We start from the raw sequence: 1,153,433 nt of genomic DNA on the forward strand, positions 1-1,153,433 counted from the left end.
TAAAAAGCTCTTGCTGTGGGCGTGCTACACACGTGTGGGAACCAATGTTATGAGCCATGTTGTCAGCCAATAGCCCTCAACACCCGGTAACCATGGTAACTGAAGTATAGCTGGCATATCAGAGATCCTGGGTACCAGCAACCTTGGGCACTCTTAGTCAACTCGAGTACAAACAGCATTAGACAGCATGCATCATCCAAAAGAGGCCTTGAGTGACATTTGCACAAGGAGAAACTGCCTTACATTCTGCAAGTTTTTCTGAACCCCTCATGGATTGCCCAGGCCCCCACCTCCGAGGCCAAACTCCACCACATCAAGGACGAGCGTGCCAGCCAGCAGCCACTTAACCCCCCCCTCAATGGCCTCGCCACTGCCTGGCCCGGCATCTAGCACAATGGAACAGTCCTCCATTGCATATCCCCATATCTCGCCTTTGGTATTTGTTATGGAAAAATCTGGTCTTTCTCACCCTCTGGTGGAGGCCGAAAAGTGGAAGATTATGGGGCTTACACAGATGAAGACTAGCTTGTTCATGCTGAAATAGCAGACGCAGACGTCTTTCAAGATCTGTAAGCTGATAAACATTTTTCACTACTGCACAGAGAAGGCATGAAATCATAGAAACCCTGCAGTACAGAGAGAGGCCATTCAGCCCATCGAGTCTGCACCGACCACAATCCCACCCAGGACCTACACCCATATCCCAACATGTTTTGCCAACTAATCCCTCTAACCTACACATCTCAGGACACTAAGGGACAATTTAAGCATGGCCAAACCACACATCCTTGGACTGTGGGAGGAAACCGGAGCACTCGGAGGAAACCCACGCAGACACGAGGAGAATGTGCAAACTCCACACAGACAGTGACCCAAGCTGGGAATCGAACTCAGGTCCCTGGAGCTGTGAAGCAGCAGTGCCAACCACTGTGCTACCGTGCTGCCCTTTTAAAACTTTAATTTGAACATTTTAACTTCCGCACAATTTAACGTCCAAACAATGAAACTTGAATCTGAACATTTTAACTTTCACATGCACAGTGGATTGTTGTAGAATTAACAGAATATAACTGCTGCAATGCTCTGGCTGATTGCTTCATTCACCTCGTACAGCTGAACATGATGTGAAATAGCACTGAGAACATCTTCCACCAACGCTATTTAAAGGGATTAGCTGCTGACACATCCCTTCTGGCTGATGCTAAGATTCTACAAGCGATTGGCGTTTTCCACAATTACTTCAATTTGGAAAACTTTACAGGTGTTGGAGGATTTTCAATGGCTTCTGCACAAACCTACAGCTCTGTGTTAGTGAGTTTTTTGGCAGGCAGGAGGGTGATGACAACTCACTGAGCACCTTCATGATGAGGCTCTGGTGCAAACTTATCTGACTCCTACTTGAGCTCTGCATGCATGCTGGCAACTGGGCCCACGCCTGTGTAGTGGGTGAAGGATCAGTGAACCCCCAAATGGTGCCCTGGGACTTTTGTTTCATCGCCTCCATGATTATGTTTAAACTGAATGAATTATGATCACTATCACCAAAATGCTCCCCACTGTCATTCTCTCTACCTGCCCAGCTTTATTTCCTAAAATTAAGTTCACAACTGCACCCTCTCTTGTTGAACTTGCTACAGACAGGCCAAAAAATGTTCTCCTGAATGCACCTTAAAAATTCTGCTCCCTCCATTCCTAAAACTATCCCGGTTAACATTGGGATAGATAAAATTCCCTACTCTCTTATTTCCTTGTTCCTGTTTCAGACTGTAAAGGACCTACATTTGTCTTCACTCATCTTTTTTTCATATACTTATGGAAGGCTTTACAATATGCTTTTATGTTACTTGTAACTTCACTCTCTATTTTTCTCCTCTTAACCAATATCTTTGACCTCCTTTGCTCAATTCTGAACTTGTTCTAGCAACTTTAAACAACCTCTTTTGGATCTAATGCTCTCCTTAATTTCTTTTGTAAGCCATAGTTGGACCACTTTTTTTTTGTATATTTGCACCAGTAAGGAATGTATAACTGTTGCAACGCATTCATTTGTTCCTTAAATTTTAGCTAGATGAGGGAAATAGATAGCTACTCTGTAACTTTGTTTCTGAATAATAGAATCTATGCATTACTTTATATGGCGTTAGTTTTTACAGATAGAAAGCTTCCCATCTGGATGTATCACAGCTTGGTATGGCTCCTGCTCTGTCCAAAACTGCAAGAAATGACAAAGGGTCATGATTGAAGCCCAGTCCATCACACAAACCAGCCTCCCATCCATTGACTCTGTCTACACTTCCCACTGCCTTGGAAAAGCAGCCAACATAATCAAGGACCCCAAACGTTCTCTCTTCCACCTTCTTCCATCAGGAAATGGACACAAAAGTCTGAGGTCACGTACCAACAGACTCAAGGACAACTTCTTCCCTGCTGCCATCAGACTTTTGAATGGACCTACCTTATATTAAGTTGATCTTTCTCTAAATCCTAGCTATGACTGTAACATTACATTCTGCCCTCTCTCGTTTCCTTCTCTATGGACGGTATGCTTTGTCTGTATAGCACAGAAGAAAAAATACTTTTCACTGTATGATAACATATGTGATAATAATAAATCAGAATCAAAAAAGAACAAGTTAATATTTAGTGAATGCAGTCTCATGGTTTTAGAGCTTAAATATCCCGAAAATCTACATACTTTTGATGATTTATGCACATTTACATCTATGTCTCTCCGGATGGGATTTTCCAGCCTCGACTGACAGTCAAAGGGAAAGCCAATGCCCCGCAGAATAGAGTGTCAGGCTAAAAAAAAAAATCGGAATCTTGGATTGGCATCAAGACAATAGGGATTCACCTGACCTGTGCCCCTGGCCCCGAGCAGGTCCCTGTCCATAGCAAGTGGCAGTCCCATGTTGATGCAAACCTGTTCATTTGAATGTAATTAGTGGGTTTGACATCCCGATCACTAATCACCCTCTCTGCGGCCAGCCCTCCTGAGGGGAATGGCACCAGGCAGGTTTTGGTGTTGCCAATCACAAGCAGAGACAAGCTGAGCCCCAAGAGTCCAGATGAGTAACACTAACCTGAAAGAAAAGAGGAGCATGCTCCCTTCCACCACACAAACCTTCACTTAAACCCCCAACACCACGCAGTCACGAGGGTGACCCAGTCCTCACTGTGCACTCAGCCTCTCTTCTCCATTAACCCCCACCCTGCCACACCAGACCCTCCCCCCCTCAGTCCACATTCCCATTCAGGCTTGGCAATGCCAACAGTGCACTGTCCCGGCACCCTGGCACTGATACCCTGACCTGGCACCTTGGACCCCAAAGGGATTTAAGGTCCAGTGGCCCCCCTGCTGCTGCCAGGCTACACAGGAAAGGTCCCTCAAGAGCCCCTGGGGAGGGAGGGTTTGGTTTGGGGGTAAGGGATTGGCCTCACTACTTACCCCCCTAGGATGGGGGTATCATGGCTGGACTGCTCCTTCTAGCCCTGCCAAATCTGTAGGTCACCCCTGGCATGGTGATTACACAGTAAGAAGTCTCACAACACCAGGTTAAAGCCCAACAGGTTTATTCGGTAGCACAAGCCACTAGCTTTCGGAGCACTGCTCCTTCATCAGATAAGTGGGAGCTCTGTTCACAAACAGGGCAAATAAAGACACAAACTCAATTTACCAACTAATGGTTGGAATGTGAGCCTTTACAGGTAACCAAGTCTTCAAGGTACAGACAATGTGAGTGGAGAGAGGGTTAAGCACAGGATAAAGGGATGTGAATTGTCTCCAGGCAGGACAGTGAGCGAGATTTTGAGTAGCAGTGACCACGACACCACACCAGGGTGTGAGTGTGGTCAGTATCAGGGCGACTGCGGGGAAGGCTTCCTTTGGTCATGGAGTGGGGAGGGGGCGGGGGGCTTGATCAGGAGCGTGCATTTAGACTTCAGGCTGGCGAGACATCAGCAGCAGGGAAGAAAAAAGCCCTTAAGCGGTGAATAATTGGTAAGACAAGGGCCCGAATTGGACTATAGAATGAGATTGCACAGCAGCACTCCCATCACTGATATTATACCTGTGGTGATGGGAAGGTGAGAGAGAAAGCCACCTTCTCAACCAATTTGTCAACTTTTGCCTGCCACGTTCCAAAAGAGAAATGTATAAACTTTTGACCATTACTCCAGTTAAGGATTGGCTAACATTCTATAAAAAAGTTATTAAAACCTTCATTACGCCTCTATTTAAGCAGGATCTTATATCAACCACCATCTCAATCTACCCTGATAGCTCCAACAATTTGTATGCGTTTACACCCAGGTCTTCCTGCATCTCTATTAGAATTGTTTACACCTTATTTTAAGTTGACAGAAAGAGTCACAATTCATCCTTGAAAACAAAGCAAAGTGCAGATTTTAAAAAGTGACAATACCTTTACTGGGCTCAACATAAGTACATTTTGGCTCCTTGCCATTTGAATTTTTTCACAAACAATTAAAACAGCATCAAAGCAGAATGGATAGAATCAGTGTCCTATCCAGAAACCTGAATAAGGGGATTTTGTCTGCAATGGCTATAGCTTTTTTTCTAATTTGATTTTTGCTGATATACGCTGTTGAATCGATTAGAATAACAAAAGTATTCCCTACAGTGGCGTTTCGATCCAGCGTATAAATACCCAGCTGTGTGAAACAGTGCAAAGTGCAGGTAGTTGTCTAACTGACTGTGTCGCTCAAAATGGGCAAGGTAAGGTGACTCTCTTGTTTTTCACATTTACTAATAATGTTTCATAGAATATATATTACATTTATGAAACTATTGATTTAATTAATCCCATTTTAATTCCCCGCAGATTATCTTTTACGAGGACAGGAACTTCCAGGGTCGGCACTATGAGTGCAGCACTGACTGCCCCGACCTGTCCCCTTACTTCAGTCGCTGTAACTCTGTCCGCGTGGAGAGTGACTGGTGGGTGCTGTATGAGAAACCCAATTACATGGGATACCAGTATGTTCTGAGCAGGGGAGAATATCCTGACTACCAGCGCTGGATGGGATTCAATGACTGTGTCAGGTCATGTCGCACCTACCCACACGTGAGTAATAAATACATATTAACGATCAGTTTCCAATCATTTACTGATATGTCTTATATTTGTTGTAAGCCATTTAAATACCATGGCTACCAGAGCAGATCAGAACCTATGAATTCTGTCGTGAGTAATTTACCTCCTGGTTCCAAAAGTTTGTCCATCAAATTCAGGAGTTTAATGGAATACTCTCCACTTGCCTGGATGAGTGCTGCTCTAACAGCACCTAAGAACCATTCAGGACAAAGCAGCCACCTTGATTGGCACCCCATTCCCACCTTAACATCGATTTTCTCCACCACCAATGCACAGTGGCAGCAGTGTGTACAATCCATCAGATGTATTGCAGTACCTCACCTTCAGCAACCGTTTCCAAAACCTCCCCCTCTTCCACCTAGAAGGATAAGTACAACAGGTGCCTTGGAACATCACCATCTGTAAGTTCACTGCCCAACCACACAGCATTCTGATGTGAAACTATATTGTCTTTCCTTCACTGTCACTGGGTCAACATCCTGGAACTCCCTATCCGTGCCATAGACGTCCCTACACCATAGGGGCTGCGATGGTTCAGGAAGATGGTTAACCCCTCCATCTTCTCAAGGGTAATTAGGGATGGACAATACATGCAAGACTTACCCCTCATCACATGAATGAATCAATTAAAAAGGTCATCATTAATGTCCTGCAGTTTTGACTAATTGTGTAATTTTAAAAAACTAATTGGAATTGTTTCGTTCTTTTTCTGTCATTCATAGTAAATCAGTTTTTTTAGTTGTTCATTGTGCCATTTAGCAATAAGGTTAAAATACAACATGTGGTAGCTGGAATTAGAAATATGGAACTAAAAGGCTTGTCAATGCTACGTTGGCATATTTCTAAGTTACATACGTATACAGGAAAAATAATTTATAAATGTTGCGGAATCATTCGGTGAGCTCACATTGATATCTTTACCACCAGATAGATCCTACCAGAGCTCCTAGTAAATGTTGTGCTAACTCTGGTTTAGAGAGTTCCGCAGGTGAACTGTGCCTATGGATAGGCAGGACCACTATATTTTATGTTACGTGGCTTCGGTTCAAATGTTGACAAGGAATGTGAGCGTTGGAAAGCTGTTCAGACATGATGAATATCAAAATTAGGCCTCTGGTAACACATATATGCTTTATCCTGTTGTAAGCTCAGTCAAACCTATTTATTCCCCAGGAGATAGATTTGGATGCTTTCCTAGATGTCCCAGATAATGTGATGAAACTACAGAATATCAATTGTGACACTAGCCAATCTGGAATGGTCACTTTTTTCTGCCATGATCACTTATTTAGCCACAATTTTTAACCATATTCCTACAGTTACATGACAATTTTCACATGAATTAAGTGGCATCAAATTAATTCCTTCATTTTTCAATCTTTGTGTTTATTTTTTGAGGGGGGTATTAGTTATCTCCACATGAGATGTTCACATTGTAAAGGAACTGGCTTGTTGCTTCGGCACTTTCAAGAGAATATATTTTGTTTGATATTTTCTTTTGCCCAGTGCAACATGGCCAAAATGTTGCCACTGTTCATGCTGGCAGGATTTTCCCATCCCACCTGAGCGGACAGAGATTTGGCCGCCCATCAAATTGTCCGACTTTGCTGCAGTGGGAATGTAAACAGCACGGGGAGATTGCACTCCACATCTTTCTTTATAACTGAGTAAAGTAAGTTCCACGATGAATTTCCTTTCAATTTTGTCCAAAAACTTCCCAGTCTATCAGTATCTTTTTTGGTAGAAGGGCCAAGAACTAGCAGTAACAACTGAGCTGTAATTTTACTATTGATTTGTGCATAGTAGCATTGCGATTGACAAAATAATATATTCAAATGTCCTTGTATTTATTCTGTTAAAGTGTAAAGTTGTTGCTAATGGCATTTGCTGAACAGTAATCTATGCATAGAACCATAGAATTCCCACAGTGTTGAAGGAGGCCTTTCGGCCCATCAAGTCTGCACTGACTCTCTGAGTGAGCATCTCACCTCGGCCAACCATACCCTCCCCCCCATCTCCCTCCTGGCCTATCCCCATAACCCCACACATTTACCATGGCTAATCCATGTACCCTACACATCTTTAGGCAGTAAGGGGCAATTTTGCATGGCCAATCCACCTAACCTGCACATCTTTGGACCCATTTCCAAATCATTTTTAGCCTTCATTTTAATAAGTAGGTGTCAGAATAAATATTTCATGACGCCTGTTCTAAAAAGTACCAATCTTGGAATACTCCATCTACAAAACATATCATACATATATCTGCTGTAACATGAATGTTACATGTTCTTTATTCCAGTACCGAGGTGGAAACTACAGGATGAGGATTTACGAGAGGCCTGACTTTGGGGGACAGATGATGGAATTCATGGATGACTGTCCCTCTGTCTACGATCGTTTCCGTTACCGTGACATTCACTCCTGCCATGTGATGGACGGTTACTGGATCTTCTATGAACACCCCAGCTACAGAGGCCGACAGTACTTCCTGAGACCCGGAGAATACAGGAGATACAGTGACTGGGGTGCATCTTGTCCAACTATCGGATCTTTCAGACGCATGAGAGATTTCTAATTCCTTGTTGAAAAAGAATATTTTTTCATGCCGAAATATTCTGAAATGAAATAAAGGAGCTATTCGCAGAACAAATTTTCTTTGTATTGTGTTTCTGTGTCTCTGCTATATATGTTTTATGATCTTGAGATTATAGTAATCACTAAGAGAAAAGGTATAGAGGAAGTAATAATAGGTGTTTGTGAGAAAGGTAATACAATAATTATGATTGATTTAAATCCACATATAGATTGAACAATCAGATTGACAAAGGTAGATGGAATAATGAGTTCACAGAGTGTTTTCGGGAATAGTTTTTTTACAGCAGCATATTTTAGCACTATCCATAGAGAATGCTACCCTAGATCTGGTATTTTGCAAATAAAATGAGATTAATTAATGACCTCATAATGAAATGCCCCAGATAGCAATGATCATAATATGATTGAATGTCACATTCAGCTTGAAGGAGAGAGGAGTGGGTCTAAGACTAATGTTTGAAACTTAAATTATTGCAATCAGGAAAGCATGGAGACAGCTAACATAGAACTACCATAGAATTCCTGCTGTGCAGAAGGTGGTCATTTGGCCGATTGAATCTGCACTGCTTACCCAGCCATCCTCTCCAATTCTCCATTCCCTGTCTCGTCCTAGTGACACAGTAAGAAATCTCACAACACCAGGTTAAAGTCCAAAAGGTTTATTTGGTAGCAAATGCCACTAGCTCTTTACCAGGAGAGTCTCCGTCACCTGACAAAGGGGAAAAGCCCCGAAAGAGTTATGTCTTGAAGGGTGCAGTGGTAGACCTTTAAGGAGATATTTCAGAATGCTCAGAGAAGGTAGATTCCAGTCAGGAAGACTCAGAGGGAAGGTCACAACCATCTGTCATAACTAAGGAATTAAAAGATAATATCAAATTGAAAGTAAAAGTGTATAATTGGCAAAGACGAGTGGCAGCTCAGAAGAGTGGACAGAATATCAAGAGCAACAAAGAATAACTAAAACATTAATAATGTGAGAGAAATGAGAGGAGACAAAAGGAGCTAGCCAGGAATGTAAATACAGATTGTAAGAGTTTATACAGGCATTGTTAAGTACACCGCTGATGTTAGATGCTAGGGTTTTGAAAAGCTAAAAGGGCAACTTGGATCACTGGTTCTTAAGCGTGGTTTTGGCATTTGTCTTCACAATAGAGAAATGGTCAGAAGAGGGAAAGGGAGGCAGTAACTTAAAACAATTACAATCACCAAGGAAAGGGGACTAGTAAAATTGTTTGAAATAAGAACCGACAAATCCTCAGGTCCACATGGATTTCATCCTAAAGTCTTAAAAGAAGTGGCTGTTGTTGTAGTGGAGGTTTTAGTTTTCCAAAATACCCTCAATTTTGGCAATGTCCTATCAGATTAGAACCTTTCACACACCTGACGAAGGGACACCGTTTCCAAAAGCTTGTGGGATTACTATCAAATAAACTGATTGGACTCGAACCTGGTGTTGTGAGACTTCTTACTGTGTAACTGCAACAACACATCTCTGCTCCTGTAATCGAAACTTCTCGCAATGAGGGCCAACAGGCCAGCTGCACCTGAATACTTACCTTCAGTGACTGGTGCACAAGGACACCCAGGTCCCGCTGCACACTCCCCTCTCCCAATTTACAGCCATTCAGGTAGTTATCTCCTTCTTGTTTTTGCTTCCAAAGTGAGTAACCTCACATTTAGCCAAATTATACTGCATCTGCCATTGATTTGCCCACTCACCCAACTTATCCAGATCATTTTGAAGGAACTCTGCATTCTCATCACAGTTCACCATCCCACTCTACATGATATCATCTGCAAACTTTGAGATGTTACATTTTGTTCCCTCATCCAAATCATTAATATATATTGTGAATAGATGGGGTCCCAACACCAATCCCTGTGGCACCCCCACTAGTCACTGCCTGCCAATTTGAAAAGCACCCATTTATTGCTACTCCTTGTTTTCTCTCTGCCAACCAGTTTTCTATCCATTTCAATACATTTCCTCCAATCCCACGCGCTTTAACCTTGCACAATAATCTCTTATGTGGGACTTTGTACAGCTCAGAAGATACAATACTTCTCACTGTATAATAATCCATGTGACAAAGCTTTCTGAAAGTCCAAGTATACCACATGCTTCCCCTTGTTAATTCGACTAGTTACATCTTCAAAGAATTCCAACAGATTTGTCAAGCATGATTTCCCCTTTATAAATCCATGCTGACTCTGTCTCTCCCTGCTGCTGTTCTCTAAATACTCTGCTATGAAGTTCTTGATAACGGATTCGAGAATTTTCCCCACTTCCGATGTTAAGCTTCCTGGTCTATAATTCCCTGTTTTCTCTCTACCTCCCTTTTTGAATATTGGGGTGACATTAGCTACCCTCCAATCTGCAGGGACTGTTCCAGAGTCTATAGAATCCTGGAAGATGACCTCCAATACATCCACTACTTCTAGATCCACTTCCTTAAGTACTCTGGGATGTAGGTTTTCAGGCCCTGGAGATTTATCCACCTTCAATCCCATCAATTTTCCCAGCACCATTTCTCTATTAATATCTCTGGTTGTGCCACAGCTTGGTCCGACACCTGCTCTGTCTAAGACTGCAAGAAACTACATAGGGTCGTGAACGAAACCCAGTCCATCACTCAAACCAGCCTCCCATCCATTGACTCTGTCTATACTGCCAGTGCCTCAGGGGAGCAGCTAGTCTAATTAAGGTCTCTATGCAGCCCAGACATTCTCTCTTCCACCTTCTACCATTGGGAAAAAGATACAAAAGTCTAAGGACATGCACCAACCAACTCAAGAACAGCTCCTTCCCTACTCCTATCAAACTTTTGAATGGACCCACCTCACATTAAGTTGATCTTTTTCTACACCCTGGCTATGACTGTAACACAGCATTCTCTCCTCTCCTTCTCTATGTACGGTATGCTTTGTATAGCACAAAAGAAACAACACTTCTCAGTGCATGCGACAATAATAAATCAACTCAAATCACCCTGCCCCCTAATTGGTTCCTGGATCATGTGACCCTTACTCTGCTGATTGATTCTAAAAGGGACATTCACAGATAAGGTGGGCCTAATTCCACTGGAATTTGGAAAAATGAGGGATGATCTAATTGAAACGGAAAAGATCCTGATTGGAATTGAGAGTGGGTGCTGAAAGTGTCCCCTAATGGGGAGACTAGAATTTGGCAATGCAGTTTAAAGATAAAGGGATCTCCCATATAAGGAGGTGATGAGGAGATATATTTTCCTCTGAGGACCATGAAACTCTGTTTCCCAGAGAATGGTAGAGAAAGGGCCATTGAATATTTTTAAGGTAGAGTTAGGTAGATTCTTGATTAATAAGGGAGTCAAGTCTTTCGGGTTGAACCAAGCAACAAACTTAAATTACATTCGGACAAAGAAAAAGGGGGCAGCTCCCCAAAAGGAGGGGGAATGGCCCGAACAGAAACAAAAAGTACAAAGGAAACTTAACACACGTCAAATCAAAATGTGATTGTCGGGGTCTATAAGGCACCTCAAACAGGCTTCTAAGGATCAATATTACGTCAGGAAGATTGGGATAAACACTGCTTAAAACACAGAGCAAAATCCAAATAGCCTTTAGCTGAAACTTACTCCAGACACTAACATTCACCTTGTTATATACAAATGTGCTTTTTACTGGAATTAGTATGTCAGGACAAAGTTGTAAAAGATTATTTTTCATAAATCTTTCTTTCACTTTCTGTGCATTACCTATATTTTAAACATCCTTTTAAAAGATTCACAAAAGTATTAACCTATACAAAGATTGGCTGCTGCATCTACTGACCACAGCTAGACCAAAAAAAAGTGTGCAAATAAATGTGTAAATACTCACCTATCAGCAGTGCGTGTGACAGAATGTAACCAATGATAATATTGGATCTGTTATAGTGTGACCAATGGTAACAAGTTGTAAGGGTCAGCTGACCCAGTACACTGTGTAACCAATGACAAAATGATGTGATGGTCAGCTGACCAGCTGATTCAGTATAAATAAGGATCTGTTGCAAATTGGGGAGGGCTTGGAATGGTTCAGGGTGAGGTTGCAAGTATTGGAGTAATGAAATGTCTCATGAGGTCTTGGTGGTTAAAAGATAGGTGAAGAATACAGGGAAAGTTGAAAAAAGCTCAAATAGGGAGTTAGGAGGGCAAAAAAGTGCCATAAAATGTCCTTGGCGATAGGATTGAGGAGAATACTAAGGTATTTTACATTTATTAGGAGCAAGAGGGCAGCTACAGAAAGAGTTGTTCCACTTAAGGACAACAGAGGGAAATTGTGTAGAACCAAAGGAAATGGGTGAGATCCTTAATGAATACTTTGCATTGGTATTCACAAAGGAGAGGGACATGTTGATGGTGTCTTGGTGAAGTACGTAAACCTCTTAGAACATTGTTACAAGGGAGGAAAGGCTAGGTGAATTAAAAACTTCAAAGTAGTTAAAACCCCAGAGCCAGATTGCACTAATCCCACATTACTGAGGGAGACAAGAAGTAAAAGTTAAAGTTTGTTTATTAGTCACAAGTAAGGCTTACTTTAACACTGCAGTGAAGTTACTCTGAAATTCCCCTAGTCACCACACTCTGCTGCTGGTTTGGGTCAATGTACCTAACCAGCACAGCTTTCAGATTGTGGGAAGAAATTGGAGTAGCTGGAGGAAAGCCATGCTGACATGGGGAGAATGTGCAAACTTCACACCAACTGTGACCTAAGTTGGGAATTGAACCTGGGCCACTGGTGCTGTGAGGCAGTAGTGCTAACCACTGTGCTGGCCCAAAAGATGGTCATGTTGGGATGGCAGGCATGCTCCCAATGTTACCATCCCAACCAGGGCACAAGAAATTCTGAAACCTCACCCATGCAACTAGGAAAGAAAACCACTGAAGGAAGGCAGGAGACCTCGGGAACCAGGTCAGATAAGTTTAAAATAAAAGATCACAAAGCTGCATTGTCAGAAAAATGCATCTGGTTTGCCAAGGTCCATTAGGGAAGGAAATCTGCCATTCCTAAATGGCAGATTTCCTACATGTGACTCTAGATCCACAGCAATGTGATTGACCAGGGTTCACTTCTGGCCTAGGGTGACTGTTTGTGTAGAGTTTGCACATTCTCCCTGTATCTGGGTGTTTCCTCCCTCAGTCCAAAGGTGTGATTGGTCACTCAATTGCCCCTTTAGTTTCAGGAAAATTAGCAGGGTAAACACACGAGGTTACAGGGATCGGGCCTGGGTGGGATTGCTGTAAGTGCAGACTCAATGGGCCAAATGACCTCTTTCTGCACTGTAGGGATTCTATAGCTCTCAGCTGCCCTCTGAAATGGCCTAGCAAACCATTCAGTTCAGGGGCAACAATGGATGGGTAATAAATGTTGGCCAACCAGTGTCCCATGAATGAATTAAGAAAAATTCAGAAGGGAAAATCTCTCCAGCGAAATGGTTTGGGCCATGGGAGCTGTCTTCCTGCCTGCAGTCTCCTACCTGGGCTACTGGGCCTGAACTCCTGGGCAGTTGCTAGGTGCATTTAACTAGCAGCCTCACCACACAGTGATCTGTTGCCCACACTTGGCACAAAAAGCCTGTGGCACCATAAAGTGGCTCCTCATTGGGCTTTGAATGATGTCATTGTTTGGCCCTCTTCAAAAAGTTGAGCATCCTTTCTGCCTCCTGTTTCATTTTTGGAAAAACATCTGGAGTAAAACAAATAATTAATCGGAGGAAAACTAATTTGAATGAGGTGAGAATGGACTTGTCTGGAAAGGTGGAGTGAAAAGTTGCCAGCCAGAATTCTTGAAAAGGAGATGGTTCAAGGAGGATTGAGATATATTCCCAAGAGGTAAAAGGGGCAAACAAAGCCAGAGCGCTCTCCACAATGAAAGAGATATAGAGCATGCAGAAAGGAATGCACATGGCAGATCTTAAGTTTTTATAATGCGTGTGAGAATCAGGATTAATATAGAACATTCAGAAGGGAATGTGTAACGGAGCTAAGACTTCACAATAAATTTAGTTAAATATGTATACCTCATCATGGCTACTTCCTTGGATGGCATGGTGGCGCAGTGGTTAGCACTGCTGCCTCATGGCACCAGGGACCTGGGTTCAATTCTGGCCTCAGTTACACTCCGTTCGGAGTTTGCACATTCTCCCTGTGTCTGTGTGGCTTTCCTCCAAGTGCTCTGGTTTCCATCCCCCCTCCCCCCCGCAACACACAGTCCAAAGATGTGCGGTTAGGTGGATTGGCCATGCTAAGTTAACCCTAATGTCAGGGGATTAACAGGGTCAATAGGTGAGGTTATGGGAATAGGGCCTGGGTGGGATTGTTGTCAGTGCAGACTCGATGGGCTGAATGACCTCCTTCTGCAGGGATCCTATGATTCCACGATGTTTAAGTATATAAAAATGATCAAAGACCCTTTAAAATGAAGCTGTGACTTTTTTTTCAACCTTTTTTCTCTTTAGATAATTATCCAATTTCCTGTTGCAAGCTGTGTTTGGACCTGTATCCATGCCTGGCTGTGACTTTCAGATTATAGGAGCTAATTTAATCATATCAAAGCAATTTGTGCCTAGTTATCTCTGAAGAAGTGTGAACAGTCTTTGCATAAGCAGGCCTGACCACTGGAGTCTTCTAGTCTGCTAGGACAAAGGTCCCCTTGCAGCTTTCCTTTACAGCAGTTGGAACATGAGCAATCTCAGGAAACTAGTCAAAAGGAGTATGCGCCCTTTGTCAAAGTGGAGATGCGTGATTTATGCAATCTGTCCCCTTCCCTCACCCCTCCAGCTGGTGGAACTTGAAATATTGCCTTGTGGAACTGCAGAACTCAGTCTACCAACTTTCCATCTATCAAACAGCAGCACAGACCAAGAGCTCCCGTCCAGGTTTGAATACATCTCTACACACTACCACCACCATCACCCACCCCCATATATATTGTTTCCATAGGTGCTATCGCCTACAAGACTAATTCATCTCCACATTGCAAACTCATCACGGATGTCAACCTTACTGGAAGAGTGCGCTATCCAGCATCAATTTTCAGCCTACCATACTATGTAAAGAAATAACCCATGAGACCTTGATTCTGGATTCATGTGAAACAATAATTCTTTGCTGTACGATATTTACCTTGTAACCCTTTCTTTTTCTACCCTGATTTTATTACATTTGAATGCATGAGGGCTACATAGTGACAAACTCTTCCTGCATTTTAAATATATATAAATAAACTAACTCTCTGAGATTACTCTACTCTACCTCAAGTTTGCTGTGTTGTTATTAATAGAAATGGGATCGTACCAAAGCTGAGGGATTGAGAAATAAGTCACCATCTATAAAGGGGGGAAATCAAAGTCAGAATGCCTTTTTGGGTGATGAGAGGAGAAAAAATGTCTATTTATATTAAACCTCTTCCTCTCCATAATAAGTGGCAATGGCAACAAGAAAGCTCGGGGAAAGAATGATGAGTAACACAAAAGGACACCCAAAATTCTTCAATAAACATATAAATTATAAAAGGTATTAAGAAAAGATTTGGATTAACTGAGGGCCAATAAGGAGATCTCTACATGTAGATAGAGGGCTTGCCTGAAGGGTAAATTACTTCTTTGCATTTATTTTTATTAAGGGAAAAGATGTTGCTTACAGTTGGAAGTAATTGTGATCCTGGTTGTATTAAGATTTGATAAAGGGGAAATATTCGGAAGATTGGCTGTAAAATTCATTAGATTTGCTTACAATAATTCTGAGAATGCTGAAGCAGAACAGGAGATTATATATAATCTATATAAAGCTTTATAAAATCTTGGTTAGGCCATGTGTGGAGTTTTGCATGCAGTTCTGGTCAGCACACTATCAAAAAGATGCAGAAGCTTTGGAGAGAGTGCAAAGAAGGTTGATCAGGAGGTTGTCTGGTTTCAAGGGTGTTGGCTATGAGGAGAGGTTGAATAAACTAGGATTGTTTTCGCTCGAAAGGCTGAGGGGAGACCTGATTAGAGGTCGACAAAATTGAGAGGGTGGACAGTCAGAGGCTTTTTCCCAGGGTGAAAGCGTCAACTACAATGGGCTAGTTCAAGGTGAGAGGGGAAAGTTTAAGGGAAATGTGCAGCGGAAGTTTTCCACACAGAGAATGGTGGATGCCTGGAATGTGTTGCCAGAGGAGATGGTGGAAGCAGGCACATTAGCAACATTTAAGAGGCATCTTGATGGGTACATGATTAGAGAGGGAAGAAAGGGATATGGACCGAGTAAAGGCAGAAGGTCTTCTTTTTGGTTTGGGGCATTTTGATTGGCATAAGCTTGGAAGGCCAAAGGGCCCATTCCTGTGCTGTACCTTTCTTTGCTCCTTGTTCTTTGTTTAAGTACTGGTCATATTCTTCTAATCATCCTCAGATCCAAGGGTGGTGCCGGAGTATTGGAAATGCCGATTTTTGTTCAGAGAATTGGTAATAGGAGAATCAATTTAATCGTAATGATGGCACAGATTTTAGAACTGCTAATCTGGAAAACCATGAACTGTCACTCGATCCAGTGTAGAGAAATGAAGGAAAGGATTTTTTTTAGAGGCAAACTGCCATTAATCAAGTAAATCGAGGTTTTTGATGAGGTATAGAAAACGGGTTGATGAAGGCCATGAGATTGTTGCTATCCATATGGTCTCCCAACAGGCATTTGACAAAATGTCACATAACCAACTCTCTGGCAAAGTTGAAGCCCAAGGGATAGAAAGAACAATGGCAGCATGGTCACAGAGCTGGCTGAGTGATAGGAAACAAGAGTTGTTTCACAGACTGGAGAAAGGTACAGACCTGGATTTTCCTGGCCCACTGTGCTGTTCGGCCAATCCCCAGGCCCTTTGTGTTGCACAGAGTGCCAGAGATTCATGAAACTAAGTATGTCCAGAAAAACGGCAGGAAATTCTCCGTTTCCCATCCGTTGGACATTTAGTAGTTTTTCTGGGAGAATCCCAGCCGTAGTTTTGGGTTCCCAATAGATGGCTTTGGACTGATTGAAATAATAAATGGTCAAGACACAGGACAGATAATATTTAATGCAAAATTGTGCAAAGTGATAGATTTTGGTTGGAAGAATGAGGAAAGAAAATTTTAAATAATCAGTACAACTCTAAAGAAGATGCAAAATGGAGCAGCTCAGGGGTTTATGTGTGAAAATCATTGAGTTTGGTCAGGCAGGCTAAAAAAGGCCCAAGTGATTGGGAGCTTTATAGGGTGTAAATGAAATCAAGCTATGATGAATCTTTGGTTCAGCCTTATCTGGAGAATTGTGTTGCAGTTCTGGGCACCACACTTTGGGAAGAATGTAACAACTACAGAGAGGATGTAGAAAACATTTTATGAGAATGGCTTCAGGAATGACAGACACCAGTTACTTTGATAGATTGGAGAAACTCCTTGGAGAAGAGAAGGTTCAAAATCATGAAGGTCTAGACTGAGTGGAAAAAGAGAAACCATTTCTGTTGGTGAAAAGGCCCTGAGCAAACAACACACATTTAAGGTGTAAGAGTCAAAACCAGAATGAGAAAAAACATTTTTATATGGTTAAGATGTGGGACACATTGCCAAAGGGTACAGTGAAGACAGATTTCAAAAGTAAATTGGATAAACAAATAGGTTTCAGGACTTGAGGGAAAGAGTGGATCGTGGGATTAGGTAAATCACACTTACAGGGAGCTGGCATGTATTTGGTGGGCTGAATGCGTAAACACTCCATCAGTCTATGATTCTCCGATCTGAGCGTTTCCACACAGCAACAGCAGCATGGGAAAAGGTGCCACCTCAACAAAACCTTCACTGGCGTGCAAGATGCATTATTGACGATGAACGGAGATCCATTGGTGATATCATCCATTCCCCAGGAAGGATAATCAAATATTAAAGCCATGGTAACCTTTTGCAGGTTTGTTTTTTTATTAATTCATGGACATGGGTGTCACTGGCGGGCCAGCAGTTTTTGCCCATTTCTAGTAGCCATTTTTCTGAGGGCAGTTGAGAATCAATGACATTGCTGTGAATCTGGAGTCCCGTGTAGACCAGATCAGGTAAGGCCAGCAGATTTCCTTCCATAAAGGATGTTAGTGAGCCAGATGGGTTTTCCCAACAATTGACACTGCTTTCATAGCCTTCAGTAGATTCTTAACTCCAGAATCTTTTTTCCTCATTGAATTCAAATTCCACCACCTGTCTTGATGGGCTTTGAGTCTTGGTCCTCGGAGCATTAGCTGAATTTCTGGATTAATAGTCTGGCGATATCACCACCAGGCCATCACCTCCTCTGGTTGACTGGTTCTTGCTGAGAAATTGCAGATGTCGCTCCTGAAGGTGGCACAATTCAGTGGCCATTTCCTTGGTGAAGTACAATGACATCAGAGCCTGCTCCCAGCAAAGGTAAAGAACGAAAGATCATACAAATTGGAGGACGGCGCAAACCACGTGACCCATTCAGCCTGCTTCTCATTCAATATCATCATGAGGGCTGTACTGAGCTGTAATGTTCTACGGTAGATCTCCGTCTTCAGCTCCATTTTTTCTATCTGCTTCCCACATCCTCTAATTCCCTGAGAGACCAAAAACCCGTCTATCCCAGCTTCCAATGCACTGAAGGAAGGGGAATCCACAACCATCTTGGGTTGAGAATTCCAATGATTCAAATAATTTCTCCTCATCTGAAGTCTAAACAACTTTCAAGCTTTAATGAAATCATTCTTCAGAATTCCGGAGAATGTACTGTGAGGAGTCTGCACATTCTCCCCGTGTCCACGTGGGTGCTCCAGTTTCCTCCCATAGTCTGAAAGATGTGCATCGGCCATGCTAAATTCCCTGTGGACCCGAACAGGTACCGGAGTGTGGCAACTAGGGGATTTTCACAGTAACTTCATTGCAGTGTCAATGTAAGCCTACTTGTGACACTAACAAATTAACTTAATTTACTCAACCCCTCAACAGAGGACAATCCACTCATCCTGGAGTCAAATGACGAATGGCAGGTGGAGGTTAATTTAGACAAATGTGAGGTGATGCATTTTGGTAGATTGAACCAGGGCAGGACTTACTCAGTTAATGGTAGGGCGTTGGGGAGAGTTACAGAATAAAGAGATCTAGGGGTACAGGTTCATAGCTCCTTGAAAGTGGAGTCACAGGTGGACAGAGTGGTGAAGAAGGCATTCAGCATGCTTGGTTTCATTGATCAGAACATTGAATACAGGAGTTAGAACGTCTTGTTGAAGATGTACAAGACATTGGTAAGGCCACATTTGGAATAATGTGTGCAATTTTGGTTACCCTATTTTAGAAAGGGTATTATTAAACTAGAAAGAGTGCAGGAAAGATTTACTAGGATGCTACCGGGACTTGATGTATTGAGTTATAAGGAGAAGCTGGATAGACTGGGACTTTTTTTCTCTGGAGCGTAGGAGGCTGAGGGAGTGATCTTAGCAGTCGATTAAAATAATGAGGGGCACAGATCAGCTAGATAGTCATTATCTTTTCCCAAAGGTAGGGGAGTCTAAAACTAGAGGGCATAGGTTTAAAGTGAGACGGGGGAGATACAAAAGTGTCCAGAGGGGCAATTTACAGAGTGGTGAGTGCCTGGAACAAGCTGCCAGAGGTGGTAGTAGAGGCGGGTACAATTTTGCCTTTTGAAAAGTATTTAGATAGTTATATGGGTATGATGGGTATAGAGGGATATGGGTCAACTGCGGGCAATTGGGATTAGCTTAGTGGTTTTAAAAAAAAAGGGCAGCATGGACAATTTGGGCTGAAGAGCCTATTTCCATGCTGTAAATCTCTGACTCTATGGCCCTAGTGAACCTCCTCTCTACAACCTGTTTCAAAGGGGAGGTTGATCCTTGTGAATTAAGACTCAATCACTCAAAGATAAGTTACCTCCCTTCATAATCTGTTGAAGTGTGCGTGAGAAGGGATAATATCTGCTTCAGCAACTTTTAGTGGTCAAATCAAATAACTCCGAAAAAGCAAGTAACGCTTTATTCTTCTAAATAGCAATAAACAGGTTAACTAAACTATTAATAAACCAAATAAAACACTATTCTAATGGAATGCTGTTTAGATAATTATAATTCCTATTTATTAAGAAAAAAATAATTTTTAATCACACAATGCAATCAGGTGATATCTTCCAAATCCTCCTTCTTCATTTGCTGTCTTCTTTGCTGATTTTCTTCTGTCATCTGTTCTTCCTATGGTACCTTTTATGATTGAGGTGAGGCTTTCTTTTAAGACATAAATGTGGCTATTATACTGGTAGAGAACAGTTACTGTCTGTGTCTCTCTCTTTGTAATTGGGATCCCTTGTTGTCACTGGCAAGTGGTTTCCTGGAACTGGGAGCTGGTTTTATACCTCTGATGACATACCAAAACCCCAAAAATAGAATTGGTTTACAGGTTACCAAAACATCAAATTCAAATTTGATAGGCTGCTGCTATTCAAATACTTATTTCAAATTTAATGGTTAAAATTCAAAAACATGTTCTGATTCAAATGCCTGAAGCCTATTACCAAAGCAACCCTGTTATTTTTGCCTCTGATATATTGTTTCAATCTGGGCACTGTATACACCTGCTTCTCTTCAAAAAAACTATCTTTTTTTTAAACAGACAATGTGATTTTACAACTCGTAGCATTTTTAACAATTTTTAATAATCTTACAACTACTAACTTCACAAAATATCTCTAAAGTAAGTTAACCCTTTCTTAAATGTGGAGCCCAAAACTGCACATGTGATGCAAAACTCTGGATATGGTCTAATTAAAGCCTTGTACAAGACTTCTTTATTCCTGTACTCAAATCCCATTGTAAGAAAGGTTAGTGTGCTATTTGCCTCCCTAATAGCTTGCTGCATTTGCACTAACTTTCTGTGTTCCTTGTATCAGCACATCCAGTCTCTTTGAACATTTGACGCTGGTATGAGGAGTTCTCTCTGAAAACCCTAAGCAGGTACAACCTCCTTCTTTCTTCCTTGCGACCTACTTCTCTTCGCTGCAGCCTCCGTTCTATCTTCCTGCGACGCTGTGGCTCATGGAGAGTTTCATTGTAGTCCGCATGATGGTAACAGTTGCTGCTCCTATTAATGCCTCTCCTTTCAAACGTCCGTTGGCCCTTACATCTGACTGGCAGAACCACCATTAACCCCGACAATAATGCAATGCTTCCATTCACACTACAGCAAGAAGCAGAAAGTCAAAAACATCTCACTTGAAATAGGATTACTTTAAGTAGCAATGATAAGGGAGCTCCTTCTGTCAGGTCCTTATAATGACTCAAAGGCATCAATCATTCATCAGGGTTTGTACGAACAAATTGAGTTCATTTTTTTTAGGCTTAAAAAAATGTGAACATGGATTGAAAGCTCAAGATGTCAGAGCTGAATCCATTGTGTGTTGGTGTGGGGGGGGGGGGCGGGGTGCAGAGAGTTGCGTGTGGTGGGGTGGAGAGTTTTGTGTATGTGTGAGTGTTTGTGCTCTGTTGAAGTGCAAAAGTGAAACTAAAACTGGATTGTATTACACACCTCCTCTCCAGTGACGTCATGCTGCAATGCCTTGACGGCACAATACCTTGTCCAGCCAGATATATATTAATCTGTGTGCGTTGAAAAAGGCATCCCCATACATGGTAGGATTGGAAAAAGTAGGGTCTTTGTCAAATCAATGACAAATCAGAGATAAACGCCATCATCTGCTGGTTCTCCATACATCTGCTGCATGGACAGATGACCCCGTGTCGCACTTCAAATAACTGCAATCGTGGCCCCGTGTTAAAAATGTTCCTCACCTGGACCCTATAGTGCTGTAACTACCAATGCAATAAAGCCCAATATTGTAATTACAATACCTTTACTTGACTCAGCATGAATGCACTTTGGATTCCAGGCCTTTGAAATATCTACAGAACAATTAAAACGGCATCAAAGTGACAATACCTTTACTGGGCTCAACATAAGTACATTTTGGCTCCTTGCCATTTGAATTTTTTCACAAACAATTAAAACAGCATCAAAGCAGAATGGATAGAATCAGTGTCCTATCCAGAAACCTGAATAAGGGGATTTTGTCTGCAATGACTATAGCTTTTTTTCTAATTTGATTTTTGCTGATATACGCTGTTGAATCTATTAAAATAACAAAAGTATTCCCTACAGTGGCGTTTCGATCCAGCGTATAAATACCCAGCTGTGTGAAACAGTGCAACGTGCAGGTAGTTGTCTAACTGACTGTGTCGCTCAAAATGGGCAAGGTAAGGTGACTCTCAAGTTCCTAATGTAACGTTTCCTAAAATTGTTAAATTTACGAAACTCTTGACTTAATTAATCCCATTTTAATTCCCCACAGATTATCTTTTATGAGGACAGGAACTTCCAGGGACGGCACTATGAGTGCAGCAGTGACTGTCCCGACCTGTCCCCTTACTTCAGTCGCTGTAACTCCATCCGTGTTGAGGATGACTGGTGGGTGCTGTATGAGAAACCCAATTACATGGGATACCAGTATGTTCTGAGCAGGGGAGAATATCCTGACTACCAGCGCTGGATGGGATACAATGACTGTGTCAGGTCATGCCGTAGATTCCCTCACGTATGTATTAATTATCAGTTTCAAATGACTTTCTGATGTAATATATGTTAAAACCAACCAGTAATTTTATTATATGCAATTTATTCCCAGCCCCTTCATTAATAGTGTCATAATCTTTGATGATTGAATGATTGTTCTCCTCGTTCTCTTTTCCTGACAATAGAGACATATCCATATTTTAGTTATTCTGTTTCGTGTTGCTGCAACAATGGTGGCATAGTGATTAGCACTGCTGCCTTACAGCACCATAGACTCAGGACCACGTCCAGCCTCCGGTCACTGCCTGTGTGGAGTTTGCACTTTCTCCCCGTGTCTGCTTGGGTTTCCACCGGGTGCTCCAGTTTCCTCCCACAATCGGAAAGACGTGCTGGTTCGGTAAATTGGCCATGCTAAATTCTCCCTCAGTATCCCTGAACAGGCGCTGGAGTGTGGCGACTAGGGGATTTTCACAGTAACTTCACTACAGCGTAAGCCTACTTGTGACACTAATAAATAAACGTTAAACTTATTGGAAAGCTGTCCAGTGTTCATGACTTAGTCCAGATCCTCACAATAGTCTTCATCTTGTTGGGAACTTGACCATACCTGATCAATCTCCAAGTCTAGGGTTCAGCAGTTTCCCTTTCACCCCAAGATAGTCAGATGGAGGTGTTCATAGTCTTAAAGGGAGTAGCTATCTATCTGTTAGCACTTATTTCACTTTTGTACGTCTTTCTTCATAATGGAGAAACATCAGTTCCAAGGTGAAATTTGTGTCATTTCTAACCAATGCAAAGAACCAGCTGTAGCAAGAGCAATGGATTCTCATCAGTTTGTCTATACAAGGATGGAATAACATGTCGTGATCTGCATTATATTCCAATGTCTAGTGCTTCAGTTTTATAATATTATTTCTAAGAGCTTCACATTAATTAGAAATATTTAATAAATATTCAGTAATCAATTTCAGAATTGATTTTTACTCCCACCTTTGGAAATAGATGCATCCATACATATTCCATGTTCCTTATTCTAAAGAACTCTAATTCTGGAAGACTTGTCAACATATATACAAACATATATCCTGCTACATCATGAATGTTTTATGCTCTTTATTCCAGTACCGAGGTGGAAACTACAAAATAAGGATTTACGAGAGGCCTGACTTTGGGGGACAGATGATGGAATTCATGGATGACTGTCCCTCTGTCTACGATCGTTTCCGTTACCGTGACATTCACTCCTGCCAAGTGATAGACGGTTACTGGATCTTCTATGAACATCCCAACTACAGAGGCCGACAGTACTTCCTGAGACCCGGAGAATACAGGAGATACAGCGACTGGGGCGGCTACAACGCAACTGTCGGATCTTTCAGACGCATGAGGGATTTCTAATCGCTTGCCAAAAAATAGAGGTTTTCTCATGTTGAAATATTCTGAATTATAATAAAGTGACTATCAGCAGAACTGATTTTTGTTTGTATTATGTTATTTGTGTCTCCAGACATGATATAATATCAGTATTACAATAATTGAGAGAAAAGGATTTCCCATAAAATGAGAAAAAGATAATGCCGGGAAAGGGTGAAACAGTGGTGTGTCATTCTGACAGCTGTCCAGATAGTTAAAGAACAAAGAAAATTACAGCACAGGAACAGGTCCTTCAGCCCTCCAAGCCTGCACTGGTAATACTACCCGACAAAACTAAAACCCCTTATCCTTCCAGGGACCATATACCTCTATTCCCATCCTATTCATGTATTTGTCAAGATACCCCTTAAAAGTCACTATTGTCTCCACTTCCACTCCCTCCCCCGTCAGCGAGTTCCAGGCACCCACTATCTTTGGTGTAAAAAATCTGCTTTGTACATCTCCTTTAAACCTTACCCCTTGCACCTTAAACCTGTGCCCCCGAGTAGTGACTCTTCCATCCTGGGAAAAAGCTTCTGACTATTTACTCTGTCCATGCCTCTCATAATCTTGTAGACTTCTATCAGGTTGCTTCTGAACCTCTATCACTCCAGTGAGAAGAAACTAAGTTTCTCCAACCTTTCCTTATAGCTAATGCCCTCCACACCAAGCAAACATCCTGGTAAATCTTTTCTGTACCCTCTCCAAAGCCTCCACATCCTTCTAGTAGTGTGGCAACCAGAATTGAACACTATATTCCAAGTGCAGCCTAATTAAGGTTCTATAAAGCTGCAACATGACTTGCCAATTTTTGAACATAATGCCCCAGCTGATGAAGGCAGGCATGCCATATGCCTTCTTAACTACCTTCTCCACCTGCATTGGCACTTTCAGTGACCTGTGGACCTGTACACTCAGGTCCCTGTGCCTTTCAATACTTGTAAGGGTTCTGCCATTTACTATCTATTTCCTGTGTAAGTGTAACGCATTTCCTTTTCACAAACTTTGGAGTATAACGAAATGGGTCAAATTAACACATTTTAGAAATCGACAAACTAAACAATCAATGATTGGTGGAGGGGGGTGTGAGTAAAGCTCTAACTGATATATTTATACATATATTTACAATATCGCAATATCTTGGAAAGAGTGGCAACCACCAAGGAGAGTAACTATAGATCTATTTATTAACAAGAATAACTATTTACAGAGAGTGATAAAGATGCTATCGAATACTTTGACTCCAGTTTCTAGACAGGCTGGGGAAGTTCCATTCTCAGCACGCTTTAGCCTGATTACCCAAACTGGACACACAACTCATCCTTCAACAGGACTGATTACCACATCCCCCCACCTTCAAGTTCCTTATTAATGCAAAGTTAAACTATTCACAATATAAATTAATTCTTCAGCATCATCCATGATGAAGTCAGGCTGTCAGGGGATTTCCTCACCCCTTTGGATTGACACCAAAACCTCCTACCCTTCCGGGGACCATATCCGTCTATTCCCATCTATTCATGTATTTGTCAAGACACCCCTTAAAAGTCACTATCATACAGACTATTGTAGACTTCTAGGTTGAGAGAGCTCGATCTTTTCCCCTTAGAGAGAAGAAGGATGAGAGGTGACCTGATGGAGGTGTATATGATGAGAGGTATTGATCAGGTGGACTCTGAGGCTTTTCCCCAGGGTTGAAATGGCTGCCACAAGAGGACACAGGTTTAAGGTGCTGGGGAGTAGCTACAGAGGAGATGTCAGGGGTAAGTTTTTCACTCAGAGTGGTGAGTGAGTGGAATCGGCTGCCATTGGTGGTGGTGGAGGCAAAATCGTTAGTCTCTTTTAAGAGACTTCTGGATGAGTACATTAGACTTAATAGGATTGAGGGTTCTAGGTAAGCCTAGTAGATAGGGATATGTTCAGTGCAACTTGTGGGCCAAAGGGCCTGTTTGTGCTATAGTTTTTCTATGATTCTATGATATCTGCTTCCATTACGTCCCTCAGCAGAAAGTTCTACCCACGACCTTTGGTGTAAAAAATCTGCTTTCTACATCTCCTTTAAAGCTTGCCCCTCGCACCTTAGGCCTGTCCTCCCTAGCCACCATGGGGAAAAAGCTTCTGACTATCCACTCTGTCCATGCCCCTCCATAATCTTATAGACTTCTATCAGGTCTCCCCTCAACCTCCAGCTCAACAGGAGGTGCTCATGAGCAGGGGCAGATTTGGTTTCACTTGCAGAAATTGGACACCAATCTTGTAAAGGTACATCAGGATAGGTCACTTCTCCAGCTCCCGCAGGAACATATGTGATCCTTCCTCAGGCTGACTTATTTTCACGTTGCTTTCAATCACAATTTCCCAGGGGAATTTTCCTGTCCCGCTGACTCCGGGAATCGTGGCAGGAGAGCAGGGTGTGGACCATAGAAAGGTCCGTTTTCCTCAGGTGGGATTATCTGGTCTTGGGGCAAGCGTGGCAGGAGAATCCCCTTCATCCCTGGCGGGCATACTCAGAGTGGACTGCCCCACCGGTTCAAAACCACCATCTCTGGCAAACCCTGGGTGGCAAACCTTAACTTTTCCACTGTTGCCAAAGAAGACGTGGATTTTCCAGTTTTGGGGTGAGCGCGGCTGGAAAAACAGCCCTTCATCTCCAGCGGGCTGCTCAGAGCGGGCTGCCTCACCGCTTCTCTAATTGACTCCCTTCTTAAGTGATCTGGATGTTTCTTCAGTCTGTCACCCTGAACTTCAACTTCACACGATAACCAGGCCCCTCCTGGGCAATGGCATCACCTGGGACTCCACACTGACCCAATTTTTAGCATATATTGAATCATCCAATTCAAATGTTCTCTCCGGCTTTGTAGAATCATGTTTTTTTTTTACACACTCTGTTTGCTTGTACACTTCCTGCCAAATTTGGAAACACCAGGTCCAACCTGGCTCAACTATGCCTACCCATCAGCAACTGGGCAGGGGGTAGCCATGTGGGCACAGTTCTACAGGAAGTAAGAAAATTTGGTCTGTAGGATGCTGGTGGTTGCTATTTCATGGCTGTTGTGCTCGTTTGCACAGCCTTCTCAGCCAATCTATTTGAGGAGGGATGATACAGTGTTGTACGTATATGCCTAATGCCATTTGACATTATGAAAGGCTGGAACTCCTTGCTAGTAAATGCTGTTCCAAAAACAACACAGGAGGCAAAGGCTTGTCTTAACTTTTTCCTGTTGCCAAAGAAGTTGTGGATTTTATTTCATAGCTGCTTTGAGTGTGCACCAACTATATGTAGGAACATGGTGCCCATGAATGAGCCAACAAAAGCAACGTGGAGTCATATCCACAGCTGACCAAGCCACTGCCAGCAGTGCATTGAGGTTGCCGATGGTAAATGTTGTTGTACCTGACGTTAGTCGAGGTTTAACCATATTTTCTATATCTGTACCTAATTAGGGCCACCACATAAGACTGCGAACCAACGTTGGATATTCTGGGTTGGACACTGTATAGTTCCTTCAATAATAACTTCCTGCATGGTGTGGCGATGACCACCCTCGCTCCCCATAGAAGGACCACTCGTTATGTAGTCCCCCACTATCGGAAACATTATTCTTTCTGAATTTACCCTGTTAGAAGTTTCTGGATTAATAGTCTAGTGATGATGTCACTAGGTCGTCGCTTCCCCACATTCAAGTAAACAAATGCCTTGGGTAAATCTTGTAATAGGCTTTCCATTGTGCGTTAAAAGTTTGCACTAGCTGATGAGACTCTGGTAGCCTGCTGTACAGATATAGGCCCTTATGTGTGTCAATAGTGACAAGCTCCAGCTGCTGGTACGCATGTATCGTGTCTAACTTATGATGTGAAGAGGCCAGCGTTGGACTAGTGTGGGCACAGTAAGGAGTCTGACAATACCAGGTTAAAGTTCGACCAGTTTATTTGGAATTACAAGCTTTCAAAGGCTGCTCCTTCTTCAATGAGGTCAAAATCCAAACCTGTTGGACTTTAACCTGGTGTTATGAGACTTCTTACTATGTCTTACTTATTGCAGGTTAGACTTCCATCTAGTTTGGCTTGCAGGTCTTCTAATTTAGATACAGGATACCTGTCCAAATTTGCCGCCTGATTGACGATTTATTTATAGTCCCCACATATTCGGACAGTCTTATCTGGCTTCAGTACAGGCACAATGGGAGCTGCCCACTCCACAAATTGCACAGGTCTGAAAATGCCCAAATCTTTTAATCAGCTTCAGTTCAGTCTCCACCTTCTCATGCAATGAATAGGACACAGGTCTTGCTCTGTAAAATTTTGATGTAGTCTCTGGACACATGCTTATTTTGGCTCTGAAGCCTCTTGATTTGCCTAGTTCTTTTTGAAATACTTCCTGATAGCTCACGAGGGCATCATGTAGGTTCAATTCATTAATTTTGAACTTTTCTAGCCAATTGAATTTTACTTACTGATGGCAATCTCATGACAGCAATGTTAGCCCTTGACCCTCAAGTACAATTAAAGACAGACTGCTGTCTGTAACTGACAGGAGATGTTATTCCGATAATCCATAAAGCCTCTCCCATGTAGACATGCCAGCCTGGTTGCAGTGCTGTTTAATTTCAGGGACTTCCCTTCATATCAATAAGTTTGTTCTCCCGCTACTGAAGTTGAGGTTTCTGTGTTTACTTCCATTCTGAGTTCACAACCATTAACCATCAATATGATTGTGATGGAGCCACTTTGTCAACTTTAATATTATGCAGCTTGCGTACATCTGATCACACTTCAGAATTAATGCCTACTCTGTGCACTGGAGCTGGAATTTTTTTTTTTCTCTCTAGCACCAGGTAGGTCCTGTTTGGTTTTACACTTGTTTATTACTTGTTCCTTCCTGCTGTAGGTATAACACGCATGGCCTCCCTCAACCGATACTCCCCCGGGGGTGGGCTCGCCCACACCAAAATCATTCTGCACAGTTCTTGGTTTGGGGGCTGCGTGTCTGCACTCTCTCTTGTTCTGTACTTCTTTGGTCCATTAAGCTCTGCACCCACATCCCTGGCGCTGCTGCCATGAGTAGTTTCCCTCCAAACTTGGTGGACCTCTCCAGCTTGCCCACTTTGAACTTCCGTCACGTCTTTTTCTGCACTCTCCATTGCGAGCTGAATTTCCAATGCCTGCCTTAGGGTCATTTCTTTCTCTGCCAATAGTTTCTTCTGTATGATGGTATTATTCACCTCAAACACTAACCAGTCTCCCACCACCCTCCAGCTCCTTTGTTTATTTTGAGGAAACATTGAACTCAACCCTCAGAGTTAGGGTCGAATGGCTCAAGCTTCCCAAATGAGGCATTTTAAAAACTCATGGGGGTGGTGGTGGGGGGGCAATCTTACTAAAATAATTCTAAGTGCTGAACAAGTATGAAAATAGGAGCGAATTGCACACATTTTTGGGTGAACTCCTATAAGCTATTTTACAGCATTTAGAGAAAAACCTGATCTCAAACGTGATTCTCGCCAGTAGGGGGAGTGGACAGAGTTTACCCATGCTGCGGAGCTGGCTGCATACTGTTAGAGGGTGCTCTTGTACATGCTTCCTGATCTTCCAGTGCGCTGTGTACTGAGAGTGGGCTGTAGGATTTAGAAAAATAGAATCCTGCAGTGCAGAAGGAGGCCATTCGGCCCATCAAGTCCGCACTGACCACAATTCAACTCAACCCCTGAACCCCATGCATTTACGCTGCTAATCCTCCTGACACTAAGAGGCAATTGAGCATGGTCACGCCATCTAATATGCACATCTTTGGATTGTGGGAAGAACCGAAGTACCCGGAGGAAACCCACGCAGACACGGGGAGAATGTGCAAACTCCACACAGACAGTGACCCAAGCCAGGAATTGAACCCAGGTCCCTGGAGCTGTGGGACAGCAGTGCTAACTACTGTGCTACCGTGCTGCCCTATATGGGTTCTTATTTCGCTTATCATCTGACCTGTGGTTCAGGCAACTTCTTCCTTATTTTAAGGCTTGTGTGAGACATATTAATCTTACATTCATTTCTTTCTTACTTTGCAATCATTATCAAAGCGCGGAAACCAACGAAAATAACACAATAAGTGTTAATAAAACCTGTTCAATCTTTCTATCTTCTACAACAACCTTTTTTGTTATTTAGAAAGTGCCTTTAGAATCATAAGACTTTGTAAAACAATTTACAGAGTCATACCATAAGACACAAAGATAGAAATTTGGACATTTGACAAAACATTTGGTCAAAGCTTTAAACAAGTGTCTCAAAGGAGGAAACAGGGGAGGGGCGTTATGATTTTTAGGGTGGGAATTCCAGAGCTTAGTGCCTTTGCAGCTGAGGACTGGACTGAGGTTAAAATCGGGCATGCTCATGTGGCCAGAATTAAAGGAATGAAAGTATCTTGGACAGTTGTCAGGCTAGAGGAGATTACAGTGAAAGAGGGTGAAGGGAGAATGGAGGGGTTTGAAAATCAGGATAAGAATTTTGAAATTGAGGCATTGCTTAACTGGGAGCCAGTTTGGTTTTTTGAGATTTTTTTATGGCACTCGACTCATCGATCGACAGTTCCGACGCGCCACCATGAGAAACCACACCAACCTCCTCAAGAAACAAATATGGAACACAGGCAACAGAGTAACTTTCATCGTCCAGTACTTTCCCAAAGCTGAGAAGCTACAACATCATCTTCGGAGCCTTCTACATGTAATTGATAAAGACGAACATCTCGCCAAGGCCATCCCCACACCCCCACACCCCCACCACTTGCCTTCAAACAACTGCACAATCTCAAACAGACCATTGTCCGCAGCAAACTAAACCAGCCTTCAGGGGGACATAGACCACAACACCACACAACCCTGCCACAGCAACCTCTGCAAGACGTGCCGGATCATCGACACGGATCCTATCATCTTACGTGAGAATACCATCCACCAGGTACGCGGTACTTACTCTTGTGACTCAGCCAACATTGCCTACCTGATACACTGCAGGAAAGGATGTCCCAAGACCATGCAGATGCTACGACAACAGATGAAGGGACATTGCTTGACAATCACCGGGCAGAAGTGTTACCTTCCTGTGGGGGAACACTTCAGCAGTCAAAGGCATATTCAGCCTCTGATTTTTGGGTAAGCGTTCCCCAAGGCAGCCTTCAAGATACACGGCAATACAGATTAGCCAAGCAGAAACTGATAGCCAAGTTCTGTACACATGAGGACAGCCTCAACCGGGATCTTGGGTTCATGTCACACTATCTGTAACCATGATACAATTCACACCGCTTTAGCCTGTGCTTAACCCGCTTCCCACTTGCATTGTCTGCACCTGTAAAGATTACCAGTTAAGACTCGCATTCCAACTATTATCTTGTAATTGAGTCTGTGTCGATATATGCCCTGTTTGTGAGCCCAAATCTCCACTCACCTGATGAAGGGGCAGCGCTCGTGCTACCAAATAAACCTGTTGGATTTTAACCTGCTGTTGTGAAACTTTTTACTGATTTTTTTTCTTTGAGTTGAGGGGTGACGTGTGTCGAGAGCATGAGAACACAGCAGTCGGGTTTCAGATAGTCCCAACTTTCCAGAGGGAAGCATGTAGGATGCTGTCCACAAGTGTATCAAAATAATCAATTGAGAGAGAACGCCAGAATGGATGGAGGTTTCAGTAAAAGGTAGGTTTCAGCAGGGTGGGGTCAGGCAGTGTGACTGAGGTAGAAGTAGGTGATTTTATGATTGAGGGGTATGTGTTCAGAAGCTCAACTCAGACCCATATATGACACCGAGTCATCTTAGAAAGTTGCCAGGGAGAGGAATGGGATTAGTGGCAAGGAGACAGAGTATGGAGCAACTACTGAAGACAATGGCCTCAGTCTTTCCAATACATAATTGGAATTCTAATTAAACAATGGTTTTGTCTTCTGAGTTTCTTCTTAGCTTCAATCTCTCCATTGAAGAATCATCATTTCTACCCTTATTTGATAGTTATGAATATTGAAAGAAGTTTCTAACTGTAGCCTCATCAGAGGCGTATAAAACAATAAATAAACTGCTCCAACTTGTATTGAAATGCCTTTGAGAAGCATCCTGGAAAAGTTAATTTGCTTTACAACAGCATGTAATAAGAGGTCAAGATTCATATCCAAATCCACTTCCTTTACAACCTTTCTTTGTAGCCTGTCCTTCGTCAACTGTTTAAACCAAAAGCAACTCATTGGTCTTCAACATTCCAATGTGCATCAAAGTACTTTCTCTTTGAACCTTTTCTGTTGTTGTCACCCTCCATTCTTTACTGCCAAGCCAATTTTCAATCCAATTAGCTAAACAACCATTCATTCTATGAACCTTTATATTCTTATTGGGAAATCATCAAATGCCTTGTGGATGTTCAATAGTATTTCGTTCACTGGGTTGCCCTAACCTATCAATTGAATTAATTTTTCAGAGATTGCATTTTTTCTGTGAGGCATGATTTGTTGTACTAAATCATCGTCTGTAGTCTCCCTGCCTTTTCCCTATATCCCTACTGTCTTGTCCCCATAACCCTGCATGCTGTTTCTGTTCAAGTAATAATCTAGTGCCCTCTTGGATGCCTCAGTTGAAGTTGCCTCCATCACACTTCCATGCAGTATATTCCAAACTCGAACCACTAGCTGCTTGCAAAAGGTTTTTCTCACGTCATATTTACTTTGCAAATCCCCTTGAATCTATGCCCTTTTAATCTTGTTCCTTTTATGAGGAAATAGTTTCTTCCTATCTACTCGTCCAGCCCCCTCATGATTTTGAACATCTCTATCAAATCTCCTCTTAGTTTTCTTCTCTCCAAGGAGAATAGTCCAATCTCTCCAAGCTTTCTTCATAACCGAAGCTTCTCATCCCTGGGACCATTCTTGTAAACGTCTTCTATACTCTCTCCAATGCATTCACATCCTTCCTATAGTGTAGCACCCAGAACAATACACAATATTCCAGCTGAGGTCTATATGTATCTTGTACAAGTTTAGCATAACCTCTTTGCTCTTATACTCTATGTCCCTATTAAAGATCCCAGAATACTATTTCTTTTATTAACTGCGCTCTACCTACCTACCATCTTCATTGATCTACATACATACACACCCAATCCCTCTGCTCCTGCACCCCTTTAAGAACTTTACTCTTTTATCTTATATTGTCTCTCCATATTCTTCTTATCAAAATGCACCACCTCATACTTCTCTGCATTGATCTTCATCTGCCACCTGTCTGCCCACTTCATCAAATTGCCTTAGTCCATCTGAATTTCTACACTATCCTCTTCAAAGTTTACAATACCTCCAAGTTTTGTGTCAGCCACAAACTTTGATATTGTCTCCTGCACAGCAAGAAATAGATCATTAACAAATATCAGGAAAAGCAAGGGTCCCAAAATCGACCACTGGTGAACACCACTACAAACCTTCCATCAACCTGAAAAATATTCATTGACCATTTGGCTTCCTATAATTCAGCCAGTTTTGTATCCACATTGCTACTGTCTCTTTTATTCCATGAGCTAGAAATATTCTCACAAGTCTGCTATGTGGCACTGCCTTCTGAAAGTCCATATACATCACATCAACAGCATTAGCCTCATCGACCCTTTCTGTTACCTCCCCAACTTACCTTCTATTGAAGTCCATACCATCACCGATACCAGAGTTCATGTGATATCAAAGGGCCATGAGCGAAACCCAGTACATCACACAAATCAGTCTCCCATTCATTGACACTGTCTACACTTCAGAAAGACAGCCGGCATAGTCGAGGGCCCCACGCACCCCGGACGTTCTCTCTTCCACCTTCTTCCACCAGGAAAAAAGGTACAAAAGTCTGAAAACATTTACCAACTGACTCAAGGAATTGATATGGAAAACAGGAGGGCTGATTATTCCTTGATTCAAGCAGTAAGAACTTGTGCCAGGAGGGGGCTCATGAACAAAAGCAAGGGGGGCTCAAACACCAGTGATTATTGCTGCTCTCGGTTCCTGCTACCGCTCAGTAAACACAGTTTATAGATGTTGGGGTACAGGCACTTTGAGGGCACTTCAGGGCGATCTTTAGATGCTGGTTAGAGAAGTTGGAAACCAGTTTGCCACTGCCATCAGACTTTTGAATGGACTTACCTCACACTAAGTTGATCTTTCTCTACGCTCAGCTATGACTGTAATATTACATTCTGCGCTCTCTCTTTCCCTTCTCTATGAATAGTATGCTTTGTCCGTATAGAAACAGTGCTTTTCACTGTATACTGTTATATATGACAATAATATATCAAATCACAAACAATTCAAATTAAAAAATGCCTGAAGATATTAAATACACACAAGCTATGGTTCCTGACAACATCCCAGCTGTACTATTGAAGATTTGTGTTCCAGAACTTGCTGTCCCACCCAGCCAAGAACATAAGAAATAGGAGCAGGAGTAGGCCATCTAGCCCTTCGAGCCTGCCCCGCCATTCAATAAGATCACGGCTGATCTGAAGTGGATCAGTTCCACTTTCCCGCTTTCTCCCCATAACCCTTAATTCCCCTGTCTATCAGAAACCTATCTACCCGTGACTTAAATATATTTAGCAAGGTAGCCTCCACCACTTCAACGGGCAGAGAATTCCAGAGATTCACCACCCTTTGAGTGAAGAAGTTCCTCCTCAACTCTGATCTAAACTGCACCCCCCCCTTATCTTGAGGCTGTGTCCTCGAGTCCTGCTATCCTTTCTAAGCGGGAAGTTGTTCCAGTATGATTACAATCCTGGCAGCTGCTCGATAGTGTGGACGGTTGTTCCTCTCTGTACTGTTCACCAAAAACAGGAAAAATCTAACACAGACAATTATTAGCCCCATCAGGCTCCTGATTGTAGTTATCACTAACAGGGCAATTAAGTGGCACTGCATAGAAATCTGACAGTGCAGAAGGAGACCATTCAGCCCATCAAATCTGCACCGACAACAGTCCCACCCCAGGCCTGATCCCCACACATTTACCCTGCGAATCCCTCTGACCTACACATCCTGGAACACTAGAGTCAATTTTCGCACGGCCAATCAACCTAACACGTACATCTCTGGACAGTGGGAGGAAATTGGAGCACCCAGGCCAAACTCTCACAGACACAGGGAGAACATGCAAACTCCACACAGACAGTGACCCAAACCGGGAATCGAACCCAGGGACCTGGAGCTATGGGGTAGCAGTGCTAACCACTGTGCCACCGTGCTGCACCTCCCCCACTCAGCAATAACCTGTTCACTGTTGCTCAGTTAAGAACATAAGAACATAAGAAATAGGAGCAGGAGTAGGCCATCCAGCCCTTCGAGCCTGCCCCACCATTCAATAAGATCATGGCTGATCTGTCGTGGCTCAGTTCCACTTTCCCGCCCTCTCCCCATAACCCTTAATCCCCTCTCTTATCAAAAACCCATCAACCCGCTTCTTAAAAATATTTAGCGAGGCAGCCTCCACCACTTCAACGGGCAGAGAATTCCAGAGATTCACCACCCTTTGAGTGAAGAAGTTCCTCCTCAACTCCGTTCTAAACCGCCCACCCTTTATCTTGAGGCTGTGCCCCCTAGTCCTACTGTCTTTTTTGAGCGGGAAGAGTCTCTCCACCTCTATCCTATCCATCCCATTCATCATCTTATACGTCTCAATGAGATCTCCCCTCATTCTTCTAAACTCTAACGAGTACAAGCCTAGTTTATTCAGCCTCTCCTCATAGCTCAACCCCCTCAACTCCGGTATCAGTCTAGTAAACCTCCTCTGCACTCCCTCCAAGGCCAAAATATCTTTGCGCAGGTGCGGCGCCCAAAACTGCACACAGTACTCCAGCTGCGGCCTCACCAATGCCCTATACAGCTGCAGCAAGACCTCCCTACTTCTATATTCAATCCCCCTCGCTATGAAGGCCAGCATCCCATTCGCCTTCCTGACCACCTGCTGCACCTGCAAGCTGGGTTTTTGCGACTCATGCACAAGGACCCCGAGGTCCCTCTGCACCGTCGCCTGCTGCAGTTTTTCGCCACGTAAGTAATAGTCCTTCCTACCATTCTTCCTACCAAAGTGGACCACCTCACACTTGCCAACATTAAATTCCATTTGCCATTTCCTGGCCCATTCGCCCAGCCTATCTAGATCCTTCTGCAGACTCTCCACACCCTCCGCACAATTTGCCGTTCCCCCAATCTTGGTGTCATCAGCAAATTTCGACACCCTACACTCGGTTCCCTCCTCCAGATCATCTATATAAATGGTAAATAGCTGAGGCCCCAGCACCGACCCCGGGGCACCCCACTAGTCACAGTTAAGGTTCCAGAAAGGTTACTCGCTCCTGATGTCATCATAACCTTGATCCAATGCCTAGGAGACTGTCTCCAGTGGTTAATATGGAGTCAAAAATAATACAAAACCTCAGTCAAAAAACAAGCAATGGTGAGAGCTGAGGGGGATTTTCCAAGGGGGTTTGTCAGGACTTTATGGAAGTAGTTTCACATCCCAGTTTTGCTGATAAATGGTGCGTTGTCACAATGAAAATCACATGAAAAACGTAAGTGCCGATTCTGTCATTAATTTAAGCAGTAAGAACTTCTACCCAAAAGGGGTCTCATGAACAAAAGCAAAGAGGGCTCAGATTATTGCTGCTCTCGGTTCCTGCTACCGTTCAGTAAATCCAGGTCATAGATATTAGGGTACAGCCACTTTGAGCGCACTTCAAAGCGATGCTGGTTAGAGAAGTTGGAAACCAGTTTGGCACTGTTCGGTTAATGCCACTGTGGTTCCTATCAGCCTTGTTAGTCCAGTAATAATTTAGCATGATGCAGAGTAAAGTGGTCTCAGCAAGCAATACAAACCGATTAATAATATTCTTGTTCCTATACAAATTTAGTTTTGATAAGAAATATTGATAGAGTAGATACAAATTATTCCTGAATTGTAGCCATTTGGGAAGCATTGTTAATAACCATTAGTACCCAAAAAGGTACAAGATCTGGACAAGATGAAATTTTTAATATTTAGAAAGTTTCAGAAATATGAACCGATGTGAAAGTCGCCGGAAGTATTTTTCATAAATGATTTTAAAAGGAACTTTGTGCAGTAATAAACTAAAAGATTTATTGATTCACAAGATCTACGTACAATGAAGAGTTTAACAGCGCAACTGTACAGGTCGACTCCTAACAACCCCCAACTCCAGCTGAAGCCTTCCCGTCCCAGGAATGTTTCAGTTAAGTGTATTTAATAGTGTCACAAGTAGACTTACATTAACACAGCAATGAAGTTACTGTGAAAATCCTCTGGTCAACACAGCCTATTGAGTTGCACTGAGGGAGAATTTAGCATGGCCAATACACTTAACCAGCATGTCTTTTGGACTTTGAGAAGAAACCAGAGCACCCGGAGGAAACCCACATGGACATGGGGAGAATGTGAAGACTTTGCACAGACATTGACCCAAGTCAGGAATCGAACTGTGAGTCTGCAATGTTAACCACAATGCTGTCCTCTCCTTCCTGATTGACCAAGGTTGGCGTGCTCATGCTCCATTGTTCTTGTCTGGTCCAAAAAGGATCACCTCCTTAATGGGCCCACATTACCACATTTATGGATTACCTTTGATAAAACGCAAAGAAAAACATTTATCACGTAAGCAAGCAACAAAAGTCTTACAGAAGGGTCGTCAGGGAAGAACAGTTCATTACATTAGCTGGCCCAGAGACTTCCAAAACCTTGCGGAACATTGCAACTCTGTCAGGAGTTCTTTAGAAGCTGATGACGCTGGAATGGATGTGCTAACCATCTTGGGAGCTAGACCCTCGCCGGCCCCTTCCTCCGACTCAGCCACTGAAGCCAGAGGCTGCCTTAGCCCCACAAGCATTGGAATCTCTCGTTCAGGGCTGGTACTTACAAACTGGATGTGGGGCCCACTTGCATGTCTCCTGGAGCTGGCTCCCTTGAGTAAATGGTTGACATCCTTCTTTACTGGTTGGCCCTGTGCCTCCACCATGTATGAGACAAGCCCTGTCTTCTCCACAACTCTCTCTGGTACCCAGGCAAGTCTGCCACCAAATTACTTGCCAAAATGAGGTTGTCAACGTTCAAGGATCTGTCCCGTTTCTGAGTGTCACAATATTCTGCCTGAGAGGCTTTCCTAGCCTCCCGGACAAATTTGGGAACACTAAATCCAAACAGCTACACAGGAACTGATCCATTAGCAATTCTGCCCCAAGTGGTGGCATGAAGTGTAGTGTTGTAGGACAGTAAAAAACTCACCAATCATAATGGTAATAGCCTATCAGCTTGCCTCTTCATGGAAGCCTTGAATGGCTGCATGGCTCATTCCACCAACCCCTTTGAGGTTGGATGGTAGGCACAGACCTAACATGACAAATGCCACTACAGTTAATGAAATTCGTCAGCTCTGATTCCCATTCACACTTCCGGAAGACTTTGTGTGATGTCAGTGTATCTTTAAGGGATTTTTTTTTAAGTCATACTCTCTGCAGCTCACAGCCTTCGCTGATGGCATTGCTGCCAGCTGTCTGCAAGGAGTCCTTTTATTGTTCCTTAAATGGGGCTTGTTTATGTTCACTCTGGGATTAGTTTTATGGCCCTGTAACGTCATGTGTTCGGGACAGGTTTTTTTTCTCTTCCTGGGGAGTTAAAGGTTTTTTTTTCTCCGTTCGGCTGCAGTTTGAGTTTTAATTTTTAGAAGGGGCATCAAACTGAAAAGAAATGTCTCTCCTTCTCTACCTGGTTGTGGGAAAGCTTTCCTGGAGTCAAAGCTGCTGTTGGTGGCTTGACCAGAGTTTCTCTAGTGTTCTGAGAAGCTGTTCTGACTTCAAACAGTTCAAGACAATTGCAGATTTCAACTGAAGGATTCAACTCCAGTATCACGTGAGCATTAGTCTTTGCTGTGTTGAACCCGTTTAAAGAGTTTTTGACTATGGAAGGTTTTGGTTTGATTGGAACATCTTAGATATATTTGTTAATGGTTATACATTATTGTGGTGGTTTTGTTTTTGTTTGTAACTGATAAAAGTTATTGCTAATTTTCTTCCTATACATGTTAACTCTATTCTTAATAAAACTTTGTTTGATAAAAGCTCCCAAATGGATCATTTGAATCATACCTGAGGTGAAACATATCATGATTATCCCAGCCAAATTCAAATTGCAAAACTTATGATTCAGGCCGGCTTCATAAAACACTTTGGAGTTTCTGACCTGAACCATGGCATGTGGAGCTCAAAGATCTGCCTTAGTTTATCAATCATAGATGTAGCTGTGGGGGACATGACAAACTGAACACCTAGCCACTTGGAGTGGGCAACTTCTAGGATCAGGAACATGTGCCCCAAAAAAAGGCCCAGTGAAATTGACATCAAGCCACGACCATGGACAATCCGACCAGTCCCAGGGATGCATGTTCACTGATGGTGGTATCGCTTGCTTGGTCCAACAAGTTTCACACCGCCCAATCATATGTTCAATTTCTTTGTCAATGTCAGGCCAAAGCTTCTGGCCACTGCTTCAATTTTGCTCTGACCTGGATAGGCATCACGTAACATGTGGCGATTGCCCTGGGGGTAGTTTGATGACACGGCCCGCCCACAATAGCACTTCACTTCGCAGGTTATCCCTGTGTTGCAAATACGCCTTTATTTGCTCTGCTGTGTTGGAGTGCCATCTTCTTGACCTTCAACAGCAACCAGTTCCTATTCGTCCATGTCCTAATGTGGACTGTTGAAACAGGCAGTGTGTCCAAGAAATGCAGAGCCAATACTATCTCCTTGGGGACAGGGGTGACGATATGTCTGTGGCAGTGGGAGGCGGCTGAGTGCATTCACATTTGAGATCTGTGTTCCCGGTTTATGCTGCCAGAAGCAAGGCCCATCTCTGTACCTTAGCCGAGGCGATAGAGGGAACCGGCTCATCCTCCCGGAAAAGCCCCAGCAATGGTTTACCATCTGACATGAGGGTGAAATGCTAGCTGTTGATGTACTGGTGAAATTTCTTCACTGTAGAGATGATTGCCAGGCTTTCTTTGTCTATTTGTGAGTACTTTTTCTCAACACCTGAAGCAAAAGCATTTGGTCTCTCCTGTCATTCTCTGGGTTCGAACTGCTGCAAGTCAGTATCATAGAATTAAAGAATCCCTAGAATGCAGAACGGGGCCATTCGACCCATCGAGTCTGCACTGACGCACTGACAGAGCACCTTTCTCAGACCACACCCCATCTCCCTAACTCTCCCCTAACCTACACATCTTTGGACACAATGGGGCAATTTAGCATGGCCAACCCAGCTAACCTGTACATCTTTGGATTTGGACAGAAAATTGGAGCACCCACGCAGACATGGGAGAACATGCAAACTCTACGCAAGACTGATTCTTCTCGGACATGTCCTGAGAACATTCTCTTTAAAAGGGGAAAGCCCTATCCTTATATCACTTGGCCAGCTTAGGATACGTGTTCACATTTTTGTCCTTATCTTTGAGTCATAAGTTACCCCCACCATTTTAGCCTTGCATTACTGATTATAGATAGTTCACAGACTGGACTTTTCTCTTGCCTGGAGACACGTTCAATTGTTTCTGGAATAGTGCAGAGATTGAGATGCAGGAATAAAGCACACCCATTGGTTGCAGTGCTGACAACACGGCCAGCTTCATGCTGCCTGCTTATTTCAATAATTTCAGCATCCGGTTTTTTTTTTCATACTATACCTGCATCCCTAAGACCGGTTAATAAGATCCAACCCATCTGTGGTATGATGTCCTTCTGTTTGGTGAAGCTCGCTCCCAGTAAACACTCCTTCACAGTGCAAGGGAGCACTTGCTATTTCTCTCTCAAGTCAGTATCCCAATGCTGGGGAGGTCCCAGCTTGGCCAGTACATCTGATGGTGACCCAAAGCCTTCGGCATTGCTGCTCCATTCTGGTATCGGGAACGTCTCAGGGGCTTCAGGCTTCTCTGAAACATTCCCTTGCTCACAGCGCCAGTTGTGTTCTGTTTTGTTCTTTTAATGATCTGGGAGAATGTTAAATGAGACAAGGTGGAATTATAATCCCTAATCTATTATAATTGTCTATTGAAAAAGAGTAAATCATTTGGGGAAAAAAAATACAAGAATCAAGTCTCATGCCCGTCAGGAACCCAAGTGAGGACAGTGGGTCTGGAGTTCGAACGGTCTTGGCAACCTATGCGATCCGAGGTACCTGGTTCAAAGCCCCCACTGCCACTTCTACAGTGGGACATAAACAATCTTGGTGTGATGCTAGGAAAACCATACACAAAGACAACAGTAGCAGGTCAACTTGACCTGTGATTACAGTGATTCTACTGTACGACGCCGTAACATAACCGCAGCCCAAACTTTCATTCCCACAGCACGGATATTGCTAAGTTAGCTGACGAATATATTAACTCTTTACTTTTCATACAGACACACAGCCAGGAGAGAGTTGGGCAGGGTCAGGCAATTTCTTCCGGGACCAGAAAGGAAGGTGCTGAGGGTGGAAGTGACCTTTTGAAGGCCTAAGTATTTCCATTGTAACAAGGCGGGATATATTCAGGCAGATTGCTGGGAATGAAACAGGTGACCTATCGCAGTGATAGGAATGGTGGTCATGATAGATAGCACAAGAAAACAGAACTATTGTTAAAAATATAGCAGGTAAAATGTGTTCCTGAAGAATCTATGAGAAAGAGGGATATGGTTCAATTCTTCCTTGATTATTTGTAAATCGGATGTTCTGGATGTTTCGTTTCAAATGTTCTCTTACTCTAACAAAATGGATAAAACAACCAGAATTTTGAGGGAGCAGATTAATGGTGACTGATGATACAAATTGTATTCCAGATAGTTTTATGAAGTATTAAGGGATATTAATCAAATTTATTAACCCATTTATTTGTGCAAACTTAATTTAACAAGTGACTTGGTAAGCAGAGTTGTGGGAATTATTCCTGGATCATCTATTGAAGGGGTATATTTTTACTCTGGGGTGTGTTTAGCGGAGACAGTAATGGGGTGACAACAATGAGCAGCAGACGGCTGATCAAACTGATCTTAACCAACTCTTGAAAGCCACTATGATCAAAAGTGAGATGTTCGTTATAGGGAGCAAGCAAGTAAATGATAACCATCTTTCAGCTACGAAAGAGGGATTAGCCCATAAAGAAAAAGAGAATTGGTGAGAACAATTGGGAATTAGACACAGAAAGTGGACACTTGACTGAGGGCTTGAACTGTCCAAATGACCAAGTTGTAAAAGCAAACTAAACAAAGACCGATCTTCAGATAAAACTTGATGAAATTCAAGCATCATGGCTGGGATTCTTCCAAAAATATCCTGAGTGGCAAATCCAGCGTTTTTTTTTTCAGCAGGATTTTCAAAATGAATCTCCCCACGCTCCAGCGTCCTAGCCTGAATCTCGGCAAAAAATTAGGAAGTGGGACCTATTCCCGCTGGAGAGGCCGGCAGCATGGTGCTGAATGGGCCATTGCGCGTGTGCTGATCTGTCAGCGCTGAGATCAGCGCATGCGCAGTCGTCCTGTACTGTCAGTTTCCCGATCATTGACCAGCCCTGCCAGCCAGCAATGCTCGCCATATGAGCCTCTCTTTCCTGATCGCTGGCTTCCCAGGACAGCACCGACATCCCCTTCCCCCCCCCCCCCCATCACACAGTGGAGTAGCTCAATCTCCTGGCTCCCCCCCCCCACCCCATATCCCCGACTTCCACCCCGATGGCCAACCCCGATCGCTGTCCACACTCCCTCTGCCACTGCTCCCAGTTCAGAATGGCAACAGGATCCCCCACTGCCACCGATCTCCTTCCCACGGCCCCCTCCCCTTTCACCTCCTCTGGCCCTGCCCCCTTGGCATTGCCACTTTGCCCCTTGGGAAATGCCAGCGGCCAGGCTGGAACTGCTAAGATGGCAATGCCGAGGGGGCACCCCCCCTTATCTCCAACCTCTTGGGGAGCCACCATTTCCTCCCGGAGGCTTCAGTAATGGGCCTGGTAATAAGATTTAAATTTGAATTTAAATAAGACCATAAATTTGGAGATCAAACTAAGGAAGGATATAAAATCCTTTTGAGTGAATATAAGAAATATCTTAGCACCATCCTTGAAATGACTAAAATAGATTTTGAACAGAGAAGAACACACTTTAATGTACAAGAAATGCTATTTTGGCTTTGCTAAATCCAAATGAGAACTAGCCACGTTTCAGTTTGGAAAACAAGTTTAAAATTGGAATTATACCTTAAAGTTTATTTTTTATTCACAAGTAGGCTTATCATTGCAATGAAGTTACTGTGAAAATCCCTACACTCGGGCACCTGTTCGGGCACTCTGAGGGAGAATTTAGTGTGGCCAACGCACCTAACCTGCACACCTTTCAGACTGTGGGAGAAAACCGGAGCACCTGGAGGAAACCCAGGCAGACACAGGGAGAACATGCAGTCGCTGTATGGACAGTGACCCAAACTAGGAATCGAACTCGGATGCTTGGCGCTGTGAGGCAGCAGTGCCACTATGCTGCCCCTACAGATAATGAAAAGGACATTTGGGCTGTGGGCAAAATAGAAATGCTCATATTCCAAAAGTGAGAGAGGGAGTAGGAGCAACCATCAGCTCGTTCCATTCATGGAAGACTTTCTTGAAACTGCCTGTGTCACTTGTAATTTCCGTTTTGTGACTGGGTAGTCTGGCCTTGAAGGACTTCACCCATTATGCACTTGCAAGGTGTATCTGTCTGTGGTGGACATTGACTCAGTGTCCAACACTTTGCATTGATTAATGTCTCTTTCTTCAAAAGTAATGGGTTTCAATTGGTGGCTGGATTATCAGAAATGTCTCTGTCTTTATACAGCCCTGTGGGTGATTTGTCACCTTCACCTTGCAACGCGGCCCTCCATTGCTCCGTCTCACTTCAAATGGCAAAATCCCCACTCAGTTGAAAATCCTATTTCCAAAAGCAATGGGGCATTGCCTTGTGGGAGCAGTTTCCCATGTTGGAAATGATGGATCTCCAGCCAGCTTCCTTACCTGGGTCAGGAGCTGTCGGTGATGCAGTTGACTGCACGTTAACCTGTGCACATTTAAAAGAGGATTTTAATAGCTTTGCAGGCTCAGCAATGGCAGGACATATATCAATCAGCAGTACATCAGTGATGGGGCTCACGATCTATCTACTCTGCATACTTGCGTTACAAGCAAGGGGCGTCCATGCCATCACATTTCAGAAAATGGCAATCGCCACACAGCACCAGAACGGGCCAGGGCATTTTGTTTTTACCCCATGTGGCTCACATCGTGCCTCGGCTATCCGTGTTGATGAGCCCAATATCGCAGCGATAATATCTTTATTCGATTCAACATCAGTGCACTTTGCCTTCTAGGCCTTTGCATTTTTTCACAAACAATTAAAACAGCATCAAAGCAGAATGGATAGAATCAGTGTCCTATCCAGAAACCTGAATAAGGGGATTTTGTCTGCAATGACTATAGCTTATTTTCTAATTTGATTTTTGCTGATATACGCTGTTGAATCGATTAGAATAACAAAAGTATTCCCTACAGTGGCGTTTCAGTCCAGCGTATAAATACCCAGCTGTGTGAAACAGTGCAAGGTGCAGGTAGTTGTCTAACTGACTGTGTCGCTCAAAATGGGCAAGGTAAGGTGAACTTCCATATATTTCATCATTGTTAATATATTGTACAAAATACATCAAATTCAGGAAACTATCAATTCTATCATGTTCTTTCCCCACAGATTATCTTTTACGAGGACAGGAACTTCCAGGGTCGGCACTATGAGTGCAGCACTGACTGTCCCGACCTGTCCCCTTACTTCAGTCGCTGTAACTCTGTCCGCGTTGAGAGTGACTGGTGGGTGCTGTATGAGAAACCCAATTACATGGGATACCAGTATGTTCTGAGCAGGGGAGAATATCCTGACTACCAGCGCTGGATGGGGTTCAATGACTGCATCAGGTCATGTCGCTCCTATCCATGTGTAAGTTGTAATTACGTGTTAATTATCATTTTCGATTTGTTTTCTTTTATGATTTGTATTTGTTACTGTTATTTAATGCATTACATTTACAACCCTTTCGTTAATTGTGTAATAGTCTTTTATATTAACTGAGCCACAAGCATTCTCACTCTTTTACTGTTATTAGTGGCAAATTCATATTTTAGTTATTCCTTTTTTAAAATCTGTCCAGGGAGTGTCTGAAAGATAGTCCTTGATTTAAGTAGTTTGCTCGGTCATTTAAGAGTCAGCTACATTCTTGCGGGACTGCAACCATGTGTAGGCCACACCAGGTAGCGACGACAGATTTCTTTCCTGAAAAAGTATTAGTGAAGTAGATACATTTCCATGGCACCATGGCCATTAGACTTTTAATTCCCAATTTTTGTTGGGTTCAAATTGCAACATCTGCCACGGTGGGATTGGAACCCAAGACCCCAGAGCAATTACCCTGGCTCTCTGGATTACTAATCCAGCGACAATACCACTGCACTACCCCCCTCCCCTATTACTTTGCTCCATTTTCAAGAGTTTGAAAAAGATCGGCATACTGCAAGGAACAGCCCAAATTAGGAATATAATCCCTGTCTGTACCATAATGGCATGTTTCAGATTAGTCACCAATATGTGCCCAATAATTCTATTGTATAAAGGCTACGGAATCATTTATGTACTTCTCTGCCTGTTGGCAGATTTGACCAGACATCCAAGTAAAAATCACGTGAACATTTTTATGAGCAATACTGTGTGTGAGCGGTGCCTGAGTAAGCCTTCATTATATTGTTGAACTGACTGTTGTGGACAAAAAAGTCTGAGAACACACTAACTGACTCAAGAACAGCTTCTTCCCTGCTGTCATCAGACTTTTGAATGGCCCTATCACATATTAGGCTGATCTTTCTCTTCACCCTATCAGTAACTGCAATACTACATTTTGCACCCTCTCCTTCCCTTTGTACTCTATGTTTTTACTTTATAGCGTGCAAGAAACAATACTTTTCACTGTTTCCCAATACACATGACAATAATAAAATCAATCAATTTAATTCAATTCAAATGTTCATTGGGCCAGTGAGGCTGGAAGAACTGTTCAGTCGTGTCACTATCATCAGGACTGAACTATGCCGTACACTTTACCCTGCTGGGAACCGATCCAAACCTTCCAAGTGGAAGGATCAGCACTTTCCTCTAATCTTCATGATGATGATGGTCATGGTTTAAAGGAAGTAATTAGTTATTCCAACATGTGGGGCAGCTTATGTCGCCTCTTGTCTCCTTGTCTCCAATGAAATGAAGCCCAGTTTTGTATATCTTTTTCCATAATTGAGACACCTATGCTACATTCTCCTCGCTTTTCCCTGCAAGTTTCCCAGTCTCCATTTAGTAGATGGATGTAATCAGTACCACTAACAATCCAGATGTAATTTCAATAATGACCTGTGCACTTGCTGTGACTCACTATGTTCCACATATAAAATAGGAAAGATTAAAGAAAGTTGGCCCACATTCAGTAGAGTTTAGATGATTGAGAGGTGATCTATTTGAAGCGTACAAAATTCTTACAGGCTTACAAAGGGTAGATGCAAGGAGGGTGTTTCTCCTGGCTAAGGGGTTGGTCTCAAACCAGGGGACAGTCTCAGAATAAAGGGTCTGAGATGAGGAGAAATTTCTTCCCTCTGAGCATAGTGAAGCTTTGGGGTGTTCTCCCTCAGAGGCTGTGGGGGATCAGTCACTGAGTGTGTTCAAGATAGTTTAGCGAAGTTTGTTTATCTCAGTTGGATGGTCAGCTGGTAAGTGATGGCAACAGTGAGCATTCAATCCCCACATTTGCAGAGGTGTTCACAAAGACTTTGCTTCTTGCCTGAGGTGTGGTGATCCTCAGGTTAAAATCACCACCAGTCAACGCTTCCCCTCAGGGACTATGACAACTTTACCTTTCTGTTCAAGACAGAGATCGGTAGAGTTCTAGATTATTAAAGATATGTGGATAGTGCAGGAAAATAACATTGAGATGGAAGATCATCTATAACCCAACTGAATAGTGGAGCAGGTTTGAGACACAAGGGATTATGTTCCTGTATTAAAATGTCTTGTCTTTCATCTTTTTAGGTTATCAGCATTATTGCTAACGGCCTCACGGCAACTGGATACATTAAGTGAATTTATTTCTGGAGACTTTTAAACTACTGCCTTTGTCTATAGACAGATTTAGAATCATAGAATGGTTACAATAAGGAAGCCAGCCACTTGATGTTTCGGTCCAATGCCAGCTCCCTTCTACAGCAGTTTAGTGCATCCTTCTCCCCAGCCTTTGCTGGAGGCACTATTTTGTCCTTTCAAGTGCTAATCCATCTCATTTTCAAAAGCCATGTGTAAACATCCTTTCAGGCAATGCATTCTCAGTTGTAACTAATTGCTGGGAAGCATTTTCTTTTTCATCCTTCTTCTACGGTTCTTTTGAGGGTTTTCCACCCTCTCACTAAGGTATGCTGTCTGAAAATCTCAGGAGTTTCGAACGGCACTACAAAATCCCTCCTAACCTTCTTTCCTTCCAAGGAAAACCTCACTTTCTCCACGTAACTGAAGGGGATCATCCCTGAAGCAATCTCTGCTTCAGGGTGGTGAATCTCTGGAATTCCCTGCCCATGAAAGTGGTGGAGGCTACCTCGTTGAATATATTTAAGTCACAGGTAGATAGGTTTCTGATAGACAGGGGAATTAAGGGTTATGGGGAGAGGGCGGGAATGTGGAACTGATCCACTTCAGATCAGCCATGATCTTATTGAATGGCGGGGCAGGCTCGAAGGGCTAGATGGCCCACTCCTGCTCCTATTTCTTATGTTCTTAAGACCTTTCTTGCAGCCTCCCGAAAGCATCTTTCCAATAATGTCCAGAAGTGGACAGAGTTTTACCAGCCCGCAGGAACCAGAATGGGATGTTGAGAAGCTGCTGCAATTGTTGGGAGCCATTGTGACTCAACAGTTGGCACTACTGGGGAATGTTGGCGACAGCGGGCATTTGTAGAGGCAAAGGGACATTTCACCAGACTGTCGGCATTTTGCTGATGGTGGATCAACCCCTACAGTCACATGGAGGTCTCCTGTCACCCTGGCTGGATCGGTAACTCCGGTGGCACTTAATTAGCTGCTGCCCAGAAAATTGGGAGGGAGGTCCTGCTGGCCACACATGCGTGAGGACAGATCACTTCTCCAGCCGACAATCGGCAAAATTCTGCCCAATACACCGATGGAGGCCAGACAGATGTTTTATACAGGTCCATCAACAGTCTACTTTGCTTTTATACTATCACTGGGATTTTCCTGTCCCGCCAGCCACAGGAATCATAGTGAGTGGGGAGCTGGACCATGCAAAAGTGCCTTGACCATGGGTGGGATTTTCTGGCTTTGGGTGAGTGTTCCCAGAAAATTCTGCTCTATATCTCTATTCATACAGCCCAGATTCTAACACGTATTTTTCAAACTGCGCTGCCACATTCTGCAATTTATGGACATGCTTTCTCACCACCTCAACCCCGTTTAGAATTGTACACTTTATTGTATATTGTCACTCTTCATTCTTCCTAACAAAATGTGTCAACTTGCGCATCCCTGCATTAAATTCCCCGTGCCGCAGGTTCACCCTGTCCACCAGCCTGTCCATCTCGCCTTGAACTTTATCATCCTCACAGCTCCAAGTTCTGTGCCACCTGCACATTTCAAAGTTGTACATTGTGGACCTCTGTCAAATTCATTTTTATACATCCAGTAAAGCAGTGGTTCATGCTACAAGAACGGAAAATGCAGGAAAATCGCAGCAGGTCTGACAACATCGGAGGAGAAAGAATGGGGCCAACATTTTGAGTCTGGGTGACCATTCATCAGAGACCCAAGTCATCCAGGCTGGAAATGTTGGTTCTATTTTCTCTCCTCAGGTGCTGTCACTTATGCATTTCCGGCATTTTCAGTTCCTGTTTCGGATTCCAGCATCCACAATATTTGGCTTTGGTCTTAGTGGTTCACATTACTCATTCTAAAGTGCTTCAATCTTGGAATGCTCTTTAGTAGATACCGCACACATGCTTACTATTGTATATTTTTCTATATTTTCTTCTTAATTTTTTTATTACCGTACAGAGGATTTATACAAAGCGTATCACACACCCATTTGATGTAATTTCGATGCTATATGTTCTTTATTCCAGTACCGAGGTGGAAACTACAGGATGAGGATTTATGAGAGGCCTGACTTTGGGGGACAGATGATGGAATTCATGGATGACTGTCCCTCTGTCTACGATCGTTTCCGTTACCGTGACATTCACTCCTGCCATGTGATGGACGGTTACTGGATCTTCTATGAACATCCCAGCTACAGAGGCCGACAGTACTTCCTGAGACCCGGAGAATACAGGAGATACGGTGACTGGGGCGGCTGCAACGCAACTATCGGATCTTTCAGACGCATGAGAGATTTCTAGATTAGTAGTTGAAAACTAGTCTTCCTTATGTTGAAATATTCTGAAGCATAATAAAGGTGTTATCAGCAGAACTAATTTTTCTTTGGATTGAGTTATTTGTGCCTCTGTCACTCCAGATGTTTTATAATTTTGCAATTACAATGACTATTGAAAGATAAGTATCTCCCATAGGTTTGAAAATGAGAATGTACATAGCAACATAAGATTCCGCAATGTAATCTTTATTTAAGTCAGTGACTATTGTTCAGTTAGATGGTTCCCCACCATATATTATGCAGAAGAATCACACCTATAAAGATTGTGGGTTCCCTCCGGGTGCCCTGGTTTTCTCCCACAGACCAAAGATGTGTAGGTTGCGTGGATTGGCCATGTTAAATTGCCCCTTAGTATCCAAAGATTGTAAGTTAGGGGGATTAGTCCTGGTAGATTGAGGGGTTACAGGGATAGGGTGGGGGAGGAGGGCCTGTGTAAGATACTCTGTCAGAGTCAGTGTAGGCTCGATCGGCCAATTGGCCTCCTTCAGCACTGTAGGGATTCTATAATTATATAATTACATCACTGAACTAATAGGACCTGGTCCTTTCCAGGTGTAGTGTACTCTCCCCAACCACAACTTCCCATCTTGGTGAGGGTCTCAGCCTGTGCTCAGCTAATATCTATTTGTCAGTCTGCAGAGCAGGCAGATCCTGACATTAATCAAAATGCAGCACAAATTTGATGCCATTTTGGAGCTTAGTATTCCCAGCAACGTGCTCTCTCAACCTCACACAGCTCAACATGGGTGAAGACCCTCTATCTCCACCACTGGATCATACACTGGACTGAGGTTGTTCTGTGTCAATTAACCAGTCTGCTGTGTGGGGTTATATTTTAAAACTTTTTAAAGAAAAAAAGGGGCGGAACGGTAGCACAGTGGTTAGCACTGCTGCTTCACAGCTCCAGGGACCTGGGTTCGATTCCTGGCTCGGGTCACTGTCTGTACATTCTCCTCGTGTCTGCGTGGGTTTCCTCCGGTTTCCTCCCACGGTCCAAAGGTGTGTGAGTTATGTTGATTGGCCGTGCTATAATTGCCCCTTAGTGTCCTGGGATGTGTAGGTTAGAGGGTAAATGTGTAGGGATATGGGGATAGGGCCTGGGTGGGATTGTGGTTGGTGCAGACTCGATGGGCAGAAGGGCCTCTTTCTGCACTGTAGGGTTCTATATAAACCATTTTCTGGCTATTCATAGAGTCCCGACGGTGCAGAAGGCCTATTGAGTCTGTACTGACCACAATCCCACTCCAAGCCCTATCCCCTTAACCCCTCATACTTTTGGTGCTTTCCGAGTTGTTTCCAGGTAAAAGGTTCAGAAGGAGCAGATGCCAAAGGATTTCCTGCTGACTTCAACACTTCTGTTCAAGCCATTTATTTCCAGACATGGGTTCACTCAAAATGCATTCCCCTTTGAATACAGCACAACTGGGAGAATGGGAGAGGCCACACAGAGCAGGACAAGCTGTTGGGGAAGGGAGGAAGAGAGTGGAAACAGAAAACTCATCAGAAGGCCATCTGTATCCAGGATGTTCAGAGAAAAGCTCTCCTTCTTGAACCTTAGCAAGTATAATAACTCCAGGACTCAGGTATAAAGGAACAATGCTTTATTGCATAAAATAAAATAAAGCAAAACCACAAGTCTGTGGTGATTACAAACAGGGCCCAACCGGGGCAATACAATAATGGACCCACTCAGGGGCCTGCTTTATAAATGGCTCAATATACAAGTTTCACATGGTAAGGTAATTATCAATCACCAGGGAGCTCATATTCTACAAGTCCAACAAGGAGGTCAATCAGTGATTCCCTATGCAAATCCTGGGGATTATCTCAGTAAGGAACAGTGTGTGAGATGTCTGAATTTTAATAAATCGTGCCTGAAATCTGCCAACTGCTACAGCTACAACCTCAAAGTAGGACACAGATGGCATTACCAGTGGCTGTGAAGGTGACTGTGGCTATTGATATTCCTGGTGCTTTGCAGACTGATGCTGGAGATATTTGTAACTTCTCGTAGTTTAGCGTCCACTGTCACACTGATGCTCTCAAATCAAGGAGAGCTAACTAAATTTAATTTTCTCGTGCTGCGGATCAGCAGGCGAGGCAAGCTGGTGGCTTTGCTATGACTGCCCCATTCACTAAGTGCACGCACATTGCCTTATACCAGACTCTGTCTGTCAACTGCCTTTTAGCAAAAGGGATCCCATTCCCACGCTCCCAGCTGGTGTGCAACAGGCCAGCCCATTGCCGATACCTTGGGGACACTGAATCTCTCTTTCCGATCTTCATTTTTCCCTGATTTCTTTGTTCATCCGTAGGGTATTATTTGTGTTCAGTGTGTTCTTGGTTTATAGAACTCTTCAAATAACGAGGAGGTTTGATGAGATTACTCAGTGAAGACTGTTTGTTGTGATCAGTAAATGGTCAAGAAGGATAAAATCAACCAGAACAGGAGAGGTTTTTATTTTCAGAGTGCTGTTTGGTCTTTGTGAAAATGATTTCCGCATCCAATTCGAGCTCAAAAAATCAGGGCAATAATGGCACCAGCCTGGTGGCATAGCGGTTAGCACTGCTGCCTTATAGCACCAGGGACCCAGGTTCAATTCCAGCCTCAGGTGACTGTTTGTGTGGAGTTTGCATGTTCTCCCCGTGTCTGGGTGGGTTTCCTTCGGGCGCTCCAGTTGCCTCCCACAGTCTAAAGATGTATGGGTTGATTGGTCATGATAAATTGTTCCCTAGTAACCCAAGATGGGTAAATTAGGGGAAAGGTGCCAATTAAGGCCTCATGAACAAAAGCACTTTGGAATTAGATGGCGTACTTGTTGTTCCATTAGGTGTGTAGTATATTTACTGCTTTAAACACTTATTTACATTTAAGGATATCAGAGTCGGACGAATATGATAAGTACACAAAGATATTTATCCAAACAAACCCTTCCTTATAAAAGGAAAATAATTGCATTCTGTATCTTTTTGCAAGTTACTCCACGTCAGAAAGAAAATTATCATCATCTTATTACACAAAAATTATAATTTATCCCTTTAGAGGGAGGCGGTGGACTTTTTTTGTCACTGGAATAATAATCCAGTGTAACGCTCCGGGAACCTGGGTTCAAATCCTACTACAGCAGAAGGCGGAATTTGAATACAATAAAAATCAGGAATTAAAAGTCTAATGATGACCATGAAACCATTGTCGATTGCCGTTAAAAACCTTTCTGGTGCCTATTGTTGAGAGGGAAATCTGTTGTCCTTACCTAGCCTGGCCGACATCTGATCCCAGACCCACAGTGACCCTCAAGGGCACAGAGGGATGGGCAATAAATGCTGGGTCAGCCAGCGATGCCTAGATCCCATGGGAAAAAAACTTAAAAATACAAACTCTTAATAGAAAATTATTTTTGAACATTTTGAATGACAATTACAGATGTTTTAAAGTAGTCATGATATTTCTATACTGCTACTGTTTCCAGGTCAAAGGTCATCACACTTCAGCAGGTTTCTATGTGAATTTGGGTCACATGAACATCGCCAAGCTGTGTTGTTTAAAGGGGACACTTGTACATTCCTTTCCAGAATTCTCTGTTATGAATATACAAGATGGTTATCTTTTAAACTGTCTCATGTAATTCAAGATAGAGAAGAGTAACTTGGACTGGGGAATGTGACCTTCTACGCAATCTGTCTGAAGTCAAGCCCACGTGACTTCAGACTACATCTGCCTGGAGATAAACCGACACAACCTACTTGTTACGAAGACAAAAATTTCAATCAAAATGCATTGAAAATAAGTTGCAAGTTTTAACACATTAACAGAAAGGAAGGAAAGCGGGAATAGACTCACAGACTCATAGGGTCAGCAGGGTTAGGGAACAAGACCAGGCAGAAGGAAAGGATTCTTTTTGGTTTAATCCCCAAGAAGACTGCTGGGGGTGGGAATAGGTTCCCAGTTTGATGAAATGAAGAATGTAAAGAACTAAAGACAATGGGGGCCATTTGAATCTAAATGCTGAAATGCATAATTCAGGTCCAATGTGTAAACCCTGTTCTCAGGCTCCCCCATACACACCCAGCCTGAAAAATAATCGCGAATCTGAATTGTGCTGTGGGCGGGGTTTATCACATCCGAAACGCTGCTGCTCCAATCGGAACTGCGCATGTGCAGTAAAAAAAAAATTGAAAAATATTCCCATCATGTTTATTGACATGAACCCAAGATCCCAGTTGAGGCAGTCCTCGTGTGCAGAACTTGGCTATCAGTCTCTGCTCAGAGACTCTTGTGTTCATGTCACACTATCTGTAACCTCCATGACTTGCCTGGGTTTGCAATATCTCACTTACTGTCCTGTCTGGAGACAATACACATCTCTTTAACCTGTGCTTAATGCTATCTCCACTCACATTGTCTGTACCTTTAAGACTTGATTAGCTGTAAAGACTCACATTCTAATCAGTATTCTGTAAACAGAGTGTGTGTCTTTATATACCCTGCTTGTGATCAGAACTCCCTACTCACCTGACGAAGGGGCAGAGCCCTGAAAGCTAGTGGTGTTTGTCACCAAATAAACCTGTTGGACTTTACCCGGATGTTGTGAGACTTTTTACTGTGTTTACCCCAGTCCAACACTGGCATCTCCACATCATTCCTCCCACAGTCCAAAGGTGTGTAAATTTGGTGCATTGGCCGTGCTAAATTCTGTGTCAGTGGACCCAAACAGGCACTGGAGTATGGTGTCGAGGGGATTTTCACAGTAACTTCATTGCAGTGTTAGTGTAAGCTTACTTGTGACTAATAGATAAAGATATTATGAATGTTACAGTATAGGGGTGTTTCAACAGAATGAGGATTCCTGCCTGACTTTGGGGGACAGATGATGGAATTCATGGATGACTGTCCCTCTGTCTACGATCGTTTCCGTTACCGTGACATTCACTCCTGCCATGTGATGGACGGTTACTGGATCTTCTATGAACATCCCAACTACAGAGGCCGACAGTACTTCCTGAGACCCGGAGAATACAGGAGATACAGTGACTGGGGCGGCTACAACTCAACTATCGGATCTTTCAGACGCATGAAAGGTTTCTCTTTTTGTTGAAGTATGCGATCTAGTCAAAAGAAATTGATTTTGAACATTAATAAAATTCATGTCATCTGATTATTTTGACTTCTCGTTTCCTTTTTTACTTATCATACAAATCACGGAAAATTAGTCTTATATTTCCGCTCTATCAATCCTTTCATCCCATTAAAAATTCTATTATCAATATAATTTAAAAAAAAATGTTTGCTTATGATATTCCAGATACTTTTATACATCTCTCAATCATTAATGTTTCCATCTGTAAAATTTTTAATTCCCTTTTGAGATGAGATTCACTGGTCAGCCAGCATTTATTAGCCATTGCACTTGTTCAGAGGGCAGCTGAGACATTGCTGTGACTCTGGAGTCACATGTAGGCCAGACCAGGTAAGGATTTCAGATTTCCTTTCCCTAAAGGATGTAAGTGAACAAGATAGATTTTTGGGTGGGTAACACGGTGGCAAAGTGGTTAGCACTGCTGCCTCACAATGCCAGCGATCTGGACTCAATTCCCAGCTTGGGTTACTGTCTATGTGGAGCCGGCACATTCTCCCCATGTCTGCGTGGGTTCCCCCATGTTCCCTGGTTTCCTCCCCCAATCTCTTCCGCTTCTTGATCCCGGCTTCACGTGGCGGGCACTTTTAAGCTGTACTTTTTAGCAGCTTGAATAGGACACTGTAAATTTGGTTTCAACGTTCAAATTAAACCCAGTTAAACATTGAGATTTGACTGCACTTTCAACATGAGGCCAACAGAAGCAAGTATTGTCTGAAATCCCTCTCACATCTGTTGACCAGTTGGTATTTTCTGTTGAATTTAGGCAGGAGACTGATGGGGCATGTGCTTGGCAATGCCAGCCTGGCACCTTGGCACTGCCTGCTGGGCAGCTTGGCACTACCCACCAAGTGTGCCCTGAAGGGGGCAGGGCCTGGCTAGGGCGGGTAGCAAGGGGATTGATGGGGTGGAGGGAGGGGGGGTGGGTTCACTGCCATGCTGCAAAAGATCGGTGGAGGAGAGGGAGGGCGCGATCGGTCTCAGCAGTGGTGGGGGGGGAGGTGGATGTTGGGGGTTAGTGATGGTGGCATGACAGTGCAAGCTCTACACAGCCTGGAAAATTTGCCAATCAGCTGCGGGCAATAGCTGGAGGGATTCATTGAGGCTGGCTGCAGCAGCAGAAGCCTGACGTCTGTCTCTCTCTCTCCTCTCTTCTCTCTCAGGCCTCTGTTGCTGCAATTGCACATGCGCAGACACAGAGATCTACACGTGCACAATAGCACCCTCTACTGCTGGAGTTACTGACTGGCAAATGAAACCCTGCCCACTGCCTGTAGTGGCTGGAAATAGTCTAAATCCGTAAGATTCAGAGTAAAGACTCCAAAAACAGATCTGAAATTCTCCCCTCTTCATCATTAGCTGGACACTTAGAACCTCTCCTGGAAAATTGCCCCCAGGGGTCAGACAGCACATTTGGCCCTTAGGCCTATTGAAACCTTTAGCCGAACAATTAACTACCACTCAAGAACCTCATTCCACCTCTGCCTTTATTTTTTAGCCTGTGGGGGAAGGTGGGACACACTAAGAAGTCTCACAAAACACCAGGTTAGAGTCCAACCAGTTTATTTGATAGTAATCCCACAAGCTTTCGGAAACGGTGTTCCTTCATCAGGTGTGTGGAAGGTCCTGTGGGAAAGTGAGAGCAGGGCAAACAGCCCAGCAGCTCAGTGAACCCGCTCAGAAAGGACGTTCTCATATCTCAATAGCTGCCTGACTCACAACCAAACATCACCATGTATGTTTGGCTGAGAACACAGACAGCTTTAGCAATGCCAGAACGCCTGCTCTCCAGAGGAAACACTGTTTAATTAGCAACTCGGGTTCACTGATCACTGTGGGCAATTTTACATTGTTTGTTAACGTAGCTTTCGCAGTTTCATGCGTCTGTGATTGGCGTTTTATGAAACTTCAAAAGCCTAGATGACGGACACTTTTATTAGTTTGGATCTGGTCTTTATCCATCGGAGAGCGTTCTCAACGGATTACCTTTTTCTCAGAAGTTCTTTTCAGCGCATCTGACTCAACGCTGATTGATTCTAGAAATTGTAGGGTGGGTCAAAGGGCAATGAATTGCCAGAGTTTGACATGGGGGGGTTATGAGAGGACAGGGAGGGGATCCCAGAATCGGGATCCTTCTGCCATTTCCTGAGTCAGCCCAGCTGTGTGAAAATCCAGGCTGTTAACTGTGTTTCTCTCCACGAACGCTGCCTGACCTGTAGAGTATTACCAACCGCTGCAGTATTGTGCTTTTTGGTTGAATGTTACTTCATGTATGTCCACTAGTAAATCTCTGACATTCACTCACAGAGTGTTAGACTCAACTACCTTAATATAGTGAAAATGATGGGATATTTTATTTGGTTAAGAAGAAGAACCATAGAATTCCTACAATGCAGAAGGAGGCCATTTGGCTCATCCAGTCTGCACCAACTTTCCCCAAGCCCATCCCAATCCCTGTAACCCTAGGCTGCTTGAGTACGTACGATTCCAAAATTACGGCTGTAATCTTTTCTTTTACGGTTCTCTGTGGCACGGCACGGTGGAACAATGTTTAGCACTGCTGTCTCATAGCACCAGGGGACCAGATTCAATTCTGGCCTCAGCTGATTGTCCGTGTGGAGTTTGCACGTTCTCCGTCTGTCTGCACAGGTTTCCTCGGGTGCTCCGGTTTCCTTTCTCAGTCCAAAGATGTGTCAGTTAGGTTGATTGGCCACTCAAAAATGCATCTTAGTGTCCCAAGATGTGTAAGTTAGAAGCTTAATGGGGTAAATGCTTTGGGTAACTGGGAAGGGGTAGTCTTGTTAAGATGCTCTGGGGGAGAGTCGGTGCAGACTCGATGGGCCAAATGGCCACCTTCTGCATTATAGGGATTCTATGGTTCTCCTGATTTTCCATTTTGATTTCCCTCTGAACAAGTATAGTTTCATTATAGAATCGCAGGATCCCTCAGTACAGGAGAAGGCCATTCGGCCCATTGAGTCTGAATGGACCACAATCCCAGCCAGGCCCTATTCCCATAACAACACATAAAATATGTTATATATATATAAGAACATAAGAAATAGGAGCAGGAGTAGGCCATCTAGCCCTTCGAGCCTGCCCCACCATTCAATAAGATCATGGCTGATCTGTCGTGGCTCAGTTCCACTTTCCCGCTTTCTCCCCATAACCCTTAATTCCCCTATCAGAAACCTATCTACCCGCGTCTTAAATATATTTAGCGAGGTAGCCTCCACCACTTCAACGGGCAGAGAATTCCAGAGATTCACCACCCTTTGAGTGAAGAAGTTCCTCCTCAACTCCGATCTAAACTGCTCCCCCCTTATCTTGAGGCTGTGCCCTCGAGTCCTGCTATCCTTTCTAAGCGGGAAGAATCTCTCTACCTCGACCCTATCTATCCCCTTCATTATCTTATACGTCTCTATAAGATCCCCCCTCATCCTTCTAAGCTCCAACAAGCACAGACCCAGTCAATTTAGTCTCTCTTCATAGTCCAACCCCCTCATCTCCGGTATCAGCCTAGGGAACCTCCTCTGCACTCCCTCCAAGGCCAATATATCCTTGCGCAAGTGCAGTGACCAAAATATTCATCTATTTAAATGTTAAATGTTTGAGATTGGGTGAAATTAGAAATATCATGAAAGGTAATGAGAGTACTGGTGTTCTGTTTTTGGTTTTTGTCACAGATTGAGAAGCAATCACAACATTGTTCACATCCATTTTTGTACGGACTTCACAAAAAAAGCAGAACAAAGCAGAATCAAATGTTGCTGGTCACAGCTGGAATGTTTGCCAAACTCTTCATGCATTAAGCGTAGGCTTTGTACAGGGACACAATCATAAATTGCTGACAAAGACTTCAGTTCACAGGCTAAACAAATTATCCAGATGCAAAAAGGCATTTCTAATTGAACTTATAATTAGCTAAAACACGAGACAGTTACGTACTTAGATGACAAGGTGACCTTTTGGAAATTTGATGTGTGTAACACATGAATAGTGAGTCTGTAAATTTGCCAGAAGTCCAAGGCCGTTTTGTATTGATCGAATGTTAGATTGACCTTAATTTCAAACCTGAAACAGAATGCAAAATGGCAATTTGTAATTTGAAAAAATCAACGTGTAACAATTAATCATCAAATCAATAGTACTTCGTTCACATTTGTCAATACTCAGTCTGAAGACAAGGGCCAATGAACTAGTCTGCTAACTTAGCCTTTTGGAGCACGTTTGTCCAGAACATTTACTTTAATTAATGTTGCAGCTAAATGTGAAACCAAAGGAAAAGGTGAACATTTGCATAATTTAAATCGTACCAACAAATTTCTGCTGGAACGAGATCAGTTGAAAGGGAGAACGATTAGACAGTCTATTGATCTGTTTTGCAATATAAGCCGCAATTCTCCCAAAAGGGCTGAATTGGCAGGAAAACTGTTCTAGATCCTGACTGTTCGGTCAGTTTAGCTTCTCACCCGAATATCCCCACTCTGTGCAAAGCAGAACTCCCGGTCGTGAATATTGTTAAAAACCCAGGGGACGTTCGTGCCAGAGTTTGTCAGTTCCGGAATGCTGCACGTGCGCAGTGGCCCCGATCTGTCAGTCTCCCTGTTTGCTGGCCAGCCGGGGACCCCCACAATGCTGCCGCTCCAGCCACACCTCCCCCCACCCATGACCCGATCACAACCCTCACAACAATTCCTGGGCCAGCCCTGAACCCCCTGCCCCAGAGTGCTCCAATATCCAGTCCACCCCCTCCCCAGCAGTGGTGATCCTCCCTGGCAGACCCCACCACCACCCCCCCCCAACTCCCAGCAGGAGACAGGACAATCCCACCCCCCCCCACACCCCCCCCCCAATGCCCAGTGAGCAGTGCCAAGGTGGTCCCTGGGTATAGGCACATTGCCCCTGGGGCAATCCTGGGGGCACAGGCTCGCACTTCCAGGGTGCCCATGCCCAGGGAGCACCACCGCCCAACCCCTGGGGGCTCTGATTGCTCCCTCCTCATCCCAGAGGGGTCTCCCACTAGTTTCCCAAACGTGGGGAGCTACTCTTAGCCCTGCCTGAATTAAGTATTCCTGGCGGAGTGGGAGATTAATGGGGACTGGTACGTTCCTGATAATTACATTGAAAACATATTTAAAATACATTTTAAAAAGATTCAAATGACTCACCTGCCTTCCTGCCAGTTTCCAGTGTGGTCTGACCGGTGTCTGTTCGCTGGCTCTGGGAGAGAAATCCCGGATCAAAGTCAGCGACGTACATCTCCCACCGCAACCTGACAGAAACATTTGTGGGTCAGGATGGGAGAATCACGGCCATAGTTTCCCTATTTGCCCATTTAAAACATTGCCACAAATAGGAAGTAAATTTCACCTCTTTGTGCATTCCAATTACCTGTAAATATTGTGTGGATAATTGAGAAAAAGATTTAGAGATAGGATTAGGAAATTTTCTCGGAGATATCATGAAATTGTGTGACCTCCACGTAACATGTTTCATGCAATTTGACATCATGCCATTTAAATAGTATTAATTTAATGGCAATTGCCCTCAGCTGCAATCACTTTGCAACAATTTGATCTCAGATGCAATAATTTGTCATCATTTGATATCTTTTGTACCCAGAAGCAATCGCCTGCTGTAATTCTATTTCTAAGTTCACTGAGGCCTGATCAGTTAGCTATCAGAACCATGTTTGCGACGTCAAATCATCATTTCCAACTGTGATTATAGTCACCAATTCCAATGATAAAAAAAATGCGACCAAATACTCAGTCGGCGTTTCCTAGGTCCCAACCAATTATGTATACGATGTTTAAAATTGTAACCTCCAGCATCCTCATATAACATCACTTTCACGCCCCTCTCCCCTGCCATCACATCACCTATTGCCCTAACTAAACCCCTCTTATTCCCTTCTTTTCTCATTCCTCTTCCCATCTTTCCCTGCCCCTCTTTCTTCCTTCCACCCTTCCCCCATTGTTCCCCTCCCCTTTCTTTTCCCCTCTCCCCTCCACCTTTTCCCCTCTCCCCTCCACCTTTTCCCCTCTCCCCTCCTCCTTTTCCCTTCTCCCTCTCCTCCTTTTCCCCTCTCCCTCTCCTCCTTTTCCCCTCTCCCTCTCCTCCTTTTCCCCTCTCCCTCTCCTCCTTTTCCCCTCTCCCTCTCCTCCTTTTCCCCTCTCCCTCTCCTCCTTTTCCCCTCTCCCCTCCCTCTGTTGCCCCACTTCCTTCCTCCGTCAGGTTAGGAATGGGTTAACTGCAACTTTACAGTTTTTAGACCTAATTTGTATGTTAATTATTTAATAGTACTACCGGGATATATAAAGCCACCCCACCAATTAAAACCAGCCACCAACTGAATATCTCTGTACAGAAAGCTGGATGAAAATCTGAAGTTACATGTTTCTGGTCAGCCCTGTTGCAGATTTGAGGTGGGCATGGCTCCAATGAGCAATGATTTTTGAATTCAGGGGGTGTCATCAAGAGAGGTTGGGGACAGAGATACCACTGAGTGAGGTCAGTGAATCCCAAGGCCTAGAAGGTCAGTCAATTCCATGACCTGGAAGTTCAGTGAGTCCCGAGGTATACGATATGGAAACTGGTGGGAAGTGAGAGAGAAGAGTTTGTACATGGGTGGGGAGAGAAAAGGACAGATTTGCTGGCTGGAGGGAGGAGAGGAGACAATTTGGAGGTTGAACTGAGAACCAAAAGTGGAGATTAGCGGGAGAGAATTAATCATGAAGTACAAGAGAGGGGGAAGACCCTGATATTGGAGGTGGGGCAGAAGGATGGGAGAGTTTATATCCTGAGACTGGGGAGTGTTTGGACCCTGAGACTCAGGGGTAGCTGAGTGGAAGGTATAGACCCTGAATTTGATGGCTTTGAGTGTACTGTGTAGCTTTGAGCATTCTGGGTGGGTTTAGCCACACTGGAAGCTTTGATGTCAAATTACTTCCACATAAGAGCTTTGTTGTAATTGAGAGCATTCTGTACATCTCAAAGCTAACATGATGTTAAAATTTTCAGGTAGAAACACAACAGTGAATAAAATTAGCCAATGGTTCTCCTGTCCTTGAAGGAAAATGGCTAAAATATTCATGGGTTGGAGCTGGAATCCAGATGTAAACCTGCTTCACAAAACTTTCCAACCATTTGACAACAGATTAATTAGTTGTACCTTTAGCCAAACCACTTTGACTTTGTCTTTTCATTGGAACTCAGGGGCCCTCCATAAAATTGACTTAAATTAGTTAAAGCTTCCGTTATGAATACATTGGGTGAGACAATTGCCCTAACCTCGAGGTAAGCATTTTCCGTCTAACATTGGGTTCTCTCCTGTCATCTGATAAAGCCAGTAAGTTCATATTAAGACAGCATCCTCTGTACTCATGGCCTTCTGAAGACTGAAATGCATTCTATTCCTTGCTGCAACAGGGGAAATGTTCTCAAGCTACACTTACACGTGCACACTTTATGATGATGAGAGGCAACTGAAGACACAGACAGTAAATTGTAAAAACCAGCAGGATTCAAGGTGGACAGGGAGAGAATGAAGGTGAGGTGTTATTGGAGTGCATTTTTGCCTTGTTTTCCTCTTCCGCTTTATCAGACCAAGGGAGGATTTACAAAAGTCTACATGAAATCGAGGACATATACTCTAAAAAAAAAATGAACATAAATTTAGCATTTTCACCAGCTTTGTTGAATCTGCTTCTTAACAGGAAAGAGAACCAATGAACTGTTAAGACATAAATGACCAAAGATGTGCAGGTTTGGTTGATTAGCCATGCTGGCGAGACAATGGCCTGGTGATATTACCACTAAACTATTAATCCAGAACCCTCAGCGAATGTTCAAATCCCACCATGGCAGGTGGCAGAATTGGAATTCAATAAAAAAAGTCTGGAATTAAGAAGCTCTGATGGCTATAAAATCATTGTTGATTGTCAGAGAAACCCATCTGGTTCACTAATGTCCTTTAGGGAAGGAAATCTGCTGTCCTTACCCAGTCTGGCCTACATGTGACTCCAGAGCCACAGCAATGTGGTTGACTCTCGACTGCCCTCTGGACAATTAATTAGAGATAGGCAATAAGTCTTGGCCAACCAGCAACTCCCATGATCGAATAAAAAGTAAATTATCCCTTGGTGTCCCAAGTTGTGTAGATTGGGTGCGTTAGCCATGGTAAACCTGTAGGATTACAGGGATAGGGTGGGGGAGAGGACTTGGGTAAAAAAACACTGCCAGAGTCAGTACAGACTCGATGGACCAAATGACCTCTCCTGCACTGTGGGGATTCTATGATTTTATGACTGTTTCAACAGTAGATATGGAGAGAAAAATAAAACCAACTGGAGAAAGTATTAGTCAACATGTTCAAATCTATTACATTGTCAGCTAATTAAATGTATTGCAGTAAAAATGCATTGTCAGATGGAATATAACAGAGTGGGTTTTTATTTCTTTCATGGGAGATGGGCATTGTTGGCTGGGCCAGCATTTATTGCCCATCCCTCATTGCTCTTGCGGGTCCATTTACGAATCAACAACGTTACTGTGGATCTAAAGTTGTCGTCCAGACCAGGTGAAGATGGCCAATCTCCTTCCCAAAAGGGCATTGGTGAACCGGGTGTGTTTTTGTGATGATGTTTGCATTAGATTTTTAATTCCAGATTTTTACTCGATTCAAATCCCACCATTAGCCATGGTGGGATTTGAACCCAGGTCCCCAAAGCATTACTCAAAGATGTGCGGGTTCGGTTGGTTGGCTATGCCAGACCAACTCTCATGTTAGGGGATTAACAGGATAAATATAGAATCATAGAACGCTACAGTGCAGAAAGAGGCCCTTTGGCCCATCGAGTCTGCACTGAGCACAATCCCACCCAGGCCCTACCCCCATATCCCTACATATTATACCCATTAATCCCTCTAACCCATGCATCCCAGGATACTAAGGGACAATTTTTTAGCATGGCCAATCAACCTAACCCGCACGTCTTTGGACTGTGGGAGGAAACCGGAGCACCCGGAGGAAACCCATGCAGACACGAGGAGAATGTGCAAACTCCACACAGACAGTGACCCAAGCCAGGAATCGAACCTAGGCCCCTGGATCTATGAAGCACCAGTGCTAACCACTGTGCTACCGTGCCACCATAATGGAAATACCCCATATATTGGATGAGATTGTAGTTGGTAGAGACTTGGTGGGCTGAATGGCCTTGTTCTGCACTATAAGGATTCTATAATTCTACCCTCAGTCTTGGAGTGTTGGTCCAATAACAACACCATCATACCTCCACATAGGTTCAGCCTCACCCATTAGTTTGGTCTGCTTAGCCAAGCAATAGCTAGATGTTGCAGAATTTAAGTTGCTCACTATGAATATTCTCTACTCAACACTACACATATTGAAATGAAACCCTTTTAATATTTTTGTATCCTAAATATTCAGAAGAAGCAATGGAAACCATGTTTAAATGGTAACACTGTGGAAAATCTGCCAGATCTTTGTCTTCTCATTGATTGATGGAAGATTCGGTCTGGAGTATGCAAAGTTAAGCTTTTCTGGTGGGTTCCTAAATGAATTCTTAACAAAGGCACTCCACCTGCAGAGGGTGGCAGAGTGGTTAGTACTGCTGCTTCACAGGGAGAGAGATCCGGGTTCAATCCAGGTCACTGTCCGTGTGGAGTTTGCATGCTCTCCCTGTGTCTGTTAAAGGGGGATTAGCAGGGTAAATATGTAGGGTTATAGGGATTGTGGTCAGTGCAGACTTGATGGGCTGAATGGCCGCCTCCTTCTGCACTGAAGGGATTATATGATTTTAACTGGATGGCATATTAGCAAAGCAGCAATCAATCTTGATGGAATCAATTATTTTCTGACACAAATTGCACTAGTGCTGGTATACAAGATATATTTGAATAGTGTACATTGAAAGTAAAAGTTACATGTGTTAAACTGTGATCCCCGTATGAAGCTTTACAAGCGTTTAGGCTGAAATTAAATTGACAGAGGACAGCACTTCTTTAATACTGAACAAACATTTTGTGAACGGCCAGATTTTGCTGATATGCAAATTCGGGTCATCAAAATAACAAAGCATTAGATTACAGCGCATGATCTGGTTAGGTATATAAACCTGAAATTTCACACCCGTGTCATGTCCATCAGAGCCAGCTCTTTGGGTAGGAGTCCAAAATGGGAAAGGTAAGCTGGATATTAACTGTGAGGTTTAACAGCGAGTTGGTTTGTATCAGGGTTTTTTCCCGGTTTTAACGAACTAACTTTCCTCTTCTCGCTGCAGATCATTTTTTACGAGGCCAAGAACTTTCAGGGACAGTGCTACGAGTGCAGCACTGACTGCTCAGATCTGCACTCGTTCTTCAGCCGATGTAACTCTATCCGGGTGGAGAGTGGCTGCTGGGTGCTTTATGAGAAGCCCAATTACTCTGGATATCAATACATTCTGACCAGGGGAGAATATCCCGATTACCAGCACTGGAACGGATACAACGACAGTATTAAATCATGCCGTCTCATTCGCCACGTAAGTAAAACAAAATCGTGAGCCAGAGTTTTCAGAAGGCCCCCCCACTGATGTTTTACATGATTTCATTCAATTTGATTTATTATTGCCAGATTCAGTGAAAAGTATTGTTTCTTGCGCGCAATACAGACAAAGCATACTATTCGTAGAGAAGGAAAGGAAAGAGTGCAGAATGTAGCGTTACAGTCATAGCTGGGGTGTAGAGAAAGATCAACTTAATGCAGGTCAGCATGGTAGCACAGTGGTTAGCACTGCTGCTTCACAGCTCCAGGGTCCTGGGTTCGATTCCTGGCTCAGGTCACTGTCTGTGTGGAGTTTGCATGTTCTCCTTGTGCCTGTGTGGGTTTCCTCCCACAGTCCAAAGATGTGTGGGTTAGGTTGATTGGCCGTGCTAAGAAATTGCCCCTTAGTGTCCAGGGATGTGTAGGTTAGAGGGATCAGTGGGTATAATATGTGGGGGTAGGGCCTGGGTGGGATTGTGTTCAGTGCAGACTCGATGGGCCGAAGGGCCTCTTTCTGCACTGTAGGGTTTCTACGACCTACAAGGTCCATTCAAAAGTCTGATGGCAGCAGGGAAGATGTTAAATCAGTTAGAGATTGAATTAGAGCATTGTTTGAATGTTTGTAAGAGAGTTTTAAAACCATAGAACAAGAGTAAAAGTTAGAATTAGAGGGTAAGCTGGGAATAACTCAGAAGAAGTCACCACGCTCCCAGTGCCATCCTGGAATTCTACTTAAACACAAATCACCGTGGAATTATTACAGATCTGCATAAGATTTTACTGAATGTGCGTGACACTATGCTTTAGTAAGATTATAATTGATTTAAACATTGTCTAATTAAACAGGTTTCTATCCAGTAATGCTTTAACCTGCCCAGCCAGAGGCTGGAACATGAAACTTGCCACCACAGGGGAGAGTTGAAATGAGAAGCACAGATGAATTAAAGGAAAAGCTAGATGGAGAAAGGAGTTTAGGGCAAAGCAGATAGTGCTAGTGAGGAGTGGGTTGAGGCTCGTGTGGAACCGTGTAGAACATTTTGGACGAGGCTTGTTGCTGTCGTGTAAATTCTATGTCATTTTAAAAGATGTACTTGCCTTGGCATTTTCACCCATTGAGGCGGGATTTTCCGTCTGCGCTCTCCCTAAAACCTTTGTATGGTCAGCCTACATCATTGACTCCAATATAATTAAGCTTATATTGGGGTTTTATTCCAATTTTGAGCAAGTGTCTACATTATTGACAGCCGGCACCACTGTATTTATATAGAGCAGTCTTCCACCACCTCTCCACCCGTCCCACATCCCTCCCTCCCCGGTAGCGTGTTGTCTGGCCATGGAAATCAATAGCCATTGGCCGCAGATGGTACCACGCGTGACTGGCCTATCCCGCTATCAGGGGTCACCTTCCGCAGGACCAGAAGATCCCAGAAAAGGGTGGAAAATCCCACCCTAATAGTTAAGTAATAACTTCTATTACCAGTGGCGAAATACTCAATCCGCTATTTAGTTTACAAAATCAGCTACATGTTATTACAATCTAATCACTATTGTCCTGTGTCCAAAGACTTCACCCTACAGCTAATACAGGCCCAAGCCATGCCCTGACAGTGCCAGGGAGCAGTGTCAAGGATGTGCTGGGGATAGAGCCAGAGTGATGGTGAGGAGGGGAGAGGGAACATAAGAAGAACATGAGAAAAGCACAAGAGTGTTCCAGAGTCAACTCCTTTATGCAGGGGTGCTCTTTAAAACTGCGCCCCAAGCCTCGAGCTCCTAAGTTGCTGGCAGGGTGGACCAATCGGGGGCCAACCAGCCAGTGATACCACACAAGACTTGCCCCTTGATACTTTAATTCTAAGTCTTGCACTATACAGTGGAGAAAGCCACAGTGGCTGTCATCAACGCTGCTTTTCCTGTCTGCTATCGACCCTTGCTAATTTCCAGGAATCTCACCCTACGTGAAAACATATCCGTTCCAAATTTGCCCAATTTTCTGGATGAAGAACCTTGGTTCAGTGTTGCACAGGATTGGTGATGGCTTCTTATGAATGGCTAATTGTGCGGTTTAATCATCCACTGTACAAATTTCCCCCTGTCAACGTGACATTTTATCCCTACAAGTGAGTGAGATAAAAGAGTACCAAATAATTTTACAAAGTAATTAGTTTTACGTTTCACGTTTTCTACTCAAAAAGTGACAGTTCAAATGGATATTGGCTGGAATCCCCCCCACCTCAAGCTGTTCATGCCCCGCCATCGCTGCCAGTGAGAATTTGGCGCCCAGCCAAACTTCTATTCACTGCAGCGGGACTGGAAATCTCAGCAGCGGGTAGGGTCAGAGAATTCCCACTGCTGACTTTGTGTAATGGTGTAAAATAAGCGATAACAAATTGACCAATTTTCCCTCCCAATTTGCATCTGCATTGAAGTCAATAAATATAATCAGAAATGTAAAAATAAGAGGGCTTTTGATTCATGTTTCAGATGATTTCACGGAATCAAAATTATCCCAGTGAATTTTGACTATCTTAATCAGTGGCCTTGCTAACTTTTAAACTATGTAATAGATTTCATACAATTACATTTCATACTGAGGATAAAAAAATCAGTGTAATTTTCCATAACCAGGATGCAAGATAAATTAGGCAATGTAACAAAATGTGGGGATATAGAATGGAGTCACTGTTAAAGTTCTCCTAATTTTCTTTTCATTGAATCATAGAGTCCCTACAGTGCAAAAAGAGGCTATTCAGCCCATCAAGTCTGCACTGACAACAGCCCCATCCAAGCTCAATCCTTGTAACCCCATGTTTTTACCCTGCTAATCTCCCTGACACTAAGGGGCAATTTACCACAGCCTATCAACCTAACCTTCACATCCTTGAATGTGTGGGAGGAAGCCCACACAGGCACGGGGAGAATGTGGAGGAAACTCCACACAAACGGTGACCTGAGGCCAGAATTGAACCCTTGTTCCTGCAGCTGTGAGGTAATTGAAGGCAATTGCGACCCGTGGAGAATGTGCTGTTGATTCACCGGGCAGGATTATGTGGCCATTTCCTTAGGCGGGATCTTCCAGTCAGAGGCTTTAAAGTTTATTTATTAGTCTCACAAGTCAGCTGAGGATGCAAAACTGGGGAACTCGGACAGAAGCGGGACTGGAAAATCCCTCCGCCACCCAATGCTGGGCAGCTACTGCCAAACGCGTCATTGGAGGTTACTGAAAATCCCAGCCGCTAAACCAAATCTATCCATTACAATTGCCTTAAGCGAAAGGGTGCATATTGTATTTCTGTCATGTTGCCTAAAAGCAAATTAGCAAGAATTTAACTCCTTAAGATATTGGCAAATTATTAATTGTCATTTGCTCTGCTTTAAAACTGCAGGCAACGGGTGGTTTATACAAAATCAGAATCTACGAAAGAGCTGAGTTTGGTGGACAGATGGTGGAACTGACCGAGGATTGCCCATCTATTCACGATCGCTTCCCTTACCGCGAACTGCAATCCTGCCAAGTGCTGGATGGTGCTTGGGTCTTTTACGAACACCCTAACTACAGAGGGAGACAGTACCTGCTTGAGAAAGGAGAATACAGGCACTACACTGACTGGGGTGCAACCTTCCCCACGGTGGGATCTTGCCGTCGCATCATGGAGTTCTAGGATGTCCTGGCTTCCTTCTACCCCCCCCAGGATTGTATTTTAAAATCAAATAAAGTTTGAGAAGCAGCACATTTTGGTTTTTGAATCTTTTTCATATCGGACTGAGCGCACCTTACAAGCTTAAGCGTGGAATGTTAGCAGGGAAAGCTTAAAGCACAAGCTGACTGGTCTTTTGAAGCATTTACGTGTGAAAAAGCATAAGAAATAATCACTAAAATATTTGAATAAACCAAGGAACAATATTAACTGATGGAAACATGAAATCTAATTTATTCTAGGGTAAACTTCTTCTATTGATCAAGCAGATTTTAAAATTACCAACCCATGAAAAATTAGGAGGTAAAATGAAATCTTATTTGTTTTAAATCATTGAGAATTCAAAATTCAGATTTTTTTTTTAACTAAACATTTCCAATTGTAATGTCAACACTGACATTCATAAGACCATAAGATTGAGGAGCAGTATTAGGCTATTTGGCCCATCGAGTTCGCTCCACCATTCAGTCATGGCTGATATGTGTCTCAATCCTGCCTGTTCCCTGTAGCCTTTGACCCCCTTACCAATCAAACACCTTGCTATCTCTGCCTTAAATACACTCTCTGATTTGGCCTCCACTGACTTCTGTGGCTGTGAATTCCACAACTTTGCCACCCTCTGGCTGAAGAAATTCCTTCTCATCTCATTTCTGAAGAAGCCCGTTTACTCTGAGACTGTGCCCTCAGATTCCAGTCTCTTCTACCAATTGGATCATCTCCACTCAAATCCTAAGAATTCCCAAAGACAACTTATCATCCACTCGGTATACCTCCCATTGCAATCCTCTGGTTCACTTTTAAACATGGCTTCTCAGGTTAAAAGCAGAGCTTGTCTGTTGCATTGCACTGTTGAAAGTAACCCATCAATGTTTTGGAAGTCAGTACTTACACTGGTAAATTGTCAAGGACCATTGCATGCAGGAGCTAGTATCAATGATTCACCTGGGCATTGTACTTGCCTTTAAAGAAATGAGATTTTTTTATCCAACCTACTGGCCTTGGGTGACTGTGTGGAGTTTGCACATTCTCCCCATGTCTGTGTGAGTTTCCTTTGGGTGTTCCAGATTCCTCCCACACTCCAAAGATGTGTGTGTTAGGTGAATTGGCCATGCTGAATTTTCCCTTAGCATCTCAATATGTGAGGGTGGATTAGCCATGATAGAATGCCTGGTGTTATAGGGTCAGGTGGGGGTGGGGGGAGAATTAAGATGCTCTTTGGGAGATTTGGTGCAAGCTCGATGAGCCAAATTACCACCTCCCTTGTTGTAGATATTCTATGGTCCTTCATCTTAACTGATTTTCCCGTTGGAATATGTACATAAGAACATAAGAACATAAGAAATAGGAGCAGGAGTAGGCCATCTAGCCCTTCGAGCCTGCCCCGCCATTCAATAAGATCATGGCTGATCTGTCGTGGCTCAGTTCCACTTTCCCGCCCTCTCCCCATAACCCTTAATCCCCTCTCTTATCAAAAACCCATCAACCCGCGTCTTAAAAATATTTAGCGAGGCAGCCTCCACCACCTCAACGGGCAGAGAATTCCAGAGATTCACCACCCTTTGAGTGAAGAAGTTCCTCCTCAACTCCGTTCTAAACCGCCTCCCCTTTATCTTGAGGCTGTGCCCCCTAGTCCTACTGTCTTTTTTGAGCGGGAAGAGTCTCTCCACCTCTATCCTATCCATCCCATTCATCATCTTATACGTCTCAATGAGATCTCCCCTCATTCTTCTAAACTCTAACGAGTACAAGCCTAGTTTATTCAGCCTCTCCTCATAGCTCAATCCCCTCAACTCCGGCATCAGCCTAGTAAACCTCCTCTGCACTCCCTCCAAGGCCAAAATATCCTTGCGCAGGTGCGGCGCCCAAAACTGCACACAGTACTCCAGCTGCGGCCTCACCAATGTGTAGTTTCATTATAAAAGTGTTGTATATTTATCACTACATACCTTCAAAGATGTGCAGGTGAGGCAGATTGGCCATGCTAAATTGCCGCTTAGAATCAAAATGGTGAAATAGGACCCTAAGTGCTGGGCGGACTTGAAATTCGGAGAGTTTCAGATCTGACTTTTAGACTCATTCTGTGGGCACCCCCATGAGCACGCTGCCTGCAAAATTATCAGCGATTGTGAATCGCACTGCAGAAGCCTGTGGGCCCAAAATCCTACAGTTCAGATCGGCGCCTCCAACTGCGCATGTGCAGAAAAAAAGGATAGAATGTGGCTCCCCTGCCACATCTCTCCCGGGCTGGATGATGCCTTCTCCTGGACTCCAAAGACATTGCCCCACCCCACCCCCCACAATATTACTGACACCCTTTTCCCCCCACCTTCCTCTCCACCAATCTCAAACAGAATGGCAGCAGAGCAACCTCCCCCACCCCTCCCACCCCACCGATCTCAAGCAGAGAGCCGTCAGACACGAGGCACCTACCTCCTCAGCAACTGGAGCACCCAAATCAGATTTCTTTGGAGCATGTCTGTTTTGCACTGATGCTAGGTGACCTAACGCTTTGGTAAAGGGTTCGATTTACACTTGGAACACTGTCTGTGCGGTGTCTGCACATTCTCCCCATGTCAGCATGGGTTTCCTCCAGTTTCCTCCCACAGTCCAAAAGATGTGCTGGTTAGGGTGCATTGGCCATGCTAAATTCTCCCTCAGTGTACCCAAACAGGCACTGGAGTGTGGCAGCTGGGGGATTTTCACAGTAACTTCATTGCAGTGTTAATATCAGCTCACTTGTGACACTAATAAATAAACTTAAAAACTGAGTCCCATTATAGAATCCCTACAGCATAGAAGGAGGCCATTCATAAGAACATAAGAAATAGGAGCAGGAGTAGGCCATCCAGCCCTTCGAGCCTGCCCCGCCATTCAATAAGATCATGGCTGATCTGTCGTGGCTCAGTTCCACTTTCCCGCCCTCTCCCCATAACCCTTAATCCCCTCTCTTATCAAAAACCCATCAACCCGCTTCTTAAAAATATTTAGCGAGGCAGCCTCCACCACTTCAACGGGCAGAGAATTCCAGAGATTCACCACCCTTTGAGTGAAGAAGTTCCTCCTCAACTCCGTTCTAAACCGCCACCCCTTTATCTTGAGGCTGTGCCCCCTAGTCCCACTGTCTTTTTTGAGCGGGAAGAGTCTCTCCACCTCTATCCTATCCATCCCATTCATCATCTTATATGTCTCAATGAGATCTCCCCTCATTCTTCTAAACTCTAACGAGTACAAGCCTAGTTTATTCAGCCTCTCCTCATAGCTCAACCCCCTCAACTCCGGTATCAGCCTAGTAAACCTCCTCTGCACTCCCTCCAAGGCCAAAATATCTTTGTGCAGGTGTGGCGCCCAAAACTGCACACAGTACTCCAGCTGCGGCCTCACCAATGCCCTATACAGCTGCAGCAAGACCTCCCTACTTTTATATTCAATCCCCCTCGCTATGAAAGCCAGCATCCCATTCGCCTTCCTGACCACCTGCTGCACCTGCAAGCTGGGTTTTTGCGACTCATGCACAAGGACCCCGAGGTCCCTCTGCACCGTCGCCTGTTGCAGTTTTTCGCCCCGTAAGTAATAGTCCTTCCTACCATTATTCCTACCAAAGTGGACCACCTCACACTTGCCAACATTAAATTCCATTTGCCATTTCCTGGCCCATTCGCCCAGCCTATCTAGATCCTTCTGCAGACTCTCCACACCCTCCGCACAATTTGCCGTTCCCCCAATCTTGGTGTCATCAGCAAATTTCGACACCCTACACTCGGTTCCCTCCTCCAGATCATCTATATAAATGGTAAAAAGCTGAGGCCCCAGCACCGACCCCTGGGGCACTCCACTAGTCACCAACCGCCAATCCGAATAGCACCCATTGACCCCCACTCTCTGCCTCCTATTTGACAACCAATCCTCTATCCACGCTAACACCCTACCCCCAACTCCATGTCCCTTGACCTTCTGCAATAACCTCTTGTGAGGTACTTTGTCAAACGCCTCCTGAAAATCCAGAAAGACCACATCCACCGGCTCTCCTCTATCCACCGCCCTAGACACATCCTCACAGAACTCCAGTAAATTTGTCAGACACAACTTCCCTTTAATGAAACCGTGTTGCGTCTGCTCTATCAAGCAATTCCCTTCAAGATGCCTCGCAATTTCCTCCTTAATGATGGATTCTAACATTTTACCTACCACAGACGTTAAACTAACCGGCCTATAATTCCCCGCCTTTTGCCTGGCACCCTTCTTAAACAACGGCGTAACATTAGCCGTTTTCCAATCTTCCGGCACTTCCCGGAATCCAGCGACATCTGGAAAATAACCACCAAGGCATCCACTATAACCTCCGCCATTTCTTTCAGAACCCTCGGATGCATTCCATCCGGTCCTGGGGACTTGTCCACAATCAGCCCCTCCAGTCTGTCGAGCACCACCTCTCTAGTAACAGTAATGTCATTAAGACCCTCCAGTCCTACCACCTTTCCATCGCTAACACCCGGCAAATTATTCACGTCCTCCTCCGTGAAGACAGAAACAAAAAAGTTATTCAATACCTTAGCCATATCCCCATCCCCTACCACTAGGTCCCCTTTCTCATCCTCTAAAGGACCAACGTTCACCCTAGCCAGCCTCTTCCTTTTTATATATTTATAAAAACTCTTGCATTCAGCCCATCAAGTTGCACAGACTCACCCTTTTATCTTGCCCAGGCCCTATCCCCGTAACCTCACACATTTAACCCACGAATCCCCCTAACCTACACATCTTGGGACACTAAGGGGCAATGTAGCATGGCCAATCCGTCTAACCTGCAGATCTGTGGGAAGAAACAGGAGTACCCGAAGGAAACCCACACAGACACGGGGAGATTGTGCAAACTCCACACAGACAGTGACCCGAAGCCAGGAATTAAACCCGGGGTCTCTGACACAGTGAGAACATAAGAACATAAGAAATAGGAGCAGGAGTAGGCCAACTAGCCCTTCGAGCCTGCCCCGCCATTCAATAAGATCATGGCTGATCTGTCGTGGCTCAGTTCCACATTCCCGCCCTCTCCCCATAACCCTTAATCCCCTCTCTCATCAAAAACCCATCAACCCGCGTCTTAAAAATATTTAGCGAGGCAGCCTCCACCACTTCAACGGGCAGAGAATTCCAGAGATTCACCACCCTTTGAGTGAAGAAGTTTCTCCTCAACTCTGTTCTAAACCGCCCACCCTTTATCTTGAGGCTGTGCCCCCTAGTCCTACTATCCTTTCTGAGCGGGAAGAGTCTCTCCACCTCTATCCTATCCATCCCATTCATCATCTTATACGTCTCAATGAGATCGCCCCTCATTCTTCTAAACTCTAACGAGTACAAGCCTAATCTATTCAGCCTCTCCTCATAGCTCAACCCCCTCAACTCCGGCATCAGCCTAGTAAACCTCCTCTGCACTCCCTCCAAGGCCAAAATATCCTTGCGTAAGTACGGCGCCCAGTACTCCAGCTGCGGCCTCACCAATGCCCTATACAGCCACAGCAGTACTTATCCAAAGATTATGTGAAATAAAAGCTAGCTGGTCAAAGAGATTTCAGGTGCGATTTTATAGAACCTCTTTGGTATTTTAGTGACCATATTGTCGGACTGGTGTTCTCAATATAATGAGAAGTGTGTAACATCAATCTGTCCACTAGATGGTGAGATAACCATAATCATGCAGAGCATAATGCTTTGTATGGAAATGATCGGATAAGGCTGATAATCAGTCTTGGAAATCCTGGCTCGGATCCTCCAACTTCCGCAAGAAGTGCAACAGAATTCCTTGGAAATCCCAGTGTAACAACTCAGTGGGAATATTCCCTAGGAAGTTTCGGATCCTGACGGACATTTCCTCAGCTCAGCGGAGCCACCTGAGTTCAAGTCAGAGACTTTGGAGAGTTCTGAATTAGTTACTCGGGCAGTTACCCAGGAAAGGTTAGAAAATAAAAATTGACTGGGGAATGTTCCCAAAACACGGCAAAGGGGGGGATCTTAGCGAACAAATTTTAGCATGTGGGAAAACGAGGGAGCTTCAGGAAGGGAAGGAGAGGGCAGGGCCTAATCTCACCGTCAAGCCTACTCTCAGCTCAAAGGGCGACATTGCATATCTGCCCCAAACTCCCTGTGTAATGGGAGTGCCCCTGGCAACAGCCCTCCCACCGCACACACAGGCACGCCCACCCCCCCGAGGATATCAGCACCCCTCACAGGCATCGCCCTCCACTCATACTTGTCCCCCCTCACCACATCACCCCTGCAGGATCTCCCCCTGATCACCCCATCCTCCCAATCACTGCCCTTGCAGAGTTGCCGCCTCTCACTTATCTCCCCCAATCTTCACCCTTTCACTTTTGTCCCCTCTCACCCGATCTCCGATCACCACCCTTGATGACAGTGGAATTCTCCCCCCTCATCAGAACCCCAGCAAACTTCCCCTTGCCTGCCCCACATATTACAATAAAGCAGCGCCCAGTGAATCTCGATGGAGTGTCCTCAATGGGCGCGTTTCTCCCTTAACAAAGGAGAGCTCTTTAACGATGACATTTCCAGGGAGATGGCACCAAGCAGAACAATGGGTTGTAGTATTCCTTGACGATGTCCTTATAACGGGATAGACAGAGGCCAAGCATCTGGCAAACTAAGAGGTGTTCAAAAGGTTTCAGTGGTCCATCCTAAGTGCATCTTTCAAGCCACCGAGGTGGCCTACCTGAGGCATGTAGACGCACAAGGATCACACCCCATAGTAGATAGGGTCAAGGCAATAAAAGGGGAGCCATTCCCCCACAAGCATGACTGAATTTAAATTGTCATTGGGAATGGCAAACTATGATGGGCATTTTTTTTAACCGAACGTATTGATAATATTGTTCTCCTCGTATTTTCTGCTGAAGGAACATCATCATTTATCTTGCGAGGCTCCACCTTTGGAAACTTTCAACCGAATAAAGCAATTGTTGAGTTTCTCACCCTGTAAGTGCACTTTGACCCATCTAAAAAAAACTGGTATTGACCTGCGCTGCCTCTCCATATGGCGATGGTGTGGTGTTGTCCCATGAGATGGTCAACAGTTCGAAAAAGCCAAAAGGCCATGTGTGAAGAACCTACTCAGAGCCTGGAAAAGGCTAAATCGAGAAGCAAGAATTATCAATAGTCTTCCCATCAACAAGTTCCACCAGTACCTACACGGGAGATAATCGAATGTCGTGTCTGAACACAAACCATTCTTGGGCCTTTTCAAAGAGAACAAGGCTATCCTTCCAATCAACTTGGCAAGAATTCAGTCAAGGCTTTAGTTCTGTCCGCCTGTGAATATAATCTCAAACACTGACCTGGGACAGACAAAGCAAATATAAATACCCTTAGCCACCTACCCTTGCCAGGAAGTGTGACATGTACGCAGGTGCGGCAAAAAAATCCTCATGGCATTAATTTCTTTAGAAACGACGCCAGTCTGTGCGATGCCAGTAAGGAACTGGACCAATCAAAATCTACTTCAGTCCAAAATGAGAGATAAGATACTTACAGCGTGGGAAAATGAGGCAGTTTCCAAGAAAATTAGACCATTATTTACCCGTAAAAGTGATTCGAGTTGTCAGCTTGGCATCATTCTCTGGGGTGGGGTGGTGGTGGTGGGGCGGGGTTAAGGGTAATATATTGCTAAATATATTTAAGTCACGGGTAGATAGGTTTCTGATAGACAGGGGAATTAAGGGTTATGGGGAGCAGGCAGGAAAGTGGAACTGATCCACTTCAGATCAGCCATGATCTTATTGAATGGCGGGGCAGGCTCGAAGGGCTAGATGGCCTACTCCTGCTCCTATTTCTTATGTTCTTATGTAATCATTCCCATACCAGGCAGAGAGCCGCTACTAAATGAGCTGTGATCCTGTGCACCTAAATCTCTCTGTATGTGAATGCTTCTGAATGTTCTGCCATTTACAGTATACTTCCCTCCTGCATTAGATCTTCCAAAATGCATCACCTCACATTTGTCTGGGTCAAACTCCATCTGCAATTTCTCCACCCAATTTTCCAGCCTATCAATATCCTGCTGTATCCTTGAACAATCCTATAATATCTTTATCTATTAGTCACAAGTGAGCTCACATTAACACTGCAATGAAGTTACTGTGAAAATCCCCTCAACACCACACACTGGCGCCCGTTTGGGTACACTGACAGAGAATTTAGCATGGCCAATGCACCTAATTTACACACCTTTGGATTGTGGGAGGTGGGGGAATGTGGAGGGAAGGGGGTGGTATGGGGAGGGATATCTTGAGGGGGTCAGATATTTAGTCAGGGAGGGAGGAATTTGGGGATTGTGGGAATCAAGAGCACCGGGCTGGATTTAAGTGATAGGGACTCATCAGTGTGGGTCACATGGAGCTGTGGGGTCAAGGGGGAGTAGTCAGGGGAGGATGGTGGGGGTGAGTCAGGGCGACAGTTCTATAAGTCACCCAAGAGCTAGGCTGGGATACTTTTACCCACCACTTCCAGGTTACTATTTAAGTAAGTAAGCTGGAACTATTCAAAGTCACCAACTCTAACTCAAGAGTCAGACTCTTTTTTTGAGGGTCCCTGGGAGCATGGGAATTAAAGTTTAAACTTCCCAGGAAATCCCGATGAATTCAGTGAATCGGGACATCCCAGAATTCCTGAAGCACATCTTGGGGTCCAAGTCCAACATCCCAGAAACAGCAAGATCCGGATCAATGTTGACTTCTGTAGCTGGGATGTTGGTAGAAGATCCAGTAACCGTCCATCACTTGGCAGGAGTGAATGTCACGGTAACGGAAACGATCGTAGACAGAGGGACAGTCATCCATGAATTCCATCATCTGTCCCCCAAAGTCAGGCCTCTCGTAAATCCTCATCCTGTAGTTTCCACCTCGGTACTGCAATATTAAGAAATATGAAGTGATGTTTTTCCTTAATGCGAAGGTTAAATAATTTTAATCACGTGGAGTTTGCACATTCTCCTTGTGTCTGCGTGGGTTTCCTCCGGACGCTCCAGTTTCCTCCCACAGTCCAAAGATGTGCGGGTTAGGTTGATTGGCCATGCTAAGAAGTTGCCCCTTAGTGTCCTGAGATGTGTAGGTTAGAGGGATTAGTGGGTAAAATATGTAGGGATATGGGGGTAGGGCCTGGGTGGGATTGTTGTCAGTGCAGACTTGATGGGCTGAAGGGCCTCTATCTGCACTGCAGGGTTTCTATGATCTATTTCTATGATCTATGATCACGATATAATATTAGAAAGATATATATCAGATCTTTCGATGACTAAATGTCTTCCAGCTTTGCAAACAAGGACATCTTACTTCTCTGGATGCTTAATGGTGTGTCACAGGAGCATTCCAAATCAAATCAGTGCGTCTTAATGACTACTAGCCAGTGGTTCTGACATCTATTATTATGAAGCACTTTGACACGAATCAATTCCAGCCTCCTGGGCTACCTGGATCCATTCCAGTTCACCTACTGTCACAAAAGGTCTGTAGCAGACACCATCTCCCTGACCCTGCACTCAACCCTGGAACACCTTGATGACAAGGACACCTATGTCAGACTCCTATTTATTGACTACAGCTCAGCCTTCAACACCAATATTCCCACAAAACTCATCTCCAAACTCTGTGGCCTGACCCTCGGCACCTCCCTCTGCTACTGGATTCTGACCTTCCTAACCCACAGACCACAATCAGTAAGGATAGGCATCAACACATCCTCCACGATCACCCTCAGCACCAGTGTACCTCAACGCTGTGTTCTCAGCTCCCTACTATACTCCTTATACACCTATGACTGTGTGGCCAAATTCCCCTCCAATTCGATTTTCAGGTTTGCTGACGACACCACTGTAATGGGTCACATCTCAAACAATGATGAGACGGAATACAGGAATGCGATAGAGAATCTGGTGAACTGGTGCGGTGACGATAATCTCTCCCTCAGTGTCAACAAAATGAAGGAGATTGTTATCGGCTTCAGGAAGCGTAGTGGAGAAAATGCTCCTGTCTGCATCAACAGGAACAAAGTAGAAAGGATTGAGAGCTTCAAGTTTTTAGGTGTCTAGATCACAAACAACCTGTCCTGGTTCCCCATGCCAACATTATAGTAAAGAAAGCCCACCAACGTTGCTACTTTCTCAGAAGACTAAGAAAATTTGGCAGATCAGCTTTGACTCTCATCAACTTTTATAGATGCACAATAAAAAGTATTCTTTCTGGTTGTATTACAGCTTGGTATGGGCTCCTGCACTGTCCTAGACTTCAAGAGACTCAAAAGGCGACAAGTGTAGCCCAATCCATCACACAAACCAGCCTCCCATCCATTGACTCTGTCTATACTTCCCGCTGCATAGGCAAAACAGCCAGCAGAATTAAAGGCCCCACGCCCGTTGGACATTCTCTCTTCCACCTTCTTCCATCAGGAAAATGGTGCAAAAGTCTGGGATCACACACCAGCCGACACAAGAACAGCTTCTTCCCTGCTGCCATCAGATTTTTGAATAGATACCTTGCATGAAGTTGATCTTTCTCTGCATCCTAGCTATGACTGTAACATTACACTCTGCACTCTTGTTTCCTTCTCTATGAATGGTATGCTTTGCCTTTATAGTGCCCCAGAAACAATACTTTTCATTGTCTGCTGTTACATGTGACAAAAATAAATCAAACCAAATCAAAGGATGCTCCTTATTTTAAGTATTTAAGAAAAATTTTTTGAGAATGAATCTACAATTCAATCTAATTAATGCAATTGAAGCATTTGAGTAAGGAAGTTAGAAATATGGGTGACCTGGTGGCACAGTGGTTCGCACCGCTGCTTCACAACGCCTGGGACCCAGGTTCAATTCTGACATCGGGTGACTATCCGTACGGAGTTTGCACATTCTCCCCGTGTCTGCGTGAGTTTCCTTGGGTACTCTGATTTCCTCCTCCAGTCCAAAGATATGTGGGTTAGGTTATTTGGCCACGGTAAATTACCCCATAGCATCAGGGTAAATATGGGAGTAGGGCCTGGGTGGGATGGCTGTCGGTGCAGGCTCGATGGGCCAAATGGCCTCCTTCTGCAATTTAGAAATTCTAGAATTATTTAAATGAAATAAGTTCTCTCTGATGCTAATAATTTTAACTCCTTGTTGTCATCAATTGTTTGAATTTAAATAGTGTGTGGTAAAGTTAGGAATGGGTAGGTGCAACATGACCCAATGTTGTCATTGACTTCCATCGACACCAGATGGTCTCCCCTGGTCAGGATGTACTGGTACCCCTGTAATTAGGTCTCTCGTTCATCACCCACCAGTCACTCTCCACACGGGTGGAGTTACAACGACTGAACTGTAGTAAACACAATGATTGGTGACCACCAGTTAACTGCTTTATTACTATTTGCAGAGCGCTATAATAGATGTCTTCATTTCCAAACCCACAGGATCACTCTGACTGTAAAATACCACGCTCAGCCACGAGGATCCTCTGCTCGTTTCCCATTGGGTAATCTGGTCACATGATGCCTGCCCCTTGGTACTATATGAATTAAGGGGTCAAGTCATTCCAACACTCATAGTGCTGAGGGTCAGTTTAAAGTTGGATAGAGTCAATAAAAGCACTACTGTTTGGTGTGCAGAAACTGTGACTGCTTAGACACGATGTGGAGATGCTGGTGTCGGATTGGGGTAAACATGGTAAGATGTCTCACAACGCCAGGTTAAATAAATTGGTTGGACTTTAACCTGGTGTTGTGAGACCAGTAACACACCAGTAAACGCACTGTAGGAAAATCCTTATTAGATAAATCAATTGTTTCCAACATGGATTTCGCTCTGTAAAGGAGTGACATGCATGACTTTGAACTGTTGTTGCTCTTTTGTTTGTAACTTCTAGGCTTTTATTGAAAGAGAGTGATGCATTAAAGTGATTTACTACAACGATATTTCTGGAAGCCTCCAAACTGAGCAATAGCAACCTCAGCTGAAACAAACTAGAGCCCTTTTTCACTAAAGCTTTCCCTGTGGATGTAAAATGAACAACATGAGTGATGCAATGGCCACCATTTCTCCTCTTTTACTCACATTGACTCTTTCTTTCTCTCTCAATGAATTGAGATTTCAGTCTCCAGACTGTATAAAACGCCTGATTCTTTCCCCGAGTTACGCTCCACATTAACTGGCAAGGATTTGATGGTCCTGCAAAGGAGCAAATGGGTTTTGAAAACATTCACTATTGGATTAATTTAGAGTCAAATGTTCTATTAATTCCCACGGTTGGAGTTGGATGCACACGTTCTTTATTCTAAATATTTGGAGGGAGGAGGGTGAGGGGGGAGGACGCAAAGTTTTCATTTTGGACACAAATAATAAATTGTGTTGGTTTGGCTCAAACATAAGAACATAAGAAATAGGAGCAGGAGTAGGCCATCTAGCCCTTCGAGCCTGCCCCGCCATTCAATAAGATCATGGCTGATCTGTCGTGGCTCAGTTCCACATTCCTGCCCTCTCCCCATAACCCTTAATCCCCTCGCTTATCAAAAACCCATCAACCCGCGTCTTAAATATATTTAGCGAGGTAGCCTCCACCACTTCAACGGGCAGAGAATTCCAGAGATTCACCACCCTTTGAGTGAAGAAGTTCCTCCTCAACTCTGATCCAAACTGCACCCCCCCCTCCCTTATCTTGAGGTTGTGCCCTCTAGTCCTGCTGTCCTTTCTAAGCGGGAAGAATCTCTCTACCTCGACCCTATCCATCCCCTTCATTATCTTATACGCCTCTATAAGATCCCCCCTCATCCTTCTAAACTCCAACGAGTGCAGACCCGGTCTATTTAGTCTCTCTTCATAGGCCAACCCCCTCAACTCCAGTATCAGCCTAGTGAACCTCCTCTGCACTCCCTCCGAGGCCAATATATCCTTGTGCAAGTGCGGCGACCAAAACTGCACACAGTTCTCCAGCTGCGGCCTCACCAGTACCCTGTACAGTTGCAGCAAGACCTCCCTACTTTTATATTCAATCCCCCTCGCTATGAAGGCCAGCATCCCATTCGCCTTCCTGACCACCTGCTGCACCTGCAGGCTGGGTTTTTGCGACTCATGCACAAGGACTTCAAACATTCATATGCAGGATCACAAACATGCAATCTTCCATGATGCAGTGTGCTGGGGCAGCACAACTAAACATAATGACTTTTTGTCTACACTGGGTCAGTTTCTTAGTAAATTAAAGTATGTTTTGATATGGGAAAGTGATTAAAATGTGCTGACTCATGCCAGCAAACCTAGGGAAATGAATGCCATTGAAAAGGTTTACAAACCAGCACAATTGGCAGATTATCTCTGTTTTGACCTGGGTTCCAGGACATTGTAATGAGTGAGTCCTGATTTTGGCAGATTGAGTCATGAACCAGCGGAAACATCACTGAAAACACCATTGGCTTTAGTCGTAATGTGGTAATTCAGGCAAGTGCTAGTTTCCTGTCACCGACGTTATCTATTGTACATCAAAAGAGAGGGACGCACCCATGTCTTACAGTCAGGTAGTCTCCACCTTGAGGATTCCGGTCTGAGTAGAGTAACCAGATTAAATCCCCCCTCCCCTGCCTCCCCCCGTAAATGCTTTCCATTAGCAGAGCCTCCATTTAAAGCAGCTCGTACTCCACAAAGTCCATGGACCTGAAACTACAACAGATCCTGAATGAAGCCCAATCCATCACCAGCAAACCAGCCTCCCACCCATTCATTCTGTCTACACTTCCCGCTGCCTCGGCAAAGCAGACAGCATAATTAAGGACCCCACATACCCCGGACATTTTCTCCTCCACCTTCTTCCGTCGGGAAAAAGATACAAAAGTCTGAGGTCCCGTGCCAACCAACTCAAGAACAGCTTCTTCCCTGCTGCTGTCAGACTTTTGAATGGACCTACCTCACATTAAGTTGATCTTTCTCTACACCCTAGCTATGACCGCAACACTACATTCTGCACTCTCTTCTTTCCTTCTCTAGGAACAGTATGTTTTGTCTGTATAGCATGCATGAAACAATGCTTTTCTCTGTATACTAATACATGTGACAATAATAAACCAAATCAAAATACCCTGCGTCTTCATGGTCATCACAATGTATAACTTGCCCTGAATTTAAATTCCCCGATCTTTTGCTTTGGTTTGACTGAATCTACCCACGTTGCACAGAAATCTGACCTCAAAGTTAATAGAAGTAAACAAAACTCCCTCCCATCAACTCCCCCCTGCCCCCCCACACCAATCTTTTCATTTATTTCTAATTATTTAAAGTGAAGAATGTCACTCCGATACAATGAAAAATGTCCATTGATAGAAACGATTGGCTGGGCCCAGTTTTGGCAGCTTGCACCGTAACCAAGGGGCCTGAGGCCTAGATTCAGTGCAAAAGGAGGCCATTCAGCCCATCATGTCTGCACTGATAACAATCGTACCCCAAGCCCTTTCCTCACAATTGTTTACCTTGCTAATCCCTCTAACCTACACATCTTAGGGGCAATTTAACATGGCCAATGCACCTAATCTGCACATCTTTGGACTGTGGGAGGGAACCACAGCAGCCGGAGGAAACCCACACAGACACGGGGAGAATGTGCAAACTTCACGCAGAAAGTGACCCGAGGCAGGAATTGAATCCGGGTCCCTGGCGCTGTGAAGCAGTCACACTAACCACTGTGACACCATGCCTAAAGTTCCCTGCTCCGCCGTAACAAGTTCTCCTAACCTCTACATCGCACAACAATCTTAAGGATTCTGTGAACGAGACTGATTGCCAATTTAGTCAGCATTGCTTCGAACTGCAGTTAGTTTTCTGTTGCCACTCTGATCTGTATTCACACCCAAATCCAGAATGAATTGATGGTGCATTGGTCTCCTCTAGCACCTAATACAAGGTAGATAGTTAGATAACTAATTCACTGAAAAATTGTGACAATGCTACAAAGGAAACAGTAATCATAATTCACAACATTGCTATGGACGACCGTTAAAATAAGAATAAAAATAAAGTAGTAAAAAGATTACAAATAAGGAAAGTATTTTGTATTAAAGTGGGCTCTATTCTCAGTGTAAGTCCATTAAATGCTCAATTATTTACATTGTGACACCAATCATATTCTGTGTGGAACCCCTGACACCATGGCTTCGACAGGCCCCGAGTCCACCTCATCCAGAATAGGCATCAACACCACCCCCTCCACCATGCTGTCAGCACCAATCTGATCCATACCGATGGTCCAGCCCCAACTTGCTCCAAGGAATCTGAGTTGTTGTGATAACTTTTCCATGAAGAACCCAGAGCTATGGATTGCAATGGAAGAGGTTAAAATTTCCTTCCATCACATGGCTGGTGAGGAATCTCTCACACTTACTGCCTGCCGTTTAGTATAGGTTGGAGGGATTTGCAGATCGCACCTCCCTCAGCCATTGGGTCTGGAACGAGACTTAAACCCAAAATTTCAGATTCAGAAGCAGGAATGACATGGCTTCTTACGATTATTAATACATCACTGGAATCACAGGATCCCTACGGTGCAAAAGGGGGCCATTCATCCCATCGAGGCTGCAGGACCCTCCAGCAGAGCACCCTACCTAGGCTCATCCATGACCCTATCCCAGGGATCCCATGTATTGACTTCGCTAATCCCCTAACCTACATATCTATGAACATTAAGGGGCAATTTAACATGGCTGATCCAACTGTTCATCGTCGGACTGTGGGAGGAAACCGGAACATCTAGAAAAAACCCATGCAGACACGGGGGGAACTTACAAACTCCACACAGTCAGTGATCCAAGGCTGGAATCGAACCTGGGTCCCTGGTGTTGTGAGGCAGTAGTGCTAACCACTATGCCACCTTGCCATCCCTATAATGCTCCTACAGAGATAGAATTTACGATTTGTTTTGTCTGTGATGTCCACAAGGCATTCTAATACGTGGTGTGAAATCGTTTGCGCTATCACACAAAAACAGAAAATGCTGGAAAATCTCAGCAGGTCTGACAGCACCTGCGGAGAGAGAATAGAGCCAACGTTTCGAGTCTATGTGACCCTTCGTCAGAGTATCAGACCCTTCATCAGCTCTGACGAGGGGTCATCCAGACTTGAAACATTGGCTCTACTCTCTCTCCACAGATGCTGTCAGACCTGCTGAGATTTTCCAGCATTTTCTGTTTTTGTTTCAGATTCCAGCATCCGCAGTATCGTGCTTTTATTTTAGTTTCGCGCTGTGATCATCTGCCACTATGAAAGCTGAGTTATAGTTCAGATGGTTAAGGGACTGGAAGTTCTTTTGTCGGCTAATGGAGAGGACTTTCCATTCCTGCCCAAAATGGGCATCTGGAATTCATGCCTGAGGCTAATGAGCCTTTAAATGGTTAACTTGACCATCCTGCTTGCAGTGAGAAAATTTGCCATCTCTAAGTTTCAGCGGATATCCTGTTTTCCTGATCTTTTCCAGATGTGTCCAGAGTGTTTTCAATGACCTCCTGACTCATGTTCATAGAATCCTACAGTGCGGAAGGAGACCAATCTTCCGATTGAATCTGCGCCGAACACAACCCTACCCAGGCCCTATCCCCGTAACCCCATGGATTTACCCCAGCTAGTACCCTGGCACTAAAGGGCAATTTAGCATTTCCAAAGTAGGAGTCTGGGAGGAAACTGGAGCACCTGGAGGAAGCCCACGCAGACACGGGGAGAACATGCAAACTCCACACAGACGGTGACCCAAGCCGGGAATCGAACCCGGGTCGCCGGCGCTGTGGGGCAGTTGTTGCAATGAATTTTGCAGAGCCCTCTGGCTCTTGAACAGGTTAATGTTTTCAATGTACACACTTCCATGTCCTTGTACTTTCTAACAAAAATCCCTGCTTCCTGCCATCATCCTAAAGACCAGAAATTGTCTAGATATTTATTGATTTGTATGGGTTACACAGTAAGACACCAGAATTGTAACGGTAGATTGTAATGCTGGCCATTCACAGACCATGCCAGAACTTGTTGCCCTGCTGTTCCCAAACTAGTTTTAAAAAAAAGCTACCAGCCCCAAAGGAAGGGCTGTGAAGGTAATTGTTTTTCAATCAAAACTATTCATTTAAATTATGCCTTTCATGTAGAGAAATGGTGGACCCATGGTGCTTCATAGAAGAATATCAGACAAAAATGAATACCAAGCTAAAGGAGTTTTTAGTTTATTTATTAATGATACAAGTAAGGCTTACATTAACACTGCAATGAAGTTACTGTGCAAATCCCCTGGTCACCACACTCTGGCCCCTCTTTGGGTACACTGAGGGAGAATGTAGCATGGCCAATGCATCTAACCAGCACGTCTTTCAGACTGTGGGAGGAAACTGGAGCACCTGGAGGAAACCCACGCAGACACGGGGAGAACATGCAGACTCCACACAGATAGTGACTCAAGCCGGGATTGAACCCAGGACCCTGGCACTGTGAGGTAGCAGTGCTAAGCACTGTGCCACCGTGCTGTCCATAGATGGGAGCAGGCATAGCTAAAGGTTTGTTCAAAGAGGTGGATGTAGAGGAGACGTTTATAGGAGGAGAGGGTGGTACCACAACGGAGATGTGGGGGTGTTATGGTTCACTTTGGGGCTCTGAGATGCTGTGGCGATATGAACCTTTACGTACATATTGTCCTCTGGAGCTACAGATCGTGATGGTTCCAACCTTCATCCCATTACGCAGATAACAAGGGCCTGAATCTGTTACACGTTGGGCCTGTGCACTCAGCTGGCCTGGAAGTGGGCCCAAAATGTGCGGGCGGCCATGATTGGCCCCGGAGTGCGATCTGAAAGGCTGAGCGCTGTGGGGGGAAGGACGGGCACGGAGAGGAGAGCAAGCGGGCATTTCCAGCGGGCATTTCCAGCATGATCTCTGAAGGCTGATAGCAGTCACGGGGATCACAGTATTGTTCCAACGACATTTACACAAAAAGTTGCTGCAAATTCTCTCTGTCATATGGAACCAAGCAATTAGTTACACAAAAGCTCAACATTTTCTTTCAATTTATTTATTCCCGGACATTTTATTCTGGATTGAGAATGGTGAAAGAACTTGACCACTGCCTGGCTGATTGGCCCATGTGCCAAGTGTAAAAGTGCACAGTTCAGGTAAGATTAGATGGATTTATTTGCCCTTTCAATTTCCGGCAGGCGCACTTCTGATTCTCAGTTTAGAACATAGAACATTCCAGCGCAGTACAGGCCCTTCGGCCCTCGATGTTGCGCTGGCCAGTGGAACCAATCTAATGACCCTCTAACCTAAACGATTCCAATGTTATCCATATGCCCATCCACAGGCCATTTGAACACCCTTAAAGTTGGCGAGTCCAGTTTAGGAAGGGCATCGAGTTCAGTATAGACACCCACCATGATCAGATACCCTACACTTGTGCTGGGGATCAAAGAATGAACACAGGCTTGTCCCCGAGTTCAAGGGAAGACAGGATTTAAAATAAATCTTAAAAGAAATTCCGAACTGCATTTTTAGCATTTGTTTTCTTTGAGTCCCGCTGACTCAAGCAAAGTCTTTCACCGCTACAGGCCGCGTACGAGATCCTAGATAACGTTGGACAGGGTACGGTGACTTTCCCATTGAGCTGCTCCTTTGTGCCTGAGGAAGACAATTGCTCAGGAGGTTGTCAGTTTGAAAGCTATCACATCAGCTTTGAAGGGGATTCTGCTGCATCACCAGGCTTTTCACTACATCGCAGGTCAAAAGCAAGTGTATAAAAAGGACAGACAAATGCACGATTTGGCGTCATTGGCAACGAGCTATCCTCGTGGAGCAGCTGCAAAATGGGGAAGGTAAGCCTCATTTTCCAAACCATTGCGACTCACGGCAGGAATTTGGACATGGAAAAGGCACAACCAGCTGTCGCTGCAAAGTTTTTGTATTCGTTCATGGCACGTGGGTGTCGCTGGCTGGCCAGCATTGATTGCCCATCCTTGGTTGCCCTTGAGAAGGTGGCGGTGAGCCGTCATCTTGAAACGTTGACTTCTGTAGTGGGTTGAAGCAACTGAGCGGCTTCCTTAAACCAAATGAGAAAATGCTGGAAAATCTCAGCAGGTCTGGCAGCATCCGTAAGGAGAGAAAAGAGCTGACGTTTCGAGTCCAGGTGACCCTTTGTCAAAGCTAAGAGGCATCGAAAGTGGGAGATATTTATACTGCAGGGGGAGGGAATGAAAGATGAGGCCTAGCCACAGAAACAAGAGCAATGGCAGTCCACAGAGAGAATAGAAGGTGTGAATGCCCATATAGCAAGAAGCTGAGTGGTTTCCTTGGCCATTTCAGAGGGCGGCTGAGAGTCAGTCACATTCTGGAGTCACATGTAGGCCAGGTAAGGACACCAGACTTCCTATCCTAAAGGACACTCGTGAACCAGATGGGTTTTTCCGGCAATGTTTCATGGTCATCAGTAGATTCTTAATTCCAGATATTTTTTGAGAATTCCAATTCTGCCACCTGCTGTGGCAGGATTCGAACCCAGGACACAGAGCAAGTTTCTGGATTAATAGTATAATGATAATACCACAAGGCCATCGCCTCCCCACAAGTCCTCCTTATTAACATCTGGGGACTTGTGCCAGAAGGGGGCGATCAAAATGGGGAGAGCTGTCCCAAAGACAAGATAAACTGCAACCTGACGCAGAACTCAAGGAATTATAACATACAGTCAGTGCCTCAGACTCACTCATCACCATCCTCCGCTCTGTCCTAATCCATCATTGGGACTGAGGCATTAGGAGTGGCTGCACAGAGGGCCACAGCTGGCTCTGGAAATCCTCAACATTGAGTCTGGAAATCCTTAACATTCATTCTGGACACCATGGATCTTAGTGAGTCTAGGACAAACACGCGCAAATAACCCTCTTGTCCCTCCATTGAACATTACTTGTGTGGAAGTAAGGTTACAACAATTGTGAAAATTAAAGTTCCATAATTGTCAAAAAACACTCTGTCAGGTAATGGAAAATGGTTATTAGCCAAACAGTCAGGCCTTCAGTAAGACCAACTCTGACGTACGCAGGATTAGCGAGTGTATCTGAAACCTTTTTCCATAAACACTGCATTCCAGGCTAGGACAGCAGGATGAAAACAAGGAATAAATTACCATGGTGATTAACAAATAGCAAGATATGGGAACATATTATGCTAATGAAAAATTGGTTTTCTATCGGATAAGAAAGGGCAAAAGGCTCTGCTGCGATTGGTGGATATGTATGTCAATGGAAGATCTGAATATCTCTTGTTCCTGATTGGCTGTAATTGACTATACCTGCTGAGCTGTTTCTTTGTAAGCTCAGAACTGCTCCAGTCGTCCCATGTTGGCTGTGGAGAGTTCTCCTTGTGCACAAGTAATTAAAGATCTTGCATTGGATGCATGGTGTCCAGCATTGTTTGTGTATGGAGTCCTGTAGATTGCTGTTACTCAAGAGACCTCTAACACTTGGAAGGAACAATTAAGATAGCAAGCACACAGAATGTATTTAGGGCTAAGAACTTTTGTAATTTGGGCTACAAATGCACAGATGTCACAGCGGCTAGCACTGTGGCTTCATAGCATCTGGGACCCAAGTTCAATTCCAGCCTTGGGTGACTGTCTGTGTGGAGTTTGTACGTTCTCCCAGGGCTGCTTGGGTTTCCTCCCACACTCCAGAGATGTGCAGTTTAGGTGGACTGGCCTAGAATACTCTCCAGATGCCTGAGAAAGAGTGACTCCAACGATACCCAAGATGCTCTCCAAATTGATCACCTGACCCCATTAACCACTTTAAACATTCATCTGTCCAATATTGACACACTGGGGCCAATTATACCATCCCATCTGCCACAGAAATCGGAATGGCAAGGAGCAGACCATGGAAAGGTCCGTTGACCTTGGGCAGGATTTTCCACTTTCGGGATGAGCGAGGCTGGAAAATCTCACCCATTGTGTCTGCCTGCACAGCGTGCACTATCTAAAAGATGCTTTGCAACAACTCTCTTGGGGTCTTTGATGGCAACAACCCAACCTACGACCCTCTGTCTCCAAAAGAGACAAGGGCAGCGTCTACATGAAAGACAACCGACTCCAAGTTTCTCTCTGAGCCACGCACCATCTTTATTTTGAAATAAATCATTGTTGTTTTACCGTCACTGGGCCAGGATCCTGGAACCGTGTGCTCCCCAACACTACTGACCTCTGTAGTTATACATCCAGCACATAAAGTGTAGCGGATCGAGAAGATTGTTCACTACTACCTTCTCCAGGCAATGTGTTAGAAATGGTGGGCCTTGGCACTGATGCTCACATCCTGTGAATACATTTTTTTAAATTTGTGTTTTCATACAATGGGATAACTTCTCCACATTTCCTGTTGTAGATCATCTTCTACGAAGAAAGAAACTTCCAGGGTCGGTACTATGAGTGCTCGGGTGACTGTGCTGACCTGCATTCGTACTTCAGTCGCTGTAACTCCATCCGCGTGGAGAGTGGCTGGTGGGTGATGTACGAGAGACCCAATTACATGGGATACCAGTATGTTCTGAGCAGGGGAGATTATCCTGACTACCAGCGCTGGATGGGATTCAACGACTGCATCAGATCATGTCACATGTATACTTACGTAAGTTCCTACAGGTTGCGCATTTCAAATATCAAAGTATGTTTTTGTGGAAATGAGAGCAATGGGCAAGGATCGATAAAGCAATATTTGCTCCAATGTGCATCAGTACTCACATTACTGGCTGCTGAAGGCCCCTCAGTACCTTTTGTGCACTGTGATGAACATTGAACATAAGAACGTAAGAAATAGGAGCAGGAGTAGGTCATCTAGCCCTTCGAGCCTGCCCCGCCATTCAAAATAATTGTACCCAGGAGGATCGAAATGCAAGGTTCAATGGATCTCTTTGGTTAATGTGCAATAGAGCAGTGACCCGTGACATGCCTGGAATATGTGAAGAATGTGCCAGGTGTTGAAAGCCTATTTCAGGTGGTTGTTGGGAGGGAGGCCCAAGTTTCCTCTTAAAGAGGCCTCATCTTTCTAGCTAGTACCCACTGTAATTCCTCAATTCAAACCTTTGCAATGTTACATATGAAGAAGCAATATATAGGATGGTCAATTGGTGGCTATCCATGCAATAAATATCTTGATCTGCAATGCTGCTGATTCTGCCTAAGAGCATGCTGTGTACAATTGCACCATGCAGTTCGAAACTACCTTGTTTGCCCAAGACCCAGTGTAGTGTTTCCCCATGGATACAGCCAGCTGCAAGAGCTGGCCACACATTTCCCATGAGTGGCCATGTAGAACTCTACAACCAATACTTCTCCTCTCTCCTTGAAAAGAAAGGTGTTGTGCACTTGATGTGTGGCCATCGGTATCAACCCATGGCACCAATGCCCACTAACCCTGCGAGCCGCATCAGTCCCACCATCCCCCACAAGCTTTCATTAATGTAAATTCATTTCTGCACTCTCCAATATTTAGTCCCATCAAAATGAATGTTGCAGATACACAAAAATTTAATTTTGAACTATTATACTCACCTCAGTGGTGTGACGTAGGAATGTAGATTTATCTGCTCACTTGAACAATTGCTAAAGGAGGTGGTAGTGTAGTGGTATTGTCACTGGATTAGTAATCTCAGGACCTAATGTTATGCTTGAGGAACTGTGCTCAAATCCCACCATCGCAGATAGTGAAATTTGGATTTAATAAAAATCTGAAATTAAAAGTGTGAAACCATTGTAGATTGTCATTAAAAAACCCATCTGGTTCACTAATATCCTTTAGGGAGGAAAAGTTTCCATCCTTACCTGGTCTAGCTTACATATTGCACCAGATCCACAGCGATTTTATTGAGTTTGAAAATGGCAATCAGATAAATGCTGGCCCAAAGAATGCCACCCACATCCCCTGAACAACTCAATCAAAATGTTAAAAGGCAATCGCGTTGGTGTGGATTCAAGTTGCATATCGGCTGGACTGAGGGAGAATTACTTTTCCTTTTGGAAGCACAACAATCTGCCAGCTTTGTGAGTCATTAACTGATACCAGTATTTCATATCCAGACTTTTTTTTTAATGAATTCTAATTCTCAAATGGTCATGGTGGGATTTGAATCCACATTCTCTGAATTATTATTGCATAATCATTGTATTACCATACACCAATGGATCAGACAAGTTTATGCAACCTGACTTTATAATTTAATCCTTTAAATCCTAATACTGCATGTTGAACCCAGTATACGCTTCCCGAGATTTACTGACTGTATTCCAAATGGGATCGGACTAAGATTCTGTATAACTAAAATGTAACTTCCTCACCTTTGAATGGTAGCCTCCTTGAGATAAAGAAAAACATGAACTTTTTTGATTAAATCACATCTTATGCCCTAGCTTTTGGTAATGTATCACAGAAACCGAGAATCCCTACAGTGCAGAAGGAGGCCATTTGGCCCATCAAGCCTGCACTGACAATAATGCCACCCATCCCTGTAAACCTGCTAATACCCCTGACATTAAGGGGCAATTTAGTATGCTCTATTCCCATAACCCCACCTGTTACCCTAGCTAGTCACCTAGACATCAAAGGTCAATTTAGCATGGCCAATCAACCTAACCCGCACATCTTTGGATCCTGGGAGGAAACCGGAGCACCTGGAAGAAACCCACGCAGACACGGGGAGAATGTGCAAACTCCACACAGACAGGGATCTGAGGCCGGAATTGAACCCAGGAGCTTGGCACTGAGAGGCAGCAGTGCTAGTCACTGTACCACCATGCTGCCTCATGTATGTATATGGACACCTAACCATTTCTCCACTGTCCCTAGTTCATTATTATGAAGGAAATGTTCCAAGCTATCTTGCTTGGATCCAAAGCAGATGATCTCCCATTTTAAATGGCACAGCTTTGTCTATTCATTTAATTTCCCATTAGTCTCTGTAACTTTTTGCCCTCAGCCACTTTCCTGAGGAGTATTGCACTGATATTTTGGCACATGCAGTTTCTGATGAGGATCACCTTTTTTATTCATCCCTGGCTGGCATTTATTGCCCATCCCTAGTTGCCCAAGGAGAGTTGAAAATCAACCACATTGCTGTGCCTCTGGAGTCACATGTAGGCCAGACTGGGCAAGGATGGCAGATTTCCTTCCCCAAATGACATTAGTGAACCAGATGGGTTTTCCCGACAATTGACAATGGTTTCACGGCCATCAGTAGATTCTTAATTCCAGATTTTTAAAATTGAATTCAAATTCCACCAGCTGACATGCCCCAGAACATTAGTTGAGTTTTTATTTGATAGTTTAGCGATTAGACCACTTTTCCATCATCCCCCATATCGTTACGACTTCTTATTTCATCAGCTCTAGTATTTTTATCAATCTGAATGCTGAGATGTGCTTTTTTTCTTCCAATTCACAATAACAATCATTTAGATTTAAACTTATAATGAATCATTGCAGTTATTGCAGCTGCCGTTGACAATTGGAGCAAATACAATAGATGAGGATTGGGGTGTGGTGTTAATCTTCAAGTTATGGTAGGTTGGTAATACTGTTGCTGGGAGTTGGGCTCCGGTTATGGGGGCTTGACAACAGAAATGAAAATGAGAGTTTGTATCACAAGTGTTGGAGTAAAATCAAAATTAAAGGGATACGCGATAGTTACCAGACACAAAATGGACTCTGGGAAAAGACAATAAGATGTGCTAACTCAGGCACAGAATGCTCAACAAAGAGTTAAAATCTGTTAGTGTTTGCATTACTACAGGAAATAGATCCAACTTTGAGGCACCTTAGCTTGAGATAAAGCAAAACCAAAATAATGAGTTTCAGTAATAAGATCACTCATTGATGGGGGGCATACATGCATAAATGTATCTACTCTATGTATAACGATATGTTAACTCCAAATGTCCATACTTGTTTACTGTATGTATAACAATGCGTTAATTCCCAATGTCCGTACTTGTCTACTCTACGTATAATGATTGCCAATGGCTAATATCCATATTTATCCATTATTTGAAAATGTATAAAAGATGCCCAACTGCCATTTTAAAGATGAGAAAGTGACTGTGTGCACTGCAGAGAGTCCAGCACTTCTCCCAAAGCTTTGTTCGATAAAACTGCATGTTGAATCTTAGATCTGACTCTGAGTGGTGGGTTTCCCACAACAACAAGTCCTGATCCACAATATACTCTTCAAAATTACTCTGGCTGTTTCAATTTCTTGGCATTGTTTGTAAGTTGTGCATTAGATAATTAGTTTCCATTTTGTTTTATTAACACAGCCAGGAGGAGGCTCCTACAGGATGAGGATTTATGAGACGCCTGACTTTGGGGGACAGATGATGGAATTCATGGATGACTGTCCCTCTGTCTACGATCGTTTCCGTTACCGTGACATTCACTCCTGCCATGTGATGGACGGTTACTGGATCTTCTATGAACATCCCAACTACAGAGGCCGACAGTACTTCCTGAGACCCGGAGAATACAGGAGATACAGTGACTGGGGCGGCTACAGCTCAACTATTGGCTCATTCCGCCGCATCATGGATTTCTAAAACAAAATCAAGAGATCATTGAATAAAAATGGAAAGAATCTGCTTATAATATTTCCCTTTGTTTAATACCCATTTTAAGGTTGAGTAACAGACAAATAGATGATGATTTAGTGAAATTTTATGATATGAGAGTTAGAGGAACTGTACAATCCTCTTCCCAGATGGTGTTCCAAAAACGAGGCAAAAATATAATGGGGATAAATTTTCCTTTCTTCATAAAGATCTTGGGCAAGACTGACAAAATACACCTTGGAAGAAAAGACCAAGGCCACAAAATCTGTCCCGTTTCCCTATCACCCCTCTGCATTATTGCCACAGATGGCAATTTCTGCTGCATTGGACATGGGTCACATTGTTTGACCAGACTCTTTACGTCGGTATGTACCCTCGGCCACCACATATAGCTACACGAGCATCTTCATCTTTGTCATCCCAGGATGGGCACAATGTAACAATAACTTCCCAGCGGGAAAGAAAACCTACAGCTTTTCTTCCCATAATAATACGCCATCCGCATAACTCAACTCAACTCTTCCTTATCTGATTAACTCAGACCTGTTATTGTAAATACCAGCTGTGGACGACCATGTGCTTAACTCAAAATAACGTTACGTCTTTCTGGGTCCAAAACTTGATCTGTCGCGCCAACATGGACAATGTATGAAGAATGCTGAGGGCCAGAACAATTTTCCCTGGTAGAGGGGATATACTTTTGGATAGGAGAAGGCAGCTCAAGGCGTCTGTGTTTGATGTATGTGTGCCTGGCATTTGCAGAAAAGTATAATCATAAACTAGTGTTGGATTCTCACTGAAACTATGGGACGAATGGCCTTATCCTCCCTAAATAAGCCTAACAGGGGTATTTGGTCAGTAACTACTATGAAATGCCATCCATAAACATACTGATGGACCTTCTTCAATCCAAGGATGGCAGCTAGTCCCCCTCTTCTCAATTTGAAAGTAAGATTTTTCAGCATTGGTCAGAGTCGTCAAGGTGCAGGCAATAGGTCTTTCTGCACCATCTTCCATGTGATAAAACTGCTCCAATTCCACAAGGAGATGCATCGCAGGTTGGGATGGTCTCCTGTGAGGGGTCAAAATGAACTAAGGGACTGAGTGACCGCAATGCCAGTTTAACCAGTTCAAAGGTTCCTTTCTGATACTCTCCCCAATACCACCACTGGTGCTTCTTGAGCAGCGTGTATAAGGGTGCCAAGTCATAGATCCATAGAGGTTTACAGCATGGAAACAGGCCCTTTGGCCCAACTTGTTCGTGCTGTCCCTTTGTTTAACCACTAATCTAGTCTAATTGCCAGCATTTCGCCATATTCCTGTGTAGCCATCTTAACTATGTAACTCTCCAAACGCTTTTTAAAAGACAAAATTATACCTACTCCACTACTATCTCCAGCAGTTTGTTCCAGATACTCAGCATCCTCTGTGTGAAAAAATTGCCCTTCTGGATTCTTTTGTATCTCTCCCCTCGTGTTTTGGACTCCCATACCTTTGGGAAAAAATATTGACTATCTAGTTGATCTATGTCCCTCATCATTTATAGATCTCTATACAATCACCTACGCTCCAGAGAAAAATGTCCCAGTCTATCTAACCTCTCTTTATAACTCAAACCAAAAGGTCCCGGTAGCATCCTAGTAAATCTTTTCTAGTTTAATAATATCCTTTCTATAATAGGGTGACCAGTACTATGTGCAGTATTCCATTGGCCTTACCAATGTCTTGTACAACTTCAACAAGACATCCCAACTCCTGTATTCAATGTTCCTGTTGCAATCCTAGATTACCTTCTTCACTGTTCATCTTGGCGTCATCCGCAAACTTACTAATCATGCTTCCTAAATTCTCATCCAAATCATGAGTATAAATGAGAAATAACAGTGGACCCAACATTGATCCCTGAGGCACACCGCTGGTCACAGGCCGCCAGTTTGAAAAACAATCCTCTACAACCACCCTCTGTCTTCTGTCATCAAGCTAATGTTATATCCGTTTGGCTACCTCACCCTGGATGCCGTGAGATTTAACTTTATGCAACAACCTACCATGCAGTACCTTTTCAAAGGCCTTGTTAAAGTCCATGTAGACAACATCAACTGCACTGTGCTCAAGTACATTTTTGGTTACCCCTTCAAAACACTCAAACAAATTTGTGAGACTTGATTTTCCACTCACAAAGCCATGCTGACTGTCCCTAATCAGTACCAGCCTCTCTAAATGCCTGTAGATCCTATCTCTCGGAATACCTACCAATAATTTACCCACTACAGATGTGCGGCCGACTGGCCTGTAGTTCCCAGGCTTTTCCGTGCAGCCCTTTTTAAACAAAGGCACAACATTTGCCACTCTCCAATCTCAGGCACCTCACCTGTGGCTGTCGATGATTCAAATATCTCAGCTAGGGGACCCGCAAATTCCTCCCTAGCCTCCCACAATGTCCTGGGATACACTTCATCAGGTCCCAGGGATTTATCTACCTTGATGCGCTTTAAGACTTCCAGCACCACCTTCTCTGTAATATGTACACTTCAAGACATCACAAATTATCTCCCTAGATTCCCTAACATCCATGGCTTTCTCAATGGTAAATACTGATGAGAAATATTCATTTAGGATCTCACCCATCTCTTGTGAATCCACACATAGATTATTTTATTGATCCTAAAGAGGCCCTACTCTCTCCCTTGTTACTCCTTTGCTCTTCATGTATTTGTAGAATCTCTTTAGATTCTCCTTTGCCATATCTGCCAAAGCAACCTTGTACTCCCTTTTTGGCTTCCTGATTTCTCTCTTACCTCTACTCTTCCACCATCTATATTCTTCAAGGGATCTACTTGATCCCAGCTGCCTATGCATGTCTTGTGCCTCCTTCTTCTTCTTGACCAGGACCTCAATGTCCCATGTCATGCTGGGTTCCCTACTTTGACCAGCCTTGCCCTTCACTCTAAGGGGAATGTACTTACCTTGAACCTTGGTTAACACACTTTTAAAAGCTTCCCACTTACCAGAAATCCCTTTGCCTGCCAACAGACTCCCCCAATTAACTGTTGAAAGTTCCTGTCTGAAACCATCAAGATTGACCTTGCCCCAGTTTAGAATTTTAGTTTTTGGGCCAGACCTATCATTCTCCATCGCTACCTTAAAACTAATAGAATTATGGTCACTGGTCCCAAAGTGATCCCCTCACTAACACTTCTGTCACCTGCCCTTCCTTATTTCCCAAGAGGAGGTCAAGATTTGCCCCCTCTCTAGTCAGGCCATTCACATATGGAATGAAAAATTCCTCCATAGAAAGATTAGAAATAGATCTTCCATAATAATACACCATTCCTAATAACGGATTTCAATTCTGTCACATTTTGGGGGGGCCTGTGTTTCCTTAATTGTTTTTATCTTCTTTTCCATCAGGTGCTGTCCTTCTGCATCCCTTTGAACCTTAAATACGTAACTTCACGGGTCTAGCAGACAAAAGGCAGGGAATTATAGGCCGGTTAGTTTAACGTCTGTAGTTGGAAAAATGCTAGAATCTGTCATCAAAGAAGAAGTAGTGAGACACCTAGAAAAGAACAGTTTGATCGAGCAAACGCAGCATAGATTCGTTAAGGGGAAGTCGTATTTAACAAATTTATTGGATTTCTATGAGGAAGTGACTAGTGCGGTAGACGGAGGGGAACCGGTGGATGTGGTGTTTTTAGATTTCCAGAAGGCGTTTGATAAGGTGCCTCACAAAAGGTTGCTGCAGAAGGTTAGGGTGCACGGAGTTGGGGGTAAGGTGTTAGCATGGATTGAGGATTGGCTGTCTAATAGGGAGCAGAGATTCGGAATCAATGGGTGCTATTCTGGTTGGCAGTTGGTGACTAGTGGAGGCCTCAGAGGAGTTGCTCTTTGAGTACTTGGCCCATAAATTGTCTGTGTAGCAGTGAAGAAGCTAGACAGGAGAGATATAGGCCAGAATTCTCTGACCTCGCCTGTGGCTGGGATTCTCCGGTTCCGCTGCAGTGAATGGAGATGCGGCTAAACGCCAAATTCTCCATTCTTGCTGGCAGCGGCAGTGAGGTGAGCGAGTTTGGAACATTTCCACCCTAATCAAGACGGGGGAAGCTGAAAATGCCCATAGGAGGGAGCATTTTAAATAAAAACTTTTCAACCAGCTGTTGAGAGAGTGTTTTCAGTTGCACCGCACAACAGCCAATGAGAGATGAGCTTAGAATTCAGCAACGTTAATGTAAAGGTAAAATACTGCAGGTGCTGAAAATCTGAAATAAAAACAGAAAATAATGGAAAGCTTCAGTAGGTTTTCCAGCGTCTACGAGCGAGAAACAGAGTTAACAGGCACGAGGTAGAAAAATCGAGCTTGTACCCGGTTTCACGGCTCTCACTATCTTGCCAGTCCTGTTTTGCCGGCAAAATCAGCTTTGTGCCAAAGAAGGGTGTGAGACGGGTTTCAATGTTAGTAACATGTTTTAGATGCTTTTTTTTGAAGTAGGTTGGAACATATGTACTATACAAAGTTAGGGCTTATGGGATTGGATTTAACATGTGGATTGAGTATTGAACTCAATAGACACAAAACAAAGAGAGGGAATAGGTAGGATATTTTCAGGTTGGCAGGCTTGTGTTACACCACAAGGATCAGTGTTTGGGATTCAACTATTTGCAAAGTTTATCAATGGCTTAGCTGAAGGAACTGTGTGTAATGTATCCCAGTGTACTGATGATACCAAGTTAGGTATCTGTGAGAAGGATGCAACTTAGACAGGTTAAGTGACATTTTATTTATCCATTCAACAAGATGTGGACGTTGCTGGCTAGGTCTGCATTTATTGCCCATTCCTAATTGCCCTTGAAAAGGTAGTGATGAGTCACCTCTTGAATCGTGGTAGTTGATGGGTGATGTAGGTGATTTTGTTTTGGGAAGCATGAAAGGACTTTTTTTTTATTCATTCACAGAAGGTGGATGAATCGTTGGCTGGGCCAGTATTTATTGCCCATCCCTAACTGCCCTCCAGAGGGGTGTTTCAGAGCCAACCACACTGTTGTTGATCTGGAGTCAGATGTAGGCCGAGATTGGGTAAGGATGGCAGGTTTCCTTCCCTAAAGGGCGTTAGTGAACCAGATGTGTTTTTATGACAAACGATCATGGTTTCATGGTCATCATTAGACTTTTAAGTCCAATTTTTTAAATTGAATTCAAATTTCACCAGCTGGCATGGTGGGATTTGGACCCAGGACTTCAGAGCATTAGTCCAAATTATTCATTCCAGGTTAAGCAGCGTTTCACTTGCACCTCTTTCAATTTGGTGTATTGGATTTGCTGCTCCCAATGTGGTCTCCACTGTATCAGAGAGCTTTTTTAACACTGCAGTTTCATTTCAAATGTCTGGCCATACTGAGAAGGCTATACTGTTTGAAATGTTTTGCTTACATACAATTTCACACTTCAGTACCTTTAACTATCAGCTGGTTGACAGCTCCAGGCTATTTCCAGGCACCGGCTTTGTTTGTTTTTATTTCCCTTCATGCTTGATTAAATCTGAAGTGCTTCCTCTTTTCTAACCACAACGTATTTTAAAAAGACTTTTTCTTTGATCACAAGTGCCTCTGAAGCTGAAATAGCATGTCGGCACACTGGAGGTAGCTTTTAGCCAGAGATTGGTTCTACTTCACCCGCTGCCTTGGCAATGCTGCCTGCTATATATTTCACTGACATATTGGCAATGACAGTGTCGCAGTGACACCACACTGGCAGGGTATTAGTCCCAGGATGGCAGGGGTCATTGCCAGTGTGGCACTGTCAAGTATTGGAGCTTAAGTGGCAAGACTGAAAGGTGTCCAGAGTGGAGTGGGGCTTTGGTGAGCCCCTATCAGAGTGTCTCTCTTGTAGGGGGGTTGGGAGTGAGGCCTCTGACTGGATGGGAGGGGATGAGTGCCTCTGAGTCGGGACAGGGGGTCGGGTCACCCTCATGGCCTTGTGGTGTGTCTGTGAGGAGGGGTCTGGGTTGGGAGGAGACACCAATATATTTAGTGGTGAGGTAAGTTGCCCATTTGTTCAAAAAGTTTGGGGATGCTCCCTTGGTCTGTAGCAGTCACCATTTCCATTGGTGGGGGGTGGGATGGGGGCTTTACAGAGACTGCCCAGGCTCTCTGAAGCTAAAAACCAGGATGAGCAGTGAGTTTCCCATTGGAAATTTTCTTCCCAGCAACAGGTTGCTGAAACCCTCCCGGCTAACACTCCAGTTTTCCCACTGGTAGCAGCACTTGGTTCATATTCCAGTGAACTGTGGCCTCACCTCGCAAATAATTCATTTTAAGATGCAGAAACTTACTACACGAGACCTTAGCTGCTAAGCTGCTGCATCTTTCAAGCTCATTTGTTAGTTAAATGAAAAAAAATCTTTGAATTGCTGTCGCAGAGGTTATTTATTTATTAATGTCACTAGTAGGCTTACATTAACACTACAATGAAGTTCCTATGAAAATCCCCTAGTTGCCCCATTCCAGCACCTGTTTGGGTACACTGAGAGGGAATTTAGCACGGCCAATGCACCTTTACCAGCACGTCTTTCAGACTGTGGGAGGAATCCAGAGCACCCAAAAGCACAGACTCGGAGAGGACCTGCAAACTCCACACAGACAGTGACCCAAGCTGGGAATCGAACCTGGGTCCCTGGCGCTGTGAGCAGTGCTAATCACCGTGTCACCTGTAATGTAGTTTCCTCTTTCTTGGAGTAGAGTAAATGCTATTAAACTGGGCAATTAACTTTCTTATTGACTGTTATAAAAATGAGAACTGATTGTCTTCTATTTAATTAAATAATTCAAATGTTATTTTGATGAATCATTTAATGTCTCACTTGCGCTTATACAGTTGGTCCAATTTGATCCTACAACCCAGGGTAATAATTATCTTTATCAGTCATTTTAAGTAGCAATATCCAAGTTATGGATCGATAAGAAAATGTTCTCTGTTCAAACTGCATGGAATAAGTAGTGATGTAGATTTAAATATATTTTTGACTGCAAATCGATCATTAAGTTAATTATGTTTGCCTTATTAGAACATCAAGTTTCCCAGCATTGTCTTGAACTGAATCTTTCTTCTGTTAAAGGCCTTCATCAGATTTGTCACCTTATTCAAATGCATTCCTTCCTTTAAATGTGTAGCCAGCTTGTATTTAAAATTCTTATTCATATTACCCACTAATAAATGTTTTGACCCTTTTACCATGATAGATAACAGTCCCCAGCATAATTGACAAGTATCTTTTATTGCTACTGTCAGAAGTGAAGGAATCGGTGAGGTTTAACTTTCTGTCCACAATTCACTGCAACATTATCTAATGTTAAAGAAATCAGATACCACCGTCGCAATTTTCAATTGACTGATAATCAAAGTCATTCTCCGGATGTGCAGTTAAGGACCGGAATTCTCTGACCTCGCCCGGGGCTGGGATTTTTCAGTCCCGCCGCAGCGAACGGAGATTTGGCTAAATGCCAAATCCTACGCTCTCCCTGACAGCAGTAGTGAGCTGTGCGAGACTGGAGATTTCTGACCAAAGTATTTTGTGAAGTTAAAGTACAGCAGAATATGAGGATATATTATCAACACAGTGGAGTTACAGCTATAAAAAGAGAGAATAGTTAGTTTCAACGCGAAACCAATATTGAAAGTTATTGCAACACATTCTGCAGGGGTAATAAAATGGGCTTCATTTTTACAAAAACTCAATAATAACTTGATTGCATCTTAAATCAAAGATATTACTGCCTTTCTTTGTGCAGAATATCTTTCCAGAACAAAGTGAAAATCCAGTCGGCATTTCACAGGATTTAAATATATTTTGACATACATTTTAAGTTTTCATAAATATAAATAATTGCATTTTCTCGAATCATACCACCTCACAGCACTGAAGGGGGTATGTTAGACCAGCATGCAGTGACAGTTCTTTGACAGAATTATCCCACCGCTCCTACCCCACCACTCTTTTCCCATAGCCCTGCAATTGCTCCCCTTCCGGTACCCATTCAACTTCCTTTCGAAAGTTACAAACACACGAACAAGGAGCAGGAGTAGGTCCTTCTTCTCCTCGAGCCTGCTTTGCCATTTAATAAGATTGTGGCTGATCTGAAAGTAACATTAAACCTGCACCCTGCCTACCCAGTGGTACAGTGGGTAGCACGGCTGCCTCACAGTGGCAGGGACCCGGGTTGGCTCACTGTTTGTGTGGAGTCTGCATGTTCTCCCCATGTCTGCGTGGGTTTCCTCCGGGTGCTCTGGTTTCCTCCCACAGTCTGAAAGATGTGCATTGGCTTCCTAAATTCTCCCTCAGTGTACCCAAACAGGTGCTGGATTTTCATAATAATTTCATTGCAGTGTAACGTAAGCTGAATTGTGACACTAATAAATAAACTGTATCTCTCCCTTTCTTGCTAAGAATCTATCCACTTCAAAAATATTCCAAGGCTCTGCTTCTGCCATCATTTTAGGAAGAAAGTTTCCAAGACTCAATCCTCAGTGAGTAACATTTCACCTCATCTCCATTGCAAATAGGTGACCACGTATTTTTAACTGCTTTTAGACCAGAAGGAGCTTTTAACAGCTCCTGAAGACTCGGGTCCCTTACAACTATTTTTAAAAGGCTCCTGGAAATGCTTATCAGAACCTCCCACCATGTTCCTACATCAGTAAATGTTGCTGAGCTAATGGTAATAAATATTATCATTAAATCAGCATCCGCCACCCTTTCAGACAATGCATTCGATTAAATAGTGGTTTTAAAAGAACAGGTTTATGAAAGAATAGTGTTGCTGTGACACCAATCTGATATCCCTGCCTCCCACACCTTAGCTGTCAGTTTCAAACTCATAGGATGAGTTTCTCCGGCCTCCAAATTGTGTGTTCCCATCTATGGGAAGTGGCTGGTTGTTTGCTTATGGCGAGATTCTCTGTCAATGGAAATTCCCATGGCGAGGGTACACTGCTTGCTGGCGAGACCAGAGAATCTTGCTGGGTAAGAACGGCCAGACAATTCTAGCCATAGAATCAGAGAATCTTACAATGCAGGAGGAGGCCATTCAGTCCATCAAGCCTTCACCAACAACAATCCCAGCCTGCTTGTATTTACCCTGCTAATCCCTCTGACACTAATTTAGCATGGCCAGTTAGCCTAATGCTCACATCTTTGGACTGTGGGAGGAAACCGGAGCATCCGGGGGAAACCCATGCAGACATGGGGACAATGTGCAAACTCCACACGGACAGTGACCCAAAGCCAGAATTGAACCAGGGTCCCTGGCACTGTGAGGCAGCAGTGCTAAGCACTGTGCCACCACATTGCCAGGTCTACATTCTTTCCATTTTACCCAGTTACAAGGGAGTTGCAATTATAAGGAATCACAAAGTCCATTTGGAACAGATTGTTTAATTCAGATCAGGTCAAACGATCTGATACGTTTATATATTTTTACTCTGTATCAATGTGTGGAATCTTCCCGTCCCGCCCACCAAGCTATTTCATAGCAGGCAGGACATGGATATGCAAACGTCCATTGACCTCAGGCAGGGTTTTGGGGTTTTGGGGCGAGCGCAGCCTGAAAATCCCACCCAATGAGTATTTTTTTTCAGCTCACTGCAGCTTACTTGTATAGTACGGTAGCCACGTCCTTTGATTAAAACTATTTCTTGTACGTTATTTAAAAAATGCATTTGTGTTTTTGTTTCAACATCTGGTGGAAGAGCAACGAGATTGCAAACTCATACTTAGTTAGGTTCATGTTATGCACCAGCCATCCAGAGCAAATAAGGATTAATAAGACAGCTGCCTTTCCAGAATATCTGATGGAATTCAGCAATGATCGCTCATCCACTTAGCATTATTTCCACTGCGATGAGCTCCATTCCTGCCGCACAGAAGGTGTTTAGATCCTCTACAAACATCCCGAGAACCAAGGGGCATAGCCTCAAAATAAGGGGAAGCAGATTTAGGACTGAGTTGAGGAAGAATTTCTTCACACAAAGGGTCGTGAATCTGTGGAATCCCTACCCAGTGAAGCAGTTGAGGCTGCCTCATTGAATGTTTTTAAGGCAAGGATAGATAAATGTTTGAACAGTAAAGGAATTAAGGGTTATGGTGAGCAGGCGGGTAAGTGGAGCTGAGTCCACAGAACGATCAGCCATGATCTTATTGAATGGCGGGGCAGGCTCGAGGGGAGAGATGGCCTACTCCTGCTCTGAGTTCTTATGTTCTTATGTTTTTTTACTCTGGGACATTGTTCCAATGGCAATAAAGATCCTCTTAGCCTCACCCCTCAAAACCCCTCACTTCCCCCCCACACACCATCCAGGCTCTCTCCATGCCAACTCGTGCCACGTCATGCCCCCCTCACCCATACCCCATTCCTTCCATGCCAACCTGCATCCCCACCAACCCCATTTATGGCCCCAATGCAAACTTAGTGCCAACTCATGGACACTCCTGCCCACCACTCCCCGCCTGTACACCCTCCATACCAAGTATCCACAATGGGCAGATCTCAGAAGATTTGTTGAGATTAAAGAAAATAAGTGTCAAAGTATCAATACAAACTTCACTGTGATAAATAATACTATTATTGATAAAATAACAAGAATATCAATGCATTTGAATCTCTTCAAGAACTTAATCCTTTTGTTGTGCCCATAGCCCCATATCAAAGACAACTAATCCCTTTATAACCAGTTGGATCTGCCGCTCAAACTGTGAACTTATAAGATCATCCCCCCATCCCAACTATGATAATGATTGGTTGTAGAAGCAGTTAAGTTACATAATGTTGATCTTCAGTCTTAGCTTAACAAACATCTATTAAAATCGAAAGCAATGTATTTTTGAGGGGAGGGATGGTTGATGATGTAGTAACGATACCATTGGACTTGTAATACAAAAGTCCAGGCTAATGCTTTAGGAACACAGGCTCAAATCTATCACAGTAGCTGGTGGAATTTAAATTCCGAGAATACATCTGAAACGTAAAGCTCGTCTCGATAATGATGACCATGAAGCTATTGTTGTAAAATAATTCACCTGCTTCACGAACAACATTGTAGAAGGAAATCTGCCACCCCTACTTGGTTTGGCCAAAGTGTGACTCTAAACCCACAGCAATGTGGTTGACTCTTAACTGAAATCTTCAATGGCCTAGAACCTAGGGTGCAAAAAGAGGCCATTCAGCCCATGGCCAATCCACCCAACCTTCACATCTTTGGACTGCAGGAGAAAACCAAAGCACCAAGAGGAAACCCACGCAGACGTGGGGAGAACTTGCAAACAGTGACCCAAAACCATAATCAAACCCAGATCTCTGGCAATGTGAGGCAGCAGTGCTAACAACGCAGCCGCCATCCCACTCAAATCAGGGGCAATTGGCAAGGGTAACAAATGCCAGCAACACCCACATCCCATGCAAGAATAACAAAGATTGCATGCAAGCTGCTTTTGTTTTTAGAATTTAAAGAGCAGGAATTTTAAATGACTTGACATCTTGAAGTTCTGAAGATATCTACAGGTATCTACGTACATTCACATTTCCTCTTAACAATCTCAAAGCAGTATCTGGAGTACCTCCAAAAGGTTACCTGACGTTTGCAAAGAGCTCCCAAAGGATAGACCTTTTCATCAAATTCCTCAATCTCACAAATTGTGATTCAGAAATTGTGATGTCAAAAGGTTCTTCTGAGTCAAGGCACTGCAAAATATGTCACTGCCTCCGTGAATTATCAACAAGATAAACACACTCTCCAGTTCCTCCGTGCTGGGTCTGTGGTGAAGCGATAGCTGAGTGGGTGCCCTCCCTAGTTGGGAGCTGCAAACCGGGTGACAGGTGGCCACAACAGATAGCCGTCCCCAATATTGCCTATGAGGTCCTGGGGTCCTGCTTTGGGAGAGGCCAGGCTCCAAGGGAAGTGTGGGATTATCAGTCGTGGGGGGGTGGGGGGGTGGGGGAGTAGGGGAGGGCTACCCTGCATCATTTGAAGTCTTTGTCCATCTACCCACATATGGTCCAGATGATTCGGGTGGCAGTCAGAGTAGCAAATCCTGCTCACTCTAAACCATAGACAAGGGCACAGATATCAGCAGCTATCAATTTACTAGCCTATCTATACTTCCCTTTCCAATAAATTGAATTGCACTCAATATCCTAATTCCTTTTTTGCTCTTTAAATTCCGGTCTCTATCTTCTCATTGGCTTAATTCGATTTAGTTTGTTCCATAACATCTTTAAAACAGAAATAAAACCTTTCTATTTGACCCCAGGCAGTAACCTATTTTGATTGCTTGTTCTTTGTCTTAAACAGCATCATTTGAAGGTGGCTTGCTTACAGCACATTCTCCTATGTTAGAGTTTCTTAAATTCAGAAAACACTGTTGTGGGCTTTCAAATATCCATCAGTGCCTATCTTATTTTTAAACTTTGTTCCTACATCCATAGCAACTGTGTTTTTATTTTTTTTTTCCTCTCTTAGAATCCCTTTAATTGTCTACATTTAATCATTCTTGTTATCCATCAAATGAATCTCACCTTTAGTTCTGCCCTACCATGTTCTCCTATAACAGCTCTTTTATTACCCTGTTCATTTCCTCACATCTCATCTGTACATCACATACATGGTTCTCTCCTTCATTTATCCCACTGGGTTATTTCCCTCCCTCTGCGACTGGATCCTGGACTTCCTAACTCATAGACCACAATTAGTAAGGATAGGCAACAACACCTCCTCCACGATCATCCTCAACACTGGTGCCCCAGAAGGCTACTATACTCCTTATACATCTATACTCCTACTATACTCCTTATACACCTATGACTGTGTGGCCAAATTCCCCTCCAATTCGATTTTCAAGTTTGCTGATGACACCACTGTAATGGGTCGGATCTCAAACAATGACGAGACAGAGTACAGGAATGAGAGAGAGAATCTGGTGAACTGGTGCGGCAACAATAATCTCTCCTTCAATGTCAACAAAACGAAGGAGATTGTCATTGACTTCAGGAAGAGTAAAGGAGAACATGCCCCTGTCTACATCAATGGGGATAAAGTAGAAAGGGTTGAGAGGCAAAAGTTTTTAGCTGTCCAGATCATGAACAACCTGTCCTGGTGCCCCCATGCCGACACTATAGTTAATGCCTCCATTTTCTCAGGAGACTAAGGAAATTTGGCATGTCAGCTACGACTCTCACCAATTTTTACAGATGCACCATAGAAAGCGTTCTTTCTGGTTGTATCACAGCTTGGTATGGGCTCCTGCTCTACCCAAGACTGCAAGGAACTACAAAAGGTTGTGAATGTAGCCCAATCCATCACGCAAACTAGCCTCCTATCCATTGACTCTGTCTACACTTCCCACTGCCTCGGAAAAGCAGCCGGCATAATTAAGGACCCCACGCACCCCGGACATTCCCTCTTCCACCTTCTTCCATTGGGAAAAAAATACAAAAATCTGAGATCACGTACCAACAGACTCAAGAACGGCTTCTTCCCTGCTGCTGTCAGACTTTTGAATGGATTTACCTTGCATTAAGTTGATCTTTCTCAACTCTCTAGCTATGACTGTAACACTACATTCTCCACTCTCTCATTCCCTTCTCTATGAACGGTGTGCTTTATCTGTATAGTGCGCAAGAAACAGTTCTTTTCACTGTATGTTAATACACGTGACAATAATGAATCAAATCAAAATCAGTTTACTGGTAGGAGCCCACATTGCATCTGATACAGTTTTCAGTCTTTCCATATTCAAAATTTGCCCCAGGGTGAGCTCTGTGTTCAGAGCCACTTCTCCCAGTGTTGCAATCAGTTCACTAACTTTGAACCCCCACCCCACACAGTCCAATAGAATGCTGTCGGGTCACTATGTCATTCCCATCATTAGCGGACAGCCCAAAAGCCAGAGCTGTTGGTAAAACTTGTCCAGTGGTGGCGAGTGCAGTCTCACTAGATGCCCTCCCCCTTCTTATTAGATTTTGATTCAAGTTGATCAAAGAACAAAGAACAACACAGCACGGGAAACAGGCCCTTCGGCCCGACGAGCCCGCGCCGCCAACTCGACAATGTGTTTTTCCTCCTCCACCCTTGACCCATGTCTATGCTTATGGTACCCCCACTGGAAACCATTTCTAATATATTGAAAGTCTCCAAATAAATTCTCAAATGTTTTGAAGCTGTTGAAAATCTTGCTTTATTTGCAGTTACCCGACAAACAAGAACACAAAGATCCATCCTGCTCGAGATAGAATGGGGTAATTATTAATGTTCAGCACCATTTGCGACTCCGCAGTTCCTGTCTATCTTGCAGCAAGAACCTGCCCCGTATCCAGGCTTCAGCTAACAAGTGGCAAGTAACATTCATGCCACACAAATGCCAAGCAATGACCATTTCCAACAAGAGAGAATCGAACCATCGCTCCTTCACATTCAATGGTATTACCATTGCTGAATCCCCCCACTATCAACATTCTGGGGGGGGTTACCATTGACCAGAAACTAAACTGGACTAGCCATATAAATACTGTGGCTACCAGAGCAGGTCAGAGTAGGAATCCCGCAGTGAGTAACTCACCCCCTCTAACTCCCTGTCCACCATCTAAAAAGCACAAGTCAGGAGTGCAATGGAATATCCTCCACTTGCCTGGATGAGTGCAGCTCTGACAACGCTCAAGACGCTCGACACCATCCTGGACAAAACATCCTACTTGATTGCTATCCCTTCCACAAACATTCATTCCCTCCACCACCAACAAGTAGCGGTGGATGTGTTTACCAAACAGATACGCTGTCGGAAATCACCAAGTTTCCTGCAGCAACATCTTCCAAACCCATGACCAATACCGTCCAGGGCACAGGGAGCAGATACCTGGGAATACCACCACCTGGGTGTTCTCCTCCAAGTCACTCACCATCCTGACTTGGAAATATATTGCCATTCCTTCACCATCGCTGGCTCAAATCTTAAATCCCCTTCCAAACAGCGCTGTGGGTGTACCTACACCTCAGGGACAGCAGTGGTTCAAGAATCTCTACAGTGCAGAAGGAGGCCATTTGGCCCATCGTGTCTGCACTGATCACAATGCCACCGATTCTCGTACCCACATATATTTAGCACTGCTGCCTCACAGTGCCAGAGATCTGGGTTTGCTTCTGGCCTTCAGTGACTATCTCTGTGGAGTTAGTATGTTCTTCCTGTATCTGCATGTGTTTCCTTCGGGTGCTCCGGTTTCCTCCCATGGTCCAAAAGTGTGTCTCATGGAATCATAGAAACCTAGAATTTCTCCAGTGCAGAAGGAGGTGATTCGGCCCATCAAGCCAACACCAACAACAATCCTTATCCCTGTAACCCCATGTATGTACCCCACTAATCCTCCTGACACTAAGGGACAATTTAGCACGGCCAATCAACCTAACTTGCACATCTTTGGACTGTGGGAGAAAGCCAGTGTACACAGGGGAAACCCATGCAGACACGGGGAGAATGTGCAAACTTCACGCAGTTTCCTGTCAGGGCGGCATGGCCACAGCGCCAGGGTCCTGGGTTCGATTCCAAGCTCGGGTCACTGTCTGTGCGGAGTCTGCATGTTCTCCCCGTGTCTGTGTGGGTTTCCTCCGGGTCCTCTGGTTTCCTCCCACAGTCTGAAAGACGTGCTGGTTGGGGTGCATTGGCCGTGCTTAATTCTCCCTCAGTGTACCCGAACAGGCGCCGGAGTGTGGTGACTTGGGGATTTTCACAGTAACTTCTTTGTAGTGTTAATAGAAACATAGAAACATAGAACAGTACAGCACAGTACAGGCCCTTCAGCCCTCACTGTTGTGCCAAGCTATGTCCAATCCCAAGATCAAGCTATCCCACTCCCTATCATTCTGGTGTGCTCCATGTGCCTATCCAATAACCACTTGAAAGTTCCTAAAGTGTCCGACTCCACTATCACACCAGGCGGCCCATTCCACACCCCAACCACTCTCTGAGTGAAGAATCTACCTCGGACATCCCTCCTATACCTCCCACCATGAACCTTATAGTTATGCCCCCTAGTAACAGCTACATCCACCCGAGGAAATAGTCTCTGCATGTCCACTCTATCAATCCCTCTCATCATCTTATAAACTTCTATTAAGTCGCCTCTCATCCCCCTCTGCTCCAAAGAGAAAAGCCCCAGCTCCCTCAACCTTTCCTCATAAGACCTACCCTCCAAACCAGGCAGCATCCTGGTAAATCTCCTCCGCACTCTCTCCAATGCTTCCACATCCTTCTTATAGTGAGGTGACCAGAACTGAACACAATATTCCAAATGTGGTCTCACCAATGTCTGGTATAATTGCAGCATAACCTCATGGGTCTTAAACTCAAACCCCCTGTTAATAAACGCTAACACACTATAAGCCTTCTTCACAGCTCTATCCACTTGAGTGGCTCCACTTGAGTATCCACTTCAGTGGCTAATATAAACCTATTTGTGATACTAATAACTAAACTACAAAGTTACAGAGTAATAGCTTTGCCACCTTTGATGCTGAGCCAGCAAGTCTGGATCCAGGTCTGAAAAGCCAAAGGCCTCATTCTCAGAAGAACAGAATACCCACACTTATACCTGGTCCAAATGCTGCTTGGCACTTCCTGAAGAAACAGATCAGGACTTATGGTACTCACTCCCATCAGACTATAGGGTTGTGACGACCATGAATTGTGGACAGAAGAACAGCAAATCATTCTGGATGCTCAGAGAGGTGTTTGACTCACTCCGGGGCCTACTTCCAACTCTCTGACCAGGTGGACCAGTTACTAGGACATGATCAAGGACAACAGTGAAAGCTCCCCAGAGACTCAACCTGAGGATCAGGAATTGGCAGAGGGGGGTGGAGGAGTTTAAAAACAAAGGTCATTTCAATTGTTAAGAGACTGATTCATATTGTTGTTACGAAGACAATGGGGGAAGGTGCAGTGTGAGGGCTTAACATAATGAATGTGCTAATCCATAATGATGTTGGCATTGACGTCAGCTTAATGGGGTCACTTTAACTTAGTTTACTGTTAATGATGCAGAACAGCGCGGGTTCAAATCCCATACTGGCTGAGGTTATCCATGAAGGTCTCATATCGGGCAACACGCTGGCACTGTGGTTGCCTCACACTGCTGCCTCACAGCGCCAGGGACCCGGGTTCAATTCCCAGCTTGGGTCACTGCTTGTGTGGGGTTTGCATGTTCCTCCTCGTGTCTACATGAGTTTCCTCTGGGTGCTCCGGTTTCCTCCCACAGTTTGAAAGAGGTGCTGGTTAGTAGCATGTTAAATTAACCACGCTAAATTAACTCTCAGTGTATCCAAACATGCGCCAGAGTGTGGCAACTGGGGGGTTATCACAGTAACTTTATTGCAGTGTTAATGTAAGCTTCATAAAATGAAACTTTTTAAATCGTATAAAACACGGGGCCAGAATTGAACCTGCGTCCCTGGCACTGTGAGGAAGCAGCACTAACCGCTGTGCTACATTGGTTAGGTTAGGTGGATTAGCCATGGTAAATGAGCTTTGAATCTGCACCACATTGGGTAATATATTTACCAATTAAGTTTCCAAGGGTCTGGCTATGTATCTTCCTAATATTTAAGGATGGATTCCGTAAATGTACTAAAGTCAGTGATTATTTCTGCACAGCATCTTTGAAGATGTGATAAAACCCTCCTCATCGGCTTGAACAGACATCAGAGTGTCAGCTCTTACATTGCACTGGCATAAGAACAATGCAGACTATCCGTGCTTTCACATTGTGCTCCCCTTCGGACTGGCATGGATTGGAACATGCATGGTACAGTAGGCCGGGAATGTCAAACCAATTCATCCTTGTGGATCAATGGAACAGACTTATTTTTACAAGGAATCTGGAGGACTTTGATCACTGAAGCATCTCCAATCCCTTTTTCATGCAAAAGCTAATCTTTGTCAAACTACTTGAAGAGTTCCTTCACTGGTGAAATTCCTAATCACTCTGGAATCTTTTAATCGTCTTGTCTTATTTACTTCAAGCTCGGATTTGATGATAGAATTCTGTTGCGCTCAAACAAGCGTTTCCTCAGGGGTAATAAATCCATGCACGATCTCTGATAAAATGGGAGAGGGAAAAGGGATAAATATTCATATTATTTCAGCGAAGAAACATGTAAATGTTAGCATTTTCATACATCACAAATACACAACATACAATGCAAAACCAACAGACATAAACTATATCACTGACTCCAATATTACCCCACAGTTAGAATCATTCACTGCAGCATTGAATTAGAACATAGAACACTACAGCTCAAACAGGCCCCTCGGCCCACAAGTTGCGCTGATCATATCCATACCTATCATAACCCTCAATCTCGTTAAATCGCATGTACTCATCCAGAAGCCTCTTAAAAGACCCCAGCGAGCTCCACCACCACTGACGGCGGCCAATACCACTCACCCACCACCCTCTGAGTGAAAAACTTACCCCTGACATCTCCTTTGTTAATGTCAATTAATCTTTTTGCTGATGACACAAAGATAAGTGGAACAGCAAATTGTGCGGAGGGTGTAGAAAGTCTACAGAGGGATCTAGATAGGCTGAGCGAGTGGGCGAGGACCTGGCAGATGGAATACAATGTTGGCAAGTGTGAGGTTATCCACTTTGGTAGGAATAATAGCAGGAAGGACTACTACTTACAGGGCGAAAAGCTGCAGCATGCTACGGTGCAGAGGGACCTGGGGGTCCTTGTGCATGGGTCACAAAAACCCAGCCTGCAGGTGCAGCAGGTGGTCAGGAAGGCGAATGGGATGCTGGCCTTCATAGCGAGGGGGATTGAATATAAAAGCAGGGAGGTCTTGCTGCGGCTGTATAGGGCATTGGTGAGGCCGCAGCTGGAGTACTGTGTGCAGTTTTGGTCGCCGCACTTACGCAAGGATATTTTGGCCTTGGAGGGAGTGCAGAGGAGGTTTACTAGGCTGATACCGGAGTTGAGGGGGTTGAGCTATGAGGAGAGGCTGAATAGACTGGGCTTGTACTCGTTAGAGTTTAGAAGAATGAGGGGGGATCTTATTGAGACGTATAAGATAATGAAAGGGATGGATAGGGTAGAGGTGGAGAGGTTCTTCCCGCTCAGAAAGGACAGCAGGACTAGAGGGCACAGCCTCAAGATAAAGGGGGGGTGGTTTAGAACGGAGTTGAGGAGGAACTTCTTCACTCAAAGGGTGGTGAATCTCTGGAATTCTCTGCCCGTTGAAGTGGTGGAGGCTGCCTCGCTAAATATTTTTAAGACGCGGGTTGATGGGTTTTTGATAAGAGAGGGGATTAAGGGTTATGGGGAGAGGGCGGGAATGTGGAACTGAGCAGCGACAGATCAGCCATGATCTTATTGAATGGCGGGGCAGGCTCGAAGGGCTAGATGGCCTACTCCTGCTCCTATTTCTTACGTTCTCATGTTCAATTAATGCTATACCATTGGAGATACGATCCTTCAGATAAAGTTTTAAGCCAAACTCCTATCTAAAATTTCCACTGGACTCCATGGCATGAATCAAAAGCAAACAGGATGGTTCTCCTGGAATCCATTCCCCTTTTTGCTTCTTGGCATTAGGAGTGTATTGTTCACAATCCCTGCCTCCGCCTGTTAAAGGTTACATTTTTGAGTTTATTTCGGCTTATATTAACACCACAGTGAAGTTATTGTGCAAACCCCCTAGTCACTACACTCTGGCGCCAATCCGGGTACACTGAGGGAGAATTTCGCATGGCCAATGCACCCTAACCAGCACGTCTTTCAGACTATGGGAGGAAAGCAGAGCACCCGGGGGAAACCCACACAGACACGGGGAGAAGATTCTTAATTCCAGATTTTTTTATTGAATTCAAATGCCATCAGCTGCCATGGCAGGATTTGAACCCAGGTTCCTGGAACTTTATCTGGATTTCTGGATTAATAGTTGAGTGATAATACCACTAGGCCATTGCCTCCCATGTTGGCCACGCCAAATTGTCCATTAGTGTTAGGAAGACCAGCTCGGGTAAATGCATGGGGTTATGGGGATAGGGCTTGGGTGCGACCATGGTTGGTGCAGACTTGATGGGCCAAATGGCCTCCTGCTGCACTGTAGGATTCTATGAAATAACCGCACAGTGGTTCGGGGGGAGGGGGGGTGGTGGCGGTATGGGCGAGCTGGGGAGTGGGGCCGGTGCGGGCGAGCTGGGGAGTGGGGGGGGGGCGGTGGTGGGCGTTGCAGCAGCGAAAGGGCCACATGGATAGGGCCAGCAATCCTTTTACATCCTTGATGTGTTTGAATTTTTCTTTTATTATTTGACGAATGTTTTGGACCAATTTTACGACTTAGAATAATGAAGATCACATCATGGTGCCTTAAACCAATTCTAATCATCATTCATAGAATGATAGAATCCAGACGGTGTAGAAGGAAGCCATTCGGCCCATCAAGTCTGTACCGACAACAATCCCACCCAGGCCCTACCCCCATAACTCCACGGCATTTACCCTAGCTAATCCCCTGATACTAAGGGGAAATTTAGCATGGCCAATTTATCTAACCTGCGCATCTTTGCACTGAGGGAAGAAACCTGAACACTGGGAGGCAACCCACGCAGACACGGGGAGAACATGCAAATTCCACACAGATATTGACCCAAGCCGGGAATCGAACCTGGGTCCCTGGCGACATAAGGAAGCAGTGCTAACCACTGTGTTGCCCTCATATCTGCAAATTAAGGTCTCACTCACAGCTACAGAAGGCGAAATAAAGGAAAAGCAATTTTTTAATGGAACATTTCAAACACATTAAAAAACACAAAACTCACTTTGATGAGAATTTACAGCAAACCTTTTTATGCTGAGCGTTGATTCAATCATTTAATGATTGCAAAAAATCACCCAATGCTGCTGGTTTGGTGATTTATTTCTCTATCCGTCGTAACAAGTTCAAGATTTCAATTCCAAAATCTGAGGGGTGGATTTTGATATTGCAGCGGGGTGTAAAATGTGTGACTGGAAATCATTTTATAGCTTCCCTGAGAATTATTCCAATTTTATACCACTGCACAGTTAAAAGCTAGCATCGAAAACAACACTTCATGTTGACAATGGTGAAATATGTTAACTCTCAGGGAATATTTCAACATCTAATGAAAAAATTAAATGAATAACTAAGTGAGCAATTGCCAGCTTTTTTCAAGCCGCACCATGGAGATGCCTGTGGCATTGTCCACGGTTAGTTCATAGGTATATAAAATGATTTTAGTTTTTACTTCATTCTTAAAGTTACAAAGCCAAGGTGCAGAGTGGTCAAGACCAGTCATGAATCCATCTCCTTACTTGGTCCAAAAACCAATTCCAATTCAAATTGAATCCCAATTCGTGGTCCCTACAAAATCCAAGCTGACAAGAAAAGATTTTGCATCTGAGCTTGTGCGTGTTTTGACACTTGGGGTGGGATCTTTCGCCTGTGCTCGCCCCAAAACCGGAGAACCCCACCCACGGCCATTGGACCTATGCATGGTCCACTTCCCCCACATTCCCCTGCTCCCCCTCACCATCCTCTCTGATTCTTGTAGTGGGCAGCACAGGAGAATTCTCCCCTTGATCCTAACTGAAATGAAAGGATGGTAACTGTGTTGGGAACATTAGAAACTCATATTTTGGCTGGCCTCACAGTGCCAAGGTTCAATTTCAGCCTGGGGTAACTGTCTTTGTGGAGTCTGCACATTCTCCCTGTGTCTGCGTGGGTTTCCTTTGGGTGCCCCGGTTTTCTCCCACAGCCTGAAAGACGTGCTGGTTGGGTGCATTGGCCGTTCTAAATTCTCCTTCAGTGTACCCGAACAGGCGCCAGAGTGTGGCAACTAGGGGATTTTCACAGTAACTTCATTGCAGTGTTAAGGTAAGCCTACGTGTGACACTAATAAATAGACTAAACTACAGAGTCATCTAGTGGCCATCTCCTGGAACTATATCATTGGGAGAGTTGCAGCAAAATTGGATTTGGAAATTTTGGCCAGCAATTTGTAATGGTAAATCTCGATACAAAAATGTGACCAACAGGAAACAATCTTTGTGGGCAACCTTATTTACAAGATTGTTTCAAAAATTTTCAGAACAGATTTTGAAATGTTTTCTTTGGGAAAATCTGTCACGCGGATTTTCACCTTTTTTTTCACTGCGTATTCTTTTGTCCTTTGTCTGTCAAACATCTGTGCACTGCATATTTTCCAAAATGAGGTCTCAAAATGTTTTCAAACTCTTGTTTTATCGAAGCTTTCAACTCAACATAACGTAGTGCTTGGAGATTTTACAGAATTTGTGTATCTCACCAAGCAAAAACTATACCAATGAATGATTGGCACACAAAATCCCCACAGTGCAGATGAATGCCATTCGGCCCATCGAGTCTGCACCAACAACAATCCCACCCAGGCCCTATCCCCATCTCCCCACACATTTACTCCGCCAATCTCTCTAACCTACACATCCCGGGACACAAAGGGGCAATTCATCATTGCCAATCAACCTAACCCGCACACCTTTGGAGTGTGGGAGGAAACCGGAGCGCCCGGAGGAAACCCACGCAGACACGGGGAGAACATGCAAACTCTGCACAGACCCAAGCTGGGAATTGAACCCAGATCACTGGAGCCGTGAGGCAGCAGTGCTATCCACTGTGCCACTGCGCCACCCCATAACCTGCAAATTAGTCCAGGTTTTAGTGTTGGATTAAGTTACTCACTAGCAATTAAATACATGTCAGAACAGCAGCATCTATCTATATAACACCTTAGGGTGCTTCACAGAACACAACACTAGGTCACAGAAGGAGATACTGAGGCAGATGTCCAAATGCTTGGTCAAAGGTTCATATTATAAGGAGTGTCTTAAAAGTGGAAAATGAGATAGCAAGCCCATCTACCAGCTGCTTCTGTCACTCTCTTCCCTCCCTCTGTCCCACTGGGTCAAACTTTCAAAGCCCTCTCCTAGTGCCACATTTATATCTTTCTCTTGTTTCCCTCCAGCTCTCTCCAAGCTTATCTTGTCCATGAGGGGTGACGCGGTGGCACAGTGGTTAGCACTGCTGCCTCATAGCTCCAGGGACCCTGGTCCGATTCCAGCCTCAGGTCGCTGTCTGTGTGGAGTTTGCACATTCTCCCTGTGTCTGTGTGGGTTTCCTTCGGATGCTCTTGTTTCCTCCTGTAGTCCAAAGATGCAGGTGGCCATGCTAAATTGCCCCTTACTGTCCAAAGATATGTAGGTTAGGTGGATTAGCAGGGTAAATACATGGGGTTAAGAGGATAGGGCCTGGGTGGAATTGTTATCGGAGTGTCGGTGCAGACCCAATGGGCAGAATGGCCTCCTTCTGCACTGCAGGGATTCTCTGATTCCACGAGACCCCGTCCTGCTCTTATTTCAGCCAAATTACAGACTACCAATTTTTGTAATTAGGTAGCTATTTGACCGACATTGGTAATGGTTTCTCCTTAACTCTGTGGAAGTAGCAGGGTCAAATGAGATGGCAAATTGATGGGGGTGGCCCTGAGTATGGGCCAGAGTGCTTATCTGGAGAGAGAACTCAGGCAGGAGGAAACATAATGAATTAAGAGGGAGGTTGGAGTCACCTGGGATGAGACATCGCCGAAGCTTATTGGAACTAATTCCGATCCCTCAGAATATCAAAAGGCATTAGACTAACCTGTAAAATGAACTCCCATGATAATTCCAACTACTGTCTTCCAATTGCCAATCCAATCCTCTTCCCATACCTAATAGTGCTGTAAAGCAGACTTTTGCCTATTTCCAGAGCTAATAATTCCAGGAGCAGTTTGTCGCCAGAGGCTTATGTTTTGCAGGGGGAAAGAGATGTCAGCCACATTCTGTGTAGCTGACCATGAGTCTCCCTTATTCTTCCTGCTACTGTGTTTGGAAGGATATTTCAGGTTGACACTCAACCTATTGGCCACATTATGAATACACCTTTCTTGACCATCAGGTACTGAGGTGGAACGTCAGCCCCCTGCTTCTGGCTCAGAGGCAGGTGCACTACTCACTGTGTCAGAAGATCTCCTATTTCAATACAAGACAGTGGCTAATAAATCCAGTAAGCAATTCAGGAGAACCTGACTTATGCAGTGGAACTCTTGATCAAATGGAAAGTTTGCGGTGATTATGATCGATGCATCTAAGGAGGAAACTAAATATGTCCGTGAGGAAGAAATGATGTGGAGATGCCGGCGTTGGACTGGGGTAAACACAGTAAGAAGCCTCACAACACCAGGTTTAAGTCCGACACTGTTTCCGAAAGCTTGTGGGATTACTATCAAATTAACTGGTTGGACTCTAACCTAGTGTTGTGAGATTTCTTACCATGAGGAACAAAGCCATAGATGCATTTGTTGAAAGGGTAAGGTGAGATAAGGTAGACAGAGGCTTTGTATGGAGCTTACTCCGCAAGATAGTCTCATTCAGGAAGATTGCCTGGATCTGTACTAATTCTATAAAACACTCCATTTGTTGCTGCAAGTTGATTCATTGTGTAATATTACCAGAAGTCGTGACTGTACATTCCTTGCATTCATTTAAATTCCAAATATTCTGCTTTGATGGAAGAGTTCTGTTTTGAATGCTTCATTTAATCTTGTAAAACAAACGGCTTCTAATTACACCTAAGCTTAAGGATCCTCAGTATTTTATTTTCAGATATAAAAATATGGTGTGGGTTCGTGACTTGCCGTGGTACTTCTAGTGAACAAAGGCCTCATACGTGGCCTGTACTTTATGCATCAATAAATCAAATCGTTGCCAACAGACAGTTCAAGACACTTCACGGAAGAATCTGCTGACTTGGAATTCTTCAATGAAATAACAAAGGATGGATCTATAAAAAGCCATGATCTCCAACCTCTGGCACACAACTGGCAGTGTCATCAAAATGGTTAAGGTAACAATTATTTCCGTTCAGTGATATCTTGTTCTGTTAAAACTAATAATGCTCCAGACTAGCTATCTTATTTCTAACACCGCAGGTCATCTTTTACGAGGACAGGAACTTCCAGGGTCGGCACTATGAGTGCAGCAGTGACTGTCCCGACCTGTCCCCTTACTTTAGTCGCTGTAACTCCATCCGTGTGGAGAGTGACTGGTGGGTGGTGTACGAGAGACCCAATTACATGGGATACCAGTATGTTCTGACCGAGGGAGAATATCCTGACTACCAGCGCTGGATGGGATTCAATGACAATATCAAGTCATGTCGCACATATAGCTATGTAAGTGACCTGATGCGATTATCATTTTCAATTAGTTTCCAGCCTTACAGGTGAAGGTGCAGCATGTGGTCAGGAAGGTGAATGGGATGCTGGCCTTCATAGCGAGGGGGATTGAATATAAAAGCAGGGAGGTCTTGCTGCAGCTGTATAGGGCATTGGTGAGGCCGCAGCTGGAGTACTGTGTGCAGTTTTGGGCGCCGCACCTGCGCAAAGATATTTTGGCCTTGGAGGGAGTGCAGAGGAGGTTTACTAGGCTGATACCGGAGTTGAGGGGGTTGAGCTATGAGGAGAGGCTGAATAAACTAGGCTTGTACTCGTTAGAGTTTAGAAGAATGAGGGGAGATCTCATTGAGACGTATAAGATGATGAATGGGATGGATAGGATAGAGGTGGAGAGGCTCTTCCTGCTCAGAAAGGACAGTAGGACTAGGGGGCACAGCCTCAAGATAAAGGGGGGGCGGTTTAGAATGGAGTTGAGGAGGAACTTCTTCACTCAAAGGGTGGTGAATCTCTGGAATTCTCTGCCCGTTGAAGTGGTGGAGGCTACCTCGCTAAATATTTTTAAGACGCGGGTTGATGGGTTTTTGATAAGCGAGGGGATTAAGGGTTATGGGGAGAGGGCGGGAAAGTGGAACTGAGCCACGACAGATCAGCCATGATCTTATTGAATGGCGGGGCAGGCTCGAAGGGCTAGATGGCCTACTCCTGCTCCTATTTCTTATGTTCTTATAATGTTTAGTTGTTGTTCATATAGTTTCTATACTGACAAAGGTTAAATTTTAATCTATGTAATATGTAAGAAATGTACAGGTTTGTTAACTTCTCATCACTCATATGATGCTAAAAAACACAAGAGACACCGTCATACTTCACATGATCTCTTTGCAGACTCTAATGAACAGAGGAACAAGGAGAAATGTAGTCTAATTTTCTAAAATGTCATTTGCCTTATAAAACTTCAAATAAAGCTCAAATAAAGGAGTGGGGGGGGGAGGCAGGGTGGCAGAGTGGTTAGCACAGCTGCCTCACAGCACCAGAGACCTGGGTTCGATCCTAGCCTTGGGTGACTGTCCGTGTGGAGTTTGCATGTTCCTGCCGTGTCTACATGGGTTTCCTCTGGGAGCTCCAGCTTCCTCCCACAGTCCAAAGATGTGCAGGTTAAATTGCCCTTAGGTGTCTCAAGATGCCTAGATTAAAGAATGCCTAGATTAGCCATAGTAAATGTGTGAGATTAGAGCTGAGGAGATGACCTGAGTAAGGTACTCCTTCGAAGAGTTTATGCAGACTTGATGCGCCGAATGGTCTCTTCTGCACTGTAGAGATTCTATTCCATGAACCCACACAGACACAGGGAGAATGTACAAATCTACAGTCACCCAAGGCTGGAATCGAACCTGGGTCCTTGGCACAGTGAAGCAGCAGTGCTAACCACCAGGCTGCCCTTGATGGATTAAAGAATGAAAAACTGTTTTCAGTGCATGTGAATGGGTCAGCAAGCAGAGGACACAGATTTAAGATAATTAGCAAAGAAACCAGAAAGAAGATTAAGGAGAACATTTTAAGGAATTGTCACAACCTGGAATGTAACAACCAAACCACCTTCCTTTGTACCAGGCATGATTCCAACCAGCGGGGAGTTTGCCACATGATTTCCATGGCCTCTATTTTTGCTAACATTTCTTGATACCATACTTGATCAAATGTCACTCTCACCTCACCTCTAGAATCCAATTCTTTTGTCTATATTTGAGCCAATGGTGTAATAAGGTCAAGAGTTGAGTGGCCCTGGCAGAACCCAAACTGAGGGGATTATTGGTCATCAAGTATCGCTCTGACAGAGTTGTTGATAACTCCTTCCATCACTTTACCGATGACTGAGAGTAGACTGATGGGGCGCTAATTAACTGGGTTGGATTTGTCCTGCTTATTGTATACAGAAAATACCTGAGCAATTTTCCACATTGTTGGATAGATGCCAGGGTGGTAGCTAGGGGTGAAGCAAGTTCTGGAACACGAGTCTTCAGTAATATTGCCAAAATATTGTTTGGGCTCACTGCCAGTGCAGGATCCAGCTCCTTCAGCCATTTCTTGATGGCTGGAGGCTGGAGAAGGTGATGCAGGGATCCAGTGGAGGAGGTGAACTCTGGCGATTTGCCCTTACTTCAATGATGAGAGCTACTTTTTGGTGATCACCTTGTGTTGAAAGGGTACGTTTGTTTCAGGGATAATGAACTCCGGCAACTGTGGGTAACATTGATCGAAACCGAATAAGAAATGAAATGTTTTATCTCACAGGCTAGTGGGGCTTCATACAAAATAAAGATTCACGAGAGGCCTAACTTTGGGGGACAGATGATGGAATTCATGGATGACTGTCCCTCTGTCTACGATCGTTTCCGTTACCATGACATTCACTCCTGCCATGTGATGGACGGTTACTGGATCTTCTATGAACATCCCAACTACAGAGGCCGACAGTACTTCATGAGACCCGGAGAATACAGGAGATACAGTGACTGGGGCGCCATTGTGCCTACAGTTGGTTCCTTCCGTCGTATTGTGGAGATCTAAAGTTCAGCAGTGCCTTATAAGAAAATAAAAATAGTTTAAAAATCTTCCTGTCCAAGTGTTTGCTTATCAACGTCTTTTATGCTTGTATAGTATCCCGACGTTTTAAAAAGAATGGGGTTTCAAGAAATTTTAGGCGCTACTGGGCTTGGGACATTATTTACTTTAAAGTTTGGCTTTAAAAATAAACTTGGCTTTTCACTATTAATCATGGCTCAAATGTGAAAGAAAATTTTTGATTGAATAAAAATGTCTCCTCTTCCCCTTTTTGACATTTAGGATGGAATTTTCCCATCCCTCCCACCCACCCTGGGAATGGTAGCAGGCGGGACACAGACTATGCAAAGGTCCGTTGTCCTCGGGCAGGATTTTCCAGCCCTGCGGCGAACAGTGCTGGAAAATCATATTCTTAAGCTCACAAAATAATAAAAATTTAACCTCTTGTCGCAAAAAACTGGGCCGGAATTCTTCAACCTCATCTGTGGCTGGGATTCCCTGGTCCTACTGTAGTGAATGGAGATTTGACTGAGTGCCAAATTTTCCATTCTCGCTGATAGCGAGGCAGGGGTCTGACATTGGACAGTTTTGGCCCTAATATCCAAGGAGCAGTGGCACAGTGGGTTAGCCCTGCTGCCTCACAGCTCCGGGGACCCAAGTTTGATTCCCAATTCGAGTGACTGCTTGTATGGAGTTTGCCGATATCCCTGTATCTGCATGGGTTTCCTCCAGTATCTTCCCACAATACAAAGATGTGCGAGGTTAGGTTGAATGGCCATGAAGACTTGCCCCTGAATGTCAGGGGGATAAATATGTGGAGTAATGGGGATAGGACAGCACCTGGGTGGGATTATTGTCAGCACAGGTCAATGGGCCAAATGCCCTCCTCCTGCACTGTAAATTCTGTGACTCCAACATACTTCAACTGCATGAGACAAGATGGCAAACACAGCTTCTAGTTGCTAAAAATACACAGTACAAACAAGACCTTAGTGATCTCAGAACTTCATTGAGGCTCTAAAAATACTCCAAATTCACGGGAGAAGTCATAAATTTAAACTACTCAAAGTTAGAAGTCTCGCTGATCACATTATTTACATATACACTGTCAAAACGTAGCAGATTTTTATTTGAACTTACAGTGAGTTAAATCTGGAATCTATTAGTAACTGATGTCAGCATGGTATTTCAGTACTCCATGGGAAACAGCAGCACGCTGTGAAGGCTGCCAGGAATGTGAAAATACACAATTAAAAGAGAAAATTGAAGCATTCCGAGCCATTGCATTGACTACCCAGTATATTTCATCCACTAGAATGGTCACAAAAGGCGAGTTAAAAAAAAAATCAGAGGGAGTTCAAGGTAAAATAGAAAGGATGACGAGAATGGAATTTTATATTCCATTTCAAATGTGTGTGAAGGCAGTAGTAAATGACACTTTGCACATTTAAAACCCACCAACTGTTTTCCAGCAGCAAGGTTTGTTTGAAATTAAAATTTGTAAATTTCAAATATGGTTGCCCTCATTGGAATGGGCCACCGTCTAAATTTCATTTATTATTGTCACAAGTCGGCTTACGTTAACACTGCAATGAAGTTACTGTGAAAATCCCCTAGTCGCCACCTGCTCGGGTACACGGAGAGAGAATTTAGCGCGGCCAACGCACCTAACCAGACTGTGGGAGGAAACCCATGCAGACATGGGGAGAACGTGCAGACTTCACACAGTCGGTCACCCAAGCCGGGGATCGAACCCAGGCCCCTGGCGCTATGAGGCAGCAGTGCTAACCACCTTCCACATCAAGCAAAGAAGAGCCAGTGTTGTCAGGGAAGAATTTCTAAGTTCTCAATGACCTCTCTGAGTCACTGAAGTAAGACCCCATACTCCAATAAATATACGCTTCTGGGAACCTTGCTGTCACAGTATCCGGTACAGAATATTGGATTCTGGCATCAGAACTGACAGAGCAATTTACTGGTGTGATGTAATGGTTTCTCATCAACTGATCTCCAGTCATTTGCTCAAAATGATCTTCCCCATCAGTTCAAACTGCTTGCATTGCAGACAGCAATTGTAGGCTTGAGTCCTCATCTCTTCAATTAAATGACATTCAGTTCCTGGCTGGTGAAGTGCGATAGGATGGAAAGCTGTACAGAGTAATTACATGTTTAACTCTCCGTGCAGCTAACGAGTAAGTACCTTTCCCGGCTATATTCGGAATAATTTGAATTTTATGGATCCAAATAGAAGTACAAATGGGAAAAAAAAAATGAAAGGGTTCAGCTTTTCGTGATTCAGTGACGTTTTATCCATTCTTTCGACATTTCAATTATCTAGTCGCCAACACAATGAGAAAATTCTTGATACGTAGTGTTTGTGACTGAAGGATGTTTTTTTGAATATTCTTTTATCGATCTGACTCATTTCTGCGCTTGGAACCAGAGGCATAAACTTCCCTGTGGTCTTCAGTACCTGAATGTCAGGGTCAATGCAGGAGGGGGCTTAGAATCCATTGAATCTCGGCAGTGCCCAAGGAGGCCATTCGGCCCATTGAGTCTGCACTGACAACAATCCCACTTAAGCCATACCCCCATGACTCCATGTATTTACCCGGCTAATTCCCCCTGACACTAAGGATGGAATTTCCCACCCTTCCCACTGTAGGAATCGTAGCGGGCGAGGACGGACTGTGCAAAGGCGCGTTGACCTTGGGTAGGAATTTCCCGCCTTGGGGAGCGCACAGCTGGAAAATCCAGCCCAAAGGGTCAATTTAGCACTGTCAATCAACCTAACACACACATCTTGGGAGTGTGGGAGGAAACTGGAGGAGACCCATACAGACACAATATTTTTCACTGTAACTAATACACGTGATAATGAATCAAATCAAAAAAGTTTAGGCTGTGAAAGCTGTGGTTTCATCACCAGCCTTGCTTCTGTCATGGATCTCAGAAAAGGTTTGAATTGAGGAATGTAAGATCAATAAACCCTACTAACTACGCCCCATTGGGCAGACTTACAGCATCATTGGTGGCACAACTGTACCATTGGGCAACATTTTCCGGTATTTATTCTAAGCACTGGCTTTGGCACACAGCTACCCAGAGGGCATTCCTCGCCAGATTTATTTGTTATTCATTCATGGGACATGGCTGGCCAACACTTACTGCCCATCCCTGGCTGCCTGAGGCCAGTTGAGAGTTAATCACGCTGCTGTGGTTCTGGAATCACGTGTAGGCCAGACCAAGTAAGGATGGCAGATTTCCTTCCCTAAATGACATTGATGAACCAGATGGGTTTTTCTGACAATTGACAATTCTTTCATGGTCATCGGTAGATTCTTCATTCCACAGTTTTTATTCTTGAATTCAATTTCCACCAATTGCTGTGTTTGAGTTTCTGTTGAGTTTCTGGATTAGTAATCCAGCACTTCAAGAAAAACATGCTATGACCTGAGAGAGCTAGCAAACCCAGCTCCACAGAGATCGGGCCAACTTTTTTTAAGGACATTCCGATCCGCAAGAAAAAGAATCTTCCCCAACCCTCAGAGAAGGGAATACCCCTCATAGATAAGGGGAAACCTCCCACAGTGGAGCTCCCTAGAGGGATCCTCTTGCACTGTCCCCTGGCATGACTCACTCCCTGGCACTGCCCCCTATCTCCCTGGACCAGGGGGTTGTGCCAGTGTGCACGATAGTGCCCAGATAGGTCCCTCTCCTCCAGGGGGGTTGGGGGGGGGGGCGGGTTGGGGGAGAGGGATGCTGTTATGCCAACCTGTGCATCCCTGACAGGTTCCCTCTGCCTGGTTCCCGTTTTTGAATTGCAGTTGTGAACCCTGCCAACATGACTTCCTGCCAGCAAGAGTAGAATTCCCAATGCGGAGGCAACACACAGCAGGGAAGCCCTTTAGTCAGATTCCTAATTTATGGAAATTAGCTTCCAGGCCTAACTGGGCAGGAACCTCGTTATGTCACCAGCTAAGGGGCAGGGGAATCAGAATCGAGGTCGTGTCGCTGAGATCCTCATTTCAGCGGTCGCACAATATTTTGCTCTGGTATTATTGCCCACACCAACTCCAGCAGAAAATCCCAGCCATTGATTAAGTTGGAAATACCGACATCATTGGCAGTTCTGAAATCCAGATGCTCAGGGAACCACACATGCCGGTACTATTTCAAAAATACGACATTAATTTGCATACTTCCAACCCCCACAGCGATGGTCATTTTCTCATTGGGATAAAACAGGGACTTCCTCTCGGCTCCAGTTACCACTTTTTCTTTTCTGCGTTTTTCCTTTATTTTCTTCAGCACGTTTCCTGATATATTCCAAACTTTGGGTTTCATTGTTAAAGGATGCTTCTGGTTAACACTGCTGCTTCACAGCGCCTGGGATCCAGGTTCAATTCTGGCCTCGGGTGACTGTCTGTGTGGAGTCTGCCCGTTCTCCCAATGTCTACATGGGTTTCCTCCAATTTCCTCCCACGTTTCTGTGTTAAATTGTCCCTGAGTGTCAGGGGGATTAAATATGGTGGGGTTATGGAGATAAGGGTGGGATGTTGTGTTGGATAGTCAGTACAGATTTGATGGGCTGCAGTGTGGAGGATCTATGATTCTGTGATATATTAGTAACTTATTTAACTGAAAATGTTCTCACTAAAGAGAAACCACAGTGAGATCCTTGACAACTAAATTCATTGTGTTAAGAGCACACTGCCATCTGGTGTTTTATATATCTTGCACTGGAAAGGAAATTGGTTTTCAATCTGGGGAGCACTGATAAATTCATCACTTTCCAGCGCTTAAACTGTAATGGAACGTGAGCGCAGCATTAATAATTTTGTCACTCACATCCATAGTTTGGAGATGTTAATTTATAAAATTGACAATTTTCACAACCTCAGGATGTCCCAAAGTTTCTTTGAGCCAATGAAATATATTTGAAGTGTTAACACACTTGGCAGCAATTTGCACACAGCAAGATTCCACAAACAGCAACATGATCAGGACCAGGAAATTGATTCAAGTGACGTGGGTTGATAAACGATAGCCAGAATACCAGGAAAGCTCCCCTGCTCTGCTTTGAATAGTATCTAAATACAAAATTAAATTATAAAAATTAAAACTAAATTATTAACGTAAAAATTAAAATAATAAAAATTAAATTATAAAATTATATTAATGAAATATAAAATTGAAATATAATAATATTCACCAGCGAGATAGACTTGGACCCGGATCTTGACTATGAAGGAGAGCCTTTCCATCATGGCGAAAATCCCGGAAATGGCCCAAAATTTCTAAGTCCACCCATGAACCCAACATTTCTGATCTTCATGGCAGTGGGGCTGGATGGCGGGCTGGGGTTCATGGGGTCAGCTGGATATTTAAAGCCTGAAGTGGGATTTTGAAACCCAGAGCATAGAGATTATAACCGGAGAGCAGAAGTCTGAACTTGGTGGATTCTTACTCATAACCTTGGTACCTCTTTGGACAGGGTTCTGGGGCAACTTAGGGAGAGGTAAAGCACCCTTTGGTATTATCGAAAGTGAACATAATTATACACTTTTTTACGCACAGATTCATCAGAACTGTTGAGCTGTAAAATAATTATCTCTCCCTCAATGTCAGCAAAACGAACGAGATCATCATCGACTTCAGGAAGTGTAAAGGAGAACATGCCCCTGTCTACATCAATTGGGACAATGTAGAAAGGGTCGAGAGCTTCAAGTTTTTAGACGTCCAGATCATCAACCTGCCCTCCCATGCCGACACTATAGTTAAGAAAGTCCACCATTGCCTCCACTTTCTCAGAAGACTAAGGAAATTTAGCATTTTAGCTACAACTCTCATCAACAAATGCACCATAGGAAGCATTCTTTCTGGTTGTATCACAGCTTGGTATGGCTCCTGCTCTATTCAAGATCACAAGGAACTACAAAGGTCGCAAATGTAGCCCAACCCAACATGCAAACCAACCTTCCATCCATTGAGTCTGCCTACACTTCCCGCTGCCTTGGAAAAGCAGCCAGCATAATCAAGGACTCCATCACCCCCAACATTCTCTCTTCCACCTTCTTCCATCGGGAAAAAGATACAGAAGTGTGAGATCACATACCAATCAACTCAAGAACAGCTTCTTCCCTGCTGCTGTCAAACTTTTGAATGGACTTACCTTGCATTAAGTTGATCTTCCTCTGCACCCTCGCTATGACTGTAACACTACATTCTGAATTCTCTTGTTTCCTTCTCTATGAACGGTGTATTTTGTCTGCATAGAGTGCAAGGAACAAACTTTTCACTGTATATGAATACATGTAATGAATCAAATCAAATCAAAGGTGTCCAGATGTTCAGGGACTGTCCAACTGTCTAAGAGATGTCCATGCTGTCAAAGAACTGTTAAGGAGCTGACTCTGATGGGCAGCAGAGTGGCACAGTGGTTAGCACTGCCGCTTCACAGCTCCAGAGTCTGCACATTCTCCCTGTATCTGCCTGGGTTTCCTCAGGTGCTCTGCTTTCAAAGAACATAGAACAACACAGCACAGGAAACAGGCCCTTCGGCCCAACAAGCCCGCGCCGCCATTTTAACATTGTGAGTGCCCTCTCCTACCTATGACCTTTGTCTATGCCACAATAAAGGAACCACGGCCAGATTGAGGGACGACTAATTTAGGGACAATTTGTTAACACCAATACCCTCCCACTGTCTGAAAGGCGTGCTGGTTAGGTGCATTGGCCATGCTAAATTCTCCCTCAGTGTACCCAAACAGGAATGTGGTGGCTAGGGGACTTTCACAGTAACTTCATTGCAATGTTGATGGAAACCTACTTGTGACACTAATAAATGAACCTATACATGACTCTGGGTGGTATGGTGGCACAGTGGTTAGCACTGCTGCTTCACAGCACCAGGGACCCTGGTTCAATCCCGGCCTTGGGTCACTGTCTGGGTGGAGTTTGAACATTTTCCCATGCGTACTCCCGTTTCCTCCCATATTCCGAAGATGTGTAGATTGGGTAGATTGGCCAGGCTAATCTGCACTTTATGATCGGGGGATTAGTGGGATTATGGGGGTGGGGCTTGGGTGGGATTGTTGTTTGTGCAGCCTCGATGGGCCAAATGGCCTCCTACGGATTCTATGACTCTTCCTAGAGTCTAAGGTATGTCTTCAAAAAAGTTGATTGAGAATCTTGAACTTCTCAATCCATGTTGATTACCTTTTATGAATTTTAGTATTATATAAATAATTTTCAAGTTCCCTTCTGAGAATCAATTCTTTTAGATAACACTGATATAAGATTGGATAAATTTCCAGTGTATCTGCCCCCTCAACGCAGAAAATTAAGCAAACTTGCCACAAGTGTCACATGCTCACTTGGGTTGATGATTTCACTAAGGGACTGTGAAGTGTAACCTGTTAAAAGCTTGGCCCAACTCCATGGAAACTGTGAGGTGTTGGAGATACTTATCTCTGCAATGCAGGTCCTAAGACCATAAGAAATAGGAACAGGGTTAGGCCTCATAGCCTTTTGAGCTTGCTCTGCTATTCAATGAGATCATGGTTGACCTAACACTCACTAAGTCCACCTTCCTCCCTTATTGCCGTAACCCTTTATTTCCCCGACTGATGAAAAACCTTGGGAGTGCAGAACGTGAGCCTCTGACAGGAGGCACGCCATATCCTTTAGAGGCGCTCTGGAAAAACAGACAGCCCAGGGATGGAGTGGAGAACTCTGGAATCAGGTCCCGAAAGCCATTTTGAAATGACTCCTGAGTCAACCCGACTTGGTGAAAATCTAGGCCAATGCTTCAGGTCTCCAACTTTTCATCAAATGTAACCAATATTTGGGTGTAAATGGACAATGGCAAAATAAGCATATAACTAGGTGTAATTTGGGGTATAACTTTCCAACTACAAACTGGAAGAAATTATATCTGATGGTCCACAGTTTCTTGTATTTGATTTATCATTCTTCTTGAAAAAGGACATCCTGGTCCAGGTTTTTATCATGATGAAATGTATCTCCATTGCAGCAAAAATGACCAAAAATCATAAGTTCCACCCTCAAACACACTGCCTTTCATTGGGACTAGGCCGAAGGCATGTATCATGCGTGTTTGGTTCATGGAAGCTGCTAGCCCTTTAAATCATAAGCTGCCTCGACTAAAGTGGGATTTTGGCAGACAAGGGGTGTGAAACCTGAAGTCCACAGACTAGAACAGGCATAAGCGGGTCTGAATTTGCGGATTCATTTGGATAGCCAGGGTTTCTCTCTGGAGAAGTTTGGATATGGTCTCAGTCCCAGACCACCTTTAGGGGAAGTAAGTTGCCTTTGGAATTGTTAAACATAGACCTAAATGTGCGTAGTAAGTACATAAACACACTTAGGTTCATTTGAACTGTCAACAGGCTTTTCAAAATCAACTCCAAAAAATGTCTCAAGCACTGTCAAAAGGACCTGTCAAAAACGTCAAAGTATTCAAAATTCTGGCTCTTTTAAGTCTTTAAAAGTGTCAAGAGTGTTAAAAAATCTTTACTTGCTGCTCCATTCTGTCCGTTAACATATGCCTGAGGATTTCCATTACTGGATTGGTGCTGTATGATCGATTTCACAACCAAACATCATCACAGTTGGGGACAACCAATTTCACTGTTTGATTGACAACTACAAATGGTTAGAGATTCTCTGGTGTGGAATTATGAATTCCAATGACTGCTGTTATTAGGAATTGTACACCTCAGTGAAGTATTTCTTGTTATAAGGCTTCATTTAGTTGGGTGAATGTGAATGTATTTTTTTTAATTAATGGAAGCATTTTTTCCCAATATGGTGATGTTTGAAATGGAATTTAATATTCTATTTTATCTCATTTCTGCGTGGGTACTGCCGTATTCCCGTGGTGGATGTTATGTGAGTTGGCATGGTAGGTATAAAGTTTATGGGCGGGTACATGGGTTGGCATGAGTTGGCACTAAGTAAGCGTAGTGGACCATTGGGTTAGGTGGAGTGGCTTTGGTTGGCATGGGGTGAAGTTGGGATAGGTGGGGGGGGGGGGGGGGGGGGATCATGGGTTGACACAGAACGTGTGAAGAGCCATGGGGGTGGGGAACAAATTATCATGGAGGGTCTGAGGCGTTATGAAGAGGATGGGGTAATTGGGTTACGTGGGTTGACATGGATGGGCGCGGGGAGTGTGGGTGTATGGGAGTGGTTGAGGGCTGGGGCGATGTTTCACGTTTTAATCTTTACTTTTAAACTTTGGACACAGTGCTCAACCTCTGGGATCGGCCTTCCACCTAGCCCACCTCGGACACAGTATGGTGGAGTTCTCCACCATGATCCCCAGCCACCCCCAGCCCTGGACCAAAGCTCTGACATCCGGGCAGCCATTTTGAAAGGTCAGATTGACAGAGTCTCCGTGCACCCAACCTTGGAATGAAAATCTAGGCCTAGATTAACTTGTTCCAAACTATACGTAACTCCCCAACAATTCAACAGCTCCTGCAATATTTATTGTCGATGTGTTTTTCCTTGTTTTTTTTTTAGTGCACTCAGATAATTCCCACCAATCTGCAGGGATTTGTTTTTCTTAATATATTGATCTCTTTTAGCCTGTCTAAGATTACCCTCACTTACGCCCACATCAGTTGAGGTTATTATTACTTAAGGGACAGATTGTTCATGTTCATTTTTGCAAATGCTTGAAGGAAGTAATCATCCTTCATCTCAGCTCTATTTCCATATTTTATGTGTTTCCACCTGCGCTCTGATTGTCAAACTAACGCGAATGTTTCTCCGGGGGGATGTTTTTATTTGAGCCATTACAAAAGGGCAAGCTGTTTTGTGGGCCTTCACCCCGAGGCAGATTGAACATACCTGAACACTCGACGATCTCCTGCCGTCACTGCATCATCAGCAGCAGCTAAACAACACCAAGACGTGCGGCAAAATGAATATTTGAAACCCGATCTTAAAATAACTGGAGGTTATTTTCCTCCATTTCCGAATGGACACCTTTACAGCCTTCCAGACTGAACATTGAGCTCAACAACTTTCAAAACGTGAACTCTCCCCTCTCCCTCCCCCACCATTTTCATTTATTTTATTCATTTCTTCTTTCCATCCATTTTATCACCCTTCATTCTCCCTTCCGTTTTTTGCCACTTCTCCATTCTCACTCTCCACCTCCCCTCCCGTCACACCCCCTATTCTCTCTCCATAGACACTGTCAGATCTGATAAGATTTTCAGCCTTTCCTGTTTTTGCTGTATCAAAACAACTGTGTCTGGTTACCGGCTGATCTCTGACATCTTGCGGTTTTTACACTGTTTTATCCTGAGATTAGATCCGGCATCACTTATATTCCTCGTTCTATTCAGCGTTCAGGCCTCTGTAAATTGCATTTCATTCAGACTTATCTTCACTTGAGTGTATTTCAATTAATAGCATTTCAAGCAGGTTTCATACGCAGATGTACAAGCGCACTTGGCAGAACACTCCCAGAAGTGTACAGAAAATGCTGCCATCACCAGTATTTTTTCCAGGAGTTGTCAGATGTTAAATTGAATTTAAATTTTTGACTGCGCTAGCACCATAGGAACAGGGGTAGGCCATTCAGCCCATTGGGCTTGCTCTATCTTACAATATAATCATGACCAATCATCCACATCAATGCCTTTATCCCAACATCACACTTCCTGCTGCCTTGGAAAAGTGGCCAGCACCATCAAGGACCCCACGCACCCCAGAACTATCATCTTCCACCTCCTGCCATCAGGAAAAAAACAGATACAAAAGTTTGAGATCTTCGACCAACCCACTCAGCTTCTTCCTGCTGCCGTCAGACTTCTGAATGGACACACCTTGATCTTTCTCCACAACCTAGCTATGACTGTAACTCTGCAGCCTCTCCTTTCCTTCTCCCCTCTGTACTCAATGAATGGAAGGCTTTGTATAATGTACAAAAAACAATACTTTTCACTGTATACTGACAATGTCACAATAATAAATCAAATATCCCTTTATGTCACTGGAATTCAGAAGTCTCTTGAATTTAAGCATATGCGATGACTGAGTTCCCATAGCTCTCTGAGGAAGAGAATTCCAAAGGTTCATAATGCTCTAAGTTCTCTGTCCTAAGTGGCATGCCCCTTATTAAGAAATTTTATCTTCAGGTTCTAGACTCCCCAACCAGGGGTAACTTCTTACCTGCGTCTACTCCGTCTATTTCTTTAAGTATTTTGTAGATTTCAATGAGATCATCTTTCATTCCTCCAAACTCTAGAGAATACAAGCCCAGTTACTCCATTCTCTCTTCACAGGACCGTCTCACCAACAAATCTGGTGAACAAATCTCTACCCTGTGCCAGGTTGCCAGCATTTTCATAACTGCTCACCAATTTGCACGATGCTTTCTATGCAGTGACGTTGTGCCTCTGCTCTCCTTCTTTCATTCTGGAAGAATGGATTGCTGCATTGGACACTCGTTAGTTTTAAGTTTTTATCAATCAAATTTTAGCATTGTGTTTATAAGAATAGCAATCCTTTGAGATGACTTACGTTCTCTGATCATCCAAACACACTGGATGGGATAGATAAGGCTAGCTGGTCCATCTAGCTTGTCCCACACATAACTCAATCTCATTCAAGATGACGCTGGATACATCTTGTGACAATAACAAATCAACTCAATTCAAATCAAGTCCATTCTCTGTCATCAGGTTTGTGAAATGACTTTTGAATCTTATGTTGTAGCTGTTAATTCTCAGAGACTTTTGACTAGTTTGCTTACTCCAAGGTTTTACCCTGGTGCCCTTACTTGCAAGATGGACAAAGGACAAACATCAGTAAAGGTTCAACAAGTTTATTAATAATAACACTATTAATCCTTAAATTACCCACATAAAACAAGGGGATACCCCAGATTCAAGTCTACGACCCACAAAGGTGGTTTGGTTAAAACTGCAGGCTCGATTCTCTGAGTCCCTCTGGTCTGTCATCACGAAGGTGAGTCTCGATGGCAGCTTCTTAATATAGAACATAGAACACTACAGCACAAACAGGCCCTTTGGCCCACAAGTTGCACCGATCCTATCCCTATCTACCAGGCCTATCTATAACTCTCAACCTCATTAAATCCCATATACTCATCCAGAAGTCTCTTAAAAGACGCCAGCGAGTTCGCCTCTACCACCACCAACGGCAGCTGATTCCACTCACTCACCACCCTCTGGGTGAAAAACTTACCCCTGACATCTCCTCTGTACCTGCTCCCCAGCACCTTAAACCTGTGTCCTCTCGTAGCGACCATTTCAGCCCTGGGAAATAGCCCCTGAGAATCCACCCTATCTATTCCTCTCAACATTTTATAAACCTCTATCAGGTCGCCTCTCAACCTTCGTCTCTCCAGGGAGAAGAGACCGAGCTCCCTCAACCTATCCTCATAAGGCATGCCTCCCAATCCAGGCAACATCCTTGTAAACCTTCTCTGCACCCTCTCAATAGCTTCCACATCCTTCTTGTTGTGAGGCGACCAGAACTGTGCACAGTACTCCAAGTGGGGTCTGACAAGGGTCTTATCTTCTTCCTGCCTTCCCTCTCTGGTCAGTCTTCCGAATGGTCAAGGGTCGCCTCCTTCATCGAGTCTTCACTCCTGGTCTCTGAAAATGTGTCCCTTCATTCCCTGCCTGCTTGCCTTTCCAGAAACTTCTCTGGCTTCCGGCCAGTGAGGTCCCAGGACGCGAGTTCCAATAACCAGTGGGTTTCTTGATGTCTGCCTGACAGGACACCAGGGTTTCCACCCCCCCTGGCCCCGTGTCCATCTCCATGCTGTTGCTTGCATGTAACCTGTTATCAGAATAAGCCAACTGCAGAAACTCTCAGTGACAGAAAGTCTGGCCCAATCTGGGCTTCTAACAATAGGCTGGTGCATTTCAATGGGGTGCAATGATCCCCTGCTAAGTATCAGTAGGGTGCAGCGACCTTTGATGGGTGATTGATGAATCAGGCCTAGACATGTTTGTGTATTTGTACAACTGGCCCGAGGTTTGACTGTGTTTGATTTTTAATATGCCCAATTCTTTAATTTAGGATATCCAATTTTATCAGCGTTAGAACTAGGCCCTGTTTATATTACACTTAGAAGCACTCTCATGACACTATGCCTCTGAGAGATAAACAAGAATAGAGTTAGGCAGGAATCCAGTGTGTCACAATGAAAAGTTTAAATAAAATCCCATACCCTAAGGTGTCCCACTATTTTGGAATCTGCTATTCTGTGTGCCATTTTGCATAATGCGTAGAATTATAATAGCTTAAGAATGTAAGAATATAAACAGGAACAGGAACAGGTGTGGGCCATTCAGCCATTCAAAACTGTTCTGCTGTTGGTTAAGGCTGGTCATTTACTTCACATTCATTTTCCTGCATTAGTCCCTTACTCCATATTCCTCTTAAGTTTACTATTCATTAAATGGGGCCCTGGATTAAGGACGGCAAATTTTCAACAACTTTCTCTACCACTTTCTTTTTGGCTGACAGAGAACAGAGAATGTATGTTTCGTACATGTGTTTAGCATGGTTCCAAGGTAACGTTAAGACAGAATTGTTCACATTGGGGTGGCACGGTGATTAGCACTGCTGCCTCACAGCGCCAGAGACCTGGGTTCGATTCCTGGCTTGGGTCACTGTCTGTGTGGAGTTTGCACGTTCTCCCCGTGTCTGCGTGGGTTTCCTCCGGGTGCTCTGGTTTCCTCCCAGAGTCCGAAAGACGTGCTGGTTAGGTGCGTTGGCTATGCTAAACTTCTTTGCAAAATTAATGCAAGCCTTCTTGCGATGAATACATAAATTTTAACACAGATTTGGGAGACCATTATACCCTTCTTTTTTGACATCTGGATTATTTAACATGAGAAAATGAGTAGAAAGTTCAATCATTACTTAACTAAATAACCAAAGATCAGAAGGTGGGATGTACATCAGTCTTTTGCTTTACTTCAGATCTATCCTCTACTCTGGTAAAATATAATTGATGAATTGCTATTGTATTTAACATTGCCACAATATCCCGATTTCTTTTATTCGTGTCACTAGTAGACTTACATTAAACCTGCAATGACATTACTGTGAAATTCCCCTATTGTGCCTATTCACGTACACTAAGGGAGAATTTAGCACGGCCAATGCACTTAACCAGCACGTCTTTTAAACCAGAGCACCCAGAGGAAACCCACGCAGACATGGGGAGAATGTGCAGAGTCCACACAAACAGTGACCCAAGCCGGGAATCGAACTCGTGTTCGTGGTGCTGTGAGGCAGCAGTGCTAACCACTGTGCCTGCATCAACTTGCAAGCATGATTGCTGCCTGACTGAGAGTGGCTTTAATGAGATAAATTTATTGCAGATCGTTAATCTCGCCACTTGACCAAATAAATATGAGGGTGAGCCATTTGTTTTGCTCTTTTGCCCTAACTGTTTTAGAGGTTCGACATTGCTGAAGAACAAACGTCAGTTTCATATTCAGTTCCAATTCAGGAATGTAGCAAAAAGGAAATCAAAAGCAGCTGTCTACTTACTGTTGACGTCAATATCTATTGCTTATTCGTCAAAGCTAATATTAGCCATCCTTGTTTCCATCTGGAGAAAAACAAAGTCTTGATGCCAAATTACATTTGCAGACTTAATTTCCATGCTCCTAGTTCTTTATAAGTTTTGTTATCTAACCTTCTATCTATTAATAGCGTGCCTGTGAAAGTCACAAAAAAAAAGGCATGTCATAGTTCAGAATTAGTTCCGCATCTCGGACGAGGGAATGCAAATTACAAACAGATACTCAATATGTTTTAGCAAAAACCAATTACAACTTGGATAAAATCATGAGGTTGGAATTAATCTTAAGACTAGAAGGTGGAGTTAACATTAAAAAGTAATAGGGAGCTGAAAATAATTGTGGGGTTGCGCAAACTGATTGTGAAACAAACCAAGGTTCAAATTAAATTTGTTTACCTACCACTTTATACTTTGTCAAAAGCATGATCTCGAAATAAGCTTACACTTTTTCAATCTCCAGTGAGTCATGCTTCAGTTGAGAGAACACAATGATCATCAAAGAATTTTACATGATGGAATTGTGCTGTGTGTGACCTTGTTCACTGTGTGAATTAAAGGGGAATAATGTGTAAAATGCAGAAAGGTTGTCTCTTTCAATAATCAGTGCGAGTTTAGTACCTTAACAAATGTAGAATATAAATGAACAGGGCTAATTTTCATCCCTATTTACAACTATGAGTTAGCACCAGGGAGCCGGGTTCATTTCTGGCCTTGGGTGACTGTGCAGGCTGTGCATGTTCTTTCTGTGTCTGCGTGGGTTTCCTCCGGGTGCTCTGGTTTCTTCCCGTACATGTGCGGGCTAGGTGGGTTGACCGTGCTAAATTGTCCCATAGCGTCACGGGGAGCAGTGGGGTAAATAAGTGGCCTTACAGGGAATAGGGGTTGTTGTCAGTGTAGCCTTACTGGGCCAAATAACCTCCTTTCGCACAAAGAGGATTCTGATTCTTCTATGAATTTAGTGTTAAGAAGTCAGTCTTCCCCTGGTTTTGGGTAATTTCCTCTCAGGATTGAAACTTTTGATTCGGCCGAAAGCACGTGTGGGAATTGGGATGCACGATTATTCCATATTTGGCTGAGGTGGTACAGGCAGGACAAGACTATTGTCCTCCCTGCTTATCTCAATGACAATGTGAAGATGCCGGTGTTGGACTGGGGTAAACACAGTAAGGAGTCTCACAACACCAGGGTAAATTGACTCTAGTGTCAGGGGAATTAGCCGGGTAAACGGGCGGGGTTACGGGAAGTGGGCCTGGGAGGGATTGTGGTCGGTACAGACTCGATGGGTCAAATGGCCTCCTTCTGTACTGTAGGGATTCTATGATTCTTTGAAGGAATAAGTCTGTCCAGTGGAGCAGCAAGCCAGAGAGAGATTCCCAGGATATCAAATGCAGCGCTGCAGGCTGTCATCCAGGAATAAAAGAGGAAGAGTTTCTTTGTCGGAGGTCAGGAGGCCCTCCAGGCACACACCTTCCATCACTCAACACCTCTATAACTGGCACCAGTCATCCCACTTCACCTACCTTCACTCCAGGCTCCAGCGATGATCCTGCAATACCAGCAATGGCCACCACTCCCAGTGGTGCTGGAGGGCTGATGGTCAGCCAGCCACTCTTGGAGAAGCAGTATCTACCCTGAGCATATTGTGGAGCCTGACCCCAATGGGGTAAACTCCTGATTGCTGCTAGGTCAGGTCATGGGGGCATGGAATAGCCACAGAGGGTTTGCCACTGACCTTCCTGCCAGTGAATGGGCCTAGCACCACAAACATTAAATTCCATTCAGTGTCTTACTGAGGGTTGCGTTGGAAATACAGCAAAAAGACAGATGCTTAGACCCATCCATCTCATCCTTGTGTAAATGCTCCACCTAAGCTTTCTCCCATATTTCATCATTTAGCTTTATCTGATGATTGTCTATTTCCTTCCATGCTTATCCAACGCGTCCCACCACCCCTCAGAGAATCGATATGAATTGCTTCAAACGGAGCGTCTTAGTTATCAATATGTTTCATTATTTTATCAACCTCTATAAGGTCACTTCTCTGCTTTGTCTTTGTAAAGGTAGATAGTCCTAACCTGTTCATCCTCTCCTGATATCTATGTCCCTGGATTGTTGTTTTCATCTACTTTGTGCCCATTTAATCAACTCATTCTTCTTAATTTCTGTACATCCAGATGAAAGTGGATGTCATGGATCACCACTGCTTCCCCGAATGACATTGATAAGGAGCTATCACTGTGATCTTGGATAATGCAGAGTTCTCTGCAACTTTAGATCATCTGTTTCAACTAACTGGTAATAAATGAAGAGTTGGAGACAATAGCCACTCGGTTGGCTAAGAAATAGCCTTAGGATCCTTCTTCCACATGGAAAAATCTCATGTGAAGTGTATATATAAGTGTGACTTTAGTGTAGCTCGAAGAGATTCTTTTTGTAATCACACTCTCTGCAGCTCTCACACCTCAGCTGTTCTTTTATTGCTCCTTCAGTGGTTTAAATAGGGTTCGTTTATTTTTTACTCTGGGATGTTTTATGACCCTGCATTTTTAGGAGGAATATTAAAATTGCTGCGATTGCCTATTCGCTGTGTTACCTTTCAGTAATGTTTCCCAAAATATCGTGGCCAATTCTTGCCTCATATCATCGCAGTTACCTTTACTGGGATTCAGGGCCCTGGTCTCAGAATCACCTATATCACTGCCCACCTTGACAAAGAATTCCACCATATTATGGTCACTCATTACCAAGGGTTCTCTCACAACTAAATTGCCAACAAATCCTTCCTCATTGCTCAACACCCAGTCTAAGATGGCCTGCTCCCTTGTTGGTTCCTCACCATATTGCTCCAGAAAACCACCCTGCGTGCACTCCACAAATTCCTCCTCTGTTGCACTGTGACTAATTTGACTCTCCCAATCTATCTGCAGATTAAAGTCTCCCATAATCACAAATGTTCCTTCAATACATGAATCTCTGACTTCCTGTCTGATGCTTTTCCCAACATTACAACAATTGTTTGGTGGTCTGTATAGAACAGCCGTTAATGTTTTTTGCCCCTTATTGTTTCTTAACTCAACCCAAACAGATTCCACATCACCTATATTTATATCTTCCCTCAATTTCGTATCAATATCGTCTTTGATCAACAATGAACTCCACCATCTTCTCCTTTCTGTCTGTCCTTCCCAAACATTGAATAGCCTCAATGGTTAGTTCTCACCTTTGGTTACCATGGAGCCACATCTCAATAATGCCAACTTTCTAATACCTCTTTACATCTATCTGTGCAACTAATTCATCTAATTTCTTTTCAGTGCTCCAGGCATTTAGGTACAAAACCTTAAAGAGAGCACTTTTAACATTTTTTTTACCTTTCTTACTTTGTTTTCTTGGTCTTTATCAGACTCTGCTCTTGGTTTTCTCTGACCTGGGCCTTCACTCTGACCCGGGGCCTTCACACTGACCCAGGCCTTCACACTGACCTGGGGCCTTCACACTGACCTGGGGCCTTCACACTGACCCGGGGCCTTCACTCTGACCCGGGGCCTTCACTCTGACCCGGGGCCTTCACACTGACCCGGGGCCTTCACACTGACCCGGGGCCTTCACTCTGACCTGGGCCTTCACTCTGACCCGGGGCCTTCACACTGACCCGGGGCCTTCACTCTGACCTGGGCCTTCACACTGACCTGGGCCTTCACACTGACCTGGGCCTTCACTCTGACCTGGGCCTTCACATTGACCTGGGGCCTTCACTCTGACCTGGGCCTTCACACTGACCTGGGCCTTCACTCTGACCTGGGGCCTTCACTCTGACCTGGGCCTTCACACTGACCTGGCCCTTCACACTGACCTGGGGCCTTCACTCTGACCTGGGCCTTCACACTGACCTGGCCCTTCACACTGACCTGGGGCCTTCACTCTGACCTGGGGCCTTCACACTGACCTGGGCCTTCACACTGACCTGGGGCCTTCACTCTGACCTGGGCCTTCACACTGACCTGGGGCCTTCACTCTGACCTGGGCCTTCACTCTGACCCAGGGCCTTCACTCTGACCTGGGCCTTCACTCTGACCTGGGGCCTTCACTCTGACCTGGGGCCTTCACTCTGACCTGGGGCCTTCACTCTGACCTGGGCCTTCACACTGACCCAGAAGCCTGAGGATTGAGATTAGATTTGAAGTCTTAACTTCTCCATCAATGAAATAGCAGTGTAATGAAGCATACTTGGTGAGTCGTGCTCTCTAAGGGAAGGGATATAAGAGAGACAGAATGGAACTCTTTTGTACACTTTGTACAACTATTATAAGCACCAGTACTTCTTCACACAGGGTTTAGCTTTTTCATTTACACAGCAGTTCACTTGAATTCCAATCTGTAAAGCTTTCAGTTCACATCATAACCACAAAGGAGTGTTCCAAGAAAGTCAATTTAGTGATAGATCATGAGGGATGACACATTTGGAAATGAGTTGAGACACCAAAAATCATTTCACTTAGCACCTCTATTCTCAAAGCAAAGAGAGAGAGAGATTATTTCAACTAATTAATCCTGGAGCCGATTCAATGGAGGCGAACGAGAAGTGTGCTACATACAATCTCTTCCCTCATAAATTATTGTATTAAAAAGTACAAGTTAATACTGTTGTAAATTGAAAATAATTCAAAATGTCATGTAAGATGAATTATAATAATGTGTTTTTGTGCGTAGAGTTCATTTACTGATGGGTCTACATTTCTATGTTCTTTTAAAAAAAATGTCCAAGTATGAATGCTGTAACAGGATTTGAATTTGGAAGTACTGTACAATTAGTTTCCTTCTGATTATAACACTCCAGAAGGGTGGATAAAGTTTCCAGCAATTTGGTCTCTACACTTGCTGATACTCTGTTCTGATTCCTACCCCCTGTCACACTAGTTAAACTCATCTGAATCCCATTAGCAAACATTCCAACCAGGATATTGGTGGCCCTCCAGTTCAGGTGCAACCCTGTCTTCTCGTACAGGTCCCACCTTCCCTGGAAGATACCCCAGTGATCCACACATCTGAAGCCCTCACTCTTGCACCAGTTCTTTAGCCATGTGTTCGGCTGCTCTATCTCCCTGTTCCAAGCCTCGCTAGTACATGGCACAGTCCTGAGATTACTACCTAGAGGGTAGAAGATTTGCTTTTTAATCTACCTATCACCCTAAATTGCCATTGCAGAACCTCGCTAGTCTTTCTACCTACGTCACCCACCAGGAACATCTGGTCCCACCAAAGGTGAACCCCTGTGGTGGATTCCTGGCAACTGGATGGGCAAGCCAAGGAAAATGCTGTAAATATTGGCAGGACAGAGCATCCCTGTGGTGGGGTTACAGTAGACCATCCTGAGGAAGAGACGAGAGAAATCAGGGTGCCTCACTTTCCTCCACTTGTGTTGAAAACCAAACAATGACCACAAGCACTGATGACCCAATGATGGACAATAATCTGTCGGGGTCATTTTCAATTTCAGTGGCAGCACCATAAACTCTTTCCAATAGATTGGACACCTGTCTTACATCCAACTCCATCTTCCTTCCCACAGGAACCAAGTTGCTGGAAACTTTATCCATCCTTTTGGAGTGTTAGAAATAGGAGCAGGAGTGGGCCATTCAGCCGCTCCAGCTCACCCCACCATTCATACGATCATGGCTAATCTTCTACCTCAACCCCACCTTCCTACAACATCTCCTTGGATTTGATTCTATCCGAAATTCTATCACTCTCTGTCTTGAATACACTTCAGGGTCCACAGCTCTCTGAGGAGAATTTCAAAGGCTTTGCTACCTTTGAATGAAGACCCCTCATCCTTCTAAAACTCTAGGAAACATGGATCTATTTTAATCAAGCTCTCCCCATCAGACAATTTCCTCATCGTGTATGTGACTTTGTGGCTACAATTCTCTCCTAACTGCTGTTCACCCCTCTGCACTCCATTCAAGTGAACACTATACCAGACTTCTGCACCAAGTCCTGCACCCCTGTCGAAGTTAAAAGTGGCAACTCAGGAAGGATAGTCAACTGGGGGGCGAAGGCCCAGTGGTATTATTATTGGACTATTAATCCAAGAATTTAGTTAATGCTCTGGGGACCCAGGTTCAAATCCCACCAAAGCAATGTCGTGAAACCTTTGTCAACTGTCGGAAAAACCCATCTGGTTCACTAATGTCCTTTAGGGAAGGAAATCTGCCTTCCTTACCTGGTCTGACCTACATGTGTCTCCAGAGCCACAGCGATGTGGTTGACATTCAACTACCCTCTGAACAAGGGCAACTAACGGTGGACAATAAATGCTGGCCAGACAGCAATACCCATGTCCCATGACGAAAGAAAAGAAAAATTGTATGAATTGCCAGAGGGTTGTTAAAATCTTTACAGCCAGATGGCAGGATAATATAATTACTTCAGATGCGAGGGAGTAAGAAAATTGTAGCAAGTCTTTTTTCAAAACTAATTCACTTGTCAGTACTTTTCTGCTCTCATTTAGTTTTTCTCCATCTGTAAAAGTAAGCTCGGCAATACTTAGGGTGCAGTCAGTTCTTTCCTTTGGTTATCAAAGTATCTCTGTCCTGACTCTCTAATGTTGCTATCAGTGCTCTCCGCTACCCTTGAGAATGAGTCACTCATTCTTATTTGGATGTTGGACATCTCTGCTCCCCCTCCCTCCACACTACTCGGATTGCGCTGGGATATGTAGTCAAACATTTGTATTAAGTAGATTTTAGAAAATGGTTAAGCAGCTAAGTATGTGGGGGTGTATATTTGAAGGAAAATAATGGTAACTTGGAACCAGAGTGCAGAGAGGGGTGGTACTGTGGTTAGAACAAAGAACAACGAGCCCACACTGTGAACTGCTGCCTCACAGCGCCAGAGACTCAAGTTCAATTCCCAGCTTGGGTCACTTGCTATGCAGAGACTGCATGCTCTCCCCGTGTCTGCGTGGGTTTCCTCTGGGTGCTCTGGTTTCCTCCCACAGTCTGAAAGACATGCCGGTTAGGTGCATTGGCCGTGCTAAATTCTCTCTCACTGCACCCGAACAGGTGCTGGAGTTTGGCAACTAGTGGATTTTTCACAGTAACTTCATTGCAGTGTTAATGTAAGCCTACTTGTGACACTCATAAATAAACTTAACTTAAAGATAACAGATATGGGGAAAATAATGGGCTGACATTTTGCAGCCTTCTACGGTTGGGCTAGGTGGTGGAGGACACATAACATGGCAAAGGAAATCCTTTAGTCCTGCAACTTACAGCCGGACAACAACTAGTGTGGAATCGCTTCCCTAACTATGGGTGGTAATATAGACGTACTCATCCGACTTGGAGCCACGTAGTTGCCGGTCGTCCGGTATGGTACCCTGCTCGCAGCGCCAACTGTAGGAAGAAAATCAAACCAGTCGAGCCTTGGGGACGGTGTTGAACTTCAAGAAAAGTTTCTATTTCCACCTGCATGAAGGAGAGCTGGCCTGAAATCTCAGGTTTACTGTGAGTCCTTCCTGCTCCTGATAGATTGGTACACGTTAGTACACTCATTAACATCACATAGCATACATTACATTAGCATATTCATTCCTCGAGTTGGCTGCAAGATGGTTCTCCTAATCTCATTATGCAGACTGCATTGTTCAAAACAACTTAGTTAATCTGTTCTTGGATGTTTCCATTTACCCGATTATGATGGTAAAGCATTGTATTTGCCCAACCGCTTTGCACTGAAGTATTAATCGTTCCTCTCCCCCCACCCCACCCCTCGCCACCCCCCCTACCCTCTGCTGGATGATATTGTTTTACAGAAGGCCTTCCCTCGTCTGTATGGAGTCTGGCTGTCTCAATGCCAGTTCTCCCCATTGTCGTGATAATTCGGAATGATCTCCCGTACGTCAGAAGTTGTTAGCATGTGTTAATCAGTATCTGTCGGCAGGGCAGGCCTCTAGCTATCTGCATTAACCCTTTCCTTCCCTCTGGTGAGGCCTGGCTCTCTGGGCTTGCTCCATGTGTCATAGGGAAATTAAATAAAATATGAATGGACGTGTGAATTAAAATACAAAAGACATGATTCCCAATATTGTCCTACAACCTTCCCTTGCCAATAGCATTTCACTGTTCGTGGGGAGACCCAATAGGTGCACATTTCCCAGTGGGCTCAGGAACTTCCTTTCTGGATACTCCCCGGCCCACAGAGGCCATTCCCCTCACCAGGTTGCTGATATCCTCAGCCTCCCCCCCCCTCCCCCATCCAACCATTGCATCCTCCTCTTGTAGGTGCAGTCCCAGCCGTGGCCATCTCTCAAGGTGGCACTGTTAAGGCAGCTGGGATTCCGGTCTTCAATTGGTCAGCAATGCCTCTGGGCAGATAACCGTTTTTAATCTGGTCCCACAGCCCAGAGAGACGACATCACTCCCCACCCACCCCTTCAGACCCTTTGGCACCCACCGTAATAACAATATCCGTTCCAATCAGTCAGGAACAGCGTCCATTATTTTTTTTCAAGTGGTTAAATCCAAGCCTTCCAAAATTACATTGTGCCATAAATATTCTGGATAAAAGAGGATTGTGTTTGTACCAACTGCAGTTTGGCAGAATGAGCACTGAAAATTCCGTATCAGTTAAATCAAATAGAGATTTGGAGCCATAAATCTAGTTGCCTGCTGAAAAATTCATGAGATTATAGAATCCCTACCAGGAGGCCATTTGGCCCACTGAGCCCACATTGACAACAACCCCACCAGGTTCTAACCCATAGAACCCACATATTTACCCTGCTAATTCTTGCTGGCACGAAGGGGCAATTTAGCCCGGCCAATCAATCTAACCTGCACTTACTTGGAGCGTGGGAGGAAACCCAACACGGACACAGGGAGAATGTGCAGACAGTGTCAGACAGTCACCGGCAGTCACTCAAGGCCAGAATTGAACGCAGGTCTCTGGGAGCTGTGAGGTAGCAGTGCTAACTACTGTGCCATCATGCTGCTCAAAGTTGCCAACGTACACTGTCCAGCTAAAGAATTCAGTGATGCAGTGCTACATCTGATATCAAATGCTGTTTACTACTTCTTGTTGTCTTAGTGTCAGAGCTGAAACTTTATGTAGTTTGCTTACCTTTGCAGAATCATCCGTGACATTGCAAAGATTAATATTTGGCATTTTGTTCCCATGTCAAACTCTCACTTCAGCTGCTTGGGATTGAAGGATTCTTGCCGGGACCAAGCTATTATTAATGGCCTTTTCATTGTTGCCTAGAACATACAAGCCACGGTACTGTTCTTGGAATTAATTGGAGTGCTTCTGAAATCTGATGGTATCGATCAAGGCAAGATTGCAATATCACACCAAACAGTGAAGTATAATCAGAAATCCCAATCTGATTTATAGACCTTGTCCGGCAAGACTTCAGCTAGGATCTGATGCCAGGAGCAGCAGGATATCAGAGTGTAGGCCCAATTCACACTGACTGCGAGCACCAGGAAAGGGAAGTGTGAGGTCAGACAGAGAAAGCGGAGCAGTACCAGCGACTAAGGGTAGCGGAGGGAACAGGTGGAACCTTGGCAGTCCTGTCAAGGTAACTATAACGGTGCAAGCTGTATTGTATTTACATTGAGTTTTAGGAGATGCACTGAGCCCTTTGTATTAATATATTCACATATCCTGGGAAGTGTCACCACTGTTAGGTCATAAGTCGTTACCATGAGAAAGTGATGGAGGAGCCTTTGACTGGACACACCTTGTAAATAAAGCTCCATTAGTTTTCAAGCCTCTCTGTGCCCTAGTGTTAATTCTGTGATTGTGAAGGAAGTGAAAAGTTAACATATTTACCATCAACTCAGCGATATCCGTGCTCTGGGAACCAAAAGGATGTTTTGAACGCATTTGGTATCAAAACTCGGAATGTTGGCTCTACTCTCTTTCCGCACATAATCGTTCTCCTAAAGAAGAGGAATTGCAAACTAGAGGGCGTAGGTTTAAGGCAAGAGAGGAAAGATTTGAAAGGGACCTGAGGGGCAACTTCTTCAGGCAGAGAAGAGTGTGTTCAAGGAATGAGTTTCCAGAGGAAGTGGTCAAGGCAGGTCCAATAGCAACATTTCAAAAGCATTTGGATAAGTACATGGATGGGAAAGGATTGGGCCAAACGCAGGCAATTGGGGCTAGCTGGGAGGGCACAATGGTAGCATGGGCTGAATTGTGCGTATTGCCAGATGACTATGGCTGTAAGTCGCTCACCATCCTGAGATGGAAATACATCACTGCTCTGTCGCTGGGTCAAAATCCTGAATTTCTCTATCAGCTCTGTGGATGTCTGCACCACATGGACTGCAGCGATTCAAGAAAACAGCTCACCATCGCCTTCTCAAGGGCAATAAGGGATGGGAAATGAATGCTGACCTAGTCAATGAAGCCTAACTCCTCTGAATGAACAAGGAATACCCATATTCTTTCTATCTGCAAAGAGTAGGGCTCTACATACTATTCCAGTATTCACAAGTGCACTGGAATGCGAGCCCGCTGTCTATCTGAAATTGGTTGCCAGCGTAATGTTTCGAACACAGAGGATTATTTAGTAAATGCTGTCCATTCACAGAATCATGTCTAATGTTGAACATTTGTAAATTTTGCAAGCTTGGGCTGGTTGGGTATGATCTCTACCTTGCTCATTGCAAGCTGCAGAAATGACAAGTCTTTAGCACCCTGGCACTGAAATTCATATAGCACATTACTCATTGTGTGATCGGCACAATGTCTGTTTGGTTTGACATCAGCATCCTGTTAGGTGAGAACTACTCATATTGCTGCTGCATAGTAACAGCATGAAACTGTTAGCTTCACCCGTCGCTCAAATGCTTGAGATACTTTGACCAGTCTCGGGTCTGACTGGAGGCAGGATTTTCTGAGGCTCTAAGCGGCCTTTTTGGGGCCTACCACTCCAGGCACAAATGGAGGCAGGTTAATCCAGAGTGGGCAAATTATTCTCAAAAATTATCACCCTGAGGCTTCTAATGCAATGAGTGGCACATCTATATACAGTTAAATAATCTGACCACTTTAAACCCCTCCTACACTGTACACTCTCTCACTCACCCACTAATCCCCTTCACCCCCTCATTCTGCAGTTGTATTGTAGCTAAGAGCCCATAAACTCTACAAGTAAACAAACTGACTTCAGAGCTGCTATCTCATTATTTGTCTAAGTGAAAGCATGAAAGCAATGGAAAGATATTTAAGTCATCAGACATTGTTATGAGGCTAGGCTACATTTCCAATACCACACAATGAAGTCTACCAGTTTATCCATTTTAATGAACATTTTTAGTTTACCTGAAGACTTTCCCACATTTACAATGTTGATCTTTCACTTGGTAGCTTGCCGGTTTACAGTTTAGCCACATAATACGATCATGGCTGATCTCATCTCGGCCTCAACTCTACCTTCCTTGCCTGTTCTCCTTCAAAACTCACCTTCCTGAACACTCTCCTGCTTCACCTGTTACTCAAATTTCTTGAGATACTTTGGCCTGCCTGGAGTCAGGACTTTCTGCTGCTCCTGCTTTGAAGAGGGTGCAAAGAAGGTTCACCGGATGTTGCCTGGTCTGGAGGGTGACGGCTATGCAGTGAGGTTGAATAAACTAGAATTGTTTTTACTGGAAAGACAGAGGCTGAGGGGACACCTGATAGAGGCAGCAGCAGGGTGGATAACCAGGGGCTTTTTTCCCCCAAGGTGGAAGTGTCAATTACAAGGCAGCAGAGGTACAAGGTGAGAAGGGGAAAGTTTAAAGGAGATGTGAGGGGTAAGTTTTTCACACAGAGAGTGGTGGGTGCCTGGAACGTGCTGTCAGAGGAGGCGGTGGAAGTTGGCACATTAGCAACACTAAAGAGACATCTGGATGGGTTCATGAATAGAGAAGAAATGGAAGGATGCAGATCGATTACCCGACGTTGGTGAGACCACATTTGGAATATTGTGTTCAGTTCTGGTCACCTCACTATAAGAAGGATGTGGAAGCATTGGAGAGAGTGCAGAGGAGATTTACCAGGATGCTGCCTGGTTTGGAGGGTAGGTCTTATGAGGAAAGGTTGAGGGAGGCTGGGGCTTTTCTCTTTAGAACGGAGGAGGATGAGATGCGACTTAATAGAAGTTTATAAGATGATGAGAGGGATTGATAGAGTGGATGTGCAGAGACTATGTCCTTGGGTGGATGTAGCTGTTACTAGGGGGCATAACTATAAGGTTCATGGAGGGAGATATAGGAGGGATGTCTGAGGTAGGTTCTTCACTCAGAGAGTGGTTGGGGTGTGGAATGGACTGCCTGCTGTGATAGTGGAGTCGGACACTTTAGGAACTTTCAAGCGGTTATTGGATAGGGACGTGGAGCACACCAGAATGATAGAGAGTGGGATAGCTTGATCTTGGGATTGAACATTCAGCACAACATTGAGGGCCGAAGGGCCTGTACTGTGCTGTACTGTTCTACGTCCTATGATTAAGGGCAGAAGGTTTTTCTTTAGTTAAGGCAACATGGTTGGCTTGGAGAGCCAAAGGGTCAGTTCCTGTCCTGCACTTCCTTTTGTTCTATTTCACAATGAACTGTAAAGGGTGCACTTTCTTCATCATTAAAACACTTCCCGCCTTCAATCCCATCTCCATGCAGCTCGTGGAAAACCCAACAGCTGCTAAAGTCCGGCTACCTTCCTGAAAGTTAAGGAAGTTCTCAGAGATAGTCTCTCAATGAGCCCACTGTGCCGTTAATTGCCCCCCCAATAGGAGCAGATGCCAATTGCGGGCACAGCTCTCAGTAAACATTTTCTTTCCAACCTGTTTCCATTTGGTCGCACTTAGGACCATGAAAATCCAGCCTAATTTATTAGTTACTTGTTAAAATGAGAATAAAGACTGAATGGCTGAAATGATCACGGTACCATGGTACAGGAGGCCATTCAAGTGAGGTAGTAAAATGGAATGTGATTGTGGTAGAGGATAATATAGTCAAGGGGATAGATACTTTTTTCTGCAGCTATGACACAGTGTCCTGAATTATATGGTGACTGTCCTGTGTCCGGAGTAAGGGTATCTCCACACAGCTAGGAAAGTATGTCAAGTGGGTGGAGATGTTTTCCAGTTGCCATAGTTCATGTAGGAACCAGCAATATTGGTACAACTAGGAATGAGTTTCTGCTGAGGCAATTTGAGGAGCTGGGGTACAATTTATAAACACAGAAACTCAATGGTAATAATCTCTGGATTACAACCTGAGACATGTACCAATTGGCATTGCGTCAAAGAGATTAGAGAGTTGAATGCATGTCTGAAAGGATGGTGTTAGAGGCAGTGGTTTAAATTCTTTGAACATTAGCACCAGTTCTGGGGATGGAGGGAGCTGTCACATTGGGGCAGATTCTGCTGGGATCAGCATTCGGGCAAATCAACTACTGGGAGCTGTAGGTAAGATCAGAAAGTGGTAAGTATCGATAGAGATAAGAAATAATAAGAAAATTGCAGTATGAGTTGTTTATAGCACCTCTGAAATTAGCTATCTGTAGGACAAGTACAATCAAGAAATAAGAGGAGTTTGTAATAAGAATAATAGTCATCATCAGAGTGTGATAATGGCACTGATTGGTGATCACCAGGTTAACAACAACCAAACAACTCAAACTATGTACAGCTTGCTTCAATCTGCATCTTTTCCAAGGTTCTCTAAGGTTGACTCTGATGGTAAAAGCCAATGCTTGGCCCTGGGATCCATGCGCTCCCGCCCCATTGGGTGCTGGAGTCACATGACCCTCCAGGCACTCACCCCTTAAAGGACCTTGAATTTGGCTGAGATAAGCATGGTATGGTTCACCTCAGGTTTGATTCAAATGACCCACTAGGGAGCATTTATCAAACAAACTTTATTTAACAGTATAGTTAACATGTACGGAAAGAAAATTAGCAATTATGTTTATCAATTATAAACAAAACCGAAACAACCTAAATAATGTATAACTCTTAACAAATCTATTTAAGATGTTCCAATCAAAATCATAACTTCCTTTAGATAAAACCCTTTTCACAGGTTAACACATTAAGACTAATCTCCACGCAATACTGGAACTGAATCCTTTGATTGGTTCTCTTGAAAGACTCAGAACAGTTTGAAGTTAGAGCAGTTTCCCAGAACACCAGGGAGACTCTCTCATCAAGCCACCAACAGCAGATTGTCTACTCCAGGAAGGTTTTCAGCTAACAAGCAGAGTTTTCCAACACCCGAGAGGGAGAGAGAGAGAGAAACTGTTCTTTCCAGCTTAATGTCCCTTCTAAAATTAAAACCTGCAGCTGAGAACTGAAAATGAAAGAGCTCCTGTCACCTGACCTGAAACCAATCTTCCTCCTGACAGTGCAGGGTCATAACCGCATTGTTCAGTTGGAGCGGCAGATGGATGCAGACGTGGTGAAGAAGGCATTCAGCATGCTTGGTTTCATTGGTCAGAACATTGAATATAAGAGTTGGGACATCTTGTTGAAGTTGGACAAGACATTGGTAGGGCCACACTAGGAATACTGTGTATAGTTCTGGTCACCCTATTATAGAAAGGATATCATTAAACCAGAAAGAGTACAGCAGAGATTTACTAGGATGCTACTGGGACTTGATGGATTGAGTTGTAAGGAGAGGTTGGATAGACTGGGACTTTTTCTCTGGAGTGTAGCAGGCTGAGGGATGATCTTATAGAGGTCTATAAAATAATGAGGGGCACAGGTCAGCTAGATAGTCAATATCTTTTCCCCAAAGGTAGGGGGGTCTAAAACTAGAGGGCATAGGTTTAAGGTGAGGTACAAAACTGTCCAGAGGGACAATTTTTTCACACAGAGAGTGGTGAGTGTCGAGAACAAGCTGCCAGAGGTGTTTCCATGCTGTAAACCTTTTTGACTCTATGACTTTATAAATCTAATTCCCAAAGTAAAAAATAAGCCTCGTTTAAACCACTGAAGGAGCAATAAAAGGGCTCCTCATAGACAACCCGGTGCCACAATGAGAGCTGAGAGCTACAGAGGAGATGATTTCATAAAATTTCTTAGAAAGTTAAAGTTTATTTATTAGTCACAAGTTGGCTTACACCTACACTGCAAGTTACTGTGAAATCCCCTACTCGCCACACTCCGACGCCTGTTCAGGTCGACCGAGGGAGAATTTAGCATGGCCAGTCAACCCAACCCGCACATCTCTGGGCTGTAGGAGGAAACTGGAGCACCCGGAGGAAACCCACGCAGACTCAGGGAGAATGTGCAAACTCCATACAGACAGTGACCCAGGGCTGGAATCGAACCCTGGCACTGTGAGGCAGCAGCGCTAATCACCGTGCCATCGTGCTGTCTAATTCAATGGATATGGAGACCGGTTGGTGAATTGAGATCGAAGATTGGCCACCAGCAAACTCAGATACATTATGGAATAAACCTGCCCCTATTTTTTGTGTTCTAAACGTCTTACATTCTATCGGAAATGCAAGTTATTGTAAATGCAACATTTTTATTCTCCACGAGTGCAATCTGGCCTCCTGAATGTTTCCAGAATTTGTTGTAGTCATAAGCAAATTTTGGGCCCTGTTTTACCATTGTGTTGCACTTGTTTTTGGACTCAAAAACGTGGTAAAGTGGGGCGTGAGGCCATTAACGCGATCCGCGCCCGTGTCCACGCAGATGGCCACTTTAGCGAAACCCGGGAATGGCCACGACCCACTGTGTGCCCAGGACAGGCACAACGGTGATTTAAACGTATTTGCATTTCAATTGAATCAATGAACTGCCCGCCCAACTTTATCAGCACCTCCCCCCTTTACCATCACGCTCGCCAATCCGGAATCGCGCCGAAGTGGCCGTGAATCAGGCGTATCAGCTGCTGAAGAGCGAGTTCCGAGCTTCCAGCGGCTCCCTGACTCAGATCGGGGGTGGGGGACGGGAGGGGGGACGGGAGGGAGTTGGGTCAGTTCATTCTCTGGTTTTTGCGGGGAGGGGAGTGAAGCCGGATCGTTATCTGGTTTGGGGTGGGGGGGGGAGGAGGAGGTGGGTCACATGTACCTCCGGAGGTTGGGGGAGGTTGAATGAGGCCAGATTGTTCTCTGGTTGGGGGGTGGGGGGGTTGTGGGGGAGTGGGGGGGAGCGGATGGGGGGGAGGGACGGTGGGTGAGGCAAGGCTGGGTGGGGGGGGTGGTGGGGAGGAAGGAGGTGGGTCAGATGTACCCCCAGGGAGGGGGAGACCCAATCGCTCACTGATTGGGGTTGGTGGGGGGCAGATGGATCCCTGGTGGGGGAGTGGAGGGGGCAGGGGGGGGGCCCATTGCACTCTGTGGGTGATTAATGGGGGGGTAAGGGGGCAGGGGGTTGTGATCAGTCTGGGTAGTGGGGGGGGTGGATAAGGGGGACAGTGACGTGTGTGGGTAGTGGGGGGGGTGGATAAGGGGGACAGTGACGTGTGTGGGTAGTGGGGGGGGGGTGGATAAGGGGGACAGTGACGTGTGTGGGTAGTGGGGGGGGTGGATAAGGGGGACAGTGACGTGTGTGGGTAGTGGGGGGGGTGGATAAGGGGGACAGTGATGTGTGTGGGTAGTGGGGGGGGTGGATAAGGGGGACAGTGATGTGTGTGGGTAGTGGGGGGGTGGATAAGGGGGACAGTGATGTGTGTGTGTAGTGGGGGGGGTGGATAAGGGGGACAGTGACGTGTGTGTGTAGTGGGGGGGGTGGATAAGGGGGACAGTGACGTGTGTGTGTAGTGGGGGGGGGTGGATAAGGGGGACAGTGATGTGTGTGGGTAGTGGGGGGGGTGGATAAGGGGGACAGTGATGTGTGTGGGTAGTGGGGGGGTGGATAAGGGGGACAGTGACGTGCGTGGGTAGTGGGGGGGGTGGATAAGGGGGACAGTGATGTGTGTGGGTAGTGGGGGGGTGGATAAGGGGGACAGTGATGTGTGTGTGTAGTGGGGGGGGTGGATAAGGGGGACAGTGACGTGCGTGGGTAGTGGGGGGGGTGGATAAGGGGGACAGTGATGTGTGTGTGTAGTGGGGGGGGGTGGATAAGGGGGACAGTGATGTGTGTGTGTAGTGGGGGGGGGTGGATAAGGGGGACAGTGACGTGCGTGGGTAGTGGGGGGGGTGGATAAGGGGGACAGTGATGTGTGTGGGTAGTGGGGGGGGTGGATAAGGGGGACAGTGATGTGTGTGGGTAGTGGGGGGGGTGGATAAGGGGGACAGTGACGTGTGTGTGTAGTGGGGGGGGGTGGATAAGGGGGACAGTGATGTGTGTGGGTAGTGGGGGGGGTGGATAAGGGGGACAGTGATGTGTGTGTGTAGTGGGGGGGGGTGGATAAGGGGGACAGTGATGTGTGTGGGTAGTGGGGGGGGTGGATAAGGGGGACAGTGATGTGTGTGTGTAGTGGGGGGGGTGGATAAGGGGGACAGTGATGTGTGTGTGTAGTGGGGGGGGGTGGATAAGGGGGACAGTGATGTGTGTGGGTAGTGGGGGGGGTGGATAAGGGGGACAGTGATGTGTGTGTGTAGTGGGGGGGTGGATAAGGGGGACAGTGATGTGTGTGGGTAGTGGGGGGGGGGTGGATAAGGGGGACAGTGATGTGTGTGGGTAGTGGAGGGGGTGGATAAGGGGGACAGTGACGTGCGTGGGTAGTGGGGGGGGTGGATAAGGGGGACAGTGACGTGCGTGGGTAGTGGGGGGTGGATAAGGGGGACAGTGACGTGCGTGGGTAGTGGGGGGGGTGGATAAGGGGGACAGTGATGTGTGTGGGTAGTGGGGGGGGTGGATAAGGGGGACAGTGATGTGTGTGGGTAGTGGAGGAGGTGGATAAGGGGGACAGTGACGTGCGTGGGTAGTGGGGGGGGTGGATAAGGGGGACAGTGACGTGCGTGGGTAGTGGGGGGGGTGGATAAGGGGGACAGTGATGTGTGTGGGTAGTGGCGGGGGGTGGATAAGGGGGACAGTGATGTGCGTGGGTAGTCGGGGGGGGTGGATAAGGAGGACAGTGACGTGCGTGGGTAGTCGGGGGGGTGGATAAGGGGGACAGTGACGTGTGTGGGGGCGTCGCTCCCACTTTTCCCCCTTGGGGCTGCTTTCTCTGCTTTCTGTGGCCCGGGAGCGATCTGAGACGGGCGCGCTTTTTCAATATTCTTTTCTAACTGCGCGTGCGCAGCTCAGAGCTCCGATCATTTCGGGCGCACTAAGCCCCGCCCACAGCGCGAATGGGACCCCCGATTTTTTGGAGGCAACTGAAAGTAGATTTCCAGGTCAGATCTGAATTACACCCAGACTCAGCACTTTGAATGAAAATGGTAAAATCAGGCCCATCTGTATCTTTGAAACATTTTTTCAGATTTGTTCACTGCTTGTTAATGGTGCTGCTTACAGCAGTGAGCTTACTATCACAGCTTGAAAGCTATAAATAGCACACGGGTAACCACAAAACAGCCATTAAATCTAATGGATTGCAGCCTTTGGACAAAGGATCTGTGTGTGCATAAATTATAGCTTATTAAGAAAAAGCATGAGTATTCTCAGGCTGCCTTCCTTTATTATTGAAAAGGTTCAGCCCTGAGGGATTCTGCAGCTGTTTGATATGTCTGTGTCTGACACCTATTGATCTCTGTACCAGCATGATCCCATCATTAGCAGCCAGGACAGGCAGGGCAATTAAACCACCCAAACCCTCCGAGGACTGAGACATTCAATGGTGCACAGCTACAGAAATTCATGTTTTCAGCTGTAATATTATAAAAAAAACACAGCTCTGTTAATACGGCGCAACATTTTGAGAACCACATTGAACTTAACGTGAAAATGCTGGCGATATGTTACGAAGGAGACCATATCTACGTTGCTAAATTCTATTGTCAGTGATATTATTTTGAGGAAGGAATGTTTTCCCCAGTTGCTAATTTTAAAGCCATGAACTGAATTTTTTGCCCAAGTCCGAAGTCAGTTTTTAATTTTGCTGCTGTGTCCTGTGCTGCTTTCACCTGGATTTGTGTTTTTCTTTGCCCTAACCATCTTGTACTTTATCATAGAATCATAGAAAGGAGGCCCTTCAGCCCATCGAGTCTGCTCCGAACACAATCCTACCCAGGCCGTACCCCCCATATCCCTACATATTATACCCACTAATCCCTCTAACCTACACATCTCAGGACACTAAGGGGCAATTTCTTAGCATGGCCAATCAACCTAACCCGCACATCTTTGGACTGTGGGAGGAGGAAACCCACGCAGACACGAGGAGGATGTGCAAACTCCACACAGACCTTCCACATGCCTTTTAACCTTCCCCCAATCATTGCATAATCTTCTGTTTGCTTTGTACCTGTGCGTATGACATGCGCACACACACACACACACACACACACACACACACACACACACACACACACACACACACACACACACACACACACACACACACACACACACACACACACAGACACACACAACATATACATAACCACCATAAGCTATAGGAGCAGAAATAGGGGCAATTTGGCCCATAAAGTCTGCTCCGCCATTCAATCATGGGTTAAATATTTCCCAAACCCATTCTCCCGCCTTTTTCCTGCAACCTTTGAACCCCTTACCAATCAAGAACTTATCTATCTTTGTCTTAAATATAATCAATGAGCTGGTCTCCGCACCCTTTTGTGACAACGACTTCCATGCATTTACCACTCTCTGGTGGAAGAAATTTCTCTTCATCTTGGTTCTAAAAGGCCATCCCTTTACACTGAGGCTGTGCCCTATATCCAAGTCTCTCCTACTCATGGAAACACCATCCTCATGTCCACTCCATCCAGGTCTTTCAATTTTCTGTCAGTTTTAATGAGATCCCCCCCCTCATCCTTCTAAACTCGATCAAATACAGACCTAGAGTCCTCAAACGCCCCTCGTATGTCAAGTCTTTCATTCCCGGGATCATTCTCGTGAATGTCCTCTGGATTTTCTCTGGGGTCAGTGCATCCTTCCATAAGTATGGGGCCCAAAGTAGCTCAAAATGCTGTAAAACTGGTCTGAGCCCAGCCTTATAAAACCTGAGCGGAACACTCTTACTTTTGTACTCTAGGAAAGGAGAGGTTATGGAACAGGTTGCCGAGAATGGTACCAGGGAAACAGAAAGAGTAGAGATCCTCAAATTTCCTCCTTCTTTTCTGACATCACAATGGCGACTACACCTCAAAATTAGCAAAAAAGCAGTCTGGAGGTTGTGAAAGACACTATATATACATTCAAGTCTATTTTCTTTTAACAGAGAAGATTAAGGGGAATTGATGGCGTAATAGTCATTAGGGGAGTCAGCTAGGGGAGATAGCTCACCTGGCTGGTACGTGATGCAGAGTGACACCAACAGCACAGGGTTCAGCTCCCATATTTGCTGAGGTGACTCACGAAGGCCCCACTTTCCCAACCTTGTCCCTCATCTGAGGTGTGGTGGCCCACCAGCAGTCAGCAGGCAAGCTTTACCAGGATGCTACTGGGACTTGATAGTTATAAGGAGAGGCTGGATGGACTGGGACTCTTCCCTGGAGGGTAGGAGACTTCAGGGTGACCTTATAGAGGTCTAGAAAATAACGAGGGGCATAGATCAGTTAGATAGCTAACATCTTTTCCCAAAGGTAGGGGAGTCTAAAACTGGAAGGCATTAGTTTAAGGTGAGAGGGGAGAGATATAGAAATGTCCAGAGAGGCAGTTTTTTCACCCAGAGGGTGGTGAGTGTCTAGAAAAAGCTGCCAGAGGGAGTAGTAGAGGCGGGTACAATTTTGTCTTTTAAAAAGCGTTTAGACAGTTATATGGATAGAACGGGTCTAGAGGGATGTGGGCCAAATGCGGGCAATTGGGACTAGCTTAGGGTGGCAAGGGCAGGTTGGGCCAAAGGTCCTGTTTCCATGTTGTAAACCTCCACAACTCTATGAAATAATCCCACAGTCAAGCAGCAGGCATCTGATCTCGTTGCGGAGTGCCTTTTGTTTGCTGAGGGTCCTGATGATGGTGTTTATTAGTGCCCTAAGCAGCCTTTGCAGGCTGAAGCGATAGTAACTGCGCTCAGTCAACCCATGTTAAAGTGTTTGAATCACAGATTTTTATTTAGTTTGCAGTTGAGAGAGAGCGGTGAACTTAAGCAGAGTGTTTCGTAACTGGTGTTATAATGTCCAATCAAGAACAAAATCAGCTGCCTCGGTGAAATGCTTGGTCCCAGTGCATGTTCAGTTCTTTCGTTCTAGAGCAAGTATAATAATATTGTGATAAGCGCAAAATACTGTGGATACTGGAATCTGAAGAAGAACAGAAAATACTGGAAAATCTCCAAGTCTGACAGCATCTGTGGAGAGACAACAGGCACTCAGACTCGAAACCTTGGCTCTAGTCTTTCTCCACAGATGCTGACAGACCTGCTGAGATTTTCCAGCATTTTATATAATAATATTGTGTATGGATTTACTTTCTGAGCAATGAGGATGACTTGCTGCGGAATTGTTTTGTGTTTTTACGATTATTAGAGTGGCACAGTGATTAGCACTGCTGCTTCACAGCGCCAGGGCCTTGGGTTCAATTCCACCCTCAGGTCACTGTGTGGAGTTTGCACATTCTCTCCGTGTCTGCATGGGTTTCCTCCAGGTTGCTCCGGTTTCCTCTCACACTCTAAAGATGTGCAGTTTGGGTGGATTGGCCGTGCTAAATTGACCCTCGGCTTGTGTCTGTGTGTGTAGTAGGGCAAACCCAGGGAGTGTGTGCAGGAGAAGAATGTATGGAAAGGGTTAAATAGACAACACTCACTGCAGGCCGACTCATGACAAATTACAAATAACTACATCTCAGATAGCACTAAAACAGTCACACCCCAGGTGGGATCGCTCCCAGGTTACAGCAACAATCAAAGAATTGACATCACTTATCAAGGCTCCAAAAAGTCTAGAGGAACTATTGTGCCTCTGAAAAACTAATCAAGTATAAGAAGATAAGAAATAGGAGCAGGAGTAGGCCATCTAGCCCTTCGAGCCTGCCCCGCCATTCAATAAGATCATGGCTGATCTGAAGTGGATCAGTTCCACTTTCCCGCTTTCTCCCCATAACTCTTAATTCCCCTGTCTATCAGAGATCTATCTGCCCGTGACTTAAATATATTCAACGAGGTAGCCTCTTCAACGGGCAGAGAGGTTGGACTTAAACCTGGTGTTGTCAGACTCCATACTGAGGCTGCCTCTCACCCAGTTTCCACCTTCTGACAAGGAACGGCAACCACCCAGCTACTGTCTGAATAGTAACCCAGCACAGATGGCAGCCAGCACCTCCCCCCCCCCCAACCAGAGCAAGGCGTGGCCCGATATAGAGAGAGGTACCCAGACACGCCTCACAAAACCCCCACCACGATGGTAATAGCGACCCTCACCCTCAGTCCCAAGCTGCACTGCTCTGCATCCCCAACCTTCTCGCCTAATTCCCACCCGACTGTCAATTCACATTGTCCGCAACCCGCCCACTGAAATTCCAGTGGCAAGCCGGATGGGATAATTCCGGCCAATGATTTCCTGAAATTCCAGCATTTTCCGAAATAGGAGAAGGATTTGATGACGCCATTGGAGCTGGAATACAACGGCCTGGACTTTCAACAAGTTGGAATGAGTCAGGAACACTTTGAAAATGGCAGGGGGGGGGGGCCTTAGTCTGAGATTCCTGGCTATCATTCCTGGTTCCGGCAAGTTTTGTCAGTGCAGGTTAGGGTGTGAATACCCTTCCCTTACATCTCGCTCTTGCCCCTGATGGCTCCTTTGAAGGTGTGCAGTTCAAACCCCTCCCTTTGCAACTATTGTGGAGTTGAGTCACTTCCATAGTTCCACGTGGTTCCCAGCACTTCGAAGGAGGTATGAACTACTGGGGGTCCCTAGCCCCAAGTGGGGAAACCGAAAAAAAAAAGCCACCTGCTCCTCAAATTCTTTGATTGACAGGCTTTGAAATACAAAATAAATCTGTTCTTTCCATTTTGATAGTTGCAATGGTTTGTTGACAGCTTTTTTCAATTCATTCCTGGGCGTCTCTGGCCCATCCCTAGTTGCTCAAGGGCAGTTGAGAGTCAAGCTCATTGCTGTGGTTCTATAGTCATATGTAGGCCAAACCGGATAAGGATGGCAGATTTCTTTCCCTAAAGGACATTAGTGAACGAGATGAGTTTTTCTGACAATCGACAAAGGTTTAATGGTCATTAGCAGATTCTTAATCCCAGATGTTTTTTATTGAATTCCAATTCCATCTCCATCCAAGGCAGGATTTGAACCCAGGTCCCCAGAACTTTAATTCAGTTTCTGGATTCATAATACCGCCAGGCCTTTGCCTTCCCATTACAGACCTATTATGAAAGCTCGGCTGAGTTTTAAAAGCTTTGGAACCGCTTAGCCTTGTAGGAGGACAACATACATAATTTAGTTGGTTGGATCATTTATTTTTGATGTGTTTACTTCATGTTTGTTTTTACGACTGAACAACAACCTGAGGGGATTTCTATTTTTGCTCTGAGTCTGCAGGTATTTTCTGAGAATCAAATATTTGAATGACAGCTCGATTAGATTGTTACAAGTTTACAAATTTCTCTTCGTGTTCATTTCATTCTATTACATGGCTCCTGGCACCTGTACATAATGGATACTGGGTGACTGGCCATGCTGGATTCTGGGTAATTTGGGGGGGTTATCGGGGCTTTGAGGGTCTGGAGGATTTGAGGAGACTCGGGGGGGATGGGGAGAAATGGGACTATGAAAGAGACATGCGGATTTGAGGGTACATGATGACCTGAAGGGACACAAAGGGTGGGTGGAGAATGAAGGATGAAGGTCTGAGGTTTCAAAATTCAATGATATACTTGTTTTTTTAGTAAACAGAGTTGGTCATTCTAGCTTGCCAGCCTTGCCATCTACCCATCTCCATCTCGGGCCTACTTCTGCAGGCAACAGGCCAGATTATAAACTGTCCTGCCTCCCCAGAATAAAAACGCGGCGAGGCTGGGGGCATTTTCAAAAGGAGACATGTTTGCTAAGTCAGGATAGTTCCCGGCGCAACTTTGCCGCCTCCGCAGCAATCTGATTCCGAGGCTTTCAGGACCATCTTTCATAATTTGTAACAGATGTTAGAGGCTTTAGATTTCAGGGTGAAGGGTGACCACTTGGATTATGGGCCTGTTTGTGTGTAAAGCTACATCAAAATCACGCACATTCTGTTTGGTTTTAACAATAGACTAAACTTACTGGACAAGGCCATTGCTTATTCTGCAATATGGACGATGAGGCTGGAGAAGTAATAATAGGAAACAAAGCAATGGCAGAGGAACTGGATAGTTACTTTGCATCAGTGAAAGACACCAGTGGGAGGCCAGAGCTCCAGGAGAATCAGGGGGCACAGGAGAGTGTAGTGGTCATCACTAAGGAGAGGGCTCTGGGCAAACTGAAAGGTCTGAAGATGGATAAATCACCTGGACCGGATGAACTACGCCCTAGAGATCTAAAAAGATAGCTGCGAAATTGTGGAGGCATTGGGTCTTTCAGGAATCAGTGGAGGCAGGGAGGGTCCCAGAGAACTGGAGAATAGTGAATGTAGCACCATCGTTTGAGAAGGGAGGGAGGCAGCAAATGGGAAATTGTAGGCCAGTTAGCCAGATTTTGGTCATCGGCAAGATTTTAGAGTCTATTCTTAGAGATGAGATCGTGGAGTACTTGGAAGTGCATCTTAAAATAGGACTGAGTCAGCACTGCTTCGCCAAGGGGAGGTCATGTCTGATAAATCTGTTAGAGTTTTTTGAGGAAGGAACAAGGAAGTTAGATAAAGGAGAACTGGTGGACATGATTTATTTAGATTTCCAGAAGGCCTTTGACAAGGTGCTGCATAGGACACTGTTAAATAAATTAAGAGCCCATGGTGTTAAGGGTAAGTTTCTGGCATGGATAGAGGGTTGGCTGACTGGCAGAAGGCAGAGAGTGGTTTTCAGGATGGCAGCCGGTGACCAGTGGTGTGCCTCAGGGGTCAGTGCTGGGAACTCAACTTTTCACAATATACATTAACGATTTGGAAGAAGAAACTGAAGGCGCTGTTGCTAAATTTGCAGATGATACAAAAATATGTAGAGGAACAGGGAGTACTAAGGAAGCGGGGGGGCTGCAGAAGGATTTGGACAGGTTAGGGGAGCGGGCGAAGAAGTGGCAGATGGAATACAGTGTGGAAAAGTGTGAGGTTATGCACTTTGGAAGGAGGAATAGAGACACAGACCATTTTCTAAATGGGGAAATGTTTAGGAAATCAGAAACACAAAGGGTCTTGGGAATCCTTGTTCAAGATTCCTTTAAGGTTAACATGCATGTTCAGTCAGCAGTTAGGAAGGCAAATGCAATGTTAGCATTCATGTTGAGAGGGCTAGAATACAAGAGAAGGGATGTACTTCTGAGGCTGTATCAGGCTCTGGTAAAACCGCATTTGGAGAATTGTGAGCAGTTTTGGACCCTGTATCTAAGGAAGAATGTGCTGGCCTTGGAAAGGATCCAGAGGAGGTTCACAAGAATGATCCCTGGAATGAAGAGCTTGCTATATAAGGAACAGTTGCGCACTCTGTCTGTACTCGTTGGAGTTTAGAAGGATGAGAGAGGATCTTATTGAAACTTACAGGATACTATGAGGCCTGGATAGAGTGGTCATGGAGAGGATATTTCCACCAGTAGGAAAAACTAGAACCAGAGGGCACAACCTCAGGCTAAAAAGGTGGATGTGGTCTTTCTAGATTTTCAGAAGGCGTTTGACAAAGTGCCTCACAAGAGGTTATTGCAGAAGGTCGAGGGACATGGAGTTGGGGGTAGGGTGTTAGCGTGGATAGAGGATTGGTTGTCAAATAGGAGGCAGAGAGTGGGGGTCAACGGGTGCTATTCGGATTGGCGGATGGTGACTAGTGGAGTGCCCCAGGGGTCGGTGCTGGGGCCTCAGCTATTTACCATTTATATAGATGATCTGGAGGAGGGAACCGAGTGTATGGTGTCGAAATTTGCTGATGACACCAAGATTGGGGGAACGGCAAATTGTGCAGAGGGTGTGGAGAGTCTGCAGAAGGATCTAGATAGGCTGGGCGAATGGGCCAGGAACTGGCAAATGGAATTTAATGTTGGCAAGTGTGAGGTGGTCCACTTTGGTAGGAAGAATGGTAGGAAGGACTATTACTTACGGGGCGAAAAACTGCAGCAGGTGACGGTGCAGAGGGACCTCGGGGTCCTTGTGCATGAGTCGCAAAAACCCAGCTTGCAGGTGCAGCAGGTGGTCAGGAAGGCGAATGGGATGCTGGCCTTCATAGCGAGGGGGATTGAATATAAAAGTAGGGAGATCTTGCTGCAGCTGTATAGGGCATTGGTGAGGCCGCAGCTGGAGTACTGTGTGCAGTTTTGGGCGCCGCACCTGTGCAAAGATATTTTGGCCTTGGAGGGAGTGCAGAGGAGGTTTACTAGGCTGATACCGGAGTTGAGGGGGTTGAGCTATGAGGAGAGGCTGAATAAACTGGGCTTGTACTCGTTAGAGTTTAGAAGAATGAGGGGAGATCTCATTGAGACGTATAAGATGATGAATGGGATGGATAGGATAGAGGTGGAAAGACTCTTCCCGCTCAAAAAAGACAGTAGGACTAGGGGGCACAGCCTCAAGGTAAAAGGGGGGCGGTTTAGAACGGAGTTGAGGAGGAACTTCTTCACTCAAAGGGTGGTGAATCTCTGGAATTCTCTGCCCGTTGAAGTGGTGGAGGCTGCCTCGCTAAATATTTTTAAGACGCGGGTTGATGGGTTTTTGATAGGAGAGGGGATTAAGGGTTATGGGGAGAGGGCGGGAATGTGGAACTGAGCCACGACAGATCAGCCATGATCTTATTGAATGGCGGGGCAGGCTCGAAGGGCTGGATGGCCTACTCCTGCTCCTATTTCTTATGTTCTTATGTTCTTATTTAAAGGGACGATCCTTTAAAACAGAGATGAGGAGGAATTTCTTCAGCCAGGGAGTGGGGAATCTGTGGAACTCTTTGCCACAGAAGGCTGTGGGGGCCGGATCATTGAGTGTCTTTAAGACAGAGATAGATAGGTTCTTGATTGATAAGGGGATCAGGGGTTATGGGGAAAAGGCAGGAGAATGGGGCTGAGAAAAATTTCAGCCACGATTGAATGGCGGAGCAGACTCGATGGGCCGAGTGGCCTAATTCTGCCCCTATGTCTTATGGTTCTTAATTGACAACTGACAATTTGAAGAATGTCTGTCTGTTATGATGTTTATGCATTGCGTCTGGAATTTTAATCAAATCGTCAGAAAATAGGGAAACAACAACAGAACAGTTGTGAGAGCAGTATAAGCATGAAGCTGGCTCATTGACAGAATTCAGTGCAGAATTATAGTCAACACTCGAATCTGATTCTTCACTGTCTAGTGCTGAGGGAGCACTGTGCTGTTTGAGCTGCTGTCTTTCAGATGAGGTGTTAAACAGGTTGATACAAAAGGTTGACTGGAGTTATTTTAAAGAAGAGCTTTGAAGCTCTCATGGTGTCCTGGCCAATACTTATCCCTCAGCCAACATCATTTAATCATGTCACTTATTTCAGTGCGGACTCACTCCATTATTTGATGGCTGTATTTCCCGACATTGCCAAACCTGACCACTTTCGAAAGCTATTGACTGTGAAACATTTGAATGTCCTGATGGCGTGAGAAGCTCTACAGAGGAGTCAAACCATTTTCTTTATTCTGAGGTGAATTGCCGATGCTGGTTCCTACATGACTCACATTTAATTGGTTGTCCTGCACTCACTCATGTCATTTTCATTCTCAGCTCGGCTTAGTCGCGGAACTTTATTGATTAGTCTGATGCTGAGGTCTTCAGGTCGGACGAGGCTGATAGTTCAATCGCTCAGAGCAGCGTTGTAGCTCTCTGAATGTCTTTGTTAAACAGTGTGACTTGTCAGTTTTGTCTCCTACATTTATCATTATGGCTTCTTCCCCTCTGTATATGGTGTATTAAACCAAGTCGCTTATTTCGAAAACACCAAACTGAAGTTGTTCTGTGCCCTGTATCATACAACTGACAACTGATTTCTTTCCACACATTTAAATTCTGTTATGCTTCAATTAAAATGTCACTTGACCCGATGTGTTTGACAAGGAGTGGTTCTGTTCCATTTAAACATCAGCAACTCATTATTACTACATTGCCTGCAGCTTGTTTCAATTGCTCAACTGGCTGGAGACCTATTTTTATATAAAAGTTGTCCCATTTAGCTACTCTCCTTAGTTGATCTAAGAACTAGTGTATTTGGGAATTTTAAAGTTTCAATTGGTTGGAGGCGGGGGCTCTAAAAGAAATGCTTGCATTCATATCACACTGCTCATGACCTCAGGATACTCACCAACTTTTATAAATACACCATAGAAAGCATTATTTCTGGTTGTATCACAGCTCCTGCTCTGCCCAAGACCACAAGAAACTACAAAGGGTTATTAACATAGCCCAGTCCATCACGCAAACCAACCTCCCATCCATTGACTCTGTCTACACTTCCTGCTGCCTTGGCAAAGCAGCCAACATAATTTAGTAAATTAGAACAGAGTTCTAAATTAATTTAGAGCAGAGTTGAGGAGGAACTTCTTCACTCAAAGCGTGGTGAATCTCTGGGATTCTCTGCCCGTTGAAGTGGTGGAGGCTGCCTCGTTGAATATATTCACGGGTAGTTAGGTTTCTGATAGACAGGGGAATGAAGGGTTATGACGAGAAAGTGGGAAAGTGGAACTGATCCACTTCAGATCAGCCATGATCTTATTGAATGATGGGGCAGGCTCGAGGGGCTAGATGGCCTACTCCTGCTCCTATTTCTTATGTTCTTACAATTAAGAACCCCACACACCCCAGACATTCTCTCTTCCACTATCTTCCATTGGGAAAAAGATACAAAAGTCTGAGGTCACTGACTCAAGAACTGCTTCTTCCCAGTTGCTGTCAGACTTTTGAATGGTTTTACCATATATTAATCTGATCTTTCGCTACACCCTAGCTATGACACTATATTCTGCACTCTCTCCTTTCAATCTCCCCACCTCTCCCCACACCAGTATATAGAAGGTGGGGTGTAATCCTACAAACGAGTGACTGTTCTGTCTATAGTCCATCAGAATGGAGTGTTGTGATTACACAGAGTAAAATTTTGCACCAAATGTGCTCTGACAAGTTGCCTCACTGCAAATATATATACAGCTTTCTGCCACAAAATGGCTGGGGATTAAGAGACAACTGAGTAAATATTGAGTTCTAATTACAATTTTCCTGATATTTGCAGACAGACTAGATAACTCGAAACATTTTCTTTCCTTCTGTCTATTCAGTAATGGCACTGATTATCCAACATCCTAATTAACAGCAAATGCTTCTGTTTAATTTAAACAGCTACAGTGAAGGTAAGTTTTGATTTGATTTATTATTGTCACATGTATTAGTATACAGTGAAAAGTATTGTTTCTTGCACACTATACAGATAGAGCAGGCCATTCATAGAGAAGGAACTGAGAGAGTGCAGAATGTAGTGTTACAGTCACAGCTAGGGTGTAGAGAAAGATCAACTTAATATAAGGTGGGTCCATTCAAAAATCTGATGGCAGTGGGGAAGAAGCTGTTCTGCACGTGATGTCAGACTTTTGTATCTTTTTCCTGACAGAAGAAGGTGGAAGAGCGAATGTCCGGGATGCGTGAGGTCCTTGATTCTGCTGGCTGCTTTTCTGAAGCAGCAGGAAGTGTAGACAGAGTCAATGGGTGGGAGACTGGTTTGCACGATTGACTGGTCTTCATTCGTGACCCTTTGTAGTTTCCCGTTGTCTTGGACAGAGTAGTGGCCATACCAAACTGTAACACTACCAGAAAGAATGCTTTCTATGGTGCATCTGTAAAAGTTGTTGAGAGGATACGCTGTGAAGCTATGTGAAGCCCATCTGTCTTATTCTTCTCTCCTTCTCATAACCTTTCATGGTTTTGTACGTTTCCAGTTTGATTCATTGCTTGCTCAGTTATAAAACAGCAAGAATAACTCTTGATCTGACCATTACAATCACTGAAGTGAACACCCTAGCTTTTTATCTGCTTAGAGGAGAGTTTCATAGGGGACCATGATTGAACCTGTGCTGGCTGTCAGCAGGAATGGAAAGGAGGGTTCAAGATCCAGCGAAACCCAGAAGTCGTGAAACTTGCTGCGGATATGTTTCTTGGTTGACATTGATGCTCATGATTTTGAATGCAAATTGTTGATCTATTTGGAGAATTGGCTAGTTGGAAGGTAACATTCAGGTCTTTTAGTTGGGAGACTCATGGGGTGAGTTTTACAGGCCAGCATATTGTTTACACCCATCCATTGCAAAGCACCATTGCAAACCAAGCAACTTACAAAAACGCTGTCACACAGTGATAATACACTGCTCGTGGCCTGAACAAGCAGAGTGTGGAAATCCCCGTGCGAGGGTGTCCTATTCTCAAGCACTAGTGAAGAAGCAGGTGTAGGCCATTTAGTCCATTTGCTCTGGGGTGTTTCACTATGTTGCAATTTGCTGTTGTTGCAAAACTCATTCTTAACTTTAGGGGAATCATTACTGCTGGAACTCACCCAAGCTCCTTGGGCGTCATCTTCCAAACCCACTACCATCTGGAAAGGCAACAGATACCTGGGAACACCACCACCCAGAAGTTCCCCTCCAAGTCACTCACCATCCCGACTTGTAACTATATCACCGTTCCTTCACCGTGATCTGACAAAATCCTGGAACTCCTCCCCGAACAGCAATGTGGGTGTACCTACACCTCAGGGAGTGAAGTAATTCTGGAAGGCAGCTTGTCACTATTTCCCAATGGCAATTAGGGGTGGGCAATAAACTCCGGTCTCTGCAGAAAAACCTTACCTGTGTGTGTGTGCGTCAGTGCACATGCCCTGAGGAAGTATATCATATATGCATTCCTCCCATTCTGGACATTCTGGTAGACAGTTTTTCAATTATTTAAAGAGCAGGAGGTTTAAAACCTTGACTGTTTTACAGTTCCCTTTGGTAACTCATATTGACAGCCTCTCTTGCTTTCACTCTCATTATCTTGCTTTCTCACTCACTTGCCCTCACTCTTTCGATGGTTATCTATTGGTGCTATTTTCTGTTGTCTCCTAAGTTGCCAATTATTTGTGGAACCAGCCTGCTCCTTGTAGCCTTTTTTTACTTCATTAAGCTTTATGGTTTTGTTTTACTGATAAGATGAGGCGATATTTTAGGAGGGCACATTATTATTTGAATGGGTGTAAATTGAGAGAGGTGGATAGTCAGCTAGACTTTGGTGTGCTTGTGTATCAGTCACTGAAAGTAAGCACGCTAGTACTACAGATAGCAAGATCATAAGTGGTATATTGGTCTTCGTAGCAAGAGGATTTGAGTATCGAGATTGAGATGTTTTACTGCAATTGTATAGGACATTGGTGAGGCCACACCTGGAGTATTGTGTGCAGTTTTGATGTCCTTATCTGAGGAAGGATGTCCTTGTTATAGAGGAAGTATAGCAAAGATTTACCAGGCTGATTCCTGGGATGGCAGGTCTGTCTGATGAAGAGAGATTAAGTCAGTTAGCATTATATTCATAGGAGTTTAGAAGACTGAGAGGGGATCTCATAGAGACTTATAAGTTCTAACAGGATTAGGCAAGGCAGATTCAGCAAGAATGTTCCCAATGGCGGGGGAGTCCAGAACTAGGGGTCAGAGTTTGAGGATAAGGGGCGAAGACTGAGGTGAGGAGAAACTGAGGGTGGTGAATGTGTGGAATTCACTACCACAGAAAGTAGCTGAGGCCAAAACACAGAGTGATTTCCAGAAGAAATTAGATATAGCTCTAGGGCCAAAGGCATCAAGGGATACGAGGGGAAGGGGGATCAGAATATTGAATTTGATGATCAGCCATGATCATAATGAATATCAGAGTGGGCTTGAAGGGCCAAATGGTCTACTCTTGCTTCTAGTTTCTATGTTTTTATAACAGAGCATGTGATGTCCAGTTCTAATGATTAACATTGGATTGATCATCCCAAATACCTAACTAGCAATTAGATATATTAGGGATTCTCATTAAGGCAGGTACCACCCATACGTTTTGGTTATAATTCCTACAGTATAGAACGAGACCATTTGGCCCATCGAGCCTGCACCAACAGCAATCCCATTTACGCCTCTAACCCTGCGTATTTACCCTGCTAACCCCTGACATTAAGGGACAATTTAGTATGGCCAGTAAACCTAACGCAAGCATTTTTGGACTGTGGGAGGGAATCAAAACCCACGCAGACATGGGGAGAACGTGCAGGCTCCACACAGACAGTGACCCAAAGCCAGAATTGAACCCTGGTTCTGCGAGGCAGCAGTGCTAGCTACTGTGCCACCTTGCCACCCAATATGCCACCATGTGGCCCAGGAAACTATTTGCTAGTGTGTGTCTATGGAGTGGCTGCAATGCTTAGAACAATCAGAAGAATATGAAGTGGCACACAGCCTTAAACAGCAGAAATCACAAAGTTAATTCATACACAAAATCTATACAAGATATGCATAAAATCAGTGCCTAAAAATGTGTTAAACTTGAGGTGGCAAGATACATTTAAGTACAGCATGATAAATTCAATTAATAAATGTTTATAAGTAATAAAACTTAAAAGAACGGCTTGGTTACAAAACTGATAACAGAAATTTATCCATAAATTTGCAGAAACTAACCAAGCTATATTTTTGGAAGGAGAGTGACTGCTTTTGAAAGCACTACAAGTTAAAAGACTAAACTAATTCTTTGGACATAATACTGAAGGCTTGGAACCTCACAACTGTTTCTCTTCAGCCTTGAGTCTCAGTTGAATACAAACTGACACGTTTTAATTGTTAGGGAGTTTAACTATTCCATTTTTGGATATGATCAACCTTGACTGATTTCACAGCACTCGCTATGTAATTAAACCATAAAAGTGTAGCTTACACTGGCCAAGAGACATAACTTCCAAGCTCCCTAGAGTTAGTTTTGAGGTTGGGGGAGGGTTTGGTGTTCTACGAGGAGCATAATGAATGGCATGGCAGCCTTGAAGGGCCACTCTTGTACCTATTTTCTATGTTTCGATATTGGGGAAGGGATGGACTGGTGCTACTATTGCTAGACTGTTAACCCAGAAACTCAACTAATGTTCTGGGGACCTGGGTGTAAATCCCACCACGGCAGATGATGGAATTTGAATTCAATTCTAAAAAATCTGGAATTAAGTATCTATTGATGACCATGAACCTGATACTGTGGGACGACGTTGAGACCCAATAGTCTTCATTTTTGTACAGGATCCAAGCAGTCTGAGGTTTCAGCGAAATTTTCAAGCGCAGGTAAGTACACGCTAAGGTCTTGTAATTCCACTGGGTCATCGCTTTCCAACGCTTGTCAGGAATTATAGCTCATGGTGTAATTTGTTGTTTTAGTGAGGATGTGACTACAATCCATCATTTGTCAATGCCGCCCTGCGTTGATAACCATTAAACAGGGGACAGAATTCTCCCATTTTCAGGCAAAGTGCCCACACAAGAGAGAAAATAGGAGTATTTCCCCTCTCCGGTGCTGGGATTGTCTATGAGGAGGAATCCTGAATGATAAACCCATCCCTGGGAATCCGCCTGCCAGCCCCGCTGTCCTGAGATTGGGGCACCATATTTAGAGATCTCGAAGACAGGCCAACCAAACCCCAAGAAGTGAAATGGTCCCGTTTCCCTCCCCACCACCCCTTCCCCAACCCCCTCCCCCCACTGACTAGGGGAGCACCACAAACCCCTCCCCAAAGAGAGGCATCCTCCCCACCCCCCCCATCCACAACTAGCGGGTAACACCCCCCCACACACCATGTAGGGTGACCCAAACCAACCCCCTCTGCCCACTCAGAGCCCCCCCCCTCAACGCACTTCCCCCCCCCCCGACACCTAACTTAGCTCCCCCCCTCCCCTTCAAATCCCCACTCAAATCCCCCCTCCCTTATCCTCAGAGCCCCTGCTCAGGCCACTTTCCCCCTCAGGTGCCCACTCAGTCTCCCTTCCCTCACAGACACCCCCATTCACCCCCCTTATCCTCAATGCTCCTTTTAGGCCACCTTCCACCTCAGCACCCCCACCCCCCCACTCAGATCCCCTCTCCTTATCCTCAGACCCGAACCTAGGTCCCCTTCAGGCCACATACCTTGGCAGAGCCAATGATACACTGCCTTGTGGCACTGAAACCCTGGCACCTTGGCCCCAGAGAGGGCTCAAGGAGCTAGGTCCAGTGGCCATTTGCCCCTCTGCCACCTCCATGCCAAGGGGCTCCTTCATGGGTCCTGGAGGTTGTGTGGGCTCAGACTGGGGCAAAGGCTTGATGTCACCCCTCTCCCTCTGGATGAGGGTCTCATGGGTAGACTGCCCCCTTCTAGCCCTGGCAGACCTGGAGAATACCCCTGTCAGAATCACTTCAGGCTGCCCTGCGATCATTCCAGGCTGTGTAAATTCTGATTGGCCAGTCCACTTTAACCTCCAGATCCCCCAGTCACCTGGCAGGATTTTAAATCGTTGTAGCACACCATTCTGCAGCAGAGATTTTCTTTTCTCTGTCAGAAGCTGCAGATGTGAGCAGATTCCTTTGAAGTCCTCTGACAGAGAGGAGGTGTCAAGTTCACCTGAGGAGGGTTGGGGAGCAGAGCATCCAGCCATGCACAAATCCCCAATATATTCGCACAGCTTTGACTTGGTGCCCCTGAAACCTTTGAAACCCTCTCTATCCCATTAGAAAGCCTCATCTCTGTCAATTTCAAAGTGCGGTGCTTTGAAAGAGGCTTCCATTTTCAGCTTAATGGATTCATAATCAGTCTTGAGTGAGCTGTGTTTATTTACATTTCCCTTCACGCTTGAATGCACCTCAAGTACCTCCATTATTCCTAACCACAATGCTTACATAGACTCTAAGCCTGATTGACAGCTTTGCTTTTTTCAAAGGGAATAAGTGTTTTTTTGGAGGGTTTCTGCCTGATTTCTGCCAGGGCTGGAAGGAGCAGACCAGCCACAATCCAAATCCTGGGAGAGAAAGGTGAGAAACGAGTCGCAAAAACCCAGCCTACAGGTGCAGCAGGTGGTCAGGAAGGCGAATGGGATGTTGGCCTTTATAGCGAGGGGGATAGAATATAAAAGTAGGGAGGTCTTGCTGCAACTGTACAGGGCACTGGTGAGGCTGCAGCTGGAGTACTGTGTGCAGTTTTGGTCGCCGCACTTGCGCAGGGATATTTTGGCCTTGGAGGGAGTGCAGAGGAGGTTCTCTAGGCTGATACCGGAGATGAGGGGGTTGGACTGTGAAGAGAGACTGAATAGACTGGGTCTGCACTCGTTGGAGTTTAGAAGGATGAGGGGGGATCTTATAGAGACGTTTAAGATAATGAAGGGGATGGATAGGGTAGAGGTAGAGAGATTCTTCCCACTTAGAAAGGACAGCAGGACTAGAGGGCACAGCCTCAAGATAAGGGGGGGGCAGTTTAGATTGGAGTTGAGGAGGAACTTCTTCACTCAAAGGGTGGTGAATCTCTGGAATTCTCTGCCCGTTGAAGTGGTGGAGGCTGCCTTGCTAAATATATTTAAGTCACAGGTAGATAGGTTTTTGATAGACAGGGGAATTAAGGGGAGAAAGCGGGAAAGTGGAACTGATCCACTTCAGATCAGCCATGATCTTATTGAATGGCGGGGCAGGCTCGAGGGGCTAGATGGCCTACTCCTGCTCCTATTTCTTATGTTCTTATGTTAGATCAAGGCCTTGCCCCCAGTCTTGGCCCACACAACACCCAGGAACCTTGAGTGGTCCCTCCTCAGCAGTCTGGCAGTGATAGAGAGGCAAATGGCCACTGGACCAACCTCCTTGACTCATCCCGCTAGGGCCCAAGGCAACAGGCCAAGGTCTCAGTGCCAGGGTGCCAGGGGATAGTGCACATTTGGCACTGCCAAAGCATGTGGCCTAAAGGGAACCTGAGCAGGGGGTCCGAGTGGGGTCTGAGAGGGGAAGGGACTGAGTTTAGCTCTGAGGGGGCGATGGTGGCTGAGGGGTGTTTGGGTCGAGTCACCCTCGTGTCTGTGTAGTGTAGGGGAAGTGACCCCTTATTTGAGTGCTGCAGGGGAGGATGCAATGAGAGTTGGTGGTGATCTCCTGCACCCTCAGGGTTCAGCACACTAGGCCCAGGCTCGTGATGACCAGCGCCAAAGCCCATTGGGTGCAGGGTACATGGAAGGGGCTGGTGAATTGTATTACAATTAGTGGGTTTGCCGATTAATCAGATTGTCCCCCAATCTGGAAAGGAACCCAATCAAGGCCAGGGGATCAGGTGAATCCCAATAGTCCTCACATCCAATGGGAATCCCGATGTTAGCCCCAATGCCCAGTTAAACGGGCAAATAGGGATTTCTGCCTTCAGCGAACAGAGCTGATAAATCCCTCCAAGAATATAACATCTGATTAATTGATTAATATACTTTGGTTACTTCATCATCACACCTAACTAAACTAAGTTAAATTATGAAACGCGACCTTGCCTACTTGAGAGTTCCAAGTGACACCTTTGTCGGGCTGAAGGGCCTGGTTCCTGTGCGGTGCTGTTCTTTGTTCCTGTGCTGTACTGTCCTCTTACACTTTCAATGAGTTCACCTACTTTTTTAACACACATTCATGTCTACTTTTAACAATCCCAAAGTGTGTTTGACCTCTCCCAAAGGTGTGCCGGGTCCATATCCAGAAGGGAACTGCACCCTTGGTAAAACAGGAGAGCCTCCCACTGGCGCTGGCAGCTTCTGTTAGCTGGGATTCACCTGAAAGATGCTGCTGAGCTTATTTGGAGAAACCCCTCAGCTAGACCCGATGTTCCGAGAAAGGGCACCCCGATCTCTGCGCTCGGAAGGCCTCCTTCCCCCCAATAAAGAAATGGTGCCTCTCCCCCCACCCCCAACATTGATCAGGGAAGTAGCACCAAGCCCCTCAACCCAAGAGGGGCACCCTCCCCTCCACCCAGAAATAAACCGCCTGTAATGACTTCAATGAGGTTGGCTTCTTAGAACGTGAACCCCCTGATTGAGCTCTTTATTGCCCTCCCAATAAGGGAGTCTTTTCTGTGCATATAACTGGGAGTGTCAGGTCTGCTGGCATACCAGACGCTGACACTGAACCTGTAGCACTCTGTGATTTATAATAGAGCCTGTAAATAAAAGGGAAGGGAGGTGAACTCAAATTCTGGTGCTCATAGGTACCTATCAGATACACCCCTCCAAATCTGGATATGGAGTTGGACGATCCGGACCCTGTGCTGAAACATTGAAAGAGATCGATAGTCACTTGAATCATTGAGGTGCCTCAGACTTGTGTATGTGTGGGGGGGATGGTGTAGGGGGGATGGTGTGGGGGGGATGGTGTAGGGGGGATGGGAAATGTGTAATGACTTCAACAACAAAGTCAAATGCAGCAGGAAGTCAATTCCTTTGAAAAGAATAAAGATTTGGAATTATCGTCAGGTCAGAACTCTATGATTAGTCAATGACCGTAGTGCTTTGTCATTGGCTGCTGTGGTTTGGCTGTCCAGGAAGCCCTCCCCTACTCTTACCATCCGCCATATTGAAAAGCTTCACAGGCCGGCTACCAACCTGCCCGGCTACAATCAAAGCACAACTTCCGTGCTTTGATGTAGGACTCGAGTCTTTGACGCTGGGGTAGGGATGTTAGCGCTGCGCCACAAGGCCTCATCATAGATACGCTGGAATCTTGTAAAATTCAGGTGATACCACATGGGGAAGTTCGTTAAGGATGAGCAAGTGGAGATGTCAAGAGAGAGGAGCAGGGATTGAGAGGTCAGTCTAAACCCATTCCCAGTGTTCCTCACTGGGCCTGCAAACTAAAGCAAAAATTCTGCCTGAATGTAAGAATATTGATGCCTTTTTAAACAGCTTTTATTATTCATGAAAACAGAATGATGTGGAATGAGTCAGCCATCCTCAAAAACACTTGATTTTCCTCTTCTGGTTCTCTTTTCAAACCTGCCGATTAAACAGATGCTTCTGAAACACAGACTTTTATTACTGCAGGGTGTGCCACCAGGGAAATGGCTTAGGAATATCAGAGGTAACGCTCTGACGTGTAAAGTATATGAGAGCACCCACCCGTCAATACGTGAGCCGGAATTCTCCGGCCTCGCCCGGGGCAGGGATTCCCCGGTCTCACTGCAGCGAGTGGGGCTTTGGCTGAGCACCAAACTTCTCCGCTTTTGCTGGCAGCAGCAACAGGGTGAAAGATATGGGAAAATTCTCACCATGAAACGGCATATAGAGGGCAAATCAGACCCAGACAAACATGCCGACGGTGGGAATTTTACCAGCAAGGTGACTTGCAGCAGAGAATGAAAGTACAGTTTTATCAAGGGGGGGGGGGGGGGGCGACTGGAGCCGCTGAATAAAATTTTCGACTCAGCGGCAACCTTCTCGTGTTTGCCAAAATCCTGTTATTTTTCTGCTGCATTAGCAAGCAGTCAAGTCACATCTCAAGTAGAAGTATTACTTGTGACCTCGACCTGGCCCTCTTGCTTTCCAAAACCTACAAAAGCCTTGGAGTCATTCGTTTAAAGAAATCCCAGCCCTCAGCTTAGTCCTTTTATAGGAACACTATTCAGGAATCGGTCTAAAGTTCACCGGCTTTGAGCTGTGTCTGACTGGAACCGGCAGTTCCACAGATATGAGAATATGAGATTACTCGGGCCACAGAGCATTTCATTCCACTGTGCTTTGAACTCTCCCCAGCTTATTTTTGCCCTGAAGGGACGTAAACAATGACAGCTAAAACTTCAGCTCGGATCAATCCTTGGTTATTTTCACCCAGAGCAAAATCAATACAAATCCTATCTCGCTCAACACACACATTTGTAATCCACTGCAACCTATTCATACTCCCACAGCTTTCAGCATTTAGGCCCCACTGTTTATTTGCCTCGCCTCATCTGTGTTCTTACCCCTTTATTCTCCAGGTGCAAAGATGCGGGCAATGCTGCAATGATTTGGTGGCACAGTGGTTAGCCCCCTTGTCTCACAGCGCCAGGGATCTGGGCTCAATTCCAGATTTGGGTCACTGTCTGTTCGCCCCGAAACTGGAAATTCCTGCCTAAGGTCAACGGACATTTGCATGGTCCACCCCTCCCTTCCTCCCCCCCCGGCCCACAGGAGAACTATCCTCCCCGCCTCCTCCCCCCCCAAAACCCCCCACCCCCGTATCGTCTTGGGTTTCCTCCGAGTTTCCTCCAGGTTAGGTGGATTGGCCGTGCAAAATTGCCCCTTAATGTCCCAACTTGTGTAGTTTAGGTTAATTGGACTTAGTAAAGTATCCTTTATAGTCAGGGGATATAGGATGAATACATATGAATACAGGGAAGGGGCCTGGGTGGGATTGTCGTTGGTGCCGGCTAAATGACCTTCTTCTGCACTGTAGGGATTCTCTGATTCTACTTCCCATCTCTCATTGCCTTAAAAAGTGGTGACGGACTTTCTGCTTGACATACTGCAGCCTTATGATGCAGTATTTCTAGAATGTCAGGCAGGGATTGCCAAGATACAGTGTTGACTGAGAAAGGCTGTGAAAGAACAAATATATGGTCAAATCAAGATGGGGGTGATTTCAAAGAGCATCCATAACGTCAGTGGAAAAAGTCACGAGACCAAGCGGCAAGATGGGCCGTGTGTGGAAATTAAGTTACAACAACAAGGCAACTCTGTTAGCAAAGACGGAGAAAGGTTATTATCGGAAAATGTTGAACGTCAGTGGCTGCATATTCAGGAAAGAAACTAATCTTTGTGTCAATTTTATAAACTCTGCATTCCCAGCCTTGGCCACAGGATGAAACAAATACAAGTTACCATGACAAATATCAAGATATGGTGATTTGTTATGCTAATGAAGGAGACGGTATTCTATTGAATAAGGAAGAGCAAAAAGCTATGCTATAATTGGTGAACTATGTATGCAAATTAAGGATTAAAAAGTTGCTCACTTTTCATTTGCTGTTATTAAATATAATTGCTAAGTATCTATATGAATCAACAGAACATTATAATGAAATTCACAGTGTTTGTTCTCCTTGCTAGCAAGTAATAAAAGCTTGGAAAATTCAGTACCCACCGTGCATTGTCTCAACACTTGCTAAATTGCCCCTTAGTTTTCCAAAGTATATCACTGAAGTAAGTTAATGGTTTACTGCAATGAATGCTGTAGACAGTATATGATTGAAGAAGAGAGGTAAGACTGCCAATCAATTTTACTGGCTCGTGTATCTTCACCCATGCAAGCAAATGATGAATATTCTTCCTCATTCAGACTTGAGCCTTGCAGATGGTGGCGAGGATTCAGGTGGCGAACTATGTGTCCACGGTGCTCTTGTAGATAATTAATTTAGAACTGCATGTCCAACATCCCAAGTTTTGAGCCTCTATTCTCCACAATATTTCTTCAGATGTTGATTTCCTCACTCATTTCCCACATACCCCCACTTCAATCCTCTTGTCCTTCAATGAACACCGGCTGTCTCCAACATAGCAGCTCACATGGGCTGTAGTTGTACAGAATTATGTTGCTTATTCCCCGTAACACTTTGATGCCCAGTTTTGGACTGCTCAATCTGTCCTTGATCAGTTCCGGTCAGTGCCACAACGGAGCACTTTCTAAAATACAATCACAACTTCAGGCTACAAATTTGATGGTGTTCCAGTATTCCTGTGTGCCTTTGAGGCATCAGAACTTTCAGTAATAAGGCAGGAAGCACAACGATCATTATGATTTGGAAGGGCAGCGCCCCTTATATAGATACAAGTTACAAAAAAAGTGCCCAAGTCACAAACCTGGAACAGAAGTTCACTTGTTGCATTTGCAAATAAAGGGTCTCTCTTCTGCTTTGAGGGAGGCCTCCTGTGCAAACTTGTCTCATCTCTTCCTGACCCCACGTCAAACCATGAGTTTCTGCAATTTGGACTTCCCTTCTGATCACTATGTCAACCACAACTGACACCCCTTACAACTGGCGTTGCTTTCGAAGTCTCCAGCCTTCCGATCACATTCCCATCCCCTCCAACAATCAACCTGAGCATTGTCCAAAATTCAAAATGTCTTCATTTGAGTGAAAGTTGAAATGTTGTGCGTCACTGTTTATCTGCTCAGACCTTGAGGTCATTCCCTGGACACAGTTTACAGGCCAACATGGGTACATTTACAACACTTCATTTTCTCAAGGACTACATTTTGCTTACTCCTATCTACGTCATTGTGGATATGGATTGTGTTACCTCCGTATTCGACACAGTGGCAAACACCGCTGCCTCACAGTGCCAGGGACCTGGGTTTGATTCCCAGTTTGGGTCACTGTCTGTATGGAGTTTGCACATTCTCCCCATGCCTGCGTGGGTTTCCTCCAGGTGCTCTGGTTTCCTCTCACAGTCCGAAAGAGGTGCTGGTTAGGTGCATTGGGCGGCACGGTAGCACAGTGGTTAGCACTGCTGCTTCACAGCTCCAGGGTCCTGGGTTCGACCCCCAGTTCGGATCACTGTCTGTGTGGAGTTTGCATGTTCTCCTCGTGTCTGCGTGGGTTTCCTCCGGGTACTCCAGTTTCCTCCCACAGTCCAAAGATGTGCGGGTTAGGTTGATTGGCCATGCTAAGAAATGTGTCCAGGCATGCTTAGGTTAGAGGGATTAGTGGGTATAATATGTGGGGATATGGGGATAGGGCCTGGGTGGGATTGTGATCAGCACAGACTCGATGGGCCGAAGGGCGTCTTTCTGCACTGTAGGGTTCTATGATTCTATGATTGGCCATTCTAAATTCTTCCTCAGTGTACCCAAACAGGCGCCAGAGTGCGGCGACGAGAGAATTTCCACAATAACTTCATTGCAGTGTTAACATAAGCCTACTTGTGACACTGATAAATAAACTTTAAACTTTAGTCCAATGCTCTCTTAGCTGACCTTCCATTTCCCATCCTCTATAAACTTCAGGATTCTGTTTCCGAATCACATCAAATCCCATTCGCCCATCACCCTTGTGCTCGCTGACCTACAATGACCCCCGGTCAAGCAATGCCTCAAATTTCAAATTCTCAATTGCATTCAAGTCCAGTCAGTCCGTGGCCTCTCCCCTCCCATTCTCTGCAACTTCCACCAGCCTTGTGAGAGTTCAACGTCCCTCCCGTGCTGACCTGTGTACCTCAACTTTCTTCATTTCAGCCTTCAGCTGTCTTCTCCCTTTTGAGATACCCCTGTAAGTCTACCTCTCTGACCACCTGTGATTCAGAGAGCTTCTGCGTGCAAAATCAGGCATGATTTCCCGTCCTTCTGACCAATCGCTATCACGCCACCAAATCACGGAATCGGGGCAGGCGAGGTTCACAGAACGGCATTCTCCGTTGACCTCGGAGGGGACCCAACAAGCCTCGAGCCGTTCAAGGCCTTGGTCTCAAAAAGAGAAAATTTTGCCCAATGAATTTATCTTCTCCAGCCAATGAGATTTTTGAGTCTCTGTTGCAAAACATGACAAATATTAGGAAAGGCCCAAGATTTAGGCGATCTCCAATAATTGAAGCCAAGTTTTCGGAAGTGTCGCAAAAAGGCAACGTATACAGGATTACATTGGATACATGGTGCTAGAAAATGACCATCACAACCATCCACTTCCTTCTCTCTCAAATGCTTTTCACTTTCCCATTGTATACATCTGAAATATTCACTGCAACCTCTTCCTATGGCAACTCCCACAGTCTTGGTTGGTACAAATGTGTTTAACATACTGAAGAACTGTTCTGTTTCTCAATAAGGTAACTTGAGTAAAAAGAATTGAAAACAGAATAAAAATTCAGCCAAATCTGTGAATGCTAATTAAAGGAAATGCGCTTTATTAGTATTGGTTTCTGTTGTAGGCAAATACTGTAAGGGAATACTGTTTTAACCTGTTTTTAGAATTGTCATGTTACAGTGAAATTCTCTATAAGCAGCTGATTTAACTGAAAAATGGACCTTTGTAAGCATGTCACAGCAAAAAGGAAAATCTAATTTCTATTCCGTTCTGGATGTACAAAATAAGTTACAAGCAGTTGCTTGTGTTTTTATACACCTTCCGAACTAAGTGAGACTGCAACATTATCGATATAGTGTGGAATTGTATTCCAGTGGACAACAAAAGAACATTCACATCTTTGCTTTGATTGTCCGTGGAGACCATAAATATGAAAGGTCTGATTTGATTTATTATTGTCAAAGGTACTGGGGCAATAATAGTGAAAAGTATTGTTTTCTTGTGAGCTATTACAGACAAAACATACCATTCATAGAGTACATAGGAAGAAGGAAAGGAGAGAGTGCAGAATATAGTGTTGTAGTTACAGATAGAGTGAAGAGAAAGATCAGCTTAATATATGATAGGTCAAAAGCCTGATGGCAGCAGGGAAGAAGCTGTTACTGAGTTGGTTGGTACACATTTTCAGAATTTTGCACCTTTTTCCCGACGGAAGAAGGTGGTAGAGCAAGGTTATAAAATCCCGGCTTGCCTGTGTGAGTTTGACTGTTGGCCATCATTGTAAGGCTGAGTTATAAAAACGACAGTGCCAGTAACAGTCGAAAGTTGGCATCGTTACCGTAGTTACAAAACTGGCACAGCACTCGAATGTTTTTGAAAGCAAAATACTGTGGATGCTGGAATCTAAAACAAAACAGAAAATGCTGGAAGATCTCAGCGGATTTGACAGCATCTGTGGAGAGAGAATACAGCCAATGTTTCGAGTCTTCAACAGAGCTATAGACAAAGATTTGTCTCTGTTTTGTCTTTACAAAGAATTGTCTTTGACAGATTAAAGAAGGACCTTTATAACTTGAAACATTGGCTCTATTCTCTCTCTCCAGAGATACTGTCAGACCTGCTGAGATTTTCCAGCATTTTCTGTTCCTGATTCAAAAAGTTTTACCTGCTTGCGCTCTCCCATTTGAGTTAAGAACATAAGAAATAGGAGCAGGAGTCGGCCATCTAGCCCTTCGAGCCTGCCCCGCCATTCAATAAGATCATGGCTGATCTGAAGCGGATCAGTTCCACTTTCCCGCTTTCTCCCCATTGCAATCAACTTTGGTTATGTAGTAATTGCAAGGATTGTTCACCATCAGTTAGTATAATGAACCATAATGGTTTATTGACAAGCAGATAAATATACCGAGTACATTCTCAACGTTCACACTTCCACCTCGAGCCTCTACTCTGGTTGTAAAAGCCTGTGCTCTCCACCACGATCCTCACACTTGTTCCCCATTGGGTAATCAGTTCATATGACCCTCCCAATATGTGTCCCTTAAAGGAGCCAGCTACTACATCCCGCCCCCTTTCATCCCTTTAATATACAATATATAAATAACTAATAGAATTTCCAAAACAATAGCGATAATGAACATTTTAAACACAGTTTATGGGTTCTCCCCATAACACAGGGAGAAAGCATAAGAACATAAGAAATAGGAGCAGGAGTAGGCCATCTAGCCCTTCGAGCCTGCCCCGCCATTCAATAAGATCATGGCTGATCTGTCATGGCTCAGTTCCACATTCCCGCCCTCTCCCCATAACCATTAATCCCCTCGCTTATCAAAAACCCATCAACCCGTGTCTTAAAAATATTGAGCGAGGTAGCCTCCACCACTTCAACGGGCAGAGAATTCCAGAGATTCACCACCCTTTGAGTGAAGAAGTTCCTCCTCAGCTCTGTTCTAAACCGCCTCCCCTTTATCTTGAGGCTGTGCCCCCTAGTCCTGCTATCCTTTCTGAGCGGGAAGAGTCTCTCTACCTGATCCACTTCAGATCAGCCATGATCTTATTGAATGGCGGGGCAGGCTCGAAGGGTTAGATGGCCTCTTCCTGCTCCCGTTTCTTATGTTCTCATGTTTATCACTAGTACAATTCACCCAAATTAGAATGAAGTGCCCATGCCAGCGGGAAAGATAAAATTTTCACCATTGGTGCTGTCAGGAGGGATTTACCCATCTGACAGATACAAGTAAGCCCATGCTACAAGTCACGCCAGCCAAACCCACTGTTCATTTCTAAAAGGCATTCCCATCTCCACATTTGTGGACAGGTCCCCCTCTACCCCAAAAATTAAAATGGTGCTCCCCCTCCCCTCCCCACACACACTCACCAGGCAACACCACCAACCCCTCAACAAAGAATTGCATCCGCCCCTCCACCACTGAAATACCCCCCCATACTAACCAGGCATGAGGGTGAGCCAACCTGAACCCTCCTCATAACCCCCTCAGCCCCTGTAGTGGGGTAAATCAAGATGGCCAATGGCCGTCTTAACATTAAACAATACAAAACCCACAAGGAAGTTTTCTCTGCATAAAGACATTTATTCAAAGAAAAACAAGCAACTGCAAGGAGGTCACCAAAAGGGTTAAGTGGCTCTGAGATAAAGTGGCAGAATCTGTCTGATGAACCTGACGTATACAATTAAAAACAGATCAATTATAGCTTTTCTTATCAATCATTCTTGACTTACATTGTCTTAAAATCAATTCCATTCAGTATTCACACATCAATAATAATCCCTGACATTCACCTCAGCCAAGTGCGTTCTACCATCCAGTATAATGATATCTCATTCATCCATTAAATCCAGATACTAACTCCCATCTTGGCTGAAATCGCTTCCATGTTGCCTGGTTACCTTAGGCACTTATTACAGGGGTCCAAGTGGATGTTCCCACCAGATCATTGCCAAATTGGATAGATATGTGATCTTACATCCAGACACATCTTCATCCTAATTCTAGGCGATGAATATACCTATTCATAAATATTGCAACATGTGTTTCCACATAAGAAGCTTTCTGATATGAATTTTTCTAACTACAGAGTTCCCAGGCCTTTGGTTCTGAACTATTCTCCTTTGCCATCATCCCTTGCAGTATCCTGCCTTCCGCAGAAGTGAATAATTATTCTTTCAATACTTAAAATTCATTAAAATAACACTTTATAAGTTTTAAAATCCTAATTACTTGTTTAATTCTTTTACTGCATCCACATATGTGTAAACTATTCTTTCATTAGCTTGTTAACTTGTTTCAAGAATCATTTAACTCTTTACTGGTATTCTTGTCAATGCCATAATCTATTCTTCTTAAAGCTTATTAACTGGTTAGAAATCTCCCGCATCAATCTCCTCCGCCTCAGGCCTCCCCTCAGCTCACCATCCCCCTTCAGACTCGCCTCAGCTCCCCTGTCCCTTAGACGCCCAATCACACCTCCCTCTCCTTGAGACCCAACACCTCTCTCCCTTCAGAACCCCACTCAGAATTCTACACCTGCCCCCCTCCACCACACACCTTGGCAGTGCCAATGACATACTGCCTCCTGCCTACCTGGCCTGGGCCCTGGGGGGTGTCAAAGGAGTATGGCCATTTGCCCTTTACAATTATCAGGCTACAGTGGAAGGTCCCTCAAGGGTCCTGGAGTCTGGGTGGGCTCAGGCTGGGGGCAAGGGGTTGACCTCAGCACTTTCCACCAAGATGGGTGTCTCATGGCTAATTGCTCCTTCTAGTATTGGCAGACCCGATGATCGCCCCTGGCATTGTGATTCTACAGTAAGAAGTCTCACAACACCAGGTTAAAGTCCAATAGGTTTATTTGGCAGCCAACGCCATTAGCTTTCGGGGCTCTGCACGTTTGTCAGGTGAGTGGGGAGTTCTGATCACAAACAGGGCATATAAAGGCACACACAGTTTACAGAATACTAATTAGGAGGACAGGGATTGGGGGTTCCCATCTCCACAGTTTTACTTAGCCCCATTGTATTCACACAACTTTTATTCAAGGTCTCTGAGCTTTCCTAGAAAGCTGAAATCTTTGAAATTTCCCCATTTGCATTGAAAACCTTTGATTTTTTACAATTTCACAATATACTGCTTTGAAGTAGATTTTCATTCACAGCTTAATGGATTTCTATTCAGGCTCCAGTCAGCTCTGTTAATTGACCTTTCCCTTCATGCTTGAATGCATCTCAAGTGGCCCATCGTCCCTAACAGCAATGTTTACAAAGACTCTGAGCCTGATTGACTGTTGTAGTATTTCAAAGGGAATAAATGGTTTCGTGCCCTTTTTTTCAGATCTCCAGCCAGTTCAAGTCAATCTCCTGGAGTGAATCATGTAACATTACACTCAATCTTTGCCCAACACCACTATCAGCAGTAGCTGCGCCAACTGCAGTCTGTAACTCACAGGGATTGTAGTTGTTTCTACTCTCTTTATGGCCTCCCCATTACACATAGCTAGTCTGCTGCACTGTTCATCAGCTTCAGTAGTTGAACTCTTTCTTCAAGATACTGTCATGTCCTTTCACTCACAACAGTAGCTGACTCCCCATGTCTACTTCCACTTTCAATGGCTAGTCATTGTCTACCAACATTATTGTAATGGGGGCTACCTTGCCCATTTCCACATTGTTTAATAACATCACATTTCATTCTCCCGCTGGACAATTCTCCACATGATGTAGTTCAGTTGGATTATTAATTCTGCTTGTCCTGGTTTGGCCTTGCTTGCTTCTACATTCTGTGCCTTAAATTATCTTGTCTTTTGCAGCCCAAGCAAGCTGCTCCTCTAAATCTGGTCCTCTAAATCACTTCTGGTGAGTGGCTTCCCCACATCAAAAGCATTTTAGAACACAGAACATAGCACACTACAGCACAAACAGGCCTTTCGGCCCACAAGTTGCGCTGATCATATCCCTACTTACCAGGCCTATCGATAAGTTCCTCCTCAACTCCAATCTAAACTGCCCCCCCTTTTATCTTGAGGCTGTGCCCTCTAGTCCTGCTATCCTTTCTAAGCGGGAAGAATCTCTCTACCTCTACCCTATCCATCTCCTTCATTATCTGATACGTCTCTATAAGATCCCCCCTCATCCTTCTAAACTCCAACGAGTACAGACCCAGTCTATTTAGTCTCTCTTCATAGGCCAACCCCCTCATCTCCGGTATCAGCCTAGAGAACCTCCTCTGCACTCCCTCCAAGGCCAATATATCCTTGCGCAGGTGCGGCGACCAAAACTGCACACAGTTCTCCTCGAATTCTTCACTGCGAACAAAGTTGCTCTGATTTACCTCATCGCCAGTGTAGTACTGGCGAGAATTGGAGACCAGCAGTTAGTATAACAAACTATTTACAAGGAGATAAACATAGAGCGTACTTACACGATGTTAGCAATTATAACTCCAGGATCTACTCTGGCCGCGAAGGTCTGCGCTCTGTACCAAGACCCCCACGCTCATTGTCAAGTTGGCAATAGGTTCACATGACCCTCCCAACGCACGCCCCTTAAAGGGTCCAGCTACAATAAATTACTTTCCACAGAAGCTTTTAACTCTGCTGAAATTGATACACACCTTCTGGATAAGAAAAAGACAGTATTTGTCTCCTGAAGTACAAACATGGATTTTTCTGTTAGTGCTTTCACTGAAGATTGCACTGGCTTTCTTCTTCACCGCTCCATCAACCCGTTTGATTGAAGGTGTGATTTTCTTCCTTGCATCATTTTAAGGTTACCCTGTGTAGTTACCATGGCGCTGTTAAAGTCATCAATGCCATGGAAACAGTGTGCCTATGTGACGCACTGAATACTTTCCTCAAAGAGAGAAACGAGCGAGGAATGGATGGTTGTGAAAACACAGGCGATGAGAATTCACCACCCAAGTTTTAAATAGTTTTAGTCACTATTCGTATGATGGAAACAGAGAACAGAGGGGTTTGTATTTACATTAATTAGAAACAAAAATAGTTTGAAGATTTACACTGGAACAGATCCACTGGCAAGATATTTTTCCCATTCTGTGAACTGTATAAACAGCTGTTTGTGAAATGTGTGGCCAGTTTGAGAGTTTGAGAGTTGTTAGTTGGAATCTTGTGGAGGCGCCAGGGGTTTTGTGGCACAGGTCGTCAGCACAGCTGCCTCACAGTGCCAGCGACCCGGGTTTGATTCTCTGTTTGGGTCACTGTCTTTGCAGAGCCTGCATGTTCTCCCCGTGTCTTCGCGGGTTTCCCCGGGTGCTCCGGTTTCCTCCCACAGTCTGAAAGACGTACCAGTTAGGTGCGTGGTAAATTCTCTCCCAATGCACCCGAACAGGCACCGAGTGTGGCCACTCAAGGACTTCCACAGTAACTTCATTGCAGTGTTAATGTAAGCCCATTTGTGACACTAATAAACAAATGTTTAATTCAGGCTGGGCTGCCAGCCATCACCCTGTCTTTCCTCGAGGACCCAATGTATCCAGCGCCACCCAGGAAGTTGATAAGCCAGCAATAGGTTTTCCCCAAGATCAAGAACTCTGGGGACAGGATTCCCACCTGCTTAGACTGCTGGACAACCAGAGACGGGCAGCTCTATTGAATGGCAGTGCCACCGGGGACACCATGGCTGCTGCCAGTCCAATACTTGGCAGAGGCTCAGCATCATGGCAGGAACCCAGGCCGGAGGTGAGTGATGGTGGGAGCTGGTCACAGGGTGCGGGGGGGCTACAGGGTGGAGGAAGGAAGGTCAAGAACAAGAGTTGCCTCTCAGCTATTCTCCCCACACTCCTCCCCCCACCTTCCCGATGCAGAGTCTCTTGATCAAGTACTCAGTGCCTTTGAAGGGGAGAACGCAAGCAAACCCGACAGTATTTTAGAAACCCTACAGTGCACATGTAGGCCATTTGGCCCATTGAGCCTGCACCACCAACAATCCCATGCTATCCCCTTAACCCTGTATTTACCCTGACACCTCCCTCTGACAATAAAGGGCAACTTAGAATGGCCAATCCACATAACCTACACATCTTTAGAATGTGGGAAGAAACCAGAGCACCTTGAGGAAGGCACAGGGAGAACGTAAATGGTAAAAAATTGCAGCATGCTGCTGTGCAGAGGGACCTGGGTGTCCTTGTGCAGGAATCTCAAGGAGTTGGTTTGCAGGTGCAGCAGATAATTAAGGCAAATGGAATTTTGTCCTTCATTACTAGAGGGATGGAGTTTAAAAACAGTGAGGTTATTTTGCAGCTGTATAAGGTGCTGGTGAGGCCACACCTGGAGTTACTGTGTACAGTTTTGGTCTCCTTACTTGAGAAAGGATATACTGGCACTGGAGGGGGTGCAGAGGAGATTCACTAGGCTGATTCTGGAGTTGAGAGGGTTGGCTTATGAGGAGAGGCTGAGTAGACTGGGACTATACTCATTGGAATTCAGAAGAATGAGGGGAGATCTTATAGAAACATATAAGATTATGAAGGGAATGGATAAGATAGAAGCAGGGAAGTTGTTTCCACTGGTGGGTGAAACTAGAACTGGGGGGAATGGCCTCAAAATAAGGGGGAGCAGATTTAAGACTGAGTTGAGGAGGAACTTCTTCACACAAAGGGTTGTGAATCTGTGGAATTCCCTGCCCAGTGAAGCAGTTGAGGCTCCCTCATTGAATGTTTTTAAGGCAAGGATAGGTAAATTTTTGAACAGTAAAGAAATTGAGGGTTATGGTGAGCGGGTGAGCAAGTAGAGCTGAGTCCATAAAAGGATCAGCCGTGATCCAACTGAATGGCGGAGCAGGATCGAGGGGCCAGATGGTCGATTCCTGCTCCTAGTTCTTATGTTCTTACGTTGACTTGCAAGCTCCACACAGAGTCACCCAAGCATGGAATTAAACCCGAGTCCCTGACGCCATGAGGCACCAGTATTAACCACTGTGCCACCCAGACAGGGTCTGTTTGTCGTGCTCCCCAAATAAGGAGCATTCCCCCCCCTCCCCCCACTGTCTACTGCCCACCGCTGGGTTAGTGTGGGATGGGCACTTAAGTTACATAAGAAATAGGAGCAGGAGTAGGCCATCTAGCCCTTCGAGCCTGCCCCGCCATTCAATAAGATCATGGCTGATCTGTTGTGGCTCAGTTCCACTTTCCCGCCCTCTCCCCATAACCCTTAATCCCCTCTCTTATCAAAAACCCATCAACCCGCTTCTTAAAAATATTTAGCGAGGCAGCCTCCACCACTTCAACGGGCAGAGAATTCCAGAGATTCACCACCCTTTGAGTGAAGAAGTTCCTCCTCAACTCCGTTCTAAACCGCCTCCCCTTTATCTTGAGGCTGTGCCCCCTAGTCCTACTGTCTTTTTTGAGCGGGAAGAGTCTCTCCACCTCTATCCTATCCATCCCATTCATCATCTTATACGTCTCAATGAGATCTCCCCTCATTCTTCTAAACTCTAACGAGTACAAGCCTGGCTCTAAAATGCCTCAAGTGAGGCGGGTTGGCCATCCCCAGGCCTTCCTGTCCTGGGCTTTATCAGGGAGGCAGGAATCTGATGAGTCCCAAATCACCAAACTCACACCTGATTAAATGTTCCCCAGCATCAAACCTGCCAATGGATAGGACACATGATTGCATTTATTAACGACTTTATTTGTGTCTTTATCTTAACCAATCCCTGCAAGGTGAGGTGGGGTTTTTATGTGATGACGAAAGCAATGGAAAATCCTATTTGCCCTTAAAGTTGAAACAAGGCCATTTCCAAATGCAGAAACTATCAGAGAGTTGTGCAGAACATTTCCAATTATGCCCCACTAAAAGAAAGGAAGACACAAGAGCTTTCGACATGACTTATAATACTTTCCAACCAGACAGATTGCTGTGACTGTCTACCAATACTCCAGGGTCATTCTGGACAGTTAAGATAAGCCCCCTTGTTTCTCTTTTCTCCAATGCCAACCAGCTCCTTTTACTCAATCATTCTCAACCACAGTGACAAGTGTGAGGAGTTCAGGGATTTCTTTGTTGCTAATGTCAAAACCATCGTTTTGCTGGTTCCTCACTCCCTCTTGAACGCCACCACAAATCTACACCAACCCCCGCCCACAACGCTTCGCCTTACCGTAAAGTATCTCTGTATTTTCCCCAGCAATTCTCCTCATATTTTCTCAATTTGCCCGTGAAGAATGCCTCCTGCTCCTTTTCTGCATTCTCACTAATCTCCCCTTGTGCCCTCAGGTTAACTGATATTGTAAATGATGCCCACCCCGCTGCCATTGTCCCCCTCCAGTATCGAAAACAGCCAACGTCAAACCCTTCTTTGAAAACATCCCCTTTTTAATTTTTCACCCTTACAGACAACTATCATTTCTTCAATATTCCTTTCCTACCCAAACCTCAACATGTGTCATTTCCGCCCAAATTTGGACCTACTTCTCTCAAAATTTCCAACTTGAATCCCTTCAATTGAACGTCCATCTCTGCCACATCACCGAACTGGCCTTAACCAAATTCTACCTTTCCAAAGCTAACAATCTGGATCTGCAATGATAAGTTCCAAAGGATTTAGTTACTCTTCAGGGGTGGCACGGAAGTTAGCACTGCTGCCTGACAGCGCCAGGAACCCGGGTTCAATTCTAGCCTTCGAGTGACTGTCTGTGTGGAGTTTGCACATTCTCCCTGTGTCTGCGTGGGTTTCCTTTGGATGCTCCAGTTTCCTCCAAAGGTGTGCTGGTTAGGTGGATTGACCATGCTTAATTGCCCATTAGTGTAGGGGGAATTGGAGGGTAATTCTTTGGGGTTGGGTGATAGGCCCTGGGTGGGATTGTTGTCGATGAAATGACAAACATTCGAGGCTATGTACCAAGTGCTGGAAAGTGGGATTAGTGTAGATTTGTCAGTGTGGATTCAATGGGCCTCTTCTGAACTGGATCTGTGCAAAGACCCCCAACTGTTCACTTTATATATTAATAATTTAGAAGAGGGAACTGAATGTATTATCCAAAGGTCTGCAGACGATATAAAGTTGGGCGGGAGGGTGAGCTGTGAGGAGGATGCACAGATGCTTCAATGTGATTTGGACAGGCTTAGAGAGTAGACATGTGCAGTTTAATGTGGATAAATTACTTTCATAGTAATCATAGAAAGACAGATTATTACATGAATGAATGTAAATTGAGAGGTGGATGCTCAGTGAGACCATGGTGTCCTCATGCATCAGTCGCTAAAAGTAAGCAGACAGGTACAGCAGGCAGTAAAAGGGGCAAATATTATGTTGGCTTTCATAGTGAGTGGGATGTTTTACTGCAATTGTACAGGGCATTGATGAAGCCACACTTGGGAATGTTGTGTACAGTTTTGGTGTCCTTAACTGAGGAAGGATGTCCTTTCTATAGAGGGAGTGCAGCGAAGATTTACCAGGCCGATTCCTGGGATAGCAAGTCTGTTGCACGAGGAGAGACTAAGATGGTTGGGATTATATTCATTGGAGGGCCTACTCCTGCTTCTAGTTCTGTACCCATTTTGTCAGCTTAACTCAGATTTGGTGCAACTTCACCTTCCGTAATGAACAAACTGTATAGTTTCCTTCTGCAATAAACCTTCCAAATCACATCACCTCACATTTGTCCAGGTTAAATTCCATCTGCCATCTTTCAGCCCAGGTCTCCAGCTGATTTATATCCTGCTGTCTGCGCTGACAATCCTCCTCATTGTCATCTTATTGAATTGCAGTTACAACTGTGCTCAAACTATTTACTCTTGGGTGGAATATGCTGTATGCTGATCCACCAGAAGGAATTCTTCAGTTGTAGGCAATAAAATAAATCCAGGCTTACTCCAACTTATAAGTTAAAGAAAAAAGTTTAATAAAGAAACTTCATTACTCCAACACTTGAGGCCTCATCCTAGACGATTCTAAACTCTTCCCAACTGCCAACAGATCCTTATTTATACTGAGTCAGCTGGTCAGTTGACCATCATTTCGTCATAGGTTACATAGACTATTGGGTCAAATGATCCTTGCAGCTTGTTACCATTGGTCACATTACAACAGATTCAATATTACATTCTAACACTGCACACTCTCCTGCAGTTAAATGAACCCTTCTGTACGTCAAAGATTGAACCAAAGATTTTCAGCTCTTATCTGAATCGACAGACTCATTAACTCAGATTCTTCAACTGTTCCAATCATGGACAAGGGCTGCAGTTAGAGAACAGACTAGAGCACTGATGGATGACAACACAAATGAGATTATTCATTGAAAGCATTAATTTTTCCAAATCTCGGGGGCTTAAGCACATTTTTAAAAGTTGTTGAGCCCCCGGTGCTTTCTGATGAGGATTTTCCTGGCCACTTTTATTGACGTGATCAGCTTTGTGCTTGGGAAGGGTGCCAGGCTGATTTAACTATTTATAAGTCTATTGAAACCCAATTAGTGAGACCAGGATGCCCACTTAGCTTTCTGACCTCTCCAGTGGAGGTCCACACCGGAAAAAAATCACAGATGGTCCCCACCAACAAGGACCTGATGTGATGCCCCAGAGACAATTGAGGCACCCCAAGTGGTTGGGGGCCAGCCTGGCACTGCCCACTGGACACCAGGAAGTGCCAAGGGGTGAGGTTTGATGAGGCAAGGCCAACGGGGGTGGGGTGAGCCAAGAGAGGTCATTGGGAGGTGAGGGAAGGGGGACTCTGCATTGAGGGGTGGGGGCAGGTGGCGAGGCCACTGATCGGGGTCTCTTGTTACCATAAGAAACTTTTCAGTTATCTTGTGTTATGAAATTACTAGCACAGACTGTGTCCCAAACTTTCATAAATAATTTGCAGCTGTGTGACTGTGAAAGATTAGTTCTCACAAAAGCCACTTTGGTTAACATGGCACTTCAGATGCAGCCAATTTCTAATTCAACCCACAATTCCCAGCCGAGTTTTAAAGTGTGGTCATGTTAGCTTTAGAACTTAATTAGTTACATAGGCAGAAATACCTTAAAATGAAGCCTTTTAACTAAAGCAATCCATACGGTGGATCCCACAGAGCCATACTCGTCAGGAGCTTGCAAACATGGAGAATTCCCTCACTGTATATGTCCCCATTCAGTTCAGTATTTTCAATTGATACTGTCCAAAGCCCTTCTGTTTAAATGAAGCCAGGTTCAATTGGTGTGAAGACAGCACTTAAAACTGCTGAAAATACTTCTAATTGTAGACGTCTAGGATCTCACAGTAAATTAATCAAGGAGTTTGGATAATATAAGCACCAAGGAATAAAGCATGAGTAATTTATCAATGTCACCCCAATCTCAGGATTACACGCATTTTTCCAAAGCAGTTATTTTTAAAAGATCTAAAATTAACCTTGGGTCACAGCTGTGACTGAGTTATTGTCGAGGGTGGAGACTTGATCATGAATTTTAAAGTTTATTCATTGGTGTCACAAGTAGCTTACATTTACACTGCAATGAACTGTGAAAAATAGGGTCCTGTTCGCTGTGGCCATGAGCCTCATCAGGGCCAGCAGCACGGCCTGGGAGGGTCGCAATGGGCTTTGGCAACCAGTATGGAACTCATTTTTCCACTGGGCTGTAGGATTCATTCATTCCTCTAAACAGACCTTGGGGACAACACTCGGTTTGATTTCTAAAATAATAATTCACAGCAGCAGGAACCAGGGTTCAATTCTGGCCTTGGGTGACTCTCTGTGTGGAGTTTGCATGTTCTCCCCGTGTTGGCATGGGTATCCTCCACGTGCTTCAGTTTCCTCCCACACCCCAATGCTGTGCAGGTTAGGTGGATTGGCTAAATTGTCTCTTAGTATCCAAAAATGTATAGGTTAAGGGGATTAGTAGCATAAATGTTTGGAGTTGCAGAGATGGAGCAGGGATAGGCCTTGGTGGGATGTTCTGTCAGAGTGGGTACAGACTCAATGGGCCAAATGGCCTTCCTCTGTACTGCAGAGATTCTATTCTATCTATGATAGAATTTCTATTTATTTAAAAAATGCAAGCTAAAATGATTTCCAGCATAAAGCAAAACATTCATTCTGAATGATGTATTAATAATGGATTATTGATCTATTGTTTCAGAAAGAGCTTTCTTGAATATTTATTGAACTTTTGATGAATTCTTTGAGAAAGGTTAACTCTGGCCACCTTTTGCAGGCAAATGTTTTGGTGTTATAACTCCATAAGACCTAGGATAGAATTAGGCCACTCAGCCCATCTGCTCTGCCATTCAATCATGGCTGATATTTTTCTCATCCCCATTCTCCTGCCTTTTTCTCTTAACCCCTTATTAATCAAGCACCTATCTATCTCTGTCTTAAAGACACTCAATGATTTGACCTCCACAGCCTTCTGTGGCAAAGAGTTCCACAGATTCACCACTCTCTGGCTGAAGAAATCCCTCCTCATCTCTGTTTTAAAGGACCGTCCCTTTAGCCTGAGGTTGTGCCCTCTCTGGTTCTAGTTTCTCCTACTGGTGGAAACATCCTCTCCACATCCATTCTATCCAGACCTCATAGTATCCTGTAAGTTTCAATATCCTCCCTTATCCTCCTAAACTCCAACGAGTACAGACCCAGAATCCTCAACCGTTCCTCATACGACAAACTCTACATTCCAGGGATCATTCTTGTGAACCTCCTCTGGAACCTTTCGAAGGCCGGCACGTCCTTCCTTAGCTACAGGGCCCAAAACTGCTCCCAATACTCCGAATGGGGTCTGACCAGAGCCTTCTGCAGCCTCAGAAGTACATCCCTGCTCTTGTATTCTAGCCCTCTCGACATGAATGCTAACATTGCATTTGCCTTCCTAACTGCTGACTGAACATGCATGTTAACCTTAAGAGAATCTTGAACAAGGATTCCCAAGTCCCTTTGTGTTTCTGATTTCCTAAGCATTTTCCCATTTAGAAAATAGTCTGTGCCTCTATTCCTCCTTCCAATGTGCATAACCTCACACTTTTCCACATTGTATTCCATCTGCCCCTTCTTCGCCCGCTCCCCTAACCTGTCCAAGTCCTTCTGCAGCCCCCCCACCCCCTGCTTCCTCAATACTCCCTGTCCCTCTACAAATCTTTGTATCATCTGCAAACTTAGCAACAGTGTCTCCAGTTCCTTCTTCCAAATCGTTAATGTATATTGTGAAACGTTGTGGTCCCAAAACCAACCCCTAGTCACACCACTAGTCACTGGTTTACCTTTGCGATTTCGCAACTCTACCCACAGAGATTATATGCCTTCTGGCATCCCACTGGTGTCTTCCACTGATGCAAAGTAACTATCCAGTTCCTCTGCCATTGCTTTGTTTCCTATTATTACTTCTCCAGCCTCATTGTCCAGTGGCCCAATGTCTATTTTTGCCTCTCTCTTCCCTTTCATAAACTGAAAAAAACTCTTACTATCTTCTTTTATATTACGAGCTAGCTTACACTCATATTTCACCTTTAGGAGGTTTGCATGATGGACTGGGCTTTGTTCGCGACCCTTTGTAGTTTTTTGCAGTCTTGAGCAGAGCAGGAGCCATAGCAAGCTGTGATACGTCAGGAAAGGATGCTTTCTATGGTGCATCTATAAAATTTGCTGAGAGTCGTAGCAGACATGCTAAATTTCCTTCGCCTCCTGAGAAAGTAGAGGCATTGGTGAGCTTTCTTAACCACAGTGTTGGCAAGGAGGGACCAGGACAGGTTGTTGGTGATATGGACACCTAAAGACCATTACTTTTCTTGACCATTAGCATTTTGGAGTTAGTAATAATAAGCTCTTTTGATTTGAAGTAAAGAATAGCCTTTTGCATTTATGCATGTTAATTTTTCCAAACTAGAACTGAAAAAAATATTCAATGAGACAAAACCATTAAGCTGCATGCATCGTCAATAAGAGGAGTATAAATAACATATTAACTTACATCAGCATACATTAGATTTAGACAGGAATGTTGGCAGCATGAACAGTAAATTTGCAGATGACACAAAAATTGGTGATGTGGTAAATAACGAGGAGGAAAGCCTTAGATTACAGGGTGATACAGACTGGCTGGTCAAATGGGCAAAGCCGTGGCAAATGGAATTTAACCCTGAAAAGTGGGAGGTCATGCAATTCGGGAAGATTGCCCAATGCAAGGGAATACACAATGAATGCTAGGATGCTGGGCAGTCCAGAGGACCAGAAGCACTTTGGACTGCTTGTCCGTAGGTCCCTGAAGGCGGTAGGTTGATAATGTGCTTAAAAAAAGGCATATGGGATAATTGCCTTCATTATCTGAAACCTAGAATATAAGAGCAAGGAGGTTATGATTGAGCTGTATAAAATGCTCATTAAACCACAGCTACAGTTCAGAGTGCAGTTCTGGTTGCTGCGCTATAGGAAGAATGTGATTGCACTAGACAGGGTGCAGAGGACATTCACCAGGATGTTGCCTCGTCTGGAATATTTCAGTTGTGAAGAGAGGCTGGGGTTGTTTTCTTTAGGGCAGAGGAGGCTGAGGGGAGACCTGATTGAGATGGGGATTGAGATTGAGATTGAGATTGAGATTGAGGGGGATCAGTTTAGAACAGAGTTGAGGAAGAACTTCTTCTCTCAGAGGGTAGTGAATCTCAGGAATTCTCTGCCCATTGAAGTGGTGGAGGCTACCTTGTTTGTTTAAGTCACAGGTAGCTAGATTTCTGATAGACAGGGGAATTAAGGGTTATGGGGAGCAGGCGGGTAAGTGGAACTGATCCACTTCAGATCAGCCATGATCTTATTGAATGGCGGGGCAGGCTTGAGGGGCTAGACGACCTACTCCTGCTCCTATTTCTTATGTACAAAATAATGAAAGACACAGCTAGGGTGGACAGGAATAAATATTTCCCCTTAATAGAGGGGTCAATAACCAGGGGGTATGGGTTTAAGGTAAGGAGTGGGAGATTTAAGAGGGGATTTGAAGAAAGACATTTTTCACCCAGATGGTGTTGGGAATCTGGAACTCACAGAGGATGGTGGAGGCAGGAACGCTCACAACATTTCGGTGAGCACTTGAAACACTATAGCACACAAGGCTATGGACCAAGGGCTGGGAAATAGGGTTAGAATAGATAGGTGCCTCATGGCTGGCACAGACACGATGGGCAGAAGGACTTCTTTGTATACTACAAAACGACTCAAACAGCCCTTGCCACTGGTCTCACTGAATCTGATCTGCAGAATTTAGCCCCATGACTGACAATACAAAATAAAGAACGTGCCATGCTAACTGAGGGAGGAAGGAGAGATGCAGCAATGCAGTGATTATGGTCTGAAAACATGAGTTCAAATCCCGCCATTGGCGCTGGGAATTTTAAATTCAATTAGATATCTAAATTTGGAATAAAAAATCTCGTGTCGGAAACGGTGACCATGAAACTGCATAATTGTTGTAAATACCCATCAGGTTCATTAATGACCTTCGCAGAAGGTAATCTTACCCAGTTGTTGCCTTTCCTAGATTGTGTATGGCATGCAAACCCAAAGCAATGTGGTTGATTCTTAACTTTGAAAAGTTATAACAAGCCACTCAGTTGTATCCAAAGTGAAGTCCAACTCGGACTTCTACTCAGCACATGTGGAGTCTTCATCCACCCCTTCCAGTAAATGATATTGTATCCATTTGACCCCCCTGTTTTTGAGTTTTCCATGCAGCCTTACAATCATAGAGTCCCTACGTTGCAGAAGGAGTCCATTTGGCCCATCAAGTCTGCACTGACTTACTATAGAACCTCTTACCCAGCCCCATATCCACCACCACCCACCCCCAAACCTCACCCCCCCCACCTCATTCCGGTAACCCCAAGCATTTGCCTCACTAATCCCCCCCAGCTTACACACCTTAGGACACTAAGGGACAATTTAGCTTGGCCAATCCACCTAACCAGCACATCTTTGGACTGTGGGAGGAAACTGGAGTACGCAGAGGGAAATTCATGCAGACACAGGGAGAAAGTGCAAGCTCCACACAGACAGTGACCCAAGGCTGGAATTGAACCTGGAACCCTGGCGCTATGAGGCCGCAGTGCTAACCACATGGCTGCCCTTGCTGGGATCCAGCTTCCCTCCCCTCAGTTTCCCTCCACCATCCATTGTTTGTCATCCTCATCCACCTCCTTTCTCCTCTGCATGAGTCACACAGACACAGTCCTGTCCATATAAACACCATGGCACCAGGGGGAATGGAAACCCTTGTACATCCCAACCCCAGGCACTGTACAGAGCTGCGTCGGTGACACAGGAACATCCATGAGTCCAGCAGCATGGAGAATGAAGAATCACTCGGCATGAAGACAGAGGCATGAACTAGCCTGCCCCAGTACAGTAGTGAACAGCACATCAGGAGAAGCACAGTACAATGGCAGAAAGCTGTTACACTCACCCCAAAGTCTCTGGTGGACTGGGGACCACCTTGTACTCGCCACTCATTAGCAATCGGGTTTGACACGGGTGTAAATTCCCGTTGACGTGATCCCAGATTGAAAGTCCTGATGGGGTGCTGGCTGGCAGCTGTTTTAATGAGCATTCATGATATGCCAATGAACGCAAATGGTGTTTGTGTCACATGCCTGTGGGAAGAGACGATCGCTATTATACCACCATCAGCTTTGCAACAGGATTTTACACCGCTGGGTTTCCAACATTTTGGCTCCCAAACCATTGATTGGGAGAATTCCATCCTTGGTATATTTACCACTGTCCACCTCAACGTCTTTTACAAACCTCTCAAAGTCAGCTTATCCTCTTTGTGCAGTTGGGGATCTGGGCACAAATGACGCTATAAAGATGCACCTTCACAGATTTCACTAGTGGGCACAAGATGTCGTTAGTGATAAGAATTCTACTGAGGTCATGTGGCTGGAGCCAGCTCCTGAAATGTCCCCTTGCCTCAGAGGGCTGTGTGGAGTTTGCACGTTCTCCTCGTGTCTACGTGAGGGGTGGCCCAGTGGTTAGCACTGCTGCCTCATTGTGCCAGGGACCCGGGTTTGATTCCCGGCTTGGGTCACTATCTGTACAGAGTCCGCATGTCCCCCCCATGTCTGTACGGGTTTCCTTCTGGTGCTCCGGTTTCCTCCCACAGACCAAAAAAACATATTGGTTCAGTACACTGGCTAAATTCTTCCTCAGTGTATCCAAACAGGCACAGAACGTGGCGACATGGGGATTTTCACAATAACTTCATTGCAGTGTTAATGTAAGCCTACTTGTGACGCTAATAATTAACTAAATGTTTAAGCTTCCTCAAAGGCCCACAGATAGCTGCTTGAACGTGAAGTGGAGATTAATTCAATCTGTGGTGTGATGGGGTTTTGTGAATGGCTTCCAGGACTAAATGTTTTAAATTAGTACAAACAATTACAGAAACCTGTTTTGCACTGGATGTAATTTCCATTTAAAATTCCAAGATAATTCTTGGAAAATTTTAGAGAATTGCACAGGAAATCCCATTGCAACTGAACGTAAAGTGCAGGACGGTGTTTTAAAATTTTAAAGTCATTTTTTAATTTTAAATCCTGCGGGAAATACGCATAGGTGAAATTGTGAATGAGTTTTCCATAGACAAGTTCATCATTTTGTTCCCCTCCTCAATGGCAGGTCCAACCCACAGTATAATGAATTCCACCGAGGGTAGGGCAAGAGGCAGGTGCTAAATCCACCCCCAGCTGAAGCAGGGATTGAATTTCATTGCAATCCAGACAACCGAGCCCCAAAAGACCCCCCCCCGAAAGACCCCCCAGACAACAGAGCCAACTTGTTGTGGCAACCTACACTTTTGTTATGCTTTTTTACAGTTTAATTATTAGTGTCACAAGTAGGCTTACATTAGCACTGCAACGAAGTTGCACCTGACCAGCATGTCTTTCGGACTGTGGTAGGAAACCGGAGCAGCCAGAGGGAACCCATGCAGACATGGGGAGAATGTGTTGGTTAGGTGCATTGGCCTTGCTAAATTCTCCCTCAGTGTACCCGAACAGGTGCCAGAGTTTGGGGGATTTTCACAGTAACTTCATTGCAGTGTTAATGTAAGCCTACTCGTGACGCTAATAAATCAGTTTAATAAATTTAAAGTTAGAAGGTGTGACAACTGCATCTTGCCAACCTCTCAAGTTATATGTAGCTAATATTATAAAAGTTCCATTTTCTGCACTCAGCCTTTCGAACAGTTCTCTCGGTTATATTCTCTTCAATTCAGAACATTTTTTAGACCCACTCATATTCTCCATCGAGTACCTGACTGCTGCCATTGTCATTGCTGTTTCCAAGATACCCTCACAGTATAATCTTTTCTCTTCTTCATTTACTGTCCATGCCTAATTGCCCTTGAAGGGCAGTTGAGAATCAACCACTTTGTGGTAGCTCTGGAACCACATGTAGGTTAGACCAGGTAAGGACAGAGGGTTTCCTTCCCAAAGAACATTAGTGAACCAGATGGGTTTTTCTGAAAAATCAACAGTGGTTTTATGGTCATCAGTAGATTCTTAATTCTAGATTCCTCTTACTGAATTCAAACTTCACCATCTGCCATAGAGGGAATCGAACCCAGGTCTCCAGAGCATTAGCTGAGTTTCTGGATTGATGATAATACCATTAGGCCATTGCCTCCCTTATCCCTTTACCATCCTTTAGTCTCATATGTGATGCGTGTAGAAATCTAGTGCCACGGTCAGGAGTTTATTTTAATCTCATCACAGGCCTTTGTGTGAATTTCTGGGTACGTTGAAATCATTCATAAATGTTGATCATTAATCCCTTGTTTAGAATAAAACAGAGGCCCCAGTCTTCAACTGAAAAATCCATGTAACATGAAACAGCTAAATCCCACATTTTCAGTCATTCTCATTTCTCTGTGTTGGAGCTATTGGAAGTTTTGAAAGACTCACGGTGCCACAGAAGGATGACGTTGAATCAATAAAAATAAACATTGTTTCGTTTTACATGTACATCCTGCCGATGAGAGGAAGCGCACCACACCCCCGAGATCTGTTCATAATTTCAGTAAATTTCCCCAGACTGAAATAACTGATTCTCCCTTGCTTATGAGTAACTGGCACTATCAGAAGAACAGCAGAGCACAAGATAGTACTGATAGCATTCAGTTGAGGTGGCAGCTGGGTTATCTTCAAGTTTAGGTTTACTTATTAGTGTCACAAGCAGGCTTACATCAACACTGCAATGAAGTTACTGTGAAAATCCCCTAGTCGCCACACTCCAGCACCTCTTTGGGTGCACTGAGGGAGAATTTAGCACGGCTGATGCACCTAACCAGCATAGCTGTGGGAGGGAACCGGAGGAAATCCATGCAGACGGTGGGAGAATGTGCAGACTCCGCACAGATAGTGATCGAAGCCCAGGAGTCAGACCCGGGTCCCCGGCGATAGTGCTAACCACGACACCACCCCATGTTATCCAGTGTTAATCTCTCAAATGGTTTGACAATTGATTGCATGCTATAGCTGTGATTAAGAGGAGCTAAAACTAACTGGGGAAAATGTGAGGGCAGATATACATGAGGCAATTCCCATTCTCTCCTACTTGCTTCCATCGGGAAAAAGATGCAAAAATCTCAGATCACATACCAACTGGCTCAAAAACAACTTTTTCCCAGCTGCCATCAGACTTTTGAATGGACCGACTTATATTAAGCTGATCTTTCTCCATGCCCTAGCTATGACTGTAACATTACATTCTGCACCCTATTCTTTCCTTCACTATGTATTCTATGAATGGTATGTTTGGTCTGTATCGTGTATAAGAAACAATATTTTTCGCTGCATCTTAATACATGTGACAACAATAAATCAAACCAAAAAACTGCAATGGGAAGAAGCCATGTGGAAGGGAATAAAGGTCTACACTTATATTATACTGGCTTTTGTGAATAGACCCATGTTGAAGGCAGCTGACTTCAGTTTCTTCCTTTTCCAGATACCTGTTCTATCGATAAACAGCTAACCTGCTAGAGCAAGTGTGAGGGGTGGGGAGGATTCCAATTAAACCCAGGGTAAAATTTGTGAAAAGGGAAAATGAGCACCAGAAGAAATATATTTTGACTACGTTGAGTTATGTGTTTTTTTTTGTATTGGTGTTGGGGGAGCTCAATTTAATGTCATATTATCTGACAATAAATGTTGTCAATCACAAGAACACCTCTCTAATGAAATCCTTACAACAGATCTTTCTTTGTCTCCTTCAAGAACACATTTCAATTGCCCTTGTGAGGATTTAAGTGTTCAAATGTTCTAGCAAATTGATTAGTCTGAATCTGCAGGTTTATCCCTGGAGTTTTGACTTTGTTCCTGCACATCGCCCTAAGAACAGAGAATTGAACAACCTTCGAAAACGGGGTCTGATTAACCCAAGAATGTCTCAGTGAAACTTCTCACAAGTTAATTGTGAAACGTATTTCTCCATTACATTCAGCCCTCTTTTGTCTGGCTGAGAACACAGCAGGCATTTCACATCTCTACTGACTGACATTTCTCCAATTTTTTTTGAGCAGGGTGACACAATCTCCAAAATGTCATGAAGACTCAGTTTAATCTATTGGTGCAAATGGTACATTTCTAACACTGAATAACAATACTCCACAGGAGAAAGCTGTCTGTACTTGCAAAAATGGAAATAATCAATCATGTGTCTACCACAGGAGTTGGCAGATTTTACAGATGTTGACACTTTCGAGATAGTGTTGTACTGTAGCTTGGTTACTGATTGTTGTGTTGGCTCGATACACGCCAACGGGGTTATTTTGATATTAGACAAGATTGAAAAATGCGTGACATTGGCTCAGCTTCCTGGTAAACACCTCATCTGATCCTCATTTCCACTGACTTCAGAAGAAGCGAAAAAGTCAGGGGTGATGTTCAACAAGCGATCAGGAACTCATTGCATACTTTACAATATTGCCTAATATCAGAATTCCCCCAATGATTTTCCACTGCTGATAAGTCAACCTTGGTACGCAAACAGGAGATGACACAGATCTTAAATAACTGGGAAAGGAAGCAAAGGTGGCACGAGGGGAAGCTTTTTCATGCAATGAATGGTTGAAGTCTGGAATGTACTTCCTGACAGCATGGTGGAGTACTTCCTGCCCCAGTTTTAGCTCTCGCACATAGGTTTCAGGTTCGGAGATGATGGTGCTTTCAAAATGAGACCCAGGAGTTTAACGTGGCCAAAGCTTTAAAGCTGAACTCTCTGCAGGGATTCCCACTCAAAGTGCAACACTGCAAGCGCAAGTTGATGCCGGCTGAGTTATCCTCAGTCCTTTGCCAGTTTGTTATTGGACAAACACTACGGGAAATCACTCATCAACCAGCAGAATTGACAGGCAAACAGGCAAGAACAATGGAGTATGTAGAACTACGCAGCCAGTCAAATAAAGGGCTTGTCCTCAGTAGATCTCTTGGGCAATCTGCAGGCAACGTCATAATGTTGAGTGACAAATTGGCATGATGATGCATCTGATTAAACACACACTGCAAAACTCTTGACTTATTTTCAACAGCAGCACCTTATGCTCTGTTGTCACTGATTTGGCCAGAAGTATATCTTGAAGTAGTGAGTTACTGTGCCTTCAACGTTTGCAGGCCCACTGCTCCCTCCTTCCTCTGCAGGGCAATGGGGAGTCAGCACCAAGCAGGAGTTTGAGGCTGTGGGAGAAACATGCAGGTGGTGTGAGCTGGAAGGCGAGAGATTGCGGAGGCCAGAATTAATTACAGAGACATCCAATGCAGAGCAGGGGGTGACTGCGTTGCATTACATGGTGGGAATAAAATGTGGATAATAGAATTTGAGGTGGGATTGAACTGCCTCTTCTGTTGGTGAATGGCGTGGATTGTTGCAGAGGTGCTTGGATTTCTGTACCGGGGGATGTCTGAGTGAGTTTCCTTCAGGCGCTCCCGTTTCCTCCCACAGTGCAGGTTAGATTGATTGGCCATGATAAATTGCCCCTTAATATCAGGGGGATGAGGAGGGTAAATATGTGGGGTTATGCGGATAGGACAGGACAAGAGTGGGATTGTTGTTGGTGCAGGCTCGATGGGCCAAATGGCCTCCTTCTGCACAGTACATTCTATGATCTCTGATCTGTAAGTCAGTGGTGATTGGACCTATGGATCGTGATGTTTCCCATAACGTCCTATGCTGTACTTTTCTTTGTTCTTTATCTTTTGTCAGTCAATCAGCTACCCCTGTTGTTGCTTCCAGACTGTGAATAGAATCGTAGAATTCCTACAGTGCAGAAGAAGCCGTTCTGTACTGCAAGTCTTATCCCAGTCTGTCTCCTCCACCCCTAGCCCCATAACCCCATGCATTTACCATGGATAATCCATCTAACCTAGACATCACGAGACACTAAGGGGCAACTATGGCCAATCCACCCTACCTACACATGTTTAGGCTGTGGGAGGAAACCGGAGCATTCTGGTTTCCTCCCCCACCGATCTGAGTCACAGCGCCGTTGGAAACTCTGAAAGTGCCTCTTCAGCAGCTGGGGCGCCCGTTTCAGACTTTTATTCAGCAGGTCTATTTCGGCGCGATTCCAGATCAGTGAACATGATGGTCAAGGGAGAAATGCTGATAAAGTTGGGCGGGCAGTTCATTAATTCAACTGAAATGCAGGCAGATATATTTAACTCACCGTTGTGCCCGTTTCTGGTGCGAATCGGATCACCGCCATTCCTGGGTAAAGTGGCCATCTGCGCGGACGCAGGCGTGGATCGTGTTAACGGCCTCACACCCGACTTTACCACGTTCTCGGGCCCGGAAATGGGTGTGACACAATGGCGAAATAGGGCCCAATGTCAATAAAACAATGGAGATGGTCATTGACTTCAGGAAGCATAGTGGAGGACACGTTCCTGCCTACATCAATGGGGTCAAAGTGGAAATGGTCGCGAGCTTCAGGTTTTTAGGCGTCCAGATCACCAACAACCTATCCTGGTCCCTCCATGCCATAGTTAAGGAACCCCTCCACGTTCTCAGAAGAATAAGGAAATTTGGCATGTCCACCACCACTCTCACCAGCTTTTACAAATGCACCATAAAAAGCATTCTCTCTGGTGGTATCACAGTTCAGTAAGGCTCCTGTTCTGCCCAAGACGGCAAGGAACTACAAAGGATTGTGAACAAAGCCAGCCTCCCATCCATTAACTCTGTCTATAGTTCCTGTTGCCAGCATAATTAAGGACCCCACGCATCCTGGATATTCTCTCTTCCACCTTTTTCCATTGGGAAAAAGAAACAAAAATCTGAGGACGCGTACCGACTGACTCAAGAACAGCTTCTTTCCTGCTGCCATCAGACTTTTGAATGGACCTACCTCACATTAAGTTGGCCTTTCTCTACATCCTAATTATGACTGTAACACTGCATTCTGCACTCCCTCCTTTCCTTCTCTATGAACAGTATGCTTTGTCTGTACAGCGTGCAAGAATCAATACTTTTCACTGCATACTAATACATGTGACATTAATGAATCAAATCAAATCAAAATCAAATGATATTGGCAAAGTCTCCAAAAAGTTCAGAGTCATCACAATCTCTTCCAATGCTGGTAGAGTAAAGTATTAGTGTGGCCAATGAGGTTAAACCAAGGCTTTAATTGATGCAATCTTTTAAAGCCATCCCAGCCTTTTGGCGAAGGTGAATCGTTAGATCGAGCCCACGAGGTTGTGTAATGCCATATCCTGTCAGATTGGATCTTGTTTAGTCAAGTAAGTAGAGATATGTTCAGAGCAACTTGTGGGCCGAAGGGCCTGTTTGTGCTGTAGATTTTCTATGTTCTATGTTCTAAGCCCAAGATGGGATGCAATGGCTAGAATTTTACCACCTCGACCGCCCCATAATTGGGGCGGGTGAGACACACAGAACCAAACTCTCTGTTGGCCTCGGGTGGAATTTTACGAGCCTCACCCGAGCAAGATTGGAAAATCCCGGCAAACACCTTATCTTGTCAGCTTGGACCTGGCTTGTTCCTCATGTGGGGACCATGATTGGACTTAATTTGAATTGGCTGGGATTTTCCAGTGCCGCTGGAGGGGAATGGAGTTTCGGCTGGAACGCCAAATTCTCCGTTCTCACTTCCAACGGAAAGGCCACAGACGAGATCGGAGAATCCCGCCCACAGTCACAAAAAAAATCACCATATGGATTCTAGGAAGTCAGGTGAATCCTGCTTGGTTTCTGCGCAGACAGAGACCGGGAAGTTACTTCAAAAATGCAAACAGCTTTCCCAGGCACTATCTGACTATCCCTCACCATTTCAAGAGATTGAAAGGACAGTGACTGGAAGCCTCCTGCCCACACGAAGATACTTTTTCAATAAAGACTTGCCAGCCACTCAGCACCACTTTCACCTGTAGTATAAATTGTGATGATTGTTTGAAATTTGGCATTCTTGTGTTTGTCCTGATGAGTGCAAGATGAAAAAATTCAGCCACAGGTCCCTCCTTTCAGCAACAGACGGACTTTGGTTTCATAGAACAGAATCATAGAATCCCTACAGTGCAGAAGAGGCCATTCCACCCATTGGGTCTGTGCTGACTCTCTGACGGAGTATCTTACCCACACCTTCTCCCCAAAACCGCACACATTTACCAATCCACCTAACCCACTTATCTTTGACTGTGGGAAGAAACCCGAGCACCCAGAGGAAACCCACACAGACACGGGAAGAATGTGCAAACTCCACACGGACAGTGACCCAAGGCTGGAATTGAACTGGGGTTCCTGGAGTTGTGAGGCAGCAATGCTAACCACTGAGCCACCATGTCATTCTTATGGCTAGTAATCCTATGGTCTTTTTCTATAGCAGCAGTTATTCTGCAAACCTCCCAAGGCACAGCTCAGTTCAATGGAATTAGCAAAATTCATCTAAGCATTGATTATTATCCTATGCTATTAATGATCCATTTGAGAAGATATCGTAGCACAGCTGCTGAGTTGAGTTTATAAAAGTCTCATTAATATTCACAGCACGGTATCAAATTCCAATTTCTACTGAAGTCCTTCGGGTATGTACTGGCACAGTTATGGTGGACGTGGACCGATCTTTTGCATTGAGAAAAATGAAACGGCTTAAGAGAAAGATGAAGCAGAAAGCACTATTGGAGCCTCAATGTATTAGGGGGAGGCACTGGCAAATTATCACTGGACTAGCAATCCAAAGACCCAGGGTAATCATCTGGGGATCTGAATCCAAATCGAAATTTGAACTCAATAAAAAGTCTGGAATCAAAAGTTTAACGCTGACCGTGAAACCATTGTCGTAAAAACCCACACGGTTCGCTAATGTCCTGTAGGGAAGGAAATCTGCAGTCCTTATCTGGGTCTGGCCTACAGAGCCACAGCAATGTGGTTGACTTGTAAATGCCCTCTGAAATAGAGGGCAGTTGGGGATGGGCAATCAATGGTGGTCCAGCCAGCAAGGCTGTATAGAAAAGGAGGCAAATCAGAAAATAAACCTGTATGTCGGAGTCTACTGGCTCAGTTCAGCTCATCTAACCAGAGGAAAAGAAAAGTTCTACTCCACTCTCCATTCTCATAAACCTTTCTCAAATTATAAAGCAGATAAAGGTGTAACTGGTGACAATTTGATTCTGCAGTTGATTCCCCCACCCCCATTACCATGCTTACCCCTTTCTCCCCAACCTGTGCCTACACTAACAATAATGTTGCTATAACCATTATCCAGGCTGATCCCCGAACAAGTATTTGCAGACAACAATCGGTACAGATATTTTGGGAATTGGTAAACCTTGCACTTTTCTTGAAAGAAGCACTGAATTTTTGCTCCGTGCAATTTTGTTTAGATCAGTTAAGGATGTAGAACGTTCTCGGCATACTAACATGCTTTTTTTCCCCTCACTTTTTATATCTTTCTTTAACCTTGCAGCCCTGACTGCAGTGTTTATTTAGCCTGCTACTCATTCCGTCAGCCAGCTGTCAAGATCCCACCAAACATTGCCAGGTCGATTGTCTTCCAGCTTAACGTTGTGTCATTTGAACTTCATCGCTGCTTGGAAACTGGGAGGCAGCCACAGGGGTTTGCCAGAGGTGAGCTATTTATATAAATGTCCTCGATTGATAGCATTGTGACAGCTGTAACTGGGGAGATGGATGCACAGGGAAAGACAGGCAGGGCAGATGTGATGCACACGGTTCGAGTTCCAGTTCAGGTGTTCCTTGTTGCAGCAGCAGATGTTCGAATCTACACGAGTGATTTTATGATTGGTATCGTTGATTACGACTCTCAAACTTACATGGAGGGGAATTAAGGAGAAGCTTGAGTATACTCGGAGATTTTTTAAACTTTATTCATTAGTGTCACAAATAGGTTTACATTAACACTGCAGTGAAGTTACTGTGAAAAGCCCCTCGATCCGGGGGGAAGGAATCTTGGAAAGGAGGGAAAAAAATCATTTTGTTAAAATCTCAGTAAAACTGAAATTCCATTTTAAGTTATACAAGACCAGTTCACCCCGATACGCTTCATTTCCCAATTTGTTTTGATATTTCCATTTGAAAGTTACGTTTGCGGTGGGAAGGTGGAGTTCCTGCCCACTTTAACAACAGGACCCCATAATCTTTTTATTTTAATCGCTTCTCAGCTGGTCGCTGGCCAGGTTTCAAGGCTGGTGGGGAAAGTCTCCAGGACCCACTTCCGTTTTAAAGAGGGTGGAAAGTTAGTAAAGATCACTGGGATAAGACGGATGGGGATTGGTTAGGCCAATGGTCTGGAGGGAGGGGAGGATCACAGATTTTGGAACAGATAAATTACCAGTTGCACCAAAAGATTTGCTTCGTAGAACCAGAGAAAAGTTACGGCACAGAAGGAGGCCAGCCAGCCCATCTTGTCCATGTCAGCCCAAGGATGCCCAGGTGACCATGAAGGAGACCATGCCTTGTGCCTTCTTTATAACCTTGTCTACTTGAACTGCTGCCTTTAGGGACGTGTGAACTTTTTCATCAAGATCTCTCCTTTCATCCACTCATCTCGGTATATTCCCATTTATTGGTTATCCCCTATAACTGTTTGACCTCCCTAAATGTGGTACCTCACACTTCTCTATGTTAAAGTCCATCTGTCACTTTACCATTCCGCCAACCCATCCATATCATTTTGTAGATTACAACTATTCAGCATTCACTTCTCAGCCGACCTTTGTGTCACCTGCAAATTTTCCACGTTCGCATCCAAGCCGTTCATATATAAACACAAACAGCAAGAGTCCCAACACTGGACCCTGGGGAACACCACTACCAACAACTCTCCATTTGCAAGGGCATCCATCGAGCATTGGGGGTGCGGAGGAGATTTATCAGGGTACTGCCTGGGATGGAACATTTAAGTTATGAAGAGAGGTTGTGGAGGCTTGTGTTGTTTCGTTGGAGCAGAGAAGACAGACGGACAACCTGATCGAAGTGTACAAGATTATGAGAGACGCGGACAGAGTGGATAAGGAACGGTTACTCCCCTTAGTTGAAGGGTCACTCACAAGGGGACATTGGTTAATAGTGAGAGACAGGAGTTAGAACATAGAACACCACAGCACGAACAGGCCCTTCGGCCCACAAGTTACGCCGATCATATCCCTACCAACCAGGCCTATCTATAACCCTCAATCCCATGTACTCATCCAGAAATCTCTTAAAAGACGAGTTTGCCTCCACCACCACCAACGGCAGCCGATTCCACTCACTCACCACCCTCTACTCACCACCCTCTGAGTGTAAAACTTACCCCTGACGTCTCCTCTGTACCTGCTCCCCAGCACCTTAAACCTGTGTCCTCTCATAGCAACCATTTCAGCCCTGGGAAATAACCTCTGAGAATCTACTCTATCTCTCCCTCTCAACATCTTATAAACCAGGTAAAGGTTTAGGGGGGATGTGAGGAAAAGTATTTTTACGTAGAGGGTGGTGACAGCCTGGAATGCGCTGCCTGGGAGTGTGATAGAGGCAGTTTACCTCACATCCTTTAAAAAGTACCTGGATGCGTACTTGGCACATCGTAACATTCAGGGCTGTGGGCCAAGTGCTGACAGATGGGATTAGGTGGGGGTTCAGGTGTTTCTAATGTGTTGGTACAGGCTCTTGGCAAACATGCATTCTCTAAATCTCCAAGAGACCTATCCATTCAGCTCCTTTTGAACCAGAAACAAATTCTTCCAAGTATCTTGCGTCCTCACAGCAGTAGCTGCTTTGTTTCTCCACATACTAGTATCTGATTTGTCTCTGTCCCCGCTTTGTATCTCACAGAGCAGCTGTCGCTTCACTCTAAGTCACTACAAAAAGATGTAGGAACTGGCATTTGTTTTCAATAGGTTTTTGCTCAAGTCCCACTTGGATGGTCACCAGGACACATCCACCTGTCTCCAAGTGGGAGATTTTCCAGGATTCTCAAACTTACCTGATGTTGGAGGAGGCATTTTAATATATAAAGAACAAAGAGCAAGACAGCACGGGAAACAGGCCCTTCGGCCCAACGAGCCCGCGCCGCCATCTTAACATTGTGAGTGCCCTCCTCTACCCATGACCTTTGTCTACGCCTATTGGGGAAGATTGCGGGAAGAGTAATTTAGGGACAATTTGTTACACCAATCAGCCTAAGAGCACGTTTTTGGGGTGTGGGAGGAAACCGGAGCACCCGGAGAAAACCCACGCAAGCACGGGGAGAACGCGCAAACTCCCACAGACACCGGCCCAAATCCATGTATCTGCACAGCAAACAGTGATAGTCACTGAGCTGTCGTGTTGCCCGTCAGACGGTCCAGTTTAAGCGTACACTAACCACGTGAAGCATATAGTCATATTGTAAAGTCTAGCATTCATGGCAATTCACAAACAGGTAAGATGATGGGCTTCGAATTGTTACAGACAGGAGAGAGAGGCAAAATTGAACTTTGTTATTCTCTTTTTTAGAGAGGCGTGCGGGGAAAGTTTTTCACATGGGGGGTGGTGGGTGCCTGGAATGCATTGCCAGTGGAAACAGGTACATTAGCAACTTTCATGGCATATCTTGGCAGACACATGAACGGGAGGCAAATAGATATTTCACATGGGCAATAAGTAAGGATTCGGAATCGACGCAGGTTTAGTGGGCTAAAGGGCCTGTTCCTGTGTTGTATTATTCCTTGTTCTCATCATCTCTTGATTTGCAGAGGCATTTTTTGTTTGAAATAGAGGCTGAGGCTCTTATTCCAAACACTTTAGGTTTCTGTAGTCAAGTTTTAAAAGTAACTTACAGCAAACTTCCTGAAGATTAAATTGGAAGTTTCGTTTATTCACGCATTCAGACGTGGGGAATAATCATGACTTCACACACACACACACACACACACACACACACACACACACACACACACACACACACACACACACACACACACACACACACACACACACACACACACACACACACACACACACACGCCCTATCCCCATAATGCCTTGCGTTTACCCTAGCTTGTCCCCCTGACATTAAAGGGCAATTCATAAGAACATAAGAACATAAGAAATAGGAGCAGGAGTAGGCCATCTAGCCCTTCGAGCCTGCCCCGCCATTCAATAAGATCATGGCTGATCTGTTGTGGCTCAGTTCCACTTTCCCGCCCTCTCCCCATAACCCTTAATCCCCTCTCTTATCAAAAACCCATCAACCCGCTTCTTAAAAATATTTAGCGAGGCAGCCTCCACCACTTCAACGGGCAGAGAATTCCAGAGATTCACCACCCTTTGAGTGAAGAAGTTCCTCCTCAACTCCGTTCTAAACCGCCTCCCCTTTATCTTGAGGCTGTGCCCCCTAGTCCTACTGTCTTTTTTGAGCGGGAAGAGTCTCTCCACCTCTATCCTATCCATCCCATTCATCATCTTATACGTCTCAATGAGATCTCCCCTCATTCTTCTAAACTCTAACGAGTACAAGCCTAGTTTATTCAGCCTCTCCTCATAGCTCAATCCCCTCAACTCCGGTATCAGCCTAGTAAACCTCCTCTGCACTCCCTCCAGGGCCAAAATATCCTTGCGCAGGTGCGGCGCCCAAAACTGCACACAGTACTCCAGCTGCGGCCTCACCAATGCCCTATACAGCTGCAGCAAGACCTCCCTACTTTTATATTCAATCCCCCTCGCTATGAAGGCCAGCATCCCATTCGCCTTCCTGACCACCTGCTGCACCTGCAAGCTGGGTTTTTGCGACTCATGCACAAGGACCCTGAGGTCCCTCTGCACCGTCGCCTGCTGCAGTTTTTCGCCACGTAAGTAATAGTCCTTCCTACCATTCTTCCTACCAAAGTGGACCACCTCACACTTGCCAACATTAAATTCCATTTGCCATTTCCTGGCCCATTCGCCCAGCCTATCTAGATCCTTCTGCAGACTCTCCACACCCTCCGCACAATTTGCCTTTCCCCCAATCTTGGTGTCATCAGCAAATTTCGACACCCTGCACTCGGTTCCCTCCTCCAGATCATCTATGTAAATGGTAAATAGCTGAGGCCCCAGCACCGACCCCTGGGGCACCCCACTAGTCACCAACCGCCAATCCGAATAGCACCCATTGACCCCCACTCTCTGCCTCCTATTTGACAACCAATCCTCTATCCACGCTAACACCCTACCCCCAACTCCATGTCCCCTGACCTTCTGCAATAACCTCTTGTGAGGTACCTTGTCAAACGCCTTCTGAAAATCCAGAAAGACCACATCCACCGGCTCTCCTCTATCCACTGCCCTAGACACATCCTCATAGAACTCCAGTAAATTTGTCAGACACGACTTCCCTTTAATGAAACCGTGTTGCGTCCGCCCTATCAAGCAATTCCCTTCAAGATGCCTCGCAATTTCCTGCTTAATGACGGATTCTAACATTTTACCTACCACAGACGTTAAACTAACCGGCCTATAATTCCCCGCCTTTTGCCTGGCACCCTTCTTAAACAACGGCGTAACATTAGCCGTTTTCCAATCTTCCGGCACTTCCCCGGAATCCAGCGACGTCTGGAAAATAACCACCAAGGCATCCACTATCACCTCCGCCATTTCTTTCAGAACCCTCGGATGCATTCCATCCGGTCCTGGGGACTTGTCCACAATCAGCCCCTCCAGTCTGTCGAGCACCACCTCTCTAGTAACAGTAATGTCATTAAGACCCTCCATTCCTACCACCTTTCCATCGCTAACACCCAGCAAATTATTCACGTCCTCCTCCGTGAAGACAGAAACAAAAAAGTTATTCAAGACCTTAGCCATATTCCCATCCCCTACCACTAGCTCCCCTTTCTCATCCTCTAAAGGACCAACGTTCACCCTAGCCAGCCTCTTCCTTTTTATATATTTATAAAAACTCTTGCTATCCTTTTTTATATTAAGTGCTAGCCCAGCCTCATAGCTTCTCCTACCCTCCTTTATCAACTTCTTTGTCAATCTTTGTTGACATTTAAACCTTTCCCAATCCTCTTCTCGCCCACTACTCTTAGCTACTCTAAATTCCTCCGCTTTTAATTTAACACTTTCCTTCACCTCCTTCGTTATCCACGGCTTATTACCTCTCTTCCTACTTGGCCAATCCACCTAACCCGCACATCTTTGGAGTGTGGGAGGAAACCGGATCACGCGGAGGAAACCCATGCAGACACAGGGAGAATGTCTCCACACAAACTCCTTCTGCACTGTAAGATTCTGGGGGATAACATTGTAGTGAAATAAGGTTGATAATCAGGGGCTTGGCATGCAGTGGTCAATATCTTACAGAGAAATATGCTTCAAGGCGGGCTTGTTGCAGACTGCTTAGTCAACCTGGAATCCTGCCCTCAGATTGGAGATCCATCTGCAAACTGGCCTGCGTCTGAGTTCTTCATTACAAAGGGATTTGAAATGGTTGGAAAAGCCACTTGACCTCCTTCCTCCACAATGATTTCAAACAGGGATGGTTATCTGGTGTCTGGACCTGGGATTTTATATGAGGGCTTAGAGTGTCCTAGTCATTAGCTTCTGAAAGAGTCATTATCCATATCAATGATCTATTTCAGGTAGTTATTGTCTAAAGAATAGACCCTAAAGATCCACCAGAGGGGTAAGCTTCTAGAGATGTAAATGATGTCCATTTCCTTTCAATAGTTCCTGTTTGAAATGGACTTTGACAATTTCAGGTGTGAGATTCCACGAGCTACATGACAGGGTAAGACTCCCCTACAATCGATATAATGCCTTAAAATTCCAGACATCAGGTGACTTGTGGCAGCCATTGTTTGATTCAGCTCATTTAAAAATAGCTTTCTTTTAAATGAGCGAAGCAGAATAAAGTTTGATTCCCAAAGTTTATGATTTCTTTCCTGTCTGAATGACATGTCAAAAGCCACAATTTGATGTTGATAGATGACACAGCAAACAGTTTAGATGGAAGTGTAAAATTACAACGTGATAATCATAGGATAAGTAATTCAGCAAAACAATGGTAAACATAGACAAATGTGAATCATCCACTTTGGACGGAGCAAGGATAGAACAAGGTAGTGGCTAAATGGGGAATAGGCTAGAATCAGTGGAGGGCAACAGAGAGTTGGCTTTTCAGGTACATTGATCATTAACAGAAAGAGAAGATATGTCTGCTAATTGTGAAGGTTAAAGTTGAAGGAATCCAGGCAGTTTCTTTGTCGATATCCGAGATTGTTTCAAAAGTCACTGCAGGGTCAAATTGACTTTAGGTGGAGGTGCAAAGATAAAATAGCGAACCTATTTGAATTAAATCTGGAATTTTAATAAATGATTTTCTTTCTTAGAATCCCTACAGTACAGAAAGAGGCCATTCAGACTGCACCAACCACCCCCGTATATTTACCCACTAATCTCAGGACACTAAGGGCAATTTTTTTTAAGCATGGCCCGTCAACCGAACCCACACATCTTTAGACTGTGGGAGGAAACTGGACCACCCAGGAGGAAACCCACACAGACACATGGAGAATGTGCAAACTCCACACAGATAGTGACCCGAGCCGGGAATCGAGCCCAGGTCCCTGGAGCTGTGAAGCAGCAGTGCTAACCCACTGTGCTACTGCGCCACCCTAACTGATGCAGGCTATTTTCCAGCCATCTATTCAAATTATTCCCTGTGGACAGTGCAAACCATTCTGGAACCACAAATCATGTTATTAAACAGTGTTTGTCAACTAAACTGACCAGTTTATACCTGGGACAGGAAATTGAAGTCTCTTAGCATTATTCTTGGAAACATAATGATAATTCCTCTGGCCATTCATCAAATATATTCGGATGTAGAATAGCTTTCTCATAGATCCCAAAGTTAATATCATTTATGCATCCAAACATTTCTCTGACAAAGTTTTAAAAAATGATATTGCATGGATTTTAAAATTATTTGGTTTTTTTTGGTGGTGAACAAATGGAAGGGGAGGCAGTGGCTTAATGGTATTGTCACTGGACTAGTAATTCAGAGATCCAGGGTATTTCTCTGGGGACCCAGGTTTGAATCTCACCGCTGCATAAGGACACAAGAAATAGGAGCAGGAGTAGGCCATCTAGCCCTTCGAGCCTGCCCCGCCATTCAATAAGATCATGGCTGATCTGAAGTGGATCAGTTCCACTTTCCCACTTTTCTTCCCACTGCAGATGGTGAAAGTTTAATCCAATAAAAATTTGGAACTAAGAATCTAATGATTGCCAAGAAACCATTGTTGATTATTGAAAAAAAATATCTGGTTCACTAATGTCCTTTTGGGAAGGAAATCTGCTGGCCTATATGTGACTCCAGATCCACAGCAATGTAGTTGATTCTTAAATGTCCTCAGCATTGGGCAATAAATATTGATACAACCATTTTTCCATGTTACGCTTAGTTTCAGCATTGGACACAATCAAATACAACTTCTCATTTATGCTTGAACAACATACTTCAAGTCTAACTTTACAAGAACACTCCCTATTATCCTACTTTTGACATTTCTAGTTAACCACATTAGCCATCGCTATTGGCTTGGCTGATGAATTAAGGTTGCTTTATTTTGCAGTTATCCCCACCCACTGGCATCAAAACACTCAAACACATATCCCTTCAAATAAATCATAGGGGTCGTCAATATTCTAATCCGCCAAGACCTCGTGGGACAGGATCGGAAAGGCCAAAAGTGGGCACAGGGATTGAGAAGAAGGATTTACCTGTTGCCTTTTTATTTTGATACATACAAAACACGAACATGGATGGCACAGTGGTTAGTATTGCTGCCTCACAGCTCCAAGGACGGGGGTTCGATTCCCAGTTTGGGTCACTGTCTGTGTGGAGTTTGCACACTTTCCCCATGTTTGCGTGGGTTTCGTCCGGGTGCTCTGGTTTCCTCCGACAGGCCAAAGGTGTGCAAGTTAGGTGGATTGGCCATACTAAATTGTGCTTCAGTGGGGACTAGCTAGGGTAAATGCAGGGGGTTATGGGGATAGGGCCTGGGTGTGTTTGTGGGCAGTGCAGGTTTGATGGGCTGAATGGCCACCTTCTGCTCTGTAGGAAGTCTGACAGCATCTGTGGAGAGAGATGGGACCCTTCGTAGTCATCTAGGCTCAAAACATTGGCTCTATTCTCTCTCTATGGGTGCTGTCAGACCCGCTGAGATTTTCCAGCATACTTTGTTTCAGATTCCAGCATCTGCAGAACTTGGCTTTCAAATTTGGAGTTGCCTGCTTGCAGCCCAGGCTAAATGCACTGCTGAATGGCTGCACACCTCAATGAGGAGGCCCAAGTTGAAGCAAAGTCAGCGCTGTGTAAGAATGAGCCCGCACTGTGTAAAGCCAGCTTAAAGGGGAGGTACATTTTGGCCGCAACAGGCGCTGGACAAGAAGGGAAAACCAGTTCAGAGCTGGTTCAAGGCTGAACGGGCACAGATTTGGAGGAATTGGTATTGAGCTTCTCTCAGCTGGATATGATTGGAGACAACTGATTAACTGGGAATCCCCACTGGCCTCATCAGAAAGCCAGTGGGGATTCCCAGTTGCTGTGTTGGCACCAGCAGTTGGCATCACTTCCCTGCCAACTGCGACCAGAACCAGTTCACTCGCTGTCAATTTTACTAAAACTAGTAAAAACCCCTCTCTTTTCCCCTCAAACTTTCCCTCCGGCTCTCTCTGTCTCTTTTCCTCCCACCTCCACCCATCCCACTGTGTCTCCTCCCCCTACTGCAGTCACCACTCTCCCTCCTCCTCTGTCCTTTAACATTCATTATATATTGTCTCGTCCTGAGATTGGATAACTTCTCTTGATGAAAATCCATTAGAGGAGCAAGCTTCATGCCTTGTTTTATAAGTTTTTTTGTGCAGAAGTAAAATTGTAAGAGTGACCTGGGTGTCAATCAGTATTGATGTAAATGAATACATTTGTAATATTCCATTAAAAAAAAGATTATTTCATCATCTCAATCCTGGACTTTATCCTCTTTTTATTCCATTATTATCCAGGATTGGATTGGTGCTTGCACCCACCAAGTGTCTTGCAAATTTCTCTGGACTGTACAGACTGGCCAACCAGCTGCACAAACTTCTTATTCCCAACCAACACTCCTCCATAGTCACAGCAGCTGCCCCCTCTTCCTCCCTCGATCACAGCAATCCCCCTCTTTTTCCCTCGATCGCAGCAACTCCCCCTTTTTCCCGTTCTCACGGTAACTCACCCCCTCTACTGTATCAGTTCCCCCCTTACTCCCCAAATCACAGCGATTCTGCCCCCCACAATCGCAACAACTCTCCCTTTCCCCCAGGTGATAGAAACTGCCCCACTTCTCCCCGCCCACCAATTGTAGCAAGTCCTTCTTCTGCCAGTGAAACATTCATGAGACAGCATCAGAACTCAGACTGCGCTCCCAGAGTGTGGGAGAACCAGCGGCGGAGGTAGTGACATCAGCAGAGGCTGAAAGAACAGCAGAAGTAGTGGAGGTAGCACTAGTGGTGTAGGAGATGACAACATCAGTCGAGGAACTATAGAACCAAAAAACCCTACAGTGCAGAAAGTGGCCATTCAGCTCATCGAGTCTACATCAACCCTCCTATGGCCAAATGGACAATTGCTTGAGCAATCAGGCTCATGAAAAATTGGACCCTTTCAATTAATACAAATCAACTGCTTCTACAAGTAAGGCCTAATGGAATGTGGATGATACTGCCACAGGTCAAAAGCAACACATACCAGAGCTGTCTCACATATTGAACAGAGTACATGACCTGAACAATGGGGAAGTTATTATGAGCCAAATCCAGAACCCAGACTCCTTTCATAAGCTCAAACTTTACAATGGAAGAGTTGTTATGACCTGAAACCCATCAGGATGTATTCAGCCAGAAGACCTAGTGATTGTGCAATCCCGAGTTTCAGCCAGATTCCCTGCCGTTAATCATATCCTGAAAGGAGATATGTTCAGCGAGGATGACCTGGCTTCACTTCATAGGACGCTGTGACTCCTGCCCTGTCACCCCATTGTCTGAAAGCCAGAGAACATTCCAGAAGGGCTGGCAGAAGGGAGAGGATAAAAACAACCATTTTCAAGACAAACTCCAGCGAAGACTTCACCAAATCTACTATGACTTGGGAAGATACAAGAGGGCGTGCAAGATCCACCTTTCTGCTAAGAGGACCCTGAATTCATCTGTGTTGCCATGAGCTCAGTGAATTGAACCCAACAGTCCAATCGATTTTACCAGACTGGCTAGTATCTGTTTAATGGACAATTAGCCACGTTTGGGGAGAAGGTAACTTTAATTCATTGTGTAAGAATTATTTTTCTAACCTGTGAGTGTTTTTAACAAAGCTAAGTTCCAGCCACAGTCCCTTATCTGTCTCATAAAATAACAGTACTTGGGTAAACATGTTTTGTGTGATAAACTGGTGTAAATGTCTGTCTAGAGTATTTCACAGACAACAGTCTGAGAGAGCATTTTCTTCATCTGGTAGTAAGTATACTTCAGTAATGAAAAAAACTAACTTCATAAAGTAAATCAAACATAAAAGCTTAATAAAGAAACCAACACTTGGAACCACACAGGCTCTCCACAATTCCCATCTGCTTTCTATTTATTCTGAGTCAGCCAGTCAGCTGATCACCACAACATTTTGCCATTGGTTACATTCCCTACCGGGCCAACTGATCAGCTGACTCTCACGGCATGTCACCATTGGTTACATTATAACAGACTCCAGCGTTATCATTGGTTGCATTACAACACATCTCACCCCTGCCCTATCCCCTTGACCGCACAGATTTAACCTCACACCCTCCTAGCAGACAATGGTGAATCAACAGAGTTGAGGAGAAACCACTTCTCCCAATTCACTGTCCCGAAGGGTGCTGGATGCTGGGACACTGAGTAAATTTAAGGAGGAGTTAGACATTTTCAATTGGTAATGGGTTGAAGGGTTACGAGGCGGCACGGGAGCAACAGTGGTTAGCACTGCTGCTTCACAGCTCCAGGGTCCTGGGTTCGATTCCCGGCTCGGGTCACTGTCTGTGTGGAGTTTGCACATTCTCCTCGTGTCTGCGTGGGTTTCTGCCGGGGTGCTCCGGTTTCCTCCCACAGTCCAAAAAACGTGCGGGTTAGGTTGATTGGCCATGCGAAGAAATTGCCCCTTAGTGTCCAGGGATGCGTAGATTAGTGGGTATGATATGTGGGGATATGGGGGTAGGGCCTGGGTGGGATTGTGTTCGGTGCAGACTCGATGGGCCGAAGGGCCTCTTTCTGCACTGTAGGGTTCTATGGATAAAGCTGGAAAATGGGGAAGAGGAGCATTTCATCCATGATCGAATGGCAGAGTGGACTCGATAAGGTTGAATGATTTAACTCTGCTCCTATATCTTATGAACTTCCGACACAGGCTCTGGTAATGGTGGGGTTCTTCCAGGGTTGTCCAGGCAACACCTCAATGGTCGGCGTGTTAGAGTTCCATGAGCCAGCATGTTTATCATTATTTTCATGCTGCCCATATGCGGTTGGGTTGCACATCAGAGCCATGAGCCAGGAGATCAACAGATAGCTCTTGTTGTCAAGTAGCCACCCTCTGACTTCATGTGATGACTCAAATATTGATAGCACAGGAAACTGGTGAGGAATGAAAGCGTTCTGCCACGATAGCAAGCCTGAGTGATATTCTGAGCATGGTCACACATCAGCTACAGATTTAGAAATTGGAACATCGTGCAGTTGCGGTATATCTCACCTCTCAGGTGTGTCTGCTTCAGCTCGACACGGGAACTGTTGCTGGCAGGGCAGGACCATGCAAAGATCCGCTGACCTCGGACAGAATTTTAAGATCTTGGGGCCAGCGCAGCTGGAAAATCCCACGCATAGTGTCTGAAAAACCATACATGCGCAGTTGATGACATGCTGAAGCATGGAAAAGCTTATTACCCTCATAGAGTCAAATACACACTCTGTCTCTGTGCAGAGAGAAGGCAATAAACTTTCTTCTCTTGGCTAAGAAAGCATCAGTCACCCCCTTTGAGCAGTAATGGACAATGAACTGGGAAATGTTCCTGATGTCACCTGTTTCAATTTGGAATAAACCCAACACAATGACATTCATGACCACAGTCACCATCGTAGCCCCAGTGGTAGTGCCAGCCTCTTCCTGCTCTGAGCTGCAGTCTGCCCACAAGAGGGGGCAGATTTCGGTGACCACCTCCTTCATGAAATGGAAACAGAATCCCTACACTGCAGAAGGAGGCCATTCAGCCCATCGAGTCCGCGCCGACTCTCTAACAGACCATGTTAGCCAGGCCCTACCCCTGTAACCCCAAGTATTTACCCCACTAATCCCCCTAAGCCACATATCATGGGACACTAAAGGACAATTTAGCATGGCCACCTAACCTGCAAATCTTTGGCGTGCGGGAAACCCACAAAGGCGTGGGGAGGACATGCAAACTCCGCACAGATAATCACCTGTGGCTGGAATAGAATCATAGAACCCTACAGTGCAGAAAGAGGCCCCTCGGCCCATCGAGTCTACACCGAACACAATCCCACCCAGGCCCTACCCCCATATCCCTACATATTATACCCACTAATCCCTCTAACCTACGCATCCCTGGACACTAAGGGGCAATTTCTTGCATGGCCAATCAACCTAACCCACACATCTTTGGCCTGGAATTGAACCTGGGTCCCTGGCACTGTGAGGCAGCAGCGCTAATGTTGATGTACACATTATTCCTGGCTAGACTGAGGTTAGAGAAATGCCCCTGAAAATCCTTGGTGGACAAGGATTTCTGCTTCAAGCCCTCCCTCCCCCTCTCCATCCTTGTCTTCCTCCTCCCTCTGGGAACAGCTTGTCTTCCTTTTCTCAATCCTCTTGTCATTCAGCAAGTCAAAGGGCAAGGTATCCACAGGGATCTGACCAGAATCTTGCAGGCTCCACCACTTACAACACTGATCCTTGCAAATTTCATTCACTTTCAACTGCTCTTAAAATAAAACTCGCAGCTTCCATGCACTCAGATAAGCCCAAGTAAAAATCAGCAAACAATTCTATTTTTATTTATTACAAGTAGGATTACATTCACACTGCAATGAAGTTATTGTCAAAATCTCCTAGTCGCCACACTCCGGCACCTGCTCAGGTACACTGAGGGAGGATTTAGCACGGCCAATGCACCTAATCACCTTTCAGACTGTGGGAGGAAACTGGAGTGGTTGATTCCCCCAAAAAAGGCACTGTTAGGTGGAGGTGGGGATGGAGGTTCATTCACGCTGTTGGACAGGGATTCAGTCACGCATGTTCACAAGAGGGTGTTAGATGGGACAGCCGTGTCAAAAATGACACTGCTGCCATCGAGAACCTTCTAGAGCCACAACTCCTATAACCAAGCAGGACAAGGGCAGCAGGTACATAAGGAAACCAGCCCCTGAAAAATCCCCTCCATGCCACACACCATCCTAACCTGGAAATACATCACCATTCCTCACTGTTGCTGGGTCAAAATCCTGGAACTCCTTCTCTAACTGCACTATGGGTGTGCCCACACTATACGGACTGCACTGCTTCAAGTAGATGGTTCATCATCACCTTCACAAGGCCAGTTAGAGGTTGGCAATGAATGATGGCCTAGCCAGCAATGTCCACATCCCATGAGTGTGGAACTGATCCACTTCAGATCAGCCATGATCTCATTGAATGGTGGGGCAGGCTCGAAGGGCTAGCTGGCCTACTCCTGCTCCTATTTCTTATGTCCTTATGAAAGAATTTTTAAGAATTAACATAACACATTGGCTGACATCACAATCTCCCGAACATGTAAAGTTCCCATGCAGGCTCCTTACACCCACAATGACCTCGTCAAAATGACATCTAGTGTAGACCATACCGACAGTGTACACGTATAGTGTGAATGCCATTTTCATACCCAAATGTACACATTGTGTTGTAATTATGGGTGCTAATGGAAAAACCTTTCTGTCCCATATTCCCAAATAATACTGATGTCAGTCCATTCTTATAATCTAGTCCAGGATTAGCATCATTTTGTTTAAAATAGACAATGTTTGGAATCCCAATTACCCATGAGGAAAATTAAGCAACAAGATTCCATGGTTTTAAACAAACAAAACAAACTTTATTCTACAAAGTCAAAAAAATTGCAACATCAAACTCATACTCTAACGTTCAGGATTAACACGGGATAAACATGAACTTACAGCTTGAGTGCACATCACATGGCAGATGTGACCACAGCAGATCCCACAGATTTTTCATGAAGTCACCCAGATGTCAGTGACCACTGTGAGTCACACAATATTATTAAAATTCTGTCTCTTGCAGGAGAGATTTCCAACACTTCACTTTCAGAAATCCAGCATCTGAATTCCCTCAAAAGCCATTCTGTGCTTCAAGGATTTCTCACCTTCCCGGAGGTTCAATCTCTCTTCCTGAGATTGTGTTACATGGGATTCACAGAGCTGTATCCCGTCTCTAATTATTGGACACTTCCAGCTCTTTCTCAGACTGCTAGGTCCAACAAGTTGGTGCTGCCCTAGGTCTCTCCAAACTCCAGTCCTTAGCCTACACCAAGCTATTAATGACCCCCAGGCTTCCCTGAACTCTAACTGCTTGGCACAGATCCCAGAGAACTTCTGCCACCTTCTCAGCCCCCCAGGAGTCCTCTGAGCTCTAACTGCCTGGAGCCTATTTACAGCTCCCAGAAACTTCTCTATGAATAGCAAACCACACGAGGTCCAAACTGCAGCCAACACCACCCCTCCCACCGACCGCCCCCCACACCACCCCTCCCACACACCCCCATACACACATGGCACCACCCCCCCCCCCCATACCACTCCCCCACACCCTCCCTCCTCCGCCGCCCCACACACTGCCTAAACAAAATATCTCTGTGGGCTGCGCCTCTTTGTAAGCAGTGTAAGCATCACATTCCAAATCTCCCACAAATTAAGCCCACTTGCCCTCCTTTGGCTGCAACTCTTCTATTCTGACACTATTAAACAAATATAGGTTACCTTTTGAATTACCATTCTGTTACAAGTGTTCTTGCAATCTCCAGAGCCTCACATTTAAATGGCCTTACCTTCACAACCACAATCTTCCCAGAATTAAACGATACCTCTAAAATAGTAACAAGAAGGATGAACTGGACATTTGTCTCACTATTTACATATAAATATAGTGTGTTTGTATGGGCATAAAAATGTGCACATAGATGGGTGACACAGTGGTTAGCACTGCTGCCTCACAGCACCAGGGACCTGGGTTCAATTCCAACCTCGGGTCACTGTCTGTGTGAAGTTTGCACATTCTCCCCGTGTCTGTGTAGGTTTCCTCCGGGGTGCTCCAGTTTCCTCCCACGTTCCAAATATGCGCATGTTTGCTGGATTGACCATGATAAATTGTTCCTTAGTGTCCAAAGGTGTATAGGCAAGGGGAATTAGTGGGGTAAATATGTGGGGTTACGGGGATAGGGCTCTGTCGGAGAGTCAGGGCAGGCTCGATGTAGGGATTCTACGATGGGGGATGGTGGATTGCCATGTTTCAACTACCCTTGATCCAGGCGCAGGACACAAATCTTGACTATATTACAATAGATGGTTCGCAGATGCTTGTGGCAAAGTGGTCACACACTCCATTGCCTAACCACTGTACTGTTAATGCCACAGAAGTACAGACAAATGCAACCATTTTCATGGCCCTTATGAGCTGCCCATTTCTGACTTCTAAATACAAAGTCAGGATTTTATGGAACCAAGATTGTCTCCAACACAATTCAATGAGTTGTTCATCGTTACTGCGACACAGATATAAGTTTCACTGTGGGTTTCAGGATGTTGTAACATATGGCGTTGTATAACAGCAATGTTCGAACAACTTTGACCATGGAAGTGATTTGATGCTTGTTATTCGGTTGAAGAGATTTGAAGAATTCAGCCTTTCTCCAACACAAACACACTCACAAGGGTACTGTCTACGTGCAATCAACAGCCTGTGGGGGCAGATCACGTCGCAACATCCAAACGCTTAGCAAAAGAGAAGTCTCGGCAATTTGCACGTTACATGTAATTGAGGGTTACAAGGATAAATACAGATTCAGGTGGTCAAACAGTGGAAGCTAATGACCCTTACAATCCCCAAGTCATGGGGATATTATTTATAGAGAGCAACTGTAATGAGTCATCAAGAGCTGAGCTTAAATATTTATTTTTGTGCCTAAGAGGTGGTGGGGACAAGGGCTGGTCATGGAAAATGTTTTACCGAACCTCTCATCAGGAACATTAATGGGATGCTGGGGGATTGGAATCTTTAATTGAGAGCAGGTTACAGATGAACAGGGAGGGGGGGGGTGAAAGTCAAACTTTGATACAACTGAGAGCAAACCATTCAGTTGTATCAAAACATACAAAATAAGAATGAAACCAGAGAATCCATAGATTCCCTACGGTGTAGAAGGAGGGCTATTTGGCCCATTGAGTCTACACTGACTTTCCAAAAGAGCACCTCACCCACACCTGTTTCTCCCCCCCCACCGAGCTATTCCCATTTTCCTGTGCATTTATCATAGCTAGCTCACCTAACCTGCACATCTTTGGATTATAGCAAGAAACCCACACAGACACAGGGAGAGTGTGCAAACTCCGCACAGACAGTAACCTAAGGCCAGAATTGAACTCAATACAGCCTCGGGTGAATGTCTGTGTGGAGTTTGCACATTCTCCCCGTGTCTGCGTGGGTTTCCTCCTGATACTCCAGTTTCCCCCCACACTCCGGGTAAGGTGGACTGGCTTTAGTGTCAGGGAGCTTAGCAGGGTGTAACACGTGAGGTCACAGGGATAGGGCCTGGATGGGATTGTTGTTGGTGCAGACTCAATGGGTTGAATAGCTTCTTGCTGCACTGTAGGGATTCAATGAAAACTGACCTAACGTAACCAGGAACTTCCCCATCAAAAACCATCTTCAGATGCTAATGGACTATTCATGAAATTGTTACAAAATGTAAGAAGGCACAGATTTGGGAATGGATTTCATGGCAATCTTTATCACCAGTGTAATGTTTATTTTTTTTAAGAAACGTATATTTCAGTAATAAGAGCAGTGTCACCAGCCCCTTTCAATTTGAAAATATGGTTTCAAACTTTCAGCTGACTTTATTGTATTCTTTTCTCCCACCATTCAAAGATTTGTTTCTCCACTGCGATGTATTAAAATTGATTGTCGGTAAGCGCTGTATATTCATATATTCATGTATTCACCAGAATTGAGATCACAGGTTGCTAGTGCAGGAAACTGCTTGAGTGAAGGGACAGCGTTTAGTGAACACCACACTGTAAATAAAGCTCATTATTTTTAACCCTCTGTGTTTCCCAGCATCAATTTTCCAATGTTCAACATGGATCACCCACCCAAGTACGATGCCAAAGTTTTTACTCGTTGCTTTCCACCCTCAGCTCCCTGAGCAACTCCTCATCCGCGATGACTTTAAAATCCATCTTAATTCATTATGCTCTCTCTCCTCTGAGTTCACACCCTCCGCATTAACTCTCCAAAAGCCACCACATCCAACCTTATCCATCACATACTGGTATACAAAGTGTGGCACTGGTATACAAAGTGGGTGGCACGGTGGCACAGCAGTTAGCACTGTTGCCTCACCGCGCCAGGGACCCAGGTTCGATTCACAGCTCGAGTGACTGTCTGTATGGAGTCGGCACGTTCTCCCCATGTCTGCTTGGGTTTCCTCCCACAGTGCAAAACTCGTGCCGGTTAGCTGCATTGACCCGAACAGGTGCCAGAGTGTGGCGAACAGGGGATTTTCACAGTAACTTCACTGCAGTGTTAATGCAAGCCTACTTGATAAATAAACTTTTAAAACAAGTGCATCAGGGAGATCATGAAGATTGACCAATACCACACCATCCCTCAAGACTTCTCGTCAGTGACATTGGGATACCTCTCCTCAAGAAAGAAATGGCCACCAATTCTACACAGGCAACCAATCACCAGCAAGAACATGTATCAACCAATAACAAACACCTGACCAATCAACAGTCACATCCCACCCATACTCCCATCCTGAATTATATGTACCTCTTTCATGTATTCCAGTCTGGGTTCTTCTAGACAATGGGCAGTATATTCTGTGTGAAATATTGAGACCTCCCTGTTCTTCTAAAGAACTCTTTTAAGGTAATAAGAACATAAGAACATAAGAAATAGGAGCAGGAGTAGGCCATCTAGCCCTTCGAGCCTGCCCCGCCATTCAATAAGATCATGGCTGATCTGTTGTGGCTCAGTTCCACTTTCCCGCCCTCTCCCCATAACCCTTAATCCCCTCTCTTATCAAAAACCCATCAACCCGCTTCTTAAAAATATTTAGCGAGGCAGCCTCCACCACTTCAACGGGCAGAGAATTCCAGAGATTCACCACCCTTTGAGTGAAGAAGTTCCTCCTCAACTCCGTTCTAAACCGCCTCCCCTTTATCTTGAGGCTGTGCCCCCTAGTCCTACTGTCTTTTTTGAGCGGGAAGAGTCTCTCCACTTCTATCCTATCCATCCCATTCATCATCTTATACGTCTCAATGAGATCTCCCCTCATTCTTCTAAACTCTAACTTCTCCTTTCAGAGCAAGGTTTTTATGGTATAACTATAAAATTGTCCAACTTAATTATCTGCAACATCTTGCACATCTTTTGCAACTTTTGTCATTCCAGTTCATGTTATTATTCCATCTTACATTTTTTTTAAGTTTAAAGTTTCTTTATTAGCATCACAAGTAGGCTTACATTAACACTGCCTTGAAATTACTGTGAAAATCCCCTAGTCGCCACACCCCGGCACCTGTTAGGGTAACTGAGGGTGAATTTAGCATGGCCAATGCACCGAACCAGCGCGTCTTTTGGACTGTGGAAGGAAACTGGAGCACCTGGAGCCTAAACTCCATTCCCTGCAGCGGGACCAGTCGCAGCCGCCAGCGAGATTGGAGGATTCCAGCCAGGGTGCGAAATGATAGGAGTTATTTTCTGTTCTATTTAATCATGAGAGTTAATCTTGAGATATTTGCTTGTCTGTATCTGCACCAATCCTTTGTGTCAGCTTCAATGTTGAACCAGAAAGTCATGGCTTGTAGATTTTAAAAAGGTGTTCTGATAAATTAAACCTGTTTTAATTTAGCTGCGCACAGTGTAATCACTGCCGTTTTATCTCATTAATTTGACATATGTAATTATCAGGCAAATACTCAGACATTGAAGCAACACTTTTCAAAAGGTTATTGATTATAAGCAAATTTTAAACAGTGCAATCATAATCAATCTAAAAACTTACCAATCAATTACAGACTAATTAATCAACTTATTCAACGAAATAAAACTTATCAATTAATTAATAAAAGAAGAATCAATTAATAAAACTGGATCAGCATCATACTTTTAGATGGGTGATCAATCCCAGAGATGTGGACAACAACCCCAGCTCCTTACTCCAACAGAGAAATCATTGCTGCCTCCAAGAAACACCAGCACTCCTGGGATTTCTACTAGTAGGGTAACGCTCCTGTACTAACCACATTCTAACTCTGTGCTGTAAAGAAAACACACACTGTCCCTGAAGTTGAGGAGACGGAGTGCAGAAAGAGATAGAGAATCTGGTGACAATAATCTTTCTCTCAATATCAGTAAAACGAAGGAGGTAGTCATTGCTTTCAGGAAGCGTAGTGGAGGATATACCCTGTCTACGTCAATAGGGTCGAGGGCTTCAAGTTTCTAGGTGTCCAGATCACCAACAACCTGTCCTGGTCCCTCCATGCTGACGCTATAGTTAAGAAAGTCCACCAACATCTCTACTTTCTCAGGAGGCTAAGGAAACTTGGTATGTTGGCTATGACTCTCACCAACATTTACAGATGCACCATAGAAAGCGTGCTTTCTGATTGTATCACCGTTTGGTATGGCTCCTGTTCTGTCCAAGACTGCAAGAAATTACAAAGGGCTGTGAACGTAGCCTAGACCATTACGCAAACCAGCCTCCCATCCATCGATTCTGTCTACACTTCCCACTGCCTAGGAAAGCAGCCAGCATAATCAAGGACCCAATGCATCCCGGACATTCTCTCTTCCACCTTCTTCCATTGGGAAAAAGGTACAAAAGTCTGAGGTCATGTTGACGGATTTGGTGGTAAAGTTGGGCATGCAGTTCATTAAATCGAATTAAATGCGTGGTAATGCAAATCGGGTGTCGGTAAAGCCACGATCTGCTCAGATTCGGGTACAGGTCGCATTGAAGGCCCAATGCCCAAATTTACCACGATTTCGTGCCCGAAAACAGGTGCAAATCTTTGGTAAAATCAGGCCCTAAGGGGCAATTTAGCACCAACCTCACACATCTTTGGACTGTGAGAGAAAAGCCACACACAGACGGAGAGATTGGCCAACTCCACACAGACAGTGACCAAAGATAGGAATAGGACATAGGATCTGTGAAGCTGTGAGGCAGCAGTGCTAACCACTGTGTGCCATCGCACTGCCCTCATTTGTTATAGAGATGCTGATGAATTCTGTGTAGATGCAGAAATTTGCTCTTAATAGAATCATGGGCTGCAAACCGAATATCTAATAAAATGTCCGATTTGATTTTAGTTATACTGTGCCTGACTGCCAGTTTAAAATTCCCTTTGTTCCTGGAATTAAACCTCAGGGTATTTTAAATGCCAGGAAATTTGAATATAAATAGACATTAGCACAATGGGTGCACAATTAAGCACAATTTTCTACTTTCACAATCACAGGAAACTCCGACTACTGGTACTTATCTTGTGGCAGTCTTAGAATACTGCTTTGTTTCGTTAGCTTGTAACAATTGTAGATTCCCAGTTTATGGAGAGGATTTGGGCCCAGTCTCAATCTTTTGACAGGAATGCTACAAACCATGAGGGGTGGCACAGTGGTTAACACTGCTGCCTCACAGCACCATGGACCTGGGTTCAATTCCAGCTTCAGGTTATTGCCTGTGTGGAGTCTGCATGTCCTCCCCATGTCTGTGTGGGTTTCCTCCCACAGTCCAAAGATGCACAGGTTACATTGATTGACCATGTTCCCTTAGTGTTAATTGTAATCCAATTCACAGAGAGTTAGCCCAATTTTTTTCTAATTTCTTTGATCATTCTTCCTTTGCTTTTCTCCTACCTCCTTCATTTCCTTAAGCATCCATTATTTCACCACCGTTTTAGCTTCACACCCTCAGCCAGAACCATTTGGGTCCAGAAGCCAAAGAAACAGTGCATCCAATTTTACACTTCATCGAGTTTAGTTTATTTATTAGGGTCACAAGTAGGCTTACATTAACACTGCAGTGAAGTTACTGCGGAAATCCCCCAGTTGCCACACTCTGGCACCTGTTCGGGTACACTGAGGGAGAATTTAGCACGGCCAATGCACCCTAACCAGCACGACTTCTGCACTGTGGGAGGAAACTGGAGCACTCGGAGGAAACCCACACAGACGCGGAGAGAACGTGCAGACTCCACACAGACAGTGACCCAAGCCGGGAATTAAACCCTGGTCCCTGGCGCCGTGAGGCAGCAGTGTTACCAGTATGTTTAATGGTTGAAAATTCGATGAACTTTATATTGGGGTTTCTAGTCCAACCCGAACACACTGCCTTCTCAGGAGCTGGATTGGGTTAAAATCAGAGCTTTGTTGACTGAAGGTGCAAATCAGGCCTAACCACTAGGAGGTGCAAAAGAGTAACATTAATTTGGCTCCTCCAAATGCTGGCGTCAAGAACTTCAAATGCATTTGCAGCCAGAGACACAAGCAGTGAAGATGAAAAGAAAATAACCACCATAAAAGATTGAGGAAAATTGAGCAAGTATGCTGCACAAGCAAATGCTGCATCTGAATTTCCTGTATTTATGCCTATTTTCCAATCTCTGTCCAAATGCATCTCAGCTTCTTCTAACCAAGGGAGCAATTAAGTTGGTTCACAGAAGGTGTAATATCAAGCCCAGGATTTTAGGAGCTCCAGGGGGACAAACACTTACACGGAAGGCAACGGCCTAATCGTTTTACTGCTAGTCTATTAATCCCGAAACTCAGTTAATGTTCTTGGTGTGGTCTATATGTGAGTCCAGAGCCACAGCAATGTGGTTAGCTATCAGCTACCCTCTGAAATAGCCTAACAAGCCATTTGGTTCAAGGGCGGCTAGGGGATAAATGCTGGCCAGCCAGCGACGCCCATGTCCCAGGAATGAATAAATAAATTGGAAGAGCCTCTGGGAACGGGGTTGGGGTGTGACTGGGTCGGGAGAAGGGATAGAATATCAGAGCATGCAAGAAACCAGGAAGTAAGTTCAGAACATCTCTCAGTGGCTTCTTTCGCTCAACACCTCGTTATCATTTTATTGCTGGGTTTCCTGCCTTGCAGGAGGCAGTGGTGCTGTGGTCCTGTTATTAGACTAGTAATCCAGAGACCCAGGGTAATGCTGTGGGGACCCAGGTACAGTGTCTGTTAAGGCAACCTCTGCAAGATACAGCAGAGCTCAGAATAACCAGTATCTCTCCGATAAAATAAAAGATGAGGGAGACAGGAGTCTGGGAGCCACTGTCCAGTGGAGAAAATGAGGATTTACAAAGTGCCTAAAAAGGTGATAAGAATTGACTACTCTTCCACCTTGCCCCACAAGACCTGATACCAGAAGGCCAAATGGCAATTTGCATTTATATAGCGCCTTTAAATTATCCCAAAGTACTTCACAGCAACAGTGGGGAAAATAATGCGGTGGTGTATGGAGCGGCATTGGCACTGGACTAATAATCCAGATATCCAATTTAATGTTCTGGGGACGAGGGTTCAAATCCCACTACGACAGTTGGTGAAATCTGAATTCAATAAAAATCTAGAATTTAAAGTGATGACCATGAAACCGCTGTCGATCGTTATAAAAAGCCATCTGGATCACCTGGGGAGGTGATGGCAAAGTGATATTATCGCTAGACTATTAATCTAGAAACTCTGTGGACTCAAGTTCAAATCCTGCCAATAGCAGGTGGTGGAATTTGAATTCAATGACAGATATCTGGAATTAAGAATCTACTGATGACCATGAAACCATTGTTGGAAAAACCCATCTGGTTCACTAATGTCACTTAGGGAAGGAAATCTGCTGTCCTTACCCGGTCTGGCCTATATGTCACTCCAGAGCCACAGCAATGGGATAGATTCTCAACTGCCCTCCCTGGGCAACTAGGGATGGGCAAATAAATGCTGGCGAGCCAACAACACCCACATCCCCTGACCAATTTTTTTAAAAAATCAGCAGCATGATGCAATCTCAACTCCTACATTTAAAGGGACAGGCAAAGGAAGCAATTTACAGGAGTTTGGAGTTTGATCCTTCAGCAGATGAGCTCTCAGAATAATCCAGACCATTCAAAGATTGTACACTGTTTTGATGACTCATCATTTCATGTGTAGCAGGGACTGTCAGAGAGATATACCACGACACCTTCTCTCCTATGTACCCTATGATCGGTGTGTTTTGCGTGTATAGCGCACAAGTTTTTACTATATCCCAACACGTGTGATAATAATACATCAAATCGAATCCGTGCCAATGCCTCTGGATTCAGGAAGTGATTTAAAGTCCTAAATAGGTCATTCAATCATCGATCTTCTCTTTTACAGCTTGCAGGAGAAAACAAAAGCTGAGGCCCCCCATGTATTTTACAGCTAATTTGTGCAGAGAAAGAAAACAGGATCAGCAGGAGTTTCAGTCTTCCTGGCCACTGGAGTTGGGCATCTCTCAGTGATCTGATCACCCACATCACTCAGTCATGTTGACTTGGTTTCAACAGCAAGTGGAATATGACAATCTCTGTAACTTGCCACATGTTCTTATCTTCCCAGAACTATTTCATGCCACGTTTCTTCGCCAGGCCCTCCAAGTGTTCAACAGTCAGCTTAAAATTTATTTATTAGTGTCGCAAGTCAGCTTACATTAACACTGCAATGAAGTCACTGTGAAAATCCACTAGTCGCCACACTCCAGCACCAGTTCGGGTTACACTGAGGGAGAAATGAGCATGACCAATGCACCTAACCAACACGTCTTTTAAACTGTGGGAAGAAACCGGACCACCCAAAGGAAACTCACATAGACATGGGGAGAATGTACAAACTCCACACGGACAGTGACCCAAGCCATCCACTTGGACGTGGCTGCCAATCGATCTGAGGGTGAGGGGAAAGAGGGACAGGGGTCAGGAGAAGGAGACAGCAGAAGCCCCGGCAGTTCCGCAAACAGGAGTTATTTGATTAGTTGCCGGGCGTTACTTGCCGCTGATAGCTCTGGCTTCAAAAGGAGACGGTGCACCACCTGTGCCATTTGCTACAAGACCTAAGAACACAAGAACTATGAGCAGGAGGAGGCCATCTAGCCCCCCGAGTCTGCTCCGCCATTCAGTAAGATCATGGCTGATCTTTTCATGGACTCAGCTCCACTTACCCGCCCGCTCACCATAACCCTTAATTCCTTTACTGTTCCAAAATTTATCTATCCTTGCCTTAAAAACATTCAATGAGGTAACCTCAACTGCTTCACTGGGCAGAGAATTCTACAGATTCACAACCCTTTGTGTGAAGAAGTTCCTCCTCAACTCAGTCCTAAATCTGCTTCCCCTTATTTTGAGGCTTTACCCCATAGTTTTAGTTTCACCCACCAGTGGAAACAGCTTCCCTGCTTCTATCTTATCCATTCCCTTCATAATCTTATATGTTTCTATAAGATCTCCCCTCATTCTCTTGAATTCCTATGAGTATAGCCCCAGTCTACTCAGTCTCTCCTCGTACACCAACCCTCTCAACTCTGGAATCAACCTAGTGAATCTCCTCTGCACCCCCTCCAGTGCCAGTATATCCTTTCTCAAGTAAGGAAACCAAATCTGTACACAATACTCCAGGTGTGGCCTCACCAGCACCTTATACAGCTGTAACATAACCTCGCTGTTTTTAAACTCCATCCCTCTAGAAATGAAGGGCAAATTCCATTTGTCTTCTTAATTACCTGCTGCACCTACAAACCAACTCCTTGAGATTCCTGCACAAGGACACCCAGGTCCCTCTACACAGCAATTTTTTACCATTTAAATAATAGTCCACTTTGCTGTTATTTGTATCAAAATGGATGACCTCACATTTACCAACATTGTACTCCACAAGTACCTTCCTTTATTTCCTTAGATATCCATGGCTGATTATCTCTTTTTCTACAGTCCTTCCTTATCCCTGGTATATACTTTCGTTGAGCACTGTGAAAGATCGCCTTGAAAGTCCTTCACTGCTCCTCAATTGTCCCACCATAAAGTTTTTGGTCCCAGTCTAACTTAGCCAACGCCTCGTCCCTTTATATTCTACTTTGTTTAAGCGCAGGACACTGGGATTAGATTTTACCTTCTCACTCTCCATCTGTATTTTAAATTCAACCACACTGTGGGCGCTTCTTCCAAGAGGATCCCTAGCTGTGAGATCATCGGTTATTCCTGTCTCGTTTTGCAGGACCAGATCTAGGATAGCTTGCTCCCTTGTCAGTTCCATTGCATACTGTTCAAGGAAGCTATCGTGGATACATTCTATGAATTCCTCCTTAAGAGTGCTTTGACCAATTAACATGTAGATTAAATTCCCCATGATAAATGCTGTACATCTTTAGTGGCTGTACAGAGGTTGAGTTTTGGAACCTCCTCCCTTATATCTTCTGCTCTCTACCTCTTTAACACCTCTTTTCCTTTGATATGCTCCCTAAAACCTTCTCCGTGACAACCATTTTGATTACCTGCCCTATTCTTTCTCTATGTGACTTGGTTTCAATTTTATAAAATTTCCTTTTATTGTTTATTTGTTCCTTAAGGTGCCTTCCAAACACAAGTTGTTGTATTCGCAATTCTAGGTTGTCACTGCAGATTATCAGCCATGTGTTATCAGGGTACTAGGAAGAAACTGTGGTGTTCCAGAAGTGATAAAGAATTAAAAAAAAGGGAATTTTAGTTGTCAATAGTGGGTTCAGGAGCTTGGTTAAGATTGTTTAAGTTAGAAATGTGACCAAAACCTAAGTCTAATGCATCTGTTTCTGGATTTAACTCAGGTGTGTTTGGCTACATCCCCTCCAGAGATGCAGGGAGCTGATGATAATATAATTCAGGCAATTTCAAGGATAATTTCACCAGTATTTAACTTCAACATCACATGCACTTGGCTTCCTAAAAATTGCTATCGAAAGGAAGCAAGAAGATTGTGTTGCAGTAATGAGGCTAATTAAAGACATTAACAGGGACATTAATAAATGCTCAGTGTTCACACCTGCTTTCTTGCATCCCACAGTGAAAGTGTTTGTTGAGACTATTTATTTTGAGAAGCTAATTAGGGTTTGAATACTGCTCGCATTATGGCATCTCTCTTGGAAAATATACCCTTTATCGTTAATGTATTACTGCCGTCACCATTTTAACCTCATTAATGTTATATAGCGCATGGGTTTTTTCTATTGCAAATGCTTCAATCTTACACATATGTTTCCAGGTGCCACATTCCCTACAGTGTGGGATGAAATAGTGTAATTAAAGTGACTGCAGTAGAAATTTTGAATTCGGAACGTAATACTAATTAGCATTGCTGTCCCACAGCGCCAGGGACACAGGTTCAATTCAGGCCTTGGGTGACTGCCTGTATGTTCTCCCTGCGTCTGTGTGTGTTTCCTCCGGGTGCTCCGGTTTCCTCCCCCAGTCCAGAGATGTGCAGGTTGGGTGGATTGGCCATGTTAAATTGTTCCTTAACACATAATTTTCCTGTCCAACGCCGCAAGAATTGTAGCAGGCGGGACAAGACCTTATAACAGGACCTCGGGTGGGGTCTTCTGGTTTTGGTGCGAGTGTGACTGGAAAACCCTGCCCATTGTGTCAGGGGGATGAGCAGGGTAAATATGTAGGGTTATGGGGATAGGGCCTGAGTGGGGTTATTGTCAGTACAGGCTCGATGGGTCAAATGGCACTGTATGCTTCTAAGCACTGTACACCTCGATGATTCTAAGTTATAGCGATTCTCAAAAATGGAAAGAAAAATTCTCCCACAATTTTCTCCCCTAAACCGTTACACTGTGATAACCGTTTGCAGTTTTAATGTTGTCAGAGAGAAAGGTAAACCAGTGAAATGAAATTTTGTTGCAAAATTTGAAACGTCCGAGTTTCGATTTTATTTCCACTGTTCTAACGACTTGTTTTGGGTTTTAAAGCATAGCCACTCGTGGCAGTTGGTACGTTTGATAATCGGACAGCAGCAAGAGTTTAACTGGTGATATCAAACAAGTAGAAGGGCTAACAGGGATCACAAAGAGGCTTTGACCTTATTACTGAGCGCGTGTAAAAACAAAAATGGAATGAGAAAAACAGACAGCCACACGAACAGGAAACATTCCCAGAATAGCCCGTTGATTGACAGCTGCTGAAATATTAGGGGCAGCCACGTCTTTTTTTCATAAACACAGACTAAGGAGGAAATTTACATGGAGGAAGCATTTGCACCGTTCAAGCTGCCAACGCCCACACAACAACAAGCCTTAAGCCTCTCGCATACCAGCGAGGGAGCATTCAATCAATCAGTCAATTGGAAAAATCCTCTCAGGGATGCTGATGCCAGCAGTGTTATTATAGAATAAGTGGGAAAAGCAATGCCAAGAGATATGTATAATTTACACGGCTCAGAATTGAAGCAAGAAAAGACTCCCGATTCTCGAGAGCACATGTTGCGGTTTGTTATCTGTAAGTGTAATTGTTTTAAAACGTTTTAAACCACATGGATATGACAGTGAGATACGGCTTTTTATGAGGCAGTGGCAAACACGTGACAGGAAGTCTGCAACCATCTGTGAAATGGGTGTATTTTTGAAATCCACAGTTGCAAATGAGATGCAACTGCAGCGGGCAGACTTGCTGTTGAGCAATGCTGTGTCAAAAGAAACCCCAGTATCAGACTGCAAAATATTGTAATTAGAAGTGGTTTGAGCTCTGCAGTAGAAATTTTGAACTCGGAACATCAATACTAATCCCTGTTCAGTTTTCACTTTCATTCTGGCAAGTTGTAGCAGTTCTCAGAAATGGAAAGAACAATTCTACCATTTTTACCCACACAGCTATACACCCCGAAAGTTTTTAATATCACTGTTGGGCCTGAGAAATAGGATAAACCAAAGAGATGAAATTAACTTTTATTGCAAAATTTTAAGCATCCAAGCTTCGATTTTATTTCCACCATTCTAACAAAATGTTTTTTGGGTTGTGTGACAGTTGATCCATCTATCTTTAAAGTGAACATTTCAGCATTGAATTGTATGCCTCCACCATTTAGATGGACATTTTAATGGGCAGCGTAGCGGCACAGTGGTTAGCACTGTGGCCTCCCAGCTCCAGGGACTCGCGTTTAATTCTGGCCTTGGGTCACTGCCTGTGTGGAGTTTGCACATTCTCCCCGTGTCTGTGTGGAGTTTGCACACTCTCCCCGTGTCTGTGTGGAGTTTGCACATTCTCCCCGTGTCTGTGTGGGCTTTCTCCAGGTGCTGTGGTTTCCTCCCACACTCCAGAGATGTGCAGTTAGTTTATTGGCCATGCTAAATTTCTCCTTAGTGTCGGGGAATGAGCAGCATAAATGTATGGTGTTACAGGGATAGGTCCTAAGTGGGGTTGTTGTTGGTGAAGGCTGGATGGGCTGTACTGTAGGATTTCTATGACTCTATGTTATATGCTGCAGCTATTGCCATTTTTTGCTGAGGAGAATTGACTCTGACTGTGTGCAGAAGGACCATTCTTCCCACTGTTATTCATTAAAAAAAACAGCTATTTTATAAAATGCTAAATGCAAATTTTGACTTTGTGATAATGTCAAATGGGTGATAGTGAATTGGCAAATTGTCTCGCAGCTTTTGCGATTTTTATTTTCATAACCCTCAATAGAAATACAAATTTCAGGAGCAGTAAAATGGACTGATTCATTAGCATCACTTTTGTTGTATCTTGAAAAGTCAGAATAGGAGTTATACCGTTAAATGGGACACTGGCAATCGGTTCATTGTTCAACTTTGTGTGCAGGTTTATACATTTGCTCCACAAATCACTTCACAACATTTCATCCTGCAGTCATTAAAATAAACATCTCACAGCACACATTCCATTCCATCCATTGGACAATGTTCAACCAAGCAAGCTGACATGTAGGTGGGCAATCTCTTTTATTGTATTTATAATTGCTAAAGGCATTCTTCAATCTCATGGTGAAATCTTCCACAGGCTCACCTGGTTCATAGAACTTCTAAATAATTATAGTTCTAGACTCAAAGTATTAGAGTCTTGTTGAAAGTACTTCCCAGGTCACACTGTTGTCTAATACATTGTTCAATACAGTCCTGTAGTGCCACATTGAGTGATGTGGAATTCTCAATGCTTATGAAGACACGCATGGACATAAAGACTGGATTTAATGCAACCTGTCACAGTGAGAAACATGGTGGTCAGACCCATTTAAACATGAGAACGGCCCCCTTCAGAATCCTTACAGTGATAAAACATCTCGGGCAGAATTTTATGAGAATGATTTTAAGTGCCCAGCTAGTGTGATGTTTATCCTGCTCTTGATGTTTTCATCGAGTGTGAATTCCTCTGCTCCTCTCATCCACTCCAACTTGTCTCCTTCCAAACTTGCTGCACTTTGCCCTCTTAGGACCAACCCTGGCCTCGTCATCAAACCCGCCAACAAGGGCAGTGCTGTTGTTGTCTGGCGTATGGACCTGTACCTCGCAGAGACTGAGCGCCAACTCTTGGCCACCTCTTCCTACCTCTTCCTAGAGCACAACCCGACCGCCAAACATCAAGCCACTGTTTCCAGGACTGTCAATGACCTCATCTTTGGAGATCTTCCTTCCACAGCCTCCAACCTCATAGTGTCTCAACCCCAGACAGCCTGCTTCTATCTCCTTCCCAAAATCCATAAACCGGACCGGTCCAGTAGATCCATTGTGTCAGCCTGTTCCTGCCCCACTCAACTCATTTCCTCCTATATAGACTCCATTCTCTCACCTTCCCATCTACATCCGTGATTCCTCCGATTCCCTCTGCCATATCAACAACTTCCAGTTCCCCGGTGCAAAATGCCTCCCTCTCACCATGGATGTCCAATCACTCTACACCTCCATTCCCCACCAGGATGGCCTCAAAGCTTTTCGCTTCTTCCTCGAACAGAGGTTTGAACAATTCCCATCTGCCACCACTCTCCTCCGTCTGGCTGAACTGCTTCTCTCACTCAACAATTTCTCCTTTAACTCATCCCACTTCCTCCAAGTAAAACGTGTGGCTATGGGCACCCACTTGGGTCCCGGTTATGTCTGTCTCCTTACGGGTTACGTGGAGCGCCCCCTGTTCCAGTCCCCCTCCCACACTCTTTCATTGGTACATCAATGGCTATTTCGGTGCCACATCATGCGCTCGTCTGGACCTGAAAAAATGTATCAATTTTGTTCGCAATTTCCATCCCTTTATCACCTTCACATGGTCCTCCTCACTTCCCTTCTCTCTGTCTCCATTTCTGCTGATAAACTGTCCACTGGTATCCATTGCAAGCTCACCGACTGGGCTCTGACGAAAGTTCATCTAAACTGGAAATCTCTCCCCACAGATGCTGTCTGACCGGCTGGGATTTTCCAGCATTTTCTGTTTCCGTTTCAGATTCCAGCATCTGCAGTACATTGCTTTCATCTTACTGTTAAATTTCACGTGCGCTCGTTGACATAAATGAGCACTTAGTTTGATGGCGCTTTTATTGCCACCCATCAATGTTATTGTACGCCACAGCTGTGACTAATATGTGTCCGATTAGCTCCAACATGAAGGTAGTTACCACGAAACCCAGCTCATTGATGTCTGTGGGCGAGGGACCCTCAGCGCACTGTTACTGTGCAAATCAAGGTGCTCACCTCCTTCACTGACTACAGTGGGTAGAATGCAGCGGCAGCCACTGCCATTGTATCCTCAGAACCAGGGAGACGTTTGGTGTTTAGTGCTCCCTTACCCTCACCCAGACGTGGCCCCAGGTGCCAGTGTGCATGCGGAGCTCTGATAGGAGTCAGACTAGTTTGCGCCAGGCATCATCACAACGGCACATAGCGAGTCATCATCACCTTTCTGCTCACTAACACAGCACACTCTGGTGTGACAAATAGTGCAGGAAATTATAGGGGTACACAAGGGTGGGGAGGGGTGTTGGAACGCACCTCCGGCAACACAAGCCTCTAAGCTGCCAAACTCTGTGCTGGTCAGGGCCTCCCTCGCCACCTGACCCTTGCTGCCACCTGGGTGGCGTTTGTCGTCATCATCATCATCATCCTTCTCCTCCTCCTTTACGTCCTCCTGAGTGGCCTCCTCTCCAGCTTTACCCAGCTGGCCAGCCTCCATCCCTCCCCCCTTCCAAAAAAGGTCTCCTTGCCACTGCGCCAGGTTGTGTAGGGCACAGCGTACCACCACAATGGGCGACGATGGGCTGTATTGTAGGGCCCCACCACAGTAACCCAAGGGGTCCTATGTACTGTCCACGATTGACTGTCATGTGGGCCTCATTAGATTGGGTCTCCGCCTCAATCTCAGGCCTATGTGCAGGCATCATCAACCAAGTCCAAAGAGGCTATCCCATGTCCTCACGAGCCATCCCTCCATCCTGGACTCCTCCTCAAAGACCCCTGGGACATCTGAGCTCTCAATATAAAACAGTCATGTACGTTACTGGGGTGTCTGTCACCGATGTGCATGATGTACAGCTGATGGTCACACACCAATTGCACATTGGTGGAATGGAAGCCTTTTCTATTCATGAATCTTCCAGGGTTTTTCTCCGGGGCCTCGAGAGTGGGACGCGTGCAGTCTCTAGACCCCTGCGTGTTTGGCATCCCCAGGATGGCTGTGAATCATGCTGAGCCAGTCCTGGTCAAATATATATTGGTCAGGCCGGGCATACAGAACGTATGTGACCCCCCCACCCCCATCCACTTGTGGATGGATGATTGTGGATTGCCACAAAGCTCTCCACTAACCGTCTGGAGGGACCCAGGGGCATAAATGTTCAAGGCAGCTGTCACTTTCACAGCCACTGGGAGTGGGTGCTCCCCTATGCCCCAAGGTGCCAAGAGGTAGAGTTGGGCAAGTTAATGGGGCTAAAGATAGACAAGTCTCCTGGCCCTGATGGAATGCATCCCAGGGCACTAAAAGAGATGGCGGGGGGAAATAGAAAATGCACTAGTGGTAATTTACCAAAATTCGCTGGACTGTGGGGTGGTTCTCACAGATTGGAAAACAGCAAATGTGATGCCATTGTTTAAAACAGGAGGTAGACAAAAGGCAGGTAACTATAGGCCGGTTAGCTTAACTTCTGTAGTAGGGAAAATGCTTGAATCTATCATCAAGGAAGAAATCTGGAAATAAGTTGTCCCATTGGGAAGACGCAGCATGGGTTCATGAAGGGAAGGTCATGTTTAACTAATTTGGTGGAATTCTTTGAGAACATTACATGTGCAGTGGACAATGGGGAACCTGTGGATGTGGTGTACCTGGATTTCCAAAAGGCATTTGACAAGGCACCGCATCAAAGACTGCTACATAAGATCAAGTTGCACGGTGTTACAGGCAATGTATTAGCATGGATAGCGGATCGGTTAACTAACAGAAAGCAAAGAGTTGGGGTAAATGGGTGTTTTTCTGGTTGGCAATCAGTGACTAGTGGTGTGCCTCAGGGATCAGTGTTCGGACTGCAATTGTTTATGATTTACACAGATGATTTGGAGTTGGGGACCAAGTGTAGTGTGTCAAAATTCGCAGATGACACTAAGATGGGTGGAAGAGCAAAGTGTGCAGAGGATGCTGAGTGTCTGCAAAGGGATACAGATAGTCTATGAGAGTGGGCGAGGGTCTGGCAGATGGAGTACAATGTTAGTAAATGTGAGGCCATCCATTTTGGTAGGAATAACAGCAAAATGGACTATTATTTAAATGGTAAAAAAATGCAGCATGCTGCTGTGCAGAGGGACCTGGGTGTCCTTGTGCAAGAATCTCAAGGAGTTGGTTTGCAGGTGCAGCAGGTATTTAAGAAGGCAAATAGAATTTTGTCCTTCATTGCTAGAGGGATGGAGTTTAAAAACAGCAAGGTTATGTTACAACTGTATAAGGTGCTGGTGAGGCCACACCTGGAGCACTGTGTACAGTTTTGGTCTCCTTACTTGAGAAAGGATATACTGGCACTGGAGGGGGTGCAGAGGAGATTCACTAGGTCGATTCTGGAGTTGAGAGGGTTGGTTTATGAGGAGAGACTGAGTAGACTGGGGCTATACTCATTGGAATTCAGAAGAATTCCAAGATATATAAGATTATGAAGGGAATAGATAGGATAGAAGCAGGGAAGTTGTTTCCACTGGCGGGTGAAACTAGAATTAGGGGGCATAGCCTCAAAATAAGGGGAAGCAGATTTAAGACTGAGTTGAGGAGGAACTTCTTCACACAAAGGGTTGTGAATCTGTAGAATTCCCTGCCCAGTGAAGCGATTGAGGCTCCCTCATTGAATGTTTTTAAGGCAAGGATAGATAAATTTTTGAACATTACTGGGATTAAGGGAGCGAGCGGGTAAGTGGAGCTGAGTCCACAAAAAGATCGGCCATGATCTTATTGAATGGTGGAGCAGGCTCGAGGGGCCAGATGGCCGACTCCTGCTCCTAGTTCTTATCTTCTTATTATGTTCTGTTTAAGATCAGGTGATTCTAAAGTGCCAGCATTTAAGGATCACTGATATCTCTAGAGGATTGAAGGGTAGGTGGAGATTAAAGATAGGGAAAGGCAAGATCAGGGAGGGATTCGAAAATAAGGATGAGAATTTTTAAATTAGGCAAAGTAGGTCAGTGAGCTCAAGGGTGCTGGGTGAACAATAATTGGTGTGAATTAGGGTACAGGCGTGAGAACGGAATAATGGCACAGTGGTCAACATTGCTGTCTCTCAATTCCATGGACGCAGTTCAATTCTAGCCTTTAGTCACTGCCTTTGTGGATTCTGCATGTTCTTCCTGTGTCTGGTGAGTTTCCTCCCACAGTCCAAAGATATGCGGGTTAGATGGATTGGCCATGCTAAAATTGTCCTTTAGTGTCCAAAGGTTAGAGGGATTAGCCATGGTAAATGCACAGGATCACAGAAATATGGTGGGGAAGAGGGCCTGGGTAAGATACTCTATCAGAGAGTCAGTGTAGACTCAATGGGCCGAATGGCTTCTTCTGCACCGTAGAGATTTTATGATGCAAAATACCTATTCAATATATCTGCCATTTCCTCATTTACCATTGTGTGCAGGTTAGGTGGATGGGTCACGCCAAATTGTCCTTTAGTATCCCAAGATGTGCAGGTTAGGTGGGTTAGCCATGGGAAATGTATGGGGTTACTAGGGCACAGTAGAGGGAAGAGAGTCGATGCAAACTCAATGGGCCAAATGGTTTCTTCTGCACTGTGGGATTCTATGACTCTATGAACTTTTCTGGGAGGGGACAGAGCCTGGATGCATTAGAATAATCATGTCTGGACATTACTAAGGCGTGGATGTGGATTTCAGTAGCAAATCAGCGGAGGCAGGGAGGCAGCTGGGGGATCCCAATGATGAAAATAGGTTTTTTTTTAGTGATGGCCCTTATGTGCATATGGGGTTGGAAACTCATCTTTATCCAATATGATAGCAAGGTTGCAAACTGATTGGTTTAGCCTTAGACAGTTATCAGTTGTCAGGGAGAGGGGAGACTTGAACAGCTGGACAGTGAGATTTACAGCAGAGACCACAAATAATGGCTTTGGTCTGCCTAGTATTTAATTGGAGGAAATTTCTACTCTTCCAATACTGGATGTTGGGCAAGTGGTCTGACAATTTTCTTTTTATTAATTCATGGAATATTTGCATTTCTGGCTGGCCAGCATTTATTGCCTGGGGGTAGTTGAGAGTCAACTACATTGCTGTGGAACTGGAGTGACATGCGGGTCAGACCAGGTAAGGACAGTAGATTTCCTTCCCTAAAGGACGTTAGTGAACCAGATGGGTTTTCCCGACAATGATTTTACAGTCTTCAGTAGATTCTCAATTCTAGATTTTTTTTTATTGGATTCAAATTCCACCATCTGCCGGCACAGTAGCTGAGTTTCTGGATTAATTGATTCGAACCAGGACAGTAGCTGAGTTTCTGGATTACTAGTGTAGTATCAGGATCAAGGCAGGCGTGCATTGTCAATGTATATGTGAAAACTGACATGTTTCAGATGTTGCCGCAAGGCAGCGTGTGGATGAGAAACAGGAAGGGCCAGGAATAGATCCCTGCGGAAAGTACAGTGTGGGAGTAGGAAGCAACGTAAGTCATTTTCTGAGTCTTGAAGATTTTAGACTTTCAGTGCAACCTCACACCAACTTGGAAGTTGATAGACTTAGAAGTTGAAAGAAGATAGACGTGTCCATTGCTAACAACAGTATTTTTATTGAAGTGAAACCAATTGGAGAAAGTATTTGTTTTGCAAATAATATATTCCCGAGTGCTGAAGACACCTGCACTATTTTTAACACACGGCCATCAATTTAGTGTGACTCTATCAACACGGCAGAGAGAGATTAAGAAGTGTTTCCACTTTAGAGAGGAAGAGTTTCTTATTGATTGCAATTAACAGTTCTGTGGTTAGAAATAATGATACATCAGTAAGGAGATAATGAAAACTGAATGTAACTATCATAACAGCTCCGATGTGTCGCTTACATGGGACGCTGAACTGCGGAGAAATATTACTAAATATATATGCTAACACAGTCAGACAGGATTGTACAACAGGTTAGATACAGCCCAAAGGTGCATTATGTTACTTTATAGCCCCATTCATTTTCCACAGTGGAACCTCATTCTTCTCTTCTCTCACAGCCTGCATTCTTGATAATCTATAAGAATGTTCTTGTAAATTTGGGTTAAGTTAGGATAGCAGTGGGAGTCCAGGAGGGAAACAGTAACATTAGTGAGAAAAAGAACTCCAAAATTTATACCTCGTGAGACTTTTGTCATATTCTGGGGGCACTGCATAAGAAAAGTAGTTCAGAAAGCACAGGGTTCAAATTAAGTAATGATTGATCAAAATATTGAGTGAATCTTTGATTATCCACTAGTTTACATTATCTGTCAGTGAAGAATCCGTCACAATAATGGATATCTCCTCTCCACTCTCCCTTCTGCCCTCATCTTCAACAATAATTACAAGGGGTTCATGGTTTTCCAGGACACAAAGACTGAGATTCAATCCATTCCTTGGTATTTTTTATTTACATGCATTGTCTACATTACAGGACTATCCCCTTCCCCATATTAGCCCTGAATATCTGTTCAGGTACAAGATCAGAAACTACAAGATATGTTCTGAAGTTAGAAACCAACTATTTGTTATTTTTGGCATTAATGTGAAGATGTTTCACTCCAGATGTGATTTTCCTGGGAAACTTTTGTCAAAACAAACTTTATTTAACAACACTGTTTAATTATAATAAATGAGTTAGCTTAATGTTTAACATTTGAACAATATTTGAACATGATGAGATACAATTTTCAACTGCTAACCTATCTTCCAAATTTCCCTAGATACTAGAAAGTAGCAAATATAAGCCCTTTAATTCAAGAACGGATAGAGGCATAAAACAGGAAATTTAGGCCAATTAGTTGTAGGAAGAATCAATCATTTAAGAGCTTATTATCTGGGCACTTTGAAAAAACTCAGGGTAATTAGGAAGAGTTAGTTTAATGAAAGGGAAATTGTATTTAACCAATTAGACTTCTTTGTAGAAGTAACACGTGGATAGAAGGGAACCTTTAGATACTTGGAATTCCGGAAAACATGATAAGATGCCACACCAAAGGTTACCATGAAAACAAAAGCTTGTGGTGTAGGGGCTAAGACATTAGCCTGGATAGAAGATGGGCTGTCAGAAAGTAGAGAGAATACATAAATGGGTCTTTTATCAGGATGTGAGAAATTAGTCCCTTCAGGGTTTGTGATGGGGCCTCAACTTTTTATAATTGACATCAATGACTTGGATGAGGGGAGAAAAGGTGTGGTGCTATATTTGCAGATGGCACAACGGTTGGTAGAAAAATATATTATGAAGGTGACATAAGGAGTTTGCAAATGGATATCAATAGGTTAAGTGAATCAGCAAATATCTGGCAGATGGAGTACAATGTGGGAAAATGTGAGATTCTTCAATTTGGCAGAAGGAATTGAAAGAGCAGAGTATCACTTAAACTGGAAATGATTGCCAAATTCTGAGACAGACTGGGACCTTTTCTTTGGAGCGTAGGAGGCTGAGAGATGATCTTACAGAGGTCTATAAAATAATGAGGGGCACAGATCAGCTAGATTGTCAATATCTTTTCCCAAAGGAAGGGGAGTCTAAAACTAGAGGGCACAGGTTTAAGGTGAAAGGGGAGAGATACAAAAGTGTCCAGAGGGGTAATTTTTTTCGCAGAGACAGTGGTGAGTGTCTGGAACAAGCTGCCAGAGGTAGTAGTAGAGGCGGGTACAATTTTGTCCTTCAAAAAGCATTTAGACAGTTACATTGGTAAGGTGAATATAGAAGGATATTCGCCAAACGTGGGCAATGGGATTAGCTTAGGGGTTTAAAAAAAGGGCAGCATGGACAGGTTGGGCCGAAGTGCCTGTTTCCATGCTGTAAACCTCAATGGCTCTATGACTCTATCTCTATTAGTTCCAATTCAATCAATATTGCTCTTATAACCCCTCTTCAAAAGCAGTTAGCTAACATCACCAGCTTACCTGTTCTTACTTTTTAAATTTTAAATATACCCCTCATGAAAAACTCGATATAAAACACTTCTTAAAGGCACAGTATCATCACAACACATCTGTCTCTCCTGTCTACCCACATAAACTATCCAATCTCATCTTGCCTATGAGATTCACCTTCTGCTTCCTGGACTCTATTTCTTCTAGCCGGCCAGCCTGTTAGATTTCAAACCCACCCCAGGCAGGGCACAGAAGAGAACATTTACAATGAGTTCCTGCGGTTAAGTTTGCCAAGACCTCTATGTCCATAACCTTACAAGATTCCTCCATGCTCCCTTGCACCCTTTATCTCATCCCCATTATTATGTGAGCTCTAAAGGTTGTAACTATGACAATCTGATCTTTATTGTTTTTTTTGCTGTTGCCATGGTCTCCTATTCTATTCCCCGTCTCCTCCTCCACCTTCCAGCAGCCTGTCCTGTCTTGAGTATCCTAGGAACAAGATTTTTTTCTTATTGATTCATGGGACATAGGCATTGCTGGCTGGCCAGTATTTATTGCCCATCCCTAGTTGCCCTTGTTCAGAGGGCAATTGAGAGTCAAACATAATGCTGTGTCTCTGGAATCACACATAGGCCTGACTAGCTAATGTCCTTTCCTCTCCTAAAGGACATTAATGAACCAAATGGGTTTTTCTGACAATTGACAATGGTTTCATAGTCATCAGTAGATTCTTAGTTCCAGATTTCATTTTATTGAATTCAAATTCCACTATCTGCTGTGACATGATTCGAGCATTCTGTGTCCGCAGAACATTTATTGATTTTTTTTGGATTAATATTCGGCACGGTAGCACAGTGGGTTAGCACTGCTGCTTCACAGCTCCAGGGTCCTGGGTTCAATTCCCAACTCGGGTCACTGTCAGTGTGGAGTTTGCACATTCTCCTCGTGTCTGCGTGGGTTTCCTCTGGGCACTCCGGTTTCCTCCCACAGTCCAAAGATGTGTGGGTTAGGTTGATTGGCCATGCTAAGGAATTGCCCCTTAGTGTCCTGGGATGCGTAGGTTAGAGGGATTAGTGGGTATAATATGTAGGGATATGGGGTTAGGGCCTGGGTGGGATTGTGTTCGGTGCAGACTCGATGGGCTGAAGGGCCTCTTTCTGCACTGTAGGGTTCTATGATTCTATTCTAGTGATAATACCATTGCCTCCCCCTTGTCTTACCCTGTAAAAATGAATAATTACTAGGGAAATGTCAGGGAGAAATATGTTTACGCAGAAGCCTTGAAGTCATCAAAACTTCCTTCAGCACTTGTCGCACCACTCCCTGTAGATTTTTATCAGGTTGATTGACTATGGAAAGCACCAACATCTTGTAGAAATGCCTCGATGGACTGATCTATAAGGAATTGATGGCCCTTTTTAAGTAGTACTGATGATTGGCCCTTACTGCTGCTGATTATCTGTTCATCTGTGAAAGGGAGCAAATGACAACCCTGGCGCGCTGTCAACGTTACACACATATTGACATCATCATCTGCCTGCTCTTCATACTGCCAGCAAACACTCACTGCCCGAATGCTCTCATCAATAGAATATCTGGTGCGTCCCACCCTGCAGGGGAGCTCTCTCGTAGCATCCAAAAATTGGATACAGCCAATCTCTTTTCTTTTGATGTGCCCGATGTTTAAAATGGGAGGAACCTGTGGCTCCGCCAAAGCTGAGTGTTGGCCAAGCAGTCTGACAACACACAGAGAGTTCAAGGGAAGGGGATGAGAGTTAACAAGAAAGGACTGGGGTGAGGAAGAACTTCTTCATTCAGAGTGTCGTGAACCTGTGGAATTCTCTACCAAACTGGGGCCAGTTTGTTAGAGCTGTTCAAGAGGAGTCGGACCTTATGGCTAAAGGGATCAAGGGGAATGAAGAGAAAGCTGGAATGGGATACTGAAAGTGTATGATCAGCCATAATCATATTGAAAGGTGGTGCAGGTTTGATGGGTTGTATGGCCTCCTCTGCACCTATTTTCTATGCTTAAAGCTGGGTGTTTTGCAGTGTGTGTGTGACACACAACGCGCTGATGCATGGACAGCAAGGGAAAGACTGCTCCGGCTATGATCCCGGTGGGGTTTGAACGTTATGTGAGTGTGAGCACTGGGACATTTGGAGGTAACATGGCAAGACAGCAGGGAGCAGTACAAGGTGCTGATTCTGTGAACGCATTGACTGTGGAAAACACCAAGAACTTGTGGAAATGTATAAAACTCAGAAAATGCTGTTGTGTGAAAGTCTCATGTTTGACTTGCCTCCGGCTATGCCTTAGTTTGAGAATGCCTATTCCACTGGGACCAGAGGTGATTGTAGTGGGGGATTTGGGGCTATGGAATTTTTGAAAATGAGCAAGGCGGAATGTTAATACCATTTTCTTGCGTGGATTTGACGTCCTAATTAACGTAACACCATTGGCCTGAAATTTACTGTCCACCTAATCAGAGACGGGAATGTGGGGTTGCAAGAACAGATCCCCCCTGGGTGTTCATTCATGGGACATGGTTGTCACTGGCTGGTCAGCATTTATTGTCCATCCCTATTGCCCTTGGGAAGGTAGTGACGAGCTGCCTTCTTGAATAACTAAGTGGTTTGCTCGGCCATTCCTTAATTCCAGATTATTTTTATTGAATTCAAATTCCACCAACTGCCATACCAGGGCGGCACGGTGGCACACTGGTTAGCACTGCTGCCTCATGGTGCCAGGCTTCAATCCCGGCTTCAGATCATTGTCTGTGCAGAGTTTGCACATTCTCCCCATGTCTGCGTGGGTTTCCTCCCAGGTGCTCCAGTTTCCTCCCACAATCCAAAGATTACATTGATTGGCCATGCTAAATTGCCCCGGGTGTCACGGGATTAGCAAGGTAAATATGTGGGATTTAAGGGAATAGGCCTGGGTGGGATTGGGGTCAGTGCAGACTCAATGGGCTGAATGGCCTTCTTCTATGATTGCACAGGGCAGTTGAGAGTCACCCACATTGCTATGGCTCTGGAGACATGTAAGCCAGAAAAAGGAGTGATGGTAGATTTCCCTCCTTACATGGACGTTAGTGAACCAGAAGGGCTTTTCTGACAATCGCCAATGATTTCACAGTCATCAGTAGATCGTTAATTCCAGATTTTTTTTTATTGAATTCAAATTCCACCATCTGCCAATGGAGGGATTCGATCAGGGGTCCCCAGAACATGAGCTAACTTTTTGGATTAATAGTCTAGTGATAATACCACTAAGCCATCGCCTCTCCTGGGGACAGCTGGAAGGAATCAATATTAGATCTCTGGTGAGAAAAGAAGGGGATGTGAGTGGGGTGATGCATAGCAGAGGTGGGTTTGGCATCATCAGAAGCCCTCTACTGATTAACCACAGAAAATTACAGCTCAGAAACAGGTCTTTTGGCCCTTCTTGTCTGTGCCGAACCGTTTTTTGCCTAGTCCCACTGACCTACATTTGAACCATATCCCTCCACACCCCTCTCACCCACGAACCCATCCAAGATTTTCTTAAATGTTAAAAGTGAGCCCGCATTTACCACTTTATCCGGCAGCTCACTCCACACTCCCACACTCTCTGTGTGAAGAAGCCCCCCCTAATATTCCCTTTAAACTTTTCTCCTTTCACCCTTTACCCTCTGGTTTTTTTCTCCCCTAGCCTCAGTGGAAAAACCCTGCTTGCATTCACTCTATCCATACCCATCAAAATCTTATACACCTCTATCAAATCTCCCCTCATTCTTCTACGCTCCAGGGAATAAAGTCCTAACCTATTCAATCTCTCTCTGTAACTCAGCTTCTCAAGTCCCGGCAACATCCTTGTGAACCTTCTCTGCACTCTTTCAATCTTCTTTACATCCTTCCTGTAACTAGGTGACCAAAACGGTACACAATACTCTAAATTCTGCCTCACCAATGCCTTATACAACCTCACCATAACATTCCAACTTTTATACTCGATACCCCGGTTAATTCAGTGACCTGCGAACTTTCCTTCCCTTGGGCCTCTCTCCCCTGAGATTGCCCCCTGGTGACCCCCCCACTGCCGTTACCCTGCCCCACGGCTCAGGCAATTAGGCTTTGGCAGCTTCCTGTAGTTCCCGTTCTGTCCACGAAAGCGCTGTCGCTGCAGGGATTGGAGATCCACTGGTCAATCAGGTTCCAATGAAGCTGAGAAGCTGCCTCCCTCTCGGGGGGAGATACTGGAAGGATATTTCCCTGTGCTGGGCAGCCTGTAATTGGAGGTCCCACTCAGAATGAATGGGTCAGCTATTTAGCAAATAGCTTCACCGAAAGAATCACAATTCACCACCCCAGAGAGTGAGTCTTACGAACATCTGACAAAACATATTTGTTCTCAGCTCAATGTTTGCTCCTGATTTGTTTTCCCTACAATATTGTCAGAGTGCAGATATAATTAGTCACCACATTCTGTGTGCAGAGCTATAAATCTTTATTTTTAACACTGAAGGGCTGGCTTTTATTCAGGAAGCAGATGACAGGCCTAAAAACTGGGGACAAATCTGCTCTCAGTCTGCGCTTTAGGCCCATTGTGCAGCTGATGAGCTGCAGTGGGGGGCTCCTGTCCCTTTAAGGGGCAAAGCCCATTCCCAAGAGTTATGGGGCAATCAGAGGGCCACTAAGTCTTCTGTCTACGCACCGTCACCATGGTTCACTAAACTCGGTTCAGAAGCCACAAAGCGATGCTCTCAGGGTTGGTTGTGAAGGTGGGGGTGGGACGTTGCCATGGACGCAGCCATTTCCCTCTGGAGGCTCCACGGAGCCTGATCAGGAGAACTGCACCCCATCCCAAGGCCGCAGGGCAAAGAGTTCACCCCCACCTCTACCCCACCACCCCCTCAAGCTGCTGGTAAAATGTCAGCAGGAAGAGGCCCTTAATTGCCCGCTTAAGTTGCACGGTGGTGTCTGGGAGAGGCCGCCATCTCTGGTGAAATGTTATGGCGGTAGAAAGGCATCTAATACCATCCCCTCCCACCCCACTCCATCCCCGCTTCCCTCGCCGTTTTACAGCTCCCACCTTCCAGCCCATTCCCAGGGCCTAATGGAATCCAATGAGAGAAGCCTCAACACAGCAAAGACCTTTTGCCAAAAGGGTGAAAATGTTGATTATGGGGGGTGACTGGTTGACGGTGGAGAGTATACATCTTTATAACACTCTCCTGTCTCAGATCAGAATGTCATACGGTTTAAAAGCTCTTATTCCACCTATATAGTTAGTGGTGGTGTAGTGGTAGATTAAAAATCTCAGAGGCCCAGGTTAATACCCTGGGGACATGGGTTCAAATCTCACCCTGTCAACTGATGGGATTTAAATTTTGTTAATTAATAAAGCTAGTCTCAATAGATGTGCCATGGATCTATCATCGATTGTCATAAAAACTCAACGAGTTCAATACTCTATTAGCATTGTGGGCTTACCTATGATGTGGAGATGCCGGCGTTGGACTGGGGTAAACACAGTAAGAAGTCTCACAACGCCAGGTTAGAGTCCAACAGGTTTATTTGGTAGCAAACACCACTAGCTTTCAGAGTGCTGCCCCTTCATCAGGTGAGTGGGGAGTTCCATTCACAAACTTGTTTACAATTTACATACTGTTTAGTTTGTGAATAGAACTCCCACTCACCTGACGAAGGGGCAGCGCTGTGAAAGCTAGTGGCTTTTGCCACCAAATAAACCTGTTGGACTTTAACCTGGTGTTGTGAGACTTCTTACTGAGTTTACCTATGACACAGGGACTGCAGCAGTTCAAGTCATTCAAACTCATCACCACTTTTTTAAGGGTAATAAATGCTGTCTTTACTAGTTACCATCATGTCACGTGAAAGAATAACAAACATTAATCATGGCACCTGAAGTATTTGTGCAAAGAGGCATTTGCACCACTCAGGTGCCGAACAATGACCCCCTCCAACATGAGAAAATCTAACTCCCCTTCACCATCGCTGAATCCCCCACTGTCAATGTCCTGGGAGTTACCATTGACCAGAAGCTGAACTGGACCCAACTATACAAACACTGTGGGCTGCCAGAGCAGCTCAGAGGAGAGACTCTTCCCGCTCAGAAAGGACAGTAGGACTGGGGGGCACAGCCTCAAGATAAAGGGGGGGGGCGGTTTAGAACGGAGTTGAGGAGGAACTTCTTCACTCAAAGGGTGGTGAATCTCTGGAATTCTCTGCCCGTTGAAGTGGTGGAGGCTGCCTCGCTAAATATTTTTAAGACGCGGGTTGATGGGTTCTTGATAAGCGAGGGGATTAAGGGTTATGGGGAGAGGGCGGGAATGTGGAACTGAGCCACGACAGATCAGCCATGATCTTATTGAATGGTGGGGCAGGCTCGAAGGGCCAGATGGCCTACTCCTGCTCCTATTTCTTATGTTCTTATGTTCTAAGTCACTCAGCTCCCGGCTCCCTAAACTGTCCACCACCGACTGGCTATATGGGCTGCAACAGTTCAAGAAGCAGCTCACCACCACACTCTCAAGGGCAATTAAGGATGGACGATAAATGTCCGTCTCGCCAGTGACACCCACATCCCGAGAGTTACATTTTTTTAATGAACTTTTCAGCACTTTGGACAAAAACGTCCAGTAGAATCCCTGCATCACAATTCAATTAGATTTCAATGTGGAAATTGTACAGTACACTGTACTCCAGGTGTCGAGACTACTTTACACTGTACGCCTGGGGTTAGTGACTGTACTGTAACCTGTATTTCAGGTGTTGAGACTGTACTCCTGGAGTGGTGACTGTACGGTACATTGTACTCCAGGTGTCAAGAATGCTTTACACTGTACACCTAGCGTAGTGTCTGTACTGTAAACTGTATTTCAGGTGTCGCGACTGTACTCCTGGGGTGGTGACTGTACGGTACACTGTACTCCAGGTGTCAAGACTAGTGTACACTGTATGCTTGGTGTAGTGACTGTATGGTACACTGACTCCAGGTGTCGAGACTGTACTCCTGGGATAGTGACTGTACAGAACACTGTACTCCAGGTGTTGAGACTAGTGTACACTGTACGCTTGGTGTAGTGACTGTACTCTAAACTGTACTCCCAGCGTAGAGACTGTACTCCTGGAGTGGTGACTGTATGGTACACTGTACTCCAGGTGTCGAGACTACTTTACACTGTATGCCTAGCGTAGTGTCTGTACTGTAAACTGTATTTCAGGTGTCGCGACTGTACTCCTGGAGTGGTGACTGTACAGTACACTGTACTCCAGGTGTCGAGACTAGTGTACACTGTATGCTTGGTGTAGTGACTGTATGGTACACTGACTCCAGGTGTCGAGACTGTACTCCTGGGATAGTGACTGTACAGAACACTGTACTCCAGGTGTTGAGACTAGTGTACACTGTACGCTTGGTGTAGTGACTGTACTCTAAACTGTACTCCCAGCATAGAGACTGTACTCCTGGAGTGGTGACTGTATGGTACACTGTACTCCAGGTGTCGAGACTACTTTACACTGTACGCCTAGCATAGTGTCTGTACTGTAAACTGTATTTCAGGTGTCACGACTGTACTCCTGGAGTGGTGACTGTACCGTACACTGTACTCCAGGTGCCGAGACGAGTGTACATTGTACGCTTGGTGTAGTGACTGTACTGTAAACTGTATTTCAGGTGTTGAGACTGTACTTCTGGGGTGGCAACTGTACAGAACACTGTACTCCAGGTGTGGAGACTAGTGTACACTGTACGCTTGGTGTAGTGACCGCACTCTAAACTGTACTCCCAGTGTAGAGACTGTACTCCTGGGATGGTGCCTGTATTCTAAATTGTACTCCAGGTGTCAAGACTGTTCTATACATTGTACTCCTGGGATGGTGACGGTACTGTACGCTATGGCAGGACTTTATGGCCTCACTCATCCCAAAAATCCCACTGGAGGTCGATGGACCTTTCCATTGTCTGCCCCTCACCCACTTCGATTCCCATAGTGGGCGAGGCAGTAAAATTCTGCCCTATACTGCAGGAGGGGGGATTGTATTGTACTCTGTACACCTGGGGTGGAGACTGCGCACTGTACTCCAGAAGTGGAAACGACTGTACATTGTATTAAAGGTGTGGAGATCGTACTGCACACTGTGCTTCAGATGTGGTGACTATACAATGTACTCCTGGGGTGGAGACTGTATTGTATACTGTAACCCTGGGGTGGGAACCGTACTGTATACTACACTCCAATGGTGGAGATTTGTGGTCTGTACGCCAGGTATGGAGACTGCACTGTGCAGTGTGCCCATGGGGTGGAGACTGTACTGTACCCAAGACTCCAGGTTTGGAAACTATACACGGTACTCTCCAGGTGTGGAAACCATATGCTGTTCTCCAGGCATGATGACTGTATACTATGCTGCAGGTCTCAAGATTGTACTTACAGTATACTCCAGTTGTGGTGTACTGTACACTGTAATCCAGTTGTGGAGACTGTACACTGTACTTCAGGTGGTACACTCTACTTCAGGCAAGGTAATTGTATGCTGCACTCCATTTGTTCTCCGAATCTCTTGCTGCATCTGCATGTTAACTTTCTGTGATTCATATACAAGGACATCCAAGCCTCTGAATATAAACATTTCATTCGTATATAACCTACTTCTTTGATTCTCCAACCAAAGTTGATAACTTTCATTTCTCGTCATTCTACTCACACCCTTGCCATTTTGTGACCTTATTACAAGCTCTTGCAGCTTAGTCTCTAACCCCAGCAAATTCAGGTACATTCAAATTAGTCTCCTGATATAAATTGTTTGTACAAATGGTAACATTCTGAAGTACTAATCCTGACATCACCGCACTAGTAAACATTGCCAACCCGAGAATAACGGAAGAGTGAGAGAGGAAGGGAAAGAGAGGGTGGGATTTTGTGACCCCACTTGACCTGAGGCCGGAAAATCCTGCCCCAAATCAATGGAGATTTCCATCGTCCGCCCCTTTCCCGCTCCGATTCTGGCAAGAACGTCCAGGAAGTACAAAACAGGGAATGGAAGGGGATTATTGAATGAGAAATTCCTCTGTTCATATCAAATGTTTCAACATTCCAGTTAGCTGACCCTCTCAGCTTCTACCTACTGAATGTTTCCTGCGGAAATGATGGGATATCTTAGCGAAACGTGACAAATCTGATTGTTTTATAGCAGCGACAGGCCTCCAAACACTAATACAGTGGCTTGAGATTTCTTACAGTGTAGCTGCTCTATTCGATTCCCTCCTTCCATTGAATAATAGAATCTGTGTAGTGCAGAAGGAGGCCAACTTTCCAACAGACCATCCCACATCGGCCCCACTGATTTGCCCCACTGACCTCCCTAACATGTCCCCTCCTTCCCTTCCCACGTTGGAAATTTGTAGGATATTTCCCATCCCCTCACTGTCGCCGTTGGAAACAATAACTGTTCAGCTGCCCCGCTGGAGCCTAGTGTAAATATCGCGTCCTGAACCGTCCTGCCCCTGTCAAAATAAAACAGCATTCTTCCACACAAATTGACTTTGCCACACAACAGACCTTAACCGGGCTTCCCTTGAGTTAACACCATTGACGAGTCTATAAACAAAATGTGAAGAGTTAGCTGTACACGTAACGGGAGTGCACTGCGTTATACAATGACAAACATTCCTGGATTTTCAAGTGAAATTTAGTTTTCAGATGTGCAAAAGTTAAAGAAAAGTGAGTGACAGACATGGATATGTTTAGATGAAGACTCCCAGTTCTTCTCCTTTTTAGGACTTCTTTGAGTTGAATGTCATTTGGAGTGATGCATCTTAAGATTTGACTGCCATTCAGTTGGAATCTGCACTAATCTATTCACACACGTGCATATATGTATGTCATGTGTATACATACATATATATATATGTATCATCATATCATGTCTGCTCTGTCCCAAAGACAGGTCCTTGGCTCCTTATCTCCTGATGTTCCATCCCGAGCAGTTTTCTTTAAAGTCTTTGTCAGCGGCAGTTTCCTATCGCCTTCCCACACTCAGGGACACGGTGAGAAAATCAGTCTTGAATCTACCTAGTGTGGCGTGATGGCACAGTGGTGAGCACTGCTGCCTCAAGGCTGCAGGGATTTAGGTTTGATTCCCCGCTTGGGTAACTGTCTGTGTGGACCCTTCACATTCTCCTCGTGTCTGCGTGGGTTTTCTCCGGGCGCTCCGGTTTCCTCCCCAAGTCTGAAAGACATGCTGGTTAGGCGTATTAGCCATGTTAAATTGTCCCTCAGTGTACCGGACAAGGTGCCAGAGTGTGACAACTGGGGAATTTTCACAGTAACTTCATTGCAGTGTTACTGTAATCAATTTATTATTGTCACATATATGAGCATAGAGTGAAAAGATGTGTGGGTTAGGGTTGATTGGCCATGCTAAAATTGCCCCTTAGTGTCCTGAGACGCGTAGGTTAGCGGGTAAAATATGTAGGGATATGGGGGTAGAGCCTGGGTGGGATTGTGGGCAGTGCAGTCTCAATGGGCTGAATGGCCTCTTTCTGTACTGTAGGGTTCAATGATTTTATTGTTTCTTTCTCGCTATACAGACAAAGCATACTGTTCATAGAGAAGAAAGGAAAGAGTGCAGAATGTAGTCTTACATTCATATCTAGGGTATAGGAAAAGATCAACTTTGTACAAGGTAGGTCCATTCAAAAGTCTGTTGGCAGCAGGGAAGAAGCTGTTCTTGAGTTAGTTGGATTGTGACCTCAGACTTTTGTATCTTTTTCCCAACGGAAGAAGGTGGAAGAGAGAATGTCTGGGATGGTAGGGTCCTTAATTATGCTGTCTGCTTTTTCAAGGCAAAGGGAAGTGTAGACAGTCAACGGATGGGAGGCTGGTTTGCTAATGGACTAGGCTTCGTTCTCAGCCCTTTGTAGTTTCTTACAGACTTGGGCAGAGCAGGAGTCAGACCAAGCTGTGATACAACCAGAAAGAACGCTTTCTATGGTGCATCCGTAAAAGTTGGTGAGAGTCATAGCGGACATGCCTAATTTTCTCAGTCTTCTGAGAAAGTAGTGACGTTGGTGGGCTTTCTTAACGCTCGTGTCGGCATGGGGGGACCAGGACAATCTGGACACTGAAGAATTTGAAGCTCTTGACCATTTTACTCACATACGTTCCCATCCCCTGGCATATTAGTTTAAACCCTCCCTAACCCCTCTAGCAAACACTCCCCTAGGCCATCAGTCCCAGTCCTGCCCAGGCGTAACCCTTCTAATTTGTACAGGTCCCACCTCCCCGAGAACCGGTCCCAATGCCCCAGGAATAATGGTGTTGAAAGCTGAGCTGTAGTCAATAAATAGGAGTCTGACATAGGTGTCCTTGTTATCTGGGTGTTCCAGGGTTGAGTGCAGGGCCAGGGAGATGGTGGACCTGTTGCAGTAGGTGAATGGATCCAGATAATCTGGGATTCTGGAATTGATTCGTGCCATGACTAACCTTTCAAAGCACTTCATAATGATAAATGTCAGATCCACCGGATGATAGTTAATAGGCACGCTGCCTGGCTTTTCTGTGATACAAGGATGATGGTCATCTTCTTAAAGCAGATAAGGGCCTCAGATTGTTGTAAAGAGAGGTTGAAGATACCTGCGAATACCTCCGCCAGCTGATCCGCGCAGGATCCGAGTGCTCGTCCAGGTATCCCTTCTGGACCAGTCACTTTCCATAGGTTGACCTTTGAGAAAGCTGCGCTGACATCTACAATGGTGACCCCAGAGACAGGTTCATCCGAGGCTCCTGGGACGGAGGACATGCTCTCGCTGACCTCTTGCTCAAACGTAAGCCTACTCATGACTGATAAATACATTTCTATTTTACCTCAGCCGGAATGGGAATCGGACCTGCGCTGTTGATATTATTCTGAACTATATGGATATCTACATCAGAGGAAAGCTGTCTTTCAAACGTTACAAATCCAGTCAACATGTTTAAGACCAATTGCTGACTAACTGAAATCACCCTGACTTTGAACTCAAATTGCATCTGGCTTTGGGCGGACAGGTGATGGGTGGAATTCTATCCATTTTGCGACCCCCCCATCCCCTCCCCTGACCTCAGAATCTGCCTTGGGGGGTGGAGAGCATTAAAACCTGCCCACGGCAAATGTTCCAGTTGGTATTCAACAGGCGCGTATTCAGCCAAAGGAAATGACAAGGTGGGTTGTGTATGGGACTGGGCGATAACAGATATCAGGAAGACTGAGGCCATGGAGGGGTTTGATAGCAAGGACAATACTTTCTTTAATTCAAGGCATTACAAGCCCTGGAAGCTAATGAGCACAGTGGGTGTAATATGACAGGTAAGCGGTGATCAAACCTTATCTTTACAAAGTATGTTTTCATTTAAAATTTGGAAGGACGTTGTATTTTTTGATGATTTGGAAGTTGACCTGGATTTATTTTAAGAAAAGGTCAGGAATTCACTATTCAGCTAATAGACCTTTTAAGACACAATCTCTGGCTGTTTGCTTATTTCAACTGCAACTAATTGATGGGATGTAAAGCCAAAGCCCTGGTTCTTTACTGGAAATCATCTGACGGAGATGAGCTTCAGGTTTTATACTTGTTTCTTGAACTCCACTGGGGATGACCTGAGAAGGGGAAGCTGTCCAGCTCATACTCTCTTTGCCTTGCCTGAAATCAGTATCCAGCTCAGAATCCTCATCTCAGTCAAACATGCTTGTATTTAGAAAGCTGAGAGGCTGAGACAAGCTTTGATCCACTCTATTCTATTTCATGCTAAAGCTACGTTGGTGAGAATGAACAGACACTTAACGGATTCAGCAGCTTGTATTCACACGAGGGACTGCCAGATTGACAGCATCAAAACCCTGCGTGCTTTATCTGTATTAATTTACTCCAATTGCCCATCTCTGCAGAGACCCTATTTGTTTGTCCTTTGTGTGGGTGTGTGCTGGAGAATTTTAACAGGAACAGATAGTAACATTTCCTGATAAGAAATTGTGTCTCAACAGAACTTATTTTACAGAAGTTTTATTTTATAATAAATCAATTCTTCAGAGTTTATTGAAAGGAGTTTGGTTAAAGTCTCTTCTTTCAGCTCTAATAGCAGTGAAGGTAAATCATTGACCATTTTGGCTTTGGTACAAATGATTGAGCACAGCGGCACGGTGGCACAGTGGTTAGCACTGCTGCCTCACAGCGCCACGGACCCAGGTTCGACTCTGGCGTTGGGTCACTCTCTGTGTGGAGTTTGCACACTCTCCATGTGTCCATGTAGATCTCCTCTGGGTGATCTGGTTTTCTCCCACAGTCCAGAGGTGTGTAGGTTAGATGGATTGGCCATCTAAATTGATCTAAAAAGATGCGTAGGTTAGTGGGATTAGTTGGGTAAATACTTAGTGTTACACGAATAGGGTCTGGAAATAGTTGGGTAAATATTGGAGGTTATGGATAAAGGGCCTGGGTGGAAAGCTCTGTCAGAGAGTTGGTGCAGTCTCAATGGCCTCCGTCCACATTGTAGGGATTCTATGTTGAGCAGTGGGGCTGGAGAAATGGCACACTGCTCCCATCCTAGCAACAGCATTTGGTACACATTAGAACATGAACAGCAGGGTTCAGATGTTTACAGGTGGTGCAAGCTTAAAGGGAGCGGCACGGTGGCACAGTGGTTAGCACTGCTGCCTCACAGCACCAGGGACCTGGGTTCAATTCCAGCCTCGGGTCACTGTCTGTGTGGGGTCTGCTCATTCTCCCTGCGGGTTTGCTCCGGTTTCCTCCCACCCTCCAAAGATGTGCAGGTTAGACTGATTGGCCGAGCTAAATTGTCCCTTAGTGTCAGGGGGATTAACAAGGGTAAATCCATGAGCTTGTGAGGAAAAAGCCTTAGTGGGATTGTGGTCGGTGCAGACTCAATGGGCTGAAGGCCTTATTCTGCACTGTAGGGGTTCTATGATTCTATGTCAGCACATCATTAAAATAGTTGATTCAAGGCACAAAAAGAATGGGTGATACTTGTGGAACAATTAAGAAGTTAACGTCAGCAATGTTATGTAAGTAAACTGATGAACTCTTTGGCTTCTTTGTAAATGTTCCCTCAAAGCTTTCTTTTTGAGGATTAATGAATTCTTATTCCAAAACAATAGTTCATTTTAAGCCTTTAATCCTCTTTGAGAATCATTTCACTATCCTGGGTTATATATGACGCATTATAATTTCCTCTACAGCTTTCATTTGAATGTAATCGGTTTTATTTTCAAAACTCCTCAGATGTGATTCATTCCCGGATTATCCTCAAAATCTTCGTGTTTTAAAAAAAGACCTGAAAAGTTTCGAAATACCAATATTAAAAATCAAACCAAGGTTGAGACGTATTCAGTTAACAATGTACCAACTGAAAGTTGAATTTAAAGAGAAAGGAAGAAGTTTCTTAGAGCAGATAGTACAGAAATGGACTATTTTGACCCAATTAATCTGTTTTATTTCTATTATCGCTTGAAAATGAAGTTGGATAAAAACTTGATGAGGACGAGATTATAGGGCAATGGGGAAAGTGTAAGGGAGCAAGACTGATTAGGTAGCTCTTTCAAGAACTTAGTAAAGGCACGTTGGGTCGAATGGTTTGCCCTGTACTGTGTAATTCTACCATTCTACAAAACGAGCAAGTCATAGAGGGGGATCTCCCCAATAGCAAACTGTTTAAAATGTTTGAGGCAAGGTTTCCACAGAGCTGGGATGACTCTGCGAAGGGTGATGTAATGTGAGACTTCTGGACACATTTTTTGCTGCCAGTGAGAAGTGCCACGTTAGCGAGGTAACACACCGTTATCGTCTCTCAGTTCACTGTCCACTGTTGCACACGAGGCTCTGTCATATCATGCCTTGATATTGCAAGCCAATGATTTAAACTGATTCTATATTAATGGTGCAATATAGAATCATAGAATGCTACAGTGCACAAGGAGACCATTCGTCCCATTGAGTTTACACCGACCACAATCCCACCTAGGCTCCATCCCCATAACTCCGTGCATTTAGTCCTCCTGACACTAAGAGGCAATTTAGAATAGCCAATCCACTTAACCACACATCTTTGGACTGAGAGAGGAAACCAGAGCACCCGGAGGAAACACATGCAGATACGGGGAGAACGTGCAAACTCCACATAGTCAGTGACTCAAGCCAGGAATCGAACCAGGTCACTGGTCTACGAGGCAGCAGTGCTAACCATTGTGTCAGCATGCCACTGCTTTTCAAGTTTCATGTATTTTCAGGGGCACTAAATTGACAGTCACCAAAAATAAGATATTTGTGTCCATCCAGCAGCATTATATCTCTGTGATAATTCAGCAAAATATAAAGGTGTTCGTCAAACCTCCATGGGTTCAAGTCCCACTCATTCATTCAAAGGTGACTTCCCTAACAGTTCAGCACTCCCTCAGTCCTGTGCTGTATTGCACTGAAATATCTTCAAGGTCAGTGAATCCCAACCTGTGGTTTGGTACTGCAAGTAATCCATACTGCAAGAAAAAACATAATACGAGTACCTCCTATATATCATAATTGATATTACACTATTATTCGCAATGTAGTTTGCTTTATAATCATCTTTGTGAAATATAATCCACTATTATTCTTTGAGTAAGTAGTCTCACAGGTTATAGTCCAACAGGTTTATTTGGTAGCACGAGCTTTCGGAGTACTGCTCCTTCATCAGGTGAGTGCAGGATTTGTTTCACAAACAGGGCACATATAGAAACAAACTCAATTACAAGGGAATGGTTGGAATGTGAGTCTTTACAGGTAATCAAGTCTTTACAGGTACACACAATGTGAGTGGAGAGAGGGTGAAGCACAGGTTAAAGAGATGTGAATTGTCACAAGCCAGGACGGGTAGTGAGATTTTGCAAGCCCAGGCAAGTAGTGGGGGTTACAGATAGTGTGACATGAACCCAAGATCCCGGTTGAGGCCGTCCTCATGAGTGCGGAACTTGGCTATCAGTTTCTGCTCAGCAATTCTGCATTGTCATGTTCTTGAAGGCCACCTTGGAGAACGCTTACGCAAAGATCAGAGGCTGAATGCCCGTGACTGCTGAAGTGTTCCCCGACAGGAAGAGAACACTCTTGCCTAGTGATTGTCGAGCGGTGTTCATTCATCTGCTGTCGTAGTGTCTGCATGGTCTCGCCAATGTAGTATACCTTGGGACATCCTTTCCTGGAGTGTATCAACATTTGTCGAGCAGGAAGAGTAGGTACTGTATACCTGGTGGTTGGTGTTCTCACATGAGATTATTATATCTATGTCGATGATCTGGCTCGTTTTGCAGAGGTTGCTGTGGCAGTGTTATGTGGTGCTGTAGTCACCGTTCTCTTGAAGGCTGGGCAGTTTGCTGCATACAATGGTCTGAGGTTGTGTGATTGTTTGAAGGCAAGTAGGAGGTGTGGAGATGGCCTTGGCGAGATGTTCACCTTCATCGATGACATGTTGAAGGCTCCAGAGAAGATGTCGTAACTTCTCCATTCTGGGGAAATCCTGGACGATGAAGGATACTCTGTCCGCTTTGTCCCATAAAACAAAGAACAAAGAAAATTACAGCACAGGAACAGGCCCTTTGGCCCTCCGAGCCTGCACCGACCATACTTCCCAACTTGATTAAAACCCCCTACTCTTCCAGGAACCATATCCCTCTATTCCCATCTCATTCATGTACTTGTCAAGACACCTCTTAAAAGTCACTACCATATCTGCTTCCACTACACCCCCCCCGGCAACAAGTTGCAGGCACCCACCATTCCCCGTGGAAAAAATCTGCCTTGCACATCTCCTTCAAACCTTGCCCCTCGTACCTTTAAACCTGAGCCCCCTAGTAATTGAATTTTCCACGCTGGAAAAAAGCTTCTGACTATCCACTCTTGCCTCTCATAATCTTGTAGACTTATACCGGGTCTCCCCTCAACCTCCATTGCTCCAGTGAGAAAAAACCAAGTTTCTCCAACCTCTCCTCATAGCTAATGCCCTCCATATCAGGCAACATCCTGGTAAATCTTTTCTGTACCCTCTCCAAAAGCCTTCTGGTAGTGTGGCGACCAGAATTGAACACTGTATTCCAAGTGCAGCCTAACTAAGGTTCTATAAAGCCAATTTTTGAACTCAGTACCCCACCCGATGAAGGCAAGCATGCCATATGCCTTCTTGACTACTTTCTCCACCTGCATTGCCACTCTCAGTGACCTGTGTACCTGGACACCCACATCCCTTTGTCTATCAATACTCTTAAGGGTTCTGCCATTTACTGTATATTTCCTATCCGAATTGGACCTTTCAAAATGCATTATCTTGCATTTGTCCGGATTAAACTCCATCTGCCATCTCTCTGATCAAGTCTCCAACTGATCTATATCCTGCAGTATCCTCTGATGGTCCTCATCGCTATCCGCAAATCCACCAACCTTTGTGTAGTCTGCTAACTTACTAATCAATCCAGCTACATCTTCCTCCAAATCATTTATATATATTACAAACAGCAAAGGTCCCAGCACTGATCCCTGAGGAACGCCACTTGTCACAGCCCTCCATTCAGAAACACACCCTTCCACTGCTACCCTCTGTCTCCTTTGACCGAGCCAGTTTTGTATCCACCTTGCCAGCTCACCTCTGATCCCATGCGAGTTTACCTTCTGTACCAGTCTGCCATCAGGGGCCTTGTCAAAGGCCTGACTGATGTCCCCTCATCAATCATCTTCATCAGTTCCTCGAAAAACCTGATCAAGTTTGCTCCACACGACTTCCCCTTCACAGAACGTGTTTATCTTCTGAGGAGGTTGGTGCAGTTTTTCACTGTGGCACATTGGAGCTGTCGATCGATGAGTCAAGTGCCGTATCCTGTTCTTACGAGGGCATCTTTCAGCGTCTGTCAGTGTCAATTGCGATCCTCCTTATCTGTGGAAATGGACGGCTCGTCCATAGCGGATGGCATCCCCCACAATGATGTCAGCACTTCTCCGTACCGCAAGCCCACGGATAACTCCACAATGCTCCGCTTCTCCAGCTTCCACTCTAAACACGTGAAAGAAGCCATCGAGCTCTCTGTATACCCAGGATCTGCTCAGGTGAGGAGGATCACAACAGATACCTACAAGTGCTGAAACGCGCCCTCATAAGAGCAGGATATTCAACTCATCGATCGACAGTTCCGACATGTTAAGCGAAAAACCGCACCGACCTCCTCAGAAGACAAACACAGGACATGGCGGACAGAGTACCCTTCATCGTCCAGTACTTCCCCGGAGCGGAGAAGTTATGACATCTTCTCCAGAGCCTTCAATGTGTCATCGCTGAAGATGAACATCTCGCCAGGGCCATCCCCACACCCCCATTTCTTGCCTTCAAACAGCCACACAACCTCAAACAGACCATTGTTCGTAGCAAACTACCCAGCCTTCAGGAGAACAGTGACCACAACACCACACAACCCTGCCACAGCAACCTCTGCAGGACATGCCGGATCATCAGCACGGATACCATCATCTCGCATGAGAACACCAGGTACACGGCACATACTCTTGCGACTCGGCCAACGTTGTCTACCTGATACACTGCAGGAAAGGATGTCCCGAGGCATGGTACACTGGGGAGACCATGCAGACACTACGACAACGGATGAATGAACACCGCTCGACAATCACCAGGCAAGACTGTTCCCTTCCTGTTGGCGAACCCTTCAGCGGTCACGGGCATTCAGCCTCTGATCTTCAGATAAGCATTCTCCAAGGCGGCCTTCACGACATACAACAACATAGAGTTGCTGAGCAGAGACTGATAGCCAAATTCCACACACACGAGGATGGCCTCAACCGATATCCTGGGTTCATGTCACACTATCTGTAACCCCCGTGACTTGCCTGGGCTTGCAAAACCTCACTTACTGTCCTGTCTGGAGACAATACACATCTCTTTAACCTGTGCTTAACCCTTTCTCCACTCACATTCTCTGCACCTTTAAGACTTGATTAACTGTAAAGACTCGCATTCCAACCATTATTTTGTAACTGAGTCTGTGTCTATATATGCCCTGTTTGTGAAACAAATCCTGCACTCACCAGGTGAAGGAACCACCCCGAAAGCTCGTGCTACCAAATAAAACCTGTTGGACTATAACCTGGTGTTATGAGGCTGCTTACTGAGCCCGCCCCAGTCCAATGCTGGCAACTCCACATTATTATTCTTTGAAATAAAAGTGGCACAGTGGTTAGCACAGCTGCCTGATAGCACCAGGGACCCGAGTTCAATTCCTTGGGTCACTATATGGAGTCACTATCTGGAGCTTGGGTCACTTCTGGAGTCTGCACATTCTCCCCATATCTGCATGGGTTTCCTCCGGGTGCTCTGTTTTCTTCCCACAGTCCGAAAGACATGCTGGTTCGAGGCATTAGCCATGCTAAATTCCCACTCACTCTACCCAAACAGGCGCCAGAATGTGGCGGCTAGGGGATTTCGACAGTAACTTCATTGCAGCGTTAATGTGACACTAATAAATGAACTGTGTGGTGTTTTTACTTGATGCCAATTTGAACTGGCTCTTCTCTCTGCACATGCAACGGTTAAGAAACACAGGCTGGCGAAGTTAAAAATGGATTGATGGTTGCAACTTGGCAGACTTAAAGAGAAAAGAGACTGATGGTCAAAAGGACAGTTATCAGCAAATGAAATTCAGCAAAACAAAAGGAAATGAAGAAGGTGGAGAAAACAAAGCAGTAATTACTTAGAACTGGGATTTACTGATACTGAAAACAAACCGTTGCCATTATGTGTCATATGTTATGACGTTCTGTCGAATGAAAGCTTAAAGCTTGCTAATCTTTGCTGTCATTTTGAGACAGCAGTTAAGGGGAATAAGCATCCAAGCAAATTTTTTGAAAACAAGCTCAAAGAATTTCAGAGGACCAAGAAAATTACGGAACACACATGGGTGATGATGTTAAGGTGGTGGAGGCCTCTTATTGGGTAGCTCGGCTCCGAGCAAAGACAGGGAAGCAACACACAATTGCGGAGTTGGTATTGCTAAAGGGATGGTGGGTGTTGCTCTGGGAGAGAAGGACTGCAAGAAAATTAACATAATTTCATTGTCGATAACACGGTGCAACGCAAAATCGATGAGCTGACCCACAGCGCGAATGATCAACTAATAATGAGAATGCAAGCAAGTCAGTTTGATGCACTTCAACTGGATGAATCACTGGGCGTTGCGAACCTTGTAAAGTTGCACACCTCTGTTAGATATGAACACAGTGGATACATGAAGACTTCCTCTTTTGTGAATTGTCGCCCACACGCTCAACAGCAGAGTCTATTTTTGACCTGTTCAACACTTTCATCATGCAAGAGGGGATGGGTTGGCCAAAATGTGTAGGAGTTAGCACAGATGGGGCCTGTGCAATGTCAGGCCAACACAATGGGGTAGTCGCTTTGTGTGAGAGCACTAGCAACGTGCATTCACTGCTGCGTCCATAGGAGGAGTTAACTGCAAAGAAAATGCCTGCTGATCTCATGACCATTTTGGGAGAATGGGTTAAAACAGTTCATTTTATCCAGGCCCATCCATTAAATTTGTGAACATTTGCATCTCTATGTCACGACATCAATAGTGATTACCATCAACTAGTTCTGCCCTCCGAGGACCGCTGGCTCTCCTGTGGAAAGGTACTCGTATGTCTTTTTGAGTTGCACAACAAAGTGAGAACTTTTTTAGTTGACTCAAAGTTTGCACTCTAATGCTTTAGTGATTTTCAATGGACTTGCCAAATTGGCATAGATGGCAGCTGCTGTTGATCACTGTGTACAGTTCTGGTCATCCTCTTATAGAAAGGATATTATTAAATGAGACAAAGTGCAGAAAAAATTTACGAGGATGCTACTGGGATTTGATGGTTTGAGTTATAAGGAGACATCGGATTGACTAGGACTTTTCTCCCTTGGCGCATAGGAGTCTTAGGTTTTACGGATGTTTATACAATAATGAGGGGCATAGATGAGATAGATAGTCAACATCTTTTCCCAATAGTAGGGGAGTCTAAAACCAGAGGGTTTTAAGGTGAGAGGGGAGTGAAACAAAAAAGATCCAGAGGTTAACTGTTTCACACAGAGGGTGATGAGTGTCAGGAACAAGTTGCCAGAGGTAGTGGTACAGGTGGGTACAATTTTGTACTCTTTTAAAAAGCATTTAGACAGTTACATGGGTAAGATGGATATTGAGGGATATGAGCCAAACGTGGGCAATTGGGTATGCTTAGTAGTTAAAAATAAAGGCAGCATGGACAAGTTGGGCTAAAGAACCTGTTTCCATGCTGTAAACATCTATGATTCTATGACTTGAATGGTCTCAATAAAATTAAACTAACAAACGCAAACATTTTCTGTGCCTCCCCTGGCAGCTCAATAGTGAGGTAGACAACAAATTTGGCTAGACACATTGCTAGCAGCAGCCTGTGAGTATTGTCTTATTGAAGGAGGGGACATTACTGTGTGTAACTGATCTGTGCCCAAACCAACTGCATCAATCTAAATTGTTCTTGTTTGATCCTGGTGTGCTCGGTTTCAATTGGATGAATTGTTTACCAATGTGTTGCATTTGCAGCAGTTTATTGGGTCAATTCAAATATTGCCCAGTCCTTGAGCAAATTAGTCCGTTATTGAATTACCATCAGTGGTGACCGATATTGGGGGCTGCACAATGGCACAGAGGGTTAGCACTGCTGTCTCACCCCGCACCAGGGACGGGGGTTCGATTCCGACTTGGGTCACTGTCCGTGCAGAGTTTGTACATTCCCCCCATGCCTGCGTGGGTTTCCTCCGAATGCTCCGGTTTCCTCCCACGATCCAAAGACGTGCTGGTTTAAGTGGATTGGCCGTGCTAAATTCTCCCGCAGTGTACCCGAACAGACGCCAGAGTGTGGCAACTAGGGGATTTTCACAATAACTTCATCGCAGTGTTAATAAGAGCCTACTTGTGACACTAATAAATAAACTTCACTAAATATTTATAGCAGTCTCCATAAATGGTGGGCAATGCGTATTCACACTCACTTTTTTTGTCGAATCTGTTGGTATTTCAGATTCTCTTGATCCCATAATGAGTTCCTAAGCGATGGTTCCCCTGGCAGATCAGCTGGGTAAGTTGGCACCATGCCTCTTTCTACTCTGATAAGAGCAATTTGCCTAAAGCCATCTTTGATCAACTGCTCTTGTTTTTAACTTTCAGCATAAGTTGTACATTCCACAGCAAGAATGAAGCACACCGTGACTCGAACATCATTTAGGAGGCAGTTTAATTAATTAGGCAGCGTTCTGGAACTTATTTTCCACTGGACTGCACAGATATTTGTTTGATTTATAGGCTCATCACTGGGACAGGGAGTTGCGATGCAGGCAGCCTGCAAACCTAGCCCGCTAATCGATTATGATCCTGGTTTGCCGTCCAGTGCTAAATACACTGGTTAACGCCAATTAAAGCCAGCCTCCACCTCTTAAAGGGGAGATGCCACACGTGTTGGAAACGTTCTAAGAAGGAAAGGAACCTCAGAGTAGAGAGAGGGTTCCCAGATTCTCCCATGCGGCACTGGAGGCCTTCATTACAGGAAATGGGAAGGAGAAAAGATGTCATATTTACACAGAGGGTCCGCTTGGACAGACACCTCGACAGGAATGGGAGCAGATAGCCACAGAGGTCAGTGCAAGGAACTGGCTGCAGTGTCACAAAAAGTTCAATGACCGCTCTCAAGATCAGTGAATCCCCTTACCTGCTCAATAAGCTTCACACACTGCTCAGTGTCCCACACCCTCATCTCTCAGTCAATTTGTAATTTCTAGCAATCAGTACTCACTCTTAACACTCTTATATTCCATTTCCCTTTCATACATTTACCAGCCTCGCACCTCCACCTCCCAGATTCCACATGTTTGCAGCTATTGAGCTTTGATACACACATCTTGCGCACCTGCGCAAGGATATTTTGGCCCTGGAGGGAGTGCAGAGGAGGTTTACTGGGCTGATACCGGAGTTGAGGGGATTGAGCTATGAGGAGAGGCTGAATAAACTGGGCTTGTACTCGTTAGAGTTTAGAAGAATGAGGGGAGATCTCATTGAGACGTATAAGATGATGAATGGGATGGATAGGATAGAGGTGGAGAGACTCTTCCCGCTCAAAAAAGACAGTAGGACTAGGGGGCACAGCCTCAAGATAAAGGGGGGGCGGTTTAGAACGGAGTTGAGGAGGAACTTCTTCACTCAAAGGGTGGTGAATCTCTGGAATTCTCTGCCCGTTGAAGTGGTGGGGGCTGCCTCGCTAAATATTTTTAAGAAGCGGGTTGATGGGTTCTTGATAAGAGAGGGGATTAAGGGTTATGGGGAGAGGGCGGGAAAGTGGAACTGAGCCACAACAGATCAGCCATGATCTTATTGAATGGCGGGGCAGGCTCGAAGGGCTAGATGGCCTACTCCTGCTCCTATTTCTTATGTTCTTATGTTCTTATCTTCAGACAGATTGCAACACCTTCACTCTTCTGCTTCTCCTGCAAGACAAGGTGACACAAATCAAGAGCAACAGCAGAAAGCCCACAGCTCACAGGCACGGCTACATATCCTCACCCCTTTGAGGAGGCCGTGCTTTTTGAATGATTGGTGTAGAAAGCACTGACATCACTCAAAACATCCAGGATGACAATATCTTCCCGTCTACTTCTCAAATCCCATCTCACCCTCCTCCCATAACTGTGTATGGACAAGCTGCTGGTAGTGTGACCATGGACCCTGGTACACGAGTTGGGGGACGGGGTAGACTTTATCAAGACCAGGGGGAAGGATGGCACCTCTCCCAGAGAGCCAGCTCTCAGCCAGACTGCTGCAGATAGAGAGTCATAGAGGTCTACATCATAGAAACAGGCCCTTCGGCCCAACTTGTCCATGCTGCCCTTTTTTTTAAACCCCTAAGCTAATCCTAATTGTCCTCAATAGATGAGGACTTTGTTGGGACAGAGTATAGGACAAGATTAATAGGCATATGTGAGATCTTTGATACAAAGGCAGGCCTTCCAGAGACCCTATCTTCGCTGTCAAGGAGAGTACAGATACCTGGCGCCAACTTGGGACAGGGTTTCACGTACATCTTGAGGCCTATCCATCGCAGTGTAGAGATAGGGACCAACTCCATCAAAATACCTGTGAATCTGCCATGGTGTAATGTTTTACGGCTGATTTCACAGCTTCTATTGCAGCACAAGAAGAAAAGACCCAATGTCTCAATGGAGGCTTTGCTCAGACTGAGCTGGGTCCCGTGCAGTCTGTGCTGGGTCCCGCGCAGTCTGAGCTGGGTCCCGTGCAGTCTGAGCTGGGTCCCGTGCAGACCGAGCTGGGTCCCGTGCAGTCTGTGCTGGGTCCCGTGCAGACCGAGCTGGGTCCCGTTCAGTCTGAGCTGGGTCCCGTGCAGACCGAGCTGGGTCCCGTGCAGACCGAGCTGGGTCCCGTGCAGTCTGTGCTGGGTCCCGTGCAGTCTGAGCTGGGTCCCGTGCAGTCTGTGCTGGGTCCCGTGCAGACTGAGCTGGGTCCCGTGCAGACCGAGCTGGGTCCCGTGCAGACCGAGCTGGGTCCCGTGCAGTCTGTGCTGGGTCCCGTGCAGACTGAGCTGGGTCCCGTGCAGACTGAGCTGGGTCCCGTGCAGTCTGTGCTGGGTCCCGTGCAGACTGAGCTGGGTCCCGTGCAGACTGAGCTGGGTCCCGTGCAGACCGAGCTGGGTCCCGTGCAGTCTGTGCTGGGTCCCGTGCAGACTGAGCTGGGTCCCGTGCAGTCTGTGCTGGGTCCCGTGCAGTCTGTGCTGGGTCCCGTGCAGACTGAGCTGGGTCCCGTGCAGTCTGTGCAGGGTCCCGTGCAGTCTGTGCTGGGTCCCGTGCAGACTGAGCTGGGTCCCGTGCAGACCGAGCTGGGTCCCGTGCAGACTGAGCTGGGTCCCGTGCAGTCTGAGCTGGGTCCCGTGCAGTCTGAGCTGGGTCCCGTGCAGACCGAGCTGGGTCCCGTGCAGTCTGTGCTGGGTCCCGTGCAGACTGAGCTGGGTCCCGTGCAGACTGAGCTGGGTCCCGTGCAGACCGAGCTGGGTCCCGTGCAGTCTGAGCTGGGTCCCGTGCAGACCGAGCTGGGTCCCGTGCAGACCAAGCTGGGTCCCGTGCAGTCTGTGCTGGGTCCCGTGCAGACTGAGCTGGGTCCCGTGCAGACTGAGCTGGGTCCCGTGCAGACCGAGCTGGGTCCTGTGCAGTCTGAGCTGGGTCCCGTGCAGACCGAGCTGGGTCCCGTGCAGTCTGTGCTGGGTCCCGTGCAGACCGAGCTGGGTCCCGTGCAGTCTGAGCTGGGTCCCGTGCAGACCGAGCTGGGTCCCGTGCAGACCGAGCTGGGTCCCGTGCAGTCTGTGCTGGGTCCCGTGCAGTCTGAGCTGGGTCCCGTGCAGTCTGTGCTGGGTCCCGTGCAGACTGAGCTGGGTCCCGTGCAGACCGAGCTGGGTCCCGAGCAGACCGAGCTGGGTCCCGTGCAGTCTGTGCTGGGTCCCGTGCAGACTGAGCTGGGTCCCGTGCAGACTGAGCTGGGTCCCGTGCAGTCTGTGCTGGGTCCCGTGCAGACTGAGCTGGGTCCCGTGCAGACTGAGCTGGGTCCCGTGCAGACCGAGCTGGGTCCCGTGCAGTCTGTGCTGGGTCCCGTGCAGACTGAGCTGGGTCCCGTGCAGTCTGTGCTGGGTCCCGTGCAGTCTGTGCTGGGTCCCGTGCAGACTGAGCTGGGTCCCGTGCAGTCTGTGCAGGGTCCCGTGCAGTCTGTGCTGGGTCCCGTGCAGACTGAGCTGGGTCCCGTGCAGACCGAGCTGGGTCCCGTGCAGACTGAGCTGGGTCCCGTGCAGTCTGAGCTGGGTCCCGTGCAGTCTGAGCTGGGTCCCGTGCAGACCGAGCTGGGTCCCGTGCAGTCTGTGCTGGGTCCCGTGCAGACTGAGCTGGGTCCCGTGCAGACTGAGCTGGGTCCCGTGCAGACCGAGCTGGGTCCCGTGCAGTCTGAGCTGGGTCCCGTGCAGACCGAGCTGGGTCCCGTGCAGACCAAGCTGGGTCCCGTGCAGTCTGTGCTGGGTCCCGTGCAGACTGAGCTGGGTCCCGTGCAGACTGAGCTGGGTCCCGTGCAGACCGAGCTGGGTCCTGTGCAGTCTGAGCTGGGTCCCGTGCAGACCGAGCTGGGTCCCGTGCAGTCTGTGCTGGGTCCCGTGCAGACTGAGCTGGGTCCCGTGCAGACCGAGCTGGGTCCCGTGCGGTCTGTGCTGGGTCCCGTGCAGACCGAGCTGGGTCCCGTGCAGTCTGAGCTGGGTCCCGTGCAGTCTGAGCTGGGTCCCGTGCAGTCTGAGCTGGGTCCCGTGCAGTCTGTGCTGGGTCCCGTGCAGACTGAGCTGGGTCCCGTGCAGACCGAGCTGGGTCCCGTGCAGTCTGTGCTGGGTCCCGTGCAGACTGAGCTGGGTCCCGTGCAGACTGAGCTGGGTCCCGTGCAGTCTGAGCTGGGTCCCGTGCAGTCTGAGCTGGGTCCCGTGCAGTCTGAGCTGGGTCCCGTGCAGTCTGAGCTGGGTCCCGTGCAGTCTGTGCTGGGTCCCGTGCAGACTGAGCTGGGTCCCGTGCAGACCGAGCTGGGTCCCGTGCAGTCTGTGCTGGGTCCCGTGCAGACTGAGCTGGGTCCCGTGCAGACTGAGCTGGGTCCCGTGCAGACCGAGCTGGGTCCCGTGCAGTCTGAGCTGGGTCCCGTGCAGACCGAGCTGGGTCCCGTGCAGACCGAGCTGGGTCCCGTGCAGTCTGTGCTGGGTCCCGTGCAGACTGAGCTGGGTCCCGTGCAGACTGAGCTGGGTCCCGTGCAGACCGAGCTGGGTCCCGTGCAGTCTGAGCTGGGTCCCGTGCAGACCGAGCTGGGTCCCGTGCAGCCTGTGCTGGGTCCCATGCAGACCGAGCTGGGTCCCGTGCAGACCGAGCTGGGTCCCGTGCAGTCTGTGCTGGGTCCCGTGCAGACTGAGCTGGGTCCCGTGCAGTCTGTGCTGGGTCCCGTGCAGCCTGTGCTGGGTCCCATGCAGTCTGAGCTGGGTCCCGTGCAGACCGAGCTGGGTCCCGTGCAGTCTGTGCTGGGTCCCGTGCAGACTGAGCTGGGTCCCGTGCAGACTGAGCTGGGTCCCGTGCAGACCGAGCTGGGTCCCGTGCAGTCTGAGCTGGGTCCCGTGCAGACCGAGCTGGGTCCCGTGCAGACCAAGCTGGGTCCCGTGCAGTCTGTGCTGGGTCCCGTGCAGACTGAGCTGGGTCCCGTGCAGACTGAGCTGGGTCCCGTGCAGACCGAGCTGGGTCCTGTGCAGTCTGAGCTGGGTCCCGTGCAGACCGAGCTGGGTCCCGTGCAGTCTGTGCTGGGTCCCGTGCAGACTGAGCTGGGTCCCGTGCAGACCGAGCTGGGTCCCGTGCGGTCTGTGCTGGGTCCCGTGCAGACCGAGCTGGGTCCCGTGCAGTCTGAGCTGGGTCCCGTGCAGTCTGAGCTGGGTCCCATGCAGTCTGAGCTGGGTCCCGTGCAGTCTGTGCTGGGTCCCGTGCAGACTGAGCTGGGTCCCGTGCAGACCGAGCTGGGTCCCGTGCAGTCTGTGCTGGGTCCCGTGCAGACTGAGCTGGGTCCCGTGCAGACTGAGCTGGGTCCCGTGCAGTCTGAGCTGGGTCCCGTGCAGTCTGAGCTGGGTCCCGTGCAGTCTGAGCTGGGTCCCGTGCAGTCTGTGCTGGGTCCCGTGCAGACTGAGCTGGGTCCCGTGCAGACCGAGCTGGGTCCCGTGCAGTCTGTGCTGGGTCCCGTGCAGACTGAGCTGGGTCCCGTGCAGACTGAGCTGGGTCCCGTGCAGACCGAGCTGGGTCCCGTGCAGTCTGAGCTGGGTCCCGTGCAGACCGAGCTGGGTCCCGTGCAGACCGAGCTGGGTCCCGTGCAGTCTGTGCTGGGTCCCGTGCAGACTGAGCTGGGTCCCGTGCAGACTGAGCTGGGTCCCGTGCAGACCGAGCTGGGTCCCGTGCAGTCTGAGCTGGGTCCCGTGCAGACCGAGCTGGGTCCCGTGCAGTCTGTGCTGGGTCCCGTGCAGACTGAGCTGGGTCCCGTGCAGACCGAGCTGGGTCCCGTGCAGTCTGTGCTGGGTCCCATGCAGACCGAGCTGGGTCCCGTGCAGATGGAGCTGGGTCCTATGGGGCGCGTGCAGCAGTCCCACAGGTTGCCCTGGTTCACGGGCTCCCAAGGCCTCCTGCCCCTTTTGTGGTCTTGCAGAGACTGTGGACCATTTTTATAAAGGATACTTAAGAATACACGTCCTTTTTTAGTTATTTAGAAATCTTTTATCTTGTTTGCATTTGAGCCCCACTGATCTACAGGAGATGAGCTGGAAACCTGTTCCTGGCTTAGCCAGACTTACTATTAATAGGTCCAGACAGCAGGTGACTGAACGGGTTGTCCAGCCCAACAGTCTGCCCCACTACTGTGACACATTCACGGGCAGGTGTAACTGGACAGGGAGCATGAGGAGTCCATTAGCACCATCCAGGCCTTCCATGCTCATTGGGCCGTGCAGAGACTGGAATGTGTTACTGAACCTTTTAATTACCTTTTTGTTTGATGTTTTCATAGAGCAATAGAATCCCTACTGTGCAGCCCATCAAGCCTGCACCGACAACACCTGGCTCCATCCCCAGACCACACGCATTTACCCTACCAATCCCCCTGACACTAAGGGTCAATTTAGCATGACTAATCTATCAATTTTTGGAGCGCCGAAGGAAACTGGAGCACCTGGAGGAAACCCAAGCAGACACGGGGAGAATGTACAAACTCTGCACAGTCACCCAACCTGGGAATCGTAGCTGGGGTCCCTGGCGCTGTGAGGCACCAGTGCTATCCGCTGTGCCACCATGCCATCCACGGTGGCACCGTCTTCTTTATGCTTTGTTTTTGTTCTGGGCAGTACCCCCTAAAGGGCCTGCCCCTCTTGCCTTGTCCCTCAGTTTAACCAATCTAGTACAATTTTGTTTTGGTGAAAATAATGGCAGGGACTAGTGTGCGTACATCACGGCCGCAGCTTTACTTTGCATTCTGCAAATAAACTATGCCCCTTTTCCAGTTGAGTTCCCTGAGTTTTTACAATCTCGAAATCACACCCTTTCAAGTGCTAAAACGAAGCAGTGTGAAAATTGGCCCTCCTTGGAGACTCTCAGTTCCAGAATCAGGTCAGTTCTGACTTGAGAGATAAACTGAAAGTTTAGTTTCAGTTTAAAAAGTTAACATTGCAGAGTAAATGCAGCAATTCCTCACTTAATGTCATGATTGCATTCCTGAAAAGTGTGGCTTTAAATCGAGCAGTGGTGAGCGGATTAGATTTTCCCATAAAAATGTGTGTGGTAAACCTGATTTCAGTTCTTTTGGACATTTCTCACCAGGAAAAAGACACATTATAATTGAAAAATGGTACATCTGAATCACATTTCTAAATGGAATGACTTTTAAAGTTAGAACAGCTTGGGGCTGTGAACAGAATACAGGCACAAGGTGCTTGGGTAAAATCAGATTGGGAGAAAGGGAATTAAGGAAGAGATTTCAGAATATTCGAGACAGGGAGAGAAAACAATAGGGAAATTATATGTTAGTACCATAGAAACCCTACAGTGCAGAAAGAGGCCATTCAGCCCATCGAGTCTGCACCGAACACAATCCCACCCAGACCCTAACCCCCATATCATACCCATTAATCCCTCTAACCTCAGCTACCCAGGACACTAAGGGGCAATTTATTAGCACAGCCAATCAACCTAACCCGCACATCTTTGGACTGTGGGAGGAAACCGGAGTACCCGGAGAAAACCCACGCAGACACGAGGAGAACGTGTAAACGCCACACAGACAGTGACCCCAGCCAAGAATCGAACCCAGGACCCTGAATCTGTGAAGCAGCAGTGCTAACCACTGTGCTACTGTGCCACCCTTAGTGTCACAAGTAAGCTTACATTAACACTGCAACAAAGTTACTGTGAAAATTCCCTAGTTGCCACACTCTGGTTCCTGTTTGAGTTCACTAACGGAGAATTTAGCACAGACAATGCACCCTACAGCACATCTTTCAGACTTGTGAAGGGAAACTAGAGCACCCAGAGGAAACCCAAGCAGACACGGGGAGAACTTGCAGACTCTGCACAGACAGTGACTCAAGGCTGGAACTGAACTCGGGTCCCTGGCGCTGTGAGACAGCAGGGCTAACCGCTGTGCCACCCTGTATGCTGGGATGAAGGAGCAGCAGAATAACATTAGGAGAGAGAGCGAGAAGAAGAGGGAGAGAGAAAAGTCATGGGATGAATCATTCTTAATTAGAAACTACTGAAGTAGGAAAACAATTAGTAAGAGAAACAGAATTGAAGTTGTGATGAGATCATAGTCAGTTTGGAGGAGTTTTATTGTTGTGTTTGCTGCCTGTATCAGGCCCTCAGTCTATATTGGAGAATGTTACTTTTCCTTAGTTACAGACTGCATTAATATGCATTGTCGAATCAGTTATTCACTGATGGTAAATCATTATTTAAATACTGCCCTTTAAAATCCCTGTCACCATTGAATTCAATAAAGAGCGAGGTTGATTTCATCGATACGTTTAAACTCTCCTCATTATGGCTCTCTGGTTAATCAGGTAATCACAAATGTCACACAAAGAGGATACATGTTCCCTGTTGAATCAATGGTGTCCGTTCTCTCCAGAGGTGAAAGTAAGCAGGAGTGCTCTGTTATGGCATGCCAGTGAAAAGGTGGCTTCAAGTATCTGCTGTTAACTGGTCTGCACTGTTTGATTTTTGAGTCAGTTGTCCAGTAAAACCTCTAAATGGTGTGTGCATGTATGTGTGTGTATGTGTGCGTGTGCAGGTGCGATATGTTTCTCTTGCCCCTTCTGCTTGCATCTCACGATGAAGAGACAGCGATCAATTATAAATATTTCTCCTGAGTTACACTCATGTAACATGACACTATCGGTGAGAAAATTAAATTACCTTCACCCCTGGTTCTCTACAATGTTTTGGCTTCACCCTGTGTCTTCCCAACAAATTCTCTCGATTTTTAAAAAATATTTGATTTGATTTATTATTGTCCCATGTATTGGTATACAGTGAAAAGTATTGCTTCTTGTGTACCTGCAGACAAAGCATATCGTGCATAGAAAAGGAAAGAAAATGCAGAATGTAGTGTTACAGTCATAGCTTGAGTGTAGAGTTACAGTCATAGCTGGAAAGATCGACTTAATACAAGGTCGGTCCACTCAAAGGTCTGATGTCAGCAGGGAAGAAGGTGTTCTTGAGTCAGTTGGCATGTGACCTCAGACTTTTGTACCTTTTTCGCAATGGAAAAAGATGGAAGAGAGAATGTCCAGGGTGCATGGGGTCCTTGATTATGTTGGCTGCTTTTCTGAGGCAGCGGAAAGTGTATTGGTGCCTTCCCAAATTAATCTTCTCCCATTTGCTCAGTCATTAGCCAGGGACACCCCAGAAGTTGGCGGGGTGCTTGATCTCCATCAGGAATGCTTTGAGAACACCCAAAGGAGCATTTTCACTGTCCTCCTGGCCCCTGCCGTGACCAAGTTCCAAGTTGAACAGTTGTTTCTGGAGTCTGGTTTCAGGAATCTTGTGTTGGGCAAATGTCAACAGGTCCCACCCAGTGGAGCTGGTTTGGAATGATTAGCATCTCGATGCTGGGTATTCCGCAATGACATTGACAGAATCAATGTTCAGTGAAGAATCCCTGTTTACTTATAAATGGAAAGGGGATTAAAAAAAAGGAGTTTCCTAATAATATCAAAGGTATCCAAATTAAACTCTATCAGTGGGATTTTCCTGTCCCATCCTCAACTGGAATCGGAGCGGGGGTGGGAGGGGGGACACGAACCATGCACAAGTCTGTTGACCTCGGGGTTTGGGGGGGGGGTGGAATTTCTGGTTTTGGGGCAAGTGCAGCTGGAAAATCCCGACTGACAGGTTTATTGTTATTTTTGATGGACGTGGAAGGGTTGCACCCTGGGCAGCACAGTGGTTAGCACTGCTGCCCCAAAGCGCCAGGGACCCGGGTTCAATTCCTGCCTTGGGTGGCTGTCTGTGTGGAATTGCACATTCTCCCCATGTCTGCGTGGGTCTCCTCCACGTGCTCCGGTTTCCTCCTATAGTCCAAAAATGTGCGGGTTCGGTGGGTTTGGTCATGCTAAATTGCCCCTTAGTATCAGGGTGCTAGCTAGGGTAAATGCATGGGGGTTGTGGGCATAGGGCCTGGGTGGGATTGTGGCCAGTGCAGACTTGATGGGCTGAATGGCCTCCTTCTGCGCTGTAGGATTCTATGATTTTACAGCCTCGCTTAAACTGTAAAATCCCACCTGAGGTCAATGGGTCTTCCCGGTGTCCACCCCTCGCTTGCTTCGATTTCTGTGGTGGAGTGGGCAGCACGGTAGTACAGTGGTTAACACTGCTGTTTCACAGCTCCAGGGTCCTGGGTTCGATTCCTGGCTCGGGTCACTGTCTGTGTGGAGTTTGCACATTCTCCTTGTGTCTGTGTGGGTTTCCTCCAGGTACTCTGGTTACCTCCCACAGTCCAAAGATGTGTGGGTTAGGTTGATTGGCCATGCTAAGAACTTGCCCCTTAGTATCCAGGGATGCGTAGGTTAGAGGGATTAGTGGGTATAATATTAGGGATGTGGGGGTAGGACCTGGGTGGGATTGTGTCCGGTGCAGACTCTTTCTGCACTGTAGGGTTCTATGATTCTATGAAATCCAGTGCATATCTTTGTGCAATATTGTAAAGTAGGTTAATGGTCAACAGCCTGTTGTGAGTACAGTAGATAGAAAACGCGGGTACAACCAATGAGATTTATCCCATTGCCTTTGATTTTTAAAAAACAGGCTTTTAGAAAAATCAGTTCTCCAATCTTGGACTCAATGATCTTCCATTCATTTTAGATCAGGGATATTTGAGCAATGCACTGTCAACAGTAAGGACCATGAAGAGCTGCTTGTCGGAGTGGGTTGACCTTGAGCTTGACAGTTTCTGTTGAAGGATTAGAATTGTACGAGCAACTTTATTCTTCTGGAGGAGAACATCAGGAAGGTAAATGAAGAGCAATGTAAGATTGTGGTGGTTGTCCCTTTAAGGGCAGCACACAGATATGTATGGACGCAAATAGTAAAACAGCAAAAGTAACAGCAAGAATAAATTGTGGAAATAATATTTTCTTTAAAATGGTAAAAAAGAATATTATATTGTGGGTTAGATACTACACATAATAAAATAAATGTTCATATTGTGCTTTTGAAGAAGTCGATGATACTGATAATATTTTTCTGTAAATTAAAGAAACACTTTGTCAGTTTATCAGTTGAATCTCCAAACGACAGTTTACATACCATCTTCCAGGTAGTTGCATTGTACAACAGCAACCTACAGTGAAGGATGTGGATTTGACAGGAAATGGTATAACTTGACGATTCCTACGTGCGCTCTCCATCTACGCTTTGAGGTTAAATTGCTTTTTGGTATTGCAGGGGTTGGGGTGGGGGGAGATGGAAATCTCCCTATTCAAGTATTTCTTGTCACATCCCCCCAGATCACAAATTAATGCCGAACTTGGATGCCGACTGGAATTATGTAACCATAAATCTGGCTGTGTAATGCCAGATTCAGCTCGCGCAAAGAGACGACACTTACCTGCTTTTACAAGTGTGGGAGACTTGAATACAGCAGTTTAGCAGAATGTAGCAGTCTGGCAGTTTTGAATGTAAGACAGGAACACCCACAATATTTACTTTTGATGTTGTTTAGATAACGTTGCCTCCTCCAAATGTTACCAGGTTAATGTTCAAGTTTTATCCTTATTTCGAAGTCACTAGATTTCTAGTTTGATCATTCAGTCTCCTCACATGAACTATCTGCTCTGTCCCTCAGTGTGGGGTGAGCACAGAGCAACATGACTATTAAATGCAACTGTTAATTCCATCTTGTCCATTTCATGACCTTTGGCTCTATTGACATGTCAGTTACAACTCTCACAATTCCTACAGACGTACCATAGAAAGCATTCTTTCTGGTTGTATCACAGCTTTGTGTGGCTCCTGCTCTGTCCAAGATCACAAAAAACTACAAAGGATCGTAAACAAAGTCCAGTCCATCATACAAACCAGCCTCCCATCTATTAACTCAGTCCACACTTCCCACTGCCTTGGAAAAGCAGCCAGTATAAATCAAGGACCCCTCACACACCAGACATACTCTCTGCCACAGCTTCCTATTTTTTGCTGTCTGGTTCTGAAGCTGTCATCCCTTCCAATGTTTACTCAACACAATGTAACCAGCTGAGTTTGGAAATTATTTAGTTTCAGCAGAGGTGAAGTTGGGCACACGTAAAAAGTCTAAATTTAAGTTTATTTATCAGTGTCACAAGTAGACTTATATTAACACTGCAATGATGTTACTGTGAAAATCCCCTGGTTGCCACATTCTTGCACCTGTTCGGGTACATTGAAGAAGAATTTAGCTAATGCACCCAACCAGCATGTCTTTTGGAGTGTGGGAGGAAGCCAGAGCACCCGGAGGAAACCCACCCAGACACGGGAGAACCTGCAAACTCTGCAAAAACAGTCACCCAAGCCAAGAATTGAAGCCAGGCTTAGGCGCTGTGAGGCAGCGGTGCTAACTACTGTGCCACCAGCTTTACGCCAGGAGAATGGAGAAGGAATGTTTGCCCAAATATCTATTCATTGGCTGTAGCCATGTGAATTGTGTGTCAAAAAAGGTAGGTCATTTTCTCTGTGTATCTGGCACGATAAAGAAGACAATGTAGGGGTATCATAGACCAAAAAAATGCATTTCTTTACCTCATTTTATTTTTGCGCGTGAGACAAGAGAAAAAAATTGTAAATATTGAGCATTATAAAATGAGAAAAGATAAAGGAACAAAGGTTGCAGCAGAGAGAATTGCTTTCTCGTGTCCTGCCTTTGGGAGAGGTCATTGAAGACCATCTCCAGATATAAGAACATAAGAACATAAGAAATAGGAGCAGGAGTAGGCCATCTAGCCCTTCGAGCCTGCCCCGCCATTCAATAAGATCATGGCTGATCTGTTGTGGCTCAGTTCCACTTTCCCGCCCTCTCCCCATAACCCTTAATCCCCTCTCTTATCAAGAACCCATCAACCCGCTTCTTAAAAATATTTAGCGAGGCAGCCTCCACCACTTCAACGGGCAGAGAATTCCAGAGATTCACCACCCTTTGAGTGAAGAAGTTCCTCCTCAACTCCGTTCTAAACCGCCTCCCCTTTATCTTGAGGCTGTGCCCCCTAGTCCTACTGTCTTTTTTGAGCGGGAAGAGTCTCTCCACCTCTATCCTATCCATCCCATTCATCATCTTATACGTCTCAATGAGATCTCCCCTCATTCTTCTAAACTCTAACGAGTACAAGCCTAGTTTATTCAGCCTCTCCTCATAGCTCAATCCCCTCAACTCCGGTATCAGCCTAGTAAACCTCCTCTGCACTCCCTCCAGGGCCAAAATATCCTTGCGCAGGTGCGGCGCCCAAAACTGCACACAGTACTCCAGCTGCGGCCTCACCAATGCCCTATACAGCTGCAGCAAGACCTCCCTACTTTTATATTCAATCCCCCTCGCTATGAAGGCCAGCATCCCATTCGCCTTCCTGACCACCTGCTGCACCTGCAAGCTGGGTTTTTGCGACTCATGCACAAGGACCCCGAGGTCCCTCTGCACCGTCGCCTGCTGCAGTTTTTCGCCACGTAAGTAATAGTCCTTCCTACCATTCTTCCTACCAAAGTGGACCACCTCACACTTGCCAACATTAAATTCCATTTGCCATTTCCTGGCCCATTCGCCCAGCCTATCTAGATCCTTCTGCAGACTGTCCACACCCTCCGCACAATTTGCCTTTCCCCCAATCTTGGTGTCATCAGCAAATATATCAGGACTATTCAATTATTGAATGGACGTGCGCTTTATAGACTGTTAAGAATTGGTAGGATAAAAATGAGTGTGGGATTTAGCTAAGGGCCATTGACAGCAAGGCCGTTGCCTCAAATCAGTTTGCTTTAAATAGACGAGATGCTTCTGGAGGCCCAGCAGATGTCAGCAGCTCACCTCAAATATTGAAATGAGGTTCCAAGTCCAGGCCCAATTTCTCAGGCCTTCCAGTAGGGACAATTTCAACTTTGTATCTAAACTTGGGCCATTTTCCACCCATTTATCTGGTATTGGTCCACCTCAGAACTGAGGAAATCTTTCCCAATGACAGTGATGGATCAGAATATAATAATTAAGACTCACACTTGAATATGTTTATGTGGTAAAAATGAACTGTCATTGTTCCTGCTCTTCAAATTTCTAAGTGTCCAGATCACCAACACCCTGTCTTGGTCCCTCCATGCTTATACCAAAGTTAGGAAAGTCCACCAATAACTCTACTTTCTCAGGAGGCTAAGAAAATTAAACATGTCCACCATGACTCTCACCAACTTTTACAGATGCACCGTGCATGTATCACAGCTTGGTATGGCTCCTGCTCTGTCTAAGACTGCAAAAAACTACAACAAAGCCCAATCCATCACACAAACCAACCTCCCATCCATTGACTCCGTCTGCACTTCCCGCTGCCTTGGAAAAGCAGCCAGCATAATCAAGGACCCCATGCACCCAGGACATGTTCTCTTCCTTCATCGGGAAAGAGCCTGAGAACATGTACCATTTGACTCAAGAATAGTTTCTTTCCTGCTATAATTAGACTTTTGAATGGACATATTAAGCTGATCTTTCTCTACACCTTAGCTATGACTATAACACTGCATTCTGCACCCTCCCCTTGCCTTCTCCCCAATGAACTTTATGAATGGCATCTTTTGTCTGTATAGTGTGCAAGAAACAATATTTTTCACTTCATCCTGATACATGTGACAGTAATAAATTGAATCAAAAATTCTTTGATCTATTGTTCAAATTTTTGGGTGAAGAGTTGTCAACCTGGATCTCTCTGTGGTTGAATCCTTTGTGACACCCCAGTGGTGGATGGGGGATTGTAGGGTGGGCTCCGAACTGGACCACCCCGCCATCAACAAGGAACCTGGTACTGCCAGGGGTCAACATTTCTGTTGTGGCAGCTGAAGGGGTAGAGGGAGGAAAGGGAGTGAAAGAACCTTAAAGAGGATTAATAGAATTTAATATGAGATCCAAACGCTTTAGTATTTTGAGCCTAAAGCAATAGAGAGATGGACACTGCTAAACCTCTCCTGCTATTTTGTGAGGAGGGGGCCCACTGCTACTGGCTCAAGGACGATCATAGAACCCTACAGTGCAGAAAGAGGCCCTTCAGCCCATCAAGTCTGCACCAAACACAATCCCACCAGGCCCTACCCCCATATACTGTACCCACTAATCCCTCTAACCTATGCATCCCTGGACACTAAGGGGCAATTTCATAGTATGGTCAATCAAACTAACCCACACATGTTTGGACTGTGGGAGGGAACCAGAGCACCTGGAGGAAACCCACGCAGACACAAGGAGAACATGCAAACTCCATACAGACAGTGACCCGAGCCGAGAATTGAACCCAGGACCCTGGAGCTGTGAAGCAGCAGTGCTGACCACTGTGCTATTGTGCTGCCCATAGCTATCTCTTTATTAGTGGTCACTTGGAGAGTCAGTGGTGGTAGAATTTATATGAGTAAGGCAGAGATGATGACCAATACAGCAGGGATTGGAGGAGGGAATCAGAGTTTGGGCAGGTACATAGTTGTCCTTTCACCTCCTTTTTTGTCAACGGAAGAAGAATGCTCAGCCTTGATAAAGATAGAAACAGCTAAAGAGAATTGTGGTTGCGGGCTTGTCAAGCGTATACGTGTGTAATTTCAGCAGCAGGTCATCAGCTTTTGGTTTGAGGTGGGCTTTCCACCCTCGATGACAATGTGGTCCCAACTTTGAGTGTTGGCGGGCAATTGGATTGCCTCTCCTGACACAGTAGTGGCAGCATCAGTAGAGGCCACTGGTGCCCGGAGGAAGGAGGGCAGAGTCGATGAGCAGACTTTGAGATTATCCTGAACTCTCACTTGGACCTGCCAGATTGGAAGATCGAGAGAGCTGTAGGGCTAGGAGATGACAGGCCAAGGGAGGGGGAAGGCAGTGGAGGGGAACTCACACCATGGACAGGGGGCCCTGTGAAGGAGGCATCCCCCTTTTGCCTGGGCACTAGCCTGCTGGATGGGCACACAGCGTCAGCCTTCCTGAGAATGGGTATAATCCCAGTGGTGGCAAGAAGAGGTTCTTAAGTAACCACTTAATGGTCGCAATTGGCCCATGGGTGAGTGGGCCAGGTGGTGCCTCCTTCACCATCAGATGTTGGCACAATACCCCTACCATGGCATTCAATTTTACAGCTCCTTTCACCCTCTTCTTCGAAGGTGGGAAGAAAACCCCAGTCAAAATAATAAAGTCTTATCCTCGTTATATAGCCACAAGAGTAGAATTTTAAGCAATTTGACAAATTTGATTAGATCATGACAAGAAGAATGCCTGCAGTATGGCTCATGGTGAAAATATTTGTTTAATTGGTGCGTTGTTTCAGCGAGACAGTCAGTGAGGAACATATACCCATCACTGTCATGTTAAAGTCACAACCTCAGAATTAAATCAATCCCTTGAGTACTGCTTGTGTCTGGGCAGCTTTCAAATGATGTACCTGCTGTCACAATACATTCATCCTAAATCATTTCTCAGACTTCCTTCTTACAAAGGATTAAAGGATTAATCAGTGCCACGCAGCCAAATTTGGTTGGTGTGTCATGTGGTTAAGGGAATCAGAAACCCACTCTTCCAAACCGTGTTTATAATTTCCCTACGTTATTTTAGTTTATTCATTACTGTCACAAGTAGGCTTACATTAACACTGCGATGAAGTTGCTATGAAAATCCCCTATCGTACCTGAAGGAAATCAGTCATCTCACAGCCTCATTTAAGACTGAAAAAAATATAGAAAAGATTTCAAATGTTAAAAAAACAAATCGAGAGATGCTCTTTTCTCTCGTTCTTTGGAATGAGTGTCGCTGACTAGACCAGCATTTATTACCCATCCCTAATTGCCCCTCAGCCACCTTCCTGAACCATGTGTTGGGGGTACCTCCATAGTGCTGTTAAGGAGACCATACCATGATTTTTAGCCATCAACAGTGAAGGAATAGCAAACAGTCAGGATGGTATGTGTCTTGGAGAGGAACTTGCAGGTGATGGTGTTCCCAACCTTTTGCGTGACACCTTATCAAATGCCTTCTGGAAATGCAGATATACAACATTTACAGATTTTACAGATGCACCATAGAAAGCATTCTTTCCAGATGTATCACAGCTTGGTATGGCTCCTGCTCTATCCAAGACCGCAACAAACTATGAAGGGTCATGAATGAAGTCCAGTCCATCACGCAAACCAGCCTCCCATCCATTGAACCTGTCTACGTTTCTCACTGCCTCAGAAAAGCAGCCAGCATAATTCAGGACCTCACGCACCTCGGACATTCTTTCTCCCTTTCACCTTCTTCCTTTGGGAAAAAGATGCAAAAGTCTGAAGTCACGTACCAACCGACTCAAGAACAGCTCCTTCCCTGTTGTCGTCACACTTTTAAATGGACCTACCTTGCATTAAGTTGATCTTTCTCTATACTCTAGTTATGGCTGTAACACTACATTCTGCACTCTGTTCTTTCCTTCTCTATGAACGGTATGCTTTGCCTATATAGTGCGCAAGAAACAATATTTTTCACTGTACACCAATACATGTGACAATATTAAATCAAATCAAATTAAATCCACAGGATCCCCATTATCCACTCATTACATCTTCGAAAATTAGTCAAACATGATTTATCCTTCATATAACTCTGATGGATTATAGAACATAGAACATTACAGCGCAGAACAGGCCCTTCGGCCCACGATGTTGCGCCGACCATATGTTTTGACTTTCCAAATTTCCTATTATAACTTCCTTAATAATAGATTCTAACAATTTCCCAACAACAGATGTTAAACTAATTGGTCTATAGTTTCCTAATTTCTGCTTCCCTCCCTTTTTGAATAAGGATGTTATATTAACATTTTTCCAGTCCACAAGAATCTTTCCCGCATCCAGAGAACTTTGGAACATTATAACCAATGGATCCACTATCTCCACTGTCACTTCCTTCAAGTCCCTCGGATATAGGGGACTTGCCTATCTTCAATCACAATAGTTTGCTCAGAACTTTTTCTCTATTGTTCTCAGTCCCTTCCTTTCTATTACCTCTGCATTATCTATTTCTATTGAGGTGATGTTAATGTCCTCTACTGTAAAAACTGAAGCAAAATACTGATTTAGTGTCTCTGCCATTTCTGCGTTCCCCATTACTAACTCCCCAGTCTCATCCTCAAGAGTCCAACATTCACTTTAGCTACTCTCTTCCACTTTACATACTTATAGAAGCTTTTGCTTCATGCATTCAGACATAAAACCTTTGAGTTTGTGCTATTATCAAATCTCCCTACTCTTAGGTGATTTCTTGGTGCAATATGATGTGCACACTTACTGCCCTTTTATTTTTTGGCAACGATTAGCCTCATCCCTAACTTGCACTCCTGTCTTCTCCTTTCATTTTGATTTTTTTAAATTTCTCATGCACCTGAACCCTCCTCCCCACTGCTTAGTTTAAAGCTCTACACACAGCCCTAGTAATGCTGTTGGCCAGGAATCTGATTCAGGTCAAAACTGTCCCATTAGAACAATCCCCTCCTTCCCCATTACTGGTGCCAATGTCCCAAGAATTGAAACCTATTTCTCCCACACGAATCTTTGAGCCACGCATTTACCTCTTTAATCAGTTTGACTCTGTGCCATTAGCTTGTGTTTCAGGTAGTAATGATATGGAGTTGCCAGCGTTGGACTGGGGTAAGCACAGTTAGAAGTCTCACAACACCAGGTTAAAGTCCAACAGGTTTATTTGCTTGTGCTATCAAATAAATCTGTTGGACTTTAACCTGGTCTTGTGAGACTCCTATGACGCTAAAGTCGGAGGAGTTGTAGACAGCGAGGATGGATGTTACAGTTTGCAGAGGGACATAGATAAGCTGCAGAGCTGGGCTGAGAGGTGGCAAATGGAGTTTAATGTGGAAAGGTGTGAGGTGATTCACTTTGGAAGGAGTAACAAGGTTACAGAGTATTGGGCTAATGGAAAGACTCTTGGTAGTGTGGACGAGCAGAGAGATCTCAGTGTACATGTGCACAGATCCCTGAACGTTGGCACCCAAGTTGATAGGGTTGTTAAGAAGGCGTACGGTGTGTTAGCTTTTATTGGTGGAGGGATTGAATAGTTAAGCATACATGACACTTAGGAAGGAGGGGACGCTAGGAAAATGGAGAGGGATAACTCAGTTAACTAAAGGTAACATTATTACAATGACCTTAGTTCTGTGGAACAAGATGTAGTATCAGTTTGGTTAAAGATGAGAAATTGTAAAGATGAGTGGCAGGACTCTCTGATCCCGTTTCTTCCTGCCCCGCTGCCAGCGAGAATGGAGAATTTGGTGCTCAGCTAAAACTCCACTCACTGCAGGATCCCAGCTGCAGGTGAGGTCGGAAGTTTTCAACCAAGAAGTCACTTGTGGGGTTAGTATATCGGCCCCCACAACGGGAACCTAACCGTAGGACAGGATATACAGGAAGGAGTAAAGGGAGCCTGTGAGAAAGATTCAGTGACAATGGACAAATCACGTTGTCTAAGGTACCCTGGATGATGAGTTCATAGTGTTTTTGGAACAATTTCTCAGAACAACATGTTTTAGCATCAAACAGAGAGGCTATACCAGATGAGACAGGATTAATTGGTCATTTTATTGTGAAGCGACCCCTAAGTAATAGTGATCATAACATCATTACATATCACATTCAGTTTGAGGGAGAAAGGGTTGGATCCAAGACTAATGGTTTAAACTTAAGTAAGGGTAATTATTAGAGCATGAAGACAGAACTAACTAATATGAACCAGGAAATTAGGTTAAGCGATAGGGATGCAGTAACAAACAGTTCAACAAATATCTCAGAATACTCAGAAAAGATGCTAAGGAAGGATGTACCAGCGATGACTAACAAAAAAACTGAAAGATAGTATCAAATTGCAATATAATTCTGCAAAAATGAGTAGCAGGTAAGAAGATTGGACAACATATAAAGAACAGCAAAGTATTGCTATGAGATTAATAAGGAAGGAGAAATTGGAGTATGAGAGAAAACTTTGCTGGAATTATAGAAACAAAGTTTCCGCAGGTATTTAAAAAGAGAAAAAGTAAGTAAAGTGAGTGTTAAATGTTAAATAAGGAAATGCTGGATGAATTGAATAAATATTTTGCAACATAGAATCCCTGCTATACAGAAGAGGCCATTCAGCCCACTGATTCTGCACTGATTCTGACAGAGTATCTTATCTAGGCCCTCTCCCTCCCCGTATATCCATGGCCCCGTGTATTTACCATGGCTAATCCTTCTAACCTGGGTTACACTAAGGGGAATTTATCATGGCCAATCTACCCAACCTGCACACCTTTGGACTGTAGGAGGAAACCAAAGCACCCAGAAGAAACCCATGCAGACACAGGGAGAATGTGCAAACTCCACAGTGACCTGAGGCTGGAATTGAACCCAGCTAGATTTTCTGAAAGTGTACCCAAATAGGCGCAGGAATTTCAAATCCAAAAGTCCAATGTCATGTGAGCTGGGAGTGATATGTGACACAGGATAGTGCCAATTCAGCCACTTCAGGCGCCCACTGGGATGTGGGTGTTCATATATTTCTCCTTTGATTAATAAACCACGAGGAACACACATCAGCTGATGGTTTATTTTGTTGTTTGTGGGATTAAGCTAGACTGCACTTTACAAGTATTACAGCCTGGCTCACCGCGAGCGGTAGCTAGGGGAGAGTGCAGCAAGTACCCCCAACAAAATTCAAGGCTCACATGGGATCCAAGGCGGCATGATGGCGCAGTGGTTAGCTCTGCTGTCTCACAGCGCCGGGAACCCAGGTTCTAAAGCTGGCCACGGGTGACTGTCTGTGTGGAGTTTGCACATCCTCCCCGTGTTCGCGTGGGGTGCTCCGGTTTCCTCCCACAGTCCAAAGATGGGTGGGTTAGATTGATTTGCCCTTAGTGCCAGGGGGATTAGCAGGGATAAATGTGTGGGGGTTATAGGGAGAGGGCCTGAGTGGGATTGTTGTCGGTACAGACCTGATGGCCAAACAGCTTCCTTCTGCACTGTACAAATTCTACGATTATGTCATCAGCAGCAGTTCTGCAGAAAACAAATACAAATTTGCAAATTTTGTCCGACGTTTGGGTTTAATATCCCTTTGAAAAAGCACATCCATAGCGACAGAAAATACCTTTCGCCACTGGCATGCCAACACGTTGTGCCTGGAATGCTGTCAGTGATAGCCAGTGCCAAAACTATCAGGCTAAATATAGCCTTACAACTGTTTTGACAACTTGTTTGGTCCAGTACACTGTCTGTGTTGATTTGCCCCTCTGGCTGGATACTCCATAGGGAAGGAGTGTATCGTGTCCCTGATGATGTTAATTGCAAGCGCGTATCCTGCTCCCTTAGTCTAGCCCCATTCAACACAAAATCCACCACAGAAAACACGCCAGTGACTGAGCAACGCAGACAGAGGAAGTATAAAATATGAACCTACAGTTTGAGTAACTGTCTCCTGACCACGAACACCCACAGTATTTTTTCTGTTACATTAATTATCTCATCACATCCACCCACTGCCATACACCCAAAGGATCAGATGAATCTCACTTTGAAATCGATTTAATTTCAGTTTTTAAAAAATGGTTCTATTTGTACAGACCTTCCGTGACAACAAAGTTACTGTGAAAGTCCCCTAGTTGCCACGCTCTGGCGCCTATTCGGGTACGCTGATGGAAAATTTAGCGTGGCCAATGCACCTAACCTGCACGGATTGTGGGAGGAAACCGGAATAACTGGAGGGAACCCACACAGGCACTGGGAGAACATACAGACTCTGCACTGGCAGTGACCCTGGCCGGGAACTGAATCCAGGTCCCTTGTGCTGTGAGGGAGCGTTGCTAACCACTGTGTGACTCTGTAGCCCCATATAGACCCTTATCACAGCCAAATCTCTTACACCAAGTCATAAATTTAAAAAGCTTAATCCTGAAAACAGCAACAAGGGGAATCCTCAGATGAGATGTATTTCTGGTGGGTTATGATGTTGAAGGAGAAATATTTGACCAAACACCAAGTTACCTGCTTCACAAATAGTGCGACTGATTATTTTTCCTGTCTTTTAAATTCACCCTCAGTGTAACGATGGAGGTCTTGTGGCTCAGCGGGGAGCATCTTTGCTTCTGAGCCAGAGGTTTGAGTCCCATCCCAAGCTTTCTAGGCCAAGGAAGGTGCATTCATAACTCCGCCAATAGCTTCTCAACCTGCAGAGTCTCTCCAGCACATGCTAGGTGTCCCAGGAGAAACCCTCAGTATGGGAAGAGATAAAATCCGGATAGCTATTACACTGCAAAGGATGCAAAAAAAGATTTATAAGGATGTTACCGGATCAGGTAGGTTTGAATTATAAGGAGAGGCTGGGACATTTTTCCCTGGAAAGTAGGGGGATAAGGGGTGATTTTATAGAGCTTTAGAAAATCATGAGGGGCAGAGATAAGGTGAGGATCCAAGGACAGGGGGAGTCCAAAACTAGAGGGCATAGCTTTAAGTTGAGAGGGGAAGATTTAAAAGGGGCTTGAGGGGGTTTTTCAACACAGTAGGTGGTATGTGTATGGAATGTGCTGCCAGAGGACATTGTAGAGGTGGGTCCAATCACAACATTTAAAATACAGTTGGACAGGAACATGGGCGGGAAATGTTCAGAGAGGTATTGGCCAAACACAGGCAAATGGGATTAATTAAGTTTTGGAAATCTGGTCAGCATGGACAAGTCGGGCCAAAGGGCCTGTTTCTGCACTGTTATTTCTATGACTCTATTTTGCACCACTAGGTACAGGAAGAGATGCAACAACACCATGTATTGCGAGATTTAAGTGCACAGAATGCATTAATATTCTAATCATAATTTTTTATTCCACCAGCACTGAACCTATTACATATTCATTAAAAAAAAGCTTAGCTTGCAGAAAATGAACTTTTGACAATGGATGACAATTGTCGGACACTAGAAATCACAGAGGGTGAGATTTTCCAGCCCCTCCTTCCACTGGGATCTTCCATTCCCTATGAAAATTGTCCACCACAGCAGGTTCCCTGGCAGTGGGCCAGACCAGCCACACAACATAGCGTAGATATCCACGGGACTGGAAGATCCCACTGGCAAGCCAATGGCAAGCTGCCTGGTAAGATGCTACGGGGGAGCTGGAAAACAAGCCCTGAGAAACTGTGGAGAACTCACCCCGATCCAAACAGATCAAAGCCAGTCCGGCATTTGCCTTTTTCCAATTGTGGATTGGTTAATGTAAGCATTGAAACTGCTGCCAGCAATGGGATCTCTGATTAAAGAATCCGACTCTTCGAGTTGCAAGGGGTAATGCACTTTACCTTCAAGCCTCTAGAGGCTTTTCCTGCAGGCTCCAGCTCCATGACATAGGCCTTAGGCCACTCTCTCCTGCTCCTCTGCCTACACTTCAGTCACTTGCGTCTCACAAAGATTCTCTACCTCCAGCAGATTCTTCACTCCAGCCTCCGGCACATTGCAGATCAGCAGCACAATTAACTTCTCAGCACCAAAATCCAACTGTCTCACCTGCCGGTGGAAGTCCAGCCCAGATTGATGTAGATGCTCTTCTCCTTCAGAGCCAGTTTCCATTCCTCCAAAACTCACAACTATCAGACTCCCATGATCTTATTAAATGGTGAATGGGGCAAGTGGTTGTCATTCCAGGGTAGCAGAGGGGGGGGCTGCTAACCTCTGTACAGTATTTCCCCATGAATAAATATCTTTTATGTTCCTGAAACAGTCTGTGAACCTGCATCATTACACAAAATGTAATGAGGAAACAATACAAGATTGAGATGATCACTGCAGAAAGTTGTAGTATATAATAGATAGCCACTTTTAACTTGACACGTACAACTCACATTGTTTGAAAATTCCAGATACAAATCCTTCTGATCTTCTGGTAAACATTCTCCAAGGCGGCCTTCACGACACACGACAGCGCAGAGTCGCTGAACAGAGACTGATAGCCAAGTTCTGCACACATGAGGACAGTCTCAACAGGGATCTTGGGATCATGTCGCACTATCTGTAACCCCTGAGACTTGCCTGGGCTTGCAAAACCTCACTTACTGTACTGTCTGGAAACAATACACATCTCTTTAAGCTACGCTTAATCCTCTCTCCACTCACATTGTCTGCACCTTTAAGAATTGATTAGGTATAAAGACTCGCATTCTAATCAGTATTCTGTAAACTATGTGTGCCTTTAGATGCTCTGTTTGTGATCAGAACTCTCCACTCACCTGACGAAGGGGCAGAGCCCCGAAAGCTAGTGGTGTTTACTATCAAATAAACTTGTTGGACTTTAACCTGGTGTTGTGAGACTTCTTACAGCCTCTGATTGGCCAGGAGCTCTCTATGAGTAGGTCTTCCACCGCTGGGGCTCTTGATGCAGGGGGTAAGGCCACCATGTCTATTAAATGTCTGCTTGGCACATGCTGTGGGCCTTCTCAAAGAGGCTTCATGGATTCTTGCCAGCTCTCCATTTCAGGATCCGCCTGCACAAGGATCTTGCTCTTCAATGTCTGACACCGACCTGATCAGTTCTCCAAGGGTGGTGACTCGCCCAAGTTTCTGCCAGCTTCCCTGTTGAAAATGTATGTTTGACATCCACCAAATGTTTCCTTATAACATGCAGCTGAGATTAGCAATTTGACAGGCAAGAGAATGAAAGCAAAGGGCGGCTTAATTGACCTTTTAGTGTAATCTACACACAACCGTTTGCAACTAATGTTGACCGATATTCCAACAGTCAGTCCCAAAATGTTTCATTGGTTTGAATCCCGTTGTCACTTGGCTAAATAAATTGGTGATGCTGCTGTTGCATCTCTGAGTGACGTGGGAGAGTGTGAGCCTCACTGTAGTTCATTAAGCACTAATGTTACCTTCCCCCTGACTCAGATCCATAATGGAATTTTTTTATCTCCTTCCACTTCCTCGGGCATCTAAATTCGTTCCATTCACTCCAGAGGGAAGGGCAGTCGGAAAAGAGTGAGCAAGTATCAACATTGTGATCAGCTTACAGTAGCTACACATCTTGATGAGCAAGTCAGCCATTTAAATGTTGCTAACTCCCTTCGAAACATATGTGAACCTAGGTTTTGAGTGCTGGGCAATTCTGAAGCCTGAATGCATCCCCCAGGTTAAGAAATGAGCACATTTTGCCTCTGTACCCTCTGTTTACTTATGGATGGTGATGCATCCTTATTAGAATGAAAGTCACTGCCCCACTGGCACCGTGTATTGTTTCATTCAGAGTTGCGGGTGATGAATGTTCTGGCATCTCCAAGTATAACTGGCTGACACCTCCTATATTACAGAACTGCACTTGAAAGCTTGGGTTGAGTGGGCGGATAATGGAAATGTCAGCTACGGTTGTAAAGGATGTATAACATTGCCTTTGACACGCAGAACAGCTACAAGGCTCCAGCCCTTGCAAAGCAAGAAGCTCACGTTCCAATCTTGACCATTTTGAGCCTCTTGGTTCAGCAAACACGAATACAGTCTTAAAATGGGGATTTCGACAGGCTTAAGTGCAAGACGTATTAGAGCTTGTGATCGGCCCAAAGATGACTTCATGAACAATTTAACAGGCTCATGTAAATTTGAGCAGGCAGCTTCTAAGTGGCCGACTTTGATGGTTAAGTGTGGGTGTTGTAACATGAAACCAAGGTAGAAGAACGAGTAAGGGAGGTGTGAAAACTCTGCAAAGCCTTTATGAGCTGAATCCACGTCATCCAAAATTGCAGGCTTTGCAGCTGAGGTTCTCTCTGCCGACATTGGAAATCGCAGCCTGCCAGCGCGGCGAATCCAAATTTGATTTTGGAAAACGATGCGTTTATTTGTGTCCCCTTGGTCAATCTAGTCTTCAACATATTTTGCTGCACCTCAATGTTCCTGTAATGTTTCGCAAATATGTTTCATCTATTTGCAGAACTGGTTTTGCTTGTTGCAGGTAGGTTGGGATATTGACAGTCCCATCATTTTTTGGCAAGGTGCTGATAAGTCAAGGAAGGGACCACACACACACGGTGAAGAAATAGCAGGCTGGTTCCCGCATTAGTGGGCGAACTAGTGCTTGGTTGCTGAACAGGGTTGTTCACGGCACCACAGTCACCATGCATGCATCATCACTGCGATACCTCTTTCCCTTTCTATTCTATTTTAGGAGCCTTTGGCTACGCGTCCGACCATTGTTTGCACTTCTGAGTAATCACTTGGCACCAGCGGTGACAGCTGGTTGAAAAGAAGTTAATATTTCCTGGAGTTAGCGCTGCAATTGTGTTAAAAAAAAAGCAATGTGCAGTAAACAGGGGATAAAAAACAGGCAAGGTGAACTCAAGACCAAAGATATTTGAACAACAAATATAAATAACAGCGACATCAGGGGCCAAGTTGTAAATGAGACCCAGTCCATCACGCGAAACAGCCTCCCATCCCACCAGCGCTGCTAGCTCCTCAGGAGGTGAAGGAAATTCGATATTTCCACAACGACTCTCACCAATTTTAACGATAGAAACCATCTTTTCCACGTGCATCACAGCTTGGTGGGGCTCCTGCTCCGACCAAGACTGAAAGATACTCCAAAGGATTGGGAACGTAGCCCAGTCCAGCCTCCCACCCACTGACTTTGTCTACACCTCCTGCTGCCTTGGAAAAGCAGCCAGTGTAATCAAAGACTCAGACAACCCGGACATTCTCTCTTCTATCGTCTTCCGTCGGGAAAAAAGATACAACAGTCAGATCATGTATCATGAAAGACAACAGTGAGGCCAGCGCTTTGTGTCTGAATGACACCCACCAATGCCTCCACTTTCTCAGAAGACTAAGGAAATTTGGCTTGTCAGCTACGACACTCACCAACTTTTACAGATGCACCACAGAAAACATTCTTCCTGATTGTATCACAGCTTGGTATGGGCTCCTGCTCTGCCCAAGACCGCAAGGAACTACAAAGGGTCATGAATGTAGCCCAATCCATCACGCAAACCAGCCTCCCATCCATTGACTCTGTCTACACTTCCCGCTGCCTTGGAAAAGCAGCCAGCATAATTAAGGACCCCACACACCCCGGACATTCTCTCTTCCACCTTTTTCCGTCTGGAAAAAGATACAAAAAGTCTGAGGACACATTCCAAACGGCTCAAGGACAGCTTCTTCCCTGCTGCCATCAGACTTTTGAATGGGCCTGCCTCGCACTAAGTTGATCTTTCTCTACACCTCGTCTCGTTTACATCAAGCCCACGAGGTGCAGGTTGGGCTCAGGTAGCAATGCTTGAGAAAACTAATTGAATACCATGTCATCAGGTGAGTCCTGGAAGGAGTGGAGAAGAAAGATGATCAGGGGAGGGGATATCAGGAATGGTGGTGATAGAGACCGGAGCAGGAGAGCTGGGGGGGGACGAAAGGCAGTGACTGGGGAAAGGGAGTAATGGCCAACAGCGAGCTATGGTCTTAGTTTAGAACCAAGAGGAGCACATCTGTTTCTCCACGTTCCATTTTCAGCTCAGGCTTTGTAACATTGAAACCAAGATAGTGTCAGTCTGCTGCTGTCCCTTTGAGGACAATCGTTTGTCAATGGGCCTGACTTCTGTGGTGCCAACTACAACCGGAGCAAATTCTCTTGATAAAGCAGGCATCAAAAAGCCTTTGATCCTTATACAAACTCCACACCCTATGTGCAGAATGTGCCCACTCGCGCCACCTGCCATATTGGATGCGTAATATTCATGTTGCACCCTGTAAACTGGCACAGCCTCATTACATTGCTGGCTCACTGTCTTTCGCTCAGCACCGTGCCTCCCGTCACAATCAATTAATCTCATCATTACTGGAACATAATGCAAATAGTTATTCTTGTATTGTGAGAAGTGTTCCATGGAATCACAGAATCCCCACAGGGCAGAAGGAGGCCATTCGGTCCAACAAGTTTTCGGCGACTCTCCGGAAGAGCATCTTCCCCAGGCCCACCGCACGCCCACCTTACTCCATACATTGACCATAACCAATCCCCCCAACCAGCATCACGCTGACACAGTGGTTAGCACTGCTGCCTAACAGCACCAGGGGCCTGTGTTTCAATTCCAGCCTCAGGAAACTGTTGGTACATTTTCCCACGTCTGTGTGGGTTTCCCCTGGGTGCACCAGTTTCCTCCCACACTCCTAAGATGGCCATCCTGAATTGCCCCTTGGTGTCAGGAGGCTTAGCAGGGTAACCGCATGGGGGTTATGGGGATAGAGCCTGGCTGGGATTGTTGTTGGTTGCAGGCTTGATGGGCCAAATGGTCTCCTTCTGCCCTCCTTCTATGGTTCTTTTGTGGCACTAAGGGACAATTTAGCAATCCACCTAACCTTCACATCCTTGGACTTTGATTTTGCAAGTGTCTAACTTGTATCAATGGGAGAGTATTCAGTGAATGTGGAGAAAATCAAACCAATCCTTCCTGTTCATTTTATATTCAGAGTGTTGATTACCCGACCTGGAGATGTTTGATAACTGATAGTGCCACTGGTCCAAAATGTGTTTTTATTTTAAAAAATGTTCAAAAGCAAAATAAAACACAGTTGCCGATTGAACAAAACAGAATGGCAACGAAACTAAATGGAAGAGTGGGTGGCACGGTGGCGCAATGGTTAACACTGCTGCGTCACAGCACCAGGAACCTGGCTTCGATTCCCAGCTTGGGTCATTGTCACCGAACCCCATGTCAGCGTGGGTTTCCTCCGGGTGTCCCGCTTTCCTCTAAAAATATGGCTGACTGGCCCTGTTAAATTAACCCTAGTGTCAAGGGTGGGTTAGCAGAGATTGCAGGAATAGAGCCTGGGTGGGATTGTGGGCGGCACAGATTTGATGGGTCGAATGGCCTCCTTCAACACTGTAAGGATCCTATTAACCTGGAAAATGCAATCAAAAAGAGCCCTGTCGCAAGATTGCAAGGAAGTATAGAAGAAGCGACGAAGGATGTGTCAATAGTTTGAGGATGTCAAGTCATAGATTTCTATGTCTGGTCTGAGCATCCCCAGAATGGAAAATTCTGATTCACAGTGAAAGCCATTTCTTTTGCAAAACGTGTAATGTTTTGTTTCCACCAAGAGAAGAGAAGTCAGCGCGGAGAAACAGAAAGTACGGAGAAAGATTTCAGGTCCTGAACCATTTGGTGATGCGAATGAGATCCATCAGTGGAGGTTCAGCCAGGAATAAACAGCACTGAGGGGCCAATCCTGCAAATCGACAAGCAGCAGATCAGCTGTGCGGACGCCAAAAATACTTCCAAACTCAGCAGCCTGTGACCCGTGGCCTTGACAGATTCCCTGCTGGGATAGCAGGCTGAGTGACAAGCTTGGCGTCCGGTCAGGCAGGAAGAACTCCAGCTGTAGACGCATTCTGCGCCTCCTCCTCTCTTACTCTCCAAGCTCCAAGGTTGGGCCTGACCCCATCTGAGCAGAGAAAATGGTCAAAGCTCGCTGCTCCTTGTAATAATTTATCATAACATTGATAAACGTACAAACCTTTAAGTCAGATCATCTCTTAAAAATGTCAGGGCGCCTTTTTTTAGAAATTAAATCAGTGTGATAGGACAGAATGTTCCAGCACCCCAGGGAGCTAAGCATGTGGGGGTATTTAATTTGCATAAGACCAAAACACAATTTCCCAAAGCCACCTGAACTTTAGGAATTTTGTTCTCCGGACTTAAAAAGCAGGTCAAGCTTCCTGACGGACAATATTGGGAAGCCGTTTTGCATGTATCGGCACGTCACACGTCCTCATTAAAAGACCACATCGCTGCAATTAAGTTCCTCACCAGTAAAGAATTCTAATTCACTTTTACCACTGCATTTAAGTAGCATGCACTTGGTTAGCTTGACTTCTTCAATGACTTAGGGACGAATTGATGCTGCCTTCACTTTCTTGGGAACTGTTCCCAGCCTGACTCATTCTGGGCGCCTGTAAGATGGACTACTCATAGGCTGGATACAGAAGGCAGGCAGAGGGGAGATAGACTGGAGTGAAGGCTGGGGATGGAGATCAGCCGTAGGCCGGAGTGGAGGCTGGACATGGGAGGCAGGTGAAGTGGGGGGCAAGGGAGGGAGGCTGTCTTGGGTAGGGAAGAAGACTGCCTCAGCAGGGAGGTAATAGGGGAATGCGAAGGTTCAGTGGCATGGACTGGAGGGCAGTATTGATCTGGGGGGTCCTGTGGTTGGCTGGAGGAGTAGGTTCAAGTGCAGGTATGGTGGGAGAGAGATGGTCCTAGAGGACAGAGTCATTGCTGCTAATGATAGGGCACTGGGGAGTGAATCGAGGCTACTGGGCAGTGGAGGAAGAGAAACATTCACAATCAGAGTGCTGGGGGGAAGGGAGGGTGGGGGGGAGGTGCTGTGGGGTGTGGCACAATCCAGGAGTTTAGTCTTTATTTGGTAATTTTCCATACATTTTCCTGCCGAAATATTCAGCATCGTAGCCCCCAGTACTTGCAGCTTTTGTTCTACGATTCTATATCCTGCAGATAATTTTTCATTCACGCAGCAAAACATGGGCATTATGCAACGTTCTACAGCTTACTGTTTTATATTGTCTCAAAGGGTAAGCTGATGTAGATGGTAAGATATCTGTGAAGGTTACCAAGGGACATGGTGAAAAAAAATACACACATAAAATTGGATGATAAATTGGAGCTAATGGAAATGTAAAGAAAAGGGGGATAAATACGTCAATAAAGAGAAGAAGGTAGAGGAGTGCTGGATGGTCTGTCTTTTTATTTCCTTTTACTGCTTTTTATTGAGTCATAAGCTCACAAAATCATACAGCAGGCAATACACACTGATAGAGTACACCAAGTCTGTACTGATTCTTCACATTCTCCCATTCCACCACATTTTCCCTGCAACTCTGCAATTTTTGCTCCTGCAAAGAATTATCCAATCCCATTTGAAGGTTAGTGTTGAATCTGCATTTAGCACCTTTTAAGTCGTACATTCCAAATCCTTACAACCCATTGCTTAAAAAGCTTTTCCTCCGAGCATCTTTGGTTCACCTTCCACTTTTGCCCCCTGGGTATCAATTCTCCACCCATTATAAACATATAAACCGATTAAAATCCTAACAGGGTTAGACAGGGTAGATTCAGAAAGGAAGTTCCCGATGGTGGGGGGAGTCCAGAACTAGGGGTCATAGTTTGAGGATAAGGGGTAAACCTTATGGAACTGAGGTGAGGAGAATTTTTTATTCACCCAGAGGGTGGTGAACTGTGGAATTCACCACCGCAGTAAGCAATTGAGGCCAAAACATTGTCTGATAAGCCATGATCATAATGAATTTGATGATCAGCCATGATCATAATGAATGGCAGAGCAGGTTCAAAGGGCCAAATGGCCTCCTCCTCTATAGAATCATCAAATTACTTCAACACACCAAGAGACTATTTGGATCTGTACTAGCTCTATCCAAGACCAATCCAGGTAAACTCACCAACCAGCTCTTACATCTGCATTTGGAAACTATTTCTCCCTGTTTGCTCTTTCTGAACACTCTAGATTTTAGCGTCTCTATCAAATGTTCTTTTAGCCTTCTCAGCTCTAAGATCCGAGATCCTTGCTTCAGTTAGTTGATAAACACAAAAACTTTACCTTTAAATCAAATCATGTCTTTATTAGGAAGATGTTAAAAAAAAACTTAAATATTTATAACTGCTATAAGACTGATTCTCTTACACTGTATCACAAGTCAATGTTTCTATTCCCCGATGAGTCTACTATAACAAGTTTACAAACATAGATTTTAACGACTGATACTTATCTAATGGACCCATAAGGATGTCTCTACCCATTTGTGTTAGACAAACATGGAGAGGAGCCAAACTTCATCAAACTTAAAGCCTGAGATTTCCTCTTCTTCTTCTGTTCTTCAAATTCTGTTCTTCAAAACTGCAATATGTATCCTCTAAGCTTGGCTGAAAAACATGTCTTCCTACACATAAGGATTGATAATAGATATGCCATTCAAATTATTTGTTGCAGGTGGCCTGAACTTAGGGCTGTTGTCCTCAGCCTTGCTGACATCATTTCACACCTGGTTCCTGTCCATTTGATCAATTAGAATGAGCTTATTATCAGGGGTGTGCTGTTTCTACGCTGCTGATAGTCATGGCCAGTTTCTCCATTGAAAACAACCATTATCCAACATCCTGCTGACTTTATGACCCATCATAGAACCAAAGATATTTGTCGCAAGTAAACAGAACAGTCTCACAACCTGGAGTTAAAATCTTTTGTCCTACAGTTAGCCATGTTTCCCATCAGGCCTTGATAATGTCCTGTCTTTGCTTGGCCATTTTGAATTAAACTATAGCTCGTCAGCTACAGAACAAACCCAGTTTCTAAAGTCTATTGAGAGAACTGTAATCCCTCATCCTGGGAATGATTGTAGTAAATTTCTTCAGTAGTAAATCTCTACAAAATTGCGATATGTTTCCTAAAGTGTGCTGCTCGAAATTGGACGTAATACTCCAACTGGCGCTGAATTAGTATTTTAAAAAGGTTGAATACAACTTTCTAGATTTTGTATTCTATACTGCGATCAATAAAACCCAGGATCCTACCTACATTTCGCAAACCTTTCCTGCCAACTTTAAAATTTTGCTGGTTCTGTTCTTCTATCCATTTTAAAATTGCATCATTTGGTTGTGTTTTCCTAGTGAAATGTTTCAACTCACCTTTTCCTACGTTTAATCAGCATCATTCCATCCCACCAGCCTATTACTGTCTTACCAGCACAATGGCACAGTGCTTAGCACTGCTGCCTTATAACGTCTGCGACCCGGGTTCAATTCCTGCCTTGGGTCATCATCTGTGCAGAATCTGTATGTTCTCCCCGTGTCTGCATAGGTTTCCTTCAGGTGAACCAGTTTCCTCCCACAGCCCAAAGGACGTGCTGGTTAGGTGCATCCTAAATTCTCCCTCAGTGTGCCCAAACAGGTGCTTGAGTCTGCCGACTAGGGGATTTTCACAGTAACTTCATTGCAGTGTTAATGTAAGCCTACTTTTCTAAAGCAAAGTTTATTTATTAGTCACAAGTAAGGCTTACGTTAACATGGCTGCAATGAAGTTACTGTGAAATTCCCCTAGTCGTCACATTCCGGCGCCTGTTTGGGTCAATGCACCTAACCAGCATGTCTTTCAGAATGTGGGAGGAATCCGGAGCACCCGAGGAAACCCATGCAGATACAGGGAGAACATGCAAGCTCCACACAGACAGTGACCCAAGCCGGGAATCGAACCCGGGTCCCTAGCTCTGTGAGGCAGCGGTGCTAACCACTGTGCCATCATCTGTGCTGGCATTGACCAAACAGGCACTGAAGTGTGGCGACAAGGGGAATTTCACAGTAACTTCATTGCAATGTTAATGTAAGCCTTAATTGTGACTATTAAATAAACTTTACTTTAGAAAAGTAGGCTTACATTAACACGACAATGCAGTTATTATATAAACTTAAAACCTATTTATGATCTCTTGAAGTCAATTACTGCCTAATCCACTTCATCACACTTACAATTTGATTTAATCTGCAGATGTTTCCTGTCCTTCCAGTCCAAGTATTTCATGTGTATAAAAATACTGTGGCCCTGGTACTTAACCCTGGAAAACCTAGCTCCACACCTTCGTCCAGTCTAATAAAGCAGGCTGTTTCTATCCCTTTACCCACTTTATGACAATGCTGCTATTTCCCTTTAACTCTATGCATTCCTGTTTTGTTGTTTGGTTTATTATGGAATTATTTTATGAAACCCCATTCGAAAATCCATGTACAAAACTGCACTGCCCTTATCCACTCTCTCAGTTGCCTCATCAAAAAAACTCAATGAGTCAAACAAAATTTTTCCTTCATAAATGCAGCTGCGTCTCCTTTATTAATCCAAATGACTATCAGTTTTCTTCAGGATTATTGTTACTTTTGACATAACCAACACTAAACTGACTGGCACATAATTCTCAAGTTTTTTGCTCTCCCCCTTTTCCAATAAAGGTGCAACATCTGCAATCGTCCTTTGGAATCACCCCTCATAGTGGACAGGCTAAGCAAAACTATAGACAAAGTCACTGGGCATTTATACAAACATATCTGGATCAGCAGAGTTGGGGCTCAGACCTACAATTGGAGTCTTACCTAGTGTAATGACTTCAATCAGGCCATTGAGGTTGGCCTTTTGAAATATGAACTCCCTGATTAAGGAGTCAATTAATGGGTCAATCAGGGAGTCTTTTCCTTCCATTTAACTGGGAGTGTCAGTTTCTCTGTTAGCACAGTGTACTGCTGTGGGAATTGTAAATAAAGTGATTTTGGGGAAGGGCTTCTGCCTCTGAAAACTTATTACACTTTATCAGTGTATCCCTGCTGACAGGTTCCAGGATGTAGATTTTCCAGTCAGTTCCAAGAAAATTGAGTTCTACAATATCTACTTTTGTTTCTCAGCAACCCAGGCTGCTTCCGATAGTGAGCAAAGTACAGTAGATGCTGGGAATCTGAAACAAACACAGAGAATACTGGGAAAAACCCAGCAGTATCTGGAGGGGGTTAATGTTTCAAGTCTCTTTTGACTCTTCAGCTGAACTCATCATAGTGCACTTGCTGTCTAGGGTGGATGACTTTTCAACTTTAAGTACAGCCAGTTGTATCTCATCCATTAGCCCAACAAGCTTCTTATTATTGTGGTTTCAACAAAGTCTTCTTCCTTGGTGAACATCAGTGTAAAACATTCATTCAGTATCTGAACCATGCCTTCTGTTTCCCCATGTAGATAGGGAATTGAGCCCACCTCTCTTCTGACAGTCTTTTGGTCTCTTCAGTTACTTTACCCACTCTTCACATTATTTCATTTTTCTCTTGTTCGTTTGACTGCTTCCAGCTGTTTCCAGATGTAAATTTGCTCCCTATAGTCACAGTTGTTGTGCACTAGATACTTCTCCGAGGCACTTCAGTTTTGCCAATAAGTTTATTACATGGTTACTTTCTCAAGCCCCTTTTGAAAGTCCATGTACAAAACTGCACTGCCCTTATTACCCTGCTGCCCCATACAAAAAACTCAGTTAGTGAAACAAAATTTGTCCTGCGTAAATGTGTTCTGTCTCTTCTTTATAAGTCCACATAGTGCCTCCGTACCAACACTGTAGTTAAGAAAGTCCACCAACGTCTCTACTTTCTCAGGAGACGAAGCATGTCCACTACAACCCTCACCAATTTTAACAGATGCTCCATAGAAACTAACCTTTCTGAATATATCACAGCTTGGTATGGCTCCTACTCTGACCAAGACTGCAAGAAACTACAAAGGGTTGTGAATGTAGCCTAGTCCACCCCACAAACCAGCCTCCTATCCATTGACTCTGTCTACACTTCCTGCTGCCTTGGCAAAGCAACCATCATAATCAAGGACCCCACACACCACCTTCTCCAGTCGGGAAAAAGATACAAAAGTCTGAGGATACGTTCCAAATGACTCAAGAACAGCTTCTTCCCTGCAGATATCAGACTTTTGAATGGATCTCCCTTGCATTAACTTGACCTTTCTCTCCACTCTAGCTCTTATTGTAACATAATATTCTGCATATTCTCCTTTCACAGCACCAGACACCTGGGTTCGATCCCAGCCTTGAGTCACTCTGTCTGTGCAGAGTTTACACGTTCTACCCGTACCTGCGTGGGTTTCCTCTGGGTGCTTCTGTTTCCCCCGCCCACAGTCAAAAGGTGTGCAGAATAGGTGGATTGGCCATGCTCAATTGCCCCTCAGTGTCCCAAGATTAGATGGACTAGCCATGGTAAATGCATGGGGCTACAGGGATAGGGTGGGGGAGAGGATCTGGGTGAGATATTCCGTCAGAGTCAGTGCAGACTTGATGGGCCAAATGGCCTTTCCCGCACCATAGGGATTGTATGAAACATTTACATGAAAACAGTGCCAGTACCAGCATAAACTAAACCCTTAGCATTCTGTTTCAACAGAGTTGCATCCTTGCCAACCTCAGGACTGATGCCAAATCCCTCTGCTTGACAGATTTGTAATATTTTGTTTTTGTTGTAATGTGTTGCATGTTGTAAACCAATACACCTCTGTTTGATTTGAACATAAGAACATAAGAACATAAGAAATAGGAGCAGGAGTAGGCCATCCAGCCCTTCGAGCCTGCCCCGCCATTCAATAAGATCATGGCTGATCTGTTGTAGCTCAGTTCCACTTTCCCGCCCTCTCCCCATAACCCTTAATCCCCTCTCTTATCAAGAACCCATCAACCCGCTTCTTAAAAATATTTAGCGAGGCAGCCTCCACCACTTCAACGGGCAGAGAATTCCAGAGATTCACCACCCTTTGAGTGAAGAAGTTCCTCCTCAACTCCGTTCTAAACCGCCCCCCTTTTATCTTGAGGCTGTGCCCCCTAGTCCTACTGTCTTTTTTGAGCGGGAAGAGTCTCTCCACCTCTATCCTATCCATCCCATTCATCATCTTATACGTCTCAATGAGATCTCCCCTCATTCTTCTAAACTCTAACGAGTACAAGCCTAGTTTATTCAGCCTCTCCTCATAGCTCAATCCCCTCAACTCCGGTATCAGCCTAGTAAACCTCCTCTGCACTCCCTCCAGTGCCAAAATATCCTTGCGCAGGTGCGGCGCCCAAAACTGCACACAGTACTCCAGCTGCGGCCTCACCAATGCCCTATACAGCTGCAGCAAGACCTCCCTACTTTTATATTCAATCCCCCTCGCTATGAAGGCCAGCATCCCATTTGCCTTCCTGACCACCTGCTGCACCTGCAAGCTGGGTTTTTGCGACTCATGCACAAGGACCCCGAGGTCCCTCTGCACCGTCGCCTGCTGCAGTTTTTCGCCACGTAAGTAATAGTCCTTCCTACCATTCTTCCTACCAAAGTGGACCACCTCACACTTGCCAACATTAAATTCCATTTGCCATTTCCTGGCCCATTCGCCCAGCCTATCTAGATCCTTCTGCAGACTCTCCACACCCTCCGCACAATTTGCCGTTCCCCCAATCTTGGTGTCATCAGCAAATTTCGACACCCTGCACTCGGTTCCCTCCTCCAGATCATCTATATAAATGGTAAATAGCTGAGGCCCCAGCACCGACCCCTGGGGCACCCCACTAGTCACCAACCGCCAATCCGAATAGCACCCATTGACCCCCACTCTCTGCCTCCTATTTGACAACCAATCTTCTATCCACGCTAACACCCTACCCCCAACTCCATGTCCCCTGACCTTCTGCAATAACCTCTTGTGAGGTACCTTGTCAAACGCCTTCTGAAAATCCAGAAAGACCACATCCACCGGCTCTCCTCTATCCACTGCCCTAGACACATCCTCATAGAACTCCTCATAGAATTTGTCACGTGATGTGCAGTGATTTCATCAGAGGCATTTGGGGGATTTTCCCTCTCTTTCATCCTGAACTGTAAGAATCGTAGAATTCCCTGCAGCACAGAAAGAGGCCATTCGACCCATCGAGTCTGCACCGACCACAATCCTACCCAGGCCTTGTCCCCAATACCCCTACATCCTTATCCACTAATCCCCCTAACCGATGCATCCCAGGACACTAAGGGGCAATTTTAGCATGACCAATCAACCTAACCCACACATCTTTGGACTGTGGGAGGAAACCGGAGCACCCGGAGGAAACCCATGCAGACACGAGGAGAATGTGCAAACTCCACACAGACCGTGACCCGAACCAGGAATCGAACCCAGGTCCCTGGAGCTGTGAAGCAGCAGTGCTAACCCACTGTGCTACAGTGTCACCACAGTAAACAAATAACACTGACCTAATCAAGCTCCACACAGTGGCTAAGTAACACATGGTGTGGCAAACTTTTCACCCTTTTTAATCAAGTGAGCTGACCACATTAACAAAAGGATTTAAAGTACAAGGATGGCAATTTTATATTTGGGGCACTGGGGACCAATGTGGGTCAGCGAGGTCAGGAGGGAATGGTGGCAGGTCGTTCCAGCTGGCAAAATGAGTCGCTGGCAACGCATGGAGAGGATGAAATCAACGCAAAATGCCAATGTGTCAGAAACCCAACAAATTCCTACTCATATTGCACATTTCACTAGTGTGTGTTCGGAAGCCAACAGAAAGCTAACCTGCATTTGGCAGATCAGCCATTATAAAATGTAAAGAGACAGCTGGTTGAAGATTAAAGCCTCCATCCTAGAAGTAATTTGGTTTCCTGAGCTCTCTGAAAGCCACCAGTGAGATGGAAATGGTCTAGAGCTTCAGGTTTCTAGATCTCCAGATCACCAACAATTTGTTCTAGTCCCTTCATGCTGACAGTATGGTTAAGAAAGCTGACCAATGCCTCTACTTTGTTAGAAGGCTAAGGAAATTTGGCATGTTCACTAAGATTCTCACCAGCCTTTACAGATGCACCAGAGAAAGCATTCCTTCTGATTGTATCACAGCTTGGTATGGCTCCTGCTCCAACCAAGACCATGAGAACACCTATCTAATAAAGCTCAATGGTGGCATTGTGACACAGTGGTTAGCACTGCTGCCTCACAGCACTGGGTTTGATCCCTGGCTTCGGTCAATGTCTGTGTGGAGACCGTACATTCTCCCCATGTCTGCATGGGTTTCCTCCAACTACTCGGTTTCCTCTCACAATCAGAAAGACTTGCTGGTTAGGTGTATTGGCCAAGCTAAATTTTCCCTCAGTGCACCCGAACAGGCACCAAAGTGTGGCGACTAGGGTATTTTCACAGTAACTTAATTGCAGTGTTAATGTAAGTTTATTTGTGACAGTAATCAATAAAAAAATCTACAAAGGGTTGTGAACGTAACCCAGTCCATCATGCAAACCAGCCTCCCATTCATTAATTCCATCTATACTTCTCACTGCTTCGGAAAAGCGGCCGTCATAATCAAGGACTCGATGCACCCTGACATATTCTCTTCCACCTTCTCCTGTCAAGAAAAAGATACAAACGTCTGAGATCATGTACCAAATGATTCAAGAACAGCTTCTTCCCTGTTGCCATCACATTTTTGAATGGAACTACCATATATTAAGCTGATCTTTCTCTACACCCCAGCTATGACTGTAACACGATATTCTGCACCCTTGCCTTTCCTTCTCCTCTATGTACTCTATGAATGGAATGCATTGTCAGGGAACTGTCTTGATATGCAGACCATGTACTTAAAGATGTTCCAATGTTGCTTCCAATTATCCAAGTGTTCTTGCTCCCTGGATCCTTAATTAGAATATCATCCAGATAACATTGTACACCAGAGAGGCCACTTAAAATCTGATCCATCGATCTTTGCAACAAGGCAATATTTTACAATGAAAAATGCCTTATGAATAATGACAGTAAGCAATGGCTGCAATTCAGTGGCTACATTCATCTGTAAATATGCTTGTGAAACATCAATCATGCTGAATTTCTACCCACCTGATAACCTGGAAAGACATCTCCAATTAAAGGAAGTGGTCAGCACACAACACTGGATGAATGCCTGTTTTAAAATCACCATAAATATGAACTGAACCATCTGTTTTCATGACAGATTCAATGGGGGTAGCCCAGTCACTCATAACTGACTCTCACACACCAACGTTAACAAATCGCATTGATTCTTCTTCATCCTTGGGACGAATTTCATATGGTACCACTCTTGTTTTGAGACTTTTTTGGTTGATTCTTAAACTTTATCTTGAGTTTCACTTGAACTCCTTTCATTGAGCCAGGTGTCTCTTTGAAAACATGCTTGTATTTATTTAGAAGATGTTGTAAATTTGTTTTGAACCAACAAGTCTTGGCGGCATTCCAGTTAAGCTTTATCTTCTCCAACTGCGATCTCCCAGATAGAGCTTGGAAGTTTCCACCGAGATGAAACTCCACTGTTTGTCCAATTTCCATTGAACTTGATGTAACCTTTTGTTGACAAATCTTTTCCATGCATGTCCTCAAAATAATGTAAGCTTCTTTTAAAGGAAGATGCTTTTTGTTGGCATGCAGTCTCAGGAAGTAAAGGTACAGCAGCACCAGTGTTAACATCCATCCTAATAAACTGTCCACTTAACTTCAGAATCACCCATAATCTTTGTGATTCACCTTGTATGGATAAGATGTTGAGTCGGAACTCTTCATCATATTTCTGGACATTATTTTCTTCTCAGTCCTTTCTTCCATGTTGTAAATTCATTTAACGAATGTTCCTCTTCTTCAGGTCCCCAGATTCTTCTGAATATTCTTCTCAGGGGAAGATGCTTGAGCCCAACAAGCTTTTGCAGTGTGACCCATTTGACAATTCTTGCATTGACTATCCTTGATCTAACATTCACTCGCTGAATTACTTAGATTAAAACACCTATGACATGCTTGTTGCTGTTTTGACTTTTATGGGCAGTTCCCAACTTGTGGATCTTCATCTCGGCATCAAATTGTGAAGACCCTTTAGCAGCCAGTTCCATCAACACTGCAATTCCTACTGCTGTCTTTAAAGTCTTACTGTACCCATCCCCCAATCCAACACCAGCATCTCCATCTCATGTTTAGTAATCATGAGGTGGAGATGCTGGTGTTGGACTGGGGTGGGTACAGTAAGAAGACTCACAACACCAGGTTAAATTCCAACAGATTTATTTGGAATCATGAGCTTTTGGAGCATTGCTCCTTCATCAGCACTCCAAAAGCTCATGATTCCAAATAAACCTGTTGAAATTTAACCTGGTGTTGTGAGACTTCTTATCATGTTCAGTCAGCAATCTTCTTTGGATAGCCTCATTTCGGAAATCACAAACTAGACAATCTCAAAGAGTATCTTCTAATGACTCACCAAACTCACAATGTTGTGCCAGCCTTTTTAAAGGTTGCCACACACCGAACAATGCCTTTGCCTTTGCTTAGTTCTTTCGCTGGAATCTGAATTGCTCCACAATGATCAGGGGCTTTGGAGAGTAATGTTCTTCAAGGAACTTTGTCAAATCATCATAAGTTTTGGTTTTTTTGCCTTGCTGGATGATCTGAGTTCCAGAGCAAATTGAAGGTTCTACTTCCTATTGTGCTGAAAAAAGCTGGTACGAGCAGCTTGTGTACAAATTTATTCGCTTGCACCAAGTACTGAAAACACTTAACATTGGAACTCCATGATTCGTTTTATTTAATTAAAGCCTCTATGGATCATAACTAACCCGCCATTTCACTTGTAGGCTCAATACTGCTCAGTATATATATTTTACTGTCTTCCTAGTACTCCCCCTTTTACCCTGGAGACTTGATGTATTTTTCTTGTCTTAAATGACTCCAACCATACAGCAAAACATCCCTTCTGTTTAAATATGCCAGATACAGCCTAGAATTTCACTGTTCACTGATCAGGAAACTAACACCCTCTTTTAAAACCGCACAGAGATCCTTTTTCTTACTTGTTCGTCTTGGTACTGGCATTTCGACCTTTAATCCTGTCCTTGCTTCTCCCCAGCCTTCTAATATTTGGAGTGTGAGGACCCACAATGTTTTTTACTTAGGATCGTTTCGCCATGTTCTTGACTAAACAAAATCCCGTCCTCGTTGCCAACTTTTACTTTTGTAATGTCCTAACAATGTTAGGAGTTGTAGGTTTCAAATAAAACAAAAAGATATGGTTTGCACATGTAGGCAGCGGTCCTCCCATCGCGACCCACAACATTTCTGGTGGGTCGAGGTGGGAGATGCACATCACCAGCTTTGTACCAGGATGTGCGCACGCGCCAGGAACACACGCGCATCACCCAGAGCCGCCAAACAGTCGCCGGTCAGACCACACTGGAAACCGGCAGGAAGGTAGGTAATTCATTTGAATAGTTTTTAAATGTATTTTAAATATGTTTAGCAGGTCATTATCGGGAACTTTCAGGTCCCAATTGAATCTCCCACCCTGCCATTAGGGTTTAGAATGGCTCCCTATGTTCAGGGAACTAGCGGGAGACCCAGCCAGAATAATGAGGGGGTCAAATGGGGGGTTGGGTAGTGAGGGGGGTGCCCTGGGCATGGACATTCTGGCAGTGCCAGCCTGTGCCCCCGGCACTGCCCAAGAGGTAAAGTACCCATGCCCGGGGGCACCTTGGCACTGCCCACCAGGCATTGGGCAGTGCCATGGGGTGGGGCCTATTGTGGGCGGGGCCTATGGGCAATCCATGGGGTGGGGGTCCCATTGCCGGTCTGCAGACAGGATTGGCCTGGGATGGAGGGAGGGCAGTGATTGGGGCAGGGTGGGGGGGTGATCTGCTCAGGGGGAGGCCTGCCTCCTGGGAAAGGGCCTGACCCTGGGGCAGGGGCAGCAGGGAGGGTCTTCCGGGGTAAGGGAGGGTTGCGGGATTGCATCTGCTGAGGGGTGTGGGCTGTGCATTGAGGTGCTTCGCCCTGGGGGGAGTCAGGGTGGGGCCAGGGAGGGGCAGCACTGTGGGGGTCCCGGGCTGGCCAGCAAGTCTGGAGTCTGACAGATCGGGACCACTGTGTCTGCACAGAATAAGCCCCCCCCGCACCCCCTGGATTTTTAATGATATTCACAACTGGGACCTCTGCCGTGCAAAGAGTGCGGAGATTCAGATGAGAAGTTGAACTGACAGAACAGTCAAGATTTAGAACCGTTTTCCTGTCAATTCAGCACTTTTGGTCAAATCACAGACGTAGTTTCATGTTAACAACAATAGATTTATTCTAGGAGCTCTGTCCTGTACGGGGTACAAACTGAAACTAAAACAGCTTCCTGTGCAACACCCTAATAACATCACCATCAAGTCATGTGACCAGCTCCTAAAGCAATCATGCAACCTTTCTAAATAAAGAATAATACTCGTCAATCGATTCCAGTCCTAGGGAAATAATGGTTGCAATGTGTGAATTTGTGATAACTGAATGATTCTACAGCCTGAGCTCCCAGCGAAACGGCCATTCCAGCTCGGGAACTATAAATTGTAGAGCAGCTTTCAAAGTATCCACTGCGGTCTCAGTTGTTTCCCGCGGTCATTAGTTGGCAATTCAATCCCTCGAGCTTGCTTGGCAATTCAGCAGCACCATGGCTGATCTCATCTCAGCCTCAACTCCCCTTTCCTGCTGTTCTCTATAACCCTCCAGCCCATTACTAGTTAAAAATGTGTCTATCTCCTCCTGAACTTTTTTCAACGTCCCAGCATCGACTAGCATATTGAGGGCTGCAGTACAAGGTGACATAACTCTTTTGAGTAAGAGAGTTGGTGATAAGAAATGCTGCGGCGTTAATCGGTGAACTTACTCACACTCGCTTTTGAGGCTAAGTAAACCTCTGGAAGATAATGGTCAGTTACGCCAGGCACGCTTGACTGTGTTGACAAAGGTTAATCCTGCAAATGATTTGAAGAAAGGCTTGCTTCTGACGGAATGATCAATATCAGGCTCCCCGTCACATTAACGTTTAAAGGCCTATTGATTGGGCAGCATATGTTTGATTTAACAAATAGAAAAGGATCTTGGGGCGGGGGGGGTCTCACAGTTGCTAATTGGGAATCATGCAAATAATCACAATTTACCATCTGCTGACCTACGCTGCAGCACCACGGTGGGGAGAGGGGTGCGTGGTATCACTTGGTTTTGTTTGTATGGAAATTAGATGCAGATGTGGCTGAATGCCAACTTCCAGGAAGTAAGAAGTCTCACAACACCAGGTTTAAGTCTATTTATTTGATAGTGATCTTTCGGAAACAGTGTCCCTTCGTCAGGGTGTGTGGAACCTTGCGAAAGCTTGTGGGTTTACTATCAAATAAACCGGTTGGACTCGAACCTGGTGTTGTGAGACTTCTTACTGTGTTTACCCCAGTCCAACGCTGGCATCTCCGCATCATGACTTTCAGAAAAGCAGTGAATGACCGAAGCTCGCTGTTAGAAGAGTGGGACTGGCGTGTTGAATGAAGCAGCCGAGTGTATTTAATGCCTTTCAGGATGAACAAGAACAAAGAACAACACAGCACGGGAAACAGGCCCTTCGGCCCAACGAGCCCGCGCCGCCGTCCCATTGTCTCAGTGACCTATTCATGATTTTAGTCTACGCCTAATGTGCGAGGATCAGGGAGGTCCAATATAGGGACAATTTGTTACCCAATCAATCAGCCTAAAAGCACATCTTTGGGATGTGGGAGGAAACCGGAGCACCCGGAGGAAACCCACGCAACTTGAATTGGAACTTCAACACGACACAAAATGCTCAGGCACATTGACCATCTGTGCGCACACACACACGTGATTACAAGTCGCTGTACACGTCACAGGCCGGAATTCTCTGGCCGTCCTCGCCAGCAGGGTTCTCCGCTGGCTGCGCACCCTGGCCCGTGGGTTTCCCAGAGGCGTGTGGTGACAGCGGCGGGGGCAGAGAATGCCACAGCTGGCGAACAACGCCCCACCTCCCACTGACGGAAAACCCACGACCGGGAAGCTGGAGAGTTCAGCCGGGAATCTTCCTCACTCAACTCAACTTTCCCCTTTGTGTGAAGAAAGGTGTAATAGATGGAGGGCGAATCCGTGCACCTTTAGCTTTAAAGGTTTTATTGCTCACAGAGTATATACATACACGCACAAGAGGATAAGACTGGACTACAAGTGTGACTGCCGACACCCACTCCCCCTCCACCACTTCAGAGGCTACTACCCACCCCCCTACTCCCCCAAAAATCTGAAGCACTCCTGAAGAGAAACAAAGGACAACATTCATAGGCACATCGCAGGCTCTCCTACAAGAAAGCTCTGGAAAACTCTTCAAAGGTTCGAGCTGTCCAGGGCCTCCCTGGCTCGGTCAGAGCACGTCATGGCCTCCTGGCTCAGTCAGAGCACCTCACTTCAGTGGTCGGCCCATCTGCATTTAAAGGGCCAGACAAGACAGACGAGAAAGCTGGCTTATTAATCCCGAATCCAGTGGCTCTTCAGAAGCACCAGGCTCCATCGTCTCCTCACCCACTGGTCGCCCAGGCCCCACATTCTCCCCCGAGATTGGGCACCCTCAAGCTAACTGCAGGGATTGCCTGGGTAATCCCCTACGTAACCACTTACTGCCTCGGGTGGTTCCTGAAGCCTCGTACCTCCGCGACGTAGGAGACCGGTCCCATTCATCCCACTGTTTCACCAGCCAAGCCCGCTTCAAAGTTCCCAATCCAGATTGTATCCTCCACTTTAAACACACTGCTTTTCCTTGCTGCATCGTGATTGACATTCTGGGACACTTGCCGAGCCTCCACTCTCCCTGCCAAATATGGGGGGTGATTCTCCCATCCTGACCCGCTGGTTGTTTGGTGGATCGGGTCGGGAGAAAGGCACATGTGCTCCCTTTCATGGGATTCATACATACATTCCTGATGTACGTGCATCTCCCACCACTGGGGAGAGCAGGCACCATCGGGACCACATGGAAACCAGCGGGAAGACCAGGTAAGTACTTTAAATCTATTTTTATTGCAATTTAGATGTGGTTATCGGGTCCGACACTGAGCCTCCAGGCCTGATAGCATCTCCCACCCTGCCAGTCCAATTTCATTCTGCTGGGGTTTAGAATAGCTCCCCACTTTCAGGGAGCTAGCGAAAGATCCCGCTGGAGTGTATGTGGGCAATCGGGGGCCCCCAGGTGTTGGGTGGCAGGGGTGGTGTCCCAGAGCACTGCCCAAAGGGCAAAGTGCCCATTCCCGGGGAGCACCTCGGCACTGCCCACCGGGCATCAAGCAATGTTAAGGGGGGGGTGGGTCCTATTATGGGCAGGGAGAACAGCTGGGGGCGTCCCACTGCCGTCCTGCATAGGGATCTGTCGGGGTTGGAGGGAGACCAGCAATTGGGGCAGGCTGAGGGTGGGTTGGTCTGCCGGGAGGTGTCTGCCTCCTGGTGGGGTCTGCGATTTGGGGGGTGGGGGAGAGGTGTCTGCCAGAGTGGGGAGGTATCATCACTGGTGGGAGATGCTGGAGATCAGGGTGCTCTGCGGGAAGGGGGGTATCGGGGCTGGCCTCAGAATGGTGATCAGGCCGTGGTGTGGGGGGACAGCACTGTGGGGGTCCTGGGCTGCCCAGAAATCGAGCCGGCCAGCAAACTGCAGGCTGACAGGTCAGGCCACTGCGCACGAGCAGAGTGTCAGACTCCAGCGTGAATAGACCCCGTCCCCCGAGTTTTTAATGATATTCAGATTGTGATCTCCGCAGTGCACAGAATTCGAGTAATAAAACAATCGTGAATTACACCACTTCTCCCACCAATTCAGCACTTAGAATATTTTTGAGAGAATTGCCCCCATTGTATCCAATCTTAGAATCCCTACAGTGTAGAAAGAGGCCATTCGGCCCCCCAAGCCTGCACCAACAATCCCACCCAGGTCCTATCCCTGTGACCCCCATGTATTTATCCTGCTAATCCCCCTGATTATAAGTGGAAATTTAGCACAGCCAATCAATCTAACTCACACATCTTTGGACTGTGGGAGGAAACCAGAGCACCCGGACGAAACCCACGCAGACACGGGGAGAACATGCGAACTCCACACGGACAGTGGCCTGAGACTGGAACTGAACGCCGGGTCCTGGGCAGTGTGAGGCAGCGCTACGTCTCCACGCCGCCCCATGAATACAATTCTTAAGACTGGATTCCTGACATGGAACATTCATCAAAACTATTAAGAATATTGCAATCGTACTGAAGCCCCTCAGAGTGGAACATGCAGTATGGACACAAGTTAAATTTTATTGCACTTTCTGGGATTTTCAATCAGACATTTTTTGGAATGTACTTTTATAAATTTTATGGCTGGCATATACTTTTATGGAAAAACTCAGTTTTTCACTTATCTCTCCTTCCACAGTACCTATTATATATTTCCAGCTTAATATAGAAAGCAGAGTGAGTTGTTAGGAAACTATATGTTATGAAAGTGTAATAAATTGCATCTTTCAGATTTTTTAACTTTTTTACAGCATCACTGGCTCAATTAGTATTGGCTGGAGTTTGTTACAAATGTTTGGTGTTTGCATTGACATGCTGAGTTCTCCAATCTTTAAGGATGGAGATATTTGTAGGGCCTTCTCCTTCAATGAGTTGTTTAGGTGTCCACCACCATTCTCTCTGGGACACCCTGGTCCACTCCTCCAACACGCTCATCACCTCATCCCTTTCCCACCGCACCTTCCCATGCAATCGTGAAAGGTGCAACATGTGCCCTTTACTTCCTCCCTGCTCACCATCCCAGGGTCCAAACACCCCTTTCAGGTGAAGCAGCACTTTCCATGCACCTCCATTAACCTGGTCTATTGCATTTGCTGTCTACTCTACAACGGAGAGACTAAAACAGAGTGGGCGACCGCTTTGCTGGACACCATCAGTCCAATCGCAAGCAGGACCCAAATCTCCCTGTGGCTTACCATTTCAACACATCACCCTGCTCTCCTGTCCACATGTCCGTTCTTGGCTTTTTGTAATGTTTTAGCAAAACCCAACACAAACTGGAGGAACAGCACCCCATCTTCCGATTGGGCGCTTTACACCCTTCCAGGACTGAGCATTGAGTTCAACAACTTCAGAGCGTGAACTCTCCCCTCCACCTTCACCCCGTTTCCAACAAAATTTATTTTCAATTCTTCCATTGTTTCAGTTGTCAATTTTCAAATTCTCACTTTCCATCTTTCTTCCCTCACCACTGTCTCCCTCCCCCCGCATCTCCCTCCCACACCCCCCCGCCACACCCCCTCCACACACCCTCTCCCCCACCCCACTTGAACCATCTGTTACATGTTTCAGGTCATCCTTTGACATTCCGCTTACTTTCGTTCTGCCATTGACACCTTCTGACCCCTTAATGGCCGCCAGCAGCCTTGTTAGCCGCGATCCTCACCATTTACATTCCCTTTATCTTTTTGTCTGACCATCTTTGTCAATCCCTCCCATCTCCACCAACCGCTGGCTCTCTATCCAGCCCTCACTGCTCCACGCATCCCTTCCTCACTCATCCTATTCCCTATTGTCTTCAGCTCTGATGAAGAATCATCCTGATTTGAAAGATACAGCCCTTGGGACTAAAGAGCTCAAGGGATATGTGAGGAAGGGGGATCAGGATATTGGATTTGATGATCAGTCATGATCAAAATGAATGGCGGAGCAGGCTCGAGGGCCGGGTGGCTAATCCTGCTCCTAGTTTCTACCTTTCTGTTAGCTCTGATCTCTCTCCACCATTGCTCTCAGGTTCTTATTTTTCCCTTGCTTGGGTCCCTCTCTGGGACACCCAATATTGAGCTGACCTGGGGTCAGCAGGTTCATTGGAGTACGTTTATCTCCGGACAGATTGAATATTCTGATGTTGCAGCTGTGTAGACGTTGGTTAGGCCACATTTGGAATACTGCGTCCAGTTCTGGTCGCCACACTACCAGAAGGACGTGGAGGCTTTGCAGACAGTACAGAGAAGGTTTACCAGGAAGTTGCCTGGTATGGAGGGTCGTGGCTATGAGGAGAGATTGGGTAAACTGGGGTTGTTCTCCCTGGAAAGACGGAGAATGAGGGGAGACCTAATAGAGGTGTATAAAATTATGAAGGGCGTGGATAGGATGAACAGTGGGAAGCTTTTTTCCAGGTCGGAGGTGACAATCACAAGGGGTCACAGGTTCAAAGTGAGGGGGGGGAGGGGCGAGGTTTAACTCAGATATCAGAGGGACGTATTTTACACAGAGGGTGGGTGGGGGCCTGGAATGCGCTGCCAAGCAGGGTGGTGGAGGTGGACATGCTGGGATCATTTAAGACTTATCTGGATGGTCACATGAGCAGACTGGGAATGGAGGGATACAAACAAATAATCTAGTTGGACCAATGAGCAGCGCAGGCTTGGAGGGCCGAAGGGCCTGTTTCCTGTGCTGTACTGTTCCGTGTTCTTTGGGGGGGGTGGTCACTGAACTGAAATGTTATATCTGCACACTTGCTGCCCGACCTGACATAACATTTCCAACTATTTCTGTTTTCAGTTCAGATTTCCAATACCTGCAGTCTTTCGCAGGACAATGTGGCTTGTCTTTCACAATAGTTTTGGTTTCCCACCAGAGTCATTAGGCAGTTGGCCCATACATACAGTCAGCTGGCTACCTGCGGGATAAAAAAAAACCCTCCTTGAGATAGCCGTAGCTCAACTATCTGCAGAGGTGCTCTTTTTTAAATATATTCATTGGTGTTCTTGGATAGAACCGCTAACAGAGCTTTGTAATTTGTGTGATGAATAAAAAGAATTTCTGAGCATATGTGGTCTAATTTTATGTCAGAATACATCCCCTTGGTAGCATAGTGATTCTGCATATGCTAAATTTTGAGATAAATCTCCCACTTCTGGTTCACTTTCGTCAGCTTTTTGATAAGATAAAGCCATTGCCAAAATTATACACTGTTACCACTTGTAGAAGATGGAGCCCCACTTCAGAGCATTCTCACTATATCCAGGACTTGTTTAGCTAGCTGCAGAATGCAAGCAATCATCAGTTAATTCTGTCAAGCTCTGACAGGGGCAAGATGTCAAAGTCAGTATCCTAACTGCATATCAATCTCACACACACACAAATTAGGATTTCATTAAATCCTTCTTTGGAAATGTAAAGTGTACAGATGCTTGTGATAGACATACGTGATTAGACGGTAGCAAATTCTAAGTGGAAGCATAGCTTTTAATTTTAAGCCAGTAAAATGGATTGTTCTGGCGCGGCACGGTGGCACAGTGGTTGGCACTGCTGCCTCACAGCGCCAGGGACCCAAGGTTCAATTCCAGCCGTACTTCACTGTCTGTGTGGAGTCTGCACGTCCTCCCCGTGTCTGCGTGGGTTTCCTCCGGGTTCTCCAGTTTCTTCCCGCGCTCCAAAGATCATAGAATCCTACAATGCAGAAGGAGGCCATTTGGTCCATCAAGTCTGCACCCAGGCCCTATCCCTGTAACCCCATGCATTTAACCCAGCTTGTCCCCCGACACTAAGAGGCAATTTAGCATGGCCAGCCCACCGGACCCACACATCTTTGGAATGTGGGAGGAAACTGGAGAACCCAGAGGAAACCCACACAGATACAGGGAGAACGTGCAAACTCCACACAGACAGTAACACAGGCTGGGAATCGAACCTGAGTCCCTGGTGCTGTGAGGCAACAGTGCTAACCACTGTGCGTCCGTACTGCCCAAAAAAGGTGGGCAGGTTAGGTTGATCAGCCATGATAAATTGCCTCTTAGTGTCAGGGAGATTAGCAGGGTAAATATGTGGGGTTTTAGAGCATGGGTGGGATTGTTATCGATGCAGGCTCAATGAGCCAAAAGGCCTCCTTCTGCACTGTACTGATTCTATTAAATTCTTTGCATTATATCCTATTAACTGCTCAAGAAATCAATGAATTAAATAAGAATCAATGAACGAGAGGGAGTGACAGCCCCTGGCGGGACACTGTAACCAAAACAAAATATCAAAGGAAGTTCAAAAGCAAACTATCATTCCTGGTGCTGATGATGTGCCCCAGGTAGGGAATATGGAACACAGGGACACAGATTCAGGAGAACAATTTAATCATTTAGGACTGGGGTGAGGAGAAACCTCTTCACTCAATGGGCTGGGAATCTTTGGAATTCCCAACTCCTGAGGGTTGCGGAATATATCAATGGATATATTTAAGTCCGACACCAGTGGGTTTGATCTCGCAGGGAATCGAAAGATTCGGGGAGTGGATAGAGAAGTGGAGTTGAGGCAGGTCGGTTATGATTGTAATGGATGATGCAAGCTCAAGGCACTGTTTGACCTGCTCCTATTTCTCATGTTCTCCATTTACTCACAGTGACTGGGGAAAATCATTAATATTTATGAAACAAATATGTAAGCAAGAGTGGGATAAATGTCACAGTGCGACCATTCACAGTGATTAGCACTGCTGCCTCACAGCGCCAGGGACCTGGGTTCAATTCCTGGTTTGGGTCACTGTCTGTGCACAGTCTGCAAGTCCTCCCCGTATCTCCATGGGTTTCCTCCGGGAGCTCCGGTTTCCTCCCACAGTCCAAAAGATGTACAGATTAGGTGCATTAGCTAAATTCTCCCTCAGTGTACCCAAACAGGCACTGGAATGTGGCCACTTTGGCAGTGTTAATGTAACCCTACTGGCGATTGCTAACAAATAAACTTTAAACAGTCACTAGAAGTTGGGAGTTACCTGCAAATGTACAAATTAAAGGTAAAAGACAGTTCATGGAAACTTTTGGAATTCTATTTCCAATGTCTTTTTATTTTTGGTTGCTCTATTGTTCATGCATTTTTTTTCTCTGATTTTCTTTAGTCTAAATCTCATCACCACCTTTTTAAGGGACAATTGAGGATGAACAATAAATGCTTGTCTTGCCAGTAATGCTTACATGTTGAACTCCTTGGTGAAGGAGGCCAAAAGCCAATGTTTACTCAGTTTTAGATGATTCACAAAGCCAAACATGACCGAAGTATAGCTCGTAACTCCACAACCCACTGCCAGTGTCAATAAAAAATTTTTTATACTCTTTTGAAGTGAACAAACACTATAAAGGGACATGTTGTTGCAATTAAACCCAAAGCACCAGCGGACACTTACTCAATGAACATGTTGTTGCCAAGAGTGACGAAACTCTCCACGAGCCTGTGTCTCGGAAGGTCCCAGGTGCCCAGTTAGAAACTGTGTGCTCCCTCTCCAGGGACACCTGGGCATGAACGGAGTCAGAAGGGGAGGCAGGCAGTCAGCATGAATGACCTCCTCAACTGCCCATTACCTGGATCTGTTAACGGCCACCTAGGCCAAGCCTGGCAGCAGACCTACGAAGACATCCTCCCATCCGTCTGCACCCCCAGATGGACAAAGATCAGGAGCTTGGGGCTGAATTGGAGCCAAACATTGAGAAAGCACCTCAAATAATGCATAAGGGACTGCAGCCTCTGCTACTTATAGAGATTTGGAACATGTACCCCTCAAGGCTACAGATTGTGAATATTAATTTCTGTTTAGAAAGGGATTCTGTTAGTTGTATAAATTAAAGGTACATGTCTACATGGGGGGGGGGGGGGGGGGGGGAACAATCATTGAAACATGATTTTGTACAATTAAAGGGACCTCTCCTTTGGCCACTGGCCCAGGAATGTTATTTTAATTTGATGACTTCCCTTTGTTATTTTTGTTTTAGTTGCAGTACCCCTTTCAGAGGTTGTTAATGAGATAATCTGGTCGTTTCTTTTAGTTTGTGTAAAATAGTAGAAAGAGACTCTTATAACTCAATGTGTCGAGGTGGCTGAAGAATGAAACGTTCCCGTCCAAAAGGGATCGGCCCCAGGTCCCAAAAATCTTCCTGGAGAATTACAGCCATCTCACAGGAAATCCCTTCTGCGTGGAAGGGTTTCCTTTAATAGCTGCAGCGATGCACCCTCCACTTCCTTACCCTGGGCATGCTGAAGTGTTTAATCCTACCATCATGAGGTGGAACGAGCCCCCAGTGGGAGGTTGTCTATATGGGAGTCCTCCCTTTTCCATGGGGGGTTTGTTGTGGAGGGTGTTGCATGGAGCAGTCCCACTTAATAGGGGCTGAAGCTGGTTCATGGTCTTCCAGGTTGCACTCCCACTGGGGGCTCGTGCATTTTTGAATGAGCTCAACTCGATGGAATGCATTGCAGTTGCAAAACCTAAAGGTAATAGAGACACGGATAAGGGTGCCAGCTCCGGATTAGCCCAGGCAGTGGCACAGCCAGGCAATGGTATGAAGGGGTAAATAATGGCACGGAGATATGATTGCAAGTTCATCTCAGAGCCAAATAAGAGACCAATGTTGCAGATTGTCTGGTTCAGTCTCAGGCTATGACCAGGGAGAGGGACAAAGTAAAGAACAGAGATCAAAGAGAATGAATTTGGTCTCTGTAATACCTAACTGGAGGAAATCTCTGCTCTTTATGGATTCCACAAGGAATAGCTCATGTTGGCTTTTAAATTCTCAATTGATCCCATTAATAAAAGGAGTCAAATAAGAAGCAACATAATCTAAACTGTACAAATTTGACAGCAAGTATTGAGTTGATGTGCAGTTTACTTATTCTAAACGTGTTTATTTGACAGATGTGAGTAATAAAAACACACACATGAATGAAGATCTGTTTTGTTAACAGTGGCATGAAAAATATGGAATGTAACATGGTCTTTTTTCATCTGATCATCACTTTAGTGTCCTAAATCAAAGCTGGCAGTTGAAAGAACTCCTCAGAGGCTGATGTCCCTTCAGCAGATTCCCTTTATTTACAAACTCAATTCCACTTCTAAGACTGCTTCAGGTACAGAGTCAGAATCCAGAGTGTCAGCAGCCCTGACACTCCCAGTTTTATAGAGAGGTGAGACTCTTTGATTAGGCAGGCAATTATTCTCCAAGGGGCCAACCTCATGTGCCTCTTTGAAGTTATTAGAACAGAGGAATTCCAATTTAGCTACAACTAGAGTTTGCTTGTATATATAGAGAGAGAGTTTTTAACCTAGAAGATATTGTGGCGAATAATAATCCCATAAAGTACAAAAAAGATTTTCTTTGCAAGATGCCTGATGAACACTACCATCTTCATCTATCAGCACATTATCTGAAAGCAAGAACTCCCTTTTAGTTGACTTAAGAAACTCAAGAACTTCTCAGGCTCTGCCTTGGTAAGGCATCGGTTACAATGTAAGTGTAATTGTACAGGGTTAGGACTTAACCCTTTGTCTTTTCAGCGACAAATGAGCTGGAATTGGGTTGAGATTGGCCAAAGTCACATAATTTAATTTCTTTATAGATATCAACACGAGAAACTTTAATACTATTAGTCTCCAGTCAGTTGGTTGGATCCAAGCCCGGCTGATTCAAAGAGGTCATGGGTGCTTAAGCCTAGTGCACCACTCTCACAACCATTTTGTTACCAAACACAAATATATTTCAGATTTTAATCTCAATACCATAAGCATTTCTTTGAATGAGCCCTATCAGAGAATGACTCTCCCAGTAGCCGTTATATACCATGAATCAACACTGCCAACTTGCATTTAACTTGCTATTTCTTCATCAAAAAAGATTAAGACCGAGGCTGAATTCTTTCTGCTAAATTTTTTGAATCATTCTGAACCAGAGTTCTGAATAAAGCATCACGCAAACCAACCCCCCATTTCATTGACTTCCAGCTGCTTCAGAAAAGCAGCCAGTGTAATCAAGGACTCCACACACCCTGGACATTCTCCCTTCAAACTTCTTCCATCAGATAAAAGATATAAAAATTTGATGTCACGTTCCAACCAATTCAAGAACAACTTCTTCCCTCCTGCTATTAGACTTTTGAATGGACCTACCTTTTATTAAGCTGATCTTTCTCTACACCTGAGCTATGACTGTAACACCACCTTCTGCACCTTCTCCTTTCCTTCTCTATGAACGGTATTCTTTGTCTGGATAGCACGCAGGAAACAATACTTTTCACTTCACACCGATATGTGACATTAATGCATCAAATCAAATCAAATCAAAAAATCTCTCATTCTCTCATTTCATAAGTTAGTAAAAACCAGCGAGAGCTTGTTGTAGACAAGCTATGGAATAGAAAGCTCTTGATTTCTGTGTAATTTCAAATGAATCTCAGCTTTCTATGATTATCTATTAGTGATGTGTGTGTAACTATTTCTCTTACCAACCTGTTGAGTTGACATTGATCCAATGGATAAAACCTGAATTCAAGATGTGAAAAATATTGGGTCACCCAATTGATTAATGATGATACAGTGTTCGCCAGGACGACAAAGCTATACAGCCAGAGTACAGAGACGGGTATTAAGATTAATCCTCATAGAAAAGAAGGTGAGAAACTCACAATAAAAAAAATTCAAGGGAGGCCACATCAAAGTATATAAAATAATACATCTCAAGCTTTTCTTCAAACTAAGTCAGAAAAGAGAGAGCTGAACAACCCATCAATGGAAATTTAAAACATTATCAGAAAGAATTTCTTTACTCAAAGGCTGGAATTCATAGAATCCTCCAGTGTGGAAGGAGGCCATTTGGCCCATCTAGTCAGCACTGACAACAATCCCGCCCAGACCCTATTCCATAGCCCCATGCATTTACCCTTGTTAGTTTCCCTAACACTAACAAGGCCAATCAACATCTTTGGACTGTGGCAGGAAACTGGAGGACCCGAAGGAAAACCCATGCAGACACAAGGAGAACGTGCAAGCCCCACACAGACGGTGACCCAAACCGGGAATCGAACCCAGTGCTAACGACTGTGCCGCCACGCCACCCCAAGTCATTCATGCCCTGTCGCTGCTGCCAGCGAGAACGGAGAATTTTGGTGTTCAGCCAAATCTCCGTTCGCTGCAGCGGGGCTGGAGAATCCCCGCTGTGGGCGAGGTCAGAGAATCAGGCCCAAAGAGTACAAAAGAACAAAAACAAAGAAAATTACAACACAAGAACAGGCTCTTTGGCCCTCCAAGCCTGCACCGACTATGCTGAACTGAAACTCCCTACCCTTCCGGGTATCACACCCCTCTATTTCCATGGAGATCATATATTTGTCACTATCGTATCCGCAATATCACACTCAAAGTTCAGGTTCCTCTGCCAGGAAAAATGAATAAAAAAAACCTTTAGAGTCCGATTCTGAATTTGAAAGATTATAGAGTCCAAGAGCGATTAGATGAATTAATTTTTTTCCCATTCCTGAAATACTTTTCTTCCACGATTTACTATTTTTTATTTAAACCTATTAGCGTTTTAACATCCTTTCATTTGAGTATCATTTTGCCCGGAAATTAAAATCTACATCAAAAAAGGTCATTTATCATAGCACCTTAAGTTTATTCCCAAGTCTTGCATTACTGAATTCCGAATGTTGAAATGCTAATATGATAGCATGAATAATAATTTATCGGTTTGTCCCCTTAATCTCCTTTGTTAAACAAATTCATGTAATGAAATAATGGATAACATCAACGTTCGTGAAATAGAGCCAACGTAATTAGTACATAGTTCATTGTGACCTGCTAGTACATGTGCTGAGCCTTGTATAGTGATACTGATACTGACACTACAGTGTTAGTCCTAAAGCAATATTAGCACATAAGAACCAAGTCGGCCATTCAGCCCCTCAAGCTTGTTCTGCATTTAATTACCTTACGGTTAATTCATTATCATCCCCGTCTTTCATCCGAACATGCCCTTGAACTCCTTAAAAGTTGGAGAGGAAGTTGTTGCCTCCCTTAAGGCTCAGATGGAAAACAATGCATGGTTGGTGAAAGGTAAAATCATTAAAAACACAGGGTGTCTATTAGCAGCATGGAATTTACAGCTGAATGTTCCACCCAATATTGAATCATAGAAACCCCAGAGTCCAGAAGGAGGCCATTTGGCCCATCCAATCTGTACCGACAACAATCCTACCCAGACCCCATTCCCATAACCCTCATTTATCCTACTAATCCCCCCGACATTAGGGGCAATTTAGCACGGCTAATCCGCCTAACTCACACATCTTTGGACTGTGCGAGGAAACCGGAGCACCCAGAGGAAACCCACGCAGACACAGGGAGAGCTCCGCACGGACAGTAACTCAAGGCTGGAACTGATGCCGTGTCCTTGGTACTGTGAGGCAGCAGTGCTCACCACTGTGCCACCATGCCAAATTTCTTTCAGCTTTCTGTGATGTTACTTTTACAGTGTATGGGTCTCTTTGTTGCAACAATGTAATCATGAATAAGATAAACTCAGAGTGAGGTTCTCTGGGTCTGTTCGTCATATGCACAAATCCCATTATAGCTGCTAAATCTTGGAGTGGGAGACAGTCATGATGACCATGCTGGGAGCATGGAGATGAGTACAGCCATTAGATGGTAAGGGACATGTTTGGACTAGCTTGTATTTCAGGCAAGTTCACGTGTGTTCTCTATTTTCTTCCTTTTATCAATTTTTTGGTGACACTGATAAACTGTTATATTTTTTCACTATCTTTTTAGAAACTGGTAAACCGTTACATTTTCTTACTATCTTTTCTTACTAATCCTGTTTATATAAACGTTCATTTTCCTCTTTGTAATGTTTCCTGGTCCTTTTGTGGGAATGGAGGCAGTGAGCCGTAGTTCGTCTGATGGTTATTTGAGACAGTTTAATGAAAGGCTTGTTGTCTGTACATGCGACCCAAGTAGTCAGTGTCTGAACTACCAGATTGTTTTAGCAGATTAAAAATAGATATCTCAACGACGTCTCCTCCAGAATTACCGACTGCAAACTAAAACAGCCCATTATGAGCCCTAAAAAGGGGATGCCTTCATTAATGGAAGGATTTACATGCACACTGAATAGAGAACCGTTACTTTGCTTTAATCCCATGCACCGTTTGACACCACATCATCAGAGATATGTATCATGATAACAAGTACGTTAAGGACTCTTTTTTCTTATTTTAGATTTCCTGGAGAAATAACTGTCTGACTTCAGCTCCTTCCTGTTTGACTGCAGTCTTCATTGTAGCATTGGGCTAAACACAAAGACGAGAAAAACATTCTGGGAAAACTGCCAGAGAAAAATTGACACAAAGCAACGTTGTCCGTCATGTTTCCTTTCCTTTCTTTTCGGTGATTCAGTTGTTTGTGTTTTACCGAATATAATAAAGCACCAATTCTCAACTGGTCAATTGACTAAGTTCGATAGCTCACCAGAAACAACAACTATCGCAATTTGTTTCAAAGCTTCTCTCACTGGGGTACATTACTCCAATTCGGTATGCCACCTCAGATAACAATCCTTTACTAAATTAATTCTACAAAATTACTGATGCACAGTCACAGCCAGCAAGTAAACAATTTGTTGGTGACTGGAAAATTTTTTTTTACTCTTGGCACTTTAGTTGTTGTTGTACACTACAATAGTAGTGTTTCCGTGTAACTTCTGGTTTATTGTTTGTAAAGTTTACATCCAGTAGTAACGAGGAGCAGGAAAGACGCATCCTAGAGAATTAGATGTAATCTGAAACAAAACATCTTTCAAAAGTTTAATTTAAATGGGTAAGACATGACAGGAGAGTTCCAAGCTGCTCCTCTTGCTCCATGTGGGAGGCTGGGGACAGTTCCAATTCTCTGGGTCAGCATGCGTGCAGGAAATGTCTCCAGCTATAGCCCCTTGAGTTTTAGAGCTGGAACATCAGCTGGAGACACTGTGGAGCATCCGTGAGTCAGAGAGTATCGTGGCTAGCACGTATAGAGAGGTGGTCACACCGCAGGCTCAGACTCCGCAGGCAGGAAGGGAATGGGTGACCACCAGAGAGAGCAAAAGAGATAGGCAGGCAGTGCAGGAATCTCCTGTGTTTATACCCCTGCAAAACAGATGTACAGCTTTGGATACTGCTGAGGGGAATGACCTCTCTGGGCAAAGCAACAGCAGCCAAACTCGTTGCACCATGGTGGGTTCTGTTGCAGAGATGAGGGGTAAAAAGTGTGCCAGTGCAATAGTTACAGCGGATTCAATTGTAAGGGGAACAGACAGACATTTCTGTGGCCGCAAGCAAGATTCCAACATGGTATGTTGCCTCCCTGGTGCTAGGGTCAAGGTTGTCTTGGAGCGGCTGCAGGACATTCTGAAGGGGGCGGGCGAAGAGTCAGTGGTCGTAGTACACATTGTTACAAATGACATAGGTTAAAAAAAGGAAGGAGGTCCAAAAAGCAGAATACAGGGAGCTAGGAAGAAAGTTAAGAAATCAGACCTCAAAGTACTGATCTCAGGATTACTACCAGTGCCACGTGCTAATCAGAGTAGAAATGACAGGATATATCTGATAAATACATGGCTGAAGAGGTGGTGTCAGGGGGAGAGTTTCAGATTCCTGGGGCATTGGCACTGGTTCTAGGGGAGGTGAGACCTGTAGAAATTGGACAGGTTACACCTGGGCAGGACTGGGACTGATGTCCCGGGGGAGTGTTTGCTAGAGCGCTTGGGGAGGGTTTAAACTAATGTGCTAGGGGTTGGGAACCTATGTGAAGAGTCCGAGAAGGAGAGAGCAAGGACAAAGTGTGGGGAGAAGGTTCCAGCTATATCAAAGATCAGGAAAAAAGGTAAAAGAAAGGAGAACTCAGGAGATGTTATTAATGGAAGTGTTAGAATTCAAAGAGAAGCTACAAAACTAGCATTAGGGCACTTTATCTGAATGCTTGTCGTGTTCGAAACAAGGTAAATGAGTTGACAGCACAAATCATTGCGAATGAGTATGATTTGGTGGCTATTACAGAGACACGGTTGCAGGATGGTCATGACTGGGAGTTTAATATCCAGGGGTATCAAACTCTTCAGAGGGAGCCACAGGAAGGTGAGGGAGGTGGTGTAACTTTGATATTTAAGGATGATATCAGGGCGATAATGAGAGTTGATGTAGGTTCTATAGAAAAAAAGGTTGAATCCATTTGGGTGGAAATTAGAAATAATAAGGAGAAAAAGTCATTGATAGGCGTAGTCTATTGGCCACCAAATAATAACATCATGGTGGGGTGAGAAATACACAAATACTGATGCGTGTAAAACTGCAACAGCCATTACCATGGGGGATTTAATCTACATATCAATTGGTCAAACCAGGTCAGTCAAGGCAGCCTTGAGGAGGAGTTCAGAGGATGTATCCACGGTAGCTTCCTTGAACAGTATGTAATGGAACCTACGAGGGAACAAACTATCCTAGATCTGGTCCTGTGTAATGAGACAGGAATAATTAATGATCTTACAGTTAGGGATCCTCTTGGAAGGAGCTATCACAGTATGGTTGAACTTAAAATACAGATGGAGGGTGAGAGGGTAAAATCCAATCCCAGTGTCTTGTGTTTAAACAAAGGAGATTACAAAGGATTGAGGGAGGCGTTGGCTAAAGTAGACTGGGAGCAAAAACTTCATGGTGGGACAATGGAGGAACAGTGGAGGACTTTCGAAGTGATCTTTCACAGCGCTCAACCAAAGTATATACCAGTGATAAGGAAGGACTGTAGAAAAGGGGATAATCAGCCTTGGATATCTAAGGAAATAAATGGCAGGATTTGAATCCAAGTTCCTGGCAGTTGGCTCCCTTCCAATGTCTCGAACGATTTGCAAATGAAGGAAGGTTACAAAAAGGTGGCTTAAAATGTAGTGACTTATCCACATTGAGTTCTGTTGTGCTGTTCCAAACCAAAACCTTTCCTGTTGGTATTTTTAAGAATTATTCCACATTCTCTTGCAGTACACGTTTAAGGATTTAGAAAATATGTTTCCTTAGGTATTATCAGAAAAACCTTGGCCTTCCAGCATTGTGCTCCCACTACAGTTTCCACATTCTTTATCCTTTGTTTAGAATTGTCCATCCAACTTTTATCATAGGTGATAAGTGATGAAGTGATAAAGCTTCATTTTAGTTTGAGTCTATTTATCCGCAGAATCCCACCCTTCAATACAGCCCTTTTTTGCTTAAAGTACTAACTGGGTGGCATGGTAGGACAGCAGCTCATACTGCGGCCTCACAGCACCAGTGACTCAGGTTTGATTCTGACCTTGGGTGGCTGCCTGTGTGGAGTTTGCATGTTCTCACTGTGTCTGCGTGGGTTTCCTCTGGGTGCTCCAGCATTCTCCCACAGTCCAAAGATGTGTGGGTTAGGTGGATTAACCATACTAAACTGCCCAAGATGTGTACGTTAGGGGGATTAGCAGGGTAAATATATTGGGTTACAGGGATAAGGCAGGGAGTGAGCGTAGGTAAGATGTTCTTTCGGACAGTCCGTGCAGACCTGATGGCCAGAAAGCCTCCTTCAGTGCTGTAGGGATTCTGTAATTCTATTATATTGATTTTGTACTCCATGTATCACATATTTGGAGATCACTCACTTTGCAAACTTTGCAGAGGAGCTTTTTTTTTAATTCATTCTTAGGACATGGGCATCGGTGGCATTTATTGCCCATCCCTAGTCGCCCAAGGGCAATTGAGAGTCAATCATATTGCTGTGGCTCTGAAGTCCCATGCAGGCCAGGCTAGGTAAGGATGGCAGATTTCCTTCTTCAAAGGACATTAGTAAACCAGATTCATTTTTCCGACAATGGACAATGGTTTCATGGTCAGCAGTAGATTCTTGATTCCAAATATTTTTTATTGAATTCAAATCCCATCATCTGCCGTGGCAGAATTCGAACCCCGGTCCCCAAAACATTAGCTGAGTTTCTGGATTAATAGTCTAGTGACAGTACCACTAGGGTATCGCACCCCTGGCCAATATTACCTCCTTGAACCTTGCCCTCTTCTAACCCAGCACCATTATTTCTGAATCTTAATTATCATTTTCGATTCTCAAAAATAGTCTGTCTGTATTTCAGGAACAATTTTCTGATTGTTGTCCTGTTGTTGTCAGTTATTAGGCCCACTTCATTACTCAAAACTAAATCAAGCCAAACGTTAAGAGCATTGTAAAGAATATTCCAAACTTACTCTGGGGTTGTGCTTTCACTGACATTAACAAAGAACCATCAAAATACTGTCGATTGCTACTTTTGTTTGGAACTAGTCAAAGCTTGTGCCTTGTAATAAGTCTGAAGAGGCCCAACAAATGTAGGCTTAGAAATGTAGTTTTTTTACGCCTAGGATGTGCAGCACTGCTCTTCCAAAACTCATAAAACTCATCTGAGCTGCCATCATCCAAGGATCCACCATATTGCACACAGTTCAACAAACATAATGATGCTCAAACATAATGCAGCAAACTGCATCCGGATGGACATTTGGTACGCTGTAGCTCACCAGCCCAATGTAGATGGAGCCAGATTCCTGTGGGGGGGCACAGTGGCAGAGTGGTTAGCATCGCTGCCTCACAGTGCTAGCAGCCCGGGTTCAATTTCAGCTTTGAGTCACTGTCTGTGCGGAGTCTGCACATTCTCCCCGTGTCTGTGAGAGTTTCCTCCTGGTGCTCTAGTTTCCTCCCGCAGTCCAAAAGGTGTGCTGGTTAGGTGCACTGGCCGTACTAAATTCTCCCTCAGTGTACCCAAACAGGTGCCTGAGTGTGGCGACTAGGGGATTCTCACAGTAACTTCATTGCCGTGTTAATGTAAGCCTACTTGTAATAAATAAACTTTAAACTTTCAAAGCGGAGGAGGATTCAGGCTACAGCGGCAGGTGGAACAGTCCCTGAGGGAAGGGAGGAGAGTGCAAATGAAGCCACAGGTTAGGGAGCGATGCCCCAGGTTCTCCAATGTCCCCGGGTTTGTGTGGAGGAGAAAAGTTAGTATTCCTTAGGGAAACAGGCAGGCCTCAATGTACACCCTATGAAGGGAGTGGGAACAGGTGGTGAAGGAGATCAGTTCCCAGAGTTTGAGCCTGGAGATTTGGATACAGTGCTGGAAAAAATGTGATGATCTCATACAAGGGGTCACAGTCAGGAAATACATCTTCAGATGACATCTTCCACCTACTGTCCCATCAATCTCTCACGTTTACCATAGATCTGTAAATCGCCCAGTAGAATGAGTCCTGTTTTGCTCGGTGAGCTGCAAGGTCAAGATGGGAGGTTGTGCACCAAAGCAGCGTTTGTTGCTGAAGCACGTCACAATCTTCCCGTTCTGTAAGCTTACAAGACATGCACGGCACCCCCTTCCCCCAGCACATTCCAGACTGCCAGGAGCAATCTAGCTGACATGCCTGGAGTTCAAAGCCTTACATAAACTTCTACAAGTGGGATCCATGAAGAACAGAGCAGATACAAGTATTGAGAAAAATAGAGGACATAAGATTCCTTTGCCTTAACAAGGATATAGTAGCACTGGGGACAGTCCAAAGGAGATTCACCAGGCTAATTACTGGGATGAGGTGATTGTCTCTCAAGAGAGGCTAAATTGTCTTGCTGTCTGTATTCCTTGGAGTTTAGAAGAGTGAAGGCTTATGCAAATATATAAGTTCCTGAGAGGGCTTGACAGGGTAGATGGTGAGATGTTTTCACTAGTCTCAAATAAGGGGACATAGCTACAAGATAAAGGCCCAGTGGTTTAAAATGGCGTAGAAGTTTCTTCTTGCAGAGGGTGCTCTTTGGAATTCTCTGCCACACAAGGTTAGTGGAGACTGGGTCATTCAAAGTTTTGCAAGTGGGAGTGAATAAATATTTGGTAAATTGAGGGATAGAGGGGTTATGGTGAAATGGCACAGAAAAGGAAATATGGCCGGCGTAAATCAGTAAGAAGTCTGTCAGCACCAGGTTTAAGTCCAACCGATTTATTTGATAGTAAACTCACAAGCTTTCGAGGCCTCAAGATAAAGGGGAGGCGGTTTAGAACGGAGTTGAGGAGGAACTTCTTCACTCAAAGGGTGGTGAATCTCTGGAATTCTCTGCCCGTTGAAGTGGTGGAGGCTGCCTCGCTAAATATTTTTAAGACGCGGGTTGATGGGTTTTTGATAAGAGAAGGGATTAAGGGTTATGGGGAGAGGGCGGGAAAGTGGAACTGAGCCACGACAGATCAGCCATGATCTTATTGAATGGCGGGGCAGGCTCGAAGGGCTAGATGGCCTACTCCTGCTCCTATTTCTTATGTTTTTATGTTCTTATGTTTCCCTCTTCGTCAGGTGAGTGAAGAGTTCTCTTCGGCGTAAATCAGCCATGATCGTACTGAATGGCTGGGCAGACCTGAAGGGATTGGTGGCCACTCTTGCTCCTATTTCTTGTGTAATGTGTGTGGCAGAATAAAAATAAATGCTTTTGCAAACATTTTACAACAAACAAAGATGTGATCGCCTTTCCTTTTCTATATACGGTATGCTTTTTCTGTGTAGTGCGCAAGAAATACTTTTCACTGTACACCAATACAGGTGACAATAATAAATCAGATCAAAAGCACTATAAAAATAGAAACTATTCAACATGCCTATTAATCACAATATTTTATCTTCTGAATATTTAATATTTGGAGATGCAGCAATTTTAATATTCCTTATTTCCCATTGTAGTGGCCCCAAAATTATATTTCTTTGCGCTACTAATAATTGTTCCAAATGATATATGTCAATTATCTGCAATTTCCCAAATAATATTTACAATACACCTTTAGATATAAATGAGCAGGATTAATGTTGACAGAATAGCAGTCGATTAATCCTAATTGCCTCAAGAAAATAAACGTTAATGTTTTACAGTGATAGTGCTAAGTGCAGTTTGAAATGGGATTACTGTGCAGACATTGTCAGAATATAAATAGATTTTATAAAGCGATTGGATGCACCATTGACCTTAGTGTCGCTATCATCCTGCTGTGTTTGCCTTCATTATTCTTTCGTGGGTCAGAAAAGTATTACAAATTACCCTATTTCCCCATTACAATGCATTGGTTATATAAACACATTGTTTAAACACACTGCTTTATTCTAAACAAAATGTTGTACTAACCCATGAATTATATACAGTAAATAACGGTACGGTAGCACAGTGGTTAGCACCACTGCTTCACAGTGCCAGGACTCGGGTTCAACTTCATGACTTGGGTCACGATTTGTGTAGGAACTCTGCATGTCCTCCCCGTATCTGCGTGGGTTTCCTCCAGGTGCTCTGGTTTCCTCCCACAGTGCGCAAGACCTGCCAGTTAGGTGCATTGGCCAAGCTAAATTCTCCCACAGTGTACCTGAACAGGTGCCAGAGTGTGGTGAGTAGGGAATTTTCACACTAACTTCATTGCAGTGTTAATGTAAGCTCACTTGTGACATTAGTAAATGAACTTTGAACATCTAATTGATGTGCACTGATCCTAACCAACTGATGTCAGGGCCACATACAGACCAACGAGACAATTTTACAAAGAGGGCTTCAAATAGGCAGATGTAGAGGGTCTTAATGCCTTTGGGGGTCCAGAACATCTTTTTTACTTTACCACAATGAGCAGACATTCCCCATTAGATGCGAAGGTGCCATTTTGCCCCTACAAACTGAAAGCAGGTGGTGCAGTCAGATAGATCAACATACTGCCTTCAAGTTCAGCTCGGAATAATAGTGTCAACATCTAAAACACTTGCGTGAATTTCTTTTACTGACTTGCTGATGTTTCTAAGCCACGCAAGTTAATTAGCCGGATTTTCTGTCAGAACGGGAGAAAGGAACTTTGTACAAATGCATTAAATGCTCAGTGAAATTTGAAGGGTCATATTCCACCTCAATAACCATTTGTATTTATTTGTGTTTTGTACTTAAAGCTCAGCTAAATACAATGAAAATGCTCCAGCTGTCAATGAAAATGAGCGGCAAACCCATCAAAAATGTATTTGAAGTCATAATTAAATTCTGTAATCAGAAAATGTGGTCATGTACAATTGAACAATATACACAATATTCAGGTAGCATATGTAACACATATATACATATATATAAGTTTTATATATATATATATATATTCGGAACACATTGTTTAAGCTGCAAGGCCAAATACCCATGTACCCATGGTGGCACAGTGGTTAGCATTGCTGCCTCACAGCACCAGGGACCTGGGTTCAATTCTGTCCTCAGGTCACTGTCTATGAGGACTTTGCATGTTCCCCCCATGTCTGCATGGGGTTCCTCCGAGTGCTCCAGTTTATTCCCACACTCCAAAGATGTGTGGGTTAGGTGGATTGGCCATGGTAAATTGCCCCTTAGGGCCCGATCTTACCATTGCATCATGCCTGGTTTTGGGCGCGAAGACTTGGTAAAATCAGGTGTGAGGTGACTAACACGATCCACACCCACATCCACACAGATGCCCACCTTACCAACGTCCAAAAATGGGGGTGGGTAGGTGAGAGGGGAGAAGGAGGGAGGCTCGATCATTCTCTGACTTGGGGGGTGGGGTAGGGAGAAGGGAGATGGGTCAGATGTATCTCTAGTGCGGCAGGGGGAGGGGCGGCAGGATGGAGGCTTGACCACTCTCTGGGGGGAGGCCTGATCATCCTCTGGTGGGGGGGAGGGAAGAGGGGGGCCCAATCATTCTGTGGTGGGGGTAGGGAGGCCAGATGGATTTCTGGTGGGGGGAGGGGTGGGGTGGCAGGGGAGATCTGCAGGGGGGTGCAGGGAAGTGGGGCTAAGGATCGCGATTAGTCTGGGTAGCGGGAGGTGGGTGGATAAGGGGGACAGTGATGTTGTGGGGATAGGGCGATGTCAGTGGGGGCCAATCACTCCCGCTTTTCGCTCCCGAACCACTTTATCCCCTTTTTGAAGCCTGGGAGCGATGTGACAGGGTGCTTTTTCCAAATGTTTTTTCACTGCGCATGCGCAGTTCAAAGTTCTGATTGGAGCAGCAGCGTTTCGAGGACAATAAGCCCCAACCACAGCACTATTCGGACCCAGGATTAGTTTTTTCAGGCTAAGTGCATTTGGGGGCACCTGAGAACAGTTTCTCAAGTCGGATCTGAATTGTACCCAGATTCAGCACTTTGAATCAAAATGGTAAAATCAGACCCTTAGTGTCAGGGGACTAGCGGGGTAAATAAGGGGGATTATGAGAATAGGGGACTAGCGGGGTAAATAAGGGGGATTATGGGGATAGGGGACTAGCGGGGTAAATAAGAGGGATTATGAGGATAGGGGAATAGTAGGGTAAATAGGGGGGATTATGGGGATAGGGACTGGGTAAGATTGTAGTCGGTGCAGACTTGAAGGGCCAACTAGCTCCTTCTGCATTATAATGACTCTACGATTTATCCAGGCATTCATATATCTCTTAACAATTCAAACCAAACTTGATATGTTTCAGCGATAGAACAGCAGAAAGTATCCATTTCCCTTTTCCAAAACATCTATTTTTCAATTAAATAGAGAATTGAAATGTTTTCTGTTTGTTTATCAAATTCCTACAGACAATGTTATGCAGGGATTAGTTGGCTGTCAGATAGCAGGATATTATGCATTGCACTGAATAAAACACCAACGTAATGCACTTAAATTCCCAGCCCCCTGAATGTTGCCAAATCCACGAATTAATACACATTTTGTTCAGGAGCATATGTTTCTGAACAATCCACAAAACAACAGCAAACAGCGATGACTGCGTGTTCACAAAATTTGGCCCCAGTCTATTTGTGGTGTGACCTGAGTTCTTAAAATAGACTTGAGCAACCAAGCTTCAGCAGCTGGACCAGAATGTGAATGAGGTTTCTCTGATAATGCAAAATCTCCACCAGCTCACTGACACGGATGAAATAAGAATCCACAAAGGTGGGTGTTTGCAGACATTTGCATTTTAATAGAAATGCTGGCAAAAAAAAAACCATAGCCCATAAAATCCTTTTTGTCCCAAAAACAGATCGGACAATGGTGACAGCTTATTTTTTCTGAAGAATGCATTCTGTAACTTAAGCAGGAATATTTTATTTTTCTTTTATTCATTCAGGGCTTGTTCATTGTTGGCTAGGCCAGTATTTATCACCCGCCCCGAACAGAATAGCTTACGAGGCCATTTCGCAGGGCAGTTAAGAGTTATCCACATTACTGAGGTTCTGGAGTTACATGTAGGCCAGGCCAGTTAAGGATGGCAGATTTCCTTCCCTATGGCAATCGACGATGGCTTCATGATCAGCAGTAGATCCTTCATAGAACCCTACAGTGCAGAAAGAGGCCCTTCGGCCCATCGAGTCTGCACCAGCCACAATCCCACCCATATCCCCACATATTTTACTCACTAATCCCTCTAACCTACATATCTCAGGACACTAAGGGGCAATTTTAGCACGGCCAATCAACCTAATCCGCACATCTTTGGACTGTGGGAGGAAACCGGAGCACCCGGAGGAAACCCACGCAGACACGAGGAGAACGTGCAAACTCCAGACAGTGACCCAAGCCGGGAATTCTTAATTCCAGAACTTTATTGAATTCAAACTTGACTATCTGCCATGTAGGGATTCAAACCCAAGTCCCCAGAGCACTGCCTTGAGTCTCTAGATTACGAGTCCAGTGACAAATACCATTCCTCCACCGCCTCCCCAAATATCTATTGCAATGTACCATTACAATGAGTTATGTGAGTCAGTATTAGATTTTGTCTGATTAATGTCCAATGAAAGATCTTGGGACTTTATACCACATTGGTATATAATGCTATAAAATTCCATGTTGTTGTATAGTCCTATTGAAAGTCTTTTGGGGTGAATGTTGTGCAGTTAATAGATTGTTTGGCTTTCATATATTCATTATAGGTTTTCAGAATCAACTGATTTTGTTTCTTCTGTAAATCCTATTGATAGGGGCTGCATGGTGGCACATTAGTTAGAACTGCTAACTCACAGCGCCAGGGTCAATGTCACTGCTAACTCATAGTGTCCAGCCTCAGGTCAGCGTCTATGTGGAGTTTGCACTTTCTCCCCATGTGTGGGTTTCCTCCGGGTGCTCCAGTTTCCTCCCACAGTCCGAAGATGTGCAGGTCAGCTTGATTGACCATATTAAATTGACCCTAGTTTCAGGGAGACTAGCTAGGGTAAATGTGTGGGGTTACGGGAATAGGGCCTGGGTGGGATTGTGTTAGTGCAGACTTAATGGGCCAAATGGCCTTCTTCTGTACTCTAGGGATTCTATGATTCTATAAGTCTTCTCAGGCTAAGACGTGAAATATCCACAAACAATGGCTTCATTTTGAAAGTAACTTATTGGATGGCAAACACTCTGAGGCTGTGGGCCACAATATAAATGCAACTCCTTTATTCCTTTGGGGTGGAAAGTAACAAAAAAAGAGAGTAGCATCATTTTCAGGTAACCGGACGTTTATCTCTGTCATACTGGCTGTAATGAGGGCAGTGCAGTGGAACCGTGGTTAGCCCTGCTGCCTCGCAGCACCAGGGACCCAAGTTCAATTCCAGTCTTGGGTGACTGTCTGTGTGGAATTGGCACGTTCTCACTGTGTCTGCGTGGGTTTTCTCCGGGTGCTCTGGTTTCCCCCTACAGTCCGAAAGACATGCTTGTTGGGTGCATTGGTCATGCTAAGTTCTCCGTCAGCTTACCTGAACAAGCGCCAGAGTGTGGCGACTAGAAGATTTCCACAGTAACTTCATTGCAGTGTTAATGTAAACCTCCTTGTGACACTAGTAAATAAACTTTAAACGTTTGACGATTAGCTAACTTCTTCTGTTTTTAGGCAAATGAGACATTAGTGGTGATTTGCCAGTCTTATTGCTTTAGTGGAACTAGAATTTTAACTTGGAGCACAAGAGGTTTTCACATTCAGTTATTCAACGCTCCTCAAATTTTATGTCCAAATTTCATTACTAACATTGAGCTAAGACTAAAGGGGGCACTTGAGAAATAGAAGGTATTCCCATTGCGCTATTAAGCACTTGATCAGACAACCGAGGTTTTAATTAGAGGGCCCTATTTTGGGAGAAAATTGAAGTTAAATTCAATCACATAAATGTACAGTCTGCATGGTTTCCTTGGGGTGGACTGCTCCCAGGCTGCTATCTGTGTCATATTGTCTACTGATTTGAGCATATACAGGTGTTTCCCCTGTGACGCCCGAAGACATTGAATTGGCATCATGCTTTCATCACGCAACTCAATCGGTTGGTGTGATGCCAGGATTCTAAACTTTGACCACGCAGCTCCTGGCAACGCTTGCATTGTCCCTTCTTAAACAAGAAGCCTGAGGCAGCGAGTCACGTCCTGCATTATTTAATGGGCCAGCCAGCTTGATTACAAGTTTTAACTTCCTCCACTGCCAGGTGTCTGAAAGTACTCTGGGGTGATTTTCTGCAGGACAGCATCGCGGTAACGTCGCAGGGAGGGCAGACGAGTAAGTGACCCGTGCACACAAAGGTTGCAACAAGTATAGGGGTATCAGCGTCTGTGCCTCTGGGTCTACACTGCAGTGAGATAGAGCAGAGGCTACGGAGGGGGCAAACAGGTTAAATATGTGGGGTTACAGGGATAAGGTCTGTGTAAGAAGCTCTGTCAGACATTCGGTGCAGACTCAATGGGCCAAATGGCCTCATTCTGCTCTCCAATTCTATGACTTAAAACACTAAACACTAGGCCATCCTGTCCCAGAGATTTGTCAACTTTTAGTTCTGTAAATTTTCCCCAATACATTTCCTCTGCTGACATTAATCATCTTAATTTCCTGTCTTTTTATCCCCTAGATTATCTTCTATTCCTGGTAGGCAACTTGTGTCCTCTCCTGTGAAGATGAAAACACCTCTACCATTTTCAAAGCCCACTAAAATATCCCTGCAGACTTGTCACCCTGAGACAGAGATGTTATGAGGACAGAGATTGTGTGACAATTGAATGATCAGGAACACTGATGGATCTGTTAGTGTTGGGAATAGTTTCCGGCAGAGTCTGCTCTCGTCTCCGTGTCCTGCAATATTTCGATAGAAGGGGGATTCCAGCATCTCAGAGATGGAAGTGGGTTGTCCTCTGGTTCGGGAGGGGGATGGGAATTACTACTGGGAGGCAAGAGTGTGACAGGATCCAAGGTCTAAGAATTTTGACTGGTATTCGATTTGATTTGACTTATTATTGTTACATGTATTAACAAACAGTGAAATGTATTGTTTCTTGTGTGTTATACAGACACAACATACCTTTCATAGAGAAGGAAAGGAGAGAGTGCAGAATGTAGTCCTAAAGTCATAGCTCGGGTGTAAAGAAAGATCAATTTAGTACAAGGTAGATCCATTCAAAAGTCTGATGGCAGCGTGAGCTCAGACTTTTGTATCTTTTTCCCGATGGAAGAAAGAATGTCCTGGATACGTGGGGTCCTTAATTATCCTGGCTGCTTTGCCAAGGCTATGGGAAGTATAGACAGAGTCAATGGATGGGAGGCTGGTTTGACGAAGATAAGTTTTCCCTCCTCAAACTTCCTGACCTTTCAGCTGCCTTTCCCAATCTCTTCCTCTCCGTGGTTCCAATCTTTCCCATCTGATCATAGCCAGGGAATTGCTGACAGTGTCTTTTCTTGTGCTCTGGCACTGAACCTCCAAATGACCGCTAAGGATCTATCCTTGACCACCTTCTATTTTGCACGTACCTGCTGCCTCTCAGTGACATAGAAGATAGAAAACTACAGCGCAAACAGGCCCTTCGGCCCACAAGTTGCACTGATCATATCCCTACCTACTAGGCCTATCTATAACCCTCAATCCCATTAAATCCCATGTACTCATCCAAGACATGACCCGAAAGGCCAGCGTTAGTTTGCCTGTGCGTTGCTGAGAACACCCAGCTCTACCTCACCATCAGTTCCCTCCACTCCTCTACATCCAACATCGAGGACAAGATGAGCAAACATTTCCTACAATTAAATATTGGAAGGACTGAAACTACATTTTGTTCCCCACTCTTAGCTATCTATCCCATCCCTCTCCTTGGCAACAGTCTGAGATAAAGACACAAGTTCTCCAGCCAGTTTAATAAGGGGCTGGGGGTTAGCAGGGAGGGTGCCAGTCGGTGGGGGCAAGTGCAGTGGGAGCTAAAAAGCCAATTTCCCGTATATTGAGAAACAGTAAAGGAATCGATCCTTCCTGTCCAATCATAGAATCCTGACAGAGCAGAAGAAGGCCATTTGGCCCAACAAACCTGCACCAAAACAATCCCACCCATTCCCTATCCCTATAACCCTATATATTTGTGCTGCTAATCTCCCTGACACTAACGAGAGACTTCTCCCATCCCGCTTGCCACAGGAATCATTGATGGACCACGCAAAGGTCTGTTGGCCTCAGTTGGGATTTTCTGGGCGATTACAGCCGGAAAATCCCACTCCCAGGGGCAACTGAACATGATCAATCCACATAATCCGCACATCTTCGGAGTATTGGGAGGAAACCAGAGCACCCGGAGGAAACTCACGCAGACACGGGGAGAATGTGCAAACTCCACACAGACCGGAATCCACCCAAGGCAAGGATCGATCCCGGGTCCCAGGCACTGCGAGACAGCAGTGCTAACCATTGTGCCACTGTGTCATCCATGCCAGCTGTGTTTTTCGATGCCCATCCAGAACACTTCTGGGCTAACATAAGAACATAAGAAATAGGAGCAGGAGTAGGCCATCCAGCCCTTCGAGCCTGCCCCGCCATTCAATAACGTGGCATGCAAATGTCAGTAATTGGCTGAAGAAGGCCTGGGGCAGCTTGTGGGGGTCAGATTGAGGCCTCCAGCGAGCATGGACCCTGGAACGCCACAGGAGACAATGGCTGGATGGGATTGTGGTTGGTGCAGACTCGAAGGGCTGAGTGGCCTCCTTCTGCACTGTTGGGTTTCTATGAGTCCCAGCTGCAGGTGAGGTCAGAGAATCTGACCCAATGCATCCCTGCCAATCATTTCTCCCTCAGCTGTTGGAGATGCAGCGATTGCCAGGGAATGCAGGAGGGGCTGACGGCCACACTGGACCAACTGCAAGGCTGCTGGGAGGAATCCCAAAGCTTTCAGGTGGACCAGCTATTGACTGTCCTGCGTGCTTCCCAGGCCAACACTGCCAAGGGTGGCATCCGCAGTAGAAAGCCTCGGGGAGGGGATCCTCACCATGAGTGGCAGGCTCCAAGCAAATGGCTGAGTCACAACAGGCCACAGCTGAGGGACTGAACAGGCTGCTAGAGATTCTGTGGCCCACGGCTGAGAGGCTCGAGAGCTTGCAGGAGACCCAGTGGGACAGCTCTGAGACACAGCGGGCTACGACAGCAGCCATTGAGAACGTGGCCCAGTTGCAGAGGGTTGCAGAGGCTGAGGGGTTGTAGAGCATGGCCCAGTCTCAGAGGGAACTTGCCGTGGCCACTCAGAAGTGGCCCCCAGCTCAAGTAGCCATTGCAGAGGACTTGATCACCATGGGAAGGAGGTAGGTGGTCCTCCAAGACTGGTGGTGCCAGGTCTTCTGACTCCCTCCTTTCCTGACACCTGGGCACCTCAGAGGCAGCAGGATGTAGAGGATGTCATGGAAACATCGCAGACACCTGGAAGCAGGCCAAGTCCCTCAAGGTCCAGGGCCTCCAGAGGACGCCCGCCACGCATCACAGGCCACAGAGCGAGGTAGGCAGCTGGCCCCCTCCACCTCCGAGGTACATTCTGAGGAGTCACTGAGATATGATTATAGGCCACATAAGGTTAGGAAGTTATATTTGCACTGAGATGGCATGGGGGTGAAGGGCTAGAAAGATATTTTAGATAGTTATATTAGATATTAAAAAGATAGTTAGAAAGATATTTAACATTTTCTGTTCACAAGTTTTTATGTTAGAACATCTTATTTAAACACCCTTATTACAATTAAATCTTTTTTCACCCCCCACCTGTGACTAATTTGTCTCGAATCCTCTTCCATTGATGATCGCTGGGGGATGCTTCATGTTGATGTCAGTTGGGGAGGTCTCTCAATGCTGTGTCACTGAGAATTAGTTCCCCAGACCCCACAGGCAATTCCCTCCCCTCCCACACTCCACCCACCCCAGGGTTTCAGATCCCCTACCCATTACACAGCCATGTGCCCAGTCGCCAGCGTGCATGCCGATCTCAGGTAGGAGTCAGGCTGGCTTGCACCAGGGCATCATCAGAATGAGATCACAGGGCTGTATTGGAGAGCCCCGCCAGATCGGTCCAGGCACCGGGATTGCATGTTGGGGAGCCCAAGGCACCCTCTCCACTATTGTGCGGGTGGCTACATGGGTCTCATTATAGCGGCTCTCCGCTTCAGTCACAGGTCTCCACACAGAATCCTTGAAGATTCATCAACAGAAAGGGGTTCCACTCCCTGAATGTCCAACTGGTGTGTGACCATAATACGAACATTATGGGTGTCTGCGCAAGACAGCTTCATTGTCAAGGAGCTCGGACATCCTGGAGGCATCTGAGGAGGAGCCCAGGCTGTGGGGGTGGTTCAGGGTGATATGGGTTACCCGCAACCCAATGGTAAAATCAGGCCCAAGGGCTCCATTCTGGGAAAATCTTCAAGCTCCACATGTTCAGAGTGTGCAGAGGTGGTTATAAATTCTACTGAATGCTTCTGAGGTAAAAGTGGCTATTAAATCAGACTGAGACCCTGAAGTAAACCAGTGAAGAAGATATTTAAAAGAAACAAACAATAATTCAAGAGAGAAGTTAAGTCATTCTGTAGTGAAATATTCTTTTAAAAACGTTGTTTAAAGTTACTGTGCACAAAATTGGGTTTTGGTGTTGATGGGGACAGCTACACTTCCTACACCGCAGACAAAACCTCTTTTCCATTGACTTCGTGATAAAATAAAACAAAGTGAAGGGTAACATGGGCAGCCGTCTCACTATTGCCAAGTTGTGCCAGCACACAAGGGGTGCGATCTTACTGCTCATTCACACCATGTGCCCACTGCAGCGAAGAGATTGGCGAAAAACCAAATCTCCACTCGTTGCAGCCGGGTGGGAAAATCCAGACGGAAAATACCAGCAAGGACCTCCAATGAGTGAGTGAGGAATTTCAATATGAAAAATAAATGGAAGGTAAAATTGTTTGGCGATTCCTTCAGAGCGATTCAATTGAATCATCAACAGATTGTGACATTTGGGGTGGGATTTTCCAGCCGCGCTGGCCCCGAAACCGGAAAATCCCACCCGAGGTCAACGGACCTTTCCACGGTCCGCCCCTCACCCATTCCGATTCCCGTGACACGTGAGACAGTAAAATTCGCACAGCAGCATTGAGTGTGAAATGTTGACATAACAATTTATAATAGAAGAGGTCAACAGCAGAATGTGACTGAAACTCATGATAACGGGAAGATATGCAGACAGGAAGTGATTTCAATAAGATATAAATACTCACTATATCCCAATGGCATTTCTACAGTCGCTTTGTGTGTGCCTAATTTTAAATAAACAATGGCAAATTTATTGCCTTCTCTACAAGCCTTCGTCCCATTTCACAACCTGCATTTATATTCGTATTTCCTTTCCATGTAAAAGGAGTCCTCTTCTTAAGTTCCACATTGGAATCAAAACACTATTATGCTCATTCAAGTCCCATCTCATGTCAAATGCTGAGATTTACCTTGTGATGACTTTGAGAGAAACTCTATCAGTGAAATTATATCCACTGCCCAATGCATCAGGGCAGAGTGACCAAAATCCCTGTTTTCCTTTGTCATGCCAATTCCAGCTTCGGGTCACTGTCTGAGTGACCGGGGAGTTTGCACGTTCTCCCTGTGTCTGTTCGAGTTTCCTCCGGGTGCTCCAGTTTCCTCCCCACACTCCAAAGATATGCAGGTTGGGTGGAATGGCCATGCAAAATTGCCCTTTATTGGCCAAAGATGTGTAGGTTAGAGGGATTAATGAGGTAAATGTGTGGGGTTATGGGGATAGGGCTTTGGTAGGATGCTCTGTCAAAGATCCAGTGCGGATTCAATGGGCCAAATGGTTTCCTCCGCGTTGCAGATTCTATTCTTTGGAATCAATTTTCCAGTTGGCTGATATCAGTGCCTGGATTCAACTGGAAACATAACAGCTCATTTTAAAAAATCTCTTTCAGCAAATACATGTAGCGAGTTAAACAAAATCAATGACTTTGTAGATAGAAAGCTTAAAGTTTGTTTGCAAGAAAAATGTTCCCTGTGAACGCTATCGTAAAGCACTGTGTTTTGTGTGAAGGTTTAAAGACAAAGTTAAGGAGGGGAGTCCCAATTCTAGATGCTGTTTGCCTACAGAGTGACGGCCATTACTAATCCATTGATAGTAAATGAAAGATATTGGGTGGGAATTTCTATTTTCTTGTTTAAGTGCTGGCTCAGGAAGAGGAAAGCAGTGTGCAGCACACCAACCACATAGCCAGCTTTTCCTGCCATATATCTCAGTACACAACAAAATGCCGCTGGTGTGTCCCACTCGATCATGCTGCTGGGACAGGCTCAGCTGCCTCCACAGGCACAGGAGACCCCACCTCCCCCAGCTCCTCAGAGGAAGGCCTAGGGAGCAACGCTAGAGTGCAGAGGGAAATGCCACGGAGCCAGAGCAATGCCAGGGTGCCAGGGGAGATACCATGGTGCCAGGGGGAGTGCCAGCAAACAGCGCGAGGAGCAGTGCCAGGTTCCAGGATGTAATGCCAGGGAACAATGCCAGGTGGCAGTGCCGGGGGGAGCAATACCTTGGTACCAGGCTAGTGCCAGCAGACAGTGCCAGGGAAATACAAGGGTGTTGGAGGCAGATAGTGCCAGGAAAGTACCAGGGTGTGCCAGGGAACTGCCCCATTACCGTCTGTGCACGTTCCTCTCCCCTGGGGGCTGTACTTGTACGTGTGATTTCTTTCACCTCGTTCACGTTGCTCCAGATCTAGAATCATAGCATCCCTAAAGTACAGAAGAAGGCCATTTGGCCCTTTGAGTCTGTACCAACCACAATCCCACCCAGGCCCTATTCCCGTAACCCTCACGTATTTACGCTGCTAAACCCCTGACGCTAGGGTCGATTTAGTCTGGCCAATCAACCCAGCCCACAATCTTTGGGTTTGTAAGCCTTGCCAACATGACATCATGTCAGTAAGGGGGGGAAATCCCAGTGTGAGGGGCGATAGAGCAGGGAAACTGTGAATGAGATTGAAATGTATTTAAATGAGGTTCCCAAAATTTCTGGGTGGCAACCTCAGTGTGTCAGGGGTTGGAGACAATCACGTCATAAGATCTCGCTAGTGAGGTTCTCATTTTGGCCTCTCACCAGTTTCTGTGCCCATGTATCACAGCAAGGTTCCACAAACCAGATAATTACCAGATTACCTGCTTTAATAATGATACTCGAGGAATAAGTATGGCCCTGGATACAGGAGGGAAATCGGGTGCTCCCACCTGAGAGCAGGCGGTGCCTCACTTTAACACCTCATTCAAAAAAATAGCATGTTTGACACAGTAGCACATCCACAGTACTGCACTAGATTCTGAGCTCAAATCTCCAGAGTGGCATTTGAACTCACAACCTTCTGTTTCAGAGCCAAGACTGCTACATTACATCGTAGCCCAGAGGAGGGTGGAAATCAGCTTAGATAGAAAAAATGCACAGTGTAAATATAAGCCCTGCTTTAAACCTAGATACAAACTTAGATGGAAATAAGCTATGTAAAATATAGGAGGCATGGCAATGCATTTTGTCAATATTGCCTCCATAGCAACATATAAACCAACCATCTGATATTAGCCATGCTTGTCAAGAGAGGAGGAAAGTACAACTTAGTTTCTGAGGAAAAAATCCATTGTAATTGATTGAATTTGGATTCAAAAACATTTGCTTTTTTTTTCTGGCAATTCACTTATATTCTTCAAATTAAGAGCAAACACTAAAGATAGTCAAGTTTGGCTACTATTGTGGAATTAATCCTGATTTGACACTAAATTATTGTATCGATTTTCAAAATGATCTGAAACTTCTACAAAGTGTTTCACGTTGCTGAAAGTTGGTAATACATTCCCAAAACATTCTTGCTGTCACTTTTATTGCAAGGGTTATTTATTTTCAACTGGAATGATTCATTTGGTCCACGTTCTATTTATAGACTGCCATGGCAACTGACACACATGAACGATGAGTGTTCTCCATGATCAAAACACAAATAGCTATCTGTGGAAATAAGGCAATGCATATACTTAGAACATATTTGGGAGCGTAGAGTAATCAAATCTCTGAATCATTTGTGAAGGCCACAGAGACGTGAAGTGCTTCAAGCAAAATAAATGAAACCCCATATTATGTTCCAGAAAAGTTCCGAACAAAAACATTTGTTTTTAATTGGTAGGAGACGTGTTTCTTTTAGTAGTATCATGTCAGGTTTCCATAAAATTTGAATGTTTCCTTATTCAGTGGAATTGTTTTAGAGATGCAGAGATCCGAACCTTCCCAGTAATGAGTATTCAAGTGTCAGATTTAGCTTCGTTCCTTATAGGGCGGCGAGTGGTTAGCACTGCTGCCTCACGGGAACCGGGTTCAATTCCCAGCTCAGGTCACTGTCTGTGCAGAGTCTGCATGTTCGCTCCACATCTGCGTGGGTTTCCTCCGGGTGCTCCGGTTTCCTCCCGCAGTCCGAAAGGCATGCTGGGTAAGTGCATTGACCGTGCTAAATTGCCTCTTAGTGTCCAAAGTTGTGTAGGTTAGGGGGATTAGTGGGTAAATGCCTGGGGAAGGCAGTCGATGTGGGTGAGGATGCTCTGCCAGAGGATCAGCGCGGACGCAATGGGCTGAACGGCCTCCTTCTGCACTGAAGGGATTCTATAATTTTGAGCATATGCAAATATTAAAGATCTACTTGGCACAGTGAGTCGCTCTGCTCCCTGACAGCGCCAGGGCCCCAGGTTCAATTCCAGCCTCAGTCCGCATGTTCTCCCCGTGTCTGCATGGGTTTCCTCCCACTGTCCATGCAGGTTAGATGGATTGGCCATGGTAAATTGCCCCTTAGTGTCAGGAGGACTAGCATGGGGTTACAGGGATAGGACCTGGGTGGGACTGTTGTTGATGCAGGCTTGATGGGCTGAATGGCCTCCTATTAAACTGGAGGGATTCTATCTATCTATGTTTCATACCTTGGATCGACTTTAACCTATACAATGTCAGATGGAAAACAGACAGATCATCTATCCCTGGTATAGAATGATAAAGTAAATCTGATACAGAATTGCCTGTTTTCACAGTGGAAGATTTACTGCAGACTAGTTTTTGATCATGGTATGAAGTGTCACCTCATTTGTATTCGCCAGGTAGGTGAGCCCTCTTTATTTGCTTTCAGTACCATGTAATTACAGAAAATTGTCAACTGTGCAGCATTATCATGCTACACACAATCAAAAAGTAATTAGCATTTACTTCAGGCAACAGCAGCTATCAGACTTGCAATTCCTTAAACTCCAACCTGGTTCTGCACCTTAATGGACCATATATCATCTCTCAATGCTTTGGAGAAAATGTATCTCTTTGCTTTAATTGATTTGAGTATCGGAGAGGTAGATAAGAAACTCATTTTAATTTCTGACAGTAAGCGTGAATTTCTCACCTGCTGGTCAAAAGGCCACTATTTATCTGTGATGGTTCAAATGTGTCACTAGAAGTGTCCATGAATCACAATTTAAGCATTCAGCCAAACATCTCCAAACTAAGCTTTGTGTCAAATATCCATTTGACTCCATGCATCGCTATTAGCAAGTGTCAATTAATTCTGCCAGACATATCTTACGAGCTTTGCAATTGAGATTGAAACATAATTTATTTGTAGGCAGCATGAGTGAGTTGTAGTGACTGTCCCTTTAAGGGCAACACAACTGAAGAGAGTCACCTGGTTGGGGGACCAATTGGGACTCAGAGTGGGTAATAACCCCAGGAAGTGGACTGCTTTCTTGGGCAGAAGACATGTAGGGACTGGGCAGCTGTGTGGGGCTGCTGGCCTCTGTACAGTTTTTCTTACTAATAATTAATGAGATTCGTGAGTGCGCATCATTACATCTGGCGACGAGGATGGGATTATGATCATAGAATCCCCATAGAACCCCTACAGTGCAGAAAGAGGCCATCTTTCGCAGAGACTATTTCCTCCGGTGGATGTAGCTGTTACTAGAGGGCACAACTATAAGGTTCATGGTGGGAGATATAGGAGGGATGTCCGAGGTAGATTCTTCACGCAGAGAGTGGTTGGGGTGTGGAATGGACTGCCTGCAGTGATAGTGGAGTCGGACACTTTAGGAACTTTTAAGCGGTTATTGGATTGGCACATGGAGCACTCCAGAATTATAGGGAGGGGATAGCTTGATCTTGGGATTGGACATAGCTCAGCACAACATTGAGGGCCGAAGGGCCTGTACTGTGCTGTAATGTTCTATCTTCTATGTTCTGGCCCATCGAGCCTGCACCAAACACAATCCCACCCAACCCCTATCCCCATAGTCCCATGTATTTATGCTGCTAATCCCCCTGACGTTAAAGGGCAATTTACCATGGCCAATCAACCTAACCCGCACATCTTTGGACTCAAAGCACCCAAAGGAAACCCACGCAGATACGAGGAGAATGTGACCCAAGCCAGGAATCGAACCAAGGTACCAGACGCTGTGAGGCAGCAGTGCTAACCACTGTGCTACCTTCATGATGACACTGCCTCTGGCCCAACACCTTTGGCTATCCTGTTTTACTTGAAGTCTGAAGAAGAAAGTCTGACCAGAATACCTGTCCTTGTTCAAATAGATCCATTTGAGATATTGATGTTTTGCCAGACCCTGAGCAATATAGAGTCAGAAAACGTGGACATTTCCAAGCTGCATGGGCAACAGAGAGAACACAGCAAGATCCCAGGATTAGAATCCACAAGAAGGGATGGCCAATCCGCCTAAACCTGCATGTCTTCACTCTATCTTCAATGAACATCATCAAGGGAAGGCGATGTCCTTGTGGTATTATCCCTAGATTATTAATCCAGAAACTCAGCTAATGATCTGGGGACCTGGGTTCAAATCCCACCACGGCAGATGGTAGAATTTGAATTCAATTAAAATATCAAGAATTACAAATTTACTGATGACCGTGAAACCATTGCCGATTGTCGGGAAAAACCCATCTGGTTCATTAATGTTCTTTAAGGAAGGAAATCTGCCACCCTTACCTGGCCTGGCCTATGTGCGGCTCCAGAGCCACAGCAATGTGATTGACTCCTAAATGCCCTCAGGGATGGGCAATAAATGCTGTCCCAGTGACACCCACATCCCGTGAATGAATAAATCACTTCTACAAATAATAGCTGAAGTTGTAAGTGTAATACAAAATGATAAAGGATGATATCCAGCTGAATTTATATATTGTCATTCTCTATTATACTAATTAGAATGCATGGTAATCCAGTTACTTCATAGAATTGTAGAATCCCCACAGCTCAGAAGAGGTTATTTGACCCATCGAGTCTGTCCCACCTCTCTGACAATATCCTACCCAGGCTTCTCTCCTGCCTCATCCCTGTAACCCTACACACATTTCCCGTGGCTAATCCACCTAATTTACACACCTTGGGGCAATTTAGCAGTGCCATTCCACCTAATCTGTGCATTTTTGCACTGTGGGGAGAAACTGGAGCACCTGAAGGTAACCCACGCAGACAAGGGGAGAGTGTGCACACTCCACACTAAGTCACCCAAGGCTGGAATTGAACCCAGGTTCCTGAAGCTGTGAGGCAGCAGCGCTAACCACTGTGCCACCTTGTCACCGCACATACTTGATTCATATGTAAAACATACATTAACTTAATGTATTCCACATTGCAGCAGTCCTACAGGGAATGAGCATCTCAAAATATTGAATGTTCGGTTGTATGACTGATGTATTGATTTATTGGTAGAAGAATTCTCTGGTACACTTGAACATATATTTAGTACCTAAGGGCAGCTTAGACATAGGGGATGAAATGATGCAACGTGTAGTAAAGGGAACCCACTGACCCTCCCTGCTGTTCAGTTCACTGCTTCTGTTTGCTTGTGTCAAACATTAACTGCTGACCACAGATGAATGCAGGGCGATGGTGGGAGCTGACTACGTAGCAACAGAAAGTAACGTTGTGTATTATCTGGAAATCAATCAGCAACAAATTCTATCACGGTCCCTTGGAGATTTGACACAACATTAGATTGGGATTGTGCCAAAAGAACAGTGGAGCCAGAGCATTTAGAATACAACAGGATAACATTCATGCCATCTACGTATTTTGACAAAAGTGTGAGAGGTTTTCAAAAAGGATTAGCGCTGCTGCCTCACAGCGCCAGGGTCCCAAATTCCATTCCAGCCTTGGGTGACTGTCCGTGTGGAGTTTGCACATTCTCTCTACATCTGCGTGGGTGTCCTCTGGGTGCTCTGGTTTCCTCCCACACCCCAAAGGTGGATTGGCCATGCTAAATTGTCTCTGAGCGTCCAAAGGTGTATAGGTTAGGTGGATTAGCTATGGTAAATGTACCTGGGTAAAATGCACTTTGGAGGGTTGGTGCAGACTGGGTGGGCTGAATGGCCTCCTTCTGTCCTGTATGGGTTCTATGATTCTGTTTACACTCCATTTTGGTCTGGAATTTTGCTCCTCGATTGGGTAGTAGGAGTTCGCTGCACCCATCTTGAGAAAAGGTCCCTGAATGGCAGGATGTTCCCTCTCGTGGGTTTGGGCTTGGGGTGCAAGCCTTTCTCAACATTCTTCCCCTTCATTTACATTTCCTTTGTCCCATTACAGCCATCCCACCCTCATGGCATAAATCTCTTCTGATTTTCTTTGCTCTTAGCTCTGATGAAGGGCCATCCAGACTTGAAATGCTGGCTTTATTCTCTCTCAACAGATGCTGTCAGATTTTCCAGTGTTTTCTGTTTCTGTGCAGGGTGCGTTCAAGCTTGCCACCCTCAGAAACAAGTGGAGGTGCGGAGAGGAATGTGGCGTGGGGAACATGTTTCTGGTGAACTGTAAAAGGGCCAATCCGTAATGTTGCAAGCCTTAATATCAGCTTTTCAATCGATCACAACTTTATCCTTCAAGTAACCAGAACAAGTCACAGAGTTCTCTTAAACAGCTGTTTCAATCAAGCTACATAGCTCAGACCTGGAAAGTCACAACTCACAGTCTATAACAAGCCAGAGTGCAGTATTCAGAAACAAACAAGCAGTTATAGTTTCAAATTCGATTACAAGTAATTAGCATGTGCCGATAATAGTCTGGGAGTTATCTGTATCCACTCACATTCATTAATTACAATTACATCCTCTATAAAGTACAGTTTTTAAATCAAACGCAACCATCTTACATTTGCTTAATTCTAATATCAAATTGGCATGAGGTTTTTAATTATTATCTGTGTATTGTTCTTAACTATCTTTAAACCTCCCAGCTGTGTCTGAGTGTTAGAACACAAACCAACCTCTCCTTTCCAATCACCTGGCTTAATGACCAATCCCACACTCTAATATCTTCCTCCCTTTCCTATCTGTAGGTCAGGTGTCTGGAATTAGCTGCTTAAAAGAGTATTTATTAGTGTCATTGAGGGGGAATTTAGCATAGCCAATGCACCTAACCATCAAGTCTTTCAGACTGTGGGTGGAAACCAGAGCAACCGGAGAAAACCCACGCAGACACGGGGAGAATGTGTATTCTCCACACGGACAGTCACCCAAGGCTGGAATTGAACCCGAGTCCCTGGCACTGTGAGGCAGCAGCACTAATCTTTTTTGAAAACCTCTCTTACTCTTGTCAAAACACTTAGATGGCATGAATGTTATCCTACTGTATTCTAAACACTCTGGCTCTACTAGGCTTTTGTCACAATCCCACTCTAATGTTTTGTCGAGACAGACATGGGGGGAACATACAGACTCCGCACAGACAATGACCCAAGCCAGGAATGGAACTCGGGTCCCTGGTGCTGTGATTGCCAACCACTGTGCCAGCTGCCAGCGTGCCACCCTACACACTGATATGCCTGTCTCTGCAGTTAAACACTGCGCAGGCATTTGTGGTTTGTCTCTTTTAACCCTTTGACTGGACACAGTTCTTAATACGGCTAATCCATAATTATTATTATGCATATTATTTCCCCTCAGTAAGGAGTCCCTGTTGTGAGGCAGGATGTGGGTGAAAATGCTGCTGGTCCTAGGAGGAGACATCAATGAAAAGTCAGGTGAGCACTCCAAGTAATAACTGTCCGAATGCTCAGTAATACTGGAAAAGATGTGTGATTGAGAATATCTCCCTCCACACTCCATTCATTCACCAGAGGAGCCTCGCAATTCTCAAAATTAACACCCTTAGAATTCAAGCTTTATAACAGGAATAAACATTGTACTTTCAGAAGAAACTTCTAGATATTTGATTACACTGACAATCTTTCTTCTTTCTCCTCCAGTAGGGCAACAAGTACACAAAGATGAGTGTCATTCTTTCCCTCATTGTAGTGTTGCATTCACCACCACAGATTCTCTTCACAAGCACATCAGGAGATGTCCTGAACTCTGGGGATAAATTCCAATCAGCCATACCTCTTCCCTCCAGTAGAAAACACCTTTCGCAACATTAAAATGATCAAGGATCATTCACACAATCTGTCCAGGGGCGTGAGTTGATTAAATGACTTGCATTATCACCCACATCAGTGCACCCACACAGGAGAGAGGCTGTATTACGGAAAGGGCCACCCTCTGTTTTATCTTCCTGAATCGTGTTTTTCCTTCTGGCAGGCTTGCCTAGCCTCCACCTTCCCAGCCAAATTTGGGAATATCGTGTCCAGTCATGTTCTTGACCAACGCCACACCTGGAGTGATCCCTGTGCTCACGTTGGGGTGATATATGATGAAGAAAACTGGCTATGCACACATGAAGGAACCTGTTCATTTGATTTTTCATTAATGACCCGCTCTCTCAGCCCAGTTGATGCCAAGTGGTAAGGGGCTGGCCTCTCATGGCAAATTCCTTTGAGAAATTTTTGGAATCCTTCTGCTGTGAATGATGTACCATTGTCTGATGCCACCTCTTCTGGAGTTATATGGATGGTAAATATCTTCCTTAAATTGTCAATAGTGGCTGTTATGAACTTCACCAACACCTAATCATTGGAGTATGTGTCTACTAGTATCTGACATATATGACCCATAAATGGCCCAGTCAAATCTATGTGTAGCCTCACCCATAGTTGGCACGGCCACTCCAATGGATGCAAATTGACTGGTGGCAGTAAAGCCTGTTGAGTTTTGCAGCTGGGGCATTGACTAACCATCTTTCTATTTCCTTGTCAATGCCCAGCCACCATAACTCCTGGCTAGGACATTCATTCAACTTCAACCTGGATGAGAGTCTAGCAATTTTTGTAACGGGATTTATCTCCACTGGGATGGAATTATAACTCTTGATCCAACACCCCTCCACCCCACTGTAACACCCCGTCTTCACGGATTGTTTCCGATCTTCTACTTTGGGAGTGCAATGTTCAGTTTAAGACCACATCTGGAGTACTGAATTCAGCTCTGGGCACCGCATTCTCAGGAGAGATATATTTGCCCTGGGAGGCGTGTAGGATAAATTCAGCTGAACGATCCTGGGGATTAGATGGTTTAATTTACGAGCACACACAGGTAGGCAAAGATCGTGGGTGGCACAGTGGTTAGCACTGCTGCCTCATAACACCAGGGACCCGGGTTCGATTCCCAGCCTGGGTCACTAGCTGTGTGGAGTTTGCACCTTCTCCCCATGTCTGCATGGGTTTTCTGCCACAGTCCAAAAATATGCGGGTTGAGTTGATTGCCCATGCTAAATTGCCTCTCAGTGTGTCCTGGGATGTGTAGGTTAGAGGGATTAGCGGGTAAATGTTGTGGGGTTGCGGGGATAGGGCCTGGGGTGGTGGGATGGTTGTCAGTGCAGGCTCGTTGGGCTGAATGGCCTCCTTATGCACAGTAGGGGTTTTTATGGTTGCATTCCATAGGATATTGAAGCTTCAACAGTTGATCATGTTACACTGTTTAAAACTTAATCACAATAATACATTAGATTAGATAGAGAGAAATTACTCCTCTGAAAGAACTCAGAACAATAGACTTTTTTTTTAACTTGGAGTGAAACTGTTCAGTTAGCACGTTATCATATAAAATGGAGTGGAAATTTGGAAACCACCCACAAAAGAAAACAACTTTGAACATTTAGATAAATTAATGTTAGATTATTGTGGGATACGAAAGCAAGAGTTAGATTGTATTCAGATAGAGATCATCCACGGTCTAATGGAATAGGGGTACATGTTCATGGAGCTGAATGGACCACTCTTGTTTCTGTATTTCTATGTTTATGTAAGAATATGAAAGATGGGGCATTATATTTCAGATAATGATCAACCATGATTTAAATGAATGGTGGAATATGATTGAGAAGTCCTATTCTTGCTGTAACTACATCAAACTACTGAACATCATGAAAGGAGATAAGGAATGAAGAAAAGGACAGCACTGGAACAGACCCTTTGACCCACCAAATCTGTGCCAAAGATTCCCATCGTGACCATTACCCCCGTGTTCTGAACATTGCTCCCTGTTCCCCGGAATGTGATCACAGGGAAACTTGTTGTTATGGCCCAGTGCAGCAAATCATTGAACCTTAAGTGAAGCCTCAGGGTTTGCCAAAGACAACTTCATCAAGTTATGAACTGAGGGATCAGCTTGTGACACTGAGCCTCGCCCTCACAATGTGTACCACAGCGATATCAAACATCACAATACATTTGTAGACTGGCTACATTGGAGGCAGAAGGCTGCACACGGTTTAAGTGAAGGAAATGAAGCTGTCCTGACTGTTTGTAACTGGCTGCCCTGTCCTAGGACTCAATGTGGTGGCTGGTAAATCTCAATATGTTTATTCTGTGAAGGGGCCAGAAACAAATGATAATGTTACCAACCCCAGGACTCAGTGGGAAGGGTGCAGATATTATAAGCTTTTGTATCAACATAGATATCTTGTATTGTACTTTGTGAAAAACATTACAGACTCAGTAATACTGCTACATAGTAGGGTGGAGCAGTTATATTTATTGTCACGAGTAAATTTTCCATGTTGTTGCTCATACATACTCAGGTCATAGAGGTTTCCAGCACGGGAACAGGCCCTTAGACCCAACTTGTCCATGCCACCTTTTTTTTAAAACTGCGAAGCTAGTCCCAAATGCCCGCATTTGGCCCATATCCTCTATACCCATTTTACCCATGTAACTGTCTAAAATAAGTGCCTTAAGCCTGATCTCTTTGGTTAACCTACTGCATCATCAGGCACCTCCTCTCGGCCCCTGACTGACTGTCTCACTGCCAGTCTGTGAGATTAGCTCTCAAGCCCTGTTCATCTACTGATTTTCAGCTACTTAACACCATTAGCAGCACAGTGGTTAGCTCTGATGTCTCACAGCACCAGGGACTCAGGTTCAATTCTGGGCTTGGGTTACTGTCTGTGCGGAGTCTGCACATTCTCCCCGTGTCTGCATGGGTTTCCTCCGAGTGCTCCTGTTTCCTCCCATAGTCCGAAAGATGCGTAAGTTTGATGCATTGGCGATGCTAAATTGTCCCTTAGTCTCCCAAAACGTGTAGGTTAGGGGGATTAGTGGAGTAAATATGTGGGGCTATGGGGATAAGGCCTGAGTGGGATGCTCTGTTGGAGAGTCGATGCAGACTCGATGAGTCATATAGCCTCCTTCTGCACTGTAGGGATTCTGTCATCTTCCACAGCATTGCTCTTATTTATCAAACTAAGTAGCATGGTTTTGTGAAAGGTGGCACTGATTATCCTCACCATTCCTGCTTAAAGTTTATTTATTAGTCATAAGTAGGCTTACATTAACATTGCAGTGAAGTTACTATGAAAATCCCCTCGTCGTCACACTCCAGCGCCTGTTCGGGTGCACTGAGGGAGAATGTAACTTGGCCAATGCACCCAACCAGCACATCTTCTGGAGTGTGGGAGGAAACTGGAGCACCCGGGGGAAACCCACGCAGACACAGGGAGAATTGCACACTCTGCACAGATAGTGACCCAAGCCGGGAAGCGAACCTGGGTCCCTGGTGCTGTGACGCAGCAGTACTAACCACTGTGTCACCGTGCTGCAGGAAGAGAAAGCTGCAAAAGGACATTGAGAGACTCAGTGGGCAAAACTGAGTTCAATGCGGGCAAATGCAAGATAAATCAGAATATTTTCCAAACTGGAACAGATAAACAAGTGATTTTGCTTCGAGAAATAGAAGCACCTCATGGTTACTATCAACAAATAGAATCAGAGATGGAATTCAAGAATGTGAAGCCACAGAAAGCATGTAGCCCAGCTCATATCAGTGGAAAAATCGTTAAGGAATGAATTTGCTCATCAGTTTATCTCTGACTTTTCAGAAATCGTTTGACAAGCATTCTGTTCTCCATTGTTTGTATTGTCTTCCCAGTTACTAAGAAACCATGGCCCTTTAAACTATGCAATCATCAACCTGTTTCTCTTACATTGAGAGGCAGGAAGTGTGATGAATGCTTTGTGTTTCTTGATCCTCTTGATCAGTTGATACAAGTCAGTGGACACGCTGACACGCTGTTGATCCAACAGCACATGGATATATTAGACAGTGATGAAAAGCCTTAATGTTATCCTCCAGGGTAAGTGCGGATGTGTAGGAGATCTGAACAGTTTTGCTTTGTGAAGGGAGTATGATTTCCAATCGCTTTGTAAGTCAGCTCAGCCTTGACCGGCATTTCCCTGCAGCCAACTTTCACCGCAGCGCAGAGGCAGCTCCTGTTGCACCAACATGAACCTGAAACAAGAGGAGCCGCAACACCAACGCCGATAGCAGCAGCAGCAGAGACAGCCGCAGTAGCTGTATTCTCCTGTTACGTAGTGCTCTCCAGGACAGAGGGGTTGGACAATGAGATCTGGCCGGGGAGGAGGCCCGAAGCCACTTGTCTTTATCTTCATTTCACTTCACGCTTGAATGCATCTCAAATGCCCCATTGATCCTGACCACAAAGTTGACAGGGTCTAAGCCTGATTGACAGCCTGTGATTTCTTCAATATCAGTTGTGGTTTGCAAAGGAGGAGGTGGATTAGGTCGACCAGGGCTAGAAGGGGCAGGCCAGTCCCAAAACCCCCATCCTGGCAGGGAGTGGCAAGGATCAGAGAGTGGTGGGCTCAGGATCTTGGCCAGATCCTGAGCCCACCCAACTTCCAGGACTCTTAAGCGACACTTTCTCTGCCACCTGGGAGCAGCAGATGGCCACAAGACCTACTTTTGTGAGCCCCCCTCAGGGCCAGCGTGTAAGGACCAGACTGAAAGGGGGCAATGCACTGTTGACACTGACAAGGCACATGGCCTGAAAGGAGGCCGCAGGGACTGAGGGGAAAGGGGGCTGTGGGGGGAGTCTGAAGGGAAAGGGGGTTGTAGTGGGGGGTCTGAGAGGAAAACAGGGCTGAGAAGGGTCGGGTGGGATCACCCTCGTGCCTGTGTGGTATATGGGGGTGACCCATGATTTGAGAAGGATGCCCTTCTGAGGGGTTGGTGTTGCTCCTCTGGACCCTCAAGGTAACAATTATTGGGTTGCCACCCATCCTGGGTGAGCTGATCGGGGCTGGCAGGGTGAATTGGTTGAATCCCGAGAACCCTCACACCCATCGGGAATCTTGATTTTCAGCCGATCCCTCATTCAACGGGGCATTAGAATTCCCGCAAGCCACCTGGACAGGTGGAGAATCAGTCCCACATTATGAATAACATAAAAGCGGGTTTGTAAAAGTTTCTATAAATATATAGAAAGAAAAAGATTAGTGAAGACAAATGTAGGTCCCTTACAGTCCGATATGGAAGAATTTATGATAGAGATCAAGGAAATGGGCAGAGCAATTAAGCAAGTTCTTTAATTCTGTCTTCACAGAGGAAGATACAAGTAACTTTGCAGGAATCAAGGGTCTAAAGGAGGAATGGAAGGAAATTAGTATTGCTAGTAAAATAATGCTGAAAAAATTAATGGGATTGAAAGCCAATGAATCCCTAGGTCCTGATAATGTACATCCCAGGATACTATAGGAGGTGGCCATGGAAATAGTAAATGTGTTGGCTGTTATCTTCCAAAATTCTTTCGGTTCTGGAACTGTTCCAACAGATTGCAGGGTGGCAACTATAATAACCCCACTATCTAAAAAAGAGGGAGGCGGAATCAGGGAATTACAAAATGGAAAATGACAGATTATGTTTTGAGGAACCTACAACAGGGAAATCATGTTTGACAAACCAACTGGAGTTTTTTGAGGATGTAACTGGTAGAAAAAAATAAGGATGAACCAATGGATGTGGTGTATTCGGATTTTCAGATAATGACCCACATAAGATGTTAAGATGGGTTTGAGTATAGGAGCAAAGATATCTTGCTACAGCTGTACAGGGTCTTGGTGAGATCACACCTGGAGTTTTGTGCACACCTTTAGTCTCCTTATCTCAGAAAGGTTATACTTGCCATGGAGGAGGTCAGTGAAAGTTCACCAGACTGATTCCTGGGATGGCAGGAGAGATTGGATCAACCAGGCTGGTATTCACTGGAGTTCAGAAGATTGAAATGGGATCTCATTGGAACGTATAAAGTTCTGACAGGAATGGACAGACAAGGTGCAGGGATGACGTTTCTTCTGGTTGGGGAATCTAGATTGAGGGGTCAGAGTCTCAGGGAACAGATAGGCCACTTAGGACAAAAAAAGAGGAGAAAGCTCTTCACTCAGAGGGTGGTGACCCTGTGGAATTCTCTACCACAGAAGGTCGTAGAGACCCAGTCACTGAATATACTTAAGAAGGAAATGGATATATTTCTAGCCTCTAAAAGTGCCAAGGGACATGGAGAGAGTGTGAGAGCATGGCACTGAGATCGAGGATCAAGGTGAATGGTGAGGCAGGCTCGAAGGGCTGAATAGGGCCAACCCCTGCTCCTTTTCTCGATGAAATCAGCACCCACCTACCCTGCCTGAGCCCCGGCAAGAATAAGGACAGCCAGGAATGCAGCTGGATGTCAGGACCCAGGTCCCAGTCCTCATTTTGGAAGGTGCCCAGAGTCTCCCCAAATCCAAGGAAATCCAGGCCATTGTGTCAAACCGAGTAACTGAACCAGTGTTGGAACATTACTTACATATAGGTTGTCTCACTGCACCGTATTCCAGAGATAACTTATGCCCAGATTTGGCTTTAAGCAAGTTTCGCACGTGACAAAATTGTTTTGCATTGATACTAAACATATTAGTGTCAGGACACATTAGATCAAGGAGCTGTATTCATAAAGCAAGTAGTCAAGTTATCTGTTATTACGGTGGGCATTTAAGTCTTGAGAAAGTTAATTTCTTTTGCTGTTATAATTTAATGCAGCAGGTGGTCAGGAAGGCGAATGGGATGCTGGCCTTCATAGCGAGGGGGATTGAATATAAAAGTAGGGAGGTCTTGCTGCAGCTGTATAGGGCATTGGTGAGGCCACAGCTGGAGTACTGTGTGCAGTTTTGGGCGCCGCACCTGCGCAAAGATATTTTGGCCTTGGAGGGAGTGCAGAGGAGGTTTACTAGGCTGATACCGGAGTTGAGGGGGTTGAGCTATGAGGAGAGGCTGAATAAACTAGGCTTGTACTCGTTAGAGTTTAGAAGAATGAGAGGAGATCTCATTGAGACGTATAAGATGATGAATGGGATGGATAGGATAGAGGTGGAGAGGCTCTTCCCGCTCAGAAAAGACAGTAGGACTAGGGGGCACAGCCTCAAGATAAAAGGGGGGCGGTTTAGAACGGAGTTGAGGAGGAACTTCTTCACTCAAAGGGTGGTGAATCTCTGGAATTCTCTGCCCGTTGAAGTGGTGGAGGCTGCCTCGCTAAATATTTTTAAGACGCGGGTTGATGGGTTTTTGAAAAGCGAGGGGATTAAGGGTTATGGGGAGAGGGCGGGAAAGTGGAACTGAGCCACGACAGATCAGCCATGATCTTATTGAATGGCGGGGCAGGCTCGAAGGGCTGGATGGCCTACTCCTGCTCCTATTTCTTATGTTCTTATGTTCTTATGTACTTGTTTTGTTTTTTTCTCATTACCAGCTCCAGCAAATGACTGTTTGAACGCTGTCACCTGTCTACGTCTTAGTAATTAAAGTGAAACAGAATTAATGCATACATTGTACACAGTAATTGCTGCTTTCAAAGTGTGGAAGGAACTGATGTATTCGAATCATGCTATTTTTGCCAATAGCCCGCTGTGCAGCTTGGCAAATTGGTGAGTGAAGAATATTTTGTTGTCTGACTATGTAGTGGAGCTACGTTCTACAATGAAGCTCTCAGAGTTAATGTTATTCTTGTTGGTTACAAAGGACTCTCGCTGGGAAAAACAACGGGGTCAGGCAAACAGTGTTAATCATTTTCATTGTTCTAATATATAAATAGGATTGACAGTGAAGTGAGATCGTCTACGTCATGCTGCATCAGACTCCAGACACAATACAATTTTAGAGTTTACACACACAGGGAAAATTATAAATCTCTGCTGTACTCAGTTCTGGCATCCGCTGTCACGATTTGCAACAGCCAAGGTATTAGCAGCTCAATTCTGAGGAGATAGCAGTTGATCCCTGTAATTAACTTGATATTTGAAGCATATGTTTCTGCCATGTTATTTTCTAAGTACTCTGATCTTCCCCTGACACAATAGACGAACAAACTATATCTTCATGCAGCCCATATCAATGCTGCCCACGTACTGAAGAAATCGAGGGAGAGCAAAATTGAGATCCCAAATCAGGAAGTGCAGCAGGCTGGATTTCCTGACTTGTGCCATCAGTGTTTGAGTCTCGCTGACGACAAGAGGCCTCAGGCCAAGGATGGGGGGCCTCAGGCTGAGGTTGGGAGGCCTTAGGTTGAGGATGAGAGGCCTAAGGCTGAGAATGAGAGGTATTAAACTGAGGATTGTAGGCCTTAGGCTGAGGACAGGAGGCCTTAGGCCAAGGATGGGAGGCCTTAGACCGAGAATGGGGGGGGTCCTTAGGTTGACGAGGAGAGGCCTAAGGCTGAGGATGAGAGGTATTAAACAGAGGATGGTAGGCCTTAGGCTGATTACGGGAGGCCTGAGGATGGGAGGCCTTAGTCTCTGGGTAATAGTGACTATCAGGTATGAGACTGTGGGTATCAGGCCTCAAACTGAGTAGGGAAGCCTTATGCCTGACAAAGCAGGTTGACTTCTAAAGACCTGCAGATTTTAAAGGTAGCTGAACTTAACTTAAAAAAAAACTTATCATTTCCCTCTTTTTTTTAATCAGCAGGTTGTTAAGTTCTGATGAGTTTTTAAACTAGGTACTTTTGTTTTTAGTTGTTTGCCCAAGGTCCCTTCAATGATACCTGTGTTGGTGACTCTGGACCCTTGAATTTTCAAAGGTCAGAGGGAGAGGATGAGGAACAGAAAAGATGCCTGTGACCCTCTGCTTGCAACCAAACCCTCCCCACCCTCTCCGGCCCATCCCACAAGCTGCCGAGTGACGAGGCACAATTCACCTTGGCAGATATCAGTGGGGATTCTCTTCCTGAGGAAGGTTGCACCAGCGCGTCTCTGGCGATTTTAATAGACATTCGACTCAAAAGGTTCTCTAGAAGCATCCGATTAAACTACAACACACTTCATTTGATACAACATAAAGAGATGTTTGCCGGAATCATCAACAGCCTGACACCACACACCTGTCAAAGTGCCACCAACCAGGTTTACAAAACATGGAAATCTTTCCTGCCAGTGACAATGGGACGTTCTCAAGGACAGAGGCATCGAGGGAAATGATAAGGTTTTGTTTTAAGTTAAATTTAGCTACCTTTAAAATCCGCGGGTCTTTAGAGGTCAGTCTCCTTTGTCAGACATAAGGCTTCCTACTCAGTTTGAGGCCTGATACCCACAACCTCATACCTGATAGTCACTGTCTGATGCTATTATCTAGAGATGAAGGCCTCCCAACCTCAGCCTTAGGCCTCTCATCCATCTTGTGCCACCTCCTGCCAAGGACTTGTGGCTACAATGCAGCATAATGCATGCAGATGTGCGGCTCAGTGTGCGGTCTGGTGATATTTTCTCACCGGCATGCTTACAGTGCCATGAAGCAACGTGGAGAAAAACCTTGCAATTGCGAGCATCGTAGTTGGAGTCACTTTGATGTTAGCAATCATCCTTGGGCAAGACTGAGTATTGAGCTGATTCATCAATGTGTTCTTCACGGCATCAAAGGGGTTGTTTCTCTTCATAGAATCATAGCCCTGCAGTGCAGAGAGAGGGCATTCGGCCCACCGAGCCTGCACCAACAACAATCCCAGTCAGGTTCTATCCCCGTAACCCCACATATTTACTTCACTAATTCCCTTGAAACTAAGGATCAATTTAGCATGGCCACTCAACCTAATCTGCATATCTTTGGACCGTGGGAGGAAACCAGGGCACCCGAAGGAAACCCACGCAGATACGGGGAGAACATGCAAACTCCACCCGGGTCCCTGGCACTGAGGCAGCAGTGCTGGCCCACAATTCATTATTCCTTTTCTCCCTCAGCCCTGGAAATGCCTTCAGATGAGTAAAGACACTAATGGTCTCTCGGCATTTATTACGTTGTATCCCCCCTTTGTGACACTCCCTTTAATTGTCCCTGTCCCTTTAAATGGGATCTGTCTGTGTCCCCTCCCCTGCCACACAGCATTGTCCAATCATTTCCCAGTTTGATTTAAATACCCAATAACACATCACATTGAGAGTTCCGCAGAACCATTCACAAAAGCACATACACACTCACAGAAAAATATTATGAAATATATAAAAACATAGATGGAACAGCACAAATGTATCTAAAAATAGTTTCACAGCTGTGGGTGGTATGTTTTGATTTTACTTTGAGTATTGAAGGGAAACCTATCCCCCTCACACCCACAGCGTCCTTTGACAATTCGAAATTAAAATCATTGCCGCATTATCCTGAGTATAAAACGTACATCTAATTGTAGAATGTTATTGTGCCGATCATTTCTACTCAAAGCAGAGTTTTAGTCACCTGAAAAGGCATAATTATAGGATCCCAGTCACTTTCTATTAATTGGGCCTGCTTATTATGCGCTACTAATTGTGGTAGAATTATCAGGGCTTTTAATGTTGTAAACTATATATAAAACCTTTACCTTTTATAGATATTTTCCTTTCATTCATTCATGGGACATGGGGCGTTGTTGGCTGTCCGACATTTTATCGTCTATCTCTAGTTGCCCCTGTTCAGAGGGCAGTTGAGAGTCAACCACATTGAACATAAGAACATAAGAAATAGGAGCAGGAGTAGGCCATCTAGCCCTTTGAGCCTGCCCCGCCATTCAATAAGATCATGGCTGATCTGAAGTGGATCAGTTCCACATTCCCGCCCTCTCCCCATAACCCTTAATCCCCTCTCTTATCAAAAACCCATCAACCCGCGTCTTAAAAATATTTAGCGAGGCAGCCTCCACCACTTCAACGGGCAGAGAATTCCAGAGATTCACCACCCTTTGAGTGAAGAAGTTCCTCCTCAACTCCGTTCTAAACCTCCCCCCCTTTATCTTGAGGCTGTGCCCCCTAGTCCTACTGTCCTTTCTGAGCGGGAAGAGCCTCTCCACCTCTATCCTATCCATCCCATTCAACATCTTATACGTCTCAATGAGATCTCCCCTCATTCTTCTAAACTCTAACGAGTACAAGCCTAGTTTATTCAGCCTCTCCTCATAGCTCAACCCCCTCAACTCCGGTATCAGCCTAGTAAACCTCCTCTGCACTCCCACCAAGGTCAAAATATCCTTGCGTAAGTGCGGCGACCAAAACTGCACACAGTACTCCAGCTGCGGCCTCACCAGTGGTTGCTGTGGTTCTGGAGTCGCAGGTAGGACAGAATCAGATAAGGACAGCAGATTTCCTTCCTTAAAGGACATTAGTGAACCAAATGTGTTTTTCTGACAATTGACAATGGTTTAGAACACAGAACATAGAACACTACAGCACAAACAGGCCCTTCGGCCCACAAGTTGCACCGATCACATCCATACCTACCAGGCCATAGAACTATCTGTAACTCCCAATCCCATTAGATCCCATATACTCATCCGGAAGTCTTTTAAAAGACCCCAGTGTGTTCGCCTGTACCACCACCGACGGCAGCCGATTCCGCTCACTCACCACCTTCTGAGTGAAAAACTTACCCCTAACATCTCCTCTGTACCTGCTCCCCAGCACCTTAAACCTGTGTCCTCTCGTAGCGACCATTTCAGCCCTGGGAAATAGCCTCCGAGAATCCACCCTATCTATTCCTCTCAACATTTTATAAACATCACAATCATCAGTAGATTCTTAATTCCAGATTTTTTTTAATTCAAATTCCGCCATCTGCCAAGGCAGATCCCAGAACTGCTGATTCTTAATTTCAGATTTTTTTAGCTGAGTTTCTAGACTAATAGTCTAGCAGTAATACCACTAGGCCATAACTTTCCCTGGATACGTATAGGAAAGAGCAGCCAGTTCCAAAAGCTCGTGGCATTTGCTATAAATAAACCTGTTGGACTTTAACCTGGTGTTGTGAGACTTCTTACTGTGTTTACCCCAGTCCAACGCCGGCATCTCCACATCATCGCTGGCTGGCCAGCATTTATCGCCCATCCCTAGTTGTCCTTGAACTGAATGGCTTACTAGGCCATTTCAGGGGACAGTTGAGAATCGATCACATTTTAAAGTTTTTAAGTTGATTTATTAATGTCACAAGTAGACTTACATTAACACTGCAATGCAGTTACTGTGAAAACCCTCAAGTCGCCGCACTCTGGCATCTCTTTAGGTGATACTGAAGGAGAATTTAGCATAGCCAATGCATCTGACCAGCGCATCATTTGGATTGTGGGAGGAAACTGGAGCACCGGGGGGAGACCCTGCACAAAACGCAAGCCGGGAGTTGAACCCGGCTCCTTGGCACTGTGAGGCAGCAGTGCTAACCGCTGTACCACATTGCTGAGCTCTGGAGTCACATGAAGGCCATATCAGGTAAGGACAGCAGATTTCATTCTCTGAAGGACATAAGTGAAGCAAGCGGGGTTTTTCTGACAATTGACAATGGTTTTGCGGTCATCGGTAGATTCTTAATTTCAGATTTTTTTTTAAACTGAATTAAAATTCCACCACCTGCCACTGCGGGATTTGAATCCCGGTCCCCAGAGTTAGCCGATAATGCCACTGGGCCATCATCGTCCCTTGGAAATGTGAAATGTGATATGCATTGTGATACAGAATGGAGAGCAATAGGCATTCACCCAGCCCTTCTCCTCTGCTGCAGGTGCTGGCTCACGCCTGGAACTAACTCCAGGAATAATAGCTTCACCTAATTGGCATCAAGCAACCAATCTTAATATAAAAGCAGAGTACTGAGGATGCTGGAATCTGAAACAAAAACAGGAAATGCTGCAAGATCTCAATCTATGAATGCGGATTACAGGATCAAAGGCAGGGTCCTAAGGAAAGTGGAGGAACAGAGAGACCTTGGGGTTCATATCCACAGATTTCTGAAGGTTGCCACTCAAGTGGATAGAGCTGTGAAGAAGACTTACAGTGTGTTAGCGTTTATTAACAGAGGGTTTGAGTTTAAGAGCCGTGGGGTTATGCTGCAACTATACAGGACCTTGGTGAGACCACATTTGGAATATTGTGTGCAGTTCTGGTCACCTCACTATAAGAAGGATGTGGAAGCATTGGAGAGAGTGCAGAGGAGATTTACCAGGATGCTGCCTGGTTTGGAGGGTAGGTCATATGAGGAAAGGTTGGGGGAGCTGGGGCTTTTCTCTTTAGAATGGAGGAGGATGACAGGCAAGTTAATAGAAGTTGATAAGATGATGAGAGGGATTGATAGAGTGGACGTGCAGAGACTATTTCCTCGGGCAGATGTAGCTGTTACTAGGGGGCATAACTATAAGGTTCATAGTGGGAGATATAGGAGGGATGTCCGAGGTAGGTTCTTCACTCAGAGAGTGGTTGGGGTGTGGAATGGACTGTCTGCTGTGATAGTGGAGTCGGACACTTTAGGAACTTTCAAGCGGTTATTGGATAGGCACATGGAGCACACCGGAATGATAGGGAGAGGGATAGCTTGATACTGGGTTTGGACATAGCTCAGCACAACATCGAGGGCCAAAGGGCCTGTACTGTTCTGTGTTCACCCAAGGCCAGAATCAAAGCTGAGTCCCTGACACTGTGAGGCAGCAGTGCTAACCATTGTGCCACCATGAACCATCTTGTTCAGGGTCCACAGCTTCTCATGTATTCCACGCTCGTACTCTAAGCAGATTGCTCCAGGCTACTGAGGGAGGACTGAACCCTTTCCTGATGGTGACAATGCTCTTGTAGCCACTCCAAGTGTCGCAGTATGTGTCTCTTCATGAGATTGGCCAACGTCTCATGGCCGGAGGTTGCATCCACAGGACAATGTAAAGTTCATGACAGCGATAAACTTCTCTGTTCACAGTCCGAGAGCTCCCACTGACTCAGGGAACTCCACATATCTGCACCTGATGAGACAAATACTGTTTCCCAAAAGGTTACTCAGAGGTTCCATGGTCCTTCCCACTAGAACATCATTGTAATGTTCTGTGTACTGTGAGAGAGGCAGTACACAGATGTCTCTGACTCTGATGCCTCCTCGTGCATCCTGGTGAAGTTCAACTTCATCGCTGTGCTGTGGGGAGGGGTACTCCTCATCACTTGAGGACACTGTGGAGGTAAAAGCTTGTGGCTTTCCTGTGGGATCAGGGCCCTCCTCATTGGACACTCTGTGGCTCACGGAGAGCCCCCATGATAAGGATTCCCCCTGTGGAATCATGCCCACTGCCTTCATTACTGACAGACCCCCACTGCCGGGGGCCAGCCTAACAGGCCCCAGTGACTCCCAACGCCATTCAGCTGGGTTTCAGGGTGAAGTACATGATTAATCTTCAGGCTGAGTGCAGTCTCCACTTCTTGTGGTCATGAAGAGCTGTCAACCGTCCAGTCTTTGTCCTTAAAGGGATAGGAGCCCCGATGGCAGGCATCTGATTGCCTGAAGGACACAGAATTGGACCATGTTGCCCAGAAACAGCTGAGGCAGGGTTGCCCCAGGCTTTCTAGTCCACCATCGAGGACATTGGTTCCTGTATTAAATTCAGCTGATGGGAACACTCGCTAGTTTCCCTCTAAGCCACGCTCCATCTTGATTTGGAACGGTATCGTTGTTCATCCCTGTAACTGGGTCAAAAACCTGGAACATCTTTCCTAAAAACACTACAGGTCTATTTCTACCACATAGACTGCAGAATTCAGGAAGCACAGTGACACAGTGGTTAACGCTGCTGCCTCACAGCGCCAGGGACCTGGGTTTGATTCCCAGCTTGGGTCACAGTCTGAGCAGAGTCTGTGAGTTCTCCCTGTGTCTGTGTGAATTTGCTTTGGTTTTCTCTGAAAGACACGTTGGTTTGGCACATGGGTAAATTCTCCCTCGGTGTACCCGAACAGGCACCAGAGTGTGGCGACTAGGGGATTTTCACAGTAACTTCATTGCAGTGTTAATGTAAGCCTACTTAGAATCATAGAACCCTACAGTGCAGAGAGAGGCCCTTCGGCCCATCGAGTCTGCACCGAACACAATCCCACCCAGGCCCTACCCCCATATCCCTACATATTATACCCACTAATCCCTCTAACCTACACATCCCTGGACACACAGGGGCAATTTCTTAGCACGGCCAATCAACCTAACCCGCATATCTTTGGACTGTGGGAGGAAACCGGAGCACCCGGACGGAACCCACGCCTATGACAATACTTATTTATAACAATAAACTTTAGGTGTCTCATCATCATCTACTTAGTAACACAAAATAAGGTTTTAATCTCCAAGATTTAGATTATGGACATAACCAATATAAAATTGTAACGTGTGGCCCACTTGAAGCCCCAGTGGATTTTCATTCACTTATCCATTATCCTTAGGTCAGTCCCACCAAATGGAAACTGTTCAAATGGTATTCAGTAACGACACCTGAACGATAATAGTATTTGAACTTCACTTTTGAAATAGTGCTACTTGGATTTATAAAGTCTAATGGACAAATGAACTCCAATCCATAGGGACTCTGAATGGCATCATGTACTGTATCATGTACTGTAAAACTGGAGCAGGTTATGTCTGTAATCTGGACCTTTGAGATTAAAATACTGCATCAAGAGCATTTATGAGTATAACATTTCACCTAGCACTCTTGTGTTGAAATAAATTGTTCTTATGCAAGCAAATTTGCAATGGTGTGTTAATGTTTCTGTTGAAATGAATGCTGATAGACCTGAAGCCACATAATAAAGCGTTACCACATTTTCATTGTACGACACTATAAAATCCACATTTTATGTTATTGCATATTTCAGATATTCTGACTCACACTCAATCACAATCAAATGTAGTAATTTAGAAAGTTACACTACAAACCTATTGCAGTAGATTTGATCACACACAAATTTATTTAGTCTCAAACAAACTTCCTCCAGCCAATCCGATGACATGTAAATTTATTCATTCAGATTTATTCATGTTGGAATGGTAACCAAGCATACTAATCAAATTGATCCGAAATAAATTCCAGATAGTCTCAGCTGGAATTCCTCTAGTCATTTGAATCTCTTACGTCTAGGAGAATTCTTTAATTTTTAAAATGAAAATGAGATTTTTCAATGGCATGATTTGACTTGCATGCGAAATTGAGAAGCTCCCTGAATGTTTTTAACCTGAATTACCTACATTTATTTGTCAAAGCCTTGGTTAATTTGGACCTGAAGCTCTTTGTTTGATAACTATTGTATTCAGTTTGCCCTATCAGAAAGCACCCTGAGGTACCTCTCTATATTTCAATACTATCTAAATGCCAGTTGTTTTAAAACATGAACTTTTCTTTAGTGAGACATTTACTTAGTGATGTCTTTTAGTGACATTTTTTTAAGCGCCAAAATTACTTGCACTTGAAATTGTAAATACATCAAATTTACACGTATTAAAGCAGCAATATTTTTATTTACTGCTGACCCTCCATTTTCTGATCATTGAGACAGTTTAGTGGAATTTGGTTGGTTTAATGGGATTAATAGTGACCTGAAGGGGGAAGTACGCAATTTACGTTCAATTTTCTGCTTATAATCATAATTATGTCCAGCTTCAGATGACAGATTGAATATGTGATAGCAGCAGCACATTTTCAGTGAGAGAAACAAAATGAAAAGTAAGTTTCATTTCAAATGTTCTTTTTCAAAACGTAGCAAGGGTTCGATCATTTCCAACTTCACCGCTCAGGGTGGAACAATTTGTTCACCTCTTGTAGAACCCGTCTGATAGCTGGAATTGTTGGAAATGAAAATCGGGTGAATCGTAGAACCATACAGTGCAAAAGAGAGGCCCTTCAGCCCATCAAGGCTGCACCAACACATTAGGAATACCTGAACCTAATCCCAACTGCCATCACTTGGCCCATAGCCTTGAATGTTGTAACGTGTCAAGTGCTCGTCCAGGTACTTCTTGAGGTGTGTGAGACATCCCGCCTCCATCACCCTCCCAGGCCGCGCATTCCAGACTGGGAACACCGTCTGGGTAAAAAAAGAAGTTTCCTTACATCCCCCCCCCCGAACCTCCTGCCCCTCACCTTGAACCGATGTCACTTTGTGACTGACCCTTCAACTAAGGGGAACAGCTGCTACTTACGCACTCTGTCCATGGGACGGCACACTGGCACGGTGGTTAGCACTGCTCTCACAGCACCAGGGACCCAGCTCAACACAACAAAGTGTATTGTCTTGGGTACCCTCCGATCAACTCACCTCCCTTGACTCCCAGTCCTGAGCAACATCCCGCCCCCTCATGTAAGGGGGAGATTGCAACAAGGAAGCTCTTGGAGAAAGTTTATCTCAATCCAAGCTTGCCTCTATACAAGGACCCTACCAATCCACCTGCTGTTTGCTTCCCATTACACCAGCCTCTGTGGCTAAGACCACCGTGATGTGGAGATGCCAACGTTGGACTGGGGTAAGCACAATAAGAAGTCTCTCAACACCAGGTTAAAGTCCGACTGGTTTATTTGGTTTGGTATAATTCCCCAGAACACCCACTCACCTGATGAAGGAGCGGCGCTCTGAAAGCTAGTGGCTTGTGCTACCAAATAAACCTGGTGTTGTTAGAATTCTTAGTAAGGCTACTGTGCCAATGAATAACAGCAGATGCCTAATGGCAACATGTCACCATTGAAAACCACTTCCTCATCACAGGCCCCACAACCACCCACCCAGCTTCAACCTACCATGCCAACATTGGGCCTTTCTCAACCATCTCCACACTGGTCAAGGACTTTGTGCAGCAAATTGGCACCAGGGGGCCTTGTGGGGAACTCAGACCGAAGCTATGCTGCATCCCAATCAATGACACATATCATTGAAGACTTTCCCGTAACAGAGTTCAGCGGAGGGCTATCAGAGAGTTCTGTTTAACCACTGCGGAAGCTATTGCCTGGCTTGGTGATTACTGCACACCCTTAAAAAACTGCTCAAATGGTGAAGGTGACAATGGTCCTGTGCTTCCACACAACGTAAAAACACATTCAACAGGACTGCCTTTTACACGGGACTACAAAATGGGCAAGAATGTATCAGGTGCCCATTATACACCCCACCAAATTTTCTTTTTCATTGAAAGTGACAGAAAGAAATTAGGGCACTGGGGCTGTATAAATGGTGACAAATCCAGTACTTCCTATTTCCCCAGGTGAATCAAATGCCATTCATTGCCCGCATGGCCAATCATTTACCACCTATTTCTCTCAAAGCTAAGTGAACATCACCCCTTTTCGCTCCAGACCCAATTTAATATCATTCATCTTCCTTATAGCCAATCCAACGTCATTCATTTTCCTTACAGCCAACACAATAGCATGCATTTCTTCCAGGTCCAATCCAATAACAGCCTTCACACTTTGTCCAATCCAACGCCATCCATTTTCCTCATAGCCAATCTCAACCTCCCAGTTACCTCAAGCTAATCCAAAACCACACATTTTCCTCCAACTTTCATAAGTGGCTGATATATTAACTGTCTCAGATGGTGGTGTTTTGGCACCAGTAGAGATCTATGATTCTCAGAGCACCATGGCTTAGAGAACAGCCCTCCACCTTGACAATGGCCTTCTCAATGTTGAAGGAGTGGTGCGGACAGGTGTGTGGGATGTGGTAAAGGTGAACTAATCATTTTCAACACTGACTGGAAGTTTAGCTGGCACCAGATTTACTCAGTAATAAGAACATAAGAACATAAGAAATAGGAGCAGGAGTAGGCCATCCAGCCCTTCGAGCCTGCCCCGCCATTCAATAAGATCATGGCTGATCTGTTGTGGCTCAGTTCCACTTTCCCGCCCTCTCCCCATAACCCTTAATCCCCTCTCTTATCAAGAACCCATCAACCCGCTTCTTAAAAATATTTAGCGAGGCAGCCTCCACCACTTCAACGGGCAGAGAATTCCAGAGATTCACCACCCTTTGAGTGAAGAAGTTCCTCCTCAACTCCGTTCTAAACCGCCTCCCCTTTATCTTGAGGCTGTGCCCCCTAGTCCTACTGTCTTTTTTGAGCGGGAAGAGTCTCTCCACCTCTATCCTATCCATCCCATTCATCATCTTATACGTCTCAATGAGATCTCCCCTCATTCTTCTAAACTCTAACGAGTACAAGCCTAGTTTATTCAGCCTCTCCTCATAGCTCAATCCCCTCAACTCCGGTATCAGCCTAGTAAACCTCCTCTGCACTCCCTCCAGGGCCAAAATATCCTTGCGCAGGTGCGGCGCCCAAAACTGCACACAGTACTCCAGCTGCGGCCTCACCAGTGCCCTATACAGCTGCAGCAAGACCTCCCTACTTTTATATTCAATCCCCCTCGCTATGAAGGCCAGCATCCCATTCGCCTTCCTGACCACCTGCTGCACCTGCAAGCTGGGTTTTTGCGACTCATGCACAAGGACCCCGAGGTCCCTCTGCACCGTCGCCTGCTGCAGTTTTTCGCCACGTAAGTAATAGTCCTTCCTACCGTTATTCCTACCAAAGTGGACCACCTCGCACTTGCCAACATTAAATTCCATTTGCCATTTCCCGGCCCATTCGCCCAGCCTATCTAGATCCTTCTGCAGACTCTCCACACCCTCCGCACAATTTGCCTTTCCCCCAATCTTGGTGTCATCAGCAAATTTCGACACCCTGCACTCGGTTCCCTCCTCCAGAGTAATAAATTACTTTAACCTGCGTGGGATCGATGCACAGTCTGATCTCATTGTTGGCTTCACCAGCCTAGATACTGCAGTTTAATTGGTCAGAAATGATGGATTTGATGACACAGGTCTGGAATACATTCACCTCTGACTGTAGATTTGGCTGACATTAAGAAGGATTGGCTTCCTGTTTGTACCATGAAGGATTAACGAACATGCACACTATCCATCACACTGATCTTAACCATGTCAATAACCACCTGCCAGCCCTCAAAGAGCTCCTGCTTAGCTTGATTTAGAAACTTAGGCAGATTGCTACAGAAAACAATCTGACTTAAAAGCAACAAGCAAGCAAGAAGGCATACGGTGTCTTGGCGTTTATTGGTAGGGGGATTGAATTTAGGAGTCGCAGCGTCATGTTGCAACTGTACACAACTCTAGTGCGGCCGCACTTGGAGTACTGTGTGCAGTTCTGGTCCCCGCATTACAAGAAGGATGTGGAGGTGTTGGAGAGGGTGCAGAGGAGGTTTACTAGGATGTTGCCTGGTATGGAGGGGAGGTCCTATGAGGAGAGACTGAGGGATTTAGGGTTGTTTTCGTTGGAAAGAAGGCGGCTAAGAGGGGATCTTATTGAAACATATAAGATGATTAGAGGTTTAGATAGGGTGGATAGTGATAGCCTTTTTCCTCGGATGGAGAAAGCTAGCACGAGGGGGCATGGCTTTAAATTAAGGGGTGGTAGCTACAGGACGGATGTCAGGGGTAGGTTCTTTACCCAGCGGGTGGTGAGGGATTGGAATGCCCTGCCTGCTGCAGTTGTAAATGCGTCTAGTTTGGGGGCGTTTAAGAGATCCGTGGATAGGTTTATGGACGTAAAGGGATTGGTATAGGCTAGTGGGTCATTGTTTTTGTAACTGGTTGGCGCAACATCGTGGGCCGAAGGGCCTGTTCTGCGCTGTAATGTTCTATGTTCTATGTTCTATGTTCTATGTCATATTTGATCCAGTGGTGAATAACCAGCCAGGTCTTGTTAACAGTCGAAACGTACATGAATATTTAGCCTGGGTTTTGATGTCAATGGCTCAGAGGCAGCAGTTGCCATGGTCATTGGATGAATCAGTGCCTGAATTTTCCACAGTCTCCCCTTGGCAAGAGTTGTGATTTCCTTGAGAAAGGATTCCATCCTGGCATGGGCGAAGCCCAGCAGTATGGGCAGTGCCAACAGAAATGGGTAGCCCAATTTAGGCTTCCAATCACTGACTCAGCAAAACTGTACAAAGCAGGCTGCTGCAATAATAAGGAATGGGAAAATCGGATTGAGTGGACACAACTGATTTTACAAATTTAAAAACACAAGCATACTTTTATAAAATTTAAAATTTAAACAGGGTCACACAATGGTAAGCCCTGCTGCCTCACCACTCCGGGGACCCAGGTTAAATTCCAGCCTTGGGTGAACTCAGTATGGAGTTTGCACATTCTCCCCATGTCTGCGTGGGTTTCCTCTGGGCGCTTCAGTTTCCTCCCACTGTCCAAGTTAGATGAACTGGCCAAGCAACATTGCCCCTTACTGTCCCAAGGTGTGTAGATTACAGGGATTAGCCATAGTAAATGTGTGACATTGCAAGGATCGGGGAGTGGGGAAAGGGCCTCAGTAAGATACTCCGTCAGAAAGTCGGTGCAGACTCAATGGGCTGAATGGACTCTCCTGGACTATTTTATGATTCTATAAAGAGCAATAATTATGTTCAGATAAAATATTTTTAAAAAATGACATCTAAAAGATCTGAAGGTGACCCGAACAGGCACCAGACTGTGGCGACTAGGGGAATTTCACAGTAACTTCATTGCAGTGTTAATGTAAGTCCTACTTGTGACTAATAAATGAACTTTAATTTTAAATCATGCTTAAAATTTATAGATTTTACGTTTTGATATGAGTTATCAGACTTTCAAAAGGTTTCATGCTAAAAAAAAGCTTTCAATTTAACTTTTAAAATGTTGAGCGTATACTCATTAAGCATTCACAAATTGAGAAGAAGCTCATTATACCCAGAAATACTAATATATAATTTTAAAATGTAGTTATCTTATAATTAGTAGACAATAAGTCCAAATTGACACTGGCAGATCCCTGGCAGTAGTACTGGTTCACCATGGCTTTTGAATTTCTTTGGAAGCTCTGGAGTGTAGTAAAAGGGTCTGGCCCATAAAGGGTTAACGTGGGACTGAATGCAGTACCACCCATGCAATGATGGAAGTTAACACACGACTCACACCTGACAGAACATCTGACAGTGGTGAGGATAATACATGGAAGGGTTATCAGGATTCCAGACTGCCTGAACCTATGAGCTCAGAGATTGGAGGAGGGGAGATGGGGTAGTAGTAATGTTGTAAAACATTGGATAAACTGGAACAATTGGAAGTGGTTGAGAGTTTCAAATTTCTAGGTGTCCAGATCACTAACAACCTGTCCTGGCTTGCTCCATGCCGACGCTATGGTTAAGAAAGCCCACCAATGCCTCTACTTTCTCAGGAGGCTAAGGAAATTTGGCATGTCAGCTACGACTCTCCCCAATTTTTAACCGATGCACCATAGAAAGCAACCTTTCTGGTTGTATCACAGCTCGGTATGGCTCCTGCTTTGCCCAAGGCCGCAAGAAACTACAAAAGGTAGCCCAGTCCATAATACAAACCAGTCTCTCATCCGTTGACTCTATCTACACTTCCCACTGCCTCAGAAAAGCAGCCAGCATAATAAAGGACCCTACGCACCCTGGACATTCTCTCTTCCACCTTCTTCAATCGGGAAAAAGATAAAAAATTCTGAGGTCATGTACCAACCAACTCAAGAACAGTTTCTTCCCTGCTGCCAACAGACTTTTGAATGGACCTATCTTGCATTGAGTTGATCTTTCTCTACACCCTAACCATAACTGCAATGCTACATTCTGCACCTTGGCCCCCTTGTACTCTATTGTAATAACTCCATGGAGGCAAAAGTCCCATCACCAAGTTACTTTATTTACACCATACATCTGTACACAGCCAGCTCTCCAGTAGGGCTCATCAGACATGTCTTTTGACACCAACCAAATAAACGGACTCAAACTAACTTAGGGTCTTTTAGGTCAAACCAAGTAGACAGACTCAAACTAAATTAGGACAAAGTAAAAGAACACATGGTTCAGACCTAGGGGTCAATATTGTATTTGACAGAGCTGCCTGCAAAAGCAAGCATTGAAATAGCTCATAGCTTCAACTTTTACTGTACTTGTATATATAGATTCTAGTAATTAATGAATACATACTGTTGGACTGCCTAAGACTACAGATACCTTAATAAGACCTATCAAACCATGCCCAGCATCTTGTAATGTGGAGCCTGCCCGATATTCATGGTGGCAAACACTGAACACAACACCCTCACCGGCACCACAAAACCTGGACCAATAGAATCCTAAGTTCAATAGTATTTGAAAAGGAAAGACAACCAGCATTCTAAATATAGATAAGGCTGACTTCATTATGATGAGACAGAGACTGTCCGCAGTGACCTGGGAAAACAAGATGATAGGAGATCAGTGGGAGGTGTTCAAGTAATAGATTAAAGCACAGAATCAGTTTTTCCTACGAAAAGGGCATGAACTCCAGACAAACATGATCAGAGACAACAGAGGTAAACAGGGTCATAAACTGAAAAGATAAAGCATACAAAAATGTCAAGCTTTGCAAAGTTCCAGACAAAGGGGAAAGATGCAAAGAGTGGAAAAGGGTGTCAAAGCTGAAACTGCAAAGCTGCAGTAAGGCAATATGGAATATCCTGCTTTCAAAATCAACACAATTTTTTAAAATTACATTACCGGAAAGAGGATCATCTGGAGCAACGCGGACTCTGTGAAAACTGATACCAGTGACACTGTCATTGAATATGAGAAATGCTGGACATGCTGAATAGTGACTTTGCATCCGTATTTCTTTACAGGAGAGGTCGTCATTCCAGACATCCCAAGGAAATGAACATTGAGTCAAGATCAGGGATCCCCAAAGTAACAATAACAAAGAAAATAATGGCACCAAGGAGTGACAAATTCCGAGGGTTTTAAAGGAAGAAGGTGAGAATGTTGTAAATGCGCTGTCTATACGTTCTCTCGATTTGTAAACCATTCCCTTAAATCGAAAAAAATGTGCATCTCACTCCATTATTTAAGAAGGGTGAGAGAGTGAGAGAAGGGAATCATTGGCATGTTATAGAATAGAATCATAGAATCCCCATAGTGCAGAAAGAGGCCATTAGGCCCATCGAGTTTGGTGACTAGTGGGGTGCCCCAGGGGTCGGTGCTGGGGCCTCAGCTATTTACCATTTATATAGATGATCTGGAGGAGGGAACCGAGTGCAGGGTGTCGAAATTTGCTGATGACACCAAGATTGGGGGAAAGGCAAATTGTGCGGAGGGTGTGGAGAGTCTGCAGAAGGATCTAGATAGGCTGGGCGAATGGGCCAGGAAATGGCAAATGGAATTTAATGTTGGCAAGTGTGAGGTGGTCCACTTTGGTAGGAAGAATGGTAGGAAGGACTATTATTTACGTGGCGAAAAACTGCAGCAGGTGACGGTGCAGAGGGACCTCGGGGTCCTTGTGCATGAGTCGCAAAAACCCAGCTTGCAGGTGCAGCAGGTGGTCAGGAAGGCGAATGGGATGCTGGCCTTCATAGCGAGGGGGATTGAATATAAAAGTAGGGAGGTCTTGCTGCAGCTGTATAGGGCTTTGGTGAGGCCACAGCTGGAGTACTGTGTGCAGTTTTGGGCGCCGCACCTGCGCAAGGATATTTTGGCCCTGGAGGGAGTGCAGAGGAGGTTTACTAGGCTGATACCGGAGTTGAGGGGATTGAGCTATGAGGAGAGGCTGAATAAACTAGGCTTGTACTCGTTAGAGTTTAGAAGAATGAGGGGAGATCTCATTGAGACGTATAAGATGATGAATGGGATGGATAGGATAGAGGTGGAGAGACTCTTCCCGCTCAAAAAAGACAGTAGGACTAGGGGGCACAGCCTCAAGATAAAGGGGAGGCGGTTTAGAACGGAGTTGAGGAGGAACTTCTTCACTCAAAGGGTGGTGAATCTCTGGAATTCTCTGCCCGTTGAAGTGGTGGAGGCTGCCTCGCTAAATATTTTTAAGAAGCGGGTTGATGGGTTCTTGATAAGAGAGGGGATTAAGGGTTATGGGGAGAGGGCGGGAAAGTGGAACTGAGCCACGACAGATCAGCCATGATCTTATTGAATGGCGGGGCAGGCTCGAAGGGCTAGATGGCCTACTCCTGCTCCTATTTCTTATGTTCTTATGTTCTTATGAGCCTATACTGACAACAATCCCACCCAGGTTCTATCCCCATAACCCCATGTATTTACCCTGCTAATATCCCTGAGACTAAAGGGCAATTTAGCATTCAGCAATTGACCTAACTCACACATCTTTGGTGTGTGTGTGTGTGTGTGTGTGTGTGTGCGTGTGTGTGTGTGTGTGTGTGTGTGTGGGGTGGGGGTGGTGCAGTGGGAACCAGAGCACCCAGAGGGAGAACTTGTACACTCCACACAGACAGTCACCCAAGGCCAGTTTTTACACAGAGAGTAGTGCGTGCTTGGAACTTGTTGCCAGGGGAGGTAGTGGAAGTGGATACAGTAGTGACTTTTAAGGGGTGTCTTGACAAGTACATGGGAATAGAGGGATATGGTCCCCAGAAGGGTAGGGGGGGTTAGTTAAGTCAGGCAGCATGGTCGGTGCAGGCTTGGAGGGGCCGAAGGGCCTGTTCCTGGGCTGGAATTTTCTTTGTTCTTTGCCAGAATTGAACCCAGGTCCCTGATGCTGTCAGGCAACAGTGCTAACCACTACGCTGCCATGCCACTCTCGTAATGTCTGTTGTTGGGAAATTACTAAAGTATATAGTTTAGCATAGGGTGACTCAACATCATGACCAGGAAAGTCCACCTTGGATTTGCAATGACTTGACAAATCTGATCGAACCTTTTGAAAAGGCAGTTAACCTGTTTCTATGAATAGTATGTGCATGGATTTCCAGAAGGCATTTGATAAATTTCCTCTTTATCAGAGATACTGCTTCCTAAAGCAGAAGCCCATGGAATAGAAAGCAAATTATTGACCTGGTTAGGGAATTGGATGAGTGGCAGGAATCAGAATAGGACAGGGACCTTAACTGGTCAGATGCCACTGCAAGCTCACCTGCAAACCTTTGCCTGTTGCACTGTGTGCCTACCTCTGCCAACCTCCATCTGGAGTTACCTCATTACACACATCCTCTATCTCCTCAAAGGCCAAAGGAGACTGGATGAAAGGCAATGACCGCCTCCAAGGATACTAGCTTTGCACTGGCACTTCATTTAATTAAACTATCATGAGCCATCTCTTTGCTCCTTGCCCACATTGTCACAGCCTTGATTGTATGGATAACATATCGCTTCTGATGCTCATCATTGACCTTGGTCAGTCTCCTTGGTAAGTCATGTACGGGAGGGCAAGCAGATGCTGTATGTTCAATCATGTCACATGGCATTGAAAATACTAATCTTGGCACATACAATAAAAACTGACCTCTAAAACACCATCACATGCCTTGGAAAAGCAGCCAGCCTAATCAGGGCCCCACACAACCCGGACATTCTCTCTTCCACCTTCTTCCATTCAGAAAATAATACAAAAGTCTGAGGTCACATACCGACCGACTCAAGAACAGCTTCTTCCCTGATTGGACAAGCTTCGTTGCCACCATCACTGATCACTTTGAAAGGAGGCCATTTTGAAGTGAGGTAAGAAATGACTTCTGCTGTTAGGTTTCGACCAGCGAGCTAAATTAGAATGGTGCAGTGTTTCAAAGCTGGCCACTTCCTCCTGTTGCCTTGGAATATTCATTGAAAATGCTACAAAGTAAAAAACATCACATCATTGTCTGGCCTACGTGTGACCCCACGTTTCCTCACTTTCACATCCTTAAATACAAGGGATGAATGGATGTGGCTGACAACTGGTTTACCCACTCACTGCCAGATCTGGCCAGACTGTAGAAGTCGTTATGAGCCTTGCTACGTAAGAATGTGAGAACAGGAGTAGGCGATTTAGCCCCTCAAATCTTTTCCACCTTTCAATGGTAATTTGTAATCTATTCTTTAATAACCTTTGGCTAACAACAAAAAATTATCAACCTCAGTTCTAAAATCAACAATTGGTCAATCAATTTCCGTTTAGAACATAGAACACTACAGCACAAACAGGCCCTTCGGCCCACAAGTTGCGCCGATCATATCCGTACCTACCAGGCCTATCTATAACCCTCAATCCCATTAAATCCCATGTACTCATCCAGAAGTCTCTTAAAAGACCCCAGTGAGCTCACTTCTACCACCACCAACGGCAGCTGATTCCACTCACTCACCACCCTCTGAGTGAAAAACTTACCCCTGACATCTCCTCTGTACCTGCTCCCCAGCACCTTAAACCTGTGCCCTGGGAAATAGCTTCTGAAAATCCACCCTGGATTTTGTGGAAAAGAATTCCTAATTCCTACCATCCTTTGTCTATAAAAGTGCTTCTTATTTTCACTTACGCAACATCTTGCTCTATTCTTTAGGCTATGCCCTCTAGCCCTAGACTCCTTGAACAACACAAATAGTTTCTCTCAAAGTACTCTACTTCCCTTAAATATCTTGGTTTTCTTGCCTTCGTGAGCAGTTCACTATTCTAGAGAGGTCCAAGACATCAACAATAATCATGGCCTATTTTCTCCATGGTAGTCATGATGTGGAGATGCCGGCGTTGGACTGGGGTAAACACAGTAGGAAGTCTCACAACACCAGGTTAAAGTCCAACAGGTTTATTTGATAGTAAATGCCACAAGCTTTTGGAACACTGTTCCTTCATCAGGTGAATGGAGAGTTCTGGTCAGAAACAGGACATATAAAGGCACACACAGTTTACAGAATACTGATTAGAATGCGAGATGTTGCAAGTTCAGGCAAGTCATGTGGGTTACAGGTAGTGTGACAGCCTTCTGAAAGCTAGCGGCGTTTACTATCAAATAAACCTATTGGACTTTAACCTGGTGTTGTGAGACTTCTTACTCTATTTTCTCCACTCAGAATTATTTTCTTAAACCCTTCACCCATGTCTCCTCCACACTCATGTGTAGAGTTCCCATCCCGGCTCCTATATTGACTGACAAAGTTACCCATTCGCAATGATTGTGAAACTACCAGATTGTGGTAAAATCCATCAGTTCACTAACGTTCTTCAGGGGGAAAAGCCTGCTGCCCTTACCCCGTCTAGCCTACACGTGACTCCACACCCACGACAATGTGGCTGGCTCTTAACTCTCCTCTAAACTGGCCAAGCAACCATTCAGCTGCTCAAGGCAACGTGGGACAGGCAGTGAAAGCTGGCACTTCAAGATTGAAAAATAAGGAGCAAGAGGCAAAGAATATCGAGTACAATTCTCCCGTTTTGAGATTAAGTGCGATAGCAGTCGGTTCCGGTGACATCTGTCTCACCGACCAGAATGGTGAGATCCCGCACCAGATTCTGCTCTTGGATCTTCTCTAATTATGCACAATCAGATTCCCCGCTGACTCTCCTGGTGCACCAGAAGCTGATTGGTTTGCCCACTCTTAAATGACAGGTTCAAAAGTCCTGGCCTTTGAACATCAGTCCAGCACGTTCATTCACTCTCTCCAGCTCATCTGTCTTCACCAGAGCACGCAGGATGTCAGCAACCCAGAGGGGAAATGACTAGTAGTCTGAATCATAGAATCCCGACAGTGCAGAAGGAGGCCACTTGGCCCATCGACTCTGTACTGACCACAATCCCACCCAGGCCCTATTCCCATAACCCTCATTTACCTTATTAATCCTCCGGGTATTAAGGTCAATTTGAAGGAACCTAACCCACACATCTTTGGACTGTGGGAGGAAACCCAAGCACCCGGAGGAAACCCACACAGACGTAGGGAGAATACGCAGATTTCACACAGGCAATGACCCGAGGTCAAAATTGAACCTAGGTCCCTGGCAATGTGAGTGCTAACCACTGTGACACCCAGAGAAAAAGTCTGTTCCTCAATCCAACCACCCTCACCCCTACAAGCCCATCTCCTGCCCATGCCTCACTTGGACTTCTGCCCATTACCTCTGGCATCTTTGTCCATCCCCTTCCAGGATATGGTGCGGTATGCTTTTCAGCCCTCTGTTCGTGAGCTTTTCATGTTGGCTTGGAAATCAGAGGACCCGAAGGAAACCCACGCAGACACGGGGAGAACATGCAGACTCCGCACAGACAGTGACCCGAGCCAGGAATCGAACAATAACCTGCAATGGGAGAATTGCAATGCAATTTTAAGCTGGCGGGTTTCCGACTTTATGGCTTCTGGTGGATTCTCAGTGCCCGCCTGACACCAAAGACACCGCAAGCTGTTTGGGACAATACTGCTCAGAAATCCCGGTGTGGAAATATCTAGATGGGCAATACACCAAGAAGAAAGTTGTGTTGCAACCTATTGGCCATACTGTGACTATAGTAATTTTATTAAATTACCATTGGTAGAGGTAATCAAACCTGATATCCTAGTTTCAAGATGTTGCACTGAAACAGGTTGTATGTGAAATATTTTCCTTTCAACTTTACATTGATAGTTCGACTCTACCCTTTGCTTTGAATTACTGTTCCTATGGCAAAAAACTGACACGTAAGGGCACTGTGGGGACACGATTCACAGGTTTCAAGGATTTCCAGTCAATACAGCAGACATGTAATACGAGCTGTAAAACCTGCTGCTTAAGAGAGAGGCTTTTAAATGTTCACAAATCATCTCGAGATAAATTGCAGCATGGATTTGTGCATCGCGTTCAAACAAATAATTGAACACTCGTTTGAAAGCCTTTTCTGACAGGGTTAACTGCAAACATCTCTCCCCAGCATTAGATCAATTTTGTCAGCACTAACCTCAGGAGTCCTGCAATTGCAGTAAGGCTGACCTTGAGTGGTCACAGAGAAATGGATGTTATCCCGCAGGAAGCCAGTGACGTTTGCCAAAAGGCTGATTGCAGGTGAAAAGGGAATGAACGATAAAAAATAATCAGAAAAGTTTGAGTCTTATAGTTTGACAAAGGCAGCAGGTACTGGAGGATTTCATCAAATTGTGAGGCACAGAGAGGTTAAATTTGTCCTTACTGACAGCACTGCACTGAATGGGTTGATGGCGAATCAATGGCCTTGACTTTCTTTTCCACTGACGTCACACGGGTGTGGTGTCTGGGCTACCAATTTGCTGTGACGTTGTTCTGTAATACTGTCAAAGGCCATGTTCACCCCTAAAATGCTAAGATAGTGCTAACAGATTGATACAAAGTCAAACTAAAGAACAGAAGTGAAAACAGTGAAAAGATAGACTAGTTATTGAGAAGTACATCTTTACTGGCAGAAATAAGCGTTTAAAATAATCCAGCAAAGCAAAAACATGCAAAATGAAACAAAATACCATGAATACGTGTGCTTTTGAGGTGATGAGGTCAGCTTTGTGTGGTCAGGTTGTCATTTCCCATTCCTGGAATTTCTTACACCATTGTCTCAGTTCTAAGTACAGGCAGTGCTCGGACTTACGACACAATAAATCAAAACACCGGAACCTATTTTCCCACAGGAACAACGTTATAAATGTGGCATTGGTTCCTGATCCCCTATTTTCACAGAAAAGTAATGTTCCCTCTCTAGTGGCGATGACACCATGAAGGAGGTATGGCATCAGATGTTCCGTGGCTTCAAAGACAAAAACAATTTACAATGAGTGTTAAATAAACTTTTTGTAAAACAGGTATCTGACTCAGCATTGAGTCAAATAGTTTTAATCTGGAGCTTTTGTCATGTTAAAGCATGTAAGATCTTCTACATCTGAGAAACAATTTGCCATCAGACTTTTGAATGGACCTACCTTATATTAAGCTGATCTCCTTCTACGCCCCAGCTACCACTGTAACATTACATTCTGCACCCTCTCCTTTCCTTCTCTGCTGTGTACTCCATGAACAGTATACGTTGCGTGCAAGTAACAATACTTTTCATTGTATCCCAATACATGTGACAATAATAAACCAAATCAAAAAATCAATTTTCCCTTCCTGAAGTTGCAAAAGGCAGAACATAAAAGGACATAACAGTTGGTAAAGACCAACTGTTTGCTGGCTTAGCGTTGTAAAGCCGAAACAGGGTGTCAATTTATAAACATCCAGAGTGCGGTTTGTTGTAATCTGAGTGTCATACGGTCAAAGACTGCCTGTACACCCAAACTGAGGGCTGAGCACTTGCCCGTGAATCGGGAGCGCGGACATGGAAAAGTGGGCGAGGGGTGCAGGCGCTAACAGGGGTCAGGCCCTCCGAAGGAAGAAAGAGTCAAAGATGGCCACAAAGGTTGCTGGGTGATTAAAAGACATGCCTCGATGATCTCAGACTCTGTCCCAGTCATAATAACAATAAAACAAAAGAAAAGCCCTCCAGTCCTCATCCCTCAATTGACCCCAGTTGTTTATTTAAACATTGAGCCCTTGAGCTTTTGTCCCTCACAGTCCCCTCCCCTCACCTCCCATACATGGCAGCATATACCAATCTATGCCCTAAAACTCTCGCTATGCCCTCATCTGTACAACTTCAGGCTCCTCAGTCCCAACGGCATTTATAGCCCTGATATTAACTTAGTGCCATCTCATGCTATGACATGTCCCATACTCATCCCCCATGTCCCTGTGTAGTCACTACGCCAACTTTGTGCCATCTGATATAAAGTTTATTTATTAGTGTCACAAGTCGGCTTACATCAACACTGCAATGAAGTTACTGTGAAAATCCCCTGGTTGCCACACTCCGGCACCTGTTCGGGTACAATGAGGGAGAATTTAGCATGGCCAATGCGCCTAACCAGCACATCTTTCGAACTGTGGGAGGAAACCAGAGCACCCAGAGGAAACCCACACAGACACAGAGAGAAAGTGCAGACTCCGCACAGACAGTGACCCAAGCTGGGAATCGAACCCAAGTCCCTGGTGCTGACAGGGAACAGTGCTATCTACTACGTTACCATGCTACCCCCAAGTCAATGAAGCTTTGTATGGTCCACCTCTTGCCTACTACAATTCCCGTGATAGATGGGGTGTATCTTTCCCACTATGTTTTTAAAAAGTCTGTTTTTCAAAGTTCAGTTCAGATTGTAGATTAAAGAACTAGCAGGATAGGTTTTTTTGACTTTAACCAAGAAAGAGGTTAACATTATTATACTTAAACCACTCTAAGCAAAATAATAAAACATGCAGTGACCATTTCATACACACGTACGCAGATCACAGCATCGAGAAACATAGGTTGGTCAAACTGTGTACAGTCTGTAGTTTACTGATTCAGCTGATTTCAGACTAAATTCCATGGTTAGGATGTTTCTGGTCCAAGGGTGTAGATGACTGAGCTGGTTGTCCTTCAGTAGATTGTAATGCTGGTTTGGATTCTATTGGGAAATCTCTTCTGCAGCGTGGTGTGCCAGGATGATCAGTGTCAGCAAACAGAATTCGAAGCTTACTAGATGGGCTGGGAAGAGGTAGTTAGGAGGAATCCCGCTCGGGGCTTCTCCCTCAGCTGTTTGACTTTCATTTATGCTGAGAAGACACAGATTTAAAACAGGCAAAGGGTTAGTTTATCATGTGACCTGCCTTCATCAACTACCAGAACATTTAAAAAGATGGTGACTTGATTAGCTCATGCCTGAAAGCTGAGCCAGCCAGGGTCCAAGAAATTAGTTTAATGACCCATCATCAACAGTTGAATACCCTATGTGATTGCTACAGATGTCTTCCTAATGTGACATAAGATATGAGTCCTTCACACTCCCGAGATGTCACTGTTTTTGGTTGGTTTTGTAGACAGGTTGCCTCCATTTCAATGAAAGTAGAACATTTGATAATCTAAATTATGGTTAGTTACTCTGGACTGTGAGTTCAAATCATTTTAGTCACTGCGTTTTGAAAAACTCTGTTTTTCAAAGTTCATTTCAGTTTTCAAGAGGGTGGATTAAAAATCACTATTTGGCAGAAAGCGTACCTAAATGATACCTGCCTGATTCCTCCACCCACCCTTTACCATTGCACCCTCCATGACAACTCACCCTGTCTAGTACAGGCAGAACTCAGGACCCATTGGGTGATGAAAAAAACATAAAGTTCTTAGTGCCTATTGTAGATTTCATTACATCTTTATAAAAGCGGTAATATTAAAATTCCTTCAAATATTTAATCGTTTATAAAAACAAATATTTCCTTAAAATACTTAATCATACATAAAAACAAAAATTTCCTTCAAGTACTTACTCCCTGATAAAAACAGACATTTATAAGCATTGCCCCACATCAAAGAAAACTAATTTCTTTATAACTGTTTGGAGTTATCAGTTGAACTGAGTGAATTTACAGGATCCCACTGTGATAATGGTAAGCTGTGGAATCAGTTAAACAGCACTAATCCTATAATAATAATGCTTATGTCAACAAACAATGAAATAACAAGCTCTGAATTCTTTTGACTGCAGGTTGGTGTTCAAAGATTCAAAACACTTGGGGAGTCAAATGATTTGACTCATTGATAGTCTCACAGAACCTGTCCACTTTCTATACACATTCACATTTACTCTTAACAATGCAATATGGGTACCTGACTTCTCCCAAAGGAAATTGAACCTCTCCTGAAGGGGTACCTTGACTTTCAGAGTAACTCTGGCAGCTTTAGCCTTTCTTCTCAAATATTTAAAGCCTGCAAGATGTATTTGGAATATTCCAGCAATAAAAATTCCTTCTTTTTGAAGGCAGCTGCACTTTTACATGTTAAATATCTGTTAGGGTACAGGTCAGAAACTCCAAAGTATGTTGTGAAGCCTGACTGGACCGCAACAGTTTTTCTTTTTTGGCATTAGTGTGAGGATAGGTATTTCACTCCAGCTATGATTCTATTGACACACTTGGAAGCTTTTATTGAAATAAACTACATTTAACAATACAGTTTAACTATAACAAATAAATTAACTTAACTTTTACCAAATTGAAATGTTTAAATATGGAAAGGTACAATTCTTAACTACTAATCTATCTATATTTGTTGCAGTTCAAGTAATATTCTTCTTATAGACTTAAATTCCTCTTCAAAATAATTTAGCAAGGCACAGGCTTATGTGCTTGTACTTGGGCTGCCAATGCTCGAATCTCCAGAACACTTTTTGACTTGATTTACTATTGATACATGCATTAATATATAATGAAAAGTATTGTTTCTTGCGCGCTATACAGACAAAACATACCATTCATAGAGAAGGAAACAGGACAGTGCAAATGTAGTGTTCCAGTCATAGCCAGGATGTAGAGAAAGATGAACTTAATGCAAGGTAAGTCCATTCAAAAGTCTGACAGCAGCAGGGAAGAAGTTGTTTTTGTGTCGGTTGGTACGTGACTTTTGTATCGTCTTCCCAAAGGAAGAAGGTAAAGAGAGAATGTCTGGGTGCATGCTTAATTATGCTGGCTGCTTTGCTGAGACAGCGGGAAGTGTAGGCAGAGTCAATGGATGCGAGGCGTGATGGATTGGGCTACATTCACAACCTTTTGTAATTCCTTGTGGTCTTGGGCAGAGCAGGAGCCCGTACCAAGCTGCGGTATAACCAGAAAGAATGCTTTCTATGGTGCATCGGTAAACGTTGATGAGCGTTGTAGCTGACATGCCAAATTCCTTAGTCTTCTGAGAAAACAGAGGTGTTGGTGGGCTTTCTTATCAACATGGGGGGACCAGGACAGGTTTTTGGTGACCTGGAAACCTAAAAACCTGAAGCTCTCGACCCTTTCTACTTCATCCCCATTGATGTAGACAGGGGCATGTTCTCCTTTACACTTCCTTAAGTCGATGACAATCTCCTTCATTTTGTTGACATTGAGGAAGAGATGCCAGGCCATAAGAGGTTGCCGCACCAGTTCACCAGATTCTCTATCTCATTCCTGTACTCTGTCTCATTGTTGTTTGAAATCTTGTGGAGAGGGAGATAGAGGGAAATCTATTTCTCCTAGGAAGTCCCAAACAGCAGCTTCCAGAGAGAGAGAGAGAGATACACCTCTTGCTTCTTTCAGAACCTGACAGCAACTGCCTGCTTTTCCCTGTAAGGTTAGCTCCTCCCCTTAACTACATGACTGTCTCTGTCAATCAACCTCATCAAAACCTTACTTGAATCCCCAGGGGAAAAAAAAGCAAATAAACAAAAATACATCAACTCAGATTAAAACAAACACATCCCTTATTAAAATCCATCATTAGTCTGTATTCTCAGAAGGTGAGCAGTCTGGTACCCAGACAAATTGGCACCCCTTATAAGAAACATGAAAAAAAAATTTCTTAAAGATACAGTAGCATCACATATGGACTCAAAACATTACCTCTGTTTTCTCTCCCTAAAGATGCGGCCAGACCTGCTGAGATTTTCCAGTATTGTATACATTTTTACATGGATGCACAATTTAATTGCATTGTCCCTGTTCCTGGTTGTGGCTGTACCTGCAAGAAACGGTTCGGTACTGGCTGTGGTCTTTTGTCAAAATAACACACGTTTTGACTGTTCCTATATCTTTGCTTCGGTTGTGATCTTCTGCAACATTTGCAATAGTCCACCATCTGGCATTGTACAACCTTCTGCAATATACTCCCTAGGAGGTTGAAGGCTATCCCTGCCCTTCCTTGACTACCTGGTGGTACAACCGCTGTAAGGGATTCTATGATATTTTACTGATAGCATTGCTCTCAGTTGCGGGATGGATGTGCATGAGCCCCTCCCTGCATTTGGATGACCCTGCTGTCTAACAACCCCTGAAGTTCCGGACCTCCTTTCTCTGCATTCTCCAATGATAGAGTTACCTTCATGGCCTTCTTAAGATCAAAATTAGGTTCTGCCAATAATTTTGTTTGAACTGTCAACATTGTTAATTCCGCAGACCAGACTGTCTCGCAACATGTCATTCAAGGGTGGCCTGAATTCAGAGTACTCTTCCAATTTTCATAATCTGGTCAGAAATCTGGTGACTGATTCCCCAGGGGTTTGCCCTGCCGTGTTAAAGTGGTATGGCTGGGGTTGGGACCCCACATGCTGTCAAAAGGACAACTTTCTGCTTCTCATTCCCCTCAATATTGTTGGCCCGATAAAAGTAATGCATATGTTGTGCCTATTGGGCCCAGTTTTCAATGATTTCATCGTAGGCTTCAGGTTTACCAAAAAGAGGCATTTTTCTTACCGGAGGTTTAATTGTTTTGACAGTAAAGATGGTCCAGAAGAAAAAATTTGCTTTAGTCCTCATCGCCAATGTAATAATCTTACCAAGGCCAATCTTCCATCACCATCATCCTTAATCCACAATGTGCTCAAAGTACCACTCAGCAGCTGCAGTGTATATATCAGTCCCAAAGTCTTTCAACTGTTGGCCTGAATGGAGCCATCCCCGCTCTCACCCTTTTCTGGATATTCTTCTGACTAGTACAGGTTTGTCCCACCACACAAAAAGCAATTTAAAATGACAATAGATGAACTTTTTCCAGCAATGGTGGGCTTAGGCTTTAGCACACATGCTCTCTTATGGCCTACAAACTGAATAGTCTCACTCCATCCTCTCCAAGGTAGCTCTCCTTCCTCTATTCAAGAGGACTGTCTAGAGTCCATGCCAATAAGAGCTATACTTCTGTGAGTGTATTGTTATAAAAATGTGGTTCATATTACTTGACTATTTCCCATTATGCCTTAGAACACTGTGCCTTTAGCCAAGGTATATGCTTTTTCAATAACACACTTTTCAAAAATAAATGTTTGAATTCTCTAACTGTGATTATATGTGTTTCAATGCATTGAAATATATGTATAAGGCCATCTGTCATCATACAAACTCTCCAATTCCATCAGTCTGACAAATCAGATACTGCTTCTTTGAAAATTACATTCAAACGTGTGCTCTTGAATTTTAATTGGAAGTGAATAGTGTTCTGAGTAGAAATATGGTTCATGCAGCGAGATCTGTTATGGCTTATGCAGCGAGCCATAACAAGCAAGTTATAAAGTGCATTTTATGGGGGGAAAGAATGAAAGGGGAAGAATGACTTGCTCATACTACTGGAATCATATTTTCTCTGTCCATTATTTTTTATGGAGAAGTACACACAAAGGGAATGGAAGTAATGGACTTTATCGCAATTTTACTTACATTGCGTCAATGCTAAAATTTATTCACAGAAATTGCAGGAGATATAAATATTACTTGTGAAAGATTAGTAAGTCCTGAAAACCAGACTCTTGCTCAGTTGAGTGTTGAGGGGGGAATAGAAATGAAAAGTCAATCCTGTATTTAAACATACCAAGCTAATGTTGCCATAACTTTTAGAAAATTTAATCACAAACTTTAAATGTAATGGGGTTGTGTGCAGCATAAGATGTTTTATGAAAGTGAGATGCTTTCATTAGCTTTTGTTCCTTATCTTTGGGATTGGTTCTGTAAAATTGGAATCAATGGAGATAAAAGATCATGAGGGAGGTTTTTGATCTGTAAGGGAATCAAGAGATATGCACATAAGGTGAGAGAGGGAAAGTTCAAAGGAGATGTGAGGGGCAAGGTTTTTTTTTACCCAGGAAGTGGTAGGTGGTAATGTGCTGCCAGGGTTGGTGGTGCAGGCAGATACAATAGGGGCATTTAAGCAGATTTTAGATAAGCACATGAATATGCAAGGAATAGAGGGATATGGACCAAGGGCAGACAGGTGGGATTAGTTTAATTTGGCAACATGTTTGGCACAATATCGTGGGCTGAAGAGCCTGTTCCTGCACTGTACTGTTCTACGTCCCATTATTGGGGACCAGGAGGGGAAATGAAATTAATGCCACAATCAGATCAGCTGTGATCATGGGGTTCAACGGCCCACCCTCACTCCTAATCGAGGTTATCACCTGATACTATTGCCCATTTCACTCTGTCACATTACCTAAACATGGGAGATAGGATGGAAAATTGGGCATCAACTGGATCAATCAAAGCACAGAATTAGAACAGTGTGAGTTGTTCACTAACACATTGGGCAAATGTAGCCCAACTTGAGAACAGTACAACACAAAATGGGCCATGTTAACTCATGGTGTTATCAAAGGAAAACTCAACAGTATGACAGAAGCAAAATCTAACTTTCAATAAGCTGAGAGGAAAACTTTGTAAACATTGCAAGCATTTCTCTGTCCATTATTCCTAGTGACAAACCTAAGTCTAAATGGACGGTACTGCCATAATGCTCACACCAAACTTTCAAAGAGAAATGTACAATATCATTATATTCTTTCTTACGTATAAAAAACTATCAAAATTCTTTTCATTTCTAAACACAACTGGAAAACTCCTTTCTAGCCATATAAATGTAAGATGAAAAATCACAGCTTTGCAGTAAAAGATTACAAAACAGCAGGAGGTTTAGTTTTAAATTATCCTTATTAATAGATACAATAACCCATGATTTCTAGGGAGAAGTAGACAGCAATCTGGTCAGCGTCTGGAAGGGAAAGACAGTCTGGCATTGTAATATCATAGAATCATTGAATCCCTACAGTGCAGAAGGTGGCCATTTGGCCCATCGAGCCTGCATTGACAATAATCCCATCAAAGCCCTAACCCCACATATTTGCCCTGCTAATCCCCCTGACTCTACGCATGGCCACCAAGATAATTGCACGCCTTTGGACTGTGGGAGGAAACTGAAGCACCTGATGGAAACTCACGCAGACACTGGGGGGGAACGTGCAAACTCCACACAGACAGTGACCCGAGGCCAGAATTGAAGCCGGGTCCCTGGCGCTGTGAGGCAACAGTGCTAACCACTCTTTATGAGAACTTCCTTTCTGAATACTTCTGTCTAAATCAGCTCCTGTGTTTTAGTTAACTAATAAAAAATGAGTCATTTGTGAGATTCACTACCCAAATAGGTTATTCCATTATCCTAAATTTCTAGCTTTACCTTGGCCAGTCCATATCCCCACTTACATCATGAATTATAGTTGACTGGGAGAGTAAATGCACTACCTATGAGTAAAAATGAAGCCCTCTCCTCCGATGTTATTGGAAAGGGTTCTGTGTGTCTGCAGATGTGCTTATATGGAGAGGAGAATAAAGCTCTGGAAATAGGTTACCGAAATGTGGCTTGGTGACTGGTGATCATTACGTTATCACTGACTCCATTAGAAATCAAAGGTTTTCCGGAGAAAATGTCAATCTTTTCGAGTGCACAGTCCTTTCTAGGAATTCAGTGAACCACAGCCAAATAGAACTTTTTTTGCAGTCAATGCCAGCTCCAAAGAAAATATTATTGATGTAAATATATATTGTGGAAGAGAGGGAGAAAAGAAAAAGCTATGCCAGCAAGCTGAGCAGAGATTTATAACTTTAGCCACATTCTCTATGGTGACGGCTACAACCACCTTTCTCTAAAAAAACACATGGGTACATGGGTTATCCTCCGAGACTGTGAGCAATGTTGGGAAGAACCTGGATTTTTATTCATTATGCAAAAGCTTAATTTTTAGTTTCAAATAAAATGATCACATAAAACACCTACAGTTTAGCGAACTAATTCCTGTTTAACTTTGCGTACTGTGTAAAATTTATCCTGTTGAAGAGAGGAGGAATGCACCAACAGCTGACAGCGGGTGCATGCAGTGGTAAAAGTCCAAACCAATCAAACCATCCCTCCCTGGCATTGCTCACATAACATCTTCACAGTTCCAAGGATTTCCACTCATCTCCAATAGTTTTAGTTACATTAATAAATTCAACTTACGGCGTGTGTGCTTTGCAGGATATCTATGGGTTGGCATGGTGGCACAGTGGTCAGCGCTGCTGCCTCATTGCACCAGGTTCGATTCCCAGCTTGGGTCACTGTCTGTGAGGAGTCTGCACGTTCTCCCCATGTCTGCATGGGTTTCCTCCAGGTGCTCTGGATTCCTCCCTCAGTCGGAAAGATGTGCTAAATTGGCCATGCTACATTCTTCCTCAGTGAACCCGAACAGGTGCCGGAGTGTGGCAACTAGTGGATTTTCATTGCAATGTTAATGTAAACTTACTTGTGACATTAATAACCCTTGATGAATCTTGATTATTTAGAATGGCAAGCAATATGTTCTGCATTTGAAATAATACTTTGTGTGGCTCACACAAGATCAGTCATATATTAATCTGCAAAGCAAAAGATATTTGACATTTATTTGTTTAGCTTGTAAGTGTGAAGTGGCTGTCGCCGTTAAACCTTTTATTTCATCTTTATCTACAAATGAGAGTGAGCCTGTAGAAGTGAAGAACAGTGGGAAAGGTAAGGGGAGGAATGCAAAATGATTACACTATCATTTGGATAAGAGGGAAGCTCTAAATAGTTTAATTCTCACTAGAATCCATCCTCTAATCTGATAGAAGACTGAGTTTGAATAAGAATTATTTTAATTGCGCACTGTAAAATTCACTGTTTATATTAATTTTCTTCTGTTTTATAGTTTGTATCTATGCGGGAGTCATGCCAGACATTTATAAGTCAGATCATTTTATGTTTTGGTCGCCTGACAATATACCTATTTCCTATAAATATGTCTATTTGATGATTGTAATATGACTAACTCAAATAAAATCATTCAGAGTAAATAAAGGTTACTTTTAACAGCATTCAGCTAATGTTCGTGGATAATTGAGGTAATAAAAGGAATTGTGGAAAAAGCAAAGTAACCAATGTAGAAACACAATGAGAAGTACCTAATAAAATCAGTAATGGAAAATCCAAAGTACTCCATTCCCCCATGACATATATAAATGAAAATCACAAATTCTGGAAATGTAAATTTCAACGTGATATCCAGGCAATATATCGCAGATATAACCTAAAGGTTTGGTAGTACAGACAAAACTTAGAATCATAGAGTCATAGAGGATTATAGCATAGCAACAAGGCCCTTTGGCCCAACTTGTCCATGCCGTCCTGTTTTTACCATTAAGCTAGTCCCAATTGCCTGCATTTGGCCCATATCCCTCTATACCCATTTACCCATGTAACTGTCTAAATGTTTTTTAAAAGACAAAACTGTAGCCACCTCTACTACTATCTCTGGAAGCTTGTTCCAGACACTCACCACCCTCTGAGTGAAACAATTGCCCATCTGGACCCTTTTGTATCTCCCCCCTCTCACCTTAAACCCATGCCCTCTAGTTTTAGACTCTCCTTCTTTTGGGAAAAGATGTTGACTTATATACCTTATCTATGCCCTCATTATTTTGTAGCTCTCTATGAGATCATGTTTAAGCCTCCTACAGTCCAGGAAAAAAAGTCCCAGTCTATCCATCCTCTCCTTATAACTCTATCCCTAATTGCCCTCGAACTGAGTGTCTCACTTGGCCATTTCAGAGGGCAGTTGAGAGTCAACCACATTGCTGTGGCTCTGGAGTCATGTGTACGCCAGGGCAGGTAAAGAAGGCAGATTTCCCTCCCAATTGTAAAGGAATTACACAAAGGAAAAAGGGTCAGATCATCAGGAATTAATACAGGAATGTTCGGTTGAAGGATACAAAGCAAAACATATTTTGATGAAACAAAGCTACGTGTGGAACTGCACCCTTCACAACAATGTGAGTTAATTGATAAGAAATATACAGACCTAGAAACTGTACTCTATGGTTCTTCCCCATTACGTTAGCACACACAACATACCTCAATAATTAAAATGACAATCAGATGAAAGAAATCTAGAACTTACGTATCATTAACTTGCTGGACACATACCTGGGCTAAACAACCCTCACCATTCTGACTGTTATAACTTCCATCAGAATGCTTTGTTCAGGCCGGGTTTTAATGAAGGGCCAATGAGCTTTTCTTGTTTTAAAGTTTAAAGTTTATTTATTAGTGTCACAAGTAGGCTTACGTTAACACTGCAATTAAGTTACTGTGAAAATCCCCTAGTGGCCACACTCCGCCACCTGTTCGGGTACACTGAGGGAGAACTTACCATGCCCAATGCACCTAACCCACACTCCTTTCGGACTGTGGGAGGAAATCCGAGCACCCAGAGGAAATCCATGCAGACATGGGGAGAACATGTGTACTCTGCACAGAAATTGACACAAGCTGGAAATCGAACCTGGGTCCCTGGCGCTGAGGCAGCAATCTTAACCACTGTGCCTGTACAGTTGTTTATCAACTTACTATGCCTTTCCAACAATTTGCCCTTTAATAATAAGGAATAAAACTCGATGGACAATCAAGCAACAACCCAGGCACCCAACATTCAGTCCTTCGAATTACTTTTTCTAATGTGCTGAGCGTGACAGTTCCAGACTCAAAATTGCAATTTATTTCCCAACAAAAATGAAGAAATTATGTAGCAGTGTTTAATCCTTCGGCATAAACGCCATTATAAATCATTGCCTTGGAATGTATCTACACTGGTAAGTTCTGATATCACAAAATGAAATACAAAGCTAAAAGCAGCTTAGAAAGTTCGCAACAAAAGTACCAGGTTGTATTAGACGTAGCTCTTGGGGCTAACGGGATCAAGGGATATGGGGGGTGCAGAGGGGTCAGGATATTGAATTTGATCGTCAGCCATGATCAAAATGAATTGCAGAGTTTGAAGGGCAGAATGGCCTACCCCTGCTTCTGGTTTCTATATTTCCATGTATCCAATATTTCCAATTCAAGTGACATTTTTAAATAGCTTGATGTTTGGTGTTGTGTGGTGTGATGCAATTAGATTCTCTCAATTAGATTATTAGCCTACAATCACTTTCATGAAGCCATTAACTCACTTGTATTTTGAGGTAATTGAACAAATATACAAATCTGCTCGAACAAATTGTTGGATAGAATTGAATGTTCACCGGGTTTATTTCTAGTATAGGGTGGCCGTGCTGTGTTCGAATTGACTCAGAGGGCAGCACATTCTGGCTGTGTTTGCCCAAAGGCCGGAAATTCCCACCCGAGGTCTTGTCCATGTCCCATGGCGGCTCAGGAAAATTCCACCCAGAGTCCAAGTTATTGTGGTAACATGTACACGCATGTTATAGTCTGTAGCGATGCATAGTGATGTTGGAGGCTCCAATTTTCTTTCCATTACTTGGTTGACCAGGAACCTTTCCCATTCTTCCATTGAGGTGTGTTGGAAGGATTTGATAATCAACCTGTTTTGCAACATTATTAACACATTTTCCTTTACCATCAAGTCCTGGAGTGGAACTTGAAAATTACACCAAACCTGGACTTCAAATCTACAAAAACTAGCAACTTTTAACAGCCAAGAGCATTTATAAAAACAACAGCCTTAAAACCTCAAATAAATGTCTTCATAACTCCACTCACAATTTTCAGTTCCATTAACTACTCCTCAGATACTGAAGCAGTTCTTGTCCAAATGAAGCAAGGTCTGGACAATATCCAGGCGTGGGCTGACAAGTGCGAGGCAATGACATCCGCACAGTAGTCAGCACTATTGCCTCATAGCACCAGGGTCCAGGGTTCAATTCCTGCATTGGGTGGCTGTCTATGCGGAGTTTGCACATTTCCCCTGTGTCTACCTAGGTTTCCTCCAAAGATATGTATGTTAGATAGATTAGCCTTGCTAAATGTATGGGTCACAATGACAGAGTGGGGGAGATGGTTTGGTAAGATACTCTGCCAGATAGTTGATGGGCCAAATGGCCTCCTTCTGCACCCTAGGGTTTCTATGATCTCCAACAATCTCCAACCCATATCCTGACTATGGGCCAGATTTTTACTGAGCTGGGCTGACTCTGGAGACCTTCAAATGAAAGAATTGAAAAATGGCAGATGGGGGCTGAATTTGCAGCAGATCCCAATTTTTGGGGGTAAAAAATAATTTGCTGGTGGGGAGAAGAGAGCAGGGGGTGAATCACACTGGAGGGGAACCTAAACCCAACGAGCCATTTGAACTGAGTTTAAACTTTGTTTACTGTTCCGAGGCCCTTAACCTGCAGTGTAGGAACAATAATGGCCAAACTTGGACGCCACACCCCGCCCAGCGGCAGCATTTTAGACCGGAGGGAAGGAGCATGAAATTGAAGAATGGGATTCCCACAGGATTCCTGCCTGCCCCTTATGCTGAAGCAGGCAAGGCCTCTGACGAGAAGTCCTCCCTTGCCCCAACTGTGGCCCCTGAAACCATTTCATGCATTAACCTCAATTTTAAGGTTGGCGGGGAGATTGAACTTGGGCAGGGGGGTTGCCAAAAGTCAACATAGATCGTGAGAAGGAAGATTGGGGGGGGGGGTGCCTTTATCCTTCTGAAGTGGGACACCTCCTCTTAAGGTCCAGTAGCCACTGGATCTTCCCCTCCACCTGTCTCTTTCCAGAGACACAAATCCTCCCTCCATGCATATCACCCTTCCCGTCCACCAACCAGGCCTTCTCTACCCTCCCCTCTCTGGAACCCCTTGAGCTTACCTAAGCTTCATGAATGAAAGTTCTTTTCAGTACCACGTTTGTTGTGGGAGTTCTTTTAGGCTGTTCAAAGCTTATTTCATTTCATCTCATTTCATAGCTGTTGCTGTCTGCCCATAATGGGAACTTGGTGAGTAGTGATGGAGGTGGCCTGAGGCTTGAGGGGGCATGGGGGGGGCAGCGAGGTAGAAGGGGACATGGTATTGAGGTATGAAGGCTAGATGGTTTAACAGTCTTTTATACAACTGAGTTGCCAAAGTCCTAGATAACTGAAGCAGGCCTTCTTAACCAACCTTCCCGGGCACTTGCCCACCTCTGAACAACCTCTCTAGGTGCAGAGCCTGACCCCACTCTGCCTTTATCCTTCTGAAGTGGAATGAAAATATGGCAGGAGGTGGGCCATTCAATGGGGACAGGTCTGCCAAGTTGAGAAATTTCCCAATAGAACTTCCCACCTTGATAGCAAAAATCCAACCCAATGTCTCCCAGTTCGGCCACTGGAAACAACAACTCAGCATGTATCTTGTCCAGCCCCTTCAGAATCTTGTATGTTTCAATGAGATCCCCTCCGATTCATCTAAACTCCAGGGCATAAAACCTCAATCTACTCAACCTCTGAATGTAGGAAATCCCTTTTATTCCAGGAACCAGTCTAGTGAACCTGTGATGGACTGACTCCAAGCATATCTTTCCTTAGATTCGTAGACCAAACCTGCGCACAATATTCCATGTGTGGTCTCGCTAAAGTCCTGTACAATCAGAGCAAGACTTCTTATTCTTGTGCTCCAATTCCTTTGCAATAAAGGCCAATATGCCATTTGTCTTTAATCACTTGCTCATTTCATGTTTCTTGTACAGGATGCTTAAATTTCACTGAACATCAACGCGTAAAAGTTTCTCACAATTTAAAAAATATTCTGCTTTTGTACCCTTAACATCAGTGAATAATCTCATAGTTTTCTGTAATATATTCCATCTACTATGGTGTTCCCACTCATGTAACTGTCCATATCTCTTTGCAGTGTGTGTGGGTCCTCAAAGTTCATTGCCCCATCTAGTTTTGCATTGTCAGCAAACTTTAAGTACATTACTCATCTAAGTCATTAATATTGATTGTAAATAGACAAGACTCAAGCTCTGAAGCCTTGCAACATGCCATTAGTCATTGCCGCCAACTTGAACATTTTTCTGTTTATCCCTATATTGTTTTAACAAATTCTCTATCCATGAGTTCTAATCCTGGTGGTACAGTGGTTGGCACTGCTGCCTCACAGCGCCAGGGATCTGGGTTCAATTCCAGCCTCAGGTGACTGTGTGGAGTTTGCAATTTCTCTCCTGTGTCTGCTTCAGTTTCCTCTGGTGGTCTGGTTTCCACCCACTGTACAAAGGTATGCAGGTTAGATGGATTGACCATGCTAAATTGTCCCTTAGTGTCAAGGGGAAATACATGGGATTATGGGGAAAGAACCTAATATGCTACATTTACTGGACCCCTTTTACCTACCATGATAGTTACACCCTGAAAACACACCAATAAGTTGATCAGACTTGGTTTCCCTTTCATAAAACCATGTTACCGCTCCCGAACAAACAGAAGGACAGAGTCGCTGAGCAGAGACTGATAGCCAAGTTCCGCACACATGAGGACGGCCTCAGCTGGGATCTTAGGTTCATGTCGCACTATCTGTAACCCCCATGACTTGCCGGGGCTTGTAAAATCTCACTTACTGTCCTGTCTGGAGACAATACATACCCCTTTAATCTATGCTTGATGCTATCTCCACTCACATTGTCAGCATCTTTAAGACTTGAATAGCAGGTTAGCTGTAAAGACTCGCATTCTAATCAGTATTCTGTAAACTGTGTGTGACTTTATACGCCCTTCTCTGATCAGAACCTTCCACACACCTGACAAAGGAACAGCGTTTCTAAAAGCTCGTGGGATTACTATCAAATAAACTGGTTGGACTTTAACCTGGTGTTGACAGACTTCTTACTGTGAAGGACAGAGAACCAGAGGGCATCCGTTTATGGGAGTTGGCAAAAGAAGCAGTGGCAACATGAGACAATTATGTTCATGCAGTGAGTGCTGGCTTTCAAAGTAGAATTGGATTACCATCTGAAAAGAAAGCTCAGGGCTGGGCAGTAAAAACAGGGGAATGGAAAATGCTGAGTCCTCAACCTGGAAACACCAGGCCACTGACCTCAAACAAAAACAGAAAATGCTGGAAAATCTCAGCAGGTCTGACAACATCTGTGGGGAGAGAATAGAACTAATGTTTCAAGTCTAGATGACCCTTCGGGAGCTGATGGCTCTGACAAAGGGTCATCTAAACTCGAAACATTGGCTTTATTCTCTCCCCACAGATGCTATCGACCTGCTGAGATTTTCCAGCATTTTCCTTTTCCTTTGAACCATCAGGTCCAGAGGATTTGTCTGCTTTTAGTTCCATTAGCTTGTCTAGTAATCTTCCTCTACTGATGTATACTGTCATTGGTTTCTCGGTTATTACAGCTGCCTCACAGTGCGCAGGCCCCAAGTTCGACTCTGGTTTGGGTCACTATCTGTGCGGAGTTTACACATTCTCCCCATGTCTGTGTAGGTTTGCTTCAAGTGCTCTAATTTCCTCCCACAGTCCAAAGATGTGCAGGTTAGTTGGATTGGCCATGCTAAATTACTCCTTAGTGTCCAAAGATGTGTAGCTTAGGTGGATTAGCCATGGTAAATGCATGGGGTTACGTGGATAGGGCGGGGAGGAGGGGACTGTGAGGCAGCAGCGCTAACCACTGTGCCACCCACTAATGTTGGGGGTGGAGCCATAAAAGTTTAAAATGTATTTGCATATCTGGTACTCACCCTCATTCTTGACCCCACATCGCCCCTTGCTCGGAGGGAAAGGTTTAACAGGCTGACTCTTAGGACGGCAGATCTGTCATATGAGGAGAGATTGAGTCGGTTAAGATTACATTCATTGGGGTTTAGAAGACTGAGAGGGGACCTCATAGAAATTTGTAAAATTCTAACAGGATTAGGCAGGGTAGATTCAGAAAGAATGTTTCTGATGGTGGGGGAATCCAGAACGAGGGGTGTTATAGAATCATAGGATCTCCACAGTGCAGAAGGAGGTCATTTGACCCATTGGGCCCACAGCAACAACAATCCCACCCAGGCCCTATCCTCATAACCCCACACATTTACCCTGCTAATCACCCTGATACTGAGGGGCAATTTAGCATGGCCAATCCACCTAAACTGCACACCTTTGCACACAGTTTAAGGATAAGGGGTAAAGCTTTTAGGATTGAGGTGAAGAGAAACTTGTGTGGAACTCACTACCACAGAATGTAGTCAAAGCCAAAATGTTGTGTGATTTCAAGAAGAAGTTAGACATAGCTCTTGGGGCTAAAGGGATTTGGAGGCAAGGCAGGATGAGGATACTGAATTTAATGATCGGCCATGATCAAAATGAATGGTGGAACAGGCTTGGAGGGCTGAATAACCTACTCCTGCTTCTAAGTTCTGTGGGTTGAAAGAGCAGATTTTTGAGGTCCGAAATCTGACAGTATAACCCACACCCCCACAGTTGCCATACCGGTGGAGTAGGATTTAAGAGAAATGACTGTATAAAGTCAATGGTGTGCCATTATTTTATCAGGTATTCAGAATTTTTACTTAGAATTTTAGACGGGAAAACTTAATATCACATAAGGAATAGCAGTCATTTCAAATAAATTAAACAGCAGGAAGGGGGATACTGCTGTGAAATCACAAAACTCAGAGCTATTAGTCATAGAGTCTTACAGTGAAGCAAAGGTCTTTCAGCTCATCAAGTCTCCACCAAAAATAACCACTACTGGAGGTGCACTAATCCCATTTTCCTGCATTTGTCCCATATCCTTAAGTGTTATAAGACCATAAGATATAGGAGCAGAATTAGGCCATTCAGCCCATCAAGTCTGCTCCACCATTCAATCATGGTTGATATGATTCCCATCCCCATTCTCCTGCCATCTCCCTGTAACCCTTGATTCCCTTATTGATCGAGAACCTGTCTATCTTAAAGACACTCAATGACCTGGCCTCTACAGCCCTCTGTGGCAATGAATTCCACAGATTCACCACCCTCTGGCTGAAGAAATTCCTCCTCATTTCAGTCTTATAAGAGTGTTCCTTCACTCTGAGGTTGTGCCCTCAAGTTCTAGTCTCTCACACTTGTGGAAACATCCTCTCCATGTCCATTCTATCTAGGCGTCTCAATATTCTGTAAGTTTCATTTAGATCCTCCCTCATCCTTCTAAACTCCATCAAGTATAGCCTGAGACTCCTTAACTGCTCGTCATATGACAAATCCTGCATTCCCGGCATCATTCTTGTGAACGTCCTCTGGACTCTTTCCAAGGCCAGCACATTGTTCCTTAGGTATGTGGCCCAAAACTGCTCACAATACTCCAAATGGGGTCTGACCAGAGCCTTATACAGTCTCTACAGTACATTGCTATAATGTTTCAGTGCTCGTCCAAATATTTTTAAAGGTTATAAAGTTTATAATTTTACTTACAATATTCCACAATATTTTTCCAGGCCTTATCTACATTTCAGCATATAACTGAATATCATAGTTTTTAGTGAAATATGTCTCAGTGTTTTGCCATCATTAAAATACACATACAAATGTTAGTGTTGCTTTTCCAAAGAGTGCAATTATTAAAAGCAACTTTATTTTATGAATCTGTAAATCCTTTTGAATTGAAGTTATTATAAAGAATAAATACCGAGAAATTTTCTTTCTTCAAGAAAATCTACCTTGTCATTTATTTTTTAAATGCAACTCACTGGATGATCCATTTCCCCTGTTGTAATTTGGTTCTGTTTTGTACTTCAAGGCTTGCTGATATCGAAGTGCTGGTGGGCTATACCAAGTCATAGTTTTGTAATAAACAAGTGCTTTGCTGAGTTACAGCATTACGTCCTAATGCTGTCTGTCAAAATATTTCCCTGCTATCATTTCTGCAAGTTTTAAATTGGCTATCCAAAATCAATCATCCAAATTTATCAGCGACTCATCCAGAATTGTTCGCAAAATTGGAAACAAATTAAAATTTAAATTACATTTTTCATTCTGTATTGAAAGACTGGTTTTTGATCTCCAACTACAGGATTTGAAGTAGCCACAGAAGAAATATTACAAGACATGAAAGCACTTTGAAAGCATCATATGCCTGCTACTAAATAAAAGTCATGTTTGTTTTTCCTCCAAATTACTGTGTGGTACAAAGAGATCAATCTGAGTCTCTGGTACATTGAGATGAAGCAACTAGGTGTGCCTATATACTATATGTCCTCATCTTTACAGATTGCAATTGCAGACTTTAAAAGGGATTCGCACTGATATGGATTGGAATTTTCAATTCTATCAACAGGAAAGGAGAATTATATCATTTGCATCTGCAGCATTCTTAGAACATTTGACATTGAATAACCATCAAAAGATTTCCGCTGTGATTATGGCTTCCATAAATAATTAAGATGCAGCCTGCAATCAATTTAAAAATACTAGACTAAATGCTAGTTTACAAAAATATCAGGTAATACCGAGCTCATTTTGCAGCATGAGTACCACTTCCTCTGAGTGTTATAGTCCCGTTATTCTTTCGGGAAAAAGAAGAACCTGTCAGGAATCGGGATGCTTTATTCAGCAAATAAATAACTGGAAAACGTGTTATTTAAAACATAAGAAGTAGGAGCAGGAGTAGGCCATCTAGCCCTTCGAGGCTGCCCCCTCCCCCCACCACCATTCAATAAGATCATGGCTGATCTGAAGTGAATCAGTTCCACAATCAATTTATCAGCTTTATTTTTCACACACTTCCCTGGCCTGAATGGAGAAGGTTGAATAATTCTCCCATCAATTACATCCGGAGACCCCGTTGCTTAAAGTGACTGGGATTGATTTTATGAATAATTTCTGTTTGCTGTTGTTGCTGAACATTTTTTAAAATAGACCTTGTAAATATACTTTGTTTGATTTAATCTTTGCTGCTGTAAAATATATTGTTCGCCTGCATTGGCCTGGTGGTTGTAAGTCCTGTGTCACCTCCAGTTCATTGTCTGACATGAGTGTCAACAGTAACACTGAATTTGGTATAGGTGTGAAATTAAATATTTTAAATTTTAAAGTTTATGTATTAGTGTCACAAGTAAACTTACATTAACACCACAATATAATTACTGTGAAAATCCCCAGTTGCCACGCTCCGCGCTTGTTCAGGTACACTGAGGGAGAACTTAGCATGGCCAATGCACCCTAACCAGCACGCCTTTCAGACTGTGGGAGGAAACTAGAGCACCCAGAGGAAACCCACGCAGGCACAGGGAAAACGCGTGACCCAAGAGAGAGTGACCCAAGCTGGGTGTCAAAGCCAGGTCCCTTGTGCTATGAGGCTGCTAACCACTGTGCTGCCCATCTTTATTGAAGGTGAGATGTTCTTTTTTTTAACAAAATATATGGAAAATACATTTTTATTTATTTAAAGTATTACCTGCAACAATTTCTCCAATCCTCTAAGCATCAATTGTCATGAAAACACGCTTTATGTCAAAAAAAGATTTTTAGACCATCGGCTGAGACCTGAATTGAGCTTTTAAAAGAAGAGGCATTTTAAACCAAGATCAAAGGCGACATGAGCTCATTGCCAAAGATGGCTACCCTGTTTACATTACTATGAGTAACTTATTCCAATCCATTGGAATGGACACAGCACGTCTGTTAAACCTATCAATACCAATTGACTTAAGGATCAGGATCCACATCTCATGTCCTTTCAGAAGGGCATTAAGGCAATTGCCCACAAAGTATTCAACTGTTGGAGATGAACCATTAGAACATTGGGATCTTCACTAAGACATGATTTAATCAAGTTATCCTTGGAATGTACTGGCAATGATTTACCTGGTTCCCCTAGGCAGTTGGAGAAGGAAGGTTACATGACAACAGAACAGCGGAATGGTGGCACAGCGGTTAGCACTGCTGCCTCACAGCTCCAGGACACAGGTTCGATTCCTGGCTTGGTTCACTGTCTGCGTGGAGTCTACACATTCTCCCTGTGTCTGTGTAGGTTTCCGCCGGGTGCTCTGGTTTCCTCCCAAAGTCTAAAAGATGTGTTAGTTAGGTGTATTGGTCATGCTAAATTGTCCCTCAGTGTACCTGAACAGGTGCTGGAGTGTAGTAACTAGGGGATTTTCACAGTAACTTCATTGCAGTGATAATATCAACTCGCTTGTGACTAATAAATAAATAAAGAAGATAAGCAGCTGAGACACTTAGAGAGGTGGTCCAAGTTAGGAATCCTGTCTCACCTCTCTCCCTCTGACCAAACTGCAAGCTTCAAACTCTTTGTTGTCTGTGACCATCCAAGGATGCCCCAGCTGAAGAGGGACTTCTTAAAGGATTTTAACTACCATCGCTAGAGGAACAAGCAAATCAACCACCTACATCTTTAACTTGAAAGCATCCAGAACAGCAAAGTTGTAGAGCCACCTAATTCAACCTGAAGGCAACTGAGTCACCGAGCTGCATACTGTACATTCCTTCTATTTTTAATGAAGTACTCACTGAATTGGCAAGTATGTCCTTTTCAAAAACAAAAAAAAAATCTGTTGCAGTCAAATGGCAAGAGGGAAAAGAGGGGAGCCATTTGATCCCTTCTCACCTGGTCGTAACATAAAGTTGGGCATAGTTTCACAAACATTGGCCATTGCTCAACTAGAAATACGTTTATTAGAGTGGGAATCAGAAGTCTCTTGAGGAATTGTTTCCAAAAGTGGACAACAATCATCGGTGATATTAATTTAGAAAGTTCTTTTTCAAGACTATTTGTTTTTATCATGTTTGGATTTTAACTTCCATAAGATGCTACGAGAAAATGTCGGTAAAGAACCCCAAACTGAAATAGCTCTAGAATATCTCAAATCTACTGATGCCACACAAAGTGCTTGGCTGGTGGCATCTTAACTTTGGACAGTATCCAGCACCCCATTTTTAGTACAAAAACGAATTACTGCACATGATGGGAATCTCAAACTAAAAACAGAAAATATTCAGCAGCTCAGGCAGCACCTGTTAAAAGACAAACAGAATTGAAATTTCATTTCAATGATTTTCAGAATCATAAATCCTGTAAACTAAGCTTTTAAAGTTTATTTATTAGTGTCACAACTACATTCACATTAACACTGCAATGAAGTTTCTGTGAAAATCCACTGGTCGCCACACTCCAGCGCCTGTTCAGATACATTGAGGGAGAATTTAGCATGACCAATGCACCTGACCAGCATGTCTTTTGGACCATGGGAGGAAACTGGAGTACCTGGAGGACATCCGTGCAGACGTGGGGAGAATGTACAGACTCAGCACAGAGAGTTACCCAATCTGGGAATTGAACCTGGGTCCTGGAACTGTAAGGCAGCAGCACTAACCACTACGCCACCCTGCCATCCATCTTTATTGAAGATGAAATTTACAGAAGGCATAGTAAGTATCATGCCAAGCATCATGGTATACTTAGAAGCCAACCTATACCTTCTTTAGCAGTATAGTTTGACCTCTGAGTTTAAATGCATATGATGTGGACAAACTATAAATTTAGGATACTGTGAGCTCCTTTGAAATTAAGAATAATATTATACATTTGCAAGCATATACACCACACAACATATATATATATGCATGCAAACATGGAAAGTATTTCAATTTCTGCAATTTTCTGGGTTGGAGACTTCCAAAGGTTCACAAAATCCTTCGAGTGAAGAAATGTTTCTTCATCTCAAGCCTATGTCATCAGTCCCTTATCCTGAGGCTGTGCCCTGTCTCCTAGATTTCTCCAGCCAGCGGAAACAACCTTTTATTGTCTATCCTGTCACAGCCCCTCCAGAATATTATACATTTCAATAAGATCACCTCCTATTCTTCTAAATTCCAGAAAGAAATGGCCCAATTTACTCAGCCTCTCATCAAAGGACAATCTATCAATCCCAGGGAGCTAATTACCAATGTCAGTATTTCGTTCCTGAATATGGAAACCAAAATTATCCCTGTTCTCCAATGCAATCTGACCAAAGCCCTGTACAAGTGTAGCAAGTCTTCATTGTCCTTGTATTCCAATTCCCACACAATAGAGATCAATAGGTCACTTGATTTCCTAATTGGTAGTTGTATCTGCACACTATCTTTGTCAGTTGAGTCCCACTGACCATTAACATTTAAAGGTTTCACCACTTTTATAACAATTTCTTTTCTATTATTGTCAAAGTGAATAGCCTCGCACTTTCCCAAATAATATTCTGACTGTCACTTTATTACCCACCTCTATCTCTCTGCAGTCTCTTTGTGTCCTTCTCACAACTTACTTTTCCACCTAGCTTTGCATCATCAGCCAACGTGGATACATTACTCTTTGTCTTTTTATCTAGATCATTAATATAGATTGTAAATAGCGGAGGTTTCGTGACGAATCCTTATGGCATTCCACTGATCACAGCCTGCTAACTTGAATATGCCCCATTTATCCCCAGTCTTTGCTTTCAGGCTATTAATTAATCTTCATTTTATGTTAATATATTACCCCAAACTCCTTGAGACCTTATCTTGTTTATTAATCTTCAATGTGGCATATTATTGAATGCCTTTGGAAACCCATCTGTATTTTGTCTTCTGGTTCACTTTTATCTATTCCTACTGATTACATCCTCAGATAAACTCAATAAATTTTTTGAACATGATTTTGCATTCATAAAACCACACTGACTTTATTTAATCAAACAGTTTCATGTTAAGTGCATTGCTAACAATTCCTCAATAATAGATCCCAGCGTTTCCTGATGACTTGTGTTAAGTTAACTGAGGTTCTCTGCTTTTCTTTCTCTCCTTTCTTACAAGGCATTGTTACATTTTCTAATTTTCAATCTACTAGGATTATTCTAGAATCTAGGTATTTTGGAAAATCACACGAATGCTTCTATCTTTGCAGTTACCTTTTTTAGAACCTTAGCATATGAGCTGTCAGGCCTGGGGATTTGTCAGCTTTCAGTCCCTTAAATTTCTCTAATAATTTTTCCATAGAAACCATAGAATCCAAAAGTCTTAAGTCCTGCATCAACCGACTCAAGAACAGTTTCTTCACTGCTGCCGCCAGACTTTTGAATGGACCTACCTTGCGTGAAGTTGATCTTTCTTTACACTCTAGCTATGATTGTAGCACTACATTCTGCACCTCTCCTTTCCTTCTCCCCTATGTACTCTATGAATGGTATGCTTTGTCTGTCTAGCACAAGAAACAATACATCTCAATGTATACCTACGCACGTGACAAAAATAAATCAAATCAAAAAAATCATTGAGTCTGCACCGATTCGCCGAAACAGCATCTCACTCAGGCCCTCCCCTCTGCCCTATATCTGTAACCCTTCGCATTTCTCATGGCCATGCCACCTAACCTGCACATCTTTGGACTGTGGGAGGAAACTGAAGCACCCAGAGAAAACCCACGCAGACACTGGAAGGACATGCAAACCCCACAGAGACAGTCACCCAAGGCTGGAATTGAATCTGGGTCACTCGCACTGTGAGGCAGCAGCACCAACAACTGTGCCATTGTGCTGCCCTTTTCCTGATACTGAGTACCTAAAGTTCCTCACCCTTCTTAGCCCTTTGGCTATCCTCTCTCAGGTATGTAATCTGTCTCTTCCACAATGGAGAGAGACACAAGCTTCATGTTCAACATCTCTGCCATTTACTCATTCCCCATAATTTGTCCTGTCTCTGCTTTGAGGGTTATCTCAGCTATGCTCTTCCTTTTATATACACATGTATATCAAGCCTTAATTGTTAATTATTGTACAACTACAATGATACTTATACTTTGAAACAACAGCTTGCACAATGTGCATGAGTGACCCTGAATAACGCTCTTTCAAATCGATCTTCTGACCTTTCCACAAATAAATAGTGACACAAGATAGGGATTCAAACCAGTATGTTAGTGCCACATGCACGAGACATCAACATTAGAACATGCTGGAACTAAGTGGTACATGCCTCCTGTATTACCTTATAGGATGTTATTTAGCATTTCACCATCTATTAATGACATTTTAACAGCTCCAGGGACCTGGGTTCGATTCCCGGCTCAGGTCACTGTCCGTGTAGAATGTGCACATTCTCCTCGAGTCTGCGTGGGTTTCCTCTGGGTGCTCAGGTTTCCTCCCACAGTCCAAAGATGTGCAGGCTAAGTTGATTGGCCGTGCTAAATTAACCGTAGATGCACAGGTTAGAGGATTAGTGAGTAAAATGTGTATGGATATGGGGATAGGGCTTGGGTGGGATTGTGATCGGTGCAGATGCGATGGGCCGAATGGCTCCTTTCTACACTGTAGGGTTTCTATGATTCTATGATTTAAGTACAGGCATTCTTTGGCTGCCATTTTTCCCCACCCATTTGCGTCAGTGAGACAGATGATAGCATACACGTTTGATAAACTTAGTTGCCAGGAGGAAGAGTGACTTAGGACATCAAGTGCAAAGGGATTTTGTGCATTCAGCTAAAACGGAGGCAGGCTCCCAGTTGGTTACCTGATCCTCTAAAAGGCAATGCTTCAGACAATACAGCACTCCCTCCGTTGAGCAGTGAAATATTAAGATTTCAGGATATAATTTAGTCCTGGAGTGAGTCAGGGGGCAGTAGTACCAGTGAGTGTTTACACATGGGGAAATGGATGTGTCCGGTTGTCACATTCTCAATGCCAGTGAAACGCGGAGGAATCACTTGAATTAATTTGATAACCAATTAAACGAGGCGTTTTAGAATCATTTGTGAATGAGTAACTGGAAGGGACGGGATCAGGAGGGTAAGGAGTTAAATACAGAGTGGAAAGTTCTCTCTGGAATTACAAATGAAAAAAACTGTTGAATAACTAAGTGTGAGGGAGAGTTTTTGTACGATATGAATTTACGATGGTAACTGCAGTTAAGGAGGCACTTTAAAAGCAGTAAAACAAAATGTATGAGTTATATGTAGACTAATCGTAGGAACAACTCCCCAGCGGTCAAAGCGCTACTTCGTTCGTCGGTAAAATATAATTACTGTACATATTACCATATACATTGCATAGAGTTATTGTATTGTGTTTTTTTTAAAAAAATGCTTAGCCATCCTGTAACTATCTCCAGCCCACCACAATCCTCCCTGCGTGAAAAGAATTACATCAGATCAATGCACCGTGGCTATTGTAAATATGTTGACTTCAACTCTCTAAGTACCAAGATATGTTTTGCGGGTGCATATTTAAATTTCAGTCAACGTAATATTATTTATGGACACGCAGATGCAACGGTAACGTTTCTCGGAATTAAACTCGCCGTAATATTCTTAGTAGATACTTCTGCATAATTGCCAAGGCGAAAAGAACGCCTCTAAACTGTTTAGGAAGGTGGCCGTGAGCGTGGATGTCTGGACAGTTCGTGTTTCGCTTGTGTTGAGGTCGGCAGCGTTGAAACTCGCCCAGCCGCGAGTGCAACTCGCCAGCAAGTCCACCAGCTGTGAACATTATAAAGCTGTTCCTGATCGCTGCCCCAAAGTGTATTCTGGCACTTTAATCTTCACTTTACCGAGCTGCCTGCGGAAGTGTCAGAATGCAGCGCTGTATCCCTCCCTGGGAATGGGAAATCAAATGGAAATATGACTCTGTGTGTGTGTGTGTGTGGGGGGGGGGGGGGGGCGGCATCTTTCTCTTCTAAACTTTCCTGTTCCCCCCTACACGCTGGGAAAAAAAAATCTGCAGTCATCTCAGCTGGCATCATGTCCCAAAATATATCGTGTTTACATTGGGAATGAAGTCATAGCAACGAGGGCATCCTCATTTTTACTAGGTGGTCCTGTTTTTGTTTAAACATGATGTGGGTATGCCGGCGTTGGACTGGCGTAAACACAGTAAAAAGTCTGACAACACCAGGTTTTAGTCCAACCTATTTATTTGATAATATACTATATTATATTATATATAGTATATTATGTATACTATATATAATATGTTATATAGTATAATAATAATATAATAATTAATATACTATATACAATATATATTATATATTGTATAATAATTATATTATATATTATATATAGTATAATAATATAATAATTAATATACTATATAATATATAGTGTATATAGTATATTAATATACTATATTATATTATATATAGTATATTATCAAATAAATAGGTTGGACTAAAACCTGGTGTTGTCAGACTTTTTACTTTGTTTAAACAAGCAGTAAAACGGTGTCGAAAACGATGTTTTCCGAAGAATTTTTTTTCAAAGAGGAATGTTACTAAAGGTTAGGATTTTGGAGCAAGTGCGTTTCGGTATTGGGTTGACATTTGTTTGGGGGAGGGGGCTGTACACAGGCAACCTTAACAGCATCAGAAGTGTAAGGTGCAGGGTTTTTGCCCTGAAGTGGCAGAAGGCACTCAAGGTGCCCTCCCCACCTGTGTTGATATTTATTCCTGCTGTAATGGGGACTGGGATGTCTCAGCGGTTCTGAGCCCTAAATGGCCATAAAGTCACCAATTCTTTTCCAGCGCCCGCAGTGAGAGATGGCCAACAAATGTGCAAACTGCCCAGTCAGGAGCTGCTGTGTTAGTGTGTGTGTATGTGTGGATGAAACAATTCCCAGTGAAAAAGAGGGGATGCGCTGGTATATACACATATAGATATATAATGTGTGTATATTGTATATAAAATTCTTTAGACGGGAGCGTCGTGACGAACCCCAAGCCAGTGCAAACTTTCAACAACACAAATCTTAATCCCAAGTGATGGGTGGCTGTTTTGGGATCTTACTGTGCGCCAGTGACGCCGTAGTTTCGTTTCCATGGGACGGCGGTGGACAGCACATGTAATTGGGCTGCGGGTCCGCTTCAGACCCTGGGTGAACGCAGGCTCCTCATTACTTGGAAATTGTAGAGAAAGATCGTCTTCATGAACGCACCTAGCACGCATCTCCAGTGCTACAATCATAGCTAGGGTGCAGAGAAAGATCAGCTTCGTATATGATATGTCCATTAAGATGATCTTTCCCTACGTCCTAGCAGATTCTAACATTATATTCAGACTCTCTACAGAGCAAAAAGGAGGCCATTTGGCCCATCAAGCCTACAAGGACAATAATTCCACCCACGCCCTATCCCTGCAGCACCATGTATTTACCCTGCTAATCCCCCTGACATTAAGGGGCAATTTAACACAGCCAATCTATCTAACCCACACATCTATGGACTGTAGGGGGAATGACGAGGAGATGCCGGCATTGGACTGGGGTAAACAGAGTACATAAGAACATAAGAAATAGGAGCAGGAGTAGGCCATCTAGCCCTTCGAGCCTGCCCCGCCATTCAATAAGATCATGACTGATCTGTTGTGGCTCAGTTCCACTTTCCCGCCCTCTCCCCATAACCCTTAATCCCCTCTCTTATCAAGAACCCATCAACCCGCTTCTTAAAAATATTTAGCGAGGCAGCCTCCACCACTTCAACGGGCAGACACACAATCAGGGCATATAAAGACACAAATTCAATTTACAAAATAATGATTGGAATGCGAGTCTTTACAGGTAATCAAGTCTTAAAGGTACAGACAATGTGAGTGGAGACAGCATTAAGCACAGGATAAAGAGATGTGTATTGTCTCCAGCCAGGACAGTTAGTGAGATTTTGCAAGCCCAGGCAAGTGGTGGGGGTTACACTGCGATGTGAACCCAAGATCCCAGTTGAGGCCATTCTCATGTGTGCAGAACTTGGCTATCAGTCTCTGCTCAGCGACTGTGCGTTATCGTGTCGCGAAGGCCACCTTGGAGAACACTTAGCTGAAGATCAGAGGCTGAATGCCCGTGACCACTGAAGGAAGGGAAGGAAGGAATGCCCATGACCCCAACAGGAAGGGAACAGTCTTGCCTGGTGATTGTTGAGCGGTGTTCATTTATCCATTGTCGTAGTGTCTGCATGGTTCCCCCCAATGTACCACGACTCGGGACGTCCTTCCCTGCAGCATATCAGGTAGGCTGAGTTGCAAGTGTCTGTGTTGGTGGATGGTGTTCTCACGTGAGATGATAACATCCGTGTTAATGATCCGGCATGTCTTGCAGAGGTTGCTGTGGCAGGGTTGTGTGGTGCTGTGGTCACTGTTCTCCTGAAGACTGGGTAGTTTGCTGCCCACGATGGTCTGTTTGAAGTTGTGCGGTTGTTTGGAGGCAAGAAACGTGGGTGTGGAGATGGCCTTGGCAAAATGTTCGTCCTCATCAGTGACGTGTTGAAGGTTCCGGAGAAGATGTCGTAGTTTCTCTGCTCTGGGGAAGTACTGGAGGATGAAGGGTACTCTGTCCACTATGTCCCATGTTTGTCTTCTGTGGAGGCTGGTGCGGTTTTTTGCTGTAACATGGTCGGAACTGTCGATTGATGAATGGAACACCATATCCTGTTCTTATGAGGGCATCTTTCAGCGTCTGGAGGTGTCTGTTGCAATCCTTCTCATCTGAGCAGATCCTGTATGTGCGGAGGGCTTCTCCATAGGGGATGGCTTCTTTCACATGTTTAGGGTGGAAGCTGGAGAAGTGGAGCATCGTGAGGTTATCCGTGGGCTTGCGGTACAGTGAAGTGCTAAGTCGACCATCCTTGATGGAAATGCATGTGTCCAAGAATGCAACCAATTCCGGAGAATATTCTTTGGTGAGTCTGATGGTGGGATGGAACTTGTTTCAGTGATTGTTCACCATGTGTCTAAAGTAAGAAAATGTCATCGATGTATCTAGTGTATAGCATCGGTTGAAGGTCCTGTAGGGTGAAGAGGTCTTATTCGAACACATGAAGATGTTGGCATATTGGGATGAGATCATGGAGGGTCTCTGAAGGTCCGGATGAAAGGTCTTGATCAGTCTGTTGAGTTGATGGATGTGTTCTTTGGTCGGATCTGCGAGTAATTGTCTGTAGTGTTCCTCGTTGTTCAGTTGTCGGTACACTCTTTTGCAGTAATCCATTCTGTTCAGTATAACAATGGCCCCTCCTTTGTCTGTTGGTTTGATGACAATGTTGCGGTTGGTCTTGAGAGCATGGATGGTGCTGCGTCGTGCTTGGATGATGTTCGGGCTGCCTTGTGAGTGCGGCTGATGAATCTGGCATTGACACATCTCCCTAAGGCTTGGGCATACATGTCGAGTCGAAGGCAGCGGCCATCCGGAGAAGTCCAATTGGACTCTTTCCTCTTCGGTTGCTGCACCACGGAGATCCCTGTTGGCTGTTCCAGTTCATCGGCTGTCTCATTGTGTTCGCTGTTAGCCTCTTGGGTTTTTGGGGAAGAACTCCTGCAGCCTGATTCGCCTGATGAATACCTCTGTGTCCGCTGCAAAACTGTTGGCGTCTATTTTGGTGATGGGGCAGAAATTGAGCCCACGGCTGAGAATGTCAATTTCATCTGGTTGAAGTGTGTAGTCTGACAAGTTGACAATGGACTTCCCTGCGGTGGTGCTGTTTTCTACTGTGGTATCGGGGGAGGCTTGGTTGCTGCTGGTGGTGATGACAAGTTTCTCAAGTTTCCTGTTCTTGGTGTGCATGTCGGTGGTGTAGTTCCTTTGTCTCATCTGCTTGGCAGTGTTTCGCAGCTGGCCTGCGTCCTGAGCACAAGTTGAGAATATGGACTTTATCTTGGTTTCTAGGGTGCGGCGTTTGCTGTAGAGCTGGTGTATGAGGTGGTTGAGAAGTGTGAGAGAAGTGCAACGGCAAAGTCTCTCAGCTTTGTCTGTGTTATACGTTGATCTGAGTGGGTTTGGGATCTGTAGTCCTTTCAGTATCTTGTCTGCTTTCTTGCATCTTTGTAGAAACTTGATGTGTTGATATACGCGATCTTATTGGAGATCCTCTCCACTTGGAACCAACAGTTTGCGGTGTCAATGACAGCCATGATGTGGAGATGCTGGCGTTGGACTGGGGTAATCACAGTAAGAAGTCTCACAACACCAGGTTAAAGTCCAACAGGTTTATTTGGTAGCACAAGCTACTAGCTTTCGGAGTGCTGCCCCTTCATCAGATTTTTATATGCCCTGTTTGTGAACCGAACTCTCACTGACCTGAAGCAGTGCTCCGAAAACTAGTGATTTGTGCTACCAAATAAACCTGTTGGTCTTTAACCTGGTGTTGTGAGACTTCTTACTGTGCGAGGAAACCAGAGCAACTGGAGGAAACATGCAGACACAGGGAGAAAGTGCAAGCTCTACACTGACAGTGACCTGAGCTCGAATTGAACCCGGGTCCCTGGTGCTGCGAGGCAACAGTGCTAACCACTGTGCCACCATGCCACCCATGAACCTTGTATTTTCTCCTTCTCCCCTATGTACTCTATGAAAGGTATGTTTTGTCTGCAGAGCGCACAAGTGTCCCAGTACGTGACCACAATAAATCAAAGAATTGTCTCATTTGAGTATTTTGGGCAAAGCCAGTTGCATAGGGGAGGGAGGGGGCGAAGCGAGTTGTCTGCGGGAGGGGGAATGAGTGGGGGAAATAGAGTTGCGTGGGGGTTTGGCGGGGGGCAAAGAGAGTTGCCTAAGTGAGGTGGGTTGGGGGGCAAAAAGTTGCCTGGTGGAGAAAGCAAAGAGCTGCCTGGGGGCGGGGGCTGGGGGGAGGCAAAGAGAGCTGCCTGGGGGAGGGGGGGAAAGAGTGTTGCCTGGGGGAGGGGAAGGGGGGAAAGAAACTTATCAGGGGGAGGGGGGAAAGAGAGATGCCTGGAGAGGGGGAGAGGGGGAGAGGGGGAAACGAGTTATAAAAGCAAATTACTGCAAATGCTGGAATGTGAAACCAAAAGAGATAACGCTGGAAAATCTCAGCAGGTCTGGCAGCATCTGCAAGGAGAGAAAAGAGCTGATGTTTCGAGTCCAGATGACCCTTTGTCACAGCTAAAAGGTATCGGAGGTGGGAGGTATTTATACTGCAGGGTGAGGGAATGATAGATGAGTCCTAGCCATAGAAACCAGGAGAAAGGATTGCTAAAACCTGTCCACAGAGACAATAAATGGTGTGAATGGCCAAATGGCAGAGAAACTGTAAACTGTGACAGATGGAGATGCAGGGGGAAGGCCGGAGGGAGGAGGGGAGATGGGACAGAGGTAGAATGTAGAAAAGGGGAAGCAGGGGAGAAAAGATAAGAGAAGGAGGATGAAGTAAGGGGAAAGAGTGGAGGGGGCAAGAAAAATAAAGAAAGACAATAAAGAAATAAAAGTTAGAGAACAATAAGAATTAAATAAAATAGAATGAAAATAAAGGGGGCTGAGGTGGGGTTGAGCAAATCATCTGAAGTTGTTGAATTTGATGTTGAGAATGGAAGGCGATAAAGTGCCCAGCCGGAAGATGAGATGCTGTTCCTCCAGTTTGCGTTGAGCTTCACTGGAACATTGCAGCAGGCCAAGGGCAGACATGTGGGCATGAGAGCAGAATCATGTGTCAAAATGGCAAGCAACTGGAAGGTCAGGATCCTGACTGCACACAGACGGAAGGTGCTCACAAAACGATCACCAGTCTATGCTTGATCTCTCCGTTATAGAGGAGACCACATTGGAAGCAGCTGATGACCAAATTGAAAGAGATGCAAGTGAAACGCTGCTTAACCTGGAAATGAGTGTTTTGGACTTTGGATGATCAGCATAGAAGAAGTAAAGGGACAGGTGTTACACCATCTGTGATTGAATGGAAAGCTGCCACGAATGACAGGAGAGGTGTAGGGTATAGTGGAGGAGTGGACTAGGTTATTCCAGAGGTCTCTGTGGAATACTGACAGAGGGAGTGAAGAGATGATGTGTTTGGTGGTGCATCACGCTGGAGTTGGTGAAAATGGCAGAGGTTATGCTTTGCATGCAGCAGCTGGCGGGGTGAAATGAGAAGAAGGGGGATCTATCCTTGTTCTGGGAGGGACGAGAGGGGGTGAGGGTCGTGGCACGGGAGATGGACTGCACCCCATTGCGGGTCCTGTTGACAACTGTTGTTGGGAATCCATGGTTAAGGAAAAAGGAACACATATTAGAAGCACCACTTTGGACAGTGGCATCATTGGAACAAATGCGGCGGAGGTGAAGGAGCTGAGAGAAAGGGATGGAGTCCTTACAGGATGTAGGGTGTGAAGAGCTGTAGCCCAGGTCGCTGTGGGAGTCAGTGGGCTTATAATGGATATTGGTAGATAGTCTATCGTGGGAAATAAGGGACAAGAAAGGTCAAGGAAGGGAAGTGTCCGAGATGGACCTGGTGAAGATGATGGAGGGGTGGAAACTGGAAGCGAAGTTGATGAATTTTCCAAGATCTAGATGAAACCATGAAGCAGCACCAAAATAATCATCGATGTACCAGTAAAGGATTGTGGGAGGGGACCTGGGGGGAACAAGGAATGTTCCACATACCCCATAAAAAGACAAGCACAGCTTGGACCCATGTGGGTACCCACTGATTTGGAAAGAGTGGGATGAGTTCAAGGAGAAGTTGTTGACAGATAGAAGCAGTTCAGCCAGACGGAGGAGAGTGGTGGTGGATGGGAATTGTTCAGGCCTCTTTTCAAGAATGAAATGTGGGATGGAGGTGTAGAGAGATTGCACATCCAGGGTGATAGGAGGCAGTTAGGGCTGTCAAAATGATGCAGGGCATCAGAGGAATCCCAGATATTGGTGGGGAGGGAATGGACCAGGGGAGTGAGGATGGAGTCAAGATAAGAGGAAATAAGTTCAGTGGGGCAGGAGCATGTTGACACAATGGGCCTACCAGGATAGTCCTTTTTCTGGGTTTTGGGAAGTAGGTAGAAGCAGGTTGTCTGGGGTTGGAAGATTATGAGATTGGAAGCTGTGGGGGGAAGGCATCCGGAGGAAATAAGGTCAGTGATGGTGTTGGAGATAATGGCTTGAGGTTCAGTGGTGTGGTCATGGCCCAGGGGGAGGTAGGAGGAAGTATCACAGAATCACAGAAGCCCTACAGTACAGAAGAGGCCATTTGGCCCATCGAGGCTTGCAATCAACAATAATCCCACCACAGGCCCTATCCTCCCACAACCCCAAACTTTTACCCCACTACTCTAACCTACACAACCCGGAACACTAAGGAGGAACATAGCATGGCCAATGCTCCTAACTCACACATTTTTGGACTGGGGGGAAACCGGAGCACCCAGAGAAAACCTATGCAGACACGGGGAGAACGTGCAAACTCCACACAGACATTGGCCCAAGTCGGGAATTAAACCCAGGCCCCTGGGGTTGTGAGGCAGTAGCGCTAACCACTGTGCCGCCCTCGTTTCCGAGAGTTGGTGTCAGCCTCTGCAAGGTAGAGTCAATCAGCCAGATGATAACAGCACGGCCTTTGTCGGCAGCTTTGATTGACAACGTCAGGGTTGGACCTGAGGGAGCGAAGGGGAGAATGTTCAGAAAGAGAGAGGTTGGAATGGGTGAGGGGGGCAGAAAAAATTGAGATGACCAATGTCCCATCGACAGTTCCCAATGAAAAGATTGAGGGCAGGTAATTATCCCAGCAGGGGTGTCCAACGGGAGGCAGAATATTGGAGGCACGTGACAGGATCTATGGAATGGGGGGAGGACTCTTGCCCAAAGAAGTGGGCACGGAGATGAAGATGACGGAAGAAGAGTTCAACATCATGTCAAGGCCGGAATTCATTGAGGTGGGGACGTAAGGGTAGAAAGCTGAGTCCTTTGCCGAGAACAGCACACTCAGCCTGAGACAGGGGAAGGTCAGAGAGTATGGAGAACACACAGCAAGGGCTGGGGCTCGAGGAGATGGAGCTTGAGGGACTGGGACTGGTTGAGGGCCTGGGGTGGGCAGTGGTGTTGACAAGTTGTTGAAGCTTGCGTTCCTTTACATCTGCAACAAATAGGAAAACCTTTTTGTTAAGGTGTTGAATGGTGCGGAGGGTGGAATGAGACTGGGGACAGGGACAGCTTTGAGAGAGTGTAAGACCGTGTCGCTGGAGAGAGATGGTGAGTGTCTTCATGTAACGGCGCGTGGAACTGAGTGTGGCTTTCAGGGTGTGGCAAGGACAACAGTTCAAAGAATGTTGTATATCCTGAAGGTAGCTGTAATCCCGGAGGTTAGACGCGGGGTGAGATCTGAGTTCAAATCCACGTTGGGTATTCGGAGATGAAGACAGTCACTAAGGAAGGAAGTGTGGCTATGGAAGCAAGTCTCGGTAAATAATTTGCCCAACGCTAAGAGAAATGGAAAGGAGTGACGGGGGATTGGGCGGGGTGGGGGGGTGGGTGTGGTGGTGGATTGGGGGGGTAGATGGAGGGGAGGGGAGTAGTGGGGAGACATAACAGAAATCCTGTCGAAGAGAAAAGCAGTACTTCTTCAGGGTAAGCTGAAAGGAATTGCCTGGGGGAAGGGGAGTGGAGGGAAGAGAGTCGTTGGGGGAGGAGGAGGTGGAAAGAAAGTTACCTGGGGGAGTGGCGGGGGAGTGAGAGAGTTGCCTCGGGTATTGGGGGGGGTGAAGAGAGTTGCGTGGAGTGGGGGAAGAGAATTGCCTGGGAAAGGGGAGGGTGAGGTGGGTGGGGGAAAGAGTGTTGCCTGGAGAAGGGGAGGGTGAGGAAGGGGAGGGTGAAGGGGGAGGAGGACGGGGAGGGGGGAGGAGGACGGGGAGGGGAGGGGAGGGGAGGGGAGGGGGGAGAGGGGAGGGGAGGGGAGGGGGAGAGGGGAGGGGAGGGGAGGGGGGAGAGGGGAGGGGAGGGGGGGGAGGGGAGGGGAGGGGGGAGAAGGGAGGGGAGGGGAGGGGGGAGAGGGGAGGGGAGGGGAGGGGAGGGGAGGGGAGGAGAGGGGAGGGGAGGGGAGGGGAGGGGGGGAGAGGAGAGGGGAGGGGGGAGAGGAGAGGGGGAGAGGGGAGGGGGGGAGAGGGGAGGGGGGGAGAGGGGAGGGGGGGAGAGGGGAGGGGGGAGAGGGGAGGGGAGGGGAGGGGGGGAGAGGGGAGGGGAGGGGGGGAGAGGGGAGGGGAGGGGAGGGGGGGAGAGGGGAGGGGAGGGGAGGGGAGGGGGGAGAGGGGAGGGGAGGGGGGAGAGGGGAGGGGAGGGGGGAGAGGGGAGGGGAGGGGAGGGGGGGAGAGGGGAGGGGGGGGGAGAGGGGAGGGGGGGAGAGGGGAGGGGAGGGGAGAGGGGAGGGGAGTGGAGGGGGGAGGGGAGGGGAGGGGGGAGGGGAGAGGGAGAGGGGAGGGGGGAGAGGTGGGAGGTGGGAGGGGGAGAGGTGGGAGGGGGTGGGGGGGAGAGGGGGTGGGGGGGAGGGGTGGGAGGGGGGTGGGGGGGAGGGGTGGGAGGGGGGTGGGGGGGAGGGGTGGGAGGGGGGTGGGGGGGAGGGGTGGGGGGAGGAGAGGGGTGAGGACAGAGTGAGAAGGAGGGTGAGAGGGAGTGTAGGGATTGAGGAGGGGGTGGGGGTTGAGGAGGAGGGGGGACAGAGAGACGAGGCTGAAGAGGGTAGTGAAGAGGGGGAGGTGAAGGGAGGGTGAGAGTGTTGAGGGTGAGGAGGGAGCGGGAGGGAGGAGGTGGGACAGGGAGGGGGGGTAAATAACTCTGCTTTTATCTGTAGGGGATTGGAGTGGCCTGGATACCCCCCCCGGGGGGGTGGGGCGGGGGGTGGGGGGGGGTCAGGGTGCTCCGCTCCGCTCCGCCGGGCACAGAGACACAGGGAGCTGCGGGCGCGCCCCCAGCAGCAGCAGCAGCAGCAGCGGGAGGAGGCGCGCGGCCGGGCACGGGCACGCGCACCGTGAACAGAGCGCGCTCCCGACGCCAGTGCTCAGAAAACTCCTGGTCCTAAAAACAGCAGCAGCGGAGAATCTCCGGTGGAGGCTGCATTCAAATAAACACAGAGAGAGAGGGGGGACTGTCCCAGTCTCTCCATTCACTGCCGGCACAAGGTGAGTCCATAAGAATTCTTTCCTAAAATAAAGGGAGGATGAAGCAACGCCGCACTGGGTGGAAATCTTTGTAATGTTTTTTTAATCAGACCTTATTTTTATATATTTATATTGTGAGGGGCGGGTTGGAGTTTGTTTGTCTGAATTATTGCTTGTGTTTGGGTTTGGACAGAGAGAGACAGACAGAGAGACAGAGGGCTGCCTGGCGCCCTTTGCAAAGACATCGCCTGTACCTCGCCCCCGGCTTCACTGCCCCAGCCCCGGGGAGAACCCTTCAGTCCCCTGGCCAAGTCTCTCTCTCTCTCTCTCTGTGTCTCTCTGTCTGTTTTCCTCCTCCCTTCTCAACGCCCCAGAAAGTGAACCCCCACCCACCACCTCCTCCTTTGCCTCTCACATCCTGTTCTCACGTTAATCTCTCGTGTGTGTGTGTGTGTGTGTATATGTGTGTTGAATTTTCAGTCTTTTTATTCTTGCTTTCTTCCCCCCCCCCTCTCTTTTCCCTCCTTGCAAGTTGACAAGTCACAATGTGACAAGTTGTGTCAACTCCTCTAAAGGCAGCCAAAAGTTGCACATTGTGCAACAGTGTTACCCGCAGTTCTTGAGGAAACCGACGGGCAGAGGAGGGAGAAGGGCTTTCATAAGCTCAATGGGGTGTTTTCCTTCCTTCTAGAATTTTTTTATATTTAAAACAAACAAGATGAGTAGAGTGGACTTTGTCATGAAGGCAACTCGGTATGAAGCTTTTCTATGAAATGTTTGTAAACTGCTGGGTTCCTCAGCACCCAGAACATAAACAGTGGCTGACCCCATCAGCCTTACACAGCTCCTCGCTTCCTTGTGTTCAGTGTTGATAATTAGCAGTTTGGGAAATGTTATGTAACTCGGCAAATGTTGATGAATTGTTTCCATTTCGAAAGATGAGAGAGATGAAGCTTTTAAGTTTTTTAGTGTTGTAAAAGGTTTTGACTGTTTCAAAACCCAACTCTGTTGAATCGAATCAGATTAGGCCAGTTTGAACCAAAAGATGCCTTCCCGGCCCCCTTCCAGGTGATGGTTAATATTTGGACCCACCAGTTATTATCCCAGTCTGCTTATGTATGTAATGTGTAAAATTAGTTGTCCTATTAAGAACCTGAATTTTGGATTTAAAACTGAAATCTAGATTAACTTCCATAACATGTTCAAACCTGTTCTATTAGGTACCACCAGCTTAAACAAATGGGAATGATCAAATTACTGCCTGAAATAGATGTATTTCTGATGATGTAATATTGGCCTCTGGATTAACAATGGCCTTTTTTAGTATTCAAGCATAAGTCACGAAGATTGATAAGCATGAAGATGCAAAAAAACCCTCTTGTTTTGGCTGTAGTATTTCAAGAGTGAGACTGGAAAAATGAATGGTTGAAATCCGTGATAATCTTCAAAGTTTTGGTTCACAGAACTTTTATGTTTTTCTTTTTCATGGTGCTGATGAAGGTTAAAATTCATAATAGAAATCTCATGTTAGTCAGATGAAATTGATTTTTCCACTTACATTTTCATAGTTTGCATTGTTCAGATCTTATTTACCCTGCTACCAATAAAGTTCATTACATATGTTGGAGCACTTGCTTTTCAATATTCTGCTCAGTTTTTTCAGCAGTCCTTGTGATGAGCTGTCCAATTTGCATTACAAAATTTTTATTTTAGTTGGTTGCTTCCATTTTACACTCAGATCAGTACAGAGATGGACTTTTTATTTTGTGCTATGTTTAAAAACTAGCAGAAGCTTGTTTGATTTATGAGAAGTGTGACCTTTTGTTTAATAGTTTTTTGGCCACAGGCATTTAAATTGTCAGTTGAGTACTTCTCAGTAGCTAGTGGCCTCATATACAAAAGAATGTTTTATCTCGTGGCTTACAGTAATATTTTGTGATGTGCTTTTTATTCTTCTGGCTGTGTGGAAATGTGGGGATTTAAAAATTGCAGACTTGTATATCCATCTAGATGATCATGCACAGATATTTAAAGGCCTAATTATTAGCTGCTCCCATTCACGAGGCATGTATTAATGTTATTCATAACTTGGTATTAATAGGTACCCATCCCCGCAACTGAAATGAAACAATGGTAAAAATATGGGAAGAGATAAAGATCGTTAAGATTGTGCGTTGAATCCTTGCATCAGATAAAATGTTAACATTAAATTGTCTGATACTGAGAGACTAGCTTCGCATTTCCAGTTTTCAGTATTTTCAATTTTACTTCATATCTTTAGGAATCAATGTCTGGATAATTTGGCATTTTGCTGTTGGAGAAAAATCAGCCCCTAGTTGACAATCCTCATCTGCAGGCAAATTATAAGAACACTTTTTTGATATAGTAATTCAGACCTACTTTTTTTAAAAAAGAATTAGCACCACTATGCTTGGGTGAAACTAACTATTATTCACTGAAGTGTTTATTTATAAAATGCGTGCAATGTCTATTTTATCAAACATTTTGACGCTAATGTTTTCATTGCTTCACCTGATGGTTCAGCTGAATAAGACAGGGAATATCTAAATCATCATGATGAAGAATGCCCCATCTAGTCAGTGCCAAGTTGTCCAAATTTGCTTTGGTTGGCAGCAAAGACTAATCATGGGCTCTGAAACCAACCATTTAAAAATGGTAAAGTGCCTGAGTTGCTGCTCACTGTTCAGTGACCCCTGCAGGAAAATGCAATTTGGCCGTGAGGTGAAGCTGAGGTTGAGTTTGATTATGAAATGCTTAATGCCCAAGTAGGCTTGGGAATAGGCATTTGGGCAAGTGCTTTAACATTTCTGGAACCATATTGCATCGGTGTCAGGAGAACCATATTGCATCAGAGTTAGGAGGACAGGAAGGGAGAAAGCTAGCAGGCAAAAATCTCAAACCTTCACCCTCCTTATCTCATTCAGTTGCTCTGATTTGTGTTCTGAGACAAAATGAAGAGAGCAGTAACAATCCAATTCCCTCTGTCTTTTGTGCATGGAGAATAAAATCCAGCCAAAGTGCAGGACTGCCAGTTTGCTGTCAATTTTTAAAAAGGCACATTCCCTATGTCGGTATGACCTGCAATTTCAAAATACTGACTATAAATTCCTGTTACACATCTTGCTCCTCCAAACCTGTGCAATGAAAACTAATGTGAAATTTATATATTGCAATGCATTATTTGCCTGCTAACTAGAACAACTGCTATTCATTCAATGATTTGAATAATATCAGTAGATCTTGATTCAGCTCATATGCCGAGGGCACCTGGTAAAATCTGTTTCATCGTTTTTTTGCAAACATTGCGATTAGAAATTAAACACAACACTCTTGAGGGGAGAAAATAGAGCATGTAGTTTTCAAGTGGACTCAGTTTAGCAATATGAGGTCATGATGTTAGCGTATGTTGGTTACTGTATCTGTACATTTTCCTTTTTATACTTGAAAAACTTAGATTCTGTTCTCATGTTTTGATTTTTTGGCAGTATAGAACAAGATTTCACGACTAGAGGTTAATACATTTATAAATTATTGTGTCAGATAGTTTGGTAATGTCCCTATGAAGCACTTTGGAATCACATTGAAGGAACTATATAAACGTAAGTTTGTAAATGTAACCTAACCGTACAAGACACAATTTGATTTCCTGAACAAAGGTAGGTGCATTTGGCAAGTAGAAATTGATATTGTATTTAATATATTATGCTTAGCACTGCTGCCTCACAGCACTAGGGACCTGGGTTTGATTCCAGCCTTGGGTAACTATCTGTGTGAAATTTGCACATTTTCCCCATGTCTTCGTGGGTTTGCTTCAGGTGCTCCAGTTTCCTCCTGCAGTCCAAAGATGTGCAGATTCGGTGCATTGGCCATGGTGAATATACAACATTAAGGCGTAGTGTGGGGGAGAGGGTGTGTGTAAGACACTCTGTCAGGAAGTCAGTGCAGACTCTATGGCCAATGGTCTCCTGCCCTGTAAGGATTCTATGATTAAAGCAAATTTTTTTAAAAAATCACTTTTTTTATACCTAACTTCTTGATCTCCCCATAGCAAGTAATGTTTCCAGTTGAAAGACCTCCTGCTGATGGGTACATGAGTGGCCCAGGTGACATTCCTGTCTGCAAGGAATTGCTCAACCTTCAAATTGATAGTTCACCTTGAGTAAATGGTGTGCCCCATTGCAGGCCTCAACACCCAGTGGTGTAGCAGAATGGTGTTGCAGTACTCCAGGATGTCTTTGTCCTGTTATTATGTGACTCTGCCATATTAAAGATTTTTGGAAAAAAATGAAAGATCTGAAAAAAAATGACTTTAAGCTTATTAAGCTAACATATGTCGGTTATTTCAGAAAGAGGCGCGTGATAGAAACATACTTCCAGATATTTTCTTTATTCTTTTTGTGGTTTGACCTAAATCATGTAATGTTTGTGGTTGCCAGCAAGCTGAAGAGAAGTAGTAGTATTCATTTTTCCAGTTTTTAAATCTACAAGACAGTTTTGGGTTTATCCTTCTACCAAACACTTCACTCTTGCTAGATTACTCATCCTCCTTCAGGCGTTTGAGAATATGAAAAGTTCAAAGTACCAGCGTCCTTTATTTTTATTTATCAGCTTCAGGCAAGTGGCTCTTATTCTTTTACATGCTTTATGCATAGCTGTAGAGCCAATCTCACTTCAACATTTTATACAAATTGCAGAACCTGTCTTGCCATGACCTATCTTGTGAATCACAGAACTGGCATCACTCTGACCTGCTTATGCAATGCCACAGAAGAACGTCAGTTCAGAAACTAACAGGAAGGTTTACCTAACATCCAAATTCGGTGTTTCCTACCAAAGTGAGAGAGCAGAGAAACCAGATTTCATTTAGCATTTTGTTTCTTGCAACCAGGGAACTGTTGAAGTAGAATGCCAGAAAAGTTGATTCTATTAACGATTGTCACCCTTTGTTTCCAACCCATAGTTGGCCTATGTTAAATTAGATCTCCACATGACATTGTTAATAGGTTAAAGTACTGCATGCAACACAAATAAGCTTGTGCTGGGCTTTTGAGCCATTTTATAAAAACTCATTTATATTACAGCTTAAAATATAGAGCAGTAAAGTTGCCTTCAGTACTTGATAATGCTAAACTATTTGAGATTTAGTATTTAAATATTGAAGGTAAAATAAGTATACCCAGGATTCAGATCTATCTGCAAGAAGCGACTTCTCTTCCATTGTTTCCTTTCTTTAACGAGTAGCTTTCTGTGAGGTGCCCATGACTTGTAAGGCTCTTCTGATGAGTTTTGCCATCTCTTTTATAACAATTACCCTCAGTTCATTTTGCAATGCCATTTTAGTAAAAAGATGCTAATTTTCCAAATATTTTGAAATAATGGTCGTACAAATTCTAGGAAAAGTAATTAACACACTACTAAGGAATTAATGCTAGAAACGTATATGAAAAGGTCTATGCTAGAATTGAGTATTTTTTGTAAATTGGCCGCCTTGTTTTTTGATTACATTTTTCCCTTGACCTCTAATTATTTTCAGCAGCGATGCTTATACATTATTTTTGTTCATAATATTTAAAGTTAGTCAGTCCTTTATCGTTTTTTTTGTTCATTAAATATTTGGTGTTCTGCTTCGCAGAAGTAGGAAAATCTTGTACATTATTACTGTATTCCAGTTTGACTTTTTATCTGTTTGCACAGTTTCTGTGATATCACTGATTTGAGATGTTAGCATGGGAAAGTTGGCTAACATATAGTTGAAGTGAGAAGATGGTGAAAGCAATGTAACCGGATGACATTTAGACTGACTGATTCCATGACTCCTCTCGGCTGTTATAGTGATGTGGAGTGATGCCACTGCTGAATCATCATACTTCTAGAATGGTCAGTAGCATAGATTTATATTGCAGTAAAACAGTATAATTGACATAGTAGTCACTAGGAAAGATGGCTAAGTGCAAGGTCGGCACAGTGGTTAGCACTGCTGCCTCACAGCGCCAAGGACCTAGGTTCAATTCTAGACTTGAGCAACTGTCTCCTCCTCCTCGAAGAACGAACAAAGAACAAAGCACAGGAAACAGGCCCAGTGTCTGCCTGGGTTTCTTCTAGGTACACTGGATTTCTCCCACAGTCCAAAGCTGTGCAGGTTAGGTGGGTTAGCCATGGTAAATATGTGGGGTTGGTGCAGACTCAATGGCCTCTTTCTGCACTGTAGGAATTCTATGAAAACTGGAGAGTTTTGCGAGTGCATTTAAAAATGAGAAGAGGAGCAATCAAGAGGATCAGAGATGGAGTGTCTGAGAGTAAGTCTGAGACAGCTGAAACCTTTACTGTTGAACGAGGAGTGGCGGAAAGAAAGGCATGCACAGGAGGTTGGAATTGGCAGGATGAAGACTCTGAGGCTCAGAAGCAAAGCTATGTAAACAGAGACAAGGATTTTTAATTAATCGTCTTGGGTAACAGATCCAGTGAAGATCAGTAAGGATAGTGGTGATGGGCACACAGGACGTTGTTCAGGAAATGGAAAAGTTGGAGTTTGTGTAGATGTTGGAGGAGCCCTGGCAATAAGCAGGAAGCTTTTTTCAAGTACTGAGAATCTGATTTTTCTTTTATGCAAAAATATGATAAGTTTTTATTTTGTTTAAAAGCTATTTTCCCTGTACTTTGTTTATGGCCTGCAATAAAATAATTCCATTTAGAATGGAAATATTGATACTAGTCTAATACTCCTGGTATGATTGCCAGACCAAGATCAGGGAAATTGACAAATTGGATTTGTGACCCAAAATCTTGATTCGGGTGGTTCGACCTTCAAACACATGGAATATATTGAAAGGTTGAATGATATTTATGACTTTGTAGTACTGTAGGGTTTTTTTTTTCAGGCATGAAGTGGAACTGAAAAATGTCATTGGGATTTTTGAAATAACGTTGAGGGTGAGCAGGAAATGTCGAATATATTTCAGATGTGCGTCTGAAATCAAAATTGGACTAGATCACGTTGGAGAAACTAAAACCAGTTATCGAGTTTTGCCTAAACAATTGGGCTCACTCCGTGACTCGGGCGATTGTGAATCTGCAGAATTATCTGTTTCGGGAGTGTTGTGGATGCTTCACCATTGAGTATATTCTATACTGAGGTGAATAATGTTTTGATTTCGGGGAATTGAGTGATGTGGGAAGTGCAGTCAAGAGGAGCTGGTGGTGTAGTGGGTAATGTCACTGGACTATAAATCCAGAGGCCCAAACTTATTTTCTGGGGGAGCTGGTTCAAATCCCATTACAGCAGCAAGTGGAATTGAAATTCAATTCATAAAATCTGGAATTGCAGACTAGCCTCAGTAATGGTGATCATGAAACAGTCATCGAAAAATCTATTCTAAATGGTTCACTAATGCCCTTTTAGGGAAGGAGAACTACCTTCCTCACCATAACTGTTCCACGTGAGACTCCAGACCCACAGCAATGTTGTTGACAGCTAACTGCCCTCTGAAATGACCCAGCAAGCCACTCATTTAAGTGCTGTTTCGGATGGGTAACAAATGCAGACCTTGCCAGCGATGCCCGCATCCCATGAAAGAGTAAAAATGAAGTAGATCCACCATGATATTGAATAGCGGAGCAGGTGTGAGGGGTCAAATGGTTATCTGCGCTTCCGTTTCTCATGTTTTTAAAAATTCAGATACTTTTGCTCATTCTTTGCCAACACACTTATGATTTTACTGCGGGTATTAAATCAAATAAAATATTCCTCCTGCAACTCAATAGCCTTAGATGCAGAATACTAGCTAAATTGAGAGCGAGTGGAATTTAATGAGGCCCTGCAATACACAGAAAATGTTATGACAGCTTGCTTTCACCAGGGAAGTGCACATTTAAGATCGCGGGTGTTTTTTTTTAACAGAAGCACCGGTGATATATTTTGAGGCAAACAATTCAGATTGGATTGAGATAACATAAGTGCGTTGACATTTTTTCTTCTTGTACAGATGTGAATATTTGGTTGAATACACAAATATACTCAAACATCTATTTCACTTAAAGTAACCTTGTGAGTCAATGAAACATGACTGGTAGCCACAGATTAATTCAATATTTGTCTCTGCCCAATTTCTTTTATTTTTTTTGCAACACCCATTCCAAGCTAATTTGCTCTCATCAATAGTCATTTGAATTTATCATTACACTGTGCGTGATTTTCTGGATGAGTCATTGATTCCCTCCCTATTCTTGATATTGGTTAAAAATAATTAGAATATTTTTTGGTACAGAATATAAATAATGCAAAATATTATATTGTAAGACAGGGATCTCATGTTTGAAAAAGAAATATTTGGTGCCAAAATCACACTTATAATAGCACTTCAGGCCATTACATGTCAGGTTTCTAGAATACCAATCTCGGCATCTTCCCATTATGGAATCAAGTCATTTTGTAAATAAGCTCACTGTCCTAACCTTTGCCAATCTTCCTGACATCTTTGTAATCTGATTAAGATGTGCATTTGTCATAAATTGCCTTGTACGCAATCCTTTTCTTTGATCAAAAAGATGGAGAGTAATTTTTAGATATTACAAAGAGTAAAGCAGTTTTGAATTACTTCCAATCGTAGGAATTTGCAAAGAAAATTACACATTTTTGCTCATTCATGCCTATGTGCATTAGTTCATTTTCAGAGTTATTCTAACATACTTGCATATCACAAGCATCTAAAATTAATAAAAGGAATAGATTTGGGCTTGTTCATGAAGAATGAAGTATCTCCGTAGAGGGCATAGCAAAGTATAAGCATAAGATTTTCAGTTGTATTAAATGGGAGAATTTGCCTACTAAAGTAATGTTTAGTCAATTTTAATTTAGCTTTATTACAAGTAAAAGTATTGTAGAGTTGTCATGTGATCCTTTCAGTCAGTCACTGGAAGTTGTAATTTCTTTTTAATAACTTATTGATCTTGAAGGGCACTCTAACACTGTATACAATACTCAAAGTCTCACCTTTTGTTATACTTCACCCCATTATACCGAAGGCCAACATTTCACTTTCTGTACCTGCATGCTAACTTTGTGTGATACATGTACAAGGGCACACAGGTTGCTCTGCACTGCTGCATTCTGTAATGTTTGCCCATTTAAATAAAATTCTGATCTTCTATTCTTTCTGTCAAAGTGGACAGCCTCATATTTTCCTACATTACACTCTATCTGCCAAATCTATCTGTATCTCTTTACAGACTCACAATTTTCTTTCTGTAATATCTAATCTGAAATATGTCCTTTTGACTATGCAACACTCCACTTGTACTTCACCAAAATACCAGTCAGTGTGTTGAAGTCCTTGAAGTCCCTACTAGAGGAGGGTTACCAAACTGCCATTATCACTAGCTACACTACCGATTTTATGACCAGGCACTGTACAGTGCAAAATGTAACTGGCAAGATATGAACTGTATTATCAATTGTACTTTGCTGGACCAATGTGCAAGATTGTCGTATATGTTTATAATTTCTAGCTGTCACATTCCAACCTCTGTGAAGATATGTATCAGTAAATAAACTGCTACTATCAAAGCAAAATGGCTTAAAAGGCCACTTCTTTGTTTTTGACTGAGGAAAATACCTCCATTACTGAAGAGAAAAGGACAGACAAATTGGGAACTAGTTGGTTAAGTGACTGTTGAGGTTTAGTTTTAAGCACCTAAAAATTGCAGTTTGAGGAAGGAACAGCAGAGAAAGAAAGAACAAGAATGGAGGAACCAGGATACAATGAATTAGAGTACAGGTACCTGGAAACTTGGTCCTGTATTGGATACCACAAACCCTATTAGGCATTGCTGTCCATCACATCTGGGTTGCGCTGCAATCGTCCCCTGAGCTTTGAGTCTGGTCTCATTTATTCCATACTCGGATTAACAGCACTGAAGCTAGCCTGATCCCTTCTCTGGGACAGAAAAATCAGCCCAGCTTTAAATTTTAATTAGTTATTGTGTACTAAATATCTGTAGGACAAAGATCCACTACCAAGCTCCCCCCTCCACAAAGCGCGTCCCTTCTCCCGGTTATCACAACGAGTCCTTGGACAATGTGAACCACTTTCCATATCTTGGGAATCTGATGTCAACAAGGGCAGACATTGTCAATGAGGTTCAATGCTGCCTGTGTTGCCTGAGGAAGAGCGTATTTGAAGACCAGGACCTCAGACCTGGCAACAAACTCATGGTCTACAGAGCAGTAGTGTTATTCGCCCTCCTATACGGCTCAGACATGTGAACTATGTACAGCAGGTACTGCAAAACCCTCAACAAATATCACCAATGCTACATCTGCAAGATCCTGCAAATTGGCAGGATAGCTGCACCAATGTCAATATCCTCACTCAGATCAACATCCCCAGCATTGACCATGCTCCGTAAACTCCACTAGGCAGGAAACATCATCTGCATGTCTGGCACGAGACACTCAAAATAAACGCTCTGTCTGAGTTTCCACATGGCAAGTGAGCCCTAGGAGGGCAGAGCAAACACTTCAAGGATCTTTTTCAAAGCCTCCTTGGAAAAAGTGCAACGTTCCCACCAACACCTGGGAATCCCTGGCCCAAGACCACCTGAAATAGAGGAAAGACATCCAGAAAGGAGGTGAGCACCTCGAGTTTCATTGCCAAGAGCAAACTGAAGCCAAGTGTCAACAGTGAAAGGGGCAGACACCCCACCCGCCTGCTCCTCCAAACAATGATTGTTCTACTTATCACCTGTGGACTCCTCAGTTACCCGAGATTTCATATTTGCTGTGGAAGCAAGCCCTCTTCAATTCCAAATGACTGCCTGAAAGAGAATATTGAATTAAGTTTTTGTTTGAAACATCACGCGCTGTAGCACAGTGATTAGCACTGCTGCCTCACAGCGCCAGGGACCTGTGGAATTTACACATTCTCCTTGTGTCTGCGTGGGTGGAAGAAACGGGTCCTCAGGTTTCCCCCCACAACAAAGATGTGCAGGTTAGGTGGATTAGCCATGGTAACTGTGCAGGAGAACAGGGATAAGGTGGAAAGGAGGGCCTGGGTGGGATGCTCTTTTGGAGAGTTGGTGCAAATTGGATGGGCCGAATGGCCTCTTTGCACAGTTGGGATTTTGTGATTGTCTGTCAAATGAGTCTTAACGTTTTCTCTTTGTGATATGATTAAATACTTGTGCTGTTTCCCTTCACACTATTTAACAAGGTGTTTTAACAGACCTTCGAACATTGTGATAACCACTTGCATTTAACTTAGTAAAACGTTTCAAGACAAGTCACAGAAACGTTCGCAGGCAATATATGACGATGAACCACAAAGAAGATATTGGGGTTTTAAGCAGCATTTTAAAGATATGCAGACAGCTTTAGGGCAGGACTTCCAGAGCAAAGGAAACCTGGACCACATTAAAAAAAACAGAATTGAAGGAGCCCAGGGTTCTTCCAAGGTTGTAGCTCTGTAGGAGGTTAGAGATTGGGAGTGCCAAAACCATAGATTGGAACGCGAGGGTGAGATTCTTAACTTGAGGTATTGCTTGACTGTGAGCCAACATCAGTCAGTGAGATGAGGAATGATTGGGTCTTAGTGAATGTTAGGATACAGGCAGGAGTACTTTGTATAAGCTGAACTGTATGAAAGGTACAAGATGAAAGGTACAAATTGAGAGGCTGACCAGAAGAGTTTTACAATATTTAAGGCTGGAGGTAGAAAAAAAGATTCGAGGTTTGAGCAGTAGATGGGCTGAGATGAACCTAAGGATGAGTCATGGTGTGAACGTGATAACTGGTGATCTTATTGATGTAGCAGATCATAGATCCCTACGGTACTAAAGGAGGCCAGTCAGCCTATCGACAGCCAACAACAATCCCACCCTTGTAATCCCATGGAATTACCCTGCTAATCCCCTGACATCAAGAGTCAATTTAGCATGACCAATCAACCTAACCGGCAGGTATTTTGCAGTGTGGGAGGAAACCGGAGCACCCAGACACGGCATACAGGCACTGGGAGAACGTGCAACCTCCACGCACACAATCACCCGAAGCCAAAGTTGAACCCAGGTCCCTGGCGCTGTGAGGCAGCAGTGCTAACCACTGTGTCACCGTGCCACCCAGTTATGGAGTTGGAAGCTCACGCCAGTGTTAGATAGGATACTGAAGGTTTTATTAGTCTGATTCCGCCTCAGATGGTGGACAGGACAGCAGAGGCGATTTAGGGTTTGTGGGTTTGCTGTGTTCAGCTGCATTTTCACCCTTTGCGCATGCTGGCTCCCCCTACTTACTCTTCGCGCACACTCTGATCAATCTTCAGTGGCCTTGGCTTGGTTTGAGGCAGTCATGCATTTACATTCAAGGGGTCACTATCTAAACCATTTGTTATCTATCGCTGTATCATGTTCATAGTGAAAATGAATGCAAAACATAGCAGCCATATCCTACCTACCAATCCTCCACCATGCCAAATTTCTCAAAGGATCTATGAGGCTTTTCTGGCCACTAGCAAAGCTTAGAAAGTTTTATCTTGGGACTCTCAACTCCGTTGTGATTTTTTTTTCCCAATGCATTTTTGGCATTCAGTTGTGGTTTTGGTTAACGTCAGTTTTATCTGATGCCAACACTTGCAATCTTGCCAATGTTTTATGCGTCGTTAAAGTTTATTTCTGAGGCTACTTTCTGACTGCGTAAGTAACTTTATTTTTCTTCACTATGACTTTTTTCATTAGCCAGCATGCCCCAATCTCCATGTTTAAAACTTTGCCACTACCTGAAAATTTAATCCATTCCAACAGCAGCTACCGGGTTGTCTGAAGCAAAACTTTTCTCAACCAAATGAAATAAGATCTCGCAATGATTATTGCCTTGAACAGAAGGGTCTGTAGGACATGGAATGTTCCCAGCAGAAACAGTGTCAGGAATAGACTCCATTAAGTTTATTTATTAGGCTTACATTGACACTGCAATGAAGTTACTGTGAAAATCCCCTAGTCGCCACACTCCGGCATCTGTTCGGGTACACTGAGGGAGAGTTTAGCATAGCCAATCCACCTGACCAGGACATTTTTCGGATTGTGGGCGGAAACCGGAGCACCTGGAGGAAACCCACACAAACACGGGGAGGACGTGCAAACTCCACACAGACACTGACCCAAGCCAGGAATCGAACTTGAGTCCCTGGCGCCGTGAGACGGCACTGCTAGCTACCAAATCATACATTATATATTTATATCACTTGTACATTTCATATCTGAAAGTTTAAAAAATGGGAAATAGGACATGAATAGTTCTTTCTAAGAGCTGTGTGACGATGATGAGCATTTATATAGCTTCCATCCATGCTGTGAAATACCCCAGGACTACTGCCCCGATTATTTCTCCACAGATTGGGTAAGGAAGAAATTTTTGCCTGACCCGCCACTACCTTTCTCCTGCCACAGTATCTATTGAATAAGGTGACACACCCTAATTTCTGACACTTGCTATTATTTCAGAATATACATAGCTAATTTTAGGTATTGTGGTTACACTTAAAATAAGTGATTGATAAAACACCTGGGGTCGAAAGCAACTTCTATATTCCTAAATGACCCAAGTCTTGGCTCCTTATAAATTATTTATTAGCCTGGGAAACCTAAAGAGATTACAGCCACAGTGTTGAGATTCTATCATAGAGGCCATTATCTTGATTTGCTCCTGCTTGCGATAACACAAAGGAAGAAAGAGCCTTAATTGGAAAGCAGAATATTTGTTCTCTCAGAGGGAAGCCAGGCTCAAAGTGGACTGATTATTGGTCTTGCCTCATTGTTAAGGTGAAGGATTTATCTGCAGAATGTGCTTCTCTTTTTTTGTTGGTACACTTCTGTATGCCGTATCCAACTGCGATGGCAGCTGGAAGACTTGAAGACTTCCAGTAGCCAAATGCATCACAGTACCGGGGGGTACCTCCCCGAGTGGAGGCCACTGTCAGGGTTGGCTCACTCCTGAAGCAGACTCGATGTAAACTGGTCACCCACCTATATACTCTCTCTCCCCCACAGTCAGCGTTTTCCTACTGGGAATGGGAAGGGAGAAGGAGGGAGGGCTCAAGGGAATTAATCGATTGCAATTCTAGTTCCCAAGCCTGGGATTTTCAGGTGCGCATCTACAATTCCATCCCACGCACTTGACAGCACGAGTCCCAGTGGCTCTCTCTTATTCCAACTCCTGAACACTGGGCACCAACCACAGCAACATGCATGAGAGCTACAACTCCCATTAGACACTGCAGGCTGGGTCTCCCCTGATTGCACACTGCTGGTCCTCACTGCCGGGCACACAGCTCCACAAGTCGCACGGGTAATGTCATTCCAACCAGGAATTGTGTCTGGGGAAAAAACTGCTCCATGCTCTGTGATTGGCTCAGCGGATGATTGACATGTAAATTCTGGAAAAGATTTCAAAGTTGTTCTCTCCCTGATTGGCTGTGAGAGACTTGCTCATTGTTTTGGGGCCCTCTGTCATTTGGGGATCCCGTACCTAGGCATGTTGGGCTTCATTGTAAATCCACCGCTGCAGGACGGGGACGGAGTTTGGTGACTATGGAATGGAGTACGAGGCAGTATCCAAAGACTGGTCAACCCAATACTTAATTGCGGGAACTTTCTACTTGTCTGGTACTGGGCAAACAACATGAAAAGTCAAGCAGTGAGTGGTTGAAAGAGGTGGTGGTTAAATAGAACTGTGTATCACCAGCAAACTTGTGGAATGTGGGGCTGTGTTATCTGATGTTGATGCCATAGGATAGCATGTAATTGGAGAAAAGGAGGACAAGCAATTGAACCTCAGGGTCTGCAGAGATAATGGTGCAGGATTGAGAAAATAACCCATTGTTTTACTTGCAACCACAGTAGTCTGGGTTTTTCTATTTCCCACATCTTTAAACCAATCTAAATGAGTTAGTACACCCTGTAGGACTGAGTCGAAGCCAATTCATTTTCATATGTGATCCTAATGTCTGTCCTACGCAGCAAGGGGGAATATTTTCATCTCACCATTCTGACGTGAATTAAAAATCTCATCTCTAGCAGTGAAGGAGTCGCAAACCTGTTGCACGATGTAATTATTTTTTTTAAAAAGAAAACCTGTTGCTTTCCTTTTTTTTGTTCCTTTGACATCCTTCATTTGCCTTTCTGAACTTCATCCTTCTTCACCATTGCAAAAAGCTTTGCTTTTGACCTTGCCCTAAGCAAGGATAATTAAATCTTGCTTGCATGTTGCCAGGTAAGGTAAAGGAATTCTAAAGCATGTTACCCATAAGATCGTGATGAATAAAATGGTGTAGAGGTGGAGGAGAAAAAGAGATCCCTGTGGAGACATGTCCTCACAGCAACTCAAAGCAACCAAATGAGTCATAGCCAAATCTGTTGCAAATAGTCCACAAATTCTGTTGACTTTGGAAGGATGATGGCTGAGTGTGTTTTGCCCAAATACATCCTTTGAATATGCTCCACATGCACAATCTGATTTTAGTCAGACGCTGATGATTGGCAACTCCCGTCAGCCTAGCTCCTTAACGTATAAACACTTTCCAAGTAACACAAAAAGGAAATTACATTTTTATGGTACTTTCCAATTCCTTGTGAAGTCTCAGAAGTAGTTTGATATTCACGAAGCCTTTTTGAAGTGTTGCCACCGTTTTATCGGCAAGCAGCAATACCTCACAAATACCAGAATGATTTGTTTTGACGATGAAGAGGGTGAATGTTGGTCATGACATTGAGAACACTGTGCTGTCACTCAATTGGCACTACACTTGTTTGTGTCAAAAGACTGTGGGTTGATATTCCACTGTAGAGACGCTGAGCACAAAAGTCTTGGTTGACATTCCAGTGCAATGCTGACAAGTTGGAGGTACTGTCTTTTTGATGTGACATTAAACCTAGGGCTCCTCTAAAACGTCAGTCAAATGAAAGTATCCCAGGGAACTGTTACAAGGAAAAGTTTGAAAATTATTGCTGCTGTTTTGACTAGTTTCAATAGTCCCTCAGTCAACACTGCCAAAGCAGATTATCTGATCATTATCATCTTACTGTTTGTGGAGTCTTACAGCATGCAAATTAGATACAACAGGGCCAATCCTCCCAGCCCAGTGCACTGCTTTAGCTGGGAGACTCAAGCAGAGGATGTTTAGGGGACTCCCGATGTTTAAGGGACTCCCCATGTTTAGGAGGCTCCCCACCGGATGCTACGGCCCCCATGAGTTTCTGGCACTGGAGTTGTATAAATGATTAAAATAGAATTTGCATCTCATTAGCGGACCTGGGACTGAAGTCCCTGGGCCCGCCAGCCTCTCTTTCTCACTTCCCCTTCCTGCCAGAAGTGTTTCACTCCAGTGGGGTTTACAATAGCTTCCCACTTGTGGGGAGCTGGCAGCCTTACCCTGCTGGAGTGAGGGGGGGGGGGGGGGGGCGGGGGTGGCTATGGAGGTCCCCTCATGAGGTCAGAGGCACGGGGGTGCCCCTTGAATATTACCATCTTGGGAATGCCATCCTGGCTCACTGGCACTGCCCAAGGAGCAAAGTGACAATGCCCGAAGAGGCACTTCAGCACTGGGCATTGGGTAGTGCCGAGGGGATAGGACAAATTTGGGGGGGGGGGGGGGGGAGGTCTGGGGGAAAATGGCAGGAGATCAGTGAGGGTGAGTGGGTTCCGTTGCCACTCTGCACTTGGCAGTGACAGAGGGAGGGAGGCTAGCAATCTGGGCTGGACGTTGGGGTGGAGAGGAGCCAGCCTGCCAGTGGGGGTAATGGGGGGGCGGAGAAGTCAGGGGTGGGAATTTGGGGCTGCCTGGGAGGGAGTGATCAGGACTGCAGTGGGCGCAGTTGCTCAGTGGTCAAGGTTGGCCCTGATATGTCCAGTGGGCCAGTGATTTGAGCTGGCCAGCGATCGGGAGACTGGCAGTGTGGGCTGCTGCGCGTGCACTGATCTTGGCTATGACAGATCATCGCATGCGCAATGGCTCTCTCAGCACTATGCTGTTGGCCACTCCAGTTGGAATAGGCCCTGCTCACAGATCTTTTGTGAGATCCATGCTAGTGCACAGGATGTGGGAGATTCATTTTGAAAATCCCAGTGGGAAAAAACATCAGGATTTACTCCAGTTTTTTTGTAAATTTGACACTTAGAATTTTTTTGGAAGAATCCCACCCAACATTTCCTACACTGCACTCGTGACTATACTTCAGAAATATGTAATTAACTGTAACCTGCTTTAAGACATCCTGAAGTCATGAAAGGAAGGAGTTATATAAATGCTAATTTGCAAAAATTAGAATTTTTTCCCCCTTTGAATAGTTCATTAGGATCTTTAGGATGTACCTACGTAAGCAGCTGGGTATTAGCCTAGTGCCTCATCCTTCATCATTGTGAGCTCTGCCAAAGCCCCCTAAACTAGCACAGTGGTTAGCATTGCTGTTTCGCAATGGCAGGGACCTGGGTTCAATTCCTAGCTTGGGTCACTGTGCAGAGTCTGCACATTCTACCCGTGACTGCTTGGCTTTCCTCTGGATGCTCCAGTCTCCTCCCACAGTCTGAAAGACGTGCTGGCTCTAAGCGTTGCCCATGCTAAATTCTCCTTCAGTGCACCCGAAAAGGATTGCCAGAGTGTGGCGACTAGGGGATTTTCACAGAAACTTCATTGCAATGTTAATGTAAACCTACTTGTGACATTAATGATAAAGAACTATACATCCAGTCTTTCACCAAGTCCCAATCACCCAGCAGTCCTGTGCTTACTGATTTGCATTGGCATTCAGTTTAATAATGACTTAATTTTAAATGCATTTGCCATGTTCAGATTCCACTACGGTCTTTCTCCTTTCTTTCTCAGTAAACCCCAGTAGCCTCCAGCAAGAGAGTTCCTCCATCATGTGGCCTTTTGTGCATCTTTGACTTTCTTTGTCCCTCCATTGCTGGCTGCATTAATATCCCCTACTTTGCCTCATGTCTGTTTTCGCCAGATTCTGCTTCTGTGAAGTGTTTTGGGGCATTCAGGGAGCTATATAAATTCATGAAGCAGTAGGGAATGGGATGAAATTAAATGAAATGACTCATGTAGAGATAAGCCTGTGACAACATTTAATAGTCCTGAAAGCAGCTTTTGAACTGGTGTCTTTGATTCCATACACAATATATTTTGTTGATATGGTTGTCTCATTGTAATCTGTCTCTGTAAACAGTTTCACAAATTATAGTTACTGAATAGGTTTTAACTGCTCAGATGCTCCCAATTATTTAAAGAAATTAATACTTTGCTGCCAGTGACTCAAGATATTTGTGTAGATGTTCACTTTATGTCATAACGAGATTTTAACAAGTATCTGAATTTACGGGAAGTAAAATACAACTGTACCAAACACTCAGTTGTCCCAACTTTTAGCTACAGTTATTCTGTGTTGTGTTTCTAATTATAAAGTCTGTTTGATTGAAAAAGGGTGCATTTAAAATAGCCGCATGTGGAGGAAGAACACTGACCCAATTTTCCACTCTGCATACTTTCAATTCATGTTTTCAGCACCTAACATGAATGAAATGACAGAAAGAAACAAAATCTAAAAAATCCTGACCTAATAAGTTGTTGAATGTGATGTATTACTTCTCAGTAAGCAATGGAAAGAATCGCACGTTTTTTCAAGTTTTGAGACTTTTCTGTATCTAATGCCAGATTCGCGTAATATGGACTAACGAAGTGTGAACTCGAAATGGACATGTTTTCAAACTAAATGGAGCTGAGAGGTCAGGTGATCTTTCTTTCTCGCCAATACACATGTAATTACAAGAACCCCTGAGCTAATCTTGTCTGGACAAGTCTTGACAAATTCATGAAAGTGGAAATTATTTTTCTGAACATACCTTTGATAAGTAATTAAAATGTAATGAAAATGCAACCAAATGTGTTTAATGGCTGCCGTTCTCCAAATAATTAAAGAAAACAGTTTAAGAATACTGTTTGTAAATGAAGCCGCTACAGAGTTGAAAGGAGAATGAGTATGAAAAAGTTATGTTTTGTTACAATGACATGTGATTGGACAATATTAGGGCACAGTAAGAAGTCTCACAATACCAGATTAAAGACTTCTTACTGTGTTTACCCCAGTCCAACACCGGCATCTCCACAAAATGATATTAGGGCCCCAGTGTTTGACAAAGACCTACCTATCAGAAGCCGTTTGTGAGGACTGTGAAAAACATGTTCTGGTTACATAAACTAAGTTTCTGATGAGAAGATTTAATGGGGCACATTTTTTTTTTCCTGGAGACGGAAGAAGCATCTAGACCAGCAAAGGAACAAGACCTTGCCTAAGGAACCCCAGGAGGCAGAGGTTTGGGATGGTCTTGGACTTTCTGCCTGAAGAAATGGACCAGGATTTTGCTATGGGCTTTTGATTTATTATTGTCACATGTATTATCATGCAGTGAAAAGTATTGTTTCTTGCGCGCTATACAGACAAAACTTATTGTTCATAGAGAAGAAAACAAGAGTGTGCAAATGTGAGATAAACTTAATGCAAGATAAGTCCATTCAAAAGTCTGACAGCAGCAGGGAAAATGCTGTTCTTGAGTCGGGTGGTACGTGACCTCAGACTTTTGTATCTTGTTCCCGAAGGAAGAGGTGGAAGAGAGAATGTCTGGGGTGCATGGGGTCTTTAATTATGCTGGCTGCTTTGCCGAGGCAGCAGGAAGTGTAGACAGAGTCTATGGATGGGAGGCTGGATGCGTGATGGATTGGGCTACAGTCACGACCTTTTGTAGATCCTTGTGGTCTTAGCAGAGCAGGAGCCCATACCAAGCTGTGATACAACCAGAAAGAATGCTTCTATGGTGCATCAGTAAAAATTGGTGAGAGTTGTAGCTGACATGCCAAATTTCCTTAGTGTTCTGAGAAAGTAGAGGCATTGGTGAGCTTTCTTAACTATAGTGTCGGCATGAGGAGACCAGGACAAGTTGTTGGTGATCTGGACACCTAAAAATTTGAAACTCTCGACCTTTTCTACCTTGTCCCCATTGATGTAGACAGGGACATTTTTTCCTCTATGCTTCCTGAAGTCGATGACAATCTCCTTCATTTTGTTGACACTGAGGGAAGGATTATTGTTGCCACACAGTTCACCAGATTCTCTATCTCATTCCTGTACTCTGCCTTGTCATTGTTTGAGATCCGACCAACTACAGTGGTGTTGTCAGCAAACTTGAAAATCTGAATTGGAGGGGAACTTGGCTCACAATCTTGGGTGTGTAAGAATTACAGTAGGGGGCTGAGAACACGGCCTTCTGGGGCACTGGTGTTGAGGATGATCGTGGAGGAGGCGTTGTTGCCTATCCTTACTGATTGTGGTCTGTGAGGTAGGAAGTTCAGGATCCAGTCGCAGAGGAGAGTGCCAAGACCCAGGCCACGGAGCTTGAAGGTGAGTTTCATGGGAATAATAGTGTTGAAGGCTGAGCTGTAGTCAACAAATAGGTGTCTGACGTAGGTGTCCTTGTTATCTTGCAACTTGACTGGAGTGGAACAGGTGAAATCTGCCATTGCAAACAGTAACCTACAGGGAACCCATCTCCCTAAAACCTCAACTCTTCTTAAGTGCATTAGACAAAGGATTACAGACTTTCATTAATTCACCGGAGGGAAGGCACTCAACAAAGAACTTTCAAATTCTTAATAACTAAACGGGGTTTAAAGCAGAATCTTAAAAGAGAGGCTGAAAGGTTTGGGGAGGGATTTCCAGAAGCTATGACCAAGACAGCTGAAGACATTGCTTTGGAAGGGCAAAAAATTGTACTCACAATCTGTTCTCGAGTGTGTGATGGTAGGAGTGTGCAGCTCATTAATTGCAAAGTGTTCCAGAAAAATAAATTTGGCCCCCGCCTCTTGCTTTCTCTGTTTCTTCAAAGCAAAATGTAGTAGGCTAGGCAGACCCACCTGTCATAATTAGATGATGTGTTGAATGAGACTAGCATGCCACGGGATTAACTACTTCATTTCTGCTAAATTTGTTTTTTTTTTGCACCTAATATGGCATAGATACCTTGTTTTATTGTTACTACTGCACTATACTGTTCTGGTGAACACTAGTGCCTGAATTTATTTACAAGATTTGTAATTACATGGTAACACATGAGCAAATGAAACTAATAGCACAAGTACTTAAAATGTGCACAAACTGAAACACGTCCATGAGGGTTTAAATGGATCTGTGACAATACTGTGCCTGTATTAGTGTCACATTTTTTCTGAAGGGACTGTTTTGGACTTTAACTCTGAGTATGGTACCAATTGTTTCGAGTCAACAGCCCACCTGCTGATGCTGCGGCAGGTTAACTGCTCCTAATTATTGGAGTGTTTGTTTTATTCTGGGTTAATGCATTGTTGCCATTCTTAGAGTTGTTGTTCCCTGGGGTTTGAGAGCAGGGTTTGATTAGGGTGATGGACAAGTGGAAACTCGTGAATGGGCTTACAGAGAAAAAAAACAGGTGTTTTCAATTTGAATTTGGAAGGAGCTGCTGTTCTTTTCCCCTTTTCTCTTTCTCTTTCTCTCTCTCTCTCTCTCTCTCTCTCGGCGTTAAAAGGCTGGGAACTCCCATAAGCCTTTGTTTCTTGCTACCTGATTCTGAAGTGGAATTTACATCTATGGGGATATTGCTTAAATTGGAACTAATAGAAATAGTCAGCAGTTAAGAATTATATCATGTCATGTTTAAGTGTTTCATTTGGTAAAAATTATGCAAATTCATTTTGTTATGTTTAAACTGTGTTTTAGTAAAAGCTGCCTAGTGGGTGAATTGAATCAAACCTGGAACCTTATGCTCACATAGAATCATAGCAGTGCATAAGGAAGCCGTTTGGCCCATCAAGTCTGCACTTAACACAATTCCACCCAGGCCCTATCCCTATAACGCCGTGCATTTACCTTCGCTAGCCCCCGGGAGGAAACCGGAGCACCTGGACGAAGCCCACACAGACAAAGGGAGAATGTGCAAAGTCCACACAGACAGTGACCACACTAATCACGCCAATGCCAAAATCAAATAAAGTTGGTGCCTGGGCTAACTTCACAGTATACCTTGGGGTTTCTGATCTGATCCCTAACAGATTATCCTGAATGCATTCTAACAACGATCTGGTAATCAGCAAGACCTGTTGCTGATCAGATCTCTCAAATTTAATGATCCTAAGATCAAAGTTGAACCTGAATGTGACCTAATGTTGAGTAGTTGTTGTAGTGTCTTTATCCCAAACATTTTGGTTGCAGGTGCTAATCTTGAAACTTCCTTGACTTTCACTTCTTTGCCAAATAACCTACAATGGGGTACAACTTTGCAAATAATGACTTTGACTTTTCAGTTTTCCTGAGTGAAGAGGTAGACACACTGAAGTGAAAAGGTTTTATGAAAAAAGACCTTCTGAATGTCTGTTGGAAAGTGACTGGAGCTTACAAGTTAAAGAATCATTTTATTGTTGACAAATGATCAGTGATGTGATTAGGTTAAAGTTGAAAGGCTGGAACTTGACACATAACCTGACAGAGTTCCTCATGGTGGTGACCATCAGCTTTCCCCAGCAATAATACTAAACACCTTTTTAAATTAGCAAAACCTTTTCATCTGGGGAGGATGCAATAGTATTGTTAGAGATTGAAGGAAAATGACACACTAATTCTATCAGAGCTACAACCACACAACCTCTTTGTTCAATAAACAATGCATTACACACCCTGATGTGGCATGGATTGTTCAATTAGTTATTTGCTAAATGCCCTTCATTTCACAATGGTGCATTTATCAATTTATATTTAGTACTTTAAAAAATCCACAGTTGCTAAGAAACTCCCAAATAAACTAGGAAGATATACGAAAGAATGTTGACCGATTTTATAATAGAAGTCTTCAAAATTATGAAGGGTATTATTGACTGAATGAATGAGAGTGAAGTGTGTTCATTTGTTGATGGGTCAGTAACCAATGGACATCAATTTGAGAAAATTGGCAAAAGAACATTGAGGGATGAGGAATGTTTTTGTGCAGCAAGTTATGGAACTCACTGCCTGAAAGGGTGCTGCATGCAGGTTTAATAGTAATTTAAAAAAAGAGAATTGGATAGGTAATTAAAAAAGAAATGTGCATGGCTGTGAGGAAAGGGCAGGGAAGGAATTATTCGTGTAGCGTTTCCAAGAGATCCACTGCCGTATGCTTTTAAACCACATAATTTAATCCATGCGAGCTTCTTTGAATGGTCCAGGTTAATTGTGTGCCAAGTTGATATTTACCTTAAAAAAATTATCTCTGTAAATCCATAAATGCCACTTAGAAATGATATCATTTGCAAAATATTTCATGGAATTCTTGATTTAGGCTGCACTTTTCAAATCACATTTCTGTGATTAGGAGATAAATATCACAATTTTCTTCTATTTGATATTATCTCCCAGCATTTATACAATATAGAAACACTAAGCAGCAAGAGAAGGTATTCTGAGTACAGAGGAAAGGTTTCATGTTTTTGTACATTAAACTGCTACAGAAGACAAGTTTTATCACGATTAAAAAAGATACATGTTTGAAATGTCTGAGGATAAGAATTTGTGCAATGTTGAAGGCTGCTTCTTAAAGATGGTGTGGAGAGTACTTAAAGAGTACTTGCTTACAGGGTTTATATGTATTGTATGTCACATGGTTACTGTGTGTTAGGAAGCAGATTTCTAACCAATGTTGTTCAGAATAGTATGAACACAATAAGTAATGCTCAAGGATGGGAAGGTTGAATGAAAGCAGAAGTATGCAACACATAAGTGGCAAGTGAATAAACCTACCCTCTGGCGTACTGGCACTATTGCTGGATTATACTTGCCCATATTACGAAAGCAGACATGGGTCAGGAAGGCAGCATTATATCATGCTAGAACATAGAGAAACTTGCCTTGCTCATCGTTTGCATGTTGATTGAACAAGACTCGCACTGTTGAACTAAAAGTGCGTTTTTACATGACAGATTTCATTTCAAAACTAAAAGGTTAAAATTTCTGTACCAAGGTTGCTTTAGTCCATCCTACATCAAAGGGGAATCTTTTAAAGTTTAAGAGCTAGATTCAGTGCACTGGTGAACATATTTGTGTTAATCCTTTGTCTTGGGACTTGGACTGGCACACCATTCAGCTATGCAGAACCAGCCCACGCTGAGTTCAGCTGTACAGAAGGAGAAGAAGGAAGGAAGAGAGAGCATTAGTAAAGCGAATTGGAGGAAAGGAAGGACGTTTCTGTGGCCTCAAATGTAACTGCAGGATGGTGTATTGTCTTCCTGGTGCCAGGGTCAAGGATGTCACAGAGCTGCTGCAGGACGTTTTTATGGGGCGGGTGATTAGCCAGAGGCTGTCGTCCACACTGGTACTGAGATAGGAAGAGGGATGGGTTCCTACAATCAAATTTGGGGAGCTAGGTAGAAAATTAACAAGCAAGACCTCATGCAGTAATCTCCAGATTACTTCCAGTGCCAACGAGTACAGAAATAGAAGGATAAGGCAGATGAATGCATGGCTGGAAAGATGATGTGGAGTTAGGGCTTGTTGTGAGCAATTCTTTTAGGTGGCCTGATTAATTTGAAAACTGAATCCTTTCATCAAACATTTCATTTCATAAAGGCAAAAAAAATCTTTATTCAGTTCAATGAAATTCGTCAATTAAACTAGTTTTTATTAAAACATTGAAATGTTAGAATCAAAAACATCACAAATTAACAATATTTCAGACAAACATACAATTAAGACAAGTCTCATTTTGGCCAAAATGAGAGATCAGTGGTTCCACCTACACAGCTAATGTACTAGCAGGCTTTCCCAAAAGATCTCAGATTTCATGCTGAAGAGCAGAATGGTTATGGTTTTCGTTATCAGATTAATCAGCCCAGCGCTCAATTAAAAACAATTTCATTCAGTTTGTGTTCTAGCAATCGAACAATGGCACGTGTTTTAATCAAATCATACTTTGACGCTTTCAAATACTGGTCTGTCATTCGTCTGTCCGTTTTACAGGAGTTCTCTCCCAAAAATTGCTTCTTATGATTTAGCATTTCTCTAACCAACTTAAATGGGTTCTGTTGAAGGCAACTTTATCTATTAGACTTATTCTCCTCGCTTAGATATGCATTGGTAATTTACTTTGTTGCATTATTTGTGCTGCTATCTTTCATGAATACATCTTTCATCTTAATTGCATGTTTAAAAACATTTCTTTAGAGGCGTTATTGAAATGTTACTTGCATATTTTGTATTATTCTCAAGCCACATATTAAAACATCAGCTACAAATTATCTTCATGTTGGGTATTTGGAATTACTCAACTACAGAGCTTCAGATCCCTGAGACACTAGGACTAGTGCTGGGGAATTTAGCATCTGTACAAGTCGGATGGGTGGCACCTGAACAGAGCTGGTACAGGGTTCCTCGCAGGATCTTTTGCTAATGCTTTTGGGAGAGCTTTAACTTGAAAAGAGTTTGGAACCAGGAGGAATACCAGCATACGCAAAATACTGGAAGAGACAGATAGCATTACTTTAGAGTTGGTCGAACGGAATAAAGGAGAAAATAATGATAACTGAATCAGGGTTACTATATGTTTCTGTGAATACACAAAGTATAGTAGATAAGACTAGGGAATTAAAGGAGCAGATTTACATTGTGGAAATATGATATTGTGACAGTTACAGAGACCTGTCTCAAAGAAGGGCAGGGCTAGGTATGAAATATTCCTGGGTACAAACTGTTAAGAAAAAAATAGGCAAGGAGGAGTAGCAGCAGTGGTTAAGGAAAGTGTTGGAGAAAGAGAATGAATGACCCAATGGACTTGAGGACAGGTTCAATTTGGCTAGAGCTAAGGAACAAAAGAGTGCATTGTGGCACAGTGGTTAGCACTGCTGCCCCACAGCACCAGGGACCCAGGTTTGATTCTCGGTTTGGGTCATTGCCTGTGCAGAGTCTGCAAGTTTACCCCGTGTCGGTGTGTTTCCTCTGGGTGCTCCGGTTTCCTCCCACAGTCTAAAAGACATGCTGGTCCAGTGCGTTGGCCATGCTAAATTCTCCTTCGGCATATCCAAGCAAGCGCTAGAGTGTGGTGACTAGAAGATTTTTACAGTGACTTAATTGCAGTGTTAATGTAAGCCTACTTGTGACGCTAATAAATTAGCTAAAAAAAAAAATTGCTCACTGGACCCTATAGACCATCAACTAGTGAGAAGGATGTAGAAGAACAAATCTGCACGGTAATTAGAGAAATGGCAAACATTATAGAGTGATTATAATGGGGGACTTTAATTACCTAAATGTAGACAGGGACAATGGTAATGTAGTGGGCAGAGAGGGGTAAACATTGCTAGATTGTGTTCAAGAAAATTTTCTACAGCACTATGTGCCCAATCCAACAAGATGTGGATGTCAGACTTTTTACTGTGTTTACCCCAATCCAACAAGGCAGGATGCATTGTTGAACCTGATTCTTGAAAATGAGGTGAGGCCAAGTAAATCAAGTTTTCAGTGCAAAATCATTTCAGAAACAGTAACCAATGTATTGTAAGGTTTAGGTTGGTGATATAAAAGGTCAGTAAGCAACCCAGAGTAAGAATGACTAACTGGGAAACAGCCAATTCAGTGGGCCAGGACAGAGCTGGGCTGGGTAGACTGGAGCAAGAGGTTGGTAAGTAAAACTGGCTGAACAATGGCTAGTCTCAAAAATGAAATGGTTTGGGCACAATCAAGGCATATTCACTCAAAAGGGAAAAGTAGGGCAGATAAATCTAGAACTCCCTGGATGAACAAGGTGATGGAAATTAGGATGGAGAAGAAAAAGTGTGCTTATGACAGTGCCAGATAGAAAATACAATTGAGAACTAAGAGAAATACAGAAGGTTCAGAGAAGGGTAAAACCACATTAGAGAAGCAAGGAGTGACTGAGAGCCAACATAAAGGGGAAATCCTAAAGTCTGCTATAGGTTTATAAATAATAAAAAGTTGGTAAAAGGAAGAATAACATGTTTGTGGTAGTAAATGAATACTTTATCTTCACCACCGAGATAGATGCTACTCAGACCATGGAGACAGAAGAGGAAACTCTGTCACGAGAAGGGTTCAGAATTGGTAAGGAAAAAATATTGAATGAACTGTCTGTACTTAAAGTTAATCGTTCACCAGGACAAGATGAGATGCGTCCAAGGATATTGAAGGTATGATGATTGTAGTGCAATTGATAGGTAATAATAGGTAAGCCGAGTAGGTATGGATATCATCGGCGAACTTGTGGGCTAAAGGGCCTGTTTGTGCTGTAGTTTTTCTATGTTCTATGATTCATAGAATCCCTACAGTACAGAAAGAGGCCTTTCCATCCATCGAGTCTGCACCCAGTCTTCAAAAGAGCATCACACCAGGCTCTCTCTTCACCCTATCCCAAAAACCCTGCACATTTACCACGGCCAATAACCTAACCTTACATCTATGGACGGAAACACCCAGGAGAAACCCATGCTGACACAGGGAGAATGTGAAAACTCCACACACACATTCACCAAGGCTGGAATAGAACCTGGGTCCATGGTGCTGTGAGGCAGCAGTGCTAATCCCTGATTAGTTAGTGGATTCACTCCTGGAGACTTTTTTTAAATTCACTCGTGGAGCATGGGCGTTGCTGGCTGGCCAGCATTTATTGCCCACCCCTAGTTGCCCTTGTGATGGTGGTGAGCTGCCTTCTTGAATCACTGCAGTCCATGTTCTGTGGATTGACCCACAATGCCAATAGGGAGGGAATTCCAGGATTTTGACCCAGTGACTGTGAAGGAACGGTGATATATTTCCAAGTCAGGACAGTGAGTGGCTTGGAGGGGAACTTGCAAGTGGTAGTGTTCCCATATATCTGTTGCCCTTGCCCTTCTAGATGGGAGTAGTTGTGGGTTTGGAAGGTGCTGTCTAGGGATCTTTGGTGAATTGCTGCAGTGCATCTTCTAGATTGCGCTCAGTAGCAGCAGTGTGCACTGTGGTGGAGGGATTGAATGTTCATGGATGTGGTGCCAATCAAGCCAGCTGCTTTGCCCTGGATGGTGTCAAGCTTCTTGAGTGTTGTTGGAACTGCACCCATCCACACAAGTGGGGAGTATTCCATCACACTCCTGACTTGTGCCTTGTAGATGGTGGATAGGGTCTGGGGAGTCAGAAGGTGAGTTACTTGCCGCAGTATTCCTAGTTTCTAACCTGTTCTTGTAGCCACTGTGTTTATATGGTGAGTCCAGTTGAGTTTCTGGTCAATAGTAACCCCAAGCATGCTGACTGTGGGGGATTCAGTAATGATTACACCATTGAATGTCAAGGGGCGGTGGTTAGAGTGTCTCTTATTGGTGATGGTCATTGCCTGGCATCTGTGTGGCGTGAATGTTTGTCAGCCCAATATATATCCTATCCTCACATTTATGCCAAAAAGAAAAATTGTTGGGGTTCCATCTGGCTTCCTAATATATAACTTGGGGTTCTCGTCCAGCACCCTAACAATAATAGTAAGAGTGGCAATTGCAGAGGCTGTCCATAATTTTCCAGTCTTCTCTAGACTCATGAGATACCAGAGGACTGGAGAACTGCAAATGTTGCCTCCTTGTTTAAAAACAGTTGTAAGGTTAAACCCAGCAATTACAGACCAGCCAGTTTAACTTTAGTGGTGGAGAAGCTTCTCCAAACAATTATTCGGGACAGAATTAATAGTCACGTGAAAAAAACGTGGATTGATAAGGCAGAGCCAGCATGATTTCTAAAGGGGAAATCATGTTTACCTAACTTGGAGGGGTAACAGAAAGGGATGGTGAGGCTAATGCTGTTGATGTTATATATGGACTTTCAAAAGGCATTCAATACATTGCCACACAACAGACTTGTGAGAAAAATTGTAGCTCATGGAGGAAAAGTGACAATATCAACATGGATGCAAATTTGGCTTGAGTAATAGGAAGAAGAGAATAATGCCAATAGATACTATCTGGGTTGGAGGAAGGTTTGTAGTGGAGACAGTGGGGTCAATTCTGGCACCTTCATTGATCCTGATCAATATTGATGATCGAGATCTTGGTGTGCAGGGTGCAGATAATATGAAACTTGGAAGCATGGTAAACTGTGAGGAGAATAGCGTAGAGCTTCAAAAGGACCTAGACAAGGTGGTGGAGTGGCCAGATAGATGACAAATAAAGTTCAATGCAGGGAATTGTGAGACGATGCACTTTTATAGGAAGAACATGAAAGATGAAACAAAGGGTACGATTTTTATGGGTGTTTTTGTAGGATTTATACGATTTTTAAAGGAGCAGAAGAACCTGGGCCTATATGTGCATAAATCATTGAAGGTGGCAAGACTGTTCGAAAGAGGATTAATAAAGCATACAGTATCCTGGGCTTTGTTATTAGGGGCATGGCGTATAAGAACGAGGAAGTTATGTTGAACATATACAAGGAACTAGTTAGACCCCAGCTGGAATATTGTGTACAATTCTGGGCATCACACAATAGGAAGGATGTGAACACATTGGAGAGAGTGCAGAGGAGGACTACAAGAACGGTTGCAAGGATGAGAAGCTTCAGCTAGGGGGGTAGATTAGAGAGGTTAGGATTGCTCTCCTTGGAGCGAAAAAGGTGATTTGATAAAGATCTTCAAAATCATGAAGACAGAGTAGATAAGGAGGAATTGTTCCCACCCATAAAAAGCTCAAGAATGAGAGGGCACAGATTTAACTTGATTTGCAAAAGAAATGGATGGGATGTGAGTAATCAATTTTTTTCCACGCACTTGAGTGGTTTGGCTGTGGAATGCACTGCTTGGAAGGCAGGTTCAATTGGGGCATTCCAGAGGGCATTAGGTGAATGTGCAGAGGTATGGAGAAAAGGCAGAGGAATGGCACTAAGTTACAATGTTCACTTAAAGAGCTGGTGCAGATACAATGGCCTCTGGCGTCATAATAATTCTGTGATTCAGTAAGTCTGCAACATTTTGTTTGAGCAGGCTTATTTATGTTTGCAAGCAACTCTAGCCTGATGAGAATTTGAGTTGACGTATACAAATGAGCTGGAAAAAAAACTCACCCCTCTGCTGTTTAAATAATAAATTACTAGCTGCAGTAATTAAATATTTTAAAAATGGCATGCCTATCATACTAGTTTTATCACAGAGATGATAATCTCCCACCAATGCTGTGAATCAGATTACTGGTACACGCCCGACTCCAGGAATTTGTGCATACAATGAAGTGTGGAGCAGAATTTTCCATAAAATGGCGAAATGTCAGATTCTAACCGAAAAGTAGCAAGTTTCTCGACGGTCGGGTTGTCTCAGCAGATCTTCTGACATTGTAAAACAAAGTTGGAGGGCATAGTTTGTCATCACTCTGGTGGGGTAGGCCAGATGGGGCTGGCCTTCTCTCCATAGAGATCAGGTGTTACTTTTATTTAATTGATCCCCTCTCCCATGGCCATGGAGGACAACACCCCACTCCTGATCCCTCCACTCCAAACTTTGGGTTTCTCTCCCCCACCAAGGAAGTATTGGAAGCTCTCTTTTCCACTGCCTCTGCTCACACTGCCCTTCGCGCATACCCATCTTGTCCACCCCCTCCTCCCAGACATACGCAAAGGGAAATCACCCGTGGAGGAGTGTAATCCTCTGTCAGTGTCCACTTCAGCCCTGGTACTTGCAGGGTGTCAAAGGGCAAAGCCCAGCATAGGCCCTCAACTCGCAGGATGTCCAGACACCACCTCCTTACCCCCGGTGTGGCCCTTGCTACTGATTTCCATTCTCTGAAACCAGTGGTAAATCGCATGTGCTGGGGGGGACATTCCATGGGGCCCAATCTCAATGGAGTAGAGCTGTACATTCAAATTTAAATTGAATTAAATCCATGCCAATCAGGCTCATGCCCCTTCTTGGTGTGAATCTGATTACGTTGCCGGTGGGGAAGATCTCAAACTGAGGCGCAAATCCTGTTATGGCTCTCTGTTCTGACCCGCGATATTTCTGTCCAGTGTCAGTGCGTTTGAAGGCCCTGACTTTCTGAATGAGCCAACAACAACTCGAGGTTCATATATAATCTTTAACATACTAAAATGCCTCAAGATGTTTTACGCTAAAGTAATGCGGCAAAAGTTGACACTGAGCCAAAGAAGGAGATATTTAGAAGAGAATGACCTGAAGTTTTGAATGAAGTGTTAGGTTAGAAGGAGAATCTCAAATATGTGTGGAGATGGTAAAGAGAATTAGAGAGGGAATTCCAGAGCTTGAGTTCTAAAAGGTGAAAGACACGGCTGCTTGTGGTGAGGGTGCAGAATCGATGGGCTGAGTGGTCTCCTGCACAGTAAAGATTCTATGATTCTTTGCAATAAGCACAGCAGACCATAATTTTGGGAGCATAAAACTCTTGGAGGATTTTAGCATTCGAGAAAGTCATAGAAATATTAAGGGCATAAAGAATTCAAATACAAGTATAGAAATAGACCAAGAGTCAAAAGTACAGGGACAAAGGATGAGTGTTACATAGTGTTAAGCCAAATTACAGGAAACCGTTTTTTAATGTGTCGAAGTTTTTGGGAGATTAGAAGCCAGCCAGAAAGAATTATAACAGTCTACTTGGAAGTGACAAGAGCATGGACGAGCGGTTTGGCATTAGATGGGCTTGAGCAGGGGATTGATGTTGCAAAGGTGAAAGTTCTTTTTGCTTCAGAAATTCTGGATGTCAGAAGCACAGCTCAATATAGAACATTCCAGCGCAGTCCAGGCCCTTCGGCCCTCGATGTTGCACCGACCAGTGGAACCAATCTAATGACCCTCTAACCTAAACTATTCCTAATATATCTTGGATTCCTGATCTGGTCCATAACAAATTGGAGGCTCTTTGCAGGATTAAAATCCATTATTATTCCTTGTTTGGTTTAGGATTGTTAGGCTCAAAGACAGCGAGGGGTGAGTATTGGTGGGTTTTTTTTCCCAGTTATTGCATTTGATTTGCTTAAATAGGGAGTACCTTGAGGAATAATGGAGTCTTAAGCGGCTAAAAATTTCCTGGAGGTGGAAGAAGTCACTCGGATGGTCTACAAAAGGTGGTTGAAACAAAGCCAATAGGATGCTGAAGTTGCAAATGGTCTGGTTCAATCTCATTTTTTAAAATAATTGTTTTAAAAACTGTCTCAATAGGTTTGTAAAAAGTCTGACAACACCAGGTTTTAGTCCAACCTATTTATTTGATAACATACTCACAAGCTTTCGGGGTTAGCCCCTTCGTCAGGTGAATGGAGAGTTCTGGCCTCAGACAGAGCATATAAAGCACAGACAGTTTAGAGATTACTGATTAGAATGCGAATCCTTACACCTAACCTGCTGTTCAAGACCTGAAGTGGCTGATAATGTGAGTGGAAGGAGCACTGATCACAGTTTAAAGAGATGTGTATTGTCTCCAGACAGTATAGTGAGTTACACAAGGCAAACACACCTGGCCGTCCCATCGTATCGGGCAATGGAACTCTGTGTGAGAACCTCTCCGGCTACGTCGAGGGCATCCTGAAACCCATTGTACAAAGAACCCCCAGCTTTTGTCGCGACACTACGGACTTCCTACTGAAACTCAGCACACACGGAGCAGTTGAACCAGGGACACTCCTCGTCACAATGGATGTCTCAGCGCTCTACACCAACATCTCCCACAACGATGGCATTGCTGCGACTGCCTCAGTACTCAATGCTGACAACTGCCAGTTTCCAGATGCAATTTTACAACTCATCCGCTTTATCCTGGACCACAATGTCTTCACCTTCAACAACCAGTTTTTCATCCAGACACATGGAACAGCCATGGGGACCAAATTTGCACCTCAATATGCCAACATCTTCATGCACAGGTTTGAACAAGACTTCTTCACTGCACAGAATCTTCAACCAATGCTGTACACTAGATACATCGATGACATTTTCTTCCTTTGGCCTCATGGTGAACAATCACTGAAACAACTATATGATGATATCAACAAATTCCACCCCACCATCAGACTCACCATGGACTATTCCCCAGAATCAGTTGCATTCTTGGACACACGCATCTCCATTAAGGATGGTCACCTCAGCACCTCACTGTACCGCAAGCCCACAGACAATCTCACAATGCTCCACTTCTCCAGTTTCCACCCTAAACATGTTAAAGAAGCCATTCCCTATGGACAAGCCCTCTGTATACACAGGATTTGCTCAGATGAGGAGGATCGTGACAGACACCTCCAGACCCTGAAAGATGCCCTCATAAGAACAGGATATGGTGCTCGACTCATAGATCGGCAGTTCCGATGCGCCACAGCGAAAAACCGCACCGATCTCCTCAGAAGGCAAACACAGGACACAGTGGACAGAGTACCCTTCGTCGTCCAGTACTTCCCCGGAGCGGAGAAGCTACAACGTCTTCTCCGGAGTCTTCCACATATCATTGATGAAGACGAACATCTCGCCAGGGCTATCCCCACACCCCCACTTCTTGCTTTCAGACAACCACACAACCTCAAACAGACCATTGTTCGCAGCAAACTACCCAGCCTTCAGGAGAACAGTGACCACAATACCACACAACCCTGCCACAGCAACCTCTGCAAGACATGCCGGATCATCGACATGGATACCATCATCACACGTGAGAATACCATCCACCAGGTACATGGTAAATACTCTTGCAACTCGGCCAACATTGTCTACCTGATACGTTGCAAGAAAGGATGTCCAGAAGCATGGTACATTGGGGAGACCATGCAGACGCTACGACAACGGATGAATGAACATCGCTCGACAGTCACCAGGCAAGACTGTTCCCTTCCTGTTGGCGAACACTTCAGTGGTCACGGGCATTCAGCCTCTGACCTTCGGGTAAGCATTCTCCAAGGCGGCCTTCACGACACACGACAGCACAGAGTCGCTGAACAGAGACTGACAGCCAAGTTCCGCACACATAAGGACGGTCTCAACAGGGATCTTGGGTTCATGTCGCACTATCTGTAACCCCCGTGACTTGCCTGGGTTTGCAAAACCTCACTCACTATACTGTCTGGAGACAATACACATCTCTTTAAACTGTGATCAGTGCTCCTTCCACTCACATTATCAGCCACTTCAGGTCTTGAACAGCAGGTTAGGTGTAAGGATTCGCATTCTAATCAGTAATCTCTAAACTGTCTGTGCTTTATATGCTCTGTCTGAGGCCAGAACTCTCCATTCACCTGACGAAGGGGCTAACCCCGAAAGCTTGTGAGTATATTATCAAATAAATAGGTTGGACTAAAACCTGGTGTTGTCAGACTTTTTACTGTGTTTACGCCAGTCCAACGCCGGCATACCCACATCAATAGGTTTGTGACAGGGACTCAGATTCTGGCCACCATCAGCAAATAATTCGTGTGAAATTGGGCTGTGCAGTGTCTCTTTTGCTTTTGGTACAAAGGCTCAAAAATAAGGTCCGAAATGTGTGTGCAAACCTCTGACAGGAAGTACGCAGGCCTCGGTCTATTCAAGGGATTTGAGCACACCCACCATACAGAGCAGCCAACGTGACACAAGTATGTGTGCGGTGTAGGTTTGAAGCAACCCTGCATTTTCAAACTAAACACTCCAGCCAATGCCTCGTCTTAACCTCATACACCTGAGCACATGTTAACTGGGCTTGAGGATAACTCCCAGCATTGCTGTTTAAAGGGCTTCTGATGACTTTCAGTGCTGTTGCTGAATTATTTCTTCTGACTGCTGATGTAACTGTGCACTTTTGGATCTTTCCGATACTTGGCTAAAACTTTGAGTAATCTACTTGAGAGTTTTGCGGTTGGTTTGAAGTTTTTTTTCTGTCACTTAAAATATTGCAGTGAAGGATTTGCATGGGTGGTCTGGCAGGGTACATCGATCTGGTAGCAGGAGAAGGGAGAGATATCGTGCATCACAGGAAGAGTAGCTAGAAGAGTAGAAGGGAGCTCAGTAGGCAGCCATGTTTGCTGGGGGTGTTCAGGAAGTGAGTTGCTCAACTCAATTTCAGTGAAAACCAACGTGCGAGAAGTTCTTTTACTTCACTAAAGAAGTTGCGAATGAAATCAGTTAATTGTTGCAGCCGCAAGTGAAACTTTAATGCAGGGTAAAGACAGCACTGTTTGCGACTGTGACCCTTGACCTTGCGTGTCTGACCTTGCTTCAGGCTGTTGAAGGAGGCGTGAGCGCTGTTCTGCTGTGCGTACAGGGAGAAACACGTCCATCTCATTCCCCCTCACTAGAGCCGTGCAGACAGAGCGAACACGAGGTTTGCAGATTTGCATTGGATTGTAGGCTTCCCCGTGCACCAACATTGCCATCTTTTCACCTGAATCCTGCCACTTTCATTAACTAAAAATCTCACCACGTGAAGCAGTTGTGCACCTACAGGCAGTGTATCATCGTGCAGGAGAATGCACTTTACCCTATCCGCAGTCAATCCCTTCATTCTGAGACAGTGGTCTGTTCCACCTCTATTTAATCCACCGCGGGAAGTCACAGGCTGGCATCTGGGTGACCAGAGTTATTCTGTTCTATGAACATAGTTCATGATTCCAGTTAGTGTCACGTGACAGCGGGTCTACAATGAGAACCGTGCTGCCACAAGTAATATTAGCACATTACCCGTACTCTCTCACAACATCCTGGAGATATGCTGCAGTTGATAGCTGGATTAGTATCAAGATTTGCATCAACGTGATGACTAAGGGAATGCCTTTTGCTGCCATTTATCGAGCAAGAATCTGAGGAGCAGGAGCACAAAGAAGAGGAAGGGAGATTGCAACACAGACAACCCATTTCTGCCAGAACTCTGCATGATGAAATTAGTTACAAACAGTAGCCGTATCTTCAACCACTGTTTTCCCCATTCACCAGCAAAGCTTTTACTTTTTCCTTACCACTGATGACCTTGTCATCTTTCCAACAACCCCAACTGTAAGTGCACATTCAGATCTAATTTTACCCGTTAATTCACTGAATAATACATGGAATATTAAAATGCTCACTCTTGTGCATTATTTTTAATGTCCATCTTCAGTGAACCTTTGCCACTTCTGAAGTGACTCTAGGTTGGGCGTGGAAGACTGTTGAGTTTAAAAGTTTATTTATTATTATTGTCACAGGCTTACGTTAACACTGCAGTGAAGTTACTGTGAAAACCCCCTAGTCGCCACACGCTGGTGCCTGTACGAGTACACTGAATGGGAATGTAGCATGGTCAGTGCACCTAACTAGCGTGTCTTTCCGACTGTAGAGGGAAACCAGAGCACCTGGAAGACATGGGGAGAATGTGCAGACTTCGCACAGACAGTGACCCAAGCCAGGAATCGAACCCAGGTCCCTAGGTGATGTCTGTTTGAGGAAATTGCTGACGGCCTTTGAAGACAATTTTGAATAGCTCTGGGCCCAGAACGAGCAGGCATCGGATTATATCCTCTTGCCTTGGCTGGCAAACCGGCATCAAAGGCACTGATGGTGTGTGACAGCATTGGCAGCAAGAATACTGTTATCCCGAGAGAGAGAGAAAAATGGGTTTGTATTCCGTGGAACCCTTGTCACTCTCCTGGGGCAGCATCTCAGCAATTCTGCTGATATATAGAACGCAGCTTGATAAAGTGCTGTGATGGGCTGGAAGCCACGCTGATAGCATTCTGAGTTTCTACTATAAATGGAAGCTGTTCCTGATGCAATATAAGTTGCAGTATCAGTCATCAGACACTGTACCATACTGGGTCCCACGTTATTGCATTTGGAAGTGGTCACCCTTTCCATGTCAAGAATCCATGTCCCAAGATGGAACTGGTTCCTTGCTTCCTGACACTGTTACGAGATTTTGGCAGGGTTTCCAATCTACCAGGCATTTGGTTGTGTACATCTATCAGCATTATTCTGTAACCTAGCCCTTGAACGTCGTCATCATGAGAACAAGAAATACTAATAAAGCTCAACAGGTCTGGGAGCATCTGTAGAGAGAGCATATATTTTATCAAAGTCACCATCTGACTCTGGAGTGGAACTAAAGTGCAACCTTGTTCTCTGACAAGCCAGCATCCACACTCTGCTCCTTCCACCTTGGCTCCTGGTCACTTCTCAGTGTCTCGTCACATGCAGATACCACCTGTATCCCTAGCCTCTAAAGTATAAGTGATATCAGTTTCTGAGCATGCGGCTCTGAATGTAAGATTAAGTGACAGGACATAAGAACATAAGAAATAGGAGCAGGAGTAGGCCATCTAGCCATTCGAGCCTGCCCCGCCATTCAATAAGATCATGGCTGATCTGAAGTGGATCAGTTCCACTTTCCCGCCTTCTCCCCGTAACCCTTAATCCCCTTGCCTATCAAAAACCTATCTACCCGCGTCTTAAATATATTTAGCGAGGTAGCCTCCACCACTTCAACGGGCAGAGAATTCCAGAGATTCACTACCCTTTGAGTGAAGAAGTTCCTCCTCAACTCTGTTCTAAACCGTCCCCCCTTTATCTTGAGGCTGTGCCCTCTAGTCCTGTTGTCCTTCCTGAGCGGGAAGAGCCTCTCCACCTCTATCCTATCCATCCCATTCAACATCTTATACGTCTCAATGAGATCTCCCCTCATTCTTCTAAACTCTAATGAGTACAAGCCTAGTTTATTCAGCATCTCCTCATAGTTCAACCCCCTCAACTCCGGAATCAGCCTAGTAAACCTCCTCTGCACTCCCTCCAAGGCCAAAATATCCTTGCGTAAATGCGGCGATCAAAACTGCACACAGTACTCCAGCTGCGGCCTCACCAGTGCCCTGCACAGTTGCAGCAAGACCTCCCTACTTTTATATTCAATCCCCCTCGCTATGAAGGCCAGCATCCCATTCGCCTTCCTGACCACCTGCTGCACCTGCAGGCTGGGATTTTGCGACTCGTGCACAAGGCCCCCGAGGTCCCTCTGCACCGTTGCATGCTGCAGTTTTTCGCCACGTAAGTAATAGTCCTTCCTACCAAAGTGGACAAGTTCACAATTGCCAATATTAAATTCCATTTGCCAGTTCCTAGCCCATTCGCCCAGCCTATCTAGATCCTTCTGCAGACTTTCCACACCCTCCGCACCATTTGCCGTTCCACCAATCTTGGTGTCACCAGCAAATTTTGACACCATACACTCGGTTCCCTCCTCCAGATCATCTATATAAATGGTAAATAGCTGAGGCCCCAGCACTGGTCCCTGGGGCACTCCACTAGTCACCAACCGCCAATCTGAATAGCACCCATTGACCCCCACTCTCTGCCTCCTATTTGACAGCCAATCCTCTATCCACACTAACACCCTACCCCCAACTCCATGTCCCCTGACCTTCTGCAATAACCTCTTGTGCGGCACCTTATCAAATGCCTTCTGAAAATCAAGAAACACCACATCCACCGGCTTTCCTCTATCCACCGCCCTAGACACATCCTCATAGAACTCCAGTAAATTCGTCAGACACGACTTCCCCTTAACGAAACTGTGCTGCGTCTGCTCTACCAAACAATTCTCCTCAAGATGCCTCGCTATTTTCTCCTTGATCACGGATTCAAGCATTTTACCTACAACAGACGTTAAACTAACCGGCCTATAATTCCCTGCCTTTTGCCTGCTACCCTTCTTAAACAATGGCGTAACGTTAGCCGTTTTCCAATCTTCCAGCACTTCCCCAGAATCCAGTGAGGTTTGGAAGATAATCATCGAGGCATCCACTATCACCTCCGCTATTTCAGAACCCTTGGATGTATTCCATCCGGTCCTGGGGACTTGTCCACAATCAGTCCCTCCAGTCTGTCGAGCACTGCCTCTCTAGTAACAATAATGTCATTCAGGCCCTCCACTCCTACCATCTTTCCATCGCTAACACCCAGCAAATTATTCACGTCCTCCTCCGTGAAGACCAAAACAAAAAAGTTATTCGAGGCCTCAGCCATTTCCCCATCCCCACCACTAAGTCCCCCCTTTCATCCTCTAAGGGTCCAACGTTCACCCTAGTCAGCCTCTTCCTTTTTATATATTTATAAAAACTTTATAACAGACAGTATCTCTTCATGTTCGTCATCCCCTCTTCCCCTTCCTCTTTTGATTGGGAAGGTTCGTTTTTGGCTTTCTGAAAGGGACATTGGGCTGTATGGACAGGAGGGGAGGAAGTAAGAAGTGTGAACTTGCAGCATCTTTCAGTTTCTAAGTCAGAAGAGATTGGGGCATGAGGGGGAAATATTCTACGTGAAAGTGGATTAGGTATGCAGATAATATTCATCAATTTCCCTCAATCACTGCCAGTGGTCACAACATTCCTTTCCCGTGATGATCTACCTGGTATCCTCAGTTGGCATCACAGGTTGTCATCCTTCTCCAGTTCTGCCCTGAAGAAATAAGTCCTTGCGCTGTGATCTCCAGTGCACGATCTTGAAAATGTCCTTACAGTCCATCTTTCACCTTTTGAATCCTGAGGAGAGAATTGAGACCTGGGCGTGCTAGGTTGGGGAGAGTGGGATGGAGGCCGGGAACTGGAACATCACCACTAAAGGTTGAGCCGATCGGTGAGTATAGCTGCAGTGTTTATCTTTCTCCAAAGTTAACCAGTTGGCCTAAGCAGCTGAGAAATTAAATATTTTTAAATTTAAGCGTTAAGCAAAACATTCAGTTTTCCTGAATGTTTTGACATTCAACAGAAGGAAAGTGCGTAATCCGTGATTATTTCTGTTTATTTTATTTTAGCAATGTTTGGCAATAGTAGGAGGGCAGTAAGAGTAGTGGAAGATTTGATAGAACAGACAGGCATTTCTGCAGCTGAATGAATCGAGGATGATGCCATGGAACAGCTGCAGAACATCTTAAGGGTGGGCTGGGGTGAACAGTCAATAGTCTTGTCCACATCAGTGACAGTGACATAAAGAGCAGTCAGAATTTAGGAAGCTAGGTAGGAAATTAGCAAGGGCCTGAAAAATGATAATCTCCAGAATACACTCAGTACACTGCATGAGTACAGAAATAGGAAGGCAAAGCAATGTGTGGCTGGAAAGGTGGTGCATGAATGAGGGCTTTGGGACCCGTACTGGGGCAAAAGGTTGGAGAGTTCGCATCTAAACCAATCTGTGCCAGTTTCCTTGCAGGGTGATTAGCTTGTGCTACTGGGAGGATTTAAAGTAAGTTAGGTGAGTGGGAATCAGGAAGGAATATTAGAAAAGAATACCAAAGTGCACAAAAAATTGGGAGAGCCATATGTTACTATTTTATATTCTAGGCTATTAGTTGGGTGCAGAGTAAGGGGAAAAGTTATAAAAGTTTGAATTGAGATTACTATGCATTTTTGTGAATGTGGTGAGTGTGACATTTGAGATTGGTGAGTTACAGGTACAGATAGTCATGTTGAGGTAGGATACCGTGGCTATAAAGGAGACCTGTGACTTGAAATACTGGATGTTAAATATTTCTGGATGCAAGATGGGAAAGGGAGAAAAAGGGGAGGGATGGCAGTAAAGACTCAAGAATGTTTCATTGGAGGAAAAAGATGCCCCAGAGCAGTTGGGGATAAGATCTATTTGGCTAAAGCTAAGGGGAGGGAAAAAAAACAAGTTGCAATTACACATGAATATTGGAATTAGGAGGAGAAGTAAACCATTCAGCTCCTCGAGCCTGTTCCACTGTTTGTAAAGATGATGGCTTCAACTCTACTTTCTTGTCCACCCCCTTCACCCCTGGTCAGTTAAGAATCTAAATCAGCTTTAAAAATATTCGATGACCCTGCCTCCACTGTTTTTGGGTAAGACAATTCCACAGACTAACAGCTCTCAGAGAAAACAAAGTTCTCTTCATTCTCAGCTTTAAGTGTGAGACCACTTATTTTTAAACTGTGTCTCCGAATTTTTAGTCTTTCCCACATGGGGGGAATTTTTAGTCTTTCCCACATCCTCTGTGCAGCAACCCTGTCAAGTCCTCTCATCATTATCCTTTATATTTCAAAAGGATTACGACTCATTCTTCTAAACTGTAATGAATACAGGTCCAAACTGCCTAACCTTTCCTCATAAGGAAGCCATTTCATCCCAAAGATCAGTGGAGTGAATCTTAATGAACTGGTAAGTAAGAACATCAATATTGTGCAGGGTGTTCCTTGCTAGTCTGCACACGTACTCACTTCTTGTTTTTACAATCACTTCCTTGGTCCTCCTTAACTGGCTTCTAAATTGCTCCCAGTCTTCAGGTTTAGCACCTTTTCTGGTATCCATACAAGCCACTTCCTTTCCCCTATTGCAATCTTTAACTTATTTTGTTAACCGCAGTTGATTAACCTCTTCCTTTGGGTGTTTGTGCCTTGGAGGGATGTATATCTGTTATAGACAGTGTTGTCTTTCTTGAACTTGCCACTGCCTATTATCAAACATTTGGTGTATTTTCCCAAATCAACATAACCAACTTGCCCCTCATACCTTCATAATTTTCTTCAGATTTAAGAAGCGAAGAGGGACTGAGCTGCATATTGGCCATGTCAGGTTTTGTGAATAGGTTTCCTTCCCCGTACAATATTGGTGACCATTTATTTTTAGAATCCACAACAGCTTTTGTGCTCCCATTCGCAAATTGTATTTTCACAGCATGCTAGGATGGGGTTTGAGTTCAGGACCTTGGGCTGACAAGTAAACCAGCATTGACCAGGATTTTACAAGGTGGGGAATGTACGGTGCTCACAATTCATCAGACTTGCAACTGCTAACAAATATTTTTGGGTGCTTCTCAGCAGCAACTTTAATCATTGGGAGTCTAATGCAGCGTGAAGTGCTTTATAAAACTCAAACGCTCCATAATGCTAAATTGCCCTAAGTATCAGGGGAATTAGTAGGGTAAATATGTGGAGTTACGAGGATAAGGCCTGGGTGGGATTGTAGTCAGTGCAGACACGATGGGCCGAATGATCTCCTTCAGTATTGCAGGGATTTGATAATTCTATAAGCGATCTGAAGCCAGTGTGATTGGGACAAGCAAATCTGAATCTCAGTTGCATTGAAGAATCTTACTTACTGTGTGCAGTTTTGGTCGCCGCACTTGCGCAAGGATATTTTGGCCTTGGAGGGAGTGCAGAGGAGGTTCACTAGGCTGATACCGGAGATGAGGGGGTTGGCCTATGAAGAGAGACTAAATAGACTGGGTCTGTACTCGTTGGAGTTTAGAAGGATGAGGGGGGATCTTATAGAGACATATAAGATAATGAAAGGCATGGATAGGGTAGAGGTAGAGAGATTCTTCCCGCTTAGAAAGGATAGCAGGACTAGAGGGCACAGCCTCAAGATAAGGTGGGGGGGGGGTGCAGTTTAGATCAGAGTTGAGGAGGAACTTCTTCACTCAAAGGGTGGTGAATCTCTGGAATTCTCTGCCCGTTGAAGTGGTGGAGGCCACCTCGCTAAATATATTTAAGTCACAGGTAGATTGGTTTTTGACAGACAAGAGAATTAAGGGTTATGGGGAGAAAGCGGGAAAGTGGAACTGATCCACTATCAGATCAGCCATGATCTTATTGAATGGCGGGGCAGGCTCGAAGGGCTAGATGGTCTACTCCGGCTCCTATTTCTTATGTTTCTTAATCCAAGAAGTGTTGGTTAGAATAGTTAATTCTTGTAAAATCTGGTATAGATTGTAAAATAAAGATGTGGGAGAGATGAAGAAATGTGTAAAAAATATTTTAAGAAATTTTAACATTTGACAGAACAAGACTTCACACTTGTAAAAGTACCAGAGATGTTGTTCAGCAGCAATTAAGATATCACACCATGAAGTCACCTGTTCTTCAATGGATAGACCCTAATTTTGTCCCGATATGATTGGCAGCTATTTAAGGGGTAAACAACTTCACACTTCACGTCTTTTCTTCCTGGAAAGAAGTGCAAGATCGAGGTTCTAAAATATCTTGGGGAGCTTAAACCAAATTTCACCGTGAATTAAGAAAACTATCAAACGCAACACAAGATGATCTGAAGTGTTTTATAATTTAGACCCTGAATTGATCAATAATGAAGCAAAACAAAGAACAAAAGGAGACAAAGGGAAGAAACCGAAACATGGAAAAAGTGGTTTGGATAAAGATGCAAAAGATAGCACTGTGATGAATAAAAATAAATAGCATGAGATTTTTTTAAAATTTGTGGAGATGGGGGCCACAGAAATTTTAAAGAGAATGGAAACTGAGTGTTAATTTGGAATTTTGTTGAACAAAGAACAGCACAGGAAACAGGCCCTTTGGCCTTACAAGCCCGCACCGCCCATTTTAACACTCAGTGAGTGCCTTATTCAAATCTTTCGTCAATCGTCGACGATTTTTGTCTACCTCTAGTGGAACCCCACAATAAAGGGGGTGCAAATTTAGGGAATTATATGTACGCCAGATTAAGGGAGATCCAATTCAGGGACAATTTATTGACACCAATCAACCTAAAAAGCACGTTTTTGAGTTGTGGGAGGAAACCGGAGCACCCGGAGAAAACCCATGCAAGCACGGGGAGAATGTGCAAACTCCCACAGAGATTGATCCAAGCCGGAGATCCGACCCGGGTCCCTGTAACTGTACAGCAGACAGTGATAGTCACTGAGCTGTCGTGTTGCCCGTCAGTTGGTCCAGTTTAAGCGTACACTAGCAACGTGAAGCACTAGGCAACTCTCAAAGCAACATCCAAGAGCAGCCCTCGCACGACCCACCACGTGTATGCCCCTTGTTGTCCTCAGCAAGATTTGAATTTAAAAAGCAGAATACTGCAGATGCTGGAAATCTGAAATATAAACAGAAAATGCAAGAAATGCTCGGTAAGTCTGGGAGCATCTGTCTGTGACTTGGAGTTGATTGTTTTTCTCTCTGCATGTGCTTTCTGAACTGCAGAGTATTTACAGATTTTTCTATTTTTATTTCAACTTTAGAATAATTGAGGTACAGCTGGTCAGGCAGTACACCCGTTTGGCCCTTGGCATATCTCCTGTGCCTCATCGATTTGTGCAAGCTTGGGTTAGTTTTAGTCTGGATTTGACTTGATGCTTTTAGTTTGTGCAGGGTTTTGGCTGCCAATTGAGTGTCATTTTTTAAAATATTCCCATGAAATACATTTATGTGTCAACCATCCTTGGTCAGGTAAGGAAGAAATGTAGGAGCCTGTGTCTCTTCTCAATCTCTGAGGAATAAAACCAGGCTGTGGTGATGGGGTTATTCTATTGGATAAGAGAAGGTTATTTGATAGAGCTATTCAAAATCATGGGGGCTATGGACAGAAAAGATGGGGAGACATTGATCCCATTACTGGGAGGATCAAGAACTGGAGGACACTGATTTTCAGGTGATTGGCACCAGAAGTAACGGAGATACAAGGAAAAGCTTTTTTTGAAGTAATGATTGGTTAGGAGCTAGAATGCACTGCTCAAGAGGCCTGTGACCAGTTGTGTGCCTGAGGGATCAGTGCTGGGTCCACTGTTATTTGTCATTTTATATTAATGATTTGGATGAGCATATCTGAGCCATGGTTAGCAAGTTTGCAGATGACACCAAGATTGGTGGCATCGTGGACAGTGAAGAAAGTTATCTCTGGCTGCCACAGGATCTTGGTCAATAGAGCCAGTGGGCTGATGAATGGCAGATGGATTTATTTTAGATAAATGCAAAGCGATGTATTTTGGTAGATTGAACCAGGGCAGGACTCAGGGCGTTGGGGAGAGTTACAGAACAAAGAGATCTAGGGGTACGTGTTCATAGTTCCTTGAAAGTGGAGTCACAGATGGTGAAGAAGGCATTCAGCATGCTTGGTTTCATTGGTCAGAACACTGAATACAGGAGTTGGGACATCTTATTGAAGTTGTACAAGACATTGGAAAGGGCGCACTTGGAATACTGTGTGCAGTTCTGGTCACCCTATTATAGAAAGGCTATTATTAAACTAGAAAGAGTGCAGAAAATGTTTACTAGGATGCTACTGGGACTTGATGGATTGAGTTATAAGGAGAGGCTGGATAGACCAGGACATTTTTCTCTGGAGCATAGAAGGCTGAGATGTGATTTTATAGAGGTCTATAAAATAATGAGTGCGTAGATCAGCTAGATAGTCAATATCTTTTCCCAAAGATAGGGGAGTCTACAACCAGAGAGCACAAATTTAAGGTGAGAGGGGAGAGATACAAAAGTGTGTGAGGGGCAATTTTTTCACACAGAGGGTGTTGAGTGTTTGGAACAAGCTGCCAGAGGTAGTAGTAGAGACGGGTACAATTTTGTCTTTTAAAAAGCATTTAGGTAGTTACATGGGTACGATGAGTATAGAGGGATATGGGCCAAATGTGGACAATTGGGATTAGCTTAGGGGTTTAAAAAAAAGGGCGGCATGGACAAGTTGGGCCAAGGGCCTGTTTTCATGCTGTAAACCTCGATGACTCTCACAGTAGTGGAGGCAGATTCAATCATTGATTTCAAAAGTGAATTGGACTATTATCTGAAGGGAAAAAAATCACAGCAGTACAGGGGAAAAGGTAAGGGAATGGGACCATGTAAGTCAATTGCTTTGCAATGAGTCAACAACAACAAGACAAGATGAATGGTGTGTGCTGCCATTTTAGATCCTGTGTGGTATTTTTCGAAGTTTAACCATAATTTAAAAACATTCATTTCCCTCAAAATATCAGGATCTGCTTGTAGTATGTTAGCATCCTCTGCAGTCCTAATGTTTACACGTAACTTCCTACTGCTTGTAGACTTGCAGATCCTTTACTTCCAATACCTATATCTATGTCATTAATGAAGATTGGATTACAAATACCAATCTCTCTCGCAACCAGTTTCCAAGCAGATCCACATTCATTCACAACAGTTTCTGCAGCTGGCATTTACCTAAATTTCAGTCTACCGCAATCATCCTTGATTTAACAACACTTTGAGGTACACTGGGGTACCCTTGAGGTATGTTATCAAATGCTCTCTAAACGTCCAACAAAGCAATGTCTCCTGGGAACCCTCATCTACTAATGCATTTTAAAATGTGGAGCTCAATCCTTCCAGGCTAATGGAACAGCTTTGCACTCTGATGAATGATTAAAGCTATGGGATTGCCCCATACTTCTATTTCTTTAAGAGTTCCTTGGGTCAATATATTGGATTGTAACTGACAGACCTGGCAAAGGTCCAACAATCCTTTCCTGTTTTATTCTGAAGCAGAAGTAAACACAGTTAATTTGATCAAAAAGATTATCTTGTACTGCAAAAGTAAAACAGTGCGATTACCTTTTACAGACTTGGATAAATAAAATTAAAATTTGGAACATTTGTAACTGTCTTATCTAGATGCTCAAACTGATTCTCATTACTGTGGTAATAACTACTGTGAGACTGAACTGCTAAATCTCAAGCTGTTGTACGATTTTGAGTCGTAATGTGTTTTTAAAGATGCTGTGGATATCTACAATAAGATGGCCAAATGGAAGGTTTGTGACAATAATGTGTAACCTGGCGCGCTGTGAATATTCTGGGTTCAGTTTAGCACCAGTTGGCTGTATTGTGAAATCACTTGATTTTACAGCAGAAGTTCCAAAGGGTCAATTTCTAATGTTGCAGGTGGCATTCACAGTTGTCTTCAGTCTTTTTCATAGAATCCCTACAGTACAGAAGAGGCCATTCGGCTATCAAGTCTGTACTGATCACAACCCTACCCAGGATTACCCTAGGTAAGATTGTGGTCTGCACCACATTACACCATTGTGGTGTTAGATGCAATGCTACTAAATTAGAATGAATTGCCTATCCTTTTGTTGAGCGTAAATTCCTATTTCATGAAAGGTTTAAGAAAAAAGACAAAATATGACCTGGAGTTATCTATCAATGTATATGGTATTCGGACATCCCATTCTGTAGCAACTGATCAGGCTAGTTTGAAGCCCAAGATTGCATTAGTTGAATCCTTCATCGTGGAAACATGCTTCTGTAACTTAGAAGTTTTAAACGGTGATTATTAAATAAAAGTTAAAATATGTCTCGGAACTTTTCTATTTGGAGAAAACAAAGACCTGGATCTTATAGTCAGTGGTGATGCTGAGACAATCATTGTGTTGAGTTTGAATGTAATGGGCCACTGGCTGAACAACCTCTCCAAAAATTACCACACTGTACAGTAGAGAATATTGTAATAGGATAGTGGTGCCAGTTAACAAAAGAGCAATCAAGAAAACCAATTGGATACGTCCAGTTGTGATTTCTCATTGCCAATCCAGATTGAAGTTGTTTCTGAAAATGAACCTTTCATTTTTGTTTCTCAGCAGAATGAGCTGTTGAATTTTTGGAGTCATGTAAGTACCATTTGATGAAGTTTGGTGTTCTCCATGCACCCATTGAGCTGACAACTGCTTAGCACAGACAAACTTTCCTTTTTAATAATACTTTGGCACAACAGGCAAGTTGAAATACAACTTTTTCCTCAAGTAAAGGTGAGTTACTCAATGTACTAACAGAGCTTACAACCAACGTAATGTAATTAAACCATGAAAGGTTTGTCAGTATATACTGTTTAAACAATTTGACACAATTCAGTTGACAGCAGATGTTCACTTGATCTCATACTTAGGCTCGGATCTGTCTTGTTAAAGTCTTGAGAAGGTGTAATTTGTCTTTTTAAAAAACGTGTTTGCTGATGTAAAAACTTTCTCAAAACAATCTTCATTGCCTTGCTACGCAAGAGGAAAGTTTTGTCGGTGCTGTTGCCTGTTCAGTGTCCTCATTTTCATTAGCGTATTGCCATTAATGCATTTGTTAAAGCCTGCCTTTCAAAACTAATGTTTTCAAAATGTTCATTAGGGTGTTTCAAAAATATGGGATAATTTGGCAATTAAAACTGCTGGCAGCACATTATTCTTAGTTATTTAATTTTTCCATTTGGCAGCAGCAGTATGAATCATTTTCCACTCGGCTTTTCGTTCTCCAAACTCGTGGTCTGCAGCTGTGTCGTGGACTGGGAGTTGGAGCAGCGCTGACAACACTGGGAGCGCTGGTAGATACCCTTAGTTTGGTGTTGCTGAAATCAGTTAGAGTCTGAGCTAGTCTTCAACAGTCACACCTAAACTCCATACATGTTGCTGGCAACTAATGACCTGTATGGCTCCCGAGTTTTTTACTCATTCCCTCTTGGACTCTTTCTTTTAAAACCAAATTTCCAATGCATGCAAACAAGAAAATTTATTGATAAATTGGCATAGTGTTGTGATTGGATGAAAAACTAGAATATGCAATGAGGGATTTTCTACAGGTTTGATTTGAGAGCAGAATCACCAATAAAAAGTTTCCAGACTTTTCGTCCCTTTAAATTAAAGAACCGAATGAAATTTGATTAAAATAACATGCAGAGTTACGTGAGCAGACGGTTATAACACTGCACATTAAATCATATCTTTTGTTGCAGTTCAAAGAACTTTATTTATAAAGAAAAAAGACTATTGATTTTATAATTCTCTGCCAGAGTTTCTGGAATAAACAAGTTCAGGATTGTGTGCAAAGTGCATCTTACCATAGAATTACAGTGCAGAAGGAGGCCATTTGGCCCATCGAGCCTGCACTAACAAAAATCCCACCCAGGTCCTGTCCTATCCCTGACCCTCCTAATCCCCCTGACATTAAGGGGCAATTTATCATGGCCAAACCTAATCCACACATTTGGACAGTGGGAGGAAACCGGAGCACCTGGAGGAAATCCATGCAAGTACGGGGATATTGTGCAGACTCCATACAGACAAACACCTGGATCCCTGTCACTACGAGGCAGCGGTGCTAACCACTGTGTCGCCCCCCCAAAGTTTAAACTTCCCAAGTTGATTTTATTTTTAAGCAGACTTTCTTTAAAGCCAGCATTTGTTGTCCATCCCTAATTGCCATCAAGAAGGTGGTGGTACAGCCACCTTGTTTTGCTGCAGACTATTTACTGTAGATACACCTGCTGTGTTGGGCTGAGATTTTTACTGAATTGGCCTAAAGGGCATTTTGGGTTACATTGGGTGCATTGACCCGAACAGGCGCGGGAATGTGGCAACGAGGGAACTTTCACAGTAACTTCATTGCAATGTTAATGAAAGCCTTACTTGTGACTAATAAATAAATTTTATCTTTAAATTAAGTTTTCAGAGGATTCATCTGTAGAAAAATACAAGCTATGTGGGATGTAATTGAGGCAAATTGGTTGGCACTAATAGCCATCTCAAAATTGATGCCATCTCCTGAATTACAGATGGGGATTATCCACCTCCTTAAAACACGCACACTGATAATATTGAAGTGGTTCCCCTTCATTAAGTGTAGCATTAGTCATAGTTAATTAGTCCTAACAGTTGCCATGGTTCTCATCAGTCAAGGCAGATTCCTTGTCTAAGGTGGCCTCTCAGCTGATAGGGATTAAGAGTTCTTCTCGGCTACTATGCTCTCTTGCTGTACTGTGCCAATGGAGAATTTAATAATCACAGCGATAAAAGAGATTCCAAGCAAGTGGGCTGCTTCGTCTTTGAAAATGTGGAGTTATTTGTGTATTTTTGGAGTTGCACCTATGCAAGTAAGTGGGAAGTATTCCATTGCACTCCTGACTTGTATCTTGCTGAAGCTGGAAAGGCACTGAGGAATCAGGATGTGGATCACCTGTTGGTGTCTGCCCTGGTCTTGTAAGCACAGCATTTGTGGCTGATACAATTATTTCTGGTCAGTGGTGATCCTGATGTTCAGGGTGTGGGGAATATGATTGTGATAGTGCCGTTGAAGAGTTTGGTTCTCTCTTGTTGGGGATGATCCTGGCTGAGTATTTGAGAGTTGCAAATGTTACTTATTAGCCCAGCCTTGGATATTCTCAAATTTGCGCAGGCCCAGACTGTTCATTATTGGACAAGCTGCGAATGGAAATGAAACTGTGCAATCATCAGTGAGCAATACACATCTTCGACCCTGTGTTGGAGGGGAGGTTGTTTCTGAGGAGGTGTAAATGTTTGGGATGAGGTCATTGCCGTGATGCCCTGGGGCTGAGATGACGAGCGTCCAGCAGCCACAACTACCTTCCATTTTGTCCTTCTCCTGAGTGTCCAGCAGCAGAGATGCCTATTTTCAGCCAATTCGATTCACTCCACATGATATCAAAAAAAAGCAGTTGAAGGTATTGGATACTGCAAAAGCTATGGACCCTGACAATATTCTTACAGTAATACTAACGACGTGTACCCCCGAACTAGCTGCGCCTATACCCAAACTGTTCCAATATAACTACAAGACTGGCATCTCCCTGATAATGTGGAAAATGTCCGGGAGGGCAGCACAGTGGTAGCACTACTGCCTCGCAGTGCCAGGGACCTGGGTTTGATTCCTGGCTTGGGTCACTGTCTACGTGGAGTTTGTATGTTCTCCCCATGTCTGCGTGGGTTTCCTCCGGGTGCTCTGGTTTCTGAAAGATGTGCTGGTTAGGTGCATTGACCCAAATAGGCACCAGACTGTGGCGACTACAGGAATTTCCCAGTAACTTAATTGCAGTGTTAATGTAAGCCTTACTTGTGACAAATAAATAAACTTAAACTAGGTATGTCCTGTACACAAAAAGCAGGACATATCCAACCCGGCCATCAGTCTATTCTCTGTCATCAACAAAGTGAAGAAAGGGGTCATTGACAGTGCTATCAAACAGTGCTTGTTCAACAACAGCCTGCTCACAGACACTCAGTTTCCACCTGGGCCACTCTGCTTCTGCTCATTTATAGCCTTGGTTCAAACGTGGACAAAAGAAATGAACTCCACGTCGCAGTCTGAGTAAGTGCCCTTGACATCAAGGCAACATTTGACTGGTTGAGACTGATCGTTACTTTTAGAGGGGATTCTGACTTAGAGGCGCTCAGTCATAATCCCACAGATTGTAGCTTCGCTGGATTCTCAGCTGAGACTCAAAAAAAAACTGAAGTCAGGAGGAAAGCTGTCCTGTGGTTGGAGTCATATCCGGCACAAAGACAAATGATTTTGGTTGTTGGAGGCTAATCATCTCAGTGCCAGGACATCACTGCAAAAGTTCCTCAAAGCAGTATCTAAAGCCCAACCATCTTCGGTTGCTTCATCAATGACCTTTTTCTCTATCGTAAGGTCAGGAATGGGGATGTTTGCTGATGATTGTCCAGAGTCATTCAAAATTCCTCAGATACTGAATCAGCCCAAGTCCATATGCAGCAAGGCTGGGACTTAGTGACATTTGCACCACACAACTGCTAGATAATGACCATTTCCACCCAACTTGAGAGAATGTAACTATCTCCCCTTGATTTCAGAGGCACTAACATCATTGAATCCCTTTCTATCAACGTCCTGTGGTGGGGGGAGAAGGAGGAGGAGGAGGGGAGAGAGGAGGTGGGTGGTGGCTACTATTGAGAAATGAAATTGGGCTAGCCATGTAGATAAAAGGCCATGAGCAGAGGTGAGGAATTCTACAGCAGGCAATTCACCACCTGACTTCCCAAAGCTTCTTGGTCATCTACATGGAACATGTCACGAATGTGATAGAATACTCCCCACTTGCTTGAACAAATGCAAATTTAGCAATATTCGGAAATCCTATACCATCCCAGATCAAGCAGCCTGCTTGATTGGCACCTCTTCCTGTCGCATTAAACATTTGCCCTTCTACTACTAAGATACAGTGGCAGCAGTGTATCTGTAAGATGTACTGCAGCAATTCACTGAGGCTCTTTCAACAGCAGCTTCTCAACCTGTAACCTCTAACGTTTAGGATAAGTGTATGGGGCACCAACCTGCAAGTTTCCCTCTAGGCCATACACTATCCTGAGTTGGAATTGTATCACCGTTCCTTCACTGATAAAAATCCTGGAGCTCCCTACATAACAGCAACATAGATGTACCTACACCACATGGACTGCAGCAGTACAAAATGTTGATTCGTTACCAAGGGCAATTAGGGATGGATAATAAATGCTGGCTTGAACAGCATTGCCAACATCCCATGAATAACTGTACAAGAGAGTTAAAAATTATGAAACTCCTAAATGTGGCTACTAAGAGACATGGGTATATTTGGACAAGGAACACTTAAAACATTGGCAGGTAGGTACAGCAAGCAATTAGGAAAACAAGTTGCATGTTGCATTATTGCAAGAGATTGGAGAACAAGAATAAAGAAATCTTATTGCAGGCATACAATGCTTTGGTGAGACCACACTTGGAGTCCTCTTGGCAGTTTTGGCCTTTATCTAAGGAAGGCTGTACTTGCATTGAAGGCAAACGTTCACTAAATTTCTGTGGGTGTTCTATGATGAGAGGTAAAGTAAATTGAGTCTGTGTTCTTTGGAGTTCAGAAGGAAGAGGTAATCTGATTGGAAGTTCCAAGGTTTTGAAGGGCTTGGCCTGAGAGGTTGTTCTCCATGACTTAAGAATCTAGAGCATGGGAGCACAATCTCAGTCCAAAATGATTAACTCCTTACCCTGAGATAAAAAAAGTCTTCACCCCAGGATTGTGAACCTTTTGAATTGTCTACCCCAGAGGGTTATTGCCCAATAGTTGAATATGTTTAAGGCTGAGATTGACAGATATTTGCTCTGTCAGGCTTTTACGGGATATGGGCTGCAGAGGAAAAGTAGAGTTGTGATACGATCGTATTGAATGGTGGAGCAGGCTATAGCAACCATGTGATCTATTGCTGCTCCTATTCCTTGTGCATTCAAACATAGGTGTTGCTGGCTGGCCAGCATTTCTTGCCCATCCCTTGTTGTCCTTGAGAAGGTGGCCTTCTTGAAACACTGCAGTCCATGTTCTATGGGTTGACTCACAATTCTGTTAAGGAGGGAATTCCAGGATTTTGACACAGCGCCTGCAAAGGAAAAGCAATGTATTTCAAAGTCAGAATGGTCATTGGCTTCGAGGGGAACTCACAAGTGGTGGAATTCCCATTTGCTGCCCTTGTCCTTCTGGATGTGAGTGGTCGTGGGTTTGGAAGATGGTTGGGTGGCACGGTAGCACAGTGGTTAGCACTGCTGCTTCACAGCTGCAGGAACCTGGGTTCGATCCCTGGCTTGGGTCACTGTCTGTGTGAAGTTTGCACATTCCCCTCATGTCTGCGTGGGTTTCTTCCGAGTGCTCCAGTTTCCTCCCACCCAGTCCAAAGATGTGCGGGTTAGGTTGATTGACCGTGCTAAAATTGCCCCTTGGTGTCCTGAGATGCGTAGGTTAGAGGGATTAGTGGGTAAATATGTAGGGATATGGGGGTAGGGCCTGGGTGGGATTGTGATCGGCGCAGACTTGATGGGGCCAGATGGCTTCTTCCTGCACTGTAGGGTTTCTATGATTCTAGGTGCTGTCTCAGGATCTTTGGTGAATTTCTGCTGTGCATCTTGTAGATAATAGACACTGCTACTGAGTGTTGGCAGTGGATGGAGTGGATGTTTCGTGGCTATGGTGCCAATCAAGCATGCTGTTTTGTCTCGGATAATGTCAAGTTTCATAAGTGTTGTTGGAGCTGCACTCATCCAGGCAAGGTGGTAGACAGGCTTTGGGGAGAAATTATATTAAGCCAAGCGAGGGAGAAGTCGGAGATACGTGACTGTGAAACAGATAATGGAAAAGTGCAACTAACTTTTTGGAAGGAGAGTAATGCCCTGTAAATTTTATATAAGTCCTGCTTAAAAATGCACAGAATTAGAAAGCCAGCATGGATGGAGCCTGCAGTTGTTTTGGCCTTCTCTGTGTGCATGCAAATATAAATCACAGAAATTTCCAATTAATAAGTCTCGACTGACCAGATTTATTTTCTCTCCGAGAGGATGTTCTGGATACATGTGGTATGCGTCAATATTATCTCATATACATTGTAGATTTTTTAAAAAATACTTATTTTAGGGAAATTTTGGAGATAATGATTACTCTTTTTAACTTCAACCTGGACTGGTGGAAATTCATCTAATAGCCTGAGCTTCTTGGCCTTGGAGGGAGTGCAGAGGAGGTTTACTAGGCTGATGCCGGAGTTGAGGGGGTTGAGCTATGAGGAGAGGCTGAATAAACTAGGCTTGTACTCGTTTAGAAGAATGAGGGGAGATCTCATTGAGACGTATAAGATGATGAATGGGATGGATAGGATAGAGGTGGAGAGACTCTTCCCGCTCAGAAAGGACAGTAGGACTAGGGGGCACGGCCTCAAGATAAAGGGGGGGCAGTTTAGAACGGAGTTGAGGAGGACCTTCTTCACTCAAAGGGTGGTGAATCTCTGAAGTGGTGGAGGCTGCCTCGCTAAATATTTTTAAGACGCGGGTTGATGGGTTTTTGATAAGCGAGGGGATTAAGGGTTATGGGGAGAGGGCGGGAATGTGGAACTGAGCCACGACAGATCAGCCATGATCTTATTGAATGGCGGGGCAGGCTCGAAGGGCCAGATGGCCTACTCCTGCTCCTATTTCTTATGTTCTTATAAGCTATTCGTGGGATTAAACTCAAGAGGGGCAAAAGCCGTGCAATGTTATGTGATTTTCAAAAGTTAATGATAAAGTGTGAAAGCAAATTGCAACTGACAAAACCTATTGTGTAGACAATATGAAATTCAATAAATGGAGTGCTGTATCTATTTAATAGTTGTTCAGGTTTTGCGGTCAGCAGTGGAGGAAGGAAGTTTACCGTTCATCATGCTTGCAGCTGCCCACAGACTTTTTGTGGGCAATGAACAGCAGCTTTTGGCTTCTAGAAATCATTTTCATCTATGGCATGTGTGAAGAAAGCAAGCGACAGCATGGCACTCAACCAGATTGAAACATTTTCACCGAGACACAGTATAAATCAGGAATTATGTATCAGAATATTTAATTCATCGTAAAATCATGTACAGTGAGTGAGGGGGGAGAAAGATGGAAAGAAATCTAGGTTTTATTTTCATTAGATTACCCAACAATTAAATTCTGGAAATATAAGACACCACGCCTAAAAATTACATGTTCAATGCCAGAGAGTTTGTTCATAAGTTAATTAAGGCTTATCTTTTGTTTAAAAATTCTGTTGCCCACTAAAGACACCAAAAAATTTTCAGGCTGCTGTATTCAAGTTGGGGACTGTTAATTCATTGGTTTACATGGATCAGAATGCCTAGAGTCTTGGTGTGCTATTGTTGTAACCTGGCTAGTGGAGGAACAAAGTAAATTTTACACCCAACTTTCAATTTTGAGTTTTTAACAACACAGACTGGCCACTGCTGTTTGACTCCATAATAGCAGGATCTGTCGTTTCCCCTCGATGGAAGGCCCAGGGCAATGTTTTTAAGCGATTTTTGGTGCTTTTAAGTGGGCGGTTTAAGCACATTTCTCTTCTGCATGAATAAACGTGTAGTACTATTTGAACCTTACAGAGAATTACCACAAACTCAGTTCCCCAGCCACTGACTCCATCCTCCTTCCTGGCAACTGTCTCAGCCTGAGCTGGGCTGCTTGCAACCTTGGTGTTGTACTTGACCCTGATAATCTTCTGACCGTATACCTACACCATCAGTAGGAGCACCTTTTCCACCCTTGGAACAATGCTCAGTTCCACGTCTGCCTCAGCACATCTTCTTCAATCCTCATTCTTACCTTTGACACCTCCCTAATTGATAATGCTGGTCAGCCTCCCATTTTCCACCCTACGTAAGTATAACCTCACCCAAATCTCTGCTGTCTATGTTCTAACTCGCAGCAATTCCTATCATCCCTGTGCTCATTGACTTACATTTAGCTTGCAGTTGAGCAACACCTCAGTTTTGATATTCTTGTCCTTTTTTTTGTGTCCCCAAGTCCCTTGTTGGCCTGGTTCCTCCCTAGCTCTGTAATGTCGTCTGGCTTTAAGACACTCGGCAATTGATCCAATTTTGACTTTTTGAGTACCTTTAATCTTATTTTCTCCAGCACTGGCTGTTGTACCGTCGCCTGCAGAGATCGTAACTCTAGAATTTCCTACTAAAGTCTTTCTCTGCTTCTATCTCTCTGTTCTCCTTTTGAGACACTCTTTTTAAAATGTTCTACCTCTATGGCCTAGCTATTAATCATTTTCCTTAATGTTTCCCAATCTGGCTTTGTGCCCCATCTTTGTTTAAAAATGTTCCTTTGGAGTGCTTTGGGACATCTATTACAGTATTAAAGGTGCTATATAAATTCAAATTGTTTGAGCAATTGCAAAAAAATTGCTGCGATTCAACAGATGTGAAAAATTAGTCATATGCTGTTTGACATTCAGGTTGTTGCTTTATCACAATGACTATGTTTAAGCTTGCTGTTTGTCTCGTTATCCTCTCCACATCCACGCTGTCAAGAACCCCTCAGGATTTTACATGTTTTAACAAGTCATCTCTTACTCTCCTTACTTAAGCTCCAGTGGATACAAGTCAATCTTTTCTCACAAGGCAGTCCACCCGTTCCAGGCATTAGTCTGGTAGATCTCTGAATTGTTTCCAAGGCACTTACATCTTTAAAGTGACCATTATTAATCTCCAGCATCTAAGTTATGACAAAGTTAATGAACTGATGCATTAATTTTGTTCCTGGCTTCGCAGATACTACCTGACCTTCTGAATGTTTCAGCATTTTCTGTTTAATTTCAGATTTCCAGTATCTGGGAGAGCTGCTCCTCCAATCATAGGCTATTTCTTTCCTACGCTTGCTGCTGATAGGCTCAATTATACCTCACTTGTGAGTCATCAGCAGCAAGTGCAGGGGAGAACTATGATTGGAGGGAGCAGTGGGAATGTGAGTGGCCATGCATGAGTGGGAGGGCTGGGCAATGGGGTACCTTTTGTGTTCCCTCTCTACTCCTGACCAGCAATAAATCTCTAGATTTTTGCCTCTTTTAAAAGCTAATGTTAAATTATATTGATTCAGCGACATCCCCTTTTAACTTTTCAAAATTATCTTTAGCCACTTTATTTTTGGGTCACGTTGTGCAGCATAATGATCTTTTTGCTGACCTGTTTTGCAATAATAGGTTGACAAGTGCCGTCAACAAATTATACTTGATATGTGTGATGCCGTACCTCAATGAAATGTTTTTTGTGCAAGATCTGTTTCAATAGTCTGCTCTAACCATTGTAGTCTGTATTCGGCAGGCCTGTATTATTACTACAGCAGCATAATTGCTCCTGATTGCTGGAATGTTGGCTGCTATTCTGTTGTTTTAGTGTTCCCCTGGGCTTTTACTGAGTGGGGCTTGATTAGGTTTGTTGACAGAAAAATTCAGGTGACTGGGTGGAGCTAGGCTTTCGCCGAGAAATCAGTGATAATCTGCTGCTTGGGATCTTTAGAGAGAGGTAGTTTTCTCTCTGTTGCCTTCTCTCTCTGAAATCAGAGACAGGAATCTGTCAGAAAATAAGTATTTTTCTCTGTGATTCGGCTGTCTGGGATGGATCTTTCTCTGGAGGTGGTTGTACGAGAGTCAAAAGACAGGTGACTTTTTGTCTCTCATACAGCAACCTCCTTTGTCCAGAAGTATAAAAAGACTGGAAATCTAGCATCCACATGAGCATAAATGTTTTGAAGAAGGGATTTATGTCTGTGGGGTGCTGTTTAAGTTCGAACAATAGAGATGGATAGCTGTTAAGAATTATTCTTTGTCATGTTTAAATATTTTAATTGGTAAATGTTATGCTAATTATTTCTGTTGTATTCTAGCTGTTCTTAAGTAAAATTTATTTTGGTAAGAGCTTCCTAGTCAGTCACTTGAATCATCCCTGGAGAGAAATGCCTTATGCTCACCCGAATGCCAAAATCAAAAAAAAAGTTGGGGTTTGGGTTAACTCCATAATGTACCTTGGAGTTTCTGACTGGTCTCGAATATAGGTCTGAGGAATCTTCTTATATATCCTCTTTGTCTTAATGCAATAAAACGCTACTAATTGCCTGGTTAAAACCTTCCAGCTTTGTGCATATATGATCAAAACACGTTGGCCTCTCCAGAACGCGGGTATGTTTAGCGTGATAGCTTTTTGTGTAGAAATATATGGCAGCTGTTTTGGGGGGGTGGGGAGAAAAACATTTGTTGCTAGCTGATGCCTGTTGTTCCTTTTTTTTCACTTCAGATAATGTGGTGTTTAACGCTGTAAAGTTTTCCTTCTGTGTTGTGGCTTTAAGTTTAACGACAGGAATGGTGACTTATTGAGGATGTTGGTTCATTCTTTGAATTCTGCTACAGTGCGAGTCCAAATATCTTCGGTATCACACTGTCGGACCTTTGGAAGTCAGTATCCTGAAATGCGTGGCAGCCCTCACTTTAAACAGAAGTATTTAGGGGGGGGGAAAAAAAACTTTAAATTGTAACCACACAACCAATGAATGCAAGAGAATGCTTTAAACAAAGAGCTGCAGGTGTGCAACTCATTGGCAATGGGTTTCCTTGTGCCAAGTAGCCATGTTGGAAACTGAGGATGGGAGATTTATTTATATCAAATTACCAAAAGAACATCCAAGTTAAAACATTTCACAGTACAGCAGATAATGTTACTGTGTGACTGCATCACCTAATAAAGGCGTTTAATGGGAATGGAAAAAAGAGTCCCTGAAAACCAAAACATAGCAACCAAGAAAATCTCAAGATTTAACCCTTCTTTTTTCACTCCATCCTTAACGTTACAGAGCCTTGCTTCAAAAAACCAAATTCAAATTTCAAATGAATCCAATTCAAATTCCAATTGAAACCGATTCCAACTGAGTTCAATTCAAGGGACAAACAAGATCGAAGCTGACCGGATGAGGCATTTCGCCCCATCGTGGGCTTGAACTGATGCTTCATCTTAGTCAAAAAGCATTAGTTCTCGTTAAGGAGGAAATAGTAAGAATCTGGGAAGGATCAATGAACATGAAGCTAGAGTGAAAGTACAAGAGGGAACTGTGGCTGGATAATGCGGCAGATGCAGTTTTGAGGTGAGGGTCTGGAATGTTTTGGAATTATCAACTACAACATGGACTGCCCGTCCTACTTCAGCAAATAAAGAGAAAAAAATTAAGATTTAAATGAGATTAAAATGCGTTTTGGGAATGTGCAAATGAACTGAATGAGATGATTATTAAAGCTGAAAATCAAATCTCAAAAAATGTTTCCATGAAGTAATGTGCTTGAAGCATTTCCTATATCCAACAGATTTCATTCAACCCTGCACTTAATTACCTTCTTTCGTACAATGATTTTAATAATTTTAATCACATAAATATGAAACACACAATCAAATAATAAGAACATAAAAACTTAAGAAATAGGAGCAGGAGTAGGCCATCTAGCCCTTCGAGCCTGCCCCGCCATTCAATAAGATCATGGCTGATCTGAAGTGGATCAGTTCCACTTACCCGCCTGCTCCCCATAACCCTTATTTCCCTTATCGATTAGAAATCTATCTACCCATAACTTAAACATTCAAAGAGGTAGCCTCCACCACTTCAATGGGCAGAGAATTCCAGAGATTCACTACTGTCTGAGAGAAGAAGTTCCTCCTCAACTCTGTTCTACACTGACACCACCACTTCCCCTGCCCCCGCCATCTTATTTTGAGGCTGTGCCCTCTAGATCTGGTTTCCTTTCTAAGTGGAAAGAATCTCTCTATCTCTACCCTATCTAGCCCCTTCATTATCGTATATATTTCTATAAGATCACCCCTCAGCCTTCTAAACTCTAACGAGTACAGGCCCAATCTACTCAATAAATTCTCCACTATTATGCTCAAATTTGACAAATTTATTTTCACAACAAATTCACTTTATTTTGCTTTACTTGGTTTGCCTAGTTTAGATTCACCTTAACTTTTATCTCTTTATTTACCAGAAGTAGGGCGGGTTGCCCTGTTTTTGTAGATTTACTTTTGCAATTTTAGCTGTGTGATTTCTACTACATCCTCCAGTGTCGCGTTCAAAATCCTCCAAGATCAAAATCTACGTCCTACACCTATTTCCTCTGATCGTGAAATATTCAGAGCGTTAACAAACAGTGCTAGAGGCAATGTCTGCAGTGTCACTCCACACCTTCAGTATCCCTGTCTGCATTTTCACTATTTGCCCAAACATTAAGTTGGGTCATGTCGGTTCTTCCCTGAGTCAAAACGGATAGGTTCCTTGGTGATCTTGCTCACCTGTTAGATTTTCAAGAGGCGTTTTTACCTCATCGTTATAAGCATATCCAGTGGATCGGGTGGCGAGGGTACTCTACCATTGCGCAACAGATTGAAGATGGCCCTTTCTACTACTTTTGTTGTGCCATAATATTCGCATGCCTGTGAATAATTGTCAAGTTCGTATTCTGGATCTGACTCCATAATTATGATGAGGATCATAGACGGAAACTTCCTTAAAGGGCCTTGATCTTTGCAGTGTTGGTGTTCTTGCGTTCTGTTATTTTCTGTCAATTTTCTGCTTAGTTCTAATCTCCTCATCTTCCCCGGCACTGCCTGTTGCAGTCCCCTGCAACGTGTGTTCAGGATACAATTTACATGGAAGAAAAAAAAAACAAGTGAAATACGAAAGGAAGTCAAGGATTCATTACGTACTTTCTTGAATTGCACAGCTGAGGCTGATTAAGGCATCTGAGAGTTTGTACGTCGGTAGTGATGCAGTATAGGCAGGGCCTCGGGACCCTTTCCTAAGGGACTAAAGCCCCACTCCAGAAGGAGCGTTCAGGTGTCAACTCCCCTACGAAATGCCCCTTGGTCTAAGATATCATCCAACCAGAATTGGTTGGAATTAGCTCAAGGACTTTGGAGGAGTTTGCCAGCAGACAGACATTTTGCCTTTTTTTATATATAAATAGATTTGGCTGAAAGGGGATGTGATCATTGTGGGTAAATTTTTTTTTTGTATAAAATCAGTTCTATCATAACAGAAGTCATAAATCAATCAGCAAGTTGGGCGTTCATGTTTTGTTTCTTTCTGTTCATGCTGACGTATAAATTAAATGGTTTCAGTGTTTTAAGGGTTAAGATTTCTTCTCTAAATGTTGGAGTCACTGGAATAAAGGTTGATTGCATCTCTTCTAAGCATTATTCACATCCATTTGTAATCCAATATTTATGGAGGGGAGGGAGCAGACATAGGGCGCAATTTTTCAGCTCCATTGTGCTGGTTGAGTAGTGTAGCGGGAGATAAAAGATGGGAATCGTGCCTGGTGTCCAGCTGATTGTGCTCTTCCCCAGCCAGTTATATTGACTGCATGAGATTGATTTAACTATTTATAAGCCTATTTAAATCTGATTAGTGAGCCTGGAATGCAATCGTTTGTGCTCACTTAACTCTCCCACCTTGCTAGTGAGGATCACAGATGCTCCCCACCAATGGGAAAATTGACATGATGACCTTGCTGGTGGGACCACTAGCCTTCGAGGCACCCCCCCCAGGGGTTGGGGTGTTGGGGAAAGGGGGTTGGCAATGCTACAGGACACCAAGCGGGGTCTGACAGGGGCAGCACCAAGCAGGAGGAGAGTGTTCAGGGCTGCCGTTTGGGGCTCAGGGTTGCCAGTCAAGAGGCCAGTGATTTGGGCAGACGGTCTGTGGGTTGTTGACGATCACACGTGGATTGGTGGGGGTCGGGGGTCGGGGGGGTGGTATGTTTGGGGGTCTGTGGGGGTGGCCCATGATGGAGATAGGTGTCCCAGGGTGGGGGAGGTTGATACATCTTCCCTGGTGAACCTAGGTTCCCCCCTCCCTCCCAGTCCTCTAACGCCCTTCAGCCCAAGTCAGTGTTCAAGATGTGAGCATCATGACGAGGTTTGTATTTATTACTCATCAGTAATTGCTGTCATTTTGAACTGCTGCAAGCCAACTAGCGAGGGTTTACCTTTATTAAACCTTTACTTTGATTTACTTTACTGTGAAGTTTGTTTTTTATTGCTTGCTACTGGAGTATTCTTACTGTTGGATGAACAATTGCCTCCTGCGAGTTGAGTTTAGATTGGATTTGGCATTAAAATCAATATTATTAGAGAGAGAGAATCAGCAAGAGATAATGAAACAAAACTAACGGTCTAAATTTTATTTTTGGTTTTGTAATATATTTTCAGCCTCGAGTGACTGTGTGGGTTTCTTCCGGGTGCTTCTGGTTTCCTCCCAGACTCCAAAGATATGCAGGTTTGGTGGATTGGCCATGCTAAATTGGCCCTTGGTGTCCCAGGATGTGTGGATTAGTGGGGTAAATATGTGGGGTTACGGGGATGGAGCTTGAATGGGATCCTCTGTTGAAGCGTTGGTGCAGACTTGATGGGCTGAATGGCCTCATTGTGCACTGTAGAGATTCTCTGAGCCTACTTCAGACATCATCCTTAGAATAAAGCAGATAGTGTAGTGATTGTTAGTGTTATTGTGTGTGCTAAAATCCTGTTTAAATAATTACTGATCCTGATTTGCAGTTCAGTCGATCTTTCCAGATGGTAACTATTCACTGTGACGTTTGTTTGCAATATTTTTAAGTTAGAATGGATTAAAAAAAAAATCACAGTACATGGAATTTAAGCTAGCCGGATACATTACCGTATTTATTAACCAATGAAATAAAAATAAATGTGTGTTCACAACTATCTGTTATAATGAGAATTCAAGTTTATCCTTCAAACCAGAAACACCAAATGAATCTCTTTCAGTTCTGTTAGTTTCTTTGAAGAGCTTTGAAAATTATTCTCCAGTGGTCATTATAAATAAACATTTCCATCATCTCTATTATAAGGGCAACCGTAAGTCACAAATATTTTCCGGTCAACCTGATTTGTGAAGATTGTTATCGTACATGTCATAGCTGGCCACAGCACATCCGCTTTTTACACAATAGTGTGATCTCTAAACCAATGATTTCGTTGATTTGTCCTTCATACAGTTGACCACCAGAACACATTTTCATTCCGCGTTTGTGCTACACAATGTTGAATGAGGCTGCTTCCCATTTAGCTGTCCCTGAATCTTCTAACGCTTTGTTTTTGCGCATTCCACTCATCTATGTGCCTTGCATCCTTAGCTCTGGTCTCAACATGTAACCTTAAAGGAAACATACTTGACCACATTACCTAACACACAATAGTAATGTTTTGTAGCCACAACAATACGTGCGATTGAAGGTAATGATTGGAGCTGAGCAAATAGATGCATTTTAAGGGATGGGCTGCTAACAGAAACTAATAACTTGTGGGATGGTTACAATAGCTCAGTTGTATCAGCAACGCTCTTTGAGTTGTGTGGTTAGTGTCATTCGTTGTTTATTTTCCATTCATCAGCTCCCCAGAACTTTTATTTAGATTAGGACTTGGTGAACTTGTTGACTCTGGGATTATCTGAAGCACTACAGCATATCAAAATGTTTAGATGCATCTGACTGTTTCAGAGGGCGGGGAGATGTTACTGTTGCACCATGTGGCTGCTGGGTGGGGCGGGGGCGAACCGGTAAGGTCACGTGAGAGACGAGGAATCAGGTTCGCACCTGATTTCTCACCTCTCGCCATCTTACCAGCACTGGTGAAGTCAGCTTTGTGCCCATTTCTAACATGAGGCGGAATAAATTGTTTAAAACATATTTTGCACTGATTTAATGAGCCTGGGATGCTGTCATCCGATCTCCCTTGCCTCTGTGGCTTCACTGGAAGAAGTTTCTCTGCGGCGTGAATCACAGCTGGTCCCTAGCAATGTGGACCAGTTATGATGGCCTCCGCTAGTAGAACTGGAGGCTCTTGAGGCCCCCCTGGAAAGTTGGGGCCAGGGGGTTGCCCCTTAGGCAATGCCAGCCTGGAATTCCCATTTTCCTGCCTGTTCTGGACTTAGATTTTTGTTTTGGTCAGATGGACCCCTTGGTAACTGATCAAGTTTGTGGAGATTGGTGTCTGTGTTGGAAATTAGCTTCAGCAGTTTGAAAGTATATTGGCATTTTCAGCACTTCCACGCTGGTCATTTGGTAATACAGAACCTGAGTACTGCTGAAGAAAGGCACATGTCGAAGTCTTGGACTCATCAGGAAACTTTGCAAGGGTACCTGTGTGGGGGGGGGGGGGGAAATTGTCTGAGACGAGAATGCTGTTTTGGTTGGGATGTGGACTGTGATTGATTGAGGTGTTGCCATGGAGAATGCACCAGTTGCTGATAACTGACAGCTGCCAAGCATTATGTAAAATTTAAACCAGACAGCTTGACCCTGATTTTGTCAAGGCGTTGCCCTGGGGAATGAATCAACGAATAGCTGTAGCTGAAACAAGCACAATGTATGTACATGTTCTTTCTGTCTGCAAAGAACAGGGCCCTATGTGCTGATGTATGTAGCTTGCAAGGAACACACATGTGCAGCACAGTGAGTCCGACTGACAATCTTGAATTGGCTGTCAGCGTGTGAGAATTATTCAGCAAATGTCCAATCACGGAATCATAGTTAAGATTCGGTATTGTTTTTATGTTTTTCAAGCATAGGCTAGTTGGATATGATCTACACCTTGCCCGTTGTGAACAGCAGAAGGGATGTGCTGAATGATGCATACCTAACAATACACTGGCAATGAAATTCATGTACCACATTACTCATTTGTGTGATAGGCAGCATATCTTTTTGGCGTGACGACAGTGTCCTGCTCATGTCAAATAACCCTCATAGCAGCATTAAACAGCTAGCTTCACCTGTTGCTCAAATCTTTTAGATTCCTTGATGCTTGGAAGTTATCTGTCAGTCATCATAAACTGGCGCATTCTCCATGACAATTCCTCTACCAATCGGAGGCCGCTTGCCAACCAATCAGCATTCTCTTCTAATACAATATGAATTGTTCCTCAAACTTGTATTCTTGCCAACTGTCCTGATGAGCGCAACATGAAAATCTTCAACGTCTCTTTTTTGCAGCAATACACTTTCATGATATCTGATTTGTTATCTTCCAGAAAGCCACTTGAAGGATAGAACTGAAGCCAATTGCTACACACTTCTAAAAACTTTATTTTACAGAGATAGAATAGCAATCATGCACTTCCTGACCTAAGAAATGCCAGTTCAATCTGTATCTATTATAGGGACTCAGGTGAATCCTGAGTAAATGTCCATCTCTTCCATACAATTAACTACAATTAATCTACAATCAACAGATTCCTTTCTCTCTCTCTCTCTCTCCCTCTCTCTCTCTAAATAAAGAGTACATATGGTCAACCAGAATTTCAAAATGCAATCAGAAACCCCCCAGTATTCTGTACAGAACTTTACGCTGTGAGTCATCCTTTCCTTTACATTTGTGTTGCAGAAGGAAATGCAGTCAGATAGTTAATGACTTGCCTCCACAAGAACGAATGTTTCAGCAACCAAAGCACTCTTAATAACCACGGAAAATGCTGGAAAACCTCAACAGGTCTGACAGCATCTGTGGAGAGAAAATAGAGCCTTACTTTTCAAGCCTGGATGTTTCGAATCAACTCGTCAGAGTTGCCAGAACTGAGATTTTCCAGCATTTTCTGCTTTTGTTTCCGATTCCAACATCCATTTTACTTTTGATAACTCTTTTTTTTATTTCACTTTTATTCAAGCTAGAGGATAATATATTAATCGCAATTATTATTCAAGAGGCGGATTAGCTTCTGAAAGATTGCTAAAAGTTAGTGTTTTTTTTGTCCTTTGGGTCACCTATGGCTGGGAACATTGTACCTCTCCAGATTTAATTTGTTTGTTTTTATTTGCCCTTAAAACATGCGTGACGTTAGGGTGTTTATCGTAGAACTTAAACCACGTCAACAGTAGCATCAGGTCTATGAATGCACAACCAGTTTAACTGACCATTCAAGCTTTGCAATTATTTTGTGCCTCTGGAGTTATTTCATGATTAGAATGACACTCTCTGAATAACATTGTTTTTTTTAAAGTTGTTATTCCAAAAGTACTTGCTATCTAATCTATTATCTTTGAAAGCCCCACAAACCTGGCTTCCAAATTTAAATTCAGCTCTGATCTTATTAGTAATATATTTCTCATTTCACAGTGTCATCCCATAAGAAATCATCTTTTGCTTCATGGTACCAATAAAACTTTGTGGGGTTTGCGTTTAGCTGGAAAAAATCTATTTTCAGCAAAACAGATCTCACTTAAAATTCCACATTTTAGAAACATAATTTAGGTAATACACATATTTGTTGAAGCTTTTAATTTTCCTTCTGTGTTTACTGCCTCTTTTGGAGATTTCTGAAACACTTCATTCTGAAAGATATCACCTTGAATATTGATTAATCTATAGTTCTGTGGCAAAAAGAGTAAAAGAATTTTGAAGATTACTTTTTCAAGTATGGGAGAGTCCAATCTTAACATCTGCATCACACAATCACTCTTTAAACTCTGAAAAATTAGTCTAACTTTCACCTTACAAGTCCCATCTGTGAGGATTTTGTCTGCATGAATGCGCTTAGGTGACAAACTGGTTTCCCCTTATCTGGTCAGAAAAAAATCCAAACTCCAAATTCACTTTGTTTTGTCCCTTTCTTTAATAATTTATCTTCAAAGTTTATTGATGGTCACCAGAATCTCTGTGGCCTTTTTTTTAAGTGTGTAATCTATTAAAACGTGGTCTCTCTTTGCAGATTTATGTCTTACCTGGTTTACTACTTCAAGATCTCTTTGAACAATCAGAATCTCAGTGTGTGATCATTTTCTGATACAAGTGCCATTTCCAGATTTATCATCAAGAAAATAGAGGCTGGCACTTTGAGCCTGCTTTGTCAAATAAAATAACCATGCCTGGCCACCCCTCTCAATGCCATACTCCCGCGCTCTTACCTAAATGCCTTTAGAGTCCAGAAATCTATCTATTTCCTCCTCAAGTATATTCAGAAGCTTGGACATCACAGATTTCTGTGGTAGAGAATTCCACAGGTTCAACACTCTCTTGAATGAAGAGGTTCCTCCTCCTTTCAGTCATAAATGGCCTATTTCGTATCCTGAGACTGTGACACCCCTGAGGGAACAATATCCCTGCATCCAATCAGTCCAGCCCTATCAGAATTTTATACATTTCAATGAGATTTCCTCTCAGTCTTCTCATTTCCAGTCAATAGAGGCCAAATCAATCCAATCTCTCCTCACGTGACAATTCTGCTATCCCAGAAATCAGTCGGCAGAACCTTCACTGCTCTCCCTCCAGGACAAATATATCCTTTCTTAGGTAAGAAGACCAAAACTACATACACTATTTCAGGTGTAGCCTCACCATGGCCCTGGACAGTTCAGCTGTTGTAATATATCCTTGCTCCTTTAAGTTCTCTTGCAATGAAGGTCAAAATTCTAGATTGAGTGCCTGGGCCGATTAATTGCTGGGTGCCTTGGTCCCACACAAAGTAGCAGGACTACGAAAGGGTGGAGATCAAACACAATGGCTGAATTATGAAGGAGGGCAATGAGTTCAAGGTTGCAAATCAACGCAAGCTCCCTGGATGGGACCATAGGGATTGTACAGACATGAGACGAGTCTTAAAATGTTGGAAGGTTGAAATATCATGTCAAGGGCGCTATTGGGTAGCAATTACCCTTAGGAGGTGGGCCAAAGGCCTGGAAAACCCTTCTTATGTACAAAGGGGAGAACAATGATCCAGGCAGGTAGTGAGGACCCGAGTACCGATCGCCCATTGTCAAATTTAACCACTGGGCACGGATTGGTAATGTTCCCCATTAAGGGTATGGTTACCCTAGTTCCAGGGCATAGACATGTGGAGGTCCTAGTCCATTTAGGCAGACTGAGTCTGCCAGGCTTTATCAAGAGCAGTCATTGTTTGAGCTTATGCTCAAGAACGTAGTGCAGGGAACCGGACTGTGAAGGCGTGAGAAAAGGGATATACTGGCTCTGGCTGCAGGAGCACATGGGGCAGGAATGTCCACCGTTAACTCATCAGACACAGCCAGAATGCAGGAGGAGGTGACACGAATGAGAGAACAGTTGGCTTCAATAATGCACAACATGCACGAGGACAATATGGAGTCAGCCAAGGTAGAGAGGAAAGACACTGAGTTGTTGCAACATGGGATCGAGGCAACACGACCTTTTCAGGACACAACTAATGCTCTCATAGACAGACAGGAGACCTTTCAGAACTTACCCATAAGCTCCAAGTATGCTCAATGTCTATTGGCTTCACGGTGCAAGAAGTGCAGGCCAGCGTCTTACAGCTGGAGTGTCGTAGAATTGGGCCTCCAATGACCAATTAATGACCTGGATGAAGGCTGACCACCATGACCCACAGACTATGAGAGAATTGATATTAACTACGAGAGTGCCACTTCAGATGCAGAATAAACACTACTTGTAGTTATGATACCGCACATTCCCCACACAGAGGACAATAGCACATTTCTTATATTGCAAGTAAGGAATTTGGGACATTATGAACAGGGAGTGGAAGCCAAATTAAAGGATCCGCCCATGGAAGCAGCATAGATAAATAAGATTCTATGTATCCTGAACAAGGATAGATGCAAGACTAGCCATAATGGAAATTGGCTGTGCCCAGAGTACAAGATCAGAAACAGACTGAAGTGTGGGGATAACTGTACTCTGTCCTGATGCACCAAGAGCCGTATGGTAAATTATGCTGTTCTACAGGACGCTGTTTATCATGTTACGTCCTATAAACAGTATCAAAAAGGAAGAACGAGCTGCACCCTCCCGGGCCACAATGTGATTTGACCAATTTAATCGCGCCTCTAATGATTGGAGATCATGAGATTCTCCAAGAAGAGAAAGATGACCCAACAGCTGTGGGAATATGTGCAAAAGGAGTTAGCACAAATCCCTCACCTTAAGGTAAACTGGAATAAATTTAAAAATCAGACCCGTGACATTGAACATCTTCGGAAGGCAGAGACCGACTTAATTAAAAACACGAGGAGAACGATGCTAAGACACTTCAAAATCCAGGCCAATATAGGGAACTGGGGACCCATGGATTGGGATTATATCCATTGTAATAGTGATACTGCAATCGCTTGTATTATCGTTGCACCGTGCCAAATTAAATGTCGACTTAAAAGGTGGCAAGTAGACAGATGGCCCTTAGATAAAGAGAAGGTAGTACACTTGCTGCAGAATATTCCTTCTGAATTCAAGAATACTTACTTGAAAACGTCCATTTAGTGGTCTAATCTTGGGCTAGCCAAGGACCAAAAGGGGGGAAATTAAAATAATTTCAGATTAAAAGACTAACAGATCAGGTAGATTATATCAGGGTAGATTATATCAGAGTAAACTGTAGAGAAGTTACAAAGTGCCTGAAAAATGCTGTTTGCACAGGGGCACGTATAGCCACTGTTAGAGAAGAGTAAGAAGTCTCACAACACCAGGTTAAAATCCAACAAGATTTATTTGGAATCACAAACTTTTGGAATGCTGCTCCTTGCCCAGATGACTCATTCACCTGAGGCACTTGTCTCCATGAGTCTCTCTATTAGCTGAGCCGTAACTAAGAGAGGAAATCCTCCACCTGAAAGCCAGCATAACACATAGTCTTTGAAAATGCTCCTACAGTTGGCAAATCCTGCATAGTCTTCACAATATGAAGGAATCCTTCACCATGTATATGGAAAAGCAGTTAAAATTTGTTGTAACAATTCGTCTAATCACTTGACTAATTCACATTGTGCAGAACTGGTCATAGATTAGATAGGACGCAAAGTAATATAACTTGTGTGTACATTGGGCAGCCCATATGTACCCTCACTCGGTGAGAAAGAACATGTACACACAATGCATCTTTTCAGCTTAACAACAGAGCAAAGCCTTGACCAGAGTCAAGTGCTTGGTTTAAATTTCAAACAATGCTTAGCAGTTAATTGTCAGTCACATTCAACTGGTGCATTCTCTATGGCAATTCTCTCCCGATTAGAGTCCACTTGCCAACAAAGCATCACGCTCTACTCATTCAGTATAAAGTTGCTGTTTCCCCTGACATTGGTATTCTTTATGATTGTCCTGATGAGTGCAAGTTGAAATGCTTCAACAAAATGTATTTTTTCAGCATTACTCCAGTTTCCTACATTTTGTAGACATGGTTGTGTTTACAATAATATCATAATAGCAAAGACAAAAGGGTCATTGTAGACCACAAGTCACGATAAATGGATAGGGACTACACATCGAACACCGGCAAAGTTTCTGACTGATAATAGAGGGCAGTTTGCCAGTAACTAGTTAAAGACAGGTGTGAGAAAGTGGACATCTTGTGGCCATGAATACCGCAGCTGAGAATCCTTTCAGAAATAGAAGCTGTGGAACGATTCATTTGCTGATCAGTTTGACTATAAGTTGACAACCACCCTAGTATCGAGGTTCGTGCAAAGAATTCACTCCAGATGACTGGGAGGACGTAACCACTATGAAATAAGTCAGTGCTAAAATCCCAAATTGCTCTCTGTGTTGTGAGGTAGTTCTTTTGCTCTGGAAGGTGCTACAATTTGTTCTTTTTATTTCGTGTCTGAATGCTTTACAGCACGCAAGAAGACGGGCTTTCATTACGGCTGTGGTCTATTCAAAGAGATCTGGGTTAGTCCTGAGATTGGAGGGTGGCAAATGCAACCCCACTACTTAAGAAAAAGCAGAGGGCGAAAACAGGAAATTACAGCCCATTTTTCAGCCCAACTTCAGTAGCAGGGAAAATGCTAGAGTCTATTATAAAGAGTATAGTAACGGGCACCAAGAAAATATCAACAGGGTTAGACAGAGTCAACATGGATTTATGAAAGGGAAATCATGTTTTACAAATCTACTCGAGTTTTTTTTGAGGATATAACTAGTAGAATTGATAAAGATGAACCAGTGGATGTGGTGTGTTTGGATTTTCAGAAGGCTTTTGAAAAAGTCCCACCTAAGAGGTCAGTGTGCAAAACTAAAGCACAGGGGATTGAGGGCAATATATTGGCATAGATTGAAAATTGGTTAACGGGCAGGAAACAGAATAGGAAAAAGTGAGTCTTTTTTTTGGAGTGTCAAGCAATGACTATTGGGGTCCCCTCTGGGATCAGTGCTTGGGCCCCACTTATTCCTATTCTTGTCACTACATGCATGAATGATTTGGATGAAGGAACCAAATGTTGCATTTCCGAGTTTCCTGACGCCGCAGAACTTGGTCGGAGCATGAGAGGTGAGGAGGACGTTAAGAGGCTTCAAGGTGATTTAAGCAAGTTGAGTGGGCAAATACATGACAGATGCATATGATGGATGAATGTGAAGTTATCCACTTTGGTAGGAAAACAGAGTGACAGTGTGTTATTTAAACGGTGACTGACTGGGAAGTGCTGACATACAAAGGGACTTGGATGTTCTTGTACACCAAACATTAAAAACAAGCATGCATGCACAGCAAGCAGTTAAGGCAGAATTTAATTCTAGAATTATCCTTCCATTGCCAATTGTATCAGGAATATGTATTTGAACCTGAAGAGAGGTTTTGACCCAAGATCAATCCAGCGCAGGTTTTTTAGAATCACTTCAAATATCCCAAATTTTAATTAACTCAATAAATTAAGACTGTCACATTTTCACACATACTCCACATCCCTCCAGCCTATGCTCAAAATTTTCTCATTTAATTGCTTCCCATAAATTTGCCATAATAAACTAACACAGGCATGAGTTTTAGAGTGATTTAAAATCTAATCAGCTGTTTGTTGAAGTGGTTAACTTCCGTATAGACCCCAAATAAAACTTAGCATGAAATATAGAGATAGGCACAGCTCGTAAATTTTAACAAGCCACTTTCCACTTCCAGCTGCTTAAAGTGACAGAGCTCGAAATCTCTATCAAAATAAAAACATTTCGTAACCTCAAATGTAAATAAATCCTTAATTAACAAATTTGGAACAGAAGTGGTGAAATCTCTACCAGTTAAAAGCACAAGAGATAAAGCAAATTCCAATTTCTTCAGACTAAGACAAAGGATAGAAAACATGGTTCCCTCCAAGATTTAAATCCTTTCTTATCATAATTCGAAGCCGGGATTATTCAAAGTTCAAATTGTTTATTTCAAACTCCAATTTATGTACCTTGAATTTAAAATTTCAATTTACTTTCCAAAAATTGTGTTCAAAGTAATTTCTCACTCACTCAATATTATATATGTACGTATATAAGAACATAAGAACATAAGAAATAGGAGCAGGAGTAGGCCATCTGGCCCTTCGAGCCTGCCCCGCCATTCAATAAGGTCATGGCTGATCTGTCGTGGCTCAGTTCCACATTCCCGCCCTCTCCCCATAACCCTTAATCCCCTCTCTTATCAAAAACCCATCAACCCGCGTCTTAAAAATATTTAGCGAGGTAGCCTCCACCACTTCAACGGGCAGAGAATTCCAGAGATTCACCACCCTTTGAGTGAAGAAGTTCTTCCTCAACTCCATTCTAAACTGCCCCCCCTTTATCTTGAGCTGTGCCCCCTCGTCCTACTGTCCTTTCTGAGCGGGAAGAGATATATCCTATATCTCGTGAGAACAAATGTGGTCATCTATTATACTCAAGACAAGGAATTTCAAAAACTTCTCTTATTTCAATTAACATTTTCTCAGCCCCCTTGAAGTTAAGCCAAAGTGTATAGCATTGCATTTATTGCCCGCAGTAAATACTCTAATGCAACAACAATCATCTACATTCAACAAGCAACTAGACCACACAAAGTCACTGAAATACAAAAATACTCAAATTGTCAGCTCAACTTCAGGTCTTTTTGAATCAGATCTTTTTTTGCATCTTGCCAATTAATTCACAACATTTTTCTGTCCAGGTGAGAGACCATAGTTCCTTTCTCTCCCAATTCAGTAATATTACATTGCACACTAAATCCCACCCCCCCCCCCTCCCCACCCCCCCCCCCTCCCCACCCCATATTAAAAGCAAAGTGTCCCTTGGGATTCTTTGTGATGTTGGTGAGGGTTTGTGCTCCTCCGTACTCCACATGGTCTGTTTTTAGTCTGTCCCAACCACCAAGCTTTTTGGCTTCAGAAGATTTCAAATCATGTGCCCTTTCTATAATTTTCTTTATTAATTTGCTACGCTCAATGATTATTGTTTGTAATAAAATTGCCTTTAGGTCCCCCCTGGAAATCCTCTGTTTTCAGACCAGCTGTCATCAGTCTGTCGCATGGCTCTATTCCCTCATGTCTTTTCTTTCACTCAACATAATTTTCACTCGGGGCAGTGCAAAAGTCCATCTTTGTTTTCCCCCTCCCATTAAGCATGGCACTTCTAATTCTCCTTTTGCGCAGTGTTTTTCTTGCTTTACTAACCGGAACAATGCAAAAGTCAGTCTTTGCTCTTGCCCTTATTAAGCTCGGTGTATTTAGTCAGTAATACCTGAGTCCGCAGCTAGGGTCACTCAGCTTATGGTTCCGGCACCCTGATACGTGATTCCTCTAACTACTGGGTAGTAATCAAAATTGTACTCGCCCACATAGGACACGTACCCTGCCTCTGGAATCTGATGAATTATCCTACTCTTAGCATAAATCTGTAGGAGTGTTTTCAGAGACTATGTATTACACTTTCAGGTGGAGGATTTCCTGTCTTAATTACGACTCGGTTAAGAACATAAGAAATAGGAGCAGGAGTAGGCCATCTAGCCCTTCGAGCCTGCCCCACCATTCAATAAGATCATGGCTGATCTGTCGTGGCTCAGTTCCACATTCACACGTAGACTCGCAGAGACAAGTGCTACGGTGAAAGAAGTTTCTTTATTTTCCGAGCTTGGTCAATGTAAGAGGGAAAGCGATCTATTTTAAAATTGCATCACACTCAGTATTACAGTTATACAATTTTCCAAAGTCATTTGCCCACCCCATGCTCAACCCAGCTGGTTACGAACCAGTCATTATTAGCATAGGTCATTTACCTTGGCCAATAACATTTACCGTCTGACGGAATGGGACTACGTGATCAGTTTGTGGACTTTGAATGTTTTTCTCACTGTCTCCCAACACTTTCCAGACCCACTTATTCGGGGCAATGTGTATCCTATTCATTAGAACTGTCTGGTGCCCCTGGTGTGCCTTGGTTAGTGAATATCCTATTTATTAAGACTGTCTGGCTCTTGATAACAGTTGCTCTTCCCTTTGCTCATTAGTTGCATTGCTCTGAGGAACGTGGTTCTTTTTACTTAACTACATCCCATCATGGCTTCGAGTGTTGTGTCATTAACCAAGGTTTATGCTTTTAATACTGAATATATTTTCAAAAATGCATATCTGAATTCTCTAACAGTAGTTATATGTGCTCCTATGCAAACAGTATTTTTCAGGCAGTTTGTAACTTCTCCATTCTCTGTTCAGTCTGATCTGATCTATCCAAATCTGTTAGTCTTTTAATCCCAAGTTATTCTAAATTCCCTCTTACACCTATTGATGACAATGCTGTAACAATGTGCTCATCTGACACTGCTAGCCTGTTTACCAGTGTTCTACTTGAGGAATGATGTGGAGATGCCGGCGTTGGACTGGGGTAAACACAGTAAAAAGTCTGACAACACCAGGTTTAAGTCCGACTGATTTATTTGATAGTAAACTCACTAGCTTTTGGGGTTAGTCCCTTCATCAGGTGAATGTTGATCTGTAAAGGGTCCTTGGAAAAGTTTGTGATGTGTGTGGCATGCAAGATGTAGGAGGCTTTGGAACCATATGATATCACCGTTCACCTGACGAAGGGGGTAACCTCAAAAGCTAGTGAGTTTACTATCAAATAAATTGGTTGGACTTAAACCTGGTGTTGTCAGACTTTTTACTGCACTTGAGGAAGCCAGAGATATTTGTGCAGCAGCACTATACCATGCTGATCTAAACCCTTCACCATTCTCAATTCAGTATTCATTCAACTTGTGCATTTGAGTCCAGTTTCAATGAGATTATGTATGCCCAAATGTATGGTCTTGACGTGGGATTCCATTTAGCCCAGATTTTGCAAACATCTTGTTCCATTAGAAACGTGTCTTTGGTGGAATGAAGCACAACCTCCCGTCCCTTGCATATTTCCAATACTTGGATAGATTTGCTACATTTAAATCTGCATGCAATAATTTTCGTAGAATCATAAAATCCCTGTGGTGCAGAAAGAGACCACTTGGCCCATTGAGTGTGCACCGAATCTCTGAAAGAGCATCCCACCCAGGCCTTCCCCTCCACCCTATCCCCGTGACCCTGTGCATTTACCGTGACTAATCCACCTAACCTGTACACCTTTGAATATGGATGGGAAATGTAGCACGGCCAGTCCACCTAACCTGCACATCTTTGGGCTCTGGGAGGAAGCTGGAGACCTGCAGGTAACCCACATAGACAAGGGGAGAATGTGCAGACTCCACACAGGCAGTAACCCAAGGCCAGAATCGAACCCAGGTCCCTGGAGCTGTGAGGCAGCAGCACTAACCATTGTGCCACTCTTGCATTTCTCAATGGGCTCTATCCTGTGCTCCAAATTCACCTGTTGAAATGGAGCAGTCAGATTGACTCCCTTTCCTCAATGTATTAGCTGAGAAATCTGTTGAGGGCCTCCTGCTCCTCAGCTTCTCAACTGATAGGTGGTTGCAGGGACTGTGACCAAATAATAGCCAGGTCATACAGAACACGAATTCTAATATAAATCTCTGATCCACTTAGTCGAGTATGACAGGACGGCTCCAGAGTACTCATTCAGGGAGGGGAATGCCTTTCGGTTTAGGGAGATGGCAGCATTGACATGAGACATGCTTAAAGCAATGTGCTTGTTGTCAAGAACAGCTGGCACCAAAGGGAAGTCTGCAGTCTGAGGAAAGCTCTGCGCCCACTTTGCCTGCTGGCCTCTGGTGAGGGAATGAGATAAAGCCATCTCCCTTTTGATAGAGGGCCTCTGGAGCTCGCCTTCTTCAGCGTTGTGCTGCACCTTCAGGGATGTTGGTTAAAATTTCGAGCAGCAGCCTGGAAGCAACCAGATGTGTAAAAGCTCATAGCCAAGGTCACTTTGACAGTCACACGCACTTGCTGTTTTTGCCTTGCTTTTGAGGTTGCAGTTGACAGATTTCAATCACAATCTCTTAATGAAAAGAAAATGTTCATGCCTTAGTTGTTTCTGAAATTCAATCAAAATGTTGTGTGATTTCTATCAAAACATTGCAGCTCTTGTGGCTAAAAGGATCAAGGAATATGGGAGAAGGTGGGATCAGGATATTGAATCAGCCATAATCATCAGGGCAGAATGGCCTACTCCTGCTTCTATTTTCTATGTTTCAAGTAAGATAATTGTTGTGGCTTAGAAACAGCAGAGCCTCAGCAGGATGCATCATCTTGATCTGTAAAGGGTCCTTGGAAAAGGTTGTGATGTGTGTGGCATGCAAGATGTGGGAGGCTTTGGAACCGTATGACATCCAGGACAAGTCACACCTGGCATGAGGTTAGCTGTCCTTCAACAATAGGTGGCTGACTTGGAGCAACAACTCTCTTCACTGCGCACCATAGAAGAGGGAGGGAGGTTTCTGGAACCTCCCAGAGTGTGGTCACTCCACATTGTGACAGGCAGGCAAGGAGGAGTATAGGGAGGGCAGGAGAGTGGATAACCATTCGTCAAAAGGAAAAGAGACAACTGGTTCGGGAAACCCAGGACATTAATGCAGGTTGGTTAGCAAACTCGAATTGTTTGTGATTGATGGGTCCTTGGCCTTAAGGATTAGAAATAAGAGATAAGAAATAAATGGACACTTCTCAGTCTGGGAGTGAGATGACAGTGGTGTCCCCCAGGGACACTTGCTTTTAGATTTAGATATTGATATAAATGATGTATAGATGGGTGTTGAGGGCAAAATCTCTAAATTTGATAGTATGATCGGAAGAATAGTGATTTGTGAGGAGTTGAGTGACTTCAGTTGGACAAGTTGGCCAAACGGGAGATGAATTTCAATGCAGTGAAATGTGGGTTAATGCATTCTGGTAGAAGGAACATGGGGAGACAGTACAGACTCAATGGTACACCTTTTGAGGGGAGCAGTCTCGGGGTTCAAGTACATAATTCTCTGAAGATGGCCAGGCAAATTGAAGCTGTTGTTAAGGAGGATTATAGAGGATCCTCGGGTTTAGAAACAGAGGCATAGAATATAAAAGCAAGGAAGTGATGCTGCATATCTATAAGTCATTGGTCACACCAGATTTGGAGTATTATATTCAGTTCTGGGCACCTTATTTAGGAAGGATGTTAAAGCTGTAAAGCGGATGCAAAGGAGATTTACTGTAATGATACCAGAAATGTGGAATTTTAGATACAAGGAAAGAGTAGAAAAATTGGATTTCTTCTTGAAGCAGAGGTGATTAAGAGGCGACACAATCTTGACAGGGTAAAGGATATTCTGCTCCATTAGATGGTATGTCAGTGACAAGGAGTCATAATTTCAAGACAGCAAGCAGGAGAGCTAGGAGTGAAATGAAGAAAAACTTCTTTAAAGTTTAAGATTATTTATTACTGGCACAGGTAGGCTTACATTAACACTGCAATGAAGTGACTGTGAAAATCTCCTAGTCGCCACACTCGAGCCTGTTTGGGTACACCGAGGGAGAAATTAGCATGGCCAGTGCACCTAACAGCACGTCTCCCAAACTATGGGGGTGAGGGGTGGAGAAACGGGAACACCCGGAGGAAACCCACGCAGACATAAGGAGAACGTGCAAACTCTGCACAAACAGTGATCCAAACCGGGAATCCAATCCGGGTCCCTGATGCTATGAGACAGCGGTGCTGACCACTGTGTCACTCTGCTGCCTCAGAGAGTTGTTGGAATTTGGAATGTGCTGCCTGAGAGAGTGGTGGACACAGATTCCATAGGCAGTTTCAAAAGAGAGCTGGATACAGATGTGGAAGTGATGAACTTAGAGGGCTACAGAGATAGGGCTGGGGAACAGGGCTAACTGGGTAGCTCTTTCTGAACCGTGCAGACACAATGGACCGAATAGCCTCTGTGCTGTAAAAACTCTATAATTCTAAGCGAATTCCTCCTTGAACGTTCATAACAGATGAAGTTCTTGCCAAGAGTCTTTCTCTCTTTGTGCACTCCTTTCTCCTCCATCAGCTTCTCCTTTGCTGCATGGCCTCTGATCCCTCAATTGCAGGTGTGAGACCCACTGGACCACCCATGCCTGGAAACAACTCGTTTCTGCACAAACCTTTAAACCACCGATCAGCCAGACCACTTCCTGTAGAATATTGAAACATTAGGAATGCTCAACAAATTAATAGAGTTGCTTGAATTGAAAAAAGACAATTTGGCAATTCTCCTGTAAGTAATTAAACCCCTTATTTAGCACAGGTATGTTCAGCAGTGGGTGGTTGAGAGTCTCCCTGTGCATGGGTGTAGCAACTAACTTTATATCAGTTTCTTTTTAACTTTGTGGCGTGAGAAAATAATTATAGAGAAACGCTAGTTATCATGTGACTGTGGAACAAAGATGGAGAAATTAATTAAATGATGAGAAGGGGAAGAAAATTTGCTCACCGAGTAAAAAGTAAAGTTTGTAGTTGAACACTGTAAGCTGCCAGGGTGCAAGTCCTCCCGGTTTGAGGATAACATGCTGGAATCAGCCTTCCTGATCAACCTCCTGAATTTCCATTGTTTACACAGCAAGTCAAGAGGAACATTCCCCATTTGCCACAATGAAGGAAGCTTAAGCAACACTCAAGAAACTTGCCATCGTCCAAGGCAAAGCAACCCTCTTGATTGACATCCCACCCATCACCTTAAAAATTCAAGCAATGCGTCACTGGTACACAGAGGCAGCAGTGTGTACCATCTGTAAGATGTACTGCAGCAACTCATCAAAGCTTCTTCGATAGATCCTTCCAAACTTCAGATCTACTGCAGGCAGTCTTCAGGCTTTCGACACAGTTGGTTCCTGGAAACAACATCATAAGTTGAGCTGCCGTGAGTCGGAACCAATTTCTCCAATGGAACAATGTTAAAAATGGGGTTTGGTTCGATCAGCAGGGCAAGGCAGCATCTATTACCAGCAAATTATGACCTAATTTCTTGTAGGTTTTTAGATGTTTGTCCTGATGCATTCAGATTGTGCTGGTGGTCCACGGCTACTGCTCTCCATTGCAACCTTCCGGCCCAAAGTTATGACCTGGTGAATGAAGGGTGCAGGAGACCTGGTGTTTTGGCGAAAGGTTTCACAACTTGCCTGGGCTCATTCAAAATGACTCAAATTTATAAATCACAATTATAAAACATGGACTCGTTGTGGCATCAAACTCAAACTGATTGGTAAACAGGATATTCATTTTTAAATATTGTAAGTGATGTTTGCCATATCTCAAACAACATAAAGTCAAGGACTGTCTGTGTCTAGAAAAGCATGGGAGCACCACCTGCTCATTCGCCAAGCCCAAGTTACACATCAGACTGATCTGCAAATATCTAGAAAAGCACTTACCAACAGATTCAAGAACAGCTTCTTCTCTGCTGTCATCAGACTTTTGAATGGTCCTATCATATATTAAGCTGATCTTTCTCTTCACTCTAACTATAACTGTAACACGATATTCCGCACCCACTCCATTTCCTTTCCCCCATGTACTTCATGAAAAATATGTTTTGCCTGCGTAGCACGCAAGAACCAATGCTTTGCACTGTATCTCAGTACATGTGACAATAAATCAAATCAAATACATTACTGTTTCTTCAGCATTTTGGTGACTATTTACATCACAAGGTCTGTACAACCTCATGAAGGTAGCTCACTACCGCTTTCCTGGGGGGGGGGGAGGCAATTATGGATGGGCTATAAATCCTCGCTTCATCAGCTATATCCAAACCCAAGATCAAGATGACACCAAGATTGGTGGAGTAGTGGATGAGGTGGCGGGCTCTTGCAGGCTGCAAAGAGACATTGATAGGATGCAGAGCAGGGCCGAAAAGTGGCAGATGGAGTTTAACCCTGATAAGTGATTCATTTTGATACGACAAACTTGGATGCGGATTTCAGAGTCAACAGCAGGGTTCTGAGGAATGTGGAGGAACAGAGAGATCTTGGGGTTCATATCCACAGATCTCTGAAGGTTGCCACTCAAGTGGATAGAGCCATGAAGAAGGCTTATAGTGTATTAGTGTTTATTAACAGGGGGTTTGAGTTTAAGAGCCGTAGGGTTATGCTGCAACTATGCAGGACCTTGGTGAGACCACATTTGGAATATTGTGTGCATAACTACAAGGTTCATAGTGGGAGATAGCGGAGGGATGTCCGAGGTAGGCTCTTTCCTCAGAGAGTGGTTGGAGTGTGGAATGCAATGCCTGCTGTGATAGTGGAGTCGGACGCTTTAGGAACTTTCAAGCAGTTATTGGATAGGCACATGGAGCACACCAGAATGATAGAGAGTGGGATAGCTCGATCGTGGTTTTGGGCATAGTTCGGCCCAACGTCAAGGGCCTGTACTGTTCTATGTTCTATCCATATCCCTGAATTAATAAAAAAAAATTCATGAACAAAGCCAAAAATGATTACTAGTAATATATAGCGTATTGGGTAATCTGTATCTGAGCCCTACTCTGCTCTTTATTCTGAAACAATCAGGGAGAAAGTAACAACGAAGGTGCATTGAGTATAGGGCCAGATCCTGCTCACATCCTGTCTCAAGAGCCACCATAACATCTGTCCTTGAGACAGCTTGTCACACGTCGTTGGTTGACTGACCCACTGAACGATGTTCCCCTGAAAATTGCAACTGAATTAGAGCTTTAACGTACTTCCAAATGTTATGTTATTTTGAGTTGCTTTTATAATTTGTCATGACTCTTAAACAAACAAGCAAGCTTACCGCGCTACGCTTAGTGCGGTTACTGCTATGAGTGTTTTTGTAACGTATTGTGTATCACGGGATTCTTCGTAGAGTGCGACATACAGATCACCCAAGGCAATTTGGCCAGTGCACCTATGCAGATTAGTAATGTCAGGCTGCTACCGCAGAGGTAATTTGTATGTGTAACGACGTGGTTGTGTAAAGCGATGTTGCTACCAAAATGTACTGCTGGACTGGCCAGACAGCGAAATTTATCAGCTGAAAGACAGAACTTGTTCTAAAAATAAAAGATGTTAAACAAAATCACCCTGTGGGGTTGCAGATCTTAAGCTTGCTGTGCCTGTCTTATTTAATCTTGATTTTGCCATGATCTCCACGAGATCTGCTACATGCACGTCAGCAACCGAAGAGAATGACAAGCAGCTTATTGTCATTTTTTTTCCCCCCTTATTTCTCATTGAAAGGGTCCTTTTGTAAACCACTCCTTGCAGGAAAAGACTAAATATGTTTTAAAATGAGTAGAAGCATTTAACGTGGTGTTCAGCAACAGGAAGCAAAGCAGCATTAAAGTTCTCTATTCAGAATCATTTTATTTCAATTGGCCTTTTATCCACTTGAGGAAGAATGATTAATGGAATGTATAAAACCATTGTATAATATTGAATTATATTAAAACTAGGATTTGCTTTCATTAGTCACATCACTTAGTCTTTTCACTCATCTTCTACTGTGTTCCTTGTTTGCTTAGATCTGTGTGGTTAGTTTCCTGCCTCATGCCTATCGGTTAAATTGCAGTAAAATAATAGCAAAATATTGAAGGTGGTGAAAATCTGAAGCAAAGGAAAAGTGCTGGGAATACTCAGTAGTGTCTGTGGAGAGAGAAACAGAGTTACTGTTTCGAGCTGAATAGGACACTTGCACGGTAGAAGTCAGCAATGTTAGTTCTGTTTCTCTCTCCCGAGATGCTGCCAGACAGAACTGTTGAGTGTTTCCACCACTTTGTTTGTATTCGAGGTGCAGCCTTGGGCAAAGGGACAGGAGCGGGAGAAGTTTTTTTCTGCTGTAACTGGGAAGCTGATGGAGAAGAAGGGGCGGCACGGTAGCACAGTGGGTTAGCACTGCTGCTTCACAGCTCCAGGGTCCTGGGTTCGATTCCCGGCTCAGGTCACTGTCTGTGTGGAGTTTGCACGTTCTCCTCGTGTCTGCGTGGGTTTCCTCCGGGTGCTCCGGTTTCCTCCCACAGTCCAAAGATGTGCGGGTTAGATTGATTGGCCATGTTAAGAAATTGCCCCTTAGTATCCAGGGATGTGTAGGTTAGAGGGATTAGTGGGTATAATATCTAGGGATATGGGGGTAGGGCCTGGGTGGGATTGTGTTCAGTGCAGACTCGATGGGCTGAAGGGCCTCTTTCTGCACTGTAGGGATTCAATTCTATGAAATTTTAAGGTAATTAAATGTAGTTGTTGAATTGTGTGGGGGTAAACTGCAAGCTGTTGATTCATACCGATGAACTAACCACTTACTTTTATAACAGATTTTCATGAATGTACATGAGCGAAATCCATTACTAAAATTGGGAGTACTTGTTTATATATCCTTTAGCTTGTGCCTTTCCTTTCCCTATTCCATTGGAGTCAACAAAACAAAATCAGGGTATTTTGAATCACTGTTTAATTTCAAGACCTTTAGAAGAAGCATTGCTGAACACTAGGGATACAAAATGGAGCCAGCACGCACAAAATTAATTTAATTCTTACTTTAGAGTCTGCATTCTGATAATAGTTCTGTTAGATTTGATTAATCTGCACAGTGCACACAGAGATAAACTTGCAACTGTATTCACTCCTTTTCCAGGAGAAATTCTTATGACCATATTCATAATCCGTGGTGGGGGAAGCCAAGGAAATGGCCAACGTTATAATTACATCCTCCCAGATGTCATCAAACTAAAATGTTAACTCTTTCTAACGAGATATTGCCAGACCTGCTGACTATTCCCAGCATTTTCTGCTTTTATTTCCTCCTTGCTTTGTTCAGTCCTGTAAAGAATTTTGTTTTCCAATTTCCAGTTCTGTTGAAGTATTTACATCTAATGCACTACTCTCTCTTCTGGTGAGTAGCATTCTTGTTTTTTAATCAAAGAGAAGTAGGTGTTGAATTTAGATAATTGAAGGAAACGCTCACCACCACCTATTATTCCGAATTAAACCAGTCTTGGACTGCATTAGTTGGCATTAATAAAATATTGTGGAAGTTATTTCAATTTATGTTTATTTCTTTGTAAACTCATTGTAGCTTTTTTTTATGCTTTTGCAGATTTGGAAAAGAAAAGCTTGTACGATTCACCCTTCAAAAATATGAATGGATTTTGTTCGACAAATCTTGCTAATGAAATAATTAAACAGAGCATCTGAGCACAGCTGATCAGCAGAAGTTAAGAATAATTAACGAGCAACAAGAAAAGTGTGATTGCCTGATTTAAAAGCAGATGTAAACCACACCAGCAAGAGTAAACAAAACATCAGAGAAGTTCTCCTGTCCATTTTAAGAACGAAGGGGCCATGTCTTCCGCGATCGTATTTTTCTAGGAGCATTTTACTTTGTGAATTGTTGTACTATCTTCGTGCGTAACAATCTGGTCGCAGCAGATTTGTAGAAAATGAGTGATGGAATGTGGGTTATCCTAAGTCCAGCAGAGTTTGCTCAGCTGCAACAGTATACAGAGTGTAAGTATGATCTTGATTGTAGTACCACTAAAGCAATAATTATAATGAGTCTTATGACTCGAAAGGGAAATTGCAGATTGCAAAGTAGAAATGGAATGCGTGCATGTCGTAGTTATATTCTAATACTTCTGTGTCATACTGTTCTAGTTAATCTTCATGGTTGGTACTGCCTTAAATTTTCCTTTGTGACCTTTTCTTCCCCCAACATGATGTGAAATTTAAGACTTGTGTCTAAACTGGCCAGGTCCTCCAATTTTACTGTCCAGTGGTTTTCAGTGTCAATTCATAATCTGGAACTCCTAAAATTGGTCAATCCTTTCACGCTTACAAAAACATGGCATTAAGCTTTTCAACAAGCTAATAGCCATTTTAACCAAAAACAGACAACACTTGCATGAATCTAACTGTGGAACATGCTGCACTTGTATACGACCATGAAGAAATAATGAGTGAACTGAGAGAATCATATTCCCTTTTTATAAGAAGAAGGCAGAATGGCAAGAAAGCAAAGGAAACCTCTTTCTTTTTATGCTTATGTCAGAAAATGCATAGTTCGCCACCCTGTGCGGGGTTATTTTTGGCATCACTGTATAAAATGCACTTGAAGAGTCAGGTGCTGATTATTGCAAGATGTTCCAGACTTGAAACTGTTGAATGGTGCAACAGTATGCATCAAGTTGCATCTATAAAGACATTTTCCAGCACTTATTGGTCAACTTCTTAAAAATCTATTCATGGGACATGCAGGCCCACCAGCATCTATTGTCCATTCCTAGCTACCTTTGAATTTAGTGACTTGCCAAGCCATTTCAGAGGGCAGTAAAGAGTCAGCCACATTGCTGTGGCTCTGGAGTCATATGTAGGCCAAATCAGGTAAGGATGACAGATTTCCTTCCCTAAAGTACATTAGTGAAGCACCTGGATTTTTCCAACGATTGACAATGGTTTCATAGTATTCAGTGGATTCTTAATTCCAGACTATATTTTTAATTGAATTCAAATTCCACCATCTGCCGTGGAGGGATTTGAACCCAGTTCCCCAGAACATGAGCTGAATTTCTGGACTAATAGTCTAGCGATAATATCACTAGGCCATCGCCTCCCCTTGCTGATCAATATAGGGTACCAGCATTCTGGTGAGAGGTTCTACAGCTAAACAAACATATCACAGCCGAGATTGAATCGTAGCTTCATATTGAAGTCAACCCATTTGGTGTTTCTGGCTTTCTGCACATCCTCAACTTTCTTCATCCCACTAATACCCCCCTCCATGACCCCCTCTCTGCCCCTTTAAAATGTTCCTTAGATCCTACCTCTTTATCCAAGCTATTGGTCCCATTCTTTGGCTTATGCCAATCTTTTAGCCTGATTTACAAGCCTGCTGTGGTGATAATGCAAGTTGCTGTTGGTGTGTTTATATTTTTCACATATTGTTTCTAGTTATAATTGCTGAGACCAGTCTAGAACTAAAATATTTTCTGTATTCTGGCTAAAAATATCTGCAGACAAAAGAAACTTCTGGAGTTCTAAAGCCAGACAACATGACCCAGACAATTGAATCATTGATTCCTTCATTGGCTGCAGTATGTAGCCAATGACCCTAGGAAGAATTAAAAAGCTTTGCATTGTCAATTGAAAAGAACGTGACTACAGTATTTTAAGCTTCAAAGGAGTGATTGACTGGGTGGTGCAAGTCAACTTCACATCTATTTCCACACATTATGCATTGCTTTTGGTTATAAAACAACTGCATGTGTGCATATTTCTTTAAGGTTGTACAGCACTTCAGTTTCTGAATTCCAGAATCATAGAACCCTACTGTGCAGAAAGAGGCCCTTTGGCCCATCGAGTCTGCGCCAAACACAATCCCACCCAGGCCCTACCCCCATATCCCTACATATTATACCCACTAATCCCTCTAACCTACGCATCCCTGGACACTAAGGGGCAATTTCTTAGCATGGCCAATCAGCCTAACCTGCACATCTTTGGACTGTGGGAGGAAACAGGAGTACCCGGAGAAAACCCACGCAGGCACGAGGAGAATGTGCAAACTCCACACAGACAGTGACCCGAGCCGGGAATCGAACTCAGGACCCTGGAGCTGTGAAGCAGCAGTGCTAACCACAGTGCTTCTGAAGTTAGTCAAAACCGTGCTATTTGCATTGTGTAACACGGGTACAATTTGCGGAAAATCTATTGTAAAAATATTGGCGTAAAGAAAAGGCTATTTTACTTGCATTAAGTTAAATAACAGTTACAAATGTGATAGCTGAATGCAAATTTGGTTAAAATAGATGGGGGAAAAAAACCAACCACTCTACTGAAAGTTTATTTATTCACTTGGTCACTAGAATTCAGCTTCATTTCATCTGGAATTCTAATCTGAATGAGTTTCAGCTTCTTTTTGTCAGCTGTTAAGTAACATGCAGAAAAAAAGAAACTATTCAAAATCAGCACCCATCATTAAGCTGTTAATGGTTTGTGCTTTCATTGTGACTCTTTGTCAGAGATTTTGAAATGTGCTTCTTTGTTTGGAATGAATGAGCTGGAGTTTCTGAATTGTGCTGTGTGTATGTAGGGGATTCCAGCCTTATTTGTAATAATAAAATGGATTCTGTGTATCTGAAGACATATTGCAACTGACGTTATTTTCAGATAGCTCGGTAAAATTAAATTAGTGAAGTGAATAGTTGTCAAAGATCACACTTATATGTTAGGAGGAAGTGTGGGGGTGATTAGCAGATTAACGTTGGTATGCTTTGAATAGATGAAAGACCTGTAAAATGTCATTGTTAAGTAAGGCTCTAGGTGATGTTTTATGGTAATCAGTTCTCATCTAGAATTATTTTTAGTTTTTTTTTCAAAATATGCTGTTGATTTAAACAGAAAGAAAGTTTGCCAAGGATTCATTTATGTTTTAAATAATGTGAGTTTGTCTGAGTTGTGTATTTTTTGTACTCCTGTATGGAATGCCTGTTTCCATCAATGTGGCTCATTTCACACTTGCTACCTTTTCTGATACTGAATCTCCTAATTATATATGCCTGGATTGTTCTTGTTGAATTTTATAATTAACAATTCATTCATACCATGAGTAATTTTTCAAAATGTTTGTTTCATTTTGTGGAAGTTTACTGTATAGTTTGTAACACACACTCAAATTGATTACTGAATGCCATTATACAGTTCTGTGAAAAGCTTATTACTTTGGTATTTATCCAAGAGTTATTTTGCCTGTTTCATTACAAAAGGTTTCAGTGTCACTCACCATATTATACGTGCCTGCATTTTGAAATTCTGGTGAAACATGAAACAACCTTCAAACTCGGAATCTCTTCACCACACACTACATTAGTTGTTTCCTCTCTCTGCCATTTGGCCCAGATATCCTTAGCCAATGTCGGCCCTGAATTTCTTCAATCACCGACAGGCCTCAAACCTTGATGGCGCTCATAAAACATTCTATCAAAGATACATATAGAAATGCACAAGCCATCCAAAACCAGTGTTCTTGCTGCAGGAAATTTCTGCTGCCTATTCATGTTTTACATTATGATCACCCGATTTTCAGCAAATGTTCTGCCATCTCTTTTCTTGTTTCTTATTACTTCAGTTCCATTTTTTCACTCTGCAACTCCTAGGTTGAAGCATTGCTGAGAGTGAGACTCTGGGTTAACCTTGATTTTATTCTATCTTCCCCGTATTACAGATCAGATGACTGCTTCTTCTAAAGCTGCCTCATAATGCCTACAATATTGTGAAACCCATCCACCTCCCTCTCTGAAAACAAGCCATTCCAATTTCTTCACTGTCCCTTGCTCATCCACTGCTCTTTGACCCATCCATTCCATGTCGTCTTTCAAAATATCCACTCTCATGCAAATAAGGCATTCAACACCATATAAAGGAGTTCACTGATAAGCTCAGTCTTGTAGAAACTTGACTTTTAGATGTTGGACCTGGTTTCTACTTCACCTGGACGCCTTACTCCTCTGGCTAATTCTTCATTTATCACCTCATATTATAGCAATTTTACCATTTATATAGATGATCTGGAGGAGGGAACTGAGTGTAGGGTGTCGAAATTTGCTGATGACACCAAAATTGGTGGAAAGGCAAATTGTACGGAGGGTGGGGAGAGTCTGCAGAAGGATCTAGATAGGCTGGACGAATGGGCCAGGAAATGGCAAATGGAATTTAATGTTGGCAAGTGCGAGGTGGTCCACTTTGGTAGGAATAATGGTAGGAAGGATTATTACTTACGTGGAGAAAAACTGCAGCAGGCGACAGTGCAGAGGGACCTCGGGGTCCTTGTGCATGAGTCGCAAAAACCCAGCTTGCAGGTGCAGCAGGTGGTCAGGAAGGCGAATGGGATGCTGGCCTTCATCGCGAGGGGGATTGAATATAAAAGTAGGGAGGTCTTGCTGCAGCTGTATAGGGCATTGGTGAGGCCGCAGCTGGAGTACTGTGTGCAGTTTTGGGCGCTGTACTTACGCAAGGATATTTTGGCCTTGGAGGGAGTGTAGAGGAGGTTTACTAGGCTGATGCCGGAGTTGAGGGGGTTGAGCTATGAGGAGAGGCTGAATAAATTAGGCTTGTACTCGTTAGAGTTTAGAAGAATGAGGGGAGATCTCATTGAGACGTATAAGATGATGAATGGGATGGATAGGATAGAGGTGGAGAGACTCTTCCCGCTCAAAGGATAGTAGGACTAGGGGGCACAGCCTCAAGATAAAGGGGGGGGGGCGGTTTAGAACAGAGTTGAGGAGGAACTTCTTCACTCAAAGGGTGGTGAATCTCTGGAATTCTCTGCCCGTTGAAGTGGTGGAGGCTACCTCGCTAAATATTTTTAAGACGCGGGTTGATGGGTTTTTGATAAGAGAGGGGATTAAGGATTATGGGGAGAGGGCGGGAATGTGGAACTGAGCCACGACAGATCAGCCATGATCTTATTGAATGGCGGGGCAGGCTCAAAGGGCTAGATGGCCTACTCCTGCTCCTATTTCTTAAGTTCTTATGTTCAATTCACCCATTTCTCTACTTCTACTTGCGAGGTCCCTCGTGCATACTACCCCACAGATAGTAACATCTTACTGAAAATCCTTTTTATTTCCTTACTCAGCGCCAAACAGCAGTTTATCCTCAGGACTTGGTGGAATGTCAGGGAGCTCATGGATTTTGTTGGCTCAAAGGTTGAGGCTGTTTGCTTGGTTGTCTAAGTCACCCTCCAACTACAGACTACTTTTTACACCTCCCTATTAGTGCCAAGCCTTTACCAATTAATCTTGTGTGTGACTCACTTCCTGTGTGCACTGAACCCCTGAAACTTAGTATTTCCTTTAAAAAAAAAATTGAATCTATTTCATCAATCCTTATTGATCGTTGACCAATCCATGCTGGCTCTCTTCAATCAATAAAAAATTTCAAATCGTTCAGTCATCTGTTCTTAATTATAGATTCTAGTAATTTCCTGATAGCAGATATCAGGTTAACTTGTCTATAATTTTCTAGTTTAACCTCACATTTCTTAAATTGTGAAGTTGCCAGACAATTTTCCAATCTAAAGTAAAGCTTCTTGAATTGTAATAACTTTAGAAGGTAATAGTTAGGGTATCTGCAGTATTCTCACTGACTTCATAAGAACATAAGAAATAGGAGCAGGAGTAGGCCATCTAGCCCTTCAAGCCTGCCCCGCCATTCAATAAGATCATGGCTGATCTGAAGTGGATCAGTTCCACCTTCCCACCTTCTCCCCATAACCCTTAATTCCCTTGCCTATCAAAAACCTATCTACCCGCGTCTTAAATACATTTAGCGAGGCAGCCTCCACCACTTCAACGGGCAGAGAATTCCAGAGATTCACCACCCTTTGAGTGAAGAAGTTCCTCCTCAACTCCATTCTAAACCGCCCCCCCCTTTTATCTTGAGGCTGTGCCCCCTAGTCCTACTGTCCTTTCTGAGCGGGAAGAGTCTCTCCACCTCTATCCTATCCATCCCATTCATCATCTTATATGTCTCAATGAGATCTCCCCTCATTCTTCTAAACTCTAACGAGTACAAGCCTAGTTTATTCAGCCTCTCCTCATAGCTCAACCCCCTCAACTCCGGCATCAGTAAACCTCCTCTGCACTCCCTCCAAGGCCAAAATATCCTTGCGTAAGTGCGGCGACCAAAACTGCACACAGTACTCCAGCTGCAGCCTCACCAGTGCCCTGTACAGTTGCAGCAAGACTTCCTCAAAACTTCAGGTAGCCACTGGGCGAGGGGATCTGTTCGTCTTTGATGACATTATACTTGTATTAATTTTAGTGAGCCCATGGTCCCGATTACGTTTTTTTCTCTACTGTAAATGCTGCCACAAAGTAACAACTCATCATGTCCTCTTGTGGCAGTGTCACCACAGTCAGTTTTTCACATTGTTTCTAACTATCCTCTCTTTCCTAATTGTAAATATTTATTGTGCTGATTTTGACACCCCTTGCGTATTTTTCTTTACTAACGCTTGCTCATTGTCACGTGGAATTATAGGACGGTTACAGCGGAGAAAGAGGCCATTCAGGCCATTGTGTGTATGCTGGCTCTCTGCAGGAGAAGCTTGTGTAATCACATTTTCACCTTTATTCAATTCTTTTTGAAGGCCCTATTTGAATCCGCCTCCCTGCCTCTACTCTCAAGCAGTACTTTTCAGATCCTAACCTCTCACTGCATGAAAGAGCCTTTTTATCATGTTAATGTTGCTTCTTATGCCAATAACCTTAAATCTGTATTTTGGTTTTCATTCCTTCTACAAACAAGAATAGTTTGGCTTTATCTACTTTGTCCAGGATTTTGAACACCGCTATTGTTAAGTTGTTCTTTGTATTTCTTTGAGTTGCCAGTGTCTGTTCTTCTTCATGTTCTTTGTTACCCTTTACCTGCTCTGTTACCATGGCTGTTTTCAGCAAGTAAAGTCCTTGTCCTATTGTACTCTTCCCCGATTCCACCCATGCTCATCAATCTTCTCTTACTCCCTATTCCCCCTCTCAGTAAACATTATGTTCCTTGGCTTCATCTTATAAATCCTTCCACATCCTCGTCTTACACAACCCAACTCCACGACTTTATCCAGTTCTCCACTTTTTCAATTCATACCAGTTGGTATTATTTTCACTCCACGTTCGATGACAAAGACTTCTGTCGTCCGGCAAAAGGTTTTGGAGCAAATTCCTCTGCTTTGCTACCTCACTTCCCTCGTTCAACAGCCTCAAGATCTAACCTTGTTCTTGCCTTCACTCACCCATCCTAATATCCATCTTGACTACTGGCCATTCTAAAAGGCTTTGTAACATTACCTGTGTATCTTCCCCCATCTGTTGTCTAGTGGGTGGCACGGTAGCACAGTGATTAGCACTGCTGCTTCACAGCTCCAGGGACCTGAGTTCGATTCCCAGTTCGGGTCACCGTCTGTGTGGAGTTTGCACATTCTCCTTGTGTCTGCATGGGTTTCCTCCGGGTGCTCCGGTTTCCTCCCACAGTCCAAAGATGTGTGGGTTAGGTTGATTGGCCATGCTAAATTGACCCTTAGTGTCCTGAGATGTGTAGGTTAGAGGGATGTAGGGATATGGGGATAGGGCCTGGGTGGGATTGTGATCGGTGCAGACTCGATGGGCCAAATGGCCTCTCTCTGCACTGTAGGCTTTCTATGATGCTGTTGTTCACTTGGTAGAAAATATATTTTGGTGAGATGTCAATGAATAACCCGTTTTTTATTTAAACAAACCAGAAAACGCTAAAGACACACAGCGAGTGGACAAGTATTTCTTTTTCCACAGATGTTAACATTTCAGGGTGATGGCCTTTCATCAAAGCTTTTGATTTATATTTGCATTTTCATGATAAAGCCGTGCAAAATAGAATTCCATCAATATTTCAGTACCTCACTGACAGAATGCTGGATTCATCTGGCACATATATTAAACAAAGGTCTTTGAAATGGTGAACTGTTCATTAATGTTGTGTTTGATACATTGCTGTATGCACGTAGGTATGTATGCTTGGCTACACAACTTCTGAGGACTTCAAAAGTATTCAGTTGTACTTTAATATGCTTCTAAGGGTAGGAGAGGGGGTTTTTTTTTTACTTCTTTAGGTGAAAGGAATTCTATTCATCACCATAAATCATTGTAAAGCTTAGATACAGCACAGCAACAGGCCCTTCCAAGCTTGCACCAACCAAGCTGCCCGACTGAACTAAAACCCCCTACCCTTCCAGGGGCCATATCCCTCTGTTCCCATTGTATTCATGTACTTGCCAAGGCGCCCCTAAAACGTCACTATCGTACCTGCTTCTGTTACCTCCCCTGGCAGCGAGTTCCAGGCACTCACCACCCTCTGTATGAAAAAAACTTGCCTCGTATATCTCCTTTAAACTTTGCCCCTCACGCCTTAAACCTATGCCCCCTGGTAGTTGACTCTTCCATCTGGGGAAAAAAGCTTCTGACTATCCATCTTGTCCATTCCCCTCATAATCTTGTGGACTTCTATCAAACCATCCCTCAAATGCTTGTCATTCCAGTGAGAACAAACCAAGTTTCTCCAACCTCTCCTCATAGCTAATGCCCTCCATACCAGGCAACATCCTGGTAAATCTTTTCTGTACTCTCTCCAAAGCCTCCACATCCTTCTGGTAGTGTGGCGACCAGAATTGAACACTATATTCCAATACCTCGTTCAAATCTCCTCTGATCAAGGTGGAGGCTCTCTACAATCAGCATTAAGCGAGGAAGATAGGTATTATTTCTTCCGCATGTTCTTATAGTCTCACACTAGTCATGTTGAGATCAAAAAGGAGGAGGTATTGGTGTTCTCGGGAAACATTACGGTAGACAAGTCCCCAGGACCTGATGAGATATACCCCCAGAATACTGAGAGAGGCAAGAGAGGAAATTGCTGGGGCCTTGCAAGAAATCTTTGTATCCTCACTGGCTACAGGGGAGGTCCCAGAGGACTGGAGAATAGCCAATGTTGTTCCTTTGTTTAAGAAGGGTAGCAAGAATAATCCAGGTAATTACAGGCTAGTGAGCCTTACATCAGTGGTGGGGAAATTGTTGGAGAGGATTCTTCAATACAGACTTATTCCCACTTGGAAATAAGTGGACGTATTAACGGGAGGCAACATGGTTTTGTGAAGGAGAGGTCATGTCTTTCTAACTTGATCGAGTTTTTCGAGGAAGTAACAAAGATGATTGGTATGGCAGTGTATGTTGTCTACATGGACATCAGTGAGGCCTTTGACAAGGTCCCTTATGGCAGACTGGTGCAGAAGGTGAAGTCTCATGGGATCACAGGTTAGCTGGCAAGGTGGGTACAAAACTGGCTCGGTGAAAGAAATCATGATGTGGAGATGCCGGCGTTGGACTGGGGTGAAACAGAAAGAAATCCCACAACACCAGTTTAAAGTCCAAACAGGTTTATTTGTAGCAAAAAGTTTGGAAAGCTTGCAGCTTTTGCTACAAATCTGTTTGGACTTTAAACTGGTGTTGTGGGATTTCTTTCGGTCAAAGAAGACAGAGGGTAGCAGTGGAAGGGTGTGTTTCTGAATGGAGAGCTGTGACAAGAGTTCCTCAGGGATCAGTGCTGGGACCTTTTGCTGTTTGTAATATATGTAAGTGATTTGGAGGAAAATGTAAAAGGTTTGATTAGTAAGTTTGCAGACACCACAGGGTTGGTGGATTTGCAGATAGCGATGAGGATACAGCAGGATATAGATCAGTTGAGATGGCAGATGGAGTTTAATCCAGACAAATGTGAGGCAATGCATTTTGAAGATATAATACAGATAGGAAATAAACAGTAAATGGCAGAATCCCTAAGAGTATTGAAGGCAGAGGGATCTGTGTACACAGGTCACTAAAAGTGGCAACGCAGGTAGAGAAGGTAGTCAAGAAAGCATATGGCATATTTGCCTTCATCGGCTGAGGCACTGAGTTTAAAAATTGGCAAGTCATGTTGCAGCTTTATAGAATCCTAGTTTGGCCGCACTTGGAATTGCCGCCACACTATCAGAAGGATGTGGAGGCTTTGGAGAGGGTACAGAAAAGATTTACCAGGATGTTACCTGGAATGGAGGGCATTAGCTATGAGGAGAGGTTGGAGAAACTTGGTTTGTTCTCACTGGAACAAGGGAGGTTGACGGGTACCTGATAGAAGTCTACAAGAATACGAAGGACATGGACAGAGTGGATAGTCAGAAGTTTTTTCCCCCAGGTGGAAGAATCAATTAGGGGGCATAGATTTAAGGTGTGAGGGGCAAGGTTTAAAGGAGATGTACGAGGCAAGTTTTTAACACATAGGGTGGTGGATGCCTGGAACTTGCTGCCAAGGGAAGTGGTGGAAGCAGATACGATAGAGTGTTTTAAGGGGCATCTGGACAAATGCATGAATAGGATGGGACTAAAGGGATATGGTCCCCAGAAGGGTAGGGGATTTCAGTTATGTGGGCAGCATGGTTGGTGCAGGATTGGAGGGCCGAAGGGCCTGTTCCTGTGCTGTAATTTTCTCTGTTCTTTTCTTAGAACACAAGTTTTTTTTTCTGGAACAAGTATACGTTATGGGCACCGTAAGATTTGTGTGAGGCTACAGATATTCGATTGGCAGTGTTAACATAATGTGGAAATGCCAGTGTTGGACTGGGGGTAAACACAGCAAGAAGTCTCACAACACCAGGTTAAAGTCCAACAGGTTTATTTGGTAGTAAACACCACTAGCTTTCGGAGTGCTGTTCCTTCGTCTGGTGAGTGTTAACATAGACATAGCATAACATAGTGTTAACATAGACATTGCATTTAATATTGCACTGCATCAGTTTAATGACTTTGTTGCAATCTGAAAGTTTGCAGAACTGTAACGTCAGAATTCTCTTTAGCATTTATTCAATATTTGTTTAAATGCACTTTTAGTAAATACCTGAAAATCTTTTTTTTCCAACAGGACATTGTGGGTCCCTTTTATATAAAAAAAAGTTTTAATTTATTTTAAGCTTTGAGCAGTGTTATTTGTTCTTTACAGTATTACTTGTTTTGTTAGTGTTAATGGAATGAGTGCTAATTTCTGCTCACATGATTGTCCCCAAGTATAAATGGTACCATACATTAAGTATCTAGTTTTCTCTTCAGCGTGACAAGTGGGCAGTGTAGGATTGTATTATTCTTGCCCCATTGTAATTGGTGTAAACACAGTGGAGATAGAAATCGATGAGTGACTAATCCAGTTGATTCTTATAAAACGAATCAAAAATCAGTGACTTGGTAAATCCAGCACCAAATGTATATCACCAATCTCACTTAGACATTTTAGGAATGGAGAACTAGGGGCAGTAGGGCATCATAGAATTTTACAGGACAGAAGGAGGCCATTTAACCCATAAGTGTCTGCACCAGCTCCCAAAAGAGCTACCTAGCTAGTCCCATTCTCCAGCCCTATCTGTGTAGCCCTCTAAATTCATCACATTCAAATATGTATCCAGCTCTCTTTTAAAACCTCCTATGGAATCCGCCTCTACCACTCTCCCAGGCAGCGTTCTCCAAATCCCAATAACTCTCTGAACACATAAGTTTCTCCTCATCTTACTCCTAGCTCTTTTGCTGATCATCTTGGAATTATGACCCTTTGTTACTGATGTACCAACGAGTGGAAACAGAATATCCTTCTTTATCATGTCAATATTGTTCATAACTTTGGACATCTGAATAAGGTCACTTTTTAGTCTCCTCTGCTCCGAGGAGAATAAACCCAATTGCTCCAATCTTTCTTTGTACCTAAAATTTCTCATTCCTGATATCATTCTCGTAAATCTCCTTTGCACCTCTCTAGGGTTTTAACATCCTTCTTTAGAGAAGGTGCCCAGAACTGAATTCAATACTCCAAATGTGGCCTCACCTATGATTTGCAGAGGTGCAGCATCACTTCCTTGCTTTTATATTCTACTTTCTATTTCTAAACCCAAGGCTCCGTTAAGTCGTCTTAAAAACTGTTTCAATTTGCCTGGACACTTTCAAAGAATTATGCATTTGAACCCTGATGTCCCTCTGCTCCTGTACTCCCTCAAATTTGTACTACTGAATCTGTATTCCAGAATGCATTACTCCGCATTTTGCTGTATTGAAATTTATCTCAGCTGTGCGCTCAGTTGGCCAACTTGTCAGTGCCCCTCTGAAGTCACTCAACATCATTCTCACAATTCACTATTCTTCCTAGCTTAATATCATCTAATTTAGAGATTATACCCATCTCTAAATTGCTTGTATAAATCAGAAAAGACAAGGGTTCTAACACTGATCCCCGGGAACACTACTATCAACTTGTCTCCGGTCTGAGGAATGCCCATTGTTATGCTTCAGGTCAGAAAATCCATAGTGTTTTATGGAGCTCACCTGGAACATAAGTTTTTCACCTTGAATTTGGCTAGGATAAGCATGATTCCAATGACACACTACGGAGCTTTTACCAAACAAAGTTTATTTAGGAATATAGTTAACATGTATGGAAAGAAAATTAGCAATAACTTTTATCAATCACAAACAAAACCAAAACCACCTCAATAATGTATAATCCTTAAACAAATTTATCTAAGATGTTCCAATCAAACAAGAACTTCCTTAGACAAAACCCTTCCACAGGTTTAACACAGCAAAGGCTAATGCTGATGTGATACTGGAATTGTGTCCTTTGGTTGAATGCTGCAGTTCTGCTGATATACTCAGAACTGTTTGAAGTCAAAACAGCTTCCCAGAACAAGAGGGAGACTCTGGTCAAGTCACCAACAGCAGATTTTCTACTCCAGGAAGGTTTTCAGCCAACCAGTAGAATTTCCCAAAATCAGAGAGAAAGAGAGAGAGAGAGACACTTCTTTTCAGCTTGATATCCCTTCTAAAAACTAAAACCTGCAGCTCAGAACTGAAAATGAAAGAGCTCCTATCATCTGACCTGAAAACATTCTTCCTCCTGACAGTGCAAAGTCATAAAATTAATTCCCATAGCAAAAATAAACAACCTTCATTTAAACCACAGAAGGTGGAATAAAGGGACTCCTCATAAGCAGCAGTGACATCAGCTAAGGCGATGAACTATAGAGAACGTGATTTTTTTAAAAACTCTTAAAGGTACACTAACGTCTCACCATCTATACCTACTCTCTGTATCCTATCTCTTAGCCAACTTCTAGTCCATACTGCCAAAGACCCATCAATCCCAAACATTTCTAATTTGCTAACCAATCTGCCATGTGGCACTGCTTTCTGAAAGTCTACATATACAATATCCACGGCACGACCCTCATCCACTGCCTGTGTCACCTCATCAAATAACTCAAATTAAATTTATCAGACATAACCTGTCCTTGAGAAAGCCAAGTTGACTGTCTAGTATTAGCTTATTTTTTTCTAAGTGTATATTTATCTTGTATTATGGCCTCCATCAGATTTCCCATTAGTGTTGTCAAGCTGTAGTTTCCTGGGTTATCCCTTGCCCCAACTTAAACAATGGCATTATAAATTAGCGTTCCTCTAGTCCCCTGGGACTAATCTTGTGTTCAGAGAAGCTCTGCAATTTGCTCCCTTACTGCTCTTCAGCAATCTTGGATGCTCAATAATTATCAATTATATCAGTAATATAATTTGAGCAATTCTCAATACTGTTGTCTGTGAGAAAGAATCAGTTTCCAATCTAATAAGTTTCAACTATTTTACATGGTGGCTCTTTAATTCTGCAGACTTTCCCTTCGTCAGCTGCTGTAACCTCAGTGTGATCCCCTTGAGACCTTCCCACTGGGGGTTCTTCCAGTTTGCCCACAATGTTATGGCAAGAGACCAAGGGGAAGCTCTGGAATTACAGATGCCTCTGATTAAGAGTTAGACCTTAAGACATAGGAGCAGAATTAGACCACTCAGCCCATTGAGTCTGCTCAGCCATTCAATCATGGCTGATGTTTTTCTCATCCCCATTCTCCTGCCTTTTCACCATAACCCCTGATCCCCTTATTAATCAAGAACCTACCTATCTCTTGTCTTAAAGATGCTCAACAGATGTACCACTCTCTGGCTGAAGAAATTCCTCCTCATCTCTGTTTTAAAGGATCGTCCCTTTAGCCTGAGATTGTGCCCTCTGGTTCTAGTTTTTTCTACTAGTGGAAACATCCTCTCCACGTCCACTCTATCAGGCCTCATGGTGTCCTGTAAGTTTCAATAAGATCCCCCTTTAACCTTCTAAACTGCAACGAGTACAGGCCCAGAGTTTTCAACCGTTCTTCATGTGACAAGTTCTACCTTCCAGAGATCATTCTTGTGAGCCTCCTCTGCAGTTTTCCCAAGGCCAGTACGTCCTTCCTTAGATTTGGGGCCCCAAAACTGCTCACGGTGCTCCAAGTCGGATCTGAGCAGAGTCTTATACAGCCTCAGAAGTACATCCCTGTTGCCTTATTATTGTATTTACTTTATTCATTCACTGGATGTTGTTGGTGGAAAGGCCATTATTTATTATCCATTCCACATTTCCGTTTAGAAGGTAGTGAAGACCTGCCATTTTGAACCACCTGGTCTTGGTACACCCACAGTCCTGTAAGGAAGGTAATTCTACAGAACACAAACTGTGATAATGATAGAGCTCACTCTCGTTCAACGCACCTAATATGTCCCCAAGAAATGGTGTGTTAAATAAATGTGTTTTTTGATCTGGGCGAGACCCCTCGATTTGTCATCGTCCAGCTGGGGTACCCCCATATTGTTACAAAACCCGGTGAGCGGAAGGATGACTGACTGCGTCTTTATTCAACTCACCCTCTGCTGGTAGCAAAAAGGTTTAATCTAATAAAGCTCCCTTCAATCTGGTACTTTCTTCAAACCCAATAACTACATGTGAAATGGATTCAATTTACCCAGGCTTTCTTGAGTTAAAAGATAGAGTAAGTTTATTAACTATTAGAAAGGAACGGAGAAGAATGGTAAAACACATGCACGTACATATTTACCGATCAGAAGTGAGAATAGAGTGGAATATTAATTAAAGATAAATAAAAGGGTATATGGAACAAAATTACCATCCTTTACCTCTTTCTACCCTTCAATGTGCTCCTTAAAAACTAACGCTGACCAAGATTTTATTCATAATATCTCTTCCTTTGCCTGAGTTTTTCTCTGATTGTACCTTCCTGTGATGCTCTTTAGGATGTTTTGCTGTGTTAAAAATGCTATGCAGATGCAGGATGCTATTAACGTAGGCACGCTCAACTCGTTTCTTATAAACGACTGCATATTTTGTTTCTGCCAAAGATGACGGGGGTGGGGGGAGGGAACTAGATTTTTGGAATTGACTGAGGTGGCAAAACAGGTTCTTGGAGGCTACCTCCTCAATCTCACTGCTGAGAAAACTGCACTTGAATTATCTGCCCAAAAAAATGCACAATCCCTGAAAAATGGAACAACCAAACTCTCCTGCCCCCCCCCCACCCCCTCATCAAATCTGTTTGCCAAACTAGTTACCTTTAAAATCTGCTGTCTAGCTAACTAGCTTTGGGTGAATTTGTTCAATTTTTTTTTTCTTTCTCTCTGTTTTTCCAGTTTTGGTACCAAGGAACCATTTTTGTATGTCAGTTTATGTGCTTTAGATTAGTAACCCTTTCTTACCCATGTCTCCTAACACTACCACTGTAGTTGGAAGAGCTGCAGGAATGTATCCCTTTGGCAGGTAGCCTGTGTGAAGGCTGTGACCCAATCCCCCAAGGTGGATGCCGATATATCAATCACTTTAATGACTTAGAGACTTACTCAAGGCTTTTGCTGCTTCTGCATTTAACTTTGCTAAAATTATTGCTTCGCATTGGAAACATAGATTTAAAAATGGGCATCTCGCTAGGAGAAAGATGAGGATGTGGGAAAAAGGTTAAGTTTTAAGAGTCAGGCGTCACAAAAAGTATTTCTTCTCTACGTGTATATTCACATTGCTTCACAACACTTGAATTATGCTTCCCCTTAGGGTCTTTGTAGAAATATGTCAGCTTTTGGCTGAAAACCTGCAGCTTACTTCCACTCAGTGCTCTCTCTATCACTGAAAGTCAGTACTATCTTCAATTCCTTTGCAACTGTTTGTTCCAGGCTGTATCAGGTGGCCTTTCCCAGAAGGAAAAAAGCAGTAAAAGAGGGAAATAAAAATCCTGGTCTTGTATATTTTAACACTGAATCCCAGTAAAAGGGGGAAATAAGAATACTATTGCAACCTGTTTGTGTTGTTATCTAGAGGAAATACCATTGCATCAAGGAGGTCATTGATGTCCTTTTGCATAAAGGTTGCAGGATTCCTTGTCCATTAACATTTGACAGAAGCCAGAGAGAGGAAATTGTATCCAGTCCTACAAATTGGCATGATTCTCAGAGTGACAATTGAATATCACAATCCCCCAGACTTTTAAATAGGAATGCCTATAATTCTACACTAAGTCTTGACACAAATGTGCCAAGTGCCAGGAACAGTGCTTTGTCCACTAGCGCATGTGTGGATTCTCCCTCTGATAGCATCATGAGCGAGCACCTGTCATCTGGTGCCAGTACGGGCTTATTCATGAGATGTCCAGTGCGCAACTGGCCTAAGTTCTCATTGCTTCTTGCGTGCCACCCCTTTACTCAACCTCCATTATCCCTCGTTACTCCTTTTTCCCCCATTCCCCTGCAGGCTCAGAAGCTCCTGGCATTTTATTGCAGATTTCTACTGTGTGCCTGCAAGATTAATGTTCCTCAATTTGTCACACTTTCAAGACTCGAGCCCCTGAGATCTGACTCACCTGGTTTCACTCTGTTATGGATGGTCATTTTACTACGGCCACTGAACTCCTCCCAATCCCTTCCGAATCCCAGCTTTTCACGCTCACCGCTGCTCAGTGGATTGCAGTGGCAGCGAGTTGGGGTTGTGAGCGTGGCAGCAGATGCCTTAGTGAAAGGTTATCTGGCCTATCCTGCAAGGCACTGACTTTGTTGCGAAATACAGAAAAGCTTCTTTAGCTGTTTGCACACTGACATTCCCATGTTGACAAAATGCTTGCTTACTTTGAGTATTGCAATACTTTGAGAAAGCACCTATGTGTTAAAAGGATGAGCATTTTACAAGTTTTCCAAACCTTTTTAATCAAACAGAGGTTTTGTCCAATCTTTCTTTCATTCTATGGGCCCTCCTATCTGTCTGTCACAGTTTGTAGTGTCTCCCCCTCTCACACACTCAGTGAAGCATTTTAACGATGCTGCTTTTTAACTATAATTGTTTGCCAAGTCTTTTTTTGGCAGGAGGAAATTTAAGGACATGTGAGTGGATTGTGTAGTTTTTTTCATAAGAACACATTTGTCCTGTGATGGCGATTTGAAGGTGCGTTTGATATTTAGCAAAATGTCTAAGACTAGGAGCAGTTTATGTGACAGTTTTGAGTAAAGGAGCTCACAGAGTCATTCACGGCGCGGCAGGAGGCCAGTCAATCCATTGAGTGTTTGCTGGCTCTCTGCAAAGCAAATTGGTCAATCCCATTACCTATATAATTTCCTGTAGCCCTGAATGTTTATTCCTTCAAGTATCTTTTCCTTTTGAAATGATTGTTTCCGCTTCCACAACTGTTGTTCCATGTTTTTGTGTGTTCTGCCTTTACGTGGAAGGAAGTGCTCTTATCACAGCTGCTAAGCAGGAGAGAAGAATTTCTAATTCGTTCGTGAGGTTTTGTTGGCCAGACCAGCATTTATCCATCCCTAATTGTGCTTGAAAAGGTAGTGTTGAGGCACTGAAGTCCATGCGCTATCGGTATCCATGATGTGGATATGCTGGCGTTGGACTGGGGTAAACATAGTAAAAAGTCTGACAACGCCAGGTTTCAGTCCAACCGATTTATTTGATAGTAAACTCACTAGCTTTCGGGTTAGCCCCTTCGTCAGGTGAATGGAGAGTTCTGGCCTCAGACAGAGCATATAAAGCGCAGACAGTTTACAGATTACTGATTAGAATGCGAATCTTTACACCTAACCTGCTGTTCAAGTCTTAAAGTGGCTAACAATGTGAGTGGAAGGAGCACTGATCACAGTTTAAAGAGATGTGTATTGTCTCCAGACAGCACAGTAAGTGAGGTTTTGCAAACCCAGGCAAGTCACGGGGGTTACAGATAGTGCGACATGAACCCAAGATCCCTGTGGAGACCGTCCTCGTGTGTGGAACTTGGCTATCAGTCTCTGCTCAGCGACTCTGCGATGTCGTGTGTCGTGAAGGCCGCCTTGGAGAACGCTTACCCGAAGGTCAGAGGCTGAATGCCCGTGACCACTGAAGTGTTCGCCAACAGGAAGGGATTCCTGGTGATTGTCGAGCGATGTTCATTCATCCGTTGTCATAGCGTCTGCATGGTCTCCCCAATGTACACTTCAGTGGTCTTGTCAGACTTTTTACTATCGGTATTCCCCCATAGTGCTGTTAGAAAGGGTGTTTCAGGTTTTGACACAGCAGCAGTGAATACACAGCGATGTACTTCCAAGTTAGGGTGGTGTGTGGTTTGGAATCAAATTTGCAAGTGGTGGTGTGACCATTTGTCTGCTGCCTTTGCCCTTCAATGAAGTAAAGGTCATGGGTTTGGAAAGTGCTATTGAGCAAACTGCTGTAAAAGGAAAAAAACGATTCAAAATTTTCAAATCCCTGTAAAAATCAGGCTCACTTTAATAGCAGTGTCAGTGACAGCTTCCATCTTATTGTTGATGATTGAGTAGACTGACAGGGCATTAATTGGCCAGATTTGTCCTTATTTTGTGGGCATACCAAGTCAATTTTCCACGTCGTCAGCTCGATGCCGTATTGTAGTTGCATTGGAATATCTTGGTTAAGGACGCAGATCCTCTGCAACTGGATCCTAGACTTACTAACTCACAGACCACAATCAGAAAGAATAGGCAATAACTCCTCCTCTGTGATCATCCTCAACACCGGTGACCCACAAGACTGCGTCCCTCAACCCGTTACTATACTCTTTATACACCTGGGACTGTGTGGCCAAATTGCCCTCCAACTCAATTATCAAATTTGCTGATGAAACCTTGGAAGTGGGTCAGATCTCAAACAATGCTGAGACGGAGTACATGAAAGAGACAGGTGAACTGGTGCGGCGACAATAATCTCTCCCTCAATGTCAACAAAATGAATGAGATAGCCATTGGCTTCAGGAAGCATAGTGGAGGGAATGCCAGTGTCTACGTCAATGGGGATGAAGTAGAAATGGCTGGGTGCTCAGGCTTTTAAGTGTCCAGATCACCAAAAACTTGTTCTGGTCCCTCTATGCCAACAGTATAGATAAGAAAGCCCTCCAATGCCTCAACTTTCTCAGGAGGCTAAGGAAGTTTGGCATGTCCACTACGACTGCCTCAACTTTTACAGATGCACCAACTGACTCAAGAACAGCTTGTTCCCAGACTCTTGAATGGACCTACCTTTTATTAAGTTGGTCTTTCTGTACACCCTAGCTTTGACTGTAATACCAATTCTGCACTCTGTCCTTTCCTTCTCTATATACGGTATGCTTTGTCTGTATAGCACGCAAGAAGCACTTTTCACTGTATACTAATACATGTGATAATAAATTGGATCATTCTTGAGCATGTCTTTAGTGTTACATCCATGATGCTGTCAGGTCCCATAGCTATTGCTGTATTACTGCCTTCAGCCACTTTATATCATATTGAGTGAAACAAATTGGGTGTAGATTTGCATTTGCCAGGGATCTGAGATTCTCAGTAAGAAGCTGTGATGGCTCAACCACTTGGCATTTCACTGAAGATGAATCATAGAACCCTACAGTGCGAAAAGAGGCCCTTTGGCCCATCGGGTCTACACCGAACACAATCCCACCCAGGCCCTACCCCAATATCCCTACATGGTTGCAAATGTTTCAACATTGTCTTTTGCACTGATGTGCTGGGCTCCCCCATCATTTGAGGCTGTTTTTTTTTTTGGGAGCCACCTCCTCTGATTTATTTTCCACCACCATTCGCAGAGCTTGGCAGGACTGCAGAACTTTTATTTGATCCATTGGTTGTTGGATTGCTGAGCTGTATTTAATGTTGCTTCTGCTTTTAACATGCATGTTGACCTATGTTGTAGCTTCACCAGGTTGACATCACCATTTTAGCTATACCTTGGTGCTCCTGCACTTATAATTGAACCATGGTTGGTTCATGGCTTTATGGTAGTGGTAGTGTGAAGGATATGTTGGGAATTGGAGGTTGAATACAATCCTGCTGATGACTATCTACAATATCTGAAGGATGTTCAGATTTGAGCGACTAGATCTGTTCTTAGACGATTCCACTTAGCATGGTGGCAGTGTCCATGCACCTTGATGGAGCATGTCCTCACTCTGAAGGCCATACTTTACGTATAGAAGGACTGTGTGATGAATAGATGCATATGCAACAGGTAGATTGGTGAGGACTGAAGTTAAGTAGTGTTTTCCCTCGTGTTGGTTCTTTTGTCAAAGCTAGCCCCAGCTGGCAGATATACACTTAAGGATATGGCTAGCTTGGTCAGCTGAGATGCTTTGAGCATTGAGTCTCCACCACCCCCTCCCCCCTTGCCCAGGGTACATGCCGTACTCTTGTCAACCTCAGTGATTCTTCTGAGCTGTGTTCAATAGGAAGGAGCATTGATTTATCAGCTAAGGGAGGATGGTGGGTGACCTGCAGCAGGTTTCCTTGCTCATGTTTGACCTGATGTCCTGAGACTCTATGGGGTCCAGAGTCAAGATTGAGGATTCCCAGGGTTACTCCCTCCTGACTGGTGGATAGGACACATGATGTAGAGATGCTGGCATTGGACTGGGGTAAACACAGTAAGAAGTCTCACAACACCAGTTTATTTGATAGTAAACCCACAAGCTTTCAGAAACGGTGTGCTTTCGTCAGGTGTGTGGAAGGTTCTGATCAGAGAAGGGCATATAAAGACACACACAGTTTACAGAATACTGATTAGAATGCAAGTCTTTGCAGCTAACCTGCTATTCAAGTCTTAAAGATGCAGACAATGCTATTTCCACTCACATTGTCTGCATCTTTAAGACTTGAATAGCAGGTTAGCTGCAAAGACTTGCATTCTAATCAGTATTCTGTAAACTGTCTGTGACTTCATATGCCTTTCTCTGGTCAGAACCTTCCACACACCTGATGAAGGAACACTGTTTCTGAAAGCTTGTGGGATTACTATCAAATAAACTGATTGGACTCTAACCTGGTGTTGTGAGATTTCTTACTGTGGATAGGTCACACTCGGGGACAGTGACGGAGGAATGTGTGACATTTGGTGAATATGCCTATGTCAGACTGTAATTTGTCTCCTTTGTGAGCAGCTCACACAAATTTGACACAAATCCTCAGATGTTCCTGAGGTCAACTTTGTAGGTTCAACTAGGCAAGGTGTGCCTTTGTCATTTCAGGTGCTTAGGTCGATGCCACGTTGTTCTTCTGTTGTAGTTCTTTCTTTACTTTTTTCTCATGATTTGATACAACTGTAGTGGTTTGCTGGATTATTTCAGAGGGAAGTTCAGGACCAGCTATATTCCTGAGAGTTTGTAGCATGATGGGTGAAGAATGGCAGGTTTCCTCCACTGAAGGATGGGATTTTACAACAATCTGGAAGGTTTATTATTATTGCGACCAGCATTTTATTCCAAATGTTATTAATTTAAATTAAGTTCCCTCTGCTACCATTGTGGGATTTGAACTCTCTCACGCCTCTGCAACATTAGAATGGAACCATAAAATCCCTACAGTGCAGAAGGAGGCCATTTAGCCCATTGAGCCTGCACCAATAACAATCCCATCCAGGAGCTATCTCCATAACTCTACATATTTACCCAGCTAATCCCCCGACACTAAAAGACCATTTTAGCATGGCCAAGCAACCTAGCCCACACATCTTTGGACTGTGGGAGGAGCCCGGAGGAAACCCACACAGACACGGGGAGAACGGAAAAGCTCCACGCAGACAGTGACTCAAAGCTGGAATTAAACCTGGGTCTCTGGTGCTGTGAGGCAGCGGTGCGAATCACCGTGCCACCGTTCCTGCTCTCTAGCCCGCAACAACATTATCATCATGCTTTCCACCCTGGCCTTGTCTCCCTGCTGCCCTCCCCGGCGAAAACAAAAATATTTGGAATCAGAGTTGAGCATAAAGCCTTTAGGGGTGGATGTCGCAAGTGTGGAGCAGCAGGAAATTGGAGTTTCATGAATATGTAAACGGCATGCATATTGTTAATATAGCCATTAGTTCCTATCCTGCTGCTGTTTTCTGTTGAACATCTTTTGTGCTACTGAAGCTGTATAGTGCTGCCTCCAAAATCAAGAAGGATTGATTTTGACCCAGCAAAAATGCAAATGTGTCTGGCAACTGGCGACAACTTGTCAACTTCCACCTTCAACCTGAGTGTATTAGGCAGATCTGTTAAGAAAAATTGGTTGCCCTTAAAATATGATAATCACTCAATTAGAGAAGAGATAGTCTAACACTGCGTTAGACTAAGTTCCCAGGGCTTCCTGAAACCCAGCCGTTGAAAGTAAGATGAGAACTCAGCAACAGCTGAAGAGGCTGATTAAAACTCATGAAAATGCTGCAATGAATTCTCAGTATGCAAAATTACTTCCTTACCAATGAGTGTCAAATGAGTGCTTTTGCTGAGAGTTTACTTTCTACAGTTTGGAGGTTTACTGAATCAGATTAGGATGGGTAGTGTCTCGGTTGCCTCAGATTGGATCTTGGGTGAGGTGTGCAGCAGAGGAGGATGCAGCTAGAGAAAAGTGGAGCAATGCAACTTGCAGATAGGACAGGATGAACTGGCAGAGATTTGAGTTTTCTCGACGTGTTGAAACAGCAGTGCTTTAGGTGTTTCAATTTATGCCAGATATTGGCCAGTATGTGCAGCCTCCGAGATAGTGATCTATTCCAGTCATTGAAGCAGTCATAGAAACCCTATAGTACAGAAAGAGGCCATTCTGCCCATTGGGCCTGCACCAACCACAATCCCACCCAGGCCCTACTCCCATACCCCTACATGTTTTACCCAGTAATCCCTCTAACCTACACATCTCAGGACACCTAAGGGGCAATTTAGCATGGCCAATTAACCTAACCTGCACATCTTTGGACTGTGGGAGGGAACAGGAGCACCTGGAGGAAACCCACGCAGACATGAAGAGAACGTGCAAACTCCACACAGACAGTGGCCCAAGTTGGGAGTCAAAGCCAGGTCCCTGGAGCTGTGAAGCAGCAGTGCTAACCACTGTGCTACCGTGTCTTCTGGACTTGACTGTAAAAATGATCATTGTTCTCAATTATTTTGCCGCTGGATCACTGGAGAAATATTTGTTCCTATAAGCATAATGTAGGTGCTTATAGAAAAAAATGTTTTTCAGGACCAGCAATTATGCCAATGTTGCCCATGCTGATGGATCAGAACACAGATACTGGGGTTTGCCACTCTGGCTGGCTTTCCAGAGATGCTGGGTGTCATTGACTGAGTACAGGGGAAAATCAACCTCTCCAGAACAGCCAGCAATATTTGGCAAGTTAGGGGTTTCTATTCAATCAGTGTTGTGCTGGTGTTTAGTCAAAGAAAAATGTTACTGCAGATATTTGAGAGTTTCTTGGGTAGCTGTCATGATGCTTTCATCCTGTGGCAGGCCAAGCTTGTTGGTGTCTTTGGACCTGCAATCCAGCACAAGGCATGGCTACTGGGGAACGAGGGTTACCCACTTCCAACTTTGTTGATGGCACTCACCAGAAACCTGACAGCACTCCAGCGAATGTCATATAACCACCAGGTGTGTGTTCAAACAAGTTATGACATGCTGAAATGGCACTCCAGATCAGGGGGTGCCCTTTGATACGCACCGACTAGGGAGTCCAGATTGGTCGTGGTGCATTCTGCTCTGTAAAGATGTTATTATTTGGGAATCAGAGGTCCAGACTCATGCTCTGGAAACATGAGTTCAAGTCCAACCATGGCAGCTGGAGGGAATTTAAATTCAATCAATTAATAAATCTGGTATAAAAAGCTGGCCATTAGTGATGGTGATCATGAAACTTCCAGATCACTATAAAATCTCATCTGATCTGCTAATGTCCTTCAGGGAAGGAAATCCACTATCCTTGCCCATTCTGGCCCGCATGTAACCGTAGATCCATAACAATGTAGTTGACTCTTAATTGTTCTTTGAAATGGTCGAGCAATTCTCTACTATAGTGGTATTGAACTGCTACACATTGGTTAAGTAAGAATAAAACTGGGTGTACCACATCACACGAGCCTCAACACTAGAAATGACAAAGGCGTACCTTGCCTAATTGACTGTTAGGTTCTCCCCATTAGCATCTGGGGTCTTGTGTCAAAGACTAGTCAATAAACCCTGGCAGAGTCATTCTCATTGAATCATACCTAATGGTCAATGTCCCAGACTCCTCCATCACCATCCCTTTCTCTCCAGCAGAGCAAACCCAAATGGTATACAGTCAATAGGTGGTGGTTCTGAGAGTTCTCAGCATTGATTCTGAATGTCTTGACTTGAGGTCAAACATGGGCAAGGAAGCAGCCTACTGATTACTGCTTACCTCAGCTGATGAATCGTTGCTCTTCCATGTTGAACACCAGTTGGAAGGAACACTAGATAGCATATACTCTGGGTGAGGGACTTTTATTATCCGTTGCCAAGGATGGCCTGGTTCAACGCAAGGGAAATTCGTGCTTGACTGACTTTTCTCAAATCTACTCGGCCAAGATGATTCTATGAGCCTCGAACAACAGCGCAAATGATGAGCCTGAAGTATTTGCAGTCATCTTCAGCCTAGGTACTGAGTGGATGATCCATCTCAGTCTCTTCTGAAGTCACCAGCATCACAGATGTCAAGTTTCAGCCAACTTGATTCATGGTATGAAGAAACAGATGATGCACAAAACAAAAGCTAGAAGCGCTGCCAACATCGAGGAGAAAGTGGGTTCCCGGACACGCGTCCTTTGTTTGAATAGAGGGGAGTATGGTAGGATGAGAGAAGAATTGGCGAATGTGGACTGGGGGAGTGCGTTGGAAGGTAGGTCTGCTGAGGAGCAGTGGAGGATCTTTAAGGAGATCTTTCTTGGTGCTCAGCAGAAATTTATTCCGATGGTTAAAAAGGACAGTAGGAAGAGAGGTAATAAGCCGTGGATAACGAAGGAGGTGAAGGCAAGTGTTAAATTAAAAGCGGAGGAATTTAGAGTAGCTAAGAGTAGTGGGCGAGAAGAGGATTGGGAAAGGTTTAAATGTCAACAAAGATTGACAAAGAAGTTGATAAAGGAGGGTAGGAGAAGCTATGAGGCTGGGCTAGCATTTAATATAAAAAAGGATAGCAAGAGTTTTTATAAATATATAAAAAGGAAGAGGCTGGCTAGGGTGAACGTTGGTCCTTTAGAGGATGAGAAAGGGGAGCTAGTGGTAGGGGATGGGGATATGGCTAAGGTCTTGAATAACTTTTTTGTTTCTGTCTTCACGGAGGAGGACGTGAATAATTTGCCGGGTGTTAGCGATGGAAAGGTGGTAGGAATGGAGGGTCTTAATGACATTACTGTTACTAGAGAGGTGGTGCTCGACAGACTGGAGGGGCTGATTGTGGACAAGTCCCCAGGACCGGATGGAATGCATCCGAGGGTTCTGAAAGAAATGGCGGAGGTGATAGTGGATGCCTTGGTGGTTATTTTCCAGACGTCGCTGGATTCCGGGGAAGTGCCGGAAGATTGGAAAACGGCTAATGTTACGCCGTTGTTTAAGAAGGGTGCCAGGCAAAAGGCGGGGAATTATAGGCCGGTTAGTTTAACGTCTGTGGTAGGTAAAATGTTAGAATCCGTCATTAAGGAGGAAATTGCGAGGCATCTTGAAGGGAATTGCTTGATAGGGCGGACGCAACACGGTTTCATTAAAGGGAAGTCGTGTCTGACAAATTTACTGGAGTTCTATGAGGATGTGTCTAGGGCAGTGGATAGAGGAGAGCCGGTGGATGTGGTCTTTCTGGATTTTCAGAAGGCGTTTGACAAGGTACCTCACAAGAGGTTATTGCAGAAGGTCAGGGGACATGGAGTTGGGGGTAGGGTGTTAGCGTGGATAGAGGATTGGTTGTCAAATAGGAGGCAGAGAGTGGGGGTCAATGGGTGCTATTCGGATTGGCGGTTGGTGACTAGTGGGGTGCCCCAGGGGTCGGTGCTGGGGCCTCAGCTATTTACCATTTATATAGATGATCTGGAGGAGGGAACCGAGTGCAGGGTGTCGAAATTTGCTGATGACACCAAGATTGGGGGAAAGGCAAATTGTGTGGAGGGTGTGGAGAGTCTGCAGAAGGATCTAGATAGGCTGGGCGAATGGGCCAGGAAATGGCAAATGGAATTTAATGTTGGCAAGTGTGAGGTGGTCCACTTTGGTAGGAAGAATGGTAGGAAGGACTATTACTTACGTGGCGAAAAACTGCAGCAGGCGACGGTGCAGAGGGACCTCGGGGTCCTTGTGCATGAGTCGCAAAAACCCAGCTTGCAGGTGCAGCAGGTGGTCAGGAAGGCGAATGGGATGCTGGCCTTCATAGCGAGGGGGATTGAATATAAAAGTAGGGAGGTCTTGCTGCAGCTGTATAGGGCATTGGTGAGGCCGCAGCTGGAGTACTGTGTGCAGTTTTGGGCGCCGCACCTGCGCAAGGATATTTTGGCCTTGGAGGGAGTGCAGAGGAGGTTTACTAGGCTGATACCGGAGTTGAGGGGGTTGAGCTATGAGGAGAGGCTGAATAAACTAGGCTTGTACTCGTTAGAGTTTAGAAGAATGAGGGGAGATCTCATTGAGACGTATAAGATGATGAATGGGATGGATAGGATAGAGGTGGAGAGACTCTTCCCGCTCAAAAAAGACAGTAGGACTAGGGGGCACAGCCTCAAGATAAAGGGGAGGCGGTTTAGAACGGAGTTGAGGAGGAACTTCTTCACTCAAAGGGTGGTGAATCTCTGGAATTCTCTGCCCGTTGAAGTGGTGGAGGCTGCCTCGCTAAATATTTTTAAGAAGCGGGTTGATGGGTTCTTGATAAGAGAGGGGATTAAGGGTTATGGGGAGAGGGCGGGAAAGTGGAACTGAGCCACGACAGATCAGCCATGATCTTATTGAATGGCGGGGCAGCCTCGAAGGGCTGGATGGCCTACTCCTGCTCCTATTTCTTATGTTCTTATGTTCTTATCCCGTTTTGCAGAGTTGAATATTTGTGTTCCAGATCTAGCTGTGCCCCGCTATAATCAGCTACAGCATATGCATTTATCTGTCAATGTGAAAAATTGCACAAGTATGTCCTGTCTACAAAATGCACGGCAATCCAATCTGACTAATTAAAGCCCCAGTTTACTTTCAGTCATCAGTAAAGTGATGGATGATGTGGTCAGCAGTGTTGTCAAGTGACACTTACCAATAAGCTGCTTCCTGAAGGCTGAATTTGATCTAATATGCCCTCAAGGAGCCCTGGTAAAACTGAAGTCAATGGGAATTGGGATAGGGATGGTGGGAATTCTTACCTGGCAGAAAGGAAAATGACTGTGGTTGTTGGAGGTCAGTCATCTCATCCCTGGACATCACTGCAGGATTTTCTCAGGGTAGAATCCTAGGCCCAACCATCTTCAGTTGTTTCATCAATGATCTTCCTTCCATCATAAGATCAGAAGTGGAGATGTTTGCTGAAGATTGTAAAGTGTTCAATATTATTCACAACTCCTCACACAATTGAAACCTCCGTGTCAATGTACGGCAAGATCTGGACCTCCATTTATGCTTGGGCTGATGTATAACTAATGTTACTTGTCAGTTATGTGCCAGGCAACAACCTTTCCAACAAGAGAGAATCTAATTATTTCCACTTGACAATCATTGGCATTGCCATTGCTGAATCCCCTACCATCAACAACCTAGGTGTTACCACTGACCAGCAACATGACTGTAACATCCATACAGATGCTGTGTTCACAATAACTTGATCTCCACTTCCCAAAACCTGTCGATCATCATAACAGCAAAATACTGTGGATCCTGAAATCTGGAACAAAAACAAAAACAGCTGGAAAATTTCAGGAGGTCTGACGGCCACTTTCAAAGGAGAATAGAGCCAACGTTTTGAGTCAGGATTATGACTCCAAACATTATCTCTATTCTCTCTCCACAGGTGCTGTCAGACCTGCTCAGATTTTCCAGCATTTTCTGTCTTTGTTCCTGTCTAACATCATCCAGACTTCTGCCTTCCCATTGGAACAATTGCCCTTGCCTGGATGAGTAACATTCCAGCAACACTTGAGAAGCTCAATATCATCCAATGGAAAGTAGCCTATTCAATCAGCGCTGTCCATCATCACAAACATTAGCTCTCTCCACCGCTGGCAAACAATGTACCATTTTTAGGATGTACTGCAACAAGTCACCAACGGCACCTCCCAAATCCACCTCTTTGGTAAACAGCGGACACATTAGAACATTCCAAGCAACACGCTATCCTGATTTGGAAGTATATCACCATTCTATCACTGTCGCTGAGTTGTAGCCCTGGAACTCCCTCCTTTCTAATAGCCCTGTGGGTGTATTTACATCATGTGGACTGTAGTGGTAGAATATTTCTTAATGTGCGGCAACAAAAAAAAAGGAACAGGAGTAGGCCATTTGGAGTTTTTGAACCTGCTCTGAATACAATCATGGCTGATCCACTACCTCAACGCCATAATCCTGCAGTCCCCCATACCCCTTGACAACTGTAGAGTCTAGAACTCTATCTCATACCTTCCTTGAATTAAGTTCTGCAGTCTATTTCTCACCTGATTCCTTCCTAGTTTCCTTCTGTTTAGAATATTTCTTTAAATGTTGGGAGGTTGGGAAGTGTGGATGTCCAAAAGGACCTGGGTGTCATTGTTCATAAGTCATTGAAAGCTAACCTGATTAGGAAGGCAAATGGTATGTTGGCCTATGCTGTAAGAGAATTTGAGTACAGAGTAAAGAAATCTTGCAGCAATTGTTCAAAGCCTTGAATGAGACTGACGAGGTGTATTGCATACAGTTTTGGTCTCCTTGCATAAGGAAGCATGTACTTGCCGCAGAGAGAATGCAATGAAATTTTACCAGACTGATCTCTGGGATGACAGGATTGTCGCATGGGGAGAGATTGAAGATGCTGGGCATGTATTCTCCAGCATCCACAAGAAAGGGAGGGAATTTCATTGAAGCATACAAAATTCTTACAGGGCTCAAACAGGGTAGATGAGCAAGGATGATTCCCCTGGCCAGTGGGGTCTGTAGTCAGAAGACTAAGTCTATGGATATGAGGTAAGTTATTTAGTACTGAGCTAAGCAGAATTTCTTTCAGAGGGGTGATGAATCTTTGGAATTCACTACCTAGACAAAGATTGATTGGATTCCAGATATTAAAGGCATTGAGGGATAAGCGATAATGTGGGAAAATGACTTTGAAGCAGAAAATCAGGTATGATTGAGTTGAATGGTGGAGCGTTCTCGAGGGACCCAATGGTTTACTCCTGCTTCTGTTTCCTATGTGCCCATACTCCTATGCTCACCACCACTGCTCAGGGCCCACTAGGATCAGGCAATAAATGCTGGCAACACCACATCCTATCAATACGTTTTTCAATAAAATTGTAGCTCAATGACCCTCATCTCCAAATTCTGATGATCAGAGGCTTTAAAGTACCCCTGATCTCCCTCCCTCCTCTTCTATTTGTGGAGGATGACCATTGGTATTCTCTATCCCTAGTGTCTGATGCTGCGCTCACTGATAGAGGTAATGTATTTGGGTATGAGTGGCTATTGTGTGTCTGAATTCCAGTGAGCAAAGTCTTGTCAAACATGTGCTGGAGAGAGAGAACTACAGCTCACCATGGTGCCTGTCTCAAAGGTACAGGGTTTATAGCACACAACCTTAGACATCTTCCCATTATCTCAATGCTCAGCCTTGGATATGGCCTTCAGTTCCCATTCTCTGTTCGTCTCCTGTTCAGTAATGAACAGTTGTGAAAGCTGTTATCGTTGTAGCCTCTGGACTAGCCGCCTCTGGAACCGTCCTTGCCCAGGGATCCCAACATGCCTATAATGTTGGCTAAATTTCCCGTCATGCCGACAAAGCTATCATAAACACTCATATTTGCTTTTAAAGCTGTTAATGTTCACCTTAATATCAATCTTAATATCAAACTATTTCAGTTCCCTAACTTAAGTGACTCCCAGGGAGATGCATCAAATGTTATAAGGCTAAGGGTGAGTGATGATGATAGAGATGGATATGAATGTGAGGAGGTGCATGGAAAGAGAAGGTTGGATGCACTTGCATTGACAAGACAGAGTGAAGGGGTAGGGTGATGTGTACAGCGGGAGGTGGGCGAATGTGCAACATCATTCGCCTTTTCTAATCCTAATCTGAGAATGAGTGAGTGGAAACCCCTTCTGGGACCACCCATGGCCATGTCTTCTTTGTAGAAGTAGCAAACTTCTTCCCTTTGTTTTGGGAATTGTACCTGTGGCTCCTCACAGCCACCAGCAGCACGTTAGTGGCAGCATTATTGAAGTGGGATGCAGCCTTTGAGTGTCCTCAATCCATTAGTACACCTTGTCTTCTGCTACTTCCAACTCCAAACTTGTGACAATTCCATCCTTGATTCTCGCAACACTGCGGTTAAGATCACATCATGTGATTTCTACTCACGTCCACTGCTGTGCTGTTTGCGTGAATTCCAGCAGTAAAATAATAATGAGCTGGCTGTTCTTAAATGGTAGATGCATGGGACCTACTGGGTTTCTGAGATATTGGATTACCATGTGGTTGCCCCACCTGCTCTTGCGCTTTCCTTTCTCTCTCCCCCCCCATCCCCACCCTCGCCCCACAAACTCCCGGTGTGTACGTAAGTTAATATCGGGACCAGTAACTATTCTAGGTTTTCATAAATTCAATTCATTGGCTTGTAAAGATAGTAATGTTTAAGATACAGGATGTTCCAATACTTGTTATATTGAGAAGTAATGAGGGTGGGACCTTCTCAGAGTGTTTCGATAGGTTCCCAGATCAGTTCAAGGATCAGTGAACAGCAGTTTGCAGTCGGTCAATTTTGGGAGAGTTAGGAGCAGGGAAAATAAGCTCTGTGCAGCCATAACTGTTAATGTAAGCATTCTTATGACACTAAAATAAACTTTAAACTTTAATTTTTTCATGAAATTTCCTTTACAGATTCTTCAAAAAAACTGAAGGATGTGCTGGAGGAGTTTCATGGGGATGGAGTGCTATCCAAATATAACCCAGAGCAGGTAACAACTTCCACTCTTAAAGTTTTTATGTAGTTTAACCCATGCAGTTGTTTGCAGCACAGGTGGCACAGTAGCACAGTGGTTAGCACTGTTGCCTCACAGCACCATGGATCCAGGTTTGATTCCCGGCTTGGGTCACTGTCTGCAGCGTCTGCATGTTCTCCCTGTGTCCATGAGGGTTTCCCCTGGGTGCTCCGGTTTCTTCTCATAGTCCAAAAGACGTGCTGGTTAGGTGCAAGCTAAATTCTCTCGCCATGTACCCGAACAGGTATTGTGACCAGGGGACTTCTGCTGTAACTTCATTGCAGTTTTTACGTAAGCCTACTTGTGACGCAAATAAATAAACTTGAAAATCTTAGCTTTCAAAATAACTGTTTCCTGTGAAGTAAAACAAAATAGAAAGTTGAAGGTTTTGATTAGTTTGCAATGTCACCTTTGTGTGAACTTTATCCATCCGATATCTTGATTGTCTCAATGATGATCCTTTTCCAATAACAGCTGTGGAAGTATTATTTTTATTGCTTTGTTTTCTGTATTTTGTTGATTACACTTATCATTGCAATCTAAATTACCATTAAGAATAGGAGCAATCTTAAATTGCTAAGATTGCAATTGTTAATTTTGCCTTTCTTCAGTATGTACCTTACTTAATTAGTAACTTTAATGAACTAATAAAACTGTGCATTCCTTTTAGCAGAATAGAGTGAACTTGTAAAGATGAACAGCAGATTGTGATTTTGTTATACAATTTATCTAATAATTTTAACTAGAAAAGAATGTTTCATTTACCATAAGTAGGCATGGTTCCACTCTCAAGCCCATTTTCCAAATTCACAAGCGATGAATTCTCATTTTGGTTTAACAAAGTCCAAATGGTATTTTTTGTGCATTAACATCTCAGCTGTTTCAAGGTTGTCGTTAAGATACTTATGTTCACTCAAAATGGTTTTGTGTTCTTGCTTTGTTTGCTCTTTGAACATTTTGTGACTTTGTTGTTTCTTCCAGTCCCATTTCAAATGAACTCCTTTCAATCTTCTTTGAGGCCATCAATCACTTCCTCCCTCTGGAGTTTCATAGTTTGCTCTAACTCTTCAACCTTTTGTACAATTTATGAACTAAGTCCAGTTTTTGAGCAGGTTTTGAATGGTATTTAGAAACTGCCTGTATCCCAGCTGCTACATTTTGTGTAATTTAGTGACGAGCACTTTTAAATCAATGTCCCTGGTATCAAAAAGAGGAGGTGGTTTTTAAGTGATTCATGTTTGTATTATTGGATATTAGAAATAAGGTATAGATTTAAGTGAGTTTAATTTAGTGTTTCTAGTGTAGGAAAGGGTAAAAACTCCTAGTTAGATTCATGTTAAATAGGTGTTTTCATGTATGCAGGGGTTTTTGGTTTCAGTTCAAACTGAGTGTGTATTGTGTGCTAGAATTTATGACGTGAAAAGTAAACATGATCTTGGAGAAAGAATGAAATGTTGCTTAGCAACCAGATGCCACTTTAAGAGAGACAGACCTTGTGCTTGTGTTTTAGCTGAACTTTGGCAGATGGAGCTAGGAAGCCAGAGCGAGAACAGCTCTCTCAGCCCTGAGAGGAACAGAAGCAGGAAAAGGGAGCTGCAAAAGCAAACTGCCCAAAAAGAACACCAGAAACTAAATAACAGCTAGTTGGCAAAATTGGAGAATGAACATTAACATTACCTAAAGTTTAAAGTCTAAAAGGAGCAAAGAGAAACTGGATTTGAAACAGGGTACTTGCTCATTGAAGTTAAAGACAAAGCTGGAAACTAAAGCAATTGGTAAAGTTAGCTAGCGAGAAGCCAGGGACAATCCTGAAGCAATCATTGTATGTTTTCAAGAAGAAGTTAGATATAGATTTTGGGGCAAAGCAACCAAAGGGAATGGGGAGAAGGCAGAATCAGGCTGTTGAATTGGATGAACAGATATGATCATCATGAATGAATGAACAGGCTTGATGAGCTAAATGACCTATTCCTGCTCCTGTTTTCTGTGTTTCTATATATGGTTTATTGTCCTTACTTCCAGGCTTTGAAACAGTAGTATTCTGTTGGAGACTGAGTGCCTGAGTTTTGTGTGGAGGTTTGAATGTATATGGTAGTTTGAGGCACTGAAAGGAGAGTTGAAAAAACCTGGAGTTGGACCCTTGAGGCACAGTGACAGAGTGATAACACTGCTGCCTCTCAGTGCCAGGGAATCAGATTCGATTATGGCTTTGGGTGATTGTGTGAAGTTTGCATTTTTTTCCCTGTGTCGGTGTGGATTTCCTTTGGGTGCTCCGGTTCCCTCCCACAGACCCAAGATTTTCAGGTTCGGTGGATTGGCCACGATAAATGAGCAGGGCTATGGGAATAGGGTGGAGAAGTGGGCCTAGGCTGAGTGCTCTTTCAGAGGGTTGGGGCAGACTCGAAGGGCCAAACACCTCATTGCAGGAGGCCACGATTTCCATTAAGGCTCCAAATGTTTCATTTTGTTGCTAGTACTGAATAATGGATTTCAAGGCAAGGACACTGCTGGGTGCCCACTGCCTGACCAAAATCCCAACTCCCCGAGGGCTTCAGTGGCCTCTGAATCCCCTGGTATGGCCATCGCACCTCGTCTCCACTACTGATTCGAGCCCGTGTGCCATGGTCACCTGATGGGGGAACGGATGAATACCGATCTCGTTAATGAGATTGAAACCGAGTCAACCTCATGTTAATCATGATCTGGTTTGCGCCAGTAGAAAGGAGCTGGGACTTTTGCAAACTGTGCAGAGCACGATCTGATTTTTAGACCTATTTTCTAGGATCGGCACAATCTGTGCCAGGTGTGACGAGGTTTGAAAATCACCCCCTTCCCCTCCCCACAATGTCTTTGGAGCATTACTCAGGGTCCAAAAATTACTAGCACAGTAACATTGCCACTGTGGTTTTGCCCCCTACAATAGCCTCTGTTCTTGTTTAATTAGATCAACAAATAAACATGATCAAATTACTCGCTATTTAACTGATTCTTAATGAACAATCAATGCAGTCAGTGCTTTCGTTACTGTTCTGGTGTAAACATTTTCAGTTTGTAATTTTTTAAACAGAAATAGTTCATAGCTTCACAGCACCAGGGACCCAGGTTGGATTCTCAGCTTGAGTCGCTGTCTGTGTGGAGTTTGCATGTTCTCCCCATGTCTACATGGGTTTTCTTCCAGATGCTCCGGTTTCCTCCCACAGCCTGAAAGACGTGCTGGTTAGGTGCATTGACCCGAACAGGTGCCAGACTGTGGCAACTAGGGGAATTTCACAGTAACTTCATTGCAGTGTTAATGTGAGCCTTACTTGCGACTGATAAATAAACTTTATAACTTTCTTTTGCATTTTGAACTTGAATTTCCTTTTTAAATGAATGAAAGTAAATATAATCAGAACAAAAATCTTTCAGTAGGAATGTGTATTTGAGGGCAGAGGGAAATTTTGAAAAAAGATTAAAATATAGAGTAATTGAGTGCAGTGATGCTATAATACACTGAGGATCAGCAGGGCACATAGATTTCAATGCATTCACTGGATTGTAATGGAGGGTTTATTCATTGTGTGGATATGGGAATTGCCAGCAAAGCCAGCGTTTATTTCCCATCCCTAGCTACTCTAGAGAAGGTGGCGATGAACTAACTTTTTGAATTGCTGCAGCCCATGCTGTGAATGTATTCCCAGAGTGTTTTGTAGGGAGTCCTGGATTTTAACCCAGCAGCATGTGAACTTAGGAAGACCATTAATTCCTATGTACACGCCGCCCTTGTCCTGCTAGTTGATGGAGCTTACAAGTTTGAGATGTTGTCAAAGCAATCTTGGTGAGTTTTTGCCGTGCATCCTGTAGATAGTCCACACTGCTGATTATTGTATGGTGATGAGGGGAATGGGGAGTTGAAGATGATGGTTGTACAATAGAGTGTTTGGTCTGCTTTGTCCTGGATGTTGTCGAGCCTCTTGGGTATTGTTGCATCTATACACAAAGGAAAGTCGAGAGTAATATGTCACGCTCTGACTTTTGTGCTTTTTAGATGGTTGAGAAAGACGTTGAGATGAAGGAAGTGAGCTATTTGATGTAAAATACCTAGTCCCTGACCTGCTGTAGTAGCTGTAGCAGGTATATGATTGGCTCAATTGAGATTCTGGTCTGTGTTGACCGCCAGGATGTTGGTGGTTGTTTGTGTTCAGCTATGGCAATAGCATTTAATCTCCAAGGGAATTAGTTAGACTATCTCTTGTTGAAGATTGTGATGTGAATGCTGCATGCCATAATTGAGCATAAGCCTCAATGTTATCTGGTCTTTTTGCATGTGGGGAAGCACTGCTTTATTATCTGAAGAATTGCAAATGGAGCTGAACACTACAATCGCCAGTCAAGAGACTGACAGATGACCTGAACCTGGAAGAAACAGCAATGATGAAGCAGCTAAAGATGTTTGAGTCTAGGATGCTGCCTGAGGAACTCCTGCAGTAAGTTCCTGGGGCGCAAATAATTGACCAGCAACAAGCAAAACTCTCGCTTTTTGCTTGATATGATTTCAGCCGTTGGAGGGTTTCCACTTGGACTCCCATTAACTTTGGGTTTTACTGGGCTCCTTGTTGCAACCCCCAACACTTGGTCAAATACAGCCTTGATGTCAAGGACGTTTGTATTCATCGTACCTCTGGAATTCAGCAGCCATGTGGAACCAGCAATATTGCCTCGCTGAACTGAAAAGCTGCAGTCTGTTTTTTATCATCTGATTATCAGCCTGGCAGACAAAGAGCTCTGGCCCAGGTGGGACACCTGGCCCCATCTGTACAGCTTCTACTGGAGATTTTGTACCATCGCTGTGACTTAAGCTGCTCTCGAGCTCAGAAACCTATCGCACCTTTAGCTGATGACTTTTTCTGCACATGTTCTTGTCCAGGACATGAGAAGCATCCTGAGGTTCTCACACGGAATAAAATGCACATCCCCCTAAATACAGATACCGGGCCATACTTCTGTTTTTATATTATTCACTATATTAAGATAAATGTGCTTGAGGATTAATCAAATACTCATCACGTACTCACCAATCACTCCTTCCCTTCGGATGACATCATTTTATTCTATGGATAGGTTAACGTAAATGCTCATATTGACACTAAAATCTATGTCCCAGATTTTAATTTAATAAGAAAGTGTGAGGTTATCCACTTTGGCAGGAATAATAGTAGGAGGGATTACTATTTAAAGGGTGAAAAGCTGCAGCATGCTACGGTGCAGAGGGACCTGGGGGTCCTGGTGCATGAGTTGCAAAAACCCAGTCTGCAGGTGCAGCAGCTGATCAAGAAGGCGAATGGGATGCTGGCCTTTATAGCGAGGGGGATAGTATATAAAAGCAGGGAGGTCTTGCTGCAACTGTACAGGATACTGGTGAGGCCGCAGCTGGAGTACTGTGTGCAGTTTTGGTCGCCGCACTTGCGCAAGGATATTTTGGCCTTGGAGGGAGTGCAGAGGAGGTTCTCTAGGCTGATACCGGAGTTGAGGGGGTTGGACTATGAAGAGAGACTAAATAGACTGGGTCTGTACTCGATGGAGTTTAGAAGGATGATGGGGGATCTTATAGAGACGTATAAGATAATGAAGGGGATGGATAGGGTAGAGGTAGAGAGATTCTTCCCGCTCAGAAAGGACAGCAGGACTAGAGGGCACAGCCTCAAGATAAGGGGGGGGGGTAGTTTAGAACAGAGTTGAGGAGGAACTTCTTCACTCAAAGGGTGGTGAATCTCTGGAATTCTCTGCCCGTTGAAGTGGTGGAGGCTACCTCGCTAAATATATTTAAGTCACGGGTAGATAGGTTTTTGGTGGGCAAGGGGATTAAAGGTTATAGGGAGAGGGCGGGAAAGTGGAAATGAGCCACTTCAGATCAGCCATGATCTTATTGAATGGTGGGGCAGGCTTGAAGGGCTAGATGGCTACTCCTGCTCCTATTTCTTATGTTCTTATGTTATGAAAGAAGCCTTTAATGTTGCTTCCCATTTTTATTTAGTATTGGGCATAATTTTCCTAAAACTGATTTAACAATTGAACACTGATCATAATTATATTATAAATTATTACTACAAAAGAACATAAGAAATAGGAGCAGGAGTAGGCCATCTATTCTATATCACTGTTATCACTAAATTGTACAATGTAAAAAATAAGTTAAACTTTGTGTATTTTATCAGATTGGCTGACTTTGTACCACTCACTTGATTGAGCTTACTTTATCATCTGTTCAAATTAAGTCTGCAAGTGTCCTTGCTCTTTGACATCACTGTGTGTTAATTGTTCTCCTGTTACTCGGTTCACCAATGCACATGCAGCCTTGTCCCATATACCACTCTGCTTTTGATATTTCTCACTCTGATCGTTTTGCCCAGCTCTTGGCTACGTTCCTTAAGTTGCTGTACTTTATCCTCAGTCTTACCCACTTTGTGCGCCACTCTGAGCCTCACTCTCTCTATGACTGCTCCAGCTGAGCCAGAAACCTGACATTTTCAACTCATCACTATGACAATCCTTTGCCTTTCAGAAATACGTCTATCTCGTGGTTCTGGTGAGGAATATGTTTAAGAGAATACTCTGTTTAGTTGGTGCCAAGCTGTCTGCTCTAAGCAGCCCACATGCTGAGAATGTAGAAACATGCTTGATCCTAAATGTTAGGGTGTTTGCTTTAATCTAAGCTAATGCAGTTTTGTTTAATTTTGTGTTGTTCTGTGGAGTTTCCGGGTAGGGTTTAATTAGGTTAATTGACACAGGCTAAGTCATGTGCTAATAGTAGGAACAGCACTTAACAAGACAAACAGGCAGTTTCTGCTTGGATCCGCAAGGACCAAGAACTTTTTTCTTGCTCGCTCTCTCTCTCTGGAGACTGTAGTTTAGGATCTGCTGGAAAGTAGGTATCTCTCTCCAGTGTTTGGATTTTTGGAGGCTGGAGGACCAGCAGCCCTTATAGCAGCACTTTAGCCTGTTGTTTGCTAATTGATTTCAAAGCCGAGTTTAATCTATGAGGAGTATTGCAATAATGAGGAATAATTATTTGCTTAATTCTCGAATGCTTCACATAGTCAAATACTAATAGCTTCAAAGGCATGAGTTAAATTATGGTGCCTCCTACTATTTAGTATATTGAAATACAACTCTAGTGATGGAAGAGGATAACTTGTGCCACTTTGGTCATAGGCAAATCCTGAGCAATGAATGACTTGACAAAGAACCAGAGATGCAGCAAAAAGCATGAATCCATGAGGAATAATGTAACTAATAAAGATAGGTTCTTTTCATGTTTAAATAATTGAACTGGTAAAAGTTAAGCCAATCAATTTGTTACAGTTAAACTGTATTATTAAATCACATTTTTTCTTGATAAAAGCTTCCCAGTGAGTCAAAAGAATCACACCTGAAGTGAAACACCTTATAAGAACATAAGATACATAAGAACATAAGAAATAGGAGCAGGAGTAGGCCATCTAGCCCTTCGAGCCTGCCCCACCATTCAATAAGATCATGGCTGATCTGTCGTGTCTCAGTTCCGCATTCCCATCCTCTCCCCATAACCCTTAATCCCCTCGCTTATCAAAAACCCATCAACCCGCGACTTAAAACTATTTAGCGAGGCAGCCTCCACCACCTCAACGGGCAGAGAATTTCAGAGATTCACCACCCTTTGAGTGAAGAAGTTCCTCCTCAACTCCGTTCTAAATTGCCCCCCCTTTATCTTGAGGCTGTGCCCCCTAGTCCTACTGTCCTTTCTGAGCGGGAAGAGTCTCTCCACCTCTATCCTATCCATCCCATTCATCATCTTATACGTCTCAATGAGATCTCCCCTCATTCTTCTAAACTCTAACGAGTACAAGCCTAGTTTATTCAGCCTCTCCTCATAGCTCAACCTCCTCAACTCTGGTATCAGCCTAGTAAACCTCCTCTGCACTCCCTCCGAGGCCAAAATATCCTTGCGTAAGTGCAGCGACCAAAACTGCACACAGTACTCCAGCTGCGGCCTCACCAATGCCCGATACAGCCGCAGCAAGACCTCCCTACTTTTATATTCAATCCCCCTCGCTATGAAGGCCAGCATCCCATTCGCCTTCCTGACTACCTGCTGCACCTGCAAGCTGGGTTTTTGCGACTCGTGCACAAGGACCCTGAGGTCCCTCTGCACCGTCGCCTGCTGCAGTTTTTCGCCATGTAAGAAATAGTCCTTCCTACCATTATTCCTACCAAAGTGGACCACCTCACACTTGCCAACGTTAAATTCCATTTGCCATTTCCTGGCCCATTCACCCAGCCTATCTAGATCCTTCTGCAGACTCTCCACACCCTCCGCACAATTTGGTGTCATCAGCAAATTTTGACACCATACACTCGGTTCCCTCCTCCAGATCATCTATATAAATGGTAAAAAGCTGAAGCCCCAGCACCAACCCCTGGGGCACTCCACTAGTCACCAACCACCAATCCGAATAGCACCCATTAACCCCCACTCTCTGCCTCCTATTTGACAACCAATCCTCTATCCACGCTAACACCCTACCCCCAACTCCATGTCCCCTGACCTTCTGCAATAACCTCTTGTGAGGTACCTTGTCAAACGCCTTCTGAAAATCAAGAAAGACCACATCCACCGGCTCTCCTCTATCCACCGCCCTAGACACATCCTCATAGAACTCCAGTAAATTCGTCAGACACGACTTCCCCTTAACGAAACCGTGCTGCGTCTGCTCTATCAAGCAATTCCCATCAAGATGCTTCGCTATTTCCTCCTTGATGACGGATTCTAACATTTTACCCACAACAGACGTTAAACTAACCGGCCTATAATTCCCCGCCTTTTGCCTGGCACCCTTCTTAAACAATGGCGTAACATTAGCTGCTTCCCAATATCCTCGCACTGATGCTAAAATAAAAAAAGTAGTTGGAGTCCAGTCTAACTTCAAAATACACCTTGGAGTTTCTGATCTGGTCCCTAACGTCATATGTTGTGGAACGTGAATCAAAATTGTAATCACCTGGTTCCTGAAACAAGTGGCTAATCCACAACTTAACTTGCCTTCTGGGCTTAAAACTTCAAACTCGGTTCCAGTAATTTGTTATGGCCATTAACTCCTAGCTACAAGTATGATATAAAATATGTTTTTATTTGACAGAGGGGCTCTTTCATTCCGAAGTAACTAATTTCTGATTCTTTTTTTCTCTCTCATTACGCCAAGATGGAAAATTTGATACTGAAGCATAGACCTTTGACACTTGACACTCTTAAGTTGGGTCAGGCACAGAATAGAACACTCTCTTGCTTTGATCTTGTACTTAGCCTTGACGTCAGTAGAGAATTTCCCAGTGGACCAAAAGAAATCTTTCCGTTTTCCATAACAGCCTCTGCCAGTTTGAGCAGAATTATGGTAAGTTTTAGTGTGAGGTCCTGGTTTGAGGCTACCATCGTCATTTCACCTTGGGTCTTTAGTGCTATGAGGGTGGGGGGAGATGAGACTTGCTTCCTAGGGGCAAACATTGTTCATGGATATAGTTATTAAAATTCCCCTTTTGACATGAGATCAGAGAGGAAATTGCTTCATAGCTGATGATGCATTGACTGAGGCCATGTCAATTCATTCTGGCAGTGAGATGAAGAAAATGTTGCCTCAAGTGATCAGTGGCCAATGGGAATAGTTCATTGAGCTTCAGCGCTGGCAAACTCTTCATTTCAAAATTGCCCTGCTTGTTATAGGCTTCTTTCATTATTCCTATTTTATATCTGGATACTTTAATTTACATCTTTATCATGCTTTTTGCTGTGTCTCTGGGTCTTTGTCAAGTCATTCATTGCTCAGGATTTGCCTATGACCAAAGTGGCACAAGTTATCCCCTTCCATCATTGGAGTTGATATTTAATATATTAAATAGCAGAGTGTGCCATAATTTACCCCATGCCTTTGAATCCATTAGTGTTTGACTACGTGAAAGCAATTTCCAAGTTTTCGAGAATTAAACGAATAATATTTATGACAGTGTGTTTTTGTAGAATGTATTCTGCAATTTTGAGAACTGCTCTCAACAAAGGGAGGAAGACTGGTCTTGTTAATATTACGCTGATTATGTTTAAAAACTTAATAATTCTAGGCATAAAGGAATCCATAGAAGAGGGTACTTTCTAAATTCATAGAATCACTGCAGTGCAGAAGGAGCCCATTTGGACCAGTGAATCTCTACCAACTCTCTGAAAGAGCATTCTATGCAGGGCAACTGTCCTGTCTTATCTCCGTAACCCAATGTGTTTACAAAGAACTGTACAGCACAGGCCCCTCAGCCCACCAAGCCTGTGCCGATCACGTTGTCCTATCCAGACTAACCACCTGTATCCCTCTATTCCCTGCCTGTTCATGTGTCTATCCAGATAAGTCTTAAATGGCACCAACTTGTCTGCCTCAACCACCTCACTTGGCAGTGCATTCCAGGCCCCCAACACCCTCCTTGTAAAAAAAAAAAGAAGCCCCCCACACATCTCCACTGAAACTTTCCCCCTTTTATCTTGAACTTGCACCCCCTTTGTAATTGTCATTTTTGTCCTGGAATAAAGCTTCCAACTGTTCATCCTATCTATGCCCCTCATAATTTTATAAACTTCTATCATGTCGCCCCTCAGCATCCGTCTTTCTAACCCTAGTTTATTTAATCCCTCCTCAATGCTAATACACTCCATAGCAGGCAGCATCCAGGTAAACCTTTTCTGTATTTCTCCAAAGCCTCCACGTCCTTCTGGTAGTGTGGCAACCAGAATTGGACACAGTATTCCAAATGTGACCTAACCAACGTTTTATACAACGAACATAATTTGCCAGCTTTTATACTCAACGCTCCAGCCGATGAAGGCAAGTATGCCATATGGCTTCTTCACCACCTGTGCTGCCACTTTTAATGATCTTGTGATCTGTACTCCCAGACCTCTCTGTGTGTCTATGCGCCTGATGGTCCTGCCATCTATTTTGTAGCTCCCACCTGAATTGAATCTATCGAAATGCATCACCTCACATTTGTCCAGATTAAATTCCATCTGCTGTTTCTTAGCCCAATTTTCCAGCCTGTTAATATCCTGCTGCATACTCTGACAATCTTCAACACCATTCGCAAATCCAGCAATCTTAGTATCATCCGCAAACTTGCTAAATCAGACCAGCTACATTTTCTTCCGAGTCATTTATATACATTACAAACAGCAGAAGTCCCAGCACCGATCCCTGCGGGACATCACTAGTTACAGACCTCCATTTAGAAAAACACCCCTCCACCGCTACCCTCTGTCTTCTATTACCAGGGCTAATCTCCCTAACCATCACATCTTTGGACACTAAGGGGTCATTTAGGATGGCCGGTCCACCCAACTTGCACACATTTGGACTGTGGGAGGTAATCAGAACATCCAGAGGAAACCCACGCAGACGTGGGGAAAACATGATAGTCACCCAAGACCAGAATTGAACCCCGGACCCTGGCGCTGTGAGCAGAAGTGCTAACCACTGTACCCCCATGAGGCTAAGTGTTTTCCTGCTAATGTTTTCTGCATGATGTAGAAAGTATCTTCTGAAACTTTCAGAACAGAAAGAATAGCGTACTCCAGGGAACTCCATGGGTGGCACGGTAGCACAGTGGTTAGCACTGCTGCTTTGCAGCTCCAGGTTTGATTCCTGGCTCAGGTCACTGTCTGTGTGGAGTTTGCATGTTCTCCTCGTCTCTGCGTGGGTTTCCTCCGGGTACTCCTGTTCCCTCCCACAGTCCAAAGATGTGCAGGTTAGGTTGTTTGGCCATGCTGAGAAATTGCCCCTGAGTGTCCAGGGATGCGAAGGTTAGAGGGATTAGTGGGTAAGATATGGGGATAGGGCCTGGGTGGGATTGTGTTTGGTGCAGACTCAATGGGCTGAAGGGCCTCTTTCTGCACTGTAGGGTTCTATGGTTCTAACACCTACACCAAGAACCATATTTGCAAGCCTGTGATACAAACTACAGAAATGTGATGTCAATTTATAATTTTTAAGGCACTTCAGTTTTTATATAATTCTTGTTACTGATTGCGAGATAACTGTACTGCTGAGGTTTTACTGCGGATCAGATTGGGAGTTCTGGCTTTTATAGATCCTTCAGTTCCTTGTAATGTACCAAGTCTATTGAGCACAATTGAAGGGTGACATTTCCGTGTAGGAAATGCTGATTGTTGGAGATATTGTCATTCAGCTGAGACATTTAAAGGTGTTGGGTGGATGTAAACATTTCCGTAGCACTATTCAAAGATGAGCAGGGGATTTTTCCCCTATGTTCCTGTGAATATTTATCTCTCGGTAACACTCTGAAAGGGAAGATCTGGTACACTTATTATTGTTTGTGGGATCTTGCCCCCCACTAATTGGTTACCACAGAGGTGTTGCTTCAGAAGTATTTTACATCCTGAGGTTGCGAAAGGCATGGCATAAATAAATAATTGTCATTAATCAAAGCTGATCAGTATGGCAGGACAGGTGGTGTGTCCAGGCTGCAGCACGTGTCTGCTCCTGATTACTTGTGTAGCCCAGGGCTAGCAGCCGTGGCCTGAGGAGTTTCAACTCGATCGTGAAGCTGGAAGCTGAGCTGCAGAACACTGCGACACTCCAGGGAGGGTGAGAGTTACCTGAACGTTTTGTTTCAGGAGGCAGTCACGCCCGTTAGTACAGAATCTTCTGTTTTGGAAAGTGGTCAGGGACGGGAGGGTGTGACTACGGCTGAAGTTGGTAAGGGGACTGTGGTGACTGACTGTCCCTTTAAAGGCAACACAGGCCGTATGACCCTTACTCTGCTGTGTTGCCCTTAAGGCATCAAGCACCGCATCTGTACCTTTTAAGGGCAACCCAGAGGGCGGGAGTGCAGCCTCCGCAATTGTCCAACAGGCCGAAGATTTCAACTTCTTTGCATGAGAATGGGGGCTGCAGAGCGGATGAGCTGACTGACTATAGCACCGTGGTACACAGTGCCACTCAAGGGGAGGATCACAGAAGAATGTAGCGGTAATAGGGGACAATGTAGTGATGAGGATTGACACTGTCCTCTGTAGCCAAGGGACAGAGTCCAGACGGTTGTGTTGGATACCTGGTGCAAGAGTTCAGGACATCTGTTCCAGGCTGGAGAGGAATTTGCAGAGGAAGGGGGATGATTCCATTGTTGTAGTCCATGTAGATACCAACGACTTAGTTAAAGAAGAAAAATGGTTCTGCACGGAGAGTTTGAGCAACTAGGCACTAAATTAAAACATAACAACCAAGGTTAGAATCTCCTGGATTGTTACCTCAGCTGCATACCAACCTTTCTGTCATGTCAACCAAATTAAACACCAACAATGTCGAGTTGAATTGGATCATCCCTTACGCCCAGTAGTTTTGGAGTTGTACCAAAATTAATAATAATCCTGTAAAACTCAAAGGTGAACAAATTACAGTGTAATTGTTTGCCAGTAGAAGGAAACAAAGAAGATTAATACTCGCTGAGGGCACTTGCTCATGTCACAGGAGGTTCTGCTATATGCCTGTGAATATCTTGCTGTCTCCTGAGTGACGGAACTTTATGGAAATTACTTTGGTGGAAAATAAATGGAAGTCACGTTTCAGAAATGTAACTGTGCAAAATAGTGCTTTATCCATTCCGTTTTGGAGATGTCCACTGTTGATGCAGCTGTGAGGGAAAAATCCCAATTCAGTTCTGTTTTGCTTCTTTCTAACATTAATTCATACTATTTTAGAATAGGTTTCTGCAGTCTTGGGTTCAGATTCTCAGGCAATTATTGCAGTATACTGCTTTGTGTGGGATCTCCCACTTCTCCCACGGCCTGGCAAAATGACTTGACATGCTCCAACTGGTCTTCAGCAATAAATACTTATTTCTGTGTAATTTCATCAGCGTGGAAAGCATTTCTTTTCACAGTTGCCAATGTCCATTTAATTTTACATTATGGTTTTAACAACAGTAACCTGCATTCAAATAGCATCTTTTAAGATTGTGAAATCATCTTTAATTGCTTCCTGGCAGCCTCGTTAGCAATAATTTGGCTCTAAATCATTTACTAATTAGTCAAATAGGTAGGTTAAAGAGGACAAAGGGCAACAAGAAGGTGAGATGGAGAGGCATTGAGGTTTACGGAGGGAATTCTCGGCTTTTGGGTTTGAATATGTGGCCGCAATGGTGGAACAATGAAGATTAGGCAATTTTTTTCCTCTACTTATTTGGCCTTAATGGGGTGAGGGATTTCCTTGAAGAGTTGATGGTGAGGCACCATCTTCAGCCATTGCAGTCCATTTGGTGAAAGTACACTGTTAAGTAGGGAGTTCCAGGATTTTAGTTAGTGACAATGAAGAAATAGTGATACATTTCCAAGTCAGTGTGGTGTGTGACTTGAAAGGACATTGCAGGTGGTAAAAGTCGGTTCCGATTGCCTGCTGTCCTTGTTCTTTTAAGTGGCAGAGGTTGTGGATTTAAAAGGTGCTGTTCAAGAAAAACTTGGCAAGTTTCTGCAATGCATCTTTTAGATGCCTCGTGCGTCAGAGTGTGAGGGAGTGAACATCCATAATGGTGCGTGGGATGCCAGTCAAGCGAACTGAGTTATCCTGGATAGTGTTAAGTGTCTTTGAGAGTTTGGGAGCTGTGCTCGGAGAGGCACACTGAATTTATTCTCATTTAAGCCTTGTATGGGAGAGAAGCAGCAGAAACATGTGGGTCAGACATTTTCCAAGGAGATGGAGAAAGTGTGTAGAGTCCACGTGAATGAATTCTAGTGTTTGGCTCTCCAGGAATACTCTGAAGACAACTATTGATTTTGACATTGTGTATGACATGGAGCAGCGATACTGTAATGCTCAGAACAGGTTTTCTCCATTAAATGGAAGGCGGTGATAAGTGGCTCAGGCAGAAGTCAATCTCAAGGAGGTTATGACTGCCTGGTCAATATGAGAAGGTGCTCTAGCTTGACACACACGTGCATGCACCCAGCCCATGCGTACACACCACCCACGCACCCCCCAATCTAAGAATGAGTTCTCACCTGCCTTCTGCATGGTGAACTAAAGGAATTGGCTGGCTTTATTTCTGTTCTCTCTATTTCTCGTACACAGATTCTTGCAGACTCCCTTGTCTGTTTCAGGTTCAGTGATATCTTAGAAGAAACTCTGTGTTCCGTCGCTACAGCTTTCCCACCCCTTGTAAAGTCCATTTCTGTGGCAGTGTGAATCATATGGGTCTTGTATCCAGGTAAAAATGCTATCATTTAGACTCCCAACTCCATTCTATCTTGAAACTCAGCAGGCAGTTTGAAGTGTAACTGTTTGTAAAACCTGATGTTGCTAACGGCTATCTGTGAGACTAACAGTCCATCCACCATCAACATAGCTGCTCTTACAGCTGTGAATTCTTGCTCCTTCTCAAGCTGGATTCGGGCAGGTCACATGACCCCCACCCCCACTTTATTTTAACCTTAAATTTAACAAAATGTGCCAAAACTTTTAAACTTTGTACTTGTGGCATTGTAAACCATGAAGATGGAAACATTAAATTACAAAGATGTACTAATAAATTTAACAGCAGGGACAAAGCTGTGGCAAATATATTTTAATATGGGCAAACATGAGGTCATGTACTTTAGATCTAAAAAGTATAGAATGGTGTACCTTCTAAATGGTGAAGAGCTTGGAACAATGGATGCCCAAACTGACTAGTGTTCTATTTCCATGGATCATTTAAATATTATGGATAGATGCGAAGATAATAAACACAAATGGAATGCTAGCATTCAAATCCAGTGAACATAACATAAGAAATAGGAGCAGGAGTAGGCCATCTAGCCCCTCGAGCCTGCCCCACCATTCAATAACATCATGGCTGATCTGAAGTGGCTCAGTTCCACTTTCCCGCTTTCTCCCCATAACCCTTAACTCCCTTGCCTACCAAAAACCTATCTACCCGCGTCTTAAATATATTTAGCGAGGCAGCCTCCACCACTTCAACGGGCAGAGAATTCCAGAGATTCACCACCCTTTGAGTGAAGAAGTTCCTCCTCAACTCTGTTCTAAACTGCACCCCCCTTTATCTTGAGGCTGTGCCCTCTCGTCCTGCTGTCCTTTCTGAGCGGGAAGAACCTCTCCACCTCTATCCTATCCATCCCTTTCATCATCTTATACGTCTCAATAAGATCCCCCCTCATCCTTCTAAACTCTAACGAGTACAAGCCCAGTCTATTCAGCCTCTCTTCATAGCTCAACCCCCTCAACTCTGGTATCAGTGAACCAGAATGGAAGTGAATAGAAGTCATGTCACAATTATATGCAAAGCTCTGGTGAAGTAACACCTGGAGTACTGCACTCAGTACTGAGCAGCACACCTTAGGGAGGATATGTTGATCTTGGAGGGAGTGCCATCTGAATTTACCACAATGATACCTTAACCTCAAGGGTTAAATTATGAGCAGAGATTACACAATCCAGGTTTGTCACCTGGAATTTACAAATTGAAGGACTGATTTACAAGATGTTAGAGTAACAAACAGAGTAGGTAAAGAGAAACTGCTTCCAGTGGTTGAGGAATTATCAAGGAAACATTGCCCAGCCTGGAGCTGTACCTTTCAGGAGTTGAAATTAGGAAACATTTCTACAAGGCTGATAGAAGCTCTCTTCAGCAAATAGCAATTGATGCTCGAATAATTGTAATTCAAAGATTGATAGGTTTTTGATAACCAGAGATACTGAAGGATATGAGACCATAAAGCAGGTGTTTGGAGTTAAGTCACAGAGACAAGCCATAATCTTATTGAATGTTGGAACGAGCTCAAGGGTGCTAACTCCTCTTCCATATTTCCTATGTCCCCACTTGCTGTCAGGGGAGAGTGGCCTAAAGAGGAAGTGAAGTAGAGAAGTTGGTGTTATCTTTGCATTCCAGGATGATCCTGGAGTCAAGTGCAATTTTGACAGAGAAGGAAAGACACTTTGTGTGTTCTCGCCACTTCTGGTGATAAATAGCTACATGTGTTCAATCTGCACCCTTGACCTTAATTGAGCTGAACTGGGGAGCAACTGATGTGTGAGAGAGGGTAAGAGTTTTATTTGGGACAAGGGTATCAAAGACGGAGGCGATGGTATAACTGGGCAAATCAGTAACTACAGAAATGTTGTAGACCAAAAACCAGGCAGTGGGAAATTTGAATTGGCAGTAGTAAGAACGTGAGGGAAGTATGGAAGTAACTGGGAAAGGCACAGCAGTAACTGGATTTTAGAGGGGAACATCCATATGAATGGAAAGGGATAAAAGGAAGAGATCAGAGCTGGCCTTATCTGTTATTGACATGATGAGAGTAGAGAGGTCATGCATCTGGGTAGGGAAGTTCATAAGGAAGAAAGGATTGAGAGTGGACGGATGGTCAATGGGAGTTGAGATGTCATTCAGTTCAGGGACTGCGGGAGAATACAGTGAAAATACTTTGATGAGAAACTTGGCATTGTACCTGGGTGAGCAGTAGAGAATGAAGATTTTGAAGGAGAGGCAAAAGAGGTGGAAAAGAAGTGAGATGGTCAAAGGAAAAGATGGTGCCAGGGACGGAGGGGAATAGACAAAGCTGAGATTTGATCATTTGGGCTGCGGTGGGAATGGGGCCAGTGCTGGAAGGTGGAGTCAGGCAAGATTCCTTTATTAAGGGGAAGTTGCCATCGCCTGTGTGCAAGGTATCTGTCAAGGCCAAAGAAAGCAGTCATCTGCAATAAGCTGATGGATGATCAAGGGCTTTGTTCATAAGTAAATGGATATTTTGAAGGGGAAAAAAAAGAGGGGTGATTGATATCTGAAATACTAACCAAGTCTAGAGGGTCTGTGCTCTGAGGAACAAATGGGATAGGAAGGAAGTTTGTCATGATTTAGCCCTAGAGCATGCAGGTCAGAAAATATCATAGAAACATATCGTAGAATCCCTACCATGCAGAAGAAACCATTTGGCGCATCAAGTCTGCACCAACTCTCTGACAGAGCATCTTACCCTGCCCTGCTGTTCCACCCTATTCCCCCTAACTTCACGCATTTACCATGACTAATCTCTACTTCACACCTTGGGGCATTAAAGGGCAATTTAGCATGGCCAATCCACTAACCTACACATGTTTGCATGTTTGGTCTGTGGGAGGAAACCCATGCGAACACAGTGCGAATACGCACACTCGACACATACAGTAACCCGAGGCTGGAATTAACCCAGATCCCTGGAGCTGTGAGGTAGCAGTGCTAAACACTGTGCCAACCCCAAAGTAGAATGAGACAGTTAGAGGTACTGCTCATAAAGAGGCAACAAGAAGTAGCACGATGGGCCTTTTGGACGATACCTAAAAGAGTGGCACATGCGGAAGGTGTGGGCTTGAGATGGAAGCAGGTAAGTGGAATAGTGAATTGGTGTAGGGATTTTGGGGGTGGGCGAGTAGAGTATGTGAAAAGGAATAATGAAAGGAAGCATAATGATGGGAGGGGAGAGCCTAAGAAGAGTAAAGAGAAAACAGGAGGTAAAGGTCCAGAGGAGAAGCCAAAATGCACATGTGACTAGACTCAGCGGGTTAGCTTGGCAAAGATTAGGTTAGCTATCAGTTAAATTTTCCATTTTTCTGATTTAAATATTTTGTGGCCAAAATGATTACAAACTCTTCTGATCCTATCAACATTGGAATACATTACTATGAATATTGTATATTAAGTTAAACGAGGGGTAAGCACATCATTCTGGCGTAGAAGGAATAACTAGGGTACTGGACTGTAATGTCTTAACCATGTTAGGGACTGTGGGTTTAAAATAAAAATATATGGCTTGTACACATAGATACAAAATAACAGCCACAGATTCATGGTGGAAGATGTTGCCTGTACAGAGTAGAAAATGAAACTAAGCAGGAGCCTGTGAAACATTCCAGTGACGACATCATCAAATCACATGTCTGGCTCTTAAAGCAATCATGCAACCACTTAAATATATAACATGGACTGTAAAAGATAAAAGGGCAAGTGTTGCATCTTCTGTGTGCAGATTGGCTGACTTTTTTGCAGAGTATCTTCATTCAGTTGGCAAATGGCTTTGCATCACCTGTCATTTTAATTCTCCGTTCAATTTCTATTTTTGAGCTCTCTGAATTCTGCCTCCTACTATGTTCCAGTGAAACTTAATGTAAGCTTGAGGAGCAACGTTTCATCTCTCAATTAGGTGCTTTTCAGCGTTCCAGACTCAACATTGAGATCAACAATGTCAGAAGCTGTTTATCATGATTCTGTACTTCCAGTTCATGAGTCTGGACTCATCTTTTGAATTAACAAAGAACAACCCAGCGCGGGAAACAGGCCCTTCGGCCCAACGAGCCCACGCCGACATTTCAACAAAGCATTTTCCTACGCCTACCGTGCCCCGTGTGTATGTGAATGGTACCCCTAATGTAGCCAGATTCAGGGGAGAATAGTGTAGGGTCAATTTGGTACACCAATCAGCCTAAGAGCACATCCTTGGGGATGTGGGAGGAAACCGGAGCGCCCGGAGGAAACCCACGCAACCACAGGGAGAATGCGCAAACTCCCACAGACACAGGCCCAAATCCATGTATCTGCACAGCCAGCAGTGCTAGTCACTGAGCTGTTGTGGTGCCCGTCTGCTGGTCCAGGATTAAGCACACACAACGACACAAAGTACTAGGCCACTCTCAACCTCCAAGAGCAGCCCACGCACGACCCACCGTGTGCATGCCCCTCGTCTGACAACAAGGTGGACCGACACCTGTGGATTAAAAGAGACAAAACAAATTGTTACACTCCTCATTACCATATCCCTTTTTGTCCTGCACCACCATCCCTGTTGTCATTTAATCTTCCCTGTTTTACTGGCTATCACAGTTCTTCCACATTGTTCTCAATCATTCCCCACTGTGGCTGGCTCTGTACTAACTTAAAATCTGTCATATTTCTTTTTTTGGTTCTGACTAAACATTATTGACTTGAAATATTAATTCTTTTCAGTGATATTGTGACCAGCTGAGTCTTTCCTGCATTGTCTGTTTTCCTTCCACCTAACTTAACCACAAGTCACAAATGCCACCTGTTTTCCATCTCTCTCGACTGTTCACCTAACTCATTGTCATCACTCGTGGTAATTTCACGCTTTCGTCATCTGAAGAATGGATTTCCCTCATGGCTCTTTCACTGCTAAATACTTTCTGGGGTCAAACATATGGGGGGCGGGGGGGAGAGGCGATTCTCCCAGCCTGCTGTGCTGTTTTTGTAGCTGAATAAATTATGCTAATGGCTATTTACGTCAACCTTATATTTGATTAGCATGCCTGGGTCAGAAGTCTGCGCCTGCTACTGTCTCCCCGCTCTCTTCACCCCCCGCCACCTCCCCCCACCCCTCCCTCTCACCAGAAGCGTTTCACTCCAGTGGGGATTGGTATAGCTTCCCACTTGGTGACCTGACCCCACTGGAGTGGAGGAGGGTAATCAAGGCCCCTCAGAGGGTTGGGTGCTGGGGAGGGGTGCCCCCCCCCCCCCCCCCCCCCCCGGACATTGTCAGCCTGGGCTCCTGGCACTGCCCAAGGGGCAAAGTGCCAATGTCCAGGGGCATCTTGGCAATGCCTGCTGGGCATCGGGCAATGCCATGGGGGCATGACTAATGGGGGTGGGGCCATTTGGGGGTATGGCCTCTGGGGGGGTGATCAGTGGGGGTATGGGGGCCCCTTGGCACTCTGTACTCGGACTGAGCCTGGGCACACTTGGGGTATCAGTGATTGGGCCTTGGGGAGGGAGGTTGCATGGCCAGCGATGCAGGAGGCTGGCAGTACAGGCTACTGCGCATGTGCTGATCTCGGCACTGACAGATCAGCGCATGTGCAGTGGCCCACTCAGCACTATGCTACCAGCCCCTTCAGCAGGAATCGGTCCCATCCACAGAATCTTTGCGTGATTTGTGCTAGTGCACTCTTCAGTGCTCAGAGTGTGGGAGATTCATTTTGAAACTCTCTCTGGAAAAAAAAGCGGGATTTACTCTAGGTTTTAAGCAAATTCGACACTTTGAAATTTTTGGGGAGAATATTTGATATTGTTACTAGATTTAGAGCTCGTAAAACTGGATCTGAATGAAATGTCCTGATGAAAAATCATCAATCTGAAATACTAACCCTGTTCTCTCTCCACATATACCACCAGACCTGCTGAGGTTGTCCTGCGCTTTTGTATCAAATAACATTTGAATTGCTTCAGTATTCTCCACTTCAGTGGATTATTGTAGGAAAATTGTAAGGAATATAGAAAATATTTACTCTTATCTAGTGGCAGTCTGCCTTTATTTATGAAAATGTCTCCTATAAGAATATCCTTCGATACCAGTCTGCATCATTAGCCTAAGTGAAACCTGCATTCAGAGTGTTCAATAAAAAATATTTTATGAATCATTATTTATTCAGAGTGCTTCAGTAGCAGTCAGAAGGCTCCTGTTCTACATCACAATGGAGGAGTGATTTATTTGCAAAGTGCTATTTCTAACAACACTATACTGACAAAGAGTCAGCCAGACTCAAAACATTTGGCTCTATTCTCTCTCCACAGATGCTGTGAGACCTGCTGAGATTTTCCAACATTTTCTCTTTTTGTTTCAGACTCCAACATCGGCAGTAATTTGCTTTTAGTATTAAACTGACTACTGACCTCAGTTCATAGAAGAATGATAGAATCCCTACGGTGTAGAAGGAGGCCATTCAGCCCATCAAATCTGCATAGACCACCATCCCACCCATCCTCGTAAACCCACATATTTACCTGCTAATCCCCCGTCACTAAGGGACAATTTAGCATGGTCAATCAACCTAACCCACACATCTTTGGACTGTGGAAGGAACACAGTAAGAAGTCTCACAACACCAGGTTAAAGTCCAACGGGTTTATTTGGTAGCAAACGTCGCTAGCTTTGCTACCAAATAAACCTGCTGGACTGTAACCTGGTGTTGTGAGACTTCTTAGTGTGTTTACCCCAGTCCAACGCCAGCACCTCCACATCTGTGGAAGGAAGCATGGGGTGTGCAGGGGGCGGTCACACATTTTACTTCAATCTCATGCATTGATGTGAGTGCTGTGGATAGCCCCAGATTTCCAGCAGGCTGAAAGCCAAACTGGCGGCTGGGGTGGGAAGTGCTACTATCCACGTAAGGAAGGCGGAAAAGTAAACTCAAAAAATGGCTTTCCCCATCCACTATTCTGCACCTATTTACAGAGCCACAGTGAGATGTTAGAGATGATCATTCACCCCATTCTCAGTATGGGAACCCCAGGCACAGTGTCAGAAACTTGGAAAGTAATGGTTTGTGTGGGTGGAAATAGGTGGATAAAGTGCTCGTAATCAATGCAGCACAGCATTTTAAGCATTTAAGATATGGATCTTGAAAGACGAGTGACAGTAGGTAGTAGATTTTCAAGTTTAAAAGCCAGTGTTTGGTCATTCTTCTGTGCAGGAGAAGAGTGGGAAAATTAGCTGCTGCAAATTCAAAGCACATTTCGGAGACATCAATACCTGGGAATGGACTGCGCAAAGAGGAGATATTTTACACTGATGTAGCCATAAGTAAAAGTTTGATTACATTATTGCTTTGCATAACATTTTAAAAATATTATCAATAATAATAATAAATGTCAATGATTCCTCTATACTTACTATTTAATCAAAGTTTATTGTGATGCCGTGTACTCTGAAATTCATTGCTGTGTAAACTACTGAAATTTATCACGTTCTAAAAATGACTTGTCATGTCCTATTTTTTGAAATGATACTGTCATTAGTTCGATTCCTTGTTTGCAGCATTTGTTTAAAGCGGCAGGATTTTTCAAGTGCTTTTGATATTTCCGTTGTTCTCAGAAAGATCGAGGCACCTTTCACCCTCTGATAGCCTGACGCACTCAAATATCAATAACAAAGTATTGACCGGAGTTGAACAATACAGGGACAATGGAGAAAGTGCTCGAAACAGTCGGCTCAGTCAGAATCTGTAGAGAGAATAGCACTGGCTGTATAAATTTGATTTGAGTGGCACAGGCTTCCAAAGTTTTCTACTCCTGTTTCAGATCTCCGGCATCTGCTGTAGTTTTTGCCTTTCACTCAATAATTTGTTGACAGTTTTGCATATCAGACCTTTTGGGTTACGAGTCTGATTTATTAAGAATCAAAATTATATTGCAAAATACCAGCACAGAGGTTCACCAAATGCTCTGTCTGCCCTTTATTCTTCCATGGGATGTGGGTATCACTGGTAAAGCCAGCGTGTGTTGTCCATTCCTTGTTGCCTGTGGACTGAATGGCTTGCTAGGCCATTTCATAGGGTAATTAAGAGTCAGCCACATTGCTGTGGGTGTATATTCATACATAGGTCAGGCCAGGTAACGATGACAGATATCCTTCTCTAAAGGACATTAGTGACCCAGGTGGATTTTTACAACAATCGATAGTTATAGTTAGGATTAGCTTTATATTCCAGGCTTATTAATTGAATTTATATTCCACTAGCTGCCATGGTGGGATTTGAACCCATGTTCCAAGAGGGTCTCTGGATTACCAGTCCAGCGACGTTACCACCACACCACCATCTCCTCCAAAACACTGAAATAAAACAAGAAGACGAATGGGATGCTGGCCTTTATAGCGAGGGGGATAGAATATAAAAGCAGGGAGGTCTTGCTGCAACTGTACAGGGCACTGGTGAGGCCACAGCTGGAGTACTGTGTGTAGTTTTGGTCGCTGCACTTGCGTAAGGATATTTTGGCCTTGGAGGGAGTGCAGAGGAGGTTCACTAGGCTGATACCGGAGATGAGGGGATTAGACTATGAAGAGAGACTAAATAGACTGGGTCTGTACTCGTTGGAGTTTAGAAGGATGACGGGGGATCTTATTGAGATGTACAAGATAATGAAGGGGATAGATAGGGTAGAGGTAGAGAGATTCTTCCCACTCAGAAAAGACAACAGGACTAGAAGGCACAGCCTCAAGATAAGGGGGGGTGCAGTTTAGAACAGAGTTGAGAAGGAACTTCTTCACTCAAAGGGTGGTGAATCTCTGGAATTCTCTGCCCGTTGAAGTAGTGGAGGCTACCTCGCTAAATATATTTAAGACGCGGGTTGATAGGTTTCTGATAGACAGGGGAATTAAGGGTTATGGGGAGAAAGTGGGAAAGTGGAACTGAGCCACTTCAGATCAGCCATGATCTTATTGAATGGTGGGACAGGCTCAAAGGGCTAGATGGCCTACTCCTGCTCCTATTTCTTATGTTCTTAATAGGATCACTTATACATATAATTGAATCCAAATACAAATGAGGCCCTTATGTACTCGTTGTTATACCAGAGGCTTCACACAAGAACAGGGAAGACGTAATGATCAGAAATTCACCGTTGTTATAACAGAATGGGGGCGACATAGTGGTTAGCACTGCTGCGTCTCAGCGCCAGGGACCCAGGTTCAATTCCCAGCTTGAGTCACTGTCTGGGTGAAGTGTGCCGTTCTCCCTGTGTCTGCCTGGGTTTCTTCTGGGTGATCCAGTTTCCTCCCCACAGTCCGAGAGACCTGCTGGTTAGATGCATTGGCCATGCCAAATTCTCCCTCAGTGTACCCACTGGAGTGTGGTGAGTAAGGAATTTTCACAGTAACTTCATTGCAGCGTTAATGTAAGCCTACTTGTGACACTGACAAGAAAGAAAAAGACTTCTCAGGAGACAAAATATTGATTAGTAGATAGCTTGGTTCAACTGTCTGATTCCTATTTCATTTAAGTAGTGATTTTTTTTTATACCTCAGTTGATGTTAGAAATTAAAGCTATACATGGCGAGCTCCAAGCAATGCTCCCATGAATGTTGTGAAGAAAATTATGCAAACTATTCCCAAAGTTAAGGAGAAAGTTGAACAGGAATGTACCTTCCTTATTAAGTTTCTGTGCATCTCCAGGTATAAGCTGATCAAAACCTCTTGCTGCTTCTGTGATGATGCTGTGCTATTTATGTACTTTTGTTTAAGGGGATGCTTTAAAGTTCGGCTTTATGCTGCGGAAAGTCAGTGTGCCAGGAAAGAATACAGCTCAGATGCTGCGAGAGCAGGTTAATTACTTATTTTAGTCTTGTCGTGTTTACTTCGAGCCAGTGGACTTCTGTTCACAAAAAATGCCACTTGGGGTTTTTGAATAAAGGAATGGAATGTGGGCTTGTGATTAGATTGATTGACAGGGTCACTTGCAGTTTACGTCCCCACCCCATGCGGGCGTGAAGATCGTGCTGGATGATATATACACCACTCTGAACAGCCTTGAGACGAAACATCCCGAGTCCTTGTTCGTTGTAGCCGCAGACTTCAATCAGGCCAAGCTCAAGGGCGTACTAGCAGGTTACCACCAACATGTCTCCTGTTCCACAGAGGCCCAAACATCCTAGACCATTGCTACACAAATATCAAACATGCCCACCACTCTATTGCCCACCCACACTTCAGCAAATCAGACCTCAAGGCTGTGTTCCTGCTCCTGACTTGCAAGCAAAAACTGAAATGGGAGAATCCATCAAAGAAAGTTGTGCAATGTTGGTCTGAGGAATCGGATGATCTCCTATAGGGCTGTTTGGAACCAATGGACTGGTCAGTATTTAAAAACTCAGCTTGAATAAGTACGCCACTATGGTAACTGACTTCATTAGTAAGTGTGTAAAAGACTATGTGCCAAAGAAGCAAATCCATGTGTTCCCCAACTGGAAACCATGGATGAACAGGGATATCCACTGCTGGCTGGAGTCTAGATCTGAGGCGTCCAAGTCAGGCCTATAAAAGAAAGCCAGATATGACCTTAGGAGATCCACCAAAAATGCTAAAAGCCAGTACCGGACCAAGCTGGAGTCCCAGGCTCGTCTCACTGACCCCTGCCGACTGTGGCAAGGTCTACAAGACGTAACAGGATACAAAATGAAGGCATGTAAAATCACTGGCTCCGACGCACCCCTCCCTGATGAGCTCAGTGCAGTCTTCGCCCGTATTGAGCAAGAGGTCAGCGAGAGCTTGCCCTCCACCCTGGAAGTTGTATCTGGCGTCACCATCACAGATATCAGAACAGCTTTCTCGAAGGTCAATCCACGAAAAATGACCGGTCTGGATGGGGTACCCAGGCAGACACTCGGATCCTGCGCGGATCAGCTGGTGGGGGTATTCACAGATATCTTCAAACCCTCTTTACAACAGTCTGAGGTCTCTATCTGCTTCAAGAAGACAACCATCGTCCTGGTACCTAAAACAAAACTAAGCAGCGTGTTTTAATGACTATCGGCTGGTGGCTCTGACATCCATCATTATGAAGTGCTTCGAAAGGTTAGTCATGGCACGAATCAATTCCAGTCTCCCGGACTACCTGGATCCACTACAGTTTGCCTACCGCCGTAACAGGTCCACAGCAGATGCCATTTCCTTGGCGCTGCACTCAACCCTTGAACACCTCGATAACAAGGACACCTATGTCGGATTCCTATTTATTGACTACAGTTCAGCCTTCAACACCATTATTTCCACAAAACTCATCTGGACCTCGGCACTTCCCTCTGCAATTGGATCCTGAACTTCCTAACCCACAGACCACAATCAGTAAGGATCGGCAACAACACCTCCTCCACGATCATCCTCAACACCAGTGCCCCACAAGGCTGTGTTCTCAGCCCCCTACTACGCTCCATATACACGCGTGACCATGTGGCCAAATTCTCCAATTCGATTTTCAGGTTTGCTGACGAAACCACCATAATGGGTCAGATCTCAAACAATGACGAGACAGAGTACAGGAATGAGAGACAGAATCTGGTGAACTGGTGCGGCAGCAATAATTTCTCCCTCAATGTCAACAAAACAAAGGAGATTGTCATCGACTTAGGAAGCTGAAAGAGAACATGACCCTGTCTACATCAACTTGGACAAAGTAGAAACAGCTTCAAGTTTTTAGGCGTCCCGATCACCAACAACCTGTTCTGGTCCCCCCCCCCCCATGCCAACAATATAGTTAAGAAAGTCCACCCACGCCTCTACTTTCTCAGAAGGCTAAAGAAATTTGTCATGTCAGCTACAATGCTCACCAGCTTTTACAGATGCGTCATATAAAGTATTCCTTTTGATTGTATCACAGCTTGGTATGGCTCTTGCTTTGCCCAAGACTGCAAGGAATTACAAAAGATTGTGAATGTAGCTCAATCCATCACACAAACCAGCCTCCCATCCATTGACTGTGTCTACACTTCCTGCTGCCTCGGCAAAACAGCCAGCATAGTTAAGAGCCCCACGCACCCCAGACATTCTCTCTTCCATCTTCTTCAGTCAGGAAAAAGATACAAAAGTCGGAGATCACATTCCAACTGACTCAAAACAGCTTCTTCCCTGCTGCTTTCAGAGTTTTGAATGAACTTACCTTGCATTAAGTTGATCTTTCTGTATGCCCCAGCTATGACTGTAACACTACATTCTGCACTCTCTTGTTTCCTTCTCTATGAATGGTTTGTCTGTATAGCGTGCAAGAAACAATATTTTTCAGTGTATGTTAATACATGTGGCAATAAAGTCAAAGGGTCATGTGATAATGTGGTTAATGGAAGGGAACGGCTTTCAGTTCTGGTGGGCTTTGCTTAAGACAGAGGTCTATCAACTCTGAAACTCAAAACCTCTATGAAAGCTTCAAGATTGTCTGCACTCGTTATAGCAAGTATGCTTATACTTTCAATAACTGTATTTTAATTTAATTTTAAGTCTGTAAGAGATGTTGCTTATTTGGAACTGAAACAGTGATAACTTAGAAATTGGAGTTGTTTCCTTTCATTTTTAAATATTGTCCAATTGTTAATGGTTACGCTGTTTCATTTTGTTAGAGTTGTAGTTAAATTGTGTTATGAATAAAGCTTGTTTTGAAACGATCTCTAACTTGTCAGTGAAATTATTCCTAGAGTGAAGCATCCTTTCCTCACCTTTATGCCAAAATAAAGGAAGAGTTGTAGCTTAATTTATCTTAATAGTACCTTAGGGTTCAGGTCTTGGGCCCTAATGCTGCACAGGATTTCTATGGCTTTGCATCAGTTTGTATCCTTTTACTGTGACAGGGCAAAGTGAACCTAATAACAAATCGTGAATCAAATTTTGTTTTTGTATTTGTATGATAAAAGTATGTCTCGGGGCAGTGGATCAGGGTTGGCGGGAGGAGGATAGAAAGGATTTTTTCGGATTCAAATTGGCCTATTAATGGTATCGTAAAGACATGGTGAAACTGAGAACAAGGTTGGACATAAATGTTCCAGAGTAGTTAACAATCAAAAAGGCAGGCAGCATGGAAAATGAGGCCGAGGTGCCATGGTAATAAAAAATTATATAGGACCAGAGGGCCAGGACTTAGGATCAGTTTGGATGGAGATTAGGGCTAATGAGGGTCATAAAATGTGAGTGAGAGTAGATTATAAGCCTCTAACAGTAGCTATACCATGGACAGGATGTTAAATGAGAAATAATTGGAATTTTAGACAAAGGCATTTTAGTAATAATTGGACACGTTAACCTTCCTATAACATGGATCACTGGAGTTGCCTGAGGTGTTCTGGGAGTTGAATTTGTGGAATATTTTTGATGACAATTTCGTAGAGCAAATGTTGTAGAGCTAACTAGGGACAAAAGCTGTTTTATGTCTAGTATTGTGTAAATGAGACAAGGGTAATTAGTAATCACAGAATAAAAGATCCTCTGAGAGAAGAAATGTTCCTTGTACAAATTGAAGCCTGTATTAAGTTTCAGAACAAATTATCCAGTCCAATTTAGGAACCTTAAACAGAACCAATTATATAGGTGTGTGGGGAAAGCCATCCAAATTTGATTAGATAAATGAACTAATATCTGTGGTAAATAGACAGTGGTAAACATTTATTGCAATGATTAAAATTTTTCAATCAAAATACATTCCACCATAAAACACAACCTCTGCAAGTTACCTACAAGGGAAATCAAGGATAGTAATTAATTAAAGGAACTAGCTTATAATGTCGTGAAGAATGGTAGTAAGCCTGAGATGTGGGAGAGTTGTAGAAACCAGTAAAAGGTGACCCAAAATTTTAAAAATAGTATGAGAGTAAAACTAATGGCGAAAAACTGCAGCAGGCGACGGTGCAGAGGGACCTCGGGGTCCTTGTGCATGAGTCGCAAAAACCCAGCTTGCAGGTGCAGCAGGTGGTCAGGAAGGCGAATGGGATGCTGGCCTTCATAGCGAGGGGGATTGAATATAAAAGTAGGGAGGTCTTGCTGCAGCTGTATAGGGCATTGGTGAGGCCGCAGCTGGAGTACTGTGTGCAGTTTTGGGCGCCGCACCTGCGCAAGGATATTTTGGCCCTGGAGGGAGTGCAGAGGAGGTTTACTAGGCTGATACCGGAGTTGAGGGGATTGAGCTATGAGGAGAGGCTGAATAAACTAGGCTTGTACTCGTTAGAGTTTAGAAGAATGAGGGGAGATCTCATTGAGACGTATAAGATGATGAATGGGATGGATAGGATAGAGGTGGAGAGACTCTTCCCGCTCAAAAAAGACAGTAGGACTAGGGGGCACAGCCTCAAGATAAAGGGGAGGCGGTTTAGAACGGAGTTGAGGAGGAACTTCTTCACTCAAAGGGTGGTGAATCTCTGGAATTCTCTGCCCGTTGAAGTGGTGGAGGCTGCCTCGCTAAATATTTTTAAGAAGCGGGTTGATGGGTTCTTGATAAGAGAGGGGATTAAGGGTTATGGGGAGAGGGCGGGAAAGTGGAACTGAGCCACAACAGATCAGCCATGATCTTATTGAATGGCGGGGCAGGCTCGAAGGGCTAGATGGCCTACTCCTGCTCCTATTTCTTATGTTCTTATGTTCTTATGAAATTAAGAGTTCTTTGTCCCGATGCCCAAAGCACTCATGACAAAATAATGAAGTAGCAGCACAAGCAAAAATAAATAGATTATTAGAGCTTTTATAACTATATAAAAGAAGAGCAACTAAAAATGAGTGTTTGCTTGGAGGCAGAGTCAGGAGGAATAATAATGGGGAATGAGGAAATGGCAGAGATATTAACTATGCATTTTGTGTTCATCTTCACAGTAGTAGAGACAAATTGCATCCCAGAAATGAAGCGTAACCAAGGTTATAATAAGAGTGAGAAACTTGAATAAGTAATATTGCCTGGACACAGTAGGTAGGAGACAACTGGCGGACAGGTTGAGAATCAGATGGTACCCATTTAAGGCGAATGGCAAAAGAACCAAAGGTTACATGAGGAAAAGCTTTCTCGTGTAATGAGTGATTAGTATATGAAGGTCACTACCTGGAAGTTTGATGGAGCCAGGTTCAACTGTGGCATTCAAAAGGGAATTGGATAATTATCTGAAGGCGAAGAAAACCACAAGGGTTGCTGTGAAAGGTCAGGGGAGTAGAGAAGGAGATGGAGGGTGGAATGGCTTCATTTTGTGCTGTAACCATTTGATGATTCCATGTTATCAGCAAAGAAAAAGTATTTAAGAGGTGAATCATCAGGTCCTGAAGGCTTACATTTTGGAGTTCGAACAAAGAACAACACAGCACGGGAAACAGGCCCTTCGGCCCAACGAGCCCGCGCCGCCGTTTTAAAATTGAGTGCCCTCCCCTACCCATGCCCTTTGTCTACACCTATTGGGGAAGATTGAGGGAAGACTAATTTAGGGACAATTTGTTACACCAATCAGCCTAAGAGCACGTTTTTGGGGTGTGGGAGGAAACCGGAGCACCCAGAGAAAACCCACGCAAGCATGAGTAGAATGTGCAAACTCCCACAGACACCGGCCCAAATCCATGTATCTGCACAGCAAACAGTGATAGTCACTGAGCTGTCGTGTTGCCCGTCAGATGGTCCAGTTTAAGCGTACACTAACAATGTGAAGCTCTAGGCAACTCTCGAAGCAACATCCAAGAGCAGCCATCGCACGACCCACTGTGTGTATCCCCCTTGTTGGTCAACAAGGCGGTTCTAACAGAATTTGCTGTAGAGATGGCAATTTGCTTGTTACGAGTTAACTATGAAATTCCCTAATTTAAAATCAATCCTAGTGGATTGGATGTTAGCAAGTGTAACACCGCTGTTCAATGAAGCAAGTAAAAGCAAAGCAGGGACTGGCGGAACAGTTAGCCCGACATGGGTCATCAGGAAACATGGGAATCTATTATTAAGGAAGTTTTAATAATGCAGTTAGAAAATCATGGTGTGATTACAGGGCCAACTTGATTTTATGAAAGGAAAATCATTTGACAAATTAAATGGTGTTTTTGTTTCAGACTGAGATTGTTTTCTGGTCTGTCAGGGGTCCCTAGGCTATGAGGGAGCAGACTGGTTGAGGCAGAAGTTATAGTCATATGAATGACGGGGTAGGCTCAAGGCATTGTGTGCTCTATTCTGACTCTTTTTTTCTCGTGATCTTTCTAGCTGTTGCAGTGGACATGTTTGTTGCTTGATGTAGTACAAATTAAGGAAGGTTTGGTTCCTGGTAGAGAACTTCAGCCAGATAGGTGATGGGGGTGTCAGAGTTAAACATAATGGAATGCTCAATATCCCCGTCTCTGTCAAGTGACCTGTGCATAGACCTTGTAAGGAGAAAGATCAAAATTGAATTCAGTAGCCTTACAGCCGAAATTGCGTTTCTCGTCTCTTTTGAGACTCTTCTTTTGAATAATGGTCTTTTGAGGCAAAGTTTCTTTTTTTAAAGATGTGGATCTTTTGTGAAACGTTGAACTAATTATTAGGTGTTGCCTTAAAGGGACTATAATGCTGTTTAAAATTAATGGGCAGAACTTTCTGCTCACTTACATTGCAGTGGGACCAGAAAACTCCTCCAGCAAATGGAGATTTGGATGAGCGCCAAACTCTTTGTCCTCACTTGCTGCGATGGCAGGAAGCGAACAGTCATAAAATTCCAGCCAATGTGAGGGTAAAATTAGAACAAGTCAGAAGAGTCTTTTGGTTGCTGCAGTGTCAGCCCTGGCTCAGTTGATAGCTTGCTTGCTTTTGAGTGTGTAAGTTGCAGGCTCATGTGCTAAGACTTGAGCACAACAATCAAATTTGGCATAAGAACATAAGAAATAGGAACAGGAGTAGGCCATCTAGCCCTTCGAGCCTGCCCCGCCATTCAATAAGATCATGGCTGATCTGAAGTGGATCAGTTCCACTTTCCGCTTTCTCCCCATAACCTTTAATTCCCTTGTCTATCAGAAATCTATCTACCTGTGACTTAAATATATTCAATGAGGTAGCCTCCACCACTTCATTGGGCAGAGAATTCCAGAGATTCACCATTCCAATGTAGTGCTGAAGAAGTGCTACCCTTTCGAAGATGCTGTCCTTTGGATGAAATGTTAAAATGAGATGATATTTTTCCCTCAATCAGCATCACAAGAACCAGATTATCTGCTCATTATCACATTGTTGTTTGTGGGAGTTTGATGTGCTAAATTGGCTGCCACATTTCCTACATTACAAGCTCTGAGTGCACTTCAAAGATATTTCATTGACTGTAAAACATTTTTGGGCTCTGTGTCTTGGTGTAAATGCAAGTCCTTCTAATCTTTCATTTTCATTTTATGTGTACATGAAGAAAAGCAACAATGCATCAACTGAAGGCATTGCGTGTATAAACAAGATTTTTGCCAAATACTATTCGGGGTGAGAGTGTCCTTTGAAGAAACAAAGGGTGATGGATGCGCCATTTCTCATAAGTAAAACATAGTCCTCCTTTCCTCCCCTGGTCGGCACAAATCTGTGCGGGTACAATGAAATTAATTCTGGAAAAGAATCACTTCTTTCAGCAACTTCTATTATTTTGCAAATCTTTCTATTACTGTTCAATAACCTATTTCTTCCTTCATTTCTTTCTGTCTGTCCTTCAATTCACCCAACTCTGCAGAAGCAAGATATTCTAAATCAAGTAAGCCTGTTACTTTTATCTTCTCTGTTTGCTGCCTACATTTTACCTTTCACGTTGCATATAATCTCGCAACCTTTTTGTGAAGTTTTACAAAGATTTCAGTGCCATCAGTTTGAAACTATATTGGGAATTAGTCATTGAATCTGAAAGGCATGACGTCACCTGTAGTCCATATGCCTTCCTAACTCTTTAATCATTGATTTCAATTTCAGCCTTATGACAGCATGGCATATTTGAGATTAATGGATGATCAGTAGAACAGCTCCGTATTAGCTATTTTTTCAATTATGAACTGATGTTTTGATGCAATTTGTGCTGTTAACTCAATTGGACAAACAGAAATAACATTGAAGCCTTTACGTGGATTGACAACTGCAGAAACTCAGGACGTGAGGAAATTGTTAATGCAGGACTTGATTCCTACTCAAGCTGGAAAAAAAATGAATGGTGCATGCTTAAGAAATGCATTTATCTTGTGTTTCATTTGTTCAATATTGAAATAGGTTTGGATTTTGTTATATTGGCAGGGGCCTCGGACTGTGGGGCACTCCTACAGGAGACTGACCAGAATCAGCTACCCTTCAGGCACTCGCACAGTCCCCGTTGGGTTTTCCCCGTGATTGAGAATCCCCGCAGCAGTAGCAGTCCCACCCACCGAGGGCTTCCAGCCAGTCAAAGGCTGCCGGCTCTTCTTTGCCATCAGATAGGGTAATGGCTGCTGGAGGTAATACACCCACCAGAGTGCCAAGATCATCATTTGGGGGGGGGGCCAGAACAAAAGTGAGTAAAATTGGGATGGGGATCATGTTGAGCAGATGGTTAACCTTTAGCACTCCCTTACTCCACTGACCCCACCCCATTCCGGCAACTCGCCCCTCCCTTGATCAGGCCTGGAGTGTCTAATTACAAGGCAACCCCTCTCACCTCCACAGGCTAAAGGTCCATGGGTGTGGGAAAGAATAATATCCCCGTGTTCCTGTTCACCTTCTGACCTAATCAGAGGGAAGTTTTACCACAGCTGGGCATGGAATGCCTCCTGAGATTAGGTGGACCTGGCTGCCATTTACCCCACTGGGTTGAATCCAACCCATTAGGTGAGAGTTTCTGATCTCGTCAAAGGCTGATACCAGGTGCGAAAAGTGCCCTTGAGGCACCGATGGCAGTGGCGGGTTTTCTCTGTCGTGTAATGTGAGACTATGATGAAAAAGGCGGCAGGCAGGAGTTACGTGTTGTGTCACGGGCAGGTGGCCTCTGATCCGCCATACAATCAGCAAATCGAAAATCCAGGCTCCATATTCACAGGCCTCTTTGGCACACAGTAAGCACACCAGCAAATAAACTTCCCTCAGGAGCATCTCTCGTATCTGCCTGACATCCTCTGGCACCACCTCAGTGTCACCCTCTCCCGCCTCAGCGCTGCACTCAGCTCTGAACTCCCCTGGTAGTGCTGCTCACCTGGAGAGGTGATGACCTTGTGGCATTATCCCTATTGATCCAGAAACACTGTTAATTTTCTGGATCTGGGTTCGAATCCTACCCAGACAGATGGTTGAATTTGAATTCAATAAAAAAGTATCTGGAATTAACAATCTACTGATGACCATAAAACCATTGTCAGAGGGGATCGCGTCAGCTCAAAGGAGACAAGGCACTCTCTTCCCCACCACATTTCCTGCAGGCATTGCTGGCATCTGCAGTCTCATGGGCCAAGACCACCACCTCGCTCACCTCACTCACTTATCTACTTCTCCCCAAAGATTGTACTGTCCTTTCTTGTTGGGAGTTAGGAGTGTTAGAAATGACTTATGCGAAGAGGCAGGAAGGACCACATATGTGAAGGGCTAACTACGAGGCAAGGGTGCAAGAGTGAACAATAAGATGAGTGTGAGTGAGAAATTTGGCTTTCCTGTTGGGGATTTGAAGGAGTGCCTGAAGAGGAATGAATGGAGGTGTGTTGTTCAGAGGAGTGTCGTGCAGAAGAATGCTGGGACAGTCAGGATTATGGGCTTGGCATCTGAAACTGTTACAATGCTGACTTTCCTGGCCCTCTTGAGTTTGTTGGTCTTTTGAGGTACATTGTCTCCTGGTTGAAGGGACCACCATTTTGCTTCTGACTTCCTTGGCCTCTTCAATCCATGTCTGCTTGGTTGTAAAGACTGTACTCTTCCTCCCATCACTGGGGACACATCACCTTCCCACAGTTCCTCAGCCCCTGCACCAGGACCGTCAGGTAGGGGTGAGAAACCTGGGCAGTAACATCCTAGGTCTTCTCTCTGTTTCTCTGCTTGCTTTAATTTCATGAACCCCGGTCCAATTGAGCCATTCTAACACATGCTGGAACCCCTTTTATAAGAAATCCTTTTTTTGACAGACCTAATGTCATCCTGCCTACCCCCTCAGTTCCAGAGTTATATCTATCAATGAGTTCCGAATTGACTGCCACTAAAGTCTCCTGACCTGCTGTGCTAATAAAAACCAGCACAGCAGGATGGGAGAATCGCCCCCAGCAAATCTGAAAAATGAGAAAGAATGGGGTATGATTATTGAACATTTATGGAAAGTTTCTACTTGCTGTGATGTTGAAATCTATAAAGTTACTAAAGTATGAGGACATACTGGAATATGACTACAAGAAAACATTCTAATTGTATATGTTCTGCCATTCACACATTCTGATCACTTGATGGATGCTTTTAGCACCTTTCTTAGCTTTCATCATCGCCATTTACATTCTTTTTGCCCAATTACAGCCCACCACCCTCCTACCCTCGGAGTGTAAATCTTGTTTGATTTTCCTTCTCTTCAGCTGTAAGGTCACCCAGACTCAAAACATTGGCTCTATTCTCTCAAACCTGATGCATTTCTCCAGCATTTTCTGTTTTTGTTCCAGATTCCAGCATCCGCAGTATTTTGCTTTCATTTTGTATAGAATACTGGTGATGTCCCACTTAGAATATTTTGGTCCTTTTCTGAAATATTATAAATGGTTCAGGAGAGGGTCTCTTTTTTTTTAAGAAGTTTTAATTGGCACCAGGGAAAGGGATGGTGCACTTATTCCAGTTGAAGAAGAGAAGTGTGAAATATTAGATTCAGTAAGCATAATGAGAGAGATAGTAGTAGAGGGACTGACACCCTTGACGGTGGATAAGTCAGCAGGGCCAGATGGATTGTATCGCAGGATGTTGAAGGCAGCTGGGGAGGAAATAGTGGGTGCTTTCTTCCACACCTTACTACATGTGCAATCCTAAGGGATTGGTGGGTTAATGAACATTGTACCATTATTTAAAAAGTGTGTGAGGAATAGGCCAGAAAACTATAAACTGGTCAGTCTGACTTTGATGGACAAATGAGGATTAATTGTGAGAGATAGGATAAACTCACTGAGAAGGGCACAGACTGATCAGGGATAGTTAGCATGGTTTTGTCAAAGATAGACTGTGTCTTACTAATTTAGTCAGAGTTTTGAGAAAGTAACAAGAAATATTGATGTGGGTAGTGCGTCAGATGTTGTCTACATGGCTTTTAATTAGGCATTTGACAAGGTTCCACATGGCAGATTGGTCACAGAAGTAAAAGCCCGTGAGATACAGGGAAAGGTGACAAGTTGGATCTGAAATTGGCTCGTTGACAGGAAACAAAGATTGATACATATTTTTGCGAATGGAAAGCAGTTCCCAGTGATGTTTCACTGGGCTCAGTGTTGGGTTCCTTGCTGTTTGTGAAATATGTTAGTGATTTAGAATCAAATGTGGGAGGCATGATTGGGGAATTTGCACGCAGCACAAAAATTAGTCTTGTAGTTGATAGTGAAGAGGAGAGTTGTGAACTCCAAAATGATATCAATGTTTTAGTTGAATGGGTAGAGGTAGTGAGAGAGGTTGGGCATGCATGTCCACAGGTCCCTGAAGTTGGCAGGGCAGGTGGATATGATGATAAAGAAAGCACATGGAATGCTTTCCTTTATTAGATGAGGTGTAGAACACAAAAGCAGGGATTTAATAGTGGAGTTGAATAAAATGCTGGTTAGGCCAGAGTGTACAGTTATGGTTGCTGCATTATGAAGGACATAATTGCGCTGGAGAGAGAGAGAGAGCAGAGGAGATTTACAAGAATTTTGCCAGGGCTGGAAAATTACAACGATGAGGAAAGATTGGATAGGCTGGGGTTGTTCTCCTTGGAATTGAGGAAGCTGAGGGGTGACATGGTTGAGGTATGCAAGATTATGAGGGACTTGGATATTAACAGGGGTGTCCTGCTTTTTCCTAGAGAAGAGATCAATTAATAGATTTAAGGGGATTGGAAGGGACGTAAGAAAAAACATCTTCACCCAGATGAGGATGGGTGTTTGGAATTCACTGCCTGGTTTGATGGTGATGGCAGAAACCATCAACTCATTTAAAAGGTACCAGGATCTGCACCTGACATGCTGTAACCTGCTAGACTACAGTTGTTGGGAGGTTGGATTGGAATGGGCAGTTCATTTTATTGTCTTCTTCACCCTGCATAGACACGACGGGCTGAATGGCCTCTTTCTGCACTGTAACTCACACGGGCGGCATGGTAGCACAATGGTTAGCACTGCTGCCTTGCAGGGATCTGGGTTCGATTCCCAGCTTGAGTCACTGTCTGTGTGGAATCTGCATGTTCTCCCCATGTCTGCGTGTGTTTGCTCCCACAGTCCAAAAGACGTGCTGGTTCAGTGCATTGGCCATTCTAAATTCTCCCTCAGTGCACCCAAGCAGTGTGGTAACTAGGGGATTTTCACAGTAACTTAGTTGCTGTGTTAATGTAAGCCTACTTGTGACACTAATAAATAAACATATAATCATGTTCACTTTCTACCTGACCTTGCAATGGACAACCTGGGCTAGCCAATGGGCCACGTGAGTAGCCCTCCTTCACCCCGATGAGCAACACAGTTGAAATTAGGCTTGTTCAATAACCATCGGCCCATGAACAAGATTAAATGCATTTAATGCACACCAAATATATCGTAGCAAGTTATGGAAAAGGATGTGAGGCAACCTGTTTCTACTATCTCCCAGGCATCACATCACCACCCTCTGGGTAAGAAGGTTTCTCCTCACATCCCCCCCCCCCCTAAATCTTCCTCACCTTGAATCTATGTCCCATTGTGACTGACCCTTCAATCTGCTCCTTATCCACTCTGTCCATGTCCATGCCCTCCAAGCCTGCACTGACCATGCTGCCCAACTGAACTAAACCCTCCCTACCCTTCCGGGGGCCATATCCCTCTCTTCCCATCATATTCATGTATTTGTGTTTGTCATAGCAGACTAGCAGGGGGCAATTCTCCCAAGAGTGCCGAATTCGCGGGAAATCGCGATTGCTTTTTCAGTGAGAGTTCAGACTCGAATCTCCCACAGTCTGCGACCACTGCAGTGGTCACAATCGTGAATATCATTTGAATATCATTAAGAACTTGGGACCGAGGCCTATTCTCACCAGAGTCTGACAGTTCTGGGCCTCTGCGCATGTGCAGTGGCCCTGAACTGTCAGCTTGTACTTTGCTGTCCCGCTCAATCACTGGCCAGCCTGGGACCCCCCCCCCCCCCACCCCCCACAGTGCTGCCCCTCCAAACTACTCCCCCAAGGCCTGATTGTGGCCCCCACCAGCATTTCCCAGCCAGCGACCCCCCCCCCCCCACCCCCATCCCCCTCCACCCCTCCATCCCAGAGCACACCAATCTCCAGCCCCCCCTCCCCAGCAGTGACAATACCCCCCCCCCCACCCACCCTAGAAAATTCCAAATCTCACCGAAGGTTGACTCCCACCCCCCAGACCAGCCTCTACTGATCCCAATGGTAGAGTAGCAGCAGGACCTTCCCCCCCCGCCACCCCACCCCACCAATCACCCCTCAGCCCCACTCCCTCAGCACTGCCCCATGCCCATGGGCAGTGCTAGGGTGCCCCATTGCCTAGGAGGTACAGCTTTCACCATCACCTGACCTCCTGGAGGGGGTGGGTGCTCCGATTGCGCCCCACCCCCCCCTCAATCCAGTGGGGTCTTCCACTCGTTCCCTGGAAGAGGGGAGCTACTCTAGACCCCCGCTGGTTTGAATTTGTGCTGGCAGGGTGGGAGATGTTTTCGGGCCTAGAGACATCAGTCCCGGGTCTGATAATGACATTTAAACGACGTTAAAATAAGATCAAAATTACCTGCTGATCCAGTGTGGTCCCGACCGCACCAGATATCCAGCGCCGGGAGATGCACGCACATCGGGAACGCGCTCGCGATTCTCCCAGCCCCGACGCACTAAAACACTAGCACGTCTGAATGGGGGAATCTCCCCATGTTCTCCAATGGCCAGATCTTCCTTATGAAATGTAGTTCCCTTTGAGTTTGCTCTTTGTCGTCCACAGGGTCATTAGTAGATCTTCAGGGAAAGCAAGGCACAAGTGCAGAGGAGGTTTACTAGGCTGATGCCGGAGTTGAGGGGGTTGAGCTATGAGGAGAGGCTGAATAAACTAGGCTTGTACTCGTTAGAGTTTAGAAGAATGAGGGGAGATCTCATTGAGACGTATAAGATGATGAATGGGATGGATAGGATAGAGGCGGAAAGACTCTTCCCGCTCAGAAAGGACAGTAGGACTAGGGGGCACAGCCTCAAGATAAAGGGGGGGCGGTTTAGAACGGAGTTGAGGAGGAACTTCTTCACTCAAAGGGTGGTGAATCTCTGGAATTCTCTGCCCGTTGAAGTGGTGGAGGCTGCCTCGCTAAATATTTTTAAGACGCGGGTTGACGGGTTTTTGATAAGAGAGGGGATTAAGGGTTATGGGGAGAGGGCGGGAAAGTGGAACTGAGCAGTGACAGATCAGCCATGATCTTATTGAATGGCGGGGCAGGCCCGAAGGGCTGGATGGCCTACTCCTGCTCCTATTTCTTATGTTCTTATGTTTCTTCAGTACAGCTGGATTAGCTCATTTTACTGAGGTCAGAGACAGACGTGGCTTTAGTCATTTTGAAAAGGTCATTGTCCAGTTTTAAAGTTTTAGGGTATAGTTATATATCTGTTAAACTAGGTTTCGATTTTCATGGAAATTTATTTCTTGTTGATCACAATTTACTTGTTATAAGTCATACGTGTCTTAGCTTTCAACTTAACCTGTAAGTGGAATATAATCATGTTCACTTTCTACCTGGCCTTGCAATGGACAACCTGGGCTAGTTAATGGGCCACGTGAGTAGCCCTCCTTCACCCCAATGAGCAACACGGTTGAAATCAGGCTTGTTCAATAACCATCACCCCGTGAATAAGATTAGATGCATTTAATGCACACCAAATATATCGTAGCGAGTTATAGAAAATAATTCATTTTTTTATTAATAAAGCTATCGTCGACTTCAAATGGAAAAAGCAAAAGAAATATTTATGCTTTGAGTATGGAGTGCCTGCACAGCTCTCTCAGCCAGTATTGTGTGTAATCAGCATGTATCTCATTTCATTTGCCTGTGCTTTACATGCAAGTTGCTTTGAGAAAATAAATTACACGAACAGAAGGCAGTGGAACGTGGCAACCCTGTGTGTGGGCAACAATCAACAAAATGTTTCTTGACCTGGGTGGGCTGCATGTGGCCCATGGATTTGTCATCATGAAGCTTGATTTGTCATATTAAATATAAGTTCGCTCCATAAGGCGTGTAACTGAAATGGAAGTAACCTTCCAGGTTGGTTCTTGACATTTACTGATTAGTTGGTGTCAGCTGGAGTGGAGATGCTGTAAAATCAGTGTTTAATTGGACAGCGAGGCAAATTAAACTAGGTTTCCGCCTCCTCGTTATTATTCAGTCAACCTGAGTCGGAGCTGTGAGAGTGTGAACATCAGACAAAAGCAAGCTTCAGTTTTCAGACGTTAAAACGTTCGTTATTGATTTTCTAGAGTGTTATTGCCATTCATGAATTGTACCCCAGATGAGTCATAAACTTCAAGAGAAGAAACAAAAGCAAAGAAGTAATTTTAACAAAGTTATGCAGGAAGAGCTGTGCATGTACAGGTGTGGGGCATCGAATCTGGCAACCTCAGAACCGAATCCGCGCTGGATTTCAGATCTTGTCAAGTTTCACAGAATTGTTACAACGTTCAATGATTATCTTAATTCAATCAATGCACAAAAAAAAATCAACTGCATATGTTTCTTGGTATTCAAGTTTGAAGGAAGAATGCACAGTAGTGAAGAAATAACATTTGGGAAATATTAAACGGTAAGGTAAGTAAGGCTGATAGGTCAGAATGGGCAGATCAGGCCACACAGGGTCATGTGGGGTCAAAGGTCGTCAAGGTGCAGGGAAAGACCACACAAAGCTGATAAATAGACTGGCGTGTCGTGTAGCACCTGGTTTGAAATTCTACGTATTTAATACGCCTATAATTTGCTGCTTACAAAAATGTCTCCTTTTAGAACTACTTTAGTTTTTGGACTGCTCCAGTTGTCAGATAGTCAGATTTGAGACACTTTCCCTAGAAATACAAAAACACACACAAGATACAGAAGCAGGTGTAGGTCACCAGCTCCTTCAAGCCTGTCCCGCCATTCAATATGATCGTAGCTGATCTATGCCAGGTTCATTTCCTTTTCTGTGCCGTTTTCCCCATGGCCCTCTATTCCTCGATCTATCAAATATTTATCCACCTCCGCTTTGAACACTTATAATGATCTAGCCTCCACTACTCCTGTGGGGCAGAGAATTCCCTAGACTCACCACCCTCTGCGAGAAAAAAATTCTATGCACCTCAGCTTGTGTATCTTTGCTTTTCACAGATTTTAATTGCAAGTGGGTACATTTGAAGCTAACCTCAGATACTGGGATTAATCCAGGATTTCAACTAAAGTAAAAACCTACTTGAACTGCAATATTATTGGCTTTGATTTCACAGTGGTATGCGTTATAAAGGAGTATACTGCATTAGCAGCAAGCTAAATAAGTAGTCAGATGGAAAATAACATGAGAAAATATTGTTTTCCACTTCAGTAGGGAAAACAAATGTGGCATATTTCTTAAATGGTGAGATTGAGAAGTGTTGATGTCTGAGGGGACTTGAGTGCTCGAGTGTCTTTGCTCATGAATCACCTAAAGTTAACATGCAGGAACAGCAAGCAATTAGGAAGGCAAGTTTTACGTTGACCTTTATCCCTAGAGGATTTGAGTGCAGGAGTAAAAAAGTCTTGCTGCAATTGTAGAGAGCCTTGGAGAGATTGCATCTGGAACACTATATACAGCTTTGGTTTCCTTGCCAAAGGAAGGGTTTACTAGAGGGAGTGCAATGAAGGTTCATTAAATTAACTCCTGAGATGGCAGAATTGTCCTATGAGGAGCGATTGTGGAGACTGTGCCTATGTTCTTCAGAGTTTAGGTGATCATTTTGAAACATGCAGTCTTCTTACAGGACTTGATAGCTTAGTTGCAGGAAAGGCATTTCTCCTGGTTGTGGTAGTCTAGAATGAGGGGACACTCTCTCACAATAACAGGTAGGCCATTTAGGAATGAGATAAGGAGTAATGCCTTCACTCTCTAGAGGGTGGTGAATCTTTGGAACTCTCTTGCCCTGAGAGCTCAGTCATTGAGAATGTTCAAGACAGAAGTGATAGATTTCTAGATATTAAAGACATCAGGGGATATGGGGGAAGTGTAGGAAAATGGCTTTGAGGTTGAAGAACAGCCACAATCTAGTTGAAGAGTGGAGCAGGCTCAACGGGCTAAATGGCCTACTCCTGCTCCTATTTCCTATGTTCCTAGGTAATGTTAAAAAGGGGCTTAAAAATGCATTGAAAGATCGGGAGAATGATATAGACCACGATTCTCCGGCCTCTCTCTCTCTTAGGTAGAACATAGAATTTAGCCCATAGCATCTTAAGATTGTGCTGTTGTTTTCCAGTCTTGTACGTGATTTTTTTTAAAAAAAGCATATGTACAATTTTGAATGTATTCTTTGGAATGCTTCTAATTTGAAGTTTTGGAACATCATCGTATATTTTTAACTTCCAGATTCGGAGTGTTGCATGCATTTTATAAGCATTACTTTCAAATGTTAATGCTCATCACTGAGGGATTTATGATAGTTTATTTACGTTTTTGCATACAGTGCAGCTTCCCAATGGGCAATTTAAATCGATTACAGCAGGAAATTTGTATTAGAATAGTTCTATCATGTTAAAACGAATATCTGTACAGAGGTGTAATTAGCTAATGGACTCTTGTGACAATTAATGCTGCCTTATTACAAAGTGACTGACCAGAAGAATTACAATCAATGCCTGACCCATAGCTTTATTCATCATTTTCAGTACCTATTCCTTCTGTCATTTCTGTGTCATGCAAGTTTCAATTTGGAATGTATTTTGTCACTACTTACATCATTAATTTTATGATAATGACTACATTTCTCTCTTAAACGCATTGTAAATACAATTGTGGTTTCCTTTCATGCAAAAATATTGAGCATCACAGTAATTCAAGCCCCATGAGTATGAACGTTTACAATCAGGTTTTTTGATGTCCATTGCAACATCTGAATATTTAGTTGGAAGCAGCATGTGGACTAAAACGGATGCCAAAAACTTGTGGCACAGGAAAAGGATTTTTTAAAATTCATAATTTTCATTTGTTACTCAACTTGTAATTGTTTAGCTCCTAATATATATGAAACTTGGTAATACAGAGGTTGAGTATTGCTGGAAAAAGATTTTTTGTCAAAACCTTTTGTCTTGCACCCATCAAAACATTTCACAAGAATTCAAATCCAAGGGACGACAGATTTATACGGCATGAGAAGAAAGTGCTGATTGGTTGATTAGGGGAACCTGTGGTGGAGGCGTTGCTGTGGAGGAGGCAGCAGTTGCTGGTGACTGATAGTAAACTGCCAAGTGGTACACCCACAGCTGATACTGCTGAGCAAGGCAGACCCCAGAGTGAAGTCTTTCTTGCTGATCATAAACCAATTTTCAATAAGAAAATGAGGGGGTAGAGCTACTTTCCTCAAAAAGCATAGGACTCCTTTAGAATTCTAAAAATTAGAAGATTTATTTAAAAAAAACTTAAACTACAAGATAAAAGTTGTACAGTTTTTAAAAAAAAAATCTTAGAGCCACCCACTAAAAAAATGCTTGGTCAAAAGTAAACAGTTAAACCATCTTTTTGGCACTAACCTCGATTAGATTCTAATCACGATAATCCAAGAAATACTAAAATACAACAAAAGTGAAGGAATTGTTGTCACTTTAATAAAGGTACACCTCACAACTTCTTAGACATTTCCACCTTGATGGAGAATTCCAAAAGTAGGTTCAGAAGTAAACTGTTTCCTTAAACAAACTCTCCAGGCTTCACACTGAGTGGATGCCTCCAATTCAGAACTGAAAACTGAAGCTTCTCAGCATTTCACACAAAGGAACTTGTCTTCAAAGGTTCCCCCCACCCCCACCCCCCACTCCCACCCCCCACTCCACTGCAACTCAAAATCTTTTTCCCCTTTAACATCAATTTTCATTGTCCTTAAACACTCTTTTTTGAATTCAACTTCCCCAAATTTAATCTTGCATGTTTTTTTTTCTGTTTTGACTCTACTTTTGGGTCAATAAATTTAACATATCTTTAGTTTAATGTATTCATAGAACCCCTGTAAGATGCAAATATTTCTTGTCATCCCTCAACTCCCTTCTGAAACTTAACCGTTGAAGGAACAATTTCCTCGCTTATCTTTCAATGCAAATTTAGATCCAACTATTTACTTGTTAGTCTGAAGCAGTTGAGGCCCAAATGCCCAAGTTTGGGCTGACACTGGCAAGCAACATTGGCGCAACACAAGGGCCAATCAGTGACCATCTCGAACAGAGAGAATCTAGCCATCGCACTTTGATATTCAATGACGTTACCATTGCTGAATCCCCTATTATTAACATCCTGTGAGGTATCATTTACAAAAAAGCGAACTGAATTAGCCATATAAATGCTGTGGCTACAAGATCCACTCAGAGCTAGGAATCCTACAGCGCTTAACTCATCCCTTGACTATCCAAAGCCTATCCACCATCTACATGGCACAAGTCAGGAATGTGGTGGAATACGCTCCTCTTGCCTGGATGAGTGCAGCTGCAACATCATTCAGGAGATTAACACCATCCAAAACAAAGCAACCTGCTTGATTGGTACCACTTCCACAAACATTCACTCCCTCCAGCACTGACAAGCCACGGCAGCAGTGTGTGCCATCTGCAAAATGCACTGCAGGAACTAACCGGGGCTCCTTAAGCAGCGCTTTCCAATCCCAAGACCCCTGGAATCTGGAAGGACAAGGGCAGTGGACGCATGAGAATACCAGCAAATAAAAGTTCTCCTTCAGGCTACTCCCCATCCAGACTTGGAAAAGCATTGCTGTTCCTTCATTGCTGCTGGCTTAGAATCCTGCAACTCACTCCCAAGCAGCACTATGCATGTCCATACACCAGAGGGACTGCAGCAGTTCAAGAAGGCAGCTTACCACTATCTTCTTGATGGAAATTTGGTATGGATAATAAATGTTAGCCTAACTAGAGACACCCATAAGCCATAAATGAATTTAAAAGAAACACAAACTCACCATAACCTTTCATTACAAATCCACAAACCAAACACTTTTACACTTCCATCTTTTAGACTTAACAGACAGACTGTCTCTGGGAACCATCCCCCTGTTTAACTAAATTAACCCTGGTGTCTCACACACATACATATAGTTTTCTTAACTCAAAAATATAAAAATGTGCATGTCTCATCGCACAAGCAATGTTTAAAATTCTAACCAGGCATTTTGACTAATTGAGCTAGGCGTTGCCCTGAGGAACGGACCAGCAAATGGCTGTCATCTATTTTGTGCAGCTGAAACAGATGCAATGTGTGTGCCTGTTCTTTCTGTCCGCAATGAACCAGACCCAGTGTATCAGTACATGTAGCTTCCAGCATGTACAAATGCACCACATGCAAGCCCTACTGATTATCTTAAATTGGTTGTCAGGACAATTGTTAGTACCCCTGATTATTTAACAAATGTTGTCCAGTCACACATCTGATGATGAGCACTGTGTTTTGAATTTTGCGAGCACAGCTGGTTGGGTATGGCCTATATCTTGTTGTGAACAGCAGGAGGGACATGTTTTGATACGATCCACAATCTTTGAGAAGAGCCAAAGATGTAAAGAACATTGAACCTGTTTCAGGTAAACAGAATAACTGGCAGGCGTTCTCTGGTTCATACCTCAGGGCAATGCCATGACAAATCAAAGTTAGACTGCCTGGCTTAAATTTTTAAAAACGTTTAACAGCCGCCGTCAGCTGCTGCATTCTCCATGGCAATGTTTCCACCAATCAGAGTCCACTTGCCAACCAATCAACACTTTTTTTTCCTCATACAATATAACTTCCTTGTCTGCTTTGGATTTGTATTCTTGCAAAATGTCCTAACGAATGCAAGATGAAAAGGTTCAACAAAACTTTTTTCTTCAGCAATACATGCATATGTTGTTGAATAAATTGTTGGCATTATATGCTCTTTGTTTCAATCAATGTTTTCTTTGTCACCAGCCTATAGACTATGAAGGCTTCAAATTATTCATGAAGACATATCTGGAGGTGGAAATCCCAGAGGAGCTCTGTCAACACTTATTCATGTCTTTCAAAAGGAAGACGTGCCAAAATTCACCAGAATCCCAGAGGCAAGGCTCAAGCAATCCACAGTTTAATCTGTTGGGTAAGGATCAAGTTAATATGGTATCACTTTGACATTCAAATGGCTAGGTTTTGTTTTTCTGAAAAACAGGTTCCAACTGCTGTTCTCCCAAATAGAGTGATGTAGTTAGTGGTTTGCAGGAATATGGGAAACCTAATCCCTGCAAATGTAGCAAATGTTTTGGTTAATGACCCTATTGTTCTGTTTTTGGTCATGCTTTGACTCTAGGCAATACAGTGTGCTTTGCGAAACAAAGTTAATGTTTATTGGAAATGTTTAATTTGGCAACCCAAACTGCTGAGAATTTAATGATCTGCATATGTTCAGAAGGTAACTGATGATCAATGCAATTTGTCAATGCACCGGTACATGAAAAATTGTCATAGTGTGTAGAACTATCTCATAATGCTCACTACAGCATTCTGTCTCTCAAATGGTTACAGTAAAGGGTATTAGAGCCTGACCATCTGTGTTCTGGGCAGTTGTGTTCTGCCTTTATCCAAGGAGGAATCTCCTACAATTAAAGGAGACTATATCTAGAAAAACAACTAATGGCATGAATGAAGAATGGTTTTAATGGAAGGGCATTGTGATTTAACATTTCTAACACAAGTGTGGAATTATATTTGTTAGGGTCAGAGCACTTATTTGGCAGATCTCCCATTTGTTTGATGTTACCACATAAGAAAGATTGACCTCATTATTTCTGCACTGTGACTGTGACAATAATTTTATTTTGATTTATTATTTGGCTGCAAAGATGCCGTTTCAGACCATTTCTTTTTTCAGTCAACGAAATAAAAGTTGCTCGCGTTTACAAAATGCGTACTGTATTTGGGAGGATCAAAGGAAAAGGTCAGTGAAATGTTTGAAATTCGAAAAAAGAAAGAAAAAATAGTTTGACTCAGACCTGATGATGAAACAGTAAAATCAAAGTTAAACTGATAACAAATGACGGAAAGGAATGAATAAAAATAGATGGAGAAGAGGAAGGGAGAGAAAATGGAATGGGGGCAGTCACTTGGGATTTAATAGCTGCGTGGAGGACTCGGGTGGAAAAGGTAGTTTAAAGAACTGTTTGAAAACAAGTAAAAGGGAAGAGAGTAATTGTGCTCCAGGCACTACAAGTAAAGGAAAAACTAAAGAAGAACGGTAATTAAACTAAGAAAGAGAAACAAGAGCTGTATGAGTAAACATTAGGTCAGGAAGACAGGTTCAGGTGTTTAACCAGTTAACTCCCAGTTAAATTGGAATGTATTGCAGGCAGAAATTCAACTTGAAGTGTATGACATGGTGGCCAATACTGAGCCCTGGCTGCAGAATGGCCAGGGCTGGGACCTAATGGTTATAAAGTTAATAACAAAGAAAGGACAATTGGAGAGGAGGAGGAAACTTTGGTGATTAAGGATAGATCATATCCATGCAGATTTCAAGAGAGGATATAATTAGGGGTATGCAGGAAAATTAAAGAATAGGAAAACTTGTGGGAATTGGTGCATAGACCCTTTTGGAAGAAGCTGTGAAGTGAGAGCTTGCATACCAGCAGAAATTGAACAAACATAATGCAAAGGCAGAGTGATTTTAATGGGTAATTTTAACTTTCATATCGGACAAACTAGCCAACAATTGTCTTTTGAATTTCTTGAACATGTCTGAGAGAGTTTTCTGCAATAGTATGTTTAGCAATAGAACTAACAAGAGGGCGTGTCATATTAGACTGAGAAATGAGACAGATTTAGTTAACATCTTATTAGTGTTAGAATGTTTATCCAGTGGTTATCATTATACATTTTACTCACAACTCTGAGTGAAGAGGTTCTTCCTCAGCAGAATGGCTTGCCCCCTTATTGTTAGACTGTGACCTCTAGTTCTGGACGTCCACGACATCACGAACATTCTTCCAGCTTCTAACCAGCCCAGATCTATCAGGGTTTTATATGTTTCTATGAGATCCTCTCTTATGCTTCTAAATTCCAGTGAGTACAAGCCCAACGTTACTTTTGGTTACCGTATTAGCATACGTTTGAGTATAACAGTGGTACAGAACTATTAGGTTCAGGAGCTTATATTTGAGGAGCAATCTGCTAACTCAAAATAAGTTGGTAACGGGTTGTATCCATATGGGGAGTCACAGATGTTTGGCTTTAAAATGTTGAATTATCTACAGATGACAAGATGATTCATTAATGGAAGGATACATAAACATTTGAGGGTTGTTGGCAGCCAGTTAGTCAGCAGTCTCATTGGCCTGGAAGCTCAATTAACAAGATTCATCATATGTCATCTGTAATTCCACTGTGAAAGTCTTGCTTATTAATGAGAAATATCAACATAAATGAGTGGGTTAAAAACATGTATGCTTCAAAATGTGTCTAGCCTGCTGTTGAGCGTTGTCAGATTCATAGTTGCTGCGTGTTTAGGTAGCCGAGCCCCTCCGGTAAAATGGGTGGGGCCCTGAAGAAAGACAAAACAGCTTCCAAGATGGAGTGGGGTGAAAACAAAACTCATTCGATAAAATGACTGAAGTTCCTGATAATCAATGTACAATTTGCATGTGCATAAATAGTTGGTCAATCAGTTATGTTTTGTTAGTGATATGGATGACGTTGTAACTGCATTGCAAAAGCTGCTGGTACTCAGACACTTGTGGGGTGAAATTGATGATGCAAAATTGGCAAATAGTGAACTGACAGCCTTGTTCACACCAGTTCGGTTGTCTTTTCCGTTGTTTTTTTTTTACGAGTAATTGTTCATGATTTGTAGAAGATTCCTACCCTCAAAACACTTGATAATTCTTCTCCCTGCCTAGCCCTGCTCTCAGCACTGGTTGGTGCCTGGTTATTTTTCACCTTTTGAATCAGATTTGGGCATTTTATCACATTTAGACGTACCGTTTATGTTATGCTATTGTGTAAGTAACATCTGATCAGATATGTCTGATCAATATTTTAATAAAGCAATTATCCCTTTCTGACCTTATAAATCTGCTATGACAATCAACAATATTACATCTAACCAAATCTAGAATTGCCTAAGTTCTTTGTGTGGGAGCTTTCCTACAATGATAAATTATGGCTTTGTGCTTTATTTTCTCATCTTCTGATCTTCAAACTAATATTTTCTGAATTTGGCTGGGGGGCAAAAAAAGGTAAAATCACCTGTAGTCAATATGTACTTTATCAGGTTTTAAAAAAAGAAGACAAAATATGTGTAGTCTTAAAACTTCTTGGTCTTGGAAAGAAATACTTATCAGTAAACCTTGCAAAGCATAATGTAAAATTTGATGAGCATGATCGGCTCCATTCAGAGCATCTTGTCCCTATGGGTCCTGACAGCACAAGTTGGGGGAAGTTCAAGGAGTGTTCTATATTGATGCTGCCTTGCAGTCTGCAGCCAAAACAGTGTTCTCTGCACAAAAATCACTTTCTGTGTGTCGTGCCAGGTTTGCACTACGCTGAATTTAACTTCATATGTGATAACATAATGTGGGAGCATACTTTTAAAGGTTATATTGAGTTTAAAATTAGAGCTTGCTACATTTTAACGTGCTGTCTATAAAGAGATGGAAATAAGCAAGTCCTCATTTTAAGATGTCCCAAATTAGTTTGTTTTGTTTTAACATTGTTTTTGTTTTAGAAATGCTTTCCCCAATTTAAATCATGACTTTAGAGACATTTTGCATCATCAGCTTTCTCCTATCGTCGTCGCCAATCTTTATTGCTGCCTATCCTCATTGGTAATCGTTACTGGTTGCTTTTTTTATTCATTGGATATGGGTGTTGCGGAGTGGGCCAGCATTTGTTGCCCATCCCTAATTACCCTCAAACTGAGTGGCTTGTTAGACCATTTCGGAGGGCATTCAAGAGTCAATCACGTTTCTGTGGGCCTGGAGTCAAATGTAGACCATAACCGTTAAGGATGCAGATTATCTTTCCTAAAGGACATTAGTGAACCAGATCGGCAATGGTTTCGTGGTCATCATTCGACTTTTAATTCCAGATTTTTAGTGAATTCAAATGTCGCTATCTGCCGTGATGTGATTTGGGTCCCCAGAGCATTACCTGGGTCTCTGGATTATTAGACCACCCCCTCCATTTCATTGGTTCCTTTCCTGTAACATCGGGTCCTGTAACCCAACCTACGCCATTGCTAAGGAGACTGTTTTATTGTTTTCAAGGAAAGATCAATTTTTTTTTAAATCCTAGAGGCACCCAAAGCAGTTGTTTTCAAGCAGAAAGTTGGATTTAAATTTTCTTTAAATTTTGGAGGTTCAGGAGTGCCTGCTGTGGGTGAGAATCTTAAAGTACTTTTAAACATGAGCTGAAAATCCCCAGTAAGTGCTGATAGTTGTGTGTATAGCTGCAAAGGAAGCAAGAAAAGCCATCAGCCTGGCAATGAATCGTAGAACCCTACAGTGCAGAAAGAGGCCCTTCAGCCCATCGAGTCTGCACCGACCACAATCCCACCCAGGCCCTACCCCCATATCCCTACATATTATACCCACTAATCCCTCTAACCTATGCATCCCAAGACACTAAGGGACAATTTCTTAGCATGGCCAATCAACCTAACCCGCACATCTTTGGACTGTGGGAGGAAACCGGAGCACCCCAGAGGAAACCCACACAGGCACGAGGAGAATGTGCAAACTCCACACAGACAGTGATCCGAGCCGGGAATCGAACCCAGGTCCCTGGAGCTGTGAAGAAGAAGTGCTGACCACTGTGCCACTGTGCCGTCCCTGAAATTGGATGTTTTCAAACATCTTGAGGCTAGTGAGTGTTATCTAATTTGTATTTACACAGAATTCCGTTTTGATTTAAGTGATTAAAATTTAAATTTAATCAGAAAGATGCACGCATAGTGTGCAGTATTTGTATATTGTTTTTCTCAGGTGAGAATTGTCCAACATAACCTAACTCCAGCTTTAACATTGATTGTTGTGGGAACCCGTGATTTGCATTAGGTTTTTTCACTTAACGTGGCAACTCCAGGAACGCAACCACAACCTGGGTTCAAATCCCACCATGGCAAACGGTGAAAGTCAATTTCACTAAACACCCGGATTTGAAAGTCTTACTGATAACCATGGCCAATTGTGGTAAAATCCCATCTGGTTCACTGATGTCCTTTTAGGGAGGACCATCCTCGGTCTGGCTTGCATGTGACACTAGACCCATAGCAACGTGGTTGACTCTCAATTGTCCTCTAAAATTGACAAACCAGCATCACCCACATCCCGTAATTGAATTTAAAATAAATCTCAGTCTGCGGAAGGCACCCTCTCCACTGTTGACTGGAAGATCTGAGCCATTGTACGTAAGAACATAAGAAATAGGAGCAGGAGTAGGCCGTTGTATCTTAATCACCTGTCAAAGCATCAGCTGGGAGAAGGTATAGTCTCACCAAAGCCCTGTATAATTGCAACAAGACATCCCTGCTCCTGTACTTGAATCTTTTTGCTATGTGGACCAATATACCATTTGCTTTCTTTACTGCCTGCTGTACCTGCATGTTTACCTTCAGTGACTGGTATACAAGGATACCTGTGTCTAGCTGCACATTCCCCTCTCTCAATCTATAGCCATTCAGATAATAATCTGCCGCCTTGTTTCCGCTACCAAAGTGGATGACTTCATATTTATCCACATGGTACTGTGTCTGCCTTGCATTTGCCCACTCTCTCAACTTGTCCAAATAACACTGAAGCATCTCTGCATCCTCCTCACAGCTTACACTTCCAACCGCCGTGTCTCATCTGCAAATTTGTAGATAACATATTTAGCTCCTCCGTCAGGATGTATTGTGAACAGCTCGGGTCCCAGCACTAATCCCTGTGGGACCTGACTAGTCCCTGACTGCCATTAGGTTTCTTCCCAATCCTTGTTTCCTATTAGCCAACCAGTTTCTTTGCATCTTGGTGTTTCTCAGCTCCACCCATACAAATTTCACATCATTGGAGTTAAAATCCTTCCTCACAATTGTGTTAATTCCCTCTTTAACCAGCAATGCAATCGCGCCACCTTTTCCTTTTTATCTGTCCTTCCTAAACACTGGATGTACCTTGAGTTTGAATTGTGTGATTGACATGGCAATGGACCTTCCTGGAGTCTGCGTTTGTGAAAAAAAATAATACTCCTTGTTTAACTCCATGAAAATCTGCTGCTGATGACTTTTAAATTGGCCACCACTGACAGGGTTGGGGGGTGAAGGGGCTGTTGAGAATGCACGTCAAAACTACACTAATTGCAGACAGAAGAGAAGGCGAATTGGGTTTCAGTCTTTCTCTCTTCCCATGTCCATACTTTAGTTTAAATCTTTCGCAACGGCACTTGCAAACCACGCTGATAGCTTGGTCCAGGCTCTGCTTGGTTGCGAGCCATCTGGCCTGTACGTGTCCCATCTCCCCGCAGTGTCCCAGGAATCTAAAACCCTCCCTCCCGCACCATGCCTCCTGCTGTGTATTACCTGCACTATATTTGTATGGTTTATATATATATATTCACTAGAGTGTGGCACCAGGAGGAAATTGGAGGTGGCTACTTTTGAGGTCCTGCTTGTTAGTTTCTTTGTCAGCTCCCTGAAATCTGCCTCCAGAACCATATCCTCTTTCTACCAGTGTCGTTGGGATGGATATGGATTATGATCCCTGGATGGCACTGGCACTATTTCCCAGAGGGACCATCACTGTTTCTAATCATAGAACCCTACAGTGCAGAAAGAGGCCCCTCGGCCCATCGAGTCTGCACCAAACACAATCCCACCCAGGCCCTACCCCCATATCCCTACATATTATACCCACTAATCCCTCTAATTTACACATCCCTGGACACTAAGGGGCAATTTCTTAGCACGGCCAATCAACCTAACCCGCACATCTTTGGACTGTGGGAGGAAACCGGAGCACCCGGAGGAAACCCACGCAGACACGAGGAGCATGTGCAAACTCCACACAGACAGTGACCCGAGCCGGGAATCGAACCCAGGTCCCTGGAGCTGTGAAGCAGCAGTGCTAATCACTGTGCTACCGTGCCGTACCATGTTCGGAACTAATCTGGTACTCACCCCTTTCCTCTCTGTCCGCATATCTTTAAGCTGCAAGATGACCACGTCCAGAAGTGTGACATCCATGAAACTCTTAACCTCACGAGTGCACTGCAGTGACACCAGCTGCTGCCCAAGTTCCAAAACCCAGAGCTCAGTTTTCCCCAGCTGACCACACTATTTTCATGTGTGGTTGTTAGGGACACGAGAAAGATACTAGAGTTCCTGCTTTGAACAGACTGTGCACTCTATGGGTCCAAGATGTCCTATCTTGCCACTATTTATTGGACTGATAATTGAAATAAAATTAAGACCAGCAGCTCAACAATCAGCAACTTACCATATGCTGGCTTCACTTCATTCTGCAGAGTCTTAGCTTAAGTGTTTTTAACACAACTAACCACATAATTTGCTGAAAAATTCAGAGCCCTTTTTTATCCTATTCTTTGCTATTTAGACTTTACATTATCCCCTCTGAGTGATTTGAACTGGTTTTAATTATGATTAATTGTCAAAATGGCTATAAATTATTATACTGATTAATTTATCTAGTCTAACTTTATAGTTTAATTTATATTCATCCCACATGACATTTTGCCTGTTGCTGTGACTTTGTTAAATTATTCTTGTCTGGTTCAAACTCTGAATTTGATCACAGCGCATCTCCTCCCATGGGCTTGTCTCAGTCTGCTGTTCCTCTCCGGGGCTTCTTTTAATCTAATTTCCATTATCCTGCTACATTGAAATGAATCCATCTTTCCCTGCGCTTTGCTTGCCTTTCCTTGGGTCATCTGCAATCCTTGTCTTTCCTGTTCGAATTTCGGCTAAACCATTGCAGGCGTCATACCAATTTGGCAGGTTTGATTTGATTGATTATTGTCGCATGTATTGGGATGTAGTGAAAATTATTGTTTCCTGCAAGCTATACAGACGAAACATACCATTCATAAAGTACATGGGAGAGAAGGAAAGGGGAGGCTGCAGAATGTTCTGATACAAACATTTTCAGTTTTTCTTTTGGCACAGCAAGCATTTGATTACTCTTCTCAGTCTGAACAGTGTCTGACATGCTTCCTGACAGACACCTTGCTCTCAAGTTGTTCTTACCTCTGAATGAAAGAGGAAGGCATAATTGTTAGCTCATCAAAGTTACTTTGTTACTACAAGCAAGTTGATCCACCAATTACTCTTTCTTCACTGAATATTTTCAAGCATATTTATCCGCAAACTTTAACATTAACATTGGTAATGATTAAACACTACCTTTGTCAGTAAAATTTGGCCCAATTTTTAGCTATTGATGAGTAGACGAACGAAAGAAATTCCTTATCTGATGAACATTTGCTCACCAGGGACCCAAAATAGGTTGATAACTTCGGTGAGAGGATGCACAAATTTTGTTGTACCACATTGATTAAACGCACTCTGTACTTATTTGATTGGCTTTCAGTAAACAATTAATATTTTAATTCAAAATCATGCTATTGATGAGGTGAGATTTGCTGGGACAATTTCCCCTGAGGCAGAGGAGGTTAAGCGGAGATTTCAAGACTTTTGAAATAATGAAGAGTTGTATTAATCTGAATAGGGAAAGATGATTCCCTCTGGGGAATTGATGCAGAAGGATCATTAATTTATAAATGTCAGGAATAAGCAGAGAGGTTAGGAGATAATCCTTTACACAAAAAGGTTGTTGGAACATGGAATGCTTTGTCTGGGGGAGTGGGTGAGGCAGAAACCGTTATCTCCTTTGGGGGAAATTTGTCTAAAAATTTGAAAAGAAAGTTGTCAAGTTATGAGAAAGGAACAAGATAGTGAAATTTGGAAATGGTCAACATTAGATACAGTGAACCAAAGCTATAGACTTGCGTGGTTCTATGTGCATGAAAACATTTATTGATTTTAAATTCCATTTTTTATTGTTCCAACAACAGAAAATCTGGAAACATTCCGCTGATTTGGTAGCACCTATAGAGAGAGGGAAACAGAGCTAACATTTTCAGGTCCATGGTGTATTCATCAGAACCAAAAAAAGTTAGAAATGGTTAGAATTGTAAAGGTACATCTTGGAGTGTTGTGGGTCTGGAGGAGGTTGCAGCAATAGGAGGACGAGGCTATAGAGGGATTTTAAAATTCAGGTGTCGCTGAATAAGAACTAAAGTAGGTCAGCAAGCACAAGGGTTTTTGATGAACAGGGCTTGATGCAAGTTAGGGCAGCAAGAGTTTTGGATGACCTCAGGTTAATGGAGGGTTAAACAAGCTTGAGTAACCAGGAGTGCATTGGAAGAGTCAAGCCTAGAGATAACCAAAGGGATGGATGACTGTTTAAGGAGCAAGGAAGCTGAGGCATGAGTGGAGTTGGGCAATGTTACAGAGGTGAAAATAGGTAGTCTTAATACAGATATCTGGCTAGGAGCTCATCTCTGGTTAACGAGATTGCGAGCAGTCTGGATAGTTTCCAGGGGAAAGATGGAGTAGGTGGCTTGGGAACCAAAACTGTGGCGGGGACCAAAGACATAAGTTTTATTAATTCCAGTTAATTAATATTAGTTATTTATTTATCACAAGAATTAAAAGTCACCATAGAATCTTTAGTTGTGTAAGCTTTATGTTTGAAACCATTGTGGAAGTTTGCATTGTCTGCTGTGCTTTTTGATTTCATTAGGCTGACACATGATCTATTGCAACACTAAATATGCTTGGTGCAAGCACTATTGTTACCATCTTTTGTAGCAGTTTTCGTGACTAAAACTTTAGCTCAGCAAAAAGTATGCTGATGTAGACAGATTGAACCCAAGTTATCAGATTCTCTCTTTTGCATAATTTGCGAACTGGCCCACTTCATTGCATTTCTGTTCAACATACTACTTTACCGTGTAATCTCTGTCATCCATCTGTTGTATCTCTGCATCTTTAATTTAGAATTTATTCCCCTTCTCAGTTTAATATATACAGCTTTCTTTTTCACTGTAGATTAGCAGTTTGTTGGTTTCTCTCTCTCCAGTGCTCATGTCTGCCTACATTAGCTATTTGATTATGATTTGAATCTGTTGGTTACATAATTAAAGAACGTTTGATTACTTTCCCCATTCTTTCATCCTGTAAAGTCGGATGGCCATCAACTTCAGAAACAAAAAGTTAATGACATTAACGATGTGCAAAATCATTTGTTGCTTGGTTTATGCAGTATATATTCGTGTCAATAACAAAGGAGAAAATGTACAGCTGGGGTCTCTGGTAATAATTGGACCTGCTTCATCCTCTAATAAACATCTTGCACAGGTATCCCTTATGGAAAAATGAGCTAAAGGGAAAAAAACAAGGAAATCAGGCTGTGAATACAGCATTCTGATTGTGTGTCCCTGCAGACTAGATACAGAGGAATTCCCAGTTGGAGGATACAGGATCATGATGTTGGTGAGTGCTGGGGTGCAAGGTTGTGAATTTTTTCAGCCCTGCAGAAGGTCCCAAGATCTGCATGCATGCAGGAGGGGGGTCCTAGCATCTAATGTCTCAGATTCCCCGTGCTGCCAGATCCTGACCAGTCCCTTCACCCTGACCTTCATCCACCATTATCTGCTTGTGTCAGTTGCTGATGCCTGCTGTCTAATAGGCTTATGAGTGGGAGGATAACTGTGATAGCAGGAGTGAGAAATAAAATGGGATCAGGGTACGTGATGAAGAGGAGGTCTACAAGTTGGCGATATTTCTGGATTGGAGATGGAGGTTAGGAGAGGCTGGCAGTTTTTCTACTCCCCCATTCTGCCTCTCCTACGTCAGCTGTGATTCATTTGGTAATGTCCTCACCTTCCAAGTCAAAAGGTTGTGTGCACTTAAGCCCCACTGCAGGATTTGAGCACAGAAATCGAGGCTGAAACTCCAGTACAGTACTGAGGGAGTGCTGCACTGTCAGAGGCTTTTTTTGGATGAAACGTTAAACCGTGGCCTCATCTACCCTCTCAAATGGATGTAAGTAATCTCAGGGCATTATGTTGAAGGGGAACAGGGAAGTAAATGCAGTGTTCTAGCCAATATTTATTCCTGATCAATATCACAAGACAAATGACCTTGCTATTATTGCACAACTGTTTGTGGGAGTTTGCAGACTGCAAATTGGCTGCCATGTTTCCTACATTACAACTGAGGACATTTCAGAAGTACCTCATTAGATGATTGCTTAGGGATGTCCAGTAGTTGTGAAAAACACTATATAAATGCAAATCTTTTTTTCTCTTTTTATTTTTCCTCTCCCACTCCAACCTTCCCTTCTCATTTTTATTGCCCCAAGCATCATTGTCCTTTGTACCCCTCCACTCCAGTCTTCAAATTTTATGGCACAGTGGTTAGCGCTGCTGCCTCATGGTGCCAGGGTGCAGAGTTTGGTTCTTGGCTTGGGTCTGTGCAGAATCTGTGCCTTCTCCCCATGTCTGCGTGGGTTTCCTCCGGGTGCTCCGATTTCCTCCCACGGTCTGAAAGACGTGCTGGTTAGATGCATTGGCCATGCTAAATTCTCCCTCGATACCCAAACAGGTACCGGAGTGTAGGGGATTTACACAATAACTTAATTGCAGGGTTAATATAAGCCTACTTGTGACATTAATAGATAAACTTTAACATTAAACTTCAAATTTATCTTACAATTCCAAAGATAGCAGCAAACATTTCTGTTAATCATTGTGAGGATAACAATGCAGATCATGCAGTTGAAGTTGTGAAGTTCAATGTAGAGTGAACACCAATATTGAGTATGTGTGGACAGAGTAATAGTTAATGTAATAACAAATGTTGATTTCATACAAAAAAGAATCGTTATTGTAAAAACTGTTGTTTATCAAATCTCATTATTCCAAATTGAAGTAAAAGATAAATGACAGTAATGTGTCCCCGAAAAGAAATTGAAATATTGTTAATCAATAGAGAGAATTTCCACAGAATGATTAGAAATGTTTTAGCAGATAAGCTTTGGTACTGAAAGATAAAAGTCAGATTTGTGGCTTAAGCCTCTTCTAAAGGTCTGAACTTGGAGATGGCTTATATAACCACTAAATAAAGCCCTAATAATTGATATGGTTGCAATATTTCACAATATTTGAGATCCTGGCTCATTCTAAAAGGCACCTTAGTCATCTGTGATAAATCATTGTCCTGGTTATCATTGATTAGCAATCTGGAGATGCTAATTTGGGTAGAAAACATTTTTTTCATAAGGGATCCAGTCTACTTTAGATGTGACCTGATTGTCCACAATAACATAGGTTTCCTGGTTGGAAAATTAAAATTCAGATGAAGGTATGAAGGATGATTGTCTCTCAAGTAGTAGCCAAAGGATAGATATCATAGCAGAAGAAGAAAAGCTGATCGTCTGCTTCCATTCTGCCCCGATCAACACTTCACATGAACTTGATGTCTGACATTTCCAATATCTGCACCTCAAATGGATTCAGAATTTACAATGAACGAATATCTGAAATCTCTGCATACAGCTTTCTTCTATTAGCATCAGTTGAGATTAGGACAGGTTTATTCCATTAGAAAACCTGGGGGTGCTACTGCTTCCTAACCTGGCACATGTTTCTGGAAGAAGTCAGGTTAATGCAGTCAAATGTTGGCTCACCAAAATTTGGGGAAACCAGTAGTAAATTTTAACTCTTTCAGAAATGGTATCTGCATAGCTGGTCCAGTTATATTTCTTGTCCATGGTAACCTCCAGGATATTGATGATGGAGTATTCAGTGATAGTGGTGCCTTTGACTGTCAAGGGGAGATGGTTATATTCTCTCTTCCTGGAGGTGATCATTGCAAGCCACTTGTGTGGTGACATGACCACTCACCAGCCCAAGGTTGAGTGTTAACCTGGTTTTACTGCATCCAGCTACCGAAGCTGGAACTCTGAGGAGTTGTAAATGATCCTGAACTCTGTGTAATCATCAGAAAAAATCTTGTTTTGACCATTTGATGGAGAGAAGATCACTGATGAAGCAGCAGGGGATGCTTGTACTTTGGGCACTTCCTTGAGAAACTCCTGCAGTAATGCCCTGTGGCTGACCCACAACAATCCACACCGTCTTCCTTTGTACCAGGCATGACCCCAACCAGTGGAGAGTCTTTCCCGTGTTTCCTGCTGAATTCAGTAGATGTCACACTTCATTACATCAAGGCATTATCCAATGAACAGGAATTCTGCTTTTTTGTCTGTGTTTGGACCAGACCTGCGATGAGGTCTGGAGTTGAGCAATCTTGATGAAACTCAAACCAAGGTAACACAGCTGGTATAGCTAATGAATTTGATGGGAGCAAATGCAAATTTAAAAAAAAATGTTTTCTACCTTTCCATCGCTATTTAGAAATGAAGTAAAAGTTTTTGTTAGTTTCACATTTTATGATTGTTTTAAAAAGGATTAGAATTTATTATTAATAACGGTTGAAAGATTTCTTTAATAAAAGGATGTGAAACCATTACTGCATGATTCATTTCTAAATGCGGTTAATGTAATCCTAAAATCCAGATTTGTGGCTTTGTGCATAAGAAATCAATTTTTGTAGATCATATAAAACATGTTATAACTGTCATTGGAAATTTCATTAAAATAATAAAATTGGATGTGTCTTCAGTACATGTCCTACAAAATTGTTACAATGGAAATCTGTGGTTTCTGCTTGGGTAAGAAGAACATTCCATTTCAGCTAAAATGTTGTACTCCAAATTTTAGCTTGGGATGTAAGCATCGCTGGCAAAGGCCAACATTTATTGTCCATTCCTAATGCCCTCGAGAAGGTAATGGTGATGAACTGCCTTTTTAACTGCTGCAGTCCATATAGTGTAAGTGCTGTTAGGCAGGAGTTCGACCCAGCGATAGTGAGGAACAGTGTCATGGTTCCAAGTCAGAATTGTGTGCGTCTTGGAGGGAACTTGGGGGTGGTGGTGTTTCCACGTGCATGTTGTCCTTGATTTTCCAGATTGTAGAAGTTGCAGGTTTACATTGTGGTAGCGGTGTAAGCTATCTGCAAGATGCTTGATGAGTTATTGCAGTGCGTAGTGTACATCAAACACACTGCTGCCACCATGCACCAATGCTGGAGGGAGTGAATGTTTCGGGTGATGGATGGGGTTCCAGTTAGGGGGCTGTTTTGTCCTGGATGGTGTTGAGCTGCTTGAGTACAGTTGGAGCTATATGTTTTGGTTACACTCCTGACTTGTGCTTCGTAGATGTTGGACGGGCTTTTGGGCCCACGGAGGTGAGTCACTTGCTCCAGTATTCCCAGCCTCTTCCCTGTTCTTACAGCCACAGTATTTGTATAATTAGTCCAGTTGAGTTTATGGTCAGTGGTACCTCCCAGAATATTGTTGATGATGCTGTTCAATGTCAAGTGAAATTGGATAGACTTTTTCTTGTTCAAGATGGCCATTATTTGGCACTTTGCGTGGTGTGACGGTTACTTGCCAATCAATCCCAGCCTGAATGTGGTCTGGATCACGGACTGCTTCGGTAACCAGTTGTGGAGTGGTTAAATTTCTGGATGTGCAAGAGGCTAGAATGAGTGGGAGGAAGTAGACTCTCCACAAGAGGATCACCCAATATCACCTATATCAGATCTTCCATCAGCGTTCCCACTTAGCTGCACATGTGAACAGGCAAGCAGCAGCCTGGAAAGTCCTGCATTGACCTTGTTTCATGTTAAATACTACACAAGGAAATTTTAATGTGCACCTGGCAATAGTGTTGGTGTGGAAGGAGGTGATCCTTCCTGCTCAGCAGCATCGTGCCTCTCGCATCTGGCATGTGCACAGTAGCTGCATGTTGCAAAGGCAGAGACATACCTTTCAGCTGTAGTGCAGGAGTACTCGAAGCAAGCACAATAACCTAGCACAGATTGCCCAACCCTGTGGTGACAATTTTGGGCCCAATTTTGATGGAGCTTCCCGGCAAAATGCTGCCAGTGGGCATCTTTGCAGCAAACAAAAGTCTGATTCGACCAGAGATGCATTCAATTCAAAAATCTAAGCTAAGTTGCTGTAATAAGCTGTCATTGCTTAACATTGAGCTTTGTCAATGAACCAGGAGCATTGTCACATCTGTTTCTCATTTATGTCTCCTCCCATACAGCAGAATTCTCCTCCTCTTTGAATTCCACCTTCTTTTGAAGAAAACATGAATATTTTTGATGCCCGTAATGCTGGACAAACACATTCAGCAATGAACAAGTCCTAAATAAGATTTTCTCCCCCTTCCTGCCTTTTATTTAAGGTGAAGTAGTTTGGAAATGAATGGGCATCATCTTTGGACAATATTCATTCAGTTTGTAAAAAAAAAGGTAAAAATCATGTTCCCCACAGCACCGTTTATGTCATTGGTTTCCAAAATGTTGTCCATTGGGCTCTTGTTTTCTGTAAGAACTTGCAGTTTGGTTCTTGAAGCCCTGATTCTATCACTACATTGTACCTTTCTGTACCTAGTTTCCTGGGTTGTCCACTTTGGAAATTTGTGGGCCTGGAGATTGGAAAGTGCTATTCATCATGCAGTTGCCTCACTTATAGATAAGTATGAGTCTGAATATCCAGATTCGCTGATCTCAGCAGTTTGCGATTGTGAGAATTAATAAGATAATGGACTAACTCTTTTCAAATAAAATTGTACGTTGCTTTCTGCTCACAAGTAGATGTTCGACTAGCATAGGAGAAATCACAGCATTAGGAAAGTGCTGATTTCCTATGGAGTGGTGTTTCTGTAGCCTGTTGCATATGAGTTGAGGTGTTTCCCCCTATTTTGTACTTGTTGTCTCTAGAAGCTAGATTATCTGCAAAAATACTTGAATGACTTACCTCGCATTAAATTGATCTTTCTCTCCCAGCTAAGTCCCAGGGCCATATCCAAATAGATACCCCATCTCTCCAAAGGATCCCACAAAGGTTAGACCTGCTCCTAACAGATCTAATCTGCACATGACATGTTTGCTAACTGTTAGCATATTTGCTAATGAAAATTAGGTCTGACTGGAGAGAGCTACTGTGTTACATGGGTAGCTGCCACTGCAAAATGCACAAATCCTGACTCGGGCCGCTTTCTGCTCCCATGGAAACGGTGGGTGCCGTTTTCGGAATGGGAATTCATATTTCAATCTCTTCTGCTACTTTTGCAGTGGAAAGGCTCAACATCAACACTATCATCTAGAGGAGATGCTGCTTTTAGCTTTGCACATTTCAGCATAGCTATTATTAACACTGTGGAGGCATCTACAAACTCCTGTAAGAAGAAATGGTACCCTTTTATGGGAATCTAATATGTTGTTTAATAACATTTCCAGAAAAAGAGTGCTAAGACATCCAAAAAGTATTTTGAGTTTTATTGCTATCTTCTTGCTACTTTCAACTTTAGGCCTGTAAATGCATTATAATTATTTGACAAACTAAATGCTAAATTTAGCTTTCAAATCCCTGAAAGTGCATCTTTTATGGTAATGTTCAGTGTCTATGTGAACTGTTTAAAATGGTTGTATTTGACGTTGTTTAACATTCTAGGCTGAATTGTTTAACCTTTCAAACCTATGCCCTATTTTGATTTGAAGGCCTTAATTTGATCTCCATTTGAAATGTTTGAGATTCCAAAAGGAGAGATGAGATTGCACTGTTTGTAAATTAAAGACCAGGTATACTTGTGTGTTACAAATCCTACCTTGTGATTTTGAGATTAATGGGGCGAATTTTTCCCATTCCACCCAACGTGGGAATCATAGCAGGCGAGGGGGGACCATGGAAAAGTTTGTTGACCTCGGGCGGAATTTTCTGGTTTCGGATTGAGCGCAGCCAGAAAATCCCACCCCCTATGGTTTTTACCAAATATGTGGGGTTTTTGTTTTGTTTTTATTCCAATTCAATCAAATCAAGTCCAACTCAGAGTCTCAACAAGTTGAAACCTTCCCAATCCAAGCTGACAAGACAGGGCTACCTAATGACTTCATGCATGTCGATACTGCACTTGATCTTAGCCAACTGCACTTGATCTTAGCCAAAAGGCTGAGAAGCGATAGGGCACGTTGACCAGCACTATTGAATGAAAGTTAACAAACCGTTCTCTCTTCTGTTACTCGTCATTGTAACAGCAACTTGCTCAATATTTTGGCTAAGATCAAGTGTAGTATTGACATGCTGTGCTTGGTTGAAGTCATCCGGTTACATTTCACCTTCATTTGAAGCATTCTTTAATAGCCTTTTGGCTAAGGTGCAAATGAGATCAAGCCTTGGAGGAGGAGCTATGCCTACTCCAATCAGCTTGGATCATGTAGATCAAGCCCAAGGCAGGAGGCGAGAGCCCTGTCTTGTCAGCTTGGATCAGGAATGTCCCAACTTGTTGGGACTCTGAATTGGACTTGATTTTATTGAATTGGAATAAAAACAATTTTAAAAGTAACCATACCGTTTATCAGATTGTTATAATATTTCTATTAGTACAATGCTTGTGATTCAATCTGGTTTAAAAAAAAACTAATTGTCATAGCATAGCTTTTCATGTTTCATATTTTTTTTCTTTCAAAAAGAAATTGAAGTAATGATGATATTTAAAAGCTGCAACATTTTGTAATTAAATGAAATTGCTTTTAATTATTATTTGTTATAGAACCAAAAACTATAGATGCTGGCATCTCCTTCCAGACAGAAGTAGCATGTGCTCCTATTACAGGTACATGGTGTATCCTTCCTTCCTTTTGAACCTCACTGTTCTGTGACCTTTCACGCAGGCTGGCTAAGTTTTACAACTATGTAGTGGGCTGTATGCAGATGTGTAAATAGAACTAAATAACTCAGTTTGCAAGCTTGCGATCACCTTTCTGTGCACCATCATATAATGTATCATCTCTGATTATGATGGCCATTTCATTTTAAGTGATTCATATGTGATATCCTTGTTACTGGATAAGTAAACCATATGGGTGAATCTTACCAAAAATGCAGTTTCACACCACTCCAGCACCATGTTCCTCCTGAATCGTCCACCACGTAATGACTTAATTCCTGCAAGCACTGGGAAGCTCCATATAAGTGGCTCCCCAGCACATGTTCCACAGTTGAAAGGGCAGCTGAGAAACCAGCACTGTGCTTTTCAGAGGGGGATGTCACTAGGATGCTGGACGGCCGTCCAGCACGGTGACCATCCCTGCCTGGGATGCAGGGTCAGCCCTGATGAATGCAAGTGTTGATGTGGAGATGCCAGTGTTGGACTGGGGTAAACACAGTAAGAAGTCTCACAACTCCAGGTTAAAGTCCAACAGGTTTATTTGGTAGCAAAATCCACTAACTTTCGGAGCGCTGCTCCTTCATCAGATAAGTGGGAGTTCCGTTCACAAACAGGGCATATAAAGACACAAACTCAATTTACAAAATAATGGTTGGGATGCGAGGCTTTACAGGTAATCAAGTCTTAAAGGTACAGACAATGTGAGTGGAGAGAGCGTTAAGCACAGGTTAAAGAGATGGGTATTGTCTCCAGACAGGACAGTTAGTGAGATTTTGCAAGTCCAGGCAAGTCATGGGGGTTACAGATAGTGTGACATGAACCCAAGATCCCGGTTGAGGCGTCCTCATGCGTGCGGAACTTGGCTATCAATCTCTGCGCTGTCGTGTGTCGTGAAGGTCGCCTTGGAGAACGCTTACCCCAAGGTCAGAACAGAACTCCCACTTATCTGACGAAAGAGCAGCGCTCCAAAAGCTAGTGGCTTTTGCTACCAAATAAACCTGGTGGACTTTAACCTGGTGTTGTGAGACTTCTTATGAAGTCTTGTGAATGCAAGTGCAGCATAGAAGAAGACAGGTCAGAAGTGTCAGAAGATGAGTGATCATCTTCCCTTAGCCAGGGTAAGTGAACCACTCCCAGTATCCCACTGGACCCCCTCGTTGCCCCAATTCTTCTCGCAATCAGCCATCTTGGCTTTTGCCAACACCAGGTACTCCCCCACCCCCACAATCAGTAGGTTTCCCAGTAGTTCCCATGCCCCTCATACTCCAGCTCCCACCTGCCACACCTCATCACCATCTTAAATGTCAACACTCCCACCCACACTCTCCCTGTCTGTGTCATTGCAGGACAAACTCAACCACGACAGGCGTCAGTGGGAGATGTGTCACAGCTGTCACCCACGCCTGGCACCAGCCCAATAAGTAGACAAGCTTCTGGATCACTTCCTGGTGAGCACCTCATAGTTGAGGATCCACAGCAGGCGGAGGCAGGGAAGTCCCAGGGAATCAGCACTCAGAGGGATGCCGGAGCCCAGGACTCTGCTGAGTCCCTTACTGATGATGTGCCCCTCGGTCTGTTTGCCCCACAGCTGCTGGATCTTTAAAGGCAGAGTCACAAGTATCAGGAAGGGATGACAGCAGCCCTCCTCGGACTACAAGGCCAATTGGAGCAGTCCCATGGCCTTCCATCTGTGGAGATGTCGTCACCGAGGCCAACGCTGTGAGGCTGGCGTCTGCAGTGGAGACCTTGGTGCAAGACATGAACTCCTTGATAGGAGGTGTCCACGCCATGGTACAGGGCTTCAACTGCATGGTGCAGACAAACTGTCAGCATCAGATGACAGCGGGTCTTCAGGATTTCACTCCAGCGTAGGGACCCCCAGGAACCCGAAGGGATGAGGATCGGCAGGAGTACTACCCAGGACCCTCTAGAGTCTGGGCATCCCCAGCCTATCTTAATCACCCCCTCCACGTGGGCAACACAGTCTCCAGCCCCTCACGCTGTGAAGGACATCAGTCCAACATCTGTGCTGCCCAAAAGCAGACCTAGACCCTCGAGGTCCCAGCTCTCAGGGGGACACCCACCAAAGTCACCTCAGGCAAAAGGGTGTGGAAGTCAGTAGGCCACCTCGGTCTCAGCTATGGGTCTTGGGGAGAAGCCGAGATACAGTGGGAGGAAGATTATGAAGCAGCAGACACTTGGGCACAGGTGAATATAGGCACTATTGCAGTAAGGTCACAACTTTATCCTAAATGTTTATCAGTATATTTCACTTCATTCACCTATGGAGCCTCCACCTTGCCTGTTCCTGCCAACAAGTTTGGAGGAATGACCACGCTCACCCAGCATCTAATCCCTGTGAAGTGTGAGAATGGCAGTACCATGTCCCTCCCACCCTCTTGTCAGCCCCCGCAGAGGAAGGACCCTCCCTCAGCTGCAATGTGGACAGGAATCCAGGGAAGAGCGCATGGGAAGCGCTGCCTGGATAAGAGTCTTTAAAGCAAGGGTCGGCCTGACGTGAAGGGAGGGTAATCCCTGTAAATTACTCTCTTCCCAAGCCTCTCCCTGAAATGGTGATTCTGGGACCCCCATCCCTGGTCCCCCGTTTGAACCTGTCTGTGTCCCCTGAGTCGTCCCCAGCACCCCTTGTGCAATGCGCGCCGTCAAGGGTGCTGGTTGCCTGAGGTGCTCACCTTCGAAGGTAGGTGCCAGGTTCACGTTTATGTAAGTCTGTTGTAAATGGCCCCAATGTGATGTCACGCTGGCACCAGCCGAATATTCTGTGTGGGCTCAGTACCCAGACAGTGCTCGCTACTGACACGCTAACGTCTGCAAACGAGCTTTCTGCAGTCCTTTCTCGCCACTCCACCGGCTAAGGGCCAGGAAGATTGGAACTTGGAAACTTGCTGGCGTGATTGGCACCCTCTGGATTTTGAACACATGCCGCTAACACTGCAGATGGCGAATGCAGCTCAAAATCACCCGTGTGTCTATTGCTTACTGGACCTGAAACTGATCCAAATATCATTCATTGACATAAACACTGATGGTTGTGTAATGGTATCATGTCTTCCTGTTGGATGAGTAGAACCTCGAAGCAGGTGTCTAACCTTTCTCTCCTTACAGCATGATGATAGACTAAATGCAGTAAGTCTCACGATATGAAAAGTATTGCACGCTAGACTTGTTAAAATTCACAATAAAAAATGAATATGTTAACATCAGTGGGACTGTCAAAATCATAACTCTAACATAAATACGGTGTTAGCCAGAACGCTCGCCTTTCGTCAGAAGTTTGTGGATTCAAACCTCACTCGTGACTTGAGCTCACAAATCGACGCTGACCCTTCATTGCGGTATTTGAGGGTGTGCTGCACTATCAGTGGTGCCGTCTATCAGATGGGACATTAAATCGAGTTACAATCTGCCTTCTCAAGTGGGTGTAAAGTGGCACTATTTTGAAGTAGAATGGGGGGGAAGTATTGGTGACTATTATCTGGTCACTATCACAATGCTGTGTGGGGGAGATGGCTGTCTGCAGATTGGCTGCCGTGCTTCCTATCCTACACCAGTGACCACACTTCAAAAGTACTTCATTTCTTGTAAAACACTTTGGGATACCCAATGGTCATGAAAGACACCATATAAATGTAAATATTTTTTAAGAGCAGTTGTCCATTAAGAGAGATGAGGAAGCAGGTCCATGTGAACCTGTGAATTGGGAGCAGGAGGAGGCCACTCAGTCCTACAAGCCTATTCCGCTATTCAGGAAGATCATGGCTTATCCAATTGTAATCGTAACTCCGCGTTCCCATCAACCTCCAATAACCTTTCACCCCTTGCTTATTGCAAATCTATCTGGCACTGCCCTAAAATATTTAAAGGCACCACTTCCACCTCCCTTTTGTTCCAGAGACTCTCAACCCTCTGAGTGAAAACACTTCTTTTCATCTCTGTCTTAAGTGGGTGACCTGTTATTTTTAAACAGTGACCCCCAAGTTCTAGATTCTCCCACAAGAGTAAACATCCTCTCCATGCCCATTCTGTCAAGATCCCTCAGGATCCATGTTTCAATCAAGTCTCCTCTTAGCCTTAACTCCAATGGATACAAACCTAGCCCATTCAACCTTTCCTTATAAGACAATCTTTCATCCAGTAAGGTGCCTCTAAACTGCTTGCAATGCATTTACATCCTTCTTTATGTAAGGAGACTAATACTATACACAGTACCCCAGATATGGTTTCATTAGTGCCTTGGATAACTGAAACATAATCTCTCCTTTTATTTTCAGTTCCACCAACAGCAAATGGTAATATTCTATTAGCTTTGCTAATTACTTGCTAACCTGCATATTAATCTTCTGTGACTCATGCACTAGGATACCAAAATCCCTTTGCATCTCAGAGCTCTGCAATCTCTCACCATTTAGATAATGTTCTCTTTTATTCATCGAAATGGACAATTTCACATTTGCCCACATTATACTCCGTTTGCCAGGTGTTTGCCCACGCACAAAAGCTATCTATATGTAGCATCCTTATGTCCTCTTCACAACTTACTTTCCTACCTAGATTTGTGTCATCAGCAAATTTAACAACCATACCTCTGATCCCTTCATCCAAGTTGTTTATATAAGTGGGAAACAGTTGAGATCCCAACAAGGATTCCTGTGGGACACTACTTGTTACATCATGCCAGCCAAAAAATGACCCATTTCTGTCTATTCTATTTGCAGATAGCCCACTAATCCCCTAGTCAATATGTTACTCCTACACCATGGGCTCATATTTTCCACAATAACCTTTGATATGGCACCTTATCAAGTGCCTTCTCAATTCTAAGTACAGTACATCCACTGGTTTGCCTTTATCCTCAGCACCTGTTAATCCTTCAAAGAACGCACATAAATTAGCCCTGTCACAAAACCATGTTGACTCTGCTCGATTACCTTGAATTTATCTAAGTGCCCTGCTATAACGTATTTAATAATAGCTTCAAACATTTTCCCTATGACATTGAGGTGATTAAGATAATTTTGCAATGGCCAAATCAGCTACAGAATCTTTTCAAGAACTTTGCTACACTTCTATCTAATGGATTGAGCGATGCAGCCTTAGTTTTGGAAAAAATGTCAAATGAACCCATTGCACAAACTTTGGGAGGCAGAAATGTCCATCATTCTGATATCTATTTTTGTAACATTAAACAATGTTGCGGAGCGTTGCATTTTTTTTTCTCTCTGCAGCCCTCAGTCTCTGAACATCCTTCCTTAACTAGTAAGTTAGAACCATCTGGGCTGCATCCATTACCATGAACACCCTCAAAGCTGTCTTGTAATGACTTAGCTGAAGGTAAAATTCAGGGAGCCTTTCCTTAGTGTTGTGATCTCCTAGCAAACACTGAGATGAAATATGAGACTCCATCCGCACATATTTAAAAACTGATGTGAGTGCTTGATAATTCAGGAGCTTGAACCGGTAACTTTGGTTCGGGAAGAAGTGTTTCGTTATTTGCAGTTTTGGGCCACTATTTGATTTGCTGTGTTATTAAAATGACATTGCTGAATTGCTTTTTTGTGTGAAATATTTATGGCTTTGGAACATCAAATGAAATGCTGACTGCAGAAGGAGGTATTTAATTTAAATATAACACTCAAATCATTTTAGTTACCAAAAGAGATGCTGAGAATTTTGCAGATTTTGTTAGTTCAGTACACAGATGAGACCCTGAGCTCTGGCTGTCTGTTACTTTAATTCTCCACCTCACTCCCACTCTGACCTTTCTTCCACTCCCCAGTTCCCCTGGCTCTGGGCATGTTTAAAATCCGTTAACGTCGCTAACTTTTCCCAGTTCCGGGAAAGATCACTGGCCTGAAATGTTAACCTTGCTTCTCTTGCCACGGGCCCTGCTTGGTCTGCTGAATATTTTTGGCATTTTCTGTTGTTATTTCAGATCACCAGGCATCCACTTTTGCCTGTGTGAAGGTGGATGCCTGGTGAGGACGTGAGTGGGTTGAGTTGTGATGATGCTGCCCACGAGCTGTCAACACGCACAAGGTTCACACAGGGCGAAAGAAACAATTTGGGTAAGGTACAGGAGGATGTCTGTACCCCTGCGGGAGTCGGCAACTTCAGGCAATGAAATGTTAGAAGTGATTTATTTATTAAGTGTTAGTCTTTTAGGAATCTCCCCTCCCCCCCCCCCCCACCCAAATTCAACAGAATTCCCCAAACAGGTTTTCCCAGGAGCTATATGGTGGGACGGTAGAAGTCACGAGTGCATTTCTAGTGATTAAGCTATTTAGTTTCAGCCAAGCATGCTGCAAAATTAAAAACCTCCGGATGGTTGAGATTTTTCTTTCTTCATCGGTTTTGTACTAACCCTTGTTATCTTTGTAATAACACTGCAGGAATTAATGGCAAAAGTATTCTGAATGCCATGAGCAGACATACTCCGGATGGCAGGAATTCCCAGGTTAACCTCTGCGATCAGCAATTTCCCACCTTGGCTCCTGTCGCTGCAGCTGCTGCCGCCACCACAATTTGCTCTCCCGGTTCATCTCGGTCTTCCTCCCAAAAATCCACTGTTGGTGCTCACTCTGCTCATAACTCCTCTGGCTCCTCCAAGATTTCTTCTGCCTCAATGCTTAACTCCCAATCCCCAGGTAGTGGTTATATCTCATTTTCTCTCTCTCTCTCTCTCTCCTGTGTTTTTCAGCTGCTGTTAATGTTTGCGGGGAGGGACCCACTGTTCATTTATCTTTCCAGCTAAATCCTACTTCTGAGTACGCCGTGATTAATGATATTGGGCTGAGTTGATTTTTAATTGATGCTCTATCGTGCATGCTGCAGGAGACTGCTTAAGCACAAGTCAATGAAACCAGCATGAACAATCAGAAGCATTTTTACAGTCACAATTTATTTCCTGGGATCTTGATAATTGAAACTGTCACTGTCCTATTAGCTGCTACAGCCCTCTTTAACCTTTAAACTTTAAAACTGAAGTGCCTGAGTCATCGCAATGTCCGAGAGATAATCAGATTTCCATATTCTTCTTTATCCGTTGGCCTTTCAACACATTATTTCTGTTGTTGTATATTAATGAAATATTTTCATTACAATGAAAGCCTGTTTTTTGCTTTGATTGGTTGATCCTACCCTTTGGAAGTTAGGGCAATGTCCTTGGACAGTTTGACAATGTTGGCATGGGTCTGTAGGACTGTCAGTGTCTTCAGGGATCCTGCACTGGGGAGAAAAACGCTAAATACCACTGCTGCAAACTTTCCTAATTTTGAAACTATTCACTTCAAATTGTGGTGATTTATTTGATCCGTTATTCTTTTTCATTTCCCTGTACCTGATATGATTATAATAAAATGTTTGCCTTGTTACACTTCATAACTGTAGCATTATACAAGACAGCACTGTAACTTTACTAATCTCTAACTTGAGGGAAATAGTAGAGAATGTAAGCAAATCAAATTCAAGGAAAACAATCAAGATTGATTTGTTATTTCCAGAAATGGTGTGATGTGAAACTCAATTAAACAAATTGAATTTGGTGGAGAATTTTACATGCACCAAGAGCTGCACATTAGATTGAAAAGATGTTTTGAGACAGGGAAAGTGAAAATCGTGTTGGTAATGATATTGTCAATACAGGCAGCCTATAGAGAGTAAAAACAGGATATGCTGGAAATACTTATCTGGTCTGGCAGCATTTGTGGAGAGAAAAACAGAGTTAACATTTCATGTAGATGACCATTCTTTTGAACCAGCCTTCAGGGAGCTTATATTTCAGAGCTGTAATCAATGCCAATTCAATATCCCAGATTTTTTGGTTTAATGAAGTAAAATTTTGATTATAGGTATGTAACCTGAGCATACCGTTGCTTTTTAAGTTTAGCTGGTCGGCTTTTTGTTTTAACGTATACCTCAAAGGTTTGAGTCAGAGAGGCGCAGTTCACAAGGTAGTTCTGGGTGAAGTCAATTTTGATTCATCTGCCGAGAGAGATTTTACTGTCAACCAATTTTCTTACAAGATTTTAAGAAACGGGCTGGGGGAAGGGAGAGGGAGGGGACCACGGGGTGGGGAGCTGCATGGGGTAATGGGGATAGGGCCTGGGTGGGCGGTGCAGACTTGATGGGCCAAGTGACCTCCTTCTGCACTGTAGGATTCTATGATTCCGCTATTGTTATCTCTACCACTCTTATCTGGACATGTATTCCACATGCACTTCATTCATTTGTATGATGCAGAATTTCTTGATAACTGTCTTATGTGCAGCAACTTGTCTCCAGTTTGAATCTGTCTCTCCTTATTTCTGCTTCTGCGGTCTTAAAATGAATATTTCAGGTAAAACTTTTCAAATCCTGAACAATATCTAAACCTCAATAAAATCGCTTCTCTGAACATAAGAAATAGGAGCAGGAGTAGGCCATCTAGCCCTTCGAGCCTGCCCCGCCATTCAATAAGATCATGGCTGACCTGAAGTGGATCAGTTCCACTTTCCCGCTTTCTCCCCTTAATCCCCCTGTCTATCAAAAACCTATCTACCCGTGACTTAAATATATTTAGTGAGGTAGCCTCCACCACTTCAACGGGCAGAGAATTCCAGAGGTTCACCACCTTTTGAGTGAAGAAGTTCCTTCTCAACTCCGATCTAAACTGCCCCCCTTTATCTTGAGGCTGTGCCCTCTAGTCCTGCTATCCTTTCTAAGCGGGAAGAATCTCTCTACCTCTACCCTATCCATCCCCTTCATTATCTTATACGTCTCAATAAGATCCCCCCTCATCCTTCTAAACTCCAACGAGTGCAGACCCAGTCTAGTTAGTCTGTCTTCATAGTCCAACCCCCTTATCTCCGGTATCAGCCTAGTGAACCTCCTCTGCACTCCCTCCAAGGCCAATATATCCTTCCGCAAGTGCAGCGACCAAAACTGCACACAGTACTCCAGCTGCGGCCTCACCAGTGCCCTGTACAGTTGCAGCAAGACCTCCCTGCTTTTATATTCTATCCCCCTCGCTATAAAGGCCAGCATCCCATTCACCTTCTTGATCACCTGCTGCACCTGCAGACTGGGTTTTTGCACTCATGCACAAGGACCCCCAGGTCCCTCTGCACTGTATCATGCTGCAGCTTTTCGCCTTTTAAATAATAATCCCTCCTACTATTATTTCTGCCAAAGTGGATAACCTCACACTTGCTAACATTATACTCCATCTGCCAGGTCCTCGCCCACTCACTCAGCCTATCCAAATCCCTCTGCAGACTTTCCACACCCTCCACGCAATTTGCTTTTCCACTCATCTTCGTGTCATCAGCAAATTTCGTCACCCTACACTCAGCCCCCTCCTCCAGATCATCTACATAAATGGTAAATAGCTGAGGCCCCAGCACCGATCCCTGGGGCACTCCACTAGTTACCAACCACCAATCCGAATAGGACCCATTGATTCCAACTCACTGCTTCCTATTAGACAGACAATCCTCTATCCACGCTAACACCTGATGACTCAGTTTTAGCTTGAAAGGCTCAAATGTTTCTGTTCCTTTTTCATAACTCATGACTCAAAGGATGAGCTCATGGAATAAAAGAGACAGTAGCAATATGAATATAAAACCGGCTGAATAGTAGGAAGCAGGCTAGAACTAGGTTTGTACTGGTATTCCCCAGTGGTTGTTAACAGAACCATTGCTTTTCCTGATATATATCAGTGTTCTGGATCTTGGTGTGTAGATGACGCACAACTTGGAAGTTTTGTAAACTGTGAAGAGGACAGAATTCCAAAAGGATATGGGCACATTGGTGGAGTGGGCAGATAGATGGCGGATGAAGTTCAATGCGGAGAAGTATGGAGTGATGCATTTTGGTGGGAAGAACGCGGAGAGACAATATAAAATAAGGCGTAGATGTCTTAAAGGGGGTAAAGGAACAGAGAGACCTGGGTGTATATGTGCATATCCCAGTCAGAGGACTGGTGGAGAGAGCAGTTAATGAATCATATACTATTCCGGAATTTTATTAATCGGGGCATAGAGTACAAGAGGAAGGAGATTATGCTGAACTTACACAGAACACTAGTTTGATCATAGTTGGAATATTGGGCCCGATTTTACCAATCGGAGCCTAAGGGTCGGATCCGGGCGTAATACAGATCCGAGCCCGGAATCCTCTTTGCGGCACGCCCACACACTTTTAGCCGGCTCCGATCCAATTCGCGGTGTGGACAGGAGGGGCTTAGTGCTGCCAAAAAGATCAGAGCTCTGAATTGCACATGCGCAATTAGAAAAAAAAATCTGAAGCAGTGTGCCCGGGTGTGAAAGAGCAAAACAGAGAGAGCGGGGGGAGGATGGACTTGGGAGAATCTTGCTGACTAAAAATAATGTAGCATCTTCTTTGTGCTGCCTAATTATCTATGGGAAAGGTAATTAAACTACAGTGTCCTAGTGAGCAATTAGTGACCTGTATAATACATTTGTGATCTGTAACTGGATTGTTGATGTCCCTGTAGCCGTGAGCCAGGTGCTCAAAATGTTCAGCATCATTTGGCGAACTTGGAAGAACTGTCCCTGTGGTGGAACTTGGTTGGAAATAAGATTCAAGGAGGTTACTAAATCTGGGAAATCAACCATAGTGAAAAGAAGTTTGTATTGGCAACTCTTCTCTCACATTCCATGGCAGAAGTGCCCCTACTTACGAATGTGATTTGTATGGACATCGTTGGGTGCAGCTAATCTGCCTCTGGAGCAGCCTTGGATCCTTTCTTTCATCTTGTTTTCATCTGAACATTGCAGAAAATTAGAGAAATTCCCTTTGGGAGATAATGTCAAAATTATAATCGCAGGAACCAAAAACCTGATAGTCAAAAAATTTGGGAAAATATTTCAAAATATATACCCCCCCATATATATTGGAGGGGGGGTTGGTGGGGGGGGTGTGGTGGGGGGGGGGCCTGCCTCCCGGGGGGGTCTGATCAGGGGGTGGGGGAACGTCTGCGAAGGATGGTCGAGGAGCATGGGCTTCGGAATTTCCCCTGCAGAATAGGAATCAGCTTCGGATTTTTATTCTGCAGGTTGCTTACAGCGCGGATCCGGAACGGACTAGAAGAAGGTGAAGTGGGATTTTGTGGTGGAGTTGGGCGCGCGGTTCATTAGCATGCATTTAAATCATCGGGCCGCCCAATTCGGACGTGGGCCGAGCCCGCGCCCAAACCTGGTGTTGGTAAAGCCGCGATCTGCTCGTGTTTGGGTGCAGATCGTGGTAAAGGCCCGATGCCCGGCTTTACTGCGATTTGGGCGTGAATTTTTGGTAAAATTGGGCCCGTTGTGTACAGTGCTGGGCATCACTTTATAGGAGGAATTTGAATACGTTGGAGTGTAGAAGAGCGTTACAAGAACGATTCCAGGGATGAGAAACTTCAGTTATGAGGATAGAGATTGCAGAGGTCGGGACTGCTCTCCTTGGAGAGAAGTAAGCTAAGAGGAGAGTCGATAGCGGTGCCCAAACTCATGGGGGACCTGGACAGAGTAGATAGGGAGATACTATTCCAGCTCAGAAAAGGACCAAGAATGAGAGGGCACAGATTTAAAGTGATTTACAAAAGAAACAAATGTGATGTGAGAAACTTTTTCACACAGATGGTTTGGGCTTAGAATGCACTGCCTGGGATTATGGTGGAAGCAGGTTCAAATGAAGCATTCAAGAGGGCATCAGATGATTATTTGAATAGAAATAATGAGCAGGGCAATGGGGAAATGGCACAAAGTCATGATGCCCTTTTGGAGAGCCAGTGTGGACACAGTGAGCCAAATGGTCTCATTCTGCACAGCAACAATTCTGTGGTTACCCTGCTGTCCAGCATCTAAATACTTCTGTTTTTTGATGACCGGAATCAAAGTATTTGAGATTTCCGTCAGCTTCACCCTTAGCTATTTCAGCGGCATTCATACAGATGCATGTCATTTTTTTTCTACTCAAGTAGAGCACCTTACATTTGTCTGTGTAAAATTCAGTGTAAGAAGTCTCTCATCACCAGGTTAGAGTCCAACTGAATTCAGAAATTTACTGCAAAATTATCTGAATTTCAGCTAGTATCAATCAGAAAAGGCGATCTGCAAAGGTGTTGAAGAGATATAAAAGAACAACAATTGCAGGAGGGCAGATAACGGCACACTGAGTTTTGTGATGAGGAGATGCTGGCGTTGGACTAGGGTAAACACAGTGAGAAGTCTCTCATCACCAGGTTAGAGTCCAACCAGTTTATTTAGGATTCTAACCTGGTGTTGTGAGACTTCTCACTGTGTTTACCCCAGTCCAACGCCAGCATCTCCTCATCACAAAACTCAGTGTGCCGTTATCTGCCCTCCTGCAATTGTTGTTCTTTTATATCTCTTCAACACCTTTGCAGATCGCCTTTTCTGATTGATACTAGCTGAAATTCAGATAATTTTGCAGTAAATTTCTGAATTCAGGCCATGAATCCAAGTTCTTGATTGTTTACTGAATAATTGTACAGATACAAATTTACCTCTGGTGATCAATTTCATCAGATAAATGGACTTCTAGTTAGCTATGTCTGTGGTGTTGCCTTTTTTGAGTAAGGGTACCAACTGTTTCGAACCTCACGGTACATCTGTAGGATTCAAAGAACACCCTCATAATAATTGTCAGTCTCTCCTCTTCCCTCATCTGATTTAACATCCAGTATAACTATCATCTATCCCTTTGGTTTATTTCCTTTGAGCCTGAATAGGCTGCCTGAGATGTCTGGAACAAATCCATTGATTTTAATTGGGATATTTTTGGATGGGGAATGTTGCTCACGACTTTCTTCCTGAAAGTATTAGAATCGGAATGTTAACTATTCTGTTCTTATTGTTGGTTTTAAGGCTATCTGCTTTAATGGTTTTCACCTCTTGCTGCTCTTTTGCTGTAGTGGCACTCATAGATCATAGAACCCTACAGTGCAGAAAGAGGCCCTTCGGCCCATCGAGTCTGCACCGAACACAATCCCACCCAGGCCCTATCCCCATATCCCTACATATTATACCCACTAATCCCCTCTAACCTACACATCCCTGGACACTAAAGGGTGATTTCTTAGCATGGTCAATCAACCTAACCCACACATCTTTGGACTGTGGGAGGAAACCGGAGCACCCGGAGGAAACCCACGCAGACACGAGGAGAATGTGCAAACTCCACACAGACAGTGACCCGAGCCGGGAATCGAACACAAGACCCTGGAGCTGTGAAGCAGCGGTGCTGACCACTGTGCCACCGTGCTGCCCATTAATTTTATTTTGCTGCTTAATATCATGTTATGGTTTCTTCAAGTCTCTCCTGCCTTCCTAATTTTTTTATTTATATATTTCTATTCCTTTAACTCCTTTTCAACTGTAGGATTGATACAGTCATTTATCTTTTTTATCATACTCTTTAAGGTCACATTGGATTAACCTCTTCCTTTTTGCAATCATAGAGGTTTACAACGTGGAAACAGGCCCTTCAGCCCAACTTGTCCATGCCACTCTTTATTTTGAAAAAGCTAAACTATTCCCAATTGCCTGTGTTTGGCCCATATCCCTTTATACCCATCCTACCCATGTAACTGTCTAAATGCTTTTTAAAAGACAAGATTATCCTCATGCTAAGAGCCTTGAGGGAGATGTCTCTGAAGTTCTCAGGATGACTTTAGTTACTGCTTCATAATGGAAGTGGTTTCATCTGGCACCCAGGGGTGACTTTCAAGAATTGAAACATTTTGTTGCCTACTCTTTGCTTTAATTAAAATAATCAGACCTTTCCTTTGTTTATGCAGATATCATTAGGTGGAACTTTTAAAGAAGTACAGTAGCACAGTGGTTAGAACTGCTACTTCAGGGATCCGGGTTCAGTTGCAGCCTTGGGTGACTGTCTCTGCAGAGTTTGCACATTCTCTCTGCGTGGGTTGCCTCCGGGAACTCCGGTTTTCTCCCACAGTCCAAAGATGTGTAGGTTAGATGGATTGGCTATGAGAAAAGTGTGGGTTTGCGGGGATAGAGCTGGGAAAGGGTCTGGGTAAGATACTCTGTCAGAGACTCATGGAGATGTGATGGGCCAAATGGCCTCTTCTGCTCTGGAGGGATTCTATTCTATGATACTTTCTCCTGAAATACATCATGTGAATGCATACAACCAGAAGAGGAGCGGAGAGAAAAGATGCAGAGGAAAGGGAACTGATGGTTGAGGAGTGATCAAGGGCGAAAGACAACTGGATGAGGGGAGAGAGAAGCAGAAAAAGAAGTTGGAACACAGAAATAATCGAAAAGGATTATTTGGGATAATAGAAGAATGGGAACAATTAAATGGGGAAGGATGATTGAGCAAATGAATTTCCTCATATGGTCTCACATTTTTCTGTTTCTTTTAAAATTAATTATTTGGGCTTGGGTATCAGTGGCAAAGTGAGCACTGATCATCCACTCCAAGTTGCCTTTCGGAAGCTGAAGGTGGTCACCCTTCTATCTGAACCGTGTGGTGCCATGATGCTATTAGATAATGAGTTCCAGAAATTTGATCCAGCCATAATGAAGGAATACCTGTCCAAATTTAAATCGTATGTGGGTGGAGGAAAACCTGGGCGTGGAAGTCCTATGCATCCACTGCCCTTGTCTTTGTAGATAATGGAGGCTGCGTTTTGGGAGGGTCAAAAAAAATTCAAATTGCTGCATTGCATCCTAAAAGTAGGACAAACTATAACTGTGATACACCAGATGTACTGTACTATTTTTTCCCTGATCCAATCCTTTCCTGCATTCCAGACACATGACATTGAAAGACATGAGCTATCCTGTTAGACAGTGAATTTGTACTGGGGCAAATGTGGGAGACTTTGATTTGATGATTGCAGATGGCTGTACTCTGAATGAGTAATCTCACCTTTTCCCCTGGAGAAGTTTACAAGAACATCATTGTCAGAATCAGTGAACAATATATATTAATGCCAGAAGGAATGCATCAGTGGTGAAGGAAGAAACTATTTCATGCCCTGTGTCTTTGTCTTTTGGGTAACTGTTGGATTTAGTTTCAATCTGGAAGAGAAACTTAAATGATTCCACAATTTAAGTTCAGTATAGAAATCTAATGTGTGAACCACATAGCAGGTCATATTCCTTGCAATATAAAAACAAATGTTTTATTCTTATGGCCTGGTATCTACGTGCTTACTTTGCTGTTAGTATGTTGTGGCATTAAATATTTAAAAGAAAAACCCTTGCTTGAGATTTAATTGATAGTAGCTGATTGTGTCTGCATAGTTTCTTAACTTGGATTGGATTGTATTAAGCTTGATTGCATTGTATCGTTCAAGTTTGAAATGTCGACACAGGAACAAACTTGTATACTGCAAATGTTTAAACATTGGCATGCTTTAGGAGGCTTTTTCATTATTTTTGGACAGGTTTTCTAAATAAATTTGCAGCTATAATTTACTTCTGATTTTCTTTGCTAAAAAGAAATTCCTTGGCAAGGTCAGCGTAAACATTGGCAGTTCTGAATTCGTTATTAGTTATTAGCAAAATACATAAAAATACTCAACTTATATTTCAGAATGTAAAAGGGATGAAACTAGCCTGTTAGCAGGATGAAACAAGCTTGTAGTGAATCAGCAACTTGATTTTGTTTGTGCCTGATCTTGTTTCCACTGAAATTCATGGGGTAATAGTTCAAATGCTTCTTTTTTTTAGGCACTTGTTTCTAGTCTATCACTTTTAGTTGGTTTGAAGTTATAAATCTTGGCAATATTTTCCAACTAAAAAAAATAACTGACTGGGTGAGAAATGGCTGCCAATGCATTATCATGCTATTTCGCATTGCTACCATTGACCAATTTCACCTCTTGAGGTTCTTAGTTGAATTGTAATATTTATTGTTACCTGTGGTGACAAGGTAGGGAAATAAATCAGCCTTAATGGTTGAATTCAGAAACATTGTTAAGTTTATTTATTAGTCTCACAAGTAGGCTCACATTAGCTCTGCTCTGAAGTTACTGTGAAAATTCCCTAGTTGCCACACTCGGGTGCCTGTTCAGGTGTGCTGAGGGAGAACTTAGCATGGCCAATGCACCTAACCAGCACGTCTTTCAGACTGTGGGAGGAAACCAGAGCACCCAGAGGAAATCCACACAGACACAGGCAGTAACCCGAGCTGGGAATCAAACCCAGGTTCCTGGCGCTGTGAGGCAGCAGTGCTAACCACTGTACCATGTGCCACCCAGGTGGTTATATTTCCTTTCTGTAGGTCAGCCTTGTCATGTTTAGGTTTGGATTCGATTGATTTTTTCTGCTGGCTAAATTGAAGCATAAGTCTTGGATTGAGAAAAATCATATCATTAAATAACCAGTCTGGAAATGTATAATGGTAATAAAAGACAATGCCTCCCTCTGTGAGGATTTCAAATCAAACTGAATTCCACTTTACAAAGCTAAGATCACTGCAAGAATATCAAAAAGCACACGAGTTGAAATTTTTTTTCATTATCAAAGCCTTTGATGAAAATGTTGGAGCAATTATTTAGCTAAAGCATGCCACTTTAGAAGACCAAACGTGTTTCTGAAAAACCACTAATTTTATAATTAGTTTACTTTGATGTACAGGAAGAAAGTATTTCTTCTTAATAAGAAGCAGCATTTGTTGCCAGGTCACTAGTCTATCTCCAGCATCATTCCTCAGAGATTTCTGAAGATTGGGTTTTCACATCTGCCTGGTTACTTATCGATCACCCCCAGGCCCTGTCCACAATAGACCCTGCCCTGATGCCCAATGCACCAAGGTGCCCCCCTGGGCATCACTTCACCCCTTGGGCAGTATTTTGTGGCTAGCACTCCCAGTGTGCCCAGGCCCGGGGGGGGGCACCACTGCCCGGCCCGCCAGGGTGGGGGGGGGGGGGGGTCCCGAAAACCACCACCACCACCACCCCCCCCACACAACCTTCATTCCAGCTGAGTCTCCCGCTAGTTCCCTGAACACGAGGAGCTAGTCTGAACCCCACTGGAATAAAGTGCTCCTGGCGGGGTGGAAGATTCTACTGGGGCCTGAAAGGTGCCGATAAGTAACTAACAAACACATGTTAAATACATGCAGAAAAGATTTGAATCACTTGTCTCGCCTTCCCGCCAATTTCCAGCATGGGCTGGCCAGCGACTGTTCTACAGCTCCGGAAGGTGTACATTCCCGCGCGTGCAAATCCCTGCTCAAGGCAGGAGACGCTCATCTTCCACCGCAACACACTAGGAAAGTTGCGGGTCGCAATGGGAGAATCGCGGGTATAATTTCTTTGTTGAAACGTATAGTAATTAAAGACTAAACACTCCATGCAGTTCATTTTTATCATTATCCCATCTGATGGGATTTTCAAGATCTCCCCTGAAACATGATAGCTAATTCACATGTTCACCGCAGATTAAAACAATGTTGGCAAAATTGCAACATGCCATTTTAGCACGCTGTGGTATACCACCAATTGTGGTATTAAACAGAATATTCAGTAGTAATCTGTTGAACGTAGAATTTAGCTGATACAAGCCTAAGCTGCATTGCTTATTTCGTACCTGTGGTTTTTAAACATTATTCAATTCTCATCATTCATGAATAAATTCTGTTTAGAGCAACTTGCCATTTGTATGAGGTTTAATATTCAGTTCACATAGCCTAGTCCAATCTTGCAGTAGATTTTGCTGTACTGGCTGCATTTTATCATCGATTTTATGGGAGCGATTTTCCAGCCTCACCGTACCTGGCCCAGGTTACGGTAATCTGAGTAAATTGCGTGCAAGCCCAAAAACAGGTTTTATGCCCAGCGCCAAACGGTTTGCAATCGTCCGAATGCTGGCAGAAACCAGATCTCACCCAGAAGCCGAATTCTCCCAGCTCCCAGGATTTTCCAGACTTTGGGCGCAGCGTGATCCTGAGGAGAATCACTACTGGTGTCCACTCGCAGAAACCAGGTAGGCACTGCCAAGGGGATAGATAGCGCCTGAGAGGGGCTGGAGTCCGTGGAGGTCATGAAGGGGAGGCATGTCGGGGTCGGGGGGTGATCATGAAGTGAGAGCCAATGGGAAAGCCCCAATGCCACGTCATTCCAGACAGACTAGTGCGGATCGCTCCGGACTTTTCACCCTTCTGACATTTGGGCTGGAGTTTTACCGTCCCACCCACCATAGGAATGGGAGTGGGTGAGGGGCAGACCATGGAAAGGTCCATTGACCTCAGGTGGGATTTTACGGTTTTGGGACGAGTAAAATCCCACCCTTAGTCATTTTTTTGGGAAAATTCCACCCTATAATTGCTAAAATGATAGTAATTCCATTGTCTTTAAATATGTTGAACCACTGTGCATGTATGGGTGAACATGTGATGACAACAGTCTAACTGCATAACTGCTGGAATCTTGGAGGAAATGAGCTCCTTATCCTTTGACAAAACATCCTACTTAACTTACGGTTCTCTTGACCCGCAAGTTACAAGGACTCACTCAAAAGTTGTTATGCTTGGTGTTAGTTTATTTATACCCGCGATATCAGACTTACACAGGCACAGATTTGAAAGGATTACAAGAAAATGAAAATGTTTGAGGAAAATGATTACAGAATTAGCAAGTTGAGAAAAGCAGAGAAGGGATGATTTTAAAAAATGCTGCTTTTGTTACCGTGCTTCCAGCAAGTGTGTGTTTCACTCATCTCTAGGAGCAGAATGCTTAACTATGGCACTTCAAGCACAAAAGTACTTTGTCAATATCTAACTCAATACTGCTTTTAACTCTGCTCATTAAGCCTGAAGTGGCCGGTTCCTGTGATTGTAGATCCTTTGCCCAATAACCAGTCAGCTTTTCTCGTTGGGATTGCAATACCCTAACTGGCCTCTCGCTCCTTCAACAAAGATCTCCCATGTGTTTTCCAGGGGGTAGGTAGAGTTAGTTCCGCATATACTGCCATACCATTTTCTTTTCAAAGCACATTACCCAATTATGTTCTGTGACCTTTATTTAAACCATGATTTGTATCCACTCAGAAAGCTTTCTATCTCTTTGCTTTCTCCGATAATTTTCCATTATGTTAAATCCCATATGGTCAGTTTTCCAAGGAAAAGATGTTTGTATTTTCTGGAATATCGTACTTCACCCTACCTCATCTTGAGGCTTAAGTCTTCATAAAGTAAAATATCAATGTCTCGGGTTGGTCTATATTTTCTGTGTTGTTACCAGTGTGTATGGCCCATTTGTTTTGAACCTCTCGATTTAGTACGTTCAGCAAGTTTAATTTTAAAACCTTCATTAGCGTTTTCCCAAGGCATGCTGGTTGAATGTCAAACTTTAAATGATTCCTGTTTTAAATCATTGTCTCACGCCAGTGTGCACGGCCCAGTTTTCTAATCCTTTCGATGAAGCAGTTTGGTCAGTTCCATGGCACTATTTCAAAGAGGAGCCAGGCGAGTCTTGGCAAATTTTCATCCCTCAGTCAAAATGACTAAACCAGAGCATCTGTTCATTTACCAAATTGCAGTTTGTAGGAGCTTCCTGCACACAAATTGGCTGCTGAGTTTTCTACATTACAGCAGTGAATACAATTCAAAAGTACTTTTTGGTTGTGAAGTGTTTTGGAACGTTATGTGGTGGTGAAAGAAGCTATTCAACACATTTTCTCTGTTCGCACCTTGATTCTTTTACTGATTACTCTCTGTTCTCTCCATTGATGTACAACATGCACGTTGTATGCTGTGTTCAGAAAAACCCACACAACTTCTGCTTCCTTGCTTTGCTATTTAAAAATGTGCATCAGTCATCTTTTTTGTTTAAACGTCCACTAAAGCTCTATTTGTTGCTTAAGAATCACATTTCAAGGAAGCCAAATAGTTACCTTCTTTTAAAACCAATCGGCCAGATTTTGCTGAAAGGATAACAACATGTGAGCGAGGGACGCTGTTGTTAATGCGCAAATGACTCAGCAATCTGCAGTGTGAAAGAGTTGCCTTGTGAATTGTGAATCATCAAAGTTGCTGTTTTAGTTGCCTTGTTGCAGCATTAGCTTTATAAAAGCAACACTTGGTGCTTAACCTCCCTGTGATCTTCATGAAGTTGCAGCATCTGTACATTAATTAATCATTAAACTTGCCACGGATAGTTGAGCCTGGCAATTAACGGAATAAATGCCCTTTAAATGGCAGAATAATGGTTGACAACTGTCAATAAATTTTACAGGGGAGGTTAAGACTTACAAATGCCTCATTCCTTCAGTTTGTGAAATATTTTGGATTTTAATAAATCACATTTAACGCTTATTTATTTTTTCCTTATCTTTTATGTCTCTTAAACCATCTTTCTTCCCTTTTCTCTATTTCTTTCAGAGTCTAATAAGGGCAGCACAGTGGTTAGCACAGTGCCAGGGAATGGGGTGGAGTTTGCACATTTCTCCCTGTGTCTGCGTGGATTTCCTCTGGGTGCTCCGGTTTCTTCCCACAGTCCAAAGGTGTGCGGGTTAGGTGGATTGGCCATGCTAAATTGCCCCTTACTGTCAAAGGGACAAGTAGGGTAAAGTCAGGAGTTGCAGGGAAAGGGCCTGGGTGGGATTGTTATCAGTACAGGTTTGAATGGCCTCCTTCTGCACTATAGGGATTCTATGATGATTCTGTGATAATTTGGTATGGAGTTTGTCCACCCTAATTTACTCTTAATCCTTCCTCTGTTTATCTCTCAATCCTTAAACCTTATTCGTTACAGATCCTGTTTGCCCAGTTATTCACAAAGGCTCCTGACCCTGGTTGCCCTCCCTGTGCTGTAACCTGAGGGGAGGTGGTGGCATAGTGGTATTAGAACATAGAACATTACAGCGCAGAACAGGCCCTTCGGCCCACGATGTTGCACCAACCAGTTAAAAAAGCAATGACCCTCTAACCTAAACCAATCCCTTTCCATCCATAAACCTATCCACGGATCTCTTAAACGCCCCCAAACTAGGCGCATTTACAACTACAGCAGGCAGGGCATTCCAATCCCTCACCACCCTCTGGGTAAAGAACCTACCTCTGACATCCGTCCTATATCTACCACCCCTTAATTTAAAGCTATGCCCCCTCGTGCTAGCTTTCTCCATCCGAGGAAAAAGGCTATCACTGTCCACCCTATCTAAACCTCTAATCATCTTATATGTTTCAATAAGGTCCCCTCTTAGCCGCCTTCTTTCTAACGAAAACAACCCCAAATCCCTCAGTCTCTCCTCATAGGACCTTCCCTCCATACCAGGCAACATCCTGGTAAACCTCCTCTGCACCCTCTCCAATGCCTCCACATCCTTCCTATAATGTGGGGACCAGAACTGCACACAATACTCCAAGTGCGGACGCACCAGAGTTTTGTACAGTTGCAACATGACGTTGCGGCTCCTAAATTCAACCCCCCTACCAATAAACGTCAAGACACCGTATGCCTTCCTAACTACCTTATCTACTTGATTCCCAACTTTCAGGGATCTATCTACACATACACCTAGATCCCTCTGTTCATCAACACTATTCAGAGTCCCACCGTTAGCCCTATACTCTACACATCTGTTATTCCTGCCAAAGTGAATTACCTCACACTTTTCCGCATTAAACTCCATCTGCCACCTCTCGGCCCAGCTCTGCAACTTGTCCAAGTCTCTCTGTAAACTATGACACCCCTCTTCACTATCTACCACTCCTCCGACTTTGGTGTCATCAGCAAATTTACTGATCCACCCAACTATACCCCCATCCAGATCATTAATAAAAATTACAAACAGCAGTGGCCCCAAAACAGATCCCTGAGGCACACCACTTGTAACCGAACTCCATGACGAATACTTTCCATCAACCACCACCCTCTGTCTCCTATCTGCTAGCCAATTCCTGATCCAATTAACTAAATCACCCTCAATCCCATACATCTGCATTTTCTGCAGAAGCCTTCCATGGTGAACCTTATCAAACGCAAACGTTAATACTCTGCAATCTCTCCCCATTGAAGAAATATACTGCCTGTCTGTTTTTTCTGCAAAGTGGGTAACTTCACTCTCATTCATATTATATTCCATCTGCCACATTCTTGCCCATTCACTTGGTCTGTTCAAGTCCTCTTGCATCTTCTTCACAACTCACATTCTCATCTTGTTTTAACTCATCTGCAATATTGGAAATATTTTGTCTGAAATTTTCCAGCCCTTTCCATCGGCAGGTTTTCCAGTCCTGCCCATGGTGACCCCGTTCCCCTACAACAGCACAGAGTGCAGGGCACACAAAACCTGTAGATATCAGCGGCACCACAAGTTCCCAGCCAATAATGAGCCATCTTGCCACCAGAAAATACTGCATGGAGGGAGATCCCCCTGTTTGGTCCCACATTCGAAACATTGATGTAGATTGTGAACAGTTGGAGGTGAAGCACCAGTCCTGCCATCCCGAAAATGACCCTTTTATTCTAATCTCTGCCTTCTGTTTGTTAACCAATTATCTATGTGAGACCTGATCAAAAGCCTCCCGAAAACCCAAATATACCATATCCATTAGTCCTCCTGATCTATTCTAGAGACAACAGGTTTGTCAAACATAACTTTGCCCAATCATATCATTATTTTCCAAGTGTTTAATTAAGTGTTTAGAATAGATTCTAATAGCTGCCCTACTACAGACATCAAACTAACAGGTCAGTCATTCTCCATTCTCCCTCTCCCTTCCTTATTAAACAGTGGGGTTACATTTGCTACTGTCCAGTCTGCAGGAACCTTTCCAGAATCTATAGAATTCGGAAAGATAATCATCAATATGTCTACTATCTCTATAGTGACCTCCTTCTACACTCCAGGATGTCGCTCATCTGGTCCAGGGGATTTGTCAATCTTCAATCCAGTTAATTCTTCAACCATGACCTCTTCATTAATGCTAATTTCTTTCAGTTCCTTGTTTTCACAAGCCTCTTGGCTCTCCAGTATTTCTCGGAGATTTTTCAGTACCTTCGTCCAAGAGGACAGGCACACAGTAATTGCGTAGTTTCTCTGCCATTTTACTATTCTCTGATATAAAGTCTCCTGTTCTTGGCTGTGATGGATTTTATAGAGACATAGAGGTTTACAGCATGGAAACAGGCCCTTTGGCCCAACCTGTCCATGCTGCTTTTTCTTTTTTTAAAATCCCTAAGCTAATCCCAATTGCCCGCATTTGGCCCATATCCCTCTATACCCATCGTACCCATGTAACTGTCTAAATGCTTTTTAAAAGACAAAATTGTACCCGCCTCTACTACCACCTCTGGCAGCTTGTTCCAGACAGTCACCACCCTCTGTGTGAACAAATTGCCCCTCTGGACACTCTCTCCCCTCTCACCTTAAACTTATGCCCTCTAGTTTTAGACTGCCCTACCTTTGGGAAAAGATGTCGACTATCTAGCTGATCTGTGCCCCCTCATTATTTTATAGACCTCTATAAGATCACCCCTCAGCCTCCTACGCTCCAGGGAAAAAAGTCCCAGTCTACCCAGCCTCTCCTTATAACTCAATCCATCAAGTCCCAGTAGCATCCTAGTAAATCTTTTCTGCACTCTTTCTAGTTTAATAATATCCTTTCTATAATAGGGTGACCAGAATTACACACAGCATTCCAAGTGTGGCCTTATCAATGTCTTGTACAACCTCAACAAGATGTCCCAACTCCTATATTCAATGTTCTGACTGACGAAACCAAGTATACCGAATGCCTTCATCATCACTCTATTCATCTGTGACTTCACTTTCAAGAAGCTATGAACATGTACCCCTAGATCTCTTTGTTCTGAAACTCTCCCCAGTGCCCTATCATTAACTGAGGAAGTCCTGCCCTGGTTCAATCTACCAAAATGCTTCACCTCGTATTTGTCTAAATTAAACACCACCTGCCATTCGTCAGCCCACTGGCCCAATTGATCAAGAACCTGTTGCAGTCCATGATAACTTTCTTCACCAATCTTGGTGTCATCTGCAAACTTACTAACCATGCATCCTATATTCTCATCCAAATCATTAATATAAATGACAAATAACAGTGGACCCAGCACTGATTCCTGAGGCACACCGCTAGTCACAGCCCTCCAGTTTAATCTTGCAAATCTTTTCCTTTTACATAACTAAAGAGGATTCTACAGTTGGTGTCTCTCACTTGTTTGTATTCAGATTCTTGTTCCCCTTTATCACTTTCTTGGTCCTCCTTTGCTGGATTCTAAATTGCAAGTGTAGTTGTTGCTCGAAGGTGCAAACTATGTAGAGTGTCTCTGTAAGTTTAAGCTTGTCAGTATATAAAGAATATGTTGCAGTTTTATCCTTCACCCTCTGGCAATTTATAGCATGGTCTTTTTGCATGGAGTCATACAATCATTATGTAACAGTCTATCGAACCATGCAAGTTCTGTGGACAGCAATCAAGTCAGTCCCAATTACGTGTTCTGTCCTTGAAGTGTTATAAATATTTCCTCAAGTGCTCCATCCAATTTCTGTTTGAAGTGATTGATTCTCTGCTTTCGCTACCCTCATGAACATTGAGTCCTAGGTGATTACCACGCGCTATGTAGAAACACCCTTCTTCACATCTCTGCTTGCATCTTTTCCCCTCGAACCTGAAATCTGTACTGCTTGTCCCTGAACCATCTAAAACAATTTTTCTTTGTCTGCCTTATCGAAACTTATCATTATCCTGTACACTGCTAACAATCTCTTCTAAATCTCCTTTATTCCAAAGCGAACAGCCCAGCTTCTCCAACCTCACCTTGCAGCTAAAATCCCCTAATCCCTGGAACCATTCTGCTAAATCGCTTCTACATTTGTTGATTCTAAATCATAATGATCCAGAAAATTCCCCAAAAATCATTTTGGAAATTCACTGTTTTCCAGTAGAATTTTCTGCTTCTTCCATTCTATTTGAAAAATAAATACCTGCCCACAACGTTTGTGTTGCATGTTCTCCAGATCTCTGTATAGATAACTCAAATCAAAAGTCCCACATCGTAACTACATTCAATGCGTTTGTGTGGAATTAGCTTCAAGTCAATGGAAGTGAAAAAAAAATCCAAACAGGAACAAATCTTACCCGTTGTTTGTGGCTCATTGGGCATCTTGAATATTTTGTTGTTGACTTTCACTTCGTCTCTCCTGTGTTCGGGATCTGATAACTGTAAATCTTTACAGAGTTTTGTTAAGATCTGGGTGGGCTTCAGGCTGTCTCGCCAGGCATTGTAACCTGGTGATCCAGAGACACAGGGTAATGCTCTGGGAACCTGGGTTCGAACCCCACCACAGCGGGTGCTGAACTTTGCATTCAGTAAAAAATCTGGAATTAAAGGTCTAATGCTGACCGTGAAACCATTGTCAATTGTGGTAAAAATGCATCTGGTTCACTTCCTCACCCGATCTGACCCACACGTGACTCCAGATCCACAGCAAAACTCTTAAAAATGCCCTCAGGGATGGGCAATAAATGCTGGCCAAGCCAGCGACGTCCACATCCCATAAATTAATTTTTAAAAAATACATTTCCAGTAATTTTTTGAGCAGGAATTTTTAAACCCCTGACATGATGAGTGAGTCTGACTAATAGGGCACAAACATTGCGAGGTGCCATTAGTGCTGCAAAATCAGCCCCATTGCCCCATGAGTTTCTTGGTGTTTTGCCTCGTAGCTGAATTTTATTGCTAAATTATTAGACTTCCATGCTGGATGAGCAAAAATCTCCTTCAGTTAAATATTGGGAATACTGAAGGCGTTCACCCCCTGCTCTGAGCTCCCTGGCATTCTTTCCCCAGCAACAGTCTGAGATTAAGCCAGTCTGATCACAACCATGCACCATGTTTGACCCTGAGTTTAGCTTCTGTCCTTGTATCTACGTCATTGCTGAGACTACCTACTTCCACCTGCATAACATCCCCTAACTTTGTCTCGTTTCAGCTCTTCTGCTAATGAGATCCTCATTCGTGCACTTGTTGTCTCTGACTATTCCAAGGTGCTGAGGATAGTGCTGCATAGTCTCTCCTCCATAAATTTGAGATCGTCCAAAATCTGCTGCCCAGGTCTTAACTTGCCCCAAGAGCCTTTCACCTGTCGCCTCTGCGCCCACCGACCTACATCGACTGCTGGTCAAGCAATGTCTTTGATTTAAAAATTTTCATTGCCCGACCTTGCCCTTTACTCTCTGTATCTCCTGCAGCCACAATATCCTGAGATATCTCTGTTGCTCTAAGCCTGGACTCTTCAACTTCTCTGATTTTAATACTCCAGTATCGGTGGCTGTGCCTTCAGTTGCCTAGGTCTTAAGCTCCGGTACTTAGTTTGAAATCTGGTCTAAGTGGGGGGCTCTCTGCTAAGTATTTCTTAAGCTGTAATTAGAATCTGACTTCTGCTTTGAATACGCAGAAGAGACAGCAAGCTAGTTAAGATACCTAGTTAACAGAAACTGCCTGTCAGCGGCAGTTAATTGTTAATAAATGAGAAGTGGTTGCCGGAATAAGTGTTAATGATTCCAGCAGGAAGCTGACTTAGTTGTAATTTAGGTGTGAGTCAAATGCTGTCTATGTAAGTAGATGGTGTTTGCTGTCCTACAGAGGGAGCTGGCAATAGAGTGCCTTGTGAACAGTGTCAAGTTGGGAATTGGCGTAAATGGGAAATTGGTACAGAGGAGGAAGGTGGCGCTGCTGCTTTTTATTCTGTTTGCTATCTATTGCTAATGTGTGTTCTTTCTTTGCCTCCAATTCTAGGCGACTGTAGCTTTCTATTACTTCATTAAATTAGCAACTACTTAACTGAAGTAATCAGGTAACAAAGTTTAGACAGGCACGGCAGGGCAGTTAATGTGCCATGAGTGTGACATGTGGAAGTTGCTGGAATGCACTGCAATCTCAGTATAATCTGAGTTGTGTGCATCAGGGATAGGGAGAGTTTCCTGGGCACTTTGTTCTGGGAGGTAGTCACATCCCTTAGGTTAGGTAGAATTTTATAGCTGGTCACTGATCAGGCACATGAGGGTACTACTGAGAATCAGGCAGGTATTGATGCAGTATACAGTAATAGAACGGCCTTGACCCTTAACCTTGACCAAGAGGTATGAGAATATATGTGGGTGACAACATGGACCATGACACCATGGTGCATGCTGCCATTCATATGGGGGAACTTGGAATGAAAAGAAATCTGATGGTGATAGGAGACAGTGTTGTCATGGGATAAGTACTGTACTCTGCGTCCATGTCTGGGAGGTTGCTATATTAGCATGGATAAAGGATTGGCTGACGAACAAGAAAGAGAGTCAGAATAAATGTGTCGTTTTCAGGTTGGCAAACTGTAAATAATGGAGTACCCACAGGCGTCAGTGCTGAGGTCTCAACTATGTACAAGCCATATTAATGGCTTGGGTGGAGAGACCAATTGTAGCAAGTTGTGAGAGTCTGCAAAGGGATATAAATCGAGGGGGGAGTATTTTGGCAGATGGAGCATAATGAAGGAAAATATGAGGTTGCCCATTTTTTGTAGGAAGAATAGGAAAACAAAATATTATTTAAATGGAGAATTATAGAATGCTACAGTACAGAGGGATCTGGATGTCCCTATACATGAGTCACAAAAACATAGCATGCATGTACAGCAAGTAATTAAGAAAGCAGACAGAATGTGTATTGCAAGCAGTATGGAGTATCCATTTCTGATAACAATCTAATTCCCTTTTGACTGCTACAATTGAACCCGCCTTCACCACACTCCCGGGCAATACATCCCAAACCTTAGCTGCTCACGACATGAAAAAGGCTTCCTTCTATCACCTTTGCTTCTATTATCATTACTTTAAATTTTCACCCTCTTGTTCCCAATTCTTTCATGAGTGGGATATGTCAAAACCACTCATGATGTTAAGTACCTTTTACCAAATCCCCTCTCAGCTTTCTTTTCTCTGAAGAAAACGGATCTATTTTCTCCCATCTTCTCTTCATAACTGAAATTCTTCATCCCTGGAACCATTTCTCATGAATCTTTTCTACACTCTCCCTAATGCCTTCACATCCTTTCTAAACTGTGATGTCCCATGTCATACTTGCTTTAAAAGGCTTCTATGAAGTGCATTAGGACATTCTATACACTAAAGGTACTACATAAGTATAAGTTGCTGTAGTTAGTTTCATTGTGTAACTTAATGTTTTTTAATTTAAGTTGTTGCCCGATATGAGAGTTTAGAAATTATTTTCAGATGTTAGATGAAGATTGGTCTGAATTTAAGTTTTGATTGTTATATATATTGTTTTCAAAACCTCCATGACTTCACCTCTTACGACCTCTCCTCCCCACTCTCAACCCTCTGACATCTGCACTCATCAAATTCCAGCCTCTTAACCATCCCCAATTTTTAATTGCTCTATCAATGGTGGCTGTGCCTTCAAAATTCTTCAGTTCCTAAGCTCTGCTACTCCTTCCTTAGACCTCTCCACTTCTCTACCTTTCCAAGATGTTCTTCGAACCTACTCCTTTGACCAAACTGTAGCAACTCCCCTATATCTCCTTATGTGACTGTCTAATATTTGCTTATTAACACTTCTGTGAATTGCAATGGGATATTTTATTATGTTACAGATATTATATAAATATAAATTATTGTTGAAGAAATTATTCCAATCAAATAATTGAAGTAAGTTTTTTTTATTTAATTAGCTCACTTTGACACTAGGAAGGGAAGTACATTAAAAGCAGGAGCATCAACAATAAGTTGCATGCCTTAAACAGATAAATGCATCCCAGTGCTTCACAGAGACAGAAAAATGATTGCTGCATTAACAAAGTAGTTAATAAGAAATTTAACTTCAAAAAGGCAGAGGTTTTGAAGAAGGGAATTCCAGAGTGTAGTGCTTAGCCTTGTGAAAGAATGGTCATTGATGATGGGGAAAAGGTACTAGGGTCCGTGAGCAGAATGTTCCCAAGCCCCCATGGTGGGTTTGATGGTGGGAATGAGAGGGAGAATATGGCAGGAGGCCCAGAGATCAATTTCACACCAGCATGAATTTACAGCGGGATCTTCCACTGGTGCCCACCATGGAGAGTCAGAAACCCACCAGAGGCTGGCGTAAACCTCATTTTGATCACATTAATGGGATGCAGATGGAGGCCTCTCCTGATTACCCCACCCCCCCTTGCCTGATTGTCCATGATGTTGGTGGGTCAACATGCCAGGATCAAACACATTCGGAACAATGTGTCGTGCAGATTTTAGGACTCACTTGAAAAATATCTGGGGCGGCAGTTCAGGATGGAGGCCATCTGCAGCTTTGGACACCACAGCAGTGAGTCGAGGTGCATCTTCAGGTGCACCTTCCAGATTTAGCACCCTGGAGGACCTCCGGCCTCAGAATGTTCCAGGAGGTCCATCTTTATTCTCACACAGGCAAAACCTGGTTCTCAGAATGCTCCCAAAAACTTATCTTCATTTTCAGGAGGTCCGTCTTATTTCTTCAATACTGGGTCAGTGATGTTGGTTGCCTGTTCACTGTGGCACACTGGGACTGTGCACCTTCCAGACCTGCCCCAACTCTGAACACAGCGTCAGACATCTCGGTGCATTATTAATGAGTTCGAGGCTGGAAGATTTGGTATGTTTCCACGGTGGGAAACACTCCCATGTTCCCATCCTCCACCACCACCATTCTTAATCTCAAAATGGGAAAATTCCGCCCAGTTAAATAGAGGCTGAAAATTTCTCGTCTATAATTCCCGTGATGGGCAAGATAGAAAATTTGGCCGACCGTTTAGAGGTTCGTTGAGCTTGGGCTCAATTTCTGGTCTTGGGGCGCGCGTGACTAGAAAGTTCCACCCAGAGTGTTTGGGACTAGGACTGTAGAATGGAGGAGTTTGGAGATGAGAATGAGTGTGGCAGTGAGTGGGTTTAAACACATGAATCATAATTTTAAATTTGAGGTGTTAGGAAATTGACATCAGTACGTAAATGAGGATCAGTCTGATTAATGAATGGGACTTGTGTAGGATACGATTTTGGATGACCTGAATGATGGAAGGCCTGCAGGAGAGCATATAGGTAATTGAGTTTGAGGGTGACGAAAGGCATTGGTGCAGTTTCAGCAACGGATAGACTCAGATGAAAGGCAGATAATGTTATGGCGATGTAGGAGGTGTTTGTTGCCGTGTGGATGTGAGGTGGAAGCTCAGCTCTGAATCCAAAGGATGTCGGGATTGCAAGCAGTTTGGGTCAGACGGTTTGCGATCCCGATGCCCTTTACAGCCCCACACTGAGTTTCTGATTCCATTCAGAAAGAGCATGATGAATGAAAAGGATTAAAACAAACTGGTGATTTGTCCATGTGTCTGACAGAAGTAGGAATATGTATGTCAAAGACCCAGCTACTGCATTAAGGCTGCGATTATATAGTTGCAAACTAGGTGCATTGACATTCAAAGCTGATTTCAGGGACCATCTCCCATTTCATTCACTTGCAAATACAAAATTCATTTTGTTTCAATTGAATGTAAGTTAATACCCTGCTCAAATCAGACTCTTCCACAGGTTTCAAAAGTTATACCACAGACATTCTTCCATATTATTATACATTATAGTTCCAGTGTTTCCTTCTGCAACACCTTCCCCACCAGCCTACTGACACACACCCAATTTCCTCTCACTGTTTCTCTACCTCCCATGTAGGCAGATTGGAATCTGGCTCTTGATAATGGCTGACCTCTGGCCACTCAATGAAATAACTGTTGATCACTTGACGGTGGTTGCAGTTGTGGCCCTCGATCGAAAGAGTGTCACGCCTGACTCTGCTGCTGTGCACACTTGATTTTGACACACGTGTATTCCACGTGCTACATCAAATCTCCATTCACTGCAGCGAGACTTGAAAATCCCAGCAGTGGGTGAGATCGGAGTATCTGGCCTTATACATCTCAACGAATGCATGGCTTTCAACTAAACCTGATATGCCATCAGGGTATGGCCCAAGGAAGAACTGATTATTTTTGATGAAGATGTAGATCCTGATCCTGGAATTTTTTAAAAAGATCCGTTAACGTCAGGGTATCAATTGGCTTATTTCTCTTGATCCTATAAATATTTTAGAATGTTGTGGATTTTCTCAGCGGCTGTGGTGGAATTTGGCAAGGCTTTCAAAAACGGAGCAGAGTTTTCAGAGCAGGTTTCTGGATATGGATTTGCCTGAAACCTCCTCAATGAAATGGAAGTTTGTAATAAGATTCAATTTTACTTGGAGCACCAACTTCAGGGAAAGTTCTTAAGGAAAAGCTGCGCAGCTGTAATAACATTGCACTAACACAGTATGGTGCTCTTCAGTATACTCTTCACTTGTCTACTGTTGTTATCTAAACCAAATCTATTCGAGTGTGACACTTAAACTCTGTGTATTCCAGATAACCAAGTATTACGTATTCCTTCATCAGTGACTTTTCATTAAACACTTTCTTTCTGATAGGAAAATAACAGAGTAAAACAATCATTTTGTTTGTAATAGATCTGAATAGCAGACAGTGTTATATTCAGCAATGTAGTATTCATGTTGCCGATAAATACATTCCGGCTGTATTTTCATTGCAACGTTTTTTTTGTTGAAGATTTAGAAAAAGTATAAGAGTGTATTTGATCTTCACTAGTAGAGCAAAATTATAGAAAAGGAAGTCGAACATCAGTATAACAGGCTACTGACTAGCTATGAGTGTGTTCATGCTTTTGAAAATGCACTTTCTTAAATCTATCAATATTGCCAAGTCTGTGGTCATTGTGGATGAATATTGATGCCCATTGTTTGATTCTGCTATTCCCAGCAGGTCTTAATCTGCAGGGATGTTATTAAGAGTGAATTTCCAGCAGCCTGGTCTATTCCAGAAGTTGCATGCTTGCCAAAGGTGACTGTTGAGCTGGCGAAGGAGATAACTTGAATCTTTGTTAGTACTAAAGCACAACTCAGAAAAGTCTGTAGAAAGGGATGCTGCAGTTTTAATTAGGACCTGCAAACATTCATCCCCTCACCAGGTTTGCCTTTCATAAACATCTTAATTAAATCTCAGCGTGCTTGTTGGAAGTCATAGGTGTGTTACTGAAGTACCATCGCATCCGGACATAAGGAAGCAGGGGAGGCTTCGCTGAGTCACCACATCCCATCTGCCCAATTGTCAAGGTCACAGTACATTTATACAAGGTGGTCTTGGTCGTCCACCAAAAGTGACTTCTCTTGTCTTCGGCTTTTAGTTGAATTTGAAAGCACCTGCTGAATATCAGTCACGTCCTTAGTCAATTCAGGCAGAAGTGAATGATCAGGGAATCTAATTATCTCAATGGGAGAGGAGGGATGAAAGAGTCCCTGTGCGAAAACATGAATTATCTCCTTATCGTAAGTGCAATGAATGACAATCCCATGGGCAGCCTACTCATCAGAGTGGGGGGACTCGAATCTTCTGTAAAGTGTTTTGAAATAATTTCTAAGGTTTTGTGACGATCAGTTATGAGCGGTGATTAAAAGGTCTCCACCTCAGTTAAAGAAGATTTGGAGGGTAATGGCAATGTTTGCAGATTTGTTCTTAAATTACACAATGTGAATGAGGCTTTAGGAGTCACCAAATGCTGTGAAACCTTTCAGTGCCCTAACGTAAGAGAACAAGGTGCAGGTCATTTTACAGACATATACGTCCAGAGTTTGTCACCAATGCAGCATTTTAAAATGTGTGGTTTAAGCAATCAGTGTTCTAATCTTCTGTGGTACATAACACACACGCAGAGTTACGGGCAAGCTAAGTATGGTAAAGGGAATATGCTGTTCAGGAGAAGTGACGAATGCAAATAGGAATTTAAAAAGTTATTTCCCTCTTATTTTTATAAACAAGTTAAATTTATCAAAAATATAAGGCAAATGGAATTTGTGTACTTTAAAACAAGATTGCTAAATGAAGGAAGTTTGTATGCAGTGGAAAATGACAAAATAAAGCAAGATAGATTGTCTAAATGTTTCCATTAAAAATAAAACATGCTGCTGAGTGGGAATGTGCCAATGTATCTGTTTCAGCTTTGTATCAAATCTACATTTCCCACAATCAGTTAGCTTTACATCTTATGATGTAATTAAATATTGTTTTAAAATTGGTATATTTTGCCAAAAAAAATGTTGTTTTGATATTTTGATGATTCATTGACTCAGTGCTTTCTGCAGCATGTTAATAAGCTTTGCAGTTCAGAAAGTTACCAGACTTAACTCCTGGATCTTTTGATTAATTAAAATGCGCTCGATTAAGACCAAGATTATTGAACAGCTTGCAGGCTGTAAACTCGGTGCTTTCAGATATTATCAATCTTGCATCTCACTTTAGGCACTGATTTGTTCATTTCAGCCAATGGTATTTGGCATTGGTCTCAACATTCTTGAGGTTAGAGATTTAATCAACCAGGGTTCTACTGCCTTGTCCACTGATTCCTGCATTTGTGCCAACTGACAACTAGATAATGCTCAGTTGTGATGTCCCCCAAGAGTCTGGCATTCTACAAAGAATAAGGAATTTTATTTGTTACTTAGTAGATGCAAGTGTAGGCGGGATAGAGAAGCTAATGGATCATGAAATAAAAATACAACACTGACAGGAATTGATGCCACAGGCTAGCAAAGCCATAAGAAAAGCCAACCAGGACTTAAAAGTAAGGAAGTTGTCCTGAACATGTATCGAACCCTGGTTAGACCACAATTAGAGTACAGTGTGCAGTTCAGGTCTCTGTATTGTAAAAATAACATGGAGGCTGTAGAGAGGGTGGAGAGAACGTCTACTAGGATGATTTTTTTAATTCGTTCGTGGGACATGGGCTTCGCTGGCTGATCAGCACTTAGTGCCCGATGCCTCCTGTGAGTGAAGTTAGCTAACACTGTTGGTGGAATTACCCAAGGAATCAGGCAAACCAACAGTAGGTGTTTCCTTCTGAAGGAGAGGGAAAATTATAATGCAAAAAATAAAAGACCACTTTTGCTTCATTTTGTAACAGCCATCTTTGCAGTGGCTTTGATAAGAGCCTGAAAGCAAGGTTTGTTTCCTGTCCTGTTGGTAAAGCAGTGATAAACATAGAACGTAGAACACTACAGCACAAACAGGCCCTTCAGCCCACAAGTTGCGCCAATCACATCTATACCTACCAAGCCATAGAACTATCTGTAATTCCCAATCCCATTAGATCCCATATACTCATCCAGAAGTCTTTTAAAAGACCCCAGCGAGTTTGCCTCTACCACCACTGACGGCAGCCGATTCCACTCACTCACCACCCTCTGAGTGAAAAACTTACCCCTGACATCACCTCTATACTTGCTTCCCAGCACCTTAAATCTGTGTCCTCTCGTAGCGACCATTTCAGCCCTGGGAAATAGCCTCCGAGAATCCACCCTATCTATTCCTCTCAATATCTTATAAACCTCTATCAGGTCACCTCTCAACCTTCGTCTCTCCAGGGAGAAGAGACCGAGCTCCCTCAACCTATCTTCATAAGTCATGCCTCCCAATCCAGGCAACTTCCTTGTAAATCTCCTCTGCACCCTCTCAATAGCTTCCACATCCTTCCTGTAGTGAGGCGACCAGAACTGCGCACAGTACTCCAAGTGGGGTCTGACAAGGGTCTTATAAAGTTGCAGCATTACCTCCCGACTCCTAAACTCAGTCCCTCGATTAATGAAGGCCAGTACACCATACGCCTTCTTGACCACAAATCTTAGAAAACTGAAGAAGAATAATCATCAAAGCATTGAATGGTCAAAGCCATTCAGCCCATCATGCCTATGCCAGCTCACAGTACAAGCAAATTTGCTGGTCCCATTACCATGTTAGATTTGTAACTTTTTACTTCTAAAAGTAAAACTACATAAATCTATACAAAATATTTTGCAGTCTTCTTGACATGAAACTTTATAGTCATTTTCACCATCTGTGCTACCATATGAAACCCCTGCAGGTACTTTGTTTAATTTATTAATGGAGATTTTGTTGGGTACCCAGGATCTTCATTATTTGCAACAGTTAGCTGCTGGCTGAAGGGGTTCCTCACAAAACGCAAGGCTTATTATTCAGGAAACTACAAATGGAAAGTCTGCCTTCCCTGAGGTGGTCCGTCAGGAGAAAACTGTAATAATTCAACACAGTTTTCAAAGGCCACAAATTTCTCTCTGCTTCGGTACGTTAATAATAATGCAATGCCACAAACTGAATGTTAAATATTCACTTTAGAGAAAATCCCTGACACACAAGATGCATTTTAGCTTCAGCCTGCCTGTAAACAATGTGGCTGAAGGTACAGTGTGCAAAGCTGTATATACAAATCAGAGTTGTAAAGAATTTCAATTAATAAGAACGTAAGAAATAGGAGCAGGAGTCGGCCATCTAGCCCTTCGAGCCTGCCCCGCCATTCAATAAGATCATGGCTGATCTGAAGTGGATCTGTTCCACTTTCCTGCTCTCTCCCCATAACCCTTAATTCCCCTGTTTGTCAAAAACCTATCTACCCGTGACTTAAATATATTCAGCGAGGCAGCCTCCACCACTTCAACGGGCAGAGAATTCCAGAGATTCACCACCCTTTGAGTGAAGAAGTTCCACCTCAACTCCGATCTAAACTGCCCCCCCGCCTTTATCTTGAGGCTGTGCCCCCTAGTCCTACTGTCCTTTCTAAGCGGGAAAAATCTCACTACCTCTACCCTATCCATCCCCTTCATTATCTTAAACGTCTCTGAGATCCCCCCTCATCCTTCTAAACTCCAACGAGTACAGACCCAGTCTATCTAGTCTCTCTAATTAATGTTTCAATAAACTATTAAAATACTTATTTGGTAAATCTGAATTGAGTATGTATTAGTCGCTAAAATTTCAAATTTCTGTGCGGAAATATATAATGAAATGAAATAAGATGCAGAGAACAGGTTAATTTATTTCCATGGCATTTAACTACAGTTACATAATTTCAGATACTTCATTCCAAAGCACTGTGGTACTTAATCAAATAAGGCAATAAGTATATGAAAAATATCAATCATAATGTACATATTTGAATCATAAATAATGAAATTCTTGCAACTAGGAATGAGATAATCTTGGCAGTTCCTTATTTGATTGGGTAGTTAGCCTGTAAACTAAATGTTTCATAAAATAGTGATGTGATATGATGACATTACCTACACTTATTTGGTTGAAGTTAAGCCTCCTGCACAGATTATAAATTATGCTTTCATGTTGGAAATGAACAGTGTAAAACGGCAAAACTGTTAATAATTGAAAGTTTGGGTATAATGAATAGTACTTGTTTAAAGCAGGAATGAAAGACTTGAGAATTGATGAGTATCAGAGGTCTTTACGATTAAGTGTATCTCTCATTACCCTTAGTATACTTGGGAAATATTAGCATACTGGTCATCGGCTTGTTTGTTTTAAGCAATTAGTGTAAAATAGTGTTCTATATGGTAGCAGCTAATACAAAGTTGCAGTTATTGTCAGTGCCCCCAATAATGCTGTGACTGTAAGAACAGGGGGGGGACAACTTTTTTTTTGAGAAATGTAGGCAGAACGAGGGGAAAGCAAGGTTGATGAATAGAGATGGAATGGTTCTGGAGATTGTCAGGCAAGGAAAGGTGAAATTGATGCCAGGGCAAAAAGGAAAGGAAAGAAAAGATGGGTAGGAAACCAAAACACATGAGTTGAAGTAAAAGTAGACAACCAACGACTAGATGTAAAGAGAAATGGGTGAAGATAATATAAAAGTTTTTTTTGTCCCTTGAAAAGAGAAGCCAATACAGAGAAGCTTTCCTTTTAGTTGGTGCTGATACAGTTCATGTATTAGTTAGAAACTTCATCAAACACTCAGCAGATCAGTGCCTATGGAAAGAATTGACAAAGGAACATTCCTGCTCTCCTACTCTGAAGAAGGATATATAATCTGAAACATTTGTTTGTGTATTCAGCACAGATGTTGTACTCACCTGAGTGTTTGGTGTTTTATGATTTTGTTTCATATTTGGAACATCTGCCCTTTCTTTGTTTAAGTTTATTTATTAGTGTCACATGTCGGCTTACATTAACACTGCAATGAAGTTACTGAAAATCCCCTGGTCACCACCCTCCGGCACCTGATTGCAGAATGTGCCATAAGAAACAGCGCAGCCTCAAACCATTACAAATTTACCACCCAGGAGGATTGCTGTGACATTCGTGGTCTGCCTTGGCAGCTGGAATGTAGATTGAAAGCTATGGAGAAGCACATGTATTTCCACTTCAAACAGTACTCTGTTGCTATTGATCGGGGACCCAGTAAAACAGCAGTGTATATTATTTCATTTTGTTCACACAATTTCATTCTTTGTTGAAGTGGTTTCCCCAGGAAGCAGCTTTTCCGAAATACTAAATTAAAATATTGTGGATTCTGAAAGCTGAAATAAAAGTAGAAAATGCTGGAAATACTCAGCAGGTCAGGCAGCATCTTGGAGAGAGAAATAATGTTAACTGGATCAAATCTCCCAGTCTTCGTTTGGATTGCTGGAGACTCGACGTACAACTGATGGTGCACATTGGGACCTGAGGAAGTCCTGGCACGTGGACTAATGCGGGAATTAGCCAGGAATTTCACCTTCCAATGGGCAATTCCTCTAATCCATGGGAGCTCCCATTAATGTCTCCAACTCTCAGCTAGAGTTGGGGATTTCAGATGGTTTTGGGGCACTTGCCTGAATAGTTAGTTACACAGGAAATCTTAGATTAAGATCTCATGTAACACCTGGGTAACCGTACAACTGACCACTTCCCACCCGACCCCAATCACCTCCCCACTGTCATCTGACCTCACCTGACTGACCCGTCCTCCCATCCCCTGACAACAATCTGACTCGACTACCTTTCTGACCTGGCCATCTGACTAACCCCCTCCCCCCCCCCAGTGATCCGACTGCCCACTCAACCATCTCTTACACCAAGTCACCCACTCACCTGTTCATTCATCCACTTGTGCATTCACCCATTCGCTTGTCCATTCACTAACGTTAAAACTGAACCTTTAAACCTACCCTATGGCAGCTAGAGCTGTAAAAAGGATCTCCTTCCTGCCCTCCCCTGACTCCACTCCAACAACGTTCCCTGTGGAATGCTGCACTCCGCCTTTCTGTAAAAGCCGGAATGGGAACACTGTGGGGGGAAAAAAATGCACAACAGCGTTGAGTTGGGGGAAGTTGAGTGCAGAGGCAATCTGACCATCATTACCAGCGCTGGCAAGATTCGGGCTGTTGTTTCAGAGGTTCTGATAGGTCATTAATCTGGAACATCAACTCCATCACTGGAATTTTCCAGCTGCTCACATCCTGCCTGCGCTGCAAGTGGGGGCGGAGAATTTGGCGCTCAGCCAACTCTTCATTCACCGCAGCGGGACTGGAAAACCCCACCAGCATGAACGGCTGGAAAATTCTGCCCACTTTCTTCATGGATGACATCTGGCCTGCATTTTCAGTTTTTAGCTTAGAACTTATCTTAGAACGGGGTGGCTCAGTGGTTAGCGCAGCGCCAGGGACCCGGGGTTCGATTCCCGGCTCGGGTCACTGTCTGTGTGGAGTTTGCACGTTCTCCCTGTGTCGGCATGGGTTTCCTCCGGTTTTCTCCCACAGTCCAAAAATGTGCGGGTTAGGTTGATTGGCCGTGCTAAATCAAGCCTAGTGTCAGGGGGATTAATTAGCAGGGTAAATATGAGACTACAGGAATAGGGCCTGGGTGGGATTGTGGTCAGTGCAGACTCGATGGGCCGAATAACCTTCTTCTGCATTATAGATTCTATGAACTTGTACATTCTATTACCATCTGTAACAGCTTGGATTTATATAGCATCTATAACTTAGAAAACATCCTAAGGCACTTCTCTGAGGTAAACACAATGGTCTTTCAAGGAGGTGTATTTTGAAGATGGTTTGAAGAAGGAGGTGGGCTTTAGGGTAGGATTTTCACAGTATGGTGAAAGCATTGATGCAGATGGTGAGTAGAAGGTTTAGTGTGAATAGAGGTGCGGGATTGTTGGTTATAGGGCTGGAATAGTTAAGGAAAATAGAGAATGCTAGGGCCATTGCAGTATTTAAAAATATCAATGGGAATTTAAATTTGAACTTTTGAAGTAATGGGAGCCAGTACATATCAGCAAGGACAGGCAGTGCTTGGCAAGTGAGATTGTGGGCAGAACTTTTCCAAAATTTGTTAGAGTATCAGATTCAGATGGCAACTTGGAATCGGAATCTTGTGTTCATGTCGCACTATCTGTAAATCCCCCCCCCACAATGACTTGCCTGAACTTGCAACATCTCACTTACTGTCCTATCTGCAGACCATACACATCTCTTTAACCTGTGCTTAATGCTATCTCCACCCACATTGTCTGCACCTTTAAGACTTGATTAGCTGTAAAGACTCACATTCTAATCAGTATTCTGTAAACTGTGTGTGCCTTTATATGCCCTGTTTATGATCACAACTCCCCACTCACCTGACAAAGGAACAGCGTTCCGAAAGCTCGTGGCGTTTACTGCCAAATAAATGTGTTGGACTTTAACCTGGTGTTGTGAGGCTTCTTACTATGGTGGAAGAGGCAGGATATTTTAATATGTTGACCTACAGATATGATTGTTTTAAAACCAGTGGTCTTGTCTGCTTACAACCAGTTTATTGAATTTAAAGAGTGACCAGTGATGGGTTTATACAAGTTCATGGACTCAGTTCAGTATAGATACAGCTCGATATGTCTGCAGTAACGATGGGCACCAGATGCAAATGAATTCTCTTGTAGCCTTGTTACTTTGCCATTTACATTAGATTAGATGCTACATCTTGTAATCGGTGGTCCCAAAACAACTTGTCTAATCGGCTAGGAGCATTTTTCGTAAGTGACGGGATTCAGCATTATTAACACATGCACTACTGTGGCTGCAAAATACTTCTGGACCTGAAAACAGCCACAATGCATAATTAACCTTCACCTATTGCTTCCGATACAGTCATTATGCAAACTTTATGCCCCCTGCAGATTTCCATGACAGCTGCAGAGAACCAGCGTTGTATGTGCTGTTGAGTGGCAGCGTGCCTGAGCTGTAGCCTAGATTTGTTTGACGCAGGCACCACATAAAACTAGACTGCAATTCTTAAAGGGGAGATGCAATCTGGGCAGGATGGCTGCCAAAACCGATGGCAAAATAGAGTGTAAGCAAGAAGGACACTCAAAGGGTTCTCTGGACACCTCTGGGAGAAAAGTGCTCCTTCACTGACAGATATCTATCTGCTGACAGATATAGCTGAAAGATGGCACAGAATGTCAGGAGGACCGAGGATCTGGGTACATCACCACTTACAAAATCAATGATCTCGCGTGAATATCCACAACCAGCTGCCGTAGCCTCACACTCTACTGGATGCACCACCCCCATTCTACCAACAATGGCCAGAATTCTACAGTGTTCCGTAGAATTTGGTTGGTACAGTTTGATTGGTTACAAACCTGACCTGAACACAGTCAAATTTCGCAAGTTAATGTCTGATGTTTCTGGGAATTAATAAGCTTGTTCCTGAGACAAACCGTATGTTTGGGTCCCCGAGAACCTAATGGATAAAGTACTACACCCAGTAATAAACCGTGCAGAGTAGAAGGCCCCAGGTTTGATTCCCAGACTTTGCTGATTATGTTGGATCAGCACTTATCGCAGTGTAGCTGGTATCACCATCCCTGTTTTTGATTGGCGTCCAGTTTTTGCTGGAATATGTTAGGCAGACTTTCCGGGGCCGGCTTCCCTCCGGTGTCATGTATTGAGCTGAACTCAGCTGATACAAAGATTCATGAAAGACAGTATATAGTTAAAGACATTCTTTATTGACCAATAAGCATTGGGAGAGGCGACAGCCAGAAGATTCTCTCTGCCGTTACAGTACGTGTCAAGGACAGCATAAAAGCAAAAGAGAATGCATACAAAGTGGCGAGGATTAGTGAGAAGCCAGAGGTTTGGGAACCAAGCCGAGGACAACTGAAAGAGCAATGGGTGGGGGGGTGGAAGATGAAATATGAGTGTAAGCTAGCTAATAATATCAAAAAAGATAAGAGGTTTTTTTTTCAATTTATACAAGGTAAGAGAGAGGCAAAAATAGACACTGGGCCACTGGAAATGAGGCTGGAGGTGTAATAATAGGGAACAAAGAAATGGCAGAGGAAATGAATAGTTACTTTGCATCAGTCGTCACAGTGGAAGACACCAGTGGGATGCCAGAGCTCTAGGGGAATGAGGGAGCATAGGGGAGTGTAGTGGTCATCACTATGGAGAGGGCTTTGGGGAAACTGAAAGATCTGAAGGTGAATAAATCACCTGGACTAGACAGAATACACTCCAGGGTTCTAAAAGAGAGAGCTGAGGAAATTGTGGAGGCATTGGTGAGGATCTTTCAGGAATCGCTGGAGGCAGGGAGGGTACCAGAGAACTGGAAAGTAGCGAATGTAGACCGCTATTTAAGAAAGGAAGAAGGCATTAGACAGGAAAGTATAGATCAGTGAGTCTGACTTTGGTCATTGGCAAGATTTTAGAGTCCATTATTAAAGATGAGATCGCAGAGTACTTGGAAGTGCACGATAAAGTAGGACTGAGTCAGCATGGTTTTCTCAGGGGGATGTCATTTCTGACAAATCTGTTAGAGCTCTTTGAGGAGGCAACAAGGAAGTTAGGTAAGGGAGAACCAGTGGATGTGGTTCATTTAGATTTCCAAAAGGTACCGCATAGGAGACTGTTAAATAAGTTAAGAGCCCATGGTGTTATGAGTAAGATCCTGGTAAGGATAGAGAATTGGCTGACTGGCAGAAGGCAGAGTGTGGGGATAAAGGGGTCTTTTTCAGGATGGTAGCTGGTGATTATTGATGTGTCTCGGGCGGTGCTGGGACCTCAACGTTTCACAGTATACATTAATGATTTGGAAAAAGGAACTGAAGGCACTGTTACTAAGTTTGCAGATGATGCAAAGATAAGTAGAGGAACAGGTAGTATTGAGGAAGCAGGGGGCTGCAGAGGGACTTGGACAGGTTAGGAGAGTGGGCAAAGAAGTGGCAGATGAATGCAATGTGGAAAAGTGTGAGGTTATGCACTTTGGAAAGAGGAATGGAGGCACAGATCATTTTCTAAATGGGGAAATGCTGAGGAAATGCAAAGGACTTGGGAATCCTTGTTCAAGATTCTCTTAAGATAACGTGCAAGTTCAGTCGACAGTTAGGAAGGCAAATGCAATGATAACATTCATGTCAAGAGGGTTAGGACACAGGTCAGGGATGTACTCCTGAGGTTGTATAAGGCTCTGGTCACACCCCATTTGAAGTATTGTGAGCAGTTTTGTGTCCTACATCTAACGAACGATGTGCTGGCCTTGGAAAGGGCCCAGAGGAAGTTGACAAGAATGATCTCTGGAATGGAGAGCTTGTTGTATGAGGAACGGTTGAGGACTCTGGGTCTGAACTCATTGGAGTTAAAAAGGATGGGGGGGGAATCTTATTGAAACTTACAGGATACTGTGAGGCCTGGATAGAGTGGACGTGGAGAGGATGTTTCCACTAATAGGAGAAACAAGAACTACAGGGCACAATCTCAGGCTAAAGGGATGATCCTTTAAAACAGATGCCAAAGAATGGTGAATCTGTGGAACTCTTTGCCACAGAAGGCTGTGGAGGCCAAATCATTGAGTGTCTTTAAGACAGATAGATAGGTTCTTGATTAATGAGGATCAGGGATTATGGGGAAAAGGTAGGAGAATGGAGATGAGAAAAATATCAGCCATAATTGAGTGGTGGAGCAGACTCAATGGGCCGAGTGGCCTAATTCTGCTCTGTCTTATGGTCTTGTGTGTGAGACAGATATACCTTTTCGAAGGTTGGGCAGGAGAAACAAACCTGTCATCCAAACTGGATGATCCAATTACATTAATACACATAATTTCCCTTGGCCAATGGCATTCTACCTTCTAGCAGAATTGGGAATTCATTGGTCAACCGGACCCGGAAGTGCTCACCCACTATTGCCTAGCAACCTTACCTTCACAAATCCGGTAGGTTCAAGAATCGCCCTCATCACCTGCAAACCACGAGAATGGAGATAGATGGATTCTTTTCCCTGTATCTGCTAACTACCCCTTACCAGTAGAAGCTGAGTACATCTATTCAACGCAACCAGAAGCTAAATGCCTCTATTCATTTTAGAACTTTGGTAGTTTGCAGATCTCCTATTGATAATAGAGAATATATTCTATACCTTTCCAAAGAATGTGGCCTGTCTAGTTTTGCCCATTTCCCATTATGCTTTAGGACAGGCTGCATCTTGGCCAAAGCTTACAAGACATTTAAAAATACATTTTAAATCTACAATACTTATTCAAAGTTCTTTACCAATGATTATATGTGTCTGTGCAGACAATACTTTCACATGAGATCTACATGAGGCACTTTGCGATTCTATGTGGTGTATCTATATGGCACACTGTGATCCCTATTCTAAACTAGTCTACTTTGTTTTAATAGTCTTCAACATCCCAAGGGTTTCTGTACCCCCTTCTGCACAAATGTTGTGTAAGGCTAAGCTTTGGGCTCAGTTGTAATACCTGCCATTGTGAAATAGCCTGCTGATTAGGACCACTCTCCAGACTAGGCAAGGTGCTGGAGGACTGCCAGTGCCCGTTATCGCAGCGTAGCCTGGTCCTTGAGAAGAAACGGGGAATAAATTAAGGGAGGGAGAGGAGAAATAACAGCACAGTATCTAATCAAAATATTTAACTTGATTGAAAATGTTGAAACTAGACTGCTTCTCGCATCAGATTACGCAGATAAAATTTTCAGTAAACTGGGTGTAATAAATAATTGAGACGTGACATTCTGTGCGCTCAATCAATTTTCCTAATTAACTAGCTACGAAAATGGTGCTAAGCTGGAAGTTTCATACCATTGTAACGCTGCTGATATCAGAGAAATGTTCACAACGAGTTACTTTTTAATATAACCATGCTGTGGCTAAGAAGTGCTATTGCAGTTACTATTATCAGTCTTGTGCAGCTTTTGATTCTATGTTTCATTTACCGAGAGATGGATCTCTGTTCTTGAACTAAATCACAGGAGTGTTTAAAGTAAAGCTTTTCTCTGTGTTTGGATAAGCTTATTTTTGTGCCAGGTATGGTGTGACAAAACAACTGATGCCAGTGTGGAATGTGGCAGTGCAGAACCAGTGTGGCACAACTCGTACAGGCCACTAGAGCAATGGAAAAAAGCTGCACTCTTGTGCGTAATTGAAGAATGTCAAGGAACTTGTTAGACGTAGCTGAGAGAGCAATAGCAAAGGTCGTGGAGCCAGATGAAGAGGAAGTTATAGTATACACAATATTTGAAGCTTTGGAGGAAACAAAGACTGCAGGGACTGTTCTGATTTATGTGGAAGAGGCTGGGCAACTGCAACAGGCAACAAAGACCAAACCTTTAGGCTCAATGTGACAATGATCCCACTGCCAATATTTCCACTGAGTTAGAATAGTATCATTGATCTACTGTTGCATATTGAGGGGTGCAGAAATGTGAGTGTGCTCAAAGTAGTACATCATTATTTTTATTTATAAATTATTCCTCTTCACAAATCTTGCAATAACCAAGTTAATGGTTTTAAAAACAGCTGGAAGAAAGAGGAACATCTTTTCAAGTCCCTTAATTTGTAGATAACTTTGAAGTCTAGAGAATAACAATTGAAGGGATAGGTGCTGATGGCGGTGTTACACATTGGCACAGCTCAGGAATTAGCATTAGATGGCATTTATTGACTGAAATACGAAGCAGATCTGTTGAGGCAAACTTGAAATTTCACATCACATGACTCTCACTCATCTTCATGCATCTGGATCACTGGCACAAGGATTGGAGCATCTCTAGGCATGCAAATCAGAGCAACTTAACAATCTTAACAACTAAAAGTAAGTGTGGAACAAAGTGGAAGAGGAGTTTCATACAAATGTCAAAATTAGATTGAATAATCCATCTTTAAAATTGTTACATTGGATAATGTGAGTCAGAATGGCAACAGAGAGTAATTATTATACTTGGAGAGTCACTTTAATATTAAACTATTGTAAAAAATGATCCTTAACTTTCCTCTAATATAAGCAGTAGAGGATATTACTTCATAGAAGAGCTTAGAAGAGAAGTGAAGGAATGTGTACTATTGAAGCAGAAGAACTGAGGTGACTTCATTCTAATTGATATCAATTCAATTTCATCATACCATCAATCACAATTGCTCCTTATGGCAGTTTAAGAACTCTATTTACTGTGGAGGTAGTAATGAAGTAGTATTGTCACTGGACCAGTAACTCAAACACCCAGCATAATCCTCTGGGGACCTGGGTTCAAATCCCACCATGGGGATTGGTGAGAGTTGAAGGGAGGTGAGAAAACCCATTAGAGGAATGAAGAGAGATAATGAGAAAAGACTGACAGCCAGCATTAAAAGGGAAACCCAAAGTCTTCCACTGATACATAAATAGTCTCTCTTTGGCAGTCCCTCAGGGTTGGGGATGACTTGCTTCCACTCCAGGAGGGTGGATTCTACAGTGGATGAATAGTCCAATCCTGGAGCTGCAGAGTCTACACAGACTGCAGTTTCTGAGGTTTTGCACACTAAAGATCTCGCAACCATTATGAATGATCAGTTAATCTTTATTTATTGATGATAGTCAAAAGAAGAGTGTCTGGGAGAATTTCATGGTCATTATCAAATAGTGCTATTGGATCTTGTCCTCAGTTAAAGTGGACATTAGACATCAACTCACAGCATAGCACTTTTAACAATGCAGCACTCAGTGAACTGTTAGCTAAGGTTATGTATACAATTTTTGATTTATTATATTATAATATCAATTATACAATTGAATGATTTGATTGTAGTTTTTCACCCTTTCCTTCTCTATCCATAATGCATCTTTTTTGTAACGTGCTGAAGATGCTGTGATCCATTATAGTTTCATCACAATTCCTTCATCTAGAAATACCCTACAGCTTTCTCCATTGCTGGCAACATCTAATTGCATATTGTTTGAACAAGTGTGGTCTTGTCCTATTCCCACAGTTTTGCTGAATCTGTTTCCTTGTATGCAATTTTTATCTCAATCAAATATTGTATTACAGATGCTCCTATTGCTATATTGAATAATTTTATACCATCACCTCCCATATGCCTCATTTCCCATCCGAGAAGCTCTCTTGTTCACCTTCATGACTCAACCCGTTGATACTTGGGACCAATTTTATGACCATTCTCTGCCCTGACTCTACAATTTTTGCAATTGAAAAGATTTACCACTTTGCTAATTCATGAAAAATTATCAACAGCAATTAGTAAATACCCAGTTTTCTTTCTTTCTTCTCTTTACCCTGCAAAGTCGTGCTGATTAGTAGTATTATTATTATGAGTCTTGAACCCTTTGGAAAAGTATTATGATCCGTTAAAATTAACTCCTCAAAAAACTGCCGCGTTGTTTGCATAGCAAATTGAGCATAAGCGTTTAATTCCACAATATGAAGGGCTGTCTCTCAGCCTTCCCTTACTTCACTTATTGACAGTTCACTTCAAAGCTAAAGAGGTGCTGCATTGTCAGATGTGTTGAACTTTGGAAAGAAGGTTCTTGTAGCATACACCTGAACCATTAATAGCGCCTTAGTTTTCAAGCCTATGGAATTATGTTGCATGAAGTAACAGTTTCAAAATCATGAAAGAGCTGAACAGAGTAGATGGGGAGAAACTGTTCCACCTTGTAAAAGGATCAAGAACGAGAGGGTGTTAGAGTGATTTGTAGAAGAAGCAAATGCGAAAAAAAGCTTTTTCACACAATGAGTGGTTCGGGTCTGAAACGTACTGCCTGGAAGTGTGATGGAGACCGGTTCAATCGAAGCATTGTATACTTACTTGAATAGAAATAATGTGCATGGTATGGGGAAAAGACAACGGAATGGCACAAAGTCATGAAGTGCGTTTGGAGAGCAGATGCAAACAAGATGGGTCAAATGTTCTCCTGCACCACAACAACTCTGTGATTTTTGTGAAGGGCAGCACAGTGGCGTAGTGGTCAGCACTGCCGCCTCACAGCACCAGGGATCTGTGTTCAGTTCCAGCCTCAGGACACTGTCTGTGCGGTGTTTGTATGTTCTCCCCATGTCTGTGTGGATTTCCCACAGTCTAAAGATGTACAGGTTAGGTGGATTGACCATGCTAAATCGCGTCTCAGTGTCCCAAGATGTATAGGTTAGGGGGGATTAGTGGAGTAAATATTTCGGGATCATGGGGGTAGAATGGGGGTGGGCCCTGGCAGCTGCTCAGTCGGAGAGTTGATGTAGACTCGATGGGCCGAATAGCCTCCTTCTGCATGATTGAGATTCGATGGTAATTCTATGAATTTCACAGCTCTTAAAATTTCAACGAACCTTGTACTTTTTAGCGTAGTCCTTCCTTTTTGCTTTTTGTTTAATTTAGCTATCCCTTACTAATTTAGTATCTCCTAAAAATGTTACATCTTACTGCAGTGCTAATTTAGAAAATAATATTATTTTGATTAGTTACAATGAAGATACATATGAAATGATCTACCTGAGGCATAATTGAAAGTAGCCGGGCACAATATTAGTTAACCTTCACCACAACAATATTCGCTGGCATTCTGTACTGCAGTAAGAAGTCTCACGATACCAGGTTCAAGTCCAACAAGATTATTTGGTAGCAAAAGCCACCTATTGGATTTTGACTTAGTGTTGTGAGATTTCTTACTGTGTTTACCCCAGTTCAACGCCAGCATCTCCACATTCTGTAATGCTGCCAGTCCATTGGATTAAGACAAAGTGCAAGCAACTTTCCAGATGTAATTCTTCAGCATGCTGGAGAGATATCGCCTGGAGGCTAAAAATGTACATTTACCAGAAAAGAACCTGTCAAAAAATGTATTTGTTGTGTATTTGAATGAAAACATCCTTCGGTTTGAAGGTTAGAGCTGTAAGGGAATAAAAGACCAACATTCCAGTTGGCTGAACAGCAGATACTTGTCAATGAGTCACGTTCAACAGAGGAAATTATGGCTTGTTTCAGTTTTTCAGCAACCATCAATATCTGAGCAGAAAATTTCTGTGATGCTGTTTGAACCAAATCTATTTCAAAGCTGCGTAAGATTAAATAAAACAAAATGCCTAAAAAAACAGGGCCAAAAAAACTGAAAGGTAACAATGTGCTCTGTCAGCATGGTGCCAGGGAACTGAGTAAAGGCTGTTTGTTTAGTGTGTGTCTGGAGTACTAAAGAGTGGTCATTCTTAGCCGCTTGGAATGTCTGCAGCTTCTGGGGGGAAGGAACGTGTCAGATACCATTTTTTTTTAAAGATGAAATATTTTGTACTTTGCTTTCATTCAGTGCAGTATACAATTTAAGAAAATGGTAATGGGAAAACTATTCCACTGCAAAACCAAACCAGTTTACATAAAGAAAGAAAGAACCAACATTTGACAGCTTCAGGACAGCCTGAACGCAGTCACTGTTGTTATGCAGACACAGTAAGAAGTCTCACAACACCAGGTTTAAGTCCAACCGGTTTATTTGATAGTAATCCCACAAGCTTTCGGAAACGGTGTTCCTTCGTCAGGTGTGTGGAAGGCTCAGAATGGGTACAAGGTGTTCAGAAAAGATATGAAAGAGGAGTCTAACCATACCTCGTAAACTAAAGGAGAGAAAAGAAAAGGTGGAAAATGTGGCATTATTAGTTCAGGAGATCATTGCTATGCTGGAGAAAGAGAATGGCCCAGAGGGTTCAAGGACAGAAGTAATTTGGCTAGACCTAAGGAACAAAAGGGTGGGTGATCGTATTGCACGGTGTAGTTTATATAGCAGGAAGGGTGTAGAGAAACAAATCTGCAGGGAAATGACAGAGAGGTGAAAAAATATAGAGTCTTTACAATGGAGAACTTTAATTACCCAAATGTAGACCTGGATATAGTGGTAGTGGAAAGGGTGGAGAGAGGAGTATTCAGAAAACATTTTACTGCACTATGCACGCAATCCAACAAAGAAAGATGCACCATTGGACCTGGTTCTTGGAAATAAAGTGAACAAGTAGATCAGGTGTCAGTGGGGGTATATTTAGGAGACAGTGATCATTGTACCTTAAGGTTTAAGATGATGATAGAAAAAGACAATGGGCAATCCAGAATAAGAATAATGAATTGGGGAAGAACCAGCTTCAATGTGGCAAGAACAGAACTGGGCTGGAGAGACTGGAATAAAAAGTTGGCGAGAAAAACTGTAGCTGACCAATGAACTACCTTCAAAAATAAAGGGTTCGGACACAGTTGAGGTACATTTCCTCAAAAGCAAAAGGTAGGGCGAACAAATCCACAGTTTCCTAGATGAGAAAGGAGATAGAAATTAAGATAAAGAAGAAGAAATGTACTTATGACAGGTGTCAGGTAGAAAATGCAATTCAAACTGACAGGAATACAGGAGATTCATGCAGAGGTGAAAAAGCAGAGAGGGATTATAAGAAAAGACTGGCAGCTAATTTATGTCTTTTATAGGCAAATAAATAGTAAAAGGGTGGTAAAAGGAGGAGTAGGGCCAATTAAGGATCTAAAAGGGAATTTATATATGGAGGCAGGGACGTACCTGAGGTTTTAAATGAATATTTTGCAACTTTATCTTTGCCAAGATGGTAGATACTCTCCACGGTATCTCTCCACTGAGAACTAAACTCAGTCACCTAGGAGGGCTCAAAATTGATAAGGAGGAAGTGTCGAATAGAATGTGGTAACTTAAACTTGACAAAGCACCAGGACTGAATGAGATGCATCCAAGGATTTTAAAAGAGCTGAGAATGGAAATTGCAGGAGTGCTGACCATAATCTTCCAGGCTTCTCTAAACTCAGGAGAATTGCAAATGTTGCACCTTGTTCAAAAAATGTTGGATGGAAAAGTCCAGCAATTAGCGAGCAGCCAGTTTAATTTGCAACTGCTCAAGGTCTAAAAACAGACAAATAAAAAAATGTTCCTCTATGGACAAGGCATGTATCATAGAAATTGAATATGTGGCTAAATGCACATTTAATAAATAAATTACCAACAGCAAGGGATTGTCTGGCAAGTCAAACCCATTCTTTCCCCAATCCACGAGTGACTGTTTCATCGCATTTCATACCATTAATGTTAATTTATTCCTTGTGTTTCACAGGTACAAAATGCTTAGACAAGAAGACTAGTTCAGCACTTCGGAAGAGTCACAGCCCTCTGAAATCACCATCTCACATGCCGCAAGTGGTCTATCTAAAGGATATTGTCTGTTATTTGTCATTGCTGGAGCGAGGACGAGCTGAAGATAAGCTGGAGTGTAAGTAGCTGACTGCAGGTTTGACTGAAACAAGCCATCAGCAGATGCAATATTATGATTTCATTATGGAAACAACATTTTGGTAATTTTTCACAAGTTGCATCCATCTTGGAGCTTAAATGTAGCAAATCTATCCAAAAGGCTTCAAATAAAGGAGCACTGAATGCAACAGAAATGGGAGAAAGAGTTCAGGATGCTATCTGAAGATGTGGTGAGAGAGAGAGACTTTGAGGTATACACTTGAAGATGTGTTACGATCTGGTTAAAGACCAGTAACCTTTTTGTTTATAGTAAACAAAGTTTGAATTCCCAGTTACCCACACAGAGAATAAAGCCACAAGATTCCCTGGTCTGAAACCAGCAAAATAAACTTTACTTGAGCAGTGAAGTCAGAGAAGTGAAATCTTTAATATCTATTTTTGACACTAACATTGAGAATTAATATGAGGTAAATGTTAATTAACAGGCAAACTGTGGGCAAACACATCATACTGAACATTAAATGGTAGATGTGACCAACACAGATGCCACAGATTTCTCAGCGACTCACCCAGACATCAGTGATCACTGTGCGTCACACAGTTTCATTAAAACTCTATCTTCCTCATAACAGATTTCAATTCTTCATGTTCAAAGACCTGGACTCTTGAGTTCCCTTGAAAGCGGTTCCAACTCAACCTGTCTCATTGACTGCTCACCCCTGTTGGCTCAGTCTCTTCTCCTGAATCTGTGTTACCATGGAATTTATAAAGCCCTAATTACTGGCCCACTTTCAATTATTTCTCAGGTCATAGCTTCACTAAACTGTCACTGCCCCTGGGTTTCTCCAAACTCCTGTCTCCTAGCTGCACAGAGTTATAAATGGCTTTCATGGTGTCTCAGGAGTTCTAATCTCCTCTCAAATTTAGCTAGTGACCTTGTGCCACCTTCTCAGCTCCACAGGACTTCCCTCAGCCCTAACTGGCTGGAACCAGTTGACCTATGAACTGCAGTCAACAGCAGCTTCAATAGTTCCTGGCACCACTTCGAGTACTAATTGCCTGGAGCCTGCGAACAACAACACCCTTTCAGTATAACCTCTTGTCCTGCTGCAGAACACTCAGGTAAACTGAAACTGAAGAGCATTCTTGAGTACCACCCATCCCCATGACAAATGTAGTCTTTTAAGGTTGACAGAGGCCTTTGCAATCCAAAACATAGTTTTGGACTGCACTTCTTTGCAACTAGTGTCGACATCATATATCCAACTAGGGTAAGCCCACCTGCTGGTTAATGGATCTTAGCTTAGCTGTTAACTCCTTAACTCAACACGTCCTCAATCTTTTCTCAGTGTAATAGACTGCATTGAGACTGCTTTAGTTGCAATTGTCCCATTTTCTACATACCTTCCCAGAAATAAAAATTGCTTCGAAATTATCAACATGAGTATTATCATGAGCTAGACATTCATCACAGATGCAAGATCTAACAATGAAGGGATGATAAGTGCCGGGATATGAGAATTGCTGTCACTAATGGACGGAGGGGAATTGCACCATAATCCAATTCTAGATGACAACAGGGTAAAATGCTTACTGGGGATTTCTGGAACACATCCATAAATGGATCTGAAATCACTTAAGTGGGGATTGAACTCAGATCAGTTGTGCGCTGCTGTGGAAATAATGGAATGCCAGCAGTATTTTATAAGATGTTATTTTCAATTCTGTGTCTACATGTATGAATTTGCATCCGGTATGCTGCAAACAGCAATAGGTCTAATGTGTCTTCAAGTAATATGTGATTTGGCTCATGTATTGCTTTTGTTAAATAGCACGTGATCAAAAAGCACAGGGTGTTTCACTACCATTCAGAAAAATGGGCTAAATGTACAAATAAGGCACCAACCACATCCCATTAAAATTTAGAAAATATTTGGAAGTACCGGCAGTTTTCTGCTCCTCTTGTAACTTCCTTTTCTCCTCATCGCTGATCTTTTAGTCAGCAACGCCACATCCCGTTAAAGATTTTTTAAAAATGTCTTAAAAAATGAATTACTTAGGACAGATTCAAGGTATATTCCTACAGAGAGGAAAGATGGAGCTCCAAGAGATTAAGATTAAGTTGAAGAAGATTAAGTATGCTTTATGATAAATGTTAGGTGGATAATAATCAAGGACCAAGCTGAATATGGAAAGTTCAGAGGGGATTGAAAACACAAATAATAGAAACAAGGAGAGAATATGCAAAGAATCTGCAAGCTAACATCAAAAGGGATTCAAAAGTCTTCCATAGGAATGCAAATAGTAAAATGAAGGTAAAAGGAGGAATGAGGCTGATTAAAGACCAAAAGACAAATTACACATGGAGGCACGGGGGCCTATCCAAGGCATTAAATTAATACTTTACATTTGTCTTTACAAAGAACAAGACGCTACCCAAACCATTGTGAAAGAAGAGGTCCATCAGTCACTAATAGGGTTTGAATTTGATGAGGAAGAAGCATTTGATAGACTGTCTGTACTTAAAAGTTGATAAGGCACCTTATCAGTATAACCTCTTGTCCTGCTGCAGAACACTCAGGTAAACTGAAACTGAAGAACATTCTTGAGTACCACCCATCCCCATGACAAATGTAGTCTTTTAAGGTTGACAGAGGCCTTTGCAATCCAAAACATAGTTTTGGACTGCACTTCTTTGCAACTAGTGTCGACATCATATATCCAACTAGGGTAAGCCCACCTGCTGGTTAATGGATCTTAGCTTAGCTGTTAACTCCTTAACTCAACACATCCTCAATCTTTTCTCAGTGTAATAGACTGCATTGAGACTGCTTTAGTTGCAATTGTCCCATTTTCTACATATCTTCCCAGAAATAAAAATTGCTTCGAAATTATCAACATGAGTATTATCATGTTGATAATTTCAACATGATAATGTTGAAATTGCGATACATCCAGGCATACCGAGGGAATGGATGTATAGAAATTTCAGAGGTGTCGGCTAAAATTTGCCAATCTTGCTTAGACTGCAAGTAGGTGCTAGAGGACTGGAGAATTGCAGTATTATATCCCTGTTCCAAAAAGAGTGTAAAGATAAGCCTAGCAACTATAGGCTAATCAGCTTCACGTCAGTGCTGCGGAAGCTTCTAGAAATGATAATTCAGGGTAAAGTTAAAAGTCACTTGGGCAAATGTAGGTTGATTACAGAAAGCCAGCATGAATTTGTGAAGGGAAAATTCTATTGTCTAACTTGCTTGAATTTTTTGATGAGAGAACAAGAGTGTTGAGGGTAATGCTGTTGATGTTGTACACATGGACTTCTAAAAGGTATTCTATCAACAGATTTTTGAGAAATGTTAGGGCTTATGGAATAATAGGGATAGGAGCAGCATGGATAAAAAAATTAACTGATTGACAGGAAATAGTGTGTAATGGTTGTTGAATGCTTTTAGGGGTGGGAGATAATTGATAGTTGAGTTCCCCAGGGGTTAGTGTTAGGACCCTTGCTCTTCCTGACTCAATTATAAATGATCTAAATGTTGGTGTACAGGACACAATTTCAAAAACTGCAAAAGATACAAAACTTGGAGGCATGGTGAGCTATGAGGAGGATGTTCTAGAACTTCAGAGACCTTGGTGGGTGAAATGTGCAGACAAATGCAGAGAAGGATGGAATGATTCATTTTGGTAGAAAGAACACAAATAGACAATACTAAGTAAAGGGTGAAATTCTAAAAGGGGTGCAGAAGCAGAGGGATCTGGGAGTACATGTGAATAAATCATTGAAGATGACAGGACAGGTTAATACAGTCTTTATCAATAAGAGTCCAAAAGCAAGAAAGTTATTTTATATTTGTATAAAAATAGGTTCTGCCGCAAGTGGGGTGTTACATCCAGTTCTGGACATCATGCTTTAGGAAGGATGTGCTGGCATTAGAGAGTACGAAGAAAAGATTCACAGGATGGTTCCAGGGAATAAGGAAATTCAGTTAGATGTTTTAGAATTTGGGGCCATTTTCTCTGGAGAAGGGAAGGTTGATTTGATAGAGATATTCATGAGGGATCTGGACAGAGTATTTGAGGAGAAACTGTTCCACTTGGTAGAAAGATCAAGAACCGGAGACATGGATTTAGACAAAAGCAGCAATGGAGGAAACATGAGAAGAATATTTCTCACGTAGCAAATGGATCTCAAATGTGCTGCCTGAGAGTGTGGTGGAGGCAGGTTCAATCATGGTTTTTCCAAGAGGAAATTGGATTATTATCTGAAAAGGGAGAATGTGTAGGGCTACTGGAGGAAGGTGGGGAGCGGCAGTAGATGAATTGCTGTTGTGATGAGCAAGCACAGACAAGGTGAGCTGAATGGCTTCCTCCTGTGATGGATTGATTTTGAGAGTCTAAATGTAACTAGTAGTGGAACTAAATATTGCTGTCCCAAAAAGCCAAGTAAGAAGTTTCTCAACACCAGGTTTAAGTCCAACCAATTTATTTGATAGTAAACTCTCAAGCTTTTGGGGCTTGCCCCTTCGTCAGGTGAATGGAGAGTTCCGGCCTCAGTCAGAGCATATAACAGCACAGACAGTTTACCGATTACTGATTAGAAAGTGAGTCTTAACAGCTAACCTGCTATTCAAGTCTTAAAGATGCAGACAATGTGAGTGAAAAGAGCATTAGGCACAGGTTAAAGAGATGTGTATTGTCTCCAGACAGGACAGTAAGTGAGGTTTTGCAAACCCAGGCAAGTCATGGGGGTTACAGATAGTGCAACATGAACCCAAGATCCCTGTTGAGGCCGACCTCACGTGTGCGGAACTTGGCTATCGGTCTCTGCTCAGCGACTCTGCGCTGTCGTGTGTCGTGAAGGCCGCCTTGGAGAACTTGGAGACTCGCATTCTAATCAGTAATCTGTAAACTGTCTGTGCTGTTATATGCTCTGTCTGAGGCCAGAACTCTCCATTCACCTGATGAAGAGGCAAACCCCAAAAGCTTGTGAGTTTACTATCAAATAAATTGGTTGGACTTTAACCTGGTGTTGTCAGACTTCTTACTGTGTTTACCCCAGTCCAACACCGGCATCTCCACATCATGACTACTACCAAAAAGCCAACACAAACTTTGTGCACCGAATGGCCTTCCCTGCTGTACTATTCTATGGCTGCTTCAATATTGTCGTTGTTCTGTGCACTCATCTGGATAACACAGAAACCTTTCTGAAAGCAAATTATGAGCACTTGATCATAATAAAATAAAACATATAAAATAAAGTGCAAGCAGGGAGCACATTCCAGTTATCTGGTAGCCTTTTGTGAGCTTGGACTGTGATTACATAAGTCCTTGTTTTCAATGGACCATTGTTTAAATACAGCATAAATATAATCACCTTGGAGCACGACCAAATTAAAAAAGGCCACCCCACTGAGCTGGATTCAATCGGAATTCAAACTGTTATGATTTAAATCAAAGTAAATCGAACCCTGCAGTCCAAATGAAAAGTAATTTATGTTCCCCACTGTTAGCTGCATATGGCACTGTCTTTGTTTAAATTGGCAAAATGCTTGATCAATCTAGGGGCATGTGAGTGCTGATCTATATGTGTAAAGGCCTGATTTTTAATTAACTTGCTGCACCTTGTAGAGAAAGGGATGCTGCGCAGTCTTGAATGTCACCGCCACGGCTTCCTTCCTGATCCATTGTGCAAATAGCCACCCTCAAACTTATGAACAGGACTTTCTGCCCCACTCTATCATCTGGTTACTATCCCTGATTACGTGGGCAACTCATTAATCCCTTCAAATAAAATGGCGAAATGAAAACTTCACATCCTCTGTTTTGGTTTAGTTTTGATTTTATGACAGTTGTACTCTGGCGAATTTGGTTTGAAAGCCTCTGAGAGAGTGTTTTTGCGCAGGGATATCAGACGCTGGGCTATCGGAAGCACGTTTGCGAGTATTGAGTGTGTTCCATTTTGTGTTGCTCAATGCAGTTTAGTAGTATGACGAGGGCAATTGCAGTCCTTTTATTTTGGTTTGCAGGTGGAGTTGTGAGATGAGGCCCAGCTGTTATATATTGACTGTGTCTCAAGCTTATTGCTAACCTCTTCCACATAGCTTGAGTGAGTGCTGCTCTCCAGCAATGTCAGGTAGCCAGTATTTATTTAGCAGCTCACTGTAATTTTAACCAAAACCAACGTATGCGTAAGGATTCTAATGAAGTTTATTACTCTGCCCTGATTTTAATGCACCTTTACCTCAGACAGTGGCTAATTTTAAGTTTTGGCAGTGAGATAGAGAATGTGCACTTTTTTAAAATTTAAAGCTTACTTATTCGCGTCATAAGTAGACTTACATTAACACTGCTGCACCTGTTTGGTTGCACTGAGGGAGAATTTAGCATGGCCAAAGCACCCTACCAAGCATGACTTTTGGACTGTGAAAAGAAACCAGAGCACCCGGAGGAAACCCAGGCAGACACAGGGGGAATGTGCAGACTTCGCGCAGACAGTGACGCAAGCCAGAATCGAAACCAGGCCTCTGGTGCTATGAGACAGCAGTGTTAACCACTGTGTCGTACTTATGCTGCAGCTTTTTAATTAAATCAACTATAACTTGCGACTAGGTTGAGATTGACGGCAGCAATGAAAATAACATTTTCCACATGACCATTGATAACAAGGCTTAAGTGCTGATCTGTACGCTAATATCTTGTTCTGATAACAACAAGTCATCGATCTGAAACAAACACTGTTTCTCTCCACACGTGCTGTCGGAGTTGCTGAGTTTTTGCGACATTTTTTGAGTTCTTTTAGATTTCCACATCCACTGTGTTTTGCTTTTGAACTGATACCTAGCACTGATGTAGTCAGTGGGTATGACAAGAGTTGCCATTTCCGGCACGACTGAAACTTATTTGCCCTGCAACACACACTCTCGGAAGGAAAGACAAATGTAGCTAAAGATATACATTATAAAGAATAGACTGCTTCCAGTCCACACCCGTCTCTCTCAACTACATAAGGGCATGTCAGGGCGCATGCAATGTCTTGTTGTATTATTCATGGTTTTAATTTTACGTTACCCATTTTTAAAGTAGGTATTTGAGGATGGCTTTACCTTTTCATGTATGTGTAACTTCTAGTGGTTATGAACGAGACTCTATACAAATGTCTTTTCTTTAAAAACAGATGGTTTTGAAACATGTTTGCCATTTCTGCTTGTAAATGTATTTGAACACAAAAGATTAACACACCTTTTATGTGCGTGACCTTATTAAAGGCAGAACTGGTGCAGTGAAAGGAAATGAAAATGATTCATTGATCTAATTTGACGAAGTGTTAGAGTACTCAGTGTGGGATTATCATACTGTGATAAAAGAGAAAACAGGTTGTTGCGCAAGTTCAAGTTGTCATGGATTTAAAGCTGGTTTAAAGGGAAGTATTGGAAGTATTTTTAAACAAGACATTGGATCACTGACTTGGAAGTAAAGTAATTACAATGGCAGAAAATAGGAGCCCTACGATGTTCTGTGTGAATCTGTTTGCCTTTGGATGGATGTAGGGGCAGTTCGAAACGTTTGACCTTTCTGCAAAGCCAAACGTTAGACTGTTTTCCATCTTAATTTTATCCAGACTTTTTCTACAGGATGGTCTTTCCATCTTCCCTTTCTTCTTTCTTTCTGTCCCTCATCTCTACTTTCCTTTCTTTCATCCAACCCCACTCATGTGTTCACGTACCTAATGAAGCGTGGGCGGCACGGTAGCGCAGTGGTTAGCACTGCTGCTTCACAGCTCCAGGGTCCTGGGTTCGATTCCCGGCTCGGGTCACTGTCTGTGTGGAGTTTGCACATTCTCCTCGTGTCTGCGTGGGTTTCCTCCGGGTGCTCCTGTTTCCTCCCACAGTCCAAAGATGTGCGGGTTAGTTTGATTGGCCATGCTAAGAAATTGCCCTTTTGAGTTCACGGATGCGTAGGTTAGAAGGATTAGTGGGTATAATATGTAGGGATATGGGGGTAGGGCGTGGGTGGGATTGTGTTCAGTGCAGACTCGATGGGCCGAAGGGCCTCTTTCTGCACTGTAGGGTTCTACGATTCTATGAAGTAATTGTTTATTCTCGTGTCCTTTAAGCAGTAATTGCATTGTTCTCCAAATTGCACAGGATAAATAGAATTCCTCATTTGGGGCGATCGAAAAGTTATATGAAGAATTATTCATCTTTTTAAAAAATTCCACAACAACAACCTGAATTTATACAGTGCCTTTAATGTCACAAAATATCCCATGATACTTCACAGGAGCCTTATCAAGCAAAATTTGACAAAGACCTATGTCAGGAGATACAAGGAGAGGTGAACAAAAGCTTGATCAAGAGTAGGTTTGAAAGGGTGTCTTAGACAGAAAGAAGGGGGGGGGGGGAGGTGTGTAGAAAGGAAATTCCGGAGAGGCTTGGCAGCTGAAAACACAGCTGCCAGCAGCATCACAATAAAAATTGAAGATGTGAAATAGCCAGAATTGGAAGGCACGGATCCTGGATGATTGTGGGGCTTGGGAACATTACAAACTTAATCAAGACTGAGCCTAGGGAAGGATGTTCTCCAAGTTGGACATGAGGCGTGCCCATCTCCAGCTTGAATTGGACGAGTCCTCCTGGAAATATGTAACAATCAACATGCATAAGGGACTCTGAGACTACCCACTTGACTTTTGGGATCTCGCCAGCGTGCGCCACTTCCCAAAGAGTGATGGAGAATATTCTCCGAGGGGCACGCAAGTTAGCGGTATACTTAGATGATGTCTTGGTCAAGGAGCTTCAGAACAGGAATACTTGGCCAATTTAGAAGAAATCTTGCAGCAATTTTCCAAGGCTAGGTTTTGCTGGAAGAGGGAGAAATGCATTTTTCATAGAAACGTAGAACATTACAGCACAGTACAGTCCTTCCAGCCCTCGATGTTGTGCCGAGCTATGTTCAATCCCAAGATCAATCTATCCCCTCCCTATCATTCTGGAGTGCTTCATGTGCCTATCCAATAACCACTTGAAAGTTCCTAAAGTGTCCGACTCCACTATCACAGCAGGCAGTCCATTCCACTCTGAGTAAAGAATCTACCTCGGACATCCCTCCTATATCTCCCACCATGAACCTTATAGTTATGCCCCCGAGTAACAGCTACATCCACCCGAGGAAATAGTCTCTGCACATCCACTCTATCAATCTCTCTCATCATCTTATAAACCTCTATTAAGTCGCCTCTCATCCTCCTCCGCTCCAAAGAAAAAAGCCCCAGCTCCCTCAACCTTTCCTCATAAGACCTACCCTCCAAACCAGGCAGCATCCTGGTAAATCTCCCCTGCACTCTCTCCAATGCTTCCACATTTTCGAGCAGCTGAAGTAATTTTTTTTGGCTACTGAGTGGATGGCAAGGGGTTACATCCAGTAGAGAATAAGGTAAAGACCATCAACCAATGCTAGAAACACCACAGAGTTGAAATCCTTCTTTGACCTAGGAAACTATTATGGAAAATTTATCCCATACTTGGCCTCTGTGCTAGTCTCCCCTGCATGCCCTGCTACAAAAATACCAGCGATGGTCTTGGGAAGATCTGCAAGCAGAGTTAAACATCATTTCCTGTCATCCAACCTACTGCTCCATTTTGACCCTAAGAGAGAACTTCAATTGACTTGTGATGCTTCCCAATATGGAGTTGACCTGATTTGATTTATTATTGTCAATGTATCAGTGTACAATGAAAAGTATTGTAACTGATACAATGTATCAGATACATTGTATCAGATACATTGTATCAGTGTACAATGAGAAGTATTGCTTCTTAGGCATTATACAGACAAAGCATACTGTTCATAGAGAAGGAAATGAGACAGTGCAGAATGTAGTGTTACAGTCATAGCGATGGTGTAGAGAAAGATCAACTTAATGTGAGGTAGGTCCATTCAATAGTCTGTTGGCAGTAGGGAGGAAGCTGTTTTTGAGTGATTGGCACATGACTTCAGACTTTTATATCTTTTTCCTGACAGAAGAAGGTGGACAAGAGTATGTCCACAGTGCATGGGGTTCTTAATTATGCTGGCTGCTTTGCCGAGGCAGTGGGAAGTGTAGACAGAGTCAATGGATGGGAGACTGGTTTGCGTGTTGGATTGGGCTACATTCATGACCTTTGGTAGTTTCTTGCAGTCTTGGGCAGAGTAGGAGCCATACCAAGCTGTGAAACAACCAGAAAGAATGCTTTCTATGGTGTATCTATAAAAGTTGGTGAGAGTCGTAGCTGACATTCCAAATTTCCTTGGTCTTCTGAGAAAGTAGAGGCATTGGTGGGCTTTCTTAAATTTAGTGTCGGTGTGGGGGGACCAGGACATGTCTGGGTCTGGACACTTAAAAACATGAAGCTTTCGACCATTTCTACTTCATCCCCCATTGACGTAGACAGGGACATGTTCTCCACTACATTTCCTGAAGTCAGTGACAATCTCCTTCATTTTGTTGACATTGAGGGACATTGTCGTCGCACCAGTTCACCAGATTCTCTATCTCATTCCTGTATTCTGCCTCTTCATTGTTTGCGATCTGACCCACTACGGTGGTGTCATCAGCAAACTTGAAAATCAAATTGGAGGGGAATTTGGCCACACAATCATAGGTGTATAAGGAGTTTAGTAGGGGGTTGAGAACATAGCCTTGTGGGGCACTGGTGTTGAGGATGATTGTGGAGGAGATGTTGTTAGCCTATCCTTACTGATTGTGGCCTGTGGGTTAGGAAGTACAGATCCAGTTGCAGAGGGAGCTGCCTAGACCCAGGCCGCAGAGTTTGGAGATGAGTTTCGTGGGAATAGTGGTGTTGAAGGCCAAGCTGTAGTCAATAAATAGGAGTCTGACGTAGGTGTCTTTGTTACCGAGGTGTTCCAGGGTTGAGTGCAGGGCTAGGGAGATGGCGTCTGCTGTGGATCTGTTGTGGCGGTAGGCGAACTGTAGTGAAATTTGGGCAGTGGCTGTCACATCGCTGGAAAGATGGGATGGAAAATCCCATCGCATATTCCTCCAGGACCCTTTCGGAGACAGAGCAAAGATATCCTCAGATTGAGAAAGAACGGTTGACAGTTGTATTTGGTGTAAAAAAAATTCCATCAATATGTCTACAATAGATGCTTATTTTATAGTTGCTAACCATAAACCCTTATTGGGCCTTTTCAAAAAGAAGACAATACCCCCCCTACTTTTGCCTCCACTTAGATACACCACTAGAATATTGCCCTAGAACCCAGATAACTAATGCTGATGCATTGAGTCACCTCCAGTTGTCCACAAGCCTGACTTCTTTACCAGCATCAGGAGAGGTTGTGACGACTGAATTTTTTTGGAGACTTTGCCAGTGTCAGCAATGCAGATTATGGTCTGGACCCAGAAAGATCCAACCCTATTGGGGCGGCGTAGTGGCCGGTACAGCTGCCTCGCAGCGGCAGATACCCAGAGTAAATTCTGGCCTCGGGTCACTGTCTGTATAGAGTTTGCACATTCTCCCCGTGTCTGCGTGGGTTTCCTCCAGTTTCCTCCCACAGTCCAAAGACTGTGCAGACTAGGTGGATTGGCCATGCTAAATTGTCCCTTAGTGTCAGGGGGACTAGTGGGGTAAATGCATTAAGTTATGGGGATAGGGCCTGGGTGGGAGTGTGGTCGGTGCAGACTCAATGGGCCGAATGGCCCTCCTTCTGCACTGTAGGATTCTATGATCCTATTCTATGATTCTTATCTAAAATAAGGCACGTGATCCTACACGGTGGAGTGCAAGGACGACACTTTGAAGAAATGAAACCCTACCTTACTCAAAAAGCTGACTTTAGTGTTGAGGACAGGGATCCTGAGTAATTTTTCCACCCCCAGGACAATGTCCAATATTCACAGGACTACATAATGGCCACCTGGGGTATCGAAAATGAAAATGCTGGCCGGAGGTTACATCTGGTGGGGCCGGTTTTGACTCTGACATCACAGACTTGGTGAGGCGACGTGACTTGTGCCAGGAAAGTTAAGGACGCCCTCCCTCATCCTCTCTGTGCCCATGGAAGTGGTGTGGAAGGCCTTGGGTGTGTACATGTGGACTTTGTGGGGCCCTTTATGGGGTCCATGTTATTAATCATGGTGGACTTTCACTCCAGACGGTTGGAGGTCACTGCATGGGCTCCGTGTCTTCCCAGTATATGATCGAGAAATCACGTCTAAGCTTCAGTCCACACAGGATCTCAGAACTCCTGGTTTCCGAGAACGACATAAGAACATAAGAAATAGGAGCAGGAGTAGGCCATCTAGCCCTTCGAGCCTGCCCCGCCATTCAATAAGATCATGGCTGACCTGAAGTGGCTCAGTTCCACTTTCCCGCTTTCTCCCCATAACCCTTAATCCCCTTGCCTACCAAAAACCTATCTACCCGTGACTTAAATATATTTAGCGAGATAGCCTCCACCACTTCAACGGGCAAAGAATTCCAGAGATTCACCACCCTTTGAGTGGTCTTTACTAGCAGTAATTTCCAGAACTTTGTATTGTCCAGTAGTATCTGACACAACCAAACTCACCTGGACAGTCAACTGGACTGGCAGAATGGGTGGCACAAACCTTCAAAAGCAGTATGAAGAAGCAACCAGCCGCATCCGTGGAGACCACACTGGTATGATTTTTGGTTATAGGACCACACTGCACCCAACAGCAGGTGTTACTCCAGCAGAGCTGTGAATAGGATGGAGGCTTTGTACCAGGTTGAGCCTGCTATTCCCAAAATTGGTGGGGGTGATAGAATCCCAACAAGAGCATCAAAAAATAAATTATGATTCTGCAAGGGCGAAAAAAAACTTCCTCAACGGGTGATCTAGTTTACAGAGATAATTCAGGGATGGTCCTAATTGGATCCCTGAGATCATTATGGAAAAACCAGAATCAGTATCTTATAAAGTCAAAGTCCAAGGTAAAACCTTGATGATGCACTTGACCATCTCACAGCCAGAGTGTCCATGCCTAAGCAGGCTCCGCTCCTGGCCATGGAGGTAGCTGCTGCCAGTAACAGCCCTCTGCTCAAAGCTGATTCCGAGTTAGCCCCTCTAGATAGTGATGGGATGGACTCGGAGATGGAGACAGAAGAAGTAGGCCCCTAGGCTGAAGTAGAACCGGAGGAGGAACCCACATCTGTGATGCTTCCTCTGGAAATGAAGATCCCCTGTCAGGTTTACACTGTCTGACCCACAGCCCCATCTTCAACAGATGTCCAACCTGTCGCTAAATAACATAAAGGACTTGCTCGCAGTTGGGGTGCTGGGAGAGATTCAGACCAAAGCGGGGGAGGGATATTTTGATGGCCAGGGAGGATCATCGATAGATCTCTCCAGGGGCGATTCAAGTATGAGCTTCCTTATTGAACAGGTGCAGACTTGTCCAATAGGATGCATCCTTTTAAACCTGTTACTTTACTCGGACCAGTGTTGTGGGTCCCGAGGTGTATTTAACTGTGAGCCACGAGAGCAATCTCTTTCTTGGTATACATTAAAGGGTGCTTAGTGATGGGAAACTGACATTCGGTTGAATTACTACAATATGAAAAGTTCCCTCATGATAGCATTACTGTGGATTTCAGTTCAGTGTGAAAGGAGCTCTCCTGGCTATGTGACATAAATGGAACATTAAGAACAGGAGGATAAGATCAGGAAGGGTGAAGTGGGAGAAATCAGTGGGCGCCAAGGAACCCTCGTTAAGAAATTGGGAATTTGGCAATGAAAGCAAAATGTTGCAGATGCTGAAAATCTGAAATAAAGACAGAAAATGCCGGGAAAACTCAACAGGTCTCTCAACATGTGTGGTGGGAGAAACAGTTAACATTACAAGTTAGTATGACTGTTCTCGAGAGGTGAAGAGGAAGTTGACAGCTGACCATTGAACATGCAGAAAGAAAGTTGTGTTTCACAGTGACCCTGTATACTTACGTAACTTGTGCACTGCTGTGGACAGGAGAAAGAAGGTATGATTTTGACCTGTAACCACATTAAATGCACAAACCCACAACTGGTTGTACTCAACAAAATCATGAGATTTGTATAAAGTCACCACATTTTGATTGAGTTTTGCGAGGAAGTGACAAGGATGATTGATGAGGGTAGGGCAGTGGATGTTGTCTACGTGGACTTCAGTAAGGCCTTTGATAAGATCCCTCACAGCAGACTGGTGTAGAAGGTAAACTCGCATGGGATCAGAGGTGAGCTGGCAAGGTGGATACAAAACTGGCTCGGTCAAAGAGGGTAGCAGTGGAAGGGTGTGTTTCTGAATGGAGGGCTGTGACAAGTGGTGTTCTTCAGGGATCAGTGCTGGGACCTTTGCTCTTTGTAATATATATAAATGATTTGAAGGAAAATGTAACTGGATTGATTAGTAAGTTTGGGGACAACACAAAGGCTGGTGGATTTGCGGATAGCGATGAGGATACAGCAGGATATAGATCAGTTAGAGGCTTGGTCGGAGAGATGGCAGATGGAGTTTAACCTGGACAAATGTGAGGTAATACATTTTGGAAGGTTTAATACAGATAGGAAATATACAGCAAATGGCAGAGCCCCTAAGAGTATTGATAAGCAAAGGGATCTGGGTACACAGGTCACTGAAAGTGGCAATGCAGGTGGAGAAGACATGCTTGCCTTCATCGGCCAGGACACTGAGTTTAAAAATTGGCAAGTCATGTTGCAGCTTTATAGAACCTTAGTTAGGCAGCACTTGGAATAGAGTGTTCAATTCTGGTTGTCACACTACCAGAAGGATGGAGAGGCTTTGGAGAGAGTACAGAAAAGATTTACCAGGATATTGCCTGGTACGGAGGACATCAGCTGTGAGGAGAGGTTGGAGAAACTTGGTTTGTACTCATTAGAACAAGGGAGGTTGAGGGGTGATCTGATAAAAGTCTGCAAGATTATGAGAGGCATAGACAGAGTGGATAGTCAGAAGCTTTTTCCCAGGATAGAAGAGCCAATTACTAGGGGGCACAGGTTTATGGTGTGAGGGGTAAGGTTTGAAGGAGATATACGAGGCAGATTTTTTACACAGAGAGTAGTGAGTGCCTGGAACTCACTACCAGGGGAGGTAATGGAAGCAGATACGATAGTGACTTTTAAGAGGCGTCTTGACAAATAGATGAAAAGAATGGGAATAGGGGGATATGGTCCCTGGAAGGGTAGGTGGTTTTAGTTCTGTTGGGCAGCATGGTCGGTGCAGGCTTGGAGGGCTGAAGGGCCTGTTCCTTTGCTGTAATTTTCTTTGTTCTTTGTATCTACAGATTTTCAAATTAAAATCAATATGGTCTGCCAAAACGAGCGGACCAAAAGTTTTCAAATGCCTAGACGATGGCCAGAATTGTCCAGCCATTCACACCGGCGAGATTCTCTTGTCTCACCGGCAGCGCACCCCCCCCCCCACGTGTTTCCTGGCAGTGTGGGATGGCTTCAGTGGGAATCGTCATTGACAACAGCAGGATCAGAAGATCCCGCTGCCAGTAAACAGTAGGCCATCTCCCACCGCTGAGAGAAATGCTGAGGGGAGGCCAGACAATCTTACCCAGTGTGCTTGTATTTCTCTTGAGTTGCCAGTGTGTGCTGTTGCGCAGAAACAACCTATTGATTTGCCTGCACTGTTAGCACTATTGCCACTAGATAGAGCTCCAACACAACCATAACAGCTGGGCCAGATTTTGTTAAGGCAGAGCCTCTTTTGGGTTGTGCCATTCGTTACGTTTGCCCCTGAACCTGTCAGCCAAAAAAATAATAATTTCCTGCAATAGCCAAATGTGCAAACTGATTATGGTGCAGTGAGGGAGAGAGGGAACCTGAATAACAGGGCAACTTACAGAGCAATAGCTTAATCAGTCAGATTTAAAGATTGGGAAATAAACAGTGGGAGGACATGTTCCTGGAAGAAGAGTGAATTTAAGGGAGTGAATTCCGTGCTGAAACAGATAGAGAGAGGGAAGAGAGGAAGAAAAAGACAAAAATGAAAACAATATTTCTATCAAATCCCTTAAGTTCAAAACCAGGAGGAATAGTTGACAATAACTAGTTAATTGTCAGCTCCGGAGAGGTTGATTGCGAGCAAGTGACATTCTTGCACTACTAAAAAATCATTTCTTGAGATGCATAATTATATCGTTTGTACCTTTCACTTAATTAAAGCAGTTCAGTGACTTACAACGTGAGGGTGATTTTGAGTCCATGCTCACCATCCACGCAATTCTGGCGGGGCCTCAGATCTGCAAGTTGCAAATCTCGCCGGCGAGATCCTGACTTTGGATCTTCCCTGTCCCTCGGGCGTGAAGCTGCTCACGTGTATCTTGATAAGTCTTACTATCATTAACCTGCCCCCTTGCCAGATATTGACAGCCTCCACCATATACGAAGAGGTTTACAACAGGTTCACCTAGACGTGGACCTGTAGTGAGGTCTATCCAGGGACGTAATGGTAAGCATAGTCCCCAGGTGAGGGGGACGTGGCCAGTCAGTGATCTGGTAATGCCCCCCCTAGCGCTACCCTTTGGCACAGTGTCACTCTGGCAGTGCCAACCTGTGTCAGGGGGCAGTAAAAAGTCTGACAACACCAGGTTTTAGTCCAACCTATTTATTTGATAATATTCTCACAAGCTTTCGAGGGGTTACCCTCTTCGTCAGGTGAATGGAGAGTTCTGGCCTCAGACAGAGCATATAAAGCACAGACAGTTTAGAGATTACTGATTAAAATGCGAATCCTTACACCTAACCTGCTGTTCAAGACCTGAAGTGGCTGATAATGTGAGTGGTAGGAGCACTGATCACAGTTTAAACAGCAGGTTAGGTGTAAGGATTCGCATTTTAATCAGTAATCTCTAAACTGTCTGTGCTTTATATGCTCTGTCTGAGGCCAGAACTCTCCATTCACCTGACGAAGAGGGTAACCCCTCGAAAGCTTGTGAGAATATTATCAAATAAATAGGTTGGACTAAAACCTGGTGTTGTCAGACTTTTTACTGTGTTTACACCAGTCCAACGCCGGCATACCCACATCAGGGGGCAGTGCCAGAGGCAACGCCAGTCGGAGCCTCATTGGTGGGGTGTTGGAGGGAGTCATTCATATGTGAGGACATGGGAGCTGGTGATGCCAGTGCTGGCTGATGGAGGGTGAGGGGGAAGGGGGGCCAATGATCAGGTGGATGGGTGCTGGCATTGACGGTTTGGGGATGGTGGGAGGAGGGTCCCATGATTGGGGAGAGGGGGATGCCAGCATTGACTGTTGGGGGTGGTGGGGAAAAGGGGTGCAATGATCTGGATGTGAGAGGATGAGGGGGGTTGAATGTCTCCAACTGGGGGAGATGCAGGGAGTTTGAGTGCAGTATCTGAGTGTGGGGTGGGGGGGGGCGGGGTGGGGTGTTGGTGGGGAGGATTGGCAGGAGCCCGAGAACTCCCTGGTGGGCTCTGAGGGAGGTTTATTGCTGTTCTAATCAGGGTGCCCTTTAATGACAGTGCCACGATCTCAGTGTCGTTGAGTTTTGCCAGCACGTTGAGGCCCTGCCCCCTGGATGGTGGTGTGAAGCACGCCCCCTTGATTTTTTTAGGCAGCGTGTCATAAGATCTGGAGAGAGATTCAGCCAGTTTCTCAGCTCGGGAGAAACATGCCAGTTTTCTCACTAGGAACAAAACTACCGTTTTTTTGGCAAGCTTTTGCCCCATATGTCAATGATGAGATGAAGTTGAAGAAAAATGTTTGGCTTTTGACATTTATCCATGTACCTTAGGTGAGTAACAGTGGGTGTCATTAGTCTCATCATTTCTTTGACAGCGGATTGTTATTTGTTCGCAGTTTGCTTTAATGTCTAATATTTGCAAATATGTATCCCTTTACCACCCACTACTTTAACTACTGAAAGCTAAAGTAATCCAAAAATTTCAGTAAAATTGAATTATATAACTTTGGAAATGTTTTTATGTGCTGGAAAAATACACGCCTGAGCAACGCTTGCTGCTAACCGCAATGAAAGCTCTCCGTAAAGACCTTAATGTTCTCTTGTGGCATTGCCCTTTTCTTGTCCTCGGTTTGAACCTGATGTCAAGTCAAGGGGTTCTCCAGATGTTCAGCAACAATGAAGTCAGTGCTCAAAGCTGAGCATCCATGAGACCATCAGCAGTAGCAGAATTATATTTCTTCACAATCTGTAGCCTCATGGTCAGGCGTGGCCCTCTCATCATTAGCAAGCTAAAGGATCAAACCTGGTTCAACGAGCAGGAGATCACGCGAGGCCCAGGAATACCTGAAAACATGATGCCAAGCTGGTGAAACCACAATACAGCACTATACACGTGCAGGATTTGATTTGATTTATTATTGTTACATGTATTGGTACACAGTGAAAAGTATTGTTTTTTGCGTGCTGTACAGGCAAAACATACTGTTAATAAAGTACATAAGGGAGAAGGAAAGGAAAATATGCAGAATATGGTGTTACAGTCATAGCTAGGGTGTAGAGAAAAGTCACCTTAATATAAGGAGGTCCATTCAAAAGTCTGATGGCAGCAGGGAAGAAGCTGTTTTTGAGTCTGTTGGTAGGTGATCTCAGACTCCATCTTTTCCGTGATGGAAGGAGGTGGAATAGAGTATGTCCAGAGTGTGGAAGCAGTGTGTAATAGACAGAGCCAAGTGACCCCATATCGACCTGGTCAGATTAAAGCTCTACATGTAAGTAGTGGTGGGCAATTAAACAACCAATTGTAGGGGGGGAGGAGGATCTAGAAGCATCTTCATCCAAAATGGGGGAGCCCAGCATGTTACTGCAAAAGATAAGGTTGACGCATTTGCAATCGTTTTCAGCCAGAAGTGTCAAGTGAATGAGCCATCCCCACCTCAGCCTCCTCCTGAGACCCTCAGGAGAAGATTGTCAAATCAATTCACATTCCCTGATAAGAAATGGCAAAAGGTACTGGATGCAGCAGAACCATGGACCCCGAGAGCAATTCAGCTGCAGTGCTGAAGGACATGTACTCCAGGATTACCCATACCCTTAGTCAAGTTGTTCCAGTACAGCCACAACACTGGCATCTGCCCAACAATATAGGAAATTGCCTGGGATTGTTCGGTACACAAAAAACAAGATCAATCAGATCTGAACAATTGCCACTCAACAAAGTCATGGCAGGTGTCATTGGCAATGCTACCATGGTCACCAATAACCTGCTCACTAATGCTCAGTGCCACCGGATGCTCAGTTCCAGATCTCCTAACAACCTTGGCCTAAAACTAGACCCAAAGCTGAATTCCGAAGGTGATAAGGTGAGGGTGACTACCGTTGAAGTCAAGACAAAGAAAGATGGTTGTCTTTGGATGCGAATTATCTCAGCACTAAGAGATCATTGTAAGAGTTCATCAGAATAGTCTTCTAGGCCCAACCATCTTCAGTTGCTTTCAGATGTCTACCTTCCACCATAAGGTCAGAAATGATGACTTGCACGGATGATTTCAGGTTATCAGCCTGTGAATCTTTACAGTAAGCAGTAAGAGCGGGAGGCTTTCCTGGTCAGCCCTACTGCAGAAGCCAATGACAAACCACTGCAGCACTTTGTCAAGTATAATCATGGACCAATCCAATAGGTGTCCGTGATCACCAGCTTTCTCTCAGGGAATGGTGTCTGAAGGTGGAAGGGAAATTGTTGCAGGAGCTCAGAAAGAGCCTCGTGTATTTTTATTAAAGGATAGAGATGTTTCTGCTTGTGCATTTCAGAGCTTTGACTGAAAGTAATTTAATTTACATCTGCTCGGTTCGTGTGTGATTTTCAGCACTGAATCACTGAATACCGATTAGGAATGGGAGCCCGACACTCCCCACTGCCCTCACCTCATTATCTCGACTCAGATTTGAGAAGAATTATTCATCTACTGTGTATAGGCCACTTGCAACTTTGCTTCATGTTTGATTTCCAATATTTTAAGTTGCATTATTATTATAGTTACTCATTTGCAAAATGTAAGTCAGTGACTTCTTAATTAACCCTTTCCTCCAATAATACCAAAGAGTATTACACAGTGCAATCTCTTCGCTTGATCAGTGAGGAACTGGAGCTAGGATTTCAGGTTTAATCCTCGTGGCTCGGATCTTCTGGTCTTCAGATGGTCGGAGACTGGATGTGTACCCTCTCAGCGTACACGCTGATACCCCTCAAAAATTCCAACACAAATATTCCATGGGATGTTTGAACTTCTGATGGGCAATTTCTCCAGCTCCCTGGAACCCTCTGAGAAAGTCCCCAACTCTGAGTTAGAGTGGGAGAAGTTGGAGAGTTCTGACTGACTTACCTGGATAGTTACCCAGGAAATGTTAGACTGATAATCCCTACTCTAATTCCTGAGTAATCACTCGCATTGAACCCCATGCCACCCCCCTCCATGTCCCCAACCTGACCTCACTACCTGGCTCCCCTCTCGATCCCATCCTTCCCCCTGACTACCTCCAACTGCCGCCAACCTGAAATGATCTGATCTTGCCACCCTACCCAGCTATTACCCTGCCCTTCATCCACCTTACCCCCCCTTTCCCACCTTATCCACTTTCCTTAACCAACCTTCCCCTTTTACCTGCTGACTTCACCCACCCTGCTCCCTTTACCCATTTACCTTACCCGCATTACTTTTACCCATTTTTACTCACCAGAGTACCGCGGCTAGTTTAGTAAAAAGAGGGCCTGGCTTGTCTTTCCCTGAGAACCCGATGCAACAAAGAACCAGTTCCATTTCAGGTATGCTCTCCCTTTCTGGAGAAGCTGGGATCAGGAATCATCGCCAGAAACACACAACCTGGCATGGTGCAGCAAAGTAGGAGCAGACTAGCAATCCGGTGGTGATTGCCACTCATCTGAAAATTCGGGCCATTTTCCTTTCTCTCCTTAATGAAACTCTGCAATAAGATTTTCACACTGAGATTGTTAGCCATCAGTGTGATTGCAGAGTTGTTGTTCTTAATCAGGAAGTGCTCACAATTGCTTTTAAGGTTAAATGTTTTGCTCCGTAGCACATGGCAATTAGGTACCTGTCTATAGTTGTCAACATTGGTTTGAATAATAACGTCTGTTCAACAAAAGGTCTAATTTAATGTCTGCTGATTTTTCTATACTTGTTACCAGAAGCTAAGATTTACACTTTTGAGCTTAGCAATTAAATTAAAGTATTGCGGCTTGTTATCTTGAGTAAAATTAAATAGGAATGTTTCTTTATAGCCACGCGTGCAACTTATGGGACACTCTTTCAATCAACATCATTTTAATCTGGGAGTTCTGGATAAGGGTAGCTTTAATTCAAGGTTTGAGTTGCTTCATTGCAAATCAGTTATTATCTCCATTTGATTTTTTTTTTCAGAAAATGAATTTCCTGCATATATATCTAAAAGAATGGGTTATCCCTGCTATGAGAAACATAGGAATGTAAGAATTGATGTACAAAAAATAGACCAGGGTCCTTCTCGTTTCCCTTCTACAATCGTGGTGGTCATTTGATGCCATGATAATGGAGTTGTTGACCAATCTGTATTAATTAGTCTCAGACATGAGATGGAGAAAACACCAGTGGTGAAAATTTAGGTTAATCGTGGCTTCAAAGACATATTACCCTTACATCATGCTTCAAGTTACTCATGGATTGTTTCTCAAAATGTTGTTATATACATAAAATAAATCGATTAATTTGCCTTTGACGCATCATTGCTAACTGCTTCCATCGTCTCCCCAAGGAGTCTGTTCCATAGATTTACCATTCACTGCATGAAATGTTTCTATAGATTTGTTTTGAATTTGCTCCTGAAATAACCAGATCCAGTAACATACCATAGAGTCATAAAAGGAAGTGGATTTGAATAAGATACCCAAATGTGGTGCTGGAATCCCTCTTCCCCTAGTAACAAGTACTTTGAAATTGCAGTCCTAATGCAATTAAATTCCCAGATGTTGCCAGGCTACAAGAACTGTGCATTCTGAGGATATAACCCAGCAACCAGAAGATATTGCAAAATCCTGAGCTGATTTATGACATCTGAAGTTCAACATTGATAAATGTAAAAGTTTTGCAGATTGGAAGTAAGAACATGGGAACCCTGTAATTCATGGATGAAATAGAACTTACTGAGAGGGAAGTTGACAGAGTGACTAGGGTGTTCTTTGTGCCGATTAGACATAGAGCAACGAATCAATGTGGCAATAAGCAGAATGGACGGGATGAGTTATGACAAATATTTGCTGAACATATAAAGTGTCTTGGCCAGGCTACAATTGCAGCACTGCTTACAGAATTATTGTGATGTGAAGGAGCTGTCCGGATCCTGAGGACAATAAATATGCAACCAAAAAGATTGATCTATGAGGGCAATTTGATCATCTAGGGCTTTTCATCACCAGACAATCTTTAAGTCTTAAGGTTAATAACCCACAGGTTCATTGTTCGCCCATATATTTGGTGGCCAACAGGGCGATCAATCCTAAAATCTTCTTTGTTCCTAAGAAAAAATTCAGAGAGCAGCAGGAGAGAAGTATGTTGTTCAAACACAATTAAACTCCTTAAGCACGAAAACATTCTTAAAAGTCAACTTCACTTATCACTCTTGACCATTAAACGTCTCCGTTAATTGCTGTGGATCCAGTGGTGGCAATAGATACGTAGCCAAATATCCAGACTACATGCACTAAGGTGTAAGTCAGATAAGGAAGAAGTTTAAAAAAAAACTTTTTGGCCACAAAAAATAGCTAATTTCAATGCATATGATAATTAACAACTTTGAGAATGTGTGAACATTCATGATGGATATAAAAATGATGTTGCTTTTACAACTGCTAAACATTAGAAGTAGATGTAGCGAAATAGGTGAGTCTATAACACCTTTCAGAAATTTGTAATGGTCTGTGGATAAACGAAGTGTCAGTTTCGTTACTTGATGAAGAAATCTTGCAGCCTTCAAAAAGACTGAAACCAATTTGCACTGTATTTATAGTAAGAAGTCTCTCAACACCAGGTTAAAGTCCAACAGGTTAATTTGGTAGCAAATGCCACTAGCTTTCGACGTTTGCTACCAAATAAACCTTTAACCTGGTGTTGTGAGACTTCTCACTGTGTCTACCCCAGTCCAACACCGGCATCTCCACATCACTGTATTTATCCCCAGGGATACAGAAATAGAGGATGGAGTAGACATGATTTGATTTATTAGTCCACTCAAACGAGTGGTGTAATGTCTGTACTGTTTTAATTATATACTATCTGCAAATTAAACACTTTTGCAATAATTATTTTGATTTTTAACTATTTTTGCCTGCCATATGGAGTGTAGTTTGTTGCATCAGGGCAAACTTGCTGAACGTTTGAGGTGTTGCGTCATTGGACTACATTTCACTGGCAAAGGTTATCATTGTTAATTACATATGAACAAGGAGCGGGAGTAGGCCATTTAATAAGATCATGGTTGAATCTATATCCCGCCCATCCCCAATAATCTTTCACCCCCTTGCTTACGAAAAATCTATCCACCTTTTGAAAATATTCACTTCCACTAAGTTTTAAGAAGAGTGTTCCAAATAAATACTCATGACTATCTAAGCGAAAATAACTTGCCTAATCTCTGTTTTAAATGGGTGACCCCTTAGTTTTATACAGTGACCCCGAGTCCTAGATTCTCCCATAAAAAGAAGCATCATCTCCACTTCCATCCTATCAGAACTCCTCAGGATTTTGTGTGCTTCAGTCCAGTTGTCTCTTAGTCTTATAAAGTCTGGTGGATACAAGCCTAACCTGTCCAATCCACCCAGTGCAGATATTAGTCTGGTACATCTTCACTGAACTGTTTCCAATGTATGTACAACCTTCCTTAAGTAGGATGGCTAATAGTGTACACTATTGTAAATGTGGTCCCACTAATGCTGTTTACAACTGAGGCATATAACCTCCCTACTTCTGTATTCAATTTCCCTCACAATAAATGATTATTTTGAGTTTAGTTGTGTGCTGCAACAGTGACTTGGCCCTCCACTCTTGATTTACTAATGAATGAAAGAGGGCTCGCTTTGAAAGTCAGTACCTTCCTTCACAATGGACTGTTTGGGTTCCAGTCAACAGCTGAGACTTCAGATGTGTTTTCCAGTATGTTCAGTGGGGATGCTGCCTCCTGTCAATAAGATGGCACCAGGGGAAAAAAATACACAAGTGTTAGGACTACTACATGCTTACCACCAAACGTTTGTACAGTCCATGCAATTGAAGAATTATTGAAGTCATTGGCCCGACATTGTATCACCCCTGTTTTCGGGCGTGAAGACTTGGTAAAGTTGGGCGTGAGGCGATGAACGCGACCTGCACCCACGTCCACGCAGATGCCCACTTTATCAAGGCCCAAAAATGGCCACGATTCGAACCGCACCCGAAATGCATTTACATGCGTTTAATTTGAATTAATGAGCTGTCCGCCCAAATTTACCAAAGTCAGTCAAGGCTGGAATCGAACCCAGATCCTTGGCACTGCGTGGCAGCAGCGCTAACCACTGTGCTGCCTAATTTTAAAGCGTGTTTACAGATAAGATATTTTGTGAACTTTATCAATTTATTAACACGAAGGATTTAAGCGTGTCTTATTGAAGTACATTCCTGCATTCCCTGTATGTTAGCATTAAAGAAAAATGTTTGTAACCGTATTCAGGAAATCGCCAAATGTCTGCATTAACATTACACATAACATGACTATAAAAGTAGACGTGCATTATTGTGCACATTGACAATGGGTGATGGTTGACCAGGTGATAGTTCCAGGGAATATAGTCATAAGGTCAGAGATGTTTATAGCATGGAAACAGCCCAACTTGTCCATGCCGCTCAGTTTTTACCACTAATCGCCCACAGTTGGCCAATATCCCGTTATACCAATCTTACCTATGTAGCTGTCTAAATCCTTTTTAAAAGGCAATATTCAGCTCATAAAAATAATTAATATTTGAGGTTCGGTGTTGGAGTGTATCATTATTCACTTTCTAATATTTATTTTTTGACAGTTATGTTTCGACTCTATGACACAGATGGAAATGGTGTTCTGGACAGCTCAGTAAGTCTTTTTATTTAATAGTTTGCAGTCACGTTCCTTGAAACTCGTCTACCCAACTGAAATAATGCCTCTTACTTTTCAAAGTCCATGTATCACCTGAATGTTGCAGCAGAAGCATCAATAGTCATGAGCAATTTCATGGTTTCCGCACGGTTTTTCCTGCAGTAATTAAATATCGTAAGCTTCAATATTGTTTTAAAGAGAATGTACTTCCGAGGCTGTATAAGGCTCTGGTCAGACCGCATATGGAGTATAGTGAGCAGTTGTAGGCCCCATTATCTCATGAAGGATGGGCTGGCTTTGGAAAGGGTCCAGGGTAGGTTCACAAGAATGATCCCTGAAATGAAGGGCTTGTCGTATGAGGAACTGTTGAGGACTCTGGGTCTGTACTCGTTAGAGTTTAGAAGGATTGTGGGGGGGGGCGCGGTTGTTGTTATTGAAACTTGCAGGACACTGCGAGGCCCGGAGAGAGTGGACGTGGAGAGAATGTTTCCACTGGTAGGACAAACTAGAAACAGAGGGCACAACCTCAGGCTAAAGGTACGATCCTTTAAAACAGAGATGAGGAGAATTCCTCTCCACTCTCCTGACGAACAGTCAGAGACTCGAAAGCTAGTGGCTTTTTCTACCAAATAAACCTGTTGGACTTTAACCTGTTGTTGTGAGACCTCTTTCTGTGTTTACCCCAGTCCGACGCCGGCGTCTCCACATCAAAATTTCTTCAGCCAGAGAGTGGTGAATCTGTGGAACTCTTTGCCGCAGAAGGCTGTGGAGGCCGGGTCATTGAGTGTCTTTAAGACAGAGATAGATAGGTTCTTGATTAATAAGGGGATCAGGGGATATGGGGAAAAGGCAGGAGAATGGGGATGAGAAAAATATCAGCCATGATTGAATGGTGGAGCAGACTCGATGGGCCGAGTGGCCTAATTCTGCTCCTATTATCTTATGGTTTTATGTCCGTCCGACCCCCCCCCCACTCCCCATCCCTCTCATCCCACCCTGGGAACCTGTTAGGAGGCCACTGTGGTTTTTTTTGCGAGATGGTTGGCCCGTGTACTGGTTAAATCCTGGTGAGGGCTGGAAGTGGCTGTATGGTTGGCTGCTAGTCACAGTGTTGCTAATCCCACCATTTGATGCCTTCCAATGTGGATTTAAGAGGCCTCCGCCTCCCAGCCTGGGCTAGTAAAACAAAACCCACAGTGTCCTTGCAAGCAAAAGATAAATGGCCAGTTGCTTAACTTCTATGTTTCTTTTCACTTCAGGAATTAGACCGTATCATTAACCAAATGGTCCACGTAGCAGAATATCTGGAATGGGATGCCACTGAGCTCAGGCCGGTAAGTGTTGCATTGAAGCAGAATTGTTTTATTAAACAAGTGAAATTTTGACTGCAGCTCATGATAGTTTGATGGTATGAATATGCATCATTGTCAAATATTTAAAAACCATGTTTTATCCCGCTAACTAACCGCTCTGCAAACTTCGCATTATGTTTCTCAGAAATTGCATGCATATTTGTTATTTCTATTGGATTTATGCCTTTAATAGCCACTGGTAGTGTGCCCACAAATCAATAGGACAAAGTTAATTTAAAATGTCAGATACAACATGGTGCCACATGGCTCCTGTTTATTATAAAGTACGCTACTTACAAAGCAATTGTTTGGGAATTTAGTTGTTTCTGGCCTTTCGTTGTTTTTTTGGCCGCATTGCATTTATAATTTCACCAGAGCTCCTTCCACATCCACATTAATAAAGCTTTCTAAAATAATTGGAAAACAGTTACGAGAGAAAAAAAAATCAATGATTTCACATATTGTGTGGCCTAAATTATGTATTGCATGCATCGGTGTACAGTATGTAAATTGTATGCTGACGGTAAGTACAGTTATTTATAGTGGAAATTTCTTCACAAAGATCTATTTGGTTAGAGTTTGCAAGAAGCTATGCCCTCATTCTCATTGCTTTGATTTGATTTATTATTGTCACATGTATTGGAATGCAGTGAAAAGTATTGTATCTTGTGCCCTGTATAGACAAAGCATACTGTTCATAGAGTACATAGGGGAGCAGGAAAGGATAGGGTGCAAAATGTCATGTTACAGTCACAGGCAGGACAAAGATAAAGATCAGCTTAATATGTGACCTTTCCTTAAATTTCCCCTTGCACCCCCTCCCCAATTTCCCTCAATTTCACCGCTCTCCAATCCTCACTCAACTTCCACCCCACCCCACACTGTCATGACCTTCATTTCACGGGAAATGTGCACCGTGAAAACTCACATTATTTCCTCCTCCCTATCAAAAACTGACTTCTGACCTAACTGGTTCTGTGCTTTTAGACACATGCACTCTTCCGCCTGCTTCAAAACTTTAGTCATCCGCCTTTCCTCAGGAAGCTAACCTTCTACTGCCTCGGTCCACTCCTATTTCTACCCAGACTTTGCTTTTGCATTCCCGTGTAAAACACTGGATTGCTTCCTTTTCACCCAACTCTGCAGTCATCTCACCAGAGTTCCATCTTGTAATTAAGAATGAACTGCCTGAGAGAGATGGAGGCAGGCTCGATTGTGGCTTTCAGAAGGGAAATTAGATAAGCATCTAAACCTGAAGCTAAAAACAATTGCAGATGAAATGGGAGGGACGGGGGAGTGGGGCTATAGCTAAATGCTCTTGTAGAGAGCCAGCCTGGATCTACTCGGCCAAATGATTTGCTTCTGTACTGCAATCGTGGGTTTTGGAATTTTCTGATTCCAGGGCTAGAACAATATCTTTTAGCCCTGCCAAAGATGCTGCACATTCTCCATATCCTTGCTGTAGCTCATTCAAAGTCAGCATGGGTTTACGAAAGGGAAACTATGTTTGACAAATGTACCAGAATTCTTTGAAGATGTAACGAGTAGAGTTGACTAGGGAGGACCAGTAGATGTGGTTTATTTAGATTTTCAGCAGGTTTTTGACAAGGTCTCACACAGCAGATTACTACGTCAAATTAAAGCTCATGGGATTAAGGGTACTGTCTCAAGGTGGATGGAAAGCTGGTTAGCAAACAGGAAGCAAAGCGATGGAATAATTGGATATCTTTCTGATTGGCAGGCAGCAGCTAGTGCAGTGCCACAGGAATCTGTGCTAGGACTCAACTGTTCACACTGTAAATAAATGATTTGGAAGAGGGGACTGAATGTATAATCTCCAAATTTGCAGATGATACAAAGTTGGGTAGCAGGGTGAGCTGTGAGGAGGATGCAGAGATGTTTCAACATGATTTGGACAGGCTGAGTGAGTGGGCATCTGCATGACAGATGCAGTAAAATGTGGATAAGTGGGAGGTTATCCACTTCAGTAGCAAAAGTAGGAAGACAGATTATTATTTGTAAACTGAGAGAGGTGGATACCCAGCGAGACCTTGGTGTCCTTGTGCATCAGTCGCTGAAAGAAAACGTGCAGGTACAGCAGGCAGTAAAGAAGAAAAATGGCATGATGGCCTTAGTAGCGAGAGGATTCGAATACAGGAAAAGGGATGTTTTACTGCAATTAGAGAGGGCGTTGATGAGGTTATACCGGGAGTATTGTGTGCAGTTTTGATGCCCTTACCCAAGGAAGGATGTTCTTGCTATAGAGGGAATGAAGCGAAGATGTACCAGGCTGATTGCTGGGATGTCAGGGCTATCATGTTAGGAGAGGCTTTAGTCGGTTAAGTTTAGGATCATAGAACCATGGAATCCCTACAGTCAGAAGGAGGCCATTCGGCCCATTGAGCCTGCACTGACAACAATCCCACCCAGGCTTTATCCCTGGAGCCCCAAGTATTTAACCTGCTGATCACCCTGACACTAGGGCCAATTTAGCATTCCGTATCAACCTAACCCACACATCTTTGGACTGTGGGAGGAAACTGGAGCACCCAGAGGAAACACAAGCATCCACAGGAAGAACATGCAAACCCCACAGACAGTTATTCAGGTCCCTGGCGCTGTGAGGCAGCAGTGCTCGCCACTGAGACGCCATGATTATATTCACTGGAGTTTCAAAGAGGGAAAGGAAAGTTCATAGAAACTTATAAAATTCCTGCAGGATTAGACAGGGTGGATTCAGAAAGAACGTTCCCAATGGGAATACCCTGAACTAGGGTCATAGGTTAAGGATAAGGGGTAAACTTTTTAGGACTGAGGTGAGGAGAAATATCTTCACCCAGAGGATGGTGAATGTGTGGAATTCACTACCACAGAAAGGTTGAGGTTAAAATGTGGTCTGATTTCAAGAAATAATTAGATGTAGCTCTTGGGGCTGAAGGGGTCATGAGATATGGGAAGAAAGAACAGATCAGGATGTTGAATTTGATAATCAGCCGTAATCATAATGAGCGGTGGAGCAGGTTCAAAGGGCCAAATGGCCTCCTCCTATTTTCTATGTATGTTTCAGATTCAACTCAATTGTGTTCACTCTCAGCATCCTACCTGAAAGCTTAAAGCTCTATATCATATCCATTTGATTTTCACCCCCATTATTTTGCCTTCCATTTCTCTGATCCACATCTTCATCTCTGGTTTCCACTCCTCCTAATGTTCTCCGAGACTCCATCCTCCAAACACTAACTCATCTCAATTGCCACATCTCCATCATGTAGCACCCTAAATCTAGCTCACTTGTTCCTATTATCACTGACCGCCATTGGCATCCAATCCTCATTCTTGTATACGAATCTCTCCACAGCCCTTGTCCACTAACACCTCCCACTCCCCGCCCCTCCCACCCACTCCCCGCATCTTCAGTTCCTTCACTCTTATTTGTCAGCTCATGCCCTCTGTTTCTACATCTCAACTTCTTGTGCAACCCCTCTCATTTCCTTCACCCTTTGATGGTAGCATCTTCAGCTATCTCACCTTGCACCCTAGAATCCTTTTACCTCGTTGCCTCTCTCCCCTTCCCCAAAAGTCTTCACTAGATTTAAATCTGACCACTGTGCCTTTGGTCATCAAGCCCCTTTATCTGTGCCCACCAATTATTCACCTTTGATAAATATCTTGGAATGGTTATAGAAAGAGTTACATTAGCTTACCTTGTAACTTTTAATGAGAACAGTAAGTGCTTTAATGCTAATCTTTAGTATTTATTTCAAAGTGTGCAGAGTACATGTTTAAGGAAAGTCTCTTTGCATTAGGAGATTATATGTTCATTTGTTACACTGCAGATTCTAATGGAGATGATGGAGGAAATAGACTATGATCATGATGGTACAGTTACGCTGGAAGAGTGGATCAGAGGAGGAATAACGACCATTCCATTACTTGTCCTCCTTGGCATGGAGACAGTAAGTAGAGGGCTCTGAGCATTCATCAGTAAAACATTGTGTTATTTAGGAGTAGATTTTTAAACACACGTACCACTGATATGTCCGTGACAACTTGTGGTACTGGAGAATGACTTGATCTAACCATCTACTGAAGTTTTCGGTATAGTACAAGTAATTTTATTCTATCAGTGAGAATACTGCTAAAAACTAGTGATGTTTCTTGGCCATTTATATAACTGTGGTAAGTAATCCTCATTACGTTGAACACATGTCCCTCTCTGCCAAAATGCATCACCTCACACTTCTCTGTATTAAATTCCATTTGCCATGTGCCTCCCATTCTACTTATCAATGTCCAGCTGTAGCTGAGTGATATCAGCTGCCCTCTTCCCCAATGTTTGGTATCAGCAGCAAATGTTGAAATACCAATATCTACATAATTTACATATATAAGGCATGTGGGGTGGCACGGTGCAGCACCGCCACCTCGCCCCCCCCCCCCCCCCCACCCGGTCTGCCTCACAGCGATGCTTCACACTGCTCCTGGGAAGGGATTTACTAGAATGGTTTTAAGGATGGGGGATTTAGTTAGACCAAAAGCTGATCTTGTGCTGCTTAGAGCACAAAAGTAGATGGCACAGATTTAAGGTGTGATTGGCAAAAGAACCAAAGATGATGTGAAAAAAAATTGTCATGAAATACACGGTTAGAATTTGGAATTCACCACCCGATTGGGTGATGGAAATAGTTTAAATTCTAGTTTGCAGAAGGGAATTGGATAAATACTTGAAGGAGAAAATACAGCAGGAGTATGGTGATAAAGCAGAACAGTGGAACTAATTGGATTGCTTTTCAGAAGAGGCGACACAGACTCAGTGATGTGAATGGCCTCTTTCAGAGCTGTGCTATTGTATGATAGAGACAGGGAATAAGAAAAGGAAATATTTCAGTGAAGTTACTATTTGTTTTCATTGTGTACGCTTTCTTTCACTGCAGAATGTGAAAGATGATGGGCAACATGTTTGGCGATTAAAACACTTCAACAAGCCTGCATACTGCAACTTCTGTCTGAATATGCTGTTGGGTGTTAGAAAACAAGGTCTTTGCTGTTCTTGTAAGTAAATCCTCCACCTATCTTACTATTAAAGCACGGCATTCTTTCTGAGCATCTGCGTATGTTCAGTTTTGATATCTTGTAGAATACAGTTCACAAATTTGATTTCATATTTGCATGTGGCACAGTGGTTGGCATTCTTGCCCCACAGTGCTAGGGTTTGATTCCCAGCTTGGGTCACTGTCTGTGTGGAGTCTGCACATTCTGCTCATGTCTGCGTGGGTTTGCTCCGGGTGTTCCGGTTTTCTCTCTCAGTCCGAAAGACGTGCTGGTCAGGTGCATTGGCCGTACTAAACTCTCCCTCAATGTACCCAAACAGGCGCCAGATTGTGGCGACTGGGGGATTTTCACAGTAACTTCATTGCAGTGTTAATGTTAGCCTGCTTGTGACTAATAAATAAACTTTAACTTTATTTTCACGTTAAGCTAACTAAATTGCGATGATTGACTGTTTAATATTAATTGGTATGGAAATTTCACCAACATAAAACTGATGGAATCCTTTTTATACATTAGTCTGTGCATCTAAGTTAGCATGTGTTAAAGCTGTATTAACATAAGGCAATTTGGTGTGCTTGTGCTAATGCAATAGTTATCACATTATTGAAGTTAATAATTTGAGGAAATGAATGGTGTAGAGAAGAGAAGCATAACGCACAGGTTATCTGTTAATGGGACTTGTGCTTGTTAAGTGTCAGTAAGCACCGATTAAATAGTAAGGCAAAACACCCTGCAGAATATTACAGACAATAAATGGTTTTGTGCAATTGTATGGAATCTTGTGTGGCAAGCTGGGTCTAAAACTGGATGGAACCTGCCAAATTGTCCCATATATTTCATTCTAAATTTCAGCAGATCTTGGTTAGTTACATTTTTAGTGTGCTGTGCCATTCGCCACCCTGCCAGATAGTTTGACCTTCTCTGAAGCCACTTTACCTTTTAAAATTTGTTTCTAAAAAAGAAGTGTTGTGGTTTGAAAGATGCAGTCAAATGGCAGCAACGCTTTAGTGAGCTGGTTTTCCTTCCTGTGGAGTGAATCATATTATACCGGTCAGGCATTTGGAGCAACTTGGTGTGAATTTTAGTAAAGGGACTGCAAGAAACACAAAAAGATCAACTCTCCTGCACAGAAAGAACCTTGCTCTGCCAGAGACTGTGCCAAAATCTTGGTCCAAAGGTAGCTTTTAAGGTGCATCCCAATGGAAAAAAGAAAGGCAGAGAGATTTACAGAAGGAATTCCAGAGCTCAGATCCTCAGCAGCTGGGGACACAGATGCCAATGCTGGAGGGATTTGCAAACAATTGAAGAAGTGCAGAGATCTTGGAGGATTACAGTGTTGGAATTGGTTACAAAGGTAAGGAGAGGCCAGATCAGACAGGAATTTAGAAACAGTCATAAGAACTTTAAAAAGTGAAGCACTATGTGTATTAGTGAGCAGTGGCTGAAAAAGACAATGGAGTGAAAGGGGGCGCAGGTAGCAGAATTTTGAGTAAGTTTAAGGGTGGAAGATAGGAATTTGGCCAGGAGTGCATTGGGATAGCCAAGTCTAGAACAGCAAAGGCATGAATGAGTGCTTCAGTAACAGATGAGCTGAGGGAGGATTGGAGATGGATGAATTTAACCGTGATGGTTTTCGTGATGGGATGCAAGTGTGCTAGAACTCATTTCTGGGTCAAGTATGGCATCAGGGTTGCTAATTGTCTGGTGCAACTTTAAATGGTTGCCAGGGAGAGGAATGGAGTCAATGCTCAGGAACAGAAAAGAGCTGAAGACAATGACATTGGTGCTCTCAATATCCAGTCTGGAATATGGTCCTTTTTTGCATTGAATTTTGAAATCCTTGTGTTCTGTGCCCTGTGAATCAGGAACAATTGTGTGCCCATTGTATTTAAAAATAACCCACGTCAGACATGGAGAACCTGATACATTTTCAAATGGTGTCATCAAGGGCGAGCGTGTGGATAAGAAATGGATGGGACCAAGCATTGATTCTTGGTGGAATTCAAAGTTGACAGTGCAGGAGTGGAAAGAGAAGTAAAGCCGTTGCAAAGTGATTCTGGGACTATGACTTGGTAAATGAATGTAATCCTATCCAGTTGGACAATGGAAATGAGGTCCCCAGCTGCTGAGGACCTGAGCTCTGGAATTCCTTCTGTAAATCTCTCTGCCTTTCTTTTCTCCATTAGGATGTGCCTTAAAAGCTACCTTTGGACCAAGCTTTTGAGGAAGCTGGAGTGGTCAGTCATGTCAAAGGCAGGAGCTGTGAAGGATGTGGAGAGATAGTGTAACACTGTCCTGGTCTCACGGAATGTAATCTGTATCTTTGACAGGCATTGTCTGCCATTCTTCCTAGAAAAAAAAGAGATTTGTTTCTCTGTGGTTCATTGATTTCATGTAGTAAAGGGATTAATTTTAACTGTTAGTAAGGTTGCAACGTCCTCTCGTTTTAAATATGTACATTTGTCCAATCACAAGAATTTGGGGTTGATTTTTGAAGGCTTCAGTCCCAGGGTGGTTCTTTCACATGCAGGAACGTGAGTGAGATAAGCTGATGCAGAGAGTCAACCATCTCAATTTCGGGAAAATTAATAAAAAGCCACAAATCATTAGGCCGGCCACCATGTCCATTTCTCCACTTCAAACTCCCTTGATGTTTGGGCCTCTTAATAATATTTCACAGAAATTCAAAGGAGCTGCCTGGAAATCAGCAACAGAATTTCACAGGGCTAACCTCAAAATTTGGCATTTGAGCTGCTGCTGATTTATTTGGAGCTTGATTCAGAGAGACACATCTCACCGAACTGATTCGGGGGCAACTATACAGATACTGAGCTGCTTCCATCATCCTAGTGGAGACTTTGAATCAAGAGCAGAACTGCAGGGAGGCAGGGGTGACTAGGAGATGTGACAGAAAACTCCACTTAAATCATAGAATGTCCACAGCGCAGAAGGAGGCCATTCTGCCCATCGAGCCTGCACCGACCACGATCCAACCCAGGTCCCATTCCCGTAACCCCACACATCTACCCTGCTGGTCCCCCTCACACTAGGGTCAATTTAGCATGGCCAATCAACCTAACCCATTCTCCTTTGGACTGTGGGAGGCGATCCAGAGAAAACCCACGCAGACACGGGGAGTATGTGCAAACTCCATGCAGATAGCGACCCGAGGCCAAAATTTAACCCGGGCATCTGGCGCTTTGAGGCAGCAGTGCTAACCACTGTGTCACCGCACTGCTGTCAGTTCTTTACACTGGACTGCGCGTAGCAAAGTTGAAATAATTTAATTCCTTCAGTTTGGATAGGAAAGCCGATTGAACTCTGTGTCTGATTGAGAAAACTATTTTTGAAGTATGCCATCTGGCAGAATAAAAGCAGCAACCCAACACCACGGAGATAATATCATGACTGTTTCACATTTTAACACCACCCGACCCTTTCAGACATCTTCAAGAGACTTGACAAGGATCAGACAGTTTGCTTTGCACCTTCAGCATTATTGAAGTAACACATACCTTATTTCAACATAGCACATGAGAGTACCGAGGAGATTTTAAGAGCTGTCATCTTAAAGGTCATAAGAACATAAGAACATAAGAAATAGGAGCAGGAGTAGGCCATCTGGCCCTTCGAGCCTGCCCCGCCATTCAATAAGATCATGGCTGATCTGTCGTGGCTGATCTGTCGTGGCTCAGTTCCACTTTCCCGCCCTCTCCCCATAACCCTTAATCCCCTCTCTTATCAAAAACCCATCAACCCGCTTCTTAAAAATATTTAGCGAGGCAGCCTCCACCACTTCAACGGGCAGAGAATTCCAGAGATTCACCACCCTTTGAGTGAAGAAGTTCCTCCTCAACTCCGTTCTGAACCGCCCCCCCTTTATCTTGAGGCTGTGCCCCCTAGTCCTACTGTCTTTTTTGAGCGGGAAGAGTCTTTCCACCTCTATCCTATCCATCCCATTCATCATCTTATACGTCTCAATGAGATCTCCCCTCATTCTTCTAAACTCTAACGAGTACAAGCCTAGTTTATTCAGCCTCTCCTCATAGCTCAACCCCCTCAACTCCGGTATCAGCCTAGTAAACCTCCTCTGCACTCCCTCCAAGGCCAAAATATCCTTGCGCAGGTGCGGCGCCCAAAACTGCACACAGTACTCCAGCTGCGGCCTCACCAATGCCCTATACAGCTGCAGCAAGACCTCCCTACTTTTATATTCAATCCCCCTCGCTATGAAGGCCAGCATCCCATTCGCCTTCCTGACCACCTGCTGCACCTGCAGGCTGGGTTTTTGCGACTCATGCACAAGGACCCCGAGGTCCCTCTGCACCGTCGCCTGCTGCAGTTTTTCGCCCCGTAAGTAATAGTCCTTCCTACCATTCTTCCTACCAAAGTGGACCACCTCACACTTGCCAACATTAAATTCCATTTGCCATTTCCTGGCCCATTCGCCCAGCCTATCTAGATCCTTCTGCAGACTCTCCACACCCTCCGCACAATTTGCCTTTCCCCCAATCTTGGTGTCATCAGCAAATTTCGACACCCTACACTCGGTTCCCTCCTCCAGATCATCTATATAAATGGTAAATAGCTCATGGTAAATGGTATAAATGGTAAATAGGTCAAACGTTAAGCAAAGACACTGTTGTCTTTTAAAATGAATATAAAATATCTCACGGCAGTTTTGTTTTCTTTTTGACGAAGAGTTCTGTGTTTCAGATCAGTTGTTCCTTCACAGAGGTTAACAGTCATAGAGTCGTAGAGGTTTACAGCATGGAAACAGGCCCTTCGGCCCAACTTGTCCATGCCGTCTTTTTTTTAAACCCCTAAGCTAATTCCAATTGCCCGCATTTGGACCATATCCCTCTATACCCATTGTACCCATGTAACTATCTTAATGGTTTCTAAAAGACAAAATTGCCTCTACTCCATGTCTGGCAGCTTGTTCCAGACACTCACCACCCTCTGTGTGAAAAAGTTGCCCCTCTGGACACTTTTGTGTCTCTTCCCTCTCACCCTAAAGATATGCTCTCTAGTTTTAGACTCCCCTATCTTTGGGAAAAGACATTGACTATCTAGCTGATCTGTGTCCCTCATTATTTTATAAACCTCTGTAAGATCACCCTCAGCTTCCTACCCTCCAGAGAAAAAAAATCCCAGTCTATCCAGCCCCTCCTTATAACTCAAACTATGAAGTCCTATAGCATCCTAGTAAATCTTTTCTGCACTCTTTCTAATTTCATAATATCCTTTCTATAATAGGGTGACCAGAATTGCATACAATATTCCAAGTGTGGCCTTACCAATGTCTTGTACAACTTCAACAAGACGTCCCAACTCCTGTATTCAATGTTCTGACCAATGAAACCAAGCATGCCGAATGCCTTCTTCACCACTCTGTCCACCTGTGACTCCACTTTCAAGGAGCTATGAACATGTACCCCTAGATCTCTTTGTTCTGTAACTCTCCCTAGCGCCCTACCATTAACGGAGTAAGTCCTACCCTGTTTCAGTCTACCAAAATGCATAACCTCTCATTTGTCTAAATTAAACTCCATCTGCCATTCATCAACCCACTGGCCCAATTGACCAAGACCCTGCTATAATTGGAGATAACTTCACTGTCCACTGTGCCACCAATCTTAGTGTCATCTGCAGACTTACTAACCATGCCCCCTATATTCTCATCCAAATCATTAATATAAATGACAAATAACTGTGAGCCCAGCACTGATCCCTGAGGCTCACTGCTGGTCACAGACCTCCAGTTTGAAAAACAACTCTCTACAACCAACTTCTGGCTTCTGTCAAGAAGCCAATTTTGTATTCATTTAGACACATTATGCAACAACCTACCATGCGGCACCTTGTCAAAGGCCTTGCTAAAGTCCATGTAGACAACATCAACTGCACTGCCCTCATCTACCTTCTTGGTTCAAAAAACTCAATCAAATTTGTGAGACATGATTTTGCACTCACAAAGCCATGCTGACTGTCCCTAATCAGTCCCTGCATCTCTAAATGCCTGTAGATCCTGTCTCTCAAAATACCTTCCACCAATTTACCCACCACAGACGTGAGGCTCACTGGCCTGTAGTTCCCAGGCTTTTCCCTGCAGCCCTTTTTAAACAAAGGCACAACATTTACCATTCTCCAATCTTTCGGCACCTCACCCGTGACGATCGCTGATTCAAATATCTCAGCTAGGGGACCCGCAATTTCCTCCCTAGCCTCCCACAATGTCCTGGGATACACTTCATCAGGTCCCGGGGATATATTTATCTTGATGTGCTTTAAGACTTCCAGCACCTCCTTCTCCGTAATATGTACACCCCTCAAGACATCACTATTTATTTCCCCAAGTTCCCTAACATCCGTGCCTTTCTGAACAGTAAATACCGATGAGAAATATTCATTTAGGATCCCACCCATCTCTTGTGGATCCGCACTTAGATGACCTTGTTGATCGTTAAGAGGTCCTACTCTCTCCCTTGTTACTCTTTTGCCCTTTGTGTATTTGTAGAAGCTCTTTGGATTCTCCTTTGCCTTATCTGCCAAAACAATCTTGTGTCCCATTTTTGTCCTCCTGATTTCTCTCTTAACTCTGCTCCTACATTCCCTATACTCTTCATGGGATTCACTTGATCCCAGCTGCCTATACATGTCATGTGCCTCTCTTCTTCTTGACCAGGGCCTCAATATCCCGAGTTATCCAGGGTTCCCTACTTCTGCCAGCCTTGCCCTTTGCTCTCATTGTTTATGGGATCTTGCTCTACACATATTGGCTACAGCACTGACTGTGTTTCCAAACAAATTTATTGGCCGTGTAGCACAGTAACAAACTTGGATCTTTGGAAATTCTTTCTCGGATTCACCAGTCGCCCCCACCTTAAACTGTCTGGCTATTTGGTTTTCTTGGTAAAATATATCCTTAGACAAAGATATCCAAGTAACAAATATGCCACAGTACCACGCTATTAGCATTTTTGTTAATTTAACCACACTGGCTACAAGGTGCAGTCCAGAGGTGTGTGTTGATTGGCCATGCTAAATTGCCCCGTAGTGTTAGGGATTAGCAGGATAAATGTGTGGGGTTATGGCGTCAGGGCCTGGGTGGCTGCAGGCTTGATGGGCCGAATGGCTTCCTTCTGCAGTGTTGGGATTTGATGTTTCTGTGAAATCAGCCATGATCTTATTGAATGGTGGAGCACGCTGAATGGCCCATTCCTTCTCCTAAGTCCTATATTCCTATGTTACTCTTAAGGCTAGTTCTTGATCAATCGATTTAAGAACAGAAGAAATAGAAGCAGGAGTAGGCCATCTAGCCCTTCGAGCCTGCCCCGCCATTCAATAAGATCATGGCTGATCCACTTCAGATCAGCCCACTTTCCCGCTTTCTCCCCATAACCCTTAATTCCCTTGTCTATCAGAAATCTGTCTACCCGTGACTTAAATATATTTAGCGAGGCAACCTCCACCACTTCAACAGGCAGAGAATTCCAGAGATTCACCACTCTTTGAGTGAAGAAGTTCCTCCTCAACTCTGACCTAAACTGCACCCCCCCCCCTTACTTTGAGGCTGTGTCCTCTAGTTCTGCTATCCTTTCTAAGCAGGAAGAATCTCTCTACCTCCATTTCTTCTGGCTATTGCTGTGATTGTAGAAATATATTGTTAAATGTTACGCAGTGTTGCTGGAGAGAAATATGAAAGTGATCATGCAACTTTGTGAGCATTGCAGACTTTCCCCTGGTATCCTGTGCCATTGATCACGTAAAGGTCACTTTTCAAGTATCGGGTGTCTACTTTCAACTGTACCACGCTCCCTCAACATTTAGCTAACGTGTCCCCACTGATATGATAGCAGTGCTCATGATGTCTTCATTCTGTAATCCATCTGTAATCTGCACTGGAGTCATCAAGACAAAGGTGAGGGTGACTACTGACTGACGAGAGCTATCCTTTGGTAGGAAGACTCATGACTCTGATGCACAGCCCACGCTCAGGTGGGCGCTATGCCTGCTACAAAAACCAAGCAGCCACATGAGCTGTGAAAGAACAGATTGGTGATATGTGGAAACAACGCACCAGCTCCTTGAACTGCTCTGGGGAGCCTCTGCAATGCTTGTCAGAACATGCGTCATAATTGATGCACATTCTCGCATCGTTACCAACTGAGCAGCTGAGGAGATGGGAGAGGCAACCAACCCAGTGCTGTTCCAGTCAGATTGTCCATGAACAATGGCCAGGATTCTCCCAAAGAAAACAGGGCAGGAAAACAGGAGTATTTCCCACCCGTTTTTAGCGCACACGTACCAGACTCTGAGCAACACGTTGTGCCTTAGCCTGATTCCATTTGGGGATCAGGGCCTCCTCCCACCCAAGAAGCCAGTCACATAGTGCTGAGTGGGCCTGTGCGCGTGTGCTGATCTCCACATTGACAGATCGGCGCATGTGCAGTGGCCCCCCGCATCACCAGCCTCCGGATTGCTAGCTTCCGATCTCAGGCCTGGCCCACAATCCCCCGATTCTTTGTTCTTTGGGACACAGGTGGGTTAGCCTTGATAGGATAACGTCATTGGCGCAGGTTTGGTGGGCCAAAGGGCCTGTTCTTTGATTGCCAGCCTCCCTGACGTTCCCCCCGCCCACCCCACCTGAAGCCGGCCTACTGGACCACACGGGCTAGCCCAGAACTCTCCCTGCCCTCCACTCCACCCCAATGGCCAGCTGCAGGCACCCTCCTCCCTCCCTCTCCCACCAATCCCAATTGCAGAGTGCAATGGAAGCTGAGATATGGATCATTGTTACTGTGGGTCTGTAAGGGTTCTCATGGAGTTGGCCATTACTTCCACCCGCAAATGATGGTCTAACAGCTCCGCACAAAGCCCTGTGTCAAAGTTTTGTCAATTCCCTCAAAGCTCCGTGACATTGCACATATGCTTGCTGCAGGCTTGCCTGTGCATTATTTATCCCCAGCATCCACCTTCTGTAGACAGCTCCATCAAAGTCCTCAACTGCGCAGTCCCCTTGTGTGACCTTGTCCTCCCAGTGAGTGGGAACTCGTGCTACCTGCCTGCTGTCCATTCATGCACGGAGTCTCATGCTAGGGTTCAGCCTTTATGCCATCCTCTAAGTTGCCAACAATGTCAGTATCTCAGCTGATAGTTACAAACACGAGACCAGGGGTCAATGTTTCTTCTTCCCCACTATCTTCCTGCTCCTCCACTTCTTGCTTTTGCATTACTGCCTGACCAGGTTGCAGCTCCTGCCTATCTGAATGGGGAAAGGCACAAAGGAAGGATTGCTATGAGGGGAGTCTGGGGAAGTCACAGATAAATGTTCACGATCTGCAGCTTGTAAATCCAGAAGTGCTTGTGGGATAAAGGAGAGAGAGGGATGTGTAAGGAGGATTATGTTTGAGGGTACCTTCGAGTTCAATATTTTTAGCCCGGTTGTTGGCCACACTGGTGACTACCATCATCTCCATTGCGGTAAGGCCATTGTTGGATTTTGTCCCCATCGGTTAGTTCCTGCTGACTCTGGTTATGCACCAACCTGTCTTGCGAGTGAGAATGTCAGTTTGTGTGGTGTGATGTTTATGGATGACCTGTCTGTCTGGATTGAATAGTTGACAGTGTGTGCAAGCTGTGAAATGTGAAGGTGTGAAGCGTGCAGCAGTGCTGAATCAGCAAGGATAAAACAAAGCTGTAAATGTTGTGGATAAGTCATGATCAATGTTGTTAATTGAGTGATTGGGGATGTGTTGCATTGAGAAGTTTGTAAGGCTCATGATTCAGTTGGTGGGTTCTGGCATTGTAAGATGCATTCAACGATCAAGGATGTTGCCTGGATTGGGAGGCACGCCTTATGAGGTTAGGTTGAGGGAGCTCGGTCTTTTCTCCCTGGAGAGACGAAAGATGAGAGGTGAACCTGATAGAGGTTTATAAGATGTTGAGAGGTATTGATCAGGTGGATTCTCAGAGGCTATTTCCCAGGGCTGAAATGGTCACCACGAGAGGACACAGGTTTAAGGTGCTGGGGAGTAGGTACAGAGGAGATGTCAGCGGTAAGTTTTTCACTCAGAGGGTCGTGGGTGAGTGGAATCGGCTGCCGTCGGTGGTGGTGGAGGTGAATTTGTTGGGGTCTTTTGAGAGATTTCTGGATGAGTACATGGGATTTAATGGGATTGAGGGTTATAGGTAGGCCTGGTAGGTAGGGATATGATCAGCGCAGCTTGTGGGCCGAAGGGCCTGTTTGTTCTATGTTCTATCTGGACCGTTCTTATGAGCTACTTGCTTCACTGCATCTAGGTCCTCGGGACCTGCATCAGGAATTGACCACCACTGGTCCCATTGCTATTAAATAATGGATCACTAACGCTAGTTGTGTGCCGTGCAGTTTCAATGCCTGTTTGGTTTGGGTATTTCCAAAGCAATTGAGTGTTTTGTCTGGATGGTGATGCACTAAGACAGCGAGTGAGTGAGGGTATACAAGGTAAAACAGAGATTCTGCTGTAACTGCTAAACACCTAACAGAGCAAATAGTTTCACAATTTTATGTAGAGTTAACACACAAACATTTTTTGTTATTGATATTTCAAGGCACATGGATTATTTTATCTATCTAATCGTAGCTAAAGTGTCACCTGCAATGGATTTTCCTTCCACCCCAGATGTCCTTCAAGAATCTGTTCTCAAGCCTTTCGTATTTCTCATCTGCTTGCTGCTTCCTGGTGACTTCATACAAGTTAGTTTCACAAATGTTAGTTTTTACATCCCTGCTGATAACACCCAGCTCCACCTCACTATCACCCATCTTAATGTCTCTGCTATTGCTATAGTGATAGACCTCTTACTTGACATCTAGTATTGGATGAGCCAAAAGTTCCGTCAGTCAAATATCGCATTGAACTAAATGATTGTTTATAGTCCCTGCTCCAAACTCCGCTTCCTAGCTACCAAATCTATCCCCCTCACTGTTGACTGCTTGCATCAAATTGAACTATTCACAAGTTGGTCTATTCACAACTTTTGGTTGATCCTGAAAATGAGCTTCTGACCATAGATCCATAGCATCACCAAGACCATGGATTTCCACCTCCATAACATCGCCCAACTTCACCCTGCCTCGCATCTGAAACCTTCATTTCTGCTATTAACTTAAGAACATAAGAAATAGGAGCAGGAGTAGGCCATCCAGCCCTTCGAGCCTGCCCCACCATTCAATAAGATCATAGCTGATCTGTCGTGTCTCAGTTCCACATTCCCGCCCTCTTCCCATAACCCTTAATCCCCTCGCTTATCAAAAACCCATCAACCCGCGTCTTAAAAATATTTAGCGAGGCAGCCTCCACCACCTCAACGGGCAGAGAATTCCAGAGATTCACCACCCTTTAAGTGAAGAAGTTCTTCCTCAATTCCGTTCTAAACCGTCCCCCCTTTATCTTGAGGCTGTGCCCCCTAGTCCTACTGTCCTTTCTGAGCGGGAAGAGCCTCTCCACCTCTATCCTATCCATCCCATTCATCATCTTATATGTCTCAATGAGATCTCCCCTCATTCTTCTAAACTCTAACGAGTACAAGCCCAGTTTATTCAGCCTCTCCTCATAGCTCAACCCCCTCAACTCCGGCATCAGCCTAGTAAACCTCCTCTGCACTCCCTCCAAGGCCAAAATATCCTTGCGTAAGTACGGCGACCAAAACTGCACACAGTACTCCAGCTGCGGCCTCACCAATGCCCTATACAGCTGCAGCAAGACCTCCCTACTTTTATATTCAATCCCCCTCGCTATGAAGGCCAGCATCCCATTCGCCTTCCTGACCACCTGCTGCACCTGCAAGCTGGGTTTTTGCGACTCATGCACAAGGACCCCGAGGTCCCTCTGCACCATCACCTGCTGCAGTTTTTCGCCCCGTAAGTAATAGTCCTTCCTACCATTCTTCCTACCAAAGTGGACCACCTCACACTTGCCAACATTAAATTCCATTTGCCATTTCCTGGCCCATTCACCCAGCCTATCTAGATCCTTCTGCAGACTCTCCACACCCTCCGCGCAATTTGCCGTTCCCCCAATCTTGGTGTCATCAGCAAATTTCGACACCATACACTCGGTTCCCTCCTCCAGATCATCTATATAAATGGTAAATAGCTGAGGCCCCAGCACCGACCCCTGGGGCACTCCACTAGTCACCAACCGCCAATCCGAACAGCACCTTTTGTTCCCTTTAGACTTGACTCTTCCATCACATTCGTGGCTGGTCCTCACCTTCTATCATCAGTGAATTTGAGGTCATGCAAAACTCAGCTATCTGTGTCCTAACTCTCGCCAGCTATTGCTCCTGTGCTCCTTATGTACATTGGCTCTCAGTCAAGCAGTTTTTTGATTTAAAACTTTCATCTTTGTTTTTGTATCCCTCTGTGGCTTCTCCGTTCTCTTTCTCTATAATCTCCTCCATGATATCTGGTCCTCATTAATTCTGGTCTCTTGTGCATCCCTGGTTTAAATTGCTCCATAATTAGGGACAGTGCCTTCAGATGTCTAGGACCTAAGTAATGGAATTTCCTCCCTACAGCTTTCTGCCTCTCAAACGTCAATTCTCCAAACCCAGTGGCAGGAAGGTTCCTGTTCTGCTCATAACTTAGTGTTGCCATGAGACTCCGAGGAGGACATGGAAAATGCTTTAGAGATCTCCTCAAATCATCCCTGAAGAGGCCAAACATAACCAGCAACTCAAGGGAGACCCTAGCTTATGACCAACCAAAACAGAGATGGTTCATTCAGAATGGCAATGAACACATGGAGAGACTTCATCAGGAACAGAGCTGAAATCAAAGAATCAAATGGAAAGAGCAAACCTCCAAACCATCTATCTACCAACCCTTCAAGCACCACATGCAGATTGTGCATTGGACTCATTAGACATCTCAGGATCCATCATATCAGAGTGGAAACAAATCATGCTCGAACCCAAGGGACTTTATAAGAAGAAGATGGAGGAGGATCTCACTCAAAAATGTAACAATATATGAGACTTTTTTTTAGAGCACAAACCTCTGAAATATATCTGTAAACATCTCATTTGGGCCTCTTGCTCATCACAATTATAATTGTTCCACCATTAGAGACTGTGCTTTCAGTTGCCTAGGACCCAAGCTATGAAATTCCAAGCCCACACATGGGAAGCTTCCTCCTTGTTCCCAAATGCCAATTGAGAGCAGACCTACATCCTTAGAATTCCGAGTTTAATTAAAGCTGAGAGTTTACTGAACTAGTTATTGAAAGATTGATGGCATGAATCATGTTGATACAGCTCATACTTGTCAATTTGAAGTTGACTTTTGATCAACACAGTCTGAATCGTCAAAAATGTGAATGAAACAATTTTAGGTGACAGACATTTGGTGATTCATTCCTCAGGGCAATGCCATGACCAAAGTCCAACAGCCTGATTTAAATTTCAAACAATGCATAGCAGTTAACTGTTAAACACCATCAACTGGTGAATTTTCCATGGCAATGCCTCTACAGTCAGATTCCACTTGCCAACCAATCAACACTCTCTTCTCATTCAGCATAAATTTTTCCTCTGACGTTGATATTCTTGCGAGTTGTTCTGTTGAGTGCAAGACCAAAAGCTTTGACAAAAAAGTCTTCTTTTTCAGAAATGTTCAAGTTAACAAATAATTCAAATTAAGTAATTTCATATTAAACAGGGTAGACTGGCATCCTACAAACAAGAGAAATCCACATTTGTTACAAAAGAGTTATTTGACCTCCCTCTTTATTTTTCAGTTTGCAAGTACACAGTCCATGAGAGATGTGTTTCCAAAGAAATTGCATCATGCATCAGCACATATGTGAAATCCAAAAGGAATACTAATGTAAGTGCAATTTTGCTGATCGTTTGCAGTGCATACAGAAGGTAGATTTTGAACTTGTGAATACTGCAAGACTGAAAATGGAGCGTTCATTAATGTATTCAAATCTTGCTTGAAGCAAACTTTACAAACAAACAAGTTCGCTGTCTTAAGCAAACCATTCAATAACCAACCCAAACCCAATAATTGAGTGCGAATTTTTCAGAGATTTATCTGTAACATTTTTGTATTTGAGAAATTGGTTGTGCTGTTAAAGTAATTGTTGTTTAAATACGTTTAATGTAATTACCTAGGAAATACATATTGGGGCAGGTCATAGTCTAGACGATAATACTTGATCTTTGTGCCTTTAAAAGCCCTGTTGATGAATCAGAGACATCATTTGTGTTGTGTGATGAAAATATATCCCAACTAAAGATTTAACTCCTTTGATCTAGATTTTGTTAAAACATAGCACGCGGTCATCAAAATAGCCCAGAATTCCTGATCCCAGATGTGGCTAAGCTAGCCGCTGCTACAGCGAGGTTGGGGGGAGCGGGGTTGGTGGTGGTCGCGGTATTGGAACTTCCAGAAGCCAATTTACATTCAAACCCCAAACTTGAGGTTTGTCAGGATTGGCCGTGTTGGACCCCACGTTGACGGCATCCCCAGACCTGTTGGCTGTAAACTTGCGTTGTTTGCCCAGTGCTTGTCGTTAGTTGGTGCAGCCCCTTAAATTCAGAGGATTTAGTTCAGAGTGCTCCAGCACCCCGGCATATCTGAAACTGTTTACCTTCCAACCTCCAGCCCTGTTTATTCCTTCCTTCCCAACGTTGCTTACAATCGAACGTGGCTCGACACCATACCTCCCCACCCCAATGAACCTCCCCAACACTGCTCCTACCTCCCAACTCCACACACCGTTAAACCTCTTCCTGCACCACTGACACTGCTCGCCACCCACCCACCGCCCCCCCCCCCCCCCCCCCCCCAACAATATTGCCTGTCCCCAACACTTGTTCACCTTCCCCAAAATACCTCTCCTCCAATATCGGGGGGGGGGGCCGTTTTCAGTTCGTGGCATGAACGGGGACATTGGCATCCGTGGAACTCTGCCTCATGCATGGATTTCCAGAAGCGCCCGATTGCCGGATACAACCGGGAAGAGGACAGGAAGGTCCTAAGATCCTGGTATAAAAAGGGAGGCCCGTAATTTCAGATGTGGTCAGTGCTGTGTACTCCCGCTCTGCTGCTAACTGAATCCAGGCCAATGCAACTCTCACTGAACTCCAAAAGAACGTCACGAAAACTAAATGAATACCACATTACAAGATCGTTCCTTCCAGAAATAGAACTGCCATCAATTGTTCAAGAGGATAAATGTTAAGTTTTACATTTTGACCCCTGTCCTTCCCCAGTCCCACACAGACTGACCGGTGAGAAGTGTATAGGGCCTTTGAGCGTCTTGAGGTTTTAAAATTTAATTAAACACCACAAAAAAAAAGTGACTTTTCAAAGGTTGGTTATTCTGAGAATTATTTTATGATGAAATCGTTCTGAAAACAGTGCCCTCGTTTTTTTACCCATGTTAGTGAGATAACTTGTGAAATTAGATTATTCGAATTGGAAACTCTGGTGTGCCTGCCTTGTTATGCAAGAGCCCCTATTTGATTTGTACAACAGAGCTAATTATCTGGTTAAACTGCGTTACTGATCTAATTTTTTTTCCTCCCTATTTCTCTACCTTCTGTACAGGTTATGCAGCATGTTTGGGTGGAAGGGAACTCTCCAACCAAGTGTGACCGATGCCACAAAAGCATTAAATGTTACCAGGGCCTCACAGGTCTCCACTGTGTTTGGTGCCAAATCACTGTAAGTACAGAGAAAATTAGATGCAATTTTTTTTAAATGAACGTGCGAGGATTTTTTGAGAAAGCCCGGTCATATTTCATCAGCACTAGAGGGCAGGCTGGATTCGTGGCACAGTCAAATAATTATTGCCAATGGAAATATTACCCAGATATGCACAGTTTGGATCATGAAAAAAATGCGTTCTCTGTGAGTTCACCATATTCGCAAGATTTTTATTTCAGGTTCTTTTGCGTTTTGTACAAAGTCCAGATGATGTTTCGTTTTATTATTTTGTGTTTCATTAGGGGCGGCACGGTAGCACAGTGGGTTAGCACTGCTGCTTCACAGCTCCAGGGACCTGGGTTCGATCCCCAGCTCGGGTCACTGTCTGTGTGGAGTTTGCACGTTCTCCTCGTGTCTGCGTGGGGTTTCCTCCGGGGTGCTTCGGTTTCCTACCACAGTCCAAAGATGTGCGGGTTAGGTTGATTGCCCATGCTAAAATTGCTCCTTAGTGTACTAGGACGCTTAGGTTAGCGGGATTAGTGGGTAAAATATGTAGGGATATAGGGGGATAGGGCCTTGGTGGGATTGTGGTCAGTGCAGACTCGATGGGCCGAAGGGCCTCTTTCTGCACTGTAAGGTTCTATGATTTTAAAATGAAGGGAGAGGAGCAAAGTAGGTGAATCCGTGCATTCAGTTAAGACGACAACTGATGAGATGTGGAAAATAAAGCAGATATTTAAACCATTGATGTGTATCATGTTAAAATTAGCTTATTTGGTGTTGGTGTCGTGATGTTCGTGGAGGGGAAAACAATGCCATTTCAGTGCACAACTCTTCCTTGTGTTGCTAATTTTATCCTAAACGCTGTCTCACTTGACCTTTTGATTTACGTTTTCCTTGGTGCTGCCATTATGATACTTGCACTGCAAAAGTAATGATTCATCTGCAGGGCCGACTTCCGTGACATGTTACTGCCAGATTTTTTTTTTTTACAAAAGCATAGTAATGGAAAGAGGGGTTCTTAAAAGGAGAAAATAAATTTCCATCTCCCTCATTGACAAGTCCTCAAAGTAGTATTTTACTCAAATTAAATTAAATTTCCAAAGTAGAGATCGCAGCTGCACAAGTCCAGGTTACTGCAGCAAAACCTGGCTAGGGATGGGAACTGAGCTACTATTACATGCTCTAGCACAGTATTTCTGAGGTCAACTATTTCACTCTAATTAATGTCCCTGCCAACGTCATTAGCTCAAAACAATCCTAGTTATGTGGGAATGAACATCATGTCCAAACTGCTATTTTCAGTGTTATTAATATATTGGCTTGAGGCGTTTGCCTAGATTTCTGGATTTAAAACTCTACTCAGGCAAGAAAAGCTATTACAATTCCATATTTTCCCAGTTCTGATCAAGGGTCATGACCTGGAACAGGGGCAGGCTTGTAATAAAACACAGGGCCTTGACCAGTGGAGGAGCCCCGTGCCGGCCGATGTCTGTGGGCGCCAATCGGAGCCTGAAGACACTCTGCATTTGAACCTATCAGCAGGCAATGCAGAGTGACATGAGACTTTGGCCGAGTCCCCTTACACCAGGAAAACGCTGGAGAAAACGTTGAGTGATTAGGAAGACGAGAGGCAGCAGTCAAGGCGAAGATCTCCTGTGTTTTCTGAAGTAACTACTTTGTGTGTTGGTGGAAAAAAGCCACGAGGAAGGGTGGTAGTGAGCCAGCCAGCAAGTTTGGATTCGGAAGCAAGCCATTAATGGGGGAGCAGGGGTGACCCAACATCCAGGCCAGGGTTGAGGAAGGCAGAGCAGGCCACAGGCCACAGTCAGCACTAAAGCAAGGTTGTCGAGGTAAGGTGCCACTGGGGATGACAAATGGGCAAAAAAAAAATGGTGGTGAGTGAGCCAGCCCGCAGTAGGGACTCGGGGTATCCACCATCGAGCTACAAGGGGCGACTTGACCCACAGGGCTGAGAGCAAAACAGGGACTGCACTTTCAGAAAATTCATTTTCATTAAAACTAGGAAAGATCAGTTAATATGAAATGACGCTATCAATCTGACAATGAAATCACTTTCAAAGGGGAAGGAGAAAATCATCATTGAAACTGTCAGTGTTATTTGTGACGTAATAATGGTGCAATTGTAGATTAGAAGTGAACCTCTGAAGAAAACAATTCGTTCTGCGTGCTTTTCGACAGAAGTTTGGGTGAGAATGCTAAAAGCCACTGCGGTGAGAAATAAATACTGGGAGGACATAGTCTCTTCAAAACAAATCTTTTTGAAGCTGAAGTGAGATGGTTCATTCATTTCATGGATAATAATGCTTCCAGATCACTAGCTGATTTGTACAGATGCTTTGCAGGCAACCTTCCCAAATGTGGAAACCATTCTGAAAATATTTTTTAAAAACTTGAGACAGATGACTCCAATGAATGTTCTTTTTCTGTATTGAGCAGAGTTTAAAAAATGTTTGCAAAGTACAATGAATTAGGAACATCTGACAAGTTCAGCAATATTAATGATTGAAAGTGCATCTCTACAACAAGATTTTATCTACAGTGATATTAATAATTTTGTAAAGAAGAAGTGCAGAAAAAACTATCTAATTTGCCATGCAAACAAGGGATGAAGCAAGAAAATCTTTAAAAGATCTTTCCTTCTTCCATATTCTCTTGTTTAAATTCTGTTTTTCATAATGGGCCATTGCAGGCCTGATTATGATGGCCACAGATGATCATGTGGTGACCACATCACTCCCAAGTCTTTCCTTCAGAGAGACTCTTCCGAACAAAAAAATGAAATCCTGCAAACAGAGACGCAATATTGGACTTGGTCTGACTGGACACTCTAGTCACGTGTCCAAATCGCGCTGAAGCATCTCTGCATCCGCCACATGCAGAGCTCATGCTCCCACCCAACTTTGTATCATCTGCAAATTTGGAGATAAAACATTTAGTTCCATTGTCCAAATCATTAATATATAATGTGAACAGTGGGGTTCAGACCCCTGCGGTACTCTACTAGTCACTGCCTGCCAACTGAAAAAAGACCCATTTATTCCAGCTGTTTGCTTACAGTCTGCGAGCCAGCTTTCTATCCATCTCAATGAATACATGTAATCCCTTGTGTTTTACCTTTATATGGTAATCTGCTACGTGAGACCTTGTCGTAAGCCTGCAGAAAGTCTAAATAAACCGCATTCACAGGTTCTCCCTGGTCAACTCTATTAATTACATCCTCAAAGAATTCTGGCATAATTTATCATTGCCTTTTCCTATATCCATGCTGACTTTGTCTGATTGTATCAATGCTTTCCAAATGCAATCCTTGATAATGGACTCTCACAACTTCCCTTCTACCAACGTAAGACTTATTGGTCTACAGTTCCCTGTTTTCTCTGTAGCTCCATTTTTGAATAGTGGATTTACATTAGTTACCCTACAATCGGTAGGAACTGTTCCAGAATCCAAAGAATTTTGGAAAAGGGCCACCAATGGATTTACTATTTCTAGGGCCACTTCCTTAAGTACTCTGGAATGAAGATCATCAGGCCCTGGAGATTTATCCACTTTCAATCCCAGTAATTTCCCCATTTCTCTACTAATATTGAGTTCCGTTTCATTGGAAATGGTCTCTGCTAGGCACTTGTGTGGCACAAATGCCAGTTCCCAATTATCCACCAATTATAACATTATCCAGGTCTTACAGCAAGCAAACACAGACTGCTTCGGTATCTGATGAGCTGTGAATACTACTGAACACTATGCAATCATCAATGCACATCCCACATCAGAGTGTTACTAATGAAGCAGCTGAAAACAGGCCCACGACATTATCTACAGTGATGTCTTGCAGTTAAGATGATTAACCTCCAACAACCACAACCAGCTTTCTTTGTGCTAAGTGTGATTCCAATCAGTAGGGAGTTCTCTCCCGAATTTGCTCTGGCTTCTTAATGCAATCCTTAATGCAATCCACTCAAATGTTATAAGAACATAAGAAATAGGAGCAGGAGTAGGCCATCTAGCCCTTCGAGCCTGCCCCGCCATTCAATAAGATCATGGCTGATCTGTCGTGGCTCAGTTCCACATTCCCGCCCTCTCCCCATAACCCTTAATCCCCTCGCCTATCAAAAACCTATCAACCCGCGTCTTAAAAATATTGAGCGAGGCAGCCTCCTCCACTTCAACGGGCAGAGAATTCCAGAGATTCATCACCCTTTGAGTGAAGAAGTTCCTCCTCAACTCTGTTCTAAACCGCCCCCCCTTTATCCTGAGGCTGTGCCCTCTAGTCCTACTGTCCTTTGAGTGGGAGGAGCCTCTCCACCTCTATTCTATCCATCCCATTCATCATCTTATACGTCTCAATGAGATCTCCCCTCATTCTTCTGAACTCTAACGAGTACAAGCCTAGTTTATTCAGCCTCTCCTCATAGTTCAACCCCCTCAACTCCGGAATCAGCCTAGTAAACCTCCTCTGCACTCCCTCCAAGGCCAAAATATCCTTGCGTAAGTGCGGCGACCAAAACTGCACACAGTACTCCAGCTGCGGCCTCACCAGTGCCCTATACAGCTGCAGTAAGACCTCCCTACTTTTATATTCAATCCCCCTCGCTATATTTATGTCAAGGGCAGTTATTCCCACCTGACTTCTCGAAATCAGTTCTCCTGTCCGTGTTTAGATAGGGTGGACAGTGAGAGCCTTTTACCTCGGATGGTGATGGCTAACACAGGGGGACATAGCTTTAAATTGAGGGGTGATAATTATAGGATGGATGTCACAGGTAGGTTCTTTACTCAGAGGGTAGTACAGGCGTGGAATGCCCTGCCTGGAGCAGTTGTGGACTCGACACCTTTAGGGGTGTTCAAATGGTCAGTAGATAGGCATGTGGATAATATTGGAATAGTTTAAGTTAAAGGGTCATTAGATTGGTTCTACTGGTCGGCGCAACATCGAGGGCCGAAGGGCCTGTACTGCGCTGTAATGTTCTATGTTTGGACCAAGGCTGTAATGTGGTCAGGAGCTGAGTGACCCTGCCGGAGCCCACACTGAGTGTCAGTAAGCAGGTAAATGCTGTGTAAGTGCTACTTGACAGAGCTATCAAACTGTCTCATCATTCTGCTGATTACTGAGAGTAGATAGGGTGGTGGTAATTGGTCAGGTTGTGTTTTGGTCAGTCTTGTGTTTTGTGGACAGGTTTACCTGAACAATTTGTCACCCTGGTGGGTAAAAGACAGTGCTGTAGCTCTACTGGAGCATCCTGGCTAGGAGAGCAGCTAATTCTGGAGCACGGGTCTTGGGGTACGACAGCTGGGATACTGTCAATTCCTCTGGTCTTTGCTCTGTCCAGAGCCTTCAGTCATTTTGTGGAATTCCCTGAAATAAATCGAACTGGCTGAAGGTTGGCATCTGTGATGCCGGGACTAAGGCTCAGCTGAAGGCTGTGATGAATCATCTATTCAGCACGTTTCATTGAAGATGAATCAGGTGATTCAGCTTTGTTCTTTAACACTGTTTGTGGACTTGGCCCACCGTTGAAGATACTCTGGGGCCTTATCCCCCTGTTAGTTTGTTAATAGTCAACCACTATTCATGACCTTGCAGCAGAGCTTTGATCTGAGCAGGCGGTTGGGGGTTGCTTTGCTTTGTGGAATGAATGCTGTTTCCTCGGTTTGTAAGCCTTTCAATGGTGCTACAGTGCAGCGTCTATGTGAGTAATATTTTCCACCAACATTGTGCTACCATCAGTCCAAAAAGACGTTCTCCCTACCACACAACTGAGCAATGTCGCGTATGAGTGTCAGTGCCAGTGTGATGTATAGGCTGTAGATCCCAGTAATTGGCAGATTGAATCAAGCAGTGTGCTCCTTCAGTTGTTCGTAATAGACAGAATACAAACCATACTCACCAGCCTATGCTCTCAAAACCCAAAACATTACATCTATTGTTAGATGTAATTTTGCATTTGCTAAGTAATCCTAAATACACTAATAGCTACACGAACGAGCAATTGAAGATAATCAAATCGAGCTTGCAATGTGGCTCATTTATGTTTGCTAGAAATTATATACATTTATATAAAGAGGTTTGTTTTCTGCAAACAAAAGGAATAAGTTCAAGACTTGCACATTCCCCAGGAGACTGGAGAGCCTTTGCTTTCTCCATGACTGGCCTTGGCTAATCAGAGTCTAATTGCCAACCAGCAAAGTATTAATTATTATGATTATTTGAAATTTGGCATTCTTGTGTTTGTCCTGAGAAATGCAAGATGAAAAGCCTGGGCAAATGTTTTTCTCTTTTTTCAGCAATGTTCAGGTTCTGTAATGCCAGGTGACTCTTTGGAATGTTTATTTTGTGGTGGCTTTTATTTTTTACGCTTTGGTCAAGTGGGCATTGTGACTAAAGCAAGGCAAAGTGTTGGTGTTGCGGTTACTGACATTGCACACTAATAGCAAAAGCCTCGTCTGTTGACCAAGGTCCTCCACTTCTTCATCTGTGGTCCTTTTACATGCGTGGGTCGCAATCCCACCCTCCTTTTCCTGACCACTCTAATAAGGTCTAACTCACTACCTGACATAAAGGAGGTGATTTTCCAACCTTGCCACACCTGGCGCAGATTGCGGCAATCTTGGAAAATAGCGTGTATGCCTAACAGCCTGGTGCCAAATGGTTTTCAGTTGTCCCAGCCCCTTTTACAACGGCACAAGCCAGCTCATGTCCAGGAAGCGCATGAGGCTGATTAGCATGAAATTGACTCGATTTCAATCTCATTAGCAAATATTGTCCCCTCTCCTGGAATGTTCCCACCTTTCCAGCGGGACATCACGTGGACATGAATCAGCACCTGCCTCCCCCATCACAGACCAGGATCAATGGCTACAGCGAGGAGGCCGTTGACGCCTCGAGTGATCAGCAGCATAGGTGGGCAATGCCAGTATGCCAGGGGCAGTCCAATGGGCCTGACTGGGGATGAGGTCTGACTTAGGGTTACAATGGAAAGGACCTGAGTGACGGCTACGGTGGAGAGCTCTGATGGTGGCGGGGGACTGTGTAGAGGTGGAGCAAGAAGGGGCCGTGGTGGGGAGGGCGTGTTGGAGGTCACATTGGGGTCATGTTGGGGGGGGTCAGGCAAGGGGACCCACCTGGAGGCCCCAATTCCCTGATGTTAGCAACCTGCACTGGGGAGGGGTTTGGGTAATATTGCCACTGATTGGGAGTCCCGATGCCTGTGGAGGGAAGGAAAGGATCACCGAGTGCACTGAGAGATTGGGGCACTCTCTTACGAATCAGCATCCTAGTGCCCTGAAGCTTGGCTCATTGACATGGTTAGCCTGCCACCCCCACCCCACCCCAGCCCACCCCAAGTAGCAGCACACAACTAATCACACACTCAAAAAGTGACTGAGTGTGGGACTATCACGGTGTGGAGTGTGCCTGTCAGACTGGCGCAGATCTCTCCTGTGTTCCTGCAGTTATAACACTTAGATTTTATTTGATAAAATTCTGCCCAAAGAGTTTAATTGCTTGGGACAAAATCTTCTGGGAAAAGTCTCCCTGATGCATTGCAATGTCTGCACTCTTAACTCCAGCTCAAAAAACTTTTAAACCAAAGTTGCTCGTATTACAGACACATATTGCAGATGTAGTTGCCTGGGATCACACTACTCTCCACAACATCCCACACACTTCATATGTGGAGCACTTCCTGCACCATCATCTCTATCTAATCTTGTTTTAGGTATTTAATTAAAGTTCTGAAATTAATCCATTTGGTTGATTTTAGACTAATTACTAGGAATACAAAACAGATCCTTCTTTCTCTGCATTGAATTTACACACTCAGCAAATTTTCCATTGTTAATTGTCTTACCAATTCTAAAAATTAACCCTCTTTTCAATTTGATCCATTTAGCATCTTACCAGAGAGTCCCACTCTTACCAAATCCTCAACTTCCCAACCTGTCCATGATTCAGTCTGCTAACATTGTGCTCAGTCCCTTAGAAGTAAGCATATTTCCACTCCCCATCACTCAAGAAATGTTGGTATTCGGGGTAATAATGCTTTACCTCATCAACCAGTGTCAACATCACTTAGTCCCAGGTAAATATATCAATTAAAGCAAAGCCAAATTTGGTCTGATTTTATCCTGCGGATTCCTGGTCACCCGAAGTCCACTCATATTGAACCTTTACTAAGAGAAGAGGGGGGCACATTGGTGGTTAGCATTGCTACCTCACAGCACCCCGGGACCCAGGTTCAATTCCAGTCTGTGTGGAGTTTGCACATTCTCCCCAGGTCTATGTGGGTTTCCTCTGGGCGCTCTGGTTTTCCTCTCACACTTCAAGGATGTGCGGGTCAGGTTGATTGGCCATGCTAAATTGCCCCTCAATGTCAGGGGGTTAACAAGGTTACAGGGGTTGGGCCTGGGTGGGATTATTGTCACTGCAGGGACCGATTGGCCTCTTTCTACATTCTGTGATTCCAAGACCTGTTAGTTTGTTCTCATTCTCAGGATGAAATGTATGGTGTGAAACCTATTTCAACGCTTAAGTTCCAAACTTGTTTTAGTGAATAATATATATTTGCATAAAATTAAAATGGGCAACGATGACACCTGGAGAAATGATCAGATCTTATTTTCTAATTCTTCAAAGCTTGGCTAAGGAGACACGTTCATTGTTCCTCCTCATAGCTAGTTCCTAATTTCAGACTGAGGTTTAGAAGGGGCGCTTCTCTATAGCGAGGGAGGAAAGTCAAGGGATTGGCTTAATGCCATGTGTCCATGAGCAGCTGGTTCATGAGAAACATTTTCAGAAACCATGGGGGGGAGGAAGGTCATCCAGTTACCATCTTTACAGGAGAATGAGGAGATTCAGAGAGGAGAAGAAAGGAGATTACATAAAGCTGAGCGGTGCAATGAAATGAAAAATCTCTTCAGCTCCAGAAGGATGCTTGAGAACATTTTGAGTGGGTGTTTTCATCAGTTGAGTGGGAGAGGGTTAAATATCAGCAGAAGCAGATCTGAGAGCTGCCTTGTAATTCGATTGAAGTCAAATAGATTCAGTTGTTTGTGCCAAGGGTGGCTCATGGAAACTGCAGTCACCAGAGCATTAATTATGCAGGATCTCGAGTTTGTTTGCTGTATTTGTGATCTTGGATATATCTCTTTGAAGTCTGCACCTACAGTAAACCCTTACTATATCCCAAGTGTGTTTGCTTTCTCTGAAACCCTGCTAGATATTATTTTTTAAAACGTTAAATTGTTGACACTAGTAACGCATAATACTTTCTGAATAAATTGCATTTTGTGACAATCGACATATGTGACTAATTTAAAGAAATCCTTTGTTGTGTCACAGTCTACATATGGTAAAATTTTAAATCCAGGAATAATTAAGCCAGCTCAGAATTCAGTTTCAATTAATTCCCCACTCTTTATTTTTAAATCTTTGAATTATAAAGAAAGCAGTTAAAGGCGTTGTTGCCATCATTGTTTAAATAAAAATAATTTTCAAGACTTTGGATGGATACATTTGAACATGGAAAAAGCAACAGTAAAGAAAAGGGAATCTTTCAATACATATATTTGGTTTTTTATGTGGGTCAAGTTACTCTCATTTTATAACATGATTCTATTTCAGCCCAATTTGCACAAAAAGAATTTATAGTCAACAGATCTTTCCCTTACTGTCACATACAGACCTGTAATTTTGGCAGAAGGTTTCACACTGTGGAAATGCAAACTTCTAAAGCAGACTCCAAATGCATTTCCTAAATTAATCCAGGGTTCAACCTGAAGGGTCAGATATCTCTGATGACCTTGGGTGGGATTTTCCTGACCGCGCTTGCCCCAAGACCGGAAAACCCATCCGAGGTCAATGGACCTTTGCGTGGTCCACCCCTGCACACTACGATTCCCCTGGCAGGTGGGACAGGAAAATTCTGCCCAGTGTACAGGATATTCTAGCCCCAGTTTTTCCAAAGCGTTGTCAAACCCGAGTCTCAATGTGGGCCAGAAAATTAGATGTATTCCAATTTCTGGGCACCCAATTTCCCAGGGGTGCTTTTTCACTGGTGGACACTGGCCTTATTTCTTTATTAAAATTGTGTTTCAAATGGCCCCTATGGAATTTTATGACTATATAATTGGTAATTCACAGTCATGGCCCGCTCACCCAGACTTCTTGTTGTTGGTAGAAGTTGTTGTTTATTGCTGCAGTTTGAATGGGAAGTTGCCGTATCCTTTAGTTGGTTTTATTAGATAGTTACCACTTGATGTCCTTCGTTATTCTTGATTGCTGATGGTAGTTAAATCACACGGTACAGAGAGGTAAAGATGGGTGTTTCAAACACTTTGATAGGCATCATCCACTGAATCCAGTGACACGGGCCTCACTATAACCATTCTCATTTAGCTAATGGCCCACGAGGTGTCGAGGAAGAAAATCCACTCCCTTCCATTCCTTTCTGCTCAGTGGGTATCGATGACGAGACTCATGTTGGCACGTGCACTTAGTGCGTTTGATAAACTTTCGCCTCGTGAACTGCTGAGGCTGTGACGAATCTGTGAAAGGAGCTCCAGGGTGAAATTTTCCCAAAACGTGACAAAGGATGGGATTTACCAATGCTATAAAATCCTGCCCGAGATAAACAGACCTTTGTATGATCCGCTACCTCCACCCGCTATGATTCCCACGGTGGGCGGGCTGGGGGAAGTTCCCCCAAAGTGTCATTTTGGGCAAGAAAACCATGAATCAGATCGCAATCGCCCCACATTTGGTCATTTTTGGGAGAGTGGTGAGTTTTAGAACGTAGAACATTACAGCTCAGTACAGGCCCTGCGGCCGACCAGTGGAACCAATCTAATGACCCTCTAACCTAAACTATTCCAATGTTATCCATATGCCTATCCAATGACCATTTGAACGCCCTTAAAGTTGGCGAGTCCACAACTGCTGCAGGCAGGGCATTCCACGACCTTACTACCCTCTGAGTAAAGAACCTACCTCTGACATCCGTCCTATAATTACCACCCCTTAATTTAAAGCTGTGTCCCCTCGTGTTAGCCATCACCATCCAAGGAAAAAGGCTCTCACTGTCCACCCTGTCTAACCCTCTGATCATCTTGTATGCCTCAAACCTTTTGCACCGGTTCCGAGGGGGACGGGGTCTAAACAAGCCGATACCGCAGCTTCACAAAGGTCGGGCGCCCCAGTCAATCTTTGAAATTGAGCCCCCATCGCTCGCCCCCCCCCCCCCCCCCCCCCCCCCCCCCCCACCAGACATCATCCCTCCACCCCCTCCTGGCACTGCCCTCGTTGAAGAGATGCTTCCCTCCGGCCCTAACGAACAAAGATCTCTGGCATCGGGGCATTGAATCCCACCTAACGTGCCCCCCTTCATGACCTCACTCCCTATGCCCCAGCCCCCTCAGGTTCCACCACCCTCATGGTGCAGCCGGTTCAGCTTCCACCCTCCCCGTGCTCTCACTCCCTTGGCACTGCTCCGGCACCCTGGCAGTACCAGGGTACTATCTGGCAGTACCAGGGTGAAATTTAGCACTGACGGCACCCCTGACGAAGGGTCACCCAGACGCAAAATGTTTGATTCTGATCTCGCCGCACAGATGCTGCCAAACCTGCTGAGATTTCCCAGCGTTTTCTGTTCTTGTGCTGGCTGATTGCCCACCGAGGGCGATGTCTAGCTGTATCCCCAACACCGAGGGATTCAGTGGCCTCCAAGACCCCCTGGTTTGGGCGGTCCAGTCCTGCTGGACTGTGAGGATTGTAGGGTTCCAGTGGTTCCTCGCTAATTGACCTGCATTTCCGGAATCTGTGACTGCTGTTGCTTTGTCAGGTTCTTGAGTGACGTAACACTCTGCCAGGAATCCTTGGGTCTTCTGGAACCAGCATGGCTTGCAGTCTTACAGAGAAGCCAGTGTGTCACTGTCAAGCAAGGACTGAGTGTTTCCTTCTGTATGACCCCACGTAATACCTGGATGTCACCCGGGACAGGACTCTCACTGTCTCAGCTCATCAACACTGGCCAAAAGGTGAAAAATCAGGGATGATCCTGATCGTGCGGATATGTAGCAGAACATTTCACACTGCAACTTTACTTGTTTACTGCAGGATATTATTCTGTCTTGTGTGATCCTGCAGCTAAACTCTGACAATGTCAGCGTGGGATCCTTTGTATGGTTTGGTCGAGTTAAAAGGCTTCATTTTAAGATATTTCTGCCTATGAAACTAATTGTGCTGTGCTTTGAAGCTAACTTCGCCACGTTGCAAAACTCAGCTGGGAATTCTGGGATGAGCTTAGAAATTGACTGCATTCTTTCAAGACACAATGTTAGCGGAAATGATGCTAAAGAAAGTTTTCATGGCCAAACAGCTGCCAACTGTTTATACAAGTTAGAGATTATGTGCGCCCAGTTCTTTCAGTAACACAGATAGGAATTCATATATTTTAGCAACATTTATTTGTTTGTTTTCTGTTTTGTCCAAAGTTTGGATCAAGTCAGTATTGGGTCCAGCTTCTGCCACTCTGCTTCATGCTCGCTCGCCCTCCCCCTCGCCCCTCCCACCCCTCCCCTATCACGTGCCTCCACCCCTCCCCCATCACATGTCCCCCTCCCTCCACCCAAGCCCCCCCCCCCCCCCCCCCCCCCGGCCTTGCACGCCCCCTCCCGTGCCCCTCCCTCCTCCCTTGCCACCCCCTCCCCCACCGGCCTTGCCCCCCCCCCCCCCCCCCGACTCCAGATTGGCTGAGGACATGGTGCAGAGCTTGCCCCCTCTGTAGCTCTGCTGCATCTTGCTGAACCGCAGTGTAGCCAATGTTGTTCCGTGCCTGTTGCAGCCTTCCTGTCCAAAGTCACCATCCAGTGTGGAAGCAGCACCACTCCCTGCCAAATCCAGGAACTTACCGCAATACCTCCAAAAACACTCCAAAGCACTTGTAGACATTCTGCGACGGTTCTTTAAAATTGCCACGCCTCCAATTTGTATGCATGGTTGTTTAAGTAACTCTAGTGCAGCACTGGTCTTGTAGCTGAACACTTAAAGATTGATCTGTGATTTCATGTCAAGACCAGCAATAGCCAAATTTGATTGATTCAGTGTCCTTACCTGAGCACAGTGCAGGAACTAGCCAGTGGAGCAAGGCATCTGACGAAAGCACAAGAAAATGTTATAGCCAGTAAACCCTTAGGGTCAACATCAGCAACTGGATATTAAAAGGTGTAATTCACATTGTTTTAGATTGGCAAGTGGAGAGGAGAATATTGATTTTTCCAAAGCATCTGAGAGTGTTTGTAGTTGGTGATTTTACTGCTTTAAGCTTCTACCTCATAAATAACTAACAAAAACTACCTTCTAAGCCAGTAGATCATCAACTTTTCTCAAACTGTGCAGCAACACTAGCTTTATAGTTTTATAACACTGGCTTTATATTTTCTGTCAAACTATAGATTACACTTGATATGTTTCCTGAGAACATAACTATTTACAAGAGTGGGAGATTTGTGTTTCAGAGCTTCCTTGAATTTTCAAGAATATGCTAGAAATTTGGAGAACAGTTACCATATGAAGAACCCCTTTATAAAATAAATGTATTTTTTGCCTTTTTTACATTTTCTCCCCTAATCTTGAATGTTAATTTTATATCGGTGTTAGTTGTCTTCAGGTAGTTTGTGTTCAGGTTAGTTTATATCGGTGTTAGTTGTGTTCAGGTGTTGGGCATTAACTGGGACTCATCAGTGCTCATATCAGAAAAGACCTGAGATTGGTCACACACAATATGTAATGTCTGTAAATAAAGCTTCTAATGATATATCTGACTATCTGAATGTAACAGGGTAGCAGAGAATCAAATAATAAAGTTTGGAAGCTATGTTTTTTTTACTGGAGGTGATAATGGAAAATAGTCCACAAAATAATCTTTGGGGGGCGTGGAGGGGGGAGGTTTAGCACTGCTGCTTCTCAGGGATCTGGGTTCCATTCCTGACTTGCATCACCATCCGTGCGGCGTCTGCACGTTCTCCCTATGTGTGTGGGTTTCCTCTGGGTCTCCGTTTTCCTCCCACAGTCTGAAACATGTGTTGGTTAGGGTGCATTGGCCATGCTAAATTCTCCCTCAGTGTACCCGAACAGGCGCCAGAGTGTGGCAGCTAGGGGATTTTCACATTAACTTCATTGCAGTGTAAATGTAAGCCTATCTGTGACATTAGTAAAAAAAAAACTTTTCAACTTTTAACCTTTTTAAAAAAAAACAGCAGGAAGCAAATTTGAATTGTGGTGGTACCGTTTCCCTTTGGTGTTCTGAAAGTTTGAATTTTATAACGAGTGGAAGAATGATGTTGCTAATTGGACATGGGTAAGCACTCTACTAAAAAGTAGTTGGCTTTGGTATTGTTGCTGCCTTCGGATGCCAATTAATTGAATAGTGATGAGGGTTTGGGTGCTCTAATGGAATTGCTTATTGGGTGTCTACAAGAAAGATGAATTATGAGGCCTGGTCAAAAAGTTGATAGGCTTCGGAAAACAGATGGTAATTCCATAAATCCAGGAACTTTAACAAATTGCACAAAACGCTGACAGTTTATTTTGGGGATCCCTGCCTCAGTGCCAGGGTTTCCAATGCTAGAGTGTGCTCAGGTTTCTCATACGGACAGACAAATGTTTCTAATTGTTGTTCAGTTCTAAGAGAACAACAGTCGGCTGGATCGGATGTCTGCAGCCTTGGAAAAATTCCTGCAAAAAAAGTCATTTATTTCAGCCTTCCTGCAACAAATGAGGCATTAAGCTGTGACACAAAGAATTGAGGTCTTGATGGTAGCCAGTGTTGTGAATATCTGGTTTATGATACAGATGTTATAGAATATAACTTTGTAGTTTGGAGGTTAATGTGTTAATTGCAAGATAAATGGAAAATCCTGATTAAGAAACCTGAAGAAAACGCAATTCAAGAAAGAGTTGATTACACTTAAAATGTTGAGGCCACGTTAATTTAAGAGCTGGAAAGGCAAGATCATAAAATGGCAGCTAAAGAACTAGAGACATGACATTTGGAATTATTTGAGTAAGGGATAAATTATTCATGCTATTTCCTAGAATTACAAAAAGACTTGGAATGGAAAAGTAGTTAATTTGCAATCTAGCTGGAAACGGGCCATGTATGTCAAATTGCAAATTGCAATGTATGGCAAATTGCGCGGAGGGTGTGTAGAGTCTGCAGAAGGATCTAGATAGGCTGGGCGAATGGGCCAGGAACTGGCAAATGGAATTTAATGTTGGCAAGTGCGAGGTGGTCCACTTTGGTAGGAATAATGGTAGGAAGGACTATTACTTACGTGGAGAAAAACTGCAGCAGGCGACGGTGCAGAGGGACCTCGGGGTCCTTGTGCATGAGTCGCAAAAACCCAGCTTGCAGGTGCAGCAGGTGGTCAGGAAGGCAAATGGGATGCTGGCCTTCATAGCGAGGGGGATGGAATATAAAAGTAGGGAGGTCTTGCTGCAGCTGTATAGGGCATTGGTGAGGCCGCAGCTGGAGTACTGTGTGCAGTTTTGGTTGCCGTACTTACGCAAGGATATTTTGGCCTTGGAGGGAGTGCAGAGGAGGTTTACTAGGCTGATACCGGAGTTGAGGGGGTTGCGCTATGAGGAGAGGCTGAATAAACTAGGCTTGTACTCGTTAGAGTTTAGAAGAATGAGGGGAGATCTCATTGAGACATATAAGATGATGAATGGGATGGATAGGATTGAGGTGGAGAGACTCTTCCCGCTCAGAAAGGACAGTAGGACTAGGGGGCACAGCCTCAAGATAAAGGGGGGGCAGTTTAGAACGGAGTTGAGGAGGAACTTCTTCACTCAAAGGGTGGTGAATCTCTGGAATTCTCTGCCCGTTGAAGTGGTGGAGGCTGCCTCGCTAAATATTTTTAAGACGCGGGTTGATGGGTTTTTGATAAGAGAGGGGATTAAGGGTTATGGGGAGAGGGCGGGAATGTGGAACTGAGCCACGACAGATCAGCCATGATCTTATTGAATGGCGGGGCAGGCTCGAAGGGCTAGATGGCCTACTCCTGCTCCTATTTCTTATGTTCTTATGTCACATTGCCATGGAGGTGGGTGGAGCCTAGTGAGATTCTTTGATTTGAGTTGTCTCTGAATTCTGTATAGCCAGCAGGTAGAGAGAAGCAGCTCGAGAGACTGTCAGCTCTGGGTATTCTATAGCTTGTCTCTCCTTGGAAATTGGGAGAGAAAGCCAGACCCACACCTTCTGTTCTTTGTGATAGTCCTTCTGATGTAGAAGCTACTACAATTAAGCATTCAAATGCTTTGAATAGAGGGGAACTAACTGTTACCAAGATTGCGTTAGGAGATGGCATTGATAGATCACTGAGATTAACAGATCTTCTGAGGCAAAGTTCGATTCAATTTTGATAAACTATGAAATAGAAAATTGTAGGGAATGAAATGACTCTGGAAGCCAACATGTTGTGATGGTTATGGTACTTTTCAAACTTTTAAGGTTCATTTCTCAGGCTTAAATGGAATTAATTATAAAATGTCGGACTTAGAGTGGCCTTATAGAAGTAAACCAGGCATCCTATATCTCAAACCTCATGATAGTTCCTCATAAAGATCTTGAGGAACAGAATGAGGTGGATTACAGACTGGATAGCGGTAATGCAAGTGATCACGACACACATGACAGGACTATCGCACGCTCAGAACAATATCCCACAGTGGGTGCATTGATGCTTTATGTTGCAGGGGCTGCAGTGAGAGTGGAAATGTAGCAATAATTTGATGTACCAGGGTAAACCATGATAAGTTTAAATTGTAGATAACCATTCAGGATGATGGCCAAGGAACGTCCATCGACCAACAGAATGGGATGAAAGAGTTAAAATGCCACAGTACAAGTCATGATAGTGGGTCCCAAAGTGATTCCTAGGTCAGAGAAGATTCACAACTTACAAAAGAAACCTCAGAGTTCAAGAGGGAGATCTCGCAGCGGTAATTCCTACAGGCATAAAAAGTTGTATTTATTACAATGAAATAACTCAGAACGGTCACTTACTGGAACTAATATTAGAAGTCAGCCTGATCGTGAAGTTTTGGTGGCTGCCAATAAACTTGAAGTTAAACTAACAAAAGAAGCAAAACAAAGGGTGCTAGATAATTGTAGAGAGATTGGAGTTCACTCTGTGGTACCAATCAAACGTCAACCAAACTCATCACCTTGGGGTGGGGTGGGGGGCGTGTTTTGTACTGGAAAGTTTCCCCATGCGAATAGGATGTATAAGGCTAAAGCAAGATTAGCAGCTAGGCATTTTGAAGAGTAACGGGATGGTACAGATGTTACAGTGGATTCCCCCACTGTTGGAAAAGTTATCTTAGCAATCAAACACAAAATATTATGAATGCTGGAAATCTGGAATGAAAACAGAAAATCTGGGATGCATTGATCTGGGAGCATCTATGTTGAAAGGTTAATGATTCAGGTCTGTGATCATTCATCTTTTTGACTGCTTGGTCACATATTCATGATCAGAAAATTGGTACAAAGTCTGCATTTTTGCAGAACAAACTTTTCCTTGAGAAGGTTTCCAAAACTGTCCAAAGAGACAGCAGGTGCAGAAGAAAAGCTATGGAAACTATATCAGTGCATCTATGGCTGGTCTGAAAGATGCTCAGTAAGAAGTCTCACAACACCAGCTTAAAGTCCAACTGGTTTATTTGGTAGCACAAGTCACAAGCTTTCGGAGCGCTGCTCCTTCATCGGGTGAGTGGGAGTTCTGTTCACAAACAGGGCATATACAGGCACAAACTCAATTTCCAAAATAATGGTTAGAATGTAATCAAATCTTAAAGATACAGACAATGTGAGTGGAGAGAGGGTTAAGCACAGGTTAAAGAGATGTATATTGTCTCCAGCCAGGACAGTTAGTGAGATTTTGCAAACCCAGGCAAGTCATAGGGATTACAGATCGTGTGACATGAACCCAAAATCCTGTAAGAAGTGGGGGTGTGGGGATGGCAAGATGTTCGTCTTCATTGATGACATGTTGAAGGCTCTGGAGAAGATGTCGTAGCTTCTCCAAGGCGACCTTCACAACACAAACAACTTGCCTTCAAACAACCGCACAACCTCAAACAGATGATTGTCCGCAGCAAACTACCCAACCTTCAGGAGAGCAGTAACCACGACACCACACAACCCTGCCACAGCAACCTCTGCAAGACTCGCATTCCAGCCATTATCTTGTAAATTGAGTTTGCTCTTTATATGCCCTGTTTGTGAACACAACTCCCACTCAGCTGATGAAGGAACAGAACTCTGAAAGCTAGTGGCTTGTGCTACCAAATAAATCTGTTGGACTTTAACCTGGTGTTGTGAGACTTCTTACTGTGCTTGCCCCAGTCCAACACTGGCATCTCCACATCCTGAAGGATGTGCTTTTTGGTGAGATATGCTTTGTTGAAACTCGACTAAAAAATAGATCTCTCAATGTTTTGTTGTTACCATCAGGTACTTCATGATGTGTGTTGATAATTTCTTATGGAGTATTAATGTGGAATTTGACACGCGTCGAGGAAAATTTAAAATTGGGAATTAGGCTCATAGGCTCTTAAATGTTTTGGTTTAGAAAAGCTAAGTGAGTCTGGTACACTTCTAATCAACAATCGAATTTAGAGAATATTGCTTTTATTCCAGTTAAATTTGTAGGTCATCACAGAGGAATGACTTTATATCTAAAAAAGAGACCATCCAAGTTGTAAAGCTTGATTGGCTAGTTGATCTGGTTGTGCATTCCGATTAGACCAGAAACTCGTTTTGTTTGTTGCTGTTCAGTACTTTGGAGACATACCCCACAGCAGAGGATATTTTAAGCATAAACAAAGGATTACAAAATTTAAATCTCAAAAAATGTCTTCTTAAGTTCCCCTATTTAGGTGACCCAAAGAACATGATTATAAATCATGATGCTTCACATGTTAATCTTCCTGATGAGTATTTTAATACAACTGGTTTCATTGGTATTTCTTCATGGTGAGGTTGAGAAATGCTGTCCGGTAGCTAAGAAAATCGAACAGGTTGTTAAAAGTACCCTGGCTACTGAAACACTGACTCTTGTGGAGACGTTGCATACAAAAGTTGTAGTGGTGGTCCTGAGAAATTATACCTGGTGAATGATACGTAGATAATTGTTCATCGTGGGATAATGTACACTCTATGGAAAGAACACTATCACCTGCAAGTTCCCCTCTAAGATTCACACCATCCTGATTTGGGCCTATATTGCTACCCTTTCACTGTTACTGGGTCAAAATCCTGGAACTCCCTTCCTAACAGTACTCTGGGTGTAGCTACACCACATGGACTTCAGCAGTTCAACATGGTGGCCGACACACACCTTCTCAGGGGCAATTAGGGATGACCAGAATTTGCTAGCCAGTGTCACTCACATCCCATGGAAGAATTTAAAAAAAAAAAGACCTCCAATTCCTTTCCATCACATAGCTGACCAGCAATTTCTCCCACTCTTACCACCTGCCACTGGTGTGTGTTGTTAGGATTTACACGTTGGTACACAACCTGCTCGGTTGCGTTATGACCACACCTTCCTTGCCCATCAAGTGCTGGAGTGGGACTGAACCGAGAGCTCCTTGCCCCAAGGCAGGGGGTATACCCACTCTGTCTCAAGATTACACCTCGCTTACCTACAAATAAACTCAACAGAGGCATTTCAGGAATGCAAATGTTATGTATTTCCAGTCCAATATATATCCATTCAGCACCACATCCTATTTCCAGTCCATGCTGCCCAAATTCGTACGATGTCATAAACATAATTTTATCTTCAAACCTCCCATGTTGCATCCTGTCATGCATCTTTTGAAAAGATACAGGTACAACACGTGGTGCATTTCCACAAGTAACTACAGACAGTATGCAAATTCTTTTCAAAGATACATCAGGGTTGTCTCCTGAAAGAATCCAGAATGAGGATACCTTCATTACCAAGCCACAAATTAAATCTAATCCGAATTTAATTTTTTTTATTTGTCTGTGGATTCTTCTTTTAATTTTTCAAGATATCCAATGTTTTCACTTTTCTCCTGGCCTTTTATTTTAATTTGTACTTCAGAGGGCAAGTGGGTTACATGCTCGCAGACCTCAGCTTGTTGGCCCTTGTCAATCAAGCCCTTAGGGTGCTGTCACTTCTTGTCTTTTTGCTTTGAGAATGTAATATTTTTGATAAAGCCTGCCGTGGGAATCATCGTGGTTGAGAGGGAAAATTCAGTGAACCACTTAAAGGTCCTTGGGCAGCAATTTCCAGTCTTGGGGCGTGCACGGCTGGAGAATCCCACCCATTGTTTTAATCATAATGGCTCAGAGCTTCCATTTCCTGAGGACCATATCCCAGAGCTACCCCAGAACTTACGCTGGAGGACTACCCGTCCCCACCAAAAATCCCCACACAAGGACTACATGACAACTGCCTAGAAGCTTAAACATCTGATAGGTAATTACCCTGCACTGGTGCACTGGATCCATCCAAAACTGAGATAGAAATTGAACACTTCAAATATCCCAACATTTTTAACTGAATTATTACCCAGGACAAGTTAGAAGAATACCAGCCCCACCACTGCTGCACACGCGCGCGCGCATGCACACACACACACACACACACACACACACACACACACACACACACACACGCACGCACGCACACACACACACACACAACCCAATTCTCACACATTTACCTTCTCCCTGGCTTCTCAAAGTGACTGGGACTTTTAAACTTGCTGCTTTACGCGACTAGTACCTTATCAAATGATTGTGGCTCCACTTCTCTCCCGGCCCCAATTACCCTATCCTGTCCTGGAAGAAATCTGGAGCTGCTGCGCTACACACTTCTCACAGGCCTAGGTCAGAAGTCCAGGTGAGAAATATATCGCCCCAGGGTGAGATGAGTAATAAAGAGCAAAGTGGCAATCCGATATGATGGCCACTCTGTGGAAGTCCTGTCTGGTCCCATTGTACAATCCTAGAACTTTGATTCTTGACATCATTTAATTATTTTAGAATCTATTTGGATTGTGTAACCCTCCATCGTCGATTGTTAAGGTCATCTTTACTTGTTAAGCATTTCTCGTTTGAGTTACTTATTGTTTGTTCTTTTTTGCAGCTTCACAACAAATGTGTCTCACATATCAAACCTGAATGTGATGGCGGCCAACTAAAAGACCACATATTACTACCCTCCTACATATGCCCTGTAGTCCTGGTAAGGCATCCAACAATTTATTTTCTTGTGCAAATCCTGAGATTTTAAATGTAATTTTGTATTTCTTTCCTCTAAATCTTTTAAACTTCCTCTGGTTTTTGAATTTCACTCTTAGCATTCTCAGAATGTTGATTTGAGAGAAAGATTCAAAAAAGAGTGGACCAATTCTTGATTCAGAAGGGAATAAAGGCATGCAGGTACATGCAAAAACGAGCAGTAGATAAAAAAAATTCTGTGAAAATGTTGAGAAACAGAACACATTGATCTTTTTTTCAATTCTGTCTTTAGTACTTCAAGTATTGTTAGAGGTAAATGATTAAATTAGCTGTCATTTCTTTTAAATAGGTTCCCAAGCTCTTCAAGTGTGTATATTTTGAGTTCAAGCACAGGTTGGGTGTTGTGAATATATATGAGTTGTTTCCTTGCCAAAATATTACTCTTAAAGTATAAATACTGGGAGCAGCTTTGAATATTTGGAACATTTCCCTTGGCCTGATTAAGCATGACATGAGTTTACAAATTAATCAAGTCTAGAGTGTTTTCATGACGAGATGCTCGAATAATAAATAAGGGGATTATGATCTGACATAGGAATTCAGCTCTTTCAATGGTTGGCTGAAGTGTAAGGACCGAGCCGTGAGTAAAGTGTTTAGAAAATGGAAATGAAAAGGTGAAGACATTGTGAAATGAATCCCATTTGAACTTGTTTGTTAAGTACCTGTTTGGGAACCGTAGGAATACAGAATTTCCTGGATTGTACTCAGGGAGGTCTAATTTTATGTTGTTTTCTGCTCCAATATTGATGACAGGAACTTGTGAAAAAATTTCATGTGTGTTTAATTTCCCTACACCATATCATTTATAATAAGCAGAGATATGGTGGGGGGGGAGGTGGATGGTTTCAGGCTCGCCACCTCCGATTGTGAATCACAATGGCCCAGAGAATTGGGAGTGAGTGGAAAAGAGAATCCGCTGTGACCCTCCCGGGCTGCGCTGCCGTCCCCATTGGATTCCCGTCCATAGTGGGCAGAAAGCTGATGCATATTCAAATCCACAAGTTTAAATACAATTAGTGAGCTTGCAGCCCAAATCAAATGGCTCTTGCTATTCACTTCCCCCCCCACCCCCCCACCGCCCCCCCCCACCTCACCTCCCCTCCCCAGCGGGATCTGCAGCGGGCAGCTTTTCGTACAGGTCCTTACAAGCGAGAACATTGCGTGTCGGACCCCGAGGATCAAGGAAACACCACCAGTCCCTCAGCAGTGAGAGACATCGTCCCCAATCCACACCACACAGGCATGAGTCCTATCCAATCCGACCCCCAGCTCAGGCCTCCCCAGCTCTCAGACCCCACGTTCCCCTCATTCAACCACCCTCAGGCCATGAGCCTTGGCCGTGTCGACAGTTCGCTGTCCATGGCACCCTGGCATTGATACCCTGGTGACTTGGATCCCAAGGGAGCTCAAGGAGGTAGTTCCAGAGCCATTTGCCCCACTGCTGCAGCCAAGCTGTAAATGAAAGGTTCTTCAAGGATCCTGGAGGTTGGGTAGGCTTAAGCTGGGGACAAGGGGTTGACCTCACCAGCCTCTGCCAGAATGAGGGTGCCGTAGCTGGACTGTCCCTCCAAGCCCTGGCAGACCTGAAGAGTTCCTCGGCTTGGTGATTTTCGGGCAGCGGCGTGGTCAACGTTTGCATTCCTGCCTGTCAGCTGTGAAAAGTCCGAATTGGCCACATCACCTGGTCACCAAGCAGGATTTTAAATCATTGCAGCACTCCATTCTGCACAGAGATTTCCCTTTCTTCTTGTCAGAAGCTGCGGGCGAGAGCAGGCCCCCTTGAAGTCCTCTGACAAAGAGGAGATCTCAATTTCACCTGGGGGAAGCTGCGGTGGCAGAAGGGGATGGTTCCAGTCTGCCCAGCTGTGCACTCAGCCCCAATGTACGCACACCGCTTTGATTTGAAGTTGCTGAGGCTTCCCAGCAAGCTGAAATCATTGAAACCCTTTCCATTGCACTTGAAGCTGTTGATCTGTGACAAGCTCAATGTGTAGTGTCTTGTAAAAGATTCAGTTCTCAACTTAATAGATTTCTATCATCTTCCAGCCACGTGTGTTTATTTTGATTTCCCTTTGTGATTAAATCCAGTTCAATTGCCCCATTGATCCTAACCACAATGTTGACAGAGTCTAATTCTGATTGACAGCCTGTGGTGTCGTTATAAACACAGGCGGCTGCCAGTTGATTGGGAAGAAGGATGCAGGGTGGACACCCTATAACATTCACGACTCCCTGTGATCAAGCTTGGGCCAAGAAGGGTAGTGGGGTGGCTTTCCATCCTGCTGGCAAATGGAGGCACTTCAGATTGAATACCAATGGTGTGCGGAGAAACGTAGCATCCAGGGAAGCCACCCAGCAAATCCTGTGGCCCACAAGGGCAGGGTGTAGATGTCCCTCATTGACAGGCCCCGTGTTGCTTGGAGGGGAGGTGCCCACTGAAAGGGGTACTAACCCCTTTGCGCATCTGGCAATCCCATCCCCATGACCTCCCGTACCTCATCTCTGTTGAGGGGTCCGTCACCAATCCCCTCAGCAGGACCAAGTCTGGGGCTGACTGCGGCCATCACTCTGTGGGGCTGATAATCATGGCGTGCGGCAGGCCTCTGATTGGCTGGCAGCTTTCAGGGGTGGTATTGTTAAGACCAGGTGAGGAGGAGTGAACATGCTCCCTATGTTCAACCTCTTCAGTTAGCCACTACCAAGGCTGCAGTTTCTTTTTCACAAGAATAAACCATTATCTGAATAGAAGCGTATTTAACTATGTAAGCTGTGAGCAATAAGGAGCCAATCAAACAAGGTTTTCCTGAGTCAAAGAAGGAACAACTTTATTAACCACAAAACCAGAAGACAAAAAATAATATCACACCCGTGGGAATCAGAAATAAGGGAAATTAGAGTCCAGTTGGGCAAAAGGTTTTTTAAAAGATGTATGGCTAAGTGTCCTTGGATTGTCCTTGACGTGTAGATTTTAAACCTTGCGGACAATTTATATTACTGATTTCAGTGATGCAGTCAGATGTAGAAAATGTTGCAATTGTTGTGAAATCTCTGTTCGCTGGTAGATTTCCAGTAAAGTCAGCTTCTGAACCAGTTAATACACTTGTTCCAAAAGAGAGAGCCCAGCTTTCCGCCGGTTTCCTCTACTGAAACTTTCTGTCCTGTTATACTTCATCCATTGTGTATTTCCAAGAAGCTTCAGGTGGATTTGTCTGTGACAACCATTGTTTCAATATCCAGCACATTTGTATTTTCATGTCTCTTTCTTAGAGAGTAATGAGTTTCAATGGGTCTCTGAAGTGTAGGAAATGTCTGTCCCTCCACAATCACCTGAGAGTCTCTTGTTTGTTTTTCACCTTCAATTTGGAAGTGACCTTTTAAGTAGTTTGTACAGAATGCAGTACAGAATCAGTATAAGATGTCCAGTCAGTTTAAAGTTTGAAGATTATATTTCCTAAATTAAAGAGGCAGAACTTCACAACAAGGTTTCCACCCTACTGAGGAGTTAACCAATTGGGAAGCCTGGTTGACAAGAGTCGCCATCGTACTCTAAAGAACAAAGAAAAGTACAGCACAGGAGAAGGCCTTTGACCTTCCAAGTCTGTGTTGATCAAGATGCCCAAGCTGAATTTTAAAAAACCTTCTGGCCTTACTTGGTCCGTATCTCTCTTCCCTTCCTATTCTTGTACCCGTCTGGGTGCCTCTTAAATGTTGCTAATGTGCCTGCTTCCACCACCTCCTCTGGCAGCGCGTTCCAGGCACCCACCACTCTCTGCGTGAAAAACTTTCCCCGCACATCTCGCTTAAACTTTCCCCCTTCTCACCTTGAACCTGCGCCCCCTTGTAATTGACACTTCCACCCTTGGAAAAAGCCTCCGACTGTCCACCCTGTCAGTGCCTAGCATTTTGTAGACCTCGATGAAGTTACCCCTCAGCCTCCATCTTTCGCTGGCTGGTGAGTGGACTGTTGTCCGCTGTCAGGATGCCTCACTCCTCGGGACATTTTCTTTCTGCTGTTTTCCTTCTTCTTCCTTTATTGCGCCCCGCAGGGATATTCCGAGCATAAATCCGCTCTTAGGCTACGGGTGTCGGAAAGTTTCCAGGATTTCCGGCTGGTAAAACCAACAAGATGTAGATACGCTGGAATCAGATTTGATTAATTGTTTGGGTTGGTTTTCTGTTTTAAAGGATAGACAGCCCAATCAGAAAAAGGCTGAAAATGATTCACCAACTACCACAAGTTCAGATGATAACAATCAGGCTTTTAAATACAACTCGACAACAGTAGATGGGCAAGGACTGCAGGTATGTTAAAAAGATCAATTTATCAGCAATTCCCATTTATTAACATGAAATGTAAAAGGATTGATGTGACCCCTGGAGAGGCTTGAAAATAGACAGCTTTGCCGCACCAATTTTTATATACCTACCTGTCTGACATCAAGAGGACTGAGCAAAGTGGATGGCATAATGGTTAGCACTGCTGCCTCACAGCACTAGGGACCCAGGTTCAATTCCAGCCCCAGGTGACTGTGTGTGTGTGTGTGTGTGTGTGTGTGTGTGTGTGTGTGTGTGTGTGTGTGTGTGTGTGTGTGTAGTTTGCGTGTTCTCCCCATGTCTGCATGGGTTTCCTCCAGGTGCTCCGATTTCCTTTCACTGTCCAAAGATGCGCAGGTTAGTTGGATTGGCCAGGCTAAATTGCCCCTTAGTGTCAGGGGGATTAGCAGGGTAAATATGTGGGGTTACAGGGGGTAGGACCTGGGTGGGATTGTTGTCGGTGCAGACTCGATAAGCCAAATGGCCTCCTTCTGCCCTATAGATTCTATGAAAGCTGACACGTGAGTAACATGCTAGCGGCTGAGGAAGGAATCTGCAGCAACCTTGAGGATGAATTGCTGTTGTGTTGTGCTGTTTGGTATAAACAACAGCAATAATATTTTGATATTGGGCTTGAAAGAGAGATGCAGAGGTTTTAAATTTAAGCAAGCCCAATTTTTCAGGGCTAAGAAATGAATTAACCTCTGGTTAACTGGGCTGAACTTGAGCAGAAATTCTGGGAAAGCTGTAAAAAGCAACGAAGGGAGCAAAAGAGATGGGAGCAAAACCCTGCAACGGATGTCAGAATCAACAGGAAAATGTTTCACTCATAAATTAAGAGAGTGCTATCAGGGCATATGGACCCATTAAAGACAGATTCAAGTCATACAGTAGGGTAAAGTTGCCACAGTTGCAGATGACCAAAGTCTAATGGTATTCAAGGGGGAGAGCTGACTGGCGATGATTTAACCTGAAGATTGCCAAACCTCAAGGCGAGGGGCACGGTTGAGAAGGCGGACCTTCATCAATAACCTCAGCCAGTAAGGGAATTGAACCCGCACTGTTGGCATCGCTCCACATCAGTAACCAGCTGTCCAGCCAACTGAGCTAAATTGGACACTCCACCTCCCACGCAACCGCCTCCCCCACCCAACCCCATCCCAGAGCTCACATCAGTGGAGGAGGCATTCAATTCTTATCTAATTAGCCTGTTTTTTATATTATAACATGGTGGAACCCACTATTCGTTCTCGGTTGTATAGTATAAAACTGCATAAAATGTACAAAAGTAACATATTAATTTTGAAGCTTTTCGTTAACCAACCATGGTTTAGAAGGATGTTTGTGCCAGAGGGGTAGTCTAATCTGTGTGGTACTGGTTTGAAGGATGTGCAAAAACAGCGGGACATGGGGGCACATATTCACAAACCTTTGAACTCAGCAGCGCAAACTGATAACACTGTTAAGGAAGCGTTCAGGATACTTGTCTTTGTAAATAGAGCGCTAAATCTACATGAACTGCTACTATTGTAAAACAGCTAAACAAGGCAGGCATTGTGTGCATTACATAATAAGAAGATGAACAACCAGTTTTTTTGGTAACTGGTTAAGGGCCAGAAAATTGGAGTTTTCTTCAAATAATTCATTATCTTCCACCCAAACGACCAAGGCAGGCAGTTTGATGTTCTGAAAAATGGCACCTCCAACAATGCAGTACACTAGCTCAGTAAAGGTTACATCCCGGACCGAGACGCAGAGGCACATTTTCTGATTGAGAGAAGAGAGATGCTGCTACAAGTCAAAATAGCAACAAACTTGTTGACAAAAGAAAAATACTGCGGATGCTGGAATCTGAAACAAAAACAGAAAATGCTAGAAAATCTCAACAGGTCTGATACCATCTGTGGGGAGAGAATAAAGCCAATGTTTCGAGTCTAGATGACCTTTCGTCAGAGACAGAGATCCATTGATGTGACCACAGTGAAGAGAATGAGCAATTTGTTCCACGACTGAAAGTTACATATAAGTATCAAAGTCGCAAGTAGATTTTGAACACATTGTATAAAGTGGAGAATGGACGTTTAAGTGGAACATGGATGGATAACTGCTGCAACGTTCTAATAGTTAGAATCTCTACTATTTACATAAGAAACCTCACACAAGTAGAACAAATCACTCAATATATTGCACCCCTTCATAGGCATCGTGCAATACTAGTAAAAATATAAAGAGATTTTAATGTCAAATATACCTTTTATTATACAACTGTAAGCAACAAGTTAACTACCCAATGTTCTGCTAACTTGTTGTAATTGAATTTTTAAAAATCAAACTCTCTATTGATTTGCTGTTGTGAATCACCCATTTGAAAGCCTCCTTGCATGCTAAAAATATTCGTTCGAAATATACATAGAACATGGAAAAAAAAACCTTTAAATATAAATGGCTCATGACATTTTTTTAGTAAACTGTTGTCACTGGTTTGTCAGCCTATATTTAATAACCATGTAATTATCCATGTGTACTGCGCTAACACGTTAAAAAACAAGTCAATGTTACTGCTCTGTTTAAAACCGTTAGATGAAATTTGTTGTTATTAGTCAGGGATTACTGTGGACCTCTTGCGTGGAAACATTGTTTATTCTCTGTACACAAATACATTGTACAGCCACCACAAGTGCATTTTCTCTTGAAAATATATATTAATACATGGCAATTTTTCAATTTTTTAATATAACTATTTGTTTTCATCTTTCTGGGATAGGAGGCTGATAGGAGTGCAAACTTTACCTCTTCGCAAGGGCAAAAAGCATATTGTCACTTTACATGAACCATTTTATTGAAAATATATTGCTATGGGAGTTAAATTTTATTTATGCCTAACACTAATCGATAATCCACCTCTCCAAACTTGTGAATAAGGTGATATGAGAAGTAAATGTAATTTTCATAGGGCCTGCGCCCCCTGTTCACAAATCCTTCTTTTTGTTTTCACAATTTTGGCCATGCCTTTCTGTCAACATTTACCATCGCCAACTGCAATGCCAATATTTTCTATTTGATTTAGCTCAAAAAGGTTACAAGAGAACAAAAGGTTGGATGAACTAGCTGGTCCCTTCCTGCCCCTTTCCATATTGTTGTTGAAGGCTGGTGTTAATGGGATTGAGGGTTATAGATAGGCCTGGTAGGTAGGGATATGATCAGTGCAACTTGTGGGCCGAAGGACCTGTTTGTGCTGTAGTGTTCTATGTTCTAAGGCTCTGGCCACTAGGTGGGTCCGTGGAGCGTGCTTCAGAAGTTCCTCTCAGGTTAGTCCCAGAGACAATGGGCCGAATGTACGTGAGGAAGAGGAAGGGGCTCAGGATGTGCCCTTTGGGGGCTGTGTGTTATGAAGAGCATTGTTGTGGCTATGATCAAACCGTTAAGAGCAAAGCCAAGAAAGTGTAGTATCACTGAGCTGAATAACAGAGAAGCTTGGGATTAGAACGGGGAGGTTCACTTGTCAAAAACGGTCACATACAACAAGGATGGATAATATACAGTTTTCACAGAGGATATTATTTGTGATGCTGGTTGGCGTTGGTTCAATGCTGTGCCAGAGGTGGGAGCAGAATGGAGTTGCAGAGAAGATGGGTACCGAGTTGGGGTGGTAGAGTTCAAGGTCTGAAGGATCAAGGGTGCTTTTGTTTTGAGGAGGAGGATGATAATGGGTATTTATCAGGGGACCACGTGAGACATTTACCATGTAACTACTGGCACGATAATCAGAAAGGGAAGTTGAGTGGTCAGCAGTTTACTGGAAATGGGATCATAGGAAGTACACGTGGTTCTCTGGGATAAGGTGGTCTCAAGAAAGGGATGAGGGAGAAATGAGGGAGAATCAAAAAAAGTCAGTGCAAGAAGTAGGGGGAAAATTGACCAAGGGATGGGAATCAGTAGAGGGAACTCAGTAGATGGCCTCAATCATCGTGGCAAAGAAGCCCAATTGCTTCTTCCATGTGGTCATGGGTTTGTGGAGAGAGGTTTAGAGAAGATTAATAGTGAAGACAAGAAGTCAGGATTTTGCCAGCTCTCCATAGAAGCAGTAGGTCATTCAAACCCTTAAGATTGTTCCAATAATTAGAGCAGAGCTGATGTGAATCTGAATATTGCTCTTAGCTATCCAGTGTACTGCACGCATAGGCTAGTACCGTGGTTAACTAGGTGTGTTTCAATCATTGTCCAGGTGACACTGTGGGCAGAATTTTACCATCCCACCCACCAAGGGAATCAGTGGGACACAGACCATACAGAGTTCCGTTGACCTCGGGTGGAATTTTCCAGTCTTGGGGCATTCATGGCTGGACAATCTTACCCTTTACCTTGAGTGTGTAAGCAATAGAATAGAAACCTGCCAGGTATCCTGTGCTTACTTCAATCTCCCCCCACCATTGTGTTGCTTTGACCAAATCTTAAACAGTTCTTTACCATAATCTCTTCTGCGGGAATCTTTATAATGCTGTCTGGAAGTTAACATGGACAACATCCAGGTACAGTCCTCTGTCCATCATGCTAGTGACTCCCTTGGAAATTCAACTAGCTTAATCAGATATGATCCACCTTTCCCAAATCTAAACTCCCTCTGATCAGCTCATACACATTCCGGTGCTGAGTCCCAGATGAAAGATTCCAGTCAATACCAGAACTGTCAGATCAATAGTTCCCTGAGTTCTGCCACCATCCCTTTTTAATTAATGGCAATTTTTCCAACAAAAGGCACAATTCCTGAATGTAGATAGTTTTAGAAAATGATGATGAACACAGTGGAAATTTTCCCATCTATCTCCTTTGGTAACAGTTGTTAGGACTCGAGGATCTGTCCATCTGGGTGGCACAGTGGTTAGCACAACTGCCTCACGGCACCGGAGACCTGGATTCGATTCCAGGCTTGGGTCACTTGCTGTGTGGGGTTTGCACGTTCTCCCTGTGTCTGTGTGGGTTTCCTCTGGGTGCTCTGGTTTCCTCCCACAGACCAAAAGACATGCTGGTTAGGTGCATTGACCGTGCTAAATTCTCCCTCAGTGTACCCGAACAGATACCAGAGCATGGCAACTAAGGGATTTTCACAGTAACTTCACTGTAGTATTAATGTACGTCTACTTGCGATACTAATAAATTAAAAAATTCTAGTGTCCTGTAAGTTTTCAATTCCCACATTTTAAAAACTGATATCAAATCCAATAAGCTCTGACTTTTTAGATTCCTTGGGATTTTGTGGTAATTTTATAAGTCTGCTCTTTGCTTGTAATCATAGCCAAATATCCTGAATGCTTTCTAATTAGCTTACCTCATTACCATGTTCATCTTAGGATAACAAACGTACTGTCCCAAGTAACTTAGAGAAAGGAATTATGTTTTATGAACTACAGGAGCAAATGTATTTAATAATTACCCAGGTTGCATAATGAAAATGCTGAATTAGCATAAATATGTTTTGCTACTTTTATTAATGTAATAAGTTTCCTTTCCAATTTCATCGAGAGAGAGAAGTTAGTGGCTATTGTGAAAATTTCACGACTTTCATCCATTCCTGTCACTTCATTGTATTTCCAAAAATGTAAGTGTGCTTTGAATGGTACAAAGCAAATTTCATACCTAGTGTTAAAGTCTACAGTTTGCCTTCTGTTCTGAACACTTCTAGTGTGGCTATTACACTAAAGGCTAATTATGTCTACAACTTAAATACTGAGTGGGTAAGAGGGGTTCCATTTCATGAAATATTGGCACCAGTACTGGACAGGAAATACTGTAACTATTCCTCTGGGATGAGCTCAACTCAAACGAGAGTGGGGCTGGTGTCCTATTGAATCACAGAATCCGTCCAGTGCAGAAGGAGGCCGTTCTGGGTGGGATTGTGGTCAGTGCAGACTCACCACATCGAGTCTGCACCGACCACAATCCCACCCGGGCTCTATTCCTGTACCGTCACATATTTACCCTAGTAATCCACCTGACACTAGAGTCAAATTTAGCATGGCCAGTCAATCTAACCCACACATCACACAGACACAGGAAGAACGTGCAAACTGCACAGATAGTGACCCGAGGTCGGAATCGAATCCAGGTCCCTGGCGCTGTGAGGCAGTGATGCTAGTCACTGTGAAAGCATCGCTTGAACAGTGAAAAGGGTAAGAAGGGTTATAGATAGAACTTTCATCTTATAGGGTGGAAGAAGGCGTCTGGTAAAAATTAAAGTGAGTCTGAAGACAAATGAGGCTAAAGGTTAGACCAGGATAAGGAACAAGGATAGCATGCAGTGCCACAGAACAAGTACAGATCTTAAAACTGATCTAGAAAAGGACTGTCAAAACAAAATAAAAGGAATAACTATTGATGACAAATTAAACTGCCTGCACAGCAATAGAAATAGCATCCAAGTGAAATGGAAAAGGTGGAAGCAATAATCTATATCAAGGGACCACGTGTAATAAGGATAACTGAGACATAGATAAATGTCATGATGTGCAGATGCCGGCATTAGACTGGGGCAAACACAGTAAGAAGTCTGACAACATCAGGTTTAATTCCAACCAATTTGTTTGATAGTAAGTTCACTAGCTTTCGAGGTTTCCCTCTCCGTCAAGTGAATGGAGAGTTCTGGCCTCAGACAGAGCATATAAAGCACAGACAGTTTACAGATTACTGGTTAGAATGCGAATCTTTACACCTAACTGTGATCAGTGCTCCTTCCACTCACATTGTTAGCCACTTTAAAACTTGAATAGCAGGTTAGGTGTAAAGATTTGCATCCTGAAGTCGGTGGACCTTTGCAGTGGTCTGCCCCTGTCTTCTATGATTCCCAGGACAAGAGAATTCCAGGCTTTAAGTGCTCCAAAATAAATTAGCGAGAAGAGGTAAAGAAAAGGTTATTGGGGTGCCAGTGTGACACAGTGGTTAGCACTGCTGCCTCACAGCGCCAGGGTTCGATTTCCAGCTTGGGCCACTGTCTGTGTGGAGTTTGCGCGTTCTCCTCGTGTCGGCATGAATTTCCTCCGGGTGCTCCGGTTTCCTCCGCGGTCCAAAGATTTTGTGGGTTAGGTGAATTGGCCATAATAAATTGTCCCTAAGTGTCATGGGGTCTAGCAGGGTAAATGCATGGGGTCATGGGGATAGGACCTGGGTGGGATTGTGGTCGGTGCAGACTTGATGGGCCGAATGGCTGCCTTCTGCACTGTTGGGATTCTATTCTATGGAATGGAGTATTTTTACAGCGTTTGCAGGACTCCTATTTTGCCCTGTGAGGGAAATGAACCAGAACAAGAAAGAGCAGGGGAAAATCTTGACAATAGCAATCACAACACCGTCATTTTGCGATAAACATTGAGAAAGACCTAATTATAGCCAAGGTTTTTAAAATTCAGGCAAAGCTGGTTTGTTAAGAGCGCGGATTCAGGGAAACTAAACTGAAAACATTCACTGACAAACCAAGAAATGCAGCATTTAAAACCTTGCCCAATAGATTCCAGGAGAAAAGTCCCAGTAAAAACAAAGACAAAGTAGCTGATAATGAAACACCCTGATTGAGTGAAGAAATAAGGGCTAAATTGAGAGCAAAGATAAAATATGTCGGGGGTAAAATGGAGAGGATAACGAAAGGTCATACAAAAATGTTGAAAAACAAGTCAACAAAGTAGTTTGGAAAGTTATGAAAAATTACAGAATCGAATTATCAAAGAATATTTAAAAATCTATATTAATATTCAGTTTTTGCCTCTCTGAACAGTTTTGGTCAGTTTAAGGGGCGTATTTGTTGGTGGGTTTATATGGCTCAGTGGATGCATGGATGGGAGCTCATGTTGCATCTGTGGGTGATATTGGCAGAGAACAAAAACAAGTGGATGACAAAGGGAGCCCAGTAACAGAATTATCCTGGCTGTAGAAACTGTTCCTGTGAGGGATGTAATTAGAATCACACAATCCCTACAGTGCAGAAAGAGGCCATTTGGCCCATCAAGCTACACCACCGACGACAAATCTTCCCTGGCCCTATCCCAGTAACCAAAATCAAAGGAGAAAATGCTGGAAAATCTCAGCAGGTTTGACAGCATCTGTAAGGAGAGAAAAGAGCTGACGTTTCGAGTCCCAGTGATCCTTTGTCAAGGTAGCTTTTACAAAGGGTCATCTGGACTTGGTATTATCAGCTCTTTTCTCTCCTTACAGACGCTGCCAGACCTGTTGAGATTTTCCAGCATTTTCTCTTTTGGTTTCAGATTCTAGCATCCACAGTAATTTGCTTTTAATCCCACATATTTACCCTGCTAGTCCCCTTGACACTAAAGGGGCAATTTACCATGGCTAATCAACCTAACTCGCACATCCTTGGACTGTGGAAGGAAATCGGAGCACCCGGAGGAAATTCACGCGGACATGGGGAGAACATGCGAACTCCACACAGTCACCCGAGACCAGAGTTGAACCTGGTCCCCTGGCGCTGTGAGGCAGCAGTGCCAACCACTGTGCTGCAATAGTATAGTATAGTGACGGGAGAGATGGGGATAAGATGGGGATGAAAATGAGGGCAGCACGGTAACACAATGGCTAGCACTGCTGCTTCACGGCGCCAGGCTCCCGGGTTCGATTCCGATCTCTGGGCCACTGTCTCTCTGGAATTTGCATGTTCTCCCCGTGTCTGCGTGGGTTTCCTCCAGATGCTTCAGTTTCCTCCCACATTCTGAAAGACGTGCTGGTTAGGATGCATTGGCCCGAACAGGCGCCGGACTACAGCAACTAGGGGAATTTCACAGTAACTTCATTGCAGTGTTAATGTAAGCCTTACGTGTGACTAATAAGTATACTTTTACAATGGGAGGAATAGAAACAAGTGATGGCATGGGCTATAAATATAGAAAATGAAACATCGAAAATAGGAGTGTGGGAGGCCATTCGGCCCTCCCAATATGAGGAATGGATGAGATGATGAAATTGAAGAAATATAACAAAATGATTGGGACAATTATTTGATGGAACTGATTATTTAGAAGTTATACTCTGATAAAAATGAAGACTCACTGGATTTGGATGAGAAAGTTTTAAAGAAGCTGTCAAGCAAGTTAAAAGAATACATTAGCAGTGATTCTGTGCAAGAGGAAGATGATCGTCTAAACCGTCCAGAGCTCGTACACAGTCCAACTCCAATGAGTGTGCCACCGTGAACACTTAGACTCAAGAGACAAACAGTTAGAATGGTGCCACGAGTCCCAAACAAAGGCATTGTCATGCAACAAAGATTGGTAGTTGTGAAGCTATTTTCTCCCTTGATAGATGCTGATATTGCAACAGGCAGATTTCACAAAGATAAGTGAATTTTAGAGGAGTGGACTGTTGTCTTATGCTGTGTATAAGATGTTGAGAGGTATTGATCGGGTAGATTCTCAGAGGCTATTTCCCAGGGCTGAAATGGCTGCCACGAGAGGACACAGGTTTAAGGTGCTGGGGAGTAGGTACAGAGGAGATGTCAGGGGTAAGTTTTTCACTCAGAGGACGGTGGATGCGTGGAATCAGCTGCCATCGGTGGTGGCGGAGGCGGATTCGATCGGATTTTTTAAGAGACTTTTGGATAAGTAGATGGGACTTAGAGAGTTATAGATAAGCCTAGTAGGAGCGATATGTTCGGCTCAACTTGTGGGCTGAAAGGCCTGTTTGTGCTGTAGTTTTTCTGTGTTCTAGCTGACTTTAAATCTGGGCACCTTGTAACCATTTAGTGGGGACAGCCTTAACTAATGTAGAGCAGGATTTCTGCCCTCAGGGACAGGATGTGTCCCCCTCTCCCCCATATAGAGCCAGTCAATCTGTTTGGCCAGCAATTCTGTAGTCTCAGCACTGCCAGAAGACATCAATAGCCCCTGCTGGGACTACAACACTCCCCATGAAGATGTGAAAATGTCGCCTGGAATGGGGGCCAGGATAGAGAAGCCAGGAAGTAGGGACAAAGTGGAAGGGAGGTGGGGGGGGGACATTATGCCTTGAGGAGGTATCCCCGATTTCAGGACCTCCTGAAAAAGAGGGTATCTCACTCTACACCCCAACTCTGTTCCTGCCCAACAGCATCAGCACTGTTACAGCTGTATGTCTACCCACTTTCCTTCCACCTTCCACCAAAAAATTGCCCCTTTACTGGCATTAGTTATACATTTAAAGGCCTCAACAGGCCTAAGGAAAGGCATATTGCCTGACACCTTACCCCACCCCCCCCTCCTCTTGTAATATGGGGACAGGTCACGGGTGCTTGAGAAAGCAGCAGATGACGACTCACTTTATTTTACGTGACACCCCCATCTTCAGATACACCAGCAATTGGCCATAAAACTCGTGCAAGTATTTATTCCTCAAATAGCATTGAACCCACCAGATGTAAACTTTCCTTTACAGCTCAGGGGAAAATGGTTCCCAATTAAGCTTTCATGTTCTATTACTGTAAGCAACTTACCAAATTTGGAAGTTATATTTCTAAGCCTGTTCTCCACATGGACAGCTTTCTGTAACTTTGAGAGGTTTTTATTCTGTTAAAGTAATTGGTGAGAGAATAGTTAGAAGCCCTGGAGACGATTCACTGGGGCTGCTGCAGGAATCACAATAACCCATTGAATTGGGCGTAGGCAAAACGAGATTCTCACCAAGCGTCAAACCCATTGCAAGTCTCCCAGTCCACTGCGTCAGCCCTCGATCAGGTTCCCAACCAAAGTAAGACAGAGCCTGATGGATAATCATAATTGGGCGTTTAAATGTCATTATCGAGCTGGAAGCCTGATAACTGTGCTCCTGTGATATAACCCCATCCCCAATGGGAGGTCCAGTGGCCAGGATTTGATAAACGTGGACCTGGCACCTTGGACTCCAAGGGGTGGCAAGGAGGGGGTCTGCTGGCACCAGGGGCTTCTGAGAGAGAGCAAGGACAATCTTTTTTTTTTGCAGAATGGAATGCTGCTGTGATTTTAAAGAATCCTAAGTATCCGAGGAGCATGGATATTAAAGTGACCAGGCCACTTCAACACAGGTTTCACAGCACCACAGATCAGAATGAACAGAAAGCTGCCTGAGTTCATCATGCCAAAAGTGATCTTCACCTTTCCCAGGGTATGAAGGGGAAGACCAGCCACGAGACTCCCATCTCCCCATCCAGTGGAGAGTCCCGAGGTCAACCCTTTCCCCTCAGCCTGAGCCCACCAGGTCTTTTTTGGAACCCTCCCTCTGCAGTTTGGAGCAACAGAAGGGAACATGAGCACTGATTTCCTTGCCTCCCCCTCCCCATCCCCTCACTCAGAGCCCAAGGCACCAGTCAGGATGTCCCCGCCAGCTATCCGCATTGGGGACAGTGCAGGTTTGGCACTGCCAATGGATAGGGCCTGAGGGCATTCCCGTGCTTTGTGCAGGGATCCCTCAGCACATCCCAACTGAGGAACCTGGAAGTTATGGGCCGGTGTTCTAGGTCAGTGACCTTTCAGCAGAATGCATAGCAAACTGGCTGCCAAACAGAGTAAAAGTAGTTAAATAGACAGGCAAAAGTTAGAAAGTGGTGTTCAGAAGGATTGGTTGTGGTGCCAAGTTGTTCACTTTTTTTGCACTAACAACTTGGACCCTAATCAAAAACACAGTTTGGAATGTTGTGCATTACTGTACACCTAATAAGGAGCATTGTTTTACTGCGAAAAAATGCAGAAAAACCTGAATGAATAAATGTAAACAGTGGGTATGCAAAATGAACTTCAGTAGAGATGAAGTTGGTAGGCAGAATAAGAACATCATGTACCCCTTGGTCTAGAGTTAGAGGCAGAGGGATCTGTGGATGCAGTTACACAAATCACTTAAATTAGTGAGCCAGGTTAAAAAGGACATAGTAAGGCAAACTGAGCAGCCAGGTTCATTTCTAGAGGAACGGAATATAAAGCTGATAAGTTACGTTCACCTTGCTGGTTAGACCGCACTTGGAGTACTTCGAGCAGTTCTGATATCTGTTTTACGACAAGGAGAAGATGTAAAATAGATTAACGAGTATGATGCTTTGAGGTGATACCCGTCAGAAAAGATTGAACAACCTGGTATCCTTTCGTGTGGAAAAGGGAAGACTGAGGAGTGACTTTTTTTTGGTCATCGATGGGTTCTGGATATTGTTGACAAAGAACAGCCTCCCTAAAGCCCTCAAGAAGGTGCTGGTGAGCTGCTGCCTTGAACTGCTGCAATCCAGGTGGTGCACTGAGGTCTGGAGCCAAATTATTCCAGCTGAGCATCACTGGGCAAATGATAGGTGAGTAAGTGCCATTTATTGGCAGTGCTGATGGTACCTTCTGCCACTTTGCTGATGGTTGAGAGTGGACTGATGGAACAGTGATTGGTCAGATTGGAGTTGCCCTGCCTTTATGGGCAGAACTTATTGGGCAATTTCCCACTTCATCAAGGGGATGTGAGTGTTGTAACGGAATTGGAACAAGTTGGCTGGGGACACAACTAATTCTGATCAAACCTTTTTATTATGAAAGGGTTGATAAGTCAAGGACTTGGGGAAGAGGAATAGGATAGAAATGCACTTTTTCCATTAGTAGAGGGGCCAATAACCACAGGGCATAGATTTTAAGGTAAGAGAGGAATTTGAGGCTAAAAGGGGAGTTAAGGAGAAACTTTTTCACCGAGTGTGGTGTCTGCGGCTAAGGCAGAAACTTATAATATTTAAGAGGTATTTAGATAATCACTTGCACTGCCGTAACTTCCAGGACTGTGGGCCAAGCGCTTGAAAATGGGATTAGCATAGTCAGATCTTCGTTGACCAGTGTGGACCTGAGAGGCCAAACGGTCTCCTTCTGTGCTGTAAAAGTCTGTGAATTGAGGAGGATATTTCCAGTTTTGGTGGAGACCAGAACTAAATCATAAACATAAAAGGGCTACTATAATAACCCAATAAGGAATTCAAGAGAAACCGTTTTATCCCAGAGAGTGTTTAGCATGCGAAATCCATTATCCAAGGAGTAACTGAGGCAACAAGAATAGATTCATTTCAAAGGAAGCTGAGGGAGAAAGTAATGGACGGACTGTTGAGGGGGTTGGATGAGGAAGGGTGAGAAGAGCTCATGTGGAGCATAAACAATGGATTGGATTTGTAGGATCAAATGACCTGTTTCTGTGCTGCCAATGCTGTTATGATTAGTTTTGATAAAATGTTATGTGGACTCGAAATGTCAGCTCTTTTCTCTCCTTACAGATGCTGCCAAATCTGCTGAGATTTTCCTGCGTTTTCTCTTTTGGTTTCAGATTTCAGCATCCGCAGTAATTTGCTTTTATGGTGTGCCCAGCTTTGATTTAAACCATTGTGGCATGGTGGCACAGTAGTTGGCACTGCTGCCTACAGCATCAGGGTCCCGGGTTCGATTCCAGCTTTTGGTGATTGTCTGTGTGGAGGTTGCATGTTCTCCCCGTATCTGTGTGGGTTTCTTCCGGGTGCTCCGGTTTCCTCCCCTGCTCCAAAGGTGTGCAGGTTAGGTGGATTGTCCATGGTCAATTGCCTCTTAGTGTCCGAGGGACGAGGGTAAATACATGGGGAAAGGGCCTGGGTGGGATTATTGTTGGTGCAGCCTCGATGAACCAAATGATCTCCTCCTGCACTGTAGAGATTTTATGATTCTATTCTCATGTTTAGTTCCCGTTATATTCTTTGTTGTTCAGTTTTACTATCCCAATATGAAGTTGTACGTTTATGGAAAATATTTCACAATTACCTCTGACAATTTGTGTACGCTATGCACGCATCAGTGTTGTTTTTAATGTGTTTTCAATCTTTAATTGCATTTACTTTCAATGGTTATGTTCACAGCATATGGTTATAGTTATGATCAAAGAGCAGAATATCTTCTATGACTCAGTGAGCACAAGCGATGAAGCCTCTATCCGGAGATGGTTAATCATAATAAAAGATTATTACTTTTGTAAATATGAATGTACCCAAAGTTAAATGGCACCCACTTGGCAAACTGATACAATGTGTGTTTGCTATCAGAACTTCTAATTTATTAGAACGTTTGTTTTACAGATTACATCAGTGCCTGGAACACATCCACTTCTTGTATTTGTGAATCCCAAAAGTGGTGGAAGGCAAGGAGAAAGGTAAGTGAGAACAATATCAGATCAGGAGAGGCCCTGATGAAACATTATTTGTTTGCGGTTCATAAGATCTGGAAACTCCAGTAAAGTTACATAAAGGAAAATCTCCTGACAGAAGAAAACTGCCTATCTCCGTGGAGAAATTTCCTCCATCCACTTGCATAATGCTGCTTTTGAAATTAATACACAGTTGAATGATCATCTGATCTTCTACTTTTGATACATATTAAACGCAAGAGATTGCAAAACAGAAGAAATAAATGACTTAACCTTTACAGCAACTTTGTAAGTGTGCAGTGTTATTCGAGGCAGTATTTCAACTTAGCTACAGGAAGCTGTCTCAAAATGATTTTTGATGAATACATAATGGTGCATGTTTTGCACCAAGAATAATGGTGAGGTTGTCAACATTAATCATGATCACCGAGAAAATTTTAAAAACTTTCAGAACCAGACATGTAAATTAAACGTGGAAGTCAAGTAGCTGCTGCCTTGTGTTACCTTGCTACACCAGAAACTTTCACAATAACTGTCTCAGCCTTGAAACATGGGCGACAATGTGAAGTTGGGGACCACTTAATTGCTGATAGCACACTCTGGCACTGAACTTTTACTTTTAGAAGCTTAGCGTCAAATCCCTTCAGATTTTAAAGAATTTGAACAAAAATAGGTTTTATTTTTCTTTTTTCCATTTGTCTCTCCTTTAATTCCATTTTTCCTTCACCTGTCTTTATTTCGCATGATTTGATATTGAATTAAATATTCTAAATTACACTTTTTGGTCTATATTTAACCGGTTTCATTAGAGGTTCATCCATCTGATTGCTTAAGTAGATATACAGTTGCTTGGTCTATGCGCAGGACCCCCAGATCCACTGTTGAGAGAGTCCTATGTGTGCTATTTTGGATTTCCAATTAGTGTAATTTCCAGTGCAAAATCCATAGACGTGGACAAGTATAGGTGTAATGAATCATTAAAGCCATTCGTTTGATAATGACTGCAAACTCCAGGCCTCAAATTCAGGTGCTGGTGCACTGATTTTCACCATAGTAGGAACAGGGCAGATGGAAAATTAAGCTGGGTGTAATCTGCCAGATTTCAGCAGTATTCGACCCTCCTTTGACACTTCCTGGATGAGTTTGACTCTTGCTGGATAGCTTTGACAGCTGGACAGTTCCTTCAGATTCCTGATTTTAATTGGTCCACAATTCAGCACCATTGAGATGGAGAGAGGGCAGGTATTGACGGTCTGTGGTCAGACTTTCAGGAGCTAAGGAGGAAGCTAATAAAAAAGGACATTAAAGGTGGTCATCTCTGGATACCTCCCAGTGTTGTGTGCTAATGAGAATAAAATTAGGAACATGGGGAGTATCAGTGTATGGCTTGAGGTGTAAGAGGGAGGACTTCTGCTTTGGGGACATTAGAACATATTTTGGACGATAAAGCACCTAGTCAAAAGGAAGAGCTGCATCTCGGATGGACTGGAATCAATGTCTTTATGGGGTGGTTCACCTCTGTGGCTGGAGAGGGAATTGAACTAAATTACAGGGGACTGGACACCTGCTTATAGAGTGGAACAGAGGAATAATATCCATTAATGAGTTCGATAGTACCAGGTACATAATACCCTCATTAGATAAGAGCAGACTAAGAAAATCTGGGAGGAGTACAAATACAGGCTTACATTGCATGGGTACAATTTAATACTTAGGTTGGAGGTAGTGAGTGAGGTGGAACATTTAATCAGAAGGGAGTGTGCAGGATGGGGATCTAATAGAGACCTCAATTCAATCTGGGACGCGAAGGTACCCTGCTGTCAATTGATGTTTTCAAGTGGGAAATTAATGGCCATTCACTCCTTATTCCACCATCACTGATATTCAGCCGGTCTCTGTTAGGACAATCAGCATGCAGGGAGCCTGAAAAGCAAACCCTTCCAGCATTATCCTGGGGGGTGCACGACAGGGAGCAGAAGGAGGAGGAGGCGGAGAGGAGAGTTTCTCTCTATTAGGTGTTCAGTGCTTGACGAGTTTTCCTGGTATCAGGAAGCACGTCCCGCCTTCACTCATCTGTGACCCTGGTCACAACAATCCTGGACCACTGTGGGTCCATGGTCCCCTGATGGTGCTGATGGCCTCTGACGAGCCGGCAGCTTTCAGAAGGTGCTGGATTTCAGTCCCCGCAGTGCTAATCGCCTGCTGCTGGCTACTCACGTGCTTGAAACGCAGTTAATTCAATGGGCCTTCACCAAAGGAGTGGGTGCAAGACTCTCTCCAGCTAGAAACCCCCATTAAATACCATCCCTTGTACGTAAACCAAAGTGTGGTGAACAAGGATGGTGAGGTACAAGCACAAATAAAAGTGTGAGAATATGATATTGTGGCAATAACGGAGAGATGGCTTAAAATCTGAATACTGGGCACTTAATATTCAAAGATATAAAGTGTACACAAAAGATAGAAGAGGAAAAAGAGGAAGTGGAATGACACTAATTAGGGAAAACATTGTACTGTTGGAAAGAGAGGATGTTCTTGAGGGGATTATACAAAAATCATTTGGTTTAAGTTGAGAAACAAAACGGGATGATCATGCTATTGGAGATAAAGGCCTCTAACTAGTGAGAGATGGAGCAACTAAGCTGGAAAATTTGGGGTATGCAAGAACTATAGAATAGTGATATTAGGACTTTAATTACCTAAATATCAAGTTGGATGATGTTAGATTAAATAGTTAAGGGAGATATTGTTGCGCAAAGCGTTATGTTCCTGCCTCTGAGCCAGAAGCTCTGGGTTCAAGTCCCACTCCAGCATTTGGTGAAAGAAGATGTCAGACCAGTGGAGTGTCATCTTCTAAATCCTTCCAACACAAGCCAATGGCAGGCAGTTAGAGTGAGGAGAATCCTGGTCAACCATGTGCTGGAAAGAAAATTGGAGCCTCTACTATCACTGTCCATAGCTCCAGGCTACAACATACATGTAAAAAAATGTATGTTACTGCAGCAACCCAGACTCTTTATAATTGGCAGGGGGGTGGTGAGGGGATGGTGCGCAGACTTAGAGGGATGGATGGACATTGTGGGTCAATCCCGAATTTTGCCAGAGGTAGGTCTGGGACCTGCCTCCTTGCCCTACCTGTGCTGGAGATTGTGGCATTGTGAATCAAACCTGCCTTCAGGCAGAAAACTGAAGAAGATGATTAAATGTAAAGGAGGGGGTGGAATTTCTGAGATGTATTGAGGAAAATATCTTTGATAAATGTGTTCCTGGTCCATTTAGGAAAGAGGAATTGCAGGATATAGTGCTGGGGAAATGAGATGGATGAAATGTCTATGCGAGAGCACTCGTGTAAGATTTGTATCAGAAGACTTTGATTAATGGAGACGAGAAATAAACTAAAACAGGACTTTTAATTGGAAGAGGGTTAATTTCAATGGGATGAGGGAGAATCTAGCCAGGGAAAAACAGAACCAAAATTCAACATGAAAATCTGTATCAGAAAAATGACCAACGCAGATGTGATGAGCTGAAGGGCCTTTCTCTGTGCTGTATACCTCTATGACTAAACAGGTTTGCAGGGCAATGTGATAGAAGTGTACAAGGTTATGACAGTGCTAGAGAAGGTAGTCAGTGGAAAGCTGTTCTCATTAGCTGACTAGGGGACACAGATCTAAAACTTTGGCAAGAGATGTAGTAAGGAAATGAAGAATTTTTTACTGCAGTGAGTGGTTATGACCTAGAAATTCCTTTAAAATTAGTGATTTCAATAGGCAAAGAAAAACTTGAAGGGCATTGGGGATCAACTGGGAAAATGTGACTGACTGGGTTGCTTTACAGAGAGCTGGCATGGATTTGATGGGTCAGTGGCCTCCTCCTGTGCCATTATAGCTCTGACATTGATGGCTGAGCCTTCATGGGCTGCACGCCCAACCTTATCGACACTTACCCCTTTACCACCACGTTCACCCATCCGGAATCAACGCGAAACAAACATGCTCTACAAAAGTCCCATTCAGGCACTCCAGTTAGTGAAGAGGGAGGTGCCGAGTGTCCGACAGCTCTCTGCCTGAGGTCAGTGGGGAGGAAGGCAGGGGGTCCGCTGCCTCTCTGCCTGAGGTCAGTGGGGAGGAAGGCAGGGGGTCCGCTGCCTCTCTGCCTGAGGTCAGTGGGGAGGAAGGCAGGGGGTCCGCTGCCTCTCTGCCTGAGGTCAGTGGGGAGGAAGGCAGGGGGTCCGCTGCCTCTCTGCCTGAGGTCAGTGGGGAGGAAGGCAGGGGGTCCGCTGCCTCTCTGCCTGAGGTCAGTGGGGAGGAAGGCAGGGGGTCCGCTGCCACTCTGCCTGAGATCAGTGGGGAGGAAGTGGGGGTCTGCTGCCACTCTGCCCGAGATCATTCGGGAGGAAGTGGGGGTCTGCTACCACTCTGCCTGAGATCAGTGGGGAGGAAGTGGGGGTCTGCTACCACTCTGCCTGAGATCAGTGGGGAGGAAGTGAGGGGCCCGCTGCCACTCTGCCTGAGATCAGTGGGGAGGAAGTGAGGGGCCCGCTGCCACTCTGCCTGAGGTCAGTGGGGAGGAAGTGGGGGTCTGCTACCACTCTGCCTGAGATCAGTGGGGAGGAAGTGGGGGTCTGCTGCCACTCTGCCTGAGATCAGTGGGGAGGAAGTGGGGGTCTGCTACCACTCTGCCTGAGATCAGTGGGGAGGAAGTGGGGGTTTGCTGTCACTCTGCCTGAGATCAGTGGGGAGGAAGTGGGGGTCTGCTACCACTCTGCCTGAGATCAGTGGGGAGGAAGTGGGGGTCTGCTACCACTCTGCCTGAGATCAGTGGGGAGGAAGTGGGGGTTTGCTGTCACTCTGCCTGAGATCAGTGGGGAGGAAGTGGGGGTCTGCTGTCACTCTGCCTGAGATCAGTGGGGAGGAAGTGGGGGTTTGCTGTCACTCTGCCTGAGATCAGTGGGGAGGAAGTGGGGGTCTGCTGTCACTCTGCCTGAGATCAGTGGGGAGGAAGTGAGGGGCCCGCTGTCACTCTGCCTGAGATCAGTGGGGAGGAAGTGGGGGTCTGCTGTCACTCTGCCTGAGGTCAGTGGGGAGGAAGTGGGGGTCCGCTGTCACTCTGCCTGAGGTCAGTGGGGAGGGAAGGGCCCCTGATCGGTCTGAGTAGCGGAGGGATGGAGGGATATGGGGGGTGGGGTCAGTAATGTTGTGGGGGTGGCCCTAAACTCTAGCCCTAAACTCTGGCATTCCCTACCTGAACCTCCCTGCCTCACTACCTCTGTCTCCTCCTTTAAGATGCTCCAGCATCTTTAACCCAGCTTTTGGGCATCTGCCCTAACATAGTGACAAATGTGGCTTAGTGTTTCTATGAGGTGTCTTGGGCTAAAGATACTATGGAAAAACAGTTGATGTTGTAAAAGCGAAAATGCTGGGCAAACTCAGCAGGTCTGGCAGTATCTGTACAAAGAGAAAACAGAGTTAACATTTCGGATCCTACTTTACCATTTTAATTCTAAGTGCTGGGCGGACTTGAAACTGGGAGTGTTTCAGATCCGACTTTTAGACCCATTCTCAGACACCCCCATACACACTTTGCCTGAAAAAATATCAGTGAGTCCAAATAGCGCTGCAGAAGCCTGTGGGCGGGGCTTAACGCACCCAAAATCCTACAGCTCCGATCGGCACCTCAGCACAGAAAGAAACCATAGAATAACACTCCCCTGCCACATCCACCCCGGACTGGACAATGTCTCCCCCTGGCCCCCACGGATATTGCTCCACCCCCACAACGTTACTGACCCCCCCACCCCCCAATATCCTCCATCCCTCCGCTACCCAGACCGATCAGGGGCCCTTCCCTCCCCACTGATCTCAGGCAGGGTGGTAGCAGACACCCCCACTTCCTCCCCACTGATCTCAGTTAGAGTGGCAGAAGACCCCCCCCCTTCCTCCTCACTGATCCCAGGCAGAGTGGCAGCGGACCCCTCACTTCCTCCCCACTGATCTCAGGCAGAGAGCTGTTGGGTACTCTGCACCCCCCCCTCCTCACTAACTGGAGCACCTGAATGGGACTTCTGTAGAGCATGCCTGATTCGCGTTGATTCCTGATGGGTGAACGTGGTGGTAAAGGGGTAAGTGTTGATAAGGTTGGATGTGCAGCCCATTAAGTCAATGTAAATATATTTAAATGGCCATCGCGCCTGTTTCAGGCGCAGTCCCGATTGCAGCCTTTGGTAAAGGGGGAATCGGTGCGGTAGTGTACACGGATCATGCCACTCTCCTCACACCCAACTTTACTAAGTTTCTGTGATTGAAAACATGTGCAACTTGACGGTAAAATCGGATTCTTCAAGTCCAACACTGACTCAAAGGCTGGAATTCTCCCATCCCATCCGCCACTGGAATTTTAACGGGCAGGGTTGGCGGACTGTGTAAAGGTCCATTGAGGTTGGCAGGAACCTCCGGTTTTCAGGCGAGCATCGCTGGAGAATTCTATCCAAAGTGTTTCTCGCTCCACAGAAGCTGCCAGACCTGTTGAGTTTTACCAGCATTTTCTGCCTTTATTTCAGATTTCCAGCGTCTGCCTTTATTTAACATTTGGCGTTGTACCTGGGTTGAAACGTATAGATTGCAGTACAGCTTGATTGCAAAATGCTTTGTCTTTTGAAAATTAAGAATAATTTCTGTAAAACCTTTTTTTTTGATAGAGTTCTCCGAAAATTTCAGTACCTCCTCAACCCACGACAAATTTATAATCTTGACAGGGGTGGACCTGTGCCAGGGTAAGTGTGTTACGCAATAATATTTTAAACAATGGATAATATTTGTGTTTTAATATATTTGTGTTGTGTTTTCTTTTATTCATGGGGGAAAACTACTAAGGAGATGTTCAGACCAACAGCACAATTGAAACTTTTCATCTGCTTCTGGTCAGCCAAGCCCACATAAATCTGTTCCCCTAGGTTATATGTCTTGGTATTGTCTAGTTTAATGTTTGGTATATGGAAGTTATGTATTCACGGGGTATTGACAGAATGCAGAAGCTGAACAGCCCCCGCATATTCTACCTTCTTCCTTCAGGAAAAAGATACAAAAGTCTGAGGTCACGTATCAACCAACACAAAAACAGCTTCTTCCCTGCTGCCATCAGGCTTTTGAATGGACTTACCTTATATTAAGTTGATCATCCTCAACACCCTAGCTATGACTGTATCACTACACTCTGCATTCTCTCGTTTCCTTCTCTATGAATGGTATGTTTTGTCCGTCTGGCGGGCAAGAAGAAAAACTCTTCACTGTGTGCTAACACGTGTGAAAATAATAAATCAAATCAAATCTTATTATTGAAATGATAGATGTTAACACTTTTGTGAGTTTGTCTAATGTTAAACTTAGAGGTGCGAGTATATTTACTGTTGGATTGGTGAGAATCAGGTAAACAATCTGGTGTGGCACTAAGGTGAAAGCAGAAGAAATGACATTGGTGACACTTTGCTATCACAGATAAATAGTTTGCTCATAGTTCAGCATATTTTCCTGATTTCCATGTTCATGATTTAACAACCATGTTACAATGTTTAATTAACCATAACCAAAACAATGGGATATTAAAACCAGTTGGACTTCAACAGCAATAATTTGACATTCGGGTTACATTGGAATCACCATAGCAGCAAAAAAAAATTAAAATGTTATCATTTAGTAACAGAGCATCCAATCCCCTCATGTTTAATATTCAATTTCTTTTTTAAATCTGGTCATCACCCTGGTACCTCTATTTGAAAATAAAGAATGCAAGATTTTAATATATCCATTTTGTCAGATATACCTATCACACATTTTGTTTCCCAATATAAAAATTGTAGAGCAAATTTACAATTGAGCAAAGCTGTGAGATTTGACGTTGGTCCATTTATAACAATATTTTGTTACAGATCTGAGTTTTTTTTTAAAAAAGTAAGCATTGGAAATGCTCAGCAAGTCGGGGACGCCACAGTGGCACTGCCTCACAGCGCCAGGGAGCCGGGTTCAATTCTGGCCTTGGATGAGTATCTTTGTGGAGTTTGCACGTTCTCCCATGTCTATATGGGTGTCCTCTGGAGCACCTGGAGGACATAGTAGACATGATGTGGAGATGCCGGCGTTGGACTGGGGTAAACACAGTAAGAAGTCTGACAACGCCAGGTTTAAGTCCAACCAGTTTATTTGATAGTAAACTCACAAGCTTTTGAGGTTTACCTCTTCGTCAGGTGAGGTCAGGCACCTGGAGGAAACAGCCCAAAGGTGTGCAGGTTAGGTGGATTGGCCATGCTAAATTGCCCCTTGTTGTCCCAAGGTGTATGTTAGATGGATTAGCCATGGGAGATGCGTGCGGTTACAGGGATAGGACGGGAGAGAAGGCCTGGGTAAGATGCTCTTTCCGAGAGTCGGTGCAGACTCAATGAGCTGAATGGCCTCTTCTGCACTGTAGGGTTCCTATGGTTCTAAGGTCGAGCAGCAACTATGGAGAATGAAGTTAATGGCCGGATTTTTATGCTTCCGACCATTTCAGAATTGAGGCAAAAGAGATGGAGGACGGGACCCAAATCCCTATTCCAATGTGTGGAATTTTAATGGTACCAGGATAAGAGTGTGCGTACCAAGCCCATACTCAACAATCCTGCCCCTGCCCACTCAATTGTGGAGATGGCCATTTTAGATATCCCTATTTTCATGGAGTCAGGCCTGTTTTATCAGGAGATGTGATTTGCAGAGCACCAGAAGGTCACAAACCACTGGGAATCACCAGTCCCAAGGGGGGGATCAAAATAATTCACTTTTTCTAGAATTCTTTCATTGACAGGCTTTGAAATACAGAACAATGTTCTTTCAGTTTCTGGGGTTAGATGTTTAATAGTTGTGGTTTACTGCAATAATTAATTATAGGGTTCTGACCCACAAAGGCAAGTAAACTATTATGTTGACCACCATTGTGTAAGTGTTAACATTCATTACAGTAAATTTCCCAATGGATAAATCAGAATGCATTCTAGACTGTAGAAAAATATACTTGGAAACTCACCCCATATTTTGGACAGCCTTTTAAATGTCCAACAATTGATAGGTTTGAAAAAAATGACCCTGCTCCTGAAAGTTTTTAAAACAAATTTAAGCACTTGAGACACCGCATCAATTCACAGGCAATTTACTTTGAAATGGAAATTAAACAGTAGTTGCAGATTTTAAGTGAAAGGCTATCTGATTTCAATGATTTCCACTGTGGATGTTTTGTTAGCATTTGTTCTGATAGCTATGAATGCTTGGCTGAATTTTACAAGTTAAGATTGACTCCTTTAAGAAGTTATTAAAGGATTATCGGTCTTTGGTATTGAAAGTGGATGTGTTTGTTTTTATAATGGATTAATCACTTGATGGAATTTACATTTTTTTCCAGAGGGTTTGATGGGTGAGAAGATTTTTTTTTCAGAATGAAGTATCTTTGAATATGGCAGCTCTATTAGATTGTTAGCAGTTTATTTTTTTAAAGATATCTTGAGGACTAACATTGTAGATACCGGGTGAGTGGTTATGGAAGATACATGGGGGATAGAAGATGGAGGGGGGGACCATGGGGGTTGCATGGGGTATTCAGGATATGGGGATGTCGCAGGGCGCATGATGATGCATGAAGAGTGGATGGGAGTGCAGAGGGAAAGAGTTTGAGGACCTTATGTCCCAGTCAACAGAAGCAGACATTCCAGCCCGCCTGTGTGACCATCCACTCACCTCTTACCATCTAGGACCCACCATGGAGGCAGCAGGCCCTAATCCAACCCACACCATCTCCCCAGATCAAAAAGCAGCAGGCAGAGGCCTGTTTGAAGGAGATGGGTCAGTCAGCTCGGGCAATTTCCTGACCTTACCTCCTCCTCCAAAATACAGCCCAATGTTGGCTTTGTACGCCTTGGAGTTCAGGGGAGTGAGTCATTATGATTAAAACATGTAAGATCCTTAGCGTGTTAGACAGGAATTTGTGAGGGTGTTTCCACTCATGGGAGAGTGGAGGACCAGAGGGCATAGTCGCAGAATAAGACGGATTTGAGGAAGATTTTTTTTCTCTCAAGAAGTGATGACTCTTTGGAATTCTTTACCCCAGGAAGCTACGAAGGCCGAGTCCTTGAACATTTTCAAGACTGAGATTGATAGGTTTTTAATCAGTAGGGAAATTAAGGGTTACAGAGAGAAGGCAGGAAAGTGAACTCAGTGGAAATCAGATTTGCCATAATCCTATTACATGGAGCAACCCAAAGGCCTGAATGGCCTACACCTGCTCCTATTTCTTGTAGTCTTCTGGTTTGAGTTGATAATCTTTCCAGCACAGGCACAGTGGGCCAAATGGCTGCCTGCTGTACTATTTCATGCTACGAATCTTGGAATATTTCAGCTGCATTGTTATGTTTTGGTTGTACTCTTGTTTCCATGGTTGTTTACCATGTAAATTTAACATAAATATCAGAATGTACAGTAACCAAATCTCACTGAATTACTTGTATGGTGTCCACTGAGGTGTGATATCAGGAAGCAACGTTTTTGCACAATGGGTAATGAAAATCTAGAATTTGATTCCTCCAAAGTGCTGTTAAGACAAGGTCATTAGATTAATAGTTTTTTGAGGTGTGAGACTGTTAAGGATTAGGGAATCAAAGCAGGTAGGTGACATTAAGTTGTAGATCAAATTCATAAATCCCATTCCTTTCAGGAACAAAATCTCCAGTGGACAAGTAATACAGCCATGGCTAGTGATGGGCTTAAGGATAATATTGGATTGAAAGAAGCTTACAATGTTGCCAAAAGTAATTTACCCCTGAAGATTGATGAAGTTTAACAAATAGCAAAGAATGACCAAGAAATTGATTGAGAAGGAGCAAATAGAATATGAGAGTAAACTAACAAAAACATTGAAACAGATAATCTGAGAGTTTTTGCGAATAAAAATGAAGATTAGTGAAAATAAACATGAATCCCTTAGATGGGGAATCAGAAAATGGCAGCGACTTCAAACAAGTACTTTGGGTCAGACTTTTGCATTGTCAGGCTTTCTCCAGAGACCCTTAGAGATGGCAAGTGGACCCAATTCTAAGATTCACACCCCCAGTCCCATTTCTGGCGATTTTTGCCAGCGAAGGTAATGGTTTGGGTACTGAGCCCGCACATTGTGCTCTCAACCTGTTTTTTTTTGGGGGGAGTGGGTTTTTCATGAACATTTCAACACATTATTATTGTATGAGTCGTTGGCTTGGTAAATGGTACAGACCTCATGAATGACATCTCATGTCCTCCCCCACAAAATTTCCATGGATTCCGGCCAGTTTCTTGAGGACTCATGATTCCTCAGAGAAGTCTCGATTTGTGAAGTTTAATGGGTAAGTTTAAAGGACATACCCATCCCTGCTTATACTCCATGCTACTCCCATACCCGCTCAAACACCTCATGTTCCATCTTATCCCCCATTCCCTTTCCATGGCTAGATGTCTGTTCCTTCAGATAGCCTCATTATGATTGCGTGGCTGTGTTCCCAGACTCACTGATGTAATCAGCTAAGTAGAGGATCTGATTATACATCTTGAAGGGAAGTTTTACCTTTGTTTGATTGACATCTTTGTAAGGATACAATAAGCTACCTTTTCTTTGTGGTGTTCCGATATCTGTGTATTTATTTGGACAAGATTAAGAGGACTGAAGTGGGAAAAATCTGCTATTAATCCTACAAATGGTTGTGTCTAATTAGCAATTTTACAAGGTTGTCGGAGCAATGGCCCGTTTTTAAAAAAAGGAGATTTTTTTGTGTGTATTTTTTAGGTTTCTTTCATGACCATTTCAAACATTTGCCTCTGTTATTATGTGGCTCATTGGTTCTGTACATAGTGCATATTGGGTAGGTTCCTGGGTAGGGCAGAGGTGGGCCTGGGTAAGATGCTTTGCCACAGTGTTGGTGCTGACTTAAAGGGCTGAATGGCCTCTTTCTGCACTGCAGGGATTCTGTGAGTCTGGTATTGTGAACTGAAGCCATTTATGATATGGTGTACATATATTTATATATATATAAAACTTAGGAAATTCATTACTATATTTTTTGACAAGTGTAGCACTTCTGTTAAGCAGACATGTTGCAATATATTTGAGACTGAAGCCAACCGTCACCTTGCCTCTGAAAACAAAGATCTGAAATCCGGCTCGGATAAATTAATAAATAAATAATTCAATAAACTCATGGCTGAGACTCTTTTCACTGGAGCGTAGGAGGCTTAGGCGTAATCTTATAAAGGTCTATAAAATAACAAGGGGCACAGATCAGCTGGATTGTCAATATCTTTTCCTAAAGGTAGGAGAGCCTAAAACTAGAGGGCATAGGTTTAAGGTGAGAGGGGAGAGATACAAAGGGGTCCAGAGGGACAGTTTTTTTCACGCAGAGCATGGTGAGTGTCTGGAACAAGCTACCTGAGATAGTAGTAAAGGTGGATACAATTTTGTCTTTTAAAAAGCATTTAGACAGTTACATGGGTAAGATGGGTATAGAGGGATATGGGCCAAATGCAGGCAATTGGGACGAGCTTAGGGGTTAAAAAGAGAGGTGGCATGGACAAGTTGGGCTGAAGGGTCTGTTTCCATGCTGTAAACCTCTTTGATTCTATGTGCAAGGACTCATCTGCTTGTGTTGGGGGAAGGCTGGGTGGGGAGAGATGGGGAGCAGACACTAATGGTGATGGGGGTGCCAGGGTTGATAGGTAGGCGATGGGGATGCCAGGGAATGATCAATGGGGGCAAGGATGGGGATACCAGTGATGATTGTTGGGGGTGGGTGGGGAAGGCAGTTTGAGAGGCACCAGGTACATCAATGATGCAGGGTGGGGGAGAATTTATTCTTATCTGTGATAGCCCTGTAAAAAGGGTGCCGCAATCTCTGTGAAGTATGTTTCCAGCTCTAAGAGCCCTCGTCCCACCAGTGACACCGTAAACAATGCCCACTCCTTTGATCAGGTGTTGAAGTGTCAAGATCTGGAGAGAAAATAGACCAGTGAAACTGGAGAACTTCATGCCAGTTTTCTCACCAGAACTGACACTTTGCCAAATTCACCCCCATAGCCGCTATTTTACTTGCAAGGCTTTAGGTCAAGGGCAATCTGGTTAGTTTAGTGAAAAGTGCTATTTTGTGTGTCATTTTGAAATGAATATTGGCGGCAACAATTTAGCAACAAAAGCTCGGCTTCCTTGGTCTATATCAAGGAAACTCTTAATCTTCCTCATTTTTGTTCTCTAGGCATTGCTGAACAAAAATAAGGCTGAACCAATATGAAACCTGTGAGGAGTCATCTTTGACCATCCATGAGGTCAATTTATTTTGCCAAATTATACTGGTTTTATGAGCAGAATCTTAAGTTGAAAGGTAAGGGAGAGATTGGGTACAGGAAGGGGGTTAAATCTCCCAGGAAAGGCAGCATGTCAGAAACCCAACATGATCAAGCTTCTACAGACATACTTGGGAAGCACCCATGAATCTGTAGTCTAAAAATGTTAAGAGCCAATTTATGCAGACTTTCACCAACATGAAACTGTTAAGAACATAAGAAATAGGAGCAGGAATAAGCCATTTGGCCTCTTGGTAATGTTCTGCCGTTCAATAAGATCATGGCTTATCTGATTGTGGCCTTGACTTCACTTCGCTGACTGACCCCTAACCTTTGACTCCTGTGAAGATCAAAAATCCAACTTAACTCAGTCCTGAATGTATTCCACTGGTCTCTGGGTGGAAAATTCCAAAGATTGGCAACCTTCTTGGAGAAGATATCCTTTCTGTCTTAAATAGGAGTTCCATTATTTTTAAACTGTACCTCTTAGTTCTAGATTTTCCGATGAAAGTAAACATCCCCACACCATTGTGACAATACTGTGCCTTTGAGAAAGGTATTTGAGTCATGTTCCTGTTCCAGGAACTATTGCAGTAGTTCTGTGCACTCGGAGCCATTCTGTATGTAACTCACCTCCTATATTGTTGTTGTAGCAGCATAATTGCTTTATCCGAACTAATGCTGTTCTTGGTATTTCCCTGGGATTTTGCAGAGTGGGGCTTGATTAGATTAATTGACAGGTAATGTCATATGACTGAACACAGCTAGACTTACCCAGAGAACCCAAGCTCAGTCTGCTTTTTTGGGAAAAGTGCCTGTCTTTTCCACTCATTGAAGTTGGAGACTGGCAAGTGATGAGTTTCGTTCTCAAGATTCTGCTATATGAGAGTGGATCTTACTTCAGAGTTGCTATTTTAGAAGCTGCAGAGGGATATGTATCCCTTTCTGCCTCTAAAGTCTGGAGACAGGGACCTGCCAGAGACTAGATTTATTTCTTTGACATGTTGCTATTTTGAGGGTATATTCTTCTCTGAACACTGTTGTGTGGATCTTTGTCCAAAAGTCAAACAGCTGGAAATCTAGCATCACATAAGCATCTTCGATTTCTATGCTAACTGGTTCTACAGAAGGGATTTATGCCTGTGGGGGAATATTGCTGAATTGGAACAATAGAGATAGCTAGCTGTTACGAATTATACTTCGTCATGTTTAAGTATTTTGATTGGTAAAAGCTTTGCTAGTTCTTTTTATTATGGTCTGTATTCCCAAATAAAGTTTTTTTTAATAAAAACCTGCTAGTGGGTCAATTACATCATACCTGGAGCGAGACACCTTATGCTCACCGATGCCAAAATCAAATGCAGAAGTTGGGATCTAGGCTACCCGCGCAATTTATCTTGGAGATTTTGGTCTGGTCCTTAACAACATCCTTCCTCTGAAGATCCCTCAGGATCGTACTTCTAAACTAAACCAAACCTGCTCAACCTTTCCTTATAAGACGACACCTTCATCCCAACCAAGTAAACCTTTTTTGAACTGCTCCAATTGCAAGTATATCCCTCCTTAAATAAGGAGAGCAAAACGGTATGCAATACTCTAGGTGTGGCCTTACCAGTGTCCTGTACAGTTGTAGTTAGACTTGCCCATTTTTCTACTCCATTCCCCTTGCATTAAGGCCAACATTCTATTTGCCTTCCTAATTACGTGCTATGCCTGCTCGATAACTTTGTGAGATTCAAGCACACAAGACCTTCTATTATGCAGCATTCTGCAGTCACTCCGTATTTAATTATTCTGCTTTCCTAGTCTTCCTTCAAAAGTGGACAATGTAACATTTTCCACATTACACTACATCTGCAAAATTTTTGCCCACCCACTTAACCTATGTACATCACTATCCAGATGCTTGTGCATGCCTCAGAACTTGTTTTGTATCATCAGGAAATCTGGTTACAATAAGATGTTCCTGATCACTTATAATGTGCACTTCACCTGTGACAGCCTAGCTATCTCCCTCAGAGACTCCACTGTGCTGTATGTATCTGAGCAGGTGAATGGTGTGCATGAGTCATGGTGATGATGCTTCCTCAGACAACACAACCTTACCTGAGGACTCCTCTGTCTACTCTCAAAATGATCATGTCAATAGGAAATGGAGTGAGTGATTTGTTGTGGGAAAAGTACTACATTCAGATCCTAACCTAAAGCTGTCCTTTGCTATTAAGAGATTTCTCAGTGCCACGGATAAAGTCATTGAGGTTTACAGCATGGAAACAGACCCTTAGGTCCAACTTGTCCAAGCTGCCCAGTTTTTACCACTAAGTTAGTCCCAATTGCCCACGTTTGGCCCATATCCCTCTATACCCATCTTACTCAGGTAACTGTCTAAATGCTTTTCAAAAGACAAAATTGTACCGGCCTCTACTACTACCTCTGGCAGCTCCTTCCAGACACTCACCACCCTCTGAGTGAAAAAAATTGCCCCTCTGATCCCTTTTGTATCTCTCCCCTCTCACCTTAAACCTCTAGTTTTAGACTCCCCTTCCATTGGAAAAAAATGTTGACTATCTACTTTATCTGTGCCCCTCATTATTTTGTAGACATCTATAACATCACCCCTTAGTCTTCTACACTCCAGGGCAAAAAGTCCCAGTCTATCCAGTCTCTCCTTATAAATCAAGCAGTCAAGTCCCAGTAGTAAATCTTTTCTGCACTCTTTCTAGTTTAATAATATCCTTTCTATAATAGGGTGACCAGAACTGTACACAGTATTCCAAGTGTGGCTTTACCAATGTCTTGTACAACTTCAACAAGACATCCCAGCTCCTGTATTCAGTATTCTGACCAATGAAACCAAGCATGCTGAATGCCTTCTTCACCACTCTGTCCATCTGTTTCTCCACTTTCAAGGAGCTATGAACCTGTACCCCTAGATCTCTTTGTTCTATAACTCTCCCCAATGCCCTGCCATTAATGCAGGATGCAGAAGATAACCTGGTTCCCCAAGTACCATTAACCTCTGTAATAACTCCGATTCACCAAATAGGTAAGCAACAACTGCAGTTTATATTTATATGCAAAATAATAGTGGTTTTGTAGCCTTGTGCTGCCAGTCAACTTCCAGGGTCAAATCTACTGGGCAAGCCTGGGCTTGTTAGAGTGATCCCTCGCCCTGGGCCATGTGATCCTCTCCACAGTTCGACCCTTCAAGGGGACAAGCACTCAACTAACAACTTCCTTCGGATGGCCTCATTATTTAACCCGCAGACTAACCTGTCTCTCAGCATATCGTTCTGAGTGGCTCCGAAGTTGGAGTGCACTGAGATCTGTCCCAGCTTAGTAATATAGGTTGCAGTGGTCTCCTCTGTGGCTCGTCCCATTGAATTAAACTTAAACCACTATAGGATGACTGAGGGCTTCACCAAATCAACTATCTCCGTGGATGATGTGGGATCGAGCACATTTGGGACTGTGAGCTGCAAATTAAATTGTAGGCCTGGGCCCCACACGTGCTTGGAGGACTGCCTTTCTCTTCCATTCCTCCTTTATTCCGTTAGCCTGAAAGTAATAGCCCAAATGCTGAATATGTTGTGTCTAATCCTCCACCAAGGCATCAAAGCGATCAGTCCATCTGAATAGGGGCATATCTGCAAGTACTTCTATGTTTCTGAACCTAGACTCAACTTCATTCGGGTTTTATACTCACGATTTTGAGACTACCATTTTTTTTATCCTCATCGCCAATATAATAACTCCAGTTTACCAGTTAGGTAAATGACAACTGTAACATTTATTTACATACAACTTGTGCTACCAGTCAGTTCCCAGAATCGAATCTGCTACGTACGCCCAGATGTGTGATTCTATGCCCTGATTGGTTACCTGGATCATGTAAACCTCTCTGCAGTTAATCCTTAAAGGGGACAAACACCACACACCTCCAAAACTGCACCTTGAGCTACACTTTAATGATGGCTTTATATTTGGAGAACAGACATTGACATCCTTTCTCTGGCAAGAGTGCAAACTCTTTACTTACATACCAGCCACAAGGTTGAGAAATGATGCCTTCTAGGTTGCCACTAGAGGCACTTTACATTCATGAGAAGTCTAACACCTGATGATACATCTATATCTTGTTCAGTTGATGAAAGTGTTGAAGGTCTTGCAAGTACAATATCTGTCACTTGTTTGATACAGATTTCCTTGTGTTGTGCATGATCCTGGAGTGGCTTAGAATGTTCTGGAGACATGTAGGTTGCATGCTATAGTAACTTTCGGTTCAGCAGTAACAGCTGCAGGTTAGCCCATAAAATGTGGTACAATGACAGCTTGAAATGCATAGAGAATGTAACTAAGGCAGGTCTCCTCTGACGTGCCAAGGTGCAAAAGGAGGAGGGAAACATAGAATCCCTACAGATGGGGCGGGGGGGGGACAACAGGCTCATCGAGCCGACACCAACAACAGTTCCACCCATGCCCTATCCTCGCAACTCCACATATTTACCCCCTGTTGGCTCCCTGACAATTAGGGGCAATCTAACATGGCCAATGTACCTGAGCCACGCATCTTTGGAGTTGGGAGGAAACCGGAGCACCCAGAGGAAACCCACACAGACAGGGGGAGAGCATGCGAACTCCACACAGTGACCCAAGGTCAGGATTGAACCCGGATACCTGGCACTGGGAGGCAGCAGTGCTAACCACTGTGCCACCGTTTTCCCCCCCCCCCCCCCCCCCCCCCCGAGCATGAGCAGAAAGTGGCGGGTGTCACTGAAACTGCATTTGGATTTGGTAATCACATGTGGACTTCACATCCTAATCTGGAGCATCCTGTGAGTTCAGAATTCGGTAACGAGCATTTGTTTCGTTTGTTGCAATTTATATGTCAAGCAATAATCAAAATGCAGAAGTAAAGCATTGGCAGCAAGAGCAAACCCACAAAAATGGCATAGATCCCAGCAAAAATAACTACTGGACCGAGTAAAATGCAGTAAACTTGTTCCGGAAATGAACAGAAGTCTCTAATGTTTAACAACTAACAGGATCTTTAAGAACGCTACCAAAATCAAAGATTTTCCAGTATGTGCAGTCATCTGGACATTCAATGTGCTGTGACAATCCATCATTCGCACATTTGGAATTGCAATAAGGGACCACATATGAAAAATTTCTCAGTGGTCATGAGAACAGTGGCATGAGGTCGTTTCTGTGCCAGGTAGGAATTGACTATGATTTGGGCTCAGTGCCGTGAACCTAATTCCCTGTGCAGCCAGGCACTGCTGGCAGTGCCTGGGAAAACTTGCTTCTATTTATTAACCTTCTCAGTTCCTCATTGTATTTGGTAATGGGCGATGTAATAAGAGAAGAATGTTAAAACAAAACCTTTCACAGGGAGCCAGGTAACTTTTAACCAAGCGAATTATCCAAAAGCACCTGGGGTTTGCTTTTTGAATCTAAGTGTGTGTCTTTTGATGTCCCAAACAAAATACTTGAACACTAGCCTTGAAGAGATAGGCCAGATTAGTAGCTGAACATTACAATCATTTCCGTAGCCAAATTACCCACAAACAGTGCCAAGGGAGATCAAGCTATGTAGCATTGCAGCTGACTAGGTTTGCCACTTTTATTCACTGATGCGTCAAATTGTGTACAGATTATATATCATTTATTAAAATGTTACTCTAAAGGTGGGTTTTCAAAATCTGCCAGGTGGATTTAGCACGTAGCCTTTATTTCAGGCATATGTACGTTCCAGGAATATCTAAACTGCTGAGATTCATCTCAAACTCCAATGTATGGTGTGACACAAATGCGCTGAAATTTTAACACAATTTTGACAACTAAGGTTGGTGATATTATAGTGACAGCTGAATGCTGAAGTTCTTTGGCGCAGATGTAACATGTTGAGATTGAATGTTGAGTCATTGGGAAAACGTTGTGGGGTGCGTCTCCCAGCCCACTGCACTGCTGGACTAGCGCAGTGGGCTGGGAGACATCAGGCGCAGTGGGCTTCCCGCTGGGCATCGAGGCCTCTAGGAGTCTCCACAACCAGGATTTCCAGCATAACCAGCCCTGCACTGGAAATAGGCGCTGAGCTGATTACAATACCAAAATCCCTTTCGCATTTGATTAGCGGGCCCAGGACTGAAGCCCGGGGAGGCCTGGGAGGCCAGCGATCGGGGAGTGGTGGCGGAGCTGGGGGCTGGTATTGGAAGACCAGCGATGGCTGGGGGCTGCTCGGTTTGCTGGTGATCGGGCTGGCCGGCAATGGGGAAACCGGTAATGTGGGGCCACCACTGCACTTGCACTGGTCTCCGAGCCGACAGATCGCAAGCCCACCCCCCCTGATTTTCAGAGTGAACCTGGCGGCACTCTATGATTCACGGACTGGCAGAGATTCGTTTTGGAAAGCGCGCTGTAAAAGAACAGCGGGATTTATTCCTTCACCCGCATGTTGGGGAGTTTAAAAGTTTTTGGGAGAATCCCAGCCTACGTATCGGTTATAGAACTATTATAGTGCTGCACACATGACTATGATTGCATGGCCGCTATGAATATTTCAATCATCTGCGTAACATCTTCTAACCAAACCTCAAGCACAATGCATCATTCAGCTGTAATTATTTGAAGCTCTTCTGGTTTTTCATAACTCAGCCTGCAAGGACCGAGATAAAAGGGAAAACAGATACAGAGGCCTTCACGGAATATGTTAAAGAGCCTTTGAACATCAACAATTCTTAAGACGTTGCTTGGGCCCTGCAGAGAGTAAAGAGTTTGCTTTAAATTGCTTTTCAATTGCCATTTCTCTCCAACAAATCAATTCCCACATTTCATCAGACTGATTTCTACAGAAAGCTTCAATGCTCCATAAAATCTGAACTTTAAGTCTGTTATTATTTATTAGTGTCACAAGTAGGCTTACATTAACACTGCAATGAAGTTACTGTGAAAATCTAGCGCCTGTTTGGGTACATTTAGGGAGAATTTAGCGTGGATAATGCATCTAACCAGCACATCTTGGAGGAAACCAGAGGAAACCCAGTCAGAGGTGGGAGAACATGCAGACTCCCGCATATACAGTGACCCAAACTGGGAATCAAACCCAGGTCCTTGTGCCCACTTTGATGAAGCCCTGAAGATATTTCCTTTTGTTGCCACCAGCTTGCATTTATATAGATCTTTTAACATGGGAAACCACCTTGAAGGACTTCACAGAGAGAGATAACTAAAATAGTCTACAAATTATGTTGATTGCAGTGTTAACCAAATGTTGGATTGAGATTCAACCAAGCAGAACTAATCTAAACTATTACTCTGCCAATTGTTGGAGCTGGCCTGCTACTGGCATTTTTGAAAAATAGAGATTTATAGATAATTGTATCATCGTGCTTTCAAAATCATTTTTCATGTTATGGATTATTGGCAGCATTCAGTGCTCTCGAGGTTTAAAAGTATGTTGTCATTTGCGTCTTTGTTTCAGGTTAAATACTTTTCGTGACATACCTGATTTCCGAATCCTAGCCTGTGGAGGAGATGGAACTGTAGGATGGATACTGGATTGTATTGGTATTTGCAATATTCAAAACATTATAGTAAATTGCAATTATATTTTTATCTTCTAAATTATATTTTAACCCAAACTTCTCTAACTTGTGTAAGAAAAAAGTACTTTTTTTTCTTAAGCATAATGCTGCATATTAAATTTTAAATATCGATCAGCCCATAATTTGATAGCCAGTGGATTGTAAAGACTGTGCAGCTCAGAATATGTAATAGTTTGAATAAAAGGAGCTGATAAACTTTTTTATCATTGAAGCCTAAATCTGTATTCAAGGCCCACACTCGTGTGATAATTGCTGATGAGTGGTTTATGATCTGAAACTTGTGGTGAACAGCAGTTTCTTTGTCTGTTTCCCCAGCTTTCCATTTACCTGAGCCTTACATACCTGTTGTCATTATTGCAGATAAAATCAACCTTGTAAAACACCCACCAGTAGCTGTGTTACCCTTGGGTACTGGAAACGATCTGGCTAGATGTCTAAGATGGGGAGGAGGTAAGAATGAAACATAGGGTCTCATTATTGAGGGCGATCTTGGCTTTGACTGTATAAATAAAAGCAGAAATGTTTTATTCCTACATCGTTTCTCTCTGGCTGTAGCAAATAATATGATTGAAGATTGTGCATTGCTGCTAAGAAAGAGGTGCTTTAGTTTTCCATATTTTATAAAAATCTACTGTTTTAAATAGTGATTCATGAGAGCGATTTTTTTTGTATTTTGTTGTGCGGCAATAGAAAACTTGCAAAATAAAACACACCTTAATTTGAAGATTGGCTGGAGCTGTGGATTAGCCTGAGATTCTACGGTCAGAATTTTCCCAAAAATGAATAAGAGGGTGATTTTTCCGACCTTGCTGCAGATTGTGCTGATCTCGGAAAATAGCGTGCCGGTGTAACAATCGGTTCCACGCCCGGCGCCAAACGGTTTGCAATCATCCCAGTCCCTTCCTAATGGGGCAAACCGGGTTGCGCACAGAAAAATCGCGAGATCGGTTAGCATATTTAAAGTAGTATTTAAATGGACGTAGCCCATTCGACACATGATTCTTCCAGCTCCGAGGAACTTTCAACCTTCCCGGACATCGGGGACCACCCCCCTCCCCCCCCCCAACTTCTTTCATTAAAGAGATGGTAACCCAGCAAAGGGTTCCTGCACTGGAGCCTCTCAATGGGTTCCCCTTCATAGCCAACTTCAGGAACCACCCATTCGTGGAACCACCCTCCACTTCATGCCCCACTTCACCTCCCTCTTGGCACTGCCCCTGACACCCTGGCAGTGTCAATTTAAATGGCTTATGAGCCCTTCCATTCCCGCCCCCCCCCCCCCCCAAAACCCCCCAACTGTCATGTCTGATCTCTGTTTTTGGAGACTAGTAATGACGCTTGCCAGGTTCTCGCTGCTCCCAATGAATCATATATACACATATAAGAAACCCTACAGTGCAGAAAGAGGCCCTTCGGCCCATCGAGTCTGCACTGAACAAAATCCCACCCAGGCCCTACCCCCATATCCCTAAATATTATACCCACTAATCCCTCTAACCTACGCATCCCTGGACACGAAGGGGCAATTTCTTAGCACGGCCAATCAACCCAACCCGCAGATCTTTGGACCGTGGGAGGAAACCGGAGCACCCCAGCGGAAACCCACGCAGACACGAGGAGAATGTGCAATCTCCACACAGACAGTGACCCGAGCCGGGAATCGAACCCAGGACCCTGGAGCTGTGAAGCAGCAGTGCTAACCCACTGTGCCGCCCAAATCCAGTGGTTTCCAATGGTTGGAAAATCCGAGCTGAGAGCAGGGAAGATGTGGTCTCGGATGGAACCTGCATGTTTAAATCCTCCGAGAGCAGTGGGCAGGAAGTTACCAACAAGTTTGGTGCCGGTGCAGAATGCTCTAAACCACTTGTGCGCACCTCTCTGGCCCCACTCCACTGTAACACGTTCTGCATCGGGCACGACACAGCCAGTAAATCCCAAACTATGAATGACTGTTGAGAGTTGAAGGGTGCATGCCTTACTCCTTTGGCTCTCTCACAGGAGTGTTTCCACCCACCCTCCTTTAATCTTCCTGAATCAGCGGCAATCTGCGACCCCAGAAACCCATCTCATCAAATTAACAAATTGGTTGGAGTGCACAAGCTGCTCACCGATGGAATTAATATCAGATCCAATTCTGAATTTTGGAACCACCTCCATTCAGTGTGCCTCTGACTGCTTACGTTGGGTTGGAAGATGGGTAGTGTTGACCCCAAAATAATATCTGTTCCACTAGAATCATAGAATCCTACAGTGCAGAAGGAGGCCATTCGGCCCATTGAGTCTGCACCGACAACAGTCCCACCCTATCCCCATAACCCCCATGCATTTACCCTTGCTAGTCCCCCTGACACTATGGGGCAATTTAGCATGGCCAATCCAGCTAACTAGACGCACTTGTTTGTCAGATCTGACTTTAGGCAATTATATCAGTGTTATCTCGTTACGCTGGGGTTATGCTGATTATAAAACAGTAAAAATCAAGTTCACTGGGCTGAGTTATTGGGCCGAATCTTCTGAGGAGGAGTGGCAAACGCTATTCTGCAACTTATCCTTTACACTAAAATGGAGCTCTGCATTTCAGTCCTGGACTTCCGAATGGAGAGTCTCCAGAATGAGAGATTCCTCATAATGCAGAATCACAGGGAATGGGAGAAGAGTTTAGGGGTGGGGGAGGGAAGTTGGTATATCATCTATCCCTCACACCCCCTTTTTACACCATCAGATGCCATATTATGGTAGGTTCTCATTCAATGACACACTGAAAAGATGTGGGACATTTAAAAGATTTTCAGCCTATTAGTGAGTGAGCACGGCAAGTGGGCAGGGTGATTAGGGAGAGTCTCAGCATCAAGGGGAATGGGGCAGAGTCAGGAAGTCAGAAGGTCAGAGGGGAGTTAGGAGTTTACAGGTTGGAGGAAGGCAAAGATTTGGTGGGTCGGCACAGGTTCAGGAGGTGTTGGGGTTGGTCGGAGGCTGGGGATAGGGGGTAAAATGATTGGGTAGGAAGAGATGAGAGGTGTTAGTTGTATAAGTATCCAGGAGTTAAACATGTTGGTCCAGATCCTCCAGTCTTCCCTGGAGGTAGCCTGGGAGATGTCTACCTCCAGGGTACAACTGCATGGGAATTGCCTGGAAAGTTTCAGCTTCTGTTAGCTGATTACCGTTCTTCTGGAACCCTCTGAAACTCTAACTTAAAATCAGATTCCACTGGTTCCAGCTGGCTCAGTAGAATAGATATCAAGGAAAAGTTATTTACCGAGTAAAATCATTTCTAACTCTTGGGTGACCCACTGGACTCCCATCTGACTACTCCACTGAATACCCAACTACCCCAGTCCCACCTGACTGCCACCCTCACATCTACCCAGTTCAACTGCCCCACCCATTCCCAATTACTCCATTACACCCCTGACCACCTGACTCTCCAACTGCCCCTCCCACCCGTTCCCGACCACCCAATGCGCGCATGACTACCTAACTCTGTTGCTCCCCACCCCACATCCTCAACTCTCTCACCCCCTACATTTCTCTCGCTGTGACCTCCCCCAACCCTCCCCCCAACCAACTCTCTCGCCCCCTCCAATGACTCTCTTGTCCTCCCCACCCTCTGACTCTCTCACTGTGCCCCCACACCGACTCTCTCATCCCAAGGGGTCCCGTAGCACTTCCTCCCCGATATGGCCAGTCTCTGCCCATCCGGAGACTGGAAGCCCTCAGCCATTATATCCTGTTTACATCAGTGGGTGAGATTTCCCGACCCTCCAGCTTCCCGGTGGAGGAAGGCAGCATGCTGTCTGGTCCCGCTGTTTTCAGTGGGAATTCCCATTGATGTCACCCCACTTTGCCAGGAACCCCATGGGTGGGGGTGCTCAGCTGAAGAGAATCCCACTGGTGTGAACGGCTGGAGAATTCTGGCTAGTGTGCTGAAGACATGTTCCAAAGTGAAGCTTGAAATGTAAATGGGATCATTTTATCAGTCCTAACTGTAATGGCATGTGCATGTCACTGAGAGTGTATACATTGACGGAGTTGCGGACTTTCATAATAGATTCTTAGCTTCACCTCTAGAGTGTTAATCTCATCGAAAGGATCACCCATTCATTAATTTACCAGACTTTCATTGTATTGAATTCACAGTCAGACTACCAACTAAAGAATAAGGCAAAGGTGTGGCCCATTGAACTAAACTCCTATTTGGTTATTCATCAAAATCCCATGGTACTATTTGAAAAAGAGCTTTTAATTCTTCCAACGTCTATCCTGCAAACAGCTTTTAAAAAAAAACTAGTCATATATCTCAACTGCTATTTATGGGACACTATTCATGGTATTTTTTTAATATTGGCTGCAAAGTTCATTGAATCATAGAATCCATGGAGGCCATTCAGCCCGACGAATCTGCACCAACCACAATCCCACCTAGGCCCTACTCCTGTAACCCACATATTTATCCTGCTAATCCCCCTAACACTAGGGTCAATTTAGCACGGCCAATCAACCAAACCTGCACATCTTTGAACTGTGGGAGGAAACCGGCGCACCCGGCAGAAACCCATGCAGAGATGGGGAGAATGTGCAAACTCCTTACAAAGAGTGACCTGAGGCCGGAATTGAACCGGGTCCCTGGTGCTGCGAGGCAGCAGTGCTAACCACTGTGCTGCCCCTAAGTTCACCTTCAAATCAACAGCAAGTACACTTCAAAGGTGATTTTAATGTGAAATGGTTCTTGAATGTCATGAGGATGTGACCAGGTGACAATGCATACAAATTGTTTGTTAATCTTCACTGCAGCGCTGAGGGAATGCTGCACGGATGGAGGTGCCGTCTTTCAAATCTGATGTTAAACTGAGATTCTATCTGTCCCTCAACTGAATTCCATTCCACTTCTTATGACCAGCAAGGCAGTTCTTCTGGTGCCCTGTTCAACATTTATTATTCAGCCAAGGTGACTAAAAACAGATTACCTGGCCATGATACCGTGACACAGAAGGGCATTGCTGTTTGCACGTGTGAAAAAAGGCTGTTGTACCCCCAAACATTGAAAAAAATAACTACACTTCATAAAGTACATCACTGGCTGCTAAAGGACTTCGGGGCATCCTGCGGTTGTGAAAGGCACTATAAATAAATAAACTTTGTGCAAATTCATAACCAGTCCAAAGTTCTGCTTTAGCAATCTGAAATGGCATTATTACTTCAGTTATGTAGAGTCAAAGATAAGTTTTAAGCTTGTGTTTCTTTATGCTTATAAAAGGATATGAAGGCGGAAACTTAATGAAAGTTCTCAAAGACATTGAGAACAGTATCGAGGTGATGCTGGACAGATGGAGTATAGAGGTGATACCAAGCAACAAAGATGAAAAAGGGGATCCAGTGCCGTACAGCATTGTTAACAACTATTTCTCTATAGGTGTGGTAAGTATCCAAAGGATGTTCTTGTCCTTTTATTTTCTACAAGTATCTAATGGATTTGCTAATTCTCGTCTGACTTCACCACATAATGACTGGGATTTTCCAGCCCCGTCATGACAGGACCTGCTATGGGAGTTCGACAGCCCAGCCAAAGATCCATTGACTTTCGGCAGATTTTGACAGCGGGTGAGGCTGGAAAATCCCACCCAACGTTTTTCATGGCCTTTTGTCAGTGTGCAAGATATTTGATTTTGGTGCAAATCACACACATTTCAGCCAATATATTTGACAAAGGTAAGCAAGTCATTCATGTGCCACCTTAGCTTCACTTCTCTCATCAGTCAGATGTGACCAATCATTTTCAGTTAGCTGATGATCCAAAAAGATAGAAACTACAACCAAAGAAAAAACAGCAACTAGAATTACCGTTAGATTTAATTAGAGGTTTAAGACAGTATGAGTTACAATTGCCTCATTCACTGTGCAGAGACCATAATATATCCTCACTATACTTTGACAAAGATATTGAAGTGTTTTGTTCTCTAATGTTCAAGAAAAAGACCCATTAAGAAAAGTGGTGTCTGGGTATTTCTGCCCATGCAGTATCATTGTAACTTCAGCACTTTTGAGCCCAAGTCAATGTGCCAAAGCAATGGCATTTCACTTGATATATCACTTTATTGAAGGAAACTTACCTTTCAGGATATTTTCCTCCAAGGATTTCAGGAAATCTAATCCCGTTCAGAGTCATTTCCATACACTAATACACAAGTGAGCCTAAGTCACCTCCAACAGTTGAGTGTCAGAGGTAAATTTCATTTTCATTGTTCACTGTCTATATTGACACTACCACAGAACAAAGAATATAAACATTCAGTGGGGTGCATTTGTGAAGCTAGAACCTTTGCACACAGTCATAGCGTTGAAATAGATTGATTTGAGGAAACCTCGAAATCCCAAAGCCAGGAAGTATGAGGTTTTTTCCACCCTTGCACCTTTTGCCTAACCTGATGCATGAAAAAACGTGGAAATATGAACAACTGTTAATGGATATAGATATACCATTCTGTCAGAAAAATCAGTTTGCCTAATTGTGTAATACTATTAAGGGTAATTTCCAGTGCATGGAAATGGATAGTTTTAGATGACTGTTTAGTTTAAATTAAAAAATCTAAGACTCAGGTTTCTCATGAGAGAAAATATTTTCATAGAAAATATGTTTTGGGTCTGCATGTTATATTTGTAGTAAAAAGTCTGACAACACCAGGTTTTAGTCCAACCTATTTATTTGATAATATACTCGCAAGCTTTCGGGGTTAGCCCCTTCGTCAGGTGAATGGAGAGGTGAATGGAGAACTCTCCATTCACCTGACGAAGGGGCTAACCCCGAAAGCTTGCGAGGATATTATCAAATAAATAGGTTGGACTAAAACCTGGTGTTGTCAGACTTTTTACTGTGTTTACGCCAGTCCAACGCTGGCATACCCACATCATGTTATATTTGTGTCAATGGAAAGTTTACAGGGCATTCGATCACTGTGATGGACTTTCTTCCCAAAAATGTATTTACACTTGATGTTACTCAATGCATATTATAGTTTGGCATATTTATAGGACACATGCCAGGTTGTAAGTGTTTTTTATTATCAACAAAAGCTTAGTCAACTGAGAAATCTACCTGGGCAGCTCCAGCCCCAAATTGAATATATCCTGCAGTGAGGGAAATAACATTAGTGGTTCGAGTAATTATAATCAATCCATTTATGTATGATTCTCATCTTGTTTTAGATTTATTAGAAGTGAATAGGATTGAGATCTAACACCGTGTAACTAAAATCTTGCAGGGTAAAATGGATTTTCTTTCGTGAGTTTTCATGATTTTTAATACGAAAAGGTTAAGTTCTGCTTTCATTGAAGAGATTTTACAATTGGCAGAGCTGTAACTTTGGAAAATATCAATGCTTTGTATTTAAAATGTTAATAGTAAATTGCTGCCTTTTATTTAGTTCAGGCATGTATTTTGCCCCAAACTGAGTTTTTTCGGTATACAGAGTCATAGTTTGGTAGCTCTATTCTGTGATGCCTTCAATATATAACCAATAAAACAAATGTGAATAGGGATTCAACATTTTCAGGAAATCGTATTCCAAGGACTTATGTCAATATCTTTGTCTGTTCCTTACCCATGAAACAAAATTCTCCTTTTAATTTTTCTAATTTCCGTTTCTTTATCTCTTTCCTAATGTCAGTAATTAAGGTTGAGAATAATTTCACGAATAGTAACAATCATCCAGTAACTTGCCAAGTGGACATTATTTATACATGTCCCATAACAGTTGATGTTAACAGGCAATTAAGTTGTGGGCCATGGCAAGTTCACACACATGTCCTTTCTTTTAGACAGAAAGCATTGAATTCATCTAATCGATTGGATTGAAGTACTGTGTCAAATCACATTCAAACAATCTTAAAAAAAAATCATTGGGTCGGATTTTCATTATGGAAGTGGGAATTGGAAGTCAGGAATTTTCTTGAAGTCACAATCTCATCTCCATCAGTGTCAGCCAGCAGGGTTTTCATCTGGTGGAGGAGGGGACAGCCTAGATTCTGACAGTGTGCTTGAGTGGAGTTAGATCTATGCTGAAGCACTAGGTCTTTGGAAAGCTCATAAATCTGTCTGTTTAAACAAATATCACTTAACTAGGCACTTGAAAACCATTATCCTCTCATAACACATGGTCATAAACCTATCAAAGTGAACATGCTCACGGTTCCCAAACAGCTATATAAATAAACCCTGCAGTGTTGAATCAGAGGTTTGAAAGGCAGTAACATTTCCCAGAACAGCTGTATAAACAAACCTAATACTTTAGTGCATGATCCATTTGTGTCTTTAAAGACAGCCAAAAGCTCAGACATTGGGGAAAGCCTTGAAGCAATCAAACGGATTGGGCTATGCTGTTCAATAGAGACCACGTGAAAGCTCAGTAATCTGTCAAAGTTCTCAAACAACCAAACAGATGGCTGGGTTGTTTTACAAAGAATGAGTGAAAGTCTTGTAAAACGTTTACACAGTTGGCTCCTGATCTCTCACTGGACTGTACTTTCCATATTGTACAATGCGAAATAACACTTTATTCAGTGGATTATCTATTCCAATGCACCCAAAGACTTTTCCACTTCTACAATGCTGTCTTTTTACCACTTGGAAACTTGACGGTTGTCTGACGTAACAGCCTGGCAACCACGACCTGGGAAACTGAAAATGAAATGATAGACACCAAAGTCCCAGAGGACCATGGGCTGCTTTCCCACTTTTTGGAAAGAGAGCTGACTGGTGGTGATCTAATCTAAGGGTCACTGCACCTCAGGAGGAGAGGCAAGATTGAACAGGCTGAATAAACTTAGCCGGTATGAAATTGAACCTGTGCTGCTGACGTCACTCTAACCTACGCACCAGCCATGCAGCCAACTGACCTAACTGGCCCCCTAAACCTGAAAATAGCTGGAGATGGGGAAAGAAGGCTAGGTTACCTTACTCTGGGTACCATTTTTCTTCTCCCTCCTGAAGCTATGCAGTCCCAATTTGGGACCACGCAATCCAACACATTATCTCCAGGGAAACAGCTGACATTTCTTAATAGCTGTCTCAGGGCTAAGTCGGGGGTATGTAACACCCATGTTTTAAATGTTATACATCAACCTAATGCTCGAAAATGTGGTATGAGATGCACGATCACACTTCTGACCAGAAATATGCCAAATGTCATCTTGCTAAGAGGGTTTGCATATGCATGCACCTGACAGCACAGCTGGGGACTTGCAGAGAATGCAGATTAATCAATGAGTGTGCCATCATATTCCAGACAACATCCTGCCTTAACCTCACACAACTAAACACAACATTTAATGGAATGAAGAAAAACCCCCTGTCTCCTTCCAGATCAACCAGTGCAACTTAAAGGTACTATGAACTGTACCTATGAATTAATTGCTGGATTAATTTGTTTGGTGAATGTTGCAATGGTATCTTTCTTTGGAACATTCTTACATCTAAACTTTTAGGAGTGTAGAGAGATTGGTCCAGCTGGTGCCATAAACAACTTATTTCAGCACAAGTTGTTATTAGACGTGGATGATCTGGGAATTGAGCATTACTGGGAGAACGAAGAGAGTTTACACAAAATCACACACAAGCTGTTAGCAGACAGAGGAGGAGGGAGAAAAGGAGGCCCAAGGTCTTTAGGAAACAATTCCCTTATCTCAACTTTCAGTAAGAACTTTGTGATTTTTTTTGTGTTGCAAAAGCATTCATGATTGAAATCTACCAATGTCTGCAGCTGTGAAGCTGCTAGGAAGAAACGATAATATGAAGTAAGATACACTCAGAACCACAACTTCATGTGCGATTAAAATATGGATTTCTTTATTCCCTGTCTAGACCCCTCTGCTGGTGCATGTGCACGGTAGGCTTAAGTGGATGCTGTATACAAAGCACTTTTCAATGCACTACACCCTCTCCTTATTAAATCAGAGGCATAGTGTCTCAATGGTTTGTTTCCAAAAGTGTAAAGAAAAATCTTAGACATGATGCAAACAATCAACTTCACCAGAAACGCAATTACATATTCTTTCCTGTTGATTCAACAGCACATTTGGTTACGTACGATGCACAATAAGATGACAGATTTGTTTGTCAACTGAAAATAGTTTGCTTTGTAACCAAATTGCTCAAGTATATTGGATGCCTTCTGTCATGAGGTAAATATCATCTGACAACTCTTAATCTGAGATGTTGATGTCAGAATTGGATGTAAATGGTGTTTTCAGTGCTTTGAGCAAAGACATTTCATGTGATGATTTGCGAACTCATGCTTGATCTTTTGTGTTGGGCACAACAAATAGCTGGATGTCATAAGGTGTTGTTTGCATTCCAACACGATCAGTACATTTCACAAGTACTTTATCTCCTGGCTTTAAGCAGTGTTGTTCTGAATTGCATATTTTGCTCTGCATTGACTCTCATTCTATCCTTCTGTTCTCAATCACATTAACACACTCGTTGATCATTAATTCTGTGGGTTAGCTCAGGAAGACGCATGTACAGAGGTGTTTAACAATGAGTGTAGCTGTAGACTTCCCTGTAGTCAATTGATGAGTCACTCTATAATTGCAAATAAATGATACAGGTCTTACTTCCATGACTTGCTCTCAGGTGCGGCTGTGTGTAACATGTTTACCATGTGGTCAATTCCTGGGAACCCCTTTTCCAAAGGAGTTGTTTGGTTTTGACAATTCCCTTCATGGTGACCTTCATGTTTACAACACATTCTCTCAACGAATCCGGAATGACAGTTCAGTTGCCATGTAATACAAGTTCAGATGTGGTTGCAGCAATAAACATTGATAAAACATTGTAGTACGTGAGTGACTTGTTTGTAGATGCTCTCTTGATCAAAGCTTTCCAGTTTTGTGATTCCATATCCATCATACATTGTTTCAACATCTCATCTTATTTTTTCTTGCTTTGATGTCAACTAATTTTAATAACTTTAGTTTAGTTTAGGCTTAAGGTTAAGATGTTGACAACCTTTTCTTGATAACTATTAGGACTGGCTATCGGCAACAGATGTCATTAAAGATAGCTGGGTTGAGCTTGCCCGGCTGATACTCAACATGGAATTTGTACTCTTATGGTTTGAGTATCCCACACTCTATTTGAGTTGGGTAGTTTGGATTGTTGAACAAGCTTATTAGTGGTTTATGAACTGTTATTACTCAAACTCACTTCCATACAAAGAGAGATGGAAGTGTAAGATACCCGATGTGACTGAGAGTGCTTCTCTTTTTGCAAATTGCATTAACAATCTACTTGCCATCGCAAAGATTATTGACTGCCTTGTCTTTCTGCATGAAAACTGTGCCTAAGCCATTGGATTTACATCCACAGCTAGCTGGGTGGTTGTCTCAGGGTCAAAATAGGCATTTGTGCAATTTACAGACAGCAATTGTTTGATCTGTACATATGATTTAGTCCACTTCCACTTGGTGGTCTCGTCTGTCAGATCCTAGGGGTGCAGGTGACAAAGCAAAATCAGGAATGAAATGACTCCAGTATGTGATGAGTCATGGTAGACTCTGACCTTCCTATAGGATCAGCGATGTTTGTATTGGCTTCAGCCTTCTGTGGATCAGTGATATTGCTTCACTGCTAAACACATGACCAAAGAATCCAGCTCTGCTTTCGTTGAACAGGCACTTGTCTTTGTTTATGGTGAGGTTGCAAGATGTTGTAGATATGCATGGAAGTGTGTCTTGATCTCGGTTTCAGTGTGACTGTGGGGGAGATAATATCACTGATGTTCAGCATGGCTTCAAGTTGCTGAAGTATCTCAGCTGCTGAATTGCCTCCAAAGTTGAGTCTCTTGTTTCAGAAAAGTTTGATGCAAGTGGAAAATACTATAGGATACTTCCATTCTTCATCAAGTTCAATTTAATGGTGGCTCGCATTGAAGTCAAGCTAAGTTCTTAGCACCATTCACTTCCTCTATAATAGCATCAAGTGTCAGTGTCAAATATCTTTCTTGTTGTATGACTTGATGTGGTGGTCACACATCAACACAGATTCTAATCGCACTGGGTTTCATGACAACTTTTATGAGTGAGACTCAAGGGCTAGATTAATCCCCAACTTTCTCAATACTGTCAAGGTCAAGTGAAGACTGAAGTTCCTCTTGTCTGTTTTCTGAGGTGAAATGGTAATTATTGTTGCTGATGAATGACTGGGGGCACATTAGTGTCTAAATGCAGCTTGTATTAATACCTTTCAGTCTGCCAATCCCAGAGGAGCTGTCAGTTTAAGAATGTTGTTAGTAAGCATCAGACTTGTACATGTGACTACAATCATGTGTGTTGCTGTGTGAAAACTGCTGAGTCTTATATTCTCCGGGTATGACATGGAATACATTAATTCTAGTCTCTGAATGAGAATGGCCTTTCGAATGTCTCAATTTTCAGTGGTTTGTCGTGTTGCAGGGGAATATGTTCACGTTCTTTGTTTGCAAATGGGGCAGTCCTGAAGCTTATTGAACATCTTGTCGCCCATAACATGGACAAGTGTTCCTGTATCCATGAGAGCATCTACCTCCAGACATGTGACCGTCACATGTTGCTGAACACAAGAAAGAACACACACTTATGTTCAGGGTCATCTGCCTCTACACTGGCGATATTCTCTCCCCCTTTTGTTGCAGTATTGGTCATCGTCATGGAGTTCGCTGATGAGCAACAAGTATGAGCCAAATGGCAGAGTTTCCCACAAGCTTTACATTGTTTGCCTGCGGCAGGACATTCTGTCCGGTGTTGGTAAGCACCACCACAGTGGAAACATCCTTTGGACAAGTTGCAGTTCTGTTTAGGAGATAACTGCTCTTGTCTCTCCTGTGTGTTTCCTGGCATGTAGTGATAAACTGTGTTTACAGGATTTGAGCTTTGTGGTAATTACTTTTAGTTTTAACTTCAGTACCTCACTGGAGGTTGAGGGGTGACCTTATAGAAGTCTGCAAGATTATGAGGGGCATGGACAGAGTGGATAGTCAGAAGCTTTTTCCCAGGGTGGAAGAGTCAGTTACTAGGGAGGGGGGTTGGGGGATGGGGAGAGGTCAGGGGGCACAGGTTTAAGGTGCGAGGGGCAAGGTTTAAAGGAGAAGTACAAGGCAAGTTTTTTGTACACAGAGGACAGTGTGTGCCTGGAACTCACTACTGGGGGAGGTAGTGGAAGCAGATACGATAGTGACGTTTAAGGGACATCTTAACAAATATGTGAACTGGGTGGAAATGGAGGGATACGGTCCCCAGAAGGTTTTTTAGTTCAGTTGGACAGCATGGCCGGTGCAGGCTTGGGGGGCCAAAGGACCTGTTGCTGTGTTATAATTTTCTTTGTTCTCTGAACTCAAAGACAACAGCAACCTTGCTAATTCCAGCAACTCTGACAGCTCTCAGTCTTTGTGAAGTGCCTTTTGGCATAGCTGACTAGAGGGAGACAACCTTCAATTATTTGAGTTTTGATTTCCCATTCAACATGTTCAGCATTGTTGAAACCTTTTTTTTTTTGCTAGTTGCCTCATCTGCATGCAATATTTTCAATTGCCTCATTTGTTCCCTGCTTCATGTCAGAAAACATTTTGTATATTGTATTCTTCCCGGGCATGCAATAGGTTGTTAAGGCATTTTTTTTTGCCGGTCCTAGTTGTTTGCAACTTGCCCAGGCGCAAGTGTTTCAAATACATCTCTCCAATTCTTCACCAAGGTAGCAGAATAGGTAAAGACTTTTCTCTTGTCACCTGTGATTGCAAAACACGCTGTTGTAGCTTCAGATGTCACAGAGACTTGCGCCAATGTGGGTTTATAGAGGATGGCCCCAAATCCCCATCAAAAAGTGATAGATTGGACTTGAACATCACCCTGATCTGCAGTACAGCAATAGTGCGTGATCAAGGACCCAGGATCATGCTTCTTTCAAAGAACACCTCTCTGTAGTGATCCAAAATTAATTTTTGAATGGTTATTTTATCAAAATCAGCATGTGTTTACACTTCCTGTTGCTAATACCGAGCTGGAGTACCTCTTGGGTGTTTAACAACAGGCTACTGCTGCAATCTACTCCCTAAAACCCTAATTTAAAATGCTATCTCTAGAAACTAGACAAACACCTTCCAAAAGTTGCACACTTGAAAGCAAAGTTGCGTATTTTCAATCTTCTTTGTCACCATTGTAAAGTTCTTGGGAGGAAACCGTAAGATTCAGTAAGATCCTTTCATTCAGAATCTGAACATGCGAGAGGTGAGAATATGGATTCCTTTATTCTCCTTCTAGAATCCCTCTGCTGATAAATGTGAATCGTGACCTTAATTGGGGAAATGCACAGTGCAATTTTCAATACACCGCAGCAGCGAAAACTGCAATCACAGACCAAGGAACACGTTGCGTGTGGCTGTTATCTGACTGTAGCTTTTAACTTTTCTGCGCCTACCTTTTTTCAAGCTCTGCTGGAGATATAATTAAGATCTGACAGTTTGCAGTTCAGTGATGCATAATGGATATCACTGAGGCGCTCTGTGCACAGAGAAACAGCTGAATCTTATTCCCTCTTGCCAGAGGTGAGAAAGCAGTTTGAGCGCAAGAGTTTACAAGCAATGCAAACCCCTCCACTGCGTAGGGTGCCTGCATGTATCTTGCTTTGCATGTGCTTCATGTGGATTTATTCATCCTTACGGTCCAAAAGGGACTCCAATGCCTCGGTGTGAAACTGGTGTGTGACTACAGGCAGCACATCATGCAGGAATCATGGTATTCTGGCAATAGTCAAGAATCCTTCACTCCACAGCAGCCTTCAGTGTCACCCCTGTTTGACCCAAACCCTATCAGAAGTCAAAGCTTATCCTTTCATGGCATAACCTACGATGACCCAGTCTGGAAATCATGTGTATATGCACTGAAGGTTACATTGAGAGCCTTACTTCCACAAGCAACACCACGAAAATCACCATTGGTATTTTCTAATAATACTTCAACTGCCCACGCATTTTTGGAGGTGCCCTGTAAATCTTAGCTGAGCAGTATCACAATTTGTGAAAATATTCTGCGTATTCACTTTCGCGAGGTAATTATGAGGGGACAGTGCACTGCCATCACCTATCAGACTAGAAGCTAAGGAGAAGGAGGAAGGGAGGCTAAAACATAGACAGCACCTTTCTGCTGGGACTTTATAGAATTGAATAATTCATGAGCAATGCCAGTGACCCAAACACATTCGCTCAGTTTTTATCTTACCTTTCCTCCATCGTTGATTACATTCCCATCCTCTGAACAACACAAAAATAAAAACTACCAGAAAATATAGCCTCTAATTGAATTTAGAAAATTCAATCATTATGTACAATGACAAGTTAGAACCTGAGCTATCCTGAGACATTCTGTCTCCTCTCCACTTGAGCTCATTATCTCCAATGTAGATTTCTCTACCCTAACTTCTAAAATATATGCAGGGTTAGTCACAGAGCTAGTAGCCATGAATATAAGATTAAGTGACAATTTTTTTTCCATCTTCATCAAGTTCCTCCTCATTCCCCATCCAATTAATAATAAGGTTCCAGTTCTTGGGTATCTGAAATGAAAAGGAGGCAAGGATCCTTAGAAAACACCTTCCAAACCAATGACTATTTCCATCTAGAAGGACAAGGGCAGCAGATACATGGGAACACCATCGCCTGCACCTTCCCCTCCAAGCAACTTACCATCCTGATTTGGGAATATATCGCCATTCCTTCACAATCGCTGAGACAAAATCTGTCAACCCAACGCACTTGGACTGCAGCATTTCAAGAAGGCAGCTCACCACCACCTTCTCAAAGGCAACTCGACCAGCCAGCCAGCCATGCCCCATGTCCCACAATTGAATAAGAAAAGAATTGGGTTGTGGTGATGGGAGAGGAGAAAGGAGGAAGTGCCTGTATACACCCTCTGCAGCTTGTGAGGTGGAAGAGATCGTGGGATGAGGGAGAAGTGGGATGAGAGAAGGAGCATTAGGTACGCTGATATTCTCATCATTGATTCTTCCAGCTCTTGCAGCCTCTGATGGCCAGCACTGACTCCTCTATTGGGATTAAAACATGCATGCTGCTTGTTCTCCGCCTGTGTTTTCCTGCTGTTTCCTGTTATTCACCACTTTCTCTTACAGGAAAGAGGGAACTGTCTTCTGCAATATATTTGGGCTGATATCATTGTCATTGTTGCTGGTGTGTGTAAACTCCAAGTTGTGGATGAAGGTTGCAGCAGTGCTTTGTGTGTCTGAGGGTGAGGTAAAGGACATCAGTTGAAGGGTTGGGCACTGATTGTTAGTGAGTAATGGGAATGTGTTGAGTTAAGCAATATAAGCAGCTAGTGGTGCAGTTAGTAGGATATGCCATTTTGAAGGTGAGCTCACTCACCTTGACAATGCACGTCAGATAATTAAACTTGAAATGTTGGAAATACTTAAGTCAGGTATCATCTGTGGAGAGAAATTACATTTAATGTTTCAGGTTAATACCTTTCATTAGAACAACTACCTCGTGTGTATATGTGCTTGAAGCAACACTCCTGACATTGACATCCACTGCTATTTGTTCCCACTAACCGGAACACGTGTCTAAAGGATCTCCTACCCCTCTGTGGATATTGGATATCACACGTCCATCCCACCATTTCACCAAGACCACTTGTAAACATCATAGTGTTCATTCTGCCCCACATCCAGCCATTACTCAAAAGTGTCACTGTCCAAGTTCACTTTTCAATAATCTTGCATTACTTCTTCGAGCCACAGAGTACCTCCCCTCCCGTGTCTTTAAGTAACCCTAGCTCCTCAATATCAGGCCCCTGCTGATGTATGGAGCCAATGAATAGTGAGGATATGGCACTGGCTCTGCATAGAAATTGTTTGAACCAGCAGGCAGCACCAGTTTAACATACTGTGTGAATTAGTTGTGTAGTAACACAATCCCCACACCCGTTCTCACCAATTTTCCAGCCTAACTTCCACACATTCTAAAATGTTAATTTTGCAGTCATCTCTTGAAATCATATGCAAACACTTCAAAACTAAAGTATAAACTTATTGGAAATAGTAAAAATGTATTTATTCTACTACAGTAGACCTGATAGCTTATTGAAATAAAACCATTTATAATTGATGTATCCTATGGATTGCGCCGGTGTTTTTACAAACTCTACATTTATCCTTGGGGTCCAGGTCCGTAGGACTCTTAAATCGGCCTCGCAGGTGGAGGATGTGGTTAAGAAGGCGTATGGTGTACTGGCCTTCATCAATCGAGGGATTGAGTTTAGGAGTCGGGAGATAATGCTGCAGCTTTATAAGACCCTGGTCAGATCCCACTTGGAGTACCGTGCTCAGTTCTGATTGCCTCATTACAGGAAGGATGTGGAAGCTATTGAGAGGGTGCAGAGGAGATTTACAAGGATGTTGCCTGGATTGGGGAGCATGCCTTATGAGGATAGGTTGAGGGAGCTCGGTCTTTTCTCCTTGGAGAGACGAAGGACGAGGGGTGACCTGATAGAGGTTTATAAGATGTTGAGAGGTATAGATCGGGTGAATTCTCGGAGGCTTTTTCCCAGGGCTGAAATGGTTGCTATGAGAGGACAGAGGTTTAAGGTGCTGGGGAGTAGGTACAGAGGAGATGTCAGGGGTAAGTTTTTCACTCAGAGGCTGGTGAGTGAGTGGAATCAGCTGCCGTCGGTGGTGGTGGAGGCAAATTCGATCGGGTCTTTTAAGAGACTTCTGGATGAGTACATGGGACTTAATAGGATTGAGGGTTATAGTTAAGCCTAGTAGCTAAGGATATGATCAGTGCAACTTGTGGGCCAAAGGGCCTGTTTGTGCTGTAGTTTTTCTATGATTCTATGTTCTATTTATCTTGTTGTTTACAAAGTAACTTGGAGGTTTCTGTTTCTATCAGACTCTTGACTTCACTTTGATTTTTGCTTCAGGTTGATTAATGATGGATGAAAGGAACCTTTTGAAGTTGGTCTCCAATATTTCTTTCTAATAGCTCATTTCACTAATGAACTGCCAGCTTTAAAGGCTACTTCCTTTTGCTTGTCATTATGGTACTGGCAGATTACTTGATTTTGTATAGAGTTTTATCTGAACAATCCGAACTCTGCACCCACAACTATTTTATTTTTAAAAAGCATACTTCATTGCTGCCATACAACTATGTGAAAGTAAGAAAGGAACTTGCATTTATATTGCACCGTTCACATAACCAGAGCACTCACAACCAATGGACTGTTTTTGTTGAAGTTTACAAACAGCAACAAAACGTGTTTTGCGTGGTATAGATTGTGATTTAAATATTGATAATACGTAGAGCTGCTTTCCTGTTTTTGAATAATGCCGTGTTACTCACAACTAGAAGCAATGGTGGAAGAATCAATCCAGTCTGGTCTTTATGTTTAAGCAGGTTTATTGTAAGACATTTCCTCAGTACCACTAATCTAAAAGAAACTCTCGCCCCAAGGTGATCCAGCTGTCTCTCTTTCTAGGACAATCAATGTCACATGTTTAACTAGCAATTCCCTTAAGGTAATTGCCATGCACTGTGATTAATGGTACATTAACAGATTCCCCTCTTCAAATTAAAGCTTTAGAAAGAAAAAAAAATTAAAGAACGTTCTTTTTGAATTTAACCAAATAAATGATCCCATACTTCCACAACTATGAATCCTGTAATTCCTTTACCAAACGTACAATAGCGATTATAAGAACAGAAAATAGATTTCTTTTCATTCCATAATTATAACATAAGATGCCTCACTTCTAATGCATTTAGTAATTTTTTAGAGCCAGCACTTTTTTTTGTAAACAGTCCAATAGCTGGTGACTTGTTTCAACCCATTGTTTTTAAAAGGTTTCTCTTCTCTCTTGCATTAATTTTAGCTGGTTAGGTCTATTCTTAGCCTTTTCTCAGTTACTTTCATTGTTGGATGAACATTGTCCCAAAGAGATCAGTTGTCGACATAACACTCTGTGGGTAAGTTTTTCTGATATTGCCCCTTATTTCTGGCAATGTAATGAACAATCCCCATATCCCAGTGCTTCTATCAATGCCAGTATTTTCAGCAGCTAATGTGCTTTTTATGATTCTTTTGGTCTCCCAAGCCAAAGGGCAACACTTCTTTTCCAAGAATATGATAAACCCTGCTGTTCTAGAATACCCATCTGGGTGATTGGCATGTAGAGCATCACTAAACTCATATCCTGTGGCTCCACTCAGTGCTGGGAACCTGAGTGCACAGCTTTCCAAATGTTACATTTTTAGTGTCTTATTTGCTCTCAGTTACCAAGTTTCATCGAGGCACTTCGTTATAACACATTATAGCATCAGATCTACTCTGAATGCACAACACTTTAACTGCCCAGTCAAACTTCTCAGTTGTTCTGTTTCTTCCTTGGTGGCTGGATCCACTTTTTGTGAGGATCTAACCTGGGTTACAGGGACATGCTCGACATTTTCTAGATAAAACTGCTGATTCAGTTTCCTAACTCGTTTTGCTTAATGTCTAAACCTATATATTTAAAGGCCCCTGAAGCCTGACTTGCTACCTTGAATTCCGTTTTTGCCTTCTGGATTACCCTTTGCTCAAATTCAACACAGGAAATCGTCAATGTGCATGATGAAAATTCCAGCTAGTTTCTCCTCAGGGTACCGGTAGAACATTGCGGGCTCCACCTCCAGCCAGGTGCAACCGTTTTCAATAGGACGGGCCTCAAGGAAAGATACCACACTCTTGATGCATCATTCACTCCATATACACACTTGTTCAACTTCCAACTTCCATAACTTCCCTCCTCCATCGCTAGCTCCTTTGAGCTGTTTCAAAAAACTTCTGTTTGAAACTTCTCCCTTTGTAAAAATGCAGCCTTTATGTCAAAAGATTTTCAAATCTTCACACTTTCCCCGCAGGAGGTGAGTCCACCCTGATATCCTGATTTCCCAATGTCCCTTCAAAGCCTTTGGCTCATTTTGGCTTTGTACGTGCCATCTGGGAGTATCTTTTCTCTACCGATCCATCAGTGAAATGGAGCTGGCTGTCAGGTGCTTAGAATACACTCCAAGTTCCTTCCAACTTTCTCACTCTTTCTGTTTGGTTTCCTGATCCCTGTGGTCTTACAGTGGAGGACCTCCCATTTGGAGGATATTAATGCGTCATCTCCAAATCTGAAGCTGGTGTTGCTTTCATAGACTGTGACCTTCCGCCGGTCTGTCTCATTGAGAGACCCCCACTTAGTAGTAAAACGAGTCCACACCACACACTGTTGAAGTGCAACCCCTGTTGAAAACTGCGCAGTTGAAGGAATTGGCCATCAATATGCTCATCATTGCGTTCAAATCTTAGTTACCAATGCAGTTCCATCGTGGCAATCAGCATCATCATTTTCAATCTCAGTTAAATCAGTCTCGTGAGTTCCTTTTAAAAACACAGTCCACATTTCCACTTCAGCTTTCCATTGCTTGGGCGGCACGGTGGTTAGCACTGCTGCTTCACAGCTCCAGGGTCCTGGGTTCGATTCCCGGCTCGGGTCACTGTCTGTGTGGAGTTTGCACATTCTCCTCGTGTCTGCGTGGGTTTCCTCCGGGTGCTCCGGTTTCCTCCCGCAGTCCAAAGATGTGCGGGTTAGGTTGATTGGCCATTGCTAAGAAATTGCCCCTTAGTGTCCTGGGATGCGTAGGTTAGAGGGATTAGTGGGTATAATATGTAGGGATATGGGGGTAGGGCCTGGGTGGGATTGTGTTCGGTGCAGACTCGATGGGCCGAAGGGCCTCTTTCTGCACTGTAGGGTTCTATGATTCAGAGGGCTGGTATGCTTCAGAAAAAATTGGCGGATAGTCAAAACTTGCAAATCCCTCTGCCGTTCTGCACTTTAATTTGCCAGCAACAGGAAACTTGTTTTCATAGAGACATAGAGGTTTACAGCACGGAAACAGGCCCTCAGCGCAACTTATCCATGCCACCCTTTTTTTTTAAAACCACTAATCTGGTCCCAATTGCCCATATTTGGCCCATAATCCTTTATACCCGTTTTACCCATGTAACTATCTAAATGCTTTTTAAAAGACAAAATTGTATCCACCTCTATTGCTACCCCTTACAACTTGTTCCAGACACTCACCACCCTCTGTGTGAAAAAATTGCCCCTCTGGACCCTTTTGTATCTTTCCCCTCTCATCTTAAACCTATGCCCTCTAGTTTTAGACTACCCTACCTTTGGGAAAAGGAGCAGAGGAACTTGTTTATAAATCATTTAAAAGTGGCAGAACAGGTTAAGAGAGTAGTTAAAGCACACTGTGTGCTGGGCTTTATTAAAATAGGCACAGAGAAGAAGTAAAGAAGTTGTGTTGCATTTACTTAAGTCACTAGTTTGGCTTCAACTAGAGTATTGCATCCAGTTCTGGATGCCACACTTCAGAATGGTTGAAAGGACTGGGAAGAGTGTAAGAGATTCACAAGAGTTGTTCCAGGAATGAGGAACTTCAGTTACGAAGATAGATTGGAGAGGTTAGGGCTACCTTCCTGAGAAAAAAGAAGGTTGAGGAGAGGTTTGATAGAGGAGCTCAAAATCATGAGTCTGGACACAGTAGATAGGGAGAAACTGTTTCCACTCTTGAAAGGATCAAGAACGGAGGGCACAGATTTTAAAGCAATTAGTGAAAGAAGCAAACATGATATGAGGATTTATTTTATGCAGTGAGAGGTTAGGGTTTGGAATAAATGTCTGAGTGTGTGTTGGAGGCAGTTTCAATTGAAGCATTCAAAACGGAATTAGATTTAACAGAAAAGAAAGAATGTGCAGAGTTATGGGCAGAAAGTGGGAGAATGGAATAAGGTGAGTTGCTCATTCAGAGAGCCAATGCAGACACGATGGGCCAAATGGCCTCCTTCTGCACTGTAACAGTTCTGTGATGTAAATAGAGACTACGTCAGAAACTCCCCTACCTTCAGTGCAATTCTCAAAAATAGCTTCTGCTTAATGGAGCAATTATTTTCATGTAATAAAATTAGGGGGAAGATAGCTCACCATTTATCAGTCATTGCTTTGCCCAGATCCACAAGCTTAGAATTTCCAATCGTTAATCTGACACTGACCTATTTATTTTCCATGAACTCTCCCAGCAACAATATAAGAATAGAAAAAGACACAAAATCTAAAATATAAAATTTGAAGGAAATATATATCAACCTTGGTATAAAACTAAATCAAAGTAAAAGGGACAAGAGTGTACTTGCTTTCTTCTACAGTCACTGGTTAATATATACTTAGAAAATTATTTTACAGCTATTTTATCTCAGTTGTTAATTTTATTATAACTTGTTTAAAAGTTAGGTTAAAACCTTGTATTATTATTTTGAGATTCAAGTTTTGCAATTGTCAACGTTGACTGCAAAATTTTAGTTAAATAAGAAATGTTTGTCAATTTTCTCCCTACATTTCCTGTCCAAAAGGGTTAGCTGTTTTTATATATCAAATAGTACAGTGTTTGTACCCTTGCCTGTGACTCACAAGGTTATATTTCAAACTCTGCTGTGGAATTTGAAAGAGCCATGTTGGAAATTCAGTGTCGTACAGAGGGAGTGCCCCAGGGGTCGGTGCTGGGGCCTCAGCTTTTTACCATTTATATAGATGATCTGGAGGAAGGAACCGAGTGTAGGGTGTCGAAATTTGCTGATGACACCAAGATTGGGGGAAAGGCAAATTGTGCGGAGGGTGTGGAGAGTCTGCAGAAGGCTCTAGATAGGCTGGGCGAATGGGCCAGGAAATGGCAAATGGAATTTAATGTTGGCAAGTGCGAGGTGGTCCACTTTGGTAGGAAGAATGGTAGGAAGGACTATTACTTACGGGGCGAAAAACTGCAGCAGGTTTCGGTGCAGAGGGACCTCGGGGTCCTTGTGCATGAGTCGCAAAAACCCAGCTTGCAAGTGCAGCAGGTGGTCAGGAAGGCGAATGGGATGCTGGCCTTCATAGCGAGGGGGATTGAATATAAAAGTAGGGAGGTCTTGCTGCAGCTGTATAGGGCATTGGTGAGGCCGCAGCTGGAGTACTGTGTGCAGTTTTGGGCGCCGCACCTACGCAAAGATATTTTGGCCTTGGAGGGAGTGCAGAGGAGGTTTACTAGGCTGATACCAGAGTTGAGGGTGTTGAGCTGTGAGGAGAGGCTGAATAAACTGGGCTTGTACTCGTTAGAGTTTAGAAGAATGAGGGGAGATCTCATTGAGACATATAAGATGATGAATGGGATGGATAGGATAGAGGTGGAGAGACTCTTCCCGCTCAGAAAGGACAGTAGGACTAGGGGGCACAGCCTCAAGATAAAAGGGGGGCGGTTTAGAACGGAGTTGAGGAGGAACTTCTTCACTCAAAGGGTGGTGAATCTCTGGAATTCTCTGCCCGTTGAAGTGGTGGAGGCTGCCTCGCTAAATATTTTTAAGACGCGGGTTGATGGGTTTTTGATAAGAGAGGGGATTAAGGGTTATGGGGAGAGGGCGGGAAAGTGGAACTGAGCAGCGACAGATCAGCCATGATCTTATTGAACGGCGGGGCAGGCTCGAAGGGCTAGATGGCCTACTCCTGCTCCTATTTCTTATGTTCTTATGAGTGCTGCAATGTCGGAAGTGCTGCCATTTAGACAAAACAAGGAAAAATGAGATCCCAAGGCACTATTTCATGAAATAAAACCAATACTCATCACTCGACCGAAACCATCAAACAGATTATCAGGCCTCTAATTTTATTTATTCTTTGATGTACCTTGCTGTGTATCCACAATAGTGACTAAACTATTAAAGTAATTCATTGGTTGTTAGACTTTTGGAATGCTTTTGGAAAGATGCTGTAAATGTAAATTTTTGTTTAATTTGTTGTCACTTTGGGCTGGACTTTTGAACAGATTGAAGGTGAGCGACGGTGAAAATTAGCCTTGTCAACCAATATGCCTGTTCCTCAGCTCCATCCCACCTCTAGGCCATTTTTGCAGAGGCAGAATCCAGGCTGGCCACCTACCCATTGATAAAGTTCAGCAACATGCTAATCAAAGCCAACTAAAGGAATTTTCCAGTTGGCCTCCAGGTTCGGTCACCAGCAGCAGTCAGTTTAGGTACCAGGAGGTGGGCACTCGGGCAGGCCTGATAGAACGCCCTTGATTGTTCTCCAATTCTGAGCGTCCGCCCATTTCTCTGAATTGGATAGTGAACCTGACTCCTGGCCTATTAGGGCGGCACTCCCTTGAAAATGCCAAAAAGTGACCCTCCCCACTTCACCCCAGGAGCGGGAAGGGCTTTTGTTTACCGCACTCGCAGAGTAAATCCAACCCCTTGTCTGAAACCTTGACTAGTAGTCTGTAACTCTTGACACTGATTGATGATCAGCTATTTGATTGGTGGAGGCTCCTGGTTGAGCCTAATTTCATCATCAACATTATCAGAAACTTGCAATCCCAGAAGGTTTGCAACACAAAAAGAGGCCACTTGGCCCATAATGTCTGCACTAGCCAAAAATGAAGCCATCCAGCCTAATTCTACTTTCCAGCATTTAGTCCTTAATCTTGCAGGTTACGGCACTTCAAGTACATATCCAGACACTTTTTTTAAATGAATTGAGGGTTGCTCCTTCACCCAACCTGTCAGGCAGTGATTTCCAGACCTCCATAACCACCTAGGTGAAATAACTTTTTCTCATCTCCCGCTAATCCTTCTAACAAACACTTGAAATGTATGCCTTAGTCATTGACCTCACTGCTGCAGTAAATAGACACTTCCCATCCACTCTGTCCAGGCCCCTCACAATTCTGCACATCTCAATCAGACCTCCCCACAGTCTTCCCTACTTCAAAGAGAACAACCCCAACCTATCCAATATTTCCACGTTGCTGCTATTTTCCAGTCCTGGCAACATTCTCGTGAGTCTTCTCTGTACCATCTCAAACACAGTTCCATCTTTTCTGAAATGAGGTAATCAGGAGAGCAAACCGCGCTCAAGATTTGGCCTAACTATTGGTGGGATCGGTGCTGGGGTCTCAACTGTTTACCATTTATATAGATGATCTGGAGGAGGGGGCTGAGTGTAGGGTAACAAAATTTGCTGATGACACGAAGATGGGTGGAAAAGCAAATTGCGCGGAAGGTGCGGAAAGTCTGCAGAGAGATCTGGATAGGCTGAGTGAGTGGGCGAGGACCTGGCAGATGGAGTATATTGTTAGCAAATGTGAGGTTATCCACTTCGGTAGAAATAATAGGAGGGATTACTATTTAAAGGGTGAAAAGCTGCAGCATGCTAAGGTGCAGAGGGACCTGGGGGTCCTTGTGCACAAATCGCAAAAACCCAGTCTGCAGGTGCAGCAGGTGGTCAAGAAGGCGAATGGAATGTTGGCCTTTATAGCGAGGGGGATAGAATATAAAAGTAGGGAGGTCTTGCTGCAACTGTACAGGGCACTGGTGAGGCCGCAACTGGAGTACTGTGTGCAGTTTTGGTCGCCGCATTTGCGGAAGGATATATTGGCCTTGGAGGGAGTGCAGAGGAGGTTCACTAGGCTGATACCGGAGATGAGGGGGTTAGCCTATGAAGAGAGATTAAATAGACTGGGTCTGTACTCGTTGGAGTTTAGAAGGATGAGGGGGGGATCTTCTAGAGACGTATAAGATAATGAAGGGGATAGATAGGGTAGAGGTAGAGAGATTCTTCCTGCTCAGAAAGGATAGCAGGACTAGAGGGCACAGCCTCAAGATAAGGGGGGTGCAGTTTAGATCGGAGTTGAGGAGGAACTTCTTCACTCAAAGGGTGGTGAATCTCTGGAATTCTCTGCCCGTTGAAGTGGTGGAGGCTGCCTCGCTGAATATATTTAAGTCACGGGTAGATAGGTTTCTGATAGACAGGGGAATTAAGGGTTGTGGGGAGAAAGTGGGAAAGTGGAACTGATCCACTTCAGATCAGCCATGATCTTATTGAATGGCGGGGCAGGCTCGGAGGGCTAGATGGCTACTCCTGCTCCTATTTCTTATGTTCACAGAGAGAATAAATGTGAATGGTCAAACGGCAGAGAAGCTAAAATGAAGATTGTGTGTGTGTGTGTGTGTGTGTGTGTGTTGGTTGGGGGGGGGGGGTGGATGGGACAGAATCTAATTTTAGAAAAGGAGAATCAAAGAGGGAGAAAAGGGTAAAGGGAGGGGTGTAAAATAGGGGAAAAGAGTGGGAATAAAAATGAAGAAAGACAAATAAAAGGTAGAGAAGAGTAAAAAATTAAATAAAATAGAATGTAAATAGAAGGGTCAAGGTGGGGTAGAGTAAATCATCTGAAGTTGTTGAATTCGATATTGATGCCGGAAGGCTGGAAAGTGCCTAGTCAGAAGATGTTGCTCTTCTAGGTTGCTTTGTCTAGATCCTCCACTTCCACACATGGATTACCTTTTGGGTCTTTTATGGGCACTACTCTTTCCTTCATTGGCTTTTTGATCTTAATGCATATATAAAACAATTTGTGTCCTCTTTGATTTTGCGAGCCAAAATCTTTTGTGCCCTCTCTTTGCTTTCCTAATTTCCTTTTTCATTTCAAACTTCATTTGGTTTTCTGTAATGCTGAGTTCTCAGGGTCTGGCAAGCTTTCCCTATCTTACCCAGCAAGATCCTTGACTTCCAGGGAAGGGGAAGCCCACATATGGCCATCCCACCCTTTTTCTTTGTGAGAAAATATTTACTCTGAACCCCTTTGAATGCCTCCCACTGCTCTGTCACCAATTTAATTTCAAGTATCTGTTTCCAATTCACTTTTGCTAAATCACTCCTTAGCTCAGTAAAATTCGCCTTGCCCCAATGTAGAATTCTTAACTTCTGTTTTATCTTTGTCCTTTTCTATAATTATGTTAAAACTAACTGATTTATGATCGCTACCATCAAAATGCTCCCCCACCATCATTCGTTCCACCTGCCCAGTTAAATTAACTAAAACTAAGTTTAGAACTGCATCCTTTTGTTGGACTTGTTATAAACTAGCCAAAAAAGGTTCTCCTGAATATACTTTTAGAATTCTATTCCCTTCATTCTTTTCACACTAAACTATCCAGATAATATTGGGGTAGCTAAAATCCCTTACCATTACTGCCCCTGTGCTGTTGCACGTCTCAGAGATTTGCCTGCATATTTGGTCTTCCCTCACCCTCTGACTGTTTTGGAGTTCCAATAGTGCTCTCCCAAATGTCCCATTTTCTTGCTCCCAAACTTAATCCGTATGGCCTTGGTTATTATCTTTCTAATGTATCATCCTTCCTCACAACCAATTTTTTCTCTAACTCAAATTGCCAATCCCCTTTCTTTTTATCCTTCTCTCTGTCTCATCTGAAAACCCTACAACCAAGAATGTTGACCTGCCATTCCTGTTCCCCTGTAAGCCATGTTTCGGGAATAGATGTGATATCATACTGCCACATTTCTATCTGTGCCCTCAGCTCATCTGCTTTATTTGCTATACTCCTTGCATAGTAAGTAGTCTCATAACATCATGTGAGTCGGGGGCAGTGCTCCAAAAGCTCGTGCTACCAAATAAACCTGTTGGACTTTAACCTGGTGTTGTGAGACTTCCTACTGTGCTTACCGTAGTCCAATACCAGCATCTGCATATCATTGTATTGAAGTATAGTACTGTCTTGAGCCCTGCCAAATTCTCTTTTTTATTTTCTATCTTTGGTTTCCTCTGCCTTCTATTACCATTTCTGATTTTGCCCAACCTGAGTCTTCCTTCCAGGACCGCAGCTCCTTGCCAATCTAGTTTAAACCCTCCCCATACTTCCACTTATATATCGCCTCTATACATTGGAACATGTCCCATGGTGCGTCAAAGAAGTATAATCTGACAAGAAATAGATGGCAGCGAGCTGAAGGAAATATTTAGAACAATGATCAAAAAGCTTGGTCAAAAACTGGATGTTAAGGAGAATAGGAGGCTGTGGGGATTTTGGCAGGGGATTGCATATTGTGGAGTTTAGATAGCTGAAGAGATGCTGATCTTAAGGGCGTGAGAAAAAGGGCATGCGGATAAAGGGAGAGTAGTCACAGGAGTTAAAGGGTTGAAGAAATTCACAGAGATAGAAAGGCACAAGATCATGAAGAGTTTTAAACACACGGATGAGAACTTGAAATTGGACATTTGAAGGAACCAGAAACCAACGTAGGGTAGCAAAGATTTATTGGAAAGACTTGCTGCAAGATAAGATCTGGGCAGTAGAGCTTAAGATCCGTTGAGATTCACGGAGAATGGGACACCAACCAGAAAAAAAACTGGATTGAGCAAGTCTGGGAATTAATTATCTGGAAGCTTTGGAGGTGGGTGTGGGTGGAATGCCCTTTGTCTTCCTGTCACCACAGTTCATCAGCAAGAGGGAAGGTGGAGGACTGCCCTCCCACCCAGAGGTAAATTGTGCCGCTTAGGTGGTCAATGAAGGACCTCCTCCCAATGCCATTGGCATTTTACCAGCAATGGATGGGCCCTTTTTTTTGAAGAAGAAGATGTTGATGATTTTGAAAGAGAGATGGCAGTTGAGTCATAGAGGTTTACAGCCTGGAAACAGGCCATTTGGCCCAATTTGTCCAGGCCACCCAGTTTTTAACCACTAAGCCAGTGCCAATTGGCCCATATCCCTCTATACCCATCTTACCCATGTAACTGTCTAAATGCTTTTTAAAACAAAATACTGTATTTACCTCTATTACTGCCTCTGACAGCTCGTTCTAGACATTTACCACCCTCTGAGTGAAAGAATTGCCCATCTGAGCACTTTTGTATCTCTTCCCTCTCATCTTAAACCTATGCCATCTAGTTTTAGACTCCTGTACCTTTGGGGAAAGATAGTGACTATCTACCTCATCTATGCTGCTCATTATTTCATAGGCCTCCATAATATCATCCCCTAAACCTTCCACACTCCCGGGGAAAAAGTCCCAGTTTATCCAGCCTCTGTTTATAACTCAAACCATCAAGTCCTGGTAGCATCCCAGTAAATATAGAGGATAGGGAACCACTTACAGTATTATCTAGCATAGGAGCCTCCAAGGGGAGTTTAGTAGCCAGCAATTTAATGGGAATGGGATCAAAGAAGTGCCCTTTGTGCATCTAGGTGGTGTTTGAGCAGGAAACTGGCCTCATTTTTTGTTCCCTTTCATAACCCAAAGGCTCTGAGGTTAATTAAGCACTGCTACTGAACCAGTGCTCTTCCTGAATGGCATGACTTAACTATTGACTGGTCAGCTCAGTGAACCATCAAGAAAGCTTCTGGAAGGGATAATTTTGGCAAAAACACTAAACATAGTTGCCTTTCACAAAACATCATTCTGCAAACTACATCTGACCCTTATACATGTATAAATGCGCCTGTTTTTTGTATGTGAGAGTGCAGCATTCCCATTTCCATCCACCCATCATGCTAGTCACTTTGTTCACTAATTACAAGATTGCAATTCATACCATTAGTTTTGTGCACTTCACTGAGAATGGCATTATAAAGGAAAGATATCAGTGCTTTAACTTGACTTCTCAGAAGAAGATCAGGGATAATTCTCGGCCATAATGCTCTAAATTGTGAAGAAAGATTAAATTTAATTTTTTTACTGAAGCAGAGAAGATTGAAAGAGTCCTGAATTTAACTTGAACATAAAGATTGAGGCCAAGATTCCCTGGGTTCATTCACACCAGCTGAGAATATTAATCTCAGGTGAATCGGGCGAGAGGGCGAATCAAGATACCCGCTGGGCATTGATCCCATAGCGGGCAAGAACCTGATCACAGATCATTTAAATTAATTGTATTTTAGTGGGCTTAAAGCCTGAAAGGGCTCCTGCATTTCTTCCCACCCCCAAAAGCTGGAAGTCCTGTGGGCACTGATTGGACATGATCCACAGAAGTGCAGACTTGGCACCATGGACTACGAGCAGGGGCAAGGAGAGAACTGCAACCTCCCACTGCCAAGCTGCAGAGGGAGGTTCCCTCCAGGGACATGGGGATTTGGCAGGGCTTGTGCTGGCAGGAAGATGTTAAGCTCAGGACTTCCCCCACCAGAGTGGTGGTCTAGTGATTGCACCCAGGAAAAAGTGATGTTTGCTCTCAGGATGGTTATTTCAGATACCATTCTGGTAAATATATTCATTATTATCTGAGTCCTTTATGACCTTTGAAGTGCCCTGGCCATATAGAGCACCGTGCCCTGGCCATATAGAGCACCATGCCCTCTGAACACCTGGAAACCTTCAAGATCACCACAGCACTCCATCCCACAGTAGGGATGGACCCTGGTAAATGTCTTAAACTTCTAATGTTAAATGATCTCTTCAAAGTACTTTTCTAGAAAGGACCTGTCAGGTTTACCAGGGTCACCCCCTTGCTCTCTTTCATAAGGCTGTTCTTTGAAGTGCTTTGATGGACAGCAGGCTGTCAGATTTACTGGGAAGACCCCCTTTTAACATTGAAAGAGCTGCACCTGCTGCCTGGCCTCTTTGGAGTGCTTTGATTAACAGCAGGGATTGAGTTCACCTTTTCACATTGAAAGAATAGCATCTGGTGTCTGGCTCCTTTGAAGTGCTCTGATTGACAGGTTGGATCACTTCCCCACTCGCCAGGATCTTGATTTTTTTTTCTCTCTCTCTCTTCACAATTGAATGCATCTCAAGTGCTGCCTTTGTTCCTAACCACAATGTTTATAATTGACAGGTTGGATCAATTACCCACCAGCCATGAGTTTTTGGTTCCTCTTTTCTAACCACAATGTTTACAAAGCACTTGGGGGAATCGCGTCACCCTCAGGACTGTGTGGTGTGAGGGAGGTGACCTGCCCTTTCAGTGGTTGGTTGGGGGTGGTAGTGATAGGCTGCCACTCTTTGCTAAGGGGTTAGGGGGTGTTCTCCTTGACAACGGAAGCCGCCATGTCTGTTGTGGGGTGGAGACGGGTCTGTCTCTCATTGCCCTTTTCTCTGTAAAGCCAGCATGAATGTTTTTAATTATTTAGATGGGGGAATCCCACACGACAGGGGCTGCCAACGCCACCAGGTAATGGATTTCATGCTGATGGGAGCACTGAGCATGCAGCTGGGTGAATCTTCCCCCTGAGAGAATATATGGAGAGTTCGTCCACGTTTAACTGCAGAGTTTAGACAAGTTGGTTGGATACATGATGATTAGGAATCAGGCCCCAGATCATTGTGGTAGTTGGAGACAGGGGAATACCCACTAGAAAACAATGATCCCTTGTTTATCGGGGTCGTGGAAATGGATCTTGTCATGGAATCACACACATTCGAGTTATGCACATTAGCGATTTGATATTTTTAAAATAATTCCATTTGGGAGAGGATGGGACAAATCTTGCAAATTGATTGGGTAACATTACAAGGTCTTTGGAAGAAACAAAGTTGATGGGCAGTGCTGTTATTCTTGTGAATGAGAATACATGGATTTGCAAACAGCCTGGTTCAGGCTGAAACTGCGTTCATGGAGAGTGCAGAATCACCGTACCTGAAGACAATGCTTTCCTTATATATGTTAACTTATTTTTGCTGAGGGTTTTTGATGAGCCATCAAAAAGGAGGATACACCTTTCCCTTGTCATTCTGAGTTTGATTTAGACCTATCTTTCAGAGGTGAAAGGGCACGATGCTACGAGCATTTCCAAGTAAGGAATTGTGTGCTTACAGGATGTTTGTTAATGAGGGTTATACAGATGATGATAGGATTGCTTTAGTGCTTGAGACATGGTGTTAATTATTGTGCAGCTGGTGCCCTGATCCAAATTTGAACTGACTGTGGAAGTAATTACATTTGTAAATTAGAAACCCATCAATTAATGTAACTTGAAACTTTGCATTTCATTGGTTTAATTTCAGAGTCATCAGAAACAAAATTTATGAGGCTGATTTTTCTTAAATATATTAACAACATCTGAGGATGCTCTCCTAAGATTTCAAACTTTGAAGACAGTGAAAACAATTCAGTTTAATTGCGATCTAGAATAACAGAGGATGCATTGAATTTGTTTATCAGGTTACGGAATTAATTCCAAAATGTTTTTATATGGTTTCACACCAATGTTCGGAAACGAGTTAAAGACAGTGATTCATATTTAAAGCACCCTGTTGTGTTGTACACAATGATCATTAGGCACAGAATGTTTAAGGACCATAGGCATCTCTCTCTCCAATTGGAGAGAAAGAGAGCAGTGGTGATGTAGCTTGAGAGGCAACGCTTCACATCAAGTGTGGAGCAAGATGAGAAGGCTTGCCTCCAGGAACTATCACAGCCAGTACCAGAATTGAACCCATGTTATCATGCGCCATATTCAAACCACCTAGCCAACTGAAGCTAACAAACCTTCCATTGTGTTGTAGGCAGAAAATTGCTTTCACAAAATGGACAAAGCACAAATCTGAGATCACTTAAAAACCAAAATGATCAGTCCAAAGGAATAATGTATTAGCAACGTAGTTGACTCTCAGTTACCTTCCAAGGGCAACTGGGGATGGGCAATAAATATTGGCCAGCCAGTGACACCCTTGTCCCATGAGTGGATTAAAAAAAAACGTATTAGCAAAGAGGTAGTCTATTAACTGTTTTCAATAATGCATTTTATAATGCTCCTGCATTTGTGTCTCTGTCAGTCCTGTATGCACCTTGTTTTCTTGCCAATGCTTGTCCCAATCTACTTTTCAATTTTAATTCTGTTGTCTTCCAGTCAGGTGGTTTTGACAGTCAAATTAAATATGGCACTTATTTCTAAAGGTGATGACTGAACTGATGTTGATAGTCTGGAAGAAATAAAACTAGCTCTCCTTCAATCCAATTCCAGATGATGTCTCACTAAAGATACATACAGTGCTCCCCAGTGAATAAAGATCTTGAAATGAAATACTGCTTTCTCTTAGTGTCAATTCTTGTTTCAGATGCTTTCAAGTCAGCCAAGGAAGTATTTTTACTCCTGTCCAGATAACACATTAATTCATCATTAAAATTGATGGTGTTTGAAACCATCACTTACCTTCATGCTGTTTCAGCCATTGATATGCCAGTCCTCCAACAGTTTGATTTATAATCACATACAAAGTGTTGGAAGCTCAGGGAAAATCATGCGATTGTCCTTTATGATTACAGTAATTGTAGTACTGAGGCACTGCTGGCTTTAACGTACAAGTGTTAGCTTTTGAAAAAGTTTACACACTAAGGAAGATATCAGTTTTGCTTATTATAATCTAGGTTAAGACCAATTTCTTCTTTGTTCTAAATATAATTAAAATTCAAGAAGATGGATTTCGTTGCTGAGTGTTAAACATGATTATTTAAGGCTCATAACAGTGGGATCGATTTGTTTCTGAGGTACCTTAGATGGGCAGTTGGTAAGGGAGCCCCATTGCACCCACCTGATGATATTGATAAGGGCCCTGATTGATCCTTTTTCTGAATCAGCTCATTTAGATACTGAAGATTTAAGGTCATTTATAAGAGCTGCAAGCACTTTTATCACCTTGCTAATATGCCATTTGGGTGAGCAGGAGATCCGGCAAGGCAAAGATTGAAGAGAGCCTGAAACAGCACTTTGATTTGATTTATTATTGTCACACGTATTGCTATAGGATGAAAAGTACTGTTTCGTGAATGCTATACAGACAAAGCATACCATTCATAAAGTACGTAGGGAAAAGGAAAGGAGAATGTATACAATGTAGTGTTACAGTCTTAGGGTGCAGAGCAAGATCAACTTGATATATGGTAGATCCATTCACATTTCCGGGGCAGAGAAGAAGCTGCTCCTGAGTCAGTTGGTATGTGATCTGACTTTTGTATCTTCTTCCTGTCCAGGGTGTGTGGAGGGTCCTTGATCATGCTGGTTGCTTTTCCGAGACGGCAGAAAATGTAGACTGAGTCAACGGTTGGGAGCCTGTTTTGCATCATGGACTGGGCTGTGTTCACAACCCTTTGTAGTTTCTTGCAGCCTTGGTCAGAGCAGGAGCCTCACCAGGCTGTGATATCCAGCAAGGATGCTTCCTGTGATGTGATGTTAGTACCTTTAAGAGTTTTTTTTTAATTCATGCTCACAGCCTTAGGTGATGTCATTGCTGGAAGAAGAAAAACTGTGTACAGGCCGGGTGACAGGGATTCATTTTCAGCTTCAGTTTGAAGTTGCAAGTTTGAGCTTTTGGGTTTTAGAAGGGACAGCAAGCTAAGAAAGGTTTTCCCTCTCTTTCTGTTGTTCTGAAAATTCTGTTGGTTTCCTGAAGGATGAAAACCTGCTGTTGTTGGGGCTGAACCAGAATCTCTCTGGCTTTTTGGGGAGCTCTCTTATCTTCACACTGTTCTGCGTCTCAAGAACATTTGACTGCAAAATTCAACTAATGGCCTCAACCCCATTGTCACATGAGCAGCAGACTTTGCTCCATTGAAACTGTTTAAAGGGTTTTGTCAGTGGCAAGGGCTTTGATTTGATTGGAACACATTAGATATCTTTGTGAAGGGTTATACATTATAGTGGTTGTTTTGTTTCTTGTTTGTAAATGATAAAAGTTCTTGCTAATTTTCTTACTTACATGTTGACTATATTCTTAAATAAACTTTGTGTGATAAAAGCTCCCTGGTGGGTCACTGGAGTCATACCTGAAGTGAAACATCTCACGCTTATCCTCGCCAAATTCAAGATATAAAACTTACGATTCAGGCAGGCTCCATAGAACACTTTGGAGTTTCTGACCTAAACCATAACAATGGTGCATGTGTAAAAATTGGTGAGAGTCATAGTGGACATGCCAAACTCCTTTAGCCTCCTAAGAAAGTAGAGGCATTGATCAGCTTCCTCAACTGTAGCATCGGCGTGGAGGGACCAGGACAGGTTGTTGGTGATCAGGACATGGTAGGGAAAGTTAAAGGGTACGTCATAGTAATGGTTTGAACTTCAGGGTGCCTTTAAGACTTAGAAGTTCCCAAAGTAATAAAGAAAAAGACATTTCCAGACGCAATTCCAACTTGAATAATTTATAAGGCCTTTAAAGAGCACTGTGAAAGGTTAATTCCCAACTATGGCTTGTGGACAGATTTCAGGTACAGTATCTCCCATTGACAGAAAAACAGTCGTAATGTCATAAGATCTTCAATCAATTTATTAATTAGGCCCCCATCCGTTTTGAGGAAGAACATTGGCCCATGTGAAAATCAGAGCTCACTGACAGATTTGCAATTCCCATATCACATTACCACACTGTTCACTTTGAGAAGTGGGCATGTAGCGCAGTGAATATCAGCTCCAGCTTTCCTGATCTAATTGATTTACTCCCAACTGTTTTTCCTAACAGGAGATTATGTGGCAATGACAATGCCTGTTTGTGGAACAAACTTGTCCTTTAATTGCAGAGCTGTTTCCTGGCATGATTTTGCAATTCTGATTCTGGGCGTGTGTGCGCTACAGAAACCTTCTCTCTGCGCCACAGTTTCTACAGTAGCCAAACAACAGAAGAAGAACTGTACGGGCACAAGCTAGAACATAGCGAGTTGTTTTAACGTCGTGACTTGTGGCTGTGTAGCTGGGCAGTGCATCATTCTCCATAGCTGGGAAAGGTCCATGCAGCCTGGTGAATATAAAAAGTGCTCAGACATAAACAGATGAGCTGAGCCATAAATTAGTTTTTAAACCATCAAAGGTCATCCATTTACCATTGCTGATTCCTGAAGAATTATGAACAAAATGTTAGTATTACCCGTCAAGTTGATTTTTCATTTTCTTAGTAGCCCACTAGGTTATATTTAATTTCTATTTAATTGGAGTTATAAGAACATAACATAAGAAATAGGAGCAGGAGTAGGCCATCCAGCCCTTCGAGCCTGCCCCGCCATTCAATAAGATCATGGCTGATCTGAAGTGGCTCAGTTTCACTTTCCCGCCCTCTCCCCATAACCCTTAATCTCCTTGCCTACCAAAAACCTATCTACCCGTGTCTTAAACATATTTAGCGAGGTAGCCTCCACCACTTCAACGGGCAGAGAATTCCAGAGATTCACCACCCTTTGAGGGAAGAAGTTCCTCCTCAACTCCGTCCTAAACTGCCCCCCCCCCCCCGCCCCCCTTACCTTGAGGCTGTGCCCTCTCGTCCTGCTGTCCTTTCTAAGCGGGAAGAATCTCTCTACCTCTACCCTATCCATCCCTTTCATTATCTTATACGTCTCTATAAGATCCCCCCTCATCCTTTAAACTCCAATGAGTACAGACCCAGTCTATTCAGTGTCTCTTCATAGTCCAACCCCCTCATCTCCAGAATTCATATTCATAGAATCCCTATAGTACAGAAGGAGGCCATTCGGCCCAGCAAACCTGCACTGACAACAATCCCACCCAGGCCCTCCCCGTAACCTCACACATTTACCCTCCTAATCCCCTGACACTAAGGGGCGATTTAGCATGACCAATCAGCCTAACCCACGCACCTTTGGAGTGTGGGAGGAAACCAGAGCACCCAGAGGAAACCCACACAGACACAGGGAGAATGTGCAAACTCCACACAGACAGTGACCCGAGGCTGGAATTGAACCTGGTTCCCTGCCGCTGTGAGGCAGCAATGCTTGAGATGCTAGTATTGAGATACTGTTAACGATATATTGTATGCATCCAAAAGTAGCATATGGTGTAAAGTAAGCTTTTGTTTATTAATAAAAGAATTTGCTCTGCTGGAGAAAGTGATGCTCAATTTAAGATGTGAATCTTGTAAAATGCTCTTGTATCCTCGCTGGAAAAATCCCAGAGTCCATAAAAGGAGCTTCAGTATCAGTGAAAATCCTTGGCAAAACTCTAAAGACAAAGTTCAAAAAGATAAACCGTATGTATTCTTAAAAATAGACAAGTTTAATAGTTTGGAAGAAAGTTCCAGCTTTAATACATTCTTCAGGGATTGAATAAAGAAGCCATTCAAGATATGCTTTTGATCTTTTCCTGCACTTTTTAATCCCTTAAGTGTGTTCAAGTTTGTAATATACTCCCAGATATCTTTTATTCTTTATAAAAAAATATATATGCTTAGCTGTCTTTTATTCTTTATAAAAGTATGTATGTTTAACCAGATTTGTAACTCTCCTCATAACTTAATGAGTACGTCCATTGAGCAGCTAAGCAGGCTTGGAAGACCCCAGGATTGAGTGCCAAGTTGACTGACTTCAGCTAGGGGTAACGCAGTCGGCCTCCACCTCATTGGAGAGAGGCAATCAGATACATTTGCTACACTGTGAAGGGATTGGAGTAGGCTTGACTATGATTCATTTCCAGCATCTCCAACTTTCCCACCTTCTCCCCCACCCCTACCCTGTCACTGCGGTTGCATGACCTCTGCTGATAGTTATTGTCCAGACTGTAAATTCACCGTCCTGTAAGTGAAATACTGCTGGATCATTGATGGGGCTTTGTGACGGATACAGGTGAGATTCCTTCCCACCATGTAGCACCTTTTTTTCTTTGGCCCCAAAGAGTCCCTAATCTTCACAAGACCCGACGGTCGATTTGAATTGGCTTGAAGGCGCTCCAGACCATTTGAACTGTTCCTTCCAGAATACGGACTGCTGGAAGAGAATGTGCAACGTATTACTAATGGAAACACATGTTGTGTGGGCCTCCGGGGGCGGCGGCCGGGGGGGGGGGGGGAGGGGGGGGGTAGCCAGATTGCTTGGCACTTCCTCACTTTCCCAATTCCATATGGGAAACCATTCAAACTGTCAGATATTATGCAGCTGTCTTACCCACACATATGCTGTTGAGAGAGTTGCATTTCCCCTTGGTAAGCTGGCATCTTCAAGAACTGCACTAACCCAGATGCAAGAAGACTTTCATTCTTTAAGCGGCAGACTTACCCGGGAGGCGCTGAGTGGCTTTCAGAGAAGGAACTGAAGGTCACTCACAGGGCTGAAGTTTAGCTCCAGGTTTGGGAGCCCAACAGCAGGGTCACTTGAGAATCCCAGCCTGGCGTTCCCTTGCAACCTGAAATCTGATTTGATTTTTGTAATGGCCAGCCAGTTAGTGGCCAAGTTGTGTGTAAGCTGTTCAGTGAAGAGCTGTGGGCATGCTCCTATCGGAGACCTCCCTCCACAGGGAGATCAGCAGCCCCACTGTGAGATAGGAGCTGACAGTGTGGCAAATAAGAAGAGAAGGAGGCAACTACCGAAGAAGTTGAAACTTAGCACAGTTACTATGGGAGGAGTATTGGCTGCAGCAGGGGGGGATGGCTTTGAAATGGTGCTGGAGTGCATCATACTGGTCTACTGGTGGAAGCCAAACTCCACCCATTGACCAGATTTGGCCAGCTGATGGGAAAATTTGTGTTGGCTTCAAAAATCGGCCTTCAAAGGCCCTTCACTTGTCTCAATAAGCTAACCACCACTGATGGGCCAGTAGCCATCATCACCCGCCCCACTGGCACCAAAGTAGCAAGGTCCAACATGGCCCAAAAGGAGGAACACACTGGCAACCCAGCCAGGTACAGGAAATTGGGCCGCACAGTGGCTAAGTGGCTAGCACTGCTGCCTCACAGCTCCTGAGATCCGGGTTCAATTCCACCCTCGGGTGACTGTCAGTGTGGAGTTTGCGCATCCTCCCCGTGTCAGCGTGGGATTCCTCTCGGTGCTCCGATTTCCCCCAGAGATGTGTAGTTTAAGTGGATTGACCATGCAAGATTACCCCTTAGTGCTCCGAGATGTGTAGATTAGATTGGATTAGCCATGCTAAACGTGTGGGATTACACGCTTTGGGCAGGGGATAAGGCCTAGGTAAGGTACTCTGTTGGAGCAACGATGCAGACTTGATGGGCCGAATGGCCTCTTCTGCACTGTAGGGATTTTATACGTCTATAATGCTATATTAAAAAAAAACTGCAGCCTTGCCTGACTCCTTCAGAAATCAACAGTTTAGTCTGTAGTCTTTGTGCCTCCTAGACTGATATTCAAAACTGTAGGAGTTGGGAACACAATTGAACATGTGAGACATAGGAGTAGGCCAGTTAATCTCTCAAGCCTTTCCCTCATTCAGTGAAATCAGAATTAATCTGTGACCTAACTCCATATGCCCATCTGCCTTGATACTTTGAGTTAACAATTTATCAATAAATATCAAATTCAAAATTAACGATTGATTGAATACTGACTACAGCTTGCAGAAGAAAGTTCCAAACTTTGACCACCTTTTCTGTTTCCTAATTCCACTTCTTGAAACTTAGTCCAAAGATGTGCAGGTTAGGTGGATTGGCCATGCTCAACTGCCCCTAAGTGTCCAAAGGATGATTTAGCAGGGTAAATACATGGGGTTACAGGGAAAAGGCCTGGGTAAGGTACTCTATCAGAGAGTTGGTACAGACTCAATGGGCCTAATGGCCTCCTTCTGCACTGTAGGGATTCTATGAGTCTATGAAGTTCCCCCATCCAGATTGCCCAACCAATGGAAATAATCCCTCCTTTTCTATCGCAACAGTACCCTTATAATTTGGAAAACCTTGATCAAAATCACCCCTTGATCTTTTAAAGTACAAGGAATTCAGTTCTGGTATGCTTCCTCGTAACTTAACCCTGGTAAGTCTGTGCTGCACTACAGGGATGACTCCTGCACTTTTGGCATTGCTGTACATCACTAACCAGCTGTCAGGCCGCATACACCTCCTTCCCCCCTCCCCTCAGCCACAGTCCCCAATCCCACCATGACCAGGAATCTCAGATCTAGGTCCATTTGCCGTGGGTTTGCCAATCCTCTTGGGATTGCTTGTGGTCCCTCAGTCCTAGTGCTGCTGGATCTGCTGCACTGCCAACCAATCAGATTGCTATAAGAACATAAGAAATAGGAGCAGGAGTAGGCCATCTAGCCCTTCGAGCCTGCCCCGCCATTCAATAAGATCATGGCTGATCTGAAGTGGATCAGTTCCACTTTCCCGCTTTCTCCCCGTAACCCTTAATTCCCCTGTCTATCAGAAACCTATTTACCCGTGACTTAAATATATTCAACGAGGTAGCCTCCACCACTTCAACGGGCAGAGAATTCCAGAGATTCACCACCCTTTGAGTGAAGAAGTTCCCCCCTCAACTCTGATATAAACTGCACCCCCCCCCCCCCCACCCCCAGCCCTTACCTTGAGGCTGTGCCCTCTAGTCCCGTTGCTGACAGCTCTCTAAGTGCGGGGCTTCCCTGAGAGGTGCAATGACTTCTTTAGGCCTGTCACCATCAGCGTCCTGTCGCGAGACAGCCCTTTAAAGTCAGTCATTCACAACCAACCTACGCCTAAAAAATTGAGATTGGGTGCCTCCTTGTGGGGCAGGTAGCGAACTGTGAGTGGAGTGGCACAGCTCAGACAGTAACTTTTGAATATTGCCATTGAACCACCCTGAAGTTGCTGTATCATTTAGGTATAAATAATGGCGAGGGCAGTTAGCCCCATGGTCATTCTGACAGCAAATTAGAAAAAAGGTTGATCATCTGATCTGAGTATGTTTGTGAGGGTGGAATAAGAGACTGTGTATGTGAGTCAGTCAGCTAATGGGTCCACATTGTAAATTAACATTTATAGCACCAACACAGTTCCTCAGAGAAGCATCAGTGTCTAGTCTCCAGATAGAGAAAATCATGATGCAACAAAGTGATTAACATGAGTCACTATACCTATGACATTCATGGAAGTAATTAAGATATTTTAATTAATTTAATCTTGATGTTATCCCATAAAAACATCCATAAGCCTGAAAGGTGGAAAGAAAAGTCAGATCTGTGCCAACAATAAACATTCCTGTCTAGTTATAACTACTGTTGTTTCTGGTTGTACTCATTTGCTGACAAGTTTTGCTTCCTCAGTTTCCCATTTCCAAAACTTTGCCAGCAAGTCTTTCTTCCCAAATCTGTGCCCATCAGTTCCACAGTTCCAGTGGATGGCTGAACCACAACAACCAAGTTCAATTCCGAATTAGCAAGGGAAGGATTGGCTAAAATTCCCAGTCAATATCCAGCGTCGCCTTGTAGGGTTCTTTCTTGCCGGACGGAGGACAGGACCAAGCTCAGCTTTGATGTCTCACTGAATCACAAGGGGGACTTGCACATGGTCAACTGGACAGCAGAAGGTGCCTGCGGGACTGCACGCAGTGGAGTCCATGAGTTCAGCAAAGAAGGGAAGAGAATCCCCAAAGGCAGTAACAGCAGGAGGAGGAAATAATTTGATACCTTTCTTTGCTTGTGTGGCAGTTGTAATCTTTGCTAAGTAGTTTCTTGCCTCACGTTTATTTATATTTAGGAACCAGCTGTTACTGCTGGAAAATTAATTACTTAAATCACAGGGTTACCTTTTAAAATACTTCATATGGCAGTGTTTTAATTTCTAGTGCACACGTTTGCTGTCAGTAACTTTTCCAGTGTGTTTACTCCACTCACAAGACAGCCAAATGATATAGCACCTGCTGCTTACTGGCCTATTTTCTATTTCGCAAAAGATCTCATTGACAATGAAGCAGCCTGTGTCCAACTGCAGCAGGGCCTGAGGAACAGCAGGCCACGGACTGACAAATGACATTCGCATTTAGAAATGTCAGATAATGGCCACTTTCAAGAAGGAAAAGTCCAGTCCCTCCTCTGATTTTCAGCAATATATTGCCATCACTGATCACCCCCAACATCCATGCCCTGGGCATTGCCATTGGCCAGAAGCTGAAGAGGTCCAGCTATATCAACGTTGTTAACACAGGCAGGACGGAGGCTGTGTATACTGTAGTGGGAGGCTCACTTCCAAAACCTTCAAAGCTTTTCCATCACCTGAGGGTCAGAAATTTATTATTTGATGAGGAATGCCTGCCTGGGCGGACGCAGCAAAATAACATTCAGGGAGTTTGATGCAATCCGCAACAGAGCAATCTGCTTAATCCTCAGTTGGTTTATTAGATGAAATATTCTATCTACCCCACCTCCCCCCCCCCCAGCAGCATATTGTGGCTGCAGTATGTGCAATCTACAGAATGCAGAACAGTAACTCACCAAGGTTGCTTCCACTGTTCATTTAATCTTTGAAAAGGGTTGTCATGGGAAAAACATCACCTCCAAGCTCATTTCTAAGTCGCACTTCATCCTCACTTGGACAGATAACATAGCTCTTCTATCATCAGTGAACATATATCCTGGAATGCTCAAACTAACGGCATCTTCAATAAAGGGAGTGCAATAGTTTAAAGAGAAGGCACACTCACTTCTTTGTGGCATGTCAACAATGCCCTCATCTTCAGAGGAAATATGTATTTTACAAATTGGTCTTTACTCATCAGATAGTCCTGATGTAGCTGTATATTTTTATTAATTTCAGGTTGGCTTAAAAGGTTAAATCTTGCACAATCGGGAACAAGTTACGTGACAGAAAATCAGTAGCGCTCACACTCTGAGGTACTGAGCCCCTCTGTGCCCATCTTGTTACCCAATGCTTGCATCCAATCTAGAGAAGCTTTTGGATGAGGATGCGTTTCTCTATTTTTTTCCCTTTCCCCCTTGCGTTCAGTTTTCCATGCACCAACTGTAGCTGAGATAGCAGCTGAAACCAAAGCCTTGTCTGTGTTGCTCATGAGCCCGGCTTCAGCTGTACGTGAAAGCCCTGTGACCACTTTCAGATCTTTGCTACCTGTAGTGGGCCCCGCATTTGACGCCAGTCTGTAGCAACGTAGTCTGAGCTTGGCAACGCAGGAGAGTGTAAGACCAAAAACAGCATGTAGCCATGTCACCAGACAGTGGTACTCCAGCGTGCTAGTGCATCACTTGGATTAAAACAATTTTCTGCAAGTTACTTCAAAAAGTAAATTCAAAGTAAATTGCCTTTGCAATTTTGCTTAATTTTTATTTTGTAATTGCTTTTCCCATTAAAATTTTGTTTGTATTTATCCATCTTGAAAAGATTGCGGTTTTCTTTGTCTTTTGTTTTCATTATCCTACTTACTCCTGGAGCAGAAAGTTTCCTCTCTCTACTTTATAAAGAAGGTTCTTTATCATTTTCATTGCACCGTACACGGAAAATAAATTTACTCCTTGCCAACAAAGTGGCTTTCCTTATGCAATCTTCAGACAGCAGGTAGACCCTTGAGCTTTGTCGGATGCTCTTGTAATGCAATAGACTTTTCCAGCAAAATGGACAAGCTAACAATGCAACAACAGCAATGTGGGATCAAATTAGATCAGAAACGGCGACTGCAGCTCAGTAGTTTATGAATGACATGTGAGTCATAAGGTTATGTTACCATCTTTAACTCCCTTCAGGCTGTCTATTTTTATTATGCCGAATGTATTTTAAATTTGGTTTTGCCCTTTTGTAAATTCCTTCGGATCCCAGTGAAGGTGGATTGTCAGTACATATTCCAATCCTTTGTGATGTAAGCAAAGGCACGTTATCAATCCCGAAACTGGCAGAAAGGATTACATATAGGAGGGAGATAGTAGTGAAATAAAGAATACTAATTCAATTGAGCAGAGCTGGAGGCTGAGATTCGATTTTTAACCTTACCGTCAGCTTTTGATCACCTATTTTTTTTTGTATACCTTTTGTTACTTATAATGTGCATCGCAAAATGGGAATGAGTTGGTGAAGAGGTGGTAAATATAGTCCTGAAGGATTGTGAGATCACGTGACAAATGTTCTTTCGTTCCCCAGCCTATCATAAAATAATAATTCTGCAATATGCCATTAATGTTCTTGGGCTACACCCTTGAATGTGTTACGTTGATACGGTTTTGTTTCCATTGTCATCTGTAATGTTTCCATTATTATACTTTGCAGTCACATTAATCATTTATTAAGAACCAAAAAGAAGTCTCTGTTTATTGTGTAACTATTTCAATTTATCTTCAGCACATTAAAAAGACTGAAACATCTTACCAAAAATCAGCAAGATACTTATTTGAATTATTGTAAATTCTTCATCCATTAAAGGAGGGAAAGTAAACGGCACAGTCACTGCCTTTTCAAAAGGCACTCCTTTTAAGCAGAATAAATCGATTCATTCTGCTTCTTTTTAATACATATTTTGCTTCTACATTTCTACAAAAGCAAATATTTCTTTTGGCTCTTTATTTATCACATCAGGCAAAATGTTTGCGTTCACCTTTTAAACTTAAGTGGGCTGTATCTAGATGTAAATACATCCAATGATCGTAACTCAGTGTCAAGTTGATCAATTCTGCTATTTAAACGTTGGGTTTATAATTTTAGGTTTGCCTTAAAAATACTAATCCTCAGTAGCGTTTTGCATGTCGATATCTATGAGATCATGCTGATTACATCTGGTGTAACAAAATTGCAGGAGTGGGACTAACCATAAATGTATGGTTGTTACATCTTGAACGATTCATTCATCTGAAAATAATTAGTGCTTGAGTCTTTTTTCTAAGTCTGGGCGCTGTCAGAGGAAGTATCAGTAACAGGAAGTTGGTTACAGAGTGGTTTATTTTTTTTCCAAAACTAAATTTAATTCTTAATTCTGCTTAATAATGCTGTAGTTCCAATTACACATTCCACGTTACCCAATATTGCGAAAGAAGTAATGGTCTGAATTTTTCGGCGCTTGGGACGGCGTGGAAAATGCCTGTCGTGCCGTCAAATAGATCGTGCTGACATGGGGGGGGGGGGGGGGGGGGGGTCGTTGTCCCAGTACCACATCACAATATTTCAGGAAACGGATGTGCCCATAGATGTGCGGGTTAGGTGGATTGGCTGTGGTAGATTGCCCCTTAGTGTCCAGAGATGTGAAGGTTAGATGGTTTAGCCATGGGGAAATGTATGGGGTCATGGGGATAGGGCGGAGGAGAAGATCTGGGTCAGATCCTCTGTCAAAAAGTTGGTGCAGACTCAATGGGCCTGAGTGGCCTCTTCTGCACTGCACAGATTTTATGATAGATAGTAAAAAAGGTGATGATAAAGAACCTAATTTTGGAACAAAACCAGGAGAATCAGCAAGTTGCAACAACTTAATAAGGAGTCTCTGGATGAATTAATGCAAGCAGCACCGAACCCAGTCGAACAACATCAGTGGGTGAAAAGGGGAACTTCACTCTTTTATTGGCTTAGTTTTCTTTGTATCCCAGCACTCAGCGTGTAACGAGATTTGAAAATTACTAGTGTCCCTTAATCCATAGTCCCAGAGGGACTTGGCTGGCCTTGCAAACTGCAATCACTGTAGACATTTAAAGCTTTAACCTAATGGACCAGTCCCAGGAATACTTTATAGCAGTTCCAGGGGGATTTAAGTGAAATTAAACTTCCCTGCGCAAGATCATTTTTAATGGATTCAATTGACATTTGGAAACGCATGAGCAGTGAATGAATATGTAAATTGTGAGGGAAGTCACATAACAAATGAGTATTAAATGTGATGCTCATTAGATGAAATGCCAATTGTCTTTCTTTTGCAATTAAACAGCATGTAAGGTTAAAAGACAAAAATAAAGGATAACGTAGAACTTTGTGTGTTTTTTTGAATTGCAGATTGGTGAAAATGAAATCTGAATTGTGATGAAGTGATTTGCATTACAGGAGGGGTTTTCACTGTATGCTAATACATGTGACAATAATAAACCAAATCAAAAACATGACACAAAACATACAACATCGGGTTGTAGAGTGCTAAAGCATTTCAGCTTTTCTATCAGTCACAAGGAAATACAAAGAGTTTTTTTTTATTTGATTTAATTCAAATGAAGTCAATCTGGGTAATTAACAGTCGCATGTAAAGCAGGTTCATATGCTTCCCATTACTTTTTGGTGTTCATGCAGTTCAGTTTTGAAAAGGTCATTATTATCCTGTCCAATTTCATCACACCACATCCATTCAAAGCCACATTCTTCACAGCTGTTGTGGGTGACAGGCAAGAGCAAATGTGAGCTAATGTTGCACACAATAGTTACTACCCTAAGGCATCGTTGCATGAATTTGACTAAAAGGTTATAAAAGGACATGGACAAAATCAGGCAGGCAGAGCTTAATGTGATGAAAGATGGCCTTTGGACAGAAGAATTTAAATCAAAATATTTTCTTCATGATCCCAAATGAGTAGCTAACTGAAGTTTTTAAAGTTTATTTACTAGTGTCACAAGTAGGCTTACATTAACACTGCAGTGAAGATACTGTGAAAATCCCCTACTCGCCACACTCTGGCCCCTGTTCGGGTACACTGAGGGAGAATTTAGCATGGCTAATGCACCTAACCAGCACGTCTTTCGGACTGTGGGAGAAAACTGAAGCGCCCAGAGGAAACCCACACAGACACGGGGAGCACATGCGGACTCCACACAGACAGTAACCCAAGTTGGGAATTGAACCCGGGTCCCCGGCATTGTGAGGCATTGAGCAGTGCTTAACCACTGTGCCACCGCGCTGCCCTTGCTGTGTTGGAGCAAAGGAATCTGGGTGCCATACACTGTGCTGATGAAATGTCCACAATGAAATAAAATTCCACAGTCATCTTCCTGTTGCTGTCCTGCCCCCAACTAACTAAGTTTGCTTTGAGATTGGTGGGGATGTGCAATTGCTACGAAGTGGATAGTAGAGTCATATTTATGATGAGGCTAGATGAGCATCTTGAGGGAGATGGGAATAGAAGGTTATGCTGAAGGAATTAGCTAAAGAAAATGTGGAGCTGGTACAAGTGGAGCATAAATCACATTCTGCTCAGGTTGGGCCGAGTCACCTGTTTTTATTCTGTGTGTTTTAAGTAATTGCATCTATGCACAATATCTTCTGACTCTGTCATGCAATGCTACAGCAAGAGCTTTTTTTTAATTTAAGTCAGTGAAATGCATAACTTGGACCAAAATGTATGAAGTATAAAATGAGGCACAGCCCAATTCTACATCACGTAACTGTATTGATTGTTGTCCTTTTTGTTTTTGCTTCTTGTACACTATTAAATTTTTGAAATCTTTTTTCTGCAGGATGCATCAATTGCTCATAGATTTCACGTAATGAGAGAAAAGCATCCAGAAAAATTCAACAGCAGGTAAGAGTTCTTTTTCTCTATTTTATTTCCAGAGAGACTGCTAACTGAGCAGCTGCAGTGACAGTAATAAACTTTCATTAGATGTTGAATATTGAGATAGTGTTTCTTCATTCCAATTCATAACTGAATACATGCGAAAATGTTGATTCAATACACTTTTGTTTGTTTCTGCTCGTTATCTGTCTGGCTTACATATAGTTTAAGAATAGTCATTTGGTAGTACAGAACCAGAGTATTGCTGAAAAAAGGGATATGTCGAAATTTTTTGTCTTGCACCCATCAGGACATACACAAGAATGCCAAATTTCAAAGGGAGCAACAATTTATACAGAATGAGAAAAGGGTTTTGATTGGTTTGCAAGTCAACTCAGGTCAAAGCGTTGCAATGGAGAGAGCACCTGGGCACTATTGTCTTCTATGCTTCTGTTCAGTTCAAAAAGGCGCATTGCCCGGACGTTTTGCTTTTGTCTGTAGAGAAAAGAGCCCCTGTATGGGACCATGTGTAGTTTCAAACAAACTGAGGCACATTGTGACCCAACTGAAGTTGGTTGTTCGCATAATTCTTAACGCAGTCAAGATTGTTCAGCAAGTGCTGTCCAATCATGGAATCACGCCTAACATTAGACATTAAGTTCTGAGTTTTGCAACCACAAGTTGATTGAGTTTGGTGAGTTCTCTGTCTATTCCTTCAGTGGTGTAGTTTAATAACTTATAATTATCATGTATTCTAGCATAGAATAAAAACAGAAATAGCAAGGCTTGAATTAATGACCTGTCAGCGATATAATAGGGTAAGAACCAAGTTGAGTGAACAATTAGATGGAATGAATTAATATTTATGAACTTTTATTCTGTCTGATTTTAAAATGGTGGTTGGGAAATTGTTTATTTGAGTGAAAAGTGATTAAAACAGATACTGTGGTGTTCCAGCAAAGATCTGTTTGAATGTTCTGCCACCTGATGAATATGAATGTATAATTCCAAGTTAGAGAAATAGTTAATGAACTGATCTTTTATTGGTTTATATTTTCATAACTGAACCAAAAGGGGCAATCCCTGGATCATTTTGGATCAGAAAAAAGTAGCTTATGATATAACTTGATAGTACTGCAGACCACCTAACAGACATGTTTAATTCTTGATATTTCACTTTTTCGACAGAAACATTCATCCATCTATTTTTAATGCATTAATTATTTTAACTTGTACATTTGCAAGCTGCTTAGCTGCATTTCATGGAGAAATGTGAGCCACATATCAAGCTGCAGCTAATACACCTGATAATTTGTTTGTATCTCAAGTTTCATATGTTTAAAAAATGGTTATTCCGTCCAATCCTGTAAAGCCACAAAGTTCAAACAGAAAAAGCCAGTAAATAAGAAATAGAAGTTGATCTACCGCCAATTTGCCTGGAGTTTGTGCGTTAGATTACTGTGATAATTTCAGCCAGGCTAATGACTAGAGTACGAAATACTTGATGAGTCCAACCCCTTAAAAGAGATATCTGGTGACTACTAATTGATGGTTAAATCAGGAAGTCACATGCCCCCTTTTACAGGCAGCATTTAGCAGGGGGCAACTGAACAGCTGGCTGCGTACAGGTGTATGGTGTTGATAAAGTAACTTGGTGATGGGGCTTTTGCCTCTGTGGAGTTATTACAGTGGCGACGAGGAAAAAGGAGTGACCTGAAGGAACTTGCCGAATCACTGCACAGATTGAAAGTAAGCCATTGTTGAGAAAACATGCCGCTTTGTGGGACATTGGACTCTTTTGACCTCGCAGTGAAGGACTGGGCCCAGTAAGTGGAAAGGATTAAGTATTTCTTCAGGGCAAACGACGTAATTTCAGATGAGAAGCAAAGGGTTATCCTGCTGACTGCATGTGGACCAGCAGCTTTCCCGATTATGCACAGTTTAACTTCCCCAGAGGCACCGAACACAAAGTTCTTCCAGGAGTTATCAAACTTAGTTCAAGAATATTCTGACCCTAAGCCATCCCTGATCCTGCGGAGGTACCATTTTTAGTCCACGTTTAGAAGAGCGGGGGAGTTGATCACCAGTTTCCTAACAAGGCTAAGATGTCTGGCGGAGGCTTGCGAATTCGGGGATACACTAAATGAGATGCTCTGGGACCAGTTGATGTGAGCAAATTTCTGGTATGACTATACAGAAACGCCTGTTGGTGGAGGCCCAGCTGGACTGTAAACCGGCATTACTGCTGGCCTTGTAGATAGAAAAAGCAGCAAGCAGAGCGCATGAGCTCCAAGGTATCCCAATGGAGGTAGAGGCCAACACCAGGGAGACTGGGTTAGAGAACTACCACTACAGGGCAGGCCACTACATAGCAGCCCTCCGGAAGGATTCGGATACAAGGGAGCCCAATAGAATCCACCTAGAAAAGGTCAGATTAAACCCAGAGTGACAGCAGTTCCTGTAGAGCCCCCGCCCAACACGACATTGTGATGGTTGCCAGTGTCAGGATGCACAGAGGAAAAGCAAGCCTCCTAAACCAACATGGCCAAAAAGAACACCTCGGCTGAGGGACAGGAAAATGCACCACCTGAAAACCGAGGTGACTTGGGAACAATTGGTTTCTAGTAGTTTGTTAAATACTTGAAACTTGAATTCTCTTCCCATCACCAGCAGCGAGTTTCCCATGTTTAGGCCCTTCCCACCGCTCACTAAACGCAGGACAGGGTTTCCCGCCAGCTGGAGTTGGACCCGCAGCCTCGGGGCCTTCCGCCATCTCGCTTGCTCCAACGAGCTCCAGTAAATTCTGCCCATTAACTCAACTACACTATCTCTCCGCAGGCATTACCTGATCAGCTGGGTATTTCCAGCATCTTCTATTTTTATTTCAAATTTCCAGCATTCGCAGTATTTGGCTTTTATTTTACTTTGCAACTCCTCAGTAGAAGTTCTCTTTAAACAGTGGGCAAAGGAATGTTATGCAAATACTTCATGGAGTTGCCCACTAACATTGTTGCAGCTGTATACAATGGTTCTAATTTAGTATCCCTGAACCTGGTTCCTAATGCCAACAAATCACATCCAGAAGTCAAAATGGATTCCACATCTCCAGATAATCCAAATAAGTTTTCTTTGTTGTTCTTTTTTATACTGATTGTTGAATTGAATTGAATTGGTTTTTTTACCTCTTTTCTCCTCTGTGTTCCAGTGTTTGTAAAGACGACATTTTCAGTCACTTCTGGTTGAGAGATGGATAAATCAATCCAGATTCTATGCAGCAACCATTCATAGAATCCCTGTACAGCCATTTGGCCCATCGAGTCTGCACTGACTCTCCAGCCGAGCATCTTACCCAAACCCTATCCCTGTTACTCCACGTATTTATACCGCTAGCCCCCCTAACCCACACATTTTAGGATACAAAGGGGCAATTTAGCATGGCCAATCCATCTAACCTGTACATCTTTGGAGTGTGGGAGGAAACCAGAGCACCCGGAGGAAACTCGTAGAGACACGGTGGAAATACGCAAACTCCACACAGACAGTGACCCAAGTCTGGATTCAAACCTTGGGTTTCTGGTACTGTGAGGCAGCAGCGCTAACCACCGTGCCACCCCTGTATGTATGTGGCAGTGATGATGTGGGTATGCCGGCGTTGGACTGGCGTAAACACAGTAAAAAGTCTGACAACACCAGGTTTTAGTCCAACCTATTTATTTGATAATATACTCACAAGCTTTCGAGGGGACTGCCTCTTCGTCACCTGACGAAGAGGCAGTCCCCTCGAAAGCTTGTGAGTATATTATCAAATAAATAGGTTGGACTAAAACCTGGTGTTGTCAGACTTTTTACTGTATGTGGCAGGACATTGGGTGAGAAGGGGATCGGGCGTTGTTTCTGCTGGTACTCAATCGCTGGGCTCACGGATGAAGTATGCAATCTGGTGGGAAACCAGGAGGATGAACTCACAGCAAGGGATCGACATTGCCAAGAGAGGAGAAAATTGATGGAAGGAAGGGGAAAAGGCCTGATTTGCTGAATGTCAACTCAGTGGAGTCAGGCCTACTTTGGTCATCTTTCAAAGAACCTCAATATAAAAGGATATTAATTAATTCCAGTGAGCTCTGCTGCTAACAAACTAAATGTTGTATCAGTTAGGTAGATATTCTTATGATAAATGGCATGGAAGCAGAAAAGCCATCTGCAGCAATGCCCAAGGTATGAGTATAATAATTGTTCCACCTATGCTGTATCAGAGAAATCATAAGAGACTTATTAAAAGACCCCTGGCTGCAAAACTTGGCTCCAAAAAATCAGTAGTTTTTCCACTATGTGGTAAGCAGTGCACTTTTCAACACAAACCTATAATAGAGATTTCAAACCTGGCCACTTCAGAAGTGGCTGCAGAGGAAAACAGGTTGTACTTTTTCAACCTACATAACTCAGCAGATGTATGAATGGCTTGAAATTGAGTTACTTTAAGCTTTTTTACATCTAGTGATTAATTTGCCAACTATTTAATAATGAGGCTTTCATCATTGTTTTCATTGAGCTGCGAAATATGCTGGAATTTGGCAGCTGTGTGTTTGACTCATACAGGAACCTAACATATAATGCTGATTTTTTTCTATGTGAAATGATCAACACTCCTCAAGCCTGTGCAACTCCAAATTCTGCACCGCAGATCAAAACTTGGCATTCAAATTCCTGCTTCAAAAAGCTGCAGCTGGGGAAATATCAAAGAAAATCCAGTTTTCTGTTCTGCTTTAATTAAACTCCAAACCATATTGCTTTGTTTTAAATGATGGGTTTTTTTTTCCATTCAGAGCTGTGTTTAGAATGGGGGTGTAGGATTTTTTTTTCATTTCACCAACCCACCTATGTTACGTTACAGGAGAAAAATATTTACTAGTTTATTATTTGGAAATGTAAGCTTCAAAGGTAAAAAGAAGGACCCCCACGGACATGGAACTACCCCCAAGCCCAAACCCCCCATCACAACGTCCCCTTCACGGACACAGATCTCTGACCGCCCCCAACATTCTCAACCACCCTCCAACTCAGAATTCCACTCCCCCATCACCTGATCCAGAAACCACCATGGAACTCCTAGCACCTCCCCCCCCATGGAATCCACCCTGGGAACTGTTCCCTTCATGGGCAATGCTGAGGACCAATGCCAGGGTACTGCCCGAGCAGAACTCTCCCCCCGTTCCTTGGGGCTGTACTCCCCTGTGCGGGGTCTGCTTGCGAAGTGGGCGCTGTAGGCGTGCAGTCCAGTATGGAGAGGCAATCGATCATAAACCTCTGATACACATATGTAAAGTTGGGGTCCCCGTTATGTCATTGGTGGTGAGTGGGGACAGTGGAGTTGGGAACATCCCCTCCCGCCTTCACTAAAGCCGTTTGGTGTCTACTGTCGAAAATGGCCGTGGAAAACCTCTCCCTTAGAGCATTGTGCTCAGTTCTGGCCTCCAAATTATACTGTCGAAGGTGCAGAAAATACTTACAAGGATGACAGCAGAACTAAGAGGTGTTAGCTATTAGAAAAGATTGAACAGGATAGGGCTCTTTACTTAAGGAGACAGGCTGACGGAGGCACTCAAAAGAACTGTTCCCAGAATGGAGTTGTTGAGGTGAATAGCCTTTAAGAGGAACCGTGAGACAAAAATGGATGGGAGCATATGCAGATGGGGTTAAATGAAGGAAGCTTTTGTGAAACATAAACACTGATAAACACCAGCTGGGCCTCATTTTCTGTGCTGTAAATTCTACACAATCTCTATTAAATTAGCAAGGACAGATATTCGATATGAGAGCTTGAAGGAAATTGCCTGTGTAGAAATAAGAGTGTAGAAGGAGAGCAGCCAAGAATACAGAAGTATGTGAACAATTTTCATGTGCATTTATGGATGCGATGGAAATATTAACTCGGGAATTATTTTTTTCGAAATCCCCACTAATTCAGTGAATAGAATTCACTACCTAACAAACTGAAGTCATTGATCAGCTTACACTTTCCCCTCGCCCTGTTTCCTTTACCTTTCCCGCCTCTCTTGCAGCCGTTGGCCTGTTACTGTTGTACAATTCCACAGGAACCAGTTGCCCCTCAGTACCTTTGGCAATTCGCTGTTATTTATATGTGTGAGTTGAAAATGAGCATCATTATGCATTTGTCTAATGGTGGGGATACCACGACCCTAAGACCATAAGAAATAAGAGCAGAATTAGGCCCCTTGGCCCATCGAGTCTGCTCCACCATTCAATCACGGCTGATATGTTCCTCAACCCCATTCTCCTGCCTTTTCCCCATAACCCCTGATCCCCTTATAACAACATAAGAAATAGGAGCAGGAGTAGACCATCTAGCCCTTCGAGCCTGCCCCGCCATTCAATAAGATCATGGCTGATCTGAAGTGGATCAGTTCCACTTTCCCGCCCTCTCCCCCTAACCCTTAATTCCCCTGTCTATCAGAGATCTATCTGCCCGTGACTTAAATATATTTAGCGAGGTAGCCTCCACCACTTCAACGGGCAGAGAATTCCAGAGATTCACCACCCTTTGAGTGAAGAAGTTCCTCCTCAACTCTGTTCTAAACCGCCCCCCTTTATCTTGAGGCTGTGCCCTCTAGTCCTGCTGTCCTTTCTGAGCGGGAAGAATCTCTCTACCTCTACCCTGTCCATCCCCTTCATTATCTTATACGTCTCTGTAAGATCCCCCCTCATCCTTCTAAACTCCAACGAGTACAGACCCAGTCTATTTAGTCTCTCTTCATAGTCCAACCCCCTCATCTCCGGTATCAGCCTAGAGAACCTCCTCTGCACTCCCTCCAAGGCCAATATATCCTTCCGCAAGTGCAGCGACCAAAACTGCACACAGTACTCCAGCTGCAGCCTCACCAGTGCCCTGTACAGTTGCAGCAAGACCTCCCTGCTTTTATATTCTATCCCCCTCGCTATAAAGGCCAGCATCCCATTCGCCTTCCTGATCACCTGCTGCACCTGCAGACTGGGTTTTTGCGACTCGTGCACAAGGACCCCCAGGTCCCTCTGCACCGTAGCATGCTGCAGCTTTTCACCCTTTAAATAATAATCCCTCCTACTATTATTCCTGCCAAAGTGGATAACCTCACACTTGCTAACGTTATACTCCATGTGCAACTATTATTTCTTGCAGATTGTGTTTAGTCTACAAGTTTGGACCTGTAATACCCACAAACGAGTTGCTTATTAATCAAGAACCTATCTATGTCTGTCTTAAAGACTAAATATGATTTCTTCACATCCATTGTTTACCAAGGGATGTGCCTCAAACTAGGTATTCACTTCATCAATAAGACCACTTATTTCCACCTCCATAACGTCACCCAGCTTCACCCATCTCAGCTTGGGCAGCACGGTGGCGCAGTGGTTAACACTGCTGCCTCACAGTGCCAGGGACCCGGGTTCGGTTCAATTATGACCTTGGATGACTGTGTGGAGTTTGCACGTTCTCCCCATGTCTGTGTGGGTTTCGTCCTGGTGTTCCTCCCACAGTCCACACTGTGGGTTAAGTTGGTCATGCAAAATTTTCCCTTAGTTTCGGGGGGATTAGCTGGGTAAATACAGGGCTGGGTGGGATTGTTGTCGGTGCAGGCTCGATGGGCTGAATGGCCGCCTTCTGCTTACGTATGGTATGCTACTTGTCTGCAGATGAAACCCTCATTCATGCCTTTGCTACCTATAGCCTAGACTATTCCTATGTACACCAGGCTGGCTTCCCACATTCCAGGCCAGCACAGTGGTTAGCACTGCAGTATCACAATGCCAGGGAGCAGGGTTCAGTTCTGGCCTTGGATGACTATCTCTGTGGAGTTTGTATGTTCTCCCTGTGTCTGCCTGGGTTTCCTCTGCATGCTCCTGTTTCCTTCCACAGTCTAAAGATGTGCAGGATGGATTTGCCATGCTCAATTGCCCCTTAGTGTCCTAAGATTTGCGTGGATAAGCCAAGCAAAATATGTGGGTCACAGGGATAGGGTGGGGATGAGATAAGATACTCAGACTTGGTGCAGATTTGATGGGACGAATGGCCTCTTTCTGCACTGTAAGGATTCTATTCTATGCCCATAAGCTCAAGATTATCCAAATCTCTTCTGCCTGTGTTTTAACTCTCACCAAGTGCTCACTGACCTATATTAGCTCTCAGTCAAACAATATCTTGATTCTAAAATTCTCATATTTGTTTTTAAATCCCTCTGTGACAACTCCTCTCCCTATCTCTGTATCTCCTTCAGCTTGCAAAATATTTCTGCTCATCTATTTCTAATTGTTACACATTCCTAATTTTAATCTCTCCACCATTGGTGGTCATGCCTTCTGTTGCCTAAGTCCTTAACTCTGGCAATACCTCTCTACATCTCTCGCTACCTTGAGACATTTTATTACAGTAAGGGTGCTATGTAAATGTACGGTCTTGTTCACATTTGTATGCTCCTGTCTCTGCCTAGTCAAGACCAGAAAGCTGGCTGACATTTCCCATCCCTAACCCATGGCGGGGAGCAGGGTTCAGTTCTGGCCTTGGATGACTATCTGTGTGGAGTTTGTATGTTCTCCCCGTGTCTGCCTGGGTTTCCTCTGCATGCTCCTGTTTCCTCCCACAGTCTAAAGACGTGCAGGATGGATTTGCCATGCTCAATTTCCCCTTAGTGTCCTAAGATTTGCGTAGATTAGCTGTGCAAAATGTGTGGGGTCACAGGGATAGGGTGGGGAAGAGATAAGATACTCAGAGTTGGTGCACATTTGATGGGACGAATGGCCTCTTTCTGCACTGTAAGGATTCTATTCTATGATTCTGTGCCCATAAGCTCAAGATTATCCAGTTGTAGAGCCCTATTGCTCCCCAGTTGAGATCAAATCTTAGGCCTTCCAAGCCTGTATATCACATCCAACCAGAGGGTAAAACTCACTTGAGACATCATTAATGTTTTGCTCATGTTTGATTGTCTTAAAGTCTGGCCAAAATATCCTCAGACGGTAGTGGGAAGTGCCAGTTACAACTCATATAACAGTAAAATGTCTTTTGGATCAGTGTCAAGTACAGTATTGCTTCTGAACAGGCAACTATTATTTCTTGCAGATTGTGTTTAGTCTACAAGTTTGGGCCTGTAATACCCACAAATAAGTTGCTTCCACTTAGGGATTCCAAGTTCCTGTTATACAATGTGCTACTCAGAATCTGTCCCCTGGCAATCTAAATTTACGTGTTCAGGCACTTGTGAACGTCTGCCATGTAGGTGGGTATTTTCGTTAGCTATTTGAGTGACTTCCTTTCAACTGCTGCACGTGGTTCTTCAACCTTTTTATATGTTGGTACGTACTGCAGCTATTTAAGGTTGTGACTCATCAGTAGCGCGCTTTGTACTGCACTCGTTAAAAAAACTTATTATTTTAACTTAAATCACTGACAGTATTATAATCGAAGATCCAATAGGTCTGTTTGGAATCAGGGCCAGAGAGAGTTTTTCTTTAAAAGCCTGGGTTGCGGAGATATGGCTTTATACAATGGATGGGGAAATATGTTTCCTCTGGCGGGGGAGAGCTGTTGACGAGTGGACACAGACTTAAGAAATTTGGGAAAACGCTACAGAGAGATGAGATTTTTTTTTATGCAGCATCTTATGATCTAGAAAGCACTGTCTGAAACGATCATGGCAGTGGATTCAATCATAGCTTTCAGAAGGCAAGGGGATGTATACATAAAAAAGAAAATGTTTGCAGGATAATGAGGAAATTGAGCCCAATTGGATAACTCTTTTGGAGAGCCAGCATGGACTCGATAAGCTGAATGGTCTCCTTTTGTGTTGCAGTTTAGAACTAAGTAGATCATTCAGTTCATACATGATTCAGGATGAGCCACTTTTAGCGTGTTTTTTTTTAATGCAAACGTTTTTTCCCCAGTTAACAGTTTTCAGTTAAGAATATTAGCCCAGATCTCCCGGTCTGCAGGCATACATTCCATGATTCAACCTGCAACGGGCAGTTCCTCTGCTCCTTGGGACCCTCCACTTAACTCCGGAGTCAAAGTTAGGGACTTCTCACAGTTCTGTGAGACTTACCCAGGAAATGTTTGTTAGAAAAATCCTAATCCAACTTCTGCGTATCTGACTCCCCTTCCCAAATCAGTCACACTGACTCCCTGACCCAACCAAACTACCTCTCCTGGCCATGCTACCTCCCCCACCAAATAACTTGACTATTGTCCCAACCTAACTGATCACTGACCCATTTGCCACCCTGCCCACCGGCGACTTCACCTATCTATCGCCTTACCTGTCGCCCTCCCCACTGCACCCGACCCAATTACTGACTGACTTCACCCACCCTGCCACTCTGCCCATTCGCTCATTGCCCATTCATCTACTCACTGCCATTCATCCATTAAACTTGTCTTACAGCAGCTCCTGCTGTAAAAAAGGGGATGTGGCTTGTCTTCCGCCTCGATGACCTGGACTCTTGTATTTAATTTTTTGGATTGGTACTGTTACACTTCCTTTTGATTAGAAAAGGCATTTGAATGCATCACTTTTGTTCTGCTAACATAGGCCATTTTCCCATTCAAAGGTGTACACTGTGAATTCATGACTATTGGTCATCCAATCCTTATCTTGGGTTCAACTTTATAGTGCATCTGGGTGACATGGTGGTACAGTGGTTAGCACTGCGGCCTCATAGCACCAGGGACGTGGGTTTGATTCCTGGCTTGGGCCGCTGTCTCTGTGGAGTCTGCATGTTTTCCCCATGTTTGCATAGGTTTCCTCTCGGTGCTCCGGTTTCCTCCCACAGTCTGAAAGACATGCGGGTTAGCTGCATTGGCCATGCTAAATTCTCCCTCAGTGTACCCAAACAGGCGACAGAGTGCGGTGACTAGGGGATTTTTCACAGTAATTTCATTGCAGTGTTAACGTAAGTCTACTTGTGACAATAAATAAATAAACTTAATGCAGTTATAGTGAATATACAAGTATATTTTACATTCGATGCATATTGTACACACTCTAAAGCACTCAGTGCCACATGCCTTATACACCATTTTGTCTACTGGTCTGGCAGAAAATGTTAGTGTCTCCTATTTAATAAATGGATTAAATTGGTGCAAGGCCCTGACATTGTAACCATCGAGCTTTTTCTAGAAAATATGGGCTTTTATTATGCATTGATGTCAACTCAAACTACCAATTAAACTGTTCATTTACAGTAATCTATCCACTAATGCACTCGGTTGATTTTATGGCATCCATCAGAAGCTTTTAGTAGTTTTCCCTATTCCAGGGAAAATAAGCCTTCGAATACAAACACCTTCCTTTGGGAATTGTGAGATGATCTCTTCTCCCGAAAGAGAGACGTGACTCAAAACGTTGCTCTGTTTTCAGGAAGGTGTGGATGCTGCATGAGGCAGGCCTGGCTTGCCAGCATCCAGAGTGAAGGCTCACACAAGCAGAAAGATTCCATGCAGCAGATACCGGAGCCTGGGAACTTTACCCAAGCGCGGAGGAAAAACTTCAAAATCAAATTGGAAGTGAGACAATTGTCAGGCAAGAGAAAGGAAAATATAATTGTAAACAGACTTGGGGGCCATCTGTAAACTAGACAGTCAGTAAAGAATTGCCCTACTGTGTAAAGGAAGTGCTTTGTAACATTAATTTTCAAAGGAAATTAAATAATACAAAATCTGGCATAATTCTGCTTTGCAAGTCTTCAACTATATTTGTTCAAGTAAAAATGGAACGATGAAGTGTGTTAGCTAAACCTGATGGTAGCACTCTTGCTCGGAATCAGAAGGTGCTGGTTTTCAGAGTCTTAACTCTTTAAGCTCAATGTTTGCTGGAGTGATGTGTCTCCCGTGTTTGTTCAGTTGGACTGTTTATCTCACTTCAACTAGAAACACTACTGCACTGCAAATTATTGAAAGTGCAAGCTGATGTGGGTGCCACGAGATCAACTGGGCATCGAGACCTTGATGAACGATGGCACCAACAATCCATCTCTCTTTAGCAAATATTATTTAAGGTTTGAAAAAGGCAAGAAAAAAGTTCAAAAAAATAATTTTACAATTTGTTTTTAACACTCCACAGTAGCACAGTGGTTAGCACTGCTGCTTCACAGCTCCAGGGTCCTGGGTTTGATTCTCGGCTCGGGTCACTGTCTGTGTGGAGTTTGCACATTCTCCTCGTGTCTGTGTGGGTTTCCTCCGGGTACTCCGGTTTCCTCCCACTGTCCAAAGATGTGCGGGTTAGGTTGATTGGCCATGCCAGATAATTGCCCCTTAGTGTCCAGGGTAGCGTAGGTTAGAGGGATTAGTGGGTATAGTATGTAGGGATATGGGTGTAGGGCCTGGGTGGGATTGTGTTTGGTGCAGACTCGATGGGCTGAAGGGCCTCTTTCTGCACTGTGGGTTCTATGATTCTATGATTTTCAATCATTCTATCAGTGAGGTTGACTGGCAGTGATTAACATTTATCGTATTGTTAAAAAAGGGTACTTGGACTTGAAATGACTTGACTTCCTGAGCAAGCTGGCTTTGCTAACAAAATGCCCGTGCCATTGATTCTTTTGCCCTCAATGAGGCGAAGAATAATAATAAAGATTATTTGGAAAAAAACGTGCCGAGTACTTTTTTGTGATAGATGTTTCTTCAGGGCTAACATTCTAGATTGCTTTTAGGAATCCCACATCTGGCCAGTATGAGCTAGGCAGAGAGCCAGAATCTTCTGACAAGTAAGAGCCAATCATCTAAGGTCACCATTTCTTTTAGATCCTTAACTCATTGAGAATGTTCCAATGTGTGGCAATGACTGTCAGCCCTTTGCTTCTTGAATGTCACTGGTCCACTTCACTTACATTCAGAAAATACTTCCACGATTTTGGAAAGTAGTTCAAATGGGTGTAAAGACCTTTGTAAAGTCCTGCCTGCAGAATTAATGCATGTTTTATTTCTTTCTGATTCTCGCCTACAGTCACTCTCCTAATCCTTGCTTCATTCATTTTTTCCCATCTTTTATCATTATTAAATTTTCTCTGAACTCTACTATGCTCACAGTTCCAACTTTGCACAAAATGTTAGCAACATTTTGCCTATTGAGAGTACCCTGAACATGTGTAGTTCTGTGTTTGAGCTGTCTCTTCCCTAACAGCTATTGGTGACATGATGGTTAGCTGGTTCATCTTTTTGATTTGATTTGATTTATTATTGTCACATGTATTGGGATACAATGAAAAGTATTGTCTCTCGCTCGTTATACAAACAAAGCATACCGCTCGGAGAGTACATAGGGGAAAAGGAAAGGAGAGGGTGCAGAATGTAGTGTTAGAGTCATAGCCACAGTCTACAGAAAGATCAGCTTAATGTATGGTAGGTTCATTCAAAAATACAATGGGTGCGTAATCTCAGACTTCTGTATCTTTTTCCTGACGAAGGAAGATGGAAGAGAGTATAAACGCAAAATACTTCAGACGCTGGAATCTGAAACAAAAGCAGAAAATGCTGAAAAATCTCAGCAGGTCTGACGGCATCTGTGGAGAGAGAATAGAGCCTAGGTTTTGGGTCTAGATCACCCTTTGTCATCTCTGATAACGCATAATAAGGCGGTACAATTAAGAAAGCTCCCTAACGCCTCTAATTTTTCAGAAGGTTAAGGAGACTTGGAATGTCCGCTGTGACCATCACCAATTTTTACAGATGCACCATAGAAAGGATCCTTTCTGGTTGTATCACAGCTCCTGGCTCCTGCTCTGACCAAGATCACAAGAAACTCCCAAGAGTTGTGAAAGTATCCCGGTTCATCGCACAAAGCAGCCTCCCATTCATTGACTCCGTCTACACTTCCCACTGCCTTGGAAAAGCAGCCGGCGTAATCGAGAACCCTACGCAACCCGGACATATTCCCTTCCATACAAAAACAGAAGAATGCTGGAAAATCTCAGCAGGTCTGACAGCAATCTGTGGAGAGAGAGTTATCCTGGTAGGCGAGTGGGGAAGCGCTATGATCACGGACAGGGAAACAGGCTAGTTCAGTAGGACCAGTGGGAAGCGCTCCTGCTTCTTCTGGCCTACAGAGAGTGCTCAAAAAGACTACTTCCACTCATTGGTCCTGGGTTCCCCCGGAGCCTGGGAAACAAGATAAAATTTGAGGCACGTGGGCCCATTAAAATACTTAAATGGGGAACTGCTTCTTGGGATAGGATTGGTTGCCCACCCTCCCAGAACCCCCCCCACCCCCATCTCATATCTCACCCACGTTAAATCTGCAAGTGGACAAGCTCAAGGTTGGTTGGATATTTAGATTTGAGATTTATAAATGGTTGTATCCCAACCCAACCCTGTTTTTCTCTTGGGGTGGAGCTAAAATTCTCCCCTTTATTCTTCTCTGTTTTCCTCTCTTCCAGGAGAGGAGACTCCAGTCTTTCAAAACGTTTGCTGAGTACCGTCTTTTCACTGCTTTCCGATTTATTTTATCTTTCTCGTGCTTTAGCGGTGATCTGCGCACTGTGGCTTGCTCCTTCACTTTTCCCCAGTGATAAAAAGAAGGATCAAACCCTCTTTCTGTAACCTGGCAATCTGCTTTGGTCCATGGGATGATGCAGTTGCTGGTTATGTAACAATAGCTTCGCCTCAAAATACAGATACTTATCACCAGCATTACTTTCAGATACTAAGTGGCATTCGGTCTTTAATTGGCAGCCCAGTTATTTACTTAAGTTCTTAAGGAATACAATTTGAACTGGTACAGTCTATTTTCTGATTTAACATTGGGGACAGGCTTTGCATATTTGGTTTTCAACAGATCTCATGTAAATTCTGAAAGACTGAAAAGACCTGTCCCTTTTTAGCTAATTATCTTTCATCTTCAAAGGCAAATTTACATGTCATTTAAAATTCAATCACTTGTTTTGAACATTTTGTTTGTAGTTCTAGGCAAAAGGCCCAGACAATCTTTCTGATGTTTTATTTATTAGAATTTTTTCCCCCCCTCTCTCTCTCTCTCTGTAAAAGCTTACCACAAAGAAAGCATTACCCATTCGCAGAGTGAAATAAAAACCAATCAGTCATCATCAGATATCCTTTTTTTTATTGCAGGAAATGTTACTTGACAAGTAAACTGCCTATGTTTACTTCACCACGTATGTCAAGAGACAGGTCAAATTGAGTGTGTAACTTCGATTTGAACAAGATGGTAGCTAGTTCTTAGCCTGTTCCACCACTACCTCATGCCTCAGCAGAGGGGTAATTTAAGCTGTAATGCCATCTGTTCTCAGCCATCTATGCATCATTACGTGTGTCATCAATAAGTTAAAAATGTTTCATAACTGCAGCCTGTGTTTTTTTTTCAAATAATGGACATACCAGTCACTGCAGTATCTCCTCTGTAACAGCTTCATCCATCTGGCTGGTAGTGAACACAGCAACTTGACAGTCAGGAGACTACAAAACAAGTACCCTGCCTGCTAACTTTGATATATACTCTTTGACGTTCAAAGGAAAAGTAAAAATAAATGTTGACTTTGTTTTAAATTATTTGCATTCCGAGTAAATACATCCTGCCACCTTCTGGCTACAGTTCCAGATTCCTAATGATACAAACAAATGCACCAAATGCAGGAATGTAGTTCAGTTCACAGCCACGGGGCAGGACTTTCCGGCCATTCCCACCAGCAGGTTGGTCTGGTTTCACCAAACCCTCAGCGGTGAGTGTGAACAAGGGGAAACCCCAATGTGTGAGTATTTGTTACCACGTTTGAAATAGTTTCACAAAGGATTTTTTGTGAGCCCAGCTTACTTCCCAGTTGTCAGATTTTTTTTTCCTTATTCTATTTCCTTCCGCTCTGTTTCCTCTGGGGCGGCACGGTGGTTAGCGCTGCTGCTTCACAGCTCCAGGGTCCTGGGTTCGATTCCCGGCTTGGGTCACTGTCTGTGTGCAGTTTGCACATTCTCCCCATGTCTGCGTGGGTTTCCTCCCACAGTCCAAAGATTAGCAGGTTAGGTTGATTGGCCGTGCTAAGAAATTGCCCCTTAGTGTCCAGGGATGGGTAGGTTAGAGGGATTAGTGGGTATAATATGTAGGGATATGGGGGTAGGACCTGAGTGGGATTGTGTTCAGTGCAGACTCGATGGGCTGAAGGGCCTCTTTCTGCACTGTAGGCTTCTATGGTTCTATCCCTGAATTGTTTTCTCAGCAAAGTTATTATTTCTTGATATGGCATTGTCCCACGTTTAATAATGCCCAACCAGTTAGTATCTGTACCAGTGGGAAGTGCAAAGGAAAGATGTGACAATGCATCCTCTGAGGCATGGACACTCTCTCCTACTCAGAGGCGGATAGAGAGGGTCACAGATGACAGAGCAGGCTGTTCCTCCAGAAAGCAAGAGAGCACAAAAAATTAGGTTCACATTATTCACGATGACGGTGGCACAGTGATTGGCACTGTTGCCTCACAGCTCCAAGGATCCAGGTTCGATTCCCGGCTTGTGTGGAGTTTGCACATTCTCCCCCTGTCTGTCTGGGTTTCTTCCAGGTGCCCCGGTTTCCTCCCGCAGTCCAAAGGTGTGCAGGTTAGGTTGGTTGATCGTGCTGAATTGACCCTTAATGTCCCGGGGCCTGTATGTTAGAGGGATTGGCAGGGTAAATAGGTGGGGTTTTGGGGATAGGGCCTGGGTGGGATTGTGGTCAGTGCAGACTCAATGGGCCGAATGGCCTCCTTCTGCCCTGTAGGGATTCTATGATTCCATGAATCCTCCTTTCCATCCCTCTGTGGCGCATGAATCCTTTCTGCCCAGTGGTATTCACCAAGCCCGAGGCCTCCTCACTTAATTCTCTCTGCGGTGAGCTGTCTATGCTTGCCTGGCCTCCCTGCTCTCCAGCCAACTCCACTGCCACCACCTCTGCTGGTGTGACTGTCTCTATTATTAGGCAATCTGAGTTTGCATCGTTAAGGACCATTTTGCCCTACAGACAGAAAGGGGGGAATGAATCTCATCTTGATGAACACCTAAGCCCTCTTTATCAGCACGCATCACTCTGACAGATAATGAGACCTCCCAGGTAACCAGTCCAATTCCAATCCTGATGTTACTTGTACAGTGGTGAACATATCAGCCTGCAACTTCTGGCCTCGGGGTGCTTCTTCTGCTGAGACTTGCACTGCATTCTGCTGGCAGGAAAGCATCAGTGAAATGTGGGGCCACACATTGCCTAGTCTGGGAAATCTTCCAGTGAAGTGTGAAAGCCAAGGTGATGCTCCTGGAGTCAGTGGCAGAGAAGAAGGAGGAAGTCAAGGTAATGCCCCTGGCGCGAACACCCTCCGTCACATCATTGGCTACGGTAGGGACTGGAGGCACGTCCGTATGCTGCTGAAAAATGATGCCCAGATCTCTGACCCGGTCAACTGACAATGAGTTCAGCAACCTAATGCATGTGTAATTGGCTGAGCCACGCACCTATGCATATTTTGTTGACAGACCGTGACGGTGATGCCTCAGGCAGCCAAAGAGCAATGCGGCAGAAGGTGGCTGGCAAAGGACATGGGACAGATTAAGGGAAAAGTGAGGGAAAGGGAAGGTAACACACCCGAAAGTAAACACCACCTGTTGCAAACCGCAAGGGACATATCAGTGAAATCCACGTGCCCACTGGTGAATCAAAGGGTTAAGCCCAGGTTTCAAATATCACCAAACCCGGCAGTTTATGTTCAGAACCCAGTGAAGACAAGGTGCGGGAGATGAATCTAGACGCCTTACACATAACTAAAAGCAGCTTACAGTACACAGTCACTCTAGAAACAAGATTTGTGAATATGCCCAAAATGAAACTATTAGACCCATGTGTTGCAAAGTGGCTGTTTGACGGACACTTATTGGCAGTACAAACAGGCAGTCAAGCAACAGGTCTCTTCAGAAACTTGTGGGTGCAACTCCTTCAACTGCAGAGGCAAACCTGAATCTCTGTTACCCCCAACAACTTAGAAGAAGTCACGTGTGCAGGAACATGCCCAGAGCACTACCACTAGATGTTAGTGAAAACCCAGACGTCCCCTAGACGAATAGGCAGGTGGTGGTACCAGGTTCTGAAACAATGCTTTCCTGAAGCCAGAACTCAGCACTAAATGAAATTCAGAGCACTTAATGCAAGGCTGTTTTAATGAACCCTGTTTACCACCTAAAGATTGCCCACATTGCAAAGACAAACAATGTTAGAGCTTTGTCCGGAGGTAACTCATTACTGAATCATCCCAGAAGAAAGTTAAACAGAGCATAGCTATAGCCATATAACATAGGAAATAGGAGCAGAGTGGGACATTCAGCTAGATCATGACTGATCTTCTACCTCAACACCATTTTCCCACACTAATCCATATCCATTGATGTGTTTAATACAGAGAAATTTAGTGACCTCTGCCTTGAGTATACTCAATGACTGAGCCTCCACATATCCCTGGCATAGAGAGTTCCAAAAATTCACCACCCTCTGAATGAAGAAATTCTTCATCATCTCAGCCCTCAATGGCCCACCTGTTATTATGAGATGTGCTCCCTGGTCCTCTGCTAATGTTGATTTGTGTGTGTTTGTGGATGGATGTGTCTGTCTGTGTTTTTATTATTTACAACTGTATAATGAATGGTCTTGTTGTTGTTTCTATTTTGCATGGTATGGAGGTGTAATTGTTACAGAGCCCCTCCTCTGAGACTAACACCTAACCACTCAAAGAGGAGGACCTCACCTTATAATCTGCAAAAGTGGGTGGGAAGTGGTCTGACCTGCACTTCAGCAACGTCTCGTGGTGAAATCAAAATAACTCCCTGACATTCTGTTTAAAGTCAGCTGGTAACAATTTATTTCTCTAACAGTGAGCAAGTTGACTAAACTATTAACAAACCGAATAAAACACAATTCTAATAGAATGCTGCTTAGATAAATACAAGTCCCACTTATTAACAAAAAAAAAGAGCTTTAGTCGCTCTCTAAATTACAACCAGGTTTGGTGTCTTCTGGAATATTTTGGACTTTCTCTGTTGATTCTTCTGTCTTCTTTCTTCTTTGCTATCTTCACTATTGAGATGAAGCTTTCTCGAAGGCTCTCTCTGCATACTGTCCAACTGCCTTCTTGTTTTATGTCTGCAATAACATATCCCTGTTCCCCATAATACGATTGGTCTCAGGTTGCCAGAATCATCAAATTTAAATCTAATAGGTTGCTGACATCCAAGTGCTTGATTGAAACTGATTGGTTGAATTCAGAAATATTCATGTTTGTTGTCTTGGCAACACTGCTGCCTGGCCCTTCGATACGAATGTTTAAGTCTGAATTCTGTGATGTTCTTAGATTTTTTTAACTTGCTAAGCACAAAAAACACCTTTTTACAGGGACCATGCAATACTTTCACCTCTTAACATTTTAAAAACATTTTAATAATTTTACAAACACCAAATTATACAATTATTCTACTTCACAGCATAATGAAGATGTATTTTATGCCAGATGATGATTTTTAATCCACTAGACTAGAAATGTAAATTGAACTTTTAAAAGCACAAACACTTTTTAAAATTAAGGGGATTTGAACTCAGTCAGGGTGGCTACCTAATTTGCATTACTGCACATTCCATATTCCAACCCTGCAAAATCCATCAAAGACAATAACCTCAGAGGAATATGAATTAATCCATTGGGACACTTTCAAATACTCAACTGTGTGGAGACAAGCCATCAAATTTGAACAGCAGGACCTTGTTAAGAGGGGGAGCCCCCAGATTAGACCCAGTCTAATCATGTTACAGTGGGAATATATGGATAATGTTTGAATTACTGATCAGTGGGAGAGAGCAGTCACATGACAGTCCGACCCATTGTATTTTCTATGTACATACTTTCTTAGCAGAACTAAACTTAAGCAACAGAGAGCTCTTTCCTCCTTCTACCTCTTTCTCTCTCTCTCTCTTTCTTATCACCCAACTCACAAGTTTTCCTGGGTCCTCTCTGCTATTGTTGAGTCACTCTCCAGGTACGGCAGGCAAGAGGTTTTAAGAAAAGAATTTAACTCTACAGCTGTTTCCAGAGAGCAAACAGAGGCAATATTTTGCAGCTTGATAGAACCTTCGTTAGGCCACACTTGGAATATAGTGTTCAATTCTGGCCACCACACTACCAGAAGGATGTGGAAGGTTTGGAGAGGGCACAGAAAAGATTTACCAGGATGTTTCCTGGTATGGAGGGCATTAGCTATGAGAAGATGTTGGAGAAACTTGGTTTGTTCTCACTGGGACAACGGAGGTGGAGGAGAGACCTGATAGAAAGCTACAAGATTATGAGGGGCATATTTTTCCCAGGGTGGAAGAGTCAATTATAAGGGGGCATAGGTTTAAGGGGCAAGGTTTAAAGGAGATGCACAAGGCAAGTTTTTTACACAGAGGGTGGTGGGTGCCTGGAACTCGCTGCTGGAGGAGGTAATGGAAGCAGAAACAATAGTGACTTTTAAGGGGCATCTTATCAAATACATGATTAGGATGGTAATGGTGGGAGATGATCCCCAGAAGGGTAGGGGGTTTTAGTTCAGTTGAGCAGTGTAGTCGGTACAGGCTTGAAGGGCCTGTTCCTGTGCTGTAATTGTATTTGTTCCAGATCATCCATCTGCAGTTTTAAACCATCTTGACATTCAATGCAAAAGATCACCAGATTCAGCCATTAGCCAGCTGTAAGTGCGTGCATATTTTATAATTTTGCTTAGGTTTGGGTATGATGGAGCTAACCTCTTTGTTAAACTCATGGAAACCTGCCCTTTTCATTCTTACATGATCACAGCACGATCTTTCTGTCAAAATCCTGTTCTGGGCAAAGGGGAGCTATTTATCGACTCCTCGCCAGGTTATAACAACACAAACATCCAAATCTGGAGCAGGAATAGGCCACTCAGCCTCTTAATGTTCCTCCTCCATTTGATAAGATCATGGCTGATCTGATTGTGGCCTTAATTCCATTTAGAATTACTCCCAGAGTCTTAGATGCTTGATGAACAAGGAAGTCAACCTAACAGCCTTAAAATATTCAATGACCCGGCCTCCATTTCTCTATGTGGAAGAGAATGCCCTCCGAGAGAAAAAGATTCTTATCTCTGTCTTACTGGGGGACCCCTTCTTTTTAAACTGTGTCCATAGTCCATAGTATTTCACAGTATCTAGTAACTTACCTTCTGCTATCTTCTTTCTCAGTTCATTTTACCCTCTCATCTATTATCGTTTTCAATCATTGTCATTTTTCCTGTTTTAGCTCTTCCAAAATTCAGTTGTTTTATGTATAAAAAGCAAAGCTGTTTTTCCCATGTCGCTGTTGGGGGCACCAACATTATATGTTGATATTCTAAAACATCTTCTGGTCACTGCCTCCCATCCAATTTCCTTTCCGTGCAATGAGGTTCACTCTACTTCACTTACCTCAAATTCACGTGATTGGCATCATCCAATGATTCTACTTCTATTTTCCGCTAGCAAATCCCTCAAAGAGCTCAATGGGTGGGATTTTCAGGTCCCATCCACGCTGAGACCAGAGATTCCTTTAAATGGTCAGTTACATTTTCCGTCCCGCCCATAATGATTCCTGCAATAGGTGGGATCCAAAAATTTACCCCAATAAGTTTAATTAGATATAACCATTCTGCAAAGGCATTATAAAAACAAATATTGCTAAGAACATACAGTGCCTCAGTCAGAATCTGTGGAGAGAATTGATGAGTATGTACCTTTTAATATTATGAAGACTGAGGATAAGGATTGGAGAAATGACTTTATGTTGATGGTTGTTGGGACATGGGATACTTTGAATGGAGTATAGTTATAGTTTGAGAGGCTGAGACCATTACATCTCTGAAAGGAAAAGTGGATAAGGTGTTTGAGGCAGATAAAAGTTTAAGAAAATGGGAAGAGAAGGGGAATTATTTATTTTGATTGGTCCAATAAGGAACCAACACTGGGCCAATTGGCCTGCTTATGTGTGCTAAATATTCCAGTCATTTTACTTCAATGTGTAGTGGGGTGCAAATAGAGAAGTTACACTCACCCCATCCTTTATCATGCAAGTAATACTTCTGTACTTCAAAGTAATAGAAAGTATTAATATCTTGTAATTTCAACCTGAAGTTTAGAATTATCTAAAACAACAACACAGTATTGTGGTTTATAAAAGAAAAATCATCAGATGTAGGAACAGAAGTAGGCCATTCAGCCCACTGAGTCTGTTCTGCTGTTCAATGAGATGATCTGCTGTGATAATCCTCAACTCCTGCCTTACCCTCATAATCCTTGATGCCCTTACTGATTAAAAATCTGTTTATCTCAGCCTTGAACATACTTAATGACCCAACCTCTACATCTCCCTGCGGTGAAGAACTCCACATATTCTCTACCCTCTGAGAGAAGAAATTTCTCCTCATCTCTGCCTTAAATGGGTGACCACTTACTCTGAGATCTTTTTCCCTCTGGTCCTAGACTCTCCCACAAGGGGAAACGAACCCTCAGCATTCATTCTCTCCACAACAGCAGAGTAATTTGCTGAGCATTGCTATTTTGATTTTGGTCTGTTTTAGATTTTCAACATCTGTAGTGTTTTCTTTTCATTACACTATGCAGAGTCTTCCTGATCCGTCTATATTTTTCACTCAGCTAACTGATTCGAAATTGACTGAGAAGATTCAAGGACTTTGCCATGACTGGAAATTCTCCAGCCTGCAGTCATTTTGTTTGGGTTTCCTTCCTCTTGTATGTAATGCAACACTTGATACGTTACAACCCTCTGGCACTGTTCCCGTTTGCATCTGCAAAATGAAATCTAGCAACACCCAACATTGGCCATCAATCCATCTTCCTCGGAAGGCAATCACAATTAGCTGAGGTATACAATTTCACTGCTCTCAAAGGTGTGCCATGCGATCTTTCTGAAAACAAATTAGTGCACAAAACCTTACATCACTGTCCTATCAAAAGCATTTTTGTTATCTTAACGCCACATCAGTGTCTGTTTGAATTCGCCCCTTGGATCGAGTCCATCCCATTGTCCGTCTGGACACTGGCCAAAGCAGACACAACATTTGCCTAATTACATGTCCTCTTTCGATTGCTATTAAACTAAAACCAACAGTTTCCTCTAGCAAACAGCCTAATGGGCAAAAGCTCCTCAAAGTGCAAGCAGTCTTCTGTAATGACTAGATGGTTCTGTGTTTGATTCCCAGTCCTTGCTCTGATAATTCTGAATTGAAATAGCATCCTAGTTTTAAAGTTTGGCACTTCTGTGACCCTATGTTATTAAAGAAGGAAAGAAATATCAACCAGGGTCTATGGATATCATAGAAAATTGATGACGTAGATGGAGATCATTATGCCCATTCCTATCCCTGATTGGTACGCAGTAGGCATGTGGATAATACTAAGCCTTAGCTATGATGCTTTCCAAAGTTGATTATTCTGCTTATATTCACTGTTTTGCTTTGCAGACCTCTTGTGTATGATACCTATTACATAGGATATACAGTGCAGTAACAGGCCATTCAGTCCAACCAATCCATAAGTGTTTATGGTCAAGCCTTTCCTGTATTTCCTCATCTAAATATATCTCAAGATGGCGTAGTGGTTAGCACTGCTGCCTCACAGTGCCAGGAACCCAGGTTCAATTCCAGCCTCTGGTCACTATCAGTGTGGAGTTTGCACATTCTCCCCGTGACTGCGTGGGTTTCCTCTGGATGCTCTGGTTTCCTCCCAAAGTCTAAAGTTGCGCGGGTTAGGTTGATTGACCGTGGTGTAAGAGGATTATCAGGGTAATAGGTGGGGTTATGGGAACAGGGCCTGGATGGGATTGCGGTTGGTGTAGGCTCTATGGGCCGAGCAGCTTCCCTCTGTATTGTAGGGATTCGATGACTGTGACAATCTATCCTCTTCTCCCTCATAAACCTGTACAGTATCCCCTTAAATATCTAAATACTATTAGTTTCAACCAGTCCTTATGGTAATGAGTTCCACATTCTCACCATGCTTTGGGTAAAGAAGCTTCTTCTGAATTTCCAATTGGATTTCTTGGTGACCAGCTTATTCTGATAGCCTCTAGCTGTGCTGTACATTCTCATTTAAAGACCTCTATTAGGTCACCACTCGACCTTCTTTCTCCAGGAGAAAGGAAGCCCAAAATAATCTTCTCTATGCCCTCTCCCATAACTAATTTACAATAAAGCTTAATACTTAGTTTTTTTTATAATGACCTTGTTCACATGTGGTATTTTTATACGGTGAGATCCCCTTGTCCTCTACTCCACCTAGATTTACACCTTTCAAGTAATGAGTGACCTCCCTATGGGCTTCCTCACCTCAACTGTGCTGAATTCCATTTGCCAATTAATGTCCATTCTCCAAGTTTATTGATATCCTCCTGTGCATTGCAATCCTTTGCCATATTGATTGTGTCATCAAATTGGTGTCATCCACAAATGTAGAAAGTGATTTTGATTCCAAATTCCAAATTGTGAATGTAAATTGTGTTCAGTTTGGTGGCAGAGCTGATTCTTGAGGAAGATCACTTTCTCACCTTCTGCCACTCTGGATACCCCTTATTTTCCCTGCTTTGCTGTCTACCTTGGACAGTTTGCACATCTCAGGAGCTTTAATGCTGTGTATTATAAGAATATGGGATGGTACTAGGAGAGAGAATGAGCCCTTTGGCAGAATTCAGCCTATATCTGTCAAAATGGTTTATCATTGTGAGAAACCATGTTAAATGGACACCAACTAATAAATGTTTATATATTTAAAATAGTTCACTTGCTAAAGGTTGTTATGGGTTCCTTTGAAGTAAATAAATAGTTTAATACTCTGTTTTGCACACTATGTTTAAAAAAATGTCATGGTTACTTCTCTTCACGTCACCATAGATCAGTGGGTGAAGGTCTTTTCACCATATTCTCCTATCACCTCAAGTTGTGCTTTCAAAACATTTAAGTCTCCTAATAGTTATATTGTTTTGCCTGAGAACAGCTGAGGATCTTACTGTTTGGATTTTTACCCTGACTCTTGCCATGGTTGTAGTGTTTGTTACTAAAGAACATAGATGAACCACGTGAATGGACAAATCTTGAGTGTTGGACAATTTAGTCTAAAACTCAAGAGCAGTGTGAGGTACCCTTTTCTACATTGTAGTGACATAACAATAAATGTCTTACTCCATCACAGCAGCTTTTCACTACATCAGGATTTTACAATCATGAACTTCATAAAATATTTTAATTTGAATCAGAATGTTTATTTTTCCTGTGCTTTGGTATAATAAAACATTTAAGATTCTCAATTCCAGGTGATGGCTCCAAAAGCCAACCGTCCTGTGAGATATCTCCATCTATCTATCTCTCTATCTCTCTCTCCCTGTATCTCCATCACTCTTTCTTTATGTCTAATCATCCAAACACACGTACATTACCTTATCGGATGGTGGTCCTCTGCAATGAGGTACTGCCAAGTTCCCAAATTCTAGCTCGTCTTCTGTGCAAATTTTTAGCAAATACTTATGGGAAAGATTTCAATTTTCAGTTTCACTTTTTCACTTCCGTGGAACGTTTGACAGTTTTACCATCTCTGTTGGTAAAGTTAAGGGTGGAATTTTACAGCCTCGCTCATCCCGAAACCATAACTACCCACCCGAGGTCAATAGGTCTTTCCGCTGTCCGGTCCTCGCCTGTTCCGATTCCCGTGATGGGCAGGGCAGTAAAATTCCAGCCTAAATGTCTACATTGTCCATCTCAGTATTAATGGTTCTATTTTAACTTCGTTTTTTTTCAGCCTTCTAAATAAAGATACGTGTAAATATATAATTTCAGTTACATCACATGTAGAATAATGATCTTTTAATGTAGAGAATAGGAAATAGCAACCAGTCTTGCTGAAGATATTTGTAACGTTGGGGTGTATGAATAGTAGCAAGCAGTAAGCTAATAGAAGAAAAATGTTGAACGTAAAGCTCCATAAAAGACAAAATATTATGTCCAGATTGAAGCACAAGCTCTTAGTGGATGGTTTCACGTTTCTGCCATTACACACTTAACCTCCAATGTAAAGTAATCTCAGAGGATGGTGCATTAAAGATGCATGTATGTAATTACAGCCTGTTATAGAGATCTGTCTCTGATATCCCTGGGAAGCTGTGCTGACTGTCCGATTTAGGTTCCCTGCTTGCTAACCACCTTCAGAACCAGAACTACCTTAAAGATGTAAAGTGCTTTTTGGATACAGTACAGCACATTAGTGCTTAAATGTTTCCTAACACTGGCCATGGATCAGAATGAGCTGATGGAACTAATTCTTCAAACTGCACAAAAACAATTATTTTGCAAAGCCTTTGTAATTGTGACAAATTCTGCTCTTGAGTAAATTATTCTGTGCCAAGTGTAAAAGCACAATCTTTATTACCTTTCAAATGAATTAAAAAGCTCCTCCGACCGCTGCCCCATTTCAAAGCAGGTGGCGCTTTTAGTTTGACTCCCTGTTCTTAGCAAGTATCTGGGACGCTGCCTAAGAAAGCGGTGAGGCACCCAGGCTGAATCTGAGGAGGAAGACCCCACTGAGTCTTCTGTCCATCCGGCAGCTAAGTGGACAGCAGGTGTTTCCCCTGACTGAGCACTGGAAAACCTCAAACCGCTGACCACTCCTCCACTTCACAATACCATGGAGGAGGCTGCGGCTCCTGCCCGACCAAAAAGCTGAGCTGGCTTTAAAAATTGCATCTGGTAAAGCCTGGCTTTAACTTCATTGATTACCCTGACCCTTTACTCATAGAATCCTGTAGTGCGGAAGGAGACCATTCGGCCCATCTGCACGAACCACAATCCCACCCAGGCCGTATCCCAGACGTTTACCCTAATTAGCGCCCCCCACCCCCACCCCTCCCCCCCCCCCCCCCCCCCCCGACACCAAGGGTCAATTTAACGTGGCCAATCCACCCAACGCGTACATCCTTGGACTGTGGGAGGAAACCCACACAGACACGGGGAGAATGTGCAACTCCATACAGGCTGTGACCCAAGCAGGGAATCGAACCTAAGTCGCTGGCGCTGTGGGGCAGCAGTGCTAACCACTGTGCCTCCCTGCTGCCCTAATCTATCCCGGCCTGGGTAAACCATTATGGCAGGTGCCAGCACACCCCCAAGTGCAATGGGCTAGCCTCGTCACCTGCAAGATGGTGGTTTCACCCCTACACTACCAATGCTTCCATCACTTTGGGTCCTCTATTCTCCTCAGTGTCGATTTTCCAAAAATTTCCATTGTAGCAATCGCTGTAAGCAGCTTCCCTTTAAGAGACAGCCTGCCCTTAAGAAAGAGCCGGCTGCCTGTAATTGTCGGATAACCTTGCCAGCACTAACTGCTGTAGGCAGAGCTAGCTGGCAGTACTGAAGAACAGGAGACGGGGGTGGACCAACTAGTGCCACAATCATTCAAATGAGATTGGTACACAAATTTTGCTTCTTACCCACCTCAATCTGAACAGGTTTAGGCAGGTCACAAATCACAGTCCCGGTGCCAAGAAGTCAGGGCGGATAAATTTCTATCCCTTTGTGCTATTGTCTCATCAAATGCTGTCAGAAAGTTTTGTACCTGTCCGAATACATAAACAGAAACGATTTGATAAAGCAAAGAAAATTCTGTTATACATAGAAAGGTAAAGAACATTTGTCGCATATTGTGTCACTGATTTGTTTTCAGAAGCAAGTAAATTGTCATTGGTTTGTTGGGCATCGGGACTGGTAAGGGAATAAAAAAAAAATCCCTACAGTGTAGACGGAGGCCATTCAGCCCATCAAGTCCCTGACAAAGCATCTTATCCAGGACCGCCCCCTCCCTATCCCCATAACCCACATATTTACCCCGCTATTGCTCATAGGTCATCTGCTCAGGTGGTAAAGGATGTGAATCACCTATCCCACCAGATTTGACTACATTGTCCAATTGGCCGCCCTCCTGTCTGCAGGTGCCACAGTTTCCTCTCAGCGCTCCCCTGCTTGTTGATATGGCTCAGATTGGGAAGCGAGCAGAAAAACAGCTCAAACATATGTTTCTCACCTTGATACGTTCAGCCTTCGTGCTCCAGACCACCTGTTTTTTTTTAGTACATACTTGTATAGCTGTAATGTAGAAATGCACACGCATTCATCCAGACAGATTAAGATCTTTGGGGCTCAGTGCTCATCCTCTTTCTTAAATTTTATTTTTTAAAACTCATGTTTAAAGCTGTGAATGAACATAAGAATATAATTTAGTTAATTAAATTGATCAATGTTTACGTCCATTTCTGAAGTGCTCTAATAGAACCATGTGTTAGTAGTCAGTTGCTAAGTAAGCACCCAGTTAAAAATTTATATTGACAATTCTCAATTATGAAAATTTATGAGTCTTTCTAATAGCTCTATCTGAACCTAACTAACCTTCAATTCGATTATCCGTCAAGGAAATACTGATAAAACTTCAGTCGATATTTGTTGTCCTGAATGTTTTATCTTGAAGAAATACTTTTAACATATTAATAATTATATTAATATAAATGAATAAGGCAAGTAGCATTCTCCAGAAGTTTCTGGGATATATTAACACTTTTTTCGCGTCAGTGTAACCTGTTTCAAGAGTTGATGCTTCATAGACAGATCAAGTCAGACCAATTGAAATGAACAGAGATGTGTTTATTAATTGGATTGGGATCCAATAATTACTCACTTGCGTTTTTGGATCATCAATATCCCATTGAAGAAAATTGTCTTCCATGAAGCATTTCATACAGTCCTGCTTATACAGCTGTTAGAAATAATATAGATTAGATGGGTTAGCAGCTATTACACTAAACAGATACCTAAGTGAAATCATTCCAGCAGTTTGTTTCTTTAACATTATAATGTGGTGTGGGCTGAGTAGAATTCCATAAGGCTCTACTGGAAATATCTCTGCTAGTCATTTGCATTAAGAACTCAGAGGAGGGTTTAAAGGGCACCATTCATAAATTCACCAATGATGCAAACATCTGTGCAGGAAATAGTCATTTAGGCAAATTAATTGGTTGCAGTCCAATGGATAAGTCTATGAATTCTTAGAACACTGTCGTTTGGAGTTTGGAAATCCCAGACTGGTTTAAATAATACAGGAATAACTAACCATTAATGGCAAAAAATCAAGAAAGAACTCTAAGGTTAATAGTTGATCACTCATTGAAGATGAATTAAAGAGGTGATTATAGAAGAGGCAAATAGTGTTTTGACTTACGTTGGTACAGTCATTAAATACAAAAAGATTATCATACTGAAAGTATGTAAAAAGAAATAAAGAATTTGGTTTTATATGGCTCCTTTCATGTCCACTTGAGAGAAAGTTGGGGCCTTGGTCTCATCTGAAAGAAGACATTCTCACAGCACCACACTGAAATATCACCAAGGTTATCTATCTGGTCAAGAAGAGCAGATAGATAAGTCTGAAGTGGAGCATAGTGCTATATCTTTTAAACAGAGCCAAAGGGTCTGTTCCTGTGCTGTACTGTTCTTTGTTCTTCTTTGTTCTTGTGACTCAAAGATGAGGGCACTACTGCTGAACCAGGGTTCACAATATAAGGCATGTCTGCTGTCGGATTATTGTGTTAATCCTTGATTTTACATGTGACGGAAGGATGTTGAAGCTCTGACGAAGTTGTAAAAGATGTAAGCACAATAATAATTAATCTTGAAACTTAAAGTCTTAGTACAGGCTCCAGGATACAGGCTTGTTTTCATTTCAAGAATTGCAGATTTAGCAGGAGGTATAAATGTAAATTTGTATAAACTATATAAATGTATAGTTTTTAAATAATGAAAGAACTGGACTGGCCTGGGTGGGATTATTTTTCAGAGCAGGGCATGGTGCTAAACCCCAGGTCATACACATAAAATCTACAGACAAAGTGTCAGCTTAGACATCAGGGAGTATATTTTACAGTTTCTGGAACATGCTGCTGAAATGTACAGTGATTAAGGGGATGCAGCAACCTTTCAAAAGGGAATTTATAGAGGATAAATTGCTCACTAATTCCAAGTGCGAGGTGTTATGAGCTACTATTGTCTTCCAGGGTTTTGTTTGCGTTAAAAAGGGAGAGTTAGTCTCCTTGAATCCCTCATTGAATTCCTCAATGAATCGGCTACAGTTTTTTTGCTTCTTTTTTTCTCTTTCTACGAAAGATTGAGTATTTCATTGATACATCAGGTTGCACGTTGCCTGAAGGTCTTTTCCATCCCTCTCTGCCTGTCCACAAGTGAGACTTGTCAAGCTGACCTTTAATAGTTCAAAATGTGCTACATTTGCAACACAACACATTTCCAACATCAACAGGTTTGACCAGGATGCAGGACAGTGCAGTGAGAGTGACAATTTGACCTGGAGGCAATACAACAAGGAAAGTTCTTTCTTTAAGGCCTGCGGAATCTGTTGGCGTTCTTAACAATGCTTGAAAAGGATTTTTAAGCGTTTGTATCAATTATAAAAGGATCAATTGTAATTTTTTTCAATAATAAGAAATACTGGTCCATGTAACCCAGCCAGCTTTGACATGCAAGTAGAGCTAATAGGAGGGAAGATACAAAGAAGCCATGTGGCTTGCAGACACAAAGGAGAGATGCAAGCAGAGGATCAGGAGGGCGGAAGCATAGATGCAGATACAAAGAGAAAACAGAGATGAAAAGAGAAACACGGAGAATTCCTTTGAGGAGCAGAAGTAAATCACTCTCAGGAGTTCTTGGAGGCAGCCTGCGAGCTGGCTAAAAAGATCCACAACCTGGAAAGCTACATGAATGCCTCAGAGACAGTAAAGAGCTAGGTGTTTTCCCAGAAGTGACCAAGCTGTCAACCAGATGTCTATTGGTCGGTTGATTGAAAAGCTGCACCTTCAGGACTGTCGTGCCCCAAGGGAGAGAGGGTTCGTAGAAAAGTGCCTTGCTGATGATAAACATATCTATGGAGACCTGAAGGTGAGAGCTGTCGTTGGATAGAACGTCTGAACTGCCTTGTGTGAATAAAGAACTGCATATAGTGGAACGGTCGAGCTACATAGTGCCACGTATTGGCAGGCAGTGATGTAAGGTGTATCTTTGTTGTATTAACTATTTAAAGTGAAATTTATTTTTCTATTTGAAGTTTCATTTACCTGTTAATTCATGTTTAATTTGACTCTGATTCATGTTGAGGCAAATGTTACAAAAAGTAAAATCTTGTTGCTGATTTCTCCATTTGGGGATCATATAGTAAATTTGCTTATGTTGGTTTACAGTCCCCACAGGGGATCGTAACAGATGTTACACTAGCAGCCAAAGCTGCCTCATGAGCAATCTAGGTCGAAACTGAACACCAGTATCACTTTACCAAGATGTAATCACAAGCCGGACAAATGAACTCTCATCCACATGCAGCATTTAAACCACGTTCGCCCAACTGTAATTAAGCTTTGCGGTTAAGCAGTGGCTATGAATATAGATAAGCAGTTGTTTTGTTTAGTATTAAGTATGTAAGACCTGTTTCATTTAAAATTTCCCAGCAGTTAAGTGGAGTGGTATTTCAGTTTTCAATTATAGTAATTACGCGGAAAAGCAAAACCTGAAAGAAAAATAGAATGTTCTGGAAGTTGGGCATCACCTGTGGAGAGAGAAGCAAGAGTTGACTAACATGAAACATTGGGCAGAATTTTCCAGCCATGCTCACCCCAGGATCGGGAATTCCAGCCCCAGGTTAACGGACCTCTGCTCATTGCAATTCCTGTGGCGAGATGGGAAAATTCTACCCATTAGTTCGCTTTCTCACTCCACAGGTACACCCTGAGCCTCTGAGTATACCAGGTTTTAGTCCAACCTATTTATTTGATAATATACTCGCAAGCTTTCGGGTTAGTCCATTCACCTGACGAAGGGGCTAACCCGAAAGCTTGCGAGTATATTATCAAATAAATAGGTTGGACTAAAACCTGGTGTTGTCAGACTTTTTACTGTGTTTACGCCAGTCCAACGCCGGCATACCCACATCATGACCTCTGAGTATTCCCATCTTCTCATAGCACACAAAGGTCTCGTTTAATAACCAACCACTTTGTCAGAGATGGTAAATTCTTTAATTGGAGTTTATGTCGGAAGAACACTTTTATTCTATTGGCGAACCTTTGAACGTGTGATGTTGCCAGATGCAGATTATTCAATCAGTGTGAAATTCAGCACTGACTGAAAAATAAATACTTGCACTTGTATAGCCTTGCTGATATGTCCCGAGGAACTCCACTGCAGAGCGGCTGTTGTGGACGAGGGTTTCAACAGAGCTGCATTGAAATCTGCTTGTCGCACAGCGCTGTGATTTGAGTCTGATAACAGGAAGTCTATTTTTGGGCCTGTGCTTTCTGCCAGTTTACTAATTCATCCCCATTCAAGATTCACCCAGACAGGGTTACTCTTTGCTCCTAGTGTAAACCTCAAGCCCACTTGCATCCCATTCTAAGACGTTTCTGGAATGTAAGGTCAGAAGTTATCCTGCTCTGAGTGGTGGGCTTGGAGGCAGAGATAGTGGGGGGTCTGTGTCAGGACTAATCTCTGGCACATCCTTGTCATTGGAGAAGCCCTGATGTGGAGGTGCTGGCGTTGGACGGGGGTAAACACAGTAAGAAGTCTCACAAAACACCAGGTTAGAGTCCAACCAGTTTATTTGATAGTAAATCCACAAGCTTTCGGAAACGGTGTCCCTTCGTCAAGTGTGTGAAACCTTCCACACACCTGATAAAGGAACGTCATTTCTGAAAGCTTGTGGGTTTACTATCAAATAAACTGGTTGGACTTTAACCTGGTGTTGTGAGACTTCTTATTGGGGAAGCACCCCCCCCCCCACACCCACACTGAGAGGCACACGGGGATACGGATCTAGCTGTCTGCTGAACAGAAACGAGCATCCAGTTTGGATGAAGAAGCCCCCAGTTCGGTCCCGTGGCAGCGGAGCGTTCCCCCACCACCCTGTGGCAGGCTGAGGGGTCACTGGCTCCACCATCAATGATGGGGCTATTAAACCAAAGGTCACGGCCCCAAGTGATGCCGTCGGAGCAGTTTTCCCCTGTAATCGGAAGGGCCTATTTGTTTGGCCTATCTAAAATGATGATTATTCTGCCTCTGAGGGGTATCTCCATTACGAGGCACCCTCAAGCTCCCTTACCTGCCTCAGGAGTGCTGACTTCACCCATAGTGCCAGAGTTGCTGGCCCCGTGGTTATGTTTGATATTAAGACCCCCACCACCTCCCCCCACCCCACCCCACCCACACCCACACACACACACACACACACACACACACACACACACACACACACACACACACACACACACAATTGGCCAGCCTAATTGGAGATGGCCAATCCAGAGGCTGCCACTAGAAAATAGCCCCCTCCCCCACCCTCCGGGCCTGACTCCGGGCCCAAGTGGACTCGGGACCACTTTTCGGTCCAGCATTAGATTTCTGGAGATCACAGGACAACCTTGCCCTGCATTGTCAGAAAGGACTCAATTCAAATGATCATCATTTAAATGTATTTTATGCAGTTGGGGCCTCACTGTTTTTAGCTGGCTTTAGTAAAGCTCGCCATCTCATTGGATCCTATTTACCATTTTAATTTCTTATCTGGTTGCTAGATTAACTCCAAGCGTGTGCTTGAAGTTAATGATTTGCCTTTGGTATACAAAAGGAATCAGAGGCTCCTGCGTCATTGTACATTAGCCTCATTCTACACCAGAGGCAGTGTATTCTGTTACTCATCATCTCGTGGAGTGGGTGTATGAAGATTAGTGTGATTCCTCAGAATCAGTTGTATTAAAATGATGCTCCTGGTTCCTCTTGTGCTTTGCTTCATTTGAATGAGTTGTCTCTATCTGTCATTGCTTTTGAAGCAGCAATGCTTATATTAGTGCTGCCTCAGTGATAACAATAACAGAGAATAGCAGCAAAATAAAGTGGCATTTCCAGATTTAGCTATTAGTGTGTGAATCCCCATTCACAACCTGAAGTGCAACTTAGCTGATTAAAAACACCGAGCTAAATGATCTCTACTCCCTCTCTTCATTGTCCTTGCTCTGTAACCCTGTAGCCGCTGGACCATAGGCTGCTCTCCCCTTTTGAGAGGTAGCTGACTGGTTGTGACTTAACCTGAGGGTCACGTTTGAGAAGACAGGGCAACGATGGACGGAAACAGCTCATTCAAATGAAGCAATGCGTAAGAGGAGCCAGGAGCATCATCTTAATATAACTGATCCTGAGGATTCACACTAATTTTCGTAACGCCCACTCCGAGAGATGGTGAGTAACCTCATCCTGTACGGGAGTTGAACACACACTGTTGGCATCGGTCCACCGCAAGAACCAGCCATCCAACCACACTTCAGAATCCAAATTGCTCCCTCTGATCCACCCATTGTTGTAGGGTCAGGGGATCCACTGGTGAAATTTTGAATGAAAAAATGTTGTTGCTTCTCAGATTTAACTGTCCGCTTCTGTTATCGTGAGTTTGTGAATGGGCTGTGTCAAACCGAGCTCTTCCTTACAGAAGGGAAACACCGTGGGTGCCGGAAATCTGAACTACAAAACAGTGGCCGGAATGTTACAGCCGTTCGCGCCGGCGGGATTTTCCCATCCCGCTGCAGTGAATGGAAGTTTGGCTGGCCGCCAAATTTTCCAACCTCGCTTCAGCGGAAGTGTTGCGGTAATACTGCGCCCAAGACGATGGGGACCGTCAGCAGATCTGGCGACATCTACGGAGAGAGAAAAACACAGTGTCCCGGGATGCGTAGGTTAGAGCCATTAGCAAAGTCAATGTGTGGGGTTACAGGGATAGGGCCTGGGTGGGGTTGTTGTTGTTGGTGCTGACTCAATGGGCTGAATGGCCTCCTTCTGAACTGCAGTGCCTCTATAGTTAATGTTTCGGGTCAGGGTTCTGCTGACGGGTGCTTGACCTGAAGTGTTAACTGTTTCTCATTTCATAGGAACTGGAAGGTCTGCTCAATATTCCAGCATTTTCTGTTCTGCTTTCTTATTCAGCTTTAGGTGTGGGACTCTTCATTTTCTAATTATTGCCATAGTCATCAAATGCATCTGATCACAACCTTGTGCAGAAGGATGCAACTTGCTCAAGGTCACAGGCTTGATCTTACTTTCGTTTTATTAGCAAGATGTGCAAACAGAGCTGAATACACATTTACAGTTAATTTTGACTCAGTTCCAATTTTAGATGTATGTCAAGGAAGTAGCCACTGAAAGGAGCTGAAAACCTGAAATTAGGGCCACCATTATGGAACGTGTGGTCTCAGGTTAAATAGGAGCCGGTTTATATTTTAACAGCTGGCTCCTATTTAAGCTAAGACCACACGGGGTGTGCGCACCCCGAAAGCTGGTGGTGTTTACTACCAAATAAACCTGTTGGACTTCAACCTGGTGCTGTGAGACTTCTTCCTATTTAATATACCAGGCCTGCAATTCAGCTAAGTGCATCGTGCCTTTAGCCAATCTCGTCTTCCAAAAAACCTGTTGTGTGTGTTAAAATTCAATCCCTTTGTATCCATTTTTAGAAATGACAGTGGATTGAGAATGTAGATGTGTCAGACAGGCTGCGAAATAATTACTCGAGGTAACTAGAAAATACACTGCTTTGGGGAAAAATACAAGTATTCAAAGTGTACAAGTCAGTGTGCCTGGATAGCACGCACCCGGGGCTATTGGTGGGAACTAGAGAGAAACAGCCAGAGACTCTGACAACAGTCGTTCATTCCTGAGATATCCAAATCGTACATGGCATCCGCTGTGAAAATGCCCCTTCCTACAGGAAGGGAAAGATGCACCAAGTACCAACAGACCAGTTAATCTAATATCCACCTTAGGCCAACACTTGCAGTTCATGGTTAGGGATAAAACTAGTCAGTATTTTCAGCCACATAGCGAAATTGGGGACAGTCATGACATGTTTGTTGATGGCACGTTGAATTATCAGGAAAGACGGAACCAATAAGGCTGCCTTTCTTTAGAAAAGAGAATTGACGGAGAGGTGACCTGTTGGAGGTCTTCAAAGGTGTGAGGAGGTTTGGTAAGGTAAATGCAGAGGGAACATTCCCATTTTGCATGTTAAATACAAAACCAAGCGTCATACTAATAAATATGATTGGGTTTTCGGGAGAAACGTCTTTACCCAGGGAATGGTGAGAGGTTGAAGTGTGTTACAATACAGCAGTGGTTGCCGACTGGTGTGATGTGACGGCCCCCCCCAGGTGCGCCATGATAAAAGATTCAAAGTGATTTAAAATTCTTGTGAATAAACCAAAACTGACCTTCGTCTTCAGCTTGGGGGTCAGCAACTCCAAATCCCAATGAAACTTGGGCCTTCCATGCGCGCACCAGTTGAGAAAGGGTCAAACAAGCGTGGTTTGGAGTTCACTGGAGGTGACTTGCCTGGTGGCTGAGCTCACAGGGAACTCGAAGAACCATCGCCAAACTCCTATTACTGCTGCAATGCAAAAACATTGTGAGAATAATCATAGAATCACAGCAGTGCAGAAGGAAGCCGTTTGGCCCCTTGAGTCTGCACCGACCATAATCCCATCTAGACCATATCCCCATAACCCCACCTATTTATCCTGACAGTGAGGGGTATTTTAGCATAGCCAATCAACCTAACCTGCACATCTTTGGAGTGTAAAGAGATATATAGGAACCATCATAGTCGTCAACAATTCAGAACTGAAATAATTAATTAGGGGAAAGCCAACTTCGATGCGATGAGAATGCATTTGAGTCGAGTGAGTTGGAATTAAATGTTGGCAGAAATGTTGGCAACTCGACAATGGTCTACCTTTTAAAGAAATAGTATTGCAGACAATGTCAAGGTGCCTCCCCTTGAAGGGGAAAGATAGGACAAATAAAGCCAGAGTGCCCTGGATGGTAAGAGGTGAAGGTGAAAAGGAGGAAGTGTGCATATGACAGATGTCAGGTTGTAAATACAATGGAGAATCAGGCTGGACATAGAACAACCAGAGGCAAAGTGAAGAAACTAATAAGAAAAACAAAGAAAGAGCATGAAAAGAGGCTGGCAGCTAACATATGAAGGTCTCCAATAAGCATATCAATAATATGTGGGTGATAAAGAATGAGTAGGGCTATTTATGTGTAGAGAAAAGTGGACTTACATGTGGAGACAGGAGAAGTAGTGCAGGTTCTAAACAAATATTTTGCATCTGTCCTCACAGAGGAAAAAGATGCTACCCAGGCCGAGGTGAAAGAGGAAGTAACTGATGCACTGAATAATTTACAATAGAGAAGGAGGAGGTGTTAGAAAGGCTGTCATCACTTAAAATTGGTAAAGTACTAGGACCAATGAGATGCATCCAAGGATAGTGAGAGAGGGGAAAGTGGAAATTACAAAGGCACTAGTGATGATCTTCCAATCTTCCTGAGACACAAGTGTGCCAGAGGACTAGAGAATTCAAAAAGGGCACAATGATGAAGCCAGCCACCACAGACCAGTTAGTTGATTTTAGCGGTAGGGAAACTTATGGAAACTATAGTTTGAGACAAAATACTCACTTCGAGAAGTGCTAGATAACTAAGGAAAGTTAGCACGGATTCAGTCAGGGAAAATTGTGTTTAAGTAAACTGCTGGCGTTTTGCTGGAGGTTCCCACTCAAGAGAGCATCAAGAACTGGAGGGCACAGATTCACAAAAATTGGCAAAAGGAGTATAAGTGATGTAAGGGAAATATTTTCACCAGAGGGTGGTTGGAGTCTGGAACAAACTTCCTGAGAGGGCAGTGGAAGTGGGTTCAATTGAGGTATTCAAAAGGGAATTGGAAAGAAAAAATGTGCAGTGTTATGGGGATAAGACAGGGGAATGAAACTAGGTAGAACGCTCTTTCAGAGAACCAGTGCAGAATCACTGGGCCAAATAGTCTCCTCCTGCATTGTAAAGATTCTGTGAAATGACTAGTGTTAGGTTTTATACTTCAGATGTAAATAAAGTACGGGAGAGATCCCATTGAAAAATGTGAAACCTATAGACTGTTATGCCTTAGCAGATTATGTTAAATTTATATTAATTTAGATAAAGCTATATATAAATGATGTTTAGCCTATGATTAAACTGATTGAATGAACTTGCGCAAATGTTATAATTGATCCATACTTGAATAGAGAGAAATTTACATTGAAGACCAAATATAGTATTCAGATATTTTTAGCTCAAACATAAGAGATTGCTCAAGAGCACAGATAAACCCTGACTTCCTTTCCATTGCTAGCTGTCTCTCTAACATCCCTCACCAGCCAAGGAGCTCAAGGATTTATTTGTCATTATGATCAAGACCATCCTTTTAGCTGCCTTAAGCTGTTTTCCCCACCAGGTCAAACCTTCTCTAGTCTAGCTTCTGCCCTAATCTGAAATCTGGATGTTACTTAATTTCTCTCCAATGCTGCCTTATGGCTACTTCAAGCTCAGCTTATATCCTGCTGCCTTGCCCACCCAACACCTCTTCCTGATCTCAAAAAACCCACTCTTAGCCAGTCTGTCCTTGCAAACTACTGTGCTGCCTCCAATCTCCCATATCTCTGCAAAGTTCTTGGGAGTGTTGCTTATCTTTCCCACGACTCCGTGCTTTAATGCTTATCGTATATCTCACTGGTTTATAGTCAAACATTGACAAAAAAAAATCAGGTTAACCTGTATTGGGAACATGGATGAGACTCCCATGAATTTTAAAATGCTAACCAGTCAAATGATGAGCAAAGTTGGAAAGAGAAAAAGTGTTCATGAAGACAACTGGCAATAAAAAGAGTAGATTTACTGTTGTGCTGCTGTGTCTGTCTGACAGGACAAAGCTTAAGGCAATGATAATGCTCAAGAGAAAAATCCTCCCAAAAGTAGTAGTCACCCACATTCACAATAAAAGATGGATCAATGAAGGTGACTGGAAAATATGGCTGGATTAGTTGGGACTTTCCGGCCAGGAGGATTAACATAAAGAAAAGCTTCTCACATAGGACACGTACAGATCGTACCTTATTGATGATGTTGTTGCTGAGGTTTGTTTGCTGATTTGCACTGATTCCTGGTTGTCTAACCAACCTTGGTTAAACATTGAATGTCTCTCTACATAAAATCCTTCAAAGATAGCATGAGGAAAAGTGGAATAACTGGATGATCAGAGGCGGAAAGACATTCTCCAAGTAAGGTTTGGTTTCTGATATTGGCCATGTTGTAGAGGTTTGGTATAAAATCAAAAAGGAAATTATCAACAAGTCATTCAAGAAAGAATCATAGAAACCCTACAGTGCAAAAAGAGGCCATTTGGCCCATTGAGTCTGCACCAACCACAATCCCACACAGGCCCTACCCCCATATCCACCCACTAATCCCTCTAATCCAATGCATCTCAGGACACTAAGGGGCAATTTTAGCATGGCCAATCAACCTAACCAGCACATCTTCAGACTTGTGGGATATTCAATGCACTTTCTGGCATAGAAGGTGATTATTTGTAGAATTATGCAGCCAAGGATCTATATGATGATACAGTTTAAGATGCAGTTCAAGAAGGTGGCTCACCACAAGTAGGGATAGGCAATAAATCGTGACCGAGCCAGCGGCGCTCACATCCCATGAATAAATGCATTTTTAAGAAGTAGTTTGGAACACATTATTTAGGTCTGAAAACAAGGAGGAGGGTGATTTTTATGGGTTTTAATACATGTCCAATGCATGCTCTGCTACCAAATAGTACCTTTTTCTGTAATTTGTCTATAAATTTGTATATGTGGCTTTTGTTTTTGATTAATTTGATAAATTTAAGTTTGGTGTCATCGTGCAGGTTATTATCTAGTAAGTAGAAATTCAACAGCGCTCCTTTTATATTACTTTTGGGGTGAGATTAGCAGAAACAGTCTCCAATCTGGCAACTTTACCACAATGAGAGGGAATGGAATTTAGCCACTTAGAAATATTACACATGTAAAGGCTGACCCCCTACTTTTTGGCTAAAAATGTAGTCTCAGAAACGCAACCTTTATTGGGAAGTATTGAAATGAAAGGCTGACATGTAAAGCATTACCTTAAGCTCTGGCCTCGCATCAAGTTGACTGTACCCACCCATTAGCACAGACTTATGAACCATGGCAAATATGAACGGTGTACACTATAATTCAGTATGTGTGCATATGTCTCGATAATGTGCTTGGCATGCAGTTATCTAAGAGGAGAAAACTGTGCACTGTGCTATTTATTCTAACTTTAGCTTTATTTTTCTGAACTAATTAATTCAGTATATTTTCATCTGAATTCTCATTATCTAAATTAACTCATTCAATGAGTTACCTCATTGAAGCACATTGCTTCTTAACATATCAGTGAACCATTGCTTATTAAGGCAGAGTTCAGTTTAAAATATAAATACTTATTGGTTACAGATCTTTATTTAGTTACTATACTCCTTATATATCTATGACTATGTGGCCAAATTCCCCTCAAACTCAATTTTCAAATTTGCTGACAACATCACCATAGTGGGTCAGATCTCCAACAATGACAAGACAGAGTACAGAAATGAAATAGAGAATCTGGTGAACTGGTGCGGCAACAATAATCTCTCCCTCAATATGAACAAAAAGGAGATTGTCATCGACTTCAGGAATCATAGTGGAGAACATGCCCCTGTCTACATCAACAAAGTAGAGATGGTCGAGAGCTTCAAGTTTTTAGATGTCCAGACCACCAACAACATGTCCCAGTACCCCCATGCCAGCACTATATTAAGAAAGCCCACCAATGTCTCTACTTTCTCAGAAGACTAAGGAAATTTGGCATGTCAGCTACAACTCTCACCAACTTTTACAGACGCACCACAGAAAGCATTCTTTCTGGTTATTTCACAGCTTGGTATGGGCTCCTGCTCTGCCCAAGACCGCAAGAAACTACAAAAGGTCATGAATGTAGCCCAAACCATCACACAAACCAGCCTCCCATCCATTGACTCTGTCTACACTTCCCGCTGTCTCGGCAAAGCAGCCAGCATAATTAAGGACCCCACGTACCCCGGACATTCTCTCTTCCACCACCTTCTGTCAGGAAAAAGATACAAAAGTCTGAGGTCACGTGCCAACCAATTCAAGAACAACTTCTTCTCTGCTGCCATCAGACTTTTGAATGGGCCTACCTCGCATTAAGTTGAACTTTCTCTACTCCCTAGCTATGACTGTAAGATCACATCCTGCACTCTGTTTCCTTCTCTATAAACGGCATGCTAAGAAACAATACTTTTCACTGTATAGTAACACATGTGACAATAATAAATCAAATCAAAACATACTCAGAACCAGGAATTATTATCTAGTGGGAATAGAAGACAGCAATCTGTTCCCACATTCTGCCAGAATGAGGTGCATATTGTTGATGCAAATTGATGTTCCTTTTCAGTACAACTCCAGGGAACTTCGAACTTTCATAGCTTTAGTCAACATGGTGATAGGAACATGGAAGCATTTAGTCCCTCAAATCTGTAGCTTCCGCTCACTGAGATCATGGCTGAATTATGACCAAAGTCCATTTATGTGCTCCATGCCCCTTAATGCCTTTTGTCTAACAGCCTATCATTCTTAGTTTTGAAATGAACAGCGTAGCTGGCATTAATTGCCTTTTGCAGACAAGCAGAGCAAACATCTATCATTGTGCATTGTCATCCCTGACTAGATGGCCAAATTTGTTGAGATCCAGTTTGGGACCAGTAACTTTTTTTTTAATGAGGTAGATGAAATTTGAAATCCCAGTTACTTACTAAGGGAATGAAACCACAAGATTCTGTGATTTTAAATGCACAGAAGAACCTTTATTATATAAAAGTCTACAGTCAACACTATCTTGTACTCTAACATCCAGAATTAAGGCAACCCTGAATTACTCAGCAAATTTGTGGTTGTACACACCACAAACCACCCATTATAGAATCATAGAGGTTTACAGCATGGAAACAGGCCCTTCGGCCCAACTTGTCAATGCCACCCTTTTTTTTAAGACCCCTAAACTAATCCCAGTTGCCTGCATTTGGCCCATATCCCTCTATACCCATTGTACCCATGTAACTATCTAAATGCTTTTTAAAAGACAAAATTGTACCCACCTCTACTACAACCTCTGGCAGCTTGTTCCAGACACTCACCACCCTCTGTGTGAAAAAACTGCCGCTTTGGACACTTTTGTATCTCTCCCCTCTCACCTTAAACCTATGCCCTCTAGTTTTAAGCTCCCCAAACTTTGGCAAAAGATATTGACTATCTCGCTGATCTGTGCCCCTCATTATTTTATAGATCTCTATAAGATCACCTCTCAGCCTCCTAAGCTTCAGAAGAAAAAGTCCCAGTCTATCCAGCCTCTCCTTATAAATCAATCCATCAAGTCCCAGTAGCATCCTAGTAAATCTTCTCTGCACTCTTTCTAGTTTAATAATATCCTCTCTATAATAGGGTGACCAGAATTGCACCCAAGTGTGGCCTTACCAATGTCTTGTACAACTTCAACAAGACATTCCAACTCCTGTATTCAACGTTTTGATCAATGAAACCAAGCATGCCAAATGCCCTCTTCACCACTCTGTCCACCTGTGACTCCACTTTCAAGGAGCTATGAGCATGTACCCCTCGATCACTGTTCTGTAACTCTCCCCAGTGCTCTACCATTAACTGAGTAAGTCCTGCCCTGGTTCAATCAACCAAAATGCATCATCTTGCCTCTGTCTAAATCAAACTCCATCTGCCATTCATCAGCCCACTGGCCCATTTGATCAAGATTCCATTGCAATCAGAGATAACATTCTTCACTGACCAATCTTAGTGTCATCTGCAAACTTACTAATCACGCCTCCTATATTCTCATCCAAATCATTAATATAAATGACAAATAACAAAAATGATAATAACAAATGACAGTGCCCAGCTCTGATCCCTGAGGCACACCACTGGTCACAGGCCTCCAGTTTGAAAAACAACTCTCTACAACCACCCTTTGGCTCCGGTCAAGGAGTCAATTTTGTATCCATTCACCCTGGATCCTGTGAGATTTAATCTTATACAACAACCTACCATGCGGTACCTTGTCAAAGGCCTTGCAAAAATCCACGTAGACAACATCAACTGCACTGCACTCATCTACCTTCTTCGTTACCCCTTCAAAAAAATCAGTCAAATTTGTGGGACATGATTTTTCACTCACAAAGCCATGCTGACTTTCCCTCATCAGTCCTTGCGTCTCTAAATGCCTGTAGATCCTGTCTTTCAAAATACCTTCCAACAATTTACCCACTACGGATGATGTGAGGCTCACTGGCCTGTAGTTCCCAGGCTTTTCTCTTTTAAACAAAGGCACAACATTTGCCACTCTCCAGTCTTTAGGCACCTCACCCGTGAATATCGATGGTTCAAATATCTCAGCTAGGGGACCTGAAATTTCCTCCCTAGCCTTCCACAATGTCCTGGGATACACTTCATCAGGTCCTGGGGATTTATCTACCTTGATGCGCTTTAAGACTTCCAGCACCTCTTTCTCTGTAATATGTACAATCCTCAAGACATCACTATTTATTTCCCCAAGTTCCCTAACATCCATGCTTTTCTCAATAGTAAATACTGATGAAAAATATTCATTTAGGATCTCACCCATCTCTTGTGGATCCGCACATGAATGATCTTGTTGAACCTTAAGAGGCCCCACTCTCTCCCTTGTTACTCTTTTGCAGACACAACCAAGACAGGTTCCTTGAATCTTCGCATCAACCCATCAAGCACTACCTTGTGTAGCCTATACACATTCCCATTGCATTTTGATTCTACCTATAAACTCTCCACTGCCTACTTACCTCTCTTTAGATCCTCTCCGGTAATTCAATTGACTTCATCCTCAAAGATAAAGGTGACATCTCCCACTCTGTATCTTTGCCCCATATCTTTCCTGTAGTCCACCTAACCTGATATATTTATTTCCAGTCCTGACCATCTTACGACCATTCGCAATGCCTACCATGGTTAAGTGTGGGCCTGTGGTTCATTCTCCAAGTCTGCATAAAGAATGCTCATTTCAGCCAGAGTCCAAACAAAGTTGTGTCACATGTTTGCCATTTCTCTCATCTGGTTTAGCTACATTGCATCTTTTAGTTTTCCTTTTACCTGCAGTAATTCCCAAACTGTGGGTTCTAAGACATTGGTTGTGTGCAGTGAGGGACCTAGAAATCAAAGAATAAATATAATTTAAATAATGCTGTTATCGCAGCAGTTATTTAAAATATTGCTGTTACTGCACAAGTTCATTTGAATAATGTTGTTACTGCGGTGGTTCCTGTCAGTTAGCCACATTCCATTTTAATCATGTCAAGATCCTACACCTCAACAGTCTCACATATATTTGGTTTTCTTGTCACTCTGGCCTGCACTTGGTGCTGCTTTTGCAAAAACCCAGGTTCACTCCCTGTCAACATCTTGCTCCTTGTTCAGAAGGCCAGGCCCCTTTACTCCATGCTCCCTGTTGAAAGGTCAGAGCCATATCCACATCCCAGAGTCTCCCCAAACTCCATAATTATGAACATCCCAATGAATCTCTACTTAACATGCTTTTTCTTTTATCTCTCCTCACAATAAAAGCCTTGCCATCATCTTATACAGAGAGGTCTAAGATCATAGAAGAATGACAGTGCTGAAGAGACCATTCAACCCATTGAGTCTGCACTGACTCTCTGACAGAATAACTTACACAAGCCCTCTCACCCACCCATCTCCATATTTCCTATACATCTTGGGACACTATGGGGCAATTTACCATGGCTAATCCATCTAACCAGCGCGTCTTTCAGACTGTGGAAATAAGCCGGAGCACCTGGAACAAACCCAAGGAGAACGTCCAACCTCCAAACAGACAGTCACCCAAGGCAGGAATCGAACCCTGGTCCCTGATGCCATGAGGCAGCAATGCTAACCGTTGTGCCACCACACCACCCCTAAAATTGAGTTCGTTCATGAATTTTATCAAAAATATTTCCAAATTTCAACAGGTGGTTTGATGTTCTGATAAGTTTGCAATAATTGGGCCTAGTCTGATTAAACTTTAGAACATCAAACTACCTGTTGAAATTCAGAAATATTTTTGATAAAATTCATGAATGAACTTTGGATTAGTACATGTTTGCAGGCTGATGCAATTGTAAATAATTTGACTGTATTTACTCACTTAGTATTGACTTCAGTCCTGGGCCTGCTAATGATATCCAAAAGAAATGGAGATGCGCATCTACGTAAGAGAACTGACGGCACTGAAATGCACGGAGTCCATGGCACCTAGCGGGGAGCCCACGAAATAGTGTCCACTCGAGTCTCCCAGCTCTGCACTGCTTCTGGGGCACAGCAGGATGGGAGAACCACCTCCTTTATCATTTCCTTCATGTAATTGACTGAAGGTCTTGAAAATATTCTTATGTACAACTGTATTGCTGAACATTATTATCAGTCCAGGCTTGCGTTGTTCCTTCCACAGACCTGTGTTTATGTGGGTGTTATTGATTAGACAGTTCTGTTTTTCTGTAGTTCTTCCAGTTTATCAAACTTTTGGCATATTTTTACTTTTGTTGTTGCAATTATATGTCAATGTTCAGCTCCCTGTCTGGGAATGTTGTCCTGCATTCCTCTATTTATTTCTCCCTCAATTTATTTTGTTTACTTTTATTGTGTTTCATCCACGCAATCTATGGCAGCAGCATCAGTCACTCCCTGTGGGCTATTTCAGCTGCTTAAGCACCTGATCTCTGGAATATTGATGGGAATTTAATGTGAGTCAGGCAGAAGGAGAATATAATTTTATGAATCTGGCTTTGCTCCAGAAGGGCACTTATCAATTATTCTCCCCCTGGCCTCCTCTCCACTAGTCTGTGAAACCTCACTTGAATTTGAAGCTCAGCCCAAATCCTTTTCCATGTAAAGACTTGTACTCTTATTCTCTCAGCCTTTGTTAAGCTCTGTTAGCTCCCTGTCAATGGCATGGCAAGGTCCCTTTTTATTTTTAAATCGTTCCATTGCACCCAATCTGAGCCATTTTCTACAATTATGTATCCCAGCCTATCTCTTCCACTCCCCTGACTCTGGATTACTACTGAAGGTTTGGTTGCAAGGCAGCAGATTTAAAACTGAGATGAGGAGGAACAACTACTTGCAGAGGCCGGTGAATTTGTAGAACGCGTTGCCCCATATGGGCAGCACCAGTGGGTTAGCGCTGCTGCCTCACATCTCCAGGGATCCAGGTTCACTTCCCAGCTCGGGTCACTGCCCATGTGGAGTCTTTCTGTGTCCACGTGAGTTTCCTCCGGGTGCTCCGGTTTCCTCCCCCAGTCTGAAGGACGTGCTGGTCAGATGCATTGGCCACGCGAGATTTACCCTCAATGTACCCGAACAGGGACAGGAGTGTGGCAACTACGGGATTTTCACAGTGACTTCATTGCAGTGTTAATGTAAGCCTACTTGTGACCAATAAATAAACCTTTAGTGCAGTGGAATATCAATCGTTGAATGATTTGAAGAGGGATATGGAGGATAAGGAGTTATGGGGAACAGGTGGGGAGGTGGACTTGAGACCAGGGAGAAGTCAGCTATGATCTGATTGAATGGCAAAGCAAGCTCAAAGGGCTGAGCTTCCTACTTCTGCTCCTAATTCCTATGTTCCTACGTTAAGACATTTGATGAATGAATACTCCAGACAATAAGGCCACCAGCAGAAGGAGGAATCCGGGAATAGTGTAAACAGGCAATGTTATTGAGTGGGAGGAAATGCACTTGTGATGAGCAGGATGTGAATGTAGAAACCTCAATATACAGATTACTAAGACTGCAGACCACTGGGTTCAGTCTGAGCAGCCAACTCCAGAAGTTGATGGGAGTCAGCGCCAGAGACAGACAGATGGTTGTTGGTCAGAGCCTGTAATGGCTTCAGTTTCTCCAGTGTTGGACTGTGGGACGTTGCAACTCATTTAAGATCTACTAGAGAGTGACCTAGCCTGGGAATCGAACCCAGGACCCTGGAGCTGTGAGACAGCAGTGCTAACCATTGTGCCATCTGACAGGCAGACTTCTCAATGAGCATAAAGCAAGCTGGATATCATGTGAATTACAGTAAATTATATGTATTACTTAACTCACTAGACCTCTATCATAAATTATTGGTGTGCTTATTTTCTTGTGAGTTTTTACTTTTATAACATTGCTCAGAACTCATTATCACCTGTGTGATATTTCCTCATTCTTAACATTATATGTGCATTGCAATGTTTTTAAAAGTTCCATTCTATGCAGTTTTTAAAGACTTGCCTCTTCAAAACACGTTTACTTAGAATCCCATCTCAATAAGACCACTACACTTTGGATGGTCAGTGAATCAGCAAACCTTGCCCCTGGTTCCATGTCCTTCTGGAATGTTCATTCATGAATTGGCCCTCGCTATATCCACAATTTGAATGTGATTTCATTGGCATCATAGTTTTGACTGAAACCTGATATACAGGTGTCCTTATTGAAGTCACCTGGCTATATTTTCTACCATCTTCCCCGCATTAACACATTGTGGCCCTTATCATCAAGAAAACACCTTGGATCTTCCTTCCTGCTCCTCTGTAAACTTCTAGTTGAGCGCCTCGCCTCGCCTCCCATCATTCTCTCCTTTAAAATCTTGAGATATTTTCTCTCAGCCTCTAGACAAAACAGTCGCTCATCCTCATCGACATCCATCCCCACCTCAGCAGCCCTCCCCCTCCCCACTGTGCCCACTGCCCTCCTTAAACATTTCTGGCCATATAAACGTTCCTCCTCATTTATACCTCCATCCCTTCATCCTTACTATTCCCACAGCTTCTCCTGGCCTCAGTCACGGACAAGGCCATTTCTGACCATTTCCTTATACCGTTCACCACTTCCTCCTGCAGCAGCCACTAGTAGAACGCTCTGAAGTTATGCACGACTGCACTTCGTATCTATAAACTGAAAACCTTTGATCCGCTGTTTACGACAACTCCAGCAGTACCATAGAAACATAGAAGATAGGAGGAGGCCACTCGGCCCTTCGGCCCTTCGACCCTACTCTGTCATTCATCACGATCATGGCTGATCATCCAACTCAATAGCCTAACCCTGCTTTTTCCCCGTAACCTTTGATCCCATTTGCCCCAAGTGCTCTATCCAGCCACCTCTTGGATACACTCATTGATGTGTTCAATATTCCCCATCTCTAATTGACGTTGTCTCAGCAGTTCCTCTACTCCCGTCCCAATTGTTGCCATGGGTACAACCCCATCTCCATTTCCTGAAATCAGAGAGCGCAGACTTTGAATGTATTTGGTGTACCAGTGGTTTAGCCATTCGTTAGCACATCTGGCTTGACCTTGCCAAGTGCAATTAGATCTGGCTGCCCTTTGCCATACTCGCCGACTACTTTAGGAGCTTGAGCAAAGCTTTTGCTCACGCCTCTTTCATTGCATCCACTTTTCTCTGTTGATATGGGATGTCCCAGATGTCTGTCTTACATTAGCGGTGCTACATAAATGCAAGTTGCAGTTTATAAAAATGTGCACGTTCTGAACTCACTTTAAAGTCTAAGTGTCCAATTTTTAAGTCTAAGCAACTGGATGGGTTTCAAACGAATATGAAATCTCACCCGAGTAGATCTTACCACATGCTCACCTATCATAGAATCCCTACTGTACAAAAGGAGGCAATTCGGCCCATCAGGTCTGCACCAACTCTCTGACAGAACATCTCACCCAGGTACTTGCCCGTAACCCCAGGTGTTTACCCTGCTAATCCTACTAATCTATACATCATGGGATACTAAAGGGGAAATTTAGCACGGCCAATCCACCTAACCCGCACATCTTTGGACAGTGGAAGGAAACCAGGGCACCTGGAGGAAACCCACGCAGACACTGGGAGAACGTATAAACTCCACCCAAGGTCAGAATTGAACCCAGGTTCCTGGCATTGTGAGGAAGCAGTGCTAGCCACCGCGCTGCCCTCATGAAAGAAATTGCTACTAGTGAGGGGAGTTTTTTTTCACAAATGTCTAAACAAATTCACCCTGGCAGGCAACAATGCCTTCCCGGCTAGAAGTCAGGCCCTAGACGACTGCAAGGGAACTCGGCAGCTCAGCGAGGAAAACCGGAGTTGCGTGTATAGGGTTAACTTGCTACCAGTAATCATTGTTCTATATCACAAGCGATGACTCACTCACTGCCCTTGGCAGGTTTCAATTTGGTGAATGACAACTGGGGGAGAGGAGGTCTTTGCGATTGCATTCTCCCTGCTGCTGAGATGACTATTGATAAAGTATTAGCCACTGCATTCATTTGTTACGATCATAATGATGAAACCTATGGGAAGATTTTTCAAATTAGGTCTGTTCAGTCATTTTACTCTCCAATTTTAAATAAAAGGCTCTGGTTCTTTGTATTATTTTCAGAATGAAGAACAAACTATGGTATTTTGAATTTGGAACCACAGAGACATTTTCTGCGACTTGCAAGAAGTTAAATGAATTTGTAGAAGTGGAGGTAAGTATCTCATTTTCTTGTTGCTACTAAGCTGGTTAAAGTTTAAAGAACTATGAAGCTTAGAAATCTGAGATAAAAACAGAGAATGTTGAACATGTAACAATATTGGTCAGCATCTGGAAAGAGGAAAATAAGATTATGTCTCCACTGTAGATTCTTCAAGCCGTTCTGAGGGTTTTTTAATATTCATTCATGAGACATGGCCATCATTTATTGTTCATTCCGAGTTGTCCATGGGCAGTTGAAAGTTAACCACATTTTTATGGCTCTGGGGGTCACATGTAGACCAGACCAGCTAAGGATAGCAGATTTCCTTCCCTAAAGGACAATAGTGAACCTGACGGGTTTTTGTGACAATTGACAAGATTTTCATAGTCATCAATTAGATTCTTAATTCCAGACAGTTTTTAATTGAATGCAAATTCCAGCATCGGCTGTGGCAGGATCCGAGCCTGGATCCCCAGAACATTAGCTGAGTTTCTGGATGAATAATTTAGTAAGAAGCCTCACCACACCAGGTTAAAAGTCCAACAGATTTATTTGGTAATAAACGCCACTAGCTTTCAGAGTGCCATTCCTTTGTCAGGTGAGTGGGGAGTTCCGATCACAAACAGGGCAAATAAAGACACACTCAGTTTACAGAATACTGATTAGAATGCAAGCCTTTGCACCTAATCAAGTCTTAAAGATGCAGATAATGTGAGTGGAGAGAGCATTAAGCATTGGTTAAAGAGATGTGTGTTGTCTCCAGACAGGACAGTAAGTGAGATGTTGCAAGCCCAGTCAAGTCATGGGGGTTACAAATAGTGCGACATGAACCCAAGATCCCAGTTGAAGCCATCCTCATGTGTGTGGAACTTGGCTATCAGTCTCTGCTCAGCAACTTTGCGCTGTCGTGTGTTGTGAAGACCGCCTTGGAGAACGCTTACCCAAAGATCAGAGGCCGAATGCCCGTGACCACTGAAGTGTTCGCCAACAGGGAGGGAAACAGTCTTGCCTGGTGATTGTCGAGCGATGTTCATTCATCTGTTGTTGTAACATCTGCATGGTCTCCCCAAAGTACCATGCCTCAGCACATCCTTTCCTGCAGTGTATCAGGTAGACAACGTTGGCCGGGTTGCAAGAGTGTGTGCTGTGTATCTGGTGGGTGGTATTCTCACTTAAGATGATAGCATCCGTGTTAATGACCCGGCATGTCTTGCAGAGGTTGCTGTGGCAGGGTTGTGTGGTGTTGTGGTCACTGTTCTCCTGAAGGCTGGGTAGTTTGCTGCGAACAATGGTCTGTTTGAGGTTGTGTGGTTGTTTGAAGGCAAGAAGTGGGGGTGTGGGGATGGCCCTGGCGAGATGTTCGTCTTCATCAATGACATGTTGAAGACTCCAGAGAAGATGTCGTAGCTTCTCCGCTCCGGGGAAGTACTGGACGACGAAGGGTACTCTGTCCACCGTGTCCCGTGTTTGTCTTCTGAGGAGGTCGGTGCGGTTTTTCGCTGTGGTGCGTCAGAACTGTCAATCGATGAATTGAGTGCCGTATCCTGTTCTCATGAGGGCATCTTTCAGCATCTGGAGGTGTCTGTTGCGATCCTCCTCATCTGAGCAGATCCTGTGTATACGGAGGGCTTGCCCATAGGGGATGGCTTCTTTAACATGTTTAGAGGGGAAGTGGGAGAAGTGGAGCATTGTGAGATTAGCTATGGGCTTGTGGTACAGTGAGGTGCTGAGGTGACCACCCTTGATGGAGGTGCGTGTGCCCAAGTATGCAACCGATTCCGGAGAGTAGTCCATGGTGAGTCTGATGGTGGGATGGAACTTGTTGATGTCATTGTATAGTTGTTTCAGTGATTGTTCACCATGAGTCCAAAGGAAGAAAATGTCATCGATGTATCTCGTGTATAGTATCAGTTGAAGGTCCTGTGTGGTGAAGAAGTCTTGCTCGAACCTGTGCATGAAGATGTTGGCATATTGAGGTGTGAATTTGGTCCCCATGGCTGTTCCGTGTGTCTGGATGAAGAATTGGTTGTTGAAGGTGAAGACATTGTGGTCCAGGATGAAGCGGATGAGTTGTAAAATTGCGTCTGGAAACTGGCAGTTGTCAACGTTGCATACTGAGGCAGTTGCAGCAATGCCATCGTTGTGGGAGATGTTGGTGTAGAGCGCTGAGGCATCCATTGTGACAAGGAGTGTCCCTGGTTCAACTGCTCCATGTGTACTGAGTTTCTGTAGGAAGTCCGTAGTGTCACGACAAAAGCTGGGGGTTCTTTGTACAATGGGTTTCAGGATGTCCTCGACGTAGCCGGACGATCTCGCACAGGATCCCATTGCCCGATACGATGGGACGGCCGGGTGTGTTTGCCTTGTGTATCTTTGGGAGGCAGTAGAGATCCGCAATGCAGGGAGTACGTGGGATGAGAGCAAAGAGGGTGGTCTGAAGGTCCGGATCAAAGGTCTTGATCAGAGTGTTGAGTTAATGGGCGTGTTCTTTGTTCGGATCTGCGGGTAACTGTCTGTTGTGTTCCTAGTTATTCAGTTGTTGGTTCTTCACCACACAGGACTTTCAACCGATGCTATATATTAGATACATTGATGACATTTTCTTCCTTTGGACTCATGGTGAACAATCACTGAAACAACTATACAATGACGTCAACAAGTTCCATCCCACCATCAGGCTCACCATGGACTACTGTCCGGAATCAGTTGCGTTCTTGGACACCTCCATCAAGGATGGTCACCTCAGCACTTCACTGTACTGCAAGCCCATGGATAACCTCACAATGCTCCACTTCTCCAGCTTCCCTCTAAACATGTTAAAGAAGCCATCCCCTACGAACAAGCCCTCCATATACACAGGATCTGCTAAGATGAGGAGGATCACAACAGACACCTCCAGACACTGCAAGATGCCCTCATAAGAACAGGATATGGCGCTCAACTCATCGATTGACAGTTCCGATGCGCCACGGCTAAAAACCGCACTGACCTCCTCAGAAGATAAACACGGGACACGGTGGACAGAGTACCCTTCGTCGTCCAGTACTTCCCCAGAGCGGAGAAGCTACGACATCTTCTCCGGAGTCTTCAACATGTCATTGATGAAGACGAACATCTCGCCAGGGCCATCCCCACACCCCCACTTCTTGCCTTCAAACAACTGCACAACCTCAATCAGACCATTGTCCGCAGCAAACTACCTAGCCTTCAGGAGAACAGTGACCACAACAACACACAACCCTGCCATAGCAACCTCTGCAAGACATGCCGGATCATCAACACAGATGCCATCATCTCATGAGAATACCATTCACCAGGTACATGGTACATACTCTTGCAACTCAGCCAACATTGTCTACTTGATACACTGCAGGAAAGGATGTCCCGAGACATGATACATTGGGGGGGACCATGCAGACGCTATGACAACGGAAGAATGAACACCGTTCAATAATCACCAGGCAAGAGTGTTCTCTTCCTGGTGGGGAACACTTCAGCAGTCACGGACGTTCAGCCCCTGATCTTTGGGTAAACGTTATTCAAGGCGGCCTTCTCGACCTATGACAGCACAGAGTTGCTGAGCAGAAACTGATAGCCAAGTTCCGCACACATGGGGACGGCCTCAACTGAGATCTTGGATTCATGTCACACTATCTGTAATCCTCATGACTTGCCTGGGCTTGCAAAATCTCACTTACTGTCCTGTCTGGAGATAATACAGATCTCTTTAACCTCACATTGTCTGCATCTTTAAGACTTGATTAGCTGTAAAGACTCGCATTTTAAACAGTATTCTGTAAATTAAATGTGTGCCTTTTATATGCCCTGTTTGTGATCAGAACTCCCCACTCACCTGACAAAGGAGCAGCGCACTGAAAGCTAGTGGCGTTTACTACCAAATAAACCTGTTGGACTTTAACCTGGTGTTGTGAGACTTCTTACTGTGTTTACCCCAGTCCAACGCTGGCATCTCCACAACATTAATAGTTTAACCCATGATACCACTCAGCTATCACCTCCCCAAGTCTGCATGGGTGGCATGGGGGCACAGTGGTTAGCACTGCTGCCTCACAGCACCAGGAACCCGGGTTGGGTCACAGTCTGTGCAGAGTCTGCACATTCTCCCCGTGTCTGCATGGGTTTCCTCCCACAAAATGCACGATGTGCTGGTTAGGCGCATTGGCCATGCTAAATTCTCCCTCAGTGTAACCAAACAGGCTCTCAGGTGTGGCGACTAGGGGATTTTCACACTAACTTCATTGCAGTGTATTAAGGTAAGCCTACTTGTGACTAATAAATAAACTTTACGTGAATCATGAATCTATTACAAATATTGGTGGGCTTGCCACGTATTTGACACATTTTCTGGACTAAGAAGTTAATGCACAATTTGTTGAAAACTTGGAAAAGCCGCAATAAGCAACCGCAGGGAAGTCATTCACGCTTTCTCACATTACTTTGCCTACATTGTAAATTTTTACTGAATAAAATTGTATACATTTGCTGAAAATATGATTCCCTGCCTCATGGGAATATCAATAATTCCAAGAAATTACTTCCAATTTCCTTCAGCCTAAAGTCATATTTCACCAGGCCTCTCCCCGTAATACGCACCAGCTGGCATCAGAACGAATACTCTAACCACAGCTGTACTCAGCAAATACTGACACTGTTCTCTCTAAGTACTCACTCCAGGGATACTGTGAGTGGTAGCATTACTACAAAGGTGTTAACTAGCCTCAAGGAATAAAAAAGAGCTTTATTTAAATTCCTGCTTGCTCAAGCAAACTCATTGAGTACAATTTCAATATAAGATTATTTCAATTATTTTCAGTTTCAATTATCTGTTATTTAGTAGTAAAAGATCGCAAAGAAAATCTTCCGTTTATTGAATCCAGCTGTTTAACCTGGTTATCAATTTTAAGAGAGCAATTTCCAGATTACTTAAACTAGCCAGGTTACGTTGCTTCACCAGTCCATACTTCACATCTTTTGTTCCCATGTGTTCAAATCCTGCTGTGAATTCATGATTTAATTTCCCAACGCTCCTACTTCTACCTGTTTCGCTTCACACGGTGTTCACAAGTAAATCTCACTACAAATTGCTGCCTGCTCTGGTGACCAGAACTTTTTCACTGTTCCGAACAGGAGTGATTTTCCAGAACTGCAACAGGTTTAGCAGGAGAAACCGTTGCCCTCTCTCAACTTCACACATCCACTTAGTCAAAGGCTCATATTGGCCACCATGACAAATGCTTACTGCAGCGAGGTAATTTCAATGAATTGACCCAATTCAGGGTTAATTGATTAAGGGAAATGTTTCTCAAAGGGGAGATATTGAAGGCTAGCTGAACGATTTCTGATTCCCTAGTCTGGCTTGTCCTTCATGGTGAGAACACAAGGCTCCACAACTTTGGATTTACAAGTTGAAACAGCAGCTTTGGGGTTTTACTCCTTCCCAGTATAAACATCTAGATGAAACTATTACAAGGAGTTACTGTATGTGGTGCAGGTCTGGCCCATTCCTCACTCCTGCACTGTGGCAATCATCTAGTGGTCAAAAATGGACTGTCTTCAAAGGGACATAATGTACAAACCTCCAGGGAAAAATATCGTCCTTATCCTGAAGGCCACCTTTGTGTGTAACTGCATCAAGCTGTGTATGAATCCGCAGCACGCAAACACCAAATGTCACTGTGTACTGAGGTTCTACCTGTGTTGTGAAGAATGCCACAGAACATTCCAAGTAGTTGGACCGTGCCACATCAGCTATCCCTCCTGGAAAGATGTATGGCCACAAGTCCATTGGGGAATGGTCTGTACATAGCATCCTAGAGGTCATATGGGAAAAGAAGATGGTGGATGCGGTCAGATAGTTCCCTGAGCAGACTGTCAAGGTCATTTGGCAGATTGCCTCATCACCAGAACTTTCACCAAGAGCTAGTTTGACTGGTCAAGAGAAAGGCCCTCCCTGTCAGATCCTTCCTACACACCCGGAGTTTCACCCATCTGCGCATCGCTCACAGAGGTAACTGTGGTGGAGAAGAGACCGTTTTCAACTGTTTTATGGAACGTGTTTTTGCAGAGAAACATAGGAGCAGGAAGAGGCGATGTGGCCCTTCGAGCCTGCTCCACCATTCATTAAGTTCATGGCTGATCATCCAACTCAGCAACCTAATCCTGCTTTTTCCCCCATAACCTTTAATCCGATTTGCCCCAAGTGCTATATCCAGCTGTCTTTTGAATGCAGTCAATGTTTTGACATCAACTACTTCCTGTGGGAATGAACTCCACAGGCTCACCACTCACTGGGTGAAGAAATGTCTCCTCATCTCCGTCCTAAATGGTCTACCCTGAATCCTCAGACTGTGACCCCTGGTCCTGGAGTCCCCCACCATTGGGAACATCCTCCCTGCATCTATCCTGTCTAAACCTGTTAGAATTTTATAAGTCTCTGAGGTTCCCCCACCCCGTGCCATTTGTCTAAACTCCAGCAAAAGCAATCCTAACCTAGTCAGTCTCTCCTCATACATCAGTCCTGCCATCCCTGGGATCAGCCTGGTAAACCTTCGCTGCACTCCCTCGAGAGCAAAAACATCCTTCCACAGAAAAGGAGACCAAAACTGCACACAAGACTTTAGATGTGGCCTCACCAGGACCCTGGATATTTGCAACAACACATCCTGCTCCTGTACTCAAAACCTCTCGCAATGAAGACCAACATCCCATTTGCCTTCTTTACTGCTTGCTGCACCTGCATGCTTATCTTCAGTGACCGGTGCACAAGGACACCAGGTCCCGCTGTGCACACTCTCCTCTCCCAATTTACAGCCATTCAGGCAGTAATCTCAAGAGAGATGAGATGGTTTTTTGTAGAGGTTCATCCCAAACAGCTCAGTGACGGAGGACTCTGTGCTCTACGGGCTGTCCCCAAAGATGCACTCCGACGGCAACGTCAACGCTGCTGAAGGGTCATCAGTTCGGTGAAAGACGCAAACTTGTTGGTCTTCCAGTGCAAGGAGTTGACCTCGACCAAGTGTTGCAGACTGGCACGTTCCAAAGTCCAGGACGATGTGTTGAGTGATGCACTAAAACTTGGAGCAGCTGCTGCAAGGGCGCAGTGGGGAAGGTCACTGTCAAAGACATTCCAGCCATAGTGAAGTGAGGGGAGGGGAATGGTACAGAACCCCCACTGGGCTGTGTGACTCACATTGAATGTAGACAGTGAACATTACATGTATCAGACTTGTGTTGAAGGTCACCAACAAAAACCTTTGCACAATTTGTGAAATGTCTGTAATATTTCTCTCACTATATTGAAGCATCCCAGAGTTCAACATGACCTGTGTAGAGAACCTGAATATTATTGCACTTTGTGCGATGGATATTTTGAAAGGTTTGTAATGTTCCAGGTATTTCATAAATACAGTACACTTTAAGAACTATTACAAGTGGGACAGTTTCACTTGTAGCAAGAAGAAAGAGTCATGCACTCAGCTGACGTTGCAATTACCTTTAACTCCATTGGTTTTTCAGTGGTGGGAAGGGAGATTAATTTAGCCAGGGTTCCCACTTTTGATCCCTGTCCCGCTGCTCAAAATTGCAGTGTTCAGGTGAGAACAGTAGCTGTCTTACTTCTGCCCCGAGATCCAATAGCTCTAAGCAAACATTGTCCAGATGAAAAATTACCCAAGGTGGCAAAGATTAAAAGTGTGCATAGCACCTGTAGAATTGCGATCCCACAGAGGTTATTGCCTGATGGTGAAGAGGAGAATAAATCAGAAAGTAAAAGGTGGTTATAGTGTCCAAACAATGTGATTCTTGTCAACTTCATCCTTCCCATCTGTAGCACACTTACCTTCTTCCTCCACCGTTGCAGACATTTGGAGGCACTGATTTCTATCCATTTGGCTGTAAACTGACTGAGAAAACTGTATTGTACAAATAGGGGTTTTAAAAAATTAACTCCTTTGGTGGCCCAGCCAATAAAAGCAACATGTATTTTAGCCTGAACCATGAGGCTGTAGTTGATCCCAAGTTCTGCTTCCCTGGTGTGTGCTCTGTCAACCAATTAATTTTCATGGTATTACTTTAGAAGGATCAGAGCACAAGCACATGCTCCAAAAACGGCTTCAGCTGCAGTGTGGCAGTTTGCTTTCGTCTCACCCAGACCTTGTTTCCATGACTGCCGTCATTGGTAGTCATGATGTGGAGATGCCGGCGTTGGACTGGGGCAAACACAGTAGGAAAGTCTCACAACTCCAGGTTAGAGTCCAACCAGTTTAAATTGCTTGGATTTTAACCTGGTGTTGTGAGACTTCTTACATAATTTGTAGTGGCAGGGAAAGAACGTTCAAGTGATTTCAATGCCAAATTTGGGGTATCCAGTGAAAGATATGAACCTCTGTGAAGCTTTATTTGAAATTGTGAAGCTTGTACCAGCACGTGGGCTAAGCTAAAAATAGATGCTCGTTGCTGCTTCCACATCGTGGAGTCTGATTAAAATCACCAGCTTTCGGAACCCAGCTGCTCCATCGGTGTGAGCAGTGCTCCGAAAGCTCGTGGTTCCAAAAAACTTGTTGGGCTTTAACCCGGTGTTGCGAGACTACTTAATGTGCCCACCCCAATCCAACGCCGGCATCTCCACGTCAAGGTTAAAAATGATAACTGGCTCTTCTCTGTTCTCTCCCCCACCTACCCCCCACCCCCACCACAACACATGCGTGCACGCACGCGCGCACACACCATACAAAGGCTTTACAAATACTTTCAATTTTTCATAAAGGTGGGGTTTTTTTTTTAATATAATCTTGTGTTTATCAAGGCAAGTGATGTAAATACTATTTCAGGTCGTCAGACAGGAAAAAAAAGCTCCCCTTGTTTTGTCCCAACAATGTTCTCCAGCCCCAACCTTAGAAGGAAGTTTCTTCCCACAGCAACCTGATGTTTTCCATTTCACGCACCAGCCGTACTCTCTGAGCTGTCTTACACCTGGCAACACCTGGAAGTCTTTCATCGCACAATTCAATATTCCTTTGGCAATATATTAGACATAGGGCCCGATTCTATCATAGCGTTGTGCCCATTTTGGGGTGCGAGAACTTGGTAGAGTCGGGCATGAGGTGAGGAGTGTTATCTGCGCCCGCCTCCATGCCGGTTCCTCCTTTACCCAAGGCACAAAAATGGCCTCGATCAGAACTTGCGTCTGAAACGGGCGCAACAGCCAATGCATTTGCATGCATGCATTCAAATTGACTTAATGGGCTACACGCCCAACGTTACCGGCACTTTCCCTCTTTACCACCGTGTTGGCCCATCTGGATTCAGCGTGGAAAAGACACGCTCCAGATAAGTCCGATTCAGGCACTCCATCAGTGAGGAGGTAAATGCCAAGCGTCCGATGACTCTCTGCTTGAGATCGGTCTGGAGTGTGGGGGAGGGGAACCCAGTCCGCTACCACCCTGCCTGAGATCAGTGGGGGGCGGGGGGGGGGGGGGGGGGGGGTCATAAGAACATAAGAAATAAGAGCAGGAGTAGGCCATCTAGCCCTTCGAGCCTGCCCCGCCATTCAATAAGATCATGGCTGATCTGTCATGGCTCAGTTCCACTTTCCCGCCCTCTCCCCATAACCCTTAATCCCCTCGCTTATCAAAAACCCATCAACCCGCGTCTTAAAAATATTTAGCGAGGCAGCCTCCACCACTTCAACGGGCAGAGAATTCCAGAGATTCACCACCCTTTGAGTGAAGAAGTTCCTCCTCAACTCCGTTCTAAACCGCCCCCCCTTTATCTTGAGGCTGTGCCCCCTAGTTCTACTGTCTTTTTTGAGCGGGAAGAGTCTCTCCACCTCTATCCTATCCATCCCATTCATCATCTTATACGTCTCAATGAGATCTCCCCTCATTCTTCTAAACTCTAACGAGTACAAGCCTAGTTTATTCAGCCTCTCCTCATAGCTCAATCCCCTCAACTCCGGTATCAGCCTAGTAAACCTCCTCTGCACTCCCTCCAAGGCCAAAATATCTTTGCGTAGGTGCGGCGCCCGAAACTGCACACGGTACTCCAGTTGCGGCCTCACTAGTGCCCTATACAGCCACAGCAAGACCTCCCTACTTTTATATTCAATCCCCCTCGCTATGAAGGCCAGCATCCCATTCGCCACTCTGCCTGAGATCAGTGGGGGGGGGGATGGCGGGTCCACTGCCACCCTGCCTGAGATCGGTGGGTGGGAGGGGCCTGCGATTGGTCTGGGGGGAGGGGGGGAGGGGGGGAACAAGGGGGTTAGTAACGTTGTGGGGGCAGGGCAATGTCTGTGGGGACCTGGGAGAGGCATTGTCCAGCCCGGGAGGGATATGGCGGAGATCAGCGTTTTATCATTACCTTTCCTGTGCGTGCGCAGTTGGAGGCTGCAGGATTTTGGGCGCGTTAGGCCCCCCCACCCCACCCACAGGCTTTTCCAGCACAACTCGGAAACGCTGATATTTTTGCGGAGTGCGTGCGGGGGTGCCTCAGAATGGGTCTAAAAGTTGGACCTGAAACACTCCCAGTTTCAAGTCCATGCAGCACTTAGGATCAAAATGGTAAAGAAAGGGCCCATAATCTCCAGGACTTCTGTTGAACAAAACATCTTTCCTTGTTTATATTGCATTGGTGAAACTCTGGCCATCAGATCACAAAATATCCCCAGTTGCATTTAAAACTGGTGATATCCACCATAAATTCAGTGTATTAGTTATATTTTAGGAAGAATTTTATTGTCGCATTTGTATATTTCTGTATTTGGTATGATGCTGAAATTTAATATGATCTGTTTTGTACTTTGGAGTTGACATTCTGACAGCTCTGATTGCCTCTGTATCAGGATCTAGGGACTTTCTGCTGTTAGATAGCAAATTGCACTCAAGAAAATACCCTTTATTCTCCGTGATCAATTTCATATTTCTATTTGTTTCAACGAACTGACAAACTGAAAGCACTCGGTTAGAATTTCAGCTAATTTGAAGATAAACATTTTTTACTAAATTCAATAATTTAATCTCCATTAGCTATATTTTTGATGGCATTGTGCACCAGAATTGCTACAGTTGGATTCACAAATCAAGCTTCATTCCAGCCTATTATGTGGACATCTATTCATGGTTTTTAACTGTGTAATAAACAACATATGCCAGCCAGTGCCAAGTCATCATAAATGTACTGCTCACAGCACAACCATTTAGCAAAAGCATTCCTAATGAATGACTTTCATCCATTCATCATACAGATCCATTTTGGGCAGCCTGCCAATTGCTGTAAAAATCTGTCATCTGTTTCCATTCCTGTCTCGATTCAAGACCGGACTAAAGCAGTGAAAAATAGTTTTTCCATTCCCTGTTGCTCCACATATGATTGCTTTGACCTCGATTGGAAGCAGCAGGAAAAAGCAACCTCCCCTGAATGGAAGCCAAGGGCTGTACAGAGTAAACACGTTCAGTGAAATGCGAGGCCTTTCTTTTTTTCAACTTGCTGAACAGGCCTTTTGCTACAATCTGACTCTGATTCCACTTAAAGATCGTTCTTTCCAAAAGGTAGTTGATTCCACCTTTAAAGAGGAACTGCAGTGGCAGCCTGCAAATTGAGGGCTACACGGATCTGACTGACTCTTATGAGTAATGAAGTGATTTGAGCTGCGAGGTGGGGGAGGGGCTTTCATTATTGATCATCATTCTTGGAAGAAATGGTTTTAATGGATCTCTTATTCACAAACTTGTAGGCCTAACATCCTTTTTTTTTTAAATTAGACTTCAGTTTAAGGGAAATACTCAGCTTATCTAACCTTCATGTCATGACGTTTCAGTCATGATCTCTGCCAGGGTAATGAGAAAAGAACTACAACTGACTTTGTATCCCAGGTTAGAGAGGAGAAGATCAGCTCATGTTGCCAGATGTAACCGCTATCTAGAAACCCACACTGGATGTGCTTGCGTGACCATCGGTTATCATGATCGGATTTGGCAGTGATCTCCCCTTAAATAATTTGCCGACACTCACTGTCTAGGCTCAAACAAGATAAACAATCACTTTGTCAGGGTATCAGTTGGTGATTTATGCGATGGAACTCGACCCTAGCAAGGAATCAATAACTGTGTGGGAGTGAGTTGGGAAACAATGCCATCGGATTTTGTGTCCATTTGCGTCCACTTTATTTGATACTGGCCTTTGTTTCTGCTGCCTTCCACTTTTGTTTATAACTTTTGTACATCCCATTACCAGTTTTGTTTTTTCCCCTATCTGAATTCCCCATTCCCTGAAGAGCTGGTTTAAACCCTCCTCAACAGTATTAACAAACCTGCCCATCCTACGTTAGTTGCCCTCCTACTATGTAACCCGTTCTCCTTTTACTAGTCCTAATGACCAAGAAATCTAAAGCTTTCCCTCCTGCACCATTTCTCCATTCGCTCAACTCTCTTATTTCTGTATTCACTAACATGTGGTACTCAGAGTAATCCCGAAACTACATCCTCAGAAGTTCTCCTTTTCAATCTCTTCCCTAAAATCTGGCTTCAGGACCTCACCTCTCTTTCTACCTGTGTCATTGGTACCAACGTGGACCATGACCTCTGGTTATTCACCAACTCGCACAGAAATATCTTGCTTTTGCTTTAATGACATCCCTGGCCCTGGCATTAGGGAAGCAACATACCATCCTGGAGTCACATCTGTACAGAAACATCTGTTCCCCTAACGTTGAACCTCCTCGCGCGAATGCTGTTCCTCTCTCCTTCCTCCTCACCTGTGCAGCTGAGCCACCCATGGTGCCACAAACTTGACTCTTGCTGCAATCCTCTGAAGAACTATCTAAAACGGGAAACCGGTTAGTGAGCCAGATAGAGTCAGGACTCTCGCGCTACCTGCCTGGTCCTCCTAGACAGTCTGGCAGTCACCCATTCCTTCTCTGCCTGCTCTCTATTAACCTAGGGTTGACCACATAAAAAAAAAAAATGCCCTAAGTATGTATTTCTCAGCTTCCCGGATACGCCGTGTTATCTCCAACCATCGCTGGAGGTTGGAAACCCAGAGCTCAAGTTTCTGCAGCTGGTGACACTTCCTGCACACGTGACAGTGATTGCTGTTTCAAAGGGGATCCAGGTCAATCAGTTCTGTTTGACTTTGCAACTGTAAAATCTGAGAAACAATCTAACATAACTCCTTTCCACTTTGACTTATGCTCATGTTTTCAAATAAGCCAATAATTGCTGAGAGATGCAATTAGTTAGTGTTAGACGCTGAAGCGATTATATATAAGTAGGCTGCCAAAATTCAGTTTCTCAAACATATCAAAGGAACTCCATAGAGCATGCTCGACTGTTGTCCTAGGTGCACATTTCTCTTTAAGATCAATTGCAGAATCCTTTTTGAAGAATATTCTATTGTGAATATGTTAATTGACATTGCTTGAGCATTCCTGTCACCTGCACAAGTGTTGGGCTTTGAAAATGTAAGACAGGAGATTGGAATGGTGCCAGGTTGAATTAATTATTTTGAAATCCTTATATTCTGGATTTTACTGCAGTTTCCAATCATAATGCGCATTGCAGATGGTTGGGCTGTGTAGGTGAGTTCCATACCTAACTCTCTTCTGTAACTTGGATAGCAATTTTCAGTTTGTTTATGTAGTCGTGGTAGACGTCCATTTTACACCATTTAACATTCAGGAGCTGAGCCCACACCCAACGATACTGGAGTAGTGGGCATCCACAGGGAAATGTGAGGAGTAACAGTTGTAATTGTTACACCGTGCTTGTGAGTAGAATAGATTCCAGCTCCCAAGACTAGAAGCAGTCAATCAATGTACTTTATTTACTTTATTTATTTTATTAGTGTCATAAGTAGGCTTACATCAACGCTGCAATGAAGTTGCTGTGAAAATCCCCTAGTCACCACACTCTGGTGCCCGCTCGGGAACACTGAGGGAGAATTTAGTATGGCTAATGCACCTATCCAGCACGTCTTTTGGACTGTGGGAGGAAACCAGAGCACCCGGAGGAAACCCACATAGACATGAGGGGGAACGTGTGACCCAAGCCGGGAATTGGCGCTGTGAGGCAGCAGTGCTAACCACTGTTTCTCGGTTTAACTACGCGTTAAAGGAATGTGTACATGTGCACTAATGATTCATCATCTTTTAACCTCAACATCAATTACTAACTTCAAGCATTAGAAAATGTTTAAGATACATTGTGGGTTGAGCAGCTTCTGGGAGATGCAGGCCAATGTTCATGTGACACCCCAGGTTTTGTTTTACTGACCTGACTCTCACTAGTCCTTCTCAAAACACAAGTATTCACTTGGCAGCCAACAGCCCCTCAATATTAAAGGCATGATGTAATGCGAACACTCCGGTGATACAGTACCCACAGTATAGTGCAGTAGATTAACCTGCTCCTGGAACTGTCCTGAGTGCTTGCAATCTTGGTCAGGATAGTTGTGAATGTGCTCCTTCATAACAGTTGCTTTAGAGTCCATCTTGGGCAAAGCAGAAGTGCATGGAGAATATTGTAGAATTTTGACTACCATGACTACTGACTACTCCAAAGATGTGTGGGTTAGGTTGATGGGCCATGCTAAATTACCCCTTAGTATCAGGAGATTAGCAGGGTAAATATGTGGGGTTCCGGGGATAGGCTCTGGGTGGGGTTGTTGTCAGTGCAGGTTCCAAGAGTCAGATGGCCGCCTTCTGCACTGCAGGGAGTTTGAGGCTTAATACTACCCAAATCCTCCTCAACACGCAAACAAATGACCAGCCAACAATCATATCCCACAAGTTCACCTTTGCTGCTGACATCTGTTGCGCCACCCAACTTTTATCTTTCTGCGCTGTGGACCAGACCTTTAATGAAGACGTTACAAAGTTGACGGAATTTGGGATTCTGTCCTCCCAGGGCGGCACGGTGGCATAGTGGTTAGCACTGCTGCCTCACAGCTCCAGAAAACTGGGTTCAACTCCCAACTTGGGTCACTGTCTGTGTGGAGTTTGCACGTTCTCCCCGTATCTGCGTGGGTTTCCTCTGGGTGCTCCGGTTTCCCCCCTCAGTCCAAGATATGCGGGTTAGATGCATTGGCCTTGCTAAATTGCCCCTTAGTGTTCCTGGGATGCATAGGTCAGAGGGATTAGCAGGGTAAATATGTAGGGTTCCAGGTATAGGGTCTGGGTGGGATTGTTTTCGGTGCAGGTTCAATGGGCCAAATGGCCTCCTTCTGTACTATAGGGATTCTGTGATCCGAAAAAAAACAGCAGCAAAGATCAAGGTCAGAAACAACCCGTGAACAAACTTCCATGGATCTACGTGGGACACTGCAGGCCACAACACTCTGGACAATCATTACTTGTCCAATCGTACTCCGCAACAGAGTATTGTGTATCTATCTGGCAAAGGTCAGCACACACACACACACACACACACACACACACACACACACACACACACATCTTGTTGTCACTCAACAGAATGCTACAAAGCACATCATACCTGGAACTCTCCACTCAGCGTTCCTCCCTGACTTGCTGTCCACACAAGCATCGCTACACCACACACCCTCCAACTGATGAGCTGGTCGAAACTATCGGTGCTGCACCTCACTTGTCACTCCCCCGTGAGCTGTCCAACTCACCTACTGCCTGCCTTCCATCTTGACGCCCCACATGAAGCTCTCTTCCAGAGCAAGTTCCACCAGCAGACGTCCTTCGGATCAATGAAAATACTCAGCAGCTCAGGTGGAGAGAGAAGCGGAGTTAATATTTAAGGCCACTAACCGATCTTCAGAAATGAAAGCTGTTTATTTAAAATAGTTCGGCCTGCATGCCCTCAATTCCATCCTGTGGGCTACCGTGTGATTATGGACATGGGCAGATGTGATAGTGACGGCTTTAGTTTTGCATTCGGATCCTGTTGCCTGGGGTTTCTGCAGGCAGGTGCTGTTGGGGATTCAGCTCATGAAATATGTTCTGCTTGTGGTTTGATTTACTGCACCTTGCTATGTTTATTTTTATTCATTCATTCATAAAATAGTCGGGGATTTAAGCACCACATATCTGGCGAATTACTCAAAGTTCAAAGGTGGAGGATACAAAGTGATGTTCTCTGTGTGTTTCGAGTACTGCATTTGGAAAAGATGGGAAACTCCCCGAAAGAGGTGAATGAGTGGCAGCATGGTGTGAGTGTGACAATATTGTAAAAAGTCTGACAACACCAGGTTTAAGTCCGACTGATTTATTTGATAGTACGCTCACTAGCTTTCGGGTTAGCCCCTTCGTCAGGTGAATGGAGAGTTCTGGCCTCAGACAGAGCATATAAAGCACAGACAGTTTACAGATTACTGATTAGAATGCGAGTCTTTACACCTAACCTGCTGTTCAAGTCCCAAAGTGGCCGACAATGTGTGTGGAAGGAGCACTGATCACAGGTTAAAGAGATGTGTATTGTCTCCAGACAGCACAGTGAGTGAGGTTTTGCAAACCCAGGCAAGTCACGGGGGTTACAGATAGTGCGACATGAACCCAAGATCCCTGTTGAGACCGTCCTCATGTGTGCGGAACTTGGCTATCAGTCTCTGTTCAGCGACTCTGCGCTGTCGTGTGTCGTGAAGGCCGCCTTGGAGAATGCTTACCTGAAGGTCAGAGGCTGAACGCCCGTGACAATATTACCATTGTAACTAACTGGAATCCCCCAGGGTAAAATGGACTGGGAAAGCAGAGCAGGGCTACACTTGAAGTAATTAAAGGGAACGGATTTGAGAGGAACATGAGGAGCAACAGAAGGTCAATTGAATTAGCTGGGCTGAGTTGGGAAAGAGTAAATTCCAGAGAACACTCAGTAGACGGCCACAAACTCACACTACAAAGAAACGCACACGCACCCAGGCCAGGAACGGACAAAATAAAAGCAAAATGTCGCTGATGCTGCAGATCTGAAATGAAAACCGAAAATGCTGGAAAATCTCAGCAATTCTGGCAGCATCTGTGGAGAGAGAGAGAACCGATTTAACTTTTCAAGTCCAATACGCCACTCCTTCAGACTTGCCATGTATCCCCGGGATGTGATATGGTGCGAATATCAGAACTGTGGTTTAACCAAAGCTCGGAAATAAACACAATACTCAGAGGTCTACAATGTTTTAAACATGAGTGGCTAGAAGAAGAGGTGGTTTATTGGGGACGCCTGGGAGATAAAGGAAGTTGCTTCTAAATGCAGTAGGAAGCTGCAAAATGAATCACTCTGCTTGGATAATTTTAACGCTTAAAAGAATTACAAAATAACACTTGGGCAATACTACAGGCCAGCGTAAGAAGGAGATAGATTTCTCTTGCACGGCAAATCTGAGAGACTGGAAGGTATTTTCAATATGTGCTGCAACCTTCAAAGATAGATGCACGTGAGCATCCATGTCCCTCCGTTCCTACACACTCTTTCAAACTATGAGTCTTCTTTCCATATCTTGGGAGCCTCCTCTCGATGAAGGCAAAAGTAGATGACAAAATATACCTGTGCCTCTAATGTGCCAGCTCAGCCTTTGGCTGACTAAGAGAAAGACTATTTGAGGACCAGTATCTCAAATCTAAGGCTAAGGTCATGGTCTACTGGGCAGCATTAATTCCCAAGTTCCTATGTGCTTCTAAGACTTGGACAACCTACAGCAGTCACCTTGAAGCACTGGAGAAGTCCCACTGGCAATGGCTTCACGTGATCCTCCACATCAGTGGGAGGAAAGGCAGTCCATCACTGATAGTCAGAATACATTTACACCCTTACTTGAATAAGGGTGTCAAGCGTTGTCATTTTCCTTTGGCATTTCCTACCTATTTAGGGAAAATTGGAAGATTTTGGCAAAATCTTCCACCATCTTCAACCCTAGCAGGCTGTGAAACAAACCATCTGGAGCAGGTGACTTATCTAATCAGTCTTTCCAGTATATCCTGCCTATTAATTATCACCCTTCCTCTACCATCTCTGTTTCTAATGGCATTTTTCTTATCCTCTTCCTTTGTAAAAACCAATACAATGTACTTATTAAGTATTCCAGCCTTGCCCTGCACCCTAAAGCATATATCACTCTCTTTGTCCCTAAGAGCACCCCCACACCTTACTATTTACATTCTGGTAGAAGATTTTTGGATTACCTTTTTTTTAATTTCCTTTCTATTCTCATATTCTCGCTTCACCAGTTTCATTTCAGCTTCACATCCCCTCTCATTTGGCCAATGTCTTGCTTGAAGAATTCACCTGACATGCATCATATTTTCTTGTGTTTTGTTTCAACATATGCTCCATCTTCCCGGTCATCCAAAATGTTCACTCTTAATGGAATCTGCTGCTGAAAGATTGCCCATTCTTACATTGCGTTTCTCATGACCATGTTTGATTCCAATTTATCTTCACCGGAGATCCTCATCCCATTGAAATTAGTCCTCTTCCAATCTAGAAGTTAATGGCCCCTTGCCATTATTAATCTAAACTTCATGATACGAAGATCGCTGTTCTCAAGTGTCACCCACAGCCACTTGGTCCATTTGGCACACCTCATTTCCCTGCATCAGATCTAGCAATATCTCCTTCTGGGTTGGACTGAGGACACACTGCTCGAGGAGGTTCTCCTGGAGACATTTCAGAAATTGCGTCCCCTCCTGTCACCATACTCTAACCCTATCCAAATTGATAACTGTACAATTAAAAGCCCCTTCAATAGTATCATTCTATAGTTCATGCACATCTCTGTGATTTCCCTGCAGATTTGCTCTTCTATCTCCCTCACTATTTGAACAACCAGCAGATTACTCTCAGTAGTAAGATCTTACCTTTCTTGCTTCATAACTCTAAAGAAATAGACGCTGTCCTTGCTCCCAAAAGCACAGCCTCTCTTTGCAAAATTGCAATGTCTTCCCTAGCAACCGCCAGCCCACTCTTTTCCTTCCCTATTTTTTTGAACACCTTGTATATTAAACACCCAATCCTAGAATCCCTGCAGTACAGAAGGCGGCCTTTTGGCCCCTTGAGTCTGTACTGACCACAATCTCATCCCGGCTCTATTCCCCCAACCCCACGTATTTACCCTGCTAATCCCCGTGACACTAAGTGGCAATTTGAATATAAAGAAATGGCAGAGGAAATGAATAGTTACTTTGCATCAGTCTCCACAGTGGAAGACAGTAGTGGGATGCCAGAGCTCCAGGGAGCGCAGGTGAGTGTAGTGACTGTCACTAAGGAGAAGGTTCTGGGGAAACTGAAAGGTCTGAAGGTGGATAAATCACCTGGACCGGATGGACTACACTCCACGATTCTAAAAGAGATAGTTGAGGAAATTGTGGAGACATTGTTGGTGATCTTTCAGGAATCACCAGAGGCAGGGAGGATCCCAGAAGGCTGGAAAGTAGCGAATGTAACACCACTGTTTAAAAAGAGAGGGAGGCAGCAGACAGGAAATTATAGGCCAGTTAGCCTGACTTCAGTCATTGGCAGGATTTTAGAGTCCATTATTAAAGATGAGATCACAGAGTACTTGGCAGTGCATGATAAAATGGGATGGAGTCAGCACGGCTTGGTCAAGGAGAGATTATGTCAGACAAATCTGTTAGAGCTCTTTGAGGAGGTAACAGGGAAGTTAGATAAAGGAGAACCAATGGATGTGATTTATTTAGATTTCCAAAAGGCCTTTGACAAGGTGCCGCAAAGGAAATTGTTAAATAACAGCCCATGGTGTTAAGGGTAAAATCCTGGCATGGATAGAGGGTTGGCTGACTGGCAGAAAGCAGAGAGTGGGGATAAAGGGGTCTTTTTCAGGATGGTAACCGGTGACTAGTGATGTGCCTCAGGGGTCGGTGCTGGGACCACAACTTTTAACAATATACATTAATGATTTGGAAGAAGGAACTGAAGGCACTGTTGTTAAGTTTGCAGATGATACAAAGGTATGTACACCATTAATCACTGAACAAGTCCTTTGTTGTCCATTTTCTAGCCTTTAAGTCTATAGAATTTATAGGCAGATGTATTTATCATTTTGCTAAAATGACAACAAAAGGCAAGTTATTCAGACATTTGTCTCTTTAAGGTTTCATGAGATCTGAGCATTGGTGGCAACTCTGCTAAGGTCAGCATTTGTTATCCAGCACTAATAACCATTGCGAAGATGGCTGTGAGCTGTATTTTGAATTGCTGCGGTCCAGCTAGTGTGGGTTGTGCTGTTGAGAGGCAAGTAACATTCGCGCCGCCCAAGTGCCAGGCGATAACCGTCTCCAACAAGCGAGAAGAAGAAGGATGAGATTCCCAAACCTGGACCACCTGAGAAGCCAAAGAGCACATGTAAGGAGCAGGGTAAGACAGAAAGGGCGAATGTTGTATCTTACGGAAAGTACAGAGGAATAGAAAAAGTACAGTGGAGAAAGGAAACTAGGAAAGTCAAAGCCAGTACAATGTAATTGAGGAGGAGTATGGAATATTGAGTGGAGTAAATGTAATGAGAGAGGAAATACTCAGGACTTTAGCATTTTCAAATCGGTAAGTCGCCAGATCCAGATGAAATGCATCTCAGGCTCTTTGGAAAAACAAGGCAGAAAATAGCAGCAATTCTGACCAACTTTTTCCAATCCTTTTTTATTACAGTTGTGGAACTGAAAGACGGCTAACAGTGCACTGTTGTTTAAAAAGAGAGAAGGGGAATGATCAAGTAACTGCTGGTCAGTCAGGCAAACCTCAGTGTTGTGTGGAGATCCAAAATAATGGAGTTGGTTGTAGTAAATTAAAGTAGGAAGCTGGGATCCAGGGTCAAGATCTTGTCACTCAAAGCAAAGGGCAATAAATTGAAAGAGAGACTTTCATACCTCTCTGACAAGAAGTGCTACTCATAATGTCGGCATAGGTGAGGTACGTACATCAGTATGTGGAAGGCTCCAGATGCAAGCTTGTATCTATCATTTTGTGATGTGCTGAAGACTCCCAATGCTCACCTCTCCCCACCCCCTCGCATTTTGCATCAGTAGTCCTTGGTTTAGCTGTATTCAGAACATCAGGTAAATAAAAGGCAGTGTGATTTGCGTTTGATTGATCAGTGAGAGTGCTTGATATTCTGCAGGCACAGCAGAACGTCTGTTTTGTGTGTAATCTTTGTCCAGCCACAAGCTTTTCAGCACCAAAGTAGCTCCAAATCCCTCTATCGCTTGCAATCATTGTCGTTTGTATTATGGGACGAGGTCATTCAAGTAGCAGGGATTAAAAAAAGGTCACCATCTGTGGCTGGACTCCAGAAACAGGCATGCAGTGAAAGCGAGGCCCAGGCTGGGTAGGAACAGTCTACAATCACCTGACTAATACCAGCTGAAGTAAACAGAACTTGTTTTATTTAAAGCAGTGAAAAGTATAATTACAGCACTCGTCACAATTCAGCCAGTAAGGGTTGGATGCAGAGTAATATTTAACAGAAGCACATCGCTGAAAACATATCAATTTGTAGAACTGTTCATAGAAAGCAAAGGGACATGAATCAGGATAGTTAACTAGCCTTTTCAGTCATGCGAGAAGGATCTCATTATTATTCCCGTGCTGATAGCATATTACAATGTTATAATCTTCCAAACGGCGGCACAGTGGTTAGCATAGCTGCCTCGTTGTGCCAGGCACCTAAATTCAATTCCAGCCTCGGGTGACTGCCTGTGTAGTGACTCAATGGGCTGAATGGCCTGTCGATACAGACTCAATGGGCTGAATGGCCTCCTTCTGCACTGTAGCGATTCTGTTCTATATTCAAAATGTTAGGCTCATCAGAACAATATTTCCAAACTGTGGCCCGGACCAAGTGATGAAACGGAGACCAGCGACCTTAGAGCAGCATTTTTACCGTACCTGCTGGAAGGTCAACAGGAAACTCTCCTCAATTTCTACATCCCCCACGATGCTGTTGAAACCCACAAATGTCAATTTCTGAACACCACTGGAAGTGCAGAGATCAGTTTATTTATGGTGCAGTTACCTGCCGCCAACAGCACCCAATCAGCGAGAAGGTGAGAGTCTTGCGTCACCGGACATTGTCTTCTACACGGTTGGCCGAGTTTTGAGGTGTGTGGAGACTCTGGTAGTACCTTTGCCAGGGTGAACTTGGGGGTGGGGTGGGGCAGGGGGAGCGTCAGGTGTGAGAGTTGGAGAAGAGAACGATTAATAATTGGGTGTATTGTGAACTAGGAGGAGCAGGGAGGAGAACACCAATGCGAGCTGAACATCTCGGGGAGAGTGCGCCAGTATTATGGTGCCGTTGTAATATGCTGAGATTTACTGAGAGCACCACTAAAACATGCTCCCGGTACACAAGAGGTTCTCTGTTAGAAATTAAGGTGAAGGAAGCAAAGATGTTGAATCAGTCCTGCGCAAGTGAGGAGTGTCATACAGTATTTGCAATTTAAGTAACAATGAGTGCGTGTAGCTTGGAGCTGCAGTCATCTCTTTCGTGCAGTCTCAAGTTTTGTTTTGAGGTCATGGCTGGTTTTCTAAGGTGGCCTGAATGGGGGGAAGCTAAGTATTTGTCAGGCAATGCTTTCAACCTGACAGCAAGCAGCATGTTACAAAATAAAGTTTTAAAAATGTGGAAATTGTTAGAATGGTTGTTTATATTAAGAGTAATAACTTAAAGGTTTGTTGTTTGGCCATTCTGCCAGACTTGCACGCTGGGAGAGAATTGTACAGAAAGAGTTCTGTTCAGTAAGTTGTCTGTGACTCGCATTTTCAGAGAGGTAGTTGAATTATTTCTGGTGGCTTTAGGTTTGAAACCACATGAGTCCAATCACCCAGTCATTCAAGTGGTAGTTTGTGCATCATTCCACACATTGTGAGGAGTGCTTACTCCAGTACGTAAATCTTGACGTCTAACCCAAACCACTCAGCTACATGAGATGAATTGAATCGCAGTGAAAATAAAGGCAGCGTTGACATATAAAGTGATGAGGTGTGGGTTTGTGCTTGTAATTCCATTCACATCGAGTGTTGTGATGTCCCAGCAGTGAGGGAGGAATAGTCTCTTTCTGTTTAGTTTAGTTTACTTATTAATGTAACAAGTAGGCTTACATTAACAGTGCAATGAAGTTACTATGAAAATCCCCTAGTCGCCACACTCCAGTGCCTATTCGGGTACATTGAGGGCGAATTTAGCATGGCCAATGCACCTAACCAGCACATCTTTCGGATTGTGGGAGAAAACCGGAGGAAGCCCACACAGACACGGAGAGAATACGCAGACTCTGCACAGACAGTGACCAAAGCCAGAAACCGAACCTAGCGCTGTGAGGCAGCAGTGCTAACCACTCTGCTTTCAGTGGTGTAACTGGTAGATTTTAAATAATTATTCCTAGAGTTGCCTAATCAGCAGAATGGTAGGTTTGTCCTTGGGAGATAACGAGAGGTAGGCAACAAACATAATTCCAGCTAGCTGCAATCTAGTTTAGTTCATTCTTCTGATGACTCAGAGAATTAGTCCAATGACTTGCAGAGCCATGGAGACCACATTAACTAACCTCAGCAAACTCTCTGGTGAACAGCTGCTATTGCTCTTGAACGGGGAATGAAAATTCTGTGAAGATACCCACTTCTGATTCTTGTTCAGGGGTGCCTGCTGGAAGTGCGTATGTGTGGGTGATAAAATGATGCGGAGATTCTGGCGTTGGACTGGGGTAAACACGGTAAGAAGTCTCACAACACCAGGTTAAAGTCCAACAGGTTTATTTTGTAGTAAACGCCACTAGCTTTTGGAACACTGTTCCTTCGTCAGATGAGCGGAGAGTTCTGATCACAAACAGGCCATCTCAAGGCACACACAGTTTACAGAATACTGATTAGAATGTGAGTCTTTGCAGCTAATCTGCTATTCAAATCTTAAAGGTGCTGACAATGTGAGCGGAGATAGCATTAAGCACAGGTTAAAGAGATGTGTATTGTCTCCAGACAGGACAGTAAGTGAGATGTTGCGAGTTCAGGCAAGTCATCGGGGGGGTGGGTTACAGATAGTGCAACATGAGGCCATCCTCATGTGTATGGAACTTGGCTATCAGTCTCTGCTGAGCGACTCTGCGCTGTCGTATGTCGTGAAGGCCGCCTTGGAGAACATTTGCTGGAAGATCAGAGTTCGAATGCCCATAACCGCTGAAGTGTTCGCCAACAGGAAGGGAACAGTCTTGCCTGGTGATTGTCGAGCCGTGTTCATTCATCCGTTGTCATGGTGTCTGCATGGTCTCCCCCAATGTACCATGCCTCGGAACATCCTTTCCTGCAGCGTGTCAGGTAGACAACGTTGGCCGAGTTGCAAAGGTATGCCCTGCTTGCAATCAGAACTCTCCACTCACCTGACAAAGGAACAGCGTTCCGAAAGCCAGTGGCGTTTACTGCCAAATAAACCTATTGGACTTTAACCTGGTGTTGTGAGACTTTTTACTGTGATTAAATGAGCCCAGGATTGAGCTGAGCAGTGGTACGGACCACTGTTGAAAGACCTGCAGACAATTACTTTCCGCATTCAGATAGGAGAACTAGCCATGAGCAAGGGTTGTCCGAGGGCAACCCATGCCTGTGGACTGACCCAATTGACTGACAGAGAATCCAATTGAGGACAGAGAAAACATCTTGGGATCTTGAGGACTGCATTCTGTTTGTGTTGCATCTGCTCGTACTTTTCATACTTTACTGCTTTGTGTTAGCAGGTGGTTGAGCATGGTGACAGACTGATGAGTTTATTGGTACTGAGTAACCTAGGCACAACAGGTGTCAATAGCCTAGACCCTAATTCCGCTCCATTTCAACTGTGATTCTTTTGCTGTATATAGTTCAACGCGCTTGCAATCTTCAAAACGCTACTCGCTATTGGATTATTTCACAGTATGCGCAAAATAAAATCTGATCAGATTATTTAGATTAGATGAAGTTCCTTGTGGTTTTAAAAAAAAAAGCAATTTATTTGCAGATAATATTGCAACAGACTTTTTTTTTATAAATGCAAACTAAGCATCAAATATTGCACTGAAGGATTTAAAGAAGTTAAGAATCGTTCTTTATAAAGAATATTCTTTGAATTAATTAATTAAGCTAGTACAAATAACACAGTAGAGTTAAACTCAAGAATGAATGAGCTGTCAATCTGATATTTGAAGAATGCCACAGAGATATGACAGTAGTGCAAAGCAGGTATATGGAACAGATGACCTTTTAGAAATTTAGTCAAATGGAGCAAGGCATTTAGGTTTACGTTATTCCTTTCAAATTTTGGTGCAAAATCAACAAGAGATTGATTTTCCATCACACTATTGAGCTTTGTGCCATGAATTCTAACTTTGCTTGCCACTGAACTCTGCCATTTTGTGGTCATGGCAGTGCATGTGAACAGAGGCTGATTAAACAGTCACACCGCTGCTAAAAATATCCTGGGTTATTTACTGTTTCTCATGGTTTATCCCCAGCCTGACCTCTGATTCCAGCTCCGTTTACCCAGCCCTCTCTCTTGGATGGAGGCTTATCTGAATCTTTCGACTTACGATTGACAAATGATGTTTACACCAGGATTTCGGGCAAGGACGCGCACCAAGTCCAGAAACCTTTGTTAATATAAAATACCCTGCTGCAGCTTAATGTTCATTCAAATGCAAACTTCATACGTACTCTTTTACAATCATAATATGCCCATAATTTTGAGACTATGACGCACTTAAATTTCCCACAGCAGCTTTCCCACATCTCTTCATCCATTTTACACAGTAAGGTAATGCTTTTGAATTGAGTTTATAATCTACTTTGGTTTTTCCTTACTTTTTAATAAGAAAACTGGCATTAAGACACTAAAAACAGCAATGTAGTAGACCTATAGCTATTATACTACATAGTGGTGCACTATACCATCTCATAATTGTCAGATATTCAATTATTTTCTTTTCTCATCCCCACCATCTTCCTCGTGTATTTTTTTAATGGATGTGGCACAGGCAGCACCCCTCATTGCCCTTGAACTGTGTGGCTTACGAGGCCATTTCAGAAAGTATTTAAAAGTGAAACACATTGCTGTGGACCTGGAGTCATATGTAGGCTGGACCAGGTAAGGATGGCAGATTTCTTTCCCAAAAAGCCGCCAGTAAATCAAGTGGGTTTTTATAACCATCAAGCATAGATGTCATGGTCTACGTTACTGAGATGAGGTTTATATTCAAGGTTTATTATTTAAATGTAAATTCCGTCACCGCCATGATGGAATTTGAACCTGTGTCTCTCGGGTATGTGCCCACAGCTCTGGATTTTAAGTTTTTTTCACAGTACGTGAGCATCACTGCCCTAGGCCAGCATTTGTTGCCAATCCCTAATAGCCCTTGAGAAAGCGATGGTGAACTACCTTCTTGAACCACAACATGTGGTGCAGGTATGCACGGTGCTGTTAGGAATGAACTTCTAGGATTTGGACCCAGTGACTGAGAAGGAATAGTGATATATTTACAAGTCAGGATTGTGGGTCACTTGGGAGGGAACTTACAAGTGATACTCTTCTCGTGCATCTGTTGCCCTGGTCCTTTTAGGTGATAGAAGGTGCTTTTGAAGACCCTTGTTGCGTTGCTGCACTGCATCTTGTAGATGGTGCACACTACTGGCACTATTGAGGGAATCTAACCAAAAAATGGCAGCGTGTTGTTACCGGTGAGAAGACTGGCATGTTTCTCTCCAGAGAAACCAGTCTTTATCTTTCCAGATCTGAATGACACTCTGCCAAAAAAATCAATGAGACGTGTTCCACACCGTCATACGGTGGGGGCTGGGCCTAAACACACCGGCAAAACCCGGCTGGCTGCACAGTGGTTGGTGCATCATCTTCCTCCCCCAGCCCACCATGGAGGTCTCATGGCCCACCTCCCCATCCCTGAACTGGCACTTCTCTATCCCCCAGGATGGTGGGTGATTTGGAGGAAAATCTCCAGGAAGTGGCATTCCTATATTCCTGCTGCCATGGACTGTCGTGGTTGTGAGTTTGGAAATGCCTCTGCTCATCAGTGGTAGAAGGAGTGAATGTTTGTGGATGTGGTGCCAATCAAGTGGGCTGTTTTGTTCTAGATGCTGTTAAGCTTGTTGTTAAAGCTGCACTTATCCAGGCAAATGGAGAGTATTGCATCCCACTCCTGATTTGTGTATTGTAGATGGTGGACAGGCTTTTGGGAGTTACTTGCCACAGGATTCCTACCTTCTGACTTGCTCTTATAGCCACAGCGTTTATATGTATAGTCCAGTCTAGTTTCTGGTCGGTGGTAACCCCCGAATGTTGGTAGTGGGTTATTCAGTGATAGTACTATCATTGAGTGTCAGTGATCATTGGTTAGATTCTCTCTTGTTGGAGATGACCATTGCCTGGCACTTGTGTGGTGTCAATGTTACTTCCAGTTGTCAGCCCAAGCCTTGGTATTGTCCAGGTCTTTCTGCACTTGGACATGGACTGCTTCAGTAAATGAGGAATCGCAAATGGTGCTGAATGTGTGCAATTATCCATGAACATTCACACTCCTGACCTTATGATGAAGAGAATATCATTAACGAAACAGCCTAAAATGGCTGGATCATGAACATCACCCTGAGGAACTCCTGCAGTGATATCCTAGGAGTGAGATGATTGACGTCTAACAAGTGCAGGCACCTTCCTTTTGTGCTGGTATTACTCCTACCAATAGAGACTATTTTCCTTCTGATTCCCATCATTATTCCTGGATACTAGTCCAGTAGCACTAACACTACTTCACTGCCTCCCTGCTAAATCCCTGCCCATTGTTTTTCTCTCCTTTCCTGCCTTGATTCCTAATTTGGTTATTAGTGCTAGACATTCTCTAATGTCTTATCTAGTGGCTCATGTATATGTTTGAACTTTTACAATAATTTTGATTGTGGGTCAGCACAATTAGCCCAATTCTGTCTCGATCTAACAAACACAAGGACGATTTCTTGATACCGTACAACAGCTGGAACCTCAGTGCGTTTCCTTTTCCTAACCCAGACCTGAGACAGGTTCCAGTAGCTCTGGATTTGAATCCAACTCAGGACTTGATGGCCCAGGAAAGATGATTTCATAATGTGATCAAACAGATTGAACATCAACCTGCAAATCCTTCCAACGCAAGCCGAAGGCAGGCGGTCAGAGCGGGAGAGATTCCTGGGTCAGCGTATGATGGAAGGAAAGTTGGAGGTTCTATCATTACTGTGCATAACTCCAGGCTACAACATGCGTGTGAAAGGTCCATGTAGGCACACAACTTGGACCCCCTGAGTGAACTGGAGCACACCACCAACCCAAGATTATTGTAGGCCTCTTCAACACCAATCTTGGTTTGAATTTGGAGTTTAAAGTTTTCTGGTCTATAGCATCCAACTACTCACTGAGATCTATAATCCAGTGAAGAAATTTTCTCCACTTAACTCATTTTGCAAACTTAATATGAGAATCTCCTCTCTATGCATTACACATTTTTGCCATAGTAGATATTCCTGTATGGCAGCCATCATCTCATAACTGTTATGAACCTTATTGTCACCAAGTGCCCATTTGCACTGCGTGGCAGCACATAGAAGCAGGAAACCAGAATTTTTTTTTATATCTTTCCTACCCATCTGGCTGCTTTTTATATTACAGACTGGATCTGGGGAGGGTGACTCTCCTGCATTTGCCAGAAGATAGGGTTGATGAGCAATGCACAAAGGGGCAATGTCACTCTGATGTCTTGTGGTATCGCCCCCCGGTGAGTATACTGCTGCTACAGAAATAGCATTCTCAATGGCTCCTGGATAGAGGCAGCTTCTTCTAAAAACACAGTAAATTTATCTTCATTGGTGACTAGATGCTGCAGCTCAGTTACAGCTTCAACAGCAATTAACACACTTAGTGCGGACCATAACTGAAAGCATTGTATGGCACAGTACTGAGTCATTGTGCAGTATGTTCTATCAGACTAAAATAAAATATTGCATGTATTTCTGGAACAATGCCCTCATTAATTTATGCCAGTGTAAGGTCATTAAAGTTTCCTATTTTTGTACAAGAAAGATAGAAAACCAATGTAGAATTCCTGCAGTCCAGAAGGAGGCCACTCGGCCCATTGGGTCTGCACCAGCCCTCTGTTAGAGGAGCTTACCGAGGCCCTCCCCCACCCTATCCACACATTTACCCTGGCTGATCTATCACCTACACATCTTGGGATACTAAGAGGCAATTTAGCATGGTCAATCTCGACTGGCGCATCTTTGAGCTGCGGAAGAAACCGGAGCACTGGGAGGAAACCCACGCAGTAACGGGGAGAACGTGCAAACTCCACACAGACGGTGACCCGAGGCTGGAATTGAACTCTGGTCCCTGGCACTGTGAGGCAGGAGTGCTAACCCACTGTGCTGATTAGATTCTCGTATCCTTAGTTCAGAAAATCTGTTAGGAAACTAGTTGAATTCAGATTTCACATATGATGTGCAAACTATTGCCCAAGACCAAGCCATAAGAAGTTATACCACAATATGGATAGTTACATACGTTTCCTGCCAGTTTTTATTCCTTTTCCTTTTATGGTGGTGACTCATGCTGAGGTGCAGGCTCTCATCTGCTACGTTAGAACACCATAGAAATGCTAATCACGGAGGAACTAGAGAAAATTGACGTACTGGTAATGTAAGAGATACTGAGTTCGGGGCCAAGGTTCATTGTGGGTGGGAAGTACAGACATTGAGGGGGAGGTTGAGTTTTTTTTTACACTGTACACTGTGCCTATCTAATGCTGTCAATTGGGCTGGAATTCCATGAATCCTGTTGGATCGAAGAGCGAAATGCCGGTTGGGGTGAGGAGGGGTTGGGGGGTGGGGGGAGGGTGCATGGATCGTGACGTGGGAGGCACTATTTGAAATGCCCAATGGAGCAGTTGAGCTTGTTGAAGAGGGACTTGTATCACATTTCCATTCCTCTGAAATGGGATTTAAATGTTAACTTGCAAATTGCAGGGAGGTGGTGGGGTAATGGTACCGTCACTAGACTAGCATTCCTGAGATCGAGGGCAAGATCTGGGGACCCAAGTTCGAATCCCACCACGACAGATGGTGAAATTTGATTTCAATAAAAATCTGGGATTAAAAATTCAGTTGATGGATCATGAAACTGTTTTCAAGTGTCATTAGAAAAAAAACATTTGGTTCACAAATGTCCTTTGGGGAAGGTCTAGCCTACATGTGACTCCCAACAACCTCCTCTGCCTGCCTCAAACCTGGAGGGCTCCAGCACAAGTGCTTTCTCCATAGCAACGGGTACTGGAGGCAGACCAGTCACTGACAGAGGTACTGAGGGCAGCCCAGTGGTTAGCACTGCTGCTTCACAGCTCCAGGATCCTGGCTTCAATTCCTGGCTCAGGTCACTGTCTGTGTGGAGATTGCACATTCTTGTCATGTCTGCGTGGGTTTCCTCCGGGTGCTCCGGTTTCCTTCCACAGTCCAAAGATGTGCAGATTAGGTTGATTTGGCCATGCTAAAATCGACCCTTAGTGTCCTGAGAAGTGTAGGTTAGAGGGATTAGCGGGTAAAATATGTAGGGATATGGGGGGTAGGGCCTAGGTGGGATTATGGTCGGTGCAGACTCGATGGGCCAAATGGCCTCTTCCTGTACTGTAGGGTTTCTTTGTTTTATGATCGAGTGCCTGTCCTGAGAAGAACCCCCAGATGCTGCAGGAGACAATAGCATCTCCCTATCAACTGGAATTGGAGGAATACCTGGAGAGTTTAGGCCCAGCTCTCCCTGCATAGAGTTCAAGGCCATTGCAGTAGATGGCAGAGCTGTGCACAGAACAGCAGCCAGAGTGTGATTGTTGGATCTGGCTTTCAATGAGCCTCTACATGGTGAAAGCCCAGACACCCAACACAGAGCAGAGCTCCAACTCCTGTGTCATCCTCACAAGGCTGATCATAGCGTTTGGCTCTCCCCTGTCTGCCAGACGCAACTCCAACAGGACAACACAAACAATTGGTGTAAAGACCATCCCAATCACTCTTCCTATTCATGTCTGATCCGCACTTTCTGCCTAGCCATGGACACTGAGCTCAAGGCATCGCGCTGTATTCCAATCTCACCATCCACACCAGCTCAGCTACCCTCCTCTACAACCAGCTTCAGAGCCTTGTAGAAATCTGGACTCCAGAGCAAGAAAATACCTGTTAAAGAATAACTGTATTGGCAAAACCTGCAATCACTAATTCAAAATGCAATCTCACAAAGTTTATTGGGCGATAAAGATTGATACGTATTATTTCACCAGCCGTGTCATGGAACAATACACAAGTTCAGTACCTGTGGGCCTGTCTTCCCCAAGGATCCCAGGACACCGGGAGTCTTTTCTTGGTTCCTTGATCCTCATATCTTGCTTCACGATGTCCTGAGATTTCAAGTTTGCCATTTTAACTCTAGCGTACGCACAAATCTCTTTACTGCTTGAAGGGTTCAATCAATTTGTCAATTAACCCTTCTCCCCCCGAAACCCCTCCCTCCATACTCTCTCCTCCTTAAACACTCTCCCCCCAACACTCTTTCCCCCCCCCCAAACCCCTTCCCCCGTCAAACCCCTTCCCCACATACCCTCTCCCTACACCGACCCTCTCACTACCCCGAGCCTCTCCTATCCCAACCCTCATCCCCACGACCCCCTCACCTAACCCCCTCAGGGGCATAGGGTCGGGGGCCCCTCACCCCGACCCCCTCGCCCTCTGCCCCCCTCGCTACGACATCTTCTCCAGAGCCTTCAACATATCATTGATGAAGACGAACATCTTGCCAAGGCCATCCCCACACCCCCACTTCTTGCCTTCAAACAACCGCACAACCTCAAACAGACCATTGTTCGCAGCAAACTACCCAGCCTTCAGGAGAACAGTGACCACGACACCACCCAACCCTGCCACAGCAACCTCTGCAAGACATGCCGGATCATTGACGTGGATGACGTTATCACATGCGAGAAAACCATCCACCAGGTACACGGTACTCACTCTTGCAACTCGGCCAATGTTATCTACCTGATACGCTGCAGGAAAGGATGTCCTGAGGCCTGGTTCATTGGGGAGGGCATGGAGATGCTACGACAGCGGATAAATGAACACCGCTCGACAATCACCAGGCAAGAGCATTCCCTTCCTGTTGGCGAACACTTCAGCAGTAACCTGAAGATTACCTGACCTTCGGGTAATTGTTCTCCAAGGTGGCCTTCATGACTTGACAGCGCAGAGTCGCTCAGCAGAGACTGATAGCCAAGTTCCGCACACATGAGGATGGCCTCAACCGGGATCTTGGGTTCATGACACTCTATCTGTAACCACCATGACTTGCCTGAGCTTGCAAAATCTCACTAACTGTCCTGTCTGGAGACAATACACATCTCCCTGACCTGTGTTTAATGCTGTCTCCACTCATATTGTCTGTATCTTTGAGACTTCATTACCTGTAAAGACTCACATTCCAACCATTATTTTGTAAATTGAGTTTGTGTCTTTATATGCCTTGTTTGTGAATAGAACTCCCACTCACCTGACGAAGGAGCATGAGGCGCTCCGAAAGCTCGTGGCCTTTGTTACCAGATAAACCTGTTAGACTTTAACCTGGTGTTGTGTGACTTCGTACCCTTGTCTAAATCAACGGAGATCAAGTAGAAATGTTCGAGAGCTTCAAGTTTCTAGATGTCCAGGTCACTAATAACTTGTCCTGGTCCGAGCACATCGATGCTATAGTTAAGAAAGCCCACCAATGCCTCTACTTTCACAGGAGACTAAGGAAATTTGGCAAGTCTGCTACAATTCTCACCAATATTTACAGATGTATCATAGAAAGCATTCTTTCTGGTTACATCACAGTTTGTTATGGTTCCTGCTCTGACCAAGGCTGCAAGAAATTACAATGGGTCATGAACGAAATCCAGTCCATCATGCAAGCCAGTCTCCCAACCATTAACTCCATCTACACTTCCCGCTGCCTTGGAAAAGCAGCCAGCATAATCAAGGACCCCATGCACCCAGGACATGTTCTCTTCCACCTTCTTGTGTTGGGAAAAAGACACAAAAGTCTGAGGCTGTGTACCAAACGACTCAAGAACAGCTTCTTCCTTGCTGCTGTCGTTCTTTTGAATGGCATTCCCACGGTACTACTTTGCATTAAGCTGATCCTACTCTACACCCTAGCTATGACAATGACACTTCATTCTGCACCATCTCCTTTCCTTCTCAATGAACGCTATGCTTTGTCTGGATAGCGCACAAGAAACAATGCCTTTTACTGTATACATGTGACAATAGTAAATCAAATCAGAAAAGGGGTGAGCTTAGAGAACTCAACCAGCCTGTAATTCAGCACAGTTCTGAGGCTTCACAAGGCTGCATTGGCTGGGTAATCTTACAGGCAGTGGCCCCACCCACCAAACAGGACAACAGGGTGTAAAACAAAACCAACATAGATACCAGGACGTTCCAACGGAGGGGCGCCTGGGATGTTGTTTCCAATGCAGTTAAACAGGACATTTCAAGTGTTTCTGCAAGTCAAACAATTTTAGTCAAAGTGAACACTAAGTACTTATGAAATGCATTCCATCCAGAAATAGAAAGCCAAGAGAAAGGCAAAACTACATAGTTCCTACGAGAAGTTGACATTCTTAATCCAGACTATTGGTTAGTTACACTTCAAGGCTTCGATACTATTTTTAAAATTGATACTGGAGCTTTTTAAATCCAAGCTGGGCATCCAGCATTTATTGTGCATCTCTAATTGCCCTGGTTCAGAGGGTATTTAAGAGCCAACTACATTGCGGTGAGTCTGGAGTCACATTCAAGGACAGCAGATTTCCTCCCCTCAAGTATATCAGTTAACCAGATGGGTTTTTATAGCAATGGATTCAATAGACTTATCATTCCAGATTTATTTTTCTTCATTTCAAACTCCACCATCTGCCATGGTGGGATTCGAATCAGAGCGTTACCCTGGGTCTCTGGGTTACCAGTCCGATGATAACACCAATAAGCTACCACCTCCCCAGTTAAGGATTGTTATTAGAATTTGCGGATGAGCTCAGCTGGTTTCAGCCAATGGCACTTCATCATTCAGTCATCAAAATACAAGATCCAGGCAGCATAGACCTTTCAGTCAAAGGCAGGATTATTGCTCCTTTTCATTACAAGGGTTAACAGATTGTCTATTTTCTATGTTCTATAATCAACATACATCCTTGTTGAGTAGTGATGTTGGCATACTCCTAGGAATCTCAGGAAAACAAAAGGATTATGTTTATCATTTGGATGACTCACTGTCATTTGTAGAACAAGCTTCAACCTTTTACTTAGAACCAGTGGCAAGTCAGCCGGTAGAAGCTGAGAACATTTCTACACTCAGCGGCTAGTCTCTTTCTTTCACAGAAACACCATGTACTAGACAGTGCGGCACGGTGGCACGGCAGTTAGCACTGCTGCCTCCCAGTGTCAGGAACCCGGGTTCAACTCTGGACTCGGGTGACTGTCTGTGTGGAGTTTGCACGTGCTCCCTGTGTCTGCATGGGTTTCCTCCAGGTGTCCCAGTTTCCTCCCACAGTCCAAAGATGTGCGGGTTAGGTGGATTGACCATGCTAAATTGCCCCTTAGAGTCAGGGGAACTCGCTAGGGCGAATACGTGGGCTTGGGTGGGATTGTGGTCGGAGCAGACTTGATGGGCTGAATGGCCTCCTTCTGTGCTGTAAGGATTCTATGGTATCTATGACTCTTTGATATTTATGAGAGACTCTGAGCAATGATTGGAGTAATTAACCTCTCAGTTCTTCATGAAGTAAGGCCAGAGGTGGCCGATGCGGAAGATACTGCAGCAGACGGTGATTGTCCACGTGGAGACCTGCTGGATCTGCATTGGCTCTTCTAGAAATCGATGAAGCAGAATTCTTCGCTGTATTGAGTGACCTGGTTGGGGGTTGAGATCTGAGAGGATGATTAACCTTTCCAATCGACAGATGCACCGTATCATCTCCCTGCTCTCTTTTTAGAGGAATCGGCCATGTTTCTAGCGACTGAGCAGCATTCCATGGGAGGAGAGTCTAAAACTAGAGGGCATAGCTTTCAGGTGAGAGGGGAGAAATACAAGATAGTCCAGAGGGGCAATTTTTTCACACAGGGAGTGGTGAGTGTCTGGAACAAGTTGCCAGAGACAATAGTACAGGCAGGTACAATTTTGTTTTCTAAAAAGCATTTAGACAGTTACATGGGTAAGTTTGGTATTGGTATAGAGGAATGTGGGCCAAACACAGTCAATTGGGACTAGGTTAATGGTAAAAACTGAGCCTAATGTCAGTTTCCACGCTGTAAACCTCTATGACGCTATGAGATCTAAGTTACAACGAATCTACCAATGTATTGTCTGTCTCCTATTGTCCATGTAGACTAGCACAGAGAATGCCTTGCCAGAGTCCTTGGAGAATCACACTGCTAAGAAGCTGATACCTTCTGTAGTGAGAGGCAATTGTGACCCTGTTAGGAAGTTTTAAGGGATTTATGTGTATATTGTAAACATTAGCAATAAGATATAGTGTTAAGTTGGTTTAATTTAATATTTCTATGCCAGGATGGGTAAAACCTACAGTTAGATTCATATTGGTTGAAGATATTTATATGTGTGGGAGTTGGTTAAGTTCCAACTGTGTTTGTATTATGCTTAGAGAGGGCTACAACGTGAAGAAAATTTAAAAAAGCATAAACATGTGAGTGTCACTTAACAAATGGAGGTCATTTTAAGGAAAAAAATGGTTTATAAATTTTAGCTGGATATATTACCGTTGGAAATAGGACACTGGGGAATGAACTTCCCTCAACTTTGCCAGGAAAAGCTGGACAAGACAAGGGAATTGCAAAGATGCAGCCTTCCTAAGGAGCAGCCCAGATAACGAGGGGCTTGGACAGAAAGAACCACAGAATGATAAATCGTAGAATCTCTACAGTACAGAAGGAGGCCGACCGAGATTGCACTGACTCTCTGAAACAGCATCTCACCAAGGCCCACCACCCTGGAACCCCGCACATTTACCATGACTAATCCACCTAACCTACACATTGCCCGGACACTGAGGGGCAATTCAATGATTAAGACGACTAAAGTTGAGTGATAAAGACAAAGATATTGTTCCGTTGAATTCAGGGAAGGATAAACAAAGTGTTCTGAGCTAAAGAGGCAATAGCAGTAACTAGATTTAAAGTGGGACAGCAGACTTAGATGCCATTTTAATGCAGTCTTGGAATTAAGAGTTGAAGTAATTGTGAACAGTTTATGCAGCAGTCAAGACAAATAAATCCTAAGGGGGTTGGTGTAAATCCTGGACTGGAATTAGTGTTAAAAGTGGAGCAGAAGCGCTGTTTAAAAGAATCATTTGAAAAATGTGGACTGGAATTTGGAATATAAAACATAAATGGGAAGCGTTATTATGAACAAAGATTTTAAAACATGTTTTTGGGAGTGGAGTTGAGAAATTCTCGTGTAACAATCATCTGGGGGAATTCTGAGGAGAAATCCATACAGATGATATCTTGAGGTTCAGAGTCTAGAGTGTATTTGACCACAGTCATCTTGTATGTTTATAGGGACATTGTGTTACAAAGACCATTGTAGTTTAAGAGATACTTCATAATCTGTGTTAATCTTAAACACTGTGTATTTGTTAAAGCAAGGAGTATTATAATCCAAGTTTTTCATGATTAATAAATGTTTTTTCTTGTTGTTAAAACTAATCAGCGAACCTGAGGTTCTATTCCTTTACATTGCATGAAAAAAAATTACAGTCTTTTGAGCCAGAGTTCTTTTCTGGGATTTTCTCATCTAGTTATAACACTAATTGGGATTGTAACACGACCATACTTCAGTTCCAGTTGGAAGTCCTCTTCCCTCCAGAGCTGAAGGTCAGGACAGAAGCTACAATAGAATCTCTGGTACTCCGGACACTGTAGACTCCTGTGCAGCAGTTTTGTCCCTGAGTTAATTGACTTACAGGAACTTTGTTTCATTATAGAGGATGAGGCTGACTTGTCTCCGTGTCTCAGCAATTGTTTACAGTGTCCAGAATAGAGCAGCCTCACGCAGGCTCACTTACAGAATTTAACAGTTCTCCCAAAGTATCACTGCCAACTTGGATAGGCATGTGTTCCTGCATCCAGGAGCATATCTCTCTTTGTGTCTGGGCAGTGAATGCATTGATTCATTAATGTTGCAAAATATGTTCCCTCATAGGAATTCCCAATATGACTACTGCTGACCAGCCAGATCCCAAGACCACTAGTTTTAAACTAATGACATTTACCACCATGCCTTTTGGTAACTTTGCTTGGCTAAAGTGAACAATACATTTAAAATATCAGGACATATGTTTTAAAATCATAACTACCTGTTTTGATTTACTTAAATGTAAACTGTTTGTATCGGCTTGTCTAATAATCATATTTAACTCCTTACTGATCCCTTTTCTCTGAAAGACTGCGTTCTGCCAATGAATCTTGTTAGCTGGTTAGGAATCCTCTTCTCCAAGGAGGAAACCCACACAGGGGTGGGTGAACATGCAAACTCCGCACAGACAGTGACTCAAGGCTGGAATTGAACCTAAGTCCCTGGATCTGTGCGGCCCAATTATGGGACCTTACTATCTGCTGGATGCCTGCATAAGGTTAACTGAATTCAGAGCAGACAGGGCAGTCTATGTCTATTCTTTAATTTAACTAGCATTGCCAAATTCTCATGTATGTCATTACCTTGTTGCTAATTGGAATTAGAAGGTTGTAGGCTTTCTGATTGTTTTACAGTGCTTGTAAAACATTGAGAAAGAACTGATGCTGAGCCTCAATTCTATTCCAAACTGTAATGAGTTAATTTTTTTGTCAATTATGCAAACTCCACACAGACAGTGACCCGAGGCCGGAATTGAACCTGGGTCCCTGGCGCCGTGAGTGCTGCTGACCAGTGTGCCACCATGCTGCCAGATTGGTGAACCCCAGCTGCAGGACACCCAAACCTCGCAGCAAGTTTTGTGACACTAATAGTGTTCTTTTGGTTGTTCTCTGAGCAGGAGTGTTTTTGACAGTGGAAGGTAGACGTTGCTCATTTTGTTACATTATCACCGTACCTTCCGCCAGACATTTGGGAATAGCATTAGGGCAAATTCCGAACGGTAGCCAGGTGTTTCCCCAGAGGAACTGATAGGAATAGCCAGAGGTTGAGTTATCCTGAACATGTCCTGGCAACCAGACTGACATTCCCAGAGGGCCAGGAAGGCCTATTTAAAATCCTTTTAGCTGAGATTTGGAAGATTGCCAAAAAATAATATACTAATGAAAAGACTTTTTTTTTAAAGCCTTTTTGATAGCTTGCAGTTCATTTTTTTTAATTCAACGAATTACTGAAACATTGTACTGTAGCGTTGTTCAGACATGCCCACATTCTCACACCACACATTTAATTGGCTGTCTCTTTGCCAACAACAACTGCATGGATTGTAGCAGGTTCGATTGGTTCAAAGCTTGCCAGGCATCTTGTTAAACCTTTTCCATCTGCTGATGGTAGCGCAATAGATAGATTTTGTTGAGACTCAATAAATCTTATCATAGAAGACCAGCCAGGAGGAAATGTATTTGAACTGGAACTGAGTACAACTGATGTTGTGCAATTCTCTACAATACAAAAGTGGAATCAAAGAGTGTGCCATTCTCTCTTCATTGGTCCAAGGAAGAAGTAATTCAATGCAGAAATGATACAGTTGGGAGACCTACCAATACAAAGGTCTCCAAATCTTCCACTAGGTTCTGGTAAGTCAGGCAAAATTGTACAACAAGTTTCCTGCTATGACATTCTTATTACAATCAGATCCCTCCATTACACAGCACCGCCTGGGATAACTAGATACTTCAGCCAATTGGATTCGCTCCACATGATAAAACAAATGGCTAAAGGCAGTGGAGACTGCAACCACTGCAGTCCTGGCAACATCCCAGCCATAGTACTGAAGACTTGTGCTCCAGATCTAGCTGTACCCCTAGCCAAGATGTTCCAGAACAATTACATCTACCCAGCAATGTGGAAAATTGCCCAAGTTCAAGTCCAAAGCTGTGCAAGTTAGGTTGATTGGCCATGCCAGGAGATTAGCCAGGTAAATGTGTGGGATTATGGGAATACGGCCTAGGTGGGATTGTGGTCTGTACAGACTCATGAACTGAATGGCCTCCTGCACTGTAGGGATTCTTAGTATGTGCTGTTCACAAAAACCAGGACAAATCCATTCCAACCAAATCAGCCTCCTCTCGATCACCAGCAAAGTGATGGAAGTTGTCATTGACGTTGCTATTGAGCACGGACACTCAGCAATGACCTACATATTGATGCTAAGTTTGAGTTCTACCGAGGACACTCTAAACCGCCTTCATCCAAATATGGACAATAGAGCTGAACTGAAGGGGTGCAAGTGAATGCCCTTGACATCAAGGCAATGTTTGACCAGACTTGACATCGAGAAGCCCAAGTAAATCTGGAGTCAATGAGATTTGTAGGCAAAATTCTCCACTGGTTCATGTCATACTTAGCACAAAGGAAGTTGTTGGAGGCTAAACATATGATCCCACACATTGCGGCAGGAGTTCTTTGGGATAGTGTCCTAGGTTGAACCATCTTCAGCTGCTTCCTTCCATTTTATAAGGTCAGAAGCGAGGATGTTCGCTGATGATTGCACAACGTTCACTGCTATTTGCAATCCGGGCCAATAATCAGCTAAAACCTGGACAACAGTTCAGGCCTGCACTGATAAGTGACGAGCAACATTCACACACACACGTGTCAACAAGAAAGAAATTAGCCATCTTCCTTTGACATTCAACAGCAATACCATCGCTGAATCCTTCACTATCGAAAACTTGGAGGTTACCATTGGCCAGGAACTGAACTGGACTAGCCAGATAAATAATGTGGCTACAAGAGCAGTTCAGACACTAGGAATTCTGAATGTGGAAATGCCCGCTTTGGACTTGGGTGGGCACAGTAAAGAGTCTCACAACACCAGGTTAAAGTCCAACAGATTTATTTGGTAGCACAAGCTTTCGGAGTGCTGCTCCTTCATCAGGAATTCTGAAGTGTGTAACTCACCTTCTGATTCCCCAAAGCCTGTCCTTCACCAACAGTGCACAAGTTAAGAGTGTGATGGGATACTCTCCACTTGCCTGTATGAGTGCAGCTCCTATAGTTGGGCACCATTCAAGAAAACACTGCCTGCTTAATCAGCATTCCATCCAGCTTAAGCATTCACTCCCTCCACCACCGACACACAGGGGCAGCATTATGTGACAAATACAAAATGCACTGCATCAATTCACCAAGGCTCGTTTGATAACGCCTTCAAAACTCTCAACCTCTACCATCTAGAAGGAGAAGGGCAGCTGATCGGAACACCACTTCCTGCAAGTTTTCCCCCAGTCTGCACACCATCCTGACTTGGAACGATATCACTGTGCAGGATCAAAATCCTGGAACTCCTTTCCCTGTAGCACTCTGGGTCTAACGGCACGACATGGACTGCAGCGGTTCAAGAGGATTGTTCACCCACTGCCTTCTCAAGAATAAATGTTGGCCTTGTTAGTGACACCCACATCCTAAGGTAGAAGAGAATGAAACAAATCTTGCGAAAAATAAATGGAGAGTGATACACAAGCACTTTCCTTAACCCAGACATTTAAAATCAGCCAATATGGAAGCGACTGAAGTAAAATAACTCTTTTGGTTGTAACAGTAATAATTTTTTGGTGCTAATTGTATGAAATTCTTGGTTATTTCATAGGATAGAATTTCAAAGTCATCATTCAACATGCAGTGTGTTTTTCCAAACATTCCTTTATTAATTTTACACAGAGAACAAACAGTAGGTCACCACTGTAATACATCTCATCCAAGTATTGGAATGTTAATGTCAGACATTCTCTCGAGAATACTAACCCTCTCACACACATGCACCTTATCCACCATCAAAAATTCATTGAAAACAGAAAGGATAAAACCAGACAAAATCCTAACTCATGAACATCAAATACTGATGCACAATCAACACTTCCATCATATTTTACAAACAACAATCCATGAACTCTTGAACGTTAAAATCAAACCCGCTCCTTATCTTAGTAGTTCCATTAATTTATCCATTGTGTACTTGAGCTTTGTTGACCATGTTTAATCACAGTTCGAATGATGTGGGAGTATTGTATGTGGCATAGAATCCCTACAGTGCAGAAGGAGCCCATTCGGCCCATCAACTCTGCACCAACCATAACCCCACTCATGTCCTATCCCCATAAACCCATGCATTTACCCTAGCTAGTCCTCCTAACACTAAGGGGCAATGTAGCACGGCCAATCCACCTAACCACATGTCTTTGGACTGTGGAGGAAACTGGGGCACTCAGAGGAAACCCATGCAGGCACAGAGAATGTGAAAATTCTTGCACAGTGACCCAAACCAGGAATTGAACCCGGAATCCTAGCGCTGTGAGGCAACAGTGCTAACCACAGTGCCACCGTGTCAACATGGGTTAAGAAGAGGGAAAATAAACACCTGATTCCTGGTTGCACTTCAATGTCCTCTTGCCTTAAGTGTATGATGTGGACTTCAGATGTAAATAGGATTGGCTATGATATCGCCTGTGAGGCTCGAACATGATTGTTGCCTTCTTAAGCTAAACAGTATAATTTTCAGTTTTCTGTACAGTATTGCCTTATTGTACTGTGTGGAGGACCTTTTACTTTCATTCTTTTGTCCGTACCTGAAGGACAATCCACAGATGCCACCTGTTCCCATCAGTTTGTCATCAGGTGCTGATCTCCACAGGGGTTTCAATCTCTGGATGGAATTATGGTTGATCTTATGCAAATGCTTTGAGCGGAAAGGGAGCAAAAGAGAGTCTTCAATTTTGGTCACATTTGCTCTGTGAAGGGCCAAATGAACGTTGAGTCTTGTTCTTGATTAAAGTTCGGTGCTTAACCTAGTTTCAATTTATATCCCGTTTAGAATTTGGGAAACCTTAAGAGGTGAAATTGGTCTGTGCTAACTTTGCTGGAGTAAACAGGCTGCCAGTTTGTTGTCAATCATTTTCCACAGTGGCCTGAGAGAGATTTTATTTGCACCTCCGCCTCAATGTTACGCAGGGCAGCACGGTAGCACAGTGGTTAGCGCTACTACTTCACAGCTCCAGGGTCCTGGGTTCGATTCCCGGCTCGGGTCACTGTCTGTGTGGAGTTTGCACATTCTCCTTGTGTCTGCGTGGGTTTCTTCCGGGTGCTCCGGTTTCCTCCCACAGTCCAAAGATGTGCGGGTTAGGTTGATTGGCCGTGCTAAGAAATTGCCCCTTAGTGTCCTGGGATGCGGAGGTTAGAGGGGTTAGTGGGTATAGTATGTAGGGATATGGGGGTAGGGCCTGGGTGGGATTGTGGTCGGTGCGGACTCGATGGGCCGAAGGGCCTCCTTCTGCACTGTAGTGTTCTATGATCTAAGACCTGTGAATGTCAAAAAGCTTGTGACATCCCACTCCATGGTCAGTCAGTTGATTCCAGTTAGCTAGGGGTTCTACAGTCGGTCAAAGCACCCATAATTTAAGGACTTTTATGAGCAGCACGGTGACACAGTGGTTAGCACTGCAGTCTCATAGCTCCAGGGACCTGGGTTCAATTCCAGCCTCAGGTGACTGTGTGGAGTTTGCACATCCTCCTCTTATCTGTGTGGGTTTCTTCCGAGTGCTCCAGTTTCCTCCCACACTCCAAAAGATGTGCAGATTAGGTGGATTAGCTAAGGTAAATGCATGGGATTACAGGGATATGGAGGGGGGGTCAGGGCCTGGGTATGATACACTTGTCAGAGAGTCAGTGCAGACTTGATGGGCCGAATGGCCTCTTCTGCACGGTAGGGATTCTATAAGTAAAGTCAGGCTACCTATCTCACATGAGTAGTTCCTATTTGAATTGGTCTTGATTTGCATAGCACAAGGACAGAGTTTTGTTTTGTAGCCAGTGCTTTTTATTCATGTGAATAATTTCCTGGGCAAGATACTGGGTGGAATCGTGCCTGTGGAATCACATATCAGAATGTCTGTGCCTCTAAGGGAGATACAAAAGAGAGCAGAATTGGATTCACACATCTTGGTAATAACACAAATTTTAATGATAAAAGTCTTCAGGAACGAAGGAGACCTTATTGTTGAACAAGTGGCTCTTCCACAATGTAGGGTGTTAAATGGTGCTAGCTCTGAATTGTAAAATTTATGCTGGATGATTACAAATTTAGTATGTTGAAAAAAAGAGGGAAATCCTATCTCAGTTGGGTTGGCGTATTACATTTCAATGGTCCTTCTTAGCTGGAAACCCTGCGTGGTAGCAGGGAACCACCTGTAAAACCGTTGGCCACAAAATTTTCTCCCAAATCTCTCAGATTACAAGACCTACTGAAAATAAAATTCAGACCTGCAGTGAAGTCAAAGACGGCTTGTTGTAGCTTCAATAATGAACGATTTATTATTAATATATTGTGTACGCAAGACAAGGGTCTGACAGAGCTAATACACAAGTCTACTCTTCTCCTTCCTGACTCCAACTGAGGTTCCTCCCCGTCCCGGGACGCGCATCCTTGCTCCCAGTTGGTTCGGCTTCCCGTGCAGCCTCTCCTGAGGGTCCATCCTGATCACATGGCCCTCAAAGCATTGCCCTTTGAAAGGGCCTCATTACCACAGGACATAATTTGTAAACTTTGGTCTGAGGTAATATTGTGGTGAAAATTAATCTCCTTTGAATATTGTTTATTAAATACTAACTTTGAAAATTAGGAAAACCTTTCTTATAGCATCCATTACCAATTTCATGGAATTGAGAAGATTTATTCTGAGGGCCATAGATATGGCCTATTGCTCCATTTATTTATATATAATTGAATTGAAGATTTTTTAATTATTTGCCCTCGTGTTTAAATTATTGTTCCTATTTTATTAACTTCCTATTATTTGCATTTATTATCAATCCTAGTCTGAGGAGGAAAGTAGAGGCAACCTGATCTCAGGTATCTGTTTCTGCCACGTTGGAAACGTGGGTTACGAAAAATGGCCCAAATTGTTTATCCTGTCACTTTTCCGTTCTTCTTTTGAGGCACATTCCAGACGTCTGGTCTCTCTGAATTGTACTTTAGTTTAGGAAATCAGCTGAAGATGGTATTGCTACCAATCAGCTGCATCTTTCAAAGGTGATGACCTTAAAACTGTTTGGATTCATTCGAATTATATTTAGATCAAAAGAGCCTAACATTTTTTCTTTGTGGATGAAAGCCAAATGGTTGACATAAAGTAAGAATTGTGCAAGTGTTCCTTTAGTCCAGCCAAGGCCAATTGGTTGATGATCAGTGGTATGGCAGAGTGTATTCTGTGCCTCCCTTTGGTCTTTGGAAGATTGGGTTAAGCAGTTTAGCATGATGCATTATGATTTATATCTTCCAGTGTGATGGTATTGTCCTTGATCTAAGTAACACGTCACTGGAAGGAATTGCAATCCTCAACATTCCTAGCATGCATGGAGGCTCCAACCTTTGGGGTGAGACGAAGAAGCGAAGGAACTATAACCGGATGAGTAAAAAAGTCCCAGAGAAACTCTTTTCAACAACAGTGACAGACGTGAAGGAGCTGAAGTTCTGTGTACAAGGTAGGAAATTCATGTTGTGTGCCGTTTAACTCATGGGCTTGCATTGGTGGCTCTGCCACCAGTTCATCTTCAAAAGTGCTGTGAAACATTTTAACTGTATAACTGTTGTAATTAACATGTGAGAAAAGCATGTCGCAAGCAGCAGATCATTTGCGAGCCCATTCAGATATTCAATGTCAACAGGTTCCATGAAACCCATTCAAAATATAATTCAAACATGTATAACGGCAATTTGTTTGCAGTCCGCTATTGGACTTCCAATTTGTTCATTTTTTGTTCAAGTATCTGACGTTCAACCCTGAAACAGCTCTTGAATCCCCTCCTCCTAAGCTCTGGAACCCCCTCTCTTAGCCTCTCTGCCTCTCTAATTTGCTCACCTCCTTTAATACACTTCTTAAAACCTTCCTCATTAACTAGGTTTTTCATCATCGTCCCTAATATCCCCTGATTTGGTTCTACTTCATGTTTTATTTTATAATGGCATTGTGAAGCTCTTTGGGGCATTTCATTACATACGAACATTCGGAATAGGGGTAGAGATAGGCCATTCAGCCCCTTGAGTCTGTTCCACCATTCACTAAGATGGCCATTGATCTGTTTGTGTTTCGAGTTCCACATTCCTATCTATCTCTGGTAACCTTTAGTTCCTTGGCCTAACAAAAATCCACCTACTTTCACCTCCCACCCCTCCACCTCCACCTCCTTCTAAGGCAAAGAGTTGCACAACCCTCTGAGAGAGAAAAAAACTTCTCATCTCTGTCCTAAAGGGATGACCCTTAATTTTGAAACAGTGCCACCTACTTCTGGATTCACCCACAAGAGGAAACATCTTTTCTACGTTGAGACTGTCGAGACTGTTCAGGATCTTATCTATTTCAGTTAAGCCACCCCTCACTCTTCTAAACTCCAGTGGACACAAACCCAGTCTTTACAACCTTTCCTCGTAATACAGCCCACTCATTCCAGGCATCAATCTAGCAAACCTCCTTTTGAACAATCTCCAACGTATCTACATCCTTCCTTAAAAAAGAGGACCAAACCTGCACACAATATTCAAAACATGATCTCACCATTTCCCCTGGTACATGAAGGATAACATCCTCAGTTTTATGTTCGACTCCTCTGGTAATTAAGGATAGCATTCCATTAGCTTTCTTAATTACTTGCTGTACCTGCATTCCAACTTTTTGAGTCATGCACAAGAACACTTCGATCCTCAGAATTTTTTTTTGAACTTTATTCCAATCCAATCCAATCAAATTACATCTAATTCAGAATCCCAACAAGTTGGGACATTCCTGATCCAAGCTGACAAGACAGGGCTCTCGCGTCCTGTTTTGGGCTCGATCTACATGATCCAAGCTGATTGGAGTAGGTGTAGCTCCTCCTCTAAGGCGTGGTCTCATTTGCATCTTAGCCAAAAGGCTGAGATGCCGCTTTTAAAAATTGCTTCAAGTGAAGCTGAAATGTACCTAATGACTTCAACCAAGCGCAGCATGTCAATACTACACTTGATCTTAGCCAAAAGGCGAGGATCCTCAGAATACTGCAGGTGTTGTCTGCTGAAGTAACGCTCTGTTTTTTATTCTTTCTGTCAAAGTGAATAACTTCACATTTTCCCACATTACCCTCCATCTGCCAGATTGTTGCCCACTCAACCTATCGATATCCATCTGCAACCTCATTACACCCTATTCGCAGCATACTTTCCTACCGACCTTTGCATCACCTGCAAGTTTAGCTACCACACCTTCACTCCCCTCACCTAAGTCATTGATGTAAATTGCTAAAAGTTGAGCCCCAGCCTGCCAATCAGAAAAAGACCCATTTATGCATGCTCTGTGTTTTCTGCCAGCCAGCTAAACTTCTATCCGAGCTAATATGTTACCCCGCTACGCCATGAGCTTGTATTTCCCACAATAACTTTTAATGTGGAAAACATGCTCTTTTTTATTATTTTGTAATTTTTATTACATTACTGTGTTATATAAATACAAGTTGTTGTCAAAGGCTGGTGCACTGCAGTGCTGGCAACGAAGGAAAAACCAAAGCAAAGTATGATTCTCACAGTAAGCAAGTAAATATACTATATGCTGTGCCTGATGTCAGCATTTCTTTATTTTCTTTCCTAATCTTCCTAGTTATGAAATGCTAATCAAACATTAATGGAAATTTGCTTCCACTCAGGGAGATCCTGAATGCCAGTAATTAAGATAACGAGACATTTTCTATCTATCTAACTATATAGAAACTAGGGACAGGTGCAGCGCCTGCTTCACTATTCAATATGACCATGACTGATACTCTATCTCAATGCCATTAAAATCTAAACATTCATCCATCTCTTTCTTGAGTATACTCAGTGACTTGCCCTCCACTTCCTTCTCTGCTACAGAATTCTATAGATTCACCATCTTTGAGTGAAGAAATTTTTCCACATCCCAGTCCTAAATGGACTATCCTGTATCCTGAGATTGTGTCCCTTGGTTCTGGATTTCCCAGCCCGGGAAAACGCCCTCCCTGCATCCATTCTGTCCAACCCTGTTACAATTTTATACGTTTCAATCAGACCTCCTCACATTCTTCTAAATTCCAGTGAATACAGGCCCAGTCAAACTAACCGGTCAAGCCACTTCACCCTGCACATTACACATTAATAATTAATATATAGACGGTAGAAATCATTATTAGCTGTTGAGCATTTTTGTTGTGCTTCTGTTCTATGATTCACTGATCGCGATTGCTCAGATGGACCATGAGTGTACAGTGGCACAGTGGTTAACACTGCTGCCTCACAGTACCAGGGACCCCCGGATTGGATCACTATCTGTGCAGAGACTGCACATTCTCCCCATGCCCGTGTGGGTTTCCTCCGGGTGTTCCAGCTTCCTCCCACAGTCTAGAAGACATGCTGGTTAAGGCGCATTGGCCATGCTAAATTCTCCCTCAGTGTACTCGAAGAGGTGCCGGAGTGTGACGACTAGGGAATTTTCACAATAACTTCATTGCTCTGTTAATGCAAATGTTTAATGGTCAATAGTTATCCCTCAATCAACATCACAAAACAAGAGATTACCTGTCATTGTCACAGTGAGAGCTTCCTGTGCGAACTTAGCTGCCAGTTTTCCTATGTTACAACAGTGACTACACTTCAAGAAGTACTTCATTGGCTGGAAAGCCCTGTTGGACGTATGATGGTGGTGGAAAGCACCATATAAATGGAGATCTTTTGACAGCATGTTTACAGAGAAACCATCTCCTTTGGTGAGGAATCCAGGGCAAGAAACCAACCTTAAAATTACAGCTGGGCATTTTCAAATGAAATCAGGAATGGACTGGATTCTACTCTCTTCGGGGGGTGGGGTTGACCCCCCCCCACAAGCTGTCTCTGAAATTTTGGGCCCGGTTTTACCATCGCTTTGCTCCCGTTTTCAGACGTGAAAACTTGGTAAAAATCCAGCGTGAGGCAAACAGCGCAATCCGCTGCCTCTCTGCCTGAGATCGGGGAGGGGAAAGGGGGCCGCGATCGGGGTCTGGGTGGCAGAGGGGTTGGGAGGATAAGGGGGTCAATAATGTTGTGTGGGGGGGGGGCAATGTCTGTGGGGCCGGGGGGGAGGGAGGCATTATCCAGCCTGGGAGGGATGCGGCTGGGGAGCGGCATTCTGTCATTCCTCTTCTGTGCGTGGAGGTGCCGATCGGAGCTGCAGGGTTTCAGGCACATCTAGCCCCGCTCACAGGTTTGTGCCGCGCGAATCGGACTCGCTGATATTTGCAGGCAAACTGCGCATGGGGGTGCCTGAGAATGGGTCTAAAAGTCGGATCTGAAACACTCCCAGTTTCAAGTCTGCCCAGCACTTAGAATCCAAATGGTGAAATAGGACCCTTTCCGTAGGGGCAGAGGAGGCGTTGGTAGCCTGATCGCCTTTGTACCTGTTGAGGTCCTTAGGTAGCCGGTCAATGGTCACCTACTGACCTCATCCTATCCCACTGGTATTTTACCTGTGGTGGGTACAGGCCCACTCCATGCAGGAAGCCCGGCAGCTTTGGCTGCACAGGAAAGTATCAACTAAGGGGAAGGGGGGGGACCTTCTTTGTGGATGACCTTGGCCCATTGGAGGCTCGGCTCTCCTCTCCTGGCCAGTCCTCCTCTTTAACCCTCTCCCAGCCTCTTGAACCCATCCCTCCATCACCCCCTTTGCTGAGGCTCCCAGCCGCAGACTTCCCTGAGCTCCTCGAGGTGGACGACTGCTTGTAGCCCCAGCAGTGGGCGTTGCTGATGGCTGGCGCTGCTGAAGTGAGAAAGCTGTCGGCCATCCAACTGGCTGGCACATCTCTAAAGCAGGTCTTCCTCCCTCCTGAGAAAGCGCCAGAAGTGTCAGTCTTGAAGTGATTTAACACGGCTCACAGCTTGAGCTCGCTGTAGGATAGCGGTCGGGATAATGGACAGTTCCCGCCATCCCTACCTCTCCCTGAATTTATAGCCCGGGAATGGGAACCATAGCATCCAGTAAAATCCAGCCAAGTGTGTGAAAATCTGAAACTTCTTGTCCCCTAAAGGCAGTTGGTGCTGACGGATTAATTCACGATCAGGAAGGATATTGAGGAGTATGGAACAAAGATAAATGGGGTTGAATTACACAGTCAAGATATAATTAAATAGCAGAGCAGGAGCTGAACGATCTACTCCCATGCCTACGTTACAATGCTGACACATACAAAGTCTAGCTTTTGCTGAAAAACTCTTAAGTATAGTCAGTTTGTCTAGTATATACACTGCCTGGCTTGTGACTCTGAGTGTTAATCCACAATACTGTGATGTGTTTTGGAGCATACCATCATCTCCCACAGGTTCTCTTTTGGGACAGGGAACTTTGTGCAAGGACCAGTGTAATACCGTATAGTGAACGTCATTTTGATGTCACCACGGAGTTACAAAGAGCTGCCTCAATTGTCCATCTCTAGGAGCTAATCTTGTGGATTTTGGGTGCAAATAGTAAATGACTCAACATGGTCCCCACTTGGACCCTCATGTTCCATTCTGCCCACGAGTTCTTGGTTGCGATACTGGAAGGAATTCGGTTCTTGAAGCGCTGTATTCGTCGTGAGTCGGTGCCTCCAGCAAGTAGTAGGCAACAGGGAAAGCACAGGGTGGTGATGGGGAGGAACTCTGTTCCGTAGTTTATGGCATCCAAATGCTTTGATGTATTGCGATCCTGTAACAGACTCGCACTTCCTATTGAAGTGACCACATCTCTTAAAATCTGAGTGCTGCATTTATACAGAGTTTGGTTACATTTTGATCTGACATTACAGTAACTTGTGTTTCGTTAACAGCCTTCAGTATCAAAAAAACGTTGCAAAAAGCTGTGCAGAAGTGTAATCTTAAAATGGATGCCAAGTCAAAGAGCTGTGTTAACAGCTACATTCTGAGGTTGTGGATGTTATGCATCAAACTTCCCAGGGCTAGATGTAATTCGTTGTCACCTGAACACAGTGTAAATCCTCCCATACTAAGAATTGCCGCACTTGGTGTAGTCTTTCACCATGTGTGCCAGAGGTCACGAAGCCAAACATTTATTGCAGTTGAACCTTTGAAGTGGTATTCGATCTACTGCAAAAGTCATTGACAAGTGCGAATAATAGGAAATGCCCTCATGCGTTTTCCTTTATTCTCCATCAGAACTTTTGTACTTCGTCACATGTTGTGTTTCCTGTGTGGTGCCATTTGTTAAATTCAGAGCAATAACAGAGGAGCAGGCAAGATGTTGCTGCACGTCAAAGGCAGAGAGTCTACTGGGCTCAGTGGCATTGATTACACTGGTAGCCGAGGACTGATTTTCATGCAGATTTCGGAAAACAGCTGTGCTGTTCACTTTTAAAATTTGTATCGGGGGATGGAATAACACTTTTTCTGGGGGTTTATGTTTTATTGATGCGAGGATTCCACTCCCAGCGTGGTCCATTGCATCCTGCTGAAAAAGCATTTGTTTGTGCATACAAAGGTAGGCAGTAATGGCCAAAAGGCATAGTCCTTTTCAATACTATCCGCTGGGAGATGAAGGATGGGTGTGTAGCAAGGTGAAGAAATCTGAAGCATTACTACTTTATGATCAGAAAAATTTTAAATGTTTGCATCAAATATTAAATGGAATGGGTTATTTGATATAAAGTAGAGCTCTCTCCTTTCCTCCAGTATTCCACTCTTCTCTCCAAATCCTCACAGAATTAGAAAGGACGTTTGAATGAAGACGGTTCTTTTCTACTCACTTTATCTCATCCTCTCACGACTTCAGTCCTATTCTCGTCCCATTACAGCATCTAACTCCTTTTAATTGGGCCCAGTGTTCTGGCTTTAAGCAATCTTCATGTCAATCAGTGGAGGCTGTTGATCTTGCTCTGTTCAATTAGATAAATATTTCCTCAGATTTAACCTAAATTTAACTTCAGAATCCTGAACTTGTGGCCTAGCACCTATGAAGGTATTCTTTTAGCTTTATGTTCTCCGTCTTGTGTTGTTCAAAGACGCCCACTGTCAAATATCCCAATTCAATGTTAAGGAGCCCTAACTTATGACGTCAACCCTCATTGCTCTTCTCAGCCTTGTTACTTCACTGTGCATTGCCCAGAAAGTCTGCAAGGCTGTGTTACGTTGGGGATGACAAAAATTCTAAGCAGCATTCCAATGTGTCCGGAGCAGGATAATACACAAGAGAGTCATTCCTGGGGCTTTAAACTGGACAGATTGGTCAATATTGTTCAGCTGCCAAACCCACCATCAGTGCCTCAATCACCACTCCCCGTCACTCCTGCTACCCCTTTACTGTCAACCCTGCCATAACCATTATTTCCCCCTACATCTCCTTTGTGCCACTTGGTCACCACCATTATCCTTCACTCCGAAAACAACATCATTCACCTCCTGGCTGCTGTTCCTTTCACAACTTTCCACAACACTGATACTACTTCCCCAGCACCACTCATTCCAGTCACAGTAAATACCATCTACCATCACTGCCTCCGTCCCTTCACCCAAAGACATTATTCCCCAACTCCACTGCATGGTCTCTGCTTCCTCCATTACTGTCAATGCAATACCTCCTTACCATTCAGAGCTCTTTCTATTCAATACATAGTTATAATCAATTTCAATTAATTCTGCAATATTTTTGGTTCAAAGCCATTTTTACTAATGCTAAATTTCTCCATTCCTGGCAGCATCCAAATAAATTACCTCTGTACCCTCTCCAGCTCAATCAGATCCTCCTCTTAGAGTGTAATGTTATAGTCACCACCTTAAGGTCCCTTGGTACACCTCTTAGTTTCCTATCAATAATTGGATGCTCCTTGCTTTGTTTGCCCACCCCAAATGCATCATCTCACCATTCTCAGTCCATGAATTCCATTGGGCACCTTTCTGTCCACCTGACCACCCTATTGATATATTCCTACAGTCTACAGCTTTCTTCAGCACTTTCAAACACACGCCCAACTTTTGTATCATCTGAAAATTTCTTCATTATTCCCCCTATTAATGCCGGATCGTTTATATAAACAACAAAACGCAGGAAACCTTATTCTGCGCTCCGCAGAACCGCACAGGAAACAGCCTTCTGATCATATATTATTAATTGCACTACGCTTCCTGCCACTGTTCCAACTTTGGGCCTAACTTGCTGCCTTCCCTTGAATCCCATGATCTGTTACTTCTCTGACCAGTCTGTCAAGATGGACCTTGTAGATTCCATTAAATGTACCACATCATTGACCCTCTCTTGTTGCCTCCTTAGCGTCAAATTATGTTTGATAACACTCCTGTGGAACCAGCTTGAGATTACTATGTCTGATGCATTATATAAATGCAAGTTCTTCTTCTTATGTACATGATGGATCTGCCATTTAAAATGGGACAACTTGCCCTAGTAACTGATAGAGTAGTTTTTGGGTAAGTTAAACTGTTAAATGGTTGGTTTACTTGGCATGGTGGTTAGTTTAATTGTGCCGGGCAGTTAGACTGAGGTGGAAAATAATACTATGAATTTAAAGATTATCTGCAAAATAGTAAGTGTTAAGATTGCTTTCACTCTTCCAGTCACTGGTTAGTTTGGTATCTACAATATGGATAGGATTTTAATGGTGGCAAGCAAGAATCAGCGTCCAACGTGCAGCCAACAACTCTTGAAATCCCACTGCCGTTTAATGCTTACTCGGGCACTGATTGGCAGTGAGTGGGACTTCCGAATGCCCGGAGAAGGGAGTCGCACCTTTGAGCTGGCCAGGCACGGTGCAGCAGTGGTCAGAAGCGTGCTGCGGTGCCCTGACCGGAACCAGTCCCGGCACGTACGAGATGCCAAGTCCCGCGGGCAGGAGGGTAAGGGACGCCCGGAAGGGAGGGAGGGCAGGGCGGGGGGGTGGAGCTGGTCCTGGAGCGCCAATGCCCTGAGGGGGAGGACGGGACCTTGTGAGCCACACCCTCCTTTCTGCTCGCTCCCGCCAGCCTGAAGATCGAGGCTGGGCAGGGTAAGGCCCTTAGGCGGCCACTTAATAAGTGAATGGACAGGTTGCCTGCGCAAGGCCACAGTGCGTCCAAGTGTGAAATTGCATCTGGGTTGGGCGGGCAGGTTTCTGGCAGATTTGCCATCCGTTTAATTTTACTCTCACCCGCTTTATAGGGAGCAGTAATTCCAGCTCTGTCTTACTCTGATCTATCTACTTGTTCATCTGTCACCCAACACATTTTCACGATTGTAAAAACCTAAATGAATTCGATTTGATTTATTATTGTCACATGTATTAACACACAGTGAAAAGTATTGTTTCTTGCCCGCTCTACGGACAAAACATACCGTTCATAGAGAAGGAAGGGAGAGAGTGCAGAGTGTAGTGTTGCAGTCATAGCTAGGGTGTAGAGAAAGATCGACTTAATGCAAGGTAGGTCCATTCAAAAGTCTGAGAGCAGCAGCAGCAGCAGGGAAGAAGCTGTTCTTGAGTCGTTTGGTACATGACCTCAGACTTTTGTATTTTTTTTCCCGAAGGAAGAAGGTGGGGGTGTGGAGTGAGCTGCCAGATGAAGTGGTGAAAGCGGGCTCACTTTTAACATTTAAGAAAAACTTGGACAGGTACGTGGATGAGAGGGGTGTGGAGGGATATGGTCCAGGTGCGGATCAGTGGGACTAGGCAGAAAAATGGTTTGGCTTTTTTCAGCCAAAAGGCCTGTTTGTGTGCTGTAATCTTCTACGGTTCTAACCTTTCGAAGCATTTCATAATGATGGAATGATGAATGCTGTTGTTATGAAGTTCTCTCCCAACTTAGAGAAAAGTTTTAGAGAGAAAGATTCATTGTCCTGGTTTCACTATCAGAAACATTCTCCAGATGTCGGAGTTAATGGTGGTACAGTTAACACTGCCAGGAGTTCAGACTTACCTATGAGAGTAATTCCAAATGCACGTTGAAGAATTCAGACAGGAGCGCAATCTTAGCACCTACTCCTCTGTATCTACCTGGAATAAGGAGTTAGAAACAATGCAAAAACATATTAACCCTTTGCTTTGTTCACTCATCCACTGATTCTCAGGACTCCCACATCAACAACAGTGACTTTGTCGAGGGACCAGTTATTGCAATCTGTGGAGCGATCATTTTTTTCCGTTAGGATACACTTGCTTTGGTAGAAACAAAGGAAGAACGTACTATAGAGCAAGAGGTACTATAACAATTAGACAATTCTGCTAATTTGACATGCAATAATACATTGAAAGTAGACTACAGCAGTAGTTCAGAACCATGTAATCAGCAAAGATGTGTGTATGTAGACTGGTAAGTGCCAGTAACTTATAAGAAGCTTTCAACTTTAATCAGGAAGTCACTTCCCTAAGGGTCATCAAACTAATAAAATGTAGCAACTCATAATAGATTTCCCATCACATACCCCAATCACAGGCTATAAATCCTTTCATTATGAAGAGAGCACAGTAATGGAATGTGATGATGAACTAATATGATAGCTATTCACCAAAAACATGCTGAATGAAACTGCCGATTCCATTCACAAAGGTAGTTTGCAGCTGAGATATCCAGACAGAGAGTTAGCAGACAAAAAATTCCTGTCTCATCCGGGAGGCAACAAAGATGCAGCAGTTGACATCAGTGTCTTGCACTACGAAGGAGAAGAATCCAGGGGTGATTTAATTTATTTCCGTTATTAGTGATCCCTGTTAGTAAGTATATATGCACGTTTGGGATAGAAATGTGTGTTTGTAGATAATACCATTGAATAGAATCCTAGAATCCGAACAGTGCCGGAGGAGGCCATTCAGCCCATTGAACATGCACTAGCAACAATCCTACCAAGGCCCTATTCCCGTAACCCCTTGTATTTACCCCACTAATCCCCCAACACTAAGGGGCAATTTTGCATGGCCAATTAATCAAACCCACACATCTTTGGAGTGTAGGAGGAAACCAGAGCACCCGGAGGAAACTCACATTGACACGGGGAGAACATGCAAACTCCATACAAGGCTGGAATTGAACCCGGGTCCCTGGTGCTGTGAGACAGCAGTGCTGACCACTGTGCCAGCCTCAAATGTCATCTGTAGGTGAATAGCCTACTAGTACCCACTGTCCAGAAAGGTGACTTAGATGAAGAATTAATTAACACACTTGGCACTGTACCTTAGCAGATAACACCATCATTAAGGAGTGCAAAGTGGGAAATTTGCAGTAATAGATAAAATAAACCACATACCCATATTCAGCACAATACTGCAACCCTCGCTGACTGAGATGTCAAGTCTCAAATCATATTAAGTTCTGTGTGCTGAAGGCAAGTATTAAGAGCAGATGCATTACGCCGGATTTTCATTTCCCAAAGGAGGTGTGAATCAGATCATCAAATAAAAAACTTCATTTTCTTTGCAGGAAAAACAATTTTCATTGTCTTCCTGACCTCACACCATTTTTTATCTGGCCTTTTGGTGGGTCAGGGACGCCTTGGATGCAAGAGTGTCAGGATCCCCAGTGTGAGGAGCACAGGAAAATTGCATTAGAACATAAGAAATAGGAGCAGGAGTAGGCCATCTAGCCCTTCGAGCCTGCCCCGCCATTCAATAAGATCATGGCTGATCTGAAGTGGATCAGTTCCACTTTCCCGCTTTCTCCCCATAACCCTTAATTCCCCTTGTCTGTCAGAAACCTATCTACCCGTGACTTAAATATATTCAACAGGGCAGCCTCCACCACTTCAATGGGCAGAGAATTCCAGAGATTCACCACCCTTTGAGTGAAGAAGTTCCTCCTCAACTCCGTTCTAAACTGCCCCACCCTTATTTTGAGGCAGTGCCCTCTAGTCCTGTCCTTTCTGAGTGGGAAGAATCTCTCTACCTCTACCCTATCTAGCCCCTTCATTATCTTGTAAGTCTCTATAAGATCCCCCCTCAGCCTTCTAAACTCCAACAAGTACAGACCCATTCCCTTCCACGCGCTATTCTTGTTTACTGGTGTGGGTTTTGTAAGTCCAACCCAATGACATCTTTTTGGAGAATTTGTAAACCTTGGAGAAAGCCTGACTGGGATAAATTTGAAAGGTAAATGTAGAAAGTTTTGGCTCCTTCGGATGTGTCACTATTAATGCTATGTTGTAATGTAGATGTATTTTTAATGCTATGATTCATCCAAGAGATTTGTCCTGCAAGCTATTGATCAGCATCATTTTAATTGCTGTCATGTTTTCAGGCATTAACAATGTAAAACAAAATGCCCCATTAGCCTCTGCTATCATATTTTGTACAGTGATTTAAATCCTCTGGGCACTCTGGCTGTTTAAAAAAATACCTGCTTTTGAAAGTTGAGAAAAATCTCTGCACCTACTCCCCTCCATTAATTGAAATTCTTTGACATGGAAATGGGACAATCATTCTAATTTGGAAGGCACAGTATAGAAGCCTTTGTTATGACAGCTGTAGCCATTAGGAATGCTTGCCTGCATTTCCAAAGCTGTTCATGGGTTCAGCTCAGCAGGTGGTTTGTTGATCCAAGAATAGTTGAAGCTTTTAAGAGGTTGTAATAACAGAATTTCCTTTGATGTGGTTTATTTGTTTAAGACCTTTTCTGCACTGGAATCTGGTATCAGTGATGATGTGTTTGAATTTAGGATTTTATTTATTAGATTATTAGAGATTTAATTTTCCCAGTGATTTTAAAATAATTTGTATTGCTATTGCATTGTTCCTGAAGATTGCTCAATGAGTGACAATAGAAGAATCATATTGGCATGGATGTTCCAAGGGAGCATGAGGTGGCAAGGTGCATTGGTAGGGATGTGAGTGTGAGGTGTAGAGGGTCTTTAAGTGGGCGTTAGACTGTTGTGCTAGAAAACTGGAGTGGGCCTTTTGACCAGGCCACCTCCATACCCACACTTGTCAATTACTCCATCACAGCTCACAAAATGTATTATGAACCAAAATCTTGTGTAATAAGACAAAAATCACTGGCAAAGTCACACATGGGTCAGATATGCATTTCAGAAGGTGCAAAAGGTGACCATAATCCTATCAGTTTTAAGATAACTACGGAGAATGATAGATCTGCCCCAAAAGTTAAAATTCTAAATTGAGGCAAGGCCAATTTTGATTGTATCAGGCAGGAACTTTCAAACGTTAATTGGGGGAGTCTGTGGAAAGACAAAGGGGTGTCTGGTAAGTGACAGGCTTTCAAAAGTGTGTTAACCAGCATTCAGGGTAAACACATTCCTATTTGAGTGAAGGGCAAGGCTGGAAGAAGTAGGGAATCCTGGATGACTCAGGATATTGAGGCCCTGGTCAAGAAGAAGAAAGAGGCACATGACATGCATAGGCATCTCTTGGAGAGTAGAGGGGATGTAAGAGTAAAGTTAAAAGAGAAATCAGGAGGGCAAAAAGGGGACACGAGATTGTTTTGGCAGATAAGGCAAAGGAGAATCCAAAGAGCTTCTACAAATACATGAAGGACAAAAGAGTAACAAGGGAGAGAGTAGGGACTCTTCAGGATCAACAAGGTTTCTTGTGTATAGACCCACAAGAGATGGGCGAGATCCTAAATGAATATTTCTCATCAGTATTTACTATTGAGAAAAGCACGGATGTTAGGGAACTTGAGAAAATAAATAGTGATGTCTTGCGGAGTGTATATATTACAGAGAAGGCGGTGCTGTAAGTCTTCAAGCGTATCAAAGTAGATAAATCCCCGGGACCTGATGAAGTGTATCCCAGGACATTATGGGAGACTAAGGAGGAAATTGCGGGTCCCCTAGCTGAGATATTTGAATCATCGATAGTCACAGGTGAGGTGCCTGAAGATTGGAGAGTGGCAAATGTTGTGTCTTTGTTTAAAAAGGGCTGCAGGGAAAAGCCTGGGAACTACAGGCCAGTGAGCCTCACGTCTGTGGTGGGTAAGTTGTTGGAAGGTATTTTGAGAGACAGGATGTACAGGCATTTAGAGACGCAAGGACTGATTAGGGACAGTCAGCATGGCTTTGTGAGTGGAAAACCATGTCTCTCAAATTTGATTGAATTTTTTGAAAGGGTAATCAAGAAGGTAGATGAGGGCAGTGCAGTTGATGTTGTCTACATGGACTTTAGCAAGGCCTTTGACAAGGTACCGCAAGGTAGGTTGTTGCATAAAGTATCTAAAGGGATACAAAATTGGCTTCTCGACAGAAGCCAGAGGCTGGTAGTAGAGAGTTGTTTTTCAAACTGGAGGCCTGTGACCAGTAGTGTGCCTCAGGGATCAGTGCTGGGCTCACTGTTATTTGTCATTTATATTAATGATTTGGCTGAGAATATAGGAGACAGTGAAGAAAGTTGTCTCCAATTGCAATGGGATCTTGATCAATTGGCCTGATGAATGGCACATGGAGTTTAATTTAGAGAAATGCGAGGTGATGAATTTTGGTAGATTGAACCAGAACAGGACTTACTCAGTTAATGGTAGGGCATTGGGAGAGTTACAGAACAAAGAGATCTAGGGGCACAGCTTCATAGCTCCTTGAAAGTGGAGTCACAGGTGGACAGAGTGGTGAAGACGGCATTCAGTATGTTTGGTTTCATTGGTCAGAACATTGAATACAGGATTTGGAATGTCTTATTGAAGTTATACAAGACATTGGTAAGGCCACATTTGGAATATTGAGTGCAATTTTGGATATCCTATTGTAGAAAGGATATTAGTAAATTAGAAAGAGTGCAGAAAAGATTTACTAGGATGCTACTGGGACTTGATGGATTGAGGCTAGATAGTCAATATCCTTTCCCAAAGGTAGGAGAGTCTAAAACTAGAGGGCATAGGTTTAAGGTGAGAGGGGAGAAGGTGTCCAGAGGGGCAATTTTTTCACACGGATGATGGTGAGTGTCTGCAACAAGCTGCCAGAGGTAGTAGTAGAGGTGGGTACAATTTTACCTTTTAAAAAGCATTGAGATAGATAGATGGGTATGATGGGTATAGAGGGATATGGGCCAAATGCGGGCAATTGGGATTAGCTTAAGGGTTTAAAAGAAAGGGTGGCATGGATAAGTTGGGCCGAAGGGCCTGTTTCCTGTGCTGTAAACCTCAGTGACTCTAAGGTGAAGGTCAGGTTTACCCAAGCCCCCACAAAAATCCAGGGCCTGGTTTCTTTTAATCAGTGAACAGATTTTCATTAAAGTTCCATCCATTGAAGCTGCTGTGAGACAGTTAAGAAGGAGAACGGTGGCACAGTGGTTAGCACTGTTGCTTCATAGCTCCAGGAACCTGGGTTTGATTCCTGGCTCAAGTCACCGTCTGTGTGGAGTTTGCACATTCTCCTCGTGTCTGCGTGGGGTTTTCTCCGGGTGCTCCGGTTTCCTCCCACAGTCCAAAGATGTGCAGGTTAGGCTGATTGGCCGTGCTAAAAATTGCCCCTTAGTGTCCTGGGATGAATAGGTTAGAGGGATTAGTGGGTAATTATGTAGGGATATGGGGGAAGGGCCTGGGTGGGATTGTGGTCGGTGCAGACTTGATGGGCTGAATGGCCTCTTTCTGTACTGGAGGGTTTCTATGATTCTATGAGAATAACTTCCTTGCTGCATCATCAGCTGCATGAGTAATTCTCATCCATTTACAGTCACACAAATACATTAGTGAGAATAGGCATCAGCAAGAAAGCCGTAATTATTGAAATTTATTGCTGCAATGTCAACCATTTATTATCTCATATAAGCACAGACTTGCAACTATGTGATCAGTGACTCCAGTGCGTTTCCAACTTGATAGCTTGTTTAGGAGCAAAATATTTATGGCCTTGTTTTAATACGGATTCAAAGATGGATTACTGACAGGAATCTGCACACTCCACATTTGAACAAAGTGGAAATGCACTAATGATGAATTAAGACTGAGGAATTTGGTATAACTAAAATAGCAACAAAACAACACACTTAGATTTGGTAAAATAGATGGTAAAATTCAACTAGAATTGTAGCCTAGAATATAACCCATACAGGTGAAGATTACAGTACTCAGTCCCATCTGCGATCATAGATATAGGCAGTATACCTAAATGAAGATGAAAACCAAGTCAAAGAGGGTTACGTTGGGTTGATTAGGTGTTTGAGTATTATTTGGTCCATTTCATGGTTTAGGCACACTTACTTGGCCTTTCTTTTGTGTGTGGGTGTGTGTTTGTTTGTGGGTGCGTGTGTGTGGTGGGAGGGCGGCGGGGGAGGTCGGTCGGTCGGTCAGTGAGTCAGCCGAATTACACAAGCCCGATGCACGTACACAGTTGTAAACTTTAACTTTGAATCAGCAGCTTGCCCTTGTGCTGACTCAGTGCATAAATTCCACTTGTCTGGTGCAGAATCCCTAATGTGTGAGGAGGTGACTAATCTCACACTTTGAAACTCTCATATTATCTCAAGTGTCCGAACTCTCAATCCATCTAATAAAAAAGTAACCATGACGTCACTGAATCCAATCTCTTTGAGATGATTATGTAAACACCATCCTTATTGGCCTTATGTAAATATAAGTGGTTCCTAATGTTGCAGGATCTGATCAAACATTTTGATAGAGGCATGATGATGCTTGCAAATAAAAGAATCTCCTCTGTTTATTTGGGGCCTGTTGATTTAATGGGTTCTTATGTGTCTTTTTAAGTAAGGAAGTGAAATAAATCAAACTTGCATATGTCTCCAATTATTATGCTGATATTTTTTTTCTTTGCGTCAGGCTCAAATTTCTTCATCTACTGTGTGTGTCTAAATGAAAACATTTCGGTGAAGTCAGACTGGCCAACATACAACCCTACTGCGGTTAGCAATGCACAAAGGCTTTGCTGAAAACCATTTTTTTTCATCCACTAAACTGCAGGCTGTTACATCCACAGCATGTATCAGCAGTACACAAATTCCCAATTGTGAATGTACGTTTCCAAATGTCTTCTGCACCATTGACATCTCATTATGATGTTAATGAGCAAAGCACTTCAACATGCCTGCAATTACCACAAAATGCACAAACAATGAAAAGGCCTTTGGCCTCCAAACTGATTAGCTAATTGCACTGAGTGAGATTGACAGTCACCGAAATGAAAATGGTTCCCACTTTCACCCAAGATCTGTGCTGTTACTGACTCTCACATATTGCTATACTGCTGACAGTGCAATTGGCCTTAGCATCTCTAGTTCAGACACCTGGGTTCTGATCACCATCCAGTAACCCCTTCTGACAGTAGCTAAGTGGAGGCTTTGTTTGGTTCGTACACCAGGAAATTGCCTTAAATGGCACAAAAATGGACTTGAATCCTCCTAAATGCTTCTGTCTGAATTTCTGCCCATGGACAACAGCACCTCAGGTTGAGTTGTAGAACACACTTGAGACAGTGTTTGAATTGTCTCCTGGTAATCACTGCAAGCTCCTCAGTTGCAAAAGAGAAGCCCAAGGTCCGCAATTTTTAAGAAAGGTTTGACTTCACTTTTCTGTGCTTTGATGTTAATTAAAACACAATCCATGGTGCTCAAGAGAAATGCTTCTTGCTACCCCTCATAGAAATATAGAACCCCTACAGTGCAGAAGGAGTGTGCACCAAATACAGTCCCACCCCTAACCCCATGTCTTTACTCGGCTAATTCCTCTGACATTGAGCATCGATTCTGCATGGCAAATCTTTGGACTGTGGGAGGAAACCGGAGCACCCGGAGGAAACCTGTGAAGACACAGGGAGAATATGCAAACTCCACACAGTTAGCTGAGGCCAGAATTGACCTACCTCCCCCCCTCCCAACCCCGCCATGCGCTCACACACACCACACACACACACACACACACACACACCACACACACACACACACTTCAAACTCTCCCCTCTTACTCTTACTCCTGACGTTTCTTGGGAGACTTGCTGGCTGCCTGTACTCCATTTTCCCGGTTTTAGTATAAAAATACAACTGAGTGAAACCGTAGTTGAAAATAATTTTCGATGCCTGTCCATGCACTAAAATGTTTCTTATACTCAGGGCAGTTACTCCACAACTTCTCAACTCTCTACACCCTCCTTGCTTTGCTTGGTTAATAGTAAAGCCTGGAGTCTGGAAATAACCTCTAATTTATCTAGTGATATTACCTGGATACTTGCTGGATGTGAAAAAGCAAAGAGCCAGAAGGCTACCTAGAAAACAAACCAAACTGTGGTTCCAAAGTGAGTTTCCTGCCTACAACTGGTGAAAAACACTTCTATATTAAGCTCCTATGATGTTGAGTCCAGTAGACTATTAGCGTCTCAATTACAAACCCTGCTTCTTGCAGAATTGACTGATCTCAGTGAGGGTGATGGTAGATATTCCACATCGGGCTTCACCATTTCATACTGGGTAAAATTCAGCCAGCTTCCCTATTGTCAACTAGCTATGTCTGTGACTTGGATTTCTATTTCTGAGAGTTTTAAGAGATTAATTTATAAGATGTTATCATGCCCAGTATTTATTGCCCATCCCTAATTTCCCTTGAGAAGGTGGTGGTGGTTAACTGCCTTCTTGAACCGCTGCAGTCCCTGTGATGTAGATAAAAGTCATGATGTGGAGATGCCGGCGTTGGACTGGGGTAAACACAGTAAGGAGTCTGGTGTAGTGTTAACCTGGTGTTGTGAGACTTCTTACTATGTAGGTAAAAGCACAGCGCTGTTATGGATGGGATTCCAGAATTTTGCCCCAGAGTGCGTGTGGGGGGATTTTTCAGCTCACCCGCCCCGGATGAATCTCTTCCAACTGGTGGGATTTTCCTCCCCCACCACCCTTTGCCAACTCTCCCGATATCCATCATGGACAGACCTCAGGAGCCGTGTTGAAATGAAATCAAATAAAGTTTTAAATATCTATGATAGCCTTCACTTTGCTTCAGTATATGAAATTAATTTTAAATTCAATATGATCCCTTTAAAACCAAAGGAAACTTGTCCCACATAGAGAAGACAACTAATTATTTAATACCTTAAGCTGTATCAAACTTAATCCCCAATTTGTTGGATTTGGAGTAATTATAAGTTGCTGGTCTGCGGTAGCAGCCCAAACATTAAGTATCTGGGATTACATAACTGATAAACCTCGGGTGTCAACAAACAGCTTTTGTAACTCCCAGACTACGTTTGTTTTTTTTCTCTCGCTAACGCAGACAACCTTTATTTCTTTAACAACATTGGGGGATTTAAGTAACTTCACAGATTGACTTTTCTTACCTCTCACTGACGCGGACAAGTTTCCTTTCCCTTTTTTAAAGGACTGTGAATTTAAATAATTTCATATCCTGACAGTCCCACAAACCCTCACCACACTTTAACAGCATTTATATCTACCCTAGAAATTTGTAATTCCCAGACGATGGCTTAAGGCCCTTACGATATGGGGTCTGGTTAAACTCAGCTCTGAGTTCAAATGGCCCTGTTGAGTTCATGTTTCTCTCATGGGAGCCAAACCCCACCCCCCCCACCTTGTCCCTATCGGCAAAAATGGGATCTGTCAGAATAGGGACAGGACTTCCAGGTCCAAATCCTCCCACTCTTTTGGAAGATCTTTGGAGTCTCCACAACCACACAAGGATCCAGCCCTGTGAACCAGTGTCATCGTCTGTCTTAATTTACAGTGATCTCATGCCAAAGCTCATGCACGAAAAATGACCACTGGAGTGAGGTTCTGAAAGTTGATTGACACTCTGGGAACCAAATCCCATGATGTGGAGATGCTGACGTTGGACTGGGGTAAGCACACTAAGAAGTCTCTCAACACCACGTTAAAGTCCAACAGATTTATTTGGCAGCACAAGCCACTGGCTTTCAGTTTTGTAAATTGAGTTTGTGTCTTTATATGCCCTGTTTGGGAACAGGATTCCCACTCACCTGATGAAGGGGCAGCGCTCCGAAAGCTAGTGGCTCGTGCTACCAAATAAGCCTGTTGGACTTTAATCTGGTGTTGTGAGACTTCTTACCAAATTGCAGGTGGAAATTAATGCCTACAGTGAGAATGAAGGAGAAAGTTGATGTCCTGGAGATTTGAAGGGCACTATATAAATGCAGATTCATTTTTTTTGTGGGAGCTGAGTCTGGATGACCCTTTGACAAAGCTTTGGCTCGAAACGTCAGCTCTTTTTCTCTCCTTACAGATGCTGCCAGACCTGCTGAGATTTTCCAGCATTTTCTCTTTTGGTTTCAGATTCCAGCATCCGCAGTAATTTACTTTTATCCAAAGTTGGCGAGAGCACAGATGAGGCACAAACATCTTTTTTCCCTCCTGTCTGCTGGGAAAATAAGAGGGTAGTTGGAGCGTCAGATGGCTGGAAATGCAATCTTTTTTCCTTTCAAAGTGATTCTGTGCAATAAACTGATGTGAGCAAGTTATTTGCTTTAAGCAAGATTTTATGCGAATGAAGTTATTAAAATAATGAGTGGTTTTATTAATCATGTTCAGGTTGTCATTTGGAGTGAATTCCACACCTGTATTTCAAAAAGGCTGTGTGACCTGAGGAGAGATTAGGATTTTCAGAATTTTCCTGTTTACACATCTATTGGAAATAGCAAGCCAGACCCTTAAGGACCAGGTGACAATCCATACAAAAGAATGCACAGAACACCCCCCAGGATACGCAGTGTGGTTTTCTCAGCTTTTTATTGTACATTTCAAACCTGTTAACTAACCAGCAGCCGCAAGCTTTAGCAAAGTCATTCAGCTCCCACAAAGGAAGAATTTGCATTTAGCAATCTCCAGGACATCGCATGTACTGGACAGACGATAAACATTTTAAAATGTAGGCCAATAGAACTCAGAGCCTTTGTGAAATGTCTACCAACTTTTAACAATACCAGAAACTGGACTAATCTCAGATTACCCATTCAAAAAGACCCCCTGGTCTCCTCTTACCTTTATCTAATTGTTTCTTAAATGATGCGAAGGTTTTTGCCTCAAGTACTTTACCCAAAGTTTAGTTCTATGTTAATCACTTATAATGTGAAGCACTTTCTAAAATCAGCCCTCAGTTCGTCCGTTATGCTAGCTTGTACCTGTCCACGTGTCTTACCTGGTTTACTTTGAAATAATTCTCCATATCTAACATTTCTATTTTGCTTATCTCCTATATAAGGGCCAGCACAGTGGTTAGCATTGCCACCTCACAGCGCCAGGGACCCAGGTTCAGTTCCGGCCTTGGGTGACTGTGTAGAGTTTGCATGTTCTCCTGTGTCTGCGTGGGTTTCCTCCACAGTCCAAAGATGTGCGGATTAAGTTGATTTGCTAAAAATTGACCCTTTGTGTCAGAGGGATTAGCAGGGTAAATATGGGGGTTATAGGGATAGGGCCTGGGTGGATCTAGTGCAGGTCAAATGGCCTCCTTTTGCACTGTACTGGTTCTATGATAAGGTCTCTCAGATGCATCTCTTCAAAGCTGAAAAGCTCAAGTTTCTCCAATCTTCCCTCATTCTTCACTTCATTCTTTAATTTGTCCTCACGAAGTAGGTAATGCTGCTGAGGCTAAATGTATTGCTCATTCCTCATTGTCCACAGGAGGTGGACCACTTCAACCACTGCTGTATTTCTAGTGATAGTGTTTTCACAGGGTGGTTAGATAAAGAATCCTAGAGTTTGAATCAGCAGTCGTCATGTCCAGTCAAGCGATGATTATTCTAAACTCCTGACTTGAGTTTGAGATGGGGAGAAGCATTGACGGGTGAGCTGTTCTTCATAGGATACCTCAATCTCTGACCTGCCGGTGAATTCTGCTCTCCTGAAAAGCATCCAGAGTTTGAATACCTCCTTTGCTGCTCAATGACCAGAGCTGGTGTTATCTGACCAGACCATTAGACAGTTTGACTTTCTCTGATTGTGAGCTACAGTTTTGGTTTACAGAGTTTAACCCTCTGTATGCTTTTCCAATTACTGTCCTATCACGTTGAGCATGATGTCTATTCCAAGCCTTGATCTCACATGGTTTCACCTTTAGTTTTTTCAACACTATTTCTGAAGGGCTTACGTTGTCCATTTTTCTTCCTGTATAAAGTAATCTGAATTTGGCTGTATTAAATATCATCTTACAAACTCTGACCCACTTACATATTCTGTCCAATTCATTTTGTCATTCCCAACCGCCTCGGATTCAGTTGCTCTCCAATCAACCTCACTTGGATATCTTCCGTAAATTAAACCAATTTGTATTGAATTCCAAATTGTACATTGGGAACAAATTGTACATTAGAAAGGTCGCGGGACTATTGACATGATTTTTGCTGTGCCCCCACTTCAGGAGAAGTGTCAGGAGCAGAATCGCGAGCTCTACACAATCTTTGTTGACCTCGCGAAAGCCTTCGATACTGTCAGCCGACAAGGCCTGTGGAAGATCATGTCAAAGTTCGGCTGCCCACCCCCCCCCCCCCGCCAAATTCATTCAGATGGTACACCAGTTCCATGATGGCCAGAGTACTGGATGGCGGAGAATCCTCTGAGGCATTCCCAGTCACCAGTGGCGTCAAACAGGGCTGTGTGCTCGCACCCACACTGTTCAGCATGATGTTTACTGCCATGCTGAATGATACCTTCCAGGACAGTGTTGCTGGAATCAGCTTCAAGTACAGAATGGATGGGAAACTCTTCAACCTGAGGAGACTTCAAGCTATTACCAAAGTGAAGGAGACTGTTCTGAGACACTTCCTCTTTGCCGATGACTGCGCCCTCTAAACTGGCTCAGAGCCAGAGACGCAAGTCAGTATGGACAAATCTTCCACGGCTTGTGACAACTTTGGATTCACCATCAACATAAAAAAGACTGAACTCATGCACCAACCTGTTCCTCAAGCACCGTACACAGAACCCATAATCACAGTCAAAGGGCAGAAACTACAGGCAGTGGACCAGTTCACTTGGCAACACCCTCTCCCAAGTAGTGACTATTGATACAGAAGTTAACTGCAGAATAGCAAAGGCAAGTTCTGCGTTCAGTAGACTGCGCTCCACTGTAAGGGAACATTGAGGAATCAGCCCAGCAACAAAACTGAAGGTCTACAGCGCCGTGGTACTCACTACCCTCCTGTATGCCTGTGAAACGTGGACTGTGTATCGAAGGCATGCAGACAGCTCAATCATTACCACATGACTTGTCTTCGCAGAATATTACGCATCAGGTGGCAAGACAAAGTACCAGACACTGAAGTTCTCTCTAGAGCAAGCCTACCATCAATCCACACACTGCTGATGAGAGCGCAGACCCCGTGGGCAGGTCATATCATCTGTATGTCAGACCAGCACATACCCAAGCAGCTCCTTTTTGGGGAACTCTCTGCTGGAAGACGCTCGCATGGAGGGTAGAAGAAACGTTACAAAGACACACTCAAGACCTCCCTGAAGTTGCTTAACATTGACACGGCCACCTGGGAAACGCTGGCACAAAACCGCCCTCCCTGGCACTGCCTCATCCACTGTCAAGCTTACGGATCAAGGTGCATTGCTGAAGCACAACTTAAGCGCAAGTTGTGTAAGTCCAGAGCCACCAGCGCAACAACTACAGCATCTACACGAGTCTGTCCAATATGTGCCAGGACATTCCATGCCCAAATTGGCCTGATCAGTCATCTTCGGACACACCACTACCAGTCTCAAAATGACTAACAGTATCGATGTCCTCATCGATGGACAAACAACTATACAGTGCTGCAGTCATTGTGCCAAAACTACTGTTTGAATTGGAGAGGGAAAAAGGACTGAAAAATAAATGAAATCTTAGAACTTCCTTAGGTTTCAAACACAAATCAGTGGCTGTGGCTTGCACCCATATAGCTGTGAATCTAGCAGCAGAAATTACTTCCTGCAAATTATGATTTTGTTTTATGAGGGATGTACATGGTTAGCAGCAAGTACAAATGAATTAAGATAATAAACAGGAAATTCAGATGAACATGTTCCTATAATGTGTTTGTCAGCACAGTAATACTTTTAAAATGTAATTTCAACCCTGGAGTAAGAAGGCATTTAGATTTAAGTCAACTTGAGATCTCCTAATTTAACTGACTTTATTTGACATTAACATTTGCCAATACAATTACCCTGCAAAACAAAACCTAATTTGTCCGTGTGGCAAAATTATTGGGTCATCGAGCTTTTTTCTTGTCGCAACATAACTAAAGTGGGATAGTCCTACTTCTCACATTTTATTCACTATTAAGAATATTCAGTCTTCATGGTTTTATTGTGAAGTATCAGTAATGCTCAATTGACGTACACTTTCATCTTATGAAAATGCTCCAGATTGTAACTAAGCTGCTCTAGCCTGGTAACCACTAGGCAACAGTGATCTGTGCATAATTTGGACTGACACAGAAGTCATGTAATGCGAGTGGAATCCTATTCTAATTGACCCACTTCTTTTTATGCCCTGGTTATCCTGCACTTCAAGAATTGTAGCAGGTCTGAAATCTAGGTCTGGGTGGACAGTATAGCCCGTACTGAGTTCCTCCTGAGCACTGCAAACTGGAACAAAAGTCAGCAGGCGGGATTTTCCAGCCACGCTCACCCCAAGGCCGGAGAACCCCACCTGAGATCAACGGACCTTTGCATGGTCCGTGTCCCTGCCCACTACGATTCCCGTGGCGGGGGGGATGGGAAAATTCCACCCAGCATTCTTTACTGAGATCTGTACAGCTTGGAATAGGTCATTCCTTTTACTCCTTTCCCAATTGTCGTCTTTTTCTTTTCCGTGCTTCTCCTTTTCTTTCAAAGTTTGAGATTCACATTGCAATTCGGACGTCCCGGTGCCAGTAGCTTTTCAACGCTTCACCCAAAGTGGCTATTGTTCATGCGTAGGCCTCGATAGTGTGTTGATGGTTTCTTACACAATGGGGTGTTATAACCAAGTTCAAACTTGTCCTCATGCTTCATCTACACGTTAGAGATCACTTGATTGAAAACAGCAGCATCTTTATTGGTCCTCCTGCTGACAGACCCACTCTGCAATAGAAACTGGGTAATTTCACCACACTGGAGACTAGATGCAGGAATACAGAGCTGCTTTATTCAAGTCGCTCCTTGTTGCTAACTGGGTGCCTGAAACTGACCTTTTTTCTCTGCCTCCTCCAAGACTTGAGCACCTCCTAACTACGTCATGACCACATTGGGACAACAGCAATAGCGTTACACCTTTAACATAGTAAAACATCCCGAGGTACTTGACACAAGTGTAATGCAACTAAACTGGACTACGAGCCACGTAAGGAGGTGTAGAGCCAGCTGACCAAACGTTTAGTCAGAGAGGCAGTTTCAAGGTGTGTTTAAGGGAAAAAGAAAGGTAATGGAGTTCACGCCAATCCCACAAAATAGTGTGTGAGCCTAAAAATTGGCTCCATGCTCAGCACCAAACAGATTGCAGTGGTCCCAGTCCCTTTATATTGAGGCAAACCAGATCTCACCCAGAAAGGACGCAAGAGTGATTAACACGACATTGACTCAGAGGGGAAGTGAACTCTGCAGGGGTGGTGATCGGGGAGGGAGGGGACTCTGTAGGGGTGGTGATCGGAGAGGGAGGGGACTCTGTAAGGGTGGTGATCGGAGAGGGAGGGGACTCTGTAAGGGTGGTGATCGGAGAGGGAGGGGACTCTGTAAGGGTGGTGATCGGAGAGGGAGGGGGCTCTGTAAGGGTGGTGATCGGAGAGGGAGGGGACTCTGTAGGGGTGGTGATCGGAGAGGGAGGGGACTCTGTAAGGGTGGTGATCGGAGAGGGAGGGGACTCTGTAGGGGTGGTGATCGGAGAGGGAGGGGACTCTGTAAGGGTGGTGATCGGAGAGGGAGGGGGCTCTGTAAGGGTGGTGATCGGAGAGGGAGGGGGCTCTGTAGGGGTGGTGATCGGAGAGGGAGGGGACTCTGTAGGGGTGGTGATCGGAGAGGGAGGGGACTCTGTAAGGGTGGTGATCGGAGAGGGAGGGGGCTCTGCAGGGGTGGTGAATGGGGTGGGGGGGTGGAGTGGCAATGTCTGTGGGAGGAGGGGGGGCTGCAACTTAGACCTGCATAGGGGGCGATAGGTGGGGGAAGGAGGTCCCAGTGTCTGTGGGATGGGTGGGGGACAAGTTCAGGCATCACCCCCACCCCACCCCCCTCACCAACACCACCCCCCCCCTCACCAACACCTCCCCCCCCTCACCAACACCTCCCCCCCCTCGCCAACACCTCCCCCCCCTCACCAACACCTCCCCCCCCTCACCAACACCTCCCCCCCCCTCATCAACACATCCCCCCCCCTCACCAACACCTCCCCCCCCTCACCAACACCTCCCCCCCCTCACCAACACCTCCCCCCCCTCACCAACACCCCCCCCCTCACCAACACCTCCCCCCCCCTCACCAACACCTCCCCCCCCCCTCACTAACACCTTCCCCCCTCACCAACACCTCCCCTACTGGTGAGAATAGCATCCTGACACTTCTTTTGCACTCAGTGACGTAAGATTGTGACTTGCAGCTCGCCTGAAAAACCAGCACGATTCTCACCTATATTTTCGCACATTTGGTGCTTAGAAAGCCCTGAATTTTTATTTTGGAAATTCCTCCCATTTTTCAGCACCAATTCAGTTTTTCCTTTCCCCTCTTGCAGTCCTGTCCTCGTTCAACATCGAGACGAGCCCAATTCCTGAAATACCGGCCAGAGTCGTAAATCCGGTCACATTTTTCTTTGCCTGAGTTCAGGTGCAGGGAGTAACGATAATGCTCTCCCAAAAGGCTGAGATAAAATAATTTAGCACAGACTGATGATCAAAGCTGGGATCTTCGTTGTGTATGTTTGATTTTATTGAAGGAAGAGTGGGAAATAAGGCAGACAAAACGATGAGATGATTTGACCTTTTCCCTCTCCAAGAGAAGTCTTAAAACAGATATATGTGATACAGTGGATTTGATTTGAATGATTTGAATTTGATTTGATGATTTGAATTTGATTTGAATCATTTGATGATTTGAATTTGAATGATTTGATGATTTGAATTTGATTTGAATGATTTGATGATTTAACGATTTGAATTTTCTTTTCTCCGCTCTATTTAACTTTACCCTGCTGAACCCGCTGCCTCATGTGGAATCCTCTCCTTGCCAAAGGAGAATTTCTTTGTACGTGAGGATGGAAATTGAACGTTGACGTATTATTTGATCATGGAATTGTTTGGCCTGGTGTAGTTCTTACGTAACATGCATATATTGCACCATTTCAGCAGCATCACTAGGTGATACCGCATGAGAAAGAACTCTCATATTTCCCCTTCCCAGTTGAGGAACATTGTCTTTTCAGCCTGAATAAATACATGAATTATTTATTCAGTGGGCGGAGCTAGGTTCAGCTGACTGAGGGCGGGGATGGGCTGGTTAAAGGTTAACGTTTGTTTATTAGTGTCACAAGTAGGCTTACATTAACACTGCAGTGAAGTTTCAGTGAAAATCCCCTCACTGCCACACCTCGGCGCTTGTTCGAGTACACTGAGGAAAAATTTAGCATGGCCAATGCACCAAACGTCTTTCAGACGGTGGGAGGAAACGGGAGTGTCTGGAGGAAACCCACGTAGACAGAGGGAAAACCATGCAAACTCCACAGACAGTGACCCAAAGCCAAAATTGAACCCAGGTCTTTGGAACTGTGAATAAATCTTAATCAGGAACCCAAGCTCTGTTAGTAACAGTAAGTTGAGGGAAAAAAGTGAAAATTAACAAGACTGTATGAGAAGTTTTACATACGGCCCTTTGGTACGCTCCTATCCTGCTCCACAAAATCAAAGTTCGAACATCCCTATCCCTGACTATTTGATTTGATTTATTATTGTCACATGTATTAGCATACAGTGAAAAGTACTGTTTCTTGCGCACTATGCAGACAAAACATACCATACTTAGAGAAGGAAATGAGAGAGTGCAGAATGTAATGTTACTGTCATAGCCAGGGTGTAGAGAAAGGTCAACTTAACGCGAGGTAAGGCCATTTGAAAGTCTGATGGCAGCAGGGAAGAAGCTGTTCTTTAGTTGGTTGGTATGTGATCTCAGACTTTTGTATCTTTTTCCCGATGGAAGAAGGTGGAAGAGAGAATGTCCAGAGTGTGTGCGGTCCTAGATTATGCTGGCTGCTTTTCCAAGGCAGCAGGAAGTGTGGACAATGGATGGGAGGCTGGTTTGTGAGATGGATTGGCTACATTCATGACCTTTTGTAGTTCCTTGCAGTCTTGGGCAGAGCAGGAGCCCATGCCAAGCTGAGATACAACCAGAAAGAATGCTTTCTATGGTGCATCTGTAAACGTTGGTGAGAGTTGTAGCTGACAGGCCAAATTTCCTTAGTCTCCTGTGGAAGTAGAGGTGTTGATGGGCTTTCCTAACTGTAGTGTCAGCCTGGAGGGACAAGATAGGTTGCTGGTGATCTGGACGCCTAAGAATCTGAAGCTCTCGACCATTTCTACTTTGTACCCATTGGAGTAGACAGGGACATGCCCTCCACCACGCTTCCTGAAGTTGATGACTTGTCTTCTTCATTTTGTTGACATTGAGGGAGAGATTATTGTCATCGCACCAGTTCAGCAGATTCTCTGTCTTTTTCCTGTACCGTGTCTTGTCATTGTTTGCAATCCGACCCATAACGGTGGTGTGTCATCAGCAAACTTGAAAATCGAGTTGATGGGGAATTTGGCTGCACAGTCAGGGGTCCTGGTGTAAGTTTGAACCTGCAGGCTTCTGAGTTAGATTGGATTGCAGCTACGTCAGATGAGCTGGCACGGTAAGAATATATTTAGATGCTGTTCACAGGATAAAATTGCAACTTAAGTTGATTATTTTCATAAATCAAAAAGACTGGATGAAAGAATTAAGTTCTGCCAATGTAAACCCACTTCTCTGTGTGTTTTGTCAGCACACATCTTTTGTGGCACTGTCTTGACCTCATTACATGTTAATTGCCTTTGCACTGATGTTTGAATGCAGAAAGGACAGTTGGTATGGTAACCAAAAGCTGAGAGTCTTGCCTGCCATATCAGGCCATATAACATCAGCCGACATCATTACTTTGTCTGACTCATCCAGCCTGATAGCTTGTTGCTGAACTTGGGAGAAGTCGGCAAGAAGAACATGTACGGCCTAAAGACAGATGCAGGTTCTGACAAAGCAGCTGAAAATATCTCTTTGTGGTATATTTTTAATAATCATCGCTGTGTCAGCTGACTAAAAGCTCTGCTACCTTTCACTTCGCAATTCCAGTGATGTGCTTTGTAATTTGCTTTAATAGTGTTTCCAGAAATAGAATATACGATTAAAATCTGATGTGTTTAATACCTGGAGGTAATTTTACCTAACCAACTAAAACTATACCACTTATACCATCACTGACTCCGACAGAGGGATTTGCATTTCAGATACTAGGCGCTGGTATTATGACACGTTCTCTCTTACACAATCTAAAATTGCGGTATCCTACAAAAGTCAATTTCAATATCCAGTGCCATCCTACTTCACAGAGGGGGCGGGGGGTTGGATTTCCCATCCCGCCTGCCATGGGAAACGTCACAGGTGAGGGGTGGACCATGCAAAGGTCCATTGACCATAGGTGGGATTTTCCAATTTTGGGCCGAGCGCGGCTGGAAAATTCCATCTCCGTTATCCCTTCGGGAAATGATGCTAGTGCTTAAGATATTTGGATTGAAACCTATTTTTGGGTAGTATTTTCACTGGGCGGGTCTTTCAATCTTTCGTCAATGGAGGTAATGAGATAATTCTGGAGAAGTGGTGTAAATCATTCAGTTTAACATCTCGTGTAGCAAGCATCAAACTTTGGTTTTCTCATTTCCCTGCCCTTGTAATGTATTGACATGGCCCACATAGATGGGTTTTTTTATTGCTGGCTTCAGCTCCACGCCATCACCGCATTCTCTTAGTGTGGAACTCACTGTATTGTTGGGCCACCATTCTCAAGAATAATACTAACAAAACACATTGCTCGCAGGTTCCCATCTTTCCTGCTCTCAAGAGACTTACTATGATTTCAACAGCCCTTGACTACCTTAACTAAGTGTCCTGTCTGTGAGAATCGATAAGGCTTTGGCCTGTGAGGATCATCAGAGCTTTACCCAATCCCTGTCTGGGTAAAATTCACTGAAGGAGTCGATGTAACCTTGGATTACATCCTTCAAAGAACCAAGAACAAAGAAAATTACAGCACAGGAACAGGCCCTTCAGCCCTCCAAGCCTGTACTGACCATGCTGCCTGACTTAACTCCCACCCCCTACGCTTCCGGGGACCATATCACCTCTATTCCCATCTCATTCAAGTACTTGTCAAAACACCCCTTAGAAGTCACTACCATATCCGCTTCCACCACCTCCCCCAGCAACGAGTTCCAGGCACCCAGCACTCTTGAAGTTTCCTTGAAGTTAATAAAAAGGAAGTAAACTGAATCCATGACAGGACCACTTAGTCAAGTGGAATGCATGTCATGTAACACGTGGGAAGTTGTGAATGCCACCGGAGTCCTAGAAGACCACATATGCAGGGAGTGTCACCAACTACAGAAACCTGAGCTCTGCGCTTTGGAGCTCAAGCAGTGGATGGAGTCACTGTGGCACAGAGCTACATATTCAGAGAGGTGGTCACACCACAGCGTTGGGGGCCTGGAGGCAGGAAGGGAATAGGTGACCTACTAGTGGAGTGCCCCAGGGGTCGGTGCTGGGGCCTCAGCTTTTTACCATTTATATAGATGATCTGGAGGAGGGAACCGAGTGTAGAGTGTCGAAATTTGCTGATGACACCAAGATTGGGGGAACGGCAAATTGTGCGGAGGGTGTGGAGAGTCTGCAGAAGGATCTAGATAGGCTGGGCGAATGGGCCAGGAAATGGCAAATGGAATTTAATGTTGGCAAGTGTGAGGTGGTCCACTTTGGTAGGAAAAATGGTAGGAAGGACTATTACTTACGAGGCGAAAAACTGCAGCAGGCGACGGTGCAGAGGGACCTCGGGGTCCTTGTGCATGAGTCGCAAAAACCCAGCTTGCAGGTGCAGCAGGTGGTCAGGAAGGCGAATGGGATGCTGGCCTTCATAGCGAAGGGGATTGAATATAAAAGTAGGGAGGTCTTGCTGCAGCTGTATAGGGCATTGGTGAGGCCGCAACTGGAGTACTGTGTGCATTTTTGGGCGCCGCACCTGCGCAAAGATATTTTGGCCTTGGAGGGAGTGCAGAGGAGGTTTACTAGGCTGATACCGGAGTTGAGGGGGTTGAGCTATGAGGAGAGGCTGAATAAACTGGGCTTGTGCTCGTTAGAGTTTAGAAGAATGAGAGGAGATCTCATTGAGACGTATAAGATGATGAATGGGATGGATAGGATAGAGGTGGAAAGACTCTTCCCGCTCAAAAAAGACAATAGGACTAGGGGGCACAGCCTCAAGATAAAAGGGGGGCGGTTTAGAACAGAGTTGAGGAGGAACTTCTTCACTCAAAGGGTGGTGAATCTCTGGAATTCTCTGCCCATTGAAGTGGTGGAGGCTGCCTCGCTAAATATTTTTAAGACACGGGTTGATGGGTTTTTGATAGGAGAGGGGATTAAGGGTTATGGGGAGAGGGCGGGAAAGTGGAACTGAGCAGCGACAGATCAGCCATGATCTTATTGAATGGCGGGGCAGGCTCGAAGGGCTGGACGGCCTACTCCTGCTCCTATTTCTTATGTTCTTATGTTCTTATGACCCAGGCAGTCCAAGAGAACCAGGCCAGTGCGGCAGTCCGGTCGGGTCCTGCTCACCAATCGGGTTTTCCATTTTGGATACCGGTGAAGTTGGTTTCTCGGAGGAGTACTGTCAGAACTAAGTTTGTGGATGGCTTAGCTGTACTGGAGGGGAGGAAGAATAAAGGAAAAGCAGATAGGAGATTCACCAGTTAGAGGAACAGACAGGTGTTTCTGTGGCCCTAGACATGACACCTGGCTGGTATGTTGCCTCCCTGGTTCCAGAATTAAGGATATATTGGAGCAGCAGCAGGACATTCTTTTGGGGAAGAGTGATCAGTCAGAGGTCATGGTCCACATTAGTACCACTGACTTAGGCAAGAAAGAGAATGGGTTCTAGAAGCAGATTGTAGGGATCCAGGACTTGTAAAGCAGTAATCTCAGGATGACACCTAGTCCCACATTGGAGTGAACATTAAATAGGAGAATTGAATGATTGGACATGTGGCAGAAAAGCTGGTGCAGGAGGAAGAGCATCAGGCTTCTGAGATGTTGGGACTGTTTCTGGGGAAAGTGAGACATGTACAAGTAGGACAGTCTACAGCTGAACAGGACTGAGATGAACAACCTTGCAGGGAGATTTGCTAGTGCTTTTGAGGGGGGGTTCAAACTAGATTGATAGCAGGACAGGAACCTGAGGGCATATTAAGAGCAGGGAATGAGAGATGAAAAATTAGTGGTGATTCTGAAAAACCAAAGAAGCATAGGATTAAAAAGTGTACAATACAGCGATGTGGCAATGTTAAGAGTTAAAATGCACAGAGTGTAGTAAATGAAGCTGATGATCTGAGGGCACAGATGGATAAATGGCAACATGATATCATCGCTATAACAGAAACCTAATTTAAAGAGGGGCAAAAATGGCAGCTCATCATCCCTGGATATAGAGTTTACAGGCAGGATATGGGCAAGGATGAAAAAGGTGGGGTTGTAGCATTATTGGTTAAAGAATCAAATACATCTGTGAAGTGAGATGATATACTAAATGTATCCTCAACTGAGGCTGTATGGGTTGAGCTCAGAAATAAAAAAGGGGCAGCCACAATGCTAGGAACATACTATAGACCCCCAAATAGTCAAAGAGTTTGAAGAGCAAATATGCAGGCAAATTTCTGACTGCAATAACAGTAGGGCAGTAATTGGTGGGGACTTCAACCACCCAAATATCAGTTGGGATATGAACAATGTGAAAGCTTCAGAGGCACAAAATTCTTGAACTGCACTCCAAAGAACTTTTCTAGCCACAAAGTCCAACAAGAGGGGTTGCAGTTCTGGATTTAGTCTTAGGAATTGAATCTGGGCAAGTGAATGAGGTAGCAGTGGGAGACCACTTTGGAATTAGTGACCATAACATATTTAGATTTAGCATCATTACGGAAGAAACATAGAAACTGGAAGCAGGAGTCGACCATGAGGTATTGGATGAGGTCTTACTTGAGAAAGGATATACCGGCACTGGAGCGGGTGCAGTGGAGATTCACTCAGTTGAGAGGGTTGGCTTATGAGGAGAGACTGAGTAGACTGGGGCTTGTACTCATTGGAATTCAGAAGAATGAGGGGAGATCTTAAAGAAACATATAAGATTATGAAGGGAATAGATTAGATAGAAGCAGGGAAGTTGTTTCCACTAACAAGTGAAGCTAGAACTAGGGATCATAGCCTCAAAATAAGGGGAAGCAGATTTAAGACTGAGTTGAGGAGGAAGTTCTTCACACAAAGGGTTGTGAATCTGTGGAATTCCCGGCCCAGTGAAGCAGTTGAGGCTCCCTCATTGAATGTTTTTAAAGCAAGGATAAATAAGTTTTTGAACAGTAAAGGAATTAAGGGTTATGGTGAGTGGGCGGGTAAGTGGAGCTGAGTCCACAAAAAGATCAGCTGTGATCTTACTGAATGGCAGAGCAGGCTCGAGGGGCCAGATGGCCTATTCCTGCTCCGAGTTCTTCTGTTCTTATATTCTTGTAACGTTTGCACAATCGATGTTCATTTACAGCAGAGATTTTCAATCTGGAAATTCACTCAGCAACATCTTGCTAGCAGTTGAATTGGCCTAATTGGGTAAGGCTTTTCAGAGAGAGACAGCTCTTCAGCTTTACTGAATTAAAGAAGATTGGACTGAGGACAATTTGTCCAATCCAAATTGTTGTCGAATAAAATCCAACTGTTCTTCAAACTATACACTTACATCTAAGTGGAGTCTCTTAAAACAAGATACAAAAAATACAAAGGATGCGATTTTCCCAAAAGAAAACTAAAATTGGCCATTCACGCCGGTGGGAATTTCTGTTCCCACTGCGGTGAGTGGAAATTTGGCTGAGCGCCAAATTCTCCGTCCTTCCTCACAGAGGTGGTGAAGCAGATAATTCTAATCTAAGTGTCATAACAGCGAGAAAACCAGAGTGACCTGTACTGGACCCAGTGACGTAGTACAGACTGCAGTCATCCCACACTCAGTTTGCCAATTCTGAGCAGGGTGGGGCTTAAACGCACCAGTGAGCCCAGCTGCAAACCCCTTGTAAAAGGGCGCCCTGATCTCTCAATGCACTGAGAGACCCCCCCACCTCTTCCCATTGGACACTGGGGCCCACCCACACTGACGGCATGTTTCACCACTGCCTCCCCGACATGGGTTGCCAGCATCGGGGCCCTCCCAGTGGTTCCCGACACACACCCCCACTTTATGACCACCAACATGCACCTCCGTAGCCCCCAGCTGCATAGACCCATGTCACAGGCTCCCCCCCCCACCTTCTCGGGCCTCGCCCGCTTGATACTGCCCCTCGCAGGGGCAGAGTATGGGAGACAGTGCAAGACGGGCAAAAGATTTGCTCGTACCTCCCTGCTGGAAGATAGCGGGATCTCAGTAACAGAATAGAATCCCCAACAGAAACTGGTTCCATCCTATTTTATGCTGCCCAATCCGTAGATCTAACAGACTTCCACCTTTGTCCAGCTAAAGCTTCAGGAGAAAACCAAATTACCGCGACGCTGGAATCTGAAACACAAACAGAAAATGCTGGAAAATCTAAGCAGGTTTGACAGCAAAATGTTGGCAAGCTCTGACGAAGGGTCACCCAGACTCGAAATGTTGGCTTGACTCTCTCTCCGCGCAGATGCTGTCAGACTCGCTGAAATTTTCCAGCATTTCCTGTTTCTGTTTAAAATTTCAGGACCTTCGTTTATAAAGATCAAAATATAAATTGATAATGAGGGGTAGGCAGTCGAATATATTCACAGTTCTGTTTGAGAGTGTCTGTAATTCAAATGGTCAGAATCCAAAGACCCAATCACGAATGTATTGATAAAAATGTAGACAGATTTTGCTTCCTTTTGCTCAGGAGTAACTGAGCCTCGCAAGAAAGCCTTTTGTCTGTTCCACCACTTGGTAAGATCATTACTGAGCGACGTAACTTAATATACCCAACTTCGCCTGATATTCCTTATTACCTATAATTAACAAAAACCTTGTTTTTGAAGCTCAAATTCCAATGTTGCTGTTGTGATTATTTGCATTTAACTCCTTGCGATAAAAGCTGTGACTATCCCATGAGCTCTCCTATAATTGTGACTTACTTGGCCTTGAAGGAACCTATCTTCAGTAAAGCTTGTTATCTGTCCGTGTGATCTCAATGGGGATGAGGTATTTGGGTTCAAGACCTCTTGTGTTCTGCTGGGCAATTTGAGTTATCCTTTTTCCTTTCATAAGCAGATGCAGAGTGACAGTGGCACAGTGGTTAGCACCGCTGCCTCTCAGCGCCGGGGACCCGGGTTCAATTCCCAGCTTGGGTAACTGTCAGTACGGGGTCTGCACATTCTCCCTGTGTCTGCGTGGGTTTCCTCTGAATGACGTGCTATTTGGATGCATTGGCCATGCTAAATTCTCCCTCAGTGTACCCTAACCGCTGCCAAAGTGTGGGGATTTTCACAGTAACTTCATTGCAGTGTTAATGTACACCTACTTCTGACACTAATAAATACACTTTTAAAAAAAAGTGATTGGCAAATAGAGTTAATCTGAGATGCATTTTAGTCACTTCTGTTTTCCCCAAGGGTAATCTGTAAGCTCCTCTATCTCTTGTTCTGCTATAGGTGATTTTCAATACCAATGACTTTAATTGAACAATCACAAAACACGAGTGTAATCAGTCATCTGTGCAGGGATATTCCAGCCTGTGCTAAGTAACATAGATGTACATTTTCCAAGCATCTCCCACCCTCGCTACTCACTGCCTCCACAATACATTTCCCTTCTAAAGTCGCCATTGAACATGCTGAGTCAAACAAGGTGCAACAGAGCCACGTGTAACGAGGAGCTGTGAATTTTAGGAAGTGCCCTAAAGAAAAGTTTGCAGATGTAAACTGCTTACCAAAAAGTTAATTTGCAAAAAGAAGACAAGTTAACAAGCCCCGATCCTTCCCCTTATGCACAATTCATGAAGCCTTTTGTAACAACTAACTGGATTGAGATATGCCTGGAAAGTAGAAGGGGCATTGCTCAAGTGCCAGCAATGAGGTTTAATGCTTTGCAATTTTCCAAAGTTGTAACAGCTTTCTTCAAAAAAAATGCTACGAAGATAACATACAAGTGAGCCACTCACCCAGAGGGTAGCAGGGAACTAGCTTAACACCCAACCTTAATGGAATCTAAAGAGACTTCTGGTCTTTCAGTCTGTAAATACAGGAAGTACGGGCCACACAAAAAAGGAAATAAGAGAGGAATAGCCAGTGTTTGAGAATAAGTTTAAAACCCAAAAGTCTTTTATAGACATGATAAAAGTAAAACGGCGGACAAATAAAGGGTGGGGTCAATTGAGGCAAACAAAAATCTTCTTAGATCAGAGGGCATGATTGAGGTACTAACTGAGTATTTTTCAGATGTTGCTGGTAAGGATATTGCCAATGATGGAGTAGAGAAATTGGATAGGATAAAAACAAATAAAGAGGAAATATTAAAATGATTAGAAAAGACACCTGGTCAGGATAGGACGCTTCCTATTCTCTGCTTTCTGTCTCTTAGCCTATTGTAGATCCACACTGTTCCTTGTATCCAGTGGGCTTTGCTTCAATTGTGCTAACAAGTCTTTAATGTGGTCCTTTATCAAAAGCTTTTTGAAAGTCTGCTTACACAATATCAACCACAGCAAGCTGATAAGGAAAGTAAGGTTGGAAACTCTGGAGGCCCTGGCAAAATTCTTTCATTCCTCCTCAGATATGAAGGTTGTGCCAGAGGCCTGGAGGATTGGAAATCCCTGTTCAAAAAAAGGGGAGAGGGGTAAACCCAGCAACTACAGATCCGTTACCCAAGCGCTGATGATGGTGAAACATTTAAAGATATTAATCTGGGACAAAATTAATTAGCATTTGGAAAAATATGCGAGTCAGCCCAAATGTGTTCCAAACAATCATGTTTAACTAACTTGGTTAAGTTATCTGATGAACTAACATAAGGGTTTGGTCAAGATAATGCAGTTGTGTGTGTAGACTTACAGAAAATAAAACATCATAGAGTAGAGTTGTTAGCAAAATTGAACCTTATGGTGAATATTTTAAAAAATCTCATCAGCTAACACTTTATACTACAAAAGTTTTAAAATAACCAGCAGAGTAAGAGATCTAGAGATAGCCACATGTATAACCACATGGGTTTTTGATAGGAGAGGGGATTAAGGGTTATGGGGAGAGGGCGGGAAAGTGGAACTGAGCAGCGACAGATCAGCCATGATCTTATTGAATGGCGGGGCAGGCTCGAAGGGCTGGATGGCCTACTCCTGCTCCTATTTCTTATGTTCTTATGTTCTTATAATACTGCATTTAGTTTTGTTTCTTTTTCATGACGAGTGAGAGAGTAAAAAGTTCAAAAAAGTACCGCAAGATTATTTCCCAGTTTAAAGAACTATAGTTAAAAACAGCAACAGAGATTGCTAGAAGTTTATAAAACAGTGAAAAGGCTGAATTACATAGAGTCATAGAGGTTTACAGCATGGAAACAGGCCCTTCAGCCCAACTTTTCCATACCACCCCTTCTTTAACCCCAAAGCAAGTCCCAATTGCCCACATTTGGCCCATATCCCTCTATACTCATTTTACCCATGTAACTGTCTAAACACTTTTTAAAAGACAAAATTGTACCTGCTTTTACTATTATCTGTGGCAGCTTGTTCCAGACACTTAACACCCTCTGTGTGAAAAAAATTACCCCTGTAGGCCCTTCTGCGTCTCTCCCCTCTCACCTTAAACCTATGCCCTCTAGTTTTAGACTCCCCTATCTTTGGGAAAAGATAATGACTATCTAGCTGTTCTGTGCCCCTCATTATTTTATGGACCTCTATCAGATTGCCCCTGAGCCCCCTGTGCTCCTGGGAAAAATGTCCCAGTCTATCCAGCCTCTCCTTATAACTCAAACCATCAAGTCCCGGTAGCATCCTAGTAAATCTTTTTTGCACTCTTTCGAGGTTAATAATATCCTTACAATAAAAGGGTGACCAGAACTGTGCACAGAATTCCAAGTGTGGCCTTACCAATGTCTTGTACATCTTTGACAAAACATCCCAACTTTTGTATTCAATGACTTAGAAACCCTACAGTACAGAAAAAAGCTATTCAGCCCGTCGAGTCTGCACCGACCACAATCCTACCCCCATATCCCTACATATTTACCCACTAATCTCTCTAACCTATGCAGTCTCAGGACACTGAGGGCAATTTTAGCATGGCCAATCAACCTAATCCGCACATCTTTAGACTGTGGGAGGAAACCAGGGCACCCGGAGGAAACCCACGCAGACATGAGGAGAATGTGCAAACTCCACACAGACAATGACCCAAGACGGGAATTGAACCCAGGTCCCTGGAGCTGTGAAGCAGCAATGCCAACCACTGTGCTACCGTGCCGCCCCAAATGTTCTGACCAATGAAAACCATGCATGCCAAATGCCTTCGCCACCACTCAGTCCACCTGTGGCTCCGCTTTCAAAGAGCTATGAACACGTACCCCTAGATTCCTTTGTTCTATAACTTTCCCCAACACCCTGCCATTAACTGAGTAAGTCCTGGCCTGGTTCCATCTACCAAAATGCATCAACTCACACTTACCTAAATTAAACTCCATCTGCCGTTCGTCAGCCCACTGACCCAATTGATCAAGATCCATTGCAATCCTAGAAACCCTCTTCACTGCCCATGTGCCACCAATCTTGTCATCATCTGCAAACTTACTAACCATGCCTCCTAAATTCTCATCCAAATCATTCATATAAATAACGAATAACAGTGGACCTAGCACTGATCCCTGAGGCTCACCACTGGTCACAGGCCTCTAGTTTGAAAATTAGATTATTTCACTTTAATTGTTTGGAAAGGACCAGGGGTCAGGCAGTTCAACCACGTGAGTGGAAATATGTGGCTGCGGTGGGAGGGTTGTGTGTTTTGGTCCATCTTGAGCGATTCTCTGGCCACAATGCGATTTGCAGCAGTTGTGTATGTAGACTTACAGAAGATAAAATGTCACATAATAGACTTGTTAGCAAAATTGAACCTATGGAATTAAAGGGACCGTGACAACTGGGTGACACAGTGGTTAGCACTGCTGCCTCACAGCGCCAGGGACCCGGGTTCAATCCTGGCCTTGGGTGACTGTCTGTGCGGAGATGTCTGTGATGAGATTTTCCCCAAGTCTGTGAGGGTTTCCTCCAGGTGCTCCGATTTCCTCCCACGTTCCAAAGATGTGTAGGTTAGGTCGATTGGCCATATTAAATTGCCCTTTAGTGTTAGGGGGTCTAGTGGGTTAATGCGTGGGGTTACAGGGATAGGACCTGATTGGAATTGTTGTCGGCGCACACCTGATGGGCTGAGTGGCCTCCTTTTGCACTGTAAGGATTGAATGAACTGGGATTGGCTGAGGGATGGGAAGCAGAGTAGTGATAAACGGCTGTTCTTCAGACTTGAGAGGAAAGAAAGAATCCTAGCATTTCAATAATGCTTTTCATACCTCAGATCATTCCAAATTACTTTACAGCTAATGAAATATTTCTGTTGTAATGTAAGAGGTGTGGCATTCAGTTTCCATACAGCAAGTTCCTAGAACAACGATGTGATAATCTGCTTTAGTGACGCTGAACGCTGACCGAGGGTGAAAAATGGCCAGAACACCGATGGTAACTCCGCCGTGTTTATCTTTTTAAAAATGTCACGAGACCTTCGATATCCACCTGAGAGAGGAGACAGAGCCCTCAGTTTAACATCTCATCCAAAAGACAGCATTCACATTGGTGTTGCATTGCATTGCTGGGAGGGTGGGGGAGGGGGGGAGGGGGGGAGTGGAGGGTGGGGGGGGTGGGGGAGGGGGGGAGTGGAGGGTGGGGGGGGTGGGGGAGGGGGGGAGTGGAGGGTGGGGGGGGTGGGGGAGGGGGGGAGTGGAGTGGGGGAGGGGGGGAGTGGAGGGTGGGGAGGGGGGGAGTGGAGGGTGGGGAGGGTGGGAGAGGGGAGGGGTGGGGGGTTGGGGGGAGTGGGGGGAGGGGAGGGGTGGGGGGGAGGGGTGGGGGGGAGGGGAGGGGTGGGGGGGAGGGGTGGGGGGGAGGGGAGGGTTGGGGGAGGAGTGGGGGGAGGGAGGGGAGGGTTGGGGGAGGAGTGGGGGGAGGGAGGGGAGGGTTGGGGGAGGAGTGGGGGGAGGGAGGGGAGGGGAGGGTTGGGGGAGGAGTGGGGGGAGGGAGGGGAGGGTTGGGGGGGAGGGGAGGGGGGGGAGTGGAGGGTGGGGGAGGGGGGGAGTGGAGGGTGGGGGAGGGGGGGAGTGGAGGGTGGGGGAGGGGGGGAGTGGAGGGGGGGAGTGGAGGGTTGGGAGGGTGGGGGAGGGGGGGAGTGGAGGGTGGGGGAGGGGGGGAGTGGAGGGTTGGGAGGGTGGGGGAGGGGGGGAGTGGAGGGTGGGGGAGGGGGGGAGTGGAGGGTTGGGAGGGTGGGGGAGTGGAGGGTGGGGGAGGGGGGGAGGGGGGGAGTGGAGGGTTGGGAGGGTGGGGGAGTGGAGGGTGGGGGAGGGGGGGAGTGGAGGGTGGGGGAGGGGGGGAGTGGAGGGGGGGAGTGGAGGGTGGGGGAGGGGGGGAGTGGAGGGGGGGAGTGGAGGGTGGGGGAGGGGGGAGTGGAGGGTTGGGAGGGTGGGGGAGGGGGGGAGTGGAGGGTTGGGAGGGTGGGGGAGGCGGGGGAGTGGAGGGTGGGGGAGTGGAGGGTTGGGAGGGTGGGGGAGGCGGGGGAGTGGAGGGTGGGGGAGTGGAGGGTTGGGAGGGTGGGAGGGAGCGTGGGGTGTTGGGGGGCGCTGGGGGATGTGGGAGGATAGGGATGATGGGGTGTAGGGAGGGTGGGGGAGAAGGTTGGGGCTTAGGGAGGGAGTGTGAGGTGGGGGGGGGGGTAGGGAGGGAGGGTGGGGAGTGTGAGGTGGGGGGGGTCAGGACGGTGGGGGAGTTGTTAAGTGAACATGATTTTCTGTTCAGTTACATTAATGGTGTGAATACTGTGTGCAGAGTGTACCTGAATCCCCGGTACTCACTCTGAATGGGTAAGCTGCCTCTCCTGAGCGCGACATTAGCAGAGTAACCTCCCCTCACCCAGCCCCTGTTCATTTTGTTTCTCCACAGTACGAGAGCAGCCTGATTTCTATCAGCTCGCTCTGTGTTCATAAAATTATATTGCTGAAGTTCAGCACATTCGGTGAACTGTTCCCCAAGAAAAACTCCTTCTCCGTGTATAATGATTTTTTTTACACTTCATTCCTCATTATACCATCGCCACCTCCAGCAGCATTGCATCCTGTTTTTCATTCATGAATTCTTGGCAAGTATCACTATCAGCTGTTTCTGTCCCAGGCAGAAGGGAGCTTGTTATGCCTCAGCTTATTACCACATATGGAATCGCGATCCTGCAAGGTGCCAACAGAGTTACAAGGTTTCATTATGCATTTCTAGCAGATAGTACAAAAGCTGTCTTCATGAGAATTTTCACTGAATTTTAAACACCACTCGCAATCTACTGTCAGCCGAGGGAGAAGGGATGTGGGAGAATTCGTCAGATTTTTGTTTAAAAGGAAACTGAGTTTACAGAGTTGGATTATCGAAGGGTACCGAGACAGGTAACTCAAGCAAGGAAACCCCACCCTCCAGGGTGAAACATACCCCAAACTTCTCGCTCAGGTGAGCAGGGGCAGGATGGAGTCAGCCCCATGAGTTCAGAAGCACAACGCAAGTCACCACAGGGGTGGGTGAAGCCCACCTCAGTCCTCTCAGACTTTGCCCCAGTTGTTTTAGAATTCATTCAGCCCTTTGGCCCTCACCCTGCATACCCCGCCCACCTGCATGGCCCCTCTCGCCCTGCATACCCCGCCCACCTCCATGGCCCCTCTCGCCCTCCATGTCAACTCAGTATCATTCTATTGCCCCCCCACCCATCCCCCATGGCCACCCATACTCTCCAAGCCAACTCACTGTGAATTCACTGTGTCGTGGGCAGACCTCAGGAGCAATGTTGAGATGAAAAAACATCTAAAAATTGGATAAAAGTCTCACTTCTACACTTTTGATAGTTATAGTGAAAAAATACCATTCATAAAACCCATTCATAGCTTTTAAATCTCTATTAAAAAAAACAAGGAAACTCCTATTCAGACCCCACATCAAAATCAGCTCATCTTTTAATAGATTCTTTAAATTGTCAATCAAACTGTGAAGTCAGAACCCAACTGCTGAGATAATTTAGCTTTTGAAACGCAATCAAGCATTCACTGTGGCATAATGATAACGAAAGACCTCTATTGCAACTGCATAACCAGATGCTACTTTATTTTCCAACCTGCTCTGTGAATCAAAACAGCCTGGCAATGGGTATCTTTTAACTCTCACTGACAGCTGCAACCTATTTTTTTTAAGAGTATAAAGAACAGGTTATTTAAAAATATTCAGACCGAAATGTTTATACAGATCACATCCACCTTCCCAAGAGTTTTTTTATGTTTACTCCATCAATTTGTGGATCCCGCAATGCAGGTTAAGGCCCTTGTAAAAGCCAAAAGAGTTCTGTTTAAACTTAGACTCAGCGCTGTGAATGACGCCCTACTCCTTTCCAAATTGGACACCTCAGGAATGAGGGTAAGACATCAGCATTGCTGCCATTTTTAAAGATCCACAGAGTCTACCCAAGTCCACAAAAATCCAACCGAAAGTCCCTTGAGAACTCATTGCTGCCTTAAGGCTAAGGCAGTTTACACAGATCCTATTGTGCCTCTTTGGCAGAGAGAGGTACAGGGTGTGTAATTAATTAGATATTAGCTATCTCTGTTTATAAATGCTTAAAATGTCTCTCGAAGCCCCACAGAATTTATTGAGCAAATAACAAAGATATATACATCAGAAAGGTCCCATCCTCAATCTTACACAGTTAGCTGACCTAATCCTGGGTGCTGGGTAGTAGCAGCGGCAAATGCCTGGTGTCCTGGATCAAGAAGGGACAAAACGGCCAGAGTTTGTTCTTCTGAAAGGAACCCAATGGTTTCCTTGCTACGAGTGTACGTTTCTGGGAATTGGAGGGGGACAAAATCAGGCTCAGTGGTAATGGTAAATAGGCTGCCAACACCTACTGTTAAATCTCTCATGTGAGTAATGACCATTTGGATAAAATATCAGCAGACAGTTGGCACCTGCGAAACCATCCCCACCAAGGATTCAACATCCTTCAGAGAAAGTGGGGGGGTAGAAAAAAATAAAGTTCGATTTTGTAAACTGTGTCCAAATCTAACAAATGCTCTTTTAAAAAGTTATGTATGCCATAAGAAATCAAAACATTTATTTTCTTCTTCCCCAAAGGAATATATAAAATAGTTATTTGCTTCCTGATTAACTAACACTTTTGGCAAACCCTGAATGAATGCCTTGTTTACATTCCCAAGTGAATCTCTGGTAATCTGTTTGCAACATCAGCCCAGATGGTTTTAACTTTAACCACAAAGTTACTGCAGCACTCAAGAAATGCACTATGATGTTGTGAAAGACCCTTGGGGTAATTGAGGCCTCTGTTACATCGTGGCACAGTAACAGTCCATAATATTTCTATCGATACATACTCTATAATGCATTGAGTCTAGGCTGGCATTTCAGAGGGTACTGAGGGAGCCTGGCATTGTGGTTAAATGCTGTATGCTCCCTTGATGATTTGTTGAATTTATTCAATGAATAACTGAATCATACAGATCGGTAATGGCATCACAGTAAACTTCAATGCTCTGGGTTAGGAAGGAAGAAGCCATTTCACAGAAATTGCTGCTCAGATAGAGGCCTTTCACCCCAGTTGGTCTATGCTGGTGTTTTGCTCCACCTCCTCCCATCCTGCCAGTAATATCACCAATTTTTTTTTTCCTTGTGTAGCTTCCCAATAAATGCATCTGTGCTATTTGTCTTAATTACCCCATGTTTTATTTTTGTTCATTCACAGCATGTGGGTTTGGCTGACAAGGGCAATATTTGTTGCCCACACATAATTGCCTTGAGAAGGTGGCAATGAGCCATCTCCTTGGATACAACTGGGTGACCTGCTAGGCCACTTTAGACAGTTAAGAGGGAGCGACAGTGCTGTGGATCTGGAGTCATTTTCTAGGCCAGAGCAGATAAGGGTGGCAGATTTCCTTCCTTAAGGGACATTAGTGGATCAGATGGGATTCTACAGCAATCCTGTCATTTCACGGTCACCATTCCTGATACTAGCTTTTAATTCCAGATCTATTGACTAACCAATTGCCCAAGTTGCCACATGGTGGGATAGGAACTCATGTTTCCTGAGCGTTTGCTGTGATTTGCGAGGCAAGTGTCATAACCATGATGGTCTCATCCCACCGTGAGACCATTTTGTCACCACTCCCTGGAAAAGGAAGTTTCTCCTGAATTCTGATTGGATTTATTAGTTATTTTTGACTCCTGTTTTAGATTCCCCCACAAGCAGGAACATTATGTCTGCAATCAGCCCACTCCTGAGTGGAATCAGAGACTCTCATATACCAAACCGCACATCCTTTGAATGAAACATTAAACCCAAGCCCTGTCTGACTGTTCAATCATATTTTATAATCTTATAATCCCAACAGTGCAGAAGATCAGCCCATCGAGTTTGCACCAATTCTCTTATTCCCCATAACTCGACGCATTTATCCCACTAATCCTCCTACCCTACTTATTTTTGGATACGAAGGGAGAATTTAGCATGGCCAACCCACTTGACCTAAACATTTTTGGACTGTGGGGAGGAAACCGAAACACCGAGAGGCAATCCACGCAAACACGAGGAGAACGTACAAGTTCTACACAGACTATCACCCAAGGCTGGAATCAAAGTCAGGTTCCAGGCACTGTGAGGCAGCAATGCTAACCACTGTGCCACTGTAAAGATCTCAGGGCATGATTTAAACAAGAGCAAAGAGTTATTTCAATGTCCTGGCCAGCATTCCTCCCTCAGCCATCACCAAAAGCTGTTCATTCATCTCATTCCCTATTTGTAGAATTTTACTGTGTGGAACTTGGCCGCTGTGTTTGTTTGTGCAACAGCGAATACATTGTGGATGCCCTTTTGTTACATGTCAGGTGCCTTAGAATGTCTTAAGGATATTATATAAATGTTAGTTCTTTCTTTAATAGAAATAGAATGTAACAAAAACAGCATGGTGCAGCACAGTGACACAGTGGTTAACACTGCTGCTTCACAGCGCCAGCGATCTGGATTTGATTCCCAGCTAGGGTCACTGTCTGTGTGGAGTTTACATGTTTTTCTAATGTCTGCATGGGTTTCATCCGGGTGCTCCACTTTCCTCCCTCAATCTGAAAGATGTGTGGTTAGGTGCGTTGGCCATTTCTCCCTCATTGTACCCGAACTGGAGTGTGGCGACTTAGGGATTTTCACAGTGACTTCATTGCAGTGTTAAGCCTACTTGTGACACTAATAAATAAACTTCATTTCCCCTTTCCCTACCCCAACCACATCTTTCAAATGTCATTTTATTCCCTCCTTTTAGGATTCTAGGCCAAGCATTTTTATTAACTATTCTAACGCACTGCAAGACCTCCCTCCTGCATTTTATTATCGACAAACTTAATCTCATTCAGGGGTCCCTGCGTCCTACCTTGTACCAAATCCTGTTCACCCAACACCCACTGACCTAGACTGACTCCAGTTAAGCAAACTTCAATTTTAAAATTTCCATCCTCGTTGTCAAATTCCCCCATGGTCTGCCCTGGCCCAATCTCTGTAATCTCCTCCAATCCTAAAATACTCCAAAATATGTGTGCTCCTTGAATTCGAGCCTCTTGACCTTCTCCTTTAATGAAGGAGCTTGGTAGAGGAGATGTTTCCACTTTTGGAGAATCCAGAACAAGAGAGCACAAATCAAAGATGATTTGCTTTATTATTGTCACATGTATTAGTATACAGTGAACAGTATTTTTTTTTTGCACACCATACCGACAAAACATACCGTTCATAGAGAAGGAAAAAAGAGAATGCAGAACGTAGTGTCACTAATAACTCTAATTGGAGAATGGATTCAAGGGAAACCTCTTTATTGCGAAGGTGGTGAAAATGTGTGACTCGGTTCCATATGAAGTGTTGGAGATGGATAATACGGATGCAATTACATGAGGGAGAGAAGAGTAGAAGGATTTGTTGATACAATGAGATGAAGAAAGCTGGAAAGTGACTCTCACGGAGCAGAAACACAAACATAAGCCTGTTGTCCTGAATGGCCAGTTTGCGTGCTGCAAATTCTGTGTAAACGTTGAACTGATAACCCAATTGTGTAAGGCAGAAATTGCAGCTTATTTTTCCTAGAACTTTAGCACAATTGACAATAGCATACTTGGAATTTAATTATCAGGAACTAACTTGTGTTCCTTAATGTAGATACGGAGAAGGTTTGTTGCTTCTTATTTAGCGCTGGTTGATGGGGACTGTTTGAATGGACGAGCCAGAGAGCAGCAGTTTTCCCAGAAAATGCCTTTGTATCTTGAGCATCTTTTATAAATAATCAATCACGTTTCGGTGAATCTTTTGGTATCTGACCTTGGCTTAAAAAAGCTTTTCAATGAATGCAACATTCACTGACTCCACCTCTCCACAGAGGGTGTGGGTCACAGTAGGACATGTATCTGCGATAGTTTCCGACTGGCCCTCGGAATCTACCTGAGGTTGGAAGGTGAAAGTTGCAGCTTTAGTTAAGCAGATCACAGGGTGTTTTGCTGTTGGAATTTGATGCAAGTGTAAAGTTCCTTGTCTTGTTTTTCCCTGACTACCAAAGCATTGAAAAGTCTGACAACACCAGGTTTTAGTCCAACCTATTTATTTGATAATATACTCGCAAGCTTTCGGGTTAGCCCCTTCGTCAGGTGAATGGACTAACCCGAAAGCTTGCGAGTATATTATCAAATAAATAGGTTGGACTAAAACCTGGTGTTGTCAGACTTTTCACTGTGTTTACTCCAGTCCAACGCCGGCATACCCACATCATACCAAAGCATTTCCATCCCTTGGCTGGACTTACAGCACATCTTTCATTAAACCAGGGCTAGGAGCCAGTGCCACTGTTTCACAGCAATGCGGTACTCTGCTACACCATTCTACCATCTATTAATGATCTGATTTGTCTGATGAAAAGTTTGAGATTGCAGCAAAGTTGTTCACTCCAGAAAATGTTACCTTCTGACGAGAGCAAAATACGGCAGAAATGGAAAAACCTTCTCCTTATCCTGGATTTTTTTTTGCTAACTATCGTAAGCCCAGTTGCCGACAAATCGTGGCCTCCCAAAATGACTTTTCTTTTACTTTCTAAACATTCCCTTTGGCTGGAATTTCTTGGCTTCTCACGCTGGTGGGATCTTCTGGTCCCACCAAAGCCAACAGATGTCTGAACGGCTCACCGCATCCGCTGCTAGGGAATCTGCTACGGCAGGACTGGAAAATCTCGGCCGGAATAGAGCCACAACATTAATAATCCCAGTGATGTTCCCTTCTGTACGAGTGCAATTGAACCTATGTCACATAATTCCATGACACCAGATGTCAGTGGTACAGTGCATTATGGTGCAAATGGTGCATTACTTTTATGCAGCAATATTATCCACAGAAATAAACCAGTGAACAAAATGTTACAGATCAGTAAAAGTATCCTGGTTTATATTTGAAGATTATATTTATACATTAATTATGAAACTGCTTCAAACAGGACAACAAGGTGGAAGCTGGAGTTGGAAGGTGTTTAATCGTCAGAAAATCACTCGGCTTGTACATATACCTGTGTAGGATTTCAGTTTGTCAGTCACTGGCTTCATAAACAGATGAGTTTATCTTTTACTTCTGTTGTAGATTTCAGTGATCAGCTGCTTGAGGTTGTTGGCCTTGAAGGTGCCATGGAGATGGGGCAGATTTACACTGGATTGAAAAGTGCCGGGAAACGCCTGGCTCAGTGTTCCTGTGTCACTATCAGGTAATTATTCAAATGTCCCCGTTTGCTCTTCCACAGCAAATTGTTCAGAGCCTAAACCATTACAGCTTTTACCTGACCCTTTTTATGCACACACAGACACACGCGCACACACATAGACACGCATACATACACACAGACATGCATGCACACACACAGACACACACTGTGCACACGCATGCACGCACACATGCACAAGCACACAGGTACCCATGCACAGACATGCATGCGCACACATGCACAGACACACATGCGCACATGCACAGACACGCAAATGCACGAATACAAACGCACAGACACATGCACGCATACACAGACACACAAATACAAACGCACAGACACGCATGCACGCGTACACAGACACACAAATGCACGAATACAAACGCACAGACACGCATGCACATAGACATACACACCACGTGCGCACACACACGCACATGCACACACAGACGCATGCAAACACACACACACTAGTCTGATGATTAGTCAGTCTGAAAACTGAGTATGACACAGAAATTCCCCTTCAAATACCGAGTTAACTGCATGTAATTATTTATAGAACAACCAAGCTGCTGCCTATGCAGATTGATGGGGAGCCTTGGATGCAGCCTCCTTCTACTGTAAGTGTTAATTCTACCTATTTCTGTGGCTGTGCTATTGTGTAACACAATATAAATACATCTACTCTCTCATGCCTGCTGCCACTGACTCACCTGTGTGTTGTTTAATGATTTGTTAAAAATATCACCTTTTTTAAAGAGTTTTTACTCCATTCTTAAAGTTGCAAAGCCAATGCTGAGAATGTACACGGCAGACCCAAATCCATCACCCTGCTTACTCCAAAAACCAAATCCAATTTGAGTCCAATTCATGGTCCCCATGAGAGAGAGAGACAAACAGCATCCAAGCTGACAAGCTAAAGCTTTGAGCTTGATCTTAGCCAAAAGATCAAGAAGCAATGATGTTAAAAGTAGCACCATAGGAAACACCATCTGCATTTTAAGGCAGGATTTTCTCTCAATGAGGGGGGTGGGCAGAGGGTAAGGAATGAAGAGAGCTCATCAATGTGGAGGAGTCCTCCAGCATTTCTAAATCTTAATTTAGAAGAGGGATCCTGCAGTCATGCACCATTTTCAGCTGGCAAGAGCAGTTGGCCTCTGTAGATTCTTATTGAATGACCATGGGTGGCATGGTGGCACAATGATTAGTACTGCTGCCTCACAGCGCCAGGGATCCGGGTTCGATTCCGGCCTTGGGTGACAGTCTGTGTGGAGTTTGCACATTCTCCCCATGTCTGTATGGGTTTCCTCTGGGTGACGTGATTTAGTAAAAACGATGGTTCATCTTAGTGTCAGGAACCACAACTTCCTGTTTTCTAAATTTTTTGTAAATGTTTTCATGGATGACCAATAACGGAAAGAGCCCGTGGGTAGGGGAATCTTCAAATCAGATAGGGGCGCAATCAGATGAAACTTCTTTTCTTTATTCATTCATGCCGCATGGGTATCGCTGGCTGGCCAGCATTTATCGCCCATTCTTAGTTGCCTGAGGACAGCTGAGAATCAATCAAATTTCTGTGGTTCTGGAGTCACTTGTAGGCCAGACCAGGAAAGGATGGCAGATTTCCTTCCCTAAAGGACATTCATGAATCAGATGGGGTTTTCCAACAATATACAATGGTTTCGTGGTTAGCATTAGATTCTTAACTCCAGATAGTTTTTATTGAATTCAAATTTCACCATCTGCTGTGGGGGGATTTGATTAAGTGGATTGGCCATGCTGAGTTGCCCCTTAGTGTCAGGGGGATTAGCAAGATAAATGCAGGGGATTATGGGGTTAGGGTCTGGGTGGGATGGATGTTGGGGCAGGCTTCTTTGACCGAGTGGCCTCTTTCTGCACCGTAGGGATTCTGTGATTTCCTTCCCTAAAAGACGTAAGTGACCAGATGGGTTTTTCTGACCATCTATAATGGTTTCATTGTCATCAGTAGATTCTTAATTCCAGATTTTTTTTTAATCGAATTCAAACTCCACCATCTGCTGTGGCAGGATTTGAACCCAGGTCCTGGTTGGGCTGAAGTTCTGGATTAATTAATTGCCTGGCGATAATAGCACTGGCCATCGCCTCCCCATAGTCAAGCTTGAACATACACAGCTCCTGGAAGCGTAACTTGTCAACCATGCTCACTGTCCCCTTCCCCCTCCCCCGCCCCCGCCTCCACCCCCACCCCACTCCACCCCACCCCATGAACGTTTGGGACTTTCTTTAGATGCATGGGAAATAAAATTCAATTTCGGCAAGTGCACAAAATGAGTGGTAGCAGGTCTGACACCCACTGCTGTCTGTTTGACTAAACCACAGAGGATAATTGTAATTAACATTCAGCAACAACCGTCGAAAAATTTGAAGCCAGATACTGCATTATTTTGAGTAGTGGTCACTTCTCGTTAACTATTTTTTGTCTTGTAAGTACCTGCCAAAAGAATTTTCTTTAAACATTTCGCTTCTTTGAAATAAGCAGTTGCATTTAATCCCCCGTTTTGGATCCCCGTCAGTCCTTGCAACCTGTTCCCAGGGCTTCTGCCAAATCTGGGTCTCGATCTGACCACAAGAACATGTGCAGGAGCAGCCCTGGAGCGTAGGGAAGCAGCTTACCATCTGCTCAGTGCCTCACCTCACTGGCACACTCAAGATTGGGAATTACCATGTGGTGGCATTAACCCATAACCCACCATTTCATGTGTGGCACATTGAGGAGACAGGCAGTACCACCACAGAGCTGCACGTGACCAGTGGAAAATGGTGTATCTGATGTGATTTGATTTATTATTGTCACATGTATTGGGACACAGTTTCTTGCACTGTACAGATAAAACATACCATTCATAGAGCACATAGGAGAGAAGGAAAAGAGAGGGTGCAGAATGTTACAGTCACAGCTAGGGTGTGGAGGAAGATCAGCTTCACATATAGTAGAGTGCTGACTGGTTGGCGCATTCAGAATTCCCAACATTGAGGCTGTTCAACCCTTCGAATCTGGACTGGTACATGTGAAACACCTGGCCTCCCACCTTGAGTGCTTAATTATTTACAGAAACAAACAGACTTAGATTTATAACCCCACATCGAAGATAGCTAATGCTTTAATAACCTCTTTAAGCAGCCAGTCAATCTGTGAATTTAGGACCCCAACTAAGATGATAATAGCTTGTGCAAAGCAACCAATCATTAATAATGATGTAGTGATAGCACTTGGGATAATGCCAACTGACAGCTTTTTAACCATTAAAACAGTTCTTTTCAACTATCGCTGACACAGGCAGCCTATTTTAATTTTTAAAGAACTGGTGATTTAAATAACTGACGGTTCCACAGATCTTATCCGCTCTTCAAAAGCATTTATGATTTTTTTTTTCTAAAATTGTAACTCCCGCACTGTGGGCGAAATCTCCAGCTGTGGTGAAAATGGTGAGTTTGAGTTAAGAACTGAGTTGAAATGGCCCAATTGGGTTCAGTTTTCCATCATGTATGTGTCTCACACTCTGCCCCCATTCTCCTGCTGATGAAAGTAGGGTCTGTTGGAAAGGGGTGGGATTTCTAAATAGCACCATTTTTAAAGATGAACAAATTCTCCATGAAGTTTTGTTTCTTTTACCTATGCTGCTGGCTGTTGACCCTTCTGCTGTTGGAAACAGCTTCTCTTTATTTAATTAAACTATACCCTTCAGGATTTTAAGCACAACTATCAAGTTTCCTTCTAATCTCTGCCCCACTAAATTGTATCACCTCATGCCTCCATCGAGTATTATCTACCATGCGATTACCCATTCCATTTGCATATATATATATATATATATACATCTTCTTGAAATCTGTGGGTGGGATTTGAACTCACTCTCGCTTTCACAGTGTTGAAAACAGGATCCCTTGCTATATTCCTCATGCCTCAATTGAAGGGATTGCTGCCTCACATGGAAGGGATACTTGGCCCTCTTGAACTACCATGGAATCAAATAGTGCAGAAGAGGCTGTTCTGCACTGACCCATGTGAAAGTCCTGGCCTCCCACCCAATCCAGTTTACCAGCACTTGGCCCATAGCCTTGATCGTTATGACATGTCAAGGGCTCATCCAGCTACTGTTTAAAGGATATGAGGCAACCCGCCACTACCATGCTCCCCAGGCAGCACATTCCAGACTGTCACCACCCTCAGGGTAAAAAAGGTTTTCCTCACATCCCCCTCCTGCCCCTCACCTTGAATTTGTGTTCCCTCGTGACTCCTTACCCATTCTGTCTATGCCCCTCGTAATCTTTGATCAGGTTGTCCCCTCAGACTTCTCTGCTCCAGTGAAAATAACCCAAGCGTTTCCAACCTCTCTTCATAATTTCAGTGTTCCATCCCAGGCAGCATCCTGACGAATCTCCTCTGCACTCCCTCCAGTGCAATCACATCCTTCCTATAATGGGGCAACCAGAACTGCACACAGTTCTCCAGCTGTGACCTCACCAAATTCCATACAACTCTAACATGACTTCCCTGCAGTTGTAATCTGTGTCTTGATCGATAAAGGCAAGTGTCCTATATGTGTTTTTCACCACCCTACTAATGTGCCCTTCCATCTTTAGAGATCTGTGGACAAATACGCCAAGGTCCCTCAGTTCCTCGGAACTTCCTGGTGTCATGCCATTCATTGAGTACTTTCTTGTCAAATGACTTCTTGCAAAGTGTTGGGGGAGGTGAATGCTCAGGTATTACTTCCCTTATGATCGTATGGGAGAGTCAGTTATAAATCAGGATAAGGGAAGAATGGACAAGGTATTGGAAAATGACCTGGCAAATAGAGGCTAGCGGGTTGGAAGGTGAGAGAAAAGGAACATTGTGACAAGCGGAGGTAGAAGGGATGAACTGAAAAATGTGTTGGATGTTATCATGGGTCCTTTAGACCACTGTGATGACTGAGGTCTTGACTGAAGAAGGAAAAAAGACATTTGTACATTCGAATCTAAATCATAAAATTGTAAGACCAAAATGCAAGGAGACAGAGAAAATGGGAAACATGGATGGAGTCCTTGAAGGAACGAGCCTGAGTAACTGGATGAAAGGCAGGCATTGCTGGCACCCATGCATTTGTATAAGAAGCAGAGAGCCCAAAGATCATCCTGGTGAGGAAGAACAATGTGGAGAGATTGGACTTGCATTTGGGAAAACAAGATGGTCAGAACTGGAGGAAGCAATGGAGGGCATCAGAGGAGTGCTAAATATAGGGGCACATGAAGGCTAAAAATAGAATGTGGGAGGAAGAAGTGTGGTTCAGTGGGATTGGAGCGTGCTGTCAGTCAGCCCTGTTTGTGTATCTTAGAGGAGAAACTCTGTGGGATTGGGGAACAATGATCTTGAAGACTATGGGATTGAGGATGTGAGGTCAGTAATAATCTACGAAATGATGGCACGGAGTTCAGTATCAGGGTCATGGTCCAGAGAAGAGAGAGAGGATCATTGACAGATTGGCATTCAGCTCGATTGTTTAAAGCTCCTTCCAACGTCATCACGTTAGTCAGCAGAGTTAATGATTTTTGAAAAAGGATGAAGTGAAGTCAGTCCCGCCAGTCCTAATAAATATATACAATTTCTATGCTTTTAGTTTGCAGAAATGTGCCTTCCTGATGAATAGGTTCCACCACAGTGATGTTATTAATGTTGCCCCTCAGTCCATCTCATCTGCACATTTACTACTTATACACAGAAGTCATAGAATCCCTACAGTACAGAAGGAGGCCATTCAGCCCATCGAGCCTGCACCAATAACTAACCCACCCAGGTCCTATCCCCGTAACCCCCGCATATTTACCCTGCTAGTCCCCTGACACTAATGGGTAATTTAGTATGGCCAATTCACTTCACCTGCATGCCTTTGGAGTGTGGGAGGAAACCAGAGCACCCCAAGGAAACCCACGCAGACAAGGGGAGAATGTGCAGACTTCACGCAGCCAGAGACCGGAATTGAACCCGGGTCCTTGGCGCTGTGAGGCAGCAGTTCCTACCCAAATTCAACTTGGAATGGAGAGGAATGGGGTTCAACTAAAACGAGGAAGGAACACATACTGCATAAATTGTAATGAATGAGTTTACTTCATCAGTGTGGCCTGTGTTTTAACCCAGTGTTTAACCTGTTAACAGTGGGACGTGAAAGTTAGCGCTGTTTAGTAAATACCGAGTTTAAGACTGATTCCTTTCCTTGTTATATTTTTCCAGATCAAAATTACACACAGAAACCAGGTACCCATGCTCCTGGGACCTCCAGCAAAGGCAAGTTTACTTTTCTGGAAAAAGAGAAATTGCAGCAGAGATTAAGCGTGCAGGAAAATGTTACAGCTGACAATTATGTCACAAGGAAGCCCGCTGGACAAATGGATTCTTCCTTTTTACTTAAGATTGTTCATTTTTACTCTGCATTTGTAGCACAGAGTCTTTGGACTCAAATACTGTATAATAGCAACACGTGATTTGGACTTGAATGAAGATAACTTTGTACTCTCTATTTTAAAATGGACAGATGAAGTGAAGCAGTGAGCTCTCTGAGAATGAACCGAATCAGCAAATACTTGGGTAAATGTCAGACCGAGACATTTCCATTTCCAAAGCTTTGTTCTTGTGTCTTCTTAGGAACAATGCAACAGAATCCTCAAAAAAAAAGTGGTGCAGTGCTTTGTGACGTGATCCAGATTCACCAGTGCTACAATAATAAAATGATCCACTCCAGTATCTCATTCAGACCATGCACATTGCCAATCAGTACAGCATTTGTTTCATGTAATCATCTCAGAACTGCAGGCAGTTCTGGGATAGCGAGAGGAGATTTGCATTTTGGGATTGTGAATAGTGTTCTGAAATTGTAAGCCATGTAGCTTACACCCTGATCAAATACCCCCCATAGTATCATGGTTTAAAAAAAAGAGAAAATCTAATGGTGAATCTTCTCTTATGCTGTGATACCACTGCATAGCTATAGGAAGTAACAGTAAAATATATTTAAATGGCTATATGTCGATATTCCTAATATTGGCAAAAACTGAGAAATCTATTAAGTAATATAGTTGTACTGACATTCAGAGGAAGCTGTGCTTAGAGGCCAGACCTGTGTGTGTGTGAGAGTGTGTGTGAGAGAGTGTGTGTGAGAGAGTGTGTGTGTGAATCATATACATGATTGCAGAACATCATTGGTATTCAAGTTAAACCTATGCATCAGCACTGGTTGTGTTTACGTGTAGACTATCATTTTTGATGTAGTACATTAGTGGCAAAGATAGGCTTGTGTGTTCTCTGTGTCAGTTTACAATCATCAGCCTTAACTATGTGTCTGGACATAAAAGGTGCAATAATTATTAAAAAAAAATATAGGTCTTAAATGGTAAAAGAAGCCAAATATATAGCACTTGTTTTATATTCTTTGTGTTTGCTCTACATGTGAAAGGTCCATGAATAGAGATGCCACTAAACACACTACTAGTATGGTGAGGAGGTCCATATCTATTTTGAATGTACTGTAAAGCTGTTAGAAGACATTTACTTTTGCTGTTTGGATAATTTAGAGTTTTCTTATCTGTATATTGTTCTGAGTTTGAAAGTTATGTAAAATAAAGTCTGCCTGTGTCATGTTCTCCCTTGTCAGTCGAATTGCTTTCAGCTGCTTGCTGGGTATTGTGTAGATCGGTTGTGTACCATGTTTGTGTGTAACCTGAAATGGATACTGTTTTAGAACAAATAAAAAAAAAGGCTGATTCTCGCTGAATGTCGTTATTGGATAGCCGGAATAATGCCTGGGGCTTGTGACGATACTGTGCCTTTAAGAAGAAATGTATTTTAACCACGTTCCTTTGCAGGATGTTTCTAGCAGGCCCTGGAAGTTGTTGGCATCGTTTTATCTGCAGCCAGTGTCTCTAATTACTGAAGCCATATAGTGGACACTGGGCTTACCTTTAATCTGGACTAATGCAGTGTCCTGGAGTTTTACAATCCTTTGGGGATTGCTGAGTGGAGATTAATTTGAGAATGATTGACAGGCCAGGTGATGCCTGGGGACAATTCTGTTTTCACAAAAAAGCCTAAGTATTTAGTTTTGATTTAGTTGTTGTTAAAACCTGGTGGAAACAGACAGAGTCTCTGTCTCGCTCTCTCTCACCCTCTCTCCAGAGGCTTTTTGGAAAGTTCCAGGACTGGGAAGCCTCAGAGAGTCAATCCAAAATTCAAAGGACCAATTCACAGCAAGTGTTAAAAAACTGAGAACCCAGTATCACGTGAGTATACTTGTTTTTTGTGCCAAGTATAGGTAAGGGTATGTGGGATGGCGTTTGTCCTGGAACAACATAGATAGCTAGCTGTTAAGATTTATATTGTGTCATGTTTAATTCTTGTAATTGGTAAATGTTATGCTAATTTATTTTTTATTGTACTTTAACTGTGTTCTTAAGTAAACTTTGTTTGATAGAAGCTTTCTGGTGGGTCACTTGAATCATACCTGGAGTGAAACACCTTCTGCTCGCCCATGCCAAAACGAAGTGTAAAACTTAGGGTCTAGGCTATCTTCATAAAACACCTTGGAGTGTCTGGCCTGGGTCTTAACAGGTTGCATCTGGAATTCAGGATGGAATCCACCAGCAGACCTCGACCCAGAGCACCACAGCAGTGGGTCAGGGGAACATCTACAGGTGGACTTTCCAGATTCAGTGCCCTGGAGGGTTTCCATCTTCCAGCCTCAAGAGTGCTCCTGGAATCCATTTCCAGGATGTCCACCTTCTTCCTTCAATACTGGGTCAGTGATGTTAGGCACTTATTCAATTTGGTACCCACACATAATGACGGACTATGTGCCATCCAGGCCTGTCCCACCACAGAATAGCGCGTACAACACCCAGGTGCATAATTAATGAGGCTGGGGCTGGACGATTTGGCATGTTTTCCAGCCAACTTCCACAGTGGAAAACTCTTCACATTCCAACCCCTGCCACAGGACTTTGTCTCAAAACAGAAGAATTGCAACCTTTGTGTTTGTCTTCACTGTAGGAAACAGAGAAAAAAAATCCCAAAAACACTTGTAAATCAAGATACGGAGTCATCAGGAGAAGGGTGCAGAGAAAATTACTGGAACTGAAAACTAAATCCCTCGGACTTGATCATTTGTATCCTAGAGTCTTCAGAGAAGTGGCTGCAGAGATAGTGGTTGCAAAATTCCCCAGATTTTGGAAAAGTTCCATCGGATTTGCAAAAAATGTAACCCCTCTCAATTCAAGAAAACAAGAAGACTACACCTTAATGTCTGTGATGGAAAAAATGCTAGCGTCTTTGACTAAAGAGGTTATAGCAAGACATTGAGGAAATGTTAATGCACATCGGGCAGAATCAACATGGTTTTTGTGAAAGGAAATTGAATTAGACTAATTTATTTAAAGTTCTTTGCGGTAGTAACAAGCAACATGGATAAAGGGGAACCTGGAGATGCGGGGTACTTGGATTTCTAAAAGGTTTTTGACAAGTTGCAGTATCAAAGGATGCTACACAAAATAAGAGCCCGTGGTGTTGGGGTAACATAAGAGCGTGGATAGAAGACTAGCGAGTTAAATGGGTCTTTTTTGGCTGTAATTGGTAGAGTGGCACAGAGATTAATTTTGGCAACTCAACTATTTACAATTTACAGCAATGATTTGGACAGAATGTGTGGTAGCTAAATGTTCTGTTGACACAAAGGTAGGAGAGTAGATTGTGAAGAGGGCATAAAGAGTTTGCAAAGGGTCAAAGATAGAGTAAGTGAGTGGGCAAAGATTTAGCAAATTGTGGGGAAATGTGAAATTGTCCATTTTGGCAGGAAGATTGAAAAATATTATTTAAATGGGGAGAGATTGCAGAGTTCTGTGACAGAGGGGGATCTGGGTGGCCTGGCCCATGAACCACAAAAGGTTGGTTTGAAGTGATTAGAAAAGCAAAGGGACTGTTGGTGTTTATTGCAAGGCAGATTGAGTGCAAAAGTCTTGTTACAGTTGTTCCAGGTGTTGGTGAGACCACATCAGAAAGCAGTTCAATGAAGCTTCAGGTGACCAACTCCAGGTTTGAAGGGGTTATGAGGACAGGTAGGACAGGTCGGGCCTGTGTCCATTGGAGATTAGAAGAATGAGAGGTGACCTTATTGACACATCCAAGATCCTGAGCGAATCGGACAGGGTGAATGCTGAGAGCTTGTTTCCCATGTGAGAGACTAGAATTAGGGGATGCGGTTCAAAAATGAGGGGTCTCTTTTTAAGATGGAGATGAGGAGAATTTTTTTTCTCTGAGAGTAGTCTTTGGAATTCTTTGTTCCTCAGAGAACATTGGAGGTAGCGTCACAGAATTTTTTTTTTCCAGCTGAGTTAGGTGGATTCTTGATCAACAAGGATTATAGCACAAAGACAAGGAAACTGAGATGAGGTCACTATCAGATTAGTGATGATTTTGTTAAAAGGCAGAGCAAGCTAAAGGCTCTGAATCACCTACACCTGCTCCTAATCAGTATGTCCATGTGAGTCTTCAAGTTTGTAACAATGCTTTAGCTTTGGTTTGTATGTTTTACAATGTATACTGACCAGTATTTGTCCGAATCCAAAGGCAAATTATATAACAGCATATCTCTTGGTGACTGCGTGCCACACTGTAATGGAAAATATTTATTCCAGTTTCCAGAAAAATAATATTTGCTTTGATTTTAGCAATATTCTTAATCTGCTATATTTGATAGTTACCAACAAAATTGAAACTGTGAACAAGCTTATTAACTCTCTCCCAGGAACTATTCAAAGTGGCCACATCAAGTGAGATTTCCCCCTCAATATGAACCTGTTCAAGACAAAGTCCCAGGAAAGGTGTTTGGGGACTTTCAAAGGACAGTTAAAAAGTCTGACAACACCAGGTTTAAGTCCAACCGATTTATTTGATAGTAAACTCACTAGCTTTCGAGGTTACCCTCTTCGGCAGGTGAATGGAGAGTTCTGGCCTCAGACAGAGCACATAAAGCACAGTTTACCCCAGTCCAACGCTGGCATATCCACATCAGAATTTCAAAGGTGCAGGGATGGGAAGTTCTTTGGAGGACATGAGGTGAAGTATGGACAGAAGTGGGAAAAAGGCAAAGTTTGCAGAGAATTTTGGTTTGGGGCAAAGAGGAAATTTGAAAGATGCAACTGAACACATGGGCTGGACTTTTACCGTCTCACAGAACGGAATTCTCTGTTGGTCTCAGGCAGGATTTTATGAGCCTTGCCCGAGTGAACTGAACTTCCAATTTTTTGCCAAACAGTACTTGTTTCAAAGATAACATAAGAACATGGAGCAGGAGTAGGCCATCTAGCCCTTCGAGCCTGCCCCGCCATTCAATAAGATCATGGCTGAGCTGTCATGGCTCAGTTCCACATTCCCGCCCTCTCCCCGTAACCCTTAATCCCTTCTCTTATCAAAAACCCATCAACCCGCGTCTTAAAAATATTTAGCGAGGCAGCCTCCACCACTTCAACGGGCAGAGAATTCCAGAGATTCACCACCCTTTGAGTGAAGAAGTTCCTCCTCAACTCCGTTCTAAACCGCCCCCCCCTTATCTTGAGGCTGTGCCCCCCTAGTCCTACTATCCTTTCTGAGCGGGAAGAGTCTCTCCACCTCTATCCTATCCATCCCATTCATCATCTTATATGTCTCAATGAGATCTCCCCTCATTCTTCTAAACTCTAACGAGTACAAGCCTAGTTTATTCAGCCTCTCCTCATAGCTCAACCCCCTCAACTCCAGCATCAGCCTAGTAAACCTCCTCTGCACTCCCTCCAAGGCCAAAATATCCTTGCGTAAGTTAACAAAAGAGCCAGTAACTAGACTCATTTGGATTTGCCATCATTTTAACCAGACATGTCTAAGCAACTTCATTTTTGTCTCTCCCCCCCACCCCGCCTGGCGACGAGAACCTGAACTTTGCAGTCAAGCAAGGAAGCTCACTTCTGATCTCAAAGAAGGCTGCCCACAAACATCCAACAATCTCTGGCAGGAACTTCCCCTCTCCCCACCACAGTTTAAATCAGGGAGGGTGCCAACAAGTAGATGGTGGTGGAGACGGCGGTCTAATAGTATTATTGCTTGACTAGTAATCCACAGTAAAGTTCCGGGGACCCAAGTTCAAACCCCACCATGGCATATGATGTCTTTTACGGATATAGGGCTAGGCCAGGCCATCAGCAGATTTGGAATTAAAAGGTTGAAACTTTTAAAAGCAAAGTATTGGGGACTGGGAGCCAATGTAAGTCAGCGAGCACAGGGGGTGATGGATGAGTGAACTTAGCGACAACCCTTCCTAAGGGGGCAGCACAGTGGTTAGCGCTGCTGCCTCACAGTGCCAGGGACCTGGGCTCAATTCAAGCCACAGGTCACTGTGTGATGTTTGTACATTCTCCCCGTGTCTGCTGGGTTTCCTCTGGGTGATCCGGTTTCCTCCCACACTCCAAAGGTGTGTAGGTTAGGTTGATTGGCCGTGCTAAACTTCCACCTGTTGTGAGGGGGTTTAAATATGTGGAGTTACGGGGATAGGCCCTGGGTGGGAGTGTTGTCGGTGCAGGCTTGATAGGCCAAATGACCCCCCCCTTCCGCAGTGTAGATTCTATGAGTCTAACCCAAAGGTTGTAGCATCAATACTGTCACCCAGCAGTGACCTGGAATTAAACCTGCGGTCGGATGTTCAGTTAGAGGCTGCTTTCACTGTCAGTGAGGGTCAGTGTGAATTCTTAGCTGGTCATCTAGTTCACAAAGAACTCTGTAGGCAGAGCCAAGAACAGCAATAATAATCAGCAATGTGAAGAAGCTTCAATATTAATCTTAGCTCAGCTTCTTTTAATCAAAACCACCAAAGACTTTATAATGATAACAAATAACACCTTTTATTTGTTCAAAGTTAGAAGTCTAAGGAATGAATAATTACTGTAACAAGTCAGATTCTGTTAACAGTAACCTTACATTAATGTTGACATTCTTCACTTACAGTGCTGTGATCCCAATACTAATCTCAACGCTATCAATAGAAATAAGGGTGTAATCCATTGAATAATAGATAAACACTGAAATGGGCAGTAAAACACACACTTATGTCAAGAAAAACCCAGTCACTGACTGAGATAAGGGAAATGTCTCTGTCCTGTCAGGATGCTTATAAATCTCCTCTCTGCACCCTTTCTAAAATGATTACATTGTTCCTGGATTGGAGTACTCTAGCTGTGGCCTAATGAGTGTTTTATTGAAATTCATTTGTCTCTTTCCTGCCTACTTCTCTGATTTCATTGATATCTTCCTTCATTGATATCTGAAGCTTCCTTCCTCGTTGTCAAACATGCAACCAATTTTTGTATCTTCTGCAATTTTCTTTAATCATGCCCCCTGTATTTAGGTTTAAACCATTGGTACGTACCATGTACAGCAAGGGACCTGGTACTGAGCCCTGTGGTGTCCCTCCAGTCACAGAAGTACCCCTTGACCGTTAGTCGTTGCTCTGCCCACTGAAGCAGTTTTGGATCTAACTTGCCATTCTATCTCCAACCCTATGCATTTTACTTTTCTGATTAGTCTGCCCTGTGAGACCTTGTCAAAAGCCTTGCTAAAATCCATGTAAACTACACTAAACAAGTTGTTGTCATTGACATTCCTTGTTACCTCCTCAAAAAAGTCAATCAAGTTAGAAACAACATTCCATGTTGTGGCGATACCAGCGTTGGACTGGGGTGGACATAGTAAGAAGTCTCACAACACCAGGTTAAAGGGTTTATTTGAGATCACGAGTTCACTAACCTCCACTCACCTAATGAAGAAACAGCACTCCAAAAGCTTGTGATTCCAAATAAACCTGTTTAACGTTAACCTGGTGTTGTGAGACTCCTTACCATATCCGTGTTGACTGTCCTTGATTAATCTGTGCCTTCTGTAAAAAGGAAGGAAGCGATAGCCCATGTAATGAAAAGTCAGTCAGCCTAATGTTGGTGGTGGGCAAATTATTGGGGAAAATTCTGGGGATCGGTATATTTAGAATCTACATGATACATCCTGGTCCTCAGATTTTTTTTTCCCCCCCATAATTTGTCCACCACCAAAATGAGGCTGACTGCCTTGCGATTACACGGGCTATCACTTTCTCCCTTTTTACATGATGGTACAACCTCAGCAGCCTGCCCGTTCACCAGCACCATACCTGTAACCAGAAAATCTTGAAAAATGAAGTTCAGAGCCTTCACTACTGCCCCACTTCTCTCAGCAACTTGAAACACATTTCATCTGGGCCTTGCTATTTATCTACTCTCAAGGATAGAAAGTAGGGGCAGGAGTAGACCATTCAGCCCTTTGAGCCTGCTCTGTCATTCATTACGATCATCCAACTCAGTAGCCTGATCTCCAACCCCCCGCCAACCAAATCCTTTGATCCCCCTTCACCCCAAGAAAACATACAATGTTTTGGCCTCAACTGCTTTCAGTGGTAACGAATTACATAGGCTCACAACTCTTTGGGTGAAGAAATGTCTCCCCATGTCAATCCTAAAAGTTTCACCCTGAATCCTCAGACATCTCCTATAGCAAGAACACCCTTCCTCAGACAAGGAGACAGAACTGCGCACAATATTCCAGGTGTGGCTTCACCAAGGTCCTGTATAACTGCAGCAACTTCTCCTTGCTCCTGTGCTCAAATTCACTCACAGTGAAGGCTAACATACTATCTGGCTTCTTTACTGCCTGCTGCACCTGCATGCTTAACTTTAGCAAATGGTGTACAAGGATACCAAGTCTCATTGCACACTCCCCTCTCTCAATCTATAGCCATTCCGATGATAAGCTGTCTTCCTGTTCTACCAAAATGGATAATCTCACATTTATTCACGTTATACTGTATCTGCCATGCATTTGCCCACTCACTTAGCTTGTCCAAATAATACCAAAGCATTTCTGTATCCTCCTCATAGCTCACCCTCCCACCCAGCTTTGTGTCATGTGCAATGTTTGGAGATATTGCATTTAGTTCTCTCATCCAAATCATTAACAGATATTGTGAGTAATGATAAACTCCTTAATATTTCTTCTCTCACAAAGGTTATTGCCTCCAATTTCCCTCCAACTCGATTTTCAAGTTTGCTGATGACACTACCATAGTGGGTTGGATCGCAGACAATGACGAGCTGGAGTACAGGAATGAGATAGAGAATCTGGTGAACTGGTGCAACAATAATAATAAAAATGAAGGAGATAGCCATCGACTTCAGGAAGCATAGCGGACGACACACCCCTATCAATGGGGATGAAATAGAAATGGTCAAGAGCTTCAAGTTTTTAGGTGTCCAAATCACCAACAACCTGCCTAGCCCCCCCCATGCCGACACTATAGTTAAGAAAGCTCACCATTGCCTCTGCTTCCTCAGAAGACTCAGTTTCTCAAGTCCTGGCAACATCCTTGTAAACCTTCTCTGCACTCTTTCAACCTTATTAATATCCATCCTGTAATTAGGTGACCAAAACTGCGCACAATACTCTAAATTCAGCCTCACCAATGTCTTATACAACCTCACCAAAATATTTCAACTCTTATACTCCATTCTTTGGCCTTATAAATCAATGTTCCAAAAGCACTCTTTACGACCCTGTCTACCTTCGATGCCACTTTTCGGGAATTATGTATCTGTATTCCCAAATCCCTCTGTTCTACTACATCCTTCAGTGTCCTACCATTTACCTTGTATGTTCTACCTTGGTTTGTCCTTCCAAAGTGCAGTACCTGACACTTGTCTGCATTAAACTCCATCTGCCATTTTTCAGCCCATTTTTCTAGCTGGTCCAAATCCCTCTGCAAGCTTTGAAAACCTTCCTCACTGTCCACTACACCTCCAATCTTTGTATCATCAGCAAATTTGCTGATCCAGTTTACCACATTATCATCCAGATCATTGATATAGATGACTAACAACAATGGACCCAGCACTAATCCCTGTGGCACACCACCAGTCACAGGCCTCCACTCAGAGAAGCAATCCTCCACAACCACTCTCTGGATTCTTCCATTGAGCCAATGTCTAATCCAGTGTACTACCTCTCCATGTATACCTAGCAACTGAACCTTCCTAATTCACCTCCCTTGCGGGACCTTGTCAAAGGCCTTACTGAAGTCCATGCAGACAACATCCACTGCCTTCCACTTTCCTGGTAACCTCCTTGCAAACTCTAATAGATCGGTTAAAGATGATCTACCACGCACAAAGCCATGTTGACTCTCCTAATAAGTCCCTGTCCATCCAAGTATTTGTAGATCCTACCTCTTAGTACTCCTTCCGATAGTTTACTTACTACTGACATCAAGCTTACCAGCCTATAATTTCCCAGATTACTTTTTGAGCCTTTTTTAAACAACGGAACAACATGAGCTATCCTCCAATTACCCAGCACCTCACCCATGGATACCAACATTTTAAATATATCTGCCAGGGCCCCTGCATTTTCAACACTAGTCTCCTTCAAAGTCCGAGGGAATCCCCTGTCCAATCCTGGGATTTATCTACTCTGATTTGCCTCAAGACAGCCAGCACCACCTCCCCTTTTAATCTGTACAGGTTCCATGATTGCCCTACTTGTTTGCCTTATTTCCATAGACTCCATGCCAGTTACCTTAGTAAATACAGATGCAAAAAACCCATTTAATATCTCCCCCATTTCTTTTGGTTCCATACATAGCTGACCACTCTGATCTTCAAGAGGGCCAATTTTATCCCTTATATCCTTTTGCTCTTAATATACCTGTAGAAGCTCTTAGGATTATCTTTCACCTTGACTGCCAAAGCAACCTCATGTCTTCTTTTACCCTCCTGATTTCTTTCTTATGTAGCTTCTTGCACTTTTTATACTCCTCAAGCATCTTATTTGTTCCATGTTGCCTATACATGTCATACATCTCTCTCTTGTTCTTTATCAGATGTGCAATATCCCTCAAGAACCAAGATTTCCTTATTCTTACTTACTTTGCCTTTAATCCTGACAGGAACATACAAACTCTGCACTCTCAAAATTTCTCCTTTTGAAGGCCTCCCACTTACCAATCACATCCTTGCCAGAGAACAGCCTGTCCCAATCCATGCTTTTTAGATTGTTTCTCATTTCTTCAAATTTGGCCTTTTTCCGGTTTAGAACCTCAGCCCGAGGACCAGATCTATCTTTATCCATGATCAAATTGAAACTGATGGCGTTATGATCACTGGAACCAAAGTGTTCCCCTACACATACATTCGTCACTTGTCCTAACTCATTTCCTGATAGGAGATCTAATATTGCATCCTCTCTAGTTGGTACATCTATACATTGATTCAGAAAATTTTCCTGAACACATTCCAAACTCCACCCCATCTAAACCTTTAACAATATGGGAGTCTCAATCTATATGTGGAAAATAAAAAGCCCCTACTATCACAACTTTCTGTTTCCTGCAGTTGTCTGCTGTCTCTCTGCAGATTTGCTCCTCCAATTCTCGCTGACTATTGGGTGGTCTATAATACAATCCCATTAATGTGGTCATACCTTTCCTACCCAGCAAGAAAGGATGCCAAATGGAAATAAAAGCTTTCTTCCCAACTTCCTCAGGTGGAATGGTGGATAGATGCCCTGATGCCAGCCCTCTGCCAATGTGACTCTTGAGTTAATTACATCCAGCCACAGGAGCCAGCAATTAGATCTACCTTCCCTTCTTGAAGGAAAGTACTTAACCCAACTTCATCAAGTAGCCCAAGATCGATGTGGGAAGTGGATCCATTGAGGGAAATTCGCCATGTTGACTTTCGAGAGATTATTGACCCTACACAATGAGATACAAGGATGCAGACACTCACTAAATGATTGAGGGAACCTATCTGACAACTCAGACTGCTCTTTCACTCAAAAACACTGGCTGAATTCTCACATTCTCTTTCTTATGAGCTGGAAATTGGTGATACTTGCATCAGGCACCTCTTGTGTCATTCGAGCTTGATGGGCTATAAGGGGGGTTTCCATGCCAACTGTGGAATCTCTGCTCATTCAGGTTGAAACAGAATGTCTGTTCTCCTTATCTAAACACAGAACAGGCAGTTCATTGCTGCAGCAAGAAGCTGTTTGAGGATGAGTCAATTCAAACATTCCCCTACCTTCTTCAACAACAGCAGCTAAATTAAGCGACAGATATTGGTGACTCAGTCGTTCAATACCATTATAATGGGCGGCATGGAAATTCCCCTTATGGCCCATCAAGCTTGAATTTCCCTAATTTCTACACTCCGTTTAGCTCCTTAGATTATCCTCTGTTTCTGGTTTACAACTTGTATCTTCTACTGTGAAGACAAATACTAAGTATTTGTTCAAAGTCTCTGCCAGTTACACATTCACCATAATAGGTTTTCCTGTCTCTGCTTTAGCAACTCTCTTCCTTTTAATATTGTAAAAGCTCTTACTTTTCACAGTCCTGGTTAGTTAGAATGTAAGAACTAGGAGCAGGAGTAAAAAATTCAGCCCCTTGCATCTGCTCCACCATTCAATACAATCATGGCTGATCTTGTCTTAGTTTCAACTCCATTTTCCTGCCCATTCTCCATAACCCTTCAACCCATTACTATTTAAAAATCTGTCTATCTTCTCCTTAAATTTAGTCAATATCCAGGCATTCACTGCACTGTGGGGTAAGGAATTCCACAGATTAACCATCCTTTGAGAGAAGTAGTTTCTCCTCATCTCTGTTTTAAATTTGCCATCTCAAATCCTAAAACCATGACCTCTTGTTCTGATTGCCCACAAGAGGAAACATCCACCCTACGTCTGTTTTATCATCTTATACACGGCAATGAGATCTCCTCTCATTCCTCTGACCTCTAGAGACTATAGGCCTAAACTGCTCAACCTCTCTACATAAGGCAAACATCTCATCTCTGGAATCAATCTAGTGAACCTCCACTGAACTGTCACTAACGCCACTACATTCTTCCTCAACAACCAACACTTACTATAGATGTGTCCCCTAGGAACCATATCATGTAGTTACAACACATTGCTTGGCCATCCTTCCTTACTTTTTTAAATTTGTTTTTAATTTGTTTTCATTTTCAACTGGTTCTTAGCCTCTTGATCCATAAAATATTTTCCTTATTACCTTGAAGCTGAAAGCAACTTAGAGTAGATAATTCAAATTAGCAGTTACTTGTGTTCTAAAGGTTCCTTTTGGAGCACTTTGATAGTTTCTAAAACTCCCCCCAACGCTCAGACTTGCTCCAGTGCTCTACAACCTCATCAGCCTCGTCTTATATTCAAAAGTCATCCTTAAGTCCCTGGAACTTGACCACGAGTGAGTTAAATCATGCTGAGTTTTTGTTTTTGAATTTATACATATGATTTACCACTTTAGTGCCTTTCATGACCTGAGGGTATCCCAAAACACTTTATAGCCAGTTAAGTACTTTTGAAGTGTGGTCACTGTAGAAATGTAGGAAACACACAACTAATTTGATAACGACCAGATCATTTTGGTTGAGAGGATTAGTATTGAGCAGGAGTTCCCATGCTCTTATTACAAAAATTAGGGGCAATCCAGTTGACCTCAGTATCATTTTAACCAGGGAAAGAGATACGTAGAAAATTAATAACACAGAAGGAAACCATTCCGTTCATCGTGACTATGCCAGCTAAAATAAAAACACGCTATAAAGCCTAATACCACTTTCCAGTCCTGGGTGTGTTTCTCTGTCAGTTACACCACTTCAAACATAAATCCAACCTTTTTGTAAATACAGTGAGAGTTTCTTTATCAGTCTTTATAGTGTAAAGGAGGCCATTCGGTCCATCGAACCTGCACCAACAACAATCCCAACCAGGCCCTATCCCCATAGCCTCACATATTTACCCTGCTAATCCCCCAACACTGAAGGGGAAATTTTCGCGTGGCCAATCCATCTAACCTGCACATCTTTCTAACAGTAAGTTCCAAGTCCCCACCATCTTATGGGAGAGGGAAGGTTAGCGGAGGCATCCTAAGACCATTTACAAGCTGGAGACCCTCTGCACACCCCCCACTCCTACAGTCATTACAATCGCCTCACTGGTATCCATAGCTCAACCACTTTAGAAATAGCCAATTTATACGATTGTCACATCTTGCGACTGACTTTTTAAATTGGGGTACAATTAAAGGATCACTTAGTTTGCTCTGAATTCTGCCCAACAACAACTCTGGTTGGTTCAGCTGCTAAAGGGGAGCCCGGGTTTTTTTTAATTGGGAAAAATATGCAAGGTGTTTACACCTGTAGACAGCAGCTAGAAGATCTGGAATGATTGGAGATGGACCTTTAGGCCTAGATTTAAGTGGGCCTGGCTGTATCTCACATCCGGTAGCTCTGGAAGAAAGGTCTTGCCATTTGAGGCACTTTTTCTTGTGGCAGGTGCAGCAAGCCGAGAGATTTCCAGATTCTGTGCACTCCCCATTATGAGAGAAAATTCAAGCCTTACCCTCACAGGTAAATGTTTGGAATGTCAGGTTTTATAAACAATTATACTTTCAAATGTCTGTGTAATTCCAAAATAGAATGGATTTGGGGTTTCTAGAGGATAGCTAATTAGCTTTCCTACCTGGATACGAGGCCCATGTGATTCGTGTTGGGATGGGCTTTGGGAGGGAAAAGTCAGTAGAAAGACATTGTGATGACAGGTTGCAGCTTTTCTGAGGTATCCTTGGACCTCAAGTCAGGTTAGTCTGCAACAATCTAAGCGAGGGAGAGAGAGCATTGGGATAGTGGCAATCAGCCCTGCACCTGAAGTAGAGAAAATGCTAAGTCTATTTGATTTATTATTGTCACATGTATTAGTATTGAGGGATTAATGAGGTAAATATTGGGGTTATGGGGATAGGGCATGGGTGGGATTGTTGTCAGTGCAGAATCATAGAAATCATAGAATCCCTACAGTACCAAGAGACCATTCAGCCCATCGAGTCTGCACCAGCCACAATCCCACCCTGGCCCTACTCCCGTATCCCTACATATTTACCTAATAATCCCTCTAACCTACACATCTCAGGACACTAAGGGGCAATTTTAGCACGGCCAATCAACCTAACCTGCACATCTTTGGACTGTGGGAGGAAACCGGAGCACCCAGAGGAAACCCACGCAGACACGAGGAGAACGTGCAAACTCCACACAGACAGTGACAAAAGCTAGGAATCGAACCCAGGTCTCTGGAGCTGTGAAACAGCAGTGCTAACCACTGTGCTACCGTGCCGCTCATTTCTAACAATAATACAAAACACTTGTTTAAATGTAACCTACTATATGCATAGAAAGATATAGGATTTAATAAAGGTTCTTGGATTTCTGGTTCCACAGCTAAAATAATGCATTCTAAGATGTCATACATACCACACAATCTCTACAGTGCAGAAGGAGACCACTTGGCCCTTCAAGTCCGCATAAACTACCTGACAGAGCATCTCACCCAGAATCCCCCTGCACTTGGCGGCACGGTAGCACAGTGGTTAGCACTGCTGCTTCACAGCTCCAGGGTCCTGGGTTCGATTCCCAGCTCGGGACACTGTCTGTGTGGAGTTTGCACATTCTCCCCATGTCTGCGTGGGTTTCCTCCGGTTTCCTCCCACAGTCCAAAGATGTGCGGGTTAGGTTGATTGGCCATGCTAAGAAATTGCCACTTAGTGTCCAGGGATGCATAGGTTAGAGGGGATTAGTGGGTATAATGTGCAGGGATATGGGGGTGGGGCCTGGGTGGGATTGTGTTCGGTGCAGACTCGATGGGCCGAAGGGCCTCTTTCTGCACTGTAGGGATTTATGATTCACTTCCCAGAACCCCACACGTTCACCCCGCCAATCCCCCTAACCTACACATCCTGGGAGACCAAGGGATAATTTAGCATGACCAATCAACCTAACCCACACATCTTTGGACTGTGGAAGGAAACTGGGGCACCCGGAGGAAACCCACACCGACATGAGGAGAATGTGCAGACCGCACACAGACAGTCACCTAAAGCTGGAATCAAAATCAGGTCCCTGGTGCTGAGGGGCAGCAGAGCTAACCACTCTGCCACCGTGTCACCCACGTCCAACTATTAAGTTACAAAACAAAGGACACATGGAAAAGTCAATGAAGTAAAACGTGTACATTCAGTTTTCATAACTATAATCATGGATTTAAAATACTGCACATAACAGGCTTCAAGGTCTGGGTGAGATGGCAGCATTGTTACATAATAATTTCAGGATGATTTCTATTTTTGTGCAGTCAGTTTATGCTTTAATGGACCGCCTGTGTTTCTCTGCATAAATTTGTTTTCTACATCATGCATTTGAAAGCCTGTTATTAGCAATAAATCTTTGGACTTAATAACGTTCAGATATCCTCAAAGCACATACAGAACGGGTGCAGGAATCGCACATGCAACATAATACAAAGGAATGAAGAGACAGAGACATCATTGCAAACTCGTACTTACTCTTTCGGGTCTTTGGATGGGGAAACCACATGGAGGTAGGAGTGATGTTGCCGGGTTACTCAATTTGTCGAGTGTACGTGCAGTCCCAATAGCACGTAGCACCAGCCCAGATTCGCCAAGTCAAAACATTGTAGATAACCCACTACAGCATTGCCTCCCAGATCAAGTACCTTTCGGCCAATTTTTCGCTGCAGTTCCCCTGACATCAGTGATATCGATGGGCAGAATGGCCTCCTTCTGCAGTGTAGGAATTTTATTCTATGATTCTTAGTCTCGGACCTGTTTGATCAGTGGTCAGAGACAGGAATGCGTCCCCGAAATAGGTCAGGGAATCGAGAAGGTGAAAGTGGAAGAAGCTCAAATTTTGCAATTGTCCAATAGCTTTGAGGTTCTTGCAGCTGTGGGGATGAGAATGGGGGGGGACTGGAGTTTGGGTGAGTGGCACTGTGCTTCAGAAAGCCATTCAAGTTGGGGAGAGTTAATAAATGTGGTGGCAGTAAGGTCAGTGGGGCAGTTGTCTGCAGCTGATGTGTGGAGTGCCAGGGTTCAAGACATCTACTCAGGACTGGAGAGAAAATTGCAGTGGGACAAAAAAGGATCCTGTTGTCATGGACCATGTTAGTACCAACCAGATTGGTAAGACAGGGATTCTGAGCAGCACGAGGCTAAAATGGAAAGCCGAATCTCAAAAGTAATAAATAACCTCTGGATTATTAGAGTCATGGAGGTATACAGCACAGAAACAGCCCAACTCATTCATGCCAACCAGATTTCCTGAACTATACTAGTTAGTCCCTTTTGCCTGCATTTGGCCCATATCCCTCCAAACCTTTCCCATCCATGTACCTGTCCAAATGTACCTTAAATGTTGTAATTGTTCCCACCTCTACCACCTCATCCGGCAGCTCATACCATAGTCACACCACCTTCTGTGTGAAAAAATTGCCCCTCGCCCCCTTTTAAACCTTTTCCCTCTCATCTTAAGCCCTCTAGTTTTGGACTCCCCTACCCTGGGGAAAAGACCTTGGCTATTCACCTCATCGATGCCCCCTCATGGCTTTATAACCTTCATCCTCCTACGCTCCAGGGGGAAAGAAGTCTCTCATTACCTGAGCAAATTGGTGTAGAGTAAATAAGATCAGAGTGACGAAAACATGGTTCAAAAACTGGTGTGGGAGAAATGGGTTTCAATTCAGGGGGTACTGGGACAAGTATTGGGAAATATGCCATTGGAACGGGTTCCATCTGAACCATACAGGCCCAGTGTTCTGATGAGTCACATAGCCAGGAAACTAGATAGGGTTTTAAACTAAATAGTGGGGGGATGGGAATGTGTGAGAGGTGATGTGCTAAATCAAAAAATACCAGCATGATAGCGATTTGGGTAAAGATAACCAGAGTGTGGCAGGAAGGAACAGAGCGTACAAAATTAGTGCACTGGGAGATAAGAATAGAGATTGCAAAAATGGTAAAAAGCCGAAGTAGAAGCTTCTGTACCTGAATGCGCACTGCACACATGACAAAATGAATTAATTCTTTGCACTGATAACCATCATAGTGTCACGGCTGAAGAGCCACCAAAACTGGGACCTGAATATTGACGTGTGTTTGAAAAGATAGGAAGCTGGGAAAACTGGTGAGGTTTAATTAAGGATGTGATTAGTGCGGTAGTGAGATTACCTTAGTTCAAAAGAGCTTGTGGGAGTAGTTCAAGGCCCCCTAATAGCAGTTACACTGTAGGACAGAGTATACAGGAAGAAGTAAATGAGGTACGTGAGAAAGGTACCACAATAATCATGGGTGAATTTAATCACGTGGACTGGGAAAATCATATTGACAATGGTACCTGGAAAACGAATTCCTGGAGCGTACGCGCCAAGGTTTCTTAGAGCAGTACACTTGCAAGCCAGTCAGGAACGCCTGAACTCAGAAATGAGCAATGAGACAGGATTAACCAATAACCTCATGGTAAAGGAGCCTTTCGGTCACAGTGTTCATTGAATTTTATGTTCAGTTTGAAGGGGTGAACTATGGGTCTCGTGGGTCGAGAGTTGAAAGCTGAATAAAGGACATAATTAGAATATGAAAGTAGGGCTAGCTAAAGTGAACTGTAAAATCATAAGAGGTGTGTGCGGGTTCAGCAAGGTAAATGCACTTTACTGCAATTGCACAAGGCATTAGCGAGACCACATTTGGAGTAATGTGTATGGTTTTGGGCTCCTTATTTGAAAAAAAGATGTAATTGTATTAGGAACAATACAGCAAAGGTTCACTCGACTGATTCCTGCATTGCTTATCCTGTGAAGAAAGGGCTGGGCAGGTTGAGCTGCACCTATTGGAGTTTAGGTGGTGATCTTATTGAAGCATTTAAAGCCCCGAGGAGACTTGACAAAGACAATACCGGTAAAACATTTCCACTGATGGGGGAAGACAAGAAGTACAGGACACCGTTTAAGAATGAACTTAAAACTGAGATGAGGAGACTTTTTATCCTCTCAGACAGTCATCAGACTGAGGAATTGCAAGAATTAGAGACTGGGTCATTGAGTTTATTCAAGGCCGGGTTAGATAGATCTTTGATAAACACAGAAGGAGTCCAGGGGGGCAGACAGGAAAGTGGAATTGAAACCACAACCAGAACAGCCATGATCCAAAGAACAAAATCAGCCCGGGAAACAGGCCCTTCGGCCCAACGAGCCCGCGCCGCCATCTCAACACCACCAGTCCCCCTCTCCCCCCACGACTCCTGTCTAATGTTTTATGGCCATCCAGATTGAGGGAAACTGATTTACGGACAATTTATTCCTGCCAATCAGCCTAACAGCACATCTTTGGGGTGTGGGAGGAAACCGGAGCACCCGGAGAAAACCCACGCAAGCACGGGGAGAATGTGCAAACTCCCACAGACACCGGCCCAAATCCATGTGTCTGCACAGCAATCAGCGATAGTCACTGAGCTGTCGTCTTGCCCAGTATCTGGTCCAGTTTAGGCACACACTAACGACATGAAGCACGAGGCCAATCCTGAACAACCAAGAGCAGCCCCAGTACGACCCATCGCGTGTATGCCCCTCGTTGGACACAAGGTGGACCGACTTAAAACCTGTGAATGAAAAGAGAAAAACATTATTATCATACTATACCCATTTACATTACCAGGGATGCCCCAATGCTAATGACCCTTATTTAAAACAATCTCCTATATCCACCCATCTCCAACCCACTCATGTGCCTGTCTAAGTTACTCTTAAAGGACTCTAGCGTGTTTGCCTCCACCACCTTACTTGGCAGAGCATTCCATACCCCCACTACCCTCTGTGTGAAAAACCTCCCTCTAATATCTATGTTGTACCGCTCCCCCCTCACCTTAAGTCCATGGCCCCTTGTCCTACGTGTCTCTATCATAGGAAATAGCTTACCTCTGTTTACTCTATCTATACCCTTCATATCTTATATATCTCTATTAGATCGCCCCTCAGTCGGCATCTTTCAAGGGAAAAGAGCCCCAACTGAATGTTGGAGCAGTCTCAAAGGGCCAAATGGCCTTTGTTTTATATTTTGAGTTGTTGTTGCATTGTCACTTTAAGAATGTTCACACCTTCACTCCATATCCGCTCCGTGTCATCACTGGGTATTTCACGGGTTTTGCCAGATTGGAAATCCAGCCTTTGTATAATGAACAGCTCTTGACAAAGCTGCTTGTTTTATTCTAGAAAACCCATGGAAGCTAACTCCACATTCTTTTTGTCAACATCAGAAGCAGCAGCCTGCTCCGATATTGCTAAATGTGTGTGTGTGTGTGTGTGAGTGTGTGTGTGTGTGTGTGAGTGTGAATTCAGGTAGGCTTGGGCCTAGCTGAATTTCTGCCCTGCAGTTTGAATGGGTTCCCATATCCTTACTGCCATAGTAATCAACTTTAATCCACTCTTCTGGAGACATACTAAGTGAAACTGCAATGATTCAGCAAGACTGACTGGAAAGGAACATAGTTTATTACAGAATGCAAAGTAAATAACTACTGTGATATATGCACACTAGTTTATGCCAGGGACTACAGTTCAGCAGGCCCAGTCCTGGGCCTGCCTTATAAAAGGCTGAGGTAATGAGTTCCAGCAGGGCAGCCCACTGCCTGATACCACGGGAACTCAAACTCAACAAGATCCAGAGAAAACTCAATCAGTGATTCCCTATGGACCTCGCGGCGATTATCATACCAATATTTCCCTTTGCTCCTATGATGATGGGGCCTTCTCTGTCTCTTTGCCCGTGGCCTCGCTTTTAGGGTCTGGCTGTGAAAGAGTGACTACAGGAGGCTTGTCCTCAGTGGCGAACTCTGACTGGGTGTCTGCCACTTCTGTCTCTATGTCCATGCCAGAACCTTCATCTTCCAGAGGACTGGCTCTTGAGTTTTTGGAGGGTGGAGTTTCCAGTCCACAGGCTGTGTGAAGGACACTGACAGTGGTGCGCCCACAGAAACAGTTGCCTCTGCGGACGGTTCCCTGTGATGGAGGTGATCTATGTGCTCCTTCAAGGTCTTGTCCCTGGTCTTTATCTTATAAGACACTGGTCCTGTTTTCTCGAGAATAACACCAGGAATCCACAGAGAGCCGTCACCAAAGTTCCTCACATGGACCATATCTCCCAGTTTGAAGTCTCTATCCAGTCTCTGGCCATCGTGACCTCTTTTCTGGGCTTCCTGTTTTAACTTGAGATTGCTGGAACTTTGGGAACATCAGCCTAAGCCTAGCCTGAAGGCCTTGGCCCATCAATAGCTGCGCTGGGACTATTCCCGTTGTCAGATGACATAGTCCTGTAGTTAGAAAGGAAAGTGCGAGCTTTGTTTCTAGAGAATCTGTGCTTTGTTCACTTTTTGTCTAGGCTCCCATTCAGCCAAGCTGTTTGAGGATGGGTGGTAGGGGCCATGGGGACGTGCCTTATTCCATTCGTACTCATGAAGATCTGAAACTCCCCACTGGTAAACGGGGTCCTGTTGACTGTCACGAGAATCTTGGGTATACCGTATGACTGAAAGACTGACAGAGGTTCTCTATAGTGTTGTAAGAGGTAATAGAGGCCATTTGGTTCACATCAATGCATTTTGAATGGACATCAATGAGAAATAAAAACATGGAACCAACAAATGGCCCTGCAAAATCAGCATGTACTCGCACCCGGGGAATCCCCGGCCATTCCCAGGGCTGCAACAAGGCTGCTGGTGGAACCTTCTGGTTTTCCTGGCAGGTTTTGCACTGCTTGACCAGGTTTTTCATATCACTGACCGTGCCAGGCCACCAGACATAGCACCTTGTGAGCATTTTCATCGCAGAAATTCCTGGGTGGCCATTGTGTCATTCTTCACGTATTGGTCACTGGCCTGGCTCTCCATCCAGGCTCTCCACAAGATGATGCCATCTTCTATACACGACTCCTGATATTTAGAGATAAAGTTACAAATTCTCTGTCAGATACCCTTGTGGTCCAGCACTTAGGGATGATGTGATGTAGTTTCACCAATGTAGGGTCCTCTTGGGTCCATCCCTGGATTTACTTGCCGGATACTGGCAGTGTGTCCATGATGGTCCGAATTGTCAGGTTTTAAAACTGGTACTACTGGCGTAGCCCATTCAGCACAAACTGCACTGGGTGTTCAATACCAGGTTCCTCTAAATGTCCCAACTCAGCTTCTGCTATGGTTTGTAAGGCACAGGGGACTGATCGTGCCTGGAAGTATTAAGGCTGGGTCTGTGTAGATCTTGGCCCTATTGTCTCTAATCTTTCTGAGAATCATGATGACTTCATCCATCTTCAGAGGCGATGGTAAGCGAGGGGGTAATGGCAGGTGGTTCAAGGTGTTGGCTACATCAGAATAATGTTCTAAGGTATTTTCATAGGCAATTAATAGCAGTGCACAGCGTTTGATTTGGGTGATGCGATGGGAGGAATCACCTTGTCCTCCTTGAAGAAGCCCATCAGAGGTTACTGATCAGTTACTATGGTGAAATGCTGACTGTAGATGTACTGGTGGAACCTCTTCCATTGTGAACACCATGGCCAAACCATCTTTGATCTGGGAATACTTCCTGTCTGCAGTTGCCAGGTTTTGTGATGTGTACGCGATTGGACACTCTGTCCCATCCTCCCAGTGAAATAATACCTCTCCTATTCCAAAGGGGGAGATTCACAGGTTACAATGAGTGGTTTCAGAGGCCATAATGGGCTGGTATATTTGTTGACAGTAATTATTGTTTGACATTTGTAAAAACTCTCTTCTGGCATTTGCCATGACTATTTCTGATTTTTTTTAACATTACGGGGAGGGATGCCAGCAGCGTCACCAAGTTTGGTATGAACTTTCCTTAGTAATTTATGAGGCCTCGGAAAGACTTCAACTCTATTACATTCCTTGGCGTTGGAGCCCCTTTTATGGTTTTAACCATCTCTTTGACAGAGTGTAATCCATCCTTGTCCACGCTGTACCTGAGGTACGTGACCTTGTTAACCCAGAACACACATTTTTCCCTGTTTAATCGATGCCAATATCAGAAAACAAGCCATAAAACCGTCTCCTAATTCTTCAAATGTTCCTTCGCAGTCGATCCTGAGGTTAAAACATCACCCAGATAGACTGCTAATCTGGGCACCGCTTAAAGGATGTTCTCTGAAAAATAGCACAAGCCGAAGACATTCCAAAGGGCAAACGAGTAAACTCATTCAGTCCCTTGTGAGTATTTATGGTGACATACTTCTTGGATAACACATCAAGCTCCAGTTGGATGTAGGTGTGGCTGATGTCTAATTTGGAAAACGTGATCTCCAGCCAGCTTTGCATACAAGTCTTCTATGTGTGACGTAGAGTATCTGGCTAAATGGGAGGCCCTTTATCACATCAATTTATAATCCCCACACTGATGGTCCGAATTGTCAGGTTTTAAAACTGGTACTACTGGCGTAGCCCATTCAGCACAAACTGCACTGGGTGTTCAATACCAGGTTCCTCTAAATGTCCCAACTCAGCTTCTGCTATGGTTTGTAAGGCACAGGGGACTGATCGTGCCTGGAAGTATTAAGGCCGGGCCTTTGGGTCCGTGTAGATCTTGGCCCTATTGTCTCTAATCTTTCTGAGGCCTTCTTGGAATTCTTTGAGATATTTCATAATAACATTGTACAGATTGCCAGTACCCATTTTAAAGATTGTTGCCAATTTTCTGTAGCCAGTCTCTTCCCAAAAGGCCAGTCCCTGATCCTTGCATTGCTATTAGGGGGAATCAGAGTGTCTAATTAGAGTTACAATGGTCCCAACAATATGTAAGGGCTCCCCAGTGTATGTTGCTAATCCCACAGGCTGAAAGACAAGATGCCCAATTGGAGTTGCCTAAAGGTTTGCTCCCCAGTTATAGATATAGCAGCTCTATATCTATATCTGTGTCTACCTACATATCTAGAGCAATGGCCATTTACAAATACCCTGGGAAGTTTACAGAAGCTTGTACAATCTGAGCCTCTGTGCACATTTCCTGTCAGACCTGTGTGCAGTCACACAGTACCAGGGACACGCACCTTGATCCAATTACTCTCCAAACTGCCAATTTGACATATATATTTATATCTAGAGTGTTAATGAGACACAGAGATAAAAAGATTAAACTAGTGCTGCCACAATTTATTAATACAAGTACTATTTTTGGAGCATTAAGTGCGACAGTTTTGATCTAAAACTAATGGAAAAATTGTTCCCATACCTGAATAAATTATGAATAGTCAATTAGCAATTGTTGGTTAACAAAAACCTATTTTCATCCGTATCCCTGGATAAGTCGTAAGCGTTTATACTTCCATTCTCAGACTATTAGGCTTATTTCCCAGTGTACAAATTACTATTACAGAGGGGCCCTGCTAGGGCTTTCCTTAGCAACATATTCTGAGCAGTTATGAATGCATTTTCTAATTTGTTCCCAGCATGTAACTAACACTGGCAAAGATACTTTTATTACAACCCTGATTGTCTTAAGATGCTGATGGATCCATTGTAATTCCACGACAACAGGTCCATCAGCATTTTAACTTGAAGCATTTAAGAGCCATCAGGCTCTTAAGTTGAAATATTTGTTTGTGATAATGATGGAGCTGTGATATAAATCTAAATCATAAAATCCCTACAGTGCAGAAGGAAGCCATTCTGACAACAATCCCACCCAGCCCCTATCCCCGTAACCCCATGTATTTACCCTACTATATCCTCCTGACACTAAGGGGTAATTTAGCATCGCCAATCAACCTAACCCTCACATCTTTGGATTGTAGGAGGAAATCCCATATAGCCAGCTGTTGGAGTTATTATACTGGGGTTGAAACTACACCCGACCAGGCAAGTAGTGAGTATCGCAGCACATTCCTGACTTGAGTCTTGTAACTACAGCAGAAGCTCTGAGGTATCGGGAGGTCAACAACCCACCACCAAGTGCCCAGCCACACGAACACTTGGCTACGAGCGCAGTCAGCGGCTGGGAATCCTGCAGCAAGTTCTCACTTACTGACTGACTCTCCAAAACATTTCTACCATCAGGAGTGTGGTGGAATAGAGTCCCCTGGTTTGGATGAGTTCCAGCAACACTCAAGAAGCTTCACATTATCCAGGACAATGCATTCCGCTGGATTGGAACCCATCCATAACCTTAAACATTCACCCCCACCATGTGGTGACCAGATTTTTCAAAAGACAAAACCCAAAATATTGGATGTGGGGAGGCAGGGCTCCCTGATTATGCACATGTTGGGCAAGCGATAGCCATGAGAAGGGGCAGTTAAAGGTAGATGTGATTATATCTCCCAGCATATATCCAGTCACAGTTGGGAAATCTATGAAAGCAGTCAATTATTGAAAATGGCTGTTGTGAACCACAGATTTTTACTTCAATGCCTCAATTTCTTAAAAAAAATCAAACCAAGACTTCATCACTCCCAAGATTCCAGCTGGATGCTCTATTTCATTTCAATTTATTGTGCAATGCACAACAGTAAGACCATTGAGTAACACAGGGGCACAGTGATTAGCACTGCTGCACCAGAGACCCAGGTTCAATTCTCGGCTTGGGTCACTGTCTCTGCACATTCTCCCCGTGTCTGCGTGGGTTTCCTCCAGGTGCTCCGGTTTCCCCCTCTCAGGCCAAAAGACCCGCTGGTTAGGTGCGTCGGCTAATGCTAAATTCTCCCTCTGTGTACCCGAACAAGCACCAGAGTGTGGTGACTAGAGGATTTTCACAGTAACTTCATTGCAGTGTTAATGTAAGCCTACTTGTCTCAATCCCCTTTTAAAACTTTATTTATTTCCACTTGCACACTGGGTTCTAACAGTAGACATGTACAGCCGGAAGCTGGATTTTAAACTAATGAACGTCACTGAAATGTGGACGATTTTGTTTGCCTGCAAAAGTCACAAACAGGAAAACCCATTGCCTCTCAATGAGAAATTTGAACCTTGGTACATTCAAACTGGCCTGCCATCTTCCTGACTGGCAGCTTTCCGATGGGTGCCATCTGACTAACCCATCAAATTCATTTCACAGTGAGTAAAAAAGACCCCGCTGCCAATCAGCTGGCCTCACCCACAGACCGATTTCCCTTCAGCTTCGAATGTCAGTGAGAAGGATTTTGGTGCAGACAGGAGCGTCCCAGTACCACCGCTTAACAGGCAGAATTGTGGTCCCCAAGGTGCAGAGCAGCACCAGAGGATTTGTTTTTTGGGGGAGGGGGGGAAGAGTTTGCCGACAGTAGGTGGGATTTTCCAGCTAATCCCCCTGGCAGGATCTTCCAGTCCTGACGAGGACAAGCCGCCACCGCTGGCGATAGAAGGTGCAAACAGTAGGAAACCCCAACGTGACCAGGAGATCCTGCTGCCAGCTAATGGCTTGTTACCTCTGCTACCGTAACACAAAGGAGAGGTGATGGCCTGGTGGTATTATCGCTAGATTATTAATCCTCAGCGAATGTTCTGGGGGACCCGGGTTCGAATCCCACCACGGCAGATGGTGGAATTTGAATTCAATAAAAACCTGGAATTCAGAATCTACTGATAACCATGAAATCATTGCCCAAAAAAGAGAAAACGCTGGAAAATCTCAGCAGGTCTGGCAGCATCTGAAAAGAGCTGACATTTGGAGTCCAGATGACCCTTTGTCAAAGCTTATTTTGTAAAACAATTGTTAATTGTTGGAAAAATCAATTCATTTCACTAATGCTCTTTAGGGAAGGAAATCTGCTGTCTTTACCCTGGTCTGGCCTATATGTGACTCCAGAGCCACAACAATGTTGTTGACTCTCGACTGTCGGGCAACTAGGGATGGGCAATAAATGCTGGCCAACCAGTAACTCCCATTCCCACAAATGAATTAAAAATCAATCCATGAAGTGCGTGGAAAATCCCACCCAGTGGAACACAGGTCGCAGGTTACCAAGGGAGAGATTCAGCCAAGCTGAAAGGTGAGATGTTTGAGCAAACTGTTGGACACGGGACATTTGGTGATAAACCGGGAAAATAAGAAGCCTGGCCATCCAATCCCTCCACCATCTGGAGGTATGTTGTGTCTGCAGGGTGTACCGTCCACAAGATGCACTGCATCAAGGCTCCTTCAACACTACCTCCCAAACCTCTCCACCTAGAAACACAAGGGTAGCCCACGCATGCAAACACCTACAAGTTCTCCTCCAATTTGCCCATCATCCAGATTTGGAATACTCTGCCGTTCCCTCACCATCACTGTCAAAAACCTGGAATTCCCTTCCTAACAGCATAGTGGGAATGTATTCTCTGCAAAGACTGTAGTGGTTCAAGAAGGCAGATTGTCAAGGATAATTAGGGCAATAAATGCTTTCTGGCAGCACCCACATTCAAGGAATAAATTTTAAAAAAACAAACTAACCTCGCTGCTGGCTTCTGGAGCTACAGAGCTGTTCAGTAATATCATTAACAATAACATTAAACCTGTGATTTCTCAGATCTTGAGAGCTTCGAATGACTCCTCTGTTTCCTTTCGGTTCTGGCTGACATTCTGTATCGTTATTTCCAATATCTGGGATTAAATTTATTTAATATATAATCGCACAGTAATGGCTGGAATTCTCTGAAATCCCCCGTGGCTGGGATTCTCCAGTCCCGCTGCGGTGAATGGAGCTTTGGCTGAGTGCTAAATTCTCTGTTCTCACTGGCAGCGGTGCTGGGGCAAATGAGATTGGAGAATCCTGGCCCAAATCTCAATTCAACAGCAGATTAATTAACGCCAATGTGAGCGGAGGCTGATGTGAAATAGATTCATTGAAATCAGTGCTAATTATTGAAATTAAGCTGTGGCCAGTTTTAGGAGGATCAGCGCACCGTATGTCTATGAATAGTAAGGGGACACTACAATTTACCTCCATTAACAAGTTCTAATCACTTTCCTCTATTGCTCACATGTCTGTCTCTAGGAAACTGAAACTGAATTTAGCTGTGCGTTTCATAGCAACACGTGGATACTGCCTGCTTGCATCATATAAGATGCAATCAAACTGCAATTCACACACAATCCTCCAAATAGAAGTAGGTGATAAGAATCCAGTTGCCTATCCAAATGAGGCCACAGGCACACAGGTTATTAAAGGTAGCAGTGCAAATAAACTCTGGCATCTAAACCGGCGAACGCAAAGCCAAAGGTAATACTAAATTATTAGGCTGTAGATGGAATGCATCGGCTACTAGGGAAAGGTCGTGAAAGCAATGTAAAATGTTCAGCATTGATTCACTTGTGAACTACCAGGAATTGGATTGACAAATGGCAAGTAATGTCTGTGCAGGCAACAGCCATCACCAATAACAGACGTTCTAACCACTGCCCCTTGTCATTCAATGGTGTTACCATCACCGAATCCCCCCCCGTCAACATCCTTAGGGTTACCATTGACCAGAAACTCAACTGGACTCGCCACATAAACACAGTGACTACAAGAGCAGGTCAGAGGCTGGGAATACCGCGGTGAATAACTCACCTCCCGACTCCCCAACACCTGTTCACCATCTACAAAGCACAAGTCAGGAGTGTGATGGAATACTCCCCACTTGCCTGGAAAGGTGCAGCTCCAACAACACTCAAGAAACTTGACACCATCCAGGACAAAGCAACCCACTTGATTGGAACAAACATCCACTCCCTCTACCACCAATGCTCAGTAGCAGCAGTGTGTGCTATCTACAAGATGCACTGCAGCAATTCACCAAAGATCCTTAGATAGCACCTTCCAAACCCACAACTAGAAGGACAAGGGCAACCGATACAAAGGGAACACCATCACCTGCAAGTTCCCCTCCAAGCCATTCACCTTCCTGACTTGGAAATATATCACCGTTCCTTCACAGTCACTGGATCACAATCCTGGAATTCCCTCCCTAGCAGCATTGTGGGTCAACCCACAGCACGTGGACTGCAGTGATGCAAAAAGGCAGCTCACCACCACCTTCTCAAGGGCAACTAGGGATGGGCAATAAATGCTGGCCTGCCAGTGATGCCCATGCCCCATCACTGAATAAAAAAGAATTAAAGCATTGGAGTTATTTTGGGAGAATCGCAGACTTCATTCAACTGAGGTTAACCGGTAACCTAATAGAAATCTTCGAGATTACCAAGTGTTAAGATAAGGTAAATATTGATAGATTGTTCCCACTGGACGGTGTGACAATAGCAGGAAGACAGACATTTAACATAATGACAAAAGGAATTAAATGTGAGTTTGGGATAAATGTCTTTATGTGGAGGGAAGTGTGGATACGGAACTCTGCAACAAACCTTTGATGATGGAGAGTTAATTCTGTGGTATCACGAGGGACTGTGTGCTGGAAGATACTTTTCTCGAAATCCGACTTCACTGAATGATCATAGAATTCTTACAGTACAGAAAGCCCAACAAGTCTGTACCAACCACAATCCCAACCAGGCCTTATTCCTGCAACCCTCATTTATCCTGCTAATCCCCCTGACACTGGATGGCCATTTCGGCATGGCCAATCAACCAAACCTGCACATCTTTGGACTGTGGAAGAAAACCCAGAGGAAACCCAAGCAGACACAAGGGGAACGTGCACACAGACAGTGACCCTGAGGCTGGAATTGAACCTGGGTCCCTGGTGCTGTGAGGCAGTAGTGCTCACCACTGCGCCACCCTAGTTTCTTAGCAGTGTTTCCCCCTACCAAGATGGCTACAGGAAGCCAACCCAGAAGTCACGTGGCAAACTGATGGCGAACACGAGTCAGGGGTCAGTGCTGTGAGAATCAGCTGTGTCACCTGGTTAGACTTTAAAAGCAGAGCACTGAGCTCTAATACAGGGGGAAGCTAACTTGGTGAATGTGAGGTGGTGAGCAAATAATTTGCTGCGTGCACAACTGGGTTTGTTGCTGTCCTTGGAATGTATGAAAACCCCGATATGGATTGAATATTGGCCTGTAGGAGAACTGCTCTGGTAATCTGACCTTGCCTTGCCCTCCTGAAGGGCTGTCGTTATTATGTACTACTGTTGAGTGTTCCCTGGGAAATAGATTAACAATCCTGACTTAAACGGGGATATACGGGCTGGAATCGGCTCGTGCTGGTAGGATTTTCCCCATCCTGAGGCAGTGAATGGAGATTTGGCTGGTTGCTAAACTCTCTGACCTTGCTGTAGTGGGACTGTGGTGTGAATGAGTGGTAAGATTGTGCCCTTGGTGTGTAATCTTAGGCTCAAAAAATAGCTAGGTGTTTATTTCCTTTTCTTTTTTGCTGAGTGGTGGAAGACCTTTAAATAAAGGTTTTTTTTTGCTTTTGAACAAGCCTGAGCTGTTGAATTGAGAGCTCAGCCCCTTGAAACACCACCATTTTTTAAAGGGAAATGAACGAAGAGTGGGGACGGCTGATTAGGTGAGTTGGCTCATTTGGATAATAAAGTGGCTTATTTCTGTGCTGTAACATTCTAAGATTCTTTAAGTGAGTCTGACCTCCAGTTATTCTTTGAGATTGAAACACAGCTCTTCTCAGGATGAGAGACAAATTGTAGTGCTATTATCTTCACTGAGATTGCAACCTTACAACCAGGGTATGAAGCAGGACAGATTTTAAAAAAGACAGACCCAGGAACTCACAAGGCTGGTAATTACTGAAAGACTGCTCAAAATCAATAAAGGAAAAGTAAAGAGCAAAAATATATAAGGTGTTTGGGGCCCCCATTTCCTATTTCCAGTTGAGCATGAGAGGTTCTGAATAGAAAGTAGCAACCAAATGTGCAGAGGTTTCACCTGGCGCTACCAGCCAGCTGGAAGTGACACGACAGAAAGAGGCCTTTCGGCCCGCTGTGTCTACACTGGCCATCAGGCATCAATCTATCCTCATCCAAAGTTCCAGCACTTGGTCTGTAGCCTTGCCCGCTACGCATTTTGTGTGGGCAATTGTGGAGGTTGACATATACTGAGGAAAGATTTCAGCTGAGGAAAATGAGATGCAGAGGAAGATATTGAAGGAAATAACTTGTAATAGGCAAGGCAGGGAGGTATTTGTCCTTTCACCCATCTCCCTGCTGTGAGACCTTGTGTTCCTCTCCTGGCAACAGGGGAAATGATATCAGTTATTTCCAAATTTGGAAGAGATTTCCAACAAAGTGACCAATATGCTACTGCTAACACTCCCTTGAGTGTCCCACAACGGTAAGAATGGAACACAGTCTGCAGGAGCTGGAAGGAGAATGGGTGGGGGCACTTGGTTAGTAGGTGGGGCTGCAATGCTGCCCATTGTTTGGAACCTATTTGCCATGGATTTGAATACCATGAATTCTCATTAAATGGGAGTTTCAGTAAACTAGACCCCATTGTATTGTATGATTTGGACATATGCAGAGATAATACACCAGCTTCTTAATACTTTCAAATGACTGCCTGTTCATGGTTACAGATCCTTCCCCGTAGTTAGTTTATTTTTCTATGTGACCAGGCCTAGTAAATCATATCAGAGATGGCCTGCTGGTATTATCAGAGTGTTCATCCAGAAACTCAGTGAAGGTTCTGGTGGAATTGGAATTCAATAACAAATACCTGGGACTGAGAATCTACTGATGACCAATAAACCGTTGTGGATTGATGGAAAAACCCCCCACTAATGCCCTTTAGGGAAGGAAATCTGCTGAAGGCCAAACAGACATGGAGAACATTAGGAGGTGTCAACGTATTGCTGGTCAGGTAGATGCAAAATGTTTGAAGATGGGGTTGTCTCTGATAGACCTGTCACGTCTGTCCATGGCCCTGGCATCATCTGTGATATCTCTGGCCTCTTCCTGTTATTCCTCACCATCATGTTGATCAGGGATGCTTACCCAGTCTGGCCTACACGTGACCCCAGACCCACAGCAGTGTGGTTTACTCTCTGAAATGGCCTAGCAAGTCATTGAGTTGTATCAGTGTTTCGAGAAGGCAGCTCACTACCACTGCCCAAGGGCAATTAGGGATGGGCAATAAATGCTGGCTAACCAGTGGTGTGTCTAAGTGTAAAGGTGCTCATATCTTGGTGTGTTTTTTCTCTCACAGTTCACGTTGTGAATTTGCAATGGGTCACATACACCCATTGGGACGGTGGAGGGCAGGATCCAACAGAGCCTGGACTGCACAGAAACGCAAACCACAGGGTCATCAACCAGGTTACAGGTATTCGAATTGGCTTTTAACGGACTGCACTTCTCCCTTCACCACCACGATGTTCACCCATCCAGAATCGACACGAAACAGCCACGCTCTACAAAAATCTGATTCGGGCACTTCCGCTGCTGGAGAGGGGTGGGGGTAGAAACAGTCCGCTGCCACTCTACCTGTGATCAGTAAGGGGAAGGGGGGGGGTCCGCTGCCACTCTGCCTGTGATCAGTGAGGGGGAAGGGGGGGGGGGGGGTCCGCTGCCACTCTGCCTGTGATCAGCAAAAGGGGGGGAGGGTTTGAGGGCCTGGGATCGGTCTGAGTGGTGGGGGGCATAAGGGGATCAGTAATGTTGTGGGGGTGGGGCAATGTCTGTGGGGACCAGGGGGCATTATCTGGCCCAGGAACGATGTGGCAGGGAGCTGCATTGTAATATTTTTCTGCGCATGCACAGTTGGAGGCGCTGATCGGAGCTGTAGGATTTCCAGTGCGTTAAGCCCCACTCCCAGGCTTCTGCAGCGCGATTCGGAATCACTGATATTTTTGGAGGCAGAGTGCGTATGGGGATGCCTGAGAACGGGTCGGATCTGAAACACTCCCCGTTTTCAAGTCCATCCAGCAATTAAGTCCCTATTTTATCATTTGGGTTGTATGTGTGAGGGGAGTGACCAATGTCTTGCTCGCACAGTCAACACATTCACTTACAACAGATCCCTCGAGCAGTGGGTTTCGGGCTCATTGTGTGTCCCCCACAGGCACAATGTGTAATTAACTCACATGGCCTTTAAAGTTCCTGTGAATAGCCGGCTGCATTTGTAAATTGGAAGAGGTTTCACTTAAAGTTCAACTAGTCCGTGCTATCAAAACAAAATTACACAGCAAGCTGGTGTTTGTTTTCTAGGGAGCTCTCATCACTCTCACTGCTTATGCAATTCCCAGTTGCTACGTTGGATGTTAGGTGACAGTGACTGTCATATCAGGATGTGGGTCATGACACTAGTGTGTCACTCCCACTGCCTCGTGGAGAAGTGTTGCAATGCTGCATACAGATCCAGCAGGGCAATCACAGCGCAGACCACTGCACTGCCAAAATGCCCTGAGCAGTTGAGCAGAGCTTTACAATACCTGTCACAGAGGGTGTCCAGGGTTGTGCAATGTCCAGCAGACTGCAACAATGCTATGTTGCAAAGTGGAGGTGCTGCTGTATGATGAACATAGCAGCAGGGAAGAGGCCAGATATATCACAGCACCTCTCCATGATGTCAGGGCCACAGAGACATAGAATTTTCATAGAAATCTCATAGAACCCTACAGTGCAGAAAGAGGCCCATCGAGTTTGCACCAAACACAATCCCACCCAGGCCCTACCCCTACGCATCCCTGGACACTAAGGGGCAATTTCTTAGCACGGCCAATCAGCCTAACCCGCACATCTTTGAACTGTGGGAGGAAACCAGAGCACCCGGAGGGAACCCACGCAGAGACGAGGAGAATGTGCAAACTCCACACAGATAACGACCCGAACCGGGAATCGGCATAAACATAACAGGTTTCTCAGAGACAGCCCCATCTTTGATCGTTTTGCCCGGGGATGAGGCATCTACCTGACCAGCAACTCATTGCCAGCTTTGAATGTGCTCCACCTATGCTTGCCTTCATTGGAACTAGCCGCCTGCTGCCTCTACCACCTAGAAAGCCAAGGAGAGCAGACACTGTTTAATTGCACAGCTTGCTAGGCTATTTCAGGGGGCAAGTGAAGCGTCAACCATACTGCTACGGGTTCTGGAATCACATGTAGGTGAAACTAAGTAAGGATGGTAGCTTTGCTTCCTGAAGGGGCATGTGTGAACCAAACGGGTTCATACAACAAACGGCAATTGCTGTCCTGGTCACCACTGAGACTAGTTTTTTACTGCGGATTTATTAATTGAATTTAAATTCCACCTCCTGCTCTGGTGGGATTTGAACCCATTATTAAAATCAAAGAGCGCGAACCTCTGGGTGAGATGCCTAACAACACTGCCACTACACCACCCTTTCCCCTGGCCAAGAGCATAGGAGAAAACCGGGAAGATGAAATCCTAAAGGTTGTCTGATTTTGAGTTGAGGTGTATGTTGCAAATCTAGCTAAAAGCTACAGTGGTAAAGTGTTAAATGCTATTGAGTGTTCCAATTTGCAATGCCTCCCGTTGATTTGTATCTCTTTGCCTCCAGCTAATGTAACCTTTAATGGCATTTTAATGTAACTTTCCTTGACAATTACTATAATTGGCACTGCTCTGAGGCAATTTTGAAATAATACTTCCATATAAACCCATCCCAGCCCCGCAATCCCACAGTATAATGTCAGTTACATGAGGAACATTAAGGGATATTTAAATATTTTTTTAAAATCAGTGGGATTTGCACCTTTTGGCTTGGTCTCTGGGATCCTGGAATTTCATGCGATGAGAAGTGGGATTTGTCAGGAATTGCACCCACCAATAATCAATGGAATCTGCTGGAATTCCATGGATTGACTCAGTCTATATTCATTGGAGAATCTCCCATGCAAATCCCCTCTAAAAGGGATGTGATATGCTGGTGGGTGTTTGAAAATTGAGAGTGTATCCTTTACAGAGCCAAAGTGGCAAAAGATTAAAGACTCCTGCAGCAGCTAAATGACACACAGAGTTTGGCTCACTTTTCACATCTTCTCTTCTGGAGCAGGCTTCCAAGGGATGGTGGTCTGTCTTCAGGTTTCTGTCTCTCTCTCTGGACTTTCAAGAAGATGATGACTGTTATTAGATCAGTCAGCTCCAGGACCCAATGGGATGGTAACAGCTGCCTGGGACTTCCCATCTCTCAAGACAGCTTCCAGTCGGTTAGCTGGCTTTCCACCTCGGAGTCCAAGGCTTCATGTTATCCAGGTCTTGAGCGTATAAGGCACAGACCGCTTCATTATCTGAAGGACTGCAAATAGAAGAGGGAACTGCACAATCTTCAAAGAATATCACCATGTCTGGCCTTGTGATGGAGGGAGGGTCATTAATGGAGTATTTGTTGATGGCTGAGTTCCGATGCTGTCCTGAGAAACTCCCAATGCCTTGGGGGGGGGGAATTATTTTTAGTATTTCAGATAGTGGACATGAGTTTGTTTCTTCTTACTTTTCAATAAGATATATTTCTCCTCGATTCTCTTGATCACATTTTTTTTTAAGTTACCAACTACTTTGACCACATCTGGAGTGCGGTGTGTAGTTTTATATCTAAGGAAGGATGTGTTGTGTTGGAGATGGTACAGTGCAGATTCACTACATTAACTCTTGGGAGGGCTGTGCAATGAAAAACTGAGTAAGTTCCTAGAATTATACGGGCTACAACACAGGCGGCCCATAGTATCCATGCTGGCCATTTGCAAGATCAACTCACTTAGTCCCACTTGTCCCCCATTACTTATTGCTCTGCAAACTCTTATTCTCAGATTGAATCTATCTTCACCCTCTTGAGCACTGCACTCCAGGACATAACCATTCAATGCAGAAGAATTTCCTTTTGTCATTAATTTTGTCTACTGTGTCCAGATGCCTATCAAATTTCTTCTCTGGGGAGAACCGATCCAGCTTTTCTACTCTATCCCCATAACTGAAGACCCTCCTCCCTTGTACCATCCTTGTGAATCTTTTCTGCACCCTCTATTATGCCTTTCCATCCTTCCTAAAAGCGTGGTACCCGGAACTGGATGCATATTCCATGGGGGTAGCAGGGTCATTCAGGACCTGAGGGTGGTTATCCCAGCTCAAATCAGCCCCAGGCCCGAGAAAGTCCAGCGCTCGTGATTACGAGTCATGGTCAATGATGGAAGCCATGAACTTTTGATCTGGCTGGCTGAAGCCTGCAAAACTTGAGGCACAAACAGTTGCGTATGGGTAAGGGGAACTTTCAAGAAAGGGATATTTGTGTTTTCTTTAGGCACACACAAGGACTGCATCAGGGAAGCCACCTCACGTCCTGCTCTTAGGCCTGCTGATTATTAGTCATTGAAGCTGAAAATAGGAGGCTCTTACAAGCAAGAGAAGAGGAAACCACAGAACTGCGAGGCGTAGCGGAACTAGCAGAGGATTTGTCCTTGGGCTGATCAGCGTTATTCTGCTTGGTGCTGAAGCAGTGTTTGAAAAGGTTCACCAGTACCTGCTTGCTTTTGTATTCTATTCCTCAACTTAGACCAAATGCTTTATTAACTGTTTTCTCAACATCTTCAGTGATCTCTGCAGATATAAGCCCTTGCCTGTCTGCTCCTGCATCACCCTGTAGTGTCCTTTATTTCATATTGCCCCTCTTTGTTCTTCCTAAAATGTAATCAATTGGCAATTCTCTACATTGAATTTCCTCATCCACATGTCCATGTATTCCACCAGTCTATCCAGATCCTCAAAGTCTGTCTTCCTTGGAATTCACGGTACTCTCAAGCTTTGTGCAAGTTTTGAAATGGTTCCTTGTTCACCCAAGTCTTAGTCGTTTAATACACATCAAGAAAAGCAGTGGTCTAATACTGATCATTGCAGGAGCCTTCTATATGCCTTCCTCATCTATTTCACCACTACTGTTTCCCATTAATCTGCCTGTTTTGGGACTATATTTCCTGCAGTTCAGAAAAGTGAGAGCGAACTTCATTAAAATGTAAATAAGGAAGCCTTGCTATAATTGGGGAGACCAGTATAATTTGGGTCTTCTATGTTTGAAGGAAGGGTTTACTCATTGGAGCAGTGATGGTTCACTAAATTGGTTTCTGGAATGAGGCTTATCCTATGATACGCTGAGTAAATTGGGCCTCTATTGGCTCTCTGAACGGAGATTTCATTGAAACATGCAGGATTCTGAACAGGCTGGACAGGTCATGCACAGTCACCTCGCCTCGGAATCTCGAATGTGGGGCACAGTCTCAAGAAAACACTTAAGACGAATTTAGATGAGCACTTGAAACAGCATAGTATACAAGGCTGTGGACAAAATGCTGGAAAATGGGATTACAATAAATAGGTGCTCGATGGCGCACAGACAAAATACATCTTTCTGTGCTGTAAAATTCTCTGGGCGGGATTTTACTGCCTTGCTCAACCAGAAACCATAAAATCCCACCTAAGGTACACAGACCTTTCAGTGCTCCGCCCCTCGCTTGCTCCAATTCCCGATGGCAGGTGGGGCGGTAAAATTCCAGGCATGACTCTATAAATAAATAAATAATCAAGTGACTTGTGTTGTACATGAAATAATGATCATTCATTGAAACCCCAAGTGCAAGTCTCCGTGTATTTGAGCATTTGCTTGCAGTTCGGAGGAGGTTCACAAGAATGATCACGGGAATGAAAGGCTTGACGGATGAAGAGAGTTTGAGGATTGAGTCTGTACTCGCTGTAGTTTAGAACGATGAGGGTGGACCTCGTTGAAAGTTGCAGAATACTGGAAAGCCTGGATAGAATGGACATGGGGTAATGTTTCCATTAGTAGGAGAGACTAGGATCCAAGGGCATAGCTTCAGAGTAAAGGGAAGACCCTTCAGAACTGAGATGAGGAGGAATCTCTTCAACTGCAGGCTGGAGAATCTGTGGAATTCAGAAGGTTATTGATTGTATTTAAGACAGAGACGGGTTCCAGTTTGGTAAAGGAATCAAAGGATATGGGGAAAAGCTGGGAGAATGGGGTTCAGAAGCATACCAGCCATGATCGAATGGCAGAGCAATGGACTGAATGGCCTAGTGGTGCTCCTATATCTTGTGGCCTTATTTCTACAGATGCATCCCCTGCTCCTGGAGTTGAAGTAGGGGCAGCCTGCTGTCTGTTTTGCTCCTGAGCATGTCATCTGTATCTGAGCTCATCAGGAGTCACCTCACTCAGTCATCAATGCGCGTGTCACCTCGCAACATTCCAAGTGCCTCGAGAGGAGCCTCCATTGCTTTGCTGTTCCGCCACTTTTTCTGGCCCTATTTACCTGGAATGGTGCTGTTCCTGGCAAAGGGCTGATGTATAAATCTCTCCCACCTAAATCTGGTCACCTTATAGATATGGCCTGCTATGGCCTGCTCTGGGGACCTGCTGCATCCACTGGCTGCTCTGCTGTGTAGATCATTATGAGGGATCACCACAATCTTTACACAGGCTATCACTTGCTCAGATGCTAGGGACACCACATCACTTTTGGCATGAAAGGACCCCTCCATTGTTTGTGCACGTGTTTTCATTGCCTCTCACCATCTGCATGAAGCTGAGCTTCACCAGGCGGGATTTGAACCCGGGTCCCCGAAGCGCAGTTTCTGGATTAATAGTCTAGCGATAACACGAGGTCATCACCTTCCCTAAGCATGGAGTTCGGGTTTGTGTGAATGCGGGTGCCTCATACAGTCCCACACATGAAACCACCACCTGGCCTCACATTTCATGGGTGCCTTTTTAATTCAAGTTCAAAGTTTTACTTATTAGTGTGACAAGTAGGCTTACATTAACATGGCAATGAAGTTACTGTGAAAATCTCCTCGTTGCCACACTCTAGCTCCTGTTCGGATACACGGAGGGAGGGTGAATTTAGCATGGCCGGTGCACCTAATCAGCACATGTTTCAGACTGTGGGAGGAAACCAGATCACCCGGAAGAAACCCATGCAGACATGGGGAGAACATGCAGACTCCACACAGACAATCACCAAAGTCTGGAATCAAATCTGGGTCTCTGGTGCTGTGAGGCAGCCGTGCTAATTCATGTTGGGCATCTGGTTTCCCATCCTAAATGCCACCCCCAGACTGTAGCAGGTCATTAAATCTCTCCCAGCACTGACCCAGCTTCCTCCAATGACTTCTCAGTTGCTGCCTGTCCCTTCCACATCCAATCCTACCTTCTTGGTCTGCGCCCCCCCTTCTCTCTGCTGGAACCAGGATATTTTCTCTTTCTCTTACAGCCACAAAACCAGGGAGGCGTCACAGAATCGTGAAGCGATCCTTCCTTATGCTAAAGGCACTCCCCTGCTACCTCGATTCCTGCTTACCTGAATGCCAGATGTACGCCTTTAAAAATGCTGCTGGCACTAGGACCCAGCCTTGACTAGTCAGCTCCCCCATCAGCTGGCCCTTTACTAACTTCTTGTCGTGAAGTCGATGATGTAACCCTACTGCCCATCCTGGACTCGCAAGACATTCGCTCAACATTGAGTCATTTGTCCAATTGGTTAAAAATTCAGGTCAATGATCATAAGAACATAAGAACATAAGAAATAGGAGCAGGAGTAGGCCATCTAGCCCTTCGAGCCTGCCCCGCCATTCAATAAGATCATGGCTGATCTGTCGTGGCTCAGTTCCACTTTCCCGCCCTCTCCCCATAACCCTTAATCCCCTCTCTTATCAAAAAACCATCAACCCGCATCTTGAAAATATTTAGTGAGGCAGCCTCCACCACTTCAACGGGCAGAGAATTCCAGAGATTCACCACCCTTTGAGTGAAGAAGTTCCTCCTCAACTCCGTTCTAAACCACCCCCCTTTTATCTTGAGGCTGTGCCCCCGAGTCCTACTGTCTTTTTTGAGCGGGAAGAGTCTTTCCACCTCTATCCTATCCATCCCATTCATCATCTTATACGTCTCAATGAGATCTCCCCCATTCTTCTAAACTCTAACGAGTACAAGCCCAGTTTATTCAGCCTCTCCTCATAGTTCAACCCCCTCAACTCCGGTATCAGCCTAGTAAACCTCCTCTGCACTCCCTCCAAGGCCAAAATATCTTTGCGCAGGTGCGGCGCCCAAAACTGCACACAGTACTCCAGCTGCGGCCTCACCAATGCCCTATACAGCTGCAGCAAGACCTCCCTACTTTTATATTCAATCCCCCTCGCTATGAAGGCCAGCATCCCATTCGCCTTCCTGACCACCTGCTGCACCTGCAAGCTGGGTTTTTGCGACTCATGCCATGTCTCTATAATGGCTACAATCAGACCCATTAACCTTAACTTACACTGTTAACTATTTTGTACTGAATACTGCGTACTAAGTAAATATGATGTGGTGATGCTGGCATTGGACTGGGGTAAACACAATAATGTCTCAATACCAGGTGCTTGCTGCTCCTTCGTCAGGTGAGTGGGAGTTCTGTTCACAAACAGGGCATATATGTAAGTGCTCCAAAAGCTAGTGGCTTTTGCTTCCAACCCGTTGGACTTTAACCTGGTGATGTGAGACTTCTTACTGTACTAAGTAAACAGCCAGGCATTTTGCTTTCGTATCTTCCTCTCCTTGACCGTATTTACTGTCGTTTTAATCTTTGATCCGCCATGATCCTACTCAATGGCGAAACAGCCTGGACGTACTGAATAGCCTCCTCCTGTTGCTGATTTTTGGATTAAACCAAAGGTGGGAAAATAACACGAGCCGCGGTCCACACCTGTAAAAGTCGCTGTTCCTGTGTATACCGCAGTGGCTCCGCCTGAAATCCCACGCTCCACGGAGCAAACTGAATCTCTCCGCCTCCCCCCTCGACCTGGCCTCTCTCTCCGGACCTGGGCCTCTCTCTCCGGACCTGACCTCCCCCCTCTCCGGCCCGGATCTGGGCCTCTCTCATTCACAAGGACATGTAACATTCATAGACCTGATTTTAACTCTTGTGTAAGTGAATGTGTTTTGATAGGGTTCAAATCAGGCCTAATCTTCTGTCTCTTTTTCTTTCCCTAAAATGCTTCCTGGTTTGCTGAGCCTTTCCTGCATTTTGCGCCGAATTTCCAGCATTTGCAGCGGAGCGATTTTGTAGGAAACAGTGACCCCAGGCTGCCCGCACCAGTGGCTCTTCACCAGTGCCAAGGATTTCTGGGCCCCTTCAAAAAAGTGACCCACTCCCGCCCACAGCAGGCAATGTAAGATCATGGAGGGTGCTGCATCCATTTCTCAGAGGTGATTGGCGGGGACACGGTGAATAGCATTGCTGCCTCACAGCACAGGGGACTGGGTTAGAACATAAGAACATAAGAAATAGGAGCAGGAGTAGGCCACCTGGCCCCTCGAGCCTGCCCCGCCATTCAATAAGATCATGGCTGATCTGAAGTGGATCAGTTCCACTTTCCCGCTTTCTCCCCGTAACCCTTAATTCCCCTGTCTATCAGAAACCTATCTACCCGTGACTTAAATGTATTCAGCAAGGTAGCCTCCACCACTTCAATGGGCAGAGAATTCCAGAGATTCACCACCCTTTGAGTGAAGAAGTTCTCCTCAACTCTGTTCTAAACTGCCCCACCCTTATTTTGAGGCTGTGCCCTCTAGTCCTGCTATCCTTTCTGAGCGGGAAGAATCTCTCTACCTCTACCCTATCTAGCCCCTTCATTATCTTGTAAGTCTCTATAAGATCCCCCCTCAGCCTTCTAAACTCCAATTAGTACAGGCCCAGTCTATTTAATCTCTCCTCAAAAGCCAACCCCCTCATTTCCAGTATCAGCCTGGTGAACCTTCTCTGTACTCCCTCCAAGGCCAATATATCCTTTTGCTTTATGGGTTTGATTTTTATGGGTTCGATTCCCGGCTTGGGTCACCGTCTGTGTGGAGTTTGCACATTCTCCCTGTGTCTGCGTGGGTTTCCTTCGGGTGCTCCAGTTTCCTCCCACAGCCCAAAGATGTGCAGGTTAGGTTGATTGGTCATTAAATTCTCCTGAGCCGATGCCGGAGTGTGGCGACTAGGGGATTTTCACAGTAAATCCATTGCAGTGTTAATGCAATGTGACAATAATAAATAAACTAAACATAATTGCAAGAGATACATTGAGCAGAGCAGTACAGCTTTAGCATGCTATGAGAACGATGCCATTGACCCAATTCATGTATCAGGTGAAGTCACTGACCCAAAATTGAATTACCCACAGTGTCACCAATCAAACTAAATACCGTGCATGAGAGCAGCAGTGACGGATGGGCAGTGTGTGTGGGTGGGTGATGGATTGTTTATTGGGTAGTCAGTGTTGGGGGTCACCTTTTTGCATTTGGAAGCAATTCTGATTTCTTCCAATCCACTGATGTAACTGGCCGCACTCATGTTGAGCTGAGCATTAGGGGTGAGATCCAGGTCTACATGGAATGAATGGCTGCGGGTATGTAGGGGGTGGGGAGACATAAAGAACAACACAGCACGGGGAACAGGCCCTTCGGCCCAACGAGCCCGCACCGCCATTTTAACATTATGAGTGCCCTCCTCTACCCATGACCTTTGTCTACACCTATTGGGGAAGATCGAGGGAAGACTAATTTAGGGATTCATGTTTGTGGAAAGAATAAATGTGGGATAAATGTTGGGATGAAGAGAAAGAATGATTGGAAGGTCTAACAGAACATGTTCCAATTTTCCCATCTGGATCACATCCTCCCTTTGTTAGACCTGGGTCACATTCTCCCTTTCCAAATGGTTCCTTTTTCACTCTCTTTGTGTTATTAATCCTTTCCTTTCCAATCCCATCTCTTGCCCCTTGATCTCCAGTATCCCCTTTATCTTTCTTCGTCAATCCTCGCCCCTTCCGATTTCCTCCAATCTCTCCTCTGCTATGGTTGGGTATGCACACAGCCTCATGTTGGGGGTTGGAGGGAACCACTGTTTTGAGGGCTTCACTCTGTCCCTTTTGTTCGTCCTCTCTGCCCTCTTCACCCACTTAAAACCCACCAAAAGTCATCAACCTGAAACTTTTTCCTCTCACAGTTGCTGCCAGATCTGCTAAGTATTTCCGGCTTTTTCTGTCTTCATTATAGGGGGTCTTAAACTCCTTAATCTTACTTCCATTCAAGGTAAAACAAAACATTTGATTATCAAGGGTAAACTTTGGGATTATCTGCGCTAAAACAACCAAGCAAACAATAGTCGACGTGCCTTTAGACACGGAAGATCATACCAGACCAAACTCCGAGATTATCATTGAGGATATGACAATGCAAGTGAATCACAGTAAACCTTGTGTGTTCAGGCTTCCAAAAGGCATGTGATGAAGTCCACACAAAACATTACTAATTAAGCTCAAAGCAGTGAGGATTCAAGGAATGGATAAGGCTGAAGGTTTGTAAATTTCAGTTAGAGGGAAAATGCCCAGTGGGGAGAAATAATAACGGGTGTGGTCCAGGGCTCAGAGCTTGAGATACTGTGGTTTATAATTAACACTGGTAACTTCAGAAACCCAGTGCAAATTGGTTAAACTTCCAGATGGGATCCAACATGGAAGGGCTGTGAAATAAAATAGGGGGTTATTGGGAACTCATGAATCGATTCTTGGAGCTGGCCAAAAATGCAACTATTGCACATAGTAAGGAAAGATGTGTAATAATCACAAACAGTGTTGGGAAAAGACATCAGAGAGAGATTCCAAATATTTTAATGCTTAGTTTAATAACTAAGACCTCTTCAGATTTGTTCAAGTATTTCATTGCTACCATTTCCAATCAGGAATCGCAAACAGTCAAATGCTGAAACTGCTTCTACAAAAGTGGGTGGCAGGGTTCACAGCGGTTAGCACTGCTGCCTCACAGCACCAGGGACCCGGGGTTCGATTCCCGGCTTGGGTCACTGTCTGTGTGGAGTTTTCACATTCTTTCTGTGTCTGCGTGGGTTTCCTCCGGGTGCTCCAGTTTCCTCCCACAGTCTGAAAGACGTGCTGGTTGGGTGCATTGACCCAAACAGGGACAGAAGTGTGGGGAATTTCACAGTAACTTCATTGCAGTGTTACTGTAAGCCTTACTTGTGACTAATTAATAAAGAAATTAGTTTTAGTCTCTACATTCTTTCATCCCTCAGATCAGTCTATACAGCTCAAAATAGTATTCATATCATTGTTAACAATTCAGGGCGGCGCGGTAGAACAGTGGTTAGCACTGCTGCATTACCGCGCCAGGGACGTGGACTCGAATCCCGGCTTGGGTCGCTGTCTGTGTGGAGTTTGCACATTCTCCCCATGTCTGCGTGGGTTTCCTCCAGGTACTCCGGTTTCCTCCCACAGTCCAAAGATGTGCAGGTTAGGTTGATTGGCCATGCTAAATTGCCCCTCAGTGTCCCAGGATGCAGAGGTTAGAGGAATTAGTGGGTATAATATGTAGGGATATGGGGGTAGGGCCTGGGTGGAATTGTGGTTGGTGCAGACTCAATGGGCTGAATGGCCTCTTTCTGCACTGTAGGATTCTCTAACAACTGCATAATCATGGAAATGGGGGAGCGGGGAGGGGAACATTAAACATAAAATTATACATTCAATTTTGGAAAAACCTTCCCCTCTCCAGGTGGATTCACCCATCCCTTCACCTGACCGCCCCCTCGGAAGCTCCGGCTTTGAATCTTGTTTCAGTCACACAGTTTGGATCCGGGAGATCCAGTTCCTGATGGCAACATTGCTGTGAGCCAAATGCATGGAGGATTTATTGTTTTTAACCTGCCGCAAGACCCAAAGCTTATAAATTGGTTGTACAAAGTACAATAAAATGCGAGCAATTAAATGGAAATGATTTCCAATGGAAGGATAATGTTGAGCGGTTTTGTAAATTTAGGCAAGGATTATAAGAAACTTAGAACCATGAGGCCCAGGCCTTTCCATATCTCTAAACCATGCAATATTTTTACAATCTTTTGAAAGTATGCTGTAATTATAGTAATGAGGAAACAACTATTATTTTTAAGATGCTATCCACCCAGTCACCATCAAAGGTCTTTGTTATCCCAGAACTATCCAATGGGAAATCTATGGGGGGGGTGCAGTTTTCTTGTCCCACTCGCCATGGGCATCGGAGCGGGCAAGGGGCAGACCATGTATAGGTTCATTCACCTCGGGCGGGATTTTCTGGTTTTGGGGTGAGTGTGGCTGGAAAATCTCACCTCATTAGTCTTTCATGCTCCCAATAATTCAGTAAAAGTAATATCCAACATATATATTATACATAAAGGGAAGGAGGCCCTTCTACATGGCTGTGTAGTGAGTGTAGCATTGGGCTTAGAAGTACAGTAAATACTGGGATGAATGTGGCTAGGCCAATATTTTCTGCCCATCCCTAATTGCCCTTGGAAAGGCATGTTAAGAGGCAACCACATTATTGTGGATCTGGAGTCACATGTAGATCAGACCAGGTGAGGGTGGCAGTTTTCTTCCCTAAGGAAGGAACCAGATGGTCGACAATGGTTTCGTAAAATCATTGAATCCCTACAGTGCAGGAGGAGGCCATTTGGCCCATCAAACCAGCACCAACCACAATCCCACCCAGCCCCTCTCCCCATAGCCCCACATATTAACCCTGCTAGTCCCCCTAACACGAAAGGGCAATTTGGCACGGCCAATCAACCTTAACCAGCACGTCTTTCGGACTGTGGGAGGAAACCGGAACACCTGGAGGAAACCCACGCAGACACAGGGAGGATGTGCAAACACCACACAGACAGTGACCCAAGCCGAGAATCGAACCCTGGTTCGGTGATGAAGCAGTGCTAACCACTGCCACCACACCGCCCTTGCTTATCATTAGACATTTTAATTCCAGATTTTTTCTTTATATTCAAATTTCACCATCTGCCATAGTGAGATTTGAATTCTGGCCCCCAGATTATTAATCTTGGGATCATTAGTCCAGTAATGGTATCACTGGTCTACCCACCAAAAGTGAAGGAAACACTCGGCTATTCAGGTAATATCTCCTGGATAAGGTAATATGTCAAATTGACAACCTATCATAGAGTGATTACAGACGCATGAAAGCCAATCGGATCTTAATTTCATTCCCTCTTACTATGACCCCACCTAATAGGGCAGCACGGTAGCACAGTGGTTAGCACTGCTGCTTCACAGCTCCAGGGTCCTGGGTCCAATTCCCGGGTCACTGTCTGTGTGGAGTTTGCACATTCTCCTCGTGTCTGCGTGGGTTTCCTCCGGGTGCTCCGGTTTCCTCCCACAGTCCAAAGATGTGTGGGTTAGGTTGATTGGCCATGCTAAGAAATTGCCCCTTAGTATCCAGGGGTGAGTAAGTTAGAGGAATTAGTGGGTATAATATATGCAGGTAGGGCCTGGGTGGGATTGTGTTTGGTGCAGACTCGAAGGGCCTCTTTCCGTACTGTAGGGTTCTTTGATTCTAAATATATCAATATCTTTTATTCTTGTGCCATCTGTCTCTTCAATTACTTTGAGCTCCTTCTACTTCCTTTCTGTTGCGACATCCTAGCTCCCCCCATGCTGCCAAGTAGCTTAAATCTTCCCTACAGCATTATCAAACCACCCCAACATGATATTGGCTCCAGTTCTGCTCTGAGGATACATCTGACCTGTGGCCTGCTTCAATCCCACCTGCCTCTCCTCTCCCCCCGCAAACCAATGCAATGTTCCAGGAACCCAAACCCCCCGCAGCACTCTCTTTCCAGTCACACATTAGGTTGCCCTATCATCCTATTTCTACACTCTCCAGCACATCCAGAGATTACCGTCTTTGAGATCCTGCAGGGTTGATACCATCGCAGGGAGCCACTGGGGATTTTAACTGGCAGCAGGATTGGGTGTGGAGAGGCTGCACTCCAAGGAGTTGGTCTACAGATTCAGAGGCCCCCTCCTGCTGTCTGGGGAGACTATCAGCTAAATGAAGTTGGTTTCCCTGTCACAGTGAACAAGGCAAAGCTTGATGGGCCCAAGAGGGAGCATAGGCTGAAAAGGCAGCACCCAACAACCTCCCCAGAGAGGTTTCCCCTCTGACTCCCAACCTCATGAACTTGCTTAATTTCATTTTGTTTTTATGTTATCTCTCGGAGCCCCCAGGCTCCTACAACTTTCAGCAGTGACCACCCCTCTCCCAGCTCTGGGATTCCAGGGCAGCAGGGCATCGGGAACCACAGGTAACCAATAAGGAGGACGCTTGTGTAAAATTGCAGAGAATTGGTCAGTGGGGACTGAGGATTTGCTTTTACCTCTACAGCACAGATCCTTGTAAAATTTCCCTTGGAAAAACAAAATAGGGTGGCACGGCTGCCTCGCGCCAGAGACCCAGGTTCGATTCCCGGTTTGGGTCACTGTCTGTGTGGATTCTGCACGTTCTCTCTCCGCGTGCTCCAGTTTCCTCCCACAGTCTGAAAGATGTGCATTGGCCATGCTACATTCCCCCTCAGTATGCCCGAAGAAGCGCTGGAGTGTGGCGCCTAGGGGACTTTCACAGTAACTTCATTGCAGTGTTAATGTAAGGCGACTTGTGACAATAATAAATAAACTAAAGTGCTGGAAAATGTCCCTCCAGTCACCACAACAAGATCCCAGAAGAATATCTTCAGCTTTCTTTTAGAAGGATCTAACGATTTAAATAGGAGGCCAGAAGAACAAACATGATTCTCCTCCAAGACACAGATAATTTAAGAGTCCAAAGATGTGCAGGTTAGCTAGACTGGCCTTGCTAAGTTGCCCTTAGTGTCCCATTTGTCAGATGGACAGCACAGTGGTTAGCACTGCTGCCAGGGTTCAATTCTAGGCTTGGGTCATTGTCAATGTGGACCCTGCACACTTCTCCCTATGTATGCTTGGATTTCCCCCGGGTGCTCTGGTTTCCTCCCAAAGTCTGAAAGACGTGCTGGCTAGGTGCATTGGCCGTGCAGCGTACCCGAACAGGTGCCAGAGTGCGGCAACCAGGGGATTTCCACAGTAACTTCATCGCACGTTAATGTGACAATAATAAATAAAATTTAATCCCACACATTTACCATGGCTAAGTTATGAGTATAGGGCAAGAAGAGAATGGGCCTGGGTCTGGTAGACTCGATGGGCCAAATGGCCTCTTCTACTCTGTATGGATTTTATAAGCCGTGACTATCTCACAGGCCAATAGATGGAGCATATTTCACAATAGTAAATTCAAAATTGCTCAGACAGATACTTTACTCAGGCAGCCTGCTCACATGGAAGCCAAAAGGCACGTTTCAAAGGCAATCTCATATCCTCAGTGGAGATCTGTTCCATCAACAAAGGCACACAGATGATGAATCACGACCAAAATAGCAACGCATCATTGAAAACGGTGTCAAAATCTTCTAAACAACAGGGGAGAAGGTGGAAAGAGAGGGCAGCTACTCCAGTCAACAAGCTGCTGCCTACTCTAGCTGCCAATGTTCAAGGCTGTACAGTCAACATCCACCAAAACAATTGGTTTTCAACACCGGGGATTGTCCATTAACATAAGAACATAAGAAATAGGAGCAGGAGTAGGCCATCTAGCCCTTCGAGCCTGCCCCGCCATTCAATAAGATCATGGCTGATCTGTTGTGGCTCAGTTCCACTTTCCCGCCCTCTCCCCATAACCCTTAATCCCCTCTCTTATCAAGAACCCATCAACCCGCTTCTTAAAAATATTTAGCGAGGCAGCCTCCACCACTTCAACGGGCAGAGAATTCCAGAGATTCACCACCCTTTGAGTGAAGAAGTTCCTCCTCAACTCCGTTCTAAACCGCCTCCCCTTTATCTTGAGGCTGTGCCCCCTAGTCCTACTGTCTTTTTTGAGCGGGAAGAGTCTCTCCACCTCTATCCTATCCATCCCATTCATCATCTTATACGTCTCAATGAGATCTCCCCTCATTCTTCTAAACTCTAACGAGTACAAGCCTAGTTTATTCAGCCTCTCCTCATAGCTCAACCCCCTCAACTCCGGTATCAGCCTAGTAAACCTCCTCTGCACTCCCTCCAGGGCCAAAATATCCTTGCGCAGGTGCGGCGCCCAAAACTGATGAAGACTTTTGAAGGAGAGCAAGTTTTACCTCAAATAAAGACAAAATACTGGGGGTGGAGGAATCTCAAACAAAAATGCTGGAAAATTTCATCAGGTTTGACCGCATCTAAGGAGAGAGAATAGTTAGACTCAAATGGAGTGTGGTTCTATGCTCTCTCCACAGATACTGTCAGGCCTGCTGAGATTTTCCAGCATTTTCTGTTTTTGCTGCAAGAATTCTCTGGTGGCTTAACCCACTGAGCCAGTATTGTCATTACAGATTGTCTAGTCATTGCTATATGTGGGACACGAAATTGGCATAGATGTTCCATACAACAAGGTATATACTTTTATTTTTTTAAAAAAAAGAGCTGCCTCGTTGGCAACGCGTTTTGTGTCGCCCAACATATATTTCCAATGAAGTTATCCACCCCCTTTAAGATCTGTATGGGCGTCAAACAAGAGGAGGAAGAAGCTGCAAACACTCAGCACGTCTGTCAACATCTGTGGGGGGAACAAGAGAAGTTGACACGTGAACCAATGCAGGCTGATTGCAAATTGTTTCCTCTATTCTCTGCTTTTGTTTCAGTTCTCCGGCAGCTACAAGAGATTTTTTTTCTCTCTCTCTCTGTGCTTTGCCTTTTTGTTTACACTGTATGGGCTCCAGCTGTTACAGTGGAATCGAAAGGGCATCAATCTACAATCAAACCTTCATGTTTGGAAGACCCAGCTGTACAGGAGGGACAAAACCGGCTTCCAGTGGCATATTTGACGCTGATATCGGTGTAATTTTAGTTAGAGACCCGCGATACACAGATACAAACAGAGAGCTGGCAGCTTACGAATGTTTTTCTTGTTGAAGATCACTCCACAAGGGAACACAGCACAATGGCAGGAGAGGGTGGAAATGTGTTTTTTTTAGTATGGGGAATTGCTGAATTAACTAATGAGGGATTTAAGAATCCTCTCTGCTTCATTGGCTGGTTGTGTTTGAGATTTTACCATTTCTAATGGGACACACCCACCCCAATTCCCCCCTTTACATCATCGACAAGTGTGCAGCTGGGGAGAGAGAGCGCCCGCAGTTGTCTCCCCCTCGCCAGCTCCTGAAAATCTCACCGGCACATGCAAAATTGGTGGCGGGGGTATGGAAATAACTTCCACTCTGGGAGTTACACAGCTGAAGAGTGGACGGGGCAGACCCAAAATCTACTTTTGTAACTGCATTAAGCATCTGGTTGCATTAAGCGTAGATCTTTGATTGTCTAAGAGCAGGAATGCAAAATCTGTAGACTGAAAAAAATACTAACGTTAAAAATGACGTTTTCACAGTCACCAAAACAGAAAGTTTAATCTGCTAATTCGCACTTCTTAAAGGAAGGTACCAACAAGTATAAAAGTCTGAGGTCACGTACCAAATGACTCAAGAATAGCTTCTCCCCTGCTGCCGTCAGACTTTTAAATGGACCCTACCTTATATTAAATTGATCTTTCTCCACACGCCTAGCTAAGTCTGTAACACTACATCTGCAATCTTTCCTTCTCCATGTACGTTATGCTCTGTATAGCATGCAAGAGACACTACTTTTTACTGTACACTATTAAATGTGACAACAACGCATCAAACTGCAGTGAATATTTAAGTTTATTAGTGTCACAAGTGGGCTTACATTAACACTGAAATGAAGTTACTGTGAAAATCCCCCAGTTGCGCACATGTTTGGGTTACACTGAGGAACAATTTACCATGGCCAATGCACCTAACCAGCAACTCTTTCAGACTGTGGGAGGAAACTGAAGCACCCTGAGGGAACCCACACAGACACGGGGAGAATGTGCACACAAACAGCAATTAAACCCAGGTCCCTGTTGCTGTGAGGCAGCAGTGATAATCACTGTACCACCATGAATATTTCTTCAGCTGAGTGTCACAAGTAGGTTGCAATGAAGTAACTGTGAAAATCCTCTAGTCGCCACACTCTGGCACCTGTTTGGGTACACTAAGGGAGAATTTTGCATGGCCAATGCACCTAACCAGCATGTCTTTCGAACTGTGGGAGGAAACCGGAACACCCAGAGGGAACCCACACAGACACTGGGAGAACGTGCAAACTCCACACTGACAGTGACACAAGCTGGGAATCAAACCTGGGCCCCTGTCGCTGTGAGGCAGCAGTGCTAACCACTGTGCCACCATGAATATTTCTCGAGCTGAGTGTCACAAGTAGGTTATAATGAAGTAACTGTGAAAATTCTCTAGTCAACACACTCTGGCGCCTGTTCAGGTACACTGAGGGAGAATTTCGCATGGCCAATGCATCTAACCAGTATGTCTTTCAGACTATGGGGGGGGGACGGGAAACCAGAGCACCTGGAGGGAACCCATGCAGACACTGGAAGAACATGCAAACTCCACACAGACAGTGACCCAAGCTGGGAATCGAACCTGGGTCCCTGGAGCTGTGAGGCAGCAGTGCTAAACACTATATCACCGTGAATATTTCTTGAGCTGAGTGTCACAAGTAGGTTGTAATTAAGCAACTGTGAAAATCCCCTAGTCACCACACTCTGGCACCTGTTCGGGTACACTGAGGGAGAATTTAAGCATGACCAATGCACCTAACCAGCACATCTTTTGGACTATGGGAGGAAACTGGAGCACCTGGAGGGAACCCACGCAGACACGGGGAGAATGTGCAAACTCTACAACAGACGGTGACCCAAGCTGGGAATCGAACCCGGGTCCCTGGAGCTCGGAGGCAGCAGTGCTGACCACTGTGAATATTTCTTGAGCCAAGTGTTGGCTCTCACCATCTGTCTATTTTTGTGACAGTAGGGAGAGATTGGGGTTGCTGCAAGTGAGCAGGATTTTGGCTATCTGAAGTTATTTGTGACCTTACACGGTATTAGCTCTCACCGCGGTACCTTGTTCTTTCTCAATGGCGCACTCACTCACTCACTGAGCAGATTTTGGTGAATGAAAACCCAGGGCCAGTTATCAATCAGAGGGGCACGCCCCGCTCTCTGATTGGCCGGCCCGGCCCATTGTGTATATACATGTATCGAGTTCGCAGCCTTTGGCCAATCCGAGCTGCGGATACTCCAACGCCGTCCGCCCATTGGCTGGCCCGGTGTTGCCGCGCGGACCAATGGAAGGGCTGGCACTCTGATTGACGGGCAGACAGACCAATCGGTGGTGCGGGCGAGCCTCTGGAGGGGGCGGGGGAGAGAAGTCGCATTCACTGAAACTGAGCAAAAAAAAACCCATTCAACTTTTTTTTTCAGAGCGGCGATTTGGGAGTGCAAGTGAGTGGTGTTTCTTTTAATTGCTAGAAAGTGTATGTTTTTGGGAACGAAACCCTTGAGTAAACACGACGCCAGGGCTTTCACAGGTAAAGAGAAGAGATATTTGATGGTGCAGGGCTGATTGAAATAAAGTGGATGTTTTTATTTAAACAGAATGGGTAGGAGGGAGGGGTTAAAGTGTTGCTTCTCAAAACTAAACATAGATGCTGCTAATGAGAGCTTGTGTTGCAAATGTTCGCCATTTTCTCCTAACACGTCTCTGGAGAGTGGTGCCCGTCGAAGTGATTTTTGTGCAAGGGTATTTTTTTTTGTTATCTATTTCATTTGGGAGGTGAGCAGAGGGGCGGCTGCCTTGGCCGCTGGGGGGGGAAAGCGAGTTGTTGTTTGCAGTGTGTGGGGAGGCGGTGGGCTCAGCTGAGTGAGTGAGTGAATGAGTGTTTTTTTTTGTGAATGGGGCGCTCGGATCCCGTTACGCTCCTTCCTACTTGTCGTCAGCTTTCCTTCTCTCCCCCCCCCCCCCCCCCCATTCATAATTTTTCTCTTGCCTCTCTCTCAGGAGTTGCTGCAGAGCAAAGGGAAGCCAAATAATAAAAAGAGAGAGAGAAACCTCACCCCACTCTTGCGAGTCCATGTTAATGGTTTGCAGCAGGACTTTTAAGAGAAGATCAGCTACAAAATGGACGGATTTTACGACCAGCAAGTTCCTTTTGTGGGGCACAGCGTACCGGTGAGCGAAATAGAACAAACCTCCACTTTCCTTTTGACGGTGTTGTGTTTAGAATTCACCATTATTAAGAAAGTTGCACCTTTTTATTCTGTGTTTTCAATATTTTTTTTGGGGGGGGGTTTAAATGCGCTAGGGTTTTATTTTTGTGTGTGTTCGTGTTTTAAGTTCTCTCAATTTTTCCTACGTGGATTTATTGGGCAGAAAACACGCGTGGATGAACTTCGCGGCCGACAACTGAACGAGAGAAAAAGGAAATTTGTGGAGACCGACCTCGCTCACGATTCTGAAGGTAAATGTATCTTTTTGGTCTGGATCCAATGGTTACTTTTCGCATTCGATACTCTGCCTATCGTTCTTACCTCCTAATCTGTTTCACCTTTCCCAGAACTATTTCAAGATTTGAGCTTGTTGCAAGAAGCGTGGCTTGCAGAGGGTAAGTTAGGCGTGATTTTCTTTTTTTAAAAAAATACATAATCTCTTAAGCCTGAAACTACAGATTTTTGTCTTTAGCAATAAGAGACAAAATGTAGACGTGATTGGGAAAAATCTTAGAAATCTTTTTATTCTCTCTCTCCTGTAGCCCAAGTTCCCGAAGAAGATGAACAGTTTGTACCAGATTTTCAGTCGGTTAATTGTAAGTATTTTTTTAACAGGGGTTGTTTACTGGTTTTGATATGGTGGCTGTCTTAATGCAATTACTGTGCTGGGGTAACCTTTTCCTTGCTGCCTTGGAAGTAGCCTAAGTTTTAGATTTAACCCTTTATTCGTAGGGGGAAGGGGGGTCTCAATTAATTCGCTTGTATTTCGCCCCCCGCGAGTGTTAGTCAGCTATAAATAGTCGGGGGAAGGTGTAGTGGGATGTTATCCAGGCATGGAAATAATATAATGCAGAGCTGTATTTGTAATGTTTGTCTTAACACTGTTTACTAAATTATTTTCAGATTTTTTTTAAAATTTGATGGTCTTATTCACAGTTTAATCAATGATTAAATTATTATTTCAGTTTTTTTATTGGAATATTAGAAACCCAGTTATATATCTTATTATGTGGGAGGTACTGTTGAGGTTAACCTTATTTGAAGAGTTAGGTTGGCGGATGCTGGAATCTGAAACCAAAACAGAAAATGCTGAAAAATTTCAGCAGGTCCTACAGCATCTGTGAAGGGAGAAGAGACCAACGTTTCAACCCTTCATCAGCGTTTGGTCATCCAGACTTGAAACATGAGCTTGATTCCCTCCCCCACGGATGCTGTCAGACCTGCTGAAATTTTCCAGCATTTTCTGTTTGTTGTAGCGAATCCCAAACTTGCGACACCCAGTGGGAATTACAATTGCAAGGTGAAATGAAAAGTAGTGAGGAACAGATGAATCTTTGTGCCATATAAATGCCAAGTGACTAATCAACACTCTAGTTTCTGGAAGAAGCAACAATATGTGGGTATATATTTCAAATATAGATCACTGGGGATAACATTGTCTTGGTTTTAGCTGCTGTGGTTTATGAACTTGTCACTGCCCTTTCGCTATCCTAGCATATACCAGTTTATGAACATTTAACCACCTTTTCCTTTATATCACGGTTTAGAAAACTGTCAAAAGTGATTAGATTTAGCTGGGATTCAGGTCCTGTGAAATCTTCCAATGACTTAAACCCGTATAAATAGACTTCAGTGAAGCTGAGATTTGTTTTCCTTTACGTCCTTGCATTTTTGGCTGGCTCCTGGATAATGGTAGACTCTTGTAACAGGCTCGTGAATAGCTCAATATTTTGGGTGCCGAGAGGAGGGGTTGGCACAAAGCCAGGGGGCTTCTCCTGTCTGTTCAGATTTATAATGATCCAATGAGCGGTTAGTGTTTAACCCTTTGCGGGCATACTGACATAAACTAACCGCAACTTTTAATCTGCCTTTTTTGTTTTACCTAAACCCTGGAGACCCTGCCCATTTCTCCAACAGGAGTGGTTCTCTAATATTATCTGGTTGATCGAGAATCGTTACTGAAACTTGACCAGCCGATGGCAGCTTTAGATGCTATTAGTCATTGTGATTGTCTCTGGCTTTGGATAGCTGCCTGTGTGTGTGTGTGTGTGTGTGTGTGTGTTGTTTCCTTTTTAATGTGGTGAAGCTTACCACAATGGAACAGTCACGGCAGTAATTGAAAAAGACTTGCACTTAACTAGTGCCTCTCGTGACCTTTTAGGATATCCAACTTCCAGTGGGAAAAACTCCATGAAGTACGATCACTAGTAATGCGAGAAATACAGTTAAAGCTTTATGCAGTATTATACTGGGCTGCCTTTTCTACTATCTCTGGTTAATTGTGCTTTCAGACTGCAAAAGGCTGTATGTTTTTGCTTTGATGCTGTGGTGTTTCTGCATTGACTTTTGTCCTGATCTAATTTGGGTTTTCTTTAACCCGAACTATATCAAATGCGATGATTTGTCAAAAGTGTGCTTTTCTTGCCTTCTGAATTTGTCACTGATGCAGGAGTGACTTGCAGCCAGCCTGTTTCACTCAGGAATATTCCTCCTTTTGCAATACTGTAACCGCCTGGGGAATCAGGCAAACTGACCCTCTGTGAGCGTGCTGTTTATTGGAATCACATTGTAGATTGGAGCTGTGACTCTGACAGCACACCATGGATTTGATGCTGTTATCAGCTGTTAGGTGTTGCCCGTGACTTCTGTATAATTCCCAAGGGCCCATCTCAGAGCCACAGGGGAAGCTGTGGGAACAGGTGGGAATGTGTTACTTTGTCCAGAAGCCCATCCCAAAACCGATGTCAGTGATAAAGTTCCTTTGCACAAAACCCAGAAGCACGGTGCAGTGCAATAATAGCCCTATTTGCTTATAAATAGTGACCTTCACAGAGTTGTTGAGTGAAGCAATGGGAGAGGATATGCATGTTTATTGACAATAATTGGGATGCAAATGTCTCTTTTCATTGAACCACCACCACCGCGCCCCCCCCCCCCACATCCAGTTGCTACTAGGTGAGAAGAATCTTTGTTGTTCACTTCCCAAAACCTGTTTTATGCAAGAAAGTAATACTGCCACTCCAAATCTCTCAAAGTGCTGTCAAACAATGGATAAAGCTACTTGATATGAAATGGCATTCTTCCAGCACAATGTGCTGTTGAAGCAGATTTTGCCTAAGCAACAATGCTATCTCTCTCAATTTTATGAGAAGCACGTTGACGTTTTAACTAAGTTGAAGCTTATTTTGTGTTGAATACTCCCTGTGGAATAAGGGATTTATTCCCCCCACCCCCAACACACTCAACATTTCATTCCCATCATTTGTGGAGTACTTGGAAGTCAGATGATCATCAGTTTGAAGCAGTGCTGGTAACCTGGAGAGCCTGGCTTTGATTCATTGTATAGCACTCAATTAGTTTTAATGAAACATTAAAAGCCAACTTCCATTACAGATTCTGATCGGAAGGGAAGCCTTGCAATTGCATTGTAAACAGGACCTTTCGATCAGCCTAGAATCATCATAGAAACCCTACCGTACAGAGAGAGGCCATTCGGTCCAAGTCTCACCCAGGAACTACCCCCCGCCCCCCATATCCCTACATATTTACCCACCAATCCCTCTAACCAATGCATCTCGGGACAATTTTAGCATGGCCAATCAACTTAACCTACACATCTTTGGACTGTGGGAGGAAACCGGAGCACCCAGAGGAAACTCGGGCAGACACGAGGAGAATGTGCAATCCCCACACAGACAGTGACCCGAGCCAGGAATCGAACCCAGGTCCCTGGAGCTGTGAAGCAGCAGTGCTAACCACTGTGCTACGTGCCGCCCTGCTCAGCACCCTGGAAGCCGCTGCTTAACAGCCACACCAGAGAGATAATGGTTCTTTTAAAAACCTTATGTGTTTTTTCTTTATATTAAGTACAGTAAGATTTGCCAGGGGTTCACCAGAAAGTTTTATATCGAAAGAATGCAGGAAAAGGCTACATCTCTTAGGCTGAATTCTGTTCTATGAAATCATCTCTGCTTAAAATATATTTTGTTGGCTGCCATCCAGACATGTCTGTGTGCAGCATGTAACTAAGCACTGGAGTTGTTGGCTAAAAATGTAGCCTGTTAAGTCAGATTTCTGAAGTTTGCAGTGTGTTCGAGGCAGGTTAGACTGCTCTTCAACATCACAATCCTCCAATCCCTCAGGACCTGTGGGATTCACTTGAACCTTATTTTTACAGTGTGAAAGTGATCTTTTGGTATTAACTGTGTGTCAAGTTCAAATTCAATGCAGCTAAGACCTGCTTTAATTTAGTTTATAGGGTTATATGGTGATGGAATACAAGTTCCATTTTTGATAGTTGGCAGAGTGCTCTAGAAATGGATGCCTGGCAAGTACTCATTGTTCATGAAAACCTATCTATCCTTCTGCAACCCTAGAGTCCCTGGTGCAGTAGGCTTGTGCTGGTAAATGTGCTCCAGTGCACGAGTCTGTGTGGATTTTATACAAGTGGTGGAACTGTGGGGTAACATGGATGAACATGCTGTGTACAAAGAACAACCCAGCACGGGAAACAGGCCCTTCGGCCCAACAAGCCCGCACCGCCGTTTCAACAAAGCATTTTCCTACACCTACTCTGCCCCGTGTGTATGTGAATGGTACCCCTAATGTAGCCAGATTCAGGGGAGAATAGTTTAGGGTCAATTTGGTACACCAATCAGCCTAAGAGCACATCTTTGGGGATGTGGGAGGAAACCGGAGCGCCCGGAGGAAACCCACGCAACCACAGGGAGAATGTGCAAACTCCCACAGACACTGGCCCAAATCCATGTATCTGCACAGCTAGCAGTGATAGTCACCGAGCTGTTGTGGTGCCCGTCTGCTGGTCCAGGATTAAGCACACACAACGACACAAAGTACTAGGCCACTCTCAAAACCTCTGTGTGTTGGAACGAGAAAGGTATTTTGTTTAATGAATCTTAGGTCCCACACAATATTAGTGTAAACAGCACACAAAAAAAACTGACGAGGTAAAGATCGGGTGGATTCTCAGGCTATTTCCCAGGGCTGAAATGGTCGCTACGAGAGGTCACAGGTTTAAGGTGCTGGGGAGTAGGTACAGAGGAGATGTCAGGGGTAAGTTTTTCACTCAGAGGCTGGTGGGTGAGTGGAATTGGTGCCGTCGGTGGGGGTGGGGGCGAACTTGTTGGGGTCTTTTAAGAGACTTCTGGATGAGTACATGGGATTTAATGGGATTGAGGGTTATAGATAGGCCTGGTAGGTAGGGATATGATCAGTGCAACTTGTGGGCCGAAGGGCCTGTTTGTGCTGTAGTGTTCTATGTTCATGTACATGATGTCTTGCAGAGCTGCCTTGAATTTTCATGTTTGTATTGTGTGTATGGCCACTTGCTGTTTGTACCCATCATTTATGTAGGTGAAGAGTTAAGGCTATTGCCGTGAAACTGTGCCAATATTTAAGCAGCAGCAGGAAAATTCCGCTCAGCTTGTAGCTTTCAGATAAAGCATTGTTGTGGTTTGGGTGATAGCCATCTCTCTCTGATTTAATGCTTTATTGATAATTTGAGATGGCCGGAGGCACAGAATAGATTGATATAGATATAAATGTTCTTCTAATCTAAGCCATATGATTAGCAACTTCTAATTCTGACCCTGGCACTTCCTCAACAGTACACTTGTGTCTGAAAATGATAGTAATAAGATATACAGGGGCAGCACGGTGGCACAGTGCTTGGCACTGCTGCTCTCACAGCATCAGGGACCTGGATTCAATTCTGGCCTTGGTCTGTGTGGAGTTTGCACATTCTCTGTGTTTGCGTGGGTTTTCACTGGGTGCTCCAGTTTCCTCCCACAGTCACGATGTACAGGTTAGGTGCATTGGCCACTGCTGTGCGTGCCTGTGCCTGTGTCCCACTCGCAAAGCTGAGAAAATAACACCACGCAAAATCGGGCCTTGACGAACCACCATGGCGAACGTGGTGTAAAAGTGGGTTTTTGTTGAATAAAATAGGTGATGTTTGGTTTTGGAAGTGAATAGTCTACTGGTTGTACAGTGAAAATTTTGGTTTTGCAATTGCCTACGAGGGCACTGGTATCAAAAAGAGAATGAATGCTCACTGAGTCCACTTTAAATCATATATTCACCCAGAAACCACAGTTTTGGGTTTGAGCTGGCCTGTGTTTCTTGGTAATTCAGAAGTTGTGCTGATTTAGTAATGTTTGAATGACGTAAGCATACATAGACAACACTGAATACAGAACTAAATGCACAAGAGTAATTCTGTAATTGATGTATTTTGAGCAGAATAGGGACGCCGCTCTCTATTGACCCTCTAGTTTCACATCTGTAATAATGCCTGTCTCTACCCCTGCTTCAGCCCGTATACGACTGAGATCACCACTTTGCTTGTGCTTTTTTTGCACTTCAACTATTCCAACACTCTACTAGCCAATCTCCCTGTCTTCCAATCAACTGAAGCTAGTTGAAAACGTCACCCTCTCCCACAGTCCCACCCACTCATGATCCCTGCACTTGCTGACCTATAATGACTCCCAGTCCCCAAATGCCTCCATTTAAAACTTTCATCCTTTTTGTTCAAGACCCCTCCATGGCTTCACCACTCCTTTATCACTGTAAGCTCCTCCAACCCTCCTTAACTCTGACCTGCTGACCATCCACCTCTTCTGTAACTCTCATCATTGTCTTCAGTTGTCAATGCTCTAAGCCCTGAATTCCCTCCATGAATCTTTCTTTCTCTTTCTCTCTCCTTTCCACTCAACCATAAACCTATAAGTTTTCTATCCCATTGCCTTATCCTCTATCTTGAGGTTACCTTCTTGTGAAGCCATTTACAATGGCTTCACAAGAAGGTAGCCGTGGGCTGCATGGTAGCACAGTGGTTAGCACTGCTGCTTCACAGCTCCAGGGTCCCGGGTTCGATTCCTGGATCGGGTTGCTGTCTGTGTGAAGTTTGCACATTCTCCTCGTGTCTGCGTGGGTTTTCTCCGGGTGCTCCGGTTTCCTCCCGCAGTCCAAAGATGTGTGGATTAGGTTGATTGGCCATGCTAAGAAATTGTCCCTTAGCGTCCAGGGATGCACAGGTTAGAGGGATTAGTGGGTAAAATATGTAGGGATATGGGGTTAGGGCCTGGGTGGGATTGCTCGGTGCAGACTCGATGGGCCGAAGGGCCTCTTTCTGCACCGTAGGTTTCTATGATTCTAAATGCAAGCTGATATAACTAGCTCCTGATATATTTATGGCATGCAAGGTAGAAGAAATTTAGAACTTTCTTGCCTTGAAGATTGTGGTTTGAGGCTAGTGAATTTGAATGTTTGTTAGCTAAGAAACGATTAATGCTAAGTTTGCCCTTCATCTCAGTCCGTGTTAATTAACAGCAAGTATTAGGCTGGACATGAAACATGGCTTGTAAAGCGCATGCTAATGGTCTTTAATTTGCTGAAGTGTGATGCTACAGCAGGAGCTAAACAAATATAAGAGCACAATAATTGGTAAGCAATCCTTTTAGCTTTTCATTGCTGCTGATGTCTGTAGTGGTGAAATGTGCTATTACCAAAAGACAGACAGACTGTACAAATGTCACATTCTACCCACAGTGACTGCAAAACAAAAGGTGCAACATTGACACAACTACGTGGTGACTAAAAGGCAGCAAAGCATAAGGCACTTGAGAAAGTACAGCAGTAGCTCTGTCCTTATGTGGTGCACCACACACATTAAACAAGTTGGTTATTCATCTCGTTATCTGTACCCTGTTCACTCACAGAAAATGATGTTTTTGGATAGTGAAGTGGGGGTAACGTAAAGCGATTCGAAACAAAATACTGCGGATGCTGGAGTCTGAAACAAAAAAAGATGCTGGAAAATCTCAGCGGGTCTGACAGCCTCTGTAGAGAGAGATTACAGCCAACATTTTGAGTCAGCTCTGATGAAGGCTGATCTGGACTCAAAACATTGGCTCCTATTCTCTCTCCCCAGAGATGCCGTCAGACTTGCTGAGATTTTCCAGCAACTTTTTGTAACATGAAGTGATGTGGTTTCTGTGCCACCATATTCAGAGAGTCCAGTTGGTTTAAAAATGCAAGTTGTAGTTTTCCTCAACTTGGAACGAAATTTGTACGTTACCTGCCACAGGTGTATGTAATTACAAGGCAGATAATTTTTCCTGATAATTATAAGTAGATTTTATTTGTACAGTTGAATTCCTGCAGTCAGCCACCAGCTGTGTTTGTGAAGCTTATCGGCTTATTTGTCTGTGGGGAAGACGTCCCTTGGTGAACTCTTGCATCATCTGCTTCGGAAAGATGGATGGAAGCAATTAGTCCAGAGCCAAAGCCTATCGTGTAGTTTGTTCTCTGGGTCTGGCTGTGGCCATCCACAGCTCGCTTGATGTTTAGAATTGATTTAGCCGATGTTGACATGCATTGGTGGTGTTCTTTGGTGAAGGTTTGGCTCTGGCACCAAGTTTGTTTTGTGCCAGAAACTTTGAAAAAGATAACCGTGGCCTTTTGCTGATAGGCATCTCCAAATACCAAAGGTTTATACCGTAGGTAATTGTAGATCCTGCAGGTGATGCTGGCTAGTTCCGGGCTGCAGTTCTTTGTGGATACATTTAATCATTGTTTTAAGGTTTAAAGTCTATTAATTATTTTACTTCTGTCACACGTAGGCTTACATTAACACAGCAATGAAGTTACTATGAAACTCCCCTAGTCGCCACACTCCGGCACCTGTTTGGGTACACTGAGGGAGAATTTAGCATGGCCAATGTACCTAACCAGCACGTCTTTCGGACTGTGGGAGGAAACCGGAGCACCCAGAGAAACCCACGCAGGCGCGGGGAATGTGCAAACTTTGTATAGACAGTGACTCAAGCCAGGAATTGAACTCAGACCCCTGATACTGTGGGGTAACAGTGCTAACTGCTGTGCCAACATATAGTTTTTTGGGAAATAGAGATATGTGGATGATATAGATCAATATGTTTCTATCTTATTTCCACAGTGGTAGTTTATGTATGCATACCAGAATACACCACAGTTACAATTCCATCTCCAGGAAACATGAAGCATATTAGCCACGCACATTTTAATGCCTGCATTTTTCATCTTTGTATTATTAAATTTTCTCCTGCATTTGGTAATTAAGTCTAGGAAATAAATTGTATGACTTGTTCTTCTTAGGTTTGAGTGATATTCCTAGTGTTGTAGGTGATTTTAAAAAAAAACAGCTCTCATTCCCTGGGAAGGTTTGGAATCTCTCTCTGGGGAGTGAAATTCAAGCTTGGAAAGATCATTGACCCTCACACCTTGTGGGAAAGTTAACGTCTGGCCTTTTGTTTTGAACAGCCTCCATCTATAAACCATTCACTCTCTCTCTCTCTGAAAATATTTCTTCGCAGTAAACTTTGAGCTTTGGAGTGCAATAGTTAGATCTGCCTTGTCTGGTTAGTGAATCTGATACACTACAATAAGAGAATTCATATGTTATCTGCTTAATTTTGTGGATAGTCATTTAGTGTTTGTAAAAACAAAGTGAAATATGACTAAGTATTCAGAGAATGTAGATTTATACTGATATTTAAGGATATGTACTTAAATATTGTGGAATGTTATTGATTAGTGAAATCTGACCATTGCAGACTCATCCTCTGTATTTCAAGTTGGGGTGGCGCAGTGGTTAGCACTGCTGCCTCGCAGCACCAGGGACCCGGGTTTGATTCCCGGTTTTGGCCACTGTGTGGAGGTTACACATTCTCCTCCATGTCTGCATGGATTTCCTCCGGGTGCTCCAGTTTCCTCCCACGCTCCAAAGATGTGCGGCTTAGGTTTATTGGCCATGCTAAATTGCCCCTTTAGTGTTTGGGGGGTGCTTGCAGGGTAAGTATGTGGGATTATGGGGATAGGGCCTGGTTGGGATTGATAGGTTTCCTTCTCGGGATTCTATGATTTATGGGGATCCATTTTTTTTCCAATTCTTTTCCCCACACCTGCAAAAAAAAATCTCTCAACGTTTATTGCATATAAATAACACAGTTCCGTTTACAGTCAATGCGCCACCACAATTATAGATGTCCTTTAATGTCCAATCACCTTCTAGTTGGGATGGATTCATCACTTTTCTATCTTCGTGTTACATCTGTCAGTTTCTGCAGCTAGAGTTACAAAAGTCAACTTATTTTCTTTCAGTGGTATTTCATGGACCGCCTCCAGCCAAGGTCAAGCGAGAATCCGACGGCCCAAATACGGACGTGTCCTGCCGTCACAAGCAGAGCCTCAGTTCTAGTTATGGTGAAAACTGCCTCTACAGTTATAGGTACGCAATGTGTTATTCTTAGACTTGGGCAATCCTTAACTCCCTGTCTGTGCTTTTTGTTTCTACTGTCATTTCATTAGCTGCGAAGAGCTTTAAGACATTGAATGTGTCAATGATGTGTTGTACAAGTACAAATTTTTTAAGTTGCCTTATTTTTTTTTTCCTGCTCTATTTCGCTCTGAGTTTTTACTACCCTCCTCGTCCTGTATCATAGCTCATTAAGTGCCCTTGATTCTGCTGTTACTCCAGCTGAGCCTGCACCATTCTTCTTTGCAAAGCTTTTGTGTTCTGCCGGTGATGGTTTTTTTTGTGTGTGGGACGTGGCTGTCGCTGGCTGACGAGCATTTATTTTGCCCATCCCTAGTGGCCTGAGGGCAATTGAGAGTCAAACACACTGCTGTGGCATCACATGTAGGCCAGCCAAGGCAAAGATGGCAGATTTCCTTCCCTAAAAGGGCATTAGCAAACCTTTTTCTGACAATCAACAATGGTTTCATCTTTAGATTCTTAATTCCAGATTTTTTTTTAAATATTGAATTTAAATTCCGACATCTGCTGTGGCAGGATTCCAGCCTGGGTCCCCAGAGCATTAACTGAGTTTCTGGATTAATAGCCCAGCATTAAACCACTTTTGCCATGACCTCCCCTTCAAGTATGTCACATCCTTACTCTCTCATTCTGATCTTGAAGCAATTGTTTGACAGGCAAGTGAACATCCCCATCATCTACTTTTTTATTATTCTGATAGTCACGTGGCCTATTGCACAGGGAGGACATGATTGTAGCTGAAGGCTTGCAGTTTCAAAGGGGTCGGGGGTACGTGGAATGTGGAGACACAATCCGATAGCCCTGTTGGATGGTGAAGCAGATTTGAAGGGCGGAATGCTCTACTATTCCTTGTTCATCTGTTTGTAAACTGTGACTCCTCAGGCGGACTGGGAGTAACCTGGGCAGGGCTGGGATTGTGATTGGTGCAGACTCGATGGGCCGAATGGCCTCTTTCTGTACTGTCATGTTTCTATGATTCTAACCTTTTGCTCCATACGCTGTAATGATTACGCAACTACTTGGCAAACTTCACTCTTCAGTGTATTTTACACAATAAGCAAAAGATTAAAAACACAACGCTGGGTAAACTCAGCAGATCTGGCAGCTTTTGTGGAGATGGCCCAAATCTCCGATTTCACTAACGACCGGGATTTTCCTGTCCCTTCGTCAGGTGAATGACATTCACCTGACGAAGGGACTAACCCCGAAAGCTTGTGAGTCTATTATCAAATAAATCGGTTGGACTAAAACCTGGTGTTGTCAGACTTTTTACTGTGTTTACGCCAGTCCAACGCCAGCATTCCCACATCAGAGAATTCCAGCCAGAGTTGGGGTCTAATTTACAGAATGAGGATGGCTGATTGCTGTGGTTGTTAAATTAGACCAGCCTAATTTAAATGTAGACCAATTTTTTTGAAGGAAAGACAGATCTTGCATGGAAAAATAATTAAGGTCGATTTTAGATTCGATCCCAAGGTTAGTGTTGGCAATTAAATTCTAACCACACCTGCTGTGAGGATGCTATAATTTTCCTCTGACTCTGGGTCCAGGGAGAGGAAATGACACCAAGACTGGGTGGTTAACAGTGAGGCAATGTCTTGGGCTGCAAGAAGATATAAATGGAGTGGTCAAATAGGCAGATGAGTGGCAGGTGGAATTTAACCTTGAAGTGATACAGTTTGGAAGGAGTAATTTGACAAGGAGGTACTCAGTGAATGGTAGGAAGTTCTGTGGAACAAAAGGGAACTTGGTGTGTTTGTCTGAAGGCGTTAGTAGGTTGGTGAAAAAGGCACGTGGGACACTTGCCTTTATCAATGGAGGCATAATCTACAAAAGCAGGGAAGTCGTGTTGGAGCTGTGTAGAACTTTAGTGAGGCCACAGCTGCAGTTCCAGTCACCACATTATAGATAGGATGTGATTGCACTGGAGGGGGTTTTCCAGATGCCTGGGATGGAACATTGAAGTTATGAAGAGAGGTTGTGTATGCTTGTGGTGTTTTCATTGGAGCAGAGAAGACTGAGGAGGCGACTTAATTGAGGTGGCAAGGATAGAGTGAACAGGGAGCAGCTGTTCCCCTTGATTAAAGAGTCAGATACGAAGGGACATAGGTGTAGGGCAGGAGGTTAGTGGGAGGGAATTGGAATGGTGAGGGATTGGAATGCCCTGCCTGCTGCAGTTGTAAATGCGTCTAGTTTGGGGGCGTTTAAGAGATCTCTGGATAGGTTTATGGACGAAAAGGGATTGGTATAGGCTAGTGGGTCATTGTTTTTGTAACTGGTCGGCGCAACATCGTGGGCCGAAGGGCCTGTTCTGCACTGTAATGTTCTATGTTCTATGAATGTGAGAAGCTTTTTTTACCCAGAGGGTGGTGATGGTCTGGAATGTGCTGCCTGGGAGAGTGGTGGAAGCCTCACATCCTTTAAAAAGTACCTGGATGAGCGCTCGGCACCTCCATAACACTCGGTTCATAGCCCTGAATGTTATTGGATGGAATTAGGTGGGAGTTTAAATGTTTCTAATGTGTCGGTACAGACTTGATGGGCCGAAGGGTGTCTTAGCACAGTATTGTTCTATACAATCTCACTCCCAGTTTCTGTTGGAAAGTACCTGACCTGCCTGAAGTAGTTTCAAGTGGTGCTTTTCACAATCTTGACGCCCCCAGTCCCAAATTAAGGTTAATCGCAAATCATGGAGAAATGATCAGGAAATTCTAGCCTGAGGAATGTGGCCGGGCTGAGGAACTGCTTTTGAATAGATTTGTAAGCATGTGGGCCATCATCGAAGGTGAGACAGAAATCGCCTTAGGGCACACAGCTTTACACAAAGAGCTGTTAATTGTTGATGCGGACTGTTGTATTTCCATTCAACTATTCACCAATGCTAACCTAAAGCGCAAAGTGAATGATGTGCGAAGTGAAACACCAGCAGAGTATCCTAATCTTTTTGTGCTTTTCTACTTGCAGTGCCTATGATAGGAAACCCCCCGCTGGGTTCAAGCCATTAACTCCACCAGCCACCCCTGTGTCTCCAGCCCATCAGAATTCCCCTCTTTCTCACCTCTCCCCCCCAGCAGTGCCAGCCTCGGCCCACGGGCCGATATCGTCCCCCGTGCAGCCTGCGGTTCCCGCGTCAACGCAGCAGCAACAGACCTTCGCAGTACCTCGGCCTCCCCAGCCCCCACTTCAGATGTCACAGACCCTGAGCGAGTCCCAGTACACACCAGAGCACAGGTAAGAAGGCGATTTGAGTTGTGCTGATCGTTTCATAATGGTCCCAACTTGGTGCTTGAAAGTGCTCCATAAATCTTGAAGATTTTGACCCCTGGTCTCTGCTTCATCCCACAATCTCTGTCAGGCCTGCAGGAGAGATGCCACATTCCTTGTAATAGGAAAGGAAGAAGTCATTGCCCAGTGGCAGTGGGTGGCGCGGTGCTTAGCACTGCTGCCTCACAGCTCCAGGGACCCAGGTTCGATTCCAGCAACGCCCTTATGTGGAGTTTCACGTTCTCCCCGCGTCTGTGCGCGTTTCTTCCGGGTGCTCCGGTTTCCTCCCACAAGATGTGCAGGTCGGGTCGTTTGGCATTGCTAAATTGCCCCTTAGTCTCCAGGGAGATTAGTAGGGCCAATGTGCGGGGTTACGGGGATAGGGCCTGCGTGAGATTGCAGGCTCGATGGGCCGAAAGGCTTCTTTCTGCACTGCGCGGGGATTCAACGGTTCAAAGCCCTGCCGCAGCGAGGACGGCCTGCGTTCAGTTGTGATGGCCCCTGTGGTGGAATAGCCGAGCTCCACTCTCTTGGCTCGTGAAAACCTGGCGAGATGAGCGAAGGGGCTGTTGGACCTCAGTGTGAACCAGTGCTATGAGTGGAGGCAGAAGGGCAAAGAATTGTGTGTTGGTGGATGTGGGGAGGGGAGGGGGTGGCACAGCGGAGAAGGGAACATCTTACTGGACAAGCTGATCCTGGTGCGCTTTATTCCACTGGAATGTGCATCCTGAACGAGGGAGGTAAAACTTGCCCCAACACGCTACTTAGTTCAATTATTACATGCTGCATTTGCAGAAGACAGGCTTAACTAACACCAGCCCCACTAATTGGATGAGTTATCAGCAGAAATAGCACGCAGCGGAACACACCGGCCTCATGTTCCCCTGCCCAGGAGGGAAGGAATTTTATTTCTAAGGTCAAATCCCTTATCTCCCTGGAACTATGTGCGTACGGGGGTTATTTTGGACAGATCAGAATTAAGGGCCCATCAGGAGCTGCCCCGCCCCTAAAGGAGCGCAGGGGGATGTGCGAAAAGGGCACGGTATTTTGGGCAACTGCAGCTCCTGGGGTGGCACCTGCTTCCGTGGCGGCTTCTGCTTCCCACAATTCTTGGCTTTCACCCTGGCCGAGCGGTATGCACGGGATGCTGGCTGCGGACCATGTGGAAGTGTTTGTTCCGATTGGAGACATACCAGCGATGCTATGGATTTCAGCTTGGCAGGCACTTTGATACGAAGTGGAAATGGGACTAATCTGCCTGCAGTCAGCTGTGAAGGATCGTCTTACACACAAACTGGTGCCGGAGACCCAGATGATTTGCAAAGAGCTGATTTTTTTTTTGTGTGTGTGTGTGGGATCACCTTTTCAGGGTGCTAAAAGATTCTCGAGTGGTAAATTTTTGCATGCTTAACCCTCTGAAGAGAAAGTAGTTTTTGAGACCAAAGTAACATTACTTTTAATGGGACGGTGCCAGTCTAAGACACTACAGTAACCTCGGTGTTCAGTTCTGCAGTCCAGGAGTTCACGGCCTGTTAATAAATCAATGAGTGGGATTTCTTACCCCCACCCCAGAGGGTGCAAACATCGGGAAACCCGTTGACAGCAGCGGGACTGGAAGATCCCACTACCAGCCAGTGGTGGGCTATCTCTGCCACTGCCAAAAACACTGGGGGGTGATGTGAGAAAATACCATCCCATGTCTCTCTCCAAAATGTACACTTTCAACCCAGGCCACCCGCTTAGAGTCACATTTACTGTACACTTTTTATGGTCGGCCTTTCAAATAATTGCCTTTATGCTTCATAGAGTCCCTACAGTGCAGGGGGAGGCCATTCAGCCCATCACGTCTGCACTGATTCTGACACAGCATCTTCCCCACATCCTCTCTCCCCGCCCTATGCCCTGGGCTAGTAATCCGGAGACCCAGGGTGATCCTCTGGAGACCTGGGTTCAAATCCCACCATGGCAGTTGGTGAAATCTGAATTCAATTTTAACAAAAAAATCTGGAATGAAAATGTCTAGCGGTGACCATTAAACCCCCCCCACCGCCCATTGCCGATTATCACAAAAGCCCATCTCATTCACTAATGTCATTTAGGGAAGGAAATCTGTCACCCTTGCCTGGTCTGGCCTACATGTGACTCCAGAGCCACACCTCCAGGATGGGCAATAGATATTGGCCCAGCCAGTGATGCCCACGTCCCATGAATAAACTTTTTTTTTAAAAATATCATGAATTATCCCCTTAACCTACACATTTTTGGATATTTAGGGGCAATTTAGCACGGCCAATCCACATATCTTTGCAGTGTGGGAGGAAATCGGAGCACCCAGAGGAAACCCACACAGACGATGACCCAAACCAGGAATCGAACTCGGGTCCCTGGTGCTGAGAGGCATGATGTGGAAGTGCTGGTGGGGGACTAGGGTAAACGCAGTAACACTGAGTCAGCGAGCAGTGCTAACCACTGTGCCACCATGCTACCGTTAATATGTTTGTGACGTAAAGGTTTGTTAGCTATCCCTAGTGCTTCATAATGTGCAACTGGTGTTCAACTGACGTGCATTTGTACCAAATTACAACAATTGCAAACAATCTGGGCAACAATCCATAATATTACGGAAACGAGAGAAGAGCGGGCTACCCAGGTTTATTTGAGAGACGCAGAAGATATTTATTTAACCCTTTTTTTTTAAGCATCTGGCTAATAAAGAGCCGTTTGATGCCAGTGTGTTGGTCTTGAGAGGTGACTGACGCTGACTTTGTTTTATGATCAAAGGTTCCACCGGCAGATGTCTGAGCCATGCCACCAATACCCACCCCAGTCAGGAGTCTCCAGTGACAGTCGGCAAGTTTACCAACGCCAGATGTCAGAACCGATGCCTTCGCCATCTCCTCAGGGCTTCAAGCAGGAGTACCATGACTCGCGTTACGATCACATCGCTACCGGCGTCAGTGGTCCCAGCAGACAGAATTTCCAGCCCCCCCTCGGGATTAAGCAGGAGCCAAGAGACTACTGCTATGACTCAGGTTGGTTTCCCCGACTCGGGCCTGGTACTGAGGCCTACGGATCGCGTTGACCTGTTATTTCAGTAGGTGTAAAAAAAACAAATGGTTTTTTTTTCTGAAGTTGTCAAATGATTGAGTTGTCAATAGTTTGAAGGAATGGAGACTGGCCAGCCTTCCTGCCCTTGGGTATTTTTATTATCTTTGACATCAGCAAGCTGAGAGATTTGTTACCACGGCGATAGGCCTCGGTTGGCATTTCACACACTTATTTCGTGGAGGTTATTTGACTCAGAACGCTCTGCAAAAGTGGCCTTTCGTTTAGGCGAACCTTTCATGGGAGGGGCAAGTCACAAAACTCAGCTTTCGGATTAACTCACTTGCTCTAGTTTTTATTTCTAACGTCCGTGGATCGTCCTGTGTTAAATAACAGCTCCTTTATGTGCAAAATAAGCCTTTAAAAGAGCTGATATTTAACGGTCAGTCTTTTTTCCATGCAGTTTGTAAAACTGTTTCTTCAAGTGTGTTATTAATTTGATGTTGTGTTATGTGACTGTAAACTCTCCTAATCAGCTTAGGACTAAAAATACCATCACCTATAAGAGGCTGAGTGGTGATCTACAGTAAAGCTAAGCAGATGGTAAAGATTTAAAGCTAAAGGACAGCCTCTAATAGTGTCCAAAGATTTTGAGAGAACAGATTTTTTTTTTTCTAATGTAGGTCATGGTTTCACGTGCTTTTTTTTTTAAAGTTTTCCTGCCCTTGTTCACGTTGGCTACTGAAAGGTGTTTATTGGTCTGTCTGTCAGATTAAAAAATCCAGGGAGTACTGGTTTGCGTGCAGAGATGTTTGACTTGATTGGAAAATGACGGCTTTCTTTGGAGGTGTTGCTGTCATCTGTCAGTCCAGTGGAACTGGCTGACCCAGCTTTGCAGGCCGGTCGGAGATGGGTGGGAGTGGAGAATTTATTTGTTGCTCTATCCCCTCCAAAAATTAAATAACTCTGTTATTCCACTTAGCACAATGCAAGGAGGTTAGGTTGATTGGCTGTGCCCCTTCAGTTTCAAAGGCACTAGCAGGGTAAATCCATGGGGGTTACGGGGATAGGGGCCTCGGTGGGATTGTTGTCAGTGCAGGCCTGATGGGCCAAATGGCCTCCTATTGCACTGTGGGGTTCAATGATTCTACGAAATGATGCCAATTTGCTAAAACGGTTGTGTTACAGGTTCCACAGAATTACCTATTGGGCATTAATGAGCAGTTGAATTCTGGTACGCCGGGCCACTTGCACATAGGTTTTGAGGCAGTTTTACACTCCCAAGGTGCTGATAAAACAGATGTGTGATACTCTGTGTGTTGTCAACATTTTATACTATAACGTCCAGTGATCTACATTCTCTCTGGTCTTTGGACTGCATCCACAGAGCTGGGTTTTGTGCTGAGTAAGTGGGTCACCAGGTTACTCAAACCAGAAGCATCAAACCAGCTCAAGTAAATTCATTTTGAGGAAGGGCAGTCACGGCTCTGACTCTCAACACCTGCGGAAGGGACAGTGATTAGCACTGCTGCCTCACAGCTCCGAGGACCTAGGTTCAATTCCCAGCTTGGGCCACTGTCTGTGTGGAGTTTGCACATTCTCCCCATGTCTGCATGGGTGTTCCAGTTTCCTCCCACAGTCCAGAGATGTGCGGGTTAGGTTGATTGGCCATGCTAAATTGCTCCTTAGTGTCCCTGGATGCTTAGGTCAGAGGGGGTAGCAGGGTAAATATGGGAGTACTGGGATAGGGCCTGGGTGGGATTGTTATCGATGCAGACTCAATGGGCCAAATGGCCTCCTTCTGCGCTATAGGGATTCTATGATCCTCCACCCATCCAGAAGCCATAGCAGAATATCAAAGTCCCTCCATGTCAATTCTAAATGAGTCCGCTTACTGTAAACTTGGGATGAACTGAGATCGTTTGAAATTTCTCAGTTCAAAATGACATTGGTCGAGATGTGGGATTTACTGGTGTTCTGGCCTCAGGATTGTAAGATGATGAATGTGGAAGGTTGGAACAGAGAGCAAGAGGGAAAGTTCATAGCATTGCAAAAAGTGAAGTTGTTCACATTTTATACGGTTTCAATAGTGGCCAGATTTTAAAACTTAAATATTAAATTGAAGTAGTTCCTCTGTGAAGAACCCAATGCTGTGCAAATAAAGTCTTTACTCAGGAGGGGGAGGAACATAACTGTGGGTGTAGATCAGTGGGGCTGAATAGCTTTCCTCTGCTATAGAACCATGGAGTCCTGACAGTGCAGAAGGAGGCCATTCAGCCCACTGTGTCAGCACCAACTCTAACAGCATCTTACCAAGGCGCACCCCCCAATCCCCATAACCCCACACATTACCATAACTAATCTAGCTGACCTACACACCTTGGGACTGTGGAAGGAAACCGGAGCACCCAGAGGGATCTCCATGCAGACTGTCTCCCAAGGCTGGGATCGAATCCACTGTGAGCCAGCGGTGCTAACCACTGTGCCACCAGGCTGCAATGCAATTCTCTTTATATAGGCAATATGTCTGACTGCTCAAAGTCCCTAATATTCTTTGCTCCTGATGCAGAATCTTACAATTTGGGAGTTTTAAGAGAAACAAGAAACAACAGCCTTAAGAATGTGGATCAGCCTCGGCAATGTCCAATTTTCCCATCTATCTCGCGTTGAACGAGACTCTACACCAGGAACTGATGCTCCCTATTTCAGGGCCTTTTTATTTTAAAATTTCATTCTCTTCCCGTAAAGGCAACTGGCATTTTAGATGCCACTTGGAAGTGGCTTGTTCTAAGGTTTAAATTTGCGCTGGTGTGTGAATTATTAATACACACCTGTTTGTCTTGCTTGTTGAGGTGCCTTGAGATGTTTCAGTGACTTGCAACTCCCATCTTATTTTTCACGTGCCTGAATAAACAGTTACGATAAATGTCCTCATTTCCACCTGTTCACTTCCTCTTTTTTTTCTCTCTGTCAATCTTTCTGTACAGAAGTGCCTAATTGCCAATCCTCTTACATTTCGGGAGGAAGCTATTACACCAGTCCCAATAACGCGGAAGGTAAGTCATGCTGTTTTTTCCCCCCAGCTGTTTATTGTGATTGTGGGCCATAATTTTCCCAAAAAATGACTTCAGTGGCGATGAGAAAATCAGAACCCGTGCTTCAAAAGGGTTCCCCGATCTCCTAGTGTACTGGAAGACCACCTCTCTCCCTGTATGGATATCGTGACCCACCCCCAGCAACACTGGGTCCTCCCAATGTGTCCTGCTCTATGACCACTGGCATACTGCACCCAGCTCAGGCCCCACCTCCATGGCACTGCCCCCTGGCATACTGGTAGTGCCCAACTGGCGCTGTCAGGTTGGCCCTAGTAGATGGGTACTGCCCAACCATGTCCCCAACCACCTGGGGTTTCAATGGCAGCCGGGTGTGCAGCGACAACCAAACTTGCAAAGGAACAGCTCGAAGGCCAACCCTAAATTTGACTCGTTCCTTTGCCGGCTCAGTGGCACAGTGGGTTAGCACTGCTGCCTCACAGCGCCAGGGACGCAGGTTCGATTCCCAGCTTAGGTCACTGTCTGTGGAGTTACACTTCCTCCCTATGTCTGCGTGGGTTTCCTCCCACAGTTCAAAGATGTGCGGGTTAGGGGGATTGGCCGTGATAAATCGACCTCTAGTGTCAGAGGATCAACAGGCTAAATATGTGGAGTTACGGGGTTAGGGCCTGGATGGGATTGTGGTCAGAGCAGACACAATGGGCTGCCTCCTGCAGGATTCTGTGAAATATGGCAATTTGTTCTTTTAACAACAGAAGTTACATAATGAGAGAAGGATGGGTTCTTGTACTCGCCATCAAGCCTTAGTGTTCTATTTAATTTACTAAAACATTGGCATATCTGATTGAAAAACGCAGGTGTAAACAATCTATTTTGGAGCTCTGAGGGTTTAACAGAACTGTTGCCATTCTCAGTGAGTGGGGCATCAGGCAGCTGCAGGTTTTAGCTGCTTGTTGATGTTGCTTTGTATAAGTTTCCTGGGTAACAGGGTTATGTGCTGTGGTTAATCTCCAGCTATACCTCGGCTTCTGGAGGAGTATTGCATGGTGATATATTTAGGAGAAAGCTAGGTCGCTCAAAATCGTAACCCCAAAATGCAAGTGCTGCAACTTGATAAGTTTTTAATTTAATTGGGTGTCATCCTATTTCAAGCAGTTAGCTTTTCTGCCCTATATAATCACATTCTCCTTAAACATTAAGATCACAAAATGCTTTACTTTTAGCCTGTCCTCCCATCCCCATCTTCTCGGAAGACAAAATGGCTAAGCAAATAAATTCTTCTATTTCGGAATGGTGAGGTCATCTCCTTTGGCTGTTGAGTATAGGCTCCAAGATTTAGCCACATACCTAATATTTTGGACTGTCCAACTTAGAATGCTAAGCAACACTGAAGATTTACTCAAGGCTGCATTACAACAGGAAGGTTGCAGGGCTCTTTGTCCTAGCAGACTGGTTAAGTCTGGCCAATATGGGTTCGGAAATGCAGGTGACCTTTTGTGTAGTTCCTTTTCAATGTGGTCTCTATAGCCTACAGGAAAGTCGTTACGGTCTCTTGAGAAGGTGAGGTACCAATTTCATAGGATCCCTACAGTGCAGGAGACTATTCAGCCCATCGAGCCTGCACCGACAGTAAAATCAACCAAGGTCTTATCCCCATAATCCCACACATTTACCCAGCTAATCACCCAACACTGGCCATGCTAAATTGCCAGTTAATGTAATCTGCACATTGTTGGACTGTGGGGGGTGCCTGGAGCGCCTGGAGGAAACCCACACAGAAATGGGGAGAACATGTGAACTCTGCACAGTCGCCTGAGGCTGGAATCGAACCCTTGCCCCTGGTGCTGTGAGGCAGCAGTGCTGACCACCGTGCTACCCAGTTAGATAAGTGTTTTTTAAAGTGGGGTGTCCCAACCCTTGGGTGGGTCATGGGATATTTTAAAAAAAAAGGTTGCCAAACATGACCTTGCAAAGATCCTCTGACCCTGTTCCTCTCTTCTTTGCTCTCTGGGTAAATGAATTACATATTTCATTGCAATACAATGTATAAAAACGTGAGGCAATAAACAGGTCAGTGTACTCTATATACACATGCTGCCAATTTTTTTCCCCTTTCCAGTAAACCAATTGTAGACGTGGATTATTTCCTTATGGAGAAGAGGGGGTCAATAGCCAATCAATCTGAGTCAGAAACAAGAACAGCTTCTTCCCTGCTGCCGTCAGACTTTTGAATGGATCTACTTTTTTATATAAAGTTGATCTTTCTCTACACCCTTGCCACGACTGTAACATTACATTCTGCACTCTCTCTCTTTTCCTTCTCTATGAATGGTATGCTTTGCATCGCAAGCAAGAAACAATGCTTTTTGCTGCATACTAATACATGTGATAATAATAAATCAAATCAAAATCTCACCTGAATCTGCCAGTGAGAACACTAACTACTCCACTGAATCCAAGACAGGACAGAGCAGTATTAATATTAGCTATGGGCAATGCACCAGGGCCTCCGATGAACAACCTGCAAAGAAAAATTAAAATCAGGAACAAAGCAGTATAACGGTGATTTTATTTTTTGAGGTGCAATTTCGTCAATTGTGCCAACGCAAATCAGGGTTCAAAGTCCATGTACGTTGAATGCTGTTGGATTATAATCTGTTGTTCAGTCAGATAACGGAGGTCAATAAAACAGGTGACCAATTTACTAGCATCCATTTACCCGGTTATAGGAAGTTAAAATTTCCCCTGAATACTGTATATAAAAAGAAGCAATATTCTGTGTACAAATCCACAATCTGAGTGGCCTTTTCTACCTGCAGCACTAACTTTGGGGGGGAAAAAAATTCCAGATGTTTTTGCCCTTCCATCTTGCTGCTTGTGTGTCCTTTTTGTTTTTTAAAAAAAAGCCTAGTACCTTGTCCTTCTGTGCACCACACTGCATTTACCACCTATTGGCCCATTCGGCAAACAAGTCAGATGCCCCAGGGTTGGTGTGTAAACTGTATTTGTTTGTAACTCAACAGGTCTTAACTCTGTAGCACACAAGACCTATTGGCTTTGTGTCACATCAATGTCAACTTGAGAATTTTTTTGGAAAGCAAGCTCCTATTTTGCTTGAACCTTCTGACTGAATCTTAAGTAAAGTTGGCAATGGAAGTCTCTAATCAATTAGTCAATTGAAAATGCCCCATCTTTACCCTTTTCCCAGGTTTCCCTTATGACAAAGATCCACGGCTGTACTATGATGATACGTGTGTGGTACCGGATAGAATTGACCGTAAGTAATGTGCTTAACCTATTATTTAATGCAGTTTAACTCTGGTTCCAAAACAATTATGTGATGGTTCAGTGACAATCACTACTGATTGCCCGTCTATATTAAATTAGATTATCTGTTAAATTAGTTGATCTCAACTGAGAGATTAGTAGGATTATGAGAATTGGTGGTTCAAATCTATCAGCCTTCATGTGCCTTATCACCAATCAGTGACCCCTATTGAAACGTGCACTTGTCATAGGGTATTACAGCAAAGAAACAGGCCATTTGGCCCACCATGGCTATGATGCCCCCTTCCACCCCACCAGAGTCGAGCCCCTTTTTCCTAGTTTCAGACATGGAAAAATGGAAGACTTGCGGCCAATCTTCCATTGTGGAAGTTTGGAGTGTGGCCTTTGCATGTTCTCCCCGTGTCTGCATGGGTTTCCTCCAGATGCTCCGGTTTCCTCCCACAGTCCAAAGATGTGCGGGTTAAGTTGAATGGCCATGCTAAATTGCCGCTTTGCGTCAGGGAGACCAGCAGGGTAAAAATGTGGGGATAGGGGCTGGGTAGAGTTGTGGTCGGTGCAGACTCAATGGGCTGAATGGCCGCCTCCTGCACTGTAGGGATTCTGTGATTCAGTGGGGATCATGTATTCCAGCAAGAATCATGGTTTTTCCAGGAGGAAAATATTCCAGGTACAGTTGAGGCAAGACCTATTCCAAATAGATGTCCGTTGTTGACAAGTGAAGATGCTTTTGGAGTTTGAAAATGTTCGTTGTTAAGCCTTAAACTATTCTCAATGATGAGATCTTCAGAGTGGGGTGAGTCAGTTGAGCTGGTGACTCATTTACCTACAGTATTGATGTGTAACAATGTAAACACTAATTTTTCATTTCAAACAAATGTACATGCAAATGGAGAATCTAGATCTTGTGTAATGATCCTTTATGGTGATTGAGGAAGGAGGTTGGTGCGTGCACAGGAATGTGTTTTATTGAAAGGGCTAAAATTCAGCTATTCATTCTTGCACATGTCGTGTGCCAACTGCTGAGACTGAGAACCTGAGTCAATAACATCCGATGCGAGCCTCGCGTTTGTTCAAGTCACTCCCGCTCACCAGTGGAATTTTTTGTCAGCTCCTGAAGGAATTGGCCATGTGGAAAAGGGAAGCCTCTACATGCATTCTTCACACCAACATAAAATATACAAACCTCCTCACTGCTCCTCTGTTGAGCAGAGCTATCCGCAGCAATATGTCCCTTTGGGATTGGAGTTCTGTGAAAATCGGTGTTTGTTGAGGTGGAAAGCAGCCCGTAAGAAAAACAAAACCAGTTTTTCATCCTTTGACCTGATTTTTTTTTTTTGAAAAAATACAGATAAAGTCAAGCAGGAGTCGCCCGTGTACAGGGAAAATCTGCCATACCAGCGTCGAGGTTCTTTACAGCTGTGGCAGTTCTTGGTAACCCTCCTGGATGATCCATCAAATTCCCATTTCATTGCGTGGACTGGCCGAGGCATGGAATTCAAGCTAATTGAACCTGAAGAGGTGGGTGCTGTGACAGGACTCTGTTATTCATATCTATTTGAATTGATGTTAGTCGGCTGGTGAAAAGGGCAGATGAGATACTTGCTGTTGAATTATTGAATAGACTGGGTCTGTACTCGTTGGAGTTTAGAAGGATGAGGGGGGATCTTATAGAGACACATAAGATAATGAAGGGGATGGATAGGGTAGAGGTAGAGAGATTCTTCCCGCTTAGAAAGGATAGCAGGACTAGGGGGCACAGCCTCAAGATAAGGGGGTGCAGTTTAGATCGGAGTTGAGGTGGAACTTCTTCACTCAAAGGGTGGTGAATCTCTGGAATTCTCTGCCCGTTGAAGTGGTGGAGGCTGCCTCGCTGAATATATTTAAGTCACGGGTAGATAGGTTTTTGATAAACAAGGGGATTAAGGGTTATGGGGAGAAAGCGGGAAAGTGGAACTGAGCCACTTCAGATCAGCCATGATCTTATTGAATGGCGGGGCAGGCTCGAAGGGCGAGATGGCCTACTCCTGCTCCTATTTCTTATGTTCTGTTATCAATCAAGGCATAGATTACAAAAGCAGGGAAGTCATGTTGGAGTTGTATAGAACTTTAGTGAGTCCACAGCTAGAGTACTGTGTGCAGTTCTGGTCGCCGCATTGACTTGCAGAGGAGGTTCACCAGGATGCTGCCTGGGGTGGGACGTAAGTTATGAACAGAGGTTGGATAGGCTTTATTGGAGCAGGGAAGACTGAGGGGTAACCTGGATGAGGTGTACAAGATTGAGAGGCATGAACAAAGTGGATAGGGAGCACTGTTCCTCCTGGTCAAAGGGTCAGTCACAAAGTTCAAGGCGAGGGGCAGGAGGTTTAGAGGGGATGTGAGGATAAATTTTTTTTTACCCAGAGGGTGGTGACGGACTGGAATGTGCTGCCCAGGAGGATGGTAGAGGTGGGTTGCCTCGCGTCCTTTTTTAAAAAGTACCTGGATGAGCGCTTGGCACGTCATAATACTCAAGGCTACGGGCCAACTGCTGGTAAATGGTGGGAGATCAGGTGTGGATTCAATGGGCTGAAGGGTCTCTTCTGTGCTGTATGATCTCTGTGCTCTTCCAAAACTGGTTTGTTGCACGGCTGATTTTCACGGCTCTGCCTTTTAGCTGCCTGGCCCCTGACGTTCGTAGTTGTGGTTCCTGATTTGGTTCCCTCGGTGCATACCAACATTAATTCGATCAGCCCCATGTCAAATGTAATGTTGTGGCAAAGCCGCGGGGCAGCAGGACTACTATTAAAGAAATGAAAATTAGAACAACTTGCTGAACTTTGTTCAGTTCTGTAGAGTTACTGGAACAAAATTGAACTATTTTCTGTTACTAAGCTCTATCGTGGGTATATCGTACTGCTGACTGTTACAAGACAAAGTAACCATTTAAGGAACAAAACCTTTTTTTTGGGTACGCTTTATAACCTTGCGTCAGGTTTAATTCATCATCGTGGTGGCTACGGGGAGCTAAACTGTAATTGTCCCCTGTGTGTTTCAGGTGGTTTACCTAGAAATAGTACATAATAGCGGGACTTGAGTTCAGCGGTGGTCTGGAACAAAAGAGCATAGTCCTGGAGTTCAAACATGTTGCCTGAAGCCCCATTTCCATGGAGACTGGGCCGTTTTTCTTGTCCTTTTTTTTGCACATTAGGATTTCCGTTGCGCCCCAGGGATTGAATAGAACCATTTATCTGCACTGTTAGGGTGTGGTCACAAGCCTTCAGTCAGAGTATGCAAACCTTCTCCAGTCACTTCTTACATCCTTTGCTTGCCTGGAGCTACTAAGTGTGTTTTTAAGTGTGTGTGTGTGTGTGTGTGTGTGTGTGGGGGGGGGGGCGGGGATGAGATGAAGGCATCAACTGTCTTTAAATTTGCGAATATCCCACAGCCACACAGTCCAAAAAGAGTTATGCTCTCCACAAATTATTTGTGAAGAAGAATACCAGTGTGATCTTGTCCCATTCAAGGAAAAAAAATATTTGCTCTGAAGAGCCCAAGGGTATAGATGTGCCTAGGATGAATGAAAAGAAAGTGATGGGGGTGAGCCAGATACTGGCTCCCACTGGAGCCAGCAAAGGTTTTTTTTTAGCTGAAACCACACAGCATTGTGCCAACAGCTGTGCACAGGATGGAATTACTGAAAACTGTTGATGCCAGAAAATGGATCCAGATCTAAGTGAAACTTGGAGATAGGCAGGATGGTTTGCCCTGTTTTAATGCAGACTTCTGCAAACCTATTCTACTGCAGTTTGCATCAAAGACACCCTTTAAATTAAGGCTGTGGTGGGCAGTACAGTGGTTAGCACGGCTGCCTCAAAGCATCAGGGTCCCGGGTTCGATTCCTGGTCTCGGGTGACTCGTGTGGAGTTTGTACGTTCTCGGGCAAAGCAATAGAAAAACAGTCAAGGACTAGGATGAAGCGCAAAGCCAGGCTGTGTTTCAAGATCATCGATTATGAAATGGGATCAAAGGGAGATGCCGATGGATTAATGCAGTTAGTGCTAAATGCCTTAGAATGTACTCGGCTTTGATCTTGAGCTGGATAGCAGGGTGGCACAGTGGCAGGAGCTGCTGCCTCTCAGCGCCAGGGACCTGGGTTCGACTCCCAACCTCGGGTGATTGTCAGTGTGGAGTTTGCACATTCTTCCCATGTCTGCTTGGGTTTCCTCTGGATGCTCCAGTTTCCTCCCAAAGATGTGTAGATTAGGTGGATTGGCCATGCTAAATTGTTCCTAAATGTCAGGGGGATTACTGAGGCAAATGTGGGAGATGGGGGGAGGGTGGGGGTATTGTTTCTGATGCTGGTTCGATGGACCGAATAGCCGCCTCCTGTACTGTAGGGATTCTATGATTCCTGCTATTTACATAAACCTTTATTGGATGAAGATTTGGGTTAAGGTGTCTAAGCTGTTCCTTTTGCACCCCATGTGTAGGTGACAGCTTTCAGAAAAGCCAATTAGCTGAGCATACTTCTACAAGTTGCAACGAGCAGATTTTGGAATAATTTTCTATTGAGCAAGTTGCAGAAAGGTTCTCCTTTCCTTGGCCTTAAACTGGGGCTCTCCTGATTCATGGGGACCGTGGGATATTGACATCTTCCATACCACAAGAGACTGATGCGTGAACATTGCATAAATGATTGCCCAAGTTACTCATCAAAAGTTGGCAGTGTTACTTTGCAAAGCCGACGTGACATTTCTTTTGCTTGGCACTTCAGATGGTGCAGTTCCCTTTTTTTTAAAAGAAATGAGTAAAGTCCAAAATCGGTATGACATGTCAGTGGACTGGGACTCGCTACATCAGCAAGGACAAATATTTAGGAAAGTAAGAGGATGCTGTGACCTGTAAAAGTGGCCTTTGGCACGGTTGGAAAAGCAAGAACAAAGAACAGCACAGCACAGGAAACAGGCCCTTCGGCCCTACAAGCCCGTGCTGCCCATTTTAACACTCAGTGCCTTATTCAAGTCTTTCATCGCTCATCAGCGTTTTTGTCTATCTCTAGTAGAACTCCACAATAAAGGGGGTGGAAATTTAGGGAATTATATGTACGCCAGATTAAGGGAGATCCCATTCAGGGACAATTTATTGACACCAATCAGCCTAAAAAGCACGTTTTTGGGATGTGGGAGGAAACTGGAGAAAACCCACGCAAGCACGGGGAGAATGTGCAAACTCCCACAGAGATTGATCCGACCCGGGTCCCTGTAACTGTACAGAAGACAGTGACAATCACTGAGCTGTCGTGTTGCCCGTCAGTTGGTCCAGTTTAAGCGTACACTAACGACGTGAAGCACTAGGCAACTCTCGAAGCAACATCCAAGAGCAGCCCTCGCATGACCCACCGCGTGTATGCCCCTTGTTGGCCAACAAGGCGGACCAAAACCCCTGTGGATTTGTCCAAATTCACTTAATTCTCACTGTTGCCTCAGCAGCCTAATCCGGTTGTGAGGTAGTGTGTTTCTACCTTGCTCTGGACATGAGGCTATGCATACTTGAATTGTGTGTTAACAGATTGTGACTGAAATTTCAGCTTTGCAGAGCTGCTTATGGCTTTTTGAAAATGCCATAAGCATTTTTAATTACTGGCCAACTGCGTCCAGTTTGATTTGAATCAAACTTCCCCCTTTTGATTTGTATGTCAGGAAATGACGATACAACTCCTTTTTCAAAGCGACAACTCTGTTTCTGTTCCGCCCTAATTGTAAGTCGGAGGGTGCTGTATTGGATGTAACCTTGGCTGTTAGTTGATTTGTGAGTAATGAATTGTTCCTTGATCACTTGGACATCGTCAAGGGACTTGAAGGAGGGACATTGCAATATTTGCTGGCCATTGAGCTCATTTTAGGAAGGTGTACGCTAGTCAGCTTGGAATTAACACTTTATTGTCACAAGCAAACTTGCATTGACACTACAATGAAGTTACTGTGAAAATCCCCTAGTCGCCACACTCCAGCACCTGTTTGGTACACTAAGGGAGAATTTAGCAAGGCCAATGCTCCTAACCAGGGCGTCTTATGGACTGTGGGAGAAAACCAGAGCACCCGGAGGAAATGCACGCTGATGAAGGGAGAACGTGCAGACTCCACACAGATAGTGACTCTAGCCCAGGAATCGGACCCAGGTCCCTGGTGCTGCAAGGCAGCAGGGACCCAGGTTTGATTCCCAGCTTGGGTCACTGCGCATTGACTGGACGTTCTCCTCGTGTGGGTTACCTCTGAGTGCCCTGGTTAGGGAACATATATTGTTACTTATTTTTCTCTCCGAGCATTGTGTTCTTTTATGTCTCAGCTCAACCAAGTTCAACAAATTCACGTTTGCCGTTTCCAGTTCTTGTGTTAAATTATTTAAACCTTTTGAGAGCAGTAGGATTGCAAAAAGATGCACTGGTGATAAGGACTAAACATTTTCTCAAATCTCATTAAAATCCTGCTTGCCACATCAGCAGCTCCATTAGCAAGCAGCTGATGCACACTATTGTTGTTACAGCGGTGACCTGTGGGTCTTCCATTTACCTTCTATCGATTTCTAAATTCAGACCTCTGCATTGATACTGAAATGCTGCTAATGGAATATAGATCAATAGCATGCAAACACGGTCCACGGTCATTTTTATCTCTGCATCCGTTTAAGAGCTCCTTCTGTGCGGCTTCCATATCTATGAATATATCACCACATGTTTTCTTACCCTCCTCTCTTTCTCCTCTTCTGCTGTAGGTTGCTCGACGCTGGGGTCTCCAGAAAAACCGACCTGCGATGAACTACGACAAGTTGAGCCGCTCACTTCGCTATTACTACGAAAAGGGGATCATGCAAAAGGTGGGAAAGAGATCAGATCTTTTTAAAAATACATAAATCATAGCAGCCACTAGTGTTGGAACCTTCCATCCTGTAACTCCTGAAAGTGGTAGCATCTGTGTGAAATTTACTACCCAAACAACCCAGCCATAAATATCCAACTCTTAGAAGTATTTAAATTCTATTCTAGTTAAAAGTGGAATTCTGCTTTTGTTCTAAGTATAAAATGTTGTGTTGTGTCGCTCCTTTGAAATACAGTAAGAAATCTCACAACACCAGGTTAAAGTACATCCAGTTTGGACAAACTGGTTGGACTCTAACCTGGTGTTGTGAGACTTATTACTGTGTTTACCCCAGTCCAACGCCAGCATCTCCACATCACTCCTTCAAAATAGCATGGGTTCAAACATTGATTTGCAGTTGTGCTTATGTAAATTATGCCCATCGCATTTCTCACTGTTGTGTCATGTCCTTTGGTCAACTGTTTTCACGCTTTTATTGGTCTTAACTCTTTCCCTGCATTTTAAAGAACAAAGAACAACGCAGCACTGGAAACAGGCCCTTCGGCCCAACGAGCCCACGCTGCCACTTTAAAATTGAGTGCCCTCCCCTACCCATGACCTTTGTCTACACCTATTGGGGAAGACTGAGGGAAGACTAATTTAGGGACAATTTGTTACACCAATCAGCCTAAGAGCACGTTTTTGGGATGTGGGAGGAAACCGGAGCACCCGGAGAATGTGCAAACTCCCACAGATACCGGCCCAAATCCATGTATCTGCACAGCTAGCAGTGAGAGTCAGTGAGCTGTCGTGTTGCCCGTCAGTTGGTCCAGTTTATGCGTACACTAATGACGTGAAGCACTAGGCAACTCTTGAAGCAACACCCAAGAGCAGCCCTCACATGACCCACCGCATGTATGCCCCTTGTTGGTCAACAAGGCGGACCAAATCTCCTGTGAAGTAAAAGAAAAGACATCAATAAACATGCAAAACTTCGATGTTTACAGAATCCCCAGAAGTGCAGAAATAAAGCAAGTGAGCCATGAAATATGTTGGAAGGTTCATAGGAATCAATTGATTAACAAAGAAAAAGTTCAGGAACAGGCCCTTTGGCCCTCCAAGCCTGTGCTGATCATGTGCCCTAACTAAAGAAAATCTTCTGCCCTTACTCGGTCCGTATCCCTCTATTCCCTCCCTATTCATGTACCCATCCAGATGCCTCTTAAATGTTGCTGATGCACCTGCTTCCACCATCTCATCCAGCAGCACATTCCAGGCACCCACCACTCTGCGAAAAGCTTCCCCGCCCCCCCCCATACATCTTTAAACTTTCCCCCTTCTCACCTTGAACCTGTGCCGCCTCCTCATAATTGTCACTTCCGCTTCCGTTTGGAAATGCTGCAGTCAATTTGAGAAATGTAAAGCGGTTTTTCTGCTCTCTCTCTAGGTCGCAGGGGAGCGGTACGTCTACAAGTTTGTGTGCGACCCCGAGGCACTTTTCTCCATGGCCTTCCCAGACAATCAACGCCCCTTTCTGAAGACAGAAATCGACTGTCACGTTAACAAGGAGGATACTGTCCCCCTCACGCATTTTGACGATAGTGCGACCTACTTGTTGGACATGGATCACTGTGCCAACCTCCAGTATCCAGAGGGCTTTGCGTATTGACTTAATCGCAGCAGCCCGTGTAACTGAATGCATCACTGGCCAGCTAAGAAGCATCTTGTGTGGGTACTGTTGCTCTCAGCTGTTAAGAATCCAGCTCTTCAGAACATTCAGGAGCCTAAAAGTTGTACAGTAGTGTCGCACTACTGAAGGAGCTGCTGTGTGCTTCACTGATGATGCACTAACAAGCTAATATGGCTAAGTCCTCTACTTTTTGGTAGTTAAGGGGGTGGGGCAGGGAGGGGAGAAAAGCCTAGGCTGTGTGTTATTATCAGAAATGCATTCAGGTGTGGCATTTGTGATTGTTCAGTGTGGCATTCACAGAGCTTGGATAGACCGTGTGACTAGCGTTTGTAATGACAATCTGCTTTGCGTTGAACACAGTTCTTTCATCTGCCTTTCCGATGTTAAAGGGCTTCAACTTGCACAATCCCACCGTTGTACCATGGGGTCAGACTCAAAAAGAAAACCATGTGCACTATAGCATGTCGATCTGTCCCCTGAATTGGATATAAGATTGGTGCTGTATTAAAGTAGACGAGAATCCTACCTACCGAGACTTCAATACAGTACAGCTTGTAGTTTATTTTGCGTGTTTTTTCAAAAAAAAGCTTCAAAATGTTTTAACTCTTTGACACCTGGCATCATTATTTCTTCTTTTCTAAGCAACACTTGTATATGTAGCAGTTTCTAAGTATTTTAATTCTCATTCTTTCTCCAATGGATGAAAAGCTTTATTCAGGTTTACCACTGCCGTTCAATTATTTCGCCCCTTCTCTATCCAACCCCCACCCCTCCTAACTTGTTACTTAATCTTTCCACAAAAGGCTGAGATCAGTCCCGCTGTAGGGAAAGTCATTCTATTCGGTACCATTTTGTGTAAAAAGATTTTCCCATAAGTAGCACTAATGCTCTCTTTGGGCGGGGAGAATGGGGGGTGTTGGGGAAGAGGTCGACAGGTATTTTTCAAGATAATTTCAAAAAAGGTATATTGAATTTGTACGGTTTGTTTTTTTTTCCTCTTTATATTTAAGGCTTTGTTAATGGCACTGCACTCGAGAGTATAAAGTTCCAATATTTTGGTGGTAATGTTTCAGCTTTAATCAGAGGGTTAGGGCTTTTACTGTGTAACACAGTTAATTTTGCTGCAGGTTTTACATGCCTGCTTCTAGCTTTGCACCGAACACCTTTTACAATTTAATGTTTGGAAATCTAAATATAGGTATGATTGTTTCTGCACATTGTATCCTGCAATGGCACATTGCAATTGTATAATTACAACATATTCACACCTCTGTTCAGTTCTTTAGATTTTATGTATAAAGTCCCCAGGGTTTATATTATTGGAAACAAAATTATTTTTACACCGGATCTCAATTGTATATTATTTTAGTAATTCAGTTTTTTTTTGTTTTTGCTTCTACTTATGTGCGACAAAGTCCATTTTAATGACAATTGGATGCATTAATTGAGATTTTGCAATTTTTCTTTTCCGATGTGTTGTGCATTTTAAGGGAAACCCGTACACCAAATAAATGTTTCATCTTTAATGTGTACAATAAAGTTTTTTTTGCCTTGCACACAATTGTACTTTGTCAAATGGGGGGGAAGGCATTTTCATTGTTTCACATTTTAAGGAGAAGAAACTTGGTGTGGAAGAAAAAGACTAGAGAGTGGGGATGAGAATCATATCAGTCATCACTGAATGATGGAGCACACTCAATGGGCCAAATGGTCTAATTCTGCTCCTATATCTTATGGTCTTATCTTCCCAAAAATGAAGAATATGTTTTATGAAGCTCATGATCCCATGGGTCCTGTTAATTGTCCTCTATGTGCTGTCACCTTCAAAGATCTATGCCCATGAACCTCATCAGCTCCTACAGTCTTCAGAACTGTGCCATTGAATCTGTATTACCTTTCCCAATCCCTTCTGCCAAAATGCATGTCACTTAAACGTGTCTATGTTAAATTCCATCTGCAACTTATCTGCCCGTTCTACTAACTTATCTATGTCCTGTTGCAGTTGTTTGATATCATCCCCACTGTTTACCCTTCATCCAAGTTTGATGTCACTGGAAATTTTACATTGTATTGCATTGTTCAGTATTGGGTTTGAGGTAACAAAATACTCGGGTTGTCCAAAAATAATAGACGCTTTTAAGTAACATGAGAGTTCTAGTCTGCGAATAACTTGTGCCATTTCAGGCAGGAAAGCTGGTCTGATTCTCACCAGATGTGTTGGCATGAATCAAATTGCGATTGTCCCACACTTAGCCATTTTTTTGGGAGACTGGTGAGTTTCGCACTGGTTTTGAGGAGTGGGGCCTAAATGTGCCGGCAAATCTGGCTTCTCAGAGCTCGGGTGACGTTATTACAGGGTGCCCCAGTCTTAAATTGAAATGAAGAACCCGCTCACTCCCCAACACAGACATCAGGGACTCCCCTGACCTCCTCTCGTTGAATGGATGGTCCATCAGCCCCCTCACCAACCAAGATTGTTAGCATCAGCGCCTTCCTGGTGATCTCCTCCTACATGATCTCTCCATTCATGAACCCCCCCTCCCCCCTTTTTCAGGACCAGATCACTTGGCACTTCCCTGGCATTGCCAGATGAGCAATGTCCCTGACCACCAGGGGCTTCAATGTTCTCCAAACCCCTCCCCCACCTGCTGCCATTGCCATCATACCTAGTCTCAGTTTGTGGTTCTTGCTGTGCCCAAGGATCAGAAAGTCCCAGAAGCAGGAAAGGTCCAGCCTTGAATGCTGATCTGGTTTTTTTTTGGGGAAGCAGATTTTATCTGGGAGTGGTAAGTGGAAAGATACAAAGGTTTGGTGCTGGTGCAGAATGACTAACCCTTTTACTGTTACTGGGGGTATAACTATAAGGTTCATGGTGGGAGATATAGGAGGGATGGTTTTTTACTCGGTGTGGTTTGGGTGTAGAATGGACTGCCTGCTGTGATGGTGGAGTCTGACACTTTAGGAACTTTCAGTGGTTATTGGATAGGCACATGGAGCACACCAGATTATAGGGAGTGGGATAGCTTGATCTTGGTTTTGGATGTAGCTCAGCACAACATCAAGGGCCGAAGGGCCTGTACTGTTCCATGTGATACCCTGGCTCTGCTCTGACGTGTTCTGTGCTGGACACGATGTGGCTGAAAGATCGCAGTTTTGATATTTAACCAATGCTTTCTAGAAACACATTAACATGTGTCATAGTAGCAAGCTGGAGTTCCCCTTGCAGGTTTGCCTACAAGCCCTGTAATGACTTGGGTGCCTTGCAGTTGTGCTGCATATTTTCCAGGAAACCAGTTCAGAATCTGGTACGAGAGATGCAAGACAGGATGGGTTTGGAATGACTGTGCATAAATGTATTGAGCATGTTAAATAATGCTGAGCTACATCCACACATTCGCAATTATACTGGTAACATCTTGAATTTTGGCTCAAAAGGGAAGATTGGTAATCAATAATTGATATTCAGTTGTGTTGTGCTTTTTTTTGGCATTTGTTTGGTCCTAAATTAACTTCCACCGTAAGCACATTTCTTCTGGGAGTTGTGCAGCCACCACCTTGGGTGTGGTATTTAGCTTGGGTTCAATGAGTATACACTGAAAGCATTTATTTACTTATTACTGTGACAAGTAGGCTTACACTAATACTGCCGTGAAGTTACTGTGAAAATCCCCTCAGTGCCACACTCCAGCACCTGTTCGGGTGCAGAGGGAGAATTTAGCATAGCCAATGCACCTAACCAGCACATCTTTCGGACTGTGGCAGGAAACCCACATAGACATGGAGAATGTGCAACCTCTACGCAGACAGTGACAATCGAACCTGGGTCCCTGGTGCTGTGAGGCAGCAGTGCTAACCACTGTGCAGATTAAGCAGACCATGACATCAGTTAGTCTGTAATGTTTTGATATCAGAGTTGCCATTTTTGAACTCGTTGCTCAGCTAATTAACTCTTGAACCTAAGTTGAAGATTCATTCAGCAGCAGGAAAGACCTCCCACTGGTGCTAGTTAACAGGATCATTGTCTATTTTCAGATGAGTTGATTTATTTTCTGCTGGCTTTTCCCAAGTATGTACAGGCGTGTGGTGACTTGTATTATTTGATGTTGTTGAAATCTACAGGGAGTTGTGTGGTAGCTGCAAAACGACTTGGTCCTGACTTCAAGGATCCTGCGCCACACAGCTGCTCTCAGCTGGGTGTAGTACTGTGTACCCCTGTTGGACAAAGGAGTGGGCAATAGAAACATCAGTGGAGTGGATTCGGGTGTAGGATCTAAACAGCTGAAAGCATTCTTCCAATGGTGAAATTTTGGGTGTGTAATGACCTTGTTGAGGGCCATGAGGCAGGCCTCTTGGAATATGAGCTCCCTGATTGAGGTAGTGATTACCTGCAGTGTGAAAGATGTGCTAGTGCATTGGCTACGCTAAATTCTTCCTCAGTGTACCCGAACAGGCGCAGGACGGTACTGACTAGGGGATTTTGGCAGTAACTTCATTGCAGTGTTAATGAAAGCCTACTTACGATACTCGTAAATAAAAGAAACTTGTTAAAAAAGCCAAAAAGATTGGTAATGATCACCTGACTACAGGCAGACTAGTCTGGAAATGTCTGATCTAAGCACACGCGAGCCTGGTTAGTGTTTGGATGGGAGACTGCACGGGAATACCAGGTACACCAAAATGTTGGTAATGATTGACTCCCCAATCAGGGAGTCTCACTTGATTAGAAGAGTGTCAGGGTGACTGATACTCCAGATTCCAACTTAATACCTAGGCAGGAATGGAGATAAGTTTGTAAGTAAATAGAATCTGGTGAAGGGACACAGGCCTCTGAGGAGCTTTTCAGGATGAATTAAGAAGCCATGGAGAAGGAGTGTAGAAGATTGGTGGAGGCGGATTCAACAGGGTCTTTTAAGAGACTTTAGGGTCTTTTAAGTACATGGGACTTAGTAAGATAGAGGGTTATAGGTAAGCGTAGTAGGTAGGGATAAGTTTGGTGCAATTTGTGGACTAAAGGGCCTGTAGTTCTTCTATGTTCTATTAGAAAAGGTGCTAGCCTGTCAAGTGTGGGATTTAAAGTTTATTTATTATTGTCATAAGTAGGAACATCAGATGAAAAGATGCACTGATCAAGTCTACAAGGAGAAGTGAAGGAGAGAGAAACTATGTTTATGCAAAACAATCCCCTTCTTAAAACATTTTGACATGCAGTTTTTGAAATGCAGAGAGAAAAAGCAGCAACCAAACTCCACAAAGAAAGGACTATATAATCTACTTTAAAGCAGATTTATTAGTGTCACAAGTAAACAATGAAGTTAGTGTGAAAGTCCTCTAGTCACCACACTCAGGCACCTGTTCAGGTACACTGAGGGAGAATTTAGCATGGCCAATGAAGCTAACCACCATTTTGGTTTCAAAATGTTTTAAAAAGGGGATTGTTTTACACAAATATAGTTTCTCTCTTCACTTCTCCTTGTAGACTTGATCAGTGCATTTCTTCATTCTTTCGGACTGTGGAAAGAAACCGGAGGAAACCCACATAGACATGGGGAGAATGTGCAGACTCTGCACAGACAGTGTCCCAAGCACGGGAATCGATCTGGGTCCCTGGCACTGTGAGGCAGCTGTGCTAACCATTGTGCCACCATGCCATCCTAATGTGATGTCGGTTGAGAAAGAAATGTGGGCTAGAACACTTGTTCTTCGAATGTGTTTTTTACATTTACCTGAGCAAATAGATGGGGCCTCGCAACCAAAAGGTAGCTCTCGCTCATTGATACAATTTATAACATTAGAACAGATGATAAGATAAATCTTGTATTGAATGTACAACCTTTAGAGTCTGATGTCAGTGCTACCAACTGACCTCATCTGATATTTTGCCATGAAAATACAGTGGTGTTCCTATGCAAATTAATGACCTCGCAACAACCTGTACACATCTGCTGGGCTTGGATGAGTGGAGTGTTTGCATACAGAATTGTAGACAGACACCGTGGATTTCTATATTCTTTGTTTTGGAAGATGTTAACTTGATGGGTTTACTTTATGTGTCAGTCACCTGAAGGACAAAAATAAATCCCCGTACACTTCCAATTGGTTCCTACTACTTAACCTTCACTAACTGATAAATCTAATAAGATTTCCTTCTTGCTCCCTAATGACTGGATTAAGTGATTCACCTGAGTGTGCCTATTTACAATGTCAAGCAAGCTGTACACAGTGCCTGGGGTTTCCATGTAGGCTTCCAATCAAAGATAAGTAGGACTGCATGGATAGGACTGAAACTGGCTGCTTGTACCATTTCTTAGTGTTTCCGGCAACATTGAGATTTGTAAGTAATCCCTTCCCTTATCAAGTGATTTCCCATACCCGCACACACATACATTCAAACACATAGCCCAGTGGCACAGTGGTTAACACTGTTGCTTCACAGTGTGTGATGTGGAGATGCCGGCGTTGGACTGGGGTAAACAAAGTAAGAAGTGTGACAACACCAGGTTAAGGTCCAACCGATTTATTTGATAGTAAACTCACTAGCTTTCGGGGTTTGTCCCTTCATCAGGTGAATGGAGAGTTCTGGCCTCAGAGAGAACATGTAACAGCACAGACAGTTTACAGATTACTGATTAGAATGCGAGTCTTTACAACTAACCTGCTATTCAAGTCTTAAAGAGGACCTCACAGTGCCAGGGATCCGGATCAATTCTCGGCTTGGGTGACACTGTCTGTGCAGAGCCTACACGTCCTCCCCCACCGTCTGTGTGGGTTTCCTCCGGGTGCTCCGGTTTTCTCCCACAGTCTGAAAGACGTGCTGGTTAGGTGCATTGGCCGTGCTAAATTTTCCCTCTGTGTACTCGAACAGGCGCCAGAGCGTGCCGACTAGGGGATTTTCACAATGACTTTACTGCAATATTAATGTAGGTCTACTTGCGACACTAATAAATAAACACAGGGTCAATTTCAATCTGCTAACTCAGTTGATTGCAGCTCAGGGTGTGATTGAGATAGTATAATTGACTTCTGTGTCTTTGGAATGCTATCCAGTACGTCCTTGCTGAATAGCATATGTGGAAATTGATGAGACCAGCAACACATTTGCGGTAATACCTTCCATTGAGAAATTGCTGACATTTCATTCACTCACTAAGCTTACACAACATACAACTGTATGGGTCAGGTACCAAGCCGTGACTGTGGTGCTGTCTTCCATCAGGATTTAGCACCTTTGGGACCAAGGAAAAATAATAATTGAAAATTTCCTGATTTTTATGATTAATCTGCGATCTATGGTAATGATGTTCAATAAAATGACAGAGTGGAAAGATCTCTCCAGTCATTCTGTCTGTTCCATTCATTCATCAACAACCTTTTGGCATCAGTATCAATGAACTGGAAGTGATATTGATTAACTTTTGACCCTGGACATATCTTAAAGCCACTAACAGGAGCATTAAGATTTGCCTTCCAATTTTTTACTAATGACTGATGCACATTATTGATTGATTTTAGAGAACTAAAGCCATTATTAATGGATGTCAATTTGTTGGAACTATCCACCTGACGTAAAGATTATTAAAATGCTAAATAGAAACAGCAAGTTAGGTGTGTTTAATCGGCTGTTAACCAGAAGCCATAGTATTGTTTTGTTCAGAGTCTGAATGACTCATATTGATAAATGCTTACTCAGTCTGGAACACAGATCACACATCTTGTTAAATGTGCTATCTTCAGTACTGGGCAACATGAAACACTCTGCATGTTATAAAACAGTACACACAAATGCTTTTACTGCATTTAAAATTTCAAGCATTAAAAAGACATGAACTGTCCAGTACCTTTTTTTTGAAAACAAAGTCAACCATGACAAACGAAAGTTACATTTCAATTTCTCCAATCAGAATATCTTGGTCCAGTCGGATGTAACCAGTAGTGTGTGAGAATTCAGGCCATTTTTCAACCTCCTGCGGCTAGGGGAGAAAAGAACTAGAGGACAGGGGTTAAGGGTGAAGGGGGAAAAGTTTAAAGGGAATATTGGGGGGGGGGGCGCGCTTCTTCACATACAGAGTGGTGGGAGTGTGGAATGAGCTGCCAGATGAAGTGGTGAAAGCGGGGTCACTTTTAACATTTAAGTAAAACTTGGACAGGTACATGGATGCGAGGGGTGTGGAGGGATATGGTCCAGGTGCAGGTCAGTGGGGCTAATGGTTCGGCATAGCCAAGAAGGGCCAAAAGGCCTGTTTCTGTGCTGTAATGTTCTATGGTTCTATATGGGCTTGTTGGGTAGGCCAGCATTCATTGCAAATTCCTAAATACCCTTGAGAAGGTAGTGGTGAGCTGCCTTCTTGAACTGCTGAAAACCATGTACACACCCACAGTACACACTGTATTGTGTGAAAAGCGTTTCAGGATTTTGGATTTCAGGAAGAGAGTTTCAGGATTTTGACTCAGCGACATTGAGAGACCAAAAATATATTTCCAGGTCAGGACGGTGAGTGACTCATCCAGACAAGGAGAGAATATTCCATCACACTCATAACCTTGTAGATGGTGAACAGGATCTGGGGAGTCAGGAGGTGCGTTATTGTCACTGCATTCCTAGCCTCTGCCCTGCTCTTTTAGTATTTATATTGGTAATCCAGTTCAGTTTCTGGTCAATGGTAACCCCAAGGATATTGAATCAAACCTGGGCTGCCCATGTTTGACTTGATGCCTTGGGACTTCATGTGGTCCAGAGTCAACGGTGAGCAACTTCCTCCCAACTGTATCCAACTGCGCGACCAACTCTTCTGGGTCCGTCCTTCTGGGGAGACAGGGAATACCCAGGGTTAGTGGTGACTAAAGCATCATCTGTAAGGTGTGATTCTGTGAATCTATGTCAAGCTGCTGCTTGACCACTCTGTGAGACAGCTCTCCCAATTTTTACACAAGCTCCCGGATGTTAGTAAGGAGGACTTTGCAGGGTTAACAGGGCTGTGTTTGCCATTATCATTTCCAGTGTCTAGGTCAATGCAAAATGGTCCACCTGGCTTCATTGCTTTGTATAGACTTTGTAAAGATTTGATACGGTTGAGCGGCTTACTAGACCATTTCAGACAGAAGGAATCTAAAATTATATGGATTTTATGCTATGGAGCTGGAGTCACATAGATTTTTAAACACTGAGCAAATCAATGGATTATAAGAAGATAAAGCTGACAGTGAGACAAGATTAGAGGGGATTAGTGAACCAGATGGCTTTTTATGACAATTGATTCATGGTCATCATTAGACGTTTAATTCCAAACTTATTTTCATTCCAGATTTTTTAATTGAATTGAAGTTCCAATACCTGTCGTGCTGGGATTCGAACCCAGGTCCCCAGTTATCTTGGGTCACTGGGTTACTTGTCCAGAGACAATACCACCATGCCACTACCTCTCATTTATCCCCAGTCACTGAATACAATTTGCATACTTACATGAGTTCTGACAATGAACATGACAAACAAAAAATCTTCACAAATGAATACAGTGAAGAATCATAGAACCCTACAGTGCAGGAAGAGGCCCTTCGGCCCATCAAGTCTGCACTGAACACAATCCCACCCAGGCCCTACCCCCATATCCCTACATATTTTACCCACTAATCCCTCTGACCTACACATCTCAGGACACTAAGGAGCAATTTTTTACCATGGCCAATCAACCTAACCTGCACATCTGTGGACTGTGGGAGGAAACTGGAGTACCCGGAGGAAACCCATGCAGACACGACGAGAATGTGCAAACTCCACACAGAGAGTGACCCGAGCTGGGAATCGAACCCGGAGCTATGAAGCAGCAGTGCTAACCCACTGTGCTACCGTGCCACCCCCAAATCATAAAGATCATAAATGATCATATGAGAAGATCATAAAGCTGTGAAGATTTGAAGATGAGCAATTTCCTTTTCTGTTTGAAGATCAGAAGCTCCTATCTGTTTCAGTCCCTAGCTGTAGTGATGCAGGTATCACATACCAGACAATATAATGGCTGGATACAGAGTCCACAAATGGATTTATCAACAGAGCAGTTATAAGTGGAATCACTCTCGCTTAATATCTCTCTTGTTCCTTTTTGTTACAGATGCAAACTTCTCTGGGCTTAACCAAACCCAAAACAAGCTTCTACTTTGAACCTCGATTTATTTGTTCTAAAGTCCAGGAGGACCGAGAGAACCTAGATGAGATTAAAAAAGGATTAAATCTGTAGCCTCTTAACAGCAAGTGACATGAATAGACTTAGTTAGGTGTACATTGAACCATCTAGGATAGCTTGCATTTCAAAGATTCCAGGTGACCTATGTGTCAGATTTGTCTTGCTTAACATCTTACAGTTCAGGCCCTCTCTTTGGATGATCTTCAACAATAATAAAACACTTTGCAGAGTTCTAAGATCATTATTGCATTATAGTTAAGATAAGATTATACTCACTTTCAGGCATGTGACACTAGAAGATATCTAAGACATAACATTGCTCATTGTTTATGTTTATCTCTGCTTGGAGTCTTCCAGTCGCAGCATCACAGACATCAATCACTCTGGCTCATAAAAATCAGCTTTTCTGCTGTGTGGGGAAGATGTTTCCATTAGTGGGGGAGACTAGGATCCGAGAGCACAGTCTCAGAGCAAAGAGAACACCCTTTAAAACTGAGATGAGGTGGAATTTCTTCAGTCAGTAGGTGGTGAATCTATGGAATTCATTGCCACAGAGACCAATTCATTAAGTGTATTTACAGAGATAGATAGGTCCGTGATTGGTTAGGTTATGGGGGAAAAGTAGGAGAATGGGGTTGAGAAACTTATCCGCAATGATTGAATGGCAGAAGAGACGCAATGGGCCAAATGGCCTAATTCTGCTCCTATATCTTATGGTCTATTTGACCTGGTTCATATTGTGAGACTGACACAGATTTAAATTGTGTCAGAATCTATCTTCGTTATGTTGCGTTGTTTTATTTTTAAATCAATCTTCTGTAAGAATTAAATATAGTTTTAATTTACTGTTACACTCAGGTGATCATGTATTTCTGATGAATCATCTCCATCAGCCACACCAATTATCCAGTGTGATCTCAACATCGAAAACAGTTGTGTGCATTGCTGTGATCGAAGTGCATTCTGGATAAAATGTTCAGAATCCAAACTGGCCTGAAGAGAAAATGATAAAGTACAAAAATGAATGATGTAGAAAACAATCAATCGTGTCTCCTGTACATTTTCCACATTATGCACTTAAGACGTTTGCTAGTTTTCTTAAAGTGTAGAATCTTGATGCTTCATTACCAAAGCTAAGGGCAGGTTAAAAAAAAGACTTTGTTTTTATGTTTTTGCACATCTTTATTATATTATTAATAAATTGCAAGCTTTAAAAAATGTGAGCCAGGAAGTGAGCTCTGACACCCCAAAATGGCCGCCTGAAGTATGTCAACTGCCATTGGGTACGGTCAAAAAAGATCCCCCACAGCCTGAAGCAGATCTCAGACACTTTACGTATTCAGGTAAGTCACCCGACACATTTCCCTCCTCCAAGACTGGTGACAGCAAATGTCATCACTGTCTGCATTCACAGAAAATAGCCCTTGGATTGGCATGAAATAACATTTTGGGAGGCAATGGCCTAGTGGTATTGTCGCTAGACTATTAATCCAGAAACTCAGCTAATGTTCTGGGGCCCCAGGTTCAAATCCTGCTACAGCAGATGGTGCAATTTGAATTCAATAAAAGAAGAATCTGGAATTAGGAATCTACTGATGACCATGAAACCATATCGATAGTTGGAAAAAACCATCTGGTTCACTAATGTCTTTTAGGGAAGGAAATCTGCCGTCCTTACCTGGTCTGGCCTACACATGACACCAACCCTGCAGCAACGTGGTTGGACTCTCAATTGGGCAACTAGGGACGGGCAATAAATGCTGATGTGGAGATGCCGGCGTTGGACTGGGGTAAACACAGTAAGAAGTCTGACAACACCAGGTTTTAAGTCCAACCAATTTATTTGATAGTGAAAATATCAAATAAATTGGTTGGACTTAAACCTGGCGTTGTCAGACTTCTTACAATAAATGCTGGCCAGAGAGAAACACCCATGTCCTATGAATGAAAAAAATAAATAAAATTAAAGAAGTAATTCACCTGAACACAAGCATTTCTGTTCCTCATGACTCCAATTTTATCCCCGTTTGATTGTCACTGCTCCTGATCCCCAGTTGCCCATATTATGGAGCTGATACCCCGTTGCTGCTCTCTCCCTCACCCCCTGATCAGCCACCCACTCTTGACATAACTCCCAGCAACAATCACAGTGGCTGCATCTATTACAATGGGTGATGAGGCCTACCTATTACCTACCTATCTCACCATCCTGGCACAATGTGTTCAGCCTGCATACAGTCAGTGCACCCAAACCTTTGGACAATGGTACTGTTCTTGAATTTGTGCAGAGCAATGGTTGGAGAGTTATATATTGAACACTGCACTAGAGTACAATGAAGGATCTCAAAAGAGCTGCATGGTGGCACAGTGATTAGCACAGCCGCCTAACAGTGCCAGAGAACCGGGTTTGATTCCCAGCTTGGATGAGTCTGCATGTTCTCCCCGTGCCTGCACAAGTTTCCTCCCGTGCTCCAGTTTCCTCCCACACTCCAAAGATGTATGGGTTAGGTTGATCGGCTGTGTTAAATTGGCCTTTAGCATCAAGGGGGATTAGCAGGATAAACATGTGGGCATGGGTGAAATTGTTGTTGATGCAGGCTCGATGGGCCGAATGGCTGCCTTCAGCACTGCAGGGATTCTAACGTTCTCTAAATGCCTTGGAGCCCATCCAGAATGCTGCCTCTTCTATCCTAACTTGCATCAAGTCTCAAAATTTCCTCATGCATCACCCCTGTGCATGCTGACCCCCACCTTGGTCAGGGGAGTACAGATGAGATGAGATCTCAGACAATTCATTCATTTTATACATGTGGGCAATGAAGCTGCAGTTTGATCAGACTTGGATCCATGCTCAGTTGCTGGTTAGTTATAACCTTCCACATTCCATCCTGACATTCAGAGATTGAATTGTTTCCTCAAATCTTCTGATCCCGACAACTTGTTAATGAAGGTCACATTTCTCCGAGCACATTGCTGTGATTGCTACAGCGTGACCACACTTCACTCTAAGTGGCCACAATCATACATAGAACCCTACAGAGCAGAAAGAGGCCCTTCGGCCCATCAAGTCTGCACTGACCACAATCCCACTCAGGCCCTACCCCCATATCCCTACACATTTACTCACTAATCCCTCTAACCTACACATCCCAGGACACTAAGGGGCAATTTTAGCATGGCCAATCAACCTAACCCACACATCTTTGGACTGTGGGAGGAAACCAGAGCACCCGGAGGAAACCCACGCAGACACGAGGAGAATGTGCAAACTCCACACACACAGTGCCCGAGCCTGGAATCGAACCCGGGTCTCTGGAGCTGTGAAGCAGCAGTGCTAACCACTGTGCTACCGTGTGGCCTTCATTAACATGTCATGTTAATGTGTCACACTTCTATTTCTTATCTTGGTTGCAGAAAATTTAAACATTTTTTTGTTGTCTATTTGCCCAGTCACTCTGTACGAGTGGATTGCCCAAGATAACTGTCTTTAAAACAACTGGGACAGTAAAAACTGAAACAAGAGGCTTGTTTGCAATCAGTATAATGGCCCAAGATCAATGGTTTTGCTCCCATATGGTTTAATTTAATCAAGAACATGTTGTTTGTGAGGATTAATCTGTCTTAACAATTTTCTGCGGATGAATTAAATCCAGCCCACATATCTGGGTCTACACAAAGCCTAGCTCAAGTTATCTGACCCAATGCGAACTGAGGGCTTGACCCTGGTCATCCACGCATTTTTCTTCAAGAGATTTGAAAACCAAGCCATATTCCAAAACAATACTCAATGTACAACTGAGTTTCATTTGTGCTGAGCTCAAAGCCAGGTCTGAAAGATTTGGTGAGGTCGCAGCTAAGATTCAATTAATTCGAAGGGGATCTCTGACTTATTTCTCCGCCACTCATGATTAAAGTAGCCCTCTCCTCTCCATCTGACAAACAGGCAGCTGAGAGTCAAAGCAACCAATACACTAAGCAATGGAACCAGAGATATTGCAAGAAAAAGGTTGCACGTTGCGCAGTGGTTAGCACTGCTGCCTCACAGCACCAGGGACCCAGTTCGATTCCTGCCTTGGATGGCTGCGTGTGTGGAGATTGCACGTTCTCCCCATGTCTGCATGGGTTTCCTCTGGCTGCTCTGGTTTCCTCCCACAATCCAAAAATGGGTGAATTGGTAAAATTGGCCCTGAGTATCCAAAGATGTGTAGGCTAGGCGGATTAGCCAAGGTAAATGTGTGGGTTACAGTGATAGGGCAGGACAGAGGGCCTGGGTCAGAAAGTCAGTGCAGACTTGATGGGCTGAATAGCCACCTTCTGCACTGTAGGGATTTTATGAAAAGGCTCGCATGTGGTGGATAATTTTTTTTCTGTCTTTAGAAAGTACATTCACAATTATGTTTGCAAGCCAAGTGAATGGTGCCAGGTTTAATTCCCGATCAGCGTGGACTTAACTAGCATCTCGGGGATGCTTTGTCACGTTAGAAAGGTGCTATATGAAAGCAAGTTGTTGTTGTAACTGATCTCATTCACTGCAGAGAGCTGGAGGTGCTCTAACCCGGCACTTTATGACCATTGGGTCAGGGCAAGGGATAAATGAAACATCGTACCCACCAGCCCTGATTACTGTGTGTGTGAGACAGTGAAAGTGTGAACAGAAACAGGGCCGGCTGTGATTCTCTGCGCTGTTAAAACCCCCTGCTGACATTTACTTGTCAGGCAACGATGAGTGTGTGGAACTGCACTCCCAGGCAAGATCCAACACCTTCTGGGAATGGGTGGGGGGGGAGGGGGAGGTGGTGGGGGGACATGCAAAAGTCCTGTTCACACCAACATGAAGTGTGAAAGTGATAACAGTTAACTGACAGAACAGCGAATGACATTAGCAACTGCGGTGTGGCAAAAAAATACATCACGTGGCAGTGCCTGAGGACGGGTGTTGAAAATGGAAGGACAATAATGTTGCGTTTCTGTTATACGGAATTAGTTCAAGTAGAACTTTGAACCATTTCCTTTTCAGAAGTCAAAACAAACCAGCAGTTTCCATTTCTATTTCAGGTTTGTCCTTTTATATCCTAGCTTAAAAAATAACTGGGATCCAGCAGGTTTAACTAGCTGGCTGTTCAGATCAAAACTTCTTCCCCAATCAAACGCATATTTGATGAAATCCCACAAGATGTCTGTACTTGAACTGAATAACTTGGCCCGCCTCGTTGGGGATCAGGCACAGGCAAATGGATAATGTCTTTAACAGCTGTATTAAAGTGAAACGTCTCTTCCTGTGAGTGGAACCAGTTTTTAGCTTCTTAAGAAGTACGGCGGGATTTGAAAAAAACGGAGAGGACAGCGTGCTAAACAGAAGTGCTCAGATTTTTAGTCATGTATTAAGGTCAACCTTTGACCCGAGACCTTGCTATGAATAGAGGAAAAAAGAACCTTGGTCTTGGGAGAATAATTCTCCAAGTTGAGCTTTAACTCTTCAGCAACAGTGCAAACTTGATTGCCGCCCTACAGGGTAAAGACATTGGCAGTGTGTCGTGACAAGCACAGTAAGATGTATAATTCAGCAGCAGCTGCCAGTGTGAAGAGTAGACTAATCTTAAAAGATACATGTGCAGTGGCTGCAGTAACACCTTAATCCTTTTCCCGGTTTAGGACCACAGATTTCCCGACACAACCGAGGGAACATTCTAAAGCCGTTCCTGTATTTCACCGCGAAAACTCGCTGACCTTGGAGCAGGAAGTCTACCAAATGATGAGATGCATAGACAGGGCGGATAGTCAGAGGTTTTTATCCAGGGTGGAAGCGTCAATTACAAGGGGACACAGGTTCAAGGTGCTGTACTTTGTGAGGAGGAAAACATGGGTTGGATAGAACCTCAGATTTCCAACGCTTTAGTCCGATTTCAAAATATTTACTGGGAATGACGTCAAGAGTTGTGTGCACCACTCAAAAGGCATCAAAAACGTAGAAAATAGAAGCAAGAATAGGCCATTCGGCCCCTCGAGCCTGCTCCAGCATTCCTTCTCATCATGGCCCGTCATGCGCCCATTAAGTTACGGGGGTAACTTTCAACTTCAAGTGGTTACCTGGCAGACTGCATGTCTTGTTCAATGGAAGGGAAATAGGGCAGATTATACAGCACACAACAATCAAATTTGTCAGAGTAATGATTCTTTACAAGTTCATTTGGGGGCTGTGGGCATTGCTGGCTGGGTCTGTATTTATTGCCCATCCCTCAAGACATTTAAGAGTCAACCAACTTGCTGTGGATCTAGAGTCATATGTAGGCCAGATCAGGTAAGGGTGGCAGATTTCCTTCCCTAAAGAACATCAGTGAACCAGATGGGTTTTTCCAACAATTGACAATGATTTCATGGTCATCAGTAGATTCTTAATTCCAGATTTTTATTGAATTCAAATTTCACCGTATGCCATAGCGTGATTTAAACCCAAGTCTCTAGAGCATTTACCCTGGGTCTCTGGATTAGACGTCCAGTGACAACACCACTGTGCCACTGCCTCTCCATGGAGGTGGGAAAGGGGTGGAACGGGAAGGAGCCACCAGCCCGCCCTGCTGGCCCCACACATTAGCGATACCTGGTGTAGCCACAAACACACACTCCCCAGCCAATAATCTCCCAAAGGGGCAGAAAACAGATTAGGTTGGGAGGGGATGGAAAATTCCTCTCAGCTGCCTTAGAAAAATGAAACATCGCTTTGGAAAACCAATTCTTTCTTGTGAATGCTTTTTTCTCATTTGCTTGTGCATACTCCACAAATACTCCAGCAATACCCATCAAAACATAACTTCACCTCAGTTTTGCAGGAGATGACAAAAGCAACAATCATCTGGTTGTTTTCCATTTCTCGTCCAAAAAAAGTTACAAAAACTTTTTTTAACGATTATTTTAAAATTTTTGTTGCGATGTGTTTGTAGAATATAAATCCTATATTTCTCTTTGTGTCTCTTTGTCCCTCATGGTTAATACAGGAAAAGCAATAGAAAAACATTCAAGGACTAAAATGAAACACAAAGCCAAGCTGTGTTGGTTTTCAAGATGATCAGTTATGATATGGGAGCAAAGGCCTGGCAGAGGGAGATGTCAATAGATTAATGCAGTCAGTGGTAAATGCCTCATGCCTTAGAATGTACTCAGCTATGAATATGTGCTGGGTATCAGGATAGCAAGGTGGCACAGTGGTTTGCACTGGTACCTCACATTCAACTCTCCATTCACCTGACGAAGGGGCTAACCCCGAAAGCTTGCGAGTATATTATCAAATAAATAGGTTGGACTAAAACCTGGTGTTGTCAGACTTTTTACTGTGTTTACGCCAGTCCAACGCCGGCATACCCACATCATGACCTCACAGCGCCAGAGATCCCGGTTCAATTCCCGACTTGGGTCATTGTCTGTGTGGAGTTTGCACATTCTCCCCGTGTCTGCATGGGTTTCCTCCCACAGTCCAAAGATGTGCAGGTTAGGTGTATTGACCATGCTAAATTGCCCCTTAGTGTCAGGGAGCCTAACTAGGGTAAATGCATGGGGCTGTGGGGATAGGACCTGGGTGGGGCTGCAGTTGGCAGACTCATAAGAAACATAAGAAATAGGAGCAGGAGTAGGCCATCTGGCCCTTTGAGCCTGCCCCGCCATTCAATAAGATCATGGCTGATCTGTCGTGGCTCAGTTCCACATTCCCGCCCTCTCCCCATAACCCTTAATCCCCTCTCTTATCAAAAACCCATCAACCCGCATCTTAAAAATTTTTAGCGAGGTAGCCTCCACCACTTCAACGGGCAGAGAATTCCAGAGATTCACCACCCTTTGAATGAAGAAGTTCCTCCTCAACTACATTCTAAATCGCCCCCCCTTTATCTTGAGGCTGTGCCCCCTAGTCCTACTGTCCTTTCTGAGCAGGAAGAGTCTCTCCGCCTCTATCCTATCCATCCCATTCATCATCTTATACATCTCAATGAGATCTCCCCTCATTCTTCTAAACTCTAACGAGTACAAGCCTAGTTTATTCAGCCTCTCCTCATAGCTCAACCCCCTCAACTCCGGCATCAGCCTAGTAAACCTCCTCTGCACTCCCTCCAAGGCCAAAATATCCTTGCGTAAGTACGGCGCCCAAAACTGCACACAGTACTCCAGCTGCGGCCTCACCAATGCCCTATACAGCTGCAGCAAGACCTCCTTACTTTTATATTCAATCCCCCTTGCTATGAAGGCCAGCATCCCATTCGCCTTCCTGACCACCTGCTGCACCTGCAAGCTGGGTTTTTGCGACTCATGCACAAGGACCCCGAGGTCCCTCTGCACCGTCGCCTGCTGCAGTTTTTCTCCACGTAAGTAATAATCCTTCCTACCATTATTCCTACCAAAGTGGACCACCTCGCACTTGCCAACATTAAATTCCATTTGCCATTTCCTGGCCCATTCGCCCAGCCTATCTAGATCCTTCTGCAGACTCTCCACACCCTCCGCACAATTTGCCGTTCCACCAATCTTTTCAAGTTGCCAGGTTCACAAAGCAGCAAAAAGCTTTCTCAAACCCACTTTCTGTGGCAAGTGATGGAGATGTCCTTGCGTCTTATCTGTCACTATGAACATTCTGGTCAGTAACCTCCAGGCTCCAGGGTGTCGTAACTGGGGGATTCCCCAACAAAGCACCCCGCCCTTCCCACTCACTGCAGTCTCCAGCTAAGGATTATCCTACACTTGCCCGGGAAGTCCAATGGGAAATCCAAACTTCCACTGGGCCCTGCAATGGCAATTATCCAAAAGTATGCTAGAAATTGCAAACTTGGAATGGTTCCCATTGTCTTAACAATAATTATTACTCAGGAAACATTATAATAATTAAAATCACTTCTAACTGGGTAATATTCCTTCGCTCCTGCCCCCCCCCAGTCTCTGTCCCCCCAGAGGTGTTCAAAAGGCTTAAAGACTGTTAACAATACAATCGTGTAAGATAGTGTTTGCTAACCAATTCTGAAGAGGAATTTAAGTCAGCAAGAGGAATATTGTTTGAAGTGGAATTAGTAGAGATAGGTTAGCAGGTAAGAATTGTATCTCATCATGTTTAAGCATTTAAATTGGTAAAAATTAAGTAATTCATTTGTTATAGTTAAACTGTTTTGTTAAATAAAATTTGTTTTGATAAAAGCTTCCTATTTCGTCAATAGAATCACACCTGGAGTGAAATATATCCTCACATTAATGCCAAAATAACAAGTAGTTAGGGTCTAGTTTAACTTCATAAACCTGGGGTTTCTGATCTCATACCATAACAGTCAATTGAGTCACAACTCCCTGGTGACTCTCTTCCAGGCCATGTGCAAATGCCCATGTGTTTTCGTTAGGAAGAAGGCACAAGGGCATTTGCACATGAGAACCCATCTACTAAGGTAGTATGGGTTGAGGTTAGAAACAGGAAAGGAGAGATAACCCTGTTGGGAGTTTTCTATAGGTCTCCAAAAAGTTCCAGATATGTAGAGAAAAGGATTGCGAAGATGATTCTGGATAGGAGTGAAAGTAACAGGGTAGTTGTTATGGGCGCCTTTAACGTTACAAATATTGACTGGAAAAGCTATAATTTGAGTACTTTAGATTGGTCAGTTTTTTCCAATTTGTGCAGGAGGGTTTCCTGACACAATATGTAGGTAAGCCAACAAGAGGTGAAGCCACATTGGATTTGGTACTGGGTAATGAACCAGGCCAGGTGTTAGATTTGGAGGTAGGTGAACACTTCGGTGATAGTGACCACAATTCGGTTACATTTACATTAGCGATGGAAAGAGATAGGTATATACCGCAGGGCAAGAGTTATAGCTGGGGGAAAGGAAATTATGATGCGATTAGGCGAGATTTAGGATGCATAGGAAGGAAACTGCAGGGGATGGGCATAATTGAAATGTGACGCTTGTTCAAGGAACAGCTACTGCTTGTCCTTGATAAGTATGTACCTGTCAGGCAGGGAGGAAGTGGTCGAGCAAGGGAACTGTGGTTTACTAGAGAAGCTGAATTGCTTGTGAAGAGGAAGAAGGAGACTTATGCAAAGATGAGACGTAAAGGCTCAGTTAGGGTGCTTGAGAGTTACAAGTTAGTCAGGAAGGACCTAAAGAGAGAGCTAAGAGAGAGCTAAGAAGAGCCAGGAGGGGACATGAGAAGTCTTTGGCAGGTAGGATCAAGGAAAATCCAAAAGCTTTCTATAGGTATGTCAGGAATAAAAGAATGACTAGGGTAAGATTAGGGCCAGTCAAGGACACTAGTGGGAAGTTATGCATGGAGTCCGAAGAGATAGGAGAGGCGCTAAATGAATATTTTTCATCAGTATTCACACAGGAAAAAGACAATGTTGTCGAAGAGAATACTGAGATACAGGCCATTAGACTAGACAGGATTGAGGTTCATAAGGAGGAGGCGTTAGCAATTCTGGAAAGTGTGAAAATAGATAAGTCCCCTGGGCGGGATGAGATTTATCCTAGGATTCTCTGGGAGGCTAGGAGCAGATCGCAGAGCCTTTGGCTTTTATCTTTATGTCATCATTGCCTAAAGAAATAGTACCAGAAGACTGAAGGATAGCAAATGTTGTCTCTTTGTTCAAGAAGGAGAATAGAGACAACCCTGGTAATTATAGACCAGTGAGCCTTACTTCTGTTGTGGACAAAGTTTTGGAAAGGATTATAAGAGTTAGGATTTATAATCATATAGAAAGGAATAATTTGATTAGTGATATTCAACACGGTTTTGTGAAGGGTAGGACCAGGGAAGAAGGGCCTTAGAATAATTGATATTATTTGATTTAAAATATCTTCCAAAAGGTTTAATTTAAAGGAGTAAGTTATGGCAGGAGAGCCGAAAGCCATCGTGTGCTCCTCCTGCTCTATGTGGGAAGCCACGATCATTTCTAGAGCCTGGGGCCAGCAGGAAGTGTCTCCAGCTAAAGCTCTTGGAAGCCCACATCTCAGAGCCAGAGCAGCAGCTGGGAAAACTGTGGTGAATTCGTGAGGTGGAGAGTATCATGAATAGCACATATAAAAAGGTGGTCACACCGCATGCTAAGTCTCTGCAGGCAAAGAGGGAATGGGTGACCACCAGCAGAGCAAGAGGACTAGGCAGGAAGTGCAAGAATTTCCTCTGGCCAATCTTCTGCAAGACAGATATAGCACTTTAGATACTATTGAGGGGAATGGCCTCTCAGGGGAAAACTGCACTCGCCAAATTAGTTGCACCACAGTTGGATCTACTGCACAATGGAAGAATAAAGAGTATAGGAATGCAACAGGTATAGGGGATTCAATTCTAAGGAGAAGAGAAAAGCATTTCTGCAGCTTCAAATGAGACTCCAGGATGAGGAATGTTGCCTCCTTCTGCTAAAGTCAAGGACCTCAGAGAAGCTACAGGGCATTCTGGAGAGGGAGGGTGAACAACCAATGGTCATAGTACACACTGGTACAGGTGATATAGGCAGAAAGAAGATGAGGTCCTCAAAGAAGAATATAAGAAGTTAGGAAATAAGTTGAAATGTAGAACCTCAAATGTGGTGATCTCAAGATTACTACTAGCGCCACATGCTGGTCAGAGTAAAAATAGCAGGATACATCGGAAGAATATATGTGAGGGGGAGGGTTTCAGATTCCTGGGACATTGGTTCTGGAGGAGGTAGGATCGGTTCCAAGTGGAGAGATTACACCTGGGTGGGTCCAGGACTTATGTCCTAGGGGGAGTATTTGCCAGAATGGTTGGGGAGGGTTTAAACTAATATGGCAGAGGGATGGGAACCTACACAAGGATTCAGAGGAGGGGGAAATCACAGGCAAGAACAAAAAATAGAAAGGGGTACAGGAAAATGATAGGCAGAGGAATCAAGGTCCAGAATCAAACAGGTCCACAGTGAAAAATAATGGGAATGGGATAAAGAATTTAAAAAGACAAGCCTTAAGGCTTTGTGCTTTAATGTACAGAGCACTTAAATTAAGTGGATAAATCAAACGTGCAAATGGATGTAAATGGGTATGACATAGTCAGGGTTACAGAGAACATGCTGCAGGGTGACTAAGGGATGGGAATTGAACATCTAGAGGTATTCAGTATTTAGGAAGGACAGATAATAGCATTGCTGATGGAAGAGAAAATTATGAGGAAATAATAGAGGAAAAATATTCGCTCTGATGATGTGGTACCTGTATAGGCAGAGCTGTGAAACACCAAGGAGCAAAAAATGTTACTGGTGGTTATATATAACTCCCAAATTGTAGTGGTGATGTCAGGGATAGCATTAAATAAGAAATCAGAGATGCATGTGATAAAGAAACATCTGTAACTATGGGTAACTTTAATCTGCATATAGATTGGGCAAATCAAATTAGTAACAATACCGCAGAGAAGAAATTTCCAGAGTGTGTACGGGATGGTTTTCTGGACAAATACATTCAGGAACCAACAAGAGAACAGGCCATCCTAGACTGGATATTGTGGAATAACTGTGCAGGCCCCTTCAGCCAAAATATGGTAGAATTCATGATGGATAGTGACATAGTCAAAGCCTGCGATGAACATAAAAACTGACTGCAAAAGCTTCTATAGGTGGGTGAAAAGATTGAAAACAAATGTCAGAAACAGGGGAATTTATAATGGGGAGCGAGAAATGGTTGACCAACTAAAGACTTACTTTTCTTCTGTCTTCATAAAGGAGTAAAAAGTCTGACAACACCAGGTTTTAGTCCAACCTATTTATTTGATAATATACTCGCAAGCTTTCGGGTTAGCCCCTTCGTCAGGTGAATGGAGAGTTCTGGCCTCAGACAGAGCATATAAAGCACAGACAGTTTAGAGATTACTGATTAGAATGCGAATCCTTACACCTAACCTGCTGTTCAAGACCTGAAGTGGCTGATAATGTGAGTGGAAGGAGCACTGATCACAGTTTAAAGAGATGTGTATTGTCTCCAGACAGTACAGTAAGTGAGGTTTTGCAAACCCAGGCAAGTCACGGGGGTTACAGATAGTGTGACATGAACCCAAGATCCCTGTTGAGACCATCCTCATGTGTGCGGAACTTGGCTATCAGTCTCTGTTCAGCGACTCTGCGCTGTCGTGTGTCGTGAAGGCCGCCTTGGAGAATGCTTACCCGAAGGTCAGAGGCTGAATGCCCGTGACCACTGAAGTGTTCGCCAACAGGAAGGGAACAGTCTTGCCTGGTGACTGTCGAGCGATGTTCATTCATCCGTTGTCGTAGCGTCTGCATGGTCTCCCCAATGTACCATGCTTCGGGACATCCTTTCTTGCAACGTTACGACAACGGATGAATGAACATCGCTCGACAGTCACCAGGCAAGACTGTTCCCTTCCTGTTGGCGAACACTTCAGTGGTCACGGGCATTCAGCCTCTGACCTTCGGGTAAGCATTCTCCAAGGCGGCCTTCACGACACACGACAGCGCAGAGTCGCTGAGCAGAGACTGATAGCCAAGTTCCGCACACATGAGGACGGTCTCAACAGGGATCTTGGGTTCATGTCGCACTATCTGTAACCCCCGTGACTTGCCTGGGTTTGCAAAACCTCACTTACTGTACTGTCTGGAGACAATACACATCTCTTTAAACTGTGATCAGTGCTCCTTCCACTCACATTATCAGCCACTTCAGATCTTGAACAGCAGGTTAGGTGTAAGGATTCGCATTCTAATCAGTAATCTCTAAACTGTCTGTGCTTTATATGCTCTGTCTGAGGCCAGAACTCTCCATTCACCTGACGAAGGGGCTAACCCGAAAGCTTGCGAGTATATTATCAAATAAATAGGTTGGACTAAAACCTGGTGTTGTCAGACTTTTTACTGTGTTTACGCCAGTCCAACGCCGGCATACCCACATCATTCATAAAGGAGGGCAGGAATAACGTACCAGAAATGGTGGGGAACGCAAAAAACTAGTGAAAGGTCATAACTGAAGGAAATCTGTATTAGTAGGGAAATGATGTTGGGGAAATTGATGGGATTGAAGGCGGATACCTCCTGCAGCCCTGACACCCTGCCCCCGCTTCCAGCACTGCCCATTAGCAACATTTAAAAAGCATTTGGATAAGTAGATGGATGGGAAAGGATTACAGGGATATGGACCAAACACGGACAACTGGGACCAACTATCACCATGGTCGTCAGCATGGGCCAGTTGGGCTGAAGGTCCTGTTTCCATGCTGTATTGCTCTACGACTCTATATTTGTTCTTGGTTCAGTAATAACTTGAGTTTAAAATTCTCATCCACAATTTCCTCCAGCCCCCTGCAACCTGCCAAGAAATCTCATTTCAGTCCCTTAGCCAACTGTCTTAAATCTGTGACTATTGGTTACTGCCAATGGAAGTAAGCTTCTCCCTCTTTACTCTGTCAAAACAGCTCATAATTTTGAACATCTCATTAAATCTCCCCAGAACTTCCTCTTCTCCATGGCAAACAGTGTGAGCTTCTCTAATCTCCCTACAAAACTCAACTCTGGTAAGTTTCTGGTAAATCTCCTCTGCACCCTACAGACTTCCTGAAGAGTAGTGCTCAGAATTACACACTGTTCCAGCGCAATGCAGGTACAATTTATGTACAGGAGGCATGCAACACAGTTTTGGTGATTTTTTTGTGGAACATTAAACTGCCTAAACAAAGACGAACAGTAGTTCAGAGTTAATGTATACGTAAGCAGGCACTGCAACTGAAAATATACATCAATGTATCATGTGTCTACTGCACACCCAAAACAAGAGAAAATACAATCTATTGATTACTAATTCAGTTTTAAACATTCTCAGTGATCACAAATCCACCAGTATGTTTGATGTTTCAGTTAGCATATTTCCATATCTACCTTTAATAAGTCTTATATAAAAGATACATTTCCTCCATTGTAATTCATAATATGAGTGACGTACTTAAATTCTTAACATTTTTGATGAGGGGTTTAAAATGTTTGGAGGTGATGCATTTGCTTTCATGCTTCAACTCTGAATATGTATTCCGACAGCACATTTTTTCAACGCCTTCCCACACTGTAACACCGCACAGCTGGCGACATGTAGTCCAACCTCACAGGAAGTGTCTGATGACTGAAGGTTTATGAATATTAATAATTAATGTTAATATTAATAAGGCAATCTATGAATGAGATAGGCTTCAAGAGGACATAGAGACAGGCTGGTGGAATGGGCGGGCATATGGCAGATGAAATTTAATGAAGAGATGTGTGTAGTGATACATTTTGGGAGGGAGAACGAGGAATTTGCAGTTTTGAGGCTACAATTCCAAACAGGATGCCGGAACAGAGGGACTTGTGCACAAATCATTGAAGGTGACAAGACAGATTGGGGAAGTGGTTAAAATGTACATTGAACTCTGGGCTTCACAAACAGGCATTGTGTACAAAAGAAAGGAAGTTTTTAAACCTATTTCTCACCATAGTGAGTGCAAGTACAAGTATTTGATTAAAATAGAATTATACGGTACTCTACATTGTATTACTGTATATCATTAGAAAGAATAAAATCAATGCTTTCAAATTAGTTTCTTATGGTGGTGTGTTATAAACTTTATATCAAACAATATTTCGTGCCATTAATTTTATTGGTGAATCTTGGGATGAAGTCCAACATTAACATTAGATGCAGTTTGGCACAAGACCAGAATGTGTGCGTGAATTTTGTGGATTTACTCCTGGTAAAAATGCAGCTGAAATGAATGAGATTGTTAAACTTCCCCTTATATGAGGTTTTAATGAAGTTGATACAGGTGATATGGAGCAATTATCAATGAAGCTTTTTCAAGTGAAGATCTGGTGGAAGTTGGAGAAGACAGAAATGAGTTTGTGGGGGAGGATGATGACAAAGACAATGATGGAACAGAGGTAACTCGTCAAATTATAATTTAAAAAATGTTGGTTTGAATAATGAGTTGCAGTCTATCACTCACAATTCAGTCCCTATGATAAATTGCAGTAATGGTTTTTGCTATGAGTTAGATAAATCCATTAAGTGTTAGAGCAATCTACAGGGAAAGGCAAAACTTTGTTAATGTTTATTATTGTCACAAGTAGGCTTACAGTAGGTCTTGGACCCGGGTTCGATTCCAGCCTTGGGTGACCGTCTGTGTGGAGTTTGCACATTCTCCCCGTGTCTGCTTGGGTTCCCTCCTGGTGCTCCGGTTTCCTCCCACAGTCCAAAGATGTGTAGGTTTGGTGGATTAACCATAGTAAAAGCATGGGGTCATGTGGATCCGGCAGAGGGCAGAGCCTGGGTTGGAAGTTCTTTTGAAGAGTCGATGCAGACTCGATGGGCCGGATTGCCTCTTTCTGCACTGTAGGGATTCTGTGATACACAGATATTAATGATTGTCTGATGCTACACAACAACATAAAAATAATATATTTAACATAATAAAACATCAAAGGCATTATCAAACAAATTACCAAGCTACGTAAGGAAATTGTAGGGCAGATAATCAAAAGTTTGATCAAGTAGATAGAGTCTAAGGAGATCTTAAAGGAACTCAGCAATGTAGAGAGGCAGGGAGGGATAGGAGAGTATTGCAGAGCTTAGACTTGGACAGTTAAAGACATAGGGTGGGATTTTCCAGCCACGCTCACACCGATACTGGAAAATCCTGCCCAAGGACAATAGACCTTTGCATGGTCTGTCTCCAACCCACTACGATTCCTGTGGCGGGCAGGAGAGGACAATTGCCCCCACAGCATGAATGGCAGATTGAAACTGGGGATACTGAAGGATCCCGAGTTAGGTGAACGCAGATAGGCTCGTCTGCAACTCTCTGGAGAACAGTTTGTCTCACACTACTTGAAGGATAATGCTTGTCTGATATTAAAGAGCATTATGCCTGCCTGGTACTACAAAAAGATTATCTGATACTTGAGTGCATTAGCTGTCAGATGTTTATTTCAATTGCATTTTATCCACATTAAAAATAGTATTTGCTGTTCAGACATTCATGAAGGCATTCTTGTTTCTTGACATCCACTCTTCAAAGGATTGTGCCTCAGGATTTAACATTAGTGTCAGATCCTTGTTGCGATCGGGTTGACTCATATAAAACTGGAACATTTTGGCAAGTTCCTGCGCTCCTGGGAATTTCAGTTCCTCAAAATCCTTGATTGATATCTGAAATAATAATAGAAATTTATTACCCCTGTTCAAATCCATTGTGTCCACCCATGCAAGGAATGCTGTGTTGTACTTAAAACTGATGTTAAAATAATACTGCACAAGGTTAGATTTGATCATTAATAAGGCCAAGAACCTCATACTAAGGGAAAAAGAACTGTACTTAGAGACTGGCTAAAATAAAGACCACATTTTTATAAAACAATTTTGTTTATAAATACTTTTAAGAAAAATCAGTTGGTGCCTGAATGTCCATGATTCAATAGGATAATATAAAGCAGCTCTGTATGGTGACACATACATCTTAGTTACTGTATCAGATCTGTTGATAAAACCCAGCATTGTATCCAAAGGAGCACTGGATCCAAAGGAGGATTGCATCAAATAATTGTACGCAATCTGGGTTTGGGTTACACGTGATGTGGAGATGCCATCGTTGGACTGGGGTAAACACAGTAAGAAGTCTCACAACACCAGGTTTAAGTCCAACAGGCTTATTTGGTAGCACAAGCCACTAGCTTTCGGAGCACTGCTCCTTCATCAGGTGAGTGGGAGTTCTGTTCACAAACAGGGCATATAAACACAAACTCAATTTACAAAATAATGGCTGGAATGCGAGTCTTTACAGGTAATCAAGTCTTAAAGGTACAGACTTCACCAGATGAGAAAATGGGCACAACTTGATGGCAAAGTCAGGCCATCAATATCTTTAAATTTACCCAGTTCCAATTCCCTGTATTTTCCTAACCTCAGAGCTCAACATCCCTGAATAACATCCCACAGGTTTCAAAATTAAAAGCAAAATCCAGCAATTGTTACCACACCGGGCACCTATATCTTTTGGGTTTAGTTCTGAGTTAGGATAAAGATACCTTTTCACCAGGCCTAGCTTGTTAAGAGTTGACAGCTTCCTGCTGTGAGTTGCAGTCTCAAAAGCAGATTCCTTACATAAGGTGAACTTGCCTCTGAACTACTGTTTTTTCCTTCTGATCTTCCCTTATCTGAACTAACCTTCTCAGAAGTTACTCTCAATGACCTTTATTACACAAGTTCACCTTTTCGGCACAACTTGTGGGCCGAAGGGCCTGCTTGTGCTGTAGTGTTCTATGTTCTATGTTTTCAAGGTCATATTCCTCTACATTTTCTCTTTTGAACTTTTACCACCTCTTCTTTAACTTTTGCTACTCCATTCTCCACTGTCACCAATTTGCCTTACATAAACATCTGTTTAGTGTTGCTAAGCAAATCAGTATATCAAAAGTTCTGGTTCCACCAATTCAGCCAACCTGTCTTTTTACAATTTTCATTTTGAAATCATTTGTTCCTCTTTAATCATTAAACCACCAAAACACTCTCCCAATTATTAGATTTCTTATTTGTTTTATTTAGTCACAATTTCCTGACAAGCTGCACATGGGGATTCAGATCAGGACTTTGATTTGATTTATTACTGTCACATGTATTGTTTCTTGCGTATTATACAGATAAAGCACAGAGTAGGAAATGAGAAGATGCAGAATATAGTGCAACAGTCATAACTTGGCTGTCGGGAAAAAATCAACGTAGTGCGTCCATTCGGAAGTCTGATGGCAGCAGGGGAGAAGCTGTACTTGAGTCGGTTGATATGTGATCTCAGACTTTTGTACCTTTTTCCTGACAGAAGAAGGTGGGAGAGTCTTTGTCTGGGGTGCATGGGGTCCTTGATTATGCTAGTTCCTTTTCTGAGGCAGCAGGAAGTGTAGACAGTGTCAATGGGTGGGAGGTTGGTTTGAATGATGGACTGAGCTTTGTTCACGATCCTTTGTTAAGGGTGATGGGATTGCACAGTGAAATGTTTGACACATTGGAAGAGACAGATAGCTTGCATTCAATGCCATGGAGCATGGGGGAAATTAGGCACCAATTTTGCACGGAGCAAAAGCTGGGAGCTCATTCTTTCTGTCGTAGAGGTGGTGGCTCTTTGGGTAAGTAGTTTTGTATATTGAGGCTTACCACGTAAGTGTGACCTCTGATGACATTATGGGTGGAATTTCCCTGTCCCATCCATCACGGGAATCTAGCAGGCGGGACATGGACCATGCAAAGGTCTGTTGACCTCGGGCAGGATTTTCCAACCTTGTGGCGAGTGTGACCAAATAATCCTTCCCTAGATATAAATAAAATCTTCAGGAACAAGAGAATAATTAAAACTTCGGTCGGCAACTTTGCCAAGGATATTGGCAACTGGGTAGATCATTATAGCTTTGGATATTCCAGTTCCTGTTCCTATGGTGACAAAGGGAGACTGGAGAGGTAATTAGCAACCCTTCCAGTCTCCATGGCAGAATTATGAGATTGCTACAGTGTTGAACAGATCATCATAGAATCATAAAATCCCTACAGTGCAGAAGGAGGCCATTTGGCCCATCAAGCCTGCACTGACAACAATCCCATCCTACCCCAGAATTCCCAGTATTCACCCTGCTAATTCCTCTGACACTAAGGGGCAATTTGGCACGGCTAATCAAGCTAACCTCCACATCTCTGGAGTGTGGGGAAAAAAGCAGAGCACCCAAAGGAAACCCATGCTGATTCAGGGCAATGTTCAAACTCTACATAGACTGTCCACCCGAGGCTGGAATTGAACCTGGGTCCCTGGTGTTGTGAGGCAGCAGTGCTATCCACTGTGACATCATGATAAGAGTAGCAAATCTGTTACCAGTGTTGGGAAAGGAATGCTACAACCCCAAATTGCACTGAGAAGCAGAGGGTCAGAACTTGTGAAATTTTAATGATCTTGCAGAGCTACTTTGAACCCTTTACTATTACCTATGAACACTGTGTTTGACATGAGAGATCAAGAAGAGAGGGTCATTGGTCAGTACTGCACCGAGATGTTTAGCTGAATCTTGAGAGTTTGGGCAACTGATCTCATCAGAGAAAGGATTGTCTCAGGAACAAGAGATCTTGCTGTGAGAGTACATAGGGCCATAAGAAATTGGAACAGGAGTAGACCATTTGGCCCTCAAGCCCTCTCTGCCATCAACAGGATGGTGGCTGATCTGGCATTCCTCACGTCCACTTTCCTGCTGTTTCCCCTTAACCCTGGATTCCCTGACAGATGCTGAGAGAAGAGAAACGGCCTAAGACCAGACATCATGATCTCAGAGTAAAGGAGGACTTTCTTCTCTCAGATAGAAGTGAATCTGTGGAATTCTTCATGACCGCGGACTCCAGACTCTGGATCTTTTAAGTATCTTGAAGATTCTGCACTAAGCTGATGCCGCAGATCGCATTTCACCAACTGCACGAGGAACTGAACGGCCAACAGATCAATCGTTTCCCAACAAATGCAACAGATCAGCAAAAACAATTAACACGGCAGCAATGCTCACCACGGCAGCAACACTCCCCAGAGAAACGTTGTCATCACAGGAACCAGCAGACACCAGGTGAACAGTCAATAACAACTTGCACTTCTAACATAAAAATATTAACATGAACACTTTAAAGATTGTGTGTGCAATGCACGTGTAGGGGGTGGATGAAATTGGAACAGACTAGAAAAACAGTTTTTGTTCACGCCTGACGATTTTCTTCATAGACTATGTATATGGAGGAGTTTGTAAATGACAGTGCATGTGGGGGCAGCACAGTGGCTCAGTGGTTAGCACTGCTGCCTCACAACACCAGGGATCCGAGTTCGATTCCCGGCTTGGGTCACTGTCTGTGCGGAGTCTGAACGTTCTCCCTGTGTCTGCGTGGGTTTCCACCGGGTGCTCCGGTTTCCTCCCACAGCTGAAAAGTCGTTCTGGTTAGGTGCACTGACCGTGCTAAATTCTTGCTTAGTGTACCCCAACAGGCACTGGACAGTGGCAACTAGGGGATTTTCACATAACTTCATTGCAGTGTTAACATAAGCCTACTTCTGACACCAACAAATAAATAAGCAATTTCTTTATTATGAAAATGGGGATGTTTGGATAAATATATTTGTACACTGGCTTGCCATACTCATGTGACCTCTGATGTTACTACAAAGGCTTCTAGGTAGTAGCCATTTTACACACCAGTGGTCAGATACATTAATTCACTTGCATGATGCAGCATCTCATGGCCTATGTCTGTTTCTGTTACAGCACAAGCTGAAGACACTTAACTTCTTAGTATTACAGGGAAAGTTCAGCCTGAAGTCATGCAAGATCAACTGTTATCACTCAAGCTCAAACTGCTGCCATCATAGCTCTGGATATTAATGTGCAAAATAACTTGCAGGGAATCACAGCCATCCAGCAATTTGTCCTCCTATGCATTGCTAGGATTTTTGAGATGCTGCCACATGGAATTGGCAATGGCAACGTGAAGCGTGAACCTGCTGTTCTCTCTCAGTGTTACAGCATTCACCCTCCTGCCATGTTGCACTTGCTGGTGCCTATCAGCCGGCCCAGATGCTGCAGTCTGTGCCAAGATTGTGGTGCCTGAAGATGGGCATTTCAAGATCGAAGTTGTGGAGACCGCACTTCAGCTACGCTGTAGCTGCAAGAGTAGTACATTTTAGGAGCATTAAGACAAGCAAAGGTTCTTGGAACCAGAATGTACAAGGGTGATTTGGTGACTCTGGAATATAATTCAGCTACATGGATTTGTAAATTTGGTGTGGAATGTTTATTCTAATTATTAATAATCTCTCCCTCAATGTCAACAAAATGAAGGAGACAGTCATCAACTTCAGGAAGCATAGTGGAGAACTTGCCACTGTCTACGTCAATGGGGACAAAGTAGAAATGGTTGACAGCTTCAAGTTTTCAAGTGTCCAGATCACCAGCAACCTGTCCTGGTACCCCCATGCCGACGCTATAGTTAAAAAAGCCCATCAATGTCTCTACTTTCTCAGAAGACGAAGGAAATTTGGCATGTCTGCTGCAACTCTCACCAACTTTTACAGATGCATCATAGAAAGCATTCTTGGTATAGCTCCTGTTCTGTCCAAGACTGCAAGAAACTATAAAGAGTTGTGAATGAAGCCAAGTCACCCATAGGCTGTCTATACTTCCCGCTGCCTTGGAAAAGCAACCAGCATAATTAAGGACACCACTCTCCCCAGACATTCTCTCTTCCACCTTCTTCCGTCAAGAACAGCTTCTTCCCTGCTGCCATCAGACTTTTGAATGGAACTACCTCGCATTAAGTTGATCTTTCTCTACATCCTAGCTATAATTGTCACACTACATTCTGCTCACTCTTTCCTTTCCTTCTCTATGTATGGTATGCTTTGTCTATATAGCACAGGAAACTATACTTTTCACTGTATACAAATACATGTGAAAATAATAAATCAAACCAAATTTTCTGATTACTCTTATTGTTGCAGTGTAGCCAAACGAACTTCATGATAGTAACAGAGGGAAGGTTTGGGTGAATGAGGAATTGGGATTGCGGTTACTGGTATCGCAGATTGGTCAAAAAACTCTATTGTGGTCCTTTTTGCAACAGCAAGGTTAAGGAAACAGCTGGATACCAACATCAGCAGATTTAGAGTTAATCATCAAATCAGAATAAAACTCTGTAGCCCTACCACAATGAGTCAAAAATTATGTTAAAAGCAAGCCTACGAACAGGTGGTTCTATGAACATCCCCATTCTCGGCCACAGTGAAGTCCAGCACACAATGTTAATAAAATGAACACATTTTCTTCTAACCTTGAACACTAGTGTTTGTCTAAATAAGAAGTGTTCAAGCTTTTAGTGTTTGTGGGACACAAAATGTTCATCCCATTGAATACTGAAGGCTTCTTATAGATTTTGATGTTCTGATTTTGGATTCATCCACTACCAAGAGCTCTTTCCAAATTGTCAGGTTCATATCACTCATGTAGGACAAACCTGCCAAATGTCACGGTGGCACAGTGGTTAGCACTGTTGCCTCACAGTGCAAGGGACCCAGCTTCAATTCTGGCCTCGGGTCATTGTATGGGGTTTGCATGGTCTCCCCATGTCTGTGTGGGTTTCCTCCAGATGATCTAGTTTCTTCCCACAGTCCAAAGATGAGCTGGTTAGGGTGATGGGCCACATTAAATTGTCCCTTAGTGTCAGGGGGACTAGCAGGGTAAATATGCGGGGTTATAGGGATAGGGCCTGGGTGGGATTGTTGTCGATGCAAGCTCGATGGGCCAAATGGCCTCCTTCTTCACTGTAGGGATTCTATTCTATATCAGTACAAACAGGATTGAATTGTCTGGGCCTTGACAATCCAAGTAGTCAATAGGCTGCAGGTTAAACACTGATGGAGTTGCTCCTTTTCACTATTAACCAATTAGCTTAGAAATGTCTATTTTTTACCAACCTTAGAGTCTCTGATTGTTTTCCCAGTGTGTCGGGACATAACATCAGCATATTCCTCAATCGTAAGCTTGTCAGTGCTGAGACCTATGTCTTTCCCAATGAAGTTTTCAGGGCTTTTCAAGATGGCGAGAACAACTCCACCTAAGTCCTTGACTGACATCCCATCCATTGGAACGCCTCCCATCGGAATGTCTAGGAATTGATGAGTCTATCGTTTAGACAGATGGCAACAGAAGATTTGATAACAGAAAAATTAGCAACAAATTCAAAAGCTTCATGGGTGTACAATAAAATCTAGCAACATCAAAAAGATTCATTTGTCTGTTTTTCAATCGTTCTCTTCACCTTCTTACATGTTCACCAAGATTTAACTCAGACATTTTTTTAAATACGTAAAAATAAAATGCTGGAGATGCTGCAGATCTTAAATGAAAACAGAAAGTGGTGTATAAACTCAGCAGATCTGGCAGTATCTGTGGCGAGGAACCGAGGGATATTACTGTTGTTGTCAGTAGTTTTTCAGCTCCTTGGTCTGTCCCAACACAACCCCACTCCCCCCCAACTTGACCACCTGTCCCCGGCTGTTCAGTTGCTCCCATTTAAACACTCTGCCATCTCACCTTTCGCCACTATTAGCACTCTTCAGCCTTTAATGGCACCACTGTCTTTTGTCCATGACAAATTTGTCCACATCTCTTTTGTCCTGATCTATCCTTGGTCTTCTATTCTGCCCCACCTCCTCCACCCCCTTTCCCACTATACAAGTCTGCACATTCCTACCTTCCTTCAGTTCTGTAAAAAGATCATTTAGATCCAAAACTTTGACTGGAATTTTACCGGCATGTCCGCTCCTATTCCAGGGGCTGGCGAGGCTCTGAGAGCATCATTCCCTGTTGGCCTCGGGTGAGATTGTATGAACCTCGAGCAGATGTGCTGGTCAAATTCCACCCTTTAACTCTGTTTCTCTCCATAGATGCTGCCAGACGTATTGAGTTTATCCTGGATTTTCTGTTTTTATTTGTTAAATATTAACAGGAATTGAATAGATTGCATCAGCAAATACAATTAATCAATTAGTAAAAATCTTTCTATAAGGAATTTAACTCACCTTAGCTAGAATGTTTTCTCTTATTGATCTCTGCTACAGTGCAATTTTGTTTGAAACTTGACTATCAAGACTTGGTAAAGTCAAATACTTATTTCTATTCTATTTGTTGCTTAGTAATGCAATTTTAACCTTGTTTCCATTGGCAACATCAATTATTTCAACATGAATTCTGAACACATCTGAACTGAAAGAATGGGATCAGTATTGGTGTAAATCCACATTAGGATAAATGCAAAACTCAGAAAATTTCTAACTTGAAGTTCACATCCAAAATTCAGAACGTTTATATTTCCGTGGATCAAGACGTAAGTGCCCCTCAGATCAGGAATGTGTTTGGTTAAAACCCCCTAGCCTGCACTAAGTTAGTCGAATTCAGCTAGGCAGGCGCTGGGATTGGCTTTAGTACCCCAAAGAATGGAAAGGAAAATCTATCCAATGTCTAGCTCTTGCTTGCTCTCTAATGTAATTTTGGGTGCCTGGAAGAATTACTCAAATAAAGGACTGAATGGACCACGTCCTTCCTAATTTAGTAGGCTCTCAAGATGTACTGCCTAGACTTGAACATAAAGAACATTTACAAAGGACAATACAGCACAGGAACAGGGCTTTCGGCCCACCTAGCTTGCATCAATACATGGTTTCTATCCCTCTGTTCACCTCCCATTCATGTATCTATCAAGATACACCTTGAATGTTGCTAACATGCCTGTTTCTACCACTTCTACTGGCAGTGCGTTCCAGGCACCCACCACCCTGTGGTGTCCCCGCATGTCTCCCCTAAGCTTATCCCCTCTCTCCGTAAACCTGCATCCTCTTGTAGTTGACCCTTCCACCCTTGGGAAAAGGCCTCTGCCTATTCACCCTATCTATGCCTCTCATAATTTTGTAGACCTCTATTTAGGTGAGGTGCAGGAGAGCTGGTGGTCCTTATCATAGAATCTACAGGCAGAAGGAGGTTATCAAGCCCACACTGAGGACAATCCCACCCAGATATTGTCCCTATCCCCGCAATCCCACACATGGGATCATACCCCAAAAAGAATCTGTGGCTTCAGGAGGGGAAGACATAAACTGTATTTCAAAATTTCCTTTGCTCTCCAGAGCAGTCGAAAACAATACCAACCATTCAGCTGTTACAAAAACACTTTAGGCTTCCCAATAACTTACCCAAAACATAATAGCCTTTGTCTGACTTAACAGGCCTAAACACATCGAGGAAATTTTCAAAGTAGTCAGGCATTCTAACACTTGTCATGGGAGCACCAAGTTCCCTGAAGTATTCTTCAATCTGCCCCTTCCCATCAAAATGTGGCACATCCAGTTTTCCATTGGTCAGCTTTCTGACATTCTCAAGACCACTGAATACAATGTGCTTCACGCCAAGGTGGTTGGAAATGTCAGCTACTCTCTTACCCTGACAAAGAAAAAGAGTAAAACATTACTTTGTTAGTAATCCATGAATTAAAATCGCTTTTATAGCTCCTGTAATAGTCTAGGACAGTCCTTGGTTCCAACCCTGGACAGTGCTGATTTAACTGATCTCAGTTGCCTTCATCACTGGGGCTGGATCCGAGGGAGGAAGAGGGAGGGGTGCTGCTGGGCCATTCCTGGTCCGACTGTCAATCTGGAAGCACAAATGGGCAGTGAAGTCAGGGTCCAGTTAGGTGAGATTTATTTCAATCTCAAGTAATCCGCTGATATCGGTAACACCGCAGTCTCTCACGTGTAGAATTGCTGTTTGACCGAGTTACCTCACTACATACAACAGTACTCCAGCACAACTGAGTATCTTCAAGAGAAATCCAAGAGGCATGAGAAGGAAGAATGACACATATAATGAAGCTTCAAAGTAAAATAATGCTTGTGGGGATAAAGGGGGTTGGGGCGTGGCGGGGGGGTAGGTGACGGGAGAGGTTAGGGGAACTTATTTTCACACAGATCAGTTAAAATACACATATTTGTCACTTCTGAAGATTGGTTTTGGCACTGGTCTTTGAAAAAACCCAAGGTTATGCTACGTGCCATCCCTCTCTGCTATGGAGCAATGCTTGGTAAAACCGAAAGATGACAAAACGTAAGTAAGAGGAAACTTAAAACTTGAAAAAAGATTTCATCAAATAACATAGAACAAAATTTAAATATAGCATCATTCAGAGAAGAAAGAGTGCTATTGTTGGATTCTAATTCTGTTTTTACGATACTAAGACTTTGTAAAGCATTGTTGTTACAAATGGTAATTAAATTTATGTGTGAACAGCAAAATCTGCTGGGGTTTTCCAATAATCTAAGAGTGAAATCTAAACTGACTCAATGCAACAGTGTGATGTGGCCATGGATACTGCATACTGTCTGGAGAATATAGTCAATGAATGATGTCAAACATCTTTCTGTAACATCAGAATTAAAACTAAGGAACAAAGTTTTGATGGTCTGAGCAATTTTGCTGAGCTGTGTAGTTCCAATTCCAGAGTTTAGTGCTGCTTCCTTTAGAGCTGGTTTTCATATATTACCACTTCATCACAGCTTGTGTATATATCACAGCTTAGTATGGTTCCTGCTCTGACCAAGACAGCACAAAATTACAAAAGGGTCATGAATGAAACCCAGTCCATCACACAGACGAGCCTCCCATACATTGACACTGTCTACACTTCCTGCTGCCTCAGAAACGCAGCCAGCATAATCAAGGAACACACGCAAACCGAACATACTCTCTTCCACCTTGGCATCACAGTAGCACAGTGGTTAACACTGATTCCTCACAGCACCAGGTTTGATTCCCAGCTTGGGTCACTGTCTGTGTGGAGTCTGCAAGTTCTCCACGCGTGTTCATGGGTTTCCTCCGGGTGCTCTGGTTTCCTCCCACAGTCTGGAAGACATGCTGGTTAGATGCATTGGCCGTGCTGAATTCTCTCTTGGTGTGCCTGAACAGGTGCCGGAGTGTAGCAACTAGGGGATTTTCACACAAGCTTCATTGCGGTGTTAATGTAAACCTACTGCATCACTAATAAACTTTTTCCCATCAGGAAAAAATACAAAAGTCTGAGGTCACATACCAATCAACTCAAGAACAGCTTCTTCCCTGCTGCTGTCAGACTTCTGAATGGATCTATCTTGTATTAAGTTGATCTTTCTCTACACTCTACCTTTGACCGTAACACTACATTCTGCACCCTCTTCTTTGCTTCTCTATGAGCAGTATGCTTTGTCTGCATAGCGTGCAAAAAACAATACTTTTCACTGTATACTAATGCATGTGACAATAATAATCAAATCAAATCATTAATTTACAACAAATATAGACAGAACAATTACTTTGTTCTTCCAAACTTCAGTTACATGTATACTAAATAAAAAACACAATGCACAGGATTTCATGGCCTCGATCATTTTGAAACCGTAAAATCCTGCCCCAGGTGAATGGACCTTCCCATTGTCCGCCCCTGGCCTGCTCCGATTCCCATGACCAGGGGGCTTGCCTCTGAAACTTGAATGAATTACTTAAGGAAGTGAGTGGATAAATGTCGGTTCTGATCACGGGGGAGCCCGTGAGACCTACGTGGTGGGCTCAGCGGGGAGGCCATTGTTTGCTCTGATTGGGGCACCCTTTAAACATGGCGCCCAGGCCTCAGTGCAGCCGCCATCATGTGCTGAGGCCCCGCCCCTCCACATGATGGCATGAAACATGCCCACCTGCTTCTCTGTAAGATCCGGAGAGAAGGCTGGCGTGTTTCTCTGGAGAGAAACACATCGTTTTTCTCACTGGAACCAACACTCTGCCATTTTTTGGTAAGAATCCCCTCAGTACATCAAATTTTAAAAAACTGTGGATGCTGGAATCGGAAACAAAACAGAAAATGCTGAAAAAACTCCGCAGCTCTGGTAGGGAGGGAAAACACTAGCTGGGCCCTAGATTTGTGTTCTTTGAAACAAAAAGGTGTTGCTTGTTAAAATAAATCATCAGGATATTAGCATTTCAGAATCTCTCCAAAAAGAAATATAATTAAAGATGCAAATCGTGCTACGCCTCACAAAGATCACAAACAGAGAGTATGTTCATTGGATAGAGTTAGAAAAACAAATCTACACCATCGAGGTTAAGTGAAGCATTTTCAGGTCCAAGTTGGAGATATTGAGTGTAGGCGACACTTTCATTCTCTTGTGCAGTGGTTGAATTCCCACACAGCTTTTTGTGGTGAGGGGAAATATATCGCATGCATGTGAGTGGGAGGAGAAAGAAACTGCCTTGAAATTATTACAAAGAAGATTGGAGGTGGGGAAATCGACATCCACTCAAAACAAGGGGAGAGTCTCTGTATCCTGTTAAAAATTATTTTTCATCGGTAACAAAGCCATGTAAAATAGCTCATAGGGATGAATAAAATGTTTAAATTTTACACAATACAGTAAGTAGGATTTAGTGCAGCAGTCAGCCAATTCACTTTCTTCTACGGTCCTGAATAAGACGGCAGTTTTATTCCTCTTCCTGTTGAGAATCTGTTAAGACATCATCAACATTTGGAACTCAGCAAAATAAACATGTCTACTCATTTGTAATTTTATTTGCTATTTAATCTCAATTACTTTTCCTTTCTTTTAAAAAAAGGAAGGAATTACAGTAAACTCCCTGAAATCACACAAGTTTAAAAATCATACGAGCTGATATGAAAACAAAAGTCTTCTTATAAGACCCTTCACAGGTAGGCATTGAGGTCATTAATCTGGGCAAAGTTCATTAAATCAAACATCTGTAATTAGGAAGGGAGTGATCCACAAGAAGGAGCTATGATAACTTGTAGCAGTGATGTACTAAGTTTTCACGCTGACTGGGTATTATATGAAGTAAGCAATTGTGATTGCTATATGCTAATTACTTGTGACCAAACTTGAAAACTAGAATTGTTTATGTATCTTGGGATACGCCACTCTGGCTTGCTACCGAGATATGAACTGTAGCTATCCAGCGCCCTTGCTATAACTTGCATTAAAACAGCAGTTTAAGAGAACTCTGTGACTTGGTCTGGTTACTCAAAGGGTAAAGTTGAGATCAATTAAGAGGCTGACATCAAAACCTGCAATACTTCCTAACTGATAAATATACTACCTTGTAAGAGTCCAAGTCATACATTCCAGGAAGCCCTGAAATTCAGTCTGTGCTGAGATGGCTAATGTCAGGTGTGTGGCAGTGAGGGTAAAATATGTGGCTACGTCACCCCAGATTAGAATGGAGAAATACAAGACATGGTTCCGGCTTCTGATCACTAGCCAGTGACTGTTGCTTGAACGGTACTTTTTGTGACCATTAGATGAGAACAACATTATGGTTCCCCCACCCATCACTAATTAACCTTTCAATGCTAAATAGGATCCAACATTAACAGCAGTCCACTTCCATGTAGCAATGAAGGAACCACAGCCCAGCATGATCCAGCACCTTTAGGAAAAACAGGAAGAGAACTGAGGGTTACAGCACGGGGAAGGGAACAATACTTAAGAAGGTCAACAATGTCGAGGATCAAGCAGCTCACTTGATCGTCACCCCATCCTTAACATTAAACATTCACTCCCCTCCACCACCCATGCACACTGGCAGCAGTATGTACCATATACAAAATACACAAGCCATCCTGACATGGAACTATGCCTTTACTGGATCAAAATCCTGGAACTCCCTAACAGCACTGTGGATGTGCCTACACCAGAATGGACTCCAGTGGTTCAAGAAGGCAGCTCACCACCATCTTCTCAAGGACAACTAGGAAGGAACAACAAATGTTGGCTTTGCCAGCGATGCTCACATCTCATGAAAGAATGTTAAAAACACCATTTACATAGGATTAATCAAAACCATCTGAATATACAAAGATCGGTGCAAAGCTTAAAACAATCTGCAGCCCAGCAAAATAAATTATTGCTTAAGAATGTATGTCTCAGTCATTTGCAAATGATTTGATGTTGATTTTCACAATCTGTTTAGACATTGGGTATTCAGTTTCCATCTTCTGTCCTTTGAAGAAGTTAGAAGAATGTACAATCTCTACCCTTGGGCAGTGAGAATGCAGCTGCTGCTGTGTCTGCACCGTTTGCTGCTGCTTGCCAGTTCTTTTGACAAATGCCATTTTTGTGGTCAGCAATGTGAGGTTACATTCCATCACTACGCTGCAAAAATCACCAAAAGCAATTTGGAAGACATTATACTGCTAATTACTACAAGTACAAATATTGCCTAATGAAAACTTAATAGGATTGCAAGATAACAAAAAGACTTTGCATAGATCAAGTGTGAGAAAGAGAGAGAAACACAAAGGACTTTAGACAGAAATCAAGAGGGTGATTCTGCCAGCGACTTACAGCATCCATGTCATAAACAATGTAAAGGGTACCAGAGTAGAAACCCACTGTTATGAAGCCCGCTGGACCCCAACAATTCTTCCTATTTTTGGCATTAGTGTGAGGATAAGGGGTGGGATTCTCCCAAAAAAATTCTAAATGTCCAATTTGCGTAAAAACTGGAGTAAATCCTGTTGTTTATTTCAGTTTCAAAATAAATCTCCCACATTCTGTGCACCAGTGCACACCCCCCACACCGATGGGAGGTCCTGATTTCTGTCCCTTTGTCACTGATCGTAGTGCAGTGTGAACCCCCACCTCCACTGATCTCCTCCAGAGGCTCTGCCCCATCAGGCCCTGCCCCCTCTGGTCCCACCCCCTTGGCACTGCCTGATACCTCGTGGGTAGTGCCAATGTACTCTCTGGGCACTGGCACTTCACCCCTTGGGCAGTGCTAGGCAGCCAGACTGGCAATGTCCAGGGTGCACCTCCCCTTAACCCCCTGATCTCCTGGGGCAGAGGGGGGGGGGGCCTCCATGGCCTCCTTTCACTCCAGCAGGATAGGGCCACTACCTCCCCGCTGGCAGGGCTGGAGAGGCCAGCGAGCCCGGGGAATTCAATCCTGGGCCCGCAAATGGAGTTGTAATTCTAATTCAAATAATTTACTCCGGTCTGTGCCGAGTTTTGGCACGGGGCTGACGGCACCAGAGACCGGGGCACCCAACAGGGATTCCACTCCCCCACCCATCCATGCCCCCACCCATGCCCCCCACCCCAAGGTGTTTTACTCCAGGTGTAATTCTATTGACACACTAGGAAGTTTACATCAAAACAGGTTTCATTTAACAATGCAATTTAACTATAACAAATGAATATGCTTAACCTTTACCAACTCAAATACTTAAACATGACAAGATACAATTCTTAACTGCTAACCTATCTCTATTAGTTCCAGCTTAAGCAATGTTCCTCCTAGTGACTGCAACTCCTCTTCACAAACCAGCTAGCAAAGCTTACGTTTTTACTTATTAACAGTCCTGCTGTTAATGTTACCATTAACCCGGGCAAGATCTCTCAATCTGTTACAGCACGGCTGGGATGCCCCCAGATTGTTATTGCCCTGGTGATGTGGGATAAACTGGCTCTCTCTCTTTATTCAACCCTCGCTGCTGGTCGCAACAAGATTCATCTAAGAAAACAAAAATTCCCCTTTCCCCTTCCAAACAGGCAAAATCTTGAGCCCACGTTTGCCATCTTCAAGGATGCCAGTGGGGAGCTCAAGGTAAGGAAGTTGCCGGTGACTTGGGATCTTCCCCGCCCCTCACCAGTGTCGTCATTAGATTCAGACCCACAGAGAGTGTGAACCTGCTTTGTATGCATTAACATGTATTTCCATACTATTAACTCCCCGCCCCCACCCCCCCACCCCGAGGCCAGATATTGACAACAGGCCAGCGTGATGTCACATCAGTACGGCTCACAACAGGTCAGCACAGACATGAACCGTGAGGGCTCCCCCCCAGGGCATAAAGGAGGTATAGCCCTGAGACATGGCCAGGCAGTGTCCCAGCAATGCTCCTTGGCACAGGTTGGCACTGCCAGGTCAGGAGAAAAAGTCACTGATAGGCGTCACTGTTGGTTACCAAATAGTGGCATCGTTATCAATGGGGCAAGAAATGAACAAATAAATAACTTATGCATGTAAAAATGGTACAGCAATTATCATGGGGGATTTAATCTACATATCAATTGGTCAAACCAGGCCAGTCAAGGCAGCCTTGAGGACGAACTCATAGAACATATCCACATTCTCTCTTCCACCTTCTTCCATCGGGAAAATGATACAAAAGTCTGAGGTCACATACCAGTCGACTCAAGAACAGCTTCTTCCCTGCTGTTGTCAGACTTTTGAATGGACCTACCTCACATTAAGTTGATCATTCTCTACACCCTCGCTACGACTGTAACACTACATTCTGCACCCTTGTTTCCTTCTCTATGAACGGAATGCTTTGTCTGTACAGTGCACAAGAAACAATACTTTTCGATGTACGTTAATACATGTGACAATAATAAATCAAATCTCTTTGTAATTTTGAATAAACTATCAAATATTTCTAAGCAGTACATTTAGTCCCAAAGTAACCAACTTTGAAGAGCTCATAACCATCTTCAACTATATACACCTCAGCATGCTTCCTTGGGTAAGTCTGCTTACACCATCCCTCCCTCCCTGAAAACAATTAAGGACTGGAACAATCTTTCACAAACCTGAATCTCCAACCCCTCTAAGGATTAATTTTAAGAAAATCTTGTTCTAATAATTGTGACGGTCAACTGCACTCATTGCCCCATCCCTTGTGACTATTCCCCAAAGACGGCCAAGGGGAATCCATACCAAGCCCTGACCCCTGTAAAGTAGCAGCTAGTGTCATCTGTTTACACTTGCAGCAGCAGAACTGCCGCTCCCAAAAGACGTTTGCAAAACAACAGCTTAAGTGTCATTCTCGGTTCCTCTGGCAGCAACATCATCACTAATTTATATTGTAGCATTGTCATCAATGTTAGGATGCCACTAGACACCACGCTAATATAAAATGCCACAAAGCTTGTACGCAGTTCCGAAATTTTTATTCAAGTGAAAATAGGAAAATGACGAGAAGTGTCTTAGCAAAGAATATTTAATTCAATTAACTGCAGAATTTTCCCATCCCGTCTGCCAGGGGGATCGAAGCGGGCAGGACAGTGGACCATGCAAAGGTGCTTTGACCCAATCTTTGGGGTGAGAAAATCCTGTCTCTTGCATTCATGGAACTTTCCAAAGCAAGTTATAGCTTAGCTTGTAGGTTTAACGTCAGTTGGTTAAATTATTTAAGATCTGATTCAGTAAGTGGTAGACGAAGGGGTTTTGATGCTAATTTTGTGCAGGCAAAATATGGAAGAGGCATTAGGAGAGACATTCTAAACTGGGCAGCCTTGAAAGGACGTGGAAAGAAATTTCAGAAGTGCAGTAATAAAGCAGAATATCTAGGCAGAGACTATAGTTGGAGCAAAATAAATTTTCAACAAGTAAGCTATTCTACGCGTTGCATTTTTTATGGGCCGTTTGCACCAGTCAAAAATAATCACTTTAAAAGCCGACAAGCCTCTCCAGCAGGAAAGCACAATTAACCAAAAAGATTCCTAACACAGCTCTAAGGCTGATTTCCCTGATGACAATCTGCATATACTGCACAAGATAGTTCTGCATAAGTTTCAGTTATATAAAGTGCTCTCTTGAGATCAGAATACTGCCTTACAGCTGTCTTGGATCTTCTGTTTAATTTAGTTTAACCCAAAATGACCCCAACCTATCATACTAATTACAAGATTCAAACCACTATAATTGAAGAGTTGAATCCAATGTTATAACTAAAACTTGGCTCCACGCCTCATTTTCCATGGATTATATCTACATTTTTTTTGTAAAATAGAGAATTCAACTGTTGTGTTTTATAGGACACCTGACCCCCAACCAAAGAGGACTGACAAAGCTTGATTTAGATTTCTGCAAATTCCTAGTACTTGGCAGAAATCTTACAGAAAAACACAAAGCTGACAGGATCTTTGAAGCACCCAAATCCACACCATCTTTAGCCTAAAGAAGCGTTGTGAAGGTGACAGGGTGACACTGTGCTAGTTATAAAAAAACTCTGTCACCAAATAGCAGAGGCACAGCCACGCAGCACATCATTAACCAGTTTCCCACGTCAATGGGGGAAGGCAGTCATCTCCACAAATTTCTTTACAAAGAAGGAAGTTACAATGTGGAATTCTCTGCCACAATCAGTTGTTAAAGCTGAGTGCATAAATTATTTTAGACAGGAATTAGATAGCTGTTTATAAAAGAGAAAAATCGAAAGGGATTGGGAGCAACCAGAAGGCTAGATGCTCATGTAGAGTTTTAGTTTAGTTTTGTTTAATTTATGTATTAGTTTCACAATTAGGCTAACATTAACACTGCAATGAAGCTACTGTGAAAATCCCCTAGTTGCCACACTCCAGTGCCTGTTTGAATCATAGAACCCTACAGTGCAGGAAGTGGCCCTTCGGCCCATCGAGTCTACACCAAACACAACCCCGCCCAAGCCCTACCCCCATATCCCTACACACTTTATCCACTAATCCCTCTAACCTACGCATCCCTGGACACTAAGGGGCAATTTCTTAGCATGGCCAATCAACCTAACCCGCACATCTTTGGACTGTGGGAGGAAACCGGAGTACCCGGAGGAAACCCACGCAGAGACGAGGAGAATGTGCAAACTCCACACAGACCGTTTGGGTAAACTGAGGGAGAATTTAGCATGGACAATGTATCTAGCTAGCACATCTTTCAGACTGTGGGAGGAAACTGAAGCACCCAGAAGAAACCCACGAACACGCAAGGAGAACATGCAGACTTTGCACAAGCTGGGAATCGAACCCGGGTCCCTGGCGCTCTGAAGCAGCAGTGCTAATCATTGTGCCGTCATGCTGCCCAAAAGAATCATAGAATCGCTACAGTGCAGGAAACCGGAGCACCTGGAAGAAACCCACATATACAATCACCCAAGTCGGAATCAAACGCAGGTCCCTGGAGCTGTGAGGCAGTACTACTAACCACTGTGCCACTGAGACAAAAGCACAAATATGATGGGCCAAAGGCCTTGTTTCTGATTCAATGATAAATGGTTCCTTCCACATGGGTTCAATTCAGCAGAATCCCAGGATCAAATCATTTACCCCAAGCCAGGCACTGGGGCATGGCTCAGTGAGTATAAATTCGACAAGACAAAAATATTAGGGGAGGGGAAATAGCATTTTGACGCTGATTTCAGTGGAAGCAAGCCACTCTTTGAAGTCACCAGTCATACTACAAGTCCTGTATGTGTAGCACATGTTGTGATGAGTTAGGGCTAAAATCCCCCCACCGTGAGAACTTGGTAGCAAGGCACATTTTGCCCTTTCTAAATAAATTGCAAGAGTTCTGCAGGTGCCAAAAATCTGAAACAAAAACGGGAAATCCTAAAATCACTCAGCTGGCCAGGGAACTCCAGTGAAGGAAACAGAGAAATTGTCTAGCACTGCTGTCTCACAGTGCCAGGGGCCCTGATTCGATTCCTGGCTTAGGTCACAGTTTGTGTGGAGTTTGCACATTCTTCCCGTGTCTGTGTGGGTTTCCCCTGGGTGCCCTGATTTCCTCCCACAGTTCAAAGATGTGTGAGTTAGATGGATTGGCCGTGCTAAATTGCCCACTAGTGTCAGGGGGACTAGCTAGGGTAAATGCATGGGATTATGGGGATAGGGCCTGGTGGGATTGTGGTTGGTGCAGTCTTGATGGACCGAATTGCCTCCATCTGCACTGTGGGGTTTCTATGATTCTATTCTATAAGATCTCCATGACCCTGGCACCAGGCAGCAGCATAGCCACTGGAACTCCCAATTGCTGTTGCAGAGAACAGTATCTATTTCCCTAACTATACTGCCCCCTCTCACTACCACATAACCCCTTCACCCACTTGAATGTCATCCTGCACAATGGTGCCAAGGTCAATTTGCTCAACTTCCCTGCGGTCCACACAGGTGGCAGGTACCTTGTAGCTGTTGGTCATGATCAAGGGCTCAGGCCCCTCCATCAATACATCCTGGACCCTCTTGCCTGACTGAATTGCGTTAACATCCTCCTCTCTCCCACCGTTGACCAACTCTAAAGCTCTGCTTAACCTAAATGCTGCCTCTTGGAACAGAGTGCTCAGGTAACTCTCCTCCTCCCTGGTGCCCCACAATGTTAACAGCTCCTACTCCACATCATCAACTCTGAGCCGAACCAAGATGCAGACACTAATAGCAGACATGTTTGCCCAGGGTTGAAGTACACATTGCAGTTATGACACACCATCTGTCCTGCCATGTCTGTCTAACCATATTTATCTGGCTAGTTAATTGGTTACTTGCGTAGTAAATTAATACCAAATAGACCCCTGCGGACACACAATAACATAAAATATCTTTTAAAATTGACCTTTTCAGGAGGTTATGTAATAAATCCACAGAGGTGAAAGTCCTGTCACCAAGTTACTTTATTTACACCATACATCTGTACACAGCCAGTTGCCCCCTGCTGAATGCAGGCTGGGAATCTGACACACCTGCTTTAAACAGGGAGCATGAGGCTCCCTGATTTAACCATCAGTCAGGACTCACCAGACAGTTCACACTCTAGCAAGCCAACCTCATTAGCCTGGCTGAAGTCATCACGCTCCTCTCCCCCACCAAATCCGAGGAATCCCCTCAGTTTGCTTCCCTCAGGGGCTTTTCCTCTGCTTCAGCACTGGTTCAGGCCAACTGTTTAGGTGGCCACATTATCCTAATGGCGCTAAGGGTGGGGGTTTTGAGAAACCACTTTGGTGTCAGTATGTATTCAATTCTGACCTCCATAAGGAAGAAAGAATATACTTGCCTCAGAATCAGTACAGCAAAGGTTCAGTCGAATGCAAGTGCTGTTCTATGATGACAGCCTATACATTCTAGAGCTTGGAAGGAGAGGTGATCATCAAAACATAAAGATTCCGAAGAGGTTTGACAAGACAGGCAATTTTGAGTTTGTCCTACCTCGCTAGCAAATCTAGAAGATTTGACTACAGGCTCAAGATAAGGTGTCGATCATTTAAGATTGAGATAAGGAGGAATTTCTTCACTCAGAGATTGTCAATCTTGTCAAGTAATTCCTTCTGAGGGTTGTGGATCATCGAGTATATTCAAGGCTAAGGTAGATAATTTTAATTTTAATCTCTCAGGAAACCAAGATATATGGTGACCAGGCAGGATAGTGGGGTCAAGGTAGATGACCAGGCATAATTATACTGATTGGCAGAACAAGCCTATGGGGCCATAGCTATAGACCTGCTCTTGCTTATTATGTTCTTATGTTGTTCACCTTCAAAGAATTAAAAGAGTTGACCCAGCTCCAAGGGAACAACATATAATAATGTTTGGCAGTCAACCCAATGAGTGTTGTCAAGGGGCTTATACCATAGAGAAGAACAAGCACTCTCTTGGAAAAGCAAAGACAAGGATAAATCAGGTACATTGGGAACAGTCCTGGGTTTTTTGTACCAACTGCATCAGCCAGACACAGGAACCAAATTTCAGTCCCTTAATTACTGTCGGGTTTCTTTTTACAGCTGTCTCGTTTCTATCCGGTATGCAAAAAATATATTAAAAAATTACACGGAGATGTACATTTCCTTCGTACCTGCTGCACCTCCCTGTCAATGTCCATGTATTCCCAGTAGTTGGTGACTAAGAAGACTCCATACACATTTTTCAACGCATCAAACAGGCTCTTTTCATTGTCCAGATCAGCTTTCACTATTTCAGCTCCAAGACGTTTCAGTTCTTTAGCTTCTCGTTTCCTTGGCTTCCTGGTGATAGCTCTCACCTTAAATGTACCATCCTTTAAGAGGGCCTTTGCCACTGATCCACCTTGATTTCCTGTGCAAGATGAAAGAACATCCATTTACTTTACTGGTGGAGAATGTCTACATTTTCACAGATCTTTCTTAATATGTAGAAAGGAATTGTATATATTTTAATATATACAAATATATATTTGTTACCAAATATTAACCGTATTAAAGAATCTTTTTTCCCAATTTACAGCAATGAACTTGGCGACTCAAAAAACGCACATCCGACGACCAGCCACCATGTTCCACAGCGTTCCATTAAAATGAGCTTTTAAAGCAGTCATTTAAAAACAAGGTCCCATTAAGAATTGTTCCTGTCCCTTTAAGGCCACCAATTGACTAGAAATCTGATCTTCTGCTTCTCGATATTCCCTGGGTAGAAAGTGCTGTAAATAGACACATCCCAAGGTTAAGCAGAGGCTAATTACCATTCCTCAGGAGAGTATGCTGTTTTTTAAAAAGGGAGTTTTTTTTATAAATCAGGTTCTATTTGTTGGGTTCACTATCCAGTTAGGAGTTGTTCATTTAATGAACATTTTCAGCTAACGGGTGAAAATGTAACCTACATTGCATTTGCATTGCACTTCACGTCGGCATGTAACACTTTTGGACGTGTTAGATACAAGACTTATTATCTGTACAGAAATTAATGGGCAGGATTTTCCCATCCCGCCCACCACAGGAACTGTAGTGGGCGGGACACGGACAATGTGAAGGTCCGTTGACCTTGGGTGGGACTTTCCAGTCTTGGGGAGAGCGTGACCGAAAAATCCCACCCAACATGTCTTTGCACATGAGTTATATGCAAAAACTATTTAAATTATTCTATTACTTTTTGCCTCATTATTTATTTGACCTTGCACTGTATGATCAGAGGTTGCTTCGTCTTTCATCTTAAGAGGCAAAATCTGATTACCTTTCACTGGATTATTTAAAGACTACAGCAGATCTCTGGGATCCCTGAGTTCCCTTGATTGTTTTGGTGGTAGGGTGAATGGGTGATCCTTCACGGGCTACGTGATCAGGCCAGGACAAATGGTCCGCGAACATGCAAATCTTCAGGAGCGACGGCACGCATCCCCATGGCTGGAGGCTGAGCTTGGAGTCAAGGCTTTGTTAGGAGTAGACCTGTATCGTTGCAGTGTTACACGCTTTGCTGTATACAGTTTTTCTCCCTTAATAAATCCTTTAGTTTGTTTGGAGAGCAAAACAGGCTGCACAGAACACTCCAAAAAAAGGAAACAATGGATACAACTCCTGTGAATAAGTGGCAGAGGAATCAAAGGAGGGATCCGAGGCTTACACACTTAATCAAGTCCAGTTTAACAAGACACCTCCCACTGAGATTATCTCAATGGTTAACGGGTGCACCCTGAAAATGGAGGTTGACATGGGAACTGAGGCCACTGTCATAGGTGAAAAACAAAGAATTGTACAGCATAGGTGCAGGCCCTTCAGCCCTCCAAACCCGAACCAATCACGATACGTCCTAAACTAAAACTGTATGCACTTGTGAAGTCCTGTATCCTTCCATTCCCAGCCTATTAAATGCCGCTGTCGTACCTGCTCCACCGGGCAGCGCGTGCCAGACGTTCACCACCCTCTGTGTAAAACACTTGCCTCGCACATCTCCTCTAAACTTTTCCTCACGCACCTTAAACCTACGTCCCCGAGTGCTTGACTTTTCTACCCTAGGAAAGAGCATCTGACTATCCACTCTGTCCGTGCCACTCATAATCTAGTAAGCCTCTATCAGGTCGCCCCCTCAGCCTCTGTTGTTCCAGTCAGTACAAACCGAGTTTATTCAATCTTTCCTCATAGCTAATATTTATTAATAATATGATATATAATATTATTAATTAACATTATTAATATAATAATAAATAATAAAAACATTCAAACATCTCCAGGGACTGCAAGCCTTCAGTCTTAGCCATTCTGCAGCTACTCTATTGACTTATATTGGAAAGACACTAAAGATAGTGGGGACAACCTCTGTGCCGGTATCATACAGGAACCAGTCAGCTACGTCTAGGTTTTTCAGAGTTCAGCCAGCGGAATGTGTGTTTACACCAGCAAGTAGAGGTCAAACTGAAAAGGCTGAAAGGGCCTGGGCACCATCAAGCCGTGCAGTTTCTCAGGAAGTTCAGTTCCCTGAAGCCAGACCATACCGTGAGGATGTGCGGAGACTACAAACTAACAGTAAACAGGAGAGCCCAGCCAGATTGTTACCCCATTCCGAGGGCAGAGGATCTCGATGTTAGGTTAGCAGGGGGCATCAAATATGCTAAGCTCGACCTAAGCCATACTTACCAGCAACTGATATTGGAAGGGGACTCCAGAAGGTTAGTTAAAATAAATATAGTCACAATGGCTTATATTAACTAGTCTCCCAGGATGCGTAGGTTAGAGGGATTAGCAGGGTAATATGTGGGGTTACAAGGATAAGGCCTAGGTTGGATTGTTGTCGGTGCAGACCCGATAGGCAGAATGGCCTCCTTCTGCGCTGTGGGGTTTTTATGATTTCTATGAAGAGGGGAGAGAAAAGAAGAAAGCTGGGACAGAAGCAAAATTACTGACTGACTTAAAACGAGCAGAACTGAGAGGCGAGTGCATTTAAAACAGCGGCAGTTTCCATTTTTGACACGTACTTGACTTCTTCAGGATTTTCAGACTTTACAGTAGCTTGCCTCAGCTACGAAGTTCAACAAGCTGCTTTGCTCACTCCAGAGTGGGGGTCTGATTTTTAACAAAAGTTAATTTAGGTGTGATAGCAGCACTTGTCACTTTGATTGCACGATCTGAATCACTTGATGTGTGCGGTGTTTATATCCCCAAGTATAAATGACTGATATAACGCCAACGAAAAGCTAAAATAATGACTAATTTAATCATTACTTGTTTAAATGCTGCTTTCACATTTCGCATAAAATGTAACGGGAATATACAATTTTGTTGAGTCACTGAGAAGCTGTGAATTGATGGATGATTGGGTAGACCTTGCACATTTTCCCTTAACTAAGAGGACAATTAGATGCTAGAACTCCTGCTTGTATTGCTTTATAAACAGTAATGTGGTCGAGGCTTTAACAGCTAATTGGAAACCATTAGAGGAAATGCATATTTGTTGCCTCTTCCTCACTTCAGTATGATGTGGAGATGCCAGCGTTGGACAGGGGTAGGCACAGTAAGCAGTCTCACAACAGAAGGTTAAAGTCCAACAAGTTTATTTGGAATCACGAGCTTTGGGAGCGCTCACCTGATAAAGGAGCAGCGCTCCAAAAGCTCGTGATTCCAAATAAACCTGTTGGATTTTGACCTGGTGTTGTGAGACTTCATACTGTGCTCCCTTGCAGTATGGCTGTGATTTGTGTGGGAAATCACTGGCTTCACCCTACACACTGGGACTTGTTGGGAGTAATGCACGATAGCACTGTAGATATGCTTTACAAATTAATTGTGCTGGAAGCTGTTGCACATATATGGATGTCAAGATTATTGACTAAAAACGAGATTGCATGTTTATTTTATCAATTTTCTTGTGTCATGGTAATCACTCTCTTCCAAGACAAACAGATGCCGCGTTGAAATTACCTCAGTGTCAGAAAACGATTCTATAAATATTAAGACTTTTTTTTATCTTGTTATAATGTAAAAGTAGACTATTTCTGGAAGATTGTCTGGAAGCCTGACTGAAGGGGGGTGAAAAGCTACGAACTGATAGATCACAGAATCAATGAATCCCTACAATGCAGAAAGAGGCCATTTGGCCCATCAAACCTGCACTGATAACAATCCCACCCAGGCCCTATCCCTATAACCCCACACATTTACCCTGCTAATCGCCCTGGCACTAAGAGGCAATTTAGCATGACCAATCAACCTGATCTGCACATCTTTGGACTACAGGAGGAAACTGGACTACCTAGAGGAAAACCCACACAGGCATGGGGAGGATGTCCAATCTCCACACAGACAGTGACCTGAGGCGAGAATTGAACCTGAGTCCCTGGCGCTGTGAGGCAGCAATGCTAACCACTGTGCCACCATGCCACCCATGCTGAATGATTGGATAGATCTTGCACATTTTCCCTTAACTTAGAGAACAATTAGATGCTAAAGCTCCTTCTCGTGTTGCTTTATAAATAGTAATGTGGTTGAGGCTTCATTTGTCCCCCTATCCAAAAATCTCTGTACGGGCCAATTCCATAATAGGTAAAGAAAGATTTACATTTGTGAAAGTCTTTCATGACCTCAAGACGATCGGAAGGGCTTTACAGCCAATGAACCACTTTTGAAATGTGGTTTATAAGTTTTGTAAGTCTATTTATTAGTGTCACAAGTAAAGTTTACATTAACATTGCAGTGAAGTTACTGTGAAAATCCGCTAGTCGCCACACTCCTGTTCAGGTACATTGAGGAAGAATTTAGCAAGGCCAATGCACCAGCACATCTTTCAGACTGTGGGAGGAAAACCAGAGCACCCAGAGGAAACCCACGCAGACACAGGGAGAACATGCAGACTCTGCACAGACAGTGACCCAAGCTGGGAATCGAACCTGGGTCCCTGGCACTGTGTGGCAGCAGTGCTAACCACCATGCCACTTGTGTGACACCACTGTAATATAAGAAATACAGTGGACAATATGCCAATCCATGAAAGCATTTAAAGATAGAAACATAGAAAAACTACAGCACAAACAGGCCCTTCAGCCCACAAGTTGCACCGAGCATGTCCCTGTCTACTAGGCTTACCTATAACCCCCTGTCTTACTAAGTTCCATGTACTTATCTAAAAGTCTCTTAAAAGACTCTATTGAATCCGCCTCCACCACCACCGCCGGCAGCCGATTCCATGCACCCACCACCCTCTGAGGTAAAAACCTACCCCTGACATCTCCTCTGTACCTACTCCCCAGCACCCTGAATCTGTGTCCTCTTGTGGCAACCATTTCAGCCCGGGGAAAAAGCCTCTGAGAATCCCCTCGAACAATACCTCTCAACATCTTATACACCTCTATCAGGTCACCCCTCATCCTTCATCTCTACAAGGAGAAAACACCGAGCTCCCTCAACCTATCCTCATAAGGCATGCTCCCCAATCCAGGCAACATCCTTGTAAATCTCCTCTGCATCCTTTCAATAGCTTCCACATCCTTCCTGTAATGAGGCAATCAGAACTGAGCACAGTACTCCAAGTGGGGTCTGACCAGGGTCTTATAAAGCCGCAGCGTTATCTCCCAACTCCTAAACTCAATCCCTCGATTGATGAATGCACCTGACGAAGGAGCAAACCCCAAAAGCTTGTGGGTTTATTATCAAATAAACCTGTTGGACTTCAACCTGGTGTTGTGAGACTTCTTACTGTGTTTACCCCAGTCCAACGCCAGCATCTCCACATCATGACAGCTCAATACACACATAGGGAAAGCAGTCACCACCTTTGGCTTTGAAATGCACATGAGAAAACGCCAAGCTGGCTCTTCGGACCAAGATGCCTGTTTAGGAGTCCTGTACACCCAGCACCTTGTTGGAATGTCGGTGAAACACGGATGACTTAAGCTGTCAAGAAAGGAAGCACAACAACTCTCATCTTTATTGCTTGCAGTGCATTTTGGGCATCACTCGGAAGAGCAAAATCATGAACGCCTCAGTCCTCTCAGGAGCAGAGTTCCCAAATATGTTGGCGCTCATCATGCAGAGACAACTCTGCTGCTTCAGGCATGTTTGCAAGCTGGAAAACAGTCACCAAGTTTTCTGTATGTAGCCAGGTCCAGATGAATTGTTGGACACCCAACGCTCTGCTTCCAGGATGCTTGCAAGTGTACCATGAAGGCCCGAAGCATGACAATCGTACCTGGGAGATACCAGCCGATGGCAGAGAAAAATGGTGACGTCAGCCAGGGGCAGCATGGCGGTACAGCGGTTAGCACTCACAGCACCAGGCAATGGGGTCGATTCCAGCCTCGGGTCACTGTCTGTGTGGAGTTTTTACATTCTCCCCATGTCTGCGTGGGTTTTCTCCGGTTTCTTCCCACAGTCTAAAGATGCGTGGGTTAGGCTGATTGGCCATGCTAAATTAATTCTAGTGTCGGGGGGACTAGCAGGGTCAAATATGAGCGGTTTTGGGAATAGGGTCTGGGTGCGACTGCGGTCAATACAAACTCAATGGGCTGAATGGCCTCCTTCTGCATTGTAGGGATTCCATCATTCTATGATTATGATCTACTAAAGCTATAGCGACATGGCAACAGGTGCCAAAACCAAAAATAACAACTCACAACAATAGCCAATAACCACTTCACATACAGTACTTGTGGCAGAACCTGTTTCTCGCGGATTGGTCTCTTCAGCTATCATAAGCATCCTCATGGTGACGGTCTTCCCACAGTAGATCAGTCAGTGACATGGCGTGTCATACTCCAGGAAATCAGGTGGTGAAGGACAGGACTGAATCCAGCCTTTACATACTTTTATAAATATTTCTTTAGAGATCTACATTAGAAATATGTACCTTCTCACTCCATCAATCACAGTTTTAATCAGTTCCTTTTTAATTTCTTTTGAGTATAACAAGAATAAATAAAACAAATTAACTGAGGAACAACTCAACCAATTTGATGTCAGTTGGAGAATTCCAGAACCTGCCCAGTTCCCACAAGAAACAGAATTAGGTCATTTGGCCCATCGAGTATGCTCCATCATTCAATCATGGCTGCTATGATCCTCATCCTCATTCTCCTCCCTTTTTCCTGTAACCTTTCATCCCCTTGTTAATCAAGAATCTATCTATCTTTGTCTTTGACACTCAATGACCTGATGTCCACAGTCCTCTGTGGCAACGACTTCCACAGATTCACCACTCTCTGGCTGAAGAAATTCCTCCACCTTTGTTTTAATGGAGCGTCCCTTCACTCTGAGGTTGTGCCCTCGAGTTTTAGTCTCTCCCACTAGTGGGAACATCCTCTCCAGGTCCACTCTATCTAGGCCCCTCAGTATTCTGTAAGTTTCAATAAGATACCCCCTCATCCTTCCATCCATTGAGTATAGACCCAGCCTCCTCAACTGTTCCTCATATGACAAACCCTTCATTCTTGGGATCATTATCATACCAAGGAAAGTATGTCATATATTTCTTCTACCCCCTGGATTTCACCTTTGTCTGCCCAGTGGTGATGATAGCATTCAGGGCCTGAGCTGCTGACTTTCAAAAGGTCAACTCTGGAATAATTGGTGCCTCCACAGTTTCTCACTTCAGCTGCTTGGCCTGGACCAAGAGTCCTCATAAGAAGGGTGGTATTGGTCCTATGGATATCCCACTGAAACAACAGGTTGCCAAAGACTAAGGTATTCTGAAAGAGGATGAAAGACTTGTTTAGAGGACTCTTTATTATTGATGACAAAGGAAATCTGTGGCAGGTTACAATCAAGTTGGCTGTTCAGAGAATGAGATTCTAAGGCTGGGGCAAGCCTGGGCGGCATGGTGGCACAGTGGTTAGCACTGGTGCTTCACAGCGCCAGGAACCCCGGTTCATTTCCCGGCTTGGGACACTGTCTGTCTGGAGTTTGCACATTCTCCTCATGTTTGCGTGGGTTTCCTCCGGTTGTTCTGGTTTCCTCCCACAGCCTGAAAGACGTGCAGGTTAGGTGCACTGGCAGTGCTAAATTGTCCTTTAGTGTCAGGGGAACTAGTTAGGGTAAGTGCATAGTGTTATGGGGATAGGACCAGGTGGGATTGTGGTTGGTGCACACTCGATGGCCCGAACGGCCTCCTTCTGCACTGTAGGAATTCTATGGATTCTATGATTCTAATTCACTGACAAACATGGAGAAGTTTGCCCCGCTGACTGGAAGTCTGGCCAGGATAACGTCAAGTCTAATATGAATGACAGCAAAAAGTTCTTTGAAAAACATAATTTTGTACAGGAGTTGGTGTTTCACCATGTGAATAAATTTAAAACTGAGTAAAGATTGGCTTCTGATCTCCTACTTCACCAACTGGCTGTTAATAGTGACCAGCAATATGCGATTTCTCCCTCTGTAATCTAATTTGTGTAACATAAACATAATGCGGGATTATACGGGATTTGAAAAACAAAATCATAATTATTCAGTTATTAACATACGTTTCCAGTTCAAGCCTTAAAAAACTGGCATAGAAGAGGGTGACACACTGGTTAGCACTGCTGCCTCAGAGCACCAGGGACCCAGGTTCAATTCCAGCTTCATGCCATTGTCCGTGTGGAGTTTGCACATTCTCCCCATGTCTGCGTGGGGTTTCCTCCGGGTGCTCCGGTTTCCTCCCACAGTGCAAAGATGTGCGGGTTAGGTTGATTGGCCATGCTGAATTGCCCCTTAGTGTCAGGGGGATTAGCAGGGTAACTGAGGATTACGGGAATAGGGCCTAGATGGGATTGTGGTCGGTACAGACGAGGTGGGTCGAATGGCCTCTTTCTGTACTGTAGGCATTCTATGATGATTAAATATCTCTCAATGGAGACACTCTTGAAAAGGGTGAGTATAGCAATCCCTATTCTCATTTGTTTCAAATAACTATCATTAAAACTGTGTATTGATCCTGATTTGGAGCAGTAACTTTGTAAATACTCAGGGCCTTTTCCCCAGTGGCTCTATCATAAATTATAGAAAAGTTTATTCCTGTTCCACTGAGCTCCTTAGGAACTCAAATAGCAGTAGTATTTTGATCATGCTAGCTATATTTCATCTGTTTCTGAAAACCTCTTACATATTCCAATGGCCTTGACGTGGAGATGCCGTTGTTGGGGAGGACAAGATGAGAGGCCATACAGGTCCAACAGGTTTATCTGAAATCACAGCGCTTTCGGAGCGTTGCACCTTCGTCAGGTGAAGTTGTGTGACCTCTCATGTTCCAATGGATTATGAACAAAGATGTCATATTTTCGAACAAGATGAAAGCAGTTTAAGACATTTTTTCAACAGGAACATTAAATTCCCAAACAACCTTTCTCTGCAAAGCAGCCAGCATAAGTAAGGACCCCACGCACCCCGGACATCCTCTCTTCCACCTACTTCTATCAGGCAAAAGATGTGTAAGTCTGAGTTCACATACCAACTGACTCAAAACAGCTTCTTCTCTGCTGCCATCAGACTTTTGAATGGACCCACCTTATATTAAGTTGATCTTCCTCTACACCCTAGCAATAACTGTAACACTACATTCTGCACAATCGCATTTCCTTCTCTCCTCTGTACTCTATGAATGGTATGCTTTGTCTGCCTAGTGCGCAAGAAACAATACTTTTCACCGTATCCCAATACATGTGACAATAATAAATCAAATCGAAAAGGTTATCAATCAAATAAGACTTCTCCAGATTGTGTACAAAAAGTAACATTTGTTAATGGGAGCTAAGTCTTTGCTTCCACATTACAAAGGAAAAAGAACAAAACACGATGCAGCACAGGAACAGGCCCTTCAGCCCACCAGGCCTGCGCCGATTCCTAATCCTTATTTACACCCATTACTCATTCACAATTTCTATTCCTCCCGCCTCCCGTTCAAAAGCCCATCAATCCAATAGCAATGGATACTATGGAGATTGTGGGGCACCTTCACCAGGTAGAGGTTCAAGAAGGCAGTCACCACCATTGAGCAACTAGGCACAACAATTCATTTAGCCTTGCCAGGGTCAGCCACATCCTCAGGACAAGGAAAAGGCACCAAAGAGCTCCCAGCTAAGAGACAACACCATAAGGAGAGAAAGGAGGAAACTGGCAAGGGAAAAATAAAAAATATATTTGATGCACATACAGATATGCAGAGATGATTTGCAGTATACAGTAACTAGGTTTTTATTGAATCTCATTGGAGCCATAAATGGCCTCTGACATGAGCAATTTCTCCTCTCTTCTAATGGTCTCATCAGGTTTCTTTTTGTGCATCAAAAATCTTCATTAATGATTGACTTTTGGCAGCGAGCTATTACATGCACAAACTGTATCCACGATGCATGTAATTTGAGTCCATTACATTCTCCTCTAAGTGGCCCAGATGGATGTGGATTTTTTAAAACTAAATTAGTATTGATTACATCCCAATTAAGACCTATCACAACAATCCACAGTTGCAATCAATAACAAAACTACTCAGCAGATCACAAACCAGCATTTTTTATTATTCAATTACATCCTAAAATTCAGCTGGAGACATACAGGATTAACACATACATGAATCATTCCATCCATCTTAGAATCCCTACAATGTAGAAGGAGGCCATTCGGCCCGTCAAGTCTGAATTGACCATAATCCCACCCAGGCTCTATCCCCATATTTACCATACTTGGCTCCCTGACACTAAGGGGCAACTTAGCATGGCCAATCAACCTAACCCACACATTTTTGGAGTGTGGGAGGAAAATAGATACCTGGACGAAACCCACGCAGACACGGGGAGAATGTGCAAACCCCACACAGGCAGTGACCCAAGGCTGGAATTGAACCTGGCTCCCTGGAGCTGTGAGGCAGCAGTGCTAACCACTGTGCCAACATGCCACCTGCGCCCACCACAGTCAATGGTATGGTTATTTTGATCCTCATCACATTTTTGACAATTACACTATCTTTATTGTGCTTAACACAAACTTCAATTTTCCAAGGTGAATTTAATAATGTGCTAATAAAACAGCAGTGGAGCAGGCCTAAATGGACATAATGCAATGATTTTCATCAGACTTATGGGACCCCAAATCCATCTACCTGATCAGCGGTGTGGTGGCACAGTGGTTAGCACTGCTGCCTCACACTGCCAGTCACCCAGGTTTGATTCCTGGCTTGGATCACTGTCTGTGTGGAGTCTGCACGTTCTCCCTGTGTCAGCATGGGTTTCCACCAGGTGCTCCGGTTTCCTCCCATAGTCTGAAAGACGTGCTGGTTAGGTGCATTGGCCATGCTAAATTCTCCCTCAGTGTACCCGAACAGGCACCAGACTATGGCGACTAGGAGATTTTCAAAGTTACTTCATTGCAGTGTTAATGTAAGTCTACTTGTAACACTAATAAATAAGCTCCAATTCTATATGTCGGAGGAGAAATATGAATTCTATAGACGAATCCAAATAGCCATCATGATAGCACATACCACAGTGAGACCTGGTCTTCCTATTGAGGAACATTAATACTGAAACAGAAACCAACAGATCAAATCTGGCTAAGGCCATTGGAACAAAGGCACTCAGTGAACAAAATTACAATGGTGAATGACTTGTTAACTCCTGCGCTGTTCACGGCCTCAAGATATGGAGAAGCCTTCTTTCCCGGAATAGTCACCATAGACACACATGATATAACAATGATGGAACTAAAATAGACCACAATATGACCAGGTCGGGTCAGTAGGGGGAGTCAGGGGATCAGTGGAGGGGGGAAGAGTCAGGGCATCAGTATGTGAGACTGCAATTGGGGTCCAGTTTTGTAGTTATCCAAGAGTTAGACTAGGATTTTTCTGTCTAACATTTCCTCTGTAACTATTCAGGTTAGCACCATGGAACTGTCCAAAGTCTCCCACTCTAACTCCGAATCTGAGACTTTTGCAGAGGGTCCATGGAAGCAGGAGCATTTCATGCCAGAAGTTCAAACCTCCCAGACAATTCTCATGGACAAACATGTCAGAACTTTCACAGAATCCCATACTATTCAGAATAGCTCCCATCCTATTCAGAATCTACCTTACCTATAATCAACTTCCCTCTGATATCAGTACCACGCCAAAACTAAGCTGACCTCCATAGATAAACATGATCTATAGATTGCAGATGACTACAGTCTCATTGCCCATTCTGCAACAGGTTTGCAAGTCATTCTAGATAACTTAAATTCTGCTCACAAGATATTCAGCCTGTACCTGAGTGGTCACCAAAAGCTTATATATCAAAGCACATCTGGTCAGCCAAGTATTCCATCTCCCAGTGATTTTGAAGGAGAGACTTTGGAACATGTTGAACACCTTACTTCAGCAGTCAATTTCCCCAAAAGGCCACCATCAACAAGGAGATTCAACACCGGATCAGCTGCACCATCTCTATCTGCTACAAACTATGGCAGTGAGTGTATGAGCACAAAACCTTCTGGAACTGACCTACTGCTCAGTGTATAGAGAGGTTGTCATCACCATATTCCTGTATTGCAATACAACCTGCACTGTGTGTTAGCAACATATTAGCACTGGAGAAATTCCATCAGCAATACCTCTGCCAAAACCTCTGGTTCAATTGGAGCACTGTCAATTTTTAGATTTGATTTGATTTATTATTGTCATATATATTGGGAGAGGGTGAGGAATATAGTTGTACATTCATAGAATAGAGCATCGTTAGTTTATACGAATTAGAATACAATTTTAAAAGCATAGAGTAAATGATAGAATTAAATTGGAGGCTAAAACTCCTGCAAAATGAAAGCAACTCCTGGCCTCCTCATTCAGCATTGCTATAGCATTTCTAACACCACTCAAATGAAGCTATGCAAGGTCCATACAGACCATTCAGTGGTGAAAGGGGTGAAAGCTCATAAGATGCCCATCACTCATATATAGTTGTTAAAATGAACGTTCCAATTTCTCACAGGCGGGGAACTTAAAAGCAAGGTGCAGTTCTCTGCACTATTCTTATCTGACCCAGGTTCAATACGTAGACTATGCAATAGTATTCTTAGATTACAGAAGGAGAAATGGCATATTCCTGGTCACTATTAACAACCAGTTGGTGAAGTAGGAGATTAGAAGCCAGTCTTTACTCAGTTTTAAATTTATTCACATGATGAAACACCAACTCCCGTACAACTCCTAACTCTACTCTCCAATAGTGTCAATAGTGTCTTTATACTCTTTTGAGTACACCAATAAAAAGAAAGCTAACGAACAATTTGACAGCCCCTTAAAGGGAGTGTCTCTTTATATGTGCTCAAGGAATCATCCAATCAATGCCCTCCATCTGTATATACTTAACTTTAATTTACACAATTATAAATCATTCACCGAGGATGCCTATCAAAAATTGCATATACACGTCATGTCAAATCAAGTCAGGAATGTGTTTTAACAATAATGTCTGCATGGTAGAATAATCCCTAGACAAACACTATTTAGACTCACACATAAAGAATGGTAACTTGGACAAAGTACTAAAAAAGAGCAGGCAACTATGAAGCTTCTTTACACCTTCAGGAGAGGAAAAGATACATTTACAAAGAGAACACTTGCTGTCAACAGCAAATTAACATGCAGGAAAGTGAAAAATGTTATTACTTATAATTACAGCGTAGATACCAAGTAAGTAGCCTTAGTGCCTGTAGGCATAAAAATTACAGAGCATATCTTATGAGGAAAGGATATTATTCTAATCATAGAGGCAGCTTACAAAACAATTTATATGAATTGTCAATATGTTTCATATCATATAAGTCAAGCAGAACATCACTGTTCTCCAAAGGTTTGGTTAGAAAATCCACAAAATGTGCAAGATAAATTCTTGGATACTTTTCACAACACATTGTACATAGCTGATCCTGAGCAAATGCCTCATAATCTGCATAAACAATGATCCAGTAAGAAGTCTCACAACACCAGATTAGAGTCCAACCAGGTTAGGGGTCTGTAACACACCTGACGAAGGAACACCATTTCCAAAAGCTTGTGAGATTACTATCAAATAAACTGGTTGGACTCTAACCTGGTGTTGTGAGATTTCTTACTGTGTTTACCCCAGTCCAACGCCGTCATCTAAACATCATAAACAATGATCCACCAGCTGACGGTACATTTCTAAGCCACACATTACTGAACGTTGTTAGCAGATCGTAAACTGTGGTGTGAAACGGGTATTACTTTGTTTTCATTATAAGAAAGTTTTAAATGTCCAACTCTTGAATTACTTAGCATTTGTGCATCCTCATGGAGATTTTCCATAGATATAGGGGCGAGTTTTCCTGGCTTGCCCACGACAGTAATCGTAGCGGGTGAAGGGCGGACCATGGAAAGATCCATTGACCTCGGACAAGATTTTCCGGTTTTGGGGTAAGCACGGCCAGGAAATCCCTCCCATACTGTTAAAACTTAACCTTCCTCATCCATTCCCCAGTGGCTAACTAAAGATGAAAGTAAGCAGGGCACAGCCAATTATGACCACCTCAATGCAGGTCATGTTTTAGTACATGCAGGGTTTTGAAGTGAGTTTGCTTGGGTTATAGACCTTGCATTCATCTCAACAAATTTAAAGTCTAAACCTATTAGGCAATTTAAGCCACTTAACATCCCAAGAGGCGATCACATTCAATAGCAGAGCGATATAACCACATTATCTCTTTCAAATATTAAACAATGTATCAAATAAAAATGAAAACAGTATGTGGGAAAATAAGGTTATCTTTAAACTCAATATCCTGCGATCCTAAGATTTGCAATATTAAAAAGTCCTCTGGATTGGTAAGGAGTGTCCTTTACTAAACATGCAGGTACATGGATCTTTAATGTGAAGTTTAGATTATGAAACCATTGGGTTCACACCACTGGTTTCATAACCTAAAGACAGTCAGCGCTAAGGCAGCACGATGCCACAGTTGTTAGCACTGCTGCCTCAAAGTACCAGAGGCCTGGGTTCGATTCCCAGATAGGGCACTGTCTGCACGTTCTCCATGTGTCTGCGTGGGTTTCCTCCCGGTGCTCCGATTTCCACAGTCCAGTGGGTTATTGAAGAAGGTCAGGGGACATGGAGTTGGGGGTAGGGTGTTAGTGTGGATAGAGGATTGGTTGTCAGATAGGAGGCAGAGAGTGGGGGGTCAATGGGTGCTATTCGGATTGGCGGTTGGTGACTAGTGGAGTGCCTCAGGGGTCGGTGCTGGGGCCTCAGCTATTTACCATTTATATAGATGATCTGGAGGAGGGAACCGAGTGTATGGTGTCGAAATTTGCTGATGACACCAAGATTGGTGGAACGGCAAATTGCGCGGAGGGTGTGGAGAGTCTACAGAAGGATCTAGATAGGCTGGGCAAATGGGCCAGGAACTGGCAAATGGAATTTAATGTTGGCAAGTGCGAGGTGGTCCACTTTGGTAGGAATAATGGTAGGAAGGATTATTACTTACGTGGCGAAAAACTGCAGCAGGCGACGGTGCAGAGGGACCTTGGGGTCCTTGTGCATGAGTCGCAAAAACCCAGCCTGCAGGTGCAGCAGGTGGTCAGGAAGGCGAATGGGATGCTGGCCTTCATAGCGAGGGCGATTGAATATAAAAGTAGGGAGGTCTTGCTGCGGCTCTATAGAACATAGAACATAGAACTTTACAGCGCAGAACAGGCCCTTCGGCCCACGATGTTGCGCCGACCAGTTACAAAACAATGACCCACTAACCTAAACCAATCCCTTTTCGTCCATAAACCTATCCACGGATCTCTTAAACCCCCCAAACTAGGCGCATTTACAACTGCATTGGGCATTGGTGAAGCCGCAGCTGGAGTACTGTGTGCAGTTTTGGGCGCCGTACTTACGCAAGGATATTTTGGCCTTGGAGGGAGTGCAGAGGAGGTTTACTAGGCTGATACCGGAGTTGAAGGGGTTGAGCAATGAGGAGAGGCTGAATAAACTAGGTTTGTACTCGTTAGAGTTTAGAAGAATGAGGGGAGATCTCATTGAGACATATAAGATGATGAATGGGATGGATAGGATAGAGGTGGAGAGACTCTTCCCGCTCAGAAAGGACAGTAGGACTAGGGGGCACAGCCTCAAGATAAAGGGGGGGCGGTTTAGAACGGAGTTGAGGAAGAACTTCTTCACTCAAAGGGTGGTGAATCTCTGGAATTCTCTGCCCGTTGAAGTGGTGGAGGCTACCTCGCTAAATATTTTTAAGACGCGGGTTGATGGGTTTTTGATAAGAGAGGGGATTAAGGGTTATGGGGAGAGGGCGGGAATGTGGAACTGAGCCACGACAGATCAGCCATGATTTTACTGAATGGCGGGGCAGGCTCGAAAGGCTAGACGGCCTACTCCTGCTCCTATTTCTTATGTTCTTCTGTTCTTAGCTGGATTGGCCATGCTAAATTGCCCCTTAGTGTCAGGGGAACTAGCTAGAGTGAATACATGGGGTTATAGGGATAGGGCCTGGATGGGACTGTGGTCAGTGCATTGTGGACTGAATGACCTCCTTCTGCACTGTAGGATTCTATGAATAGGGGATGAGGTAACTGAGGGAGGATGACGAGAACCTGTGGTTCCACACAGCAAAGAGGCCTTCATAAGAAGAGGGAAACAGTGAAAATTGGCAGCACAAAAGATAATTGGGAGGAACAGCACAAGCAATAAGAACTGAACTGAACTGAACACCTATGGTTGATCCCAAATGAACTACATTTTTATTAAATCACCTGAATCTTGCGAGTCACTTATTTGTGTTGGCAAGCAGAATAAATATGAACATACTAATACTAAAACAAGATGCAGAATACAGTACCGAAACTTCTTGGATATTAAATTGTTCAAGTATAGTTTTCTATTGCTATAATGTAGAATGGTGTCTTGGATGGTGATTTTTTCGGTAAGTGAGGGACCCTCCATCTCATCAGTAAAGGTCAAGAATGTCTGCTGTCAGTGAGACCAAGTTGGGAATCAAGTAGATAAGGTTGTTAGGAAGGCATACGGTGTCTTGGCGTTTATTGGTAGGGGGATTGAATTTAGGAGCCGCAGCGTCATGTTGCAACTGTACAAAACTCTGGTGCGGCCGGACTTGGAGTATTGTGTGCAGTTCTGGTCCCCACATTATAGGAAGGATGTGGAGGCATTGGAGAGGGTGCAGAGGAGGTTTACCAGGATGTTGCCTGGTATGGAGGGGAGGTCCTATGAGGAGACACTGAGGGATTTGAGGTTGTTTTCGTTAGAAAGAAGGCGGCTAAGAGGGGACCTTATTGAAACATATAAGATGATTAGAGGTTTAGATAGGGTGGACAGTGAAAGCCTTTTTCCTCAGATGGAGAAAGCTAGCACGAGGGGGCATAGCTTTAAATTAAGGGGTGGTAGTTATAGGACGGATGTCAGAGGTAGGTTCTTTACCCAGAGGGTGGTGAGGGATTGGAATGCCCTGCCTGCTGCAGTTGTAAATGCGCCTAGTTTGGGGGCGTTTAAGAGATCCGTGGATAGATTTATGGATGGAAAGGGATTGGTTTAGGTTAGAGGATCATTGCTTTTTAATTGGTCGGCGCAACATCGTGGGCTGAAGGGCCTGTTCTGCGCTGTAATGTTCTATGTTCTATGTTCTAATGCCAGCCATCAGTTTCTCAGAAACTTGATAAAAGAAAGGCAGCCCAGTCAAGAGAACAATCTGAGTGAGATGATTGTACTTGCTATTTTTATACAGTACATTAAGTGACAGAAATTGTTTTAATTCAACAGGGCCATTCTCATATTCTATATTTGTATCTGGAGGTGCATGGGGTGATGGTGATAGGAACTCTTTAACTCAACACAAGCAATAAATCACTTTCCTATATTTAAATACCCTATAACATATAAAACATGTTAAATGTATACCAGGTACTACAGTGTAGACATTTAAAATTGCTTTATCTTTTGCATGAATTAAAAGAAACATAAACCATAGAATCCCTGCACTGCAGAAGGAGGCCATTTGGCCCATCAAGTCTGCACAGACTCTCCCAGGATCTTACCCAGGATCACCCCTCTGCCATATCCCCGTAACCCCGCGCATTTAACACCCCTAATCCACCTAACCTACACATCTTTGGATACTAAGCGGGAGTTTGGCATGGCCAATCCACCAATCTGTACATTTTGGACAGTAGGAGGAAACCAGAGCACCCAGAGGAAACCCACACAGACAGAGAGGAACACACAAACTCCACAGACAGTCACCCAAGGCCAGAATTGAAAACACGCGCTGAGAGAAAACAGTGCTAACCACTGTGCCACCGTGTCACATTGTTGTAATGTATTTCTTCTGCTGTTTTATTTTGACATCTGTGAGATTTAACCTTTCCCAAATGACTCAAATTGTGTGTATCTCTAATACTATCCCTCTGAACTTCTTCCTATCCATTTGCACATCTCTACATCAAATATGGATGGTGTGCAGAAATTGAGGGTTCAATGTGTGCTCTTTCATTCTTCCAGACCTTTTTTGCTACAAAGAAAATTATGTATAGGTGGGGTAATTTCACCCACGTGTTTCTAATTATTTGTACCCAGATTCTTTATTGGACCTGAGAATAAATTTAAGTTTATTTATTAATGTCACAAGTAGGCTTACATTAACACTGCAATGAAGTTACTGTGAAAATCCTCTATTCGCCACACTGTAGGTACATTGAGGGAGAACTTAGCATGGCCAATGCACCTAACCAGCACGTCTTTCGGACAGCGGGAGGATACTGGAGCACCCAGAGGAAACCCATGTAGACACAAGGAGAACGTGCAGATTCTGCACAGACAGTGACCCAAGCTGGGAATCAAATCTGGGTCCCTGGCGCTATGAGGTAGCAGTGCTAACCACTGTGCTGCCCAAGAAATACAAATGGAAGAAACAGTAAAAGTTAGGAGATCAAAGTATGGAAAATTCCAATTAAAGCTAACCTGGACTGAGCTGCTTTATAGGTTTGGTGAGCTAAATGAACAAATTAGCTCCACAGTTTGCAAACACAGCGTGTTTATCTCTCCATCTCCAACCCTTCCTTTGATTTTCTCTTTTTCACCATTTATGGCCCATCTCTATTTTTAGATCAGTTTTCCTGCTTCACTCATATAATATCAGCAGTGCTTTATCTACTTAGAATCTTCTGATTAACTTTGCAACAGAATACATCAGCCTGGTTTTTCACTTCACAGATGCCAGCAGACCTGTTGCATGTTTCCCAGCCTTCCTTTTCCTCCCTGATTATTAACTTCCAGCAAGTTTTTTTTTCAGTTCCATTTATCCATCCCTCTTGTGCTCACTGACCAATTCTAATTAAGTGAGAGAAAAAAAGTGACTGCCATTATGACTAAACTTCCAGCATCAAAGCACACCTGTTGAAGTGTGTGAAACACTTACTCTTTAGCTGAGACTGTGAACGATCACATCTGATTTCCATTTCAATGACACTGCCACAGTGAGTGGGTGGCAGATCTAATTGCTAACACCAGGATTCTCTGACCAACAACCTGCTAATTAGACGTATCTACATCTTTGTGGGAGTAAACTTGCCTGGCAATAACTAACTAAAATATGCATATTTCAAAAAAATGATCAGACTGATACTGAACCACACAAAATGTAAGTCCCTTATTCTGGGGGAGTTTCCCAAATAAAACTGTTATGCAATCGTCCTACTGCAAAGCACTCTTGCATCGAAAAATTCATAGAATCGTAGGGAACCATAGAACTCCTACACTGCAGAAGGAGACCGTTTGGCCCATCTAAGTCTGCACCAGCAACAATACTGGTACGACTCATTTGCAACGCCCACTCTCACAACTGAATCACTTGCTGATTCATTGTCTAGATTCACAATTAAAGAGTGGTGCCAGAGGGCTGCTGTAAACATTTTTAATAATTTTGTACAAGTGATTTATATGCTGTTTCAGGACATGGTTTCACTCAGGCTTCATTCTATAATTGTTTTCACAATGTTTGCAGGCGCGTGTAGTTTTGGCTCATACAGTTAAGCACAGGTTTCCTCAGTGCTCATCCAACACCCACTTCCAACTCCTCAAAAAATGTAAGCAAGTTAGCCAATTTTCCCTTAACAAACCCATGCTGCCTCTCCATTAGTCCATGTTTGTCCCACTGGTCAAATGCAAATGCAAGAGGAGGGTAGCGACACTGCCTCCTTTTCGTTTATAGAGTAAAAGAGGGTTGGAGAAAGAAAGATTCACACAGCAAAAACCACAGAGAAAAGGATTGTTTTTTTCATGTGAATCCAGTGTCCAGAATCGAAGTCCAATGGTGTATTTCTTCACAAGAAGTGGGAAGGTTGAAGTGGATAATTCACGTTTTCATTACAGTTAAATTCCAGAATAAGATAGGCATGCGGAGATGAGCCAATCTTATCGGCAATGCTACAGGGGTCTCATAGAAACAGTATAAATGGGGGCCAGGCATTCAAACTGGGTCAAAGTATCTTTTCAGCGCTGCTGCTGCTAAGTGGAGAAATGACAGACTGAGCTATGCAGGGAGCAAGAGAGTATGAGTAGTTTTTCCAGCTAGAGGTTCGTGTCACACAAGGCTGTTAAATGTCCCAGCTAGTTAAGAATTGAGGAAAGTTGCAGGGCTCTTTGTCCTAGCAGACTAGTTAAGTTTGGTTGGCAAATACGAGTTCAGAAATGCAGATGAACTTTATATAGTCCATTTTCAACATGGTCTCTGCAATCTACAGAGATGTCATTACAGGTCTCTTCAGAGATAGTGAGGCACCAATTTCATAGAATCCCTACAGTGCAGAAGGAGGCCTTTCGGTCCATTGAGCCTGTACTAACAACAATCCCATCCAGCCCTATCCCTGTAACCCTATATATTTACCCTAGTCCCCCTGACACTAAGGGACAATTTAGCATGGCCAATCCACCTAAACTGCACATCTTTGGACTGTGGGAAGAAACCAGAGCACCCGGAGGAAACCCACACAGAATGGGGAGAGCATGCAAATTCCACACAGTCACCCAAGGCTGGAAACCCACCCGTGTCTGCATGGGTTTCCTCTGGGTGCTCCAGTTTCCTCCCATAGTCCAAAAGGCGTGCTGGTTAGGTGCTAAAGTCTCCCTCAGTGTACCTGAACATGTACTAGAGTGTGATGACGAGGGGATTTTCACAATAACTTTATTGTAGTGTTAATGTAAGCCCACTTTGACACGAATAAATAATAATAAATAAGGTCAGAGTGGGTAGGGATGGCAAATTTTGTTTCCTAAAGGACATTAGTGAACCAGAGTGGGTTTTTATGTCAATTTGCTAGTAATGTTCCCCATTACTAAGACTGGCTTTACAATTCTAGAATGATTTATTAATTGAATTTAAACTCTCCAGTTGTTGTGGTGCAGATTGACCTCATATCTTCAGGTCATTAATCTAGGCTTTTGGGTTGCTAGGCCAGTAACATAATATCTACGACATAATTCTCCATTGCACATTATCTTAAAGATATGTAGCAGGTCATCCCCTCCTCCCACCCCAAGCCCTAGTTTAGCCAGCCCACCCTAACTCTCCCTTTGGTACCATCCCTGCAAACCCTCCCTGCACCCTGCCACAGGAGGAAGGGGCAAATAAAGAGGTCTGGCACCCTCCAAAGGGGCTGTTGAGAATGCCAGTTAAAATACTATGAAAGTAGCTCATCCTGCTATAGTCATGAAAACCAGAGCCTTTAAAAACAAGAAACACAATGTTGAAATATCTCATATTGTACAAAATTAGCATAAGCAAGATCAAAGTATGCAGTCATTTTCACTACTTTATGCAGCTCTTCAAAGTCTGTAGCTGTAATCTAATCATCCTCTAGGAACCCATTTCACCCCAAGCCACAGGTAACTGCTCTTAAAGTGAAAAACTGAATGAAATTTATATTCTGTATCTAATTTGAAACAGCCAGACAGTAACAGGGACAGTTTCTTTATTGTGTACACTAATTAGCGTCCACATTCTGAAAAGGATTGACACGCTGGGATTCCATTCCTTGCTGCTTCCTAACAAGCTGTTTCCAAGACTGGCAAATATCGTAAACACAGGGAGACAATCATCAGTCTCCGAGGAAACCAATGCATCCAACTCTTCTGACCTCTGCTGCTATAGTAACAAAACTGGTCAACAGAATGCCTGCTAAAGGCAGATCAATGGGATTGAGATGCTGAAAGATGACATCCCTTTAATCTGTCTTCTATTGCTCATGTTTCATTTCTAAAGGCAAGATTTAAACTTCAGTGCATTCGCTATGTACACTTCTGATGCAAACAACTGGAGGCATGACTAGCAACTGGCCTTTTAAGATGTAACAAAGCCTTCCTAAAGTATACTAGGCACTCAAAACCATGATCAATAAATTCTCAGCAACAACCGAAAATCACAAACCTCATTTTAACAATGCGCGTAAACCAATAGCCAACATCAAATCTAGAGTTTTCAATGAGCTGGTATATAAATAGAGGTTTCACAGTCTACAGCTTTCCTTTGTCGTGAAGCAATGTAAGGTGGTTGTAGCTGACTGGTGGGTGGGGAAAGGGAGATAGGAGGTACATTTGATTTATTAATATGAACAGCCTACCTATCCCTGTATCATATATAGACAATTTCTATAGCTCAGATGTTCCAGGGTCTGTTCACAATCAAAGAAACAAATGAACCGAGCCTACTGAGAAGAGCAGAATTCTCTTTGCGCCATTTTGTCAAATATTGAGGGAATAGTTCTCCATAATTTAGGACATTCCCCCAGATAAAGCCATGATCTACAACACTAAGAAAGAGTAATCCTCAAATTTGTAGTTTGGGCAGTAATCCATTGAACAGGACTTGGCCACTCACTGGACCCATCCAGTTATCATCCCTCCGATTAAACTCTACATCAAGGTTGTTCCACATTAAGATGTTCTGACATTGAACAATGTTAAAATTGCAGCACCAAGCTTAGACCGATGAAAGCACCCAGGACCTATAAAGCAGAGCCATTATCCATTAGCATACATTTTTGCTAAGTATAATATCTGCAGATTAAAGTGGCTTTTCTTTATCGAACAGTCAACTTGACTACCATTAAATGTCGCTGTCCAAGACAATAAATAAAAGTTTGTCAAAAATATTCTGACAGCTGTTATCTTCTAGTACATCTTACATGTGGACTACCGGACTATTAATAGTTGCAAAGCTCACATGAAGCCAGAAATAGTAATAACAAACTAGTAACCAATTTTTTTTCATTTTTACTGATAATTTATGTTTCTGAAATTCCATTTTAAAGTATGCAATTTGATCCTGTCTTTTAAGAGCTGTAAGATCTTTTCTCTTTATAATTGTTATTATTTTCACCAACAAACTAAGCCTTAGGACAATCACAGAAATACAGAATACTTGCATCACAGAAGGACATCATTCATCGCAAGGTGTCCTTCCAGCTCTCTCCAAAAGCAACTCCGTTAGTTCTGACCCCCAGCATTTGCCCTATGGCTCTGCAATTTATTTTCTCTTTTCAGATAATTATCCAATACTCTTCTGAAAGTCACAATTGAATCTACCTCCTCCACTCTCTCAGGCAGTGCATTAAACATCCTAACCACTCACTGTGTAAAAAAGATATTTTCCTCAGGCCATCTTTAGTTCTTTTTTCCATTCAACTTAAATCAGTGCCCTTTGATTCTCGATCTTTCTGTCAATGGGAACAGTTTCACTCTTATCTACTCATTAAACGTCCGCTCAACCTTCTCCAAGGAGACCAGTCTCAGCTTCTCCCTCACCCTTGGAATATTTCATATCAATCTTTTCTGCATCCTCTCCCATCATTCCTAAAGTGTGGTGTCCAGAATTGGACACGATACTCCAACTGAAGACAAACTAGTGTTTTTTCATAGTTCACCATAACTTTTGTACTCAATGCTTCTCTTGGTCCAGGATTCTGGAAAGCTTATTAAATGCTTTCTCAACCTGCACTTCCGCATTCAACAATCTGCACACATACACTCCAAGCCCCTCTGTCCCTGAAACCTGCTTAGAAATGTACCCTGTATTTTATATTGCCTCTCCTCATTCTTCTTCCCAAACTCTATTACTTCATTCTCTCTACATTAAGTTTAATCTGCAATATATCCTACCCGTCTACGTCGTCTTGAAGTCTATCCTCCTCACAGTTTGCAACATTTCAAGCTTTGCATCAGCTGCAAATGTTGTAATTGTGCCCTGCACACCAAACTACTTGGCCAGTAAGCAAGAGAGAGCAAGAAAAGCAGATATCCGAATTACCAATCACTGGAGAACGCACACAATAAACCAGTCTCAAAGCAATTCACCACGAATCTCTGCTTCTTGTCACTCACTCAATCTAACTATATCTCCATTCTGCCACTGTCCTTTTGAACTTTAACTTTGATGATAAGTTTGTTATGTGGCATTTTACAAAATTTACTTGGAAGTCCAAATACACTACATCAATCACATTACCTTCAACCACCCTCTCTGTTGCTGCATCAATATAATTAATCCAGTTAGCTAAACACAAAACAAAAACATCACCTCCCTCAATTAGCTTGCCCCCAATTAATTATTTTCACTCTGGATTTTTCCCTGTACTCTTCCACAGCCAAATTAAATTTTATGAAATTATGATCACTGTCTCCCAAATATTCACCTACTGACACTTGAACCACTTGACTGCTGTGTTCCCTAGAACCAAATGTTTCCTTCTTCATTGGACCAGAAACACGCAGATCAAAATTCTCCTGAACGCACTGTAGAAACCCTTCTCTATCTCTGCCCTGTACACTATGACCACCCCAAACTTTACTGAGGAAAATTAAAAACCACATTATAACTGTATAGTTTTAGCACCTCTTTAATTGCCTTGCAAATGTGTCCCTCTGTATCTTCCCCACTGGTCAGCAGCCTATAAAATACAGCTAATAGTGTAATGTTACCTCTATTGATTCTGGGCTCTAACCAAGCAGATTCTGTCCTTGACTCCTTCAGGACACTCTATCTTAAACATTGTAATATGCTCTTTAATCAATATATTGTCACCCTTTATTTCCTTCCTTATCTTTTCTGAATACCTTGCATCCAGAAATATTAAGGATCCAGCAGTATCCATTTCGAGCCAGATCTCTGCTTTCTCCACAACATTATCTGTAGTTACAGCAGCTCACCAACATCATTCACCACATTCTGTGTTCACTTACACGCATAGTACTTTAAACCTTACTGCATTCCATATTACTTTGATTCTATTTAATGGGCAGCATTTTCCCATTTGTTTGACTAAGTGCAGTGAGTTTGACCAACAAGTGAGTCTGCATCCCAATACAGGGCCTTGTAGCCCACCAGTATGGTCTTCCCACACTGCCCCATACTCCTCCTGGACTGAACCAATATTACTTTTGTTTTTGCTGGATGCCATTGCTCTGGGACCTCAAATGGTGCCTGTACTTAGTCCAGCTTTCAGTACACCATATTGTTCTTTTGTAATTGATTATTCCTAGAAACCACAGATTCATAATCAAAAGACAAATATCAATATTGCAGATCAGATCGTGTCTTAGCCACATGGTGGCACACTGGATAGCACTGCTGCCTCACAGCACCTCACAGGTTTGATTCTAGGCTTGGGTCACTGTCTAGTGCGGAGTCTGCACCTTCTCCCTCCGTCTGCGTGGGTTTCCTCCAGTTGCTCTGGTTTCCTCCCAATCAGCTCCCTTGAAATGTACCCCCCCAGGCACCTGGAAGATGATTTTCAGCCTGAGAGTCGGGTGAAGCTTGCTGAAAATTATTTCCCACTCTAGTGCTATCTATCCCTCCCGATTTTTTGGGCATCTTGTTTTTCTCTTTCCTATTATCTCTTGGTTTCCCCCTGCCATGTTAGTTTAAATCCTCCCCATTAGCAGTAGCAAACCACTTTGCAAGGGCAGTAGTTCAAGTTCTGTTCAAGTGCAACCCATCCAGGCTGTCCTTCCCTCTCCAGATTCACTGCCAAAGCCAACAGAGATGAAAAACATTTTAAATAAAATGTAACATTTATTTTTGTGAAAACTCTGTTGCCAACAGTGCTCAGATCGTATTTTGTAATGCCATTTGACATCCTTTATTTGGATCAGCAGTTTTTGGCCCCCAATATCTTTTCTGAAATGGTGGCCCTTTGCTCAAGGCACTTTTTCCCTTAAGTATCTTGTCCCATGTGGCCATTAGCAGTTTAGAAGTTGAGACAGAGTGCAGTGTCTGGAGACTCCTTCACTGAACCTCAGCTGTTCTCGTACAACATCCACATTCACACATGTACTTCCAGAAAGAGACACGGGCTATTTTTCTGGAGCTGGAATCCTGACCAATCTTCCTGTCCCTACAAATTATAGCACCACTGCTGTCACTCTGTTGGTGATTATCCACCTCAACAGTCACCAAGTCAAATCTGGTGTTTACGTTTCAGCTACTCATTCACACAAACTCACTCATTCCCTTTGGAAGGAGTGGGGGATTCCCAAGTACGGTCTGACAGTTGTGAAGGATAGAAATGGAGCCAATCTTTACACACTTTCAAAAACATTTATTTACAAGCGTGTACCTCCTAATTCAAAGTTTCCATTTATAGAGGAAGGACTGAAATTCCAGCTTTGCCCACTATTTGCATATAACTTAATACAATTAATGGAATCATTTCCCACTCTTTTAATAGAAATTAGAGTTTAAACATACAATCTAAAATTTCAAAACAAATTAAATCAAGGCATTGCATTGTAAGATTCCCCTCCTTTAGAATCCCTAATCATTTCTTCAGATATGCATTTTTGTTAAAATGATCCAAGACTTGCATCCACCCAGTTAATTTCAGAGATTTCCTTCCTCTTTAGCACTTGCTTTAAGACAGCAAGGTCAACCCATAACCTTTTCTGACTCACGCTTTTCACTGAGTGTACGTTATGCAACAAGGAACCATTATCCACATAACATTCAGTGGGTACACAATCTTCAGTGTGCCCACTGTACAGAATCTCACATTAAAAATCTGACAATAGGATCCCATATCCACTGTCTCCCGAGAGAAGTCAGAAGTCTCATAACACCATGATAAAGTCCAACAGGTTTGTTTGGTAGCACAAGGCACAAGCTTTCGGAGCGCTGCTCCTTCATCAGGTAAGTGGGAGTTCTGTTCCCCAGTCCAATGCCGGCATCTCCACATCATGGTTCCCAACAGAAACCAGAGCACAAAATGTCTGAACCCAAAGTGCTTTTTTAAAAATCCTTTTTATTTTCTTAGCTGCCCAAGCTAAATAAAGGACAATATTCCTTCCCCATTCTCAGCCATCAGCAAAATTATGAAACCAGCTGCAACGGAGTACTCCTCAAGAAGCTTAGCATGCCAAGCATTGCTAAAAATATTCTCTGGGTCACTGAAGGGTGGGAACTTAAATCTGGATAAATGCACATTTAACTTTCTTAATGTTTCATCTGTCCTGAAAGGATACGCTGCTTTAGAATGTTTCATCATAGTACTGAACTACATCACATTGAAATTAGCATTTTGAAATAAAACAGGAAGTGCTGGAGGGTCTCAGCAGGTCTGACGGAGATAACCTTTCGAATTTGGATGGCCCTTCGTCACAGCTGAAGACAAAGAAAATAGGATGAGATTTGTACAGTAAGGGTGAGGTGGGGTTGTGTGGATTGGCCAAGATGCCAAGGACAGAAAGACAAAAGGAATGTAAATGGTGGTGATTAAGGCTGAGGATGGTGCCAATATTGTCCATCAAGAGATCAGAATGTGTAAATGGGCATTCTTTTTGGTCTTTTTGTCTGTGGTATCTTGGTCAATTGCACAACTGCACACCTCCCCCCACCGCCCCCCCCCGCCCTGCCCCAGTTATTCAAACTTGAAACATTAGCTCCATTCTCTCTCCATAATTCTGTCAGGCCTGCTGAGATTTTTCAGCATTTTTTTGATTCAGATTCCAGCATCCGCAGTATTTTGCTCTTATTATAATGAAAGTTTTGATCTGGGGGAGAAGGGATGAGAAGGGACTTGGCTGAGGTGGGCTGGATAAATCAGTGAAAAACCATTGGGAAGCACTAAAAGGTAAAGTCTTGGGTCTAAAGAGATCAAGGGATATGGGGAGAAGGGGGCATCAGGATATTGAATTTGATGATCAACCATGATCAAAATGACTGGTGGGCAGGCTCAGAGGGCTGAATGGCCTACTCCTGGTTCTAGTTTCTATCTGGTCTAGTTTAAATGCACAACCAGTTCAACAGGCCAGCCAAGCATCACAATTGCTCTGTCACAGATGGGAAGGTAACACTCTCCAAATAGGATTATTAGTTTAAAGTTATTCCAGAATGACTTTGCTCGATATCTAAACCAACATACTTAAAAACGTCACGAGTCTGAACTCCCAATTTTAAATTTTTCTCTCATAAGAACATAAGAAATAGGAGCAGGAGTAAGCCATCTAGCCCTTCGAGCCTGCCCCGCCATTCAATAAGATCACGGCTGATCTGTCGTGGCTCAGTTCCACATTCCCGCCCTCTCCCCATAACCCTTAATCCCCTCTCTTATCAAAAACCCATCAACCCGCGTCTTAAAAATATTTAGCGAGGCAGCCTCCACCACTTCAACGGGCAGAGAATTCCAGAGATTCACCACCCTTTGAGTGAAGAAGTTCCTCCTCAATTCCGTTCTAAACCGCCCCCCCTTTATCTTGAGGCTGTGCCCCCTAGTCCTACTATCCTTTCTGAGCGGGAAGAGTCTCTCCACCTCTATCCTATCCATCCCATTCATCATCTTATATGTCTCAATGAGATCTCCCCTCATTCTTCTAAACTCTAACGAGTACAATTTATTCAGCCTCTCCTCATAGCTCAACCCCCTCAACTCCGGCATCAGCCTAGTAAACCTCCTCTGCACTCCCTCCAAGGCCAAAATATCCTTGCGTAAGTACGGCGCCCAAAACTGCACACAGTACTCCAGCTGCGGCCTCACCAATGCCCTATACAGCTGCAGCAAGACCTCCCTACTTTTATATTCAATCCCCCTCGCTATGAAGGCCAGCATCCCATTCGCCTTCCTGACCACCTGCTGCACCTGCAAGCTGGGTTTTTGCGACTCATGCACAAGGACCCCGAGGTCCCTCTGCACCGTCGCCTGCTGCAGTTTTTCGCCACTTAAGTAATAGTCCTTCCTACCATTATTCCTACCAAAGTGGACCACCTCGCAATTGCCAACATTAAATTCCATTTGCCATTTCCTGGCCCATTCGCCCAGCATATCTAGATCCTTCTGCAGACTCTCCACACCCTCCACGCAATTTGCCGTTCCACCAATCTTGGTGTCGTCAGCAAATTTCGACACCCTACACTCGGTTCCCTCCTCCAGATCATCTATATAAATGGTAAAAAGCTGAGGCCCCAGCACCGACCCCTGGGGCACTCCACTAGTCACCATCCGCCAATCCGAATAGCACCCATTGACCCCCACTCTCTGCCTCCTATTTGACAACCAATCCTCTATCCACGCTAACACCCTACCCCCAACTCCATGCCCCCTGACCTTCTGCAATAACCTCTTGTGAGGTACCTTGTCAAACGCCTTCTGAAAATCAAGAAAGACCACATCCACCGGCTCTCCTCTATCCACCGCCCTAGACACATCCTCATAGAATTCCAGTAAATTTGTCAGACACGACTTCCCTTTAACGAAACCGTGCTGTGTCTGCTCTATCAAGCACTTTCTCTCAAGATGCCTCGCTATTTCCTCCTTGATGACGGATTCTAACATTTTACCTACAACCGACGTTAAACTAACTTATTCATAAAGCATTTCCTAAATTCCACAGTAAATTTCCCATTGGAAGTCAACGTGCATCACGCAGATGCCTGCACTTTTTCTTTATTATGCTAATAAAACATCGCGAGCTCGACTTCTTGTTGAATACAACTTCTCTTCAGCAAAAAAGATCTCACCAAAACAATGTTGTACTCTGAAAGCATCATTCAGGCCATAGACAAACTAGTTTACAGTTTTTCTTCTGCATTTGCTGCCTCTTTTGGGCAGTTTCAAAAACATTTGTCTCTGACCTGAACTGCTCTATAGAAATGCAATTTTTACATCAAACGACCTACACTCCCATTAGCGGCCAAATGAGTTAAAAGGATTTTTAAGGTTACTTTTCCAGCTGTGGGAGAAGCTACTTAGCATCTGTAACAAACCAGTTGCTCTTCAAAATCCTTAGTACTAGCCTCGCTTTGGCCTTATAAGTCACATTAGCAAAGGCGAATTTGTATTAAAAATGCCCATGTGTCAATGCAGGTTGTCCCTTATCTGATCCCTCAGAATGAACTCCAAATTCTCTCTAACTACCTAACACGGAGACTTGTTTTGCCTCTCCCTCCTCTTGAGTTTATCTTCAAGTTTATCAGCAGCCACCAAAACTTCATGATCATGAGGACTTGTGCTTCTTTGGGTGGCACGGTGGCACAGTGGTTAGCATTGTTGCCTCACAGCACCAGAGACCCGGGTTCGATTCCCGGCCTGGGTGACTGTCTGTGCGGAGTTTGCGCATTGCCTGCGTGGGTTTTCTACAGGTGCACTGGTTTCCTTCCAAGTCTGAAAGATGTGCTGGTTAGGTGTATTGGCCATGCTAAGTTCTCCCTCAGTGTACCCGAACGGGTGTCAGAATGTGGCAACTAGGGGATTTTCAAAGTAAATTCATTGCAGAGTTAATGTAAGCCTATTTGTGATACTAATAAGTAAAGTTTAGACCGGTCTGTGACACTTATTTCAGTGTCCAATCTATTCAAAATAAGGATTCTCCTTTCACTTTTCCATCAACCTATTACACCACTGGATGCTATTTATTTATTTACTGATGCAAGACTTAATTCTAGACCCCCTGATATAATTGCACAATTTCTTACTCTCCACTCTTACTGGAGTTCTATGAGGATGTGTCTAGGGCAGTGGATAGAGGAGAGCCGGTGGATGTGGTCTTTCTGGATTTTCAGAAGGCGTTTGACAAGGTACCTCACAAGAGGTTATTGCAGAAGGTCAGGGGACATGGAGTTGGGGGTAGGGTGTTAGCGTGGATAGAGGATTGGTTGTCAAATAGGAGGCAGAGAGTGGGGGTCAATGGGTGCTATTCAGATTGGCGGTTGGTGACTAGTGGGGTGCCCCAGGGGTCGGTGCCGGGGCCTCAGCTATTTACCATTTATATAGATGATCTGGAGGAGGGAACCGAGTGCAGGGTGTCGAAATTTGCTGATGACACCAAGATTGGGGGAAAGGCAAATTGTGCGGAGGGTGTGGAGAGTCTGCAGAAGGATCTAGATAGGCTGGGCGAATGGGCCAGGAAATGGCAAATGGAATTTAATGTTGGCAAGTGTGAGGTGGTCCACTTTGGTAGGAAGAATGGTAGGAAGGACTATTACTTACGTGGCGAAAAACTGCAGCAGGCGACGGTGCAGAGGGACCTCGGGGTCCTTGTGCATGAGTCTCAAAAACCCAGCTTGCAGGTGCAGCAGGTGGTCAGGAAGGCTTAATGGGATGCTGGCCTTCATAGCGAGGGGGATTGAATATAAAAGTAGGGAGGTCTTGCTGCAGCTGTATAGGGCATTGGTGAGGCCGCAGCTGGAGTACTGTGTGCAGTTTTGGGCGCCGCACCTGCGCAAAGATATTTTGGCCCTGGAGGGAGTGCAGAGGAGGTTTACTAGGCTGATACCGGAGTTGAGGGGATTGAGCTATGAGGAGAGGCTGAATAAACTAGGCTTGTACTCGTTAGAGTTTAGAAGAATGAGGGGAGATCTCATTGAGACGTATAAGATGATGAATGGGATGGATAGGATAGAGGTGGAGAGACTCTTCCCGCTCAAAAAAGACAGTAGGACTAGGGGGCACAGCCTCAAGATAAAGGGGAGGCGGTTTAGAACGGAGTTGAGGAGGAACTTCTTCACTCAAAGGGTGGTGAATCTCTGGAATTCTCTGCCCGTTGAAGTGGTGGAGGCTGCCTCGCTAAATATTTTTAAGAAGCGGGTTGATGGGTTCTTGATAAGAGAGGGGATTAAGGGTTATGGGGAGAGGGCGGGAAAGTGGAACTGAGCCACAACAGATCAGCCATGATCTTATTGAATGGCGGGGCAGGCTCGAAGGGCTAGATGGCCTACTCCTGCTCCTATTTCTTATGTTCTTATGTTCTCTTTCCCTTCATTCTGCCAATCCAAGCACCTCACATCTTGGCCATCATATTCAACATTCAACAAATATTTAAACTTTCCAACAGTTTTTGCTGTGATATGTCACAATTGACACATCCCTCTATTCATTATGCTCCTCTGGAATATACATGACTCTTGTACTCAATTTGAACAGTTGGGTTGTAGATATGATTACTCTGTCATATGTGTCATGATCACTCATATTACCACTATCCAGTCCCTGATCCCGCTCAATCTGTTCCTCAGGGCCCTCAACACAAGACACATAATCATTTCAGATACAAGGTGCTTATTTATTTCTTTCAGAGCCTTTCAGAGTCCACGATTTTATAATGAATTCCAGGCCGTTTCCATTCCCTTTGACCCCCTATTTTAGAATACACCTAATAACGCAAATTAAATTCTGTCTCAGATGATCTTATACGATGTCTCAGTGCTCTCTAAATTTTCTCTGAGATCTCGGCAATAATGAAAGGCCGTTTCCCTCCATGTGAAGCAGCCAAATGTACAGTAAAAAGCAGAACTATCTGTACTACCTTCTTGCTCAGGACAACTAACTCACAGCACAGATGGCAACTGGGATTTTGCCCAATTGATTGGGACTATACCCCCCAATCATCCAGACTAAATTCATAATATGACTCAGTCATGTTGTCAACTTGCAGTCTGGTTATCAGCAAACGTTTTATACAGAATACAGAGTCCACTGCTGAAAGGACTTCACGCTGACAGGTTGATGATCATGATGCTCATATTTTTATATATCACTAAACTTACTTTCTTTATCAGTCAGAAACTTCACTGGTGTCCTAACACCAGCTGGTGGAGTTCAGTTTGCTCCCTAACTGTTCTCCATGATTTTGTCATTAATTAATGTCCTTTTTCAAATATGGTGACAGGAAGATTAAATCTTGTTGCCAGGTTGATGAAATGAGGAATAAAAATATTTCTTGTAGGTAATTGTCTAGGTGGCTGCTTTTCCGAGGTGGTGGGAAGTGTTAATGGAGTCAGTGGATTGGAGGCTGGCTTGTGTGATGGACTGGACTACGTTCACAACCCTTTGTAGTTTCTTGCAGTCTTGGACAGGGCAGCATCTGTACCGAGCTGTGACACAACCAGAAAGAATGCTTTCTCTGGTGCATCTGTAAAAGTTAGTGAGAGTCATAGCAGACATGCCAAATTTCCTTAGCCCTGTGAAGAAGTAAAGGCGTTGATGGGTTTTCTTAACTATAGCGTCGGCGTGGAGGGGCCAAGACAGGTTGTTGGTGATCTGAACACCTAGAAACTTGAAAGCTCTCCATCATCTCCACTTCATCTCCTTTGATGTAGCGGTCTACTACATTCCTGAAGTCGATGACTATTTCCTTCGTTATACTGACATTGAGGGAGAGATTATTGTCATTGCACCATTTCATCAGATTCTCTCTCTTTCCTGTACTCCATCTCATCATTGTTTGCGATGGTGTCATCAGCAAACTTGAAAATGGAGTTGGAGCGGAATTTGGCCACACAGTCATAGCTGTAGAAACAGTATAGTAAGAGGCTGAGGACTAACGTTGCGGGGCACCAATGTTGAGGATAATCATGGAGGAGGTGCTATAGAATCATAGAATTCTTACAGTGCAGAATCAGGTGATTTGGCCCATCGAGCTTGCACCAACCACAATCCCACCCACCCCCTATCCCTGTAACCCAATTATTTACCTACTAGTCCTCCTGACGCTAGAGCGCGCTTTAGCATTGCCAATCAACCTAACCCACACATCTTTGGAGTGTTGGAAGAAACTGGAGCACCCAGAAGAAACCCACGCAGACATTGGGCGAATGTGCAAACTCCACATAGACAGTGACTCATGGCCAGAATTGAACCTCAGTCCTTGGCACCATGCCACAGCAGTGCTAACCACCATGCCCAATGCAGCTTCATTACCGATCTTTACTGATTGTGGTCTGTGGGAGGAGAGGGAGGAGTTATGCCCTAGGCCACAGCGTTTGGAGATGAGTTTTGTTCAGAGCTGTAGTCAATAAAAAGGAGTCTGACGTAAGTGTCCTTATTACCCAGGTGTTCCAGGGTTGAGTGTATGACCATAGAATCATAGAAACCCTACAGTGCAGAAAGAGGCCATTTGGCCCATCGAGTCAGCACCGAACACAATCCTACCCACGGCCTACCCCCATATCCTGACATATTTACCCACTAATCCCTCTAACCTTTGCATCTCAGGACTCTAACGGGCAATTTTTAGCATGGCCAATCAACCTAACCTGCACGTCTTTGGACTGGGAGGAAACCAGAGCACCTGGAGGAAACCTACGCAGACATGAGGAGAATGTGCAAACTCCACACAGACCCAAGCCGGGAATCGAACCCAGATCCACGCAGCTGTGAAGCAGCAGTGCTAACCACTGTGCTACCGTGCCGAACAAGGAAATGGCTTCTGCTGTGGACCTTTTGGGGCAATAGACAAATGGTGGATCCAGGCAATCTGGGAGACTGGAGTTAATGTGTGCCATGACTAAATTTTCAAAGTACTTCATGATGCTAGATGTCAGAGCCACCGGGTGGTAGTCATTAAGGCACACTCCCTGGCTTTTCTTTGGTATGTAATTCACTACATTATCACTACAAATCACATCTGAAGCATCTATTAATTGTTCCATGATTCATTCCAAATTTTTCTTCTGATGTAACAGTGAAATCTACCAAACGTGCTGTCTTCAATCGAAGATTGTATTGATGGCTGCAGCTAGTATCTGCACCATTTTGGAAACTGGTATTCATTGATGAGAGAGGGGATTAAGGGTTATGGGGAGAGGGCGGGAATGTGGAACTGAGCCACGACAGATCAGCCATGATCTTATTGAATGGCAGGGCAGGCTCAAAGGGCTAGTTGGCCTACTCCTGCTCCTATTTCTTATGTTCTATTATTTGTGTCACTGCAGAATGGCTCATTTGTTCCATGAAGATTGAAGGGTAGGACGTTGCCCCGTAAATTATTTTAAGACAACTGACATCTGATTGATTAGGGTTTCCTTCTCTGAGAACCAGTTAGAACCAGATGTCTGCCCATTTGAAACACTGTTAATTTAAATTGAATTTTGTCCATCTTTTATATAATTTGAGGAAGTCTATTAAACATTCTTCCATGAATGACCATGCTTTTTCTGAAACCTATCAAATTCTGACCATGCCTGATAGGTGTTTAACAATCTTCTTTCTTGCAGATGTCATCCAAAATCTCTTACAAGTTGGTTCAAATCTTCGTCATTATTCAATGGTACGCACTCATCTCATAAAATAGTTTATCTCTGATTTTACTTCTTATGGGAAGCGACAACGCCGAGGCAATTACTTGTTTCTTTAACCCTTGTCCACCTACCCACTTCATTCTTCTACTGGTCATATAGTTCAGACACTGACATCATCAGAGGGTAATCATTACCCCAGCAATTTACACTTCTTGCCATTTTCTACAACAGTCGCTAGGATTTTCATAGAATCATAGAATTCCTACAGTGCAGAAGAGCCCATTTGGGCCATCGAGTCTGCACCAACTCTCTGACAGGGTATCTTACCTAGGCTCTCCTCCCTACCCTATCCCTGTAACCCCACAATTACCATGGTTAATACATCTAACCTTGGGACACTAAGAGCCCGATTTTATCATCACGTTGCACCCGTTTTCAGGCGCAAAAACTTGATAAAGGTCCATTGTGAGGCATGTGGCGCGATCTGCACCCACCTCCGTGCCTGTTCCTCCTTTACCAAGGCCCAAAAGTGGCCCCAATCGGGACTGGGCCCAAAACAGGCACAACGGCCAGTTAAATTTGCGTGCATTTAAATTGACTTGATGGGCTACATGCCCAACCTTACCGGCACCTCCCCCTTTACCACTGCATTCACCCATTCAGAATCGGTGTGAAATAGACATGCTCTACAAAAGTCCGATTCGGGTGCTCCACTTAGTGAGGAGGTAAGTGCTGAGCATCCGACAGCTCTCTGCTTGACAGCGGTTGCAGAGTGGAAAGGTTGGGTCCGCTGCCACTCTGCCTGAGATCAGTGAGGGAGAAGGTGGGGTCCGCTGCCACTCTGCCTGAGATTAGTGAGAGGGAATGGGGGACTGCTGTCACTCTGCCTGAGATCAGTGAGGGAGAAGCTGGGGTCCGCTGCCACTCTGCCTGAGATCAGTGTGGGGGGAATGGGGTGATCCACTGCCACTCTGCCTGAGACCAGTAAAGTGGAAGGGGGGGGAATCCGCTACCACTCTGCTTGAGATGGGTGGAAGGGAACGGGGGGAGGGGCCTGCAATCGGTCTGGGTGGCGATGGGGGTGGGGTGATAAAGGAGTCAGTAATGTTGTGGGGGTGGTGCAATGTCAGTGAGGGAGCCAGGGGGAGGCATTATCTTGCCTGGGAACAATGTGGCAAGGGAGCCACATTCTATTTTTTTTCTGCGCATGTGCAGTTGGAGGCACTGATTGAAGCTGCAGGATTTCTGGCGCATTGAGCCCCACCTACAGGCTTCTGCAGCGCGATTCAGAATTGCTGATATTTTTTCAGGCAGAGTGCATATGGCAGCGCCAGAAAACAGGTCTAAAAGTCGGATCTGAAACACTCCCGGTTTCAAGTCCACCCAGTACTTAGAATCAAAATGGGAAAATAAGACCCTATACACCAATTTAACATGGCCAGTCAACCTAACCTGCACATCTTTGGACTGTGGGAGAAACTGAAGCACTCGGAAGAAACCCACGCACACACAGGGAGAATGTGCAAACTCCACATAGACAGTCCCCCAAAGCTGGAATTGAACCCAGGTCCCTGGCACTGCAAGGCAGCAGTGCTAATCACTGTGCCACCGTGCTGCCCTAAATTTTAATTTACTCTCCAAAAGAAAATCTTTTGTTTCTAACCTTTACCTTTAGGCAACTATTCTTGGCTGCTTGTTATAATCTAGAAAGCTATAAAGGATAGAACTGGAGACAGCAGGAACTGAAGAATGTAGATCGCGGGCAGATGCTCGAGGGCAAATCAACATCTGGCATGTGGGAGGTTTCATGTGTAAGTTGATAGGGATTCAGGACTGGCACATTACTGTAAGGATGAAGGATAAGTGTGACAATTTATGGGAACCTTGGATAACGAGAGATATTGTGAGCCTAGTCTAAAAGAAAAAGGAAGTATTTGTCAAAGCTAGGAGGCTGGGAACACACGAACAAGTGTGGAATACAAGGAAAGTAGAAAGAAACTTAAGCAAGGAATGAGGGGGGCTAAAAGGGGTCACAAAAAAGCACTGGCCAACAGGATTACAGAAAATCCCAAGGTTTTTAATACATATATAAAGAGCAAGAGGGTATCCAGAGAGAGGATTGGGTCGCTCAAGGACAAAGGAGGGAATCTATGTGTAGAGCCAGAGGAAACGGGTAAAGTATTAAATGAGTACTTCGCATCAGTATTCACCAAAGAGAAGGATTTGGTAGATGATGAGTCTGGGAAAGGATGTGTAGATAGTTTGAATCATGTTGAGGTCAGAAGAGAGGAGGTTTTGGGGTCCTTGAGAAACATTAAGGTAGACAATCCCTAGGGCCTGTAGGGATATACTTCAGAATGCTGAGAGAGGCAAGGGAGGAAATTCCTAGGGCCTTGAGAGAAATCTTTGTATCCTCACTGGCTACAGGGGAGGTCCCAGAGGATTGGAAAATAACCAATGCTGTTCCTTTGTTTAAGAAGGGTAGCAAGAATAATCCAGGTAATTACAGGCTAGTGAGCCTTACATCAGTGGTAGGGAAATTATTGGAGAGGATTCTTCAAGACAGGATTCATAAGCGAAAGTATTATTGTGAGGCAACACGGTTTTGTGAAGGGAGGTCGTGTATCACTAACTTGATCGAGTTTTTCGAGGAAGTGACGAAGATGATTGATGAGGGTAGGGCAGTGGATGTTGCCTACATGGATTTCAGTATGACCTTTGATAAGGTCCCTCATGACAGACTGGTACAGAGGGTGAAGTTACATGGGATCAGAGGTGAGCTGGCAAAGTGGATACAAAACTGGCTCAGACAAAGAAGACATATGGTAGCACTGGAAGGGTGCGTTTCTGAATGGAGGACTATGACAAGTGACGTTCATGATGTGGAGATGCTGGCGTTGGACTGGGGTAAAGCAAGTGACGTTCCTCAGAGATTAGTGCTGGGACCTTTGCTTTTTGTAATATATATAAATGATTTGGAGGAAAATGTAACTGGTTTGATTAGTAAGTGTGTGGACGACACAAAGGTTGGTGGATTTGCAGATAACGATGAGGACCATCAGAGGATACAGCAGGATACAGAATATTTAGAGAATTGGCGGAGGGATGGCAGATGGAGTTTAATCCGGATAAATGAGAGGTAATGCATTTTGGAAGGTCTAATGCAGATAGGAAATATACAGTAAATGGCAGAACCCTTAAGAGTATTGATAGGCAAAGGTCACAGAAAGTGGCAATGTAGGCACTTGAATGTAGGCATACAGCAAGCTTGCCTTTATCAGTTGGGGCACTAAGTTTAAAAATTGGCAAGTCATGTTGCAACTTCATAGAACCTTAGTTAGGCCACACTTGGAATATAGTGTTCAATTCTGGTTGCCACATTACCAGAAGGATGTGGAGGCTTTGGAGAGGGTACAGAAAAGATTTACCAGGATGTTGCCTGGTATGGAGGGCATTAGCTACGAGGAGAGGTTGGAGAAACTTGGTTTGTTCTCACTGGAATGACGGAGGTTAAGGGGCAACCTGATAGAAGTCTACAAGATTAGGAGAGGCATGGACAGAGTGGATAGTCGGAAGGTTTTTCCCAGGGTAGAAGAGTCAATTGCTAAGGGGCACAGGTTTAAGGTGCAAGGGGCAAGGTTTAAAGGAGATGTATGAGGCAGATTTTTTACACAGAGGGTACTGGGTGCCTGGAACTTGTTGCCGGGGAGGTAGTGGAAGCGGATACGCTAATGACTTTTAAGGGGCGTCTGGACAAATACATGAATGGGTTGGGGATAGAGGGATATGGTCTGCATAAGGATAGGGAGTTTTAGTTAAGTCAGGCAGCACGGTCGGTGCAGGCTTGGAGGGCCGAAGGGCCTGTTCCTGTGCTGTAAATTTCTTTGTTCTTTATTCAATCTTTACACTCTTTTCTTAGCAATTATATTCAGATATACACATTACAAGCATGCATCTCCTCACCCCATCAGTCAGTTTTTTTATATAGGAATGCAAGTGAATCTCCAGTTCTTACCCCCACCTGCATACAAATGAATGTAATTAATTTACAATTGGCTAACTTGAAATTAATTTATCCCCCCAGGGCTTTATTTTAATTGTTGGAATATTTATTTCCTCTCCCAACACAAATATTGCAGTAATATGAAAGGGTTTACGTGGAATGTCTTATCATTATAATTTGCCTGCAGCACTCATTACACTGAAAAAGCTACAATGGAAGAAAGAGAAGGTCATCATAATAGTAGTTTAAATGACAATTATATGGTAACATAACGATAGACTTCAACAAAGTGGTCATAAAAAAAACAAAAGGTCTACACTCTCAACAGTAACTTGCAAGTGAGTCCAAGAGACTGGGGCCAAGACAGCTGAATACTCTGGCAGCAAATCAGAGCAAAGAGAGAATGGATGGTGTACAGTAATTCAGCACTGAAGGATCTAAAGCTACAGAAGATTATATACATATGGTTAAGGTGCAAAAGGATTTGGAGGTAATAAAGGGAGCTTATTTGCAACATGTTGTGGCAACTGGAGATCAACAAAGAAAGAAAGGAGGAGAATGCCTCAGGGCTCAGGGGAATGAGGATAATATGTTAACGGAGACTGAGGATTGGTTAACAAACAGAAAAAAAAGAATAGGAATAAGTTACTCATTTTTGGGATTTCGGGGTGTAATAAGTCAAGTCCAACACAGATCAGTGCCAGGGTCTCAGCCATTTACAATTCGTATCAATGACTTGGATGACAGATTAAAAACAAAATAAAATGCTGGAAAAGCTCAGCAGGTCAGGCAGCATCTATGGAGAGAAACAATGCTAACAAGGGCAATTTTGAGGTTGCGTTAGCAGTCTGCAGGAATGCCATTGCAGTCAGGAAATCCAGAGAGAACTGGGAAACACAAAATGCCAACATGACAGTGCCAAGCAGTGCCACAGGTGAGTCACATGGGGAGGGGGTGTTCATTATATGCATTGTGGGGGAGAGCACCAAGGCCAATGAGAGGGTAACTTGCAGGCACAGGAGTGGGGAAGTGGGCAGTGAGGGGGTAAACATCAGCCATACTTCTACGACGTGGGGGATGGGGGAAACAAGAGTGGGGACTCTCCCCCACCCCTCGGTGATTGTGCACTGAGGGTGGGGGGAGAGCCTTGACACCTCTGTGGTCGGGGAAGGAGTGCCGGGTAGTTGAACTTCAATTCTGATCGTGGTGCTCTTTAAAGATGGCGCTCCAATCTGTGTGGAGCTGGCCTTGCCAGCTCTATCAGGCCCACCCCACTAGAGTGACGGCATAAACCGTGTTCACTAATTTATTTTACTCAGGGAAGCTCAAGATTTGGGGTGAAAACTAGTCTGTGCAGCGGGAGAGCTACACAATGGTTTTCAGTCAGAGCCTGAAGCTTTGAGGAAATAAGGGTAAATTCTGCCGAATGTTTTAGGTTGATGACTGTTCATCGGGACAGAGAGATGAAGGACTTGATTGTAATGTACCCAAATTTGTTTCAGAGAACATTAACACATGTATATCAAGCAATTAGGAAGGGAAATGGTACATTAGTCTTTATAGCAACGAGATTGGGGCGTAAGAGTAAAGAAGTCTTGTTTCAATTATGTAGGACTCAGGTGAAATTACACTTGGGTACTTTGTGCAGTTTTGGCCTCCTTACCCCAGGAAGGATATAACTTCCTTAAGGAGGTTGCAACTAAGGTTCACTACACTGATTCCTGGAATGAAAGAGCTTTCCAATGAGAACAGTTTGTGCACTGGCCATGCTAAATTCTCCATCAGAGTAGCTGGACAGGAGCCAGAGTGTGGCGACTGGGGAATTTTCACAGTAACTTCATTGCAGTGTTATTGTAAACTACTTGTGATACGAATAAATAAACTTTGAACTAAACTTTGGATTGAGTTGAATAGGCCTATACTCCCTGGAGTTTAGAAGAATAAGAGGTGATTGCACAGATTTCATAGAAACGTATAAAATTCTGGCATGGTTTAACAGGATATGTGCCAGAAGACTATCTCATCTGTCAGGAGAATCATAACAATAGAGGAGCTGCCATTTGACCCATTATCAACTATGGTTCAGTTGTAACATTCTGCCTCTGAATCACACGATGCTGGGTTCAAATCCCACTCCAGGATTTGAGCATCAAAATCAAGGTTGGCACTCTAGCAAAGAGGTGAGGGAGTGCTGCACTACTGGGGGTGCTATCTTTTGGATGTCATGTTAAACAAACCAAAGCCCCATCTGCCTACTTGGATGATATATAAAATCCCATGGCAGAATTTCAAGGAAGAGTAGGGGAGTTACCTCCAGTGCTCTGGCCAATATTCATTCTTTAGTTAACATCACAAGAATAGATTAAGAATAGATTAGGGGTTGGAATAGCTGCGGGGGGGGGGGAGAGAAAAAGAGGAAGAGGAATTGGGACTGGGAAGGGGGGGGTCAGGGAGATTAGGGCTGGTGGGAGTTCGGGCGGGGGGGGGGAGATGTTGAGGCTGGCCGAAGATGTCCAGGAGGCCAGTGATCAGAGGGAAGGGGCGGGGGGGGTGGGGAGTGGGGCTCACATGGCCAGCAATGCAGGGTTGCAGGGGCCAGCAATTGGGCAACCAGCACTGCAGGGATACCGCACGTACGCTGATCGGGCACTGACAGATCAGCACATGCACGGTGACCTATTCAGCACTGTGCCGCCGGTCTCTCCAGCGGGTACAGGCCCCATCCATTGATTTTCAGGGGGGATTCTCTCTGAGGTTCTCTGTGATGCACGGAGTGTGGGAAATTCGTTTTGAAAATCCCGCTAAAAAAAATCAGCAGGAGTTACTCCAGTTTTTAAACCAATTCGGCACTCAGAATTTTTTTGGGAGAATCCCGGCCAGCACGTATGAAGTTATTACCATTCACAACGTAAAAGATTTCTTTCACACATCCCAATCTCTTTTCACAACAGTAAATCTGTGTTTGCAAAGTGAATCGAGAAGCTGTACTGTGATTAAACATTAATTTGAGATCCTGCTGACAGGTTTCCACATCTGTAGTATTTAACTTCTAATAAACGTCGAACACCTGGAATTAGGTAGATCTAGCTCAATAATAAACGGGTCATTTTTATATATTCTCTGTAGCTTAAAGACTGTTTTGGTAAATGTCAGTGTTACCCAGGGAAGGGGTGCTGAGATGTAGAGAGGGAATGAATGGGTGATCCCGGAGTGAACTGGTGGATAGGGGAAGGGGGAGTGGAACCCAGAGAGTTGGGGGGAGGTGGATTCCAGAGGGTGGGGGGGAGGTGGATTCCAGAGGGTGGGGGGGAGGTGGATTCCAGAGGGTGGGGGGGAGGTGGATTCCAGAGGGTGGGGGGGAGGTGGATTCCAGAGGGTGGGGGGAGTGGATCCAGAGGGTGGGGGGAGTGGATCCCAGAGGATGGGGGGAATGGATCCCAGAGGATGTGGGGGTAGATCTCAGAGGGTGGGGTGGATCCCAGAGGATGGGGGAGTGGATCCCAGAGGGTGGTGGTGGGGGAGTGGATCCCAGAGGGTGGTCTGGGGGGTGGATCCCAGAGGGTGGGGGGAGGGGGAGTGGATCCCAGAGGGTGGGGGGAGGGGGAGTGGATCCCAGAGGGTGGTCTGGGGGGTGGATCCCAGAGGGTGGGGGAGGGGGAGTGGATCCCAGAGGGTGGGGGGAGGGGGAGAGGATCCCAGAGGGTGGGGGGGGTGGATCCCAGAGGGTGGGGGGAGGGGGAGAGGATCCCAGAGGGTGGGGGGAGGGGGAGAGGATCCCAGAGGGTGGGGAGAGGGAGTCGATCCCAGAGGGCGGGGGGGGGAGTGGATCCCGGGGTTAACACCGGGCAATGGATCACTGGGTGCGGGACAAGCGGGTGGATCCCGGGGAGCTGCCCTCACTGTGCAGAGTGATCGCTGAGGATCCAGTGGGTCGGATTCGGGACAGTTTCTCACTCACCCGAGGCACCAAAAACAGCGACTGTCGGCGGAGCGGCCATTGCAGCAACAGCCCGGCCCGCAGGCCCCAACTGCCCGCGCGGCCCGAGCCCGGCCCCCACTCCGCCCCTCCCCCCCCCCCCACTCCGCTACCCCCCTCCCCCCCATTCCCCCTCCCCTCCCCCCTCCCCCTCCCCCTCCCCTCCCCCAATTCCCCCACCCCCCAATTCCCCCTCCCCCTCCCTCCCCTCAATCCCCCCTCCCCCCCAATTCCCCCTCCCCATTCCCCCTCCCCATCCATTCCCCCCTCCCCCTCCATTCCCCCCTCCCCATCCCTCATTCCCCCACCCCCCATTCCCCCATTCCCCCTCCCCCCATCCCCCCTCATTCTCCCCTCATCACCCCTCATTCCCCCCTCATCCCCCCATTCTCCCCTCATCCCCCCATTCCCCCCTCATTCCCCCCTCATTCTCCCCTCATCCCCCCTCATCCCCCCTCATTTCCCCCCCATTCCCCCCTCATCCCCCTCATCCCCCCTCATTCCCCCCTCATTCTCCCCTCATTCCCCCATCGCCTCTCATTCCCCAATCCCCCCTCCCTACTCTTCTCTTCATCTACCCCACATTCCCCCCTTCCTTCATGTTGTGTTTTGAAGACCTGATACATGGGACAAACTTTAGTTTAAAAAAAACAGAGCTTTATTATGGTGTATGACCTCTTCTGTGGTTGCTTCTTCTGTTTTCCATGCTAGGTCATTACATCATTTCCAGTGCATACATTAATACTGTGTAGCTCTGTATGAGCCAATGGGAATAATACAAATACATAACATTTCCTCCCCCTTTATTGGAATGTTGGCAAACAAGTTCATTGTGAACAATAGTCAATAAGTTAGTCGCTATTATTAAGTCAGATGATCTGGAGGTTGTCACTCTTGGAATGGTTGAATAGGAAAATCTTTGGCGTCTTCTTCACACTGACGGGAACCTCTGGCGTCTTTGCATTGACATCACCGATGGTTAGTTTAATCGAAATTAGAAGTTGTCTCTGCATTGTAATAGGTGAGGTGTTACTTTCCTCAATGGTGTAGTGTACAGGTTATAGGAAGGTTCACATCAGGACCTTGTAAGTCTGGTCCTGAATTTTTAACAGACTGTAGATTTGGTGGATCGATTCTCCAGCCAATGTCGTGTATGGGCTGGACAGTACAAGCTACAGGTCCAGTCTTTGTGCAAGGAAGTGGCAGGAATCCATTTCTCCCCTGTGAGGTACATCCAAGGCAAAATTCCTTGCCCTTGGTGGAAAACTCTGCGTTTCCACTGCCCCACTTGTTATTGTTGATGCTGTCACACAATTTCCTTAGTTTTCAGAGGTCTTAAAAGATCAAATGCGGAATATAGTTGGCTTTTTATCATGAGTAAAGCAGGAGAGGTCTTGGTTGTGGAATGCATGGTAATCTGGGAGATCATTAGGAATTTGTTAAGGCATTTGACAAGTGAGCCTTGTTCTTTGGTTGCTTTCAAGGTGTGTCTCACGGTTTATATGAAGCGTTCTGCTAGTCCATTAGTAGCAGGGTGATATGGTGTGGAGTAATGTGTTGAATACCATTCTTTTACTGGAAGTTCTCAAATTCCTGCAAGACAAATTGAGGTCCATTATCGCTTCCCAGCTGTTCAGGAAATCCAAAGTGAATAAGTGGTTCTCCTGGCTTCTCTATAGGCTTCTCAGGTAAGATTGATGTCATCACAGCTACCTCTGGTCATTTGATGTCAGCATTAACCATCACTAAGAACATATGTGCTTTGAAAGATCCTGCAAAATTCACATGCACATATTGCCAAGCCTCTTCAGGCCATTCACATGGATGCAGCAGTGCTTCTTACTATCACACAATAAGAACATGTTCTAATTTTCTCCTCAATTTCCACATCCAGTCCAGGTCACCAGAAATAACTTCTTGTTATTTCCTCCATACCTACGCCCCGCAATGACCTTCATGTAGTTTCTCTAACACCTGTTTCCTTAATAGTGCCAGAATAATCACTACTGACAGCTCCATTCTCCTGGAATAATAGGGTTTCAGGTTAGATGTTAGTTCAGAAGTCTTTCCTCTTAAAACCATATCCATCTCTTCTGAGATTGAAAACAACAGTATTTTTCTTCAAAATTTTCATGAAGCCTGATTTTCCCTTGGTTATCATGTTGATTTCTGCCCAGTTCAGTTAAATCTTCCCCAGCCATGTATGATCCATCAACGCTGGATACCCCATATGGAGGCAAGTTTACTGTTTAAGTACTGAGTTGCACAGCCTCTTCAATGCAGACCTTCAGAGAAACGATCTCAGCATCTTCAGCACCATCCGTAATAGCCTTAAGGGAACGTGTTTTTCTCATAGATGATCTCTGGCACCAGCAAGACTGCTGCCACAGTATCAATGTGTATCCTGGAAGGACAGCAGTGAGTGACCCAGTATCTGTATATTGTACAGTTGGCTAGCATATTTAGTGATAACTCCTCATAAATAATATGTTGGGAAGGTAGGTTGTCAAGAGGACATTAAGGGGCAAACTTTCCCGTTTCGTCTGCTACAATTCCTGTGGCGGGCAAAGGGAGGACCATGGAAAGACCTGTTGACCTCGGGTGGGATTTTCCTGCTTTGGGGCGAACATGACTAGAAAGTTTCCAAAAGGATTTAGATAGGTTGAGTGAGTGGGCAAAAATTTGACAGATGGAATATGATGTGGGAAAATTTGAGATGGTCCACATTAGCAGGAAGAATAGAAAAGCAGAATATTGTTTGAATGGAGAGAGACTGAAGAACTCTGATACAGAGGGATCTGGGTGTCATGTACGTGAATCACAAAAAGTCAGAATGCAGTCACATGGAAAGTAAATGAATGTTGGTATTTATTGCAATGGCAATTGAGTACAAAAAATAGGGAAGTCTTGCTATAGCTGTACAGGGCCTCACTGAGACCTCATCTAAAGTCCTGTGTATAGTTTTGGTCTCGCTGTAGGATATAAATGCAATAGAAACACTTCAGTGAGGTTCACTCAAATGGTTCCTGGGATGAAGGAGTTGAGGAAAGATTGAACAGGTCGGACCTATGCCTGTTGGAGGTTAGAAGAATGAAAGATGATCTTATTGAAATATGTAAGATCATGAAGGGACGTGACATGGTGGACGCGTTTCCCTCTGTGGAGGAATCTAGAACCAGGGGCACACTTTAAAAATAAGGTCTCTCCCGTATCATCTGAAATCAAGGAGGATCTTTTTCTCACGGTTATGAAATTCTATTCCCCAGAGAGCTGAGGAGGATGAGGGACAGAAAGGAAAGTGAATTGGAGGTCACAATCGAATCAGCCATCATCTTATCGAATGGTGGAGCAAAATTGTGGGGCTGAATGGCCTATTGTTGCTCCTAATTGTTGTGTTCGTGTATCCTCTGAAGGTAAGTAAATTTCTTCTAAAATTGGAAATATGCAGCCAAAATCAGGACTGGTACCAAAATGGTGATACCCATATCAGCATCATGGGGCAGGTTTAGCAAATTCAATATATTGTAAATTGGTCCTTACGATTAAATCGCATAACTGGACAGTTACGGTAAAATGCAGCTCCTCAATATTTTTATGCAAGTGTTTTTTCATCTATCACTTTGCTATGCAGTATTACTTCCATAGTACTAGTGAGTGGCAAAGTGGTTAGCACTGCTGCCTCACAGTGCCAGGGACCCGGGTTCGATTCCCAAGTTGGGTCAGCATCTGAGTGGTGTTTGTTCGTTCTCCCCTTGTCTATGTGGGCTTCCTCTGAGTGCTCCAGTTTCCTTCCACAGTCCAAAGATGTGCGGGTTATTTAGAGCTTATTTATGCTAAGTTGACCCTTACTGTCATGGGGATTAGCAGGGTTATGTGGGGATACAGAGATAGGCCCTGGGTAGGAATATTGTTGGTGCAGGGCCAATGGGCTGAATGGCCTCCTTCTGCACTGAAGAGATTCTATGATACTGCAACAGTTCACCCTTTAACTGTGAGCAAAGTCAGGGAGCTCTCACCATCACTGCAATTGAAATGCAAGAATTTTGGAAAAATCAATTGAATGGAACGCTTTCAATTAATTTTTTTATATGTACTGGACCTGCCTATTATACAGGGCGGAAAAGAGAACCAGTGTTCCTTATGGGGATTGTTGGACGCAGGTCTACAAACAATTCAAATGATTTAGCATTATTTGAGCAGCATGATGAGTGTAAGTGCTGTCTTCGCTAATTACCCTAGTCCTTTTAGTTAAGATCTCTGTCAGGCTGCCAAATTTTGGTAGAACTAATAGTAGGAGGGATTATTATTTAAAAGGCGAAAAGCTGCAGCATGCTACGGTGCAGAGGGACCTGGGGGTCCTTGTGCACAAATCGCAAAAACCCAGTCTGCAGGTGCAGCAGGTGGTCAGGAAGGCTAATGGAATGCTGGCCTTTATAGCGAGGGGGATTGAATATAAAAGCAGGGAGGTCTTGCTGCAACTGTACAGAGCACTGGTGAGGCCGCAGCTGGAGTACTGTGTGCAGTTTTGGTCGCCGCACTTGTGGAAGGATATATTGGCCTTGGAGGGAGTGCAGAGGAGGTTCACTAGGCTGATACCGGAGATGAGGGGGTTGAGCTATGAAGAGAGACTGAATAGACTGGGTCTGTACTCGGAGTTTAGAAGGCTGAGGGGGGATCTTATAGAGACATATAAGATAATGAAGGAGATGGATAGGGTAGAGGTAGAGAGATTCTTCCTGCTTAGAAAGGACAGCAGGACTAGAGGGCACAGCCTCAAGATAAGGCGGGGGACAGTTTAGATCAGAGTTGAGGAGGAACTTCTTCACTCAAAGGGTGGTGAATCTCTGGAATTCTCTGCCCGTTGAAGTGGTGGAGGCTACCTCGCTAAATATATTTAAGACACGGGTAGATAGGTTTCTGATAGACAGGGGAATGAAGGGTTATGGGGAGAAAGCAGGAAAGTGGAACTGATCCACTTCAGATCAGCCATGATCTTATTGAATGGTGGGGCAGGCTTGAAGGGCTAGATGGCCTAATCCTGCTCCTATTTCTTATGTTCTTATGAATGACGCAGCCCTGACCTTTGGTCATTGCTGTGTTGATGCCTTGCTGGATCCTCCAAGAATGGTGACATGCTTATCAGTGTTTGGGCTGTCCTGGCAGCTGGCCAGTTGAATGTAAATGAAACCAAACCTACAAAACGATTTAGGATATTGGTGAGTATTTAAATCTCCTCTTTCATCACTCACCCAATTTAGGTCAAAGGCGAAAGTCAAGCTTGTAACATTATAGTGTGGCCGAACCTTGTTTTAACTGATTTGTCTATTAATTCCAACAGATAACACACTCCTAGAATTGAATCCAGTATAGGAAGAAAAGCCTACCTTACGGCCTTGCTTCCCCCAAAATCCCACCCAAGGTGAGTGGACCTTTCCAAGACCCGCCCCTCTCCCGCTCCGATTCCCATGATGGTAAAATTTTGGCCTATTTTCTGATGTGTCTATTTCTTTCCTCGCTATTTTAAACAAATCATTTAAGTTTATTTATTAGTGGCACAAGTAGGCTCTCATTAACACTGCAATGAAGTTACTGTGAAAATCCCCTACTTGCCACATTCCAGTGCCTGTTCGGGTATGCTGAGGAAGAATTTAGCATGGCCAATGCACCTAACCAGCACAGCTTTCGAACTGTGGGAGGAAACCAGAGCACCCAGAGGAAACCCACACAGACACAGGGAGAATGTCAGACTCCGCACAAACAGTGACCCAAGCCGGGAATCGAACCCAAGTCTCTGTGAAGCTACAGTGCTAACCGTGTCACCCAGACACAATCAGAGCTGTAATATTGATATTTATCTTTGGATTATGGCATTGTGGTCTCTATGATAGGAATAATCAATTCTAAAAGAACAAAATGGTGGACCGCAAGCTCAATTAAGTGTCTGTGTTACCTTTCAGTTGTTTACTGGGAGATGTGCTGAATGTATATCTGCGATAACCTGTACCTCTATTCACCATAAAGATAAGATAAATCCCTTCAAGCAGATTTCAGTAAGTATGTGTGTTTAATTGTGCAGAGTTACTGTTTTCACTGAATTGAACTAACTTGGCAGGATGACAGTATTTGCTATTCTTCTGTATTTTTTTGTGTGGAGCCTGTAATAATGGCACTGTAAACAATATTGTCTGCAATGGAAACACATGCTGTGAACAAATATTTGGAATTTCCCCCAAACTAATTAAGGGCACCATTTTCTTGAATACAGATGTTTACCCTCTTTCTGACACCAGAACCATTTGCCTTTGGAGCTGTGGTCATCTGTCATTCACTTCATTGTGCCGTAGCAATATTTTTGTTCCTTCTATCCAAAGAGTGCAGGATTTGATCAGTATGTATGGAGTGCAATGAGAAAAGGAAAATCTATAAGAAAGATGAACAGAAGAGATATATAGGCAGTCAAGCATTCATACCTAATCACAACTCGTTTATTCTGATAGACAGTTTTCCCTATTATTGTGAAATTTATTGGCTATTGAGACCATTTCTATTGTCATTTTGTTACAGGAGCAAAACAGTTATCTATATTGATTCCCTACACGGTGATGATTCTAATCTATGCTGTACTGTGTCCTTTGAACGCCTGCTGACATTAGATTTTCCACTATTCAGGAATATGTATCATGCAAGCAAAAATCTGAAGGAGTCATAGTGCAGACAAGCCATGGATTACAATGTGCTGTGTCTCCTTGTTTGGCACTGTATGTGCCAGATACTGTAATGCAAAAATAGTCAAGAAGCCCTTTTTGACTCATTTTCGTTCTGCAGTCACACCGTTCTACTTTGTCACGCGATGAAATGCAAATAATGTGTCCATTATTTCCTTACAATTTTGTAATATTATTGGCGACAGTGTCGTCGCTTAGTTGATTGTAACTTGTGTGCTGAGGACAAGTACAAATCATAGTGATTCTAAAGATCGTTAGGTGGTTGACAAATTGACACTGAAACCTATTACCTATTCATAGCCAAGTGAATGCAACATTTAGTTCACATTTGTCACTGTAAGCGGGACATTTTGTTAGGTCCTGAAATTCAGAGATACCAGACGAGGCAACACATGCCATTTATTCCTGGAAAAATAATTCGTGGCAGACAAATAACACAGCAACCAAAAGCCTGCCCAGATGATTCTAGGTAACTGAGTCATAAAGATGGGATCGATGCAGCAATAGCCAGGGGCAACAATCCAGCTTGCTTGGGAGAAGGAAATCAAACAAGACTTCTGCGCCTTAACTATAGAATCCCAAAAGTACAGAAATGGACATCCTATCGAGCCTGCACCAACAACAATCCCACCCTGGCTCTATCCCCATAACCCCACATACTTACCCTGCCAGATCCCCCGATACTAAAGGGCCATAGAATTGTAGAATCCCTACAGTGCAGAAGGAGGCCATTCGGCCCATGGAGTCTGCACCGACCGACCACAATCCCACCCAGGCACTTCTCCAGTAGCCCCACCCTGCCAATCCCCCTGACACTAGGGTCAATTTAGCATGGAGACTCAACCTAACGTGCAGATTTTTGGACTGTGGGAGGATACTGGAGCACCTGGAGGAAACCCAGGCAGACACAGGGAGAATGTGCAAACTCCGCACGAGGCTGAAATTGAACCCGGCTCCCTGACACTGTGAGGCAGCAATGCTGATCACTGTGCCACCTTGCCGTCAGGAAAACAAGCGTATGTGGCTGTCACGTAAGCGCGGTTACAGACATTAATAATTGAATAGTCTGACAGCATGCTCTTTAAGGTTAAAGAGATTCCACCAGGGGTGAGGAATTAAAGTCAACCAGTGTTACGCAAACATAGCCCAGCAACGAACCCATACTTTCAGAGGTCAGAAAGAAATATGGTGAGAGAAGGAAAATGAATTGTTAGTTTGAGTGCCTCCATTCCCTTGATGCCAGTAGCACTAACCCTCTGTTACAGTATTGCAACTCAGTGAAAGTTTCTGAAAAAAAAATGTAATTCCAAATTGTTAAAAGCTGTGCATAGAATCCCTGCAGTGCAGAAAGGGGACATTCGGCCCATCGAGCCTGCACCGACAACAATCCCACTCAGGCCCTATCCCCATAACCCCATTATCCTGCTAATCCCCCTTATTCCAACGCATAGCCAATCAACATAAACTGTACATTTTTGGACTGTGGGAGGATGCCCGAGCACCCAGAGGAAACCCATGCAGACACGGGGAGAATGTGCAGACTCTGCACAGACAGTGACCCAAGGCTGAAATTGAACCCAGGTCCCTGGCACTGTGAGACAGCAGTGCTAACAACTGTGCCACTCAAAACCATATCACATGTGTGGCCTTGTATGTGTGAAGACTAGTTATTTTTCTCCTTTCCTTATTAGGATATTGTTGCCCTCTGACACAACTCAAGTCATGATGTGGAGATGCCGGCGTTGGACTGGGGTAAACACAGTAAGAAGTCTCACAACAGCAGGTTAGAGTCCAACCTTCGTCACACACCTGACGGAGGGTCACTGTTTCCGAAAGCTTGTGGGATTACTATCAAATAGTAATAGTAAAAGTTGGGCTCTAACCTGGTGTTGTGAGACTTCTTACCGTGACAACTCAAGTCAGCCATTCTTTGTGTGCAAGTTCTGAGTGTTGACAAGTTATTCCACCATGGATTACATTGGAATCACAAAGCAAGAATACTGCGGATGCTGTCGATGAGAAAAATAAACAGGGGATTATGAAAATACACAGCAGGCCAGGTAGCATCTGTGGAGAGAGAGAGAAACAGAGTTCAAGTTTCAGGTCAATGATCTTTCACTAGAACTGGAAGAGATCTGAGATCGAGCAAGGGCTGGATGGGGCAAATCCGAAAGGAAGGTCCATGAAAAGTAAAAACAGGAAAGATTGATTGACAGAAGAGGTTATCTTATACAGCCAAAGGGAATGAAAGAAATAAAAATGTGCCTAGAACAGATTTCATGCTATCTGAAAGCAAAAAAAGGAGAAAAACCAAAGCGCATAAAGAAAGGAAATAAAATGGGGAATAGAGATTATAGTCTGAAATTGCTGAACTTAGTATTGAGTCCAGAAGTGCTTAATCGAGAGATGGGACACTGTTCCTCAGGTTTGTGTTGGGATTCACCAGGATGTTGCCTGGGATGGAATTTAAGTTATAAAGAGAGGTTGGATAGGCTTGGGTTGTTTTCTCTGGAGCAGAGAAGGCTGAGGGGGTGACCTGATCGAGGTGTTCAAGATTGTGAGGCGCATGGACAGGGTGGATAGGGAGCAGCTGTTCCCCTCAGTTGAAGGGTCAGTTATGAGGCAACACAAGTTAAAAGTGAGGGGTGGAGGTTTAGGGAGGATTTGAGGAACATTATTTTTACCCAGAGGGTAGTGATGGTCTGGAATGCGCTGCCTGGGAGGGTGGTGGAGGCAGGATGCCTCACATCCTTTAAAAAATACCTGGATGAGCACTTGGCTCACCATTACATTCAAGGCTATGATGCCAAATGCTGGCATGTGGGATTAGGTAGGTATTGAAAGGGCCTTTCATGCAGACTCGATGGGCTGAATGGCCTCTTCTGCACTGTAGCTGTGATTCACTGGAACAGTACAGCAGGCCAAGGACCAAGAAGTCAGTATGAGAGCAAGGTGGAGAATTAAAGTGGCAGACCACCAGAAGTTTGGGGTCATGCTTGTGGACTGAATGGAGGTATTCTACAACGCAGTCACCCAGTCCGGGTTTGATTTTCCCATTGTAGAGCATGTTGCAAAGTGAGCAGCCAGTACAGTGAGCTAGGTTGAGAGGGATTTCATCTAGGATTTTTTTGGATGGTGAGGAGAGAGGAGGTAAAGGAGCAGGTATTGCACCTCCTATGTTTGGACAGGAAGGCACTGTGTGAAAGGGAGTCAGATACTGAGGATGGACTATGAAGGGAAAGGTCCCTTTGAAATCCTAGCAGAGGAGGGAAGGAGAAGATGTACTTGGTGGTGACAGAAAATCACCCATTGTGTATGGAAGCTGGCAGATGGAAGGAAAGCCTTTCATTTTTCTGGGAGGGAAGGGAATGGGTGAGAGCAGAAGTGCAGGAAATGGGGCAGATGCTGTCGAGGGCCCCGTGGTGATGGGGGAAAAGGAGACATCTCTGAAACATTGGCAGCGATTTTGAGCCCACGCTTGCCATTCACGGGGCTCACTGGGACGCAAGATTTGTCTACACCCTGGCGATCTTGCCATTGATGTAGTCAGGTTCATGCTTACAACCAGCATGTACCTGATTTAAATACATTTTAATGTATTTGCATATAATTACAGAGCCTCCTCACCAGATATTGACCCACCCCCCACCCCCACCCCCACCCCTGGCTGTATATTCAAACTGTGCTGACGTGAGGTCACACCAGCGTGATTTACAACAGGTTCACCCAGATGTGGATCTGTTGTGAAGATTCCCCCCAGGGGACGTGAAGGTGAGTATAGCCCCCAGGAGAGAGGGACGTGGTCAGATGGTGCCCTGGCAATGCTCCCTGATACTGCCCTTTGGCACAGGTTTCCCCTGCCAGATTGGCACCATGCCCACCTGGAATGTACCATTCAATGCCAGTTCCGGGGCAGACCCAATGGGAGCCTGAAGGGCGGATTCACTTACTTATGTTAGTGGGAGGGACAGGCATGGGATGCCGGCAATGGCGGTTTGGGGAGGGTGAGAGGAGAAATGCCAGCTCTAATTAAGGGGTGGGCAGCAGGAGGGGATGTTGTCTCTAATCAGGGAGAGGGAGGTGTGGGGGAGCCCCTGAGACCTCCATGGTGGGGTGGGGGGAGGTTACTTTTTGCTTTGATCAGGGTGTCCTTTACACATGGCGGTACAATCTGAGTTTGCTTTGCCAGCAATGGGCTTTGTCAGCTCTGTCCTTCTACATGACGGACTCATGCGATTCTATGAGTAGAGAAATACTATTGAGGAAACTGATGGGATTGAAGCCAATAAATCCCCAGGACTTTATAATCTACATCCCAAAATATTTAAGGAAGTGGCCCTTGAAATAGTGGATGCATTGGTGGACATCTTCCAAGATTCTATAGACTGTGAAATAGTTCCTGCAGATTGGAGGGTAGCTAATGTAACCCCATAATTTAAAAAGAGAAAAACAGGAAATTATAGACCAGTCAGCCTGACATTGGTAATGGGGAAAGTTCTAGAATCCATTATCAAGGATTTTATAGCAAAACATTTGGAAAACAGTAGCACGATCGGACAGAGTCAGCATGGATTTATGAAAAAGAAACCATGCTTGACAAATCTACTGGAATTCTTCGAGGATGTAACTAGTAGAATTGATGAGGGGGGGCCAATGAATGTGGTTTATTTGGACTTTCAGAAGACTTTTGACAAAGTCCCACATTAGCATGTAAAATTAAAGCACATGGGCTTGAGTTTTCTATCCATCTCCAGACAGGAAACAGAGAGTAGGAATAAATGGATCTTTTTCCAAATGGCAGACAGTGACTCGTGGGATATCCAGGGATCAGTTCTACAACCCCAGCTATCCACTCTACATATTAATGACTTAAGTGAGGGAACTAAATATAATATCTACAGATGACACAATGCTGGGTAAGAGGGTGAGTTGTGAGGAGGATGCAGAGATCCTTCAGTGTGACCTGGACAAGTTGAGTGAGTGGGTGAATGACTGGCGGGTGCAGCATAATGTGGATAAATGCAAAGTTATCCACTTTGGTAGCAAAACGGTGAAGATATCCTCCAGGTGGGCTTGCACTAGCTGGAACGTTGCTGACGCCCCCTCCTGTCGAGACTGGCTTTGCTTTTGCATCTGCAGCAGTGACAGGATGAGCTTTTCCTGAGGATTAACATCTGCCTCGGGGTCAGCTTTTCCTGGGAGCCAGCGGCCTTACAAATAGCAGCTCACTTGGAACTTCTCACCCGCAGCAGATGAACAGCAGCAGCTATGTGGTGCCCAGCGGAGACCAGCCCAGAAGCCTGACCGCTAACATATCCCACCAAGGTGAGTGTCTCTGCGCTGGTGCTTGGTGCTGGTGACAGCAGTGCAAGGATTCGGTGTCCTCCCTGGAGCTGCGGTCTGGGCTGTTCCCAGGGCTTGGACGGGGGGGGGGCCCGGGGGGGCTGCAACCCCGGATGGCCCATCCACATCTGATCTTGGAAGAGAAAGGAAATGGGGTCAATTGTTGGGAATATCAATGGTGTAGAAATAGATGGAGTCACTTGAGATTGGTCATCAGGTGTATTACACTCTTACTTCTTTGGGGCACTCTGACCTTGCAGTCAGAACTGCTCGCTCAGGGGCATCCACCATGATTTCCAGCACCCTCTCCTCAAAGTGGGTGAGAATCTGCATCTCAGGCATGTCCCCAGCTGTTTCCCACGCTCCCTCTGGTTTTGTGAAGCCTTGTCCTGGGGGACCCAGAGAGGACCTTGTGAGGTGGTGGCTGGTGGGGGGTGGTGGGGGTGGGGGCTTGACATCAGTTGCATGTGTGGGCACTGGGACGAGCCTGTGAGGGGAAGTGATGGGGATTGCTGGAGGAGGGGTGGGGGGTAGGAGGTGGCGCGGTTGGAGGGAGATGCTGATAGATAGGGTGCTTGAAGGTTGCAAGGTTTTATTGTGAGATGGCAGAGGTTATGGATGGGTGTGCTTCCAGGAGGAGACAGGAGGGTACTCACCCTTGCAGCTTGAAGCAGGTTATTCACCTTCCTGCATTGAAGGGCGGCCCTCCTGCAAAGGCTGTTGAAATTCACTGCCTCAGCCACTGATCCCCAGGCCTCTGCCACCATATTGGTATGGGGTCTCCAGCCAACCTTGGGAACAGGTTACCCCTCCTGTCATTGACAGCAACCAGTACCCTGTTGGTGTCCGCACCCAGGAAGTGAGGTGCAGCTCTATTTGCTGACACGCTGATTGATGAAGTGAGACTGAGGGCTGTAGGTGATTCTGAAACCAGTGAATCAGGCGCCACCGGAGTCGGGGAATTTGCGAAATTCACATAGGGGCTAGTCCATTTGAATATGCTGAATCTCCCAAGTCCAGCGCTGCCAGTGTGAACGCCAAACATCCCGTTTTCCCGCTAGCTGGAGCACTGACAATGCAAATGGGTGAACCGTGCCGAGGATTAATGTTTTAGGTCAATGACATTCCACTGAAAAGGGTTAGAGTTAGGGTTAGAATTAGGGTTAGAGTTAGAATATAGAACAGTACAGCACAGTACAGGCCCTTCGGCCCTCCACGTTGCGCTGAGCTATGTCCGAACCCAAGATCAAGCTATCCCACTCCCTATCGTTCTGGTGTGCTCAGAACAGTTGAAATAGGCTTTGAGCAATAGGTGAGTAGGTCAGTTTCACCCACCCCTTACTTAAATCCCATCACATTCTAACTTTTCCCAGTTCTGGTGAAGCATCATTGACTTGAAATGTTGGCCAGAATCTTACCACTGTTCACATCGGAGAGATTTTCCCATCTCACCTCAGTGAGCAGAGATTTAAGAACATAAGAACATGAGAAATAGGAGCAGGAGTAGGCCATCTAGCCCTTCGAGCCTGCCCCGCCATTCAATAAGATCATGGCTGATCTGTCGTGGCTCAGTTCCACTTTCCCGCCCTCTCCCCATAACCCTTAATCCCCTTGCCGATCAAGGCTGGCATCAGGAAGGTGATGTGAACAGCAGGTAAGATCTCACCCGCTAATTCTGCTTCTCTCCACCGACGCTGCCTGACTTGTTGAATACTGAGTACTGAGAACGTAGTCAAATCTGATGCTGTCCTGAACCAGTATCTACACATATGCACTTCCCACAGGAGTCAGTTTCCTTCCCTGATCCACGTGCTTCTCAGCCTTTGTAGCATCTTTCCCACTTACTCACTTGTGATTTGCTCAGTTAGCAAAGAATTATGATTGAATCTGACACTCTGCCTGTCCATGTGGCCCAGCCGTTCACCGTTATAACTAGCTGTGCAATTAGATCAGCCATATTCATCATTTGAAATAAAAGTACCCATGGTTTTAAATGGCAGGATTTTATGTAAAGAGGAGAGCTTTGGAACACCAGGTAAACCACTGCGTTTTTCTCCTTCGAACTGATAGAGATTCCTGCAACCTTCTGATTAAAAGCTCTTTAAACCATGTTTGAATGTAGAATTCCGATTGAGGGCATGCATGTGACCAAATAACTCAGATCTAACAAACCAATTACAGAATGGCGTTGCCTCTGAGCACTGGGTTAAAGAAAGAACCTGAATTTCTTTTGTGCTTTTTCATAACCTGGGGTACCTTTAATCGCCAATAAAATGGAGCCAGTGTTATAATATTAGCAGAGACATGGGTTCAAATCCAGCCCAGCATGTTGTACAGACAATCTCCTCTCCACACTATGAGAGTTTCAAGTAAAGTGAATTTTTCCATTCTCCAGTGGGTCTACAATGTAAAAAGGGGCAATAATTTACCAGTGCAGCAGCAATAGCAACTTTTATATTGAATGAGAGCTGTCAAATGCATTGTTCCCTCTGTCATTAGTGGCACTGTCCTGTGTATGATGATCGACACAGACCCAACAACTTCAGGGAGTCACATTTTCAAGAACGCTACAAGCTGCCTTCAGTCTCCCTTTTCCTTTCTGTAGTAAGATTTCTTGAAAGCAATTCATGGAGGACACAAGTCCCATCACTTTGCTGACCTGTGTATATTAAATACAAAATTGGCTGTGGTCATCTACAGTGACTTTCTGCAGTGGTGGAGGGAGCACAAAATATTACCTGGAGATGATGAGAAGATTGCTTTTTACATCTTGAGGTATTAGGCTATAAAATTTCACCTGCCAATGCAGATAGTGAACGGTCAGTTAACCAGCTTACTGCGTTGCATTGTAACGAACTGTATTATTTATCATATTCCGAGTTACCTTTAGGTGTTGCATGAGACACTTCTTAATAATATAGTTTTGCTAAATTTAAGATTTAAGGGTTGCGGGAGTGGGGCCTGCGTGGGATTGTGTTCAGTGCAGACACGATGGGCCAAATGGTCTCCTTCTGCACTGTAGAGATTCTATGAAAGAGCTATCAAACTAGTCCAACTCTTCATTTCCGTTTCTATCGCCCTGTAAATTTTCCCCTCGATCATTGACACAGTTCTCTTCTGAAGGTTACTATTGAAACTGCTTCAATTAGCTCACTTACGTAACATGTTTTGGTTGGGCATCTTGAAACCGTCTACAAATTTTCCACAATATTGACGCACAGATTTGAACTGTGAAGGGATTTGTTAAGATGGGTAAGGAGACACATTTTATTTAGAAGCAGAGTAAATCTATAAATCCAGGAAAAAATGTACCTAAATAAAATTTAAGTAATAATTTTGTTTTAAGACTTATAAGCGGGGAATGATATTCACTTTGGGATGTTGTGCAAATTGAGCAGGAAAGAAAATCATACAAACTGTAAAGAAGGCTGTAAGCAGGTATAAACAAGCAATAAGACAGTGCATTATTGCCTGTCTTATTTCTAAGCTGAATTATACTCCCACTAACTTGCCGAATAAATTGTCACCAAGCATTTTCATTTCTTGTTCTCTCTCCATATATTTTTTTCTTGAAATTTCACCACTTTTCCTTTCAATATCTGAACTGAGATATAAAATAGTCTTGACTGGACAGCAGTTCCTACTTCCTGGAAAATAGACATGCAGGCACTGTGCAGAAGCCTGGGAGCAATTATCCACAATCTCTTTCAATATAGTAAAATTCCTATAGTGCAGCAGGAGGCCATTCAGCCCATCAAGCCTGCAGCAATGACAGTCCCACCCAGCCCCTATCCCCTTAACCCCACATACTTACCCTGCTAGTTGCCCTGACACTGAGGAGCAATTTTACCATGACTAATCAACCTCGCCTGCACAGATTAGGAGGAAACCAGATCACCCAGAGGAAACCCACGCAGACATGTGGAGAACGTGCAAACTTCACATGGATAGTCACCCGAGGCCAAAATGGAACCTGGATCCTTGGCGTTGTGAGGCAGCAGTGCTAACCATTGTGCCACCACTGGTGAGTAGGGCAAGTTTCTCTATATTGTAGCATGATATAATTACATCAGAGATCCAGTTTGAACTGAACAGTGGGGCTGATTGATTGTTTTGGGAAGTGGAACCAGGCACCAACGTGAAAGATGAACAAGGCCGAATACTGATAGTTTGAGCTAAATTACATGACAATAGTTATAAGATCTCTGTTCTTAGAGTGCGGGAAGTCGTGAAAAGTCTGCATTTCTTGTACACCTGGGCATTCTCTCTTCCACCTTCTTCTGTCGGGGAAAAGTTACAAAAGTCTAAGATCACGTTCCAACCGACTCAAGAACAGCTTCTTCCTTGCTGCCAGCAGACTTTTGAATGTACTTATCTTGCATTAAGTTGATCTTTCTCTACAGTTTAGCTATGACTGTAACACTACATTCTGCACTCTCCTTTCCTTCTCTATATATGGTATGTTTTGTCTGTGTAGCAATCAAGAAATACTTTTCACTGTATCCCAATACATGTGACAATAATAAATCAAATCAAACATCTTTGGTTACCCCAAGAAAGTTACAATGGATCTTCTTGAATCAATGCAGTCCCTGTGGAGGTGGTGTTCCCTCAGTGGCACAATGGCCGTGAGCTCATTTTGCGAAAGCATTTTTGATGCGAAGCAATTTGAGTGAAGGAAAATGGTGAACAATAAGAAGAAAATAGAGGTGGAAAAAATCAGGAGGAAACCAACGAGAAGCATTTTTAAAGAGGAAGGGAGGAAGGTGGTGGAGCCAAGTGCCTTTGGAAGGGAATTCAAGAAGGCTTGGTTTATAGGAAAAAAAATTAAGTATTCAGCAGGTTGTATCCTAAACTATGGGATGAATTTTCTCATTCCGCCTGCCATGGAAATTGTAGCAGGCGAGAGGCAAACCATGGAAAGGTCTGTTGACCTCGGGTGGGATTTTCAGGTTTTGGGGCGAGCACAGCCAGAAAATCCCATCCTATATGTCACGATAGAAAACAAAACTTTCAGATTGTCTGGCATGGTGGCACAGCAGTGGTTAGCACTCTGCCTTACAGTGCCAGGGACCCAGATTCGATTCCAGCCTCAGGCCACTGTCTGTGTGGAGGTTGCACATTCTCCCCATATTTGCATGCATTTCCTCCGAGCGCTCCAGTTTCCTCCCACAGAAATGTGCAGGCTAAGTGGATTGGCCCTGGGAAATGTGTGGGATTACGGGAATGTACTGCTGAGGCTTTACAAGGCTCTGGTCAGATCACATTTGGAATATCATGAACAATTATGGGCACCATATCTAAGAAAGGATGTGTTGGCTCTGGAGAGGATCCAAAGGAGATTCACGAGAATGATCCCAGAATGAAACACTTGACATACCAGGAGAATTTGAGGACCCTGGATCTGTACTCGATGGAGTTTAGAAGGATGGAGGAGGATCTCATTGAAACTTAGAGAACATTGAAAGGCCTGGATAGAGTGGATGTGGGAAAGATGCTCCCATTAGTAGGAGAGACTAGGGTCTGAGGGCACATCCTCAGAGAAAAGGGGACGGCCCTTTAGAACCGAGCTGAGGAGAAATTCCTTCAGTCAGAGGGTGGCAAATCTATGGAATTCATTGTCACAGAAGGCTGTGGAGGCCAGGTCAACAAGTGCATTTAAGACAGAGGCAGGTAGGTCAGGGGATCAAATGTTACAGAGAAAAGGCGGGGGAATAGGTTTTGGAAACATATTAGCTCTGATCGAATGGCAGAGCGATGGGCCGCATGGCCAAATGATGCACCTTTCTCTTATGGATAGGGCAGGATACTCTGTCAGGGAGTTGCTGACTACTTGATGGGCTGAATGGCCTCTTCTGCAGTGTAGGGATTCTACGGCTATGTTTTGTAAAAGTAGCAGCTTTTCTGAGTCTCTGCCATGTTAAAGAGACTTGCCAGATCAAACCCACTTTCCTTGAAAACTAATAACTTGCTAAAGTGACAAGGGCTGTGCTAAACACATTCTGTACATTTTCTTGCAGTATCTACTTTTAATTTTCAAATATGATATGTAGGAAACAATTTGTCAATACGTCTAACAAGCTTGGTGAGTATAAGCAGATGTGGTTTTATTTTATTCCTGTAGCAGTAGCATTGAGACCAGGGAAACTTAAACTGCTGCTTGTGAGTATTTCACTGTGGTCCTCTTACCAGGTGGCTTGGATCAGATCTAACCCTTGATCGATTAAAAAAAATAATGACAAAGCCATTTATCTTCACTGTTAATGTATGTTCATTTGAAGCTGTTAGTGGACATTAAAATAAATTTTTAATATTATTAATTTGCTACATGTGATGGAGTTTGACCTGTGAGGTCAAAAAATACTATTACCAGACAAAGCTTCTAGGCGTCGGTAGTTTTCATTCACCAAAATAATAAAATGTCTCTTAAAGTCTTACTTAAGAGTCATAGAATGCCTACATTGCAGAAGGAAGCCATTCGGCCCATCGAGTCTGCAACAACAACAATCTAACTCAGGCCCTATCTCCGTAACCCCACATGTTTACCCAGATAATCCCCCTGACACTAAGGGGCAATTTAGCCTGGCCAATCAATCTAAGTAAGAATTCTCACAATACCAGGTTAAAGTCCAACAGGTTTATTTGGTGGCAAATGCCACTAGTGGGGAATTCTGATCACAAACAGGGCATATAAAGGCACAAATTCAGTTTACAGAATACTGATTAGAATGCGAGTCTTTACAGCTACTCAAGTCTTAAAGGTGCAGACAACGTGAGTGGAGAGAGGATTAAGCACAGGTTAAAGAGATGTGTATTGTCTCCGGACAGGACAGTAAGTGAGATGTTGCAAGCCCAGGCAAGTCATGGTTATGGGTTACAAATAGTGTGACATGAACCCAAGATCCTGGTTGAGGATCTAACCTGGTTGAGGATCTTTGGAATGTGGGAAGAAACCGGACCATCCAGAGGAAAGCCACACAGATACATGGAAAATGTGCAAATTCCCCACAGGCGGTCACCCAAGGCTGGAATTGAACCCAGGTCTCTGGCGCTGTGAGGCAGCAGTGCTAACCACCGTGTCACCCTGTCGGAAAAATGCACCTTCCAATCAGAAAATTGTAACAGTTGTTAATGTAGACATAAGTTGTCTCCTAGATTTCTCCTCTTGGTGTAGGGAACGGCATCCCTTTGCAAAATTAGTTTCTTATCTCCCCTCAGCGCTTCTCCTCTGGCTGAAAGTTCTGAAGTAACCAGCTGACCTTAAACTAGGGTTGAGATGGTCTTTCTCCTAGGGTGGGGTTATTTTCAGAAGAACTGCTGCAAGTTGTATCTCTTGTGCAGCTGTAAGGGGAGCCTCATCCTAGTTATAAAAAAACGGAACACACCGGAAATGCTCAGCAAGCTGGAAAGCATCGGCGGAAAGAGGGTTAGCATTCCGTATCGTCAGAACTGGAAAAAATACAGAGATAAAGCGAGTTTTAAACAAATAGAGAAGCAGGAAAAGGGAGATAATGGAGAAAGGGGAAGGGTAAAAGAGTGTAAAGCTGGACAGATTAGATGAAAAGAAATGGCTAATACTGGGACTAATAAAGAAATAAACGTTTGGTTCAAGGAGCAGATGGCCAGAGAATTATTTTCTAAAGATTCAGCGATTTATTGTATTGATTGACCGGGGTGGGGAGGGGGAGTGTTCTGTACTAAAGGATGTCACTAGAATGTCTGGAATCAGGAGATTTGTTTTCTGTTTAGATTTCACTCGCTTGGATTCACGCTAAATACACTACTTACTAATACTGCTTCCAAACAAAACCATTCATAACTTTGAAGTTATTGCTTCACCGTGTAATTCTGCTTATGACTCATTCAACTGGCTGGTTGACATTCAGTTTCTTTTTTGGTATTTTATAATTGACTGGATAAGAACAAAGCATTTTGATTTGAAGGGACGTTAGCACAAGAAACAGGATATATTCTATATTTATGTAACAAAGCTCAATGGGATTTGCAGCCCATTGATTCTCGATACTGTGTTTAACACTGACTGCTTGTGCTGCAATCTAGGCTCCATGTCTGACTCCCAGTCAACATGGTCCATCGGAAGCCATTATCCTTTCCTTACTCAGGACTTTGCTTTTCTTTAATTATTTTTTGCTTGCATGGAATTATGCCTAACACCGTTCGTTAGTCAAACAGGATTGGATTTTTGACACAATCATGGAATCAAAGAATCCCTGCAGTGCAGAAGGAGGCCAACCGGCCCACCAAGCCTGCACCGACAACAATCCCACCCAGGCCCCATCCCTGAAACCCCACGTATTCACCCTCCTAATCCCTCTGACACTAAGGGTCGATTTAGCATGATCTCACAGCACCAGGGTCTTGGGTTTGATGCCAGCCTTGGGTGACTGTTTGGAGTTTGCACGTTCTCCCCGTGCCTGTGTGGGTTTCCTCCGGGTGCTCCGGTTTGTTCTCACAGTCCAAAGATTTGCAGGTTAGGTGGATTGTCCATGTTAAATTGCCCCTTAGTGTCCCAAAATGTCTACGGTTAGATGGATTAGCCATGGTAAATGTATGGGATTACATGGATAGGACAGGGGGCTAGGGTCTGGATAAGATACTCTTTCATAAGAACATAAGAAATAGGAGCGGGAGTAGGCCATCTAGCCCTTCGAGCCTGCCCCGCCATTCAATAAGATCATGGCTGATCTGAAGTGGATCAGTTCCACTTTCCCACTTTCTCCCCATAACCCTTAATTCCCCTGTCTATCAGAAACCTGGGTCAGTGCAGACTTGATGGGTTGAATAGCCTCTTCTGCTGTAGGGATTCTATGACACCATTTTGGAGGCAAAGTGGCAGCCATTGTACTTAAAAGATGGGTTCTACCCATCAGAATTTGGCAGCATTAATGTTTATGTTTCCTGCACTAAACTGGCACTTTCACTACCCCGAGGCTTACAAAGCAGCTAGACATTCTCCTCTCTTCATGGGTTCGGACAGTTGAGCGCTTCTATGGGTTCCCGTGTGCAGCGAATGTGAAGCTCCTTCAAGTTCGTTGTGTCTCACAGGAAGTGGACTGTAGGTTAAGCTTTCTCCTGATGTTACTCTGCAGCACCTGCTCTGCACGGTTCTTGGACAAGACTATCAGGCTTTGCGTTTCTGTCCAAAACACCGTGCACCCTGAACAAGGCTGCAGTGACCCCAGTGTAAAACAACAGAAGCTGGCAGGCCGTGAGCAAAGCTGCTGTCACCTGCTCCCTCCCCGGCAGGCGAGGTTTATCAGTCAGATGTTCTGCCCAGATTGAATTACAGTTTTAAAAACAGCAACAGCACAAACTGTGCTTCGTTAAAGCATTTCACTTTCCCAACCATTTAAAACTTCTCAGAAAGGAAGGACTGTCATCGGCTCATATTACTTACCATGAATCACTTGAGCAGCAATAAAATGACGGAAGCTGCTCCTCCCCTGAGCAAACCAGAGAACTAGAAATAGGCAATAAAATGACCTTTGATGGCATGTGTTTAAATTAGACCAATGATGCCCTTAACATGAAAACACCAAGTGAACTTTCGTTGTCTTTGGCAATGTGCTATTTTTTCAGAAAGGTTCCTCGATGCTCCAGTGATGTTCTCAAGTTTAAGCTTACTTGTTAGTGTCACGCGTGGGCTTACATTAACACCGCAATGAAGTTACTGTGAAAATCCCCTAGTCGCCACACTCTGTTCGGGGACACTGAGGGAGAATTTCACGTAGCCAATGCACCCTAACCGGCAGGTTTTTCGGACTGTGGAAGGAATCCAGACACCCGGAGGAAACCCACACAAACATGGGGAAGAACGTGCAGTCTCCGCACAAGCCGGGAATCGAATCCAGCGTCCCTGACGCTGTGAGGCAGCAGTGCTAACCAGTGTGCCACCGTGCTGCTTGTAATTGTCAAAATATTTCAAACCATATTTAGGAGCTTAACTTGATTTTAACCCTGTTGGTACAAGGTTTTTTTTAATCAGAAAACATTCATTAACACTCCTTTTGCCTTGTGTCTACAATACCTTTGTCTAATCTCTCCTGATCTCCCATTTATCCCTGATTTTCCCATTTTGCTTCACCTATTCCACAGTATCAAATCCTCACAGTGCCAGAGACCGGGGTTCAATTCTTGTCTTGGATCACTACCTGTGTGGAGTTTGCACATTCTCCCCATGTCCATGTGGGTGCTCTGGTTTTCTCCCACTGTCCAAAGATGTGCGGGTTAGTTTGATTGGCCATGCTAAATTGCCCCTTAATGTCTAAAGATGTGCAAGTTAGGGGGATTAGTGGGGTAAATATGGGATACACTGGAGTATGAGTCAGTGCAGACTCAATGGGCTGAGTGGCCTCCTTCTGCACTGTACAGATTCTATGATTCTAGGTTGGCAGTTTAAATATCGGGGTCTGACATTGGCTCGGAGCAGGTACATCTGCTTTCAATTTGCCAGACGGATTTGGGGATGACCCAAGTGTCTAAGGAGAAATCAGGGCCTATTCTACCAGAAATGTTTCAAAGCAGTTGGGGCCAGAACATTGTGTGTGATTTCAAGAAGATTCCTTCTGGGTACAGCTCTTGGGGCTAAGGGGATAAAGGGACATGGGGGGAAAGGTGGGGGTGGGGAGGGGAATCAGGATATTGAATTGGATGATCAGCCATGATCATAATGAATGGCGGAGCAAGCTCAAAGGGCCAAATGGGTATCCCTGCTTCTAGATACTATGTTTCTGTTTTGAAGATCTCTTTTGTAAGCCATATTTACTAGATTAGGGGGTGGTGAGGAGACCTGGTATCCCACCCCCCCACCCCCTGTTCTCCTAGCAAGCTTCTGATTCTGACATCTTAGCTGGGACAGAATGTAGTGTTACAGTCGTAGCTAGGATGTAGAGAAAGATCAACTTAGTGCAAGGTAAGGCCATTCAAAAGTCTGTCAGCAACAGGGAAGAAGCTGTTCTTGAGTCAGCTGGTACGTGATCTCAGACTTTTGTATCTTTTTCCTGATGGAAGAAAGTGAAAGAGAGAATGTCCGGGGTGCGTGGGATCCAAGTGTAAACAGAGTCATTGGACAGAAGGCTGGTTTGCGTGATGGACTGGGCTACATTCATGATCTTTTGTAGTTCCTTGCAATCTTGGGCAGAGCAGGAGCCCGTACCAAGCTGAGATACAATCAGAAAGAATGCTTTCTATGGTGTATCTGTAAAAATTGGTGAGAGTCGTAGCTGACATGCCAAATTTCCTTAGTCTTCTGGGAAAGTACATCAACTGGCTTGACATTTCTGGATCACCTATCGTAGAATCCCCACAGTGCAGAAGGAGGCCATTTGGCCCATCAAGTCTGCACCAACTCTCTGACAGAGCCGGCCCACAGCCTGCTCTATCCCCGTAATCCCACACATTTATCCCACTAATCCCCCTAAGTTACACATTTCAGGACACTAAGGGGCAATTTAGCATGACCATTGCGCCTATCTTGCTTTTGTTTACATATACTTACGTTTTGCAATTTTCAACCGCATTTGATTTCCATATTTTTTAACACAAGATCCTATCAGCTGTTCATGCCACGCTCCTGCTGCAGTGGAGACAGAGAATTTGACGACAAGCCAAATCTCCGTTCACTGCAGCGGGACAGGAAAACCCCACCAAGCATGAACAGTCGGAAGATACCGGCCTGGATATTTTCAGACGCAGGTAAATATAAGAACATATCTCACAATCTATCCTTTTTGTAAGACTGTTAGCATACATAATATATCTATGCTAATCATACAGGAGGAAGACTTTCCCTCTTCACTGTAACAAAACTGCAGATGTTTTATTTATACATGTGTTCTTGGTTTTGCTCAAAATAGCAAACGGCAGAAACCCTACCCCATAGTATTATTATTCACATGGTCGATGGTGTTCAATAAGCTCCAGGAATCAATTGCACAAAAATAGAATATAGCAAACGACACTGCTCTCTGTCAAAAACACTGACCCATTTATTCCTGTAAGTCAACAGACATTTTTCATCCTGCCTCTTTATATTTCTACTCTGTCACTGCCTTCCAATCCAATTCTGTATTATTAATTGACATTTTTAAATGTATCTTTCCCACTCTTCTTACCCTCTGTTTTTCCACACTCTACAGCAATGGTGAACCCAACGCAGAATTGTTTCATCTTATTCCTTCCACAAATGCTCCTTTGGCAGGATGAGAAAGCATCAATTTACTCATCGCTGTGTGTGTCTGACATAGGTTCAGTCAGCATTTATTTCACACCTGCTTATCCAGTCCCGGACATCACTGCAGGAATTTTCCTCTGGACGGTGCCCGAGACCCAGCCACCTTCAATCGCTTCATCAATGACCTTACATCTCTCGTGAGTAAGAAGGGGAAATGTTCACTGATGATTGCATCGTGCTCAGTATCATTTACAGCAAACAATCCATGTCCCCGTGCAGCAAGTTCTGGACAACATTCAGTTGATAAGAAATATTAATGCCACACAAGTGCCAGGAAAACAAAAAGAGGGAATCTTCTTAACGTTTAGTGGCACTACTGTTATTTGAGTTTACCCCACCATTCACATTTTGGGGAACCACATTGACCCAAAACTTAATTGAACTAGGCACATAAACACTGTGGCTACCACAGCAGGTCAGAGGCTGGGTATTCTTGACTCATCTTCTGACTTTCCAAAGTCCTAGAATCATAGAATTCCCTACAGTGCAGAAGGAGGCCATTCGGCCCATCGAGTCTGCACCGACCACAATCCCACCCAGGCCCTACTCTCATAACCCCACACATTTACCCTGCTAATCCCCCTGACACTAGGGTCAATACATCATGGCCATTAAGACACAAGACAGAAGAACATTTGCTGCGGGGGAACTCAATTTTTGATCTGAAAAAGATCTACGTAATGTATTATGAGTCTGAAGAGAAGCCCACATCCTTGGAATGAGTAAAACTAAATGTATGTATTTATTTAGTTGATTTATTTCGACAGCATTCATAAAATTATTGTCACTACTGTTCATGAACTCTGTGTCCTTAGTATTAATACTGCCTGACTGTTCAACTTCTAGAAAAAAAACATAGAAACTAGAAGCAGGAATAGGCCAATTGGCCCCTCAAGCCTGCTCCACCATTCATTTTGATCATGGCTGATCAGCAAATTCAATTTTCTGATTCCACCTTTCCCCTATAATCCTTTGATTCCAATAACCCCAAAAGCTAAATCTAATTTCTCCTTGAAATCACACAATGTTTTGGCTTCAACTACTTTCCATGGTAGTGAATGCCACGCATTCACCGCTCTCTGGGTGAAGAAATTTCTCCTCAGGTCAGTCCTAAAACGTTTACCCCTTTATCCTCAAACTATGAGCTGGACTTCCCCAGCCTCAGGAAC

At 43.9% G+C, this 1,153,433-nt stretch overlaps 9 protein-coding genes, 1 long non-coding RNA gene and 1 pseudogene across 24 annotated transcripts; 10 read left to right on the forward strand and 1 right to left on the reverse strand.

The window, feature by feature from the left end:
• Positions 1-4,729: 4,729 nt before the first annotated feature.
• LOC145349848 (gamma-crystallin S-1-like) lies at positions 4,730-7,695 on the forward strand. 2 transcript variants are annotated; one of them, XM_080198440.1, is made up of 3 exons: positions 4,730-4,738; positions 4,845-5,091; positions 7,427-7,695. In XM_080198440.1, the coding sequence occupies exons 1-3, from the start codon at positions 4,730-4,732 to the stop codon at positions 7,693-7,695; spliced, it is 525 nt and encodes a 174-aa protein (XP_080054566.1). The 2 variants fall into 2 exon arrangements, with proteins under 2 accessions (XP_080054566.1, XP_080054565.1); XM_080198439.1 differs by having other exon boundaries at positions 4,845-5,087; positions 7,420-7,695.
• Positions 7,696-16,413: 8,718 nt separating this feature from the next.
• On the forward strand, positions 16,414-23,718 carry LOC145349840 (gamma-crystallin S-1). Of its 3 annotated transcripts, none has more exons than XM_080198419.1 (3): positions 16,414-16,440; positions 22,100-22,342; positions 23,443-23,718. In XM_080198419.1, exons 1-3 carry the CDS (start codon positions 16,414-16,416, stop codon positions 23,716-23,718), a joined length of 546 nt encoding a protein of 181 aa, XP_080054545.1. The 3 variants fall into 3 exon arrangements, with proteins under 3 accessions (XP_080054545.1, XP_080054547.1, XP_080054546.1); XM_080198421.1 differs by lacking the exon at positions 16,414-16,440 and adding an exon at positions 21,996-22,004 and having other exon boundaries at positions 22,100-22,346; positions 23,450-23,718; XM_080198420.1 differs by lacking the exon at positions 16,414-16,440 and adding an exon at positions 21,996-22,004.
• Positions 23,719-44,444: 20,726 nt separating this feature from the next.
• On the forward strand, positions 44,445-51,859 carry LOC145349843 (gamma-crystallin S-1-like). 3 transcript variants are annotated; one of them, XM_080198429.1, is made up of 4 exons: positions 44,445-44,453; positions 44,552-44,798; positions 49,021-49,278; positions 51,834-51,859. In XM_080198429.1, the coding sequence occupies exons 1-4, from the start codon at positions 44,445-44,447 to the stop codon at positions 51,857-51,859; spliced, it is 540 nt and encodes a 179-aa protein (XP_080054555.1). The 3 variants fall into 3 exon arrangements, with proteins under 3 accessions (XP_080054555.1, XP_080054554.1, XP_080054553.1); XM_080198428.1 differs by lacking the exon at positions 51,834-51,859 and having other exon boundaries at positions 44,552-44,801; positions 49,021-49,289; XM_080198427.1 differs by lacking the exon at positions 51,834-51,859 and having other exon boundaries at positions 44,552-44,794; positions 49,014-49,289.
• A 10,352-nt stretch (positions 51,860-62,211) lies between these two features.
• Positions 62,212-68,673, forward strand: LOC145349842 (gamma-crystallin S-1-like). Of its 2 annotated transcripts, none has more exons than XM_080198425.1 (3): positions 62,212-62,229; positions 64,770-65,012; positions 68,398-68,673. In XM_080198425.1, the coding sequence occupies exons 1-3, from the start codon at positions 62,212-62,214 to the stop codon at positions 68,671-68,673; spliced, it is 537 nt and encodes a 178-aa protein (XP_080054551.1). The 2 variants fall into 2 exon arrangements, with proteins under 2 accessions (XP_080054551.1, XP_080054552.1); XM_080198426.1 differs by lacking the exon at positions 62,212-62,229 and adding an exon at positions 64,664-64,672.
• Positions 68,674-87,558: 18,885 nt separating this feature from the next.
• Positions 87,559-94,325, forward strand: LOC145349854 (gamma-crystallin S-1-like). Of its 4 annotated transcripts, none has more exons than XM_080198445.1 (3): positions 87,559-87,567; positions 90,127-90,373; positions 94,054-94,325. In XM_080198445.1, exons 1-3 carry the CDS (start codon positions 87,559-87,561, stop codon positions 94,323-94,325), a joined length of 528 nt encoding a protein of 175 aa, XP_080054571.1. The 4 variants fall into 4 exon arrangements, with proteins under 4 accessions (XP_080054571.1, XP_080054573.1, XP_080054574.1 ...); XM_080198447.1 differs by having other exon boundaries at positions 94,057-94,325; XM_080198448.1 differs by having other exon boundaries at positions 94,060-94,325.
• Positions 94,326-119,311: 24,986 nt separating this feature from the next.
• Positions 119,312-122,219, forward strand: LOC145349853 (gamma-crystallin S-1-like). Its single transcript, XM_080198444.1, has 3 exons — positions 119,312-119,320; positions 119,406-119,648; positions 121,944-122,219. Exons 1-3 carry the CDS (start codon positions 119,312-119,314, stop codon positions 122,217-122,219), a joined length of 528 nt encoding a protein of 175 aa, XP_080054570.1.
• A 296,560-nt stretch (positions 122,220-418,779) lies between these two features.
• Positions 418,780-953,542, forward strand: LOC145349855 (diacylglycerol kinase beta-like). Of its 4 annotated transcripts, none has more exons than XM_080198449.1 (27): positions 418,780-418,859; positions 501,950-502,359; positions 533,647-533,723; positions 566,734-566,754; positions 580,333-580,498; positions 598,135-598,197; positions 604,662-604,916; positions 648,550-648,705; positions 673,746-673,795; positions 675,058-675,132; positions 678,987-679,106; positions 680,085-680,202; positions 693,990-694,078; positions 695,810-695,926; positions 717,119-717,217; positions 721,459-721,575; positions 735,641-735,714; positions 742,406-742,480; positions 756,568-756,653; positions 757,052-757,141; positions 761,946-762,106; positions 803,631-803,695; positions 853,233-853,323; positions 897,855-898,056; positions 945,658-945,778; positions 946,335-946,395; positions 952,029-953,542. In XM_080198449.1, exons 2-27 carry the CDS (start codon positions 502,293-502,295, stop codon positions 952,125-952,127), a joined length of 2,715 nt encoding a protein of 904 aa, XP_080054575.1. In that variant the 5' UTR covers positions 418,780-418,859; positions 501,950-502,292; the 3' UTR covers positions 952,128-953,542. The 4 variants fall into 4 exon arrangements, with proteins under 4 accessions (XP_080054575.1, XP_080054577.1, XP_080054578.1 ...); XM_080198450.1 differs by lacking the exon at positions 418,780-418,859 and adding an exon at positions 480,924-480,992; XM_080198451.1 differs by lacking the exon at positions 566,734-566,754.
• Positions 953,543-1,003,919: 50,377 nt separating this feature from the next.
• LOC145349857 (ETS translocation variant 5-like) lies at positions 1,003,920-1,037,762 on the forward strand. 3 transcript variants are annotated; one of them, XM_080198454.1, is made up of 13 exons: positions 1,003,920-1,003,959; positions 1,004,516-1,004,686; positions 1,004,888-1,004,975; positions 1,005,072-1,005,119; positions 1,005,267-1,005,320; positions 1,014,889-1,015,015; positions 1,018,028-1,018,294; positions 1,021,109-1,021,359; positions 1,024,360-1,024,428; positions 1,027,634-1,027,702; positions 1,029,062-1,029,231; positions 1,034,464-1,034,565; positions 1,035,994-1,037,762. In XM_080198454.1, exons 2-13 carry the CDS (start codon positions 1,004,636-1,004,638, stop codon positions 1,036,213-1,036,215), a joined length of 1,518 nt encoding a protein of 505 aa, XP_080054580.1. In that variant the 5' UTR covers positions 1,003,920-1,003,959; positions 1,004,516-1,004,635; the 3' UTR covers positions 1,036,216-1,037,762. The 3 variants fall into 3 exon arrangements, with proteins under 3 accessions (XP_080054580.1, XP_080054579.1, XP_080054581.1); XM_080198453.1 differs by having other exon boundaries at positions 1,003,941-1,004,045; XM_080198455.1 differs by lacking the exons at positions 1,003,920-1,003,959; positions 1,004,516-1,004,686; positions 1,004,888-1,004,975; ... (2 more) ...; positions 1,014,889-1,015,015; positions 1,018,028-1,018,294 and adding an exon at positions 1,019,048-1,019,718.
• A 25,561-nt stretch (positions 1,037,763-1,063,323) lies between these two features.
• On the reverse strand, positions 1,063,324-1,128,004 carry LOC145349646 (nmrA-like family domain-containing protein 1). The gene is made up of 5 exons (XM_080198166.1): positions 1,127,926-1,128,004; positions 1,084,606-1,084,844; positions 1,072,167-1,072,413; positions 1,069,893-1,070,083; positions 1,063,324-1,063,567 (listed from the first exon to the last, which is right to left on the reverse strand). Exons 1-5 carry the CDS (start codon positions 1,127,963-1,127,965, stop codon positions 1,063,388-1,063,390), a joined length of 897 nt encoding a protein of 298 aa, XP_080054292.1. The 5' UTR covers positions 1,127,966-1,128,004; the 3' UTR covers positions 1,063,324-1,063,387.
• Positions 1,091,896-1,092,787, forward strand: LOC145349734 (peroxiredoxin-1 pseudogene; annotated as a pseudogene).
• A 789-nt stretch (positions 1,128,005-1,128,793) lies between the features above and the next one.
• Positions 1,128,794-1,133,357, forward strand: LOC145349647 (uncharacterized). Its single transcript, XR_013888132.1, has 3 exons — positions 1,128,794-1,128,921; positions 1,131,210-1,131,356; positions 1,133,282-1,133,357. It is a non-coding gene; the product is annotated as an uncharacterized LOC145349647 (long non-coding RNA).
• Positions 1,133,358-1,153,433: the final 20,076 nt, after the last annotated feature.

This window comes from Carcharhinus amblyrhynchos, chromosome 11 (assembly GCF_965287045.1).
Source record: "Carcharhinus amblyrhynchos chromosome 11, sCarAmb.v2.hapA, whole genome shotgun sequence".
Taxonomy (NCBI): Eukaryota; Metazoa; Chordata; class Chondrichthyes; order Carcharhiniformes; family Carcharhinidae; genus Carcharhinus; species Carcharhinus amblyrhynchos.

Excerpts from the sequence above, each read along its gene's own strand:
- LOC145349848 (XM_080198439.1), top strand. Across the intron at positions 5,088-7,419 it reads CATGTCGCACCTACCCACAC|TACCGAGGTGGAAACTACAG; the intron begins GTGAGTAATAAA and ends TCTTTATTCCAG.
- LOC145349840 (XM_080198419.1), top strand. The coding sequence starts at position 16,414 with ATGTCACATAACCAACTCTCTGGCAAA. Across the intron at positions 16,441-22,099 it reads ATAACCAACTCTCTGGCAAA|ATTATCTTTTATGAGGACAG; the intron begins GTTGAAGCCCAA and ends AATTCCCCACAG. Across the intron at positions 22,343-23,442 it reads CATGCCGTAGATTCCCTCAC|TACCGAGGTGGAAACTACAA; the intron begins GTATGTATTAAT and ends TCTTTATTCCAG.
- LOC145349843 (XM_080198429.1), top strand. Across the intron at positions 44,799-49,020 it reads TCGCTCCTATCCATGTGTAA|GTGGAAACTACAGGATGAGG; the intron begins GTTGTAATTACG and ends TCCAGTACCGAG. Across the intron at positions 49,279-51,833 it reads CGGATCTTTCAGACGCATGA|TCGAGCTCAAAAAATCAGGG; the intron begins GAGATTTCTAGA and ends TCCGCATCCAAT.
- LOC145349842 (XM_080198425.1), top strand. Across the intron at positions 65,013-68,397 it reads CATGCCGTCTCATTCGCCAC|GCAACGGGTGGTTTATACAA; the intron begins GTAAGTAAAACA and ends TTAAAACTGCAG.
- LOC145349854 (XM_080198445.1), top strand. Across the intron at positions 90,374-94,053 it reads TCACATGTATACTTACGTAA|GAGGAGGCTCCTACAGGATG; the intron begins GTTCCTACAGGT and ends TAACACAGCCAG.
- LOC145349853 (XM_080198444.1), top strand. Across the intron at positions 119,649-121,943 it reads CATGTCGCACATATAGCTAT|GCTAGTGGGGCTTCATACAA; the intron begins GTAAGTGACCTG and ends TTTATCTCACAG.
- LOC145349855 (XM_080198449.1), top strand. The coding sequence starts at position 502,293 with ATGAGTGATGGAATGTGGGTTATCCTAAGTCCAGCAGAGTTTGCTCAG. Across the intron at positions 533,724-566,733 it reads CCAAATATAACCCAGAGCAG|AAGCAAGATATTCTAAATCA; the intron begins GTAACAACTTCC and ends CCAACTCTGCAG. Across the intron at positions 580,499-598,134 it reads TCCACAGTTTAATCTGTTGG|AACCAAAAACTATAGATGCT; the intron begins GTAAGGATCAAG and ends TATTTGTTATAG.
- LOC145349857 (XM_080198454.1), top strand. The coding sequence starts at position 1,004,636 with ATGGACGGATTTTACGACCAGCAAGTTCCTTTTGTGGGGCACAGCGTA. Across the intron at positions 1,015,016-1,018,027 it reads AACTGCCTCTACAGTTATAG|TGCCTATGATAGGAAACCCC; the intron begins GTACGCAATGTG and ends TTCTACTTGCAG. Across the intron at positions 1,024,429-1,027,633 it reads CAGTCCCAATAACGCGGAAG|GTTTCCCTTATGACAAAGAT; the intron begins GTAAGTCATGCT and ends CCCTTTTCCCAG.
- LOC145349646 (XM_080198166.1), bottom strand. The coding sequence starts at position 1,127,965 with ATGGCCGCTCCGCCGACAGTCGCTGTTTTTGGTGCCTCGG. Across the intron at positions 1,072,414-1,084,605 it reads TTGACAGGGAGGTGCAGCAG|GGTAAGAGAGTAGCTGACAT; the intron begins GTACGAAGGAAA and ends TTTCTTTGTCAG. Across the intron at positions 1,063,568-1,069,892 it reads AAACAATCAGAGACTCTAAG|ATATCAATCAAGGATTTTGA; the intron begins GTTGGTAAAAAA and ends TTATTATTTCAG.